The following is a 1,153,433-nucleotide window of genomic DNA, read 5'->3' as shown; positions in this document are numbered from 1 at the left end:
TCAATTTTTTTTTCTGAATGCCATGATTCTTCAACTTAAAAAATGACTAATAATGTCAGGAAAAGATACTGTGGGCCAGATTTTAGTAGCTATGTGCGGGTGTAGATTTGTGCGCGCAACCCGGCGCACACAAATCTGTGCCCGATTTTATAACATGTGCACACAGCCGCGCACATGTTATAAAATCCAGGGTCGGCGCGTGCAAGGAGGTGCACACTTGTGCACCTTGCGCGCACCGAGCCCTAGGGGAGCCCCGATGGCTTTCCCCATTCCCTCCAAGGCCGCTCCTAAATCGGAGCGGCCTCGGAGGGAACTTTCCTTCCGCTCCCCCCACCTTCCCCTTCCTTCCCCTACCTAACCTGCCCCCCAGCCTTACCTAAATCACCTCCCCTACCTTTATTTTATAAGTTGTGCCTGCCTCTGGGCAGGTGTAGATTGCGCGCTCCGGCTAAGTGCCGGCGCGCAGTCCCCCGGCACAGCTGCTGTGCCGGAGGCCTCGGTCCCGCCCCCGCCCTCGGACCGCCCCACCCCGCCCACTCCCAGCCCCTTTTTTCAAGCCCCGGGACATATGCGCATCCCGGGGCTTGCGCGTGTCACCAGGCCTATGCAAAACAGGCTCGGCGCGCGCAGGAGCGGGTTTAAAGGGTTATGTGAGTATATTACACGCATAACCCTTTTAAAATCCGCCCCTGTGTGTGTATTTATTTATTTTATTTAAAAGTATTTATATACCATTTTTCAGAGCAAGGTTTTTTTGTCAAAACGGTTTACAAAGTTAAAAATGAAAAATAAAATTCAAATAAAATAGAATTAAAATTAAATTAAAAAATACAAAAAACTGGTATATACCTAGAAGGTAATGGTATTAACAAAAGTCTAATTAATAATGGAGCCGGGCCGTAGTTCATTTTATAATCATGGGAAGGAAAAGAGTAAGGGGGGAATTTGAAATGAAGAGAGAAATAAAAAATAAGCCTGTGGAAGGGGGGGGGGGGGATGCTAGGCAGTAGAGTGTTGTTGATTAGAGGTGGAGTAATGTTGAATGCTACTTGAAATAGAGTGATGGTTAATGTTAACTTGCTGAGGACGATCTGTAAGAAAGGATGTAAACCAGTTTAAAACTGTGCCTGTAATACCAATAGATTTGAGACCTGAGATGAGTATGTGATGATCTACAGTATCAAAAGCTGCTGAAATATCTAAGAAAATAATAATGTAGTCAGTGTAAGAATCAAAAGCGCAGAATAGTAGAGATGTGTATCGTGTGATCGATCGTCTTAACGATCGATTTCGGCTGGGGGGGGAGGGAATCGAATCGTCACGGTTTTGTTTTTGTAAATATCGTGTAAATCGTAAATCGGGGAGGGCGGGAAAACCGGCACACTAAAACATCCCTAAAACCCACCCCGACCCTTTAAAATAAATCCCCCACCCTCCTGAACTCCCCTCAAATGTCTTAAATTACCTGGGGTCTAGTGGGGGGGTCCCGTTGTGATCTTCCACTCTCGGGCCACGGGTGCGTTGATAGAAATGGCGCCCTCCCCCTTCCCCTTCCCCCGATTTACGATTTTTGACGATAAATCGGGGGAATTTCTATTAAATATCGCTTCTAACGATTTTTGACGATTTAAAATATATCGGACGATATTTTAAATTGTCAAAAAACGATTCACATCCCTACAGAATAGTGTGTCAAAAGAGGCTAAAAGGAGAGTTTCAGTTGAATGACCTTTTCTGAATCCATGTTGATTAATGTGTATATATTTAGATTTAGCTCATGCATTTTCATTGGTATCTCAAGGCGTGTTTTCAGGCACTTTAGGATTTCTCTGTTCTCAGAGGGCTCACAATCCAAGTTTATACCTCAGGTAATGGAGGGTAAAGTGGCCTGCTCAAGGTCACAAGGAACATCAACATGATTTGAACTTTGGCTTCCCTGGTTCTCAGCTGGCTGCTATAATCACTAGGCTACTCCTCCAAAAACTGCCAGGCAGAATTAAGACATTACGGAATACCAAATAAAGCTTAAATCAGAGTGTAATTCATTGGAAATGCTAGGTATCAACGGTCAAGAATCTCACAGGGAACTTTATCAAATGCCTTCTGAAAATGCAAATACACTACATTGACTGGCTCACCATTATACACTTGTTTATTTAAACCTTCAAAGAAATGTAATAGATTAGTAAGGCATGACTTTTCTTTATTATATCCATGCTGGACCTTCTCTATTAAGCCACATTTATCTATATGCCTAGCCATTCTCCTATTTATCCCTGATCCTTCCCCCTTCTCCTCACCTCATCTCTGACCTTCCCCTCTCTCTCTCCCACCCTTTCCTATCCCCAACATCCCTTCTTTTTCCTCCTCTCCTCCATCCTCATGCCAATTGCCTTTCCCCTTTTCTCCCACCCACCCAATAACAACTAAAAAGAAAGAAAATTAATTCACACTCCAAAGGTTAGGAAACAGCTATATTTATAAAGCAAAATTAAATATGCACTGTGAAATGAGAGGTCATAACTATTGCATGCTTGATCATCTCTTCTGGCTATTTCATCAAAGATTGGCAAGATTCTCCCCTTGTGAAGCATGTTGTCTATGATATAGTAAATATTACATTTACAAAGCAGGCAAATATGTCCCCCCCCCCCCCAATAAATCTGTTCAATCTACAAGTTTTTACTATTTTTCTAAACTGGCTGCTTACCCTATGCTGCAGTGCCAAACCGATCGCAGCCTCTCAGGGAAGAATCAGTCTCTGTAAATTAAAGTATAGTTGTATTGGAGAAGGTACAGAGAAGGGCAACCAAAATGATAAAGAGGATGGAACTGCTCCCCTATGAAGAAAGGCTGAAGAGGTTAGGGCTGTTCAGCTTGGAGAAGAGATGGCTGAGGGGGGATATGATAGAGGTCTTTAAAATCATGAGAGGTCTTGAACGAGTAGATGTGAATCGGTTATTTATACTTTCGGATAATAGAAGGACTAGGGGGCATTCCATGAAGTTAGCAAGTAGCACATTTAAGACTAATCAGAGAAAATTCTTTATCACTCAATGCACAATTAAGCTCTGGAATTTGTTGCCAGAGGATGTGGTTAGTGCAGTTAGTGTAGCTGGGTTTAAAAAAGGTTTGGATAAGTTCTTGGAGGAGAAGACCATTAACTGCTATTAAACAAGTTGACTTAGGGAATGGCCTCTGCTATTACTGGCATCAGTAGCATGGGATCTTCTTGGTGATTGGCTACTTGCCAGGTTCTTGGGACCTTGTTTGGCCTCTTTTGGAAACAGGATGCTTGGTCTGATCCAGAATGGCAATTTCTTATGTTCTTAGACCCTTGGAGGAGCGTCTTCAAGGGAAATGAGTTACCCAACTGCCTTCCCCTCAGTGGCAAAAAAGTATTTGTGCTAGGTCCAGGGCAGAGGAAGTAAAATTGCACTTTGAAATCCCTGTGCAGACTTTGCACCTGTTGTAATGCAGATGCAAAGTTCACAGGTACTTCTTTTTTATGTCCCCTCCCCACCTCTGAATCAGCTTGCAAGGGGGTCCGTGAGCTCCCCACAATATATGAAAATTGTCCCTTTAATATATCATCTTGATTTCTCAAAATGTACATCAATAACCGTGGCACATTTGCCTCTAGCTGTTAAATGTACATACTCTGACCTGCAGCCCCTAGAACTCAATAATTACCAAAAAGGTCTGATTTATTAAGCTTTTTCTCCCATTCAGTGTCTATGGGTAAAAAAGCTTAGTAAATTATGCCTCAGCTAGATGACATGGGATGAACACACAATTAGTGTATCACTGCACCGAGAAGAAGGGTTTCCAAAACTAGAAGTGGCGTAGTTGCCATGTTAGACCACCAGAATACACAGAAACCAAGGGAAACCAAAAAGTTGTAGGTGATGCCTTTTTTCTTGGACTAAATTTCTAAATAACTTTCAAAAGCTAGACTTAATGCAGAGCGTGACTTAATGCAGAGCGTGTAGCTATTAGTAAGAAAGCATTAAGTTTTTCTTGGTGTATTACCTGCAATATTTTTTGTTGACCTTTGTTTGTATTTTAAATGTTTTATATTGTGCAAGTTAGTTTTCATTGCAGAAAACAAAAGAAAACTTAGAAATTCATTACATCTTTCTATGAAGACAAAAACAAAACGGGAAGGCATTTCATAAACACAGAGATCTCAAGAGAGAAGCAAAACTCAAGCCCACCATGGGAGCAAGGGGGGGGGGGGGCAGCTAAGAGTCAAATACAGGAAATAAAAAGAAAATAAAGGAGCATATAATATGATGCACCCACAGACAATTATCCTAAACCGTCAAATGCAACCTCTTAACTTATTGCTCCTAAAACCCCTTCACCACTAACAGGTAATTTCCTCTGAAGAGAAATCTTTAGCGTTCAGGACGAGTAGAGAATTAAGCGCTACCCCCATACTTAAGGAAGAAGGCAATGTTGCATGATTCATTGTTTCTTCCCTAGACGTCTTGAGGATCTCTGTCAAATTCGGACTGTAAACTAAAATCAGTGTCTCAAGAGCCCCCCCTTCCACGGGGTCTACCCACCCAATGCACAGACCCAGGGGTATAATGCACTTTATTTCTGCAAAACTAGGAGAAAACACAGATGGAGACGGGAATGGTAGACGCTGACTTTTGGGATAGGGGACAAGGCAGAGCAGGCCTCAGCTTGAACGTCCTGTGGAGGGGGGGGGGGGGGGCAGGGCAGGAGCATGTTTCTTTGCCCCTTACCAGTTGTAAGGGAATGCCTATACTGAGCCGGGCCAGATTCAAAGCAGGCAAACGTATTTCTACAGGGACTCAGAGGAGCCTGTCCCACCTCAAGTCACAAGCTTAACTGCTTTTGCTTACATGTATCTGCAAGAAAATAAGAGATAAACAGTCCTAAGGAATGAGGGAGTAAGAACAGATGTGTCTGAAGCAGGAAAAGGAAGTATTCCATGCCACTTTCTTGGTTGTGGCTTTGAAATGGAGGGGGGGGCCCCCCAATCATCAGACTCAGAGGCTTCACAGAATAATACAAATGCAGCAGACTGTATCATTAGACACAGGAGATTTTAATCCTGAATTTCCAGAATTGACTACTGAGCCACCCTTCTAACAATCATAAGAAAAGTTCTGCACTGCATTATTATTATTATTATTACCATTGCCTTTGCTATATCTCTGTATTGTCTCTGCTGCATTGCTTTCAGAGTGCGAGTGTGGTGTTTTGTCTCTTGGGGTAGCGAATCTCACCAGGAAGGTGCCTAGAAGGTGGGTACTGTTCTTTGTATCTTGCCATACCCACATAGTGAATCCTCTCTCCCAACCCCCACCCTTCTACTAAACCCCAATCTTCCCAGTAGCAGGAGAGAAGTGTTGGGGAAAGAAAAGAGGAAGGTGATGGCTAGGAGGAGGAGGAACTGAAGGCATAGTAAGAGGAGAAAGAAGGGACTAGAGAGAAATGAAAGTAGGAAAAAAGGAGAAGATAGGAAGGATGAGAGGAAACATGGTAAAGTGTAGAGAGAGGGGAAGAGGAGAAGTAACGGTAACAGAATAAGGAGGAAGAAAAAATGAGAAGAAAGACAAAGGGGAAAGAGAGTGTGGAGGGTAGAGAATGAAAGTACAGGGTAATGCAGATGAGAATGAATTTACTCAATCCTACATTTAAGAAGTAATATTTCAAAGCGATAGTAACTCAATAATATACCTGGACTTGACCAACATTACTCAAATAATGATTATATTTATGAAATTGTAACCGAACTTTATTGGCACCTGTTAGAATGTACGATATCCTACATTTACTTACCTTAGTCTATGTGCCTATTTGTAAACCGTTGCGATGGTATATAACTTAGCGACGGTATAGAAAAGTTTTTAAATAAATAAATTTAAATAAAATAAAGTTGATGGAAGGGTAAAGAAAGGAAAAGAGATAGGAAGGCAAGGAAAAGGAAGGGAATAAAAGAGAAGATGCAGAAGTGAAACCCCTTCCCAGGAGGCAGGCTACACCCCGATGGGGCCATAAACTTATTTATTGTCCCTTTGGGGCTGGAACCCTGGCTGGCTGTCTCTGCAGTCTCTTTCCCCAAGGAGTGGATTCTTTTTGCTGGGGGGGGGGGGGAGGGAAGAGTTAACTTTTAGGGCCCTGAGTGCTAAATTAATTTTCCTTCCATTATCCCTGGGAGAGGGGGTATGTATCCTCACTGTGTGCTGTAGGTGTCCAAATAAACACTCTGGAGTCCCTTGCTTAGTGTCCCACACTAAAGTCTTTGCTGTATAAACGCTGGCGATATATGGCCCCACAAACTAATCTTCAGCACCATAGAATTCATTTTGCCTTACAGTCTTTCTTCCCTCTATCTTGTACCAGGGCAGGGAAGCATCCACCCTCCAGGGCATGGAAAAGTGAAGCTCGCAGGTGGGTAGGGCCTCCTTTAGCTGGGCAAAACAAACCCCTTCCAACTCTGGTAAAATGTTGACAATGTTCCTTGTGCAGAGAGTCAATTCTCTCTCTCCCCCAAGGGGCGAAAAACACCATACGCCTGATTCTATTACTCACGGTTAGCAGCTCTTCTAATATTTCTCTGGTTTCTCACTCTTGATGGTTCCCTGATGGAAGAGATCCTCTGAAGCAGGCAGCTCTCCCTGTTCCAAATCCTCCACCTGGATCTCAAAACTTAAGTCCTTTACCCTTCAACAGAATTTAACACCAGATTTCCTCCTTGCAGCGGGTCACCGCTGCCTCCTTCCTGGTTGAGGGCCCAGAAGGGCAGGTCTTCCCTAACCTACACAGCCCCAGAAACTGGGTTCCCCATTCCCTGAGTCTAGGTGGTGCGCAGGGTCTCACAAGGCTGCTTCCGCTGAAAGCCAACCCAGAGGGAAATTCATGACCAGCCAGTGAGTGGACTGGATAAGGAAAAACTCTCCTGACCCTGGTCAATATCCCCGGGCAGGGTTTGCCTGGCTCCTCTGACTGGGCCTGAGAAAATCAACTCAAGAAAACTCCTCTCTGCCTCCTAACTGTGAGCAAACCATAAGGGACAGGCTCCCAACTCTCTGCGGAAGGCTGCTTTAAAAAAACCTCTCAAAGACCCCTAAAAGCAAAGGGCTGAATCTGAATGGTAACCCCCCCCATTCACTAATCTGCATTCTTACTAAGGGTTCACCCCGCCTTAATGGTAACAGAACTGGGTGCCTATTACAGAAGAAGGAAGAGACAAGGAAGGCTTGGATGGTGGGGGAAGAGGAGAATTAGGGGAAGCGATGAGGAAGAGGAGTTCACAGTAGGTGAGGGGATGGAGAGGGAGGAGATGAAGGTGTAGGTCAAAGGTAGGAGAGAAAGCAGGCAGAGGGATAAGAAAAAGATGGGAATGGAAAGAAGCATTACAAGAGGAGTGGAAAGGATGGAAGAGGAAAGGAATGAAATGTTGGGGGGAAGAGTAAAATCATGAAAGGATGGGGAGAAAATATGATGGATAAAGAGGGAAAGAAAGGGTGAAGGGGTAAATGAAGGATGGATAAGGGAGGGTAAAGAAAGGAAAAAGGGAAAGAGCAAGAAGAGGGTTGAAGATGGTAAAGGTGTAAGAATTTGGGTGTTAATGAGAGGTAAGGAAAGTTAGAAATTCCATTTAACTTTGAGTTTAGTTCTGCCCTGCATGTTCACCTTCCTTCTCCTCCTAGTAACTCAATGCCTCAGGTCCTTCACGTACACGCTATCCAGTTCCAGCGGTAGCAGAGATGCTCCTTGTTTGCTGTCCTGCCCTGAAATGCTGCTGCTTCCAGATTCCTCAGCTCTTTATCAGCAGTCATTGTGTCATCATCATGACATCACAGCTGAATGGACAAATCATCTGAGTTTGACAAGGCAGTGGGCGGGGGAGCAAGGAGGATGCATTTTGGTATTCCCAAACCAAGCTACCTGTTATTCTGTAAGCTAATGAGAATTATCTGAAACCAGCCTAAAATATCTGTACTTCTGTGATCTTCTTGCTTTACAAGTTTCTCCCTTTCTTTTTCTGTTGTTTTTAATCTATATATATATATATCACAATATTGGTATCCCCCTGCCAGTGAGTGTTTCTATGGCTCATGTCACAATGCAGTACTGGTGTCATGCATGACAAAATGTAACTTCTATTCAAACACAATACATGCAGGTATCGGTTTGAAAATCGTCTTGTTTTATGCAGATGTAGAAGTAGGAGCTTGTTTTGCAGGGCTGATGCAAGGGTATTAGGCACCCGAGGTGAACCTTCTCCCTTGCGCCCGCCCCTCCCTCCCCCCCCGATCCAAGCCCTGTCTCCAGCCCTTTCACTCAGACAGGCCCCCCTCTCATTCACACATGCATCCTTACACAGGCTCCCTCCCCTCTCTCTCACTAACACCATCTCTCTCTCTCATATACACGCAATTCCTCTCACTCACACAGAGGTGCCACTCGAGGCCCGCCAAGTCTCTGCCACTCACAGCCTGCCGGGTTTAGGAAAATTGAAGAATGAATTTGGGGGGAGGTGATACTGGGGGGAGGGTGGGGTAAGCTAAAGGAGAGTTAGTTTGGGTAGATTTGGGGGATGGTGAGTGTTGGTGTGGTTTGTGGGGAGGGGGGAGAGTAATGGTTGATGGAGCGGGTGGTTTGCTCAGGGGAATTTAATGTAAGAGTTATTTGGTGCTGTGGGAGAATCCATGGGGATCTTGGGTATTTATTTAAACAGATGCTACCTGTATGTATAGAGGAGAAATCTTCAAAAAGCATTTCTGTGGGTAAAACAGTGCTTTATCTGCGGAAATGGCTTGAAATAAAATTGTCGACTCAATACACAGGTAAACTTTCACATGTATGCACATACAGGACATACCCAGACCAAGTCAAGGTGTTCCTGGGGGCGGAGTTAGGAAGGGATTTGGATATTAAAGTATACTTTATAATTTTCAAAAGTATGCATGTAAATTTTCCCCCAAAATTTCCTGAGCACAAATTAGCGGCTCTAATTGTGTGTGGATTATTATGTTGGGCTATTTTTCAAAGTGAATATATATGCATAAGTTCACTTTGAAAACTGATGTAACATATGTGCATATTTGCCAGCTTTCTTATGTGGACTGCTACAAAATGACATCCATGCTCTGGGATTTGTATGGGAAGCCCTAGGAGACAAACTGAAGGAATTCAATATGCTAACCCTAAAAGAGGGGATATGATACAGATATTTAAATACCTGAAAGGTATTAATGCCAAGCTTTTTCAATGGAAAGGAAACTGCAGAACTAGGGGGATCACAATATGAACGTGGTAGATTCAGGAACAATGTCGGGAGGTATTTGTTTCATGGAGAGGGTGGTGGATGCCTGGAATGCCCTCCAGAGGAGGTGGTGATGACAAGGACAGTAGCAGATTTCAAGAAAGAAAAGGACAAACACAGAGGATCCCTGGTGACAAGAGAACGGTAAGGCGGGAACTGCGCAGCCTTCACTGAGTGACGGTTGCAGCCCTGAGCAGTATGGTTGCACTGGGCTAACCGGATGGCATGTGGAAACCCTAAAAGTGGACGCAATGGGACTAGGGGTTGAGTTCCATGTGGGAGTTTAATCTCCTTTGTATAAATGCAGATAAAATCACTGTTGAGCAGACTAGATGGGCTTTTTTGGTCTTTATCTGCATCATTTACTAGGTTACTCTGTTTTGGGTCTCACAAGTTCTGTGAGGTCTTGCACAGTTCACGCTACAAGACTGGAGCTGTACAGAAGAGGAGGCAGATACGTAGGAAGCACTGTTCTCCTGCAGGCTGGGGGGATTGGTGGAGGAAGAACAGATGATTAAAGGGAGATTGAAACTAGAGGGCCGTGCCCCCCAACAATGCTGGAACGGGGGACAAAGAAAGTGAAGGAGGAGGAAAGCGGCTGCATTGGCTGTGAGTCGCAAGCTAGAAAAAGGGGAAGAGAGGAAAAGAGGTGCCTGGAAGCTGCGAAGCCAAAAGAAGCAGTTTATACTAGAGTATACAAGAAGAAGGATCAGGGATGGATTTAAAACTCAGGGTGCCATAGGGAAAGGTTATTAGAGGTGCAAGGAGCTAGGGACCCAGAAATCTCCCCCCCCCCCCAGCCAAAATCCTTTCCTCTCCTGGTATTCCCACCCTCACCTCGGGGTTGCAGTGCTAGTTGCAGAGTGGGGACTGTAAGCCCCTGACAGGCCCTGTGGTGGACACACCACTTGCACAGGTTTGCAGGCTAATGGGGAAGCTGTGAGGAGGAGGGGACTGGACCTGTCCAGCCTGTGGGGGTGCTCAAGCCCCATGCTGAATTTTGTGGGAGTTGCTGCTGCTGTGGCCTCAGTGCCAGGGCGGTGTCAGGTACAGCAGCACTGGTATTCTGGTGCCTGTAAAAATTTGGTGCTGGAAGTGGTTTCCTATGTCTCCTATGTTCTAAAGCAGAACCTGAGAATGACACATTGCCAGAGATTTTGCCACAGTCCCCACCGCTCCAATACTATTTATGTTTTCAGATTGTCGAGCGATAGTTAAAAATACAATCAGATGACTCTCAAAACAAAAACGGTGGCCTGCAACACAGGGGGCATATAGTATTCTGATTTAGAGAAAGAACCTGTTTATTATTTGTGCAAAAGATACCCAACTATAATCAAAAAGGTAAGAAAGAATAACAGTTATAACATAAAATGACAAAACTATGTAAAAAATCAAAACACCTTTTTGTCCTTTTCTAAAATTAAAACATGCAATAAAAGGAATCAAAGACATGCTGCTTTTTCTGCAAACCCATCATGATCTGTCATTGTCTGAAATTTTATGAGTTGTTTTGCATTTTCCTCTCCATCCTCCGGAGAACAATCCTTAGTTTTAGCTTCTTGCTCATTATATTCTTTTTTAAAAACAAACTAAGTATCTTGAGATTAATAAACAGGAAGCAGCTTTTTACCCAGGGAATGCAAGACTACCACAGACGTGTGTGCATGAGAGTTTTAGCAAAGAAATAGATATGAACATTTTCTGTCGTAATATAAATGCCAAAGCAAAAACCAGGGTTTGTAGCAAATGGAAACATGTGAAGCAAAAAAAAACCCCAAAAACCTGTTTCCTTCAGCTAGGAGATCATTATCCCATCATCGCTTTCTATTCCCCGGACATTATTTCATTGCAGCCCGATGCTTAGACAAATAAATGGGAGTACACGCATTCTCAAATAATCTGAAATTCCCTTACTTTGAAAGCCAGCTCTAAGGAATAGTAGCTGCTCTTTGTACTTCTATTTCGAAGCTCCATTCTGACTTAATTAGAAACTAGCATTCAGTCTGCTCAGGAAAAATGCCATTTTCTATACTTCTGCCAACATTCCCAGCTCTGCTCAAGTCATACTTCACCTGAATTTTGACTTGAGCTTTAATGAAGCAGCTGCTTTCTGAATAGCAGCAGCCTGTTTTTCTTAAGCAGCATATGATTAGCTGAGACATTTCATAGAATAGAACAGTAGGCTATACCCAACCATCTAAGTGGTTTTAATTTTTTTTAATCGCTTACCGATTCTTAAAAGGCCGGTGCTTTGCTGAAATAAAACCACGGGATGTTGGGGTAAATCACAGAGAAATATATACAACTTCAATTTAAAATAGGTGCTTTCGTAATCTAACAAGTCAGAAATATAGAAAAGTCTGGTATAAAGTATGAACTCAATACATACATGACGGTGTTAATGCCTGACAGCTGCTGAAACATCTGTAGTCCACAGCCCACAAAAAGAGCTCGGCGGGTGGGAGGATAAGTCAGTATTCTGTAAATCACCGGTCCAGCTGTAATAAAACCACACACAATTACTATTGCTCAGAAACACTTAAACATACTCTGCAATATACTACTTTGTTTTTACAGTTTTGTTCACTGCAGAATTCCTTTTCCGATTTTTAAAAATCGGGCTGCAAAAATTAAAGATTTTTGTTCTTTCGGAACAACTGAAACCTTTTACGCCACTGTGAATGAGCTGTGTTTTCAGTGGAATGGGCTGAACTGACCAATCTTTTCCAGCGAATAAGTGTGAGATGGTCAGCTGCGTACTGCAGGTTTAAAAGTTTGAATCAACGGCATACTGTCCATTACAAATTAATTATAATACCTGTGCTGAGAACTCCAACAATCAGACAGTAAACAAATCGGCCTACAATAGGGAATGCTAAAATAAAAATGCATCATTAGAACCGTTTTTTATCTTTCCAATGGAACCTTTGCTCCCTGGTCACTTAAGGCAGGAAGCACATTCTAAGCAGAGATGGGACCATTTTAAAGTTGAACTTAAAGTACATATAAACCTAATCCTCACTGTACTGTAGTACAATGCAATCGAACTTAAACAAACCCTGTGTAGAAAGATGTTTCCATTGCATTGTTTATTGCTGTAATTATTTCATTAAAATCTCTGCAAATTTCATCCACTTCAGGGCTGTATTGGCTACTGCAGCAAATATGATGCCCATAAGGAACTACTTGCTAGCAATCAGTGTTTCCGGACTCTGCTGCATATGACAATGGTGATAATGACCTGAATTTCAATATCCTGTTCTACATCGTTACCCTGTATGTGTTCTTTTATTTCCGTACTGCAAGCCTTTCATTCTCACATTAATCCAAGTGGGCTGACGGCAGGGACGGTGAGCCTATAACCCAAGTTCTACAAATGCACTTACTCTCAATTCTGACACGTGAGAAGCATAAATCCCTACAGTGATTAGCAATGACCAACCTGGTAATTGTGCCTCTTCAGCTCCAAAAAAAGTTATTTGCATTGATTTACCATGTGACTTACACAAGGCATTGTTTTGTCCAAACCTGACAAAAGTAGTTAAAACTGCACAGGCAGCAAAGATTAAATGCTGAAACTAACTGTGTATTCTAGATATTTTTGGAACAGAGCTAGAACAGCGAAGAGTCACAGCATAAAACCCACGACAAGCATACTCAAATAATCCTACTGAGGTTTGCCACTATTCATTTACATGTATCTAAAAGCTGATAAAGCTTAGCTGTTAATATTTTGGGATAAATCATTTGTCAATAGGACTGCAAAGACTAAATCTGAATACCATAGACTGGGAAAAATTAATCGCAACAAAGTTTATCACTTGTGTGGGACGGAGGGGCTGTTGAAATCCTTTCAAATCCGGATGGGGGAACGATCCACAGCAGGAAAGGTAAATTTGATAAATATAGGTGGTGATGTGGGGTGGGGATTATGAGACCGCTGTGGCCTCTTTGCAGTTTGATGATGGGGTGTGAGAGGAAATCAGGCCACTGTTACAAAACAAAGAGCACAAGCAGTAACAAAATGATTAATAAGTCATGAAGTAACCAATGTACTTGAAAACTAAAATCAGTCATTGGTCTAAAGAAAAACAACGAGCACAACAAATTTCTCTCTTATTTCTAATAAATTCCTCAGGTACAACAGATGTTATTTGTGAAGGACTCTTATTATGGCAATTTTACCATGGGAGTCAAAAGGGGTGAGAAATGCTGTTAAGCATTCCTTCACCCCAGTATATCCAAACTGCAAGTATAGCACAAATATCACCTCTTGGGAAAAGAATTAAAAACAGCAGGACTTTTCAAATTTAGGAGCCTATGAAATGAACTTGATTTTAAAATGGTAAGGTTTTGTTGATCTGAATGAGGCTTACCTAACCGGTGTAACAGCTCTGGCTATCAAAAATAAATCACTCTTTTTAATGAAACCAACTCTTCAGAGTGAACACATGGCTGCTCAGTTAAGAAAGGAAAGCTCAGAGACCCTTCTTATTGCTGTGATATGCTGGACTTCGTTATCAGCAGGCGCTACCGAATCCTCTGCTGTAAGGTAGGGAGCACAGCAAAATAAGGGCTCACTTCACCGTCTCACTGGCAGGAGCACTGCGCACGAGCTGCTGCTGAAGCCTCACTATCTAAAGAAGGTGAAAAATGGTACATTAAAATCTGTCTATTGTATAAGGAAATCCTGCTACACCATCGGAAGGTCTCCAAATGTCTGGAGGAAGAGAATATTGGCTTAAGTTGCTCCCCACATGATCTCATAAATTAAAAAAAAATACATTCCATTGGCTGGAAGAAGGATAAACCCAAGCACTCTGGACTGGTGAAGCAGAAAGACAAGGAAGTGCACATTGAGGTCCTCTTGTGCATGATGAGAATAGCATGCTATGCAGGAAGCTTTATCGTGGATGTTAAAAGGGTCCTTCATGATGTTAGTGGCTCTGTAAGAAAACTACTATAGCCATAGATGCAAATGCAGGGAATACCATATGCAAATAAGCCTTGACTGGGTGCAAGCAAAATGGTGTGCATTCTCTACCACCATCCTATTCTGGAGGCATTCAATAAATAGCTGCTAATTCACACTTACCTAAGACCTGGCATTAACTATTTACCATGTACGGTAAGGCCCCTGAAGTAAATGGGCTGATCAATGGGAGATTTCCTCCATTCCATGGCAAAAATAAACCCCTATCCAGGTCATCCCCCTGCTATGGCAACATAATCCTCTCTCTTCTTCAGTCAGCACCCCACATCCCCCTTTGCAGAGTCATCACTTGCCCCCCCCCCTCCCCCGGGACAGAGGAAATCCTCCCCGAGCCCCCCTGACAACTCTCTGGAACATAAACTTACCCTTATGAAGGGTCCCAGGTGAAGGGCTGGGGGGAAGGCAAAGCCCTCCTATTACAGTGTACTGGTCTAAGTCAAAAGGAACTGCTATGGGTGATTTTTTTTTAAACTTTATTTATTACATTTACAATTACAAAGCTAAACACACTTTGTTATAAAAACATGGCACCATAATAAAAAAACAATCATATTACAAATGAAAAAAAAGAGAAACAATATAAGCAAAACATAATATCATGGTATCCCATTCTTTAGACCACTAACAAAATGAGGGGAAGTAATATTATAGGAGATACAAAAAGGGAATACACTAATAAGATAATTAGACTTAGCATAGTTCTAACCTGACATATTTGAAATGACCCTCTTTAATACTCAACCCTACTAGAAGCAAGAGTTGATGTTATTAATTTCTGAGTAGCCAAAAAGAATCAAAGTTGCACTGGAACAAAAAAAAAAAGTTTTTTGAATACGCAAAAGAAGCCCCCAAGGCACACATCTCTTGATGTAAAGTAAGAAATCCCCTTCTCCTCTCCTGCATAACTTTGGCTACGTCAGGATTAATTCTCATCATTTGACCCATTACAACACTCAAATCCTGCTCAAATAACAAACGAAACCAGGAGAGCAGCCCTCTCACTAACTACAGGGGAAGATTTTTCCAAGAAAGAGATCAAATTCTACAAAATCACTAGAGAATGCACAGATAACTTATTTTGGGCCCTTATATGCCCCCCTACTGGTAAATATATATATATATATATATATATATATATATATATATATACTTTATTAAATAGGGGAACTGCCTCCTTTGGTATATGTAAAACCTCAATCAAATATTTTTTTTAAGAGTCTCATGCAGCAATTCCCCCACTACTTTAGGGAAGTTCAACAGTCATAATAAATGTAAATGTCTTAAGCTATTTTCAAAAAATTCCATCTTCCTAGAAAATACACTTCACTCTTGAATCACTATGGCTTTAACTAATTTGATATCTTTTAACCTCATTCTCTAACTTCTCAATCTTCTGCAAATTTTCTTGCAGTTGTGTTTCATGTCCTTGAGCCAAAGAATCCAATTTACAGTGACCATGTAGCAAGTTAATGCCTTGTTTCCTTTTTCATTATTCTTGTTTTCATGCTCTCTCGACGCCTAAGCTTCCACCCCTATTATTGTGAACTACGGCTATGTATTTTCTTTTCTTGTATATTTTTTTTGTTATTGAGAATGATGTATATTTTCTTGATGTTAGCCTTTGCTATGGCTATGTAATGTAAAATACATAATAAAAATAATAATAATAATAATAATAATAATAATAATAATAATAAAAGATTACAATTTAACAGACAATGTGTTGATCTCATTAATGCACTCACAAAGAGATGTATCTAATTTAGCCTGGACCGCCCAAAGTGGGTCACAGGTTAACTACCGCAGGCTTCGTCGGCATACCAAAGGACTCACCAGAATCAGAGCTCGCCAAAGGCTGAAGGACTCTAACACAGAAGTGACCTGGAGTTTCAGGAATGGGGTCTTCTGTCTCCCTTTCCAACTGCTCAGCTTTCTGGAGACACCGATGAAACACTGATTTGCCCGGGAACCAGCTCATCTGCAGCTCTGCCCAGCGCATTTGCAGGGGTAACCTCATCGGAAAGCTCCTTTCACTTGGGGGCGGTCGAAGGTCAAAGGAACTGAGAGAGGTGATTTCCCCTAGCAAGACCGGCGCTCCTCCACCAGTTTCAGCAATGGGCATATTCACGTTTCGTAATACAGGAGTACGAGTCACAAATGCAGAGATGGGACTGATGGCAAACAGAGGAGGATACAGCTGAAGAAACAAGATAAGAAGCAGCAAACACCAGTATAAACGCCATGGTGACTGCTCACACTGCCATTTTGACTCCTCCCCCACCCCCCAGGTGATATTTTATTGCAGAACAGCACTCTAGCAGGATAACTTTGCCTTCCCTCCAGCCCCTGGAGAACTGGGACCCTCCAAATATGTGAGTTCACTTTCCGGAGGATTACCAGGAAGGCTTGAAGAGGGATCCCTCTGCTGCAGGAGGAGGATGTGAGTGCTTCAGTATGAAGAGGGAGATTGATATTGCCATGTGAGGTGGATGCCTAACGCCGCAGCTTGTTCTTGCCACAAAAAGCAGAAAATCCCCTTTGTTAATTGGTTCATTCATTTCAGGCTGATCAGCATAGGGGATTTTGCGCAGTGGTAGTGTGCATAGTGGTTTCTTTTAGGGGGGATGGTGGTGAGAAACAGTTACCATAAATGCCACTATTGTAGCCTATAGTCAGCCAAGTAATTTTCATAGGCTGGAGGCAGGAACCAGAGTGACTCCAGTCTTTCGTCATGCAACATTCACTTTATTAAACACTTTCAGCATACAATCAATAGAAGACTGCTATCTTCTAGCAACAACACTCACAGTTTTAGTTAGACAGAAACGCATTTAGGAGCTGCCTTCTTTTAGAGACACGAGGCCTCCTCATCCTAGCTGCCTCTTACTCAACCTAGCAGGGTCCCACCCGCAGAGAGAGCTCTTCCTACCCAGTAGGGTCCCATCCACAGAGCTCTTCCTGCCCAGCAGGATCCCACCTACATAGCTCTCTCCCTCTATGGGTTTTAAGCTGGACCAGGCACCTAGCCTGGTCCTGCACAGGTAAAGGAGGGGTAGTAGGGCCACTCATTTGCATATCCTCTCCCCTAAGCTCAAACCCATCAGGGTAAGCATCCATACTCATCCTGGATCCTATCACGGGAAGTGACTCAACTCCCCAATACCCTCCTCCTGGCCTCTTGCTAGCTAGCTTCCAGGTATCAGCTACAGGTCATTCCCCCCCCCCCCCCTCCTTAGGGTTACCTTTAACCAACCTCTGCTTACAACTACACTCAGGATAGCGGCTATAGGGTCATGATCTCCCCCTCTCCTTAGGGTTATCCTTAAGCCATCCAGCTACCCACTGCAATCCTTGCCTGTGTCCACCCATAGTCCTTTGTATGAATCCACCTGGAGTTCTGAGTTCCAATTCTCTTCCATCAGACTCTTGTAACCACTCTTGGGTGCTGCTGTTGTGGTCTCTTCCATTTGTTTCCCAATTTTTCTGTGCAGATTCTGTGCCACCTCCTTCTGACTAAGGCTTTTCAGCACTTGTTTCTCAAGCACTCTTGGTTGGCTGGCCCATTCCTTGGCTCTGCTTTTCTTTCTCTCCTAGAGGTTCTTAGCTTCCAATTCTCTTTCTAAACCTGGAGCTCGTTTCCCAAGGAATCTTGAAACAAAATCTCAGCAGACACGTTATTCTCAAGACTAGCATGCGTTTCCTCCTGCTCTTGTAGTACTCGGGTCATCTGAGAACATTTTCCCATTTCCACTTTCTTTATTGGTACCTCTGCTGCCTTAAGTTTCTCTTTCAGTGTCAGGTTGTCCAATTTCTCTTCAGTACTGGCTTTCTGTAATAGATCAGTATATAATATAAGCCAGTATATAATATAAGCCAGTATATAATATGAGCCAGTATATAATATAAGTTTAATAGATCAAAGTTTAACAGTTTTCCTTCAGCTGCTTTCATCTGAGTTGCAACATGGGCTATTACTCCTGTTTGCTCCTTGTATTTTACTTGCAGTGCCTCTTGTTCCTTTATCTTGGTTTCAGCTTCCTGCAGTCTGCTCAACACATTTTCCATTACTATCAGATGCTGTTCTTCTGCATTTTCCAACTTAGACCTTAAGGCTTCAGAAGCTTTCTCTTTTCCTTCTTTGGTGTCTAAATGCGTACTCTCCAGGGCATCATTCTGATTTATAATAGCAGATCTTTCAGCATCTTGGCTGATTTTTAAACTTTCCATATCATTTTGCTCTTCTAGCTTCAGCTTTGACTTCCAAAGTCATATAACCTCTTTTCCATGCTAACTTGCTGGACATTAACTTTCATTTGATGAGACTCTGTAGTGACTTTTAAACTTTCATGCAGTCTGGTGATCTCATTCTGATGCTCCTGTTCAGTAGAGCAATTTGTTCATGCTCGCAGCTAAGCTCTTTTGTTGCTACCTCTTGTTCTCCCATAGCAATTGATTTTCCTGATACATGAAACTGCAGGTCTTCAACCTTCTTTTTCTCCTCCTCAAGCTCGTTGAGAAGCTCCACCTTTTTCTGGTCAGCAGTTTCCACCATAGATCACAGCTGAATGATCTTTGTTTCCATTTCTATTACATATTCATCATAGCCACCGCAGATCAGTGCCACCTCTTGCTCTATGTCTTTTACACAACTGATAGCTTTAGCAATTTTAGCTTGTTCTAGGTCCCTCTCGGCTAGGAGCTGGTCAATGTGCTGTTGCTTCTCTTTCAGAGCCTGCTGCAACTCTGTGGCACCAGAAACTTTCTTCACTTTCTTCACAGTGTCTTTTAACTCCTCGGCAACGTCTCCATCTGCAGCGCCTCCCTCTGGTCCTTCTGCAGTGGTTGCAGCTGGGCACTCTAGAGCACCTCCCTCTGGGCTCCCTGTAGTGACTTTCTCTGGCCACTTTGCAGTGCCTCTCTCAGGCCTCTCTGCCGCGCTGCCTTCCATAGGCCAATCGGTGCTGCATCCAGCAGGCCATTCTGTACTGCCCCTTCCTGGGCAGTTGTCTCTTCCAGGCCAGATTATGAAGCTCCACCATAAAGATCGCAGATTCAGTCACTGTAGGATCATTCCTCTGGTATTCACCCTGTGCTTGCAGCTCAGGATCTGTTTTGGTTGCAGCCCATTCACTGCTTCCAGCTCTCTTTGAAGCGGAATCCCTTTGAAGGGTGGGTAGAGTTACAATCATATGACTCACTTAGCTGGGTCTGTTTTGGCTTTATCCAGTGACTTTTTAAAGCTCCAGCATGAGCTTCCTGCACACAAGTCACAGTCACTGCAGGTTCAAACCGCTGATGCTCATTCTCTTTTTTAGGACTCAGCTGTGTCTGTCTTTGTAAGTCTGACTTTTTTTCTGTCACCTGTTCCAGTGATGTGTTCACTGGTTTCCCTTCAGGCTTTCTTATCACACCATCCACAGGCTTTTCTCTAGCTCCAACACAATTGCTGATTTTACCTTCCTTCTTTTTTAACACAGTGAGTTGTCCCAACTCACTCTCCACATGGGTCATCTCTGTCAGGATCTTCTGTATTTCATCCAGCAGCTTTAGGCACTTACTTCTCTGCCAGCCCTGGATTTCTGAGAGTGCTTACCTCCAGCTGCAATATTCACAGCTGTAATTAGGATAGAAATGTATTTATGAGCTGCCTTCTCTTAGAGACGCAGGGCCTCCTGATCCTAGCTGGGCTCTGCTTCTTATACCTAGCAGGGTCCCGCCCACAGAGCTCTTCCTGCCCAGCAGAGTCCCGCCCACACAGCTATCTCCTTCTATGGGTTTTAAGGAAGACCAGGCACCTAGCCTGGTCCTGCACAGGTTAAGGAGGGGTAGTAGAAGTCTTCACATGGCCATACAAGCGTGACCAAAATTCAATGTGCAGATGCTAAAACTACCACATCATATTAAGTGTTTTAGCAAGCATGCTATATTTTTTCATAAAGTCATGATAAAAGCTTTTTAGTGTGAGTTTTATTGCACAGGCCCCTTACTGAAGTATGCTGCTAATCGCGGTACTAACAATAAATCTGCCAAGTCATGCAGAGAATTGCAGCATCTTGGGCAAAGAATTGGTGTCCTAACTCCTGAGCCACCATATAGAAACAATGAATTCAGACTTATAGAAATAAAGAAATAAAGAGAACCCAATGCCAGTAGCAGTGACACTGCTTCTGATGGCCCGGATTAGCTCTCAGACTTTGCAAAGGGATTGCTGGAACAGTGAAATTGCTCCCAGCAACTTGAGTACTACTGAGCCACTCTGGAGACCATATACCGTGAACTGTGAAAAAATGACTAATTTATTTAAAGGTCTATCAACCGCAACACTTGGTTTCTGATGCAGATTACTTGAGACTAGACCCAAAGATACCTTAAATTGTTATTGGATTTGTAGGTATTATAATCCCACGCTCAAGGAGAGTTTACACCTTGTCTGAACTGAATATATGTGTTCGGGGAAGGCTTGTATCTTTGTTTTGAATTTCCCATACTTACAAACCATATTCCTGTTATTTGTTGAGTGGCAGTTTAAGTAAAGTAAGCTTGGGCCTGGCAGTTTCCTGCATTGTAGTGAAGCGTTCTAGTAGGTGTACTGGTCCTAGAGAAAACTGAAGTCTTTTATCATTGTGATGCCTCTTTTGAAGGACCAAAAAAACAGGAGTTGACGCATGAGCATACAAGACCCAACAGGCCTCTTCTTCAGGTATCACATCTGTTCCAAATGTGAAACTCTAAAGATAGGATTTATAATAGGGTTTTCACAAAGGCATAAACTGAATTATAAATCAGTCCTAGGAACTGTATTTCATTCTTTCATCTACGGGAAAAATCTGAAAAAAGGTGCCTAATTTCTTAAATCAAATTGTTGTGATCGTTAGTCAATTATCTTGTTATATTATTAAAAGAAAGAAACAGAAAGGAAAAATAATTACAGGATTTTTCAAGTTATTTTTAGGTGTGAAAAGCCAATTTGCTTGCTTCATTTGCTAGTCTTCTGTTAATGTTTTGGCCTACAGTGACATTAAGTATAGGTACATATAGTTAAAAACATTAGGAAATTTAATTTCTGAAATAGATTTGCGATATATGCTTGAGCTGATTTATCAAAGCAAACAATTCTTTTCATGTAAATTATCTTCTCTACATTGCACATAAATAAAAACAGACTCAACAAATTTCATATATCATTAATCTCTATATTAGAAAATAGTATTAACTTCTTATCCACACAGACATTACAAAGGTAAAAGATCCCATAGGTTTTATATTTGAAAACTCTCAGCTTTAACTCTTCAACTCATGTTTTTGCTGAACACCTCAGAATTTCTTGAAACACTCTTTTTAAATGTTATATTTTAATTAAAAGGAATGTTCTTCTGTTAACTACAAGGATTTCCCTTTTCTTCTGTTCTCTTTAAGGTCTTCATCCAACAATACTAACTCTAGCTGCTAGTTCTGTCACCCCGAAAAAAAAAGGAATATAAGCTGTTATCTTCAAGGTCCTATGCCTAAATAGGGAGAACCCAAAGGGAGAGCAACCCAAAAACATGACAGAGTCTGCCAAATTTTTCCTGTCTCCCTTTTCCCACACAAAAGTCAAGTACTAAAGCAATCTACACTACAATAGTAAAATGAATATGGAAACAGATGGTCTTAAAACCAACACCAAAACTGTTTAATGGACAGTATGTAGGTGCCAACATGAGGAGCATAAAGGCCAGTCAGCTTACCTTAGTCAATGCAATGGCTGGAAGAATGGTCTCAGACTCTTTGATGATACTGTATCATCAATCTACGACTATGCCGGTGTGCTCTCTGCAGACACCGAGAAAGCCTGTGATCAGGTTAAGCAGAACTTTCTATATGCTATCCAGATAGCCTTGAGTTTACTGTTTGCATCAGAGTGATCTATCATTCCCCTAGGGCATTAATATGAACGAATGGCATTAATTCTGATGCATTTACACAAAGCAGCCCAATCTCATCCCATCTGTTTGTTTTATCCTGAAACTCTTTGTCCAGATGGTAAGAGATTCCCCAGATATTTCAGGACTTGGACTTGGTTCACCTAAACAAAAATTGGCTTTTATGAACAAGATGCATTTCTGTCTCTTTCTAAGTCTCTGACTTCTATTGCAAACTTGATTAACTTGTGCAAATTTTGGTTTTTTTATCCCAGATATAGGATGAACTATGCTGTATGTTGGTTTTGCCCCTTCGGTTGTCAGAGCATCTTCAGTCAACACAGACTCCAATTCCCCTTCCAAAGAATTCAGGAGGGCTTTACATACCTACAATAGAGATTGTATGGTATATTTCTCCAATTATACACATTTGGTTTTAAGATGTTGCTTGAAGAGATTAAGAGAAATTTGCCAGAATGACATCTCCCAATTTCATGGATTACTGGATTCATTTATTAATCCATTTTTCAACACTTCAAAGCAGATTACATTCAAGTTCTGTGGGTATATCCCTGTCACCAAAGGGCTCATAATCTAAGTTTGAACCTGAGGCAATAGAGGGTAAAGTGGCTTACCCAAGGTCATAAGGAACAGCAGTGGGATTTGAACCCTGGTTTCCCTGGTTCGTCGCCCGCTGCACTAACCACTCGGTTACTCCTCCACTACTTTTTCTTTTCTTCATATGCTATCCTGAGAGATCCATAACACTTTCTTTTTTTTGATTAAGGCCTGGATTCACCATTCTATTGCAGAATGGTGAATCCAGCGAAAACAGGGGGGGGGGGGGGGGGGGGCGGGCCTGCGAAAGCCGGCAGCCTTCGCAGCACCACGGTGTTTTCGCTGCCGGCTTTCGCACCCAATAGCACCCCTAGTCCTGCAGGTTCCTTTTAACTGGAAAAAGTTTGAGTCCTGTGCATTATTAACACCTTTCAATTATTTAAAAGTCTATATCATGCTCCCCCTGTGGCTCCTCTCCTCTAGCATATACATATTTAGATCCTCAAGTCTTCTCATACGTCTTTCAGTGCAGATCCAACACCATTTTGGTTGCCTCTCTTTACATTGCTTCTAAGCTATCTCAATTCTTTCAGAGATATGACTTCCAGAACTGTGTTATCTCCAGGACCATTGGTGCAATATACCCTGTGTCCTAGTCTCCAAAGTGGCATCTCACCAAGGCCCCACCTCAATTATTGGGATCCATGCCTGCCCACAGCATCCTACAAGGCCCACCAGTAAGATGCCTGAGCCAGAGGCACTCTAGCTCACAACTTTGGGCCATCGCCCTAATGGCAGCCCACCATATGCTGACCTGTGATTCCCTCATTTACTTTAGAAGCTCAACTATCCACTTAGACAACAATTAAAGACAATCTCCTCCCTGTGTACCTAGCATTAATCAGATATCCTTTTATTTAACAATTCAATATCTACACTAAAGACAACGGGAAATACCCTAAGATAAGCTATCGCAGAGAGGCAGGATACAAACAGTCAGTAAGTGAGGCAGTGAGACAAAAAGGAGAATTTCAGGCAGTGCTTTCAAAAAGAATGTTACACCTATTTATAGACTGCACCAAAACAAAAAAAGAAAAAACAATATAACACAACAGGCAAATTTATTTTTGTTGAGAGAAATCCAATTTGTATTTTATATTTTTTTGGGGGGGAGGCAAACCAAATTAATAAAAATGGGCCCTAGGGGGATGAAACTGAATACTACTCCTCAAATAGATCTTGCAGAACAAATTGAGCAAATCTGTTCTCATGTCAGGGAGTCCGCACTCAACAACAATATAATATAAAAGTGTGGATTGAACTCTACATTGCAGCCTCACAGATGTAGTTCATGGAGGGCAATATTCTGCAGCCTGTCTCCACAAGTACCACAGTTCTACCTAAAACCATACACACATACAAAGACAGACATAGATACACATACACATAGGCATCTTCCAAGTTCTACCTCCTCTCTTATCCCATAGTTGTAATAAGCAAACTACGCTGGAAGAAATGGAAAAAACCATACTGAAATATAGCATATATTCATGCATGTAATTTAAGAACCCCATCATCCCCTCCTAGAAATCTATGTTGGAAAGCATTCCTGAAGCTATGCCTTTACATGCTGTCACCACTTAATGTCTAAATCAATGTTTTCATAAAAATATTTTCTTTTTTATGTTAGACTTAGGCGTATCTAGAATAGATGGGTTTTTTTCTACTATTTCCTGCTCTGTTTGATCTATTTGGATCATTCTTCATTTTGTAAATCATGCTCAATTTTGGTAGATAATGATGTTGGGAATTTTATTTCTTTGATGTGGCAACTATGCATAAAGTACTGATACTAACATCTGTACTAACAGCAATCTAGAGAAATCTTTAGAATTTTTTAGCTTTATAGACTTTTTCCTCTATATGTAGCTAAAGGCATCTACTTCTAAGACTTAACTATAAAATTAAATTGCTTACTTATAACTGGTGTTCTCTGGGAACTGTAGGACCAGTCATCACTCATTTAATGTCATCAGATGGTGCCAAGCACAGAAGTGCCATAGCTAAGAAGTAAGATTTTTCTCTCTAAGATTTTTCTCTGCTGCACATGCCCAGTGGCTTTCTGAGGTCCTATCAGTCATATGTCAGTTAAGGAAGATGAGAAAAAAATAACTCCAAATGGAAGAAGAAAGGTATATGTGATTGACTTGTCCTGCTGTCCACAGAGAACAACAATTACAGGTAAGCAAATTAATTTTCTCTAAGAGCAAACATTAAAGTCAGTCACATATCTAGATACTCCCAAGCTGCGGGCTGTCCCCTTCAGAGCCTGAATTTGATCCCTTAGACAGCCTACCAGAGAAGTGTTTGCAAGATCAGTTATAACTAGCCCAATATTTCTTAACATTTAAATAGATTTCACAGGACTGCCTAACCAAAGGTATTTTCCCTCCTAGAATCTGCAGTCTAGTGCAGCAATTATCAACTGGTGTGTCGCCAAGCAACAGCAGGTCTACCACGGATCCCGGTGTCCCACTGACCTGCTTGTACTTCCCTCCTCCCTTTTTCCTGCCCCACGGGCCAATGGGAGGCCTCCTCTTTTCTTCCTGCCCCGTGGGCCAATTGGTAGCCACCTCCCTTATTCCTGCCTCCACTGGCCAATGGGAAGCCTCCTCCCTTCTTCCTGCCCCCACAGGCCAATAGGAAGTCTCCTCCCTTCTTCCTGCCCCCGCAGGCCAATGGGAAGCCTCCTCCCTTCTTCCTGCCCCCGCAGGCCAATGGGAAGCCTCCTCCCTTCTTCCTGCCAGTGGGAGTAGGAAGAAAGGAGGAAGCCTCTGATTGGCCGGTGGAGTGGGAAGAAGGGGGCATCCCATAGCCAACAGCAGAAGTAGGAGATGAAGAGGGCATGGCCTGAAGAAGATGGAGAAGTTTCATGGCTGCTGGGGTGCCCAAAAGAGGAGATTGCTGCCGCTAGTAGGGAAAGGGAGTAAATGTGTGGGAGAATGTGAGGAATGTGAGCAAACAGGTTTTCGAAAATGAGCACGAAAGTGAACATGTGAGTGTGTTAAGAGTGAGTGTGCATGAGAGGAGAAAGCTTGTAGGCATACCTCAGAGCCTGTCCCGACTCCAACAAATGAATGAAATCGCAGGGTGACTGTAAATCAAAAGTTCTCAAATATGTGCATAAAGTACTGGCAGCAGCATGGGCCTGGGCCAAAATGAAGCACATCTGGTGATCAGCAATGGGAGAGAGAACAGAGTTAGCCCCTACAGCTGATGGGATTCTTAATTCTCGGGCTGCAGGGACTGGAGGTGGAGGCTACTGCAGCTGCCATTTGTGCTGGGGAGGAGGGGTGGGGGTCATGAGTGAGAGCAAGCCAGAGAGAGAGAGAGATATCATGAGTGTAATTGAGAGCGAGACTGGTCAGGGAGATGATGTGTTTCTGTGAGAGAGCGAGAGAGATAGACTGGTGTGTGTGAGAGAGATAGACTGGTGTGTGTGAGAGAGAGACTGGTCAGAGAGATAACTGGTGTATGAGATACAGAGAATGATGAGGGAGGTGTGTGTGAGAGACAGAGACTGGCTAGGGAGGTGACTGGTGTGTGAGAGAGAGACTGGTCATGGGGTCTAATTGGTGTGTGTGTATGTGAGTGACTGGTTGTGGGCCCTAAGGAAGAGGACAGTGAGGACAGAGCTTCAGCAGCCACCGTTGCTTCTGGTATGTGCTTTTGGCCTGCAAGGGAAATGAGCAAGAATGTTGCTGCAGAGGGTAAGTAAAGGTGCTTTTTAAGTTTAATTTTCTCGATTGACTGCCCATTTTAATTATTGGGTATTATGTGATGTCTGCTGCTTTGAAATATGTTATTGGTATTTGGACAATTTTTAATTTTTTTTTATAAGTTTTTAATTGTTGGATATTATTCTGTTCAGCAGCTGTTTTGTAACATTTTTAGTATAGCTTTACAATTATTTCTGTGTGGGGCTCTATAGCAGCTTGGCTTATTCTGTTTCTCTAATAGGAGGGGAGGTGTTTTAGTGTTTAGGGCCTGGTTTAATATTTGTAGTGTTGCCTTTTCATAGATAGGGTAGTTACTGTTTTGAGTGTGTTCCATAATACAAGTGTAACTTTGTGCGGGTTAGTTTGTGTGCATTATTGCAAATCCTGAGAGTCAGTTAGGTGCTATATTTTTCTTTCCATTTCTCCAGGTTTGCATTGCATGCAGAGTGGCGTTTTTGGGTTTCCATTCCAGTTTCTGTCTCCATATTTATAATTTGTGGTCTTTCTGTACTTGGTGAAGGTTGGTTTTGTGTGTGTGACCGAGGTGAGGTATTTTACTAGCATGTAGGCATTTGTATCATTTATTGTGTTTTCTCAATAGGATATGCATTAGTGGTAAATTACTATCTTTTCATAAAAAGAGCTATTGCATCTGGTAGTAGAGGGAGTTTGTTTTGCTTTTACTGAGATGATACCAGAACCAGAATATCTTTTTTATATAGTGAGTTGAATGGGGAATGCCCTAGTTCTGCTCTGCACCCATTTTGAGGATTGAGGGGATTCTTGTGGCTGCAGAGTGCATGTTTACATTTAGCCCCTTGACAGTCACATGTTCAGTGTGTCACGCATGTGAGACCCATCTGTCAGGTATGTCCCGGCCGAAAAAAGGTTGAGAACCACTGGTCTAGTGTATGTAATTTAGTCTCTACTCACTTTAGTCCTGGGGAAACTCTGCACTACTGTGGAGCGCAGAATTTGCGCAAAATTCACCCCCTGCGCAGAATTGCCATTTTCTGTGCAGAATTGGCAAATAGCAGAGGAGACTCTGGCATGCCGCGAACAGAGCGCACGAAGACGAAGGCCCCGGCACACCATTCATGGAGAAGATGGGAGGCCCCCCGCGTGCCGCGAATGGAGTGTGCTCCGCTTGTGGCGAAGATGAAAGGCCCTGGAGAGAGAGAATGGGTGTGAGAGAGGGGAAGGAAGGGTGAGAGAGAGCAGGAGGATGTGAGAGAGAGCATGGGAGGTAAGAGAGCGGAGGGGGTGGGGGGATGCTTGAGTGTAGGATTCAGAGAGAGGGAGCCTACATGAGGGAAGGGTGTGTGGGGGAGGGTGAGAGAGAGCAGAAGGGTGTGAGAGAGAGCATGGGAGGTAAGGGGGGGATGCTTGAGTGTGGGTTTCAGAGAGAGGGAGCCTATATGAGGGGAGGGGAGGGGGAGAGAGCAGGAGGGTGTGACAGAGCATGGGAGGTAAGAGAGCGGGGGGATGCTTGAGTGTGGGTTTCAGAGAGAGGGAGCCTATATAAGAACATAAGAAAATGCCATACTGGGTCAGACCAAGGGTCCATCAAGCCCAGCATCCTGTTTCCAACAGTGGCCAATCCAGGCCACAAGAACCTGGCAAGTACCCAAAAACTAAGTCTATTCCATGTTAGCATTGCTAATGTCAGTGGCTATTCTCTAAGTGAACTTAATAGCAGGTAATGGACTTCTCCTCCAAGAACTTATCCAATCCTTTTTTAAACACAGCTATACTAACTGCACTGACCACATCCTCTGGTAACAAATTCCAGAGTTTAATTATGCATTGAGTAAAAAAGAACTTTCTCAGATTAGTTTTAAATGTGCCCCATGCTAACTTCATGAAGTGCCCCCTAGTCTTTCTACTATCCGAAAGAGTAAATAACCGATTCACATCTACCCATTCTAGACCTCTCATGATTTTAAACACCTCTATCATATCCCCCCTCAGTCGTCTCTTCTCCAAGCTGAAATGTCCTAACCTCTTTAGTCTTTCCTCGTAGGGAAGTTGTTCCATTCCCCTTATCATTTTGGTAGCCCTTTTCTGTACCTTCTCCATCGCAATTATATCTTTTTTGAGATGTGGCGACCAGAATTGTACACAGTATTCAAGGTGTGGTCTCACCATGGAGTGATACAGAGGCATTATGACATTTTCCGTTTTATTCACCAGATGACCAATTTTGTGTCATCTGCAAATTTGATTATCTCACTCGTCGTATTTCTTTCCAGATCATTTATAAATAGATTGAAAAGTAAGGGTCCCAATACAGATCCCTGAGGAAGTTGACCAATGAAACTGAAATGTCACCCCAAAGCAATACATGAAGTGGGAGGAGAAAATAACAAAATCAATCAGCTCAAAAAAGCAGAAAAGGTGTCTAGGAAGTGCAACAAATCAAGAGAGAAAAACTGGAAAGCTATGACTTCAAATGCTCGCAGTTTGGACAATAAAATCTCAGACCTGCAGGCCCTAATGGTAGAGGCGGGCTTGGACATTGTTGCTGTTATGGAGACATGGTTCATGGATTCTCATGATTGGGATACGCCATACCGGGCTATCACTTGTTAAGGAAGGACAGAGAGGTTCCTCTTAATATGATTTTTAGAACCCAAGATAAATAGATGACACAGGAAGCCCCTGAAGGAGCTGTTCCGAAACATTGCAATGTCGGGTTGATGCCAAATCAAGAGCATATAATACACAGCTGTGTTGCTGTGCTCTATTCCTGGACTTTTAAAAGATAAGTGCAACTCCATTATCCTGTTGCAGTTTATAAGAGGATTACTTTAGGTTGTGAGATATAAGCACAACCTTTTTTATATGTAAAACAAAGAAAACATTTTTTTCACTTCAAAAAATATATACATCAAGGAGAACACAAGTTAGGGTAAACTGACTGATGATTATAACGTCAGTATTTTTGGGAAAAGCGGTGTGCTGCCCTAGTACAAAATGATGGTCATTTTATGCTAGGGTGTTCCTTCAATTTCTTTCAAATTTGCTTATGAGTAAGATCTATATATATTTGTAATTCTCTCCTATCTGAGGCAGTTTGCCTGGTATGCAGTGCTTTGATGTATTCTCTCAAAAGCAAAGCTAGCCGAAATAGATCTTATTAAGGAAATCTTAAATGTCTAATCTCTTCATCTGCTCCCAACCCTCAGGAAAGTCCATACCAGTTTAATATTCAAATGTCAACAACTCAACTAGTTATTAAGAAGATTCTTAAGATGTTCTTTAGAGATTCTGTGCAGCATATTAAATTCATCTTCAAACTCACTGATTAAATAATTTGCATACTGCATTTTAGCTTGCATAGTTTAAAAAGCAAAAATAAAGCTAAGATGTCTGTCCTGCCACTTATTTTAACGTGACCTACAATCAAGAGTTTGCATTCTTTAAACAGCAGAGTTAAAAGGAAATAGAAAAAAGAGAAAAGGCAGTGGGGAATAAGAAATTATATCAAACTCTGGGATCCATTCTCCTTTTTCTGGCCCAAAAGTTTTTCTTAGGCTATTCTGAGCTTCCAGATCAATTCAAATTGGTCTCTGTTGGTATCATAAGCCTTCATTCACAACTGCCAAGCAATTTTCCCTACTTTATGTACGGACCCTGTCAATCCCCTACTAGAGACTATTTAAAGGAATATACCATTGGTGTGGGGAGAGACCTGATATTAACTTTGTGGATTTGCAGCTCCCCCATGTGGAAGCTTGCAATGGAAGTGCCCCTTTCATTCATAAAGCCAGATCACCATTCCGCTTTGAGGATTTCCTTTTGTTTCTTCCAGAGACAGCATGTCTTGGTTGTGCTTGGCCTTTTCTTTTGATTGAATTAAAGCCTCCATGGAAATTTTCTGTTTGGATGGGAGTTTCTTTCTACCATCCCAGTCCACTCTTTAACTTGAAATTATTTATTTCATTTAATATTTTATTTAATATCTTTTAATATACTGATACTCAAGATAAAATATCTTATTGTACCGGTTTACATTAAACATTGGGTAAACAACGATATAGGAGCATAAAAGCATAAAGTTACATGAAACAGGGTGATGAAATCAGAACAACTGTAGAATGGATAACAAGCAGAGTTGAATAGTAACAAGGCGAACGATTTAGTGGGTGAACAGCTAACAAACAAACAAACAAACATTTTTTTAAATCACTTAGTAAGTGGTCAAACAAACAATGGTTTTAAGGGGTAGTGCCGTCTGTGCAGGGCTATGGCTCTAGGGTTGAGGCTAGAGGAAGGGGTAGAAGGGACAAGAGGGGGGAAAGACTAAGGGTGGGAAGTGGGAAATTAATTTATTTAATTAATTCATTCAATGTATTTAATTAATTTATTTAAAATTTAATTTATTTAAGTTTAGCATGCCCAATCACTTGGGACTCAGTTAAGCTAATTTAGTTTGTTCTTCAGTCTAACAGAAGAGGTTCCCTTCATGCAAGAGGAATTTGTGATCATCAAGATTCATGGAGAGGATGTCTTACAACCATCCTGAGAGGAAGAAGGAGAAAGGGGAGAGAGGAGAGGAGATAGACACCATCAATGGGCCATTTACATTACATCTACTGAAGACTGGAGGAGAGGAGCCAAAGAAATCACCCTGTTACTGAAAAAGGAGGGGAGGAGAAGGACTTGTACAATTCAGATATTGTGAGGAGATTAAGAAGTAAGATAAAACTACAATGGAGGGGGTAGGAGATAAATGCCTATTTAATATATAAAATAAATTCCATCTTTGATACCTCGCTTACATTGGGAGGAAAGCGCCCAACTTGCACAGTATCCAATAAGAGGGAAGAAATAATTAACTTAAAAACCTAAATCAATTTGATTTAACAGATGACTTGAGAAAGATTGTAAGAAGTCACAAACTTACTTAAAAAACACTTGTACCATCTTAAAAGTGAAGTAAACAGATCTAAAGATTTTAAAACATCACTTTGCGCCTTATCAGTTAAAAAAGAAATATTGAAAACCATCAAATCTCTCTCATGCATGCTACTGACTTTGATGATCATCTATGCTTTTACCATCAGTGCTGTGTGCAAAAGACCTTACTACGGGAATACCCAATTACAGTGCAAAAGGCCTTGAAAGTAAACTTTCCCCTCATGCAGGAAACCCTAGGAGTACAACACTTGGCATAATATCAGCGTTCAACTAAAATAAAAATTTGAGAAATGACCTCTGAAACTAATATCCGGGTTCAGCCATCACATGGGTTACATTATATCCCCAAAAGCTCTTATTTCAGTCATTGCAGCAAGAGTCTTCGACTTCAGGCCATGCACTAGAGCTCACTCCAAAGTCCTGCAATCATAAGCCTTGAATTTGGCCAGTAGGTGTTGCTGACAGGGACTTCCCCCCTGAGAGGATCTGGGAATACTGCTCCCATAGCATCTCCAGCCTGGGCCAACCCTGGGTGTCCAGGAACTGACCTAAGAATGGAACAAGTTCCTCTGCACAGCACTGCCACTGAGCTGCCAGGATGGCTTCAGTGACCTAGTTTCAACAGGGATTTAGTTAGTGACAAAACTCTTAAAAATAGGGTCATTGAATTTCACTTTGAACATGCCACAGCATTACAGCATTTTAGAAATTTTACAGAAAAAACAAGCCTTTTTTTATGACATTCAAAATGATATCATACTAATATGCAGCTGGAACCACCATCCTAAAGCTATTCAAACAGAGGCAAAAAAAAACCGTGATCAATATTGTCCTCACTGCAAAGCAATGATTTTCAATAATACTATTTTTTAGCGCAGGGCCTGGCAATCCTTGGCATGCATGCCACACGACAGCATATTCTTGTCAACATGCCTATCTTCCTACCTGCAAAACACCAGCTCTGCAAGCGTGTTCAGAATTTGTGGGCAGGCTGTGCTAACCTTGTAATGTGTGAGATCAGCACAGGCAGCCCACAAGTTTTAAAGAGCCGGCAGGAGACATATTGTGTAACTGGGTGGACAGAGGCGGGGCCCAGAGGTAGCAGGATATGGGATTTTTACCTGGGGAAATGGAGGGGTACTTCTCCTTCTTCCCACAACACAAGCATCTCCCAAAGAGATGCTGCATGCTTTTTGGCATGAGGGTAAAAAAAAAAAACACAAGTGTTGAATCAGCAAGCTCAGGTTTACCTTTTGTTCTAAATGGTTTATTTTAAGCAATGAGCAAAAATGGCAAATATTTGTCTTTGGGGAGTGATTTGCAAATTCACTATCTGTCTCAGCAGAGTTATGATATATTGCCAGGCTTGAAACATAATTTATAAAGAACAAAAGAAAATACATTCTTCTATGGAAAACAGTGCCAAAGCAATTCTAGAGCCGGGACATATCAGATGCAATAGTGTTTTTAAAGCTATGCTTTGGTAATTTACAGAATATGTTGAAAAAAATGTTATATTAGAATAATTTTAAATTATGCTTCAAACACAGTCCACTCTGTACACTTTCCCCCATAAATTTCTTTTATGCTTTCTAGCTATTTCATAGTGAATCAAAGAGATGACTGGTTGCAAACAGGAAACATGTTTAAGACCTTCTCTAGCTCACCTCTGCTATTGATCATCACAAGCACACACGTTTGTTTAAAAAAAAAAAAAATTAAACCGTTCCATCCATAGTTCTAAGGCCAGGCATGGGCAACGCCATACCTGGAGTGCCCCAAAAGGTCTGGTTTTCAGGATATCCACAATGAAAATGCAAAAGGTCTGTTTGCATGCACTGCCTCCATTGTAGGCAAGCATATTTCATGTATATTCATTGTGGATGTCCTGAAAACCAGACCTGACTATGGCACTCCAGGACAAGACCTGCCTACACGTATTCTAGGCGGTATACAATTAAAACATATAAATAAACAAAACTGAGTCACTGTAATGAAAAAGCCAGTAAAGAGAAGTATTGCTTTGTCATTCCATGTGGGGAAATTTCTTTCATAAGAAACTTAAGTTAAATTCAAATTCAATTAAATTCAAAAGATCCCAAAACTCCCAACAAGAACATTCATGCTATAATTTATTACTATTAGTCCTTAACAGCAACTTTAAAAAATGCAGAAGAGAACAATGTGGGAAGTAAACTATATCAGCACTACCATATTATAAAAAAAATAATAGACTGCACCATATCAATGGCTTCATGGCTCATTATGGTAGCCTTTAATATCTAAGTTTCAGAGTTTGGATGAAATATTTCTTTTATTCCCTTCTCCTGTTCACAATATTTCATAAGAACATAAGAAATTGCCATGCTGGGTCAGACCAAGGGTCCATCAAGCCCAGCATCCTGTTTCCAACAGAGGCCAAACCAGGCCACAAGAACCTGGCAATTACCCAAACACTAAGAAGATCCCATGCTACTGATGCAATTAATAACAGTGGCTATTCCCTAAGTAAACTTGATTAATAGCTGTTAATGGACTTCTCTTCCAAGAACTTATCCAAACCTTTTTGAACCCAGCTACACTAACTACACTAACCACATCCTCTGGCAACAAATTCCAGAGCTTTATTGTGTGTTGAGTGAAAAAGAATTTTCTCCGATTAGTCTTAAATGTGCTACTTGCTAACTTCATGGAATGCCCTCTAGTCCTTCTATTGTTCGAAAGTATAAATAACCGATTCACATCTACTCTTTCAAGACCTCTCAGGATCTTAAAGACCTCTATCATATCCCCCCTCAGCCATCTCTTCTCCAAGCTGAACAGCCCTAACCTCTTCAGCTTTTCCTCATAGGGGAGCTGTTCCATCCCCATAAACTCCTATCACTATACTCTTACCCAACACACATGGGATTTCTACCCATATAGATTTCTAACACCCTTAATGACAAACTCTGCTAACTGATGCTAACTGAATCACCATTTGAATACCTCACCTCACAATAACTAAAGTGGAAACTGCTGCGCTGCAATACCCTCTCAAACTATCTAGACATCCTCCCTTTATCCTTGCTGTCTTATCTGAAGAAGGGACCTATGTGATCTCCTAGAGCAGTGGTTCTCAACCAGTGTGTCACCAGGCACACACGTGTCATCACACTTTCTGGTTCCCTGCTGGCCCAGCTGCTCCTCCTGCTCCAGCAAAATGGAATTCTTCCTCGCCCGGGCGGAACGCAGCAGGAGAGCTGGAGTCAGTGGCATCAGCATGGCACCGTGGCCCGGAAGTGGAGTGCAGCAGGAAGAAGAGACCCCATTAGGTAAAGTCTCTGCAGAGTCAGCCCGAAAAGCACCAGCGTCAGCCCGGAGCAAAACGAGGATCATCGTCAGCCACCCGCAGCAGATGGGAGTCCTTTCTCGAGGCCGCAAGAGCTGGAAGAAGGAGAGGCTGTTGCTGCCGCTAGTTCAGTGGGGACTGAGTGAGTGAGCAAGTGAGCGAGTGTGTGTGTGTGATTGAGAGGATGTGTGTAATTGTGTGACTGAGAGCCTGATTGTAAGATTGAGAGCATGTGTGTAATTGTATGTCTGAGAGCCTGATTGTATGATTGAGAGCATGTGTGTAATTGTATGACTGAGAGCCTGTTTAAGTGAGCGAGAAAGCATGTGTGTAATTATGTGACTGAGAGCCTATGTGAGAGAGAAAGCATGTGTGTAACTGTGTGACTGAGAGCCTATGTAAGTGAGCGAGAAAGCATGTGTGTAATTATGTGACTGAGAGCCTATGTAAATGAGAGAGAAAGCATGTGTGTAATTGTGTGACTGAGAGCCTGTGTAAGTGAGCGAGAAAGCATGTGTGTAATTGTGTGACTGAGAGCCTGTGTAAGTGAACGAGAAAGCATGTGTGTAATTATGTGACTGAGAGCCTATGTAAATGAGAGAGAAAGCATGTGTGTAATTATGTGACTGAGAGCCTATGTAAATGAGAGAGAAAGCATGTGTGTAATTGTGTGACTAAGAGCCTGTGTAAGTGAGCAAGAAAGCATGTGTGTAATTGTGTGATTGAGAGCCTATGTACCGGTAAGAGAGAGAGTGCTTGTGTGTGACTGAGAGAAAGGAGAAATTTGCAAACACCACCCTCCCCCTTCCTAATTCATAACAATCTCAAGGCACCTGGAAATCAACGTTTTCAAGTATGGAGAACAGAGCATTTTTTAATCCTTATTATTTTTAATTATTGGGTCTTTGTATCTGCTGTTTTGAAATATTTTATTGGTGTCAAGAAATTTTTATATGAGTTTTTAATTATTGGATATTCCATTCATCAGCTGTTTTTAAATAATCTATTGTTTTTATTAGTATGGTTTTACTGCTATTGATTTAATATTCTTGATTTATTTCACGAGGACTAGTGAGTTCTCTTTTTCCTTTGTTGCACTGCAGAGACTCTGGCTTGTTGCGGTTTCCAGTTCAGTTTCTGACTGCATGTTTCTATGTATGCTTTATGATCTCTTTATTCTTTGTTAGGTGAGGGTCTGCACATGTGATTGAGATGAGGTATTCTGCAGTTTCTAGGTAGAGCTCTATAGCAGCCTGGCTTGTGCCATTTTCCTAATAGTAGTATTGGAGTTTTAAGGCCTGGTGTAATATTTTCAGTGTTGCCTTTTCTTAGGTAAGATGGTTAATGTTTGAGTGCTGGAAGTTGGTGCTGTTCTGGTATGGGAGGTTTACTATTTATATAATTTATTTTAGAGAGAGTACTCTTATTTTTCCCTTGTGTCACATGAGTAATACAAGGCCTTTTTTTTAATTTCTGCTGTAGATTGTAATGAGCAGTGTGTCACACTTGTGAGAACCATCTGTCAGGTGTGTCCCAACTGAAAAAAGGTTGAGAATCACTGTCCTAGAGAGCTCAGGTAATGTACATCTTTGGAAAGTATTATGTCGGCCCAATAAAATACATCACAAATATTGCAAAGATTCTATTACTTGGAAATGACAACAATCTAGTATACAAATAAGGAACCCATAATTACAGTAAAAGTCCCATTATCTAGCACTTAACCAGCAGGAACGTTTAAGGAACCGACATTTAACAGCACACCTTTTTTCTTTTTTTTTACTGCTGCCAAGAAGGTTTAATGAGAATGCTAATCTACATCAGGGAACACTGTAGTTTCTCTCTGCTCTGTCCACTCCTGCATCAACCCCTTCCCTGCAAGGGACAGGAAGGGAGCTAAAATGACTGGAGGAAAGGGGTTGGATTATCTGCTCCATCATCCCCCTTCCTCTCCTGTTCCTTGCACATTGCTGCCAGGAGCAGGAAGCAGGGGGCTCTCAGATAATGCATGCCAGATAAAAGGGGGTTTTGCTGAATAACCTTAGTAAATGTTTTACTATGTTCAGCCCCACAAAAAAGTGGATATAAATAATGTCACACACAGTGAAGAGCAAAATTAAAGTAGTACGAGACACAGCTGCAGATGAACAAAGTCTTTCTAAAAGCACAATGCTAAATAAAGTCACATGGGATATAATCCGTGAAGTCTTCTTTATTCATCCAATATTGTTCATTTAATAAAACTCATTGTATCCAAACAGAATTGATAGAATTATGTGCCTCCCAACATGGTGTGCTTTCCAGGTAGGCTTCATTGAGAGGGATAATTCTATCAGTCCGCAGAGATATTGCTGAAAAGAGCTTTAACAAATTTATCTGGTCATTCATCAAAATGCAAACTGGCTAAAAGACAGGAAACAGAGAGTAGGATTAAATGGGCAATTTTCTCAATGGAAGGGAGTGGACAGTGGAGTGCCTCAGGGATCTGTATTGGGACCCTTACTTTTCAATATATTTATAAATGATCTGGAAAGAAATACGACGAGTGAGATAATCAAATTTGCAGATGACACAAAATTGTTCAGAGTAGTTAAATCACAAGCAGATTGTGATAAATTGCAGGAAGACCTTGTGAGACTGGAAAATTGGGCATCCAAATGGCAGATGAAATTTAATGTGGATAAGTGCAAGGTGATGCATATAGGGAAAAATAACCCATGCTATAATTACACAATGTTGGGTTCCATATTAGGTGCTACAACCCAAGAAAGAGATCTAGGTGTCATAGCGGATAACACATTGAAATCATCAGTACAGTGTGCTGCGACAGTCAAAAAAGCAAACAGAATGTTGGGAATTATTAGAAAGGGAATGATGAATAAAACGGAAAATGTCATAATGCCTCTGTATCGCTCCATGGTGAGACCGCACCTTGAATACTGTGTACAATTCTGGTCGCCGCATCTCAAAAAAGATATAATTGCGATGGAGAAGGTACAGAGAAGGGCTACCAAAATGATAAGGGGAATGGAACAACTCCCCTATGAGGAAAGACTAAAGAGGTTAGGACTTTTCAGCTTGGAGAAGAGACGGCTGAGGGGGGATATGATAGAGGTGTTTAAAATCATGAGAGGTCTAGAACGGGTAGATGTGAATCGGTTATTTACTCTTTCGGATAGTAGAAAGACTAGGGGGCACTCCATGAAGTTAGCATGGGGCACATTTAAAACTAATCAGAGAAAGTTCTTTTTTACTCAATGCACAGTTAAACTCTGGAATTTGTTGCCAGAAGATGTGGTTAGTGTAGTTAGTATAGCTGTGTTTAAAAAAGGATTGGATAAGTTCTTGGAGGAGAAGTCCATTACCTGCTATTAAGTTCACTTAGGGGCGGATTTTCAGAGCCCTGCTCGCGTAAATCCGCCCAAAACCGGGCGGATTTACGCGAGCAGGGCCCTGCGCGCCGGGAAGCCTATTTTACATAGGCCTCCCGGCGCGCGCAGAGCCCCGGGACTCGCATAAGTCCCGGGGTTCTCGGAGGGGGGCGTGTCGGGGGGCGGGCCCGGTCGTCGCGGCGTTTCGGGGGCGATTCGGCAGCGTTTTGGGGGCAGGTACGGGGGCGTGGCTACGGCCCGGGGGCGTGGCCGCGCCCTCCGTACCCGCCCCCAGGTCGCGGCCCGGCACGCAGGAGGCCCGCTGGCGCGCGGGGATTTACGCCTCCCGGAGGGAGGCGTAAATCCCCCGACAAAGGTAAGGGGGGGGGGGGGGTTTAGACAGGGCCGGGCGGGTGGGTTAGGTAGGGGAAGGGAGGGGAAGGTGAGGGGAGGGCAAAGGAAAGTTCCCTCCGAGGCCGCTCCGATTTCGGAGCGGCCTTGGAGGGAACGGGGTAGGCTGCGCGGCTCGGCGCGCGCCGGCTATACAAAATTCATAGCCTTGCGCGCGCCGATCCAGGATTTTAGTGGATACGCGCGGCTCCGCGCGTATCTACTAAAATCCAGCGTACTTTTGTTTGCGCCTGGAGCGCAAACAAAAGTAGGCTATTCGCGCGCCTTTTAAAATCCGCCCCTTAGAGAATAGCCACTGCCATTAGCAATGCTAACATGGAATAGACTTAGCTTTTGGGTACTTGCCAGGTTCTTATGGCCTGGATTGGCCACTGTTAGAAACAGGATGCTGGGCTTGATGGACCCTTGGTCTGACCCAGTATGGCATTTTCTTATGTTCTTATGTTCTTATTAGGACTCTTTGGAGAGCCAGCAGTCGCTGTACCTCCACGGCAGGATCACAACCTGAAACTCTCAGGGCTACAGATTCAAATATCATTAACCCTGACAAGAAAGCATTGTATTTCCTGCAGAAGTCCCTTTGAGAATTATCCTTGTAGTACTCTACCAAAAAGCCTAAAGCATGCACAGAGTATCAATTCTTTGAAAGGTCCCTAAAAGAAAGTGCTGTTTAACAAGATAGTTGTTCCCTCCCCTCCTCACTCCCTTACATATATCCAGAGTTGCACTGCTAGTTAATTGGAGCTCATTTCCTTGCAAAAAAATCCATGTAGCATTTTCACAGAGATACTGGGCCACAGATAGATAATTTAGTGCCCCATATAGACACAATAGGAAATAACCCCTCCTTCACCAAGTGGCAGGCAAGAACAGTTCTGCCATCACTTACCATCTCTGACAGCTCATTCTATGCCTCTCTAAGAGGCACCTTGGGCCATCACACTATCTGCACCTCCTAGCTATGGCCTTCTGAATATCTCATCAGTATCTGCTCAAAACTGAACTGGTCTGTACCTGCCACTGAGCTCCCCCAACATGGCCAAATCTTTGATGGACAGATTGCACATAGCACTATGCACTATATACTGTCCTCGCCACATGTGCACACTGTTGACAAACATGCAATATTTATAGGGGATGCATTATGGAGTGGACCCTTGGACCGAGACAAGGTTGACGCTACCTGCAGCGGAACCTCCTGTAGGTCCTCGTCGTCGGCAAGCGGAACTGGTCAGTGCAGGGACCCAACAGGACCTTTACCACTACCAGCCCTCATTCCCTGCAGGTTGAGCCCTTGGGTGCCGGGGCTGGCTGGACTTAGGCGGAGGTCTCCAAAGAAGAGGAATCCCAGGACGAGAGGCAAGAGACAAGTCAGGCAGTCCGCGGTCTGGGCAGGCTGCGATCCAGGTGAGTTCAGGCAACGTTTCAGAGGTCAGGGCAGGCGGCATTCAAGCAACGTCCAAGCGGCATTCCAAAGGTCAGGGCAGGTGGCAGACAAGCGGAATCCAGAGAACAAATCAGGGATCAAAACCAGAAGACAATTCGAGGATGTGAAGACAGGTACTCAGGGTCAGGAGAACATACCAAGGGTCAGAAACCAGAAGACAGTCCAGGGGAAGCGGAGGCAGGAACATGGCGGTAACACAGGGTCAGGAACACAGCAACCAGCAGCTCCAATGGAGTACAACCTGTTGATGAGGCGTCTGGTGGATGCAGAGCCTGAGGTTAAATAGGGCAGATGTCATCAAAACAGGCCGTGGGAATTTTCCTGCTGCTGGCCCTTTAAGGGGAGAAGAGCGGCGCACGCGCATGCGCCTAGGAACTCAGCTGGAGGCTGCCGCGGTGAGTACGTCCCTGTCACGGTACTCTGGGAGGAACAGAGGAGCCGGCACTGCCCACAAGTGGCTGGGAATATTGGCCAGGATTCCCCGCCACAACGAGGGAGCCTATGGACGTCCCGGGGGCATTGGTGAGCAGGACTGGCTGTCGCTTAGTGCAGCCGGCCTGCAGAACAGGATGGATGTATTTTATTTTCAATGATGTATCTGTTATTGTATTATTTCTCCTGCAAACATCTTTGTTAAAGAAAGACGTATTACGTTACATTTCTATAATCAGTTACTGTATACCAGACGACAATTTATTTTACATCTGTTTCCAAGAGGGATGTGCAGGCCCAAACATTTTGTTTCAGGTTTGGGTTTTTGGAAGATTTTAACTTTTATCATCTCTGTGTTTAATGTTTAATTATTTTTGGTATGTTTACCGAAACAAAACATTAAAACCTTCCAAAAAAACTAAATTAAAAACATTGATAAGGATCCTCGCCAGCCTGCAGCCTAACCCTCAATCTGCAAAGGTGGCCAAGAAAGAAAATAGAATGCTAGGGATTATTAGGAAAGGAATGGAGAATAAAACAGAGAATATCATAATGCCTCTCTATTGTTCCATGTTGCGACCTCACCTTGAGTATTGTGTGCAATTCTTGTCACCATATAGCGAGAAACATATAGCAGAATTAGAAAAGATACAGAGAAGGGCAACCAAAATGATAAAGGGGATGCCCTATGAGGAAAGGCTAAAGAGGTTAGGACTCTTCAGCTTGGAGAAGAGACAGATGAAGGGAGACATGACAGAGGTCTATAAAATAATGAGTGGATTGGAACAGGTAAACGTGAATTGATTGTTTACCCTTTCAAAATGTACAAAGACAAGGGGTCATGTAATGAAGTTACTGGGTGATACATTTAAGACAAATAGGAGAAAATACTTTTTTACTCAACACGTAACTAAACTCTGGAATTCGTTGATGGAGGAAGCTGTTAGTGTAGCTGGATTTAAAAAAGGTCTGGACAAGTTCATTATTTTGGAGAAATTAGGGAAATCTACTGCTTGACCCTGGGATAAGCAGCATGGAATCTATTGAATTTAGGAGTCCTGCCAGGTGCTTGTGACCTGGATTGGCCACTGTTGGACACAGGATGCTGGGCCTGAGGGATCTTTGGTTTGGCCCAGTATGGCATGTTCTTATGTGCCAGTATGGCCGCATGAAGACTTTACAGATGTGGGGCAGGAGACAAGCAGGCATCCCCTCCTGCCCCATTTGCTTTGCAACTGACCCCACAAGAGGAGTAAATGGGGGCCAGAGTACCTCTCATCTCTGATATCATTTTGGGGAGAGAGGAATGAGGGATCAGAGGAGGCTCCGAAGGAGGATGCGGTCCAGGTCCGAGGGTAGGCAACAAGACCACGAGACAGGCTGCGGTTAGGCTGTCAGCCTGAGGAGCACGGAAGTTTTTTGTTCTTTTATTTTCAAAACAAAATGAAGAAAACTAACAAAATTTTTGTTGGTTTTCTTTCATTCCATTTTGAAAAGAAACAAAATTGTTTCAAACAAATGCACATAAGAAAATTATTCTTTACCTGTTAATTTTCGTTCCTGTAGTACCATGGATCAGTCCAGACGGTGGGTTATGTCCCCCGTCCAGCAGATGGAGTCAGAACAAAACTCGAGGGGAGGCACTATATAAGCCCCTTCCTTTGCCTCACTCCTCAGTAAACTAGACTAGCAAAGCCAATAATAGAGGAGACAGAGGGATCAAGCAACGAAAAGCCCAACAACGGCAAAAGATGAAATATTGATTGAAAACAGTCCTAACATTACCCCAAGAGGAACTTGCCAACAGAACCGTAAAACAAACAAACCCTGGAGCCCCAGGGCACAGAGAGGTAAAGTCACAGAAAAGAAACCTCCGAGCGGAGGCTAATCCCAAGTAACAACCCCCAAGAGCAGGGAGGGCATCTGGACTCATCCATGGTACTACAGGAACGAAAATTAACAGGTAAGGAATAATTTTCTTTTCCCCTGTACGTACCAGGATCAGTCCAGACGGTGGGATGTACCAAAGCTTCCCTACTATGGGTGGGCCGCTGACAGCCCCGCTCGGAGTACGCTGTCCCCGAAGGAACCAAACACTGGCGCCCGTACATCCAGACGATAGTGACGCGCAAAGGTATGGAGTGACATCCACGTGGCCGCCCTGCAGATCTCCTGAGACGACACCGCAGAACTTTCCGCCCAGGAAGTCGCTTGAGACCGAAGGGAATGAGCTCGCACAGACAGCGGTGGCTGCTTCCCGGCACCGAGATACACAGCTGCAATTGCTCCCTTCAGCCAATGGGCAATGGTCGTTTTGGAGGCCACACAACCCTTCCTAGGACCCGACCAGAGGACGAACAGATGATCCGAGAGGCGAAAATCATTGGTGACCGACAGATATTGTAGCAAACATCTTTTGACATCAAGCTTGCGAAGTTCTCTAGGGTCCGACGGAGAAAAGGAAGGTAATTCGACAGACTGGTTGAGGTGAAATGCCGAGACTACCTTAGTCAGGAACGATGGAACCGTGTGCAAGGAAACACCTTCCTCTGTAAATCGGAGATATGGCTCCCGACAGGACAAAGCCTGAAGCTCAGAGACGCGACGCGCCGAGCTGATCGCCACCAGGAAGACTGTCTTGAGGGTGAGATCCTTGATGGTGGCCGACCTAAGAGGCTCGAAAGGCGGCCCGCCAAGAACACAGAGTACCAAGTTAAGATTCCAAGACGGGCAAGGTGGTTTCAATGGCGGCTTCAGGTGTTTAGCACCCTGTAGGAAACGTACAATATCTGGATGCGACGACAGTCTCGAGTCCTGTCCATTGTGCAGAAAAGCACCCAACGCCGTTACTTGAACCCTTAGGGAATTGTAGGCTAGCCCCAAATCCAGACCGGACTGCAGGAACGAGAGGACCTGTGCCACCGAGGCGTGGACTGGAAGAATAGAACGTGCCTGGCACCATACCTGGAACACCTTCCAGACCTGCACGTAAGTGACAGAGGTGGATGTCTTGCGGGCCCGCAGAAGGGTAGAGATCACCCCCTCCGGGTATCCACGGCACCTCAACATGCGCCTCTCAAAAGCCAAGCCGCAAGACAGAAGCGATCTGCCCCTTCGAAAAATATAGGTCCTTGACGGAGGAGTCGGGAGAGATGATTGAGCCATAGGGGTCCCTCCACCGCCAGGTGCAGGAGATCCGCGAACCAGGGCCGACGGGGCCATTCCGGCGCCACTAGAATGACCAGACCCTGATGGCTTTCTATGCACCGGAGTATCTTCCCCACCAGGGGCCACGGAGGAAAGGCATACAGAAGGATCCTCCGGGGCCACGGTAGCACCAGAGCATCGACTCCTTCCGCCCCACGCTCTCTCCTTCGGCTGAAGAATCGGGGAGCCTTTGCGTTTTCGGCCATGGCCATGAGGTCTATGTGGGGAGACCCCCACCGGCTGACGATTAGACTCATCGCTTCCTCCGAGAGCTCCCACTCTCCGGGATCTATGTGTTGTCTGCTTAGAAAATCCGCCTGCACATTGTCCACGCCCGCAATGTGGGAAGCTGCCAGACGGCTCAAGTGGAGCTCCGCCCACTTCATCAGCTTGTCCACTTCCAACGAAACGTGCCGACTCTTCGTGCCCCCCTGACGATTGATGTAGGCTACCGTGGTCGCATTGTCTGAGAGGACTCTGACCGCCCGGTGGCGGACCAAGGAAGGAACCCCTGCAATGCTAGGCTCACCGCTCTTGTTTCCAGTCGGTTGATGGGCCACCGTGCCTGAGCCGCCATCCAACGGCCCTGGATGGAACTCGACCTGCAGACCGCTCCCCAGCCGGCCAAACTGGCATCCATGGTGACTACCACCCAGTCCGGAACTTCCAGAGAGACCCCCCCGTGCCAAGTGGTGAGGGACCAGCCACCAACGGAGACTGAGTCTTGCAGCTGTCGGGATTGGTAGAACCACCTGAAATTCCCGCGACACCGGCTTCCAACGGGATAGTAATGCCCACTGGACGGGACGCAGATGTGCAAATGCCCACGGAACCAGGTCTATGGTGGACGCCATTGTTCCCAGAATCCGTAGATAGTCCCATGCTGTGGGCGCCGGAAGTGTCAGGAAACCCAGTATCTGCTCACGCAGCGCACGTGCCCGGTCCGAACTGAGAAACACTTTTCCCACCCTGGTGTCGAAGTGGGCTCCCAGAAAAGTCAATGACTGAGATGGGGTGAGGCTGCTCTTGGCAAAATTGATGATCCAGCCCAGGGACCGAAGCAATCGTACCACCCTGTCGACCGCTTGGACCCCCCTCAGTTCGAGACTTCGCCCGGATGAGCCAGTCGTCCAGGTACGGGTGCACCAGAATGCCTTCCCGCCGTACTGCTGCCGCCACCATGACCATAACCTTCGTGAAGACCCATGGTGCTGTTGCCAAGCCGAACGAAAGTGCCCGAAATTGAAAGTGCTGTCCCAGGATCTTGAAATGAAAATAGCGGTGGTGTGCCTGGTGGATCGGGATATGCAGGTACGCCTCCGTGAGATCCAGGGATGCGAGGAATTCCCCTGGATGAACCGCTGCCAGCACCGAACGCAGGGTTTCCATACGAAAGCGTGAGACCCTGAGGGACCGGTTGACCGTCTTGAGGTCCAGGATGGGTCGAAAAGTGCCTTCCTTCTTGGGCACCACAAAATAGATGGAATAATGTCCCCGACCCAATTTGGAGGCAGATACCGGGACAATCGCCCCCAGGGAGAGTAGACGGTCGAGAGTTTGCTGGACTGCCAAACGCTTGAGCGGGGAGCCGCATGGGGAGAAGAGAAATCTGTCCCTGGGCGGGCGGACAAAATCCAAGGCGAGCCATGTCTTAGGATATCCAGGACCCACTGATTCGATGTGATGCGGGCCCATTCCCCGTAGAAGAGGGCAATGAGACCCCCTACCCTGGGAATCGGATCGTGGGTCGGCCTGGCAACATTGAGGTGATTTCATGGAAGTAAGCTGGCCCTGTCCGCCCTTTCCAGGTTTGCGGCCTCGAAAGGACCAGTTCCAGGTCAGCATGCGAGAAGGTGAAGTCCTGGACTGCTGATGCTGGTGCTGCTGCTGCCGCGGAGGGCAGTACCGGCGCTGACTGCGGGAGTGGTACCTGGTGGAACCGAAGGATCTAGACGCGCGCGGCCTGTCCTCCAGGAGCTTGTATACTGCATTCTCGTTGAGGGACTTGATGATCTGGTCCAGATCCTCCCCGAAGAGGAACTTGCCTTTAAAGGGCAGCGACCCCAGTCGTGTTTTGGATGAGGCATCCGCCGACCAATTACGTAGCCACAGTAGCCGACGAGCCGAGACTGCTGCTACCATCGATCGGGCCTGGACCCGAAGGAAGTCATACAGGGCGTCCGCCCCATAGGCTATCACGGCCTCCAACTGATCCGCCTGCTGGGCCTCTGCTGCTGGTAGGGCCTAGGAAGTGAGCAACTGTTGTACCCACCGCAGTCCCGCTCTTTGGGCTAGAGAAGTACAAATGGCCGCCCGAAGTCCTAGCGCCGAAACCTCGAAAATTCTCTTGAGATAAACCTCCAACTTCCTGTCCTGAAGGTCCTTCAGCGCTGTGCCACCCGTGACCGGAATGGTAGTACTCTTTGTGATGGCCGATATGGTGGAATCCACTGCCAGGACCCTGAGGAGCTCCAGGAAGTCCTCCGGTAGGGGATAAAGCTTGTCCATCGCCCTACTAACCTTGAGGGAGGCCTCCGGTGAATCCCATTCCCTGGAAATTAGCTGTAAAAAGGTGGAATGAGTTGGAAATGCCTTCGACAATGGTTGGAGACCCACCAGCAGGGGATCCCCCTTCCTCCCCTAAGAAGTGGCCACCACCGGTTCCGGGGGGGCATCAATTTCCATTTCCTGAAGAATGTGGGGAATGAGATCATCCAGCTCCTCATACTGAAAATTTCTGAGGACCCTCGGGTCGTCCCCCTCCACCTGGGACACTAAGGCGGGGTCATCCCCCGTATCCGGGAGCGGGTCCCCCTCCGGGGGGGTGTTGGGTCCACAAGCTGGCGCCGGCGGGACCCGGCTCTCCTCCAGGTGGCAGAGCCCTGCCCTGAGGGGAGGGCCCCTCCAGGGGGGGTGCCAAACGCGCCAGTTTAAGAGAAGGAAAACCCCCAGAAGGCTCCGTGGGCTGGGACCTGCACTGCAAGAATGCCTGATGCACGAGTACCACAAATTAGGGGAAAACGCCAGCGAACCTGAAGGAGGGTAATCCGGAACCTCCCCCTCCCGATCGCCAGGCTCCGGTCCGGACAATGCCGCTGAAACGGAAGGTAGCACCGGCATTTGGCCTTCCGCGACCTCCTCCCCTGCGTCTGAGTCCGAAAACAAAATGGCCGCTGTTCCCGCGCTCAGCGGGAACGGGGCCTGTCTTTTTCTAAACGCGCGGTCCTCAGAGCGAGGACCCGCAGCTTCGTCCCCCTGCTGGGAGCTGCCTTCTCCATTGGGGAGGCAGCTCTCGCAGAGCCCCTCCCGCGAGAACCGACCTCCTTGCCTGCTGCAAGAAGATCACTCCGACGAGCGCGGTCGGCGAAGGAGGACTGCAAAACCGGCGAGAGGCGCACTGTGACGCTCCGAAGGCACACAGACCAACCCCTCCCACCGACTCAAGGAGGTCGCCGAGGAATGGGACCTCCCGGCGACCTGCGGTCCCGGGAGAAGTAGGCGTCGGAGACCGCGGGTTGGCAGCGGCTGAACGCCGAAGAGGGGGAGGAGGGGGAGAGACTAGCACCACTAGCGTGCACCCCGGATCCGGCCCCAACCGCAGAGAAAAAACGACGGTAAGGCTGGGAAAGAAAAATCCCACATAAAAATACCCCAACACTCCCCCCAAACAGAAAGTGGCGGGGGGGGGGGGGGCGGGGTGAGGGAGTACAGACCTGACAGCAAGCCCTTCACTCTCTCTAAGGCTGAAGCCTGCTTAGTCCCCCAAATTCTTTTTTTTTTTTTTTTTTACTTGATCCCTCTATAAGAAACCAAAAGAGACAGAAAACTAGAAACCTAAGTTCCTGTCCTGGGGACTGCACAGTCCCCTGTTCACATCTGCTGGAGTCAGAAGAATACTGAGGAGTGAGGCAAGGGAAGGGGGCTTATATAGTGCCTCTCCTCGAGTTTTGTTCTGACTCCATCTGCTGGACGGGGGACATAACCCACCGTCTGGACTGATCCAGGTACGTACAGGGGAACCCTAGTTTCTACATATTCAATGAAAATATGCCATCAGCTATAGAATAGTTTTTTTCTTTGTGGGGAATGAGATTCAAAGATGCATTTTCATCATTATTTACAAGAGAATCTTATAAGTATATAAATGTAATGTAATATAAATATATATAGAGAAACAGAATATAATGTTTTATCTTTTAATTGCTAAGTTCATGACTATCCAAAAGTCAATAACATTTCAGCTATGGCCTACTGCCCAATAAACAAATGAACAGCTGTGAATCCAAACAAGCAGCGTAAGATAAACTGTTCTGCTATCCATCTGTAAGTTGCTCTTTTCAGAAGTTAATCAGATTGCTGGAAAAATAGAACATCAAACTTAAGACTAGTTAAAAAAAAAATAAAGACAAACATTTTAGGTTTATTTTGAAAGATTTTACATAGAGCCCAAGAAATTAAAAATGAATGTGTTATGATACAAAAATGAAGGATTAATGTAAGCAGAACTATTTTTATAGTGATACATTTCTATCAGTAAGCTTCTGAGGTCTTTCCTAGAACTTCAATAAATTCAGTAACCCCCAAGAATTGCACCCATGAGACCCAAAGTTTATTTTACTGTCTGTAAAGCATTATGTAATTATTAGATAATTTGATTACTGAAGCTTGAGCTACATTATCTGGCTGTTTTCTAATACAATGTACAGCAGGGATCCTTAACGCTAGGTCTCAAGATGTAGAATCAGGTCTGCTTTCAGGATATCCAAGATGAATATTCATAAAACAGAAGCATATTTGGTTTTCAAAGATTTGTTTCTGGACCTTGAGGCGTGGAGTCCTCTTGTTCTCAAGCAGACTCAATGAATGAGCGCTTTCAAGAAGCCTTACCTCACATGGATGGTATTACATGGCTACCAGACCTTAGTAATTCAAGGTCTGAGCACTGCCTGAAGTTCACTCCTCACATTGCATTGCATGCATAAAGTACTGCAAGGCAGATTTTCAAAACAAAAGGAAGTCTCTGTATAAGACTAGCACTCACAAGGAGTGCCTTCTGCTGCTAAATTTTACCAAGCCAAAATGTTAATGGACTCCCTTCAACAACACCAGTGTAGCTCAAGATAAATAGCTTATATTTATATAGCTGGCAAAGCTAATGAACAGGGATGACAACCACGATTCTTGCTCGCATCGTTGTACAATTATCATCATGCAATAGCAGAATAGTGGCATGCACCAATTAGAATGGCACAGTTTGAATATGAAATAAGGATCCTTGGTATAAAAGTAAAATATATTAGTCCAAACAACCTACAAGTTTTAATAGGAAACCTGGCCATGCCAATTGTCTTGTTGTCAAAAATCAGCACATAATGACAGCATTACTGGTGCCTTAAAAGCTAGAAAATGTACTTTTATCCGCATCGCTTCTTTTCAGAAATATTTATAATGAAATGAGAGATTAGCAAAAGTGACAATCACTAACTTCCTTGCAAAAAACAGCATTCACTATCTTTTTTCACTAAAACAATATTTATTTCTTCAGGCAGCATTTGTATACCATACCCAGTCATTTAAATGTTAGCAACTGTACTTGACTAACTCCCCGATTTCAGCTGTATTACAGGAATCCTGGTCAGACAGTCCTGTTCTCCACAATAGCAGGTGCTTTAATTCACTGGCTTAATAAAGTAAGCCAAATCTCATGCAAAACGAGATAAATAGCGCAGCCTTAATCTGAAGGTGCATGATAAAAAAAAAAAAAGAGAGCAAATCAACCCACACGGCATTCTGCGGTGACTTTCTCTGCAGGAAGCCACCAGGAATCTGGCCTCAAATGCTGCAGAGCAAGTTATTGTGTCCATCACTCTCCTTCCTAATGATCTGGAAACAAATCATAGTCAAGAACAGGAAGCTGGTCCAGAAACACATGCCAGTTTTGTGCTCTGAGATCTCCCCTTTGACTGTTCTTATAGCTAAGAGATGGTTTAATACCATGCAAATATTCACTGGACTATGTCAAAGCCCAAGTCTGTATTTTCAGAACATAAAAGATTTTACAATATAGAAAATGTTGAAAATGGCAAACCAATTGACTTGTCTGGTCTTTACTGCAACTTGCAAAGTTTAAGGATAGCAGCTGTATTTGTATCCTTGACCTTGCAGGAAGGGAGGGGGGAGGGAAGAGAGCAGGGGCATCATTTTGGTGCATGTAGTTTTGCCAAGAGAATGTACACGCATACTTTTTAAAATCAAAGTATGCACCAAAGTCCCAACCCTGCACAGACTGCACCCTCAGGAATGCCTTCCCCCTATGTGCATCTAACTTCTGTCCTGTTTGACCAATGTAGAATCCTGTGAAGAAAGCCCTGAAGATAAAGGCAAGAGTAAGCCTACACAGAAACAGAAAGCTGGTTACGCATCACAAAGCAGCACAAGGCAACACCTTTCTTGGGATCGGACCACTGTATCAGTGATTTTAGGGTCAAGATAATAAAAGAACATGAGAGATTTTAAGTTAAAACTGGTCAAATACTTCAATACTAACATTTAAAGGATTAACAAGAGATTTGGGGTTCTTCAACTCATGAGCAGTCATAATTTTATGTCTCAGTTTATTATCCTGCTAACATATCGATACCATCCCCCCCCGTTCCCTTCCCATTCACACCAGCACCCATGCAATCAATGATTCACTTGTATGCTCAAGTAATTTCATCATTTTTTCTGATCGGTTCATTTTGTTTTGACCCGAGGAAGGAAGTGTTAGCCCTTGAAAATCAGTCAAGAAGGTATCGCTTTATATAGGTTTTTTTCCTTAGCCACGCATATTTGATGGAATATAATATGTTTGATATGGTCGCAAATGAGGGTTCAGGATGTCAACAGTCCACTGGAGTGCCAGTTTTCAACAGGTGTGTCCTGAGGCTCCAGCAGAAGGCTGCTCTCTCTCATCAGTCCAGGTGGGAGTTAGCTGACCTCTTTTAGATCAGGCTGTTCCTCCATTCGCCCAGATCGGAACGAGACCTCACCAACTCCTGCACTTCTGCTCTCTTCACTCTGTGGCGCCCGGAAATGAAAAGAAAAACAGCAGGAGCACAAGGAAAAGAGGTCCATGCTCTACACACACAGATTCGCTACTGACTTCCGCTGCCGCTGCCACCACCTCCTCATCCCCTGCTGGACTGGACTGGAGTCTTTTCTGCTGGCTGGGAGTTAAGAGGGGGGAAAGGTGGGTGCTGCTAGACACGGAAAGGTGGGGGAGAAAGAGGATCAGACTTTTGTGGGGTGGAAGGAAAGAAACGGGGTGTGGGTTCTGCTAGGCAGAAGGAAGAGGTGGGGGAAAGAGAGAGGGTGTAAGTGCTTTTAGGAGAGGGGTGTGGGAGCTGCTAGACAAGGAGAGGGTGCTAGTAGGCATAGAGGCATGGGGAGGGGGGGTCAGGAGTCTGCTAGGCAGGAAAGGGTGGGAGAAAGGAGATCAGGGATGCTGGGCAGGGAGAAGTCGAGGAGAGAGGGTAGGTGGGGGTTGCTGAGCAGGAAGGGGCAGGTAGGATCTAGTAGGAGAGAAAGGGAGCCCAGGGAAGAGGATTTGGGTCGGGGGGGGGGGTGTGTCAGGAATGTGGGTCAGGATTGCGAGTGTGAGAGGATGTTTTAAAGGGAATAACTGGGGGAAGTGAGGGATGATGGAATAGGAAGGAGGAGTGATGAGGTGCAACAGCCATAATGTGTCAGTTTGGGGAATGTGCTGTTCTTCTATCTTTGAACTTAGCTTAGTGTAGAAGGAAATGTATTTCTGTTTCTGGGTTTCCAGAATAGGATATACATTGATGGTGTATAGCTGCCTTTTCATTGGTAGGGCTATTGCTGTTTGAATCCTCGTAGTACTGCCATGATATGGCAGTTTTGCTACCAAAGTTCCCACTAAGGCAGGGGTCGGGAACCCATGGCTCGCGAGCCAGATATGGCTCTTTTGAGGGCTGCATCTGGCTCGCAGACAAGTGTCGCCATACTTCGCGGTTCCCCGCTGACCCAGCTGCTCCCCGGTCCTCCGCCGCCCGGGCTTAAAATGCTGTCAGCCCGGGCGGAACGCGGCAGGACAGCTGGAGTCAGCGGCACCGGCGTGCTCTCTTCTCCTTCCCCCCCCCCCCCCCCGCGGCCCGGAAGGGGAAGTGGAGAGCATCGGGTGCCTGCGCGGGAAGAAGAGACCACACTAGCGTGGTCTCTTCTTCCGCGCAGGCACCCGATGCTCACCACTTCCTCTTCCGGGCCGCGGGGGGGGGGGGGGAAGGAGAAGAGAGCACGCCGACTGGAGTCATCCGGGTGCCTGCGCGGGAGTCATCGGGTGTCAGCCGGGTGCCAGCGCTGGAGTCATCGCGCAGGCACCCGATGCTCTTCCACTTCCTCTTCCGGGCCGCGGGAAGAAGAGAGCACGCCGGTGCTCTCTTCTTCCCGCGGCCCGGAAGAGGAAGTGGAGAGCATCGGGTGCCTGCGCGGGCAGAAGACTGCAGCGCGGCTCGGAGGGGAAAATGAAAATCTTCAACCGCGGCCGAGGGGACTCCGCCTTCGCCTCCGCGAGGGCTGAAAATGAAGGAGGTTAGCGTTGGGAGGTGGCTGCTGCTGCCGCGAGTTCCCGGGGGGGGGGGGGAGAGTGAATGAGCGAGCAAGCATGTGTGTTTGAGATCCTGTGTGTGTGAGTGAGAGATTGCATGTATGTGAATGATTGATTGAGAGCCTGTATATGTGAAAGAGAGTATGTCTGTGATTGAGATCCTGCCTGTGAGAGAGAGAGCATGAATGTAAGTTTACCATTGGGAACCTGTATGTGTAAGTTTGTAATTGAAAACCTGTTTGTTTGAAAGAGTATGTGTGTATGATTGAGATCCTTTGTGTGTGAGAGAGATCATGTGTATGTATGATTAAGAGCCTGTGTGTATAAGTAAGAGAGAGATCATGTGTGTCTGTGTCTGATTGACAGCTGGTTAGGTGATGGAGCATGTGAGTATGTGATTGAGAGCCTGTGTTTAAATGAGAGAGAGAGACCATGTGTGTCTGTGTGTGATTGAGAGCTGATTTAGGTGAGGGAGCATGTGAGTATGTGATTGAGAGCCTGTGTGTAAATGAGAGAAAGAGAGGACATGTTTGTAAGCATGTGAATGAGAGTCTGTGTGTGAGAGAAAAAGACAGCATGTATTTATGTGATTGAAAGCCTGTGTGTGTGTAAGCGTGAAAAGATAGACAGCATGTGTGTAAATGTGTAATTAAGAGCCTATATAAGTGAGAGAGAAAAAACATTTGTATATGTGAGTGACTGAGAGCATGTGTGTATAGGTGTGTCATTGAGAGCCAGTGTGAGAGAGAGCGCTGGTATGTGACTGAGAGAGGAGAAAGTTCCAAGCAAACCACCCCACCTCCTGCTAATTCAGAACAATCTCAGGACACCTGGATATCAAACGTTCCCAGGTATGCAGAGCAAAAAAAATTTTGTATCCTTATTATTTTTCATTACTTTATTATTTTTCATTACTGGATCTTTGTGTCTGCTATTTTGAAATATTTTGTTGGTATCTGGAAATGTTTTATATGAGTTTTTAATTATTGGATATTCCACTCATCAGCTGTTTCGAAATATGTTCTTTTTGTTAGTACAGTTTTACTGCTGATGATTTTATATTTCTTGATTTGTTTTATAAGGATGTGTGATGTTTCTTTTTTCCTTTGTTACACTGCATACAGAGACTCTGGCTTGTTGCAGTTTCCAATTCAGTTTTTGTCTGCATGCTTCTTGTTATGCGTTTTGGTCTCTTTATTCTATGTTAGGTGAGGGACAGCACGTGATTCAGGTGAGGTTTTCTGCTGGCGTGTAGTTTCTGTGTAGGACTCTATAGCAGCCTGACTTGGTCCGTTTTCCTAATAGGAGATGTATTGGTGTCTTAAGGCCTGGTGTAATATTTTCAGAGACTTATTGTACTTTAAAAGTGTGATCTTACATAAAATGCACACATTTACTTGTATTTAGTTTTAAACATATTGTATGGCTCTCATGGAATTACATTTTAAAATATGTGGCGTTTATGGCTCTCTCAGCCAAAAAGGTTCCTGACCCCTGCACTAAGGATTGGGTTGCTGTGAGCAAAAATGTTTGGTTTCATTACCCTGTGAGCACTACTTTCTTTAATGCAAAAAGCCTATCAATTTTATGCTCACAGCAATACAGTCCTTAGAAGGAACACTGGTAGCAGCATGCACACAAACTTTCTCATATATACACACCCACAATTTTTTTTTATACAGCTTTTTTATACCGTTATACAGAAAGCAAGTTTCTATCTCCACGGTGTGCATGTTAATAATATAAATAAACATAAAATACTATTTGGCATAAAAATTACATAAACCATCCAATAAAAATAAAATAACTCTAAAAGATATCTAAATGCATTACTTAAAAGAAACAGTAAAAAATAAAACTTATATGACTCTCGACTTGTATCTTAGGAATCCACCCTGTACACTTGTTGAAAACACCGTGGGGTAGATTTTCAAAAAATGTGCGTTTGCGTACTTTTGTTGGCGCACCAGTTGCAAACTGGTGCGCCAAAAAAAATCCAGGATCGGCGCGCGCAAGGCTGCCGATTTTGGGCAGCCGGCGCACGCCGAGCCGCGCAGCCTGCCTCCGTTCCCTCCAAGGCCGCTCCGAAATCGGAGTGGCCTCGGAGGGAACTCGCTTTCGCCCTCCCCTCACCTTCCCCTCCCTTCCTCTATCTAACCCACACCCCCGGCCCCTATCTAAACCCCCCCCTACTTTTGTCTGGGGATTTACGCCTCCCGGAGGGAGACGTAAATCCCCACACGCCAGTGGGCCGCTAGCGCGCCGAGACGCAACCCGGGGGCGGTTCCGGAGGGCGCGGCCACGCCCCCGGACCGCCCCGGCCGAAACCACGCCCCCCGGGCCCGCCCCCAAAACGCCGCATCCCGCCCCCAAAACGCCGCGTCGATCGGCCCAGCCCCCGACAGCCCCCAACACGCCCCCCGGGGCTCTGCACGCGCCAGCAGGCCTATGGAAAATAGGCACGCCGGCGCACAAGGCCCTGCTCGCGTAAATCCGGGCGGATTTACGCGAGCAGGGCTTTTAAAATCCGCCCCCATGTTTTTAACTCTTTTTAAAATTTACTCAGATTGGGTTGCAGTCGCAGATTTTGTGGTAAACTGTTCCAGAGTTTTGATCCTGCGATCGAAATGGCACGGTCTCTCACCTCACTTAGGCGGGCGGATTTAACACACTTGCATATTCACTTTCATACTCTCACATATACTTTCTCATTATTACAAACACACATACATACCCACTCATTCCTTTCATTCACTCCCCAGACTCTCACACACATGCACACTCACTCAATTCTCCTCTCTTCTACACACACACACACACATCTCAACAACTGCAAACCCTTCACTGCCAAACACTGAGAAGTAACACAAACCCCTGCAAAAAAAAAAGACACCTAGAACCTTGCTATACCATATCAATACTATCTCAGGACTCAAACAGCAGCAGCTTTATCTATAACACAGCAACAATGCAAATATTATACCATGTCCTAGAACACTAATACCCCACATACTGGGATTAACAGAACAAACCAGATTGCTACAAAACCCTACAGAAAAACTACATGCCAGCAGAAATACTGCATCTCAGTTACACCTGCAGAACACAGACAGATCCTTATCTAATACAGAATAAGGAACTACAAATTAGAAACAAAAGCATGCAGACAAAAATAAAATGAAAAGCCCAAGAAACCAGACTCTGAATAGTGGAATATTGAAGAAAGAACAGAATACAAATATGTGATGCACATTTGCAAAGATAACATATGCCAATCACTAAAAATTCAAAATATATATTTTTTTTTACCTGTGTGTCTGATCTTATTTTTCTAATCAGTTGATCCCAGGCTTTTTTTTTTCTGTGTTCCCTTTCTTGGTCTTTTCCCAATTACTTTTATAGGGCCTCTTTTCCTTTTCTGTTTCTTATCTCCACCTATTTTCTTCTCTTCCTCCCTCAAACACACACTCAGGCTCTCATTCTCACATGCTGTCACACACATACATAGGCTCTTCCTCTCACATGCGCTCTCACACAAACACACATATTGTCTCTCACAAACGTACCAGCTCTTAGTTTCACATACTGTCTCACAAACGTACCAGCTCTTACTTTCACATACTGTCTCTCTCATACACACACACACACAAACACACAAGCTCTCACTCTCATATACACAGGCTCTCAACTCACTCTCACACACTCTCTCTCTCTCTTTCTACAGGGCCTCAGCCTCCCTTTCTCCTTTAGGCCTCCTCTTCTTCGGATGTCATGAGATGGGATCCACACGGCCCAGCCACAGACACTGCTCCTTTTCTGCACGTGGGCCGACTCTCCTCCTTCTTCCTTGCCCATGTGACTCCAGCAACTTTTTTCTTCTGGGGCTGCGCAGACAGGAAGCAGGAGAAGTACCCAGATTTTTGGGTCCTCTTCTTTTATGGCCCAGCTGGTCTCCTCCTCACTTCAGGTTGTGTGGTGGGATGGACTTCACTACAGCCCCGCCAGTCTTCCTGCATTGGGGGGGGGGGGGTAATAAAAGCTGTGTGCGGCTGCTTAGAGGGAACAGTATTTCCTACACATGTGCCAAGTGGGTTGGTTTTTTTTTTCAGATTTTACAATACACCTAGCAGTAGAGGGAGTTTTGTATTGCCATTACTGAGATGCCACCAGAATAAGAATAGCATTTTTTGTATGGTGAGTTGTACAGGGAAATACAGTTCTGCTCTGCACCCATTATTGGGGGGTTGAGGGTTCCTGTGGATGCAGAGTATATGTTTACATTTAGCCCTGTGATGGTCATGTGTTCAGTGCGCCACACATGTGAGCATCAGCTCTCAGGTGTGTCCTGATAGAAAAAAAGGTTGAGAACCACTGCAATAGAGACAGATTCTGTTTAAGCAGGAAACCAAGAAGCAAGAGGTAAACTGCTGGGCCAAGAAAATACATTTAACACATTGTAATACCGCATTGGACCTTTAATGTAACACCTTCCCTATTCAGAAGGGTTTTGACATTTCCAAGAACTAAGTTTCTGTTAATACCAATCTACTCACTACTTGACATCTGCAGGTCGACACACTGTTCGTTTCTACTCTGTGATCCCTCTCCTTCCTCCCTTAGCCTTGCTGTCACATCTGAAGAGACCTTATGTTGTCTCAAAAGCTCACGCACATCAGCTTCTTTGGATAATTTCCTTTATAACTGACTAATGAAAAGTACCTCGCCTACAGTTTATCCAGGATCAATACTTTGCACTGCAGACTTAAGAATAAAAGGCTTATACCGTTCATTTACCTTTTCAAATGGTTTAGTACTATTGGGTTACGTTGGGAGATTTTTTTTCTGGCTTGCAGATTATGGCGGGTACGGGCACTCAGGCTGGCTCGTGCTCCATTTGTCTTTCTCAGACGGTGCCCGCTAGCTTACATTTTTACAATGACTACAGATTTCAGCTCATGCAGACTTTCTTTATACCTTCTGGTTGAGCAGTATGGGAAATGGACAGAGCTCTCACCAATTCATGTATAGTGCAGAATCAAGATGCATTTTTAAATCTGATTCCTTGAGGGATCATCCTTGTCAAGCTCTGCACAAACAGCTATCTCTGCTCAGGGTGCCAATTAGTAAATCGTGAGACCAGGGGGCAAAAAATGGACTGACAAGTTATTTAGATGCTTGACAATGACTATAAAACAATATAGCACTTTTTAGACTGAATGACAGTTTAAAAACAGCCCTGCAGTGCATAACAGCAGATTTTATTATGTTTTTTAAATAAGTCTATGATTTAAAAATCAGCACTGCATATCTTGAATGGTTATATTTCTCTCTCTTTCCCATGTGTATCTTTGCTAGTTGCTAGGCTACACTATAGAAAGGGGATTCTGTTTTCAGGTTTGGACAAGGCTGAGCTCAACAGCTATCTGAACAGTGATGTACTTTTCAAGGCAAGCTCATTTTTTTAAAAAAACTACTCTGTGTAGGAAAGAAAAAAACTTTTTTTTTTTTTAAATATCATTTAAGTCTCTCAATATAGGTCTAGCAATGGAAAGCAAACTTTCTGATCACTGGGATGCCTTCGTAAATATTTTGTACTTGGACACGGTAAAATGACTGATTTCGGATAAACAGAACATACTTTAGTAGAAAATCCAAAGCAACACACATAGAAGAATCAAGACTCTTCTAATTCACAGTGCCACAAAATACTAACGAGATACACTTTGTCGAAGGTAAATTTGTACATTAGGAAGAAGTGAAAACCAGCAGACCCACTGAAAAAGTCGGTGTTCAGACTCATAGGAGATACTTGGTAAACAACAGATAGCCAATTTACAAAGGAAAATATATGCATGCCTGTTGGGTAATACATGCAGAAAAGGCAGAAGCTCAGATAATTGACGCAACTGCTTCTGATTTTTAAATCTGTGCTAATTAAACTATTCTATGGCATTCCAACCTGTAATTGTCTCTCCTGGCCATCACCAGTGCCACAATTAATAGTGCCACCGTTACTGAGTCACTAAGAAGGGGGATCATTTTATAACTGCCCCCTGCACTGGGGTGCACACTGCGGGTACTTTTTATGATACCTTTGTATACCGCCCTCCTTTTTTTTTTTACTCACAGGCTTTAAGCTTATTTTCAAAGTGAAAGCACACAAGTATTCACAGACCTTCATTTTGAAAGTTATCCCAGAAAAACGACTCGCACATGTTTACACCTGTCAATTTGCGCGGATAGGGTATGGGGGTTTGTTTGTTTTTTTTTAAAGAGAAAAATTACACACCTACTTTTAAAAATTCAAAAGTATACCTGCATGAGTGTAAACCTTCCAAGTGTCTGCACCCTACTTCAGATAAAAGCACCTGCATAGAGACCCTTTGCAAGTACCTTAACGGGTAGATAGAGCGGGCAATTTTCTCAAACCCCATTTAAATGGATACAGCTCTGTTTTACCCCCTACCTCCCCAGCCCAGGAAGCTGCTTTCAAAACTACCCCCCCTGGGTAATTTGTTTCCATCTCGTACCTTATTACAAGATGGAAACAAAACAACTTAGGAGTTTTATTAACATAAATTAAGCTCTTTCTAGAAAATCGCAGGAAGGGTCATTTCCAGTAGCCCATGCAAGGCTGAAGTCTGTGAGTGCAAAGAAGTTAGCCTGAAATTTCCCGGCAGACTTCTGCGCCAAAGTCCATGTTCATGTTTTACGGGTCTTGCCGGTGGGCATAGACGGAACGTATTGTGTGAGCATTTTACACGCCTGTGTGTGAAAATCACAAGCAGGAACGTAAATGGTTTCCCCGCGCTCCCTCCCCCAGAATGCCTCTTACTAGTGCGAGGGAAAAGAACGTGCAAAATTGTATTGGGAGTACTTTTCCCTGGGTTATCCTCCCCCCGCTTAAATCCTTTTTAAAATTCCCCCCCCCGGAAAGGGGACTTTATTTATGGTATTTTGAAAGAATCAAGCGGGTGGTACACATCAAGTAAAAAATGTTAGAATTTTAGTCAGCTGAAACAAATAGTATGTTCAGGACCAGAGAGTTCCTTCTATGAAGAACAAAGACTGCACAAGAAATGCAAAATAGTTTGCAGACTTGAAACAAGAATTCTCAATAACCTTAAAGCTGGAGGATGGCATTTTTCAAAGGCTACAAGAGCTATTTAAAGCTCTTCCCCATTCTACTACCCCTTCAGGTGAATACAATAATGTTTTTAATTATTCAGAAATTGTTATTAAAACAAGTTAGGAAAGTGATGCTGTATGCATAACACAAATGAGATTCATTTTGAACTAGGAATGCAAAATATTAAGCGTGTAAATGATAAATAGGCTTATTGTTTAGTCATTAAAATGTTTCATATTTGTGGGCACAAGCTCAGATGGATAGAGGCTGACTTCTGATTCCCCTGAGGCATCCCCACGTTGGGGCAGGCTGGGTCATTATTGACCATCTCGGGGAGTACGTGAGCTCATTGGGGGGGGGGGGAAGGGTGAGGAGCGCATGGACACATCAGGGGAAGGCTCTTTGCAGCTGCAGGCTGTGTTGATCCTTTAAATTTCAGAAGTTTAAATAGTTAACTTTTTAAACAATATTTACATCCTTGTTTTGGATCCCCTCTCCTCTCCTCCCCTCCACCCTGTCCATCATGGACCTCACATCTCTCTGGAAGTGCAGGGTGGGTGCTGGACCCAGTTCTGGCACTAATGGCAGGAGCAGAGAGCGAGCATGGGGACTGAGCAGATGCATGCTCACAGTGGACTTCCACGTAAGAGGCAATACCTCTGAGCGCACGGCGGCTCACCCCCTGCTCATTCTCTGCTGCAGCCGCCTCTAGCAGGCTCAGCCTCCAGACCTCCCTATGCATGCAAAGAGAAGAGGTCTACAGGGCAGGGTAGGAGTGAGGGAGGGAAGAGGCAAGGTCTATGGTAAGGGGCCCAGTGTAGGAGACAAGGTGGCTATTCTGATGCCGATACAACTCAAATATACTTGCCCTGCTCCCAGGCTGCCTAGAGCAGCCAAGGTACATCTTCTCCAGCTCATCATCGCAGTGTTTCTCCCCATACATGCATATGGATAGACAGACAGATGGAGAGATAGGGTGATGGCAATAGGTGTGTTTGCAAAATGGAACATTCCTAAAAGGGCAGCACCTCGTTGCCGAGAGGGATGTGTAGCTCCTTGAGGTGATAGAACATTGTGGAAAGTGAACTACACATTGCATGGAGTTACTCACTGAAAAGCCACCATCAGAATTTAAACAAAGGCACTATGAAAGGAAATAGAAAGTAAGCCAAAACAAAGATAAGGTCTGAGAGTGGCAATAAAATCTTTAAAATGTTATGCTGTGGAGCTCATTTTCTCCAGTGTTCCGCTTATGATGAACATTACTATTCTTTACTCCTACAGAAATCAAAATCAAAGATTCATGTCAAGTGAAAAAGAAAACATTTAGATGATCTTAGTGATAGAGGCCAATTTCAAGGCCACAAAGATTTTGGATTGGTTTTTTCTTGTTGAGAAAACACGACAATATCCTTAGCAGTATAATAAATTCAAGCTCAAGCCCTTTTGTTAAAAAAATTCCACAAATCAGGTGACAAGCCACTGCTTCCTAACCCTTAAATATCTGCACACTATAATGAAGCCCCCGCTTATTCTTTCCTGGGTTACGCACCACAATAATGTGTTGAATTTTTCTTTCTACACATACACAGGGTGGGGTCCTTATATTGTTGTTTTAAATCAATGAAATTAAATTCTTGAATTCAGTTAGCAATTGTACAGCTCATCTAGAGAAAGCGTATATGCATATCCTTTGATCTTTCGACTATGCAAGCGTGCTGTTACTGAAGATCCAGACTAAATGCTGATAAATCATTTGACATTGTACTTATGAAGCTGATCATCATGAGGTAGCATCTCGACTATTTTGAAGCTGCAGCAGAGATAGGTATAGCAAAGAATGATGATCTTCAGTGTATCTATGTCGCTAGAGATGCAATTCCTTTTGATGTGCGCCTTTGGACAGACGTTACAGTCTGAGAGCCTGTTACACCTCATCACTGTGAAAACTGGGCCCTGCTCAGAACCAGTTTACAGTATGAGCTAAAAATGAACCTTTAAGGAAGCTGGTAGGTGACAGCTAAAAGCACCAAAGGGCCTTCTCACCCATCTCCCAGCTTATTATGTCAGATTCCTCCTTCCTCCAGTGCAGTCCCAGCAGCATCAGGGGGGCCATGAGAAAGATGCAGTGTGCATTGCTGGAAGCCAGCAACCGCCAGGAATGCGACTAGACCAGCACCCACCAGGCCTCACAAAGTTTTCAGCTGCTGCGCAACACCTCTCTTAAAAATCTATTTTTAATGAATATTAAGTTTTATTGTTGGACTGCACTTGGGCTGCAGAGCAGTAACTCAAAAGGCTATCAAACCATGATATCTGTCAAAAGGCGTACATTACCATGAAGTGGCTCCATAAAGTGAGAGAACATAACCTGCCCGAGTACTCGAGAACCAGTAAATAACAGGTTAATCCTGCAAACTCTCAGACAGCAGTGCTCATTAACTATATAAGTCTGATGGATGCATTTGACAGCACACATGGGAAATTCCTGTGGAAGATAAATACGGTGCATGAAATTCCACAGAAAATCATCTCCAACGGCAAGACTATTTCCCATGATTTCGGGATTCAAAGCAAAGTATTGACAAAGGTACAAAAGAAGCAAACCAATCTGTAGGGTAGCTATTACACAAGGTTGTCGGTCTTCTGTACTGTTTGGTCTCTATTCTCCTCTTCCTCTTCCCAACAACTGTTTAAAATTTCATAGCAAATAGCTTCACTCTATATGCATGATTCAAAGCTCTAGCACGATACCACTGTGCAGCCTCAAAACAACTTAACCCCATTTTTGGGTGGTTGAGGGGAGATTGTGTATCTAAAGTCAGCAGGCAAAAATTGGATCTTTTCATTGACATATTGCTAAACATTTCTACATAAGAAATTTTTTAGATTAAAAAATAACTGAGGAGAGCTGAAAAAAATACGTATCAGCTTTTATTATTCTAAAAAGGTCAGTTTGACTGATGATCTCCTTATAGATTGGACCTCTGTGCTGAACAAACTCTACCTTACCAGATTAGTTAATTGGCCTTTTTCCTTATAAGCCGGGATCACATGCTATCTCTAATGGTCTGAACTGGGCCATGCTTTCAGTACAGCTCCCAAACTGAGGCATCCCAACATGGGGATGCCTCAGTTTGGGAAGAGGAGAAAAGAGAGTGGTAAATCAAAAGATCAAGAAACATAGCTTACAACAGTAGCTAAGGTCCATAAATCCATGTAGCCTACCCAATTTTTACCCTGTTGGAATGTCAGAAACCTCACTTTATGGCTTTCCCTTCACTTCTTTACAACTAGGGATCCTTTGTGCTTATTTCCTGCTTTCTTGAATGTATTTTATCATGCATCTTCACGGAGTGTACAGTTTGAACTGGCATGTTACAGGCTAATGCCTTCAAATAACTAATCTAATCCACCTATCACCATGTTCGATTCATAAAAATTATTTTCTTCTAGTGCATTATAAAAGAGTTTTGAGTTTGGATTCTGTTTGGTATCTTGGTTGCAGTTTATAAGCATGCATCAACATATAGCACTGTACATATATGCATCAACATAAAAAAACATATTATATAAAAACATTTCAGTTCTATGGACTGTAGTACAACTGGTTGAAAATAGCTTGACAGAGGCAAGAGTCAACATATAACATTCACTTTATGCCCTCAATTTACCAATTATAACATTGGCTGGCAACAATAGCTCTAAAAAGAGGCCACCCCCGCGAACTGCCACACGTATCTTCGGGCCAAGCCACCGCCATCGGCCCCCCGACACCACCAAGGATCCCCCCTTTGCAGCCGCACAGGCCAGATGCTACGACCTCTAAAAATGATGGGGCCACTCCAGACTGCAGTTGAAATTCCAGTACCAGAATTCTAATTTGCAATATTTCTTCCCTGACTGAAAGAATAAAAATCCCAAGAGAAAGATTTAAAAAGTGCGCAACTATCGAATTTTTTTTTTAAGTTTATTACAATAAAGAGGACCTGTAATCACTTGGCACAGATGACAGATTTTAGAAAAAGCACTGATTTTTAAAAATAGGTCTTCCATTCTTTCTATTTAATGTGGCATTGCAAAAGTGAAAACTTTTATTTATTTTTTAGTGCTACTGCAGGCGTGATATTTTTGTATCGACTTCACTGTAGTCCCATAGATGAAGTTCAATTCCTGAAGAGAGTCAGCATCCCATTTCCAACTGTTGTAAGTAATACTGGAATGAGTTGTAAATGCTATTGTAAAACCACCACTTTCTATTGCAAGACTTTAAAATACCTGAAAGGTATTAACGATGCACAATAATCAAACCTTTTCCAATGGAAAGGAAGCTGTAGACTAGGGGTCATGATATGAAAATTCAATGGGAATGTCTTAGGACCAATGTCAGGAAATATTTCTTCATGGAAAGGGTGGTGGATATTTGGAATGCTCTCCCGGAAAAGTGTTGAAGACAAGAACAGCATTGGAATTCAAAAGAGCACGGGATATACACTACAAATCCCTACAGGCTAGAAATGAAAAAACGGGGTAACCTATATTAACTTCAGGTGTAGCATTTCTGCATGTGGGTAACTTCATGGAGCAACAGTTTCTATCCTGAGCATGCGAGGCAGACTGGATGCAACTATTTTAGTCTTTCATTTACTATGTTATCATATATGTTAATTACCAGATTCATTTATAGTAGCATTTTAACCAAACTTTACATGGCAACCTCACTCATCCCTTACATTTCTGAGGAAAAATAGCAAGTCATTTTTGCCTGCACAATTTTTTCTTTCCAGATGTTGGAGGAAACCGAATTCTTGGGCAAAACAGTAAAGTTACTTCAAAACCCTGCAAGCAAACTGATTTGAGGCTATTTGTGCTTTTGTTTTTGCCTGAAACAAAAGATGTCAGAATTGGCAAACCAAAAACAAAAAGCACAGAGCACATGGAAGGTCAATACAAAGATGGCATGGATCTGTGTCTGGACATGCAAGTGTGAGAATGCCCAAAGATATTAAAAGAGTTGGATAGTCAGCTTGGTCAGAGGAGCTGAGGTAATTAATTAAGAAATACATACAGCAAATTTGGAATAATTCAAAGTTATACCCAAAAAGAATAAGCATTCAAAATTTATGGCATTAAATGCAAATGTCCACAATAAGATTTTCAGCTCCAATGAGAGGTTCTAATAACATGAAAATCTTTTAGACTTCAGAGTGCTCTGTCAATATCAAACTTAACATGGAAGATCTGAGATGACCACACAGTAGCTGCTCACCACTGCTGTCACTTCTGCTGATTACCTTTATTTTAGTTTTTCTTTTTTTTCCCTGATCTTCGCATGGCATGCAAAAGGAAGATGAAAGCACAGGTTTGTCCTCCTGGACACTTGCTGGTGGTAACATCAGGTCTGATCAATGCCTTCCTATATACAGCAGTACAGATGCAGATATCTATCCCTAGGCCTCCATGGCTGTGCACCAAGAGGGCAGGACTGCTCGGAAAGCCTGGCCAGTGGTTTATAGTTTCTGGGGCTACATCTCTCCCCTACAACCAGCACTGAATGGCATGACCGTTTTAAATAATGGTTGATGAGGTTGGCCCGGGGAGGTCATGTGGAGCAAAGCAGGACCAATGGCTGCCCAGTGCTTTCAGGAGACCAACAAGCTGCTGGGGTTCAAGACCTGGGGCTTGGCCTTGGAGCTGAAGCACAGAACATTAAAGAGAGCTGGATCTAAGGGGAGTTTGAATACTATATTCCCTTCCAGACAGGTTTCAAACCTCCTTTCCCTTTGTTGGTGAAGGTTTTGAGCCAGATAAGCCATCAGTAGTTAATCTGGATGATTTGTGAAAAGCTCTATCTAATTTAGAGAAGCTGTTCCCTTGTCAGATTTCTCAGCTGGAAGGTCAGCTATAAGATTTTAAGGTCAAGGGAGGTGAAACAGATCTTTAAAAAAATGAGATCTGAATTGACAATGTTGAATTATACTTTAAAGAAGATGGACGGTTTTGGAAGTGCTATTATGAAGGACAATGTTCTACAGAGGAAATTGGGGAAGCTGGAAAATTTGGTTCTGACACAGACTCAGATTTATTAATTTTCCAAAAGTGACTTCCTTGTCTGTAATGTTGATCTTTCATCATTATATGAACGAGTGGTTGTCAGTTCCTCAGAATCTCTTCCACATATTTATATGATTTATTATCTTCCTCCATATCGGAAGGGTGATCCTGCAGTTGAGGAATCTAGTTCACCTGGACTCCCCTCAGACAGCTTAAAGATAGTAAATTTTGCTCTGGAGTCAAATATGGAGTTGTTTAAACTTTTTTTTAAGGCATAGAGATGTTCTGCTTTATAATTGTAAAAGCAGGGTTTTCCTGATATATCTAGAGAGATTCAGGAAAGATGACAGGCTTTTTTGCTACATAGACCTAAAGTGTTGCAAATTAGTGCTTCATTTTATTTGCAACATTTGTGTCAATGTCTCAATTAGCAAGGTGTGAGATTTATTTATGAACCCTCTTACCTCTCCATGTTTCTGTGTGATCAAATACCAGCTATTAGCCCCAAGGATCCTTGATAATGCAATGCTTTTGTAATTTTGTCTGCATCTTGTTATGCCTGTGAAATTTTCCCCTCATTGATATTTTCCTTTCTTTCTCTTCAGGATATGGTAGATTGGATCCTCTCCTGTTTTTATGGACTGAAGTCAGTAACCCAATAATTGTATTATATTGGATGATCTCTTTTTCTTGTGTCTTTGCCTTGTTTAATTGTAAGTAATGATTTTTTTTCCCTAATCAAGATACAGTTACAAAAAACCAATCTGAAACAATAAAAATTTTAAAAACCTAACTATGAATTATCCCTATGCTTGGGGTGGGGAGTTCCACATGAGAAATATTTACTAATATGATTTATCTTTAGCTTCAAAGCCTGAGTGAGGGATAAGGCTGGGTCCCAGTCACCCCAGTACCACAATTCTGTGCCCTTCCCAAACAAACTCTCACTTATGGCACCACAGACCAGATAAAATCATCGCACCAGAATAGAACAGTAATGAACCCTTTTACTAGTACTGTGCAAGTAGATGGTAAATCCAACCAGAACATTAAACAGGAGAAGTACAGAAGTTCAGTATAATATAAATTTCCAGTTTTCTTATTTTAAACCAAGCAATGAAAAAATAATACCGAGTATGGCCTGTTAGCCAGGGCAACCAACATACTCATAAGGATAGTAAAACAAAATAAGGAATACTAATAGAGAAAGGTTGGAGGCGGGGGCAGTGAAGTACACAGCTTTAAAAAACTGTCTTTACCCTGTGTGCACAAAAAAGAGGGAAGGGAACAGATCCACCCCAATGTCATCAGTTTGTAAAGGGCGCACCCTGTCCCAAACACAAAATTGTGTGGGGAAAAAAATGAAGCAGTCCCTCTTGATGGGGGAGCTGGCTAGATGACAACCCAAATAGATGAGCACTTCAGTGTGTGAAAGGGTTTCTCTCTCTCCTGGGGAACTTCCAAAGGGAGAGAGAGAGAACCTCTCGGGAGGGCCCCACAGTGTGCAACTATTTATATCTCTATAGGAGGGCCATCTAATAGGTCGAGGTGAGGTGGTGGTTTAGCATTTAGGGGCCAGTTTCGCAAGTACAGTGAGACAGACAAACAGCACAGTACACCTCGGTGAAGATTTGACGTCATTTGGAGAGAGGAAAGTCTCACAAAGATGAAATCTTGTACTATGTTATCTCACCCTAGCTTGAATTTCCTCTCTCCAAATGACGTCAAATCTTCATCGAGGTGCTGTTCGTACGTCTCACTGTACATGAGAAACTGACCCCTAAACCCCCACTTCACCTCGACCTAGTAGATGGCCCTCCTATAGAGATATAAATACTTCACTATTATGGGGGCCTTGTAGATAGTCTCTGTGTCTTTCTCTTTCTCTATATCCGCAAGATGTGAAAAAACAAAAAAACAGGGATTATCGCAGAGCACGCTAAGTTTACTGCACCACGCGATACTACCAATGCAAAGCGGTAACTTACCCCATGGTGCAGTAATTCTAAAATTTCCCTAAACATGCCCCTTTTTCTTAATGTGAATGTTATCAATGCATTATTAACGCATTTTGATGAATCTAGGGGCAAGTCTCTTAGGAGAGTAATCCAGCCATGTGCTCCTGGGCCTGGTTATCTCTGGAAAGGGAGTCTCTCAGTCTCAGCTCTTGGGTCCTCTGTCCCTTGTTGGGATTTTATACGTAGCTCAGCTATGAAGCAAGAACAGCTGTCTGTCTATCTCTATTTCCTCAGAGCACAGACTTCTGTCTCTTCCTCTTCAGAAGAAGAACTGATTGCAGGGCTACCAGATGCACTCCTCTCTTCCTGGCTCCAAATCCTGGCCAACCCTACCCCTCACACACAGACAGAGCCAACCAAATATCGCCTTTTCTACTTTTAATGGTCTCCCAGCATTCCTTTGGCTTCCTGCTCTGCTGGCTATGTAGTGTTGTTCTCTGGGCAAGCAAAACAGTACAGTCCTTTTCCCCAACTTTTTAACTCTGTGAGTACTGGATGTTCGTTCTTGCAAAACATTTGTCATTCACAGGAGTGTTGCGGTGTTGGCCGCGAGCACCGCGGCCAGGCCCTTACCTCCGGGCTCCCGGACCTGCTCCTGCTTCCAGAGGCCTGGTTTGCGGCCTGTTTGGCGGCGTCCCCGTAGGGGCTGCACCGCTGCTAGGTCTCCCTTGGATGCCCAGCTCCACTTGGGCGCTTTTCTAGGCCATTTCCCGCCATTGGTGACTCCGCCCAACTCCTGATGTCAGACGCCGCGGCCTTGATAAGCCGGCCGTGGCCATCCAGTCTTTGCCTTGCAACAGGTTAGCCTCCCGGTTCCTGTTGCGCTGTGCCCCGGAGCAACTTGCTTTGCTTCGTCGCTCCGTTCCTGCTACAGTACCTGCTTGGTTCCTGCTGCCTTGCTACAGTACCTGCTTGGTTCCTGCCTACCTGCTACAGTACCTGCCTGGTTCCAGCCTGCCTGCTACAGTACCTGCTTGGCTCCTGCCTGCCTGCTACAGTACCTGCTTAGTTCCTGCCTGGTTCCAGTACCCGAATCCTGCTACAGTTCCTGCCTGGTTCCAGTACCCGAGTCTTGCTACAGTTCCTGCCTGGTTCCAGAACCCGAGCCCAGTTACAGTATTGCTACTGTCCTAGTCTGGTTCCAGTTACCTGTCCTGATCCACAACCCACCTAAGTCCCAGCGGCCGGGCCCCTACGGGCGGGGAGCTTCGGCTTCCAAGGGTGAAGCCACCTAAGTCCCAGCGGTTGGGCTCCTATGGGCTTCTCCTGGGGGAGTACCAGCTTCTAGGGTGAAGAGCATCTACATCCTGCCTGAACATCTGCCTCCCGGCCTGCTATTCATTAGAGACATTGACCACCTTTCCCAGTCTCCAGCAGGTCGGCCCAAGGGTCCACTAAACAGAGACTCCCATAACAAAGAGAGCACACAGGGGTTTTGACATATTTTTATATTCCTTCACCTTGGCTGTGGTGGCTTGCAGTCTCTGCAGAGTTCAAAACCCCATTTAGACAGGTCCAAAACACATCACTCAGACCCAGACGCAGCTCGGTCTATATTGTAAGGCTTCAACACATGATAAACTCATGGGAACAGGAACTTGGTAGCTTGTCACACTAACATAATATTAACAGCGGCTTGCCCAGATTTTGCTGCAATTTTTAATTTTATTTCTGATTAAATCTTGTTATTGAGATTAACAACACATACATCGTTTTCACTATCTGCAAAACTCTGTAGACTATTGAAGGACCAATACCAAGCAAATACTGAGGCCAATGTATTAACCTTCGAGAAGAGTGCATAGAAATGAGTTGATACTATGCAGATTTTCCTCCTGATACTGGTTCATTTAAATATAATCCAAATAGCTTCACAGGAATTTTTTTGTGAAAAAGTTATGTTAATTTATATTTCTAGACTGCCTCCCTTGTACCAAAACGCAACCCAAAGCTGTTTAAAAAGAAAAAAAAATAGTACAATTTATATATTTAATTTATTTAAAAGCATTTAAACTCTCTTCCTGATCCAAGAATGGTCACTCAAGACGATGTACAAATAAAATCTCAGCACCAACAACACAATAAACAATAGACATACAAAAATGATAATACATATATTCTCCTGCCATCATGTATATTAGAAATACCACCTCTTCATATATCGGACAACAGCAGAAATAACCAGGTTTTCACTTTTTTCTGAAATATCAGGTAGCTGGACACCAATCTGATATCCAGAGGAGGTTTATTCCAAAGCACTGATGCTGCAACTAAAAACATCCTAGCCCTAAATCTAGATCTTCTGACAGCCTTACAAGTAGAGACAGAGAGCAACTTACCCTGACCAGAACATAACACCCTGGTAGGTACATACCGAGATGTTTGATCCTTCAATAATGAGGGACCAATTCTATGCAATAATTTGAAAGTCTAAATCAAGATTTTAAAATATATTCTATAGCCTACTGGCAACCGATATAAATGATGCAGCAATGGGGAAGATGGGGGTTCCCCTTCTATGCTCCCAAATCAACCATGCAACTAAATTCTATACTACCTGGAGCCTTTGCAGCTGCCTCTGTGCAAGACCAATTAGAAGGCCATTGCAATAATCCAGGTGTGATATCTCCAGATTTTACACTACCAGGAGACACAAATAGCAAATCAGATACAGTTTATAATAGGACTATATGGGAAATCTGCAATAGTACATCATTAATTTAATTCAGAAGTGGCCAACTCCAGTTCTCAAGAATCGCAAATAGGCCCAGCCCCCAGGATATTCACCATAAACATGCATGAGATATATTTGCATACAGTGGAGGCAATGCATGCAAATCTATCTTATGCTTATTTACTATGGATATCCCCTGAAAACCAGGCGTTGCTAAAATAGTACATCAAAAATACATCAATATATCAGACTAGAAACAACTTAAACCAAACCTCCTTTCACAAGGGAGGCAAAGCCAAACGCGAACTAACAAAATATCCATTTAATATTAGAATAGCCCACTTAACACCTCTAAAAATGATAGCCTCCAGTACCCCAGTTGCATCCATGAACACTGTTGATTCTTCTATTCAACTCTGCCTGGAAAAGTGCTGATGAAAATGCCAGAAGTCAACATTAAAGACTCTGGATTGGATCTTTGAAAATACCAGAAGTCAACATTTAAGACTCTGGACTGGACCTTTGTCTGAGAGGCAGAGCGTAGATGTGGTTGCTTTGTACATTGTGGAACCATCTGCCCCTCCTTTCTCTCAGAGCCATGCAAAGTGGTGTGTTGATACTTCAGCATCTCTGCTTGATGTCGATTCTCTCTGGTTTCATACTCGAGTACTTAAAGCCCTGTTCTTAGCTCAAGTGAGGAAAATGAGATTTCTTTTGACATCTGCACTGAGGGTGTTTTTGCCAGGGCTTGGTCACCAGCAATCGGTGTGGCGCCATGGACTTCATGTTGAGCATTTGACGCCAGTGTGAACTTATGGATTTCATCGTAAAAACAACTACATCTGAGAGTTTTGTGGAAAATCACTGTTGCCTGATTTTCCACATATACATTTGCTATGGGAAAATCATTCATTTACATGATTCTTCAGCTCATCAATGATTTTACCGAATTTTTGCAAATGGCTTCGCAAACACAGAATTACATGCTGAAAAATGGAAAATCATGTGCACTGAAATTTGTAAATATGATCACACTTGCTATTTCCGATTCTCTCATGTGGAATTACATTTGCAAAACTGTTCACAGGTTAGCAGGTCAACATAGAAGAAAAAATCCAGAACATACATATGAAAACAGCAACCAGTAACCAAAATGTTCAACTAACTTTGGCTGACAAGAATTCTAAGTTCAAAAGTTTAAAAAAAAAAAGCCTAACCTTTTGGGCCTGATTTTCAAAAGCATTTACGCGTGTAGAATGCAGTTTTATGGATGTAAATTGGCTTTTTGAAAATTTCCCCAGGAGTACTGCCATAAAAGAACATAGAGAAGTAATTTCATGAGTATTTTATGCATACTTAAAAGATGTGTTCTGCTGGGTAGACTTGGGGCGAGGAAACCTTTTATGCACCTACTTCCAAAAATTGTATACTTGAACACATTTACACCTGCTCCCAATTAGGCTCAAATGTGTGCATATCTGCCTTGCAGGTTTCCATGTACTCCTGATAATACAGCCCACTTTAAAAATTCGGGATCATGTCTGCATGTACTTTCTATGCTCTGACTTTAGGCCGACTCAGACTGTTATAAAATTATTCTCAGGGACAGTAACTTTAAAACAGGCAAGAGAGCTCCCATATACACGTGTATACGAGCTCACAGCCAGATGCGCTGCAATTTTAAATCCTGTGCGTAGATACACGCACATATTATAAAATAGGCCGGGTGCATGTATGTGTGCGTCCTATTTTAAGTGTGCACACACACACACAGCATTGTAATGGCTTTGAGACGGGCAAGTGAGGGAATTTTATAACATGCACATCCAGGACATGACCAGTTTCACCAGTTTTCCACCGGTTTGCCCAGTCTACAGCTAGGTCCTCAAGACCTCCCCCAGATTCTTTGGCCTACACACCCCTCTAATATGTGGGCCTACAGACCCCTCTAATATGTGGCTAGAAATCGTTTTATTCTGACTTATGCCTCAGCTATAGCAAAAGTAAAGTTGTGCTGAAATGACCTGGATGCATGCCCATGTGCGTAGCTACCTATACGCGTATCTCTTTGCCCCGCCCTCATTCCATCCTTTTTATGCCCTGATGGGAGATATTTGTGCGCATAGAGATGAGCTTCGTTTTTCTGGGTCGGGTTTTTCGGCAAAAACGAAGCTGGAAACCGAACCCGAAAAAACAAATAAAATAAAAAAATCAGAATTGGAAAAAAAACCACACCAACCCTTCAAATTTACTGTATTACAACCCACCCCCCTCCCCCACCATCCAGATCCCTTCCCAAGACTTACTAAAAGCCCTGGTGGTCCAGCGGGGGTCCTGGAGCGATCTCCTGCACTCAGGCCGTCGGCTGCCAGTATTCAAAATGGCGCTGATAGCCTTTGCCCTTACTATGTCACAGGGGTTACCGGTGCCATTGGTCGGCCCCTGTCACATGACATTGTAAGGGCAAAGGACCATCGACGCCATTTTGATTCATAGCAGGCCCAACAGCCCGACGGCCCGGAGGGAGAGATCGCTTGCGGGACCCCGCTGGACCACCAGGGCTTTTAGTAAGTCTTGGGGAGGGATCGGGATGGTGGGGGGTTTGTAATACAGTAAATTTGAAGGGTTGGGGTGTTTTTGTTTTTTTTTAAATAAATGTGCACCTCCCCCCGCACTAACCCGAAAAACAAATTGTTCCCGAAGTTAGGGGAAAATCCGTTTCATGGTTCACGTCCCCCGAACCACATTTATCACGTCCCCCGAACCATTCGTTTATCATGAATTAGGCAATTTCGTTGAAATTGCCTAATTCATGATAAACGAATGCACATCTCTAGCGCATATGTGGCCGGACTATAAAATTAGGTGGCCACAAATAAATGATACATACGCATCCATCTCCCAGTTTTGGTGAGCATATTGCTTTGAAAAGTCACTTTTAAATGCTTCAGAGAACTGCTTCAGGAAGAAGTCCCCTGTCCATGAGCTATACTCGAATGCTATATTCTCTGTTCTGCCTTTTTGCATCTTGCCTGGTCCCCTTAAAAGCTGGAGGAACAGATAAGCTCTGTGGGTGGGCCTAGAGGGGATCAGGCAGGAGAGGAGAGGGCAGCTCCTGAAATATTTTTGTCCTGACAGGAGAAGGCAGCTTCTGACACATCTCTCTCTTGAAGGTAAATGCTGAATGTGAATGTTGCTGAAGATAAGCCGTTTACGTTGTAAAAAGGACCAGAGTCCAGAATGTCTTTGTCCTCTGGGAAGTTATAGATTGCTTGTATCATCCCACACCTGCAAAAAGGATTAGCTCCATTTTACTCTGTGCTGCTATAAAAATTCTGTGGTGTAAAAGAGCTATAGTGAGAACTCTGCAAAGTACCATGCAATATAAAGTGCTCGTGTCTGTACTTCTTTTGCATTAAAACTTGGTTGTCACACTCTCAAACAATCCACAAGCTTTCTTAGATCACTCATTTTCTTTCCATTTCACGCAAGGCATCCATCCTGTTGTAGGTCTTCGTCTACATTTTCTCTCCTCTGCAATACCAGTCTTAGGACTGATCCCTGAGGCAATTCACTGGAGTGAACTTTATCACCTTCTGCTGCCTATTACTCACTTAATTTCAAAACCGGTTTACCACCTTAGTACCCATCCCTAGTCTACTTACCTAATTGAGGCCAATATTCAATTGGACTTTTAGTGGCCTACTTATTCAGCTAAAATTAGCCAGATAACTTCAATGTGATAAACATCCCAATGAATGTACTACAAATATCTGGCTAAATGTAGCCTATCTTAAAAGCCTAACTGGCTATATTTGAATATAGACGGGTAGGTTTTTAAAATATCCAGCCTTGTGTAGCCGGATAATGTGCTATTTAACCGGATATCTTCCATTATGGCTAGAGGCAGCACTGGAAGAATCGGGATTAAGGAAATGGGTCCCTTACACCTGGCAGGGAGTTTCAGGTCTTGGGAGGAGGAATGAGGAGGGTCGGGTGGGATGTGGTGGTTCTGGATGTCAGCCCTGATGGTGGCAGGGGAGGGAAGGGGGGGGAGAGCATATTCTTCGTTACAAACATTGGGGTATGGGGAATGGGGAGGAAGCTCAGTTCTGCAAAAACCCTCTAAGTTTACAACACATTTTAGAAACACAGCCGACATGGCCAAGCTTGACGTTTTCAGGGGAGAGGAAGGAGATCGGGCCACTGGTCCTTTCATATCTTTGAGGGGTTTTTTTGACAGCACTACTTAGTCTTTTAAAGATATCCAGTTAAGTAGCACGTTATCCGGCCAAACATACCTGATATTGAGCTAGGTTAGCCAGATATCTCAGCCCTTCCCTGGAACACCCCTGAAAGCCTCTTTTTTATCCAGTTAAATGATGGCCGGATAAGTAGATATCCGGCTATAATTTAGCTCGATAAGTGGCTGAATATTCCACGTCTGCCATTTAGATGGATAACTTTTGTGTTATCCTTCTAAATGGCTTTTGAATATGGACCTAGTTAAGTCTTATATGTAAAATAGTGACAAGGCCTTACTAAAATGCAATTGCACTATATTCAGTGCTCTCCCCCCTTAATCTACTAACCTCATCACCTAGTCAAAGAAACTGATCAGATTTAGTAAAATCAAGTGTAGTACTTATTTATTTATTTAACACTTTTCTATACCGACCTTATTGGTTAAAAGACCATATCAGATCGGTTTACATCGAATTGGGGGACTGAACCAAAGACAATAGTTTAAACAGGAAAAACAAAGTTACATTCAACAGGGATAGTAAACTTGGAGGCATAGACTGCTGGAAGAAAAAAAAAAGGCCTAGGAACGCAGTAAACAAATATAAACGATTGGTGAGTCAGGGGAGGATCTTATTGGAAACTTCAAGGAGGTACGGAGATCCATAGAACCTCGGCTAATGTGTATCAGGGGGATCTGAGAAGGCTTGGCGGAAGAGCCAGGTCTTAAGTTTTTTTCTGAATGTTGAGAGGCAGGGTTCCATTCTGAGGTCGGAAGGGATATTGTTCCAGATAGCTGGGCCTGCTGTCGAAAATGAACGATCTTTGGTCGAGGTGAGGCGGGTTGCTTTTGTGGGAGGGGCCTATAGAGTTCCTTTATATGCTTCTCTAGTCAGTCTGTTGGAGATATGAAGGTTGAGAGGGAATACCAGGTCCAGATGTAGGTGATTGTAGATAGATTTGTGAATTAGAGTGAGTGATTTGTGAAGGATTTGATAGTACACTGGGAGCCAGTGTAAGTTACGGAGGATAGGTGATATGTGTTCTCCACGGTTGGTGTTGGTCAGGATTCTTGCCGCGGCGTTCTGTATCATCTGTAGAGATTTGGTGGTAGAGCTGGGGAGACCCAGGAGGAGAGCGCTGCAGTAGTCTATTTTGGCGAATAGCAAGGCTTGCAGAACTGTCCTGAAGTCGTGGAAAAAAAGTAGAGGTTTGAGTCTTTTTAGAACCTGAAGTCTATAGAAACAATCTTTGGTTGTGGTGTTGATCATTTTCTTTAAGTTTAGGCGATTGTCGAGTAGAAACCCAAGATCTTTAACATGGGTATGTGTGAGCTGGATGTTGAGGTTGGTCTGTGGTAGTGGGTTGTCTTGGTTAGGGGAGATGAGGAGAAGTTCTGTCTTTGATGCGTTAAGAACCAGATTAATACTGTTGAGGAGGTTGGTAATCGATTTTAGGCAGTTGTTCCAATGCTTGAGTGATTTTGCGATGGATTCAGTTATCGGAATAAGAATCTGCACATCATATGCATAAAGGTAATGTGTTAGGTTAAGGTCTGTTAGAAGCTGGCAGAGGGGGAGGAGGTAAATGTTGAAGAGGGTGGGTGATAAAGAGGATCCTTGAGGTACACCAAGTGAGGATAATGTCGAGGGTGATTCTTTGTTATTAATTTTAACTTTGAAGCTTCTATTGCTGAGGAAAGACGTGAACCAACTGAGGGCTGATCCGGATATACCTATGTCTGCTAGTCGATTCAGGAGGATGGAGTGGTTGACGGTATCGAATGCCGTCAAAATGTCTAGGAGTACTAGAAGAAAGGAATGGCCCTTGTCTAGTCCCATGATGATATGGTCTGTCAATGAAATGAGAAGCGTTTCTGTACTACGGGATTTACGGAATCCGTATTGGGATGGATAAAGGATATTATGTTCTTCAAGATATTCAGACAACTGAGTATTAACCAATTTCTCTGTTAATTTGGCTAAGAAAGGGAGGTTCGAGATGGGGCGAAAGTTAGCCAGATCTTTGGGGTCTAAGTTGTGCTTCTTGAGGAGGGGTTTGAGAGAAGCGGTTTTTAAGCTGTCTGGGTACCTCCCTTGGAATAAAGAGCAGTTTATGATGTTAGCTAGATGTCCCGAGATCCTGTTAGGGATCAGTAGTAGCAGTTTGGATGGAATGCTGTCAGCTGGATGGCTAGATGGTTTCTGTCTCTTGAGGAGGGATTCGATCTCACCGGGGGAGGTTAGCTCGAAGTTGTTGAGCTTGGATCCTGTGTAGGAGCGAGAGTTGGTGAATGTAGTGTAGGGAGTAGCATTGGTGGGTAGGAGTGCAAGAGTATTCGTAATCTTCTGCTGAAAGAATGATGCCAGCGCGTTGGCCTTAGATTGTGCCTGTTCGTCGGGAATCGTCGGTGGGGATGGCTTAGTGATTTGTGACACATATGAGAAAAGCGCTTTGGCATCATATTGGTGATCATGGATTTTGTTGGCATAATATTCTTTTTTTGATTTAAGGATTGCTGTCCTGTAGTGATGTACTTCTATAAATTTCCCTATCATTCGCGTAAGGCTAACTGGCATGATGATGTCACATGCTAGTGTTACACTTTAAGGTCATGATGCTGAGATGGGGGTGGGTGGAAGGAAGGAAATGCAGAAAACTGGGTTTAATTGTTTGCTAAACACATTGCATCCTTTTGGAGGTGTGAATCATTACCAGAACCTGGCTGTTTTGCAGACTGCCTAGATGTTTAATCAAGGAGTTTTTAGTCAACCAGAAGAACTGCATTTCCCCAATTGGCAATTGCCAAGAAACCAAATAAAACTCTTTTCTCTTGATTTATATGGGCTTTTAGAATCTCTACAGTACTGAATAAAAATAATTGAATAGGCAGAGCTCTTTCAACTGATGCAACAAGGAACATGACAGACATGACCTTATTATTACACATCCACTATTTTAATCATTTCTGAATCTTGCTGTGAGATTAGTCACTATTTTCTTATAGAAAAATACAGTACATATTTGCCAGGTTAATGCAAACTATTTATAGGACTATGATGGAATTAAATTTTCAATTTCATAAATGGAAAGGCACTGTAAGCAAACATGTTTTGCCTCACAGATGGCTTATTTGTATGCTATTTCTTTCCATCTCATTTGCATCGCTTCACATCCTCTTTAGAAAGGTAATGATCAAAATAGTTGTGTGCCACGTTTACGTGAGATTTCTTAATAAAGGGAAAAATCCCCACAATGGCAAACAATGATCTGGCTAGCTATTATTTACTTGTTTCTCACCCATGACATATTTTAAAATTGTTTGCTCCACAAAATAGTTAAAGGAGAACTGCCTCCTACTTGAGCCGCAATCAACAGCATTGTAGAAGGTAATTGCAATGTAACTACGCAATCAAACTAAAAACCTTTTCTGTTTCTTAAGCCTGTGTTATGCTTTATCACTGCTGATAGGGAGAAAGCCATTTTGTTGAGTAGTGATGAGTCATTGTTAATGACGCATTATGTCTCACGGAAGTATGACCTACTGAAATTGCAACTGCAACATTTTGGTTACTTTCAAACATTACACATACTTGAAGCACATTTACAGTTGAAGAATGAAAAGTACAGTCATGCTGCTACAATACACTTGCACAGAAATGGCACACTTGTCATCACTGACATCACTAACATGCATCAGAATACTGGTTTCTTCTATTTGATGGATCACAGTTGTATGAAAAAGCTTGAAATAGGAAAACAATTGTAATTTGATTGCAGGTTTTTTGTTTGTTGTTTTTTTTTGCTACCAAGTTGATTTCTAATTTCTTTAAGATGCTTCCTTGAACTTCCAGTGAGTTCCTGAAAGTAATCATGCTCAGTACAGTGTCACAGATTGCTTCTCATAGATTGGCATCAATTTGACTGGAGCACTGTTTGTAATATCATTTATTATAGGGACCTTCGTTTTCAGGTTTTATTTTTTTTTCCTGGGAATTTATCAGTGTTTATTGAAAGAAAGAACAGACATGGAAAAAAAATCCAGTGGGAAAAAAAAAAGACATTTCTTTCCAGTGATTTTCCCCAATTTTTGTTAATTATAAAAAAACACTGATAAATCCCTGAGAAAAATAAAATAAAAACAGAAAATGAAGGTTCCTACATTTACCGTATACTAATCACATGAACCCTCCCCCCCCTCCCAAGAGTCTGAGGTTTGAGTGAGCTACAAGAGAGAAAAGAACAGAACAATGCAACTGTAACCTGAGCCACAAGCTCAGGAAACTGAAAAGGTTGCCAGACATCCTGCTCTGAGGATACTTAACTGACCATTGAATGGATTAGTCAGTCATTCAGGTAGGGGATTTGCATGTCACAGTCCCCTGGACTTCTGGGTAATTTTGTAGGAAAACTATCACTAGCAAAATATCCAGAGGATTTAAACTTCTAAATTACAAAACTATGACTGGGGAAGGGATTTGTGAGAGAAATGTGCTGGAAGGCAGTACTGGGAGGCAGACAGATTTTCACCCCGACTAGCAGGGGTATTCAGACAGATTGGGTATGAAGTTCCCAAACATGTTAAAAAAAAAAAAAATGCAGAACAGAAAACTGTATACATGGTTTTCTCTTTCTGATTCTGCCTAGTTCTCAGTCCTTTTGTCTGAGAGATGACTAGAGTCAAACAATAGGTAAAGTTGAACAAGCCTAGAGAATGATTACTGTTGCTGTACTGTTAACATTATATAACTAGACTAAGTTACGGCTTGCAGAAGAGATGGATGAGGGGGGATATGATAGAGGTCTTGAATGAGTCATGTAAGATTTATCAGAGAAAGTTCTTTTTCACTCAATGCACAATAAAGCTCTGGAATTTGTCACCAGAGGATGTGGTTAGTGCTGGGTTCAAAAAAGGTTTGGAGAAGTTCTCTGTTGGAAACAGGATGCTTGGCTTGATAGACCCTTGGTCTGACACAGCATGGCAATTTCTTATGTTCTTAGTCATGTTGCTAAGGCAGTAGTTATCAATTAGTTTTCCTGCTACTGCTAGATATCCTGTTAGGAGTTGTCCTCACCCAAAAATATTTGATGTTCTTGCTATCTCGCTGAAATGTATTGAGTCTGCAAGCCCAGGAATGCCCCAAACTATTCTTGGCACCTGGTGGCCTCTACCTTGGCAAGATGTTACGACTATACAAGCATATACATGATTATGTACATCCGCTAATAGGATGTCCAGCAGTACACTTCTATACTTGTGGTCAGCAGTATTGGTCTACACAACTATATACATTTCCACAAAGTAGCTTCTAATATTTGGCAATTTAAGGTTGGTCCCCACACAGCATACCACCCTATAGAATAGAGGGGATCTCATGGGTTTCCACTTACTCAAGCGTTATCCTCCCTTTGTCCCCAATCTCACCCAGGGCTTCTTTTGCTGTCTCTCAGGACTGCCACTGGGGGTGTCTCCTTTGCTGAAGAGAGACTAGACTGCTTGATAGCTGGCTGTAGCTATTCCCTGCCAGGAAAGTTTTTCCCCCAGCTTGGTAGGCTCATGGCTATCTTACATTTAATATGTTTACCCCCTTTATAATCAGAGATCTTAGCTCCTTTTAAAGTCACGGCCAATCACATGCTGTTACCCAGACTAGCTTATACTTTATCTATTGCATAACCCTGCATAAATCATCACTCTGTTCAAATAACAGAGGGCTAGCTGGGAACTTCATACCCAATGTGTCTGAATACCCCTGCTAGTCGGGGTGGAAATCTGTCTGCCTCCCAGTACTGCCTTCCAGCACATTTCTCTCACAAATCCCTTCCCCAGTCTAAGTTCTGTAATTTAGAAGTTTAAATCCTCTGAATTTTGTTAGTGATATTTCCTACAAAATTACCCAGAAGGCCAGGGAACTGTGACATGCAAATCCCCTCCCTGACTAATCCATTCAATGGACAGTTAAGTATCCTCACAGCAGGATGTCTGGCAACCTTTTCAATCTCCAGAGTTTAAGGCTCAGGTTACAGTTGCATTGTTCTGTAAACCTGTCTTTTGTGTGTGTGTATGGGGGGTCATACATATTTCTAGATGCACAGAATTCATGCTTTCATAACAGTCATCCAAGTATAAAAGCAACCTCTGCACAGATATAGCCAGAAAACTTGTTGCTTCTTCAAATAATAATGGGACCTTCTCAGATTATTTTTTCTTTATGCTAAATATTCTGAGGCAAAGCTGGGCCTCATGGCCCAAGAATGTTGCTTTTGGGAGACTCTGGTTTAAATGAATTGGGCACCATGCAGCACCACCCCTTACTGGTCTGTGCTTCTCAAGCAAAAGGATTCTCAGCACAAGGGCTGGGTTGGATAGTCCTGGGAATAAAAACGGTGAAAATCTTCTGAATAGCTGTGAAGAAAGACTCATGGTGCTTTAACCCAGTTAGGATAGACTCCAATTGAGCATTTATTTATTTATTTATTTAAAGGCTTTTATATACCGGAGTTCATGCACTTGTGCATACCACTTCGGTTTACACAGAACAAGGAACAGAAAATTACATCAAACAGATTGAACAATTAAACAAATATACAATTACATCCAACAATTGGGTATAAATAACATGGCTAACTTAGTAGGAACTTAGAGTTTGAGGTAAAGGAGAGAAATGGTACCAAGTGGTAACAGAACAATGTTAATGGCTAAATAATAAATATAAATAGTAAATACAAATTCTTATAATAAATACAGGTGTTTACAGATTACAGTCTTCATGAAAAGTTTACGTCTACAGAATAGGGTTAAGTAAATAAGAACTGGCGGTTATTTCTATAGGAGTGAAGACTTCAAAAACTGAGGTTACATCTGGATTAAGAGGTATTGGTGTAGCATGCTCAAATATTTAATGATTTGGAATTGTGAGACCAAGGATAAAATTAGGAGTTGTTTGATATGATTATAAAAGCGAGAATGATTCAAGTTCTGGGATGTGGTTCTGAGCTAGACCTTTAAGTGTAGGCTTTTGTAAAGAGCCAGGTCTTGAGTTTCTTTTTGAATGTTCGAGTACACGTTTCGAGGCGAATGTCCGTGGGGAGGGCATTCCAATGAAGGGGGCTGGCAGTCGAGAATGCACGTTTCTTGAGTGAGGACTTGGCTGAAGGTACGTGTAAGGTGCCTAAGTATCTGTTTCTGATTGGTCTTGAAGACTCGTGTAGGCGAAGTGGAAGGCTTAGATCTAGCGACGTTTGTGAATGGATGTTCTTGTGTGTTATAGTTAGCACTTTGAAAATGATTCTGGATCTGATGGGGAGCCAGTGTAAGTGTTTTAGTATGGGTGTTATGTGTTCACTTCTGCTGGTGTTAGTAAGAATCCTTGCGGCGGAGTTCTGCAACATTTGTAGAGGTTTTGTGGTTATGGTTGGAAGGTCTATAAGCAGAGAGTTGCAGTAATCGATCTTGGAAAATAGTATTGTTTGGAGGACTGTTCTGAAGTCCTGAAAATGCAGGAGAGGTTTCAGCTTTTTCAGAATATGTAGTTTATAATAGCATTCTTTCGTTGTGTTCTTGACAAATTCTTTGAGGTTCAGCCTTTTGTCTAAGGTGACCCCCAGGTCTCTTACTTGAGTGGAATTGATCATTGGTGATGAGGTTAGGTTGTTGGTAGGCTGAAGGTTCTCATCTGGAGTGATAAGCAAAAGTTCTGTTTTTGACGTATTAAGTACTAGGTTAAGGCTAGATAGGAGTGAGTTTATGGACTGTAGACAATTGTTCCAGAAGTTGATGGTGCTGGAGATGGAGTCAGTGATTGGCAGCAGAATCTGAACATCGTCTGCGTATATGAAGTGTGTGACCTTAAGACTTGAGAGTAGATGACATAGGGGGAGAAGATAGATGTTAAAGAGGGTGGGGGAGAGAGAGGATCCTTGGGGAACTCCGAAAGAGGATTTGACTTCTAAGAGAACAAATTATTGAACAAAAGCATGAAGTCCAATGAGACAAGAAGAACCTACCAGGGCAAAAAATGTAAAAAATATTCAGGGGAAGGGACAATGATCCCAAAGTTTAAACAAATAAGTACAGCAAAAAAAAAAAAAAAAAGCATATTTCACCTTTGCTTTATCAGAGGGCCACCTAAAATGGTCAATCACCACTTCTAGAGCCCTGTGCCTCCCACATATTTACTCCAGCTCAGAGCAGAATTAACATTTTAGTATTTCCTTTTTGTCAAACAACTTCCATTATCTACTATGGGAATTTGTTACAATTATTTTCTTTTCCCCAGTGGAAAAATCATGGGAGCCAGGCCATGAAACCTTCTTTCACTTTACTTTGTCTTACTGTATTTCCATGGAACATGAAAAAAAAAAGATATCGGGTCAGAGACTGAGCAAGGTCCTGTGTGTCAGGAACCTTTTTCAATGTTTTGAAAGACACAGTACCCCCCTTTCACAGCAGCATGGATCCTCCACGTTGGGCTGGAAGCACCAGATGGAAGAAGGGGGCGATCCGGGGAAAGCAGCATGACGACAATGAGGAGCAGGGCGCTCCTCATTGTCGTCATGCTGCTTTCTCGGTCAACAAAATGTAGCAGATATTTCAGCTATTTCAATTAAGCATAACAGATATCTTCACTGTTGATTTTTCACAATCACCAGCACCCATTTACAAACAAAGAAAAGGAATGTGGTTTGCACTTTCCTTTCCCATTTGGGCTAGCTAAGATCCATACGCACTTGAGCTACACCTCAGTGGTACCAGCAGTACATCTGTCTTCTTTTTTAGAAAACATTGCAGGAAATGCTAAAGCCTTCCATAGCAGAATATTTCACCTAAGGACAGGTGCACAGGAGCTGACAGAGTGCCTGAGTAGATTCAGGATGATCAGAGCCCTTATCGCCCAGTTTTGTGATAAACTGCATGGCCATCTGGACTCCCATGTGTGTTATATCCCACACATGAGATAACATGGGAGTCCAGATCACATGTGGAAGAAAAAGACAATTAGCAGTCAGTCAGTCCTCCGTCTCCTGCTGTGTTCCTTTCTGGAGATTACACTTGCCTTACCTGCTGGACTACATCTACTATCCCTATACCGAGCAGGAAAGAAGACAGATGCAAAGGAGTTTCTACAATATACCTCTTTTCTCTGACGTGATAGGTGCTACCAATTGCACTCACATGGGTTTTGTTCTTCCATGAAGCCAAAGCATTAGCAGTGTGAACATCAAAGTGTGCTGCATATTAAGGTCCTCACAAGGAGTGCTGAAGCCCTCTAAGAGACCTCCAACTGAGTAATGCAAGGCAAAGCACTTTACAATTTATTATACCAAGTTTATGGAACATGCAGTTGCTGGAAGCTTGACTGACTGATTTCAAAAGTCAACAAAAACTCAGCTCTTCCAAACAGCCTTTAACTGATAAATGGGATGCTGTAGTTGAGCTTGTGGTCACTGAGAGATGTGTGGCAACCCCTTGGAACCTCCACTAGATGGCCCTAACCTAAGACATGGGGTTAGGAGAGGAGCACAGCGTTTCTGGAGTGGTGAGCTCCTGTCTGCACAGAGGCAGGAAGAGTGAGAGACCAGCGCAGCATTTTCAGTTACAATTCTGAGGTGAAGCATGGATTTTTCTTTGCTCCCCTATCCTTGATGAGCTTAAGCCTCACAACCTAGCATCTCCAGGGTTAGGAAAGAGGGGCTAGAGAGGCTGCCTCAGAGTTTTGCAGTTTCTTGAGGATTTTTGGATTTTAATTTCTGGTATTTTTCCCTGCTCCTGTTTTTTCAGAAAGAAAAGGATTAAAGGAGATCCCACTGTGGATGGTCAGTGGTGTTTCTATTTAGAGCGGCCAGGCATTGTTTGTGCTGATTTTTGTCTCCAGGAGGAAGTTTGTAGCCACCCTTCCTGCCCAAGATAGGGGGAAGAAAGAAGAAGTTATTTTTCCCTGCTACCTGAACCTTTCATTCTTAAGGATCTCTCTGCTCACCATCTAAAGAGGAGAACTGTTCATCAGGAGACCCTCCACTGGAGTCTCTGCCCCAGGACAAGAGGAGCACAAGTTGGGAGAATCTGAAATACATCTGGACCTCAGGTACTGTTTCACCTAGGAGACTCTTAGCCTACCTGGGGATATTTGCCTGAAGTGAGACCAACTCAGGATCCCAATATCAAGGAACAAATTCACAGATGGAGAGACAGCTTAAAAATAGCTTTGGCACATGGATGTGTGGGGAGATATCTCATATTTTAACTCTGAAAGCACCAAATATGAATCATAATAGCCAAAGAAACATGAAATCAAATACTGACTGGCCCCAAAAGACACTGTCTCGGTGGAAAAAGAAGAAACCTTGCTCGGATGAGAACTTTACACTGAAGGATACGTTATCTAAATCTGCCTGTTTGTAAGTCTCTGTGAAAATAAAAAAGCAGACAGAGAGACAATAAAGCAGCTAAGCCCCTAAGCAGGAATCATGGATCGGCCAACAGAGTCCAGAGGTCAGAAAGACCCTCACCCTTGGAAGAGGGGGGGGGGGGCAGCCTGAGACAGAGAAAAATACTCTGACATAACAGCTTGGCATACAGACATGGCAGTTCTCCCCACGAAGAAATGGGGAGGGGGGAAAGACTTGCAATGCATAAGAACATACCATGCTGGGTCAGACCAAAGGGTCTGTCAAGCCCAGCATCCTGTTTCCAACAGAGGCCAAACCAGGCCACAAGAACCTGGCAATTACCCAAACACTAAGAAGATCCCATGCTACTGATGCCAGTAATAACAGAGGCCATTCCCTAAGTCAATTTGATTAATAGCAGTTAATGGACTTCTCCTCCAAGAATTTATCCAAACCTTTTTTAAACCCAGCTACACTAACTACACTAACCACATCCTCTGGCAACAAATTCCAGAGCTTTATTGTGCGTTGAGTGAAAAAGAATTTTCTCCGATTAGACTTAAATGTGCTACTTGCTAACATCATGGAATGCCCCCTAGTCCTTCTATTATCCAAAAGAGTAAATAACCGATTCACATCTACCTGTTCTAGACCTCTCATAATTTTAAACACCTCTATCATATCCCACCTCAGCCTTTTCTTCTCCATGCTGAAAAGTCCTAACCTCTTTAGTCTTTCCTCTAGGAGAGCTGTCCCATCCTCTTTACCATTTTGGTCACCCTTCTCTGTACCTTATCCAGTGCAACTATATCTTTTTTGAGATGCGGTGACCCCTCCACTCACCACTTGATTATGCATGAGCTTATGCAAATTTATCAGCTGCAAAGTATAAGATGAAGAGCAAATTAAGGAGAAAGGAGGAAGGACCCCCTGAAGGACAGGGGAAGCAAAAACCTAAGAGCGATCCCTGAGACCCTGCAGGAAAGAAGAGAACCTGAGGCAAAGCATCACTGAAAGCGAAAGGGGGGCCAGAAGCAGACCAGCACTCTCAAGTGTGGCCAAGAGACTGGAAAGAGGAGATGCCTGTTCAGGTTTGGGAAGTGAGACAGAGTCTGAGACAGTGAGGGGTGAGAGCAGCCCAGATAGCCCGGCAAGTACCAGAGCCAGAAGCAAGTCTCCTTCTAGGACTGCCTGCCTGCTCTGCCAGTACCAAGCCCAGAGCTGAGTCTCCTCGCTTGCCCACATTCTCCAGCTCTCCAACCAGCACATGCTTCGGAGATGAACAGAGGGATATTGCCTGAAGTTTGGTCCAGGGTTAGGTAAATAGGCCATAAGTACTAATATAATAATCAGGCTAAGGTTTATGGCATGTGTGTAACCACCCATGGTACAGAACTTAGTTTAGGGAAAACTGGTGCTTAGTGGCCAGGATGTTAGAGACAGGAATTATTGTTATTTTCTAAATGCTATATCCTGCCAAATCTAATAAATCTATTTCTGAGGCGAACACATTGTCATTTACCTGAGCTTAGGATTGTGAAATAAGGTGGGAGGACAACTGAAAGTGTCCTGTACCCCTAAACTTGCTTACAGTCGCAACCAAAATCCATGTGGATTTTGCCAGTTAATTATTTGATTTATATTTCACCTTACATTTGTATTGAGCATATGTATGGTTAGTTAATGTAACTTTCCAGAAACCGTCATTTTGATAGCCAAAATACATGTAACTAAAATAAATTTTAGTCAGCAGCAAGTTACAATCTCTTGCTGGTGAAAATATCAGTTATAATGCCTATTTGTTAAAGCAAAGCTCCCTGCATAAGAACATGTGCTTGAGATCCTGGAAAAAATAACTCAGCTGGATAAGTGCTGGAACTAACGACTGCTTGAGTTGTGCTAGAGATATCGTCAAAGCCCCTAGCATTTCACAGGGTGCCACTTTCTTTCTGTGCTTGCAGGCAAGACGGCTACCCCTTACTGGTCTGGCTGCTAGCTCCGTTCGTATATCACTCCCCCTCTGTCACAGACTATTAGTATAAACATGGCCATCATGCAACCATAAAACATCAGTTTCGCATGCTGGACCACACTGGAGGTTTCCTACTCCTTACTCCAATCAAAGTCAGCAAACAGTTTATTGTGTGCTGCATATTGCATAATGAGGACCCAGTTGTGTTTTTTCTTGTGTAGGCAGAAGAGGGGAACAATGATGAGAATAAAAGGAAGCTTAGGATGGGGAAGGATTCTGATCCCAAAGTGGGATTCTAGACAGCTCACATAAAGGTGAATTTTCAGAGTTGAACATGTAAAAATCAGCACATGCGTGTATATTTTATTTTATAAACCACAACATACATGAGTAAGTAAGGGTATGCAAGTAAATCTGCATGTCTAAAAAAAAAAAAAAAAGAGGCAGGCCAGGGTCTATCCAGAGCAGGACCAACGTTTCTGCAAATAAGTTGCTATTTTATAAACAATTTACTCATGTAAATTTGGCAGCTTTCTCGCACCTGCTCTTTAACTGATCATAAACATCTTAAAAGTGAAATACTGACTAGATGGGAAATGGGAGGAGGGAATTCAGGCAGAAGAGCCAGGAGGGTCTCGATGACCTGCAGATGGACTGGGCAAACTGGTAAACTAATTGGTTAAGCTGGTAATCTCTTTGCTGCATGCATGTTAGAAAATCTCCCAACTTGCACGCGTAAAAGTTTACTTATGGGGGGGGGGGGTGTAATTGCGTGTAAATTCCGCAGGTTAAATTTCCACACATATATTTTTAAAGTTAGACGCAACAATATACAAGTACAGCAGTTGCGCACTACTTATCCAGAAAAATTCTGATTCATCCAGCTAAATCTTGAAAGTGGCACTTATCTGGCCATCGGTTCAGTGTGCTGCGGCAGTCAAAAAAGCAAACAGAATGTTGGGAATTATTAGAAAGGGAATGGTGAATAAAACGGAAAATGTTATAATGCCTCTGTATCGCTCCATGGTGAGACCGCACCTTGAATACTGTGTACAATTCTGGTCGCCGCATCTCAAAAAAGATATAATTGTGATGGAGAAGGTACAGAGAAGGGCTACCAAAATGAGAAGGGGAATGGAACAGTTCCCCTATGAGGAAAGACTAAAGAGGTTAGGACTTTTCAGCTTGGAGAAGAGACGGCTGAGGGGGGATATGATAGAGGTGTTTAAAATCATGATAGGTCTAGAACGGGTAGATGTGAATTGGTTATTTACTCTTTCGGATAGTAGAAAGACTAGGGGGCACTCCATGAAGTTAGCATGGGGCACATTTAAAACTAATCGGAGAAAGTTCTTTTTTACTCAACACACAATTAAACTCTGGAATTTGTTGCCAGAGGATGTGGTTAGTGCAGTTAGTATAACTGTGTTTAAAAAAGGATTGGCTAAGTTCTTGGAGGAGAAGTCCATTACCTGCTATTAAGTTCACTTAGGGGCGGATTTTAAAAGGCGCGCGAATAGCCTACTTTTGTTTGCGCTCCAGGCGCAAACAAAAGTACGCTGGATTTTAGTAGATACGCGCGGAGCCGCGCGTATCTGCTAAAATCCTGGATCGGCGCGCGCAAGGCTATCAATTACGTATAGCCGGCCCGCGCCGAGCCGCGCAGCCTACCCCCGTTCCCTCCAAGGCCGCTCCGAAATCGGAGCGGCCTCGGAGGGAACTTTCCTTTGCCCTCCCCTCACCTTCCCCTCCCTTCCCCTACCTAACCCACCCGCCCGGCCCTGTCTAAACCCCCCCCTTACCTTTGTCGGGGGATTTACGCCTCCCGGAGGGAGGCGTAAATCCCCGCGCGCCAGCGGGCCTCCTGCGCGCCGGGCCGCGACCTGGGGGCGGGTACGGAGGGCGCGGCCACGCCCCCGGACCGCCCCGGGCCATAGCCACGCCCCCGTACCCGCCCCCAAAACGCTGCCGACACGCCCCCGAAACGCCGCGACGACCGGGCCCGCCCCCCTCGGAGAACCCCGGGAATTACGCGAGTCCCGGGGCTCTGCGCGCGCCGGGAGGCCTATGTAAAATAGGCTTCCCGGCGCGCAGGGCCCTGCTCGCGTAAATCCGCCCGGTTTTGGGCGGATTTACACGAGCAGGGCTCTGAAAATCCACCCCTTAGAGAATAGCAATGGTAACATGGAATAGACTTAGTTTTTGGGTACTTGCCAGGTTCTTATGGCCTGGATTGGCCACTGTTGGAAACAGGATGCTGGGCTTGATGGACCCTTGGTCTGACCCAGTATGGCATTTTCTTATGTTCTTATGTTCTTGCTAAGCAGCAGCAAAGTTGCTAATGATCCAGACAAGACTTAAAATGCTGTTTATTCGGCTAAGTATACAAAGCGCTACTCATCTGGCATCTGACTTATCTGGAAAAGTGGCACTACTTAGCCGGATAAACTGGAATTTTATCCAGATAAGTGCAATATTTGTGCATTATTTTTACTTACGTGCCTGTTGCATATATGCATATTTTATAACCTGTGAATATCACATACACACAGGTTATAAATACAAGAGTAGATTTTTGCACGTCCATTTACATGCATATATGGGTGTGCACACGCATGTTTCAAAGTTATCCTCCCAGTATACCATTAATTTACTTAAGGGCTATCTGGTAGGTGGAAAGGTGTGTGGTGTGTAAGTGGTGCAAATATATAAGCAGATGAGGATACTAGATATTGAGAGAATCTCTTTGTAGTCTAAATTAATAGAACTGTCTTTTTCGCTTTTATAGTTGCTGTTCTGTTAGAGGTGCCCCATGTCATGGCAAGTATTGGCAAACAGGGCATCTTTTTAGACTGCCCCTAAATCTCCAATGCTGCCTGTGACCTGTTTTAATCTTATGTGGGTTGGAAGGTCATTTTAGTATTGGGAAGAGCCTGGCTTCATTTGGAATTAGCAAAAGGTGTGTCTTTATCATCTGAGGAGTAAGTAGTCCTCCTTTATGTACAGAAGAATTTAGAGTCTAGATATGTAAAAGTTTTGTTATTTTTTAGTTGAATACATGCTTAGAATTCAGGATCAGAGTTTATCATGTCTTCAACCCTGCTAAGTATTTGGAAGGGTTTTATGGACACTAGCAAGACATTTTCTAAAAATGTCTTGCTGCTATTTCTATCCCACTTCTACCCTGCAAAGCCAAGCCAAATAAGTGAGAAGTTATTCAAATGAGGTGGTATGGCAACTGAAGTTTGGGTAAGCATTTTTTGTTTATTCAGTGCTTTTTTCCTAGCAAAAAGGGTGCCCGTAGTCAGATACGGGGTTGTCTTTAGTGGGGGAGGAGAACTGGGACATCCGCTCAGTGTTGCACAACCCCGTGATAGCCCCCGCCTCCTGCTGACTGCAGGGATCAGTAATGCATTTTCGCTCCCACCTTCCCATCATCCCTCCTGCCGGCAGACGGCATAAGACAGCAGCACTGGTGCCGTCTTTTGCACCATCATGGCAGGAGACAAGCACCGGTTGGGGGTGGAGGGGGTTGAGAAATACAGAGGCGCACCACTGGTGTTATTCTCTTTTCTTCTCCTCTCCCTCCCCTACTGGTGCTTTTCTCAGATTTTGTTTCAGAAAACTTAATCATGACAAAATTTGAATATGTGTTGCCAAAGTAATAAATAAAGTGGTGAAAAGGAGGGGAAAAAAAGAAAAGAATAAATAATAGTGTTAATAAACATGATTAAAATTAAAATGGTTATAGTCTGGACCAGTGGTTCTCAACCTTTTTTTGGCCGGGACACACCTGACAGATGGTTCTCACATGCGTGACACACTGAACATGTGACCATCACAGGGCTAAATGTAAACATGCACTCTGCATCCACAGGAATCCCCTCAACCCCCAGCCATGAGTGCAGAGCAGATCTAGGGCATTACCCTGTACAACTCGCCATACAAAAAAGATATTCTGGTTCTGAAGACATCTCAGTAAAAGCAAAACAAACTCCCTTTACTACCAGACAAAATAGCCTTCCTTATTAAAAGACAGTAATTTATCACTAATGCATATCCTATTGAGAAAACACAACAAATAAGATTGATACAAATGCCTACAAGCTAGTAAAATACCTCACCTCGGTCACACACCCAGAACTGACCTTCACCAAATACAGAAAAACCACAAATTATAAATATGGAGACAGAAACTGGAATGGAAAACCAAAAAAGCCACTCTGCATGCAGTACGAACCTGGAGAAATGGAAAGAGAAATATAGCACCTAACAGACTCAGGATTTGCAATAATGCACACAAACTAACCCGCACAAAGTTACACCTATATTATGGAACACACTCAAACAGTAACAAACCTATCTTAGAAATACAACAATTAAACCAGGCTCTAAACACTAAGGGATACATTTTAAAAAACAGCACGCGCGCAAACCTTTGCTCGCGCAACCGGCACAAACAAAAGTACGCCGGATTTTAAAAGATAAGGGACGGATTTTAAGAGCCCTGCTCGCAGACCCCGGGACTCGCGTAAGTCCCGGGGTTCTCCGAGGGGGGCGTGTCGGGGGCGTGTCGGGGGGGCGGGCCCAGTCGTCGCGGCGTTTAGGGGGCATGTCGGCAGCGTTTTGGGGGCAGGTCCGGGGGCGTGGTTACGGCCCGGGGCGGTCCGGGGGCGTGGCCACGCCCTCCGTACCCGCCCCCAGGTCGCGTCCCGGCGCGCTAGCAGCCCGCTGGCGCGCGGGGATTTACGCCTCCCAGAGGGAGGCGTAAATCCCCCGACAAAGGTAAGGATGGGTTTAGACAGGGCCGGGCGGGGTGGGTTAGGTAGGGTAAGGGAGGGGAAGGTGAGGGGAGGGCAAAAGAAAGTTCCCTCCGAGGCCGCTCCGATTTCGGAGCGGCCTCGGAGGGAGGCATATCTACTAAAATCCAGTGTACTTTTGCTTGCGCCTGATGCGCCAGCAAAAGTAGGCCAAATCGCGTGGTTTGAAAATCTACCCCTAAGTGCGTAGCTGGGCATATCTTTTAAAATCTGGGGTCGGCGCGCGCAAGGCTGCGCAAAATCAGCAGCCTATGCGCCGAGCCACGCAGCCTGCCTCCGTTCCCTCTGAGGCCGCTCCGAAATTGCTCGGAGCGGCCTCGGAGGAAACGTTTTTTGTGTCCCCCCCCCCACCTTTCCCTCCCTTCCCCTATCTAACCCACCCCCCCGGCCCTACCTAAATCCCCCCCCCCCACCTTGTTCAATGTAGTTACGCGCACCGGCTGGCCAGGCCCCGACACAGGCCGCTGTGTCAGGGCACTCGGCCACACCCCCGGGCACGCCCCCAGACACGCCCCCCCGGACCGCCCATTTTAGCAAGCCCTGGGACTTACATGCATCCCGGGGCTTTACGTGCACAGGGCTTTTAAAATCTACCACTAATACATTTCCTATTGGGAAACAGAATAAGCCAAGCTGCTATACAGCCCCACACAGAAATAATTGTAAAGCTATCCTAAAAATGTTACAAAACAGCTGCTGAACAGAATAACATCCAACAATTAAAAACTCATAAAAATTATTAAAACATGTTCAAATATCAATAAAATATTTCAAAACAGCAGACATCACATAATACCCAATAATTAAAATGGCAGTCAATCAAGAAAAATAAACTTAAAAGCCACCTTTACTTACCTTCTCCAGCAACTCTCCTACTCCTTTCCCTTCCAGGCCAATAGCACTCACCAGAAGTAGCAAGGGCTGCTGAAGCTCTGTCCTCACAGTCCTCTTCCTTAGCGCCCACAACCAGTCACTCACACACACACACACCAATTAGACCCCACGACCAGTCTCGGTCTCTCTCTCACACCAGTCATCTTCCTGACCCGTCTCTCTCTCTCACATACACACACTAATCATCTTCCTGACCAGTCTCTCTCTCAATCACACTCATGGTCTCTTATATACAAGATCTCAATCACACACAAATGCTCTCGCACCCATTCACACCAGCTCTTACCCAGGCACCGATTCACACCCACAAGCACTCACTCAGGCTTCCATTCACACCTACACACACAAGCTCTCACCCAAGAACCCATTCACACCCAGCTCTCACTCAGGCTTCCATTCACACCCACACACACAAGCTCTCACCCAAGAACCCATTCACACCCACAGACACAAGCTCTCACCCAGGCATCCATTCACACCCGTAAACACAAGCTCTCACCCAGGTACCCATTCACATCCACACACACAAGCTCTCACCCATGTATCCATTCACACCCACAGACACAAGCTCTCACTCAGGCATCCATTCACACCCACAGACACAAGCTCTCACTTAGGCATTCATTCACACACAGACACACAAGCTCTCACCCAGGCACCCATTCACACACAGACACACAAACTCTCACCTAGGCACCCATTCACACACAGACACACAAGCTCTCACCCAGGCACTCATGCACACCCACACATCCAAGCTCTCACCCAGGCACTCATTCACACCCACACCCACACACACAAGCTCTCACCAAAACTTTCTTATTCCTTCACTGCAGGGATGGGCTCCAGTTCCACCGCGGCTTTACTCCGGCAGGCCTTCTTTTTTTGCCGGGCGGGGCATGGGTGGGGTGTGGGAGGGGCGGGGTCAGAGGCTCTAGACACAGTGGCTATTTGCTGCTGTGTCGGGGATCACATGTTGGCAGTCGGCCGGCACGCGCAACTTTCTTCAGCCCCAGGGCTGAGGTAAGTTTTGGAATAAAAGAAAAAAAATGAAAAAGGTAGGGGAGTAAGGAACGGGGGAAGGCAGCATAGCTCGGTGCGGGCAAGGTGCACAACTGTGCACCCCCATGCACGCGCCGACCCCGATTTTATAACATGCATGCGCCTTTTAAAATCTACCTCTAAAAATATAAAAACACAAACAAAATTCAGACAAAAAGCACTAATAAAACAGCGATTCCTAAACTGTTCCTGTGATCCCACAGATAGATGGGTTTTCAGGATATCCATAAAGAATATGCAAGGACACATTTTACATAAACTGAGTCTCCAATGTGTGCAAATATAACTCATGCACATTCTTTGTGGAAATACTTAAAACATGACTGACTGAGGGATTAAAAGGACAGGTTTATCAAGACTATTGATGTGATTTGTTGACCATGCTCTGTGAGCTTCCTCTGGTCAATTCCAGATGTTACAACATAACAAACAAAGAGCCACACTGCGATCCTGTATATGATAAAGCCAAACAATAACAAAAAGTATCGTCCAATATAAGTCCAAACAATGCTCTTCACCAACTGAAGTATATTACTGTATGTATCGGAACCGCATCAGCAAGCCTGACGACGTGCTTAGTGAAACTCTAAGCCATCCGGTCTTTTCTATCATTTGTTAAAGGAACACCAACCAGTGCTTGAAAATGAGTAATTATTTGTCTATGCCTATCAAGATAATTTTTCTTTACAGTTCCATTATGATAAATAACTCCAAGTATTGACTCGACAGCGGCCGTGTTTCGCAACTCCAGTGTTGCTTCATCAGGAGTCAATGTCAAATCAAAAATTCTATAGAAAAGAGAAAGGCATGTCAAACTCTGTAGAACTCAAAATGAATGTAAAAGGTACTTAGCTGAGTTGGTGTAGCAACCTTTTCTAAAGGGACGCCGAGTCTCCACCACTTCTCCAAAAATGCCGGGCTAGAGACCACATCAAACTAGTATCGTAAGTTAAATAGCCCGCTCTTTTGGTGACGTGGTGACGTCATGATACGTATCAAATCTCCTTGGTTACCAGACGCTCAAAAACGCTGTCAAAAAAATGATGATCAAGGGACTTCACGTCCCTTGATATGTCACATGTATCAAATCTCCTTGGTTACCAGACGCTAAAAACGCCGTCAGAATTGATCAAGGGATTTCACAGAAACACATTAAGTTCAAGTGTAGTATTAAGACCAGCTGGATGAACTGTGTCTAAAGAATGGATCCATCGCTGCTCAACTTTCAGTAATAAACTATTGAAATCACCTCCTCGCCAGGAGGGAAACAACTGTTCCAGGACACAAGCTGATGCAGTTCTGATATATACAGTAATATACTTCAGTTGGTGAAGAGCATTGTTTGGACTTATATTGGACGATACCTTTTGCTATTGTTTTGGCAATTCCAGATGTTGCCATCATCAAAGCAACTTTGCAGGATGCAAAAATAATCATGAGGCTTATGCATATTTAATAAGGTTGCTTTTTATATATCGGAACTAGGTCGTCTCCAACTGTCTCATTTTGGGGTAGATTTTCAAATAGCGCAAATTGGCCTACTTTTGCTGGCGCATCAGGCGCAAGCAAAAGTAAGCTGGATTTTAGTAGATACGCGCGGAGCCGCGCGTATCTGCTAAAAACCTGGATCGGCGCGCGCAAGGCTATTGATTTTGTATAGCCGGCACGCGCCGAGCCAGGCAGCCTACCCCCGTTCCCTCCGAGGCCGCTCCGAAATCGGAGCGGCCTCGGAGGGAACTTCCTTTTGCCCTCCCCTCACCTTCCCCTCCCTTCCCCTACTAACCCACCCACCCGGCCCTGTCTAAGCCCCCCCCTTACCTTTGTTGGGGGATTTACGCCTCCTGGAGGGAGGCGTAAATCCCCGCGTGCCAGCGGGCCTCTTGCGCGCCGGGACGCGACTTGGGGGCGGGTACGGAGGGCGCGGCCACGCCCCCGGACCGCCCTGGGCCGTAGCACGCCCCCGTACCCGCCCCCAAAACGCTGCGGACATGCCCCGAAAACGCCGCTGCGCTCGGTCCCGCCCCCGACACGCCCCCCTCCGAAAACCCCGGGACTTACGCGAGTCCCGGGTCTCTGCGCCCGCCAGTAGGCCTATGTAAAATAGGCTCACCGGCGCGCAGGGCCCTGCTCGCCTAAATCCGCCCGGATTTGGGCGGATTTAGGCGAGCAGGGCTCTGAAAATCCGCCCCTATATGCTCATCAACAGCCTATTTTTTTACTATTCGGGTGGCAAATGATAGACTTTTCCAAGACAGGATAGCAAACTTTTAGCAGAGTTAGAAATTCTAGACATAACTTATAACACTCACCAAATAGTACTTATTATGATATAATGTTACAGTATTTTTGATGGCACCTGTGTAAGAGTTAGAATTCCAGACACATTATGCAACATAGTTTTTGTGCCTTATTGTGAACCGTTGTGATGGCACCCGCTTAACGACGGTATAGAAAAGATTTTAAATAAATAAAATAAATAAAATTTAAAATATTCACGTAACCCTCTCAAATGGCTATTCTCCATGGCCTCCTTTCCAGCTTCAAACTGAGTCAATTGATAGCTTTGTTGTTACTAAGTACTTACACATGGTAAAGAGACCACAACTGTGGTAACACTTTCATAAGTTTACTTAGCAAACCACAAATTGATATCTTTCACTGTGGCATGTATATATCTTCATATTTTACCGAATAGTTGGCAGTTTGCCTAGAAATCCAAAATGTACCTACAAGGATCTATAACCCTCATTTTTGATTCAGTAACATGACTGACATATTTAAATATGATCCTTTCAATTGGATGGTACCAAACTGTATGCAATAAAGTTCATTTATAATTTGATATATGGGTTTTAGATTTGTATTATTTCTTTTTTCAGTTTTGGGTACAATTATTTTTTTCTTCATTTATTTAGTTCTATTTTCTGCTTTATCAATTTAACCTAAAGTGGTTTATATCATAAGAAATTAAATGACTGTCAAGCTCAGTGACATAGTGAATGCCAGTGGAAAAGAAATCTCACATCTATCTGTCATATAAGCTTCACTGCCTTTACTGTTCTAGCTATGGCCATCTTATTTCCTTATCCTTATGTATCTACCCGCACCCCACTCTTCCCCCACAACACACACCCATTGTATTAAGGGTATCTCCCAGCTGTCAGTTATACAAGCTTGGCTGACTCTACGACAAAATGCCTTCCTTTTAATTGTGGAAGAGTTACCAAGACAGCCTTCAGGTCTTTCTAGGAAACTTGTCACCTTCCTCAAATTACATATATAAGAATGGTATCAAAAACCTTGTGGCTGTTTCATAGTAACATAGTAATGACAGCAGAAAAAGACCAAATGGTCCATCCAGTCTGCCCAGCAAGCTTCTCATAGTAGTAAGTGCTGATGCATGCAGGTTACCTCCAAGCCTTATGTTAAGGGTAGTAATATTAAAAATCAAAACCAAGCAACTATCAAACCCTAACAAAATTACTGCTAGCAACATTTTTATAGAGTGAGCAGCCTTCCTGAGAAATCATACAATGCTGCTGCTTGAACATGCTTTGCTTTTGGACTTGGCCGCAGAAGCAGGCCTGCACTTTTTCCATAATGTCTGCGTTATCAGTACCCTAAACCACAAAAGTCAGGGTGCAGCACTGGTTGTCTATCTGAATCCAATTCCCTTTTTCTCCCCATCCACCACCTCCCCACCGTTAAAGCGGAGAGTAATGCTGCAGTTGCATCAAAATTATGTATGCTGATTGGTTAAGGGTAGTAATCCCCATGCCTTCTATTAGAAGTAGCACTGCTGCTCCATGCGGGCTACCTCCATGCACTATTTTCTTAATTTCCAACTCTAGCATTTAGAGATCTACAGTATTTATCCAATGCCTTTTTAAATGCATTTACTGCTTTGTCTTCAGGACATAAGAACATAAGAACTTGCCATGCTGAGTCAGACCAAGGGTCCATCAAGCCCAGCATCGTGTTTCCAACAGAGGCCAAACCAGGCCACAAGAACCTGGCAATTACCCAAACACTAAGAAGATCCCATGCTACTGATGCGATTAATAGCAGTGGCTATTCCCTAAGTAAAATTGATTAATAGCCATTAATGGACTTCTCCTACAAGAACTTATCCAAACCTTTTTTGAACCCAGCTACACTAACTGCACTAACCACATCCTCTGGCAACAAATTCCAGAGCTTTATTGTGCGTTGAGTGAAAAAGAAGTTTCTCCGATTAGTTTTAAATGTGCTACTTGCTAACTTCATGGAATACCCCCTAGTCCTTCTATTATTTGTAAATGTAAATAACCGAGTCACATCTATTCGTTCAAGATCTCTCATGATCTTAAAGACCTCTATCATATCCCCCCTTAGCCTTCTCTTCTCCAAGCTGAACAGCCCTAACCTCTTCAGCCTTTCTTCATAGGGGTGCTGTTCCATCCCGGAAGGGCATGCCAGGCATACACCACTCTCTCCTTGAAGAAATAGTTCCTGATGTTGGTTCTAAGTCATCCCCCATGAAGTTTCATATCATGAACTCTAGTTCTATTGTTTGCTTTCCTTTTGAAAAGATTTGAGGAGCATGCATCATTAAAACCATTCAGGTATCTGAAGGTCTGTATCATATCTCCCCTGCACCTCCTTACAGGGCGCATACATTCAAATCCTTCAGCCTCTCCTCATAAGTCTTCCGGTACAGACCATATACCATTTCGGTCGCCCTCCTCTGGACTGCCTCTATCCTGCCTCTATCCTTTTTCAGATATGGACTCCAGAACTAAACACAGTACTCCAGGTGAAGCCTCACCAAGGACCTGTACAAGGGCATTATCACCTCTATTTTCTTACTGGTTATTCATCTCTCTATGCAGCCCAGCATTCTTCTGGCTTTAGCTAACGCCTTGTCATATTGCTTCGCCACCTTCAGATCAACAGACTATCACCACAAGGACCCTCTCCCAGTCTGTGCACCATCATATACATCTCTTTTGGATTACCGCACCCCAGATACATAACTCTGCACATCTTGGCACTGAATCCCTGAATTCCAGCTGCCATTTCTTCGACCACTCTTCAAGATTTCTTAAATCACTTTTCATTATATCTACTCCTTCAGGTACGTCCACTCTGTTGCAGATCTTAGTATCATCCACAAATAGACAAATTTTACCTTCTATCCCTTCCGCAATGTCACTCAAAACAATATTGAACAGAACGTGTCCCAACACTGAACCCTGTGGCACTCCAGTTAACACTGTTCTCTCTTCAGAATATGTTCCATTTACCACTACATACTGTCTCCTATCAGTCATCCAGTTTCTAGTCCACTCTACCACCTTGGTGATGAGTCCCAAGCTTCTCATTTTATTCACAAGCCTCCTATGCGGGACCGTATCAATAGCTTTGTTGAAATTCAAGTAAATCACATCTAGCAATCTTCCTTGATCCAAATTTCTAGTCACCCAATCAAAAAAATCAATCAGATTTGTCTGCTAAGACCTTCCCCTAGTGAATCCATGCTGCTTTGGGTCCAGCAACCCACTGGGTTATAGATAGCTCACAATTCTTTCCTTCAGCAGCATATCCATTAATTTTCTAACCACCGAGGGGAGGCTAACTGGCCTGTAGTTTGTTAGCTGTCCTTCTCTCCTCTTTTTTGGGAATTTCATGCAACTCTGCTCTTGTTCTATACATGTTGACCTTGTTCTTGTTCTATTTTTGGCCCTTTCCTGTTCCACCCAGATCCCCCCCCCCCCCCCCCCATGTGCTCCTATCACTGCCCTTTGCATCTTTCCCAAGCTTGCTTAAGTTCTGTCACAGGTCTTGTTACTATCTCTGCTGATCATTTATTCCATTTACCATCCTCTCAGTAAAGCAGCATTTTCTCATTCCAACTTCAACATGACTCTTTGTCCTGAAATTTCATTTTTTATAGAACATGCCTTCTTATACTTTAGTGAAGCTTGCTAAATATTTTAATATTTCTATCATATGTCTCTTTTCCGTTCTGTCTCCCAATAGGTACATTTCAAGTCCCTCAAGCCCCAAATCATTTTGGTAGCCTCTCTCTGAACTGCTTCCATCTTGTTAATGAATTTATGCAGATATAGCCTCAAGAAATGAATACAGTACTGAGGGGAAGGAGTGTCTTAGTAATGACCTGTTCAAGGGTAATATGGCCTTTTTCCTGTTGGTGATCTTTCTTCTTATACACCTAAGAATGCTATAGAGCTTCTTAACGCTTTATTACTAGCGTAACAACTTCAGGTTATCCAAAATGATTAAACGGTGATAGCGGTGGTGCGCCCTGTGAATCGGGATATGCAGGTAAGCTTCCGTTATATCCAAGGATGCGAGGAATTCCCCTGGGTGGACCGCCGCCAGCACTGAGTGTAGAGTTTCCATGCGGACACGTGGGACCCGGAGGTACTGGTTGACAGTCTTGAGGTCCAGGATGGGCCGAAAATTGCCCTCTTTCTTGGGCACCACAAAATAAATGGAATAATGACCCCAACCCAGTTCGGCAGCAGATACTGGGGTAATTGCCCCCAAAGAGAGAAGACGGTCGAGAGTTTGCCGGACTGCTTGTCTCTTGAGAAAAGAGCCGCAGGGGGAGAAAAGAAACCTGTCTCTGGGCGGGCGGACAAAATCCAAGGCGTAGCCGTGTCTTAAGATATCCAGGTCCCACTGATCCGACGTGATTCGGGCCCATTCCCCGTAGAAGCGGGCAATGCGACCCCCCAGTCTGGGAATCGGATCACAGGTCAGCCTGGCATCATTGGGGTTTTGAGGAAGAACTCTGGGGCTGTCCTCCCTTGCCGGGCCTGCGGCCCCGAAAGGACCAGTTCCAGGTCTGCGAACGAAAAGGAGAAGTCCGAGACTGTTGATGCTACTGTTGCTGCTGTCTGGGAGGACGGTATCGTCGTTGAGTACGGGAGCGATACCTGGTGGAGCTGAAGGACCTAGATGTCCGCGGCCTGTCCTCCGGAAGCTTGTAAATCGCATTCTCGTTGAGGGACTTGATGATCTGGTCCAAGTCCTCTCCAAAGAGAAACTTACCTTTAAAAGGAAGCAAGCCTAAGCGTGTTTTGGAAGATGCATCCGCTGACCAGTTGAGCAACCACAGAAGTCGACGGTCCGAGACCGCAGCGACCATCGATCGGGCCTGGACCCGAAGGTCATAGAAGGCATCTGCTCCATAGGCAAGCACGGATTCTAAACGATCCGCCTGCTGAGCTTCAGCATTCGGAAGAACCTGGGAGGTGAGCAATTGTTGAACCCATCGGAGTCCCGCTCTTTGTGCAAGAGAACTGCAGATGGTCGCTCGGAGGCCCAATGCTGAAACCTCAAAGATTCTTTTGAGATAAACCTCCAACTTCATGTCCTGGAGATCCTTGAGCGCTGTACCGCCCGTGACTGGGATGGTAGTGCTCTTAGTTACGGCCGAAACTGCAGAATCCACAGCAGGAACTTTGAGGAGCTCCAAAAAATCTTCTGGCAGAGGATAAAGTTTGTTCATTGCTCTACTGACCTTGAGAGAGGCCTCCGGTGAATCCCATTCTCTAGAGATCTGTTGCAAAAAGGAGGGATGAGTTGGAAACGCCTTCGACAGAGGACGAAGGCCTGCCAGCAAAGGGTCCCCCTTTCTGCCCTGACAAGAGGCTGCTACCGGTTCTGGGGGAGCATCAATATCCATTTCCTGGAGAATATGAGGAATTAGATCATCCAGCTCATCATACTGAAACATTCGTAGGACCCTTGGGTCATCCCCTTCCACCTGAGAAGTGAACGTGGGGTCATCCTCTGCATCCGGGAGCGGGTCCCCTGTCGGGGGGTTGCTGGGGTCACCCACTGGGGCATGCGGGACCCGGGAGGGTCCTGGGTCTCCTGCGTGAGGTAATGCCCTATCCTGGGAAGAAGACCCCTCCAGGGATGATCCCAGACGTGCCCATTTGGGAGGAGGGAGTCCCCCAGGAGTCTCCAAGGGCTGAGACTTGCACTGTAAGAAAGCCCGGTGCATAAGAAGCACAAACTCGGGCGAAAACTCCAGAGGTCCCTGAGGAAAACTATCCCGGTGCTACCCTCCACGACCACCAGGTTCCGGGCCAGGGAGTGGCGCAGAGCCAGAGGGCAACACCAGAGTCGGGCCTTCAGTATCTTCCTCCCCTTCCGAAAACAAAATGGCCGCCGTTCCTGCGCCCAGAAGGAACGGGGCTTGCCGCTTTCGAGACGCGCGGTCCTCACAGCGAGAACCCGCGGACTCGTCCTCCTGTCCTTCGGTGACTTCACCCTCAAAAATGCAGGAGTCACAGAGGCCCTCCCGTGAGAGCCGACCAGCCTGCCTGCCATAGGCAGAAAACTCAGAGGAGCATGGCATGGTCTGTTCGGCTTTTTTTTTTTTTTTGAAAGGACTGACAGGAAAAAGAGCGCGTGATTCACACTGCAGAAACGCCGCGGGCACACAGACCACCCCTCCCCCACCGACCCAGAGAGAGCGCCGAAGGACTAAACCTCCCGGCGTCCGACGGTCCCGGGAGAAGGATTCGCGAACTGTGGGTCAGTAGCGGCTGAAACTAATTTAAAATAACGGGGGAGGGAGGGGGAGTGACTAGCACCACTAGTATGCACCCCGGGTCCGGCCCGAATATAGAGAGTACAACGAGAAAGCCTGGGGAAAAAAAATTCTTTTTTTTTTTTTTTTTTAACACAAGAAAATTCCCCAACACTCCCCCAATACCCAAAGAAGGGTGCCCTGAAAAAACGGAGGTGGCTGAGGAGGAGGAGGGAAAATGAAAGAAACAAGGTACAGACCTGGCAGCAAGCACCTCACGACCAAAAAGGCAGAAACCTGCTGAGTCTCCTCAGAAAACTAAATTGTTTCAAAATTATACCTTTTACTTATTTACTTGATCCCTTTATGAGAAAAAAGCAAAAGAAAACAGAAAACTAGAAAACCTAATCTCCTGCACTGGGGACCGCAGAGTCCCCTGCTCACATCTGCTGAAGTCAGAAGAATACTGAAGATTGAGAAAAGGGAAGGGGCTTATATAGTGCCCCCTCTCGAGTTTTTATTCTGACTCCATCTGCTGGACGGGGAACATAACCCACCGTCTGGACTGATCCTGGTACGTACAGGGAACTTAAGGTTACGATAAAATGCTCTCAGCATGCAACAGCTAAAGGGCCTTAAATATGCTGTATTCAAAATGAGCCAAAAGTACCCTATGTGTTTACAGTAATCTACCCATAACCTAAATGCTGTCGGTGGGCAGGGTTTCTTGAATCACAAATAGAAGTACAAGTACAGATCACCATAGGGAAAGCAATAAACTGAAAAATAAAATCCCCAACATGAATTTGGAATGTCATATTCATTGATAATTTCTGTAGTGCCTACTGTCCCTGTCATCAGCCCATCATGTAAACACCACTTTTTTCTATTTTGATGCATAATTGTTCATGGTGATGGTAACATACAAGGCTACTTCAAAAGCCAGGATGATGGATAAATCTCACCCTTCAATATGGGTTCATGTTCAGGGACAATTAGTCCAATGTTCTTCCTCCTTCCTCCCCCCCCCCACTTCTCTCCCCAATTTATCTATTTCATTGTCAGCACACTACATATTTGCTGACCAATCGAAAGTCAATTTATATTGGGTTGCCAGTCATGAATGACCAAACAATTACAAAAATAAAAAAGTAGAATATAACATAGTAATCTTTCTACCTTACAAATTAAAGGTATTTCTATTGCAGCTGAAATTAGTATCAAACTATATTTCAACAGCAAATGTAACACTATGTATTTCCTAAATGAACTCACCTCCTAAAAATGTGTTCGATAAACTATCTTATTTTTATTTGTATTGACAATCAATTTTAATAAAATATATTGGAGAAAGAGGTAAGTTTCATATTACTGGTGCATGCCTCCACGGCCTTGCGCCCTTCTCGTAGTATAATCATTAACTTGCCTCCTTCCTCCTTTTGTAAATTTTTATGTGTTTTATAAATAATTTTGATATAATATTTATGTCAAAAAGATTTTTTTAAATCAAACAAGATTTTTAAATTAATTATAATCTCCACTTTGCATAATCGGGATAAAGCAACTTATATTTTTCTTCTATTGCTTTCAATATCTTATCAACTTTCATTGAATGACTGAAATTCACGTATCCCTTATGCTCATAGACAATTAAATTTCAATCTCCTTTCAATTTATACGCCATCTATCTTAAATATCCCTACAAGGGTTTTGTGAACGCCGAGTTCCTGTATATTAAACTACCACTATCCAAATGGAACTGTTAGAGACTTATCTCCCGACACAGCTGCGTTTCGGTTTTTCTTCCTCAGGGGAGAATGTCCATTCCTGTTATCCTTAGTTTATAGTTGATCCAAAGTTCATGGCGTTTTTTCAGGCTATCCGTTCTCTCTCTCCGGCTTACGAGCTCCGAGTGGCGGCGTTGTTCTGAGCGCTTTCTTTTTGCTTTAAAAGCTAGTCAGCAGATCACTACTCAAGTTGATAAGATATTGAAAGCAATAGAAGAAAAATATAAGTTGCTTTATCCCGATTATGCAAAGTGGAGATTATAATTAATTTAAAAATCTTGTTTGATTTAAAAAAATCTTTTTGACATAAATATTATATCAAAATTATTTATAAAACACATAAAAATTTACAAAAGGAGGAAGGAGGCAAGTTAATGATTATACTACGAGAAGGGCGCAAGGCCGTGGAGGCATGCACCAGTAATATGAAACTTACCTCTTTCTCCAATATATTTTATTAAAATTGATTGTCAATACAAATAAAAATAAGATAGTTTATCGAACACATTTTTAGGAGGTGAGAGCACAGAATTTTGGGAGTACATTTATTTGGATTTCTCATCACAAGCGGAGAGAGATACTGATTTTCCTAAATGAACAGCATGCTGGAGTGGGTAATATATTTTAGATAGATATCTATATATACATATATAGATATATGTATATATATACATACATACATATGTATATGCATATACATACACAAATTGTCAGGAAACCAAAACAGGTGAACACCACGGTGGTATCGGGATAAAGAACAAGTTTTGAGAGACTGTGATAAGCGAGGACCCTTTATTTTCACATTATGAGACCGTCATTTCAAGAGATTTTCCCTGCAATTAGACTTTTGGCACTGCTTGATCCACTTGGATTTTTGAGATAAGTACATTTTTATTGGTTTTGATCTGTAATACACTTATGGGTAGATTTTATAAATCTACGCGCGCGTGAACAAAAGTACACCGGATTTTATAAGATACGTGCGTAGCCACGTGTATCTTGTAAAATCCGGGGTCGGCGCGCACAAGGGGGTACACATTTGTGCAACTTGCGCGCGCCAAGCCCTGCACGCGCTGCCCGTTCCCTCCGAGGCCGCTCCGAAATCGGAGCGGCCTCGGAGGGAACTTTCCTTCTACCCCCCCCCCCCCCCGGCCCTATCTAAACCTTCCCCCTACCTTTGTTGTTAAAGTTACGCCTGCCAGAGGCAGGCATAACTCTGCGCACACCAGCGGGCTGCTGGCGCGCCATCAGCCGACCTGGGGGCTGGTTCGGAGGCCCCGACCACGCCCCCGGGCCGGCACCACGCCCCCGCCACCAGTGGCGTAGCCAGAATTGATTTTTTGGGTGGGCACAAGGTTAACATAGGTGGGCACAAGGCATGCAGGTCTACTAGTTGTTTTCTTACTGATAAATAATGCCATATACTGCACCCTAGAATGGCTTTCTAAGTAGTTTGCAACAGCCATTATGTGTCATGTATGAAACTTTAAAATAATTTACTTCAATTATTTCAAGTATAGAAAACAATCAAATCCAATCATATAATAAAACAAGAATTAAAGTATTCTTTCATGAACCATCTTTGCAGAAACCCAGAAATCTTCATAAATACAATAAAATATAATTAATCATCAACAGACTGGACTACTACTACAGAGAAACTATATGCTAGAAATACTCATTTCTGTCACAAACAGGCAAAACTGAGACCGACCCTTACCTAATATAGAAATTAGAGACTATAAATTAGAAACAGAAACATGTAGATAAAGCCAAAATAGAAAGCCTGAGAAACTAAAATGTCTGAACAGTGGAATACTTAAGAAAGAGCAAAATACAAAAATATAAGAATGCACATTCCCAAAGATGACATATTTAAATTGCTAACATCTCTCTCTCTCTCTCTCTCTCTATATATAGATATATATTTTACCTTTGTTGTCTGATCTTTGTATTTTTCTAATCAGTTGGTCCTGGTCTCTCTTTCCCATTTTTTCCCTTGTCGCTCATTTCCTAATTCCTCTTCAGTGTCTTTTCTACTACTGTCTTCTTCCCTTCCACACACACACACACACACACACACACACACACACACACGCTTTCTCTCACAGACTCCCTCACACACTCAAGCTCTCACTCTCATATGCTCTCCCCCCCCCCCCCAGCTCACATTCTCTGCAGACACACATACAAGCTCTCACTTTCTCACCCCTCCCCAGGCTTATATTCTTATGCACACACAGACGCACATCCAGGCACCCATTCTCATCCACACACACAAACCCATTCTCCCATTCTCACCCACACATACACACATTTAAGGTCCCATTCTCACCCACACATACACACTTTCAAGCACCCATTCTTACCCACATATTCAAGCTTCCATTCTCACCCACACACACAAACCCAGGCTCCCATTCTCACCCATATATATACACATTCAAGCTTCCATCCTCACCCACATATTCAAGCTTCCATTCTCACCCACACACACAAACCCAGGCTCCCATTCTCACCCATATATACACACATTCAAGCTTCCATCCTCACCCATATATACACACATTCAAGCTTCCAACCTCACCCACATATTCAAGCTTCCAACCTCATCCACATATTCAAGCTTCCATTATCACCCACACACATTCAAGACTCCATTCTCACTCCCATACACACCCAGGGTCCGATTTTCACCCACACACACACAAGGCTCCCATTCTCATCCTCACATACACATTCAAGCCTGTGCACAGTTTCCGCTTCCTCCCCCCAGCGCAGGAAGATCAGCTGGCCTCTCCTGCTGCCACTGGCCTCCTGCTATCTTCGGGCCGTATGGCCGACCGATCTTCTTGTTAGGGGGGGGGAGGAGAGCGGAAGCACCGCGCACAGTTTCCGCTTCCTCCCCCCAGAGCAGGAAGATCAGCTGCCTCTCCTGCTGCCACTGGCCTCCTGCTATCTTCGAGCCATACGGCCGACCGATCTTCCTGCTGGGGGGGGGGGGGAGCGGAAGCTGTGCGCGGCGCTTCCGCTCTTCTTCCCCCCCCCCCCAACAGGAAGATCGGTCGGCTGTACGCAGGAGGCCAGTGGCAGCAGGAGAGGCCAGCTGATCTTCCTGCTCTGGGGGGAGGAAGCGGAAACTGTGCGCGGTGCTTCCGCTCTCCTCCCCCCCCCCCAAACAGGAAGATCGGTCGGCCATACGGCCCGAAGATAGCAGGAGAGGCCAGCTGATCTTCCTGCTTTGGGGGGAGGAAGTGGAAGCTGTGCACTGCGCTTCCGCTCCCCCCCTCCCCCCGCAAACAGGAAGATCGGTCGGCCATACGGCCCGAAGATAGCAGGAGAGGCCAGCTGATCTTCCTGCTTTGGGGGGAGGAAGTGGAAGCTGTGCACTGCGCTTCCGCTCCCCCCTCCCCCCGCAAACAGGAAGATCGGTCGGCCATATGGTTGTAGGACCGCTTCCCCACGTGTGCCGTGATGGCGCGCCAGGCATGGGTTCTCCTCTTCACTGTCGCGGGGATGGGATCCCGCGACAGCCTTGCAGTTCTGGTGTCAGTTGGGTGGGCCTGGGTCTAAATTGGGTGGGCAACTGCCCACCCAGGCCCACCCGTGGCTACGCCACTGCCCGCCACACCCCAAAATTTGTGCCGCCCACTCAACACGCCCCCTTGTGAAGCCCCAGGACTTACGCACGTCCCAGGGCTTGCGCGCGCCGCCGAGCCTATGCAAAATAGGCTAGGTGCGCAGGGGGGGTTTTAAAAGGGTTACGCGCGTACCTTATGGGGGCGCGTACCTTATGGGGTAGATTTTAAAAGCCCTGCACGCGTAAATCCTGCCGGATTTACGCACACAGGGCACTCACGCGCCGGCGTGCCTATTTTGCATAGGCCGCCGGCACGCGCAAAGCCCCGGGACGCGCGTAAGTGCTGGGGCTTCGTAAAAGGAGTGGGAGGGGGCGTGTCCGGGGGCAGGTCAGGGGGCGGTATGGGGCGGGTCTGGGGGGGGGGCAGTCCCGAGTCCCCTGGCACTGCGGCCTGTTCCAGGTGATGCCGAGGCGGCGCGCGCAAGTTACGCCTGCTTCAAGCAGGCGTAACTTGCACAACAAAGGTAGGGGGGGGATTTAGGTAGGGCTGGGGAGTGGGTTAGATAGGGCAAGGGAGGGGAAGGTGGGGGGACGCGGAGGGAATGGAGGCAGGCTGCGCGGCTCGGCGCGCGCAGGCTGCCGATTTTGCGCAGCCTTGCATGCGCCGACCCCGGATTTTATAAGATACGCACGGCTGCGCGTGTACTTATTTAAGATTTACCTCTATGCGCGTAAACCTTTTAAAATCCGGCCCTTAAAATTCAAAAAATGTGATATGATTAGAGAACAATGATTATATTTCAGCTGAAAGACCAATGATAATACATCACCTGAAAGACTGTTGAGCTGTACCGTTCAGCTATATAATGGAGTCTATATGTACAAATGTTGATTATGTTCGGATATAGGGATATTTGGTTTTTGCATCTGACAATATGGACTCTGTCCTTGAAAGCTCATGTCTCAATAAATTGGTTAGTCTACAAGATGCCACACACCTTGTGTCATCTTTGTTTTTTGTGTTTTATTCATAGATACATATGCATGCATACATAAGAACATAAGAACATAAGAAAATGCCATACTGGGTCAGACCAAGGGTCCATCAAGCCCAGCATCCTGTTTCCAACAGTGGCCAATCCAGGCCATAAGAACCTGGCAAGCACCCAAAAACTAAGTCTATTCCATGTAACCATTGCTAATGGCAGTGGCTATTCTCTAAGTGAACTTAATAGCAGGTAATGGACTTCTCCTCCAAGAACTTATCCAATCCTTTTTTAAACACAGCTATACTAACTGCACGAACCACATTCTCTGGCAACAAATTCCAGAGTTTAATTGTGCGTTGAGTAAAAAAGAACTTTCTCCGATTAGTTTTAAATGTGCCCCATGCTAACTTCATGGAGTGTCCCCTAGTCTTTCTACTATCCGAAAGAGTAAATAACCGATTCACATCTACCCGTTCTAGACCTCTCATGATTTTAAACATCTCTATCATATCCCCCCTCAGTCGTCTCTTCTCCAAGCTGAAAAGTCCTAACCTCTTTAGTCTTTCCTCATAGGGGAGTTGTTCCATTCCCCTTATCATTTTGGTAGCCCTTCTCTGTACCTTCTCCATCGCAATTATATCTTTTTTGAGATGTGGCGACCAGAATTGTACACAGTATTCAAGGTGCGGTCTCACCATGGAGCGATACAGAGGCATTATGACATTTTCTGTTTTATTCATCATTCCTTTTCTAATAATTCCCAACATTCTGTTTGCTTTTTTGACTGCCGCAGCACACTGAACCGACGATTTCAATGTGTTATCCACTATGACACCTAGATCTCTTTCTTGGGTTGTAGCACCTAATATGGAACCCAACATCGTGTAATTATAGCATGGGTTATTTTTCCCTATATGCATCACCTTGCACTTATCCACATTAAATTTCATCTGCCATTTGGATGCCCAATTTTCCAGTCTCACAAGGTCTTCCTGCAATTTATCACAATCTGCTTGTGATTTAACTACTCTGAACAATTTTGTGTCATCTGCAAATTTGATTATCTCACTCGTCGTATTTCTTTCCAGATCATTTATAAATATATTGAAAAGTAAGGGTCCCAATACAGATCCCTGAGGTACTCCACTGTCCACTCCCTTCCACTGAGAAAATTGCCCATTTAATCCTACTCTCTGTTTCCTGTCTTTTAGCCAGTTTGCAATCCACGAAAGGACATCGCCACCTATCCCATGACTTTTTACTTTTCCTAGAAGCCTCTCATGAGGAACTTTGTCAAACGCCTTCTGAAAATCCAAGTATACTATATCTACCGGTTCACCTTTATCCACATGTTTATTAACTCCTTCAAAAAAGTGAAGCAGATTTGTGAGGCAAGACTTGCCCTGGGTAAAGCCATGCTGACTTTGTTCCATTAAACCATGTCTTTCTATATGTTCTGTGATTTTGATGTTTAGAACACTTTCCACTATTTTTCCTGGCACTGAAGTCAGGCTAACCGGTCTATAGTTTCCCGGATCGCCCCTGGAGCCCTTTTTAAATATTGGGGTTACATTTGCTATCCTCCAGTCTTCAGGTACAATGGATGATTTTAATGATAAGTTACAAATTTTTACTAATAGGTCTGAAATTTCATTTTTTAGTTCCTTCAGAACTCTGGGGTGTATACCATCCGGTCCAGGTGATTTACTACTCTTCAGTTTGTCAATCAGGCCTACCACATCTTCTAGGTTCACCGTGATTTGATTCAGTCCATCTGAATCATTACCCATGAAAACCTTCTCCATTACGGGTACCTCCCCAACATCCTCTTCAGTAAACACCGAAGCAAAGAAATCATTTAATCTTTCCGCGATGGCCTTATCTTCTCTAAGTGCCCCTTTAACCCCTCGATCATCTAACGGTCCAACTGACTCCCTCACAGGCTTTCTGCTTCGGATATATTTTAAAAAGTTTTTACTGTGAGTTTTTGCCTCTACAGCCAACTTCTTTTCAATTTCTCTCTTAGCCTGTCTTATCAATGTCTTACATTTAACTTGCCAATGTTTATGCTTTACCCTATTTTCTTCTGTTGGATCCTTCTTCCAATTTTTGAATGAAGATCTTTTGGCTAAAATAGCTTCTTTCACCTCCCCTTTTAACCATGCCGGTAATCGTTTTGCCTTCTTTCCACCTTTCTTAATGTGTGGAATACATCTGGACTGTGCTTCTAGAATGGTATTTTTTAACAATGACCACGCCTCTTGGACATTTTTTACTTTTGTAGCTGCTCCTTTCAGTTTTTTTCTAACAATTTTTCTCATTTTATCAAAGTTTCCCTTTTGAAAGTTTAGCACGAGAGCCTTGGATTTGCACACTGTTCCTTTTCCAGTCATTACATCAAATTTGATCATATTATGATCACTATTGCCAAGCGGCCCCACCACCGTTACCTCTCTCACCAAGTCCTGTGCTCCACTGAGAATTAGATCAAAAATTGCTCCCTCTCTAGTCGGTTCCTGAACCAATTGCTCCATAAAGCTATCATTTATTCCATCCAGGAACGTTATCTCTCTAGCGTGACCCGATGATACATTTACCCAGTCTATATTGGGGTAATTGAAGTCTCCCATTATTACTGCACTACCAATTTGGTTAGCTTCCCTAATTTCTCTTAGCATTTCACTGTCCATCTCACCATCTTGACCAGGTAGATGGTAGTATACCCCTATCACTGTAGTCTTCCCTGATACACAATTGATTTCTACCCATAAAGATTCAATTTTGTATTTAGTCTCATGCAGGATGTTTATCCTGTTGGACTCTATGCCATCCCGGACATAAAGCGCCACACCTCCTCCCGACTGCTCCTCTCTGTCATTGCGATATAATTTGTACCCCGGTATAGCACTGTCCCATTTGTTATCCTCTTTCCACCATGTCTCTGAGATGCCAATTAAGTCTATGTCATCATTTACTGCTATACATTCTAATTCTCCCATCTTACTTCTTAGATTTCTGGCATCAGCATACAAACATTTCAAAGTTTGTTTTTTGTTTGTATTTTTATTCTGCTTTTTAATTGATAGGGATAAGTTAGAATTTTTTAGCTCAGGTGAGTTTTTAGTTACAGGCACTTGGACTACTTTTCTAATTATTGGAACCTCACTGTCGGGATGCCCTAATTCTAATGCATCATTAGTATCCTTTAAAGATACATCTCTCCGAACCATGCGCTGCTGAGCGACTGTCGGCTTTCCCCTTTGTTCTAGTTTAAAAGCTGCTCTATCTCCTTTTTAAAGGTTAGCGCCAGCAGTCTGGTTCCACCCTGGTTAAGGTGGAGCCCATCCCTTCGGAAGAGACTCCCCCTTCCCCAAAAGGTTCCCCAGTTCCTAACAAAACTGAATCCCTCTTCCTTGCACCATCGTCTCATCCACGCATTGAGACTCCGGAGCTCTGCCTGCCTCTGGTGACCTGCGCGTGGAACAGGGAGCATTTCAGAGAATGCTACCCTGGAGGTTCTGGATTTAATCTTTCTACCTAAGAGCCTAAATTTGGCTTCCAGAACCTCCCTCCCACATTTTCCTATGTCGTTGGTGCCCACGTGTACCACGACAGCCGGCTCCTCCCCAGCACTGTCTAAAATCCTATCTAGGTGACGCGTGAGGTCCGCCACCTTCGCACCAGGTAGGCATGTTACCAGGCGATCCTCACGCCCACCTGCCACCCAGCTATCTACATTCCTACATATACCATATATAATCTGCATGTGGATATTCTCTCACAATGTGATCCATTTAGGATCAACTTTAATGCAAGGAATGCAGTCTGACATTTTATGATTCATTCATTATGTCCACTGGGATGCTAAATACATCACAGTAACCTGTGACCTGGGCTAACTTATCAGAATACTAAAATCCTTCCTGGAGAACAAAATGCTAGCGATAGTCCTGTCAAGAGAGAAGCTAAGAATGTGACAAATTACAAAGTGTTATTAAACTTCAAGTATGTTCAACACATTTAAGCATTCTTATCCATTCATATAGTATGTATGAAAATATAGATAAAAACACTAAAGCACTAATCATAAAAAGGCTGAGGGCATGATTCAAAATTCCATTTCAGCAAGGAGTAGTAATTGAATCTATTGCAATTTACAATGTAACATTTTTTAATGATTTACAAACAGATAAAGACAAGGAAAAAATAAGAAAACTCACAAAAATAAAAATCACACAGAACACTTCAACAGAACAGAGAAGCCCTAGCTTCCTCTAGAGAAGCAATGCCTAAAGATTGCCTTAGGCCAGAAAGTAACAGCCATTGACAAAACTGTGCCTGCCTAAAGGCAGCAAAGCACACTGCTCAACCAACAAAACACCCCCAGCTGTATTAAAAAAAAATACATTAATTCTCAACTTACTCCTTCATGTAAGCTGTATACATAGTAAGCACTTTACTATCTTGCTATACCGTTCAAGAAAACATACACTCTTATTCTTTCTAGATATTTTCTAAAATATTGAATTCTTGACACTGAAGGACGATATTCAGTTTGGGCATCATTCAATAGATTTAACGATGGGTCTAATGAAGGAGAATTTAATTGCTAATGGGAAACCCATGTTTTCACTTCTCTTTGTATTTTTCTAATGCTATACTCAGACTGACTATAACGCTATGTATCACTAAAAGAATTGGGTAAAACAAGCTTTATCTAAAACTGTGATCAAAAGCTCTGCCTCTCATCTAGGTAATGCACCCACAGGAGAGGTGCATTTTTCACTAGATCCCACACAGTTATTTCAGGGATTTTATTAAATTTACTCTAATTTATGGAATCCATATTATCATCAGGATCAATGATTGTATTCCAGTACAAACATGGGCAGAGGCCAAAACATTTGTTTAAGTTTGTTTGTTCATTTCATAGGTTACAGTCATTCATTTGATTCATTTCAATTGAAAAAAAAATTAATTCATTTTCCATTATAGTCAACAAGGGAAGCAGTGCAACCTATTTTAGGCTCCCAAATTGGAGATTTTCCAAACATTTCTAATGAAACTGGTGGGTAGACATCATTGGAAGGGTGAAGGCAAGCCAACATTTCAAGACAATGTCAATGTGGCACTAAAAATGGCATGAAGAGCCCAAGGAGCCACAGTGGAGCAAAATGGTATCAGCAGTGGCAAGAATTCTCCAAGGCACTCTCAGAAAATCAAAGCAGCAGGAAGTGACCAGAACAATCCAAGGCTCCAAAATTGGAGTAAAGATCCTCAACAACAGGGTTCAAGGCTGAACAAGAGGGGCAAAACAGGACCAAGTGCAGCATGAAGAGAACAAAACACTATGAAGGGGAAACAAATCACCAAAAGAGGCAGGAAAACACCCAAAGCAGTGAAAGAATATCAAAGCAATTGAAAGAGTGGCATGGAGATGCCAAAGAATCATGAGAGATGCAAAGCGGCTACCCAGAGTGGCAAGAACACCCCAAGGCTTCAAATGAGGGACAATGGAAACCAACCAAATTGGTACAAAGCCCTAGGCAAGGAGAAGCCAAAGGAAATCCATGGAGGAGGCCTGTTGTTTCCATATGGCATTATAAGTTAAAGGAGATGGCTGTTCAGACTTGCGGTTGGTCTTCCCCTTCCCTGTGTATAATCTGATTCTCATATAGTAACATAGTAATGATGGCCGAAAAGGACCAAATGGTCCATCCAGTCTGCTTCTTAAGGTAGTAATGGCCACCTTGTAGGCAACTCTCATGTTTCTCTTGCCAATCCATGCAGTTATCCTCAAACCTTTTGATAACACACAAAAATTTCTTCTAGCAACATTTTTTAGTGAGTGATGAGATTTCTTGAAAATTCAGACAGTGCTACTTGGTGTGCTTTGCTTATGGACTTGGCCATGGAAGCAGTCTTGTGCTTTTTCCTTCTGTCTGTGAATCAGTACTCCAGACCGTAGAAGTCAGGGCCCTCTTGGTTGTTGTCTGAATCCAAATCCCCTTTTCTCCCATGCCATCAAAGCGGGGAGCAATGTTGCAATTGCATTAAAAGCATCAAGGCTTATTGGTTAAGGGTAGTAATCTCCATGCCTTCTGTAAAGGGTAGTAACCGCCGCACCAGCAAGTTACCCCATACATGCTTTCTTAATTTCCTTTAGGGCTTGGCTGCAGAAGCAGTTCTATGCTTTTTCCTTTATGTCTTCATATCAGTACCCCAGACCATAGAAGAAGGTGCCCTTGGTTGTTGTTTCAATCTAATTCCTATTTCCTCCCCTGCCATCTGAGAAGAGAGCAATGTTGCAGTTTAATTAAATGTGAATGTATTCCCAAAATCCCTTACTCTCATCTACAGAAAAAGTTCTGAATGAACTATCCTATTTTTATTTTCAATCAATTTTAAAAAATTATATTGAAGAAAGAGGTAAGTTTCATATTACTGGTGCATGCCTCCACGGCCTTGCGCCCTTCTTGTAGTATAATCATTAACTTGCCTCCTTCCTCCTTTTGTCCTTTTTATTTATTTTATAAATGATTTTAATGTGATATCTATATCAAAAATTTTTTTTAAAAAAACAATTATAATCCCCACTTTGCATAGACAAGATAATACAACTTGTATTTTTCTTTCAATATCGTTTTAACTTTCATTGAATAGCTAAATTCTTTTATCCCTATGCTCATGGAAGGTTATATTTCAATCTCCATTTTGTTTATACGCCATCAATTTTAAATATCCCCGAAGGGGTTTAGTGAACGCCAAGTTCTTATATGTTCTTATATGTTAGACGTCTAACATATAAGAACTTGGCGTTCACTAAACCCCTTCGGGGATATTTAAAATTGATGGCGTATAAACAAAATGGAGATTGAAATATAACCTTCCATGAGCATAGGGATAAAAGAATTTAGCTATTCAATGAAAGTTAAAACGATATTGAAAGAAAAATACAAGTTGTATTATCTTGTCTATGCAAAGTGGGGATTATAATTGTTTTTTTAAAAAAAATTTTTGATATAGATATCACATTAAAATCATTTATAAAATAAATAAAAAGGACAAAAGGAGGAAGGAGGCAAGTTAATGATTATACTACAAGAAGGGCGCAAGGCCGTGGAGGCATGCACCAGTAATATGAAACTTACCTCTTTCTTCAATATAATTTTTTAAAATTGATTGAAAATAAAAATAGGATAGTTCATTCAGAACTTTTTCTGTAGATGAGAGTAAGGGATTTTGGGAATACATTCACATTTGGATTTCTCATCACAAGCGGAGAGGGATATAGATTAGCAGTTTAATTAAAAGCATCAAGGCTTATTTGTCAAGGGTAGTAATCTCCATACATTCTGCTAAGGGTAGTAACTGCCATGCCAGCAAGCTATTCTCCTGCACGCATTTCTTCATTTCCATCCTTTAGCTTTTAGAGATCCATAGTGTTTATCCCATGCCCTTTTGAAATCTTGACTGTTTTTGTCTCCTTCGAAAGGGTATTCCAGGCATTCTCTAAGAAGAAATATTTCCTAATGTTGGTTCTGAGTTGTCCCCCCAGGAGTTTCATTTTGAGAACCCTAGATCTATTGTTTTCTTTCCAAAGGAAAAGGTTCGAAGTTCGTACAATATTAAACCTTTTTAGGTATCTGAAGGTCTGCATCATATCTCTCCTGCACCTCGTCTCTTCCAGGGTATACATATTCAGATCCTTCAGCCTCTCCTCGTAAGTCTTCCACCATTTTGGTCGCTCTTCTCTGGACAGTCTACATCCTGAATATATCCTTTATGAGATACAGGCTCTAGAACTGAACACAATACTCCAGGTAAGGCCTCATCAAGGACCTGTACAAGGGCATTATCACCTCCTTTATCTTACTGGTTATTCATCTTTCTCTATACAACCCAGCATTCTTCTTCTTTAGTAATCACATTGTCAAATTGCTTCGCCATCTTCAGATCACAAGACACTATTACCCCAAGATCCCTCTCTTGGTGCGTGAACATCAGTCTTTCATCCCCCATCACATACAGCTCTTTTGGATTACTGCATCCCAGATGCATGACTCTACACTTCTTGGCATTGAATACCAGCTGCCAAATCTTTGACCACTCTTCAAGCTTTCCTAAATCCCTTTTTATTCTCTTAACTCCTTCAGGCATGTCCACTCTGTTGCAGATCTTAGTATCCACAAATAGACAAATTTTACCTTCTATCCCTTCTGCAATGTCGCTCACAAAGACATTTAATAGAACCTGTCCCAAAACCAATCCCTGTGGCACTCCACTTAACATGGTTCTATTTTCAGAGTAGGTTCCATTTACCATTACATGCTGTCTCCTATCAGTCAATCAGTTTGTAATCCATGCCACTACTTTGGCACTCTCTCCCAAGCTTCTCATTTTATTCACAAGCCTCTTATATGGTTCCATATCAAAAGCTTTGCTGAAATCCAAACAAATTACATTGAATGCTCTTCCTCGATCCAATTTTCTAGTCACCCAATCAAAAAAATCAATCAGATTTGTCTCACAGGACCTTCCCCTGGTGAATCCATGCTGCCTCAGTTCCAGAAATTCATTAGATTGTAGATAGCTCACTATCCTTACCTTCAGCAGAGTCTCCATTAATTTTACCACCACAGAACTGAGGATAATCAGCCTGTAGTTTCCAGCCTCCTCTTGTTAAGCGGAACCACTGCTCTTTCTCCAATCCCATAGCACCACTCCCATTTCCAGGGATCTATTGAACACGTTCTTCATTGGACCCACCAGCACATCTCTGAGCTCCCTCAGTATCCTGGGATGTATCTCAATCAGCCTTGTCCACTTTGTCTGCCTAGATCTTCCCATACATTCTCTTCTGTACACAGAGTTTTGTCTATCCCATACCCATCTATGGGTCAACCAGCAATGGTCCTTCTCCAGGGCTTTTTTAGGGAACATCTAACTGAACTATTATTTTAATATTTATATTTCTTCGTCTCTATCCACACATTGCTCCTTGTCACCTTTCAATTTCACTGTACCACTTCTGGCCTCCCTTCTTTCTCTGATATATCTGAAAAATGTTTTGCCATCTTGCTTTACCTCTTTGGAAATCTTTTCTTCTGCTTGACCTTTTCCTTTCCTTATTTCTTTCTTTGTCTCCCTGTGTTCTCTTTTTTGGGATCCTTTATACTTCTAGAATGCTATTCTTTTTGCCTTTATATTTTCAACCAACTCCTTAAGAACCAAATCAGTTTCTTTTTGCTCTTACTCTTGTTTACTTTTCTAACATATAGATTTGTTGCCATTGTAATAACTCTTTTAAATTTGGCCCACTGTTGTTCCACCTCACCCATTTTCTCCCAGTCTTCCAGTTTTTCCTCCACATTTGTCCCCATTTTGACAAAGTCCATATTTATGAAATTCAAAACTCGGGTTTTGTGTGACTTCTCCATGTTCTATTTGCGATATTGAACCATACCATCTATTATTGATCACTGGTGCTCAGGTGAGCCCCTACCTGAACATTACAGACATTACCATTAATGAGCACAAGATCAAGTATCACACCCTCACTTATGGGTTCCATTATCGTTTGTTTGAGCAGAGTCCCTTGAAGGGCATCCCCTATCTCTCTACTTCTTGTAGATTCTGCAGAAGAGTTACTCCAAGTAAAATCTTCAATGAGCAACACTTCTCCCTTCTTTCTCACCTTTTGGATGTCTTCGATGAATTCTCTGCCTAGTTTTTCTGTTTGAATTGATGACTTCTAGATCACACTAGTAAAACTGGAAGCACCATCTTCTCTTTTTAGGATGGTCCAAAATGCTTCTTTTCAACCCCATGTTCCTTGCAATTCAATTGTTTGGATATTGTTTTTGACATACAGATCTACTCCTCCCCCTTTTCTGTCCCTTCTGTCCATACATAATAAGTTATAGCCCGGGGTGGCCCTATCCCAATCACGAGAATCATTGAACCATGTCTCCGTAACAGCAACAATATCCAAGTCTGCCTCCACCATTAGAGTCTGCAGATCTGGCATTTTGTTATCCAGACTACAAGCATTTGTAATCATAACTTTCTAGCTGCTCTTCCTAGTCACCTTTCCTGCTTTTTGGAACTGACTGATTTTGTTAGTTATTTTCTCTTCTCTCTTCCTGTTTTGCTTGGAGGTGACATGCCAAATTCACTGGCCACCACCTGCCACCCCGTTCCCTAGTTTAAATGCCTGATAGCAGAGTTGCTTACCTGTAACAGGTGTTCTCACAGGACAGCAGGATGTTAGTCCTCACATAGGGGTGACATCATCAGGATGGAGCCCAATCACGGAACACTTTTGTCAAAGTTTCTAGAACTTTAACCGGCACCTACTGGGCATGCCCAGCATAGCACCAACCCTACATCCAGCAGGGGTCCCCCTTCAGTCTTGTAATATAGCAAAAGTATGTGCGAAAAAATGAAATAAGAAAACATAAACAAACTCAACTTTGCGTGGTGGCAGGCGGGTTTCATGAGGACTAACATCCTGCTGTCCTGTGAGAACACCTGTTACAGGTAAGCAACTCTGCTTTCTCACAGGACAAGCAGGATGGTAGTCCTCACATATGGGTGAGTACCGAGCTGAGGATGCCCGAGCGAAGCACCAAATGCACCCAAAGACGTGCAACAGGCACAACAACAGGGGTGGAATTTGGCTATGAGGGCATCCTAAACCTAACGGGTTGGTGGAAGGATGTTGGTAAGTCAAACTGAAAATAAGTTGGTAGAACAGACTGCCCGAAGATGGAATCTTGTCTGCCAGCCTTATCTAAGAAATAATGGGCTGCGAATGTATGGAGAGAACTCCAGGTAGCAGCCTTACAAATATCAGCAAGCGGCACTGAACGGAGGTGCACTACTGAATTCGCCATGGCCCTGACCGAGTGTGCTTTTACACAGTTGTAGCGGAATGCCTGCTTGCTGGTAGCAAAAAGAAATGCATTCCGCCAGCCAGGAGGAGAGGGTCTGCTTACCCACAGGATTTCCCAATTTGATGGTATCAAAAGAAACAAACAATTGAGTGGATTTCCTGTGGGCGGACGTGCAGTCCAGATAGAAAGCTAGAGCTCGTCTGCAGTCCAGGGAATGCAGAGCCTGTTCTCCTGGGTTGGAATGGGGCCTGGGAAAAAAGGTAGGTAGGATAATAGATTGGTTAATATGAAATTCCGACACTACCTTCGGCAAAAATTTAGGGTGAGTGTGGAGCACTACCCTGTCATGCATAATTTTAGTGTAAAGCGGGTAGGTAACTAATGCCTGTAATTCACTAACTCTGCGAGCGGACGTGATCGCAAGAAGAAAAACTACCTTCCAGGTGAGATAGCGGAGATCACAGGAGTGGAGAGGCTCAAACGGAGGTTTCATGAACGGCCCAAAACCACATTAATATCCCAAGCAGGGGCAGGAAGGCGCAGTGGAGGTTTTAAATGGAGCAAGCCTCTCATGAAACATGATACTAAGGGTTGTGTTGAAATGGAGACATCTCCTATACCCTTATGGTTTGCAGACACTGCACTAACATGCACTCTGATAGAGGAAGTTTTTAGGCCTAACTCTGACAGATGCCAGAGATAGTCTAGGAACCTTGCAGTGGAACAGGTGAAGGGGTCTATGAACATGGAAGTGCACCAGACCATAAACATCTTCCATTTAGAGTGATAAGACCTTCCCGTTGAAGGCTTTCATGAAGCCACCAGGACTCGGGATACAGACTCGGAAAGGTTAAGAGAACATAAGAACATAAGAAAATGCCATACTGGGTCAGACCAAGGGTCCATCAAGCCCAGCATCCTGTTTCCAACAGTGGCCAATCCAGGCCATAAGAACCTGGCAAGTACCCAAAAACTAAGTCTATTCCATGTAACCATTGCTAATGGCAGTGGCTATTCTCTAAGTGAACTTAATAGCAGGTAATGGACGTCTCCTCCAAGAACTCATCCAATCCTTTTTTAAACACAGCTATACTAACTGCACTAACCACATCCTCTGGCAGCAAATTCCAGAGTTTAATTGTGCGTTGAGTAAAAAAGAACTTTCTCCGATTAGTTTTAAATGTGTCCCATGCTAACTTCATGGAGTGCCCCCTAGTCTTTCTACTATCCGAAAGAGTAAATAACCGATTCACATCTACCCGTTCTAGACCTCTCATGATTTTAAACACCTCTATCATTGGAGGTTGGAGTATTAATCTTTCAACATCCAGGCCGTCAGAGACAGAGCCTGGAGGTTGGGGTGGAACAGGTACCCGTCATTCTGAGTTATCAGAAGGGGATCCTTCCCCAGGGGAATGTGCCGGCGTATTGATAGGTCCTGGAGGATTGGAAACCACACCTGGCGTGGCCAGTGGGGAGCTATCAGAATCATTAAGCCCTTGTCCTGCTGTAGCTTCGCGAGAGTCTTTGAAATGAGAGGAAGTGGAAGGTACGCATAAAGGAGACCGCTGGCCCATGAGAGGGCAAAGGCATCTCTTGGTTGCGAGTGGTGACTGCGAAAGAGAGAGCAGAAGTTGTCTACTTTGTGGTTGTGGACTGACGTAAAGAGGTCTATGTGAGGCTAGCCCCAATGCTGGAATATCGAGTCCGCTACCGTGGGGTTGAGAGACCACTCTAGTAGATGGAAAGTGCAACTCAGCTTGTCTGCCAAGAGATTGTCCACTCCCGGCAAGTAGGTTGCTCTGAGGCACATCGAGCGGGAAAGGGCCCATGCTCATTTCTGTGCAGCTTCCTGACACAGGAGGTAGGAGTCCGTTCCCCCTTGTTTGTTGATGTACCACATTGCAACCTGATTGTCGGTTTGAAACAGGATAGCTTTGTTTGATAGGCAGTCCTGAAAGGCTTTGAGGGCATATCTGATCACCCGTAGCTCCAGTAAATTTATCTGGTATCTGGCTTCCTTTGGAGACCAGATTCCCTGAGTCTGCAGGTCGTGTACCTGTGCACCCCACCCTAGGTTGGATGTGTCTGTTGTTAAGACAATTTGAGGTTCTGGAGTCTGAAATGGAAGGCCTTGAATGAGATTGGAGTGGTGCATCCACTAAGCTAGAGACAGATGGAGCTGTTTGGTAACCTGGACAATGCTGGACATTGGCTGACAAGCTTGAATCCACTGGGATTTTAGGGTCCACTGCATGATCCTCATAGCAAGGCGAGCCATTGGAGTGACATGCACCAAGGATGGCATGTGACCCAGCAGTATGAGGAAATGATGAGCAGTTGAAGATGCTCGAGATTGCATGTGATGCGTCAGAGAGGCTATGGTGAAAGCGCGATCCTGGGGGAGGAAGGCTTTCGCCTGTAGTGTGTTTAGGTCGGCCCCTATAAGGGAAAGGGTTTGGGATGGAACTATCTTGGATTTGGGATAGTTGATTAGAAACCCTAAGGAGATCAGGGTATGGATAGTGTGGATAGGGAGGCTAATGCATACTGCTGAGTCGGAGACCTTATCAACCAATCGTTGAGATAAGGGTAGACATGCACTCCCTGATTCCTGAGAAAGGCTGCGACCACCACCAGACACTTGGTGAATACTCGTCGAGCGGACGCTAAGCTGAATGGTAGTACACGGTACTGGAAGTGATGAGGAACGACCAGGAATTGCAGGAATTTGCGATGAGAAGGAGTTATGGAAATGTGTGTGTAAGCGTCTTGGAGATCTAGAAAGCATAGCCAATCTCCTATTTGAAGAAGAGGAAGAAGCGAGCCCAAGGTTACCATTTTGAATTTTTCTTTCTGCAAAAATTTGTTTAGGGCACGAAGGTCCAGTATCGGACATATGCCACCTGACTTTTTTGGTATCAGAAAATACTGGGAGTAGAACCCTTGCCCCTGTTGGGAGAGGGGCACTGGTTCTATTGCTTGGATTTTAAGGAGGATTGAGACCTCCTGTTCGAGCAAGAGAGAGTCTTTGGACGTCCCGCATGTCAGCCGAGGTGGGGAGTCTGGTGGAACAGTCAGGAAATTTAGGTGGTAATCCTGAGTGACTACCGCCAGCACCCACTGGTCTGTGGTGACTGTATGCCAAATGTTGTTGAAGTGGCAGAGCCGACCGCCAACCGGTATGGATGGAAGAGGAATTTGGCTTACATTCTCTAGGAAGGAGTCAAAACCCTGATGCTGGCCCAGGCTGAGAGGCTGGCTGAGACTTTTGAGACCGAGACTGTCTGGGCTGTCCCTTTTGGTAAGGTCTGGAAGGACGCCCTCTAGAAGCTGGAGGATAGCATTTTCTTGGCTTGCAGGCCAGCCATTGAGAGTCACGCCCAAAAGTTCTCTTTGGGGCAGATGGAAACTCAGACGGCACACCAGAAAGCTGGCGTAGCGTTTCATGATGGTCCTTCAGCTGCGGTTAATCCCGAAGGACCAGGCCTTCGGGATTAATGGAGGCACTGACGGCATCAATGGAGGCACCGAAGGAACCGGTGACATCGATGGATGAGTCGGTGGTAAGATCCCAGACGGTGGAATGGGTATCGGTGTTTCCTCTTTATCCGATGATAATGGAATCGGAGTAGAAGGTACTGGATCCACCGATGCTCTCGGTTCCAGCGGTGGAAGGGCACCGATCAACGCATCCAGTCTACCCAGTAGAGGTGCAAGCGCTACGGGAATCGGATCGGTGACCAGCTCGGGAACTTGCACCGGCGTCGATGGAGGTTGGAAACCCTGAAGTGCTTTTCCAATGGCCTCTTGGATCATCTGATCCTATTCCTCGTGGAGACCTGGGGCGAGTAACCCCAGCTCCGGAGTAGGAGGCAGCACTGGCATAGCCGGAGGGTCCACCGGTGAAGGTGGAATTGCGGATCCCTGCATCACTGAAGGTGGGGAACGCCTCGGTGACCCAGTCACAGAAAAGGATGGGGCGATTTCTGGACGGGGCTTCTTTGTCGGTGGCTCTGTCGACGTCGAAGACAAGGGCTTGCCTGCATCGGCGGACTAAGCCTTATGATGACGGTGTCAACGTTTTTCATGATGATCTCCTCAGTCCTTTTCTTGAGGAGGCAAGGAGGTGATCGACACCCTTGGAATTGTCGATGCTGGTCGGGCAGCAGTGGTATCCCGGTGCTGACAAGAAGTCGATGGAACTGGCTCAGACGAGGTCGAAGCTATCGATGGAGCCAGGGTTTTTGACTGCCTTTCGACCGCGGAGTATAAGAACATAATTGCCATACTGGGTCAGACCATGGGTCCATCAAGCCCAGCATCCTGTTTCCAACAGTGGCCAATCCAGGCCATAAGAACCTGGCAAGTATCCAAAAACTAAGTCTATTCCATGTTACCGTTGCTAGTAATAGCAGTGGCTATTTTCTAAGTCAACTTAATTAATAGCAGGCAATGGACCTCTCCTCCAAGAACTTATCCAATCCTTTTTTAAACACAGCTATACTAACTGCACTAACCACATCCTCTGGCAACAAATTCCAGAGTTTAATTGTGCGTTGAGTAAAAAAGAACTTTCTCCGATTAGTTTTAAATGTGCCACATGCTAACTTCATGGAGTGCCCCCTAGTCTTTCTATTATCCGAAAGAGTAAATAACCAATTCACATCTACCTGTTCTAGTCCTCTCATGATTTTAAACACCTCTATCATATCCCCCCTCAGCCGTCTCTTCTCCAAGCTGAAAAGTCCTAACCTCTTTAGTCTTTCCTCATAGGGGAGCTGTTCCATTCCCCTTATCATTTTGGTAGCCCTTCTCTGTACCTTCTCCATCGTAATTATATCTTTTTTGAGAATTGTACACAGTATTCAAGGTGCGGTCTCACCAAGGAGCGATACAGAGGCATTATGACATTTTCCGTTTTATTCACCATTCCCTTTCTAATAATTCCCAACATTCTGTTTGCTTTTTTGACTGCAGCAGCACACTGAACCGATGATTTCAATGTGTTATCCACTATGATGCCTAGATCTCTTTCTTGGGTTATAGCACCTAATATGGAACCTAACATTGTGTAACTATAGCATGGGTTATTTTTCCCTATATGCATCATCTTGCACTTATCCACATTAAATTTCATCTGCCATTTTGATGCCCAATTTTCCAGTCTCACAAGGTCTTCCTGCAATTTATCACAATCTGCTTGTGATTTAACTACTCTGAACAATTTTGTATCATCTGCAAATTTGATTATCTCACTCGTCATATTTCTTTCCAGATCATTTTTAAATATATTGAAAAGTAAGAGTCCCAATACAGATCCCTGAGGCGCTCCACTGCCCACTCCCTTCCACTGAGAAAATTGTCCATTTAATCCTACTCTCTGTTTCCTGTCTTTTAGCCAGTTTGCAATCCAGGAAAGGACATCACCACCTATCCCATGACTTTTTACTTTTCCTAGAAGCCTCTCATGAGGAACTTTGTCAAACGCCTTCTGAAAATCCAAGTATACTACATCTACCGGTTCACCTTTATCCACATGTTTATTAACTCCTTCAAAAACGTGAAGCAGATTTGTGAGGCAAGACTTGCCTTGGGTAAAGCCATGCTGACTTTGTTCCATTAAACCATGTCTTTCTATATGTTCTGTGATTTTGATGTTTAGAACACTTTCCACTATTTTTCCTGGCACTGAAGGCAGGCTAACCGGTCTGTAGTTTCCCAGATCGCCCCTGGAGCCCTTTTTAAATATTGGGGTTACATTAGCTATCCTCCAGTCTTCAGGTACAATGGATGATTTTAATGATAGGTTACATATTTTTACTAATAGGTCTGAAATTTCATTTTTTAGTTCCTTCAGAACTCTGGGGTGTATACCATCCGGTCCAGGTGATTTACTACTCTTCAGTTTGTCAATCAGGTCTACCATATCTTCTAGGTTCACCGTGATTTGATTCAGTCCCTCTGAATCATTACCCAGGAAAACCTTCTCCAGTACGGGTACCTCCCCAACATCCTGTTCAGTAAACACCGAAGCAAAGAAATAATTTAATCTTTCCGTGATGGCCTTATCTTCTCTAAGTGCCTCTTTAACCCCTCGATCATCTAACGGTCCAACTGACTCCCTCACAGGCTTTCTGCTTCGGATATATTTTAAAAAAGTTTTTACTGTGAGTTTTTGCCTCTACGGCCAACTTCTTTTCAAATTCTCTCTTAGCCTGTCTTATCAGTGTCTTACATTTAACTTGCCAACGTTTATGCATTATCCTATTTTCTTCTGTTGGATCCTTCTTCCAATTTTTGAATGAAGATCTTTTGGCTAAAATAGCTTCTTTCACCTCCCCTTTTAACCATGCTGGTAATCGTTTTGCCTTCTTTCCACCTTTCTTAATGTGTGGAATACATCTGGACTGTGCTTCTAGAATGATATTTTTTAACAATGACCACGCCTCTTGTACATTTTTTTACTTTTGTAGCTGCTCCTTTCAGTTTTTTTCTAACAATTTTTCTCATTTTACTCACTGCTATTACTAGTACTGTTTGTACTTCTCACAAGGTGGGTTGACTCTTCAACAAATCCTCTGCCTTTGCCATTCCCTACTCTGCCCTTTCCCTACTCTGCCCTTTTGATATCACATCAGAATTCACAGTACAACTCTAGTACTGAATGAGTGTGTCCGTTCAGGGTGGGGAATAACCTGCCTACTAAATATAGTCCTGGATGGCACGTTGTAATTTGGGACTAGCAGATGCAGTAGATGCTTTAAACCCAGATTCTCCACATCTATCTATATATATTTATTTTACAGTATATATATATATATATATATATACATGCACAAACACAGGGGTCGATTTTCAAAGCAGTGCACGGCCATCCATGTGCGCGTGGTTCCCAGCGCGCGAACCTGAATGCGCCATTTTATAACATTCACGCACTGGCTCATGCATGTTATAAAATCCAATGGCTGCACACATATGTGCACCGGATTTTAAAATCCGTGCACCGGGGGGGGGGGGGGGGAATTTTCGCTAAATATGCGCAGTGATGCAATCTGGCCTCCCTCAGTTCCCTACCCCCCTACCTAACCTTCCTCCCTCTTTCCCTTTCTTCCCAGCCCCCTAAACCTAAGCTAACTATTGCCAATTTTTTTATTTTACTACTTACTGCTCCTCTGGTGCACAAGTAGTTTCCGCGCGCTGGCAGCCAGCTGACACGCTTCCCCAGGACAGCAACAAATGGCCTCCGTCCCGTTTTTCCCCTCCCTGCCCCCAGACCACGCCCCCGTCCTGCCTCTTTTTCAGCACCCTACACTTCTGCACATAACGAGGGTTACACAAGTGGCCATGCCCTTCTGAAAATGTACGCGGCACATGCAAGACCTGGCGAAGTGTGTAACCTTAGGGCCAAATTTTCAAAGGGTGACGCGTGCCAGGCTTATTTTAAAAAGGCCCGGCGACACGCGTAAAGGCCCGGGATGCATGTAAGTCCCGAGGCTTTACTAAAGGGGTGGTCCGGGGGCGGGGCAGGGTCAGAGGCCTTCAACAGAGCAGCCATTGCCGCTGTGTCAGAGGATTGTGTACCAGAGGGCTGCCGGCAGGCGCAAAAGGTAGGATAAACATTTTGGGGGGGGGGGGTTAGATTAGGGCTGGGGGGGGAAAGTTCAGGGGAAGGGGTGGGAAGATTATGTTAGGGGGACGGGAAGGTCCCTTCCAGGCCGCTCTGATTTTGGAGCGGCCTGGGAGGGAACAGAGGAAGGTAGCGCAGCTCGGCGTGCACAAGGTACACAATTGTGCACCCCCTTGCACGCACTGTCCCCTGATATTATAACATGTGCGCGCCTGCACGTGCATGTTATAAAATCCTGTGTCCATGTGTGCACACTGGGTAGCACGTGCACATGGACGCGCACGCTCAAGCTTTAAAAATCTACCCTTAGTTATTTACATGCATGGCCATTTGAAAATTTGCTTGAATGTGTATATGTGCACTGCTAATTGACTCCTGCACACAAAAAAACTTAGAAAGAAAACTAAGAAGGCTGGCAAGATGCTTCTCTTCACTTCAGCATGTCTGCAGGTAAACAAAAATCAGTCTTCATTAGCACTGGCACTGCTTCAGTCTCCACTGCACTCCAACTAACCAGTGAACACAGAAAGCAATTCTATTGCCTCTCTCTTTCTCTCACAGTGAGACCACAGACTCCAGAATACATCAGAAAATGACCTTTGCCAATGCCTTCTTTTTAAAAGCTTTTTTTCTACTCTAAGAGCTTCTGAATGCACAACTTGTCTCTGCAAAATGTAAGAAAGCAAATAAACTTTCTGAACATGCCAGACCTTTCCGTGAGAAGACCTCAGCAGCACTTGACTGAGATGGCAGCTATAGGCTATTTAAAAAAAATCATTCACTGTGATTTGTCCTCAATCCAGTCTTCTTGCCAACTTGTCAGTCTTCAGCTTCCAAGATGCTGCTATGTCTCACAGGCAAAAGCTGGTTGTTAAAGTTACCAATTAGTCCCTGCCTGAACCCACTGTTTGCTCAGTTCAGCTATAGATTTAAAATGGAAACATGCAAATGAGATGAATATATTCATTTAAATTTGTGGGCAGCCTCCATTCATTTTGGGGATCCACAAATGAAATATAAATGAACTCATTTGTTGCATTTTACCTATTCATTTCAAACAAATGCAAATCCCTAATCCAGTACACACTGCTCACTACAGATAAAGGGAAGTTAGGATTTATGAAGGTGACCTGCAGTCACAATCATTTTTTTAAATCTATAGTTATTACACTACATTCTACTGAGCCAATAAATGACCCTGGAAATGCATATGTCTTCTATTAAAATAGTACATAGCATTAATAAACAAATCAAATAAAATGTAATCACACATTATGTATATTTGTATTTCTTTTTCCTCAATTATTTCTCTGCTGTTGAATGTATTTTGCTTTGGTTGGTGGATGAACTAGTTGTGCTGCTTTGCTGAGTCTTATTTGAGCGAAGTGTAAATTTGCTTTATCTAAGCCAGGTAAAGCACAAAATAAATCTAGAAAAACTAATCTAAAATTAAATCTATAAATACAGATAAAACATAATTCTTTAGTAGAATGATAAAAATTAATTATATAGCAGAATGATGAATCTAGGGATAAACAGATATAAAATTAAGGCTATTGTTTCTATTTAATGGTACTATTATAAAGAATTATGTTTTATCTGTATTTATAGATTTAATTTTAGATTAGTTTTTCTAGATTTATTTTGTGCCTTACCTGGCTTAAATAAAGCAAATTTGCATTTAGCTCAAATAAGACTCAGCAAAGCAGCACAACTAGTTCATCCACCAACCATCAGTATTGTTCATTCGCAAGTATTATACCTGTGGGTATCTCAGGGACATACATTTTCCAACACATGGACAAATTCTTATTGGTGGTAAGAGCTAATAGCCACTAGCTTCTGCAATATAAAAGACCAGATCTGATACCATTTTATTTTAGTTTGACAATTGCTAGGTGCAAGAAGCTACAAAATGTACTAGGAGCAATATAATGAAGGCTGGAGCCTTGAGAAAGGAAGTAACTGTCCCTACAAGTGACTTTTTTTTTTTAACCTACAGCTTCTTATAACTAGAAAAGCCAGTAATTAAAAGTGACATTTTTTACCAAATGTTTCAAATAAATGCCGCTATGAAAGCTTTAGTGAGTCAGTACCCTAGAGGTAACCTGTCAATAACAGTTTTCCATGGACCAATGTGAAATCAGATGACAAATATTATACCAAAGCCTTCACTGCAGATGACTGATTTGCTTGCTTAAATGTCACTGAAAAGTGACAGTTATGTGAATGTTTTTTTTTTAATTGTCACCCATCATCCACTTTATAGATGCTTCCCCACTCCGCACATATACACACACACACACACACACACACACACACATACTCTTGTATGCTAATGTAGTACTGGTGCATTATAGAAGCCTCTTACCGCTTTTAAATTCTGTTACATTATAAATATTTTTATTTTATTTTACTTTATTTATATTCTGCCTTTTTTGTGACTGGCCAGCCACTTCAAAGTGGATTACAATCAGGCACTGTAGATATGATGTACAAGCATTGATAATTAGGAAGGAGACAATATATAACATCTTTGCTCCCATTCCCATTTGTTTTTTTTTTACTGTCCCCATATTGAAAGTAATGCATAATGGGCCGGATTTTCAAAGGGTTATTTTCAAAAGGCCCGGCGACGCGCATAAAGCCCCGGGTCGTGTCGCCGGGCCTTTTGAAAATAACCCTTTGAAAGCGGCCATTTGTCGCTGTGCTTGAGATCGCGCGCTGGCAGTTGAAATAGAAGCAAAAAAAAAGAAAAAGGTAGGGGGGAAAGGGCGGAGGAGGGAAGGGAAGATAGGGTTGGGGGGAAGGGAGTGGGGGAAGGCAGCGTGGCTCGGCGCACACAAGGTGCACAACTGTGCACCCCCTTGTGCGCGCGGACCCCCAATTTTATAGTATTTTATAGTATTGTTCATGTCCCTGAGATACGACAGATAAAATTCTCCCTGCCACGGACATTTGAAAGGCAATTTTCGAATGCCACTTACCTGGACGAAAGGGCTTTTTCGAAAATTGCCCACCTTCACTGCGGTACAAGTACTCACATTTTAAAAACTGTGTAGGCAGATACAAAGTTCGTGGGAACTTTAGCCTGCAGATTTATTTTTTTTTATCAGTACTCAAATGGAAGGTACACATACACCTTCCCTTTTAAGGAAAAAGTAGCCACAGAGATTGCACCTGCTTTTTCTGTGGACTGCTTTTCAGCCAAAACTGCATGTTGTTGCCTCCTTCAGCCCAAGGACAACCCCTGGGAACAACTCCATGAAAATATAGGTAAAAGTATTTGCCTTGTGAAACAATGCCTGTGCTTTTAACTGCATGCACAGGGTTGGCAACTTTAAAAAAAAAAAAACAAAACCCTTGTATCCAGGTAAACATTCATTTAGCTTCTGAAAACTGTCCTCTTAATGCCCCTGCTCTCACATTTTTTTGAAGGCAGAAATTCACAATACTAAAGAAAATAACATTGGGATAAAACAGAGAATGCTTTATCTGGCCACTAGATATTTTTGGTACAAATGCAAGATGACGCATGCACCCAAAGAATCTTCTAGCAGCAGTTTTGCAAAGGACAAACTAAAGTGTCCTATTGGTGTTGCTGGAGGGATAATCTGTACTGATTTCATTGGGCAGTTGTAAATGTAAAGCCCCAGTGTTCAGAGGTCTCTGAGGCTGTAGAAGAGCCCTGCTGTCTAAGAGATGCTATCCTCTCCTACTGAGGATTCATCTTCTCAGGGCTAGATGTCCAGAAGGGGAGCTATAGGACTGCTGTTATTATTGGGGATTCACTCATTAGAAACATGATGTGACCTCATTCGCTAAGCCACGTTAGGACATTTATCGCACCAAAAAATGCAGTTTTTTTAGAATGGTAAATGGCCCAACACAGGGATAACACGAGATATTTGAAATATCTTGCATGAGAGTAGATTTTTCCTTTTGTATAGTTTTTTATTTTTAAATTGCACAAACTCTCCTGGATTTTCTGTTTTGTTTCTACTGTCAATATGTTTTCTTGACATACTGTTTTAAAACATTTAATAAATAAATGCTGTTTAAAAAGGATGACTATGATAAAATTAGGGAACTAGTTAGAAGAAAAATAAAAGGAGTAGTTAAAAGGGTTAAAACTCTGCATGGAGCACAGGGACTGTTTAAAAGTGCTTGGAACCAAAGATAAAATGCATTCCAAGCATTTAGAAAAGGTCAAAAGAAGAACAAGCTTTTATCGCAATGGCTAAATGGAACTGTGAAAGATGCTATTAAAGCCAAAAAGGCATCTTTTTAAAAAATGGAAAGAAGGATTTAATGAGGAAGATATGAAGGGACATAAGCACTGGCAAGTTATGTGTAAAACACTGACAGAACAAGCCCAGACAGAATTTGAGGAGAGACTCACCGAGCAGGCAAAAAACTAATAAACACTTTTTCAAGCACATTAAAAACAGGATACCTACGAGGGAATCAGTTTGGGCTATTAGATGACTAGGCAGTAAGAGAAGTACTTAGGGAGGATAAGGCCATAGCATAATGTAAATTAATTATTTGCTTCGAACTTTACTATGGAGGACGTTGAGGGCCATACGCACACTGGAACCATTCTTAGTAGGCGATGATTCAGAGGTACTGAAACAAATCAAAGTGAACATTAAAGAGGTGTTAGAGTAAATTTAAATATTTTTATTCCATTTCCTAAAGTCAAATGATCCAATCAGAGCAGATTATAACAAATCAAAATTTATATCAATATATTGACAAACTGATACATTGACAAACTATATATTAACAAATCACTGGGACTTGATGGTATTTACCCCAGGGTTCTAAAGGAATGTAATATAAAATTGCAGACTAGCTACTGGAAATCTGTACCACATCACTCCAAATTGCCTCTGTATCAGAGAAATGGAAGGTAGCAAATTTAGGGCCTCATTTTCCAATATCACAGTGGTAATGCATGAGGGGGTGTGTCCTATGCAAATAAGGCATTTTTCATGCAGTGGGGAAACATTGCCACATGCGATGTTTTTGCCATTCCATGATATTCCCAGAGAGAGAGAGAGACTGGCCATAATAGCATGTCCCATGCATAGGTATTTGTATCCCTATGATAGGCCCACCTAGTAACTCGAGGTGGGGATTAGGTAATGCATGAGGGGGTGTGTCCTATGCAAATAAGGCATTTTTCATGCAGTGGGGAAACATTGCCACATGCGATGTTTTTGCCATTCCATGATATTCCGAGAGAGAGAGAGAGAGAGAGAGAGAGAGAGAGAGAGAGAGAGAGAGAGAGAGAGAGAGAGAGAGAGAGAGAGAGAGAGAGAGAGAGAGAGAGAGAGAGAGAGAGACTGGCCATAATAGCATGTCCCATGCATAGGTATTTGTATCCCTATGATAGGCCCACCTAGTAACTCGAGGTGGGGATTAGGTAAGAGTGTAGGGGGTTAGGGGCCGCTTTCACATTGTACATGAGACGTACGAACAGAACAGTGGTCTCTTGTGAGGATTGGCTGGCCTTCGGAGTGAGGAAACTCACTCCAAGATGAGATTTGGGCAAGGGTCTCTCAACCTAGCTTGATGTTACCCAGGTAGAGAGTCCGGATTTTATAAGATACGTGCGTATCTTATAAAATCCAGCGTACTTTTTTAAAATGCACTCATAATTGTAGAACTAGAAAAGGAACAGAGAAGGCCAGCAAAAATAATAAAAGAGACGGAATGGCTACCTTATGAAGAAGGGCTAACCGTTAGGGCCCTTTAGTTTGGAGAAGGGGGGATATGATAGAAATATGTTAAATAAATTTTAAAAACCTCCATCTCACCTTCCGGTCACCAAGATTGATCTAGATAGTGAATGACATTTATAAAATGAAATGCTATACCATTAAAATTAGAAATAAAACATAAACCTGAGTCACAAAAGAAAAACCCACCACCATATATCCATCACTGAGTATACTTCACCAATTATCCCAAAATAGTCATCAGTTTTCTGAAAACAGCCAGGGCTTTAATTTTTTTTTCTATAGGCATTCAGACAGATTTCCTACTGTAGACCTATCAAGTAGCTTGTTCCACATATAGGGGCGGATTTTAAGAGCCCTGCTCGCGTAAATCCACCCGGATTTATGCGAGCAGGGCCTTGCACACCGGCGCGCCTATTTTCCATAGGCCTGCCGGCGCGCGCAGAGCCCCAGGACTCGCGTAAGTCCCGGGGTTTTTCGAGGGGGCGTGTCGGGGGCGTGTCAGTGGCGGGGGCCGATCGGCGTGGCGTTTTGGGGGCGGGACACGGCGTTTCAGGGGCGGGCCCGGGGGGCATGGTTTCGGCCCGGGGCGGTCCGGGGGCGTGGCCGCGCCCTCCGGAACCGCTCCCCAGGTCGCGTCTCGGCGCCCTAGCGGCCCGCTGATGCACAGGGATTTACTTCTCCCTCCGGGAGGCGTAAATCCCCCGACAAAGGTAGGGGGGGTTTAGATAGGGCAGGGGGGGTGGGTTAGATAGAGGAAGGGAGGGGAAGGTGAGGGGAGGGCGAAAGCGAGTTCCCTCCGAGGCCGCTCCGATTTCCGATTTCGGAGCGGCCTTGGAGGGAACGGAGGCAGGCTGCGCGGCTCGGCGCGCGCCAGCTGCACAAAATCGGCAGCCTTGCGCGCGCCCTCCGGAACCGCCCCCAGGTCGCGTCTCGGCGCGCTAGCGGCCCGCTGACGCGCGGGGATTTACTTCTCCCTCCGGGAGGCGTAAATCCCCCGACAAAGGTAGGGGGGGGGTTTAGATAGGGCAGGGGGGGTGGGTTAGATAGAGGAAGGGAGGGGAAGGGGAGGGGAGGGCGAAAGCGAGTTCCCTCCGAGGCTGCTCCGATTTCCGATTTCGGAGCGGCCTTTGGAGGGAACGGAGGCAGGCTGCGCGGCTCGGCGCGCGCCAGCTGCACAAAATCGGCAGCCTTGCGCGCGCCGATCCTGGAATTTAGCAGATACGCGCGGCTACGCCTCCGCTCGCACTGTTTTATAAAATCTACCCCTATACAATTAAGCTGAAGAATTTGTTGCCAAAGGATGTGGCTAAGGCACATGACAGAGCTGAGTTCTTGGGGAAAAAAAAAAAGTCCATAAATGATTATTAGCCAGGTAGACTTAAGGAAAGCCACTGCTTATCCCTAGGTAGTAAGCAATAAGAAATGGAGCTACTATTTTGGATATGTCAGGTTCTTCCTAGAGATTCAGACTGGCCATTGTCAGAGGCAGGATGCTGGGCTCAATGGACCCTTGGTCTGACCCAGCATGGCAGTAGTTATATTTTTAAGGTGACCACCTTATAAAAAGGAGAAGGGAAGGGGGGTTACCTGAAATGGCAAAGTGTGAAAAACCTTCTGTTTTGTAACCTGGGATCCGATACTAGTATGATGAGGGTTAATTATGAGAGCTCTGGATCTGCACAAGAGAGAAAGCATGCTGAAACAAGACCATGAAAATGAAACACTTTATTCTCTTGGCAGATCAAGTTTATATCTACCGAAAGCAAAGAATCGAGATTTGAATATATTAGCTCTAAGGGTAAAGATTAACATAAGTTATGTGCAAAATCTGTACAAAGACCATATTGTATTATATCAGTAAGACTCACCAGATAAAACTCAAATTTATTTCTGCAGTGCATACAGATAGCACTTGCAAAAATCGTGCAGGTGCCCTCAAAGGAGTCTTGTGTTCTGCACCTCAGAAAAGGTGCTGCACGTGCACATTTCCTAGCTTACTGTACTAAACTATTTTTGTACACCAACATGCAATGCTGATGCATACAGTGAAGTGCTAAGTATTTTTGTGGACTGCACACAGACTACCAGAGAAATGCTATCGTCTAGTGACCCACTAGTCTTACATAGCTGGTTGTAAAAAAATCGATGCTTAAAATAGACCATGCAGGCACTTGTGAAGAACTCAGAAACTAAGCCCTGTATAGATGTTTTTCTCTGGGACGAGAAGAGTTAGAAATCAAACCAGTAAACTCAATATTCCCTTAAAAAGGAATCAAATTGCCTCATACCTAGTGATATTTGTTTGACTTTGTTCTGGCTTTATACAAATGAGGTAAATCGTTGAAAACATTTTGTTCCTTTTGGGTTTGGGAACTAGGATCTGTCAGGATTACCTGCAGTTCACAAAGGAAGTGAAAGCCTGGCTTTTTAAAATGGCTTTTATTTAATGCCTTTGTTCTTTAATATTGACTCAGTTATATTATGCTTGTTTTACGCTTGTTGTTCCTTGCTCAGGGATTTTGAGCAAGTTATAAATGGAAACAGAAATTTAATGGCACAGTTACCTTTTTCTCAGACTCTGAGCATGCTTTTTCAAATGCAAGAAGTACACAAACACATTTTAAGAGAACTGTAAGGTCAGGTGGGTCTCGTACCTGCCTGGCCACGGTAATATGGTGCCAGGCTCCTCCCTGGCATGCCAGGGGTTAAGAGTTGGAGGGGGGCGTTGCTGCAGCAGCCTGTATCCGGCTCGTGCTGCAAGATAAGGCAGGGGAGGGGGAGTTGGAGGTTTATTTTCAAACCTCTTGTTTCTGGTGATCCCATTGGTTCCCCTTCAGCTGGGGCAGCTGGGAAGGGGAGGAGTTGTGGGAGGGTCCCAGGGTCTGGGAGGCATTCGCTGGTTACCTGCTGTGGCGTCTGATCGCTGATACCCGCCCGCCTGTCCCTACAAAATTTGGTTGTTGTTACTGTTCGGGGGTTTGGTGTTGTCGCAGCTGGGGGTGGGGGTGGGTAGCCCGAGCCGATTGGGGGTTATGCAGTGGTTTAAAGTGTCTGACTTGACAGGTGTCAGGTCAGTGGTTACGAACTGAACAACTGGGTGCACTTGTTGATGGTACGACTCCCTGCTTGGGCGGTGGCGGGGGTCGAAGGGGTCGGCCCCTTGCTTGGCGGTGGCAGGAGTCGTAGGGGGAGTGTACATGATGTAACTGCATACAGGCTGGGATAGCCTCAGATTGCCCGTCTTGCTGGCTCGTGGCGGATGGGCGGGGAGGGGAGGGGTAATTGGTTGTTGCGGTGAACTGGCTTGGGCACCGGGATGTTGTTAATAAAAGCTGCGGCCTGTTGATCCCAATCTGTGTTAAGTGTATTTATTGGTTGTAAAGGGACGGGCATGGGCAGAAGCGTCAGTCCTGGCTACACATATTACTTGTATGAGCTCATCATGAATTACGGCAGGTCAACTTAATATAATGCTAAATGTGATGAGGGAGATGTTTCACAAATAAATGCAGATATTTTAGCTCTATATTCTTGTTTTCAATAGTGGCAAGCAATATCATATGGTATCAGCTGCAACCCTGAGAGTCTGAAAGATGCTGTCAGATTCACTATATCTTTTCATCACGCTACACAAAAAAAGAATTTCACACTTTAAAAGTTAGGGGTACATGCTGGAAGTCAATTTAATTTATAATAACCCAAGTAGCCACAAGGTTTGCAGCATGCTGATTTATCCTGACATCTTTAGAATAGCACCATAGTTGTTATAGTCATTTTACCGCAAGGCAATATCAGCAACTAACTATCGAAAGTGACCGCGCCTCTTTGGTGTGAAAGCATCTTTATGCACTTCCTGCTACTCAGTCTACATAGTTGAGACGCCTTTCGTAGCTCAGTGGCACTGCTGCACATGGCCAAGTGGAAGGTCCCTAGTTTGATCCCTGAATCAAGTTTCCATGACTCGGGTAGGCTGGGAATTGGGGGAGGGGGGAGATGCAGAGGCAGCATTCAGAGCCCCTGGGGTGGGGGGAGACTCATCATCACCCAATAGCTGGACATATGGCCCATGATTACTGGATTTCAGAAGAAGCCCTGATGCATGGTCCCTGGCTGAGGACATAGCTATGACAAAATATGTACATGGGGATGGGGTGGCTGAAAAGATATAAAATAGGGGGAAAATCCCCAGATAGTTACAAATTACGGCTCCTGGCCTGAGCATATCTGTGATGTTGAACCCATGGTGCTGTGGCGTAGTTGACACAGCCTCGAGGTGAACCTATGAGGCCTACGCTGACAGCAAGTGAATGCACCCTGAAGCGGAACAGACTAGAGCTTAACCTATCACAGTCGCCTCCACCACAGGTTGAGCCTTTGGATACTGGTGGCTGGCAGAGCTTAAGTGGGTCCTTAGGGTGATGGAGAGCAAACAAGAGTCCAAGGGCATCCTGGGGTCAGGACAGGCAGCTAACTGGAGATAACAGGAGAAGGTCAGGAGTCAAGGCGGGCAACAAGCAAGGGTAATCAGATAAAACGCAAGAGTCAGGTCCAGGTGGCAGACAAACGTGGTGAAATCCAAGAATAAGGTCAGCACCAAGAGAACAGGCCAAGGAAGGACAAGAACCAACCAAGAAAGCGTGGACAAGACTAGCAAGATAAGGCTGGATGACACAGGCTGGAGATGACAAGGTTGCATGAGGCAGGCTATGCCTGCTATGCCTTATAGCTAGACGAGCAATCACAGGAATGCAAGAGCAACATGTTGTGCACAAAGCAGGAGACCCATTGCTAAGGCAGCATTAGGCAGTTTGGACTGCGCTTAAGTAGCAAGGGCCTGCTGATGTCATCACTAGGTACTGTGGGGCTTTTCCCACCACTGGCCCTTTAAGTCCAGAAGGATGGCGCACGCACGTGCCTATGGAGACCCCAGGGAGAAGCAGAATGATGGTGGCGTGCAGACGGCGTCAGAGCTGCATCAGAGGCTGGAGCCCACTAGATCATGGTGATGTTCCTGCCGCATCGGGAGGGTGCAGAAAGTGCTGGGGTGAGTCGGAGAGAGTAGCTGGTAGTGGGCCTATCCTGCGGTCAGCCAAACATAACAATATTTAGAGCTTGCTCTCTCTAAACCAAACAAGATGTAAGGATAGCAAAGCATTAAGGATTTTCTTCTGTATGTGACAGAACTGAGACACGCAGACACTGCAGAAAGAATGCCTAGATTATAAAACATAACCTTGGCACTTCTGCAAGACTGTCTACCTTCAGCCTTGCTTGAAACAAAGAGCTTGGACACTGACTGGAGGACTCTTATCTTTTTTGAGACCATGCAGTTCTCTATGCAAAAATGAACTTGTAAAAAGTGTGCAAATCCAATCAAGAGCTGAACTTGGCCTTAAATCATTGGCATTGACTATGCATGTTATTATTATTTTTATTTAAAATATTTATTTTGCGCCTATGATAACTATGTCATGCTAGGGAATTACAACTTAAATATTAAATTAAAACAAACAAACATAACACTTTAAAATGAAATAAAACTGCACATTTCAGAAAATAATAAATAATGATTTCTATGTTTAAAACTGACTGGGAAATGCTTCACAAAATAGAATGCTTTTTATCTTCTTCCTAAATGCTTTAAAATCTTGTGATTGCCTAACATATTTAGGGCCTTGAAATTTATTTCACAGGGCTTGTGGTGCTGACTCTGAAACACTTTGGTAGCCTTTCTCTGGACTGCCTCTACTCTGTATCCATTTGGAGATATGAGATAAGAGTTCCAGAACTAGACATAATACGTCTGATGAGGTCTCATCTGGCCTTAGGTTACTAAATTTTTCATCTGTTTGAACCAGCATATCATTCAATAAGTTAGTTCGGACAGATATGTCATTTCACCCTCTATCTTCTGCACAAAGAGTGACTTATAACCAACCATGCAATTTAGTTTTGGTATTTTTCATAAATTGTACCTAGCTTTTATTAGCAAGGGCAATGATATCATCAACAGTGAGGTCAATAATGAGTGGTGCACACAGTAGAAAATTAGCCAAGATATTTAATGGGAAACCTAACTTGCTAAATCCCACTAAATATACAGTACCCAGTTAAAGTTGGTCAGGTAACTTTAGACCTGCCCTCTAAGATGACCAGACTCACCTGACTAAATTTATTATTTATTTATTTTTAGATTTTTATATACCGGTGTTCCTGTATTAAAATACAGATCACATCGGTTTACATTGAAACATAAAAATTATGCCAAGAGGTGGTACATATAACAAGGTTATAGAACTTGGAAAACATGGAAAACAGGTTCGAAAAATAACATTGAGAAAATTGTATAGTCTCTTTGAGAAACCAAATCATAAAATAAGGCGTAATTGTCTAAGATAAATGTGATCTGCAGAAGGGATTGCGATGGTGAGAAAATCTTGATAGCTGGAGGTAAAAAATAATCAAAGTTCTGGAAAAGCTTGGCTAAAGAGCCAGGTTTTAATTTTCTTTTTGAAGGAAGCGAAGCAGATCTCAAGGCGGATGTCTGGCGGGAGCATGTTCCATTGGACGGGTCCTGCTAAAGAGATGGTACGTTTCTGATGTAAGGATATTGTTGAAGGAACATAGAGTGTGCCTTTATAAGCTCCTCTGATAGGTCTAGATGAAGAGTGAAAACGAAGTTGGGTACTTAAGTGGAGTGGGGATATGTTGTAAATAGATTTATGAATTGCTGTGTATACTTTATAGAGAATCCTTTGCTTAATAGGCAGCCAGTGGAGGAGTTTTAGTATGGGGGTTATATGGTCTCTTTTATTTGTATTGGTAAGGATTCTAGCTGCAGAGTTTTGAATCATCTGGAGGGGTTTGATGGATGAGGTAGGGAGACCAAAAAGGAGCGAGTTGCAATAATCGATTTTTGTTAGAATAATGGCTTGTAGAACCATCCGAAAATCATTGAAGTGGAGAAGTGGTTTCAATTTTCTCAGGACAAGAAGTTTATAGAAGCAGTCTTTAGTGGTGGTGCTTATAAATTTTTTGAAGTTAAGCTGATTATCTATCATGACGCCTAGATCACGTACATATGGTGAGTGATTAATTATAGGAGTGGTAGAAATGAGTGGGACAGCTGGGTATATTAGATTGTTATTAACGTCATGATTGATAATTAAGATCTCGGTTTTGTTGTTGTTGAGAATAAGGCTGAGACTGGATAGAAGATGATTGATTAGTTGCAAGCAATTATTCCAGTGAATCAAGGTTTTGTGTAGGGATTCTGAGATTGGGATGAGTATTTGGATGTCATCCGCGTAAATGTAGTGTGTTAGGTTTAGATTATTAAGAAGACGACAGAGAGGGAGAAGGTAAATGTTGAAAAGGGTTGGAGAGAGGGAGGAACCTTGAGGGACTCCTTGATTTGCTGGGACCGGGTGTGATTCTTTGTTGTTTATCTTTACCTTGAATTGTCTATTAACCAGGAAGGACTTGAACCAGCTGAGTACTGTTCCCTTAATGCCTATGTCTATCAGACCTTGTAATAAAGATGAATGGTTGACAGTGTCAAAAGCCGCAGAGAGATCTAAAAGAATAAGGAGGTGAGGTTGTTTTTTATCCATATTAGTTAGAATATTGTCGGTGAGAGAGATAAGTAGGGATTCAGTGCTTAACGATTTACGAAAACCGTACTGGGAAGGTGCAAGAATGTAGTTTTCTTCCAGGTACTCTGATAGTTGTCTATTGACTATCTTTTCCATAATTTTGGCGATCATTGGCAAATTGGCTATTGGGCGGAAGTTAGCTGGATCTGTGGCCGGAAGATTTGGTTTTTTAAGAAGAGGTTTAAGAATTGCTAGTTTAAGTTGGTCAGGAACTAGACCTTGGGAAAGAGAGCAATTAATGATATCGGCAATTGGCTTTGAAATGGTATTCCTTATAGCAATGAGGAGGTTGTTTGGAATTGTGTCTAAGGGATGAGAGGATGGTTTCATTTTCTTGAGAATATTTTCGATCTCAAGAGCTGATGTGGATTCAAAAGTTTCTAGAGTCGTATTTAGTTTTGGTGGAGTATTAGGTGGAGATGGAGAAGAACTAGATGAAGAGAAAGAAACAGTCAATTTATCAATTTTTTCCTTGAAGTATTCAGCTAGTTCGGAGGCTTTGTTGAGAGCTTGATCATCTGGGATGGTAGGAGGGGTTGGTTTAGTGAGGGCAGAAACGTAGGAGAAGAGTGCTTTCGAATCAAAGATGAAATGATGTATTTTTTTAGAGAAAAAGTCTCTCTTAGTTTTAAGAATGTTGATCCTGTAGGCATTGAGAGTGGTTTTGTATACAGCTAATGTTGTGGGGGATGGGTTTTTTCTCCATGTGTGTTCTTTATTTCTTAGTTTTTGTTTAAGCAGCTTCAATTCAGTGGTGAACCAGGGTTTTCTGTTGTCAGGCGAAGGTTGTACTACTTTGGTGATTGAAGGACAGGTTAGATCTGCAATTTTATTGGTGATGTTGCACCATGAAGATATGGCTGTAGAAGCGTTGGAGAGATCAAGTTGAGATAATTCATTAGAGAGATGGTTGCTAAGAAGGTCTGTGGAACAGGGTTTCCTAAATTGGATAGTGGTTTTTGGGAATGAAGTGGGAAGATGTCCTGAGAGCTTGAGTGTCGTGTTGATAATTTGATGGTCCGTCCAAGGGACAGGAGAACAAGAGGGTGAATCAGGGGGCAAGATACACTGATTAATGAAAATAAGGTCCAACGTGTGGCCTGCTTTATGGGTTGGGCTTTTTATTATTTGTGTGAAACCCATATAGCTGAGTGATGAAAGTAGGGTAAAACAGTTTGCTGTTTGTGGTGAAGCATCGACATGTATGTTGAAATCTCCCAATAAAATGGCAGGTTTATCTGGGTTGAAATATTTGGCGGTAAGTTCAATGACCGGAGAGGGGTCAGAGTCTATAGTTCCAGGAGGAGCGTAGATTAGGCCAATTTGTAGATGCTCGGATTTAAAAACTGCAAACTCTATGTTCGATGTGATGTTTGAATATTGTAAAGTGAAACCTAGCTCTTTCTTGGATGCTAGGAACAGACCTCCTCCCTTTCTTTTGAGTCTAGGGATGGAGAAAAAATTGTAAAGTTGAGTAGGTAGTTGGTTTAAAAGAGCTATATCTGTGGGTTTAAGCCATGTTTCTGTGATTGCACAGATATCTGGGTTTACTTCTGTAAGGTAATCATTTAAGATGTGAGTTTTTTTCGAAAGCGATTGTGCATTGAAAAGTGTTAGGGATAGAAGAGAAAGGCCCAGGAATTGAGTGATAGGTGAAATCATAATTGGAATTAGCCTTTGTTGACGGTTGTAATGTTGTGGTAGAGGTTTAGTTTGATGATTGCGTTGTTTCCTGATGATAGGAATGGAGTATGAACCATGGCAAAAATGGTGATGTAAGGGGATTGGGAAACCAGTTAGCATGTTGGTTGTTGATGTTGACTCAGCTGTCTTGACTCTTGTTGCCTATGTAAACCTAAAGTTTTGAGGGTGAAACGCTCAGATCTTTACAAGATATGAAAGGAGAATGACGTGGCCAATGAAGCAGGTTCTGTTCTCAGGGGCTGCACAAAGGGTGGTCCGAGTGATGGATGCTGGAGGTTGAGGTTGAGAGAGGACCGAGTGAAGTAAGCTGGAGTTTGAGTGTAGTCCGAATGATGGATGGTAGAGATTGAGTGCGGTTCGAGTGAAGGAAGCTGGAGGTTGAGTGTAGTCCGAGTGATGGATGATAGAGATAGAGTGTAGTCCGAGTGAAGAAGCTGGAGGTTGAGTGCGGTCCGAATGATGGATGATAGAGATTGAGTGCGGTTCGAGTGAAGAAGCTGGAGGTTGAGTGTAGTCCGAGTGAAGAAGCTGGAGGTTGAGTGTAGTCCGAGTGATGGATGATAGAGATAGAGTGTAGTCCGAGTGAAGAAGCTGGAGGTTGAGTGTAGTCCTATTGATGGATGCTGGAGGTTTGTTTGTTTATGGGTATCTGAAAGAGGAATGTGACGCAGAGAGGGTCCCTGGTCAAAAGGAGGGCGGGTGCATTTGCTTTGTAGTCGAGAGATTAGCAGCCGAAGGAGGGGATGGCTGAGGTTGAAGTCAGGAGATGAATATCCTTCTTACTTTTACCTTTTTTTTTTTTTTTTTTCTATTATCTACTTCTTCTTGAGACTCAGAGGCTGCACGAAGGGGCGCACAAAGGGGCAAGCCCCTTTGGCGCGCTCCTTCGGCGCGCGACGCTGGCGCGCGGCGCCTGCAGGTCTTAAAATTTAAACCTCCCTCTCCGCTGCTAATTGGATGTCCCCTGGGTGGTGGGCGGGTCCCAGAGCCGCGAGGGTGGGCGGCGCGGCTGGCTGGAGGCGAGATCGGTGTCTGGGCTCGCCGGGGGAAGGAGAGACAAGGAGGCCTTACCCCGACGGGTCTGGGCGCCGATCGCGCAGGCCTTCACTCCCTCGGAGCACAGCAGCAACGGTGGCGATAGTGTCAGCGGAGGTCCGGGACAGTCTGAAGCGGCGCCTGCAGGTCTTAAAATTTAAACCTCCCTCTCCGCTGCTAATTGGATGTCCCCTGGGTGGTGGGCGGGTCCCAGAGCCGCGAGGGTGGGCGGCGCGGCTGGCTGGAGGCGAGATCGGTGTCTGGGCTCGCCGGGGGAAGGAGAGACAAGGAGGCCTTACCCCGACGGGTCTGGGCGCCGATCGCGCAGGCCTTCACTCCCTCGGAGCACAGCAGCAACGGTGGCGATAGTGTCAGCGGAGGTCCGGGACAGTCTGAAGCGGCGCCTGCAGGTCTTAAAATTTAAACCTCCCTCTCCGCTGCTAATTGGATGTCCCCTGGGTGGTGGGCGGGTCCCAGAGCCGCGAGGGTGGGCGGCGCGGCTGGCTGGAGGCGAGATCGGTGTCTGGGCTCGCCGGGGGAAGGAGAGACAAGGAGGCCTTACCCCGACGGGTCTGGGCGCCGATCGCGCAGGCCTTCACTCCCTCGGAGCACAGCAGCAACGGTGGCGATAGTGTCAGCGGAGGTCCGGGACAGTCTGAAGCGGCGCCTGCAGGTCTTAAAATTTAAACCTCCCTCTCCGCTGCTAATTGGATGTCCCCTGGGTGGTGGGCGGGTCCCAGAGCCGCGAGGGTGGGCGGCGCGGCTGGCTGGAGGCGAGATCGGTGTCTGGGCTCGCCGGGGGAAGGAGAGACAAGGAGGCCTTACCCCGACGGGTCTGGGCGCCGATCGCGCAGGCCTTCACTCCCTCGGAGCACAGCAGCAACGGTGGCGATAGTGTCAGCGGAGGTCCGGGACAGTCTGAAGCGGCGCCTGCAGGTCTTAAAATTTAAACCTCCCTCTCCGCTGCTAATTGGATGTCCCCTGGGTGGTGGGCGGGTCCCAGAGCCGCGAGGGTGGGCGGCGCGGCTGGCTGGAGGCGAGATCGGTGTCTGGGCTCGCCGGGGGAAGGAGAGACAAGGAGGCCTTACCCCGACGGGTCTGGGCGCCGATCGCGCAGGCCTTCACTCCCTCGGAGCACAGCAGCAACGGTGGCGATAGTGTCAGCGGAGGTCCGGGACAGTCTGAAGCGGCGCCTGCAGGTCTTAAAATTTAAACCTCCCTCTCCGCTGCTAATTGGATGTCCCCTGGGTGGTGGGCGGGTCCCAGAGCCGCGAGGGTGGGCGGCGCGGCTGGCTGGAGGCGAGATCGGTGTCTGGGCTCGCCGGGGGAAGGAGAGACAAGGAGGCCTTACCCCGATGGGTCTGGGCGCCGATCGCGCAGGCCTTCACTCCCTCGGAGCACAGCAGCAACGGTGGCGAATTTAGCCAGGTAGTGCTGAATATTACCACTATCCAGCTAAATTTAAGTACTGCCCCTTGAGCTACTCAACACTACCTTTTTTGATTTTGATTTTAGCCGGGTAATGACCACTATCAATTTTATTTACCCAGCTAAAACCTACCTGTTCAACAGGGCAGGAAATTTAAAACTTAGAGTTTGTCCAGCTAAGTCCCAAACTTAGCTGGGCAAACCCCCTTGAATATTGACCTCACTGTGTCCATCAGCATGAGTTAAGCCAAATGCCTCAAAATTCTGGTACTTATTTCAAAGAGCTTAAAATCTACGTCACCTTATGTAAGATCTGAACCATGAGCTGAGAACAGGCCCTTCCTGGTCTTTTGGGTAAGATTGAGAACCAACACAATATGAGGGGTGAGGGGATGGTTAATGCCCTGCCCACTTGACCCCATTGGGTACAGAAAACCCTCTGGATCCTGGCCAAATCAGGATTTAACCTTCCATAAAAAACTTTGCTCATTACCAATTAAAATAGATTAAAATAAGGTAAAGTAATAAAGCTCAGGTCTATTCACTTATAAAAGTAAGTAACAAAAGAAGCCAAGGAACTACCGCCAAAACAAATGACAATATCTTGGGACCATCATCAATGAGCCTGTCTGCAACCCTGCCTGATCTTTAGTGTTCGAAGAAATACCACCACTACCACTACCTCTGTCGATACCATCACCAGAGGCCCAATTGACCGCCCAGGATCTACATCGGCTCTGGGACCTCACACAGCAATTACTGCTTAAGACAGCACAAAGAGTCAAAATATTCTGATGCCCATTGCCGAGTAAGCCCTCAGTTCGAACCAGGCAACAAGGTTTGGCTCAGCACCAGGTATATCCGCCTCAAACTCCCCTCAGCGCACTTCGCACCGCGGTACATCGGGCCCTTCCCACTGCTCCACTGCCTGGGCCCAGTCACTTACAAGCTCCGCTTACCACCCTCGCTAAGGATCCATAACTCCTTCCATGTTTCCTTGCTGAAACCTCTGATACTGTCTTGGCCTTCAAGGAAACCACCAGAGCCACAGTCACTCTCATCGGAGGCGGATGTTACATATCAAGTACACGGCATTTTGGACGTGTGGAACTGTGGACAAAGATGGGAGTATTTCCTTGCCTGGGAAGGCTTCGGTTCAGAGGAAAATATTTGGGAGCCAGCTTCCAACATTTTAAACAAGAACCTCATTGCGCAGTTCCATGCCACCCATCCTCAAAAGCCCAAACCCCCTGGGCGGGGACCTAGAAGGGGGGTACTGTTATACCCACTGGCCGCCGCAACCTGTGGCCGGCACAACTCACCCCGTGCCTCACTTTGTTCCTTGTTCCTGGTACTCTCGCAGCCGCAGCCAGCCGCGACCGCCACGCCCTGATGCAGCTCTGGGGCTCCACATGGCGGCCAGGACGCTGCCAACCGGCACTCCGACTCGGGCCTGCCCTAGGCACACGCACTCACTGCCAGCCCTCCTTTTAAATGGCCAACGGCGGGAACCTCAGGGCCATCCCCAGTTGATGACATCAGACCCCCTCTCTCCCCCACTAGCTGACTTGGCAATGAGTTTCCTGGTTCCTGCTTCGATGGTTCTGCCTTAGCGTTCCTGACCTGCTGCTCCTGTTCTTCGGATTCCTGCTTCTGCGCTCTTACTCCGCGGGATCCTGCTTCAGCGCTCCTGCTCTATGGGGCCTGCCTCAGCGCTTCTACATCACGGGATCCTGCTATTGCACTCCTGCCCCACGGGACCTACCTCAGCGCTCCTACTCTATGGGACCCTACTACTGTGCGCCTTGCTCCACGGGACCTGCCTCAGCGCTTCTACATCACGAGATCCTGCTGCTGTGCTCCCGCTCCACAGAGCCTGCCTCAGCGCTTCTACTCCGCTAGATCCTGCTCCACCGCGCCTGCCTCAGGGCTCTTACTCCTCGGGTTCTTGTCCCAGTGCTCCCGCTCCATGGAGCCTGCCTCAGCGCTCCTACTCTACGGGATCCTGCTACCGCACTCCTGCTCCACGGTGACTACTTCACTCTCTCCTCGAAGGCACCCCGACCTCGGACAGGACTTGACCCTCACTTCTTGCCGCCTGCCCTTGACCTTGGACCGGACCTAACCTCCCTGATTCTCCCTGCCTTCATCCAGCCGTCTCTCCGGGACCTGCCACACAGAGGCCCACCTAAGACCAGCCGGCCCTGGTACCCAAGGGCTCAACCTGCGGGGAATGTGGGCAGGTACTGGCGAAGTTCCTGTTGGCCTCTGCTTCCCAGTCGGCCTCACCTCCTGATGGTGGGACCTGCGGGGCTCAATCCCTGCAGGTAGCGCTAACCCCACCTCGGGCCAAGAGTCCACAATTCCTAACAGTAGTACAACAGCTTCAAGTTACCTGCATGATGGGACTATCGTCTTGAATGTTGGTATATAAAAAAACTTAAATAAATAAATAAATAAATAAATAAGAAGGCTGGAGTAACCTACATGGAGGGATCAGGGTTAAATATGGAAGGGACCTGGTTGTTGGATTAAATATTTGTCATGTAAGAATAAAAGTTGAATATAGAAGTTTTTATATGGCTTACCAGTAGAGGTAGTAGAAGACAGCACTTTTAGCAGTTTTGAGCATGTTTGGGCCAGATATGGAGGAAAGAAGTGGGGAAAAGGCTGAAAGATCAGGTTATAAAAAATTAAGGGGGGATGGAATCAGTGTTAAAATGAATATGGGGATTTATATTTATTTATTCAAAATGGAAGAATCTCAATTAGGCAGACTAGATGGGCCTATTTGGTCTTTATCTGTTTTAGCCTGACCAAGGATAGAGGGCAAATTCCCTTAAGTTTAGTTAGGGCTCAAAGAGTTAGATTTTTCTTTGCAGTAAGTATTTTTGTGTTTGAAGTCTGAATCTCAATAAACTCTTACAAATCTCATATAAAGAAATGTAAGTTAAAGAGATGGTCCCCGAACAGAATGATGATGTTTTAGAGTTTTAAGTATGATATTGTGGATTTTATTGTATTTTACACTGTTATATTTTTGATGGTTTTATTTTATTGTACACTGTTCTGATCAGTCTGGTGCAGGGTAATGGTATATAAAAGTATAAAATAAATAAATAACAGAAGCATTGTCTATGAGGCTGAGGAAAAAGAGCAAAAAGCTATACTGTGCATAGAAGGCAAATGTTTCTTTTACTAACTGTATAGTGAAAAACATTATTTATACAGTTATTTAAACATTCATAGATAATTTAATCTTTGAATCTCATTGAATTTTCTTGAAATATTATTATTGTTTTAGTAGTGGAATTGTTCAACACATTTGTCAAGTGCTGTGTAGTACCATGGGAAAGGTCCCCAGTTTGGGTATTCTACTCTCTGTTTTGGCCAGGGCTGGGGATGCCTTGCCGGTAGCTTTCACAACCCCTGTGGGAGGGAGTCATGATCATTGCTTAAGCATGACTGACACCTAGTGGCCAAATTCAGGATATGCAATTGCAGAATTCCAGAAAGAGTTGCAATGACTGATTTAAAAGTAAGTTGGCAATGGATATAAAATAGGGGAAACAAATCCCTGGGTATTATGATAAAGATTCATGGAGGCAGATCCCAGTCCTGATTCCAACTGAGATGGAAGTGCAAAATGAAGCAGGAGGAAACTATTGGGTCAAAAAAAGCTCCAGCCATTTTTTAAATGCAAATCCCCAATTGGCATGCCAATGGGGTAATTTTCAAAAGGATTTACACGCTTAAAACGGTATTTTACATTTGCAACTGCACTTTGTGTGTGTAAATGGGCTTTTGAAAATTGCTAGAATAGAATGTTACATTTACACGCGCAATTAACGCCTTTGTTTTCCTTGTTTAAAGGTCAAAACATGGATAGATGTTGCACTGTGGATATGTTGCAAAATTCTGTACATTTTGCTGGAAACATCTATACTTTGGGCTACTGCAGAAAATTGTAGTAATGTAGTGAAATTGACCACTATCAATTTCACTACATTAGCAGTACCCTACAGGTTTATTTTAAAAGACTCTTGCTTTTATCTATTGCATCGAAAAATAAAGCAGATAGCAGGCCAGGTGGTGATATATAGCATTTTTTATTCTATTTTTTTTTTTTGTGCAATTTTACAATGTGGTTTATGTTCTATGGTCACTGGTTGATTACTGGAAATCCCAGAGAGGTTGTATGTATTTATAGGAAGCAAAGGTTTATATGTTACTGCCATAGTCGCAACATCTATTCCACCCTCCCCACCCCCCAGTCCTTATTGCAAGTCAGTAAGAAGGTATGCAACACAATTCACAGACACATAGGAATCTGTCAGGAGCTGCAACGTCAATCCTTCTGCTATAGCCCTTGGAACTGGACTGAGACCAAGTAAGCATTTGATAACATCTGAGGTTAATAGGAAATCGGAATTTAGTGAGTGTAATGCAATTCACATATAATGTTATTCATGCCACAGATGATTACCCAGAATGAGAATCTGGATTCAAAATGATCTCGGGCATTTATAATTGCACTTGATATCATACTTCAGGAAACTTTTTAACTGTGTGTGACAGGCAGCGTAATATTATTGCTCATTTCCTATCATGCATCATGAAAGAATTTTGTTTGCTATGCTTCTTCAGATAAATGACTCATCTGGGCAAATAACCCTACAATAGAAAATGATGACGAAAAGGTACTTTATTAGCAGTATAAGCAGAGAGGTCAGCATGGATTCCTTATTACTCTGGATCTGAGAAACTCCCCAGCTGAACCAAGTTAAGGATATTACTAAATCACAGCATACAAAAATACATGGTTAACATTATCTATGTTCAGGGATTTTTGTATTTAAACAGCATTTACTGAAATTAATTTTATTTATTTATTTTATTTTATTTAGCATTTGTTTATAATTAAACTAGTCTTTTAAACCTGGTCACTAGAGGTCACTTGCACAATGACCAACTTCCTCCTCCCTCCTTCCCTCCCTTTCCTTCTCCACCAATGTGATCACTGCCTCCCCAACCAATCTGGGGACCTCAGCCACAAATCAAACCCAGTTTCCCTTTGCCTATTGGCCACTGAACCAACAGGCAAGCCCATGCTTTCTTTAACTGATTTTTAATTAATTATATTTGGAGAAAAAAACTCCATACAAGTTCAGTACATGTACACAAGTTTATTAGTAACAGGTCAGCGTGTATAGATAAATGTCATTACTTTTAGATTATTCAGAATCAGAGCTCATACTCAATGTTATGGTTTTGAGGTGTTTGAGTGGATTCTTGGGTACTGTGGGGGATGACCATGCCCAGTCCTTCAAAGAAGAGGGTCCTCAGTCATTTAGGGTCCCAATGTAATTCTGACGCCAGTGTCTTGAATTCTATGGCAAAGTCTGATAAAGGTTTATTACCTTGCTTCAGGTGAACCAACGAAGATCCTGCAGTCGTGTGCCGGACAGGGTCTTCGAAAACTGATCTGAACAGTTCAAGGAACCCGGCAAGATCATGTAGGATAGGGTCATTGCGCTCCCACAGCGAAGAGGCCCAAGCCAACGCTCTTCCGTCCAAATAAGACAAGATGTAAGTGGTCTTGGCATAAGCTGTAGGAAAATGATTAGGTTGCAGGGAAAAGTGCATGCAACATTGGTTGATAAATCCTCTACATTTCCAAACTTCCCCTGAGAAGCGTGATGGTGCAGATAGAGGTACAATTGTCTTGACCATCACTTCTGGCGGTGTAATTTCTTTACCTGTGGTGGTTGGTGAATTCATCTGTGCGTGCAGCTGGTTAAATGCAGCAGTTAAGTTCTCCAGCGCGTTCTGCTTTTCGGAGATTCGCTGGGCCAGGCCTGGAATGGCCTGCAATGCGGTGAGCTGAGCCAAATCCATGGAGTTAGCAATCTGTTATGTTTTGAGGTGTTTGAATGGATTCTTGGGTACTGTGGGGGATGACCAAGCCCACGGGGAGGAGCCCCATGGGGAGCCACAGTACTGGGCTAGACTCAAGACGCACAAACACAGAGTTTTGTCTTTTATTGTACAGCTGATGTATACCCCCAGAGGTGGCAGTAGTGAGGTGATCCAGAGATAGCAGTCCAGGAATCCTCGGCAGAGGGGACCTGTCTCACCGAGATGGTATAGGGAGATCCAGGAGTAGGTTCCCAGCACGGCAGAGCTGTAGATGAGACAGACTGAGAAATAGATTACTCACTAGATGGTAGCTGTAAGGTTGACGATTCCACCAGGCAGAAGTAGATGGTTACCGAGGCAGGGAGAGCAGGCCCTCGAGGAGCGAGTACCTGATCCCAGTAAGGCACCTGAAAGAAAGCAAAGGGCCCCCGAGGAGCGGGAACCCAGAGAATACCCTGAAGGGCAGAGAGAGCTTCCAGCGGCAGCACGGAAGCGGCAGAGTAGCTTAGACCAGACAAGTCCAATCCTTGCTAACTCACAGGTCAATACAGTAAACTGCGGCCGCGGTTACCCTGCTCCTAACCCGCTTTCTACTCACTTTTCAGCCACGTTAGTCCAACCCACGATACACTATCCCCTTTAACCCATTCTTACCGCCTCTTTAAATCACCGGGTAACCCCTTCCACCCGCGGCATGTATATTAGATGTAAACGATCAAATTAGCTATTCCCTCCCATACAGTAACGCACGCCCCGACTATCGCTTTTTTAACCTGCCGTTTTGCCGCGTGTTTAACCTGCTAACTTACCGCCTACCCTTACCCCTGCGTTAGAGGCAGGGGTAAGGGTAGGTGGCAAACTTTTCCCCAGCCCCCGCTCACCTGCCCTGGCCGCGTCCATGGGTGCTGGTCTCCGGGGCAGCCCCAGTCCTCTCCCCTCCTCCCAAAACAACGAAAGTGGAAAAAAGCGAAAAAGCGAAAAAAAAAAAAAATCGAAAAAGCGATAAAAAAAAAAGTAGCAACGAAGTGGGTCTGCTGGGATATTTACCCCTAAATACCGGAGTTTGCCCGGGTTCCAATGAAACGAAAAATCATCCCGCCATCCATCTGACAAATTCGAGGGATATGTGAGAACTGTGGACTTAGACTCATTTAACTTCAGTCCAGAAAATACTCCAAAAGACCATATCAAAGGCATTAGGGCTGACATGGATGCCCGTGGATCCGTGACAAACATTAATAAGTCATCAGCAAAAGCCACTCCTTTAAATATTCTTGAGCCAAAATGGACTCCTCGAATTGCCCGGCACTGATGGATTGCTAACAGAAGTGATTCCAATTGTAGGATAAATAACAATGGTGACAGGGGACACCCTTGTCGGGTTCCACGAGTCACGTCAAAAGGTTCAGACCTCGCTCCATTTAGCAATATTACGGCCTGAGGGTCTGTGTATAACAAACGCACTGCCTGAAAAAAGAAACCCGAGAAGCCCATCTGTTCCATAACAGTAAAAAGATACCGCCACTCCACCCTGTCAAAGGCCTTTTCCGAGTCAAAACTTATGACTGAATAAGGCATGTCCATTTGACGAAATATCGTCATGGCCATCAACACCCTCCGAATATTGGCTAAAGCATAACGTTTCCGCACAAACCCTACTTGGTGGTCCCCAACCAGTGTTGGTATAATTGGGGCTAAACGATCAGCAAGTATTTTAGCCAATAATTTGTGGTCCAAATTTAAAAGGGATATCGGGCGGTAAGACTCTGGCATCAGATGGTCTTTGCCTGTCTTAGGTATGAGTGTTATCAAGGCCAGATTCTCATGAGGTGGAAAGGAACCCAAAGTTATCAACTCGGAGAACCCCGCTGCCAAGGAACTCGATATGAGATCTCCCAGTAATTTAAAGAATTCCGCCGTGTACCCATCAGGCCCTGACGCTTTAAAGTTGCGCATCTGTTGTATTGCCAAACGCACTTCCTGAGCTGTTATAGGCTGATTAAGCATCTCTTGTTGGAGTACAGATAAACGGGGCAGGGGCAACTTGGAACAAAACCGCTCACTGTCCTCCTCAGTTCCAGCACTAGAGGTGTACAAAGTAGAATAGAAGGAGCGAAATCGCTGAAGGATAGATTTGGTATCTCGGACTACTTCTGTGGGTGAGATCCGCAGCGCAGGGACATATCGACTAGGACGAGTCGACCTGATTAAGTTGGCCATCATCCATCCCGTCTTATCGCTATGCTGATATAATTGAAACTGATAATATATGTAGCTCTTTTTTGCTCGCTGGTGTAAAAGAGAATTAAGCGCCATCTGGAGCGAGCGGTATTCTAACCCAGCCTCCTTGCTCTCGGTTGAAGCCAGTAACCCTCGCGCTTTACGCAACTGTTTATTTACTGTCAGAATCTGTCTATCTAAGGCCTTACGACGATGCGTTACATAGGATATAATATCCCCCCGAAGGGTCGTTTTTGCGGCATACCAGAATAGGGAGGGCTGGGCAGAGTGAGCCTGATTAAACGATGCATACTCCGTCCACTTAAGTCCTCAAATATTCCCGAAAATGTTCATCATGTGCTAAGAAGTATGGGTAACGCCAGATTGGAGGCAGTGATTGTTTGTCCAACAGCTGGAGGTCTATCCAAACTGGAGCGTGATCTGAAATAACTATATTTTCTATACCCGCATCCTGTACACTCGAAAACGCGTGGGCGCTTACCAAAAAATAGTCAAGTCTCGAAAAAGATGCATGTGCTCTCGCTATATGGGTAAAGTCCCGATCATTGGGGTGCAAAACCCGCCACGCGTCCAGCAAGTGTAACTCATTCTCCAAAAATTGAGGGCCTTTCCCCATGTTCCTCTCCCGTCTACGCGACGCCGAAGCATCCATTTCCATATCGCGAATGGTATTGAAATCTCCCCCCAAAACCAAAATGTTATTGAGATATGGAAGTAAGTGAGTGTACACTCCCTTGTAGAAGTTGGAATCATATATATTAGGCGCATAGACATTGCAAAATACGACAATCTGACTATATAGTTCAGTGACCAAAATTATGTATCTGCCGTGCGGATCTGCTATCTCCCTGGTAATTTTTATAGGAAGATTTTTATGTATTAGGATTGCCACTCCAGCAGACTTCGTGGAGGCAGCAGCACCTCTCACTTCCCCCACCCAGTCGCGGCGTAGTTTCGCGTGCTCGGAGGGAGAGAGATGTGTCTCTTGCAAATAAGCTACTAGTGTCGATTTCTTTTTTAACAATGAGAGTATTTTAGTACGTTTGACGGGTGAATGTATCCCACACACATTCCATGATACAAATCTGGTTGGTCTACTCAGATAGGAGCCATATTGTATTTTGCGTACAGAAAGAGTAATCATTTCCGAGAGAGAGCCCTCCCAGCTGAGACTCCCTCCCTGCTCCCTCCCCTGGTTAGGGTCCACAGTCTGGAAACTGCAATATTCCATAAACATGCCTTGTATCTTGTAAAGGAAAAAATTCCCTTCTATCCCCCCTCCCCCCTTTGCAGCCCACTTTCCTTTTTCCCCCCCTTGTCCCCTAGTCCAGCCTTCCCTTGTACCTTCCCTCCCCTCCCCCTCCCCCAAAACAACCTGTTTAATTCCCCTTAACATGAATAATTTTCCACTTCTCATGGTGTCCCCGAAGGGCTGAGAGCACCCAATCAGATGTGTTCCTGACACCACCCCTTATCCCACCTCTGCTCAAATGTAGATGGACATATCCCCCCTTAATAAATCCTTCATACCCCGAAACAGTATTTATAACATATCCCATACAGAGAAGCCTCCCCCTCTGCTGCGCCACTCCCCTCCCCCTCCCAGCGAGTATAATAGCGACTAAGCTTTATAGTAAAAAAAACCTGACAAGATATAGTATCGATACTAACACACCAAAAATCATTAACAGAGATAACACGTTGTAATCAGGAGCAGTCCATTAGAATAGTCCAGTTAAACCGACCCCACTGCCACAGAATTGAGCGATCCCCGAGGCAATATTCCAAGGTCTCTGCGTCGCCACAAATTCCATCTCCGTGAGTGGGGCCTCCCATTGGTAGAATAACTAAGCTCCATCCAGAAACCGGGCAACGGAGGGTAGGTCGAATAAAAAAAAAACTTATCAATAAAAAAAACAATGAAGTTGCGACTAGCAAACGCAATTGCTGCTATTAATAGTTCCAGTCTCTTGAACGGATGGTTAGTGTTCCCTTTCCCCTCCACATGTTCCTTCTCCTAAGAGGTAATTGCTGCAAAAAATATGGTGGCCGTCCTCCTTCCCCTAAGTAACCAGGGCGTCGACAAATTCCTTGGCCTTCACTGCCGAATCAAAAGTATGTACCTGATCTGCCTGCCAGATCCGCAGGCGCGCGGGAAACATCAGGGAAAATTGAATATTTCGATTATGCAGTGTCGTGCAAATTACTGCGAAACTTCGCCTGGTCTCAGACACTGCCAATGAAAAGTCCTGAAAGATCCGGATGCGATTAGACTGATATTCCAGATCCGGCTTCGACCGGGAGGCGTGCCAAATTTCAGCTTTATGGGCGAAGTTGTGTATTTTTGCAATCACCAAATGCGGCCTTCCTGTAGGCGAGTTTTGGGCCCCCAGCCAGTGGGCTCGCTCCACCACCAATTTGCCCTGGAGCTGCAGTAAGTGAACGGCTGCGGGGAGCCAATCTTCCAGTATCGCGCGCAGCGAGTGTTCCTCAATCTGCTCTGGGAAACCCAAGAATCTAAGGTTGTCCCGTCTGGCCCGATTTTCCAGTTCATCCACTTTGTTTTGCAGGGTTTGCAAAGTTTTATCTTGCACGGCCATTTTATTCTGGGCCTCCCGCGCTGCGTCTTCCATATCAGAGATCCTGGCTTCGGCCAGTTCTAACCGGGAGTGCAACGCGGCGATCATGTCTCTGACCTCCCCTAACTGGACCGTTAATAAAGTCCATTTTTCGTCTAAGGCCTCCTTAATAGATTCTTTAATATCAGCCAACGTGAGTGGCCTATTGAGGGAGGGAGACTCACCCTCTGATATTTCCGCCATCTTAGCTTCCATGCCCCGCTGTTTTTCTTTCTCCTTTCTGTTGGATTTAGTGGTCATCGAAGGTATTATTATGCCCCGGGTACGAGTTGCAGACATATATCTCCTTCGCTAGACTCAGCTGATCCAATTTCTTTGGTTTTATTTTGGGTGGATTGAACGCGATGAGCGAGGTGGCTCAGGAGCTAGGAAGAGACACGTCTTCCCCGCTACCACATCACGTGACTCTCCTTGTAACGGCTCTTTAGCTATAACATGTCTAGCAATGTTCTATCACAGAGCAAAGAAGTTATAAATTCTTTAACTTGGACATTACTTTTGTCAGGGATGTCCCCTTGAAACACATGGCACTACATTGAATCCCTTGTTGGGGCCAAACATTTGGAAAAGAAATGTTTATATTTTTTATTCTTTTTTCATTTTCGTTTTCTTGTGTATGCACTCTCATCAAAAAGAGGTTTGATTACTTGTAATACTACTTTTGTTAATTGACTAGAATCTTATGATGACCTTATATTATTGGTACATTTATTTATTTATTTATTTATTTATTTAATAGCTTTTTAATATACCGACGTTCGTAGGACACATCACGCCGGTTTACAATTAACTCAGTGAAGGAGGAAATTACAATGAACAGGGAGTAGGGGTCGGGAGCAGACGAGAAGGGGAAAGGGCTCGGGAGAGAAAGAAGAGAAGAGGGAGAAAAAGGGCAGAAAGAACGAGAAGGTGTGAAACAAAAAACCATAACCGCAGAAGGAACTTATTTACAACGTTTCATTAAATTACATCAGCTTAGGGGGATAGTTAGGAAGATAAGGCTCCAAGTTCTATAGCATGTATAGCATGATTATAAATCATGTATAGCATGATTATAAATCATGCTATACATATATGGTTATGCACCATTCTGTTTTCCATTAAAAGGTACTGTTACTATATAGCAGGTCACCTTAGAAAATATTATAATTAATGCAATGCAATGTAATTTACATAGGAGTGTTTCATTTAGTTAAGCGATATGGCTTGTCACTTCCCTAGTGAGAATGGGGTCTACATTAGAGATGTTTTACTTACTGCTGTATTTATGTAATGTTTTATTTAATGATTTTTATTATAAAAACTGCTGTGGGTCTACTTTTGGGGGAAAAAGGCAGCATACATGGATGAAATAGAAAATAATTTAGTGTTCAGTAATGAAGGATATGAGCTGTTTAGCACATAGATATACTATTTCTTTATGGCTTAATCCCATAAAAGTGTGGACATAAAATCCTCATAAAATCTCAGTTTAAAAATTAACTCTCATATTTTCTTCAGTAAACAGACAGTCTAGTTGGAAAATAAATTTAATTAAAAAAAATATGTACTCCTTTGTGTCAAAGAAACATTAGATAACAGGATCAGTGCAAAGGTAATAGGCACCCTAGATAAACTGTACAGCCTGGGGTGCCCCCTCCCCCACACATAATAAAAATAATCATGCATATATAACAAAAGATTTTACATAAAAAAGAACATTCAAAGTACAGCATTTTGAGGTAAAAATATTACTTACAAAATGTAAGTTATATTTACATGCACTGCTGAGATGCCAACCAGAAATCCCTCCAAAAGAAATTGGAGCCCTTATGGTATTAGGCCTATTGTAATGCATATTGGGTGTGGGCTTGGCCTTTAGAGAGCCATAAGTAAACAATTACAATACTGTAAACCTCCCATACTAAAACATCAATAAGTGCTAACACTCAAAGGGGCGGATTTTAAGAGCCCTGCTTGCGTAAATCCGCCCGGATTTACGCGAGCAGGTCCCTGCGCGCCGGTGCGCCTATTTTACATAGGCCTACCGGCGCGCGCAGAGCCCCGGGACTCGCGTAAGTCCCGGGGTTCTCCGAGGGGGGCGTGTCGGGGGCGGTCCCGGTCATCGCGGCATTTTCGGGGCGTGTCGGCAGCGTTTTGGGGGCGGATACGGGGGCGTGGCTACGGCCCGGGGCGGTCCAGGGGCGTGGCCGCGCCCTCCGTACCCGCCCCCAGGTCGCGGCCCGGCGCGCAAGAGGCCCGCTGGCGCGCGGGGATTTACGCCTCCCTCTGGGAGGCGTAAATCCCCCGACAAAGGTAAGGTGGGGGCTTAGACAGGGCCGGGTGGGTGGGTTAGGTAGGGGAAGGGAGGGGAAGGTGAGGGGAGGGCAAAAGGAAGTTCCCTCCGAGGCCGCTCCGATTTTGGAGCGGCCTCGGAGGGAACGGGGGTAGGCTGCGCGGCTTGGCGCGCGCCGGCTATACAAAATCGATAGCCTTGCGCACGCCGATCCAGGTTTTTAGCAGATACGCGCGGCTCCGCGCGTATCTACTAAAATCCAGCGTACTTTTGTTTGCGCCTGGAGCGCAAACAAAAGTAGGCCTATTCGCGGAGTATAAAAATCCGCCCCACAGTGTAATGACCCCCTAACTATAAAAAGGTAACACTGTAAATATTATACCGGCCTTATAATATCAATACACCTATTTAGAAAACAGAACAAGCTAGGCTACTGTAGATCACTACACAGAATCTACATGCTAGCAGAATCCCTCACCTCAGTCACATGTGCAGAATACAAACAGTCCATCACCAAGTAAAAAATAAAGAGACCATAAAATATAACTAGAAACATGCAGACAAAAACTTTACTGGAAACTGCCACAAGCCAGATGATGGAAAAGCATAAAACCTCAAATAAAATCAAGAAATATAAAACATAAATAATAGTAAAACCACACAAATGAAATAAATATTTCAAAATAACTGACAAATAGAACATCCAATAATTAAAGCCTTATATACAAATTTTCCAAGCATTAATAAAATATTTCATAAAGACAGACACATCAAATAACACAAATAATTAAAACTATTAAAGATTTTTAAAAATTCCCTGCTCTTTATACCTGGGCACTTTTGATTTCCAGTTGCCCTAAGATTGTCCTAGATTAGCGAGGAGGGGGAGCTGTTGCACACAAACTCATCCTCTTTCTTGCTTATTCACACCTAATCACACTTGTTTAATTACACACACACAAACCTCTCTCAATCACTCACTTTTTTCCCCTCTGGAGGCAAAAGTGTGAGCAGCAGCCTATTTCTGCAGCCCCTGGTTGGGACTTTTCCTTTCTTTGGCCCAGTGGCCCCCACTGTTCCAGCTTGTTACAGTTCCCAACACAGGGCCCATGGCTTCAGCTTACCTTTGCTCCCAACATTGCAGGGGCCCCCGTGGCTCCAGTGCTTTTGTTCCCTGTGTAGCATTGGCTCTGGAGCTCCAGTCTGCTTTTGCTCCCCGCAGCCATGTGGCCCCCACTGATCCAGCTCCTGATGGCGGCATATCCTCTTTCCCACTTGGGCGGGCCCATGTGACACCACTTCCTCTTCTGAGCTCAGAGAGGTGGGAAGGAGGAGATGCAATTGCTGCACTGCTCCCAGAACAGAGGTGCCCTTAGATGGTTGCACAGTACTTTTATCAACCCTATTGGGTAAGAATTACCAAGCATGTTTCCCATTTCTAAACATAAAATGGAAGAACTACTTCGTTATGCCTGATCTTTTCTTTATGCCGATCCTACACTAATTTTTTTTTTTTAATGTATTAGTTTAACTTGAAAATTAGTGCCATGCTATTTTTGCTTGGAAGAGGGGAAGGAAAGTTTCAGGGGGTTATGAATCTTCATGTATAACCAACATGCCAGTAACACACTTAACTTTGTGTAATTCTTTTTATACTGGTAAAGTTATATACATACATTAAGCTACATAAAAGCCCAATATTCAACATCATTCATGTGGGTAACATATTTGAAAATTGTGTTTTCTGTATGCCTACATGAATGTGTGAAACTCTGAAAATGTATCCCATACAGTTCATCCTTCTTCAGCAATAGGGATGTGCAGAGAGAAAATAATTATTTCAGGTCCTTAATAGATTTCGCAGGCACCTCTATTTGTTTCATTAGTTTCAACCCCCCCCCCCCCCCAAATATTATTCATTGATTCGTTTGTTTTTGCGTTATAGTGAAGTTAATGAAGGAAGGTCCCATTGATTTCACCTCAAAAGAAAAATGGGACAGGACCCAGGCCTAAGCCAGGATATGACATCGGGGCCCGGTCAATTCCCAGTTGCCAAGCACTGGGGTTAGGCTTGATGCCAGGGCCCAGACTGAGTCTGGTCTCGGTCACTGAGGCCTATGTCCAGCTTATACACTGGGGCCCAGCAGAAACTGGGTCCTGACAATGGGTCCTGGTCGCTGAGGCCCAGACCTAGGCCATAGGCCTAAGCCCTGGCCAATACCAAAGACTGGCTGAGGCCAGGGCCCAGTCAAGGAGGCCTAGGCGTAGGCATAGGCCTATACCCAAGGCTGTGTTCCAATTATTAAGGCCCAAGGCCTAGGACCAAATCCAATGGTTGGGGCCTACATGAGGCTAGGTCTCATTGCTGAGAGTACGGCCTAGGTCCTGGCCTGATGCTGCAGTCAGGACCTATCACTGGGATCTGAGCATAGGCCTTCCGTGGCATCTTAATCAGGCAACAAACAATTATATCTTCCAGCTGGAGGATGCGCCACAGCATTTCTGCATCGCCTTTTTCAAGATTGGACAGCGCCATTTTGATGTACAGCCATTGTTGGATCTAGGCATTGGGCCTAGGTCTGGGCCTCAGAAACCGGAACCCAGCCTCAGGCCAGGCCCTAATTTTGGGCACTGGAGACTAGGGACCGGCCTTGGGTTTTAGTTTATGCCTCAGCGACTGGGACCCGGACTCAGACCAAGCCCCAAAGTTAAGCCTCGATAATGGGACCTTGCCTCAACCAGACTCGGAGACTGGACCTGGACTTGGGTCAAGCCCCAGGACAGGACTAGGCTGAGGTCTAATCCCGCAGGAGCTCTATTTTTTTGACTCCTGCACAAATATGAAAATACCCATAAATTTTCAGATATTTTCATCTGAGGCAAATCTTCCATTTATACCATTTGTACAAATCAAAAATATCTCATTTGTTTCATTTTTGTCAATTGTTCAAAATGAATGAACATTCCTATGTAGCAATTTCTATTTATCAGAGAATGTAATCTAGAGCATTGTTTCTCAACCACCGGTCTGAGGCAGTATTTTATCAAATTCTGTGGAGTAATGGTGAGATTTCATACTCTTGAAAATGCAGCATAAAGATGGTTTATGGAGTGTGATACAGAGTGACCAACATAGAAATCCAGCAAATTATATATATATATAAGCAATAAATAGCATTATTTGCATGTGCAAATGGCTGGTATGTCAGGAATTTTCTAGCTTGAGAATAAGCAAAACCACTTTGGTATACAACACAGTAATGGTAACATTTTTCATGATTTCCCTAGAGGAAAACAGCACAGAAAACTAGTAAAAACTAGTGATGGAGCAGTCTCAGATGGAATCACATTAGAGGAAAACTGCTTTTTATTCATAGCTTATCTCTTTACTAAAAAGGGCCTGTCTGCCTTTTTTTTATAATGAATTAGTACTTTTAAAATGTTCTGGATTGATAACATTAGAAACTGAAGACCTCATTTATCCATATTGCAGGTACAGGATGGACTGTAGCAGTCCAAGCTTTCCCAGTTGTGTCTTAACCCTGTTCTAGATGGACCATCCATACAGCAAGAGTTTAATCCATTTGTAATGCTCATTCTCTGCTTGGCATCTTTGCTGTGATTGTCAGAAGGTGCTAATTAGTGGTAACTGTGATAGTTGAAGTAAGATGAACACCTATGCACTGGAAACTGAAAGGAGTTCATAAACATTTCACATAGGCCAAGGATGGCTTTTAGATAATGACTCGATACCTGAATCAGTTTTCAACTGGTGGTCCTAGAAGCAAGAGAACAAATAACTATTTGCCAATGCACTGAGAGGCTGATTTTCAAATGATTAACCTGGCTAAAATCAGGTTTTAGCTGGGTAAATTGCTATGTTTGAAAATCAGACCCCTCTGACTGACACCTATAGTTCGCACAGCCCCACATGCATTTTGCAACCCCTGCTTTGTGCACCACTGATCTAATTCTCTGACATCCTGAGAGGCATTTTAATACATATTATCAAACTCTAAATCTAGAGTGTCAAACTTGTGGCTCAGGAACTCTAGATGTGGTTCTTTCATGTGGTTTTTCACGGATTTCGCAAACACCGTAGCACAGTGACACTACTGACTACCCTCACAGACCATCTCCTGAAAGGCCTAGACAAGGGACATTCCTACATACTGGCCATGCTTGACATTTCCTCAGCCTTTGACACCGTTAGCCATAACCTGCTAATCAAACGGCTATCTGAAATAGGCATCTCTGGAATCCCATTGCTATGGTTTAAATCATTCCTAAGCAACAGGAATTATAAAGTCAAAATAGGCACCAACGAATCCAAGGCAGTTAACATAACTTGAGGTGTACCTCAAGGTTCCTCCCTCTCCTCTACCCTCTTCAACATTTACTTACTGCCCCTATGCCGCCTCCTTTCAGAGCTCTCTCTTCCATATTTCATATACACTGATGATGTGCAAATAATTATCCCCATCAAAGATTCTATACATAATGCCCTCGAGGCGTGGAATTCTGCCCTGTCGGCCATCAACAACCTCCTTACCAAGCTCCATCTTGCCCTCAACACGAACAAGACGGAACTTATGATCATTACCCCCCAACACAACTCTTATCACCACTCCCACCAACACTCGCCTGCCCACACTCAATTTCTCCCCTCACTTACGTAATCTAGGCGTCACCCTGGATACCCATCTCAACTTGAAAAAAATTCATCAATTCCACTTTAAAAGACTGTTATTTCAAGTTGAACACTCTAAAAAAGTTCAAACCCCTACTGCACACCAACGATTTCTGCTCTGTTCTTCAATCAATCATCCTTTCCAAAATTGATTACTCCAACAGCATCCTCCTGGGCCTCCCCAAAAACATTCTTGCCCCCTACAAATGCTCCAGAATGCTGCGGCACGCATCCTGACAGGTACACGGAAAAAAGAGCATATCACCCCCATCCTCAAACAACTGCACTGGCTCCCGATTTCCGCCAGAATTAAATACAAGACCCTCTCCCTCATTCACAAAGCGCTTCACAAACCCAATATGCTTTGGTTTAATGACTCACTCCTATTCCGCCCCAACAACAGACCCACTAGATTGCAATACTTAGCAACACTTCAAATTCAATCACCCAAACTCACCCACCTTATGACAACTAAAGAACGCTCCATATCTATAGCGGGACCCACCTTATGGAATACCATGCCACCTGATTTACGACAAGAAGCATGCCCCAAAAAGTTCAAACAAAGACTCAAAACATGGCTGTTCATACAAGCCTACAGAAACAACACGTAAACCTCCCGTCCCCGGGCACCTTCTTAAGTCGACTCTCCCTGCTATTGTTTAATTTCCGACCTTTGTGAGCTCCCTACGGGCTCGTGCGCAATTGTTTCTCCCTCTTATTATTAACTTTTGACTTATTTTCACGATTTTCTCTCTCACTCCTAACCCCCCCTCAACCTCCCTTAATTCACTTTCCTGTAAATATCTTGTAAATGCTCTCCTGTAAATATCCTGTAATCACCCCTCTGCCCCGTAAACAGTGATTCTCTTTAACTTCCCTCAGCCCCTTCTATCTATCATCACAATTCTCCTTAATTCCCTCCACCCCAGTTACAGGTCGATACTGTAACGTGCGGTTGAAGATTTCCCATCTATAACGTGCTGGGAGCGCACAATTCGGACTCGTAAGGCGATCCAGCGATACAGTCTCCAGTTTCACGCGTCCTTAGCGCTTCTTAAAACAGACGCATAACCCTTTCCGCACGCAGCATGTATATGATATGTAAATGAACGAATTAGCTGTATAATGAAGGAATTAGCTATTCCCCTCCGATACTGTAACGCGCGCCCCGACTATCGCTGCCATTTTGCCCCGCGTTTAACCTGCTAACTTACCGCCTACCCCTACCCCTGCATTAGAGGCAGGGGTAAGGGTAGGCGGCAAGCTTTCCCCCAGCCCCCTCTCACCTACCCTGGCCGCGTCCATGGATGCTGGCCTCCGGGGCAGCCCCAGTCCTCCCCTCTCCTCCCGAAGAAAAAAAAAAGCGAAAAAAAAAAGTTGCGAGAGAGAGAGAGAGGGGAGAGGACGGCAATCCTACGCTCGGCGACTTACTTTTGCAGCCCCCCTCCTCCGGACATCGTGGCTTCCCCCATGCCAGTTCCCCCTCCCCTCCTCCCGAAGCAGGGCGCGAAAAGCAGCCTTGCTCCGGGAGGAGGGAAGAAGGGACTGGCAGTGTAAAGCGGCGAAGCGACTTACTTTTTGCAGCCCCTTCCGGACATCGGACGACCTCTCCTGCCTCCAGCTGCTCGCGAAGATGGACGCCTGCACGGCCGCTGAAGACGTGACGTCACGATGTTTGGCGTCAGGCATGTGACGTCACGTCTTCAGCGGCCGTGCAGGCCTCCATCTTCGCGAGCAGCTGGAGGCAGGAGAGGTCGTCCGATGTCCGGAAGGTGCTGCAAAAAGTAAGTCGCTTCGCCGCTTTACACTGCCAGTCCCTTCTTCCCTCCTCCCGGAGCAAGGCTGCTTTTCGCGCCCTGCTTCGGGAGGAGGGAAGAAGGGACTGGCAGTGTAAAGCGACTCACCTTTTGCAGCACCTTCCAGACATCGGACGACCTCTCCTGCTGCTCGCGAAGATGGACTCCTGCATGGCCGCTGAAGATGTGACGTTACATGCCGTGACGCCAAACGTCGTGACGTCACGTCTTCAGCGGCCATGCAGGCGTCCATCTTCGCGAGCAGCTGGAGGCAGGAGGTCGTCCGATGTCCGGAGGGGGCTGCAAAAGTAAGTCGCTTCGCGCTTTTCGTGCTCTGCTTCGGGAGGAGGGGAAGGGGAACTGGCACGGGGGAAGCCACGATGTCCGGAGGGGGGCTGCAAAAGTAAGTCGCCGAGCGTAGGATTGCCGTCCTCTCCCCCCTCTCTCTCGCATCTTTTTTTTTCACTTTTTTTTTGCTTCGTGAGGAGGGGAGAAGGGACGGCAATCCCGACTTCCTGGTATCTGTCATTTCAAATGACATTTGAAATGACAGATACCAGCGTGGCCGTGAAGCGTTAGGCCCGAGCACCCAGGTTACTGTATAGGCGCTCTATACAGTAAAATGGGTTGCGCGGGCCTAACGCTTCCCTAACACTTCACAGACGCGGCATGCATTTGCATGCAATTAGAAGAGAGTATCGAGCGGTAGATGAAGAGAACTGTGCGTGCGGGGAACGAGGGTGCGCCAGGCACTGCCGCACTCTTTTTACCGCGGCCTTAGAGTATCGACCTGACTATTAGTAATTTGTAACTCCTTTATGCAACAATAATGTTCTTTGTCCTTATGCAACTTTTAATGATCCCTGTATTTGCTATGTTTTCCCTTAGCCCATATTAACTATTCTTGTTTTAATTGTTTAATACTGTTTTTAAAACCATTCTTTGTAAAGCTATGTTAGCTGCATTACCAGTTCTGTGGAAACCGATGTGATGTTCCGAACGAATGTCAGTATATAAAAAATGTTAAATAAATAAAATAAAATAAATAAAATGCAGCTCTTCCCCTCCTGTCCCCATGACACCTGGACAGCACTGCAGAAGACAGGAGGGGAGGGGAGGCAGCAAGGAAAACAGCAATAGTAGAACAGAGAAAGGCCTGTTAACTCCCTGTTCCAACCTCCATCCTGTCCACACTCCACTCTACCTCCTGCTTGGAGCTAGAGCAGCTGAATGCTTGGAAGCGGTAAGGCGAGGTGAATATCATCTCCTCTCCAACTCCCTGAAGTCGGCAATGGCAACTGGGATGTCTGGCACCTTATTCCTCCCCAAGATCTATGCTGTCATTTGTTCTGCAGCAGATGCGAGGGAACCAGCACTAGGGTGGGGGAATACAGGCAGTGGAAGAGGGCTGGCATAGAGGGTTGCATGAGAGCCAAGAAAGAGTGGGGATTATGTGTGAAATAATGTGGGTGGAGTGGAGGGGCAGAAGAAAGGTACAAGAAAGGCAGAGGCGGTGAAGAGAGGTAAGAGAGTGAGATGTAGGGTGGGGCAGAGGTGGTGATGACAGTGTGTATGAATGAAAATCAGAGGAGGTGAAGTGTGTGTGTCTGCGTGTGCGGGAAGGATCAGGGACAGAGTACCAAAGATGGTATAGGGGGTGCAGGGAAGAGAAGTGAATGGGAGTCAAAGATATGATGGAGGTAAAGGAGTGAGAGAGCCAGAAATTGTGATTGGAAGGGGGGAAGGCTTTGAGAGAGATGTGATTGGGGGGGAGTGTGGCAATGTGAGAACCAGAAGGTGTATTAGAGAAAGTACTGGAGAAGAGGAAAAGAGAAAGGTATTGGGGTCAGGGAGAGGAGAGGCTAGAGGTATTGATGCTGGACAGAGGATAGGGGAGGAGAATGTGTAACAGAGAGAGAGGGAGCGTGACTTGTGGGGGTGGTAGAAGATTGAGAGAACAGTGGGAAAGTTGAAAAGGATGGAGATAGAGAGGAAGGATTGAGAAACACTGGTTGAGACAGGCTGAGGAAAGTGAGAAAGACTAGTGGTGACTGGGTGGGGGCAAGGTGGAAGACAGACTGGTGGGCATAGAAAGACTCATGTGAGAATTGAGAGAGACAGGTGGAAACAAGCTTAGGAGAATAAGAGAGATTGCTGGGAGGATGGAGAGGCTAAGTGGGAACAAGAAAGGGGGACAAAGAGTAGGAGGGTACAGGATGGGAAGATTGAGAGAGACCGCTCATAAGACTGAGAGAGACTGGTGGGGATAGAGTCGGCGTAATGACTGAGATACTGATGGAGATGAGGGGTAAGAGGATCCTAGCTGGGACAATCTTACCACCACCTCTGCTCCTCAAGCAGTCTTTCTTTTCCCCCACCCGCTCCCGGCTCTTCAAAATACGAATCTCTTTGGTATTGTGCATCTCTAATTTCTTGGTTCTCGGTGCATATAAGGTTGGCCGCCCCTGCTCAAAATGCAGACACACAAGAAATATTATTTCTTGATTTAATATTCAGCTTTAATTACACTGTTTGCACATCCTGTTGTTGTGGCACTAAAGTTCCTTAGGAAGTTTACAGCAGAATTCTGCTTTATTTTGGACTTTCAGAAGTACACAGTATATATTTCCTTTAGACAGGAGGAAGTTCAGTTCTGCTTGTACCTACAATTTATAGACACTGGAAAGTTGGTAAAATGATACAACAGGAGGAGCAGTAATTATTTTTCTTAACCTTGTTAAGGAGTCAAAAGATATTTGAGCAGCTCCTCCAAAACCACTTTTATAAAATACTGCCAGCTGTTAAAACATATAAAGATCAATGAGATTTTTCTTTTCAGTTCTGATTTTGTTCTACAACCAAGCAGGAAGTGGTGGGATGGTGGTGGGAGTTAGGTGAAATGTATTGCTTCTTAACTTTATAATCAAATATTAACACCTTGGTCTTGTTCCTAAGTCTTCTCTTTTTTGTTTTCCATATTGTATTTCTCAGGTGTTTACATTTTGGGAGAAACAAAAAAAGGTGTGTCATTTTATGAACATTATTTTAAATGATAAAAACAGACTGAATATAGCAAAAGTAACTCATGAATTATAATACACAAGGCTTTTAAAGTTTCCAGATTGCTTGGCTGAGACTCTAAAAAAAAAAAAAAAACTTTGCAGAGAAAAGATCTCAAAGTAAAACCCTGGTATTTTGTTCCCCGGAACTGGATTAAAGGCATAAAACAGTTCTGATTAAAAATAATAACAACAACAACAACTTAAGTCAAAGGATGGACGGCAGCACCAGTACCTAAATTACTTAATAAAATTTCCCGGGGTATAAAAACTAAGCAGCAGTATTAATTTTACAAAACTACTAAACCGAGCACTAGCCTTTAAAGAAATGTAGAAAGAAAAATATGAGCGAGAGGAAAGACTTGTTTGGGGAGATTCTTTTGGTTTGCTTTAATCAGCGCATCACAGGGACATTTTGAAATCCCCAGCGAGGGAGTGAAGCAGTAAAGGTGAGTAAAACAGGGAATCAGGATCAGCAGCTCAGCAAGCACAGCAGCTCCTTGCCTCCAACTGCAGAGTTCACTTACTTGGAGCCAGAGATTTATACAAATCTATATCCTGTGAATCCGGTTTGGAAGGGTGCCCAGATTGGGTTCCACTTTCCTGGGTCATGAGACCGCCTTCCTTTACCTTTACACTGTTTGGGCTAGATTTTAAAAGCCCTGTGCGCGTAAATCCTACCAGATTTACATGCGCAGGGCACTCATGCACGGCATGCCTATTTTGCATAGGCCGCCGGCGCGCGCAAAGCCCCGGGACGTGCGTAAGTCCCAGGGCTTCGTAAAAGGGGCAGGAGGGGGCGTGTCCGCGGGTCAATGGGCGGTCCGGGGTGGGTCTGGGGGCGTGACGACAGTTCGGGGGTGGACCGGGAGGGCGGTCCTGAGTCCCCTGGCACTGCGGCCTGTGCCAGGGGATGCCGGGGGGGGGGGATTTAGGTAGGGCTGGGGGGTGGGGTAGATAGGGGAAGGAAGGGGAAGGTGGGGGGACGCGGAAGGAAAGTTCCCTCCGAGGCTGCTTCGATTTTGGAGTGGCCTTGGAGGGAACGGAGGCAGGCTGCGCAGCTCGGCGTGCGCAGGCTGCCGATTTTGCGCAGCCTTGCTACGCGTGTATCTTATAAAATCCGGCGAACAAAATTACGCCCGTGCGTACTTATTTAAGATCTACCTCTTTGTGTGCAAAGTACTTTGTGCAAAACGAGCTTCAGAAAGGTTTTATGCAAATGCTGCTGTTATTGCAAATAAGGTTGTATTAGCACAGCTATGTTACAAGATCCAAAAAAAGGGTGAATTGCTATCTAGGTGGGGTTTGCCGTACTTTATGCCACATGCAGAGACGCATTCCATTCTGGAAACAGAATCCATCAAATTCTCACTATGGTCGCTGTTAATGCAATATGATAAGCAATGTTTACAAGTGTATTAATAAAAAGAGGCTAAATTTGGTGATTCATGATTTTTTTTTTTGGTTCCAAGCAATATTGCTCTTTCAACAAATGGTACATCAGACGAGCTTACCTACTCCAATTTCTTTCTCCTCTTCTTCAATGCTGTTTTTAATACTGTCATACTCTTCGTCGATGATTTGGTTACCCCGAATCTGAGAGAGGACTCTCCTTGCTTTCTGAGTCTGGCCTTTCTGAATAAGCCAACGGGGACTTTCTGGCAGAAACAGGAAACCAAAGAACTGGACAACAGCTGGAATTGCTGAAAGGCCCAACATGTACCTACAAACAATTGAAACACATTTCAGACTCAAGAGCAAGGGACGTGCAAACAGCACCATGCCAATGTTATCCTACCACTAAACTTTTATCAGCACAATGGCATACCCTAGTTAGCATCCTGAGATAAGGCCACATATAGGGGTAGATTTTAAAAGGAGCGCGTGCGGCATACATGTGCGCGCGCTACCCGGTGTGCACACATGTACACCTGATTTTATAACTTGCATGCGCAAGTTATAAAATCAGGGGTCGGCACCCGCAAGGGGGGTGCACAATTGTGCACCTTGCGCATGACGAGCCGCACTGCCTTCTCCCGTTCCCTTCCCCCCAGCCTGACCTTCCCACCCCTTCCCCTAATGTTTCCCCCCCAGCCCTATTCTAACCCCCCCAAATTATCTTACCTTTTGCGCCTGCCTCTGGGCAGGCACAAGTTGCACGTGCCAGCAGCCTGCCGGCATGCGATCCTTCAACACAGCAGCAATGGCCGCTGTGTTGGAGGCCTCTGACCCCACCACGCCCCCACCCCACCCCGGACCACCCCTTTAGTAAAGCCCCGGGACTTACACGTGTCCCGGGGCTTTATCTGCGTCGCCGGGCCTTTTTAAAATAGGCCCGGCACGCATAGGGCTTTTAAAATCCGGCCCAGTATGACTAGTTCCCAGAATGCCCAAAGGCAGACATGCATACCCTAGAAGAGAGAAAGTACAGAAGGAATATAATAGAGGCAATGAATGGTACAAATAATATACAACAGACAAGCTTTTTTTTTTTTTTTAGTCGTATGAAAATTCCAGAAGGGGGGGGTCACAATATGAGACTGAAGGAGGTAGTCTCAGGAGTAGTATAAATAAAAATTAGATCCGAGGGTTTCAGTAGCCAGAAATATATGTTAATAAACAAAATTGCAAGTCACCTTCTGAGTAAAGTGCCTTAACAGTGAGTACAAATGTAAACTGGAAAACGCAGCTTTTCTGGCCTCATCCCACAGTCGCAGAAAGAGAGAATAAAAGACGGCTGAGACAAACTGCAAGACCCATCTGCTGTGACCATGTCCCCTTCCAATGTGGTCTCCAGCACTGCCTTTGCTCTACAGATATCAGAGGAAGCCCTGTGGCTTATGTCCCTGCTTGCTTGGATTCTAATCCTGTTTGTGTGCATCCATTGCCTTCACTGGGAAGATGTTCCATATATCTGCTACCCTTTCTGTGAATAAATATTTGCTTATAAACTAATAAAATTGCCATCCAACCCCAGCCCATCCATAAAAAAGTGATTAAAGAGTACCAATATGCATTCAGCAAATAAAAAAACAGAACACAGTTACATTTGATGAAGCATACAAGTGAAACTCCCCAGTGCTGTACAATGAAGCAATGTTCTTGTGGCAGGTACCTCTTATTTTTATAGGAGAGTTAACTCTTGCAAGTTTGGACTGACAACAACTTGTACAACACGGGTGTCTCCTGTAAGATTATCTCAATTTCTAAATGTTTTATACTGATGGGTCTGAAAGCCAATAAAGTATAATGCCATTAAGAATTTGCTCCATTATGATGGTTCAGCTTTAAACCCTTAACAACCTACATAGTAGATACTGTTTGGAAAAGAAAAAGCCTCGATACTATTTTACAACCTAAAACCAAAAAGGTTTTGAAATTGACCAAAAGTCAATTACTAATATGGAACCTTAGAGTAATTTTATAACTCTCTGCAAAGCAGTAAAGTTGTCTTTACTGTACACCCAGATTTCACAGAGGATTTTCAAAGCAAAAATATGCGCAGAAGTTCACTTTGAAAATTCACCAGTTAAGTGGCCAGGCACACGCAGAGATTTGCTTGTACAATGTTATACCACCTCTTCAGAGGTAATGCATACAGGTACACATACATACAGGGGCAAATTTTATAAAACTACGCGTGCGCGTACTTTTGTTCGTGCACCAGGCGCAAACAAAAGTACACCGGATTTCAATAGATACACGTGTATCTGTTAAAATCCGGGGTCGGCACGCACAAGGCTGCCCAAAATCGGCAGCCTGCGCAATCCGAGCCGCGAAGCCTGCCTCCGTTCCCTCCGAGGCCGCTCAGAGATCGGAGCGGCCTCGGAGGGAAAACACATGTTGCTTACCTGATGTAACAGGTGTTCTCACAGGACAGCAGGATGTTAGTCCTCACAAATGGGTGACATCGAGGATGGAGCCCAACCACGGAAAACTTCTGTCAAAGTTTCAGGAACTTTGACTGGCCCCTACTGGGCATGCCCAGCACGGCACTAACCCTGCAGCCAGCAGGGGTCTCCCTTCAGTCTTGTTTTCAAAGCTACAGGCAGTGCCGAAAAATAAAATAAACGAACCCAACACCGTGGGGTGGCGGGCGGGTTTCGTGAGGACTAACATCCTGCTGTCCTGTGAGAACACCTGTTACATCAGGTAAGCAACATTTGCTTTCTCACAGGACAAGCAGGATGGTTGTCCTCACAAATGGGTGAGTACCGAGCTGAGGATGTCCTGACTTGCACCAAATGTACCCAACGGCGTGCAACAGGCACAACAACTGGGGTGGAATTTGGTAAAGGGCATCCGCACCCTACCGGGAGGTGGAAGGGTGTTGGTACATCAAGTTGGAAAAAGGTTACGCAAGACAGATTGGCCGAAGATGGAATCTTGTCTTCCAGCTTTATCCAAACAATAATGGGCTGCAAAGGTATGGAGGGAACTCCAGGTTGCAACTTTGCAGATGTCAGGAAGCGGCACCGATCGAAGGTGTGCTACTGAAGTCACCATGGCCCTCACAGAGTGTGCTTTGACACAGTCTTGGAAAGGAATGCCAGCTTGCTGATAGCAAAAAGAAATGCAGTCCGCCAACCAGGAGGAGAGAGCCTGCTTATCCACAGGTTGTCCTAACTTGTTAGGATGGAAAGAGATGAATAATTGGGTGCTCTTTCTGTGAGAAACTGTACGGTCTAGATAAAAAGCTAGAGCTCGTTTACAGTCTAGGGTATGCAGAGTCTGTTCCCCGGAGTTGGAGTGGGGCCTGGGAAAGAAGATAGGTAGTATGATGGATTGATTAATGTGAAACTCCGAAACTACCTCAGGTAAAAATTTAGGGTGAGTGCGGAGTACCGCCCGGTCCTGCAGGAGTTTAGTGTAAGGCGGATAGGTAACTAGGGCCTGTAATTCACTAACCCTGCGAGCTGAAGTGATAGCCAAAAGGAATAACACTTTCCATGTGAGATATTTTAGGTCACAGGAGTGCAGAGGTTCGAAAGGTGGTTTCATAAGGCGACCAAGAACCAGATTAAGGTCCCAAGATGGGGCCAGAGGATGTAAAGGTGGCTTCAAATGGAGCAAGCCTTTAAGAAAGCGTGTTACTAGGGGTTGTACTGAGATAGGGACACCCCCGACACCTTTATGGAAGGCGGCTACCGCACTGACATGCATTCTAATGGAAGAGGTCTTTAGACCTGATTCTGATAGATGCCATAAATAGTCCAAGAATTTAGAGATTGGACAGGAAAGGGGATCAAGGGACTGAGAAGTGCACCAAGATGTGTACCTTTTCCATTTATATGAGTAAGACTTTCTTGTGGAAGGCTTTCGTGAAGCTATCAGGACACGAGAAACTGAATCTGAAAGGTTGAATGGCTGAAGGACTAACCTTTCAACATCCATGCCGTCAGGGACAAGGCTTGGAGGTTGGGATGGAGGAGGCATCCGTCGTTTTGAGTGAGCAGATGCGGGTCCTGTCCCAGAGGAATGTGGCTGCGGATGGAGAGATCCTGGAGAATTGGAAACCACACTTGGCGTGGCCAGTGTGGTGCTATCAGGATCATAGTTCCCCTGTCCTGACGCAGCTTCACGAGAGTCTTCGACAGAAGAGGAAGTGGAGGGAATGCATAAAGCAGACCGGTTGTCCACTTGAGGGAGAATGTATCCCTCGGCCGAGAGTGCTGGCTCCGAATGAGAGAGCAGTAATTGTCCACTTTGTGGTTCTGAGGGGACGCAAAGAGGTCTATGTGGGGATGACCCCATTTGTGAAACAGAGAGGTCGCTACCGAGGGGTCGAGTGACCACTCGTGTGGTTGGAAGACACGGCTTAGCTGGTCTGCCAATACATTGTCTACTCCCGGCAGGTAGGTGGCCCTGAGGTACATGTAGTGGGAGAGGGCTTCCGCCCAAATCTGCGCAGCTTCCTGACACAGAAGGAAGGAGCCTGTGCCTCCCTGCTTGTTTATGTACCACATGGCCACCTGGTTGTCTGTTTGAATTAAGATTGCGTGGTTTGATAGGCAATCTTGAAAGGTCCTGAGAGCATAGCGGATTGGTCGCAGCTCCAGGAAATTTATCTGGTGTTTGGCTTTCTCTAGTGACCAATATCCTTGAGTTTGTAGATTGTGTAAATGGACTCCCCACCCAATGTTGGAAGCGTCGGTGGTGAAGATTACCTGGGGATCTCGTGGAAGAAAAGACAATCCCTGTAGGAGGTTGAATTGATTTGTCCACCAGGCAAGAGACAGACGGAGTGAGTCGGTGATTGCAACAATGGAGAACAGAGGCTGAAGAGCTTGAGTCCATTGTAGTCTTAGAGTCCATTGTGTGACTCTTATGGCCAGACGGGCCATGGGAGTTACTTGAACTGAGGAGGCCATGTGTCCAAGAAGAATGAGGAGTTGGCGAGCTGTGGCTGTTTGTTGAGACTGCAGCTGGCGAGCTAGGGACACCAGGGTTTTGGCCCGTTGATGAGGGAGGAAGGCTTTTCTTTGTAAGGTGTCCAAGTCTGCCCCAATGAAGGATAAGGTCTGAGATGGGACTAAGTAGGATTTCTCGTAATTGACAAGAAACCCTAGAGAAAGCAAGGTTTGAATTGTTAGGGTCAGGGAGGACCGAGCCATTTGCTGGGTTGGGGCCCTGATTAACCAATCGTCCAGGTAGGGGTAGACGTGGACACCTTCCTTCCTGAGGAACGCTGCCACCACCACAAGGCATTTGGTAAAGACTCGTGGTGCGGATGCCAGGCCGAAAGGTAGTACTCGGTATTGGTAGTGGTTTCAGCCTACTAGGAAACGCAGGTATTTGCGATGAGATTGTGTGATCGCAATGTGGGTATATGCGTCTTTCAGGTCTAGAGAGCATAGCCAATCCCCTCTTTGCAGCAGAGGGAGCAGCAAGCCCAGGGTTACCATCTTGAATTTCTCCTTGTAAAGGTATTTGTTGAGAGCCCGTAGGTCTAGGATTGGGCGAAGTCCCCCTGACTTTTTTGGGATCAGGAAGTACCTGGAGTAGAACCCTAGTCCTTGTTGTAAGGGAGGAACGGGTTCTATAGCGTTTGATTGTAGGAGAAGAGAAACTTCCTGCTCTAAAAGAGCAGAGTGATCGGTAAGTCTCCACGCCTGTAGGGGTGGGGAGTCGGATGGTAGGGTTAGGAAGTTGAAGTGGTAACCCTGTGCAATGATTGCTATCACCCATTGATCTGTGGTGATTTGATGCCACCTTTCTTGAAAGTGGCACAGCCTTCCCCCTACTGGTATAGCTGGAAGAGGGGTTTGGCAACTGCTCTCTAAGTGGAAGTCAAAAACCCGCCGCAGGACCAGGTGGTGGAACTGCTGCAGGCTTTTGTTTACGAGTCTGGCGAGGCTGAGTCTTATGGTAAGACCGTGCAGGCCTAGGCTTGGTTGATGGGGGATAATACTTTCGTGGCCGAAAGAAAGACTTCTTGGAGTCCTTCCTAAACGGCTGTTTAGAAGGCAAGTCAGGAGGAATGGATGAGAGCTGTTTAAGTGTCTCATGATGATCCTTTAATTCAGCAACAATTTGCTGAATTTGCTCACCAAACAAATTATCCCCTAGGCAGGGTAAATCGGAGAGCCTGTCCTGAACTTCTGGACGAAGGTCAGATGATTTAAGCCAAGCCCAACGTCTGGCAGAGATGGCCGTGGCAGAAATTCTAGTGGAAGCATCAAAGATGTCATAAGCTGTTCTTACTTCATGCTTCCCAGCTTCAAATCCTTTATTTAGTAGGGATTGGAGTTGTGGCTGGAATTGTTCAGGCAAGGCATCTGAGTATTCCTGCATCTGTTTCAGGATGACCCTATTATATTGAGTCATATAGAGCTGATAAGAAGCTATTCTGGAAATCAGCATAGCTCCTTGATATACCTTCCTACCTATACTATCTAGGAATTTGTTTTCCTTAGGAGGAGGTATGGAAGAGTGTGGCTTTAGTCGTTTAGCTTTCTTTTGAGCTGATTCTACGACTACAGAATGATGGTCTAATTGAGGTTTTTGAAAACCAGGTGCTGATTGTACAAGATATGTAGAGTCAGCTTTTTTGTTGACCGGGGAAACAGACCCAGAAGATTCCCAATTCTTTTTAAGAAGGTCTAGAAAAACCTGATGAATGGGAATAGAAGTGATGACTTTAGGGGCATCCAGGAATTGGAGCAATTCCATCATCTGGTGCCTGTCATCTTGTTCAGATTGAAGTTGGAAGGGGACCAACTCTGACATTTCCTTCACAAAATTTATGAAAGAGAGGTCCTCAGGGGGAGAACGCTTTTTGCTCTCCGCAGGAGAGGGTGGTGAAGGTAAATCATCGGTGTCAGTAGAGGTATCATCACCCCAAGTGTCATACGGATCTGGATGATGACCTGCAGGACCTCGAGGGGGCTGAATACCTGAAGGCCCCGGTTGAGGCTCCGAAAAAACGGGTGGAATCACCGGGGGCATCGAGAAAATCCTCGATGGAATCGGTGCCGATATCGGTGCCGGTGTGGGCATCGAGGGAACCGGTGTCGGTCTTGATGGAATCGGTGTCGGCATCGGAAACTTCAGTGGAGCAGAGGTGCGTATCGCCCCCGAAGAAGAAATCGGTGGCGAGGGATGACCTGGCATCGATGGAACAATTCCTGAAGGGGGAATTCGATACGGTGTTTCTCCACCTGATGAGAAACCTGTCGGCGACAGCGGTCTTGCCGGTGTCAGCGGCACAGGTATCGCCGGTGGAAGGGCTGTCATGAGCGCTTCCATCCGGTTTAGCAGCGGTGCCAGAGCAGCTGCAATCGGCTCGGTGACCGGTTCCACTCTCGGTGCTGGTGTCGGTGCCGGAGGAGTCTGGAACCGTAGCATCGCCTTGTCGATGGCCTAGTTCTGCCCGGAGACCAGGGGTAACGAGACCCGGCTCGACGGGAGAGGGAGGCTGAGGCTGAGCCGGAGGGACCACCGTCACCGGTGGAGTCGCGGCTCCCAAATCCCGAGGTGGTGAGGGTTGCCTCGGTGTCTGCGAAACAGGAGTGGACGGTGCCACTTCTGATCGAGACTTTTTAGGCGGAGGCTCAGTCGGTACGGAGGTTGATTCCTCGACAGGCCGAGACTTATGACGTCGATGGCGATGTTTCTCTTTCCGATCCCCTCGATCATCAGGGGAAGGAACAGGAGTCGGTGGCCGTGAAGTCATCGATGGCGGACGGTCACCGAAGGGCTGTCGATGATGATGAGACCTCGACGGTGCCGGTTCCGATGACGTCGATGCAATCGATGGCGTTGGGGTACGAGCTTGAAAGAGAAGCCCCATCTTCTCCATTCTGGCTTTGCGACCTTTTGGTGTCATTAAGGCACATTTGGTGCAAGTCAGAACATCATGCTCACTCCCTAAACAGAGAACACAGACTCTATGAGGGTCTGTGATTGACATAGTTCGGGTACAGTCCAAACACCGACGAAACCCCGACGCCATGGCGCTAGGCCAAAAATTTAGCCGCGGGACTGTCGACTGCCAACGGGCCTCAAGGGCCAAACTCGACGGTAGTCGACCAGACGACGGCAAAAAACTTACCGAAGTTCCGCGTACCGAAAAATTTATCGAGGGAGACCCCTGAGGGGCAAATCTTTCTTCAAAATAAAGAATTCTAATTCCTGTCAGGAACGTGGTTAAGAGCTCTTCTACCGCGTGGCTACTGCTGCGCGGAAAAAAGAAGACTGAAGGGAGACCCCTGCTGGCTGCAGGGTTAGTGCCGTGCTGGGCATGCCCAGTAGGGGCCAGTCAAAAGTTCCTGAAACTTTGACAGAAGTTTTCCGTGGTTGGGCTCCATCCTCGATGTCACCCATTTGTGAGGACAACCATCCTGCTTGTCCTGTGAGAACTTTCCTTCCACCCCCCCCACCCCCCCGCACCTTCCCCTCCCTTCCCCTACCCAACTCACCCCCCCTACCTTTGTTGCACAAGTTACGCCTGCCCAAGGCAGGCGTAACTTGCGCGCGCTGGGCCGGCCACCGGCGCGCCATGGTCCGGTCCAGGGGCTGGTCCGGAGGCCGCGGCCACGCCCCCGGAATGCCCCCGATGAGACGCCGGCCATGACACACCCCTGACACGCCCCCCCAGGAAAGCCCCGGGACTTGCGCGCAGGGGGGGTTTGGGGTAGATTTTCGGGGGTTATGCGTGTAACCCTTTGAAAATCTACCCCACAGTTTTTTTCAAAACAAATCGTATGCCTGTAAGTGCCGACTCTGTCCCACTGGTTTGCCCCTGCTCTGTTCACGGAAAAGTGCATGCAAAACAATGTTAACCCACTAACAAAGCCCTAGCCAAATCTGCAACATCCATTTTTATGCACGTAAATGGCACTGAAATTTACCCCCATAATTCTAGAAAATGTAAATCTTAGTATACACATTGGGCCAGATTTTAAAAGCCCTGCACGCGTAAATCCAGCTGGATTTACGCACGCAGGGGGGTTACGCGCGCCGAGCCTATTTTGCATAGGCCTGGCAATGCGCACAAGCCCCAGGACACGCGTATGTCCAGGGGCTTGAAAAAAGGGGCGGGGCAGTCTGGGGTGGGGCAGGGGCGTGGTCAGGGGCCTCCATAGAGTTTCTAGGGTGGGGGATTGTGCGCCGGCACTTGGCCGGCACGCTCAACCTTTGACAAAGGTGAGGGGGGGTTTAGGTAGCACTTGGGGCGGAAGGAAAGTTCCCTCCAAGGCTGCTCCGATTTCGGAGCGGCCTCAGAGGGAATGGGGAAAACCATCGGGGCTCCCCTAGGGCTCGGTGCGCACAAGGTACACAAGTGTGCACCCCCTTGCGCACGCTGACCCCGGATTTTATAACATGCACGCGGCTGCACACGCATGTTATAAAATCAGGCGTAGATTTGTGCGCGCCGGGTTGCGTGCACAAATTTATGCCCACGTGTAACTCTTAAAATCCGGCCCATTCTTTTTACCTTTATGGAAATTGTATATGTAGAGTACGTGCACTTAACTGTAGATGAAACGTCCCTAAATGTTTTTTGGTTTTTGTTTTTTTTAAGCGATGGCAGTTCTAAACATCTGACCATCCTAGCTTAAACCTGGTTGCTACAGCAAACCACAGCAGCTCAATTGACTTTAACTGAAGTCATAATGGGTTGCAACAGAAAATTGCTGGCAAAAAAAACACTTGATACCAAAAACTGCCAGATGCTTAGAGTACCTGGCATTGCACTAAATTACATTTCAAATTTTAAAGGCATTAACAATTATACTGCGTTATACAAGTGGGTGTTATTTAACAGGACTATCTTGCAACTGGTAAACCTTAAGAAAGTAGAACTTGATAAATGTGAATGTTTCTCCAGAGTGAAAAATAAACCTCTATATAGGATTTATGGACTCATTACTATTAGAAGCAGCTCCTACGTAGACTGACAATGCATTATCACAGAATGAGTGGGCACCAAGAGCTCAGTTTTCCATTTAGCAGGATAAGATAACTGAACAGACAGGCTATTTGTTAGGAAATTTGAAAAATATACTAGAATTGCATTTATCAAATGCGGAATGAGATAGAGAAATATTTTTTTTAAAAGGAGCTTCAAATAGACAAATAGATGAAAAGCAGGATCCATTTTTCTATTTTTTTGCAAACAGAGACATACTGCAAATAACTGCAGTGCACCCATAAGCACCTGTCATCACCTGCTCCCCTCCCAGCGACCCCCATCCCTCAAGTCAGAAAACGAGTCTTGAATACAAGTAAAATACCAGAGGCTTATTTATAAAACAACAAAACCCTTTGCACCTGCGCCAAGCATCTATCAAGGTTGTCAGCTAGGCAGTCAGCCTCCCAGGTCTGAGGTTGGTTCCCCTATAATTACTCGGCTGCACACAACTTGCACCTCATAAGCTTCCCAAGGCATCCCTGATGCAGCGCCACCTTGACCACAAATGCAACCCAATGCATCGACCCTTAAAGGACAGGGGCTGAGACACATCCTGCCCCCTCCCCCCGGTACAGCAAATCTAGATCTCTGTTGCTTGATTTGGGTATTTTGAGACTTAACCCCAGCACCCCCTACAACATTAAGCTGTGGCCTTGTCCAGTGGAAACTGCTAACAAGTTACTAAAGACATCCTATCTGATGCCTTGCAAGTGCATACTATCCTGCAAGTAAAGATCTTCAGAAGTAAAATGGATGAGGTCAGGATTTGAACCCATATGTGCAGGGCACAGTGGACTTGCATTCCATGGCCTTATCTACTTGATTTGTCTTGCTCAATATCAGAATGTTTGTTATGGATTTTTAAAAATGTTTTACATGTTAGAGATTATCTGAGAAACAGGGCCCCCTAAGGCCTCCCCTCCAATGATGGGACCCTCTGTACCATCATCTTCATCAGAGCTACAGAGCTAGAATGTTTACATCAGCTCTTATCAATACAGGCAATTCAGGTCAATAGGGTATCGTTTAAAAATTGGAAAGTAGGAACCAAGATGGCGGCGAGAGCGGACGTTCAGTAAAACGCTCCTTGTAACCTGTTTCCTCTGAAAAGATGCCTGCAAAAAGAAAAGGCAAAATGCGGGTATTTCCTACCGTCCCGCTGCAGCCTGATCCTCAGAAGCGAATTACTGAATACACTGCCGCTTTGATGGCGAAAACGGGGAACGGAGTCCCCGCTGCGGTTGCCGAGGAGGGAGCCTCAGCGCTGCCTGGGGAGGTCAGCTTGAGTCCCCTGGATTACCGACCCCCACCGGCGCCTGGGCAGCAGGCAATTCCCCAACAACAGGCGCCTAGTGATGACATCACTCCCTCATCGGGGGGAGGACGCCGAGAGGGAGTTGAGACGCCGACCCCGAGGTTCTCCTCGAGTTTGCTGGGAACAGCAACACAACTGGGCCAAGAAGACCGGGAGACATTGGTTTCTCCAATTTACCCATGCGAGGAGGCAAGGAGGTTGTCGGAGATTTCTACCGGAGGGACTTCCATACAGCCGAGGGAACAGGGAAGGGGTGAGTTGATTATCCCTCCCAAGCCACCCACGGTTACAATGGATATATTGTGGGAATTAATGGCTGGTATTGGACATTTTGTTAAAGAAGCAGATGCGAGATATAGGAAAATGGATCATGATATGCAAAACCTGAAGTCTGAAATGGAGGATCAAACAAGAAATAATGGAAATAGGATGAAAGTTTTAGAAGAAAAAATCTTACAAGTTCAAATGGTGGATGTTAAAATGATAAAAGATCTAGCATATCATTCTAAGAGGTTGGAAGCACTGGAAAATTATAACAGACACCTGAACTTAAGATTCTTGAACTTCCCTTCTGCTTTGGGAGAAGAGGTTCAAAGTACTCTGAAAAGATATTTCCTAGAAATATTGAAAATTCAAGAATCTAAGCTGCCTATTATAAACAAGGCCTATTTTCTTACTAAAATTGAAAGGAAAAATGAGGGAGATCAACTGGATATTTTTGCAAATGTAACTGAATATATTGAAAGTTCTGCTTTAGAGATATTAGGCAGAGGTACATTACTTGTATCGTTTGTCATAGAAAAAGATGTTAGCAATGTCATGAAAGCATACTTTCAAAATTCATCTGAAATGTTTTTTGGCCAATTGGTCAAGATTTTTCTTGATTTTGCTAGACCCACCCAGCTAAGGCGACAGGAATTTCTAAAATTGAGATCTCAGGTTGTGGCCTTAGGCTACACTTTTTTACTTAGATATCCTTGTAGATGTCTAATTAAGGGTAAGGGAGAAAGTTTTGCATTTACGGTTATAGAACAATTGAAATCTTTTCTGAATGTAAGGTCAGTGGCCATAACCCCACAATAAATGTTGGTAATCGACAGTTAAGAGGTAACCATCAATCGTTAAGCCAGTTACTTTTTAAAAAATGTTTTTTCTTCTTTAAATCTCCCCTGTGATTTAACAGGTTCCATTTCTCAATGTTTCTTAAGAGAATATGTAATTTCCTTGCTTAAATGTATTTTTGGTGTTATCTTTTTATTTGGTATGCATTTCTCATATTTTTTTTGTCCTGGGAGTATAATTATGTATACTTTTTGAAAATTATAATAAAGTGCAAATTAAAAAAAAAATTGGAAAGCAGAGTCTAATGAGGAAAATAGGCAACATTATAAGTACTGGCAAGTTAGATATAAAATAGTAATAAAACAAGGCAAAACAGAATTTGAGAACAAGCTTGCTAGAGAGGCAAAAAACCAATAAAAACTATTGTATGTGTATCTGAAACAAAAAGCCTGTGAGAGAGCCAGTTAGGTCACTAGAAGACCAATGGGCAAAAGGGGTACTCAGGGAAGACAGGGAAATAGCAGAAAAACTAAATAAATACTTGCCTCAGTCTTTTCTGAGGAGGAGGATGGGGACATACACACACCAAAAATATTATTTGATGGTGATGAGTCTGAGCATCTAAAGCAAATTTCTGTCATAATGAAAGAGAAAAGATCAAACTGACAAATGAAAGAGTAACAAATCACCAGGACTGGATGGCATTCACCCTAAATGAAACTGCAAACTTGCTAGTAGAAATCTGTTACCTATCATTTAAAACAGCCACAGGTCTTATAGACTAAAGCGTGGCCAATGTAACACCAATTTCTAAAAAAGGGTTCCACTGTGATCCGGAAACTATAGACAGGTGAGCCTGATGGTGATGGGCAAAATGCTAGAAGGTATTTTTAAAAACAAAATTACTGGCCACCTGTTTATTTTAAATAATTTATATTCCACCAATCTTTACATCAGTTGTCATCAGTGGATTACAGCAATAAAACATAAAACATATAATAGTATGGACAAACAAAAATATCATAAAATCACATTTCAATAATCACCAATAAGACATAATAAATAAATAAATAATCCTAAGATTATTGTCATACCTGGAAAGGCAAACAAAACTCGCAACCTAGCAGCATATTATCAATTTACAATTCAAACCATTAGAAAAGCTTGTAAATGGTACTGGGTTTGATATTCAAAGAGCATTCAGCGCTATTTAGCCAGATAAGTGGGACTTATGCAGCTAAGTAGCGACTGCAAAATATGTGCCCATGTTCAGTTCTCTCGCACCCTGCGATACTACTATGCAAAGTGCTATGTTACTGCGTGGTGTGGTAATTCTAAAAATTACCCTAAACATTCCCCTTTCTCTTACTGCGGGCATTATGCATGCGATATTATAGCATTTTGATGAATCTAGGGATAAGTTACTTAACTGGGCAGTTTTAAATACTGCCCCAAAGTGTCTTCAACTTTTTCCTGAAGGATAAGTAGCTTTCAGCTAATTGTATTTCTATAGGCACAGGGGTAGATTTTAAAAATTTGCGCGATTGCGTACTTTTGTTCGCGCACCAGGTGCGAACAAAAGTACGCTGGATTTTATAAGATACGTGCGTAGCCGCGCGTATCTTATAAAATCCAGGGTCAGCGCGCGCAAGGGGGTGCACATTTGTGCAACCTGCGTGCGCCGAGCCCAACGCGCACTGCCTGTTCCCTCCAAGGCCGCTCCCCTTCAGGAAAAAGTGCGTTGGGAGAGCGGGCGCTCACCTCGGAGTGCTGGCTCTCCCGCGCATTTTACTGAATCAGCCCGTTTATTGGGCCAAAGTTAGGGTTGTTAGGTAGTTGGGTTGGCTCTTTAGTGCCTGTTAAACATGGGACTTTAGTGGGTCAAATTTATTGGCTGCTAGATTTACCATTGCTACCTTTTGGAAAACCTGTCCAACTACTGATCACTGGTGCATTCAATTGCGTGATATTGCTAATACTGAAAAATTACGATTTGCTCTAAAAACTGCCCGTGGGAAATATGAGCAAATATGGGGTCTATACTTAGAATATTATTATCTATAAACATCTTGATTTGTGAGTCTGTTCTCATATCCTTTTTACTGTAATACTTTTATGTATAATCAGTGCTTTGTTATTCTGTACACTGGAAAAACTTGTTAAATAAAGAGTTTAAAAAAATAAAAAAAAAAATAAGATAAGAAAGTAGGACTAAATGGTCAGTTTTCCAAATGGAGAACGGTCAATAGCAGAGTGCCCCATGGATTTGAACTAGGGTGGGTGCTGTTTAACATTCATAAATGATCTGAAAAAAGGAATGAGTAAGGATCAAATTGGCAGATGACACTAAACTTTTCAAAGTTGTTAAAAAAGAAAGATCTTGCAAGACTAAGAGACTGGCATCTGAATGGCTAAATAAATTTACAGTGGAAATTACAAAAGTGATGCACATAAGAAAAATAATGTTACAGAAGTGAGCCCAAAGACTGTGGCATGGTTGACACTGCCTACCAGTTGAAGCTATAGGGTCCACACCGACAGCAGATGGACGCACTCTGGGACTAGGCAGCCTTCACCTATACCAGCCCCTTCCCTTGCAGGCTGAGCCCTTGTGTTCTGGGGCCGGAAATGTTTAGATGAGGGTCCCTTATGAGTGGATAGGCGAAGTTAGGAAGCAGGCCAGAGGTCTGGGCAGGCAGCAGTAAGGCAGTGACGGTATCCAGACAGAGATCGGGGCCAGAGGAGTTGTATCTAGGCCGAGGTTGAGACGAGCGGAGGGCAGGCAAAGTCCAAGTAATGGTCAGGGCACCAAAAATCTGTCCATGGAAAGGCAAGGTGGGACAAGGCAGGAGCAAGGCAAGCAACATGCACTGCAGAGCAGAAGGACATGTTGCTGAGGCGCCAGCTGGGAGCGCAGCAGGGAGCGTCTAGGCCACTCTTCCCATCGCTGGGTCCTTCCTAGTACAGTCAGTGGCATGTGCACGTGCCTAGGAGACAGCAGGAAGGAGGTGCTTGTGTTGGCAGGAAAGACGGTGATGTTGGGCCATGACCTCTGCACCTTGGGATGAGTGCAGTTGGTTGCAGGACCGTCCTGCAGCCGGCAAACATTACTTAATCCCAACTACAGATACATAACGCTGGGTTTCATATTAGGAGTCACTATCCAGGAAAATAGACTTTGGCGTTCTTGTGGACAATATATTGAAATCCTCAACTCAGTGTATGGCAACAGTCAAAAAAGCAAAGAGAATGTTAGGAATGATCCAAAAAAAAATGGAGAATATAATATTGTCTCTAGTGTGCAGATCTGGTCAACCCATCTCAAAAAATGACAGAGTGGAACTAGAAAAGGTACAGAGAAGGGCAACAAAAATGATAAAGGCAGGCAGAACAGTTCCCCAGTGATGAGCGGCTACACAGATTAGGGCTTGTCAGCTTGGAAAAGAGATGGCTGAGAAGGGACATGATAGCAGTTTACAAAATCATGAGTGAGGTAGAATGGGTAAAGAGAGGCCAGTTATCTACCCTTTCAAATACTACTACTAAATCAAAGGGGACACTCCAAGAAACTAACCACCAGCATATTTTCTTGCACTTCCACGATTCCAGGATTATACATTGCAAGAGACAAGATATAGGTCCTTTTCCATTGCTGGTCCTGTACCTTATGAACTGCATGAAGAAAGCGATTACTTACAGTTTAGGAATTACTGGATTGCTATCATACTCATTTAAAGGTGATTTTTTAAAATGTTACGCTTAGCTTAAATGCACTTATATATTATTTTATAAACCTCGAACATACATGAGTAAATAAGGGTTTGCAAGTAAATCTATGCATATAAAAAAGGGACAGGGCCAACATTTCTGCATGTAAGTTGCTATTTTATAAAAGACTTAGGGGTAGATTTTAAAAACTTGTTCTCATGGCCGACACGTGATTTTATAACATGCGCGCACTGGTGCGTGCATGTTATAAAATCGGGGGTCGGCGCGCGGAAGGGGGTGCACATTTGTGCAATCTGTGTGCGCCGACACCCGCGGCCTTCCGCACTTCCCTCCCAATCCGCTCCAATTTAGTAGCGGCCGGGAGGGAACTTCCCTACCCCCTATATTAACCTTCCTACCCCTTCCCCTAACCTTCCCACCCCCTAGCCCTATCCTACCTTTTGCGCCTGCTTTGAGTAGGCGCAAGTTGCATGCGCCAGCACCCTGCCAGCATGCGATCCCCTGGCACAGTGGCAAATAGTCGCTGTGCCGGGCGCCTCTAGTCCCACTCCTGGACCGCCCCTTTCAGCAACCCGGGACTTACACGTGTCCTTTGAAAATTGGCTCGGCGCACGTAGGTGTTTTAAAATCCGGCCCTTACAGTGCAGATTTGGGAACTTACTTGCGTATATTTACACCTGCTCATTATGGGGCGGATTTTAAAAGCCCTGCTCGCGTAAATCCGCCCGGATTTACGCAAGCAGGGCCTTGCGCGCCGGCAGGCCTATTTTCCATAGGCCTGCCGGCGCGCGCAGAGCCCCGGGACTCGCGTAAGTCCCGGGGTTTTTTGTCGGGGGCGTGTCGGGGGCGGGGCCGATCGACGTGGCGTTTTGGGGCGGGACGTGGCGTTTCGGGGGCGGGCCCGGGGGCGTGGTTTCGGCCCGGGGCGGTCCGGGGGCGTGGCCGCGTCCTCCAGAACCGCCCCCGGGTCGCGTCTCGGCGCGCCAGCACCCGGCTGGCGCGTGTGGATTTACTTCTCACTCCGGGAGGCGTAAATCCGTGGACAAAGGTGGGGGGAGGTTTGGATAGGGCCGGGGGGGTGGGTTAGGTAGAGGAAAGGAGGGGAAGGTGAGGGGAGGGCAAAAGAGAGTTCCCTCCGAGGCCGCTCCGATTTCGGAGCGGCCTCGGAGGGAACGGAGGCAGGCTGCGCGGCTTGGCGCGCGCCGGCTGCCCAAAATCGGCAGCCTTGCGCGCGCCGATCCTGGATTTTAGAAGATACGCGTGGCTACGCGCATATCTACTAAAATCCAGCGTACTTTTGTTTGCGACAGGTGCACCAACAAAAGTACGCGAACGCGCATTTTTTAAAAATCTACCCCTATCTGTGCTTGATATTAAATGTTTTTTACTGTGAAGTACTGGCTAAGTGGGAGGTCTAGTGAACAGGAGGGAGTTCGGGCTGAAGAATCAGGAAGGTCTTGATGGTCTGAAGGACAGGGCAAACTGGTGGACTAATTGGTAAAACTGGCAATTTCAATCACGCACATATGTTAGAAAATTTGCAGACTTACACATAGAGAGCCACTCACCCAGATAAGCGCTACTTAAATTTCACATATACAATCTCCACATGTATATTTTTAAAATATAAAGTAAAGAACATGCATACTGCAGTTCAATGCCACTTAAGTTGCTTTGCTACCACTTAGCTGGATAAGTCTTAAAAAGCGCTACTTATCTGACTATCTTACTTAGCTGGATAGAAAGAGCTTTTATACTTACCAAGCTATCTTACTTAGCCGGATAAGTAGTGATTTTTAAGACTTAGCTAACTTGAATACCTATTCCCGCATATTTTTTAAGTATGAGCAAATGTAGGGAAGAGCTGCACATATTTTAAAATCCACGCATAAATGATACACACGGGTTATAAAATAACGAAGTAGATCTGTGCATGACCATGTACACATGTAAATGGGTATGCGCACAGTTCTTTTAAAGTTATACACCCTCTGTTTTTAAAATTGTATTCTTATATATTTAATTGTAATTTTTTATTATGCTTGATTTGCTTAATTAGGTATGATTATTGCTATTTGCATTGTACAATGATATTGGAAATTGTGAAATATAAGAACAAATAAATAAATACAATTAAAAACAAATTATAGAAAGTACTTTTTCACTCAACACACAATCAAGCTGTGGAATCTGTTGTTCAAGATTTGGTCAAGCATAGCAGGGTTTCAAAGAGATTTGGACCACCTCTTGGAGTCCTTACAACATTATTTGCCAGGTAGGCTAGGAAAATAGATTGTTGTGGAGCACTAGGAGAGTGGTCCCACTGTCAGAAAATATTTTAATATTTTGTGCTTTATTGATAATTACTTATATTTAGTGAAGTCAGTAATCAATTAGCCATAAAGAGACATGTTAGCATTAATACCCATAAGCCTTTACTTTTAAAAGCCATGGCTTTAGTCAAAGGCCTGTGCTGGAAAAAACTCCAGCAAACAGCCCCCTCTCCTCTACCCCCCTTTCAGACCTTGAAAAGAAGTTGTTTTCAACTTCTTGCTTATCTCTAAGCAAGAAAGAAGTCTGCATTTTATGGCCTTGGGCATCATTAAACATGTGGTCACTCAGGCGTGAATCCTAGGACCGAGGGGAGTGCTTGGTCTCTTCTCTCTGAAGTAGAAGGAAGAAAGTATTGATAAATTAAAGACCGGAAAATGGGCAAAGCTTTAAACAGGGTAAGAATAACTCCTAATTTTTAATAATGTGATATTGATAAAAATTGCTTGAACCTCATTCAAGGTTTTAGAACTGAAGTTCTTCAAAGGCTAAAAAGATAGATGTATTGACAGAAAAGATACAGTTACTCTGGATCAAAGAATTCAAAGAGCTTTTAGGGTATAAATACTTGAAGCAGTCAGAAGGAAAGGAGAGTGCTACTTTGATTTTCTTTGCACGTGATTATAGAGAGACCACAGCGGGCTGCTTCAGATATTTGGTAAATATATAATCATTTATTCAAGTATATGAGAACCTTTAAATTGCTATTGTTTCTAGATTGGCAGATGTATTAGAAATGCATTGATTAATTAAGCAAAAGATGACATTGATTGACATTTATCTGATTTTAATAATCTCGGTTACTTTATTAATGTTTATCACATTGATTGTAGGATATACTCTGGTAAAGTTAAGATTTGAACATAAAAGTGTTTCTTAGTCATTTAGAGATTTTTATTCATACCTTTCTTTATCTGAAATAAAGAAAATATTTTTTACTACAAACTGACTGGTTTATTTTAAATGCATGCTGTGCTGCATGAATTATTGGTGAATAAAGTTCTGTGGTAGATATGAACACACACCTCTGAAAAAAACTTTTTGTCTCTAGGCAGAAAGGGTAAGGAAGAGAATGGAAGTGAGGGGTTTTCATTCAAGCAGGATTCCCTGGTAATGGTTTTAAATTCTGCTAGTGGTAGAAACCTCAATACTTCCATTCAAACATCTTTACACCACTTCCCAGGAGATGTGTGTCCTTGGGCCACGGCTCGACCCCAGCGGAACTCTGAGGAGGTGCCGCGGTAGGCGTGGCATGCCCGAGCATGGACTGGACAGGAACAAAGCTGGAGTGATGACTGGGAAGACAGACCCTCCTCCGGACCTGCACGCTTCGTAAGACCAACAACGCAATGTTGGTCTTATGAACAGTCCTCCGACCATTCCAAGCCCTTTCGGACCTGCCGCAGGGTACGGCAAGAAGCGGCAGGCCGGATGGAGGCCAGGGCAGCGAAGACTGGAACATTGAGATACTGACGAGACTTCAGGAACGACGTAGACTCAGGCACAGACGTGGACTGAACGAGGTACTAGATGCACAGACTTGGACTCAGGAACGAGGTGCTGGATGCACAGACGTGGACTCGGGTATTCGGACAAAGGAAAATTAGTTCTTACCTGTTAATTTTCGTTCCTGTAGTACCACGGATCAGTCCAGACAGTGGGTTGAGCCTCCTTTCCAGCAGGTGGAGACAGACTAAAACTTGAAGGATGCCCTATATCAGGACAGAGCCTATCCTCTAACGCTTCAGTATAACGTTTGTCAAAGCAGAAAAACAACAAACCCAAGAATAAGGTCAAGCAAGTAACCATCAAGCTCAAAGGAGCAACTATAGAATAATGTATAAACATGGTATACCTATACGCTCTTGCATAAACTTGGTATAAGAAAATGACCAAGGCTTCTGGTGTAAATGCTCAGTAATCTTGCACAAAGTGAAATATAAAAATCTGCGAACCTGCAAGAAAACAAGCTTCGAGAGGACAGAAAGACAGACAGGGAAGGGCGTCTGGACTGATCCATGGTACTACAGGAACGAAAATTAACAGGTAAGAACTAATTTTCCTTTCCTGTACATACCCGGATCAGTCCAGACAGTGGGATGTACCAAAGCTTCCCTAAACTAGGTGGGACCGAGACAGTCCCGCTCAAAGCACTTGCCGCCCAAAAGAACCAAAAACCGGAGCGTGCACATCCAGACGGTAGTGCCGAGCAAAAGTATGCAGAGACGTCCAAGTGGCAGCCCTGCAAATCTCCTGGTGGGAGACAGATTGACTCTCCGCCCACGAAGTAGCCTGAGAACGTAGAGAATGGGCCTTCAGACCCTCAGGAAGCGGACGACCTTGACAAAGATACGCCGAAGAAATGGCTTCTTTTAACCACCGCGCAATCGTGGTCTTAGAAGCCTGTTTACCCGGTTGGGACCACTCCAAAGGACGAAGAGATGGTCCGACACGCGAAAGTCATTGGTAACCTGGAGATAGCGAAGCAAGACTCGTTTGACATCTAGCCGACGAAGGTCGCCACAAGCCATACCCGCAATCTCCTCCGGAGAAAACGCGGGTAGTTCTACCGACTGGTTGACATGGAAGGCGGAGACAACCTTAGGCAAGAAAGAAGGGACCGTCTTGAGAGAGACCCCGGAATCAGAAAAACGCAAGAAGGGCTCCCGACAGCACAGCGCCTGGAGCTTGGAAATCCGGCGAGCGGAAGAGATAGAGACCAGAAAGACAGTTTTGAGTGTTAGATCCTTGAGTGTAGCATGGCGAAGAGGCTCAAAAGGAGCCGCACAGAGATCACGAAGGACTAAGTTGAGACTCCACGATGGACACGTGGCACGAGAGGGGGGGCAAAGGTGTCTAACACCCCTCAGGAAACAAATCACGTCCGGGTGAGCTGCTAAGGAATGACCGTCCACCCGACCCAGGAGTGAGCTGAGCGCAGAGACTTGAACGCGTAGAGAACTAAAGGAGAGGCCCTTAGAGAGACCCTTCTGAAGAAAGGAAAGAACCAGAGGGATCGAGGCGGAGCGCGCCGGAACACCCGACTCCGCACACACAGACTCAAAAACTTTCCAGATGCGCACATAGGCCAGAGAAGTCGACTGCTTTCGGGCTCGCAGCAGGGTGGAGATGTCCTCCTCCTTATAACCCTTACGCCTCAGACGACGCCGTTCAAAAGCCAGGCCGCTAGACAGAAGTGATCGACCTGGTCGAAAAATACAGGCCCCTGCCGGAGGAGACGAGGAAGATGACCGAGGCGCAGGGGCCAGTCCACCGCTAGATTGATGAGATCCGCGAACCACAGTCTTCGCAGCCACTCGGGAGCGACGAGAATCACTGGACCCCGGTGGAGTTCGATTCTCCTGAGAACTTTCCCCACCAGGGGCCACGGGGGGAACACGTACAGAAGGACGTCCGCTGGCCAAGGCAGAGCCAGAGCATCCACGCCCTCTGAGCCGTGCTCCCTCCAGTGGCTGAAGAACCGACTGGCCTTGGCATTGCGCAGAGTCGCCATGAGGTCAAGGTGAGGTGGACCCCACCTGTCCACTATCAGAGCCATGGCCGCGTCCGAGAGCTCCCACTCTCCTGGATCAAGCGACTGACGGTTGAGGAAGTCAGCTTGAACATTTTCCTTGCCCGCGATGTGGGAGGCCGCAAGGCACTGTAGGTGTCGCTCCACCCAAGAGAGGAGACGGCTGGCTTCTAAGGCTACCATGGGACTGCGAGTGCCCCCTTGGCGATTGATGTAGGCAACTGTGGTGGAGTTGTAGGACAGGACTCTTACCGCCTTGCCGCGGATCAGGGGAAGGAACTCCTGAAGAGCCAGGCGTACAGTCAAGGTTTCCAGTCGATTGATGTGCCAGCGAGACTGAGTCGGCGACCAGGTTCCCTGGGTGGATTGAGAGAGGCAGACCGCACCCCAGCCCAACAGGCTGGCATCCGTGGTCACTATCATCAACTGTGGACCTTGAAGAGGCATCCCTTGCAGAAGATGAGGAAGAGACAGCCACCACTGTAAGTCATAGACAGAGTCCAAGAACGGAAGTACTATGTGAAACTGTTCTGACACTGGATGCCAATGGGATAGCAAAGCTTTCTGCAACTGATGCATATGAGCAAAGGCCCAGGGAACGAGGTCGATGGTGGAAGCCATGGATCCCAGAACTTGCAGATAATCCCAGGCTGTCGGGGAAGGTAGCGCAATCAGATTCCGGACCTGATCGATCAGCTTGAGGGCGCGCGCCCGTGGTAAGAAGACCTTGCCTACTCGGGTGTCGAAGTGGGCTCCCAGGAATTCCAACTCCTGGGAGGGCTGAAGCTTGCTTTTGGAAAAGTTCACTATCCACCCGAGGGAAGCAAGGAGATCCAGTACGTGATCCACCGCCTGTTGGCAGGAAACTGCCGACTTGGCCCTGATGAGCCAATCGTCCAGATGGGGGTGGACAAGAATCCCCTCCCGGCGCAGAGCCGCCGCTACTACTACCATGACCTTCGTGAAAGTGCGGGGCGCGGTCGCAAGGCCGAAGGGAAGCGCCCGAAACTGGAAGTCCCTGATTGAGGATGTGAAAGCACAGATATTTCTGGTAGCTGCGGTGAATGGGAATATGGAAGTACGCTTCTGTGAGATCAAGGGAAGCGAGGAACTCTCCGGGACGGACCGCCACAATGACCGCACGCAGGGTTTCCATGCGGAAGTGAGGGATCTTGAGGGCCCGATTGACCCTCTTGAGGTCCAGGATTGGGCGGAAGGACCCGTCCTTTTTGGGCACGGTGAAGTATATAGAATACTGGCCGGCGCCAATCTCCCTCTCTGGAACTGGAACCACTGCACCCAGATCCAGAAGTTTGGAGAGAGTCTGCACCACCGCGTCCCTTTTGGCCCGTCCGCAAGGCGAGAAAAGAAAGAGATCCGGCAGGTCCCTGACAATCTCGAAAGCGGACCCGTCTTTGATAATGTCGAGGACCCACTGATCCGATGTGATTTTGACCCATTCCTCGAAGAACAAGGAGAGGCGTCTGCCGAGGTAAGGAACCGAGGAATGAGTCAGCTGAACTTCATTGCGTGGCAGGTTTAGGGGTGGCATGAGCGGGCTGGCCCTCACGAAAGGGCCGCCTCCCACGAAAGGACTGTGACCAGGACTGAGCACAAGAAGAACCCCTCGAGGAACCGCCCCCGTGGAGCGAAACGACGCTGACCTCTGAAACGAGAACAGGAGGGCGCGCAAGACCAGGCAGGTTTAGGACGGTCCTCTGGAAGCTTATGGACCTTGTTGTCAGCCAAAGAATCCATAAGCTTCTCGAGATCCTCTCCAAAAAGCATCTTACCTTTGAAGGGCAGCGTGCCCAGCCGAGTCTTTGATGACTGATCAGCCGACCAATGGCGTTGCCAAAGGAGCCTCCGGGCAGCCACCGCCGAAACCATCGCCTTCGCCTGCACATGGACCAGATCGTAGAGGGCGTCCGATACGTAGGCGATTACGGCCTCCAGACGTTCAGCCTGCTCTGCCTCTGCCGGCGGAAGCTCCCGGGCGCAGAGTAACTGTTGGACCCACTGAAGGCCTTCCCGAATCATGAGGCTGCTACAGCAAGACGCCTGGACCCCGAGGGCCAAGATATCGAAGATGCACTTCAAGGGAGCCTCTAATTTACGATCCTGTCCATCCTTCAGAGCCGTGGAACCCTCCACCGGAATCGTATTGTGTTTGGCCACCGCAGAGACATAAGAATCCACAGAGGGATATTTCAGCAGCTCCAAACCTTCCTCCGGGAGGGGATAGAGCTTATCCATCGCACGCCCCACCCGGAGCGCACCCTCAGGGGCCTCCCATTCCCGCAGGATTAGGAGCTTGAGCATGGGGTGGAAGGGAAAGGCCAAGGCCGGAGCCCGGAGCCCCCCCAGGACCGGATTCATATCCTTGGGCAGCGAGGCCATGAGATCATCCACAGAAGGACTCTCCAGACCCAGCTCCTGCAGGACAAAGGGAATGAGGGGCTCCAATTCCTCCTTACAGAATAAGCGGAGGGCTCTGGGTCATCCCCCTCTAAGGGGGGGGAATCCGCCGAATCCGGGGAAACGGTGGGGTCTGAGGGCCCGGGAGACACCGGGGAAGAGGAAGGGGGGCACCCCCGGGACCACCCGCACCCGAACTGGCCCCTGGGGCTCCGCAGCCGGTCCAGGGGTCAACAGCGCGGAGTAAGGGATTTTTGGCGGGGGGGGTTAAGGGGGGGCTTTTGTCCTGCTCATGCAAGCTAGCTAAATAAGATTTATGCATGAGGAGGACAAAATCCGCAGAAAAAGGGACCCTGGATTTGATGGGGGGGGGGGGCGAGGAGGGGTCAGGACCCCCCTCCTGGGGACCCGTGGGGTTCAAATCGGGGGTTAAATCAAAAAAATCTGGCCCCCCAGCCCCAGGGAGCTCCGAAATCGGCCCCAATGAAATATCCAACATGGCCGCCGTTCCCGGGCTCTGCCAACCCGGGAAAGGCCTGGCCATGCCGGGAGAAGAGGAGCCCCGGGCTAAATTTGCTTGTCCTGCCGAGGAGGGACCTTCCCCACCCGGCAGGCAAGCAGAACAAAGACCCTGCCACGAAAAACACGAGGAGGGCAGCCCACAAGAAAGGCAGGCTGCCTGCCGGGACATAGCCGAGCCACGGCTGAAGAAAAAAAAGTAGAAAAAAAGCTTTGATTGACAGCCTGCAGGGCCGGAGAGAGCAGGAGGGAAACCTGCTGCCTCCTGCCTGTCTGGCTGCCGGTTCAAGGCCTGCTATGACCAGAAAAATTAAAAAATGCTGGTCAACTGCTGCAAATAAGTTAGAGGTAGGTGAGTACCTGCAACTTATTTAAAGTTTGAAACTTTTGTTATTTTTTTTTTTTTTGTACTGAGCGCAGCAGCGGGTTCAAAAAACCCTCTCGGCAGCCAGATGAGGGGGAGACGAGACCCCGAGAGACTCGGTCCCCACACCTGGAAGCGTCCACGGACTCAGGCTATGCAGCGCAAAAGGGGCAAAGCTCCCCTGAGCCGGGCAAGAGCTGGGAGACGGAGCAGTCTCCCACACAGAAAAAAAAAAATCACTAAAAAAGCAAAACGTCTTTTTTTTTTTTTAACAAGCGAGAAGCACAAGAAATACTTGCTTGAGCCTACAAGAAGACAGAAGAAAAGGCTGACTAGCCTACAGCAGAGAACCGAAGGGGAGATGCTACACCTGCTGGAGACAAACGAATACAGAAGGGTTAGAGGATAGGCTCTGTCCTGATATAGGGCATCCTTCAAGTTTTAGTCTGTCTCCACCTGCTGGAAAGGAGACTCAACCCACTGTCTGGACTGATCCGGGTACGTACAGGAAAGACGCGATCCCTCAGGGCGCCCTACTCAGCCCACCGACACGGGCGGACCCCATGGGCTGGTCGCGGACCACCCTGTCCTACATCCGCGGGAACGGGACCAGTGCAGGAAGGAAATATGAGGCGACAAAGTAGTTCAGGGAAATGTACTGCACTCCTGGCAGTCGAAGCAAGTTGCTGCACTCCTGGCAGCCGAAGGCAAGTTGCTGCACACCGGCAGCCGAAAGCTGGGGCTGCACTCCTGGCAGCCGAAAGCAGGTTAAAGCATCAGGGTCAGGAACAAACACTACAGATACTGGAACAAGAGACAGACCTCAGGGCTGGAACATGGACATCTGGAACAGCAGGTAACATCAGGACTGGAACACGGATACCGGATCAGGAGACAGACCTTGGGACTGGAACAGCAGGCGGACATCAGGACTGGAACAGAAGGCAGACATCTGGACAAGACGAGGAGCTCCAACGAAGAACAAGAAACACAGGAGCTTGCAGAAGTGCTGGAACACGGACGACTCCTGGAGCGAAGGATAGCAGGATCCCAGGAATGACCAACTCCTTGCAAAGGCAAAGCTGGAATGGACGCTGAGCCCTTTTGTAGGACTGAAGAGGACAATGCCCAGGGAGGGGTCAGCAGGGGGCCACAGCTGGCTGGCCCTTGAAGAGGAGGAGAGAGGCGCGCGCCCGTGCCCTAGGAAGCTGGAGAGAAGAGAGCTGGAAGCTGGTGGCGTCCTCCGTCACGTGGAAGGCCCAAGGAGGCAGCGGAGCAGCCCTGGACTGAAGGTGGGTGAGGGCAGGTCGCTTAAGCGGCTCCCAGCCACGAAGATGAAATCAGGAAGGTTGCAGGCAGAGCAGAGAGCTGCAGGCACCGGCAGGGAAGGCCTCCCTGCCAGGCGAGGACCCGGACTGCAGCACGGGCACCGGCAGGGATGCCCTCCCTGCCGGCTGAGGACCCCGGGAAGGCAGAGACGCGTCAGGGAGATCCAGAAGCGACAGCGGGGGTCCCGACCGCGAGGGAGAGCTCGCGGCAGGTCGGCCCCGCTGCAAGGAGCAAGGGGCAGCTGGGGAAGAGCCCGGAGTCCGCGGCAGGACTACCACAGCGGCAGTGGCCCGGCTGGCCGCGAAGGTAAGGAGCCTGCCCGTGAGGAGCGCAGGCAGGACCGCAACAGAGATTGCTATCCCTGTGAGTGAGTAGCAAGAAATAGACCTACTTTTTGGGATCTGTTGGGTACTTGTGACCCAAACTGGCCACTGTTGGAGACAGGATGATGGGACTGATGGACTTTGCATACCTTATGCTCTTATGTTTATATTGTACTGTTACTTTTTCCCTTCCTTTTTGTACTATTACTCTTATTCTAACGGGTCCTCTTCTTTCTTTCTGTGAACTAACCTGACAGTGTAGCCTATGGTTTTCTCTGCTTCCTAACCTCAAAATGTATTTCCGCTCCCTCTGTGGAAAAAGAGCAGAGAGTGTTGTGACTTGCTGGCTTGTCCAGAAACTTCTATGAGCACCTATGGAAAACCATATAGATTATAATGGCAGAAATTAAGATATCTGGCTGTTTGTCAATTAAGGAGTAATATAGATTGGGGCAGAAAATACTTGTCAAATAGTAAAAAAAAAAAACAAAAAAACCCCACCTTTTCCTCAGAATCTTTCAACTTTGACTATACAACATTTTTTTCCCACAAGTCAGCTTCCGTAACACTCTGGCCCACTTTAATGCCAGAGATCGAAATGCTGCTGTTCTTGAAATGAGCTGTGTCTAGGTCAGCCCCCATAGCTGAGCCCATGATGCTGCATACTATGATATAGAAGACTTGAATTGTAGACAGCATCATCTGGAATAGGGGCAGAGGAATCTCACCAAGCATGCTGATACTTTGATGTCAGCAGAGAGCAAAGGCAAGAAAACAAGAAAAATTGTACCCACACATTAAAAATTAAGCATCCTTTTGTACAAATATTTAACCATTTTTCTACCTCTTAACTCACTAGGTATCAATAAGACATACAAGATGAAAGGGAAAAATTGAAATCTATTTTTCTTATCATGCATGATAAAATTTGGACAGTTACATTACAGAGTAAGGTCTCTGTGATTTTTGGTTCAGTCAAGATAAGAAATAAGAAAAGATCTCAAAAGCATCCAAACTGCAATGTGCTAACATTACAGTTTGAAAAGTCAGCTGTCTGAATCACACATGGAGGTAGTAATAAATTAGTCTGAGCTCACCAGATGTTCACCAGTAAAAACACCGTGAGTTCTTTATATCTCTTGATAGCAGTCATGATGGTCTTTTGTTACAAAGTCCAGATTAATGTTGTTATCCATCTTCATCAAGGCCAAAGCTGCTGGAATGTCAGACTTAATTACATTCATTCCTTGTTTTTTCAAGCATCACACAGAAAACAGATGTTTCTACTAATTGTTTCTTCCACTAAATGTTTACACCGTTCTTGGTGAGTCAAACACATTGTTCTATCCAAGAAGCTATTGCACGTTAAAGGTTCATCTTTATCTTGCTACATTCTCATTGTTCATTTCTGCAGAGATATTTATAGTGGCAGGGCGAAAGTCTGAACCCATGAAAAAGCCTTTTACAGTTTCCTGCTGCTTTTCAAAAGACCTAACTACTTAGTGCTTGTTGTTAATAAATGTCTGATGACACAAACAGGTGCAGTGAACACAGCAGTGGCATGCAAATCATCCTCCACATAAAGCAGTGTAGCCAGGCACACTCCCAGAAAACTGATGAGAACCTACGGCAGTATTACTCATGGTGGCAATAAGACCATCCTATTGGCACTTAAGAGGCACAACTCCCCAAGGTCCCCCAAAAAAACCTACTGTTGTTAGTATCCATTAGCAGCCAGGTACTTTCCACCATTGCTTTCCCTAAGACTCAACTACAAAGCTGAAAATACTCAATGTATTGAGCCAAGGAGAAAGAACATGTGTGCTTACTTCCATTATGAATGCCCTTCCTATCTTGTGTCTCATGATGATCATTTAGTTAATATTTTCCATCAATTCAAAAGACTTGAAACAGAAAAAGAACCTAGATTCCTTACTGTGAGCCACTCTTAATTTGGATTTGGCCTTTTAGTTCAATATCTGCTTCTGACCCTCTCGGATCTGTAGTAGAGCTTTAAACCGTAGAGAATGACATGTAAGTGCATTAACTAATGCATTCTTCACAAAGCAATCTAGCTAATTTTTTCCCCTTTTAACATACCTTGGATTTAAATAGAGCACGAGGGTAAGGTACACGTGTACAAAGGAAGTAATAGTAAAAAAACAAATTGGAATGCATTGAAGAAATTTTAGAAACAAATCCATATGTGAAGGAGTCGATGTTCCATTCAAAGTAATCCAAGAGGAGAAAAGGAAACTAAAATCCCAGGGAAGAATCAGAGAGAGAAGAAAAGTGCAGAATCACTAAGCTGCATCCTTTAGTTACCCAGAAAAAAGGGCAACTGCTCATGAAAGATGCGGACAAGGAAGAAAGAATATTACTCCCAAGAAGATGTTCAACTGAATCCAGGGAACACAGGTAAATCCAGCCAGACTGTGAACTGTGTGAGCATTCTGGATTAAACTGTGTGTCTCAAACTGGCGCTGGGATTTTGTTCTTGTGACCTTTCATCTGACAATGATCCATGGCCGTTTGTTTCTGTTAGACTTTTCCCTGTGGTAGGAACAAGAACCATTTTATCTTTAAGCCCTTGTGGCCAGGGCTGTGTATCTTCTGAAAAGGCAGCTCTGTGATCAGCAATTGAATAGATACATGAAAGAGGGTGACTGGGATCTGGGGAAAACAGAGACTTTACTGAGTTACCAAATCCCATCTGAGCAGTGGCCTTCACCATTCTTTAAGCAGGGGGTCACTCTGAATCCAAGGGGGCTTGAGCAGAGAAGGGTTGGGGAGGGCAGTCCCCTTCAATGTTGTGGCTGACCAAGGGGGTTCCCCTCACAACCTCCCACTGGCCATTGCCACCTCCTCAGTCCCTCCCTCCCTGCTGCTCTTAAATCAGCATGGGTGCGTATATTTATATATATATTACTGTGTGTGTGTGTGTGTGTGTGTGTGTAGCTTCCAATGCTACTGCTCTGCTTTCCCTGTTCCATTACCCCCGCCTCCAGCCCTTCTTCCTTAGTTTCTACCCTCTTTCCCTTGCTCCCTCTTAAATCACACTGGTCCTTCCCTTGCCAATAGTGAAAATGCGTATTTATAGTTTGCAGCTCTGTGTACTCTGTCCACTTCCCCCCCCCCCGCTGCACTCTTCCTGCTGCTGGCTCTGCTGGGTTCCCTGCGCCGCTGGCATCAGAAGGAAGGGACCTTCCAATTACAGTGGCTGCTCCTGCTTCTCTGGCTCTTGGTGCACTGTGGGGTCAGGGCAAGGCTCAGGCTTCGCAGCATAGCAATCTGCTTCTCCTGCTCCCTGTGGAACCAGGCTAAGCCAGGGGTGCTGCTCTACGGTCTGCCTCTCCTCCACTACAGCTAAGTGCTGGTAGAAGCTGGAACTGAAGCAGGAGTAGAGTCCTTCTTGCTATCATAGTCCCCTGCCTTCTTCTGCTCCTCCAGCTGTGCAGGGTACGGAGAGGCCTTCAATCATGGACGAAGTATACGCAGTGGCAGTGGACCAAAACTGGTCCACCTTAGAGGCCCACGGGAGCAACCATTGGTTCCCGACCTTGCCTTGAAGAATACTGCACTTCAGTATACAAGCATGGAAACTTCACACTATAATGCTATCAACCAGTAACTACTGTGCATCTCACTTGTATAATTAACATCTCCTTCCCCCTTTTTATTGTTTTTCTCCTCCTTTTTTTAAATTCCTATATCTTTGATACCTCCTCCCCAGGAATCTCTGAAAAGTGTACCAAGTGCTGTCTTCCCTCCCTTCCTTAGCCTGAGTGCACCTCCAAAAACAATACACCCAAGCCCAAATAGCCCCAATAAACAAAGGATCTGAATCTGAATCCCCCACATCCCAGAGCACAGTGCTGCAGCCCGAGCCACAGGGACAACTCCACAATTTCTTTATTGCCAAGTGTTTTATCACCCTTATAGCTAAAGAATTTTTAATTTTTTTGTAATGCCATAACATCCTTCATCTTCCTTTATTAATACTTAGGCAACTTATGTTCCCACCATAATAAAAATTTTCATTTCAAGACCAAGAGGGGATATGATAGAGGTTTACAAAATCATAAGTGGGATGGAATAGGTAAATAGGAACAGTACCCTTTCAATAGTAATAAGAAGTGGGGCCCAACTTGAATTACACTGTAGATATGCACAATACTGCGTCGTTAATGATGGAACTGCAACCTGCTCCGATCAGGTACATGAACTGTGTGAGCCTTCACACTTCTGAATTGTATAACAATATGCCTGCAGCAGTTCTAGTGAAACTGAACTTTGATGTGAAAAATGTCATCAAATACCTGTAAAAACAGCTGAAAAATGTGAAAGAAAGATATTTTAATTTGTATTGTAAGTATTCTTTTAATTATAGAGCCTAAAAATTAGTTGCATATTTTCATGCACGTGATGGTTCTAGATGTTTGCCATCCTCAGCGGTCTGAAGTACATTTTTAGATTTTACTGTATATGCACAAAATAGTGTTTTGAATTTTGTTTTTAATGATTTTGTTGGTTATTGCATCTAGGTTTATGTTCACTTGAAAAACATTTACTATCAGTAAAACAAAACCCTACAATGATTTTTTATTGAAATTAAATGATATTAACAATAAAGAAACCACTGTTGTCACAGACTGTACAGTCAAAACTTTGAAATAATTAATTCTTCTCTGTATCACCTATAAAGCACCAATTTTTACATAAATATTTGTTTTTCTTTCAATTATAGAGCCTAAACCATAGGTGCACGAAAACGTGCGAACAGTGGTTCTAGGGTGTTGCCATGCCCAGTACATTTTTAGATTTTATTGTGCATGTAGTCAAAATTTTGAGTTCTGTTTTTAAGGATTGTGTTGGTTTCTGCATCTAGTTTTATGTTTTATGTTCAATTTATTTTTATATTAACTATCAACAAGCCAAAATACTAGAAAATGTTTTTATTATTGAAAATTGTATAATACTAACAATAATGAGACCACTGTTGTCACAGACTGTATCATCAAAACTTAGAAATAATTTAACAAAATGGTTTTAATTTTGTACTTATTACAGAGCATCACATTTTTCACAAATATTATGGTTTTTCTTTCAATTATAGAGCCTAAACATAGGTGCACGAAAACATGCGTGCTGGTTATTCTAGGGTACAGACAATTTCAGTAGGTCTAATGTTTAAGATCCCCTGTATTTATCACATGTTTTTTTGAATTTTGATACCATTTTTGTCTCCACCACCTCCACTGGGAGGCTGTTCCATGCATCCAGTACCTTCTCCGTAAAGAAATATTTTCTATGATTATTCCTAAATTTACCTCCTTTCACCCTCATCTTATGTCCCCTCTTTCTAGAGCCTCTTTTCCATTGAAAAAGGCTCACCTCCTCTGCATGGAAAACTTTGAGGTATTTAAATGTTTCAATATCTCCAGTATCTCACCTTTCCTCTAGGGTGACATGTTTAGATCTTTAAGTCTATCCCCATATGCTTTAGAATGAAGACCACTGATCATTTCAGTAGCCACTCTCTTGACCGACTCCAACTGGTTTCTTTTTTCACCACATTTTTCTGTGCTTCTTAGGCGGGTTGCTGCAGCATTAACTTTTGAAATTATTCTTCCCACAGTGCTTTTAGGCTGGGCATTTCACCTCTTTCTATTTGTGCAACTTCTCACAATTCCTGCACTAAATTGTATTGACTGCATTGTTGATGGCATCCCCTCCTGTGTTCCAGCTTCCTGGAGACTAGCATGGTAATTGTGGAGCTGTTCTGCACCCACATCTGCAGAGAGATTTTTGATCTGCCATTTAGACAGTTCTGCTCATGTAATTTGGTGGCAATTATCTAGGGTAAGATCTACTTCTCTCAGTAGTTGCACAAGCAAGGTAGAGTCCAATGTGCCACGTATAATCCTATCCTGAATTAGGAAGTCTTTTAGATTTCCAAAATTATATATGGAAGCCAGAGATTTTAGCGCCAAAATATAGGCATCCATGCCTTCTCCCTCCTCTTGATTACGAGTAGAAAAACTGATTTCTATCTACTGTCTCATTTTCTGTGGATCACAATAGTTATCAAATACTTCCAGAAGCAGCTTTAGTGCTCCTGGGTCCCCTGTCAGCAGGGAAGAACTGATTTCCCTGTCTCTGTTGCCCACAAATCACAAAACAGCTTTACCTTCAGGTTCTCTTCTGCCACTGTATAGAGGATAAATTCCTGTTTCCGTTAATGCCAAGTCTGTGCCAGGCTCCTCGCAAGTTTAGGTCCTCCATGTTACACCTATTGTGCAGAAATACAGATTGTGTTCCAGGCGCTTTTCCTGTCTCCTTTAGGATTCCTCACATTATCATGTTTCAAATAATGCTGTTTAGGAATCTACAGAGTCAGTGTGGTATTGAAAATGTTATTTCATTTAAAACTTGTAAACAGTTTTGGTATAGGACTACTGATCTCTCTCTCTGCCACTATGACTGCCTTCTCACTTTTTCTTTTTATAACCCTGCCTCTTTATAACTGACATACACTGTTAAAACTATAACTTTATAGTTTTACTTTAGAAGGCTTTTTTCTCAGTTCAGATAAAACTGCATGAAGATGTCCATTTCCATAATCTTGCTGGTTTCAAAGAAACAAGGGACTAATATAGCAAGGACACAGACCATTTTCAACAAGGTGCTATTCTTCCAAGATATACGGATGCTAAAAATGCACCCATTTTTCCTTAAAAATAATCAAATGATGGCATAGATACAGCCTCTATAAAGTTTCTATGACCCTGTGAGTATAACAAAATTAAAATTTCCATTTTTGACATTTCTGATTTCACTTTCTTGACTTTTACATTTTATCCAAGGTGGATCTTAACTCCTCTGCCTGTTTACTTTTCATATACTTGAAAAATAATATTCATTCTTCTGAGTACCAGAACAAATGTGTTGTATACTACAGGGGTGCTCAAATTGACACCCCCCCCCCCCACCTCAGCCAGTTGAGTTTTCAGGATATCTCTACTAAATATGCATGAGATTTATCTGTGTGCACTATCTTCTTTGTATGCAAATATTTCTCATGCAAATTCATTAGGGACATCCTGAAAACCTGAATGGCTTGGAGGAGGGGGCCCAAGGATCGGTTTGAGCAACCCTGGACTAAAGTCTACAGAGCCTTACCATGAGTCTCTCAGTCAACACACTTTCAGTAGAAGTAGTAATTTCCTCATCCATTGTACCTTCACAAAGCACTTGTAATCATTTCTGTATTATTCTATACTTCAATGGCGCGGTTATTAAAACTGGAAGAGATGTATTCAGCTGTTACATATTCAGAATTTCTTTTGTTTTGAGCTATTTACAGTTTGCGCAAAGAAAGCAAATAGATCATCATATTTTAGAAATTATTTCTATAAATTAAAATCTAGAACTTAAATTATGTATTTCTTAAAATAATAAATGTTAAAAATAAATAAAAATAATTAAAATATGTATACCATTAATAAGGTATTCCTAATCAAGAAAAGCACTGCACTCACAAACCCTGCTGGGTTTAGGCCTTTGTCCTCCCTGTCTTCCACCTCCCCCTTCCTAGGAAGGTCGTATGAGAGGCAGTAGAAGGTCTAAGGCAGGGATGACCAAACTTTTCAAGACGTGGCTATCCCCACCCCACCACCACCTTTCATACATGCATTTGGTTGGGGCCCTCCCTAGTTGAGCTGCATCATTATATATTTCCACTCGATATTCTGCCTTTTCCTACATATATGAAGGGTATCCTGGATTCCTGCCCTGGTGTCATATCTTGTCAACCAATTAATTCTTGAACCAGTTGCCAAGTCACCAGGGAGCCATACCATCAACCTGTGCCTCAAAGCTTCTGTTTTGTTTTTCTTCAAGTTGCTGAAAGGAGCAACCACTCACACACACACATGCACACAGAGAGGCGAACATCCCAGGCCCAGAGACAGATGGAATCATACCTCATAGCCAGACAGACGCAGATACACAGACACGCCATACTCAGACAAACACAGCCAGACCCAGACAGAGAGACCATACCACACACACACAGACAACAGCACAGCAGACAGACTCTTGAGCCGAAACACACACACACATTCCATACCCAGACTGACATACACCATACGCAGACACAGAACACACACCACAGACAGATGGTAAGGGGTGGGGGATTTTTCAAAAAAAAACTTAGGTGCCAGCCATAATTTTTAGGAGCTAGGTAAAACTATCTCACCCTGCCCAACATATTTTATTTTGGGGTTTTTTTTGCTGTTTTCACTAATTGCTCCTATTTTTCTTTTTGCATTTTTCTTAGTTTGCGCATCTTTATTTTGTCATGTTTTGTTTTACTCATTTAACTTTTTTTTTTACTTTTTGCTTTTATTCTCCTTAACTCCCCTCCCCTACCTCATCCTTCTTTTCCCTCCACCCTCCTTCCTCTTTGCCCAATCCTCTTCGCTACCTCAGCACTTCTTTTCACTACGGCAGACAGCAGCTGTGCTCTCTCTCTCTCTCTCTCTAGGGTAGACCTCCATTGGCAACAGGAACTCCTCCTGGGATGGGGCCTAAAAGTGGCAGTTCTTCCTGGTTGGAGAATACCACAGCAGCTCCTACCATTCCTGGGTCCGCCACAGTGGAAATTACTACTTTCCCAAGGCTGCTGAAGTGGAAGCGACTCCTTTCCTGGGTCTGCCACGATGGAAATAACACTTCCTGGACCTGCTGAAAGAGACATATGACTAAGCCGTGGCATGCTTACAACAACATCATGACACTCCTCTTCTCCTGAGCTTGCAGCGCCTTTGGGGCACTAAGATGGGACAACACAACCAGTTTTTTTCCTTCCTCATTCAGCCAGCTGACATGCCCCCCTTCAGGATGGTTCATGCCCCCCCGTTTCTACACCCATGGTCTATGGCAGAACCCCCAGTTTCCTTCAGAAGCTCAGGATTAGATCCTGTGGCAATGCCTGCGAGACTCTGTGGCAATTCTGCAGCAAACAGTCTAACTTCAGTTAGTCAGCCAGAGTGACTCACTGCTCTCTTGATTAACAAATGTTGGTCCCTATTCAAACCCAATCACACTACCTCAACACCTTTCCAAGGTGAGTAACTGAGCTGAACTATTCAACTTTTTTACTTAGGTATACACTGCTTCTAGCTTATTTCTAGCTTCTGGCTACTTTTTGGGTTTTTGGTTTTTTTTTTTGTGGTTTTTGTGGGGGGTTTTTTCAATACAAACACTCGGTTTGTATTAAATACAAACACTCAGTTCTTTAAAAGTCTGCAGAAGACTCAGTTCTGCAGACTTTTAAAAAAAAAACACACTACCTACTGCTTACTAGCTACTTTATTGACTAGCTGCCTTATTGCCTGACTATTTAAAAATACAAACAGTCTAACTTGTTTATTTACTGCTTTCTGACTATTAAAGGCACAAACACACAAATACACTAAATAATATTCCCAAATAGTTAACTTTGCCCCAATACTTTTAAAAAAAGACAATGTCCCAAGCAAAAACTTACTGATTCCTTTCAGCCACCAGCAAGGTGATCCTCTCCTCTCAGTGTTCCCACTGGTGCAAAGAGCTCCTAGCCCCCAGAGATTGAGTTCCATCTCTGGAAGCGCTAAGGGAGACAAGAGAAGTATACAGAGGAAACCTTCAGGGACATAGTAGAGCAGTCCCACCTCCAATCTGGGAGCCCCTGTGCTACCTTAGAAAGAAAGGTCGGAGACTTCCGGCGATGACGTCAGCTGGGTGGCAGCGCCAAGCTTGAGCTCCGCAGCCCTCCCCCCCTAACGCGGCCAAAAATGTAAAAAAAAGCGGCAAAACTTCACCCCACCTCGATCGGAGGGATCCTAAGAACAAGGGGCAGCAGGGGGACCAACCCACCTCAGGGTAAACTCGCCGGCGGGACCGCGCTGGAGCAGAGGAAGAACGGGGCCTGAGCGGCGCTCTGCCACGAGGTCTCCTGTGGCTGCAGCCCTTGCAAGCGGGCCACGTGGGTGGCAGCTACGGTGGCGATTTTGTACATAAAGTGACCCTCTCTGCTTGCCAGGACTGGGGCAACCGGGAAAACGTATTCTCCCAAGCGGGGAATGCGACAGTGTAGCCACAGGACCGCGGTTGCTCTGCGCCCCCATACTTCCAAGATGGCCGCCGCTGCGGAGAGCCCCAAAGTGCAGGCCACCATCTCAGAGGACGTTATCAGACAAATTACAGGCAGTGTGACAGCGGCGCTGGAGGTGAGCCTTTTAAAAATTCAAACCTCTATGGATGGTATTCGCGAAACTTTGGAGGGGCAGACTAGACGACTGGAGGGCGCTGAGCAAGCCCTTTCGGATCAGGGAGATTGGTTGGCAGAGGCGGAGCAGTGGGTGGCAGAGCTGCAGGCTCACCAGGCTACACTGATGGCTAAACTAGAAGATCAAGAGGACAGGAGCCGCAGAAACAATATTAAGATCATCGGTTTGCCCGAATCACTTAAGGAGGAAGAGTTGATCAAATTCGTGGAGACCTGGCTCCCGGACCACCTGGGATTAGAGATAGCAGGGGATCAGCTCCGCTGTGAACGCATACACCGTATAGGTCCGCCTAGGGCGCCCCAGGAGAGGTCTAGACCAGTGATGGCTCGAATTCTTAATTGGGCACACAAGGTGCTGCTGCTGCGGGCCTTTCGTAAGGCAACCTCTGTGGAATACCAGGGGCAGCGTGTGCTGCTTTTCAACAATTTCTCAGCAGCCACCATAGCTCTTCGGAAAGAGATGACTCCATCCTGTACAGCATGACAACAAGGTGCTTTTCCTTCACACCAAGGCGGAGGCGATGCCGTTTCTAGCCACGTTGCAGCGGGAGAATGCGGCCTGAGGATGCTTTCCTGGTTCCTGGTGTCTTTACAGCAGAATTTTCTTCCCCTCTGGAGCTGACACTGTTCACCGAGCCCACGGTTGGGTGGGTTCACGGAGCATGAGGCTATCCCCTCATCGGGGGTGTTTGGATTTTCTAGGGTACTGATGCGTATGCAGTCTACCACCACACTTAAGGTGTCATGGTTGCGTATAGCCCCAGTTGGGCGATGGTGGTACCAAAAGATGGGTGACAATGTTATTGTTCTTATGTTTACAATGTGTTGGTGATCACAGTTTGGTTGGTGGTCGGGGTGCGGGGGGGGGCTGGAGAGAAGGGGGCCCTGGTACGCCTAGGCAGTGGAAAGGGATAGGCGGGGGGCCCCGTGCTTCTTGGGGCATGGCGGGATGTATGTGGTTGTGTGGATGTTGATATGGATGTGGGGGGGGGGGGTAGGGGTTGGGGGGTTGGTGGAAGAGGCATGGGTAGGGGGGGTAGGAGACAGCTTGGGGGCTTTCGGGTAGGAACCAAGGATACGACCGCTTGTTTTCATGTAAATGGGGTTCTGGGGCTTTGGCTGGGAGGCTCTGGAACCAAGAGAGGTACAGAAATTGGGGCCCCGGGAGGGGCTTCGATACTTCTTCCCTATAATGACAGACATGGAGAGGGTTAAAATTACCTCCCTAAATGTAGACGGGATTCATTCGCCTATCAAGAGAAAAAAATTGCTAACTATGTTTCAGAGGGCTAAGTCACAGGTGGTATTCCTACAGGAAACGCACCTCAATGATGTGGAACATGGCAAGTTGAAACGGGGGTGGGTAGGACACTGTTGGTTCTCCTCCTATACTTCGCGTAAAAGAGGCGTAGCTATCCTAATGCACAAGCAGCTTGCCTTTCAGCCAACTCGTTCTTACCATGATCCGGAAGGGAGGTATGTGGTAGTAACTGGTACCCTTAACCAACAGCGGATGGCGTTTTGCAACATTTACGCACCAAATACTTACTCTCATGCTTTTTTCACTCAGCTCGTGAAGATGCTGAGCGCACTGTCCGGGTACACTCTAATAGTGGGCGGAGACTTCAACGTAGTTGCGGATAAGCAGTTGGACTGTAGCCCTGCTAAAAGGGTTACTGCGCTGGATGGGACCCAGGGGGTTTCCTTTTTGAGCCAGGAGCTACAGTTGCTCGATGTCTGGAGGATCCTGCATCCCACGGAGAGAGATTACACATTTTTCTCTAACCCCCATCAATCGTACTCTCGGTTAGACTACCTGCTAGTAACTGACACACTGTTCCCAGCAGTGGAGGAGGCAACCATAGGGACCATCGATGTGTCTGATCATGCGCCAATTCATGTGCAATTGGTTATTGGTGGGAGACAGCGAGGGATATTTTCCTGGCGCATGTGGCCAGATTTGTATTTAGATGCAGCTTTTCATACACACCTTTAGGCTTCCTGGAAAGAATATGTGGAATTTAATGATGTAAATGATATATCCCCTGCGACGCTTTGGGAAGCGGGGAAGGCGGTCATGAGGGGGCACATTATTGCCTACACGGCCCGGGTGAACCGACAACGAAACGCTGAAATTTTACACCTTACGGTGGAGCTGAAGACTGCCCAAAGGAGGCACATGCGTGATTTGTCCCCAGACAGCAAAGACCAGGTTGAAAAACTGAGGGAGGCACTTAATAACTGCCTCTACCAGCGGGCCTCTAAATCTATGCGCTATTATAAGTACCAGCTATATAAGCAGGGTAATTGGCCCAGTAAAATGATGGCACATTTGATTCGGCCTAGGAATCAGAAGACAATTATTGTGGGGCTTAAGGATCGTAGGGGACACTATGTGTCCGCGCAGGCCGAGATTGAACGCAGATTTCTGGAGTACTATACGGAATTATACAGGCAGAAGGGACAGAATTTAGACATTACTACTCAATTTTTTCAGAAGTTACAATGGCCTCGACTGTCTGAGCAGCAGCTGTCTTTAAACCGGCCTATTACTGACCAGGAGGTGTACTCAAGTGATCCAAGACCTGAAACAGGGGAAAGCTGCGGGACCTGACGGGCTTGGGGCAGAGTACTATAAGATTCTCAAGTTCCACCTCCTGACCCCGATGGCTAAATTTTATAACGACCTGGTTGAAACTATGGCTTTGCCCCATGGGACAAATCACTCGGTTATTGTGGTTCTGCCCAAAAAGGGTAAGGACCCAGCGGAGGTGGGTTCGTATCGACCCATCTCCCTGCTCAATGTAGATCTAAAAATTTTAGCTGCGGTGTTAGCGGCCCGGCTAAATTGCATCTTACCCACGATAATTGGCGGGGACCAAACTGGTTTCGTTCGGGGGCGCCAGGGGGTACGTAATATATGGCGCCTTATAGCAGCCCTGAGCTACCACTCGCTAGAGGAAGCTATGATTTTGAGCTTAGATGCTGAAAAGGCGTTTGACTCAGTGTCCTGGGAGTATATGTTCTGGATGCTGGGCCAATACGGCTTCAGCGGGGCGTTTATGGTGTGGCTCCTGGCTTTGTATAATTCGTCTTCTACTAAATGGGGCTGTTACAGAGCCCTTTACGCTTCACTGCGGGGTGCGGCAGGGGTGCCCCTTGTCGCCGCTCCTCTTTGTGTTGGCAGTCGAACCCCTGGCCATCCGGCTGCGGGGGGAGAAGGGTTTTTCGGGGCTTAGCCTGAGTGGACACCCAGCTAAGGTAGTGCTTTTTGTGGATGATATTTTATTGTTCGTCGGGCACCCACGCCACAGCATGCCTGTGATCATTCAAATTTTTGATCAATTTAGGGAAATCGCGGGGCTCAAAATCAATTACTCCAAATCTGAAGCGTTAGCACTCTCACCGGGGCTCCAGTGTAGTTGGCAGACCTCCTTCCCTTTTACATGGGCGCCCGGGAAGCTTCGGTATTTGGGGATTTGGGTCCCCAGGGACCTGCGGCTCATGTATGGCCTTAACATCACAGACAAAATTGATGCTATTTTATTGCAATTGACGGCCTGGAATCTCCTTCCGTTAAGTTTTTTTGGGAGATGTGCGCTGCTCAAAATGATCCTCCTTCCTAAGCTCCTATACCTGTTGCACATGATACCCTGTTGGTTAACAGTTAGGGACGTGCAGCGGCTCCGAGGGGGGCTGTCTCGCTTTTTATCGAGGGGGAAACCGCAAAAGAGACAAACAATATGAGGCTTGTTGGCAAGCCTACTTTCACGGACTCCCTGGAGGGGCGCAAGCAAACTTGCTCATCGCAGGATATTCTAATGACTGGAATTAGGTTCATTCCTTGGTTTTGGGATGGGGGAATGGAGGGAGGGGGGAGAGAGTGTGGATGTGTGTGAGAGTGTGTGTGCGGGGCGATGGGAGGGGGTCCTGGGGGGGGCCATCGAGGGTGAAGTAACACACCCTGGGCGGAGGTAGCTGGCAGGGAAGGGATGGGGGGCAAGGTTTCGGGTTGGGGTCTGTAGACGTGGAAAATGAAAATGTGAGTCAGGGGTTTGAGTGCCAAAGTGGGACTACATGGTTCAGAGATTAGAAAGTGTGGATTTTGCAATGTTACCACCTTTGGGTTTTTTTACTCTGTGTAAATGCTGATATGTGGTTGAACGATGTCTGTTTGTTCGAGTGCCTATTACCCTTGACTCAATAAAAATTATTCTGCTAAAAAAAAAGAAAGAAAGGTCAACTGAAAGGAGAGCATCACTGTTCTAACCCAATTAGTAGTGGACCCTTGGTCCGGAGGGTACTCACCGAGGAGTAGTCCTGATGAATTCCTTTCCGGAAGGTGGAGCAGTAACTCAATTCAGTGAATACAAGGCAGGCGGCAGATACCAAGTATAACACCAGGCAGGGTCAAGGCAGGCGGCAGACAAGGCTGAGTCAATTCCAGGCAGGGTCTAGGCAGGCGGCAGGCAAAGCAAAGTCCAGTTCCAGGCAAGGTCAAGGCAGGCAGCAGGCAAAGCAAAGTCCAATTCCAGGCAGGGTCAAGGCAGGCGGCAGGCAAAGCAAAGTCCAGTTCCAGGCAAGGTCAAGGCAGGCAGCAGGCAAGGCAAAGTCCAATTCCAAGCAGGGTAAAGGCAGACGAAGACAAGGCAGAACTCCAGCAGAAACCAGCAAGAACCTTGTTGCAAAGGCATTTGAGCCTTCCCGGGGAGAGGTTTAAATCTCCCCGGGCATCTGACGTCATCATCCAGGGCCGACCCGACTTTCCCGCCTCAGCCCCTTTAAGGGGGCAGGTCCTGCCACGCTCTCCCCGAAGCTGCTCTGGAGATGCAGGGAGAGACGCGCTGCGGCCCGTGTGATCTGTGGCTGCCGTCGAGGGATCTGCTTGGCCCGGTAGGAGGTCCCGGTCGGGAATCCCCTCGGCCCGGGATCGCAACAGTACCCCCCCTCTTACCGGGGTGTGAAAGATGAAAGTGATGGAGTAAGGTCTTATCCAAGATGTTTACGGATGGTTCCCACGAGTTCTCCTCCGGACCAAAGCCTTCCCATGCAATCAGATATTCCCATCGTCTGTGGTTACAACGGACGTCAAGAACCTCCCGTAACTGATAAATCGGATCGTCCTCAGATGTAACCATTGGTGGTCGAGAGGGAGCAGCATGGAACAGAGAGCAGATCACAGGTTTGAGCAAGGAGACGTGGAAGGAATTATGAATATGGAGACTGGTCGGGAGCCGCAAGCGATAGGTGACTGGACCCAAGCGTTTGCTGACAAAGAAAGGTCCAATATACTTAGGAGCCAGTCTCATAGATGGAACCCGGAGATGTATGTGACGGGTACTCAGCCAAACACGGTCTCCCGTATTAAACAGTGGAGAAGGGCGACGATGCTTGTCCGTCATCCGCTTGGAGGTAGCAGCCGCATGTAACAGCTTGGCATTGGAACCTTCCAGAGTTCATGAAGTTGTAATGCAGAAAGGTGGGCCACCGGAAAGGCAACCAAAACCGGCAAAGGAAGAAGAGGTCGGGGCTGCTTTCTGTAAACAATCTGGAAGGGAGAATTCCCAGTGGCCGAGTGCGTGTGTGAATTATGTGAAAATTCGGCCCAGGGTAACAGCGAGGATCAATCATCCTGGCGATCATTCACAAACAGGCGGAGGAACGTCTTCAATCCACGGTTGATGCGTTCAGCCTGTCCATTCCCTTGTGGGTGAAAAGCGGTGGTAAAGTCCAACTGTACACCATGGGGCAGATTTTAAGAGCCCTGCTCGCCTAAATCCGCCCAAATCCGGGCGGATTTAGGCGAGCAGGGCCCTGCGCGCCGGTGAGCCTATTTTACATAGGCCTACCGGCGCGCGCAGAGCCCCGGGACTCGCGTAAGTCCCGGGGTTTTCTGAGGGGGGCGTGTCGGGGGCGTGTCGGGGGCGGGCCCGAACCGCGCTGCGTTTTCGGGGCGTATCGGGAGCGTTCCGGGGGCGGGCCCGGGGGCGTGGCTACGGCCTGGGGTGGTCCGGGGGCATGGCCGCGCCCTCCAGACCCGCCCCCAGGTCACGTCCCGGCGCGCTAGCGGCCCGCTGGCGCGCGGGGATTTACGTCTCCCTCTGGGAGGCGTAAATCCCCCGACAAAGGTAAGGGGGGGGTTTAGACAGGGCCGGGCGGGTGGGTTAGGTAGGGGAAGGGAGGGGAAGGTGAGGGGAGGGCAAAAGAAAGTTCCCTCCGAGGCCGCTCCGATTTCGGAGCACCCTCGGAGGGAACAGGGGTAGGCTGCACGGCTCGGCGCACGCTGGCTATACGGAATTGATAGCCTTGCGCGCGCCGATCCAGGATTTTAGCGGCTACGCGCGTATCTACTAAAATCCCACGTACTTTTGCTTGCGCCTGATGCGCCAGCAAAAGTACGCCAAATCGCGCGGTTTGAAAATCTACCCCCAAATTTTTTACACAACGCTCCCCAATATTTGGCGGTAAATTGTGGATCTCTGTCTGATGTAATGTGGAGTGGAAGACCATGAAGGCGGAACACATGAAGAGCAAACAGTTCTGCTAGCTCAAGGGCGGATGGTAGCTTGGGCAGTGGAACAAAGTGCGCCATTTTGGAAAATCGGTCGACCACCACCCAAATAACCTGATTGCCGGAAGAAGGAAGGTCCACAATAAAGTCCGTGGAGATATGAGTCCAAGGTTCTGAGGGGGCGGTAGGGGTTGGAGGAGGCCCCATGGTCGACCAGGTAATGGTTTCTGTTGGGCACACTTTGGACAGGAATCGACGTAGGCCCGCACATCCTTATGACAATTGGGCCACCAATAGTAGCGGGATAGTATTCCCAAGGTACCTGCTCTCCCGGGATGGCCCGCTGTAAGAGAATCATGCGCCCAAGAGAGTACCTTGGGACGAAGGTGAAGAGGGACCACTACCTTCCCTGGTGGCGCAGTCCTAGTGGTGGCCAGGACCACCCTGGCCGGCTCAATAATATAGCTGGGGGAGTGGTGTGTCATCGGTCTCATGCAGCCGGGACAAGGGCATCAGCACGAATGTTTTTTGTTGCAGGTCGGTAGCATAATACAAAATCAAAACGACTGAAGAACAGCGACCACCGAGGCTGGCGTGGGTTCAATCGTTGTGCTTTACTAAGGTACTCCAAATTCTTGTGATCTGTATAGACTGTAATCGTATGTTGCGCTCCCTCCAGCCATTGCCTCCATTCCTCGAAGGCCATTTTAATGGCCAGCAATTCCTTGTCTCCAATCCCATAGTTCCTTTCTGCCTGGGAAAATTGCAAGAAAAGTAGGAACAGGGGAGTAATTTCCCTTGGTTGGCGTGTTGGCAAAGTATTGCTCCTACCGCCACATCAGAAGCATCCACTTCCACAATAAATGGTCACGTGGGATCTGGATGATGGAGACAGGGTTCTTGTAGAAATGCAATTTTTAGATCCTCAAAAGGCCGTACTGCCTCGTCAGGCCAATTCCTGGGATCTGCTCCCTTTTTAGTCAGAGCCGTGAGAGGTGCCACAATGTGAGAAATTCGAGGAATAAACGTCCTGTAGAAATTAGCAAACCCTAGAAAACGTTGTAGGACCCGGAGTCCCACTGGTTGTGGCCATTCTCGGATGCTAGCCAATTTATCAGGGTCCATCTGAAAACCAGTGATGGAAATGATATAGCCCAGAAAAGGTAATGATTGTCTTTCAAATAGACATTTCTCCAGTTTTACAAATAACCGGTTTTCTCGTAGTCGTTGAAGAACTTTTCGGACCTTTATGCGATGGGCGGCCAGACTTTTAGAGTAGATTAATATATCATCCAGATAGATGATTACTCCTTGATTCAACATGTCTCGTAATATTTCATTCATTAAATTTTGAAATACCACCGGCGCATTACAAAGACCAAATGGCATCACCAGATATTCGTAATGTTCATCTCGCGTATTAAACGCGGTCTTCCATTCGTCTCCAGGCCTAATCCGCACCAGGTTGTACGCCCTCCGCAAGTCCAGCTTAGTAAATATACTAGCTCCATGAAGGCGATCTAGTAATTCCGAAATCAGCGGGAGAGGATATCGGTCCTTGCGAGTTATCGCATTAAGTCCATGGTAGTCAATACATGGTCTTAATGACCCATCTTTCTTGGTAACAAAGAAGAACCCTGCTCCTGCCGGAGATGATGAGGGTCGAATAAATCCTCGTTCTAGATTTTCTTTAATGTACTGGGACATAGCTAAAGATTCGGGCCCAGATAATGGATACACCCGGCCTCTAGGTGGACAAGTATTAGAAAGCAGATTTATGGCACAGTCAAAAGTGCGATGTGCTGGGAGTATCTCTGCCTCTTTTTTGGAAAATACATCCTAAAGATCTGCATATTGTGAAGGTGGTAGCAGTTTTGAGGTGGCTAGTTGGATTCTGGGCTGAGGTCTTTGCTTTAAACAGGTAGTGAAACATCCTGGTCCCCAAGCTGTAATCTGAAGAGTCCTCCAGTCAATGATGGGTGCATGTTTTTGTAGCCAGGGGAAGCCCAAAACCACCGGATGGACCGCCTTTTCCAAAATGAAGAAGGATATCTCCTCCTTATGGAGGGACCCCGTCTGGAGAGTTATCGGGGCGGTGCAGGTGGTGACTTGACCCGGAAGATTCTCCCCCTGGATTGAGGAGATGTATAAGGGGGACTCACGATGAAGTACTGGTAATTGTAGCTGGTGAACTAGCTCTGCCAGAATAAAGTTTCCTCCTGAGCCTGAATCGATTAGGGCCAGCATAGTGAGAGATCCTTGAAGATAATGTATCGTGACCGGAACGGTACAGTGAGGGGCGAGACTGCTCCCTAGGGTCAACCCCTCCAAGACACCTAGGTCCGGTAGTTTCCCGGACAATTGGGGCACTGAGCCAAAAGATGCCCCTTATTACCGCAGTGAAGGCAAAGTCGCATTCTCCTTCGGCATTGTTTTTCCTCTGTGGTCTGGTGGCTCCTACCCAACTGCATGGGCTCCTCCTTGCCCTCAGTGGATACTTCAGGAGGGTTAGAAGGAATCATAGGATGGGAGAAGGTAGGGGCCAAGGGAACTGTGTGACGGTAGGCTCTCACTTCCTTGGCTCGTTGCTGTAGGTGACGATCAATACGACCCGTGAGGTCGATCACCGCCTCTAGATCATCTGGAATCTCTTGCGCCGCCAACTCATCTTTGATGCGAGGGGTAAGTCCTTCCAGAAAAATTCCCCTTAGACAATCATTCTGCCAACCCAACTCGGACGCCAAGGTGCGGAATTCCACCGCGAACTCTGCCAACGTACGAGTGCCTTGACGTAGGTTGAGGAGTTCCGAGGAGGCAGTAGACTGACGTCCTGGTTCGTCGAATATTTGGCGGAAGGTCCGAACAAATCATGGCAAGTCGCCCAAAATGGAGTCTCCTCGTTCCCAGATCAGGGATGCCCAGGCTAGGGCCTTCCCATCTAATAAGGAGATGATGAAGGACGTCTTGATTCGATCTGAGAAAAACTGCTGTTCCTGTAAGGAAAATCGAATGAAGCATTGATTCAAAAATCCACGACATTGCTTGGCATCTCCAGCATAGTGAGGTGAAGCAGGCAGATGGGTTACCGTACTCATAAGGCTCAAAGTTGCAGGCGTTGGGACGGCAGCCTCTGCTCCTCGGACTGAGTCAAGCCGGTTTGCAAAGCGTTCTACCGTGGCGGTCAGAGCCTCACGGCATTGTTGTCGTTGTTGTTGTGGTTGTTGCCTCTGCTGCATGAGTTGTTGAGCCAGGCCAGGGATAGCCTGGAGACCTTGCAAGTCCACCGGGGCCATGGCCTTTGCGATCTGTTCTAACCCAATCAGTAGTGGACCCTTGGTCCAGAGGGTACTCACTGAGGAGTAGTCCTGATGAATTCCTTTCCAGAAGGTGGAGCGGTAACTCAATCCAGCGAATACAAGGCAGGCGGCAGATACCAAGTATAACACCAGGCAGGGTCAAGGCAGGCGGCAGACAAGGCAATTCCAGGCAGGGTCAAGGCAGGCGGCAGGCAAAGCAAAGTCCAGTTCCAGGCAAGGTCAAGGCAGGCAGCAGGCAGGGCAAAGTCCAATTCCTGGCAGGGTCTAGGCAGGCAGCAGACAAGGCAAAGTCCAATTCCAGGCAGGGTCTAGGCAGGCGGCAGGCAAAGCAAAGTCCAATTCCAGGCAGGGTCAAGGCAGGCAGCAGGCAAAGCAAAGTCCAATTCCAGGCAGGGTCAAGGCAGACGAAGACAAGGCAGAACTCCAGCAGAAACCAGCAAGAACCTTGTTGCAAAGGCATTTGAGCCTTCCCGGGGAGAGGTTTAAATCTCCCCGGGTGTCTGACGTCATCATCCGGGGCCGACCCGACTTTCTCGCCTCGGCCCCTTTAAGGGGGCGGGTCCTGCCGCGCTCTCCCCGATGCTGCTCTGGAGATGCAGGGAGAGACGCGCTGCGGCCCGTGCGATCTGTGGCCACCGTCGAGGGATCTGCTTGGCCCAGTAGGAGGTCCCGGTCAGGAACCCCCTCGGCCCGGGATCGCAACAATCACCCTTGGTGAGGCAAGAATCAATCCTGTAGCTAGGACCTGCCCTCAAGGTGATGTAGTATCCTTTCGCCCTGAGCATATATCTTCAGAGGAACATGCCCAGGAGGGAAGGGTTAGGACAGCCATTGTAGATGGTGATTCAGTTATTTGGAAGGTTGATAGCTGGATGGCTGTTGGACGTGAGGATTGCTTGACAAAGGTGGTGGACCTCATCCGTCACATACATAGGGTTTTAAGTTAGTGCTGGGGAGAAGCCAGATGTCTTGGTACATATGGGTACCATACCAATGACATAGAAAAGTGCAGGAAGGAGGTTCTGGAAGCCAATTTTAAGTAGAAAGTTGAAATCCAGAACCTCCAGGGAAACATTCTCAGAAATGCTCCCTGTTCCAGGACTCCAGAGGCAGGCAGAGCTCCAAAGTCTCAATGTGTGGATGAGTCGATGGTGCTTTAGGTTTGTTAGGAACTGGGCATCATTTTGGGGAAGGGAAGCCCTTTTACGAAAGGATGGGCTCCACCTTAATCAGAGTGGAAACAGGCTGCTGGCACTAACCTTTAAAAAGGAGATTAGTGCAGTCGCTCAGAAGTGCATGGTTCGGAATAAAGAATCTTTGAAGGATACAGGGCATCCCAGTAGAGTGGTTGCAATAAATGCTAAAGTGGACAAGTGCATTTAACTAAAGAGCAGACAGAGCAGAAACATTCCAAATTACCCCTGTCACATAATAAGCAGTTTGTTAATACAAACAAAAAACATACTTTGAAATGTTTGTATACAAATGCTAGAAGTCTAAGAAATAAGATGGGCGAGTCAGAATGCATAGCACTGACTGAAGAGGTAGATATAATTGGCATCTCAGAGACCTGGTGGAAAGAGGATAACCAATGGGACACTGTGATACCAGGGTACAAATTATATCGAAACAACAGGATGGATCAAATTGGTGGAGGAGTAGCACTATATATTAAAGAGGGCATTGAGTCAGTGAAAGTTCTGCAGGAACAAAATGCAATGTTGAATCTTTATGGCTAAAAATTCTAGGTGGTAAGGGAAATAAATGTTATGAATTGCCCTGCCCGCGGGTCCCCCCGCGAGCAGGCACGGACTCACCACGCTGATCTTCAGCCGATGCGGCAGGACGCCGCCGTCGGCCCTCCCACGCGGCTGGAGCCGCGCTCTGCCTTCTTCCCACGCGGCCTGGAGGCCGCCCTGGACTTCCTTCCTCCTCCGCGGGCGGAGCTGTGGCTTCTCTCGGGGCCTGGGACCACCCCCGCCGACTTCCGGATCTTCGCGGCGTTTAGGCCGCAGCCCCGGGCTCGATTAGCGGCAGGAGCCGCCCCCGGGGCCTCCAGCAGCGGCTGGAGCCGCTGCCGAAGTTGGAGCCTGCGTTCCAGGCTCTCTCCTGCCTTCTCTGCGTCACTGCGTGCAGACGCTGTGCAGGCCGCTGTCCAGGGTCCTGCACAGCCCTGCTCTGCCTGCCTAGGCGCGCGGCCGTGTCTCTTCACATTATTTAAAGGGCCAGACACAGGAAGTGTCTGGGCCCCACCTAATGACTGTTTCCTGGTTCCAGCCCTATAAGGGGGCTACTCCGTCAGTTCTTCGTGGCCTTGCATCGTGGTCAGTCTTCGCTCAGGAGGCTCCCGCCTGCCAGAGCTCGTTGTAAGGTCTTCTCCTTGGAGCTCCTCACCTTGATGTCTCGTTCCATGTTCCATGTTGTGCCTGAGGTCCATGTCCAGGAGTCTTCGTCTTCGTCCTGGTGTTCCCGCCTTCCTGATGTTTTTGCCTTCACTCCGCCTCGTCCTCGCTCTGGAGCTTTCTGGTACCAGTAGGCTGGGGGTTCCCCAGATGTAGTTCCTGGGTGGACTAGGCTACCGGTGGACGGTTGTCCTGTGCTCCTGAGCCGTGAAGCCTGATGTGTCTTCCTGCGCTGTCCCGCTCCCGTCGTGGTCCGCGACCAGCCTTGGGGCTGTGTAGGGCGCGTAACGGACAGGGTGGTCCGCGACTCAGTCCCGCGGGTGGCCTGAGTAGGGCGCCCTGAGAGACAGTGCCAATGTCCATGCCTTGTGTTTTGCCTTGATGCCAAGTGTCTTCGTCTGCCTTATCCAGCCATGTGTCTTGCCTCGGATGCCGTCTGCATCATCCCAGCCATGAATCCTCGTCTTGGATGCCGTCTGCATCATCCTTGTCAAGTGTCTCGTCTGCGATGCTGTCCGCATCGATCCTGGTGTCTTGTATCCACAGCCCTGGTGTCACGTCTTCTGCCAAGTGTCTTCGTGCCATGTGATGCCGTTGCATCAACTCCAGTGTTTCCATGCCAAGGCCCGTCTGCCCTCAACCTCAGGCCAGGCCTGCTGCTCCATGCTGCTCGCAGCAGGTCCGAAAGGGCCCGGAATGGTCGGAGGACCATTCACCTTCCAACATCCACGGATGTTTGGCCATGGGAGCTTGCCGGCCTGGCAGAGGGTAGAGTGTTCAGCCATGCAGAGCCACTGTCAACCCTTGGTTCGGCCCTGGATGGCCGGGGTCGGGCTGAGGCCCATGGGCACACTAAACCACCCGATACATAACAATAAAACAGCAGTGAGGGTGTTTTACCGTCTATCTGGCCACAATGAACAGACAGACAAAGAAATGCTAAAAGAAATTAGGTAGGCTAACAAAATCAGCAGTACAGTAATCATAAGTGATTTCAATTATCCCAGTATTCACTGAGTGAATATAGAAAAGGGCAGTGATTATCCCCTTGTACAGGTCCTTGGTGAGGCCTCACCTGGAATACTGTGTTCAGTTCTGGAGACTGTATCTCCAAAGAGACAGAGACAAGATGGAAGCAGTCCAGAGAAGGGCAACCAGAAAGGTGGAGGGTCTTCATCGAATGACTTATGAGGAGAGACTGAATATGTACACCTTGGAAGAAAGGAGGAGCAGGGGTGATATGATTCAAACTTTCAGATACTTGAAAGGTTTTAACGATCGAAAGACAACGACAAACCTTTTCCGTTGGAAAAAAATCAGCAGAACTAGGGGTCACGAGTTGAAGCTCCAAGGAGGAAGACTCAGAACCAATGTCAGGAAGTATTTCTTCACGGAGAGGGTGGTGGATGCCTGGAATGCCCTTCCGGAGGAAGTGGTGAAGACCAGAACTGTGAAGGATTTCAAAGGGGCGTGGGATAAACACTGTGGATCCATCAAGTCTAGAGGACGTGAATGATGAGTGGGTGGCTCACGGGAATGACGGCTACTGCCTGGAGATTATACCCTTATTCAATAAACATACACATGGTTAATGCGACTCCAACATTGCTCTAAGCTTCAACAGCAAGAGGAAGTGTGGAAAAAAAGGATTTGCATTCACAAAAAGCGGGGAGTAGCTTGCTTGTTACAGCGGTTACTACCCCAAACTAAATAAGCCAGATACTTTACTTTCAATGCATATCCAGCATAGCTCTCTGCTTCAACGACAGGAGAGAAAGTCTGATACTTCACTTTCAACACATATCCAACATAGCTCTCTGCTTCTACGGCAGGGGAGAAAGTCTGATACTTCACTTTCAACACACATCCAGCATAGCTCTCTGCTTCAAGGCAGGGGGAACGTAGAAAGGTGGATCTATATACAGACAATAACCAACAAGGACTGAGTTACATAGTCTGGGTAAACAAAGGCATGGGTGAAGCTTGCTTATTGCGGCGGTAACTACCCCTAACTATGGTAGATATTCACTTGGATGCAGTTCCAAAACTGCTCTCTACATTAATGGTGCGGGTGGAAGGGAAATAGAACCAAAAGGTTACTAAGAGCCAAGAGTAACAGAAGTATGAGAGAAATTAAAAAAAAAAAAGTGCATAGCTTGCTGGGCAGACTGGATGGGCCGTTTGGTCTTCTTCTGCCGTCATTTCTATGTTTCTATGTTTCTATATCAGGACATGCTAGAGAGGTAAAGTTATTGGATGAAATACTTGACTGCTTCATGGAGCAGCTGGTATAAGAACCAACTATTGTAGATCTAGTCCTTAATGGAATACAGGATTTGGTGTGAGAGGTTAACAGTGATTGAGCCAATTGGCAATAGTGATCACAGCATGATCAAATTTGATTTAATAACTGAAGGATGACACTAAAGAAATCTACTGCAACAGCATTTAACTTTCAAATGCTTTTTTAAAAAAAGGTGGCTATGATAAAATGCTAAAATGAGGAAAATGTTTAGGTAAAAAACCAAAAGGGCAACTGCAAAGGTTAAGAGTTTAGCTCAGGCATGGACGTTGTTAAAAAATACCATCTTGGAAGCCCAGCCAAGGGAAATCTTGCCTCACCAATCTGATACATTTTTTTCAGGGTGAAACTAAACATGTGGATAAAGGTGAGCCAGTTGATATAGTCTATCTGGATTTCCAGAAAGCATATGACAAAGTCCCTCATGAGAGACTTCTTAGGAAGTTAAAAAGTCATGGGTTAGGGGGCAGTGTCCTATTGTGTATTGCCAACTGATTAAAAGATAGGAAACAGAGAGGAGTGCTAAATGGTAAATTTTCCCAATGAAGAAAGGTAAATAGTGGAGTGCCCCAGGGATCTGTTTTGGAACTACTGCTTTATAATATTTTTATAAATGACCTGGAAATTGGAACAATGAGTGAACTGATCAAATTTGCCAATGACACAAAATTATTCAAAGTTGTTAAATCAAAAGAGGATTGTGAGAAACTGCAAGAAGATCCTGCAAAACTGGAAGACTGGGCATGCAAATAGCAAATGAAATTTAATGTGGACAAGTGATGCACATAAGGAAGAGTAACCCAAATTATAGCTACACAATGTAAGGTTACACATTAGGTGTTAAAATTCAGGAAAAGGATCTAGGCATCATTGTTGAAAATATGTTGAAATCTTCTGCTCAGGGCCGGATTTTAAAAGCCCTTAGAATGTAAATCCAGAGGATTTACGGGTGCCAGGCCTATTTTATAAAGGCCCAGGGATGTGCGTAAAGCCCCGGGACGCGTTTTAAGTCTCAGGGGCTTTATGCACTAAAATGGGCGGGGTCAGATGCTCCCGGCACAGCGGCCATTTGCCGCTATACCAGGAGATCGCGTGCCAGCAGGCAGACGCAGAAGGTAAAACAAAAGTCGGGGGGGGGGGGGGTTTTGGTTAGGGGAAGGGGTGGGAAGGTTAGATTAGGGGGAAGGGAACTTGTGAAGGCTGCAGGCGTCGGCGCATGCAGGGTGCACAACTGTGCACCCCCTTGCGTGCACCAACCCCGATTTTATAGCATGCGCACACCTGCGCACATGTTATAAAGTTGGGCGTCCATGTGTGCGTGCTGGGTAGCGCGCGCACATGTTCGCCCGCCTTCTTCTTTTAAAATCTACCCCTCAGTATCAGTAGCAAATAGAATGCTAGGAATGAATAGGAAAGGAATGGAGAATAAAACAGAAAATATCATATTGTTTCTGTATCATTCTATTGTGTGACCAGTTCTTGAGTATTGTGTGGAGTTGTGGTGACCACAACTCGAAAAAGATATAGCACAATTAGAAAAGGTACAGAGAAAGGCGACCAAAATGATTAAGGGGATACAATGATTCACCTATGAGAAAAGACTCTTCAGCTTGGAGAAAAGACAGCTGAGGGGAGATATGATACAGATTTATAAAATAACGAGTAGAATGCAACGAGTTATAAGTTAATTGGTTATTTACTCTTTCAAAAAGTATGAAGTCTAGGGGACACAAAATGAAATTACTGATACATTTAAAACTAATAAAAGAAAATATTTTTTTATTCAATTCATAATTAAACTCTGAAATTCGTTGCCAGACGATGTTGTACAAACTGGTAGTGTAGCTGCATTTAAAAAAGGTTTTGGACAAGTTTCTAGAAGAAAATTCCATAAACCATTAATATGGAGTTGCAGAAATCCATTCCTTATCCCTGGGATAAGCAGCTTGGAATCTATCTACCTCCTGGGTCCCTGCCAGGTACTTTCGATCTTTATTGGCCACTATTGGAAACAGGATATCGGGCATGATGGCCTCTTGGTCTGACCCAGTATGGCAAGTCTCAAGTTCTTATCATAGAAATGAAAAAACAAACAATACAAAAGGATAAAATCAAAAGTCCTATATAGAAATCTATAAGTTAAAACAAATAAAACAAAAATCCTTTTAACAAATATAGAGATCAAAAATCATATACATAACATATCCTAAGCAAGGAGTAATAGGTGTCGAGGACCAAATTTCAAATTAAAAATCACAAGAGGACAAATTCTATACAAATTGCTAAACACATAGGGCCGGATTTTAAGATTTACGCGCGCAACCTGGCGCGCACAAATCTATGTCCGATTTTATAACATGCGCACGCAGCTGAGCGCATGTTATAAAATCTGGGGTCAGCGCGCTCAAGGGGGTGCACACTTGTGCACACCGAGCCGCGCAGCCTTCCTCCGTTCCCTCCGAGGCCGCTCTGAAATCAGAGTGACCTTGGAAGGAACTTTCCTTCCGCCGCCCCCCCCCCACCTTCCCCTCCCTTCCCCTACCTAACCCGCCCCCCAGCCCTACCTAAACTCCCCTTACCTTTAACTTAGAAGTTGCGCCTGCTTCCAGGCAGACGTAGGTTGCGCATGCTGGCCGATGGCCGGCCTGCGATCCTGGGCACAGCGGCAAATGGCCTCTGTGCCTGAAGGCTCCGCCCCCGCCCCGAACCGCCCCCTTTTTCAAGCCCCGGGACATACTCACGTCCTGGGGCTTGCGCACGTCACCGGGCCTATGCAAAATAGGCTTGGCGTACGCAGGAGTGGGTTTAGAAGGGTTACGTGTGTATATTACACGCGAAACCCTTTTAAAATCCGCCCCATAATGTGTCCCATGGGCCAATTTTCAAATAATTCTGGATCCCAATAAAAAAATGTTCAAAATAAAAGCTTTCCCAATAATTGGTATAGATCACTAAAAATGAGAAAGATAACAGAAAACATTCCTGCCAGCTCAATTTACAGAAATAAGCCAGACCTGATTATAGGGATTGCCTAGCAAGTTAAACTGATGGTGCAAGAACTCACAACCTTCAGAATAGCTCAGAAGGTCACAACTGAACAAAAAATATAGAAAGCTTTGCATGGCTGAGTTCCAAAGACTTGGCTATAGAACCAGGTTCTCATTAACCTGAGGAGTGGAAGACATTCCATTAATCATATTTCCTTTGAATGGCCCGCTCCAGGAGATGGGTGCATAACATGAGAGAATTTCTCTAAGTTTTTAATATACGGAAATAATAAAGTGAATATTTTTGAAAACACAGAGTAAGAGGCTCCTTTTTGGTTTTGTTTACACATTGTGGCTGAGTGGTTTGCTGTAGCAGCTTTCTCCTGTGCATGCTTTTCTCTTACAGTAACAAGCTCTAAGATTGCCTATCGACACAGGCCTCTCTAGGTCAAGCATACATCAAAGACTTTCCTTTTTCTGTTATGCATAATCAAACTCCTTACCTACTAGCTATTTACTTCCTCTATGCTTCTGAAAGATTCAAGCTACCACTCAATTAACCACTCAAGTGTTTTTCCTTAGTACATCCTGTGATTATGGTACTTATTGTACCTGCCTCTATAATTAATGGATATTGCTTAAAGAACTAATGTATTAAGACTATCCATTCATTTTTTTCCCAAATTTCCATTATCTGACTTCTCTAATAAGAAGGCAGCTTTTGTATATGTCTGGTTTGATTGCCTAAGGGAAGCTGGAAACATCAATGATTGAATTCAGGAAACGAATGCATGAACCATAACAATCCTGGAGCACCTTATAATTGTGTAGATTGCAGGTTAATTGGCAAGATCAGTTTTACTATTTTATGAGACGTTGCACAATATACCTTATAATATTACAGTCCATACTTCATGCTGTTTTTCTTGCCAAGTTCAGTCTGCTCTCCACTTCTGAGGGAAGCAGCTATACCCCACTGGTCAGATGCCCAGCTATCCCAGCCAACTGAGGCTCTGTGGCATCATTCCATTTAGGCAGGATTCTGACTTAAAGGCGTTCACTTATAATCCTACAGATGGAAGCTTCACCCCATTGGTTCTTCAATCGAGCACATACACCAAATATCTGAATCTGTGAGCCTTCTCATACTGAGAGGTTTGCCATTGCAACAAAACATCAACAGTAGGGTAAAATTAACCTGTCTCACTTGCTGTTTTCTCTGGAGGAACAGTTTCCTTCTAGATCAGTCTTACCTTTTTGGTTTTTGTTTATCCTTTTTTTTTTATTTTGTGATGGTTAAGAGGAAGAGTAAAATTAGGTCTTGCCCTATCTCCAGGGTAGACAACTCTGGTCCTGGAGTGCCACAAACCAGGCTGGTTTTCCGGACATCCACAATGAATATGCCTGAAAGGCAGTGCATGCAGATAAACCGCAGTGCATGCAGATAAACCGCATCCATATTCTTTGTGGATGTCCTGAAACTAGATCTGTTTGTGGCCCTCAAGGACTGGAAGTGCCTGCCTCAAACCTACCAAATCTTGATTATCCACCTGGGGGTTTGACTAGCAATCCTGTTTTTAGTCAGTGGAATCTCAGGACCACTGGTGCAGCCGAGGAAGGAGCCTCTCCCTGAACTGGAAACAATGCTGAGCTCCTGCAGTAGGACCCCTCCACCTCAGGCTGCATCAGTTCCTGAAAATGTGGCAACTTGAAGGGACGGGAAGCTACCAGTTGTGATACCGGCAGTTGCAGTGGCGGGATCACAGGTGAGGGATGAAGCAGCCCATAGTGAGTCTGCGACGACTGGTACTGAAGCGGTCTCCATGCAGGGGAATCTACTTAACAGTTCTCTAGCTCAAGTCAGTAAGATCTCTGGGGGTTCCATTGCCAATAGCTCTTTCTCCCTTCCTTTTCTCTTCATTGGGGATGAGTGGAGTGGTAGACAAGTTGGGACTCCTGTAGCTACAAGATACATTTTGATCTATTTTGTTTGTGTGTCTTAATATTATTTTTTATGGAATGTTTGTGTGTTTTATCTTTTGTACTACTTATGAATATGTTGGGTGTTACTCATGGGTTAAAAGTTTTTAAAATGACTCCCAAGAATTCTGACAGAATCAGATAGGAAAAGAAAAACAAGAAGTTCCACAAAGAATTAAAGGAGACTACTTTTCAGGACACATATGCATGGATCAGGACAGAGTCCTCATGATCCCCCTGTCATGTCCTAAAAATTTGATGCTGTCAGGACTCCAAACAAAAACCTTATTGCCACAGATACATGGACATAGTGCTCTTTTACTTTTTCCCCCATCAGAAAGTAGGCTAACAAAAAAAGTCAGAAAGTCAAAAAAAAAAAAAAAATCAGAAACTAAAACAGTTTCTCCTCTTCAGCATTAAAAGTATGAGCACATCTAGGAAAAAACTGCAGCAAGACACAGCATGACAGCTGATCAGACCCAGTGGGAGATGGATGAGAAAAGGAAAGAAAGATCTTAACAAGGAAATGATAAGAATGCCCAAATGAGAAGATAAGAGCATCCAAAAAGAGTAAGTATAAACTGAACAAAAGCAGTGGCCCAGGGACCAAACTCTTAAGGAGCACCTACACAAAGAGAATTGAGTAGAAAAAGAATTATCGACCACTACTTTAAAAGATGACAAGAAAGCCGACAGATGCAGAAAAAATACAAAACATAAAACAGCAAGAAGAAGAATTTGATCCTCAGTGCCAAAGAGTTTAACAAATTCAAATAGTACAATTATGAGAAATACAAAATCTATCATGCCATTCAATACATGAAGAACAGATTCTGTACAATGTAATGGCCTAAAATAAGATTTATTTTTTTTTTTTTTAAATCAGTGACTATAATGGCAATATGAAAATTCTGAAGTTTGGCATTTACATACAGAAACATATATATCAAGTATACTTTTAAACTTGTATTAACACTGAAATTGACATTTTTGGGCCATTAGTGGCTCAGTGGCAGTGCTATGCACTCTGATGCAAAGGGCCCTGGGTTTGATTTCTAATTCAAGTTTTCCATTCCCTCGGTCAGCCAGAGCTGGAGATGCTGTGAAAGTGGGGGAGGGGGAAGAAGATCATAGTCTTTGTGCAATATCAACACCTTGTGGCCAGATTTGGGGCCCATGATTGCAGGATTCCAGAAGGAGACCTGATGATTGGCCACTGGTCAAAGTTTGTCACTGCATTTGCTGGGCTAGGTGGGAGGAGCTTTAAAATGGGAAATAGCCAAGGTAGTTGTAAATTGAAGGCTCATGGTGCCACTACTGCCCACTCCATAAAGTAGGAAGTCACCAGAGAAACCCTGAAAAGTAGTTAGATGTCATGTTTCAAGCATTTATAAACCACCAAAAATGACACTAAACAAAGTTTCCATAGAATTCAATAGAGAATTTTATTTTGATGCTATTGGAGTATTATCAGCCCCCTCTCCTCCATTATGACTATGCCCCACCATACACACTCACACAAATGCCTATATCTTCATTGTGTCCACATTCCACTCCCATTCCCCTTCTTTGGACATAGATGGCTTTTGATTTCTGGAAAAAGGCTCATGTTACTGACTGCCACTAGGTGACTTTCTAGTCCACTAAATCCCATTAAAAGGAGCATGGTTATAGCAGAACAATAATTGAGCATCTACAGAGAAGTGAAAGTCCAGACACAGGTTATGTGTTATATAATTTTTAATTAACTATCCTAACAACCATCATAGCTGCATCACTTCTGCCTAGCAACTGAGAACCTGACCTGAGGCCCCTTCATATCCAGGTAACTTATAAACCTTCCCTTAGCAGAGGACTCTGGGGAGAAAGTCTGCCAGCTTAGAATGTTCCATTCTATCTCTAGGATATGAGGGAGGAGCTTGGGCTGCATAAGACTTGAGGGGATGTATGCTGAAGCATGAATGGCGAATATGTGCAGCACCACCCTCAGGAGAGGAGGAGAATTATAGCTGAAAAATCTTGCTGGCAGTGTTTCAAATTAATTCTCTCTCTCTAAATAGTATAGTGAATGAAAGTGACTAAATTTGTCACTGGTCATATTCATGTTTATTTTATTGCTAGGGAAACAAAAAAGTACTTAAAATAGTGACATAATTGCTAAGTTGGCACACAGCATGGCATCACAGTCCAAAAGAGGCCGTTTCCAATTGAGTTGGAACCATCCCCTGCCGAAAAAAAAGGAGCAGGAGGAAACTGCTGAGCCAAAAAAGGCTATTTTTAAAAGGTATTCGTTTTAATAGACAAATATATGATACTTGAATTTCAATTACATCAATGAAGCCTGGAGCAAAGTGACTGCCCTAAAATGTGAGCACATCAGTGAGATAAGGGTAGATTGTGAACTTGTCTTTTCAATTCAGCCTCCAGAAGCTGTGTTCTTCAAACTTAACACATTCACTTAAAAATAAAAAACAAACACATGCCACCAATTGAAAATGCCAAAATGAATGAACAGCTCAGCTACTAAAAAAGAGAGGGCAAATTGAAAGATCAGGGGGAAAGATATTTTGGAATATACAACATTCTATATCTGAAAATCAAACGAAAGTGAAAAATGTCTCTAAGCAACAGGAAACAGATGTCACATGAATGAGAGCACAATACAGAAAGAGGTAAAGTCTACCTTCTGACATCCACGTTACAGACTGCATGCAAGTCAGATGTTCTATCACCTTGATAGACTCTACCATCGTCTAAACAAAGTGCGAAAAATCCCAGGTCTCAAATCAGGCTATTTCAATTTGATATTGATCAAGTAATATTGGTTAAACCTTGCCCACTGGCACAGTACGAGAAGCCACATTTTGAAATCACTGCCGAATGCCAGGACATTATATGGAGTGAGATCAAGCACTGCAGAATGTGGGCAGACCCGGTGGCTCAGGGGCATATGAAATAGGGGAGAAATCCCCCGGGTAGCTGTAAAAGCAGGCTCATGGCACTAGATCTCAGACTTTGTTCCAACTGCAAATACAAAAGAACAAAAGGAAAATGCCGGGTCAAAAAGAGAAAGAGAGCAGAATGCTAGAGACATGACATTTAGCTATGCTGCTTACAGGTGCCAAATCAATGCAAACTTTTTAACACTGATCTAAGGATAGACATTGGGCATAATGGGGGTAATTTAGAAAAGGATTCACACAAATAAATAGCATTTGGAAAATTGCTTGAGGATGGTTATGAGAATAAAGTTAGACTCAAAGGCTATTTTATTGTTGTAAACTTTTTCTTTAACAAGCGAAACATATAATGATACCAACAAATCATATATAACATGGAGTTCCCAAGTAACAGCGCGAGCAAGAAATATTTTTTAAAAAATTCACATTCCAAAGAATATGCAAATAATTACACCAATAATAGTTACCACAACTTAGGTTCTAAAGCAGCGGTTCTCAACCAGTGTGTCATGACACACCTGTGTGTATCCAAGCATATGCAGGTGTGTCACAGCACTCTTCCCGGTCTCCTGATAGCTCAGCTGCTCATTTCTTCCTCTCTTCCGCTCCAGCGAGAGACACTCTTCCTCCGCTGATAGCCCAGATGTAAAGCAGCAAAACTGCTGATAAAAACACTTTGGGACAACGGCACTAGCAGCAATGGTCTCTCCCTCTTCCTATCCCCCGTGGCCCAGAAGAGGAACTGCTATGCAATGATCCCATGGATGCGTGGAAAAAGAAGAAACCATGCCGTCAACAAAAGTAGAAGCAGCACTGGGTTGAGCAGGGGGAAGAGCAGCGTGCCCTGGAGCAAGAAGAGGAACAGCGTCAGCTCCCATGGCCGACGGGACTCTTCTTATCTTCAGGCTGTGCGGGCTGGAGGAGAAGGAGGAGGTTGCTTCTGCCAACACTTGTTCTTTGGTGGAGATGTGGTGGGGGAGTGAGTGAGAGATTGCGAGGGAGCATGTGTGTATGTGTGTGTGTGACTGAGATCCTGTGTGTGTAAGAGAGAAAGCATGTGTTTGACTGAGAGCCTGTATATATAAGTGAGAGAGAGAGAGAGCATGTGTGTAAGTGTGTGATTGAAAGCCTGCATGTGTGAGACAGAAAGCAAATGTTGCTTACCTGATGTAACAGGTGTTCTCACAGGACAGCAGGATGTTAGTCCTCACAAATGGGTGACATCGAGGATGGAGCCCACCACGGAAAACTTCTGTCAAAGTTTAAACAGAACTTTGACTGGCCCCTACTGGGCATGCCCAGCAAGGCACTGACCCTGCAGCCAGCAGGGGTCTCCCTTCAGTCTGATTTTCAAAGCTACAGGCAGTGCCTAGAAAGTAAAAATAAAACGAACCCAACACCGCGGGGAGGCGGGCGGGTTTCGTGAGGACTAACATCCTGCTGTCCTGTGAGAACACCTGTTACATCAGGTAAGCAACATTTGCTTTCTCACAGGACAAGCAGGATGGTTGTCCTCACAATGGGTGAGTACCCGAGCTGAGGATGTCCCGACTTGCACCAAATGTACCCAACGGTGTGCAGCAGGCACAACAACTGAGGAGAAATTTGGGAAAGGGCATCCGCACCCTACCGGGTAGGTGGAAGGGTGTTGGTACATCAGGTTGGAAAAAGGTTACGCAAGACAGACTGGCCGAAGATGGAGTCCTGTCTTCCAGTCTTGTCCAAACAATAATGGGCTGCAAAAGTATGGAGAGAACTCCAGGTTGCAGCTTTGCAGATGTCAGGAAGCGGCACCGATCGAAGGTGTGCCACTGACGTCGCCATGGCCCTCACAGAGTGTGCTTTAACACGGTCTTGAAAAGGAATGCCAGCTTGCTCATAGCAAAAAGAAATGCAGTCCGCCAACCAGGAAGAAAGAGCCTGCTTACCCACAGGTTGTCCCAATTTATTAGGATGGAAAGAGACGAATAATTGAGTGCTCTTCCTGTGAAAAACTTACGGTCCAGGTAAAAAGCTAGAGCCCATTTACAGTCTAGGGTATGCAGAGTCTGTTCTCCAGAGTTGGAGTGGGGCCTGGGAAAAAAGATAGGTAGTACGATAGATTGATTGATATGAAACTCCGAAACTACCTTAGGTAAAAATTTAGGGTGAGTGCGGAGTACCGCCCGGTCCTGCAGGAGCTTAGTGTAAGGCGGATAGGTAACTAGGGCCTGTAATTCACTAACCCTGCGAGCTGAAGTAACAGCCAAAAGGAATAACACTTTCCAAGTGAGATATTTCAAGTCACAGGAGTGCAGAGGTTCGAAAGGAGGTTTCATTAGACGACCAAGAACCAGGTTAAGGTCCCAGGATGGGGCCGGAGGACGCAAGGGTTGCTTTAGATGGAGTAAGCCCTTAAGAAAGCGTGTTACTAGGGGTTGTACTGAAATAGGATTACCCCCAATACCCTTATGGAAGGCGGCTACCGCACTGACATGCATTCTGATAGAAGAGGTTTTAAGACCTGATTCAGAGAGATGCCATAAATAGTCCAAGAATTTGGAGATTGGACAGGAAAGGGGATCAAGGGACTGAGAAGTGCACCATGATGTGTACCTTTTTCCATTTGTATGAGTAAGACTTTCTTGTGGAAGGCTTTCGTGAAGCTATCAGGACCCGAGAAACGGAATCGGAAAGGTTAAATGGTTGAAGGACTAACCTTTCAACATCCATGCCGTCAGGGACAAGGCTAGGAGGTTGGGATGGAGGAGGCATCCGTCGTTTTGAGTGAGCAGATGCGGGTCCTTTCCCAGAGGAATGTGCCTGCGGATGGAGAGATCCTGGAGTATTGGAAACCATACTTGGGCGTGGCCAGTAAGGTGCTATCAGGATCATGGTTCCTCCGTCCTGGCGTAGCTTCACGAGAGTCTTTGACACAAGAGGGAGTGGAGGGAATGCATAGAGCAGACCTGTTGTCCACTTGAGGGAGAATGCATCTCTCGGCCGAGAGTGCTGGCTCCGAATGAGAGAGCAGTAATCGTCCACTTTGTGGTTCTGAGGGGACGCAAAGAGGTCTATGCGGGGAGAACCCCACTTGTGAAACAGAGAGGTCGCTACCAGAGGATCTTGGAAGACACGGCTCAGCTGGTCTGCCAATACATTGTCTACTCCCGGCAGGTAAATGGCCCTGAGGTACATGGAGTGGGAGAGGGCTTCCGCCCAGATCTGCGCAGCTTCCTGACACAGAAGGAAGGAGCCTGTGCCTCCCTGCTTGTTTATGTACCACATGGCCACTTGGTTGTCCGTCTGGATTAAGATTATCTGATGAAATAGATGATCTTTGAAAGTTCGGAGCGCATAGCGGATTGCTCGAAGTTCCAGGAAATTGATCTGGTGTTCGGCTTCCTGTTTGGACCATAACCCTTGGGTTTGAAAGTCGTCCACATGGGCTCCCCAACCGATGTGAGAAGCGTCGGTGGTTAGGATTACTTGCGGATCCGGTGGAAGAAAAGGTAAGCCCTGAAGGAGGTTGACCTGAGTCGTCCACCAGGTTAAGGATAGGCGCAGCGCTTGTGTGACTGTGACTATGGAGGACAGAGGCTGAAAAGCTTGAATCCATTGGTGTCGCAGAGTCCATTGTGTTACTCTCATGGCTAGACGGGTCATGGGAGTGACTTGAACCGAGGATGCCATGTGTCCCAGGAGAATGAGGAACTGGCGAGCCGTGGCAGTGTTCTGAGACTGGAGCTGGCGAGCCAGGGATATTAGGGTGTGGACCCTCTGAAGAGGAAGGTAAGCCTTTGCCTGTAAGGTGTCCAAGTCTGCCCCAATGAAGGATAAGGTTTGAGATGGGACTAAGCAAGATTTCTCGTAATTGACAAGAAACCCTAAGGAAAGGAGTGTTTGAATTGTCAATTTTAGGGAGGATTGAGCTATCTGTTGGGTGGAAGCCCTGATAAGCCAATCGTCCAGGTAGGGGTAGACGTGGACACCTTTCTTCCTTAGGAATGCTGCTACCACTACGAGACATTTGGTAAAGACTCATGGGGCAGAAGCCAGACCGAAAGGTAGGACACGGTATTGATAATGGTCGTGGCCTACTAGAAACCGCAGATATTTGCGATGGGAATGTGTGATCGCAATGTGGGTATAAGCGTCCTTGAGGTCGAGAGAGCACAGCCAATCCCCTCTTTGTAGCAGAGGGAGCAGCGCGCCTAGGGTTACCATTTTGAACTTCTCTTTTTGAAGGTATTTGTTGAGGGCTCGAAGGTCCAAAATGGGACGTAGTCCCCCTGATTTCTTTGGTATTAGGAAGTATCTGGAATAGAATCCCTTGCCTCGTTGAGAGGGAGGAACGGGTTCTATAGCATTTGATTGCAGAAGAAGAGATACTTCCTGTTGTAATTGAGCCAAATGGGTGGATAGACTCCACGCTTGAAGAGGCGGGGAGTCTGCCGGAAGAGTTATGAAGTTGAGGTGGTAACCCTGTGCGATAATTGTTAGCACCCACTGATCTGAGGTGATCTGCAACCAAGGTTGTAGAAAATGGTACAGTCGACCTCCTACAGGAATGTCTGGAAGAGGGGTTTGGCATGTGTTCCCTACAAGGGAGTCAAAGGCCAGCCGCAGGCCCAGGAGGAGGGGCTACAGTAGGCCTTTGTTTCCTAGGCTGACGCGGCTGAGGCCTAATAGAGGATCGAGCTGGACGAGGCCTGGCCGATGGAGGGTAGTAACGGCGTGGCCGAAAGAACGACTTCTTAGAGTCCTTCTTAAGTGGTTGTTTGGAGGAAACCTCAGACGGAACAGAAGAAAGTTGTTTCAACGTCTCGTGGTGATCTTTTAATTCAGCTACAATTTGCTGAATTTGTTCTCCAAACAAATTGTCCCCTAAGCAGGGTAAATCCGCTAAACGATCCTGGACTTCTGGGCGAAGGTTGGATGATTTTAACCAAGCCCAACGTCTGGCCGAAATGGCAGTAGCTGAAACCTTTGTGGAGGCATCAAAGATGTCATAAGCCGTTCTGATCTCGTGCTTCCCTGCTTCAAACCCTTTGTTAAGAAGGGCCTGAAGCTGTGGCTGGTATTGGTCAGGTAATGTGTCAGCAAAATCTTGCATCTGTTTAAGGATGGCTCTGTTATATTGCGTCATGTAGAGTTGATATGAGGCTATGCGAGAAATCAGCATAGCACCATGGTACACTTTCCGTCCCACACTGTCCAGGAATTTATTGACCTTGACCGGCGGAGTGGAGGAGTGTGGCTTTAGACGCTTGGCCTTTCTTTGTGCGGACTCAACCACAACAGAGCGATGATCCAGTTGAGGCTTTTGAAAGCCTGGTGCTGACTGGACGAGGTATGTGGAGTCAGCCTTCTTGTTAACTGGTGACACAGATGAAGGAGATTCCCAGTTTTTCTTTAAGAGATCGAGAAACACCTGGTGAATGGGGATGGAAGCAATGATTTTTGGAGCATCCAAAAATTGAAGCAGTTCCATCATCTGGTGTCTGTCATCTCAGATTGCAGCTGAAAAGGTACAATTTCGGACATCTCCTTTACAAAATTAATAAAGGAGAGATCCTCTGGAGGAGATCTTTTTCTACTCTCTGTAGGAGAAGGCGGTGATGGTAAATCTGTGTCAGAAGATGTATCATCACCCCAGGTATCATAGGGATCACTTGGGGGTTGAAGCCCCGATGGACCAGGTTGAGGATCCAAAGGCATCGAAGGAAACCTTGGAGGAACCGGTGGTACAATCGGTACTGGGAACGGCATCGAGGGTTTCGGTGCTGCCGATGGAGTCGGTGCCGGTCTTGGAACCGATGGAGCCAAAGGATAAATCGGTGGAGATATTCGAGAAGGCACCGATGGGACCACCCCAGAAGGGGGAATCAGGAACGGTGTTTCTCCCGCCGATGAAAATCCAGTCGGAGACGATGGCGCTGTCGGTGCTACTGGAATCATCGATGGAAGGGCATGTACAAGTGCCTCCATACATTGTAGTAGCGGTGCCAGCGCTTCCACCAAAGGTTCGGTGGTCGGTTCCTTCCTCGGTGGCGGAGTCGGTGCCGGGGTCGATGCCGGTGGCGGTGCCGGAATCGGTGCCGGAGACGGTGCCAATGGAGGTTGGAATTTTTGCATCGCTTTCTCGATGGCCTCCTGGACCAGCCGGTCCAGTTCTGCCTGGAGACCAGGGGTAACAATACCCGGCTCGACGGGAGAGGGAGGCTGAGGCAGAGCCGGAGGGACCACCGTAACCGGTGGGATCACGGCTCCCACACCCCGAGAGGGTGAGGGTTTCCTCGATGCCTGCGAACGAGACGTGGACGGTGCCAAGTCTGATCGAGGCCTCTTAGTCGGTGGCTCGGCTTGTTCAGAGGGTCGATGACTGTGGATCCTCGACAGGCCGAGACTTGTGCCGTCGATGGCGATGCTTGTCCTTCCGGTCTCCTCGCCCATCCGGGGAGGGGACAGGAGTCGACGGCCGAGAAGTCATCGATGGTGGACGGTCACCGGAGGGTTGACGATGGTGGTGCAACTTCGACGGTGCCGGTTCCGATGACGTCGATGCTATCGATGGCGTTGGGGTGGGTGCATGGAAGAGGAGCCCCATCTTCTCCATCCTGGCTTTGCGACCCTTAGGTGTCATTAGGGCACATTTGGTGCAAGTCAGGACATCATGCTCACTCCCCAAACACAAAACACAAACCCTATGGGTCAGTGATTGACATAGTCCGGGTACAATCCGGGCATCGACGGAACCCCGTCGCCATGGCTTAAGGCCAAATTTAGTCGCGGGCTCGGTAATTGCCAACAGGCCTCAAGGGCCAAATTCGACGGTAGTCGAAGAAAAAAGGCAAAAAACTTACCGGTTTCCACGGAGGTGACAAAAATTTGTCGAAGGGAGACCCCTGAGGGGCAAATTTTCTTTGGAAAGAAAAATACCGAATTCCTGTCAGGAACGTGGTAAGAGAGCTCCTTTCACCGCGTGGCAACTGCTGCGCGGAAAAAAGAAGACTGAAGGGAGACCCCTGCTGGCTGCAGGGTCAGTGCCTTGCTGGGCATGCCCAGTAGGGGCCAGTCAAAGTTCTGTTTAAACTTTGACAGAAGTTTTCCGTGGTGGGCTCCATCCTCGATGTCACCCATTTGTGAGGACAACCATCCTGCTTGTCCTGTGAGAAAGAGCATATCTGTGAGATCCTGTGTATGTGAGAGAGCATGTGTGTAACTGAGCGCCTGTAAGTATAAGTGAGAAAGAGCGTGTGCATGAGTATGATTGAGCACATATATGTATGAGAAAGAGAGGTAAAGAACATGTGTTTAAGTGTGTGCGAGACAGGTAAAAAGCCTATGTGTGAGAGAAACAACATATGTGTATGTGTGTATGACTCAACGTCTTTGTAAGTGAAAGAGACAGCATGTGTGTGTGTGATTGACAGCCTCTGTGTGTGACAGCATGTGTGTGATTGAGACTGTGTGTATGAGAGAGAGCATGTGAATAAGTGTGTGACTGAGAGCCTGTGTAAGTGAGTGAGATGGAGAGACAGAGAAAGAGAGAGAGAGAGAGCGCTTGTATGTTGATGTAAATCTGCTGTCTGGTGGGAGGAGCAAGCAGATAGGAGTTAGCAATCTGTTGTGAATCTGCTAGGGGGTTAGCAATCTGTTAGGGTTCTCCGTGAGCAGTTAGAAAAATGTTATATCTGTTAAGAAAGCTGGGCGTTAGATGGGAGGAGCAATCTGAATGAATGGCTCCTAAGAAGGAGGAGTCAGCTATCTTGTAGTGTCTCAGATTCTGTTATATTCCGCTATGCTGGAAATTAGCAATTTGTTATGAATCTGAGATAGTAGTGGTGAATCCCTGGGCCGGTGGCAGATGACTATGCCCCCGGGAGGACATCCCGAGAGGGACCACTGGCTAGGCTTGAGTATGGAGACAGACACACATTAGTTCTTTTATTAAACAGGATTTAGAAACCACTAGAGGTGGCAGTAGTGAGCTGATATGCCCAGCAGGGCTGTAGTCCCTCAGGCACTGGAACCGAGGTCCAGGATGGTTGAGCTGTTGAGAAACTGTAGAAAGTGAGTAGGTAGAGTAGACAAGGTTCATAAACAGAACTAGATGACAAAACTCACATAAGGTCTCAAGGAAGCTCAGGAGCTGGAAAGGTTTAGGCCCTCAAGAAGCGAGTACCTGGTTCCAGGGAAAGTGATATAGAAGCTTACAGTGGATAGAGTGTCAGACCAAGAGGAGTTATATGGAACGAAGAATTGGATATCGTCTGCGTAAATTTTAAATTGTATACCAAGACCGGTGAGAAGATGGCAAAGAGGTAGTAGGTATATATTAGGTAAAATAGCAGAAAGAGAAAAGCCTTGAGGAACACCAGAAGGAAGGGAGTACCAGTCAGAAAAATGGGAGCCCTTGTTGATTCATTGAGGGTGGTTGAATAGCTGAGAGTCCAATGGATTGCAACCCAGAAAGAATTTGGTGATCTAGAGTGTAAAAAGCAGCAGAAATATCTAGTAGTACCAAGCATAGTCGATATTTGTGTCGAAACCACGGAGTAGGGTGTCGAAAGGGGATAGCAAGGGAGTTTCTATACTGTGACCCCCTTTGAAATCCATGTTGGTTAGAATGGGAAATTGCATTATCTGATAAGAAGTCAGTGAGTTGATGTAAAGCAACAGATTTGATTGTTTTTGCTAGTGAAGTGAGGGAAGCAATGGGATGTAGATTGAGGTGAAATGAGTCTAATTATTTTTTCTTTTGAATGGGAAGGATTGAGGTTTGTTTGAGAATGTCTGGAAAGATACCAGACTCTAAAGACTGGTTCACTATTTGGCAGAGGAAAGGGCTAGCTTAATCACTTAGAGCTTTTAAGAAATGGCCTGGGCATGGATTTAACGAAGAGGAAGAGATTTTCATTTTTTGAAGAATGCAGGTTATTGTGGAAGGATCAATTGATGTAAAGGAGGACCAGATACGGTTTATCAGAGGGGGGCACGCTTTGGGTTTGAGGGAGATGGGAAAACTCTTGCGAGATTTTGGAAATTTTATTCTTGAAATGATTAGCAATTTTGTTACACAAACAGTTATCGACTGATGAAACGTTTTGGTTTGATGAACTTAAAGATTTGATAATACTGAATAAAGTGGATGGATTTCCATTTGCAGCAGAGATTTTATTTATTTATTACAGCTAAGCCCACGCCAGTTGAAAAACCAGCTACCAGACCAAGGTACTCATCTGAGAGACCACAGAAATCACCTCAGGAATTCTCAACTAAGAAACTGAGAGAAGGACCATAAGGTATCACCACAGAAGAGAAGGTTGAATTAAAATTTCTTCTTTTCTCCTTCTAAAACTTAAAGCAATCCCCAGTAGGGAGATGCACATCCATCATCTGCTGGAGATGGAGAATACTAGCAGGCTGATGTCACTGCAAGGGTATATATACTGTGATTTCAGCTTTACTCTGTCTCCATCTGCTGGTAGAGGTGCATAACCCACTGGTTTTGGATTCACCTGTCTGTACACTAAGAAATAGTGTCATTTAAAATCTGAAATGAAAGTATATAAATTATATATTATCCACTTTTTCCAGGGAATTCAAAGGTGGTTTTGCAGGAAAAAGCCAAATCCTCATACCACAGCACTGATTAAACATGTAACTGCTACGTCATTAATTATGAAATGCTCCACTGACATTCCTTTAGTTCTCTCCAAGCAGCTCTGGTTTGAACAATGTCAGAAATTACCTCACGCATCATGAAGTGTGTGCACGTGATGGCCAAAGCCACTACAAACCAATTGGATTCTGTGAGTGCGAGATAATTTCAAAATCTTCCTTCATACATAATTGTTGCAAATGATGAAGAAGAATTACAGGGAAACTATTAAAACTCACCAGCATAGTTCCGTCTAAGCTGAGCGCGTGTGCTTCAGAGTGTCGCTCACAGGTTTTACATGGTCACTCACATGTTTATTTTCTTAGTGCTATATACAGAAATGCAGTGCTAATACTAGCACTCAAAAATTGTTGGCTTAAAAAAATTGTTACCTACATGAAAAAAAATGTGCACACATCTAGTCATGCCTTGACGGGAACACTGCTTGCCAGTAAATATTTTTAATAAAATCAGGGTAAGTATTACTAATAATCAGACACACTTTTGAAATAGTGCACATAACACCACAAGGTACAGCTTTCTTTTAAGTGCTCTACATAGGAAATCCGTCCACCCCCACCCATAAAGACAAACATTCAAAAGTTCATCCGAGCAACTTTTGGAGTTACCCCAACAAACCACAACTTTTAAATTTCCTGCTGCACTGCCTGGCAAAATGTTGCTGGTTAAAGAGAAGGCAAGCTGGGGGAGGGGGTGCGTTCTGGGGATGTAGTTAACTAGAGCCAGCTATAATTGATAGGGAGCGCCAGATATATTCAGCAGCAGAATTACCCAGGTAAGTCCTGATAAATATCCCAGCTAAAGCTACCTGCTTCCGCACCACTCAGCATGAATCTCAGTTAATATTCATGCCCAGATACAAAAATCTGATTAACTAGTTCAAGTCAGAAAAATACTGTGCAAAGCTAATGATATTCTGGTATTTATAAAGTACAAGTCATGTCACTTTTTTGCTCCATGATTGAATACATCATTTACTTTTAAATCTACAATTTATCCATCAGTGTTTTCTTGAAGGTACTGTAAGAAGAAGTAGGTGCTTGAATTCATTGCCATTCATTTAAATGGGAAACGAGAATTTATGCAAATTCGTTCGCTCATTTAAAAGGATTTTGTGAAGGCCTTCAAAGTGACCAAAATGTCACTTGATGGCTAAAACTCCTACATATATTCCTTCAGCTGGGTATACTACTCTGCTTCTGTTACAGCTAGCCAATTATTAGCGCAACTACAGGAAATGGATATAATTCCAGTTGTTTCATGTGGTTTTACTGTCTAGGAGCTTTACCTTCTAAATTTGACAGACTGAATACACACACACACACACATATACATTGTAGGGTAGATTTTAAAAGAAGCGCACATGCTTCCCAGCGCGCATGCACGGACACACTGATTTTATAATGTGCACGTCGGCATGCACATGTTGTAAAACCCGGGGGCCATGCGCACATTCGCGCTGGATTTTATAATCTGCATGCGCATAAAACAGCAGCAAGGCTTCATAGATAAACAACAAACAGAAATGTTGCAAAACAGGGGTTTTATGTGCATTGTGATTTCAATTTTTTACCTTAGGCCTTGTGTTTTTACCCCAAGACAGCACATTTATGTACTTTGAGCTAGCCAGCAGATGATGTTTGACCTTTACATTGTAGTTCAAACTGAGGCTGGGATGCTGATTTGACTCAGAATGAGGTTTGGATAACATACCTATCTCAGTATCCTTGAGGAAGCTGTAAGACTAACATCCTGCAGGGCCCAAAAAACAACAAGGTAGGCGATCTAAAAAAGCCGTGAGCAAATGTAAGAAGGTAGATGCCAAGAGGTGTCTTTTTCAAAATCTTTAATGGCTAGAGACATATCAAAAGAGTAAAACCGCCCGACTCAAGCCAAGTTTCGCCACTTCCCAGTGGCTGCCTCAGGGGCTTATGGAAGAATAATCAAGATTCAAATGAATTTAACAATTATTCTTGTATAATTTGAGTAATCACATGCGATCCGCGGCACGAACATATCTTAAAATGAAAACAGTGGCTTATAAATGCTTGATGGCTCCATACGCTTAATGGTGCCTTATACGTGTGTGCTGCAGATCGGCATGAACCGTCTCCACTCGTAATGATAAGCGTATGGAGCCATCAAGCATTTATGAGCCACTGTTTTCATTATAAGATATGTTTGTGCCACGGATCGCATGTGATTACTCAAATTATACAAGAATAATTATTAAATTCATTTGAATCTTGATTATTCTTCCATAAGCCCCTGAGGCAGCCACTGGGAAGTGGCGAAACTCGGCTTGAGTCGGGCAGTTTTACTCTTTTGATATATCTCCAGCCATTAAAGATTTTGAAAAAGACACCTCTTGGCATCTAACATCCTGCAGGGCCATTGGCCAGAAAGCTAATATTGGTCAAAAAGCCATTGGTCAGAGAGCTATTGTTAGTACTTTGTACCCCAATTGGCCCTTCAGATAGAGCACTAGACCTATGTCACAGTTTTGCTGCCGTTCAGCCTCACCATGCTCTGTTCCAGTCTTCTGTGACACCTCCCCACCAGCAGAGGTCTCCAGTGAGCTCTGTCCCCAGCTAACCAAGCTGTCTCCTCACTGGCTACTTGATGCTGCCTGTGGTACAGTCTTCTCTCCACCAAGGGGCCTTAGCCAACTTCATCTCTAGCCTTTCCAAAGCCCCTCCTCACTGCTCGCACCACATCCAAGCTCCAGACCCATTTAACCCAGCCTTGTCAGAATTATCTTGCCGTTTCATAGTCACTCTTGGCTCCTTGACCTGGCCTCTGTCTCTCATTCTAAGCCTTGTGGCCCCAGACCTCCTGTTTCCTTGTTTCTAGCTCTCTGGCATACTCAGACTTTCCTCGCCTTGTGGCCTCCAGGTCTTCTGTCCTTCTGTTCCTTGCTCTGTGGCCTATCAGGCCTTACCGTGCCTTAGTGGCTATCGGGTCTTACGCTTAGCAGCCTTCAGGCCTACTCAAAGGCCTCCGTGTTCTTTGTTCAGTGTTGTCTTGTCCAGCCCTTGTCCAATCCTGTCTATCTTGCCTAGTTCTGTCCTTGTCTGGTCTTATTTTGTCCTGTCCCAGTCCCTGTCTTGCAATTGTCTTGTCTGGACCCAGTCTCTGTCTGTACCTTATCTTTGTCCTGAGAGTGCTCCAAGAACAAGACTTGCTCCACTCCAGCTCTGCTTTGTTCCAGGCCTAGCCCAGCCTTGCTCCAGCCTTGTTCAGTTCAGCCCTGCCTGTTCCAATCTTCCAGCCTTGTACTAATCTAGTCCAACCTGCTTCAGGTTCCAGTATGCACAGTCACCAAAACCAAGTCCTGCCAGGGGAGGGCTGGCTAAGCAGAAGATAATCCAAGCTCCAATCATGCAGTCCTGTACTACTCCTGAAAGGGTAGTTCCTGTTCCCAGCACAGTTCTCCTTGACATCCTGAAAATGCTAGAATTCTTTAGTCTTGGCTGGGAGCACAGATAGATCACTTCTGTGCAGAGACCCTGATAAGTACAGTAAAAATTTATTTAGCTAACTTTTGTTATTTAATCCTCATTTTAATTGTGACTACTTGCAAATTAATTTTTTTTTCTGTTCACTGTTCATTAATAAACTCAATAGTTTGCTAGCGCTGTCTGTCCTGAAGCAGATTCATGATCCCAGTATTTTTTTTCTATAATTGGTTTGTGGGTTTGTTTCTAGGAGCTAAATAATCTTTAGGTTGTGTGAGGTCTCAGTGTCCCTAGAAACCACCAGGGAACACAAAGGAATAGCTTGCAGGAAGGGTACTTAACTAGAGGCAAGCAGGAACCCAGCTGGTGGGTGGGAAGCTGGGAGTGCAGAAGCACTTGCACAGGTGCGGGAAGACCTAAGCAGTGCAGTGTAGGACCCTCTGAGCGGCTACAGATTTAACTCTGAGTGGGTGTTAGAGATCAGCGCTGAGGTGCTACGTGACAACAACAAAATATGCATACAAAATACATAAACACCCCTAATCATCGACAGAACTCTAACCCAATCTCTTATATAATTAACCATACCTCAACAGAAATCTGGTCTACAAAACAGAAGCAACCAACTAATCATCGCCAAAGAGAACAAACATACTTTGATCTTTTTTCCAGAAGGTCAGGTAAATAGTTTCCTGACTCACATCTAAAGGAGTACGGAAGCTGCTACTGACAACCTGTGAGGCCCTGTTCAGCATTTCTTGCCTCCCACCAACAGAGGACCTTGGTGGGCCTCTTGGACACTCTGGTTAGACCTCCCAGATCTGTAGCCCACTCTTCCATCTTGTTCTTGTTTGGACACAGTTATGTTCCAGGCTCACCTTCTGCATTTTGCCAGAGTTTGGTCCTTATGGTCCTTAGACTGGGTCCAACTTTTTATGTTCCTGTTTGGTCCTAGTTTACTTCGTGTATTCTGTCTTCCTGCATTAGTCCTACACTGCTTCTGCGGGTGTCCTCATGTCTCCAGGTTTTTCATCAGTGGTCCTGGCCCTGCTTCTCTGGGCAGTTTTATGTCTCCAGGTTTAGGTTCTACATTGTTTAGTATACGTGCCTTGATTTTCCTGTTGTTCCTCTACTAGTCCTGCCAGCTCCAGAAGGTTCGACCCGAGAGGAAACGTGGCCATCGCAAGAAGATACCCTACTCTTGCTCCAGTTAGAACCCACCAGTCTCATCCTGTCTGAGCACCGCCTGCTCTTGGCTCTGGGGATCACACTTCTGGCTGATTATGCATTCACATAATCTAAAACAGATCAGCTACATTCCCATGCTGCAGGAACTCTTACTAGATAACCCTTGACAAGAGCGTAACTCCCTATCCAGGATGTGCCACTTCAGTCAAGCCATCAGATGAAGGGTGCCTTTATCCCTCAATACCTGAAAGTCGAGGGCTCCCCTCATCTGATTAGCAATTATAAACACAGCAATGAGTGACTGGTTGGGAGAGATCACATGAGTGTACAGGAAGAGATTCTCAACCAGCAGTCATCTAGAGCTCTATTTAGATAATCCTCCTGAACATGAAAGACAAGTGATTCCTGGGATAGTGAGAGGTATTTAGCTTTCACACACACTGTGCCTGAAACACACTTAAAATATGTTGTAAAATACCTTACTATATAACTCTGTGCACTCATAATATGAGACTACAAACAAGAATATATAGTGCAAGTTGCCATGTAGGAGATCTGGGTTCATATTAGATTACCCATGTATGTACAGTAATTCCCTTTGTTTTATTTTTTATCCCTCTTTGTGAAGCACAGAACTTCTCTATTATTGTGTCTTTCTTGTCTCAGGTTGTTTTTTAAAAGTGTAAGACACCATATATATAAATTATAAATAAAATAAGAATACATGTGAAGCTATATATATTACCTCCAGCCATCTTTGGCAAGATAACTAAAAGCTCCATCTATAACCGCAGCAAAAAACTGTCCTCCGGTGATGAAGAGTGTGTTAATAGTAACCAAACGGCCTCGTAAATGCGATGGAGCAGCTTCTGCAATGTACACTGGGATTGTCATGGAAGCAATGCCTACAAAAGAACACAGAAAGTAGGTATGAAAAACATATATGTCTTACAACATTTAGAAAAAAGCAAAAGACAAAGCTATATATTGTAATTAAGAGAATTTTTAGGGACTGGCCCTGTGGCCAATGTTCCCTGTAAGATGCACAGGGGACCACCAACACTTTACTCTCCTCCAGGCGCTTTCCAGTCATTTCAGTGCTTGCACTGCATGGGCCCTGTAATCTACAGGAGCTACCAGCCCCATGCAGTTCGAACGGCAAAACAGCCAGAGCCTAACGAGGAGAAAGGTACTGGCAAGTGCCCGCCACAAGGGAAAATCACCTGCAGCTCAGGCCATAGCACTATACACTGCAGAACAGCAGACTCGTGTTCAGGTCTGTTGTCTGGTGAGGCTTGGGCATGCTGCAGAGGTGATGTGCTCAAGCCTTTGTGGGGTGGGGAGAGCAGAGGCGGAAGGGAATAGAAAAGCTGGAATTCCTGTGATGGCACGTGCCAACCAGAGAACAGTGAAAAGGGACAGTCTTAGAAAAAAACTCCCTGCCAGTTAATGATGCTAACGAGGATACTTGCACAACCCAAGGCATTGCCCTCTGAGATGGGAAGTTTAAATAATGGGGGGAAATAAGCTGGAAAATTGCACACTGGGAGTGCGAAACAAAGGCATGTTTCCCTTTCCTCTAATCTCGCCCCTCCTGCCCCCATCTCCTAAACTCCTCTCTTTCATTTGATCTCTAATCCTTTTCCCTCCCCTCATCCTGTCCCTCTTCTCCACCTCCAATCCCTTCCCTTCCTCCCTTCCTCCCTTCCTCCCTAACCCCAGTCTTCCTACTTGCCCCAATCCCTAGTTCCCTTCTTTCTTTTTTTTCAATTTAAGATTTTTATTAGAAACGTCATGAACAATAAAATGTAACATTATTGGATATAAACATATAAAAATACAATAAACATTGAACAAAAATGAGTTTCTATGGTGTTATTATGTATATTATACCCCTTCCCCCTCCCCCCCATCTTGCAGAATCCATTTGGGCACAACATCCAGTACAATATGTACACACAACGTGATTAAGAGATAACGGTATCTACCATAGTCTGGGCACAAAAGGAGAGCGCTCAACATTATTCATTCTGTAATTAGAGACACTCGCCATAATTGGTAAGGCTGCCAGACCTTCTGGAAGGAGGGCAATCTATGTTGTTTGTGAGCTGTTATCTTACACAGATGATAGACCTTATCCACCCTCGCTTTAATAGCTGCTAGAGGAGGTGTCACTGGACCCTTCCAGTGGCGCGCTATTTCACACCTAGTTGCTGAAACTACAAACTTAACAAACCGAGAATGATGTATATCCCCTGACGTAAGGTCCCCATTGAGAAGGGCCTGCTGCGGTGTGAGAGAGACAGTCTCCCCTATAATACCCGAAATCCAATCTGAGACAGCATCCCAGATCCGAGAAATCGTTTTGCACTCCCACCATAGATGAAAAAAAGTACCCGTTGCCCCACATCCTTTCCAACATTTGTCCGCCACCTGGGGATAGAGACGGTGAAGCCTCTCTGGGGTGTAGTGCCACCTGTAAAGCAGTTTAAATTCGTTTTCAATAAGAGTGGCCGAGATTATACCCTTCCCCATCTTAGAATAGATAGTATCCCAAGCCTCTTCATCGAGAGTTACCCCTAAGTTGCTCTCCCACGCAGCTACATAAGCCGGAGGGGTACGCAAATCTTGATTAAGCAATTTGTACACTTTTGATAATAAACTGGGGATCTTATCTACCGCCCTGCAGTAAGATTCGAATAGAGATACCAGAGACTGAAGATCGCTCCTTAAGCCAGAATGTGTGCTATAGGTTTGCAGTTGGAGATATCGATAACGATCCCAAGGGTCCAACCCATATTTATTCTGGATAGTCTCAAAGGGCAACCACCCAGTTTTGTCCCAGAGATGACCACAGGTGGTAATCCCCTTGTCCAGCCATCCTTTAAACTCCTTATACGCCTTCCCATTAAGGAAATCCCCGTGGTAAAAGGGGGACGAGTTGATGGACCCAATACATTTACCCATAAGAACCTTCCACCAAGTGTACCATATTTGAACAGTATGCTGCATGGGCAGGGACATCTCTTGCATTTTCGGCCATTCAGAGCGTGGTCTCCACACCAGGGAGGATAACGGGCGAACCCCCACAATCTCTTGTTCTAAAGCTATCCAAGGCTTCCCCCTCCCCGTCCTGTGCCACTCTGCCACCACTTGTAAGTGCGCTGCAGCTTGGTACCACACCAGATTGGGTACCGCTAGACCCCCGTAAAGTTTAGGGCGGAAAAGCACCTTACGGGCCACCCGAGGGTGTTTACCCTGCCAGATATATTTCATAAAACGTCTCTACCATTTCACCAAAAGCACCTCTGGTACTTTAACAGGTAACGTCTGGAATAGGTAACAGATCCTGGGTAAAATGTTCATTTTGAAGGCTGCTATACGCCCTAGCCACGATATATGGTATCGGCTCCATTCTTCCATTTCCTTGTATATTTTGGCCAGTAATGGAGGGTAGTTGAGATTAAAAATATCCCCTTTGTTTCCAATATAAACCCCAAGATATTTTAGTTTATCTTTGGCCCGACGGAAAGGGAAAGCTGCCTAAAGCCCAGAAACCTGAGCACTTGATAGGGAAATGTTAAGAATCTCAGTTTTATCCCAATTTATGGAATAACCAGACACCTTACTAAAAGATTTAATGAGATCTACCACCACTGGAAGAGATCGCAGAGGATTAGTGAGTGTTAAAATCACATCATCAGCAAACATAGCCAGTTTTGATGAGAAGGCCCCCACTTCAATGCCAGTTATGGCCGCTGTCTCCCTGATTTTCTGTGCTAGTGGTTCTATAAAGATGGCAAATAATAAAGGGGACAGCGGGCACCCTTGCCTCGTTCCCCTTTCCACTGGGAAATATGTGGAGTATCCGCCATTCACTTTGATACATGCTTTAGGCCCCTCGTACAATCTTTTTATCCACTGAATGAAAAAATGACCAAATCCCATAGAAGCTAGGGTCTGAAAAAGAAACGGCCAATGTACCAAATCAAAGGCTTTTTCAGCGTCCATTGCCATTAATAAAAATGGAAGCTTACTGTGTTTAGTCCACCATAGAGAATCTATGACTTTTCTAACGTTATCAGAGGCCATACGCCCCGGGATAAAACCCGCTTGATCGGGGTGAATCAGGTGCGCAATATGATGGTTGAGCCGATTGGCCAATATCTTAGCCAATAACTTAAGATCGATGTTTAACAGAGAAATGGGCCTATAGGAGCCACACTGTGTGGCATCTCTGCCTGGCTTCGCTAATATGGTTATCCCCGCTACATTGGAGTTAGAAGCTAAGTGACCCTCTTCCCTTAAGGCATTAAACATCCGTGCCAGGGGACCTGAAAGCTCATCTGTAAAACATTGATAGAACCTGGCTGTAAAGCCATCCAATCCAGGGGATTTGTTCACCTTCAGCTGTTTAATGGTGAGAGAAACTTCCAAGGGAGTTATAACAGCATCCAATGCCGCACTCTGACTCTCCATTAAGCGGGGAAGCGATACACCACGTAAAAAAGTCTCGATGTCCCCATTATCAATATTGGGATTTCTTTGGTATAAAGTAGCATAGAATCTTAGGAAACGGGACCGAATATCCTCATTAGAAGTAAGAGGGACGCCCTTTTCATCCTTAATTTTAGTGATAAAGTTCTGCATACCTTTCACTTTTAACTTATTGGCCAGAATCTTACCCGCCTTGTTACCCCCTTCAAAATATGTTTGCTCCACCCGCTCCATATCAAACACTATCTGGGCGGCATCCAAGGCTGCAATTTGTGAGCGGCAGCTATCAATCTGTTCCCTCACATTCTCAGATGGCCTTTGTTTATGTTGTTGCTCAAGGGTCACTAACTTACTCATAAGTGCCGCTCGTTCCTGACTCTCAGCTTTTTTAACAAATGAAGCTCGGGCAATAAGCTCTCCCCGCACCACCGCCTTCAGACAATCCCATAATGTTATAGGAGAGATATCTGGTGACTCATTAAATTGTAAATATTCCTTGATATGTTGTTTACACTTGGACACAAACAAATTATCCTCCAGAAGGCCATCATTTAACTTCCAGAACCTCTGACCCCTGTCATATAAGGGAAACGCTAAATCCACCCACAAAGGAGCATGATCAGACCACGTAATTGCATCTACTGTGGCTTTGACCACACGATGGATAAATCCCCTATCCACAAAAATGTAATCAATCCTCGTATACAGATTATGGGGATTGGAATAAAATGTATATTCCCTCCTTTGAGGGTATAAAAAACGCCACGTGCCCTCTAATTTGAAATGGTGGAGGAGCTTGATTAGGCTGCCCCTGTCTTTCTTAGGGATAGAACCCCTACCTACTGATGAATCAATTTTGGGGTTAAGCAGAATATTACAATCCCCAGCCATAATAAGATGGCCCTCGAGTTGGTTCTGTACAGTGTGAAGCAGTTTAGCAAAGAAGGCTGCCTGACCTGTGTTAGGGGCATACACATTTACCAGCGTATATTTTTCCCCCGCAACCTGAATAATAAGCAGGAGGAACCGACCCTCAGGATCAGATACACACTTAATGAATTCGAAAGCAAAATCCTTCTGGAACATAATTCCCACCCCAGCATATCGTGCAGACTGGGTACTCGCCACCCAGTACTGTTGTGGGTAATGTGGCGAGCGCATCAGGTGCTCATATCGTCGTTTCAGGTGAGTCTCTTGTACCATGGCTACAGCCACATTGCCCCTTTGTAGTTCTTTAAATAAAAGTTTACGTTTGCGTGGTGAATTTAATCCTTTCACATTTAAGGATAATAGTTGGAAAGTCGTCATGGCAATAAATCAAAATGAAAACACATGCAATCCTGCCCAACTCTGGTCTGTCTCTTATCCCCAGTCCACAAAGAAATAGCCAGACCCATGCAAGAACGTGAAACCCCAACCCCCCCCTCCCCCTTCCCCACAAAGCGACCGCAGTCGTCGGGCACAAGGCCCAAAAATAAGAGGCATGGCGCAGCAGTACATCCGCTGCCCCTCCCGGTGAGAATCGCATGATGCAAACAAACAACTTTCTACAATGCAGCCATCCAGAGGTTGCTGTAATCAAGTATTAAGGAAACAGCTGGATCCTTCGACGATCCAATCAGGTAGCGTCTGCTGCAGGTGGGTCCAGCTGAAATGTGGCTGTGCAAATGGCACCATGAGAACTTGCGGGTCAGCTGGCTGTGCATAAAGGTCAGCACAGTCGGAAAGTGCCAGCCCCCAAAACCTGAAAAAGTTCACGGTGCCAGCTGCACAACCATGCTTCAGCCACCAGCAGCTCCACTTCTCCAGCAGAATGGGCTCTGCCAGCTTCTCCACTCCCCTCCACTTTGGCGGATGGCAGGATGGGTGCTGCTGGCCACCCCCCATCACAGCCTCCTACCCACCCTAGCTGACATGATGTCAATTCGCCAATAGGCAGGTATAGCAAATGTTGCTTACCTGATGTAACAGGTGTTCTCACAGGACAGCAGGATGTTAGTCCTCACAAATGGGTGACATCGAGGATGGAGCCCACCACGGAAAACTTCTGTCAAAGTTTAAACAGAACTTTGACTGGCCCCTACTGGGCATGCCCAGCAAGGCACTGACCTTGCAGCCAGCAGGGGTCTCCCTCCAGTCTGATTTTCAAAGCTACAGGCAGTGCCTAAAAAGTAAAAACAAAACGAACCCAACACCGCGGGGTGGCGGGCGGGTTTCGTGAGGACTAACATCCTGCTGTCCTGTGAGAACACCTGTTACATCAGGTAAGCAACATTTGCTTTCTCACAGGACAAGCAGGATGGTTGTCCTCACAAATGGGTGAGTACCGAGCTGAGGATGTCCTGACTTGCACCAAATGCACCCAACGACGTGCAAGAGGCACAACAACTGGGGTGGAATTTGGTAAGGGCATCCGCACCCTACCGGGAAGGTGGAAGGGTGTTGGTACATCATGTTGGAAAAAGGTTACGCAAGACAGATTGGCCGAAGATGGAGTCCTGTCTTCCAGCTTTGTCCAAACAATAGTGGGCTGCAAAAGTATGGAGAGAACTCCAGGTTGCAGCTTTACAGATGTCAGGAAGCGGCACCGATCGAAGGTGTGCCACCGAAGTCGCCATGGCCCTCACAGAGTGTGCTTTTACACGGTCTTGAAAAGGAATGCCTGCTTGCTGATAGCAAAAAGAAATGCAGTCCGCCAACCAGGAGGAAAGAGCCTGCTTACCCACAGGTTGTCCTAACTTGTTAGGATGGAAAGAGACAAACAATTGAGTGCTCTTCCTGTAATTAACGGTACGGTCTAGATAAAAAGCTAGAGCTCGTTTGCAGTCTAGGGTATGCAGAGTCTGTTCCCCGGAGTTGGAGTGGGGCCTGGGAAAAAAGATAGGTAGTATGATGGATTGATTAATATGAAACTCAGAAACTACCTTAGGTAAAAATTTAGGGTGAGTGCGGAGTACCGCCCGGTCCTGCAGGAGTTTAGTGTAAGGCGGATAGGTGACTAAGGCCTGTAACTCACTAACCCTGCGAGCTGAAGTGATAGCCAAAAGGAATAATACCTTCCATGTGAGATACTTTAATTCACAGGAGTGTTGAGGTTCGAAAGGTGGTTTCATTAGACGACCAAGAACCAGATTAAGGTCCCAAGATGGGGCCGGAGGACGTAAGGGTGGCTTCAGATGGAGCAAGCCTTTAAGAAAGCGTGTTACCAGGGGTTGTACTGAAATAGGGACACCCTCTATGCCTTTATGGAAAGCGGCTACTGCACTGACATGCATCCTAATGGAAGAGGTTTTAAGACCCGATTCCGATAGATGCCATAAATAGTCCAAGAACTTAGAGATTGGACAGGAAAGGGGATCAAGGGACTGGGAAGTGCACCAAGATGTGTACCTTTTCCATTTATACGAATAGGATCTTCTGGTGGAGGGCTTTCGTGAAGCTATCAGGACACGAGAAACCGAATCCAAAAGGTTAAAAGGCTGAAGGACTAACCTTTCAACATCCATGCCGTCAGGGACAAGGCTTGGAGGTTGGGATGGAGGAGGCATCCGTCGTTCTGAGTGAGCAGATGCGGATCCGTTCCCAGAGGGATGTGCCTGCGGATGGAGAGATCCTGAAGAATGGGAAACCACACCTGGCGTGGCCAGTGGGGTGCTATCAGGATCATGGTTCCTCCGTCCTGGCGAAGCTTCACGAGAGTCCTTGACAGAAGAGGAAGTGGAGGGAATGCATAGAGCAGACCTGATGTCCACTTGAGGGAGAAGGCATCCCTCGGCCGAGAGTGCTGGCTCCGAATGAGAGAGCAGTAATTGTCTACTTTGTGGTTCTGAGGGGACGCAAAGAGATCTATGTGGGGAGAACCCCACTTGTGAAACAGAGAGGTCGCTACCAGAGGATCGAGTGACCACTCGTGTGGTTGGAAGACCCGGCTCAGCTGATCTGCCAATACATTGTCTACTCCCGGCAGGTAAGTGGCCCTGAGGTACATGGAGTGGGAGAGGGCTTCTGCCCAAATCTGCGCAGCTTCCTGACACAGAAGGAAAGAGCCTGTGCCTCCCTGCTTGTTTATGTACCACATGGCCACTTGGTTGTCTGTCTGGATTAAGATTATCTGATTCGAAAGACGATCTTTGAACATTCTGAGCGCGTAACGGATTGCTCGAAGTTCCAAAAAATTTATCTGGTGTTCGGCTTCCTCTGGTGACCATAACCCTTGGGTTTGGAAATCGTCCACATGAGCCCCCCAACCGATGTGGGAAGCGTCGGTGGTCAGGATTACTTGTGGATCTGGTAGGAGAAAAGGTAAGCCCTGAAGGAGATTGATTTGAGTCGTCCACCAGGTTAAAGACAGGCGAAGCGCTTGTGTAACTGCGACTATGGAGGACAGGCGCTGAGAAGCTTGAATCCATTGGTGTCGCAGAGTCCATTGTGTTACTCTCATGGCTAGTCGGGTCATGGGAGTGACTTGAACTGAGGATGCCATGTGTCCTAGGAGAATGAGGAATTGGCGAGCCGTGGCCGTGTCTTGAGACTGGAGCTGGCGAGCTAGGGACATGAGAGTTTGGACCCGTTGCAGCGGAAGGTAGGCCTTTGCCTGTAAGGTGTCCAAGTCTGTCCCAATGAAAGATAAGGTTTGAGATGGGACTAAGCAAGATTTCTCGTAATTGACAAGAAACCCTAAGGAAAGGAGTGTGTTGATTGTCAATTTTAGGGAGGAGTGGGCAATCTGAGGGGTGGAGGCCCTGATTAGCCAATCGTCCAGATAGGGGTAGACGTGGACACCTTCCTTCCTGAGGAATGCTGCTACCACTACGAGGCATTTGGTGAAGACTCGTGGAGCAGATGCCAGACCGAAAGGTAGTACTCGGTATTGATAATGGTCGCGGCCTACCAGAAACCGCAGATACTTGCGATGGGATTGTGTTATCGCAATGTGGGTATAAGCATCCTTTAGGTCGAGGGAGCACAGCCAATCCCCCCTTTGCAGCAGAGGGAGTAGCGCGCCCAGGGTTACCATCTTGAACTTTTCTTTTTGAAGGTACTTGTTGAGGGCTCGAAGGTCCAAAATGGGACGTAGCCCCCCTGACTTCTTTGGAATTAGGAAGTACCTGGAGTAGAATCCCTTGCCTCGTTGAGAGGGAAGGACGGGTTCTATAGCATTTGATTGCAAAAGAAGGGATACTTCCTGTTGTAATTGAGTCAAGTGGCTGGATAGACTCCATGCTTGAAGAGGCGGGGAGTCTGTCGGAAGAGTTATGAAGTTGGGGTGGTAACCCTGTGTGATAATTGCCAGCACCCACTGATCTGAGGTAATCTGTATCCAATGCTGTAAAAAGTGGCACAGACGACCCCCCACAGGGATGTCGGGAAGTGGGATGTGGCATGTGCTCCGTACCGGGAAGTCAAAGGCCTGCCGCAGGCCCAGGAGGTGGGGCCACAGCAGGTCTTTGTTTTCGAGGTTGGCATGGCTGAGGTCTAGTGGAGGATCGAGCCGGACAAGGCCTAGCCGACGGAGGATAATAACGACGTGGCCGAAAGAAAGACTTTTTAGAGTCCTTCTTAGGTGGTGGTTTGGAGTATACCTCAGATGGAACAGACGAAAGTTGCTTCAACGTCTCGTGGTGATCCTTCAATTCTGCCACAATTTGTTGAATCTGTTCTCCAAACAGATTGTCCCCTAAGCAGGGTAAATCGGCTAGACCAGGGGTCGGGAACCCATGGCTCGCGAGCCAGATATGGCTCTTTTGAGGGCTGCATCTGGCTCGCAGACAAGTGTCGCTATACTTCGCGGTTCCCCGCTGACCCAGCTGCTCCCCGGTCCTCCGCCGCCCGGGCTTAAAATGCTGTCAGCCCGGGCGGAACGCGGCAGGACAGCTGGAGTCAGCGGCACCGGCGTGCTCTCTTCTCCCCCCCCCGCGGCCCGGAAGAGGAAGTGGAGAGCATCGGGTGCCTGCGCGGGAAGAAGAGACCACACTAGCGTGGTCTCTTCTTCCGCGCAGGCACCCGATGCTCACCACTTCCTCTTCCGGGCCGCGGGGGGGAGGAGAAGAGAGCACGCCGACTGGAGTCATCCGGGTGCCTGCGCGGGAGTCATCGGTGTCAGCCGGGTGCCAGTGCTGGAGTCATCGGGTGCCTGCGCGGGACCCGCGCAGGCACGCTAGTGTCCGACGGGAAGAAGACTGCAGCGCGGCTCGGAGGAAAATGAAAATCTTCAACCGCGGCCGATGGGACTCCGCCTTCGCCTCCGCGAGGGCTGAAAATGAAGGAGGTTAGCGTTGGGAGGTGGCTGCTGCTGCCGCGAGTTCCCGGGGGGGGGGGGGAGAGAGAGAGTGAATGAATGAGCGAGCAAGCATGTGTGTTTGAGATCCTGTGTGTGTGAGTGAGAGATTGCATGTATGTGAATGATTGAGAGCCTGTATATGTGAAAGAGAGTATGTCTGTGATTGAGATCCTGCCTGTGAGAGAGAGAGCATGAATGTAAGTTTACCATTGGGAACCTGTATGTGTAAGTTTGTAATTGAAAACCTGTTTGTTTGAAAGAGTATGTGTGTATGATTGAGATCCTTTGTGTGTGAGAGAGATCATGTGTATGTATGATTAAGAGCCTGTGTGTATAAGTAAGAGAGAGATCATGTGTGTCTGTGTCTGATTGACAGCTGGTTTAGGTGATGGAGCATGTGAGTATGTGATTGAGAGCCTGTGTTTAAATGAGAGAGAGAGACCATGTGTGTCTGTGTGATTGAGAGCTGATTTAGGTGAGGGAGCATGTGAGTATGTGATTGAGAGCCTGTGTTTAAATGAGAGAGAGAGACCATGTCTGTATGTGTGTGATTGAGAGCTGATTTAGGTGAGGGAGCATGTGAGTATGTGATTGAGAGCCTGTGTGTAAATGAGAGAAAGAGAGGACATGTTTGTAAGCATGTGAATGAGAGTCTGTGTGTGAGAGAAAAAGACAGCATGTATTTATGTGATTGAAAGCCTGTGTGTGTGTAAGCGTGAAAAGATAGACAGCATGTGTGTAAATGTGTAATTAAGAGCCTATATAAGTGAGAGAGAAAAAACATTTGTATATGTGAGTGACTGAGAGCATGTGTGTATAGGTGTGTCATTGAGAGCCAGTGTGAGAGAGAGCGCTGGTATGTGACTGAGAGAGGAGAAAGTTCCAAGCAAACCACCCCACCTCCTGCTAATTCAGAACAATCTCAGGACACCTGGATATCAAACGTTCCCAGGTATGCAGAGCAAAAAAATTTTTGTATCCTTATTATTTTTCATTACTGGATCTTTGTGTCTGCTATTTTGAAATATTTTGTTGGTATCTGGAAATGTTTTATATGAGTTTTTAATTATTGGATATTCCACTCATCAGCTGTTTCGAAATATGTTCTTTTTGTTAGTACAGTTACTGCTGATGATTTTATATTTCTTGATTTGTTTTATAAGGATGTGTGATGTTTCTTTTTTCCTTTGTTACACTGCATACAGAGACTCTGGCTTGTTGCAGTTTCCAATTCAGTTTTTGTCTGCATGCTTCTTGTTATGCGTTTTGGTCTCTTTATTCTATGTTAGGTGAGGGACAGCACGTGATTCAGGTGAGGTTTTCTGCTGGCGTGTAGTTTCTGTGTAGGACTCTATAGCAGCCTGACTTGGTCCGTTTTCCTAATAGGAGATGTATTGGTGTCTTAAGGCCTGGTGTAATATTTTCAGAGACTTATTGTACTTTAAAAGTGTGATCTTACATAAAATGCACACATTTACTTGTATTTAGTTTTAAACATATTGTATGGCTCTCATGGAATTACATTTTAAAATATGTGGCGTTTATGGCTCTCTCAGCCAAAAAGGTTCCTGACCCCTGGGCTAGACGATCCTGGACCTCTGGGCGAAGGTTAGATGACTTTAACCAAGCCCAACGTCTGGCTGAGATGGCAGTAGCTGAGACTTTTGTGGAAGCATCGAAGATATCGTAGGCCGTTCTGATCTCGTGCTTCCCAGCCTCAAATCCTTTGTGAAGAAGGGCTTGAAGCTGTGGCTGGTATTGGTCCGGTAACGTGTCAGCGTAGTCCTGCATCTGTTTAAGGATGGCTCTGTTGTATTGAGTCATGTAAAGTTGGTATGAAGCTATGCGAGATATCAACATGGCCCCATGATACACTTTCCGTCCCACACTATCTAGGAATTTGTTGTCCTTGATAGGGGGAGTGGAAGAGTGTGGTTTTAGGCGCTTGGCCTTCTTTTGTGCAGACTCAACTACAACAGAGCGATGATCCAGTTGAGGCTTCTGAAATCCTGGTGCTGACTGAACGAGGTATGTGGAGTCAGCTTTCTTATTAACTGGTGACACAGATGAAGGAGATTCCCAGTTTTTCTTTAAAAGATCCAGAAATACCTGGTGAATGGGGATGGAAGCGATGATTTTTGGGGCATCCAGAAATTGGAGCAGTTCCATCATTTGGTGCCTGTCATCGGTCTCAGATTGCAGCTGAAAAGGTACAATTTCTGACATCTCCTTTACAAAATTAATAAAGGAGAGATCTTCAGGAGGAGATCGTTTTCTACTCTCTGTAGGAGATGGTGGAGATGGCAAATCTGTATCAGAAGATGTATCATCACCCCAGGTATCATAAGGATCATGTGGGGCTTGCAGTCCTGAAGGACCTGGTTGAGGAACCAAAGGCATCGATGGAAATCTGGATGGAATCGGTGCTGCAAGCGGAACTGTGAACGGCATCGAGGGCTTCGGGGCTGCCAATGGAATCGGTGCCGGTCTTGGAATCGATGGAGCCGAGGGATAAATCGGTGGAGAGGTATGCGAAGGCACCGATGGGACTACTCCGGACGGGGGAATCCGAAACGGTGTTTCTCCTGCCGATGAGAGTCCTGCCGGAGACGATGGTGTAGTCGGTGCTACTGGAATCACCGATGGAAGGGCCCGCATGAGTGCCTCCATACGATTCAGTAGCGGTGCCAGCGCTTCCACTAGAGGCTCGGTGGTCGGTTCCCTCCTCGGTGGCGGAGTCGGTGCCGAGGTCGGTGCCTGAGGCGGTGCCGGAATCTGTGCCGGAGACGGTGCCGGTGGAGGCTGGAACCTTTGCATCGCTTTCTCGATGGCCTCCTGGACCAGCCGGTCCAGTTCTGCCCGGAGACCAGGGGTAACGATACCCGGCTCGACGGGAGAGGGAGGCTGAGGCAGAGCCGGAGGGACCACCGTAACCGGTGGGATCACGGCTCCCACACCCCGAGAGGGTGAGGGTTTCCTCGATGCCTGCGAACGAGACGTGGACGGTGCCAGGTCTGACCGAGGCTTTTTTGTCGGTGGCTCGGCCTGTTCAGAGGTCGATGGCTGTGGATGCTCGACGGGCCGAGACTTGTGCCGCCGATGGCGATGCTTGTCCTTCCGATCTCCTCGCCCATCCGGGGAGGGGACAGGAGTCGACGGCCGAGAAGTCATCGGTGGTGGACGGTCACCGGAGGGTTGACGGTGGTGGTGCAACTTCGACGGTGCCGGTTCCGATGACGTCGATGCTATCGATGGTGTTGGGGTGGGTGCATGGAAGAGGAGCCCCATCTTCTCCATCCTGGCTTTACGACCCTTAGGTGTCATTAGGGCACATTTAGTGCAAGTCAGGACATCATGCTCACTTCCCAAACACAGAACACAGACCCTATGGGGGTCTGTGATGGACATAGTCCGGGTGCAATCCGGACAACGACGGAACCCCGTCGCCATGGCCTAGGGCCAAATTTAGCCGCGGGATCGGTAAGTGCCAACAGGCCTCGAGGGCCAAAATCGACGGCAGTCGATGAAAATCGGCAAAAAACTTACCGGATTCCGCGAAGGTGACAAAAATTTGTCGAAGGGAGACCCCTGAGGGGCAAATTTTCTTCGGAAAGAAAAAACCGAATTCCTGTCAGGAACGTGGTAAGAGAGCTCCTTTCACCGCGTGGCAGCTGCTGCGCGGAAAAAAGAAGACTGGAGGGAGACCCCTGCTGGCTGCAGGGTCAGTGCCTTGCTGGGCATGCCCAGTAGGGGCCAGTCAAAGTTCTGTTTAAACTTTGACAGAAGTTTTCCGTGGTGGGCTCCATCCTCGATGTCACCCATTTGTGAGGACAACCATCCTGCTTGTCCTGTGAGAACAGGGCTGCTCTGCTTAGATAAACTTTTATTAAAAATTGGGCAGGTGGGTAGGGTGGGAGGGGATATTGCAGATAAGAGAGTTGTTGCACATTGCTTTGTTATTGGAACGATGTATATTGTTCGGGTACATTGACTTTATTGTTCATGGCTGTTTTCGTTCATGCTATATATGTGTATATTTTGCACGCTTTCAATAAAAAACTTTAATTACAAAAAAAAAAAAAAAAATTGGGCAGGTGAGCAATCTCACCAATATCCATCCACAGAGAGTGACCCCGATACCTATGCATGGACAGACAAGGTGATACCAATAAATACTTGAAGAAAGTGTGCTTGAAACTAAAAAGAAAAAAAAAATAAAGACGGAGAGAGCAGTTTACCCGGTTAAAAACTGACCTTCTATCTGGCTAGAAGTACAGGCAGGGTGGGGTGGGGGTCCTGGGACGTTTAGATTGGGAGGAGTAAGCAAAAGGCAAACATTCTGTTTTTAAGTGGACGCATCTCTAGTCAGCCACTCCCACAAACAGCAGGCGCTGAGTACCCGCTGCCCTTTGTACACAAATGCACTTTGCCCTAATTTAAAAAAAAGAAAAAAGTAGAAGAGCAGTTTGTCTTTGAAGATTAGTCACAAAGTGCACCTGCCCCCAGCCTCTTCAGATTGCTCCGGAACCTTTTCTGCCCTCGTCATTTTCTTTAAAAGCAAATGCCTGCTGAAGGGCATAGACGCTGAACCTTCTTACAAAAGAGTTTCAGAAGTTCACCTGTTTCCCTTTCGGTACTTCTGCCACCACAAAAGCTGCCCATCAATGTACAGCAGGGATTATCTGCTGATATGCTAATGAAAAGCAAATTTCAATTAAAGGTTACATTAATTAATGCCAACATCAACTTCAAAGCCGCACTGCAAGAGGATTGACTGAAAAGCGAGCTAAGCTGACAGTGCTTGACATACCCCAGAAGAACTCTTGATCCCATCCCGAGCACTTCACTACCTCCTAAGCCCCATCCGGTAGACACATGCTCCTACTGCCTCTGATAGGATCAACGAAGCATTAGAGGCCATGAAACTGGAAGAGTGTCACAGAACAAATATTGTAAATTTAAACATTTTCTCCTCTTGGGAAGATATACTGACACTGTTTTAAAAGGAACATTTCAACAGACAGCTTTTGACTAGATCGGGTAGAAATGTAGAGATTACTTACCTGATAATCTCCTTTTCCTTAGTGTATGCAGATGGACTCAAAACAAGTGGGTATAGTGTGCTCGTGCTAGCAGTTGGAGACGGATCTGACGTCAGCACGGGTACATATACCCCCACAGGAAGTGTAGCAATTCAGTAATCTTCCTTGCAAAAGCTGTAGCTGACCGATCGTTTAAATGAACAGGATTACCCTGACCAATTGATGGTAGCTGGAGACCTGCCGGAAGGCGTCTACACCCGGCAGGGTGGAAGCCCTATATAAGCAAAAACATGGCTTACCGTGAGTCGGCGAATCCCCCTGTATACCGCCCCCTGTATGTCGGGCGGGATGCTGAGTCCATCTGCATACACTAAGGAAAAGGAGATTATCAGGTAAGTAATCTCTACATTTCCTAGCGTGTAGCAGATGGACTCAAAACAAGTGGGATGTACAAAAGCTACTCCCGAACTGGGCGGGAGGCTGCCCGAGGACCGTGTAGGATTGCCCTCGCAAATGCTGTGTCCTCCCTGGCCTGGACGTCCAGACGGTAGAATCTGGAGAAGGTATGGAGGGAGGACCACATTGCCGCTTTACATATCTCTGCAGGCGACAGCATCCTAGTTTCTGCCCAAGAGGCCGCTTGCGCTCTGGTAGAGTGAGCCTTGACCTGTAGAGGCGGTGGTTTTCCCGCTTCAACGTATGCTGCCTTGATAACTTCTTTGATCCAGCGGGCGATGGTTGGCCGTGAGGCCGCTTCTCCTTGCTTCTCCCCGCTATGAAGAACAAACAGATGGTCCGTCTTTCGTACTGCTTCTGACGTTTCCAAGTATCTGGCCAGTATTCTGCCGATTTCGAGATGACGCAGTATTCGACCTTCTTCTGACTTCTTCAAACCTGCCGTAGATGGCAAGGATATGGTTTGGTTGAGGTGAAAGTGTGAGACCACTTTGGGTAAGAAGGAAGGAACCATGCGAAGATGGATAGCTTCTGGAGTGATTCTGAGAAACGGATCACGGCAGGACAGTGCTTGCAGCTCTGAGATGCAGCGTGCTGAACACACAGCCAGCAAGAACACCATCTTCAGGGTTAACAAACGGAGAGACAGGCCTCAAAGGGGCCTGAAGGCGGATCCCGCTAGAAATTCCAACACTAGGTTGAGGTTCCACAAGGGCACTGGCCACTTCAGTGGCGGGTGAATGTGTTTGACTCCATTCAGGAAACGTGAGACGTCTGGGTGTTTGGCAATGGTGTTGCCATCACTCCTGGGACCGTAGCAAGACAGCGCTGCTACCTGAACCTTGATGGAGCTGAGGGACAGACCCTTCTGAAGTCCATCTTGTAGGAAGTCCAAAATGATAGGAATCTTAGCGGCATGTGAATTGGTGCTGTGAGAGTCGCACCAGTCTTCAAAAACTCTCCAGATCCTGATATATGTCAGTGATGTGGAGAACTGGCTCGGAGGAGTGTATCTATTACCGGCTCCGAGTATCCTCTTTTCTTCAATCTAGCCCTCTCAATGGCCAGACCGTAAGAGAGAATTGAGCTGGATCCTCGTGGAGGATGGGACCTTGCCGCAGCAGGTCCCTGTGTGGAGACAGGCGAAGAGGACTCCCTGCCAGTAGTCTTCTCATGTCTGCGTACCAGGGTCTTCTTGGCCTCTGTGTCACTGAATCTTGTGTATAATGGCGCCCAGCAAGGGCCATGGAGGAAAGGCATATAGCAGGATTCCCTGGCTGTACCAGGGCATCGATCCCCTGGGATAGCGGATCCCGCCTGCGGCTGAAATATCTGGTTACTTGAGCGTTGGACCTGTCTGCTAATAGGTCCATGCCCGGCGTCCCCCACTGATCCACAATCATCTGGAAAGCTGTGGGCGACAGCTGCCATTCCCCTGGATTTAGGCTTTCTCTGCTGAGGAAGTCTGCCGTGGTATTGTCCTTCCCGGCGATGTGAACGGCGGAGATGTCCTGGAGATTCGCTTCCGCCCAAGTCATCAGAGGGGCTATTTCTAGAGATACCTGTTGGCTTCTGGTTCCGCCCTGTTGGTTGATGTATGCCACCGTGGTGGCGTTGTCTGACATCACTCTGACCGCTCTGTTGCGAAGTCTGTGGGCAAATCGCAGGCACGCTAGCCTGACTGCCCGTGCCTCTAGTCGGTTGATGTTCCACCTTGACTTTTCTCTGTTCCACCGCCCTTGGGCGGTGAGTTCTTCGCAGTGTGCTCCCCATCCGTTCAGGCTGGCATCTGTAGTGAGCAGGGTCCAGGTTGGGGAGGACATTCGTAACCCCCGGCTCATGTGGCCGGGCTGCAACCACCACCGTAGCTGATTCCGCACTCTGGCTGGTAGAGGTAGGTGTACGGTGTAGTTCTGTGATCGTGGGCTCCACCGAGGTAGGAGGGCGCGTTGCAATGGTCTCATATGCGCCCGTGCCCATGGTATCACCTCCAGAGTGGATGCCATGAGGCCGAGGACCTGTAGGTAATCCCGGGCTGTGGGCCGGCTGGTGCTCAGCAGGGCCTGCAGATGAGTCCGGAGTTTCGACTTCCTTTTGGAGGTCAGGCGGACCTTGTCTTCCTGGGTGTCGAATTGAACCCCTAGGTATTCCAGCGACTGGGACGGCTGTAGGGAACTCTTGTTTATGTTGACTACCCATCCCAGGCTTTCCAGAAGAGCTATAACTCTGTTGGTTGCCCGGTGGCTCTCCTCCAGTGACTTTGCCCTGATCAGCCAATCGTCCAGGTAGGGATGGACGAGAATTCCGTCCTTCCTGAGTGCTACCGCTACTACCACTATGACCTTGGTAAAGATCCGCGGCGCGGTGGCTAACCCGAAGGGTAAGGCTCGGAACTGGAAGTGCTGATTCAGGACTTTGAAGCATAAATAGCGCTGGTGATCCCGATAGATTGGAATATGCAAATAGGCTTCTGACAGGTCTAGGGAGGTGAGAAACTCCCCTGGCTGTACTGCATTCTTGACAGACCGTAGAGTTTCCATGCGAAAGCTGGGGACCCGTAGGTATCGGTTGACTGACTTGAGGTCCAGAATGGGCCTGAAAGTGCCCTCCTTCTTGGGTACTATGAAATAAATGGAATAATGCCCAGAATTTATCTCCTCTGCAGGCACTGGGATTATGGCTTTTAGTGCCAGGAGCCTCTGTAAGGTCACTTCTAGTGCCGCCTTCTTGAGAGGTGAACAAGGAGATTCCACAAACTTGTCCGGCGGGAGAAAGTCCAGGAAATAACCTTCTCAGATGATGGCGAGGACCCACTGGTCCAAAGTAATCTCGACCCACCTGCGGTAGAAGAGGGTTAGCCTGCCCCCTATGGCTGCTACCCCCGGATGGGTCGGCTGATTGTCATTGTGGGTTGCGGCCGGGACCAGAACCTGAGTCGGTTCTCCTCTTCTTGTGCTTAGCCCGAAAGGGCTGGTTCCTGGCCTGAGAATGAGCTGCTTGATAGCGAGCCCTGTAAGGGTTGAAGCGCTGAGAGTTTCTACCTCTGGATGGTCTAGAAAACAAACGCTGGCTCCTCCTCGGTCTGTCTTCTGGTAGACGGGGTAATGGAGAGGCACCCCATTTATTAGCCCATTTCTCGAGATCACTGCCGAACAGTAGGGATCCCTTAAAGGGCATTCTTGTGAGGCGCATCTTGGAGGAAGAGTCGGCAGCCCAATTGTGTAGCCAGAGCTGTCTCCTGGCTGCCACTGAGGATGACACTCCCTTGGCTGCCGTACGGACGAGGTCAGAGGATGCATCAGTGAGAAATGCGAGAGCTGATTCCATGTCTTCTCCCGGGGTGTTGTTTCTCGCTTGTGATAAACAGGAACGCGTCACCACGGTGCAGCAGGTCGCGATTCTTAGGGACTTGGCTGCTACCTCGAAAGCTTGTTTCAGAATAGTGTCCATGCGCCGGTCATGTGCATCCTTGAGGGCCGCTCCCCCCTCCACCGGAATTGTGGTACGCTTCACAATTGCGTTAACTATGGCGTCTACCTTAGGGCACGCCAGCAGCTCCTTGGATGCCGGGTCCAGAGGGTACATGCCTGACAAGGCCCGACCCCCTTTGAATGCGGCCTCCAGCGCAGTCCATTCCAGGTCTATTAGCTGCTGTGCTGCTTGTAGGAGGGGAAAATGGTGAGCCGTTTGGAGCAGGCCCTCTAACACAGGGTTCATGTGAGGGTTCCCTGGGGTGACCCGGCCCGGAATGGCCAGTTCTGATAGGCATTGGGAGACCAGGCCTGGAAGATCCTCTTTCCGAAAGAAGCGTCTCTTGGTTCGATATGGTTCTATCTCCGAGGGAAGTTCTCCCTCCTCGGGGGGCTCCTCATCTTCCTCAGAGCAATCCGAATCCCCATATGGGGCTTCTGGGTGGCGAGTGGCCGCGCCTAGGTCTCTAGGGTCCAGGGGCTGGATCATCCGGAACTGAAAAGCCCATTCGAGGAGCAGACTGCATCTGGACAAAGGCGTGGATTCCCTTGAATAATTCCACCCAGGAGAGTGAAGCCGGATCTGGCCTTAGGGGCGCCAGGTCTCTCGGGTTCCCTGGCTGCTCACCGCGGCCTGCTAGGTCCGGAGTGTTCCCTGAGGAACCGCTGGGCTGGGACCGGTCCTGTCCTGAGACTCCCATGGCCTCCTCACATTGGGCACATAGTGAGTCTGCTTCCTCGCTCTGTGTGGCTCTGAGGTTGCATGCTGAGCAGAGGCTTAGAGCTCTTATGCCTGATTCTGGAGGTGCCGGCTCTGCGGGCGTATGGGCTCTCTGATGCTCCATATGCTTTGCAATATGTATCGCCTACTAATATGCGCTTATGAGCGTGCGCTTATCAACCTGCGCTTAGCTGCGTGCGCCTATGAACGGGCGTCTCAGGAACGTGCGCCTATCAACGGCGTCTTATGATCGTGCGCTTATAATGTGCGCCTATCAACGGCGTCTTAGGAGCGTGCACCTAGAACGTGCACCTATCAACGGCGTCCTATGAATATGCGCCTATCAACGGCATCTTAGGAACGTGCGCCTATAACGTGCGCCTATCAACGGCGCCTTAGAAGCGTGCGCCTATGAATGTGCGCCTAGCAACGGCGTCTTATGAATATGCACCTATGAATGTGCGCCTATGAACGTGCACCTATGCTATCGGCATGCACCTAGCCCGCTTGCACCTATCCGCGTGTGCTTAGCGACGTGCGCCTATCTCAGCCTGTGCACAGCAACGTGCGGTTAGGTAGCGAAGGCGAGTAGGCAGATAAAATGGCGACCTCCTCAGCGGGCTGCCCCTGAGGCAGGCCCTGCGAATCCTCACTTCCTCGGAGACCACAGTAAAGATGTACGCCTTACCTTGTCTTCGGCGCTTCCCGGCTGCGACCCGGGCGGTCTCCGGCTGCGGGGGGAGAGGGTGAGTACCTTCACCGCCACGCTCGAGGAAGTGCACCCGCTGCCTCTAGGCCGCTCCCGAACTCGTCTCGCTCGGGGGCCAAGTCCTCGCCGGGACCGAGGCTGCCTCTACGCCGCGCCCGAGCCCTTCTCACTCGGGGGCTAGGTCCCTGCCGTGGATCGGCCACCGGACCGAGGCTCCTACCCCCGAGGGACCACAGAAGTCAGCTCGGGAAACTCAACTGGGTGAGTGACCGACTGGTATCACCACAGGAGTGCGGGGCTCGTCTCAGTAGGTTTTCTTCTAGGAATTTAGTCGTTAGAATTTGGAAACACGCTCAGCGAGCGTGAGGTAGCTCCAAACTGATTTGGAGACGGAAATTATTGAATTGCTACACTTCCTGTGGGGGTATATGTACCCATGCTGACGTCAGATCCGTCTCCAACTGCTAGCACGGGCACACTATACCCACTTGTTTTGAGTCCATCTGCTACACGCTAGGAAACGACTCTTTAAAACACTGTAGCACTAATCCAAGCTTATTTAAAATTGGCTTCTTCTTTACAAGTCTGTATTAGGGATAGTCAACACCTGACAAAATGTTTCACTGAACACATTCCATCCAGCATAACATCTCGCCAGTCTGCACCATGCCAGCACTTTCAAAAGTCGCAGGCCAGGTCTGATGATCTCCTGATGGCCTATACCCTCCCACCCTCAGAAGTATTAGGATTTTTGTTGGGTTCTCCCCACACACACACACATCCCCATCACACAAATGTCACATAAAGGAGATATTGCCTACTTTTACCAGTTGACCAAAATAAACTTGCCAAGTCCTAGTCTACACAATCAAAGAATTAAAAAAAAAATATGAGCCGCAATGTATATTGTACTCACAAGATGAAAACCATTTGAAGGTACTGTCTTTAAGAAATTATAGATTACAATCCACTAGGGGGTTGGAACTGCTCCCCTATGAGGAAAGGCTGAAGAGGTTAGGACTGTTCAGCGTGGAGAAGAGATGGCTGAGAGGGGGATATAATAGAGGTCTTTAAAATCATGAGAGGTCTTGAACCAAGTAGATGTGAATCGGTGATTTACACTTTCGGATAATAGAAGGACTAGGGGGCATTCCATGAAGTTAGCAAGTAGCACATTTAAGACTAATCAGAGAAAATTCTTTTTCACTCAATGCACACTTAAGCTCTGGAATTTGTTGCCAGATGATGTGGTTAGTGCAGTTAGTCTAGCTGGGTTCAAAAAAGAATTGGATCATTTCTTGGAGGAGAAGTCCATTAACTGCTATTAATCAAGTTTACTTAGGGAATAGCCACTGCTATTAATTGCATCAGTAGCATGGGATCTTCTTGGTGTTTGGGTATTTGCCAGGTTCTTGTGGCCTGGTTTGACCTCTGTTAGAAACAGGATGCTGGGCTTGATGGACCTTTGGTCTGACCCAGCATGGCAATTTCTTATGTTCTTATGTTCTAGGGCAAGCGCCTTTTCATATGCTGTTCCTCTGTAATGAAACACATTGCCCAGAGACCTTCGTTTTATTCAAGATATTAAAATATTTCAAAAGCATTTTACTTTAATAATGCTTTTCATTGTTGGAATCTAACATTTACTGTAATTGATGTTTTTGTACCATTCTTGTTATTCATGTATGCTTCTTTGTACACCACATCAATCACAAGATGGAGATAGCGGATTATAAGAATAGTTAAATAAATAAATAGTGAGGTATCCTGGTGTCACTAATATCAAATTAGAGAGTAAAAGCACAATGTAAATAAATAAATAAATAAATGTGACAAGGACAATGAACTCTAAATCCCTAAATTGCATTAAATAAAAGAAATTAAACAAATTTAGATGCACGAATTAGCAGTTTCTTATAAAACATGGTAATGACATGGAGTATGAGACCTTTGGCTGTGGCGTGATGGGTGCAGTCCAGCAAACAAACCAGCTAGGTTGCCACCAACAGCAGACAGACACACTCAAGCTGGGACTAGAACTGGGCTTCACCTTTACCAGCCTCTTCCGCTGCAGGTTGAGCCCTTGGTTTCGGAGGGCAACAAGTCTTAGGTGAGGAACCAGCATACGGACACAGCTAAGGTCAGAGCAGCCAGCGAACAAAAGAGTCCGTATCCAAGCAGGGATCAAGGCAGGAGGCAATCAGATGACATCAGAATCCAGGCAAGGGTCAGGTAACCAGCAGACAGTCCGAGAAGCAAGGGCAGAGAGGACGGAGCCAAGAATTGGGACTAGGTAAGGCAAGGGCTGGAACAGGCAAGACAAGGAGTGAAGCAGGCACGACAAGGAGTGAAACAGGCAATACAAAAGCCGGACACAAAGCAACCAGCACTGCAGGCAGAAAGCACGGCAGGAAACCTGTTGCTGAGGCACTGGGTGGAGGAACCGAGCTTCCTTATATACTATAGCTGGGATGACATCAGTCAGTGTCGACAGGAAAAGCTGACTGTATGGTCTATAAAAGGGCTACAGGACATGCAGGTTGTTTCAACCAGGCCCTAGGATGCAACATGCTGCAGGAAGCTACACCAGGATTGTCTGGCGGTAAGGGGCATTAACAGGTAACAAATGTTTGAATGCATAAATGATACTATTAAAAAAAATTGTTCAGAACAATTTTATATTGAAAATAAACATCTGATTATTGAGTCTGGTCATTTTTATGTTAGTTTATTAAATTTGTTTTCAGATAATTGTAGAAAAGGAAGCTGGACAGAAATGGTTGTCAAAGGTATATTTTTTTAAATTTCTATTTCTATATACCAAGATCTAACAGAATCAAGCATAATTTAAAGACTTCTTAAAATAATACCATGCACACATTTTAATAAGTACAAATAATTTTAGGATTATATTTGGTGCTGACACTTTCCTTCTGCTCATTTTGGCTTGCAGGTCAATTTGAACCATGCTTTGTTGGGGTAAAGGCACCATGAACCTTCATTCCCAGATGTCAGATTAATTTTACCATTGTCAACCCAATATTGTCTAGCTCAGCTATTACAGCAAATAGTTTCAGCCAAGTGCCAGAGACCAGCAACCATGTTCCCCCTTTGGAACTCAGTATGCATGCATCCTAAACATGACCATTAGGTGATACCATTGTGCAATGACAGGACTCCCCAGCTCTAAGGAGCTGTGAATACCACCCTCACATTCAAAAACTGAAAAGAAATTTAGAAAGAAAAGATGATAAATAGCAATTGGCCAGCTTGCAAAGTTAGCCAGATAAACTTATTCAGCTAACTTTGGCGGGATATTCAGTGACAGACACACCATTGAATATATCTGACTTTCTTAAAGTAGCTGGTAACTTTATCTGACTACCTTTAGGACTCCTCTATGACATGACATGAGTTGGCTGATTAGTTATCTGGATAATTTATCCAGCTAACTTAACTCTGTCCCAGAACACCCTTACATCATCCGGCAAAATATTTTAGCCGGATAAGTGGTTCTGCTGAATATGGACTCCATACAAGAACATTTTCATATATTTATGTAGGCAACATGCATCTTACCCATATTAACTGGCTGTCTGAAAAAATGGCCACTAGGAACATGGGTAAAAGTTTGTATTCTGTTCTACAATGTGCATACTCTTAGCTGCACTGAGAGGAGGCATTTAGGTCGGGGAGGGAGGAAAAGGTCACACAAAGACGACATTTTCAAAACTATGCGCATCCTTTCCTTGCAAAACTCTACCTTCACCAAAAAGCAGGTGCAAGTGTCTGCACATATCTTGCACCTGGAGCAATTTTCAAAGAGAAAGCTCTCACACACTTTACCTTTGAAGACTGATGCAAGGACTGTGAATTAAAAAGTATCAGCAGACTTTACACTGATGCAGGCAGTTTGAAAAAAATAAATGCTCCCAGACAGGCCAGGATTTAGGCATAGCTAACTTAGGAAACTTTTAGAGTGCCAAATTTTGAAGGCACTAAATACACAGACCAAAGAGGAGTCTGACTTTGATTGCTTTAGGACCATGTGCCGGCATAGCTTCAAAAGAAGGCACCTTGACTATGGGTGGCAAAACCTCAAATCCGGCCTGGCCCCCACACTGGATTTAGAAGCTGACAATGGAAGAACAGATTCTTATTTCTGTGATGATCTGCAGAATGTCGACACACGAAGACAGGCACAAAAATACCCAAGAGAATCCAATAATTTGATCTGTTCAGAAACAAACCTCAAACACAGATATGCAAATGATCTATATAAAATCATTTGGATTTATGCTGTACCTTTCATCCAAGCAGCATGCCAGTGTAGGTTACAATTCCATATTCCAGAAACATGCTGCATTTGCAACCATCTCTGAGAAGACCCAGAATGGCCCGGCAGCACGTCTGGCATTCTAAATACAGGAAAATCTTCCAGCCCTAATTATATTGGGCACTACTGGCTTGATTAAAAAGAATGTCCAAGAGCACCTTGAGACGTTGCCTCTATATATTACAAGCTATTAGCTCCAGAAGGTAGCTCTCTCTTTTGGTACAATATAAGTATTAAGAACACCACTAGCAGTACATTTCAGAGGCTGAGATCATGACCAACATGCCCCGTCTTACTAGTGAGATGTCTTCCTGTTACGGTATGCATTTGGAGATATTAAGCTCCCCCCTCCACCACCCCCAAGAGAACAAAGGAAAAATGTGGGTATTGTTCCTTGACTTTGGCACACCAGGAATTCATCTGACAGCTCAATGCTCCAACTTCTGCATGTCCTCTTACACGGCAGTCCTGCTGGTCCGCTAATCTGCTCTATTCCCAGCAAAGCACATTTCGTAGAAGGTTAACACTGCAAAACATTTCAAGAGACTGTCTGAATCTTCATTCAAGCATAAATAATGCAGCAACAGAAAACACCTCTTCCTTTGTAGCCATGAATATTAAGTAGATCATCCTTGGAGACTCTCATTTGTCTTCCTTTCACGACACCTTGAATCAATGAAAAGCTGGGCAATCAACTGAACACCGTGAATAACTAAACCTGGATAGTTTGGTGCTACCCTTCTGAAGTTCAATCAGATTCCTCTAAGACTAAGACATTTCAGAAAATTACTTTTCCCTATAAATATCATTTGGAAGCAGCCAGACTTTGGTGCCCAACAGACTGATAAGAAAATCAGCGTGTTCAATGTGGAGATGCTGAAAGTATAGACTTCAGATGATTTAATCTTTTGTCATTAGATCTGTATGGTTACCCATCACAGAGAAATCAAGTGCTGCTTGATGAATGACATAATGTCAGGAAAGGGATGGCTTGCAGGCACACCCAGATCAATTACTGACCACTGGGATTCTTCAGACAGTGGTGACAAAACAGGCTACAGGTCAGTGGCAAATCAAGGTCTCACAAACAAGGACACGAGCGAGTGAGTGGCGGGAGCGAAGGGACTGGGCTGATTTAATATATAACATATATTTTTTAAGGAAAGATATATCAGCACAGAAACATTGCTGGTTAAGGTTGGCTTCTGTGACAAGTAATAAAATATAGTGCACTGAGGTAGTTTTGTTACTGTAACTGTAAATCATTTCTTCCTAGCTCAAAAACTTCTGATAAAGCATACATTTATAATTTTATATATACACACACATGTGTATGGATTAAATGTGTTGTGTACAGTTTCCATCTCAATTCATACTGCAGGGAACTATCAGTCTCCCCTCTCCCAACAGTTTCCTGTCCTGCTTTTAACTTTCTCAGGTCCTTTCCCCTAAGGGGCACCAGGAATGGGATGTATGTCCCATTACAGACCTCTCCCCTTTTTTTTGGCTCTTTAACAGGAATAGCCTCTCGAGACAGAAAATCAGCATTCTTATGTTTCACTGCTGGCCCGATGCTGAACTTCATATCAAAATGGCTCTAAGGCTAGATACCTCCTAGCAAGATGGGCATTGATATTTCGCATCTGGTCGAGCCATTTCAAGGGGGCATGATCTGTCACCAGTGTGAATGGCCTTCCCAGCAAATAAGCATCCATGTTCCAAAAGAATGGGATTCTATCGGGGCTTGGATCTTTTTGTTTTTAAGTAATTTTTACGTTCCAAAACGCATATGCATAGTGGTCTCATTGTTTGTTCAATGTATTGTAGACCGCATAGACATTATAACAAGTACAGTACAAAACTTATCCTGCAATTTGGAATATGAACACTTATTTGAGAACATTAAATGGTCTGTGTTGGAAATAATAGAGTGAATGGGGGGGGAGGGGGGGAAATCGGGCAAAATCTTTATTACAACTTGAGCAACAATAGGCTTTTCAAATGGATTCACTTATACCAAAAGGACTGAATGTTGACGTTGAATGGAATCACTGTTTCTAAAGGGGGATTCTGTTACTAGCTTAATTGAATGTTACTCATGTGATTATGCTAGCGTACTATATTTAGTATTTTTAAAACACTCCAATGCCATGGTGAGGTGCAGCATTCTAATTTATTGCCATGTGCGCAACAAAGGAAGATTCTGATGCCAGTAAGCTTATTAACAACGGTACAGTATGAGGCTGTTCATTTGTTCCCAATATTTGTGTGTTCAATCTTAATCTCTCTGATTTCTTTCTTATTCAGCTAAATGTGTGACATCTCTGCAGTGTCTACCCCTGATGCAGAGTCTTCAAAACATAGTGTTATGTCGGGTTGCCTCCCGAAGTCTCTGTGACTCAACTACTACTGCTGCGGCTGGATGATCAAAAATAAAGGAGATTCAAGGAAAGTAATTTGGTTTAGTTGCAGAAGGAATTAAAAAGAAATAAGTAATTAGGGACCGATGATTATACATGACCCGGTGCATGTGTGAAAGCAAGTAATCAGCTCTACACTGAAGGGTGATATGATGGTTCACAACACTGCGCCTATGATGTCTGATTAACAAGCAATAGTAACTGTGCCACGAATGCCAAGAACTTTGTATTGGATACTGTGTGCATTCAGCCAATCGACTTATTTTTAGTAAGCTGCTTGTTTGACCAATACTTATTGTCACACATTTTTCTACTTTGTTTCTGGACAGGTCAAGCCCTGTGTGTTGTGAGTTTCGATACCTGACTGTTGTGTTGGCCTTAATCTTTTTTTGTTTGAACAGACTTTGCATTGTTTATGAGTTATTATAAAAAGAAAAATTACAGACTTTTTTTATATCATGATGAACCTTTGGTTTTTTTTTATTTTCTTCTGATAATTGTGTGGTGGGCACAGGGTCTAAGTATTGTCATGTTTTTGCTCATGGGACCAGATGGTCAACGTAGTTTTATGCAGGGCCTTTGTGAGTTCTCTTGTTAAAATAAATCTTGCTGAATGTGAAAGAGATATAGGCTCCCTAACTACATGCAAAAGAATTTTGCAGTTTTCAAAGAAACATAATACTCACATTATTTCACCTCCCTTAATGCCAGAAGAATGGGATCTTATACATTAGTTCATACCCTTAACTGTAAACAGTTACTTCTGTGATCTTGAGGGGCAGTTGTATTATTAGAGGTGTCATTATCACTGTTAAGTGTATTTTACTTAATATTTATGGACCCAGTTCTGGTCAGAATTCTTTCTATAATGCTTTATCAGATCACGTAGCTGAATTTGATGTCTTTCCTCATTCTCGGAGGATGGGGGTGAGGGAACAAACAACTGCATCTCACCCTTGTTCTGCATAATTTACATGCTCAATCAATGCAGCTCCAATAAGAAGTCTGATGCTCCTCCTTTGCGGTCCCTTATGGTCAGCATGTTTAAGGTCAAGAAAGAATATGACCAGGCACTGCACAACACAAGAATTTCACTATTTCCCATAGTATAGGATGAACACGATGTTAGGTTCCATATTAGGAGCTACCACCCAGGAAAAAGATCTAGGCATCATAGTGGATAATACTTTAAAATCGTCGGCTCAGTGTGCTGCAGTAGTCAAAAAAGCAAATAGAATGTTAGGAATTATTAGGAAGGGAATGGTTAATAGAATGGAAAATGTCATAATGCCTCTATATCGCTCCATGGTGAGACCACACCTTGAATACTGTGTACAATTCTGGTCGCCGCATCTCAAAAAAGATATAATTGCAATGGAGAAGATACAGAGAAGGGCAACCAAAATGATAAAGGGGATGGAACAGCTTCCTTATGAGGAGAAGCTGAAGAGGTTAGGGCTGTTCAGCTTGGAGAAGAGACGGCTGAGGGGGGATATGATAGAGGTCTTTAAGATCATGAGAGGTCTTGAACGAGTAGATGTGACTCGGTTTTTTTCACTTTCGAATAATAGAAGGACTAGGGGGCATTCCATGAAGTTAGCAAGTAGCACATTTAAGACTAATCGGAGAAAATTCTTTTTCACTCAACGCACAATAAAGCTCTGGAATTTGTTGCCAGGAGATGTGGTTAGTGCAGTTAGTGTAGCTGGGTTCAAAAAAGGTTTGGATAAGTTCTTGGAGGAGAAGTCCATTAATGGCTATTAATCAATTTTACTTAGGGAATAGCCACTGCTATTAATTGCATCAGTAGCATGGGATCTTCTTAGTGTTTGGGTAATTGCCAGGTTCTTGTGGCCTGGTTTTGGCCTCTATTGGAAACAGGATGCTGGGCTTGATGGACCCTTAGTCTGACCCAGCATGGCAATTTCTTGTGTTCTTATGTACAGTTGCAATCATTTTTTTTCATGAACCACCATAATTCCTCGTAGGTATAGTCCTGCTTTGAGGTAGGAAACGATAGTGACAGAATTCTCTCATATACCAGTTTACTTTATAAATCTAGAACTGCTAAACAAAAAGTTCCAACAGACAGAATTCAGAAGCTTGAACCGTAACATAATCTACACTCAGAAAAACTCTCAAAGCCCTAAATTTAGCTGAAAGCATAGCAAATGACACACATTGAGCAATCCTTTAAATTTACTAGAAAATTTAGTGAGCTTGATAAATCAAGCCTTTGTTGGCAGAAATGATCAAAAAGGAGATTAAAGTATATGACCATTCCTTGAGTTAAGGATCAGTCTACTAAGATGACTCATACTATTGCTGAGATCAATCCAGTATTCTGGTCCTTCTGCTCTTATATTCATAACATTCAATCTGTTATATATCACTAAGTACCCAAGGTGAGATACAAGAAGTAATAAAAATAATAAGAATACATTAAAAATAATAAACAATTACAATATATTACTCCATAACAGATAAATCACATATAATAAAAATGAAACAGACTTACAAGCAAACACTAAATAACAGAATCCAGCAATCAAGTAAAACACATAAAATTCAATTACTAAAAGCTTTACAAAAAAAAAAATACAAGTTTTCACCAATTGATGAAATGACAAACATTTATCAAGCAAGCTTCCCTGAGGAAGGAGTTCCACAATGATGTAACAGAGCAGGTAAAAGCCCAGTTTAACATGCAAGAGTTTTACATCTCATCAGGAGAGCTGACAAAGACCTCCTTAGAAGATCTTAATGAACCAAAGTATACATAAGCAATTAGGTGGCCAAGACCACCTACAACTTTAAAAGGCACAGCAGGGAAAAGGAAGTTAATGAAGTTTTTTCTTTATCTTGATCCTGTGCAATTGATGTACATGTAGCAGTTGAAAAAAAGCAATCCTAGCAACCTTAGAAATAGGTTCCTCTGTGCTTAATTTAGAAAGTCTACAAGGCATATGCAGAAGCAAATTCAATTCTTCATTGCACAGGTCACAGATATTTGTTTGGTTTGTTACATACAAAAAATGTTTTTGTTTCATTTATTCTTTCATTTCCCAATATTGTCAATGGGGAAAGCAATGCAGGCTATTTGGGGTCACAAATTCAGGTTTTCTAATCATTTCTAATGAAATTGGTGGGTAGACATCATCAAAAGGGTGAAAGTATGCCAACGCATCAAGACTATGTCAATGTGGCACCAAAAATGGCATGAAGAGCTCAAGGACCTACAATGTGGCAAAATGCTACCAGCAATGACAGGAGTTCTCCATGGCACCATCAAGAAAGCAAAGCAGCAGCAAGAGTGACCAGAACACGCTAAGGCTCCAAAAAAGGGGCAAAGGGCATCAACAGTGGCATGAACCCCCCAAGGCTGTATGAGAAGGGAAAAGTGGCAGCACATGTGGCATGAAGAACTCAAGGCACTATGAAGGGGGAGCAATGCACTAAAATCCCAGAGGCAGTGATAAGAGAGTCAAAGCAACTGAAAGAGTGGCATAAAGATTACAAACCTTCAAAAGAGGTACAAAAAAGTCAATCGGAGTGGTAAGAACATCCAAGACTCCAAATAAGGGGCAAAAGGCACCAACCAAATTGATACAAAAACTTAGGCAGAGAGAAGCCAGAGAAAATTCCTAGATGAGGCCTGAAGTCATCATCAGGTGAAAGAGCTAGCTGTCCAGGCTTTGGGTTTGTCTTCCCCTTTCCTATGTATAATCTGATTCTCAGCCTTGTCAGTATCATCTGCCTCCTCCACCTTCTCAATGGAGGCTAAAAGGCTATTCATTAAAGACACTAAATGTTCCTCAGCCATTAGCTGTTTAATATCCTGTGATTAAAGAATCCAAGACACTATTCTTCTAAATCAGTTTTTGTAAATACCGCCTCCATTGCCTGAGAGCCAGTAATAATGGAAGTGCACAGTCCTGATTTTGGGTGCTGCACTTCTACTCCCTCTGCCTTTTGCTGTGGTATAATCCGAAGGTTAAATAGCAGTTGAAGCCAATAGTCTTAAGAACCAGAAAGAAATGGAGTCTGAATACAAGCCTAAAATGGCAAGAAAAAATTAAACATAACTAAGTAAAGCCTGTGTAAAGCACCAGATTGCCAGGGCAAAACCAAAAGTCAGCAAGTACTGTAGAGGAAGGAGATTTGGAAAGAACTCAAAGACAACCATAGCAGAGAACGAAGCACCCCAAGTTACCAGAGTAGGTTGTAGCAGCAGCAGCATGCTGACAATTAAAATCAGAAATGGTAGGACAGGTACAATCTATGTTTTCATATTGAGGCTTTCACTTTGCACCCTTCTCTTGCATAAAATTGGACAACAGATTTGGTAACTCCCAGAACAGAAAAAAACATGGTTGATTATTTTGACCTAGTGTATAAAACAACTATAGATACAAGATTTCAAGAAATGCAATTTATGTAAAATATATAATTTCTTTACCGGGATTCTATGAGCTTCCTTCCGAGAAACGCAATTATATTACTACACAGAATATATAAAGATATGGTTAAAATGCATACAATGAAAATCATTGAGTCGGAAATTTGTATTAAATGTCATACAGAAAGAGGTGCATTTATACATAATTTTGTTCTATGTTTGGCATTATTTCTTTTTTGGGATACAGTGTTAAAATTGATTAAACAAGTTATTTACTAAAAAAAATACTTTTGCAGAGAATTTCTACTGCTAGGTTCTGTGCAATGGGTTCTAAATGTCTCCAAGAATCAAGCAAAGTATATTCATATACTGGTATTATTAGTCAAGGGTTGTATTCTTTACTATTGGATTAAACCTGCGCAACCTGCATCAAAGATGTGCTATCAGAAATTAGCCAATTGGATGCAAATTGAGAGATTAGATGTCATTTTCACTCATTGGAAAGTACCTAAGGAATATATTAAACTATGGGTAGATATGTATGATTTGTTCCCTGCTCTAATTCAACAAGCTTTTCCAGAGAGTGGTTATTCTTCAATCTCAGGAATACCTGCTTTGGTAATGTTTCTCTTTCTCCTGGGCAATCAATGGGGAATAGCTATACAGCTGTGATATATATGAGAGTGTGTTGTCTTTATGGATTTTCAACTATAAAAACTATATATAGGTGTTTTTGAACAATGGAATTTTCTGATGACTTACAGAAACTTCTAATATATATATTTCTTTTCGTTTTGGATATTGTATTACTATAATATATTGTGTTTTTGCCCTGTGTTTTTCCTGTTTTCTTTTTGTTCTTTGTTCAAATCCTATATGACTAAATAAAGATTAAAATAAAGAAATGGTATGACACAGCGACACAGCAAGAAGCATGGCATTAAAGCCCCAAGATGTACTGCAATGGCTGAGACAGGAGGAAGAATGGATCAAACCCCCAAGGCGTAGAGTGTGGAGAATCACTAACAGCACAAATTCATCACATCCTCCAAGGAAACATGAGGGGGAAAAAGGGAGCCAACAATAATTGTATAAATTGTATAAATAGGCTAAGGCAGTTGGAAACAGGATGCTGGGCTTGATGGACCCTTGGTCTGACCCAGCATGGCAATTTCTTATGTTCTTATAACAATGGCATGACTAGCCCCAAAGGAACCACAAATTGGCAAAATTGTACCTAATGTAGCAGATCTTTGTCAGGGTCCGCACTGCTCTTAAGGCCTGGATAGTTTAGATGATGTTCACCTTATGACAGCCACTATTCCCCATGGGTTGAGCCTGTGAGTTCAGGTGGCAAAGACTACCACCAGTATTTACCTGGTGGGAGCAGGAACAGGCAAGTAGTTGAAGACTAAACCTGGCTAAGCAGGATCCAGAGCCAAACAGGAACTGAGGCACAGACTTGCCAAGGGAACATGATGTCCAGAGATTAACAGCGAGACCAATAGCACTTCCGCGGGGTGGATACCAGCTGAGCCATTGGACCAGCAAGGGTTTGGGAGACAGGATTTCATTATATAGGGCCACACCTACTGCTGGTCTAGTAGGGGATCAGTATATTTCCTTCTCCTGAACTTTACTAGGAGGTCTTTGTATTTCAGAATCTGTGTGGCTCTGTTATCAAATCGTCTGGCTCTAAACGCCTGAGACCTCAGGTTTGAATCCTAATAGGGGAGCTGATCCATCCCCTTTATCATTTTGGTTGCCCTTCTCTGTACCTTCTCCATTGCAACTATATCTTTTTTGAGATGTGGCGACCAGAACTGTACACGGTATTCAAGGTACGGTCTCACCATGGAGCAATACAGAGGCATTATGACATTTTCTGTTTTATTAACCATTCCCTTCCTAATAATTCCTAATATTTCCTAACATTCTGTTTGCTTTTTTGACTGCTGCAGCACACTGAGCTGACGATTTCAAGGTATTATCCACTATGATGCCTAGATCTTTTTCCTGGGTGGTGGCTCCTAATATGGAACCTAACATCATGTAACTACAGCAAGGTTTATTTTTCTCTATATGCAACACCTTGCACTTGTCCACATTAAATTTCATCTGCCATTTGGATGCCCAATCATCCAGTCTTGCAGGGTCCTCCTGTAATGTATCACAATCTGCTTGTGATTTAACTACTCTGAATAATTTTGTTTCCAAGCAGAAAACACTGAGGCATCAAAACCCCTAAGATGCTACATTTGGGGCATAGGAGCTAGGCAGAGTGGCAGCAAGATCTGAAAGGGGCTTTCAGTCATCTTGCCACTCACATGGAAATTCTGGAAAGCCCAGCAAAGAGATTTATTTTCAAAAAGACCAGTTTTTCCATCAACTTTGGTACCACTTGAACATTTGGAACTTACAATGTCCCCTGCTACTAAGAAGACACACATGAACTGGACATACTGGTTGGTGGGCAGGAAAGAATGCTGAGCTGTGGACATGTGTGCCAAATATACCAGCACATCTATATCCATGTCCTCAATAGGCTTTGTTGGATAGCGTGCCACAGAAATCTCTCTTGGTGTCTCCTTTCCTGGGGTGGGGCAAGGGTCTCTCTTGCCAGCTGCTTTAGCTATGGCCTGTGTCAGGGGGGACAACATGGCTTTGGCATATTGAGATGGCCACTCCCCACTATGCCTCTGCCTCTGGAGCTATTGTTCACGCATCCTAACTACCAGTATTTCCTCCATGTAACTGAGATGATGGAACTGGAGGATGAGACTCCCTTACGCTCATGGATCACAAAATGTGAGAAGCATGTAAGTATTATTTTCTGTCAGAGATTTCAGAATTCTTCCTGCTTCTCACAGAGAAGCTGCCCACTCTTCACACTTCTGTGAAAATTCCTCACTATTCCCCTGCACTTCTTTATCAGGTCCTTCAGGCCCTGCCGTAGGGCACTGCATCATAGAAATTGATCCCCTGAAAACCCCCATCTTCCATTGCCCTGATCATATTTGCATCATTCTCTGTCACAAAAAAACCTATGTAGAGACCCTTTAGGTCTCCACCAGTTGGCTCTTGTGTAATCCAGGGGTTAGAGAGCTTAGGAGATGGGCGTATTCCCCTAAGGTTGCTGGAGTGGTGAACTCATGTGTGAATAAGGGAGAGGAGGTAGTAGTGTGGCAGTCTTGAGTTGTAGTTGAGAGAGTCAATAGTGGTTTTTGGGTTCTCCATTTTTGGGGCCCCAAAAACCTCGGCATGACACTGTCCTTGCCAGCTTCTTCACAGGTCTGGAAGGGAGTGTGGGAAATGGAGATTTTGTGAGCTTTTTATTTTAGGGTTTTGTTTTTTTTTTAGACCTGCAGACTTTTAGACCTGCAGACTTTTTTTGCCCAGACTTCTTTTGCCCAGATCAAGGAGGCTACAATGACCTAAAGGTGCAGAGAGAGACAATGAGTATTTTTCCCAAATTTTATTTTTTCTACCTTGATTTAGGGAAGGAAATTTTAAGTCACCCTTTCTTACTCTACAGCTGGAAGATTTAAGAACCGTCTTTCCAAAGGAGGCCTTTCCTTCAGGGACATCTACTACTAAAGCAGTTTTGGATAGGAGAGATGAAGAAAGACGTAATATCTGAAGACCCCCCCAAAGGAGTCTTCACCCTGGGGACACAGGACACAGACAGGTTTTGAAGATCTGGAGTACACTTGGAGCTCAGGTATTGTGGGAAAGGGAATTCCCACACACCTAGGATTCCCCCATCCCATCTTTCACTCCCTGGAGAATAAGCCATTCTCAGGACCCAGCAATGAGGGACACTTCCATGAGAGAGAGATAGAGAAACATCAAATCTGTACTCTACTTCCCTCTATCTTAGCCAGTTGCACCTACATGTGACTACAGCTCTGGTTGTACAGGGTGGGGGATAACCTACCTACTCAATGTATTCCTGGATGACACTTTGTAATTGAGGACTAACAGGTGCAGCAGACACTTAAAGCCCAGGTTCTCCACTATCTACAGGGACTGGTCAACCAGGGCAATCATTTCCCCAGTGTACCTTGGTACTACTTTTGATGCTGCCTGCAGCCTGTACCAAGACAGTGATACAGACCACCACCCCATTTTCTCTATGGTGGGTTATCACTGTGGATGTGTGGCAGGGAGCCCCTTGCACCTGACTGGTAGAAGGGGTTATAGGATCAACTTGGGGAAATGTCTTCCCCTTTTCAACTCCTTTCCTATGCTCTAACAACAGCCTCTGATGGCTCACCATCATTTTACCCCTGCTTCAAAACAAGAGGGAGAGCAACAGGTGGCGCTGACACATTCTCTCCCAATTTCAATTTTTTCTGGCTTGAGTTGGCTTCCACTCCTGCCTTTCTGCAGCTACAAAATGTCTTACGTTTAGGGACAGGACTGCTTATTTTTTCACTGTTTGTACTTCCCACAGTCTGGGCTGGCTCTGCAGTAACACATAATCCTCTCCCCTGCCCTCCTGTGCCTTTTCTCACAGTGGCAAGATGAGATCTGAAGTGCTTACTGGAGGTTTTGATATCACAATAGAATCTGATACTATATCACCACTCACAGTACCATTCTAGTACTGAATGAGTTTGACTATCACACACACTCAATCTAGTTCACAGACTGAGTTCACATCTGTGTTTAGGAAGCACTGCCAACTTGCTAGAGTTAGCAGCTTGCTAATGCACAAACTTAGTTGCTTTCTCAGGCTACCAGTCACAATGAGTGCAAAAATGTTTGTCACACACAGAGACACATATACATTGTATGTGTGTGCACTGCTGACGTCTTTTGCACATACACACACACACAAAAAAAAAAGATGGTTAGTAAGAGAACCAATAAGGCTGGCAAGGCTGTGCTTCTCTTCACTTCAGTCCATCTGCAGATAAACCAAATGTGCTGTATCAGACACAAAAATCAGTCTTCACTGGCACTGCTTCAATCTCCACTCCACTCCACTCCTATCTTGCTCCCAGTGAACACAGAAAGCAGTGCCACTGCCTCTGTCTTTCTGCCATAGTGAGTGAGAGAACACCAACTACAGCAGAGAAGATCAGAAAAAGCCCTTTGCAAAAGCCAATGCCTATTTTCTTTTCATCTCTGAAAACTTATGAGAAGAGCTCCTTCTATGCAAAATCTAACAGAGCAAATAGACGGGCCGATACAGTAAGGAGCAGTAGGAAGAGCTGCATTAGTGCCGGGCACACCCGCGATTGCCGCACGCACAGTCCTGCTCACCTACCGCTCGATACTGTGTTTAAATAGCTTGCAAATGCAAGCCGCGTCCAAGAAGCGTCTGTGAAGCGTTAGGCCCGCGCAACCCATTTTACTGTATAGGCGCTTAATACAGCGCCTATACAGTATCCTGGGTGCGCTGGTACCTGTCATTTCAAATGACATTTGAAATGACAGGCACCAGGAAGTGGATCCCAACTTTAACCCATTAAAACCTAAAATCCCCTCCTCCCGAAGCGGCTCGACATGTACCAACTTACCTTTTGTTGTTTTTCAGCCCTTTCAGCCTTCTCTGCCGTCCTCCGGAGGGGGCAGCCGGCGGCGAAAGCGGTCCCCTCCGCGCAGGTCCCAGTTCTCCAAAGAGGCTTGCAGCGCCCCCCCCCCCCCGGCAAGACCCGGTTCTCCTGGGAGCCAGCTCGACTTATGGCTGATAGCTAATCCCCCCCCCTCCCCCAAAAGACTGCTGAGTTACGGCCTTGGAAGCGAAGCGAAGCGTACTTTCATGGGCTTGAGCGCCCAAATTGACGGGCGTCACGGCGTGCGTCACGCCCGCCCGTCCCTGTGCTTTCATTGCCTTGAGCGCCCATCAATTTGGGCGCTCAAGCCCATGAAAGTACGCTTCGCTTCGCTTCCAAGGCCGTAACTCAGCAGTCTTTTGGGGGAGGGGGGGTTAGCTATCAGCCAGAAGTCGAGCTGGCTCCCAGGAGAACCGGGACTTGCGCGGGGGGGGGGGGGGGGACCGCTGCACGCCACAAGCCGCTTTCGAGCTGGCTCCCAGGAGAACCGAGACCTTCGCGGGGGGGACCGCTGCAAGTCGCTTTCGCTGCCGGCTGCCCACTCCAGAGGACGGCAGAGAAGGTTGAAGGGGCTGAAAGCAACAAAACGTAAGTTGATAACATGTTGAGCAGCTTCGGGAGGAGGGGATTTTAGGTTTTTAGGTTTCCTTTTGGGGGAAAGTTTGCCGTCTACCCTTACCCCTGCCTCTAATGCAGGGGTAGGGGTAGGCGGTAAATGAGCAGGTTAAACGCGCGACTAAACTCCAGGTTAAAAAAGCGATAGTCGGGGCGCGCGTTACTGAATGGGGGGGAATAGCTAATCTGATCGTTTACATCTAATATACATGCCGCGGGCGGAAGGGGTTATGCGTTGATTTAAAGAGGCGGTAAGAATGGGTTAAAGGGGATCGTAAATCGTGGGTTGGGCTAACGCGGCCAAATTGTGAGTAAAAGGCGGGTTAGAAACAGGGTAACTGCGGCCACACTTTACTGTATTGACCTGAGAGTTACTTTGCACTTGCTCAGACCTTTCAGTGGGAAGATGTCAGCATCACGTGATCCAGATGGCAGGTTATAGGCTACTTAAAAAGATGCTTCACCTTCATTTCTCCTCCATCCACTCAACTTGTCCCACCCTCAGCTCTGATGAGGCTGCTGTGTCACACAAGCAAAAGTTGGTTCTATAGTTAACAATTAGTCCCTGCCTGTACCTATATGCTCAATACATCCAAACACCTGAATGGTAAACAAGCGAATGAGATGAAAATTTTCATTTAAATTCATGGGCATCCTCTATTTGTTTCAGGAGTCCATGAATGAAACAAAAATTGATTTTTGTTGTATTTTATCCATTTGTTTCAAACAAATGCACACACATACAGTCTACTATTATTCCAAAACTACAAACCTGTTCTTTGACAGAGAGAGCAACAGCATCTAGTATAAATAGGAGATCTATATGATGCAAGTTTAAAAGACTTATTAGAATAACTAAGAAATTTAATAAATATTCACAAAGCATTTCTGTCTTAGATGGATTTAATAGCAATTTATTAATAGTCAAACTTCCTGATCTCCTCAAGGCCATTATTCAGTAGGTTTACCACTCCAGCTGGGATATATATCTGCACATCATTTGCATACAGATGAAAATGTAGACCCAGGTTTCTGATCAGATCTGCAAGCAGTTTTATGTAGATGGTAAATAGTAATAAGAATAAAATTGACCCTATAGGCATCTCAAAATTCAAGGACCTCGGGAAGAATGAAATTTACCCAGAACCCCCTGTAGTTGCCCTGTAGGAATCTCTTCTTCAAAAACAACTTGCGTTATGATAATATATTATCTCATAATCCCAATTCCATAAGCACACTGATAAAATATTATGATCTTCGTTATCAACTGCAACAGACAAATCTTACAATAGGTTATCCATAACAGTCTCAGTGCTAGGGCTAACCCTGAACACTGACTGCTGCTTATTTGAGAACAATCTGAAAATTTTGATTTGTATGGCTACCATTTGTTCAATTAACTTTGGTAAACATGGAACGTTTGAGACCTGTGCAAGTAGATTGCTGCAGTTTCTTCCTTCAAGGCCCATGTGGTCAAATTCTATGCAATTGTGCAGAATTCCTCCAGGAGTTTAGACCTCTACTGTCACATGAGTGTATTTTACGTTTCATCTGATGAAATAAGTCAGAAAACAAAGGTGCAAATCTCTGAACTTTGAGAAGGTAGGCTCTTAAGGGAGCTAAGTGATCACTAATCCTAGTTAATTCTGTATGCCTCTTCTTATAGTCCTTTCCATTCCAAGGGTTGAATATTAAGGCCTTCAAAACCTGGCTAGGATCAACTTTATTAAACGTGTATGCTTAAATTAACACCTTTATTATCACACACACTAATCCCCTCCTTCCAACTAAAGTTTATCAAATATGTCCAAAAAGAGAGGAAAGCCTTATTTTTCCTAATCAAGCATCCTGAATCCTCCCAGAGGAGAAAATAAAGCCAAGGGTATGACCAGCAGTGTGTGCTGCTTCATTAACAAACAAACACCAAAATGCCATTTTAAAAAAATCTAAGGATAATCCTGAATATGGATCCTCCTTATGAATATTAAAATCTTCTAAGACTAATAGTTTGTCAACCTCAAGGGCTAACTCTACAAAGACTCCCAGCAGCCTAGATAAGGACGTGGCTAAATCTCTGAGCACTCGAGAAACTAAGAGGAAAAAAAAAAACCAAGTCCTCTTTTTTTTCCTGCTCATTCATAGGCTGTTCAACTCGGGATTTCATCAAGGTTAATGTATTCTGGTGGACAACTGCCACATCCCTACCCCTACGTCCCCCGCTCTCTAGGACTTTTGTTCAAACATGGCTCGGAAGCATTTAAAGTGTTATGCTCTCCCATTCAGGTTTCAGTAAGGCAGAGAGATGATCTGCTTGTTCCTCCAATATTAAGTCATTGATGGGTGGTTTCTCCCATTTATGGATCTGGCATTTAGTAATACTACATTCCCCTGTGTGTGTACACCAAGGAGAGAATACCCCTAAAAGAACAAATGACATTATACAGATATACAAGGCTAAAAAATTATTTTCATTAGGCAAGCTAGATTTGCATTAATATGCAAAATAATGCAAATGTATGAAGATATGCTACCAAATTGTCACATATTTTTGAAAAACAACATGTTGAATTTTCTGTTTACCACAGAATTTATCTTCAAGCTGCTGCAGAATACTAGGGGCTATGCTTATAAATATAACAGTATTAGAAAAGAATGCATTGGATAAGTTCAATTCTAAAAGGCCTGAATTTTAACATACTTAAGCCTGATTCATTAAGCATTTTCCCTCAAACACAGAATAAGAAAAAAACCGTACTAAATGAGGACCCTATTTTTAATCACATGAAATTTATTTATACATAAAGATTAATAAAATGTATTACTTGAACTTTTAAGAAATAAATGTATTGTTCTTTAAAAATTGATGTTTTCAGAGACAGTTTGAGGCTAGATGTGTTTATGATCAAAACAGGCATTTCCTTCTGCCATTCAGTTTGTAACAGAGGACTACAAATAAAATGCACATTGGCTATCCCCACTAACAACTCCAAATTAAAATGGCCAGCAGTATTTTTCTAGCTGTGTTGAAAATGAGTTTGCAGATGCTTAAAGCAGGACTCGACAAACCCCAGGTGCTATGTTGCCAAGGTAACTAGAAATTTAATCAAGGTGCCTAAAGCCTGGGCAAGCCAATGGGAGAAATTGATGTCAGCAGCTTCAGCGTATTAAAGGGGAGCGGTTAGTGTCAGCTGCCTCAGCATTTCAAAGAGGTGCAAGCAGTATCAGAGGACTGGGCAGACCAACTGGAGAAAGCAGAGTTGCTTACCTGTAACAGGTGTTCTCCAAGGACAGTCCTCACGAAACCTGCCCGCCACCCTGCAGAGTTGGATTTCTCCTATTTTTTATTTTATTGTAATTCTATGTGATGAGACAGAAGAGGGACTCCATGTGGATGCATGGTATAAGTATAAGGCATGCTGGGTATGTTCAGTGTGCCTAGTCAAAGTTTCTAGAAATTTACCACAGAATTTATCTTCAAGAAACTTTGACATAAGTTTTCCGTATCGAGCTCCATCCTGATGATGTCACCCATGTGTGAGGACTACCATCCTGCTGTCCTCTGAGAACACCTGTTACAGGTAAGCAACTCTGCTTTCTCCAAAGACATGCAGGATGGTAGTCCTCACACATGGGTGAATCCCTAGCTACAGGCTGCTCCCCAACACAAAAGGGGACCAACAGATACCTAACCAGGTGCCAGCAGGCACATCATCATTGGTGCTGTTGGTAACAGAGGAGGAGACAGCCTAAACCCAAACACAGGCCCTAGGTTGGGAAAGTTAGTTATTCATAAGTGAGCAAACATTCTATATCATTAAATACTTATGACCAATTTTGTACCTTTGAATACAGCAGCTGACAAGGAATAGCTAAGGTGATGAAATGAAAAGCTTTGTGCAGTGAGACATAGTGAGCTAGACATGGTACCCCAGGAGCATCTTCTCACAGAAGCCAAAACAGACGAGTCAACAGGTGATGCCTCAACTGCCTGTGCATCCAAGCTGGCAGATCAAAGACTAACGATCAAATGGGGCTGCTCCAATAACATATATAAAGTACAGACCAAGAAGCATCTATTTATTTGAGGACTCTTTGGGGAGTAATTTATGAAGGGCACTGCTGAAACACTAATCCACTGTAACTAACCCCTGTGATATAATCCAGCTACCACACCCACTCCCCCTCCAAGTAGAAGACAAAATTTGATCGAATAGGAAGGAACTGGGCATACTCCTGCAGGGAATGCAAGACAGCATGGAAAGGAAGCTCTAGCTGACAGTGTTTGTGAAATGACAGCTGTTTTCACCAACCCCAGCTATCTGGTAGAGCTTCCAACTGCTCCTAGAAGGGATCATGCATAGGCTTATGGGAACTTACAAGTGGAGTGTTATGAATCGGCTTTTGAGGAAGGGAGGAGTTCGCAATCTGTTATGCTTTGGCTCCTGTGGAGGAAGGAGTTAGCAAACTGTTATGATCTACTCCTCAAGAAGGGAGGAGTTAGCGATCTGTAAGGAATCTGCAACTCTGGAAGGAGGAGTTAGCAATCTGATATGCTCAGCTCCTGTAGAGGGAGTAGTAAACAATCTGTTAGGGTTTAGACTGCGGAGTAGCAATCTGTTATGAATCTGTTGCTGAAGACTCCTGAAGGAGAAAGGGTAGCAATCTGTTACCAGCGGAGTGCTTGGAGAGGGCAATCAGCTGTAGAGGAATGTAGATAGGTGGATCCTTGGGCCAATGGTAGATGACTGCGCCCCCAGGAGGATATCCTGAGAGGGACCAGACACAGATAATTCTTTTATTAGACAGGTTAGTAGAACCACCAGAGGTGGCAATAGTGAGCTGATATGCCCGGCAGGGCTGAAGTCTCTCAGGTACTGGAACAGCGATCCCAGGATTGCTGAGCTGTAGAGAAACTAAAGATAGTGAGTAGACAGGGTATGCTGTGTTCATAACCAGAACTGGATGACAAAACTCACATAAGGTCTTTAGGAAGTTCAGTAGCTGGAAGGGTTAGGCCCTCGAGGAGCAAGTACCTGGTTCCAGGGAAAGCTCAGAGAGTGATGGTAGCTCACAAATGTCTGTATCTGCGATAGCTTCCAGGCAGTGGAGAATCTTCAGAGTGTTCAGGAACATGGGCCCTCGAGGAGCGAGTACCAATTCCTATCTGCAATCTGAAATAAAGAAAAGAGAGCAAGGCCCCCGAGGAGCGGGTACCCCTGGTAAGTCCGAGGAGGCAGAGTAGCTTGGGAGTAAAGCTGAAGCAATCCCCCTTGCTAACTCGATTCGTTAGCAAATACTGAGACCTTTTATATTGGAAGCAGATGACGTCATCTCAGGGGGACGCCCCCGAGGTTCGCACCCTTGCTGGTACATCAATCGGAGCGCGCGCCCTACGTCATCAGAAACATGGCGGATCCACAGCTTCGTGCCGGTCCGGGGACGCCGGAGGGAGACGGAAAGAAGACACCGCGGCAGCTAACCGTCCATCAGATCCGGAGGGAGTCGCCACAGAGGTAAAGAGGGCAGAGTGAGGGCGTCAAGCAGCGACGGACACAACATGGAGGAATTGCTGTTAAAGAGTACATCTATGTGAGTACAGAGAAAGAAAGAGCAAGAGTAGATCCTATGAGTAGACTCTTGGACATTTAGATACAAGTTATCTGGAATACTATGCAAATTAATTATGAAAAGGTTATAACAACTGTTATGGGAAAATCTTTTATCATCTTGGCCAAACAGCAAATTAAAATACCAATGATGCAATATTGCCAAATAAATTCAGCAGGTCAGAAACAATTTAACTGGTATGGATATTGGCTTTATTAAGAACTGTACCAACACACCAACTGTACCAACACACCAACTGTACCAACATACCACTCCTCAGGATCCCTTAGAAAATCTTGCAACGTCTTAACAACTCTAGTTTCAGCTACACCTAATGCTAACATTGTTGTGCCAATATTAGATGTGGTACACAAGAATGGAAAAGGCCATCACTTATGCATGGTTCTGGAAAAACCTCTAGTTTATGACAAGGACACAGAGAGAGGATGACAACTCTTGCAGGACCGGTGCTTTTCAATATATTTATAAATGATCTGGAAAAGAATACGACGAGCGAAGTTATCAAATTTGTGGATGATACAAAATTATTCAGAGTAGTTAAATCACAAGCAGATTGTGATGCATTACAGGAGGACCTTGTAAGACTGGAAGATTTGGCATCCAAATGGCAGATGAAATTTAATGTGGACAAGTGCAAGGTGTTGCATATAGGGAAAAATAACCCTTGCTGTAGTTACACGATGTTAGGTTCCAAATTAGGAGCTACAACCCAGGAAAAAGATCTAGGCATCATAGTGAATAATACTTTGAAATCGTCTGCTCAGTGTGCTGCAGCAGTCAAAAAAGCAAACTGAATGTTAGGAATTATTAGGAAGGAAATGGTTAAAAAAACGGAAAATGTCATAATGCCTCTATATCGCTCCATGGTGAGACCGCACCTTGAATACTGTGTACAATTCTGGTCGCCGCATCTCAAAAAAGATATAGTTGCAATGAAGAAGGTACAGAGAAGGTTGACCAAAATGATAAAGGGAATGAAACAGCTCCGCTATGAGGAAAGGCTGAAGAGGTTAGGACTGTTCAACTTGGAGAAGTGAAAGCTGAGGGGGGATATGATAGAGGTCTTTAAGATCATGAAATATCTTGAATGAGTAGATGTGAATTGGTTATTTAGACTTTTGGTTAATAGAAGGACCAGGGGGCATTCCATGAAGTTAGCAAGTAGCACATTTAAGACTAATTGGAGAAAATTCTTTTTCATTCAACGCACAGTTAAGCTCTGGAATTTGTTGCTAGAGGATGTGGTTAGTGCAGTTAGTATAGCTGGGTTCAAAAAAGGTTTGGAAAAGTTCTTGGAGGAAAAGTCCATTAACTGCTATTAATCAAGTTTACTTAGGTAATAGCCACTGCTATTAATTGCATCAGTAGCATGGGATCTTCTTGGTGTTTAAGTACTTGCCAGGTTCTTGTGGCATGGTTTGGCCTCTATTGGAAACAGGATGCTGGGCTTGATGAACCTTTGGTCTGACCCAGCATGGAAAAAAAAAAAAGGTATCCCTGCAAAAGCCATCTGTGGTTTCACCAATCATTTAATTTTAAAAAATGAACTTTAATGGATATACCGGTATTGTGTCCCATGTGCTTACTGGCATAATAAAAATCCTTACAACACTTCCGCTTTGAATGTGTCATAACATATTACCCAGCTTAACTGCTATCCAAGGCTAAGAGATCTAATTCAATGATACTATGTCCTCTGGCCAGTCCAAGGAGCCCAAGTCTGCATTTAAACAGAAGTCAGCTGCTTAGAAATTGAAATCTCTAACCATTCTGCTACCAGGTTGTTAAATAACTTTTTAAATAATCACGTAAACAATTTTAAGATACTTTTTAATAGATTAAAACACAAATTCATTAATATAAAAAATGCAATGGCTTGTTCATTTATTAAAATTGTGCTCAGATGAAGGAATATTCTGATGTAAATTATTTCCTATATTTATTCTGTATTCTAGACATCAGTACATTCTTACTGACATTCTGAATGTCTGCTCTACATTATAATTAGGCAGCACATTTAACATGCCAGTAAAAATTCTAAAATGAAATAATTAATCCACAGGCGCTTAAATACAGTGACTACATTTATTATAAATACAGTGACAGAGCAAATTAATTCTATGATGAAAACATACATTAAAGGGAACGCAAGGCTTAGCTCTTGGATATTTCCACCTTCAAAGTCACTAATAGCAAAGGCAAGAAACATTTTCACAAACTATAACCACCCAGTACAGGCAGACCCTGTGTTGGGAGGGTTCAACTGAAATCTGACATTACTGTAATGCCAACACCACACTAACTAATTTGAATACCATTACAGATATTTCATTCTGCATGTCAGAAGGGTGTGCTTGGTTCTTACTACGGCAGTGGTTCTCAACCGTGTCCTGGGGACCTCCCCAGCCAGTTGGGTTTTAAGGATATCCACAATGAATATGCATGAGAGAAAATTTGCATACACTGCCTCCATAACATGCAAATTTTCTCTCATGCATATTCATTGTGGATATCCTGAAAACCCGACTGGCTGGGGGGGTCCCCAGGACAGGGTTGAGAACCACTGTACTACGGGGTTGTTCTGCAAGTACGTAGATTATAATGTTTAGTAGCATTTAGATGATGCATTTTGAAAGCAAACAGAATGCTAGGAATTATGAGGAAAAGAATAGAAAATAAAACAGATAGCATAAAGACCCTATACAACACACCTTTAGTATCATGTGCAATTCTGTCATCACAACTCAAAAAAGATATAGAAGAGAAGAGCAACCTAAATGATATAGGAGATGGAATGATTCCCGTGAGGAAAGGCTAAACAGGTTAGGGTTCTTCAGCTTCAAGAAAAGATGGCTGAGGGGAGATATGATAGAGGTCTATAAAATAATGAGTGGAATGGAACCGGTAAACATGAATTGGTTATTTACGCTTTCAAAAAGTAAAAAGACTCGGGGACATGCAACGAAGTTACTAGGTAATGCAGTTAAGACAAACAAGAAAAAATATTTTTTTATTTAACACAATTAAATTCTGTAATTTGCTACCACAGAATGTGGTGAAAGCAAATTCCAGAATTTAATTGTAGCTGGGTTTAAAAATGGTTTGGACATTTCCTGGAAGAAAAGTCTATAAATCATTAAGATGGCCTTGGAGAAATCCACTGCTTACCTTGGGATAAGCAGCATGGAATCTATCGACCTTTTGAGATCCTGGATGGGCCACTGTTAGAAACAGAATATTGGGCTTGATGGACCCTCAATCTGACACAGTATGGCAAATCTTATGTACTTATGTTTTTGTACTTCTTTTCTTTTTTTTTTTTGTTTTAGTCTAATTTTTCCTGCTTTTATCCATGAGTTTAATAATTTTAGTTTTATTTGTTATGTTTTATATGTTTCTGTATATTTTAAGTATTATGAATGTAACATTATTACTTGCTTAGTGCTGTAGACAGGCAGGCTACAAATTTATAAATAAATAAGTCTACTAACAGCTGAATCTGAAGCATTCTGTAGAATCTTTGTATGAGCTTTGGGTTTGCAGGGTTCTTGTCTTCTTTACATTCCCCAAACTAGGATCTTGAACCAGAAAACCATTTAAAACAAAGGCAAGTATTGCACTATGCACATGCTTGATACTTCAAACAGTGTTTAACAACAGATAGTATCCTATGTTCCAATTCCTTATTTTCTCTGGTCCAATAAACTGGAGGCTGTAGGCATCTTCTCCAAAACCAAGTCTCTGCAAGATGCATTTTCATATCAGGATTCGAAAAATTAAATACTGAAACCAATACTCTGCCAAGCATCTAGACAAAGCTAAAAGCAAAAAATACATGTTTTTTCACAAACAGTACAGTAAGAAAATCAGTAAAACCATGAACATTGCAGGGTATTAGAACTGGAAAATAAAACATCTTGAGTTTTCAGGATTCAGGTGGCTCAAATTGTTTTTGGCCTCTGGAAAGTAAATGGTGGGAAATACTTAAGATTTTGCTGCACGGCAACTATCATTAAAGAAGAAATTCACAAGACATTTGATGAAAAAAAAAAAATTTGCCAGAGCCTGACAAAAAGATAGTCAAAGCATGCAGGAAAAGGAGCCGCCTCAGATGTTCTCTTATTGCCCTCCGCTCTTCCCACAGGTATGTTCAGAAAGACTTAAAAAAAAAACCCCACATAAACATGCCTTTTATTTGCCTTGAGCAGTCCTCAGACCTAACTACCTGTATTCCTGCATAGTGCTGGCATAAGTCCGGGCCAGAGCACTGCTGCAGCAGCACAAATCCCATGGGAGCAATTTTGCCACTTGTAAATACTTTTAAGCTAGCAGAAAAATAAAAACTGGCTGTAACAAATCCTCCTGTTTTACTGTATCAGGTAATTCCACCAACATAATTTTAAGTCTCTTCCCATATTTTAAAACAAAGGCTACATTTTTTTTACATGAAAAAAGCAGCTTTTAAAGGAACAGTGCTGTTTTTTTTCTGCCACATATTCACATTGTCAATATTTTCAACACACTTTGTCCTGCTTTAACACATTCAATATCCTACCTACACTCACAGCGCCTCTTAGAATAGAATAAGTCTTTTCCCCCCCTTTCATTCATAATTTTACACCCTCTTTTTCATTCACACGCATTGTACTAACTCACACCTGAATACCACATATTTGTACGTTCATAAAAACACTTTACTCCTTACACACCTCGACTCTTATGTAACAGTTCATATCCATGGCATCCTAGATGCCCAAAACATTTGGGAAATCAAACACAGACAATGTTGAAATACAGCAATGCTTAATTAGCAAGCATGATTTATTCATTATTTAGAGCACTTCTTAAACTCCTTCGGTCTTAAGAGACCTAAGAGATGTCCTCTTAATGCTCTTCTCAGTCTTTAGGTAGGCAACGACTTCCGTGGCTACAAAGACCAGCATGTGAACAGTCTCTGTTGCAATGACTGCAGCAGAAAACAAGCACAGCTATGTTCACGTTTTGTTTCGTTTTGCATGTTCTCATCTTCCTATATCCATGTCAGCCTTTCCTCATATTTTTGAAGGCCTTTGTGAAGTTCATATTTCCAGTGACTTTGATCTTGAGCAGATGTCAAGAGTCAATGTTAAAGTCTATGGCTATAAGGTCTTGCTTGCACACACCCTTGAACTGCATGAGTGGACAACTGATGGGCCTTTTACCTGAGGTTAGTTTCCCATATAGGATGCCTTTGGGCACACCTTAAAGCTTCATGTACCTAGTGAAGCAGGTGGACCATGGTGGGACAGCAACTTATTGGCTAGAGGCTGCCCATCTTGAGGCAGGCAGTAGCTATCCAATGTGATCTAAGAATTGCTCCCAACATCAGAAGCAATCCCTGGTGCCCATTCTCTACTTCAGCTGAGTGAGGGCTTATTTAAAAAATGCTGTCTTCCATATTGTGTCAACACTGGAGTATCTTCTCTATGGTGCAGGCCTAGGCAGAACGAGATTGGAAGCACTATGTTGCCCAATTGACAAGGCCCCCCTTCTTGGTGTCAAGGGAATGCTTCAAAGGAGAGGCAATAGCCCATACAATTTGGTGCTAGTACCTTTGCAGGAGTTACTGGAACAAGGTCAAGATAGACAATGAATTACCTTCAAAGTCTCCACACCGGATTTTCTGTTGGGATTTACTCCCTTAGCTTTCTCCCTCTCTTGAGATTACCCACAAGACAGTGGGCATTTAAGATCAGAGTTTCAGTTCTCCTAGAAGAGCTACCATCCAGGACTGATAAGCCGCATTTGCCCAAAGCTACTTATTTTAAGGGTGTCTGGAATCTGCCTTTTTATTTATTTATTTTATTTAGGTTTTTTATATACTGGCATTCATGATACAATCACATCATGCTGGTTTACATCTGAACAGGGGTGCACAATAACTTCAAACTTTAACTTAAGTGCAGAGAAAAATAGTTACAAATAATACGGCATATTGAACTGGGCAAAGAGAGAAATGAAAGGAAAGAATAACGTCAGTAGGGATGATTAAAACATTCCTGGAGCTAGGATGGCTGAGCTAGATAAGAAGAAATGAAGAGAGATTAAGTAGGGTCCGGGAATGCTTGCTTAAAGAGGCAGGTCTTAAGTCTTTTCCTGAAGGTTCGAAGGCAGGGCTCCTGTCTCAGATCTGGGGGGATGGAGTTCCATAAGTGGGGACTGGCTGTTGAGAGGGCTCGATCCCTTGAAGTGATGTGTTTGGTGGTTTTGCTGGATGGGACCTGGAGTGATCCTTTGTATGCGTCTCTTGTCGGTCTTGAGGAGTTATGTAATCGGAGCGGGATTTGTAGGTCAATTGGAGCATGTTGGTGGATGATTTTGTAAATGATGGAAATGGACTTGTAGATGATTCTGAAATGTATTGGCAGCCAATGGAGGTTTTTTAGGATTGGAGTGATGTGGTCTCTCCTCCTGGTGTTTGTTAGAATTCGTGCTGCCACATTTTGTACCATCTGAAGCGGTTTGGTGTAAGAGGAAGGGAGACCTAGAAAGATTGAATTACAATAATCTAACTTTGAGAAGATAATTGCTTGAAGAATTGTTCTGAAATCTTGAGCGTGGAAGAGGGGTCTTATCCTTTTCAGCACTTGGAGTTTGTGGAAACAGTCTTTGATAGTTCTGTTGATGGTAGCTTTCAAATTCATGCGATTGTCAATAATCACTCCTAAGTCTCTCACTTGTGTGGTAGGTGGAATGGTAAGATGAGTAGAGGTGGTACAGCTATTCTCAGGAGATATGAGTAGGAGTTCAGTCTTGGAGGAGTTTAAAACTAGGTTAAGACTGGAGAGGAGGTGTTTGATTTCTTGTAAGCAGATTTCCCAGTGATCCAGTGCTTTCGAATAGGTATCTTTAATGGGGATCAATATCTGAATATCATCTGCGTAGAGGAAATGTTTTAGATTAAGGTTGGTGAGAAGCTGGCAAAGCGGCAGAAGGTATATGTTGAAGAGTGTCGGGGACAAGGAGGAACCTTGAGGGACTCCTACTGGTGAGTCATAGCGTGATGATTCTTTGTTCTGGACCTTAACCTTGTAGCCTCTATTGCTGAGAAAAGTTTTAAACCAGGTGAGTGCGGTGCCCATAATGCCAATGGAAGCCAGCATGTTTAGAAGGATGGAATGGTTGACCGTATCGAAAGCAGCCGAGAGATCCAAAAGGATCAATAAGAAGGATTGACCTTTGTCGAGGCCCATGATGAGGTAGTCAGTTAGAGAGATGAGTAGGGATTCCGAGCTCAATGCTTTGCAGAACCCATATTGAGAGGGGAATAGGAAATTGTTGTCTTCAATGTTATCTGAGATTTGAGTATTCACTAATTTCTCCATTATCTTGGCTATGAAGGGAAGATTAGCGATCAGGCGGAAGTTGTTGGGGTCTTTAGGGTCCAAATTAGGTTTCTTGAGGAGAGGTTTGAGGGAGGCCAATTTGAGTTCATCTGGGTAGGATCCTTGGGAAAGAGAGCAGTTTATGATGGCCGCCAGTGATTTGGAAATGGAGTCAGGAATTGTTAAGAGATGTTTAGAGGGAATATGATCCGCAGGATGAGAGGAAGGTTTCATTTCCTTAGAACGACTTGTATCTCCGAGGTGGAAATGGGTTCGAATGCTATAAAGCAAATATTTTTGGAGGGGGGATGATGTGGAGTCGAGGTGGAAGAAGTGCTGGAGGGCAGCTGATTCAGAAGGTTGAGGATTTTGGTTTGGAAATGGTGAGTGAGTTCATCTGCTTTGGATTGTGCCAAGTTACAGGGAATCTCCGAGGGGTTGATTTGTGTGAGATTCGATACATAAGCAAATAGGGCTTTAGCTTCAAAGACCAGGTCATGGATCTTGGACGCGTAGAAGTCCCTTTTGGTTCTTGTAGTTGAGGTCTTGTATTGATGTAGGGTGGATTTGTAGGAGGCCAAATTGCTGGCACACGGGGCTTTACGCCATTTGCTCTCTGTCTTAAATTTTGTTTAAGTTTCTTTAGTTCTTTGGTGAACCATGGTTGTCTTTTGGATGGGTTAGAGTGTGATTTCTTTGTTACTAATGGACATAGTTTGTTGGCGATGGATTCAGTGATGTTGTTCCAGGAGCGGAGAGCTGTGTTCGGATCGGTGAGGTCTATGAGATGAAGCTGAGATGCCAAATGAGAACTAAGGTCTTCAGAGGAATATGATCTTCTGAATGGAAAGGAGGGGGAAGGTGCGAGTGGGGTGATGGTTTCTTTCAGTGAGAATGAGGTTGAAATAAATGTGTGGTCGGACCATGGGACCTTTTTACATCTAAGATGCGAAGCTGGCTTGATACCAGGATTGACGAAGATAAGATCCAGCGTGTGACCGGCTCTGTGCGAGGGTTTGTTAACTATCTGGTTGAAACCCAAGGCTGAGAGGGCAGTGAGAAAGGCTTCACAGCTGGGAAAAAGTGTGGGGTTGTCCACGTGCAGGTTGAAATCACCTAAAATTATTGCTGGGGTGTCCAAATTGATGAGAGTTGTGGTTATTTCAACAAGAGGGGAGGCGTCAGTTTCCAGGATGCCCGGAGGGGCGTAGACAAGAAGGATTTGAAGTTGAGTGGAGGTGAAGAAGCCGATTTCAAGTTTGGAATCTGATTTGAATGGGTGTAGAGAGAGTCTGAGGTCTTTTTTGGCTGCTAGTAGGATTCCTCCTCCCTTTTTTTTATTATGTCGGGGTATGGAGAAGATGTCATAGATATGCGTTGGTAATTGATTTATTATTGCTGTATCTGAAGGCTTAAGCCATGTTTCTGTGACTGCGCATATATCAGGCTTAGCATCACTGAGATAATCGCTGAATATTAGAGATTTCTTGGATAGAGATTGCGCGTTGAATAGTGATAAAGAGAATAGGGTGAGGCCTAGGAGTTGGGTGATTGGTGCGATCATGATTGGTGTGAGTGATTTTAAATTGCGGTGTTGAGCTTGCCTGGTTGACTTTTCTTTGGTGGATAGACAGTGCTGAAGGATCGGGATTGAGAAAACTGGGTGCATTCTGGAGTGTAGAGCTGGTGAAAGTGGTGGTAGTCAGAAGGAAGGTGTAGAGTGTGGGATGGTAGAGGTTTCGAGGCAAAGAAGGAGGAGCTGATGTGAAGTTTAATTGAAGGCGGGTCAGCACTACGGTGTGGCTGTAGGGGTTGTTGGAGTGAGAGACAGGTGATGACGTCTGGGATGGCTTCGGTTGAGTCCTGGGCGAAGAGAGAGCTTTGTAGGAGGTAGGATGATGAGGAGAAGCGATTGCGAGGGGTCTGCAGTAGTGAACAGTCGCCTAGTCCTCGGGGCTGCACGAAGGGGCGCACAAAGGGCAGGCCCCTTTGTCGCGCACCTTCGGCGCGCGACGCCAGGAGGGCGGTAGGGTATTTAAAAACCCCTGAGGTCGCCGCCTTCTGACATCACCAGGAGCGCCTAGCTTCGGGTTGGATGCTGAGCTGGGGGAGGAGGCAGCGTGGTCGGCAAAGGAGGGTGTTGGGAGGCAAGGAAGGGAGTTGCCTCGCGGTCGGCGAGGAGCCCGTTTGGTGGTAAGTGGACTTTTTAATCGGCCTTACCCCGACGGGCTTCAGCGCCGACTGCGCAGGCCAGGCCCCGCCTCGATCCGGTTCCCGGTCCATTCGCCCGAGGGTCCATCCGTCCGTCTGTCCCCGTCCATCTGTCCGAGGGTCTGGTCCTTGCGAGAAAGGGCGCCGGGAGGGCGGTAGGGTATTTAAAAAACCCTGAGGTCGCCGCCTTCTGAAGTCACCGGGAGTGCCTAGCTTCGGGATGGATGCTGAGCTGGGGGAGGAGGCGGTGTGGTCGGCGAAGGAGGGCATCGGGAGGCAAGGAAGGGAGTTGCCTCGCGGTCGGCGGGGAGCCCATTTGGTGGTAAGTGGACTTTTTAATCGGCCTTTTTAATCGACTTTTGATCGACTTTTTAATCGACTTTTGTCCCTTATATCTGTCAGTGATGGCAACCCTGACATGTGAAGGTCACAGAGAGATGCTTGCCACTAGAGAATTTTATAGCTAGTAAAAGCTTACCCTTTCTACCACCCCAGCACCTTCCCATTTCATTGTTTAGTCAATGAAACTTTGGAAAGCTGGGTTGCTCGTCAAAATATCTTTTTAAAAATCATATCTGTCTTCATTTACCTGAGCCAGAAAGTTAAAATAGTGCTTGCTTTGTTTTATAAACTGGAGATAATAATAATCAAAATAAACACCTTCACTAAAACATATTTAATTTCTAAGAATGGGATTATGAAAAGAAAATGTCACTTGTGATTTATTTGCTTTATCTTCTTGAAATTTCCAATTAATTGTCAACATTTTTTCATAGTTACAAAACTTCAGTTGTTCACAGGAAAAATGTCTAGAATGGAAAATGTGGCAGGTGGGTTGGAAGATTTATTTTATTTACAAAAAACTGAATACATACCTATTTCGTAAGATTCTACACGGGTTACAAAACAAAAAAAATACATAGAAGCAAAAATTAAACATAAATACAGATATATTGTAGCATTATTGTCACTCAGTTGGGAAAAATAAAAAACTACAGAGAAAAAGCCATTTGTAAACAATTTCACACTTCCAGGATCTCACTTTTAGCCCTAAAATTGTGCAATGAACCAAGGTTAGAAAGTGATTCTAAGCTCATTCTATTTGGAAGCAGGTCCTAGAGAAAGATGCACTTTGAATGGAAAATCCTGAGGATCTTTGACAGGGCTTCTCAAACTTTTAGCCAACATGACCCCATGTTAGCACTTAAAACTTCACATGACTCCAGGAGATGACCATAATAAATTAGTGGGAGAAGGGGGAGTGAGGGACAGTCCACCTCCAACAATCCAGTGGTGTGGCGAGGGTCTCCAGTGCAAGGTGCCAATCAGGGCCGGTGCAAGGGTATTAGGCGCCCTAGGCGAAACGTCAGCTATGCCGCCCCCCCCCTCCCCCCCCGCCTCCACACACAATTAACTTACATTGTGCATTAATGAAAATAACGAAGTCTGTATTTATAACAGAACACTTATTTGACATTTTTATGCCATGTAAACCATTGAGATGATTTGTCTTATCGACGGTATAGAAACTTTTATAAATAAATAAATAAAATAAACATAAACCAAAGCTATACTTGTTGCTCAAACAAAAAAAGCAGACACATCACATAATATTAAATAATTAAAATGGCAGTCAATCAAGAAAAATAAACTTAAAAAGCCATCTTTACTTACCCCCTCCAGCAGCTCTCTTACTCCTCTTCCATGCAGGCTGTAGTACACACCAGAAGCAGCAGTAGTGGCTAAGCTCTATACTCATGGTCCTCTTCCTTAAGGCCCATGTCTCTCACACACACACCATATCAGTCATGCCCCCATGACCAGTTTCTGTCTCTCACACACCAATCATCTCCCAAACAGTCTTTGACAAACACACCAGTCACCTTCCTGAACAGTTTCTCTCATGCCATACACACACAGGCTTCCCACTCCCGTGTTCCACTTACATATATGGGCTTCTCACTCTCATAATCACTTTCTCTTTCTCACACACACACTCACCAGTCTCTCACTCTCATGCTTGTTCTCTCCACATGCACAGGCTTCTCATTCCCATAATCACTTTCTTTCTCTCACACACATACACAAACACACACAACCAGTCACCTGATCTCTCTCATGCATACACACACACAGGCTTCCCACTCCCATATTCTCTTTCAGATATACAGGCTTCTCACTCCCATGCTGTATCTCACACACTCCCAGCTTTCTCACTCCCATGCTCACTCTTCACATGCACAGGCTTCTCATTCCCATAATCACTTTCTTTCTCTCTCTCACATACACACAAACACACACCAGTCACCTGTTCTGTCTTACATATACAGGCTTCTCCCTCCCATGCTGTGTCTCACACACACCCAGGTTCTCACTCCCATGCTCACTCTCTTCACATGCACAGACTTCTCATTCCCATAATCACTTTCTCTCTGTTACACACACACACACACACACACACACACACACCAGTCTCTCTCTCATTTCCATGCTCACTCTCCAGGTGCACAGGCTTCTCATTCCCTGAATCACATTCTCTCTCTCTCACATTCACATACACACCAGTCACACCGTCACCTTACCAACCAGTCTCTCTCTCATACATGCACACACACACAGGCTTCCCACTCCCATGCTCTCTCTCACATAATCAGGCTTCTCACTCCAATGCTTTCTTTCACATACACCCCCACAACACCAGGCTTCTTACTCCCATGCTTTCTCACATACCCAGAGTTCTCACTTCCATGCTTTTTCTCTCTTTCACACACACACACACACACACACCAGTCACATCCCTGACTGTCTCACACTCTCACACATCAGTCATCTCCTTGAGCAGTCACTTTCATTGTCTCTCACATATACACATACATCAGCTCTCTGACCAGTTTCTCTCAATCACACACAGGCAGGCTGCTGCTTCTCTCTCTTTCTCTCACTCACTTCCTCCCCCCCCCCCCCCCCTGAGCAGAAACGGTAGCTGCTCCTCCTCCTCCTCCAGCCCCCGCAGGCCAAAAAGGAAGAATCCCATCGGCCGCGGGAGGCTCATGCTGCTGACTCCTTTCCCGATTACCGGCTGCTTCAATTGCTCGGGGGCCGATGCTGCTGTCGCCGCTATTTTTTTCACGCGGCACGGCTCTTTCTCCTTCCCGCGCATCACTTCCTGTTCCGGGTCAGGGGGGGGGCGGGAGGAAGAAAAGGGCAGCCGCGGATGCCACAGCTTTTTTTTTTTTTGCACCGCTGCCGTTCCCGCTGGGCTTGAACGTGCTGATAGCCCGGCGGCAATGGCAGCAGGGAAGGGAGAGACCGGGAGCACGCGAACCGCTGGGGGAGGTCAGATGGGTCTTTTGGGGCGGGCTGCCAGCAGCGGCTCTTTTATTTTTATCGGGGAGGTGGCGGCTTAATGCAGCTCTTTTATTTTACCGGGGCAGCGGCTGAGCACGGCTCTCTTAATTTTACCGGGGCAGTGCCGCCCCCGGGAAGCTGGCGCCCTAGGCGACCGCCTAGTTCGCCTAGTGCTTCCGCCGGCCCTGGTGCCAATGCATTTGTGCCCCTCCCCCACATATGCCTCCCAACCAATTGCATGAATAGAAGGGGGCCACAGCTCAAAATGTTTAGTCACCTCTACTCTAGTTCATTCACAGATACTGTTAGACTCCTGCCAATTTCTTAAACCTGTAAAATTAGTCATGCTTTCTTACATACGATTTTGTATAAATCATAGAATATAATTTTTCATTCCCAAACCAACTAATAAAATGTTTGATGCTAGAAAAACAAATGCAATGGTAAAGTAAAAAATTACTAATAGAAGTGTAAGTACTAAATGACTAATTCCCCATACAAATCACTATACAAAAAAATAATTCAAATTCTATTGTCATCTCAGTAACAGCAACACAGACTCTCTTCACCACCAAGCATGTTGTAGAATACAAAATTCTGCCAATAAAAAGAAAAAAATCTCAGCACATATGAGGCAAATTTGTTATATCATAGCAGCACTAAGTCCCCCCCAGGACTCAAACAGTAACAAACCTACCCAGGAAAGAGCAGCATTGAAAATATTACAACAGGCCTTAGAAGACCAATACAACTCTACTGAAAACAGAACTACAGAGCCCTGCACAGAAACCATACACTAAAGAATTCCTGGTCTTCGTCACACATACAGAACATAGAAAGACCAACAAGAAAATCAAGAAAAATAAAACATCAATCATAGTAAAACCATACTAATAAAAAAATAAATATTTCAAAACAGCTAATGAATGGAACAATAATTAAAATCTCGTGAAAATGTTTATAAATTTCAAAACTGGAGACACATCAAACAACATTCAATAATGAAACTAAGCATTAAAAAAAATCTCCTGCTCTCCATATCTGTGACTTTTATTTTTTTTTTATTTCCAGTCACCCTGAGATTGTCATGGACTGGGAGAAGGGTGCCACACAAACTATATCCCCTCTCTCTCACTCACATGCTCTCATACCCTCTCTCTCTCACATACACACACACTACCTTTTCTTTATTCTCAAACACATTCTCACACACAGATGCTCATACATACCCCTCTCTCTCTCAAACATACACAAACTCTTTGGCTCTCAGTAACCCATCCCAAGCAGTCTTGCTTCTCAGCCCCCCAGAAGTCTCGGTACCCAGCCCCCTCTCCCCTGTCAGCAGAGCCATAACCAGGCAATTTATCACCTATGTCCAAGTGAAAAACTGCACCCTCACCCATTACATAACACATGACACCACAAGTTGGGAGACTGATAAATGTTTGTATAGCAATGCTCAAAGCTGGTGCAAGGATATTAGGTACCCTAGGCAAACCTTTGACCCTTTCACCCTCCATCTCCATCACCCCCTCCTCACACAATTAAAAGTGATGCATTTATAACCGATTTTACATGAAAAAGGATATACAAAGTACAGTCTTCTGAGGTAAAAATAACACAATATGTATATTATATTTATATTATATTGTATACTGGCTCCCGACCTCAATCTTTATGACCCAAACAAACCTTAGTAAACACTTGAGGTAACCTGCAAACTAGCAGAATATAAACTAACTTTTACATTTCCCAACAAATCAATTGTAAAGAAAACAACCAACAGAGAGTGGTATCAGAATCTTGTGTGGTATTTCCAGTCTCATGGGCTCTTGCCCTGTACAGGGCTACAACCCCTCTCTTGGTTTCAACACCATTTGTAATCACCTCATTTACCAACTCTCTGAAGGTTAATCTTTAATTTTATTGTTATTTTTCAGTGCAAGAATGCCTCCCTAAAATTACCCGTGCTATTTTATTAAAAAATCATACACCTTATCTTACCCTTTAAACCATTAAAACATGATGTATTGCTTCAATTATACTTGGCTCTTTGAGCTATATTATCTTTATACTACTTTACCCAGATGAATCGCCCAACATTGACAATGTTTCGGCGCGCTCCTCGCGCCTGCTTCAGGGGCTATCGTTCATTCTCAACCATTTCTAGAAAAAGAACATAAATATAATGATCTCTTTATTTTAATAAATTCTTTTCACGACTCGTGTAATGGAACTTACAATTCAGCGTATCCAAGTTCTTTCCAGACGACGGCATCTAGGCGCCATTTTTGAACAAAGGAGAATGTGGAAAGAACTTGGATACGCTGAATTGTAAGTTCCATTACACGAGTCGTGAAAAGAATTTATTAAAATAAAGAGATCATTATATTTATGTTCTTTTTCTAGAAATGGTTGAGAATGAACGATAGCCCCTGAAGCAGGCGCGAGGAGCGCGCCGAAACATTGTCAATGTTGGGCGATTCATCTGGGTAAAGTAGTATAAAGATAATATAGCTCAAAGAGCCAAGTATAATTGAAGCAATACATCATGTTTAATGGTTTAAAGGGTAAGATAAGGTGTATGATTTTTTAATAAAATAGCATGGGTAATTTTAGGGAGGCATTTTTGCACTGAAAAATAACAATAAAATTAAAGATTAACCTTCAGAGAGTTGGTAAATGAGGTGATTACAAATGGTGTTGAAACCAAGAGAGGGGTTGTAGCCCTGTACAGGGCAAGAGCCCATGAGACTGGAAATACCACACAAGATTCTGATACCACTCTCTGTTGGTTGTTTTCTTTACAATTGATTTGTTGGGAATTGTAAAAGTTAGTTTATATTCTGCTAGTTTGCAGGTTACCTCAAGTGTTTACTAAGGTTTGTTTGTATTATATTTATATGCAATGTTGCGGTACCAGCCAAATAACCCTGCAAAAAAGCAAGGGTCACTTAGAACCCATATGGTATTAAGCCTACTGTAACGTGTCTTGGGCATGAGCTTAGCCCTCAGAAAGCCACGAGACAACAAAATTACAATGCAATAAACTTTCTATATCAAAACAGCACTAACTGCCAGCACTCAAACAGCAACAACCCTACCTATGAAAAGGTAATACTGCAAATATTACACCATGCCTAAAACATCAAAACACCTCCTATTAGAAAAACAGGACAAGCTAAGCTGCTATTGATCCCTACACAGAAACTACACACTAGTGGAATACCTCACCTCAGTTACACATGCAAAACAGATAGACCCTCAAATACAGAATAAAGAGACCATGAAGTATAAATAGAAACCGCAAAAAGTGAAATTCTGAATTCCTGCAATAATGAAAAATAGAAACATTACCATTCCTCATAAAACAAAATTATTACAATCATACCAATAAAAAGAATAATTCAAAACAACAAATAAAATAACATCCAATAATTAAAAACTCGTTGAAAAATGTTCTTTAAAAAGCCCCGATTATCCATACTTAGGAACTTTTGATTTCCAGATGCCCTGAAATTGTTATGGATTAGCAGGCAAAGAAAAAAAGAGGGTTATTGTGTTTAGACATGCACTTTCTCTTACACAAACATGCTTTCTCATTCCACACACAAATATACACACATGCCCTCTCTCAAACACACATATAGACACATGCTCTCTGTCATTCACACACACATATACTCACACATGCACTCTCATTCTCACACACACACACATACTCACACATGCACTCTCATTCTCACACACACACACATACTCATTCTCACACATACATATACACACATGCACTCATTCTCACACACACATACACTCTCTCATTCTTACACACACATACATACAAACATGCACTCTCTCATTCTTACACACACATACATACAAACATGCACTCTCATTTTCACACACACACAAACATGCACTCTCTCATTCTCATATACACACATGCACTCTCATTTTCACACACACATATGCTCTCTCTAACTCCCCCCTCCCCCCTTGAAGCAGAAGCAGTGGTAGACTCTTTCTTCAGCCCCCACAGCAAAGAGAATGACTTTAAGCCACGGGGACCAACCCAGTACCGGCCTTGGGCTCCCGCTGGCAGGGCAGGGTGTGTTGTTCCTCCTTTTAAGGTCACACAAGCCATGCTACTGATTCCAACGAGGCTGCATCGGCTCAACTATCAATTCAGATGGGCCATGGATATGCTGCTCCTTTTCTTTCTAGGTCCCCACCAGCCATACTTTCTCTTCTGGCAGGGTTGCACTGTTCCTTATCTTGCTAAGACCCCACCCACCACAGTGTCTATTCCAGCAGGACCCTGCAATTCTTGATGGCTCTGGCGGCGCCTATGGCACTCTTAGGAAGTGGCAATTATGGCCATGGTCACATTAATCATAGGCACACTCTGGCTGTCTCTCAGCCCTTCAACTCCCCAGCAGTTCTGCTCCCCTCTCCCCTCCCAGCCCCCCACTCATCTTGCTTCCAAGTCCCCTCTCTGACCCCCAACTCCCCAGCAGTCTTGCTCTCCAACCCCCTTCCCCATCCTCATCCCCCACTCCCCAGCACTCTTGCTGCCAAGCCCCCTCTCTCAGATCCTACACTCCCCAGTAGTCTTGCTCCCCTTCCTGCTCCCCTCTCCCTTCCAGATCCCCACTCCTCAGCAGTCTTGCTCCCCTTTCCCCAGCCTCCTCTGTCGTCCCAGACACTCTATTCCCAAGCAATCTTGCTCCCCAGCCCCCTCTCCCCTCCCACATCCCCACTCCCTAACAGTCTTGCTCTCCAGACCCCTCTCTCACCCCAGACCCCCCACCTCCAGCAGTCTTGCTCTCCAGCTTCCTTTTCCCTCTCAACTTCCCTGACATCTTGTTCCCCAGTCCCTTCTCCCCTCCCAGTCCCCAGCAGTCTTGTTCCTCCTCCCATATCTCCTAAGTCATGCTCTCCCAGAATCCCCTCACTCACTATAGGTGGCCATCGCATCCCGGTGCTTGCACGACTCTCTCTCACTCACCCTCCATGTTTCACTCATCCCCATGGCACTGATACAATCCCCTCACTCACAACTCCCTGCTCCTAAGAATAGAAGAACTGCAGCCTTGCAGCACAGGCTACTTCCTCCTTCATGACTGCATACGCCTGAATGATATCATCAGGTGCCGACTGTTGCGGTTCTGGCCGCGAGCACCGCGGCCAGGCCCTTACCTCCGCGCTCCCGGACCTGCTCCCACTTCCAGAGGCCTGGTTTGCGGCCTGTTTGGCGGCGTCCCCACTGGGGCTGTGCCACTGCGAAGTATCCCAGGGATGCCCTGCTTCTAGGCGCGCGTGTGCGCGCGCCACTTGGGCACTTTTCTAAGCCGTTTCCCGCCAGTGATGACTCCGCCCAATTCCTGATGCCAGACGCCGCAGCCTTGATAAGCCGGCCGCGGCCATCCAGTCTTTGCCTTGCAACGGGTTTGCCTCCCGGTTCCCTGTTGTGCTGTGCCCCAGAGTGACCTGTCTTGCTTCGTCGCTCCGTTCCTGCTACAGTACCTGCTTGGTTCCTGCCTGCCTGCTACAGTTCCTGCCTGGTTCCAGTACCCGAATCTTGCTACAGTTCCTGCCTGGTTCCAGTACCCGAGTCTTGCTACAGTTCCTGCCTGGTTCCAGAACCCGAGCCCAGTTACAGTATTGCTACTGTCCTAGTCTGGTACCAGTTACCTGTCCTGATCCACAACCCGCCTAAGTCCCAGCGGCCGGGCCCCTACGGGTTCCTCCCGGGGGGGCTTCGGCTTCCAAGGTTGAAGCCACCTAAGTCCCAGCTGTTGGGCTCCTACGGGCTCCTCTTGGGGGAGTACCAGCTTCCAGGGTGAAGAGCATCCACGTCCTGCCTGAACATCTGCCTCCCGGCCTGCTATTCATTAGAGACATTGACCATCTTTCCCAGTCTCCAGCAGGTCGGCCCAAGGGTCCACTAAACCGAGACTCCCACAACACCGACAGCCAAGGAAGCAGCTGTGGGAATGAGTGAAGCATGGAAGCTGAATGAGAGAGGGGGTTACAGCAGCCCTTACCCTGCCTCATGCAGAGCTTCCCAATATCACAGAAACTCGTGTGAAGGTGGGGTTTGCTGCAGGGCCTCTGAGTGCGTTCTGGCTTACACGGCTCCAAGCTGGTGCCCAAAGAGCACTGCAATTTGAGGCACTTCTGAGCCCAGCTGAAGATTTTGTGATCCCATTTGGGATCCTGACCCCCAGTTTGGGCAGCCCTGATCTTTGGACTTCCAAGTCTTTAAACTACACTGTACTTGGGTTAGAACAGGACAAACATCAAGCTCCAATAATGATAAAGCATTTTACAAATTTAGGGGGAAAAAGATTCTATATCAGACAATTTTCATCCCGAAATATATTTTCCATAACAGTTATAAAACCTGAGCATTAGCATTCGGAGACAGGTTCAACTAATGCATGTTATAAAAGAGAATATTTCTATCAACCAATCAGCAGTCAGAAGTCTCCTGAATCTTCACTGATGCAGCAGTTTTAAAAAAAAAAGTTAATTATCATTCAAAGTATGTTTTAAATATAGTTTTCTAACAATTTTTCTCAACATTTCACTTGGCAGTGGTCATTATCATATGATTGCCCATGCTATTTCAATAGATACTCTCACCTTCCACTCAGCAAATCTATCTCTGGACACTTGCAATTATCTGACAATAATGCCCACTTTGGTCTCCATGGAAATGAGCTTCAGACTACTGCAAAATTAACTCTCTTTAATTATGTTGGAACAGGTATGAAACCAACTTTGCAGGCATGCCCGAGAAAGTGGAATGAAGACTGCACTGCTGATGCAAAGGCACTGGTTCATAGACAAATAGATTACACTAATGGGATTTAAAGCTCCACGCTTTTATTCATTCAAAGGTGCTGTTATTGTTAAGCTCTGCATTATCCTTCACCATCAGTGCACTCAAGTCATTTTAACACAGGAGAAGAACATAAGTGCCAAGCCAGGACAGACTAAAGGTCCATCGAGCCTAGCAGTGGCCAATCTGGGTCATTAGGAAACATTCAGTAGATTCCAAAGAGTAGATCCAACAACAATTGGTGCACAAGGCATTTCCATCAGGTACAAGAAAGGAATCCAAGAGATCTGAAAGTGACAAGTTTGGAGACTATATATCAAGGTAAAGGAAACAATTTTTTTTTCTACACAGGGCCACATAGTTGTGACTAACCTGCATCAGATTCCAAGAAAAGGGAAAGGGGGGTGGATTTCCCACTCAGAGACCCATTCAAGTAGCAGAGTGTGGGATGGGGGAGGAGGATCCCCTCAGAGCTCTGGCTGGGGAGCAGAGAGTTGGCAGGTGAGGGGAGGGAGGGGAGAGATCTGCCCACCAGGTCCACCTGCCAGCATCTGTTGCATTTCAGAGATCAGCTGATGAGTTTCTCTCTTTCCTTCCTCCAGATACTCAGCACAACTGAGAAGGAAGTTAGCAGATCTACATCTTCACAAGGAGCCGCTCAGAGAGAAAACTGAACAGCTGATCGGAGCGAACGGAGGCAACCGAGGGATGGGCGGAGGCTTATAGAACATGGAATTGCTGCAGGACAGATGGAGTCACAGAGTCACAAAAAAGGTGCCCACAGGCCATACAGGGCTGGTGCAAAGATATTAGGTACTCACGCTCTTCTTCTTATACAGCTGCCTATCGACAGCAGCTCTGGCACAGCATCCCCTTCTCTCACCCTCTGTCAAGTCCTGCATCCCTTTCTCCAATGGCCACCATGCCCAGCATCTCTCTGTCCAACATCTCTCCTCTCCTTCTCCTCCCTAGCATTTCCGTTTTGCAAAAGGGGGAAAACAGACTGGGCTGATTCTGCCATGCTGAGCAGGGAGTGAAGGAGTGCTGAGAGTGCCCAGCATCCTCTCTCTCCCACTCCATCCTCTCCTGCCTGGCACCCTCTGTTCACAATTCCTCACGCACACACAGACACAAACACACACACATCCTACTCTGTATCCATTGCCTTCTCTTAGTCCACCCTCCTGTATATCCCACCTGAAGAAGAGAGGCTAGAGACAACAACCTTTTTAAAGGTGCTTCTCAAATGAAGTCAATTCAAAGAGTGGGCTCTTGAAATGGTCTCTTTAGATAAATAATGCTAAAATATAAAGTGCTATACATATTCTTAAAAGGGGGGGGAAAAAACCAATAAAAAATCCTCTTGATAAACTCAGCCTCTTTCTCTGTCCTTCTGCCAGCCTCCCACCCAATGCCGAATCTATGAAGAACCCGCTGTTAAGATAGCCTGGCAAGGGAGTGAGAAAAGTACCAGAACAGAACAGACCTACTAGCATTTGCCATTCCCCAAATAGACTAAAAAGAAAAGAAAAAAAAAAAGAGAAAAACTGGATGATCCCCATAAAAAGTTCTCTCTTATTCTGTGTCTTCAGCAAAACTGTTGAAAATAGAACCATGCATGTGCCACATCCAGTTCTGTTTATTGTCAGCTGCATCTAAAACTGCAAAAATAAATCCAGTCTCTCTTATGAAGCGCTAATAACCAAGGGCAATCTTAATACTCCCTACGGTGCTTGCAAAGGCCTGCAAATCTATTTTCAAGAGGAAACTCCCAGCAGAGTTCCCCCTTGAAAATCCCCCAGGGGGTCAGTGCCAAGGAGATTCTTTACCCCACATACTTTGCACGCTCAAAATATACACAGGGTAAAAGATGTGCAAAGGTTTCAAATGATATCCTGGAAAGCTTTGCAGCGGAAACCAGAAACACTTCCCCTCAAGCACTGCTATCACATCTCCCTCCCCAATTTTTTTTTTTATTTTGTGCCATCTCTCCCTTATTTTCTCCTTATATTTTCCAGTCTCTCTTTTCTGGGCTCTCTCTTCTCCCCAAGCCCACCTGTCTCTCCCCTCTGGATTCTCTTTCTGATGCTAGTCCCCCAGTCTCTTTGCCTTCACTCTGAGTTTAACCCCTCTGTCTTTAATTAAATTGTTCTTCAGGGTTTTTCCAAACCTGTCGTTCTCACTCTAGGCTAGTCTGCCTCTCTCTCCCCAGAGACCCTGCAGATTTAACAGTCTATAAAATTAAAAGTCACCAAATGGAGTCCGTAGGAAAAAGAAGGATAGTTAGATTTCAGTTTATAGATGCAAAATTAGTAATACTAATGAAGTTTATACCTAATAATTAATCCTAACCTTTCCACTGGTACATGCTGTTGCTTCAAAGCAATACAATAGAAGGCGGCTAAAATAGTATTTTAGGCTATGCCTTCATATTTCTATTTTTTTCAATTTAATCTTTATTGAATTTTTATTTCATGACAAAAACACTGTCATTATTACATTACGGATGTCTACATTATATTCCTAATCTGCAACCAAATATTTAACGAAGAAAAAACAATTTATAGATAAAAGTAAAATATAATTAATTCAAACATATCTTGTTTTATTAGGCATCCTATTACTATGAAATGGCAGGGATCAAGAAATTAAGTTGAGCAAATATCAAAGCAATAATAGCTAAATATAAACTTGAATATTTACCCCAATTACTTATTACAATGCGAATAACCTTATTCAGAGACCATTTCCCGGATCAAATTCTTAGCCTCCAAAAACTTTTTTTAAATCAGCAGGTTCAAAATAGATGTAATTTATATTATTTAGTTTTAACATACGTTTACTGGGATATCGAATTGTCATTTGAGCTCCCACTTTGTCTACCAATTGCCTCAAGGCTAAAAACTCCTTCTTCTCTGAGTGATTTTAGTTACATCTGGAAAAATCCAGATTTGTTGATTGTAATATTTGACAGTCCGGTTCCTCAAATATAATTTGAGCATCATATTCCTATCAGAGGGAAATATGAATTTTACCAAAGCTGTTCCTCTCTTTTGAACTGTCTCCTCATTTGATGATTCAAGCAGTTCAGTAACATTTAGTGGCTCTTGTTTTTCTTCTTGTTCTTTCACTCTTCTTTCAGAAAGAAAATATATTTTTGCCAGTGGCGGTGTAGATTCTTTAGGTATCTTCAATACCATGTTCATGTATTGTTTAAATTGTTCTTGAATTGAAATGCCTTCAATTTGGGGAAAATTAATCACCCTCAAATTTAAGTATCTTAATTCATTTTCAATTCTCTCCATCTTTTTCTGCTGTGCTGTTTCCCCTTGTATTAGTCCAGACGGTATTTTCTCTAATAGTAGCACCTTCTGATCTAAATTCTGCATTTGTGTCTTTTGTGCTACATTCTGTTGTTCGACATTCAACATTCTTTTACTCACATCTGCCACTACATTTGTCAAAGTGGTTATAGATTTTTCTAATGTCATTATTGCAGTCCAGACATTATCAAGCGTTATTTTCAATGGCTTTTCAAATTTTTGGGGGGTAATGGTGTCTAAATCTGTGGCTCTGGCACCATTCACAGTTTGGTGTGTGCCAGAGCTTTCTCCTTCACCCTGCAAGGTTCTACTCCTCCTCCTTCTTGTAGAGCCTTTTCCCCTGATGTTAAAAGGTTTAATTCAAATATCTTAGATGTAGGTGTTCTTTCACCAAGAGGGGGTGAGGGAGTATTCGGCGCTCCCGGACTCAACGATATAACCGAGGCAGGTGATACCACTTTAGGCTCAATTGTGGATATCACAGCGCCTCCTTCAACGGGAGAGGCTTCTGGGGCAAAGTTGAAGAAACTTTCAAATTTAAGCTGGTGGGGGTTCACTGGGGAGGATATAATTGCTACCTCCCTTAGTTTCCCCTTCCTTTTTGTATGTGGCATCTCTCAATACCAAGGAAATAAACAAGAAGAAATGTGAAAGTATCCAGCTCTTTCCAGTGCTAGTTAACTTGAGTCCTGCGAGTGAAGGCTTCGGAGAAATCATTTAATAAAGGAAGAAAATCGATTACTTACTATATGGTGGAAGAGATCTGGTTAATTAACCAAACTGCAAGACTCTCGGGCAAAGCCGTGTGCCCCTTAGACGCGCGCGGCTTGGGCGGTGCGCGGGTGTCGACTGCGTGCCGCAGGGGGGTCTGGTTTTAAAGACTTCTCACCGACTCCTCCCCAATGACATCAGACCCCGGAAGTCCTCAGCAGCTCTGTCGGGGCAAGGTAATTCTTTACCCCGAGTATCAGCTGGGAAAGTCAATAGCAGGCAATTCTCACACTCCTCCACCTACCTCTCAGTTTGGGCCACAGGGGGGTCTGGTTTTAAAGACCTCTCACCGACTCCTCCCCGATGACATCAGACCCATGCCTTCATATTTCTAGTCTTACAATCAACTGTGCTTGACTTATATAGTCTTTCAGATATATACAACTCAGAGAAACGGGCAACTCAACCACCTTAAAATGCCAGAAACTGACATTTTACAGCAGCCAAGATAACACGACTAGCAACCTAACTGTGAATACATTTGGTTATTGGCAAGATGATGTATCTAAAAACCTGTTAACCTTTTCCTGTAGTTACACCCAAACTTGGTTATGAATAAAATTACATGTGTGAGGGTGATTCAATGGCACAGCAGCAGCACATCCAGGAGAAGAGGGAGAATTTGATTTCTGGACCCAGGTCCTGCTCTTTGACTCAATGTGGGCCTGGACACTGCGGAGGTGGTGCTCACAGGCCCTGGGGAGGGAAGAAGCTTAAGTCATCATTAAAGACCAATACACTTAGACTGATTCAAGAGCGCTCCTCCACTGAGTACCAATGGGAACCACAATCTGTGACTCTCAGCCACAGGGCTGTCTCTGCGAAGGGGAAGAGGGACTTAAAAAATACCTGCTAATGAAAGCTTAGTCCCACTTGAGGAAGGTTTCAAATGAACTGGAAGCCCACAGGAGCAGGGAGAAGCTGCAGTGAAAATAATGTACGTATGTATGTTTACTTGCTATGCATCAGGGACTGGTGTGCCTATAACCTGAAGAATGGGTCTTAATTCCAAACGTCAGCATAACAAAAAGGTATAATTTGCATTTAAACATTTTGCTGGAGGGGGGGGGTTGCATATTTTATTTTTGGTAGTCTAATGTAGCACTCATCCTCTAGAGTCTAGAAGTGGATAAGGAGTCTTACAATCAGTTCAATTTTATATTTTTATGACAGTCCTGGAAAAAATATAAAATAGAAGACTCACTGGCAGACAGGCATTGGTTGTTACCCTTTTACACTAGAAAAGTTCTGTGGAAATTGAGTAAAAACTTAAGAAAATGAATGGTTCTGAAAACTTCTAAGCTTTTAAATCAAAAAGAAGCTCCAACCTACATCTGCTGGGAACCAAGAACTGATGCTGCTACCAGAATAAATCTTGACCTCAAAACAAAATGGTAGCAATAAATGCTCAAAGTTTTTCGGGGGGGGGGGGGGGGGTTGCACTACTGTTGTGCACATAAAACTTTGCAAATGTGCAAGGGGAAAGTCTCCCACCATGTGCTGTTTCTACACCCTGTGCTCCCTTTACCTTGCATCAGGTGCACAGGGTCATTGGTATACCGGCACCACTAATGTTAACTTGTCAGGTTCTGACGACCACACAAAGTCAAAGAGCCACCAACACTTCAAAACTGCTTTATATCTACTTGTGTGAACAACTTCACTAGGTACTGCTTTCCATCGGGGTTTTGTTTATTTTTGTGTTTGGGACTGTGAAGGAGTGTATAGGAAATTCTCAGTCTACCTTAAAAGAACTGAGCACAGCTACTCGCCCAATCCTCCTTATGGTGAAACCTGCAGGGAATCCTGGGTGAAGGGAGGAGCCCTTCATCAGAGCATAAAACCTCAGGGCCTAGAAGGCTTAGTGTGGCCATGGGGAGCATGGAGAGAGTTCCCATATGCTAAGACTTGCTATGTCTGAAGACTGTTCCCTGAAGCTAAGGGGAACTGTACTACTGTTTTGAGACCACAGTTAAACTGGACTGCTGCTTGTTGCTGCTATTATAAAAGCCTGTGTATTGCCTGCACTCGCCTGCCTGAGATTAAGGTGAACAGTTGCACTGTTGCTTTTGTTTGCATTTCTTGTCCTGAAGTATCTGAAATGAAGGCCAGTGGCCACTTTGGTTGTTTAAATTCACTCTAAATAAAGAGTACTGAAGATTAGCCAGAGTCTACTGGTGGTTTCCTCTGGCTGTACCCAAGCCACTGATCGCTGGAGCTACCACAGGGGCTTTAATTTGGGGAGGGAGGCGGGTGAGTAAACTGTTTGACTGTGTGTCTACACTTCTAACAGGACCAATCTCTGCTAAATTTCCTCAGATGCTTTGCATTGTTCCAGCTTTTCAGAGATTAGGAAATAAAGCTAAATTAACCCCTAGAAAGAGAGAAAGTAGAAAAGTTACAGCTACTAATTCAAAGATTTCTCTCTGTAAATTACAGTTGCTGGACTGGAAAGTAGATTATCTAACAACCTGTAGCTCTTCTCCTTTTGAGTTCCTCCTTTCTGTTTTAACACCTTTGTGTAAGGGACCCCCTAGGTCCCTATACCATCTTTTTCCTTGGTTAGTGTCAGTATAAAAAGGGAAGGAGGAGTCCAAGCTGTTTCCAGCTCCTCTTTCCAGGCTGCAGGGATTGGCTACCCAGTCCATATAAATGCAGGCAGAGAAATGAGTAGGGTGTGGCTATTTTGAGTTGAGTCTGGAGGAGAAGGAGAGTTTTGGCGTTTGATCCTGTAATAACTTTGGGCTTCATAGCCTGAAACAGGCACCCCGTGATCCGGAAGGGCTTTGTCTCTAGGGAGAGAAGAGAGGAAGATTTTGTGTGGAGTTTTTCTTTCATGGAGAGACTGTGTGCCCAGCTTCCAGGAAGATTTTTGCCCCTGCCTGGACCTGCCAACCATTCAAGGGAGACTGCAGAGGCTTAGCTCTCGGAAGTATTTTTAAGGTTGAAGAAGTTTTGTTCCTAATTTTGGTTGGAAGGAATTTTTGTGTCCACCATCCCTGCTCAAAGGAGGCATAAAAGGATTGTGTGCGTGGGACTCTCTATCAGAGAAACCTGCGAAATCAGAGAAGAGCAAGGAGAACCCAGTTTCCAGCTTAGAGTCTCATCTTCCATCTCTTGGAAGACAGGGATACCCAGGTGCCTGCCATATAAAAAGGACACTAGTGCAGAGGAGCAAGCCTACGATAGAGAAACGTTTTGACTTTGCTTTGAGAAGATCAATTGGAAGCTGACTGGTGATAGTTTTCTATTTTTCAGACTTGGTTACAGTAAAGATTTGAGCTGGAACACCCCAACGATGAGTCCTCTTTGTGTCTGGGTTCTGGAAGGGCAATCTCCTAGCACAACAATTGGGTACCACAGAGAGAGAGAGAGAGAGAAAGTTAGAGAGAATGAGCTACATCCGGCGACTTGGGCCCCAGTGGTTGAATCCTTCTCCCAGCCAGAAAGATCTCAGTCCCTGGAGCTGTTAAGGACTATAAGAGTGGCCCTCAGGACTCAGTGTAACCCTGTATTCTGGGTGATTCCTGAAGAGGAAGTTACACCAGTCTCCATTTCTTTATTGACAGTGCCTAACTGCATCAAGAATTCCTGCCTCTCACAGAGGTAGAACTGGTTTAGAGAGACCGTGTTTCTTTTCATTTCTTCTGCTGGACCTTGGGAAGAGGAAGCCTGAGGGACAGAGACTGTTGCAAAGAGGGAAGAGGCTGCTACATATTGGGCCAGATTTTAAAACCCCCCTGCGCGCGCCGAGCCTATTTTGCATAGGCTCGGTGGTGCGCGCAAGCCCCGGAACGCGCATAAGTCTCGGGGCTTGCCTGGGGGGGCGCGTGTCGGGGGGCGAGTCTGGAGAGATGCGGCGTTTTCAGGGCATGTCCGGGGGCATGTTTCCGGCTCGGGGGCTTTTCAGGGGCATGGCCGAGTGTGCCGACACAGCGGCCTGTGTTGGGGCCTGCCGCGCCGGCGTGCATAAGTTACTACTGCCCGGAGGCAGTAGTAACTTTTAAGATAAAGGTAGGGAGGGGGTTTAGATAGGGCCGGGGGTTGTGGGTTAGGTAGGGGAAGGGAGGGGAAGGTGCGGGGGGGTGAATGGGCAGCGGACCCCGGATTTTATAAGATACGCATGTATCTTATAAAATCCCGCGTACTTTTGTAAAATCTACCCCAGCGTGTCTGAGGGATGGTAAGAGAGACAGGCAGATGATAGACAAATGTGACTATTATAGTTATACTGGGCTAGGAGAGTTACTGGAGAGGGTAAGTAAAGGTGGCGTTTTAAGTTTATCTTTCTTGATTGACTTCCATTTAATTATTAGGTATTATGTGATGTGTCTACTGTTAGAAATATTTTATTGGTGTTTGGAGAATTTTTAATAATTTTGAAATTTTTTAATGACTGGATGTTATTCCATTTATCAGTTGTTTTGAAACATTTATTATATTCTAGAATTTCCCTAGAGGAAAGCAAGACAGGAGAGATATGATAGAAACATCTCAAAGGCTTTTATGCAAAGAAGGCGAGACTCTTTTCAAGTAAAAGCTGGTGTGAGAATAACAGGTCATGAGATGAGGGTGAAAGTGGGTAGACTCAGGAGTTATCTTAGGAAATATTTTTTTTACAGAGAGGGTAGTGAATGCATAGAACAGCCTTCCAGTGGAGGTGATGGAGATAAAAATGGTATCTGAACTCAAGTATGGGATAAACACAGGAAATCGCTGAGGGAGTGATGGGAATTGTAAAGCTAAATTAGGTGGGTGGATGGGCCAACTAGTTAGGCCATATGGTCTATTTCTGCCATCATGTTTCTATTTTTTTGTTCAGCTACTTGCTGTACTAGGCAGATTACAATTTATCATAAGCAAAAATCAGAACATTTAAATAACAAAACATACAAGACATAATAAAATTAGGACAAATCAAGTCCAAAATCTCCCCTTTCTTAGTTATAGATGTCAAGAAATTATCCTCCATAGGAGAAGGTATAGCACTGTAAAGTTTCATGGATCCAATTTTAAAGGATTCAATAAATCAATTTTAAAGGATTCAATAAATCAAGTTTGATTTATTGAATCCTTTAAAATTGGATCCATGAAACTTTACAGCGCTAACTGTATACCGCTCATCTCCTCCACTCTTTATTAGCTCAAGAAATTATCCTCAACATCTCATGTATATAACCTTACATCAGCATTTCCCAAGCACTTGCCGAAGCTGCAGCTCTGGTGTGCCGTGACAGTCTTAAGTTTCTCTTTCCCCAATAGCTGGCCTGAAAGATATCCTACCGCCTGCAGGGGGAGTCAGAGAGCAGCATCTAACTGCTGCTGCTTCTGTTTTCCCCTTTGCTGGCTCTCCTCAAAATTAAAATGGCATAGGGAACCCTGTAGTCTCACAAGTCCTGCTAGCCCCATGCAGTTTTGATTTCAGAGGGAAACGGGCATAGAAGAAAGAAGCTGCACCGGTAAATGCTGCTGGAAGAAGCAGTTAAATTTTCTGGGAAGCTGGGGGTGTTGGGAGAGAGAAAAGGGAAGGCACGGCAAGGAAAGAGTACTGATGCCAAGAATAGAAGAAGGTAGGAAAGGGAAAGTGATTAGTAAGGGGGAGAGGTGGAGTGGATCGAGAAGACAGGAAATGGAAGGTGATGGTAATGGTGATGTTAGGAGGGTGGAGGGAGATAGCACGGAAGGGAAGTTGATGGTGATTCCAGTGTGGTGGAGGGAGAGAAAATGAAAGATACGATAATACCAAGGGGTGAGGGGAGAGAAAAGGAAAAAGAGTGAGGATGCAGGGGTAGAAGGGAGAAAAAAAAAGGAAAGAATGTAGTATGGAGCTGGGAGACAGAGGGAGAGGGACAAGAGGAGAAGGTGATGATACCAGAGGTGGTAGTGGGGGAGAGCGAAGGGAAGAGAAGGTGATGTTGCCAAGGGTGGTAGAGAGAAGATGAGGACTGCAGTGGAGTGAAGGGAAAGGGAAGAAAGAGTGAAAAGATGGTGATGATGTGAGGGGGGCGGAAAATGTGTAGGATATCTTCCTACTCCCACTGGCAGGTAGAAGGGAGGAGGCTTCTGATTGGCCTATGCGGGGACAGGCAGAATGAAGGAGGCTTCCCATTGGGCAGTGGGGGTAGGAAGAAAGGAGGCTTTCAATTGGCCCACGGGGGCTGGAAAAAGGGAGAAGGAAAGTACAATGGGGCAGTGGGACACTGGGAGACGCAACACACCTGCCGGTGTTTGGCGACATACTGCTGTGTCACGACACACCAGTTGAGAAGCGCTGATCTAGACATTGCCGAGCTATATTTGAATGGTCATGGCTGAGTAAAACAAAAATGCCTCTAGAGGGAGAAGCTGAATACCAAGCAAAAATGAAAATGTTTCATTCTCTCTGCTGTCTGAGGAACAAAATTAAGTTTTAGTTAGAACTGGATTGTAAATGCTATTTATATTCCTTTAAGTAATAAGCAATAAAATAGGTAGCTTGCCTGAGTCTGCAGCTTCCGTGGATAATGTGGGGCCAAGCCCAGCCTCTGCTGCTACCTTTCTCTGGTAATCATGCTGAGTTGAGGAGAGGGGGGTTGAGGAGCCTAATGGATGCCACGCAGAACTTTGTCCCAGCACAGTTCATATATGGTTAGAAGGGAACTACATAGAGATTCAGGGATGGGAGTAACTCACCATGGGGGAATAAAAGGGGTGATTACACCTGCTGGGAGCCCCAGCTAGGATGTGAAAGGGACTTGGATTTTGTGACAACACTCCTCCAGGTGATGGCTGACAGTGGCACGCTTGCTGGGATGTGGCACATGGATCACCCAGACATCAGTGGAGGGAGGATAGTGGGGATTGTTTCTATGGTGCATTTGATTCAAGCTTTTATCAATTGTAATATTAATAAAGTTGTGGCCCATGTTTTCCAAATTTGAATTGGTCATTCTTCCATCTGTTACCCACCACTGGTTATGTAAAAGAGGACGCGTGCACGAGCAGCACTAGATAATCCCAGCTGCCCATGTCATGCATTTATTGAGGTACTTTACACCATATTCACAGTTCACCATATTCACAGTACACAATCTAATTTTGTTAAGCAGGCCTCTTAACAAAATACACAATACCTCGATTCATGTATTCCACCTCCTAGTAAACAACAATCTTTGGCTCAAACATGCATTAACAACCACTGTGTTAAATTAATATCCAAATAATTTGAACTCATAAAAAGTGTTTAAAGGAAAAGTACCAGAAATCACATAACATATAAACACAGCTCTCACCCCTTCTTAGGTTTGTTATAATTATGAGTAATTTCTTCTTACATTGTTTGTCATGTCAGTGTCATCAGGTAAAGAAGCTCTTTCTTGTTACCAATAACTTCAGACAAGCAGGATGAAGTGAAGGTGATAACACCACAAAGCTAAGAGCCTGAGAAGAGATATCTGCATATAAAGATGACATGGATACTCATTGTTTTGTGACAATAATGAACATGAAAAAAGCTGAAATGTTGGCAATGAATGAGTGCATCTACTTGCTGATATTAATATGCTATAACCTTTCAGTGGCATTTCAAACTGGCCAACAGTTAAAACCAGCTGGGCTAAAATACCTCTTTAATAGTCAAAAAGTTATTACTACAGACAAATGCAAATCCTACAGCTCTATAGAAGCTCATAAGCCAAAAATGTCTCTGCTATAGGAGTATGTCAGGAATCTCTTCCCCTTCCTCCATTCCCTACAGTTATAAATTCCATTTAATTACAAAACGCTATTCTTTGGCTGGACAGCTTCCTATCAAATATTGATTAAAATCAAGCCCTCTGTCTAGCTCATCTTAAATCACAGTGAAGCAAGCTTAATGACCACCAGTTATTTACTAATTCGATGCAAGGAAGTCCAGCTGCTGCTCCTTAGTCTCTGAAACAGAAAATCTTTGGAGGGGATACCAGTCCACTTACTATTGCCAAGCAAGCACTATATCATATGAATGATGAGTTACCATGCGAATACTCCACAGAGAGTTCTTATACTGGAGGCAGTACATGCAAATCTCTCTCACGCATATTTATTGTAGATATCCTGAAAACCTGGCCTGCTTTGGCACTCGAGTACTGGAGTTCGCCATTCCTAGCATAGACATTGGGGCTGATTTAAATTCCTACGCGTGCGGGGTACATTTGTGCACGCTACCCAACACGCACAAATGTACACCTGATTTTATAACATGCGCGCGCTGCCGCGCGCATGTTATAAAATCCAGGGTCGGCGCGCGCAAGGGAGTGCACACATGTGCACCTTCTGCGCACCGAGCCCAAGGGGAGCCCCAATGGCTTTCCCCGTTCCCTCCAAGGCCGCTCCGAAATCGGAGCGGCCTCGGAGGGAACCTTTTTTTGGATCCCCCCCACCTTTACCCACCTTTCCCTCCCTTCCCCTATCTAACCCACCTCCCCAGCCCTACCTAAATCCCCCCCCCCCCACCTTGTTCGATGGAGTTACGCCTGCCTCTCGCAGGCGTAACTTGCGTGTGCCGGCTGGCCAGGTCCCGACATAGGCCGCTGTGTCGGGGCACTCGGCCACGCCCCCAGACCGCTCCGGAACGCAGACATGCCCCAGACACGCCCAGGACCGCCCATTTTAGCAAGCCCGGGGCATACGCCCCGGGCTTGCTAAAATGTTTTGTTCACTGTACACCCCTGTTATATGTAAACCGGCATGATGTGTTTGCAACATGAATGCCGGTATATAAAAATTTTAAATAAATAAAATAAATAAATAAATACGCGCGTCCCGGGACTTGAGCGCGCCGCCGAGCCTATGCAAAATAGGCTCGGCGCGCGCAGGGGCAGATTTCCTCAGGTTACGCGCGTATGTTACGCACGTAGCCTTTGAAAATCTGCCCCATCAGTGCACTTAATATGTCTGCATCAGGGGGGCAATTGCAGCTTTGCTGCTCTCGATGCTCCTGCATCATCGATACATCTGCATTATTGCTAACATTTGTATGCTTTATGCAGCTGCAACATTTGTGCATTTGCATCATTACGACACTCAATGCCCCTGCTTCATCAATGATTTTGAAGCTCTCTGCAGTGATGGCTCCCAATTTTGAGAGTGTCTCTCTGTATCAAAGAATGCTAAAGCTCATCTCCTAACACAAATAGTTCATATGGATTCTCCTCTAGAGAACCCACTTTAAGTGACCCAAGAGGGTCCCCCAAAACATTTGAAGAAAAGTTTTATTTTTTTGCTGCAGTAAACGACTGTAGCAACAAGGCCACTACCATTTTAAAAAAAATCTCCTCCGAACGCTATCTTCATCTAGAATTTTGGCAAGAGAGGTCTACTGGCAAGGATGAGAACTCCTCTCCAGGAAAGAAATGGGTGTCCTTAGAAGTTAAGATTAGGGGGCCTTGGCTCCCCAAAAAAGACAGCAAATAAGAGGAACCTTGCTGATGTCAGAGGAAAAAAAAAAGGGGACTCCCCTGGAAATAACTTTTCATCTTGTAGTGCCTCTGGACTTTCGCATGAGTGTGCCTCAATCGTAGAGTGTCAGGCAGATACATATGGACATACAGGGTTTTGTCAGTATAAGATTTCCACCATCACCCCCACCACCCCAAACACACACCAGGGTAGGGCTCCCTTCTATTGGGCCAGCCCTGCACATGTCTTGCCTAAGATCCTCTTGGGTCACTTATAGTGGGTTCTATAGAGAAGAACCCGTACCGACTATTTGTGTTAGGAGATGAGTTCCACTATTCTTTGATGCAGAGAGACACTCTGAAATTGGGAGTCATCACTGCAGAGAGCTTCAAAAGCATTGATGAAGCAGATAACTTAGTTTTCAGCTCACTCCTGAGGTTAAACTGTAGTAAGCCTTATCCCTTTAGGTTACGTTTATTTAGATTTATATTCTGCTTTTTGCACTTTTTCTTTCAGTGCTTCAAAGCAGGTACTTACAATCTAAGTTTGTACCTGAGGCAATGGAGGGTAAAGTGACTTGCCAAGGTCACAAGGAGCAACAGTGGGACTTGAACCCTGGTCTCCTCCACTCATGGAATTGCTCTCCTCAAAGTTTACATTGGATCCATGCGCCTCCAAACCAATTTTTAAAGGGAAACTCCTTGGCTGGAGAGGAAAGATAGAGTTGCCAACTACTTCTTAATTTTCAGGACAGGCTGATCCAGTCCTGATTTTGCCCCTCTGCCTGCATGGGCATGTAGTCTTACTTTACATAAGGAAACCAATAGGGCCAACAGAGCCATAAGTCCATGCCATGTAGTAAAACCAGGACTGGATCAAACTGTCCTGAAAATCTGGAGTCAACTGGTTGTTGGTGTCATTTTTTGTTACTTTTTGCTGAGGATGTATACAGAGGATAGGCCGTATGGATTCAGAGTTTTCACCCAGACACAGACTAGTTTGAAGGCCACAGGCCAACCTCTGAGTGAACTCCTGTTTACTGCCTTGCACTGATAAATGTGTACGAACAGTCAAGAGTTTTTATTTAGTTATTCCACTAAGTCTATGATGAGAAAACTAGCAATTAACTTATACTAAAGCTTGAGAGAGAGAATGAAGGCCACACAGCTGTTTCTGAAAACTAATAAGTACTCAGAGGGAGGGTACGCTGTTGCTTTCACAAGCATTTGTAGTGTATAAGGAGAGACAGCGAGAAGAGGGGGAGAGCCCTAGACATGATGGTACTGCTGATACTTTGGAAATGTAAGCTTTTTATTTCTATGTAGCAATTGTTATTATCTACCATTACTTCTTCTATATGATCTGCTTTTATTTGTTGTATCCTCCAATCGCTCAAATAAACTTATTTTCTTACCTGGAACCATGATTTAATGAATCCAAGTTTGAGTGTGGCTCTCTGCATAGGGGATAAGCTCCTGGGTTCAAGCCCCCATGTATAATCCCAGTAATTGTGTGTGGCCATTTGTGTAGGGGATAAGCCCCTGGGTTCAAGCCCACAGGTATAATCTGAGTAACTGTCTGTGTTTACTTGAGATTAGCCCCCCAGGTCAGAGCCCCAGGTCAGGATACCAGTGTGCACGGTCTGAACCGGTATCACTGGTAAACCAAGGAAAGTGGGAACCTTGTACTTACATATTTCATGCCTATCTGGCAACAGGTGCCAAGTGCTCACATGAAAGTACCTTTGGGGATTTCAAAATGAAATCCCTGCATATACTTTCCCTACCACATCTAATCTTCTCTGAAGGTATGGGAGACGATTTTGAAACAATCTTTTTATAATTAGTTATTTAAAATTATTGTTAACCTGCTCCTTCCGAAGTTCAAAACAGGGGGAAAAAACCCTCAATTATTACCAAATACAAACCTCCATATAAAACAAGACAAATGCATTCCCTGAACCACCCAAGCACATTCCCTATTCCAAATCTCTCTCCAGTATAGTACAATTACAGTTTCTGACCAGACTCTTGCCTATCACATTGCCACCAGATCTCGTTGTGCTTCAAAAGCTTGTCCAAAAAAGAAACTTTTTAATCCTTTCTCAATTCATCCGGCAGTGATACACCCATTTTTACCCATGGTAAAACATTTTCAAAATCACCCTTTCATTGCATACTAAAGACAAAAATAAGGATCAGAAGTACGCACAGAACACTGACATGGGCCACACAGATAGGGCTGATGAGTAAAGATGGCGCCGGCCATCCAGTGCTCCTACCATGTGACAGGGGCCGGCCAATGGCAAGGATACCCTGTCACATGGTAAGGGCAAAGGGGCATCAACGCCATTTTATTTTAGCGCAGCTGATGCCTGGGAACGTGAAATCGCTCCCCGAGGCCCCCCTGGACCACCAGGTAATTTTAAAAGGTTTTGGGGGGGTCAGGAGGGTGGGGGAGGCTAAGGGGGTCAATTTAAAGGGTCGGGTGGGGTTTTTTTTTAGCGGCGCGGGCCTCCCTAAAAAAAAAAATTAGCGATGTGAATTGGAATCGGAAACGATTCCAATTCACATATCTTAACGATCAGATTTCCCCCCCCCCCCCCAGCCGAACCTGATCGTTAAGACGATCTGGCACACGATTCACATCTCTACACACAGAACAGCCTGGACATTCAGGATAACGTTACACGTGGCAAATCAAGCTTACAGTTACTTATTCAGTTACCCAGAAAACTGTGTTCTAAAGTTAGTTATATACACAGCTCTGCCTTTTTGTGAAGGATGAGCCCTAAAGAACCCCGCCTTCAATAAAGTTTCTCTTTTTCTTTGCTTACAGGAAAACATTTTTAAATTGCGGAACACATGCAGGGAAAGTAACAGTGCATGGAACATTTACATATATTTTTGGAGCTCTCTCTTTGCTGGAGTATGGTGTTCTGCTCTAGAGTGTGTGTGTGGCTATTCGGCATCAAGCCAAGACAACAGGATATGCCACAGGAATTTGTTTTATACCAGTTCAGACTCAAACTCCTTCCCTGAGAGCAAAAAAAAAAAAAAAGGTGCCACGAGATCATATTGCAAAATGTTTCCAGTCACGGAGCCTGTGTGGCGCATACATGAATTGATCCTGGAAAATTACAGGTGCGATTACAGGGTGCGATTTGGGAGACCTGCAAAATAAGAACTTCAGGTTCAGGAAACAGACAGCCAGGCATACCAGCCGGTCTTACTCAAAAACTTGTCAAATCTCTACATGTTTTATGTAAAGGCAATGGATCACCATTCCAGGAGAAGAGTAGATGAGAGGGGCACCTCTGCTAGTAAACTAGTTAGTGGGGTCCAAACATAGAGGCAAATTTTAAAAGCCACACGCAGGTGCACACTGTGCGCGTTTGCTGGTGCGCACCAATGGACACGACCATTTTATAACATACGAGCATATATGCGTGCATGTTATAAAATAGCCTGGCATGCATAATGTGTGCCCAAGTTTATATAGATGCGTACATTGCACGCAAATGCCGCCTGGTCTGCACAAGTGGGGAGGGGGGGCGATTTCAGTAGATACGCGTGCCAACGCTGGAGCCCAATTTTCCCAATTCGTTCTCAGTTCGTCCAATTAACCAAAGGGCCTTCCTAAGAGCCCCCCCCCGCTACTTTGCCTGCCTTTGACCCTATTAGCCCAGACCCCCTAAATCTCGCTAACCAGCCTCTTTTTTTTTTTAATTTTATTACTTACACGCCATCCATAGCAAAAGCAAAGTTAGGCAGTAGGGGACCCAAGTGCGCGCTTGTGGGCGTAAATACTCAGGTGCTGGATTCGTGCTGCAGACCTGGCCCAGACCATACCCACCATCCTCCCCTTTCTGGCAAAAATATTTCTGTGCGTGTAACGGGAGATACGAGCAATGTCGTGGGCCTTTTAAAATCCTCAAACGCGCGTATTTCCCAGTTTTGGGGCGAGCAAGGCTTTTAAAATCGACCAGATATTGTTTCAGTTACTATAATATAAATAAGCAAAGGCAATTGCTATTCTGCACACTTTAATGCATAGAGTCAATAATAATAATATAAAGTTATCGTGTTGCGCAACGCCAGCACTGCCAATAACCTAAACAAATCCTGTTTTTGTTTGTTTTTTTAATTATTTTTCCTAGACAGCATCTTACGAACCTGTGTAATAGCTTCTGCCAGTTACAGGGTTGTTAAAACATCTCGGAATCAATGGAGGTCATCAGTCAAATAAAAATAAACTGGCTCAAGCTTTCCCATGATCGCAGCCATTCACTTCCCATGTTGCACTACACTGTGGTTTACAGAGTAATGAGGAGGCCATGTTTGGCCTCTAAATGTCACAGAAATCTTCTGCAACAAGTCAAAATGAATAAGCAGCATAAGTCGCTGGTTCTGGCTCTGTGCCCTCTCCTTGATCTTGCAAGGCAAAAAGCACGGCTATTCAGTGATACTGCTGTGCCACTGGAACCTGATAGAGAGGTGCAGGAAAATAGCAGGGCATTGCCTTAGTGCTTGACCAAAAGCAAAGTCCATTTGCCTTGAGCTACAAGGAGTCCAGATGTTTCACATTTTCAAGTAATAGCTTTGCACAGAGTACTCCTGGGGGAATTCTGCACAAAAAAAAAAGTAAATTTCTGTACATAAAAACTTAAAATTCTGCAAAATTCTGCATGCTTTCTATTGGTCAAAATAGCACGATATACATGACAGTTTTTAAGTAATTAATTTAAAATGTAATACAGAAAAAAGATATTACTTAAAGATTTTATTTAGATTTATATTCCACTTTTTTCAGTGCTTCAAAGTGGATTACATTCAGGTACTATAGGTATTTTCCTATTCCCAGAGAGCTTACAATCTAAGGGGCGGATTTTAAATGCCCTGCGCGCGTAAATCCAGCCGGATTTACGCGCACAGGGCCCTCCCGCGCCGCCGCGCCTATTTTGCATAGGCTGCCGGCGCGCACAGAGCCCCGGGACGCGCGTAAGTCCTGGGGCTTTCTAAAAGGGGCGTGTCGGGGGCACACCTAAAATGTCGCGGCGTTTCGGGGGCGTGATGCGGCGTTGCGGGGGCGGGCCCGGGGGCGTGGCGCCTGCCCCTGGGTCGGGTAATGGCGAGCCAGCAGCCCGCTGGCGCGCACAGATTTACATCTGCTTTTAGCAAGCGTAAATCGTGGAACAAAGGTAAGGGGGGGGGTTTAGATAGGGCCGGGGGGGGTGGGTTAGGTAGGGGAAGGAAGGGGAAGGTGGGGGGAGGGCGAAGGAAAGTTCCCTCCGAGGCCGCTCCGAAATCGGAGCGGCCTCGGAGGGAACAGGCAACGAGCGCTGGGCTTGGCGCGCGCAGGTTGCACAAATGTGCACCCCCTTGTGCGCGCCGACCCCGGATTTTATAAGATACGCGCGTATCTTATAAAATCCAGCGTACTTTTGTTTGCGCCTGGTGCGCGAACAAAAGTACGCGATCGCGCAATTTTTTAAAATCTACCCTTCAGTCTGTACCTGAGGCAATAGAGGGTAAAGTGACTTGCCCAAGGTCACAAGGAGCAACAGCAGGACTCAAACCCTGGTCTCCTGGTTTGTAGCCCACTGCTCTAACCACTAGGTTACTCTTCCACCTCCACGTTAAATATTTTGAGCAGAATTTCCCTAGAAGTTCACTGTAAGAGTGTCCCTTCCACTCACTCTCCCTACTCCCCTGGCCACTATGCCCTCTCAGGCCCCAACTCTTCCACCTGCCAGTATCTCTCCCCTCCTCCTCTATGCTCAACTCCTTCCACTCTATCTTCACTCCCAGAGTTTGACCCCTCTCTCAGTACTGCCCCTCACACAGGCTCCCTCTCTCTAGTGCACATACACACCCCTTCATACAGGCTCCCTCACTTTCTCTCATGCACACACCTTCATACAGGTTCCCTCTCTCTCTTGCACATGCACATCCCCTCATATAGGGTCCCTTTCTCTAGTGCACAAACACATCCCCTTATACAGGGTTCCTCTCTCTGTTGCATACACACCCACACAGATTCCCTTTCTCTCTCACGCATACACCCTCACACAGGCTATCTGTCTCTCTCTCTCTCACACACCCCTTCACACAAGCCCTCTGTCACACATACACAATCTCTTCACACAGGCTCCCTCTCTCACAAACAAGCATACACACAATCCCTTTTTCATAAACACCAGCTCCCAATCTCTCACACTCCTTCATAATCTCCTCACATAGGCTCCCTCTCTCTGGTACCCACACTCATGTACCCTCACACATGCTCTTTCTGACCACCCAGGCTCGCTGTCTTACACACAACACATACACACACACCTCTACACACATTCACTGGAGCCTGCTCCATCTTTGCCAGGGCCTTCATCTTCACAAGTGGAACGAGCTCCGCTCTCGGAACACCGGGGCCTTCATCTTTGCTATGAGCAGGACTAGCTCCACTCGTGGCATGCTGGGGCCTGCTCCATCTTCGCCAAGTTCTGTGCAGAAAATAGCAATTCTGCACAGGGGGGGTGGAGATTCTGCACAAATTCCGCTCTCCGCAGTAGCGCAGAATTCCCCCAAGACTAATAGAGAGACAGCTGCAGTGGAGAGATAAAGATATCTAGGCAGATCTGTTTTTATATTTACTTTCAGCTCTAGCAAGGTGGTAGTGCATGTTAAGCTCATTAGTTTTATAGTATTTACACCATAAAACTAGGGTGCTCTGTATACTCATCTGGGCAAGCATACATGAACAAAGACCTTAACGCCTGACAGTGAGCATATAAGAGGTAAAAAGATTCAGGTCTTCAGTGGTCTGGCTATTGATGACCTTTACTTTTAAGCACAAAGAAGGCTCATTTGTTTTTGTATGCAGAGAAGTGGCTGAACAGGCAGAGGAAGAACTGCTGGTGTGCTCTTGCCACAAACTGTCCCACATATGTAACCATCTGTAGTGGATGTAGGAGGATGAAGTAATTCAGTCCATGCTGGGTCAAACTAGAAATTAATGTTGAAGACACATATTCAAAACCTCTTTACTCTTGTAAACAGATATTTATCCAAACAAATCGGCCGCCTCAAGTTCGCTAAAAGTAAGGGTGGGCTTCCTTAGCATGCATACTTTTAGCTGGCATTCCTAAGAGTGTTTAGTAGAGAGGAAATCATCATGTGTGTGTTCAATTTTCAAACACACGCACACTCTTCAGCTCAATCGGTCAGCCGCCCACTCAAACAAGAGTTGCATAGTATGCATGCATACTCTGTCTTAGCTCATTTTCAAAAGGGGGCCTCTCCAGGTGGTTTCCCTGTGGAAATTGACTGCAAAGTGCATGCACACTTGCCTTGCAACTAGGCAGGCTACTCAAAATTACCCTGAGCATTACAGGTAGCGTACGATTTCAGAAGCATAGCAACAATCAGAATGCAGATCACTGTTCAGTCAGGTACACCCCCAACATATTTTAGGAAGGATGAAACTATAGCACCTGATTAAACTGAATACAGATTCTCCACACCCACGCTGTACAATATGTGACACTTACTACATGGATTCAGTTACACAAATTGTAACTGAGCATATCCTGTACGAATCCACAGTACAGAATTAAACCAAGGCACGGGAATAGATCACAACCCATTATGAGGCATGTTAAGCACTTATTAGAGAAGTAATTTCTTAGATTCTTACTGTAAATTTATCAGCAGATCCTCTCTCCCCCTACCACCTTACATCAAATTCTTCCACATTCTACTAAGCTTCTCTCCTGCTTTCTATTCTAGGTCCCGAGACTTGTCCCCAGGTGATTTTATTTCCTCCGCAAGCACCTCATCCATGCAAACACAGAACCTTAGCATCGCACGTGCCTACAGTGCCTCACTGTCACCTACCAATGCTTCAGTCTGAAACAGCACTGAGGAAAAGTGTGCAATTTCTCCTTTCTCTGGCTATTATAGACTAAATAAAGGCAATTTTGTTCCTTAACCAGCTTCTTGGATTACTAACTTTTGACAGCTTTTTCTGCTCTGTTTACAGTCACCACCACCAGTTTATCTTATCTGTCTCCTGCTGCAGATATTTGGTTTATATGGTACACAGAGTCACCTGACATAGCCTCTCCTTAACAGATTGCAGGGTAACTTTCCCTGCACCTTTAGTCTCACACAGAAAAAGTTACTAGGTCCCCTCTATACCTCCTCTTCTTTCCAGATATGGGGAAGGCTGGGCAGTCATTCAACCCTGACCAACAGGATGTTCACTCAAACCTACCCAATTTTTCATCAGGGCTCCTCTTTCCTCTCTAGCACTCAGCAATCCTAAACTCACTAATTCACTTATTTAATCAGGTGACCTCAAACTTACCAGCAAGATTCATATATTACAGCAGTCAGAGACTATCATCATTTACTATTTTGAAGTACAGGGTTTACTTCTGGGCAACAATCCTCAAAAGGATATCCTAATATTACAAAGGAATGGCCACTAAATTAATACAAGGGTTTAGGTATGCTAAAAGAAATATCCAAACTGGGATTTCCATTAGGGGGGGAAAACACATTTAAGAGAAGATCTAAGTACACAAATATATTTAAAAAAAACAAAAAAAACATCAGAGGCATCTTGCAAGTGATCTTTTCACCAAAGCAGCAGTGAACAAAACAAAAAGGGCATTAGAGGGAAGTAAATTTCACCATCTTGAAAGAAAAGGATTTTTTTTCCTTCTTTAACTCATACTGGAAAAACTCTCAAATAGTTTGCAGGATGTATTTTTGGAACTGTTAATGTTGCATGCTTGGGAAAATTGCTAAGTCAGCAATCCACGTATTAACATGGCGGCCCCACCGTGCGAAGATGGACTTTTGTAAGCACCGTGAAGGCACGTGTTCTGCCGTCATTTTAAAGATGAGACAATCAGGGGCATGGCAGAGCTGTGAGTGCTCACGATTTAAGATCCTTCAGAAGACCAGTAAAATCACAGAATTGATTTTCATTTTATTAACATGAGTTCTACACTGTGAAACCACTGTCTCTTCACCTCCCCACTCCAAACCTCTGCTCCAGCATCAGTGCAGCACATTGTTCTTTTCTTTTAAATCTCGGAGCATTCACCTATAAAAAGAACTTTACAAATGCTTTTTTCTGCCGAAGCAGGTGGATGAAGTGGAAATGATACTCTTGGTGCAGACTCATATTCTTCAGGGGAACCGATCTTTCCACGTCTCTTCGCAGCTAGCCTTATATCCGTAAACAAAAAACCCTGCATAAATCTTTTCGGCATATCTAAACACCTGAGGCCCATTACATGACGTCGATATTGTGCTATGCCAGGGCTTCCATTCATTATGTAACAGCAGCGGTGTGCATTGCCCTGGAGGCTCCCCACCTGATGGAGCTCACTTCACTATGTTGGTCATTTTCTAACTAAGGGGGGTCATTTTCTAAGCGGATCGCAGGCGATAAGGGACGTTTCGCATGCGAAACGTCCCTTATCGCGCACGATACCAAGATCGGGGCGGCATCAGCCCCAGAAGAAGAGAAGTCGGGGCGGCACCGGGGCAGACGCCGCGCAAACTTCACTGACAGCGAAAGTACGCTTCGTTTTCGCTACCAGTTTCGCGCCGAATAACTACACCTTTTATGGTGTAGTTATTTGGCGTGATGCCGGCAGCGATGGCACCGCGGAGGTGCCATCGCTGCCGGCTATCTCAGGACCGACCCTCGTTTCGCCCCCCTCCCCCCCCGTTAGCGCACGATTCAGGGAGCCCTGCGACGTTGGTAAATCTAGGCCTAAGTTCCCCACATTGATGCAAAGTCCTCGGGGATTTTTTTTACCCGTAGATTTTGACCCTGTTTTCAAAGTGAAAGCCTGCACGTACTTTCACTTTGAAAGTTTGCCCTAGCAAAACTACCCGATCCCATTTACACTGGCTAATCTGTGCAAGTGGTTTTTCTGAGAAAAATACATGCACGATTTTGAAAATTCAAAAAAGTGAGCACAGAAAGTGTAAGCCCCTCCTCGTCCCCGCCAACGGAAACACCTTTTCTCACCACGCACACAAGCTTCCCCAGATGCCGAGGCCATTTCCATGGGTAAAGCTTTGAAAATTGCCCACTTGGGGGTTATAGTAACCTATTTAAAAAGTGTGCAGCACTTGAAGATGCAAAGAATTAAGGGCAAACAGGCTAAGAAATTCAAAGTAATTCCACCGTATTAAAAGGGAATGGTGGTAAAAGCTAGCAATATATGCATTCTGAAATGGATTTGTAACCGTCTCTTTTTAGTCAGTAAGGAGGTCCAGACAACTGATCCGTAAAGATAGACTTTTATTGCCAGCAAGATGCAGCTAAGACAAAGGCTCAGTACAACTGCATGCCACGCCCCCTTCGGAGCAAACTTTTATGCACTTTACAACTCTTATCTTTCACACATGCGTCCTGGTTTTGCTGAACAAACATTTCACAAATTGCTGAACAAGCATTAGCTAGCGTGGTCCTCTAGTAGGTGTAGCTTAAGATCAGACTATTGTTTCGTCATTTAATTGACGTGTTAGACATTTTACATCGGCATTCGTATTAATACAATACAAAGTATTATTCCAAAATGGAGTTACGTTACGTTACGCTAAAAGTTAGTGCGCCACTGCGTCACTACGCATTACGTATCATTTGCGTTGCAAATATTAGTATGTTCAAGATGGCTGTGCGTTTCACTGCTGGCATGATTAGTCGGAGGATGTTCAGTTGCTCGTTCGTACTTCAGGGGGGGTCATGAAATTGAACCCCTTCATTCCCCCCTTTGATACTTCAACTTTGAAGAGAAGGCAGAAGTATCACCTTATATCTGAAGAGTAACTGAAATGACAAATAAGAATTAATACCGGTAACATTGAATGTGAGCCCTAATATGTTGTTAGGTCGTTGGTTGCTTCACGGGTTTGAGACGGGTGAACCCTATTGGTGTCACCCCCCTTTGTAGCCCGACTTACCCCAACAACACGGTGGCTCCATTATGGTAATGCTTAGAGGTTAGTAGTTAGGTACTCTTTATCAGAATCAGTATCCGAATCATTGTTAGTGTCGTAGTCGGAAGAATCAGATGAAGGGAATGTGGAGACAGACACATACTTATTAATCATCATGACGTGAGCAGCTGCTCGCCGATCAGCAATATGTTCAATCATGGATCGAAGATGTCTAAAAATAAGAGGGAGACAAATAGGAAATAGAATGCAGGTCAGAACAAGAAGTATCAGAGGAAAGAGGAGTTCTTTAAGGCCTGGAATGGAAGTGAGCCAGTTGGGTAAGGAACCTGTCCAGTCAAGGATTCCAGTCCACGTCTGCACTGGTACATGTGCCAGGCGTATCATTCGATCAGTAATCTCCTCAATGACTTTACTCTTGTCATCTACCTGTAAACAACAGTTAGAAAGATTAAATTTGCCACATACACCACCTTCCTGGGCTAGGAGGTAGTCCAAAGCCAATCGATTTTGGTAGACAGCTGTTAAAATTTTAGTGTTTTGCCTGGCTAAGATGTTGAGAGCCAAGGCAGAATCATTTGTCAGGAGTTCCAGTACTGCTTGGAGTCTTATAATTCGATTGAGCATATAGATAGGTGTTCTATATCCATAAGAACCATCCTCAGCCCAGGTGGCCGGACCATAGTATTGTACAATTCGTTCAGGAGGCCACTCTTGATCTTTCCAATCTCCTATGGATACTTTAGGAGTGCTTCGACGTTTGTTAGGTCTCATGGGACTGTATACTGGAACTCCTAAGGTTTCCCCAGCAGTGATGGGAAGTAGGAAGAAACTTGGCCGAATTGTAGCCAAGAAGCAAGTTCCATACCAGCTTGTTGGTAATTGTTCATAGGCTCTTCGTCCACATACATAATAATAACCATCTGGAGCATTGAAAACGGTAGTAGCAACGCCTGCAGCTGTCCATGTCTTGTTCAAAGTCGAGTCAGTCCAGATGGGAGTTGGCATGGTAGAATTTTCAGTCTGCCACCATGTCTGGGTGGTAAGGTTGGCAGTAAGAACTCCTGTGCATGGAGAATTTCCAACAGGCACGGTATAGATGCGTGAATGTTGTCGAGAGATACATAGTCTGCCAATAACATCAGTCTGTAGTGCCCACTCATATGGATGAGATTTACGGTTGTAGGTTACAGTAGTATTCAAGGTGTTAAGATCAGATTGGAATGTTTCCTTGGCTTCCCATGGCCATTGCTCTCCTGTATCTGTTCCTCCACATACAAAACAGTTCTTGACTTCGAGAGAGAGAGCTATGTTTTCTGCCAAATTGACAAACAGGTTTTTTACTTGTTGAGAAATTGTATGTTTCTTTAATTCCTCAGAGGCATGAGATATTTCATCGAAGAAGGATTGATAACCCACCACAGTAGTCTGGTGAATAATTGGACGAGGTTTGTCTTTCCGCTGAGTGATGGTAATGTAGGTCATAGGGTCTTTTCCAGTTCCGTCGATACCAAATCCCCAAGTATCTTGCCAAGGGATTCCTTCACTTCTTAGAGGCCACTGTATAGATACTGTATTACCATTTACTGCAGTTAACCGTCCTATACCGTGGCAGCCATGGTAACCTCCACCGGTGTAATCACAAACTAGAGCCCATCCTGACAGTGTCAGGTCCCCTCCGCATGGTAGCCAACTGGATGGATTAGCTGCACGGTTGTATGGGCAGAGGTATTTGTGATTGTAGACATAGGAATTTCTCCAGGCTTGAGACCCACAGTGGAGTGCATTTGGGTGTTTATCAATGGCTTCACAGGCATCGAACGTTATTGTGACAATCGTTTCACTTCCCATAAGAACCTTAGTGGAGTTGATGTAGTACAAGATGCCCTTTCCTTCTGGGACAATACTTGATGTGTAGCTCTTTGGTAGACCTGCAGTGAGGGTGATGTTGTAGTACTTAGGAGTGGTTGGGGTATGACAGATGACTTTGCCAGTTTCTAAACATCGATGGAAGGATTGATAGCCTTGAGTAGTATTCAAGGCGCAAGCAGGTAGTGTGGCACAGGAAGTTGGTGGCTGAGATTGGTGGATGATTGTTGAGACAACTTGAAATCCAGTTTGAGTGGTAGTACGAATTAGCTTGATACATTCGGTGCAATTCTTGCTCAAGGACAGGAAAACAGAGGTAGTCGGTGTACAGAAGAGTAGTAAGTGAATGTAGAAGATGGATGCAACGTAGATCTTGGAAGTCGGAATCTGTGACATTGCTTTATGACGTAGATGGTTGCATTCATAAGTAATGGATTCTGAAAGGAAGGAGAGAAATGGACACATTAATATTCAGTTGCAGTTACTGATATCTTTTTACTCAGGACTAGCATTGGGCCTGCCTTGGGTGAATCTTAATTTGTGGTCTCCAATCCTGGAGACCTGCCAGTTGGCTGAAGCTGGTTTGAGACGTGTCCAATGAATCCATGAAGGACATCCAAAAACTTTGACAGCTGTCGGAGTAGTTAGCAATACAGTGTACGGCCCTTTCCATCGGGGCTGGAGGGAATCAGACTCATCCCAGTCTTTTATCCACACCGAATTCCCGATCTGGTATGGATGAATCGGGTTTAGCAGGACTAATGGTTCAGTGTCGCAGGTGTAATTTTGAATCGCAATAACTGTGTTATATAGTCCTTTGAGTTGGTTACTGAGAGACATTTCCCCTTGTATTTGCAGCGATTCAGGAAAAGATGGAAGAGGTGGAGGCCTTGCGTACATCATTTCATAAGGTGTTAAACCCGACTTCCGGGGGGGTGCATCGGACATGTAGTAGAGCTAATGGCAGGATGTCTGGCCATTTAGTCTTTGTTTCCTGACACAATTTAGCGAGCTGATTTTTTAGTGTCCTGTTAGCTCGTTCAAACTGCTCCGCTACTTTGAGGTCTCCAGGCGCAGTGCAGGTGCCATCGGATGCCCAGAATTTGACTCAGACGTCGCGTGACTTCACTGGTGAAAGCTGGTCCATTATCTGAATTTATCTGCCGTGGTAATCCGTATCGTGGTAAAATTTTATGGAGAAGCAATGTTACTACTTCCTTGGCAGTCTCAGTTCGCGTGGGTATGGCTTCGATCCATCCGGTATAAGTACAGACAGCTACCAGCATTGCTTTGTATCTTTTTGAAGCAGTCATGTGGGTGAAGTCAATTTGACAAACTTGAAACGGAGTTGTTCCTCGCAGTATATGTCCAGGGGCTGGACCAGGTCCATTTCTGGGATTGTTCCTTGCACAGGTAACACATTGATTAACAGCATATTTAGTTAGCTGAAAGAGTCTATTAATGTAGTAAGTTTTTGCCAACAGTGTTGCTAATGCATCTCGACCGAGATGGGTTTTATTATGGGCTTCTCTGACAACAGTCCATGCCAGGGCGTCGGGTATCCATACCCTATCTTCTTGTACAATCCACCACCCATCCTGCTGATGAAATTGTTCAGTTTGTGCCCAATCATTTTCTTCCGCTGAATAAATGGGGGTTTCATTCGTGAACTGTAGAAGTGGGCAAGTGGGAGTTGAAGTATGTGGTGATTGCACACGTGCTGCTTCTTTCGCAGTCTTATCTGCCCATTGGTTTCCTTTGGCGATGGGATCAGTTCTCCCTGTATGGGCTTTACAATGCATGACAGCTACCTTCTTTGGTGCCCATACAGAGTCTAGCAATTGATGTATCTCCGATGCATTAGCTATTTGTTTCCCTTCTGCAGTTAGGAATCCTCATTCCTTGTATAAAGCTCCATGCACTTGGATCGTAAGGAAAGCGTACTTTGAATCAGTATAAATATTTACAGTTTTTCCTTCTGCCAACTGCAGAGCCCTTGTGAGCGCAATTAGTTCAGCTTTTTGCGCTGATGTCCCTGGGGGTAGGGGTTCGGCTTCAACAATGTCGTCTTCGGAGACTACAGCATACCCAGCGACCCTGATTCCATTTATAACCTGGCTGCTTCCATCAGTGAATAAAGTCCATGCTCCTTGCCAGGGTTGGTCGCGTAAGTCGGGTCGGCTGGAATGTACTGTTGCCATAATTTCCCCACATTTATGAGAAACTGAAGTGGGGGTTGGGAGTAAAGTTGCAGGATTCAGATTTTACTGTCCTGTATTTGAATTTCTGGAGTTTCACATAATAACGCTTGGTACTTTACAAGACGTGAATTTGTCATCCATTTTGGTCCATGGGTCTCTAGCAGTCCTTGGATAGTATGAGGCGTTGTTACTTGTAAAATCTGTCCAAATGTTAGCTTAACAGCTTCGGGTATCAGTAGACATGCAGCAGCAATGCTTCGGAGGCATCCCGGCCATCCTTTTGACACATTGTCCATTCCTTTTGACAGATATGCAACAGGTCGTTCCCATGAGCCTAAGGTTTGAGTCAATACCCCTATGGCCATGCCTTTTTTCTCGTCGACGAATAGATGGAATGGTTTCATCACATCTGGCAATCCTAAGGCAGGTGGTTCAATTAAGGCTTCTTTTAGTTGACGTAAGCTTGCCAGTTCGTTTCCTTCCCATTGGAAGGGTTGAGATTCTGCCTCTTTACCCCGCAGCTTGTCATACAGGGGTTGGGCAATAACTGCATAGTTAGCAATCCACAGCCTACAGTATCCTGCAGCTCCAAGGAACGCCCGGAGCTCTTTCTTGCAAGTGGGTACAGGTTGATCTCTTATAGAACTGGTGCGAGAAATCCCCAGACATCGGGTTCCTCCACGTATTTGGAAGCCTAAATACTCTACTTCCAATTCACAGATTTGCGCTTTCTTTTTACTTGCACGATACCCTTTTGAGTACAACGTCTTTAGCAGCTGAAGAGTGGATACCGCACATTCGAGGTACGTCTCTCGAAACAACAGAAGGTCATCCACGTATTGTATGACTGGCCCATACTTTACTTGATACATCTTTAAATCTTTTGCCAGTTGCTCACCGAACAGCGTAGGTGAGTGCCTAAACCCTTGAGGCAACCGAGTCCATGTGTACTGCTGCTTTACTCCAGTATCTGCATCTTCCCATGTGAAAGCAAAAATCTTTTGACATTCCTCCGCCACCGGGACGGAGAAGAAGGCATCTTTGAGATCAATGACACTGTACCACTTTGATGCAGGAGAGACTTGAGCCAGGATTGAGTACGGATTTGGGACGAGGGCTACTAGATCTGCTACTTGACTATTCACTTTTCTTAAGTCTTGTACTGGTCGATAGTCATTTGATCCAGGCTTCTTTACTGGCAACAAAGGGGTGTTCCAAGCAGATCGGATTCGCCGGAGAATGCCCAAATCATACAATCTTTGCAGGTGTATCTGAATTCCTTGTCTGGCCATATACGGAATGGGGTATTGAGATTGATTTATCACCTGTGCATTCTGTTTCATTTCGATCCAAATAGGGGTAGCGTTGATGGCTATTCCTCCTGGGTTTTGTTCAGCCCATACTTTAGGTATACTGTCCATTAGCTGTCTGCGCTTTTCGTTGAGGACGGTGTTTTCTCCATATCGGTGCGTAGTAGTATGTTCGACTATGGGGAGATGTAATCTCCATTCTTCTTGGAGTGGACAGATGAGAGAGACTGGGTTATCAGCGAAGGATGCTCTTATTTCTCCTGTCGATTCGAATTGTAAGTTGGCTCTTAACTTACAAAGAAGGTCTCTCCCTATGAGGGGAACTGGGCATCCCGGGACGTAGAGAAACTGATGAGATACTAATTGTCCTCCCACTCGAACCTGTCGTTTCTGAAGAAAGGGAGCGATAAGTGGCTTTCCAGAGGCCCCTACAATAGAAATGTTTTTTATTTATTTTATTTATTTATTTAAATGCTTTTAAAATATACCGACATTCATAGGACATATCATGCCGGTTCACAATCAACATTGTAAAGGAGGAAAAGGAAATTACAAATAACAGGGAGGGGGGAGGTGGAGCAGTGAAGGAAAAATGAGAGGATGGGGGTCAGGTGATAGTAAGCGCAGAAGTTGCGGGAAGGAGAAAGGTAGTGAAGTGCTAGGGGAGAGAGAAATTGATAGGAACTGTGTTAAAAAAACTGAGAATAAAAAATTAACAAATTTACAAAATCAGCAATTTTGAAGTGGGCGTGGTAATAGCGGTAGTCATGACTGATCTTTGTGCCCCGGTATCTAACAATCCCTTAAATGTCTCAGTCCCTACTTTGATTTCTACTAAGGGATCGAATGGAAGAATTCCCTTCTCTAGTCATGCTTCACTACTGTCTTCGCCAGAGGTTTCTCCTACAGTCATCTGCCATTCAGCTTCCTTTGGTTTGGACGGAGTATATCCTTCCTGCTTCATTTGCAGGGACTCTGGGCACTCAGACTTCCAGTGTCCTTCTTGTCTACAAAATGCACATTGATTGGCTCCCAACGGCATCCTTCCACCCCTAAACGATCCTCCTCTAATTGCTCGTCCTCTGGGCGGTCCCCTCGAGGGTGACCTGCCCCTTCCTCTCGGCCCAGGATATCCCTGATAGTGCCTGGCCGAGTTTCCGAAATTCGTTTCTTCCAGCGCTGCGGCTAACAGACTAACACTTTCTCTTAATTTTCTACTTTCTTTCTTTTCTTTCTTGTCTCCGTCCGGCTCTCGGTTTACATAAACTCTGTCAGCCATGGCTTTTAACTGGCTAATAGTCATTCCCTCAAATCCTTCTGATTTCTGTAACTTCCGGTGGATATCGGGACAGGATTGTCCGACAAAGCTCATCACTATGACGGACTGACTCTTGGGGTCCTCTGGGTCGAATGGACTGTATTGCGGGTATGCATCCATCAATCTCTCCAAAAAGATTCCAGGAGTCTCGTCTTTTCCTTGCACCACGTCGTGGATCTTTCCCATATTCATGACTTTCTGCTTTCCTTTCTTTAAAGCTCTGAGAAAGGCGACTTGGTATGCAGCAATGCGGGCTCGCCCTGCAGCCGTCTGGAAATCCCAGTTGGGATCGGCGACAGGGGCATGCTCTCTCACTACTTCATCTGGATTACCGTCTGACCCGGCTCCCAGCCGGGCTGCTTCTTCCATGTTTAGTTGTATTTGTCGGCGTTCTTCGGTGGTAAAAAGGATGGAGGCGAGATGCCGAATGTCAGCCCAGTTAGGGTTATGGGCTGCAAAAATTCCTCGTAAAAAATCTAGCATCTGATCTGGATTATCAGCGTAAGAGGGGCCAAGCTGTTTCCAGTTAAAAAGATCGCTGGAAGTGAAAGGTATGTAAGTAAACAACTTTATAGTTTGCGTAGTATTATACTCGTTTTCTTCAGTAGGGACCACGGGAACTACGGTGGTTGTTTCTCTAATTGGTAGTTGCAAACTTGCGGCTTGGGTTTTACTGCGAGTGCCGCCTGACACGGACGACTCGCCGCCGTCTTCAACTTTTGCCGCCGCCGCTTCCGCTTCAAGCCGTACTTCGGGAACCGGCATTATTTCATGATCAACTTGGGTATCGGCGGAAGCTGGGGGATCTGGTGGCGCATTATACGATTGAGGGCAGCTAGGGGCATAGGGTGGCGGCAGAAGATCTTCTGCGTCAGGCAGTACTGCAGGCGGCAGGGGTTTAATTTTTTTTTCTTGAGTCCGTGAATTCCCTTGCACTACAAACATGGCCGCCGCAGATGACGCATGGTCCTTTATTCCTAAGATGGCCGCCCTTCCCTTTCTTTTCCGGTTTGAGGACTTCCGGTCTCCCATTTTGTTTACTTGCACCACCATTACGAGGGCGGCTCCCTCCACTAACTTCTTTGCCCACTTCGGAGGATTCTCGATAACTGCAATCCAAGCAGTTATGTATGGCTTATCCTCAGGGCAACCCGGATTCTCTTCTTTCTCAACTATTTTCAGGACCCTTGTGGCCGTTTGGAAATTGAAAGTTCCTTCCGGAGGCCAATTTACACACAAACCGGGCCACTTATGGGTGCATCGCTGAATCATTCCGGGCTTCGTACATTTACGTTTATCGAACACTTCACTATAGTGTTCCGTCATAACTTTTAGTGGAGTTGAATAGCCCCCTCCCATTAGGATAGAATTCACAGACAAAGGAGGGAAGGGAAGACGGATAGGTAAGGGGTCCGTATCCGTCAGACACAAAAGGGTCACAATCACCCCGACTAGGACGCGGTCAGCCCGGCCTAGAACTGCGAGGCCATTCACTCTCTTTCACACAACAAGAAACCTATTCCCACTATCGTACGCGTTACTTCTTTTTCCTCTTTTTATGCGCGTGGCTTTCGGAATGCAATTCCTACCAAACCACCGCTTGGGGTGTGATCAAAGCCCCCTCGGTCCCCTCACGGATGGACCGGTTATTTGCTACTCTTTTAGCTATTCTTCACTTTTCCCATCATTCCCATAATACTCGCCTGCAGGGTTCTTCCGATCGTCACGAAAGCCTTCTTCCCAGATCACCAGCCAAGAGGTCTCAGAAGAATTTCTGTGGAACGGTCCCCTCAGAAACCTGATCGCTGAACTCAGCGGTGGCCACTCACCAGGTGCGTCTGGGGGATCGCTCCGCCACCAAACTACCGGACCCACTGGGGGGCTAAAATAGCGTCCCCGGTACCTCCTGGCTGGCTCGCCAAATGTAACCGCCTCTTTTTAGTCAGTAAGGAGGTCCAGACAACTGATCCGTAAAGATAGACTTTTATTGCCAGCAAGATGCAGCTAAGACAAAGGCTCAGTACAACTGCATGCCACGCCCCCTTCGGAGCAAACTTTTATGCACTTTACAACTCTTATCTTTCACACATGCGTCCTGGTTTTTGCTGAACAAACATTTCACAAATTGCTGAACAAGCATTAGCTAGCGTGGTCCTCTAGTAGGTGTAGCTTAAGATCAGACTATTGTTTCGTCATTTAATTGACGTGTTAGACATTTTACATCGGCATTCGTATTAATACAATACAAAGTATTATTCCAAAATGGAGTTACGTTACGTTACGCTAAAAGTTAGTGCGCCACTGCGTCACTACGCATTACGTATCATTTGCGTTGCAAATATTAGTATGTTCAAGATGGCTGTGCGTTTCACTGCTGGCATGATTAGTCGGAGGATGTTCAGTTGCTCGTTCGTACTTCAGGGGGGGGTCACGAAATTGAACCCCTTCAGATTTACTACGTTTCAAATTAAATTAATTGTGGCTGAAAACTCATTATTTCATAAAACTAATATACAATGACTTATTTAAAAAACTAAGGTACCAGTTCAAATTTTTATGAGCCGCGGACAAACTGTTTTCCTTGTTACTTTTTTTTTTGCTAATATTTTGGTTTTCTTAAGTTTTTAGTTTTTCCTTTTAAATAGTCTTATGTCTATTTTTGGACTTTCCTGGTTTGCTTGTTTTTATTTGGCATATTTTTATGATTTTGTTTTTCATTTTTGCCTCTGATCTGGCAATCTCCTCTTGTTCCTTTGGGCTTCCAGCTGAACTGGAACCAAGAATGGATTCCGAGACTTCATTTCCAACTTCCTGGGGATTTCCCCCCAATTTTGGTACACGCCCCTCTCCTCCCCACAACAGAGCTAGCCTGATCGCTGCAGTGGCGGTTCTTGGCCGGTGGCCACCAGTGCTAATTCTGGAGCCCTGCAATGACCACTAGACCCCCACAGCTGGAGGCTGGGAGTGCATCCAAGCAGCATCCCAGCACTAACTGAGCTGTGGGGCAGAAGACCCGACTCAGGGATCAAACTAGGGATCTTCCATATGGACGTCCACTGGTACGGAGCCACCAAACCAGCCCAGTTTTTTAGCCTTTATTTTGCTTTCTTGCTTTTGACATTTTGAGAGTTAGCTTTTAATGACAGTTACTGCCTGGAGATAATACCCTTATTCAATAAACATACACACGGTTAATGCGACTCCAACATTGCTCTAAGCTACAACGGCAAGAGGAAATGTGGAAAAAAGGATTTGCATTGCCAAAAAAGCGGAGAGTAGCTTGCTTGTTACGGCAGTTACTACCCCAAACCAAATAAGCCTGATACTTCACTTTCAACAGCATAGCTCTCTGCTTCAACAGCAGGGGAGAAAGACTGATACTTCACTATCAATGCATATCCAGCATAACTCTCTGCTTCAACGGCAGGGGAGAAAGTCTGATACTTCACTATCAATGCATATCCAGCATAACTCTCTGCTTCAACGGCAAGGGGAATGAAGAAAAGTGGATCTATATACAGACAACAACCAACAAGGACTGAATTGGGTAAACAAATAAGCATGGGTGTAGCTTGCTTATTGCGGCGGTTACTACCCCTAACTAATTAAGCTAGATATTTCACTTAGATGCAGTTCCAACACTGCTGTCTACATTAATGGTGGGGGTGGAAGGGAAATAAAATCAAAATGTTACTAAGAGCCAAGAGTAACAGATAAGTATGAGAAAAAAAAAGTGTGAAGCTTGCTGGGCAGACTGGATGGGCCATTTGGTCTTCTTCTGCCATCATTTCTATGTTTCTATGTATTCTAATATTTTTTCTTTTGTCTCCCCCCCCCCCCCCCCCCCCCCCTCTATGCAGCCTCTCTTCTATTCGCACAGAGAGCAGACCCGGGCCAAAGAGGCAATGGCTCCTCCCAGGCCCGCTGCAGAGGCTGCTTCCGTTGGATTTGGGCTCGCCATGAAGGTGGCTCCCATCAAGTCCAGGCCCGTCATAGTGCCAGCAGCTCTCCCTAAACCTGGACCAGCACCAAATGCAAATTGTTAGGCACTGAGGTAAGAGGAAGTTTTCTACTCTAGTATGAGAAAAGTTAGGTAGGATAAACTTCTAAGTTTAAGGATCAAATATAATGAAGAAAGTACAATTAGTTTATGAAAAGGGGAAGATGAATCTTTTAAGCCAGGGATGCTCAGAACTGTGCATATAATACAAGATTCACAAATTTTGAAAGGAATTAAAAAGATATTGGTATTTCCTCCTTATTTAGGGCCCGTCATCGGGAAACATGCCCCACTTACCCTCCGCCCCCCCCCCAGCTAGCTGAACAGTTCCCATGGCCACCCCCTACTTTGGGGCAGGCTGGGCTGTTATTGGCCAGCTCGAAGAACACGCACCCATGTCCGGGGGTGGAAAGGAGTCAAGAGAAGGGGTTGAGGCAGTGTGTGGCTCGCCTCTGTCTTCCCGCGTTTCTCCCTTTCTCCCCCAGACAGGTTTCTACAAATTATAATTCGGCTTTCTTTTTTCATACTGAATTTCACTCTAATTCTTCGTCACTCAATAAGTAGAATTTGGTTTGTTCCCACAGAATTTGAGACTGGCCTGGGCTTCCACCCTCCCCAATACAAAGCGGTCCAACTGCAGACCCCAGCATAATCCCCATTCCTCGTTTCCTACCTTACATGAGCATGGGTGGAGACGCTGAATGGCACTTCATATTTTTGCCCACCAAAATAAAGCCTGATGTTTACCCAGAAAAGTAATGGGTTGTTTTTTGCATACATTTTCTCCCTTTTTTTGTTCCTGTTGTTGCAAAGAATAGTAATACACTTTTGAGGGAAAAAAAAAGTATGGAAAATTAAAAGGTTACCTTAGATCTTCCAAATAATCCCATATGAAGTGCTTCCTCTTATGTACTTTTAAACTAAACTATAATTAGGGTTTAGGTGTTTATAAATTGTAAATTCAGTTGTTTATTTTCCAGCTAATTTTGGGTTATTTGACAGAATAATTTCAGTATTACTGCTGGGTACCTTTTTCCAGTTGAATTAACTATTTACCTGTATGCAGATGAGGAATTATCAGCAAAGGAAAGGCACAAAAACAGAGTAAAGGACCACAGCAGGCAAGGAGAGGGTGAAAGCACTAAGGTCCTAAGAACCATTTCTCCATTAAGCATGTTGAGGTACTAAGTTAAAGGTCAAGTAACAAAATCACCTGAGAAATATAGAAAACAAACCTCACATTTTTTTATATTTTTGAAATAGGGATAATGTCTATTTATAAAAAGCAGTTCAGGGTCAAGACAACTAAAGTAGTTCCATCAGCCAGCCAGGCTGTGGCTCAAATCCACCAGCTCTTAAGAACATATTATAAGTAGGGTGTTAACCAATTAAACACCGATACAACCATCCCTGTTACAAAAAAAAAGTGTTTATTAGATAAACATCAGGAAAAAAAACCACTTTTTTAAATATCTGAAGGCTTATAAAATATATCATTCACAGGGTTAGGGTAAAACACAGTTCTCAACATTAAAATAAAGACATCTTTACCTCTCATTCACAATTATTCTGAAATTATCTCACAGCTCCATAGCAGTGCTTTCCCCAGACTATTACCCCAGGCCTTAAAGATGTACCATCTGAAGGACCCAAGCTGATCTATGATTAACAGATCATTGCTTTGTTTCACATTATTCCATCTACCTTGGAAAACAAATTCAATGGAATGAACAGCATCCACACCTCTAACAACTAAAACTGGTGCTGACCCATTACTTGCAATGATGTTTATTATAAAATGGAGAACGGCAGCACGTTTTCACTGGTCTCTCCTGTTAAATTACCTCCAATACTAATATAGTATACATTATATATGTTTATATCATTTATTTATTTATTTATTTAAAGTCTCTTCTATACCGATAACCGTTCGCACATCGCATCGGTTTACATCAAACAATTCACTTTTGGGCGTGGCCCTTACAAGTAACAGTCGATATCATCTCATTAAATATCATCTCATTAAATCAAAAGAAATCTGTCAAGTAGATTACTAAATTACTGGTCAAGCTCAAGGATTAACAAAAATTTCATCCATTGAAAAAGCAGTACCTTCAAATTTAAGCAAAATGTGAATAATTACCAGTCAAAAGATAATAGAGCCCTCATGAAAGTACCAAAAACATTTTATTCCCAATTGGCTAGATCACTAGCTCTTTGCTGCAAGACTAGTTTTTATCCAAGAAAAAATAATATTTACTTGTTTAACACTCAATTCCATTTTCTTTTCTGCTTTAGAAATAAATAACAAAGCTTTAAAAAATCTATCCACACACACACATTAGCTCGAACAAAATAATTGCTAGCTATCCACTGCATCTGCAAGCAACATTCATTTTACCTATAAATCGCAAAATGCACATCAACAAAAAGGTCTCACTATGCTTTTACATTAAAGCTCTTAAAATGAGCACCTAGGAGTCTGCAGTTGCACAGCTGGTTGCATCAGAACCTATGAATGTAATATCTGGACACAGACTGCCTATAAAGATTTACAAAATTGCTATAACATCCAAAATCAGATTCAAAAATACCATTTTCAATGTCTCATTTATATGTAGTTCGCTCATTACATGGATATTTATACAGTCACATTTCTTTTGGCAACACAATGGTCACCTGTGAACAAGGCACAACAGTATCTGCTTTCACACCCACTAACAGGTCGATACTGTAAGACCGCGGGAGAGCGGACGAACGCCCGCTCTCCCGGCGCGCGCACCGGCCCCTCGCCGGTGCGGGCGATTCTGTATTTAAATGAGGCGACGCGGGAAAAACAGGGAAAAGGAGGCGCTAGGGACACTAGCGCGTCCCTAGCGCCTCCTTTTTGTCAGGAGCGGCGGCTGTCAGCGGGTTTGACAGCCGACGCTCAATTTTGCCGGCGTCGGTTCTCGAGCCCGCTGACAGCCACGGGCTCGGAAACTGGACGCCGGCAAAATTGAGCGTCCGGTTTTCGGCCTGACAGTCACGAGCCGAATTCAAATTTTATTTTTTTTTTTTTTTTTTACTTTTTTTTACTTTTGGGGACCTCCGACTTAATATCGCTATGATATTAAGTCGGAGGGTGCACAGAAAAGCAGTTTTTACTGCTTTTCTGTGCACTTTCCTGGCGCCGGAAGAAATTAGCGTCGACCTTTGGGTCGGCGCTAATTTCTTAGAGTAAAATGTGCGGCTTGGCTGCACATTTTACTTACTGGATCGCTCGGGCATACCTAATAGGGCCATCAACATGCATTTGCATGTTGAGGGCGCTATTAGGTGCCGCGGGTGGGCCGCGTGTTTTCCTCCCCTTACTGAATAAGGGGTAAGGGAAAACACGCGTCCAGAGCAGGCTGACAGTGCGCTCCGACGGAGCACACTTTACTGTATCGACCTGTAAGTAAGAGCTCACAAAAAAAAAAAAAAGATGTAACCTCTGAGCTAGTGTCCCATCACAGGACCCCAAAGATCACACCTCAGTTATGGGCTTAAGTTGTTTAATTGTCCTCTCCTGATGTTAAGCCCCTCTGAAATCCAAGAATCCCTGTCGGAAAGGGGTGGGGAGAGAAGATTATTTCCTGGGCACGGAGTGCAATTGTATAGTTAAGTCAACATTACAAACTCACTGGAAACGAATATGGTTTCCAGAGCAATTTTTATTGGGCAAAGACAGAAAAGTTGATGAAAATATTCAATTTACAAATTCTTGGGCTTTACACGCTTTTGCACTTTGGATCTTCAATAAATCTGTGACCTCAGTCTTCCAATTAATTTATTCTGTTAATTCCAATTAATTCTTTTATTCCTAATCCTTTCCAGTCACTGGGGTGGTATTTTAAGCTTTCTCCCAATTGAAAGTGAATAGGATGATAACCCAATTTAGATATGCTAATGCAAAGGCTCATACCTTCTGTCTAGTTGTCACAGACTTTACTCCTTCTCCTCGTTATTCCCCTGGTTGATACCTCCTTACTCCTTCCTTCAACATCCTGATGATGTAGATGTTTACAGCAGAAAAGTGCAACAGTTGTTCTCCCCAGGAATGAATGCAGGTTCATTCCCTCACAGGACTAACAGCAGTCCACAGGTTCCCTCTTAATGAGGCACCCATCCTCTAATATGGCATACGTTGAGCCCCTGCGCCCTAGAGTACTCAGGCCTGTAGTAAAACTAAAAACTTTAAAAGGAGAAACTAAAACTAGAGAGAGGAAAAGAGGAAAAATGTCTTCTCTAAAACCAAAAGCGTTCCAACAAGGCATCTTAAAAGGTAGGCAAAGGCACCCTATCTCCTTTTTCCATACCCATAAAAACATAACATAAGACTTGCCATACTGGATCAGCCCAAAAGTCCATCAAGCCCATTCAGTGGCCAATCCAGGTCACAAGTACCTGGCAGGTTCCCAAGGGTTAGAGAGTTATCATACTGCTTATTCCAAGGATAAGAAGTGGATTTCTGCATCTCCACCTTAATGGTTTATAGATTTTATCTCCAGGAACTTGTCCAATCTTTTTTTTAAACACAGCTACACCAACATCTTTCACCACATCCTCTGGCAATTAATTCCAGAGCTTAATTATGCATTGAGTACATAAGCAGCAGAAAGGGAGGGGCTACAGGGACCAAGGATCCCCCCAAAATTAGGACCACCATCAGCAATGACTTCTCCCTTCTCCTAACGTTCTATTTGGCTTCCTACTTACCAAGCATATCTGAAAGCTGAAAAGTTACAGAGTGAGACCTTGAAGAGAGTGCAAGGAGTGAAACCTGTTCTGGCTAGAGTGCTGAACGAGACTGCAAGAGAGATCTCTGGCTTGAGTGCCATAGTTGCTTGTCCTGCCCCATCCTTCCTCAGAACAGGCTCTGCTGGATAAACCTCTCCCCTCTCCAACCCCCACCCTGGATAATCTGATGACATCACAGAGGAGCTCTCTCTGCTGGAAGGAGAATAAATCACAGCCAACAAAAAAAAAAAAAGCAGGAGCTGCAACTTTATTATCCACTTATGCAGCAGCAGAAGAACTGAATACAAGGCAAGGGCTATGTTTTATCAGTAATCTTTTTTTTTTTGGGCTGCTCGGAGTCAGAGAAAGTTCTGATCCAGGCTGGTAAGACCTCTGTATGAGCTGGCTGGGATGTTCTCAGAGTAGGGCAATGCAGAGAGCAAATACAGGCATTGAATGCCTGAAAAGGGAGGAGGAATTGTAAAGGTGGCAGCTGCAGGCTGGGTAAGAGCTGGAAAGAAGGACAGGAACTTTATATGATGATGCTGTAGTGCCCATAGTTAGCCAGACCAGAGGAAGGGATACTGGTTAAGTGAGCACATGAGCAGCAGTAGAAACACTGTGTGTGTGTGTGTGTGTGTGTGTGTGTATGTATGTATGTATGTCAGAGTGTCTGAGAAAGTGTGCGTGTCAGAGAGAGCAAGAATGTCTCAGTTTCTCAGCGTCTCTCAGAAAGTATGTGTGACAGAGAATGTGACTATGCGTGTGTCAGTTTCTGAGAGTGTATGAGTGTGAGCTACTCCTCTTTCCCCACCAATTTTTAGGCTCACCTATGCAGTTTTTGCTACTTTTTACCCAATCTGGAGACTTTCACCATGGATCTATTGACTTGTCTTCAAGTAGGAGTTGGCATCTCTGCATAGGCATCAGAACGGGGTGGGCCACCAGGCCCTTAGCCGTCCAAGTTTATCTCAGGGGCAGGCCATCCTTGCCCAGGATTTTATTGGTAGGTCTGGGAATGAATAATTCTAATCTATGATTTATACAAAGAATGTACATAACAAAGAATAACATTAACTGTAAACGTAAAGTAAGAAATTGGCAGTGGAGGAGGAGTTGGGGTGGGGCTAAGGGTGAAACTTGGTTGCCCCCGCCCCAACTAAAAAGACATTCTGCTGCCCCTGGATGAGTAAAAAAAAAAAATTATCATATTAGTTTTAAATGTACAATTTAACTTCATTGTGTCCCGTAGTCTTTGAACTTTTTGAAAGAGTAAAACAACAAACTTTTACAGGTTCCACTTCATTCATTACTTTATAGACCTCTATCATATTTCCCCTCAGCCATTTCTTCTCCAAGCTGATATTGGAGTCATTTTTTGTTACTTTTGCTGAGGATGTATATAGAGGTTAGGCTGTATGGGGCAGATTTTAAGAGCCCTGCTCGCCGAAATCCGCCTAAATCTGGGCGGATTTAGGCGAGCAGGGCCCTGCGCGCCGGTGCGCCTATTTTACATAGGCCTACCGGCGCGCGCAGAGCCCCGGGACTCGCGTAAGTCCCGGGGTTTTCTGAGGGGGGCGTGTCGGGGGCGGGCCCGGTCGGCGCGGCGTTTTGGGGGCGTGTCGGCAGCATTTTGGGGGCGGGCCCGGGGGGCGTGGTTACGGTCCGGGGGCGTGGCCGCGCCCTCCGTACCCGACCCCAGGTCGCGTCCCGGCCCGCTGGCGCGCGGGGATTTACGTCTCCCTCCGGGAGGCGTAAATCCCCCGACAAAGGTAAGGGGGGGGTTTAGACAGGGCCGGGCGGGGGGGTTAGGTAGGGGAAGGGAGGGGAAGGTGAGGGGAGGGCAAAAGAAAGTTCCCTCCGAGGCCGCTCCGATTTCGGAGCGGCCTCGGAGGGAATGGGGGTAGGCTGCGCGGCTCGGCACGCGCCAGCTATACGGAATCGATAGCCTTGCGCGCGCCGATCCAGGATTTTAGCGGATACGCGCGTATCTACTAAAATCCCGCGTACTTTTGCTTGCGCCTGATGCGCCAGCAAAAGTACGCCAAATCGCGCAGTTTGAAAATCTACCCCTATGGATTCAGATTTTCACCCAGCCACAGACTAGTTTGAAGGCCACAGGCCATCCTCTGAGTGAACTCCTGTTTATTGTTTTGAACTGTGAAATTAACAGGTAAGTAATTTCTCCATTTCCTAGCATGTAGCCAGATGGACTCAGGACCAAAGGGATGTACAAAAGCTACCCCCGATTGGGGCAGGAGGCTGCCTGTGGTCCAGTTAAAACCAATCGTGAAAAGGCTGCATCCTTCCGGGCCTGTACGTCCAGGTGGTAAAATCTGGAAAAGATGTGCAAGGAGGACCACGTCACCGCTCAGCAGATATCAATGGAGACAATAGTGTATCCTCCATCCAATTCACTGCCTGAGCCCTAGTGGAATGAGCTCTAATCTGGGAAGGCAATGGCTTTTCAGCATCCACATAGGCTCCCGTGACCACCTCCTTAAACCAGCGAGCTATGGTAGCCTGCGAAACTGGTTTGCCATGCTTCCTTCCCCCATGAAGGACAAAATAGGCAGTCCGTTCTTTGGACCCATTCTGGAACTTCCAGATACCACACTAGAAGTCTCTTGACATCTAAGTGACACAGGAGACAATATTCCTCCACATCCTTGAGTTTATCTAGGGATGGTAAGCAATGAACTGATTCAAATGAAACTCCGAGGCCACCTTAGGCAAGAAGGATGGAACAGTACATAGCTGTAAGGCCCCTGGAGTCATTCGCAGGAATGGTTCCTGGCACGACAATGCTTGCAGTTCGGAGATGCAATGCAGCGGTCAAAAGGTAGGACCCGCCAAAAACTCCAGCACCAAATTAAGATTCCACAAGGGAATCAGCAACCGCAGGGGAGGCCGCATTCACCTCACCCCTGGAACAGGAGAGAGCTGCTAGCTGAACCTTCAAGGGGTTAAGGGTCAAACTTTTATTCAACCCATCCTGCAAAAATTCCAGAATAAATGAGATTTTGACCATACGAGGGGAAACCGCAGTCCTCATACCAGACCTCAAATACTCTCCAAACCCACACATAGGCTACAGATGTGGAGAACTTCCGAGTGCTAAGCAAGGTGACAATTACCATCAAAGAACATCCATGCTTCATTGGGCAAGCCCTCTCAAAGGCCAGAACATAAGACAGAATCGAGTCAGGTCCTTTTGAAGAACCAGCCCCTGCTTGCAACAGGTCCCTGTGTGGTGGGAGGTGCAGGGAATTCTTCATCAGAAGTTTCCGTAAGTCTGCATACCACAGACATCTGAGCCAATCTGGAGCTATCAGGAGGATTAACCCTCTGTGGTGTTTGATTCTGAGGATGATCCTGCCCAGCAGGGGCCACAGAGGGAAGGAATATAGGAACTTGTCTTCCAGCCAGATCTGAACAAGAGTGTCAATTCCCAGGGACCATAGATCTCTTCTGCGACTGAAGAATAAGAGTGATCCTTATTCCGAATAAGAGTGATCCTTTAAAGGGCACAGTGAGAGGTGGCCAGCAGATTGAGTGAGGGGAGGCTCCAGCGATCCACTATCAGTTGAAACACTTTGGCCAACAACACCCAATCTCCTGGATCCAGACTGTTACGGCTGGGCTCCGGTCAGGAGTCGTGAACACCACCCAGAAGGGTGGCTCCAGGTTGAGAGAGACAAGAATGGCTAGTACAGGGTCTGGGTCCAGGCTGGGTCAGGGCAGGCGGCAGATAGCAGTGTCTGGGTCCAGGCTGGGTCAGGGCAGGCGGCAGATAGCAGTGTCTAGGTTCAGGCTGGGTCAGGGCAGGCGGCAGATAGCAGTGTCTAGGTTCAGGCTGGGTCAGGGCAGGCGGCAGGAAGCAGTGTCTAGGTTCAGGCTGGGTCAGGGCACAGTAAGCAGGGCAGGCAGGTCAGAAGGCCCGTAGGCCACACACACACACACACACACAGAAGGCCCGTAGGCCACACACCGTAGTCGGGGCAAGGCAGGTCAGAAGGCCCGTAGGCCACACACACACAGAAGGCCCGTAGGCCACACACCGTAAGCAGAGCAAGGCATGTCAGAAGGCCCGTAGGCCACACATACACAGAAGGCCCGTAGGCCACACACCGTAAGCAGAGCAGGCAGGTCAGAAGGCCCGTAGGCCACACATACACAGAAGGCCCGTAGGCCACACACCGTAAGCAGAGCAAGGCAGGTCAGAAGGCCCGTAGGCCAGGTAAGAACAGCGAGGAAGAAGGCCCGAAGGCCGCGCAAGGCAAGGCAAGGAAAGGCCCGAAGGCCGCGCAGGGCAAGGCAAGGAAAGGCCCGAAGGCCGCGCAAGGCTAGAGCAGGGAGCCCAGGTGAGCTCGATGCCGAAGCACCGAGGCAACTGTCAGGCAGGGTTATAAGGGCACACCCAGAACATAGAGTGGACAGGGGAGATGGCCTGGGCCTGTCAGGAGAGCCAGCACTAGAGGGACCCCTGGTGGTGAGGCGGTTGCACTGCAGCCAAAACTGTAACACAGACTCTTCCTGCTTAGGAAGTCTGCTTTGATTTTGTCTTTTCCTGCGATGTGGAAAGCAGAGATCATCTGTACATAAGAACATAACCATACTGGGTCAGACCAAGGGTCCATCAAGACCAGCATCTTGTTTCCAACAGTGGCCAATCCAGGCCATAAGAACCTGGCAAGTACCCAAAAACTAAGTCTATTCCATGTTACCATTGCCAATGGCAGTGGCTATTCTCTAAGTAAACTTAATAGCAGGTAATGGACTTCTCCTCCAAGAACTCATCCAATCCTTTTTTAAATACAGCTATACCAACTGCACTGACCACATCCTCTGGCAGCAAATTCCAGAGTTTAATTGTGCGTTGAGTAAAAAAGAACTTTCTCCGATTAGTTTTAAATGTGCCCCATGCTAACTTCATGGAGTGCCCCCTAGTCTTTCTAGTATCCGAAAGAGTAAATAACCGATTCACATCTACCCGTTCTAGACCTCTCATGATTTTAAACACCTCTATCATATCCCCCCCTCAGTCATCTCTTCTCCAAGCTGAAAAGTCCTAACCTCTTTAGTCTTTCCTCATAGGGGAGTTGTTCCATTCCCCTTATCATTTTGGTAGCCCTTCTCTGTACCTTCTCCATCGCAATTATATCTTTTTTGAGATGCGGCAACCAGAATTGTACACAGTATTCAAGGTGCGGTCTCACCATGGAGCGATACAGAGGCATTATGACATTTTCCGTTTTATTCACCATTCCCTTTCTAATAATTCCCAACATTCTGTTTGCTTTTTTGACTGCCGCAGCACACTGTACCGACGATTTCAATGTGTTATCCACTATGACACCTAGATCTCTTTCTTGGGTTGTAGCACCTAATATGGAACCCAACATTGTGTAATTATAGCATGGGTTATTTTTCCCTATATGCATCACCTTGCACTTATCCACATTAAATTTCATCTGCCATTTGGATGCCCAATTTTCTAGTCTCACAAGGTCTTCCTGCAATTTATCACAATCTGCTTGTGATTTAACTACTCTGAACAATTTTGTGTCATCTGCAAATTTGACTATCTCACTCATCTTATTTCTTTCCAGATCATTTATAAATATATTGAAAAGTAAGGGTCCCAATACAGATCCCTGAGGCACTCCACTGTCCACTCCCTTCCACTGAGAAAATTGCCCATTTAATCCTACTCTCTGTTTCCTGTCTTTTAGCCAGTTTGCAATCCACGAAAGGACATCGCCACCTATCCCATGATTTTTTACTTTTCCTAGAAGCCTCTCATGAGGAACTTTGTCAAACGCCTTCTGAAAATCCAAGTATACTATATCTACCGGTTCACCTTTATCCACATGTTTATTAACTCCTTCAAAAAAGTGAAGCAGATTTGTGAGGCAAGACTTGCCCTGGGTAAAGCCATGCTGACTTTGTTCCATTAAACCATGTCTTTCTATATGTTCTGTGATTTTGATGTTTAGAACACTTTCCACTATTTTTCCTGGCACTGAAGTCAGGCTGACCGGTCTGTAGTTTCCCGGATGTAGATGTTCTTCCACCCATTCCATAAATAGATCAATCTCCTGCGATACTTGCTGGCTCTTGGTTCCTCCCTGGAGATTGATGTAGGCTATCATCGTCACGTTGGCCAACATCATACAGACCTGGAGTCTGTGGATGAACTGTAAGCACGCCAACCTGACCGTCCAGGCTTCCAGGCGATTGATGTTCCAGAGGGCCTCTTTGGCCATCCAACACCCCTGGACCACAGTACCTGACAGTGAGCTCCCCAAACCTGGAGACTCATATTCGTCTTGAGAACCAACCAGTTCGAGGAGGACAAGGACACACCCCTGCTCAGATGAGCCTCTTGCAACCACCACTGGAGGCAAGAACAGATTTCCATCGGCAAGTGGAGGTGAACCGAATAGTTTTGAGACTGCGGGTTCCAATGTGACATCAGTGAGTGCTGAAGCACACTCATATGCACCATTGCCCACGGCATCACTTCCAGGGTTGCCACTATCAAACTGAGAACTTAAAGATAGCACCACACAATCTGGGGTATCATGTTCATCAACTGATGCACCTAGGACATCAACTTCTGGATCCATGCGGTCGGCAAAAAGACCTTGTCCTGCCTTGTGTCGAACCAGACTTCCAAATACTCCAAGGGCTGGGAAGATTTGAGATTGCTCTTGGCCAGGTTTACTATCCAACCAAGTTCCTGCAGCAAGAAGATCTCCTTGTTGGTCTCTAGGATGCTCTCTTCTAAGGACATGGCCCAGCTCAGCCAATTGTCCAAGTATGAGGGCACCAAGATCCCATCTTTTCTCAATGCCGCTGCCATGACCACCATAATCTTGGAAAATGTTCTGGGGGAGGTGGGTAGGCCAAAAAGGCAGCACCGAAACTGAAAATGGTGACCCAGTACCGCAAAGCATAGAAAATGTTGATGTTCTCGTCGGAATGGAATATGTAGGTAGGCCTCAGATAGATCCAGGGAGGTAAGAAACTCTCCTGATTGTACGGCCATCATCACGGATTGTAAGGTCTCCATGCGAAAATGAGTCACCCACAGGTGACGGTTAACACTCTTGAGGTCCAGGATGGGGCAAAAGGAACCTTCCTTCTTGGGTACAACGAAAGTAATGGAATAACATCTTGTATTTTCCTGGGGCATAGGTTCAGGGATCACAGCTCTCATCCGGAGAAGCCTTAGAAGCGTAGACTTCACTGCCTGCTTCTTGTGCTGGGAGTGGCAAGGGGACATCATGAACACATCTCGAGGACAGCTGCGAAATTCCAGCACATTTCCTTCCCGTTCAATTTCCAGGACCATTTGTCCGTTGTGATTTCAATCCACCGCTGGTAAAAGAGAGATAGGCGCCCCCTATCTCTTCTTCCTGAAGGTGGGTTGGTAAAACTTCATTGTGAAGTTCGGGACAAGCTCGGACCCGAACCTGTCCCTCTCTTGGGCTGTCAGGGACGAAAAGGCTGAGGCCTTCCAAAAGGCCGAGACCTCTGAAATGTCAAATTTCTATAGGGGCAAAAATGATGGGAACCCCTGGAATGACCCCTCATAGATGAAGGGCACTGTAACTGCTTCCTCTTATCCTCCAGTAGCTGGGGAACTGGAGACTCGCCCCATTTACTGGCCAACTTTTCCAACTCGTTTCCGAATAAGAGTGATCCTTTAAAGGGCATTTTTATAAGATTAGTTTTGGAAGCTGTGTCAGCTGACCAATTCTGCAAACATAGCTGTCGTCTGACCGCCACCACCAAGACCACTCCTCTGGCTGAAATACGGACCAAATCACAGCCCACATCTGCTAAAAAGGTGGCAGCAGGTTCCATAACCATTCTGGAATTCACTCCAGAGTCATCTACCTCTTGAGAAAGAAGCAGACCAGAACAAGCCACCAGAGAACAACAAGAAGCAATCTGTAAGGTCCTTGCTACTGCGTCAAAAACTTGCGTAAGAATAGACTCAATCCATCTATCATGTGCATCCCTTAAGGCCGCTCCCCCCTCCACAGGAATAGTCGTTCCCACTTTAGGGATACGCAAACACTCTCTCACCGCTGGATCTAGAGGGTATAGACACTCCATTGCTCGGCCCCCTTTAAAACTTGCCTCTGGTGCATCCCATTCCAAGGTCAATCAGCTCCCAAATGGCATCCATCAATGGAAAGAAGCAAGAGGCTTTCCACAGGGAAATCAGAATGGGATTCTTCTTTGGTTTCATCATAGAATCCACCCCAGGAACCCCCAGCATCCTCAAGGTCTGGGAAAGCAGGGCTGGCAATTCATCTCTATGAAAAAAACATAACATGGTCTGATATGGTTCCAACCCAGATGGGATTTCCCCATTATTACAAGTTCAAACCGTGCACATTGGTATTTTGCCCAGGGGCTCTGACCTGGGGGGGGGGGGAGGCTAATCTCACTGAGTCTATACTGGGGCTACCTGAGGGGCTTATCCCATATAAACCCACACAATTACTGGGATTATACCTGGGGGCTTGAACCCAGGAGCTTATCACATACACAAAGAGGCACACACAAACTTTGATTCAGTATATCACGGTTCCAGGTAGGAACGTAAATTTATTTGAGCAATAGGAGGATAGAACACATAAAATCAGATCGTACAGAAGAAGTAATGGTAGATAATAACAATTGCTATATATCTATATATAAAGGCTTACATGTTTCAAAAGGATCCGCCTGTGCCATCACATCCAGAGCTCTCTCTCCCCCTCGCTATCTCTTCTTATACACTAAAAAAACACTTGTGAAAGCAATGATGTTCCCTCTCTCTAATTTCTTATCAAATCTCAGGCACAGCTGTATGCCCTTCACTTTCTCTCTCAGGCTTTAGTTGCTTGCTTTCTCATCACAGACCTAGTGGAATAACTAAACAGACTCTTGCCTGTTCAAAAACATTTCACAGTGAAGACAGTAAATAGGAGTTCACTCAAAGGTTGGCCTATGGCCTTCAAACTAGTCTTTGTCTGGGTGAAAATTCTGAATGCATACAGCCTATCCTCTATATATATATATCCTCAGCAAAAGTAACAAAAAATGACTCTAACACCTATCTTCCAAGGAGTCCGGATCCGCCTCTTCATCGGTGCCTTTTGGGTCTCTGCCAGAAATACCAGTGGCAAAGCAAGACATGGTTTGATGTCTGCCAGAAGGGGTGAGAGAGGGAGGGATCGCCGGTTGAGCATCTGTCCAGTCAGGGGCAGGTAAGGCTGGGCCTGCATGAAGGTTTGTAAACCTTGGAAAAATTCCACCCAAGAAAAGGCAGCTGGATCCATGCCTAGGCCAGGGGGCATTGGATTGGGCCCAACTGAATTACCATCTCCCATGGAAGAGCCAGTCAAGGGAGTACTCAGATCTGGGGTACTTAAAGTTAAAGTTGTGACCAGCACATCATCCGAATGGGAGGAGCAAGGCTTATCAAAATCCAACGAGGTCAAATCTCCTTAAGCATCCTAGCAGAGCTGACACATATTGGAATCCAGGTCAGGCTGTGAAGCCCTAATATGACAGGCAGCGCAAAGAGAAAGACGCTTAGGCTTCTTGGCTACCGGCGCCATTTGTGGTAGTAGGTGTGCGTTCAATCGGCTTGAGCTTAGAATTTATGCACCCAAATTTCAAGCACAAAGGTAAAAGGAGCAAAGAGGTGCATGCACAGCCTGTGCACCTTGCCGGAGCATATCCCATGCTTTTTTTTTTTAAAGTTGTGCATGTAGGGACGCACCTGACGTTGCGCACACAGCGAGTGCGCAGAGCCAACGCACTGTGCACACCAACTTCCTATAGAGGGTAATACGGCACACACACAAATGCTCTAAAAATGGCGCCACCGCAGCCTACCATGCAGTGTGCCAACAAAGCCTAAAGCAGGGCCTAGCCCACCAGGGACCACTCAACTCACTCGGATACCTAATTCCCCATACTCCAATGGAAGTGGGAACAACGTTGGTACGATGCGCCAAGTTCGGAGACCAGAGGAAGTCCTACAGAAATCCCCTCTAATTGTCTCTGAATCGGACGGTAAAGTCTTCTTCCATTTTTTTTAAACTTATCTAGGCTAAGCACTTACCAGCTGAGTACAGAGATAGTCTCCGGTTGCGGGGGGACAGGGCTTTGGCCATCACCACCACATTCGGCTTCCTGCATCTGCTGCCTTTCAACTGCATAAGCAGTAAAGCCCATGCTGGGAACCAGCTACCAGGCCAAGGAACACCTCTGAGGGATAATGGAAATCGCCTCAGGAATTCTCAACAGGGGAAGGGAACTTTAGGTATCACCACAGGAGAGCAGAGCTCAATTTTCTTCAATTTAGAATGTAGAATTTCTCCTTCCAAAAAAGTACAGCAATCCACAAAGGGAGAGGTAGGTCCACCATCTGCTGGAGCGGAGAATACTGGAGAGCTGAAGTCACTGCAGGGACATATGTACTGTTATGTCAGCTTTGCTCTGTCTCCATCTGCTGGCAGGGGAGCATAACCCATTGGTCCTGAGTCCATCTGGCAACAAGCCTGGAAAATATTTGTGTATTTTTCCTTCCCTTTCCTGTAAACTTCCATCCATTCATTTACTCCCATTCCCTCATTACCTAAGAACATCTATTGGGGAAAGCGCATTTGTCTGTTTCTCTGTCTGTCCACATAAGTTGTTTGTGAGATGTTCATGCACCTTTATGCAAGCGGCCACACACTCTATAGGTCCCAGGAAGCCACTGAAGAGTAGCAGAGTTTCATGCTACCAGACAGGGAGGATAGTTGGGAGAAGCAGAAGTGGGAGACCATTCTTCCGCTGGAGACCGGATGAGTTAGGGAGGCAGTAAGTGGGAAGCCATTGCCGCTGGTTCTTCCAATGCTTGCTGATGCCGCTGAACTTCTCAAGGGGGCCCGAGAGGTGCAGAAGGGGAAATGCACCTCTATACAATGCAGTAACTTTGTTTTAACCCATTTCCCATACCCACATCTCTAAATCAATTCTACAGCCTTCTTCAGAACATATAAACAAGGCCGGATTAAGTTGATGTGTACTTGTGGGGTGAGATGGAGTTTTTCTCCCCCTCCTCCCTGTGGGGTATGATCCCTCCTCCCCCGTTCCCCCACACCCTGGCAGTCACGGCACTGGTTCCGATGGCAGCAGGAACAAGACATGAGAAACAGACAGTGCGGGGCCTTCCTCAGCCCTTTCGTGCTGACAGGACCCTTTGGCTCACCGCTCCTTCCTCCCGGATGGGCTTCCTGTTACTCATATTTTGTTAGTGCTGCCATTAGAGTCGGCGCTGAAAGAGAAGCGCAGCAGCAGAGTTCAATTTAGGCTTAGGCAGTAGTGGTAATGCTTCGGCGCCTATAAAGATTTGGTGCCAGAGGCCCATGCCCAAATCCAGACCTGCATATAAGCAACTATTGAAATCTGTATAATGTCATAATGCCTCTGTATCGCTCCATGGTGAGACCGCACCTTGAATACTGTGGACAATTCTGGTCGCCGCATCTCAAAAAAGATATAGTTGCGATGGAGAAGGTACAGAGAAGGGCAACCAAAATGATAAAGAGGATGGAACAGCTCCCCTATGAGGAAAGGCTGAAGAGGTTAGGGCTGTTCAGCTTGGAGAAGAGACGGCTGAGGGGGGATATGATAGAGGTCTTTAAGATCATGAGAGGTCTTGAACGAGTAGATGTGACTCGGTTATTTACACTTTCGAATAATAGAAGAACTAGGGGGCATTCCATGAAGTTAGCAAGTAACACATTTAAGACTAATCGGAGAAAATTCTTTTTCACTCAACGCACAATAAAGCTCTGGAATTTGTTGCCAGAGAAGGTAGTTAGTGCAGTTAGTGTAGCTGGGTTCAAAAAAGGTTTGGATAAGTTCTTGGAGGAGAAGTCCATTAATGGCTATTAATCAATTATACTTAGGGAATAGCCACTGCTATTAATTGCATCAGTACACCAACTTAAACATACAAGGGAATGCTTGCTTGGTGGTAATCTTGTACGGAGGTTATTAAATGAGGGTAACCGATTTGCAGTTATCCTCTCCTTATCCTCCGTCTATTATTCTTTTATTAAATTGAACAATGTCTCTCACGATCCTCTTTTTTAATTTTTCAATTTTTCTAAAAATCCAACATGCAGCTCCGTACCCATGAGACATTACAGAGGCGACGACCCTGATAAGTATGAAATAAGATAATAGTGGGACGGAAAAGCAGCAGGGGAGAAGGGATTTTTAGAAAAATTGAAAAATTAAAAAAGAGAATCGTGAGAGACATTGTTCAATTTAATAAAAGAATAATAGACGGAGGTTAAGGAGAGGATAACTGCAAATCGGTTACCCTCATTTAATAACCACCGTACAAGATTACCACCAAGCAAGCATTCCCTTGTATGTTTAAGTTGGTGTATTTTTGAAAAGGGAAAGAGGTTGGTTAGTGATTAATTGCATCAGTAGCATGGGTTCTTCTTAGTGTTTGGGTAATTGCCAGGTTCTTGTGGCCTGGTTTTTGGCCTCTGTTGGAAACAGGATGCTGGGCTTGATGGACCCTTGGTCTGTCCCAGCATGGCAATTTCTTATGTTCTTATATTCTTCATACCACCCTTCTCATATCTTAGCATTCAGCAATTCCCTGTATCTAACTTATCACATTCAATTTACGCTTACTAACATTAAGGGTATTTTATTTTGTACCTCCAAGAAGCGTTTTTTCCATTTATTAACTGCTTTTAAAGATTACAAAAATTTTTGGTGGATATTCAGGGGAGGGGGGGGCACTGAAAATCTTATACTCGCTGTAATACTATTATTTTAATCTGTGTTTACGGGGTATGTAAGGAACCAACATGCTCCGTTTCATGATATGTTTGTCAGTTAAACTGTTATAATACAAAAACAGATTGTCCATAAAGATTGCAAAATCTTTACAGAGAAGGTAGTACATGCATGGAACAGCTTTCCCATGGAGGTGGTGGAGACTAGGATAATATTCACAATAAAGAAAACATGTGATAAGCTGAAGGAATCTCAAAGGGTGGGGATGGGCAGTTTAGATGGAAAAAGACCATATGGCCTATCATTATGTTTCTGTATAAAGCTGTAAACAAAATTAATAAACAAGTCATCAGGACATAAGATATGCCATGCTGGGTCAGATCAAGGATCCATCAAGCCCAGTATCCTGTCTCCATCAGCAGCCAATCCAATTCACATGTACCTGGAAAGTACCCAAACATTAAAGAGATCCCAAGCTACTAATACTGGCAACAAACAGTGGCTATTCCCTAGCAGTTAATGGATTTATCCTGCAGAAACTATAGCTACACTAACTGATTTAACCACATCCTCTAGCAATGAATTCCAGAGTTTAATTGTGTTTTGACTGAAAAATAATTTTCTCATTTTAAATGTGCTACTTGTAACTTAATGTATGGCCTCCTAGTCCTTGTATTATATAAAAGAGAAAATAATCAAGTCACATTTACCCATTCAAGTCCTCAAGATTTTGTAAACCTCCTTCATATCCCCCTCCGCCATCTCTTCTCCAAGCTGAACAGCCTAAACTCTTTAGCCTGTCCTTATAGGGGAACCATTCCATGCCCTTTATAATTTTGGTCACCCTTCTCTGTACTTTCTCCAATACAACTATATCTTTTTTGAGATGTGGTGAGTAGAACTGCATACAGTATTCAAGATGTGGTCTCACCATGAAGCGATATAGAGACATTATGATAGCCACCAATCTGTTATTATTAGAGAGCCCTCTCTAGATGTCTCTGGGAACTATAGCTATTTTTACTGAAGGCTATGCATATGCTTATACTCAAGAAATGCTTATGCGCTGTCCCATGAGAACTGTTAGTCAAGGTCATATAAGAAATTGGGAGTTGCAGGGCCCTGGGAGACAAACATCAAATAGCACCAAGCAGATTTGCCGAATTATAATAAAAACATTGAAAAGGAGGGACGACTCACTCTCGCTCCAAGTCAATTTAGAAAAACTTCTATAAAGAAAAGCAGAGCTATAAGAATCTCAGCATCATTGTTGCTTATCAGACTTCCAGAGCTGAGAGTGCAGACTGAATTGCTGGGCCCATTTCAATTGTCATTAGGAAAGTAAGATTTGCTATCTTTGCATGTATCTTTTAATAATTTTCTAGTAGTTATTATTTGTCTGCAATCAACTCTCTAGTGCTTGCTGTTATTTATCTTTTGTGTTATCCTTTTGCTTAGCAAGTACAAAAACTTTCATCCATTACCTGGATCCTGGATGTATACAAGTTTGCTTGTGTATCGGAGAAACCCTGAGGTACAGAATCCCCTCGGTATCTCCCTCTTTCCTGAGAATTAGCCCCGAGGTAAGCCTATGGGAATACAGGCAAGCCCTTCGGTATATTTTCTGTGTATGCGTGTGTGTGTGGAGAACAACTACCTTATAAAAGTATCCAATAACTCCTAAATCACCTTGCCGTTTGTTTATAACATTTATCTATTTTGTATACTACATTTAAATTGTATATTGTTTAACCATTTTCTATCCTCTTTTCTATTTTTCCTACTCCAAGTTTGGCCACCTTGTTAAATGTAACTGTACCTTCTGTCACCACAGTTCTAGTTCTTTGTTCTTAAGTTCTATGTATTTTATTGCACCCCCATTCTATGTAAACCAGCAAGATATGTTTTCATGATTGCCGGTATATAAAAACTCTAAATAATAAAATAAAAGTGTCTGTATCTACTCCCTAATGCTAAAGAATTTGTATTATAAAGTTATCAGATTAAATTCTGTTAATCATATGTAAGATATCCACCAGATACTCCTACAGTATGTAATATTTACATCTTAAATTTACAGGTAAAAAAGAGGGAAGATGTTATGGTTAATTTATACTGTATGAATAAATATATCGATATTATCTCATTGTTTGGATGTATTGATTCATCTAAAATATATGCAGAAGTATCCAGGATGTATAGCTAGGTATCTCTCTCTTTTTTGGTGTATCTAATATAGCAGGTTTTGAGAGATTCAAGTTTTCCCTTCTATTGTACAAAGCCACATATACCGTCCACGCAAGACTTTTGCTAGGGGGCACTTGCCAGTACTGAGTACTGGCACCTTTTGAACTCCATGTCCTTCGAAAAAAAAAATTGTATCCATACGTGAATATCGGCACCTTTTTTTTCCATATAAATACCATTAAGATATGCTGAGACCCCAAGCTATGTCAAGTTGAAGAGGCCCCATAACATTACCAAAAAAAAAATGTTTAAACTTGAAATTTAGTATTTTTTATGTTCTTAGGGACCCCTCAATCCAAGGACCTAAAGTATAGCTTAGGTAGATTGTGCCTATATCTGGCACCGAAACCATCCCACAGAGAGCCAAATCCTAGGTATTAACTGGAAGCCAGCGTTAACATTAAGTCAACAGACATGTTGACAGATTGCCGCACAAATCGTTGCTACGCCACGTGCTCAATGCAATTCCCATGAAATCTCTGGAAATATTTGTTTTGCAAGTAAACCAACTGTGTTCATCTTGCTTTTACAGTTCAATATGCATACAATTTGCCTCCCTCACTCTCTGGCATACAAAATTCCAGAGTTACAGTGAATCTGACTGCATCCTTTTACTGTATGTGTAAAACACAATCAGGCCAATGCAATAATTGAGCGCCCGCTCTCTTAACACATGCCGATCCACCTCTACCAGGCACCCAATTTATTGTTTAAATCGGCTACCGTGGTAAAAAGGTGGTGCTAGGGAAAGTTTTACGTCCCTAGCGCCTCCTTGGCATCGGGCAACCAGGAGAGGTGGCTGTCAGTGGGTCAGGAAGATGGACGCTCAATTTTACGAGCCTCCAGTCTCCTAATCTGTGCACAGCCACAGGTTTGGAAAATGGATGCTCGTTAATTGAGCATCCCCTTTCCTAACCTGACTGCTGACACACTTTTTTTTTTTTTTTTTAAGAGTTCTTCTTTTTCGATTCCTCCAACATAATATTGCCACAATATTAAGTCAAAGGAACTACAGAAAAGCAGTATTTTCTGCTTTTCTGTAAACTTTTTGGGCTCTTCAAGTATTAACGCCTGCTCCAGGATAGGCGTTAATTTTTGAGGGTAAAAATGTGCACATCGGGCACACTTTTTTTTTTTTGCACGAGGGGGGGAGAAATAGATAATAGCCTCATCAACATGAATTTGCATGTGACCAGCGCTATTAGCTACACACTCTTTTCGATGCGCATTTTGGACACACTAACCCCCATTTTGCATTGGGGATTATAGACACACGTCCAGTCATGTGTTGAGCTGTACTCTGCGGCCAGCGCATGGTATTGCATCGGTCTAAATGTCTGGGACTATTGACGCCCATTAAGTTTATCACTTTTAAGTTGGTGCATGTTCTCACACTCTTTATAATGCAAAAATATATTCCTATAGACCATTTCCATTATTTACATGCCTTCTCATATCTTCATCTCTAGATTTTCTCTGAAAAGCTGTTAAGTTGGTGGCAAAACTCATTGGCTCACACGTCAAGTTACATCATTTATCAATAAATCTGCAAGATTTCCACACATCTAGATTACTATACTGTATTCTCCACATACTTGTTATGGGAGTCTCAGTTTAGTGGACCCTTGGGCCTACCTGCAGGAGACTGGGAAAGATGGTCAATGTCTCTAGTATGTGGCAGGCCGGTAGGCAGATGTTCAGGCTGGACGTAGAGGTGCTCTTCACCCTGGAAGCTGGTACTCCCCCGGGAGGAGCCCGAAGGAGCCCAACCGCTGGGACTTAGGTGACTTCACCCTTGGAAGCCGAAGCCCCCCCGGGAGGAGCCCGTAGGGGCCCGGCCACTGTGACTTAAGCGGTAGTGGATCAGGACTGGGAACTGGAACCAGACTAGGACAGTAGGTCAGTACTGTAACAGGGCTCGGGTTCTGGAACCAGGCAGGAACTGTAGCAGGTAAACAGGAACCAGGCAGGTACTGTAGCAGGCAAGTAGGAACCAAGCAGGTACTGTAGCAGGCAAGCAGGAACGGAGCGAATAGCAAGGCAGGTCGCTCTGGGGCACAGCACAACAGGGATCCGGTAGGTAAGCCCGTTGCAAGACAAAGACTGAGTGGCCACGGCCGGCTTATCAAGGCCGCGACGTCTGACATCAGGAATTGGGCGGAGTCACCACTGGCGGGAAATGGCCTAGAAAAGCGCCCAAGTGGCGCGCGCGTGCCTAGAGACAGGGCGTCCATGGAAGGCTTCCCGGCGGCGCTGCCCTCGCAGGGACGCCGCCGAACAGGCCAGGAACTAGGCCAATGAAAACGGGAACGGGTCCAGGAACACGGAGGTAAGGGTCTGGTCGCGGCGCTCGCGGCCAGAACCGAAACAGTACCTCCCCTCTTAGCCGGTCTGGGTTTACTCGGGTGGTCCAGATGGAACTGCCGTAATAAGTCCTTGTCAAGGATGTTACGGGCCGGTTCCCAAGAATTATCCTCGGGTCCACAACCCTCCCAGGCAAGCAGGTACTCCCATCGGCGTTGGTGAAACTGGACATCCAAGACCTCACGTACTTGATACGTAACCTAGTCCGGTACTGAAGGGTCTGAAGGTTCAGGAGCCCAGGAGTGGTATCTGGATAAAACAAGAGGCTTCAGCAATGACACATGGAACACGTCATGTATGCACATGGAGGAGGGTAGGCGTAGTCGGTACGAGACTGCTCCCACTCGTTCGGCGACTCGGAAAGGCCCACAGAATCTTGGAGCTAGTCTTCGAGACGGAATATGTAGCTGTAGATTTTTGGTACTAAGCCGGACACGGTCTCCTGGGAGGAAGATAGGTGCTGGCTGATGATGCCTATCCGTCCATTTCTTGGCGGACTGGGCGGCTTTACGGATCTTTCCCTGGATAGACGTCCACAAGGAAAGAAGCTGGCGGGCTGAAAGTTGCACTGCCGGGAGTGCACTAGGTTCAGGTGAAGGCAAGGGCGGTCGAAGTTGCTTCCCAAAGACGACCAGGAAAGGCGAACTTCCAGTAGCAGCATGCGTGTGATTGTTAAACGAGAACTCCGCCCATGGGAGTAGCTTGGCCCAATTATCTTGGCGTTCGTTCACGAACGAACGGAGAAAAGTCTTCAAGGTTCGGTTAGTTCATTCCGTTTGCCCATTACTTTGAGGATGGAACGCAGATGAAAGACTAAGTTGCACACTGAAGCGTTTGCATAGTGCCTTCCAATAATAAGCAGTAAACTGTGGTCCTCGATCGGAGACTATATCCTGCGGGAGACCATGAAGTCTAAAGATATGCTGAGCGAAAAGGATAGCTAGGTCAGGTGCAGAAGGCAACTTTGGCAGGGGGACAAAGTGCGCCATCTTGGAGAATCAGTCTACAGTCACCCAAATGACCAAATTACCTCCTGAGATGGGAAGGTCCACTACGAAGTCGGTGGAGATGTGTGTCCAAGGCTCCACCGGGATGGGCAATGGTTGCAACAGGCCCCTGGGCCTCCCGATGAGCAGCTTCTGAACGGCGCAGGTAGGGCACGAACCCACAAAAGCTTGGACGTCCTGTCTCACCGTCGGCCACCAGTAGAATCTGTTCAACAAGTCTAAGGTCCCTTTACAGCCAGCATTGCCCCCAATGAGGGAGTCATGGGCCCAAGTGAGGACTGCTCTCCGGGAGCAATATGGAACAACGGTCTTCCCTTGGGAAGACACCAAGGTTGTTGCTAGACTGACTTTCACAGGATCCAAAATAAACTGATGCATCTCAGGGGTCTCTTTGACCTCAGAAGAGCGTGAGAGCGCGTCGGCTCAAACATTCTTAGAGCCGGGTCGATAGTGTAAGGTAAAGTCGAACCGATCAAAAAACAGCAACCACCGGGTTGGGTTCAGGCGTTGGGCTTGCTTAAAAAATGCTAAGTTTTTGTGATCGGTGTAAATCGTAACCGGATGGTTGGCTCCTTCCAACCACTGTCTCCATTCCTCCAGGGCAAGTTTCACGGCTAGCAACTCTTTATCACCAACACAGTAGTTGCTCTCTGCCGGAGAGAATTTCTTCGAGAAATATGAACAGGGTAGCAATTGTCCAGAATCAGAGTACTGGCTCAGCACGGCCCCCATGGCCACATTGGAGGCATCAACTTCCACCACAAAGAGCCGGCTGGAATCCGGATGACGAAGGCAGGTGTCTAACAAGAAGGCTTCCTTAAGGGCCTCAAAAGCTTGGCAGGCGGGATCAGGCCAATCCAGCATGTTGGCCCCCTTTCGGGTGAGGGCAGTCAACGGGGCCACAATACGGGAGTAGTTAGGAATAAAGTCACGGTAGAAATTGGAAAAGCCGAGGAAGCGTTGCAATGCTTTAAGGCCCTTAGGCCGGGGCCAATTCTTAATTGCCGCCACTTTCTCAGGATCCGTTTGAAAGCCTGTTGCAGAGACTATGTAGCCCAGGAACAGCAGGGACGTCTTCTCAAAGCTGCATTTTTCCAGTTTTGCGTACAGACCATGCTCCCTAAGTATTTGGAGCACTTGACGGACATGCTGACGGTGTGAAGGCAGATCCTGGGAGTAGATTAACACATCGTCGAGGTAAACGATTACGCAAGTGTTCAGAAGGTCCCGCAACACCTCATTCATAAGGTGCTGGAACACCGCTGGGGCATTACATAAGCCAAAAGGCATCACCAGATACTCGTAATGCCCATCTCTGGTATTAAACGCAGTTTTCCACTCATCTCCGGGATGGATTCTGACTAAGTTGTACGCTCCTCGTAAGTCCAACTTTGTGAAAATCTTCGCTCCCTGGAGCCGATCGAGGAGCTCCAGGATTAACGGGAGCGGGTAACGGTCTCGCTTAGTAATGGAATTTAGGCCTCGATAGTCTATGCACGGTCTCAGCGAGCCGTCCTTCTTGCTGACAAAAAAGAAACCTGCCCCTGCAGGCGACTTGGACGGGCGAATGAACCCCTTGGCCAAATTCTCTGAAATGTACTCGAACATGGCCCGGATCTCAGGTAATGATAAGGGATACACCCTTCCTCGGGGAGGCATAGTACCAGGTAACAAGTCTATAGCGCAGTCATACGAATGATGCTACAGAAGGATTTCTGCCTTGGTCTTGGAAAATACGTCTGTAAAGTCCTCATAAGGTGCAGGAGGACCTAAGGCAGAGTGCATCAACGGAAGTGCGGGAATCTTAGGCACTTTCATACAATTAGCTAAGCAGAAAGGACTCCACTTGACAATCTGTAACATATCCCACTGAATCGTGGGTGAGTGCTTCTGTAACCACGGCAACCCTAGCACCACAGGGTGGACAGCCTTATCCAACACTAGGAAGGTTATCTCCTCCGAATGGATCGCCCCGGTGCGGACAGTAATCTGTGCCATGGACATCAGGACAGGTCCTGGAAGGAGCGTCCCCTGGATAGAGGTAATTCGTATCAATGGCCATGAGTTAATTCTTGGGATAAGTATTTGGAAGAGAAAATATTTTCCTTGCAGAGTTTGCTGACTTTTGGTTTGTTCCTCAAAGGGCAGATCTCTCATCCAGCCATCTGGCAGCAAGCTCTCTAATGCATGCTCCCTCAGGTGACTCAATTTTAATGTGTTTTTTTGGACAAGCTTTGGATTTAAAGCATTTAATAAAAGTTACTAAAACTTATGTATGCAGTACTATTAGACATAAGCAGCACTGTACAGGTAAATATATACAAGCCCCTGCTCCATGAAGCTAGAATGAGTGCTAATTCAGTGTCATATAATCTAAGCATAAGTATAATTGTTGGACTTTCAGTCAATACAATATTTATTCTTTAAAATGTGTTCAGCTAGCAGGATGCTACATTCTGTCAAGATCTCTTTGAGAGACAGACTTAGTCCTCTCGATAGGATTATCGTTTCTTTTGACTAAATTCAGGGACGGAAACTTTCAAACCAGCGGGTGTGTGCACATTTGCGCGTGTACTTCAGCCCGCACCCAGGGACACGGCCATTTTATAACATGCCTGTACATGCACGCATGTTATAAAATAGTTTGGCTACACGCACATGTGTGCCAAATAAGTGGGCGCGTGTATGCGCGTTCAAATCCTGCTTCTATCACATTAATTAGGGGATTTTAAAAGGGGCGAGCCCCGACACCATTCCCAGTTTTACCTGTGTGCCCCCAGTTCACCAAATAAAGAGATAGCTCCTCCAAAGCTCCTTAATTTAATAGCCTTCACTCCCCCCAGTTGGCCCTGACCCTTAAAACCCCGCAGATCTGTCTAGTTTTCTTTAATTTTTAACTTACACATCATCCAATACAGAAGTAAAGTTACATGGCAGGGGACCTCAGTGCGTGCAAGTATTCACGCACACATCTCAGGTTCACGCCCCAAAATGCCCATGCGCCATCCAGACCACACCACGTCACTTTTTGAAAACTTTTGAGATATGAACTCTGCTGGAGATACGCACATATCTTGGTGGCTTTTAAAAATCCACTTGGCTCACACAAGCCTGACTTTATTCGTGCATCTCCTAATTAATGCATGCGATGGGCTTTTACAATTCATCTCTTAGAATGCATAGTATTACGCCAATAACTGATTTTGTAGACCAACACTCCATTTTAGATTCACACCAATTTGCCTTCAGGAAATCTCGTTAATAGATACCTTTAAAATAGGACTTGACAGTCGGACTACCTACATCCTTTTAATACTTCATATTTCATCAGCATTTGATTCAGTAGACCACAACATCCTCTTGTTTCGTCTAAGACTGCAGTGTTTTTAAAGTTGTCTATTCCTGGTTTCAGTTTTTTCCCTAATGGAGGTACTTGGCATTATTCCTTGTACACTTGTTTAATGGGCACTCTGACATGTTTATCTATATATATAGTTTAAAAACAAAAAAATGTTGAGTTAAAAATATATGGGGCATCAAAAATAAATATAAAATTTTAAATATTTTAAGGGAAAGGTTTCATTTGAAGAGGAAAAAAATTACAAAAAGGAGTTAAATGTTTGCACAAAAATGGGACAGATGTGACATCTCAACATGAGTAACTGGAACGTATATTTGCCTCCCCACCCTTTACAGTCTATATTTAGTGAAGCTACATGGTAATTTTCTGGACTCAAGCCATAAAGTACAATTAAACTGGGGAACACCATCAGCACACACCTTCAGGAAGTAGGATAGCAACTGTCAGGTGCTATTGTGTGAGCGAGAAAGAAATAATGAAATTCAACTCGAAGCCATTGGACCCCCTAAGATTGCTTTACACAACTAAGCACTTTTTGTTGAGTGGGAGGGGGAAAGAGGTTGTGAGGTGAACACAATTAGAAGACTCAAACGGAGGAAGGGATGGCACACTCCAAGCAAGTGCGCAAGATCCCGCCCCGCCACAAAAGCACCAGAAGTAAATCTGAGAGACTGACAGGCCAACCTGACCTGGCTTACCACGGAGATTTATCCCTGTCACGGTATGCGCAAAGCTAACACCTGCGCGCCTCACAGCTGCCGCGAGCCTTTCAGGGAACCCGCTGCACGCGGGCCGGAATGACAACCTCACACTGGGCACGGACTGGCAAATCGGGGCCCTGCCCCCCCCTCCGGGCCTTTTCCCTTGAAGGCGCGTCCCTCGGCACACGGCTTCGTTACTCCATGTTATCATGAATAAGCGCTGCTCTGCTCGCCTCCCGGGAGTGGGAGGCAAAGAACTTGGCGGCGCCAACGGTACCCAAGCAAGAACAGAGAAAAGTTTGTAGTGCCCGCTGCCCCTCCCCCCCCAGGAAAAACCATTCATTCAGCATCTGGCGGCCAACCCTCCACTCACTTTCCGCATGTAGCCCAAACCAATGGCACTGCCGAGAGGGGAAGGGGCTTCCTGCATGATGGATCTGGCAGCCCAAGAACGCCAGCATGTCCCATTTGTGCTTCATGCTCGAACAAAAACAAAAAAAAAAATCTTGGTGTTTGAGTGACTAAAGCCAGACAAAAACGCAGGGAAACCAGGAGATGCTATGCATTACTTAATAACTTACCGATCCCGAGTCCGACCACAATGCGTCCCGCCAGCAGGGTCTCCTTGCTGCCGGCCGCCGCCAGCACTGCAGCCCCGGCCGTGAAGAGGGAGCTGGCCAGCAGGATGGAGGGTCTGCGCCCGCACGTGCCGTTCAGCACCCCGCCCAGGAGGGCCGCCACCGCCGCCGCCCCCACCGTGCTGGACACGAGCAGCTCCTGCCAGAGCGCCGTCAGGTTCAGCTGCTTCTTCAGTAACAGCATGGCCCCGGACACCACCCCCGTATCGTAGCCGAAGAGGAAGCCCCCCAGCGCCGAGAACACTGACAGCACGTAGACAAAAGTCGGGGTGACATCGCGCTGGAACTGGCGCCGGGCGGCGCGCTCCAGGTCCCCGCCGCCGGCAGTGCCACTGCCACCACCACCAGCAGCACCGGCCGAGGAAGCGACCCCACTGCCGCCCGCCTCCGCTGGATGCCCCCTGGCCGCTGTTTGATGCTGGTGCAGGAATCGGCCGCCACCAGGCTCCGCTCGCCGGCGCTCTCATCCCGCTTGCGCCGCTTCTCCCTCATCAGGTGCTCAGGCTCCGCAGGGTGTACTCCACATTCTCGCTCGCCTTGCGGGACATAGGGAGACTGGGCGCCCGTGCCCTGTCCGGCGCGGGGAGAAGCCGGGATGTATCTTAAGGGCTGGTGCCGCTTCGTCGGCAGAGACCGCGGCGCTTCACTCTTTTCCTTCGCCGCCCCCGCCCGCCTTCAGGGGGTCTGGCATTGCCTGGCCGGGGGGGGTGGGGGGTCGAGGGGGTGAGTTCGTGCAGATAGGACAGGAGCGGAACAACCAGCCTGGCAGCACTTCCCCGCGCTCAGTGGACAGAGAAGTGGAGCCGGGCGCCGGAGGGGAGGGGGCAAGGGCGGGGCAAAGTGCGCCTTCGTCACCCGTTCGCACCCCACCACACACACACACACATACAAATACATACATACATACATACGCGTGCTCGCGGCGGCCGTCCTTCCTCAGAGGACTGAGTCACGTGGAGCCGCCCGCTCCCTGGAGAGAGGGAGGAAGGGTTCTTTTCGCTTTCGTTCTGCCGGCCTGCTGTCACGTTCCCTGAGCTCGGCTGCCTCTCCCCGTGGAAGAGGGTTTCGCACGCTGATCGCGCATTCCCTGCATTCGTTTGTAAACCACACCCTCTGTTTACTGGTTGTAAAGAGTTTGGAATGAATTTTTTTGCCTGCCGGGCTTTGCCTTCTTCTGTTTCCGGAAGAAGGAATGTAGCCACCGGGGGCAGAGGTGAGGGGAGGACGAGTAAGACGTGGCAGTATGTTTTTGACACCTTCACTGCATGTGTCTAAAGAAGAGAGCTGTCAGGAACCGTGCTAACTAGAAATGACTAACTTTCAAGCGCATCAAGGGTAGTATGAGGTGGAGAAAGGTCAGATAGCTGGGGGAATTCTGTGCAAAACAAATTAAAATTATGCATACTTTATATTGGTCAAAATAACACTATATACATGAGTCTTAATAATTAATTAACATGTAATGCACAAAAAAGTTATTACTGAAAGATGCTGAGTTTTAAATATTTTGAGCAGAATTTTTCTAGAAGTTCACTATAAGAGTGTCTGTTACACCCTTGCTCCCTACTCCCCTGGCCAGCCTCCTTTCACTTTGACCTTTTAGGCCCCAACTCTTCCACTTGCCACTCAATCCCTTCCACTCTATCTCAACTCCCAGAGTTTGACTCCTCTCTCAGTACTGCTCCTCACACAGGCCTCCTCTGTCCCTTTCTAGCTCACACACACCACACAAGTTCCCTCTCTCTCGTGCACATACATACCCTCATACAGGCTCCTTCTCTCTCTTGCACACATATCCACACAGGCTCCCTTTCTTTCTCACACAGGCTACCTATATCTCTCTCGCACACACCCCTGCATACTGGCTCCCTCTCTCGCTCACCCCCCCCCCCCTAGACATAGACTCCCTCTAACACACACCGACATCCCTTCACACAGGCTCTCTTTCTTACACATACACACACCCTCACACAGGCTCCCTCTCACAAACAAACAAGCACCCTCACATAGACACAATCCCTTTTTCACACACACCAGCTCCCAATCTCTCACACATATACACACTCCTTCACAATCTCCTCACGTAGGCGCCCTCTGTCTGGCACCCACGCACTCTCACACATGCTCTCTCTCTCACCACCCAGGCTCGTAGTCTTACACACACACAGACTCACTCTTACCGGAGCAGGCTCTGGCGTGTTGCGAGCGGAGGCCATCCCACTTGTGGTATGTCGAGGCCTGCTTCATCTTCGCCGCGAGCAGGACAGGCTCCGCTCGCAGCATACTGGGGCCTGCTCCATCTTTGCCGAGAATGGGACAGTCTCTGCTTGTGGCACGCCAGGACCTGCCAAATTCTGCGCAGCTGCGCAGGAGGGGAATTCTACGAAAATTCTGTTCTCCGCAGTAGGGCAGAATTCCCCTAGGAGTAAACTACAGAAATGTATATCGGGACTGCATTTAGTGAACCTGATTAAGATGTGTGTAGCTGAGTGTGTCTGGATGAAAAATATACCAGGATGAATTTGAGCTGGGTATATGTACTTGGTTGAAATTGGTGCCTGGGCAAATACTAAGGTGAGTGATGTGCTTATACCATGGGTAGTCCATGATATCTTGCTGTCATCTCTTCTGTCATCATAAATAAAACCTCACGCATTCTTTGGAATAAAACAGGCAGCAGCCTTTATTTGAATAAACACAGTAATTATTATTAAAAGTTTGGGTTCCTGCCCCTGAAGCCATGGATTCGGTGGCAGCATATATTTTGTAACGCACAAACCTGTAAACAGCAGTGATCTGCTTACTCATGATTTTAGGTCTTGGTGTTTAAGTTCTTCTATGCTGGACTGCTGCAGTCTTAGGATGTTGGCTTGGCCCATGAGTGTTTGGGCGCCCCGTCCGCGCTCGGCCCACACACGGACCTGCTCACCTTCCCAGCTCCTCTGCAGGTCCCAGGTTGGCCTCCCCGCAGCATCTGCAAGCTCCTCGAGGCCTCGGCGTCACCGCGGCGGTGGTCACCAGGCCTTCCTCAGCGCACAAGGCCTCACGACGGGGCTCGGCGTCCTACATGGCATCTGCCCTGCCCCTAGGCCGTGCGCGCAGCGGACTGCCCGATCCCTTAAAGGGCCAGGGGAGGGTCCAGCTCCGCAGCGCACCCTGAATTGATTACAATATTAAAGTAAGTCCTGCCTGCATTTCCTTGCCTTGGCAATCGGGTCGATGCCGTGGGGGTTTACTACTTTGGCCTCAGTGTCTCAATCGCTTGTGCCAGTGTTGTGCCAGTGTTTGTTCCACAGCGTCCTTCTGTTCTAGCATCCTTCTGTTCCAGCGTCCTTCTGTTCCAGTGTCTGTCTTCCTGCGTTCCCCCAGGTAGTACCTCTTGGGTCTGACTCTCTGGTACTGACCTCTGCCTGCTCTTAACTACGTTGATCGCTGCCTGGATTCTGACCTTTGCCTGCCTCCTTGACCACATCTGATCTCTGGAACCTGACCCCTGCTTTGGCTGACTACTCTCGGTCTGACCTTTGGAACTTGACCCCTGCTTTGGCTGACTACTCTCGGACTGACCTTTGGAACTTGACCCCTGCTATTACTGACCACCGCCTCCTTGAGCCTAGCCCTGCTCCTAGCCTTGTCATCCGCAGACACTTGTTCTTGCCTTCTTTGATTCCCCAGGCTTCCAGTCTTGACATCGACCACGCACCTTTGATCTTGGTGGGCACACCTTTATACTTCCTCTCCGAGACCCTGCGAGGCCCACCTAAGTCCAAGCGGCCTGGGTCCACAAGGGCTCCACCTGGGGGGACCGCGGGCTTCCAGTGGTGAAGCTCCAGCTAGCCTCTGTCTCCTCCTGTGCGCCGCCTTCTGATGGCAGGTGCTTCCTGGGGCTGACCAGGGAGCCACCCCACGCTGCTCCAGGCCAAGGGTCCGCCTCCAGGCGCAACAGGTTTGCCAAGGCCATGGACTTGGTGGAGTCCCCTGCCTCCCGGGCCCTACCATGGTTTGGCCGCAACTGTCCAAGAACATCGACGAGCCTTGGAATCATTGGCCTCTTGGGGCAAAGAGCTTCGTTCCCAGCTGCGAGATACAGCTCTGGCCAACCCACGTGGGCCTGTCGGCTTCTCTGCTACCCCAGAGCATCACATTGGCTCTCCCAGCACCTCCTCGGTTTAAACGGAGATCCACGCCTCTGTTGAGGCTTCCTGAATCATGCTTCATGCAATTTGCACTGCAACCCCCCCTTGTTCCTGAAGGAAACCACGAAAGTAACCTTCATTCTTTCCCCGCTTGGAGGGAAAAGCTCTATCATGGGCTTCTCCATTGTGGGAACGCTCCGATCCCATGCTCTCCCAACTATCAGAGTTCGTCACTGTCTTCAAGCAGACCTTCGGAGACCTGGGTCGGCAAACAGTAGCCAGCCATAACCTCCTCCACCTCCGTCAAGGGTCAAAAACCATCTCCGAGTACACGGTGGAATTCAGGACCCTGCTCGGGTGGCAAGAGGATTGTCTGCAAGCCATCTTCCTAGATAGTCTCTCCAGTGCTCTCAAAGATGAAAACTCGCCGTCCATGAGACTCCCACATCTCTAGAGGACCTGATCTCCCTCACCGGGAGAACCGACCATCGATTCCGGCAAAGCGCCTAGAATTGAAGGCCTCTCGATCATCCTACCCCAGCCCAACACGTGCCGAAAGCCCTCCCTCTAAGGTTTCATTGGTACCACCACCTCCTGCTGAGGAACCTATGCAGGTTAACCGTGGGCGACTGTCTCTGACCGAGCATCTTCCTCGGAGGAAGGAGGGTCTCTGCCTTTACTGTGGTGCTTCTGGACATCTTCGGCAGTCTTGCCCGGTGCGACTGGGAACTGCAACGCCTGAGCCTGGCAGGGGTCCCAAGCTTGGGGCACTACTGTCACTGGCCTCCAACTTCTACTTCCAGTCTACATTAGCATCTGGTCTCGCTCCTTCCCACCACTGGCCTTTGTCGATATAGGGGCAAGTGGCAGCTTCATTATGGTCGACATTGTCAAGATTCCTGGACATTCCTCTACAAAACCCTTAGAGGTAGCCCTTCGCATTGTGGTCCATCCAAGGGGAACACATTCCTAGACTCATCACCCTTGAACAGTGGCCATCCGCCTCACCATGGGCACTCTCCACGAGGAAGAGATGTCCTTCTATGTACTGAAGCGTTCGACACATCCAGTCGTCCTGGCTACCCTGGCTCCAGATCCACTGGCCTCAATTCGATTGGGATTCCTTGCAGTTGGTGCAGTGGGGTCCCAAATGCCAGAAGACCTGTCTACGACAGTATCTCCAGTGGTAACCGTCCTAAAGTCCACCACCCTTACTGGGCTACCAGCCGCAGTACATCGAGTTCGAGGACGTCTTCTCGAAGCAAAAGGCTAACACGTTACCTCCACTTCGCAAGCTGAATTGCCCTATTGAGCTTCTGCTGGGCACAACGCCTCCCAAGGGCAGAACATACCCATTGTCTCGTCCAGAAACCCTAGCCATGTCCGAGTATATTAAAGAAAACCTAGAAAAAGGGTTCATTAGACCCTCGACTCTCCCGCTGGGAGCGGGATTTTTCTTCATCAAGAAAAAGGACGGAGGGTTATGCCCTTCTATTGACTATAGAGGGGCTTAACCGCCATAACCCGCAAAGACCAGTACCCATTACCACCCTCATCAGCGAGCTGTTTGACCACCTCCAAGGGGCTCGGATCTTTATCAAGTTGGATCTGAGGGTGCGTACAATCTTGTACGTATCCAACTGGAAGATTTTTGGAAGACCGCATTCAACACTAAGGGATGGGACTATGAGTACAATCGTAATGCCCTTCGGTTTATTGTAACGCCCCCTGCTGTCTTTCAACATCTCATGAACTAAATTCTCCGAGATCTCCTATATTCCTCCGTGGTCGTATACCTGGATGACATTCTAATTTTCTCTAAAGATCTGGAATCACATCATGATCACGTCAGAGGCCCATACTTCAATCGCCTGAGAGAGAACCATCTCTATACCAAATTGGAGAAATGCATCTTCGAGCAGAACCGCCTACCCTTCCTAGGGTGTATCATCTCCGATCGAGGATTTTCTATGGATCCAGAGAAACTTCAAGGCATTCGAGACTGGCCTCAGCCAGTTGGCCTCTGAGCATTGCAACGCTTCTTGGTTTCAACGAGCTATTATAGAAGCTTTATTGCAAAATTACTCTACCCTGGCCGCTCCGCTCACCGCCATGACAAAGAAAGGGGCTAACACTCATGTTTGGACTCCCAAAGCACAAGCTGCCTTCCAAACACTAAAAGAAGCCTTCTGTTCCGGCCTGTGCCTGCAACACCCAGACCCAAGAAGCCCATTCGTCGTAGAAGTCGACGCATCCGCTATTGGAGCTGGAGCGGTCTTAAGCCAATTTTCTCCCAAGGGTACATTGGTACCATGTTCATTCTATTCGCACAAGTTCTTATCTACTGAACAGAACTGTACAGTCGAGACCGGGAACTCTTAGCGGTCAAGTTGGCCCTCCAAGAGTGGCGCCCCTGGTTGGAGCAACACAAATTTACCATCTTCATCGACCACAAAAACCTCGAGCACCTAAAAGAGGCTCAACTCCTGAACCCGAGGCAAACCCAATGGGTGCTGTTCTTCGAGAGGTTCAATTTCGAACTGCGCTACCGTCCGGCCTCGAAGAACCTCCGTGCAGATGCGCACTCCAGATCCTTCGAACCAGAAGACATTCCCGATGTCCCTAGACATATCATTGACCCTGCCTGTGTAGCTCTCGCAGTGACCACTACGTCATTCCATGGAGGTTACGTGAGTGGGTTCTTAAGTGGGCCCACGATTCTAAGTTGGCAGGTCATCCGGGCCGCACAAGAACCCTCAAGATGTTGCAGAAAACATTAATTGGTGGCCCAATATGGTGCAAGACTCCTGCAACTATATTGACTCATGCCCCACTGTGCCCAAACAAACCCCCAACAGGGCGATCATGGGGTCTTCTCCAAACGCTTCCAGCTCCCACTGAATCTTGGTCAAGCATATCGACGGATTTCATCACAGATCTGCCATCGTCACAGAATAATACACTGATCTGGGTCATCATTGACCGTTTTTTCCAAAATGGGTCACTTCATTCTCCTTCATGGCCTTCCCTTAGCTCCAGAGTTGGCCAAATTGTTCCTCAAGCATGTCTTTCGTCTCCATGGCCTTTCCAAGAGATCATATCGGACTGAGGACCACAATTCACTGCAAGGTACTACGGGCGCTCCTTGTGTAAAAAGTTCAACATAACTTTGAATTTCACGTCGGCCTATCACCCTCAATGCCAACGGCCAAGCAGAAAGAACCAATCAGACCTGAAGACTTTCCTTCACCTCGTATGTGAACGATCAGCAGGACAACTGGTCCGACCTACTGCCTTGGGCGGAACTGTCACATAATACCATGTTGCCTCTGCCACCGATGTATCACCATTTTCTGTGGTGTTTGGTCGACAACCACGTTTACCATTATCAGTACCCTCTCTCCATCCCATCGCCAGCCGCTCAGTTTATGGCTCACATCATTCGCCAGGTGTGGAACCAAGTCAAAGAATGCCTCAACTAGGCCGCCAAACGTTCCAAGCGTACCTCCGATGCCCACAGACATCCTACTCCATTCTTTTCGTCCTGGCCAGAAGGTGTGGTTAAGCACCCGACACAACAGGTTGCAACTCCCTCCCTCACATCACCTGGCACCAAAATATATTGGTCCATTCCGGTCCTCCGAAGAGTGGGAGCTGTTTCGTACCAGCTACAATTACCTTGTGCTATGGGTATCCATAATACTTTTCACGTCTCCTTGTTAAAGCCTCTCGTACTCTCCTGGCCGTCCCGCAGAGATCCTCTACCTCCACAAATCTCCACAGAACCTGACAACACCCTCCAGGTAAAGAGAGATCTTCGACGTCCGTCGGCGCCAAGGCCACTGGGAATATCTTCTTGCCTGGGAAGGATATGGGGCCGAAGAAGACTCCTGGGAACCCTCACACAACATCCTAGACAATGAGCTCCTCAGGGCCTTCCATAAGGCTCACCCTGAGAAACATCGCCTGCATAGAGTGAGGTCTAGAGGGGGGGGGGGGTACTGTGTGCGCCCCATCCATGCTTGGGCCGCGCACGGGCCTGCTTCACCTTCCCAACTCCTCTGCAGGTCCCGATCGGCCTCCCCCGCAGCAGCTGCAAGCTCCTCGAGGCCTCGGCATCCCGCAGCAGTGGTTGCCAGGCCTTCCTCAGCGCACCAGGCCTCACGACGGGACTCAGCGTCCTCCATGGCATTGGCCCCGCCCCTAGGCACGCGCGTGCGTACCGCCCAATCCCTTAAAGGGCCAGGGGCAGGTCCAAGCTCCGCAGCGCGCCCTGATTGATCACGATATTAAAGGAAGTCCCTGCCTGCACTTCCTTGCCTTGCAAATCGGGTTGACACCGTGTGTGTTCTAGTTTGCCTCAGTGTCTCATCGCTTGTTCCAGCGTCTTCCTGTTCCAGTGTCCTTCCTGTTTCAGCATCTTCCTGTTCCAGCGTCCTTCTGTTCCCGTGTCTGTCTGTTCCTCTGCGTTCCCCCAGATAGTACCATCTTGGACTGACTCTCTGTGCTGACCTCTGCCTGCTCTTGACAACGTTCACTTAGCGTGCTTTTATCCTCCTTGATTTGCATCCTATTAGCTTACTGCATCCTGCTGGATTGTGTTTTTACCGTGCACATTAAGTGAAATAAATAAATAAAACAAGCCAATGCAAAAATGTAATTGCTGCCCGGATTCTGACCTTTGCCTGCCTCATTGACCACGTCTGATCTCTGGAACCTGACCCCTGCTTTGGCTGACTACTCTCGGACTGACCTTTGGAACTTGACCCCTGCTATTACTGACCATGCTTCCTTGAGCCTAGCCTGCTCCTAGCCTTGTCATCACAGACACTGTTCTGGCCTTTCTTGATTCCCCAGGCTTCCAGTCTTGACATCGACTGCGCACCCTTGATCTTGGTAGGCAAGATCTCCGGGAGACCCTATGAGGCCAACCTAAGTCCAAGTGGCCAAGGTCCCCAAGGGCTCCACCCGAGGAGACCGCGGGCTTCTTGTGGTGAAGCTCCAGTTAGCCTCTGTCTCCTCCTGTGCCCTGCCTCCTGGTGGCAGGTGCTTCCTGGGTCCGATCAGGGAGCCGCTCCATGCTGCTCCAGGACAAGGGTCCACCTCTAGGCGCAACAATGAGTGCCCCATGTTGTTCCTGCACCAGGATACCATCCCCCACCCCCACCAGCACGGGTTTGCCTGCTAAGTGCAGAGAACCCTACTAGAGCAGGGGTCCCCAAACTATATTGTGTGGGTCACACCCAGCCAGTGCTTGTATACACTCAGAAGCAAGGAGCTATAGGCAAACTATAGGAGCCAGCAGCCTTGCCTCCTACACCATTAGCAGCAGTGGAGAGAGGGGGCTGAAGGGTGGCTACCTTCTTTCTGTTTAGCTGAGTCCTTTCAGCTCATTGCATTTCTCCCAACCTAGGGCCAATGTAATAAAACCCTTGCTAAAACAAGAGTTACATTTTAGCAGTGGCTTGTTTCATTTATTTATTTCACTTAATGTGCATGGTAAAACCACAGTCCAGCAGGATGCAGTAAGCTAATAGGATGCAAATCAAGCAGGAGTGAAAAACCAGCAAGATGCAGTAAGCTAATAGAATGCAAATCGAGCAGGATAAAAAGCATGCTCAGTGAAAAAAATGGTAAAATGTGAAGTTATTTCTGAAAATCCGCATTAATGCAGAAAAAGTACTTTAAAACAGGAATAAGGAGGAGCGTGACCAAAAGGGGCTGTGCATCTGCCTTGTCATTTTGGGATAGGCATGTCTAATTAAATCAAAGAAGAAGCTCCCTAGGGGTGGGCACCTACAGCTGGAGAGTACATGCTTTGGTGCTGGGCATCCTGACTTGGGCTGAGGCTCTTAGGTACATTTGCCCACCTGTCTCCCATCCTGCCCATGATGGTTCCAAGTGCAGGCCAATGTGGCAGGCAAATTTTCCATCCCAGGGAGAAATGCAGGGAGGGGTGAGCAGGAGATTGCACAGACACCATGTCATGGATGCCTTTCCTTGTATGGGACCTCAGAGTATTTTATTGTCTTACAAACCAATTGTCATTAGAGATCCCGGAACAGGAAGCATTCTGTACTGGCAGGCAAAGTAAACAAATGACTTTTATTGGCAGGAATTAACTGAACTACAGGCTGAACTTGTGGCATCGTCACTAGCAGATCCCTTCAGAAACCCAGCAGAGACAGAAAGCAACCTCTGCAGTGTGCTTCTTAGAATGCAGTAACATTCATCACACCCGCTTTTTCAGCATTATGCTCCATTAGGACATTTAAGTTTGGTGGGATAAGATGTTCCTCTCAGAACAGGTCCAGAGGTCATTAGCATTGAACCTTGGTGGATCTTAGCCCTTACTGCTGGCTCATGTAATAGGAAAAGTAAAAAAGGTCATGGGATAGGTGGTGATGTCCTTTCGTGGATTGCAAACTGGCTAAAAGACAGGAAACAGAGAGTAGGATTAAATGGACAATTTTCTCAGTGGAAGGGAGTGGGCAGTGGAGTGCCTCAGGGATCTGTATTGGGACCCTTACTTTTCAATATATTTATAAATGATCTGGAAAGAAATACGACAAGTGAGATTATCAAATTTGCAAATGATACAAAATTGTTCAGAGTAGTTAAATCGCAAGCAGATTGTGATAAATTGCAGGAAGACCTTGTAAGACTGGAAAATTGGGCATCGAAATGGCAGATGAAATTTAATGTGGATAAGTGCAAGGTGATGCATATAGGGAAAAATAACCCATGATATAGTTACACAATGTTAGGTTCCATATTAGGTGCTACAACCCAAGAAAGAGATCTAGGCGTCATAGTGGATAACACATTGAAATCATCAGTTCAGTGTGCTGCGGCAGTCAAAAAGCAAACAGAATGTTGGGTAATTATTAGAAAAGGAATGGTGAATAAAACGGAAAATGTCATAATACCTCTGTATCGCTCCATGGTGAGACCGCCCTTGAATACTGTGTACAATTCTGGTCGCCGCATCTCAAAAAAGATATAATTGCGATGGAGAAGGTACAGAGAAGGGCTACCAAAAATGATTTATTTATTTTATTGGATTTATTTAAATCTTTCTATACCGTCGTTAAGCGGGTGCCATCACAACGGTTCAACAATAAGGCACAAAAACTGTGTTGCATAAAGTGTCTGGAATTCTAACTCTTATACAGGTGCCATCAAAAATACTGTAACAATATATCATAATAAGTACTATTTGGTGAGTGTTATAAGTTATGTCTAGATTTTCTAACTCTGCTAAAAGTTTGGTGTTACTTAACTTTAGTTCTTTGAAGTTTAAGATAGAGGTGGAGATTAGAATATAGGAGAGGAGACACACTTTAAGAAGAAGGAGTGTGTTTGTGTGGGTGTTTGCTTGACCGCAACTAACAGTTCCCTAGGTTCTACTCTTGATCTCTTTGTGGTATGCTTGCTTAAAATAGCCTGTTTTTAAATTTTTTCTGAATGTTTTGATGTCTCTTTCCAATCTGATTTCTACCCCGGGCCATGTGTTCCATATTATCGGTCCGGCTATTGATAGGGCCCTGTCCCTTACTTGTGTTAATCTGGCTGTTTTGACTGATGGTATAGTTAGCAGTGCTTTGTTTGCTGACCTTAGGTTTTTCTGTGTGGGTATGTAAGCGGAGGGCTGTGTTCAGCCACTCTGCTTTGTTCGTCGTGTATCAGTTTATGAATGGTGCATAAAGTTTTGTATTGTATTCTTTGTTCAATGGGTAACCAGTGTAATTCTATTAAGGTTTCAGTGATATGTTCTCTTTTACTTTCCCAGTTAGAAATTCTAGCCGCTGAGTTTTGTAAAATCTGTAATGGTCCTTATTGTGGTATATGGTAGTCCAGTAGGAGGGATTGCAATAGTCGGTACTGGAAAAATAGGTAGGGCTTGTAAGACTGATAGGAAGTTTGGTGGGCGTTAATAGTGGTTTTAATCTGAGTGTCATAAGTTTGGTGTATCCTTCTTTTACTTTTTGAGATATATGTTGTTTCATACTTAGTTCTGGGTCAATTATCACTCCCTATGAGGAAAGACTAAGAGGTTAGGATTTTCAGCTTGGAGAAGAGACGGCTGAGGGGGGATATGATAGAGGTGTTTTAAAATCATGAAAGGTCTAGAACGGGTAGATGTGAATAGGTTATTACTCTTTCGGATAATAGAAAGACTAGGGGGCACTCCGTGAAGTTAGAATGTGGCACATTTAAAACTAATCGGAGAAAGTTCTTTTTTACTCAACGCACAATTAAACTCTGGAATTTGTTGCCAGAGGATGTGGTTAATGCAGTTAGTATAGCTGTGTTTAAAAAAGGATTGGATAAGTTCTTGGAGGAGAAGTCCATTACCTGCTATTAATTAAGTTTACTTAGAAAATAGCCACTGCTATTACTAGCAAGGGTAACATGGTATAGACTTAGTTTTTGGGTACTTGCCAGGTTCTTAGGGCCTGGATTGGCCACTGATGGAAACAGAATGCTGGCCTTGATGGACCCTTGGTCTGACCCAGTAAGGCATGTTTTTATGTTCTTATGTTCTTATTTTACAGTTCTCAGGTGGCTTAATTGCACATCCTCATTTGGTACATCACTCAGCGCCTGTCCACTGAGAGTACACTAGGATCCTCCTAGTACTCAGGTAAGGAATGTGTCCAACACTTTTTGTGGATTTTGAGAGTCATGGATGCTCTCAGGTGTACTCTTGACACTAGTCCGGTCTCAGATGTCTTCTGTTCCTTTTACATCGTGTTCCTCTTGAGGTTGACACCTCTTATGACCATGGTCATCTTCCCGACCGCTAAGATTAGCACAAAGAGGAACTCTACATGCACCTCCCATGAAAACATCTTTAAGTAAAAGAGCTCTATCCACAGCAGGCCCCAAACAGTGGAATCTGCTTCCTCCGGAGCTAAGGCTGATACATTGCCCCAACACGTTCAAAAAAAGACTCAAGACATGGCTATTCAGTCAAGCATTCCCTTAACTTACTTAGTCTTCCACAGCTCCCATAGACTGTTTTCATACTGTTGACGTCCAGAACCTATGCTCATGTTTTTACTCATCAATAAGAAATTTCTCCCTCCCTCCCCATGCGCTAGTTTCGCTCTAATAGTGCATAGTGCTACTGTTCCTAGTTATGTTATGTTATATTATCCAAGTTGTTCACTCCCTTGTTCATTGTAAGACATATGTTGTCAATGTTTTCTACTTGTTATAATGTAAACCGGAGTGATAAGTAATTCTGTTACCTGAACTTCGGTATAAAAAAAAAAGTTATAAATAAATAAATAAATGGTTCTCCACAACTGCAGGTTTCCATCACTGGGTTGTTTCAGTGAACACTCGCTCACCATCCTTGAAATGGTGACAGCAAGCACTAAATGTTTTGTTGTTATGGTGTCTTGTAGGCCCTGCAGTTACTGCAATAGCTTTTGTGCTCCCTCAGGATAGTTTGGCTTAAGAGACTAGCAGGTGGTGCATTGCTCAGGAGTGATGGGTGGTGTGGAATGTGAGGCTTTGTTGCTATGCTGTAGTTGACACAAACCTACGAGGCCTATACTGACAGCTGCGAACACGCCCTAAAGCAGGACAGGCTGGAGCTTCACCTATACCAGCCGTCTCCTCCGCAGATTGAGCCTTGGGTTCTGGTGGCTGGCAGGACTTAGGTGGGTCCCCTAGGTGGTCAGGTAAGCAAGAAACTGAGGGCACACCAGGGTCAGCACAAGCACCTGACTTGAGGAGTCAAAGGCAGGCCAAGGTCGGGGCAGGTTGTAGACAAATGTGGTCAGGTGCAAGCAAGAGGTGAGGTCCAGGCGGCAGGCAATTGTGGTCAAGTCCAGGCAAGAGAACAGGTTCAGGTGGCAGGCAAATTTCCAGTGCACGGCTGGGCCTTACATACCCAGCCGCATGATATCAGCTGGTGCCGGCAGCTTGGGTTCCCACCACGGGTTCTTTAAATGGTGGCGTGCACACATGTCTAAGAGAACCTGCAGAGCTGGAGGACTGGCAGTGTTCTGCCATGAAGAGAGCACAGTGGGCCTCCAGGCCATGCCAGAAGCTTGGGGTATCACAGCAGGGAGTAATGCCAATTGCGGGCAGGCCCCATGACAAGCAAATGTAACATCAGAATCTTGCCCACATGCAACTGGGAGGTAGTACATTTTCAGGAATTTGAAGAACTTCTTTCAAATAGGTGGTAAACAAATCGGCAGGTGTCATCATATGAATCTGAGGAAAATTGAGATTCCCTGTACGTACCCGGATCAGTCCAGACTCCTGGGTTTTGCCTCCCCTCCAGCAGATGAAGACAGAGAAGTTTTAACGGACTCCATCCTATACCCCTGAGGTGCCACCTAGAATCTGTCAGTATTTTTCTGTCTCCAGCAGATGGTGGAGGTGCAAAACTTTTAGTCTGGGTTTAGTGTTAGGTTTTTAGTTTTGCTGATATTCATTCCTTAGGGCAGAGCTTTCCAAAGTGTGTGTCGCGACACTTTACTGTGTCGCCTGAGGTGTGCCGGTGTGTCGCGCAAGCCCGGTGCACGTGACACACCGGCAAGTGGGAACCAATGCAGCCGCCGGTGGACCTCATCCCACTGGCGGTCGAGCAGTGAAGTTTTCGCTGGGCTGTGTGCCGGAGACACACAGCATGAAGATCAGTGAGCCGTGGTGGAACTTACCGTATTTTTCGCTCCATAAGACGCACTTTTTCCCCCAAAAGTGGGGGGAAAATGTATGTGCGTCTTATGGAGCGATATAAAAAAAAACAAACAAAAATCTAACCCCCCCCCCCCCTCCTGCTGACTCCCCCCAGACCTGCAGACTTAATTTACTGCAACCCCCCACCCTCCTGACCTGCCGACTTAATTTACTGCAAACCCCCCCACCCTCCTGACTCCCCAAGACCTGCCAAACGTCCCTGGTGGTCCAGCGGGGGTCCGGGAACGATCTCCCTGGGCTTCGGCCATCGGCTGCCAGTAAACAAAATGGCTCCGACAGCCCTTTGCCCTCACTATGTCACTGAGACCGACCAATAGCAGCGGTCGGTCCCAGTGACATAGTGAGGGCAAAGGGCCGTCGGCGCCATTTTGATTACTGGCAGCCGACGGCCCACGCCCAGGAGATCGTTCCCGGACCCCCGCTGGACCACCAGGGATGTTTGGCAGGTCTTGGGGGTCAGGAGGGTGGGGGGGTTGCAGTAAATTAAGTCGGCAGATCTTGGGGGAGTCAGGAGGGTGGGGGGTTGTAGTAAATTAAGTCGGCAGGTCTTGGGGGGTCAGGAGGGTGGGGGGTTGCAGTAAAGTAAGTCGGCAGGTCTTGGGGGGGCCAGGAGGGTAGGGGGTTGCAGTAAATTAAGTCGGCAGGTCTTGGGGGGGTCAGGAGGGTGGGGGGTTGCAGTAAATTAAGTTGGCAGGTCTTGGGGGGGGTCAGGAGGGTGGGGGGTTGTTAATTTAAAGGGTTGGGATGGGGGGGGGGGGTTTGGGGGGGGTTCCCAGAGAAAGAAAAGTTTTCTGATCTGGGGAGTGGACCGAAATGGCCCTCCCCAGACCCGAAAACAAAATGGGGAGAAAAAAAAAAAAGCTATACACTCCCCTAATTTGCTCCATAAGACGCCCAGACGCAGAGCCGGTTTAGCACAATTTTTTTTAAATTTTATTTTCCCCCTCTGAATCCTAGGTGCGTCTTATGGTCAGGTGCGTCTTATGTTTGGGGGAATTTCAGTGGATGCACAGAGTTACAGAACTGGAGGTGCAGGATTTATATTGACATTCTGTCCCTTCCTATAAATTCCAGTCTTGAAACTGGCCAGCTTTTTAAAATTACGCAGAAGACCCTTTGGACTTTCTTATTAACACCAAATATTCAAAATCTGTGTTCATCCCATCAAGCTCATATATCTCATTAAAGAGGTAAATTGAATAACACAATAACTTTGTTTTATTATTGTTATTCATAAATTAGAACAATAACATTAAGCTTGGAATATTATATATTTTTAATATAATTGAGAGGTTTTCACAAGATAGGTTGTGTCGTGAAACATTTTATTATGTATATATTTAAGGAAACATACATAAATTGTCGAAATACATTTAGTTCGTTTAACCTTTAACCTCTGGTTTGCTAGTAAACTGAATTACTGTGTCCTGAAATTATGTTTGTCCAAAAAGTGTTTCACCAACATGAAAAGTTTGGAAAGCTCTGCCTTAGGGAATCTTAAACAAAAAAATAAAAAAAGCACAATGATTTAGTAAAAAAAAAAAAAAGAGAGAAGATATCTCTTTATGCCTCCCAGGGGGTTGTTAGGCAGTGGTGGGACCATCCCCCCTGGTAACAGAGGCTCTGGAGCAGAGGGTTGGGAGCCCTGTAACTGCCTGCGGCTGAGGGTGATACCAGGGAGCCCGGTTCACTCACCCTCTGAAGATCTGCACACAGGACAAAACACCGCTGAGGTGATTTATTTAATTTCTGAACCGGCTTAGCGGTCTCTTTCGGCCCTCCTTCCTTCCGAAGCTGTTTTCGCTGTCCTTTTCAGTTCCTACGAGCTCCCTGGGTTTTGTCTTGGTTGCGCTGGTTCTTTTTTTCGGGCCCCGATCCTAATTTAGCTCGGGGATCATGCCGCATGGTGTGGCCTGCGGGCCGGAGTTTGTATCAGGTGCTTGTCGGGAGGGGAAGGCTCTTCGGGTAAGCCGATTCCAGCGAAATCGCATCGCAGCAGCTCTAGAGCACGCAGGGACCCTGGGAGGGCAGAATTGCTGCGGCAGCCTCAGGACCCTTTTCTTCTCAGCGCAGGTACTGAAGCCTTACTGCGAACGTTCAGGGAGCAGGAGAAGACTGCCCTGGGGGAGGGGAGCTCTCCGCCACCTCTTTCGCTGCGTCCTGCTGCCCCTGGGGGGGGGGGGGGGGTGACTTGCAGGCAGCGCAGATCTCTTCCTCAGAGGAGGAACGGGGGAAGGACTTGGATGAGTCTTCTTCCTTGTTCTCCGATTTTGTTTTGTTGCTGCAATAAGCCTTCAAAGCACGAAAAGCAGCAAAGAGCCAGGGTACTAAGGTACCCCATGAGGTCCCGCCATCTCTGGGGGCTGGGACAGGAGCTTCATCACTCCACAAGCATACCAAGTCATACAGTGGCATAGAAGCCCCCGAGGCCAAACGCCCTCTCCGGTCCTTTTCCTGTCAGGTGGACAGTTCAGATACGGAAGGGGTGTATGAAGGCGAGTCTCCTCCGCAAGCCCCTGGTGAGGGACCGGATGCGGATCAGGAACACCAGCTCAAGCCAGTAGATGTGCCTTAGAAGGTTTCTGGCGCTTTAAAAAAAAAAAATTACTCGAGATTGTGAAAACAGCAGCAGAAGGCGCAGCAAGTTCCTTTGAGCCTCCTAGGGGGTTGGCAGGTCCTGGTGGGACCATCCCCCCTGGTATCAGAGGCAAAAGAGCAGGGGGTTGAAGACTCGGGGACTACTACAGCCAGCGGGTGATACCAGGGAGCCCGGCTCACTCACCCACGGCAGGCAGCTCAACACAGCCTTCGGAGCACTGTGGAAAGAAAAAAAAGGTAAAAGTGATTTTTTTTCTGGTCGGCCAGTCCAGCATTCTCTCCAGCTCCTCTCTGCCTACCTTTCCGCCGCATTTTGGCTCGCGCAAAGGCCCCTGCTGCCTGGTCTATTTTTGGCGCGCTTACCTCAGCTGATCGGAGCTAAATTTAGCCTGAGGCTTTGCCTCGTGGTGTGGCAGCGCGCGCACACACCTCTCTAGAGCTGGCATCTGTGCAGATTGTATCTTGGGAGGTGAAGGGACCTTGGGGAGGTCCGCTGAGGGGAATCCGCATGGCAGCAGCAGTTCTTCACGGCACCCAGAGCCTGGGAGGCTTACAGCTCAGCCGCAGCCGCCTGATCCGTTCCTGCTTAGTGCAGGGACAGAGGCCATTTTGAAAATGTTCAGGGATGCAGAGAGAGCCACGATGGAGGCACGGAGTTCCCCGCCACCTCTCTCTCCATGACCGGGGCCCTCCGGGGGGGAGGAGGGGCGGGGGCGGCAGGTCACAGGAGGATCGGGCTGATACTTCAGATAGTGATCCTGAGGGGGGGGGGGTGTCTCAGATGGGTCTTCTTCGTCATTCTCCTCGGACTTGGTGAAGTTTTTTTCACAAAATGTTCAAGGCATGGAGAGCGTCCAAACGCAAGAGGGGCAAGGTCTCTGAGGTTCCCTCCTCCCATAAGCATCCCAGGTCCCCGCCGGTGGGGAGGGGGCATACTAAGTCTAAGCGCCCTCACCGATCCATGGCAGATCCGGATGATTCGTCTTCGTCGGATCTATCTGATGGAGGAGACCGTTTCCCGCAAGACCTTCAGGGGGTAGACACAGGCCAGGAAGGTCAGCCCTTGGTGCCCAAGCAGGGAGGCACTTCTGCAGTGAATGTTGATGATCCCAAGGTGGTATGCTTGTTCCAAATATTCTGGAAGGGCTAGGAGTTGAAGTCCCGCAGGAGGATTTGCGTATGGGATGTTAGGTCTAAGAGGTCCGGCTTGCTCTTTTCCCTTTCATATGTCGGTCACTGACCTCTTGTTCCGGGAGTGGGACACTCCGGATCTAGGTTTGAAAGTCAGCCGCGCTATTGATAAGTTGTACCTGCTACCAGAGGATGCGCTGGAGCTGCTCAGGGTACCCAAAGTGGATGCGGCAGTCTCTGCAGTCACTACAAAGACCACCATCCCAGTCACGGGAGCGACGGCCCTAAAAGATTTGCAGGACCGAAAGTTGGAGGTACAGCTTAAAAAGATATTTGAGACCTCCACCCTGGGAGTGCAGGCGGCCATGTGCAGCAGTTTTGCTCTGTGTGCGAGCCTGCATTGGGTGCAGCACTTCAATCTGTGGCATCCCTTTCGGAAGCGGACGCGGCTCAGGCTGGTTGTTTGGAGGCGGCGGTGGCTTACAGTGCAAATGCACTGTATGTTCTCCTGCGCATGTCAGGAAGAACAATAGTCTCCACCGTTTTGGCCCGCAGGCTCCTTTGGCTCAGAAATTGGTTGGCGGATGTCTCCTCAAAAGCTCAGCTGAGTTCCTTGCCTTTCAAGGGAAACCTGCTCTTCGGCCAACAGTTGGTGGACATGATTAAGTCTCTGGGAGAGAATAAGGTCCACAAGCTGCCAGAGGACAGGCCCAGGAGCAGAGATTCTTTTCCTCAGAGGTCCAGATTCCGGGGGAATCGTCGTTTTCAGGCTTCACGGTCTTCTGGATCCTCCTCTCGTCAGGCTCCCAGCTGTGACGGATTCGGCACGGTCCAGTCTTCTTTGGTGGCTATGTCCAGACAATTTACGACGGGGTGTGGATTTGGAAATTCCCTCCTGGATAGTGGTAACCACCGATGCCAGCCTCTCCGGGTGGGGAGCGGTTTGTCGAGGAACAGCAGTGCAAGGTCAGTGGATGAGTTCGGAGTCTTCTTGGTCGATCAATCAGTTGGAGACCAGAGCAGTTCAGTTGGCGCTACAGGCCCTCCTTCCCTTAGTAGAGGGGAGATCATTGTGGATTCTCTCCGACAATGCGACAACAGTGGCTTACATCAATCATCAGGGCGGAACTCGGAGTTGTCCGGTGGCGACAGAGGCTCAACTTTTAATCAGCTGGGCGAAACAGCACCTGTACAGGCTAGCAGCCTCTCATATTGCCGGAGTGGACAATGTGCAAGCCGATTTTCTCAGCCGCCACCAGTTGGATCCAGGAGAGTGAGAACTCTCCGACGAGGCTTTCAGTCTCCTATGCAACCGATGGTCCAGGCCCGCGATGGACCTGTTGGTGACGCATCGCAATGCCAAAGCTCCTCAATTTTTCAGTCGTCGAAGAGAGCCAGGAGCGGAAGGTGTAGACGCTTTGGTGCTTCCCTGGCCAAAGGATATTCTGTTGTATGTCTTTCTGCCGTGGTTGTTGGTCGGCAAGATTATACGCCGCATCAAGGCTCATTCGGGCAAGGTGATACTTGTTGCACCAAAGTGGCTGAGGCGCCCGTGGTTTGCGGACCTTCCTAATCTGGTGGTAGACAGCCCGCTGAGATTTCATCCATCCCTGAGTCTGCTGTGACAAGGTCCCATTTATTTCACAGAGGTAGATCGCTTTTGTCTAGCAGCATGGCCTTTGAAAGGCGGAGATTGAGAAATAAGGGTTACTCGGAGGAGGTGATTACTATGCTTTTGCATTCCCATAAAACTTCTACCTCCATAGCCTACATCAGAGTTTGGGGTATTTCCGAGGACTGGTGCCTGAACCATGCAGTGGAGCCGTCCAGGGCTACTATTCCAGATGTTCTGGCCTTTCTGCAGGCAGTTCTAGTAAAAAGGTCTAGCCTTCAATTCCCTAAAAGTTCAGGTGTCAGCCTTTGGTAGTTTTCAGGGAAAGGTACATGGCCTCGCTCTAGCGTCTCATCCGGATGTGGTTCGTCTTCTGCATGGTGTTAAACATCTTCGTCCTCCGATTCGGAACCCCTGTCCTTCGTGGAAGCTCAACCTGGTTCTCCATGCCCTTTTGTAATGTGCCTTTCGAGCCGCTGATGTGGGCGACCATGAAAGATCTGATATTGAAGGTCATTTTCCTCGTGGCTATCGTATCAGCGTGGCATGTTTCGGAGCTAGAGGCCTTATCTTGTCAGGAGCCCTTCTTAAGGATTTCTAACAAAGCAGTTTCTTTACGAACGGTTCCCTCCTTTCTTCTGAAAGTAGTGTCCTCTTTTCATTTGAATCAGACGGTGGTGCTCCCATCCTTGGCGGGCCTAGGTCTTTCTTCTTCCAAGTTTAGGGAGTTAAGACAGTTGGACATCAGACGCGTGCAGATACGTTATTTGGAGGTCACGAACGGTTTCCGTCTTTCGGACCATCTGTTTGTCCTATGGAGTGGTCCGAGAAGGGCGACCAGAAAGGTGGAGGATCTTCATTGGATGACGTACGAGGAGAGATTGAAGAATCTAAATATGTACACCTTGGAGGAAAGGAGGAGCAGGGGTGATATGATTCAGACTTTCAGATACTTGAAAAACTTTAATGATCCAAAGACAACGACAAACCTTTTCCGTAGGAAAAAAATCAGCAGAACCAGAGGTCACGAGCTGAGGCTCCAGGGAGGAAGACTAAGAACCAATGTCAGGAAGTATTTCTTCACGGAAAGGGTGGTGGATGCCTGGAATGCCGTTCCGGAGGAAGTGGTGAAGTCTAAAACTGTGAAGGACTTCAAAGGGGCGTGGGATAAACACTGTGGATCCATCAAGTCTAGTGGGCATAAATAGAGAGGAGGCAGCAAACACTGCACGGAGCGGCAGTAGCCACTGAGGCATTCACGGAGCGGGATGCCAGTGGCCAGTAGTTGGTGTTCCACCTTCAGGCAGCAAAACACTGCACGGAGCGGCAGTAGCCACTGAGGCATTCACGGAGCGGGATGCCAGTGGCCAGTAGTTGGTGTTCCACTTTCATGCAACAAAACACTGCACGGAGCGGCAGCAGCCACAGAGGCATTCACGGAGCGGGATGCCAGTGGCCAGTGGTTGGTGTTCCACCTTCACAGAGCGGAAGGATGGAGGGATGCCATCTCAAAAAATAAAAAAAAAAAACAAACAAGCAAACAAAACAGGGGTGGGTAAGGGGCAGGGGTGTGGCCTGCTGGTTGCAGCGGTTGCTACCCCTGATTGAGCTGGATGTTCACTAGGATGGCGCTGCTCTCTGCATTGGTGGAGGGGTGGAAGGGAATTGGGGCCAGAGGGTGCTGGAAGCCAATAGAGACGGGTGGGAGGGAGAAAAAAGGGGGAAAAAAAATGGATAAACTGCGTAGCTTGCTGGGCAGACTGGATGGGCCGTTGGTCTTCTTCTGCCGTCACTTCTATGTTTCTATGTAAGGGTTAGAAAGCTTCAAGGACCACCATTGCATGCTGGCTGAAAGAAGCTAGTGCTTCGGCTTATCTAGTTCAGGGCCGTCCGATTCCGGTCGGTCTCCGGGCTCATTCTACTCGATCGCATGTGACTTCGTGGACGGAATGTCAGCAGGTGTCGCCGCAGGAGATTTGTCGAGCAGCTACGTAGAGATCTCCACACACGTTTGCTAGGCATTACCGTCTAGATGTCCGGGCCCCAGAGCCTGGTTCCTTCGGGGCCAGTGTTCTCCGAGCGGGACTCTCTCAGTCCCACCCTGGTTAGGGAAGCTTTGGTACATCCCAGGAGTCTGGACTGATCCGGGTACGTACAGGGAAAGGAAAATTGGTCCTTACCTGCTAATTTTCGTTCCTGTAGTACCACAGATCAGTCTAGAGTCCCACCCATGGGGAAGTGGAGAGTCCGCTCGGCCGGTTGATGTTCATATTCTACAGATTTATTCAATGCATTTTGATATTGTGCGCCCACCTTCAAAGGGTAGGAGAATGGGCATGTTTTTGTTCATGTTACCAGTTTTTCATTCCCTTTGCTCTATGAGGGGGGGACATTTTGGTTGTACTAGTTTACTTTTCTCTGCTTGTAATACTGACAGACTCTAGGTGGCACCTCAGGGGAATAGGATGGAGTCCGTTAAAACTTTGCTGTCTCCATCTGCTGGAGGGGAGGCAAAACTCAGGAGTCTGAACTGATCCATAGTACTACAGGAACGAAAATTAGCAGGTAAGGACCAATTTTCCTATCCACAAATTTAAGGACCTTAAGGAATTTTCAATATATTCAATTCTACGCAAAATAGAAGAAAGGTCTTTAATAATATTAGCCTGAACTTCTTGAACTTTCTCCAAAGAAGCTTTACCTTCAGGCACTCTTTTTTTTCCAAAGAAGTTAAACGAAGCTCTTGAGAGTGAAATTGACTATGTAAGTCAGTAGTCATAGATACCAAAGATGTAACCGATTTATTGACTGAGACCATTACTGTCCATAAACTCTCCAGTGTTATTACAGGAGGATTCAGAGCAAGAGCAGAATTGTCCAAACCCTAAAGGGGATCAAATGAAGAAAACAGTGGGAACTTTGGAACTTACTTCTGAAATTCTTCCAGCCATGTCCTCTGCATGCAGCAGCACTTCCCGAGACTCCTGCATTATTCCGCCCAAGCCCCGCAGCCAAACCTGCTCTGGGCAGGTGGAAAGAGTTGGTCCTGACAGCAGGACTGCAAAGCGATTCTGCTCCTTCCGAAAAAGAATCCAGGAGATTGATGGCACCATTGGGGAGACGCGGAGTGGAACAGTGGTCAGGGCTGCGTCCGACAGGCTGGCATCTTCAACACCAGCCAAGCCAGTTACTGCTGCCGCCTGTGAGGTAAATGCCAGCTCAAGACTGGTGGTCTGACGGAGGGGAGCTGAGTGTTCTTCAGGCTTACCCTTCCTATTACCTCCTTTGCATTTGCCATTGAAAGAAATAAATTATCAGGAAAAAATCCAAACAGGGTAAAACACTATCAGGCTGATACAGTACAGTGCGCACTTTTAGCCCATGTTTGGATGAGCGTTTTCAACGCACTAGCTTTACCCCTTATTCAGTAAGGGGTAATAGCGCGTCGAAAACGCGCATCCAACCCCCCCGAAACTAATAGCGCCCGCAACATGCAGATGCATGTTGATGGCCCTATTAGTCATTCTCGCGCAATTCAGTAAGTAAAATGTGCAGCCAAGCCACACATTTTACTTTCAGAAATTAGCGCCTACCCAAAGGCAGGCTTTTTTTTTTTAATTCTTTATTTATGAATTTTTAGTTATAATACAACTACATTCATATCTGTATTTCAATTTTTACATTGAAATTTTACAGGTTCAGGAATGTTTATAAATCACGTCATCCAACAATGATATATATCAAAAAACTATTATTCCTTCTCTTCCTAATTCCATAATACTAAACAGTAAGGGAGCCTTTGAACAATTCCAATTAATAAACAAAACAATTCTATATATATAAACAGAAATATACAGATTATTCAATTATTGCATTACCAACTGAGCTATTTTCTGGAGTCCCCTCTCCCCTACTCTGGTTCCTATGTTGCTCTAGAAATTTCTCGAGATCATCTGGATCATAATAAATGTATTTCTGATCATTTACATACATTATGCATTTGCTGGGAAACCTAATATATATCCGAATACCAAATGTTCTAGCGCTGTTAGCTAGAGTTATAAACTTTTTTCTTCTAACCTGTGTTTCTTTTGCCACATCTGGGAACACCCAAATCTTCTGACCCAGATAAGAAGCGGTTCTATTTTGCATAAACATTTTTAGAATTTTTTCCTTATCCGAAGACTGGGAAAATTTAACCATTAGTGTTCCCCTTCTTTCAATCTGGGCAGAACTTGAGGTTTCCAGCAGTTCTGTGACATTCAGAGTATCATCTTGTTGAGGCAAATCTACATTTAAACCTTGATTTCTCTCATTTAAAAAATATAAATTTGAAATTAAAGGGAAACTTTCAGGTGTTAATGCTAATATTTCTCTAAAATAATTCTTAAGTTGCTCCCTCGGGGAGATCAATCTACACTTAGGAAAGTTCACAAACCTTAAGTTATTATATCGGGCTATATTTTCCAAATTCTCTACTTTCCTTAATAGGGTATTTTCTCCTTTTATAATCGATACTTGTGCTTCTTTAACTAAATTTAATTCTTCCTTAACCTTTACAAGAGACACCTCATTACTTGTTACCAAAGGGTTAATACTTAACAAGGTGGTCTGCATATCTTTTATATTAGTATTTAAGGACACTATATTTTTCTGTAATAGCAGTATAGCTGACCATAGCATTTCCATTGATACATTTTTTGGATTTCCAGCATTTGCATTAAACATAGCAAAACCCTCCAATTGACCAAGAGAATCCTGTCCTGCAACATGTCCAGGTGAAGGGGTCGGGGTATTCCCTCCAGTTTCCTTCCGTTGACCCTCAGGATTATCTCTTTTCTGCTCCACCAATTGGAACGGGAAGAAAACCTTTCCCGTCTCCTTTGGCCTCACAACCCTATCTTCTGCTTCCTCGAACGGATTCAACCCACTTAACGACATCCGTTTTATGGGTGAATCTAGTCCACTGATAGTTGCAAGGCCCATTGGTGGTGCTGGTGTTGTTGGCTCCCCAGGACTTAAGCTGACTTCTCCCGACAGTGGAGACATATGCTCAATATCTTCCACTGTAATGGGAAACTCTGGGGGCTTTTTTTCTGTATGTGAGTATATATCCGTTATTGTTGTTTGGACTAGGCTCGGTTTGGCTGGGGTCGAGGCATCCTGCCTCACTTTGCCTTTTCTTTTAGTATGCGGCATCGTCTAAGCTGAAAATGTTATTACAAGCAAACTGATATGTACTCACTTTCTGTCGCTCCAAACAATTATGGCTTCGGAGTAGAGGGGACTTCCCGGGTCTGCGGCGAAGAGTCCTAGGCAGCCTCCCAGCCTTCGCCGGCCTAAGCCGGACCAAGCCGCGCGCCCCTTACGGAGCGCGCGGCTTAGGCAGCGCGCCGACGGCAGCTACGCGCCGTCTGCTGCTGTCTTTATAGCAGCAGGCGCCCTGTGCTGACGTCACTTCCTGGCCTCGTAGTCAGTCGCGTTTGGCCGCCTCCCTCCGTCACCAGGTCGGCCAGCTGTTCCGGGACCTCGGTTGTTCCAGGCAACAGAAGCGGCAACAGGTATGGGGTCTCCTCGCTCCTCAACCTCCGGCTCCCAGATATTTCTCCGTCTGCTGCTGTCTTTATAGCAGCAGGCGCCCTGTGCTGACGTCACTTCCTGGCCTCGTAGTCAGTCGCGTTTGGCCGCCTCCCTCCGTCACCAGGTCGGCCAGCTGTTCCGGGACCTCGGTTGTTCCAGGCAACAGAAGCGGCAACAGGTATGGGGTCTCCTCGCTCCTCAACCTCCGGCTCCCAGATATTTCTCCGTCTGCTGCTGTCTTTATAGCAGCAGGCGCCCTGTGCTGACGTCACTTCCTGGCCTCGTAGTCAGTCGCGTTTGGCCGCCTCCCTCCGTCACCAGGTCGGCCAGCTGTTCCGGGACCTCGGTTGTTCCAGGCAACAGAAGCGGCAACAGGTATGGGGTCTCCTCGCTCCTCAACCTCCGGCTCCCAGCCCAAAGGCAGGCTTTAATTTCTACCGACGCCGGGGAAGTGCACAGAAATGCAGTAAAAACTGCTTTTCTGTGCACCCTCTGACTTAATATTTTATTTATTTATTTATTTAGGGATTTTTATATACCGCAGTACGTAAAAAGATACATCACCGCGGTTTACAATTAACAATAATTAGCAACAAGCTTTACAGATAACAGGTTTGAAAGATAACAGGCAGTACAGACAGTAAACCATAAATTAATATAATGTTTTACATACAAGAATGATTTCGGATGTAACCAAAAATCATTTACGAACCAACACAAAAACCTTAGAGCATAAAAGTCAATAATAGTGCTGATAGTAATCACAGGAACTAAATTGAACAAAGGAATATTCTATTATTTAAAACTAATTGAAAGATCATAATCAGGGATAGTGCGGGAGAACAGGGAGAGGATTAAATTTGGGGGAAAAATATATGGTCGTAGGGACAAGGAGCAGGGAGTTAAAGGGGGTAGAATATTAAATGGCATTTCAGTTTAATCGGAAATCATAGTGTGAAGGCTTGTTCAAACAACCACGTTTTGAGTCCTTGCTTGAATTTTTTATGGCAGTGTTCCAGACGCAGGTCAGCGGGCATCTTGTTCCATAAGTTAATTCCAGCTATGGAGAAAGCGCGGTCTCTTGTGGTAACGTGTTTGATATGTTTCATTGGCGCAGATGCAAGTTTAGCTTGATGGATATTTCTTATTGGTCTCTTAGAGGTACGAAAAACGAAATGCTCCGAGAACCATTGCATCTCCTGGTTATGGACCGACTTATGAATAAGGGAGAGTACTTTAAAGATAATCCTAGATGCTACAGGAAGCCAATGCAGGAACATGAGAGCAGGTGTAATGTGATCATGGTGGCGGGTATTAGTGATTAAACGTGCTGCAGCGTTCTGTAGCATCTGTAATGGTTGAATAGAGTTTTTAGGGAGACCTAAAAGTAACGCGTTACAATAGTCAAGTTTCGGCAGTATGGTAGCTTGCAACACAGTCCGGAAGTCTTGTGGATGGAGGAGAGGTTCAATTCTTTTTAGAGTGTGAAGTTTGAAAAAAACATTTTTGATAGTGGCCGAGATGAATTTCTTTAAGGAAAAATGGTTGTCAATTATGACGCCAAGACTGCGGACATGCTGTAGTTGGGGAAGGACTGAAGTTGTAAGATGGGAGGAGTTAGAGGAGATGTTATTGTGTGGCGTGATGACAATGAGTTCAGTTTTGGACGTGTTTATTGATAGGAAGTTTTCTGTGAGAAGCTTTTTTATTTCAGCCAGGGCTGATTCCCAAGTTTTCAGTGCATTAGAGAGGGAATCGTTGATAGGAATGAGAATCTGAACGTCATCAGCATATATTTATTTATTTATTTATTTTATTTATTTATTGTTTTTGTTATACCGAGTTTCATGACAGGCATCACATCAACCCGGTTTACAATTAACAAAGTGTGAAAGGCATAACGTAGCGTAATAACAATATTCTCAATATATGAAATGACGGAGATTCAGTTTTGCTAGGAGTCGACAGAGCGGTGATAGGTAAATGTTGAACAGAGTTGATGAAAGCGAAGAACCTTGTGGTACACCATGTAGAAGATTTCTGGGTTTAGATATTTGGGATCCTAACTTTACACTGTATGTCCTGTCTTTCAGGAAAGATTGGATCCAGTATAACGCAGTGCCAGTGATGCCGATTTGAGAGAGGAGGGTCAGGAGGATTATTATGATTGACCGTGTCAAATGCCGAGGAAATATCAAGTAGGGCAAGAATGTATGAATGACCAGAATCTAGTGTTTGTAGAATAGAGTCTGAAAGGGATACTAGAAGCGTTTCAGTGCTATGGTTCTTACGGAAACCATATTGTGACAGGAAGAGTATTCGGTTATCGTCTAGATAGTCAGTGAGTTGTTTGTTGATTACTTTCTCTATGATTTTTGACAAGAATGGGAGGTTCGAGACTGGACGAAAATTGGCGGGTTCAGATGGATCCAGGTCTGGTTTTTTGAGAGTAGGCTTTATTATTGCATGCTTGAGTTGTGTAGGAAAAACACCAGTCGATATAGATTTGTTGATGATGTTGGAAATGGGAGGAGCGATCCTTGTAGGGATGGAAAGGAGTGTTTTTGTAGGCATGATATCAATGGGGTGCAATGCAGGTTTTATCTTTTTTAGAATTGCTTCAATTTCTGAAGCAGTCGTGTTTTCAAAATTAGCGAGCGATGGTGAGGTGATCATGGTGCTTGTGGGTAGAAGGGATGCCTGAGGAGAATGTGTAGTAAAGCACGCCATGATATTAGAAACCTTGTCATAGAAGTATGTAGCTAGTTTCTCACATTTATTTTTATCGTCATTTTCTGGTTTGCGATCATGGCGATATTAAGTCGGAGGTCCCAAAAGTTAAAAAAAATTTTTAAATCGGCCCGCAACTTGCGGATTGAAAACCGGACACTCAATTTTGCCAGCGTCCGGTTTCCGAACCCGTGGCCGTCAGCAGGTTTGAAAACCGACGCCAGCAAAATTGAGTTCGGCTGTCAAACTTCTGACAGCTGCCGCTCCTGTCCAAAAAGAGGAGCTAGGGACGCACTAGTGTCTCTAGCGCCTCTTTTTACCACGGGCCCTAATTTTTCTGAGTCACGTGCATAGGAGAGTGGCCTGTGTGCGCACCGGGAGAGCACCTGCTCTCCCGCGATTTTTAATATATCGGCCTATATGGTAGCAACTCTGGTGAGCTACAGCTTGAGAATGGCCATCTTGGTTCCCTATTCCTCTACAGCATGCTTCTTAAAGGTGCAGTAGCATATATCCCTCTGTGTGTGTGTAGGTATACACAATATGTCTGGATGAGTTAGGAGTGTGTATGTATATAGTGTTGTGCCTGAGACTTTGTATAGTGGGTATGTTTTATCATGTGCATTTTTGTGTAACCAGTGCTCATAGTCATAATATACTTGTAATCTATCACATTCTGTGAGCTGTGGTCATTATAATGCAGTTTTCTTTCTTAATAACACAGTAGACAATAGCAGAGAAAAAGACAACTGATCTATTCATTCTCCCCAGTTATTCCTGTCTACACTGCCAATGATATATTCCAGCTGCTAGCCAGGAAGCATGATTGTCTGTAAGATAACAAAAACTGTTTTACACAGGAAGTGATATCTTCCTCCACTGAATGCCTCCCTCTCAGGGAGCAGAGCGTGCAAGATCCCCTATTTTAGTTTACATCCAACTGTTGCGACCCCGGGCCGCCCCCGGGATCGCCACCCACCCAGACGTGGTCCCTTACCTGCCCCGACCCGGATTCGGGCTTCCTCGAGCCGCGTTCGGGCTGTGCAGGCCCCGAGAACGGCGTCCCCACGCCGAGCTAGCAGCCGGCGTCCTCCCGCGGCTGGCCCCACCCCCTAGCCGCCCGCGCGGCAGGGCTCTGCTCTTAAAGGGGCCAGCGCGGGAGATTGCAGCACTGCCCTCGGATGACGTCAGACGCCTCAGGGTATTTAAACCCTGCAACTAGAGCGTCTCTTTGCCTTGCAACGAGGTTCCCGGGTTCTTCCTGCTTCCAGTTGCTGAGTTCCTGCTTTGTCTCTTCTTCCTCTGGTTCCTGACTCGGTTTGGCTTTCGACGATCCTCTGGTTCCTGACTCGGTTTTGGCTTTCGACGATCCTCTGGTTCCTGACTCGGTTTGGCTTTCGACGATCCTCTGGTTCCTGTCCCGGTCCGGCTAGCGGTGATTCTCGGGTATCGACTTGGCCTGGTGAGCGACGTTCCTCTGACTCTCAACCTTGGACTTCTTCAGGACTCCATCTCCAAGGTATCGCCTAAGTCCCAGCGGCCGGGTTCCTACGGGCTCCTCCTGGGGGGACGCCGGCTTCCAGGGTGAATCTCCTAAGTCCCAGCGGCCGGACTCTTACGAGCTCCTCTCGGGGGAGTCCCGGCTTCCAGGGCGAAGATCTCCTACCACCAGGCCAGTCGCACTCTCTCTTCAACGCCTTGACAGGCCCTTGGTCGCATAGGGCCTTCCGTGGTTTCTCCGCCAGCCATCCTCGAGCCCGCCTCAGCCGCCTTCCGATCGGCACCAGTGCTGAGAACCCTCTCAGCCTCCATCCATTCATCGGTTCCGATCGGTCCAAGGGTCCACGAGTTAACAGATTGCAAGGCCATGGACCCGGCGGATCTTGCCGGCCTGAAGGCTATTCTGGGCATCGCCCAGAAGCTACAACAGCAACAGATCTGCCTCGACACCCTGATGTCCACAGTGCAACGGCTAGCGGACCGCGTGGAGGAGGCCTCGGCTGCCAGCGCTGCGGCATCCACTTCCCAGGCTAGTACCGGACCCTCTGCTCCCGTACAGATGCCGGCTCCCTCCCGGTATTCGGGGAATCCGAAGGCGTGCCGCGGCTTCCTTAATCAGTGCTACATCCGCTTCGACTTGCTGCCAGCACAGTTTCCGTCTGATCGGGTCAAGACGACGTATATAATCTCCCTCCTGGATGGGAGGCCGTTGTCTTGGGCGTCGGCCCTCTGGGAACGTCAGGATTCCCGATTAAACAATTTGGTACAGTTCGTCCAATCCTTTCGCCGAGTATTCGATGAACCCTCTTGGTCCGCCACGGCCGCCTCAGAACTGCTTCAGCTACGGCAAGGAAACCGGCCACTGGAGGAGTATGCCATGGAGTTCCAGACGCTGGCCTCTGAATTGGCGTGGGGAACGGACAGCTTGCACGGCATCCTTCTGGAGGGTCTTTCCCCATGTCTCCAGGACGAACTCGCGGGTCGGGACCTCCCTGATGACCTTCAAGACCTCATCGAGCTGGCCGGCCGGGTAGACCGACGAATTCAACGTCGTTTCCGGGAGCGTAGGTCCACTCAGGGGCAAACCACCCGCAGGGCCACTCCGCCCCGTATCCGGTCCTCTCCACCCGCGTCCACGCCCGCTTCAGCAGAAGAACCCATGCAATTGGGCCGGGGTCCCCTGTCTTCCGAGGAGCGGAGGCGCCGCCGTTCCCAGGGACTGTGTCTCTACTGCGGGGGCAAGGGGCACTTCTTGGCCCGCTGTACCGAGCGTCCGGGAAACGCCCGAACCTAGAGTCCAATGGGGAGTTGATTCTAGGCAGTACGTCACCCCACTCCCCATGTACCGTACTGGTAAGGCTGTGTCTCCCGGAGGGAGGATTTGACGCCTTAGCCCTGCTTGACTCTGGGTCCGGGGGGAATTTCATCCTTCGGGACTTGGTGCAGCAACTTCAGCTTGAGGTCCAGCCTCAAGTACCGCCTGTGCGAGTCTCTTCCATCCATGGGACTCCGCTTCCGGGGACTATCTCTACGCGCACCTGTCCTCTGAAGCTTCAGGTCGGCGTCCTGCATACAGAGGAGATTTCGTTCCTGATCCTGGAGAGGTCTATCCATCCAGTCGTCCTGGGTCTACCCTGGCTCCGGGAACACTCGCCAGTGATAGATTGGAGTACGCTTCAGATCACGTCCTGAGGGCCCGCATGTGTCCAACATTGTCTTCCCGCTCGTCCTCTGCAAACGCTTCCCCTCCTCGCAACTCCGTTGACGGTACCACCGCAGTACCACGCCTTCCAGGACGTCTTCTCTAAAGAAAAAGCAGAACTACTCCCGGAGCACCGACCCTTCGATTGCACAATCAACCTGCTGCCAGGAACCACACTGCCCCGTGGGAGGGTCTACCCTTTATCGCTGCCTGAGACCCAGGCTATGTCCGCGTACATCAAGGAAAACCTGGACCGAGGGTTCATTAGACCCTCGAAGTCCCCGGCCGGGGCCGGATTCTTCTTCGTGGGGAAGAAGGACGGGTCTCTTCGGCCCTGTATCGACTACCGGGGCTTGAACCGCATTACCAGGCGTGATCACTACCCGTTGCCCCTGATTCCCAAACTCCTGGATCGCCTGCAAGGGGCCAAAGTATTCACCAAGCTGGACCTCCGGGGGGCCTATAACCTTGTGAGAATCCGTCCGGGGGACGAGTGGAAGACCGCCTTTAACACCAGAGATGGCCATTACGAGTACCTCGTCATGCCGTTCGGCCTCTGCAATGCCCCTGCTGTGTTCCAGAATCTGATGAATGAGGTTCTTCATGACATGCTTCATACCTGCGTGATAGTGTACCTCGACGACGTATTAATATATTCCCAGGACCTGAAGGTTCATCGTCAACATGTCTGCTAAGTACTCCAGAGACTCAGGGAGAATCAGCTGTACGCCAAATTGGAGAAATGCCAATTCGAGCAAGAGTCCCTGCCCTTTTTAGGGTACATCGTATCGTCCACAGGCTTCCATATGGATCCCGACAAGGTTGCCGCTATTAAGAACTGGCCGCAGCCACTTGGAGTGAAGGTGCTACAGCGTTTCTTGGGCTTCGGCAACTTCTATCGTCAATTTTATTTTATTTATTTATTTATTTATTTAAAACATTTTATATACCGATTTTCACGGAGAGTATCCGACCAAAACGGTTCACAACTTCAAATTATAAAGATAAAAATAATAATACTAAAGAAAAATAGAAACAAAATAAATAAATAGAAAATAGTAAAGATTGAAAATAAATACTACTCCAGCCTGGTAGCCCCTTTGACAGCCCTTACTCGGAAAGGTGCTGACGCCAGGAACTGGCCTCCCGCAGCCGTACAAGCCTTCCAGCGTCTCAAGGAGGCCTTCCTGCAAGATACCTGTCTCCGCCATCCCAACCCGCAGGAACAATTCATCGTGCAGGTTGATGCTTCCGATGTGGCCGTAGGGGCTGTGCTAGCCCAAATTTCTAAGACAGGTCAGTCCCGGCCCTGCTCATATTTTTCCCGGAAATTCACGCCCGCCGAAAGGAATTATGGTATTGGGGACAAAGAGTTGCTCGCCATCAAACTAGCTTTCGAAGAATGGCGCCAATGGCTGGAGGGAGCCCTGCATCCTATAATAGTCTACACGGATCACAAGAATCTGGAGTACCTGTGCCGTGCCCAACGTCTCAATCCCCGGCAGGCACGCTGGTCCCTATTCTTTAGTCGCTTTAATTTCACGCTTCACTACAGACCAGCAGCTAAGAACATTAGGGCAGATGCCCTTTCCCGGAACTCCGAGACGGACGACACCGTTGAAACACCTCGGTATATCCTAGATCCAGCCAAGGTTCTCGTGGCCGCATCCGAAGTGGCACCAGCTGGGAAGACGGTGGTTCCACTCCGTTCAAGGAAAAAGGTACTTGCTTGGGCCCATGACTCACTAACCGCCGGACATCCAGGAGTGGCTCGGACTTTTGAGCTCCTAACCGAATTCTACTGGTGGCCACGGGTCAAGGAGGATGTCCGACTCTACGTCCAGTCCTGCGCTACTTGCGCTCAACAAAAACCCCTGCCAGGCCGCCCCTGGGGGTTACTCCAACCACTCCCTATTCCCGAGGAACCTTGGACCCACATATCCACGGATTTTGTAGTGGAATTGCCTCCGTCGGAGGGGAAGACCGTAGTCTGGGTCACCGTCGACCGCTTCTCGAAGATGGCCCACTTCGTGCCCCTTGCGAAACTTCCCACAGCTCCCGAGCTGGCAGAATTGTTTACCCGACATATATTTCGACTCCATGGTCTGCCTCTACACATTACATCGGACAGGGGTCCTCAATTTACGGCAAAATACTGGAGGGCTCTCTGCAGGAAATTCGGGGTCCAATTGAACCTGACCACTGCCTTTCATCCCCAGAGTAATGGCCAAGTTGAACGCACCAACCGGACTCTAAAGATCTTCCTTAGGTCCTTCGTCGGTGAGCTACAGGATGATTGGGCCGCCCTCTTACCCTGGGCTGAATTCTCATACAACCGCCACAAACACTCTGCTACCCTACAGTCTCCGTTCCAGATGGTGTATGGAAGGACCCCCAAGCCTCCTTTACCACTGCCTCTGTCGGTCTCCTCCCCGGCAGCGCAACTGACCGCTGATCAGCTACATCACCTCTGGCACTCCACCCAGGAGAAGCTTCAGCAGACGGCCGCACGATCCAAGAAGTATGCAGATAAGGCCCGGCAACCTGCTCCAGTGTTCCTCCCTGGGACCAAGGTATGATTAAGCACACGAAATATCCGATTGCGCGTCCCCTCCATGAGACTTGCACCCCGCTATATTGGCCCCTTCCTCGTGGCTGAACGTATTGGAGCAGTGGCCTACAGATTACGGTTGCCCTCCACGTTGAAGATACATGACGTTTTTCATGTCTCATTACTCAAACCGGTGGTCCTTTCCCGGTTCCAGCCTCGGCCTCCGGAACCCAACGCGTCCGCTGTTGATCCAGAAGACACGTATACAGTGAAAGAAGTCCTGGACGTTCGGGTTCACCGCCGGCGCTGGGAGTATTTGCTCTCCTGGGAGGGGTACGGGCCCGAGGAGAACTCCTGGGAACCTGCCTCTCATATCTTGGATAAGGACCTTCTCCGCCAGTTCCATCTGGACCACCCGGCCAAGCCACGACCCCCGGGGAGGGGGCGCAGGGGAGGGGGTACTGTTGCGACCCCGGGCCGCCCCCGGGATCGCCACCCACCCGGACGTGGTCCCTTACCTGCCTCGACCCGGATTCGGGCTTCCTCGAGCCGCGTTCGGGCCGTGCAGGCCCCGAGAACGGCGTCCCCACGCCGAGCTAGCAGCCGGCGTCCTCCCGCGGCTGGCCCCGCCCCCTAGCCGCCCGCGCGGCAGGGCTCTGCTCTTAAAGGGGCCAGCGCGGGAGATTGCAGCACTGCCCTCGGATGACGTCAGACGCCTCAGGGTATTTAAACCCTGCAACTAGAGCGTCTCTTTGCCTTGCAACGAGGTTCCCGGGTTCTTCCTGCTTCCAGTTGCTGAGTTCCTGCTTTGTCTCTTCTTCCTCTGGTTCCTGACTCGGTTTGGCTTTCGACGATCCTCTGGTTCCTGACTCGGTTTTGGCTTTCGACGATCCTCTGGTTCCTGACTCGGTTTGGCTTTCGACGATCCTCTGGTTCCTGACCCGGTCCAGCTAGCGGTGATTCTCGGGTATCGACTTGGCCTGGTGAGCGACGTTCCTCTGACTCTCAACCTTGGACTTCTTCAGGACTCCATCTCCGAGGTATCGCCTAAGTCCCAGCGGCCGGGTTCCTACGGGCTCCTCCTGGGGGGACGCCGGCTTCCAGGGTGAATCTCCTAAGTCCCAGCGGCCGGACTCTTACGAGCTCCTCTCGGGGGAGTCCCGGCTTCCAGGGCGAAGATCTCCTACCACCAGGCCAGTCGCACTCTCTCTTCAACGCCTTGATAGGCCCTTGGTCGCATAGGGCCTTCCGTGGTTTCTCCGCCAGCCATCCTCGAGCTCGCCTCAGCCGCCTTCCGATCGGCACCAGTGCTGAGAACCCTCTCAGCCTCCATCCATTCATCGGTTCCGATCGGTCCAAGGGTCCACGAGTTAACACCAGCACCCTTCCCCTCCCATATAGCCTAAACAGCTTCCAACATGAGTGTAGCTGTTGATCCCATGACTTTTTCCCGATGGCACTCTGCCCTTCCGGAGGAGGTGGTGAAGACAAAACAGTGAAGGAATTCAAAGGGGCATGGGATAAACACTGTGATTCCTTAAAGGCTCGAACAGCGATTCTCAACCGGTGTGTCGCCAAGCAGCGACAGGTGTATGGTGTGCTACCAGTCTCCCGCTGTTCTTCCCTCCTCTTCCTTCACCGAGCAATAGAAGGACAATCTTCCACTGCTGCCGTTGCCACCCGAGCTATCAGCATGGTCAAGCCCGGATGGGAATGGCAGCAGTGTCATTGGAAGCTGGCAACTGCAGCTGGGCCTTTTCTTCTTCCCGCACCTGCCCCCCTGGCACGGAACAGGAAGTGATGTGCAGTGGGGTGCACAGGAAGAAGAAAGAGCCATGCGGCCCCGAGCAAAATCAGAAGCAGCCAGAAATCGGCACAAGAGACAGCAGAATTAGCCTCCCATGGCCGATGGGATTCTTCTTTCTTGGCCTGTGGGGGCTAGAGGAGGAGGCTGCTGCAGCTACCATTTGTGCTTGCGGGGGGGGGGGGGGGGGGGAGGCAGAAAGTGAGAGAGAGAGAGCCAGCCAGCCTGTCTGTGAGAGAAGTATGTGTAACTGTGATTGAGAGCCTGTGTGTAAGTGAGAGGATTTGATTGAGATCATCTATGTAAATGTGTGTGATTGAGAGAAACTGGTCAGATAGGTGACGTGTGTATATAGGAGAGACAATGGAAGTGACAGGTCAGGGAGATGACTGGAGTATGTGTGTGTGTGTGTGTAAGAGTGTTTGTGAGAGAAAGTGATTATGGGAATGAGAAGTCTGTGCATGTGGAGATAGCTAGCATAGGAGTGAGAAACCTGGGTGAGTGTGAGTCACAGCATGGGAGTGAGAAACCTGTATATGTAAGATAGATCATGGCAGTGGGAAGCCTGTGTGTGTGTGTGTGTGTGTGTGTGTGTGCATGAGAGAGAGAGACTGTTCGGGAAGGTGACTGGTGTGTGTGTAAGAGAATGACTGGTCAGGAGATGCTTGGTGTGTGAAAGACAGAAACTGGTCATAGGGGTGTGACTGATATGTGTGTGTGTGTGAGAGACAGAGAGACTGGTCACGGGCCCCAAAGAAGAGGACCATGAGTACAGAGCTTCAGCCACTACTGCTTCTGGCGTGTGCTACTGGCCTGCATGAAAGAGGAGTAGGAGAGCTGTGGGAGGGGGTTAGTAAAGGTGGCTTTTTAAGTTTATTTTTATTGATTGCCATTTGAATTACCACATATTATGTGATATGTCTGCTGTTTTGAAATATTTTATTGGTGTTTGGAGAATTTTAAATAATTTTTATGAGTTTTTAATTGTTGGATATTATTCTGTTCATAGTTGTTGTTGTGAATCATTTATTCTGCTTATTAGTATAGTTATACAATTATTTCTGTGTGGGGATCTATAGCTGCTTGGCTAGTTCTGTTTTCCTAATAGGAGGTGTATTGGTGTTTAGGGCCTGATTTAATATTTCCTTTTCATAGGTAGGGTTGTTACTGTTTGAGTGCATTCCATAATACAGGTGTAACTGTTTGCGGATTAGTTTATGTGCATTACTGCAGATCCTGGGAGTATGTTAGGTCGGTTCTGTGTATGTGACCAAGGTGAGGTATTTTACTAGCATGTAAGTATTTGTATCAGTCTTATTTGTTGTATTTTCTCAAGAGGACATGCATTGGTGATAAACTGCTGTCTTTTCATAAGTAGGACTATTGAACCTGGTAGTAGGAGTTTGTCTTGCTGTTACTGAGATGACACTAGAACCAGAATATCTTTTTTTGTACGGTGAGTTGTACAGGGAATGTCATGATTTTGCTTTACATCCATAATTATGAGTCAGGAGGGTTCCTGTGGATGCAAACTGTACTTTTACATTTAGCCCTATGGTGGTCATGTGTTCAGTGTTGCGATCCCGGTCACGGGTCTCGCGACCGGGCTCTTACCTCCTCGGGTCTGCCCCGACAAAAAGCTGCTAACCCCGACGCTCTTCGGGCCTTCCCAGGCCTTTCTGCGCGGCAGTGTCTCCACGAGGGAGACGCCGCCAAGCTCTGTGCCATGGCCCCACCCCTTAGGCATGCGCACGCGCAAGGAGACTGAATTTAAAGGGACAGTGGCGGGAAACCTCGGCCGGCCCCCAGAGTGACGTCAGATGCCGGCAGGGTATTTAAACCCAATCCCTGCTTCAGAACTTTGTCTTGCAATGAGGTTCACTCCTTGAGAGTTTCTAGTTGCAGTTCCAAGCCTCCTCTCCTGATCCAGCCTCCGCTCCTGATCCAGCTTCCGCTCCTGATCCAGCCTTTGTTCCTGATCCAGCCTTGGTTCCTGATACTTCAGCCTGTCTTCCTGGTTCCTGATTCGGTACGTCATCTGGATACTCCTGTCTGCCTCCAGCCCTGACTTTTGGACCGTCCCTCCGTCCTGCTCTTGACCACCACTGTGACATCTGGATTTCATCCTGGACTTTCATCTCCAGGAGGCTGCGCCTAAGTCCAAGCGGCTCCTCCCGGGGGGATCTCGGGCTTCCAGTGGTGAAGCTCCTGATTGGTCTCCTGGCTCCTTTCCACCTCCTAGCCACTACATCCTATGTGGAAATCTTCTATCCGTCCTTTCTTGATCCGCAGGCCGGCCCAAGGGTCCACAACCCATAACATTCAGTGTGTCACGCATGTGAGAACCATCTGTCAGGTGTGTCCCGACAGAAAAAAGGTTGAGAACCACTGGGCTAGAGGATAGAAATAAATTAAAGAGTGCATGGGGGTAACTGGGGGTAACTTGGCTGGCGTGGCAAGCCTTGATACTGTTAATGTAACTCCATCATTGCTCTCTGCTTCAACGGCAGTGGGAAAAGGAGAATTGGATTCAGATAGCAACCAATGAGGTCCCTGACTGTTACGATTTGGGGAACAAATAAACATGGGGGTAACTTGCTGATACAGCTTTTACTATCCTTAATCACTAAGCCTGATACTTTTGATGCAGTTCCAACATTGCTCTCTGCTTCCATGGCATGGGTTAAGGGAAACTGAATTCAAACAGCATCCAAGGGACCTGACTTTAACAGACAGAGAAACTGATAAGCATGAGAGTATCCTGCACAGTGCAGCAGATACTGACATAAGCTTGCTGGGCAGACTGGGTGGATTATTTAGTCCTTTTCTGCCTTCGTTTCTGTTTCTATATTTCTCTGCCCCGCCAATCCAGTCAACATGAGGAGCACATAGCTTGCCTCCGTGTTTCTGCTAGGATATCTGGTTATTACTGTACTAGCAGCCTGCTAGATAAACTCAGCTGCTAATTTATTCTTCCATCATCTCTCTGCTTTCTTACAACTGTGGATGCTCTGTGCTTATCCATTGCCGTCTGTGTGCTATTACATCTATGTTCTTGATGCCTTGATCTGACAATCACAACATTTCCCTTTTTAAAATACACACCCTCCTTCTATTAGCAATAGTCTCAGTGGACCTCATCACTATCATTAGTATATTGGAAATATTCCATAATCCTGAATTTTACATGTCTGAAATTATCTCGATTAGTTCACCAACTGTATACAAATGAGAGAGATTAAAAATGCAATGCATCGTATAATCAAAAAAAGATTTACATGCCAACAGTTGTCAAGAATCTAGAATAACGCGGCATACAAATGTTTGAAATATTAAATAAGAACAAAGATTCTCTACATTATTCAGCAGCGGAATTTTACATATAGCACACTTAATAATTGGCCATAGAATAAAAGGTTTTATCTACACTAAAAACAAGGGGATATATTCGGTACCAGTGTAAGGATGTCCAGCCGCCCTAGGCAGTGATCTCTCTCTCTCTCTGATCCCCCAAATTGCACTATCAATGATCTCATCGACCTCCATGTCACTCCGCACGACTTCTTCCCTTTTAAAACACGGAACCCTCTCATTGACTTATGATGTCCTACCTGGTTCCGGCACCCTAGGCAGCCACCTAGTCTGCCTAATTTGCCCTATGGCCCTGGATATATTTATTCTATAACTCATGGAAACCCCTGTTTTCACGAGTGCAGGGTAAAATCTCTCTTATGGGTAGCCATATTATATTTTGCTCATACTATACATGGATGTTGAAAAGGTTGCTAATTTATTTTTATTTAACTACAACTGTCTTTGTGATATCAACAACTACTATGTCAGCTGCATCTGATTGATTACTGACAGTCTGCATCACTGTATTGTAATAACAAAGAATTTGTTTTTATAACTCTTTATAACTTTACAATGTAAATAAGAAGACTACACAACTACCCAAGGCACAAGTCATAGAGTTAACAGTATGATAAGAACATAAATTAATATTACTGAGAAGAGAAACCTCTTTCCAAAATGTAAGAGCACATAAGCCAAGAAAGCAAGAAATAGGACCAGGTTATAAGGTAAATTGCATATATTGAAACAAAAACGTAACGAGTAGTCAAGTATTCCTTGTAGGGGCCCCAAATAGACAGATACGTGGCATGTTCATTCTTTAAATCATAGCGCAGTTGTTCAATATCAGCTATATCTTGGACCTGCTTACTCCAGTAGGCTATCGTAGGGCATGTCTTCTAAAATGCGACAATGGTAAACTGTGCTGCAAGAAGTAGCTGACCCACCAGTGCCCTATGCCTGACTGGGATGAGAGACCTGTTCCAACGGCCCAAGAGACCTAACTCGGGAGTCAAATGCACGGAGATGCCCAGGACATCTGCGATCTCCTGGGTAACTTGTGCCCAAAATTGGCCAACAATAGGACAAAATCACCACATATGTATATAGGAGCCAGGTTAACCACACCCATGCCAACAGAGTACTCCGGCCAGTGGGAAACACCAAGAATAAAAAAGGGGAGTGCGGTATGTTCTATTCAATAGTTTAAGCATGAGCATCTTACACCGAGCGCAGACAGAAACATGGTGAGCCACACTCCAAATGCGTTTCCAGGCCTTATGGTCTAGTGACGGTCTAGGTCTGCATTGCACGCATCAGTTCTAGATTGTGGCATGTAAAAACCATATTTACTGCACTGAATACCTGCATTTATAAGAGATATATGCTTCACATATACATTAGGGTCACTCAAAAAGGACTCCGGATTGCCCAGTAGGCGCAGACGGAACAGGTCAAATTTCTTCCACAGAATCTCTCTTAGCTGAAAGAAATTTTATATAATGCTTCCTGGATATTTGTTTAATGGTTGTTTAACAAAAGTCTTAATATGGCGTTTACTTGGTCCCACATATCTAATGTTAATATGGATAGCTCTAATCTCTCTGGAAATTTATAATGAATTTATTATAGATCAGTACTGGTGTTACAGTGGGTTGTGATATATGTACAGAACTGTAGTTGATCTAATGATCTTTTAATTGCTCACTAGAGTTCAAAGGTTATCATGATGTCTAGGGTAGCCAGCAGAGTCTATCCCACCGGTTGAAGTGAGGATTCCCAAGGAAGGGGAGAACTAGAGAAACTTGAGGATAGACACAAAGTTGTAAGATAGCGGAAAGAAGGTGTTACATTTAAAATCCAGATAGTTTTTAGAAAAGGCCTTTTTTTTGGAATTAATCTTTTTTGGACACTCTATGGCCTTCATAAAGGGGTCCGTTACAGGCACAGATGTTGGATTTAGGGGTGCTCGAAGCATCCTTTGATGCTCTAGGTGTCCATTAAAACATGGGTCAAAAATAGTTTTCTGAACCCTTTCTGTACAGAGTGGGGCAATTCCCCTGATTATAGGAAAGGAACATTTTGAAAATGAGTATTAAACAATCATTTGTACATTTCTGTCCAAATTGTACTGGTGCCTATCTGCTTTTTGACTCCTGGATTAGCTGCCCCATCAGGAAACTCTTCTCCTCTCAATGTTAAATATTCATATTTGTAGTTAATCCCCCAGCTAACCCAAGGATTTACTTGGAGTAAACTCAGTCCATGCCACCATGAAAATCGTAACTAAATATGAAAATAATGTGGATTTGATGTGCTAAAACCCTTCAAAACAGCAGAAAATATGATAAAATACATCAAACCCCTCAGTGGTTTTCTGTGTTCCACGGTGAAGGCACTAGGTTTTAATATAAATAAAGGCTTTATTATAGATATTATCCACAAATCAACTTGACAATAAATGAGCTGAGCAAGGAACAAGTAAAATAAAAGAGGTTTGTTTAAATGCCTGCTGTTGGCTTATAATTATCAGTAGGCTCTTTAGCTCGGGACTGAACACACTACTCACTGTGTCCAGTAGTTTACCATTCAGGTCCTTGGGTCAGAGAAGCAGCTTCAAATATACAGAGGCTCCCAGGTGAGACTCTAGTCCATTTTATTCTTGGCCACCCAGCTCCCAACTGACTACTCTTGAAGCTTCTCCGTACTCATGAGGATGCTATGATCTTAAGAATACTTGTCTGGAGCTATTGTGACTTGGTTGCCCTTGGCAACCACAGAACCTCATTATTAGTCACCCAGAACCTCTCATTTGGTAAATTGATGGGCTGCTGGTCAAGAGAGTAACTGCCTTAAAAGGAAAGGAACTGCTTCCCTGGTATGAGGTACTTAGCTGAGCACCCTCCCCAAGAACTGGGGCATCCTGTCACCCACATTATTTGGCACACAATGTCCTGGGCACCTTGACCAATGCCTATATTACAAAGATGATGTTAAAAGCCGTGCCAAAGTCAGTCTGAAAAACAAAAGCAAGGAAAAGCATGTCAGTCGACAAATAGTGATTAAAAAAACAAATCACAAACACTAAAGGCCAAACACCACAACAAGTCCATGTAGTGTAAATACACATTATCAAAATTGCATCCCCTAAAAATGTACAGTGAATGGGGCAATCATAAATAAGGAAGTGTCAGAAAAAGCAACACGTCCGCACCAATTTAGCTTAATCATAGTTCCCCAATTACAAAGGCTTTTAAACATTTTTTTATAACAAATAATCCTTTTGCATGTCAGTGAAGTGCTTCCTTACTCTTTTTGTGAATCATATTTGGAGGGACATGTTGATATTGGTATGCAAAAAGTATTATACTTTTTTTTTTAAGACTTTGTAATGGGGAACCATAATTAAACTAAATTATTGTGAACATATTGCTTTGCAAACTGACTCTTCCTTGTTTATGTGTTCCCTTTTCACAAAACTATTTTTGGTGATGTAGTTTTGTTAATGTATCTTTACACCACTATTTGGACTTGTTTAGTCAACAAATAAATTATATCACAAACTTAAATATGTTATTCAAATGTAACCTCTAATCATAGAGTAGGAATATAAACATAAACAAAAAAGTCAACATACATGAACTGCCCTCTATTCATTATATCAAATAAAAAACGACAAATACAAGTACTAATGGGAATGGGCAAAAGGACTGCAGTGGTCCCATGGCACATATTTTCCACTTCTTCTGCCCTGAAATTCTTGATTTCAGAGGTGTATTATTTTTGGCGACGTGCATGGTCTTCCTTGATGAACAGTTCAGCTGATAGGAATGTGACATCAAATCAAAGTGTACAATGTGCATGAGACCATTTTGTTTTCCTTTTTGGATTTAAGATTTAATATCAAGAAGGCTGCTAGGTGAAATTTTGGTTATGGCTTTGACAGCTGTTTGGTTTCAATTGTTAATATTACTACCCTTAACATGAGGCTTGGGAGGTTACCCTTGAGAGAAACATGGGGTAACCTGCACGGAATGGCAGTTACTACCATAAGAAACTCACTGGGAAGACTGATTGGAGCATTTGATCTTTTTCTGCCATCTTTACTATGTTACTATATTTGCCTTTCCAAGGTGAGTTAAAAAACCAGGTAAGTTCCTGCCCCAAGGGCTTACAATCTAAGAGGCCTACATAGTAAAGCTTTTCTCCCATTTTGCAGATATGGGCAAAATGCTTAGTAAATAGGGCTCTAAGTATGTACCTGAGGCAATGGAGGATGAAGTTACTTGCCCAAGATCATAAGGAGCAAAAGTGTGAGGAAAAGTGGGGTTCAACCCCTGGTTTCCCTGGCTCTCAGCCCCACAGTTCTAACCACTCTCCTCCTCCACCTTTTTGACCTGTACACAAATGTGAGCATTTCCTAATTCCTATACAGCACTCTCCTTGACTTCCTTATACTTAAAACAGTGTTTTCCCACAAAAAGTAATACATTTCTATTTGGATTCTTAAATTTTCCCGTTGACTCCTATGCTTTTGATTATTTTTAAATGAGTTAATGTGGTAACTGAAATATGGGCAAGCTTTTTAAAATCCTTGCCCTTCCTTTGCGCTGACATCATGGCTGGAGCATGCTGAGAGCATCAAAATAGGAATAATGAGGTGTTAACGCATTTTGTAATGAGGTTAGTGTATTCCGCTATTATGGAGAGGTATGGTCTAAACTCTTTTTAAAGGTTGCTGACACGACCTTTCTGAATATTTATCAACGTCACCAAATAACTTCTGATCCCAAATTTAAGTGAATCAAAGCCAGATATGATACTATTAAGATCCCCAGGTTATAAAATCTACTGCCTGATAGAACTGTGTATGCCTGTCAACAAGAAAAGCTCGCACGTGATAATGGATTACAGTGACTCACCATGTTTGTTCTGTCAAGATTATGCATGCTATATCATCTGCCATTTTTAAGAGAAGCCTTCTGTGGCTCATAGGGCAGATCCAAATCGTCTCATTAAATCCCCATGTTCTTCCTGTTTGCCCTCCTGCAAAGCCTCTGCTGCAGTAGGTATAGGGGTAGATTTTCAAAGGGTTACGCGTGTAAGATACGCGCATAACCCCCAAAACCTACCCCTGCCTCCCCCTGCACACGCCGAGTCTATTTTGCATAGGCTCGGTGGTGCACGCAAGCCCCGGGACGCGCGTAAGTCCCAGGGCTTGAAAAAAATGGGTGTTCCGGGGGCGGGGCTGTGGGCGCCAGCCCGGGGGCGGGACCGAGGCCTCCGGAACAGCCACTGGGCCGGGGGATGGAGAGCTCTCCATGGATGGAGAGCAGGTGTAGATTTGTTCGCGCCGGGTTGCGCGAACAAATCTACACCTGCGCCCATGTTATAAAATCTGGCCCATAGTCTAGCAAATATTTTTATTGGCCTATCTGAACTGCTATTCTCCTTTTCTTCTTTTCTGGCCCCTAATGAATTTGTGTGATGGGTTAATTTTTGTAGCCCTTATTTTTTTTTCCTGCCTGGTGGTTTCTCTTGCACCTTTCGACTTTCAGCTCAGTCAGAAGAGAAGCTAGAATCTGGCGCCATAAACCTTCATTCACAACTACCTGCAACAGCTGTCACCCAGGGACTATGCACCAAGGCTCCTTTTGGAACCCTGCAATCACAGACCCTAAATTGGGCCATCAGATGTCACCACTGTGCGATGATCATAATGCCTTCCCCCCTTTTCCCTCCCCCCCAGCCACTGTGAGCACTGCCTCTGTGGCATTACCAACTCCAACCGGTCCAGGAAGAAGAATCTTGTCCCTGGAATAAAACCCAGGTCTTCCACACAGCAGTGCCCAGACGTTTTCCTGTCTTGTGTTAGTGATAAATACAAGGTCATTACATTTCACTTGGAGTATACCACATCATTACACCATTTTAGAGATTTTATAGGAACAAACATGCAGTTTGTTTTGTGAAACTTAGCAGCAGAGCCACTGAGCCACTGCGCTAGCCCTCTAGCCCTTATTTTAAGTGTAAAGTTGTTTCTCGATGCAGGTTATGCAACTATAATACTGCATTGTTGATGATGGTATGCAGGGTATGTTGTCATTTTTCTGCATTTTAGGCTGTCTCCAAATATATTTCTTGAAGGATCTGGTTTCGGATGCTCCCTGATAAAACCATGAATTTTTGACTACAGTATATCAAGTGCTTTTGCTATGTAAATTACCTGTATTACATTTTGTCACTATAAATAAACCTAATGGCACTTGTAATTAGGAGAGGCTTTGTCTCGAATAAACAGCAAAGCAACATAATGAGGTAGATAATAGTTATTAAGGATATCTAGTTGTTTTTGTAAATTGTAATCACTGGGTAAACTTTGGATATTGAAACTAAACAGATTGCTATTGTATTGACTGATGCATTGTTACGGGTTCAGACTGTGCACACTGATATTCTGCCCAGGGGCTCTGACCTAGGAGGGCTAATCTCACTGAGGTCTACACTGGAGCTACCTGAGGGTCTTATCCCATATAAACACACACAGTTACTGGGATTATACCTGGGGGCTTGAACCCAGGAGCTAATTCCCAAGGCAAAGACACACACACACACTTTGATTCAGTACATCATGGTTCCAGGTATTTAGGAAAGTGAGTTTATTTGAGCAATAGGAGGAAAGAACAAATAAAATCAGATTACAATGAAGAAATAATGGTAGATGATAACAATTGCTACATAGATATACAAAGCTTACATGTTTCCAAAGGATCAGCCTGTACTATCACATCCAACGCACTTTCCCCACACTCTCTCTCTGCTATTTCTCCTCATACGCTAAAAATGTTTGTGAAAGCAGTGATGTTCCCACCCTCTGATTTCTTATCAGATTTCAGATACACCTGTGTGGCCTTCATTCTCTCTCTTAGGCTTTAGTATAAGTTAATTGCTAGTTTTCTCATCATAGACTTAGTGGAATAACTAAATAAACAGACTCTTGCCTGTTCATAAACATTTCATAGTGCAAGACAGTAAATAGGAGTTAACTCAGAAGTTGGCCTACTGGCCTCAGGACGACTCCTCTCCACTCCTCCGCTGCTTCTGGCCCTCCGACTGCGGCGCGGGCAAGCCCCTGGCAGAGCCGATGCTCTCTCAGTGCGCCAGGGCCTCTCCATTCCTGCTGCAGGAAGGGACACTGCCAACGTCAGTCCTGCCCCCTAGGTGCGCGCGCACGGCCCATGAGGATTTAAAGGGCCCGCTGCTGGGAGACGCCGCCAACTCCTCTAGTTCAAGTCAGGATCTGCCCCTATTTATTCCAAAAAGGTGAAGAAAACAAAAGCTAGACCGATGCCTTGGAAAGAATTTGTTATGCTCAGGTTTGTGGACCCTTGGGCCGACGAGGGGATGTTACACTTTGTGGAGGATCCGTAGGTTCTCTTGTCGGGTGGCGAGGCAGGACAGAGGAGGAGAGCAGCTGACCCTTGGCACTGAAGACAGAAGCTACTGTGGAGACGGACAAGGAGATGAGCAAATGAGCAGTCTTCACCACTGGTGGTCTGCAGGGCAGTCGGCCCCGACGCTGCCCTGGTCGTCGGAGGAGGTAGGGGGCCGCGCCCGCGGACAGCCACAGAATTTTAATAGACAATATTGAAAGTGCACAACTCTGGCCAAGGTTTCGCTCTATGGCTGCATCAGGGGCTCTACAATAAAATATAGTAAATTAAAATTAATAATAAAACAACCCAATATTTTTAATAGCAAACAAATTTTGATAAAATAAAATGGACAGGTTCATATAGATAGCAAAAGAGGTGGAGGAGAACAAATAAGATGTAGAACAGGGAAGAATTATTCAACATTACCTTTCATATTATCAACATATAGAGACAAGTCTCGATGAATTGCTCAGCTAGTGTTTACTAAAATAAAGATAAAAATTCTAAAGATTAGTGGAAACTAATAAAAAAATTAAAATAAAAAATATAAAAAGCTAAGAAATAAAAAATAATAAAAATTTACCTGGTATTGTATATCAAAAAGGATTTCCAACATCCTGTAAAATTGATAAAAATTGTATAGTAAAATTATTAAAAACAAAAAGATAAAAAAAAAATTTTTTAAATTAGTTTAAAAGGTTTAGGTAAAAATGCTGTATGGATTACTCAGACCTATGCTGGAAAACAGTTATTTTACCTTGAGAATGGGTGTTTGAAAGAATGTATGTGGGTGGTTGTGTCTGAGAGACTATGTATGTATCTGACACTTGGTGGCAGTGTGGTTACTTGGCAACTAGTTCAAGAGATGATTGGTTGGCAAGAGACTTTAATATCAGACCATGAATCCAATATATATATACTAGCCGTTAAGCCCGTAACAACGGGCTACATTTAAAAAAATTTTTTTGGTCCATTTCCTTCCCCCTCATTCTCCCTCCCACCTCCCACCTCCCCCCTCATTCTCATTCTTCCTCCCCCACCTCTCCCTTCCACCTCCCCCTTCCCCTCATTCTCCCTTCCACCTTCCCCTCCCTCTCATTCTCCCTTCCCCTCCTTCCCCCTTCCACCTCCCCCTCATTCTCCCTTCCACCTCCCCCTCCCCCTCATTCTCCCTTCCACCTCCCCCTCCCCCCCTCCCCTCCTTCCACCTTCCCCTCCCCCTTATTCTCCCTTTCCCCTCCCCCTCCCCCTTATTCTCCCTTTCCCCTCCCCCCTCATTCTCCCTTCCACCTTCCCCTCCTTCCATCTTCCCCTCATTCTCCCTTCGATCTTCCCCTCCCTCTCATGCTCCCTTTCCCCTCCCCCTCCCCCTCCCCCTCATTCTCCCTTCCACCTTCCCCTCCTTCCATCTTCCCCTCATTCTCCCTTCGACCTTCCCCTCCCTCTCATTCTCCCTTTCCCTTTCCCCTCCCCCTCCCCCTCATTCTCCCTTCCACCTTCCCCTCATTCTCCCTTTGACCTTCCCCTCCCTCTCATTCTCCCTTTCCCCTCCCCCTTCCTCCTCCCACCTCTATTCTCCCTCCCACTCCTCACCTCACTCTCTCCTCCCTCCCCCTCAGTCACTCCCCTCCTCATTCACAACCCCTTCGGATGGCGCGCGCACGCCGCCGCTGCCGTTACGGTTCCTCGCCGCTGCTGCTACGGGTCCTGGTCCTCCCCGCCGCTGCCGCTAAGGGTCCTGGTCCTCGCCGCCGCCCTTCGCCGCTACGGGTCCTGGTCTTCGCCGCCGCCACTACGGGTCCTGGTCCTTGCCGCTGCTACAGGTCCTCGCCGCCGCCGCTACGGGTCCTCCCAGCACCATTTTTGTAAATAGGCAAACCTGGCCGACGTGCTCGCCCGCGCATGCGCCGTAGAGCTGCTCTCTACGGCGCATTTGCGGCACGTCGGTCAGGGCTCCCTTATCTAGTAGATATGAGAGATGTAACTAGACTTGGGGACAGATGGCAATCGATTGCATGGATCGAAGAGGGCCTGAAGTTCTGTTTGCTCACCCCTGGTCTAGGGTGTGTTCTACTACGCAGCTATTTAGTTAAAATGTGAAATCTGTGTTAAAGATTTTTTTTGGGTCAATTCTGCCAGGCTCCAGGTCACATGATATATCTCTGAAGGGTGAGTTTGGTGTGCTTTTGGGAGCTGTTAAAACACATCCTGCAGGGAAAGTGCACAAGGGAGTCAGACAGATACCACACAGGTCGGTTTTGGAAAAAATCCCCCGGGCTGATATTTTCCTGCAATCCGCCCCTGTTCTGGTTCCTGTTCTTAAGCAATCAAAATCACGTAGTTAAAAAGAGTATGTTTTCTTTTTTTTTATTGTGTAAGTTAATCAAAATAGTGGTTTTCTACTTTAATTATGGAGCTCAGTTGCTTATAGCTATTCATACCTTGTGATGTGATTTAAAAGATTAAATTAACCTCTTTTCGTATGTGAGATTTTTTTTTTACAGATTGACAAGAATGAATATTGCTCTGCTGGATAAAGTGAAAAGCCAGAGAGTTTATTTTGTCTTTCTCTTCCAGATTTTTTTTTTTTAATAGATCTGTTTTAAAAATTCAATTTTTTTTTTGTATAATTTTGGATCCAAATAATTTTTTTTTTTGCTTTTAAAAGGCCTACTTTTAGATCTCTAATATTTGATAATTGTTTACTGTTTGTGGTTCTCTGTCATTATGTGTTCTGTTTGTGTGTCATTATATGTTGTACATGTTACATTGTGTACAGATGAAGACAGAGTTTACTGAGTATATAAAAGTGCAATAGCTTCTGACCTCATTTAAGTGAAACAGACACTGTGCTGAAGTTTTATGAGCAAAACATTTTAAACAAAGTGTTTTAGAGTATAATATGCTAAGAGTTGATAATTGATTTATTTTTTCTTTTTCCCTGTTAACTTTTGTTTAAATTCAGTCACAATCCATGAACTTTCAGGCAAGGAGGTACTGTGGGGTTGGGGGGTTTTTTGTGGTGGTTGTTTTTTTTTTTTTTTTTTTGCAAATGGGGATTTTTTTATTTTTTTTTTACAAGTAGTTGTGATTTTTTTTCCCCATCCCCTTTTCCATCTTCCAATTTTGAGGGTTTACATATGTGTCATTATCTTATATGTAAAATTTGAATGGATGTTTGAGCATCTAGGTTGCTTTTGTCTGAATATTATGTGTTATCTCAGTGGTTCTCAACCTTTTTTTGGCCGGGACACACCTGACAGATGGTTCTCACATGCGTGACACACTGAGCATGTGACCGTCACGGGGCTAAATGTAAACATGCACTCTGCATCCACAGGACTCCCCTCAACCCCCCACAATGAGTGCAGAGCAGATCTAGGGCATTACAACTCACCATACAAAAAAGATATTCTGGTTCTGATGACATCTCAGTAAAAGCAAAACAAACTCCCTTTACTACCAGGCACAATAGCCCTTCTTATGAAAAGACAGTAATTTACCACTAATGCATGTCCTATTGAGAAAACACAACAAATAAGATTGATACAAAAGCCTACATGCTAGTAAAATATCTCACCTCTGTCACACACCCAGAACTGACCTTCACCAAGTACAGAAAGACCACACATTATAAATATGGAGACAGAAACTGGAATGGAAAACCAAAAAAGCCACTCTGCATGCAGTGCAAACCTAGAGAAATGGAAGAGAAATATAGCACCTAACAGTCCCAGGATCTGCAATAATGCACACAAACTAACCCGCACAAAGATACACCTGTATTATGGAACACACTCAACCAGTAACAACCCTATCTAAGAAATACAACTATTAAAACCAGGCCCTAAACACTAATACATTTCTTATTGGGAAAACAGAATAAGCCAAACTGCTATAGAGCCCCACACAGAAATAATTGTAAAGCTATACTAAAAATGTTACAAAACAGCTGCTGAACAGAATAATATCCAACAATTAAAAACTCATAAAAATTATTAACACACGTCCAAATATCAATAAAATATTTCAAAACAGCAGACATCGCATAATACCCAATAATTAAAATGGCAATCAAGAAAAATAAATTTAAAAAGCCACCTTTTCTTACCCTCTCCAGCAACTCTCCTACTCCTTTCCCTTCCAGGCCAATAGCACTCACAGGAAGCAGCAAGGGCTGCTGAAGCTCTGTCCTCACAGTCCTCTTCCTTAGCGCCCACAACCAGTCACTCACACACATAACTCCAATTAGACCCCACGAACAGTCTCGGTCTCTCTCACCTCCCTGACCAGTCTCTCTCTCAATCACACTCATGGTCTCTTATATACAAGCTCTCAATCACACACAAATGCTCTCACACCCACACCAGCTCTCACCCAGGCTTCCATTCACACCCACACACACCAGCTCTCACCTAAGCACCCATTCACACCCACACACACCAGCTCTCACCCAAGCACCCATTCACACCCACACACACCAGCTCTCACCCAAGCACCCATTCACACCCACACACACCAGCTCTCACCCAAGCACCCATTCACACCCACACAAACCACCTCTCACCCAGGCTTCCATTCACACACAGACACCCCAGCTCTCACCCAGGCACTCATTCACACACAGACACACCAGCTCTCACCCAGGCACCCATTCACACCAGTTCTCACCCAGGCTTCCGTTCACACCAGTTCTCAACCAGGCTTCCGTTCACACCAGCTCTCACCCAGGCACCCATTCACACCAGCTCTCACCCAGGCACCCATTCACACCAGCTCTCAACCAGGCTCCCATTCACACCAGCTCTCAACCAGGCACCCATTCACACCAGCTCTCAACCAGGCTCCCATTCACACCAGCTCTCAACCAGGCACCCATTCACACACAGACACACCACCTCTCACCCAGGCACCCATTCACACACAGACACACCACCTCTCACCCAGGCACCCATTCACACACAGACACACCAGCTCTCACCCAGGCACCCATTCACACCCACACACACCACCTCTCACCCAGGCACCCATTCACACCAGCTTTCAGCCAGGCACTCATCCACGCACACAGACGCACCCGCTCTCACCCAGGCACTCATTCACGCACACAGACGCACCCGCTCTCACCCAGGCACTCATCCACGCACACAGACGCACCCGCTCTCACCCAGGCACTCATCCACGCACACAGACGCACCCGCTCTCACCCAGGCACTCATCCACGCACACAGACGCGCCCGCTCTCACCCAGGCACTCATTCACGCACACAGACGCGCCCGCTCTCACCCAGGCACTCATCCACGCACACAGACGCGCCCGCTCTCACCCAGGCACTCATCCACGCACACAGGCGCGCCCGCTCTCACCCAGGCACTCATTCACGCACACAGGCGCGCCCGCTCTCACCCAGGCACTCATCCACGCACACAGACGCGCCCGCTCTCACCCAGGCACTCATCCACGCACACAGACGCGCCCGCTCTCACCCAGGCACTCATCCACGCACACAGACGCGCCCGCTCTCACCCAGGCACTCATTCACGCACACAGACGCGCCCGCTCTCACCCAGGCACTCATCCACGCGCACAGACGCGCCCGCTCTCACCCAGGCACTCATTCACGCGCACAGGCGCGCCCGCTCTCACCCAGGCACACATCCACGCGCACAGACGCGCCCGCTCTCACCCAGGCACTCATCCACGCGCACAGGCGCGCCCGCTCTCACCCAGGCACTCATCCACGCGCACAGACGCGCCCGCTCTCACCCAGGCACTCATCCACGCGCACAGACGCACCCGCTCTCACCAAAAACTTCTTCTTCCTTCGCTGCAGGGATGGGCTCCAGTTCCGCCGCGGCTTTACTCCGGCGGGCCTTCTTTTTTCGCCACCGCCGGAATGGGCTCCCGTGGTGGCCTCGGTCGGGTTTCCTCTTCGCCGCCACAGGCTGTGGCGGCCTTGCTTTGTCGGGGTCAGGTCTCCTCTTCGCCGCCATGGGAACGGGCTCCCATGGCGGCTTTGCTTCGTCGGGGGTCGGGTTTCCTCTTCATTGCGCGATCTTGCTTCGTCAGAGTTCAAAATTCCTCCCTGCCTGCCTCACCGGCCAATCAAAGGCTTCCTCCCTTCTTCCTACGCCCACTGGTAGGGAGGAGGCTTCCGATTGGCCTGCGCGGGGGCAGGCAGAATGAAGGAGGCTTCCCATTGTGTAATGGGGATAGGAAGAACGAAGGCTTCCAATTGGCCCGCGTGAGCTGGAAAAAGGCAAAAGGAAAGTAGAACGGGGTAGTGGGACACCGGGAGACGCGACACACCTGGCGGTGTTTGGCGACACACTAGTGTGTCGCGACACACCGGTTGAGAAGCGCTGTGTTATCTTATAGAGAAGTGGGAAACAAAGAAGGGATTGGACATTATGTAGGTGCTTCTTTGAGCTATGACAAAACAATATTGGATATCCATATGAATAGTGTATATAGGGATTTTTAAATACAAGATATTGATGTTTATTCTAGAATTTCTTATTTACTTAATTTCAGTTTTTATTCATCTCATATCAGGTAGTATTCAAACATCTGAATAAGTGATGAGAGTGCAGAGACTGTACTTTGAGGACAGCTTCCAGAGTGCTGTGCTGCGAGACTTGTACACATCATTTATCATTGACTTCATAACTTGAAATCATCCCACCTGTTGTCACAGAAGACATCTTGAATCCTTCATTCTATGGACTGAAGTGATCAGAATTTCTGTCTTCATGGGTTTGTTTTTTTTAATTTCATGTGGGTGGGCTTACTTAGACACTGTTTTTAAGCAATATGTATATCTTTATCTGATTATCATGATGAAATATTTTTATGATACACTTAGCTAATACCTAGTCCCATTGTTACTTGCAGATGCTACTATTTTGATTCTCATATTACTAATACAGTCTGAACTGATACACTTTTATTGCTCCATAGTTACTATTGTCTGTTTAATGGTTCACATCAATCTCTCACCCAGATAGTAATTTTCTTTTTTTTAGAAAAAAACTAGAATAGATGTTTGAAACAGGGATTGGGGGGGGGGGGGGCTCACCACCGGTGAGTGGGGGGAGTATGTGCTACGCCTAAGTTTAACTGTTCTAGATACCTAAAAGATAAGGATTAGCAGGCTGTATTCTGCTAATGGGAGAGGCCATTGAGCAAGGACCTGAGACAATACTTCATCTCAGAGTTAAGAGAGACCCAAATAACTGCACATGTGGACACAGGCTATGCTGAGCACAGAAGCCTGATAATGAATAATCAGTGAAAAGTGGCCTATATATCCTGATGAACTGGGTGTCCACCAGACGTCAGAGAGGTCAACCACACACAACAACCAGGATGGAGATCGCAACGGATGACAGAAGGTACTGAGACCAATCACGGTGGACATTCCTGGTAGGCCAGAGGCAAGCCTTGTTAAGGTTTTAAAATGGCCATATCTCTGGGTCAATTAAACTCCAGGTGCCATGAAGCTTAGATGAGGCTTAGATATTCTTGAGAAGGCTGTTCTAACCAATTGCACAGAGGGAGCAAATGAGTTAATGGATTTAGCTTTTCTTGCAAATATGGAAGTTGCCCTGGTCTTTCATATTTTGTTACTCCTAAGGGGACCAGTGTTTAATGCATGTATATATCCAACAAGTAAAACACATTCTTCTGATTCATGCTGACACCAATATAACTATAGGTTGGGAAACTTTTCATCCAGCAGGTGTCAGTGTGAATCCTCTGAATCCAGGGGTGCAATATGTTGGAGTAAGTTTTTGCTATTTTGGCTGAGAATGTGTGTCGAGATAGGGCTGTGTGCATTCAGATTTCTCACACATACACAGATGAGTTTGAAGGCTACAGGCCAACCTCTGAGTGAACACATATTTACTGTTTTGCACTGTGAAATGCTTACGAACAGGCAAGAGTCTGTTTATTTTAGTTATTCCAGTAGGTCTATGATAAAAAAAAGCAAGTAATTAACTTAAACTAAAGCCTGAGAGATTGAAAGCCACACAGTTGTGCCTGAAATAGAGGGAGGGAACATCGCTGCTTTTCCTAAGCATTTAAGGGTAGATTTTAAAAGGGCCGTGCGTGCACTCATAAAAGTACGTATCTTGCTGCTCACAAAAATACGCACTATTTTATAACCTTTGCACATATACTTTGCCCCTTTTCTGCCTACTTTTTCCAGGTGCCTGTGCTTCAACGTACGCGTGCCCTTCCCGGCTATTTCAAATTTGCATAGGTACTGCGCGGCCCACGTATGCACGTATGTGGCTGGTTTTGCGCGTGCAAGTCTTTTAAAATCTACCTTTTAGTGTATAAGGAGAAATAATAGCTAGAGAGAGAGGGAGAGTGTGCTTCCGGACGTGATAGCACAGGCTGATCCTTTGGAAACGTAAGCTTTTTATATATATGTAGCAATTGTTATTATCTACCATTACATCTTCTGTATGCAGGCCCAGCGCCACCGGGTGTGCAAACCATGCAATTGCACAGGGTGGCACATCCGGTGGGGTGGTGTCTGGAGCAGGGAGAGGCCCGTGTTGCTGCCAGTAGACTCGATCCCAATGGCAGCGGAAGAAGTGGAGGCCCGTGTTGCCACCATTGGGATCGGGTACACTGGTGACAGAAAAAGCAGAAGTTTCGTACCGAGGGGGGGGGGGCAGGTGGGGTGCTTATGGCCAACAGGGAGGCCCATGCAGCCACCGTTGGACCTTATCCCACCGGCAGCTGAACAGGGAAGCATGTTAATTTTATGCTGTGTGCTGGCTATGCACAGCAGGAAGATCGGCAGGGCTGTGGTGGAGCTCATCCCATCATGGTGCAAAGAAAATGTTACATCTAGGTGCTGCTCCTCCTTCCTGCCTGCGCAGCCCCAGAAGAAAAATGGCCCATGCAGAAGAAGAGCAGTGTCTGTGGCAGGGCCGCCCCGGATCCCTCCTCGCAACATCCTGAGAAGAGAAGGCCCGGTAGCAGGGCCGCCGCAGATCTCACCTCGCGATGACCCATGAAGAGGAAGCCCAGAGGTGAGAGAGAGACTGAGGCCCTGTAGAATGTGTGTGTGTGTTTGTATAAGAGTGAGTTGGGTATGAGAGAGTGAGTTGAGAGACTGTGTGTGGGAGTGAGAACCTATATGATCGGAGAGACAGCATGTGAGAGCCTGTGTGTGTGTGAGAGTGAGACAACATGTGAAAGAGAGCCTGTCTATGTAGGAGAGAGAGCCTTTGAGAGTGAGAACTATGTGTGTGACAGCATGTAAGTGTGAAAGCCTGTGCCTGTGTATGTGACAGAGAGAGAGAGACAGTGTGTGAGAATGAGAGCCTGAGTGTGTGTGTGTGTGAGAGAGAGAGACAGCATGTGAGAATGAGAGCCTGAGTGTGTGTGTGTGTGAGGGAAGACAGGTAGATAGAGAAGATACAGAAAAAAAAGTTACCCTGTAAAAGGAATTGGCAAAAGACCAACAGGCCGTTACAGTACAGTGCACTCCGACGGTAAGGGGCGGAAAACGCGCGTCCAACCCACAGCACCTAATAGCGCCCTCAACAGGCATACCTAATATTGCCATCAACATGCATTTGCATGTTGAGGGCGCTATTAGGTATGCCCCCACGATACAGAAAGTAAAATGTGCAGCCAAGCCGCACATTTTACTTTAAGAAATTAGCGCCTACCCAAAGGTAGGCGCTAGTTTCTGCCGGCACTGCTTTTCTGTGCACCCTCCGACTTAATATCATGGCGATATTAAGTCGGAGGTCCCGAAGGGTAAAAAAAGTAAAGAAAAAAAATAAAAAAAATATTTAAAATGGGCCAGCGGCTGTCGGGCCGAAAACTGGACGCTCAATTTTGCCGGCATCCGGTTTCCGAGACTGTGGCTGTCAGCGGGCTCGAGAACTGACGCTGGCAAAATTGAGCATTGGCTGTCAAACCCGCTGACAGCCGCCGACCCTTTTGCCCGTTTCTACCGCACCACCTAATTTAAATACAGAATCGCGAGTGGCCTGTGCGCGCGCCGGGAGAGCGGGCGTTCGTCCGCTCTCCCGCGGACTTTAGTGAATCGGCCCGAAAGAAAGGGAAGGTGGAAAAAAAAGCCTGTGACCAACTGATAAAAAATCTAAGATCAGACAACAAAGGTAAAAAAAAAAAAATCATTTTTGAATTTTTAGAGAATGGCACAGGTTATCTTTGGGAATGTGCAAAAATAGCACTTTCTCTATGCCAATCTCATGATGTACAAGATCAGCATGGAGGAACTGGAAGCCCCGCAAATTTTTAATACCATGGGGCCTGCAGAGAGGAGGCAGCAGAACAGGCTTCAATACCAGTAGCAGTGATTGGTGCCTCCCCAATAGCCATGTGGCAATAGTGACAGTGGCAGCAGAGGAACAAGAGAGGCTCCGAGGTTGCTGGCAAAAGAGAGGGAGGCTCTACCTTCAGTGTGTGCATGTGTATGAATGGAAATCTGCCTGGGGGAGTGTTTGTGAATGAATGGCTGCCTGCCTGAGGGTGTGACTGTGTACGAGAATGAATGGGTGCCTTTCTGGGGTCTGTCTGTGTGAGAAATGGTGCCTGCCTGGGTCTGTGTGTGTCTGTGTGTCTGTATGAGAATGAATTGGTGCCTGCTTGGGGGTCTGTCTATGTGAGAAATGGTGCCTGCCTGGGGGTGTGTGTGTGTGTGAGAGAATGAATTGGTGCCTGCTTGGGGGTCTGTCTATGTGAGAAATGGTGCCTGCCTGGGTGTGTGTGTGTGTGTGTGAGAGAGAGAGAGAGAATGAATTGGTGCCTGCCTGGGGGGGTCTGTGTGTGTGTGTGTGTGTGTGAGAATGAATTGGTGCCTGCTTGGGGGTCTGTCTATGTGAGAAATGGTGCCTGCCTGGGTCTGTGTGTGTGAGAATGAATTGGTGCCTGCCTGGGGAGTCTGTGTGTGTGTGAGAATGAATGTGTGCATGCCTGGGGGCTGGGGGGAGCGGTGTAAGAATAAATGGGAGCCTGCTTGGGATCTGTGTGTGTGAGAGAATGACTGGGAGCTTACCTGGGGGGGGGGGGGGTTGTGAGGGAGCTAGTAAGAGTGAGAGCGTGTGTGTGTGTATGAGAGAATCTGGGGGAGTAACAGCTTGTGTGGGGGGAGGGGGGAGGGACAGAGATGGTCTCAGAGCCTGAGAGTGTATCAATGTCTGTGAGAGAGGTTGTAGAGGTGTGTATAAGAACATGTATGTATATGTGTGTATGTGACAATGTATGTGTGAGAGAGAATGGACATGCGAGTAGGTGTGAGAGAGAGAGGATAAAGTTTGTGTGTCCCCCTAAACCTCTAATCCTCGACAATCAAGATTTCCCAGGTTTGGACAGCAGGGGCTTTTTTTTTTTTACCCTTATTACTTTTAATTATTGGGTGTTATTTTTTATATATGCTATTTTGAAATATTTATTGATGCTGGGGAAATTTTAAAAAATGTATATGATTTTAATTAATAGAAGTTATTCTATTTGTCAGTAGTTGTAAAATATTATTTTATTAGTATGGTTTTACTATTATAATTGTTGCTTTTTTTCTTGATTTTGTTTTATGAGGAATGGTGGTTCTGTTTTTCCATTGTTACACAAAGAGTCTAGCTTTTTGGGGTTTCCATTTCAATTTTTGTTTAATTTGCAGGGGTTTTTAAGTTCACAATGTGTTTGGCAGTGGAAGATGTTTGTGCTGCTTTTACTGTGAGATGACATCAGAATTTGAAAATATTTTTTTGGTATGATGAGCTGAAAGGGAAACATCCAAGCCCCATTGCTGGGGAAATTTCTGTGGATGCACAGAGTTACAGAACTGGAGGTGCAGGATTTATATTGACATTCTTTCCCTTCCTATATACATTTCAGACTTCATTCTCATAGCCATATAGAATTAGTTGAATGAGGCTATCAAATAATTTTAATAGTAGTTTTACTAGAAGTGTGAAACTAGCCAGCTTTTTAAAATTACACAAAAGATCCTTTGGACTTTCTTATTAAGACTATTTTATAGCCAATTTTATAGCAGAAGGCCAGGCTATGGAGGTGCGTGCGATATGAGGAAATGTCATTTGGGCTCCCACCCCACCCCTCCAAATTCTTGTCTAGAGATGCCACTGATTTTCTGTGACCTTAAGTATTAGTACAAGAAGGATGGGGGGTGTGCTGGAGAGGCACACAAATGCATTGGCCCCGGGCGCCGAAGACCCTCGCTACAGCACTGGTAAGAGGCCCGTGGTGCCACCGATGGGCCTGATCACATAGGCGGCAGAAGAAGTGGAGGCCCGTGGTGCCGCTGGTGGGACCAGGTCCACCGGTGGCAGAAAAAGCAGGAGGCCACAGCAAAGAGGTAGCCCATCCAGCAACTCCTCCTCATGGGCTGGCCCTGCGGTATTCAACACTCATGGTGCTAGCACTTCTTGTATTCTCATATTGCGATGAAGGAAGTGCTAGCACCGTGAGTGTTGAAATATCTTGGGGCCAGCACATGAAGAGGAGCTACAGAACGTCTGTTCTCCATGAAGAAGGAACAGGCTGACAGCAGCAGCAGTGGAGGAGGAATGACCCATAGACCCTGACTGCCTGGTCTGCATGTGTGTGTATGTGAATGGGAGCCTGCCTGGATGGGTGGATATATGAATGGGAGCCTGCCTGGGATGGGTGGATGAATGAAAGCCTACCTGGGTTGCATATGTGTATGGGTGTGTGTGAATGGAAGGCTGCCTGGGATGTGTGGGTGTAAATGGGAGCTTGTCTGGGGGGGAGGGGCAGGCGGGGGGGGGTGAGCGAGAGACAATGGGAGCCTGCCTCAGTTGTGTGTGTGTGTGAGAGAGAAAGAGAATGGGAGCTGCCTGGGTTGTGAGTATATATGAGAGAGAGGGAGAATGGGTGCTGCAGGTAGATTCCAACCTGCCAGCAGCTGAAATGAACATGAGGGCCTGACGTTGCTGGCAGATCCCAACCAAAGAAGATCTGAGATGCCTGGGGGTTTGTCTGAGAGGGAGTGTATGTGTGTATAAGCTTGTGTGTGTGTATATATAAGAAAGAGAGGAGAAAGTTTGTGCATCCCTCTCCCACTAATCCATGACAAGTATGGAGAGTGTGAATTTTTAAAATCCTTTTTAGTTTTATTTTTCAGGTGTTATTTGATGTGTCTGCTGTTTTGAAATATTTTGAGACATTTAAAAAACTTGTATATGAATTTTTAATTATTTAATCTTTTATTCATCAGCTTTTTTAAAATATTAATAGTATGTTTTTAGTATTATGATTATGTATTTATTTTATTTCTTGATTTTATTGTTTGATGTTTGAGGAATGGTGATGGTTCTGTTTGTTCATTGTTGCACTGCATGGAGTGCCTGGCTTCTTGCGGTTTCCAGTTCAGTTTTTGTCTGCGCATTTGTATTTCTACTTTGTGGTTGCTCTATTCTGTATTTGGTGAGGGTCTGTTTATGTTCTGCATGTGTGACTGAGGTGAAACATTCTCCTAATGGGAAGTGTTTTAGGGTTTTCAGAGGGTCAAGCCCACACCCAATACACATCACAATAGGCCTAATACCATATGGGTTCCAAATGTCTTTATAGCAGGGATTTCTGGTTGCCAGCACAGCAATGCATGTAAATATAAGTGATAGTTTTACCTCAGAATACTGTATTTTGATATTTTTCATGTAAAATATAAATGCATAACTCTTAACTGTGTTTGTGGAATGGGGCAGGGGGCATTGTGCAAGGCTATAAGATTCACTTAGGGCACCTAATACCCTTGCACCAGCCATGGGTTTGGGGGTGGGGGGATGGTGTCAATTTTTAAAGTTTGAACTACTGAAGGGAGCTGGGCATTTTATTTGGTTGGCTCGGGATAGAGAATGAATGAACAGCTGGGGGGGGGGGAGAGGGGGAAGCACAGTAATTGTTCGCACAGAGCAGCAAAAAAGCTATCACCGACCCTGTCTGTATGATCTGATTTTATTTGTTCTATCCTCCTATTGCTCAAATAAACTTAGTTTCCTAAGTACCTGGAACCGTGATGTACTGAATCAAAGTTTGTGTAGAAGAATAAGCTCCTGGATTCAAGCCCCCAGATATCCCAATAATTATGTGTGTCCATTGGGGAAGCCCCCAATCCTGTGTGCACGAAGGCGATAAGCCCCTCAGGTAGCCCCCAGTGTAGACCTCAGTGAGATTAGCCCCCCTGGGCAGAATGCCAGTGTGCATGGTCTGAACCCAAAACACCCCTCTCTTCCTCCACCCACTGCTAGCAGCATCCCTCTCTCCCCCACCCAACAGGATCCCCCACACGCTCTCCCTCTCGATCCCTTACTCAGCAACATCCCCTTCTCTCTCTCTCTCCATCCCCTGCCCAAAATCCCTCCTTTTTCTCTTCCTTCACAATCCTGCACAGCACCTTCTAACTCTTTCCCATTCCCCCTGCACAGAAGCAACCTTCTCTCTCTGTCCTCTCCTGGTAGTGTCTCTATATCTCTTTTTCCTCTCCATCTTTCCCACAACTCACCTGATTCATCAAGGTCTTCAGGCCACAATAGAAATGGCATCAACAGGAAACAATATTGGCATGGGGCCCGTGACCTAGTGCACACTCATAGGCCCTACAGTGCCCTGCCCCTCCTATCACATTGATTTTACATAATTAAGGAAAATGTATGCGGACAACGTACAATTTTTGTGCCTGGTGTGATTCCTGGCAAAATTCTTTTGGATCAGTTTCAATTTTTCTTTAAGCAAATTCAAAGTTCATTACCTGAAAATGGGTTATTTTTGAATTGTGGGAAGATATCTGTCCTCTGGATTGGGAGAATGACCTTGAGGCCATTGATTCATATCAGCATTGAAAATCATGTTATAAAGATACAAGAGGAAGATCGAAACTTGGGAGTGATTGTTGACTCCAAACTATCATTAAAAGCTCTGATTTGTAGAGTAACAAGAACAGTGTTTTATAAGCTGAAGAATGTTAGGCATTTTAAAAGTTTACTGTCAGTTAATGATTTGAAAGTTGCTGTACAAGTTGTAGTTCTTAGTCATTTAGTCTACTGTAATGCTGTCTCTCTGGAGTTACCTATTTGCTTGCTAAAGGTGCTACAGTTTGTGCAAAATGCTGCAGTAAGAATCATTTCTGGCTTGTGATGAAGAGTGTGATGCCATTTATGAAAGAGAGACATTGCCTCTATCCCAGAGGACCCACTTTAAGGTATTCACTCTGATGCATAAAGCTATTAAGTGGAGTCTCATTCTTTAGCAGGGAACTTTGAGTGGAATGTGCCAGTCCGTTTCCTGCAATCTTCCTCTCAAATGCTTTGCTTATTCCTTCTTTGCATTGTTATCGCCTTCAAATTATCAGATATAGAGCATTTTCAACTGCCACTCCAGTACTACAGAATATGTTGCCTTATGAGTTGTGACAGGAACAGGACTACCTGACATTTCGTAAGCATGTGAAGGCTGTTTAATTTAAACAGGTGCTTGATGCTTTAATTTTGTCTTAAGGATGCGATGGACTGTGCTATGGATGTTTTCTATGCTCTTATTTACTGTAGATTTTATTTTACCTTATTGTTTTGAGTTTAATGTTTTATGTGTTAAATTATGTATATCCAGTTGTGATCCACACAGAACAAACTGGATTCGCAGAATATACAATGTATGAATAAGAAAATAAATGTTCGGCCACTGCAGGGCCTGTGAGAGGATGACAGCTCACAGACCCTGTGCTGAGTTTGTGTCATGCTGCTACCGTTAGCGCAGTGACCACACGGAGATGGATTATGCCCTCTTCAGCATGAAATCCAATGCATGCGCCCCAATCCTCCTGCCTGCACACACACACACGTACACATGTCCCAGCACTGCATTAAAGATCCCATACACAAGAGTAGGGTATGACTAAATTGTATTTATTTATTTATTTTTAAGGATTTATTGAGCATGCCCTCCAAAGTTCGGGGTGGTTTACAAATATACAAGCATAATGAGTAAAATATATAAAAATAAATTAAAACCAAATGTCTAAAATAAAAATGACAGAAATAAAACAATTAAAATAAATGACAAATTATTGGTTATATAAAATCTTTAAACTCCTCTTTAAATAGATGATTCTTTAAGGCTTTCTTAAATTCTTTTGTATTACATAGCGCTCTCAGAGAAGATGGTATAGAATTCCAAATGATGGGTCCAGAGATGGAAAAGGTTCAGTCTCAAGTTGCTGCAAGTCTAATAGCTTTAGGGGAGGGGATTTGTAGGAGAAATTGGGTTTTAGACCTGAGGTTACGTGAGGGGATGTAGAAATGTAAAATAGTGGTGATCCAAGGACTGTTGTTATTATGAACGAGATTATGGGGAGTAGATAACATTTTGTATTTGATTCTCCATTGATTGGGCAACCAGTTCAATTTGAACAAAACTGGAAAAATGTGCTCTTGTAATCTGCTGTTAGTTAGAAAGCGAGCTGCAGTGTTTTGAACTAACTGGAGGGGCCTGATTGAAGATAGAGTTAAACCATGATAAAGAGAGTTACAGTAGTCAAGACTGGTAAGTATTAGAGATTGTAAGATAGTTCTAAAGGCTATTGGGTCAAATAAAGGTTTAATATGTCTGAGTAGATGCAATTTATAAAAGGAGCTTTTTATTGTACTTAGTGTATGACTGAATTCCAACAAATATTGTATGTAGATAAGTTTCTGGAAGAAAAGTCCATAAACCATTACTAAGGTGAAGTTGCAGAAATCCACTTTGTATCCCTTGGATAAGCAGCATGGAATCTATCAACCTTTTGGGCACTTATGACTTGGATTTGCTACTGTTGGAAACAGGATACTGGGCTTGCTGGACCTTTGATCTGACACACAGTATGGCAAATCTAATGTTCTTATGTACAGTCCAGCCACATGGCTCTGAAGCCTGTCCTCAGGGGGCTCCAGTCAGTCTGGTTTTCAGGATATTCATAATGATATATGCATATATGCATGACATAAATTTGTATACAATGGAAGCAGTGGATATGGATATATCTCATGCATATTCATTGTAAATGTCCTGAAAACCTGACTGGCTGGGGGTTCCTGAGGACATGTTTGCGAACCATTGGTTCACCTGCCAAAATTCCACTTAGACAAAAGCTTGTTAAAAAAAAAGAGGAGGAGTACCTAAACGGCTCTGTCCTTTAGATTGGATTAAAGGGTAATAGAAAGCTATCAGATTTCTTCATATCTTTATACTTCACAGCACCTCACCCCCCTCTGCTATTGTAATCTCAGGTCATTAGAGTTAAAGATAGTCTCATTAAAAAGAAAAACTCAGAACAGAAAGTTTGGTTGTTACCATCATGAAGTAAACCTTTCTATTTGGGTTGAGTCTTCTTCTTTTTTTTAATTTGGTTGTTTTGCTTTCTTGATTTATTCACATTATTCCGTTATCTGGTAGTACATGTGGATCATCATTAGGTGTCACCTATCTCCTTCTTGGTGTGCTGCCTCCCCCAGGATCTAGAAACAGAGGGGAGCTCAGCTTAGCTTTGTTGTCCTACAGTTCCAGAACCCTTAAATGGCACTGGTTTTGACAAGAAGAGATGCCACCTCCTCATCAAATGACTATCCCTATTAAATCCTATTTATAGGGGGCGCTCTTGCGACGTAGACCAAGATGGCTGCCTAACTGAAGAGCTCCTCTCCCCTGCTATATATATATCCTTCATTTATTACTGCTTTTTACGATATTTTTGGACATCTCATACACTACTACATCTGTTACTCCTCCCTAATGGCAGCTAAGAGAAAAACGCCTCCAAAATTCTTGGGGAGGACGGCGAGCTGCTGGTGCTGGCCGTGGATGATGCTCGTGGGAAAGATTCTGAAGATCTTTCGATCAGCCCCCCAACTAGCTCCAGCCCTATTGACTTACCCTCTTGACATGAATTGTGGGGTTGGTTCCTTGAGCTTAGGGTGGACATGAGCAGCACAAATCCGAGCTACTTGCCTCAATATCGGAGGTACTGAGGATCTAACCGGACTTGGGGCCCGAGTAGATAAACTTGATATCAGAGTGGAGAGCCACAGAAAAGCAATCAAGGCCTTAAAGACACAACAAAACAATTTACAGGCTGATTATTCTCTTCTAGCTGATAAACTAGAGGACTTAGAGAATCACTCAAAGTGTTGCAATCTAAGGATTCGATGTGTTCCAGATACTGCCGAATATGTGGAGCTGGAGCGGTTGCACAGAAAATTTGTACCTACATTCTTCATGCTAGTGTGGATGGTGAAGCTGAATGGAACTTTGTATTGTCGCCTATTAAAATCGAATGGGCTCACAGGGCCTTGGGCCCTCATCCGAATAAATGCCCCAGGGACATCATTTTCTGCCTGCATAGTTTTGTGCAAAAATCTCTTATCTTTGGGGCAGCAAGAAAGTAGAATGAGTGGTGATGGGAAGGGCATTCTATCACCATTTTTAATGATCTGGCTCCGTCAAAATTGCGCAAAAGGTATGAAGCGAGAGAAGTGACAACAGCTTTGTTGCCCAAGGGCTCGCGCTATAGATGGACTTTCCCTTTTGGGATGAAGTTTTCTCTTAAAGGCATTACTTACCAGATTAAAACACTGGCTGTAGCCGTGGAGGCGTTTCAAAAAGCGAACGTGTCTGTCAATTTTGCATGCCCCAAAATTGCACCCACTGCGCTGAAGTCTGACCTGCTTCCTCGATGGCATTGCGCAGGGAAGGGCGACAAGAGGCTGCGTCAACACTCCAAAGATTTCCATTCATCCCTATCTGTTCAAGGCTGATGGACTATTCATTTTTTCTGTGCTTTAACTTGTTTGTGCAGTGACTTTATGTGGTCCGTTTCCATTTTTGTTGTCAATTTTTGATGGATGGTGTTTATTGCTCTCATTTTTTCTTGAGAGTCCAATTTTCATTTTTTACGAAGGACGTTTTCTGTTTTCTTTTACTTTACAGTGAGGGGAGGGTGGTTGGGAGGTTATCATGGTTCAATGACACAGCCCTCTGCGAGTAGAGGGATTCACTGATTGCGTAGGGTGAATCATGTTGTGGGTTTTGGGATTTGTAAGGTGAAATGTCATATGTCTTTTTCTAATCACAAGTGTACTTTGCAGACTTGGGTTGGTATTCTTTTTATTACATGCTCTATGCGCAAACTCACAGCTTTGATGTATTTGATTTTGTATCTCTCTCAATGGCGGCCAGGATAATATCTTTGAACATTAAGGGTCTTAACAGTTATTATATCAAGAGTTATACTATCAGAAGACCTCCATAGTACTGCTTCAGGAAACACACCTTTGGAAAAGGCCTCTGAAGCATTTCTGAGCTGGGAAGCTGGATTTGGGGGACCATCTGAGTAATGAAGAGTGGGAACTAGTCTTTCTCAATGCTAGAAAATGCACTATTTCTGCTTCTTTTCAGAGAACTGTTATAAACTTTTATTTCACTCCTGACAAGCTACATCGCATGTACACTACTTTGACGGATACTTGCTGGAGAAATTGTGGCCATACTGGCACTTTTTTTTCACATGTGGTGGCAATGTGGGATGGTCGCATCCTTCTGAGCTCAATTTATAGATTGGGTACTTTGGTCCTTGGGAGTGGCTATTATTAGTGATCCTTGTTCTGCTTTACTTAACATTCCAATACCAGAGTTAGATAAAAATTCTCAACACCTATGTCAACAAATGTTTATAGCAGATAGGTGTGAATTAGCTAAACACTGGAAACAAGGAGGTGTACCCTCAGTTCAGATGGTAATCTATTGCCTACATACTTATTATCGCCTGGCACATCCCACTGCTATTCGCCATAATTGCTTGTCCTCTTTTAAAGCAATATGGGATTCTTTTATTTTATGGCTTCAGACTCAAGACTTAAATGTTTCCTGAGGTAGCTTGCCCAACATTTGGCTACCTATTTTTTGTTTTCTATATTGTGGTAATGTATTGTGGTAATTGTGGAGGTGTTACCCTTCTGTAAAAGTTTTGCTTTTCTTTTTCTTTTTTTATCTTCTTTTTTCCTGGTGCTTCGTTTGCCTGCTTTTACTTACCTTGGAGTGCTATGGGCATTGATGTCTGTATTTTAGGTTCTATTAGTATCTTTCCTTTGTCTTCGGGTACATGTTGCATTGTGGATATATGACAATGGGGTGGATTGGGAAGTTTAGATGTTTGAAAATTGATGTTTGTTTGCATCCACTGTTATTGTAAATGTTATTTCTGTTACATTTAATAAAAACTGTCAATTACAAAAAAAAAATCCTATTTATAGGGGAAGAAGAACACAATCTGTTGCTCTAAGCCAGTGCTCTATTCAGGAACACTTAGAACATTTTATTAATAATTAAACTGGGACTCAACCTTCTATGGGTTATACAATTCTTTAAAACTTTCCTTTTATTGAAAAGATTGATTGACGAATGTCAAAATATAGACAAAGCAAAGACAGTCTAGAGAAAGGACTAACAAAATGATGTCAAGTTTGTGCCAAAAACCCTATGAAACAAAAGATTAGAATCTAAATATACATACAACAGGGGAGAGATGAAAGAGATATTCAAATACCTCAAAGGCATAAACAATGCACAAGGGGGCAAACATTTTTCAGTGAAAAGAAAGTTCTAGAACAAGAGGCCATGATATGAGTTTCCAAGGAGTTAGACTCAGGAGTAACACTGGAAAATATTTTGTCACAGAAAGGGTGGCGGCTGCATGGAACAGACTCCCATTGGAGTTGATTGGAAGCAGAAGAGTAACAGAATTCAAGAAAGCAAGGGAACATGTGAAGAAATGAAGGGAAAGCAAGAGATTAACTGGAGTCTATGACAGTGTACCAGAAGTAAACTTAGCAGACCAGACAGGCCTTAATGTCCTTGTCCGCTGTCATGTTCTATGTCTTTTCTAAATTGAGGGATGCTGTAGATGTGCTGGATAGAATCAGAAAAGCAGTGCAGCAGCTCCCATGGTGCACTTTAGCAAGACCAACTGAGAAATGGAAATATTTCTAACTTACATCAAAACTTCAGAGTAAAGAATGGCAGAAAACATCTTCTAGATATGAGGAAAGGTATTTTAGCACCTTTATTGAGGGATGTGTTTGTAGAAGTGCTACTCTACTGCTGTTGCCGCTGCCTTAAAAGTAACGTTTTAGCAGCAGCACTGGGAAATGCTGACAGTTTTCAGCAAGACTTGCTTTTCTGGAGGATTTCCGCAGCAAATATCCAAATGTTAGATAACGGCTCTCCTGTGGAATTATTTCTGTTGGAAAAAATGCTCAGCAGCACAGTGTGGCGAGGGAATATGCCTGCAGTCGTGGTCACAGGATAAATCTATTTCTGAAATTCTACAGGTGGGCAGTGGCCCACGTTAAACTATATTTGGCCAAGAACTTTGTGTTATTTTCTTTTTTTTGTGTTGCATTCATCTGGATTCCATTAAGACAGCTCTTGACACTCTTGAGTTTTCTTTCCTAAATCCTCTCTTTTTTATGATAAAGTGCACTTGTGTTGTCTTTACTTGACTTCTTCTCATCACTTAAGTGATACTTGTGGTTAGTGATTGCAGCTGCTTGAGTTTGTGGCTGATTCTGTACAATCTCTGATAACGCCAAGCAGCTTTGCCTCTCTCTATTTTTGGCCTGATCAGTGTCCTCCTGATCTTTTGAGCTTCCAGCTCAATCAGAACTGGTCTCCTATAGCAGGGGTTCTCAATCCAGTCCTTGGGACACACCTAGCCAGTCAGGTTTTCTGGATATCTACAATGAATATGCATGAGGTAGATTTGCATGAACTGCTTCTGTTGCATGCAAATCTATCTCATGCATATTCATTGTGGATATCTTGAAAACCTGATGTCTAGGTGTGTCCGAGGACTGGATTGAGAACCCCTGCCCTACAGGGCAACGGCACCAGGAGATTTTCCAAAATGTTTAACCTCCCCCTCCTTTTTTTTTCTAGCCCAGTCATCACAGTGATTGTACTTAATCAGGGGCCACAGTCTGCAGTTTCTTCTGTAACCTAGTGCAATGGTAGTAAACCCAGTCCTTGGGCCACACCCAGCCAATCAGAACCTCAGGATATCCGCAATGAACATACATGAGATAGATTGGCATGCATTGGCTCCATTATGTGCAGATCTATCTCATGCATTTTCATGGTGAATATCCTGAAAACCTGACAGGCTGGGTGTGCCCCGAGAATAGGGTTGAGAACCTCTGACTTACTCTGTGTGCCACCTTAGTTTGTCCATACCACTTCTCAACAGACAAATGCTTGGGGGTCACCATGGGATGGCCCTTTAAAGGTGGCTGCAACAGCTCCAACCAGCACTTTTTTTTCCCATAACTGTTCCTGAGATTACTTTTTCCCATTCCTTTAATGGAATTAGAATAAAAGGAAATAGGAAAAGAACATGTTTTAAAAATGCATTTTTTTTTCTCTTCCATAGGAACTTTGGAAAGGGGAAGGCAGCTGGGCTGCACAAATGGCTATGGGCCAGTGGAGGTTTAAATATGTTGCCGAACAGAAGTGGAAAGAAACCTGCTAATAGAAAATATTTATTTATTTATTTTTAACTTTTATATACCGACATTCCTGTATAGAATACAAATCACACTGGTTTACATGAAACATAACATCTCATGTGAGCGTTACATGGAACAAAGAGAGAGGCAAAAAGTAACTGGTATAAGGGGGCTTCAAACTTGCCCGTTGAGAAACAAAACATTATTCAATAAATAGTTAATAAATATTTAATCGGAACTTGATAAATACTTAATAAACACAAATTAATAACTTTCTGGACCAGAAATAAATGTCAATTCCGATGGAAAAATGGTGTAGGCGAACATTCCAAGTTAACAAAGGAGACGGGATCCACCTCTTGCTTGCTTAACAACTTGGTTCAGGCCCTTGCAAATACATTTTTGAGAGTTTGAAAACACACTGAATAAACAATGGCCAGATGTCCTCTTTTATGATAGTAGATATTCAGGGAAAACCAGATATTTGATTCCTAATTGCTTCTGGCAGGCCAAAACTGCCAGAGGTGAATCAAGTAATGAATGCAGCGGTATAGTTATGGCTTTCTTTGGTTTGTATTAACACATCTATGAAGCATTTTACGTGAGTACTTTCCCCTGTGTTAATAGATAAATGATGTATTTTTGCATCATATGCATCTTTTGAACTCATGAAAACTATCACAAGCCAGTTTGCATGCATTAACAGTGATGCTAACACACTCAAACAAGCTCACTTACCGTAAGAGAGCTGTCAATGTGCAGTAACTGCTTGTGCTAGCATTTAATGTGCACTCATGCTCTTTAAAGCACCTTAGGACGTTGGTCTCACTGTTTGCAGAATGCACTTACTAGGGGTTGCAAGGGGGCATAAAAATGTGGAACCTGCACATTCCCTCATTCATTGTCTTTTACTGCACATAGCACACTCCTTTTGGTTATAATTAATCGATGTTGGTTTTCCTACATAGAGATAGAACATATGTGAGAATGTTCCTGTGTTTGTACCTATATAAGGACATTTTTAACAAGGGAATAGGGAAGGATTAAGGATACATTGAACATTTAATGTGAACTTTTATTTCAAATTCTTATTTGGAAATAAACTGCAATTATGGAAAATATTTTCTAATCCCTATCCTTAAAAACGTATCCATGGCAGGAAGGGTCGTTTCTTTCTAGAGATAATGAAAGGTAGCTGTTTTAAACCGGCGCGCAGGCATCCATGTGCAGGCGGTTCCCGGAGCACACACATGGACGTGCTAGTTTTACAACATGGGTGCGTCGGCGCACGCATGTTATAAAATCCACTACCACGCGCACGCCCGATTTTATATTGGCGCATGCATGTGCACGTGGGTGCCGACTCGCACGCACAAGGGGGGGGAATTTTCTAAGAATGCACAGTGACACAATAGGGCCTTTCCTCCTTCCTACCCCACCTCCCTTTTCCCCTCTCCACCCTGACTTTGTTCTTTGTCTCCAAACGTATCTGCTCTCCTGAGCAGTAATAAGTTGCACGGGCGCTGTCCTGCCCCATGCCCTGCCTGACCCTGTCCTTTTACCTTTGCCGGCACTCCCAGTATTAGCATGCGCTGGCTTTTTAAAATATTGCCAATATTGTATGGAAAAAAGTATGTTTGACATCAAATGTGAAAGCTGCAGCAGAAAAATATAATATGCATGGAAAGTTTCAGTAAACCTGTAGATCATTATATTCACAGGTGCTGTAATTGCAACCCTTATTTTTTGTTGTATCTTAAATTATTGCACAATATGATAGTAACAGTGTCCCAGATGAGTTATGTTGACTAAATAGAAATTGCATTAAATAATTCTTGTGAAATCAATAAAAATGGATGAACACAGAAAAGTATAAACAATTACTACTGACATGTCCTGTATCAGTTACAATTTTACAGCAGTCACTTTTAGAGTATGATCTGATTGGTTCATATAGTGAGTCATGTCATTTGTGACATCATAGCTTATAGTTTGCAAATAGGGTGCATGAGTCTGAAATAATTTGTGACTCACTCACAGGACTGGTCCTAGCAGTTCAGTGAAATTGGCAGAGAACATTTAAAATAATAAAACAAAACAAAACACTGAACAGTAAAATTGTTAATTTCTACATTGTATTGTCTATGAGCATGTGGACCTTTGAAATATGACACAATACAAAAAAATTGTGTAGTTTTCTTTCACAAAAATAATCTCAATCAAAAGTACTCTATATTTTGAACAACTGCCGTATTAAAGAGTGAAGACCTCATATGACAAGTACAGGGACTGGACAAATTGGTCTCATGACTTATGTCCTATCATAGGTGCTTAGGTAGTTATAATCTTTGGTCTTTGATGGAGTCTGGCTCACACTTAGCTCCTGCATATAATATATATTGTTTTAAGAATTTTGTTATGCAATTTTAAATTAAATCTTAGAACAAGAACCGGTAATTACCTCTGGTCCCAGAAGTAAACTGACACCAAGGTGCTCAACCTCTAATGATAATGTTCATTGGGGATGTCCCACTCTTTGTGTTCCTGCCAAATAAGGAATTGATTTTTTTGTAGCTTCAAACCCGACACTGAAGAAGACTGAACCTTTTGAAATGCTGCAGTGTCGGGTTTGATACTTATTCCTGGGAGAATTCAGTTACCCCTGAAGAAGACTGAACTTTTTGAAACCTGCAATGTCGGGTTTGATACTCCTGGGAGAATTCTGTGCAAAAAACTTGAAAATTCTGCACACAAAATTTTAAATTTTGCAAAATTCTGCATACTGTATATTGGGCAAAATAACACAAGATACATGAGAATCTTTAAGCGGTACATATTCAGCCGATAAGTGGCTAGTTAAGTTAGCCGGATATCCATATCTGATTAACTGGGATATTCAGCAGTGTTGCCACACCACGGAATATACCCAGATAAGTTATCCGTCTAACTTTAGATCTGCTCTATGGCACGTCTAGAGTTAACGGTTAAGTTAACCGGCTAACTCAGCTCTTTCCCGGAAAGCCTATCTCCTGCCCCAGGAATGCCTCTGACGTACCCGGATAACAAATTATCCGGCTAGAATTTAGCTGTGTAAGCATTTTAAAAATGCGGTTAAGCTTTTTAGATGGATAACATTCCCGTTATCCGTCTAAGTGGCTTTTCAATATGTACCCCTAAGTAATTAATTTAAAATATAATACAGAAAAATATTACTTAAAGATGCAGAGTTTTAAGTATTTTGAGCAGAATTTCCCTAGAAGTACATTGTAAAAATATCCCTTCCACCCTCTCTCCCTGCTCCCCTGGCCAGTCTCATTTCATTTTGCCTTCTCAGGACCCTCCAACTCCTCCATCCCCCACTATATCTTCCCTCCCCCGCTAGGCTGTAACGCTCTCCTCCTCCAGGGGGCAGGAGTTAGCAATCTGTAACGCTTTCCTCCTCCAGAGGGGAGGAGTTAGCAATCTGTTGTCACTCACTCCACCGGGGGGGGGGGGGGGGGGGCGGAGTTAGCAATCTGTTCTGCTTGACTCTTGAAAGGAGGAGGAGTAAGCAATCTGTCATGATCTGCTCCTCCAGAAAGGAGGAGTTAGCTATCTGTAATGCGTACTCCATCAGGAGGACAGAGTTAGTAATCTGTAGCGAACTACTGTAGATGCTCCTGTAAAGAAAGTAGTTAACAATCTGATATGGTTCTTGCTAGGGAGTAGTACTCTGTATGGATCAACCTCCCAGAGAAAAGGAGCTGACAATCTGTATGATGATACTCTTCGCTACTGAGATAGCAAGCTATCATGCATCTGCTATGGAGACAATCTGTTATATATATATATATATATATATATATATATATTTACATTGTATATATACTTCCATGAGCGGTGTTAGTGGTCTGTAGTGGTTGGTTCCCACAGAGTGATAGTAGTGTAAGGAATGACCACTTGGAGGAAATGGTGAATCCCTGGGCCGATGGCAGATACAGCGCCCCCAAGAGGAGATCCTGAGAGGAACCACCGGCTAGGCTAGAATAAGAGATAACACAATAGCTCTTTATTAGACTGGAAGCTGGACCACCGAAGGTGGCAGTAGTGAGTCGAGGTGTTCGGCAAGGCTGAAGTCCTTCTGATACCAGTATATAATCTCTGGGTCGCTGAGTTGTAGAGAGAGACTAGAAGTAGTGAGTAGACAGGGTATACTGGATACAAGATGGTACACTCACAATAGCAGATGTCTGCAATGGTCTCTATGCCACAGAGAGTCTTCAGTATATTTAGGAACAGGAGCCGTAGGCGAGCACTGGTTCCCACACACAGTCTGTAATAAGAACTCACAATAGGTGTATATGAAATGGATTCTAGAGTAGAAGAGAGTCTGTAAAGGATTCTAGGAACATGGGCCCTCGTGGAGCGAGTACCGATTCCTATCTGCACTCTTGCCAATGTAACTCTCGGTCTCCGTATCTGCGATAACGTCTTGGATGGAATGGAGTCTTCAGAGCTATAGGAATGTAGGCCCTCGTGGAGCAAGTACCGATTCCTATGTACAATAGAACTCACTGTGTTCACGTCTGCGATCATTTCCAGGCAATGAGGAGTCTGAGTATTCTGGCAATCTGAAATCAAGAAGAGAGAGCGGAGCCCCCGTGGAGCGGGTAATCCTGGTAAGTTTGAAAAGGCTGAGCAGTGGGGAAAGCTTTCCCTCACTAACTCGGATAGTTGTTTCATAGTTTGCAAGTACCGTGGACTGCCAAAGCAAGTCCCGTTGGAGTTCCTTGCTAACTCATTAGAGGTTAGCAAACAAAGACCTTTTAAAGTGGAATTGGATGCTGTCACTACGGGGGGACGCCTCCAAGGTTCACGACCTTGCTGGTACAAAGTCTGGAGCGCGAGCGCGCCCTTACGTCATCAGGAACATGGCGGATCCGCAGTGTCAAGCCAGCCCGGGGACACCGGGACCAAGAAGCAGAAAGAAGCCACGACTGCAGCTGTCCATCAGAGCCGAAGGGAGTCGCTTCTAAGGTAGTGGAGTGAGGGGCGAGAAGAGGCACGAATGCAACAGTACCCCCCTTCAAAGGGCGATCTCCTCTTCGGGTACCAAATAAAGTACCAGAGATGCGCAAGGTGGAATTGATGAGCATCTCTTATCCAATAGGTCTAAGGATCCCAAATATGGTCTTGGGGTCGAAACCTATTCAGGCCAACAAAGTTCAGTCTCTGTTCAAACTTCCAAAGTCTCAAAGTCTTGAATTAAGTTTGAATAACATGATGACAGGTAGATTTATCTATTTATTTATTTATTTAACACATTTATATACCATTTTACCAATCAAAGATTGAACAAAGCGGTTTACAGCCATAAAAATAAAAATCAAAATAATAATAAATTCAAATAAACTAAAATATAAAAGATAGAATAAAAAATAAAATAATATCTTGATCAATAAAATTAAAATCTCTAAAAGGAATAAAACTAACTATTACATTATAAAAAAACACAGAGAGAAAACTTAAAGAATTAACGTAAGAAGCCTAAAATAGATAAAGACTACAAATGGCTAAATTCCCTGAGTTAATCCACTATTGTGCCTGTTCTGAACTCCCAAAAGCTTCCTTGAACAAATAGGTTTATAAAGCTCTTTTAAACTCCTTTCTATTATAAATTTGTCTCAAGTCATCTGGTAGAGTATTCCACATGATGGGGCCGGCCACTGAAAAAGCTTGTTGTCTAGTTACATTAAGGGCTGCCGTTTTTACTGTGGGAACTTCTAATAAATTTTTTCCTGCTGATCTAAGGTCTCTTGAGGGTTTGTAAACTCGTAATGTAGAACAGAGCCAGATGGAATCAATATTATTTAACAGAGAATGAATGACCATAAGAAATTTATACCTTATTCTAAATTTAACTGGTAGCCAATGTAATTTCTGCAAAATTGGAGTAATATGCTGTTTGATGGGTGTTGCAGTAAGAAGCCTGGCTGCTGAATTTGGGATTAGCTACAAAGGTCTGCTGGTCGAGTCTGGTAAACCCCAATACAATCCGTTACAATAATCAATTCCTGAGAAAATTAGTGCTTGCAAAACTGATCTATAGTCATGTGAAAATAATAAAGGCCGTAATCGTTTTAACACATGAAGTTTGAAAAAAGAATTTTTTACTACTTTGGCTATATGTTGCGTCAAAGATAAGTTGGAGTCGATCCAAATCCCTAAGTTCCATGCTACTTTAGAGATTTGAATAACATCATTTCCCAGCAAAATATTAGTTGGAGGAGCATTACTAGAGTTTGATATGAAACTAAGGTATAAAATCTCTGGGTTTTTTTTGTTAAGTTTTAATCTATTATGGGCCATCCATTGTTCTATAGTACTGATGTATAATTGAATCAGGCAAAGCAAAGTCCGGTTCCAGGCAAAGGTCAGGGCAGGCGGCAGGCAAAGCAAAGTCCAGTTCCAGGCAAAGGTCAGGGCAGGCGGCAGGCAAAGCAAAGTCCTGTTCCAGGCAAAGGTCAGGGCAGGCGGCAGGCAAAGCAAAGTCCGGTTCCAGGCAAAGGTCAGGGCAGGCAGCAGGCAAAGCAGAGTCCAGTCCAGGCAGGTCAAAGTAGGCAAAGTCAAAGCTAAACACCAACAGCACCAGGGAAACCTTGTTGCAAAGGCAGAGAGCTTTCCCCGGGTGTCTGACGTCACCTCCGGGGCCGACCCGACTTTCCCGCCTCTGCCCCTTTAAGGGGGCGGGCCCTGCCACGCTCTCCCCGACGCTGCTTCCTGGATGTGAGGAGAGACGCGCTGCGGCTCGCGCGATCCGCAGCCACCGTCGAGGGACCAGTCTGGTTAGGTAGGAGATCCCGGCCGGGAACCCCTCGGCCCGGGATCGCAACAGTACCCCCCCTCTTACGCCCTCTTCTAGAAGGACCAGGCTTACCGGGGTGTGAAAAATGGAAATTCTGGAGAAAGGTCTTATCCAGGATGTTTACGGATGGTTCCCATGAGTTCTCCTCCGGACCAAAGCCCTCCCAAGCAATCAAATATTCCCATTGCCTGTGGTTACGACAGACATCAAGAACTTCCCGTACTTGATAAATTGGATCATCCTCAGATGCAATTGTGGGTGGTTGCGAGGGGGCAGCATGGAACGAAGAATGGATCACAGGTTTAAGCAAGGAGACGTGGAATGAATTATGAATACGGAGACTGGTTGGAAGCCGCAAACGATAAGTGACTGGACCCAAGCGTTTGCTGACCAAGAAAGGTCCAATAAACTTAGGAGCCAGTCTCATAGATGGGACCCGAAGACGTATGTGACGGGTACTCAGCCAAACACGTTCTCCCGTGTTAAATACTGGAGCAGGACAATGATGCTTATCTGACATCCTCTTGGAGGCGGCCGCCGCACGGGACAGCTGAGCATTAGTAGACTTCCAAAGTTCATGAAGTTGTGATGCGGAAAGGTGGGCCGCCGGAGAGGCAATCGAAACTGGAAAAGGAAGAGGAGGTCGGGGCTGCTTCCCGTAAACGATCTGGAAGGGAGAATTCCCAGTGGCCGAGTGCTTGTGTGAATTGTGTGAAAATTCGGCCCAGGGCAATAGTGAGGACCAATCATCCTGACGATCATTCACAAACAGGCGGATGAATGTCTTCAATCCACGATTGATGCATTCCGCCTGTCCATTCCCTTGTGGGTGAAAAGCAGTGGTGAAGTCCAACTGTATCCCAAATGTTTTACACAACGCACCCCAGTATTTGGCCGTAAACTGTGGACTTCTGTCTGATGTAATGTGGAGTGGTAGACCATGAAGACGGAACACATGAAGAGCAAACAGTTTTGCTAACTCAAGAGCGGATGGTAGCTTGGGCAGAGGAATAAAATGCGCCATCTTTGAAAATCGGTCGACCACCACCCAAATAATCTGATTGCCGGAAGAAGCAGGGAGGTCCACCACAAAGTCCGTGGAGATATGGGTCCAAGGATCCTGAGGGGGTGGTAGGGGTTGGAGGAGGCCCCAAGGTCGACCAGGTACTGGTTTCTGTTGGGCACATTTTGGATAGGAGTCCACATAAGCCTGTACATCCTTGTTACAATCGGGCCACCAATAGTAGCGGGATAGTATGTCCAAGGTACCAGCTCTTCTGGGATGGCCCGCCGTGAGGGAATCATGCGCCCAAGAGAGTACCTTGGGACGACGGCAAAGAGGGACCACTACCTTTCCTGGTGGCACGTCCTAGTAACGGCCAGGACCACTCTGGCCGGGTCAGTAATATAGCTGGGGGAGTCAGGAGTGTCATCGGTCTCATGCAGTCGGGACAGGGCGTCAGCACGGACGTTCTTTGTTGCAGGTCGGTACCTTAATACAAAATCAAAACGACTAAAGAACAGTGACCACCGAGCCTGGCGTGAGTTCAATCGCTGTGCCTTACTAAGGTATTCCAAATTCTTGTGATCTGTATAAACTGTAATCGTGTGTTGCACTCCCTTCAGCCATTGCCGCCATTCTTCGAAGGCCATCTTAATGGCCAGCAATTCCTTGTCTCCAATCCCGCAGTTCTTTTCTGCCTGGGAAAATTTGCGGGAAAAGTAGGAACAGGGGAGTAGTTTCCCTTGATTAGTGTTGGCAGAGTACCGCTCCAACCGCTACGTCAGAGGCATCCACTTCCACAATAAACGGTCGCATGGGATCAGGATGGTGGAGACAGGGTTTTTGTAAAAATGCAGTTTTTAAATCCTCAAAAGCCCTTACTGCCTCATCAGGCCAATGTCTGGGGTCTGCTCTCTTTTTCGTCAGGGCCGTGAGAGGTGCCACCAGGTGAGAAAATCGAGGAATGAATGTCCTGTAGAAATTAGCGAACCCTAAAAAACGTTGTAGGGCCCGGAGTCCTACTGGTTGTGGCCATTCTCGGATGCTAGCCAATTTATCAGTGTCCATTTGAAAACCAGAGGTGGAAATAATGTAGCCCCAAAATGGTAATGATTGTCTTTCAAATAGACATTTCTCCAGTTTTACAAATAACCGGTTTTCTCGTAGTTGAAGAACTTCTCGAACCTTTGTGCGATGGGCGGCCAGAGTCTTAGAGTAGACTAATATATCATCTAGATAGATAATTACTCCTTGGTACAACATATCTCGAAATATTTCATTCATTAAATTTTGAAAAACCGCTGGCCGAATTGCATCACCAGATATTCATAATGTCCGTCTCGCGTATTAAACGCTGACTTCCATTCGTCTCCAGGTTTAATCCGCACCAGATTGTATGCCCCCCGTAAGTCCAGCTTGGTGAATATTCTAGCTCCATGAAGGCGATATAGTAATTCCGAAATCAGTGGGAGGGGATATCGGTCCTTGCGAGTTATCGCATTAAGTCCGCAGTAGTCGATACATGGTCTTAATGACCCGTCTTTTTTGGGAACAAAGAAGAACCCTGCTCCTGCCGGAGATGACGAAGGTCGAATAAATCCTCATTCCAGATTTTCTTTAATGTACTGGGACATAGCTAAAGATTCAGGCCCAGATAATGGATACTCCCGGCCCCTAGGTGGACAAGAATTCGGAAGCAGGTTAATGGCACAGTCAAAGGTGCGATGAGCTGGGAGTATCTCTGCCTCTTTCTTGGAAAATACATCTTAGAAGTGGCTAGTAGAATTCTGGGCTGAGGTCTCTGCTTTAAACAGGTAGTAAAACATCCTGATCCCCAAGTGGTAATTTGAAGAGTTTTTCCAATCAATAATGGGTGTGTGCTTTTGTAGCCAGGGAAGGCCCAACACTACCGGATGGACTGCCTTTTCCAAAATGAAGAAGGATATCTCCTCCTGATGGAGGACTCCCGTCTGGAGAGTTATTGGTGCGGTGCAGGTGGTGACTTGCCCTGGAAGATTCTCCCTCTGAATCGAGGAGATGTATAATGGAGACTCATGATGAAGTGTCAGTAGTTGTAGCTGGTGGACCAGCTCAGCCAGAATAAAGTCTCCTCCAGAGCCTGAGTCGATTAGGGCCAGTGTGGTGAGTGATCCTTGAGTATAATAGATAGTAACCGGAACAGTACATTGAGGGGTGAGACTGCTCCCTAGGGTCAACCCCTCCAAGACGCCTAGGTTCTGTAGTTTCCTGGACGATCAGGGCACTGAGCTAGAAGATGCCCCTTATTACCACAGTATAGGCACAGTCCCATTCTCCTTCAGCGTTGTTTTTCCTCTGTGGTCAGATGGCTCCTACCCAACTGCACGGGCTCCTCCTTGCCTTCAGTGGAGACCTCCGGAGGGTTAGAGGAAATCATTGGACGGGAGAAGGTGGGAGCCAAGGGAACTGTGCGACGGTAGGCTCTCACTTCCTTGGCTCGTTGCTGTAGGCGACAATCAATACGACCAGTGAGGTCAATCACCGCTTCAAAATCCTCTGGAATCTCTCGTGCCGCCAACTCATCCTTGATACGAGGGGAGAGTCCTTCCAGGAAAATTCCTCATAGACAATCGTTCTGCCAACCCAACTCAGAGGCCAAGATGCGGAATTCCATTGCGAACTCTGCCAATGTCCGGGTGCCTTGGCGTAGATTGAGGAGCTCCGAAGAAGCAGTAGATTGACGTCCTGGTTCGTCGAAAACTTGACGGAAGGTCCGAACAAATCATGGTAAATCATTCAAAATAGAGTCTCCTCGTTCCCAGATCGGGGATGCCCAGGCTAAGGCCTTTCCATCAAGCAAGGAGATGACGAATGTCGTTTTGGTTCGATCCGAGGAAAACTGTTGTTCTTGTAAGGAAAATCGAATGAAGCACTGATTTAGAAAACCACGACATTGCTTGGCATCTCCAGCGTAGCGGGGCGGAGCAGGCAGGTAGGTTACCATGCTTGTAGGGTGCACAGCCGCAGGTGTTGGAGCCGCCGCTTCTGCACCACGGACTGAGTCGAGCCGGTTTGCTAAGCGTTCTACCGTGGCGGTCAGGGCCTCAAGGCATTGTTGTTGTTGTTGCTGTCTCTGTTGCATGAGCTGTTGAGCCAGGCCAGGAATAGCCTGAAGACCTTGCAAGTCCACTGGGTCCATGGCCTTTGCAATCTGTTCCAAACTCAATCAGTTGTGGACCCTTGGTCTGGAGGGTACTCACCGGGGAGATGTCCAGATGAATTCCCTCCCAGAAGGTGGAGCTGTAACTCAATACAGGCGCCAGGCAAGACGAAGTCCAGTTCCAGGCAAGGGTCAGGGCAGGCGGCAGGCAAAGCAAAGTCCAGTTCCAGGCAAAGGTCAGGGCAGGCGGCAGGCAAAGCAAAGTCCGGTTCCGGGCAAAGGTCAGGGCAGGCGGCAGGCAAAGCAAAGTCCGGTTCCAGGCAAAGGTCAGGGCAGGCGGCAGGCAAAGCAAAGTCCAGTTCTAGGCAAAGGTCAGGGCAGGCGGCAGGCAAAGCAAAGTCCAGTTCCAGGCAAAGGTCAGGGCAGGCGGCAGGCAAAGCAGAGTCCAGTCCAGGCAGGTCAAAGTAGGCGAAGTCAAAGCTAAACACCAACAGCACCAGGGAAACCTTGTTGCAAAGGCAGAGAGCTTTTCCCGGGGAGAGGTTTAAATCTCCCTGGGCGTCTGACGTCACCTCCGGGGCCGACCCGACTTTCCCGCCTCTGCCCCTTTAAGGGGGCGGACCCTGCCGCGCTCTCCCCGACGCTGCTTCCTGGATGTGAGGAGAGACGCGCCGCGGCCCGCGCAATCCGCGGCCGCCGTCAAGGGACCAGTCTGGTTAGGTAGGAGATCCCGGCCCGGGATCGCAACACCATTCATCCACCGATTTGTCTACATTCTCTGCGATCTTACTAGGTATATTTAAAGCAAATTTATCTAGAAATGTTTCAATCGGTATAGACTTCCTTTTTTTGATTGTTTTCTCAGAATTTGCTTGACCTTTTATCTCTAAAGGCAAGACTGAAAAAAATAACAGATGATGATCTGACTATGGGACAGCTTGATTTTTGAAACCAGCTGTATAGATATTGAAATAAGAAGGGTTGTAAAACACTAAGTCTAAGATACCTCCTTTACTATTCGTGGGATCTGAAATAAACTGATTCCAACCTAACCCTGACATGGTGCTTAAAAAAGATGTAACTGACATAGATGGAGAACAACTATTTATTTGCAAGTTGAAATCGCCTAATAGGATTGTTTCTTTTAAATTCAAGGACAAGGAGGAAATGATTTCTAAAAATTTGGATAAATGTTGGAGTAAGGTTTTTGGCGGACAATAGGTTAGGACCAAATTAAAGTAATTTGTGGATATAATTAAAAATTCAAAGGGGTCTGTGTTTGATATCAACTTCCTCACCGGATTGAGAGACGAGTTGATAATTGCCAATACCCCTCCTCCTCTATGACCAATTCTAGGTATCGAAAACGCATTATAATTGTTCAGACATAAGCTGTTAACTACAAAAGAGTCAGATTCAGTTAACCAAGACTCTGTAATTAATAAACAATCTGGCTTTTTTTCATTTAGCAGATCTGTAAAAATGGGAGCCTTTTGTCTAATAGACTGTGCATTGCAATAGAAGACTGATAAAATCGGCAGTATAACTGAAGATAACGTCATAACAGTGTTAATAATTTTTAACGAAGATCTGCATATCTTTGCTCGTATATAATGGCGTTTCGTAAAAGCATTTGGCATTTTACCATATCTGCCGTTACCAATTACTGTTGGAATCTCCATGATGGAATATATCCAAAACCAATACAAGGAGTTTTTAATGCTTGGTCCACTCAGGTACTAATGAAGGGGCTAACAAAGGGGCGTGCCCCTTTGTCACGCTCCGGCGTCGCCGAGCTCTTTAAATCCAGGCACACCTTGATGATATCAAAGCAGGGAGCAGGGCCAGTAGCCGGCACAAAGTAGCACGAGAGATTCAAAAGTCCAACAAAATGGTGTTAGCTCTTGAGATGTCAGTGGCTGTATCTGCTCCCACGGAGCTAGGAAGATCCCAGGTAGCAATTAGTCTCTCTGGCGTCACCGAGCTCTTTAAATCAAGGCACCCCTTGATGATGTCAAAGCAGGAGGTGGGGCCAGCAGCCGGCACAAAGTAGCACAGGAGATTCAAAAGTCCAGCAAAATGGTGTTAGCTCTTGAGATGTCAGTGGCTGTATCTGCTCCCACAGAGCTAGGAAGATCCCAGGTAGCAATTAGTCTCTCCAGCGTCGCCGAGCTATTTAAATCCAAGTACCCCTTGATGATGTCAAAGCAGGGGGCGGGGCCAGCAGCAGGCACAAAGTAGCACAGGAGATTGAAAATTCCTGCAAAATGGTGTTAGCTCTTGAGATGTCAGTGGCTGTATCTGCTCCCATGGAGCTAGGAAGGTCCCAGGTAGCAATTAGTCTCTCTGGCGTCGCCGTGCTCTTTAAATCCAGGCACACCTTGATGATGTCAAAGCAGGGGGCGGGGCCAGCAGCCGGCACAAAGTAGCACGGGAGATTCCAAAGTCCAGCAAAATGGTGTTAGCTCTTGAGATGTCAGTGGCTGTATCTGCTCCCACGGAGCTAGGAAGATCCCAGGTAGATAGTGATAATGAGATTTGAGGAATCTCGCAAAATGAATAATGACATCAGCAGCAATGAGATGGGCTGCCGTGGACATCACTGAGGTTTCAGTGGAAGTGGTGATGTAGAATTTGGTCCAATGTCCACTTCTGATATATAGTACCAGCAAAAACGACCAGGCTGATGGATGGATACATCTTCATCCTCGGAATCAAACAGTGCTGTAACCCTCCAGCATGACTTCCAAATGATCCAACGAAGTTGATGAGTAGAGATATCTTTCTTCTTTTCCTCGGAATCAAACAGTGCCATAGGTTATGGGCACAACTTCCGAGTAATCCTTAAGTAAATTTGATGAATAGAGATATCTACTTCTTCGGAATCAAACAGTGCTGTTACCTTAGCACGACTTCCGAGTAGGCCAATCGCAATACTGGTAGCTAGGGATGTCTTCTTACTTCAGAATCAGCAGTGCTGTAAATCTCCAGCACGGCCTCCGAATGGACCAACACAAAATTGAGAGGTAGAGATGACTTCTACTTTGGAATCAAACAGTGCTGTAGTCCTTCAGCACAACTTCCAAGAAGATAGAATGTAGACATTTTCTCAGTTTGTAATCCAAGAAGATATAGTAGATGAAGAGCGTCACCTAGCTATGGCGTGCATAGCAACCGCTATGACTACCAGCAGGAATTAGAAAAACTGCTGGTGATGTTGATAAGATCCTCATAGAAGTGATGATGAAAAGAATCGTCCAAGGCCCACTTCATAGTGTGATACAAAATTGGATCTTCAAATTTACCACATGGACTCCTCAGGTATTCTACAAAACATCTAAGATGGTAGTCGTCTCTTGCCCCTGAGTCCTTCAGGGCAGAGGTTGGAACCATCACTGGTTCAGGGTTCATCAAGACTAGACGAGAGAGTGGAGGAGATATTGCTGTATAGCCCAAGAACAGCCCTCCCGCGGGACTCAGGCTTGTCCGTTTTCCGGACGACTAGGGCAAACAGAAAAATCATGGCCTGGCTGACCACAGTACATGCACAGGCCGTTCTTCCTTCTATATCTTCTCTCTTTAGACGTCAAGTGACCATGGCCAGATTCCTTCGGTTCCTTCTTCTCCACAGCAGGAGGTGCTGTTCCCCTTGTTAGTGCAGGAGCACTGGTTAGTTTTAACCCAGGTAACACCTTAGGCCAGAGTTCCTTCACCTTGTCTCAGAGCTGCCAGTCTATCCGAGTGGCTAAGGATATCAATTCTTCCAGCGAGTCAGGTGTCTGAAGAGCAGCCAGCTCATCCTTTAGGCGTGTGTCCAGGCCTCTGCAAAAGAGTGTCTTTAGACATCTGGGATCCCAGCGCAGCTCTGCTGCTAGAGTTTTGAATTCAATGGCAAATTCCGCCAGGAATCTGTTACCTTGCTTTAAGTCCACCAAAGCAAATCCAGCAGCAGACATAGGAGCAGGGTCATCAAAAACGGATTTAAACAAGTCCATAACTCCTTCTATGTCCTGCAAGATAGGGTCCTTGCGTACCCACAAGGTAGAAGCCCACGACAAGGCTCTCCCATCCAGATAAGACAGAATGTAGCTGGTCTTGGAGAGACTTGTGGGAAACAATGAAGATTGTAGAGTGAAGTGTAAGCTGCACTGGTTCAGGAAGCCTTGAGTCTTTGGGAGTTCTCCGGAGAATTGAACAGGCGCCGTCAGTGGAACAGCTGATTTTAAAGTTATCTCTGATAACTGGTTTTCTTGTATAGAAGCTGTGCTTTGTGCCTTTTGTGTATGAAGCTGGTGAAAAGCTGCAGTAAGTTTCTCCAGAGTTTCTTGCTGTTCTGAAAGGCGTTGAGCCAGGCCCAGTATAGCCTGCAAGGCAGGAAGATGAGCCGGTTCCATGGGCTACAAACATCCAATACCTTGAGCTGAATCCCCAGGAGTACTGCTTCTCCAATTCTTTCTTGAAAGCTGGCTTCAGTTTTAGGCTTCTCCAATTCTTTTCTTGAAGGTAGAATGCACCGGAGTTAAAGGTAACAAATTAAGCCAGATTTATTGGAGTTAAATGTGTTCCATATTTTCAGCGGGATTCACTGGAGTTATGTTTTCATATTATCAGCCGGATTCACTGGAGTTAAATGTGTTCATATTATCAGCCGGATTCACTGGAGTTAGCAATCTGTAACGCTCTCCTCCTCCAGGGGACAGGAGTTAGCAATCTGTAACGCTTTCCTCCTCCAGAGGGGAGGCGTTAGCAATCTGTTGTCACTCACTCCGCCAGGAGGGCGGAGTTAGCAATCTGTCAAGATCTGCTCCTCCAGAGGGGAGGAGTTAGCTATCTGTAATGCGTACTCCGTCAGGAGAACAGAGTTAGTAATCTGTAGCGAACTGCTGTAGATGCTTCTGTAAAGAAAGTACTTAACAATCTGATATGATTCTTGCTAGGAAGGAGTACTCTGTATGGATCAACCTCCCAGAGAAAAGGAGCTGACAATCTGTATGATGATACTCTTTGCTACTGAGATAGCAATCTATTATGCAACCGCTATGGAGACAATCTATTTTATATATATATATATATATATATATATATATATATATATATATACTTCCGTGAGCGGTGTTAGTGGTCTGTAGTGGTTGGCTCCCACAGAATGATAGTAGTGTAAGGAAAGACCACTTGGAGGAAATGGTGAATCCCTGGGCTGATGGCAGATGACAGCGCCCCCAAGAGGAGATCCTGAGAGGAATCACCGGCTAGGCTACAATATGAAATAACACAATAGTTCTTTATTAGACTGGAAGCTGGACCACCGAAGGTGGCAGTAGTGAGTCGAGGTGTTCGGCAAGGCTGAAGTCCTTCTGATACTGGTATATAATCTCAGGGTCACTGAGCTGTAGAGAGAGACTAAAAGTAGTGAGAAGACAGGGTATACTCACAATAGTAGATGTCTGCAATGGTACACTCACAATAGTAGTGTACCAGGGTACACTACTATTGTGAGTGTACCCTGGAACATTACTCTACTAGTAGAGTATACAGGGTATACTCACAATAGTAGATGTCTGCAATGGTCTATATGCCACAGAGAGTCTTCAGTATATTTAGGAACAGGAGCCGTAGGCGAGCACTGGTTCCCACACACAGTCTGTAATAAGAACTCACAATAGGTGTATATGAAATGGATTCTAGAGTAGAAGAGAGTCTGTAAAGGATTCTAGGAACATGGGCCCTCGTGGAGCGAGTACCGGTTCCTATCTGCACTCTTGCCAATGTAACTCTCCATCTCCGTACCTGCGATAATGTCTTGGACGGAAGGGAGTCTTCAGAGCTATAGGAATGTAGGCCCTCGTGGAGCGAGTACCGATTCCTATGTACAATAGAACTCACTGTGTTCATGTCTGCGATCACTTCCAGGCAATGAGGAGTCTTCTGAGTATTCCGGCAATTCGAAATCAAGAAGAGAGAGCGGAGCCCCCATGGAGCGGGTACTCCTGGTAACATGTCGCTTCTAAGGTAAAGAGCGTGGAGCGAGGGGCGAGAAGAGGCACGAACTCAACATAGGCTCAACCCCTTTCATTCTATCTCTACTCCCATAGTTTGACCCTCTCTCAGTACTGCCCCTCACATAGGCTCCGTCTCTCTCACACACACACACACCCTCACACAGGCTACCTTTCTCTCTCATTCAAACACCCTCACACAGGCTACCTATCTCTCACACACCCCTGCACATTGGCTCCTTCTCTCTTACACTCACACACACCACTACACACAGGCTCCGCCTCTCTCTCTCTCATACACATACACCTACACACACACACATCCCTTCACACAGGCTCCTTCTCTCACAAACAAGCACCCCATTCCCTCACATACGCACACCAGCTCCCAATCTCTCACACACACATACACATTCTTTCACAACCTTCTTACAAAGACTCCCTCTCTCTGGCATACCCACATATACAACCCTACACACAGGCTCACAGTCTTATACACACACACCTCTAAACACAGCATTGCAGTCTGTCACACAAACAACTTCTACACACAGACTCACTCACCGGGACCTGCTCCGCTTGCGGCATGTCGGGACTTGCACCTCCATCTTCACCGGGACACAGTACACCGGGGCCTTCATCCACTTTACTGCGACGCAGCATGCTGGGGCCATCTTCTTCTTCACTGAGGTCGCCTTATTCTTCACTGTGAGCAGAATTTCTGCGCAGAAAATGGAAATTCTGCACGGGGGGAATTCTATGCAAATTCTGCGCTCTGCAGTAGTGCAGAATTCCCCCAGGAGTAAATGCTACAAAACTCCATTCCTTATTCAGCGGGAACACAAAGCATGGGACATCCCCAATGAACATTATCATTAAAGGTTGAGCACCTTGAAGTCAGTTTACTCCAGGAGACCAGAGGTAAGTTCTTGTTCTAAGACTTATTTTAAAATTGCATAACAACATTTAAAAAGTATATATATATTATATGCAGGAGCTAAGTGTGAGACAGACTCCATCAAAGACCAGTTATTATAAGTACCTAAGCACCTACAATAGGACGTAAGTCATGAGACCATTGTGCTCATTGTAGGAGGTCTTCTCTGTTTAATATGGCAATTGTTCAAAATATAGAGTGCTTTTGAGTGCGATTATTTTTGTGATTACTTGGCTTTTCCTCACTCAGTGAGTTTATTGTACATAGTAGTTTTCTTTCAGACACGTGTGTGTAAAAAAGAAGTGGTTGGTATCTTTCAAAGATCCTTCTGCATGACTATTGTGAAAATTTTAGACCTTTGTAAGCTGGAGGTGTGTTTACGCTCTGATACCTCTGATGTATAAACATAATACAAAGCACTAAAGCAGTGACCTCGGAGAAAATTTGTTGAAAAACAAAGCAGTGGCCATGACCATAATTACAGGTACACACCTTTCATCCAGATAACATAAAAATATATTAATCAGATATTTGTAGGGCTGGCAGGGTGGCTCAGTGCAGTACTGCGCTCTGCCATACAGCGGATCAGGGTTCAATTACCAGGTTGACTAGTGCCAGGGATGCTCACAGCTACCGGGGGGGGGGGGGAGGAAGGAGTCCTGCATAGTGGTGACACCTAGTGGCCAGATTTAAAATCTCTATTTGCAAGACTCTGGAAGGAGCTCTGGTGCATGCCCCCCCCCCCCCCCCCAGCTGAGGACTGTCCCTGCAATGATTGGACTAAGGGCCTCATTTTTGCAAATTTTGTATTCAGGGGGCAGAGTTAATGTAAAGTAGGGAGGATTTATCGTGTGCCACGAAACAGCAGCAGTGTTAGCGCGGCTCCTAACGCGGCCAATAACTACACATGATGTTTCTGGACAGGCCTGTTTCAATATGCTGCAGGGGGAGAGAGAGAGAGAGCACGAGAGCGAGAGATTCCTCCGCCCTAGACAGGTATTTGTATCCCTATGGGAGGCCCACCTAGTAACTCGAGGTGAGGGTTAAGTATTAGTGTAGGGGGTTAGTGGCCACTTTCACATTCAACCTGAGACGTACGAACAGAACAGTGGTCTCTTGTGAAGATTTGCTGGCCTTCGGAGTGAGGAAACTCACTCCAAGATGAGATTTGTGCAATTTCTCTCCACCTAGCTTGATGGACTCTCTACCTGGGTAACAACAAGCTAGGTGGAGAGAACATTGCACAAATCTCATCTTGGAGTGAGTTTCCTCACTCCGAAGGCCAGCAAATCTTCACAAGAGACCACTGTTCTGTTCGTACGTCTCACGTTGAATGTCAAAGTGGCCCCTACCCCCCTACACTAATACTTAACCCTCACCTCGAGTTACTAGGTGGACCTCCCATAGGGATACAAATACCTGTCTAGGGCTGAAGAACTATAGCAAGGTGCTCTCTCCCCCCCCCTGCTGAAACAGGCCTGTCTGGAAACATTGTGAACTGCAATGTAGCCCAAATTGGGCTAATAGTGCAATAACAGCCTTTTGCATAGCTGATATTGCAATTTGCAATACACATGCTTATTAGCATAAGGTACACCCCTTTTTGGTATCACATGCGATACCAATGCGATATTGGAAAATGAGGCCCTAAGTGAATCAGAAAGGGATATAAAACAAGGGAAAATTCCCTGGAGAGTTGTAAACGAAGGCTCGTGGCAACAGAGCCCAGCCCTAGTTCTTCATGTGCTGAGAGCCCCAAACAAATATATATAGAGAGAGATTTGCAAGAAGCAAAGACTTTAGGAGTTATTTTTTTCATCTAAATTTGTCATTACAGGCAGTGGTTAAATCTGACATTAAAAATGCTTTTTAAAAAAAAATTGCAGATATTGCAAAAACAAACATTTTTTTCTGTTTGGTAATGATTGTCCAAACTATCTTGCAGGCACTGGACATCTCGGGCCTTCCATTACATTAATGCAGTTTATTGATCTACCTCATCAACAAGGAAAGCTCTGGCAAATGGTGCAGATTCAGTGGCAAAGAGTATTGACAGAGTGAGAGTAGATTTCTCCAGTATTGTAGGCCTCTCTACTGACTGCCTATTCAGTGGTGAATTTACAATCCTAGGTCTTCGTCATAGGGCCAAGAGTACTATCTAGTTTCAGCTCAGTTTTTAAAGATTTATAAACCCCCCTGGAAGCACTCTCAGGTTACAGGGCCAACATTTGCTAGATGTACACCAGGTCAGGCTGGTTGAAAACACTTGAAAGGATTTTTTCTGTGGTTGGGACATTTGAAAAGAATTTAAAAACTTGGCCATTCAAACAGACAATCATTTGGTGCTGATATGGAGTAATGGTTGTTTAGTTTTCATAATGATATCTTGCAGTTTGTATTGTATAAGAAGGCTTATATTGTTTTAACTGATAAATGTACCACGCCTAGAACAATGGATAGAGCAGGTTAGAAAATGTTTAAAATAAAAAAGTAGAATAAAGGACCAAGTCCAGCACCGGAATAAATAAATAGTAGTAATTGCATTTAGAGGACTACACTATAGGTATGGATTTGTGAAAATTACACTTCTTCCTATTTTTGTTTTGCAAATAAATTCATGAGAATTAACTTTTGTCAGCAATCGGTGACAATTTTTCACAGAGAAAATGCTAAAGTTTTTCAAATAGGCACAAAGTAGTAACATCTCGTAAAACTGATAACATATTCTAGCAGAGAATATTGCAAGTTACCATACTTTTTGCATGGACTGGCACAAGAACGATTGAAAGAGGATATACCTGGACTCTGAGAAGGGACCTCTGTAGGCTCAATAGCTCACATACATCTTTGGATAATCTTTCTGTTGGCTGAAAATAACGGTGTCATAGAATTTAGTATGTGCCAGAATTAGTGTAGATACTAGAATTCCACATTCAAAATGAAAAAGCCAAATTGTTGTGTAACCGGTGATCAAGGTGAAAGTCCTGCATGGTCTTAGTGCCCTTCAATCTTTGGTTAAACAGTTGGTGGAGTGGACCTCAGGTGAAAAGCACTCAAAGTGAAGGATGAGTACTCCATTTTGGGCAGCACAATTTATTCTAAGAACCTGAAATAATGGCAAACAATGTTGCAGTCATGAACCCTTAGACCGAGGTGGAGTTTGCTCAACCTGCCGGGTAGAGCCCTGCAAGTCCCTACCGTCGGCTGGTGGAAATGGATGAGGCAGAGGCCCAACTGGAGCTTCACCTATATCAACCCTCGTTCCCTTTAGCTTGAGCCCTTGGGTACCAGGGCTGGCAGGTTTTAAGCGGGGGCTTCTGCTGATGAACTGGAGATCAGTAGAGATGATCAGTTTACAGGTCAAGGACCGGGGCAGGCTGAATTTAGACATAGTCAGAGAGCAGGCAGTGGTCAAAGGCAACACAATGCAATTGATGCCAGGAAATGTCCGTTTAGATTCTTTATTATGGAGACTCGTTCAACCGATAAAAAGCCTGACTCAGGCTGAGTTTCACCCACACAATGGGGCTGCCTCAGGGGCTACAATACATAAATAACAAATGTGACTTGACAATATAGGACATACATAAATCAAATATAAAAATTATAAGTACATTAAATGGTGACATATAGAGTAAAACGATTAAATGGAACATGTAAATTGAAACATATATAATTTTATGCTCAGGCTTATGAACCCTTGGACCGACAGGAGGATGGTATACCTGAGGAGGTGGATCCGTAGGTTCACCCGTCGGGTGGCGAGGCAGAGCAGAAGATGCGACCAGCTGACCCTCAGCACTGGAGACTGAGGCGACTGTGGGGGCAGACGAAGAGTCGTGACTTCGAGGAGAGGAACTGTGTCTTCGCCACTGGAAGTCCGCGGTCCCCCCAGGAGTAGCTTGTAGGGACCCGGACCGCTGGGACTTAGGTGGACCTTTGAGAGGTCAAGAAGTCGAGAGTTCGGTGCAAGGGCTAACTGAAGCTTCACCCCTGGAAGCCTGCGGTCCCCCCGGGAGGAGCCCGTAGGGACCCGGGCCGCTGGGACTTAGGTGGGCCCTTGGAGACGATGGTCCAGAAGAAGTCAGAGGTCAAGTGCCAGAGGGTCGTCGCTTACCAGTCCGGGGTCACACGCCAAGGGATCGCCGCTTGCCAGTCCGAAGTCACACATCAGGAATCAGTAAGACAAGACAGGCACCAAGGAGCAAGGGTCCGAAGCACAAGAACTCAACGAAGCAAGCAGACCTGACCAACGGGGGATGTTGCCAAGTCAAGGAATGAGCAGAGGAAGCTTCCTTTTATACTTCCTTTGCTCCGGCTCATTGGAGTCAGCTGAAGCTAGTTAAAGGGATCAGGTCCCTTTAAATCTGATGAGGAGGCGCGGCCTCGTGCCTAAGATGGCGGCGGCCATCTTGGATTCCGGCCGCGGGGGAGAAGCTGCCTGATGCCGTGCGGGAGGAGCAAGAATGGCTCCCAGCCCGGCAGTCACCCCAGGAGCCCGCGCCGACGCGCGGGAACAACAGTACCAGACCAAGGCTCTACTCCCGATGCTGCCACGGCAGGTTGCCGTCGCGGTAGGGTAGGAGGGCGCGCCCGCGGTCACCTGCGGTCGCGGAACACAACATATAATGTGTAATGTAAAAACTTAGCCAGACAGTCAGAATAATTAGAATGATTTTACCTGTATTCAATGTTACTTGTATGTGTATGATAGTTATGTTATACAATCAAGTTTGTCAGAGAGTCTGTGGAATATGCAAAAAATATGTAATTGTTATTAAAAATAAATTAAATATCAAAATTGGAAAAAGTCTTAAAAAACAACAAAATGACAGGCACAAAATATTTCATCAATGTAAAGATAAAAAATAAAAAATAAAAATTAAGAAATAAAAATGAAAAATGAAAATTGCAGTGTACAACTAACGTGAGGTACATTAGTATGAAATAGAGACAAAATATAAAGAATTAAGGGCTAATGAAGTGAGATAAGTGTAATAAAGTATCTTGTAAGAAATACTCAATATAAAAAGAGGAAACTAAAAACATAGCCACACAGAGCCACCTAAAATATATCCGCAAATGCAAGTGTATAATGATTAAGGAACTGGCACAACTACACTTACTTAAAAAACATCCATCCAGTGTGTGAGTCTTATCATAAGCAAATATGTGGATGACTTAGTACCGCTACAAATAGCGTCAAGAATCCTGTAATTCAAGATTGTAGGTACAGGGTACTTATATCGGATATAGATAAAATATTCCTGTAAGACCAATTAAAAGAAGGTTGGAAACTTGTAGTATAAAACCAGGCTTGTGTAGAATTGAATTGAAAGGTAATTAGACACAGTCGAACAGCTATATTTTAAAAAAAGGAAAACAAAGGAGCATACCAGAAAGTTAATGTATATCGCGTCAAAAATGTGTGGACCACAAGAGCAATGAAACACTATACAATACATGATCGATCGGTCATAAACTAATTAAAAATATACAGAAACCATGCACGAACCGCATCGGAAGTATACGGCAGTCAAATTTGCCTATAGTGTGGAATCGCGGCTATTCACCAAGGACAAGGAACTCGCTGACGGATCAGTTATTTAAAAAACAAACAACAACAACACGAACTAAAACTAATTAAAAAATTGTACAAATCGCATCGAAAATGTGTAGCATTCAAAATTGCCCATAGTTTAAAAACACGGCTGTTTGCCAAAAAACAGTGATTGACCTGAGGAAATAAACTTACTGATGGTGCATTCAGACAGCATACTGGTCTCCTTCTAAATGCGAACAAAAATGTACTGAAAAGAAGTTGACTTTAAACACTCTCAATCGCGCCAAAAAGACCGTCACTATAAGTGGTGGGCGGGGTCAAAAAATACCCATATGTGACAGCGAGTTGTTTCTACGGCTAAAGGAGTAAAGTGAAACTAGATGACTAACAAACCTTGCATCAGGGTATAGGCTGTATGTCTTGCAAGAAATAGAATCAGCTACGAGTCTATATCTAGGACATTGAAACTTACTTAAAATCAACATGAATGTTTTGTAAGAAATAAAAACAGCTATGGGTCTATACCTAAGGCATTACAACATACTTAAAGTCAACATGAGTAAAAAAGACCAAAAGTGAAACACAATGAATTAAAGTTGCTTGGGCTCCATAGACTTGATTTGATATTTAATCTAAAAAATCACTGCGGTATGTATGTGATCCATTGACCATAAAAGTGATAGAAATTCTGTATTGAGAAGTTGGAATGATGACTCCATAGACTTGGATAGGGGTAGTACATGTAATCAATTCATAAAAATGTATAAAAATGTCAAAAAATATCAGAAAATTAAACTAGAAATCATAAAACCTAAAAGTATGTCTTGGAATAAAAACATTAAATTATGCTGTACTGTGATCGCTCAACTGTGAAGATAAAAATATAGACTAAAAACCTTGAATAATGTGTTGGATTGAAAAAAATAGGAGTTAAAAATACTGTGCCACGTGTGGATAGTGTGATAAAAATAATACATCTTGAAAGAGGATGTGACAAATTAAAATGTACCTCAAAAATGATGAAAAATTAGAAAAAATAAGAAATAAATAACACACAGACAAAAAATGATGGTAAAATCATACATGTAAACCAATTAAATATATAAATATATATATATTGTGTGGGCGAAACACAGCCTGAGTCGGGCTTTTTATCGGTTGAACGAGTCTCCATAATAAAGAATCTAAACAGACGTTTCCTGGCATCTATTGCATTGTGTTGCCCCCATGGCTTTTTTAGATCGCCTGCCCTCCTGTTTTATCAACCCCAGTGGTCAAAGCAGGCAGAGTTCAGGCGTATTCAAGAATCAAATAGTGGTCAGTAGCAGGTGGAGTTCAGGCAAAGTCCAAGGCAGGCTGAAGACAGAACTTAAGATCCATCCAAGGAAACGTGGGACAGATAGGCAGGCAGGGAGGTGAGGAACAGCACAGGTGGGCAGGTGAGGAGATAGAAGACACTGAAGAACTGAAGACTGGACCACAGAATGAAAACCGCACAAAGAACTGAAGACTTACTACAAATGGAGACGAAGATCACTGGAACAAGGAACAAAGTAGACCAGGAACTGAGGAGACAAGGACCAGGAACTGAAGAGATGAAGATCAGGAACACAGGCAGGGACGCTGAGGCAACTTGCTCTACTTGACAGTAGTGGACCTATTACCGAGGCAGGACTGGTAAGGGCCTTTTATAGGCCAGCACATAATCCAGGAGCACCGTGGGGCTTTTCCCATCGCAGACCCTTTAAGTTACGCTTTGTCATGTGCACACGTGCCTAAGAAGCACAGGGAAGGGTAGGAGCGGTGGTGTCTGCTGTGAGAAGGCGCAGCGACTCCTTGCCGCACTTGAGGTCGGCATCCAGACAGTGGGACATCACAGTTTCGGTGGTCGGGCCAAGGCTGGATTTAAGAGCTCAGAGACTGCCAATTGTAACAGACAATTCCTAATCTGTTGTTTCAAACTAGCCCTACTTTTATTAATAGGAAATAAAAGTTGTTACACACTGCTCCAGGGGTATATTTGAAGGTACATAGGGGCAGATTTTAAAAGCCCTACACGCGCCGAGCCTATTTTGCATAGGCCCGGCGATGCGCACAAGCCCCGGGATGCATGTATGTCCCGGGGCTTGAAAAATGGGGCAGGGGGGGTCCGGGGCAGGGGCAGGGGCATGGTCAGAGGCCTCCGTAAGGCCTCTAGGCCGGGGGATCGCGCGACAGCACTCAGAGGCAGGCGGAACTTGCAAAACAAAGGTTATAAAATTGGGCGTAGATTTGTGTGCGCCGGGTTGCGCACACAAATCTACACCCGCGCGTAGGTATTAAAATCTGCCCCATAGATCTCACTTATCTGCTGAGCAATAGGTCTGAAGTTTTTTCTTTCTTCAGTTTACACTGAGAGAACACCAAAATTACTGAAAATTGCCAAACTTCTTCTCTTAGGAAGGGCACAAGGATGCTAAAGGCACTCTGCTTATTTCTGTCCTTTGAAATTTTCTGAATCAGTCTCCTCTATTTAGACCATGGCATTCTTTTATCTCACAGAAGATGCTACAATAGGAGTCAAATTTCCTTAATGCGTGAGTTGCGGGGATCCCCTTTTATTCACTAGTCCATGATGCTCACTGTGACTGGGAGACTCACAGGTTGGGCTGTATATTCCTTTCAGGAGTGCATGGCCTCACCAGGAGCCAGACCTTGCTTCTTTTGTCATGCTTCTGGAAGTTTCTCTAGTGGTTAGAGCATCAGGCTGAGAACCAGTGTTCAAATCCCACTGAGGGTCCTTGTGATCTTAGATAAGATAAGGTACTTCACCCTCCATTGCCTCAGGTACAAATTTAGTGGCATATTTACTACAAATTATCTCCTTTTGAATATCTATGGGAAAAAATGCTTAGTAAGTAGGGTTCTCACATTGTAGCCCTCTGGGGACAGGGAAGTACTCTTACCTACAATACATGAATGTAATTCTCCTTGAGCTACCCAATGATAAAGAATGAGCTAAATCCCAATAAAAAATTTCAGTTCCTATTTGTGCAGCAACTGCAGTACTGAAACTCAATGTATTTTCAGGCTGAATGTATTTACATTTGATTATCCATCTTTCATCATGGAGAACTGCAAACATAATAAATTAAGAGCATAGCAATGTATAACACAAGACTAATAAACGAAATCATAAAAAATTGTAAAATACTTATAAAGCAAATCTTTTGGCTGTTTTCTAGTTTCCCTCTTTAACACAGATGGAGTTAATCTCCAGAGAATTGGCTCAAAACAACTAGAGGCTGTGTGCCAGGTAACAAGACAGTTTGAACTTAATCTGAAACACACCGGGGTCCCCAAACTTTGCATGACAAAAGTCACATAGAACACTGGAAATGGTAAAAGATCAGGCCTGGATTTATCAATAGGCACACTCAGGGTCAGTGCTAGCTTTTTTGCTGCCCTGTGTGGAAAAAGTAGTGTTCTGCCACCCACACACAGATTCATTCAGTGCCTGTCCCAAGCCCATCAAATAAAGCCCAGCTCCGTCCTGCAATGACATGCCCTAGGTACCCTAGGCAAAGCTTACAGCCTTGCACACACGCCACTCAACCTCCCCCCTCCCTTTACAGACACACACAATTAAATTATGCATTTATAACAAATTTTACATGAAAAAGAAGATTCAAAAGTACAGTCTTCTGAGGCAAAATATCACTTACAACATGCAAATTATATTTACACGCACTCCTGTGGTGCCAACCAGAAAATCCTGCAAAAGAGGCACTTGGAATTCCTATGGAATTAGACTTTTTATAATGCGTGCTGGGTGTGGGCTTGGCCCTCAGAAAGCCATGAATAAACAGAATTACCATTACAATATAGTAAACCTCCCATACCAAAACAACCCTACCAAACGTATCTATAAAAAAGCAACACTGCACTTATTAAACCAGGCCCTAGAACACCAATAAAAGCTCTTATTAGGAAACCAGGCTGCTATAGATCCCTACACAGGAATTACATGCTGGCAAAATACCTCACCTAGGTCACATATGCAGAACACAGAGAGACCCTGACCAAATACAGAATAAAGAGATCAGAAAGTATCAACAGTAATGTGCTGAGAAGAACTGAACTGGAACCCACAACACGCCAGTCTCTGTATGCAGAGCAAAAATGGAAAAACAGAGACAGTACCATTCTTTATAAAACATTACATAATAAAATTAAAAAATATAAAACATTAATCATAACAGTTAAATCATATTCATAAAATGAATATTTCAAACCAGTTAATGAATAGAATATCGAAAATTTCCCAAACACCAATAAAATATTTCAAAACTTCTGATGAATAAAAAATCTAATAATTAAAAAATGTTCTAGTCCCCCACCCCAAAAAAATTAAATATTTCAAAAGAGCAGGATCATCAAATTATACCCAATAATTAATTAAAACTAATAAGGATTAAAAAAATCTCCTGCTGTCCATACCTGGGATCTTCTGATTTCCAGTCACCCTGAAATAGTCATGGATTGGGGGAGGTAGGGCCACACAAATTTTATCTTCTTTCTCACACACATACACAATAACACATTCATTCTCTCACACACTCCTTCTCTCTAACATACACAGACTCCCTCTCCCTCACAGATACATTGTGTGTGTGTGTGTGTGTGTGTGTGTGTGTGTGTGTATGTGACACATAGGCTCTCACAGGCAAACAAACATACAAGCTCTCATACAGACACATTCACAGGCACACAGACACACAGACACAAAAATACACATAGGCCCTCACACAGTCTCACACACACACACACACACACACAGGCTCTCACTCACTCACACACACATACAAGCTCACACACATACACACATGCTGCCAAGGGGCACCAAAACCCTAAATCCGTCGCTGCAGCAGATGGTAGGGATGAGGAGAGGCTGGGGGCAAGGTTCCCAGGGTGGTGGTGTATAACTGAAACTATTTCTGAGAAGCTGGTCACCCTGCCCCGACCTTTCTCACATGTCCCCTTCTATTCCCTGCTCCCCCCTCTCACTATATTCCGTTATTCCCCTCTCCGCCAGATCTCCCCTTTTTTCTTCCCTTATCTCCAAGGGCTTAAAATATAAGCGTTTGTCGTTTCTGGAATCTCCCGTATGACCCAGGACCTACAACTGAGTTGATGCTGGTGTGGAAACGTATAAAGTAAAATTTCACTTCACAAAGATATTACCGAGTGCGGACAAGGTTTTTTGCTGTTGGTGTGAAAGTTTTCATACTTCTGTTAGCAGTATTATTGCTTTAGTAAAAATGTAAGAGCAAAACAAGATCATGTGATACCAATTTCTTATCAAGGAGTTCTCAATACTTCTTCGCTTGGAGAGCCACTCCTAATCATAAACAGGCCGGTGCAATATTGGTGCATTACTTAGCGCTCGCTCTCCCAATGCGCGCTGATCGGCCTCTCGGGGCGCCCGATTTAATATTTGAATGGGCTGCTGCGGTAAAAAGGAGGCGCTAGAGGAAATTATACGCCCCTAGCGCCTCGTTGGTAGCAGGTGCCTAGGAGAGGTGGCTGTGAGCAGGTTAGGAAAACAGACGCTTAATCTTACGAGCATCCGTTTTCCCAATCTGTGAGCGTCTCTTCTGCTAACCTGACCGCCTGCACTTTAAAAAAAAAATTTTTTTTTAAAGGTTGTCCTTTTTTGTTCCTCTGACTTAATATTACCATGATATTGAATCAGAGGAAGTACAAAAAAAAAAGCTGTATTTTCTGCTTTTCTGTACACTTTTTGGGCTGCTCAAAAATTAACGCCTGCACCAGGCAGGCGTTAATTTCTGAGGGTAAAAATGTATGTATCGGGCACACATTTGTTTTTTGAATTGAGGGAGAACAGCTAATAGCATCATCAACATGAATTTACATGTGATATTAGCTACGCAGGGGGGTTGGACGCGTTTTGGATGTGCTAATCCCCTTATAGCATAAGGGGTTGTGGACGGGCGTCCAAAACGCACATCCAACCCATGGGTTAACCAGTGCAGTGCGTTCAGCTGAGCACGCTGTATTACATTGGCCTGAAAATAATTTAACAAGAAGGAATACCAAAGCCAAGCAAATTACTGAATGTTTCTCTTTCCTGCTGTAGCCACTAGATGTCTCTGTTAATCAGCAAGTGGATTTCATGAAGTCTCTGGTTTAGCTGCAAAACCAGAGAAAACACATTTCCCCCTCCTCCCCCTCTTCTGACCGACATGCCTGTCTCTCACACCTCACCCCTGAATCCTCCCCCCAGCTCAGCATCCTTGAACCTCCACACACCCACCCTTTGCTCAGCATCCCCAATATCCTTTCCCCAGCATTCCCTATCTCAACATCCCCTCACACTTGCTTTTACCCACCTTTCTCCAGCACACCCTCCCTCTGTACCCCTCCCTCCCCCTGCCCTGCAGTAGCAGGGGTGGTTCTATAATGAGGCAGGGTGAGGCAGCCGCTTCAGGTAGCAGAATTTTGAGGCAGCAAAAAAATACCTCTCTCAGAACGCTGCTGTGGCGTCCGCCTCACACTGCCTGCCCCTACAGCGGCCGCCGAAGAGAGGAGGGATAGCTGCTGCGGACCGCTGCCGGAGGCCAGGCTGGCTGAAGAGAGAGGGTTGCTGCTGTGGGCCGCTACTGAAGGCCAGGGGGAGGGCTGGGTGAGAGGGGGGCAGGGGGTGGGGCAGGGGGTGTGTGGGGGGGGCAGGGGCAAGGCAAGGGGGTTGCCATCTCATCCCTCACCTCAGGCAGCAGATTGCCTTTTGCTGCCCCTGCACAGAAGCCCCCTATTTCTCTCTCTGCCCTTGGTCATCTCTTCTCTTCTCGGCAGCAGGATCCCCCTCCAAGTCAAATACAAACGCCTGCCTCCTCCTTACAGGTGGCAGTGTTTCTTACTCTCCTTCAGGCTGACCTGCAGATGCATCACAATGGCAGCAGGCTAAAAGTCAGAATTCTCCTCTTCCACTCTTCTGACTGGTCTAGGGGCCATGATCATACTTGGTAAGTCTTCGGATTTGGCCAATACCGGAAATCTCCAGGTGCTGCAGCAAAACCAATCTGCTTGGACCCAGAAAGAAGAAAGGAAAGTCATTGGTCTTGAGCAGCTGAAAAAGGAGGAACTCGACAGTATTTCTACCATCTCCGGACCTTTTTAACTCTTAACTTCTCTTCCTCGTGACACCACCTGCTCCTGCACAGCCTGTTTCCTGTATCCAGCCACTTGCCCACCCCATCCTGTTTGCCTTGGCCAATCGACATTGCGGTTTCCTGCCCGTGCATCAAACGAGGAGTAAGAAACAGGCAGCGTCCACTTCCGTAGCACAGGAGGAGAAGGAAGAGGCTGCTGCTGCTCCAGGAGCCCAAGTTAGAGTCTGCTGTTGCTAGTGTAAAGGAATATACAGTGTTAAATAAATAAATAAAATAAAATAATAGAAGACTTACCTGTCCTGTAGTTCCACAAGTGGAGTCCAGAAGGTTCAGATTTTTTGGTGGCCAGAGTTGTGCCAGAGGCAGTGACAGTAGCAGAACAGAGACTGAAGACAGCACCCAGTCTTGCTATGAGGGACTGCCAGAGGCAAAGGCCATGCGGAATGGAAGAAAGAAAAAGAATCATGAAGTGGAGTTGGCTTGTCTAACTCCACGCTGGTAACGGAAGTAAAGTGAGCGGCAGGGGTTAAAAGAGGAGATGGAAAGGTCAAAGAAGGGATAAGAGGGGGAAGGGTGAAGGTAGCCTATAGAAGCAGAGTATTTTGAATTGGGAAGACAGTGATTGGTGGAAAGGGGAAGATATAAAAGGATAACGGTTGCCCGCCTCAGTCTGAGACGAACGGCTGAGGCAGCGGGCAGAGGCTTTTCCTGGGTAGGGAGCAGCATTAAGGAAATTAAGTAGGTACTTTTCATATAACATTAATATAATAATATTGGAGTTATAGAGAGCGGTTCTCAAGTTTTAGGTTCGGGCCATAGCAGTAGGGTTCTGCTTCAGACGGTGTTATAAAATATATAAAAAATAATAATAAAGAATTAACCGAAATTCATACTAGCTATCTATTACCGGAGGCCTAATTTGTTCATTCACAGCTCCGGACCCCCCCCCCCCCTTACACCCGCGGCGATTATGCCCAAGAAAGCCCCAGCCCGTGGCCGGCTCCCCCCCCTGGCTCCCTGGTGCTCACTCACACGCCGTCGTGCCTGCCGCCTCAGCCTCGTTCCCTCGGCCTGCGCGTGCTCCTCGCCCCCCCCCCCCCTCCTTCCCGGCGCGTGTCCCATACCTCCCTTGTTCCTCCTGATTTTGTTTCCTCCGGGCTCGCCCCTCATCCTGAAGGCCTTCTGCGGGTTGCGGCGGTCGACTCCGGCGAGAGCGGCCCCGAGCCCGATGATGTCAGTGCTGACGTGCCGGAGGCTGCCCCGCCTCCGGAGGCGGGTGCAAGTGAGGACATAGCAGAGGTGTCCTTGAACGCCTCCGCTTTGTCCTTTAGTTTTCTGGATCAGCCTGTGTCTCCCCCACCTCGCGTAATGCAACCCGCAGCGGACGCTGCAGCTCCGGTGACATCTCCAGTGCGAGTGCCTCCCGCGCGCGACGGGGGGGCGGGGCTAACGCCGGTTCGAGCTGGGACGGAGATGCCGGGTGCGGTTGGTAGCAGATCAGCGTGCAGGAGTAGGGGGAGGGCACGGGGCAGTGTGGGAGGATGGCGTGGCAGCAGCGCTGGATGAGTTATGGATCCCCCCCGCAGGGCGTTGGGAATTAAGCAGAGAGGTATAAAGGGGTCAGCCAGCAGACCAAGGTGGGACAGGAAGGAGGAAGGGGCGTATCCCTCAAGCTTTGTATCGGGAGAAGGAGGCAGGGGAGCAGCGCCGGGGTTGGACTGAGGCAAAAGGCAGGTAGGGAAATTAGGAGTGGCATGGGAGGGTGTTCGGAGGATAATAAGGGAAGGGAGGTTCTATATGGGAGGCATGTAATGGGGATTCAGAGAGACATAAATAGCGATGACAGACAGGATTTCAGGGGGTGGATGGCATGGGAACAGGATAGCTTGGGGAGTAGGGTACAGGTTCCCAGCAGCGGCCCGATGAGTTTAGCGGCAAGGGGAGGCTTGGAGGGCCCGTCGTTCAAGGTCAATATTAATAAAGGGGGAAATAGGGAGGTGCAGGGCTGGTGTGGGTCAAGGTATAGTACAGAGGGAGGAAGGGAGGTATTTTGTCTTTCAGAGACGGAGGACGATGCAAGGCCGGGGACATCGCGGCAAGAAGCATGGAGGGACAGGGACTTCGTGGATGAAGGAAGGGGATGAGGTTCAGGATCGGAGAAGGGAAGTCGGGGAAATATTGCTAAGCGAGTGTGTGAGACAGCACAAGCTTCAGGTGAGGCATTAAAAAGGAAAAAGTCTAACAAGGGGAAGGCAAAGAAGAAAAAGGTGAAGGTTTCGAGTAGTTCGTCGGATAGCAATGCTGACTCGTCTGAGGAGTCTTCAGATGTAGGTCCAAGGTATCCTGCGGTGTTGGCAGAGGGGCCGTTGCATGGGGCAGGGCAGTCGGCCTGTGCTACATTAGCTGAGCTGTGGGTGGGTGTTCCTAGGAAAATGCGGAGACGGATTCGTAAGAGAAGGTATGTTAATATCTTTCGGTTATTGGAAGGGAGGAGAGGTGTGAAGAAGAGTAAGAAGAAGGATAAAAAGAAGCAAACTAAGTTGGGGGGGGGTTAAAGTGGCGAAGAATATAGTCAATTGGGTGAGGGTATTTTTGAGGCTAGCGAGTGTAGTGGGACATTACGACTCGTCACAGTATGGGGCTTTATTAGCATATGCTGATAGTATATTAGGGGCGTTCCGGGATTACGAAGGTTGGGCGTGGCTCAACTATGATGAGAAATTTCGGGACAAGATGGCGGGGACTAAAGCCATGTCTTGGGGATCGCAAGATATCAATTTGTGGTTAACACAAATGACATATAAAGGAGTGAGGGGGCAGAAGTCAGTTAGCGTAGGGAATAGTGGGGTCAGTGAAGTTAAAGGGTTTCGAGGCAGTAGCGAGGCAGGGCAGTCCTTTCGGATGGGGGGATTGGCTGGGAAGGGATTGCAGGGAGTTAGGCCGAAGGCGGGAGGGAATGACGTGTGCTGGAGATTTAATAGGGCAGCCTGCTTATTTCAGGATTGCAAATTCAGACACGTGTGTGCTACCTGCGGAAGAGCTCATTCTGCACTCAAATGCGGACAGGGTAGTGGGCTGTCAGGAAAAGGTGGAAAAGTTTGAAGGTTTGGATAATTTGGCGGTTTCGCCGGTATCGTTGAATGCCATGAGTCCCTGGTTGGTCAAGTATCCTAAAAGGGAAGTAGGGCAATTTTTATGGGAGGGGTTTAAGGAAGGTTTCGTGATCCCATTTGTGGGTTCACAGCGTGGGGGGAGGGGTAGGAACTCGAGATCAGCTAAAACATACGCGAAGATAGTTCGGGATAAAATAGGGACGGAACTTAGGTTAGGGAGGGTAGCGGAGCCGTTCGTGTCGTGGCCATACGAGGATATGTACTTATCCCCGGTAGCGGTTATTCCGAAGAAGGAGGAGGGTAAGTTTCGGTTTATATTAAATTTGTCTCATCCTAGAGGCTCCTCGGTGAATGATCTAATACCTCGGGAATTTTGTTCGGTGCGATATGCTTCGTTTGATGATGCAGTGGGCTTGGTCCAGTCGGCAGGAAGAGGTGCGCTATTAGCGAAAGCGGATATAGAATTGGCGTTTCGCTTGCTTCCCATTCATCCGAGCTGCTTTCCTTTGTTGGGTTTTCAATTTGAGGGCAAATATTATGTAGATAAATGTTTGCCGATGGGATGTGCTGTGTCTTGCGCTTTTTTCGAAGCGTTCAGCACATTCTTGCATTGGGTGGTCGAGCAAAGTACCGGGTTGGGCAGGATAGTACATTATTTAGATGATTTTTTATTTGTTGGCCCTGCTAAGTCGGACATTTGTTGGAGACAGTTAAGGGGATTTTTGCAGGTAGCTAAGGAGTTTGGGGTACCGGTTGCAGAGCAGAAGACAGAAGGGCCTGTATCGAGTTTAGTATTTTTAGGAATTGAGCTTGATTCCGTGACAATGGAAGCTCGCTTACCGGAGGAAAAGGTGCGGAGATTACATAGTTTAGTTACGAGGGTAGCCGGGGCAAACAAGGTTACGCTTCGTGAAATGCAGTCGCTGATAGGGGCGTTGAACTTTGCTTGTAGGGTGATCCCAATGGGTAGAGCATTTATTCGGCGGTTATCGGGTACTACAGCGGGGATACGTGTCAGTCATCATTTCATCAGGGTGACACGGAGGGTAAAAGAGGAATTGAAGGTTTGGGAGGACTTTCTTCAGACATTCAACGGTGTATGCATTATGCAAAGTAGTGAGGTAACCAACAGGGAGTTGGCGTTATTTACTGATGCAGCGGGAGGAGTGGGCTTTGGTGCATATTTTCAAGGAAGTTGGTGCACGGCGCAATGGCCGGAGGAGTGGCGGGCGGACGGGTTACTTGAGAGCATAAATTTTCTGGAGCTCTTCCCCATTGTAGTGGCGCTTTGTATCTGGGGCAAATGGTTGGCTAATAAGAAAGTTTTGTTCTGGTGCGATAACTTGGGAGTGGTTCAAGTTATTAACCGATTGCCTGCAAAATGTCCCAGAGTATCGGAATTATTGCGGGAATTAGTTTTCCAATGTTTGATTTTAAATGTCACTATTAGAGCGAGGTATGTGCCAGGGGAGCAGAATGTAATTGCAGATGCACTCTCTTATTTTAAGTGGCAGGAATTCAGAGCGCTGGCGCCGGGAGCACAATCCGAAGGAGAGCAGTTCCCAGAGCACCTGTGGAGACTGGGAAGGTTTCCGCGTGGACGTTGATTGAGAAGTCGTTGGCGCCTGCTACTTGGAAAATGTATCAGAGAGGATGTGGAGTGATAAGTCGGTAGTTGGAAGGGAGGGGATGGAAGGGAGGTCCGGTACATGATAGGGTGATGGTTGAATTTGTCTTATGGGCAAAGGCTGGGGGACATTCATTGGCAGTAGTGTGTTCATATTTGGCGGGTTTTTCATTTTTTCAGAAATTGAAGGGATGGGGGAATCCCGGAGGGAGTTTTCTCTTGCAACGGGTGTTAAGAGGGTGGAACAGGGAAAAAGGTAGGGCGCCGGATAGGAGACTGCCTATTCGTTATGAAGATTTGGTAGTGTTGGTCGGTAGTTTGCCGGCGGTTTGTGTATCCAGTTATGAAGCGCTTTTATTCCAGACCGCATTTGTGTTAGCATTTTTTGGAGCCATGCGGGTGACTGAGTTGGTTGCTACATCTAAAAGGAGTACTTCTGGAACAGGATTGTTAGCGGAGAATGTGTGGATGTGTCACAAGTCTGTGACTCTTTGCATTCATCGTTCTAAGGTAGACCAGTTAGGAAAAGGTCAAGTGGTAAGTTTAGTTCCAGCGGCTGACGTATTGGTGTGCCCGGTAAGGAGTCTGCAGCGTTTTGTGGCTGTAAGGCCTAGGAGGGGCGGTTTATTGTTGTTACACCAGGATGGTTCGTCGGTTACGGTTTACCAGTTTTTTACAAGTTCTGAAAAAAGTATTGCGGTGCATGGGATGGGACGAACAGAGGTATACTTCACATTCGTTCAGGATTGGGGCAGCGACATCGGCAGCAGAAAGGGGTCTCACAAGCAGCGCCATCCAATCCATAGGGCGATGAAAGTCCAATGCATTTTTGACATATGTCCGGTATGATCAATATGGGGGGGTATGTCGCATAAAAAAAAACCAAAACATCAAGTGCTGGGGACTGGTATTAATATTGATGTGTTTATTGCAGAGAGGAGACAGCGATCGGGGGAGCAGGAATGAGTCTGGGTAGTGGGCCATTCCTTTATTCATTGGGCACAGCATAGAGCTGAACAGCGACCTTATGGAACACATTTGGAATTGGAACAACGGCATTGGAATGTCAGATGGCTCAGTTGTCGAGGAATGAGATGGGATGGACTGTTACCTTTCTTACAAACCTGTGTTTTGGAGATGCAGACGCCGAAATTGTTGTTAATACATTTGGGGGGTAATGATCTTGGACAGGGGGCATGCAAGGACTTGATTGCGAAAATCAAGAAGGACTTCAGTACATTGTTCAATGCGATGCCTGATACGAAATTGGGGTGGTCAGACATAATTGTGAGGATAAAATTTCTGGGAATACCGTTATGGTGCAAGAGTGTGAAGAAGATGAACAAACAAATTGGAAAATGGGTGGTACAGCAAGGGGGGTTTTGGGTTAGACATGAATGGGCATGGGAAGTGATTCCGGGTTTCTTCCGGACAGATGGTGTGCATTTATCTGATATAGGCATTGATCTGTTTAATAATGATATACAAGAGGGTTTGGAACAAATGATAATTAAATTGGAGGCCACAGTGGGGGGGGGGGGGAACAATGACAATGGAATCATCATTGTTCCTGTGGCGGTAAACCCGAGCCCATAAGGTTTTGAAGTTATGTAATGGTTAAAAGTTGGAAGAAAAGGGGGAATCTCGTGTAGTGCGGGGGGGCTGCTACACGAGATTGATGATGAGCAGGAGGGGGGCCGATGCTCAGAGGATTGTATCAATTAAGCTCTACCACTGGAAGAGGTGGGGGGCAGGATTGAAATATGTAAAGGGATTATGTATTGTATGAATTGGTTGAGGGCTCGGGTAAGGTTAATAAACTGTGGCCTTTATTGTTCCAAACAAAAGATTCCTGTCATTTGTAAGGGGAAACAAGGAAAAGGGTGAAAGGGTGTGGGGAGAAGGACATGAAGCGAATCTGATATCTTCCAGTTACATGAGAGAAGATGAGGACTGCAGCTACCCAGAAGCAGCGTTGTGTTGCCGGTGATCAGCCTCTGATGAGTGCTTGTGGCAATGAGTAGGAAGTGCACTCAGAATGCAAAGGCCTCCAGACCAAGGTGGGTCACAGCTAATGATGAAAAACATTTTAGGAAGTGACAACAAGCACTGGAGAGAACAAGGCAGAAGAGGAATAAACAGATGAAGAGATAAACCATGAGGATTGAGCTACTATCATTAGTCAGCTTAAATAATTTAAAAAAACAGAAAGACTGACATTGCTAACAGAGATCTCCTCCTGAAAGAAAGACTGATACTGAAGGGGTCTGAACGCTTCAACCTGACAAAGGACTTCATGTACCAGAATTCCCTGCTTCATGACGGGTTTACTTACAGTCTGCAATACAGCTGTAATTAGGACATTGAGAAACTCTCTGTCAGCACATTGCACATTTTCATTTTTTTTGGCTTCGCTGTTCTTATTCTCTGATAAGCTTTCACTGCTGTAACCTAGATTAGAACAATGGATGTATTATGTGATGGGCTGTATTACTGCAGACTCGCGAATTCCTTTCCAGAACTGCAAGTCCCAGCAGCCTCTCCTGCAGAACATGGGAGAAGTTTCACGAAAGTTCCAGGGTGTCTAGGGAGGGGGTCAGTAGCCCCTTCAGCCGGAATATGCTTGCTCAGCAATGCTTAGAACGCATGTGTAAAAGATAAGAACTGTAAAGTGCATAAGAGTCTGCTCCTGGAGGGGAGGGGCATGCAGTTGTACTGAGCCTTTGTCTTAGCTGCATCTTGCTGGCAATAAAAGTCTATCTTTACGGATCAGTTGTCTGGACCTCCTTACTGACTAAAAAGAGACGGTTACATTTGGCGAGCCTCAGCCAGGAGGTACCGGGGACGCTATTTTAGCCCCCCAGTTGGTCCAGGGGATTTTGTGGCGGAGTGATCCCCCAGACTTGCCTGGTGAGTGGCCACCGCTGAGTTCAGTGATCAGGTATCTGAGGGGGTCATTCCACGGAGATCCTCTGAGACCTTTGGGCTGGTGATCCGGGAAGAAGGCTTTCATGACGTTCGGAAGAACCCTGCAGGCGAGTATTATGGGAATGATGGGAAAAGTGAAGAATAGCTAAAAGAGTAGCAAATAACTGGTCCATCCGTGAGGGGACCGAGGGGGCTTTGATCACACCCCAAGCGGTGGTTTGGTAGGAATTGCATTCCGAAAGCCACGCGCATAAAAAGAGGAAAAAGAAGTAACGCGTACGATAGTGGGAATAGGTTTCTTGTTGTGTGAAAGAGAGTGAATGGCCTCGCAGTTCTAGGCCGGGCTGACCGCGTCCTAGTCGGGGCGATTGTGACCCTTTTGTGTCTGACGGATACGGACCCCTTACCTATCCGTCTTCCCTTCCCTCCTCTGTCTGTGAATTCTATCCTAATGGGAGGGGGCGGTTCGACTCCATTAAAAGCCATGACGGAACACTATAGGGAAGTGTTCGATAGACATAAATGTACTAAACCCGGAATGATTCAACGATGCACCCATAGGTGGCCCAGTTTGTGTGTAAATTGGCCTCCGGTAGGAACTTTCGATTTCCAAACGGCCACGAGGGTCCAGAAAATAGTTAGTGAAGAAGGGAATCCGGGTTGCCCTGAGGATATACCGTACATAACTGCTTGGATTGCAGTCATTGAGAATCCTCCGTCGTGGGCAAAGAAGTTAGTGGAGGGAGCCGCCCTCGTAATGGTGGCTCAGGCGCACAAAATGGGGAACTGGAAGTCCCCATTATTAATTAAGGATTGTAATGTATGTAACTGCTATCTGTGAATTGCAAGCACATGTACCAGGGATTTTTTTTAATTGTTTTAATTGTTTTAAACCCTAATAAGAAGAGATTTTGGTTTACAGATGCTGCACAAGACTACTATACAACAAATTAATTTACAGTGTTAAGTTAAAATACTGATTTGATTGCTGGAGAATGCATTTACTGGTGTTGAAGTTTAGAACTTGATGGCAGTTAAGGGTTAACGGCAGAGATAATTACAGGAGAGAGGAGGGAATCGAGCCAGAGAAAAAAAAAAAAAAAAAAAGACGTTGAGCCAGTGCGTAGTGCATTCAATATGGCTGTGCGTTTCAATGCTGACGTTATTAATCAGAAGCTTTCAGTTTTCTCATATCTTCTATTCCAGTGTCCTCCCTATGCTTATCTTTCTATTCTCTAATACCATGTTAATTATTGTTCTTACTTGTCTCCTATATATTATCTGTTATTTAAAAGTTACATTGGAACGCATGATAAAGTATGAACTCCCTTTTGCTGACGCAGTTTATTTTGAAGCTGTCTCTGGGAAATTTAGAGAAATGATTAAGAATGGGTTCTTTGTTAAAGTTTTTCTTGTTGCTTCTTTGGCTAGCAGTAGTTAAATATGCAGAGCTACTCCCTGTTTTAAGGAACTGGCAAGATAAGACAGCCAAGCATGTGCAGCGCTGACTGTGGGAATTACAGGATGCCGTTTGTAAAAAAAAAAAAAAAAAAAAACGGAGAAAACAAAGACTTAATATTAAAAATTTTGATTCAGTGGCAGGCGCAAGATAAGGATTATTGGAAGTTGTGGGCAAGAGAAAGGGCCACTATGCAAGATTAGGAACAAGAGCAAATATGAGTTGGCCCAAATGATAAAGTAGTGGCCCCCACACACATATATATATATATTGCAATTATGTTCTTTTACCACTGGTGGGGGCTGGGCTCTGGCTATTACCATATGTTCTTAGTGTTTGCAATGTAATTGATACAAGGCTTCCAAGGGTTTGATCATCACTCCTGCCACACCTAAAGCGCCCCCCCTTGGATCCTTGCCTGCAGATCCAGGTTTACTTTATTGAATTAACCCAATGCCAAACTTACAAGTATGAAGGAAGCAATGTTTTGCAGCTTCTCAGCCTCGTCAGAACTGATTTGCCTCCAGGCGCAGGTCACCTATTCAATTTCCAGATGGACTGTGATCTTTTCATCATATTTTGAGGTGTATTGGAACAGGGATCAGGAAGAGAAGAAAAGGGCCCGTCCCTGCAACCAGGAACTTAATAATAGAGACCCGACATCCGAAAGAAGCTGCAGAAGGCCGAAGGCTTTGAGGGCATGAGCCTCAGCCAGTTAAAAGCTATAGCAGACCAAGTATGTGGAAATAGAGAAGTGGAAGAGAAAAGAGAGAAGCAAGTAGAGACATGAAGGAGAAAGTGACTGTTAGCCGCCGCTCTCGAGGACACGTGGACGGGAAGGAGCCAAGACAATGGCAGACCGCAAAGAGGAGGGGGAACAAGACCCCCCCTTTGGGAAAGAATCAGTGTGCGTACTGCAAAAATGAAGGCCATTGGAAGAGAGACTGTGAAGAATGGCAAAAGAAATACGGGAGCCCTGCAGTGAATACTAACGACAAAAATGGACCTGCACCGACACAAAGGGGCCGAGGAGGAAGGAGATCGGACAACCCCCACTGGCAGATGGCGGGGGAGGCGACAAGGAGCATACAGCCTGAAGAGACCGGGAGGGAAGAATCCCCACTGACCCTCTGGTGGAGATCCACGAGGTAACACAACAAAAATCAGGGGCCTGTTGGACTCAGAGGCCAACGATCTGTCATGACTGCACCAATCGGCCCCCCCGACAAAAGAGACTGTTTCTATAGTGGGTGCCTCAGGTCAGGTACTCACTGCCCCTCTGCAGAAAGAATGAACTATACAAGTAGGCGGGACCATGGTATCCCTTATCGGATGGAACCTGCTGTGTAAGCCTCAGACCACATTGAGATTTCAACCAACAGGGGAAGTTAAAGCCTCCTTCGGGGACCATCCAGTGATACTCATCTGTCCCCTCCAAGAAGAATGGAGACTACATCTTCCCATAGTCGAACGAACCATCGAACATCGATATGAAAACAACACCCCCCTCAACAAAAACGAAGACAACTGATGGATAGTGTACCCCAAGTATGGTTCGAACAGAACCCGGGAGGAATAGCTATCGACGCTACCCCCATATGGATAGAGATGAAACAGAATGCACAGGTGATTAATCAACCTCAATACCCCATTCCATATATGGCCAGACAAGGAATCCAGATACACCTGCAAAGACTGTATGATTTGGGCATTCTTCGGCGAATCCGATCTGCTTGGAACACCCCTTTGTTGCCAGTAAAGAAGCCTGGATCTAATGACTATCGACCAGTACAAGACTTAAGAAAAGTGAATAGTCAAGTAGCAGATCTAGTAGCCCTCGTCCCAAATCCGTATTCAATCTTGGCTCAAGTCTCTCCTGCATCAAAGTGGTACAGTGTCATTGATCTCAAAGATGCCTTCTTCTCCGTCCCGGTGGCGGAGGAATGTCAAAAGATTTTTGCTTTCACATGGGAAGATGCAGATACTGGAGTAAAGCAGCAGTACACATGGACACGGTTGCCTCAAGGGTTTAGGCACTCACCTACGCTGTTCGGTGAGCAACTGGCAAAAGATTTAAAGATGTATCAAGTAAAGTATGGGCCAGTCATACAATACGTGGATGACCTTCTGTTGTTTCGAGAGACGTACCTCGAATGTGCGGTATCCACTCTTCAGCTGCTAAAGACGTTGTACTCAAAAGGGTATCGTGCAAGTAAAAAGAAAGCGCAAATCTGTGAATTGGAAGTAGAGTATTTAGGCTTCCAAATACGTGGAGGAACCCGATGTCTGGGGATTTCTCGCACCAGTTCTATAAGAGATCAACCTGTACCCACTTGCAAGAAAGAGCTCCGGGCGTTCCTTGGAGCTGCAGGATACTGTAGGCTGTGGATTGCTAACTATGCTGTTATGGCCCAACCCCTGTACGACAAGTTGCGGGGTAAAGAGGCAGAATCTCAACCCTTCCAATGGGAAGGAAACGAACTGGCAAGCTTACGTCAACTAAAAGAAGCCTTAATTGAACCACCTGCTTTAGGATTGCCAGATGTAATGAAACCATTCCATCTATTCGTCGATGAAAAGAAAGGAATGGCCATTGGGGTATTGACTCAAACTCTAGAATCATAGGAACGACCTGTTGCATATCTGTCAAAAGGAATGGACAATGTTGCAAAAGGATGGCCAGGTTGTCTTCAAAGCATTGCGGCTGCATGCTTACTAATTCCAGAAGCAGTCAAATTAACTTTTGGACAAACCTTGAACGTAACAACTCCTCATACTATCCAAGGACTACTAGAAACTCATGGGCCAAAATGGATGACTAATTCACGTCTTGTAAAGTATCAAGCTCTGTTATGTGAAACTCCTGAAATTCAAATACAAGACAGCAAAAACTTGAACCCGGCCACTCTTATGCCGGCACCTGAACCAGTTGCCCATGACTGTGAAGAAGTCATGACAATACATTCCAGTAGACCAGACCTGAGGGATCAACCCTGGCAAGGAGCTTGGACTTTATTCACTGATGGGAGCAGCCAAATCATTCATGAGATACGTTCTGCTGGATATGCTGTTGTATCCGAAGATGAAATCATTGAGGCTCAACCTCTTCCCCCAGGAACGTCTGCACAAAAAGCTGAACTAATTGCCCTTACTCGAGCTCTGCAGTTGGCAGAAGGACAAACTGTAAATATCTATACAGACTCTAAATATGCCTTCCTTACAATTCAAGTGCATGGAGCATTATAGAGGGAAAACAATTGAACAATGCATCAGAAGTACGTGAATTACTAGACGCAGTTTGGCTTCCTCGCAAGGTGGCTGTAATGCATTGCAAAGCACACACCAGGAAATCAAACCCTATTGTCAAGGAAATCAGAGAGCAGATGAAGCAGCAAAAAGGGGCAACTCGGGAACCCTTCCAAGCAGTATTAATTGCATCGAATCATCAGGCTTCAGGCAGTCCTGGAGCTCATCACCAACGACTGCTTTCGCTCTTAAACTCTGGGCAAAACAAAATACCAAAATTATGACTGCAGTGTACCAGAATAGATTGGTTTTAGATTACCCTCTGGCCCAGGAAGGAGGGTTTGTGGAACATTTAACCTCTCCAATTGTTGTTTACAGGTAGATGACCAAAACAAGGTTATCCAAGACATCACTGATCGCATGGTCAAGATGGCACACGTCCCTGTCCAGCAATGGAATAGTGCTTGGGACTGGACCAATGGATTCCGTGGTTGGTTTTCCATGATCGATGGATTTAAGAGCTTGTTTGTTATCCCAGCCAGTTTAATTCTGTTTTGTTTTTTAGGACCCTGAATTATTCCTTTCTTGCTCAAACCGCCTTCGTCGGGTGATGAAGGACATTGCTGAACGCAAAACAGCCACGCAGCTTCTGTCACTGTACATGTATTCCTCTGAGCCTATAGAACCTGTTTAACCATCCTCATGTTTTATCCTGGGCCATCTTCCCATACATGACAAGTTCGGGCTACAAAGGGGGGTGGAGCCATTAGGGCCCATCCGTCTCAAACCCGTGAAGAAACCATCGGACTGTTTGGGAAATTAGGGCCCCCTGAGAACTCAAATTGCTAATTTTCCTTGTTTCTGTTTCTTTCAGCTCCACAGTTGCGTTGTGATGGTGTGATACTTTTCATAAAGAATGATAAGTATCAAAGGGGGGAATGAAGGGGTCTGAACGCTTCAACCTGACAAAGGACTTCATGTACCAGAATTCCCTGCTTCATGACGGGTTTACTTACAGTCTGCAATACAGCTGTAATTAGGACATTGAGAAACTCTCTGTCAGCACATTGCACATTTTCATTTTTTTTGGCTTCGCTGTTCTTATTCTCTGATAAGCTTTCACTGCTGTAACCTAGATTAGAACAATGGATGTATTATGTGATGGGCTGTATTACTGCAGACTCGCGAATTCCTTTCCAGAACTGCAAGTCCCAGCAGCCTCTCCTGCAGAACATGGGAGAAGTTTCACGAAAGTTCCAGGGTGTCTAGGGAGGGGGTCAGTAGCCCCTTCAGCCGGAATATGCTTGCTCAGCAATGCTTAGAACGCATGTGTAAAAGATAAGAACTGTAAAGTGCATAAGAGTCTGCTCCTGGAGGGGAGGGGCATGCAGTTGTACTGAGCCTTTGTCTTAGCTGCATCTTGCTGGCAATAAAAGTCTATCTTTACGGATCAGTTGTCTGGACCTCCTTACTGACTAAAAAGAGACGGTTACAGAGTGTGAAGAAGATGAACAAACAAATTGGAAAATGGGTGGTACAGCAAGGGGGGTTTTGGGTTAGACATGAATGGGCATGGGAAGTGATTCCGGGTTTCTTCCGGACAGATGGTGTGCATTTATCTGATATAGGCATTGATCTGTTTAATAATGATATACAAGAGGGTTTGGAACAAATGATAATTAAATTGGAGGCCACGGTGGGGGGGGGGGGGGGGGAACAATGACAATGGAATCATCATTGTTCCTGTGGCGGTAAACCCGAGCCCATAAGGTTTTGAAGTTATGTAATGGTTAAAAGTTGGAAGAAAAGGGGGGAATCTCGTGTAGTGCGGGGGGGCTGCTACACGAGATTGATGATGAGCAGGAGGGGGGCCGATGCTCAGAGGATTGTATCAATTAAGCTCTACCACTGGAAGAGGTGGGGGGCAGGATTGAAATATGTAAAGGGATTATGTATTGTATGAATTGGTTGAGGGCTCGGGTAAGGTTAATAAACTGTGGCCTTTATTGTTCCAAACAAAAGATTCCTGTCATTTGTAAGGGGAAACAAGGAAAAGGGTGAAAGGGTGTGGGGAGAAGGACATGAAGCGAATCTGATATCTTCCAGTTACATGAGAGAAGATGAGGACTGCAGCTACCCAGAAGCAGCGTTGTGTTGCCGGTGATCAGCCTCTGATGAGTGCTTGTGGCAATGAGTAGGAAGTGCACTCAGAATGCAAAGGCCTCCGGACCAAGGTGGGTCACAGCTAATGATGAAAAACATTTTAGGAAGTGACAACAAGCACTGGAGAGAACAAGGCAGAAGAGGAATAAACAGATGAAGAGATAAACCATGAGGATTGAGCTACTATCATTAGTCAGCTTAAATAATTTAAAAAAACAGAAAGACTGACATTGCTAACAGAGATCTCCTCCTGAAAGAAAGACTGATACTGCTGACAGATCTCTTGAGATGAGAGCTGCATATAAAAGAAAGGAGAAGAGAAGAAGCTGCTGACCTTCTGCTGCTGTCACTGCTGAGGGTGTCTTAAGGCTGATTTTGGTATTTTTATATCTTAGTTTGGTCTGGAAACTGATGTGGAGCTGCTGGATAGGGGAAAGCATAGTGCAGGAACTTCAGTGACATCATCACTGAAACAAGTATTGCAAGTACTGTGAGGGGGGGAAGGTTAGCAAGTTTAAGTAAAAGTGAGGAAAATAGAAGCTAATAATCACAAACAGGAAATAATATTCAGGATAAAAAAAGAAGGATACCTATATAATTAAATACAATGAAACTTATCAGGAAGGAATTTTAGGTTCCTCAAACTACACTATTTTAAAACATAAGAAAGTTGATTGGAATCACTCACCGCATCATCAACAAGGTTGCATGCGCACTGGATAATCAGGTTAGACAGAGATAGCGTATCCTAGGAGACGCATCACTGGCTTCCCTAGTTACCAGTGAGTAGGCTGGCAAAAGTGTACAGAAGTTAAACAAAGCACAGTGTAGGAATTTAAATTTCACAGAGATTTAAAAGACATTCAGATTACACAAAAATCAACTGAAGTCAGATACTGCAGGGAAAAATAAAAAGAGAAAGAATAAGCATAGGATAAAGACAAAAATAATCAGCACTGAGGACTATTTGGCGCTATGATGTCATCAAGTATTGAGACCAAGCAGACAGAAAGGAAAAGACAGTTACAGAATCAGAGCAGTTGGTACCTGATCATTGATGGAGAAGGACCTGTTAAGCCAGTCCTCTCAAATCAAGGCCTAACTAATACAGATAAATGTAGTTACAGTGCAGTTATAGTGAATGTATGATTGATAGTAAGTGTAAAGGTGTGTATGATATATATTGTCTGTTCTGAAACAGTAGTGCTAGGATTATGAATTATATATTTTTTTTATTATTAGTTAGAATATAAAGTTGAAATAAAATAACAAGTGACACACTTGTTGTAGTATGCGGAAGATCCTGAAGCAGTGAAGGGAGTTAGTTTTGCTTCCTTTTAAGTTGTTTAAGATTAAGTTTAGGAGGAAGATTTCAAGATAAAAGAAAAGAAAGAAGAACTGGCCAGCAACGAAAAAGCAGCTATAAAGATAAAAGAAGGAAGAAAGACAGATAAGTGACTGTTGCACTGATGAACTCTCAAATTTAAGAGTAATTTAATACTTGAGTTAAAGAACTATATAAGTAAAGTGATAAATATATATAGAGAGAGTAATAATAAAACAATTCTTATTTGTGATCATATTTTAATAGTTTGTTTTTACTTGAAATTATTTAATGGAATATTAATGTTATAAGGAAATAATATATATTAATTGTTTATGAAGCTAATAATTTTTTTTTTAAATGGGAATATAAATAAAATTGAGAGTTTGAATTGATTTGAATGGTTATTCCAATGATTTTTAAGCGGTAAATAGTATTCTGTATTTAACATCTGACTACCTTGCTGCCACACGATTACACTACTTGGCCACCGGAGTCTTCTTGTTATGCTCAGGCTTGTGAACCCTTGGCTGACGGGAGGATGGTATACCTTTCGGAGGATCTGTAGGTTCTCTCGTTGGGTGCGAGGCAGAGCAGAAGATGGGACCAGCTGACTCTTGGCACTGGGGACTGAGACGACTGTGGAGGTGGATGAAGAGATGAGAAGAGGAGCTGTGTCTTCACCCCTGGAAGTCTGTAGTCCCCCCAGGAGGAGTCCGTAGGGACCCAGACCGCTGGGACTTAGGTGGACCTTTGAGAGGTCAGGTGTCGGAGCAATGGCTGACTGGAGCTTCGCCCTGGAAGCCTGCGGTCCCCCCAGGAGGAGCCCGTAGGGACCCGGGCCGCTGGGACTTAGGCTGGCCCTTGGAGACGGTAGTCTTGAAGGAGTCCTAGGTCGAGTACCAGAGGGTCGTCACTCACCAGTCCGAAGTCACACACCAGAGAATCACCGCTTGCCAATCCAAAGTCGCATGCCAGAGAATCACTGTAAGCCAATCCGAAGTCAGGAACCGGGAACACCAAGACGAAGAGGAACAGCAATCCAAGCTCAAGGAACTCACCGAAGCAAGCAGACTAGACAGCGCTGGAGGACGTTGCCAAGTCACTGGATGAGCAGAGGAAGTCTCCCTTTATACTTCCCCCTGCTTAGGCTGCTGAGGAAACAGGTGAAGCTTGTTAAAGGGATCAGGTCCCTTTAAATCAGTGGAGGAGGCGCGGCCTCGCGCCTAAGGATGGTGGCAGCCATCTTGGATTTTCCCCCGCAGAGGAGAGACGTCGCTGGACGCCGCGAGGGGGGAGCAGGACGGCTCCCCCTGCAGCGAGTAGCACCTGAGGCCGCACGGGAGCGACGGCCCGGATCGGAGCCCTCCCCCGGGGCTCCCGCGGCAAAGGAACGCCGCGGACAAGGTAGGGGGCCGCGGTAGTGGTGTGCCACGGCCGCGGAACACAACACTTCTAACAGAAGTACATTCGCCCAGCTTACACTAGTGTGTTTTGAAACCGGGGGAGAGAGAATGAATGAGCATGTCTGTGAGAGTGAGTGAGTGAGTGTGTATTTGTGTAGGAAGAAGAGATCTGATAGTGTATGTAGATGAGTAGGAGAGAGCTGAGTGCAAGCGAGCATGGGTGTGAAAGTGAGTGGGCATGTGTGTATGGAAGAGGGAGAGACGTGAGTGAGTGTGTATGTGTGTTGGTGGGAGAATGGCAGAAGTAAAGGTGTAAATGGACATGTGAGAGAATGAGCAGTGAAAGTAAGTGTGAACATGTAAGAATGTTTATGAGAGCAAATTTGTGAGCATCCGGTCCCACTGTGCAGTTGCCCTCCCTCCGTTTCCCCCCCCACCCCCCCGCTAATCTATGATAATCTCAGGATGACTGGAAGTCAAAAGTTCCCAGGTATGACCATGATGGTAGTGGGAGGTGGCAGCAGCAGCCATGGGTCTTCGCTTCAGGCCAGCAGCTATGGAAGGAGGGGGTGGCTGGGGCAACTGCCTGCTGGAACAGCTGTAGCACACACCTCTCACCTCTCCCACCTTCTCCTCCTGTGGCTGCACTGGCCGAGCAATCAAAGAGTTGCAACTGCCATTTCCAACTGACATTCAGCATAGTTTCTCAGCTGATAGTACAAATACCCCCAGGGGTACTTATATCCTGGGTAAGAAACTATGGATTATAAGACACAATACAGCTCTTCTATACATGGTGTTTGTCTAAGTGCCTTTGGGTGGGGGGGAAATAACTGCTTCTTCCAGTGGCGTGCAACCCAGTTTTAAAATTTACAGCTGTGGATTATTATAGAGACCAATAGTCCAGGACCTGTTTTTGTATTTTTGTTGAAGTTCTGTGAATGATAAAAATTATCTGATGGATTCCCAAGACATGGCCTAGGACAGTGATGGTGAACTCCAGTTCTCGCGTGCCACAAACGGGTCAGGTTTTCAGGATATCCACAATGAATATGCATGAGATATATTTGCATATAATGGAGGCAGTGCATGCAAATCTGTCTTCTGCATATTCATTGTAGAAATCCTGAAAATCTAGCCTGTTTGTGGCACTCGAGGATTGGAGTTCACCATCACTGGCCTAGGAGAAGACACCTGCAGTTTTCTGATTTTTACAGATTTTGTTTGTCACTCTTTTGCAATGCATATCTGCCAATTGATGAATACAAGTTTCTTTATTGTATTGTAGCATTCAGTTGTGCATCAATTTTAATTTATTGAAACTTGTATATTATGTTTTTCCATCTTGTCAATTCACTTTCCAATTGTATTCAAAAACTGGATCTGCTTGCTTTTCCATAACATGATGTAACCCAGTTAATTAAAAGCAGTGTACTTCAAATTGGTGAAAATATGTTCTCTGCTAGCTATAAATAGGAGCCTATAACTTTAAGGCCATAGTTACAAGTTTCTTGTCGGAGATCTGTACGCTCTTAAAGGGAAAGGCCTCATTGTTACCAGACTGCTGCCTGAAAATTTACAATTAAGACACCTTCGAGGGACTGAAAAAGCAGCAGGCTGTGAAACAAGTACACACAGGAAAAGAAGCAGCATGGTGTTCTAAGAACACTGCATACAAATTTGTGTACAATGCTGCAGATGAGATTGCTTTTTGTGCATACAGCCCACAAAAAAAATTAGAGGGACTATTGGTTTTTGCGATTTTGCTTTTTTATATTCTGTATTGAGTTCTGAGACTGTCTGAGGGTAAATATTCTAAAATCTCAATGTATGTATGATAAACTGTTCAAATGTCCAGCTGACCAGTGGTGGCATCTTCGTTTTTGACTGATACGATTTACTTTCTTATGTTAAAAGAATCTCACAGGTCACATAACTATTGCTATAATACAAATATTTGCCATGGCAGTAGGTAAACACATTGGATAAACAAAATGATCACCTCCTTTATCTTGCCAGAAAGATATTCAAAGTAGATAACACACAAACACACTGAGGATTTACAGAAAGAGTGTGTGAGACTGGAACAGCACATAAGCAGGCTGATGCCATAAGACGTGCATTAAAACGGGTGCTCGTATTGAGCACCCGTTTTCCTAACGCACTCACAGCCATGTCTCCTGGGTGCCCACTGTAATATTTAAGTGAGCTGCTGGTTGAAAAGGACACGCTAGGAAAGAATTGTATATCCCTAACACTCCAAATGCATCAGTGCCCAGGAGACGTGGCTGTATGTGCACAATTGCAACAGGCGCTCAGTACGAGCATCTGTTTCATCCTGCTTCAGGTTGATTTTGCCCAATATATACGCACAATAGACACATACAATAGCAAGGGGTGAAATCAACCTGGAGCATGTCTATTGTGCGTCCAAATTTGTTTTTGTTCATCAGGCCATTACATTATTTTGTTATTCTTAAAGACAGCAAGCAATACTATTAGGAGGAACCACAGAGGACAGTATTTTTAAAATTTCTCCTGAGCCCTCAACTAGTGGATGTTGTGGAAACGCGGGTAGCGTTTCCATCTCTGGTGTTTTCGTGTGCCCTGGGCCCCGATACAGCCGCAGAGGAGTTCCGGCAAGCACCAAGGCAGGTGAGAGGTGCCCCAGCATGGGCTGAAGATGGAGACCGATGACCTGAACCACAGCCACACCTGTACGCAGCAGAAAGAGACCCAAACAACACAATGTTGGTCTCCTGAGTGGTCCTCCGACTACTCCAAGCCCTTTTGGACCTGCCGCACGGAGCAGCAACTGCGACAGGGTGGACAGTGGTCAGAGGATAAGGACATCAAAGATGAAGACTTGAAGTGAGTCAAGACCCAGAATACGTGAAGTGGAACATCACTCTGGATACGAAGTAAGACGAGACTTCGACACATGAAGAATGCAATCTGGATACGTGGAGTAAAAAGGAACTCTGGTCATGTATATGAAGAAACTCTGGAAGGCCATGAGATGCTTGAAGAAGACTTGGTCGGTACTGGATGTCACGCGCCCTACACAACCTAGCCGGACTGGTCTCGGACCACGCAGGTAGCACGCCCTACACAGCCGGGGTAGGCTGGTTGCGGACCACGCTAGTGGTTCCCCACACAAGTTGGCAGAGCTGAGTCGGTACTGCACATCACGCGCCCATACACTCAGCCAATGAAGACAGGTCATGGACCACGCTGGTGGTTCCCCACACAGAGAAGATAGGAGATGAAGTGAAGACTCCGACAAAGCCTGCTCCAAATGTACTCTGCATAGATGATAAAGGCCAGGCAGGGCCACGCCGGAATGGATCGGATAAATAGAGTTCATTCGTGAAATGGAGGCAGGGTGCAGACTCCGAGGATCCAGGCAAGGTTTAGGGTTCGAGGGGATGCCTCTACGATGAAGGTTAAAATAAGAAGCTGGAACCTCTTGGAGACTTGCGCTGCCAGGACAAAGATGTACCGGATAAAGAAGACATCAAGACGAGACATCTGGAGACCTTGAGACGATGAAGACGAAGACGTAGCATGAGGACATCACGAAGACACAGGATCCTACAAAGTGCCTTGAGAAGCAGATGACAAGACGTCCTAAGGAGGACTGGGCTCCTTGCGAAGGCAAGGAAAGAATGAAGACTGAAGCTTTTTATCCTGAAGAAGAGGCGACTCCTTGATGACATCAGAAGTCGACCTCCTCCCTTGCTGTCCCTTTAAGAAGGGAGAAGAGGCGCAGCTTCGCCCCTTAGGAGAAGGGGCAGGACACAGACACCTTGCTACGCTGAGGAGGAGAAGCAGGGCCCGGCCCTGAGACTAGGCCTCAGAGCAGGCCTCGAGATGATAGGCGGTTTCCCTGCCGCTGAAGATGGATCACTGGCGGCTCCAATTGTCAGGAGAGGCCGGGGCTGCGGCCCTCTCCCCTCGGAGGATCCGCAGGTAAGGCTAGTGACTTCCGGGCCGCATAGGCATGTTGTAGGCAGCCTCCTGCCACATAAAGGTGCACCCGGACGGCATCCTGGCACCAGGGAGGGCAGCAGCGATGTCGGCGGCCAGTGGGCCATAGGACATGATGATGCACGGCTCCTGCCACATAGGAAGGACATCAGCAGGCTCTGGGCTGCTAGAGAGGCAGTAACAGCGCGGCTCCAGCAGCAACAAAAGAGTAGCATGGCTCCGAGCCGTGGGATGAGAAGAGAGAGAAAAAAAAAAAGGTGAAGAACCTGCAGGAAAGGCAGGTTCGTAACAGCAGATTGACTTAACACCAGCTCTGGGGCTGGAGTTAAATTTGCAGTATTAAAAAGTGTATCGGGTGGGGGGGGGGGGGGTAATAGCTAATAACCTCATCTACATGGAATTTATATATGATGAATGTTATTGGCTACGCGTTTGTTTGGGTGTGAGTTTTGAACGCACTAATCTCCTTATTGCATCAGGTGTTAGTTTGGGGCATCCAAAATGTGAGACCAACTGTGTGAAAACCTGTGCTCTAGGCTGGTTGCACTTTATGGCATCGGCCCCTTAAAAGGCAGATGAAGAGGCGAGCATAAACTGAAGCAGAGAGGAAGAAAGAAAATCTTAACCTTAGGGTATGTTTACTAAAGTGTGTTAGGAGCCAATTTGAACACAGGCAGTAAGGGGGAGGGCTTATGCTCTGAACCTTTCTCCAAAGTCACGCATGAGAGTTTCTATGTGCCCCAATTCTCCCCCACAGTGTGAACATCAAGGCCTCTGTAGCCTGAAGCCACTCCCCTGAGCACCCCCTACCCCCACACGGTGAGGGTAGGGGGGTGCTCAGGGGAGTGGCTTCAGGAAGGTGACCTACCCCCACACGGTGACCTACCCCCACACGGTGGGGGTAGGTCACCTTCCTTGCAAATTCAAATACCTAACCCCCAACCACCACTACTTCTCTTCAGAGACTACCTACGACTGCTGGAGGCGCCAGCCATCTGGAACCCACGACCTGCAGGAGGCGCCTGCATCCAGACCATCCTCGGTCTTCCAGGAGTCTCCTAAGTCCCAGCGGCCGGGTTCCTACGGGCTCCTCCTGGGGGGACTCCGGCTTCCAGGGTGAATCTCCAAAAGTCCCAGCGGCTGGACTCCTAAGGGCTCCTCCCGGGGGAGTGCTGGTCTCCAGGGTGAAGACTCTTCAATCACCAGGGTTCAACGTCGTCTGTCCTCCCTGTGGGTACCGAGTCCTTGGTCGCATAGGACTCCACCGTAGTCCAGTATCACTGCCTGCTCCGAGTTCCTGAACCGCCTCCCGGTTGGGACACCTGCTGTGGACTTCTACAGCACTCCATCCTTTGTTCCAACCGGTCCAAGGATCCACGAACACAACAGTTTGCAAGGCCATGGACCCGGCGGACCTGGCAGGCTTGAAGGCCATCCCCGGTATAGCCCAGGGGCTACAACAACAGCAAGCATGCCTCGATACCTTGACGGCAACGGTTCAAGCCTTAGCCGACCACGTCGGTGGAGCCACTGCTGCCAGTTCCACGCCGTCCGGAGCGGGGCCCTCCGCTGCAGCTACTGTCCCTGTCCAGATGCCGGCACCTTCACGGTTCTCAGGAGACGCAGGGCGCTGCCGAGGATTCCTGCACCAGTGCTACATACGGTTCGACCTTCTCCCGCTTCAGTTTCCTACTGAGAGAGTCAAGACCAGCTACATTATTTCTCTACTGGATGGGAAACCTTTGGTCTGGGCCTCCAATCTCCTGGAACGCCAGGATTCCCGTCTGAACAATCTGGTCCACTTTGTTTCTGCTTTTAGGCAAGTCTTTGATGAGGCCACGCGTAAACCCATGGCGGCCTCCGAGTTGCTCCAGCTGCGACAGGGCAATCGCCCCCTAGCGGAACATGCCATGGAGTTTCAGACTCTCGCTGCAGAGTTAAATTGGGGAAGCGACAGCTTACATGGTATTTTCTTGGAGAGTCTCTCCCCGAGATTACAAGATGAACTGGCAGTCCGCGATCTTCCTGATGACTTGAATGAACTTATTGACTTGGCTGGCAGGGTGGACCACCGCATTCAGCGGCGCTTCCGAGAGAGGAGGGCGGTTCATAGACCTGCCGCTTCTGGACCTGCTCCGTAGGGATGTGAATCGTTTTTTGACGATTTAAAATATCGTCCGATATATTTTAAATAGTCAAAAATCGTTAAAGGCGATATATAATAGGAATTCCCCTGATTTATCGTCAAAAATCGTAAATCGGGGGAAGGGGGAGGGGAAGGGGGAGGGGGGAAAACCGGCACACTAAAACAACCCTAAAATCCACCCCGACCCTTTAAAATAAATCCCCCACCCTCCCGAACCCCCCCCAAAATGTCTTAAATTACCTGGGGTCCAGTGGGGGGGGGGTCCCGGTGTGATGTTCCACTCTCGGGCCACGGGTGCGTTCATAGAAATGGCGCCGGCGCTACCTTTGCCCTGTCATATGACAGGGCAAAGGTAGCGCCGGCGCCATTTTGGTTCCTGTCCCCCGACGTCACGAGCGTAGGAGATCGCTCCCGGACCCCCGCTGGACCCCCCAGGGACTTTTGGCCAGCTTGGGGGGCCTCCTGACCCCCACAAGACTTGCCAAAAGTCCAGCGGGGGTCCGGGAATGACCTCCTGCACTCGAATCGTGTTGCCGTAATGCAAAATGGCCATACGCCCTCCCCCGATTTACGATTTACATGATATTTAAAAAAAACAAAACTGCGACGATCCGATTCCCTCCCCCCCCCCCAGCCGAAATCGATCATTAAGACGATCGATCACACGATTCACATCTCTACCGTCCCCCCAGGGAAGTTCCCAGCCAGCCTCCTCTGGAACCCAAGACGTTGAACCCATGCAGGTGGGTCGAGGACCTCTCTCCCAACAAGAAAGAAGGAGATGTCGCTCACTAAGCCTTTGCCTATACTGTGGGGGAAGAGGTCACTTCCTTGCCCAGTGTAGCGAGCGCCCGGGAAACGCTCGGACCTAGGAATTAGTGGGGAGCTTCCCCTAGGTCATACCACTACTGACTCCCCGTGCTTCATCCCGGTGACCTTGCTTCTCCCAGGGGGAGAGTTTGAGACTCAGGCCTTAATTGACTCTGGCGCAGGAGAGAACTTCATCCTTCAGGAGTTAGCTCGGCAACTCCAGATTGGGGTACGACCCCAAACTCCTCCGCTTCGCATTTCCTCCATCCAGGGAGGACTCCTTCCAGGAACCATTTCCACGCACACCCAACCGCTCACCTTCCGTACTGGCGTGCTGCACCAGGAAGAAATCTCCTTCCTTATTTTGGAGAAATCTATGCATCCAATCATTCTAGGAATACCCTGGCTTCGGAAACACTCACCTGTCATTGATTGGGACTCCCTCCAGGTGACTTCCTGGGGGCCGACCTGCTTTCGCTCCTGCCTGACTAAGGTGCTTCGAGCTCAGGTGCCGCTTCTGACGACTCCCTTGGCGCTGCCTCCACACTATCAGGAGTTCCATGATGTCTTCTCCAAGGAGAAAGCTGAGATTCTCCCCGAACATCGCCCATTCGATTGTGCGATAAACCTCTTGCCCGGTACTACACCCCCACGAGGTCGGGTGTATCCCTTGTCTCTTCCTGAGACTCAAGCTATGTCTGCATACATTCAGGAGAACTTGGAACGAGGGTTCATTCGGCCATCTAAGTCCCCGGCAGGAGCCGGCTTTTTCTTCGTGGCCAAGAAAGATGGGTCACTCCGCCCCTGCATAGACTACCGTGGTTTAAACAGCATTACCCGCCATGATCGGTACCCTCTGCCTCTGATACCGGAGCTCCTGGACAGGCTACAAGGGGCCAAGGTATTTACTAAGCTGGATCTCAGAGGGGCTTACAACCTGGTACGGATCTGTCCTGGAGACGAATGGAAGACCGCATTCAACACAAGGGACGGTCATTATGAATACTTGGTCATGCCCTTTGGCCTCTGCAATGCCCCGGCGGTTTTTCAAAACCTCATGAATGAGGTTCTCAGAGACATGCTTCACTCTTCGGTCATAGTCTACTTAGACGATGTCCTTATCTACTCCAGGGATCTGGAGACGCACCGCCAGGAGGTCCGACTAGTACTACAGAAGCTGCAAGAGAATCAATTATTCGCCAAGTTGGAGAAGTGTATTTTTGAGCAGGATTCCTTGCCCTTCCTAGGGTATATCGTATCCTACACTGGGTTTCTTATGGACCCTGAGAAGGTTTCAGCGATCAATGACTGGCCACAACCTCTGGGGGTGAAGGCGCTCCAACGCTTCTTAGGTTTTGCCAACTTCTACCGGCAGTTCATTCCCCACTTTTCCCAAAGGGTGGCTCCGCTAACGGCTCTTACCAAGAAGGGCGCCGACGCTAAACATTGGCCGCAGACGGCTATACAAGCCTTCCAGGACCTGAAAGAAGCCTTCCTCCAGGACACCTGCCTCTGCCATCCAGATCCTCAAAGGCCATTCATCGTGGTGGTCGATGCCTCCGACGTAGCGGTTGGGGCCGTCTTGTGTCAATTATCCGAGAAAGGAAGACTTTTGCCGTGCTCCTATTTTTCCCGCAAGTTCTCCCCCGCTGAAAAGAACTATGGCATAGGCGACAAGGAGTTACTAGCCATTAAGCTCGCCTTTGAGGAATGGCGTCAAAGGCTGGAGGGAGCCCAACACCCGATAACCGTCTATACCAATCACAAGAACCTGGAATATTTGTGTCATGCCCAGCGCCTTAACCCACGGCAGGCACGCTGGTCCCTCTTTTTCAGCCGGTTCAATTTCACCCTACGTTACCGACCAGCATCTAAGAACATCCGCGCGGACGCCCTCTCGCGTACCTCTGAGACTGAAGAAGACTCTTCGCCGCCGCAGTACATCCTGGATCCAGCTAAGGTCCTCTTAGCGGCCGCTGAGGTGGCTCCCGCGGGGAAGACTGTAGTTCCTGTCTGTTCTCGTAGGAGAGTATTAGCCTGGGCCCACGATTCCCTGACTGCCGGACACCCGGGAATAGCCAGGACCCTGAATCTCCTATCGGAATTCTACTGGTGGCCGCAACTGAAGAGGGACGTTCGTCTCTACGTCCAGTCCTGTCCCGTCTGTGCACGGCAAAAACCCCTGCATGGACGCCCCTGGGGTCTTCTTCAGCCATTACCAGTCCCTACCGAGCCTTGGACTCACCTGTCCACCGATTTTATCGTCGATTTACCAGCCTCTGACGGGAAAACCGTGATCTGGGTCACAGTCTACCGTTTTTCTAAAATGGCCCACTTCGTGCCTCTCGCTAAACTGCCATCGGCACCGGAACTGGCCACCCTCTTTACTCAACATGTTTTCCGCCTCCATGGTCTTCCATCACATATAACCTCTGACCGCGGCCCGCAATTTACTGCAAAGTATTGGAAGGCTCTCTGCAGGAAGTTTGGCATGCAGCTTCACCTGACCACGGCCTTCCATCCCCAAGCCAACTTAAGGAACTCAATCTGTAATTCTGGAACAGAGTAGACAGGATGGGGGGGGAGGGGGGGTGTCAGCCATTTAAGTATCGAAAAAGTTATTAATGAACAAGAAGCAAACCTTTCAACAGAAACGTTGAAAACTAGAGCTCATAAAAATCTCCAAGAAGTTAGGTTATGGAGAACAATGCCAGAACAGTTTCACGGGAAGAGTGGTGGGTGCCTGAAATGTCTTCTTGGAAGAAGGTGTAGAGACTACACCTGCTGGGCAGACTGGATGGGTCTTTTTGGTCTTTATCTGCCATCATTTATTATGCTTAACTTCTGTCAACTTATTTCTACATGTAAGAGTGGACTAATGTCATAGCTCCTCTGATCGGGGTACACCATTTCAGGAACGGTGCAGGACTGCAAGGTAGGGCAAGATCCAATCTTCCACCTAACCAGCCCCCTCCCTGCAGGTTGAGCCCTTGGGTTCTGGGGCCAATAGATCTCTACGGTGGCACTACATCATGGTTACACTGGAATAAGGTAAGGCTTTGTACAGGCTGGATGAGGCAAAGCTGGATCCGGATTGGACTGAAGCGTGATATGGAACAAGGACAGAGACAAGGCAAGGTAATGAACACAGACAGGGAGAGATACAAGCAAGGCAGTATACTGGGCAGGACACTAAGCAGGAACTGCGACAGAGAAGGAGCTATGGACAGGATACTGGAACAGACAGGATTGGGCAGGGAACTACAAGATTAGACAAGGGCAGGAGTGAAGAAGGATAAGGCAAGACAACACAGAACAAGGAACATAGAAGCCCGAAAGCAACAAGGCTGGAAGCCCATAGGCCCCTAGGTATAGAGAGAGGACTGGATAGGCCACAAGGCATGGTATAAGTATAGAGCAGGCCCAGAAGCCACAAGCAAGGTAAGGTCTAAATAGGCCACAAGGCAAGAAGCAAGAAGGACTGGAGGCAAAAAGGCAAGGTAAAGCCTAGGGTAGACCACAGAGCAAGGCACAAGGGGCAAGAGGGCCTGGAGGCCACAAGGCAAGGCTAGGCTTGAGTAGGCCACAGAGCAAAAAGCAGGATGCAAGAAGGCCTGGAGGCCACAAGGTATAAAACAAGGAAACAGCAGACAGGACAAAGAGGCAAGAGTGATTCCATAAAGAGGCAAAGGTGAATGGGCAAGGTTGGGTTATATTGGGCTGAAGCTTGGGTGTGATGCAAGCACTAGGAGGAGCGTGGCAAGCTGGAAGTTAAGCTCACTGAGGTCCCCTTGTGAAAAGGAGGCTGCACCGCAGGCTGAGTCATAAGCCAGTGAGGAGATGGTTTGGATAGCTCTGAATGGAGCTCACTGGAGGCCTCTGCTGGTGAGGAGATGTCATAGCCGGCAGATTCAAGGCACAGTGAAGCTGTGAAACAAGTGAAAGTATGACAACAAATATAACAAGCACATTATCTTCCTCAAAACAAGAATTCAATTAAACCACTAAAAACCTCAGAATGTCTCAGTAAATGCATTCTTTACAGGCAGAAGACACCCACTAACCACCATATTACAGCACTCCTTCTACAGGGAAGGAAGACACCCTAGAAAGAAACAATGGTGAAATAGTTCTAATTTATGCTGTGTGCAAGACCTCTTACAGTTTAGTTAACTTGGGACCAGAGAGTTTGAATACTAACAGTTCCTTTCACACACCTACTGCCTTTACAGTAAGACTTGTAGAGTACTCTACTGCACGCAATGGAGACATTAGGTTTCATGCCCATTAGAAATAGAATTAAACTGAAGGTTTTATTCCATTTTGACAATTTGTTTTCATCACGTCTCAACTATATTGGAAAAATGCCATATAAAGTTGTTTACTAAAGCATTCACCCAGTAACTAGAACAAGCCAAACCAATATGCTGTAGGTCTTACTATTGCATATCTACCCCAAGTAATAAAAGATCTTCCCCTCCTGTAAGCTGTAATTAACTTGACAAATTGTCAAGGCTGGTTAAAGGTATTCCTCCAGCAGGAGCAGTACAGGAATCAAGGGTAGAGCAGATCAGGTTGGGTTGAGCCTGCAGATTCTGGTGGCTGGCAGGGCACTTGGAGCAGGGGTTCAGGCAGGAAAAGGCAGGCTAAGGTCTGAGCAGGAAGGAAACAGGGTAGACAAGGATACAGGAAAAGGGGAGCTAAATAGCACAAAGCAGGAAAAAGGTGCAATACAAGGGAAAGGACCCCCAAACAAGAAAAGGTAACTGGAAGGCCTAACCAGAGCAAGGAATAAAAGGCTAGGACACAGAAAAGAAAGGCCACCAAGGAAGGAGGGAGGGCCTACATAAAGTCAAGGAACCAGGTTGAAACACAGGCAGGAACAAGGCAAAACAAGGGCAGGACATGTTACGAGCGCGCGCGGTCGTCTCGAGCTGGTGGTGAGCCCTTGGGCCACGGCGAAAGCTAGGGAGGAGCCCCAGCCACACTGTGGGAGGTGAGCTGGGCAGGCATGGTGAGCCAGGCGGGTACAGAAGCAGGGAGTCCGACCCTCAGCCGGACCTGCACGCCCATGGTAGCCAACACGGGGAAGTTGACTGATGAACGGTCCTCCGACTGTTCCCGGCCCTTTCGGACCTGCCGCAGGGAACGGCAATGGGCAGCAGGCCAGACAGAGGCGAGGGCAGACAGAGTCCTCTACACTGAAGACGTCAGACGGGGCTAAAGCAGACATCCAAAACAGGCTGAAGCAAGACGTTGAAGACATCAGGACGAGGGCAAAGGCTGAAGCAGACATCGTAGACAGGCTGAAGCAGACATCGTAGAAGAGGGCAGGAAGGAAGACATGGGCACTGTCCATTAGGGCGCCCTACTCAGCCAGCACAGCTGGACTGGTCACGGACCACCCTGTCCCATACGCGCCCTACACAGCCCAGGAAGGCTGGTCGCGGACCACGCTGGGAACAGGAGAGTGCTGGGAAGATCCAGGCGAAGAGGAACTCCGATGCTGGGATACTGACATCCGAAGCCCCTTCGGCTGGCAGGAACAGAAGCTCAAGAGCCCGGGGGACGAATCCCTCCTGTTGGCCACTCCAGGGCCCAACAGGACAGAAGGCTCAGGAACCAGACGAAGACACAGGGCAGAACAACCGGAACTGGAACAGGAACGGAATCAGGCAGCTTCAGGAACAGACATCAAGCAAGGTCAGGAACAGACATCAAGGCAGAGACACTGGACAGGGATCCATCAAAGCAAATGTGATCACGGAAGACCTGGATCAGCAAGGTTACAGACGACTGTAGGACCTGATCCGGAGGCCCGGTGCAAGTGGCAAGAAAGTCCTTATATATTGGAGGTAGAAGGCAACTCCCTGGGAGGAGCTTGCCAGGACCGCCCACCGCTGGCCCTATAAATAAGGAGGAGAGCTGCGGGCCGGCCCCTAGGGAAGGGCGTCGCCAAACAGGAAGTCCAAACGCTGGCATGCAAGCCACAGGAACAGCTAGGCCCCTCAGGCCCTGGAGCAAGTCCCGGATGGAACACAGGCGAGGCCCTGGCTTCAGAGCGGCCTCTGGAGGAAGGTAAGATACCTCCTGTAGCGCAGCAACAGGGGGGATCGCAACAGGACAAACCAGATACCATCCGCCTGTACACATAAACTTGTAGGTATGTATTTTACCCTCTATCTCATTATCATCAGCCTTTAATATAGGTACATTGGCCCCTAAATTAGGAATTTCAATTTCTGCATCAAAACGTTTGCACATATTTTATTAGCAATACATTTTTTACATTTTATTTTTACAGACTAATTATTCAAATACAATGAAATGAATAAAACCAGGAAAAATATTATTACTTTGTGCAAAAAAAGTACACAGAGACAAAATGAAATAATATACAGAAAATTCAGAAAAAGAAGGAGATCCAGAGGAAATAAAGGATAAGTAATAATAATATTAATAAAAAGAACAAAGGAAAAAGTACAACACGATCAATATTTAAGTACTTCATACTCAAAGCTGTTAGCTACATGCGTCTAAATCAAGGCTACCAGACAAGTAGGTCAATGCAATATCAGCATGCATTAAACGAGCCCTTATGATTGTTAACCCACGCCAATCCACCTCTCCCGGGAGCCCTATTTAATATTTAAATGGGCTGCCATGGTAGAAAGAAGGAGTTAGGGAAAATTTTGCGTCCCTAGCGCCTCCTCAGCATTGGGCGCCTAGGAGAGGTGGCTGTCATAGGATAACGGATACTCGATTAACAAGCGTCCATTTTCCTAACCCGTGGCTGTGCCTGTTAATTGAGCATCCGTTTTCCTAACCTGACTGCCGGCGACAGTTTTTTATTTATTTATTTATTTTTTCCTGTTCTCCTATTTTAGGTTCCTCCGACTTCATATCGCCACAATATAAAGTCGGAGGAACTACAAAAAAGCAGTATTTTCTGCTTTTCTGTAAACTTTTGGGGCTTCTCAATAATTAACGCCTACTCCGGAGCAGGCGTTAATTTCTGAGAGTAAAAATGTGTGCGTTCGGGTGCACTGTTTTTTTTTTTTGCATCAGGGTAATAGCTAATAGCGTCATTAACATGAATTTGCATGTGATGAGCACTAATCCCCTTATTGCATGAGGGCTTTGGATGCGCATCCAAAACATGCATCCAAGCGCTGATAAAATCGTGCACTCAGCCGAGCGCATTGTATTGCATCATTCTGAGAGAATTGTTCCCCCTAAGAGACAGGAGAGGCATTAGATATCTTATTACTAAGGAAAGTTGCCAACCACTCTGTTTAAAAAAAAAAAAAAAAAGAGAAAACTATTGCCTTGGTATTTCCCAATCACTTACAAGAAAATATAAAAAAACACAACCCGACCAATTGAAATCACCAGCTGGCAGAACTCTGAGGATATTTTCCTGCTGGTCTGAGTAACAGTAGAAATTTATTTTATTTTATTTATTTATTTAAACAAATGTATATACCGTTTTCCAGTAAAATTTACCGATCAAAGCGGTTTACAGTAATACAAACCTTAAATTATTAAAGGTTAAAAATAATTTGTACTAAATAAAACTTAAAATAACTAAGTATGAATAAAAATACATCATGGTTACATTATCAATAAAAATAAAAATGATTAAGAGAGAGAGTGGCCAATTTTCATTAAAAAATTAAAAGCAGGAAAAGTAAAGTAAGCTATGTAAACACACGTGATTTGTCTTATACTTTCTATTACGGAACTTCTACATCTTTGAACGCTTCCTGAAAAAGATAGGTTTTTAACGCCTTCTTAAAATCCTTACGATTATTTATCAACCTAAGTGGGTCTGGCAGTGAGTTCCACATTATGGGGCCAGCAACCGAGAACGCTCTATTCCTAGTCATGCTTAATGCCGCGTTTTTCACTGAGGGAATTTCTAGCAGATTCTTCCCCGTAGATCTCAGTTCTCGTTGAGGTCTGTAAAAATGTAACGTGAAACACATCCAAGTAGATTCAATGTTATTCAAGAGAGAGTGAATTAACATAATGATTTTATATTGAATCCTGTATTTAACTGGAAGCCAATGTAATTTGTACAGAATTGGTGAGATATGTTGCTTTAGTGGGGTACCGGTGAGGAGTCTAGCTGCTGAATTCAATATCAATTGTAACGGTCTAATGGAGGAATCTGGCAATCCCAAGTATAGGCCGTTACAATAGTCTAGACCAGATAAAATTAATGCTTGAAGCACAGAACGATAATCATGAGGAAATAAAAGGGGGCGTAATCGTTTGAGAACATGTAGTTTAAAAGATGAGGTTTTCACCACTTTTGAGATGTGTTGTTTTAAGGATAGATTAGTGTCTACCCTCACACCGAGATTACGTGCAAGTTTGGTAACTTGAATGGTTTCTTTGCCAACTACTAAACTAGTAGGCGGTGCGTTAGAGGGGTTGGTTATAAAACTCAAACATAATATTTCTGTTTTCTTTTTATTGAGTTTTAGACGATTGTGTGCCATCCATTGTTCAATTGTGTTAATATAGACTTGGATCAGGGAAAAGGTGTCTGCCCAGGAAGACTTGTAAGGGACGAATAACTGAATATCATCAGCATACAGTTTGAATTGTACATTTAATGCTGACAGAATTTGACACAAAGGCAAAAGATAAATATTAAACAATATTGGGGACAACGAGGAGCCCTGAGGGACACCAGTTGTCTGGGCATATTTTTGGGAAGAAAAAGTACCCATAGTAATTTGACAAGTACGATTAGAAAGGAAGCTACTGAACCAACTCATGACTGTTGATTTAATTCCTATAAGTTGTAGAGCGGACAAGAGTAATTTATGATCTAACGTGTCAAACGCTGCTGATATATCCAATAGAACAACTACATAATCTGTATACGAGTCAAAGCCTCTCAGGAAGGTGTCAAAGGAGGATAGTAGTAAAGTCTCAGTGGAATGTCCCTTCCTAAAGCCATGCTGGTTTGGATGGAGTATATCATGCTCCGATAAATACTCTTTAAGCTGATATAAAATCACCGATTCCAAGATTTTAGCTATTGAGCATAATGAGGCAATAGGTCTCAAGTTAGAAAAGTCCATAAAGGGAAGTTTCTTATTCTTTTGAATGGGTAGTATTGAAGTTTGTTTTAGTAGGTCAGGGAACTTTCCAGTATCCAAAGATTGATTGATAAGGGAACATACGTAGTCAGGATACTTTCCTACTATACTTTTTAATAAGGTGCCTGAGCAAGGGTTTAACGGAGAGTTCGAAATTTTTTGTTTACCAATAATGTTTTGTATGGATTTCGGGGTGGTAGAGTAAAACTCTGTCCACTCAGAAATTACTATCTGTTGTTTGTAGCTGGGATATGGTAACATAGCAAATTCCTTGGATATGGAATCTGTTTTATTTTGAAAAAATGTTGATATTTGATCACATGTTTTATTTGTAATTTCTGGAAGTTCATTAGCCTGATCAGCTGTTAAGGATTGAACTATACTAAACAGTATAGTTGGATTGTTATTTGCAACAGCAATTTTTTCCGCATAGTATCTTTTCCTAGCTAAATTCACTTCTTTTTTATAACATTTTAAAGCGCAGTGAAAAGCTCGGAGCATATCAGGATTATTTTGTTTTAACCAAAGACGCTCTTTTTTTCTCAGGGCCGTTTTCAAAGTCCTTAGGACATTATTGTACCAAGGGAAATGTGTTTTGTTATGAGATTTTTTTTTAAAAAGAGTAGTTCTAAAAGGGGCCACTATATCTAAGACGTTTAAAATAGCAGAGTTCCACATTTCAAGGGATGTATCCACGTTATCAGCAAGGTCGCAAGGTAGATTCTCAGAAAAAGTTTCTAAAAAGGATTCAGTTATTATAGGTTTCCTTTTTATAAGCTGATTGACTGCGTCGTTCAAAGGTTTCTTTTGCAGGATCGTAGACGTGAGAGGAGATAATGATCTGACCAAGGAACTGGCTGAATAGTTAAATCTGTCAATGGTATGTTCAAAGAAGAAGGATTATAAAATATTAAATCCAATGTATTACCTTTTTTTATGGGTAGGCTCAGTAATAAGTTGTGTCCAACCTAGACCATTCATGGCATCTAAGAAGGTTGTAGTTATGAAAGTAAAAGAAGCTGGATCATTATTTATCTGTAAATTGAAGTCACCTATCAGAATAGTTTCTGTTAGGTTTAAAGACCAGGCTGAGATTAATTCTAAAAATTTTGATAATTGTGTATGTAAAGTTTTAGGAGGACAGTAGACTAAGATCACATTTAAATGATTTGTAGATATTATCAAAAGTTCAAAGGGATCACAATCAGATAAAAATTTCCTGATCGGTTTATGGGAGGTTTTTATAAAGGCTAATACCCCCCCACCTCTGCGCTTAGTACGCACATTTGAAAAGGCAGTATAATTAACCGGACAAATACTGTTTACTATAATTGAATCTGATTCGGTAAGCCAAGATTCCGTTATAAGTAAGCAGTCTGGATTTTTTTCGTTCAAAAGGTCCATGAAGATAGGAGTTTTTTGCTTAATGGATTGAGCATTGCAGTACAGAAAGGTTAACATAGGCAATATTACGGTGGGCAATATTGTATTAAGAGAGATATGAATTAAGGATGATGGTCCATGATTTTGTACTTGCCTCCTATAACGTTTGTTATGCAGAGGAGCATATCTGCCATATCCTATAACTGTTGATATCTCCATTCTCCTTATGTCGATCACCTACAGACGATAGGACAGCGTGACAGGGCTAATTCAGGGGCTAACGAAGGGGCTAACAAAGGGGCGAGCCCCTTTGTCTCGCTCCTTCGGCGTGCGACGCCTCTGGCGTCGCCGCGCGTTTAAGCAGCACCGATGTCCCCAAGAGATGACGTAGAGGGTGGGCGGAGCCAATGGGGCTGACGGCTGTGCAGCACGGGATCTCTCTTCGCTCTCACTTCGGCTTCTCTCGCCTTCAATGGAGTTTTCAGCTCGCAGGTATCCTCACAGGTAATCTCAGTTCACAGTAGCACAGAGGTCCTGGTGTAAACTTGCTCCTCTCTGGCGTCGCCGCGCGTTTAAGCAGCACCGATGTCCCCAAGAGATGACGTAGAGGGTGGGCGGAGCCAATGGGGCTGACGGCTGTGCAGCACGGGATCTCTCTTCGCTCTCACTTCGGCTTCTCTCGCCTTCAATGGAGTTTTCAGCTCGCAGGTATCCTCACAGGTAATCTCAGTTCACAGTAGCACAGAGGTCCTGGTGTAAACTTGCTCCTCTCCGGCGTCGCCGCGCGTTTAAGCAGCACCGATGTCCCCAAGAGATGACGTAGAGGGTGGGCTTTACCTGAGGATGTATGTAGAGGGTAGGCTGTATGGATTCAGAGTTCTCACACAGACACAGCCTAGTTTGAGTGAACTCATATTTACTGTTTTGCATTGTGAAATGCTTATGAACAGGCCAAGAGTCTGTTTATTTTAGTTATTCCAGTAGGTCTATGATGAGAAAGGAAGAAATTAACTTATACTAAAGCCTGAGAGAGAGTGAAGGCCACACAGCTGCGCCTGAAATTGATAAGAATTTAGAGGGAGGGAACATCTCTGTTTTTCCTAACCCCAAAAACCCGCTTCTGCGCTCGCCGAGCCTATTTTGCATAGGCTCGGCGATGCGCGCAAGCCCCGGGATGTGCGTATGTCCCGGGCCTTGAAAAGGGGGGCGGGGCAGGAGCCGGAGCCTCCAGGCACAGCGGCCATTTGTCACTGTGCCCGGGATTGTCACCGGCGCGCGCAACCTACGCCTGCCCAGAGGCAGGTGCAACTTAAAAGTTAAAGGTAAGGGGGAGGTTTAGGTAGGGCTGGGGGGCGGGTTAGGTAGGGAAAGGGAGGGCAAGGTGGTGGGGGCGGAAGGAAAGTTCCCTTCGAGGCCGCTCCGATTTCGAAGCGGCCTCGGAGGGAACGGAGGAAGGCTGTGCAGCTCGGCGCTCATAAGTTGCACAATTGTGCACTCCCTTGCGCGTGACGACCCTGGATTTTATAACATGCGTGTGGCTGCGCGCGCATGTTATAAAATCGGGCGTAGATTTGTGCGCGCCGGGTTACACGCACAAATCTACGCCCGCGCGTAGTTTTTAAAATCTGGCCCTTAGTGTATAAGGAGCAATAACAGCTAGGGAAAGAGGGAGTGCATGCTTCCGGACATGATAGCATAGGCTGATCCTTTGGAAACATGTAAACTTTCTATATATATATGTAGCAATTGTTATTACTTCTTTATGATCTGACTTTATTTGTAATATCCTCCTATTGCTCAAATAAACTTACTTTCCTAAGTACCTGGAACTGTGATGTACTGAATCAAAGTGTGTGTGTGGCTATTTGGGTAGGGAATATGCTCCTGGGTTCAGGCTCCCAGGTATAATCTCAGTAATTGTGTGTGTTTGTATTGGGTAAGCCCCCAAGGTAGTCCTGTCTGCACGCAGGCGATAAACCCCTCAGGGTAGCCCCCAGTGTAGACCTCAGTGAGATTAGGCCCCCAGGTCAGAGCCCCTGGGCAGAATGCCAGTGTGCATGGTCTGAACTCGGAACATCAGCAGAGCTGAAAGGCAGCAAATCTTCAGCCAGCTTGCTGCTCTCCTGATTTCTGATGCTCTAGGCACAGGCCTAGTGTCCCTATTGACAAATCCAGGCCTGTTTGGCCAGAGGACACAAATTACAGCTTTCTCTAGTCTAGAACAGCAGCTCTCAACTGGTGTGTCGCCAAGCACACGCAGGTGTGTTGCCACACTTCCCGGTCTCCCGCTGGCCCAGCCACTCCTCCTGCTCCAGCGAAATGATACTCTTCGAATGTGGCAGAAGAGCTGGAATCTGTGGCACTCGCAGCCCGGTCTCATCTTCCTGTCCCTGTGGCTGGAAGAGGAAGTGCAGTGCAGTGGCCGCACGCGCAGGAAGAAGAGACCCTTTTAGGTTAAGTGTCTGCAAAATTAGCCCGAAGAAGATCAGCAGCGCTGGCCTGAAGAAGAGCAGCAGCTCCGGCCTGAAGAAAATCAGCAGCGCCAGCCTGAAAAGCAGTGTTGGCCTGGAGCAAAACAAGGAGCAACGTCAGCTCCCGCAGTTGATGGGACTCCTTTCTCGAGGCTATTGCTACCGCTATTTCGGTGGGGAGAGAGTGAGTGAGTGAGCGAGCATATGTGTATGTGTGTGTTTGTGACAGCACGTGTACAAGTGTGTGATTAAGAATCTCTTTGTGTGATTAAGAGTATGTATGTAAGTGTGATTGAGAACCTGTTTGTGTAAGTGAGAGCATGTGTATTAGAGATGTGAATCGTGTGATCGATCGTCTTAACGATCGATTTCGGCTGGGAGCGGGAGGGAATCGGATCGTCGCCGTTTGGGTTTTTAAAATAATGTGAAAATCGTGAAAATCGTGAAAATCGAAAACCGGAACACTAAAACATCCCTAAAACCCACCCCGACCCTTTAAAATAAATCCCCCACCCTCCCGAACCCCCCCAAAATGCCTTAAATTACCTGGGGTCCAGTGGGGGGGAGGGCAGGAAAACCGGCACACTAAAAAAACCCTAAAACCCACCCCGACCCTTTAAAATAAATCCCCTACCCTCCTGAACCCCCCCAAAATGCCTTAAATTACCTGGGGTCCAGAGGAAGGGTCCCGCTGTGATCTTCCACTCTCGGACCTCCGGTGCTTGTAGAAATGGCGCCGGCGCTACCTTTGGTTTTTCCGTATGGAAAAACGATTCACGGCAGGAGATCGCTCCCGGACCCCCGCTGGACCCCCAGGGACTTTTGGCCAGCTTGGGGGGGCCTCCTGACCCCTACAAGACTTGCCAAAAGTCCAGCGGGGGTCCGGAACGACCTCCTGCAGTCGAATCGTGTTGTCTACGGCCGGCGCCATTTTGCGCAAAATGGCGGCGCAAAATGGCGCCGGCCGTAGACAACACGATTCGACTGCAGGAGGTTGTTCCGGACCCCCGCTGGACTTTTGGCAAGTCTTGTGGGGGTCAGGAGGCCCCCCCCAAGCTGGCCAAAAGTCCCTGGGGGTCCAGCGGGGGTCCGGGAACGACTTCCTGCATGCGAATCGTTTTTCCGTACGGAAAAACGATTCGCGGCAGGAGATCGCTCCCGGACGGACGCTCCCGTACGCTCCCGGACGGACACTCCCGGACGGAAAAACGATTCGCATGCAGGAAGTCGTTCCCGGACCCCCGCTGGACCCCCAGGGACTTTTGGCCAGCTTGGGGGGGCCTCCTGACCCCCACAAGACTTGCCAAAAGTCCAGCGGGGGTCCGGAACGACCTCCTGCAGTCGAATCGTGTTGTCTACGGCCGGCGCCATTTTGCGCGCCATTTGCGCAAAATGGCGCCGGCCGTAGACAACACGATTCGACTGCAGGAGGTCATTCCGGACCCCCGCTGGACTTTTGGCAAGTCTTGTAGGGGTCAGGAGGCCCCCCCAAGCTGGCCAAAAGTCCCTGGGGGTCCAGCGGGGGTCCGGGAGCGATCTCCTGCCGTGAATCGTTTTTCCATACGGAAAAACCAAAGGTAGCGCCAGCGCCATTTCTATAAGCACCGGAGGTCCGAGAGTGGAAGATCACAGCGGGACCCTTCCTCTGGACCCCAGGTAATTTAAGGCATTTTGGGGGGGTTCGGGAGGGTGGGGGATTTATTTTAAAGGGTCGGGGTGGGTTTTAGGGTTTTTTTAGTGTGCCGGTTTTTTCGCCCTCCCCCTTCCCCTGATTTACGATTTTTTGACGATAAATCGGGGGAATTGTTATTGTATCGCGGCTCTAACGATTTTTGACGATTTAAAATATATCGGACGATATTTTAAATCGTCAAAAAACGATTCACATCCCTAATGTGTATGTATATTTAAGAACCTGTGTGCATAAGAGAGCATATGTGTAATTGTGTGATTGAGAGCCTATGTAAGTGAGAGAGAGACTGAGAGAAAGGAGACATTTGCAAACAACACCCCCCCCCCCCCCCCCCCCTCCTATTTCACAGCAATCTCAGGGCACCTGGAAATCGAATGTTTCCAGGTATGGAGAACAGAACATTTTTTAATCTTTATTATTTTTAATTATTGTGTCTTTGTGTCTGCTGTTTTGAAATATTTTATTGGTGTCTAGAAATGTTTTATATGAGTTTTTAGTTATTGGATATTATACTCATCAGCTGTTTTGAAATCTGTTCTTTTTATTAGTATGGTTTTACTGCTATTGATTTAATATTTCTTGATTTATTTTATGAGGACTGGTGAGTTCTCTTTTTCCTTTGTTGCACTACATACAGAGACTCTGGCTTGTTGCGGTTTCCAGTTGAATTTCTGACTGCATGTTTCTATGTATGCTTTATGGTCTTTGTTAGGTGAGGGTCTGTACATGTGATTGAGATGAGGTATTCTGTAGTTTCTAGGTAGAGCTCTATAGCAGCATGGCTTGTTCCATTTTCCTAATAGAAGTATTGGAGTTTTAAGGCCTGGTGTAATATTTTCAGTGTTGCCTTTTCTTAGGTAAGATGGTTACTGTTTAAGTGCTGGAAGTTGGTGCTGTTCTGGTGTGGGAGGTTTACTATTTATATAATTTATGTTCAGAGAGAGTACTCATTTTTTTCTTGTGTCATTCTTAACAATAAAAGTAATACAGGGCCTTATTTTTATTTCCACCGTAGATTGTATTAAGCAGTGTGTCACGCATGTGAGAACCATCTGTTGGATGTTTCCCTACTGAAAAAAGGTTGAGAACCACTAATCTAGAACCTGGCTGTCGTGAATTATAAGCCTAGCCACTGGGTGTCACCACTGAGTAATCGCAGAGGCTCCTGTTCCACAGGAACTAAAGTGAGCTTTGGACCTTGGAAAAGGATCTCTGAGAATACTTTCTTGTTTTCAGCAACTTGAAAATTGTTAACACTACTGAACCTATCCAGAGTCTAAAGGACTGTCTAGCCCTGTGCTACATCCCTACCAAGACTACTTAAGTTCTTGAAAGCTACATAGCCCCATGCTCTTGTACCACAAAGATTACCCAGTATCTACAGGATTGCCTAGTCCCAAGCTACTGCACTTCAAAGGTTACTTGGCACCTGAAGGGCTACCTAGACTCTTGCTCTGGGACCTGAAGTTTACCTTAGGGTCCTGTAAAGGAGAGTTTGAACTGAATTGGTCTTGTCAATTGTTTTAATCCTACTGTTAAGACCAGCACTGGAGCTAACTCTGAAATACAGAGACTGAGAATTGATGGGGGCTTTTATGTTTTAAATTCTTGTGGTAAAAAAAAACGTTATGCTTGTTATCTGTTAATTCAGTGTAGCATCTGCTAATTTAAACTGCTCTATTTTCTAACATCTTAGGGGCTTTTTGTTGCGTTCGTGCCTATTCTCACCCTCGCTCCACCTCTCTACATTTTGGCGACTCCCTTTGGGTCTGACGGACAGATACGGCCGTGGCTTCTCTTCGCCATTTTCTTCTTGGAATCCCCGGGCTGGCATGACGCTATGGATCCGCCATGTTTCTGATGACGTAAGGGCGCGCGCACTCCAGACTTTGTACCCTCAAGAGCACGAACCTCAGGGGCGTCCCCTCGTAGTGACATCATCCTCTTTCAACATAAAAGGTCTATGATTGCTAATTCAATTCGAGTTAGCAAGGACAAGGGTAGGAACCCCTTCCTCGCAATTCTCGGGGAATCCTTTCTCCGCTGCTCTGCCTCTACAGACTCACCTAGGGGTACCTGCTTCTCTTCTTGATTTCAGATTGTTGGACAGGATCCGGTACTCGCTCCTCGAGGGCCTACGTTCCTGAGTACTCAGAAGACTCCTATTGCCTGGAGGCGATCGCAGACATGAACACAGTGAGTCCTATTACAGACAGGAACCGGTTCTCGCTCCACGAGGGCCCATGTTCCTAATCTCTAAAACTCCCTTCAGTCTAAGACGTTATCGCAGGTACGGAGATCATGAGTTACTATTGCAGATTGCAGATAGGAACCGGTACTCGCTCCACGAGGGCCTAAGTTCCTAAAACTCTCCTAGCCTCTCTTCTAGTCCAGAAGCCATCCCATACACAGTTATTGTGAGTTCTATTTCAGACTGCCTATAGGAACCAGTACTCGCCTGCGGCTCCTGTTCCTGAATACTGAAGACTCTTTGTTGCATAAGAAGACATTACAGATATCTACAAGTGTGAGTGTATCATCTACCACTGCTTACATGTCCAGCATACCCTGTCTACTCACTACCTATAGTCTCTCCTTACAGCTCAGCAACTCAGAGATCGTAATTCCAGTATCTGAAGGACTTCAGCCCTGCCGGGCACATCAGCTCATACTGCCACCTCTGGCGGTTCTACTTCCAGTCTAATAAAGAACTATCTGTGTTTGTCTCAATACTCCAGCCTAGCTGGTGGTCCCTCTCAGGATCTCCACTTGAGGGCGCTGTCATCTGCCATCGGCCCAGGGATTCACTATTTCTACTAAGTGTTACTCCTTACACTAATAGAATGGTATCATCATCTGCCACTCTGTGGGAGCCAACCCACATCGGACCATATCAGATAGCCTACTTCCCGTGAGGATCATACAGGTTGCTGGCTCCTCTTTCTACAGGAACAAATACTTTGCCAACTTTCTACAGGAACAAATACTTTGCCAACTCCTCCCTTCTGGGGGAGAAGAGCACTAACAGATTGCTACCTCTCCTTCTACAGGAGCCAAGCCTATCAGATTGCCAATTCCTCCCATCGGGAGGATCTGATCGCTCACTCCGCCCTCCTGGCAGGGTGAGCGCTAACACTTTTTCATTTATGGGGGTCTCCCCTACTATATCCCCACCTTTTTGTGGGCTGTGGCACAGAGATATAAAATCTCCCGCCACCCGCTCCCGAGCAGTGACTTGTGTCACTGCCTCTCCTTAAGAGAATTGATCCAGAGGCTTCCCTGGTAGAGTGTGCCCAAGGAGAATGGAGTTTTGGAGATTGTTGAATTTTTGGACATTTTGGATCAGTTTCTGAGAGAAGGGCAAACCCCAGTATCTTGAAGGTCTCAGCCCTAGAAGTTTCCTGCCTTTGAGCCCAGATAACATCACAGGAGAAGACCTGGGGATTTATTGCTATTTTGAAGAAACAATTGGTGAGAGACTTCTGGAGTTACCTGTTTTGAAGAGTTTGGGCATCTCAGCTCCTGTCTTAGGCTGGTGTCTACAGAGGATGACTCTTTCCTTCAGGGGGGAGGCATTTTTGAATTGGACACCGGTTCAGTTTACAAACTATTTGGGATTTACCATGAATAAAGAGAGACTAGCTATCTTGATTATGATTTTCCTGATACTTCTTAAGTAAATTTTCATTTGACCGCCATTCTCTGATTCCTTGGTTTATTGCAATCTGCATCCTAAGTGGAAGACCCTTCCGAATGTGAGTCCCATTTGCCAGGGACATGGAAGAGTGAGGTGAGCGTTAATTTTGCTGACCTCTATCCAAGACTGTACTGGGGGCCCAGGAGGTAGAACCTCACCCCCCAACGGATGAACTCCAGTGTCCACAGGGGCTCTTGTGAGGTGTGTGAAAGAGAAGGAAAAGCTCCGGGGTGCAGGAGAGTTGCCTGGGGAGAGTTATGATCCCCTAAATTCAGTGCACCCCTAGAAGGGAGGGATTACATCAGTGTCTTGAAATAAATTCTGTTTTGAGCCCCAAAGAAATTATTGAAAAGATCAAAACCTGAATAACTTGTAACCATAAGAAAATTAATTACTAGGGATGTGCATTTGTTTCATTTGTTTCCAAGTTATGTGCGTAACTTGTGCACTTTATAGGACACATAAGAAATTGCCATGCTGGGTCAGACCAAGGGACTATCAAGCCCAGCATCCTGTTTCCAACAGAGGCCAAACCAGGCCACAAGAACCTGGCAATTACCCAAACACTAAGAAGATCCCATGCTACTGATGCAATTAATAGCGGTGGCTATTCCCTAAGTAAACTTGATTAATAGCCGTTAATGGACTTCTCCTCCAAGAACTTATCCAAACCTTTTTTGAACCCAACTACATTAACTGCACTAACCACATCCTCTGGCAAAAGTACACATACTATGCAATATGCATGTACCATAAAGTCCATGATTTATGCACATAAATAAGGAAACAAATAAAACAAACGCACATGCCTATTAATTACAAAGAGGTTTCTCATCTTAATGGAATTTTCCATGTTCACAAGTTTTCTGTTGCGCTTGGAGGTGGACCCTTGTCCTGGAGCCATGGAGAACGTCTCTCTGGTAGGGACCAGGGAGCACCTGCCCCCAGGGGGCGGAGCACAAGAGGAGACAGAGGCTTGGATGAGCTTCACCACTGGAAGCCCGAGGTCCCCCCGGGTGGAGCCCGTAGGGACCTGGGCCACTTGGACTTAGGTGGGCCTCACAGGGTCTCCCAGAGAGGTAATAGAGAGGTGTGCCCATGATCAGCAAGGGAGCGCGGTCGGACTTCACGCTGTTGGCCCAGAGAGGCAAGGAAGGCCCAAACAGCCTAGGCGACGACAAGGCAAGGGACAGAGTCAGAATCAGGAGACATAGTCAATGGTAGCCGAGGTCAGAATCCGAGGATCAATCCAAGGAGTAGTCAACAAGGCAGAGGTCAGGTTCCGGAGGTCAGACTAGGTCACAAGGCCAGCTGAGGTCAGGATGCAGGCAGCAGACAGGAAGGTCAAGAAACAGGCCGATGTCAGTACCAGAGAGACAGTCTGAGGGTACTACCTGGGAAGACGAACAGACAGATGCAGGAACAGGAGGACGCTGGAACAGTAGGACACTGGAACAGTAGGATCCTGAAACAAGGCTGGAACAAGACTGGAACAAGACTGTGAAAGCAGAGGCAACCTAGCACACAATACAATGCCGACCCAATTGCCAAGGCAAGGAAGTCCAGGCAGGGACTTCCTAATATTGTTCCATCAATCAGGGCGCTCCGCGGGGCTAGGACCCGCCCCTGGCCTTACAAGAGGCCGGGCGGTCCGCGCGCATAGAGGCGTGGCCTATGCCACTGGAGACGCCATGCTCCAATGTGAGACCTGGTGTGCAGTGGATTGCCCGGCGACCGCTGCCGCGAGATGCCGAGGCCTAGCAGAGCTCGCAGCTGCCGCTGAGGAGGCCAACCCGGGACATGCAGAGGAGTTAGCGAGGTGAGCAGGCCTGTGCGCGGGTGGGGCACGCAACATTTTCTGTGCAAAGCCACAATACCCTTAACCAGGAAACTCACTGAAACTTGTTTGTGTAACATCAACATTTCAAAAGAAGTAATCCTAGCAAATAACTCTTTAATCTCTACTGGATTTAGTTGTGCCTGGATTTCAATTTCTACTGTCATTGCGCCTGCTGTGAATCTATCTGTGCTAGCACTACTTTTTCAAGATGAATAATGGCTGTCCACAAGATTCCCAGAGTTATTTTCTTCTTTGACTCCCCTGACAGGAGATTTATTTATTTAAAACATTTATAGATCGTGGTGCACAAAAAGAAGAGTCATAAAACTTTTAAAGCATACCAAAACAATACAATGTCCTTCAGCTGACTCAAAATAATATTTAAATCGAGAGGACAAATTAAAATCCAGATTTTATAGAGCACAAAAATCTCTAATCTTCACAACAGACTCATAAGTAATATTCCATCTCTTACGTTAACCAGCTGCTACTCAAAAGCTTACAGAGCAGGAGTGTCTTAAGATGTTTTTTTAAAAGTTGACAGACATGCTTCAGCTCTTAATTAATGTGGAACCAGCTGCATAGAGAGAGGAAAATCTGCTAAGAAAAGGGAAGTAATAATCCCCTTGCACAGGTCCTTGGAAAGGCCTCACCTGGAGTACTGTGTTCAGTTCTGGATACCGTATCTCAAAAAGGACAGAGACAGGATGGAGGCAGTCCAGAGAAGGGCGACCAAAATGGTGGGTGGTTTCCATCAAATGACTTATGAGGAGAGACTGAAGAACCTGAATATGTATACCCTGGAGGAGCAGAGGAGCAGGGGTAATATGATACAGACCTTCAGATACTTGAAAGGTTTTAATGATCCATGGTTAACAACAAACCTTTTTCATTGGAAAGAAATCAGTAGAACTAGGTGTCACAATTTGAAACTCCAGGGAGGAAGACTTAGACCCAATGTCAGGAAATATTTCTTCACTGAGAGGGTGGTGGATGCCTGGAATGCCCTTGCAGAGGAAGTGATGAAGACTAAAACTGTGAAGGATTTCAAAGGGCATGGGATAAACACTGTGGATCCCTATAAGGCTAGAGGATAGGAATAAATAAAAAAGCTTAACTGTCACGGAGCAGCAGTTATTACCCTTAAGAGAAACATGGGGGTAACCTGCATGGAGCGGCAGTTAATACCCTTAAGAGAAACATGGAGGTAACCTGCATGGAGCGGCAGTTACTACCCTTAAGAGAAACATGGGGGTAGGGGTACCCTGCACGGAGCAGCAGTTACTACCCTTAAGAGAAACATGGGGGTACACTGAACGGAGCGGCAGTTACTACCTTGGGAAGCTTGCTGGGCAGACTAGATGGACCATTTTGGTCTTTTTCTGCCATCATTACTATATTACTATGTTACAAAAGAGGGGCTGCAATAGAAAAGGTCCTTTTTCCTGGACTCATCCAAATGTGTTAAAGGAAGGCACATCCAAAAGATTCTGCCCTCATGACTGCAGTAAATGAGATGGTTTTTATATTTTCTTTTTTTTTTTTTTTTTTTTTTTTTTATTAACTTATTATAATTCGTTACAGAAGATAAAACACAGATAAATCTCCAGACAATTAAACAATACATATATTCCACTTTACAGAAAACATCTTTCCATCTCATCTGTGTTAATAATCTAAGACTGGTACTGAAAGTAATAACGAAACCTGTCTAATATGCAGAAAAAAAAGAGCAGTATTTCATAAGCAATTACCAACAATTAACTGTGTCTGAACTATATATCCTTTAATTGCTCCTTCCTTATTACTAAGGTATTTTATGATGGAATCAGGCATCTAGGTATTCTCGCAGCTGATCTGGGTAATTAAATACGTATCTTGAATTCTGATATGTTAGAATACATTTGCAGGGAAAACGCAGTACATATTTTGCACCTTTTTGGATAACTCTTTCTCTCATAGACAAAAATTCTTTTCTCCTCAATTGGGTAGTTAATGAAACATCTGGAAAAATTCTAATTGGGGCTCCATGAAACGAAGAATTTTGGTTTCTAAAGTAGGTTTTTATATTTTCAACAAAGAGTTAAAGATTTCAGGGGCCTCAGCACTCATTGCCTTATCTATAGTACCAACATTTTAAAGCCCATTCTGAAATGAATAGGAAGCCAATGAAGGGAGGTCAAAATTGGTGTAATAGGTCCCCAACAAAATTCTAGCGACTGTGTTCTTTACTATCTGCAGGGTTCTGATGGTACAAAAAGGCAGCCCCGAGTATAAGGAATTGGACTAATCCAAATAGCAGAGATCTGCGGAATCCTGGATTCTTTCTCCATAACAAAGGCAGAAGAGATGGTATGCCCCATGCTCAGAGTGTCAACAACAGAATTCCCCAGTGCTGCCTGCACCTGACGCCACAGCAATTCCCAACTCTATCTCCAGCTAGTTGGCTCATCAAGTTCCTTCCACGCATCTCTCTACTAGCAGCACTGAAGGACTGCCCACAAGGCTTTGGAACGATGAGTCCACTCCTACTGACCAGAAAAAGGAGAGGGCAGTATTGCAGTAAGCTGCCCATGACAACTCATCCCTGTGGCAAACAGAGATTCTGGAGCCATCCTGGCAGCAGGTAGCATTTGTCTGCCTCTTAATAGCTTAGTAGAATGAATATTGTCAGGGCATAGGCTGTGATCTCCCTCTTATAGCATAACAATCTATTTATATTCTTTTTTTTGGCATTTCAAAGCATATTATATTCAGATACTGTAGATGTTTCCTTATCCCTAGAGGACTTGCAATCTACAGTTTTGTACCTGAAGCAATGGAGGTTAAATTGACTTGTCCAAAGTCATAGAAGCAGAACCCTGGTTTCACTGGTTTGTTGCCCGCTGCTCTAACCACTAGGCTAGTCCTCCACTCCTCATGATATTTTCTGAGATGCTACTGTTGCAGGAGTAGACCCCTGAACCAAGGCGAAGTTGATGCCACCTTTAGGAGGCAGCCCCCTATAGGTACTCGTGTTGAGAGGCAGATGCAGGCAAAGTGGAGACCCAACTGGACCTTCACTTATACCAACCCTCGTTCCCCACAGGTTGATCCCTTGGGTACCGGGGCTGGCAGGACTTAGGTGCGGGTCTCCAGAAGAAGGTAATCCCTTGAAGGTGGAAGGCGGAAGCATAGTCAGACGTACCAGAGGTCAGGGCTGGCAGCAGGTAATGGAATCCAGGAACAGGCCAGAGGTCAGGGCAGACAGCTAAGATGAAGAGACGGTGAGCAGGCAGGAGGTCAGAACAGGTGGCAGATGAAGCAGAATCCAGGGATGAACCGAATCAGAAACCAGAAAGCAAGCCAATGGGACAAGGAGCTGGAATGGGAGCAGGAGTGGGAACAGGATCACGGAACTGGAACTGGAGCAGGAATGCGAGACCAAGAGCAGGAACGGAGAACCAGGAGAAGGAATGGAAAACACTGAGCAACTTTCTCTGAAGGCTGAGCAGGACCTGTTGCTGAAGCGAAGAGGGAGCAGCACAGCTGGGCTTAAATAGGCCCCAGCCCAAGGTCAGCAGGCAGGGATGCCGGGAGCATTTACCCGCCGTTGGCCCTTTAAATTGGGGTGGAGCACGCGCGCGTGTGCATGCCCAGGAGAACTAGCGGGAGTGATGGTGTTGGCGGTGTTGGGAGGAGTGGTGGCGGCTCCCTGTCATGCGATCGAGGACCAGAGTTGTCGGCGAGCAGGAGACAGCATGGGGTGAGTCCCGTGGTGGGCGTGGAGGAGGCCAACCGTGGAGGTTTGCGGCCGGCCACAGTAACAGCTAGTGGGTTCATAAGATATTTAAAAATAGCCTGATCTTGGGGATCATTTTCAGTAGGAAAAAACCTCATTTCTCTACATCATAGTGAAAAAGTTCAAATGAACACACAAACTTCATGCACCTGGCAGCCATCTTGGTCTCTTCACTTTATAGTTTTATAAATATTGGTTTTATGTTGCTTTACTCGTAAATGTGCTATTACTTAATAATGAATGTGTTGGATCAGTAGCAATGCCTGTCATCAAGAAAGTGTTACTAGCGAATTCTGGTTCACTGAATGGCTCAGCTTTTCTTGGATTTGAAGACTGGCAGATAGATAGCGCTGTTACAATGGCATTTCAAATGATGCCCTAAGTACTTTTAAGGTCCATTTTAAAAAGCTGCTTATGATTTAGTGATGTGAGAGGAATATGCAGACCAGTAAATGAGGTTAATTTTAGAGTTGACAGTTTGCTCCCTCCCTTCTTCTTCTCCCCAGTCAGGGTGGTTCAGTCCTTCTTTTACCCCATTGCATGCATGGAGATGTATTCTTGCTTTTCTTAGGGAAATCAGAACAAATTCTCTCCATTGGGCAATGGTCTAAAAACAGATCAAGCCATCAGGGAGAGGGGAGGGAGGAATTGGATGCAGTCAGGAATGCTAGATTAAATACAGCAACAAGGAGGCCTAGTAGAGGGTGGAGGGGAGATTTGGGAGAAGGTAAGGACAGACGAGTACTGCCAGAGGAACTTGGGAGGGTGTCACAAGTGACAGGCAGGCAGTAGAAAGTCTCAGGAAACCAAAAGTAAAAGCAGTTTGCATTATGACTTTTGTCAGACAGGCTCAGCACCTGATTCCTGATCATAAGACATCTGGTGCATCAGGACCATTACAGGTTTTTCCACTCTTCCTGCAAAGCATTTTGGAACTGTTTCAACTGCTAAACTCTGAAACAGGAGTTTAAACACAAGCATGGCTACCCTGTTCCTTATGACCTACTGGCACCTTATCTCTTTATGAATCATTAAACAGGAAGGCGAGCCTGAAGCAATACAAGCTCCCATATCAGCTTTTCCTTTTGAACAGTAAACAAATGTTCCTAACATTGGAGGTAACATTTACCAACTAGCAGTTACGTCATCATTTTGCTTAAGCATTATCTTTAGTAAGAGTGTAACACCCCCTTAACCGCTTACCTCACAGGGCATCCCTGGATCCCAGAACCGACCTGGCGGGAGCCCCCCTAGGGCAGACTCCGTCGGTCCTCACATTCTTGGTGCCTAGTGCCTCTACCTGGGGAAGAAGGTGTTAGTGGGTGGGGTTTCCCCCCCCCCCTTCACCCCAGGAAACAAATGGGAATGTAAACAAGGCTGGCAGTATGTACAAATATATACAGGTTTATTAGACTATACCAGCATATACATTTCTACAGGATTATGTACATGGCTAATAGGATGTCAAACAGCGCACTTATCTGCTCATGGTTAATAGTCTCAGTCTACACAACTATATACATTTCAACAAGGTTGCAAGAACATTTAGTATTTGGCAATTTCGGGTTGTTGGTCCCCACAGTATACCACCAAATAGAATAGAAGAAACCTCTTGCATTCCCGCTTACTGAAGTATTATTATTATCCTCCCCCCTTTATCACAAGTCTCATCTTTGTGAAAAGATGCAACTGGGTTGGCAGTGTTGGCCTGGGTGGGGGTCCGCTATATCTAAATGTCTCCTTCCGCTCCACTGAAAGGTCCATGCCAATGCTGGGCTCCACACCCTCCTGGGGGACCCAACTCCACCTCCCGGTCTGCAGTTGGGGTCCATGGCTTCCGGGGGGACCAGACTCTGCCTCCCAATCTGCTGTTCGGGTTCACGCCCTCCTGGGAGACCCGACTCTGTCTCTCAGTCTGCTCCTGGGGTTCACGCCCTCCTAGGGGACCACTCCACCTCCGGAACTGCCACTGGGGTCCATGTCCTCCTGAAGGACCCGACTCTGCCTCCTGGACTTCCGCTGCTGCTCTCCTTCAGTTCTCCTCCCTCGGTAGAAAGGTTTTCTCTGGCTTGGGTTTACAGCTCCACTAGGCTCATGGTTGTTTTAGCGTTCAGTGGTTCTGGCCCTCCACAGTCTCAGCTTTTAGTGATTTTAGCTCTGATTTTAGCCAGTCATGTGCTGTTACCTAGCCTGGATAAGTCACCTTCTCTCAGTTTGGCTTTTGCTTTATCTGTTGTCTGATCCTGTATGTTTCACCTCTCAGCCAAAAGGCCAAGACCCAGGCAGGAGCAAAGAGAGAGACCATGTGTAGACCCCTGGTCATTCTTCTGTTATCTGGGAACTCGGCACCTAAGTGCCTGAATACCCTTTAGAAGTCAGGGTGAGAATCTGTTTGCTTCCTAGGGATGTTCTCCAGTACATTGCTCTCATAAATCCCTTTCCCAGTACGTACCAGGATCAGTCCAGACAGCTGGGTTATGCCTCCCCTCCAGCAGATGGAGTCAGAGAGAAAACTGAAAGCACCCCCTAGATATACTGGTGTGCCTCCTGCGGTCCTTCAGTATATTCTCTGACTCCAGCAGATTGAGAGGCATAACCTGCGGTTCTGGTCTGGTCAGTTTCTTGGTACTGGGAAATAGAAAAAAAAAAAAAAAAAAAAGAAGAAAATTGGGGAGACAAGGGACAAGATCAATTGGTTCGTCTTTTCTGTCCTCTGTCTGCCCGTTTGTCTTTGTGTGTTTGTCTGGCGCTGCGAAGTTGTAGTTCAGCGTGGGGCAGGCTCGGAGGGTAATACCCTCCTCTTATTCCCGGGATTGAGTGTCCGTGTGGCTGGGGGAGAGCTTACCGGTGGGCCGGTCACCCTCCCCCCCCAATACCAGGGATTTGACCCTGAAGGGGGTTTAAAAAAAAAAAAAAAAAAAAAGTTACAGCGAAGAGTCATTTAAGACCTGTTGGGGACAGGCAGTGATCTCCCCTGCTTAACCCCGCGTACAAAGCCTGCCCGTGCCTTTCGGACCCCGGAGGGGGTGGCTAGTTCACCCGGCGCGCGCTCGCGTTCCGAATTTCTTCTCACCAGATTTTTGGCGCCTTTTTTCGCTGACAGCACAGCGCTCCATCTTCGGATGCCGCGATCCTCGGCTTGCCGGACATGTGGGGAGGCGGGGGCGCGACTCTCCCGCGAGGGTCTCTGCCCCCGATGTATTCCCGGGGGTGAGGGACCCTCGGGGGGGCCGAGCGCTGCCCGCAGCCGCTCTCCTCGTCCCTCTGCGTCGCGGCACAGCAGCGCCTCAGGCAGCCGGTCTTCGGCCCCTCCTCCCTCGGGGAGGAGTGCGGCGGCCATCTTGGCCACGAGGCAGGATGATTTTTCAGCTTCGGAGGAGGAGGACTCCCCTCCTCCCTCGCCTGACGCGCGCAGCCCGCGCTCCCAGCCCGATGTGGGGTCTCCTCGAGGCCCTCCCTCATCGGATGCCACGAGGAAAGGTTTAAAAAGGTCGGTGCCGTTTTCATCGGATTTTGTGCTTTTAATGCACAAGGCGTTTTTTACAGGCAGAATCCGGCTGGGAGCCGGAGGTGCCCCCTCCCCCGAAGGTGCCCAAAACGACTTCCTTGCCCCGGGGGAGTCCTCCGGGGGGGGGGGGGGTCTGCCGGGGCTACGGCTCCTCGCCCGCGGGGGGGAGGAGCTGCGGACCTGAGCGATACAGGGGCCGCTCCAGAGTCCCCGGGGGCTCCGGATTTGCTGACGACGGACGAGCAGGGGTCCGTAGAGGGGGATGACCCTCAGGTGCTCCGTTTGTTTGCTAAGGAGGAGTTAAGTGCCCTTATTCTCCACGTGCTGCAGGAGCTGGAATTAGTGACGCCGCCTCATGAGGCGGATTCGTCTACGGGGGATATCGCGATGGCGGGGCTTCGGGCCCCCCCTCAGACTTTTCCTTTCCATCACAAGGTCTTGCAGATTGTCTCAAAGGAATGGGAACTGCCGGAGGCTTCCCTGCGTGTGAACCGAGCCATGGAAAAGTTATATCCCTTACCTAAGGATTCATTGGAACTGTTGAAGACACCCGCGGTAGATTCGGCTGTCACGGCTGTGGTCAAGCATACGACTATCCCCGTGACGGGGGGTATAGCATTGAAGGACCTCCAAGACCGCAAGCTTGAGGTTTTATTAAAGCGTATTTTTGATGTGGCGGCACTGGGGGTCCGAGCGGCGGCTTGCAGCAGCCTGGTGCAGAGGGCCAACCTCCGCTGGGTTCAGCAGCTCCTGACCATGCAGGAGCTCCCTCCGGGCGAGGCTGAGCAGGCAAATTGTGTTGAGGCAGCGGTTTCTTATACAGCGGATGCCTTGTATGACTTGTTGCGCACATCGGCTCGCATCATGTCCTCGGCGGTCTCAGCCAGGAGGTTGCTGTGGCTCCGTCGTTGGTCGGCGGATGCCACCTCCAAGGCGAGGTTAGGTTCCTTCCCCTTTAAGGGCAAGTTGCTATTTGGCGAGGAGCTGGATCAGCTCATCAAGGATCTGGGTGACAACAAAGTTTACAAGCTGCCGGAGGATAAGCCTCGGCAACCTCGGTCCTTTGGTAACGCCAGGACTCGCTTTCGGGGGCAAAGGCGTTTCCGTGGGGGAAGAGGGAGTTCCTTTTCCCAGCGGCAGCAGGCGACAAGATCCCAGGCCTGGTCTTCTTCTTCCTTTCGTGGCAGGAGGCCTCTACGGGGAGGCTCCTCCCAAGGTTTTGCTGCCATCAAGCCCGCACAATGAAGGTGCGCGGGCCCACTCCTCCATTCCCGTTATCGGAGGCCGGCTGTCCCGGTTCTGGGAGGAGTGGGTCAAAATTACTTCGGATCAATGGGTCCTCGATGTGGTTCGGTACGGCTACGAGTTGGATTTTGTACGTCCCCTCCGGGACCTTTTTATGGTATCGCCGTGCGGCCCGGAAGAAAAACAAGTAGCTATAGCCCAAACGGTCGCTCATCTACAGGCTCTGGGGGCGGTGGTTCCAGTTCCGCGGGACCAGCTTCGGACGGGTCGGTATTCCATATACTTCCTGGTTCCCAAGAAGGAGGGCACCTTCCGACCCATTCTGGATCTCAAAGGAGTAAACAAGGCGTTGCGGGTGCCTCGCTTCCGAATGGAGACCCTCCGGTCTGTTATTGCGGCCGTCCACAAGGGAGAATTTTTGGCTTCTTTGGACCTGACAGAGGCCTATCTACACATCGGAATAAGAGAACGGCATCAAAGGTACTTGAGGTTCATGGTGATGGGGGACCACTACCAGTTCTGCGCCCTCCCATTCGGGTTGGCCACCGCGCCGAGGGTGTTCACCAAAGTTCTCGTGGTGGTAGCGGCTTCCCTCCGCCGCCAAGGCGTCCTTGTGCATCCTTATCTCGACGATTGGCTCATCCGAGCGAAGTCGCATGCGGCTTGCACCCGAGCGGTCTCCTTAGTGGTTCACCAGCTGCAGGAGTTGGGTTGGGTAGTCAACTTTGCGAAGAGCAGACTCGAGCCGACCCAACGCCTGGAGTTCCTGGGAGCTCGGTTCGACACCTTGGTGGGCAAGGTTTTTCTTCTGCAGCAACGCATGCTCAATCTCATGACTCAGGTACGGCGCCTGTTGGAGCTCGAGATCCCCACGGTCTGGGATTATTTACAAGTCATTGGTCATATGGTGTCTACTATGGAGATGGTACAATGGGCTTTTGCGCATATGCGTCCGTTACAAAGAGCGCTTCTGTCTCGGTGGGATCCCCGCTCGGAGGAGTACGGGATCGAATTGCCATTGCTGGAGCCGGCTCGCTCCAGTCTCTCTTGGTGGTTGACTCCAGACAATCTATTGCAGGGGGTGGACCTCGAACCCCCGTCCTGGTTGGTGGTGACAACGGATGCCAGCCTGTCGGGCTGGGGAGCGGTCTGCCAGTCCCGTGCAGTCCAGGGCACCTGGTCAGCACTCCAAGCAACTTGGTCCATCAACCGATTGGAGACCAGAGCGGTCCGCCTGGCCTTGCGTTGCCTCCTACCACTGGTACGCGGACGAGCAGTCCGAGTTCTGTCGGACAATGCGACCACGGTGGCGTACATAAATCGACAAGGCGGCACGAAAAGCCAAGCAGTAGCGACGGAGGCGGCGCTGTTGATGTCCTGGGCGGAACGGCACATAGAGCGTCTCGCGGCCACCCACATTGCCGGCGTGGACAACGTTCAGGCGGATTACCTCAGCCGGCAGCACCTAGATCCAGGAGAATGGGAGCTCTCGTCGGAGGCGATGGCTCTCATCACACGGCGTTGGGGGACCCCGCGCTTGGACCTCATGGCGACCCGTCTAAATGCAAAGGCGGTGCGCTTCTTCAGCCGGAGGAGAGAGCACATGTCAGAAGGGGTGGACGCACTGGTCCTTCCGTGGCCACGTCACATTCTTCTTTATGTGTTCCCTCCGTGGCCCCTGGTAGGGAAAGTGTTAAGGCGCATAGAGTCACATCACGGTCCGGTGATTCTCGTGGCTCCGGAATGGCCGCGGCGTCCGTGGTTCGCGGATCTGGTCAACTTGGCGGTCGACGGCCCACTGCGTCTCGGGCATCTTCCCAATCTTCTTCGCCAGGGTCCAGTATTTTTCGATCTGGCGGATCATTTTTGTCTGGCGGCTTGGCTTATGAAAGGAAGCGGTTGAAGAAGAGAGGTTATTCGGATGCGGTGGTGTCTACTCTCCTTCGGGCGCGTCGGTCTTCCACTACACTCGCTTACGCGAGGGTTTGGAAGGTCTTCCATGATTGGTGTGACACGGCGGGTATCTCGACCAGACGTTCGTCCGTGGCGGATATCCTTATGTTTTTACAGGATGGCCTGAAGAAGGGCTTAGCGTATAATTCGCTGCGAGTTCAGGTGGCGGCTCTGGGCTGCTTGAGGGGTAAGGTCGAAGGCTCTTCCCTTGCGAGTCATCCAGATGTGGCACGGTTTCTGCGAGGGGTTAGAAACTTGCGTCCTCCCGTCAGGCTTCCCTGTCCGTCTTGGAACTTGAACTTGGTACTCCGTGGTTTGTGTGCGGCGCCGTTTGAACCTATCAAGGCGGCTTCCTTAAAGGATCTGACTCTCAAGACGATTTTTCTTGTGGCCATTTCTTCGGCTCGCCGGGTTTCGGAGCTTCAGGCTCTCTCTTGTAGGGAACCTTTTTTGCGCATCTCGGCGTCGGGAGTTTCTCTACGGACTGTCCCTTCCTTCTTGCCGAAGGTGGTCTCCACGTTTCATGTCAACCAGACGGTGGAATTGCCTTCCTTTTCGGACGAGGACCTCCAGTCTTCTCAAGGTAGGGATTTGAGACGTCTCGATGTTCGACGGATTCTTTTGTGCTATTTGGAAGTTACCAACGAGTTTCGAAAGTCGGATCACCTTTTCGTGTTGTGGAACGGTCCCAGGAAGGGGCTCCCAGCTTCCAAGGCTACCATTGCACGCTGGTTAAAGGAGGCTATTGCGTCTACGTATGTTGCCTGTGGTAAGCCGGTTCCCACTGGGCTCAAGGCTCATTCTCTGCGTTCTCAGGCTACTTCGTGGGCGGAGAATCACTTGGTCTCTTGTCAAGAGATTTGCAGGGCGGCCACGTGGAAATCCTGGCATACTTTTTCCAGGCATTATCGACTTGATGTCCGTGGCCCTCTTACAGAGTCCTTTGGGAGCAGTGTGATTCGAGCGGGACTCTCAGGGTCCCACCCCAGTTAAGGCGGCTCGGGTACATCCCAGCTGTCTGGACTGATCCTGGTACGTACTGGGAAAGGAAAATTAGGTTCTTACCTTTGCTAATTTTCGTTCCAGTAGTACCATGGATCAGTCCAGACACCCGCCCTTGGTGCTTCTGGGAGTCCGCTCGTATTCTGTTGTTTTACAGTGCAGTTTTTTGTCTTGTGTCGGTCGCCACAGTGTCATGTGGCCGGTTGCCATTTTGTGGTGTTCTTGTTGTACATTTGTGGTGTCCTGTTTGTTGTTCTGGTTTTTACCTGTTTTCAAGGATGTGGCTACTTGATCTAGTCACTGGTTAAAAAAAAAAAAAAAAAAAAGTTTTTGTGGGGGGACTTGGTATGTAGTGCTTAAGTCATTCCTTCTGCTTTGATATCACATATACTGAAGGACCGCAGGAGGCACACCAGTATATCTAGGGGGTGCTTTCAGTTTTCTCTCTGACTCCATCTGCTGGAGGGGAGGCATAACCCAGCTGTCTGGACTGATCCATGATACTACTGGAACGAAAATTAGCAAAGGTAAGAACCTAATTTTCCTTTCCAAGTCATAGTTCTGTAATTTAGGAGTTTGAATCTTTTGATATTTAGTGATATTTCCTGCAAATTTACCAGCAGAAGTCCAGGAGGCTGTGACATGAAAATCCCCTACCTGAATCTCTGCCTCACTTATTCAATGGTCATTTAAGTGCCTTCACTGTAAGGGGTCTGACGATCTTTTCAATTTTATTCTGAGTTTCCTGGGCTGGCAGCTCATGTTACACAGCAGTATTGTTCTTTTTTTTCTCTTCTGCAGTGCAATATACAACATCATTGCTAAGGGTTTGACTACACATTTGAGATTATCTGAGCTGTGATCAAATGGGGAATTTTTTGAGAATAATAGCATAAACATTCAATTACAGCTTGCTTCTGTGATTAATATATCTAAGGATTTGTCTCAAGTGGAACTAGTAGGGGATAAATGGTCTACATTTAGGCAGGCTACTTTTAGAGAAATTAAATCAGTGATAGGGAAATTGAAATCCACTTTTTCTAAGTTGGATCTGTAAGGAAGGTGGACCCTTGAGCTGAGACGAGGTTGTTGCTACCACCAAGGGGAGGTCCCTAGCGGTCCTTGTTATCAGGAAGCGGTTCAGAGAGAGAAGATCCAACAGGACCTTCACCTATACCAGCCCACGTTCCCCGCAGGTTGAGTCCTTGGGTGCCGGGGCTGGCAGGACTTAGGCGCGGGCCTCTCTAGGTAACGAACCAGGCGACAGCAGGCAGAAAACATGTTGGACGTACCAAGGGTCGAGGCAGGCAGCAGGCTAGGAGGAGCGGAGGTCAGGGCAGGCAGCGGACAAGCAGAATCCAGAAGACAAGCAAGGTTTTAGCCAGAAGATCGATCAAAGGAAGCGGGTAGTGAGGAAGAGACTGGAGGAGGAATCAGGCGGACGTGAGCAGGAACAGGACCTGGGATTGGAGCTGGAGCAGGAGCAAAATCCAGAGCAGGAAGCAGGAGAACAGCAGGCGAAGTCGGGATCAAGATGACGACAACAGCACTCACAAGGAGCTGGACCTGTTGCCGAGGAGATGAGGAGGCGACAAAGCAGGGTATTTATACCTGCCTTGCCTGACATCGTCATCCCGGGCCGTGGGGAACTTTCCCGCCACTGGCCCTTTAAATCTGGCCAAGGTGCGTGCGCGCCTAGGGAGTCCAAGGATCGCTCTGGCATCAGTGTTTCAAAGCACTTTTGTCTATTTCAAGCAGCTTCACCACTTAGCTTTCTAAAACTATCAACCTATTCCTTGACTGTATTGTTTGTCTTTTAGTTATATTCATAGGTCTCTCTTAGTTTTCAATATATGTTTTCTTATGTTGTGAATCTTTGAAATCAAAGGTGTGCCCCTCTCATCATAGTCATGAAACCAGCGTTTAAAAATCCCCTTTCATGAGATTGCTTGTGATGTGTTAGTGCTTGGGACTGGATTTAAGATTATGGGGCTGGTTTTGCCTTTGAAGCTGTGCTGCCACATGGCACTGTAGAAAGCAGAAGCTGGCTTCTGTTTGGCCTGGATATTTGGTGCCTTCAAAAGCTGGTGCCTTAAGCAACTGCCTACATTGCTTATGCTTAAATCTGGGCCTGCTCCTGCTTGGCATCTATTCAGGCCAGTGCTGGATTTACTTCTTAGGTGCTCCTAGGCACAAAAAAGCAGGAGAGGGAGGACTTTTACTTTGATGTGGATTTTTACTTTGTGTCTGGATGGCCCTTAACATTCAACCTACATGGCAGTGTCCACTCGTATCCATCTCCTTAAAGGCATATGGGCGGCCTGGCAGCAGGCTGGTACTTCCATTAGGCAAACTATGCAGTCACCTAAAGCACCAAACCTTTTGGGGGTGGGAAAATCCCATTAGCGCAAGGCCCAGAGGGAGAGAGCCAATGTAGTGGGGAATATAACAATAAAAGAAGTCACTTCTAACTTTGTATATAGAAATTTAGATTTATTCTGATTATGAAAATTTAGAACAATTATCTTGGACATCAGGTAATGTATTGTTAAACAAATATGATAATGGATGACAAGAAGTAATCAGGCCTTATCTTATTATTAATTAGTTTACATAATGTATACTGTATAATTAGTTTCTCTCATAATATTGTCTAGGGATCTTGAAGGGTAAAATAGAGGTAATGTGGCGCAATGCTAAATTCCTGTCTTTCATCTCTGCATTGTAACTTACTCTGAATCATTCTGATGGGCCAAATTAGGAGCTTCAGGAATGTAAGAGGAGAGACAGACTGAATATGTAGTCTTTGATCTTCTCTTTGTCTCTAAATGCTACAAGTTCAACAGTGCTTTTTTTAATAACTTTTCAATGCCTCGAGAATACAGTGGAGAACGCGTCTGTTTCTGATTGGATGTCTATTCAAATTCTTTCTCATGAAAGGACTTCATATACAACATCTTATATGAATCGCTAGGCTATGTGATGCTGGCCATATACAGGCATGGCTATTTTGTAGTCAGGGGCGGTGAAGTTTGTGTGTATGTCTGTGTGTGCCAGCATGCGTGTGAGGGAAGAGAAAATGTGTGCGCTCCCACACCAGAACAATCCAGAACAATCTCAGGGTGACTGGAAAGTATAGAAAGTGGGAGATTTTTTTAATTCTTACTGGTTTTAATTATTGGGTATTATCCCAGGACAAGCAGGATGCTAGTCCTCACATATGGGTGACATCAGTAATGGAGCCCTATGTACGGAAAACTTCTGTAAAAGTTTCTATGAAACTTTTGACTGGCACCAGAGTGCCTACTGAGCATGCCCAGCATGCCATGATATTCCCTGCCACAGGGGTCTCCCTTTAGTCTTCTTTTTTCCGCGAAGCAGTTAGCCTCGCGGTTATCAGGAGTCCTGTGGGATTCTCCACATATTTTTCCTTACGGAAAGCTTCAAAAACTTCAACCGCAAAGGGTCTCCCTTAGTTTAGTCATCGCGGTGAGTTTTTACCGTTCTCGCGGTTCCGTTCCGTTTTTTGATTAAAAACAATTTTACCTGAGTCCTAGGCCGTCGACGGCTGTCCGGCCACAAAATGGCTACAGGTTTTAAAAAATGTCCGAAATGCGCGAGAAATATGTCTATCACAGACCCTCACCAAGACTGTGTACTTTGCCTTGGTGAAGGTCATGATGTAAAAAATTGTCCCTTATGCGCTACGATGACCTCAAAAGGTCGACGTCTACGGATGGACAAAATGGAGCAACTATTCAAGATACAGCTGATTACTGCTCCGTCTACTTCCACACAATCGTCTCCGGCTGGGTCGATTAGGAAAGTAGTATTGAAGAAACGTCACTCAGGTGAGTCGGGAGACGCTCCCTTTTCCTCCCCCTCTCCATCGTCCAGAGCGTCCACATCGAGCAGCGAAAAAGGGCGCGAAAAAGATAAACATCGCCATCGGCATCGCAGGCCGCACACAGCAACCACCGTTTCGATACCCGGCGAGCCATCAGCGGAGGACGGGACACCGATTAAGAAAGCCCGGCTCCAAAGTAAGGCTTCTGAGCCACCAGCAGGCCAACCCTCGCTGATTCCGGCGGAAGGAATCGTACCTCCTCAGGGCTCTGAGGTTGTACTGCTATCGCCGCCACTGCCTCCCCCCATGGGTGCTCTGTTCACATCATCCATGCGGGCGGAACTTGACAGTTACATACGTCAAGCGGTTAAGGATGCCTTTATCGAGGCGATGCCACGGCCTGCCACTCCGGTTCTGCCATCGACACCGGTCATAGGAGGATCTCCGGTCCCATCACCGATTCCTTCACGACCGATGCCAAGGAAATCACCGCTCTCCTCGATGGCGCCGATTCCATCACCGGTTCTACCTAGGCCGCAATCACCGGTTCCAGCACTGCCGATTCCCCGGTTACCATCGATTCCACCACGGCCATCGACCCCGATGGCACCGTCGATGCCTTCTCAAGAATCCATTTTTCAACCATTAATGGACAAGCTGGACTCACTGATCCATTGCTTCTCATCTTTACCACAACCTATAGATGTAGATGAGAATCAAGAGCCATTACCAGGTCCCTCGGGTGTCACGCCACCCCTTAGACCTCTGACTCCACTATCCGAAATGCCAGCTAAGCCTACTAGGCCGTTGGAGCACCCTCTGGATGATAGTGACCAAGAATTCTCCTCGGATGAAGACCTCCTTTCTGAGCCTTCTCCGCCAGAAGATAGAAGAAAGTCACCACCGGAGGATCTGTCTTTCTCCAACTTTATTAAAGAAATGTCTCAAACAATTCCTTTCTCTCTCATTTCTGAAGTAGACAGCAGGCAAAAAACCTTGGAGGTGCTTCAATTCGTGGATCCTCCCAAGGAAATTCTTGCTATTCCTGTTCATGAAGTATTACAAGAACTTATGTACAGGATATGGGAACACCCTGGGTCGGTGGCAGCTGTTAATAAGCGGGCGGATGCCACTTATCTAGTACAACCCATCCCAGGGTTCCAAAAAACTCAACTACCACACCAATCAGTGGTGGTTGAGTCGGCTCAAAAGAAAGCCAAAAGATTAAAGCAACACGCCTCCATACCTCCTGGAAAGGATAATAGGTTCTTGGACAATCTTGGCCGGAAGATCTTCCAAGCTGCTATGCTGGTATCTAGGATAAATTCATACCAGCTTTTCATGAATCAATACCAGCGTGACCTATGGAAACAAGTTGAATCCCTGTCTCATCAGTTACCTGACCATCTTCAGGAAGGATTTCAAAACCTCGTACATAAAGGCCTAGAGGCAGGAAAACACGAGGTTCGAGCCACGTATGATTCATTTGAAACAGCATCCAGATTGTCTGCATCCGGAATAACAGCTAGAAGATGGGCCTGGCTCAAATCTTCAGAGCTGAGACCAGAGGTACAGGAGCGCTTGGCGGACCTGCCTTGCTTAGGGGAGAACCTCTTTGGCGATAAGGTCAAGGAGGCGGTGGCCACCATCAAAGACCACACAGAAACCCTCAAACAGCTTTCTCAGCTGCCACAAGAGGTACATCAACCTTCAAGGAGGCCTCCAAGAAGGGAACAAAGAAAGCCATATTACCGCCCTAGGCGGTATTATCCACCAGTAGCCAGGCCCAGACAACAAAGACCTGCTCAACGGTCTCAGCCTCGCCAAAGACCTGCTAGGCCTCAACAACCTCCGCCTGCGGCGTCCACTTCCGGATTTTGAAGTACAACCAGAGGGCATGAGTCATTCCCAAAATCCTTATCCACAAGTACCGGTTGGAGGCCGAGTTGCTCACCATCTTCAAACTTGGACCTCCATCACTACAGACCAATGGGTACTCTCAATCATATTTCAAGGGTACCACTTGGACTTCCTCACTGTACCAAGAGACAATCCCCCTATTCCGTCTTGGACAGTGTCTCATCATTACACAATCCTGCAAGCAGAATTATCTACCCTCCTGACTGCCAGGGCCATCGAAAGAGTTCCCAGGCCTCAGTGGGGCACAGGATTCTACTCCCGATATTTCCTCATTCCAAAGAAAACCGGGGGTCTACGTCCTATCCTGGACCTCAGAAATCTCAACAAATTTTTAAAGAAGGAAAAATTCAGGATGGTGTCCTTAGGCACCATGCTACCTCTTCTTCAAAAAGGAGATTGGCTCTGCTCTCTGGATCTTCAAGACGCTTACGCTCACATTCCCATTTTTCCACCTCATCGACAGTACCTGCGATTTCTGGTACAAGGTCAACACTTCCAATACAGGGTGCTACCATTCGGCCTTGCATCAGCACCTCGAGTATTCACAAAATGTCTAGCAGTAGCAGTGGCACATCTTCACAAGCAACAAGTGCATGTGTTCCCCTACTTGGACGATTGGCTCATCAAAAGTCATACACAGAGCGGAGCTGTCACTTCTCTCCATCTCACAATAAGATTGCTTCACTCCTTGGGATTTCTCATCAATTACGACAAATCCCATCTCACACCATCTCACCAGTTGCAGTTCATAGGTGCAGATCTCAACACCATCACAGCAAAGGCCTTTCTTCCGAAAGACCGGGCTCAATCGCTCGTTCTCCTAGTACATTCTATTTGCAATCAACATACAGTCACAGCTCATCAGTGCCTCATCCTACTCGGACACATGGCCTCAACAGTTCACGTCACTCCCATGGCCAGACTGACCATGCGACTAATGCAATGGACACTGAAATCTCAATGGATTCAAGCCATTCAGCCACTGTCCACTCACATCCAGATAACACCAGAGCTGAAGTCTTCCCTTCTCTGGTGGACATCACCAATCACCTTGCTCAAAGGCCTACCTTTCCAGCAACCAGTTCCACAAGTGACTTTAACTACAGATGCGTCCACCTTGGGATGGGGAGCGCACATTGCTCATCTCAAAACACAGGGCAAGTGGACAAAGCAAGAAGCCTCCTTTCAGATAAATTTCCTGGAGCTTCGAGCTATACGCTATGCTCTATATGCATTCAAGGACTGCCTTTCACACAAGACTGTTCTGATCCAAACGGACAACACAGTAGCCATGTGGTACATCAACAAGCAGGGTGGTACGGGCTCGTACCTCCTTTGTCAGGAAGCAGCTCAAATATGGGACTGGGCCCTAGCACACTCAATTCTACTACGGGCCACCTACCTAGCAGGCATCCACAACACAGTAGCGGATCGCCTCAGCCGTCACTTCCAACCACACGAGTGGTCCCTCGATCCAGCGATAACAACCAAGATATTTCAACGCTGGGGTCAACCAACAATAGATCTCTTTGCGTCACATCTGAACTACAAAGTGAACAATTACTGCTCTCTCCTCTTCCAGCAGAACAGCTTACCAAAGGACGCGTTTGCCCGCCATTGGAACTCAGGCCTGTTATACGCGTATCCACCAATACCGCTCATAACCAAAACACTAGTGAAGCTACAACAGGACAAGGGGTCCATGATACTCATAGCCCCATATTGGCCTCGACAAGTATGGTTCCCCACACTGCTAGATCTCTCAGTCAGGGATCCAATTCGCCTGGGAGTAGCTCCCACTCTCATAACTCAGGAACAGGGACAGTTGCGCCATCCCAACCTCCAATCCCTGTCCCTGACAGCATGGATGTTGAAAGCTTGATCTTGCAACCATTCAACCAATATATCTCAGGTACTAATAGCTGCATGTAAACCTTCCACTAGAAAGAATTATTCCTACAAATGGAAAAGGTTTACTTTATGGTGCACTCAGAAAGATTTAGATCCTTTCACTTGCCCCACTACCTCGCTACTAGATTACCTTTACCATCTCTCAGACTCTGGTCTTAAGACGTCATCTGTAAGGGTACACTTAAGTGCAATCTCAGCTTATCATAACAAGCTAGGAGATGCGCCTCTCTCCACACAGCCTCTCGTCAGTAAATTCATGAGAGGCCTAACTCACATTAAACCTCCAGTTCATTCCCCAAGCATTCAATGGGACCTGAACGTAGTTTTAACCAAGCTTATGCGTTCTCCATTTGAACCCATAAATACCTGTGACCTTAAATTCCTTACTTGGAAAACGGTATTTCTCATAGCCATTACATCAGCTAGAAGGGTCAGTGAACTACAAGCACTAGTAACTTACGAACCCTTCACGAAGTTCCTTCATGACAGAGTAGTCCTCCGTACACATCCAAAATTCCTTCCTAAGGTTGTCACGGAATTTCATTTGAACCAAACCATAGTTTTACCTACTTTCTTTCCTAGGCCTCACTCTCACCAGGGAGAGAGAGCCTTACACACTTTGGACTGTAAACGTGCGTTATCTTTCTATTTAAACCTCACTGCAGCCCAAAGAAAATCAAATCAACTGTTTGTGTCCTATGATCCAAACAAACCAGGTAAAGCAGTGGGTAAGCATACTCTGTCAAACTGGCTAGCAGATTGCATACAATTTTGTTATGAAAAAGCAGGCCTTACTCTCCAAGGGCGAGTAAAAGCACATTCAGTCAGAGCAATGTCAACCTCAGTAGCACACCTTCGCTCTGTACCTATTCTGGACATTTGTAAAGCAGCAACATGGAGTTCTCTTCACACCTTTGCAGCTCACTACTGTCTAGACAAAGAGGGAAGACAAGATTCAGCATATGGACAATCCGTCTTAAAGAACTTGTTTCCAGTTTAATCCCAACTCCTTCTACATCCAACCTGCTGTGATTTCGACTGATTCATTTCAATAACAATACCTTACGGTCATTTCAGCACAAAATGAATCAGCCTCTAGCTTGCTAATCACCCATATGTGAGGACTAGCATCCTGCTTGTCCTGGGATAAAGCAAAATTGCTTACCTTGTAATAGGTGTTATCCCAGGATAGCAGGATGTAGTCCTCACGAAACCCACCCGCCACCCCGCGGAGTTGGGTCCGATACGTTTTATTATTTTATTTTTCGCTAACGCTATTTGCTACAAACAAAGACTAAAGGGAGACCCCTGTGGCAGGGAATATCATGGCATGCTGGGCATGCTCAGTAGGCACTCTGGTGCCAGTCAAAAGTTTCATAGAAACTTTTACAGAAGTTTTCCGTACATAGGGCTCCATTACTGATGTCACCCATATGTGAGGACTACATCCTGCTGTCCTGGGATAACACCTATTACAAGGTAAGCAATTTTGCTTTATCTGATGTTTGCTGTTTTAAAATATTTTATTGGTTTTTGGAAAATTTTTATATGAGTTTAATTAGTGGATGTTCAGTTGTTTTGTAATATTTATCCTTTTTATTTGTATGGCTTTACTATTGCTGACATATTTCTTGATTTAATTGTTTTGATATTTTATAAGGAATGGTAATCCAGGAATCCAAGATATAATTATGAGAGATGTAACCAGACTTGGGGGCAGATGGCAACCGATTGCATGGTTGGAAGCAGTCCCACAGTTCTAGGGTGTGTTTTACTATTTAGGTATTTAGGAAAAAATTTGAAATTTACATGGCAGATTTTTTTGGCTCTATTCTGCCAGGCTCCAGGTCACATGATGTCAAATGACATCTGAAGGGTCATTTTGGTGTGCTTTTAGGAACTGTTGAAACACATTCTGCAGGGAAAGCGCACAAGGGACTCAGACAGATACTATGTGGGCCAGATTTGATAAAAATTCCCTGGGCTGATATTTTCTTGCAATCCGCCCTGGGAACAGGTGTACGAGCATGTGTATGTGAGAGAGAAGGATCTTGTGAAGAGAGAGAAGAGATGGCTGAGGGGGGATATGATAGAGATGTTTAAAATCATGAGAGGTCTAGAACGGGTAGATTTGAATCGGTTATTTACTCTTTTGGATAGTAGAAAGACTAGGGGGCACTCCATGAAGTTAGCATGGGGCACATTTAAAACTAATCGGAGAAAGTTCTTTTTTACTCAACGCACAATTAAATTCTGGAATTTGTTGCCAGAGGATGTGGTTAGTGCAGTTAGTATAGCTGTGTTTAAAAAAGGATTGGATAAGTTCTTGGAGGAGAAGTCCATTACCTGCTATTAAGTTCACTTAGGGCCAGATTTTCAAAAGCATTTACTCGAGCAAAACTGGTTTTTGCTCGAGTAAATACACTTTACTCAAGTAAGTGGGCTTTTCAAAATTGCTACAATATATGCCATTGAATTGTCCATAGGATTTACTCAAGTAAGTGCACTTTACTCGAGTAAATAGCTTTTGAAAATTGCTACGATAGTATGTCACATTTACATGCATAACTCCTTTGAAAATTACCCCCTTAGAGAATAGCCACTGCCATTAGCAATGGTAACATGGAATAGACTTAGTTTTTGGGTACTTGCCAGGTTCTTATGGCCTGGATTGGCCACTGTTGGAAACAGGATGCTGGGCTTGATGGACCCTTGGTCTGACCCAGTATGGCATGTTCTTATGTGCATGTAAGAGGGAGCATATGTGTGTGTGTGTGTACGTGTGTGTGTGAGCAAGTTTGTGAGAGAGGGTGAGTGTGTGTTTGAGCATGTATATGTAAGAAGGAGCATGTGCGTGTGAAAATGAGTAAGCGGGAGCATATGTGTGTATGAGAGAGCATATATATATATATATATATATGTGTGTGGGAGAAGAAGTGTTATGAGCACGTCCTCCGTCGGCCATCACGCTCCGAGGCACGGAGGCGCGGTTGTCTCTAACAGGGTTGTGAGCCCTTGGGCCACGGCATGACCCAGGGAGGGGCCACGGCATGACCCAGGGAGGAGCCCCAAGCCAAACCATGGGAGGTGAGCTGGTGCGAGCATGAGTACATGGTAAGACATGGCAGACGCAAGAACTCATGTACAAGAGCTGACCCTCAACAGGACCTGCACACCCCGGACAACCAACAACGCAATGTTGATTGATGAATAGTCCTCCGACCGTTCCAAGCCCTTTCGGACCTGCCGCTGTATACAGCAATGGGTGGCATGCCGGAACGAGGACGAGGGCAGACAGAGTCCTTGGAACACAGAAGACTTGGGACTATGACTGATGAGAAGACATCACAGATGAGGGACTGATGCTAAGACATCACAGACAAGGGACTGAAATGAAGACATCACAGACGAGGGCTGATGCGACAGCATCACAGACGAAGACATCACAGGCGAGGGCTTGATGCAACGGCATCCCAAACAAGATGAGAAGCTGGGAAGGTAGACATTGGCACTGTCTCTCAGGGCACCCTAAACAACCCACCTTCATGAGCGGACCCAATGGGCTGGTCGTGGACCACCCTATCCTACTGCGCACCCTACACAGCCCGAGGAGGCTGGTCACGGACCACGCTGGGAGCGGAACAAGCGCAGGAAGGAATCCAACCGAGGCGGAACTTCAATGACAGAGCCGATGTCATCCGAAGAACCAAAAAGGCTGGCAGGTCAGGGAGCTCCGGTGCGCAGGACAAAAGTCCACTGCCGGCATCTCCACAGACAGAGACATGTCACCTGGAGATCCACGGCCGGCAGACCAGAAGGCTCAAGAGCACAGCAGCAAAACATCAGGAAAGGCTGGACCATCAGGTAGGCTGAGACATGAAGAAACCTGGATGAGGGACCTCTGGAACATGGAGGCATGAAACACAGGAAGCATGGAGACAACAGAAGAGCAGAACATCAGGCACTGGGAACTTGAAGACATCTGAAGACAGGAACAAAGGACGTCAGGAACCTGAAGACGCTGAAGACCAGGACGACGAACATCTGGAACATGGAGACAGCTGAAGACACGGACATCTGGATTCGGCCAACACCAGGGCTGGAAACAAGGAACAAGAAGACACTGAACATGAAGCCATCAAAGCAGAGGAAGACCATGGAGGACCTGGACCAGTCAGAAGACACAGACAACTGTGGAACCCGATCTGAAGGCGACAAGAGACTGACGACGAATCCCTTTTATAGGGCTGAAGCAGGAAGTCATCATGGGAAGGAGCCAGCAACACTTCCTGTAGCTAGCCCTTTAAATACTGTGAAGAGGCGCTTGCCGGTGCCTAAGGGAAAGCTGAAGCAAGAAGCAGGACCACGGTCAGCGGCATCCGGCCGCACAGAAGCAGGGAGGAGCTGGCTGGCTGCAGGCACCGGCAGGGACAGCTTCCCTGCTGGTTGAGGACCCCGGCAGCGGTAAGGACGGCTCCCTGCCATCTGAGAACCCCCGGAGGAGCATTGGGGAGCTGGAGCGGTATCGGCCGCAAGGGGAGGCTCCCGGGTGTTCAGCCCTGCCGTGCAGGGCCGAAGATGGATGCAGACCACGCGGCCTCTCCTAGGCTGAGCGTGGGAGGTGTTGGCGTCAGCGTCTGCTCGGTGGGGCTGGCCCTGCAGAGCAGAGCAGGAGCTGCTGCGACCTCCGGGCCATAGGAGATGGCGTCGGCGGCGTCCTGCCGCGGAGATGAAGACAACCACGGCCTCCGGGCCATGGCAAACAGAATCGGTGGCGTCCTGCCGCATCAAGGGAGCCAGAAGGTAGGGAATCTGTCCGCGGAAGTGGGCAGATTCACAACAGTACCCCCTCCTTAAAGACCCCCTCCTCAAGCCTCGTGTCAACAGCTGGAGGAGACAAGGTATCAGTCCAACTGACAGGGGGTAAGCTAGGGTCCAAGAACAGACATTGGAAGATTCTTGGCAAGGCACTGTAACGCTGGCAATACTGTAGCTGAAGACATGAAGGATATTCAGGATCCAAGCATGGCGTAGACAAGACATTGAAGACATAAACGAACGAGGCACGAGATTGCAGGATAGCAGGCTTACATCTCATGTTCTGGTGACTAAGAGGCAAAATTCAAGGCAAGGCATCCAAAATAAACAGAAGGTATAGCAGAGTATTAACTTGTACTGAGGATTAGTTTTTGGTTCACAGCGGTAACAGAAAGCAAGGTTCAAACTGGATTCTAATGCTGACCTTCAGAATAGCCGTGGTGTCAAGAGGACTCAAATGGAAGTTCGGTACATAGAGTTCAGAAGCTGGAGAGCCATTCTAGAGGCAACTTGCCTAAAGAAGATGGTGAATTCAATACTGAAGGAAGACTGTCAGCGAAGGTTGTAACCAGGATACCACAGGATCTTTACCATTGGAAGCTCGAGATCCCCCCGGGAGGAGCCCTTGAGGAACCGAGCCGCTTGGGCTTAGGAGTAGACATCCGGGAACTCGTGCGCGATGAGAGTTGCAGAAAACATGAGTCGAGCAGGAAGTCGGAACTGGAGAAATCGATGTAATCTTCACCATTGGAGACCCGAGATCCCCCCGGGAGGAGCCCTTGAGGATCCGAGCCGCTTGGGCTTAGGAGAATTCTACAGAAGGTGGAAGTCTGAAGCTAAATAAGTAGCGGAGACTAAGAAGCTCAGGGTGATGATCAGTAGGTGCCACCAAAGTACTTGAACAGGGACTGTTTACTCATGATAATTGCTCCGATGACGTGATGATGTAGTCCCTTTAAGCTGGAACAAGGAGCATGCCAGACGATGGATATTGCTGTGACCCTATGCAAGGAACTGTTAGTCAAAGGAAAACACTCCTTAGACGGAGTCAAGAAGCCACTTTGAGATGGAAGGAGCTTCATGAGACTAGACTTGAAGATGGTAATGGATTCCGATGAGTGCGAGGAATCCCCATAGGCAGATGGTCAAAGGTAGGCACGGGCAAGCAAACGTGCAGAAGTGAGTCACTAGTGACAGAACAGATGACAAGAACTCAGGAGTTCTGATCCTGATTGAAGGTTTGAGATGCTGCGTACTTGAAGAACTCATGGTGGCGAACTCATAGGTACAGATAGCTCGCGATGGTGATCCTGAGTCGAATCCATCTGCATGAAATGGAAGCTGGATCAAACTATGGATTCAAAGAGGTTCGCAGGACGGTGGCTCCTATGGCAAGCACTAGGACAATGCAAGCAGGAGCGGAGTCGGGAGTGAAGTCCAAAGCGAAGAGACAAAGAAGCATCTAGGGTGCAGGCACCTCCTGCTGGTCGTAAACCCTAGGCATGGGCTATAGAGAAGCATCAGGCTGCAGAGACTCCAGAGCCAGCACTAAGCTAGTACAGGCAAGGGCTGGATAAACTTCAAAGATGTAACAACAGGTCATGGGTGCAGGCGCGTCCCGACCTTCATAGTAGATTACCATATCGGATCGGTTTACAGTTTAACAGAGGGAAAAAACTAGAGTAACAAATTCACGTAAACGAAAGATAACCAAAGCAGGAATAAGTCAAAGTTACAATCAACAGGGGGCGGGAACTTGGAAGCTTGCAACAAGCTGGAAAGAAGAAAAGGCCAGTAAAGTAATTTTACCGTAGAGTACAAGTTACAAACTTAAGAACGGTGCTTTAATCTGAAGTCTAAGAGTCCATTTATTTTTTTTCTTTGAGAAACGGAGTGACAGGCTGGGTAAGAAAGAAGGCCAGCTAGTGATTGTCTGGTGGTTCAGGGAAGGCTTGGAGAAAGAGCCAGGTTTTAAGTCTTTTCCTGAAAGTTAATAGGCATGGCTCCAGTCTGATGTTTGATGGGATACTGTTCCAGATGGAAGGGCCTGCTGTTGAAAAGGCTCTGTCTTTGGTCGTAGCGAGGCGTGTAGCTTTAGTGGGTGGAACATTAAGAGTGCCTTTGTAAATGTCTCTAGTTGGTCTGTTAGAGGAGTAAAGTTTGAAAGGTATTTCTAGGTCAAGTTGAAGTTGATGATGGATGGTTTTATGGATTAAGGTGATTGAATAGCACTGCCATTAGCAATAGGTAACATGGAATAGACTTAGTTTTTGGGTATTCTATCAATCAATAGGTGATTGATAGAATAGCCACTGCCATTAGCAATGGTAACATGGAATAGACTTAGTTTTTGGGTACTTGCCAGGTTCTTATGGCCTGGATTGGCCACTGTTGGAAACAGGATGCTGGGCTTGATGGACCCTTGGTCTGACCCAGTATGGCATTTTCTTATGTTCTTATGTTCTTATGAGGGCTGTTGTGACAGCATCACAGACGAGGGTCGATGCGACGGCATCACAGACGAAGACATCACAGATGAGGGCTTGATGCAACGGCATCCCAAACAAGATGAGATGCTGAGAAGGTAGACATTGGCACTGTCTCTCAGGGCGCCCTACACAACCCACCTTCACGGGCGGACCCAATGGGCTGGTCGCGGACCACCCTGTCCCACTGCGCGCCCTACACAGCCCAAGGAGGCTGGTCACGGACCAAGATGGGAGCGGAACAAGCGCAGGAAGGAATCCAGCCGAGGCGGAACTTCAATGACGGAGCTGATGTCATCCGGAGAACCAAAAAGGCTGGCAGGTCAGGAAGCTCAGGAGCACAGGACAAAAGTCCACTGCCAGCATCTCCACAGACAGAGACATGTCACCCGGAGATCCATTGCCGGCAGACCAGAAGGCTCAAGAGCACAGGAGCAAAACTTCAGGAAAGGCTGGAACATCAGGTAGGCTGAGACATGAAGAAACCTGGAGGAGGGACCTCTGGAACACGGAGACATGGAACACAGGAAGCATGGAGACAATAGAAGAGCAGAACATCAGGCACCGGGAACTTGAAGACATCTGAAGACAGGAACAAAGGACGTCAGGAACCTGAAGACGCTGAAGACCAGGACGACGAACATTTGGAACATGGAGACAGCTAAAGTCACGGACATCCGGATTCGGCCGACACCAGGACAGGAAACAAGGAACATGAAGACACTGAACATGAAGCCATCAAAGCAGAGGATGACCACGGAGGATCTGGACCGGTCAGAAGACACAGACAACTGTGGAACCCGATCCGAAGGCGACGAGAGACTGACGACGGATCCCTTTTATAGGGCTGAAGGAGGAATTCATCATGGGAAGGAGCCAGCAACACTTCCTGTAGCTGGCCCTTTAAATACTGTGAAGAGGTGCGCGCTGGCGCCTAAGGGAAAGCTGAAGCAAGAAGCAGGACTACGGTCAGTGACATCCGGCCGCACAGAAGCAGGGAGGAGCTGGCTGGCTGCAGGCACCGGCAGATACAGCTTCCCTGCCGGTCGAGGACCCCGGCAGCGGTGAGGACGGCTCCCTGCCCTCTGAGAACCCCTGGAGGAGCATCGAGGACCCGGAGCGGTATCGGCTGCAAGAGGAGGCTCCCGGGTGTTCAGCTTTGCCGCGCAGGGCCGAAGATGGATGCAGACCACATGGCCTCTCCTAGGCTGCGCATGGGAGGTGTCGGCGTCAGAGGCTGCTCGGCGGGGCTGGCTCTGCCGAGCCGAGCAGGAGCTGCTGCGGCCTCCGGGCCATAGGAGATGGTGTCGGCGGCCTCCTGCCACAGAGATGAAGACAACCATGGCCTCCAGGCCGTGGCAAACGGAATTGGCGGCATCCTGCCGCATCAAGGGAGCCAGAAGGTAGGGAATCTGACCGCGGAAGCGGGCAGATTCACAACAAGAAGCATATATGTATGTATAGATATATATCTATATCTATGAGAGAGGGAAGATAAAGTTTGTGTATTCCTCTCTTACTTATCAACAATAATCTCAGAGTGGCTAGAAATCAAAAGTTCCCAGGTATGGAGAGCATGAATTATTATATCTTTATTAGTTTTAATTTTTGGGTGTTATTTGCTGTTTTGAAATATTTTATTGATGTTTGGGAAATTTAAAACAAATTGTATATGAGTTTCTAATTATTGGATCTTTCATTCATCAGCTGTTTTGAAATATTATTTTTATTAATATGTTTATGCTATTATGCTTAATATACTTATTATATTTCATGATTTTATTGTTTAATGGCTGACGATTGATGATGGTTCTGTTTTTCCATTGTTGTACTACATACAGGGGCAGATTTTCAAAGGGGTACACGCGTAAGATACGCGCGTACCCCCCGAAAATCTGCCCCAAGTTCCCCCTGCGCGCGCCGAGCCTATGTTGAATAGGCTCGGCGGCGTGCGCAAGGCCCGGGATGTGCGTAAATCCCCGGGCTTTTCTGGTGGAGCGTGTTGGGGGCATGTCAGGGGGTGTGTTGGGCGGCGTGTCATCCAGGGGCGGGGCTGTGGGTGTAGTTCAGGCCGGGGGGGGTTTCGGTGGGGGGGTTTAGATAGGGCTGGGGCACGCACAGGCTGCCAATTTTGCGCGCGTCGACCCCGGATTTTAAAAGATACGCGCGGCTAAGCGCTTATCTATTAAAATCCGGCGTACTCTTGTTTGCGCCGGTCACGCGAACAAAAGCACGCGCGGGCGTACTTTTTTAAAATCTGCCCCACAGAGTCTGATGTAGCAGTTTCCAGTTCAGTTTTTGCCTGCATGTTTCTATTATACTTTATGGTTTCTATTTTTATGTATATAGTGATGGTCTTTATGTTTTCTGCATCTGTGACCGAGGGGAGGTCTTCTGCTAGCGAGTAGGAACCTATAGCAGCTTGGTTTCTTCTGTTTTCCTAATAGAAGGTGGATTGGTGTTTTAGGGCCTGGTGCAGTATTTGCAGTGTTGCCTTTTCAAGGGTAAACTTGTTACTTTTTAAGTGCTGGAAGTTAGTGCTGTTTTGGTGTGGTAGGTTTGATAATTTTTAATTGTAATTTACTCATGGCTTTCTGAGGGTGCCCACACCTATCATGCATTACAATAACCCTAAAGCCATTACGGTTCCAAGTGACTTTTTTGCAGGCTTTTCTTGTTGGCACCATAGTAGTACATGCAAATGTAATATATATGTTGTGTTTTTTTTGTCTCAGAAGACTGTACTTTGAATATTCTTTTTATTGTAAAATCTGTTATTATAAATGCATAATTCTTAACTGTGTGCATGGAAGGGTGGGGCAGTGCCAAGGATATAAGATTTACCCAGGGAACCTAATACTCTTGCACTGGCCATGGATTCCAGGGGAGGGGGTAAAGACCTGGAGAGTTGTGGGTGACAGTTTTTACAGTTTAGGTCACAGGAAGGAGCTTTTTTTGGGAGCCCAAGACAGAGACAAAATAAAAACGGGGGGTGGGGGGGCGGGGCAGCACAGTAATTGTTCGCACAGGGCAGCAAAAATGCTAGCACCAGCCCTGAGGATGCATGACCAAAGGTTCGCCTAGGGCACCAAATACTCTGCCACTGGCCCTGGCTGGCAGCAATTCCATTTTACAGTGCTCTGAATGCCTCCAGCCTGCAAACCCTCCTGTGCCTTTAAGGGGGCAGCTTTGACAGGTTGCGGCTGCCTAGGCTGGGAGAAAGTGCCACCGGAATGGAGGAGGAGGCGCCTCTTTCAATGTGGTGCCCCCCCCCCCCCCCCCAGACAGCTGTCACCTCTGCTTAGTGGGAAATCGGGTCCTGATTTGGGCGATGCCTGCACAAGTTTATGATAGAAACTTCCATAGCAGTATTCTGATTTACATGTATTAATTAATAATGCTCAGTCACTAAACAGGAGAAGCTTTCAAAAATATCACAGCACAAATTGTATAAGCAGCAGCCCATTCACCTCTGACATCAAGGGACTGATTTTGAGAACAGCTCTGAATAGTGTCTTAAACTGGTTGTAGCATAATTTTGCTTTTTTTAAGCCAGCTATTCTTGCACACAGTCTTGCTTGGCTGGTTAGCGCTCCAAATTAGTGCCAGCTGCAGGGCCAGGCTTATGATTTTGCCGCCCCTAGGTGGAGTGCCAGGGTGGCACTCTTTTGAAGCTGTGCTGACTCATGGCCCAAACGTAAACAGAGGAAGGCTCTTCTTTGGCCTGAGCGAGAGAGGCAAACTGCAAGCTTGGGGGAAGGCAGAAGAGAACTTGGGGTCTTGCTAAAGAGGGGTCGGCAAACAGAGAGAGAGCTAGAGGGTCTTGCTAAAGTGGGAGATGGGCAGGCAGAGAAAACGTTAAGGGATCTTGCTGGGATGAGGGGAGAGAAGTGCGGGAGCTTTGTCTGCTCCCCATCTCGGAGTCCTGCCTGGGAGGGCAGATAGAGAGAATGTTGAGGGTCTGACTAGCTAGTGAGGCGGGGTGGGCAGACAGAAAGAAAGCTAGGGGGTCTTGCCGGGATGAGGAGAGGAGGGGGACAGATAGAGCTAGGGAGGAGGATGGGATTTCAAGTCTGGGGATTTTGCTGAGGAGTGGGGAGAGAGTGAACTGAGGGTCTTCCTGGGATGAGGAGAGAAGAGGGACAGAGCTAGGGAGGGATGGGATTTCAAGTCTGGGGATTTTGCTGAGGAGTGGGGAGAGAGTGAACTGAGGGTCTTCCTGGGATGAGGAGAGAAGGGGGATAGAGCTAGGGAGGAGGATGGGATTTCAAGTCTGGGGATTTTGCTGAGGAGGGCTCAACCACAACTCGAACAAGAGATCTCCAACTTATGCAAGGAGAAGGCCATCACACTCCTATCCCGGAATCATCGCAACAAGGGATTTTATTCCCCTTATTTCTTGATTCCCAAAAGGTCGGGGGGCCTACGACCCATCTTAGATCTTTGGGAACTCAACAAATTCCTGGTCAAGGAAAAGTTCAAGATGGTATCCCTGAAGTCGATTCGACCACTACTGCAACCCAACGACTGGATGTGTTCAATCGACCTGAAGGATGCGTATACTTACATTCCAATCCACCCCTCCTCGTGGCGGTACCTATGTTTTCGCTACAAACACAAGCATTACCAGTACAGGGTACTCCCCTTTGGGTTATCAGCTGCACCCAGAGTATTCACCAAGTGCATGGTAGTGGTGGTGGCTCATCTCAGACAACAAGGGATGACAATCTTCCCTTACCTAGACGATTGGCTAGTAGTGGCTCCATCTCAGGAACTGCTCCTAAGTCAGCTCCACCAGATCCTTCAATGCTTACAGCAATTGGGGTTAGTAGTCAACTTCCAAAAATCTCACCTGCAACCGACACAACAGCTGCAATTCATAGGCGCTTATCTGAACACCAGACAATCCAGAGCATATCTGCCACTGGACAGACAAATACAGTTGAGACAACTCTTGCAGAGCTTGCAGACAAAACAGTTAACCTCGGCACGACAAGTGCTAGTCGTTCTAGGACACATGGCAGCGGCCAATTTCCTGGTTCCAAATACCAAGTTACACATGAGAGGCCTGCAGTGGGGACTGAAACGGCAATGGAAGCAACACACTCAACCTCTCACACAACCAATTGTCCTTATGACAGAAATGAGAAGGGACATCTCTTGGTGGCTCCTTCCGTCCACACTAGCGAAGGGAGCATTGTTCCGGCCGCCCACACACAATTCAGTCCTAACTACAGACGCTTCATGGAAAGGTTGGGGAGCGCATCTAGAGGTGCACGAGACACAAGGCCTATGGACCTTAGCGGAACAGAAGCTACAAATCAACTTGCTAGAACTCCGAGCAATTCGCAACGCTCTACAGGCATTTCAGGAATTTCTGCAGGGCCGCAGGGTCATGGTGTACACGGACAATCAAGTAGCGATGTTCTACATCAACAAACAGGGGGGATCGGGTTCCTGGATCCTGTGCAAGGAAACACTATTCATCTTCCAATTTGCACACCAACATTGCATACACCTACAAGCCACTTACCTACCAGGCATCGCAAACACGAGAGCGAACAGGTTAAGTCGCATCTTCCATCCCCACGAGTGGTCCCTCAATTCGGAAGTGGCACTCCGTATATTCAACAGATGGGGGACACCATCAATCGATCTCTTTGCGATGGAACGCAACACACAACTTCCGAGTTTCTGTTCCATACGACCCAGCAAACTCCGAATAGCTCAAGATGCGTTCCTCATTCCGTGGTCGACAGGGCTACTATATGCATTTCCTCCCATACCCCTGATCACCAGGACAATTCAGAAATGCATAGCGGACAGAGCTCAAATGATTCTTATCGCCCCTGCCTGGCCTCGACAGCCATGGTACAGTTACCTCCTTCACTTATCCAGCGACACGCCAATCCGTCTTCCAAATCGACCGGATCTTCTGCTTCAGGAACAGGGAACTCTTCTACTTCCGCTGCATTCCTCCCTCCACTTAACAGCGTGGAGACTGACAGGCTGCTACTGACGGAACAAAACGTAACCCACAGCGCCCAACTTATACTTCTGGAGTCGAGGAAACCCTCCACTAGGCAGAATTACAATTACAAGTGGAAACGGTATACTATGTGGTGTACGTCCAATCACATATCACCTATGGATTGCACGCCGGAGCAATTATTAGACTATCTACATACTCTATATGAGAAGGGCTTAGCCACGGCTTCTATTCGCTTTCACCTAAGTGCTATTGCGGCCTACCACAGACCGTATAATAATGTCACAATATCAGCTCATCCTCTCTTCGCCCGGTTCCTCAAAGGACTATTGCACCTTAGACCTCCAACCACGAAACCAGCAGTTCCGTGGAATATCAACACAGTCTTAGAACAACTGATGCTTCCTCCCTTTGAACCGATGGAGTCAGCACACATAAAATACCTGACATGGAAGGTGGTATTCCTAGTTGCAGTCACCTCGGCAAGACGAGTCAGTGAACTGCAAGCGCTGGTACATTATGAACCGTACTTACAATTTTTTCATCAAAAGGTAGTGCTTAGAACGCATCCATCGTTTTTACCAAAAGTTATTTCTCACTTTCACCTTAACCAAAACATCGAACTGCCGACTTTTTTTCCAAAACCCCATGCCAATGAACGGGAAAACTACTCCACACCCTGGACTGTAAAAGGGCGCTAGCGTACTACAGGAATAGAACGACCTCCCCATCACGTCCGTCTCAACTATTTCTTTCCTTTGACCCTAAAGCACCGGGTCTACCGATCACGAAACGTACCATATCAAGCTGGATAGTCCACTGCATCCAATTCTGCTATAACAAACAAAACATGCTTCTTTTGCAGAAACCCAGAGTGCACCAGGTTCGTGCCCTAACAACGTCGTGGGCACACCTCAAGAATATCCAGCCTATAGACATCTGTAAGGCGGCTACATGGACTTTCTTACACACCTTCACAGCGCATTACTGCCTAGATCAACAAGCTTCGTCGGATACAAAGTTAGGATAAACAATCCTACAATCCGCAGCATCTCATTCCAAGTGATTGCCACAATCTCTGTTATCACGTTCCAAGAGCGGAACAAGTCAGAACGTGATTGGGAGCTTGCGACTCCCAGGACAGCATGGCTAATTCAGCCTGCTATCAACGGGAAAAAACAAGTTTGCTTACTGTAAACGTTGTTTCCGTAGATAGCAGGATGAATTAGCCATGCTGACCCACCCTCCTCCCTGGCAATCACCATGCCTACTCGAACCATCACTGCTTAATCACAGACTGAGGAGAATCTGTGCTTCCTGCGCGGGAACCCTCGCGCAGCCGCAGAGGGAACAAAAAACTAACCTCTGCCTCCTGGACTTGATTGACAGATTCCAGGACAGCCTGGCTAATTCATCTTGCTATCTACGGAAACAACATTTACGGTAAGCAAACTTGTTTTTACATTCAGGTACTGTAGGTATTTCTCTATCCCCAGAGGGCTTACAATCTAAGTTTTTGTACCTGAGGCAATGGAGGGTAAAGTGACTTGCCCAAGGTCACAAGGAGTGATAGCAGGACTCAAACCCTAGTCTCCTGGTTCATAGCCCACTGCTCTAACCACTAGGCTATTCCTGGGCTGTGTGGACTCTGAGTTTTCACCCAGATACTGTCTAGTTTGAAGGCCACAGGCCAATTTCTGAGTGAACTCATATTTGCTGTTTTGTACTGTGAAATGTTTACAAATAGGCAAGAGCCTGTTTATTTTAGTTATTCCACTAGGTCTATGATGAGAAAGCAAACAATTAACTTACACTAAAGCCTGAGAGAAAGTGAAGGCACCACAGCTGCGCCTGAAATTGATAAGAACTCAGAGCGAGGGAACATCTCTGCTTTCCCAAGCATTTAGTGTATAAGGAGAAATAACAGCTGGGGGGAGAGGGAAAGCGTGCTTCCGGACGTGATAGCATGGGTTGATCCTTTGGAAACATGAAAGCTTTTTATATATATATAGCAATTGTTATCTACCATTTCTTCTGTATGATCTTATTTATTTATTTATTTGTTTTTCTATACCGATGTTCATCGGACATATCACACCGGTTTACAGTGCAACAGAGGAGTCTATTAGCGAAGACTTCTTGTTTTACATTGGAACGTTTTGACATTTAAGATTGGACTTATTCACATTTTACATTGAACTTTGTAACATTCTGCATTGAACTTTATAACATATTGCATTGAACTTTATAGCGTTTTGTATTGCGACTTTATGACATTGAGGATTGAAACTTTATAGCATGTGTAACAGTTGGTCAGTGGGGAGTTATTATGGATAATATTAGAGGTATAGAAGATCGTTTATGAATTTGCATCAAGTTTGGTAAAAAAGCTTGTTTTTTTGGGGGTTGATCATAATATGTGATTATGCGGATCTGATGTGGATGTAGAGGGGGGGAAGTGGGAGGGAGCTAGTGTTCATTTGTTGGGTGGTAGGGTATGCTTTTTTGAAGAGCCATGTTTTGAGGTTTTTTTTTTAATGATTTGATTTTATTTGTTCTATCCTCCTATTGCTCAAATAAACTTGCTTTCCTAAGTAACTGGAACCGTGATGTACTGAATCAAAGCTTTGAATGGCTATTTGTGTAGGGAATAAGCTCCTGGGTTCAAGCACTCAGGTATAATCCCAGTAATTGTGTGATCAAATTTTCAGATGTCACAAAATTATTCAGAGTAGTTAAATCACAAGCGGATTGTGATAAATTGCAGGAGGACCTTGTGAGACTGGAAGATTGGGCGTCCAAATAGCAGATGAAATTTAATGTGGACAAGTGCAAGGTGATATGTATAGGGAAAAATAACCCATGCTGTAGTTAAGACGATGTTCGGTTCCATATTAAGAGTTACCGTCTAGGAAAAAGAGCTAGGCATCATAGTGGATAATACATTGAAATTGTCAGTCCAGTGTGGTGTGGTAATCAAAAAAGCAAATAGAATGTTAGGAATTGTTAGGAAGGGAATGGTGAATAAAATGGAGAATAATCCCTCTGTATCGCTCCATGGTGAAACTACACCTTGAATACCATGTGCAATTCTGGTTGCTGCATCTCAAAAAAGATATAGTTGCACTGGAAAAGGTACAGAGAAGGTCATGAAATGGCTTCCCTATGAAGAAAGACTAAAGAGGTTGGGGCTGTTCAACTTGGAGGCCAGATGGCTGAGGGGGGATATGATAGAGGTCTAAAAAATCATGAAAAGACTTTAACAGGTAAATGTGAATCGGTTATTTACACTTTCGGATAATACAAGGATTAGTGGGAACTCCATGAAGTTAACAAGTAGCACATTTAAAACAAGTAGGAGAAAATTCTTTTTCACTCAACGCATATGCTCAAGGTGAGTAGCGGCAGCCGGTGGTAGTATGTGATAGTGAGGTAATTTGAGTCCCTGATGCAGGCATTCACATGCCAAAACATGGGCCCATGTTGGTTGGGCATTTTGTTGTGAACACAGCTTTAGTTTTGGTCATATGGTGGATCGTTTAGAAGCTAAGTATTTTTGGGGGGGATTTTGAGAGTTTACATATATTGCTGATTGCCAAAGAATGTGATTGCTTTGAACCAGCAGATGAATGTGAGCTTTGGGTCTCTATGTCCTGACACCGTTTGCAGCCTATTGTGAGGCAAGAGATGGTAGATTGTACTTTTGCACCTGTATTAAATCTGATGCTATGTTCATTTAGAAACTTGATTTTGTATGAGAGAGTAATTGAATGATACCTCTTTGTGGAAACTGTGTTTCTATGTGATTTTTACATTTGGGGTTCCTGCTCTTTTTCTGTGTGGGTATATATCACTAATGGTCTGTCAGGAATGTCTCTTCTCCCCCCCCCCCCCCCTCATGTTAAAATGTGCATTGGACCTGTGCCAAATGCACATTTTACTCTTAAAAACGCTTTTTTATAACTCCCAATGCATTTGCATGTCATTTGTTTACTGCATCGGGAGTTAAAAAAAATTAATCTGTGCGTTAAAAATGTGTGCTACAAACTAGCGCTGAGTTCCTTAAAACCCGGATTACTGCATCGGCAAGTTAGGGAGAGAAGAGGCAGCATAGGAGGGAAAAAAGCAGGGCCCATTAAGATATGCTATGGCCCTATGCTAGGGTCAGCAATTCCAGGTCTACCTCTGCCCTAAGCTATGTCAAGTTGGAGAAGCCTATAGCTTTACCAAAAAAGTAAAACTTCAAATGTAGTAACTTTTCTTTCTTTAGAAGTCCAAAGTTGTAGTTAGGAGCGCTTGTGCTTACATTCGAAGTACACCAAACCACAGAGCCAATATCAATAAACCCCTCCGCCTGCATGAGGTTTCACTTTTTCATTCATATTTTCCTAATAAATACACGAGAACCTGCTTTCTTTTGCCTTGGTGTTTGTTGTGCCTTTTTTATTTTTAGAATGATTAGTCAGTATTTTTCTGCATTAAAAAAGTAGCAGAACCTTTTTCTTCTGATCTGCAGCATTTAGCTAGTAGAGGACTTGCTGGGAATGTGCTGTAGTGCTACTGTGCACAAAACCCCCATCTGCCCTCAGACTCCTAACGACAAGTAACTGCAGCAGAAGCCGACAACTGTCCATAATCTTAATTCTCTTTTTCAGCCCCAGACGTTACCACAGTTTCACTGTCGTTCTTCATGCATAGCAAAGACGTATCGGGCTATTCTCGTCCCCTCCCATTCGTGCACCACATTTCTAGGGTGCTTTCCCGACCTCCTACGCTTACGTCTTATTTCCTGCCGCACCAAGAAACAGGAGAGGGGGCCACTCGCAGGGCTTTCACCCAGCTCTCTACCAATCAACAACCGGTTACCGACGCTGTCAATGTTCTGCTCTGCAGCCAATCAGAGGACGACTTCGACAACCAATCAGGAACGGCCTCTCAAGAAAGCTGTTCTACCCGACCTAACAGGGAAACTTTTGGTGCAGCTTCTTTACCGTCAGACCGCCGGTGTTTAGCAAGAGAGAAAAAAAGAGAAGCTTTATCTGATCTTCTGTGGTACCCAAGCCGCATCCGGGTGAACTCATGCAGCTTCTGGTAGGGAAGAGGGTCCAAACGCTGCCTTTCCTGCAGCCAATGGCAACGAGTTTGGGAAAAGCGACAGCAGAATTGTAACTTAAAGCTTTGTAAAGAAAAAAAAATTATATCCAACTAAGCAGTCATGGCCAGCATCGAAGAACTGGAAGAGAGCCTGAAGAAGCTGATTGTAAGGCTTAAACATTTCCAAGAAGGCAAGCCAAAGGACACGCTGATCCAGATTATCGAGGATCTGCTTGCGCTCACTTTTGCTGATTGCGGTAGGTGCATTTCTTTTACGGTTTCGTCTTGAATAGATTATTCGTGTATTTCATGCTCAGAATGCAGGTTTTATTTGATGCCCGTGTTTCTTGTTTCGCCCCAGCACCCGCGATGTTTGAGGGTAAGGATGTCCACCTGCCGCTTTTGTTAGCTTTGGACTTGTACCTCCGAGATGCAGGCGTGCAGCAGGTAAGGGTGCGTGACGGCAGGCAACAGAGGGTGAATGGAAAGGAAGCAATGGGAAGAAAATAGTGCAGAGGGCAACCAGTAGAAAGTGCAGCATTTTAGATTAACCCTGACCGCCCGCCCCCATGTAATTTCGATGGGAAAAGTACCTACGTTGACTACCCCCACCCCCACCCGGTCACTGCCCACCCCCTAAATCACTTACTAACTTTGAAAAATAGAAAAGTCTTGTGCACCTAGATCTTGCTGTTCAAAAGTTTATAAGCTAAAGACACTTATACACACACACACTAACATTCTCTCTCTCTTGCTCGCTCTCCTAAGCCTCTCTGATTTTCTGTTGAAGGGAGGCTAAAAAAAACCAAACTTAACAAGAAAATTTACTGAAGCCTGTGCATCAGCCACACAAAACTGTTAAAGGAACCCAAGAAAACAGTCACTGGCCAGTCCCAAAATAGGAAGAGGTCAGTATTCAAACGCTACTAGCAATTGCCTCTTATCCAAATAAGTTACATAAATTACATAAATTATCCTAAATTAGTTACTCTTATTTAATCAATTGTTTTGCATCTCACCACTCTACCTGATAAGATTCTTCCCTTCAGTTCCAACTTTACCCAAGTAAGAGAAATTTAAACTCTCCCAGTGATTGATGAAGTTCACAAGTTTTTATACCACATGTTAATCACTACCTGATTGTCCACTGTAATACCTTGATCAGTTCTAATATGTTACATGGTTCTACTGTTATTAAATGTAATAAGTTGTTATACTGTAAACCATATATAAAAGCTATTAAATAAATAAATAAACATATCCAGCTAAGTAGTTACTTGGGCAGTGGGTGTAACTGGGCAGTGCTACTTATTGGGCTAACTTACCGTAGGATTTATCATTCCGCTATAAATTTAGCGGAATGATGAGCCTTAGCTAGAAAAGGGGCCGGGCAGGCCATAGTATGCACCTGGCTGTATTGCAGCGGTGCGCCGCACGCTATCGCCTCCATAGCACCACCTGTAAAAGGTGTAGTTATTTCTGGCGCTACTGCTGGTGATAATGTGTTAAACATTATCGCCCACAGCGGTATTGGAAAAAATTTTTTTCTTAACCCTGCCCAAAACCTCCCCTTTCCCTCATTTTAATGTTATCGTCGTGATGCAACGCGGTAAGGCCCTAATGCACGTGATAACTGCCCATTCATTTTGAAAAATGACCCTGTTAGCTAGATAAGTAGCGATTATTCAGATTTATCCACTTAAGTTAACCAGGTAAGTTAGACTTGCTCCATAGCAGGTCTAAATTTAGTGGGATATGACTTATCTGGTTAAGTAGTACCAAATACGAGGTTATTCAGCAGCTTAGCCGTGCTGCTGAATATCCCATGGAAGTTTACCGGCTAAGTCTTATCTGGCTGACTTACTTAGCCGGCTGTGTCTGAATACTGACCTCCTAATGTGTAGTAGTAGGAAACAAAACTGTTAAAGAATGGTTTGTTCAAACAGCATCTTCTCTGAATCAGTGTCTTATAACCACAGAATTGAGTTTAACAGCTCTCCCATGGTGGCGTTCATGATATGAGGGGGGAGTTTTCCGCACTTAATCAGTATTTGCATGTGAATTTGAACATCCGTCTTCTCCTTAAACCCACTTCCCCTTTTCTCTTACACTGCAGGTAATATTTTATATGAGGGTGGGTTTTTTTGTGTGTAACACTCATTGCTACAGAAGAAGAATTTTGCATATTAGTGAGTCAAAATGGTGCAGCAGTATGTGCAGTAAAGATGATTGCATGCATAACTTTTCTAACCTTTCCATATTAGTCCCTTTTTATGCTCAGTTTTGTCTGTCAGTTTGGTTGGGTATTCAATATTGATTCCTTTTTCTCCTGAAACTCCTTTTGCCATTTTGCTGTGTACAGTCATCTCTCCCTCCTTTTAGTGCTTCTCTCTCTCATTTCTTCATTCCCAGCCCTTCCCCATTTTCTCTTCCTCTGCGTCTTTCTTTCCATGTTCCGTCTTTTTGCTCCTGCCACGGCCATCTTTTTCTCTCTTCGCTCTGCTGACTGCTTTCTTATCTCATTCTTCCTCCCTTGCTCCACCACATTTCCTCTAAGACTTTTCTCCCCCCTCTCACTCTTCATTCCATTAGTAGGGATGGGGCTAGAGGCTGAAGTAGGAATAGTCCCCATCCTTTCTAATCCTCCAGTTCCTCTCATTTCTCTTTATCACAGCTTCAGTCCCCTATAAAGGAGGCTTTTTTTTCTTTGTAATTTGTGTTTGTTTATTGATCTATTTATTTATTTAATTGGTTTTTTATACCGGTATTCGTGGGTACATCATATCGGTTCACAGCGTATATAACGAGATACAATAGAATAATTCGGTTCAAAACGAAATACAATAGAACAGTTTGGAGGAACGGGGTAGAAACGGGGAAGGAGGGGGAACAGGGTAAGGGTAAAACACTGAGTACAAAAGAGGAAGGGAGGGTAGCTGGGAAGCAGAGGGGTAACTTATGTATAGGAAATGAGGTGCGAGATTAATACAGAGGATAACTAATATATACAAAAATGAATAATTATATGTGGGGGGGGGAGGAAGCTGGAAAGGGAGGGGGTAACTTGTATATGCGAAGTAAAGTACAAGATTAACGTAGTAAGTAACTTTTATATATACAAAGAGTAATGTACATGATTAATACAATGAAGGGAACTTTTTATGACCAGAGGGTGAGAAAATGTAAGGAGGGGCTGGGGTGGGGGGTAGAGCAAAGTAGTGGGAAGAATTGGGAGAAAATATATGGAAGGGGGAGGGGGTGTGGCATAGTAAAGGGTGGGGGGGGTATTGAACTGCAAGGAGTGAGGGGAATAGGGAGATGGGGAGGGGAGGAGGGGAGGAGCTCAATTCTGGGAAGGCCTGTTTAAACAGCCATGTCTTAAGTTTTTCTTGAATTTATGAGAGCATGACTCTAGGCGGAGGTCAGGGGGCAAAGTATTCCAGAGGGTGAGCCCTGCGCAAGATAGCGCACAATGTTTCGTCGAGATGAGGCGTGTAGTCTTGGGGGAGGGTGTGTATAGGAGACCTTTGTAGGTGTATCTGGTAGGATGGTTGGATGCAAGGAAGCAGAGAGGGTTTCCAAGCCAGTGGGTTTTGTCGGCGTGTAGGGTTTTGTGGATGATAGTGAGGGTTTTGTAGCTTATGCGGGAGGAGATTGGGAGCCAATGGAGATCCTTGAGGACAGGGGTAATGTGTTCTGATTTCCTGGTATTGGTGAGGATTCTCGCTGCTGCATTTTGTAGCATCTGGAGGAGTTTGTTGGTGGTGAATGGGAGGGCAAGTAGTAGGGAGTTACAGTAGTCCAGTTTGGAGAAGATGGTTGCTTGGAGGACCGTACGGAAGTCGTGGAAGTAAAGGAGGGGTTTAAGTTTTTTTGAGGATTTGTAGCTTAAAGAATCCATCTTTTATGATTGCATTGATGTGTTGGTCGATGGTGACACCGAGATCATGTTCGCTGTTAGGGAGGGATATGGCAGTCGGGGGAGAGGAATTATGTTGTGTTGTGGTGATATGATTAGAAGTTCCGTTTTGGATGTATTTATTTATTTATTTTATTTAATTTATTTAAAACTTTTCTATACCGTCGTATAGTAGAGCACCATCACAACAGTTTACAGTTAGGCACAAATATGTGGTTTCTAATTTATCCAAAGGGTGCCATTATTATACGGTTACATAGTTCGATAATATACTCTAAATGGGAAAGGGTGTGATTACCATTTACTATTAACTGTCTTAAATTGTGAGAAAATAACAAAAGTAAGCAATACTGCTTTTTCTTGGTGAATTCCTGCTTTGTGTATGTGTTATTCCGTTACCTCACTGTGAAATGCTTTTTTGAAGAGCCATGTTTTTAAGCCTTTTTTGAAGAGTTTTATTTCTTTCATTAGTCTTAATTCTAGTGGTAATGTGTTCCATAATAATGGTCCTGCCAAAGATAGTGCTCTCTCTCTAACTTGGGTCAACTTTGCTGTTTTGACTGAGGGTATGGTTAGTAGAGCTTTATTGGCTGATCTGAGATTTCTTTGGGGGACATGTAGTCGTAATGCGGTGTTTAGCCAGTCCGAGTTTTCGTCGTTTATTAGCTTATGAACTGTGCATAGTGCTTTAAATTGAATTCTCTGTTCTATTGGGAGCCAGTGTAAATCTGCAAGTGTTTGGGTGATATGATCTCTTCTGCCTTTACCAGTAAGTATTCTGGCAGCCGTGTTCTGTAGTATTTGCAGTGGCCTGATAGTGGTGTATGGTAAGCCTAGGAAAAATGTGTTGCAGTAGTCCATGCTGGCAAATATTAAAGCTTGTAGTACTGTACGAAAGTGTTCCTGATTTAATAAGGGTTTTAGTCTTCTAAGGATCATTAGTTTGGCGTAGCCTTCTCTTGTTTTTATTGATATGTGTTGCTTAAGGCTCAGTTCCGTGTCTATGATTACTCCTAGGTTTCTAGCTTTATCAGTTAAGTCTACTGATTTGTCATTTTTAAGTCGAATGGGATTTTGAATTCTTTTGATGATTTTTCATTCAAGATGTATAAATTCTGTTTTTTCAATGTTGATTACTAGTTCCATTTGGTTTAATAGTTGTTTAATTATGTCTAGGTATAGCATTGCAAAGTTTAGAGTTTTTTCAATTGATTCTTCAATTGGTAGAATTAATTGAATGTCGTCAGCATAAATGTAGTGTATGACACCTAGACCAGCCAGTAGGTGGCAGAGGGGGAGCATGTAAATGTTAAATAGAGTTGCTGAAAGTGCTGAGCCCTGGGGGACTCCTGTCTTTAGTGTGATTTTGTCTGATATTGAGTTTTTTATCTGTACCTGATAGGATCTATTGTTAAGGTAGGAAATGAACCATTTAATTGTTTTGTTTTGTAATCCAATTTCTTCCAGGCCAGGTGGAGGTTAGTGAGGAGTGTATTTATGGATGAGAGGCAGTTTTCCCAAATCTTGAGGGTTATGGTTAAGGATTCTTGTATGGGGATCAAGATTTGGACATCATCTGCATAAATATGTTTGAGGCCGAGGTCAGAGAGGAGTTGATCAGAGGGGCAGAAGGTAAATATTGAAGAGGGTGGAGGAGAGGGATGATCCCTGGGGGATGCCTTGGGTTAATTGGATGGGTGTGGATTCGGTGTTTCCAATTTTGAGTCTGTAGCACCTCTTGTCAAGATAAGATTTAAACCAGAGATGGGCTGAGCCAGTAATGTATGGCTGCTAAAGCTCTTCCCTTCCAAAAAAAAAAAAGAACACATACACACACATTCTCTCTCTCTTCATATTTATTGCTGTGAGCTAGTAAATCAATTTCATTTGTGCTATTCCCCTATCCGTAATGCTTCTTTTACTAAAGAAAATCTTTAGGCTCTTAGCATATTATTTTAGGACAATTTACTATCTCTTTGCTCGTTAACAGATATTTAACAATCTTTGTTTTGCAGATGGGATGGTCCCTGCTCTGTAGATTAATAGAAGTTTGTCCAGGCACCTTGCATGAACTAGCTGCTCCCCAGGACCTTGGAAAGGACTGGGATATGCTTGGGGCTCACCAGTAAGTTGATACGTTCTGACTGTTACAGTGCACCAAGGCAGATCATGCAAACAGTTGACATGCAGGGGCATAGTAAAGGTGCTTTGGGCCCTGGGCTTGGGCTCCCTTTACTGCCATTACCATTAGTGTTTGGGGCCCCACTGTAGGCTTGGTCGCTGGGCGACTGCTCCATTCCCCTTCCCTCCCCCTCCCTCCCCTCTCCCAACACCTTGAGCCATTAGTGCTGGTGTGATCCTTTGCCGGCCTTCAGTCACCAGTGGTGATGCATATGAATATGAAATTCTTAAATATGTTATTACTGGTTAATATAGCTTGCAGCGGTACTGCTCGGGGTAAGAATGTTTGGTCAGAGTGGTTTAGTTATGTCTTTTATCCCAGGACAAGCAGGATGCTAGTCCTCACATATGGGTGACATCAGTAATGGAGCCCTATGCACGGAAAACTTCTGTAAAAGTTTCTATGAAACTTTTGACTGGCACCAGAGTGCCTACTGAGCATGCCCAGCATGCCATGACATTCCCTGCCACAGGGGTCTCCCTTTAGTCTTCTTTTTTCCGCGAAGCAGTTAGCCTCGCGGTTATTAGGAGTCCTGTGGGATTCTCCACAACTTTTCCTCACGGAAAACTTTAAAAAACTTCAAACCGCAAAGGGTCTCCCTTAGTATATCCATCGCGGTAAGTTTTTACCATTTTCGCGGTTCCGTTCCGCCTGTATTTTTTCCAAAAATTTTTGTCCTGAGTCATAAAGCCGTCGACGGCTGTCCAGCTCCAAAATGACTACAGGCTTCAAAAAATGCCCAAAATGCACAAGGAACATGTCTATCACAGACCCTCACCAGGACTGTGTCCTCTGCCTTGGTGAAGGGCATGATGTTAAGACTTGTCCCTTATGTGCTACGATGACCTCGAAGGGCCGACGTCTGCGACTGGACAAAATGGAGCAGTTGTTCAAAATACAACTGGTTTCTGCTCCATCCACTTCAACTCAATCGTCTCCGGCTGGGTCGATTAGGAAAGTCGTCTTGAAAAAATGACAATCAGGTGAGTCGGGAGACGCTCCATTTTCCTCCCCCTCGCCATCATCCAGGGCGTCAACATCGGGCAGTGAGAAAGCCCGCGAAAAAGACAAGCATCGGCATCGTAGGCCGCATACGGCATCCGCTACACTGATACCCGGCGAGCCATCGACGGAAGACGGCACACCGGTTAAGAAACCCCGGCCCCAGAGTAAGGCTTCCGAGCCATCGACAAGGCGATCCTCGCCGATTCCGGCGGAAGGAACCGTGCCTCCTCAGGGCTCTGAGGACGTACTGATGTCGCCACCACCGCCTCCCCCCATGGGTGCTCTGTTTACATCATCCATGCGGGCGGAACTTGACGTTTACATACGCCAAGCGGTCAGGGATGCCTTCGTCGAAGCGATGCCACGACCTTCTACACCGGTTCTGCCATCGACACCGGTCATGAGAATATCGCCGATTCCATCACCAGTACCCTCGATGCCGATGCCAGGGAAATCGCCGCAATTATCGATGACGTCGGTTCCAACACCAGTGCCGTCCATGCCGCAACCAGCGATGATGCCACAGATTCCATCGGTTCCAATGTGGCTACTGACCCCAATGGCACCTTCGGTGCCAATTCAAGATTCGTCCATATTTCAACCTTTGATGGACAAATTGGATTCCCTTATCCAAGTCTTCTCCTCTTCACCACAAGATCTCGGTTCTGATCAACATCAGGAACCATTACCAGGTCCGTCAGGTGTCATACCACCCATCAGACCACACACACCAGTCTCTGAGATCCCATTTAAGCCTCCTAGGCCAACAGGGCATCCTCTGGACACCGCTAGTGACTCAGAATTTTCATCTGAAGAGGATATCCTCTCTGAGCCCTCACCACCAGAGGACAGGAGAAAATCACCACCGGAGGATCTTTCATTTTCTAATTTTATAAAGGAAATGTCTGAAACAATTCCTTTCTCCCTCCTTTCAGAGATAGACAGCAGACAAAAGACCTTGGAGGTACTTCAATTCGTAGACCCTCCTAAGGAAATACTTGCCATTCCAGTTCATGAGGTCTTACAGGAATTAATGTACAGGATGTGGGAGCACCCTGGTTCTGTGGCGGCAGTCAATAAACGTGCTGATGCCACTTATCTGGTTCAGCCCATCCCAGGGTTTCAAAAAACTCAATTACCACATCAATCAGTAGTGGTCGAGTCGGCCCAGAAGAAGGCCAAGAGGTTAAAACAACATGCCTCCACACCTCCTGGGAAAGATAGCCGGTTCCTGGACAATCTAGGAAGAAAAATCTTCCAAGCTGCGATGCTGGTATCCAGAATAAATTCTTACCAGCTATTTATGAATCAGTACCAGCGAGACCTGTGGAAACAGGTTGAAACACTGTCACACCAATTACCTGACCAACTTCAGGACGGGTTCCTAAGACTCGTGCACAAAGGCCTAGAAGCGGGCAAACACGAGGTAAGGGCCACATATGATTCCTTTGAGACAGCCTCCCGGTTATCAGCGTCAGGAATCACAGCTAGGAGATGGGCCTGGTTAAAATCATTGGAACTGAGACCAGAGGTACAAGAACGCTTGGCAGACCTGCCTTGCCTAGGGGAAAACCTCTTTGGTGATAAAGTCAAAGAGGCGGTGGCAACCATCAAGGACCACACTGAAACCCTTAAACAGCTATCTCAGCTGCCGCAAGAGTTACACCAAACTTTTAGGAGGCCTCCAAGAAGGGAACCAAGGAAACCCTATTATCGCCCTAGGCGATATTATCCTCCGGCAACCAGGCCCAGACAACAACGGCCTACTCAACGGTCACAACCTTGCCAGAGACCTGCTAGGCCTCAGCAGCCTCCGCCTTCGGCGTCCACTTCTGGATTTTGAAGTCCAGCCAGAGAGCAGGAGCCATTCCCAAAATCCTTATCCACAATTACCTGTGGGAGGCCGAATATCTCATTACCATCAAACTTGGACCTCCATCACGACAGACCAATGGGTACTCTCAATTACAACTCAAGGGTACCGCTTGGATTTCCTCACTGTACCAAATGAAAATCCTCCTATTCCATCTTGGACAGTGTCTCATCACTCCCACAATTCTACAAGCAGTATTATCCACCCTTCTGACTGCCAGGGCCATAGAAAGAGTTCCCAGGCCTCAGTGGGGCAGAGGATTCTACTCCCGATATTTCCTCATTCCAAAGAAAACCGGGGGCCTACGTCCTATCCTGGATCTCAGAAATCTCAACAAATTTCTAAAGAAAGAAAAATTCAGGATGGTATCCTTAGGCACCATGCTACCTCTTCTTCAAAAAGGAGATTGGCTCTGCTCTCTGGATCTTCAAGACGCTTACGCTCACATTCCCATCTTTCCTCCTCATCGACAGTACCTGCGATTTCTGGTGGAAGGTCAACACTTCCAATACAGAGTACTACCATTCGGCCTAGCCTCAGCACCTCGAGTATTCACAAAGTGTCTTGCAGTAGCGGTGGCACATCTTCACAAACAAAGAGTGCATGTGTTTCCTTACTTGGACGACTGGCTCATCAGGAGTCAAACACAAAGCGGAGTTCTCACTTCTCTCCAGCTCACAATAAAGTTGCTTCACTCCTTGGGGTTTCTCATCAACTACGGGAAATCCCATCTCATACCATCTCACCAGTTGCAGTTCATAGGTGCAGATCTCAACACCATCACAGCGAAAGCTTTTCTTCCAAAAGACCGTGCTCAAGCGCTCGTTGTCCTAGCGCGCTCTGTTCGCAATCAGTCTCGAGTTACAGCTCATCAGTGCCTCACCCTGCTCGGACACATGGCCTCAACGGTTCATGTCACTCCCATGGCCAGGCTCACCATGCGACTAACGCAATGGACACTCAAATCTCAATGGATTCAAGCCATTCAACCATTGTCCACTCCCATTCATATAACACAAGATCTAAGATCTTCTCTTCTCTGGTGGACATCCACAATCAACTTGCTAAAAGGCCTACCTTTCCAGCAACCAGTTCCACAAGTGACTTTAACTACAGATGCGTCCACCTTAGGGTGGGGAGCGCACATTGCTCACCTAAAGACACAAGGCACATGGACAAAGCAAGAAGCCTCCTTTTCAAATAAACTTTCTGGAACTTCGAGCTATACGCTATGCTCTACATGCGTTCAAGGACTGCCTTTCACACAAGACTGTTCTGATCCAAACGGACAACTCAGTAGCCATGTGGTACATCAACAAGCAGGGAGGCACAGGGTCGTACCTCCTTTGTCAGGAAGCAGCTCAAATTTGGGACTGGGCCCTAGCACACTCAATTCTGCTACGGGCCACCTACCTAGCAGGCATCCACAACACAGTAGCGGATCGCCTCAGCCGTCACGTCCAACCACACGAGTGGTCTCTAGACCCAACGATAGCAACCAAGATATTTCAACGCTGGGGTCAACCAACAATAGATCTCTTTGCATCCCACCTGAACTACAAAGTGAACAATTACTGCTCTCTCCTCTGGCAGTCCAACAGCCTACCAAGGGACGTCTTTGCTCGCCATTGGAATTCAGACCTGTTATACGCGTATCCTCCGATACCACTCGTAACCAAAACACTAGTGAAGTTACAACAGGACAAGGGGACAATGATACTCATAGCCCCATATTGGCCTCGACAAGTATGGTTCCCCACAATGCTAGATCTCTCAGTCAGGGATCCAATTCGCCTGGGAGTAGCTCCCAATCTGATAACTCAGGAACAGGGCCAGTTGCGCCATCCCAACCTTCAATCCCTGTCCCTGACAGCATGGATGTTGAAAGCTTGATCTTACAGCCTCTCAACCTTCCAACCACTATATCTCAAGTACTTATAGCTTCACGTAAACCTTCCACTAGAAAGAATTATTCCTACAAATGGAAACGGTTTACTCTGTGGTGCACTAACAAAGATTTAGATCCTTTCACTTGCCCCACTACTTCACTACTGGATTACCTTTACCATCTCTCAGACTCTGGTCTTAAGACGTCATCTGTAAGGGTACACTTAAGTGCAATCTCAGCTTACCATAATAAACTGGGAGATACACCCATTTCTACACAGCCTCTCGTGAGTAGATTCATGAGAGGCCTAACTCACATTAAACCTCCAGTTCATTCCCCAAGCATACAATGGGACCTGAACGTAGTATTAACTAGGCTTATGCGTTCTCCATATGAACCCATAAATACCTGTGACCTTAAATACCTTACTTGGAAAACAGTATTTCTCATAGCCATTACATCAGCTAGAAGGGTCAGTGAATTGCAAGCACTAGTCACATACGAACCTTTTACAAAGTTCCTACATGACAGGGTAGTCCTCCGTACACATCCAAAATTCCTTCCTAAGGTTGTCACGGAATTTCACTTGAACCAATCAATAGTTTTACCAACATTCTTTCCTAGGCCTCATTCTCATCAGGGTGAAAGAGCCTTACACACTTTGGACTGTAAACGTGCGTTATCCTTCTGTTTAAACCGCACAACAGCCCAAAGGAAATCCAGTCAACTGTTTGTATCCTATGACCCAAACAAACCAGGTAAAGCAGTGGGTAAGCATACTCTGTCAAACTGGCTAGCAGATTGCATACAATTTTGTTATGAAAAAGCAGGCCTTACTCTTCAAGGGCGAGTAAAGGCACACTCAGTCAGAGCAATGTCAACCTCAGTAGCACATCTTCGCTCTGTACCTATTCTGGACATTTGTAAAGCAGCAACATGGAGTTCTCTTCACACCTTTACAGCACACTACTGTTTAGACAAGGAAGGAAGACAAGATTCAGCATATGGACAATCCGTCTTAAAGAACTTGTTTCCAGTATAATCCCAACTCCTTCTACATCCAACCTGTGGTGATCTTCGGCTGATTCATTTCATCAACTATACTTCACTGTTGCTTCTCCACAAAATGACTCAGCCTCTAGCTTGCTAATCACCCATATGTGAGGACTAGCATCCTGCTTGTCCTGGGATAAAGCAAAATTGCTTACCTTGTAATAGGTGTTATCCCAGGACAGCAGGATGTAGTCCTCACGAAACCCACCCGCCACCCCGCGGAGTTGGGTCCGATACGTTTTATTATTTTATTTTTGGCTAACGCTATTGCTACAAACCAAGACTAAAGGGAGACCCCTGTGGCAGGGAATATCATGGCATGCTGGGCATGCTCAGTAGGCACTCTGGTGCCAGTCAAAAGTTTCATAGAAACTTTTACAGAAGTTTTCCGTACATAGGGCTCCATTACTGATGTCACCCATATGTGAGGACTACATCCTGCTGTCCTGGGATAACACCTATTACAAGGTAAGCAATTTTGCTTTCTGTTTCTTCTGCTTGCAGGCAACAAACTTTGTTCTCATACCTTCCAAACTAAACATTTGCTTTCTACGACTGTTGTTCTTACGCAAAGAAACACAGTTACCTTATATTTCCTTGCATCTGTGTTTCTTTTAACAGTAGAGTGTTGAACTTTTTGACAACATTTGGATATAGTATCTGGTTTTATGTTGTTTCTCTTCTTATTTTACCGTAGGCTGATTCTTAAAATGCTGTCCAGCCATGGCACAAATGTAAACTTAATGGTGATTGGACTGAAGGCCTTGGGTCTCCTCCTTACATCTGGTACATTGTAACTTGTGTGTTTCTTTTCTCTGTTTGTAGGGCTATCTTTTTTTTTTTTTTTAATGCATGTTGATTTGTTAATAGATAAAGAACCGTTTCATTGAAGGTTAAGTTTTACCTACGCAGAGGCACACCTAAGAAATTTTAGACACATTCTTTCTGTTTGTATCCCCACTGCATACTGAATGCTGCTGGAAAGTATCCTGGGGTGATCATGACAATTTTCACTATAAAAAAAAAATAAATGCTGGGTTCTGTGTGGATTTTGGGTTTCATCTATAAATCTTTTTCCCCTCCCTTCATCTGACTTCTCGTTAAATTCGGAGACGATATTTGTCAGAACAGATGAACAACTAAGAGGGCGATGATGAAATTCTGTCTGCGGGCAAATTTTAGTGTTTTGCCTGTGAAAATCGGGGCTTTGGGGACTGCCCGAGGTGCCCGCGGCTATAAGTATACAAGGCGCTCAATCATGCGCTTCCTTTTACCCGCAGGCGGTCCCAGGTGGGGCGGAGAGAGGTTAAGAGATGAGAACAATTTGTGTGCTTCTAATTATTCAAAACTATATGTGTTGTTTCCGATGGGAAAATTATCCCCAGAGAAAGCAGATGCAAATTTCTGCAGGTAATTTATTCCTTGAGGTAGTTTTGCTTTTGTTAGAGCAAACCCCATGCATTAACATTTCCTGCGCAGTTTTCCAAATGGCACACAGACTGATTCTGAATATTGACCCTAAGAGGTCAATATTCCGTAAGCTAGCGAGCAGGCAAGTTATCTTTAGCTGGATAACTTGGACTAGATTTTCAGCATGATAAACATCCCGCTGAATATCCGCGAATAAAGAGATCCAGCTGCCTTTAGCCAGATGACGTTAAACCTACCCAGCCATCATTTGAATACCGCCTGTTAGGTTTAAAGATATCCAGCTGCATTCAGCCAGATAACTGAAGACTTAACTGGCTAGATTCAAAAGAAAATGGTCATTTAATCGGCATGGTTTGGGCTAAAAAAAAAGTGAAGTGCAGGCTTAAAGCCCAATTCTCGCATCCTTACCCCAATATTTAACAAATGGCCCTGCTTGGCTGAGCATTTCCAACCTCCCAACCCTTTCGAAAGGACATAAAACAATATGGTGTGGCCCACAGGTCGATTTCCACACCGTGCCCCTCCCCTGCCTCCCACTCATCTGGTGCCTTGAGAAATCCAGCCTTTCTGCTAGATTTGCATTGCTGTAGTGAGAACCTGGCTGCTTTCAGCGTTTGAAATATTGATGGAAACCCACCACCCTTTTATGCAATAAATGAATACATTAAAACAGTAGAATAATCTATTAAAACCTGACATGACCATGTTTCAAGCAAGATTGCCCGCATCGAGGGTTAAAACTCAATAATACGTAACATTCAGAAAAGAAAATCTGCAAAACCAGAAGAAAAAAACAGCCACTAGGGCATCTAAATAAAGTGGCTTGTGGATATCTGTGAATATTATATGGCAATAAATGCACATATATATAAACTTCCAAAAGAAGCCATTGGCTCCAGAAAAGTTGTGGCAGCTTACGTATGCAAGAAAGAAATTCCCGATCTTGCTTCCATCGACTGTACAATGGCACGATATTGACATTCTCAGTTCAAGTTTGTTGTTTGTGTCAACAAAAGACAATTTATCACTCCAGCTAACCAGCAGCTGTTTAAAAAAAAAAAAAAGAACAAAAAACAAATGCACTATTTGGTTTTCAATGCATATACTTGGCAAAACGGCTCACACTAAAAACCCTGCCCTTTGTGGCAGCCACTGAAATTCTGTTGAAATTCCGCCAGCAGACGCTGCCAGTAGTTATCTATCTATAGGTACTTCTATCTATAGACAGATCTGTATATATCTATATCTGTAGATATAGATGTATATAGTATAAATCACTGTTTGAATGAAGCAGTCATGATATTAATTTACAATAAATAAAAACAATTTTATTTGAATACATGGTACAGCAATCTTAAATTGATATAATATAAAAAGAGCTCTTTTTCGATTGTTAATGCTTTTCGTAATTATGTTTCAGTTGTGCATTTTATGCATATACTGATTTATGATAGATTGTAGTTTCTTGTATATGTTTTTCATTTGTTTTGTAGATGCACATTTTACTGGCTCTCTTTTGAGCTGTGCAGCTTTTTTTCTCCTGAGGAAGCCATTTTTGACAGTATGTGTTGGCGGAGAGAAAAAACTGTTTTATCGATTTGGAAAAGGAAGCACTCTTAACTTTACTCTGTATAATTGTATATGCTGTGGAAGTTCTTAATGATCATGCCTTTAGATCAGCTTCAGGAGCTCTAAGAGAAATTATTTATTGAAGGATTCTTGATTAGCTTTTTGCACAGTTCATTTTTGGTGATCATCTATTTTTGCTGTCGAATCGTGTTTTAATAGTACTTTTTGTATTATGTCAATTGAAGATTGCTGTACCATAATTTCAAATAAAATTGTCTTTATTTATTGTAAATTAATTTGAGTGCTTTATCCACACATTGATTTGTACTATTTATATCTTCAGAAGCACTTAATTTATTAGTATTTACTGTCTACTATTGTATTTTCCATATATATAAAATATCTGAAAAGAAAATGTAGCTGATAACTGCTTTATTCAAGTAATACTTTTTTTTTTTATAATAATATATCTGATCTTAAAACAAAAAGAAATCTGGAAAAAGAAATCTTTAAGGATGTTGAGTGAGCTGCAGATTGAGCATTTAAGTTTTAACTATATCTAAAATAATTTTATTGCTTGCTGTGTGCTTATCTGAAATACTGCATGGTACACAGAAGACACAGTGATTTTTTTTTAATGTTCTGATCCTACAGGTATTTGTTTTTCATAAGAAGCAATATCTAGAAACATGACAGCAAAAGACCATATATAAGCCTATTTAATCTTTATCCCAGGACAAGCAGGATGCTAGTCCTCACATATGGGTGACATCGGTAATGGAGCCCTATCATGGAAAACTTTCTGTCAAAGTTTCTAAAAAGCTTTGACTGACACTGGCACACTGAGTGCACTCAGCATGCTATGATCCATGCGTCCACAGGGGTCCCCAGTCTTCTTTTTTCCGCTCTGCTGTAAGCATAGCGGTTAGGAGCTCTGTGAGAAATTTTAACACTTTTTTTCCTCATGAAAAGATTTACATTTTTACTTCACAAACTCCTTTCCCTGCACGGGTCTCCCTTCGCGTTGGTTTAATTCGACGTTCGGTGAGTACTATGCCATATTTTTTCGGTTGGTTCCTGTCACCTTTCTGGCTGCCAACTGACTGCGGCCTTCCCTCTCCCTAATTTTCAGTTAGTCACACATAGCCTGCAAGTGTCCCTCTGTGACAGTCTGCTTGGCAATTAGCACTAGTGGGACAGGGACTTCCACGATTTCCGGTGCCGCCACTGCCCCGGTAGATTCAGGTCCTTTATTTTCCTCGGTACCTTCGCGCAGTAGATACCCCATCGCTACCGTCGGTACCCCCTTCAGGCCACCCTGCGTTTTTAGATGCCACAGGTACCCCTCCCCCTGCGGTACCCTGATGGCATCCTCCCTACATAGTTTCTATCAGTGCCATCTATGTTTTATCCATGGCACTGATTTATTTCCTTTAATCGGTGCTGTCGTTGCCCGGATGGATACCATCGGCGGACACCTTGTCTCGTTGCTGGCATCCATAATCGGGTCGATGCCACTGCTACCCGGGGCATTTCCATCGATGCCATCCTTCTATTATGGATGCCATCGATGCCAGGCTGTTTTCCATCAATGGGCATCAATGCCATTTCCATGCATGGGCATCGATGCCAATTCCATTGATGAAATCCATGTCAACATTGATTCCATCGGTGCCCATGTCTGTGGCATAAATGCCATGGACGTCATTGTTGCCCGAGTCGATCCAATCGATACCGTCGATGCCCGTGGCCATACCGCAGATATTGTCGGCGCCCGCCTCTACACATCGATGATCTCGACACCCACGTCGTTCCCATCGGCATCTTCTACGTTTTTATTGATGCGGTCATTGACTCCGTCAATGCCGGTATCATTTCTTACGAAACCAGCGATGTTTTTCGATTACCGTCAATGCCGACATAACACCGCCACATAATGCCCTCGCCTGAACACAGTGCTCCATGCTTTGGGTCCTTATTAAAGTCCCGTATCAGGAGCAGAGCAGGCATGCTGACAGCCATCATCGATCGCCATCCAGGACAGCGAGGGCTTCCATCTCGGCGCTGGGGAATGACCAGGTCGAGCACCGTGGCATTCATCGTCACCGACACGATGACCATCCGCCACCGACGCCATCCAACACATTGCTGCTATTCTTCTCGATGCTGGACAATGCTCGGGCCGAGCAACATCACCACTGCCATCGGCACTGTTCTGCACAGTTTTGGCAGTCCTTCCTGCTCCAGAAACACCGGATCGAGGTCCGCAGAATTCTGCACTGGCGTCAAGAGACATCGAGCCGCCGCGACAATGGTTGGGTTCATGAGTTCATTAATCGGCTCCCCTGTTCCCAGGCGTACCCCACCGACATCGGTGTGGGATTCTGGCCCTCCGCTTATTACGGTCTAAGCGCCAGCCACGCCCAGCCTTGTCTCCTCTATACCTGCGCCACCATACCAGGTATTAGAGTTGAGATGGACGTTGACGTCCACAGGCTACCCCTAGAGGACTCCGGAAATCCACGGAGCCAGCAATCTTCACCTGCTCATCCTTCGGCGGTTCACGTTGGATGGTAAGTACCCGCTTCTGCGGCATTCCCATTGAGATGTGTTCTCTAATTCTGGCCACGTGGTTAGAAAAGTTCTAGGTCATGTACTTTCCAAGAACTGTATTAGTGTCACATATCGCTATGCCAGCTATGTCAGCCACAATACCAGGAGAACCTCTCTTTCTTTTTTTAGGGTTTGCATCAGGGCTTCCTCCCTTTTTCAGCAACATGGCTCTGTACTGATTAATGCTCTAGCTTTTGATTCCTGTTTCAGTACCAAAGTTCCAAATGCATTTACTGTTCTGCTAAACACGACATCCAGCACATGCTGCCTCAACTACAAGTCCACCTCGAAGCCTGATATGGGTCTCGATGTCTCCTTGTACAGCACTCAGAAATGCGGGTAAGACTTTACCGCTCTCACTCCCGTGGGAGGTTACCTGATATCCACATTACATTAACCCCTCCAGTTGGACACCTCCCGGTTTTCCAACTGGCCGGATATCAGAGCAGCCACCCCCACCTTGTACCAAGGTTCCCGGTACACTCCCCTACATGCTTCAAAGTGCAGAGGGGGGTTGGGGAGTTTTAATTACATTATTCTTTCTTTCAACAGTAAGTAGTTACTCTCCGCCCATCCTGGACCTCAGAAATACCAACTTTCTTCAGAAGGCACAGGTAAAATGGTATCTCTCGTTACCATGTTTCCAAAATGCAGTAAGTACATTACCTCTATTCTTTCTATGTGCCTCATGGTGAGTCAACAATATTACAATTCCAAGCTCTGCTGGTGGCACCAGCTGCGACAACTGGTGTATTTCATTGAATCAATATCAGTGACTGCTGTTTCTCTATGGAGTCCAACATCATTCACACTTTCCTTGCATGGACAGCTGCATAACCACAGGCAGTCCACTATCTGGGATTACTGTCACTGCTATAATTCCCTTATACACTTCTGGACACCATAGTCACAATGACCTTCCTGTCCATCATCCGCGCAGACATTTTAATACATTCCTACATTTCCCTGCGCGCATATTCCATAACCTTCACTATGCACTTTCCTCATAGACCAAAACTGCTATGAGTTAGATTCAGTGACATTCCTTACGGTGCACAGATTCTAGTACCTACACATGTTTCCAATGCATTCCCATAGATGCCTTTCTTCCATCAAGGGCCTCCTAAATGTGTATCTTCCGCTACCTCTCATAGCCAGCATTCTTATAATGCTGAACTGGGATGGAGATCACTGTTCCTCAGGCCCACGTCCTGCCCGAGACCAGTATGCTTCCCATACTTCATACCCAAAACTCTCGTGAACCTACAACGGGACAGAGGAACAATAGTCCTCTTAGCCCTATACTGGCCTCAACAAGTATGGTTTCCCATATTCTTCGACCTCTAGATCACAGACCAATTCGCCTGGGCACAGCACCCACTCTCGTAACTCGGAATCAGGACAAGTTGCGTCATCCCAACCTAACAACTCTTGCCCTGACAGCTTGAATGTTGCAATTCTACAACCACTTAATCTTTCAACACAAGTCTCTAAAGTTCTCGTAGCTTCATGAAAGCCTTCCGCACGTAAAGCTTACTACTTTTTAGTGGTCTAGATTTACCAAGTGGTGCACACAAACAGGTTTTCACCTTTTTGCTTGCCCCACTCCTCCTGTACTAGATTACCTATATCACCTTTCGGATTCTGGTCTCCAGTCATCCTCTGTAAGGGTACACCTAAATGCCATAGCGGCATACCACAAGGAAAAAGGGTATACGCCAATAACAGCGTAACCCCTAGTAGGTGGGGTTATGAGAGGCTTACTTCACCTTAAGCCTCCCATTCAACCACTGGTCATTAAATGGGACCTAAGTGTAATACATTCCTGCGACAAGAAATTTCTTACATAAAAAGTCTTTTTCCTAGTAGCCATTACATCGACTAGGAGGGTCACTGAGTTGCAACCTCTCGTCACATACTCATCCTACATAAGGTTCCTGCATGACAGAGTAGTCCTTTGCACTCACCCCAAATTCCTACCAAAAGTAGTCACAGATTTTCACTTAATCAGTCAATACTCTTGCCTACTTTCTTTTCAAGACCTCTCTCCAGCCAAGGAGAGAGTCTTATACACCTTAGACTGAGAGCATGCACTAGCTTTTTACCTGAACTGCACGGCGGTCCATAGAACATCCAACCAACTCTTTGTTTCTTTTCACAAAAAAAACCAAAAACCCAAGAGTCGCGGTAGTAAAACGGACTCTCTCCTACTGACTAACAGACTGTATCTAAATCTGTTATGAAAAAGCAAAGTTCCTCTCCAAGGGCAAGTAAAAGCACACATAGTAACGGCTATGTCTACATCAGTAGTACACTATAGTTCAGTGCCCATTATTACCATATGTAAAGCTGCAACATGGAGTTCCCTTCACACCTTTGCAGCTCATTATTGCTTGGGTAAAGAAGAACGACAAGATTCGGCCTTTAGACAATCTGTCTTATAGAACTTGTTTCCAATATATTCCCAACTCCTTCTACATCCAATCTGCTGTGATTTTGGCTTCCTCGTTTTTCCCAACAATACTGCAATGTTGATTCACTACAAAATGATTCAGCCTCTAGCTTGCTAATCACCCATATGTGAGGACTAGCATCCTGCTTGTCCTGGGATAAAGCAAAATTGCTTACCTTGTAATAGGTGTTATCCCAGGACAGCAGGATGTAGTCCTCACAGAACCCACCCGCCACCCCGTGGAGTTGGGTCCAATACATTTTATTATTTTCTTTTATATTTTCGCTTACGCATAATGCTACAAACGAGACTGAAGGGAGACCCCTGTGGATGCACGGATCATAGCATGCTGAGCATGCTCAGTGCACTCAGTGTGCCAGTGTCAGTCAAAGCTTTTTAGAAACTTTGACAGAAAGTTTTCCGTGATAGGGCTCCATTACCGATGTCACCCATAAGTGAGGACTACATCCTGCTGTCCTGGGATAACACCTATTACAAGGTAAGCAATTTTGCTATCCATCTACACCAATTGTTGAGCTCTACAATCCCTACCACTTCCTCAGAGATTCCCTGTGTTTTTCCCATGCATTTTTTAATTCAGACACTGTCCTTGTTTCCACATCTATACTAGTACTTGTAGCCTGGATTGGCCACTGTTGGAAACAGGATGCTGGGCTTGATGGACCCTTGGTCTGACCCAGCATGGCAATTTTTCATGTTCTTATGTTCTAATTCATCCATCGCCTTCTCCTTAAAAATATCTTTCCTTAGTTACTCCTGAGTATGCTTCCTTTCACCCTCATCTCATGAGTCCTTGTTCCAGAGCCTCCTTTCCTTTCCTGTTCATTGATACCTTGGAGGTATTTAAATATCTCTGTCATATCTTCCATATCCTGCCTTTCTTGTAGTGTGTACGTGTTTAGTTCTTTAAGGTTGTCCTCATATGCTTTATAAGGAAGACCACTGACCACTCTGAACTGACTCCATCCTATTTATATCCTTTTGAAGGCGCATTCTCCAGAATTGTACACAGTATTCCAGATGAGGTCTCATCAGGGGCTTTTACAGAGGAAATATTATCATTGATAAATGCAATGAAATACTACATTTTTTTTTTCTGCCAAGCATCTTTCTGGCTTTTGTCGTCACCTTATCCACCTGTTGGACTATCTTAAGATCATCAGATACGATCACCCTCCCCAGATCCCGCTTTTATTTCATACACAGAAGAATTTCACCCCCTGCGTTGTACTGCCTCTTTGGGTTATTGCAAACTCCAGCTAAATGCATGACTCGGTATTTTTTTTTAGTATTATATCTTAGCTGCTAGACTCTAGACCACTCCTCAAGCTTCACTAGATCCCTTCACACCTTCCTGGATATCTACCCTGTTGTGGACTTTGGCATCCTCTGCTGAAAAACATCTCTTTCCTAATAATCCTTCCGCAGTATCTCCTATGAAAACTGCTCTGTTGTAGTTTATAAATTCTAATCTTTTTTTCCGTACCTTTTCAGCCACTTCTTTAGAAAGCCATAGCATCCTCTTTTTTTTCTTTGTGTCTTTATTTACTTTCCTTAGAAAAAGGGTAATGGTCCTTCAGATATCTGCTTTTAATTTTGCCTACTTCATCTAGATTTTCTAATCTAGCTCCCCCCCCCCCCCATTTTAACAAAATTCATTTTCCTGAAGTTTAGGATCCTCGTCTTTGAACGATCCATCACTGCCATACTGAACCATACCAGTCGAAACTGGATCCTAGAGGATCATTCACTATGACATCAGAAACCCTGTCCCCCATAGGGAAGCATCAGGTCTGGTTTCACCCCTTCCCAGGTGGGCTCTGCCTGCAGAAAATCCAGGATCTCTGTTGCTAGAAGACCCCCGCAGCCAGGATGACCCAGTCAGCTTCCAGCAGATTGAAATTACCTAGCAATAGCAACTCCCCTTACATAACAGTTTTTGTGATCGTCCCCCATTACATCTGTAAAAATACTTTTAGACAGAGTTTGGATATTGGAGGAGACATTTTCTTCCACGGAGCTCATGTTTCTGCTGCTGATATATCTGCATGGAGCCAATTTCTTAAGATGAATATTTAAGGCTGAGATACAGTACCTAAGAGTTCATGATGTCTGCTGGTGATAAGTGTGGTTCCTGCTCAGAATAACTCTGTTCACAGATATTTTATTTATTTAGGCATTTTATATACTGTTGTTCCAAAAGAAGATCACAACAATTTACAAAATCAGCATTCACATTTTAGGTCAACACAACATCAAAACATGTTAGCTAGATTATTAAAACAGTCACTGAGTTGTCTTAGTACTCTTTACATCTCTTAATAATCGTCGCTCTTTCATCAGACAATATCCATGTAGTTTTCTGCCAGTTGTTGTTTTACGTTAGATCGTAGACATTTTTGAAAAGCCATTTATTCATTAAATGCATGCTGAGCTTCATGGAGGACAGCAATCTGCCATGTGAAGTCATGCGGTAATATTTATATTCCCTTTAGATGTAATGATATTCCTGCTTTTGGATGAAGACGCGGATATTTTTTTCTTAATTTTTGTTGCCTTGGATGCTTTCTTGGGAAATGAAGACATTCAGAAATACGGATGCCAGGCTTTGCAGCTGCTGTTTGAGAAAGGTACAAGTTCCAGATGTTATGAAGTCGTAACTGATGGCAGATACCAGGTGGCCATGCAGCTGTCCTGTGTTACAAGAGGCACTCTGAATTTTGTGAAGGAAAGTAGAGATGAGCGTTAACCCTCCCCCCCCCCTCTGAAATGAACCTTCTCAACGCTCGCCCCCCACCCCTGACCTGAAACAAGTAACTAAAGTTTTCCCCTTGCACACCCCTAAAATAAAGTAGAGCAGGGAGTGGGGAAATGTTACTCTATAGGTCTAATCGGGCAAAATGGGCTTCCTGCCCCCTGGGAGAGGAAGGTCTAAAGAATCAGATTAGAACATTAAGAGCCGGATGTGGGGGAAAGTGCTTAGCACAAAGGCTTCTAGATGTGAAGTGCTAGGACATATAGAGTTGCTGCCATAGGTGCTGAACTCAAAACAAGTTACGGTGCCCCCAGCAAAAAAAGAAAAAAACAGAACACAGCGGGTTATGAATACGATTGACTAGCCTATATTTAAATGTACAGAGAGTTCATGGGAAAGACTCCTGTAGTCAAAACAAAAGCCAGGGAAGTACTCACTCAAAGTCCCACAATTCATTTTTCTCCCCAATCCCAACTCTTGCTCATTAGTCTCCTCCCTCCTGCTCCATCCCCCCAACGACAACCCATGCACATCAGTTTCTTCCCTCTCCTGCCACCACCACACTATCTCAACCTTCCTTTTCTCTCTCATTCTACGAGTCTACCATCCCTAACCCTTCCTTACTTCGCTAATCTCTTAATTCTCCTCCTCCTGCATGGGAATACTTTGAATTGTACATTTGGGGAGGGGGTTAATTCTCCTTTTTTAGCTCTGCTCCCCATTTCCCACGGACCTGGCCTCTGTTTCCCTCCCAGTTCCTCTTCCCATCCCTGCACTCCCCAGCAGCTGCCCCTCCTCTGCAGGCTTGTTTCACCCACCCCTTCACTGATTCCCACCCCTCATCAGCATGTTAGGCTTCCCTTCCTGGGCAGGCTCCTCTTACCTTTCACTTTGTGACTCCCCTCCTCTACAAGCTTGGGTCACTTCTCTGCTGTGCACTCCCTGAGCCCAGGCACTATTTTTTTCTGGAACTATCCCTGCCTCCTCCCAGCACTCACAGATTCCAAATCAGAGCTAGTCCCATGTCTGCAGAGTCCACATAAGGCAATCTACTACTTGCATGTCCTGAGATTTAGCACCTCAGCAATTAATATCTCCTCCAAATCCAGGGCCACAACTATGTGTTCCCTGTACGTACCAGGATCAGTCCAGACAGTGGGTTTTGTCCCCTATCCAGCAGGTGGAGACAGACCAGAATTGTGAGGATGTTCCTTTAAGGGGAGAACCTGTACACTAACCCCTTCAGTATTCGTCTGTCTCCAGCAGGTGCAGCAGCTCCCCTTCGGCTCTCTGTCTCTGGCTTGTCAGCCTTTTCTATTCCTTCTTAGATTCAAGCAAGTACTTCAGAAAAGTTATATTTCTGGGTTTTTTTGATCCCTAGTGTCTTTTTTTTCTTTTTTCTTAGGAGACGACTTCGTCTCCTTGCTCTTGCCGGACTCACGGGGCTATTTGCCCCTTTTGCGCTGCATAGTCTGAGTCCGGGTTACCTTCCAGATGTGGGACCATCTCCCTCTGGGACTCGCTCCCCTTTTCTGGTTGCCGAGAGGGTTTTAGACCCGCTGCTGCGCTCAGTCACTACTGATTTAAAAAAATCAGTTTAAAAGGTACCAAAGTTCCGAAGTCGCAGGTATTCAAATACCTCTGACTTCTGCAGCAGTTGACCAGAATTTTTCTTACTTTTTTTTTCCTTTTTTGGCCCTTTTCTGGTCCTCAGGCTTTAATCCGGCAGTCAGATAGGCAGGAGTCAGCAGGGTCTCCCTTCTTTCTCCTTGGTGCTGAGGCTGTCACTTTAAGAGTTTTTACTATTTTTTTCAACTTTTTTTTTTTTCTCAGCACACCTTGGGCAATGCCTCAGGAGGCAGTTTGCCTTGCCTGTGGGCTTTTTTACTCCCGTTTTTTGCTGCAGGGTCTTTGCCCTGCTTGCCTGCTGGGTGGGGAAGGTCCCTCCTCGGCTGAGAGGACGAATTTAGCCCGGGGATCGACTCCCCCAGGCTTGGCCAGGCCGTTTATGAGCCAGCAGAGCTTTTCAGCGGCGGCCTTTTTGGATTTTTCAATGGCTCCAATTTCGGAGCTGCCTGGGGCTGGGGGGCCAGATTTTTTTATTTACCCCCCGATTTGAGCCCTGTGGACCTCCAGGAGGTGTGAGTACTGACCACCCCTCAACCCCCCCCCCCCCCCCACGTCCCGTTTTCTCAGGGTCCCTTTTTTCAGCTGAATTTGTTCTCCTCATGCATAAATCTTTTTTAGCTAGCTTGCATGAGGAGCAGGAACCCCCCTTCCCCACCCCACCTCCTTCAAAAATGCCCCGTTCCTCGCCGTTTACTAATAGCCCGGCTGCGGAAACCCAGGGGCCGGTTAGGGTGCGGGTGGTCCCCGGGGTGGCTCCTCTCCCTCATCCTCCGACAGCTCCGGGTACTCCGGACCCTGATACCTCCCCAGACGCTATGGATACCTCTCCGCTGGAGGGAGATGACCCCAGAGCCCTACGCTTGTTCCGTAGGGAGGAGCTGGGGTCCCTTATCCTCTTCGTCCTACAGGAATTAGGTCTGGAGGGTCCCTCGGTAGATTACCTGATGGACTCCCTGCCCAAGATTATGGATCCGGTCCTAGGGGGACTTAGCGCCACGGCGTTTCCCTTTCACCCTATGCTGAAGCTTTTGATTTTACGGGAGTGGGAGGCTCCTGAGGGGGCTCTCCGAGTGGGGCACGCCATGGAGATGCTGTATCCCCTTCCTGAGGAAGGCTTGGATCTGTTAAGGTACCCCGTGGTTGATTCTTATGTCTCCGCGTTCACTAAGCACACCACGATCCCTCAAGGATCCGCAGGACTGTAAGTTGGAGTCTCATCTTAAGCGGATCCATGAAATTTTAGCCTTGGGGGTTCGGGCTACTTGCTGCAGTAGTCTCATGCTGTGTGCAGGCTTCCGGTGGGTTCAACAGCTCCTTGGTGCACAGCCTCTTCCGTCTGCGGAGGCGGAACAGGCGGAGCGCTTGGAGGCTGTCATAGCGTATGCGGCTGTCGCATTTTACGACCTGGTCCGGGTTCTTTCCAAGGTGATGGCCTCGGCAGTATCGGCCCGGAGGCTCCTCTGGCTTCGCAACTGGTCGGCTGATCAGACTTCTAAAGCTCGACTGGCTACACTTCCCTTTAAAGGTAAGATGTTGTTTGGGGAGGATCTTGAGAAACGTATGGACTCCCTAGGGAAAGACAAGGTCCATAAGCTCCCGGAGGATCGCCCCAAGCCCTCGCGCCCCTCCACGCCCATGCGTTCTCGCTTTCGGGGCTAACGGCATTTTACTTCTTGTGGGCAGGGTGGTTCTTCATGAGGCTCCTCCCGGGTTCAGTCCTGGTCGCAGTCCTTTTTTGGGCGCCGGCCCTTTCAGGAGGGCCAGCCTGCGCGTACCGCTCCCAAATCCTCCGCCCAATGAAGGTCATTTGACTCATTCCTCGGTTCAGGGCCTCGGCGATCGCCTGTCTTTGTTTTCTCGAGGAATGGGTCAAAATAACGTCGGACCAGTGGGTCCTCGACATTATCAGGGACGGATACGCCCCCAAGATTGTCTGCACCCTTCCAGATCTGTTCCTTTTCTCGCCGTGCGGACAGTCCAAGAGGGCCGCGTTAGAACAGACGCTGGCCAAGCTCCTGTATTTGGGGGGCGGTAGTCTCGGTCCCGGAGAGGGAGCTTGGCGCCGGCCAGTATTCTATTTACTTCATCGTTCCCAAAAAAGACGGGTCCTTCCGCCCGATTCTGGACCTCAAGCGGGTCAATCGCGCCCTGAAGGTTCCCCACTTCCGTATGGAAACAAAAGGAAGGAGTCATAGCGGCGGTATGGAAACAAAAGGGAGCAGTCATAGCGGCGGTTCCTTCAGGAGAGTTCCTCGCTTCACATCCCCATTCACCGCGACTACCAGAGGTATCTCCGTTTTCACATCCTCAATTGCGATTTCCAGTTTCGGGCACTTCCTTTCGGTGCCTTGCATTTTCAGAAAGTCATGGTGGTAGTCGCAGGGAATCCTGGTCCATCCTTATTTGGATGATTGGCTCATCAGAGCCAAGTCGGCAGCTTCCTGGCGACAGGCGGTGGATCGAGTGTTAGCTCTTCTCTCCTCCCTCGGGTGGATAGTAAACTTCGCCAAGAGCAATCTTTAGCCCTCCCAGGACTTAGAGTTCTTGGGGGACCTTGTCTTGGAGCAGATCCAGATGGTCCTTCCACTCTCCGCCTCTACAGTCGACAATTTGCAGTGGTGGCTTTACCTACCGCATCTCCTTCGGGGGATGCCTCCCGAAGCTCCGCAGTGGACGATAGTCACCACGGATTCCAGCCTTTCGGGTTGGGGCGCGGTTTGCCTCTCCCAGTCCATTCAAGGCGTCTGGAATCCGGCTCAATCTCGCTGGCACATCAATCGTCTGGAGACCTTGGCGGTGCGCCTGGCTCTTCAGGAGTTCCTTCCTCTCCTCCGCGGCAAGGCGGTGAGGGTACTCTCCGACAACTCCACCACGGTGTCTTACATCAACCGCCAGGGGGGTACTCGAAGCCCCCTGGTAGCTCTGGAAGCGAGTCTTCTCCTCTCCTGGGCGGAACTTCATCTGCAATGCCTGACGGCCTCCCACATTGCGGGCAAGGAGAACATTCAAGCGGATTTCCTCAGCCGGCAAGTCCTCGATCCGGGAGAATGGGAACTTTCGGAGGCGGCCATGGCTTTGATAGTGACCAGGTGGGGTCCCCCTCACCTCGATCTCATGGCGACTCTACGCAATGCCAAGGCCAATCGGTTCTTCAGCCGCTGGAGGGCGCACGGATCGGAGGGTGTGGACGCGCTAGCTCTGTCCTGGCCATCGGGCGTACTCCTGTACGTGTTCCCTCCGTGGCCCCTGGTGGGGAAAGTTCTCAGAAGAATCGAGCTCCACCGGGGTCCGGTCATTCTCGTAGCTCCCGAGTGGCCGTGAAACCGTGGTTCGCGGATCTCGTCAATCTGGCGTTGGACGGGCCCCTGCATCTCGGTCATCTACCTCGTCTTCTCCGGCAGGGACCTGTATTTTTCGACCAGGCCGATCACTTTTGTCTAGCGGCCTGGCTTTGAACGGCGACGCCTGAGGCGCAAGGGTTATAGTGAAGAGGTTATCTCCACCCTCCGAGCGTGGAAGCAATCTACTTCCCTGGTCTACATACGGGTCTGGAAGGTTTTTGAGTCTGTTTGTGCGGAATCAGGCTCCTCTGTCCGCTCTGCTTCGGTCCCAACGATTCTTTCTTTCCTCCCGAAGGGTCTTTCTAAGGGCTTCTCGTTCAGCTCGCTCCGCGTTCAGGTCTCGGCGCTTGGCTCTCTCCTAGGGCCCGTGGACGGTCACCCTCTTGCGAGTCATCCCAACGTGGTTCGGTTTCTCCGGGGTGTTCGACATCTTCGTCCTCCCTCTCGAGCCACTTGTCCGTCGTGGAGTCTCAATCTGATCCTTCGGGCACTCTGTGAGGCTCCCTTTGAACCTCTACGCCACGCTACGCTCAAGGATCTTACGCTTAAGACAGTCTTCTTGGTCTCTATCTCCTCTGAGCGGCGAATTTCTGAGATCCAGGTGTTGTCTTGCCGGGAGATTCTCCGATTCTGGGGTCTCTCTCAAGACAGTGCCCTCCTTTTTGCCCAAGGTGGTTACCTCTTTCCATGTCAATCAGTCGGTAGAGCTCCCAGCATTTTCTGAGGTGGAACTTGCGGGCCCCACTGGTGGGGATCTCCGTCGGTTGGATGTTAAAACGGGTCCTGCTTTGCTATCTTCAGGTTACTAATGACTTCCATCTTTCGGACCATCTCTTCGTCCTCTGGAGTGGTCCTAACCGTGGTAAGCAAGCTTCTAAGACCACTATTGCCCGGTGGTTGAAGGAGACGATCTCTTCGGCCTATCTCTGTCAAGGTCACCCCTTTCCTGAGGGTCTGAAAGCTCATTCTCTTCGCTCTCAGGCTACTTCTTGGGCGGAGAGTCAAGTTGTCTCTCCGCAGGAAATTTGCAGGGCCGCCACTTGGACGTCCTTGCATACCTTTGCTCGACACTACCGTCTGGATGTTCACGCTCCGGTGTTCGGTTCCTTCGGGCGGCAAGTGCTTCGAGCAGGACTGTCTCGGTCCCACCCGGTTTAGGGAAGCTTTGGTACATCCCACTGTGTGGACTGATCCTGGTACGTACAGGGAAAGGAAAATTAGTTCTTACCTGATAATTTTCGTTCCTGTAGTACCAAGGATAAGTCCAGACTCCCTTCCCTGTTTGTCATTTTGTCTGTCCTCTCGAAGCTTTTCTTGCAGGTTCTCAGTTTTTCAAATGGGCATGGAGTAAGATTACTGAGTAATTACACCTGAAGTCTTGGTCATCTGCCCATACCAAGTATATTCAAGAGCATGTAGGTTCCATGGGATCTATTGTTGCTCCATTGAGCTTTACTGTTACTTGCTTGACCCTAGTTTGGGTTCTTTGTTTTTTATGCTTTGACAGTCGTTATACTGAAGGGGGTTAGTGTACAGGTTCTCCCCTTAAAGGGACATCCTTACAAGTTTGGTCTGTCTCCACCTGCTGGACAGGGGACATAACCCACTGTCTGGACTGATCCTTGTTACTACAGGAACGAAAATTATCAGGTAAGAACTAATTTTCCTTTATTTACCATGTTGACTGCAAATACAATTTGCCTCCCCACCTTTGACACTGCCCACTTAGCACAGAAATCTTCTCAGATCTTCAGTTTTCCAACTTTTGTGTTTGTAGTCTGAAGCTATTCTCTATCTCTGCTGGCTCTTGGCTTTTCCTCTCTGCCTTAGACCTTCCTTTTTCTTTTAAATCTTATTTTCTAGTCTTCCTGTTATTCCTTTTCATTTTTATTTTCCTCCATTAGATAACTCTTTCCGTCCACCACCTGTCTTTCCACAGGTCATTACCTTGCTTCACCTCATCCTGGTCTCACCCCCCCCCCCCCCCCCTTGCCACTTCCATCTCCTTACTCATCTCTTCTTGGCTCTTCCTTCTATGCTGATCCCGTCTCTTCTTACAATCCTAGACATCTCCCATTAGCTTCTGCATGAAGAAGAGTGTCAATTATCCTCTTTTCCTCCAGTGGAAAATCATGAGAGTAGAGCCATTTTCTTATTTTTATTCTTTCGTGTCCTGTTTGCATGGATTATGAAAGAAATGTTAGGCTTGATATATTGCAAGGTCCAATTGTATAGCTCTTTCTGTGTGTAAAAGAGACGGTATTGTTTCTTCACTGAAGATCATGGAACACATCTTTATAAAAACAGCCTGGCAGTCTTTACCAATTACGCATGCATGCCACACACTCACTAGCCACACCCTCCCAGCAGCTTTCATATCATGCCCACATGTTCTCTCACACGCACCTACACTGTACACATGCACCCAGACTCCTGCACTCATACACATCAATCATGCTCACACACTGCTGAACCTAAACACAAGAGATATAGGACACAAAATCTATCCACAATCAGCAAAAATATTCATGTTTTTTTTTTTTTAATGAAAAAAATTCTTGTTTCTATTATTTCTCCTCGTGGAAGTGGTGGTTGGTGGGGGTAAAGGGCTTCCTTTCATTATTGCACCCCCCAAATGTTATGTAAGGCAGGGCTTTTGTTTGCTGAATTATTCAAAACTAGTGTACTGAAAATGTTTTCACAAGATGGGCAAATAGAAGGAAAGTGTTTTCTCTAACTACATTTTTGCTTCCCAATTTAGTTCCAGATGAGCAGTTGACTGAGTTTGTTGACAGCAAAGATCATATGCTTATACTAAATGTGTTGAAACGATTTGAAGAAAGAGAAGATGTGATTCTTCCAGCTCTTTATGCTCTACTTCCATTAGCTGGTCCGTGTAAGTGTTCTTTTAGAGTGCAATTACTGCAATTGAAACTGTGAGGGAATTGTTTGAGAATTGAAGGAGATTTACTTTATTTTTCCAGCTATGGATATGTCCAAATGAAAAACAAAAACTGTTTTCTGTGTCTAGGGAAGGAAAGAAGGTGAGAAGGGAGTATGGTATGGTTTAGTGCCCATAATGCATAAGCTGCAGGTCAAGTAACCTAGAAGCTATGGCCAGGTAGCCATTACTGACCTTGGATGAACTAGTCTATCACCTTTTGCTTCAGTTAATAGGTTCCTTCTCCCCTTTTTCCTTTGGAAACCGTTGTGAAGTCTATAGCCAAGCCAACTGTACCTGGGGCAGCTTCAAGAATAATACTGTGCAAAGTTAAAGATTGTAAATACATGTGGTTGTTACTTTTTAGAGAAGAAAGGGACAGGGTAAAACCTGAACTGATGGAGAGAGAAGCATAACTTTGTGAACGCTGTCCATCTGATTATTTCACCTTACACCACTTAATAACTTAGACAACCCTGTCCACCTGTTTTTTGCTACCCCTCTCTCTATGTGCTTCTCCAGAGTCCATAATCCGTCAGATTTTGAAAGTTAAAGACCTCAGCTTTATTGTCAGCATACATTCACACCTTGGCTACCTGAGCCATAAGTCTGTCTCTAATGTCCGACTGCTCGCTGTGTTAGCTAGGCAGGCTAAGCATTATTCCCACTGTTCCTGCTATATTGGTAGCTAGGCCAGCTCCAGTGTTCCTCTCTCCAGCCCCAAACTTCCACTGTTTTTTTCCAAACTGGGATGTCCCCTACCGGCAAGATTGCACACAATGGAAGGACTTCTAGGTCCTGCAGAGATCCAAGCCGGGATGCAGTCTAATGATCATAGCTGCCTTGAACTAGGATACCCACTGTGCAACCACCCGTGATTGCACTCAATGCATACCCCTCTGGATCTTGACGTGGATATGCCCTTAAATGGTCCAAGTTGCATCCATCGTGCACCCATCAGGCTGCCATCAAGCATCAAGGCTAGGATTCCCTGCTGTGAACATGGCTGCACCCAATGCACATCTCCTGGGCTCATGACATTTTTCCAAGTTAGGATTCCCTCTATCAGTGTGGCTGCACCCATCACACACCACATCACACACCCCAGAACTTCCCACCTGCCATTTGCCCTAGGATCACTTCTTACATTTTACATTGCCTTCAAGACTGCTTATTGGGAGAGGGTATTTTCTCACAGGACAAGCAGGATGGTTGTCCTCACAAATGGGTGACATCGAGGATGGAGCCCACCACGGAAAACTTCTGTCAAAGTTTAAACAGAACTTTGACTGGCCCCTACTGGGCATGCCCAGCAAGGCACTGACCCTGCAGCCAGCAGGGGTCTCCCTCCAGTCTTCTTTTTTCCGCGCAGCAGCTGCCACGCGGTGAAAGGAGCTCTTACCACGTTCCTGACAGGAATTCGGTTTTTTCTTTCCGAAGAAAATTTGCCCCTCAGGGGTCTCCCTTCGACAAATTTTTGTCACCTTCGCGGAATCCGGTAAGTTTTTTGCCGATTTTCATCGACTGCCGTCGATTTTGGCCCTTGAGGCCTGTTGGCACTTACCGATCCCGCGGCTAAATTTGGCCCTAGGCCATGGCGACGGGGTTCCGTCGTTGTCCGGATTGCACCCGGACTATGTCCATCACAGACCCCCATAGGGTCTGTGTTCTGTGTTTGGGAAGTGAGCATGATGTCCTGACTTGCACTAAATGTGCCCTAATGACACCTAAGGGTCATAAAGCCAGGATGGAGAAGATGGGGCTCCTCTTCCATGCACCCACCCCAACACCATCGATAGCATCGACGTCATCGGAACCGGCACCGTCGAAGTTGCACCACCACCGTCAACCCTCTGGTGACCGTCCATCACCGATGACTTCTCGGCCGTCGACTCCTGTCCCCTCCCCGGATGGGCGAGGAGATCGGAAGGACAAGCATCGCCATCGGCGGCACAAGTCTCGGCCCGTCGAGGATCCACAGCCATCGACCTCTGAACAGGCCGAGCCACCGACAAAAAAGCCTCGGTCAGACCTGGCACCGTCCACGTCTCGTTCGCAGGCACCGAGGAAACCCTCACCCTCTCGGGGTGTGGGAGCCGTGATCCCACCGGTTACGGTGGTCCCTCCGGCTCTGCCTCAGCCTCCCTCTCCCGTCGAGCCGGGTATCGTTACCCCTGGTCTCCGGGCAGAACTGGACCGGCTGGTCCAGGAGGCCATCGAGAAAGCGATGCAAAGGTTCCAGCCTCCACCGGCACCGTCTCCGGCACCGACTCTGGCGCCACCTTAGGCACCGACCTCGGCACCGACTCTGCCACCGAGGAGAGAACCGACCACCGAGCCTCTAGTGGAAGCGCTGGCACTGCTACTGAATCGTATGGAGGCACTCATGCGGGCCCTTCCATCGGTGATTCCAGTAGCACCGACTACACCATCGTCTCCGGCAGGATTCTCATCGACAGGAGAAACACCGTTTCGGATTCCCCCGTCCGGAGTAGTCCCATCGGTGCCTTCGCATACCTCTCCACCGATTTATCCCTCGGCTCCATCGATTCCAAGACCGGCACCGATTCCATCGGCAGCCCCGAAGCCCTCGATGCCGTTTACGGTTCCGCTTGCAGCACCGATTCCATCCAGATTTCCATCGATGCCTTTGGATCCTCAACCAGGTCCTTCAGGTCTGCAAGCCCCACATGATCCTTATGATACCTGGGGTGATGATACATCTTCTGATACAGATTTGCCATCCCCACCATCTCCTACAGAGAGTAGAAAACGATCTCCTCCTGAAGATCTCTCCTTTATTAATTTTGTAAAGGAGATGTCAGAAATTGTACCTTTTCAGTTGCAATCTGAGACCGATGACAGGCACCAAATGATGGAACTGCTCCAATTTCTGGATGCCCCAAAAATCATCGCTTCCATCCCCATTCACCAGGTATTTCTGGATCTTTTAAAGAAAAACTGGGAATCTCCTTCATCTGTGTCACCAGTTAATAAGAAAGCTGACTCCACATACCTCGTTCAGTCAGCACCAGGATTTCAGAAGCCTCAACTGGATCATCGCTCTGTTGTAGTTGAGTCTGCACAAAAGAAGGCCAAGCGCCTAAAACCACACTCTTCCACTCCCCCTATCAAGGACAACAAATTCCTAGATAGTGTGGGACGGAAAGTGTATCATGGGGCCATGTTGATATCTCGCATAGCTTCATACCAACTTTACATGACTCAATACAACAGAGCTATCCTTAAACAGATGCAGGACTACGCTGACACGTTACCGGACCAATACCAACCACAGCTTCAAGCCCTTCTTCACAAAGGATTTGAAGCTGGGAAACACGAGATCAGAACGGCTTACGATATCTTCGATGCTTCCACAAAAGTCTCAGCTACTGCCATCTCAGCCAGACGTTGGGCTTGGTTAAAGTCATCTAACCTTCGCCCAGAGGTCCAGGATCGTCTAGCCGATTTACCCTGCTTAGGGGACAATCTGTTTGGAGAACAGATTCAACAAATTGTGGCAGAATTGAAGGATCACCACGAGACGTTGAAGCAACTTTCGTTTGTTCCATCTGAGGTATCCTCCAAACCACCACCTAAGAAAGACTCTAAAAAGTCTTTCTTTCGGCCACGTCGTTATTATCCTCCGTCGGCTAGGCCTCGTCCGGCTCGATCCTCCACTAGACCTCAGCCACGCCAACCTCGAAAACAAAGACCTGCTGTGGCCCCACCTCCTGGGCCTGCGGCAGGCCTTTGACTTCCCGGTACGGAGCACATGCCACATCCCACTTCCCGACATCCCTGTGGGGGGTCGTCTGTGCCACTTTTTACAGCATTGGATACAGATTACCTCAGATCAGTGGGTGCTGGCAATTATCACACAGGGTTACCACCTCAACTTCATAACTCTTCCGGCAGACTCCCTGCCTCTTCAAGCATGGAGTCTATCCAGCCACTTGACTCAATTACAACAGGAAGTATCCCTTCTTTTGCAATCAAATGCTATAGAACCCGTCCCTCCCTCTCAATGAGGCAAGGGATTCTACTCCAGGTACTTCCTAATTCCAAAGAAGTCAGGGGGGCTACGTCCCATTTTGGACCTTCGGGCCCTCAACAAGTACCTTCAAAAAGAAAAGTTCAAGATGGTAACCCTGGGTGCGCTACTCCCTCTGCTGCAAAGGGGGGATTGGCTGTGCTCCCTCGACCTAAAGGATGCTTATACCCACATTGCGATAACACAATCCCATTGCAAGTATCTGCGGTTTCTGGTAGGCCGCGACCATTATCAATACCGAGTACTACCTTTCGGTCTGGCATCTGCTCCACGAGTCTTCACCAAATGCCTCGTAGTGGTAGCAGCATTCCTCAGGAAGGAAGGTGTCCATGTCTACCCCTATCTGGACGATTGGCTAATCAGGGCCTCCACCCCTCAGATTGCCCACTCCTCCCTAAAATTGACAATCAACACACTCCTTTCCTTAGGGTTTCTTGTCAATTACGAGAAATCTTGCTTAGTCCCATCTCAAACCTTATCTTTCATTGGGGCAGACTTGGACACCTTACAGGCAAAGGCCTACCTTCCGCTGCAACGGGTCCAAACTCTCATGTCCCTAGCTCGCCAGCTCCAGTCTCAAGACACGGCCACGGCTCGCCAATTCCTCATTCTCCTAGGACACATGGCATCCTCAGTTCAAGTCACTCCCATGACCCGACTAGCCATGAGAGTGACACAATGGACTCTGCGACACCAATGGATTCAAGCTTCTCAGCGCCTGTCCTCCATAGTCGCAGTTACACAAACGCTTCGCCTGTCTTTAACCTGGTGGACGACTCAAATCAATCTCCTTCAGGGCTTACCTTTTCTCCTACCAGATCCACAAGTAATCCTGACCACCGACGCTTCCCACATCGGTTGGGGGGCTCATGTGGACGATTTCCAAACCCAAGGGTTATGGTCACCAGAGGAAGCCGAACACCAGATAAATTTTTTGGAACTTCGAGCAATCCGTTACGCGCTCAGAACATTCAAAGATCGTCTTTCGAATCAGATAATCTTAATCCAGACAGACAACCAAGTGGCCATGTGGTACATAAACAAGCAGGGAGGCACAGGCTCTTTCCTTCTGTGTCAGGAAGCTGCGCAGATTTGGGCAGAAGCCCTCTCCCACTCCATGTACCTCAGGGCCACTTACCTGCCGGGAGTAGACAATGTATTGGCAGATCAGCTGAGCCGGGTCTTCCAACCACACGAGTGGTCACTCGATCCTCTGGTAGCGACCTCTCTATTTCACAAGTGGGGTTCTCCCCACATAGATCTCTTTGCGTCCCCTCAGAACCACAAAGTAGACGATTACTGCTCTCTCATTCGGAGCCACCACTCTCGGCCGAGGGATGCCTTCTCCCTCAAGTGGACATCAGGTCTGCTCTATGCATTCCCTCCACTTCCTCTTCTGTCGAGGACTCTCGTGAAGCTTCGCCAGGACGGAGGAACCATGATCCTGATAGCACCCCACTGGCCACGCCAGATGTGGTTTCCCATTCTTCAGGATCTCTCCATCCGCAGGCACATCCCTCTGGGAACGGATCCGCATCTGCTCACTCAGAACGACGGATGCCTCCTCCATCCCAACCTCCACGCCTTGTCCCTGACGGCATGGATGTTGAAAGGTTAGTCCTTCAGCCTTTTAACCTTTCGGATTCGGTTTCTCGTGTCCTGATAGCTTCACGAAAGCCCTCCACCAGAAGATCCTATTCGTATAAATGGAAAAGGTACACATCTTGGTGCACTTCCCAGTCCCTTGATCCCCTTTCCTGTCCAATCTCTAAGTTCTTGGACTATTTATGGCATCTATCGGAATCGGGTCTTAAAACCTCTTCCATTAGGATGCATGTCAGTGCAGTAGCCGCTTTCCATAAAGGCATACAGGGTGTCCCTATTTCAGTACAACCCCTGGTAACACGCTTTCTTAAAGGCTTGCTCCATCTGAAGCCACCCTTACGTCCTCCGGCCCCATCTTGGGACCTTAATCTGGTTCTTGGTCGGCTAATGAAACCACCTTTCGAACCTCTACACTCCTGTGAATTAAAGTATCTCACATGGAAGGTATTATTCCTTTTAGCTGTCACTTCAGCTCGCAGGGTTAGTGAGTTACAGGCCTTAGTTACCTATCTGCCTTACACTAAACTCCTGCAGGACCGGGCAGTACTCCGCACTCACCCTAAATTTTTACCTAAGGTAGTTTCTGAGTTTCATATTAATCAATCCATCATACTACCTATCTTTTTTCCCAGGCCCCACTCCAACTTCGGGGAACAGACCCTGCATACCCTAGACTGTAAACGGGCTCTAGCTTTTTATCTAGACCGTACAGTTTCTCACAGGAAGAGCACTCAATTATTCGTCTCTTTCCATCCTAACAAGTTAGGACAACCTGTGGGTAAGCAGGCTCTTTCCTCCTGGTTGGCGGACTGCATTTCTTTTTGCTATCAGCAAGCTGGCATTCCTTTTGAAGACCGTGTAAAAGCACACTCTGTGAGGGCCATGGCGACTTCGGTGGCACACCTTCGATCGGTGCCGCTTCCTGACATCTGCAAAGCTGCAACCTGGAGTTCTCTCCATACATTTGCAGCCCACTATTGTTTGGACAAAGCTGGAAGACAGGATGCCATCTTCGGCCAATCTGTCTTGCGTAACCTTTTTTCAACATGATGTACCAACACCCTTCCACCTTCCCGGTAGGGTGCGGATGCCCTTACCAAATTCCACTCCAGTTGTTGTGCCTCTTGCACGTCGTTGGGTGCATTTGGTGCAAGTCGGGACATCCTCAGCTCGGTACTCACCCATTTGTGAGGACAACCATCCTGCTTGTCCTGTGAGAAAGCAAATGTTGCTTACCTGATGTAACAGGTGTTCTCACAGGACAGCAGGATGTTAGTCCTCACGAAACCCGCCCGCCACCCCGCGGTGTTGGGTTCGTTTTGTTTTTACTTTTTAGGCACTGCCTGTAGCTTTGAAAATCAGACTGGAGGGAGACCCCTGCTGGCTGCAGGGTCAGTGCCTTGCTGGGCATGCCCAGTAGGGGCCAGTCAAAGTTCTGTTTAAACTTTGACAGAAGTTTTCCGTGGTGGGCTCCATCCTCGATGTTACCCATTTGTGAGGACTAACATCCTGCTGTCCTGTGAGAACACCTGTTACATCAGGTAAGCAACATTTGCTTTCCCATTCCATTGGGCTAGGGAGTACACCCTCCATGATAAGGCACAAAGTCTCACTATGCTTATTCCATCTCTTCAGTTTGGTATGGGTAGTGTGCCTTCCTTGGTTATGATAAATACAATGTGTGATAATAGAAGACTAAACAGAACATGGAGCAATTTTGAAAGCTGCCTGCATTTATGAAAAGTCTATGGTGATGCTTTTGGCTCCCTTGCAGTGGGGCATCTCAATAATGTCACATTAGAGGGTGTAAGTTTGCATGAGCTGACTTAGTCACAGGGTAATTGGTTGAGAGAGGCTGTCTCCCAAAAATCATTGGTGAGGCTACATAAGGAATATAAATAAATAATCCTCCAGGTATATGAGTTTAAACAAGGTTTATTTCCAAACAAGGGCCTGGGCCACCAGGCTTTCGAATAAGGAGACAACAAACAGAGACAATGACAAAGAAGCCAGTGGCACCTTGTAGACCAATCAGTTTATCTAGGCATGAGCTCTTTGAGGACATGAGTCCATTCTGGAAGAAGCCAGAAACTGGCTTTCACTGAGCATGTTTGGCTCCTGGTCACTCTGCCTTGAGGCTTAGCCCTGGCACAGATCCTTAATCCCTTATACTACTTGTATCTCCCTGGAGCAGTTTAGGGAGGTTTGTGTCATACTCTCCTTCTCTGGATTTGTACTAGGTTCTGAGCCTGGGATGCACCTTCTAGATTTTTCCTCAGGTCTCCTATGCTTTTTCTGTCTGCTTGACAGCCCTCAGTTCTGACTCCAGCTTGTCCCCTGCCTGGTGCTTCCTAGGCTTTTTTTTAAATCCTCTGAGAGACCCTTCGGAGTCAGCAACTTCCTTGCTTGAGGCTTAAGATGACTTTGGGTTTTACTAGTGTCTCTCTCGCTCTCTGCAGATAGGCTGGCTTCTCGAACTGAATGCTTCCTTACAGAGGGTAAAGGGAGGGTGCTCCTGTATTCTCCTCGTAAATAAACCAGTTCCCTGTACGTACCCGGATCAGTCCAGACACCTGGGTTGTGACTCCGCACCAGCAGATGGAGACAGAGCAAAACTCGACGGGCTCCCTACATATAGTAAGGTGCCACCCACAGCCCCTCAGTCTTACTCTGTCTCCAGCAGATGGGGCAGGTCCACCCACAGTCTCTGTAATCTGCGGGTTTTTAGTTAGGTTTAAAAAAAAAAAAAAAAAGTAGTAATAGTAGTGGAACATTGGGTAATCCTTTGCCAATTAAAAAAAAAAAAAAAAAAAAAGGAAGAACAGGTTTTTTATTTTTCACAGGAGAAGCTCCCGTCTGAGTTATCTCCCAGGGGGGTTGGGAAGGTCCTGAGGGGACCATCCCCCCCCTGGTTGAGCCCGCTGCTGTGGGTCGAGGACCCAGCTGTGCCAGGCAGCAGTGTCGGGGGTGACACCGGGGAGCCCGGTTCACTCACCCCGGTGGAGCGGGAGCATCAGCACCTGGACAGCGGCTAAGTAGAAAGAAAAAAAAAAACAGTTTTACTTGTTTTGATTCGCGCCGGCTCTCCCTTTCTTCGGCAGCTCGTTCGGGAGGGGGGACCCGGGCTTCTTCTGTCCTTCTGCGCGGCGAATTTTATTTTCTTTGAGGGCCCGCGATGCCGGTCGGCTCGGCCTGCCGCGCGACGACGTTTGTTCCGGGTGTCTTGCCGGGGGCGAGGGACCGTCGGGGGGAGGTCGGGGCGGCCGTTCCCGCTCGTCCCGTTCGTCCCGTTCGCCACTGCGCGCCGGGGGTGCTGCTGCTGCTGGCCCTGATCCGTTCCCGCTCAGCGCGGGAACGGCGGCCATTTTGGACACTGTTTGCGCGGCCACGAGGAGGGCTTTGGATAATGGCGGCCAGCCACCTCCGCTCTCCTCAGCCGCGGGCCGCAGGGGGGGAACCCCGGGAGGCCCTGCAAGCTGGACAGCTATCCTCGGGGGAGGGACCCTCTGATTCGGAGGATTCCTTCTCCGACGATTTTGCTCTGTTAAAAAAAATTAGCAAAGTATAAGAAGTCGCGGCGCAACTCCGGGGGAACCTCGGGTGGCGGAGAGGGATGCCCGCACTCCAAGAGAAGGGCAGGCCGGCCCAGGGGCTCGCCGGGTCCACCCCAGGGGAAGAGACCGGCACAGGGCGTCCCTCAGAAGTCTGACACAGAGTCTAATTCCTCAGAGGAGGAACATTCGGCCTCGGGGCCGCGGGAGGGCCTGAGGGGCCCGATTACCCGAGTCCTGCACTGCCAGGCGCAGGAAAAGGTACGCTGGCGGGGGATGGGGATGACCCCAAGGTCGTGCGCCTTTTTAAGAGGGAGGAGCTCTCTCCGCTTATCCCAGCGATCCTGGAGGAGCTTGGCGTGGAGGCTCCACCGGTCGAGGTCCGTCAGACCGCAAATATGGATCCGGTCCTCCTCGGTCTCGCCGGACCTGCGGTGGCATTCCCGTTTCATTTCTCGGCCTCTGACATACTGTTCCGAGAGTGGGATACCCCGGAATTGGGCCTTAAAGTGACCAAGGCCATGGACAAGTTGTATCCTCTGCCGGAGCACGTTCTCGAATTGCTGCGCCTCCCTCGCGTGGACGCGGCAGTGTCGGCAGTCACCAAGAGATCTACCATCCCTGTCACAGGCGCCACGGCGCTTCGAGACATCCAGGATCGGAAGTTGGAGGTTCAACTTAAAAAGGTTTTCGAGGTGTCCGCTCTGGGAGTCCGAGCGGCTATCTGCAGTAATTTTGCGTTACGAGCGGGCCTTCGGTGGGCCCAGAACTTACAAGCGAATGCTGGTCTTTCCGAGGGGGAAGCCTCGCAGGCGGATCACTTGGAGGCGGTGATAGCCTACAGTGCAGATGCCATGCACGATTTGCTGAGAACTTCGGCTAGGGCTATGGTGTCAGCGGTCTCAGCTCGCCGCCTCCTCTGGCTTCGTAACTGGTCTGCGGATGGTACGTCGAAGGCGCATCTGGGATCTCTGCCCTTTAAGGGGAAGTTGCTGTTTGGCAAACAACTGGATGATCTCATGCAGTTCTTCAGCGAGAATAAGGCTTTCAAACTGCCTGAAGACAGGCCACGGTCACGGTCTAACTTCTCGGCCAGGAACAGGTTTCGGTCTAACCGATGTCAGAGGCCGCAGCGATCGGGGACGGGCCCGGCCAGATCCTCCTGGTCTCAGTCCTTTCGAGGGAAGAAGTTCAACCGGTCTGGAGGACCCTCGGCTGGATCTGGGTCCAAGTCGACACAATGAAACGAGACTGGTTCATTCCCCGCGTCGGCCTCCGGACACCGTCCCAAACGTGGGGGCGAGGCTGGTGCAGTTTTACGGGGAATGGACCAAGATAACCTCAGACCAGAGGGTCCTCGGAGTCATAAAGCACGGTTACGCGTTAGATTTTGCACGCCTGCCGTGGGACAAGTTTCTCGTCTCTCCCTGCAAAGCGGTCTCCAAGCGCGCAGCTGTACGAGTGACCCTTCAGCGCCTGGAAGATCTGGGCGCCATTGTTCCCGTGCCATCGAGTCAAAGAGGCGTAGGAAGGTACTCCATTTACTTCGTGGTTCCCAAGAAGGACGGCGCTTTCCGGCCCATCCTCGACCTGAAAGGGGTCAACAAGTGCCTTCGTGTTCCCAGTTTCAAGATGGAGACGATCCGCTCAGTGGTGGCTGCGGTTCGTCCCGGCGAATTTCTTGCGTCCCTGGATCTCACAGAGGCGTACTTACACATCGGAATTCAGCCGGCCTATCACAGGTACCTGCGGTTCTGCATCCTCGGCAGGCATTACCAGTTCAGGGCCCTTCCTTTCGGCCTAGCCACGGCTCTACGCACTTTCACCAAAGTGATGGTGGTGGTGGCGGCCCAGCTCCGGAGGGAGGGGCTCCTGGTTCACCCATACTTGGACGATTGGCTCATCCGGGCCAAATCCGAAGCGGAGTGCCGAGCGGCGATTACCAGGGTCCTGCAGCTCTTGCGGTCGCTGGGCTGGGTAGTCAACCTGGCCAAAAGTCATCTGGAGCCTACCCAGAGGTTAGAATATCTGGGGGCCTTATTCGACACGGGGAGTGCTCGGGTGTTGCTGACTCAGGAGAGAGTGGTAAAGCTCCAGGGACAGGTGAAACGCCTTCTGTCCCTGCGGTGCCCGCTAGTACGCGATTACCTGATGGTGTTGGGTTCCATGGCGTCCACGCTAGCTTTGGTTCCCTGGGCGTTTGCTCATCTGCGACCGTTACAATCAGCCTTACTTTCCCGCTGGAAGCCGGCATCAGAGGAATTCCTTCGGCCCCTGCCCCTCACAGATCGCGCCAGGGCCAGCCTGCAGTGGTGGCTCTGTCCAAGGCACCTGACGTGCGGTGTCTCTCTTCTCATGCCCACTTGGTCGGTGGTCACGACGGACGCCAGCCTCTCTGGTTGGGGTACGGTCTGTGGGGGGCACTCGGTGCAAGGCCTGTGGTCCAGTCAGCAGTCCCGGTGGTCCATCAACCGGTTGGAAACCCGGGCGGTGGCCTTGGCTTTGCAGGCCTTCCTCCCATTGCTTCGGGGTCGGGCAGTCCGGGTCTTGTCGGACAATGCGACCACGGTGGCCTATATCAATCGCCAGGGAGGAACGAGGAGCCAGCAAGTGGCGGTGGAGGCGAGTCAGCTGATGGACTGGGCGGAGCGCCATCTCAGCGGTCTAGCAGCGTCTCACATCGCCGGCGTGGACAACATACAGGCGGACTTCCTCAGCAGGCATCGCCTGGATCCAGGGGAATGGGAGCTACCGGATGTAGCGTTTCGTCTCCTCTGTGCCAGGTGGGGCCAGCCCCGCCTGGACTTGATGGCCACCATGCAGAACGCAAAGGCTCCGCGGTTCTTCAGCCGACGGAGAGAGCGGGGCGCCGAGGGTGTCGATGCGCTAGTCCTTCCTTGGCCCGTGGACGTACTGCTCTATGTCTTCCCGCCGTGGCCCCTGATCGGAAGGGTGCTACGGCGAATAGAGTTGCATCCGGGGCCGGTGATCTTGGTGGCGCCGGAGTGGCCCAGACGTCCGTGGTTCGCAGATCTCATCCAGCTCGCGGCGGAGCCACCCCTTCGGTTTCACGGGGCCGCCGGCATTCTTCGTCAGGGACCCGTCTGTTTGGAGGATGCGGCTCACTTTTGTCTCGCGGCTTGGCTTTTGAGAGGGCACACTTGAGGACTAAGGGGTACTCCGAGGCAGTGATCGCTACGTTGTTGAGAGCTAGAAAACAGTCTACCTCCTTAACCTACATGCGGGTCTGGACGGTTTTTGAGGACTGGTGTGGTTCTCACGAGGTTAACCCCATTCGACCTGCTGTGCTTGAGGTTCTAGCTTTTCTTCAAGAGGGCCTCTCGAAGGGGCTGTCATGGAGTACTCTAAAGGTTCAGATTGCGGCCCTTGGTTGCCTTCGGGGTAAGGTCCAAGGGGTGTCCCTGGCTTGCCACCCAGATGTGACGCGTTTTCTTCGGGGGGCTAAACATTTACGTCCGCCGGTGCGAAATCCGTGTCCATCTTGGAATTTGAATTATGTGCTTTCAGCTCTTTGTGGAGCACCGTTCGAGCCGATCAAGCGGGCGACGCTGAAAGATCTGACTTTGAAGGCGGTGTTTCTGGTCACCATTACGTCCGCTCGTCGCGTCTCGGAGCTACAGGCCCTGTCTTGTCGGGAACCGTTTTTGCGGTTTACGGAGGCGGGGGTGTCTCTGCGGACTGTTCCGTCCTTTTTGCCCAAAGTGGTGTCCTCGTTCCACTTGAATCAGTCTGTGGATCTCCCGGGGTTTTCAACTGTGGAGCCAACAGAAAAGGGGTCGAAGGACTTATGAAAACTTGATGTGCGTAGGATTCTACTTCGGTATCTGGAGGTTACGAATCCTTTCCGGGTTTCTGACCACCTGTTTTTTCTCTGCTCTGGGGCTCGCAGGGGGTCTGCTGCGTCGCGGGCCACCATTGCGCGTTGGCTCAAAGAGGCGATTGGCTCGGCGTATCTGCTGCAAGGCAAGTTGGCACCTCAGGGGCTTCGCGCTCACTCGACTCGGGCGCAAGCCACGTCTTGGGCGGAGGTCTCTCAGGTGTCCACGCAGGAAATCTGTAGGGCAGCGACCTGGAAGTCGTTGCATACTTTTACCAGACATTATAGACTGGATGTGCAGGCAGCTGAATCTCGGGGTTTTGGAGCGAGTGTTCTCCGAGCGGGACTCTCTGCTTCCCACCCTTGAGGTTTGGCTCTGGTACATCCCAGGTGTCTGGACTGATCCGGGTACGTACAGGGAAATGAAAATTAGTTCTTACCTGATAATTTTCGTTCCTGTAGTACCACGGATCAGTCCAGGCTCCCACCCGTCTGTGTTTTCTTGTTGCTGATGAATAGAGGGAGAGTCCGCTCGTTTCACTTGAGTATTCTTGGCTCCTTTTTTGGAGTTCTATTGTCACTGTTTACTTTTCGGAACTGGCTGTTGTGTTTTGTTGCTGGTTCTGATGTTTTTCGATTCCAGCCGGGGTGCTGTGTTGAATCAGTTTACATTATGTTTTTCATAGTTAGTTAGTCGGACATTTTTGATCTTGCTTTGACAGTACGTTCGACTGAGGGGCTGTGGGTGGCACCTTACTATATGTAGGGAGCCCGTCGAGTTTTGCTCTGTCTCCATCTGCTGGTGCGGAGTCACAACCCAGGTGTCTGGACTGATCCGTGGTACTACAGGAACGAAAATTATCAGGTAAGAACTAATTTTCATTTATCTGCATTGAAACGGGCCATGCCTTCACTGGTAATTTTTGTCCTGAAAAGAATGTTTAGATCCTTACGCAAAACACCCAGGAGAGGTATTTGGCCATAGAATTCCTTTTCCTTCCTGCAGTCCATCCTGCATTAACCTAAATCCGCCCAGAAAGCTGCTTGGTTTGAAACCCGACCCTGTCTCTCTTACCACATGAAAGAGCTGGGGAAATATGCACCAAGAGGAGGGGTTTGAAAGGAAAGCAAAGTAATAGTGAGGGCGAGCAGGTTCATTTAAATAACGTTTCCTGCTTCCTTCGTGAAATCCCCGCGAATCTTCCTTAAAGGCGGAGAGAAGCGGCGGCGCTTTGCGGCTGGACTTTGGACCTTGTGGCTGGGTCTGCCTCCAACCCTGCCAGTATCGTTTTTGCGGGTTTTATTTGTGGTGGGGGGAGGGCACGGAAGAAGGTGCTGGTGAATGAGCTGAGGCACAAGTATTGAATAAAAGCGTTGTAACTTTCAAAGTGTTTGTTTTTATTTTTTTTTATTTTAAGAAGCCGATTGTGCTTGCTTTGCGGAATCCAGTTTTAGTTTCGTGCAGACATCGCTGACGCTTTGCTGCAGAACACATCCCTTTCCTGGTTGGGTTTCTTTTCTACTTTTCTTTTGCAGTGCTCTGCATTTAAACAAACAAACAAACAGAAAATGTCTTCGTACTTCAAAAGATTCAAAGCACGCGTTTTATGTTTTATGCGTACCGAAAACGTCTCCTAGAGACACATCTCACTATTCATTCCTCAGGATCTTCATATAAAAAAATCTACATAAAGTGTGCTTCAGAGCGCAATTTTTAATAGGAGCTTGGAGAGCAGAAGTTCTTTTACTGCTTGAGAGTTGAGAAATCCAAACATTAAACCCTCGATGAGCACTATTGATAAATTGGCTTTGAGAATAGTAATCTTCCATGGGAATGTGACCATGTAAGAAGCCAACATAGATTTTAGCAACTCTTAGGGGAGACAAATTCAGGCAAGGCAATAAGGAAGTATGTGTTAAGATCAAATTCAAATGGAACTACCCCTGGTGCTAGGCAGAAATCCAGTAGAACAAGAATGTTTCCTGCTGTATTTTTAAGAAGTGTTATTTTAAATCTGTTGCAAATACTTTGGGCAATCCTTCTAGATTGAAAAGGTGGGGTATAAGCATAATAGACAATAACTACATCACCTGTCTATGACTAGTAAACAGCTCCCCAAGAGGTAGCCATAGTGACTGGAGGCAGTGACATATGCAGAATTACCTAATATGTCATTTGATGGATTCTCAGTTGTGTTCAACGTTTGTGCTTAGTACTCTGCATTTCCTACCCTGAATATGATGTACTCCACTGATCTAGTAGTAGCCAGAAGCCTTCCTGACTGGAGCAGTCTTTACCTATGAGTTAAAAAGGGCTAGAAAGGGTATGGGGAGTGGACAAGTATATTATATTAAAAAAACAAAACTAAACGTGCTTACCTGAAACTGGGGTCAGTGTGGCACCAGTGGAAATATGCTTTATGAGGACAATTTGTGAAAGCCTTGCAGATTCTCTTTCATGGTTTTATATGGTTACAGCATTGACATTTGTCACTAGGCAAGTCTGTGGGCTGAGAGCAATCATCTGGTAATCAGCTTTATTCTAACATTTGCTGACAGGTCCAGTGCTGGAGGAAATATTGAGCTGCTTGAAGTCTTAAATATGCCTGAGGCAAGCCTGCATAGACTAAGCTCGCTGTCTAGAACAAGCTCTGAGATTTTAAGAACCTCTGCCTTAAGATGCAATAATAATAATTTTAAAAAAAGTATAACGTTTTGATTTGTGTTTCAGCCAGCAATGCTGAAGTACTCATGTCTGGAAACGTAAGATGCTACAATCTTATAATGAAATCAATGAAATCCTTTCCAGACAACGAGAAGATTCAAGAAGTGGGTTGCTTGTTATTCCAGAAACTGACATTAGGTGAGCTTACTAATTCACATTTTCCTAGCGTGTAGACAGATGGACTCAGGGCCAGTGGTTTTATGTTTCCTTGCCAGCAGATGGAGATGGAACAAGCTGACTGTCACAGTATACATAACCCTGCAGTGACCCCAGCCTGCCAGTATTCACCGTCTCTAGCAGATGGTGGGCGTGCATCTCCCTATGGGGATTGTTTTGAGCTTTCTGAAAGGAGAAATGTGAAATTCTAAATTCAGGCAAAGAAAGCCCCGCCCGCCTGTGGTGATACCTAAAAGGTCCCTCCCCCAGTTGAGAATTCTTGAGGCGATTTTCCATGGTCCCTCAGAGGTGTGCCTTGGTCCCGTAGCTGAGTTTCCCGGTGTGGACTTAGCTGCTAGTTCAGCATGGCAGTGACAGCAGATGCCCTCTTCCCTGCAGCCGGAGACAGTCTCTGTACTCAGCCAGTTAGCGCTGAACTAAGGTAAGGTTTAAAAAAAATAAAATAAAAAAAGGAGAAAGTTGTACCTGAATCAGAGACAGAGGGGTTTCAGGACTTCCTCTGTCTCTGTGCTTGGTGCGCCGTGCTGACGGTTCCTGCTCCTATTGGGGTTGGGGAACTGGGCAGCCTGGCAGGTTGAGTGGCCCCCAGTGGGTTAGGCCCCACACTTAGGCTTTTTTTCTTGCACGTCACATGGTAGGCCACAGTGGCTGTTTTTGCACGCTCTTGTGTGTGTTCTGCCCTCTACAGGCCATCAGTGTGCGCAGTGTGTTGGCTCTGTGCATGTGTTGTGCACTCAGTTTTTGGGCGCAGTTTTTACGTGCACAAACCTTTTTACTTGGCACACAAGTTGTGCGTGCGCCTTGCTGCGTTTTCTTCTAGGTGCTAATTTTTTGGGCGCATTTCATTTTTGAGTGTGAGCCGTTCCAACGCACATTTACTGCAGTGATGGTGCCGGTAAGCAAGAAGCCTAAGTGTCTTCTTATTTGTGTTTCCTGACATATTAGGGCTTCTCAGCCTGACCTGACTTCTAACTGTCAGTGCTGCGCTGCTCAGACGCTCAGGGAGAGTTATCTTCCTCGGATTTTGCTAAGCCTGGCTCTTCCCATTCTGATGATGGGTTGGTCACTGCCTTGACTAGGGGGGACGCCAGATCTTGGTTCTTCCTTGACTTGCTTCTCTGCTGGTAAGGGCAGTTCTCTGGGACCTGCTCCAGTTCCTTCTGGGCTTGGTCTGGACCCGGCTGCTTTTTCTTGGGTGGAATTTTTTCAAGGCTTACAAGCCTTTCTTCAGGCGCAGTTCTCCACTTTCCTCTTTTCTGTCTGCAGACTTTCAGCTGGTGGCTCCTCCCTCTTCCAGTCCTATGCTTAACAACTGGGGCTTGCCCTGGCTCCCTGTGGGTGTTTCCGACAGGAATCCAGATAGCATTGATGAGGAGCTTGATCCTGATTCCCTGGAAGATGGGGAAATTCCTCCAGGGCTGGAACCATGTCAAACCATGTTGCAGTTTTTTCATAGATTTCCCAGTCCTTGAAACAGCTGGGTATTCCTGGTTCAGATGCTATGGCAGGGCCGAGGAAGAATCCCATTTTGGTTTCCTTATGTTAAGCCTCTTGTTTTTTTCCTCATGATGGATGCCTTCCAGGAATTAATTGATCTGGAATGGGATGCCCTAGAAGCAAATTTTAAAGGGGGTCGGACATTGGAAGGCCTGTACTCCCTGGATCTGGCTATGAGAGAGCGTTTACATTTTCCCAAAGTGGATGCTGTAGTAGATGCCATGTCTAAGTGAACAACTATCTCCGTAGAGGGAAGAGTGGCCTTGAAGGATGTATATGATAGAAGGATTGAGGCAATTTTTAAGGAAGACTTTGAGGCAGTGGCGATGAATTTACAGATTGCGCCCTATTGGTGAGATCTTGTCTGCTTCTCTTTTAGGAGGTTGATGAGTCTAGAGGGAATTCCAGAGCAGTAGTTTGAGCAATAAAATCCCAGATCTGCAAGCCCTAATGATAGAGGCAGACTTAGACATTGTTGCTGTCATGGAGACATGGTTCACGGAATCTCACGATTGGGACACGGCAATACCAGGCTATAACTTGTTAAGGAAGGACAGAGAGGATAAGAAAGGGGGAGGAGTGGCTCTTTATATCAGAAACAATATCCAAGCAACTGAGCTGCAAGGAAGATGGGGCAATGAAGAAGCACTATGGGCTGACCTAAAAAAAGATGGGACATCCATTTTTATCGGAGTGGTTTACAGGCCTCCAAACCAAAAGGAAGAGCTGGACAGAGATCTGGTTGAAGACTTTAATATGCCAGATGTAGACTGGAGAATCCCATCTGCAGAATCTAATAATAGTAGAGAAATAGTGGATGCCCTGCAAGTAGCTTTGTTCAAACAAATGGTAATGGAACCCACGAGAGAAGGAGCTATACTCGACTTAGTGCTCACTAATGGAGATAATGTCTCTGATGTCCAGGTGGGCGCCCACCTCAGCACCAGTGATCATCAAATGGTATGGTTTAATATCACAAAAAGGATACGGAAAAGAAGCACAAAGACCCAAGTTTTGCAGTTCAAAAACATGGACTTTGATGAAATGGGGAAGTACCTGGAGGAAGAATTAAAAGGCTGGGAGAACGAGAGAGATGTGGATCAACAATGGACCAATCTAAAAGGAGCAATTACCAAGGCAACTAATCTATATGTTAGAAAAGTAAAGAAAAGCAAAAGAAAAATGAAACCTATCTGGTTCTCAAAGGAGGTGGCTGACAAAATAAAGGCTAAAAGAACAGCGTTCAAGAAATATAAAAGATCCCAAAGGGAGGAGCACAAAGAATATCTGGTAGAACTGAGGGAGACGAAGACATTAATCAAGATGGCAAAAAGTCAAGCGGAAGAGAGGATTGCCAAGGAGGTAAAGAGAGGTGACAAAACATTTTTCAGATACATCAATGAAAAGAGAAAAGTTCAATGTGGTATAGCGAAATTGAAAGATGGAAAAGATCAATGTGTGGAGAGAGACGAAGAAATGGCAGAAATATTAAATGAATACTTCAGTTCTGTGTTCACTAAAGAGGACCCTGGAGAAAGACCGTCGCTAGTTAACAAACTGGAGGGGAGTGGAATAGATGTAACTCCATTTACAGTAGAAAATGTATGGGAAGAGCTGGAGAAACTGAAAGTGGACAAAGCCATGGGGCCTGATGAACTTCATCCCAGGATACTGAGGGAGCTCAGAGATGTGCTGGCGGGTCCGCTGTGTAACCTGTTCAATAGATCCCTAGAAATGGGAGTGGTGCCGAGTGATTGGAGAAGAGTGTTCGTGGTCCCGTTTCACAAGAGTGGGAACAGAGAAGAGGCTGGTAACTACAGACCAGTTAGCCTCACTTCAGTGGTGGGAAAAGTAATGGAGTCAATGTTGAAAGAGAGAATAGTGAACTATCTACAGTCGGGAGAACTGATGGACCAGAGGCAGCATGGATTCACCAGGGGAAGATCCTGTCAGACAAATCTGATTGACTTTTTTGACTGGGTAACCAAGGAATTGGATCAAGGAAGAGCGCTTGATGTCATCTTCTTGGATTTCAGCAAAGCTTTTGATACGGTCCCGCACAGGAGACTGGTGAATAAAATGAGAAGCTTAGGAATGAGTGCCAAGGTGGTGGCCTGGATTGCAAACTGGTTGACGGACAGAAGACAATGTGTGATGGTAAATGGAACTCTCTCTGAAGAGAGAGCAGTTTTAAGCGGTGTACTGCAAGGATCTGTGTTGGGACCGGTCCTGTTCAATATCTTTGTGACCGACATTACGGACGGGATAGAAGGTAAGGTTTGTCTTTTTGCGGATGACACTAAGATCCGCAACAGAGTGGACACGCCGGAAAGAGTGGAGAGAATGAGACGGGATTTAAGGAAGCTGGAAGAGTGGTCGAAGATATGGCAGCTGAGATTCAATGCCAAGAAGTGCAGAGTCATGCATATGGGGAGTGGAAATCCGAATGAACTGTATTCGATGGGGGGAGAAAGGCTGATATGCACGGAGCAGGAGAGAGACCTTGGGGTGATGGTGTCTAATGATCTGAAGTCGGCGAAACAATGTGACAAGGCGATAGCTAAAGCCAGAAGAATGCTGGGCTGCATAGAGAGAGGGATATCGAGTAAGAAAAGGGAAGTGATTATCCCCTTGTACAGGTCCTTGGTGAGGCCTCACCTGGAGTACTGTGTTCAGTTCTGGAGACCGTATCTCCGAAGAGACAGAGACAAGATGGAGGCGGTCCAGAGAAGGGCGACCAAAAGGGTGAATGGTCTTCATCGAATGACTTATGAGGAGAGATTGAAGAATCTAAATATGTACACCCTGGAGGAAAGGAGGAGCAGAGGTGACATGATACAGACTTTCAGATACTTGAAAGGTTTTAATGATACAAAGACAACGACAAACCTTTTCCGTCGGGAAAAAAATCAGCAGAACCAGGGGTCACGATTTGAAGCTCCAGGGAGGAAGACTCAGAACCAATGTCAGGAAGTATTTCTTCATGGAGAGGGTGGTGGATGCCTGGAATGCCCTTCCGGAAGAAGTGGTGAAGACCAGTTCTGTGAAGGACTTCAAAGGGGCGTGGGATAAACACTGTGGCTCCATAAAGTCTAGAGGATGGGAATGAAGAGTGGGTGGCTCACGGGAATGACGGCTACTGCCTGGAGATAATACCCTTAATTCAATAAACATACACACGGTTAACGCGACTCCAACATTGCTCTAAGCTTCAACGGCAAGAGGAAACGTGGAAAAAGATTTGCATTCACAAAAAAAGCGGGGAGTAGCTTGCTTGTTACGGCGGTTACTACCCCAAACCAAATAAGCCTGGTACTTCACTTTCAATGCATATCCAGCATAACTCTCTGCTTCAACGGCAGGGGGAATGAAGAAAAGTAGATCTATATACAGACAACCAGCAAGGTCTGAATTATTTAGTCTGGGTAAACAAATAAGCATGGGTATAGCTTGCTTATTACGGCGGTTACTACCCCTAACTAATTAAGCTAGATATTTCACTTAGAGGCACTTCCAACACTGCTCTCTACATTAATGGTGGGGGTGGAAGGGAAATAGAATCAAAAGGTTACTAAGAGCCAAGAGTAACAGATAAGTATGAGGGAAAAAAAAAGTGCAAAACTTGCTGGGCAGACTGGATGGGCCATTTGGTCGTCTTCTGCCGTCTTCTGCCGTCTTCTGCCGTCATTTCTAAGTGTGTATCCCTCTCATTCTGGATTTTTTGCAGGACGGATTGAATAAAGGCTTGCCCTTAATTCCTTGAACGTGCAGGTTGCGGCTGTTGTCTGTTTCAGAGGTCTGGTGAATGTTATTTCCTTCTCGTCTCATCCTGACGTGGCCCATCTTTTGAAGGGAGTGAAGCACCTTAGGCCTTCCTTAGGTTAGCGCTTCTGTTGTAGAGTCTTAACTTAGGGCCCGCTAAAATGTCCAGCATCAAATTTTGACAACTGTGTAGCCTTTTCTTATGGTTGTTGACTTTGAAGACTTTGTTCCTGGTGGCTATATGTTCTGTGCATTGGATTTCTGAGCTGCAGGCCTTATCTTGCCAGGAGCCGTTCCTTCGGGTGACTCCGGGGGCGTTACAGCTGCATACTGTTCAATCCTTCTTGCCCAAGGTAGTCTTGGACTTTCATTTGAATCAGTCCATCTCCTTGCCATCCTTGGATAAGGTCAGGGATGTGGAGGAGTTTTTTCTTTTGTGCTCCTTGGATGTTAAGTGTCTTGTTGTGCGGTGTCTGGAGGTCTCTGAGTCTTTTTGAAAGATGGATTGCCTGTTTGTTCTCTATGGCAGACGTAAGCAGGGCACTTTGGCTTCGTGGGCTACTATAGCTCATTGGATTAAGGAGGTGATCATGGCCGCATATGTGGATGCTAGAAATCCATTACCTACTCAGGTTAGGGCTTATTCTACTAGAGCTCAGGCAGTGTCATGGGTGGAGGTTAGTCTGTTGCCTCCTGTTGATAACTGCCGAGCTGCGATGTGGTTCTCCTTACTCACTTTTTCCAGGTTTATCATCTGGATGTGCAGGCCCGGGAGAATGCAGCCTTTGCACGTGTGGTGTTGACTGGAGTGCAGGCAGCCTCCCCCTTGTTGGGGAGTAGCTTTGGTACATCCCACTGGTCCTGAGTCCATCAGTCTACATGCTAGGAAATGGAGAAATTACTTACCTGATAATTTCGTTTTCCTTAGTATAGACAGATGGACTCAGTTTCCCTCAGCTCCTGCATGAGTGTGTCAATAGTAGTCCTGTGGGGCTCTGGCTCCCAAGGGATTACTGATAAGTGTTCATCCAGTCCCTAGCTTGGGGTACCTAGAATCTTATGTGAGTCCAGTGTTTATGGTTGGTTGAGTACAATTCTGGGTATCTGTTTTTAATAAAGTTTTTTGCTAGTCTGTCCACAGTTGCTTTTGAAGAGAATACTTGCAGGCTGGGGTCACTGCAGGGTTATATATACTGTGATGTCAGCTTGCTCTGTCTCCATCTGCTGGCAGGGGAGCATAAACCCACTGGTCCTGAGTCCATCTGTCTATACTAAGGAAAACAAAATTATCAGGCAAGTAATTTCTCCATTAATATGAGATGATGCTCTGGGTTCATACCATGCACAGTGGAATTTTGCACAGATGCTCTGACCTGGGGGGCTAATATCACTGAGGTCTACACTGGGGGCTACCTGAGGGCCTTATTGCCTGCATGCACACAGGACTATCTTGGGAGCTTACCCAATATAAAAATAAACAATTACGGGGGGGCGGAGCAAGATGGCCGCTACACATTAGGTCGGTGAGGAACGCCGAGGAAAGGCTGGTTGCTTATTGCCACAGCGGCATTCAAACACTGCACGGAGCGGCAGTAGCCACAGAGGCATTCACGGAGCGGGATGCCAGTGGCCAGTAGTTGGTGTTCCACCTTCACGGAGCGGAAGGATGGAGGGCTGCTATTTCCAAAAAAAAAATAAAATAAAACAAAACAAAAAAATAAAAACAGGGGTGGGTAAGAGTATGGGGCAAGGGGGTGGCCTGCTTGTTGCAGCGGTTGCTACCCCTAATTGAGCTGGATGTCACTTGGATGCAGATACAGAGCTGCTCTCTAAATTGGGTGGAGGGGAATTAGGGCTGGAGGGTACTGGAAGCCAATAGTAACAGGTGGGAGAGAGAAAAAGGGAAAAAAAAATGGATAAAGTGCGTAGCTTGCTGGGCAGACTTGATGGGCCGTTTGGTCTTCTTCTGCCGTCATTTCTATATGTATGTTTCTATGTTTCAAATTTCCTAAAAACTATGCCGCACACAAAGAGAAAGGGGAGACTGAGGGGGGTAGACGACAGCTTACCCCCTCCGGAGCCCTCCCAGCCCCGAATTGACGGATTCTTTGCTGGAGCTATAGCCTCCACGCCGGTGAGAGTGGTCGCTGGGACAGAGACGCTGGAGCGAGCGATCTCACCCTTGACCCCTGACATCTCTCTGAGTCCCGGAGAGCTGAAGCGGCTTGCACCCTCAAGTGACAATGGCACGGCACCAAGCAGCCCGGTCGCAATGGAGGCTCCCCAGGCGGTGAACCTGGGTGGAGCGAATATGGTGACATGAGTAGGTGAGAGCATCGGAGCGAGAGAGGAGATAGCCTACTCGGGAAGATCAGCAGTTTATCCCAGGACAAGCAGGATGCTAGTCCTCACATATGGGTGACATCAGTAATGGAGCCCTATGTACGGAAAACTTCTGTAAAAGTTTCTATGAAACTTTTGACTGGCACCAGTGTGCCTACTGAGCATGCCCAGCATGCTATGATATTCCCTGCCACAGGGGTCTCCCTTTAGTCTTCTTTTTTCCGCGAAGCAGTTAGCCTCGCGGTTATTGGGAGTCCTGTGGGATTCTCCACAATTTTCCTCACGGAAAACTTTCAAAAAAAAAAAAAAAAAAAAACTTCAACCGCAAAGGGTCTCCCTTAGTTTAGTCATCGCGGTGAGTTTTTACCGTTCTCGCGGTTCCGTTCCGTTTTTTGGTTAAAAACATTTTTACCTGAGTCTTAGGCCGTCGACGGCTGTCCGGCCACAAAATGGCTACAGGTTTTAAAAAATGCCCAAAATGCGCGAGAAATATGTCTATCACAGACCCACACCAGGACTGTGTACTTTGCCTTGGTGAGGGTCATGAGGTGAAAAATTGTCCCTTATGCGCTACGATGACCTCGAAAGGTCGACGTCTACGGCTGGACAAAATGGAGCAGCTATTCAAGATTCAACTAGTTACTGCTCCATCTACTTCCAAACAATCGTCTCCGGCTGGATCGATTAGAAAAGTAGTATTGAAAAAACGTCACTCAGGTGAGTCGGGAGACGCTCCATTTTCCTCCCCCTCACCATCGTCCAAGGCCTCAACATCGGGCAGTGAGAAAGCCCGCGAAAAAGACAAACATCACCATCGGCATCGTAGGCCGCATACGGCATCACCTACCCCGATAGCCGGTGAGCCATCGACAGATGACGGGGGCACCGTCCAAGAAACCCCGGCTCAAAGGTAAGGCTTCCGAGCCATCGACAAGGCGATCCTCGCCGATTCCGGCGGAAGGAACCGTACCTCCTCAGGGCTCTGAGGTTGTACTGATGTCGCCACCACCGCCTCCCCCCATGGGTGCTCTGTTCACACCATCCATGCGGGCGGAACTTGACGTTTATATACGCCAAGCGGTTCAGGATGCCTTTGTGGAAGCGATGCCACGACCGACTACTCCTCTCCTGCCATCGACACCGGCCTTCATACCATCGCCGATTCCATCGCCAGTACACGCGATGCCGATGCCGAGGAAATCACCATCAACGATGCCGTCGGTTCCAGGACTGGTACCATCCAGGGCGCAACCAGCGGTGCCTTTGATGTCGATGCCCCAGATTCCATCGATGCCAATGCGGCCATCGACCTCGATGGCACAGCCGGTACCATCTCATGATACGTCCATTTTTCAACCTCTGATGGAAAAATTGGACTCACTTATATACGCTCTTTCCTCTGCACCTCAACATCCAGGTTCTGATCTCCATCAGGAACCGTTACCAGGCCCCTCAGGTGTCATACCACCCATCAGGCCACAAACACCACTCTCTGACACTCCTTTTAAGCCTTCTAGGCCTATAGAACATCCTCTGGACTCTAGTGACTCAGAATATTCATCAGGGGAAGATATCCTCTCTGAGCCCTCACCACCAGAGGATAGAAGAAAATCACCACCGGAGGATCTTTCCTTCTCGAATTTTATAAAGGAAATGTCTGAAACAATTCCCTTCTCCCTCCTTTCAGAGATAGACAGCAGACAAAAAACTTTGGAAGTTCTCCAATTCGTAGATCCTCCTAAGGAAATTCTTCAAATTCCAGTCCATGAGGTCCTACAAGAATTGATGTACAGAATGTGGGAGCACCCTGGGTCTGTGGCAGCGGTCAATAAGCGTGCTGATGCCACTTATCTGGTACAGCCCATCCCAGGGTTTCAAAAAACACAATTACCGCATCAGTCAGTGGTGGTCGAGTCGGCCCAAAAGAAGGCCAAGAGGTTAAAACAGCATGCCTCTACACCTCCTGGTAAGGATAACCGGTTCCTGGACAATCTAGGAAGAAAAATATTCCAAGCTGCCATGCTGGTATCTAGAATAAATTCTTACCAGCTCTTTATGAATCAGTACCAGCGAGACCTGTGGAAACAGGTAGAAACACTGTCACACCAGTTACCTGACCAGTTTCAGGACGGATTACTAAAACTCGTGCACAAAGGCCTGGAGGCGGGTAAACACGAGGTTCGAGCAACATATGATTCCTTTGAAACAGCCTCCCGACTGTCAGCGTCAGGAATCACAGCCAGAAGATGGGCCTGGTTGAAATCATCGGAGCTGAGACCAGAGGTACAAGAGCGCTTGGCAGACTTGCCTTGCCTTGGAGAAAACCTCTTTGGGGATAAAGTTAAAGAGGCGGTGGCGACAATTAAGGATCACACTGAGACCCTTAAACAACTATCTCAGCTGCCGCAAGAAGTACACCAACCTTCTAGGAGGCTTCCAAGAAGAGAACCAAGGAAACCATATTACCGCCCTCGGCGGTATTATCCCCCAGCAGCCAGACCCAGACAGCAAAGGCCTACTCAAAGGTCACAACCTCGCCAGAGACCTGCCAGACCTCAACAGCCTCCACCTGCAGCGTCCACGTCTGGATTTTGAAATCCAACCAGAGAGCATGAGTCATTCCAAAAATCCTTGCCCACAATTACCTGTCGGAGGCCGAATTTCTCATTTCCATCAAAATTGGAACTCCATCACGACAGATCAATGGGTACTCTCAATTGTATCTCAAGGGTACCACTTGGATTTCCTCACTGTACCAAACGACAATCCTCCTATCCCATCTTGGACAGTGTCTTATCATTACACAATTCTACAAGTAGAATTATCCACCCTACTGACTGCCAAGGCCATAGAAAAAGTTCCCAGGCCTCAGTGGGGCAGAGGATTCTACTCCCGATATTTCCTCATTCCAAAGAAAACCGGGGGCCTACGCCCAATCCTAGATCTCAGAAATCTCAACAAATTTCTAAAGAAAGAAAAATTCAGGATGGTGTCATTAGGCACCATGCTACCTCTTCTTCAAAAAGGAGATTGGCTCTGCTCTCTGGATCTTCAAGACGCTTATGCTCACATTCCCATTTTTCCTCCTCATCGACAGTACCTGCGATTTCTGGTGGAAGGTCAGCACTTCCAATATCGAGTACTGCCTTTCGGCCTAGCCTCAGCACCTCGAGTGTTCACAAAGTGTCTTGCAGTAGCGGTGGCACATCTTCACAAGCAAAGAGTACATGTGTTTCCCTACTTGGACGATTGGCTAATCAGAAGTCAAACACAAAACGGTGCTCTCACTTCTCTCCATCTCACAATGCAGTTACTTCACTCCTTGGGGTTTCTCATCAACTACGAGAAATCCCATCTCACACCATCTCACCAGTTACAGTTCATAGGTGCAGATCTCAATACTATCACAGCAAAAGCTTTTCTTCCAAGAGACCGTGCTCAGGCACTCGTCCTCTTAGCACAATCAGTTCGCAATCAATCTCGAGTTACAGCTCATCAGTGCCTCACCCTACTCGGACACATGGCCTCAACAGTTCATGTAACTCCCATGGCCAGACTGACCATGCGCCTACCGCAATGGACACTCAAATCTCAATGGATTCAAGCCATTCAACCATTGTCCACTCCCATTCGTATCACACCAGATCTAAGATCATCTCTTCTCTGGTGGACATCCGTAATCAACTTGCTCAAAGGCCTGCCTTTTCAGCAACCAGTTCCACAAGTGACTTTAACAACAGATGCATCCACCTTGGGGTGGGGTGCGCACATTGCTCACTTAAAGACGCAAGGCACGTGGACAAAACAAGAAGCCTCTTTTCAAATAAACTTCCTGGAGCTTCGAGCTATACGCTATGCTCTACATGCATTCAAGGACTGCCTTTCACACAAGACTGTTCTGATCCAAACGGACAACACAGTAGCCATGTGGTACATCAACAAGCAGGGTGGTACGGGCTCGTACCTCCTTTGCCAGGAAGCAGCTCAAATATGGGACTGGGCCCTAGCACACTCAATTCTACTACGGGCCACCTACCTAGCAGGCATCCACAACACAGTAGCGGATCGCCTCAGCCGCCACTTTCAACCACACGAGTGGTCCCTCGACCCAGCGATAGCAACCAAGATATTTCAACGCTGGGGTCAACCAACAATAGATCTCTTTGCGTCACCTCTGAACTACAAAGTGAACAATTACTGCTCTTTCCTCTTCCGGCAGAACAACTTACCAAAGGACGCGTTTGCTCGCCATTGGAACTCAGGCCTGTTATACGCGTATCCACCAATACCGCTCATAACCAAAACATTAGTAAAGCTACAACAGGACAAGGGGTCCATGATACTCATAGCCCCATATTGGCCTCGACAAGTATGGTTCCCCACACTGCTAGATCTCTCAGTCAGGGATCCCATTCGCCTGGGAGTAGCTCCCAATCTCATAACTCAGGAACAGGGTCAGTTGCGCCATCCCAACCTTCAATCCCTGTCCCTGACAGCATGGATGTTGAAAGCTTGATCTTGCAACCATTCAACCTTTCAACTAATATATCTCAGGTACTAATAGCTGCACGTAAACCTTCCACTAGAAAGAATTATTCCTACAAACGGAAAAGGTTTACTTTATGGTGCACTCAGAAAGATTTAGATCCTTTCACTTGCCCCACTACCACGCTACTAGATTACCTTTACCATCTCTCAGACTCTGGTCTTAAGACGTCATCTGTAAGGGTACACTTAAGTGCAATCTCAGCTTATCATAACAAGCTAGGTGATGCGCCTCTCTCCACACAGCCTCTCGTCAGTAAATTCATGAGAGGCCTAACTCACATTAAACCTCCAATTCATTCCCCAAGCATTCAATGGGACCTAAACGTAGTATTAACTAGGCTCATGCGTTCCCCATTTGAGCCCATAAATACCTGTGACCTTAAGTACCTAACTTGGAAAACGGTCTTTCTTATAGCCATTACATCAGCTAGAAGGGTCAGTGAATTACAAGCACTAGTCACATACGAACCTTTTACAAAGTTCCTACATGACAGGGTAGTCCTCCGGACACATCCAAAGTTCCTTCCTAAAGTTGTCACGGAATTTCATTTGAACCAATCCATAGTTTTACCAACATTCTTTCCTAGGCCTCATTCCCATCAAGGTGAACGAGCCTTACACACTTTGGACTGTAAGCGTGCGTTATCCTTCTATTTAAACCGCACTACAGCCCAAAGAAAATCCAGTCAGCTGTTTGTATCCTATGATCCAAACAAACCAGGTAAAGCAGTGGGTAAGCATACTCTGTCAAACTGGCTTGCAGATTGCATTCAATTTTGTTATGGAAAAGCAGGCCTTACTCTTCAAGAGCGAGTAAAAGCACATTCAGTCAGAGCAATGTCAACCTCAGTAGCACACCTTCGCTCTGTACCTATTCTGGACATTTGTAAAGCAGCAACCTGGAGTTCTCTTCACACTTTTGCAGCTCACTACTGTCTAGACAAAGAAGGAAGACAAGATTCAGCCTATGGACAATCTGTCTTAAAGAACTTGTTTCCAGTATAATCCCAACTCCTTCTACGTCCAACCTGCTGTGATCTTCGGCTGATTCATTCCATCAACAATACTTCACTGTTGCTACATGACAAATTGACTCAGCCTCTAGCTTGCTAATCACCCATATGTGAGGACTAGCATCCTGCTTGTCCTGGGATAAAGCAAAATTGCTTACCTTGTAATAGGTGTTATCCCAGGACAGCAGGATGTAGTCCTCACGAAACCCACCCGCCACCCCGCGGAGTTGGGTCCGATACGTTTTATTATTTTATTTTTGGCTAACGCTATTGCTACAAACCAAGACTAAAGGGAGACCCCTGTGGCAGGGAATATCATAGCATGCTGGGCATGCTCAGTAGGCACACTGGTGCCAGTCAAAAGTTTCATAGAAACTTTTACAGAAGTTTTCCGTACATAGGGCTCCATTACTGATGTCACCCATATGTGAGGACTACATCCTGCTGTCCTGGGATAACACCTATTACAAGGTAAGCAATTTTGCTAGAGGCTATTCCTCGTCCGATGGAAGGTCAACATCAGGGAGAGCAAATCTCCATACTGCAAAGATCAGTGCGGTGTGAGCAAGGTAATATGGAGGAGGGAGAAAACCGTTTAAGGGCTATGTCTGCTGGGATTGGGATCTTCACACCAACTACTAATACATTAGAAGGGATTTGGGCTGCACTGAAATCTATAGAACATTCTATTAAATCCCTTTCTCAAATAACTCTGGATACAAGAGAGCAAACAATAACTAATAATAAACTAATAAGGACATTTAATGAAAAAATGGATGGTATGGAAAAAAGAGTGGATTCTATAGAGAAGATTCAACAGAAGTTAATAATCTCTGAAAAAATAACTAACAAAAGACTAGAGGGAATAGAGAATTAATTGAGAGCTCACAATTTGAGAGTCCTCAACTTTCCGGTTCAGCATTTAACATCTCCCCTGGATATGTTTAAGATCTATATGAATCGCATACTAAAGATTCCAGAAGCAGCATCACCCGTTATTGTTAAGGCCTATTACTTACAGCAAAGAGATGCAACTACAGAGCAAGCTATAGCTGGGCCTCAAGTGGAGAATCTGGACTTAACTAATTTTTTGGAAACCTCACTGGACTCAGAGATCAAATTAAGGAAGCCTTTGCTTATTTCATTTGCTTTTCTTTCTGAAAGAAATTATATATTAAAATTATTCTTAAGAAATAGGCAGGTATCTTTTTTTGGTCATCCTATTAGGATTTACCCGGACGTCATAAAAGTAACCCAGATGAGACGTAAGGAATTCTTATCAATGAGATCCGAGGTTACCCAGCTAGGTGCAAGCTTTGTATTAAAATATCCGGCAAAATGTTGTATAAGGTACAGGAATGTACAATATGTATACTTAGAACCAGACCAGCTCAGAGCTTTTTTACGGTCGTCCTCCCAGGAAACCCCTACTACTGCTTCAGCCATGTAGAAATATTGGCTTAGCACTAGTGTGTAGCGACCTGGATATGTAATACAGAAATTTGCCTATATGTAATGCTCCTTTATTTCCTCCCCCCCCCCCCCCCCCCCACCTCCCGATTTCTTATAATTTTGTTGTTGGACATTTTGAAGCTAATTGCGACTGTTACTTTCTTGTATTATTTTTATTTTAAATGACAACAGCTTATTTTCTGTACAAGTTTGATATCTTGGGTATATTTTCAAAAATTTGAAAATAAAGAATTATAAAAAAAAAAATAAACAATTACAGGGATTATACCTGGGGGCTTGAACCCAGGAGCTTATTCCCTACACAAATAGCCACATACAAAGTTTGATTCATTATATCAAGGTTCCAGGTACTTAGGAAAGTAAGTTTATTTGAGCAGTAGGAGGATAGAACAAATAAAATCAGATCATAAAGAAGAAGTGTAATGGTAGATAATAACAATTGTCACATTATATATAAAAAGCTTACATGTTTCCAAAGAATAAGCCTGTGCTATGACGTCCAGAAGCGCACTCTTTCTTCCTCGCTAGCTATTGTTTATCCTTGTACACTAAATACTTGGGAAAAGAAGTGATGTTCCCTCCCTCTGGGTTCTTATCAGTTTCAGGCACAGCTGTGTGGCCTTCAGTTTCTCAGGCTTTAGTTTAACTTAATTGCTTGATTTGTCCTCATAGACCTACTGGTATAACTAAAATAAACAGACTCTTGCCTGTTGGTAAGCATTTCACAGTGCAAAACAGTAAATATGAGTTCCCTGTATATACCCGGATCAGTCCAGACTGCTGGGTTATGCCTCCCTTCCAGCAGATGGAGTCAGAGAAAACAGATGACTAAAACTGTACATTTTGCTATAGCCGTGTTTTATTTAGAATCTTCTTGAGATCCATATTCGGGCATTCTGCGGCTCGGCTAGTTAGCTGGATAAATTTTATCCAGCTAACAGCATATATATTCAGTGGCATGACTTTATCAATGAATATAGCCAATGAATATAATTTTATCCGGCTAACTTTAGGACAGGTCTACGGCGTGAGCAGAGTTATCTGGATGAGTTTTCCAGCTAACTAAACTCCTTCCAGTTGCGCTCCACAACGCCCCTAACTTATACAAATACATTTTAGCCAGCTAACTTTTATTATCCAGCTAGAATTTATCTGGATAAGTGCCGAAATCTTCATTTAGCCAGATAACTTCTGAATTATCTGAGTAAAAAAAATGCTTTTGAATATAGACTTCCTCTATGTCTAAAAAGCATGTAGTGAAACTCTGTGGTTGTATTGAGCCTCAGTCAGTGTCCTGTGGTGTTTTCTACAAGGCCAGAAAGTGGGTAAGTTATCTGGATATTCAGTGGAATTTACCCTAGTACATTTTCTGCTGAATTATCTGGGTGAAGTTACTGGGTAACTTTAGGCCTGCTGCTTGTACACATCCTCTTGTCTGCACTCAGTATGGCACAATCCAGCTAAATCTGACAGCCTGTCCCTTGCTATGTCTTTGGCCCCACCCTTTTGTGTCCAGTTAACTTTGTCCATATAGAATTATCCAGCCAAAGGGGGGAGGGACTATTTTTAAAGAGCCAGATTTAGGTAGCTAAAAGCCAATTATACCCTCACATTTATTTGAATATGGACCTTTATATTGATTTGCAATAAAAGATAATCTGACTTCCATTTTTTGTTTTATGGTTCAGTTAGTTTTTCTTAATTTATATGTTTTCAGCTAACTGGATTCTTTATTAATTGTAATGTTTTTGTAATTGGACGAATATGAGAATAATTTGAAAACGTTGTACAGCATGAGTTTTTGAGACAACATAGGTTTCTCTTTCAGCTAATCTGGAAATAATCCTTAACAGGTGATTAGCAGTGCGGTTCACTTCATGTTAGCTTTAATAAGTTTATTCTTTACTTTTGCCTGCCTGGGCCGGCTCAGTGGATGTGCTGTGCATAGCCAGGCGAAAGGTCCCTCGGGTCAGTCACTGAGGAGAGTCTTCTACTCTCCAGGTCAGCCAGGGCTCGGAAGAGGAGGCTGCACAGGCCACGCTGACAGCCTCCTGGGAGGAATGTCTTTTGCTTAAGGGCGGCACCTGGCAGTCAGATTCAGGGCCTCCTGATTGCAAGGTTCTCTGGTCATTTCAATGACTGGAGTTGATGTGTTGGGGGAGGGGGAGAGGTTGGATACAAAATAGGAGAAACATCCCTGAATGGTTGTGAAAGAAGGCTAGTGGGGTCAGATCCCAGTCCTGTTCCCTGAGTTGGAAGTAGAAGCAGGAAAACACTGCTGGATCAAAAAAGAAAACAAAAAAACCTTTGTTCCTGGAGCTGGCCTCAGATCGGGCCTGGATGCGCCATGGAGGTGGTGCTGTCTGGTAAGGAGAATAAAGGAAAACAACTTCCATGCATGTGGCACCCCCTGCCTGCCAACAAGCAGTGCTGAGGGTGTGCCATAGAAGCAGATTTTGCATAAACGGATGCCTATGAGAAACACTGGATGTCAGAGAGAAGCACGTGTCGCTCAGAATTTGTAAGCTTTTTAATTTAGGAAATGTTCTTATGACAGGCAATGCATGCTCTCAACTGAACAGTAACTATAGATGTTCCTACACAGATGTACCTGTTTTTCTCCTCTCCAGTGCGCGCACACAAACTCCTGCATTCTCTGTTTAAAGTTGATATATTGTACAAGCTATTAACATTGTTATTGCTTTTACAGAAAACTTTTTCAATATCCTAGTACTGAATGACGTGCATAAAGTTATCCTGACCGCTGTGGGCCAGTACCCTGCAAATGCCAAGCTGCAGGCAGCGGGCCTGAGCTGCTTAGCTCTTCTCAGTAAGTACTGCAGAAATAAAACAAGACCTGTAATAGCTTAGTAAATGCAGGGGGTAGGTGAGAAAAGAAGAGCAGGAAGTTAAACCCATCTGCTGCCGATACGGTTCCCCTTTTGGGACACTCAGCCTAAACTTCGGGTTTATTTATGACTGTCCAGGAATACCTGCATGGGCAGCTTAGTCACAAACAGCCCTATACAGTAAAGCGCGGCTGCGGTTACCCTGCTTCTAACCTGCTTTCTACTCACAATTTGGCCGCGTTAGTCCAACCCGCGATTCACTATCCCTTTTAACCCATCCTTACCGCTTCTTTAAATCAACAGGTAACCCTTTCTGCCCGCGGCATGTAAATGGTATGTAAACGATCAGATTAGCTATTCCCTCCCATACAGTAATGTGTGCCCCGATTATCGCCTTTTTAACCTGCAGTTTTGCCGCGTGTTTAACCTGCTAATTTACCGCCTACCCTTACCCCTGCGTTAGTGTGGAGCGTCAGGTCAGAGAGACAAAATTTCACGGGCAAACGACACCCTCACCCCCCGGGACAAGACCTTTAGAGGAGCCAGGATCGGGCAAACTTTCCCCCAGCCCCCGCTCACCTGCCCTGGTCACGTCCATGGGTGCCGATCTCCCGTGCGGGCGCGCTGACAGCTCCGGAGCAGGAAGGAAGGAAGGACCTGTTGTTTCCAAGCATAACCTCTAAACCTCCATAACTAAACTCTTGCCTGCCCAACCTAAAATCCAACGCACCGGGAAAGCCACGCTTCAGGATCGGGCAAACTTTCCCCCAGCCCCCGCTCACCTGCCCTGGCCGCGTCCATGGGTGCTGGTCTCCGGAGCAGCCCCAGTCCTCTCTCGCCTCCTCCCGGGGGCAGCCGGCGGCGAGAGCGAGAGTAGCTTCAGCAGCCCGGGGCGGATCGGGCGCTCCCCATGCGAGGCGCGGCTTCCAGCAGCCCTTGCCGGCGATAGTGAATAGGTGCATGAACGCACGCCGTGACCTGAACGCCCGGCTGGACATCCGAGGTCACTGCGTGCACTCATGTGCTCATTCACCATCGCCAGCGAGGGCTGCTGGAAGCCGTGCCTCGCATGGGGAGCACTCGATCCGCCCCGGGCTGCTGAAGCCGCTCTCGCTCTCGCCGCCGGCTGCCCCCGGGAGGAGGGGAGAGAGGACTGGGGCTGCTCCGGAGACCGGCACCCATGGACGCGTCCAGGGCAGGTGAGCAGGGGCTGGGGGAAAGTTTGCCCGATCTTGAAGCGTGGCTTTCCTGGTGCGTTGGATTTTAGGTTGGCCAGGCAAGAGTTTAGGCTGGCTGATACTTCTCTGATCCTTTTCTTTTGCTTTAAGTTGGGATCCACTTCCTGGTACCTGTCATTTGAAATGTCATTTGAAATGACAGGTACCAGCGCACCCAGGATACTGTATAGGCGCTGTATAGCGCTCTATACAGTAAAATGGATTGCGCTTCATGGACGCTTCTTGGACGCGCTTTGGACGCGGCTTGCATTTGCATGCCATTTAAATACTGTATCGAGCGGTATGTGATCCGAACTGTGCGCGCGGCAAACGAGCAAGCTGCCGGCACTGCCGCACTTTTTCTACCACGTCCTTACTGTATTGGCCTGAAAGGGAGTTAAAATAGTGGGAACCTGTTTCAGTGTGAGTCTGGCCTTACTGGCGAGCCCCGGAAGGGGATGCACCTGCTTTTTATGCTGATGCTTAGGATCCTAATCTTGAACCACTGGGAAGCCTTGGGCACTTGAGCAACTAAACCCGTGGTTGCTGCACTGAAACCAGCTTACTCTGTGCCTTGCCTGAAGAATGTTCCTCTATGATGAAAATGCACTGCACCTAAACTTGTTGGGTTTTTTTGGTTTTTTTTTTGCAACAAAGTAAAATTTATTGATGATGAAAATATATACATTTTACAATAGGGATCATTAACACAGTATTGGATATTTTGCAGTTAAAAATGAGATCAATTATATAATTGGCAGATTAGATAAAGCATTTCCATACTGAAATAGTCAAACTACCAGGTTAAGCAACTGCTAGCATTCACAGCATAGAAGTTGGTGGCATCAAATAGACTATTAGATTTATTGAGGCATAAGCTTTTTGAGGATACGAGTCTGCTTTGTCAGATGGACTCTTGTCCTCAAAAGCTCATGCCTCATTCCCTGTACATACCTGGATCGGTCCAGACCATGGGTTGAGCCTCCTTTCCAGGAGGTGGAGACAGGCAAAAACTGAAAGGATGCCCTATATCAGGACAGAGCCTATCCTCTAACCCTTCAGTATTTGTCTGTCTCCAGCAGGTGTTAGCAGCTCACCCTTCGTTCTCTGCTTTTGGCTAGTCAGCTTCTCTTTCTTCTTTCCTTCCGGATCAAGCAAGTACTTCTTCTTTTTCTTTAAGTATTAAAGGAACTTTTCTTGTGATTTTTTTTTTCTTTCTCCTGTGGGAGACTGTTCTGTCTCCCAGCTCTTGCCGGTCTCAGGGGGGCTTTGCCCCTTGTGCCCTGCATAGCCTGATTCCGTGTCCGCTTCCAGGTGTGGGGACCGAGTCTCTCGGGGTCTCGTCTCCCCCCCTCTGGCTGCCGAGAGGGTTTAGAAACCCGACTGCTGCGCTCAGTATAAAAAAAAAAAAATCAGCTGAATAAATGGAAGAAAAAATTTCAGCTTCTTTTCTAAGTTGCAGGTATTCCCCTACCTCCAACTTAATTGCAGCAGTAGACCCATATTTTTTTCTATTTCTTTTTTTCTTCTTTGGGTCTCAGGAGGCATTGAACCGGCAGCCAGACAGGCAGGAGTCAGCAGGTTTCCCCCCTGCTTCACTCCTGGGCTCCAAGCTGCCAATCAAATTTTTTCTCTGCAGCCTTTTTCTCTTCAGAGCGGCTCTCTCTTTGCCGCGGCAGGCAGCCTGCCTCTTTTCTGCAGCCCCCCTTCGAGTTTTTGGCGAAGGGGCTTCTATGCCTCCCTGCCGGGTGGGGAAGGCCCCTCCTCGGCAGGGAAGGCTAATTTAGCACGGGGATCGAGTCCCCAGAGCTTGGCTAGGCCGTTCCCAGGTCGGGAAGCCCGGGAACTGTGGCCATTTTGAATTTTTTATCGGCTCCGTTTTCGGAGCTCCCTGGGGCTGGGGGGCTGATTTTTTGGCTGCTACCCCCCCGAATTGAGCCCCGCAGCCCCCCAGGAAGGGTTTTTTGGCACCCTCCCCCTCCCCCACCCAGGATTTTTTGGGCTCGTTTTTCATTTGCTGCTCCCTCCCCCTGCGTAAATCCTTTAGCGTGCAGGCGGGAGGAGGTGGAAGGTCCCCCCCGCCCCCCCCCCCCCCCGGGGACAAAATAGTATTTAAAAAAAAAAAAATTTTTCCCTGTGTAACAATAATAAGATTCAATTCCCCGCTCCATGCCGTTGATAGTTCGGCCGGCTACGGAGCCCCCGGGGTCCCCTGGGGTGTGGGTGGCCGCAGGTGCTCCCGGAGGTGCCCTCTCCCTGACTTCACGGCGGATCCGGTATTACCGGGTCCTACCACCAATCCGGTTGCGTCGGCTACCCTTCCACCCCTGGTACCGCCTTGTTGCCCACGGATTTGGCCCCAGTCCTGGTGGGACTCAGGGATTCGGCAAGCGCCTTCCCCTCCTCCCATGCCCACACATTTGCCCCTGCGGTAATAGCAGGCTCCCCGGATGAGCCGTGCCTTGGCCAAGTTTCCTCTCCCGGTGGTATGGTTCGTTTAAAAAAAAAAAAAAAAAAAAAATCCCTGAACCGATAATTCCTCCATGGACTATTTAGGCGGTCACGTGTCAGCAGGTTTTTTCCTGGCTTTCAAGCGGCCCCGGTACGCCTGCTCGAGGCTCATGTGAAGCGTACTTTGATGTGCTAGCGCTGGGGGTGTGTACCAATATTTGCAGCAGTCTTCTGCTGCGGGCAGGTCTCAGGTGGAGTCCACGTTAACTTTGCCCTGCGCCGGGACCCCCCGTGGCCAGAGGCTACGCATACAACCCTTCTCCGCCCCCAGGCAAAGGCAATAGCCTCGATGATGTCCGTTCCTCGGCACCTCTAGCTGCGCCACTGGTCGGCCGATCTGCCCTCCACAGCCCGATGGGGTATGTTGCAGCCCGAAGGTAAGCTGTTCCTTGTCAAGGACCTTGCGCAGCTAGTGATTCCTTAGGGGAAAGTACAGTCCATCAGCTTCCGGAGGACCATCCGAACATCCCGGTCCTTTATACCCTTTCGTCCACGTTTTAGGGGCCAGCGATGGTATACCCCACGTGGGCACAGTGACTTCTCAGGGGGTTTGGTCCCTTCTTGATCGCAGTTTTTGTCGCAGCCTTCTCGTGGGCGCCATTCCTTCGCAAGGATGGCCCACGCGCTCAATCCTCACGCCTGCACACACACTGGAGTTTTCCATGCCTTATTCCTCAGCCTCCTTCCTAGGCGATAGCTTTCCCTGTTCTTCCGTGCACTGGGGCCAGATCCTACCGGACCTGTGGGTCCCCGACTTCCTCACAGATGGGTACATCCTCGCTTTGCTTGAGATTGTCAGGATCTTTCTGTGTTCCCCAGGCGGTTGGTTCCTGCGGCGCTTGGTGGAGCAAACCCCGCCCAGCTCTTCTGTCTGGGCGCAGAAGCCCCGGTTCCAGACGGTGTATTTGCCATGGGCCAGTATCCTATTTTTCTTCTTTGGATCTTAGCCTCTCCAGAATCATCCGGGCTCTTCCGATCCCGCTTCTCCACATGGACACCCGGTGAGCGGTCCTCGTCCCGTTTTTCCCCAGACCTTTCCTCGTCTCACTTGTTTTTGACGGTGGCATGTTCCATTTTTTCGATTCATTGTGGTTACCATAGTCTCTTCGTGTTCTCGTCCTCTGCCGAGATGTCTAGGTCTGGGCGCTTCCCTTTGCTCTCGCGACAGCACCTTGCACCTTCCCCAATGCCTGGGTGTTGCTGGCGGCAGTTCTCCGCTGGGAAGGACTCCTTGTCTATTCAGATCTAGACGTCTGACGCGTCAGGGCCATGGTGGCAGTTACACCGCCCGCCGGCAAAGGTCGCGTGCTAGCTCTCCTTGCGTCTCTCGGGTGGATACTGATTTTCCTCAGTCTTTAGCCTTTCCAGGACTTAGAGTATCTGGGAACCCTCTTTGTCACCCGGGTGGGCAAGGTCTTCTTGCCTCGCGCGGGGGCCCTCACGTTGTTCGACCAGTTTCAGAGTCTGTTCTTGCTGCCTTCTTCGACGGCTTGTGACTGCTTGCAGTTTTTGGGCTCTTTGGCTCCTACCATTGACCTAGTCCCTTGAGCTCTTGCGCATAGACGTCCGTTCCAGACAACTTGTTGTCCCGTTCGCTGGCACTGGCGGCACGGTTTCATACAGTTCTTCCGTTTTTGGGCTCGGCCATCGCCGACTTCCAAGGGTGGCTTCCCCTCCCTCATTTGCTACCGGGAATGCCTCCCAGTCCCTCAGTGGACAATTATAACCACGGACGCCAGTCCCTCGGGCTGGGGTGTGGCCTGCCTCTCCCAGCATGCCCAGGGGGATCTGGCCAGTGGCTCTGTCTCGCTGTCATATCAAGCGGTTGGAGGCTCGGACGTGTTCCTAGACCTTCTGGAGTTTCTTTCCCTTCTCCGCGGCAAGGTGCTATGGGCCTTGCCCGGCAACTCCATCTTCGTGGCTTGCATCACTCGCGGACTGCGAGCGCCCAGGTGGCGCTCGCAGTCCGCAGGTGGCCCTGGACATCAGCCTTCCCTTCGCCCGGGCAGAGTGACATCTACAGTGCCCGGCATCCTCCCGCTCCGCGGGCTAGGGGAATGTTCACGCTGAATTTTCAGTCGTCAGTCGCTCGATCCCGGGGAGTGTGAACTCGCTGACACAACCATGGCTCTCTCTCATAGACAGGTGGTCTCCTCCCACCTGGGCTTTATGGCGACTATTCGCAATACCATGGCCTATTGGTCCTTCCGCTGGCGGCTCCACGGCTCGGCGGGTATAGATGCTCCTGGCTTTCCCCTGGCCGGCGGGCATTCTTTTCTACCCCCTCCCCCATGGTCTCTGGTTGGGAAAGCCTCAGAACTATAGAATTCCACCGGGGTCCCGTGGTTCTGGTAGCACCCGAGTGGTCACGCCGTCCCATGGTTCTGCTAGCACTCAAGTGGCCGCGCAGGCGCTGGTTCGCGGTTCTCTTAACTTAGCGACGACCTGACCTCTGTGGCTCAGGTACCGGTAATCTTCGACCAGGCCGATCGCGCTTGTCTAGCACCCTGATTTTGGATGCGGCAACTCTCCGGCACGAGGGTTATTAGGAGTAGGTCTTCTCCGCCTTCCTGCGGGCCCGGTATGGACGACTTCCCTGGCGTACGTGCGTATCTGACTGTTTGAGTCTGTTTGTGCGGCGTTGTTTGTCTCAGCGTCCTCCGCTCCGATTTTGTTGGTCTTTTCTTCCCCAAGTCAGTCTTTCCTAGGGTTCTTCCCTTTTGGGTCCAGCGCATACAGGTCTACCCTCTCAGCTCTCTCCTGGGTCGGTTGGACGGTCATCTCTGAGCAGTCACCCATCTGCGATTTGGTGTTTCAGGGGCGTCAGGCATCTACGTCCACCTTCTCGCCCACTTGCCCGTCATAGAGTTTTAATCTGGTTTTTCGGGCCCTCTATGCGGCTCTGCGAGACCCCCTCCATCGCGTTCCCTTGCAGGCTCTTACGCTGCAGACTGTCTTACTGGTGTCTAGCTTCTAGGCTCGTCGGAGTTCGGAGATCTAAGCACTGTCCTGTCAGGATCCATTCTGCGTCCTCCCGACTCCGGGGTATCCCTCGTACGGGCTTTTCCTTCTTGGTGACGGTTCTTCTAACTTCCCTGTCCACCAGTCGGCTGAACTCCCCACATTCCCCTGCGACTGGTGGCGGTCTCCGTTACCTTGAGGCCATACGTGCTCCACTTCGTTCCTCCTGGTTACCAATGGCCTTCGTGTATCAGTCCATCCTTTGTCCCCTTGAGTGGGTCCACTTGGATTATGCCGGCTTCGGTATCCACTTTAGCACGCTGGTTGACGGAAGCATTCTCCTCGGTTTATCTTTGTTATGGTCAGGCGGTTCCCGAGGGTCTGACAGCTCATTCACTGCGTTCTTGAGCTACTTCCTGGGCGAACAGTCACAGGATCTGTCCGTGGGGGATTTGCAGCGCCGACGCTTGGACGTCCTTATTTTTGATCGACGCTATCGCCAGGATGTTCAAGCTCCACTTTGGTTCTTTTGGGCTACAATTGCTTCAAGCGAGACTGTCTTGGTCCCACCCGGTTTAGGGAAGCTTTGGTGCATCTCATGGTCTGGACTGATCCAGGTACGTACAGAGAAAGGAAAATTAGTTCTTACCGGTTAATTTTCATTCCTGTAGTACCACGGATCAGTCCAGACGCCCTTCCCTGTATGTTGTCTTTTTTTGTCCTCTTGAAGCTTGTTTCTCTTACAGATTCCTCTATTTCCACGTCTCTTTTTTGGGCATAAATACTGAGCAAATACACCGGAAGCCTTGGTTGCACATGCGCCAAGTATATGCAAGAGCGGTTAGTCATACCATATACCTTACATTGTTCTACTTCTGCTCCTTGGAGCTTTCTGGTTACTTGCTTGATCCTATTCTGGTTTTTGTTATTTTCTGCTTTGACAATGGTTATACTGAAGGGTTAGAGGATAGGCTCTGTCCTGATATAGGGCATCCTTTCAGTTTTTGTCTGTCTCCACCTGCTGGAAAGGAGGCTCAACCCATGGTCTGGACTGATCCGTGGTATTACAGGAACGAAAATTAACAGGTAAGAACTAATTTTCCTATAAATGCCGCCAGCCTTCGTGTTGTTTTTGCTATTATAGACTTAACATGGCTACCCCTCTGAATCTGTTAGCATTCAGTATCACAGAACATAAGAACATAATAAATTGCCATGCTGGGTCAGACCAAGGGTCCATCAAGCCCAGCATCCTGTTTCCAACAGAAGCCAAACCAGGCCACAAGAACCTGGCAAGTACCCAAACACTAAGAAGATCCTATGCTACTGATGCAATTAATAGCAGTGGCTATTCCCTAAGTAAACTTGATTAATAGCCGCTAATGGACTTCTCCTCCAAGAACTTATCCAAACCTTTTTTTGAACCCAGCCACACAAATGGCACTAACCACATCCTCTGGCAACAAATTCCAGAGCTTAACTGTACATTGAGTGAAAGAATTTTCTCCGATTAGTCTTAAGTGTGCTACTTGCTAACTTCATGGAGTGCTCCCCTAGTCCTTCTATTATCCGAAAGTGTAAATAACCGATTCACATCTACTCGTTCAAGACCTCTCATGATCTTAAAGACCTCTATCATATCCCCCCTAAGCCGTCTCTTCTCCAAGCTGAACATCCCTAACCTCTTCAGTCTTTCCTCATATGGGAGCTGTTCCATCCCTTTTATCATTTTGGTTGCCCTTCTCTGTACCTTCTCCATCGCAACTATATCTTTCTTGAGATGCGGTGATCAGAATTGTACACGGTATTCCAGGTGCGGTCTCACCATGGAGCGATACAGAGGCATTATATTTTCTATTTTATTAACCATTCCCTTCCTAATAATTCCTAACATTCTGTTGGTTTTGCTACTACAGACTTAACATGGCTACCCCTCTGAACCTGATAGCATTCAGTATCACAGTATCAGAAACTGCATGAAATTGAATATCCCATTTGGCTTCTGGGGGTTTGTAGCCTGTTGGAACCAGCTCAGCTACTCCATGTCCTGGAGTCACTGGACTAAAACTCTTAGGTCCTGATTCATTAAGCTTTTTCCTATACACACAGAATGGGAGAGGAGTCTTGGTCAATCAGGCCCTTGTTAGCTTTATTCTTTATCTTCTTTACATGGGTAATAAACTCTGGCTGTGTTTAGAACCTGTTCCTATAAGCCAAATCTAAATTACTTTGGAAAGGACTTACCCTGGTTTACTTTTGGTCATTTGATTGATTTGCAGTGACTTTTCCTGAACTAGTTTTCTCCTCTGCCTCTGCCTCAGTTTCTGTCTTTGTGTTGACATCATTTATACCCTGCCAGCCTCCTGCTAAAGCAAGAACCTCCCTGAGGGCCCTTAATCAACAATATAAGCATTATATAAAAACCTTTAAATGAAATAAAAATAATCACAGTAATTTAAGACATTCCTTATTAAGTTTATTGGTAAATTATTTTTGTCAGTTCCTAGGAAAAGCTTCTTGTGATATGCAGTAGGTGCAGAATGCATGTGCTTGAATTTGGGAGGCAGTAGTATATCCAGTCTGACACTGCAGGCATTGGTCTTTATGCCCCTTTCCTGTTGGGTTAAAATCTATTACATAAGCCACGTACTGTATTCTGTATTTTTTCCTTAATTTAAGCGTGAAACCAGGAACTGTAGCAGTCTCTAATAGAGTAACTTTAGAACCAAGCTTCTTGTCTAATGATGCATAACAGATCAATAGCTGTCTGTGACCAAAGATGTTATCTACAGCCGTGGGGTCAGATCTGTGTATTTTTCAGCGAAAATCAATGAAGTGACAACAGCCTTCAGATAAGGTTAGGTTATGGATGGCCAAATTATTTTCACTTGTCACAGTTGAATTGTAGCTTTGGCATTAGAGCTGTTCTGATGTGGAGGATAATAGTACAACCCTTGGGGGACAGATAACATAGGAAAACCTGACCTGTGCGTTGCTTGAGTTTATCCTGAATATCATTGGACTTGTATCTTGAGCCAGCCTGGTGGCAGTTCTGTGTGGTTCCATGCAGGGGACTTGGGTTCCATTCCTGCGTCACATCTTACATTTCACGGGCAGGCTGGGGATGCTGCGGCAGCAGCCTTCATAACCTTTGATGAGAGAGGAGGAAAGGGGAGAGGGAGTTCCCAGTCATGTTACAGTGACACCTACTGGCTGGACTCGGGGTGCACCTGAGCAAAATTCCAGAGGGAGCCGTGGTTTGTGGCCCTTGACCAAAGCTTGTTATTGCAATGGCAGAGTTACACTGGAATGGCAGACTGGAGGACCTTGAATAATTTAAATAGAAAGTCACGGTGCTGTAGCCAGTAGAGTCTAGAACTAGAAGCCCAACGGAACAGTAGGAAATTATGGGCCCAGAAAAATTCCTATTACCTGTAGTACTGCCATATGAATTTTTTTCCTGAATAGCAGTTACTGGCTACCTGGGTACCGATTAAATGTAAAATTCCCAGATTTTGGATGTGAACTGCTGTAAAGCTGCAGGCACCAGTTAGCATCCTGCTCCTGCTGTCAGAGGCTATAAATCCTGAGGTCAGACGGAAGGGTGCAGAGAGAGAGACAGAAGAGGAGAGAGATTTGGGTTGAGGGGAGAGAGGGCGAGGAACAAAGGAGAAATAAGAGGAGAAGGAAGACATGGCAGAGTGAAGAAGGGAGGTGGGATTGGATGGAGAAGAGAGAAATAGAAGGTAAAGGAATAGAGAGGCAGGTGAAGGGACAGAAAAAAAAGAAGGTAGAGAGAGAAAAGGGGTGAGAGAAGGGCAGAGGAGAGATGGTGAGAGAAGCAATAAAAAGAATAGGAAAGATGAATAGTGGTGAAAGAAGGGGGAGGACAGGAGATGAGGGTTGGGATTAGAAAGGAATGGACAAAGGCTTAGAGCCACAAGACTAAGAAAATCTGAATCATTCTATTGCTGCTTCATCTTTTAATTCCCATTTAATGCCCTACTTTTCTTTTCAAGCTGAAACAATATTTTTAAACAAAGACTTGGAGGAAACGGAAGAAGAAGAGGGTGGAAATGAACAAATGTTTTGGCTGGAGGCTTGTTATGAAGCATTAAAACAGCACAGAAACAACACTGATGTCCAGGTAAGTAAGAATTCCAAAGTAATTTAGGTGAATTACAGGACTGTAGATAGTGTGCTTGTGCCGCATACAGATCCTCAGGTTATTGCACAGAATGAGTGTAAATGACTCCATCAACCAGCAGGCATAAATTAGCCATAATGCACTGCTGATTCATTCTACGGCACCGAAATGGACCCAGAGCTCAGTAAAGACTTTACTTAGCATCTCGGGAGTTCCCTCCCGTACACGCTGCCTCACGAGCCATTCAGCCTTTCTTCTTCCTCACTACCGCACAGACGTGTGTCACACACACTCAGTAAAATGTTTTGTGGGTTTTAGTCATAGGGCTCGTACTCCCTCCTTGCTGCTTCTGGTTTTCATTCGCTGCCTCTGCAACCCCTCGAACAGAACTTTTTAAGTTCTAAAAAAAATAAATAATGAGAATAGAAAATCCCAAGGCCAAGAAGCACAGCAATCATCGACTTCAACACTTGTGCTATGAACACTAGATGTCCATTGAAGGTTTGTACTACATCTGCTATCGCTGCCTGGGCCGGACCATGACACCTTACAACCATAGTCAGATGTTCCCTAGGGTGCAGCAGCTTTGCGCCTGGAAGATGAAGATTCTTAAGAAGGTTCCAGCAGGTAAGATAAGACTAGAATATACCAGACAGGCTCATTTACGGCTCGATACAGTAAGGCTGCGGTAGAAACAGTGCGGCAGTGTCAGGCGCACCCTTCCTCCCCGCACGCACAGTTCTCCTGACCTAGCGCCTGATACTCTCTTCTAATTGCATGCAAATGCATGCCTCGGCTGTAAAGCGTTAGGGAAGGGTTATGCCCGCGCAACCCATTTTACTGTATAGGCGCTTAATACAGTGCCTATACAGTAACCTGGGTGCGCTGGTACCTGTCATTTCAAATGTCATTTCAAATGACATTTGAAATGACAGGCACCAGGAAGTGTAAAAAACAAAATTTTTAAATGCCTGTCGGAGGGCCGCGTGGGTCCAGGCGGCCGGCGGGATCTGGGGGGCCGGTGGTCGCGTGTTAAATCTAGGCCGCGGGCGGGTGGGCGCCTGTTCCAGGCGGCTGCGGCGGGTGGACGCGCGTTAGTTTCAGACAACCGGCGGCGGGAGCCGGGGGGCGGGTGGTCGCGTGTTAAATCTAGGCCGGGTCGCACAGACGCGCATTCCTCCGCCTGGATGAATGCGCGCCTGTGCGACCCCTGCGATTCGGTGCTCAAGGCAGTCACATGCCGTGACGTCACTCCTTGAGCGCCGAATCGCAGGGGTCGCACAGGCGCGCATTCATCCAGGCGGAGGAGCCGGCTGCTTTCGCCACCTGGATGAATGAATGCGCGCCTGTGCGACCCCCTGCGATTCGGCGTGACGTCACGGCATGTGACTGCCTTGAGCACCGAATCGCAGGGGTCGCACAGGCACGCATTCATTCACTGCCGGTTGGGGCTCCTCCGCCTGGATGAATGCGCGTCTTTGCGACCCGGCCTAGATTTAACACGCGACCACCCGCCCCCCCGGCTCCCGCCGCCGGTCGTCTGAAACTAACGCGCGTCCACTCGCCCCCCCCCCCCCCCCCCCCCGCCGCCTGGACCCACGCGGCCCTCCGACAGGTATTTAAAAATTTTTATTTTTTTTTCTGACAGGTTTTATGTGTCCCACAGCATTACATTTTCTCGATCATCTCTGTATCGCTTTTTTTTTTATTGTGTTTTATTGTTTTTGAGTATCTTAAGCGGTGTCGATGGATTTGTTACTAGACTCACAGTCCTAACACCTACTAGGGGGAGGCGGTAAACTAACACGTTAAGGCCGCGGCAAAACAGCGGGTTACTAAGGAGATAATCTGAGCGCGCGTTACGGTATCGGAGGGGAATAGCTAATTCCTTCATTATACAGCATTATACAGCTAATTCGTTCATTTACATGCCGCATGCGGAAAGGGTTATGCGTCTGTTTTAAGAAGCGCTAAGGACGCGTGAAACTGGAGACTGTATCACTGAATCGCCTTACGCGCCCGAATTGTGCGCTCCGAGCACGTTACAGACGGGCAATCTTCGACCGAACGATACTGTATTGACCCGTTAGTTATTAGGGCCTTCTGCTGTAGAATTTTTTTGCTATTTGAATTATGGAGGGAAGCACATTTTAGAAAGGGCATTAAGACCTGGTTATATCAACAGGCTTTCTGTTTAGGATAAGGGCTGTTATTTAAGGCAGACGGACTGATTTTTATGTTTTATCTCAGTGTTTATATTTTGTTAGTGTATGTTGTGTTTCACTATTTGTGTTTTTGTTTTTATATGTGTGTTTGTATATATTTTAATTGTTTAAATTGTTTTTATTAATGATTTTAAACCTGCTTTATTTTGTTTGTAAACTGCTTTGATTTTACCAGAGAAATTTGGTATATTAAATACAATAAACTAAATTAAACTAAGAGCCTGAAGCCTCAATACAAGGCCGAGCAGTAGAGCTGTTCCTTGTTCAGGAGTGAGATGTTGTACACTTGGCTCAAGAAATTGAGAGGGAAATCCTTTTCCTTCTCATTCCTTCAAGCATAGGAAAGCTTCTCCACTGTGGCCCGTGGTGCCAGTTCCTAGATCTGTCACAATTCATGGGTTGAGCGTGGTGTGAAAGCCTGTGGTGCCAGGTGAGGCACCGAGAAGAGCTTCTAAAAAAAACTCAAGGGACCCTCTTTGGAGCCATCCTGCTAGAAGCCAAATAAAAGATTAGTGCTTTTGGCACAGGGTTCTGCTGCAATGAACCTCTCTTGATACCAAGGTGGGAGATAGCTTTATTGGTACATATGCTATTGCTCTTCATCGTGCGGAATATCCTCATGGCAGTGATTCATTTATTCTACTCAGACCTGGGGCTGAACAGGATGCCATGTGTATCATTGGCATGGAGCTTGCATTCTAGAGTGCAATCAACACACTTGGCACAGCATACTAAGACACTGTTATTGTGTCGGAGTAGAGTACATTGGTGCATAAGACCAAGAGTCCCACTGCTGGCACTATGTTGTCGAAGGATGACCTGCCTGTGCCATCTATGGACCAATGCACTATTCGATGGGAGGAGTAGACATAACTAGTAGGTAGCAGCTCAGAGCCAACTGCTGCCATGGTGCTGAATTCTTCCTCTGCTTGGCAGGTAGGTTTTAGTGAGGAGGAACTAATCCTGGATTTCTGATGATGATGATGTCTGTCCTTTGACTCTGGCACAGCCTGTGAGAACCCAGCTAGCAGAGCTAGTGAAGAATTTCTTTGCTTCCTTAAGCTCTGAAAACCAGATGGGAGAAATTAGAACCTCTCCATCTAAGATGGAAGACATTTTCAAACATAGTGGTGCCATTCAAAGTCCCACTCCTCTCTTCAAGATCTTCCAAAATTGGGAGGTGTTGGATTCTTCTCTTCCAGGAGAGACCCTTCATGAATCAGAAGGGGAAGAAGTGGGAAGGAGATACAGCAGCTTTTAAATTAGAACAAGGGGGAATGCAGGCAGTCGCTCAGCAGGGCATTATTTGGAGGGAGATTTTGTCAAAGGATACTAATGAAATAGAGTTAGAGCATTCCAGTGGAGAGGTTCCATGTGCCGATTAAGTAAAGAATCATCTGAGCTAAAGGATTTCAAATTATCCCTGACAACTGAAAAGCAAGTTGTTAATTCTAACAAAAAACACACTTTGAAATGTCTGTGTGCCAATACCAAACGTCTAAGAAGTAAGAAGGGAGAGTTAGAGTGTATAGCAATGAATGATGAGATAGACATAATTGACCTGGTGAAGGAAGATAACCAATGGGACAGTACTATACCAGGTTATAAATTATATCGCAATGATAGGGAGGATCAACTTGGTGGGGGTGTGGCGTTTTATGTCCAGGAGACCCAGAGTCCAACAGGATAAAGATCATACAAGAGACTAAATGCCCTGTAGAATCTTTATGGGTAGAAATCCCATGTGTGTTGCGTAAGAGCATTGCGATAGGAGTATACTACCGTTCACCTGGCCAAAATGATGAGATGGATGATGAAATGCTAAGAGAAATCAGGGAAGCTAACCAATTTGGCAGTGCAGTAATACTGAGAGATTTCAGTTATCTTCTAGCATGCCCTGTAACATCAGGGCATGCTATAGATGAAAGTTCCTGATGGAATAAATAACTGCTTCATGGAACCGAGCAGACTCTATGACAAGACCCTGAGTGCAGACAGAGGCAGGGCTAAATAGGCAGGGATTTGCTGAGTCATGAGGTCACGAGACTAAAGCTGAGAAGAGGATAGAAGCAGCTCCTGGAGGACCTTTGGTGGTTGGGAGTCTGCATGACAAGCAGAATCACAACAGTTGGCTGTAGAGGCAAAAACTCATAATAAAAACTTTTAAAATATTTCTGAAGCAGGAAATCTGTGAGGGAGTTGGTGGACTGTTAGATGATCATTGTTTGAATCTTTTCAGATTCAATTCTGATTAATAAGTCTGTTAACTTGTTTTTGAAAAAATTTGCAAGATCAGAACATTTTAATTCAGAAGGAGAACAATTAACCTCATTCAGATCTTTTATAAGTTTCTGTACTGAAGAAAAAATTCTGGATTTTCCTAGTGAAGAAATCTTTTTTTTTTTAGCATTGTTAATGAGTTTTTTTGTATTGAGCCAATAGACTTCTATAGGATGTTAAATTGTGTATTATGGAATTTTTCCTCCATTACTTTTCCTTTTTTCTTAAGCGTTTTTTGGTATCTCTAATTACATTGGTGTACCAAGGTTTATGATTTTTATTAGTAATATTAATTGTAATTGTTTTCTGAGGCGTTAATTTATCTGCTCTATTGTTGGCAAACTGTAACCAGGAGCTGGTGGCATTCTTGCTGTCAAGAAGTTGGAGATTAGTTATATTTTGTCTATTTCAAGTTCATTAATCGTGATTGGAGGCTGTAGTGTAGAGGACTCGGGAAGGTCAGATTTTGTTACTGAATCCTTTTTTAGTGCCAGGTTAGCTTGGATTAAGAAGGGATCTGACCATGGCACTTCAGTATATTCTACTGTGGGATTGGAATCTAGCTTGAAATTAATAAACATTAAATCAAGAGTATGCCCTGCTTTATGGGTAGGACCAGTTATGATCAGTTCGAATCCTAAGGCGGATAATGAGTCAAATCATAGGTAAGCAACCTTGCTATCCACACGAGGAATGCTAACACCCATTTCACAAGCTGTACTCCTGGAAAGATATCAGGGAGCATGCTAACAGCAAATATCTTTGGTGTTAGCATTACAAGATTCTGTATTTCATCTACTCTGCTGCCACCATGCAGTTTTTGTCTGCTTCTGACACTCTGCTACTGTTACGTTTAGGGCAGTGGTCTGGCGTTGTGAACACCACCTTCAGGAATGACTCCAGGTGGAGAGAGACAAAGACAGCTGGAAGGTCTGTGAAGAATGGCTGGGAAGGAATGAGATGCAGGCAGGAGTGAATGGAGCTGGGCGATGGCTGAGATATGGATCAGAGTACTGGCTGGGAACAAAGTCAATGTCCAGGCAGGGTCACAAGAACCTTATAGCAAGACAGAGAGCCCGACGGCCACACACACACGGCAAGGCAGAAGGCCCGAAGGCCACACACGGCAAGGCAAGGCAAGGCAGAAGGCCCGAAGGCCACACACGGCAAGGCAAGGCAAGGCAGAAGACCTGAAGGCCACACACACACGGCAAGGCAAGGCAGAAGACCCGAAGGCCACACACACACAGCAAGGCAAGGCAAGGCAGAAGACCCGAAGGCCACACACACACGGCAAGGCAAGGCAAGGCAGAAGACCCGAAGGCCACACACACACGGCAAGGCAAGGCAGAAGACCCGAAGGCCACACACACACGGCAAGGCAAGGCAAGGCAGAAGACCCGAAGGCCACACACACACGGCAAGGCAAGGCAAGGCAGAAGACCCGAAGGCCACACACACGCAAGGCAAGGCAGAAGGCCCGAAGGCCACACACACACGGCAAGGCAGAAGGCCCGAAGGCCACACACAGCAAGGCATGGAAGGCTAGAGCAGGGAGCCCAAACGAGCTCAATGCTGAAGCACTGGAGTCTAGGGTAGGCAGGGCTATAAAGGAACATCCCGGACATAGAGCAGATGGATTGGGCCAGCCAGGAGAGCCTGCACTTGAGGGACCCCTGGTGGTGAGGCGGTTGCACAGCAGCCATAGTCGTAACAGCTACTCCTAATCGTACTACCATTTGCGTCCCCAGCCAAAAACAGTGACTGTAGATTGCAGATCTGTGGGAGAGCAGCACTGTGTGCAGGGAATTCTGTTCTTTGTAACTGGGTAGGACAGTTAACCTCAACCTGCAATATATCTGTATGAGTGTGTAATTATATAACAGTACCTAAACTCTCTGCTATATCATCATGTTTACATAGGTTTAATGATAACCTGGAAGTAATGTTTACAGTTGAAGTTATAGTAAACTTCTTAAGACTTATTTAGGTCACATGTTATCATCTAATAATTTTAGCCAGTTAAAATCAAGGCATCAGTAAAAATAAGATACTATCGGGCCGATACAGTAAACCACGCGGGACAGCGCCCGCTCTCCTGTGCGCGCGATTCAGTAACTTAATTTATTTAAATTAGGGCCCACGGTAAAAAGAGGCGCTAGGGACACTAGCGCGTCCCTAGCGTCTCTTTTTTGACGGAAGCGGCGGCTTTCAGCGAGTTTGACAGACGACGCTCAATTTTGCCAGCGTCGGTTCTCAAACCCGCTGACAACCACGGGTTCGCAACCGGACGCCGGCAACATTGAGTGTCCGGATTTTGAGCCGCGGGCCCATTTTACTTTTTTTTTTTTTTTTAACTTTTACATAAGAACATAAGAAATTGCCATGCTGGGTCAGACCAAGGGTCCATCAAGCCCAGTATCCTGTTTTCAACAGAGGCCAAAACCAGGCCACAAGAACCTGGCAATTACCCAAACACTAAGAAGAACCCATGCTACTGATGCAATTAATAGCAGGCGCTATTCCCTAAAGTAAACTTGATTAATAGCCATTAATGGATTTTTCCTCCAAGAACTTATCCAAACCTTTTTTGAACCCAGCTACACTAACTGCACTAACCACATCCTCTGGCAACAAATTCCAGAGCTTTATTGTGCGTTGAGTGAAAAAGAACTTTCTCCGATTAGTCTTAAATGTGCTACTTGCGAACTTCATGGAATGCCCCCTAGTCCTTCTATTATTCAAAAGTGTAAATAACCGAGTCTGAAGCAGGGGCCTCCGACTTAATATCGCCATGATATTAAGTTGGAGGGTGCACAGAAAAGCAGATTTTACTGCTACCTTTGGATAGGCACTAATTTCTTAAAGTAAAATGTGTGGCTTGGCTGCACATTTTACTTACTGTATCGCGCGGGAATGACTAATAGGGCCATCAACACATTAGTCTCGGGGGGGGGGGGGTTGGACGCGCGTTTTCAATGCGTTATTACCCCTTACTGAATAAGGGGTAAAGCTAGCGCGTCGAAAACCGGACGCTCAATTTTGCCGGCGTCCTGTTTCCGAACCCGTGGTTGTCAGCGTGTTTGAGAACCGACGCCGGCAAAATTGAGCGTCGTCTGTCAAACTCGCTGACAGCCACCACTTCCGCTTACTGAATTAGGGGTAAAGCTAGCGCGTCGCAAACGCGCGTCCAAATGGCAGTTAACAGTGCGCTCCAGTGGAGCGCACTGTAGTGTTATCAGCCTGTATATTAGCCTTATTTGACAAAACTGTTAAAGGAACCCAAGAAAACAGTCACTGGCCAGTCCCAAAATAGGAAGAGGTCAGTATTCAAACGCTACTAGCAATTGCCTCTTATCCAAATAAGTTACATAAATTACATAAATTATCCTAAATTAGTTACTCTTATTTAATCAATTGTTTTGCATCTCACCACTCTACCTGATAAGATTCTTCCCTTCAGTTCCAACTTTACCCAAGTAAGAGAAATTTAAACTCTCCCAGCGATTGATGAAATTCCCAAGTTTTTATACGACATATTAATCACTACCTGATTGTCCACTGTAATACCTTGCTCAGTACTATTGTTTAACAAACTGTTTTAAGGTGATCAGTTCCAATATGTTACATGGTTCTACTGTTATTAAATGTAATAAGTTGTTATACTGTAAACCAGAGTGAAGGCAGCGTGCTATACTTCGGTATATAAAAGCTATTAAATAAATAAATAAACAGATAGTCCACTGCTACTTAGCCAGATAAGTAGAACTTATCTGGCTAAGTGGCAGCTGCTGAACAACCATTTTAATTTATCCAGATAATTAATATCCCGATAAGTTAGATAACAGTATTTCTTTGAATATTGGGCCCCTTGTATTTAGTTTAAAGCTACAGTTCCTTCTTGCATTTGAATAAGATATTTTCTGCCCCATAACTCTGTAATCCAATTTATTTTTTTCACGCATGTTTCTCAGAATTAGTAGAAAAATGTTTAAGAATAATTTTTGAAGATCCAGTTTAAATATGACTGCTGGTGCATGTCTCAGATATTTTTTTTCCTTTAGTCATCTTTCTTTCTGTATTTGTTATGTGATTTCCCAGTGCTACGCTTCTTACAGCTAAGCTATGAGGCTGTAAGAAGAGAAGCCTAGCAATACTGCCTATGAACCAGTCTGACTTCAGCAATTCTTATTAGTAAAAAAAAGAAAAATTCCCAAAATAAAAACTTGAGGAAGAGCTACAGAATTCTTGTATTAAAATATGTGCATAACTATGAATATATTTATTTATTTATTTAAGACTTTTTATATACCGTCTTTAGCAAATAAATTTGAACAAAAACGGTTTACAGCATTGAGCATATAAATAATAATTCCCTGTACGTACCAGGATCAGTCCAGACTGTAGGGTTATGTCTCCCTTCCAGCAGGTGGAGTCAAAGAGAAAAGTTCTAAGACCCTCCCATATCCCAGGGTGCCTCCTGCGATCCTCCAGTATTTCTCTGACTCCAGCAGGTGAAGGAAGACATCCCCTGAGGTTCTGATCCTTTTGTCAGCTGAGTGAATTTACTTTTATTTCCAGTCAAGGGATTTTTTGTTCCTGGCTGATCTCTGACTAGATCTACTTTTGTGTTTAAAAAAAAAAAAAAAAAAGTGAAATTGGTGCTGTGTCTGTAAGCCTTGTCACCCGGAGGACCCCTATCATTCCCGGGTAGGGGGGATTTACCGGTGGGCCGGTCCCTCCCCCCTTCAATTCCAGAGAAGTTTAATTCCTCTGAAGGGAGCTTAGTTATTTATTATATTCCAGGGAGGTTGTTATTCCCCTGAAGAGAAAGCTCCATTAACTGTGTACAAAAAAAAAATTAATAATAAATGAAGGACTACAAGTATTCAAGGCAAAATTAAGTTTTATTGAGACACAAGCAAGTATTTAATTACAATTTTGTAATTTTCAGAGTTTTTTTTCTTCAGTCCTTGTAGTTTTTTCTTCTTGTTTCTGTAATGCCGCGGGGCTCCCGATGTTCTGCCTGTGGAGAGCAGGCAGTGTGGCTCTCCAGAGACAGCTTCTTTTTTTGCTGTCTTCCCGGCGGTGAAGGGCCGTCAAATCTGCCTCTTGCAGGCAGAAAACGGCCATTGCCGCGTGCACGCAGTTCAAATACTTCTCTGCCAGTTCCCCTGCCTCGGCCGGCCCCGTTCCCGAATCACACGGGAACGGTGGCCATTTTGGATTTCCCCGATGATCGCGGTGGCCCGCAGTTGGGGGGAGGGGAACTACCTCCGGTGTTGTCACCTCCTGCCTTAAGCCCAGAACAATCAATTTTCCAGGAACATGAGCCTCTTCAGTCTCCTTTACCCCCGGGGGGGGGGGGGGGGGGGGGGCGGTTTTCAAGACATCCATTTTCCTCTCAATTTATTTTAATGCACAAGGCATATTTGGAGACTACAGCAGATGTTGAGGGTAATCAGCCACCACCCGCTAAGGTGCCCAAACATACAAAGGGACCTATTCCACATCTGCAGTCTGTGAATCAGGACGCTGATTTACAAGACCCTCTCCTGGGAGCCTCGGGTGATACGGTGGATGAGGGGGGTTATGGAATCAGCTCTGGTGGAAGGGGATGATCCTCAAGTATTGCGATTGTTTCGCAAAGAGGAGTTAGATCCTCTTATTCCTTTTGTTTTAGAGGAGCTTGCAATTCCAGTGCCACAGCCAGTGGCGGACTCTACTCCCGGAGATCCTGTTCTTGCAGGACTTAGAGCCCCACCTAGAGCTTTCCTTTTTCATCCTAAACTTCATCAATTGCTTACTCGAGAATGGGATGTTCCGGAGGCTAGTCTTAAGGTTACTAGGGCAATGGATAAACTCTATCCACTCCCACAAGAATCTCTGGACTTGCTGAAGGTCCCTCAGGTGGATTCTGCAGTTTCTGCCATCGCCAAGCACACCACTATTCCAGTCACGGGAGGCACGGCTCTCAAAGATCTTCAGGATAGGAAACTTGAAGTTCTTCTTAAACGTATTTTTGAGGTTTCCGCTCTAGGTGTACGGGCAGCGGTGTGCAGTAGCCTAATGCAGAGGGCTACCCTTCGGTGGGTTCAACAGTTACTTACTTCACAGGTCTTACCCTCGGCAGAACTTGAGCAAGCCAATCGTTTGGAATCAGCGGTAGCATATACGGCTGACGAGTTATATGACCTCTTAATTACTTCTTCTAGCACAATGGCTTCTGCAGTTTCAGCTAGAAGACTTCTTTGGCTCCGCCACTGGGCGGCTGATGCAACTTCCAAATCTCGCCTGGGTTCTTTTCCGTTTAAAGGAACCTTGCTTTTCAGAGAGGAGTTGGAATAGCTCATTAAGGACTTGGGAGATAATAAAGTTTATAAATTACTAGAGGACAAACCTCATTCCTCTTGTTCTTTTGGTACCTTCAGGGGCCGTTTTCGGGGCCAAAGACTGTTCCGAACTGGTAGAATTCCATCCTTTTCTCCACGACAACAGCCTTCCAGGGCCCAGGTTTGGGCCCATTCCTTTCGTGGGAGACGGCCTCTCCGTACTAACAGCTCCCAAACCTTTGCATCCTCCAAATCTATGCAATGAAGGTGCGCCGACCCATTCCTTGGTGCCAGAGATAGGAGGACATCTCTCTCGTTTTTACAAGGAATGGGTCAAAATCACCTCAGACCAAAGGGTTCTCAATATTGTAAAACAAGGCTAAGCTTTGGATTTTGCACACCCGTTACAGGATTTTTTTTCTAGTATCCCCGTGCGGTTCTCTCCTAAAACAGCAACTAGTACGGCAGACTTTACATCGCTTGCAGGATCTAGGAGCAATTGTTCCGGTCCCTCTGTCCCAATATCGGACCGGCTGTTACTCTATTTACTTCATCGTTCCCAAAAAGGAAGAGTCCTTTCGTCCAATCCTAGACTTGAAGGCAGTCAACAAGGCGCTTCGGGTGCCTCTGTTTCGCATGGAGACCTTGAGATCCGTCATTGTGGCCGTCCACAAGGACAAATTTTTGGCCTCTTTAGACCTGGCCGAAGCTTATCTTCATATCCCGATTCAGGAAGCCCACCAGAGATATCTCAGTTTCATGGTGTTGGGCGAGCACTACCAGTTTCGAGCCCTCCCTTTCGGTCTAGCAACTGCGCCTCTGGTATTTACCAAGGTGATGGTGGTAGTTGCAGCGGCCCTCAGATGAGAAGGGATTTTAGTTCATCCCTATCTCGACGATTGGCTCATCCGAGCGAAGTCACAGACCCTTTGCCGACTAGCAATACAGAAGGTTCTGCATCGTCTTCATGTCCTTGGTTGGGTAGTCAACTTCAACAAGAGTCACCTAATTCCGACACAGGTCTTGCAGTTTCTGGGGGCATGATTCGATACGGCTGTGGGAAAGGTTTTTCTCTCGCAGGACAGGATGCTCAAACTGATGTCGCAAGTTCGTCGCCTTTTGGATCTACCTTTACCCACGGTATGGGATTATTTACAGGTTCTTGGTTCTATGGCATCTACTCTGGATATGGTCCCCTGGGCTTTTGTGCATCTAAGACCTTTGCAAAGGGCGTTTCTTTCCAGATGGGATCCCAAGTCAGAGGAGTTTCATCTACCTCTATCCCTTCTGGAGCCGGCTCGGTCCAGTCTGAATTGGTGGTTGATACCACGTCACTTGCAAGAGGGGATGGACCTGGAGAGTCCACAGTGGATAGTAGTGACAATGGACGCCAGCCTTTTCGGTTGGGGAGCTGTCTGCCAGTCGCAATCGACACAAGGTCAGTGGACAGCTTCACAGGCCAAATGGTCCATCAATCATTTGGAAACGAGAGCGGTACGACTGGCGCTCCGCAGATTTTTGCCACTGATTCAGCATCAGTCGGTGAGAGTTCTCTCCAACAATGCCACGACGGTAGCGTACATCTACAGGTAAGGCGGCACGAGAAGTCGTTCCATCGCCATAGAAGCAGACATGCTGATGACCTGGGCAGAATCTCATCTACGCCGCCTAGTGGCATCTCACATAGCCGGCGTGGTCAATTTTCAGGCGGACTTTCTCAGTCGTCAGTCCTAGATCCCGGAGAGTGGGAATTTTCCGAGGAGGCAATTAGCATACTCACCCAAAGGTGGGGGACACCCAGACTAGACCTGATGGCTACACGCGTCAACGCGAAAGCAGCTCGGTTCTACAGTCGAAGGAGGGAACATGGAGCGGAAGGGGTGGATACACTAGTTCTCCCATGGCCCAAGGACATCCTTCTCTATGTGTTTCCACCATGGCCGCTAGTAGGAAAAGTCGTGAGGCGATTAGAATCTCACGAAGGTTCAGTGATTCTCGTCGCTCCGGAATGGCCTCGCAGACCGTGGTATGTGGATCTCATCAACCTAGCGGTTGACGGTCCCGTCCGCCTAGGTCACCGCCACAATCTCCTTCGGCAGGGTCCGGTATATTTAGACCAGGCGGTTCACCTTTGTCTAGCGGCCTGGCTTATGAAAGGCGACAATTAAAAAAGAGGCTACCTGGACGCAGTTATCACGACCCTGCTCATTTCGAGAAAACCTTCTACTTCTCTCACCTATGTTAGAGTTTGGAAGGTATTTGATACTTGGTGTAGCGTGTCCGGCATGTCTCCTCGTAAGCCACGATCGTGGACATTTTGGCGTTCCTACAAGACGGTTTAAATAAAGGTCTGGCTTATAATTCGCTCTGCGTACAAGTTGCGGCGCTAGGCTGTTTGCAAGGTAAGACGGATGGTGTGTCTATCGCTACGCATCCAGATGTTGTGCATTTTTTGAAAGGGGCCAAACATTTGAAACCACCAATCCGGGCTCTCTGTCCATCGTGGAATCTGAATCTGGTTCTTCGTGGTCTTTGTACCCCTCCTTTTGAACCCCTTAAACGAATAACTTTGAAGAACCTAACGCTCAAGGCGGTATTTCTCATATCGATTTGTTCTGCTAGACGCATTTCAGAGATTCAGGCATTGTCCTTCCGTGAACCTTTCCTGCGAATATCAGATTCGGGTATATCATTGCGCACGGTGCCGTCCTTTTTACCCAAAGTGATTTCCGTGTTTCATCTCAATCAGTCTGTTGAGTTGCCAGCCTTTCCAGATTTAGATAAATCTTCTCCTCAATCACGTGACTTGAGGAGACTTGATGTCCGCCGTGTACTCTTATGTTACTTAGAGATCACTAATGTTTTTCGTCTTTTGGACCACCTTTTTGTCCTATGGATCGGTCCTAGGAAGGGCTATCAGGCTTCTAAAGCTACCATTGCACGTTGGCTGAAGGAAGCCATTGCTTCGACATACATTGGTAGCGGTCGCCCGGTTCCTGATGGTTTGAAGGCGCATTCGTTGCGCTCTCAGGCAGCGTCTTGGGCCGAGAGTCACTGTGTTTCACCTCAGGAAATTTGTAGAGCGGCGACTTGAAAATCTTTGCACACTTTTGCCAAGCATTATCGTTTGAATGTTCACGCTCCAGACGTCGATTCTTTCGGCAGTAGTGTGCTGAGGGCGGGACTCTCCGGATCCCACCCCATTTAGGGCAGCTTTGGTACATCCCTACTGTCTGGACTGATCCTGGTATGATTAGCTGCATAGCAGAGACTGCGGTTTACACACAAATCTGTGTTTGGACCCATCGTTGTGAAGTTGTTTTATCATCGTTGGCACATTATCTGATTTGAGTGGATCAAACATTATTAATGATTTGAATTTTGGAGCCCCTGAGGCAGCGGCTAGAAGGCCGCGAAACTCGGCCAGAGTCGGGCAATTTATCTGGAACGTCTCTACATCAATAAAGTATTTGGAAAAGATAACGGCATCTATTCCTTTTGTGTTCACCTGACGGTATCATAGATCGCCTACCTCTTTGTTTTCTTGGACCATCCCTGATCCTGGTATGTACAGGGAAAGGAAAATGAGTTCTTACCTGATAATTTTCGTTCCTGTAGTACCAAGGATCAGTCCAGACACCCGCCCAGTTTTTTTCCGGAGAGTCTGCTGCTACTACTACTGTTTTTTTTTTCTTAGTTTGCATTCTTTTTAATCCTTTTTCCTATACAAGGTTTAGGAAACTCAGAAGATTGTTACGTATCTGTTCTTGTTATGTAACTAATCTGTTCATATATATAGTTGATCTAGTCATTGATTATCCTTTTTTCATAAGTCTCTGCTTTGTTATTCAAAATACTGGAGGATCGCAGGAGGCACCCTGGGATATGGGAAGTTCTTAGAACTTTTCTCTCTGACTCCGCCTGCTGGAAGGGAGACATAACCCTACAGTCTGGACTGATCCTTGGTACTACAGGAACGAAAATTATCAGGTAAGAACTAATTTTCCTATACTAAACTTTCATAAAGTGAAAGTAAAAAATAAAATAATAAAAGTATGAATAAAATTACATAGTAACATATCAATATATTAAATAAACTTAAGTTAACTTTACATTTAACAAACATAAAAGATAGAAAAAATATAGCTTTCAAATGTTCACTCTCAACTGAAAACTTTCTTTTATAAATCTAGGAGGCGGCATGTTGGGCTTTGAACAATTTGTTCATGTATCAAAGGGACCTTCATGCAAGGATTGGAGATGGCAACAAACAGTCAGTATTGTTGGTAACCTTATATTGAACTGTGAATTTATTTGCTATTCTTTTACAGACATGCGACATACCTATGAGAGGTCTTAGTGTTAGCATTTGAATCACATTCTTCCAAAATGTAATGTGTCCGAACTGAGTCCTATCCATGCTGCTTTCATATTGGGCAGTAGGTTCACATACTTTAGAACTGGGATATGTAGGCTCTGCAGCATATTGGGTTTTCATCTTTGGCAGCTTGCATAACTATATAGCTCAACATAGGCATGCAATTTAGTACACTTTACACTAAAAAGGAACCTGTCCTGTTTGTGTGCATGCTTGCTTTGGTCACTTCCTGTTACCTTACACACATGGGTGATTGTGCCTTTGGAAAAAGGAGAAGATGTAGTTTTGTTGACAAATAGTGTCCTAGCATTGAGGTACCATTTGATGCTCTTTTCTTATCTTCTGCCTGTTCATTCCGTTTCCCCTTTCTCATCCACACATAAGGCTAGTGTAAGTTGTTGCATTGTTGTGTCATCCTTTTACATCCTTCTAAGAGGTTTTTTTTTAAATTTTCCCTTACATGTCCTTCCTCATTCTAACCACTTCTGTACTTTATTAATATCAAAGGACTTTCATTTATTCTTCATCTTGCTGGTTTATTCTCTTTTGTTGTACTGTGGGCCAGATTCACTAAGGCTTTTTTTCCCCATTCTGTCTCTGTGAAAAAAAGCTTACTGAATCAGACCCTATGTCACTTTTGCTTGACATACTCATAAATCAAAGAAGAGTAAGTTGAATGATTTTCTTTAAATGTTATTTATTTTGTAGCTGTAGCTGCATATCTGTATTATATATATATATATATATTTATTTTGATGAGAGAGATTCCCATAAACGTCTGTAGATTTATTGCCCTCTCATGCTATTGATCTTTTAATAACACTTTCTATACCAGTGGTTACAAATTATTTTTTATTTCAGTTTGTTTACATGTCATAACTCATACACAAACAGAAGCTGCTAAGGAGGTCAGTAGGAAAAGTATCGACTCCGAAAGAGTACTAATGACCAACAGAGAATTAGATTTTCTGAAGACCAAGGTTGATCCTGGGTTCACAGTTCCCTCCCAAGAGACTTATTTTTCTATTATTGATTAATGGAAAGCCAGTAGTTGCTCAGAAGGGTCTGGTGTGGAGGGAAGTTTCTTCCATATTGCAAAAGAGAAGCTGTGATAAAGGTTGAAGGAGCCCAGGTGAATTTAAGTAAAGAGCACACAGATATGACTGACCCCATACTGCCCATGTCATCTGCTAATAAGCAAGTTGTGAAAACAAATAAAATTAGAAATACAAATGAAAAATATATTTTAAAATGTCTTTATGCAACTGTTAGAAATATGAAAAATAAAATATTGGAAAGTTAGAATGCATAGCATTATTTGAGTCTATAGGCACAATGAGGTCGATATTCAAAAGCTCCTTAGCTGGATAAGGTAGGACTTATCTGGCTAGGTAGCGGCTGCTGAATATTTGACTGTTCAGCGGCTGCTGCTTAGATGGATACGTTGCTTATTCATTCTACTGAAAACAAATATGGCCAAGTAACAAGGCTTTCACTCTTTCTAAAGGGCAAGTAGTTCATTTAATTTCTGATCTCCATGGAAACATAGCAAATAACTAAATACCCAGAGTCTCCATCCAGGAAAAGGATATGTACAATGCATTGAACTTCTCAGTTCATTGTGTGGCAGTGGTAAAAAAAAATCAAATAGAATGTTTGGAATGACCCAAAAAGAATTCAGAATAAACCAGAGAATATCATATTGCATTTATATTGATCCATAGTGTGATTGCACCTTTGAGTATTGTGTGCAGTTCTGATCGTTCCATCTTAAAAATGATATAACTGAACTAGTGGAAGTGCAGAAGAGGGCAACAAAAATGATAAAGGGGATGGAATGGCTCTCCAATGATGAGAGGATATGCAGACTACGGCTCTTTGGCTTGGAAAAGAGATGGCGGAAAAGGGACATGATAGAAGTTTCTAAAATCATGAGTGGAGTCGGATGGGTAAATGAGGGATGGTTATTTATCCTTTCAAATAATACTAAAATAAGGGGACATTATCAACCCGCATGTTTAAAACAAATTTTAGAAAGTACTTTTTCAATCAACACTCAATTAAGTTGTGGAATCTTTTGACAGAAGACATGGTCAAGGCAGCTAGCATAGGAGAGTTTTTAAAAGAAGTTTAAACAAGTTCCTTGCAGGACAGTCCATAAAATATTAGCCAGGTAGGCTAAAATAAAAACAATGTACCTTTTACCCACATTATTTTCTTTAGGTGTTTTTTTATTGACTTTTTTTTTTGGGATACTTTTTTTGCAGGTTTAATACATCTTGAGGGCTTGTTGCAAGCTTCTGGTTCATTTGAGATTAAAATTTCTGTTCATGTTCATACCCCAGGTCTGTCCAGACAAGTGGGTTTTGCACCCCTACCAGATGATGCAGGAAGAGAATAAAACCTTTTCAGGCTTAATCGAGAATACCACCTCTGTATTTCTCTGTCTCCAGCAGATGGTAGAGGTGCAAACATGCGGTCTGAATTTAGTTAAAAAAAATAATAAAAAATAGTAAAGTTAGGAGAGAGGTGTTAGTTTTCTTTGTGGGCCATCCTGCTGGTTGAGCAGGGCAAGCAGAGGGTTTGAAATCTGTCTGGATCAACCCTTGATTTTCAGGAGGAGGGAAAGCCAGGAGTGCTGGTTCCCTCGCTTCCCCTGAAGCCTTCTTACCTAGTCCGGTTGTCTGCAGCAGCCAGGAGTACCCAAAAGCAGGAAAGTATAACTTCCCTTTGTTTCTCTGGGTTGCTTGGGGGCTGTTTCTTTAAGTAAAGGAAAAAAAAGTGTCGGGTAGGCTTTTTTCTCGGCAGCGGTGGTCGAGGTAAGGAGGAAGGTGTGCACGGCTCATGTGATTTCAGCATCTGGGGCCAGACAGTGTCGGCAGTGGCGTCTGAGCTGCTTTTCTGCTGCTCAGAGTTATTTTTGACCATGTCTCTTTTCATGCCGCCTCTCGTGGAGTGTAGGAAAATCTATCGGGCCTGCAGGGGGAGGCGAAAGTGCTTTAATGCAGCCCTAGCTGTACCTCTGGAGGCGAAGGGGCCTCAGCAGAGAGTTCATTAAGTGGATGCTGCACCCATTCTGCAGGTCCTGCCCAGGAGGGCCTAGGGGAGTTGAAAGAGACTGTGGCCATTTTGTCTCCACATGGCAGGAGGCCTGCCATGGATAGGGAGTGCAGGGACTCCTCTCCCCCACTTTCTCAGTACAGCAGGCGTCTGGAGAAGGTAGCGAGGTGGCAGTGGAATCAGGGGAGGGCCTGGCAGATGTAGAAGACAGGGACCGTGATGGATTTTCCGCTGATTTTGTATTGTTGCTTCATGAAGCCTACTTCGCCAAGAAGGAAGTGGCGGGTAAGTGGTCAGCCACCCAGAAGTCTCATATTATGGCTAAGAAGCCTCAAGCTTAGACGCCTTCCAGGTCAGGGGAGCATTCTTCACCTGCTGGGCCTGGGACGATTGGGAGTAGGTAAAGGAGTACTGTTTTGAAGAATCTGATGGAGACAATCCTCAGGAGGATCCGCGTGTTGACCAGGGTGCTGATTAGGGTGTGGATCCTGCGACTGGCCTGGTGGGTAGTGATCTGAATGCTGAGGACTTTCCTCTCATGGACTTTCCTTTCCTGTTGCAGCAAAAGGGAGAAGCAGCAGCCCTTGAAGCCCAAATTATAGGACTTGGGGGGGGGGGGGGGGGGGGGTAGTTGTCACAGCCACGAAAAGTAGCGGACACAGAGTCCTCACCGGTGCATAAGGAGATTTGTCGCTGCATAGGAGGGAAGTTTTGGTGTCAGGGGAAGGGGAGGAGAGGAGCACCAAGGACTTTGCATAGGGGGAAAGCATGGGGATGGATATATGCTAAGCATGGGGGGTGGCCCAATGAAGGCCTGGCATAAGCAATAACCTGGCCCACAAGGCCAGGGGTGGGAGGAGGCGGCAGAACACTGCACGGAGCGGCAGTAGCCACAGAGGCATTCACGGAGCGGGATGCCAGTGGTCGGTGTGCCACCTTCACGGAGCGGAAGGCTGGAGTGGCATTCACGGAGCGGGATGCTAATGGTATACCACCTTCACGGAGCGGAAGGATGGAGGGCTGCCGTCTCCAAAAAAAACAAAACAAAACAGAGGGGTGGGTAAGAGTATGTAAATTTACCGGTTAGGACATAGGCTATAGGTATTACCAATTATTAGGCTTGTTCAATATTTGTTGATTGTTAATGTGGCTCGCAAGAATGAGGGCTACTACCTGGAGATAATGCCCTTGTTCAATGTACATGCACACGGTTGGTGAGACTCCAGCATTGCTCTGGGCTTCAACAGCAAGAGGAAATGTGGAAGAAAAAAAAGAAAAAAAGGTTTTGCATTCACAAAAAAGCGAGATGTAGCTTGCTTGTTACGGCAGTTACTTCCCCAAAACCAAATAAGCCGATACTTGGATTTCAATACATATCTAGCATAGCACTCTGCTTCAACGGCAAGGGGAATGTAGAAAAGAGGATCTGTATATGGACAACAACCAACAAGGTCCGAATTGCATAGTCTGGGTGGACAGAGGCATGGGTGTAGCTTGCTTATTGCGGCGGTTACTACCCCTAATTAAGCTAGATATTCACTTGGATGCAGTTCCAACAATGCTCTCTGCATTAATGGTGGGGTGGAAGGGAAATAGAACTAAAAGGTACTAAAAGCCAAGAGTAACAAGTATGTGAAAAAAAAAAAGTACATAGCTTGCTGGGCAGACTGGCTGGGCCGTTTGGTCTTCTTCTGCCATCATTTCTATGTTTCTGTGGAAGGGGATGATCCTAGGGTAGTGAGATTGTTCTGTAAGGAGAAGTTGCAACCTCTCATCACCCATGTTCTGGAAGACTGGGGATCAAGGTTGCGCAGGAGAATTTGGACAACGAGGGTTAAACCCAATGTTTGATGTTATGATTTTGAATGTGAATCCACAGTAGACCGTGGTCTTACCTTCTGAGGATGATAGACCCCGGTAGTGCTGCTAGCGAGCGGCATCTCTCTGGACAGTCGAGACTAAACAGCAACAAACAAGTCCAGATCTGGTCTGGTATCAGGGCAGGCAGTAAACAGAGAAGTCCAGGTCCGGTCCAGTGTCAAGGCAGGCAGCAAGCAGGGAAGTCCAGGTCCGGTCCGGTGTCAAGGCAGGCAGCAAGCAGGGAAGTCCAGATCCGGTCCGGTATCAGGGCAGGCAGCAAACGGAGAAGTCCAGGTCCGGTCCGGTATCAAGGCAGGCAGCAAACAGAGAAGTCCAGGTCCGGTCCGGTATCAAGGCAGGCAGCAAACAGAGAAGTCCAGGGAACAGTCCAAGTCAGAGCACAAGCAATAGCAGAAACCCACAGGAGCACCAGCACAAGCAAGCCTGTAGCCGAGGCGAGATTGTGCTGGGCTCAAGTCTTTAAATAGTTGAAGTTCCCGCGCAAACGTGGGAACTTCCGGTTTGACGTCCGACGCGCCATGGTGGGTGGAGCTTGCTTTGGTTCGCGTTGCTGCCAGAGGACGCCGGCCAGGAGGCATGGATGCCGGGACCGCTGCGTGCCGCGAGGTAACAGTACCTCCCCCGCAAAGGCCCTCTCTTTTGTTCCGAGGGCGAGGTTTCCAAGGAAAACGTTTATGAAACTCCTGGATTAGGCGAGGAGCCTGTATGTTATGGACCGGTTCCCATGAATTCTCCTCCAGGCCATAATTCTTCCAGGAGATTAAATATTGTAAAGTACCCCTTGATCGTCGAACGTCCAGGATTTCCTTAACCTCATATTGGGAATTATCCGGTAAGACAGATGGGATTGTCCGCTTAAGCCTTCTAGAGGGCCAAGATAGGATCGCTGGTTTCAATAATGAGATGTGAAATACATCATGAATGTGCAAGGTTTGGGGTAACTGAAGTTTAAATGACACCCTAGTTATTTGTTTTTCAATCGGAAAGGGTCCAATAAATTGAGGTGCAAATTTTAGGGAAGGAGTGCGTAACTTGATGTTTCGTGTGCTAAGCCACACCAAATTTCCAGGTTTAAGTGGTGGTTCCCTTCTTTTTCTCTTATCAGCTTGCTCCTTCATCTTACTGGTCGCTTGTTGTAATGGGGATTGAGCCACCAGGTCTACTGCCGGACAGGCGGAAGAGGTAGGAAAGGGAAGCGGAATCCGTGGCTGTCTCCCAAAAACCAGGAAGAAGGGTGAGGACCCAGAGGCCTAATGAACATGATTATTATGACATATTTCTGCCCATGGCAATAAAGACGCCCAATCGTCCTGGCGTTGGTTGACATAACTTCGTAAAAAAGTCTTAAGTGTTTGATTGGTCCGTTCTGTTAACCCATTGGATTGAGGGTGATAGGCGGAGGAAAAGTTTAGATCTATCTTAAACTTCTTGCAGAGCTCTTTCCAATATCGTGCCGTAAACTGTATCCCCCTATCCGACACAATACTAGAGGGCAGGCCATGGATTCGAAAGATGTGTTGAAGAAACAATCGGCCCAATTCAGGTGCAGACGGCAAGGCAGGTAAAGGAGTGAAATGTGCCATACGAGAAAAGCGATCAATGACGACCCAAATAACGGAATTGCCCTCAGAGGGGGGAAGATCCATAATAAAATCTGTTGCGATGTGTGTCCATGGTTGGTCTGGAATTGGAAGAGGCTGTAACAGTCCACTGGGTCGTTGTCTAGGAGTCTTTTGGGCAGCACAGATGGGACATGATTCAACATATCGTCGGACGTCACTTGCCCACCGTGGCCACCAATAATGACGAGACAGAAGCTTCATAGTTCCAAGTCTGCCAGGATGTCTGGAAAAGAGTGAGTCATGGGCCCAACGTAAAACCGTAACCTGGAACGTTTGGGTACTACTGTTTTGCCCACAGGAACAGGGAAGGTGGCTGCTAGTATTATTTGAGCAGGGTCAATACTATGTCGGGGCAATTCAGGAGTGTCCTCAGGAAGAAAACTCCTAGATAAAGCATCAGCACGTATGTTCTTCTCAGACGGCCAAAAATGTAGCTTGAAGTCGAATCTACTAAAAAATAGCGCCCAGCGGGCTTGGCGTGGATTGAGACGCTGGGCCTGAGATAAATAAGCCAGATTCTTGTGATCCGTATAAATGGTAATAGGAAATTTAGCCCCTTCCAAAAGATGCCGCCATTCCTCGAGTGCCTTCTTGATGGCCAACAACTCTCGATCCCCGATAGTATAGTTCTTTTCTGCAGGGGAGAATTTCTTAGAAAAATATGCACAAGTGTACAACCCTCTGGAGTCACAAGGTTGTAAAAGAACAGCCCCAACACCTAAGGTGGACGCATCAACCTCCAGAATAAATGGTTTCTCTGGATCAGGACGTTGTAAACATGGGTCTTTAACAAATTCTTTTTTCAGGGATTGAAAGGCTTGGATAGCCTCAGGAGGCCAAACCCGATTCAGAGCTCCCCGCTTGGTTAAGGCAGTTAAAGGTGCTACTAAGGTAGAATAGCCAGAAATAAATTGATGATAATAATTGGAAAATCCTAAAAATCGTTGCAAAGCCTTGAGCCCTACCGGTTGAGGCCAGTCCAGAATTGCTTTAAGTTTTTCAGGATCCATACGGAGGCCTGTCCGAGATACAATATATTCCAAAAAGGGTAACTGTTGCTGATGAAAGAGACATTTTTCCAATTTGGATATAACCTGTTCTCTCGGAGACTCTGGAGGACTTGTTTGACGTGAGTTTTGTGTTGCACTTCATTTTTGGAAAAAATTAGTATGTCGTCAAGATATACGATGACATGGGAGTAAAGAAGGTCCCTGAAAATGTCATTTATCGTATTTTGAAAATTTGCTGGGGCATTACATAGTCCGAATGGCATAACCAAATATTCATAATGACCGTCTCGCGTATTAAACGCGGTCTTCCATTCGTCTCCTTTCCGTATCCTAATTAAATTGTATGCTCCCCGTAGATCGAGCTTGGTAAATATCTGTGCTCCTTCTGGACGGTCAAAGAGTTCTGAGATAAGTGGAATAGGGTATCGATTTTTCTTGGTGATACTATTGAGTCCTCTGTAATCAATACACGGTCGTAAGGATCCATCCTTCTTTTTCACAAAAAAACAAAATCCGGCACCAGCCGGGGAGCAGGAGTGTCTGATGAAGCCCCTGTCCAGGTTCTCCTGAATGTACAGCTTCATAGCTTCAGATTCGGGTTCTGATAGGGCATAGACCCTGCCCCTGGGGGGTTCTTTATCTGGTAATAAATCTATCCCACAGTCATAAGTGCGATGAGGGGGTAGAACTTCTGCCTGTTTTTTGCTGAAAACATCCATAAATTCCGCGTATACTTGAGGTAATGCGGATGGTGTGGTTACTTGACAAGAGACAGTGTGCATAACAGGACGAATCTGTTTCAGACAATTTTGATGGCAATGCCTGCTCCATTTGGTCAGTTGTAAGGTACCCCAATCAATTTGAGGTTGGTGGAGTCTTAGCCATGGTAACCCAAGGATCACTTGATTTACTGAGGAAGGAAGAACATATAGTTGAATAGTCTCTTGATGTAGGATGCCGGTATTGAAAATAATTGGTTTGGTGATTTGAGAAATCCTCTTAGTCAGCGGTTGCCCCGAGACGGAGGACACCATGAGCGGAACCGATAATGGTTCAGTGGGAATTTGATATTGGCAGACTATTCTTTCTTCAATGAAGTTACCGGCTGCTCCTGAGTCCAGGAAGGCTTGTAGATGAAATGTGTCACCATGGAGATCTATAGAGACCGGCATCAGTATTTGTGGAGAGGTAATCGCATGACCCAGGGAGGCCTCTCCTACCAGTCCTAGGTCCTGGAGTTTCCCGACCTGTTAGGGCATTTGTTGATAAAGTGTCCAGCGCCGGCACAATATAGGCAAAGATTATTCATTCTTCTTTGTTGACGTTCTTCAGAAGTTAAATGACAGTGATCGATCTGCATGGGCTCTTTACTGTGGTTCTGGAGTTTTAGGAGGCATGAAAGGTCTCTGAAAGGAGGGGGCCAGTCGAATGGGTCACCTGGCACTAGCCCGTTCCCGAGATCTCTCTTGAAAACGGAGATCAAGTCGAATAGACAGACGGATTAAGTCCTCTAAGGATTCTGGGATTTCTCGGCCCGCAAGTTCGTCCTTAATAGCTTCAGAAAGACCTTGTCAGAAGATGGCGGTAAGGCTGTCATTGCCCCAGCGTAATTCGGCTGCCAAGGTTCGGAACTGCACGGCATATTCTCCTACTGAACGAGACCCTTGCCTGATTTGTAGTAGATCAGACGCTGCTGAAGTTGTGCGACCCGGCTCATCGAATATCAGACGGAAATCCTTCAGGAATAACTCTAGATTGTCCATTAACGGATCCTCTCTTTCCCAAAATGGAGAAGCCCACGCTAATGCTGGTCCTTCCAACAGGGACAGAATAAACGTGACCTTAGTTCTATCTGTCGGAAATGATGCTGCTTGGAGAGAGAAGTGCATCCGGCATTGATTTAAGAAGCCACGACATTGCTGAGAGTCTCCATTAAAACGTGGTGGAGGTTGAAATCGTATCAGAGGAGTGGGCACTGAGGGAACTGGGTTTGCAGCAGCAGCCACCGAGAGAGCATCCATTCGAGCCATCAATCTTTCCAATACCCCTGTAACTTGATCCAAGGCTCCTTGCTGTTGCTGAATACGCGTCGCTAAGCCAGGAATGGCTTGTAGGGCTGAAAGGTCTACAGGATCCATGGCCTCGGCTATTTGTTATGATTTTGAATGTGAATCCACAGTAGACTGTGGTCTTACCTTCTGAGGATGATAGACCCCAGTAGTGTTGCTAGCGAGCGGCGTCTCTCTGGACAATCGAGACTAGACAGCAACAAACAAGTCCAGATCCGGTCCGGTATAAGGGCAGGCAGCAAGCAGGGAAGTCCAGATTTGGTCCAGTATCAGGGCAGGCAGCAAACAGAGAAGTCCAGGTCCAGTCCGGTATCAAGGCAGGCAGCAAATAGAGAAGTCCAGGGAACAGTCCAAGTCAGAGCACAAGCAATAGCAGAAACCCACAGGAGCACCAGCACAAGCAAGCCTGTAGCCGAGGCGAGATTGTGCTGGGCTCAAGTCTTTAAATAGTTGAAGTTCCCGCGCAAACGCGGGAACTTCCAGTTTGACGTCCGACGCGCCGTGGTGGGCGGAGCTTGCTGTGGTTCGCGTTGATTTGCGTTGCTGCCAGAGGACGTCGGCCGGGAGGCATGGACGCCGGGACCGCCGCGCGTTAACATTTGACGGACTGCGTGGACTACCGAAGGCTTTTCCATTGCCGAAGAAGGTGAAGAAGCTGATTGACCGGGAATGGGATTTCCCGGAGGCAGGATTAAAAGTAGCCAAGACTATGGCCAGATTGTATCCCTTGCTGGAGGACACTTTAGAGCTTTGGAAGCTTACAAAGGTGGATGTGGCAGTGTCGGCGGTGATGAAGAAGACGACCATCCCAGTGGCAGGGTCTGCGGCAGTTGAAAGATGTCCAGGACCGGAAGCTAGAGATATTGTTAAAGAGGCTGTTTGAGGTCTTGGCTCTGAGCCTTAGAGCTGCGGACTTTGCTAGCCTAATGCAGTGAGCTTGTTTGTGCTGGGTGCAGAAGGCGCAGCAGAAGACATTGGGGACCTCTGCTGATTCTGGCTGGGATACTCAGTTGGAGGCGAAGGTAGCCTATGTTGTGGATGACCTTCATGATATGGTTCGGATATGGGCTAGGAATATGGTGTCCATGATAGCCCCTTGAAGACTCTTGTGGTTGCATAATTGGTTGGTGGATGTGTGGTCAAAAGCGCAGCTTTGTAATCTCCCCGTCAAAGGAATGTTTTTATTTGGGGAGAATCTGGAGAAGGTGATGAAGCATTTGGCGGATTCTAAAGGGAATAGATTGCCCGAAGATAAGAGAGGGAGTAAGAAGACCTTCCCCTTGCATGTTTGTTTTCATGAGATAGATTTCGCTCCAATAGAAGTTCTTCTGGATCCACACAGAAGCAGGGTTCAGGAAGGCAGCAGTCCTTTCGGGGGACACGTAGGCCGGCTACAGATAGTTCTGGTTAGGGTTCCAGAGGTGCAAAATCCATCCAATGAAGGTGGCCTGGTTCATTCCTCCCTGGAAGCTGTTGAAGGAAGGTTGTCCTCTTTTTTACAAAGAGTGGACCAGAGTCACTGATGACCAGTGGGTTCTGGAAATAATAAGGGACAGCTGTGCCTTAGAATTTTCTCACCCCCTCAAAGAGGCCTTTATGATCTGTTGTGATTTGCCCTGCAAGTGGGCAGTGATGCTGGACACTCTTCTATGGCTGCAGTGATTGGAAGCCATCATCCCAGTGCCGCAGGAGAAGAAGGGTCGAGGAAGGTATTCTGTGTACTTCGTGGTCCCCAAGAAAGAAAGCTCTTTTCGGCCCTTTTTAGATCTGCAAAAGGTCAATGCAGCCTTGTGAGTGCTGCGTTTTTTTGGATGGAGACGTTTGGACGATGATTGCAGTGGTGCCCAAGAAGGAGTTTCTTGCCTCTTTGGATCTAATGGAAGTATATCTTCATATACCCATCCGAGCAGACCATCAAAAGTTTCTGTGCTTCATGGTGCTAGGAGAGCATTTTCAGTTTCGAGCTGGTTACTACGCGAAGAACATTCACGAAGGTGATGGTGTGGTAGCGGCAGCCCTTAGAAGGGAAGAGATATTAGTACATTCATACCTGGACGATTGGCTCATTCAAGCAAAGTCAGAGTTGGAGTGTCACTGTTCTATTCGACGGGTGACGGAGTGACTAAGGTCCCTGGACTGGGTGATAAACCTGGGGAAGAGCCATTTGGAGCCTTCTCAGTCATTGGATTATCTGGGAGCACGATTTGGCACCCAGTTAGGCAGGGTGTTTCTTACCCCAGAAAGGGTGATCAAGTTGCAGTTGGTTTGTCTGCGAGATCTGGTGGACCCCAAAGTCTGTGATTATTTCCAAGTGCTATGTTCCATGGCCTCGACACTAGATTTGGTGCCATGGGCCTTTGCTCACTTGCGACCTCTTCAGAAGGTGCTTCTGTCCTGCTGGAATGCATTGCGGGAGGAGTTTCAGCTACCATTACTGCTCCAGGAAGAATCCAGTTCCAGTCTCTCGTGGTGGCTGTCGAATCCCAATTTGGAGAAAGGCGTGGATCTGGAAGTTCCGGACTGGGTGGTGATGACCACAGATGCCAGCATCAGCAGTTTGAGAGCGGTATGTCAGGGATCTACAATCCAAGGGCAGTGATCGCTGGTGGAGGCATCTTGATCAATCAACCGTCTGAAAATAAAAGCAGTCCATAGGGCATTGCTTTTCTTTCTTCCTTGGATTCAGGGATGTACAGTGCATGTGTTCTCAGACAATGCAATGTCTGTGGCCTATTTTAATCAACAAGGCGGAACAAAGAGTCATTTTGTGGCTCAGGAGGTTCAGGAACTCTTTGCCTGGGCAGAACTTCATCTAGCAGCACTAGCAGCTTTGCACGTGGCAGGTGTGGACAATGCACAGATGGACTATATCGCAGACAACAGCTGGACCTGAGGGAATAGAAGCTGTTGGTGGAGGCCTTTGCCCTCATTCGGCACAGGTGAGGTGAGTCCCAGTTCGATCTCATGGCAACGTGGAAGAATACCAAGGTGAGCAGGTTTTTCAGCTGCCAGTGGGAGTTTGGCTCCACAGGGATCGAAGCTCTGGTTCAGCTGTGGCCAGTGAGACTTATTTATTTATTTAACAGCTTTTCTATACCGACATTAAAGTACACATCATATCGGTTCACATAATAACAAAAAGGTGGAAAGTACAATTAACAGGGGATGGGGGGAGGACAACTGATAGAGGTCCGAACAGCGGAACCTGAACAAACTAAATGAGAGGAGAGAAGGGGATAGAGGTAACAAGATTAACAAATTATAATTAAATTTACAAGGGGCTGAAAGAGATTACGTGGTCCACAGGGTGGTTTATACTGCATTACAGAGGGTTGAGCAGGGTTGCAAAATTATTGATTTATGTGGGCTAGAGGAGGGCAGGAAGGAAAGGAAGTGACAAAAGTGTTAATCCGGAAAAGCTTGGTGGAAAAGCCAGGTTTTTATCAGTTTGCGGAATTTAAACGGGCATTGCTCCTGACGGAGGTCGGGAGGAAGAGAATTCCAAAGAGTGGGGCCCGTAATGGTATTGGGCATGGGTCCTTGTTGCTGAGAGACCGGCTTTCTTAAGTGTGGGGACTTGTAGGGTGCATTTGAGGTGCGTTCTAGTGGGGCGGGCAGATTGAGCTGGTAGAAGTGATTCATTGAGCCATAGGGAGTTATGAGTGTAGATAGCTTTATGTATGATGATGAGGATCTTGAACATGATACGGGAGGGGATGGGGAGCCAGTGTAGGTCTCTGAGGATGGGGGTTATATGGTCTGATTTGCATGCATTACTGATTATCCTTGCTGTCGCATTTTGAAGTATCTGGAGAGGTCTGATGGTGGAGAAGGGGAGGCCAAGGTACAGTGAATTGCAGTAATCTAACTTAGATATAAGGGTGGCTTGGATAACAGTTTTGAGATCATGAGTGTGAAGTAGGGGCTTGAGCTTTTTTTATGACCATGAGCTTGTAAAAACCTCCTTTTATGTGGCTCTTGAGGTTCAGATGAGGGTCAATGAGGACGCTTAGGTTTCGTACAAGGGGTTGAGGACTGGGGGTGGGTGGGCGGGGAGTCTTTGAGGGAGGTGAGCGTAAGGGTCTGTTGGTTATGGATGAGGAGGAACTCAGTTTTGGTAGAATTAAGGGTGAGTTGGAGGGAGGTGAGCAGAGTGTTAATAGAGGCAAGGCATTTCTCCCAGAAGGAAAGGGTGGCAGATAGAGATTCACGGATGGGGATGATGATTTGGACATCATCTGCATAGATGTAGAATCTAAGTCTGAGATCAGATAGGTGGTGACAGAGGGGGAGGAGGTATATGTTAAAGAGGGTGGAGGAGAGAGAGGAGCCTTGGGGTACTCCTTGCGATAGGGTAAAGAGGGAGGATTCAGAGGGGCCGAGTTTTAAGGAGAAGCGTCTGTTAGTGAGGTAGGATCTGAACCACAGGAGGGCAATACCAGAGACACCGATGTCGATAAGGCGGGAGATGAGGATATCATGGCTTATCGTATCGAAGGCTGCTGAAATGTCAAGGAAAGCAATGAGAAAGTTTTGACCTTGGTCAAGGCCAGTGAGGAGGAAATCTGTGAGGGATAGGAGGAGGGTCTCAGTGCTCAGATTTTTGCGAAAGCCAAACTGAGAGGGGTGGAGTATGTTATTGTTGTCGAGGTACTCCATGAGCTGGGTGTTTACTACCTTCTCCATGATTTTTGCTATAAGGGGGAGATTGGAGATGGGACGATAGTTGGCAGGGTCTTTGGGGTCAAGAGAGGGGTTTGACTACAGTGTGTTTGAGGAGATCCGGGATTGTGCCAGTGGATAGTGAGCAATTAATAATATCTGCCAAGGGTTGAGCAATCGTAGTAGGAATAGAGAGAAGTGTTTTTGTGGGTAGAGTGTCAGATGAGTGGGAAGAAAGCTTGGATTTTTTGAGAATTGCCTCAATTTCCTTGGATGAGGTAAGGTCAATGATGTCAAGAGAGTTTTTCATAGAGGGGGGTTGTGGTTGTGCTTGGGAGAGAAGGACGTGTGGGTAGCAGCAAGGGGAAACCTGAGGAATATATTAGCTATTTTGTTGTGAAAGAAAGAGGTGAGTTCTTCGCATTTCGAGCTGGTTTCTTCCTCAGCAATGATGGGAGTGGAGGGATTGGTGAGGGCTGCGACATAGGTCATTCAAGTCAAACCATATTCAAATTCTTCTAACTTACGCTCCGCCAGGATTACTAGACTCTGATGCCTCCCCCCTCATAGAAGCTATTGCCAAACACATCAACACAGACTCGCTAGCTTTGAAGTCACTAGGGGACTTCAATCTACACGTGGATGCCTCACCACTCACCCCCAATTGTGAAGCCTTCCTCACCACACTCCGGGCGATGGGCTTTGAACAAATCATCAATAAACCCACTCATAAAGCAGGACACACGCTCGACCTCATCTTCATAAATTCCAGCCTATCATATAATAACATTCCAGACTGTATTCCTGTCCCCTGGTCTGACCATTCTCTGATTTCAGCTACCCTCACGATTCAAGGAAACCCTATTCTCCCTCAACCGCACTCCACCATCCACTTCAGGAAACCATGTGCCTCCAACACTCTCAGTGAATATCTAATCAAAGAAATCCCTAACCTGGATACCACTAACCCTAACTCAGCCATGCTATCCTGGCGCAACATCACGGCGTCTATAGCTAATAAACTATGCCCCAAAGCGATGAGAATAATCAACTCGACACAAAAAAGAAAACAACCCTGGTTCTCACCAGAACTCAAGCGGATGAAGCAAGACCTCAGACACAAAGAAGGCATATGGTGTAAGGCCCCCAATGCCTCAACACTATCAGATTATAAATGCACCCTCCATCTCTACAAGAACTCCTTATTACAGACAAAAAGAGACTTTTATGCTAGCAGAATTCACGATATACAATATGATGCCAGGGCCCTATTCTCCTATGTATACCAACTCACAAAACCCTCTCCCCCTACCATCCCAGACGACCAGGCTCAATCCAAAGCAAATGAGCTAGCACTCTTCTTTCAGGATAAAATTGCAAACACACTAGCACTTCTCCCCACCAACTCAATCCCTCCTGCCTCTAACTCCAACACCACTTTTCACCCTAGAGCCACCCTCGACTCCTTCGAGCCTACAACCCCTCTGGAGATTGAGTCCACACTCAAGAAGATGAAACCTTCCAACCATCCGGCAGACCACATCCCAACCAAACTCCTGCTCCTCATCCCGGGCACTATCTCTAGATCACTGGCTAACATCATAAACTGCTCCCTAGCCCAAGGAATCTACCCTGAAGAGCTAAAAACGGCGTCCCTCAAACCCCTTTTGAAGAAACCCAACCTGGACATCAAAGAACTCTCCAATTTCCGACCCATCTCCAACCTCCCTTTCCTCGCCAAACTCACAGAGGAAGTGGTCAACACACAACTCTCAGAATACCTGGAGGAACACAAAATCCTTTACCCGTACCAATAGGCTTCTGTAAGTCATCCAGCACAGAAACTCTCCTCATCTCCCTATCAGACCACATTCTCATGGGCCTAGACAAAGGGCTCTCTTTTCTTTTAGTCCTCCTAGACATCTCTGCTGCGTTCAACACCATGAACCACGCCATCCTTCTAAATCGCCTCTCAGACATCGGATTAACAGGATACGCCCTCATATGATTCAACTCCTTCCTCAGCAACAGAAGCTTCAAAGTCAGGATCAATAACAAAGAATCCCCAAACTTCAAATCAACTCTAAGCATACCCCAAGGCTCCTCCCTATCACCTACCCTCTTCAATATTTACCTACTACCCCTCTGTCAGTTGCTCACAAACCTAAACTTAATACACTATCTTTATGCAGATGATGTACAGATCTTGCTCCCCATAACAGAATCCCTTCCAAAAACACTTACCCACTGGAAAAACTGCCTCAACTCCATTAACTGCCTCCTCACCAGCCTGAATCTGGTTCTCATTGCAGCCAAGACAGAAATCCTTCTAATCTCCTCTGACCACTCTGGCCTTACCGATCAGATTTCCCTCAACTCCCAGATTACACAAGTAAGAGACCTAGGAATAATCCTTGATAATCACCTGAATCTAAAGAAATCTATCAACAACACCACTAAGGACTGTTTCTATAAGCTCCAAGTTCTGAAATGGACTATTGCAACGCCCTCCTCTTGGGGCTCCCCATCTCCACCACCAAACCACTACAGATGCTCCAGAACGCAGTGGCGAGAATCTTAACCAACACTAATCGAGGAGCCCACATCATTCCCATTCTCCGAAACTTGCACTGGCTGCCAATAAAATACAGAATCCTGCACAAGGCACTCACGATAATCCACAAAACTATCTACAATCAGCTACCACTAGACCTTCAGATCCCTCTCAAACTTTACTCATCCTCAAGACCTATCAGAGAAGCATATAAAGGTACCCTTCAAGTCCCACCAACTAAAGCCACACATATCTATCATCCACCAAAGAATGTGCATTCTCCACAGCGGGCCCTATCATTTGGAACAACTTGCTGACAGACCTAAAATTGGAACCCTGCCTTCTGACGTTTCGAAAAAAACTTAAGACTTGACTTTTTCTCCAAGCCTTCCCCTAACGTCAACATGCCTCTCAACTAGGCTTCGCCCAACTGACTAGACGCCCTGCCTAGTCTCATTGCACATATATTTATCCTCTAGTTTTGCTATCCTACTACTTCCCGGCTACTCTAGCCTCCAAGTTCGTTTTCCCTGTTATATGTAACTTTGCCTTTTGCCGTCTTGTTAATGGTTATTTAGTTATCCCCAAAGTTCCTTGTAAACTGATTTGATGTGAATCTTTTTCATGAAGGTCGGTATAGAAAAATGTTAAATAAAATAAATAAATAGGAGAAAAGGGCTTTAGGGTTGAAGGTGTACTGATGGATTTTTTGAGGCATAGTAGTCTCATTTGGCATTCTGAATGGCAAGACGGTAGGTGTGTAGATAGGATTTGTAGGAAGAGGAGTGCTGTGGGGTAGGGTCTTTACGCCAAGCTCTTTCTTTGGATCTGAGTTTGTGCTTCATCTGGTGAAGTTCCGTTGTGTACCATGGTTTGTTGTTGGTAGGGGAGGTGCGTAGCTTATGGGTGATAATGGGGCATATTTTATCGGCTAGGTCTTGAGTGATGCTGACCCAGGAGCTGAGTGCAGTGTCAGGGGAGGAGCAGTCAGGTTTGTTCATGGATTCAGTGAGAGCAGAGGTGAGCTCCTCAGTGTTGCAGGCTTTGCGGTAGGAGAAGGAGGAGTTATTTTGTGGGTGGGTGCAGGAGTTATTGGCACGAAGGGTAATACGGGTCTCAATAAGTGCGTGGTCAGACCATGGTACAGGAGTGCAGGTGGGGGGAGATGGGAACTGGATACCGGAGTTGGTGAATATGAGGTCCAGTGTATGCCCCCGCTTTGTGTGTGGGGGCTGCTATATGTATTCTTCCCCCCCCCCCCCGTGGGGGCTGCTATATGTATTTTTTTCCCCCCGTGGCCGCTCGTAGGTCGAGTGTTACAGCACATCGAGCAACATCTGGGAAGAGTGATCCTGGTAGTGCTGGGGTGGCTGCTCCGTCCGTTGTTTGCGGCTCTAGTTCAGCTAGCGTTGGACAAACCCATCTGGTTAAGCCACCTGAGGGGACTGCTGCATCAGGGACCCATCTTTTCGAACAGGCATCTTGCTTCTATCTAATGGCCTGGCTTTTGAGAGGTGACATTTCTGCTTGAAGGAGTATTCAGATCTGATGATTACTACTCTTCTTCATGCTAGAAGATCCTCTACTTCTTTGGTGTATATCCGAGTTTGGAGAGTGTTTGAGACCTGGTGTAGCATTCATGATGCAGATCCTTTGCAGGTGAATGTTGACCAGGTCTTGGCTTTTTTGCAAGATGGCTTGTCAAAAGGTGTAGCCTATAATTCTCTCTGAGTCCAGGTAGCAGCCCCAATATTTAAAAAGGGCTCCAGGGGCGATCCGGGAAACTACAGACCGGTTAGCCTGACTTCAGTACCAGGAAAAATAGTGGAAAGTGTTCTAAACATCAAAATCACAGAACATATAGAAAGACATGGTTTAATGGAACAAAGTCAGCATGGCTTTACCCAGGGCAAGTCTTGCCTCACAAATCTGCTTCACTTTTTTGAAGGAGTTACTGAACATGTGGATAAAGATGAACCGGTAGATATAGTATACTTGGATTTTCAGAAGGCGTTTGACAAAGTTCCTCATGAGAGGCTTCTAGGAAAAGTAAAAAGCCATGGGATAAGTGGCGATGTCCTTTCGTGGATTGCAAACTGGCTAAAAGACAGGAAACAGAGAGTAGGATTAAATGGGCAATTTTCTCAGTGGAAGGGAGTGGACAGTGGAGTGCCTCAGGGATCTGTATTGGGACCCTTATCAATATATTTATAAATGATCTGGAAAGAAATACGACGAGTGAGATAATCAAATTTGCAGATGACACAAAATTGTTCAGAGTAGTTAAATCACAAGCAGATTTTTTATTTATTTTATTTATTTATAATTTTTATATACAGACATTCTTACATTAAAATGCAAATCATACCGGTTTACATAAAACAGAAAAAGCAGGAAAAAATATTTCCATAGTCAAATACAGAGAACATTTATAATAAAATTGTTAACAAAGGTATAAGGTAGGAACTTGAAAAAAGGTTACTTATCAGAAAACGTAAAAGAAAAAATAGTAAATGAAGCACAAAGAGTTGACGTCGGGGGAGGAGCATGGTCACACAGCGCAGTCACCCATTTCCCCTCACCTCCTGATGATAGTTCGTTTCTTTTTTATTATTTAAGATGGTGTTCACTTCTTGCGGGGGCCCAGGATGGAGGGTGGCCTCCCCGCTCGCTGGCGCCTGATGGTGAGGCGCTTTTCAACTGCCGCCGGAGCTCACAGTGACGTCGGGGGAGGGGCATGGTCACATAGCGCAGTCACCCATTTCCCCTCACCTCCTGATGATAGTTCTGTTTCTTTTTTATTATTTAAGATGGTGTTCACTTCTTGCGGGGGCCCAGGATGGAGGGTGGCCTCCCCGCTCGCTTGTGATTGTGATAAATTGCAGGAAGACCTTGTGAGACTGGAAAATTGGGCATCCAAATGGCAGATGAAATTTAATGTGGATAAGTGCAAGGTGATGCATATAGGGAAAAATAACCCATGCTATAATTACACAATGTTGGGTTCCATATTAGGTGCTACAACCCAAGAAAGAGATCTAGGTGTCATAGTGGATAACACATTGAAATCGTCGGTACAGTGTGCTGCGGCAGTCAAAAAAGCAAACAGAATGTTGGGAATTATTAGAAAAGGAATGGTGAATAAAACGGAAAATGTCATAATGCCTCTGTATCGCTCCATGGTGAGACCGCACCTTGAATACTGTGTACAATTCTGGTTGCTGCATCTCAAAAAAGATATAATTGCGATGGAGAAGGTACAGAGAAGGGCTACCAAAATGATAAGGGGAATGGAACAACTCCCCTGTGAGGAAAGACTAAAGAGGTTTGGACTTTTCAGCTTGGAGAAGAGACGACTGAGGGGGGATATGATAGAGGTGTTTAAAATCATGAGAGGTCTAGAACGGGTAGATGTGAATCGGTTATTTACACTTTCGGATAGTAGAAAGACTTGGGGGGGGCACTCCATGAAGTTAGCATGGGGCACATTTAAAACTAATCGGAGAAAGTTCTTTTTTACTCAACGCACAATTAAACTCTGGAATTTGTTGCCAGAGAATGTGGTTAGTGCAGTTAGTATAGCTGTGTTTAAAAAAGGATTGGATAAGTTCTTGGAGGAGAAGTCCATTACCTGCTATTAAGTTCACTTAGAGAATAGCCACTGCCATTAGCAATGGTTACATGGAATAGACTTAGTTTTTGGGTACTTGCCAGGTTCTTATGGCCTGGATTGGCCACTGTTGGAAACAGGATGCTGGACTTGATGGACCCTTGGTCTGACCCAGTATGGCATTTTCTTATGTTCTTATGTTGTTTCAGAGGGAGGTTGCAAGGACTGCTGCTAGAATCTCATCTGGACATAGTACGTTTTCTTCAAGGAGCAAAGTATTTGCGTCTTCTGGTTCGTAGACTTTGTCCATCTTGGAATCTTAATTTGGTTCTTAGAGTATTGTGTGGACATCCTTTCAAACCTTTGAGAAGGGCTTCTTTGAAGGACCTTACTTTGAAGATGATGATCCTGGTGGAGATTTGTTCGGCAGGACGAATTTTGGAGCTTCAAGCCTTATCGTGCAGAGAACCTTTTTTGTGGATTTTTGATGATGGAGTTTTTTGCGTGCCGTGCCTTCCTTTTTGCCCAAGGTCGTGTGAGCATTTCATCTTTGCCAGATGGTGGAATTTCTGGGCTTCCTGCACCTGATGTCTGATTCTCACAGGACAAGCAGGATGGTAGTCCTCACATATGGGTGACATCATTAGGATGGAGCCCAATCACGGAAAACTTCTATCAAAGTTTCCAGAACTTTGACTGGCCCCTACTGGGCATGCCCAGCATGGCACCAACCCTGCAGCCAGCAGGGGTCCCCCCCTTCAGTCTTCTTTTTTCCGCACAGCAGTAGCCTCGCGGTTTAGGAACTCTGAAGAGATTCCTGACAGGAATTTTCCTCACGGAATTATCTACACTTTAATTGCCCCACAGGGGTCCCTCCTCTAACTTTTCTCTAGCCGCGGTACTCCGGTAAGTTTTTTGACCGTTTTCTGTCGATTACCGTTGAGTTTGGCCCTTGCGGCCTACTGGCCGTCGACCATACCGCGGCTCGATTTTTTCCATGGCGTCGGGGTTCCGTCGGTGCCTGGACTGTACTCGCACTATGTCTATCACAGACCCCCACGGAGTCTGTGTAATGTGTTTAGGCCGTGAGCATGATGTCCTGACTTGTACCAAATGTGCCCTCATGACACCTAAAGGTCACAAAGCCAGAATGGAGAAGATGGAACTCCTCTTCCGTGCTCAGACCCCCGAAGCCGTCCATCGCATCGACGTCATCGGAACCGGCACCATTGACTTCACGCCAGCATCGACCACCGTCCGGTGACAGTCTGCCATCGATGTCTTCACAGTCATCAACACCCGCTACTCCCCCTCAGGATCGAAGGGATCGCAGGGAAAAACATCGCCATCGACATCGTAAGACTCGGGCCGTCGAGGGAGCGAAACCATGGACCGAGCCACTGTCCGAGCCACCATCGAAGAAGCCCCGTCCAGGAAAGGCACCGACCATTCCTGCGACCGAGTCATCGAGACCACCCTCACCTGATCGGAGTTTGGGAGTCGCGATTCCGCCTGTAAAGGTGGTCCCTCTGACTGTGCCTCTGCCTCCCTCTTCTATTCCGGAGCCGGGGCTGCTTGCTCCAGGTCTCCAAGAATAACTGGCCAGCTGGTTCAGGAGGCCATCGACAAGGCGATGCAACATCTCCAGGTTCCTCCGACACCGGCACCGATTGTAGAACCAGTCATTGACCCGATTCCGGCAGCGCTGGCACCGTTGCTATCCCGGATGGAGGCGCTGATTACCACCCTTCCACCGATGGATCCCGGGTCTCCGATGGCTCCGATGCCCTCCCCGTTGACAGCTTCTTTGGGAGGAGAAACACCGTTCCGCATTCCTCCATTGGGAGTTGTGCCTCAGCCATCGGTGCCGATACGTCCATCGGAGCCATCGATGCCTTCGATGCCGGCACCGATGCCTTCCATGCCATCATCGGTGCCCCCGGTGATTCCTTCAATTTTCTCGGAGCCTCACCCGGGGCCTTCAGGTATCCAACCCCCTTCTCGTCCTACAGTCTGCTGATCCTTATGACACTTGGGGTGATGATACTTCAACAGACACCGATGACTTGCCTTCACCACCTTCTCCCACTGAAAGTAGGAAGCGTTCTCCTCCAGAGGACCTCTCTTTCATAAATTTTGTGAAGGAAATGTCAGAGTTGGTTCCCTTTCAACTTCAGACTGAACAGGATGACAGGTACCAGATGATGGAGTTACTCCAATTCCTGGATGCCCCCAAAGTGATCACCTCTATTCCCATTCATCAAGTTCTTCTGGATGTTAACAAAAAGAACTGGGAAAACCCTGGATCAATTGCTCCAGTACACAGAAAGGCTGACACTACATACTTAGTGCAATCAGTCCCAGGTTTTCAAAAATCCCAGCTCGACCACCACTCAGTTGTGGTAGAGTCGGCTCAAAAGAGGGCAAAAAGGTCAAAACCTCACTCATCTACCCCATTTGCTAAGGAACAAAAGTTCCTAGACAACATTGGTCGACGAGTGTTTCAAGGGGCCATGCTCATCTCCCGAATTGCTGCTTACCAGCTTTATATGACCCAATATAATAGGGTCATCTTCAAACAGATACAGGACTTTTCTGAGTCCCTGCCTGAACAATTCCAAGACAAGCTACAAACCCTTGTCAACAAAGGATTTGAGGTGGGAAAACATGAGATTCGAACATCTTATGATATATTCAACACCTCTACCAGAGTGTCTGCAGCTGCTATTTCGGCAAGACGTTGGGCCTGGCTCAAATCCTCTGACCTTCGCCCAGAAGTACAAGACCGGCTGTCTAACCTACCTTGTGTAGGAGATAATCTGTTTGGTGAACAGATCCAACGAATGGTGGCTGAATTAAAAGACCATCATTGAGACCCTTAAACAGCTCTCTTCGATGCCTTCCGACTTTTCCTCAAGACAGCCCTTCAGGAAGGACACTAAGAAGTCGTTCTACCGCCCAAGGAAGGCCTATCCACCACCAGCAAGGTCCCATATTACAAGACCTTATCAAAAGTCTTAGCCTCGCCAAGCCCGAAAGCAGAAACCACAAGCAGTTCCCCAGCCAGGGCCTGCGTCAGGTTTTTGACTTCCGCTTGGAGAGCAGCAGCCAGATTCCTCTACCAAGCATACCAGTGGGAGGTCGATTATGCCACTTTCACAGCATGTGGCAGTCAATCACAACCGACCAATGGGTACTGGCAATCATTGCTCAGGGTTACCATCTAAACTTTCTCGCCCTGCCACCGGACTCCCCACCTCTGCCGACGTGGGGAATGTCCGACCACGCCATTCTTCTGGATCAGGAGATATCTCTACTTCTCCAGCTCAGAGCAGTAGAACCCGTCCCGCTGTCGCAGCAAGGCCTAGGGTTCTATTCCCGGTACTTTCTGCTCCCCCAAAAATCGGGGGGTGTTCGTCCAATTCTGGACCTACGTGCTCTGAACAAGTACCTCCAGCGGGAAAAGTTCAAGATGGTAACCTTGGGATCGCTTCTACCTCTTCTACAAAGAGGAGACTGGCTATGCTCTCTGGACCTCCAGGATGCATAGACACACATTGTGATAACTCCAACTCATCGCAAGTACCTCAGGTTTTTAGTAGGCCCAAAGCACTATCAATATCGAGTGCTTCCGTTCGGACTATAGAAACATAGAAATGACGGCAGAAGAAGACCAAACGGCCCATCCAGTCTGCCCAGCAAGCTTCACACTTCTTTTTTCTCATACTTATCTGTTTCTCTTAGCTCTTAGTAACCTTTGGTTCTATTTCCCTTTCACCTCCACCATTAAATGTAGAGAGCAGTGATGGAGCTGCATCCAAGTGAAATATCAAGCTTGATTAGTTAGGGGTAGTAACCGCTGCAATAAGCAAGTTACACCCATGCTTATTTGTTTACCCAGACTATGTTATTCAGCCCTTATTGGTTGTTTTTCTTCTCCCCTGCCGTTGAAGCAGAGAGCTATGCTGGATATGCATTGAAAGTGAAGTATCAGGCTTATTTGGTTTGGGGTAGTAACCGCCGTAACAAGCCAGCTATTCCCTGCTTTGTGAGTGCAAATCCTTTTTTCCACATTTCCTCTTGCCGTTGAAGCTTAGAGCGATATTGGAGTCGCAGTAACCGTGTGTATGTTTATTGAATAAGGGTATTATCTCCAGGCAGTAGCCGTCATTCTGGCAAACCACCCACTCTTCATTAACATCCTCTTGACTTTATGGATCCACAGTATTTATCCCACGCCCCTTTGAAGTCCTTCACAGTTCTGGTCTTCACCACTTCCTCCGGAAGGGCATTCCAGGCATCCACCACCCTCTCCATGAAGAAATACTTCCTGACATTGGTTCTGAGTCTTCCTCCCTGGAGCTTCAAATCGTGACCCCTGGTTCTGCTGATTATTTTCCTACGGAAAAGGTTTGTCGTTGTCTTTGGATCATTAAAACCTTTCAAGTATCTGAAAGTCTGTATCATATCACCTCTGCTCCTCCTTTCCTCCAGGGTGTACATATTTAGATTCTTCAATCTCTCCTCATAAGTCATTCGATGAAGACCTTCCACCTTTTCTGGTCGCCCTTCTCTGGACCGCCTCCATCTTGTCTCTGTCTCTTTGGAGATACGGTCTCCAGAACGGAACACAGTACTCCAGGTGAGGCCTCACCAAGGACCTGTACAAGGGGATAATTACTTCCCTTTTCTTACTTGATATTCCTCTCTCTATGTAGCCCAGCATTCTTCTGGCTTTAGCTATCACCTTGTCACATTGTTTCGCCGACTTCAGATCATTAGACCCCATCACCCCAAGGTGTCTCTCCTGCTCCATGCATATCAGCCTTTCTCCCCCCATCGAATACAGTTCATTCGGATTTCCACTCCCCATATGCATGACACTGCACTTCTTGGCATTGAATCTCAGCTGTCATATCTTCGACCACTCTTCCAGCTTCCTTAAATCCCGTCTCATTCTCTCCACTCCTTCCGGTGTGTCCACTCTGTTGCATATCTTAGTGTCATCCGCAAAAAGACAAACCTTACCTTCTATCCCTTCCGCTATGTCGCTCACAAAGATATTGAAAAGGACCGGTCCCAACACAGATCCTTGTGGTACACCGCTTAAAACCGCTCTCTCTTCAGAGAGAGTTCCATTTACCATCACACATTGTCTTCTGTCCGTCAACCAGTTTGCAATCCAGGCCACCACCTCGGCACTCACTCCTAAGCTTCTCATTTTATTCACCAGTCTCCTGTGCGGGACCGTGTCAAAAGCTTTGCTGAAATCCAAGTAGATGACATAGAGTGCTCTTCCTTGATCCAATTCCTTGGTTACCCAGTCAAAAAAGTCAATCAGATTTGTCTGACAGGATCTTCCATTGGTGTAGATAGTTCACTATTCTCTCTTTCAACAGTGACTCCATTACTTTTCCCACCACCGAAGTGAGGCTAACCGGTCTGTAGTTACCAGCCTCTTCTCTGTTCCCACTCTTGTGAAGGGGACCACCACAGCTCTCCTCCAATCACTCGGCACCACTCCTGTTTCTAGGGATCTATTGAACAGGTCACATAGTGGACCTGCCAGCACATCTCTGAGCTCCCTCAGTATTCTGGGATGAACTAGCATCGGCACCACGAGTCTTTACCAAATGTCTCGTAGTTGTTGCAGCTTTCCTCAGGAAAGAAGGTATTCACGTCTACCCCTATCTGCAGAACTGGCTAATCAGGGCTCCAACCCAGCAAGCCGCTCGGTCGTCCCTCGATTTGACCCTACACACTCTAATTTCTCTAGGATTTCTCGTCAATTATGAAAAATCCTATTTAGTCCCATCTCAAACCTTGTCGTTCATTGGGGCAGACTTGGACACCTTGCAGGCAAAAGCCTTTCTACCTCATCAACGAGCACTAACCCTCGTGTCTCTCGCTCACCAGTTGCAGTCTCAGCATACGGCAACAGCTCGCCAATTCCCCGTCCTTCTAGGACACATGGTGTCCTCAGTCCATGTTACACCAATGGCCTGCCTGATCATGAGACTCATGCATTGGACTCTGAGGTCACAATGGGTTCAAGCTATTCAGCCACTGTCGACCATTGTCCACATCACCAACTCCCTCCTCCTGTCCCTTGCCTGGTGGAAAGATCAGAACAATCTGCTCCAGGGACTGCCCTTTTAAGTACCAGATCCTCAACTCATTCTCACCATCGACGCCTCCAACCTGGGTGGGGAGCCCATGTGGACAATCTACAGACACAAGGGTCTTGGTCTCCAGAGGAAGCCAAACATCAGATAAATTTCCTGGAACTTCGAGCAATCCGATATGCTCTCGGGGCTTTTCAGGATTATCTATCAAACCAAGTTATCCTAATTCAGACGGACAACCAGGTGGCCATGTGGTACATCAACAAGCAGGGAGGCACAAGCTTCTTCCTTCTGTGTCAGGAAGCTGCGCAGATTTGGGCGGAAGCTCTCTTCCACTTGATGTACTTCAAGGCCACCTACTTGCCGGGAATGGATAATGTCTTGGCAGACAATCTGAGTCGTGTCTTCCACCCGCACGAGTGATCTCTCAATCCCTCGGTAGCGACCTCAATCTTCCGACAGTGGGGATACCCCCAGACAGACCTCTTTGTGTCCCCTCAGAACCACAAAGTGGACAACTACTGCTCTCTCATTCGGAGCGAGCACTCTCAGCCCAGAGATGCATTCTCCCTCTCGTGGGCAACCGGTCTGCTCTATATATTCCCTCCACTTCATCTTCTCTCGAAGACTCTCATGAAGCTACGTCAGGACAAGGGAACCATGATCCTGATAGCACCTTACTGGCCACGCCAAGTGTGGTTTCCCATACTTCAGGATCTTTCTATCCGCAGGCACATTCCCTTGGGAATGGACTCGCATCTAATCACTCAAAACGACGGATGCCTACGCCATCCCAATCTACAGGCCTTGTCTCTGACGGCATGGATGTTGAAAGGTTAATCCTTCAACCACTTAACCTTTCAGATTCGGTTTCTCGTGTCCTGATTGCTTCACGGAAGCCTTCCACGAGAAAATCTTATTCCTATAAATGGAAAAGGTACACATCATGGTGCACTTCTCAGTCCCTTGATCCCTTTTCCTGCTCAGTTCCAAGGTTTTTGGACTACCTCTGGCATTTGTCAGAGTCAGGTCTTAAGACATCTTCCATCAGAATGCATGTCAGTGCGGTAGCCGCCTTCCATAAAGGTGTCGGGGATGTCCCTATCTCGGTACAACCCCTCTTCACACGCTTTTTGAAGGGCTTGCTCCATATCAAGCCACCTTTCAGTCCTCTGGCCCCTTCTTGGGACCTTAATCTGGTTCTCGGTCGGCTCATGAAACCACCATTTGAACCTCTTCATTCCTGTGATCTAAAATATCTCACATGGAAAGTGATTTTCTTTTTGGCTATCACTTCAGCTCGCAGGGTTAGTGAGTTACAGGCCCTAGTTACCTATCCGCCTTACACTAAACTCCTGCAGGACCGAGTGGTAGTCCGCAGTCACCCTAAGTTTTTACCTAAGGTAGTTTCGGAGTTTCACATTAATCAGTCCATCATACTACCTACCTTTTTTCCCAGGCCCCATTCCAATCCAGGAGAGCAGGCACTGCATACCCTTGACTGCAAACGGGCTCTAGCTTTCTATCTCGACTGTACAGTTGCCTACAGGAAGAGCACTCAGTTATTCGTCTCTTTTCATCCCAACAAATTAGGGCAACCTGTGGGTAAGCAGACTCTCTCCTCCTGGTTGGCGGACTGCATATCTTTTTTGCTATCAGCAAGCAGGCATTCCTTTTCAAGACCATGTTAAAGCACACTCTGTGAGGGCCATGGCGACTTCAGTAGCACACCTATGATCGGTGCTGCTTCCTGACATTTGCAGGGCTGCCACCTGGAGTTCTTTCCATACTTTCACAGCGCTCTATTGCTTGGACAAAGCCGGAAGACAAGATTCCATCTTCGGCCAATCTGTCCTGCGTAACCTATTTCTAACGTGACGTACCTACACCCTTCCACCTGCCCGGTGGGATTCAGGATGCCCTCGACCAAATTCCACCCCAGTTTTGTTGTGCCTGTTGCGTGCCGTTGGGTACATTTGGTGCATGTTCGGACATCCTCAGCTCGGTACTCACCCATATGTGAGGACTACCATCCTGCTTGTCCTGTGAGAAAGCAAATGTTGCTTACCTGTAACAGGTGTTCTCACAGGACAGCAGGATGTTAGTCCTCATGAAACCCGCCCGCCGCCCCGCAGTGTTGGGTTCGTAACGTTTTGTTGTTTTAATTTTTTCGGCACTGCCTGTAGCTATCAAATAAGACTGAAGGGGGACACCTGCTGGCTGCAGGGTTAGTGCCATGCTGGGCATGCCCAGTAGAGGCCAGTCAAAGTTCTGGAAACTTTGATAGAAGTTTTCCGTGATTGGGCTCCATCCTAATGATGTCACCCATATGTGAGGATTAACATCCTGCTGTCCTGTGAGAACACCTGTTACAGGTAAGCAACATTTGCTTTCTCCCCATGTAAGGGAGCTTCACCTTTTGGATGTGCATTGGGTTCTCTTGCAATATCTCAAGGTAAGAAATGGATTTCAGAGGTCGGACCATCTCTGTGTTATTCAGTGGAACAAAGAAGGGCTGCAAAGCGGCTAAGAGCACGATTACAAGGTGGTTAAAGGAGGCAATTGTTTCAGCCTATAATTGTAAAGATCGGTCAATCCTTGAGGGATTATAAGTTTTATTTATTTATTTATTTATTTATATTTTTATATTTATATATATATATAGTTCATTTTTATATATATATATTTATATATAAGTTCATTCTACTAGGGCGCAGGCAGCCTTCTGTGCAGAGTGTTATTTGGTTTCTCCGCAGGAGATTTGTTGAGCAGTAATTTGGTCCTCTTGCACACTTTTACTAAACATTACTATTTGGATGTCAGGGCCCTGGAAGAGGCCTCGTCTGGTGAAAGTGTACTGCATGCAGGACTTTTGGGATCCCACCCAGTGTAGAGGGGCTTGAGTACATCCCACTTCTCTGGAATGATCTGGGGTTTGAACAGGAAAGGAAAATTGGTTCTTTCCTTCTAATTTTCATTCCTGGAATACCCCAGATCAGTCCAGACTTCCGTCCCCTTATTATTATTAGGATTATTTTGAAAGACCTTTCCTGCTTCTGGACGCTGCAAATGATGCAGAATTTAAATGAATGCTGCAGAATTTGGAATGAGATTATTCATAGTTCTCAGTGATTTTGAGTTTGGAAGTTTTTTCATTATTCTTAAGTTGAAGGTTCAGTTTTGTTGGGAGTTCCAACTTATTCCTCAGCTTGTTCTAGAGGGAGAAATCCTTGGAGTTTGGGAATTCGTCATTGTGGCTTGGGCACAGGCCAATATAGAGAGACTGCAGGTGGCACACTCTCTGTTAAGCAGCAGTGCCTGAAAAGTTTTTATTCTTTGCCTCCATCTGCTGGTAGGGATGCAAAACCCACTTGTCTGGACTGATCTGTGGTATTCCAGGAATGAAAATTAGCAGGAAAGAACAAATTTTCCTATTTGAAGTTTTCACCCAACATAAATTAATTAATGACCAGTCAATAGTATCAGATAAGCCAGTTTTACTTAGCAGGCAATAGATAATGTGATGAGAGCTTCAAACTTCCTACGCCTTCTTCTTTTTTTTTTTTTTCTTTTTTTTTTAAGAACCGCTTCAGATACCAAATACAGACTGTTAGATTTACATAAGAACATCAGAAATTCCATGCTAGGTCAAACCAAGATCCGTTGAGCCCAGCATCCTATCCCTGACGGCAGCCAGACCAGGTCACAACTACCTGGCAAATCCCAAAAAAGTAGATCTATTTCTTGTTAATTACTCCTGGGGTAGGGGTGCTTTCTCTACTTTTCTTTTGGAATTGCTAGAAATTCGAATGTATTCATATAGGGAAATATGAACCAGTTAAGTATGGAATTGCATGAAACATCAACAAAATATGTAGATAAAGTCATAAAGTTGATTTTGAGTTTAGTTTAGGTGTGATGAACAAAGCACTCTTTGCAGAAGTTGTATAGTTGGCCACATTGATGCAAATTCTGTGGAGATCTTTTACCCACAGATTATGCCCTAGTTTTCAAAGGCAAAGTACGAATATACTTTGCCTTTGAAAATTTCCCCAGGGGAAAATGTATTCACAGATAGTTTGCATCTGGTCTCTTTTTTTTTTTTTTTTTCTTTCACCTTGAGATGAACACACTTAGCTTTGAAAATTTTAGCTGTGTGTGTCTGTTTTTTCTTCCACTGATCTAAACAGGCCCTATGGAACGCCTGCTTCTTACCTGGCTGAAAGCAGGTGTGTTGTTAATCCCTGCAGTTAAGGAGTGGGGCATTTTCAGACAGCTAATAGGTATTTAGTTCTGAAAATTGCCCCTCCCATACATAGGAGCAGATTTATCAGAGGTATTTTCTATAGGCACAATGTAGAAGAAATGCTGTGATAAATCAGGCCTGTAGTATTTAAACTGGATGACTAATGTAATTTTAAGGCACGGATGTAATTTAATTTGAAAATGAGATACTTGTATATATCTGTATAAGGTTCCCAATACATAGAGAAGTGATGCTGGCAATGTTGAATCATTCTGACTCTAAAGAAGTGTTTCACGCAGCTGCTAATACACTGGCCACGTTGTCTGAGCAAGACGGTAAGTCCTGTTTCGTGGACAAAGTATTTCATATTTTCCTATCTAATCTCATAATCAGGGTTGCTACTGTTTCATATTTCATTTTTGAGGAGTCACAGTATTGATATCACCCTAAAATTTTTAAAACCAAATATGTATCTATCTATCTATATAAAATACATTATCCCAGGACAAGCAGGATGCTAGTCCTCACATAAAGGTGATGTCACCGAACGGAGCCCAGGCGGGAAAACTTTCTGTCAAAGTTTCTAGAAACTTTTGACTGGCCCATTGAGGCCACTGAGCATGCCCAGCATGCTATGATATTCTCTGCCACAGGTGTCTCTCTTCAGTCTTCGTTTTTCCGCGCTGCTGTTAGCATCGCGGTTCCGGAGCCGTTGAGAGTTTCTCAACCTTCAATTCGACTTAAAAGTCATAGTTTTGATATTCTCTCTCACAGAAAATCTTTCGGGGTCTTTTTCTTACCGGCCGGTAAGTAACCCAGTCTCAAATTTTCTGTTCCGAAAAGTAAAATTTTCTCCTCAGTCGAATCGACGGCCGTCGATCGTTAAAATATAAAAATGTCAACAGGATTTAAGAAATGCCCTCGTTGTAGCAGGAAAATGTCACTTACAGACCCACATACCGAATGTGTATTATGTCTGGGTGACAAACATGATGTATACATAACTGTCCACAATGCGCGGAGATGACGCCGAAAACCCGGAAAACCAGGCTTGAAAAAATGGAGCATTTATTCAGCCTGCAACTCATACCTTCCCCATTGCAGTCATCGAAGTCGCCTCCGGCTGGAGCGACTAAGCGTATAATTCTTAAAAAACCTCACCCGGGACCGTCGGGGGATCACTCATCCCCTTCATCATCCTCGACGTCGACAAAATCAACAGAAAAATCGAAGTCAAAACATTGGCACCGGCATCGAAGCCCTTCGTTGTCAGACTCAGCTTCCCAGGAAGCTACGACAGCAAAGCGGGCAAAACATCAGGAGACGTCGGAGTTGTCAACGCCTCGGCCTACCTCGACTCCACTGCCGGCACCAGATCCAACACAAGATATTTCACAGGAACTTGTACCTCAGCCTACGCCACCGCCCTCAACCGCTCTGCTTCCAACGGTTGTGTGGCCGGAATTGTCCGATTTAATCCGACAAGCGGTTTCACAAGCTTTGAAGGATCAGCTTTCAGGACCGACTTCTCTGTCGATGCCGATGCTTACTGCGTCGATGCCGGCAAATTTGCTGATGCCGGTGGTAACACCGATGCCGGGGTCATTCTTGACTCTGACACAACGAGAATCGACGTCGACACCAAAAATAATTACGGCATCGACATCGATATATGCTCAAATCCCATCTCTTCCATCGATACCAATGACATCGATGATACCGCCGTCGACAGTATTGACACCGAGAAGACCAGTTTCTGGAACTCCATTGATGCCACCTATCATTTCATCGACACCACCAGTAGCAGAAGATTCTGACCCTCAGGAGTTAGTACTCCTTCAACGTCTTCTGAAAAAATATCGCAATGTCATCGATACAGTTCCAAGGAAACCCACGGATAACATCCCTCCAATGATTTCCATCGATGAACCATTACCTGGACCATCAGGTATTTCTACTAATGTAAGGAAGTCCCCAAGAACTCCCTATCAAGACCCAGAAGAAGATGATTCTTGGGATGATCAAAGGTCAAACACCTCTTCTGAGGGATTCATGTCCGAACCCTCACCTCCTGAATCACGGAAAAGATCCCCACCAGAGGACTTATCCTTTTCCAGTTTTGTACAAACATGGCAGACACAATCCCTTTTAAACTTTGCTCAGAACACATACTCTAGAGGTCCTCCAGTTCGTGGACCCACCAAAACAGGTTCTAGCAATCCCTATCCATGAGGTGCTTTTAGACCTACAGCACCGGGTGTGGGAGCACCCATGCACGGTTCCAGCAGTCAACAAACGTGTGGACACTACCTACCTAGTGCAACAGGCACCAGGCTTCCAAAAGACACAGTTACCACATCAGTCTGTGGTAGTAGAATCTGCCCAGAAAAAATCCAAAAGGGTACGTCCACACTCCTCAGCTCCTCCAGGGAAGGATCATCGCTTTCTAGACTCCCTTGGCAGAAAGGTTTATCAAGGTGCACTTCTATCTTCCAGAATCTCTGCTTATCAACTGTACATGACGCAGTATCAAAGGGATCTCTGGAAGCAAATGGAGGAATTTACAAATTCTCTCCCAGAGCAATTTCAAGAATCTGCACAGGCCATCATTACCAAGGGCCTAGAAGCCGGGAAGCATGAGGTAAGGGCTGCTTATGACAATTTTGACACTGCCTCAAGAACAGCAGCAGCTGGCATTACAGTGTATATAGATAGACAGCATATTGTATTTCCTGACTTTATTGGCAACCTATTTCACCACCATGTGCTTTGACAAGTCCAGCATCGGAAGAAGCCAACACCCCAGAGACAGTACCTGATTGGACTAAAAGCAACGATCCCCATTGGTTACCGGAAGTAGAAAACACACCCAGGATGCGCGTCAAGGCATTTCTATTGGACATTGCAAAAAGTTTAAAAGTTTCGGACACAGAGCTCCGTGCTGAGAAGCAGCGCAGAATACCAAGTTGTAGCAGACCTGTTTCTCCAGGGAACAACTATTTCCTCTTTTCTTGTTCCGCTTTTCCTTTGTCTCTGTCTTTTATCAAATAAACTTGCTTTATAGATTGAAAAGCTGTCTGAAGTTGCCTTCCTGAATCCCGCTATAAACAACAGCACGAAGATGGGCCTGGTTGAAAGCATCAGATCTCAGGCCTGAAGTACAGGAGAAGCTTGTGGATCTGCCATGTCTTGGGGATAATTTGTTTGGGGAAAAAGTACAGGACGCTGTCCAACAACTTAAGGATCACACAGAGACCTTAAGACAACTGTCCCAAATACCACAAGAACCAACAACTCAGGCCCCTAGACGTCTTCCTCGACGAGACCCTAGGCGACCATACTACAGACCAAGAAGGTACTACAATCAGCCGGTAAGGGCTAGGCCTTCTAGGCCTACTCAGCGCTCTCAATCCAGGCAACCCAGAACAGCCAGTACTCAACCTCCTCCACAGACTGGTCCGGCGACTGATTTTTTAACAACATTCCAGAGAACAGGCCCTCCCTACTAAACCCCAAACAACACATACCAGTGGGAGGAAGAATTTCATATTTCCATTCAAATTGGGAAAAGATAACAACAGACTAATGGGTACTTTCCATTGTAGCTCACGGTTACAAACTAAATTTTCTTTCAATTCCTCCAGAATTTCCACCAACTTCCTGCCCACAACAGAATTCTCAGATAATTTAATTACAAATAGAATTATCTGCCCTTCTGAAAGCCAAGGCCATTCAACCAGTGCCCAACTCACAAAAGGGCAGAGGATTCTACTCCAGATATTTCCTCATTCCAAAGAAAACAGGAGGCCTCCATCCCATCCTCAACCTCAGAAATCTCAACAAATTTCTAAAGAAAGAAAAATTCAGGATGGTTTCCCTAGGTATAATGCTTCCACTTCTTCAAACAGGAGATTGGCTCTGTTCTCTGGATCTTCAAGATGCTTACGCCCATATACCAATATTCCCTCCTCATCGCAAATATCTGCGCTTCATGGTGGGCCTTCAACATTTCCAATACAGAGTACTGCCATTCGGTCTAGCATCTGCTCCCAGAGTATTCACAAAATGCTTGGCAGTAATAACAGCACATTTACACAAGGAAGGTGTATGTGTTCCCATACCTGGAGAATTGGCTCATCAGAAGCCAACCTCAACAAGGAGCAATACAGTCTCTCAACCAAACAATTGCTCTACTACACTCCATGGGATTTCTCATCAATTATCCAAAATCACATCTAATTCCAACCCATCTGCTTCAATTCATAGGAGCAGATTTGAACACCAACCTCTCGAAAGCTTTTCTACCAGAAAATCGAGCAGGCACACTTTCTCTACTGGCAAACTCGATTTGTTCCAGGAAACAAGCGACAGCTCATCAGTTCCTGACCTTACTAGGCCACATGGCGTCCACAGTTCATGTAACTCCTATGGCACGGTTAGCCATGAGATTCACCCAATGGACTTTAAAATCACAATGGATACAAGCCATTCAACCACTACACTCTCCAATTCAAGTAACCCACCAACTACGCTCTTCCCTACTATGGTGGGTGAACAAGGACAATTTGTGCAAGGGCCTACCCTTTCAACAACCAGTTCCACAGATAACTTTAACTACAGATGCATCCACCTTGGGTTGGGGAGCTCATATAGGGAATCTCCAAACACAAGGAACTTGGACAAAGCTAGAAGCAACATTTCAGATCAATTTCTTGGAGCTTCGAGCTATACGATATGCTCTGCATGCTTTCAAGGACTGCCTTACAAACAAAACTGTTCTGATTCAAACGGATAACACAGTAGCCATGTGGTACATCAACAAGCAAGGAGGGACAGGCTCGTACCTCCTTTGTCAGGAGGCAGCTCAGATTTGGGATTGGGCCCTGAACAACTCCATGTTTCTCAAGGCAACTTATCTGGCAGGCATTCACAATGTGGTGGCGGACAGACTCAGTCGTCAATTCCAACCACACGAATGGTCCCTGGATCCTACAGTAGTGACCAGAATATTTCAACGTTGGGGACAACCAACAGTAGACCTCTTTGCATCACATCTGAACCACAAAGTGGACAACTACTGTTTTCTGTACAACCTGAACAACAGGCCAACCAAGGACGCTTTTGCTCACCCTTGGAACTCAGGCCTACTCTACGCGTATCCTCCAATACCGCTCATAACCAAAACTCTAGTGAAGCTACAACAGGACAAGGGAACCATGATACTCATAGCCCCATATTGGCCTCGACAAGTATGGTTTCCCACACTTCTAGACCTCTCAGTCAGAGATCCCATTCGCCTAGGAGTAGCTCCCACTCTCATAACTCAGGATCAAGGTCGGTTGCGCCATCCCAACCTCCAATCCCTATCACTGACAGCTTGGATGTTGAAAGCTTAATCTTACAACCACTCAATCTTTCATCTGCTATTTCCCAAGTGCTTATAGCTTCACGTAAACCTTCCACACGGAAAAACTATGCTTTCAAATGGAAGAGATTCACTTCGTGGTGCAAGCAAAACAACATCAATCCTTTCACTTGCCCTACAACGTCTTTACTAGATTATTTGTACCATCTTTCAGAATCTGGTCTACAGACTTCATCTGTAAGAGTACACTTAAGTGCAATTTCAGCTTACCATAATCAGGTAACAGATGCACCTATCTCTACACAACCTCTTCTCAGCAGATTTATGAGAGGTTTAACTCACCTCAAACCACCAATTAGACACCCAGTCACGCAATGGGATCTAAATTTGGTTTTATCTAGACTCATGCGTTCTCCTTTTGAACCCATAGATTCCAGTGATTAAAAATTCCTTACATGGAAGACCATCTTCCTCATAGCCATTACATCAGCTAGAATAGTTAGTGAGTTACAAGCACTTGTCACATATGAACCCTACACTAAGTTCTTACATGACAGAATGGTCCTCCGTACACATCCAAAATTCCTCCCTAAGATAGTCACGGAATTCCACTTAAACCAATCTATTGTGTTACCCACATTCTTTCCAAGGCCTCACTCTCACAAAGGAGAGAGGGCCTTGCACACCTTGGATTGCAAGCGTACTTTGTCTTTCTACTTAAACCGCACTGCAGTACACAGGAAATCCAATCAACTCTTTGTTTCCTATGACCCAAACAAACCAGGGAAAGCAGTGGGTAAACATACTCTATCCAATTGGCTAGCAGATTGCATACAATTTTGTTATGAACAAGCAGGCCTTCCTCTCCAAGGGCGAGTAAAAGCACACTCAGTAAGGGCAATGTCAACTTCAATAGCACATTATCGTTCAGTGCCAATACTTGACATATGTAAAGCAGCAACATGCAGTTCTCTTCACACTTTTGCAGCTCATTACTGCTTGGACAAGCAAGGAAGACAAGATTCAGCTTACGGACAATCTGTCTTAAAGAACTTGTTTCCAGCTTAAACCCAACTCCTTCTACATCCAGTATTCTATAATCTTCGGCTGACTCATTTCAACAACAATATTTCACTATCAAATGACTCAGCCTCTAGCTTGCTAATCACCCATATGTGAGGACTAGCATCCTGCTTGTCCTAGGATAAAGCAAAATTGCTTACCTTGTAATAGGTGTTATCCCAGGACAGCAGGATGTAGTCCTCACAGAACCCACCCGCCACCCCGCGGAGTTGGGCCTTCTACCTTTATTATTCTATTTTGCTAAAGTTTTTGCTACATACGAGACTGAAGAGAGACACCTGTGGCAGAGAATATCATAGCATGCTGGGCATGCTCAGTGGCCTCACTGGGCCAGTCAAATGTTTCTAGAAACTTTGACAGAAAGTTTTCCCGCCTGGGCTCCGTTCGGTGACCTCACCCTTATGTGAGGACTACATCCTGCTGTCCTGGGATAACACCTATTACAAGGTAAGCAATTTTGCTTTATCCCAGGACAAGCAGGATGCTAGTCCTCACATATGGGTGACATCGGTAATGGAGCCCTATATGGAAAAACTTCTGTCAAAGTTTCATAAACTTTTGACTGGCACCCAGAGTGCCTACTGAGCATGCCCAGCATGCCATGATATTCTCTGCCACAGGGGTCTCCCTTCAGTCTTCTTTTATCCGCGGAGCTGTTAGCCTCGCGGTTAATCTGGAGTCCTGTGGTGATTTTCACCATATTCCAAAACTTATCACAATTTTCGGGAAAACTTCCTTCCGCAGTGGTCTCCCACAGGTTTAACATCGCGGTAAGTTTTTTCAATTTTTCCGTCTGTTCCGTGCCGTTTTTTCTTAAGCCAGAGTCGTCGACGGCTGTCCGACTAAAAATGGCTTCGGGCTTCAAGAAATGCCCAAATTGTTGCAGAACAATGTCTATTACAGACCCACATTTAGAATGTGTGCTCTGTCTTGGAGTAGACCATGACGTTCGGACCTGCCCAAGATGTGCCGAAATGACATCGAAGGGACGTCGGCTTCGAATGGAAAAGATGGAGCAACTTTTTCAAATTCAGTTGCTACCTTCGGCATCGACGTCGGCGCAATCGTCTCCGGCTGGAGCGATTCGCAAAGTCGTCCTAAAGAAACGATTCCCAGGAGAAGCGGGAGATTCAACTTTAACTTCTCCCTCACCTTCTTCAAAGGCATCGACATCTGGCATCGAATCGGTACCCGCTACTCCTTCGAAGGAATCTGCTTCTCCATCCAAGAAACGTCGGCTGGACGTGGTTTCTCCGAGGCCTTCGACTTCCCGGCAATCCCCACCGATGTCGGTGCCGGGAACCGTACCTCCCCAGGGCTCTGCGGAGGTACTGCAATCGCCATCGCCGCCTCCCCCCATAGCTGCTCTGGTTTCACCAGCTATGCGGGCGGAACTGGACGGGTACATCCGCCAGGCAGTCAGGAATGCGCTCATCGATACCATGCCGATACCAGTACAGCCTCTGGGGCAGGTGCCATCGACACCAGCCCCCCAATCGATGCCGATTCCGTTGGATACTCCATCCATGCCATTACCGGCGCCATCGTCAGTTCCTTCACCAATCCCGAGGACAACATCGATTCCATCAGAGATTTCATCGATGCCGGTTCCGGATTTGTCCATTTTTGCTCCCATCTTAGCAAAATTAGACACTCTCATCGATTCTCTGCCCAAAAAGCCTCAGCAGATCGATGAAACTCCGATTCCAGAACCCATACCAGGTCCTTCAGGGATTTCCAAACCAATTCCTTCACAGTCTCCATTATTTTCATCGATGCCTAAAACTTTTCCATTGATGCCTTCCCTGCCCAAACCTACGGTTCCTACCCCAGACACCTGGACAGGTACAGATACAGATGTCTCCACCGATGAAGAAATCCTTTCGGAACCTTCTCCACCAGAAGGCCGCAGAAAATCCCCTTCAGAGGATTTATCATTCTCCAACTTTGTAAAAGAAATGGCGGAGACCATCCCATTTCAGCTACAGTCAGAAGTGGATACCAGACAAAAAACACTGGAAGTGTTACAGTTCGTCGATCCACCAAAGGAAATGTTAGCTATACCAGTCCATGAGGTACTTCAGGAACTGATGTATAGGCTATGGGAACATCCTGGCTCCATTCCGCCTCTTAATAAAAGATCTGATGCCACATACCTGGTTCAACAAATCCCAGGTTTCCAGAAGGCTCAACTACCTCACCAATCAGTGGTAGTTGAGTCTGCACAAAAGAAGGCAAAAAGAATAAAGACACACTCTTCAACTCCACCAGGCAAGGATAGCAGATTCCTTGATAATCTTGGGAGAAAGATATTTCAAGGATCAATGCTGGTGTCCAGGATAGCGGCCTATCATCTATTCATGACACAATACCAGCGCAATCTCTGGAAACAAGTACAAGAGATTGCTCAGACACTCCCTGATCAATTCCAGGAACCTCTCTCTAATGTCATTCATAAAGGCCTAGAAGCTGGTAAGCACGAGGTCTGTGCGGCATACGATAGTTTCGAAACAGCAGCTCGACTATCAGCCACAGGAATCTCCGCCAGACATTGGGCATGGCTTAAGGGCCTCCGATTTAAGACCTGAGGTGCAGGAGAAATTAGCCGTTCTCCCTTGTCTCGGCGACAATCTTTTTGGAGACAAAGTTAAGGACGCAGTTGCCGTGTTAAAAGAACACACAGAAACCTTAAAACAGCTCTCTCTTATACCTCAGGAATCCCAGCCTTCCTCAAGAAGGATGCCAAGGAAGGATACAAGACGCCCATATTACTGTCAGAGGCGTTACTATCCACCTCCAACTCGTGCGCGTACATCTCGACCAGCTCAACGTACTCAATCTAGGCAACAAAGAACATCCAGGCCTCAACCCCCTCCGCAGACTGGATCCACTTCAGGGTTTTGAAATAGTACCAGGGAACAGCAGCCTCTCCTCCAATCCAAACCCCACCTTACCGGTAGGAGGTCGCATTGCCTTCTTTCACCAACACTGGACTTCCATTACCACAGACCAATGGGTACTCTCCATCACATCTCAAGGGTACCGATTGGATTTCCTCACTGTACCAAACGACACTCCATCCGCATCGTCTTGGACAGTAAACAACCAGTCCACACTATTGCAAACAGAATTATCCACCCTTCTGAGAGCCAGGGCCGTGGAACCAGTTCCCCGGCCTCAGCAGGGCAGAGGATTCTACTCCCATTATTTCCTCATTCCAAAGAAAACAGGAGGCCTACGACCCATCCTCGACCTCAGAAATCTCAACAAATTTCTGAAAAAAGAAAAATTCTGGATGGTATCATTGGGCACCATGTTATCTCTACTTCAAAAAGGAGATTGGCTCTGTTCTCTGGATCTTCACGACGCCTATGCTCACATTCCCATCTTCCTTCCTCATTGCAAGTATTTACGATTCCTAGTAGGAGCTCGCCACTTTCAAAACAGGGTGCTTCCATTCGGCCTTGCCTCAGCAGCCCGAGCATTCACAAAGTGTCTAGCAGTGGCAGTTGCCCACCTACACAGACAGGGAGTGCACCTGTTTCCTTATCTCGACGATTGGCTCATCAAAAGCCAATCGAAACAGGGAGTTCTCAACTCTCTCAAGCTCACAATCAAGTTACTCCATTCCTTGGGATTCCTTATCAATTACGAGAAATCCCACGTCACACCATCTCTCCTCTTACAGTTCATCAGAGCAGAATTAAATACCATAACAGCAAAAGCTTTTCTGCCTGGAGACCAAGCACAAACACTTGTTTCCCTAGCAAACTCCCTACGTGCTCAGTCACACGTGACAGCTCACCAGTGCCTCATACTGCTGGGCCACATGGCCTCTACGGTTCACGTCACTCCTATGGCTCAATTAGCCATAAGACTTCTGCAATGGTCTCTCAAAACACAATGGGTACAAGCCATTCAGCCACTGTCTTCCCCAATTCAAGTAACTTATGAGCTACGTTCTTCACTCCTATGGTGAACAACCATGACCAACTTGCTCAAAGGACTACCTTTCCAGCAACCGATTATGCAAATAACTTTAACTACACATGCATCCACCTTAGGTTGGGGAGCACACATTGGCCATCTGCAGACTCAAGGTACATGGACAAAGCTCGAAGCAACTTTTCAGATAAACTTCCTAGAGCTTCGAGCTATACGTTATGCGCTGCATGCATTCAAGGACTGCCTTTCACACAAGACTGTTTTGATCCAGACGGACAACACAGTTGCCATGTGGTACATCAACAAGCAGGGAGGTACGGGCTCGTATCTCCTCTGTCAAGAAGCTGCACAGATTTGGGACTGGGCCCTAGCACACTCAATGCTCTTACAGGCCACTTACCTAGCAGGAATTCACAACGTATTAGCCGATCGCCTCAGTCGTCAGTTCCAACCACATGAGTGGTCGCTAAATGCTTGCTGAAATAAAAATCCTTGCTAAATCCTTGCTGAAATAAAAAACCTACTCACAGAAAACTGTCTGGCAATAAACACTACCAAGATAGAACTCCTCATCATCACTCCACACAAGAACATTGCCGCTAACACCACACCTATCTCAACATCAGACCATCCCCATTTGCAGCAAGTCCGCAGCCTTGGCGTTATGATTGATAATCATTTTTCCTTAAAGAATTTCATCTCGACCACAATCAAAAATGGCTTCTTCAAACTACATACGCTAAAAAGAATTAAACCTCTCATACACCCACAAGACTTCTGGACTGTGTTACAAGCCACAATACTGCTGAAAATAGACTACTGTAATGCCTTACTACTAGGTCTCCCGAAAAACACAATTCAACCATTGCAGATGCTACAAAACTCTGCTGCTCGCTTACTCACCAATACTCGCCGACACGAACACATCACTCCAGCTCTCATGTTCCTGCACTGGCTTCCTGTAGCTTACAGGATTACATTTAAAGTACTCTCCCTCATTCATAAATCATTACATAACCAAGAGATGCAATGGTTCTCCGATCAGTTTATATTCTGTACATCTAATAGACCAATAAGAAATATCCACCAAGCTAAACTTGCCTCTATGCCTCTTAAACACATCAAACACATGACCACAAGAGACCGTACTTTCTCCATAGCTGGTATCAACATCTGGAACAAAATGCCCATGGACTTGCGTCTCGAATCCTGCCATAAAACTTTCAAACAAAACCTGGTTGTTCGAACAAGCTTTCACGCAATGATCATCGATTAATCTGAAATACCGTTTTCCTGTTTTGCTTCTCACTAGCTACCTGTTCCGGTTCTCTCCCCTATGTTTATTTCATTCTGCTAATCTCACTGTTCTCCCTTCACGCCTGCTATCACTATTTGAAATATTTGTGACTTGACTTTAAATAATAGAATAGACCTGTAGCAAGTTAATTGCTTTTTATCTCTCCAGCGTTGTTCTTGAATTAGAATTTGCATTTGTTCATTTTAGATAAAGGAGTTATATTAGGCACTCCGGAGTTCTGTTAATTATGTTAAGACTGTTATTTTCATCTGTTTACATCATGTAAAGCCTGTTGTATGTAAAGCCTGTTGCTAATTTATTGTTTACTGTAAACCGAGGTGATGTATATTTTTACGAGCCGCGGTATATAAGAATCACTAAATTAATAAATAAATAAATCCAGAAGTGGCGACCAGCATATTCCAACGTTGGGGCCAACCGACAGTAGGCCTCTTTGCATCACAACTGAATTACAAAGTGGACAATTACTGCTCCCTCTTCAAGCAGACAAACCGCTTACCCAGGGACGCCTTTGCTCGCCACTGTAACTCAGGCCTTCTATACGCATATCCCCCGATACTGCTCATAACCAAGACTCTAGTGAAGCTACAGCAGGACAAGGGGTCCATGATACTCATAGCCCCATATTGGCCTCGACAAGTATGGTTCCCCACACTTCTAGACCTCTCAGTCAGGGATCCAAATCGCCTAGGAGTAGCTCCCACTCTCATAACTCAGGATTAGGGTCGGTTGTGCTATCCCAGCCTTCAATCCCTATCCCTGACAGCATGGATGTTGAAAGCTTGATTTTACAACCACTCAATCTTTCATTCAATGTATCTCAAGTGCTTGTGGCTTCACGTAAACCCTCCACCCGGACAAATTATTCTTCCAAATGGAAAAGATTCACCTTGTGGTGCAAGCAAAACACTATTGATCCTTTCACTTGCCCCACTACTTCTCTTTTAGACTACTTATACCACCTTTCAGAATCTGGCCTCCAGACTTCTTCTGTAAGAGTACACTTAAGTGCAATCTCGGCTTACCACAACAAAATGGGAGATGCACCAATATCCACACAACCTCTTGTCAGCAGGTTTATGAGAGGCTTAATTCACCTCAAACCACCAATTTGGCCTCCAGTCACATGATGGGACCTGAATTTGGTCTTAACAAGACTTATGCGTTCTCCGTTCGAACCCATAGATACCTGTGATCTTAAATTTCTCACATGGAAGACTATCTTCCTCATAGCCATTACATCAGCTAGAAGGGTTAGTGAGTTACAAGCCCTTGTCACGTACTCACCCTACACAAAAGTCCTACATGACAGAGCAGTTCTCCGTACACATCCAAAATTCCTTCCCAAGGTAGTCACGGAATTCCACTTAAACCAATCCATAGTTTTACCCACATTCTTTCCAAGGCCTCATTCTCACCAAGGGAAAAGGGCATTAAACACCTTGGACTGTAAGCGTGCGTTATCCTTTTATTTATACCGCACTGCAGTTCTTAGAAAATCCAATCAGCTTTTTGTTTCTTATGATCCAAACAAACCTGGTAAACCAGTGGGTAAACAAACTCTATCCAATTGGCTAGCAGATTGCATACAGTTTTGCTATGAAAAAGCAGGCCTTCCTCTCCAAGGGCGAGTAAAGGCACATTCAGTAAGAGCAATGTCAACATCAGTAGCACACTATCGTTCAGTGCCAATCCTTGACATCTGTAAAGCAGCAACATGGAGTTCGCTTCACACTTTGCAGCTCATTACTGTTTGGACAAAGAAGGACGACAAGATTCAGCCTATGGATAATCTGTCTTAAAGAACTTGTTTCCAGTTTAATCCCAACTCCTTCTACATCCAACCTGCTGTGATCTTCGGCTGCCTCATTTTCACCAACAATACTTCAGTGTTGCTTCACTACAAAATGACTCAGCCTCTAGCTTGCTATTCACCCATATGTGAGGACTAGCATCCTGCTTGTTCTGGGATAAAGCAAAATTGCTTATCTTGTAATAGGTGTTATCCCAGGACAGCAGGATGTAGTCCTCACGAAACCCACCCGCCACTCTGTGGATTTGGGTCCGATACGTTTTATTATTTTATTTTTGGCTAACGCTAATTGCTACCAAAGAGACTGAAGGGAGACCCCTGTGGCAGAGAATATCATGGCATGCTGGGCATGCTTGGTAGGCACTCTGGGTGCCAGTCAAACGTTTATGAAACTTTGACAGAAGTTTTTCCGTATAGGGCTCCATTACCGATGTCACCCATATGTGAGGACTACATCCTGCTGTCCTGGGATAACACCTATTACAAGGTAAGCAATTTTGCTTTTCCCTATTTATCTGGGCCACTGGTGTGCGGATGTTCTCCGACATGACTCTGGTGGGTATGCATGCTGGCCAGAGGCCTGTCGTAATGGAAATATAATGAGCCAAATGGGCTTGGAGAAGACAGTCCCATGGGCTGGCAGGAGGCCTTGCATGGCTGGGGACACTGGAGAAAGTTTCGCTAAGTGGCAGCCAGTATTTTATATTTTGCTACAGGATATTTAGATGTTTGCAAGAATATTTAGGTTTAAAATTTTGACTTTGCATATTCCCATTAATTTATTATTTCCTAGCGTGTAGATAGATGGACTCAGGATCGGTGGGTTATGCTTCCCTGCCAGCTGATGGAGAACAGAGCAAGCTGACGTGTCAGTATATATACTCCTGCAGTGACCCCAGCTTGCCAGTATTCTCCGTCTCCAGCAGATGGTGAACATGCATCTCCCTATGGGGATTGCTTCAGATTTTGGAAGGAGAATTTTAAATTGAATAAAGGAAAGCTCCATTCTCTGTGGTGTTACCAAGTGGTTCCTCCCCCAGTTGAGAATTCCTGAAGTGATTTCCGTGATCCCTCAGATGTGTTCCTTGGTCTGGTAGCTGGGTTTCCTGGCATGGACGTAGCTGATTGTACAACTTAAAGGCAGTGGGTGCAGAAGGCCCAGCGTGGTGGTGACTGCAGATGCCCTCTCTCCCCCACCCCCTCCCCCCACAGCCCTGTTTCTGTACTCAACTGGTAAGCGCTGAGCTCAGGTAAGTTTGGGTTTTTTTTAAAGGAAGAAGTTTTTACTTTCCGAAACAAAGGCAGTTAGAGGGGTTTTAGGACTTCCTCTGTTCTCTGTGCTTTGGTGTGCTGTTCCGATGTTTGTTCCTGCTCCCATTGGGGTTAGAGGAACTGGGCAGCTGGCAGGTTAAGCAGCCCTTTGGGCTAGGCCCTGCAGTTAGGCTTTTTGCCTTTGTGTCACATAGTAGGCCGCGGGAGCGTTTTTTCGCTCGCTTCTGTGCATGCTTTATTGCCTTATACAGTAAGTCAGTATGCTCGGTGTTTCTGCTCTGGACACGCATGTCGCAATGTGAAAGTTCCTCAATTCTTCAATCACAAGAGAGATCCGTAGTCCCTGGGCATAGATGCTCTGGAAGACAGACTGCTTTATGCCTTCTCTCCGTAGCCTTTGCTAGGCAGGAGAATTTGCAAAATCGAAGGCCACAGGGGGCTATTACTCCTGGTGATGCTGGACTGGCTCAGGCATCCATGATATGCAGATCTGAGAAGACTCCTGGTAGAGAATCCCCTTCGTCTTCCACTTCTCATGGATCTGTTGCAGCAGGGGCGGTTCTGCATGAGGATCTGACTTGGTTCTGTCTTATGGTTTGGCCCTTGAGAGGGCTTGCCTGTTGAAGTGTGGATATTTCTCTGCGGTGATTGCCACCATACTCCATGCTCAAAAATTCTCCACTTCCTTAGCTTATGTGCAAGTTTGGAGAGTATTTGAGGTCTGGTGTGAGGAGTGTGGTGTTCTTTGTCATTCAGTTACAATCCCATTCATTTTGGACTTTTTGCAGGATAGGTTGAATAAAGGATTGGCCCTTAATTCCTTGAAGGTGCAGATTGTGGCTCTTGCCTGTTTCAGAGGCAAGAATGGTGATTCCTTGTTGTCTCATTATAATGTCTGTTTTTTGAAGGGAGTGACGCATCTTAGGCCTCCCTTGAGTTATCGGTTCCTTTGTGGAGTCTTAACTTGGTGCTGGATTTCTTGGCGGACTGTACGTTCTGACTGCTGTGTAGCTTTTCCTTGCGGTTATTGTCCTTAAAGATAGTGTTACTGGTGGCTATATGTTCTGCATGTCAAATTTCTGAGCTGCAGGCCTTATGTTGCCGGGAGCTTTTCCTTCAGGTGAAGCCAAGGGCATTACAGTTGCATACTGTTCCATCCTTCTTGCCCAAAGTGGATTCGGAATTTCATTTGAATCAGTCCATTTCCTTGCCGTTCCTGGATAAGGTCGGGGATGCGGAGGATTATTGCCTCCTGTGCTCTTTGGATGTCAAGGGATTTGTCATGCGGTATCTGGAGGTTTCTGAACCTTTCCGAAAGACAGATCGCCTGTTTGTACTACATGGCAAAAGTAAGCAGGGTGCTCCAGCTTTGCGGGCTACAATGGCTCGCTGGATTAAGGAGGTGGTCACAGTCGTGAACGTGGATGCTGGAAAGCATTGCCTACTCAGTTTGGGCTCATTCCACTAGGGCTCAGGCAGTGTCTTGGGCGGAGGTTAGATTGTCTCACGTCAATATCTGCCGAGCCACGACGTGGTCCTCCTTACATACTTTTTTCAGGCTTTATCATCTGGATATGCAGGCCTGGTAGGATGCAGCCTTTGCATGTGCGATGTTGACTGGACCGCAGGCAGCCTCTCACCCTGTTTGGGAGTAGCTTTGGTACATCCCACTGGTCCTGAGTCCATCTGTCTACACGTTAGTAAATGGAGAAATTACTTACCTGATAATTTCGTTTTCCTTAGTGTAGACAGATGAACTCAGCTTCCTGCTCTCGGCTGCCGAATGAGCATGTCAATAGTCCTCCTGTGGGGCTCTGTATTCCAAGGGATTACTGATAAGTGTTCACCCAGTTCCTAGCTCAGGGTACCTAGGTTCCTATGTGAGTTCATTGTTTATTGTTGGTTGAGTACAGTTCTGGTTATCTGTTTTTAATCAAGTTTTTTGCTAGTCTGTCCACAGTTGCTTTTGAAGAGAATACTGACAGGCTGATGTCACTGCAGGAGTATATATACTGTGATGTCCGCTTGCTCTGTCTCCATCTGCTGGCAGGGGTGCATAACCCATTGGTCCTGAGTCCATCTGTCTACACTGAGGAAAACAAAATTAACAGGTAAGTAATTTCTCCAATTCACTATTGGTATATATGCACTTACAAAACTTTGTCATTAGTTAGTACATTATGAGGAAGCAATAATCGAAATGTTCTGAGGGTAAACACAGTTTGATTATTGCATCCTCCTTTACCAATATACAGGTCAAGGTAAGCACATTGTTTGGCAGTTTCAGTCCGACAAAAAATGGGCGGAGTTAGGTCAAGGGAGTGAAAATATGTAAGATTTGCACCGTTTAGGAGCAAATTATGTGGGTACAAATGTATCTGCGTTTGTGCTGGCCGCATTTGAAAGCAAAACCCCGCATGATTTCCAAATTTACCCTCTCTGCATGTTCAAAATAATCAGTGCCTGGTAATATGATACTATGCAACTAGTTATATTTGAATTTTCTCAAGTGTTTTAGAAATTATGTAGCAAATGCTTATTTACTGAAATAGATGTTTATTTTATTTTATAGTAAACATTAGGAGGATTTTATTGGAAAAGGGAATATATATGAATGTCTTGGAAATAATGCTGAGTCATCCAAGTTCACCAGAGGTTGCTGAAAGTACCTGCAAGATACTTAATCAACTATTTAAGGAAAGGTAATTCTTAAGCAGTACATTTATTATGTCCACAACTGTCATTCTATAGTAAGGTCACCTGAGTGTATTGGAATGGGGATTTTAGTTGTATTTGGTTTAGGTTAAGGCTTTCTGCTTTAGAAACAGAAAAATCAGTGCATTTACCAAATTGGAAGCAAACTAAGGATATGCCAATGAAAAAACATAGGGGTATATTTATCAAACTGTGAAGCATGTTAATACACTGCCTTAGTTAATAAGTCTAATTGTAAATGGTGGCAAATCTACTCCTTGATTTGTAGTTTTAAATCCAATGGGTCAGGTTTACCACTGTCCCAACAATCAGAATCAGGCTGAGTTTCATGTTTTCTGAAGGAACATAAAATAAAATAAAAAAAGGATCTGTAATGCACACCCTCCCACCTCAGAGATAATAGAGAGGATCATTTTCAAAAGCATTTCCATAGGTAAAACAGTCACTTTGGAAATAACACATATCCCTGCAAGAAACACATTCCAAACCTATTTAGCAAACTTGCCAAAACAGCATCAACTCTCAGGATTCAAACAGCAAATATTTCACTGGACCCTGGAACACCAATATACTTCCTACCGGAAAAAACAGAATAAGTCAGACTGCTACAGATCCCTAAACAGAAAATTAACACTAGTAAAATACTTCACCTCTGTCACACATGCAGAACACAGACAGACCCTTACCTAATAAACAGGCCGATACAGTACAGTGCGCTCCAACGGAGCGCACTGTTAACCTGCCCTTGGATGTGCGTTTTCTCTTACCCCTTATTCAGTAAGGGGAGGAAAATGCGCGTCCAACCCGCGGCACCTAATAGCGCCCTCAACATGCAAATGCATGTTGGTGGCCCTATTAGATATGGCCCTATTAGATATGCCCGCGCGATACAGTAAGTAGAATGTGCAGCCAAGCCGCACATTTTACATTAAGAAATTAGCGCCTACCCAAAGGTAGGTGCTAGTTTCTGCTGGCACTGGGAAAGTGCACAGAAAAGCAGTAAAAACTGCTTTTCTGTCCACCCTCCGATTTAATATCATGGCGATATTAAGTCAGAGGTCCCGAAGAGTAAAAAAAAAGTTAAAAAAAAAAGTAAAATGCCTTTTTCGGCCTGACAGCCGGTGACTGTCAGGCCGAAAACCGGACGCTCAATTTTGCCAGCGTCTGGTTTCCGAGCCCGTGGCTGTCAGCGGGCTCGAGAACCGACGCCGGCAAAATTGAGCGTTGGCTGTCAAACCCGCTGACAGCTGCCGCTCCGGGTCAAAAGGAGGTGCTGGGGACGCACTAGTGTCCCTAGCGCCTCCTTTTGCCTGTTTCTACCACACCACCTAATTTAAATACTGTATCGCGCGCACAGGCAAAATGGCCTGTGCGCGCGCTGGGAGAGCAGGCGTTCGTCCGCTCTCCTGTGGACTTTACTGAATCGGCCCGAAAGAATGAGGGACCACAAATTAGAAATAGATATATGTAGATACAAATTTAATTAGAATACTCTAGAAGCCAGATTTTGCAGGCAGTGCAATGCTTAAAAAAAGAGAGATAGAAATTAATTTTCTCCTGTACTGTACAAATTTCAAAGACATCAGAGATGCACATTTCCCAAAGCTGACATATTCCAGTCAGTAAATGTAAAATAAATTGCTTTTTACCTTTGTAATCTGGTCATGTTATTGTTTCTAATCAGGTTGGTCCTGGTCTTCTTTTTTTTTTCCTGCTTTTAGTGCCGCCTTCCTCTCCATTTTCCTTTTCTAGGGTGTCTTTTCCAATTTCCGTTTCTTCTCGCTCTCCTTTCATCTCATTTCTCATTTCTCTGCCTATCTGTTCACTCTTCTCTAGAGTTCACCTTTTTTTGCTGCCCTGGCTTTTCACCTCCTTAATGCTCCCGAACATTGCCTCCTTTCAACCCTCATCTCCACTTACTGATCTGAAGGTAATTGGCTCCATTGTCATCACTCCCCAGTTGCTGACTCATTTCTGATTCTCTCACCCCAAACTGACTGGCTCTCTTTCACCAGCCATGCCCTTCAAACTTTCCTATACCCGTGTCTTTACTTACCTCTCCTTGCTATTTCTCTACATCAGAGCTTTCCAAACTTTTCATGTTGGTGACACACTTTTTAGACAAACATAATTTCACGACACGGTAATTCAGTCTACTAGTAAACCAGAGGTTAAAGGTTAAACGAACGAAACATATTTCGACAATTTATGTATGTTTCCTTAAATATGTACATAAATAAAATGTTTCACGACACAACCTATCTCATGAAAACCTTAAATTTATATTAAAAATATATATTCCAAGATTCATGTTATTGTTATAATTTATGAGAAACAATAATAAAACAAATTGTCTGTCCCCCACACACTCATCTCTCTCCTCCCCCCAGCACATGGCTGGCCCCCACACACTCATATCTCTCCCCCTCAAGCACATGTCTGTCCCCCCAGCACGTTTGCCCCCTACTCACTCATCTCTCTCCCCCCAGCACATGTCTGGCCCCCACACTCATGTACCTCGTCTTTTTGATTGTTGCCAGTTAAGTGCTTCACTCCCTTCCATGATCACCAGACACTGCTGCTTGCAGTCAGCACTCCTCATGGCCAGGCCTCATCGGCAGCAGCAGCCAATGCAAGGATGGCTGGGCTCGTTCCACCCACCAAGCCCCCCAAAAAAACGCGATTGACAGCAAAAATCACCCAATAATAAGCAACCCATAAACCGAAAAAAAAAGTGAATCTCTAGAAAAAAAAAAGCCCAAACTCGCATCAGAGTTGACCGCGACACACCTGCACACTGCAGGCGACACACTAACGTGTCCCGACACACAGTTTGGAAAGCTCTGCTCTACATCTTTTATTATTTTGTATCCTTCCTCTCCCTTCTTGGTCCTCACAGTCTCCCTATTTTCATCTCTCACCTACCTACCAGCTTTCCATTTTCCAAGCTTCCTTACTTCCAAGCCCTTCTTCCTCCTTTCTCTTACCTCTTACTTCTTCCCCATTCTCCCATATCCTTACTCTTTTTTCCCAGTCTCCTATTTCCCCCTCTGTCTTTCACCTACTCCTTAGTCTCCCATTTCCACCCTCTAGACTCCCCCCATCCCCAGACCTCATCTATTTTCTCAGGCCTCTCATCTCTTTCACCACCTCAAACTCCTTCCTTGTCACTCACCCTCTCCTCTGGCTCCAGCCCCTTTCTTCTGCCATCTTATTTATTTATTTATATTTATTTAATATCTTTTATATACCGACGAACGTTGGGAACATCTCATCGGTTTACAGAGAACAGAACTTAGCAACAGGCTTTACATTTGTCACATGATTTATAATAGGAATAGTACATTTATTTATAATCATTATATATGATTATAAATAAATTATATATGATTATAATATGATTATAATAGGAATATATAATTATATATAAATATAAATATATAATTATATATGATTATAATAGGAATAGTACATTTATTTATAATCATGTGACAAATAGTACATTTGTCACATGATTATAATAGGAATAGTAGAAATAACAATAATAACAAAAACAATAACATACGAGTAATATGGAAGTTATACAAGTAATAATTAACTAAGTGGGATACATGATAGTGGTTAGTCAGAAGGGGGGCAGGGAGATTCTGCTAGATATGATTGATATCAACATTTGTAGGAGGTATAAATTTGTATATACAATGGGTTCCTCTTCATTCTCTGATCCCTAATTCCCTCTGTCCCCTTGTTTTTTTTCTCTCTCTCTGTCCCTTCCTCCTTAAATTCGGTCTTCCCCCACACCCAATCCCCTATACACTTCAAGTCTCCTGCCCTGTGCCCCTGATTCCTAGTATTTTTTTATCTCCCCCCCACCCCATGGCTGTATCCTAAGCTCTTCTTTAGGCCCCCTTGCAGCTGGCAAAAGTGGCACTTAATAGCACATTAGCTTCTTCTTTTGCATGGGACCAGTCTTGTGGTTTGAGCCATGAGATCTCATAATCTTGCACTTTATATCACGAGACTGGTTCATTGTGGCAGAGAAAGATGACATAGTATTAAGCACTACTCTTGCCAGCTGTGGGCAGCTTAGCGGTGTCGGCAGGAGGGTGATCATTCTGTTGGTGGGGAGCAGAGGGAGATAAAAAGTAGAAGTGTAGATTTGCACCATTTCAAGGTGGTGCAAATCCATGCAGGTAACTGTCATACATTATGAAAATCAAATTTAGGTAAGGAGGAGAAAACTGCAAATTATCTCATGCATATTCATTGTGAATTTCCTGAAAGCCAGACCTGTTTGCTTGCCTATCCCTGCCTTCCCCCATTTCTGGAAATGTTCATATTTTGAGCAGAATTCTGCAGGGAACAATTTTCAGCCTTGTTGGATCTAGTCAGATCCAACAGATCCTGCTAAATGCCTTTGAAAATTGTCCTTTTCCTAGGTTTAGAAAAGTTTGGTGTAAACTTACAAGATTTGTTTGTTGAAAATTTCCCCAAAATATCTATTAAATTCCCAGTGGTTTGTTACCATAATACTAAACTGATAATTTCATATTTTCAGTACACTTTATCTACATGTATTGGCTGAAGTTTTACCTGGTGTTCTAAATTGTATGAAGAGACATGAAAATTTGTATTTTGTACAGTTGGAGGCACTGCGAGTCATTTTACGTTTTGTAGTTCCTGGTGAGTATTGTAATGCAAGTACTGGGATCTGTGTTCAGTTTGTTTCCTAATAAATGTAGGATGAATAATATAGGTTTTTGTTTTACTTTACAAATATGTGTATTGTACAGAAATATTAGAGAAAATTGTAGCAGGAAGAAGAATCTCTAGTGATTAGAAGTGTGCACGCAGAAAGATATCTACAAAGTGTACATTCTAAGGTTGATATTTAAAGACTTAGTTAACTGTATGCTGTGTAGTATTTGAGTCCTGAATGTTATCTTTGTTAATATTGTTTGTTTTAAACTATATACTGTTTTGAGAACGATTGGAAAAAATGGTTATAAATTCAAATAAGGCAAAATGTCCATTGTGATTGCCTGAGAAGGAATACATTCGTCTTGCCATCTGTTGGCAGGTGCCCTTGTGCCATGTGTGAATAATGTTGGTAAAGACAGTATGCATAACTAAGCCAAATACCCAGTAATGTAAACATAACCAAAGCCCCCGTTTCCTGCTGCAGCTCAGGGGTAGATTCTGCAACAGAAATTCAGAGGCAAATCTATGGCACATATGCATAAACTTCATATTGAATAATGTAATTTCTTAATCACTTTTTGAGCATGCAAATTTTATATTACTATGTAAAAATAATTGTTTTCTGACTTTGTGTGTATTTTATTTTGTTCTTTGTTTAGTTTATTTGGGTGGAGGGGAAAGAGATCTTAATGATTGGTATAAGGAAGGGGGATCAGCATAGGGATGGGATTTCCGAGATGAGAGAGGAGAGCATTGGAGATTTGGGGAAGAGAGGATCAGAGATGAAAATAGGATTGATTTGGAGATAGGGAGAGGGAGAGAGGATTGGAAATGGGAGGAGATGAGGGGAAGAGGGATCTGGGAAGGGAAAGGAGGACCATGGATGGGGGAAGGGGGATCTAGTTCATACCCCCTTCCCACTTGGTTCTGATTGCCACACCCACAAAAATTCATATCCTAGTGCTGATTCCTTCTCTCTCTCACACACACACAGAGTCACGTGGTGCTAATCCCCTACCCCACGCTGTCTTTTTCACATGCTTGCTCCCCATCTATCCTCTGTCCTTTCCCCTACCATGCTGTTTTTCCCTCTTTCTATGCTGGTAGGCCAGCAGTAAGAGGAAATTAGCGGTGGTGCAGGCAGCATCCACCTTCTCTGCCTCCAGGAACTCCTACCTTGGGTTCAATACGTACAGGATACTATAGTGCCAAACAGTTTCCTAACTTCCAGACAGATGGATTCAGGACCAGCAAATGGAGGAGGAGCAAAGCTGACGTCACAGTATATATACTCCTGCAGTGACATCAGCCTGTCAGTATTCTCTGTCTCCAGCAGATAGTGGACGTGCATCTCCCTACTTGGGATTGTTTCAGATTTTAGAAGGAGAAATAAAAAAAAAATTAATCTCTCTGCTCTCCTGCGGTGATACCAAATGGTTTCCTGTATGTTCCCAGATCAGTCCAGACACTTGGGTTTTGCCTCCCTGCCAGCAGATGGATACAGAGAAAGTTTCACTGACACTGTACATAACCCAGTGTGCCACCCGCAGTCCCTCAGTATTTCTCTGTCTTCCAGCAGATGGTAGATGGTGCAAAACCTGTAGTTCTGCAGTCAGCCTTCCTCCCAGGGGGGCTTTGGGTACTAGTGGGTCCTTCCTTGTCTGGTCGAGGTGGACGAGCTGGGGGTTGGTGACCCTTTTGTACTCTCGCTTCTTTCTTCCATGAGGTGTAAATCTGGTGGTCTAGATCCCTCCCCTTCACGAGGCTGCTGAGGCAGCTACAGGCTCAGGGTGGATGTTTTCTTTTAATCGCCACATTTTTTAATTTGGCTGATTTTCTTTCTGCTAGAAGCTCTGTATTCCATTCTAGGGAGTAGATATTGTAAGTCGGGTAAGGTTTTGAAGAAAAAGAAGAAGGTCTGGCTTTTTTTCTGATCTAACCTCAAAGGCAAAAAAGCAATTGGAATTCAAGGAATTAACCACAACAAATTGCATGATCAATTCAAATTAATGTGAGTGATAACTTTTAAAATATGGAGGAAAAGACATCAGAATCCACACACGTAGTTCAAACTGAACCTAACACCGTGTGAATGGGTATTTTAATTATCAGTCTAAAAAACCTCCAACCAACCTTCTACTTTTATTTTGCAAAATATGCAATATAACTTCCCACTCTTTGAACCACGGCCCTGAAGCAGCCATTGGGTGAAACGCTGACAGCGTCGGCTATTTGGTTCTTTAACTTGACAGTGAAGGGGCACACAATTTTGAGATAAGTTCCCCATTTTTACCGTACAGAAAAAAAATTATAAAAACTGTGTTTAAGGATTTTTGCAGGTAGGCTTTACTTAGCCGTGTGGTAGGCCACTGCAGCTGTTATTATCCCAGGACAAGCAGGATGCTAGTCCTCACATATGGGTGACGTCACTGACTGAGCCCTATTGCGGGAAAACTTTCAAAGTTTCTAGAAACTTTTGACCGGCACTGTGAGGCCACTGAGTATGCCCAGCATGCCATGATATTCTCTGCCACAGGGGTCTCACTCTAGTCTTTGTTTTTCCGTGCTGCTGTTAGCATTGCGGAGATAGGAGCCCTGTGAGTTTTACTCACCCTCTTGACTAAAAAAGTCATTATTTTCAAAAAATTACTCCCATAAGGGATCTCACTTATCACTTTTTTCACCGGCCGGTGATACTTCGATCGTTTTTACAGTAAGTAAAAACAAAATTTTCCTCTCAGGAAAATTTCCCCGTTTTTTCATCGACAGCCGTCGATAGAAACATGGCTTCGGAGTTTAAAAAATGTCCGATTTGCAACTGGACCATGTCTATCACAGACCCACATCTTGAATGTGTGGTCTGTTTAGGAGAAAAACATGAAATTTCTTCCTGCCAACAGTGTGGGGAGATGACTCCTAAAGGAAGGAAGCTTCGGCAAGAAAAAATGGAGCACCTTTTTCACCTCCAACTACTTCCTTCCCCTTCGACGTTGACAAAATCATCCCCAGCAGGAGTTACCAAAAATGTCCTGTGAAGAAACGTCGCCCAGAGGGATCGGGTGATAGGACATCGCCAACACCATCGACGGCGTTGACTAGGTCGGTAACCAAATCACGGCCTAAACATAAGCATCGACACCGACATGCCCCGGCGTCACCGTTAACTCTCTCCCAGAGAGAACCGATCGCGAAGTGACAAAAACAAAAGAAAACACCGCCACCGCCAGGGCCTACATCGGAGCCTATATAACCTTTGCAAGAGGTATCGGCTACTCCTCCATCGGCGCCGACCATTCCAACGGTGTCACAGGACTTGTCTCTGCTAATCAAACAAGCGGTAATACAAGCCCTAAAGGAACAGATTCCGGTGACCATGCCGATGCCGGCGATACCGCTGATGCTAGTAACATTACCAATGACGATGGCATTATTGATACCGGTGACATCACCGATGCCGGGACCAATCTCAATGCCGGGGGCAACCCTGATGCCAGTGCAAACTTTGATTCCACTGATGACTTCGATGCCAATATCGATACAAACGTCTGTACCTTCAGTCTTACCAGACGCCATGCCAATGACTCTATCGATCCTGGCACCGATGCCAATCTTCACAACGGCACCAATGCACGGCAAACAAGACAACGACGTTGACATCAAAGGGTTCATCGAAGACTTTATTCACATCTTCGATGACAAAGCCTTCACCAACGGTGCCACTCCTTCCTGGGGCTCCAGGACACTCAGAGTCAGCACTGCATCAAATAATCATGATAAGGTATCAAGATTTACTGGATTCTCTTCCCTCTAATCCAAGGGAAGACAACCCTGAGGACCCATCCCCTGAAGATCCATTACCAGGACCTTCTGGCATTCCTCCTCCACCTAGGACTTCAGCACCTTCACAGCAAATCCAAGAATATGACACTTGGAGTGACACTAACTCAGAAACCTCATCTGAGGATTTTATGTCTGAGCCATCACCACCAGATCCCTGAAAGAAATCTCTACCAGAAGATTTTACTTTCACTACCTTTGTCCAAGAAATGGCGGACTCCATTCCTTTCAACCTGGTATCAGAACAGGACACCAGACAGCAAACCTTGGAGGTACTTCAGTTTGTAGATCCTCCAAAACAGGTTGTAGCCATTCCAATGCATGATGTTCTCTTAGAATTACAACATCGACTCTGGGAACAACCCTGCTCTGTTCCAGCAGTAAACAAAAGAATGGAGAGTACATATCTTGTTCAATCTACTCCTGGATATCAAAAGTCTCAGCTTCCCCACCACTCAGTGGTGGTGGAATCAGCACAAAAACGATCAAAAAGAATAACACATTCATTGAATCCTCCAGGTAAAGACCACCATTTTTTGGATTGCCTGGGTCGTAAGGTGTGTCAAGGGGCCATGTTGAACTCTAGAATTTCTTCCTATCAGCTCTACATGACAAATACCAGAGAAATTTGTGGAAACAAATCAAAGAATTTATCCCATCTCTCCCAACTCAATATCAGTAAGCAGCCCAGGCCATCATCCACAAGGGCCTGGAGGCCAGAAAACATGAAGTTCGTGCGGCCTATGATGGATTCGAAACAGCTTCAAGGGTAGCTGCATCAGGAATCAGCACCAGGAGATGGGCATGGCTAAAGGCCTCAGACCTTAGGCCAGAGATTCAGGAGAAACTGGTGGATCTCCCTTGCCTGGGAAACAACCTTTTCGGATCCAAGGTCCAAGATGAGCTAAAAGAGCACACGAAGACACTGAGGCAGCTTTCTTCCCTCTAACAAGATTCCCCTACGCACACTGGGCGTAGGCCTCAACGGAGAGACACTAGAAGACCTTTTTACTGACAGCAGAGGTATTACCCTCCTGCATCTCGACCCAGGCCTTCTAGAACTCAACAAAGGCCGCAACCAAGACAGCAGAGGGCAGTGAGGCCTCAACCTGCCCCACAGACAGGACCTGTTGCTGGTTTTTGAAACCACCTCCAGAGCACTCAGTCTTTTCTCCAATCCTGAGCCAGAACTTCCAGTGGGAGGCCGGATATCCAAGTTTTACAAAAATTGGATACCAAGCACATCAGACCAATGGGTTCTGTCAATCATATCTCGAGGATACCAACTCAATTTCCTCTCAATTCCCACAGATTTTCCTCCTTGTCATTTTCATTTCAACGAAAATCACATGCTTAAATTATAAGTAGAATTATCCACCCTTCTGAAAGCCAGGGCTGTAGAGCCAGTGCCCCGGTCTCAGAAGGGCAGAGGATTCTATTCCTGTTATTTCCTCATTCCAAAGAAAACCGGAGGCCTTTGTCCCATCCTAGACCTCAGAAATCTCAACAAATTTCTGAAGAAAGAAAGGTTCAGGATGGTTTCTCTAGGCACCATGGTTCCACTTCTTCAAACAGGAGATTGGCTGTGTTCTCTGGATCTTCAAGACGCTTACGCTCACATTCCAATATTCCCTCCTCATTGCAAGTACCTGCGCTTCGTGGTGGGTCAGCAGCATTTCCAATACAGAGTTCTGCCATTCGGACTTGCCTCTGCTCCCAGAGTATTCACAAAATGTCTGGCAGTAATAGCAGCACACTTGCACAAACAAAGTGTCCATGTGTTTCCATATCTAGACGACTGGCTCATCAGAAGTCCATCTCTACAAGGAGCTCTAACTTCTCTCAATCAAACAATTACTGTTCTCCATTCGATTGGATTTCTCATCAACTACCAAAAATCCCATCTTACTCCATTTCATCTCCTTCAATTCATAGGAGCAGAATTGAACACCATCCTTTCAAGATCTTTTCTACCCGAGGATCGGGCAGAAACACTTACCCTTACCCTTCTGGCAAACTCGATTTATTCAAAGAAACGAGCAACAGCTCATTAGTTTCTAACCTTACTAGGCCACATGGCCTCCACAGTTCACGTCACTCCTATGTCAAGGTTAGCCATGAGAGTAACCCAATGGACTTTAAGATCACAATGGATCCAAGCCATTCAACCACTACATTCTCCAATTCAAATAACCCACCAGCTCCGTTCTTCTCTACTTTGGTGGATGAACAAGGACAACTTGCGCAAGGGCCTACCCTTCCAACAACCAGTCCCACAGATAACGTTAACTACAGATACATCCACCTTGGGATGGGGAGCACACATAAACACTCTCCAAACCCAAGGTACTTGGACAAAGCTCGAAGCAATGTTTCAAATCAATTTCCTAGAGCTATGAGCTATACGTTATGCGCTGCATGCGTTCAAGGACTGCCTCTGGATGAGAACAGTCTTGTGTTAAACGGACAACACAGTAGCCATGTGGTACATCAAAAAACAGGGAGGTACGGGCTTGTATCTCCTTTGTCAAGAAGCTGCACAGATTTGGGGCTGGGCCCTAACACAATGTTTCTCCGGGCCACTTATCTGGCAGGCATTCACAATGTACTAGCAGATAGACTCAGTCGCCAGTTCCAACCACACAAATGGTCCCTGGATCCTGCAATAGTGACCAGGATATTTCAGTGTTGGGGACAACCAAAAATAGACCTCTTTGCATCACATCTGAATCACAAAGTGGACAAATTCTGTTCTCTACACAAACAGAAGAACCAGCCAACCAAAGACCCCTTTGCTCGCCCTTGGAACTCAGGCCTACTATACGCGTATCCTCCAATACCGCTCATAACCAAAACTCTGGTGAAGCTACAACAAGACAGGGGATCCATGATACTCATTGCCCCATATTGGCCTTGACAAGTATGGTTCCTCACACTACTCGACCTGTCAGTCAGGGATCCAATTCGCCTGGGAATGGCTCCCACTCTCATAACTCAGGATCAGGGTCGGCTGCGACATCCCAACCTTCAGTCCCTATCCCTGACGGCATGGATGTTGAAAGCTTGATTTTACAACCACTCAATCTTTCAAGCAATGTATCTCAAGTGCTGATAGTTTCACGTAAACCTTCCACATGAAAGAATTATTCTTCCAAATGGAAGAGATTTACTTTGTGGTGCAGGCAAAATAGTATTAATCCTTTCACTTGCCCCACTACTTCTCTTCTAGACTACTTATACCATCTTTCAGAATCTGGACTTCAGACTTCATCGGTAAGAGTACACTTAAGTGCAATCTCCGCTTACAATAACAAGATGGGAGATGCACCAATATCCATACAACCTCTTGTCAGCAGATTTATGAGAGGTTTAACTCAACTTAAACCACCAATTCGGCCGCCAGTCACAGAATGGGACCTGAATTGGTTTTAACAAGACTCATGCGTTCTCCTTTTGAACCCATAGATTCCTGTGATTTTAAGTTTCTCACATGGAAGACTATCTTCCTCATAGCCATTACATCAGCTAGAAGGGTTAGTGAGTTACAAGCACTTGTCACGTACTCACCCTACACAAAGTTCTTACATGACACACATCCAAAATTCCTCCCCAAGGTAGTTACGGAATTCCACTAGAACCAATCCATAGTTTTACCCACATTCTTTCCAAGGCCTCATTCTCACGAAGGGGAACGGGCTTTACACAACTTGGACTGTAAGCGTGCGCTAGCTTTTTACTTAAACCGCACTGCTGTCCACAGGAAATCCAATCAACTTATTGTATCTTATGATCCAAACAAACCAGGTAAAGCAGTGGGTAAACATACTCTATCTCACTGGTTAGCAGATTGCATACAGTTTTGCTATGAAAAATCAGGCCATCCTCTCCAAGGACGAGTAAAGGCACATTCAGTAAGAACAATGTCAACCTCAGTAGCACACTGTCGTTCAGTGCCAATCCTTGACATATGTAAAGCAGCAACATGGAGTTCTCTTCACACCTTTGCAGTTCATTACTGTTTGGACAAAGAAGGACGACAAGATTTAGCCTACGGACAGTCTGTCTTAAAGAACTTGTTTCCAGTTTAACCCCAACTCCTTCTACATCCATCCTGCTGTCATCTTCGGCTGACTCATTTTCAACAACAATACTTCAGTGTTGCTTCACTATGAAATAACTCAGCCTCTATCTTGCTAATCACCCATATGTGAAGACTAGCAGCCTGCTTGTCCTGGGATAAAGCAAAATTGCTTACTTGTAATAGGTGTTATCCCAGGACAGCAGGATGTAGTCCTTACGAAACCCACCCGCCACCCTGCGGAGTTGGGTCCGATACGTTTTCTTATTTTATTTTTTGTTAAAGCTTATTGCTACATACGAGACTAGAGTGAGACCCCTGTGGCAGAGAATATCATGGCATGCTGGGCATGCTCAGTGGCCTCACAGTGCCAGTCAAAAGTTTCTAGAAACTTTGACAGAAAGTTTTCCCGCAATAGGGCTCCGTCAGTGACGTCACCCATATGTGAGGACTACATTCTGCTGTCCTGGGATAACACCTATTACAAGGTAAGCAATTTTGCTTTTTCTCGCATGTGTAGGCGTGTGCTCGCATTCTCATCACATGGCGGTTAAATGTGCTGGGACCTGTGTGCATAAGGCCATGGCCTAGATTTGAGCGTGTACATCTGTGACCTAGACTAGAATGCATATTTGCGCAGGTACTTGTGTGCATAAGTCTGTGAGCTAGACTGGAGCTCGTAATTACGCGTGTGCATACTTGTGTGCATACGACTGCGACCTAGTCTTGAATGCTTATTTGCATGCGTCTTGGAGGGGTATGTGTGTATGTCCAGGTGGCATTGGTGTGCGCACAGGAGGCCGCCTAGAGACGAGGTTCAGGAGATCTAGGTGTCAGGGATGAACAGTTCCAAGCGCCTTGCTATCTGTAAGGCTTGCCGTCTGATAGCAATTCAGTCCTCAATTTCCGTTTGTGTCAGTGCTATTTAGATGCTCAAATCAATTTGACTACTACAGCTTTTGCCCATGTTGGGTCATCCCCTCATCCCCTTGGCATATGGTATCTCTGGAGGGGGAGTGGAGTGGGAGGCAAGGCAATGGTCAGTTCTCCTCCCTTGTTCCTGAGGGCAGAAGCTTCCCTAAGAGAGGTTGGAGAGAGCAAGGTTGGGCCTATGGACTCTGGTATAGCTCCATTCTCCTCCTCCTGGGTGAAATGTTTCCAGGGCCTGCAGACCTTTCTGCAGGGGGTGCCCAGTGAAGGCAAAGCAATCTACTATGTAGGGCTCACGCGCTTGGGCCTCCCATTTGTCAGTCACTGCGAGCAAATGCCGCAGGGAGGCTGTTCCTGGTAATGTTCAAGAGGGAGTGGATCATGAGACATAGGAGGATTTCGATGGGAATTTGGCTTTCTCCCTTCTAAAAGAGGGAAAAATTGCATTCCCTGTACGTACCAGGATCAGTCCAGACACCTGGGTTGTGACTCCGCACCAGCAGGTGGAGACAGAGTAAAACTTGTCGGGCTTCCCTACATATAGTAAGGTGCCACCCACAGCCTCTCAGTCTTTCTCTGTCTCCAGCAGCTGGGGCAGGGTCACTCACAGCCTCTGGATCCCTGGGTGAAGTTAGCTAGTCAGGGATTTTTGGATTTGGTTGGATTTGGTTGGATTTGTTTTGGATTTTATTGGAAAAGTTTAAAAAAAAAAAAAAAAAAAAGAAAGGAAAAAGCAGAAGGTAAACAAGAGAAGAAGAAGATTCAGAAGACTCCCTCGTCATGGACGCCTCCCAGGGGGGTTGTAAGGTCCTGAGGGGACCATCCTCCCCTGGTCGAGGCCGCTGCTGAGGGTCGAGGGCCCGGCCTTTTGCAGGCAGCAGCGTCGGGGGTGACACCGGGGAGCCCGGTTCACTCACCCCTGCGGGAGCAGGACATCAGGACCGGGGACAGCGCAGTTGCAGCGCAAGTACAAAAAAAAAAAAATGTTCGTTTTTAATTTTTAACCTCTCCGGCTCTCTGTTCCTTCCGTCCGCGCCGCGGTTCGCAAGTTTTGTTTTTAATTAAAGTAGATTTAGTTGACTTTGACGTTTCTTCGTTTTGGCGCGTTAGAGGGATACCTCGGGGCTCTTCTTGTCGCGTGTGCGGTTAGGCGCGCGCGCGGCTGTCTCGCGACGGGGTTTGCTTTTTCGGCGTTTCGGGCGGCGAGGGGCCATCCGGGGTCGGTCGGAGGGGGGCCGATCTCGGAGGGCGCGATCGCCGCCGCGGCGGAGCCCGCGTGAGGAAGGCAGTGCCGTCCCGTTCCCGCTTAGCGCGGGAATGGCGGCCATTTTAGGAGCAGTGCAGGAGGCCACGAGGAGAGCTGCAGGGAATGGCGGCCTACCTCCTACACTTTCCCCGCTGCAGCGACCACCCGGGGGCGGCTCACCGGAAGGGGCTGCGTCGCCGGGGGAGGGCAGTGCGGATGAAGAGTCCTCTGGGGCGCAGGCGTTTGTCTCAGAAGGTTTTTGCGCTTCTCCTGGGCAAGGTTTTTAAAATGTAACCGTTCCAGAAGGATGGAGTCGAGGGGTCCGAGGACCGTCCAGGGCCCCGGCAGAGGACGGCCAGAGAGCGGACCAGAGGAACCTTGGCTCACCTAAGGGGAAGCGCCCGGTTGGCTTAGAGTCTGTTGGCTTAGTGTGGCCGAAGGTCAATTTTAAGTTAAGCATCCTGTTTCTTTCCCCCCCCCCCCCTAATCCACTTCAGGATATATTGTATTTAAAGAAGGTAAATGCAGCTCTCAAGGTTCCCCGTTTCCACATGGAAACTCTGAAGTCCGACATAGCGGCAGTACACAAGGGAGAGTTTGTGGCATCTCTTTGCTTGATAGAGGCATATCTGCACATAGCCATCAGGCTGGAGCACCAGAGATTCCTGAGGTTCATGGTCCTAAGGGAACATTTTTGTTTTTGAGCCCTTCCCTTCGGCTGGCGACGGCTCTACGTACCTTCACCATGGTGATGGTGGTGGGCCCAGTCGCATGGCAAAAGGAGGGTGTGTTGGTGTATCCGTATCTGGATGACTGGCTTATTTGTGCGAAATCAAATGACCTCTGACGATCAGTACAAAAGGTACCGATGCGCTTGAAGTCTCTAAGACAGGTGATGAAGCTAGCAACGAGCCATTTAGTCCTCTTACAAACTCTGGAGTATCTGGGAACTCAATTCAACACACTAGTGGAGAGAGTGTTTCTCACGGAGAGAGATTGCTGAAATTGCAGAGTCAGATTAGGCTTCTGCTAAAGCTTTCGGTGCCCAGGATTTGGGACTGTTTACAGGTCTGGTTTCTATAGCATTGACATTGGAATTAATGCATTGGGCATTCGCACATATGCGGCCTCTGCAGGGGGCTCTTCTCCCACTGGAATCCGTTATTTTTAAGAGTTTCTTCTTCCCCGTCCGTTAGAGGGGGAAGCCAGGGACAGTCTTTTGTGGTGCTTACTTGCACAAATCTTGAGCGTGGTGTGGAATTGGAGATTCTGAATTGGATAATAGTCACCACTGATGCAAGCCTCTCTGGATGGAAGGTGATGTGGCAAGATCAGTTGGCGCAGGGCCAGTGGTCGAAACAGGAGGCCTTATGGCCTATTAATTGGTTAGAGATGAGAGCAGTGCATTTCGCTTTGCTTGCCTGTTTGCCAAGTTTACACGGCCTTCCAGTACGGATCCTATCAGACAATGCAACGATGGTGGATTACATCAAAGGTCAAGGCAGAACCAAGAATCAGGCAGCTGCTCAAGAGGCCTGGGAGTTGATTCTTTGGGTAGAACAGCACTTGGTGCGGCTGGCAGAGTCTCATATCACCGGAGTGAACTACGTTCTGGTAGATTTTATCAGTCAGAGAAAGTTAGCCCCCGGGGAATGAGAGCTTTTGGAGGCAGCGATGTATCTCATTCATGGAAGATGGGGATATCCTGACCAAAGAGAACACCAAGGCGTCGCAGTTTTACAGCCGCTGAACAGAACACGGTACAAAGGAATCTGAGCTCTGGTGCTGCCGTGGACTTGAGGGATTCTTCTTTGTCTTCCCTCTCGTGGCTTCTAGTGGACAAGAGATTATGGCAGATAGAGAAATATCCAGGCAATGTGATCTTGGTAGCTCCAAAGTGGCCACATCGACCATACTTCCCAGGTCTGACCAACATGGCCATAGATGGGCCCCTGAGGTTGGACATCGGCCAATTGTTTTCCACCAGGGCCCAATATTTTGGGGTCAGGCTGCTCACTTCTGTCTCGCGGCTTCGCTTCTGAGAGGAGACAACTGAGATGGAGGGAGAATACCAAAGTGGTTTTTCCACCTTCTACATCCTTGACGTAAGTGTGAATTTGAACGATTGGCTGATTCGTGCTAAATCTCTGGAAGAGAGCCCTCTGCAGGCCCGGTGCAACCGGGTGTGCATACCATGCATTTGCACGGGGTGGCATATGCAGGGGAGGTGGTAAGCTGGTGGCAGCAGGTGAAGCTGTGGGGCCGCCAACAGCTGAAGAAGGTTCCTCGATTCTTCAGTCACAGGAGAGATCTGAAGTCATTGGGCATTGATGCTCTCATTCAAGCATAGTATAAGACAAGTTGATGTATGTCTTTTCTCCGTGGCCCATGCTGGGCATGATTCGGAAGGTCGAGTGTCAAAGGGGGATGGTACTTCTGGTGGCACCAGATTGGCTCAAAAGACCAAGGTATGTGGATCTGCGGCATCTCCTGGTGGACTTCCTCCTCTGACTCCCGGCGCACAGGAATCTGTTGTGTCAGGGTCCTGTTCTTCACAAAGATCTGATTCGGTTTTGTCTTTCAGTATGGCCCTTGAGAGGGCTCGCTTGCTGAAGTGTGGATACTCTTCTGCTATGATTTCCACTTTACTATGAGCTAGAAAGTTCTCCACTTCCTTGGCCTATGTGCCGGTTTGGCGAGTGTTTGAGTCTTGGTGTGAAGATCGAGGAGTGCTTTCTCATTTAGTTAAGATCCTGCTCATTTTGGAATTTTTGCAGGATGGACTGAATAAAGGGTTGGCCCTTATTTCCTTGAAGGTACAGGTAGTGGCTCTTGCCCGTTTCAGGGGTCAGATGAATGGTGAATCTTTATTGGCTTATCCAGATGTAGCCCATTGCTTGAGAGGAGTGAAACATCTTCATCCTCCCTTGTGGTTACCAGTACCTTTGTGGAGTCTTAATCTGGTTCTGGATTTCTTGGTGGGCTCTTCATTTCATACGATGACTAACCTTTCCTTGCAGTTACTGATCTTGAAAATAGTGTTTCTGGTGGCGATATGTTCTGCGCATCAAATTTCTGAGCTGCAGGCATAGTCTTGCCAGGAGCCGTTCCTTCAGGTGACTCAGTGATGATAAAGCTGGGTACTGTTCCTTCTTTTTGCCTAAAGTGGTCTCAGATTTTCACTTGAATTCAGTCCATTTCCCTGATGTTTCTTGTTAGGGAAAGAGAGGTGGAGGAATATCGCCTGTTACGGCCCTTGGATGTCAAGAGACATGTCATGAGGTGTCTGGAGGTTTCAAAACCTTTCCAAAACGGGGATCAGCTGTATGTTCTGCATGGTGGAAGTAAACAGGGCGAGCTGGCTTTGCGGGCTACAATAGCTTGCTGGATTAAGGAAGAGATCATGGCTGCTGAAAAGCTGTTGCCTACTCAAGTTAGGGCTCATTCCACTAGGGCTCAGGCATTGTCATGGGCAGAGGTTAGATTGTTGACACCCATCTACTTTTGCTGAGCTGCGACGTGGTCCTCCATACCCACCTTTTCCAGGTATTATTGTCTGGATGTGCAGGCCTGGGAGGATGCAGCCTTTGCACGTGCAGTTTTGACTGGACCGCGGGCAGCCGCCCACCCTATTCGGGAGTAGCTTGGGTACATCCCATTGGTCCTGAATCCATCTGTCTGGGTGCTAGGAAATGAGAAACTACTACTTACCTGATAATTTTCTTTTCCTTAATCTAGACAGATGTATTTAGCTTCCTACCCTTGACGGCCAAATGATTGTGTTATAGTCCTCCTGAGTGGCTACATGTTCCAGGGGTTACTGGTAAGTGTTAATCCAGTCCCTAGACTAGTATTAATACATTCTTTGCCTCAGTTCAGTGTGTATTGTATTGAAATGGTTGTCAGTTTTTAATCAAGTTTTTGCTAATCTTTCCACAGCTGCTTTTGAAGAGAATACTGGCAGGCTGATATCACTGCAGGAGTATATAATACTGTGACGTCCGCTTTGCTCTGTCTCCATCTACTGGTAGAGGTGCATAACCCACTGGTCCTGAATCCATCTTTCTGGATTAAGGAAAAGTAAGTAGTAGTTTCTCATTCAAACCCCAAATTGGGTCTTGGATGGGCAAGAAGGATGTGGTTCTTGGCACATCTGCTCTCCTCCTTGCAGTGCTAGCTGAGCAGCATTGGCAGGAGAGAACTGTAAAATACAAACCCACACACATTCCCATGCCCAGCCAGCTGCTACTACCTGGACTCGCTCCTAGGTGCTCGCAATGCCACAGGAGACTGTGCAGTTCTGCAGCAAAGACATTCCAACCACATAAACTCTAGGGTCTCATTTTGCACTACAGTTTTTATCACTGGGGAAAATAATTTGGAGCTGCCTGCTGTGCTTCTATGAATATGTTGTCAAGAATCTTTTCAAAGAATTCCTGATATTAATTTCAAAAACCCAAAATGTTTTACTTTGTAATACACTTCCATTCATCCAAAGTTTCTCTGTGGCTATCCAACCTGCCCTGTGTTTGGCGAACAGTGGCGGAACTTAAGGACCATCATGAGACCCTAAGACAGCTCTCTCTGATGCCTTCTGACTATTCTTCTAAACAGCCCTTCAGAAAGGACTCTAAAAAGTCATTCTTCTGCCCGAAGAAGTCCTACCCGCCACCAACCAGATCCCGTGCCATGAGACCTTTTCAAAAAGCACAGTCTCGTCAAACACGTAAACAAAAGCCACAAGCAGCTCCTCAACTGGTCCTGCTTCAGGTTTTTGACTTCTACCTAGAGAGCAGCAGCCAGATTCCACTGCCTCACATACCAGTGAGAGGTCGATTGTGCCACTTCCACAACATATGGCACTCAATCACCTCAGACCAATGGGTAGTGGCGATAATTGCTCAGGGTTACCATCTGAACTTTTTCTCCGTGCCACCGGACTCCCCACCTCTACCGATGTGGAGAACATCCGGTCACTCCATCCTTCTAGATCAAGAGGTCTCCCTCCTTCTCCAGTCCAAGGCAATAGAACCCGTACCCTACTCTCAGCATGGCCTAGGGTTCTATTCCCGGTACTTCCTAATCCCCCAAAAATCGGGTGGCGTTCGTCCTATCCTGGACCTGTGGGCCCTCAACAAGTACCTCCAGCAAGAGACGTTCAAGATGGTAACCTTAGGCTCGCTTCTTCCTCTTTTACAAAGAGGAAACTGGCTCTGCTCTCTGGACCTCCAGGACGCATGCACTCATATTGCGATAACTCCATCTCATCACAAATACCTGAGGTTTCTAGTAGGCCCCAAGCACTATCAATACAGAGTGCTTCCACTCGGCCTAGCATCTGCGCCACGAGTCTTCACATAATGCCTCGTAGTAGTTGCAGCCTTCCTCAGGACCCAAGGGGTTTACGTCTAACCCTATCTAGATGACTGGTTAATCAGGGCTCCCACTCAGCACGCTGCTCTGTCGTCCCTCAATCTAACCTTACATGCTCTAATTTCATTCGGATTTCTCGTCAACTACGACAAATCCTACTTAGTCCCATCTCAAACCTTGTTGTTCATTGGGGCAGACTTGGACACCTTGCAGGCAAAGGCTTTTCTGCCTCGACAGCGAGCGCTCACTCTCGTGTCTCTTGCACACCAGCTGCAGTCTCAGCAGTCCATGACTGCTCGTCACTTTCTCATCCTTCTGGGACACATGGCGTGTTCAGTGCAAGTCACACCAATGGCACGATTGGCCATGAGTCATGCAGTGCACTCTACAGTCGCAATGGATTCAAAGCGTTCAGCCCCTGTCGACCATGGTCCACGTAACTGTCTCACTCCGTCAGTCTCTTGCCTAGTGGAGGCATCAGACCAATCTCCTCCAAGGCTTGCTCTTTCAGGCTCCAGACCCTCAAAAAACTCTCACCACCGATGCTTCCAACCTTGGCTGGGGAGCCCATGTGGCCAATCTGCAGACACAAGGCTCTTGGTCTCCAGAGGAAGCCAAACACCAAATACATTTCCTGGAGCTTCGAGCAATAAGATATGCTCTCAGGGCATTTCAGGATCGCCTCTCAAATCAAATTATCCTGATTCAGATGGACAACCAGGTGGCCATGTGGTGCATCAACAAACAGGGAGGCACAGGCTCCTTCCTTCTGTGTCAGGAAGCTGCACAGATATGGGCGGAAGCTCTCTCCCATTCAATGTACCTCAGGGCCACCTGGTTGCCGGGAGTGGACAATGTGTTGGCAGACAAGCTGAGTCGCATCTTTCAACTGCACGAGTGGTCTCTCAACCCCTCGGTGGTGAACTCCATCTTCCAACAATGGGGATACCCTCAGATGGACCTCTTTGCGTCTCCTCAAAACCGCAAAGTAGAGAACTTCTGCTCTCTTATTCGCAGCAAACACTCTCAGCCCAGAGACGCATTCTCCCTCTCATGGGCAACCGGTCTGCTCTATGCATTCCCTCCACTTCCTCTTCTCTCGAAGACTCTCATGAAGTTATATCATGAAGTTATATATAACCGATATGATATGATATTTTTTCATGAATGTCTGTATATAAAAATGTTAAATAAATAAATAAATATCAGGACAAGGGAACCATGATCCTCATAGCACCTCACTGGCTACGCCAAGTGTGGTTTCCAATACTGCAGGATCTCTCCATTCGCAGGCTGATTCCCTTAGGGATGGACCCACTTCTGATCACTCAAAACGACTGGTGCCTCCGCCATCCCAATCTTCACGCCTTGTCCCTGATGGCATGGATGTTGAAAGGTTAATCCTTCAGTCACTTAACCTTTCTGAACCAGTTTCCTATGTGTTGATTGCTTCACGGAAGCCTTCCACGAGAAAAGCTTACTCTTACAAATGGAAAAGGTTTACGTCATGGTGCTCTTCTCAGTCCCTTGACCCCTTTTCCTGTCCAATCACGACGTTTTTGGACTATCTCTGGCATTTATCAGAATCAGGTCTAAAGACTTCTTCCATCAGAATGCATGTCAGTGCGGTAACCATCTTCCATAAAGGTTTTGGGGATGTTCCTATATCAGTTCAACCCCTTGTAACACGTTTTTTGAAGGGCTTGCTTCACCTCAAGCCTCCACTGCGTCCTCCGGCCCCTTCTTGGGACCTTAATCTGGTTTTGGGTCGGCTCATGAAACCACCATTCGAGCCTCTTCACTCTTGTGAACTTAGTTATCTCACATGGAAAGTGATTTTCCTTTTGGCAATCACTTCAGCTCGCACAGTTAGTGAATTGCAGGCCCTAGTTACCTATCCGCCTTACACTAAACTTCTGCAGGACCGGGCAATACTCCGCACTCACCCTAAATTCTTACCTAAGGTAGTTTCGGATTTTCACCTCAATCAATCCATCATACTACCTACCTTTTTTCCCAGGCCCCATTCCAATCCAGGAGAGCAGGCTCTGCATACCCTTGACTGTAAACGGGCTCTAGCATTTTATCTAGTCCGTACAGTTGCCCACAGGAAGAGCACTCAATTGTTTGTCTCTTTCCAGCCTAACAAATTAGGGCAACCTGTGGGTAAGCAGACTCTCTCCTCCTGGTTGGCGGACTGCATATCCTTTTGCTATCAGCAAGCGGGCATTCCATTTCAAGACCGTGTTAAAGCACACTCTTTAAGGGCCATGGCGACTTCAGTAGCACACCTGCGATGGGTGCCGCTTCCTGACATTTGCAGGGCTGCCACCTGGAGTTCTCTCCATACCTTTGCAGCCCACTATTGCTTGGACAAAGCCAGAAGACAAGATTCCATCTTTGGCCAGTCTGTCCTTTGTAACCTGTTTACAACCTGATGTACCAACACCCTTCCGCCTGCCCGGTAGGGTTCAGGATGCCCTCTACCAAATTCCACCGCAGTTGTGCCTGTTGCACCCCTTTGGGTACATTTGGTGCATATTCAGACATCCTCAGCTCGGTACTCACCCATATGTGAGGACTACCATCCTGCTTGTCCTGTGAGAAAGCAAATGTTGCTTACCTGTAACAGGTGTTGTCACAGGACAGCAGGATGTTAGTCCTCACAAAACCCGCCCGCCGCCCCACGGTGTTGGGTTCGTATCATTTTTCTTATTTTATTTTTCGGCACTGCCTGTAGCTTTTAAACCAGACTGAAGGGGGACCCCTGCTGGCTGCAGGGTTAGTGCCATGCTGGACATGCCCAGTAGGGGCCAGTCAAAGTTCTGGAAACTTTGACAAAAGTGTTCCGTGATTGGGCTCCATCCTGTGATGTCACCCATATGTGAGGACTGCTGTCCTGCTGTCCTGTGAGAACACCTGTTACAGGTAAGCAACATTTGCTTTGTTTGGCCTCACAAGATTAGCAGACCTCTCAAGCATGGGGAGAGAAAGCCAGACCTTGGCGCAATGGTGTGAAAACCTAACTATATAAGCCTCTTGTCATGTCAGTGATGTCATAAAAGCCTCTCTTCAATTCCATTAAGTGCTGCCTGTCCCCAGGAAATGCTATGTAGGGATTTATTCAGTCAGATACAGTTGTTATGACCTGGTCCAGACAGAGGGAAAAAGTGGTTTCCAGCATTCCCTCCACAACCCCTACTGTTGTTTGGAAGGAGCTGTTTGCCATGACATGCAGGGTGGCTAATAGTTTGGTGAGGCCCAGCACAGCATGGGACCTTTCCGTGACCGGATCCAGATCCCCTCGGATTTCTTCATATAATTGCAGGATAGCCTGGAATGCCCAGTAATGAGGCACAAGGGAGCACATCTTTCCTCCATGAATCTCCTCTGCCTGCATGCCAAGCGCTACGTGGGCCCTGACCCTGCAGGGTGTACATAATTTTGTGTACACAGGGACAGGGCAAATCAGAACACTTCGATTCAGAAAAAGATTTTAAAATATAATTTATTCAGCTGTTTATAAGAAATTCCAAGACAAGTGTTCTGGGAGATACAATATAACTGCCCTCTATCTGTAATACCTTGCATCTCCTCCAACACAGGAAGAGAGCCTTCTTTTATAATTAAAACATACAGTATTGCCGAAACTTCCAGAAAGGTGTAACCGCCCACAAGCACATGATACTGTTGTCATGACAATCTATCCTGTATAGGAAATGCTTGTGAGGACCTCCCTCAACTAAGAATTCTTCTAACCCTGTTCCTCCTCCCATGATAAAAGTTCCTGTATCACTTTGACTTTGATGCACTGTATTCTTCTTTTCTTCTTTTGTTCTTCTTTGTTTGTGTAAACAAATCGCAGTCTGGGTCTTGAATAAGAGCTAGGCTTGGATTCCATTTCTTGGCACCAGGGTTTAATTAAAAACTGTCACCTCACAGGATCTCCTTTTCAAATTGGTTTCTGTTCATTGAAACCATGCATCTGCAAGACAAAAGCTTGCATTCGGACCCAGTTTCTGTATTGTGAAGTAAATGGTGCCATTAAATAGGCCTTTGTTCCTGTTGTTGCCAGCAAATCTGTCTCAGAGATTTTCTGCAAGTCATGCTCAGAAAAGCACTCAAAGTTCATTCACCTCTTGACAAGCCAAAGTACAGCAGAGGCCTCTGGGTATTCTTGGTTATCTGCTCAGCCTATTCTTCAAGGGCCAGTGGCTTGGCCTCCGGTGCAGGGACTTCTCTAGGAGGAGTTGGAACTTCCGCTGCCTGTTCTTCTGGTGGTGGTTGTTCTTGTCTGCAGCGAGCCTCCTGAAGCATCCCTTAATCCCCTAAACTTGCCACCAACATTATGGGTTTAGGAAGACAGTTCAGGTAAGAACAGGTTTTTTATTGGCCATGGAGGGTGTGGTCGGTGTGTCTGATAGAAGACCTCATTTTATCGCGTGTGATAATAGCCGTGATCTGCAATAATGGCTGCAAGTGCACAATAACATTTTTTTCCCTTCTACCGTAAAAAAAAAAAAAAAAAGTAGCTATTTCTGACGTTAAATCCCATATTAGTGTGCGTTAATCTGTCGCACAATGTGGTAGAATTTCTTAATTTGCTTTAGTTCTTCCCACTTGCATATTAAAAATTGCGTGCTAGCTTGCGTTGTGTTATTTATCACACTCGCAACAATCATTAGGCTCCATTTATTAATGCATGTTTGGGCCCTAACAGAATTTGATGAATGACCCTATTAGATAGCAATTCTTTTTTAGACCATTTTAGTGCAAAACTGCTAAAATCTCTGTTTCCTTCTCATCATCTGGTTCTTGGGCTACTACCTTGTTGAAGGATATTCCTGTTAAATGGTCTTGTTTTGATCTTGTAGCCATCACCGAGGTTTCTAAGGTAATTTATTCTCTGAATCCTTCATTTTGCAGTCTCAGTATCTGTAGTTCACATTTACTACAATCTTCCAGAGGTACTATTGCACCTTCCCTAAAGCAGGCTTCAGTCTATCCTCTGCTTAAAAAATATGGATTGGACCCTTTAGAGGTCATGAATTATAGACCTATTTTCTCTCTCCCTTTTGTGGTAAAAATCGTAAAAGCATTGGCACTAATGCAGCTCAATGACTTCATTGAAGAACACCATGTGTTAGATCATTTTCAGTTTGATTTATGGAAATCCCTGAGTACTGAGCTTCTTTTGCTCTCTACTTTAGATTCTATTAGACGAGATCTGGATTGTGTACATGAATATCTTTTGGTTCTACTAGATATTAGTGCAGCTTTTAATATTATCGATTATCAAGTCCTTTTATTTCGACTTAGGGAAGCAGGGATTTCTGGGTCTGTACTCAAAAGGTTTATATCTTACCTTTCTGAAAGATCTCAACAAGTCCACTTACAGACTCAGTGTTCACGTTGGCATGATACCACTTCAGGAGTGTCTCAAGGATCTGCCCTGTCAGCTCTTTTATTCAGTATTAATTTAGCACCCATTTGTAAATTATTATCTGGTATCTGTGGTGGGTACAGATTGTATGCTGATGACGTCCAGTTTTTCATTAAAATGTCATTGCCTTGGGCTGAATCTTGTGAATCGGTGTCAGTTTGCATCAATGCTATCAAAGCATGGATGTCACATTATAAGTTGTTGCTCAATGTGTCTAAAACCGAATTGATTGTGCTAACCAGGAAATCAACAGTTTCTTATCCTCTGTCAATCTCTGTTGCTGGCACTACGTTTCCTGTAACCCAGTGTGTGAAAAGTCTGGGAGTCTTTATTGATTCAGAATTATCTTTTCAACCACAAATTAGGGCTGTTGTGTGCAGTGGGTTTTTTTAATTGAGTACTACAGAGCCTCAAGCCTCTTTTAGAACTATTGTACTTTCGCACAGTGGTTCAGGCTTTTATTTTACCTTTGTTGGTTTATTGTAATTCTTTATTTATTGGCCTGCCTGATTGTGTGTTAAAATATTTAAAAATCCTACAGAATGCTGCTAATATCTGAGAATAACATTCAGGAACACATTTCTCTAGTGTTTGCAGACCTTCATTGGCTGCCTTTTGTATATCGTGTAAAATATAAGACCTCTATACTAGTTCACAAATTGATATCACTCGATTCTTTTCCCTGGGCTAATGCCATGCTTCACTTGTACAACCTGCTCAACAGTCATATCAGAGGGGGTTATTGGATGTTCATCCATATGTGCTGCACGTCTGGTAGAGACACGAGAGAGAGCATTCTTCATAGCCTCTCCAATTTTTTGGAACACATTACCTGTTGATTTGCGCTTGACAATCTGCACTAAACATTTAAGTTCATGCTAAAAACATTTGTTTTGTTTAGCTTTTGCTTGAAACATAGACTCTGCATCATTTCATTTTATTTTATTTTTTATTGTTGTCTGAATTGTATCTGTTTTTATTATTTGCTTTTATCATATGCTGTTTCATGGTTTATGTAATTTGTGATGTCCTATATGATTGATTTATCTATTTTATGTTTGAGAATTATGTATGTAATTCTGTGTCACCTAGAGTTTGTCACCATGTGACAAATACAAATAGTAATAAATATATATCACATACAAATAATACAAATTAATAAATTAGAATATTAAATACATAAAAAATACATACAAAATTCATAATAAAATATAAAAAAAAACAATATTAAGACAAGCCCTAGTCCAGCAGCAAGGTTCCAAACCATTCCCACTGGGGAAGCCTGCTACTTTACTTACAATCTAAAATAATAACATACACTTCCTCTCAATACAAACTCCCATGCAAAAAAACCCACTATTCTAGTTATCATGCCCCGAACAACAATTTTTGGCCACCTCCGCATAAGAGTAATAGAAGACTAGGTCTGTCAGTCTGTCCAGGGACAGAAGATGACGTGGGCCAAAGCTGTAGTTGCTGCTGTCTTCTGGCCCTGCACAGGCTGAAGCTGCAGTCATTACTCTGTTTCCATAGGACTCTGCTACTTCTGTTCTCTCACCTGCCAAACTTCTATAGTGAGGCTGCTCCGATTTGGCAAGCAGCCCAAATTCTGTGCAAACATTTAGAATTTTGCAGGTGATTGGCGTTGAGATTTAGCTTCCGGTTGTGATTTGGTGCCAAGAATATGTAATGGCGAGAAGAGTAAAACATATAGAATATCATATCAAATGAAGAAATCAGAATGATGTCCCCCTGATGCAGATATCCAAAATATGGTCGGGGAGTGGTTTCTTCTAAATGGCAATAGATATGTCTTTTTTTATTTGTTAAAGAAAATGTTTTTAAAAATTGGACACTGGCCTGTGATTAATTGTAAGGCAATGCAGGTGATGTTATACCAGGAGTGCCTAGTATGAGGCCACACTAGATGGTCATGTTTAATGTCAGAAGGAATTACGGGTGTTGATGAATTGAATATCCCTTCAGTTGCACTAATCATTTTAGCACTTGAAATACATTGCTGACACCTTCATGGTTTGGTAGGGTTCAGAAATTCAGTTCTATATGTTTCTAGCCTGGTTGAACTCACAAAACCTTCACCTTTGGTTTTTGGTGACCATTCTCCCAATCTGAAGTTCATTTTTTGGACATTAGAGTATGGACGGCTGACATCCAGTTTTTCATTTTGATCTATAAAAAGTCTACTGACAAAAACATGCTTTTGTCTTACAGCAGCTGTCACCCATGTCACTTGCAGGACAACATCTCAGTTGGCCATTTTTTTCGCCTGCACCACTTGTGCACTACCTGCGGAGAGTTTATTAAACAAGCACGGGTTATGTTCTTTAATGTTTAAAATTGTTATCCAATTAATAGGGTCATATATCAAAATGCTATAAGGTGTTTTCGCATGCGTTAAGGGCTTATCGCATGCGTTAAGGGCTTATCGCATGCGAAAAGTGCTGTTAACGCATGCGATAAGCCCTTAACGCATGCTATAGCACCATAACGTATGGTGCGATGTAAATTTGAAAAAGAGGAGGAGTTAGGGGCGGGAGTGGGCCGGGTTTACCTTTTTGCTAAGCCCTATTGCATGGCTTTAACGCTGATTTTAGCTACACTTTTTCAGTAGCGTTAAGCTGTGTGATAGCTTGCGTTAAGGCTTTATCGCATTTAGCGATGTGTTCTTGTAGTTTGAGGCTCCTGGAGCACCAGCTGAGAGAGAGAGAGAGAAACTTACTCTAGCCATAATGCCCCAACACTAGATAGGTATTTATATCTCTATGGGAGGCCCACCTAGTAACTCAAGGTGAAGTTTAGGGGTTAGGGGTTTAGGGGTTAACGCTCCATGGTTAGGGGTTAGAGATTTAGGGGTTATCGCTCCATGGTGAGACAACACCTTGAATACTGTGTACAATTCTGGTCACCGCATCTCAAAAAAGATATAGTTGCGATGGAGAAGGTACAGAGGAGGGCAACCAAAATGATAAGGGGAATGGAACAACTCTCCTATGAGGAAAGATTAAAGAGGTTAGGACTTTTCAGCTTGGAGAAGAGATGACTGAGGGGGGATATGATAGAGGTGTTTAAAATCATGAGAGGTCTAGAACGGGTAGATGTGAATCGGTTATTTACTCTTTCGGATAGTAGAAAGACTAGGGGGCACTCCATGAAGTTAGCATGGGGCACATTTAAAACTAATCGGAGAAAGTTCTTTTTTACTCAACGCACAATTAAACTCTGGAATTTGTTGCCGGAGGATGTGGTTAGTGCAGTTAATATAGCTGTGTTTAAAAAAGGATTGGATAAGTTCTTGGAAGAGAAGTCCATTACCTGCTATTAAGTTCACTTAGAGAATAGCCACTGCCATTAGCAATGGTTACATGGAATAGACTTAGTTTTTGGGTACTTGCCAGGTTCTTATTGCCTGGATTGGCCACTGTTGGAAACAGGATGCTGGGCTTGATGGACCCTTGGTCTGACCCAGTATGGCATTTTCTTATGTTCTTATGTTCTTAAATTAGAGGACTTTCTCTCCTTTGACTTAAAGCCCATTCTACCTTTGTGATTTAGCAGGTTGCCATTTGCTTCTCCCATCTATACATAGTCAAAGCAAAAACACTCCATGACGGAATCTACTCCCCAAAATCACATTTGCAAATGACAAAAAAATCCACTTATACATTTTCCATTCCTGCCTTATGCAATTTGGAAATTACCTCTGCTTTCTTTTCCACCTAAGTCATCAGAAGATCTGCTTATTCCTCCATCTGTGAACTTCATCCCCCCACCCTCCCCCACCCTCCTCCTGCCCTACTGCCAGTAGCTTATATATATCGTGAGCAAATTCAAACTGTTTTGGACCCAAACCATCAATGTATATCCAATAACCAAAAAACAGGGATGGTCAAACAGTTCAGAATATCCACAAATCTTTTAATAAGTACCAATATGAATATTCAACACATCATTGAAGATTTAATAAACAGCAGCACATTTTCAATACAGGTCAATGGTCCTCTGACATGGACCGTATTTGATGATAACTACGTCAGGAGGGACCTTCAGTCTGTCTTACAAGAAACAAAATATTGGACTTTCACATCATACAGGCATCCAAAACAGAATTAACATATCACATCATAGTTAAAGAATAACTATAATGCATCATCTTTCCAGTACTCTGGAGTTTTACAGAAACAAGACTGAATGGCACATCAAATACAGGAGCTTCCAGTATGAACACTTAAATAGTACATTCAAAGACAGTAAATGGCGCCAAACTGGGAATAGGAAAATTAGTTCTTACATGTTAATTTTCGTTCCTGTAGTACCGCGGATCAGTCCAGACCATGGGTTGAGCCTCCTGTCCAGCAGATGGAGACAGACCAAAACTGAATAGGGTATCCTACATCAGGACAGAGCCTACCCTGCAGCCCTTCAGTGTAACTATTGTCAAAGCAGGAAAGGTATAAGATCAAGCAAGTAACAGCTTAACTATTAACGTTGTGAAAGCAATTAAACAATAGAGACAATTGAATGAACTGTGTGACTAAGCGCTCTTGCATGACTACCCTAGATCATCGTGAAAAATGCTTCCGGTGCCTGTGATGAGAATCCAAGAGAGCCATGCAGAGACACAAAAATATTCCTATAAGAAGGAAAAGAACAGTAAATAGTTCTAGCGGACCGAATGCGGGAGGGCATCTAGACTGATCCGTGGGACTACAGGAATGAAAATTAACAGGTAAGAACTAATTTTCCTTTCCCTGTACGTACCCGGATCAGTCCAGACCATGGGATGTACCAAAGCTTCTCTACAAAGGGTGGGACTGAGATAGTCCCGCTCGATGTACCTGCCAACCGAAGGAACCAAACACTGGCGCCTGAACGTCAAGGCGGTATTGACGAGCAAAGGTATGCATGGATTTCCATGTAGCCGCCCTGCAGATTTCCTGAGGAGAGACTGCTTGACTCTCCGCCCAAGAAGTAGCCTGAGAACGCAAGGAATGAGCTTTCAAGCCCTCTGGGACCTCCTGGCCTTTACAGATATACGCTGAAGAAATCGCCTCTTTCAACCACCGAGCAATCATAGTCTTAGAGCTCAGTCGCCCCTCTTTGGGCTGCTCCACAGAACAAAGAGATGATTGGAAATCCGAAAGTCATTGGTAACCTGGAGGTAACGTAGCAAGATGCGTTTAACATCCAAACGATGAAGATCAGAACCTCCGGGTCCCGCTATATCCACCGAAGAAAACGCGGGAAGTTCCACCGACTGATTGAGATGGAAGGGGGAAATAACTTTTGGCAAAAAAGAAGGCACGGTTCTGAGAGAGACTCCCAAGTCCGAAAAACACAGGAAGGGCTCTCTGCAAGACAGAGTTTGAAGCTCTGATACCCTCCTGGCGGAGCAAATGGCCACCAAAAACACAGTCAAGAGTCAAGCCTTGAGAGTAGCCCAATGGAGAGGTTCGAAAGGAGCCACGCAGAGCACCCGAAGGACCAGATTTAGATTCCACAAGGGACAAATAACCCGAACGGGCAGCTTTAAGTGTTTAGTGCCCCTAAGAAATCGAACAACATCCGGGTGACAGGCCACCGCATGGCCTTCAGTGGTGCCCAGGAGGGAACCGAGAGCAGAAACCTGAACGCATAAGGATGCAACGGAAAGGCCCTTGGAGACTCCCCGTTGAAGAAAGATGAGAACCATAGAGACCGAAGGCGAACGCGCCGAGACTCCCGCTTCTGCGCAGACATTCTCAAAAATTTTCCAAACACGAACATAAGCCAGGGACGTAGACTGCTTATGAGCTTGGAGTAGAATGGAGATAACCTCTTTATATCCCTTGCGTCTCAAACGGCGCCGTTCAAATGCCATGCCGCTAGACAGAAGTGATCTTCTTGGTCGAAAAATATGGGACCCTGCCGAAGAAGACGAGGAAGGTGGCCGAGACGAAGGGGACCGTCTGTCGCTAGATTCACCAGATCCACAAACCACGGCCTGCGAGGCCACTCGGGGGCCACAAGATCGACTGGTCCCCGGTGAAGCTCTGTTCTCCTGAGAATTTTTCCCACGAGAAGCCAAGGTGGAAACACGTAAAGAAGAATGTCGGACGGCCAAGGAAAGGCCAGGTTATCGACGCCCTCCGTGCAATGTTCTCTCCAGCGGCTGAAGAACCTGGGAGCCTTGGCGTTGATGAAGGTTGCCATCAAATCCAGGTGAGGGAGACCCCACCGGCGAACAATCAACCCCATTGCCTCCTCTGACAACTCCCACTCTCCAGGATCGAGACGTTGTCGGCTGAGGAAGTCGGCTTGCACATTCTCCTTGCCTGCTATGTGAGAGGCCGCTAGGCGATCCAAGTGCCTCTCCGCCTAGGTGAAAAGCTTGCTAGCTTCCAGCGCTACCAGGTGACTTCGGGTACCCCCCTGACGATTGATGTAGGCCACCGTGGTGGAGTTGTCCGAGAGAACACGGACAGCTTTGCGGCGGATTAGGGGGAGACAAACCTTCAGGGCCAAGCGTACCGCCCGGACTTCCAGGCGATTGATATGCCAGCGGGACTGTTCTGGGGACCAGTGACCTTGAGTTGTTTGAGATTGACAGACCGCCCCCCACCCGGAGAGGCTGGCGTCCATCGTGACTATGACCCACTCGGGAGTCAGAAGAGGCATCCCCTTCAGGAGATGTGCCAGCGACAGCCACCACTGAATGTTGGAAATGGTAGAGTCGGAGAGAGGGAGGATCTCCTGGAACTGTTCGGACACTGGGTGCCAGCAGGATAATAACGCTTTCTGTAAAAGACGCATATGCGCAAAAGCCCAGGGGACAAGGTCGATAGTGGAGGCCATGGTCCCCAGTACCTGCAGGTAATCCCATGCCGTGGGGAGCGGCAGAGAGATAAAGCTGTGTACTTGATCGGTAAGTTTGAGTGCCCGAGCATCCGGGAGGAACACTTTTTCTACCTGTGTGTCGAAGCGGGCTCCCAGGAATTCCAGAACCTGGGAGGGTTGGAGATTGCTCTTGGTGAAGTTGACAAGCCAGCCGAGGGAAGTGAGAAGAGCAAGAACGCGGTCGACGGCTCGTACACAAAGAGTGGACGACTTGGCCCGCACGAGCCAGTCGTCCAGGTAAGGGTGGACCAGGATTCCTTCTCGGCAGAGAGCCACCGCCACTACCACCATAATTTTGGTAAAGTGCTGGGGGGGGGGGGGGGGGTGGTGGTAAGGCCAAAAGGAAGGGCCCTGAACTGGAAGTATTGATCCAGGATGTGGAACCGAAGGTACTTCTGATGGTCTAGCCGAATCTGAATGTGCAGGTAAGCCTCCGTTAAATCGAGGGAGGCAAGGAACTCTCCCGGACGGACCGCTGCTATCACCGCCCTCAGAGTCTCCATTCAAAAATGGGGTACCCGGAGGGCATGGTTGACCTGCTTGAGGTCCAGGATAGGACAGAAGGCATTGTCCTTCTTGGGCACGATGAAGTAAATGGAATACTGGCCAGCACCTTGTTCCTGCAACTGTATCGGGATGATCGCCCCCAGATCCTGGAGCCTGGTCAAGGTTTGGCACACCGCGGACCTCTTGAGTGGACCACAAGGGGAGACGAGATGAAAATCCGGTAAGTCCCGGGCCAATTCTAATGCGTAGCCTTTTTCTATCACCTCGAGGACCCATTGGTCAGTAGTGATTTTGGCTCATTCCTCGTAAAACAGAGAAAGACGCCCACCTAAGTTTCGTGCGGAGGAATGGACTGGCTGTATCTCATTGTGCAGCAGTCTTGGTGGCTAGGTGATGCTGACTCCCATCTCAGAAGGCATAGCGGCCACGAAAGGAATGAGACCAAGACTGGGACCTGGAAGTACCACCCCGTGGGAAGGAACCGCGGCCACGGGTGTTGTACCGATGCTGTCCGCGGAAGCGGGTACGCGTGGGGAAGAAAGACTTAGGCTGCTTAGGGTGGTCCTCCAGCAGCTTATGGACTTTATTTTTGCCCAAAGACTTAATGAGCTGTTCCAGGTCCTCTTCGAAAAGCAACTTGCCCTTAAAGGGGAGTGTGCCCAGCTGTGCCTTAGACGAGTCTGCGGACCAGTTGCGCAGCCAGAGGAGGTGTCTGGCTGAAACTGCGGAAACCATTGCCTTGGCCTGAACGCAAAGCAAGTCATACAGGGCATCTGCGCCATATGCAATGGTGCCCTCTAAGCATTCCGCCTGCTCTGCCTCTGCAGACGGGAGGTCCTGGGTGCTGAGTATTTATTGCATCCACCTAAAGCTTGCCCGCTGCATGAGATTGCTGCAGATTGTCACCCGTACCCCGAGAGCTAAGACCTCGAAGATCTGTTTCAGATAAAACTCGAGCTTGCGGTCTTGGACACCCCGGGACCAACCGCACCCGAACAGGGCCTTGCGGCTCCAGAACCGCGGAGGGGAGCGGCGCGGGCATCCGAGGGAGTTTTGGAGGGGGGGAATTTGGGGGGGGGGGGTCCTCCTCCTCCTCCTCCTCCTCCTCCTGAAGGCTAGCCAAATATGATTTGTGCAAAAGGAGCACAAAATCCAAAGAAAATTGGGCCCGAAACGATTTTCCCGCGGGGGGAGGGGGAGTGAGGGAGTTGAGGGGGGGTCCGGGCATCCCCCCCTGAGAGCGCACTGGGCTCAAATCGGGGGGTAAAAATCGGCAAATCCAGTTCCTCTGCCCCCTGTGAGGCAGAATCCGCATCGAGAGAAAAACCCAAAATGGCCGCCGTTCCCGCTGTTTGCCGGGTCGGGAACAGCCTGGCCATGCGTCGTGGATCCCGGCCCTGGGCTTGAGCTTTTGGCGCCTCCGCGGAGGAGCCATCCCCACCTGGGAGGCATCTGGAGCACACCCCATCTCTGGAGAGCCGGGAGGCCAGCTCTGCACAAGCTAAACACAAATGTGAACGCGGCATGAAGAAATCAGCACAGCTGCGATAGAAATCAAAAAACAGCTGAGTGGGGAGTCCCAGAGGAGAGGAGCAGGAGATTGAACCCCGCTCCCTCTCCAAGAATTAAAACCTTTCTGCCACTGAGTTTTACACTGAAATAACAGTATTAAATTGCTAACTTTTTTCACTCTTTTTTTTTTCTTTTAAAATTGTAGAGATTTGCAGGGGAATGCGCTTCCCTGAATATGCACCCAAGGTATGAACGACCTGGGGCAAGGCAGAAGGCTGAGGGGGGTGACTGGCACCACCAGTATCGCCCCAGGTAAGGAGGTCACTGGGAAGGGAACCTAGGCTGAGCAAGTCAAGGGGCAAAGCCCACCTAGGAACCCCAAGAGCGAGGGAGACGGGGCTGTCTCCCTGACACAGTCAGATACAATTTTCAATCAAGACCTCTTCTTCTTCTTTTTTTTTTTTTAATCAAAAAAGAGAACAGGTAATACTTGCTTGAGCCTTGCCCCTTAAGTAGAAGAAGAAAACCCCGTAAGGGAAGGGCAAGCTAATAGGGAACCGCAGGGTGAGCTGCCTGGCATCTGCTGGAGACAGACAAATACAGAAGGGCTGCAGGGTAGGCTCTGTCCTGATATAGGATACCCTTTTCAGTTTTGGTCTGTCTCCATCTGCTGGACAGGAGGCTCAACCCATGGTCTGGACTGATTCAGGTACGTACAGGGAACATGTGATTTAAACTATCACATCAAGTCAGGAATGTCTAGTCATATGACCTCCCAGGCTTTGACGTTTAATCAAAGGAATTTTGTCATATGATCAAGGCTGTCAAACAGGTTTGTAAAAAAGCATAAAAGACCGTCAAAAGAAAATGGACCAATCGATATTTAGATTGAGACCGTGAGGAAAAACCGTGTTTAAAAATGAATCAATCTTTATTCATGTTATATCAGGAGGCAAAAAAAGTCACCTCCATGAGGGTAGGGGGAGGGATAACATTTCAATAATGAAAAACTGCAAATCGCCAGTAGTCTATTGGTGTATTCTCTCTTATAAAGACAGGCAGGAGCAATGTTCATAAATCCGCATGCAGATACAATGAGAAGTTTTCCCCATGTAAAGCAAGCAACAGGGACATTGGATAATGTAGACAAACCCTTTTGTAGAGCAATCTGATGAAAAGTTCAACCAAAACAGTTTTCCAGATATAGGGTGTGTAAAACTGGAGGAGGTCAAGGAAAATAGACAAGCCTTACAATCGCCACATGGTGCATGGCCATGATGGGGGGTAACTTGAGCTGGTTCCACACAAAACTCAGAAGAAATTAAAAAATCGTGTAGATTTTGACCACATTTGAATACAAAACAGAGATTGTTTCTGAAAAATTGAATGAGGATGTAATCAAATCCAATGTTGATTAAATAAAGAACATATATACTGGCTAGCTGGAGAATATGGAAGTACACAGGTCACAACATTGCAGTCAACCAAAGAAAATTTAGTGAAAAGTAAATTGCAATTCATTTAAAGTGTGTTTAAAGGCACGTCTGACAAGCTTAGGCCTGGATTTATCAAAATGCACTAAATATTGCCTGCGATAGAAAAAGGGGCATGTTTTATGGTAATAGGCAGTTTATTGCAATTTGCACTAATACCTATGCGAAGAGCTAAGTTACTGCAAATTGCGATAACTTTTTCACACTTTGAGATAAGTGCCAGAATATGGTATTGCCTACATACAACCACTGGACCATGTTTACTGAGAGAAAGAGACTAGCCATAATGCCCCAACACTAGATGGGTATTTATATCTCTATGGGAAGCCCATCTAGTCACTCGAGGTAAGGTTTAGGTATTAGTGTAGGGGTAAGGGGCCACTTTGATATTCAAAGTGAGATGTACGAACAAAATAGTGCGCTCTTGTGAAGATTTGATGACCCTCGGAGTGAGGAAACTCACTCAAAGATGAGATTTGTGCAGTGTTCTCTCAACCTAGCATGATGTTACCCAGGGAGAGAGTCCATCAAGCTAGGTTGAGAGAACATTGCACAAATCTCATCTTTGAGTGAGTTTCCTCACTCCGAGGGTCATTAAATCTTCAGAAGAGAGCACTATTCTGTTCGTACGTCTCACTTTGAATGTCAAAGTAAGAAAATAAGAAATTGCCATGCTGGGTCAGACTAAGGGTCCATCAAGCCCAGCATCCTGTTTCCAACAGCGGCAAAAACCAGGCCACAAGAACCTGGCAATTACCCAAACACTAAGAAGATCCCATGCTACTGATGCAATCAATAGCAGTGGCTATTCCCTAAGTAAAATTGATTAATAGCCATTAATGGACTTCTCCAAGAACTTATCCAAACCTTTTTTGAACCCAGCTACACTAACTGCACTAACCACATCCTCTGGCAACAAATTCCAGAGCTTTATTGTGCGTTGAGTGAAAAAGAATTTTCTCCGATTAGTCTTAAATGTGCTACTTGCTAACTTCATGGAATGCCCCCTAGTCCTTCTATTATTCGAAAGTGAAAATAACCGAGTCACATCTACTCGTTCAAGACCTCTCATGATCTTAAAGATCTCTTTAGACCACTACTGAGGGACCTGCATCCTTCTAGGTATTGAATTCTGTGTTCCTTTGGTGAATGCTTTTGGGTCATTGTAAGTGGTATCCATTGCACTTCTTACTCTTAAGATGTACTTAGATGGAGTGAATTCTACAATTCCTTCCTTCTGAAGTTCTATCTAATTTTTTTTCCTCTATCATGTACTATGTCTTCCCTCCTTTGTAGGGAATTTTTTTTATACGGAAATCTTCTCAGTTTGTTGTAATATAAGGATAATTTTTCTTATTTAAGGTGACAAAGGAGTTCAGGAGGTAAGAACATTGTGTATCCTGGTCGGTGGTCTAAGGAATGGTGAAGCAGCTTCTAAGGCATTGATGGCTTGCTGGATTAAGGAAGTGGTTGGAGTGGCCTAAGTTGATAAGCTTTTATTCTTATTTAAGAGTGCAAAAGTGAATCCTTCAAGACTGCAAGCAACTTCTTGGGCAGAGCTTTGTTGGATTTTCATCGGATCTTCCTTAATTTCCTTAAAGCATTTTAGATTGGACCTTTAGGCCAGGAAGGCAGCTTTCTTTTGACTCAGAGTTTTCAGAGTGGTTTTGGCAGTTTTCTACCCATTTTGGAGGTAGCTTGAGAACATCCAATGCATCTGTACAGATTAAGCTGGATGAAGAAGAAGGAAAAATTTAGTCTTACCTGATAATTTCCTGATAGTCTTTCCTGATAATTTCCTTTCCTTGAGTCCAACCAGACTAATGCAGAACCATCCTTATTCTGCTAAACAGATTTTCATATTTTAGGATGAGATTTTCATATAAGTTATTACTATGTAAAGCGTGATAAGTTCTTTACCTGCATGTTTCTCATTCCCACATGTAAATGGTATTCTGTTTTTTCTACTCTGCGAAGCTCCCTGGTTGGGGAGGGGAGTATTTGATAAATTGTTTTTTAAAGTTGTTACAGGGGATATTGGCAGGCTGAGATCAGCACAGGGATCTATAAGGGGGTGAAGTCAGCAAATCTGTTAGTCTCTGTCTCCATCTGCTGGTTGATGGGCATAACTCTTGCATCTGGACTGGTCTGGATGGACTCAAGGACAGTAAATTATCAGGTAAGACTAAATTTCTCCATTCAGATTATCATAAGAAGACTTATACTATTTTAGTTTAACTTCATTTTGTACAAGATGATTTTGTAGCTGGCACATTGCTGCAAATGTCTCTGGTGCCCCTAAGTGCAAACCCTTCCCCAATCCTGCCACTGGGAGCACTTCCCCCTACTATAGATAATGTTGCTATGCATGTGTTTTATCCACATACAGGGATGGCAATTTTCTAAAAGCTAATTTCTGCAGGCAAAACATTTACTTGCAGAAATGACTTTCAAAATTACCCTTCTTGAGAAAGTGGGAACACATCATGTTGTTTGCATGTGTGTTAATCTTTTGACATTCCTTTTTTATTTTTAATGAGAAGTTTAATTCTTATTTAGATAAAATGGCTGGGAATCTTCCTTCCGCCCCCCAAGTTTGTGCCATCCATATTAGATAGGATCTCATTCTTGCCTAAAAAGAGATGATCCTTAATCCCAGGGCAGAGAAGAAACACATGTACATGTCTATCTCTATTCTGCAATCTATTTTTTCTATCTCAAGTTTTCAATTTCCTGCTGGGATTGAGAGATGGCTGACTTTATGTTAATATAAATTGTTTACATCTTTTCTTTTTACTGTCCCTGATGAAGGTCTGTTGCCTGGACTGAAAAGATGGAATTGGTATGGAATAAATTGTGTTCATTATGATATGTGGATTGCTTGGTATTTTGGATTTTCTTGCAATCTGTAGAAACTATTTTGGAAGCTAGGCATAGTTTTTGACTGACTGAACCCTTTCTTCCTTGATCAGCTGCTAGTGACTCGGATACTGTTCTTTTTTCTTAAGGCTCATGTACTAACCATTTTTCCCATAGCACAAAATGTATCAATTTCATGAAGTTTTTTAGGTTATTTAAAATATTTTCTTAAAATGTATGAATTTTTCTGTGTATTTTAGATACATATGTCCAACAACAAACTGGTTCATTGAAGTTTCCAGAAGATGCTGTCTCACCCCTTGATTTGACACTTATCAAGAACCAGTGTTTACTAGAAGGGACGCATATCTTAGTTTTAAATGCATTGAACAAGGTTAGTAAAAAAGCCTCTTGGCCAAGTATCTTGTTTCCCTGGAGAAAAGAATTTCAGAAGTATGTATTTGTTTGCTAACAGAATTCAGACTAACACTCATGAAGCCACGTGGCTTAGGTTTTCTGATGTTAACAACGGATTGTAGCTAAGTCTACTTAAAGGACTCACAAGGGTTGAGGGAATCTAGCTGTTAGATCTGTTGCTGCTGTGAATTCTTTGTTAGCCTGTTCTAAGCTTTCTCCAACTTTGCAGAAGAGAGTACTTATTCCTCCAATTGAGGATCACGGCCCTTTTGGTAAGGTGGCTGGCTTAGAATTCCATTCTCTGAAGAGTCCTGGAGATATGCAACTGTCCTAGACTTTTCCTGGTTTTTGTATTAACGCCAGACCCAGATCATAAGTTACTGACAGAGCCACTGGGTGCTCCGCATTATTGGGATTATAGAGGATAGAAGTGTAGAAATCATGGATGTAATAGAAATAGTTAAAGCAATCTGTTCTCATGATATGACAATGCTATTTTGATTGTAAGCCCCCTCAAAAATCAAAAGAAATATACTAATCAGAATACTAAGTTCCATTTCAGATGATATAATCATTCATATATACATATATTCACATTTTAGTTGCTTCTCTATTTTATTTATTTAACAGCTTTTCTATACCGACATTAAAGTACACATCATATTGGTTTACATTTCAACTAGAAAGGTGGAAAGTTACAATGAACAGGGAGGGGGAATTGGACAACTGGCAGAAAAGAAAGTTTGAGGCTCTAAAAGCAGAGAGTTTCGCACAAAACTGCAACTAAAAAGGCGAGAAGGATAGTGATAACAGAGCTAACTTTACGAGAGTACAAAATTTACCTTATTTACAGATTACATGACAAAAATTTACAGTATTTACAGATTACAAGATTTCAAGAGGTCGGGGTTGGTCATCGAGATTAATGCGGAAAGGACGTCGCGATTAATCCGGGAAAGCCTGGTGAAAGAGCCAAGTTTTTAGCATTCTTCTGAATTTACGAGGGCAAGGCTCGAGGCAGATATCGGGAGGTAGGGTATTCCATTGCTTGGGACCAGCAGTAGAGAAGGCACGATTCCTTGTGGCTGTGAGGCGGGCTTTCTTGAGTGAGGGGACCTGAAGGGTGCAATTACGGTTCATTCTGGTGGGGCGGGAGGATTTTGCGATTTGTAGGGGTTCAGTGAGCCATGAGGAGTTATGTTGGTGGATGGCTTTGCGAATAATGGTTAGGGTTTTAAACAGGATGCGGAAGGAGATGGGGAGCCAGTGTAGGTCTTTGAGTATGGGGGTTATGTGGTCTGATTTACGGGTGTTACTGATAATCCTTGCTGTGGCATTTTGTAGTATCTGCAGGGGTTTGATGGTGGAAAGAGGGAGGCCAAGGTAGAGGGAATTGCAGTAGTCAATTTTAGATGACAAGGTAGCTTGTATGACAGTTTTGAGATCGTGTGTATGGAGTAGGGGCTTGAGCTTTTTTATAATCATGAGCTTGTAGAAACCTCCTCTAATAACGGAGGAGATGTGGTTTTTTAGGCTCAATTGTGGGTCTACTAGGACTCCTAGTAGACCCACAATTCTCTAGTAAGCTTTAGCAATTTCCGAAATATATCTCTGCTCCCAACCTAAAATAAACCCATCGATTTAATCAATTTTTATACAGTATGTATTAACAGTAACATTGTTACACCATTATTAAAAACCCAATCCTAACAACCTCCTCCCCCTCATGGACACCCATATACCTTCTTCCCTTCCCCAACCCATATCCCATGACAGTATTAATTGCGACGAGGATCTAAACATAACATTCATAAAATGTGTTTCTATGCCATGAAAACCAACAGCATATCCAAACATTCTCAGTTACAACCTATTAATGTCAAAGACATCATCATTCTATAAATCATACAAAAACTCCGCCACCCAAAAACACACCCAACTTACTTTGCAGATGCTTAAAGAAATAGCCAAGATTTTACTTACTTACGGAAACATAAATATAACTTGTTTCCTTATTTCAGCCAGTAAACTGTTTCATAATAAGGTGCAAGCAACAAATATATTTTACACTTTACAGGTTGTAGCCAAACCTTCTTAGGAGAGGGAATGCACAAAAGGTCCTCCTTTGTACAAAATCGTTTTACTGCTAGATAAAGAGGGCTTAACTCTTTTTTTTTTTTTTGCCTTAAAGGCCAGCATTAAGATGTTAAACTTACTGCACTGTTCCATTGGCATCCAATGCAGCTGCTCCATATGTATATGTATATGCCTTTTTCCGCACCATTGTTTTAGTTTTGTTTACGATGCACACTTGTTTTAATGTGAACCAGCATGATGGGACTGCGTTCTCGAATGCCGGTATATAAAAACCCTAAATAAATAAATAAAATATTGTCTCTAAAAGTAAGGCCTCTTATGATCCTAGCTGCAGTATACTTGAAAAGTTGCAGCCTCCTGAGCATTATTTGAGTCTGCATAGACTGAATTACAATAGTTTAATCTCAGATTTATCAAAGCTTGAACAACACTCCTTGAATTTTGCATAGACAAATAGGTGCCTCTTCCTGACTAATTTTGAGATTTGATCATGACATGGTAACTTGGAATGGTCATTCATAGTTACAGAACTTTTTAAAAATGTAAGAAAGATGAGGTATGCTTCAAGATGAGCCCTTCTTCCTGCTCTAAAGTTGTGTCTTCCTTTCTTTTTACCTTAGAGAATAGTAATTATTATACCGATATTCAAAAATGTTGAGCACCTACATTTAAGAACCCAATAGGGTCATTTATCAGCTCTGGAATTTGTTGCCAGAGGATGTCGTTAGTGCAGTTAGTGTAGCTGAGTTAACTTAAGAAGTCCATTAATGGCTATTAATCAAGTTTACTTAGGGAATAGCCACTGCTATTAATTGCATCAGTAGCATGGGATCTTCTTAGTGTTTGGATAATTGCCAGGTTCTTGTGGCCTGGTTTGGCCTCTGTTGGAAACAGGATGCTGGGCTTGATGAACCCTTGGTCTGACCCAGCATGGCAATTTCTTATGTTCTTATGAGTTATGTTCTTAACGCGTGCGATAATGGCCTAACGCACGCAATAAATAACGCAATGCAAATGTGTATGCAAATTCAACATTAAGTATTCCATTGGGAGGAGTTTGGACGGAGTTAATAGAAATGAGGGTCGTTAGCATCCAATGCAATACAGCAATGCAGGCTTTAGAGCTGGAACTAACTACACCTATTTTTTGGTGCGTTGTGCTTGTGATATGGGGAAAGAATTTTTAATGCAGCGCAACTGAGGGAGAGAAAAAGAGAGAGGATAAGCATGACACTCTATATATGTACCACTGTAAGAGGGGCACTTTTTCATTAGTGAAATATTTAGCTTCCTTTAAATTATATTTCTTAGCCATGGTGCATTTCTTGCATAGTGATGGGTACAGGTTTCTTGGGCAGATAATCAGCAGAACAATTTTCAAATCATCTTGCACCATTTCCAGGAAGTATTATAAGAAGTAGCTAACTGTTCTAGCACCATGGACAATTTTAGCTCTTTTTTGATTATTTGATTGCTCTTTTTCTTCTTATTTGAATTTTTCTTTGCTGCTCTGGTTTTTAAGAAATGTTGGTCATATCACAAGTTAGTGTTGTCATGACTGAGGCTCATTCATGAGAGACTGAGGCCATTCTGCTGACTTGTTGATGTGGTTTATTTAGAAGCATGGATAATGCTGAAAGATAATGGCCCATCCAGTCTGCTCATTTTCCTAGGTACTGCAGATCCTCTCTGATTTCTGTTCGTTCACTTTCCTAGTAATCATTTGAGCTGAGCCTGTGCTTTCTTGAATTCTGATACCATGTATGCCTCGATCACCTCCCCTGGGAGACTGTTCCACATATGTCCCACCCTTTCTGCAAAAACTTGTTTTCTTATGTGACTCCTGCGTCTACCCCCTTTCATCCCCTCTTCCACTTAACAATGTTCAACTCTCTGAAGTATTGGAATATTTCTCTTTTTCTTCATCTTCTCTTAAATCTCTCTGTGGTAGTGGCTTGGGAACAGCCAGAGGGAAAAAGGAGGCAGACTCTGGCTGTTCCTTTAGTGCAGTTTATTTACAGTGAAACAGAGGGAAGAGAACAGCTAAACAAACAAAACAGGCAGCTCGCCTTGAAGTTCAGTTCTCTCACAAATATTAAAAGGACAGTACAAGCAAACAACCAGTGTAGGCAGTACACCTTGACTTCAGGCAAGTTCCAATCTAAACAAAACAGGTCTTAAGTTAACGTCATTCTCAAACCTTAAACATAGCAGGTCTTCTCACACAGTGTATCTCTGTTTGTTCCCTGGGTCTGCCTAACCCTTCTAGGCCCTGAGGTCTTATATTCTGGTGAAGGGCTCCTTCCTTTACACAGGATTCCATGTGGGTCTGAACTTTAAGGAGAACTGGGCGAAACAGCTGTGTCCGGACCTTTAAGGTAGTCTGAGGGAGTTTGCTATACACACCCTCACAGTCTCCTCGTGGGATTTTTTTTTGTGCAAGCTTGCCACTGGTTTGTAACCATTTTACTCACTGTCTCTGCTCTGTCTATAACCTTTTGGAGATTTGACATTCATAATTGGGCACAAAACACAAGAAGATGTTAAGAGGGGGGCTTCCCAGTCTTTTGCATCGAGTGTCACATGTATGATTTTTTACCCGCTGGTGAGAAGTTGTACATGTGCATGCGATGCAAAGAGCTCCTGGCTCTCAGAAAACGAGTCCTATCTCTGGAGGCTAGAGTGGCAGACCTGGAGGAGCTGAGGCAGACAGAGAGGTATATAGATGAGACCTTTAGTAGCCAAGTCAACTTCAGACTGGCAGCCCTGGTGCTGCCTTGGAGGAAGCAGGTCTCATGATTGGAGAGCATCAACCTGGTGCAGCAGGAAAGGATCCTGTAGCAAGGACCTGCTCTCCAGGTGATGCATTGTCCTTTCGCACCGAGGATATCTCCAAAAGGCCTTCAGCCTAGGAGGGAAGGGTTAGGTCGGCCGTCATAGTTGGTGATTCGAATATTAGGAATGTAGACAGCTGGGTGGCTGGTGGGCATGAGGATCATCTGGTAACATGCCTACCTAGTGTGAAAGTGGCGGACCTCACGCGTCACCTAGATAGGATTTTAGACAGTGCTGGGGAGGAGTCGGCTGTCGTGGTACATAATTGTGATGAAGAAGGTACAGAGAAGGGCTACCAAAATGATAAGGGGAATGGAACAGCTCCCCTATGAGGAAAGATTAAAGAGGTTAGGACTTTTCAGCTTGGAGAAGAGACGGCTGAGGGGGGCTTTTTGGGTACTTGCCAGGTTCTTGTGGCCTGGATTGGCCACTGTTGGAAACAGGATGCTGGACTTGATGGACCCTTGGTCTGACCCAGTATGGCATGTTCTTATGTCTTATCATTGAATTGTACAGAAGCACAAACACCTCTCTTTATGCTGATTATACCTTTCTCTAGATCTCTAGCATTCTCTTAGCTCTCGCCATAAAGTTGTCTCACTGTTTAGCAATTTTGAGCTCATCAGATATCACAGTCTAAGTTCTTTGGATGTTTTCCAGATGCAGCAGACAAACATGCATTTGTAATCTTACTGTGTCACTGTGAAAGCACTTACCCCTACATATTTATGGAATGCAAAGAGAATTTTTTTTTTAATAGCTGTATAATATTTACTATGCATTAGAGCATGATGTCAAGGACTTTTACATCCAGCCTTCTGGCTGGGAAAAAAAGCATGCTATTCACTGGAAAATGGCATTTGTATGTTTCCTTTGACTGTTGATGAACAGCATGTCTTACTCATTTCTTTTTTTAGTTTCTTGGAAACCCTGCTATTCAGGAATGTGGATTAAAGATACTTTGCTCTATGGCTGAGGGCTTCTGTGGCCTAGAATTGATATCTGAACAAGGTGGCACAGATACTGTACTTCATACACTGCAGATGTATCCAGATAATCAAGGTACCCAGAAATAAGTTTTTTTTTTACTGTTTGAATGGAAATATTACATTTGAAATGATAATCCGACAGCTGTTCCACTCTAAGAGCTGAGACAGTCAAAAAAATGTTGACATCCATTTTTCTGATTTTCAACATTTTGTGTTCCTGAGTTTGCTTGTGTTTGTCACAATATAAAGTCAGTTTGTATCTGCAGGATACGTCTCCTTTACACGTACAGTATACCTTCTGCTGAATGATCAGGGCTTCTGGGTTTTGGTTTAAACAGGAAAATCCCAATAACCAGGCTCCTACCCACTGAGAAATTTGGTAAGATTGGATTAAAGTGAAAATTGCCACCATGTTTCTCACTGTGACTGCCTCTGCTCCTGCAGCTGAGGGAGGTTGGGCTTTGTGCATGAGAATTGACGAAGGACATAAAGGGAACTCAGAGTAACGGAGCATCGGGGGCCCGCTGGCCATCTGATGCTGGTTCCAAGAAAACGGATGAAAAGGGACTGGAGGGAAGTGGGTTTTGGAGGATCGGCAGTCTGGGAGGGAGGAAATGAAGGAGGTCAGGACTGCGGTGACCTGAGAGGCAGGAAGCAAGAGGTGCAGTGGCTCAGGAGAGGGTGGACAGGAGGAGATTACTGAGCAGAGCAATATGAAGATAAGAGCCAAGAAATACAGAACATTTGGCAGCAGTAGGATCCTTTGTTTGGTTTTTTGGGTTTTTGTTTTGCAATTCTATGGCAAGTGGAAGATTGTGTATAAGTTGCAGCAGGTGTAGAATTGTGGGAAAAAAAGGGGCATTGTCTATTGCACAGCTATATGGGGACTATACATATTATATTGAACATTTTTTCCATGGACCCAAAATAAGAGAAAACCTTCAGTACATGGGCCCCATAGACATAGTAGGTTTACAGTGCAAGGAAAGGTAATTCTCAGCGGAGGAAATTTCTTCAAACACAAGTAGCAATGCTCTTCTACAGTAAAGAATTTCCATATATTTTATTATACATGCAGTGTCCTATTGAAGAAAACATTGAGGTCATTGTGCTAAAGTTCATTTACTTCAGCCTTTAGCACATGTTAGCAGCCATGTTAATGACAAGCAGATGAATTTTGCATTAATTAACTAGTATTAAAAGTTGGCACATTAATGCAGACATTTCTGCAAAAACTTAATTACACCTTGAGGTGTATTTAGGTTTATTGGTTAATGGATCTGTATTCATTTTTGTGCATTTTAACATATTGTTTTTCTATGCATTAATAGGTAATAAATAATTTTGCATAGTTTTTAATTCAATACTTCAGCATGTTTGTTTATTATGCATTTCTTGAGACGCCTATACTGAAGCCCTAGGTGATGTACAAAATAGAAACAGTCATAATTTTAAAATAATCATAACAAGAAATACGGATAAAACAAAATAAAACAATTATCAAGAACATTTAAGTTCACTAACATGAGCCATATCTTAAATCTCTCTTTGTTCAGAACTTATTAATAGTGAATAAATTAATAGGTAGGCTAGGCCAGCAGTAGCTGTAGAAATATTGCCCTGAAGCTGAAAAGTTGGAGGGATGGGGGTATATTTATATGGATAGGAGGGTGGCAGAAAGACTGATTTTCTTAACTTCCATTTACTTCCCCTTTAAAGTGAATTGAAGTTAAAACTTTACTTCAACCACTGAGCTAAAGTAAAGTTTCAGTACCAAAAAGGAAGTAAAAGTGTGCTAATTTTTACTTTGCCGCATTAGAAGTAATTTCATATGCAGCTCATTAACAAGCAAAATGTGCTAAAATTAGCTCGCTTTTTACTTCCTGCTTAGTATGCATATTTGTGTACTCCAACCCTTTCTTGCATAAGAAGTAATTTTAGCGCACGTAAAATATATGCTAACACTGTGCTAAGCCTACCTGTCAGGATAGGGCACACAGACACACACACACACACACACACACACAGTTCTCCTCAGTAAATGAAGCCAGGATTTTTATTTATAGCAATATACATAGTACAGGTTCCTTTCACCTTCAACTTAAATGTAGCACTAGACCCATTTCTGTGTTTTAGTTCAGGTCCCATCATATTGGGATGCTCTACTGATATTCCAGTCCAAATCCAGAGCACAACCCGAGGTGCAGACTCTTCGCTTCTTGGCCTCTACAGTACAGCTCTCAACCATCAAGTTGCAGACTTGTAGAGCTTACCCAGCAACCCCTTCATGAACTCCTGAGGACAAAGTTAGCTCCTCATGGGCAGGGCCATGTCCCAGACTAGCAGTGGTTTGAGGCTACCTAGGTTTAAGCCAATCTGTGGCTTTATGTGTAGGACACGTGTTTCCCACCGGGCAGACCCCCAATTTGAAGCAGAGCAACATTCTTTTTCTTTTTCTCCTGACACTACTGCGGTTTAGTACATCGGTCACTTACTATATTTGCCTCATAGAGAGTAATTTTGCAAACCATTTCTATGGGGAAAGCAGTGTTTTTACCTGTAGAAATGGGGTTTTTGAAATTTGCTCTCCCTGTGCGCAAGTAAACTTATGCACATACTGCTATCACATGCTTACCTTTACCTGTAGGGAGCAGAGGTATTCCTAGGGCCCAGGTTGGGGGAGGGTTTTTGCATTTTGCCCATACTTTTGGATTTTCAAAAGTAGGCATGTATTATTTCTTAGGGAAAACAAACCGTACACAATAGCAGGGTGTAAATGTGTGCGAGTAATCTTCCAGAGAGTAATCTCCCTATCCTCTACCCTCTTTAACATATACATGCTTCCCCTTACCACGCTCCTCACTAACCTTCACATCAAGCATTTCATTTATGCTGATGATGTGCAACTCATTTTCCCTTTCTCGGACTCTCTCCAAACTGCTCTTCTAAACTGGGAATCCTGCCTTTCCTCCATCAACCAACTCCTTAATGACATGCACTTGGCTCTAAATCCCAACAAGACTGAACTTTTAATCATATCTAATAGGCAACCACTCCCAGACATTCCTCCTGCATACTCTTCCACCTCATTCCCATCGCACATTCGCAACTTAGGTGTCCTTATTGATAATCATCTTACCTTCAAACCCTTCATTAAATCCATCATAAAGGATTGCTATTTTAAGCTCCAAACTATAAAAAAACTCAGACCACTGCTACACTTCTCTGACTTCCGTACTGTACTCCAGTCTATCATTTTGTCTAAAATTGACTACTGTAACGCACTCTTTCTTGGCATCCCCGCAACACACACCAAGCCGTTACAGCTACTACAAAATGCCGCCGCTAGGATACTATCAAATTCCAAAAAAAGAGACCACATCACACCCACTCTTATCGAACTTCATTGGCTCCCAATACACTCTCGAATTCTTTATAAAGCTCTCTCTATCATCCACAAAAGTCTGTTAAATTCCAATCTAAATTGGATCAACCCCCCTCTACTCCCCCGTACCTCAAATAGACCCACCCGCAAAGCCCTCCAAGGAACCCTACGTGCCCAATCCATCAAACCTTTCAAACTCTCCTCCACTATAAACAGAGCTTTCTCTCTCGCCGGCCCCTCCATATGGAACTCCCTGCCTCATGATATACGCCTGGAGACATACACACCCACTTTCAAAAAAAAACTGAAAACCTGGCTCTTCCTGCAAGCCTACCCCATGTCACCCCCCATTACATAATTACTCCCATGCTTTTACCCTCGATCTATTACTTAGAATGGCCTTTATGACTAAGTATCTATGATTAAGAATTGCCTTTATGCCCGCTGATTTTGTAATTTGTACATTGCTATTTATGTCGATAGTTATGTTTATGTTTATAGTTGTCGGTTAAATCTATTTTTTGATTATTGACTCTGCGCTGCCATGTCAGTATTATCCCCTCTCCCGGTTTTAGCCATTGTTTTTCGGTTACATGTAAGGGCTCCGCCCAAAAGTTAATTTGTATTCTTCGGTTATATGTAAGGGCACTGCCCAACAGTTCCTGTTTTTTGTAAACCGATGCGATGTGCGAACGGACATCGGTATAGAAGAGACCTTAAATAAATAATAAATAAAAATAAATATTACATTTGAAACTAAGCAGGTGCATTAATTGTGAAAACTGGGGCAAAGTCCATGGGTAAAACTTACCTACAGATTTTGCACTGATGTGGGCAGTTAGAAAATTACCCCCATAGTGCGGAATTTTCCAGATCCCCTTTCAATACCACCTGCAGGTTAAGAACATAAAATACTATACTGGGTCAGATCGAGGGTCCATCAAGCGCATCCTGTTTCCAACAATGGCCAATTCAGGTTGCAAGTACCTAGCAAGTACCCAAATATTGCTACTAAAGCTGGTAATAAGCAGTGGCTATTCCCTAAGGGGCGGATTTTAAGAGCCCTGCTCGCCCAAATCCGGGCGGATTTAGGCGAGCAGGGCCCTGCGCGCCGGTGAGCCTATTTTACATAGGCTCACCGGCGCGCGCAGACCCCGGGACTCGCGTAAGTCCCGGGGTTCTCCGAGGGGGGCGTGTCGGGGGGTGGGCCCGGTCATCGCGGCGTTTAGGGGGGGTGCCGGGAGCGTTTCGGGGGCGGGCCCGGGGGCGTGGTTACGGCCCGGGGCGGCCCGGGGGCATGGTTACGGCCTGGGTCGGCCCGGGGGCGTGGCCGCGCCCTCCGGACCCACCCCCAGGTCGCGTCCCGGCGCTAGCGGCCCGCTGGCGCGCGGGGATTTACGCCTCCCTCTGGGAGGCGTAAATCCCCCGACAAAGGTAAGGGGGGGGCTTAGACAGGGCCGGGTAGGTGGGTTAGGTAGGGGAAGGGAGGGGAAGGTGAGGGGAGGGCAAAAGGAAGTTCCCTCCGAGGCTGCTCCGATTTCGAAGCGGCCTCGGAGGGAACGGGGGTAGGCTGCGCGGCTCGGCGCGCACCGGCTATACAGAATTCATAGCCTTGCGCGCGCCGATCCAGGATTTTAGCGGATACGCGCGGCTCCGCGCGTATCTACTAAAATCCAGCGTACTTTTGCTTGCGCCTGATGCGCCAGCAAAAGTACGCCTATTCGCGTTTTTTGAAAATCTACCCCTAAGTCAACATAATTAATAGCAGTTTATTGACTTCTCCTCCAGGAACTTATCCAAACCTTTTTTAAACCCAGCTTCACTAACTGGAAAAGTCCACCGGTCGTCGAGAACACAATCTTCTCTTTCACCGAGGATGTAAGAGGCACCTGCCAATACCCTTTGGTAAGAATGAGGGTAGAGATGAACTGGGCCGATCCCAGATGCTCAGTTCATCCCCTTGTAGCATCAGATAGGCGATGAGTTTTGAGACCTTATTGACCTTTTTAAAGTCGATACAGAACCTTATGCTCCCATGTGACTTCAGCACCGCTATTATGGTGAGGACCGATCACTGTTAGACTCCTCTATTACTCCAAGCTGGAGCATCTTTCAGTTTGGTTTCGATGATGCTGCGCCAGTCCTTGGGAATCTGAAAGGTTCATTGCTGTACCACAACAACGATGTCATGTTGTACCAGGTGGGTACGACCGGGCAGGATCAAGAAGATCTCTTTGTTTTTCTCTACCAGCTGTTTTAAATCTGCTCTGTGTAATGGGCAGCTGTTCTCCAAAAGGAACATGAGCTCGGTCCACTTCGGGTTCAACCTATAGGCCAAACTCTCCTTCCTGTACAGTGCTGCACTCCTGTGCCATCTGCTTCTTCAAGAGGTTTGCATGGTAGATTTGAGGGGTTTTTTTTTTTTCATTTATTTGGCTGAGCTATTTTGTAATCCATGGGCCCTGTTTTCTCCAAAACTTCCTAGGGTCCTTGCCAATGGGCTAACAGCTTGCTTGCTTTCTGAAGATGGAAGGTGAGCAAGGATGCTGTTTGCTGCTGGAATACTCGTTGGACCATGGGCTATTGGAAACATGGGCTTGGGAAGACTGAACCTTTTCCCAAACACCACAGGCAGGCTCCCTTCCTAGCCTTTTTTTAGGAGATTCTGCACTCGGAGCTTGTAGACAACTAGGTTCTGCCTGGGGTTCGTTTCATCTTCGCAGGTCTCATGAACTATGTCCAAGATTCCTTTTGGTCTCCTTCCATATAGTAACTGAAATGGGGAAAACCCCATCGAGCTCTATGGTATTTTGTGGATTGTGAGCAGCAAATAGGGTAGCAATGTTTCCCAGTGCTTGCAATCTTCATCCACAAATTTCCTCAACATTTGTTTGAGCATCTGATTGAAGCGCTTGACCAGGCCATCGGTCTGCAGGTGAAACACTGAGGTCTGCAGAGTTTTTACCTTGAGCAAGGTGCAGAGTTGTTTCATGACCTTGGAGACGAAAGGGGTATCCTGATCCATCAGGATCTCCTTGCACAGCCCAAGTCATGAAAAAACCTAAATTAGAGTGGTTACCACCATCGGGGTCTTCATATTCCATTGTGGCACTGCTTCCGGATATCTGGTGGCATAGTCTAGAATGACGAGAATGTATTTATTTCCTCGAGTTGATCACTCTAGTGTCCCTACAAGATTATAGGCATTGGTATGAGAAATGCCACCTGTTCGCTGGCAGGCTTTGTGAACTGGCAGGTAGGGCAGGACCAGCAGTACAACAGGACCTCTTTATGTAGGTATGGCCAATAGAATTGTGCCAGTATCTTTTCCAGGGTCTTTCCTCCCCCAGGTGACCCCCTAGAAGGTAACTGTGCACTAACTGCATGACCTTTTGACAGTAGGATTTGGGAACTAGGAGTTGTTCTATCATGTCCCCTTCCACACTTCCTTTGTGACTCTATAAAGTAAATCCCTTTTCATCGCAAAATAGGGAGGAACAGGGTCTGTAAGCTGTGTGCTCCAAGGATTACTTTTCCGTCTATCCTTTGTATATGCTCCTGGGTCCACTTAAAGGATTCATCCTCCCTCTGAGTCTGCCTAAAGTTGCACAGGTCACCCATATTTTCCATACCATAGGGCCTGGTAAGACATTCTGGGTGGGTGGTTGTTCTCCCTCCAACTCTGAACCCTCCTCCACAGCTGTTTGTAAATTAGCAGCATAGGTGTATTTGTCCTGTCGGTGGTGCCTCCGGAACTTAGGAATCTTATAGTCTTTGAAAAAGATCAGGGTCATCCAATGGAAAAAGTTCTGGAAACTCCAACTCTTTATGCTTGAGGCTTGATGAACCTGTTGTAAGCTGGTTCCAGAGACACTTGACGTTTGGACAGTCCCATCCAGTGATCACAGGATAGGGTGGCTGGGGTCTTCAGTCATAATTAGCTTGTTGGATATTGTCAATGGTCTCCGTGAATTCATGTCAGGGTCTCTACCTTACCTTAGTCAATTTGGACTCACTTCACCAAGTCTTTCTGAATGAGCATTTTCACACTCCCGGAGTCCACCAAGGCTTGTGTGGGAATGCCATCTAAATTCACTGAGATCATGAAAATAGAAACTCCCTGACTGGAGACATCCATGAAGTTAGAAAAGTGTGGGGTCACACTTTTGTAACTTCATGAATGTGCATCGGTTCCTCTCCCCTGCATGGACAGTCCATCGGTTCCTCTCCCCTGCATGGACAGTCTTGGGCAAAATGGCCCCTTTCTCCACAGATGAAACATGGTGGCCCAGCTGAGGTTTTTACTTGAGGTGTAATGTCCAATTAGGTGTGCACTACTGGTTGTCGGTGCCTCTGGTTCTTAGACTTCTGTCGTTCTCTTCCTGGATTGGATGGCTTTTCCGGGAACAGTGGTGCCTCAGGCATGGGCTGGGCTCAGTAATAGGCCTCTACCACTTCCAGGGCTTTTTCTAGCATAAGGTTCAGGTGTTGCAGGCCCACTATTGCATCGGCCATTACAGGCTGTCCTGGAATTATTCTGTTAGAACCATTTTGGCTACCTCCACCCCCGTCTTCCCTTCCAGGCACAGCCACTTCCAAGCGATGTTTGTGGAAGAGGTTCCCAGGGGTTTTCACCAGCCTGAAGAACTGCCCACTGGAATCGCTGTTAGTAGGCTTCTGGGGTGAGTCCCACTCGCGTGAGAATGGCTGGTAAAAATCAGTGGATATTCTCGAAGTCAACTTGATTAATAGAAATGTATGGACTTCTCCTCCAGGAACTTATCAAAACCTTTTTAGACCCTGTTACACTAGCTGGCTTAATCACATTCTCTGGCAATGAATTCCAGAGCTTAATTGTATGTTTAGTGAAAAATAATTTTTTTGATTTGTTTTAAAATGTGAATCGGAACTGGAATCTGTTCGGATTCCGATTCCGATTCACATGTGGGGTTTTTTCCATCGGGCCCGATCGTGTTTTGTTTATCGGCTGCGCCCCAGCCGATAAACAAAAAACCCACCCCGACCCTTTAAAAGTAACACCCTCCCGACCCCCCCAAAAACGTTTTACAGGTACCTGGTGGTCCAGTGGGGGTCCCGGGAGCGATCTCCCGCTCTGGGCCGTCCTCCTGCTCCCGGGCCATCGGCTGCCACTAATCAAAATGGCGCCGATGGCCCTTTGCCCTTACCATGTGACAGGGTATCCGTGCTATTGGCCGGATCCTGTCACATGGTAGGAGCACTGGATGGCCGGTGCCATCTTGTGCTCCTACCATGTGACAGGGGCTGACCAATGGCACCGGTAGCCCCTGTGACATAGTAAGGGCAAAGGCTATCGGCGCCATTTTGAATACTGGCAGCCGACGGTCCGAGTGCAGGAGGTCGCTCCCGGACCCCCGCTGGACTTTTGGCAAGTCTTGTGGGGGTCAGGAGGGTCCCCCAAGACTTGCCAAAAGCCCCTGGTGGTCCAGCTGGGGTCCGGGAGCAATCACCTGCACTCGGGCCATCGGCTGCCAGTAACCAAAATGGCGCCGATAGCCTTTGCCCTTACTATGTCACAGGGGCTACCGGTGCCATTGGTCAGCCCCTGTCACATGGTAGTTAGCTGATTTATGCTCTTCAACAAAATATTTGTAACTTAACAGTTTGTACTCTTGAGGCTTCTTTCTCCCTCCTTGGCCTCACTCATCCCTCTGGCTCAGGTCTCTTATCCCTGCTTGCAATGATCCACTCTATCCCAGAATCACTTGTTAGGTTGGGACTTAAGGAAGACTGGGACAGCTGTTCTGATGGAGTTCCTTACATCCTCTCTCACAATAACAAAGAACAAACCTGCTCACAGTTAATAGGGGCAGAACACAATCTTCCAGACCCACAATGTCCTCCTGCAATTTGTTACATCTCCTTGTGATTTAACTACAATGAATACTTTTGTGTTATTTGCATATTTGATCACCTCACTAGTCGAACCTCTTTCAAGATTATTTATAAATATGTTAAAAAGCGCTGGTCCAAGTACAGATCCCTGAGCACTCCACTGTTTACCTTTTTTCCACTGAGAAAAAGGATCCTGTTGTGTTTGGCTGTAGCATTTCGGTGTAGACTTATTGATGAATGGTGGTGTAGTATGTAAGATTGAAGGAAATGATCTCTGAGGTCGATAAGGGGAAATAAAAAAAAAAAAAGAAAATAAGGGGGGTGTAATTTTCAAAAGGATTAGGGGTGTAAAATAACTTTTAGAAAGTTATCTCGGGGATTGTGCATGTAAAAATATGCATGGAAGCAATTCTGCGCTTACTTTTACTTGTACATGAAAGAGATATTCCCAGGAGATGGGGAAGCAAGTGTATAAGTGCGTGCCTATGCCGCTCTAAGGCACGTGCGGGGCCTGCTAATTTGCAAAGTGGAGTTATGCTCATAAATCCACTTCAGACCTATGTGGGCGCTTCTAAAATTACTCTCTAAAAGCCCAGATTACCGACAGAAATGCTTTTCTGTTTAAACTTAAACAGAGAACATTTCTGCCAGCAGGGGTTTGTTATTGTAACAGGAAAACCACATTTAGTTGGTTTGCAGCTTGGTGATTTGTGGTAAGATGCGATACACTGAGATGTGGTTCTCACAATGAGTCATCCATGGTGGAAATCAGTCATTCTGAAGATCAGATCAACATACTGCATAAATATGTTGTCTTGAGAATTTAGAATTTTGCTCAGAGTTTGGGCTAATTTTAAAAGTCAGCAAACTAATCATGAGAGGTCTAGAACGGGTAGATGTGAATCGGTTATTTATGGGTAGATGTGAATCGGTTATTTACGGGTAGATGTGAATCGGTTATTTACTCTTTCGGATAGTAGAAAGACTAGGGGACACTCCATGAAGTTAGCATGGGGCACATTTAAAACTAATCGGAGAAAGTTCTTTTTTACTCAACGCACAATTAAACTCTGGAATTTGTTGCCAGAGAATGTGGTTCGTGCAGTTAGTATAGCTGTGTTTAAAAAAGGATTGGATAAGTTCTTGGAGGAGAAGTCCATTACCTGCTATTAAGTTCACTTAGAGAATAGCCACTGCCATTAGCAATGGTTACATGGAATAGACTTAGTTTTTGGGTACTTGCCAGGTTCTTATTGCCTGGATTGGCCACTGTTGGAAACAGGATGCTGGGCTTGATGGACCCTTGGTCTGACCCAGTATGGCATTTTCTTATGTTCTTATGTAATTTAGTTAAACAAAATGAATTTCTGTTCTTTCTCCATTTAAAATAATGGCAACAGTTGGTAGAAAATTTACTCCGAAGGTTCGATGTGTTTAGTGTTTTGTCCTGTGAGATATCTGCCAGTTTTAATGCCAGCGTTATATCAGACTTTAATGCCTGATGTACGAAGTAATGATATGCAGAATGCGTTAGCACAGTCATGTTAAAGATGGCGCGGCCATGGTAATGCTGTCACACTCTGCTTATTGGGTTTCCCTGCGCTAACCGACCCAAAGTGAAAAGGGCTAGTTAGTAGCTCAGGGACACATCCCAGCCTTCCCCTTCCCCTCCCTTCCAAAATTGATTGGGCCTTCAAGCTCCCTCGTCAAAACCAATATGGGTCTTTGGACCAACTCCCTCTCTCCCCACTGGAACCAACACAGCCCTTTGTGTTCTCAACCCCCCTCAGATCTAAGAAGGACATTTTGGACGTGATATGGGATAATAAACAGGGTCTTTGGAAGGCCTGGAGGTTTTCAGAACTATCCCAGGTATGATTTTAGGCCCTTGTATAGTTCTTTGGGTATCCTAAATTGTCATTCAGCCTCAGAGACAATGGATGCATTGAAAGAGAATGGTAGCAAAAGTAAATAAGAAATAGAATTTCAGAAGCAAATGCCAGGATGTGCAGTTTCGTTGTACCCTCTGTTTGCCTCTGACACTTCTTTCCTCTGTGGTTGATTTTATCAGATGGCTGGTTTAAGGCACATTCATGCACTTTGAATTAGACTTTCTCCTTTTCTGTGGTGATGGCAAAAACATTACAGGGCAGATTTTTAAAGGCTACGTGCGTAACTCGAGAAAATCTTCTCCTGTGCGCGCCAAGCCTATTTTGCATTGGCTCAGTGGCGCATGCAAACCCTGGGACGCGCATATGTCCCAGGGCTTCGAAAAAGGGGCATTCCGGGGGCAGGGCCGTGGGTGGGGTGCTGGCCCGGGGCGTTCCGGGGGCAGGACCGAGGCTTCAGGAGCAGCTGCCGAGCCGGTGGATGGTGCGCCGGCAGCTGGCCGGCACGCACAAGTTAGCAGGCATAACTTCAACGATAATGGTAGGGGTTTTTTTTAGATAGGGCTGGGGGGTGGGGTAGATAGGGGAATGGAGGGGAAGGTGGGGGGGGGGGCGGGAGGGAACGGAGGAAGCCTGTGCGGCTCGGCGCCCGCAAGTCGCACAATTGGGCACCCCTTGCGTGTGCCAAACCTGGATTTTATAACATGCGCGCAGCAGCGTGCACATGTTATAAAATCGGGAGTAGATTTGTTCGTGCCGGGTTGCGCGAACAAATCTACGCCTGCGCGCAGGTTTGAAGATCTGCCCCTATTTGTGCTCAGTCTGTAATCCAGTATTAATCATTTATATACAAAGTGTACACAGCACTGTACGGACAGTCCCTGCTCCATGAAGCTTACAATCTAGTCAAGACACGCTGACGAGACAAATAGGTTTTGGGTTGCCTTCAACTGGTTAACATCAAAAGTCCAATCAACATCAAAAAGTCCAATCAATTTTAAAAAGAGACTAAAAACTTGGCTATTTGAGCAAGCGTTTCAATTATGCTAATGACATACCTTTGGCTTCACCATACTAGCCAACAGGCTAAATTTCAGACTATCCATTCATACTGACCCTTATAATTTAGCAACCCATCTCTACAGCTGATCACTCCAAAGTTTACTCAGAGTACCCGTTCATTAAATAAATCCAGTATGTACCTAGTTCTTCAGCCAGACTAAACCTGGCTCATAAACATGTCTTCTTTCATGTCTTTAATACCATTTATGCATTTTCCCCATTTATTCAGATCCAAGTTATAGGCCCTATTCAATGTAATCACATTCTTACATGCTTGTTTTCAGTTACAATGTAAACCGAGATGATATGTAATGTTTTACATGAATCCCGGTATATAAAAATGTTAAATAAATAAAAGGCCATGAGCAGAAAGAATTAATGTTCACACTTTGAAAGTGGCCTTGCAGAGGTGAGTCGTTGGGATGGACTTGAACTTGGTAAGAGAGGAAGCATGATCCACCCATTCAGGAAGGCTGTGCTAGGCATTTAATGCAGCAAGGCAGGAAACATGGAGTCGAGATCTGGCGATGGGAGGAGAAAGACACAGATAAGAGCAGTCCTTGTCAGGATTCTGGAACGCTTTGAACTTTAGTCTAGTTAACGATTTCTTTTGTAACCTTATTTTACACAACATATTAGAAGACATATCAGAAGTATCCCATATCGGATATGACTAACTGTTGACAGAACAGTGTCACTGGAGTTTGAAAATGCTGGACTGTACTATGAATGTAGGACAATTCTTATCCTAGATAAAATTCTTTCAGGAGTTCAGTGCCTTGGTTTGAGCTTGCTGGGATCTCTGGTGACGAGGAAGACCTTGTGTAAAGAAATCAAGCTGCTCCTGTCATCATTCCTGGTTTCCACTTTACAGCGCTTTAAAGAGGTCATTGAAGTACAGAAGCATGTATGTGATTTATTTCTATATATATCTGAACGTTAACACAGTCCTGCAAAGTCTGATTTATATGCTGTGGGTCAGCTTTACCTTTTTAGCATAAGCGGGACAAAAAGCCCACAGGTCCATTTGCTTGAAGAATCTAGAAATCGCCCGACTTGCTCCCAAGGATTTAATTTCTTGCAGTTTCAGAAAAGGCAAAAATTCCACAGGAGAAACAATGCAAGGAAACATTTAGCAAAAAGCATTGCGGGAGTTCACTGAAAGACTTAAAGGAATAGGTGGAAACCCCTTGGTTTCTTTTTTTTTTTTTTTTTTTTTTTTCACAAGATTGTACTTGTATGATTTTTGTTCTGTGGAATTTTTCATTTTCAGCAGTTGCAAAAACTAAATCTTTGGTTAAAAGATGTGCTATTTTAAATCTTGGCAAGCAAATGGACTTGCAGTAGCTTTGTAGTATTTTTTTTCTTTCCCCTATAGTTTTAACCGGAATCTAAATCTTACTATGCATTTAATGTGTACGATGTGTTCAGATGCACATGCATATTCCTATATACTAACTGCATATTGGATCCCAAGTCTGTTTTATATGTTAAATATAATATATATATATATATTTTCCCGTCGATAGCAGGGCTGAATTAGCCATGCTGTCATGGGATATGTCAATCAGACCCGGGAGGCGGAGTTGTCAAAGCAGAGAACAGAGCTTTGCTCTCTGCGGCTGCGCGTGTGTTCCCGCGCAGGAGCGTAACGGAATCTCCTCAGTCTGTTTTTTCCGCGAGCGGGATCGCACGCGGAGCTGATCTCTCCTCAGTTTTAAAAACAGATTTAAAATGTCAAAACCGGGGTTTAAACCCTGCCGTTGTGGTAAAATAATGTTGGTCACGGACGGACACGACCGATGTTACAAATGTCTTGGGCCACATCACAATCGAGAGGATTGTGAGTTTTGCTCTAGGATGTCACCTAGAGCATTAAAACAAAGGGCTTATAGGCTTCAGGAACTCTTTGCCTCACGAGAGCTGTCGGAGGCTCACTCATCGCCTGGCCCGTTAACTTCATTGGCTCCTTCAAAAAAGAAAACTTTCTCGTCGGATCCTAAATCCTCCACTCTAGGAGGTAAGGGAAAACCAAAAAGACGAAGGCCAATGGATTCTCAGAAATCCTCAGTGCCTAGAGAGCCGCAACATACCTCATTGGAGAAGGACACCTCGGCGCCGACGACTTCTGCGCCTACAGCGCCGTCTGCGCATGATATATCGGCGCCGAAGACGGAGTCTGCGCACAACCTAGCGCTTCCAGCCCGCATGGCGCAGAAGAAACCACCGCGCCGAACACATATGTGCACGGCGCTGGAGAAACTTACGCGTACGGCGCCGACGGCAGAAAAACTTATGCGCACGGCGCTGAACACATCGGCGCCGATAACCCCTGTGCGCGCGGGATCAAGAAACTACAACCGCGCACAAATCTACTTCCGCGCACAGATCTACAAGCTCGCATAAGTCTATAACTGCGCATACGCGCATACCTGCGCATAACTCTATATCCGTGCATAAATTTAAATCAGCGCATAGATCAAAATCTGCGCGTATAAACCACAATTATTCACCTCAACAATTAAGGACAGAGTTGAAACGAAAATGATACTCTTCACACAGCCCTTGTTCGGAGGCTGAAACCACAGATACTGATTCATTATCTGATGACTATCATAAATACTCAGGTCACTCCCATTTTAAAAAATTAAAAAAGAGGAGTGCTACATGGGAGATAAGTCCTTCGACTTCTAAATCATCTCATAAAGTGCCATCTACTACCTACTCAAAAAGAGCAGTGGTACAAATTTCTTCCTCTAACACTTCTTCAGATTCGGAAGATTTAGGAAATACTTCAGTCAATAAAATACAAAAGGATGGGGAAGTTCCAGCTTCACCGCAAGCAGCTATCCCACTACAACAAGACAATCGTATGGCAATGCCCTCTCATACAAGAGAAGCATTTTTTCAATTGTCTCAATCGTTAGCAGGATTTTACGAAACGCTGCAATCATCATTCAAAATGACTAATATTGATGATGACAATGCTACAAAACATAAAGCACAGTCTCATGAAGAGCAGTCGGCAGAACCACCGACATCTCCCATGTTAAACCAACCAGCCTCGCCAAATCGGGTACATGACACATCTTTTGATTCTCCTTCAATACAAACATCCCCATCATCATCAGTGGGATGTCTGTCAGATCCGCAGGACCAACTACAGGAGCCGTATTCCCCTCCTGAAGACCTTATATACCCAAAATTCCTAGAAAAAATGGGTACCATTCTACATCTAGAGGTCCAAAAAGAAACAGACCCTAGAGCAGAAACCCTTGGTCTGCTAAAGATTTTTGATACTCAAGTGGAACCAACATCTCTTCCACCACAAGACATCCTGCATTCAGTCTTACAAAAATCCTGGGAAGCGCCTTATACAATTGCAGCCGTTTCCAGGAAAACAGACATAAAATTTTGTATGAAGAAAGCATCACTATACACTCTACCACAATTACCTCACGCATCAATTGTAGTAGAGTCGGCGATGCAAAGGTTCAAGAAAACAAAGCTGCATTCCACTTTCCCACCGGGAAAAGACAACAAATATTTAGATGAGTTTGGCAGGAAAATATTCCATAACTCGATGTTAACTGCACGAATTATGCAACATCAGTTCTACATGGTACAATATCTATATGAATGCATGCAAGCTATGAAAGGTATACATTCCTCGGTGGCTGAACAGATACCTCAGCCTCTTCATGATATGGAAGAGTGTTCTCGACACCTCTTGAGGTCAATCTACGAAGCACATGAAACATCATCCAGGGCATCTGCAACAGCCATTGCAGCCCGAAGACTAGCATGGTTACGTTCAAGTTCGATACGTGACGACTTGCACGAGAAACTAACAAACCTCCGATGTACAGGAGATAACCTGTTCGGAGAAAGATTTCAGGACGCAGTAAGTAAATTAAAAGAAGAAGCTCTAGCAGTACAATCTCTTAACATCGAATCCTATTTACTCGACTACACGTCGTTATATGGGATCCACTCGTAGGCAACCATATGCCAGAAGACCCTATAGATCTTATCAAGCTTTTCGTACCCAGCCATACCCTTCCTACCAGCGTCCTGCTCCACAAAACAATACATCAAATCAACGAAGGGGTAAACCACGTAACCAGAGACAGCAGGCACAACAGCCAGCTACTGCAGCAAAAGCGACTTCGTCTTTTTAGTTATTCAGCCGCCACCACAACATCAAGCTCCTCCAGGCAGAATTCGTGCTTGCCTGGAAGCCTGGGAAAGAATAACATCAGATCAATGGGTTTTGGAGATAGTACGTCAAGGTTACCAACTCCAATTTGTCACAAAACCCATCTTGCCTCATCTTTCCACACTCAAGACTCACAATTCCCATCCACAACTGAGGGAGGAAATTGCTTTACTTCGCAAACAACAAGCAATTCGACAAATCCACCCATACCCCAAATTAGCAGCATTTTATTCCCCGTACTTCCTTATACCCAAGAAGTCGGGGGGACTTCGCCCCATACTAGACCTAAGGGAACTGAACAAATTTCTCATCAAGGAGAAATTCAAAATGGTGTCATTGAAGTCATTTCTTCCTCTCATTCAGACCAACGATTGAATGTGCTCCATTGATCTGAAGGATGCTTACACGCACATTCCAATCCATCCATCCTCGTGGCGTTACCTATGCTTTCGCTACAGGCATCAACACTACCAGTACAAAGTTCTTCCCTTTGGCCTTTCGCTGCACCCAGAGTATTCACCAAATGCATGATAGTGGTGGTGGCTCATCTCAGGAAACAAGGTATAACCATCTTTCCATATCTGGACGATTGGCTCATAATAGCCTCAACTCCAAACATCTTACTGGATCACCTCCATCGGGTGATACACTGTTTGCAAGAACTAGGGTTGGTGATCAATTTTCAGAAATCACACCTACAACCAACACAACAGTTGCAGTTCATAAGCGCATGCCTGGATACTACGTGCAACAGAGCATACCTCCCAGTCGACAGAATATCACATTTCTGTCAACTTCTACACACCTTGAAACATACTCAGATGCCGTCAGCAAGACAAGTCTTGGTAATTCTGGGCCACATGGCAGCGGCGAACTTCACGGTTCCCAACACCAGGTTACACATGAGACGCCTACAATGGGGTCTAAAGCGCCAATGGAAACAGCATTCACAACCATTGATGCAGAGGGTATCGCTGACCACAGAAATGAAAAAAGATATAGCATGGTGGCTCCTAGATTCCACCCTGTCCAAAGAAGCATTGTTCAGCCCCCCTCCTCACAATGCAGTCCTAACCACAGATGCGTCTCGCAAGGGATGGGGTGCACACCTCGAGATTTACGAAACTCAAGGGTTATGGACGATCTCAGAACAGAATCTACAAATAAATCTACTGGAACTCAGAGCGATTCGCAATGCATTGCGAGTCTTCCAAGACCACCTGAAAGGGCGCAGGGTCATGATCTACCCAGACAACCAAGTAGCGATGTTTTACATCAACAAACAAGGCGGGTCCGGTTCATGGTCCCTCTGCAAGGAGACTCTGACAATCTTCGAACACGCTCACAAGAATTGCATACATCTCCAAGCAACTTACCTTCCTGGAATTGCAAACACAAGAGCGGACAGACTAAGCCGCATCTTTCATCCTCACGAATGGACATTCAATACAGAACTAGTCCAGGACATATTTCTACAGTGGGGAACACCTTCGATAGTTCTCTTTGCAACAGAGACCAATGCACAGGTTCCCAACTTCTGCTCCATACGACCAAGCCAATTCAGGATCGCCCAAGATGCCTTCCTCATTCCGTGGACGACAGGCCTTCTCTATGCCTTTCCTCCCATACCTCTCATAACAAGAACAATTCAGACGTGTATAGCGGACAAAGCTCAACTGATACTCATAGCCCCGGCCTGGCCGAGGCAGCCATGGTACAGTTTCCTGCTTCGACTATCCATCAAGGATCCAATTCTATTACTGAATCGTCAAGATCTTCTCAGCCAAGATCAAGGAATACTCCTACACCCGCTACACTCATCTCTACAATTGACAGCTTGGAGATTGAAAGGCTCCTTCTGACAGAACAAGGAGTTTCCACTTCAGCACAATTCATTTTGTTACAATCAAGGAAACTCTCAACCAGAAAAATTATAACTATAAATGGAAACGCTACTCTGCCTGGTGCACTTCCAAAGGTGTACCACCATTGGACTGTTCCCCGAAATTGCTCATTGATTATCTTCATACACTATATGTAGCTGGTCTAGCAACATCATCCATCAGAGTTCACCTCAGCGCCATAGGCGCCTATCATAGACCAATCAATGACATTCCTATATCCAATCACCCATTACTGACTCGTTTCATGAAGGGTTTAACACACATTCGTCCTCCGATATCCAAACCTCCAGTTCCATGGAAGCTCAACATAGTTCTGGAACAGCTCATGCTTTATCCCTTTGAACCCATGGACTCGGCACACATTAAATACCTCACCTGGAAGGTGGTATTCCTGGTTGCAGTAACATCAGCATGAAGAGTTAGCGAGTTACAAGCTTTGGTCCATTATCCTCCATACTTGCAATTTCATCACCAGAAGGTAGTTCTACGGACTCACCCGTCCTTCCTACCCAAAGTAGTTACCCCATTCCATCTCAATCAGACAATGGAATTACCAACTTTTTTCCCTAAACTGCATGCAAACGATAAGGAAAAGCTACTGCACACACTGGATTGTAAGAGAGCTTTAACACACTACAAAGACAGAACGAACTCGGACTCCCGTGTTTCTCAACTCTTTGTCTCCTTTGACCCAAAGGCACCTGGACTACCAGTGGCTAAACGCACCATCTCCAGTTGGATAGCGCAGTGCATCAAATTCTGCTACGACAAACAGAATTTACATTTACAGTCTACTCCTAAAGCTCACCAAGTTAGAGCAGTAGCAACCTCCTTAGCACACCTGAAGAATGTGCAACCCATAGACATTTGCAAGGCAGCTACATGGTCATCACTGCATACCTTCACATCTCATTACTGCCTTGACCAGCAAAAACAGCCACTGATGCGAAGATAGGGCAAGCAATACTGCAATCTCTATCTTCCTGTCCACGGTGACTGCCACACTGTCAAAGATCACGTCCAAACACATATATCATAAATGACGTGGTCGGGAGCTTGGGACTCCCATGACAGCATGGCTAATTCAGTCCTGCTATCGACGGGAAAAAGCAAGTTTGCTTACCGTAAACGATGTTTCCGTAGATAGCAGGATGAATTAGCCATGCTGACCCACCCTCCTCCCTGACAGTCACTAAGTCTTCGACTACACTACACAGACTGAGGAGATTCCGTTACTTTCCTGCGCAGGAACACACGCGCAGCCGCAGAGAGCAAAGCTCTGTTCTCTGCTTTGACAAGCTCCGCCTCCCGGGCCTGATTGACAGATCCCATGACAGCATGGCTAATTCATCCTGCTATCTACGGAAACATTGTTTACGGTAAGCAAACTTGCTTATATAGACTCACAGATAGATAAAGCTGTAGAGAAAATAGTATACATGTATAAAGCGATAAAGGTAGATCCTAAGTGGGCCAGTGAACAGGAAGGTTACAGGGTACCTTTACCCGGATTTTCAGCAGCGCTAATCCAGTTAAATCTGCCTACGTAGCTTTGAACTGGTATTTTTCCATCCAGACTTAGCTGGTTAGCTTTCACCAGATAGCGCTCAGTATCAGCGCTCACTGGCCAAAATGTAACCATGCCCTTGTAACTCCTCCATCAGCTCTAGTTTTGTCTGGGTAACTCTGAAGTTACTTGGACAGTTCAATGCTTTTTTTTTTAAGTTAATGTATTTAATGTATACTAAGGAAATTGTTTCTAAAACTTTGAAAAGGAAGTATTGTCTAAAGTCTGCTTACAGCAGCTGAACAAGACTTTCAAGATAGACTTGTGAGAAAAAAAACCAAGTTAAATTCAATGAAGGTTGTTTCTCTGCACTCTTAATCTGATTAAAAGCTTTGAGAATCCACCAGTTGTGTGAGTCACAAAATAGCTTACAAGCTCCAGCGATGCTTCTGGAGTAGAATTTTACTTTCCATCACAGTAAACATCAGAGTCCACAAGGTCTAAACTGGGTAACATCCATGGGTGGAAAAAAGTTTTTACTTGACTGATCGGAGTGGCTATGACCAAGAGCAGTGATTCTCAAGCTGGTCCTGGAGTTACCTCCAGGCCACTCTGGTTTTCAGGATATCTGCAATGAATATGGATGAGAGAGATTTTCATGCAATGGAAGGCAGTACATGCAGCTCTATCTCATCCATATTCATTGCGGATATCCTGACAACCAGGCTGGCTAGGGAGCGAGTACTCCAGGTCCGGCTTGAGAAACACTGACCTAAAGGTTCTATGTGGTGACCTGGTCCAAGTCCCACCACTGGCTGGTGTTGTGTGTCAGAAAACTGAAATCAAAATGAAAAAGGCTTATTTTTGTGTGAATTCGTTTTTCCTTTTGCATTTGCATGTGTTATGTCTCATGTTGTTTCCCTCCCTGTTGCACCTTTAGGGATTTCACACTATCCTGGCACTCCTTGGGCTGTCGTGTAGCTTTGCCAAGCTGCTAGAACGCGAGTCATTTGATGCTGTTCTCTTCTATCAGATATCCATGTGTTTTAACGAAAAAAGGGATCAACAGGTAATTTTCCTTATTGATTTCAGTAGCTGAATGGTTCCAGGCATTTTTTTTTTCATGACCTCACTTTTCACTGCCTTTGTTGGCTTTAGTTTCAGGTTCTGTGTTGTCGGTGTTTTGCTGAAATGACCCGTGATGAGGATTTAAAGAACAAATTGCTGGAGAAAGCTTGCATACAGAGCAATAGCACAGTGGCTGAATGTTTGCTTTTGTTGAAAGCTGATGTCAGTAAGAGAACAAAGAAAAACTCTTTAATATATCAGGTAAACTGATATTAACATTGTGAAGGGTAATTTTGTCACATTCGAAATTTGCGAAGGCCATTTCCTTTCTTTCTCAACTTTTGATATTTTATCTTCGGCTTGTTTGTCTCTGTACAAAGAGAGGATTGTGTCGTCTTCCACAGTCAGCAGGGTTTGATGTTCGGTTCTTCATTATCACACCGTCATTTTTTAAAACCATTTCCCTGTACGTACCAGGATCAGTCCAGACAGTGGGTTATGTCCCCTATCCAGCAGGTGGAGACAGACCAGAATTGTGAGGATGTCCCTTTAAGGGGAGAACCTGTACACTAACCCCTTCAGTATTCGTCTGTCTCCAGCAGGTGCAGCAGCTCCCCTTCGGCTCTCTGTCTCTGGCTTGTCAGCCTTTTCTATTACTTCTTAGATTCAAGCAAGTACTTCAGAAAAGTTATATTTCTGGGGTTTTTTGATCCCTAGTGTCTTTTTCTTTTTTCCTAGGAGACGACTTCGTCTCCTCGCTCTTGCCGGACTCACGGGGCTATTTGCCCCTTTTGCGCTGCATAGTCTGAGTCCGGGTTACCTTCCAGGTGTGGGACCGTCTCCCTCTGGGACTCGCTCCCCTTTTCTGGCTGCCGAGAGGGTTTTAGACCCGCTGCTGCGCTCAGTCACTACTGATTTAAAAAAATCAGTTTAAGTTCCGAAGTCGCAGGTATTCAAATATCTCTGACTTCTGCAGCAGTTGACCAGAATTTTTCTTACTTTTTTTTACCTTTTTTGGCCCTTTTCTGGTCCTCAGGCTTTAATCCGGCAGTCAGACAGGCAGGAGTCAGCAGGGTCTCCCTTCTCTCTCCTTGGTGCTGAGGCTGTCACTTTAAGAGTTTTTACTATTTTTTTCAACTTTTTTTTTTTTTCTCAGCACAGCTTGGGCCATGCCTTAAGGCAGGTAGTTTGCCTTGCCTGTGGGCTTTTTTACTCCCGTTCTTTGCTGCAGGGTATTTGCCCTGCTTGCCTGCCGGGTGGGGAAGGTCCCTCCTCGGCTGAGAGGACGAATTTAGCCCGGGGATCGACTCCCCCAGGCTTGGCCAGGCCGTTTTTGAGCAGGCAGAGCTTTTCAGCGGTGGCCATTTTGGATTTTTCAACGGCTCCGATTTCGGAGCTGCCTGGGGCTGGGGGGCCAGATTTTTTTGATTTACCCCCCAATTTGAGCCCTGTGGACCCCCAGGAGGTGAGTACTGACCCCCCCTCGACCCCCCCCCCGTCCCGTTTTTTCAGGGTCCCTTTTTTCAGCTGAATTTGTTCTCATGCATAAATCTTATTTAGCTAGCTTGCATGAGGAGCAGGAACCCCCCCCCTCCCCACCTCCTTCAAAAATGCCCTGTTCCTCGCCATTTACTAATAGCCCGGCTGCGGAAACCCAGGGGCCGGTTAGGGTGCAGGTGGTCCCCGGGGTGGCTCCTCTCCCTCATCCTCCAACGGCTCTGGGTTCTCCGGACCCTGATACCTTTCCAGATGCTATGGATACCTCTCCGCTGGAGGGAGATGACCCCAGAGCCCTTCACTTGTTCCGTAGGGAGGAGCTGGGGTCCCTTATCCTCTTCGTCCTACAGGAATTAGGTCTGGAGGGTCCCTCGGTAGATTACCTGATGGACTCCCTGCACAAGATTATGGATCCGGTCCTAGGGGGACTTAGGGCTTCGGCGTTTCCCTTTCACCCTATGCTGAAGCTTTTGATTTTATGGGAGTGGGAGGCTCCTGAGGGGGCTCTCCGAGTGGGCCGCGCCATGGAGATGCTGTATCCCCTTCCTGAGGAAGGCTTGGATCTGTTAAGGTACCCCGCGGTTGATTCTTATGTCTCCGCGTTCACTAAGCACCCCACGATACCTCAAGGATCCGCAGGACCGTAAGTTGGAGTCGCATCTTAAGCGCATCCATGACATTTTAGCCTTGGGGGTTCGGGCTACTTGCTGCAGTAGTCTCATGCTGTGTGCGGGTCTCCGGTGGGTTCAACAGCTCCTTGGTGCACAGCCTCTTCCGTCTGCGGAGGCGGAACAGGCGGAGCGCTTGGAGGCTGTCATAGCGTATGCGGCTGACGCATTTTATGACCTGATCCGGGTTCTTTCCAAGGTGATGGCCTCGGTAGTATCGGCCCGGAGGCTCCTCTGTCTTTTCAACTGGTCGGCTGATCAGTCTTCTAAAGCTCGACTGGCTACACTTCCCTTTAAAGGTAAGATGTTGTTTGGGGAGGATCTTGAGAAGCTTATGGACTCCCTAGGGAAAGACAAGGTCCATAAGCTCCCGGAGGATCGCCCCAAGCCCTCGCGCCCCTCCACGCCCATGCGTTGTCGCTTTCGGGGCTAACGGCGTTTTACTTCTCGTGGGCAGGGTGGTTCTTCACGAGGCTCCTCCCGGGTTCAGTCCTGGTCGCAGTCCTTTTTTGGGCGCCGGCCCTTTCAGGAGGGCCAGCCTGCGCGTACCGCTCCCAAATCCTCTGCCCAATGAAGGTCATTTGACTCATTTCTTGGTTCAGGGCCTCGGCGATCGCCTGTCTTTGTTTTCTCGAGGAATGGGTCAAAATAACGTCGGATCAGTGGGTCCTCGACATTATCAGGGACGGATACGTCCCCAAGATCGTCCGCACCCTTTCAGATCTGTTCCTTTTCTCGCCGTGCGGACATTCCAAGAGGGCCGCGGTAGAACAGACGCTGGCCAGGCTCCTGTATTTGGGGGCGGTGGTCCCGGTCCCGGAGAGGGAGCTTGGTGCCGGCCAGTATTCTATTTACTTCGTTTCCAAAAAAAAAAAAAAAGACGGGTCCTTCTGCCCGATTCTGGACCTTAAGCGGGTCAATCGCACCCTGAAGGTTCCCCGCTTCCGTATGGAAACCCTTCGAGCAGTCATAGCGGCGGTTCTTTCAGGAGAGTTCCTCGTTTCATATCCCCATTCACCGCGACTACCAGAGGTATCTCCGTTTTCACATCCTTAATCGCGATTTCCAGTTTCGGGCACTTCCTTTCGGTTTTGCAACGGCACCTTGCATTTTCAGAAACGTCATGGTGGTGGTCGCAGGGAACCTGGTCCATCCTTATTTGGACGATTGGCTCATCAGAGCCAAGTCAGCGGCTTCCTGTCGACAGGCGATGGATCGAGTGTTAGCTCTTCTCTCCTCCCTCGGGTGGATAGTAAACTTCACCAAGAGCAATCTTTAGCCCTCCCAGGACTTAGAGTTCTTGGGGGCCCACTTCGACACCTGGTGGCTCTGCCTTCGCCCACGGCCTGGGACTACCTGTAGGTCCTAGGGTCTATGGCCTCCGCCATAGATCTTGTCCCTTGGGCTTTCGCTCATATGCGACCGTTGCAGAAAGCTTTGCTGTCACGCTGGAAGCCTGTATCGGAGCAGTTCCAGATGGTCCTTCCACTCTCCGCTTCTACAGTTGACGATTTGCAGTGGTGGCTCTATCTGCCGCATCTCCTTCGGGGAATGCCTCTTGAAGCCTCGCAGTGGACAATGGTTACCACGGATCCCAGCCTATCAGGTTAGGGCGCGGTCTGCCTCTCCCAGTCCATCCAGGGCGTCTGGACTCCGGGTCAATCTCACTGGCACATCAATCGTCTGGAGACCTTGGCTGTGCGCCTGGCTCTTCGGGAGTTCCTTCCTCTCCTCCGCGACAAGGCGGTGAGGGTACTCTCCGACAACTCCACCGCGGTGTCTCACATCAACCGCCAGGAGGGTACTTGAAGCCCCCTGGTATCTCTGGAAGCGAGTCTTCTCCTCTCCTGGGCGGATCTTCATCTGCAATGCCTGGCGGTCTCCTACATTGTGGGCAAGCAGAACATTCAAGCGGATTTCCTTAGCCGGCAAGTCCTCGATCCGGGAGAGTGAGAACTCTCGGAGGCGGCCATGGCTTTGATAGTGACCAGGTGGGGTCCCCCTCACCTCGATATCATGGCGACTCTACGCAATGCCAAGGTCAATCGGTTCTTCAGCCGCTGGAGGGAGCACGGATCGGAGGGTGTCAACGCGCTAGCTCTGTCCTGGCCGTCGGGCATACTCCTGTACGTGTTCCCTCCAAGGCCCCTGGTGGGGAAAGTTCTCAGAAGATTCGAGCTCCACCGGGGTTCGGTCATTCTCGTAGCTCCCGAGTGGCCGCGAAGACCGTGGTTCGTGGATCTCGTCAATCTGACTTCGGACGGGCCCCTGCGTCTCGGTCACCTACCTCGTCTTCTTCGGTAGAGACCTTTATTTTTCGACCAGGCCAATCGCTTTTGTCTAGCGGTCTGGCTTTTGAAAGGCGATGCCTGAGGCTCAAGGGTTATAGTGAAGAGGTTATCTCCACCCTTCTTCGAGCGCGGAAACAGTCTACTTCCCTGGCCTACATATGGGTCTGGAAGGTCTTTGAGTCTGTTTGTGCTGAATCAGGCTCCTCTGTCTGCTCTGCTTCGGTCCCAACGATTCTTTCCTTCTAAGAGCTTCACTTTCAGCTGGCTCTGCGTTCAGGTCTCGGCGCTTGGTTCTCTTCTAGGGCCCGTGGACGGTCACCCTCTTGCGAGTCATCCCGACGTGATTCGGTTTCTCCGGGGTGTTCGACATTTTTGTCCTCCCTCTTGAGCCACTTGTCCGTCGTGGAGTCTCAGTCTGCTCCTTCGGGCGCTCTGTGTGGCTCCCTTCGAACCTCTATGCCACGCTATGCTCAAGGATCTTACGCTTAAGACCATCTTCTTGATCTCTATCTCCTCTGCGCGGCGAATTTCTGAGATCCAGGCATTGTCTTGACGGGAGCCCTTCCTGCGATTCTCCGATTCTGGGGTCTCTCTCAAGACGGTGCTCTCCTTTTTGCCCAAGGTGGTTACCTCCTTCTACGTCAATCAGTCGGTAGAGCTCCCAGCATCTTTTGAGGTGGAACTTGCGGGCCCCACTGGCAGGGATCTCTGTCGGTTGGATGTTAAACAGCTCCTGCTTCGCTGTCTTCAGGTTACTAATGACTTCCCTCTTTCGGACCATCTCTTCGTCCTCTGGAGTGATCCTAACCGTGATAAGCAAGCTTCTAAGACCACTATTGCCCGGTGTTTGAAGGAGGCGATCTCTTCGGTCTATCTCTGTCAAGGTCGCCCCATTCCTGAGGGTCTGAAAGTTCATTCTCTTCGCTCTCAGGCTACTTCTTGAGTGGAGAGTCAAGCTGTCTCTCCGCAGGAAATTTGCAGGGCCGCCACTTGGACGTCCTTGCATACCTTTGCTCGACACTACCGTCTGGATGTTCACGCTCCGGTGTTCGGTTCCTTCGGGCGGCAAGTGCTTCGAGCGGGACTGTCTCGGTCCCACCCGGTTTAGGGAAGCTTTGGTACATCCCACTGTCTGGACTGATCCTGGTACGTACAGGGAAAGGAAAATTAGTTCTTACCTGATAATTTTCGTTCCTGTAGTACCAAGGATCAGTCCAGACTCCCTTCCCTGTTTGTCATTTTGTCTGTCCTCTCAAAGCTTTTCTTGCAGGTTCACAGTTTCTCAAATGGGCATGGAGTAAGATTACTGAGCAATTACACCGGAAGTCTTGGTCATCTGCCCATACCAAGTATATTCAAGAGCGTATAGGTTCCATGGGTTCTATTGATGCTCCGTTGAGCTTTACTGTTACTTGCTTGACCCTAGTTTGGGTTCTTTGTTTTTATGCTTTGACAGTCGTTATACTGAAGGGGCTAGTGTACAGGTTCTCCCCTTAAAGGGACATCCTCACAATTCTGGTCTGTCTCCACCTGCTGGATAGGGGACATAACCCACTGTCTGGACTGATCCTTGGTACTACAGGAACGAAAATTATCAGGTAAGAACTAATTTTCCTTTAAGGCCCGAGATAGTAGGGGCTCTATTTACTGAAATATGTTAGGGTGTTGTTGCATGTGAACCCCTAAGGGTTTCCTCCCAACCCGAATTCTATCTCTGTGGGAATATAGCTTATTAAATCAGGCCCTCGGTCATAAGAATGAAAAGAAGTCCTTATGATGCCTCTTATTAATATAGGCCTTAAGTGCATAGTTGAGATTCTGAAAATGACATCATTAAATGTTTAAAAATGTACAAAGTTGTCCCAGGATCATAGAGGGTGTAGAAGAAAAGACAGAGGGCACAGTGTAGACTTCTGCACTATGTCTCCAGCGATGCCCTTTCAAGGCGGCTTGGAAGGGGGAGGGAAGTTGCATGAATTTGTGCTGTTAGACGTAGGGTTATTAGGATTATATTTAAGAAAGTGTTTTATAAATAAAGCAATGTGTATGATGGAATAGTATATAGGAGATTGATTGTGTTTTGATTGTATTTTTGTATTTGATATATTGATTGTATTTTGATACGATGTTGTAAGCCACTCTGGGGCCTTTTTTGGAGAAGGGCAGGATACAAAAGTGGAATATAATATAAAACATGAAGACTTGAATTAGCTATGCCTCCTTTTCTGTTAGTCCAGTTTGCTCCCTTTCTCTTGTCTTAGCCATGATTTCTCTTGCCGTTTCTTTTTCCTCTGCTTGGTCTGCTTCCTGCCTGCTGGCCTCACCTTTCTATGGTCCTTGCATAGATTATTTCATTCTTGATGCTCGGCCTCTTTTTCTCCCTTCCTAAATGAGCATGCACTTTCTTTGCTAGTTTTTCTTTCCTGGCTATTGTCCACAGTGTTTTGGTCCAACTTGTTCCATCTCAGCATTGTTTCCCTCTGTCTCTTCCAACTAGGGTGTTCCAAAGTTAGTCTGTTCATCTAACTCAGTTAAAATGCATTAGCTGATTTCTTTCTTTTTTTTAATCAAATTGAGGGACTGTTCCATCAAATGTAGAGCAATTGGTTACTAAATTTTGCATGGCTCCCTTCCATGCTGTATGCAGGCAGCACAACTTGAACCTTTCCTTTGCGGTCTCTTTGCTGCTTCTGGTGCATTGTGGATTTCAGAAGTCAGCCTATAGCACAGCTTCTTGTAGCAATATAGATTCAGTATTTTGGCTATAGCAGCAATATGGATGCAGAAAGCAGATCCCTTTTGGAAAGGAGACAGCTGAATCATGACAGAGGAGATACACAGCAAGCAATTTTCCAGAGGAACAGAAATTCAAGGCTAAGTAGGGTTCACTGAGGAAAAAATGATTATTGGTGTTGGGCTAGGACTCGATGAGAAGCCTCTTCAGAGATAGAAAATGTTAATGTCTGTGTTTGTAAACATTGAACTTCTACAAGATTGTCCCTTGTTCTCCTGAACTAGAGTATAGTCACCATATTGGAGAGGAGTCCTGAATGTAGGTCTCCTGCACTGCAGCACTAGGAGTGAATTTTCAAAGGAGTTACATGCGTAAAAGTAGCATATATCATAGCAATTTCTTAGCGTTTAGACAGGTGGAACGAGAAGAAGTGGGTTATGCACCTCTAGCAGCAGATGGAGACGGAGTAAAGCTGATGTCACAGTATATATACCCCTGCAGTGACATCAGCCTGCCTGTATTCTCCGTCTCTGGCAGATGGTAGATGTGCATAACCCTACTGGGGATTGCTTACATTTTTCAGGAGAAAAGAGGAAAGAAAATTAATTCGTCCCATTCTCCTGTGGTGATACCATATGGTTCCTCCCTCAGTTGAGAATTCCTGGATTTTCCCTGAGATGAGTGCCTTGGTCTGGTAGCTGGTTTTCAGTTGGTGTGGCCATAACTGAAAAAGACAACTGAAAGGCAAGAGGGTACAGAAGACGAGCGTGGCGGTGATGGTATATGCCCTCTCCCCCCTACAGCTAGAGACTGATTCTGTACTCAGCCAGGACGGGCTGAGCTCAGGTAAAGCGAAAAAAAAAAAAAAAAGAGAACAGAGAAGGAGGTTTTTTTTGTAGGGATTCCTCCTTTCTCCGGTCTCTGCACCAATCTGACATTCGTTCCTGCCTCCCAGGGAGTTTGGGGGATGTGGGAAGCCTGGCGAGTTGAACCTGCGTATTTTTTGGACTAGGCCCCTTTCTTAGGCTTATCACTGTGTGATGCATGATAGGGCTGCAGTGGTGATTTTGCGCATTTTTCTGTGCATTAGGCTGCCCTCTTCAGAACTGTTGGTTTATGCAAGTGCATTCAGCTGTGCGTCCAGTTGTGTGCCCAGTTTTTGGACACTTAGTTGGGCGCCTACTTGGGTGTCCAGTTGATAGCAACGTCTATTTGAGGCGCATGCTTACCTATACACACAATCTGAGCAGCATTGAAGGCGCTCAGTTTTTTGGGCACTCATTGAGGCACAGGGTTGTGGCTTAAATTTTGGACATCTAAATTTTGGACACCTGTTTTTTACAGAGCGAATACAGCTGGATGCACACCTTTCAGTTGCTTGTTAAAACGTACTGATAGACTGATGGTGCCTATGGCTAAGAAACCTAAGCGCCTTATCCTCAGTGCTGCTTGTCATATTTGGGCATCTCAGCCTGGAGTTCCCTCTAACTTGTGCCAGTGCTGCTTGGAGGCTCAGGGAGAATTACCTTAGTCTGATTTTACTAAGTCCAGTTTTTCCCAGTCTGATGTTTGTGTGGGTAAAGACGTGTCAGAAGGGGTGCCTGATTTTGGAACTTCCCTAACTGGTTCGTCAGTGGGGGAAGGTAGTTCAGTGGGCACAGGACAGGAGCCTCCTGGTTTTGGCATGGATCCTTCTGCCTTTTCTTGGGTGGAATTCTTTGAAGGATTGGAGTCCTTTCTTCAGGCGCAGACCTCGGCCCCGACCAATCTTGCCAGGTCAGAGTCGCAGGTAGTGACCTCCTGCATGCATGGTGCTGTGGTTAAGCGTCGAAGTACACCTAGATCGGCGGCTGGTCTTCCCCATAGGGACCTGGATGGCATGGATGATGAAGCCAGTCTTTACTTCCTGGAGGATGGGGAAATTCCTCTGGGCCTGGAACTGTAAAGGTCTATGTTGCGGTTATTTCATAGAGATAAGTTACTTGCTCTGATTTTTCAGACATTAAAGATGCTGGGAGTGCTGGGTGCTGACTCCATGTCTGAGCCAAAGAAAAATCCTATTTTGATTTCTTTGCCTAAAGCCTCTTGTTTATTCCCTATTATGGAGGCCATTCAAGCATTGATTGATCTTGAGTGGGGCAACCCGGAAGTTAATTTCAAAGGGAGATGATTCTTAGAAGGACTGTATCCCCTGGATCCAGCTGCAAGAGAGCAATTACAATTTCTGAAAATGGATGCACTTGTGTGTACTGTCACCAAGCAGATGACTATCCCCATAGGGGGAGGAGTGGCCTTGAAGAATGTGCCCCATAGGAGGATTGAGGCCATCCTTAAGCAAGCATTTGAAGCTTTGGAAGTGACTTTGTAGATAGCCTCTTGCTGTTCTCTGGTGGCTCCCCCCTGTTTACTTCTCTCTCAGGAGGTTGATGAATCCAGTGTGAATTCCAGGGCAGTGATGGAGCCATCAGGAGATAGGGGATCCCCTCTTGCTCTTTTATCAGAGGTGGGTCGAAATCATGTGAGACCAGTAAGTCCTGAAGGTGATTCGAGATGGATATGCGCTGCAGTTTTGCAGTGCTCCTTGGGACAAGTTCATGGTGTCTCCCTGCCACTCCCTGCAGAAGAGGCAGGCAGTGGAGTGTACATTGTCAAGGCTCCTCAGTCTGAAGTCTGTGGTTCCAGAGCTCACGTCTCAAGAAAACACAGGCTGATATTCCATTCATTTCATTGTGCCCAGGAAGGAGGGCTCTTTTTGTCCCGTCCTGGATCTCAAAGGGGTCAACCATCATTTGTGGATGACTCATTTTTGCATGGAAACTTTGTGCTCAGTGGTAATGGCCATGCAGTAGGGGGAGTTTCTGACGTCCTTGGATCTGTCCAAGGTGAACCTGCGTATTTTCATCCAGCTACAGCATCATCGTTTCTGTGATTCACAGTTTTGGGACGTCAGTATTAGTTTCGAGCGCTGCCTTTTGGTATGGCCACCATGCCCAGAACTGTTTCCAAGGTTATGGTGGTGGTGGCAGCAGAGTTGAGAAAGGATAGGATTTTGGAACACCCATACTTGGACCACTGGCTGATTCAGGCCAAGAATCTGGAATTCAGAGAGCTTCCTGGTGTTGCACAAGGTGATCTCCTTGTTTCAGGAGTTCAGTTGGGTGGTGATCCTGGCCAAGTGCAGTCTTCAGCCATCTCAGTTGCTAGTGTATCTCGGTGTTTGCTTCGACACGAAGCAGGGCAGGGTCTTCCTGCTAGAGGGCTGTATTCAGAAGTTGATGGAGCAGGTGTGTCTATTGATGAAAACAATACGCCTGACAGTGTGGTCCTATCTACAGGTGCTCGGATTGTTGGCAGCAACCCTGGAAGTTAGGACTATTCTATTCTATTTCATCTGCCAATGGAAGTCTGCACTTGCCTGCAGTGGTGGTTAAAAGCAGATCATCTGAGAAAGGGGGTTTACCTAAGCTCAGTGGACTGATTAATACAACAAATGTGAACCTCCAGGGTTGGGGGGCTCACTGTCAGGAGCTGTCAGTGCAAGAGCACTGGAGTCCAGTTAAGTCTCTCTGGAGAATTAATCAGGTGGAAGCCCATGTGATCCAATTGGCATGCTTGCAGTTTGGTGACCGATTGCAGGGTCAAGCGGTTCGAATAATGTTGGACAATGCAATGACAGTGGCTTACATCAAACGGCAGGGAGGAACCAAGAGCCAGCAAGTATTGCAGGAAATAGCCCAGCTTATAGAATGGATGGAAGTGCATCTTCAGGAGATCTTAGCCTTGCACATTGCAGGAAAATACAATGTAAGAGCAGACTTTCTCAGCAGGCAGAATTTAGATCCAGGAGAATGAGAATTATTAAATAAGGCATTTCAGTTGATAGTGGATTGCTGAGGCTGTCTGTTTCTGGACTTGATATCGTCTTTTCACACTTTGTTTGTTTGTTTGTTTATTTATTTATTTATTTATTTGCTTATTTAAATTCTTTTCTATACCGTCGTTAAGCTAGAAGCTGTCACAACAGTTAACAATAAGGCACTTAAAATAATGTTGTTTAACTGTTATTTTAACATCTAGACAGCTGCCTGTAAGATAAGGTACAGAGTTTCATAATAGCTATAAGATGCTAGGTGAGGTTCTGTGTTTAGGTTTATCAGGTCGCTCAAAATTGTTAATAATTTACATGTTATCTGTTACTGCTTAAAAGTAAAAACACTCATTATGAGTAGGGGTATTGTGTCAAAGCACAAACTAATCGCTTTCTACAATTCTTTGGATTCTATTCACCATTCTCTTTGTGGTATGCTTGTTTAAATAGCCATGTTTTTAGGCTCTTTGAATAGTTTGATGTCTTTTTGCAGTCTGATTTCTGATGGCATGGTGTTCTATAATGTAGGCACTGATAGGGCTCTATCCCTTACTTGAGTTAGTCTTGCAGTTTTAACGGAGGGAATAGTTAGTAATGCCTTGTTTGTGGTTCTCAGGTTCCTTTTGGGGACGTGTACTTTCAGTGCAGTGTTTAGCCATTCTGTTTTTTTCGATATGGATTAATTTGTGTATGGTACATAGTGATTTGTATTGTATTCTCTGTTCAATGGGTAGCCAGTGTAGTTCAATTAGGGTGTCAGTGATATGGTCCCTTCTACTTTTTCCAGTCAGAATTCTCGCCGCTGTGTTGTGCAGTATGGTAAACCCAGGAGTAGGGCATTACAATAATCAGTGCTTGCAAAGATTAATGCTTGTAGCACCGATCGGAAGTTGTTTCTTGTTAGCATGGGTTTTAATCTCCTAAGAGTCATAAGTTTGTTGTAACCTTCTCTTATTTTGAAAAATATATGTTGTTTCATATTCAGTTCAGTGTCAATTCTCACTTAGGTTGCGTGATTTTCAGCTAGTTCAGTCTTTTGGTTGTTTTTGAGTGAGTTAGGATTTTGGATGGTTTATAGATTTTTTCTTTCTAGATGTAGGAATTCTGTTTTCTCTATGTTAATAACTAACTCCATTTGGTTGAGAAGCTGTTTGATAATATCTAGATACATATTGGCTAGGTCCAGAGTTTTTTCGATTGTATTGTCAATGGGAAGAATTAATTGAATATCATCAGCGTATATATAGTGTGTTATGCCCAGTCCAGCTAATAGGTGGCATAGTGGCAGCCTATATATGTTAAATAGTGTGGCGGATAGGGCCGACCCTTGTGGGACTCCTGTTTGAAGTTCTATTTTATTTGACACTAGCTGTACCTGGCCACACGTTGCTGTGGCAGAGCCTGGTTAAGTGGAAAAGAAAGAAAAGAGAAAGTGCATGGCTGTAATATGTTTAATTTCGCAATGCTTGTGGGTATACAATATTTTTAGTTGTTCCATTGTTTGTGCAGCTATAGAGATTGTCAGGTTTGCCGACTCTTGAACACGCAATATATAATTGTCCATGTGAGAAGCAATCGGTTTCTAGATCTAAACCGCAGAGTTGTAAAGATTGTCCTTGAGCTTTGTTGATGGTTATTGCAAACGCCAATCGAATTGGGAATTGCAATCTCTTAAATTGAAATGGCAGATCTGTTGGAATGATAGGGATGCGAGGAATGAGGACATCTTCACCTTTGAAAGGTCCTGTCAAGATTGTTGCTTCTATGACGTTGCTCATCAAATATTTGACAGCAAGTCGTGTGCCATTGCAAAGCATTGGCTGGTTGATATTTCGTAACATGATAATTGGTATGCTGATTTTCAATTGTAGTATGTGAGGTGGCATGCCTGGAAGGTCGAGTAAATTAAAAAATTCTGTGGGATAATTAACTGCTTCATAAAGTTTGATCTTCGGGGAGGCATTATTTGGCTTAACTAAAGCAGATGGCTGAACGGTCTGTTAAATGACCGAGGTGAATGGGACCGCAGTGTCCCAAGAAAGAGTGAAATGCAAATGAAAGTAATGTATTTTTTCCTAGCTAAGACGCCCCAGACCTTAAGACGCACCTAGGTTGCAGAGTGTGAAAAGAAAAAAAATGAAAATAGTTGGTGCTAAAATGTGGTCTGACTCTTGGGCGTCTTTGCTTGTTATGTAGGAAAAATAGTGGAGTGGCTAACCAATTTTTTACTCCCCATTTTGTTTTGCGGTCTGGGCAGGGCTATTTTGGAGCCTTCCCCAGATCGTGCAACTTTTGTCTTTCTGTTTGTGTGTGAACCCGCCTCCCCAAACACCCCCCCCATCACAACCGTTCTCTGTAAATAACCACCCCACACCCTCCTGCCCCCCCCCAGCCCAGCGAAATAAAGTTACCCACCCTCCTGCCATCCCCAACAGTTGCCGAATGAATGAAACACCCCCCCTATCGTGACCCCTCCCCAAGATGTTTGCAATTAAATCAGTACAACCCCCCACCCTCCAGACCCCCCGAGACCTGATACAAATCTCTGTCGGTGGAGCGGGCGTTCAGGAGCGGTCCAGGAGCAATGTATTGGCGTTGTGCCGTCGGCTGCCAGCAATGAAAATGGCTCCGACGGCCCTTTGCCCTTACTATGTCACTGGGGTCCAGCAATGGCAACGGTAGGTCCTGTGACATAGTAAGGGCAAAGGGCTGCCGGCTGCCAGTCCTGAAAATGGCGCCAATGGGCCTTCGCCCTTACTATGTCACATGGACTACCGCTGCCATTGGTGTCCCCGAGTGGCATAGTAAGGGAAAGGGCCGTCGGCGCCATTTTGATTGCTGGCAGCCGACAGCCGTAGTCCAGGCGATGTGTCCCGGACCGCTTCTGGCCCCCCGCTGGAGCAGCCAGGACTTTTGTCAGGTTTTGTGTGTTCGGAGGGTGTAGGAAGTAAAAGAATTTGGCATGTGTGTGAGTGGTGTGAGGAGGGTGGTGGGTGTTTCTCACAGGACAAGCAGGATGGTAGTCCTCACAAATGGGTGACATCGAGGATGGAGCCCTGTACGGAAAACTTTTCTGTCAAAGTTTCAACAAGCTTTGACTGACACTGGCACACTGGGTGCACTGAGCATGCCCAGCCTGCAATTATCCCTGAGAGCCACAGGTGTCTCCCTCAGTCTTCTTTTTTCCGCTCTGCAGTCAGCATAGCGGTTGGAGCTCTGTGAGGATTTTTTAACTAATTACCTCATGGAAACACTTAACTTTTCACTTCAAAAAACACTTTTCCCTGCACAGGTCTCCCTCCGCGTACGTTTTTACGACGCTCGGTGAGTACTAATTCTTATTTTTCGGTCGGTTTCTGTCACTATCTTAAGGCTGTTAACTGACTGAAGCCTTCCCTTCCCCCCATTTTTCAGTTAGCTTTAAACAGCTTGCGAGTATCTCTGTGACACTCTGCTTGCTTATGCTAGTGGGGTAGGGATTTTTTCCTTAACTTAGGACCTCTGTAGCTTCAAGTCCTTCGTTCCCTGGTACCCTCACGCAGTCGATACCCTATCGCTACACCGGGACCCGCCTAAACCGCCCTGGGCTTTTATATGTCATCAGCGCCCCTCCCCCCACGGTGCCCTGATGCCTTTATCCATGTTTTTTGCTTTTCAGTGCTACCAGGCTTTTTCCTCCTACGCACTGTTTTTTTCCTTGGGCTTCCTCGGTGCCGTCCCTACCCGGATGCATGCCATTGACGCACACGCTGTTAGTCACTGCCATGCATACTCGGGTCGCCGCCACCGCTGCCCGAGACACTTTTTAACGATCCCAGGGTCACTTCATCGATGCCACCCCCCCCCTTTTGGGGATGCCATCGATGCCCCATCCTCCCCACCGATGTCCAGCCCTTTCCATCGGGGGGCATCGGTGCCACATCGATTCGTCGGTGGGCATCGATGCCGGATGGTCCCCATCGGTGGACATCGGTGCCGGATGGTCCCCATCGATGGACATCGGTGCCGGATGGCTTGTCCGTCGATGGCATTGGTGCCGGATGGCCGTCCGTCGATGGCATCGGTGCCGGGTCCTTTTGCATCGATGGACACCGATGCCCAGGTGTTTCATCCATGGGCATCTATGTTAGAATGCATCCATCGAGGGCAGTCGATGCCAGGCTGCTCCCATCGGTGAAATTCGATGCCCAGGTGGGTCCCATCAGTGGATATCCATGCCGGCTCGATTCCGTGGATGGGCGTTGATGCCAATGCCAGCCTTATGGCTGGCATCGATGCCCATGCCGATTCCAGGACTGGCGTTGATGCCGGGATGGAATTCATCGACTGGGAGATCCATGCCATCGATTCCATACGTGTCCATATCGATGCCACCGACACACGTGTCTGGGGCACCGATGCCATGTACACTTGGAAATCTGAGTCTGTCCAAATCGATACCGTCAACGTCTGTGGCCCTATAGTTGATGCCCGTGGCCATGCCACAAACGGCATAAATGCCCGCCTCCATGCATCGATGCCCTCGACACCTCCGTTTTCCTTCGGTGTCCTTGACGCCCTATTGATTCGACTTCGACTCAGTCGATGCCGGTATCTTTTTCAATAACGGCAATGTTTTTCGATTATTCGATTCCACATCGTTTCAAAGATACCTATGCCACTGCTGTCAGTGCCCGTCACTGTCATCATTCTCCTGGCCAGTCATCGACGATTTTTCATACCCATTTTGATGATATCCTCGAAGCCCCTTAGGTTGCCTTCAATATCGTCAATACCGACATAGCACCGCCACATAATACCCTCGCCTCCTCACATTGCTCCACGCTTTGGGTTCTTTTTTAAGCCCCGTATTAGCTTAAGACACTCCATTGTGTCAGGAGCAGAGCAGGCGTGCTGACAGTTCGTCATCGATCGCCTTCCAGGACGACGAGGGCTTCCATCTCGGCGCTGGTGAAAGACCGGGCCGAGCACCGTGGCACCCATCATCGCCGACATCGTGATCGTCCGCCGCTGACGCCATCCAGCACATCGGTGCCATCCTTCTCCAGGCTGGACAACGCTCGGGCAGAGCGACATCACCACTGCCATCAGCACTGTTCCTACAGTTTTGGCAGTCCTTGGTGATCCAGAACTTCCGGATCCAGGTCCGACAGCTTCTGCATTGGCGTCACGACACATCGAGCCGCTGTGACGAGGGAGGGAACATGAGTTCCGTTAGGGCTCCTCTGTTCCTGGCGTGCCCCACCGTCAAGTGGTGTGGGACTATGGCCATCTGTTACACTTAGCAGTCTAAACGCCACTCACGCCTGGCCTGTCTCCTCTGTACCTGTGCCACCATACCGGGTTTCAGAGCGAGATGGACGTTTACGTCCCCGGCCTTACCCTCGAGGACTCCGGAGACCGTCGGGGTCAACAATCTTCACCGGCTTGTCTTGCGGCGATCCACGTCGGATGGTAAGTACCCGCTTCGGCGGCATTCCCATAGAGTTGTGTTCTCCCATTCGGACCGTGGTTCGAAAAGTTCTGGGTCATGTGCCTTTTAGAACTGTATTAGTGTCACATATCACTATGTTAGCTATGTTAGCCACAATATCAGGAGAACCCCTCTATCTTCTTGGGATTGCAGCAGGGCTTCTTCTCTTGTCAGTAACAAGTCCCTGTGCCGACCAATGCTCTGACTCTTGGTTCCCTCCCAACCAAGGTCCAGCTGCATTGGCTGATCTGCTAAACATGAGATTCAGCAACCATTGCCCCATGTACAAGTCCACCTTGAGGCCTGGCCACAGGTCTCAGTGTCTCCTTGTACAGCATACAGAAATGCGGGTACCACTTACCGCTCACACACCTGCAGGAGCCTACATGATATCCTCCATTGGGACACCTCTTGGTCTCCCATCTGGTCAGATATCAGAGCGGCCACCCCACCTTGTACCAAAGTCCCGGTACACTCCCCCAGGCGCTACGAAGTGCAGAGGGGAGAAGGGAGGGGGGTTGGGGAGTTTTAATTGCACTATTCTTTCTTTTAACAGAAAATAGTTACTCTCCGCACATCCTGGACCTAAGAAAATCCAACTTTCTTTAGACGTCACAGGTACAATGGTATCTTTGGTTACCATCACTCCATACTGCAGTAAGTACATTATTTTAATGTTTCTATGTGCTTTATGGTGAGTCAACATTACAACCCCAAGCTCTGCCGCCGGCACCAGCTTCGGTAAGTGAACTGTCTCTTGCATCACTGTTGGTGAATGCTGTTTTCTCTGCGGAGTGTAACATCATTCACTTTCCTTTCAGTACATGCAAAGAGCTCTCACTTTTTTCAGGACTCACTATACATTTACTAACTGGGATTACTGTCACTGCCATAAATCCCTTCTGTAACACTTCTGGACACCACAGTCTTAAGACCCTCTTGTCCAGCATGCGCACAGACATTCTGATACATTGTTATATGTCCCTGCGCATATTTTCCATAACCTCAACCTTTCAACTTTTCATGGTTGGGCTATGGGGTTTCTTCCCACTATGCATTTTTTCTCATAATTCAAAACTGCTATGGGTTATATTCAGTGACATTCTATACTCAATGGACCTAAGTGGTTTCATTGCTTTCGTCCCTGATTCTTATCCCAGTTCGAACTAGGACCTAGTCTCCTTCGACTCATACTCGCAATTCCTTAGGGTTATAAAGTTTCTCCTGAAAGCTTTCAACCCATTATGCATCTATTGCACTCCAGCATAGTTTCTCATAAACTTCCTGGACGTTGCACCCATGAGTTATGCCCTTATGCCTTCCAATACTGCTTTTGCAACAATTCTTTGTGCATACAGACAGACAGCATAGGGACAATGTGCTTTCCAACTCATAAGCACGCACAACCTCTTAGCTGCTCTGCTAGACAGCTGCGCAGCTCTACCCTTGGCCCTTGTTCACTTCATGCGTCTTTGGGCCACATATCTAAGAGATTTAATGAACGCTCTATCTGACCTTCTCCACGTAGGTTCTATCCTCTCGAATGGTCTCAATTACATGTGTACAGGGCAAATCTTTTAACGCTGAGTTTAACTAAACTTTCCTCTGCGTCTGCATCATTCCATACGATGCACAGGTTCTGCTCCCTACACATGTTTCCTATGCGTTCCCTTAGATGCCTTTTCTTCCATCAAAGGCCTCTTCAATATATCTCTTCTGCTGCCTCTCGTAGCCAGCATTCTTCTAATGTTGAACTGGGATGGGGTTCAGTATTCTTTTCCCCACTCCCTGACTGAGATCAGTATGCTTCCCATACTTCTCAATCCATCATATCAGTAACCTTTTATTCCCTCACCAGTCAGTCCCAAATCATAGACTTACTGATGTTCTTAGGTTCTGGTAGCGTCACAAAACCTTCTAAACATAAATCTTGCCGTTTAATATGGCAGGCTTTACCTCCTGACGCTAAAAAAAAAAAAAAAAAAAAGAGGTATTACCCCTTTTACTTTTCCACCATTTTTTCTTACTCCCTCGGATTCTGTTCTCCAGACATCCTCCACATAGATACACCTTTCTCTTAGGAGGTGTATCGTTTTGGGAGTTGGGTTCCCGTTTTCGGTAATCCTCTCTGAGTCGGCTTACCATGGATTATCCACTGATCAAGCCGCCTCTATTTCTCTAATCACGGAATGAACATATATATTCTCCTTATAAGTCTCATACATTCTACGTTTGAGCCTTTCCATTCCTCTCTTCCACAGTTTGGCAAGGGAACTTCTTTCCCTCTTAATGTCATTCCTGCCAGCAGGGTCCGTGAGTTATGCACTCTTTCCATACTCACCTGACTCCGTTCCTCTGCCACTGAGTAGTTCTACGCATTCAACTTTCTATCCTTTTCAGGTAGATGTTGTATCTCCTTTCCTCAGGAAATACTCTATTAATTTTTCCTAACCTCTCTCTCTCGCCCTAGGGAGAGACTGGGTTTTCCACATTCCTGGACAGTAATGCTGCGCTTACATTCTATCTACATTGCACTGCATTCCATGTGAATTCCACTTGACTCTTTCCTTCATGCAAGGGTCAAGCTGCTACTTCCAGTGGCCACACAGACCTAATCCTTCTGATTAAGTGGTCTATATTTCCTTTCCTACCAACAAGCAGACATTTCACTACAACACTGTGGGTATCCACATACTGTTGTGTCCGTCTTAGCCTTAACAGCTTCCCTTTGGTTACTGCTGCTTGTACTTTTTTATCAGGTTGCAGCCTGGAGTCCTCTCCATACCTTCGCAGCCTATTATTGCTTACATTTGACTAGCCGGCATGCTCCATGTTTGGCCAGTCCGCCTACTCTTACTTTTTTCAATTCACTACCCAACATCCTTCCACGAACCCATTATGGTGTTGCGGATGCCCTCCGTTCCCATTTCCACCTCAGTTGTTACGCCTTTGCGCATCTGCGGTGTATCTGGTGCATTCCCGGGCATCCTCAGCTCGGTACTCACCCATTTGTGAGGACTACCATCCTGCTTGTCCTGTGAGAAAGCAAATGTTGCTTACCTGATGTAACAGGTGTTCTCACAGGACAGCAGGATGTTAGTCCTCACGAAACCCGCCCGCCACCCCGCGGAGTTGGGTCTGTATACTTTTATTTTAGTTTCGCTTGCGCTTTTTAGCTATAAGACGAGACTGAGGGAGACACCTGTGGCTCTCAGGGATAATTGCAGGCTGGGCATGCTCAGTGCACCCAGTGTGCCAGTGTCAGTCAAAGCTTGTTGAAACTTTGACAGAAAAGTTTTCCGTACAGGGCTCCATCCTCGATGTCACCCATTTGTGAGGACTAACATCCTGCTGTCCTGTGAGAACACCTGTTACATCAGGTAAGCAACATTTGCTTTCTTAGCAGTAAAGGAAATTGTTATCTTCTCTGTATAAGACGGCCATACATTTTCCGCCCACTGTTATGGTGAAAAAAGTGGGCGAATGTGTGAAAAAGGAAGGGAAATGTGGACCTGAAATGGCGAAAGGATTAGTGTAGCGTGTGTTTGTGTAAGGTGTACCAGGTGGCGCTTACGTCCAGCAGATGTCGCTGTTTTCAGGAAAAAATGTTTGAACCTTTTTTACCTGTCACAGGTGTGACATATCTGTAATGTAAGTACAGAAGAACCTTCCCGTATGCGAAAGGAAGGTTGTGTCCAAATTTGAAAGCAATCGGTGCAGTGGTTTCTGAGATTAGCAATTTTGTACAAACTATTTAACATTTTTATTTATATACGGCTCGATCCAGTAAGGCCGCGGTAAAAACAGTGAGGTAGTGTCAGGTGCACCCTTCCTCCCCGCACGCACAGTTCTCTTCACTAACTCCCCGATACTCTCCTCTAATCGCATGCAAATGCATGCCGCGGCTGTGAAGCGTTAGGGAAGGGTTATGCCCGCGCAACCCATTTTACTGTATAGGCGCTGTAACAGCGCCTATACAGTAACCTGGGTGCGCTGGTACCTGTCATTTCAAATGACATTTGAAATGACAGGCACCAGGAAGTGTAAAAAAGTTTAAAAAGTGTAAAAAACAAAAATACCTGTGTGTTATATAAAAAAATAAAACAATTTTAAATACCTGTCGGAGGGCCGTGGGTCCAGGCGGCCGGTGGGCGGCGGGCAGCCATCAGCGGCATCCGGTAGTCCCTTCTCCCTTCCTCCCTCCCTCCCCTGCCTGGATGAGCGCCAAAATCGCACGGGCGGGTCGGCAGCGGGGGGGCGGCAGCAGGATCCGGGAGCGGCGGGTAGGCAGCAGCGGGGTCCGGGGGGGCAGGGGCAGCGGCAGCGGGGGGGGGGCAGCAGCGGGGGGGGGGGGCGGCAGCAGGATCCGGGAGCGGCGGGTAGGCAGCAGCGGGGTCCGGGGGTGGCAGCGAGATCCGGGGAGCCAGCAGCGGCAGCATGTTCGATCGCGCAGGCAGGTAGGTGGCAAAGTAAAGATGGCCGCCTGCACGGGAAAATCGTGCAATTGGCCGCTGAAGACGTGACGTCACACCCCGTGACGCCAAACGTCGTGATGTCACGTCTTCAGCGGCCAATTGCACGATTTTCCCGTGCAGGCGGCCATCTTTACTTTGCCACCTACCTGCCTGCGCGATCGAACATGCTGCCGCTGCTGGCTCCCCGGATCTCGCTGCCACCCCCGGACCCCGCTGCTGCCTACCCGCCGCTCCCAGATCCTGCTGCCGCCCCCCCGCTGCCGCCCCCCCCCCCCCCCCCCCCCGCTGCCGCTGCCCCCCCGGACCCCGCTGCTGCCTACCCGCCGCTCCCGGATCCTGCTGCCGCCCCCCCGCTGCCGACCCGCCCGTGCGATTTTGGCGCTCATCCAGGCAGGGGAGGGAGGGAGGAAGGGAGAAGGGACTACCGGATGCCGCTGATGGCTGCCCGCCGCCCACCGGCCGCCTGGACCCACGGCCCTCCGACAGGTATTTAAAATTGTTTTATTTTTTTATATAACACACAGGTTTTTTGTTTTTTACACTTTTTACACTTACCATAGCAGGCCCGAGCCTTGCTACTTTTTCGTTTGTTTTTTTTTGCCCTGGTCCCGTCCGGTCTCCTGCAGCCCCGTCCGGTCCGGACGGGGCTGCAGGAGACCGGACGGGACCAGGGCGGGTAAGCAATGTTTTTACCCTACACTACACTACACTAACTCCTACTAGGGGGAGGCGGTAAACTAGCAGGTTAAGGCCGCGGCAGAACAGCGGGTTAGGGAGGAGATAATATCAGCGCCCGTTACAGTATCGCAGGGGAATAGATAATTCCTTCATTATACAGCTTTTTCGTTCATTTACATGCCGGGTGCGGAAAGGGTTATGCGTCTGTTTTCAGAAGCGATACGGACGCGTGAAACTGGAGACTGTATCGCCGAACTGCCTTGCGCGCCCGAATTGTGCGCTACGAGCACGTTACAGACGGGCAATCCTCGAGCGGACGATACTGGATCGAGCTGATAGATTGTATCTTTGATCTGTACTTGGAAGTATCTGTTATTTAGGTATGATTTGAACCATTTAATTCTATTATTGCTTAGTCCTATTTCTTCTAGTCTATTTAGCAGTAGAAGAAAGGTTCCTTGCTTCTTCAGTCACAGGAGAGAAAATATGGCCTTGGGAATCAATGTCCTTATGCAGGAGTGGCTGGAGGGCAAGCTGCTGTATGCCTTCCCCCCCCCAGGACTCAAGTCGGGCAGAGTGAATCGAAAGATTGAGGGTCACCAGATTTGCCTAGACCATGGTATGCAGATCTGCGAAAGCTCCTGATAGACTCTCCCTTCCAACACACAGGGATCTGCTGCAGCAGGGGCCTGTTCTTCACGTGGATCCCACTCGATTTTGTCTTACTGTATGGTCCTTGAGAGGGCTCACTTGCTGAAGTATGGATATTCTACAGCGATGATTGCCACATTGCAACTTGCAGCAATGCGAAGGAACTAAAAAATGAAATTTCAGACCTATTAGTAAAAATGTGTAACTTATCATTAAAATCATCCATTGTACCTGAAGACTGGAGGATAGCAAATGTAACCCCAATATTTAAAAAGGGCTCCAGGGGCGATCCGGGAAACTACAGACCAGTTAGCCTGACTTCAGTGCCAGGAAAAATAGTGGAAAGTGTTCTAAACATCAAAATCACAGAACATATAGAAAGACATGGTTTAATGGAACAAAGTCAGCATGGCTTTACCCAGGGCAAGTCTTGCCTCACAAATCTGCTTCACTTTTTTGAAGGAGTTAATAAACATGTGGATAAAGGTGAACCGGTAGATATAGTATACTTGGATTTTCAGAAGGCGTTTGACAAAGTTCCTCATGAGAGGCTTCTAGGAAAAGTAAAAAGTCATGGGATAGGTGGCAATGTCCTTTCGTGGATTGCAAACTGGCTAAAAGACAGGAAACAGAGAGTAGGATTAAATGGACAATTTTCTCAGTGGAAGGGAGTGGACAGTGGAGTGCCTCAGGGATCTGTATTGGGACCCTTACTTTTCAATATATTTATAAATGATCTGGAAAGAAATACGACGAGTGAGATAATCAAATTTGCAGATGACACAAAATTGTTCAGAGTAGCTAAATCACAAGCAGATTGTGATAAATTGCAGGAAGACCTTGTGAGACTGGAAAATTGGGCATCCAAATGGCAGATGAAATTTAATGTGGATAAGTGCAAGGTGATGCATATAGGGAAAAATAACCCATGCTATAATTACACAATGTTGGGTTCCATATTAGGTGCTACAACCCAAGAAAGAGATCTAGGTGTCATAGTGGATAACACATTGAAATCGTCGGTTCAATGTGCTGCGGCAGTCAAAAAAGCAAACAGAATGTTGGGAATTATTAGAAAGGGAATGGTGAATAAAACGGAAACTGTCATAATGCCTCTGTATCGCTCCATGGTGAGACCGCACCTTGAATACTGTGTACAATTCTGGTCGCCGCATCTCAAAAAAGATATAATTGCGATGGAGAAGGTACAGAGAAGGGCTACCAAAATGATAAGGGGAATGGAACAGCTCCCCTATGAGGAAAGACTAAAGAAGTTAGGACTTTTCAGCTTGGAGAAGAGACGACTGAGGGGGGATATGATAGAGGTGTTTAAAATCATGAGAGGTCTAGAACGGGTAGATGTGAATTGGTTATTTACTCTTTCTGATAGTAGAAAGACTAGGGGGCACTCCATGAAGTTAGCATGGGGCACATTTAAAACTAATCGGAGAAAGTTCTTTTTCACTCAACGCACAATTAAACTCTGGAATTTGTTGCCAGAGGATGTGGTTAGTGCAGTTAGTATAGCTGTGTTTAAAAAAGGATTGGATAAATTCTTGGAGGAGAAGTCCATTATCCCAGGACAAGCAGGATGCTAGTCCTCGCATATGGGTGACATCTGTAATGGAGCCCTATGTACGGAAAAACTTCTTTAAAAGTTTCCATGAAACTTTTGAATGGCACCGGAGTGCCTACTGAGCATGCCCAGCATGCTATGATATTCCCTGCCACAGGGGTCTCCCTTCAGTCTTCTTTTTTCCGCGAAGCCGTTAGCATCGCGGGATAATTGGAGTCCTGAGGTGAATTTCACCTATCGCAAAAAACTCATAATTTCGGAAAAAATTTACTCCATCCGCAGGGGTTTCCCTTAGTATAACTTTTTCCGTTTTCGATTCCCGGCCGGGAACGATATTTTTCGGGTTATCGCCGTCGACGGCTGTCCGGCGCCATGGCCTCAGGCTTCAAAAAATGCCCAAATTGTGTGAGGACAATGTCGATAACCGACCCTCACTTCGAATGTGTTCTTTGCCTAGGCAAAGACCACAATATCCAAACATGTAAATCATGTGCGGAAATGACAGCTAAAGGTCGTCGTCTTCGGGCCGAAAAAATGGAGCAGTTATTTAATATCCAGTTGCTTCCAAGGCCTTCGACCTCAGCGCAATCTTCTCCATCCACTTCAGTCCGGCAACTGATACTGAAGCAGAAATGTCCAGAGGCGGGAGATGCCTCAACACCATCCCCTTCAATTTCCTCAAAAGCATCGACCTCAGGGAGCGATAAGCAAAAAGAAAAACACCGCCACCGGCATCGGAGACGACAGGTAACGATGACCGAGAATCCATCGGAGGGCACGGCCTCGCCAGCAAAGAAACCCCGGACGGGGACTGAGGCTCCGAGGCCTAGTGAAGGGCGATCCTCACCGATATCGGTGACGGGCTCCATACCTCCTCAGGGCTCTGAGGAGGTTTTGGCATCGCCAACACCGCCTCCCTCCACAGCTGCTCTGTTATCACCAGCTGTGAGAGTGGAACTTGACTCCTTTATTCGTCAAGCGGTGCAACAGGCTCTGTGCGATGCGATTCCGCCTCAGCCATCGACAACTCCACCGATGCCCATTCCATCACCGAGAGAGCCAGCACCATCGATGCCGCAGACACCGACGAGGGCACGGGAACCGGTACCGATGCCTACTCTGGTACCTTCACCGGTGCCACAGGTACCTCCACCGATACCTCCACCGGTACCACCGACACCTACACCGGTGCCCACAGCGATATCTCCGATGCCAGCACCGGTGCCCGAGGAGGATGTATCTGGATTACATCCAGTTTTCACCAAACTGGACACACTCCTGGACATCCTCACTAAGAAAATACCAGTGGAACCGATTCCAGGCCCATCTGGAGTGCCAAGACCCTCAAGGCCTCGTTCTCCGGTCTTACCAACTTGACCTATGCAGCCAATCCCTCATCAGACACATGAGATACCTGTGGACACCAGCTCTGATTTTTCTTCCGATGAGGAAATATTTTCAGAGCCTTCTCCACCGGATGACCACAGGAAATCGCCTCCTGAGGACCTCTCCTTCACCAATTTTGTTAAAGAGATGGCTGACACCATTCCCTTTCCCATTCAAACGGAGGTGGATGCACGTCAAAAGACCTTGGAAGTCCTCCAGTTTGTGGACCCTCCCAAGGAAATGCTGGCAGTCCCTGTCCATGAGGTGTTCCAGGAACTGCAATATAGGATTTGGGAGCATCCAGTTTTGGTGTCAGCAGTAAATAAGAGAGCAGAGTCAACCTACCTAGTGCAACCTATTCCAGGGTTCCAGAAAATACAGTTGCCTCACCAGTCAGTGGTCGTTGAATCTGCTCAGAAGAAGGCGAAGCGGCAAAAATCCCACTCCTCTGTACCACCTGGAAAAGAGACTAGGCTTCTGGATAACCTGGGAAGGAAAATCTTACAAGGTTCAATGCTGGTTTCAAAATTTTCATCCTATCAATTATATATGAACCAGTACCAAAGAAACCTTTGGAAACAGGTTCAGGAACTCTCTCTCTCTCTTCCTGAGCAATATCAGGAATCCTTACAAGACATAGTTCATAAAGGCCTCGACTCTGGTAAACATGAGGTTCGAGCAACCTATGATTGTTTCGAGACTGCTGCACGGCTATCAGCATCAGGTATTGCGGCAAGAAGATGGGCATGGCTCAAAGCCTCTGATCTGCGCCCAGAGGTTCAAGAACATTTGGCAGATCTGCCTTGCTTGGGGGACAATCTCTTTGGTGAGAAAATAAAAGAAGCTGTGGCAACCCTGAAGGACCACACTGAAACATAAATCTAAAAATAAATAAATAAATAAATATACTAAAGAAAAGGAAATTATCAAGTAAGTAGTAATTTGTCATTTTCAAAAGCCCATTTATGCACGTAAAACCTTTTTGAAAATTACCTGCTTAGCTGCAGAGTGCTGAGTCTCAACACAGATCATGGATCCAGCTAAGTGTAATTTTTTTATTGTGCAACTAAAAATAAAAAATATTACAAATGGACATTATGGACCTACGATCACAATGTGGTGATGAGGTCCTGAAGTAGTGCTTTGGTCTTGTATATGATGGTCCTCATTTATATTGTAGCATCCCATGATTTGTGTAAATGTACATAAAAGAATTTGGGTTGAAATTTACTTTGTGGAGTTTTTCAAATACTTTTCCCCTGTTTTTTTAATTTGGTTTGTTAAGAAGATCTATCAATGTCATGAAGACTATTTCAGTACTGTGTTGAGCTGAAAAGCCCAGCTGGAATGTATCTAACCCCTTCCCATTGGTTACGCATGTATGTATTGTTTAGTGGTCAATATTGTGTTACAGTGCTTAGGACTTTTAGCCAAATCCACCACTGTTCATCAGGTGGAAGTGTCAGTTTGGTCCATGTGATTCATCAGCATATTATTATTTACTTCCACAGGTGTGCGAGAAAGGAAAAGACCCAAAATTGGTAGAACTGTTACTGAATCACGGAGCACGTGAACAGGACATTCGCAAGGCTTTAGCTATTAGTATAAAGAAAGGTGAAAAACAGATCATCAGTTTGCTCTTAAAGAAGCTGAGCCTGGATGGATCAAATCACAGTATTTGCCTTGGAGGTTTTCGCATGGGCAGAGTTGAACCTTCCTGGCTTGCACCTTTGTTTCCAGATAAAGCGCCTGCTGTAAGAAGAAAAGCAAGTATGTTTATACAGGAAAGCTGGTACAACAGGGACATGAGTTAGTTAAAAAAAAAAAAAAAAAGTGTACACTAGAGCATATTTACTTTCTAGTGCTTCGGTTTCACATGCTGCTCAGAAATGTATCTTCTTCATTTTTAGATTATAAAGTATTAGTTATGCAAGCAAGCTGTAGAAAAGAGAAATGCCGAAAAGCGGAATATAAATCAAATAAATACATTTAATTAATTAAATTTCAATCATATTGGTGCTCATTGGGTTAGGAGCAGCATAATCCAACCATGTGACAATTTCTAGTAGCACAAAGCAGACACATCCGAATTGTAGTATTTCCTGAACATGGGTTTATTTGCCGTTTCCTCCTGCTCATCTGTGAATGTTAGATCAATGGATAATGAGGCATAAAAACATTTAGAGATCAATAAATCAGAACCAGGTCTGGGATCTGGCAGCAGGAGCCTTCATTTGCAACGACTCCTGAAAGTGTTTCCCTGTTTTATAGTTCTTCCCCTCTCCCCCTGCCCCGACACACCTTGTTTTATTCCAGTCATTAACATAGCAAGCGGCCTTCGGCTAAGGGCCATGCATTGGCACTCTTCCCAGAGCTCTGCACTCATGGGCACTGAAGCCGGCAGCCAGGGGTTGCCATTGGACAATGTCTTCAACTCCCTCCCAGGCGCATTCCAACACTGCCTCTGCAACATCCCACAGCCCTGGATTTCTCAATAGGTTACTGTGCCTAGGGGCAGCAGGATGGCAAAGATTTGCTGCCTTCCAGCTCTGCTGAATCTCATTCAGCAGAGAACAGCCCTCTGCTATCCTGTAACAGCCCCTTACAGGAGGTGGGGTTTTGGGGGTGAGAGCACCAAAAGTGCCTAGCGGGCGTCAAAGTCCTAAACCTGTCCCTGGCATCCCAGGCAGTGAAAGACCTGCGGCAGCAGTCCAACCCAGGCCCCTCCTCATCACAGGGCGCAGAGCCATTGCTGGGCCATGTACTTGCATTTTATTGCCAAGCATCTGTTTTTCTTCATGCTTCAAATAGTAAGACCCCTGTTCTGTAAAATTCCTGGGATGTGTAAGTAGGCAAACATGTAGAGAAATTCAGCCCATATATTCTTGTTGTAGTGCAAAAAAGATGTATTGCCTGGCTCGAGGGATATTCAGCTGCTTGGCTGGTAACTGGGTGAGGAAAAAATTACTGATATTTTGCACACCTCTGGTTTTCATAGGTTAGAGGCCTACTTGTATATATGGTATAGTTAAGGACCTTCATTTTCAGGATTCATTGTATTTTTCCTAGGAATTTCAATGTTATAACAAAAAAGATCAGTGGAAAAATGACTTTGTTAAAAGAAACGAGAAAAATCAGTGGAAAAATCATTTTTCCTCTGAATTTTTTTTTTTTTTATTCTAACATAGAGATTCCTGGGAAAAATAACATAAAATCTGAAAATGAATGATCCTAGATAATTAGTTCATGGTGCAGGGATGTCACCTGCAGAATTTAGGGCACTGAATTTTGAACCTTAGGTTCTTATTGGCAGCTGAGCTGATGCAGAGGGATTGGCTCTTTGGGGTTTCAGTGCTTTCAAGGAGGAAAAACTCAGCAAAGTTGTTAAGCGAAGGCACACTTGGCTGAAATCTTCCACGCAGCAAATGCAAGAAGCTGAGCAAACAATATAACGAAATCAAATATAACCTGGGCATCTGACACCCTGGGAAATGGATTTTCCTTAAATCAGACTTGCAGCTGGATTAGGTAATATGGAATTAAAAGGACATTCTGACTAGAAGGCTAGCATCTCTGCTTTTGAACTGTCCATGTAAACCGCTTTCACTTGTATACTCTCTCTTTAAAATTATATTCATACATGTTCATTTAATCTCCACAATTACTAGGCACTGGCACTACATTGGCAAGAGTGGTGCTAAGATATCAAATGAAAAATGCTTTCCTGGATGGAAGGAGATCTGGCAATGATGTGAACGATGCAGATGCTGTGATGCAAAAGACTGAAGACTGCATCTTGATGCCAGAAAATGCTTTACTTCTGTGCGATGACTTAGAAAGTGAAGGTAAAAACAGAGAACTGCACCAGTGACACAGTAAGATGGAAATCTGTAGGTTTTTTTTTAAACTTTAACTTTTAACTAGTGCCATAGGAGGACAAATATGATTTTTAATCTATTAGTAAGGCAAGTAAATTCCAGTCCACGTTAGATTACAATTTCAATTCCTTGCTGTGTGTTTTCCTTATCTTAATCTCTCTGTTCATGTTCTCACAGTGGTGAAGCCTTTAGGAGAAAGTTCTTTTTCACTCAATTCACAATTAAACTCTGGAATTTGTTGCCAGGGGATGTGGTTAGTGCAGTTAGTGTAGCTGGGTTTAAAAAAGGTTTGGATAAGTTCTTGGAGGAGAAGTCCATTAACTTCTATTAATCAAGTTGACTTAGAAAATAGCCACTGCTATTACTAGCATCAGTAGCATGGGATAGACGTAGTTTTTGGGTACTTGCCAGGTTCTTATGGCCTGGATTGGCCACTGTTGGAAACAGGATGCTGGGCTTGATGGGCCCTTGGTCTGACCCAGTAGGGCATGTTCTTATGTTCTTAAACTGTCCTGCACTGTGTCTATAGTTTCTTCTGCCTACATATTTCTATTCCTACAAATTCTAGTGAAGTATTTTTACATTCCAAAGGCTGGGGGCTTCACTGATGGAGGCCAGGGACAGGTTTTATTCAACATGAGCTCAATTTTCAGAAATCTCTCCAAGGCACCAAGTGTACGCATATGTGGGTCCACACAGATTTAGGCTAGCATTTTATAAACTGTATGTTAGGAATTACGCAGTTTATAAAATAGCATGTAATTCTGTCTTGAACATATGTGCGTAAGTTTTAGTATATGCGTCTATTTGTAATGCAGGAGAATACACACTGCATCTACCCATTTTATAAAACGTGCATATATTTTACACCTAATAATTATATGTACGGAATAACCCTGAATTATAGGCGGAGGCATGTATTTTATGAAGAATGTGTGTACTCTGCTTCTGAAAATGCTTGCATGCATACTTGGAATCTCCAGTTTGCTGATACCTTTATCAGTTCACCTAGACCCACTAGGACTTCACCCTGACTCCTCCACCACTTAACCAAATCACTTTTATGACTTAATTAGCAGGTATAAGAACTTTTTAATGTAATAAATGTATGTGCATATACCGCTTACAAAATAGCAAATTGTGCATGTACTTCAGTACTCTGTCCCTGAAGGCCCCTAAACCATCACTTTTCCTCCTTGTTAACATTTATATGTGACACCATAAGTACATGTGTACTCACAATGTTTCCAAAATAGCGTGCACATGTGTGCACGCTACTTACACGCATATAGGCCGATTTTACAGGTGTGACCAACACATAACTCCAAAATATTTGTGATTGAGGGGAGTAAATGGCAGTGGGACATTGACTTACTTGGAGGTTGATGTACTGAACGGAGATATTTTTCCATAGCAAAATTTTTTTTTCTACCCATTTCATTTGCCTACATAGAAAAATAATGAATGAAACTTGCAATCTGGGTACAAAATGGCACTTCTTGGAATGCTGATACAATTGGCCCAAATAGGTTTATTTTTGCAAAATATCTGATTTATAGGCAGCAGCAGAGACCAGACAGTGTGTAGAACAAGATGCATAAACACAGTTTTAGCAAAGATTTTCATTTTATTGATAGATATATATATATATATATATATTTTTTTTTTTTTTTTTTTTAAAGGAAGTGATTGTTCATTTTCCATGAAAAGAAAATCCAACTCCCTTGCTAATGTTGACTTGCATAGAAACACTCCAAAGATAGAGAATACTGCCCTGTGGTGCAAACCTTCCAAATCTGTGGTAAGTCATTTTATTCAAGTAGTAATATCAATTATAGGTATGGGATGAAGGGGAGCTAAAAGCACCTCTTGACCCTGGCTGTCAGCTAATTTGCTTTCCTGATGCCTTATATGTCTTTAAATGCACAGTTTGGATCTAGTTTTGCTTCATTATAGTTCTTTATGGAGGTCATTTTTGCAGGCCTGTAGGTGCTTTATACTGAATTGTAACTGTTGACTTTTATTAACTTAGCTACTTTGAGTAGTATTGTTTCATACTAGAAATCACAATTTTATCTGCAGAGAATGCCTTTTGAAAATTGCCTTCTATATCCAGAAACTGGAAAACTCAGACATCAATCAAAATGACCATAATTCTATCCTAAAAATTGTAAATGGTCCCTTGGCGGTCCATATAGAGTAAGCTGGGTAAACTTAACTGGATAACTTTTGGACAACATCTTCTGTAGCTGGACTTACTTAGATAACCTTAGCTGGCTAATGTGGAATATTGGCACTAGCTGGATACTGTGTATCTAATAGAATATTCCAGACATATCTGGACAGCTTGAACCTTGGACAGTTTTAGCCACTCCCCTTATAACACCCTCTACTCTGCCCCTTTTACCTGGCTAAGTTTTAACTGGGTAATAACTTAGCAGGTTAAAGTTTATACATTCGGCAGGGTGGGAAATTTAAAACTCGAACTTCTGAACATCGACCTCTTGGTAGCTATCTTGGAAAGCAAGTGGCTAGAAAAGAAAAGAAAATGTTTTTTCCCCTTTTCAGTTTTGCCTGTTTTCATTATTTTTCAACTTCTGCCATTTTAAAACAAACAGTCAAAACACATACCTAGTGAGCTGAGATGCTTTACTCTCCAGTGTGCAGTAAATGAGCCTGCAGAAATCATCACATAGAAGGTGACTGTTTCACAAACGAGGATTACTAAAACAAATGGCACGGCCTGCTTGTTCCATTTCCCTAAATCATCAAGACTACTTTTTCTTTTCTAAATTATCAAGAAGATGTGCTTGGTATATTTAAGGATAAGTAGAATATCACAAATAACCATAAGAAGAGTATCACACATTCCCTGTATGAAACACATCAGTCCAGACTCCTGGGTTTTGCCTCCCTTCTGGCAGATGGAGACAGAGAAAGTTTCACTGACACTGCCTTATAACCTAAGGTGCCACCTGCAGTTCCTCAGTATTTCTCTGTCTCCAGCAGATGGTGAAGGTGCAAAACATGCAGTCTGAGGCTACTTAAAAAAAATAAAAATAAAAAAATAAAAAGTTTGGTATTATTGGAGATTGCATCCCAGGGGGTTGCTAGGTCCTGGTGGGGCCATCCTCCCTGGTCTTTGAGGCAGACGAGCAGGGAGTTGGGGACCCTTTATTGCTTGGTCCTTCATCGTCCATTGGGGCAGAAAGCTGATGGTCCCAGTTCCCTTGCCCTCCGGAGGATGGACAAAGCCTGCGGACAGTCTTATGTTTTTGCTTAACCTTGCTTAAGTTTTCAGCCTGATTAAAGTTTAAAAAAAAAAAAAGTAAAAAAAATGGGAAGCAGCTAAATTGAATCGCTGTCGGCTGAAAGCGTTTCCATGCTTCTCTTTAGAGTGGTGCAGGCAGCTTTTCTATTTTTTTCTTCCATTCCCCCGGCGGCTGTTGTTAGTCGCGGTGAGGCATCCCGGTGCAATGCTGCGTGGGCTGAGCTGTGAGATATGTGGGGACGCATGTGCATGTCTCTCCCGCGAGGGCAGATACTCCCAGTGCCTTTCCGGTGGAAAGAGTACCTAGTTAGCGGTCACAATGACATTGGGCAGGCGATGTGAGCCTGGAAAGCTCTCACTGGCATTGCAGACTATGGATGATGCCTTCCTGGCAAGCGCGGGAACGGTGGCCATTTTGTCCACATTTGCGGCTGTTTCCTGGGCCATGGAGGGGGAGGGGGATTTCCCTCCTCCTCTATCCCCAGCGGTTAGGACCTTCAGGGGAGGTCAGGAAGCTAAGGGGGGATCAGTCAGGAGGTGAGAAGGACCTCCTACAGGAGTCTGATGTCTTTTAAATTTTCTTCTGATTTTGTCCGGTAGTTACAGAGAGCTTATATGGCCAGGAAAGCTGCGAGGTGGCGTAAGGCTGAGCAGGGGGTGTTGGTGCATCTGCGGCCGGTGAAGAAGGCTAGATCTTCTCGTGCTGTGGGAAATATGAGGGTTCAGAGAGTCCCAGGGGTGCCTGCACCAACAAACACCGCAGATACCTCTTCTGAGGGTTCAGAAGGTGAGGATCCGCAGGCACAGGACCCGCAAGAGGCGGATCCGGCTATGATAGATCAGGATCCAGAAGAAATGCGGGGGAAGGCCCCGGCCATAGAAGGGGATGATCCAGAGGTGGTGCGGCTGTTCCTCAAGAGGAGCTGAGTCGCCTGATACTCTGTTCTGGAGGAATTGGGTATAAAGTTCCTGTGAGAGAAATCGGATCAGGAAGAGGTGGGCATTTTTGTGAACGTCATTTTAGGAGCTAATTATTTTTAATTCTTTTCATATAGGACACAAAATTAAAAATGGTGTTTTGGTATATTAAGTTGATACAATAAAAAATTTTTGATAATAAGTTGTAAAACATTGAAGGGACAACGATAAATGATTACAACTAGTGCCATGACGACTGATACTGTTTGGGGCCCATTGCGGACGAGAGACAATGGATTAAAATAATAAGGCGTTATCCTATGATATTGTTGTTCTCTGTTAATAGAATTTGATGAGTTTCTTGGAGGGATAGTGATTGTTTTCCTCTCTTTTTTTTTTTGTACTTGATTGTTCATGAGAAAAGTCTTTTCTTTTCCATAATTCAGTCAAAAAGTTGGTGTTTAGGAAGTGGGATATTCCTGAGACGGGCTTGAAAGTTAGCAGAGCGATGGACAAGTTAGATCCTTTACTGGAGGATATGCTTGAGCTCCTGAAAGTCCTGAAGGTGGATGCCTCTGTTTCAGCCATCACTAAGAAAATGACCATTCCGGTGGTCGGTTTTACAGCGCTAAAAGACCTTCAAGATAGGATGCTGGAAGTTCACCTCAAGAAGGTGTTTGAGGTATCTGCTATTGGCATACGAACGGCAGTGTGCAGTAGTTTTATGCTGAGAGGGGACCTGCGTTGGGTGCAACAGTTGCAGGCGGACAAATCCATGTCTGTCTCTGAGGCAGAGCAGCTGGAAGCTGTTGTGGCCTATGGAGCTGATGCATTATATGACCTCATTAGGACTTCTTCCAGGACTATGGTGTGCAGCGGTGCATAAGGAGGGGTTCCTGGTGTCTCTGGATTTGACTGAAGAGAACTTGTACATAGGAATCTGTCCCGATCATCAAAGTTTCATGATATTGGGAGAGCATTTTCAGTTTTGTGCCCTGCCCTTCAGTCTGGCGACGGCGCCCCTGATTTTCAACAAGGTGATGGTCGTGGTGCCAATGGCTCTCCGGAGGGATGGTGTTTTGGTTCACCCATTTCTGGGGCACTGGCTGATTTGGGAGAAGTCAGAGGGCCTTTGCCAGCAGGCAGTGGACTAGTCCTCCAGCACCTGAGGTTGTTGGGGTGGATAGTCAATCTGTACAAGAGTCATTTTTCCTCTTCTCAGGTCTTAGAATTTCTGGGGGCGCGTTTCAATACCAAGGTGGGGAAGTTTTTTCTCACCGAGGAGCAAATTTCCAAATTGCAGGCTCAAGTCCGCAGATTGTTGGAGAAGCAGGTGCCCAAGATCTAGGATTACCTGCAGGTTCTCGGTTCTTTGGCTTCCACCTTGGAGTTGGTTCTGTGGGCATTTGCTCATATGTCGCCTCTACAGTAGGCATTATTATCCAGCTGGGACCTGTTTTTAGAGCAGTTTCAACTGCCGCTTCTCCTTACTGAATTTGCCAGGTCCAGACTCTCATGGTAGCTTGATCCGGACAAGTTGAGACAAGGCATGGACTTGGAAGTCCTGGTCTGGATGATCGTTACCTCCGATGCCAGTCTCTCCGGGAGGGGAGTGGTGTGTCAGAACCAGTCCGACCAGGGGCAGTCGTCGGTGGAGGAAGCATTGTGGTCCATCAGTCGCTTAGAGACGAGGGCAGTGTGGTTGGCCCTTTATGCGTTTCTGCACCTATTGAGGGGGAAGCCAGTGAGAATCTTGTCAAATAATATGATGACGGTGGCTTTCATCAACCAACAGGATGGCACCAAGAGTCGGGAGATGGCTCAGGAAGCCCAGGAATTAATCAGCTGAGCAGAGCAACATCTGGCGCTTTTAGCGGCCTCTCACATAGCTGGCATGGACAATGTACAAGTGGATTTTCTCAGCTGTCAACAGCTGGATCCCGGAGAGTGGGAGCTGTCAGAGAAAGCAACGTGCCTCATCAGTCGCAGATGGGGCAGGCCGCACATGGATCTAATGATGACTTACCGAAATGCCAAGGTACCGTGATTCTTCAGTCGAAGAAGGGAATAAGGCGCAGAAGGAATCAATGCTTTAGTTCTGCCTTAACCGAGGGACATTCTTCTGTATGTGTTCCCTCCATGGCTGCTGGTGGGCAAAGTCTTGCAGCATATAGAGATTCATCTGGGCGACATGATTCTAGTAGGGCGCCGGAGTGGCCGAGGCAACCTTGGTTTGCAGACTTGATCAACCTAGTGGAGGACAGTCCATTGAGGCTCGTTCATCTGCCAAAGCTTCTGCATCAAGGTCCCATATTTTCAGATCAGGCGGCTCTTTTTTGTCTAGCGGCTTGGCTTTTGAGAGGGAGCGATTAAGGAATAAGGGCTATTCTAAAGAGGTTATTGCTACTGTTTTACAGGCTAGAAATACTTCCATCTCCTTGGCGTATGTGAGAGTATGGAGAGTTTTTGAGGCTTGGTGTATGGAGCAAGGGGTGGACCCTATGCAGGCCTCCGTGGCACATATTCTAATTTTTCTGCAAAGAGAATTGGTAAAAGATTTCTCCTTTAACTCCCTCAGAGTTCAGGTGGCAGCTTTGGACTGCCTTCGAGGTAAGTTACGGGGAGCGACTGTAGCTGCATATCCAGATGTGGTGCGTTTTCTCCAGGGGGGGGGGGGGGGGGGGTGAAACATTTGTGTCTTCTGGTTCAGAAGTTATGTCCTTCCTGGAACCTTAACGTAGTCCTTAAGAGCTTATGTGCGGCGCCATTCGAACTCTGAAAAGAGTTACTGTGAAAGATTTCACGTTGGAGGTGGTTTTCTTGGTGGCCCATTTGTTTGGCTCAGCGGATCTCGGAACTTCAGGCCTTGTCATGTAGAGAGACTTTTTTGTGAATTTCAGATTTGGGGGTCGTCTTAAGGATGGTTTCTTCCTTTCTGTTGAAGGTGGTATCTTCATTCCACTTAAATCAGTGGAGCTCCCATCCTTCCCAAGTTTGGATTTTACGGCACCTTATGTGAAGGAGTTGTGACATTTGGGGTGAAGAGAGCATTGTTGCAATAACTTAAGATCACAGCTTCTGATTGTCATATCATCTTTTTGTGCTATGGAGTGGTGCAAAAAAGGGTCATAAGGCGTCAAAAGCCACAATTACGTGGTGGTTGAAAGAAACCATTGGCTCTGTGAACATCTGTCAAGGTCGCCCTGTTACGGAGGGGTTAAGAGTTCATTCTATCCGTTCTCAGGTGGCCTCTTGGGCCAAATGTCAGTAAGTTTCACCGCAAGAGATTTCCAGGAGTATGGAAATGCTTTCAGCCTTCAGCGATTCAATTTAGCTGCTTCCCTTTTCTTTTTCTTTTTTTTTTTAAATTTAATCAGGCTGAAAACTCAAACAAGGTTAAGTAAAATCAGAAGACTGGCTGCAGGCTCTGTCCATCTTCCGGAGGGCGAGGGAACTGGGACCACCAGCTTTCTGCCCCTATCGGCGATGAAGGACCAAGCAGTAAAGGGTCCCCAATCCCCGGCTCATCCGCCTCAAAGACCAGGAGAGATGGCCCCACTAGGACCTAGCAACCCCCTGGGAGGCAATCTCCAATAATACCCAACTTTGTATTTATTTAATTTTTTAAGTAGCCTCGGCCTGCACCTCCACCATCTGCTGGAGACCGAGAAATACTGAGGAACTGCAGGTGGCAGCTAGGGTTATGTGGTAGTGTCAGTGAAACATTCTCTGTCTCCAACTGCTAGAAGGGAATCAAAACCCAGGAATCTGGACTGATCTGAGGTACTACAGGAATGAAAATTAACAGGTAAGAACCAATTTTCCTTACCTGAGCCGGTATAGTCATACATTTGTATTTTGTTTTTCTCAGGCAGTTTTCGCTGCATATTTCACTTGTGCTTTTAAAGGATGTTTATGTGTACTACTGTGCACCCTACGGTGTATTATTCCCTGCTAAAGAGCCTACCTTGATTACTCTGTCAAAGTGTCTGTAGGACACAATTCCACCCTGCAGTGCATGCTTGGTGCCACCAGGGCACTTAGCAGATGCATTCTGGTCATTTGATCAGGTACAACTCTTTCACAGGTAGTGATTGGTTGTTATCTGAAGAGCTGACACTTCATTGCTGTGATTGGATATTAGTTTACAACAATGTTGAAGAATTGCATTGCCTGGCAGGGCCACTTCAGTAACAACTTTTATAGAACAGATGCATTTTTGCCATTCCCTCTAGAAAGTTAATAACAAACTGGTACAGTCTGGTGATATTTGCTTTTGAAATGGCATTTAAAAAGAATTGTTGAAATATGAGTTTCTGTTGTCTTTGAGCAAACTCTTGAGCTCCATAAAGGTTCTGTGTTGTTAAATTTTCCGTATGTTGCATATTCTGCAGTTCAAGTAGCTTCACTTTTTATTTATTTATTTGCATTTTAAAAGGCTCTCTTTATTTTTCTCTTCTGTATAAAAGCTGCTCTGGTTGTTGAAATTTTACAGCACACAAATGCTCGTCTTGTCCAAACTGGAGAGGGTTCAAGGTTTTTTAAAGTAAAGCTGCCCCTTGAAACAAATCCAATGCTGAAAGCACTGGAGATATGGGGGAGCTACTTATGTGAGGGCACTGTTCGATAAGCAGTTTAGAGCGCAAGTCGTTCTCTTGGTCCCGGTGAAAAAGTGGAATCTTGGCAGGTTGTAATATGCATGAGATAGCTTTGCAGACAGTGGAGACAGTGCATACAAATCCATCTCATGCATATTCATTGTGGATATCTTGAAAACCAGATTGGCTGGGTATGATCTGTGGACTGGGCTGAGAACCACTGCCCTAGAGGACAACAATAGCTACCCTTGAAACAGAGCCAAACATGATTTAATCCAAAATTAGAGATGTGTTTTCTATGCTACCCAAGCTATGCAAAGTTAGTCGCATAAGTTAACCGGATATTGGAGTTAGCCTTTGAACTTATGCAGCTAACTCTGCTCTTCCCCAAAATGCCTCCTACCTGCCCCTGAAATGGAATTTAACCGGTTAAGCCTCTAAATATGCCAGTTATCCATCTAAATGGCTTTTGAATATCATCCTTGTTATGTCCTTCAAGGTTCTTGTTATCTGCAGTTCTTTTTAATTTGTTTTTGGTGCTGATTAGACGTCTGATAAAATCATTGAGCGTGGCATATTATATATATGCTGATGATTTACAGATCTTTATGCCAAGTGGAAAGATGGGAAGATATTAGAAGTTAGAATACAAGAATGTGCAGTAGTTAAACCAGTTCTTACAAAATAAAATTTAGACCCCAACAATTTTAATAATTACAGACCAGCCTCCAATTTATCATTTATTTCAAAGTTACTTGAAAAAGTCATATAGATTCAATTGACTGAACATATAGAAAACAATAACATTCTCTATCTGTCACAATTTGGTTTTAGAAAACATTATAGTACAGAATCCCTATTACTGGCATTTTCTGACACCATTCTTAGAGGCTTTGACAATGGCCAATTGTACTTATTGGTTCTTCTTGATTTATCTGCGGCTTTTGATAGTGAATCATAACATTTTACTTGACAGACGTAATGAAATTGGCTTATCTGGCATCACATACAATGGTTCACATCCTATTTAAAAAAAAACAACGCTTTTTTCAGTCATTATCAAAGCTATAATTATCAGTAAAAAAAAAAAAGTTTAGATTCAGGAGTTCCACAAGGCTCTTTCTTATCTGCCACATTATTTAACATGTATATGCTTCCCCTTTGTCATCTTTTAGCAGGTTTGGGTATCACACATTACATCCCTATCGAGAATTAAATTGAAGATACACTAAAAACAGTCGCCATGTATATTTCCGTTATTAAACAGCTTTTAACACATATGAAACTGGTTTTTAATGTTGGAAAAACAGAAATTATTCTACTAAATAGAAAACTAATAGGCAATGACTTTCCCATTTTAAAAACTAATGACCCAGAAATAAATATTAAATTGACTGCCTATGCATGAGACCTAGGTATACTTATCAATAGCAAGCTGAATATGAAAAAACATATCAACACAAAATTGAGGGATGGATACAACAAACTACTAACACTCAGACAGTTGAAACTTCTCTTAACCCAAGATGACTTTTGTATGATGCTTCAACTTTTAATATTATCAAACATTGATTATTTAACTCTCTAGTGCTTGGACTTCCCAATAATATGCCATGACCTTTACAAATACTTCAGATTGCGGCTGCTTGAATATTATCAGGAGCAAAAACGTTCGACCACATAACTCCTATACTAATATTGCATTGGCTACCTGTTAAATATCATATTGAGTACAAAGTATTTTGTCTCTTACACAAAACAATATGGGCCAGATATTCATACCAATGCGTGGGCGAAGATTTTATAACATGTGCGTGCAGCCGCGCGCATGTTATAAAATCCAGGGTCGGCACGCACAAGGGGGTGCACAATTGTGCAACTTGTATGTGCCGAGCCGCACAGCCTTCCTCCGTTCCCTCCGAGGCCGCTCTGAAATCAGAGCGCCTCGGAGGGAACTTTCCTTCCGCCCCAGCCCTACCTAAAACCCTCCCCTTACCTTTCTCCTATAAGTTGTGCCTGCCTCCGGGCAGGTGTAGATTGCGTGCGCCGGCCCGGATGAGTCATCAGCTTTGAATTCATAAGAGTCGCTTATATTGAATATTTATAAATATCATATGTGTCATTTGAAGGGAAATATAAACAAGATTTTTTTATAACACTGGATAGTGGACTTTGCAAAACAATTTGTTCACGGGCCGCAAATGATCGAGAAGACCAGACGGCTTGGTTGTGGTACTGAGCACGTCGTCTAAGGCTTGCTGATGGGATCCCGCTCCTCATAAAAAATTTTTACAGTGGATGTGAAGAGCTTTCTTTGGAGATTTTTTTGGCGATACCTTTTGTTGTGAGTGATTCCTTTGAGCTTACAGGTTTGCAGTACTGCTCTTTGTGGTTTGTTTACTGAGAAATTTCTAACAACTTCGGGAAGCAAGCTCAGTGTTGAAACTCCAACATTGATATTGAGGCACTTTATCTTTTTTACTCTTTTACTTTTATTTTTATTCTTTTTAAGTCTCACTTTAATTATTTTATTTTATCATTTTGTCTTAGTCATCTCAATATTGTACTTAAACTCTGTTTTATTTGAAATGTATTATATGGTTTTATTATTATGATATTTATAATTTTATTTTATCTTTTGTTTGTATTTTACTATTAACGTTTTATGCTTTGTGAATCGTTGTGATAGAACACTGAATGACAGTATATAAAAATGATAGATAAATAAATAAATATATTGAATGCAATTTGGGGTTGGCTTTTATATAATGGTCTATTTTTAAATGTTGAAAAAACCAAAATTTTGAGGGAAGATAAACAATTACCTTCAAATAACATTTTAAGTGATTGTATAATGGTGAGGTATTACCAATACAATTTCAGGTTAGAGTCTTGGGGATTTATATAGATTTGCAATTAATGTTTAGAGTGCAAGTAGAGCAAGTGGTAAAGGTTGCATTTTTTAAGTTAAGGATGCTAAAACCTTTGGGGTAGATTTTCATACATACGTGCGGGCGTACATGTGCGCGCGCTACCCGGCACGCACACATGTACGCCCGATTTTATAACATGCGCGTGCATGTTATATATTGAGGGTCGGTGCACACAAGGGGGTGTATACTAGTGCACCTTGTGTGCGCGCCGATGCCTGCGGCCTTTCCCCCCCTAGTCCTACTGTAACGCCCCCCCCAAATTGTTCTACCTTTTGCACCTGCCTGGAGGCAGGCACAGGTTGTGCGCACCAGCAGCCTGCCGGCACACCATCCTCCAACACAGCGGCAAATGGCTGCTGTGCCGGAGGCCTCTGGCCTTCGCCCCCGGACTGCCCCTTTTGTAAAGCCCCGGGATTTAGATGCATCTCAGGGCTTTACGTGCTTCGCCGGGCCTTTATAAAATAGGCCCAGCATGCGTAGGGCTTTTAAAATCAGCCCCTTTACGTTTTATGTTAAAAGCAGATTTATTTAGAACTGTGGCTCAAGCCTTGGTATTAAGCCATTTAGACTATTATAGTACATTACTGATCGGCTTATCGGGTACTTTATTATGGGCCTTACAGTTGATACAGCATGTAACAGCAAGATTGATTATGGGAATGAAATATGGTGAGCATATTTCTCTGATTATGAAATCTCTACATTGGCTTCCAGTTAAATGGAGATCTCAATATAGAATATTAGTAGTGATTCATAAATTTATACTCAAATAATCATTGTGTGGTGGCCAGGACTTTTGTTTGGTATACTCCATCACGTATGTTATGATCCTCAGGAGCAAAGTTGTTGGCTCTACCTGTCTCGGAGACTTTTAGGTGGCAGAAAACACAGGAGAGGACTTGTCTTATATAGGGCCTAAATTATGGAATACACTTCCACTGAGACTTAGAGAAAAGAGAGGGATACTAAACTGTTTAGGAAAGGTTTAAAGGCCTGGTTGTCAGGAAAGCATATTTGTGATTTTAAAATGCTGATGATTCTTTGTTTTTAATGTTCGTGTATAATGTTATTTTATGATTTATGAATGTTTGCTTATTGTGATCCGTGCTGAACTCTTGTTGTGGAAGTAGGGGGATATACGTTTATGCAAATACATAAATAAAATATGTTCAGTATATCTATTTATATATCTGTCTCTGTATATATTTATATTGCATATATGCACACATGTACGCTCAATATATGTATGTATGACAATTTCATTATTATCAATGATAATAAACAGGGGACAAGTGGAGATTGTGGTCCATCAGTGCAACAAGAAAGAAAAGCCTTTTCCTCTGGTGAGTCACACAACAAAATCTGAATAATTCTGTTGAATTATAATTTTAGATTACAATATGTTTTCATATGAACAGATGGTATGTGTAAATAAACTCTGGTACTCCTGACTTTTTAAATATTTTTTATTTAACTTGGCAGATAACAGAAAATAACCACCTCATACAAATAGGTTAGGCATAGCATACAAAGACAGGAATTTCAAGAATGCTTTGGTTATATAAATTTTGATCAGTACATCTAAGTAAGGTTGAAATCATGCTGCTTAGTCTCAAGCTACAGTGGGTTTTCAAACTAGGAGGTCACGACACATTATCGGGTCACGACACACCAGTGATTGGGTCTCCGTTCCTGATGCTCCTGCTCCATGTAGCTCATTCGTTTTGAGCCATGCTGGCACCTGTATTCTTGGTCAAGTCAACCCTCATCACAAGCACAGCACTGAGAGTATGGTTGTACTGCACGGCTCCCAGGATGTTTGAGAACATGGTTTTCACGATGAGGGCTGAGCACTATGCAGCTCAAAAAATGACTGAGCCATGTGGAGAGGAAGCATCTAAGACAGTGAGTCATGGGGTTACAGGGAGGGAGGTAGAAGAGTGAGCAATAGGGTCTGGGGGGTAAGTGAGTCCTGAGAAGGAAATATTTTCTTCCACTGAGTCCCATGGAAAAAGGTTTGAAAGCCACTGCCTTAATTCACCATCACATTGAGCAAGGAGACAATTTTCAAGGCATTATAAAATAGAAGGGCTTTAACGACCAAGATATTGAGCAAATAAAGAATCCTGGCTTATTATCAAGTTATGTGACAAAGCTTCCTCCAGCTGAATAGTAGTTTTTAGTCTCAAACAGACTGTAAGCTACCTTAGCTTGGAAAGAGTTCTCTACCTCTGCAAACAACATCTGTTTTGTGCAGAGCGGTTGGCGATTTCATAAAGCAACCCAATTTCTTCCAAAGGAGAAGACTTCCTAACACATCGCTTCTTTGTTGGTGTTAGCACAAAATAGATATTTCAAGCACCAATAGTGAGCCTTCTCAATGGCAAAGTAACTCACAGTCCACTTGTGTTTAAAATATTCTTCTCCAGGAGGGATATGTTCACCTGCCTAAATAATCCATCACCTCAAAATTCGAACATGGAGTATTCTTTGAGGCACAGTAGGATATAGTTAACTGCTTTATGAAACAATTATATCACTCTAACATACAAAGTAAATGATAACAGATAAGGACACAGAGAGGGTGGTGGATGCATGCAATGCCCTCCTGGAAGAGGTAATGAAGATGAGTGATGGAATTCAAAAGGGCTTGGGATAAATACTGCAGACCCCTACAGTCTAGAGCAGGGGTCGGGAACCCATGGCTCGTGAGCCAGATATGGCTCTTTTGATGGCTGCATCTGGCTTGCAGACAAGTGTCGCCACACTTTCCCGCTGACGCAGCTGCTCCCCGGTCCTCCTCCGCCCGGGCTTAAAGTGCTGTCAGCCCGGGCGGAACGCGGCAGGACAGCTGGAGTCAGCGGCACTGGCGTGCTCTCTTCTTCCTGCCCCCCTGCGGCCCAGAAGAGGAAGTGGAGAGTATCGGGTGTGTGCGCGGCAAGAAGAGGCCACGCTAGTGCGCTCGGCATCGGCCCGAAGAAAAGAAGACTGCAGCGCGGCTCGGAGGAAAATGAAGAGCTTCAACCGCGGCCGATGGGACTCCGCCTCCGCGAGGGCTGAAAATGAAGAGGTTAGCGTTGGGAGGAGGCTGCTGCTGCTGCTGCGAGTTCCCGGGGTGGGGGTGGGGGAGAGAGAGAGTGAATGAGCGAGCAAGCATGTGTTTGCTCGCTCATTTGTGTCTGCTATTTTTAAATATTTTGTTGGTATCTGGAAATGTTTTATATGCGTTTTTAATTATTGGATATTCCACTCATCAGCTGTTTCAAAATATGTTCTTTTTGTTAGTACAGTTCTACTGCTGATGATTTTATATTTCTTGATATGTTTTATAAGGATGGGTGGTTTCTTTTTTCCTTTGTTACACTGCATACAGAGACTCTGGCTTGTTGCAGTTTCCAATTCAGTTTTTTCTGCATGCTTCTTGTTATGCGTTTTGGTCTCTTTATTCTATGTTAGGTGAGGGACAGCACGTGATTCAGGTGAGGTTTTCTGCTGGTGTGTAGTTTCTGTGTAGGACTCTATAGCAGCCTGACTTGGTCCGTTTTCCTAATAGGAGATGTATTGGTGTCTTAAGGCCTGGTGTAATATTTTCAGAGACTTATTGTACTTTAAAAGTGTGATCTTACATAAAATGCACACATTTACTTGTATTTAGTTTTAAACATATTGTATGGCTCTCAAGGAATTACATTTTAAAATATGTGGCGTTTATGGCTCTCTCAGCCAAAAAGGTTCCTGACCCCTGGGCTAGAGGATGGAAATGAAAAAATAGGGTAACCTATGTTACCTTTATGTGTAATACTTCTGCATGAGTGTAGCCTGCACGGAGCGGCAGTCACTACTACATTTAACAGACGGCATGGGGGGTAACCTGCACAGAGCTGCAGTCATTAGGCAGCTCTGTGCATGGAGCGGCAGTTACTACCAAAAGCAAATTTCTGGGCAGACTAGAGAGACCTTTTGTCTTTATCTGCTGTCATTTATTATGCTATAATGTAACCAGTTGGCCTGTCGTCATCCTCTGTCACTTTGGGTAGATGGACATAACAGCTTCCAAGTAGAAAACACTCACATACTTCAGCCCAAACTTTCAAAGCAGACTTGCGCGTGTAAGTCTGCCTTGAAAATTAGTGGGTGTTCACAGAACCCAGCATGGCTTCCGTGCACACATTTATGCATGCTTGGGAGTAGGTATAAATATGTACACCTAATAGAGATGTGCATTTGTTTTAAAACGAATGGTAATCTGAACTGAAAAAGGCCAGTTGCATTAAATCTGAACTAAATCAAACATGGCCTCGGAAATTCCCCAAATAGTAATTTTTATTTGTTTTGGAAAATAGTGCACACTATTTGCAAATAGCATACACTTATTCCCCCCCCCCCCCAAAACAAAATTTGTCCCAAAAATGGCTTGAAAACAAAAGAAAGGAACTGTAATGAACATTCTAGCTGAGTGCATTCTAACAGATATATTTACTTGCATAATTTTGAAAATCAAAAGTGTACACATAAGTGGGTTTCCCCATCCCATCTCCACCCTCGTGAATGCCTCTTTCTAGTACATGTAAAAGTACATGCAAAATTCATTCTTTATGTACTTACATACAGTATGTGCACATTCCCTGGGGCACTTTTATGTGTATACAACTGTGTTTTATGTGTATAAATGCAAATTCCCATCCTTAAGCCAACACCTGCTCCCCCCATATCTTTACCTGAGCTCTCAGCCCTCTGCTTTAATTCTGTGCTGGTGCTAGCCTCCACCTCCATCTCTGGTAGTCTTTTATAGACTTTGATGCTTACAAGTCCCAGTCTTAATCCAGCACTCAAGCTCCTCCTCCCTTGAAATACCACCACACTCTGCCAAAATCAGTGAGGGGGCTGTTCAGAACCTATGGCTACCCTGGGCTTGTAAATGTTAGGGCTGTTATCATGGCCATCCCTTGCAGGTTACCCAACTGCCTTAGAATACTGCAACCAAATTTACGATGGTAGAGTTATAACCAGGATTGCTCTGTACAGTGAAGCCCAGTGCAGCTGTACCACCATTGTGCCCATTTGCTTGCATTCTTCTCTCTTTGGCCCTCTTAAGTTCCATTTGAGTGAGCAAACACAGAAGCCACCCCCTTCATTTCTTCCAGCTGTAACCCACCACTGCACTCCACATCTGTCCCTATAATGTTTAAATTATGTTTTGGTTGTGCCAAACAGCTGTAGGCTCTTCTAGATATCTACCACCCTCCCATTAAAGAGATATTTTTTCATGTTTCCTCTGACCTTTCTGTCTGTAACTTTATATCATGATCTCATCTATGAATTTCCTTTTCTGTGGAAAACTACGGACATATAAATTATTGATGCAGTGCCTAACAGTATTGTTTTTCCTAAATAGATTTTTTTGTAAATAAGCAATTAAAAAGTAAGCCATGCTATTGAATAGATGCACATATGTATTTTTGTTTTGTTTAATAGAGATGTCTCCAAAATGTCAGTCGGTATTGAGGAGATCTGATAGTAGTTCTTCCTTGGCCACAGAAAAAGAGTATGTTAAATCACTCGATCTTTCAGCAAATGAGCTGGAGAATGTAGACTCAATAAGTCAGAAATGTTGCTTGACTCTTCACTTGGAACGTCTTGAGAAACTGGAGCTTCACCAAAACACACTCGCAAACTTTCCAAAACAACTGTGTGAGGTAATGAATTTTGTGACATGGAAGCTCGAGGTTCATTCCAACCATGCATTTCTTGTCCTTTGATTCTGTTAGAGAGAGGGAAGTTCCACAAAGATGACCTGCTAAGCTTGAAAGGACAGGTATAAGTTGTCAATGTCTAGAGAGCCCAGGTGGCCACTCACTGAGAATGGAACAGTGGGAAGGAGCTTTAGGTGCCATCTCCACCCCCAGCAGTTCAGGTTATGAAGGAGAAATGCATTAAGTACTTTTCCCATGGTTACAGAATGGGAACAACCCTGTAATACTCCTGGCACCATGACGGGCAGCTAGGGTATGGAAGGGATTAAGGTCACAAGCTGTGGGTAAAGGCCCGAGGAACCTCTCATAATGTCCAAAGGTTATTCCAAAATGTCCTTCATATCTATTAAGAGGAATTTAACTATGTTACTAAATCGTTAGTGTTAAGGTGACCAACATACATGCATAATTTTCTAGCCAAGACTTTGTTGTTCACACTATCAAAAAAACAAAAATGGTTGATTTCTAATTTTCAAAACTTTTTTTTTTCAGACTTTAAAATGCTTGACTTACTTGGATTTGCACAGTAACAAACTGCCAGCTTTTCCTTCCTATATATTGGACATGCAGTGTATCACCTACCTTGATGTTTCCCGAAATGATATTGGCCCTTCTTTAGACTTGAATCAAAAGACAAGATGCCCAGCATTAAAACTGTTGAATCTGTCGTACAATCAGCTGACCGCTATTCCTGAATTTCTTGGAGATGTTGTAGAAAAGTTAGAAGAGCTGTTGCTGGAAGGGTGAGATTTCTAACTCATGCCTTAATACTCCATATCTCTCTTTCCATATTTCCTTTTTTTGAAAGCACAGTACTAATAGTTTGCAAACTGCATTTCTGTTTACTTCACGTTTATAGTACTGCTTGTGCTACTGTCCTTATGTTGTTTATTTTCAGACTTATAGCCCGCATCACCCGCAAAAAATAAAAGTGGGTTCCCTGTACGTACCCGGATCAGTCCAGACTGTGGGTTGAGCCTCCTTTCCAGCAGGTGGAGGCAGATTAAAACTGAAAGGATATCCTATATGAGGACAGAGCCTATCCTGTAACCCTTCAGTATTCGTCTGTCTCCAGCAGGTGTAGCAGCTCACCCTTCGGTTTCCTGCTCTAGACTAGTCAGCCTTTCTTTTCTTCCTTTCTTCGTGGATCAAGCAAGTACTTATTCCTTAGGGATCTAGTGTGATCTTCTTCCTGTAAAATAAATAAGGGAGTTTTAGTTTGGTTTTGTGCGGAAGACGATTCCGTCTCCTGGCTCTTGCCGAACTCAGGGGGGCTTTGCCCCTTGTGCAGAGTATAGCCTGAGTCCGTAGCCGCTTCCAGGTGTGGGGACCGAGTCTGGTGGTCCAGTTCCCGTCTCCCCCTCCTCTGGCTGCCGAGGGGGCTTTGTAGCCCACTGCTGTGCTCAGTCTGTAAAAAAAAAAAAAAAAAAAAAAAAAAAAATTCAAAGATGCAGTTTAAAGTTAAAAGTATTCAAAGTGCTTTTTAAACTTACCTTACAGCAGTAGACCCATTTTTCTCATTTTGGTCTTCGGAGGGCTTGAACCGGCAGCCAGAAAGGCAGGAGTCAGCAGGTTTCCCCCCTGCTTCACTCCGGGCCTGCAGGCTGCCAATCAAAACTTTTTTTCTGCAGTTCTTTTCTTCAGTGCGGCTTTCCCTATGCCACGACAGGCAGCCTGCCTCTCTTGTAGTTAGCCCTTGTCGCGATTTTCGCGAGAGGGCCTCTGTTCTCACAGGACAAGCAGGATGGTAGTCCTCACAAATGGGTGACATCGAGGATGGAGCCCTGTACGGAAAACTTTTCTGTCAAAGTTTCAACAAGCTTTGACTGACACTGGCACACTGGGTGCACTGAGCATGCCCAGCCTGCAATTATCCCTGTGAGCCACAGGTGTCTCCCTCAGTCTTCTTTTTTCCGCTCTGCAGTCAGCATAGCGGTTGGAGCTCTGTGAGGATTTTTTAACTAATTACCTCATGGAAACACTTAACTTTTCACTTCAAAAAACACTTTTCCCTGCACAGGTCTCCCTCCGCGTACGTTTTTACGACGCTCGGTGAGTACTAATTCTTATTTTTCGGTCAGTTCCTGTCACTATCTTAAGGCTGTTAACTGACTGAAGCCTTCCCTTCCCCCATTTTTCAGTTAGCTTTAAACAGCTTGCGAGTATCTCTGTGACACTCTGCTTGCTTATGCTAGTGGGGTAGGGATTTTTTCCTTAACTTTAGGACTTCTGTAGCTTCAAGTCCTTCGTTCCCTGGTACCCTCACGCAGTCGATACCCTATCGCTACACCGGGACCCTCCTAAACCGCCCTGGGCTTTTATATGTCATCAGCGCCCCTCCCCCCACGGTGCCCTGATGCCTTTATCCATGTTTTTTGCTTTTCAGTGCTACCAGGCTTTTTCCTCCTACGCACTGTTTTTTTCCTTGGGCTTCCTCGGTGCCGTCCCTACCCGGATGCATGCCATTGACGCACACGCTGTTAGTCACTGCCATGCATACTCGGGTCGCCGCCACCGCTGCCCGAGACACTTTTTAACGATCCCAGGGTCACTTCATCGATGCCACCCCCCCTTTTGGGGATGCCATCGATGCCCCATCCTCCCCACCGGTGTCCAGCCCTTTTCCATCGGTGGGCATCGGTGCCACATCGATTCGTCGGTGGGCATCGATGCCGGATGGTCCCCATCGGTGGACATCGGTGCCGGATGGTCCCCATCGATGGACATCAGTGCCGGATGGCTTGTCCGTCGATGGCATTGGTGCCGGATGGCCGTCCGTCGATGGCATCGGTGCCGGGTCCTTTTGCATCGATGGACACCGATGCCCAGGTGTTTCATCCATGGGCATCTATGTTAGAATGCATCCATCGAGGGCAGTCGATGCCAGGCTGCTCCCATCGGTGAAATTCGATGCCCAGGTGGGTCCCATCGGTGGGTATCCATGCCGGCTCGATTCCGTGGATGGGCGTTGATGCCAATGCCAGCCTTATGGCTGGCATCGATGCCCATGCCGATTCCAGGACTGGCGTTGATGCCGGGATGGAATTCATCGACTGGGAGATCCATGCCATCGATTCCATACGTGTCCATATCGATGCCACCGACACACGTGTCTGGGGCACCGATGCCATGTACACTTGGAAATCTGAGTCTGTCCAAATCGATACCGTCAACGTCTGTGGCCCTATAGTTGATGCCCGTGGCCATGCCACAAACGGCATAAATGCCCGCCTCCATGCATCGATGCCCTCGACACCTCCGTTTTCCTTCGGTGTCCTTGACGCCCTATTGATTCGACTTCGACTCAGTCGATGCCGGTATCTTTTTCAATAACGGCAATGTTTTTCGATTATTCGATTCCACATCGTTTCAAAGATACCTATGCCACTGCTGTCAGTGCCCGTCACTGTCATCATTCTCCTGGCCAGTCATCGACGATTTTTCATACCCATTTTGATGATATCCTCGAAGCCCCTTAGGTTGCCTTCAATATCGTCAATACCGACATAGCACCGCCACATAATACCCTCGCCTCCTCACATTGCTCCACGCTTTGGGTTCTTTTTTAAGCCCCGTATTAGCTTAAGACACTCCATTGTGTCAGGAGCAGAGCAGGCGTGCTGACAGTTCGTCATCGATCGCCTTCCAGGACGACGAGGGCTTCCATCTCGGCGCTGGTGAAAGACCGGGCCGAGCACCGTGGCACCCATCATCGCCGACATCGTGATCGTCCGCCGCTGACGCCATCCAGCACATCGGTGCCATCCTTCTCCAGGCTGGACAACGCTCGGGCAGAGCGACATCACCACTGCCATCAGCACTGTTCCTACAGTTTTGGCAGTCCTTGGTGATCCAGAACTTCCGGATCCAGGTCCGACAGCTTCTGCATTGGCGTCACGACACATCGAGCTGCTGTGACGAGGGAAGGGAACATGAGTTCCGTTAGGGCTCCTCTGTTCCTGGCGTGCCCCACCGTCAAGTGGTGTGGGACTATGGCCATCTGTTACACTTAGCAGTCTAAACGCCACTCACGCCTGGCCTGTCTCCTCTGTACCTGTGCCACCATACCGGGTTTCAGAGCGAGATGGACGTTTACGTCCCCGGCCTTACCCTCGAGGACTCCGGAGACCGTCGGGGTCAACAATCTTCACCGGCTCGTCTTGCGGCGATCCACGTCGGATGGTAAGTACCCGCTTCGGCGGCATTCCCATAGAGTTGTGTTCTCCCATTCGGACCGTGGTTCGAAAAGTTCTGGGTCATGTGCCTTTTAGAACTGTATTAGTGTCACATATCACTATGTTAGCTATGTTAGCCACAATATCAGGAGAACCCCTCTATCTTCTTGGGATTGCAGCAGGGCTTCTTCTCTTGTCAGTAACAAGTCCCTGTGCCGACCAATGCTCTGACTCTTGGTTCCCTCCCAACCAAGGTCCAGCTGCATTGGCTGATCTGCTAAACATGAGATTCAGCAACCATTGCCCCATGTACAAGTCCACCTTGAGGCCTGGCCACAGGTCTCAGTGTCTCCTTGTACAGCATACAGAAATGCGGGTACCACTTACCGCTCACACACCTGCAGGAGCCTACATGATATCCTCCATTGGGGCACCTCCTGGTCTCCCATCTGGTCAGATATCAGAGCGGCCACCCCACCTTGTACCAAAGTCCCGGTACACTCCCCCAGGCGCTACGAAGTGCAGAGGGGAGAAGGGAGGGGGGTTGGGGAGTTTTAATTGCACTATTCTTTCTTTTAACAGAAAATAGTTACTCTCCGCACATCCTGGACCTAAGAAAATCCAACTTTCTTTAGACGTCACAGGTACAATGGTATCTTTGGTTACCATCACTCCATACTGCAGTAAGTACATTATTTTAATGTTTCTATGTGCTTTATGGTGAGTCAACATTACAACCCCAAGCTCTGCCGCCGGCACCAGCTTCGGTAAGTGAACTGTCTCTTGCATCACTGTTGGTGAATGCTGTTTTCTCTGCGGAGTGTAACATCATTCACTTTCCTTGCATAGACTACTACTAACCACTTTCAGTACATGCAAGGAGCTCTCACTTTTTTCAGGACTCACTATACATTTACTAACTGGGATTACTGTCACTGCCATAAATCCCTTCTGTAACACTTCTGGACACCACAGTCTTAAGACCCTCTTGTCCAGCATGCGCACAGACATTCTGATACATTGTTATATGTCCCTGCACATATTTTCCATAACCTCAACCTTTCAACTTTTCATGGTTGGGCTATGGGGTTTCTTCCCACTATGCATTTTTCTCATAATTCAAAACTGCTATGGGTTATATTCAGTGACATTCTATACTCAATGGACCTAAGTGGTTTCATTGCTTTCGTCCCTGATTCTTATCCCAGTTCGAACTAGGACCTAGTCTCCTTCGACTCATGCTCGCAATTCCTTAGGGTTATAAAGTTTCTCCTGAAAGCTGTCAACCCATTATGCATCTATTGCACTCCAGCATAGTTTCTCATAAACTTCCTGGACGTTGCACCCATGAGTTATGCCCTTATGCCTTCCAATACTGCTTTTGCAACAATTCTTTGTGCATTCAGACAGACAGCATAGGGACAATGTGCTTTCCAACTCATAAGCACGCACAACCTCTTAGCTGCTCTGCTAGACAGCTGCGCAGCTCTACCCTTGGCCCTTGTTCACTTCATGCGTCCTTGGGCCACATATCTAAGAGATTTAATGAACGCTCTATCTGACCTTCTCCACGTAGGTTCTATCCTCTCGAATGGTCTCAATTACATGTGTACAGGGCAAATCTTTTAACGCTGAGTTTAACTAAACTTTCCTCGGCGTCTGCATCATTCCATACGATGCACAGGTTCTGCTCCCTGCACATGTTTCCTATGCGTTCCCTTAGATGCCTTTTCTTCCATCAAAGGCCTCTTCAATATATCTCTTCTGCTGCCTCTCGTAGCCAGCATTCTTCTAATGTTGAACTGGGATGGGGTTCAGTATTCTTTTCCCCACTCCCTGACTGAGATCAGTATGCTTTCCCATACTTCTCAATCCATCATATCAGTAACCTTTTATTCCCTCACCAGTCAGTCCCAAATCATAGACTTACTGATGTTCTTAGGTTCTGGTAGCGTCACAAAACCTTCTAAACATAAATCTTGCCGTTTAATAGGGCAGGCTTTACCTCCTGACGCTAAAAAAAAAAAAAAAAAAAAGAGGTATTACCCCTTTTACTTTTCCACCATTTTTTCTTACTCCCTCGGATTCTGTTCTCCAGACATCCTCCACATAGATACACCTTTCTCTTAGGAGGTGTATCGTTTTGGGAGTTGGGTTCCCGTTTTCGGTAATCCTCTCTGAGTCGGCTTACCATGGATTATCCACTGATCAAGCCGCCTCTATTTCTCTAATCACGGAATGAACATATATATTCTCCTTATAAGTCTCATACATTCTACGTTTGAGCCTTTCCATTCCTCTCTTCCACAGTTTGGCAAGGGAACTTCTTTCCCTCTTAATGTCATTCCTGCCAGCAGGGTCCGTGAGTTATGCACTCTTTCCATACTCACCTGACTCCGTTCCTCTGCCACTGAGTAGTTCTACGCATTCAACTTTCTATCCTTTTCAGGTAGATGTTGTATCTCCTTTCCTCAGGAAATACTCTATTAATTTTTCCTAACCTCTCTCTCTCGCCCTAGGGAGAGACTGGGTTTTCCACATTCCTGGACAGTAATGCTGCGCTTACATTCTATCTACATTGCACTGCATTCCATGTGAATTCCACTTGACTCTTTCCTTCATGCAAGGGTCAAGCTGCTACTTCCAGTGGCCACACAGACCTAATCCTTCTGATTAAGTGGTCTATATTTCCTTTCCTACCAACAAGCAGACATTTCACTACAACACTGTGGGTATCCACATACTGTTGTGTCCGTCTTAGCCTTAACAGCTTCCCTTTGGTTACTGCTGCTTGTACTTTTTTATCAGGTTGCAGCCTGGAGTCCTCTCCATACCTTCGCAGCCTATTATTGCTTACATTTGACTAGCCGGCATGCTCCATGTTTGGCCAGTCCGCCTACTCTTACTTTTTTCAATTCACTAGCCAACATCCTTCCACGAACCCATTATGGTGTTGCGGATGCCCTCCGTTCCCATTTCCACCTCAGTCGTTACGCCTTTGCGCATCTGCGGTGTATCTGGTGCATTCCCGGGCATCCTCAGCTCGGTACTCACCCATTTGTGAGGACTACCATCCTGCTTGTCCTGTGAGAAAGCAAATGTTGCTTACCTGATGTAACAGGTGTTCTCACAGGACAGCAGGATGTTAGTCCTCACGAAACCCGCCCGCCACCCCGCGGAGTTGGGTCTGTATACTTTTATTTTAGTTTCGCTTGCGCTTTTTAGCTATAAGACGAGACTGAGGGAGACACCTGTGGCTCACAGGGATAATTGCAGGCTGGGCATGCTCAGTGCACCCAGTGTGCCAGTGTCAGTCAAAGCTTGTTGAAACTTTGACAGAAAAGTTTTCCGTACAGGGCTCCATCCTCGATGTCACCCATTTGTGAGGACTAACATCCTGCTGTCCTGTGAGAACACCTGTTACATCAGGTAAGCAACATTTGCTTTCTGCTTGCCTGCCGGGTGGGGAAGGTCCTTCCTCGGCAGGGCAGGCAAATTTAGTCCGGGGATTGAGTCCCCACAGCAGGGCCAGGCCATTCCCGGCTTGGCAAAGCCCGGGAATGGCGGCCATTTTGGATTTTTCAGTGGCTCTGTTTTTGGAGCTGCCTGGGGCTGGGTGGCTGATTTTTTCAGATTCTCCCCCCGATTTGAGCCCCGCGGACCCCCAGGAGGGGGATCCCTGACCTCCCCTCCCCTTCCCCTCCTCCCCCCCCCCCGAGAATTCTAGGACCCGTTTTTCCACAGAATTTGTCCTCCTCCTGCATAAGTCCTATTTAGCTAGCCTGCAGGAGGAGGAGGAAGGTTCCCACCCAGGACCCCCCCCCCCCTGGGAAAAAAAAATGTCCCCGCTCCGCTGACTATTGGCCCGGTTGCGGAGCCCCCGGGGTCGATTCGCATGCGGGTGGTCCCGGGAGGGCCCCCCCTCTCCCTGATCCTGACACCATCCCTGATGGTGGAGGGTACCCTGCCTCCCCTGGAGGAGTACGATCCCAGAGACCTACGGATGTTCCGCGGGGAGTAGCTGGAGCCCCTCATCCCCTTTGTCCTCCAGGAATTGGGGTTGGAGGGGCTCCCCGTGGACACCCTTACGGCTCAAGGATATGGACCCGGTCCTGGCGGGAATCAGGGCTCCGACAAGCGCCTTCCCTTTTCACCCCATGCACAAGCTGTTGCTCTTGCGGGAATGGGAGGCTCCTGAGGCGGGACTCCGGGTGGGGCGGCCTATGATGAGCTTTACCCCCTCCTGGAGGAATGTTTGGAAATTTTGAAAAGTCCCTCCTTGGACTCCTCTGTCTCTGTGGTCACAAAACATACCACCATCCTGGTGGAGGGTTCCACGGCTCTGAAGGACGCCCAGGACCGCAAGCTCGAGGCACTTATGAAGCGTATTTTTGATGCCCTGGCGCTGGGGGTTCGTGCGACTATCTGCAGCAGTCTTATGCTACGGGCAGGCCTCAGGTGGGTTTAACAGTTACTCTGCACCCAAGACCTCCCGTCAGCAGAGGCGGAGCAGGCTGAGTGTCTCGAGGCCGTTGTCGCTTATGGGGCTGATGCGCTTTACGACCTCCTCCGCGTCCAAGCAAAGGCGATGGCCTCGGCGTGTCTGCCAGACGACTCCTCTAGCTGCGCAATTGGTCGGCTGATCTGCCCTCCAAAGCCCGGCTGGGCACGTTGCCTTTCAAAGGTAAGTTGCTTTTTGATGAGGACCTTGAGAAGCTTATGGATTTCTTGGCGGAAACTGTCCCGTTCCTTTAAACCCTCTCGTCCTCTCTTTTGGGGCCAGAGACGGTATACCCCGCGTGGACGGGGTGGTTCCTCGAGGGGTTATTCTTCTCGGTTTCAGTCTTGGTCGCAGCCATTTCGTGGGCGTCGGCCCTTTCGCGAGGGCCAGCCCGCGCGCTCCGCCCCTAAGCCTGCCACGCAACGAAGTTCAGTTGACTCATTCCTCGGTCCCCTCCCTAGGCGGCCGCCTTTCCCTGTTTTTCGAGAATGGGTCAAAATCACGTCGGACCAGTGGATCCTCGACATTATTAGGGACAGGTACGCCTTCGAGATTGTTCGTGACCTACCAGATCTTTTTCTCTTTTCCCCATGCGGGCGGTCCAAGAGGGACGCAGTGGAACAAACCCTCGCCAGACTCCTGAAGCTGGGCGCAGTGGTCCCGGTCCCCGGAGAGGGAGCTTGGCGCCAGCCAGTATTCTATTTACTTCGTTGTTCCCAAGAAGGACGGGTCTTTTCCCCCGATCTTCGACCTCGAGGGTCAACCGGGCCCTCAAGATTCCACATTTCTGCATGGAAACCCTGCGAGCGGTCATCGCAGCGGTTCGCCCCGGAGAGTTCCTCACTTTACTCGCTCTTGCAGGGGCGTACTTCCATATTCCGATTCACCGTGACTACCAGAAGTATCTTCGTTTCCACATCCTCAACCAGGACTTCCAGTTTCGGGCGCTTCCCTTCGGCCTCGCGACTGCGCCTCGCATCTTCACCAAGGTCATGGTGGTGGTTGCGGCGGCTCTTCGCCGGGAGGGAATCTTTGTTCCCCCCTACCTGGACGACTGGCTCGTCAGGGTCAAGTCGGCGTCTCTTTGCCAACAGGCGGTGGATCGTGTGTTAGTTCTCCTCGTGTCTCTTGGGTGGATAGTGTATTTCTCCAAGAGCAACCTTCAGCCCTTCCAGGAGTTCGAGTTCCTGGGAGCCCACTTCGACGCCCGAGTGGGCAAGGTCTTCTTACCTCGTGCGCGAGCTTTCTAGCTGATCGGGCAGATTCAGAATCTGATTTCATTACCTTCCCCAACGGCCTGGGACTAACTGCAGGTCTTGGGATCCATGGCTTCCACCATCGACCTAGTCCCCTGGGCTTTTGTTCATATGCGAACATTATAGAAAGCTTTGCTATCCCTTTGGCAGCCGGTGTCGGAACAGTTTCACATAGTCCTTCTGTTCTTGGACTCTACAGTCGCCAACTTGCAGTGGTGGCTGTCACTCCCTTGTCTCCTTCAGGGAATGCCTCTCCAAGCTCCACAGTGGATGATGGTAACCATGGACGCCAGTCTGTCAGGCTGGGTGCGGTCTGTCTCTCCCAGTCCACTCAGGGGACCTGGTCACCAACTCAGTCTCGCTGGCACACTCATGGGCGGAATGGCATCTGCAGTGCCTGGCGGTCTCCCACATCGCAGGCAAGGAGAATGTTCAGGTCGATTTCCTCAGTCGTCAATCACTAGATCCGGGGGAGTGGGAGCTCTCGGATGCGGCCATGGCTCTGATAGTTGTATAGGTGGAGTCCCCCCCACCTGGACCTATGGCGACCTTGCGCAACACCAGGGCTGGAGGGAGCACGGCTCGGAGGGCATGGATGCTTTGGCTCTCCCTTGGCCGGCGGATGTTCTTCTGTACGTGTTCTCCCGTGGCCCCTGGTGGGACAAGTTCTCAGAAGAATAGAGCTCCACCAGGGACCCGTGGTTCTGGTAGCACCCGAGTGGCCACGATGTCTGTGGTTCGCAGATCTCATCAACCTGGCAACAGACGGACCCCTACGGCTCAGTCATCTCCCTCGTCTACTTTGGCAGGGGCCTGTATTTTCCGACCAGGCCGATCGCTTCTGTCTAGCGGCCTGGCTTTTGAACGGTGACGCCTGAGGCGTAAGGGCTATAAGGAGGAGGTCATCTCCACCTTACTGCGGGCCCAAAAACATTCGACTTCTTTGGCTTACATGCGTATCTGGAAGGACTTTGAATCTGTTTGTGCGGCATCGGGTGTCTCAGCGCGCTCCGCCTCGGTCTCGTTGGCCCTTTCTTTCCTTCACAAGGGTCTTTCCAAGGACCTTTTCTTCAGTTCTCTGTGCGTGCAAGACTCCGCTCTCTGCTCCCTCCTCGGTCGGGTACAAGGTCATCCCTTAGCGGGCCACCCAGACGTTATCCGGTTCTTGAAGGGCGTCAAACACCTACGTCTGCCTTCTCATACCATTTGCCCGTCGAGGAGTCTTAACCTGGTCCTTCGGGCCCTCTATGCTACTCCGTTCGAACCTCTCCGTTGTGCTACGTTAAATGATCTTACACTCAAGACTGTTTTCCTGGTTTCTAGCTCCTCCAATCGACGGATCTCTGAGATTCAAGCGTTGTCCTGTCGGGAACCTTTCTTGCACTTTTCCGATTCAGGGGTATCCCTCAAGACAGTCCCTTCCTTCTTTCCAAAGGTTGTTTCCAACTTCCATGTCAACCAGTCGGTAGAACTCCCTGCGTTTTCCCCAGAGGAGATTGCGGGTACGACTGGGGGCGATCTTCGTAAGCTGGATGCCAAATGGGTTCTACTTCGCTATCTCCAGGTTACCAATGACTTTCGGGTCTCGGACCATCTTTTTGTCCTCTGGAGTGGTCCCAATTGGGGTAAGCCGGCGTCTAAGACCACTATTGCGCGGTGGTTGAAAGAAGCGATCTCCTCGGCCTATCTTTGCCAAGGTTGGGCGGTTCCCGAGAGCCTAAAGGCTCATTCTCTACATTCCCAAGCTACTTCCTGAGCGGAGAGCCAATCAGTCTCCCTGCAGGAGATTTGTAGAGCTGCCATATGGACGTCTTTGTATACTTTTGCTCGGTACTATCGTCTGGATGTGCAAGCTCTGGTCTTTGGTTCCTTTGGGCGGCAAGTGCTTCGAGCGGGACTGTCTCGATCCCACCCGGTTTAGGAAAGCTTTGGTACATCCCACAGTCTGGACTGATTCGGGTACGTACAGGGAAAGGAAAATTAGTTCTTATCTGTTAATTTTCGTTCCTGTACTACCACGGATCAGTCCAGATGCCCCTTCCCTGTCTGTCTTTCTTTCTATCCTCTCGAAGCTTGTTTCTTGCAGATTCGCAGATTCAATACGTCATTTTTGTGCAAGAATACTGAGCAATTACGCCGGAAGCCTTGGTTGTTCAAGTACCAAGTATATACAAGAGCGTATAGTCATACCATGTTTTTTACATTTATTTATTTATTTATTTATTTATTTATTTATTGGTTTTTATATACCGCCGCTCATCAAAGATATCACGTCGGTGTACATAGAACAAAAATACGCAGTTGCGTGTACATATAACAGTATAATAATAGCTGAATTCCACTATACATTAAAACAGTAAAATACGGTATCAAGAACAACTTATTTAGCTAATAATAGATAATAAAATAGAGTAAAAATAACTGTGATAGCACAACTTGATCTAGTATCAAGGCAAAGACTGGAGGAAAGAGTGGGGTGGGGAGCAAAATGGAACGGGAAGGAAAGAGAAAGGGTCAGGAAGGAATGGTTTATATACATATATACAGAGGGCGAGATCAATGGTTATAAGAAGGTAACAAAAGTACTAGGAGTGAACAGAAGAGGGCATAGATAAACTAAAGTTGAGAGTAATAGTTTAGGGAAAAGATGGAAAAGGTTGACAGACTAAGAAAGGGAGTAATAAGAGTTAAGAAAGATCATGTGTTCTACAGTTGCTCAATTGAGCTTTATGGTTACTTGCTTGATTCTATTCTGGTTTTTGTTATTTTCTGCTTTGACAATGGTTATACTGAAGGGGTTACAGGATAGGCTCTGTCCTCATATAGGATATCCTTTCGGTTTTAGTCTGTTTCCACCTGCTGGAAAGGAGGCTCAACCCACAGTCTGGACTGATCCGTGATACTACAGGAACGAAAATTAACAGGTAAGAACTAATTTTCCTTTACACAATAAATCTGTGGTCTGAGTTGTAAATCTTTTTCCAAAGGATAAAAGGATAAGTGAAGTTTATCACTATAAAATTACAGTTAGGTGAAATAAGTTGTAGGGAGATAATGTGACTTTAAGCAACTATGGGGCTGATATAATAAAACCCGAGGCAAAACAGGCTCTAGTTATGAGCGCGGGTTTTGATCACCACACGTGGCTGAAGATGCTGCTTCCATGGGATGTAAAAAAATAAATTATGCAAATGATTTGCATGCAGAAATCCACATACATATGGAGAAATGTGCATACCTAAGTATGGTAAGGGTACTTAGCCAAGCAAGAGTTTAGTAATCCATGCATAAGCGAGCGCGCAAACAGGTCTACCTATTAAGTGAAAGTATGACCCTGGAAAGTATTTTTAATATTTCAAATAACTGTGCTGCAGAAAACATGGCAAATATTTGCATGGATGCTAATTCACACTGGCATAGCAGCGAGATAGGTGCTCAGTTGGGCACCAATTTGGATGCTCGGTTGCCGACATAGGCACTCAGCCGGGAGCAAATATGGATGCTCTGGCATCCAGAAAGGCGCCTAGCAAATATTGCTGCTCAGGTGCTGAGGTAGGCGCACTTCTGGCCGTGTATTTTGCCACTCGGGCGCTGAGCTAGGTGCTCAGCAGGTCGCAAATCTGGCCGCTTGGACGTTGAGAAAAGCGTCTAGGGAAGCACCTATGTAAACTGGCCGTTCCAACGGCCAGAAAAGTGCCTAGCTAAGCTGGCCACTTGGATGCCAGGATAAGCGCTCAGCTAGGTGGTTTTCAGGATGCTCGGATGCCGACAAAGGCCCTCTGAGTCAGTGCTGACACTTAACTCATGCCCTGACCGTGACGGTAAAAACCCGCATTAAAAAACCTGCACTAGCATTAGCGCAGCTCCCTTCATTGCGTATGATTAGCTAATCGCCTCCTTTGCATGCCACTAGCATGCATTCGTGCAGGAAAATCTGCGGGTCTGTAAGTGCGTTCGTACGCACTTTTTTCTCATACACAAAACCCTTATTATATCCCCGTATAGGGCTTTGCATGGGAAAACGTGCGTCCAAACCCGCGGCAACTTCAGCGCACCTTATTACATCGGCCCCTATGAGTGAACAAACAGGATTTCAAATCACAATTCTTAGGAGCTCCTCTGGTTTGTATTTTAATCACTCACTAGACCACATTCTTAGCACTGTTTTAGTAGGAATAATGTATCATTTATCCAGTTAGTAACTCAAAGATCCTAATTTTAAAACAAAGGCATATGCAATTGTACATGTGTGTATTGGCACGCGAGTGAAGATATGCTGGAGTTTTAAATCGTGCGCGCATCTGCATGCTTATGTTTTAAAATACACCAACCACGAGCAAGTATGCTCCTTATTCTAAGAAGATACTTGAGCACCACTAGCGTGCGTGTCTTTCATAGGATTTTGCCGGCTTTTGCATGCATGTGTAAGCGGATTTTAAAACCTGCTTGCACGAGGCACATTCCCAGTTTTCCAATTAGGCCACCAGTTTGTCCAGATAATATTGAGATCTCTCAGCCCCTCTGGTTCTTCATCCTGCACTCCCCCCCAGTTGACCTGGACCACTCACCCTGTCCTATAAGCCCTAAAATTCAAAATCTACAAACTTGCTCTTCATCAGGAGCAGTAGTAAAGCAGCGTGAATATCTGGCCTATGCACACTGTGGTTTTCGGTTTTAAAATATGGAGCTAGGCACATGGCCCTGCCCCAGCATGCTCATGCTCCGACCCTTTTCTGCTCTTTTATTTCTCACGCGTGCACGGATACATATATGTGTAATTTGCGGCTTTTAAAAATCTGCGTTGCTTGCGGGTGGCCCATATCCGTATGTGGGCACTATTGTGCGAGTCACCGCTTTTAAAATGAACCTCAAAGTGTATAAAAGGCATCATCCTACCGTCCGACAGCTGTGAAGTGAATGTCATGTCAGCAGACTCTTAGGCAGTGGCCTCTGAAGCGACATGCAGGTGGAGAAGAGAATAATATTACAGTACCCAGCAGGAGAGTCAAGGCATAAGGAATTAAAGCAACTCACAGAGTCAGCTGGAGTCAGAGGTTCTTGGTGCCTCGTTCTTTGCTCTCTCCCCTAGATTGGTTGCACCTTCTCATTCAACTACAGCATCGTGTTAAGGGGAAAATTGCAAAGGGATTCTTTGTGGGTACATGGGTAGAGACAGCCCCCTGGAAAATTGCCCCTCCCCTCCATTGTTCACGGACACCAAGGTATGCTGACACAGACCTGCAGATAGTGGGGATCTATAGCATTCAGGGGGAGTGGTAAGGAAGGCTTGTACTTCAAATCAATTTTCTGTCTGCCTGCAAATTACAGTAAGTGGCTTATTGCGAATCAACTCCCAGCCAGAAGGACTTTTCCATTTCTAATACCCTAAGTTCGGGCTCTGCTCTTGCTGAGTCTCCCAGTGACTCTCAGACTATGCTAAAGGACCAGTGCCCCCAGCTGGAATCACATCTAGTTCATTGTTTGTTTATTTTCCACCCAGATTACTTCACCCTCTCTGAGGGTCCCCAGTGAAGCCGCCTTCTTTAAATTCTCCTTTAAATATAAGATTATATTTCACATGAAAAAACTTAGACCAACTAACGTGAAGTTTAATCAAAATGAATTAAAGACGCTGAAAATTGTTGTTAAATGACCGTCATACTAGGTTTCATCGGGAGTGAATAACCTCTTTATAGCTCAGCCTTATAAATAATCATCGGTCATTATGAAATATTCACATAGTCTGTTGAAGTGAAAACATTTTTTTTTTAACATTTTTTTTATGCAAATAAAATCGGCAGTAAATCCGCAATCTTCTTTATGAAGGAATCTCCACAATCTTACCTATGTAGTTGAAATAGATGATACCTATCTTCTAATGATGAAGAAGCCTGATTGATGTTGAACAATTGAATGGTGCAGCTAATATCACATACATATATTTTTTGCCCCTGCAAAGACTGTTCTCACAGGACAAGCAGGATGGTTGTCCTCACAAATGGGTGACATCGAGGATGGAGCCCAACCACGGAAAACTTCTGTCAAAGTTTCAGGAACTTTGACTGGCCCCTACTGGGCATGCGCAGCACAGCACTAACCCTGCAGCCAGCAGGGGTCTCCCTTCAGTCTTCTTTTTTCCGCGCAGCAGTAGCCACGCGGTAGAAGAGCTCTTAACCACGTTCCTGACAGGAATTAGAATTCTTTATTTTGAAGAAAAATTTGCCCCTCAGGGGTCTCCCTCGATAAATTTTTCAGTCCGCGGAACTTCGGTAAGTTTTTGCCATCGTCTGGTCGACTACCGTCGAGTTTGGCCCTTGAGGCCCGTTGGCAGTCGACAGTCCCACGGCTAAATTTTTTGGCCTAGCGCCATGGCGTCGGGGTTTCGTCTGTATCCGGACTGTACCCGAACTATGTCAATCACAGACCCTCATAGAGTCTGTGTTTTGTGTTTAGGGAGTGAGCATGATGTTCTGACTTGCACCAAATGTGCCTTAATGACACCAAAGGGTCGCAAAGCCAGAATGGAGAAGATGGGGCTTCTCTTTCAAGCTCGTACCCCAACGCCATCGATTGCATCGACGTTATCGGAACCGGCACCGTCGAGGTCTCATCATCATCGACAGCCCTTCGGTGACCGTCCGCCATCGATGACTTCACGGCCACCGACTCCTGTTCCTTCCCCTGATGATCGAGGGGATCGGAAAGAGAAACATCGCCATCGACGTCATAAGTCTCGGCCTGTCGCGGAATCGACCTCCGTACCGACTGAGCCTCCGCCTAAAAAGTCTCGATCAGAAGTGGCACCATCCAGTCCTGTTTCGCAGGCACCGAGACAACCCTCACCCCCTCGGGGTTTGGGAGCCGCGACTCCACCGGTGACGGTGGTCCCTCCGGCTCAGCCTCAGCCTCCCTCTCCCGTCGAGCCGGGTCTCGTTACCCCTGGTCTCCGGGCAGAACTGGACCGGCTGGTCCAGGAGGCCATCGACAAGGCGATGCTACGGTTCCAGTCTCCTCCGGCACCGACTCCAGCACCGAGAGTGGAACCGGTCACCGAGCCGATTGCAGCTGCACTGGCACCGCTGCTAAACCGGATGGAAGCGCTCATGACAGCCCTTCCACCGGCGATACCTGTGCCACCGACACCGGCAAGACCGCTGTCACCGACACGTTTCTCATCAGGTGGAGAAACACCGTATCGAATTCCCCCTTCGGGAATTGTTCCATCGATGCCAGGTCGTCCCTCGCCACCGATTTCTTCTTCGGGGGCGATACGCACCTCTGCTCCACCGAAGTTTCCGATGCCGACACCGATTCCATCAAGATCGACACCGGTTCCCTCGATGCCCATATCGGCACCGATTCCATCGAGGATTTTCTCGATGTCCCCGGTGATTCCACCCGTTTTTTCGGAGCCTCAACCGGGGTCTTCAGGTATTCAGCCCCCTCGAGGTCCTGCGGGTCATCATCCAGATCTGTATGACACTTGGGGTGATGATACCTCTACTGACACCGATGATTTACCTTCACCACCCTCTCCTGCGGAAAGTAGAAAGCGTTCTCCCCCTGAGGACCTCTCTTTCATAAATTTTGTGAAGGAAATGTCAGAGTTGGTCCCCTTCCAACTTCAATCTGAACAAGATGACAGGCACCAGATGATGGAATTGCTCCAATTTCTGGATGACCCTAAAGTCATCACTTCTATTCCCATTCATCAGGTTTTTCTAGACCTTCTTAAAAAGAATTGGGAATCTCCTGGGTCTGTTTCCCCGGTCAACAAAAAAGCTGATTCTACATATCTTGTACAATCAGCACCTGGTTTTCAAAAACCTCAATTAGACCATCATTCTGTAGTCGTAGAATCAGCTCAAAAGAAAGCTAAACGACTAAAGCCACACTCTTCCATACCTCCTACTAAGGAAAACAAATTCCTAGATAGTATAGGTAGGAAGGTATATCAAGGAGCTATGCTGATTTCCAGAATAGCTTCTTATCAGCTCTATATGACTCAATATAATAGGGTCATCCTGAAACAGATGCAGGAATACTCAGATGCCTTGCCTGAACAATTCCAGCCACAACTCCAATCCCTCCTAAATAAAGGATTTGAAGCTGGGAAGCATGAAGTAAGAACAGCTTATGACATCTTTGATGCTTCCACTAGAATTTCTGCCACGGCCATCTCCGCCGGACGTTGGGCTTGGCTTAAATCATCTGACCTTCGTCCAGAAGTTCAGGACAGGCTCTCTGATTTACCCTGCCTAGGGGATAATTTGTTTGGTGAGCAAATTCAGCAAATTGTTGCTGAATTAAAGGATCATCATGAGACACTTAAACAGCTCTCATCCATTCCTCCTGATTTGCCTTCTAAACAGCCGTTTAGGAAGGACTCCAAAAAGTCTTTCTTTCGGCCACGAAAGTATTATCCCCCATCAACCAAGCCTAGGCCTGCACGGTCTTACCATAAGACTCAGCCTCGCCAGACTCGTAAACAAAAGCCTGCAGCAGCTCCACCACCTGGCCCTGCGGCGGGTTTTTGACTTTCACTTAGAGAGCAGTTGCCAAACCCCTCTTCCAGCTATACCAGTAGGGGGATGGCTGTGCCACTTTCTAGAAAGGTGGCATCAAATCACCACAGATCAATGGGTGATAGCAATCATTGCACAGGCTTACCACCTCAACTTCCTAACCCTACCATCCGACTCCCCACCCCTACAGGTGTGGAGACTCACCGATCACTCTGCTCTTTTAGAGCAGGAAGTTTCTCTTCTCCTACAATCAAACACTATAGAACCCGTTCCTCCCTTACAACAAGGACTAGGGTTCTACTCCAGGTACTTCCTGATCCCAAAAAAGTCAGGGGGACTTCGTCCAATCCTAGACCTACGGGCTCTCAACAAGTACCTTTACAAGGAGAAATTCAAGATGGTAACCCTGGGCTCGCTGCTCCCTCTGCTGCAAAGAGGGGATTGGCTATGCTCTCTAGACCTGAAAGACGCATATACCCACATTGCGATTACACAATCTCATCGCAAATACCTGCGTTTCCTAGTAGGCCGAAACCACTACCAATACAGAGTACTACCTTTCGGCCTGGCATCCGCACCACGAGTCTTTACCAAATGCCTCGTGGTGGTGGCTGCATTCCTCAGGAAGGAAGGTGTCCACGTCTACCCCTACCTGGACGATTGGTTAATCAGGGCCCCAACCCAGCAAATTGCTCGGTCCTCCCTGACCCTAACAATTCAAACCTTGCTTTCTCTAGGGTTTCTTGTCAATTACGAGAAATCCTACTTAGTCCCATCTCAGACCTTATCCTTCATTGGGGCAGACTTGGACACCTTACAAACAAAAGCCTTCCTCCCTCATCAACGGGCCAAAACCCTGGTGTCCCTTGCTCGCCAGCTGCAGTCTCAACAAACAGCCACAGCTCGCCAACTCCTCATTCTTCTTGGACACATGGTCTCCTCAGTTCAAGTAACTCCCATGGCCGTCTGGCCATGAGAGTCACACAATGGACTCTAAGACTACAATGGACTCAAGCTCTTCAGCCTCTGTCCTCCATTGTTGCAATCACCGACTCACTCCGTCTGTCTCTTGCCTGGTGGACAAATCAATTCAACCTCCTACAGGGATTGTCCTTTCTTCCACCAGATCCCCAGGTACTCCTCACCACCGATGCTTCCAACATCGGGTGGGGAGCCCATTTACACAATCTACAAACTCAAGGATACTGGTCACTAGAGGAAGCCAAACACCAGATAAATTTCCTGGAGCTGCGAGCAATCCGCTATGCTCTCAGGACTTTTCAAGATTGCCTATCAAACCACACAATCTTAATTCAAACAGACAACCAGGTGGCCATGTGGTACATAAACAAGCAGGGAGGCACAGGCTCCTTCCTGCTGTGTCAGGAAGCTGCGCAGATTTGGGCGGAAGCCCTCTCCCGATCCATGTACCTCAGGGCCACCTACCTCCCGGGAGTAGACAATGTATTGGCAGATCAGCTGAGCCGTGTCTTCCAACCACACGAGTGGTCACTCAATCCTTTGGTAGCGACCTCTCTATTTCACAAGTGGGGTTATCCCCACATAGACCTCTTTGCGTCCCCTCAGAACCACAAAGTGGACAATTACTGCTCTCTCATTCGGAGCCAGCACTCTCGGCCGAGGGATGCATTCTCCCTCAAGTGGACAACCGGTCTGCTTTATGCATTCCCTCCACTTCCTCTTCTGTCGAAGACTCTCGTGAAGCTACGTCAGGACAGGGGAACTATGATCCTGATAGCACCGCACTGGCCACGCCAAGTGTGGTTTCCAATTCTCCAGGATCTCTCCATCCCCAGCCACATTCCTCTGGGACAGGATCCGCATCTGCTCACTCAAAACGACGGATGCCTCCTCCATCCCAACCTCCAAGCCTTGTCCCTGACGGCATGGATGTTGAAAGGTTAGTCCTTCAGCCATTCAACCTTTCAGATTCAGTTTCTCGTGTCCTGATAGCTTCACGAAAGCCTTCCACAAGAAAATCTTACTCATATAAATGGAAAAGGTACACATCATGGTGCACTTCTCAGTCCCTTGATCCCCTTTCCTGTCCAATCTCTAAATTCTTGGACTATTTATGGCATCTATCAGAATCAGGTCTAAAGACCTCTTCCATTAGAATGCATGTCAGTGCGGTAGCCGCCTTCCATAAAGGTGTCGGGGGTGTCCCTATCTCAGTACAACCCCTAGTAACACGCTTTCTTAAAGGCTTGCTCCATTTGAAGCCACCTTTACGTCCTCCGGCCCCATCTTGGGACCTTAATCTGGTTCTTGGTCGCCTTATGAAACCACCTTTCGAACCTCTGCACTCCTGTGACCTAAAATATCTCACATGGAAAGTGTTATTCCTTTTGGCTATCACTTCAGCTCGCAGGGTTAGTGAGTTACAGGCCCTAGTTACCTATCCGCCTTACACTAAACTCCTGCAGGACCGGGTGGTACTCCGCACTCACCCTAAATTCTTACCTAAGGTAGTTTCGGAGTTTCATATCAATCAATCCATTATACTACCTATCTTCTTTCCCAGGCCCCACTCCAACTCCGGGGAACAGACTCTGCATACCCTAGACTGTAAACGAGCTCTAGCTTTTTATCTAGACCGTACAGTTTCTCACAGGAAGAGCACTCAATTATTCGTCTCTTTCCATCCTAACAAGTTAGGACAACCTGTGGGTAAGCAGGCTCTCTCCTCCTGGTTGGCGGACTGCATTTCTTTTTGCTATCAGCAAGCTGGCATTCCTTTCCAAGACCGTGTCAAAGCCGTCTTGACCTGACACGGTCTTGGAAAGGCATTCCTTTCCTGACACGGTCTTGGAAAGGCATTCCTTTCCAAGACCGTGTCAGGGGAGAAGAAAAACTGATACTTCACGCATATCCAGCATAGCTCTCTGCTTCAACGGCAGGGGAGAAGAAAAAAGGATTCGCACTCACAAAGCGGGGAGTAGCTGGCTTGATACGGCGGTTACTACCCCAAACCAAATAAGCCTGATACTTCACTTTCAATGCATATCCAGCATAGCTCTCTGCTTCAACGGCAGGGGAGAAGAAAAACTGATACTTCACGCATATCCAGCATAGCTCTCTGCTTCAACGGCAGGGGAGAAGAAAAAAGGATTCGCACTCACAAAGCGGGGAGTAGCTGGCTTGTTACGGCGGTTACTACCCCAAACCAAAAAACGGTTACTACCCCAAACCAAATAAGCCTGATACTTCACTTTCAATGCATATCCTGCTTCAACGGCAGGGGAGAAGAAAAACTGATACTTCACGCATATCCAGCATAGCTCTCTGCTTCAACGGCAGGGGAGAAGAAAAACTGTTACTACACGCATATCCAGCATAGCTCCCTGCTTCAACAGCAGGGGAGAAGAAAAACAACCAATAAGGGCTGAATAACACAGTCTGGGTAAAACAAATAAGCATGGGTGTAGCTTGCTTATTGCGGCGGTTACTTCCCCTACTACCCGTAACTAATCAAGCTTGATATTTCACTTGGTTGCAGCTCCATCACTGCTCTCTACAGTAATGGTGGGGGTGGAAGGGAAATAGAACCAAAGAGCTAAGAGAAACAGATAAGTATGAGAAAAAAAATGTGAAGCTTGCTGGGCAGACTGGATGGGCCGTTTGGTCTTCTTCTGCCGTCATTTCTATGTTTCTATGTTTCTATGGAAAGCACACTCTGTGAGGGCCATGGCGACTTCAGTAGCACACCTTCGATCGGTGCCGCTTCCTGACATCTGCAAAGCTGCAACCTGGAGTTCCCTCCATACCTTTGCAGCCCATTATTGTTTGGATAAAGCTGGAAGACAAGATTCCATCTTCGGCCAATCTGTCTTGCGTAATCTTTTTCCAACTTGATGTAGCAACACCCTTCCACCTCCTGGTAGGGTGTGGATGCCCTTTACCAAATTCCACCCCAGTTGTTGTGCCTGTTGCACGCCGTTGGGTACATTTGGTGCAAGTCAGGACATCCTCAGCTCGGTACTCACCCATTTGTGAGGACAACCATCCTGCTTGTCCTGTGAGAAAGCAAATGTTGCTTACCTGATGTAACAGGTGTTCTCACAGGACAGCAGGATGTTAGTCCTCACGAAACCCGCCCGCCACCCCGCGGTGTTGGGTTCGTTTATTTTATTTTTCGGCACTGCCTGTAGCTTTGAAACAAGACTGAAGGGAGACCCCTGCTGGCTGCAGGGTTGGTGCTGTGCTGGGCATGCCCAGTAGGGGCCAGTCAAAGTTCCTGAAACTTTGACAGAAGTTTTCCGTGGTTGGGCTGCATCCTCGATGTCACCCATTTGTGAGGACTAACATCCTGCTGTCCTGTGAGAACACCTGTTACATCAGGTAAGCAACATTTGCTATATGCGCGTAGCCCCGCGTATCTTATAAAACCCGGGGTCGACGCACACAAGGCCGCGCAAAATCGGCAGCCTGCGCGCGCCGAGCCGCGCAGCCTGCCTCCGTTCCCTCCGAGGCTGCTCCGAAATCGGAACAGCCTTGGAGGGAACTTTCCTTCCGCGTTCCCCCACCTTCCCCTCCCTTCCCCTATCTACCCCACCCCCCAGTCCTACCTAAATTCCCCCCTACCTTTTGTTGTGCAAGTTACGCCTGCTTGAAGCAGTTGTAACTTGCCCGCGCCGCCTCGGCATCCCTTGGCACAGGCTGCAGTGCCTGGGCACTCGGGACCGCCCCCGGACCGCCCCCTGACACACCCCCGGACTGCCGACATGCCCCCCCAGACACGCCCCCTCCTGCCCCTTTTACGAAGCCCTGGGACTTACACGCGTCCCGGGGCTTTGCGCGCGCCGGCGGCCTATGCACAATAGGCGCGCCAGGACCCTGCGTGTGTAAATCCGGCAGGATTTACGCGCGCAGGGCTTTTAAAATCTAGCCCTTAGTGCGTCACTTTGGCAGATTATAAAATAGCAACTTATTCACATAAATGTTGGCCCCTACCTGGAATGCCTCTGGCCCGCCACTTTTAACATGCGCAGATTTACTCATGAGCCCAGATTTATGCATGTATGTTGTGGTTTTTAAAATAACATTTTCCTAGCGTGTAGCAGATGGACTCATTACAAATGGGTATAGTGTGCTCGTGCTAGCAGTTGGAGACGGATCTGACGTCAGCACGTGGTACATATACCCCTGCAGGAAGTGCAGACGCTCAGTAATTTCTGTCTCCAAAGCAGTTCGGAGCTACCTAACGCTCGCTGAGCGTTCTTCCAAACACTAACGACTAAATTCTTAGAAGAATCCTACTTGAAGACAAGCCCCGCACTCCTGCGGTGATACCCTTGGGTCCCTCCCCCAGTTGAGTTTCCCGAGGTGATTTCCGTGGTCCCTCGGAGGTGAGAGCCTCGGTCCGGTGGCCGAATCGCGGCAGGGACCTAGCCCCCGAGTGAGAAGGGCTCGGGTGCAGCGTAGAGGCAGCCTTGGTCCCGATCCATTCGCGGTGAGGACTTGGCCCCCGAGCGAGACTAGTTCGGGCGCGGCTTAGAGGCAGCGGGTGCACTTCCTCGAGCGCAGCGGTGACGGTAATCACCCTCTCCCCCCGCAGCCGGAGACCGCCCGGGTCGCAGCTGGGAAGCGCTGAAGATCAGGTAAGGCGTACATCTTTACTTTGGTCTCCGGAGAGCAAGGATTAGCGGGGTCTGCCTACGTGGCAGCCTGCTATTTTGCCTGCTTGCTCGCCGTCGCCCTCTGCCCTGTTAGGGCACACATTCAATTGATAGGCGCCCGTTAAGCTGCACATTGTTAGGCGCACGTTTATAGGCGCCCATTGATAGCATTAGGCGCACGTTGTTAGGCGCACGTTGATAGCGTTGCTAGGCGCACGCTGATAAGCGCACATTTATAGGCGCTCAGTCATAGGTGCACATTCATAGGCGTACGCTGATGGGCGCTCATTCATAGGCGCACGCTGATAGGCGCATATTGATAGGCGCACATTGATAGGAGCACAGCTTTCGCGCATTTTACAAGGCGCATACTTCGGCTGGGAGCGCACCGGCGCATAGAGGTAATACACGCAATGGAGCGTCTGAGAGCCCAGGCGTCCACGGAGCTGGCACCTCCAGAATCGGGCATAAGAGCTCTAGGCCTCTGCTCAGCATGCCACCTCAGAGCCACACAAAGCGAGGAAACAGATTCCCTATGTGCCCCATGTGAGGAGGCCCTGGGAGTTCCAGGTCAGGGCCGATCCCAGCCCATATTAAGTGCCAGTTCCTCAGGGAACACCCCGGAACTAGCAGGCCGAGGTGAGCAGCCGGGGAACCCTAGAGACTTGGTGCCCCTGAGGCTAGACTCTGCTTCACTCTCCTGGGTGGAATTATTCAAGGGGATTCATGCCTTTGTCCAAATGCAGTCTGCTCCCCGAATGGACCCATACGTACCGGATGACCCTGCCCCTGGACCCTCTAGGCCTAGGCACGGCCACTCGCCACCCGGAAGCCCCACTTATAGGGATTCAGATTGCTCTGAGGAAGAAGGTGAGCTTCCCGAGCAGGGTGAACCTCCCTCGGGGGTAGAGCCGTATCGAATCATGAGACGCTTCTTCCTTAAGGAGGATCTCCCAGACCTGGTCTCTCAATGCCTGTCGGAGTTGGCTATCCCGGGCCAAGGCACCCCAGGGGAGCCTAGAATGAACCCCCTGCTAGAGGGCCTTTGTCAAACGGCTCACCATTTTCCCCTCCTCCAAGCAGCACAGCAGTTAATCGATCTGGAGTGGAATGCGCCGGAGGCCTCATTCAAAGGGGGTCGGGCCCTGTCCAGCATGTACCCCCTGGACCCGGCAACCAAGGAGCTGCTGGCATGCCCCAAGGTAGACGCCATAGTCTGCGCAATTGTGAAGCGCACCACCATTCCAGTGGAGGGAGGGGCGGCCCTCAAGGATGCACATGACCGGCGCCTGGACGCCATCCTGAGACAAGCCTTTGAGGTGGCATCCATGTCCCTATGAATCGCGGCCTGCTGCAGCGTGGTGGCGCGTTCCTGTTTGTCACAAGCCAGGAACAACACCCCGGGAGAAGAAATGGAATCAGCTCTCTCGTTCCGTACTGACGCTGCCTCTGATTTAGTTCGTACGGCAGCCAAGGGAGTGTCGTCCTCAGTGGCAGCCAGGAGACAGCTCTGGCTACGAAATTGGTCGGCCGACTCCTCCTCCAAGGCACGACTTACAAGAATGCCCTTTAAGGGATCCCTCCTGTTCGGCAGCGACCTCGAGAACCTGGCTAACAAGTGGGGCACTTCTCCATTACCCCGTCTACCAGAAGACAGGTCAAGGAGGAACCAGCGCCCTCTTCCTAGGCCATCCAGAGGTAGAGGCTCTCAGCGCTTCAACCCCTACAGGACTCGCTACCAAGCACCTCATTCTCAGACCAGGAACCAGTCCTTTCGGACCAGGCACAACAAGAGGGGAGCCGGCTCGGGCTCGGGTCCCGGCCGCACCCCACAATGAGAATCAGCCGACCCATCTGGGGGACGAAGCCATAGGGGGCAGACTAATCCTATTCTACCGCAGGTGGGTCGAGATTACTTCAGACCAGTTGGTCCTCGCCATCATCCGAGAGGGGTATTACTTCCTTCATCCCCCTCCGGACAAGTTTGTGGAATCTCCTTGTCCACCCCTCAAGATGGCGGCACTGGAAGCTACCTTGCGGTGCCTGCATGGGAGATAAATTCTGGGCATTATTCCATTTATTTCATCGTACCCAAAAAGGGGGGCACTTTCAGACCTGTCCTGGACCTCAAGTCAGTCAACCGGCACTTAAGGGTCCCAAGATTTCGCATGGAAACTCTGCGGTCAGTCCGAAGCGCAGTACAGCCAGGGGAGTATCTCACATCCCTGGATCTGTCAGATCCCAATCCATTGGGATCACCAGCGCTACTTACGCTTCAAAGTCCTGAAACAACACTTTCAGTTCCGGGCGTTACCCTTCGGGTTAGCCACCGCACCGCGAACCTTTACCAAGGTGATAGTAGTGGTGGCGGCGTCCCTCAGGAAGGAAGGAATTCTCGTCCATCCCTACCTAGACGATTGGCTGATCAGGGCAAAGTCACCGGAGGAGAGCCACCGGGCAACCAACAGAGTTATATCTCTTCTGGAAAGCCTAGGATGGGTAATCAACATGAACAAGAGTTCCCTACAGCCTTCGCAGTCGCTGGAATACCTAGGAGTCCGATTCGACACCCAGGGAGACAAAGTCAGCCTGACCTCCAAGAGGAGATCAAAACTCCGGAATCGTTTGCAGGCCCTGCTGAGCACCTCCCGGCCCACAGCTTGGGATTATCTACAGGTCCTTGGCCTAATGGCGTCCACTCTGGAAGTAGTACCATGGGCACAGGCTCATATGAGGCCGTTACAATGCGCCCTCCTATCTCGGTGGAGCCCATGATTACAGAACTACACTGTGCGTCTCCCTCTACCGGCCAGAGTACGGAATCAGTTACGGTGGTGGATGCAGCCCGGCCACACGAGCCGAGGGTCAAAAATATCCTCCCCAACCTGGACCCTACTCACTACAGATGCCAGCCTGAGCGGCTGGGGAGCACACTGCGAAGAGCTAACCGCCCAAGGGCGGTAGAGCAAAGAAGAGTCGGGGTGGAACCTCAACCGACTAGAAGCACGGGCAGTCAGGTTAGCCTGCCTGAGATTTGCGCACAGACTTCGAAACAAAGCAGTCAGAGTGATGTCGGACAATGCCACCACGGTGGCATACATCAACTGACAGGGCGGAACCAGAAGCCGACAGGTATCCTTAGAAATAGCCCTCCTGATGGTTTGGGCGGAAGCAAATCTCCAGGACATCTCCGCTGTCCACATCGCCGGGAAGGACAACACCACGGCAGACTTCATAAGAACATAAGAACATAAGAAATTGCCATGCTGGGACAGACCAAGGGTCCATCAAGCCCAGCATCCTGTTTCCAACAGAGGCCAGAAAACCAGGCCACAAGAACCTGGCAATTACCCAAACACTAAGAAGAACCCATGCTACTGATGCAATTTATAGCAGTGGCTATTCCCTAAGTATAATTGATTAATAGCCATTAATGGACTTCTCCTCCAAGAACTTATCCAAACCTTTTTTGAACCCAGCTACACTAACTGCACTAACTACCTTCTCTGGCAACAAATTCCAGAGCTTTATTGTGCGTTGAGTGAAAAAGAATTTTCTCCGATTAGTCTTAAATGTGTTACTTGCTAACTTCATGGAATGCCCCCTAGTCCTTCTATTATTCGAAAGTTTAAATAACCGAGTCACATCTACTCGTTCAAGACCTCTCATAATCTTAAAGACCTCTATCATATCCCCTCTCAGCCGTCTCTTCTCCAGGCTGAACAGCCCTAACCTCTTCAGCCTTTCCTCATAGGGGAGCTGTTCCATCCCCTTTATCATTTTGGTTGCCCTTCTCTGTACCTTCTCCATCGCAACTATATCTTTTTTGAGATGCGACGACCAGAATTGTACACAGTATTCAAGGTGTGGTCTCACCATGGAGCGATACAGAGGCATTATGACATTTTCCGTTCTATTAACCATTCCCTTCTTAATAATTCCTAACATTCTATTTGCTTTTTTGACTGCTGCAGCACACTGAGCCGACGATTTTAAAGTATTATCCACTATGATGCCTAGATCTTTTTCCTGGGTGGTAGCTCCTAATATGGAACCTAACATCGTGTAACTACAGCAAGGGTTATTCTTCCTCAGCAGAGAAAGCCTAAACCCGGGGGAATGGCAACTATCACCCACGGCCTTCCAGATGATTGTGGATCAGTGGGGGACTCCGGGCATGGACCTACTAGCGGACAGATCCAACGCTCAAGTACCCAGATACTTCAGTCGCAGACGAGATTCTCTTTCCCACGGGATCGACGCCCTGGTGCAACCATGGCCTCGGGATCCTGCTATATGCCTTCCCCCCATGGCCCCTGCTGGGCGCCATTATACACAAGATTCAGCGACACAAGAGGCCTAGTTCTTCTGGTGGCCCCAGACTGGCCAAGAAGACCCTGGTACGCAGACATGAAAAGACTACTGGTAGGGGATCCCCTACCCCTGCCCCCTCACAGGGACCTGCTGAGACAAGGTCCCATCCTCCACGAGAATCCAGCTCCATTCTCTCTTACAGTCTGGCCATTGAGAGGGCTCGACTGAGGAAAAGGGGATACTCGGGGGTGATGTGGAGCACGCAAGTTCTCCACATCATTAACTTACATACGGATCTGGAGAGTATTTGAAGCCTGGTGCGAAACTCGCAGCACCAACCCACATGCCGCTAAAATCCCCGTCATTTTGGATTTCCTGCAAGATGGGCTTCAGAAGGGTCTGTCCCTCAATTCCATCAAGGTTCAGGTGGCAGCACTATCCTGCTACGGCCCCAGGTGTGATGGCAACAGCATTGTCACACACCCAGACGTTTCACGTTTCCTGAAAGGAGTCAAACACATTCGCCCGCCACTGAAATGGCCAGTGCCCCTGTGGAACCTCAACCTAGTTTTGGACTTCCTAGCGGGACCCACCTTCAGACCCCTCCGAGGACTGTCCCTCCGGTTATTAACCTTGAAGATGGTGTTCTTGCTGGCCGTATGCTCAGCACACCGCATCTCAGAGCTACAAGTGCTGTCCTGCCGCGATCCGTTTCTCAGGATCACCCCAGGGGCTATCCATCTTCGCACGGTTCCTTCCTTCTTACCCAAAGTAGTCTCACACTTCCACCTCAACCAAACCATATCCTTGCCAACCATGGAAGGGTTGAAGAAATCGGAAGCAGGTCGAATACTGCGTCATCTTGACATCGGCAGGCTGCTGTCCAGATACCTGGAGATGTCGGAAACAGTACGAAAGACAGACCACCTGTTCGTCCTTCACTGTGGGAAGCGGCAAGGAGAAGCAGCCTCACGAGCGACTATTGCTCGCTGGATCAAAGAAGTTATCAAAGCGGCCTACGTAGAAGCGGGAAAACCACCACCTCTACAAGTCAAGGCTCACTCTACCAGAGCACAAGCGGCCTCCTGGGCAGAAACTAGGATGCTGTCGCCTGCAGAGATACGTGGTCCTCCATCCATACCTTCTCCAGATTCTATCGTCTGGACGTCCAGGCCAGAGAGGACTCAGCATTTGCAAGGGCAATTCTAAACATACCTCGGACAGCCTCCCACTCAGTCCGGGAGTAGCTTTTGTACATCCCATTTGTAATGAGTCCATCTGCTACATGCTAGGAAATGGTGAGATTACTTACCTGATAATCTCGTTTTCCTTAGTGTAGGCAGATGGACTCAGCATCCTGCCCGGCTGACGATATATATGGGGATTCACGGTTTCGAGGTAAGCCATGTTTCCTTACATAGGGCATCCACCCTGCCGGGTGTCGACGCCTTCCGGTTGAGAACACTGGCGGTCTCCAGCTACTATCAATCGGTCAGGTTAATCATGTTCAGTTAATCAATCGGTCAGTCACACATATATCCATACAGCTTTTGCAAGGAAGATTACTGAGCGTCTGCACTTCCTGCAGGGGTATATGTACCACGTGCTGACGTCAGATCCGTCTCCAACTGCTAGCACGAGCATACTATACCCATTTGTAATGAGTCCATCTGTCTTCACTAAGGAAAATGAGATTATCAGGTAAGTAATCTCACCAATACTCGCGTATATGGTATTATATGCATGCATGTGCTAATTTTTTGCATGTGCAACTTTTTGGAAAGTCACCTTTTTGTTTGTGGATGCAGTAAATAAATACCTCACTGATTCCTAACTCTAGCAGAGAGTCAGACAGAATGGGGAGGGGTTAAAAAATGAGTCCATGAATAAGAGGAAAAATACAGGATTGAGACAGACTAGCACAGTGTGGAGGTAGCTTGCACTAATGGTCTGTGCTCCACCTGCTCTGTGGATAAATGGAAGCCTTTGGTATCCAATGCTGTCAATCCAGTAGGAAAAGAGCATTACTATTTATTTTTAAAAAAGATAGATTGTAGGTCTTGATTTGAAATCTCCATTGGAAAAAGGTGGTCAAAAATGAAATAGAAATAATACTATATGTTCACAGTATCCAATGAGCTGACCAAAAATGTGTTTTAACTTCCACATGAAACCTTTTTAACATTCTCCCCGCTTTTCTTTTCCCTATCTCTCTCAAGTCCTGTAAGTGGTCTTCACTTTGGCCATGCAGTGTTTTCTTGTGTCCACCATGATCGCCAAGTGAACGCCATTTTTCATCCTCAATACTGTCTGGAATTGCTGAGCAAGCCTTTGGTAAAGTCTGGAAATCGACTGGGAAGAAATGTTCTAATGATGTTTTTCTCCCTTTCACTTAGGAATAAAATTTCAGAAATACGTTCACCCTTGCATCTGACAGAACTAAGAATCTTAAACATTAGTAAAAACAGCACTGTTTCGCTTGCTCAGGATTTTCTGACTCCGTGCACAAAGCTTGAGGTATTCAGTGCAGCAATGAATTTGCTTGGTAAGTGTTCTTCTGCTTCACTTTTTTGAAGGAGTTAATAAACATGTGGAAAAAGGTGAACCGGTAGATGTAGTATATTTGGATTTTCAGAAGACGTTTGACAAAGTCCCTCATGAGAGGCTTCTAAGAAAACTAAAAAGTAATGGGATAGGAGGCGATGTCCTTTCGTGGATTACAAACTGGTTAAAAGACAGGAAACAGAGAGTAGGATTCAATGGACAATTTTCTCAGTGGAAGGAAGTGGGCAGTGGAGTGCCTCAGGGATCTGTATTGGGACCCATACTTTTCAATATATTTATAAATGATCTGGAAAGAAATATGACGAGTGAGGTAATCAAATTTGCAGATGATACAAAATTGTTCAGAGTAGTTAAATCACAAGCAGATTGTGATAAATTGCAGGAAGACCCTGTGAGATTGGAAAATTGGGCCTCCAAATGGCAGATGAAATTTAATGTGGATAAGTGCAAGGTGATGCATATAGGGAAAAATAACCCATGCTATAGTTACACAATGTTGAGTTCCATATTAGGAGCTACCACCCAAGAAAGAGATTTAGGCATCATAGTGGATAATATATTGAAATCATCGGTTCAGTGTGCTGAGCAGTCAAGAAAGCAAACAGAATGTTGGGAATTATTAGAAAGGGAATGGTGAATAAAATGGAAAATGTCATAATGCTTCTGTATTGCTCCATGGTGAGACTGCACCTTGAATACTGTGTACAGTTCTGGTCACCGCATCTCAAAAAAGATATAGTTGTGATGGAGAAGGTGCAGAGAAGGGCGACCAAAATGATAAAGGGAATGGAACAGCTCCCCTATGAGGAAAGATTAAAGAGGTTAGGACTTTTCAGGTTGGAGAAGAGACGACTGAGGGGGGATATGATAGAGGTGTTTAAAATCATGAGAGGTCTAGAATGGGTTAATGTGAAACAGTTATTTAGTCTTTCGGATAATAGAAAGACTAGGGGGCACTCCATGAAGTTAGCATGTGGCACATTTAAAACTAATTGGAGAAAGTTCTTTTTCACTCAACGCACAATTAAACTCTGGAATTTGTTGCCAGAGGATGTGGTTAGTGCAGTTAGTGAGCTGGGTTTAAAAAAGGATTGGATAAGTTCTTGGAGGAGAAGTCATTACCTGCTATTAATTAAGTTGACTTAGAAAATAGCCACTGCTATTGCTAGCAACAGTACCATGGAATAGACTTAGTTTTTGGGAACTTGCCAGGTTCTTATGGCCTGGATTGGCCACTGTTGGAAACAGGATGCTGGGCTTGATGGACCCTTGGTCTGACCCAGTATGGCATGTTCTTATATTCTTATGTTCTTAGATATTCATGGAGGAGGTCTAGGGCCACCGCTCTCAATTCTGTTGTGCAGCACTTTGGAATAAGTTCACATGAGTCCCCTGCCCCTCCACTCCCTAAAAACTGATTAGGTATCACTGAAAGCATTCGCAGAATTTTAGTTTTTCCTGTAGCATAGAGATGGGCATCTGACAGAAAACTGTTTTTGCTTTTATGAGAGATGCTGCTGGAAAAGAATTCATGTCATGGTAACATAGTTTTTTCAGTTTTAGGCAAACTTCGAAGCTTTGTCCTTTCCTACCTCATCACATATTTTTATTGAATTTTCCAGCAGACTACATCTTTTGCCTGTCCCTCTCCCCTTGTGGCGCCACAGCCTGTAATCTTTATCCCTGTGACAAGAGTCAACCTTCAGATGCCTTTCTCTGCAGGCAGAATCATTTTTTGCAGATCATTTCTTATGGTGGAAATGAATTGGAGCCTGTTGAGTGCCTTCCCTTTTGCTCCCTTTAAAAGAGGCTGAATTCTGCAAGAGTTACCCTATATGACTTTGAGCTGGCAAGGAGGGGCAGTGCCATTGGGCATTTCTGCCCTCTGACACTGGGAATAGTGTCCTGGACTTGGGGATAGGGAGTTGGGAGTCAAGATCCAGAATCTGACTTGGGTTCGGCTAGGCAGCATAGTCTTCTTTTTCATATATCACTATGCACTTACCCTGTGGACAATGAAAACTTTGCCCCCACTACAAGCCTGATGGAGGGAACATTTGTGTATTTTAATCAAGCTGTGAGTGTATGGGTCTTTGAAGGTGGCTTTTAAACTCTAGTAGTGCTGCATATGCAAGGGAGCCTGTAGCAGTTTGGTAAACCATGTAAAACCAGACAGTGTTAATAGTGAAGAACTAAAGCAGGAAATATTAGTACTGGTGAAATGCCGAGGCCATGGTTGAGACAAAATGAAGTGTTGTCTTGAAATAAGTAAAAACTCACTTAATGTTGTGAGTGAACTGTTTAGTGGACCCTTGGGCCGACCTGTGAGAGACTGGGGAGAGGTGTACTATAGTCTCTGGTGAGTGACAGGTCGGGAGGCGGATACCAGGCAGGAGCTGGACGTGAGCTTCACCCTGGAAGCTGGTACTCCCCCGGGAGGAGCCCGTAGGAGCCCTGCCGCTGGGACTTAGGAGATCACGGAAGCTGGAGCTGGAGCAGGCAGGCAGGGATCAGGAGTCAGGCAGGAACTGAAGCAGGCTAGGACTGGAGCAAGCAGGAACTGATGCAGAATTGGCTACTGGAACCAGACAAGAGCTGAAGCAGGACTGGCTACTAGAACCAGATAGGAGCTAAAGCAGGACTGGCTACTGGAACCAGACAGGAGCTGAAGCAGGACTGGCTACTGGAACCAGACAGGAGCTGAAGCAGGACTGGCTACTGGAACCAGACAGGAGCTGAAGCAGGACTGGCTACTGGAACCAAGCTGAAACTGAAGCAGAACAGGTTACTGCAAGCAAGCCAGACAGAAGCAAGACTTGGGCACGGAGTGAAATAAGTCTCAGGCAGGAACGGAGTTGCTAACGCAATAGCACACTCCAGGGCAACCCCGTTACAAGGCAAAGTCCTGGGCTCCACGGCAGCCTTACATAGGCTGCGGCATCTGACGTCATGGATAGGGCGGAGCTTCCAGTGGCGGGAAACGGCCTTCATAAGCATGGATTGCGCACGCGCGCGCCTAGGGAGAAGGCTTCCAGGCAGGGCTTCTCGGTGACGTCCCCCCCGCGGGGATGCCGCGAAACAGGCCGCAGACCCTCGGAGACGGGCCAGGACCAAGGAGGTAAGGGCCTAGTGGCGGCTGCCGCGACTGGGACTGCAACACTTTAAAACAAAAATTAAAAAAAAAAGAAAAAAAAAGGTTGGAGAAAAACTGTCTATAAAACTTCTAAAAGATAGAAGTATTGATTTGGAAAGGTGAGAAATTTAAATCCAAATCCAAAGATTTAAACAGAACCATAAAGCAAAACGGAAAAGATTTATATGAAGGGTACAAATCTGCAGCAAAATGCACTGGCTTCTCAACTATGAAACAGAAAACCGTAAGCAGAGGACCTGAATAGCTTTATTGCAGCATAAGAAAAGTTTTTGCTGGCCATGGTCCTTCATATATTTGGTCATTCCCTGTACGTACCCAGAGCAATTCAGACTCCTGGGTTTTGCCTCCCTTCCAGCAGATGGAGACAGAGAAAGTTTTACTGACGTACATAACCCAGTGTGCCACCTGCAGACGCATAGTATTTCTCTGTCTCCAGCAGATGGAAGGTGGTGCAGAACCTGCAGTCTGAAAGGAGTAAAATAAAAAAACAAACAACAAAAAGAGGAAGATAATTAAAAAAGTCTAGGTTTAGCGTTAGTTCTTCCTTATCCCTCCCTGAAGGTTGGTAGGTCCTGGTGGGCCATCCTTTCAGGTGAAGGAGCTGCCATGCGGGGGTGGGGGGTTGGAAACTACCCCTGTATCTGATCGAATCCTTCACCCATGGAGGGGGAAGATAACTGGTGGGGCCAGTTCCCTCTCCTCCCTCCCACAGGAGCACAGCCAGAGCCTGTAGCCGCAAGTATATAGTGTTAGATTAAAGTTTAAAAAAAAAAAAGAGAGAGAAGCCTCGCTATTTATTTTTGGCCTTTGCCGCTTGTGTCGTTCGGGTGCTTTTCTTTCGGTGCAGCATTTCAAGTGTCTCTGGTGCCCGGAAGGTAGGCAGTTAGCGGCGAGTTGGCTCCGGGGTTAGTTTAAAAAACCAAAAGGCTCCCGATATTGTTTCTGCCGCCATGCCTCATGGCAGTCAATGTGCGGCATGTGAAGACACACATGCGCGCCTCTCTTCGCCAGCACTTGCTCCCGCTGCGCCTCTGGAGGGGAAGGCAGCTCGGGGAGCACATGGGCGACCTCAGAGAGGCAGCAGTCCTCCACAGTTAGTGCAGGGGTAGCTGAGCAGCCCGATAATGCTTTCCTGATTTCGGCGGGAACAGCCGCCATCTTGAATAGTTTTGCTGCCAAGTCTGACGGCTTGCAAGGATGCTATCCTGCCCCCTCTGCTATCACCGGCTGATAGAAGGTCTACAGAGCCCCGGGGGTCCTGGGATCCTCTGTTGGGGAGGAGGAGGAGGAGGACCTCCTGGAGTTGGATCCAGAGGAGTCAGGGAATTTTTCCCCAGATTTCGATTTGTTAATACATAAAGCTTTCTTGGCCAAAAGGGCGGCTGCACATCGCCATTCCAAGCCATTGGACCTGCCAGAGTGTGCTGTGGCCAAGAGGCCATGCTCGTCTTGATCTGTGGGGCAACCAGAATGGAGAGAGCTGGTTCGTCAGTTGCTCCAGGGGAAGACTGATTTTAGCTCATAGAGCTCGGAGGCTGAAGATTCCCGGTAGCGGATCTATCTGGGGTGGATCCTCTTTTGGACAGCACGGACCTGGAGGAGGCATGGGATCAAGCACCCTCAGTGGAGGGGGATGATCCGAAGGTGGTTCACCTTTTTCACTGGGAGGAGCTGTGGCCCTTTGAAACCATATGTTCTTAGTGAGCTAGGTTTCAGGGAGCCCAAAGTGGAGTTGGACCATGAAGGTGTGGATCTAGTCATGCAGGGCCTGAGGGGGCCGACAAAGACTTTTCCTTTCCACAAGTCAGTGAAGGAGTTGGTGTTTTAAGAATGGGAAACTCCAGATATAGGCTTGAAGGTTGGCAGAGCCATGGAGAAATTGTATCCCTTGATGGAAGACATGTTGCATTTCTTGCGGCTATCAAAGGTGGATGCTTCGGTCTCTGCCTTGACAAAGAAGACAACTATCCTGGTAGCCGGTTCGACTGCACTTAAGGATATGCAGGATAGGAAGTTAGAAGTGCATCTCATGAGGATCTTTGAGGTGTCAGCCTTGGGTATTCACGCGGCAGTGTGTAGCAGTGTTATGCTCCAGGCCTGGCTTTGCTGGGTTCAGCAATTGCAGTCCGATAAGTCTTTATCTCCGGAGGACGCGCAGCAGGCCGAGAGGCTAGAGGCCATGGTGGCTGATGGGCCGGATGCCTTGTATGATCTTATCCGCACTTTGTCTCGTTCGGTGATGTCTGCGGTTTCTGCTAGAAAGCTATTATGGTTAAGGAACTGGTCAGCAGATGTTTAGTCTAAGTCTCAGCTGGGATCACTCCCGTTCAAGGGAAAGCTGCTGTTTGGTGAACACTTAGAGCAGTTGGTGAAGCTTTTGGGAGAGACAAAAGGGCACAAGCTGCCAGAGGACAAACTGAAGCTCAATAGAGGTTTCTTTTCGACATGGACTCGATTCTGGTCAAGACATTGCTCCCGTCAGTCTTGCCGTTTGGGAGGAGGTCAGAGACAGGAGGCCGGAAGGCAGCAGTCATGGAATCAAATTGTCCCAGCACAAACACCAATCCAGACTCAATCTGGGGCATTCCATAAGAGGCAGAAGTAGATGAAATTGTTCCAAGACTGGATTCTACCTGGAGAGCAAGGCCGATTGATTTGCAGGACGGCTACTTGGAAATCATTGCACATTTTCTCCAGGCATTATTGTTTGGACGTTCAGGCTCCAGATGCCATGGGCTTTGGGGAAAGTGTCCTTTGAGCGGGTCTCTTGCAGTCCCACCCGGTTTAGGGAAGCTTTGGTACATCCCAGGAGTCTGGACTGATCTGGGTACATACAGGGAAAGGAAAATTGGTTCTTACCTGCTAATTTTCATTCCTGTAGTACCACAGATCAGTCAAGAGTCCCGCCCGGGTTTGGAGAGTCTGCTTGAGCTGTGGTTTTTGTATATAATCTGAAGTATTTTCCATTGTATTTTCTGGCTCAAGTGATGGTTGTATATGCTGTTTTATTTGGTTGTAATGCTCATTCAGATTTAGTGTTTTCCCTTACTCCTGCTCATTTGGCAGGGGATGTTTGATAGGTTACATTAAGTTTTTGGGATATTTTCCATCTTGGCTTGGGTACAGATCAATATTGATGGACAGCAGGTGGCAAACTAGGTTAAGTGACAATGTCAGTAAAACTTTCTCTGTCTTCATCTGCTGGAAGGGAGGCAAAACCCAGCAGTCTGAACTGATCTGAGGTACTATAGGAATGAAAATTAGCAGGTAAGAACCAATTTTTTATTGATGTGGTTCAAGAATTTTCAAAATTGAGACCCGAGTGTATGACATTGCTTCAGCCCTCAAGTCATACAGCTCAGGCATTTGCTGTCCCTGACAATATGAATTACATGTGAATTGTTCAGGGTCTTTGCAACCATGATTACTGAGTAGACAATAACAGTTAAAGGACCATTGGGCCCATTCAGTGTTCCCAGTTTCTCCTGCCAAAGAACATAGCGAAACCTTGTTGCAGTTTGATGTTGGTTTTAATTTATTGAGAGGTATAAAACTACCTTTCCTGTTCATACCCAGATCAGTCCAGACAATTTGCATCCCTAACAGCAGATGGAGGCAGAGAACAAAAACTCTGAGACACTGCTACATAACTGAGAGTGCCACCTGCAGTCCCTCAGTATTTTTCTGTCTCCAGCAGATCGTAGAGGTGCAAACCTGCAGTTCTGACTGGGAGTTTGGAGATAGTGAAGAGAAGATGTAGCTCCCCAAGGTGCTAGGTTCCTTTGAGGGCTATCCCTTGGTTGAGCCGGGTGTCCGGGGGTTGAAAATCCTGTCTGTGTAGCCCATTGCTCCCGGAGGTTCTGATAGCCAGGGGACTGGCTCCTTCTTGCCTCTGATGACCCCTCCTAGCTGCTGCTCAGGGAAGTACTCTTTTTATTTGTTTTTGATTAAGTTTAAAAAAAAAATTAGGAAGAAGAAGCTTGAGCAGGCTGGTGTGTTTGCCTGTGCGGTTGGGAGATTCAGTCTGAGGACGATCTCTGGAGTGTTTGGGCTGGTGCTGAGGGCGACCCAGGGATCTGAGGATTCCGATGATATGCAGGGGGATCCTACTTCTCTGCAGGGAGTGGACCCAGACTAGGATGAAGGTCAGAGTCCCGATCTGGACACGAGCAAGGATGATCCATATCCAGACGAGGGTCCCATGGCAGAAGGAGATGACCCAAGGGTGATCTGTCTCTGTAAAAGGGAGGAAATCCATCCCCTCAGCCCTCAGGTGTTAGAGGAATTGGGGATTAAGCTGTCTCAGGAGGAGTCCGACAGAGAGGGAGTGAATCCGGTTCTTGATGGGTTGTGTGGTCCTCCCAGTGCCTTCCTGGTGCCTAAGAAGATTCAGAAGCTGATAAGCCAGGAGTGGGATTTCTCGGAGGCAGGATTGAAGGTCAGGAGAGCTATGGAGAAATTCTTCCCTTTGATGGAAGAAAGCCTGTTTTGCCTAAAGATTCCTAAGGTGGATGTGGTGCTCTCAGCAGTGACTAAGAAGAACATGATCCCGGTGGCGGGTTTGGCCATTCTGAAGGATGTTCAGGACCGCAAGCTGGAGATTCAACTGAAGTTCTTGTCTGAGGTATCTGCCTTGAGCCTAGGGCCGCTGTGTGTGGCAGCGTGATGCAGCTTGCCTGTTTGTGCTGGGTTCAGAAAGCACAAGGGCAGGTTTCTGCTGGGGCGCTCAGTCCTGGCCATTCCGCATGCTTGGAGGCGGGAGTGGCCTATGGGGCAGATGCTCGATAGGATTTGGTGCATATGTCCACCAGGAGCACCAGGTGGTGGCACGCAGGCTTTTATGGTTGCGCAGTTGGTCGGCGGACCAGTGGGCCAAGTCACAGCAATGTAATCTGCCCTTTAAAGGAGGGTTTCTGTTTGGCGAGGACCTGGATCAGCTGATGAAGTCTTTGGGGGAATCCAAAGACAATGTTTACCGAAGGATAAGAGGAGCAATAAGAAGGCCTTTACATCCAGGTCCCATTTTCGGGATTCGCATGTTGCAACCGTTGCGGCCAGACAGTTTCACTCCACCTACCTTTCCTTTTCTGCAATTCCTCCTGCTCTTCATGGATGCCTGGCTGCCGTGGCGTCTGTCTGCCGTCCTCTCCGGCGTCCCTGGACCGGCTTGTGTGCTGCCTCCCACCATGCTTTCCAAGTACCTTGGGGCGCGCGCCGCGCGGCCCTCATTCTTAGTTCCTCATTGGCGCGTTCCTTAGGGGCGTCCCCCTGTGATGACATCACGCTGCCCGGATATTTAAGCCTACTGTTTATTGCTAGCCGATGAGTTAGAAAGGGTAATCTTTCGGATGGGTTTCGCTCTCCGAACCCAACTTCCATTGGACTCTTTCTGCTAACGGGGTACCCGCTCCTCGGGGGCCTCTTTGCTTCTTTCAGGTAACCGGTACTCGCTCCTCGAGGGCCCATGTTCCCTGACCCGCTGCCTGCATCTATCTTCTCTTCTACTTGGAAGAATTTGCTACAGAAACCATCAGTGAGTGCTACTATCATCTACTCCTCAGAGCTGTCTCCCTAGAACCAGTTACTTGCTCCTCGAGGGCCTGTCTCCGTTCCAGCGCCAGTGCCATCTCTTACGTGGAACCGCTGTGTGAGTACTTTACCAACAAGTCTCTCTACCTTCAGGTATCTGGTACTCGCTCCTCGAGGGCCAGCTCTCTCTGTCTCGGGGCTTCTCCATATTTGGAACTCTGTGAATGTTCTATTGTATTCACTTTCTCAGTTCTCTCCACTACACTGCTACCGGAAAAAACGCTGTTCCAGCACCCTGGGGAATACTAGCCCAGCCGGGCTACATCATCTACTCACTACTGCCACCTCTGGTGGCTTCTCAAACTGTCTAAATAAAGAACTATCTGTGTTTGTGTGTCCAGAGCTGAACCTGACCTGTGGCTCCTCACGGGACTTCCCCCCGTGGGCATGGTCAAGCTGCCACAGTGTCCAAAGGTCCACCCAAACCTCACTAACTATAACATTGCAGAGATTTTGTTCTGGCAAGGGGCCTCTGGTGCGAGGCCAAAACAGGTGTTGGGGTGCCAGCAGTCCTTTCGGGATTCCCGCAGGTCCTCCAGAGACGGAGCTGGTCAGGGGACCAGAGCAGGAAAGTCTTTCCAATGAAGCCAGGCTCGCCCACTCCTCGGTAGAAGCAGTAGGGGGCAGGTTGTTTCACTTTTACGGGGAGTGAGCCAAGATCACCTCAGACCAGGCGGTCCTGGACGTGGTAAGAGATGGTTATGCATAGAATTTTCATGCCTGATCAGGGAGGCCTTTCTGAAGTCCCTCTGCTTGTTGCAAACCAAACGAGTAGCAGTGGAAGGGACCCTGCAGAGGTTGCTAAAATTGGATGCAATAGTCCCTGTTCCTCCGGACGAGCGAGGTCGGGGGAGGTATTCAATTTATTTCATGGTTCCCAAGAAAGAGGGCATTTTCCAATCCATTCTGGACTTGTAAAGGGTCAATATAGCCGTGCGGGTCCCACGTTCGCATGGAGACTTTGCATATGGTTATAGCAGCGATCCGCAGAGGAGAGTTCCTGGTGTCCTTGGACCTGACTGAGGCATATCTGCATGTTCTCATTCGAAAGGCTTATCAGATGTTTCTGCGGTTTATGGTGCTGGGGCAACACTTCCTGGTCCATCCATACCTGGACAATTGCCTTATTCAGGCAAAGAAAGAAGAAGAGTGCACTCTGTCCGTACAAAGAGTGATGGCTATCCTGAGGGCTCTGGGTTGGGTAATCAATAGCAAAGAGTCACCTGGTTCTGTTTCAGTTGTTGGAGTATCTAGGAAGCCTTTTCGATACCCAGAAGGGTAGAGTGTTTCTGACAGTGGACAGGTTGTTGAAGTTGCAGGCCCAGGAGACTCGTCTGAGCCTGTTGGTGCCAAAGGTCTGGGATTACTTGCAAGTACTGGACTCCATGGCCTCGACCTTGGTTCCGTGGGCCTTTGCTCATATGTGTCTATTGCAAAGGGCACTTTTGTTCAGGTGGAATCTGTTGTCAGAGGAGTATCATCTGCCATTACCTCTCCTATGAGAATCCAAGTCCAGTCTTTCATGGGTGGCTGTCGAGGGCCAACCTGGAAAGAGTAGTGGACTTGGAGGTCCCGGACTAGGTGGTGGTGACCACAGGGCTGGAGAGCGGTGTGCCTGGGATGGTCAGCCCAGGGTCTTTGGTCAGTGCCAGAGGCGTCTTGGTTGATCAATCGTCTAGTGACACGAGCAATGCGCAGAGCCCTGGAAATGTTCTTGTCATTGATCCAGGAACGCATGGTCTGTTGTATGTGTTTCCTCTGTGACCTCTCATCGGTCGAGTTCTGTGACGCCTAGAGTTACATCCAGGGATGGTGGTGCTGGTGGCACCGGAATGGCTGTGACGCCCATGGTTCACAGATCTGGTGTATCTGGCTGTCTACTGGCCTCTTTGGTTTGCTCATTTACCAGGATTACTGTGACAAGGTCCCATATTTTTTGATCTGGAGGAATGCTTTTGTCTTGCGGCTTGGCTTTTGAATGGGATTTTCGGATCCAGTAATTTCCACTATGCTTCAGGCTAGAAGGCCCTCTTCGTCCATGGCGTATGTCAGGGTATGGAAGGTGTTTGAGTCTTGGTGTCTTCAACAGAGTTTGGACCCTTTGTCATTGGGAGCTGCTCACATTTTGTCCTTTCTACAACATGGCTTGTCCTAAGGCCTATCTTATGGTTCGTTTTGCGTGCAAGTTTCAGCCTTGGGCTGTCTGTGAGGCAAATGGCAGGGAAGGTCCTTGGCCTCTCATCCTGATGTAGTTAGTTTCCTGAAGGGGGTTAAGCATTTGCGACCCCCAGTTCGAAAAGTGTGTCAATTTTGGAATCTCAGCTTGGTGTTGCGGGTTCTTTGTGGTCCGCCTTTTGAGCCTTTAAATCGAGCTTCCTTGAAGGACTTAATGTTGAAGGCAGTGTTTCTGGTGGCCATATGTTCAGCCAGGTGGATTTCAGAGCTCCAGGTGCTGCAAGAATTTCAGAGCTCCAGGTGCTGCAGGAACCTTGCCCAAAAAAATTTAAGCAGAATCTAAAAACCTGCCTATTTAGACAAGCATTCTCATAACAGCTTTCCCTCCCCCACTAGTCCTCTTATCCTCTTTCACAATCTGCCTGTATTTTATTATTTAATAAGCTTTGTAATTAGACAGCCTACATGTAAATAGTTATTTCTGTGAGTACATGTACTTATCCTCTTACCTGGTCTGCCTGTATTTATCTATTTAATTAGCTATGTAATCAGACATCCCACCTATAAATAGTTATTCTTGCGAATACATTTACCTGTAAATTGCTTTTACTCCTTTACGCCTTAGTTGGTTCCCCCTTGAATATTATGTTTCATTACTCGTTATTTATCAATTGCTATGTGCATTATTCCTTGTTCTCTGTAAAGCTCGGTTAGCTAATGTTTTGTTTTATGTGAACCAATGAGATGTTCCCAACGTTCATCGGTACATAAAAGCTTCTAAATAAATAAATAAATAAATAAATAAAAATGAATAAATGTTATTGGGATCCCATTTTGCATATTGTGCATAACAGGGTGACATTGTGTACAGTACCCTCATTTTTGCTGAAAGTGGTATCTGCTTTTCATGTGAATCAGACAGTTGAGCTTCTGGCCTTTCCAGAGTGGTCAAGAGAGTCTCCGCAGGATAGAGATCGTCATCTCCTGGATGTGCATCATATTCTGTTGCGTTATTTAAAAGCCTCCAATATTTTTTGCCGTACAGATCATCTCTTTATATTGTTTGGGGGAACAAAGAAAGGCGAGAGAGCCTCTATGGCTACCATTTTGAGATGGCTCAAGGAGGCCATCTGCTTGGCCTATATTTGTAAGAGTTGTGAGATTCCGACGGGCCTCAAGGCGCATTCGACTAGAGCGCAAGTGGCGTCTTGGGCAGAATGTCAGCTGGTGTCTCCCCAGGAAATTTGTAGAGCCGTAGTGTGGTCCTCACTTCATACTTTCACCAAGCATTACAGATTGGATGTGTGGGCACAGGAAGAGGCGTCCTGTGGTAAAAATGTCCTAAAAGTGGGTCTTTGGGTTCCTGCCCGGTGTAGGGGTGGTTTGGTACATCCCACTGATCTGGGTATGAACAGGAAAGGAAAATTGGTTCTTACCTGTTATTTTTCATTCTTGTAATACCACAGATCAGTCCAGAGACCCACCCCATTTGCTTCCGAAAGACTGTATTTCCTGGTTATAGCATACACCCTGTATCAGAAGTGCTACAACCTGTTTAAGAGTTGGTAGTTTTTAGATGCAGCATATTTCTTTTTGTGTTAAGAAGCAGTGTGTTGTTCAGGGGTTTCCAACCCTGTGTTTTTTCACTTCCCCCTAGAAAGGGGTAGGCTATCTCCATTTTGACTTGGGTACAGGTCAATACTGAGGGACTACAGGTAGCACTCTTGGTTATGTAGCAGTGCCTCATAGTTTTGTTCTCTGCCTCCATCTGCTGGTAGGGATGCAAAACCCACTTGTCTGGACTAATCTGTGGTATTACAGGAATGAAAATTAGCAGGTAAGAACCAATTTTCCTTCCCATAAATTCATACCCAAGGTGAGTTAGCAATACAGAAAACAAAAGAAAACAAAAACAAAAAAAAATACAAATTGCAGCAGCACCAAAATATAAAAAAGACAAAATTAAACAAACATAAGAACAGTCATCACATCTTACAAATGGGAAGCATTTATAAGATTGTCTTTGCTAAAGCTATATAAAAATTCAAAATAAATCTAAAAGATAAACCCAGAAGATAAAATGAAAGAAGCCAATCAAAAAGCAAATGTCAGGTTCTTCTTCTTGGAGCTTGATGCGGCCATATCACTGCTCTGTGTACGGTTAGCACACGATGTTAACTGGAGCTGTTTTGAGAGCATTGAGTCATGCTTTCATAGATTTTTGACACCCTTGGTACACCCGTTATCGCTGGCTTGTGCAATAACAGAATATTTTGCTTACTTTGGAATAATTCATGCAGCCATCTCATTGTGTACAGCAGTGGTTCTCAACCTTTTTTCTGTCGGGACACACCTGACAGATGGTTCTCACATGCATGACACACTGACCCATGATCGTCACGGGGCTAGATGTAAAAGTACAGTTTGCATCCACGGGAACCCCCCTGACCCACAATAATGGATGTAAAGCAGAATTGTGACATTCCCCATGCAACTCACCCTACAAAAAAGATATTCTGGTTCTGGTGTCATCTCAGTAACAGCAACTCAAACTCCTTCTACTTCCAGGCTCAATAGCCCTACTTATGAAAAGACAGCAGTTTACCACCAATGCATGTCCTCTTGAGAAAACACAACAAATAAGACTGATACAAACACTTACATGCTAGTAAAATATCTCATCTCAGTAACAGACACAGAACCGACCCAACATTACTCCCAGGATCCGTAGTAATGCACATAAACTAATCCGCACATAGTTACACTTGTATTATGGAATACACTCAAACAGGAGCAACCCTATCTATGAAAAGGCAACACTACAAATATTAAATCAGGCCCTAAAAACCAATACACCTCTTATTAGGAAAACAGAACTAGCAAGCACCTATAGATCCCCACACAGAAATAATTGTAAAACTATACTAATAAGCAGAATAAATGTTTCAAAACAGCTATGAACAGAATAACATCCAACAATTAAAAACTCATAAAAACTATTAAACATTCTCCAAACACCAATAAAATATTTCAAAAAAGCAGACATCACATAATATTAAATAATTAAAATGGCAGTCAATCAAGAAAAATAAATGTAAGCCACCTTTACTTACCCCCTCCAGCAGCTCTCCTATTCCCCTTCCATGCAGGCCGTGGCACACACCAGAAGCAGCAGTAGAAGCTAAGCTCTATACTCATGGTCCTCTTCCTTAGTGCCCATGTCTCTCACACACACACCATACCAGTCATGCCCCCATGACCAGTTTCTGTCTCTCACACACCAATCATCTCCCAGTCTTTGACATACACACACACACACACACACACACACCTTCCTGAACAGTTTCTCTCATGCCATACACACACACAGGCTTCCCACTCCCGTGTTCTACTTACATATACGGGCTTCTCACTCTCACAATCACTTTCTCTGTCTCACACACACTCACCAGTCTCTCACTCCCATGCTTGTTCTCTCCACATGCACAGGCTTCTCATTCCCATAATCACTTTCTTTCTCACACACACACACACACACCAGTCACCTGACCTCTCTCATGCATACACACACACACAGGCTTCCCACTCCCATGTTCTCTTTCAGATATACAGACTTCTCTTTCCCATGCTGTGTCTCACGCACACCCAGGTTTCTCACTCCCATGCTCACTCTCCACATGCACAGGCTGCTCATTCCCATAATCACTTTCTCTCTGTTACACATACACCAGTCTCTCTCTCATTTCCATGCTCGCTCTCCACATGCACAGGCTTCTCATTCCCTGAATCACATTCTTTCTCTCACTTTCACACACACCAGTCTCTTTCTCTCACACACACAGTCACCTTACCAACCAGTCTCTCTCTCTCATGCATGCACATACACACAGGCTTCCCACTCCCATGCTCTCTCTCACATAATCATGCTTCTCACTCCCATGCTTTCTTTCACACACACAACCCCACAACACTAGGCTTCTTAGCCCATGCTTTCTCACATACCCAGATTTCTCACTTCCATGCTTTTTCTCTCGCTCTCTCACACACACACACACACATCAGTCACCTCCCTGACTAATATCTCACACTCTCACATACACATCAGTCATCTCCCTGAGCGGTCACTTTCATTGTCTCTCACATATGCACACACATCAGCTCTCTGACCAGTTTCTCTCAATCACACATATGCTCTCAATCACACACAGGCTGGCTGGCTGGCTGCTTCTCTTTCTTTCTCTCACTCACTTCCTCTCCCCCCCCCCCCCCCCGCACAAATGGTAGCTGCAGCAGCCTCCTCCTCCAGCCCCCGCAGACCAAGAAAGAAGAATCCTATTGGCCGCGAGAGGCTTATGCTGCTATCTCCTTTCCCGATTACCGGCAGCTTCGATTGCTCGGGGGCCGATGCTGCTGACGCCGTTGCTATTTTTCCACGTGGCATGGCCTTTCTCCTTCCCGCGCACCGCGTATCACTTCCTGTTCCGGGTCACCCGGGGGGGGGGGGGGGTGTGTACGGGAAGAAGAAAAGGCCAGCCGCAGGTTCTTCTACCACTGCTGCCGTTCCCACTGGGCTTGAACGTATTGATAGCCCGGTGGCAATGGCAGCAGGGAAGGAAGAGCAGCGGGAGAGACCGGGAGCACACGACACACCTGCCGGTGCTTGGCGACACACTAGTTGAGAAGCGCTGGTGTACAGGAAGGGCGTAGAATGTAAATCTCTTGACAATGGACGCATTCAGCCAAACAGCACAGAGGTCTGCATTCAAAAGATTTGTCTTTGAAAGCTACCTGGACACATCTTTGGTTTTAAAATTCCCCTCGGCACCTCCACTCTCTGTTTAAATTTTGTGTGGATATATTTCCCCGCACAAAATTTAGCCAGATAAAATAGAGGAGCGGTGATGAGGCGTTCTGAGGTGAGGCTTGACTTGAGCCAGATAGCCCTGATATTCAGCCCTCTCCATATAAAATTATCTTAGTAAGTCTGGTCATGTGGAAGGATAACATTTACTTTATCTGGGTATATTCCATGTAAATGCCTAGCCAGGTATGTTTCAGTGAATAGCGGAGTAAAGGTATCCGGGTAAGTTTACCTGGATAAGTTTCCTGCTCTCCGGTTTATGCAATATGGACTTCACAGTATCTAATAAAGTCATTTTTAACAGTGCTGTTATGAATTGCTATGAATGATTTGTTTACATTCTATTTTCTCATGGAATCTGTAGGGGTTAAAACGAAACTGAAGAGAATTTTGAGGAACCGTGTTACATGAAAGCTTCATAATATGCTTTCTTCTTTTTTTTTTTTTCTCGTAGATGCATTGCCCAGGTTTCCGTCTAAAATAACAACTTTAAAACTATTGCAGAACAAATTCACTGTTGTCCCAGAAGAAATTCTCCATCTTCCACAGTAAGCCTGTTATTTCACTATTGCATGTGAAAGAAGCATCGTGGGGGCTATGGCTATGAGGAGGGCCGGATTTCAGGTTATGGCGGCCAGAGGCAGAGAATCAGGGATGCGGGGGTTTGGCCCCTGGAGATCAGAGAGTAGCACAGGAAGTTCTAATTTTTGGATACCTTTGGAATTTGCCAGCCTAGGCCCTTGCCTATGTTGCCGATGCCTAAATCCAGTCCTGGCTATAAGGAAGACAGAGAGAGGCCAGTTTTCACATGGTTTAGGTGTTTAACTGTGGGAGAGAGGCAACAAGCTCAGCCCCTTTGGGAAACGACTAGAGCTGAGTACCTAAGAAGTGAGAGGCGATAGGGGCAGAGTTAGGGTGGGAGAAAAAGTTAGGAGCTTAACACTAATTTTCAGCCCTAGGCACCTAACCAAGGTACCTAAATATAGGCAAATGAATTGCAGGTCTGCGTTTAAGGCTGTTAAGTTTTTGGATCCTAAATTTAGGTGGCTTTTATCCAAAACTTTCAGCCTCTAAGTTTGAATGGTAGTCTATATAAAATTTAGGAACCTAATTTAGGGACTGAACATATTTTTGAAGAGTGACCCAATGGCAATTTAGTGATCATTAATGCAAGATTTTGATGGATCTCAAAGGCTTGTGCTGAAGAGGACAGTGCTTTTGGTTTGGGGGTTTTTTCCATTAGTTTTTGATTGTCACAGATGATATTGCTACTGTTTTCTCTTTTCTATCGATAAAAAGAGTTGAAAGCAAGGTTGCTGTATCGAGCGCATTGTAGCTTAGAGAAGTGTTTGAGGCTTAGCTTTCTTTGGAGGATAGTGATCTGGTTTTATGCTGTTGGTGCTTGTTGGGGAAACATTTTCCCAGGTAGAATAGCCTGGCTAAAAATTGCTTCCCCCCCTCCCCCCAGATGTGGCTAAAAGTACGCCCGGGTTCCACAGAGTGTGGACTTGCAGCCACATTAAAAGGAGGGGGTCCCTAAGTGTGTGTTCAGTTTGGGGAGAGAAAAAAAGCGCATATGCATGGGATTTCCAAAAATATGCCTGCTCTTTGGCCCCTGTTAGGCTGCCTACACAAGGAGCAGGTTGAAAGTACGCAGCGGCCTTTAACGCACGTCGCTCCCTAACGTGTGCAGACTACAATAGCACACATCCAATGCATATAACCTGGGCAGTTTGTGAAAGAGTGTTACAAAGTCTTGTGATTTTGAAACTTTCTTTAATCTCACAAACCAACCTGGCTCCAAAAGCAGTTCTAGGTCTCAGATTTACATTTGAAAGGTACTGGGAGGCTGGTAGGGAGACTCCAAAGGGGATAAATTTGGATACGCTTTTGCAGGACTGGGGAGGTGAGAGGGCAGTGCCCTTTAAACTTAGCATTTTAAAGATGACTTTGAGGGTTTTGGGGGGTGCTTTTTTTTATTCCATTGAGGGGGTGTAGGAATAGGGCCCTCGGACCTCCTCTATGTTTTTGTTTTTTTACAGCTGCTTTCTACTTAACCGGCTATATTGTTTGAATAAAGTTATCCAGCCACGCAAGGCCAGATAACTTTAGACATGATCTCTGCCATGTCTGGAGACAGCCGATAACTTATTTGGCTTAACTTGCCCTCGCCCCGCAACGCAACCCAACATGCTCCTTACTTATTTGGATAAATCTTAGCCAGATCAACAACTTGTCCAGCTAACTTTTATCCATGTAAGTACAGGGAATGTTCAAAACTCATTCTTTATCAAGATTAACTTAGGAGTTATCCCATCACACAATCCTTCTAATACATTCAGCAGAAGCAGGGTATCTGTGGCACCGTCGACGAGTGGCTTACATGTTACCACCTGGATAGCATGCTTGACAGGCGGAATCTGAGACTAACGACTGATAAAAAAAAATTTAAGGTTGATTTAAAAACCTGGCTTTTTAAATGCGCATATTTTGAAAATGATCAGACTCCACATGGCTAGTTACAGGTATTAAAACAAATGCACCAAAACTTCAATTTTAAAGGCAGAGCTAATTTTTATGTTTTATGAGTGTGATATTTTATGTATGTTGATTGTATTATTTTGTTTTAATTTGTTTTAACTTTACCCTTGAATACCACACTGAGGAATAGCAAACTATAACTTTAGCTCTACTTGTACAGCTAAAAATATTTACGTGCTTTTAATTAATTTTAGCTGTCATCTTTTATTGAACTGATTTATTGTATTATTTCTAATATGTACATTGTAAACCGCTGTGAAGGCTAACGCCAATACGGCAGTATAAAAAACCTTATAAACTATATAACATTTTAATAAAAATTAATAAATGAAAAAATCTAGCAAACAGGCTGCAACAGGTAAAAAATAACCAACTCAGTATCATCTTGGCTCCCAATGACCACTGAGGTGTACCTCAATGATTATCACTCTCATCGGCTGTTTGTAACATCTGTTGAACTTGTCTGCCATCTCTTTTCCACACTAGGTTTGATTTATAAGTTATATGTAGATGGCATATGTTTTTTTTCTTTCCCCTCAAATTAACATGGTCTACAACACTGGATTTTGTTATTCTGTCTTTCAAGCATTATAACCTAGCTTTCACATAACAAACTCGCACGCAACTTAAAAAATGCTGAGATTATCATCCTAGGATGTTCAGTAAGATATATATGTCAGACAATTTTGTTTTGAATAATTACACAATTCAAATATCTCAACAAGTCCATAACTTGGGGATAATTCTCGATCCCCAGCTTTCTATGAAACCACACATTTCCTCTATCACTCAAACTACTTTCACCATGTTAAAACTATAAAGACATTTCCCTGTACATACCCGAATCAGTCCAGACTGCTGGGTTTTGCCCCCCTCTAGCAGATAGAGACAGAGATGTTTTAAAAACAAAGCTCCGCCTATATAGGAGAGTGCCACCTACAGTCCGCCAGTATTTCTCTGTCTCTAGCAGATGGTGGAGGTGCAAAACCTACAGTCTGGTCAGAGTCTTCATTTTGGTTTGGTTAAATTTTAGTTTAGTTAGAGTTTTCTATGTACTTTTTGTTTGTTAGTGCCTGTTACTTTAAATTTCTTTAAAAAAAAAAAAAGGATTTGTTTTCTTGGTCCGCCTCCCAGAGGGTTGGTTGTTAGGCTCTGAGAGGGCGGTCCCCTGCTGGTCTGAGGCAGCTGCCGACGGGGGTTGAGGACCCTAACTTTAAATTCAGGCAGCAGGGGTGCGATACTGGGGAGCCCGGCTCACTCCACCCCAAGGATCAGCACCGTGGACCACGGTAGGCTGTCTTTATTTAAAAAAAAAAAAAAAAAGTTTTGAGGTAATTTTTTTTTTCTTGCTCTCATTTTCATCGGGCAGGCTCTCCCTTCCTTCCTCTCATCCCGGGGGGGGGGGGGGGGGGGGATTTTTGCCGTGTTTTTGGTGTTGGGGGGGGGCTCGTTTTCAATTTTTTTTTCAGCGTTTTTTCACTTTTTCGGTCTTCCCTGTTGCCGCGGTCGGCCGCGTGTCGTGCTTGCGGCTCGGCTCGTGTGCCAAAATTTGTGTTCTCAGTGTTTACCGGGGGGAGAGGGTTCCTCAGGTGCAGGAACAACTAAAAATACTGCCAGAAGCAGGCCCCCGCGGGTTCCTTCACCTGCAGTAGGGGAGTCTGTTACCTCAGGATCCTTTCCCTTTGAGTGCTGGCACAGAAGCCATTTTACAGTCGTTCCTTGCTGCTGCTTCTGTGTCTGCTATGGGGGAGGGGTCTTTTCCTCCTCAATTGTCTCCTCAGCCGTGGCCCCCAGAAAATAGGGATTTGCAGCAGCCTGCTTCCCCAGCTCCGGAGGACAGTCCTGAGGGGATTTCGGATACCTCCTCAGAGTCTTCTTTTATTGTGTTTTTACATAAAGCCTTCAAGGCTAGGAAGGCATACAAGTTTATGGTGGGGGGAAACTCAGATTCCCATAAGTGGCAAAACGCACCACAGTAAATAAGGGGATAGAGCATATTCAGCCTAAGTGTCCTCTCCGCACTGGGGCTCCGCAGGGAAATACAGACTCCTCGGATCTGGATTCAGATCCTGAGGATCCGAATTGTCAACCCCAGATCCCGCAGGGTGCAGATGACCCGGAGCCGGATCCTCCACTGGCAGACAGGGGCTCTCAGGCGGCTGAAGGCGATGATCCTAAGGTAGTTCGCCTTTTTCGTAGAGACGAGTTGGCACCTCTTATTCCTGCTATCCTCTCTGAGCTAGGCATTAACAGCCCTCCTGAGGAATCCAAGCTCGGGATTCCTGTCTTGTTGTGCCTGAGAGGTCCTGCTACTGGCTTTCCCTTTCATTTTTCAGCGTCGGACTTGTTGTTTAGGGAATGGGATACCCCAGAGCTCGGTTTAAAGGTTAATAAAGCCATGGATAAGCTCTATCCTCTGCCAGAGGATGCCTTGGAGTTACTGCGAGTGCCAAAAGTGGACTCTGCAGTGTCAGCTGTCACTAAGAAAACCACGATTCCTGTTACAGGAACAACGGCGCTCAAGGATCTGCAGGATAGGAAGTTAGAGGTGCAGCTCTAACGGATTTTCGAGGTCTCAGCCATGGGAGTCTGTGCGGCTATTTGTAGTAATTTTGCTATGTGAGCCGGGCTTCACTGGGTGCAGCAGTTACAAGCCAATGTAGATTTCTCGGCCGAGGAAGCGGCTCAGGCAAACTGTTTGGAATCCTCGGTGGCTTATTGTGCCGATGCCTTTCATGACCTCCTCAGGACGTCTTCCAGGTCCATGGTGTCTGCGGTCGTGGCTCGTCGGCTTTTGTGGTTGTGCAACTGGTCGGCGGATGTGTCTTCTAAGGCCCAACTGTGGTCCTTGCCGTTTAAGGGTAAGTTACTTTTTGGTAAAATCTTGGATGACTTGATTCAGTCGCTGGGAGAGAATAAGGTGCATCGCCTGCCAGGAGACAGACCTCGCTCACGTGGTTCCTTCTCTTCCCGTGCCAGATTTAGAGGTAATCGGAGGTATCGCCCTTCTAAACCGCCTGCTTCGTCTTTTTGTTCGGCTCCGGCGAAGCAACAGTCCTATACCCAGTCCTTTCGGGGCCGAAGATTGGCAGACCTGGGGCGGCTCTCCCTTCCTCAGGAGCAAAAACTTCCCAATGAAAGTCTGCTGGTCCACTCCTCATCTCCGGTAGTAGGGGGCAGACTGACCCTATTCTTCGAGGAGTGGACCAAGATAACCACGGATCAGGGGTCCTGTCTGTGATAAAACAAGACTACACCTTAGATTTGCACAACGGCCCTGAGATCAATTCCTCATCTCTCCCTGCGGGTATGCCGCCAAAAGAGCGGCAGTTCGGGACACATTGCAGCAGCTACTGTAGTTAAGGGCCATAGTTCCCGTTCCCTCCAGAAGAGCAAGGAACAGGTCGGTACTCAATATACTTCGTAGTACCAAAGAAGGAAGGATCTTTCCGTCCCATCCTAGATCTCAAGGAGGTCAACAAGTGTCTAAGGATTCCCCGCTTCCGCATGGAAACTCTCAGGTCAGTCATTACCTCGGTAAGGCAGGGAGAGTTCCTAGCTTCACTAGATCTCACGGAGGCTTACTTCCACATAGGGATTTGTCAAGATCACCAGAGGTTTCTGAGGTTCTGCATCCTGGGACAGCATTTTCAGTTTCGAGCTCTTCCCTTCGGCCTGGCGACTGCGCCACAGACTTTCACCAAAGTATTGGTGGTGGTAGCAGCTCACCTCCGGAGGAAAGGTCTCCTAGTGCATCCCTACTTGGACGACTGGCTGATTCGTGCAAAGTCAGAAGCTTTAGCCACGAATGCCATTCACAGAGTTCTGCAGTTTCTTCGATCACTGGGCTGGGTGATCAATCTATCCAAGAGCAAATTCGTCCCATCCCAGTCCTTGGAGTATTTGGGAGCTCTCTTTGATACCCAGAGGGGTTGAGTGTTTCTCACCATGGATCGCATCCTCAAATTACAAGCACAAGTGCGGAGTCTGCTACTCCAGCCTTCTCCCAGGGTTCGAGAATATCTGCAGGTTCTTGGGTCCTTGGCATCGACCTTAGAGCTGGTGCCATGGGCTTTTGCTCATATGAGGCCCTTGCAGTATGTGTTACTGTCCCGTTGGAACCCAGTATCCGAACAGTTTTTTCTTCCATTGCCGCTTACACCAGTGGCGAGACACAGCCAAGCATGGTGGCTAGAGACGGACAATCTTTCCAGGAGAGTTCCCCTGGAGATTCCTGAATGGACAGTGGTCACCACGGATGCCAGTCTCTCTGGCTGGGGAACAGTGTGCCAAAGGAAGTCTGTACAGGGCCTCTGGTCCCCCGAGGAGTCACTATGGTCGTTCAATCGGTTGGAGACCCGGGCTGTTCGGTTAGCGTTACAAGCCTTTGCCCCTCTCCTTCAGGGGAGAGCAGTGCGGGTGTTATCGGACAATGGGACCACGGTGGCGTACATCAACCGGCAAGGGGGAACTCGGAGTCATCCTGTAGCAGAGGAAGCGGCTCAGTTGTTCAGCTGGGCAGAACATCACCTGCTCTGCATCGCAGCCTCTCATATTGCTGGAGTGGACAACATACAAGCGGATTTCCTCAGTCAACACCACCTCGATCCCGGAATTGTCAGAGGACGCTTTTCATCGCATATGCCTTGTGTGGGGAACGCCCAGCATGGATCTCATGGCAACGTTTCGGAATGCCAAAGCTCCACGGTTCTTCTCACGCCGTCAAGAGCCGGGAGCGGAAGGGGTGGATGCTCTGGCTCTACCCTGGCCCATGGACGTTCTTCTGTACGTGTTTCCACCATGGCCATTAATCGGCAGAGTGCTCCGTCGGATAGAGCAGCACGTAGCGCCGGTGATTTTGGTGGTACCGGAATGGCTGAGACGTCCTTGGTTTTCAGACCTCCTCAACCTCGCGTCGGTGGGTCCCATTCGGTTCCCAGGAGTTCCGGATTTGCTTCACCAAGGACCCGTCTGTTTGGAAGAAGCCGATCGCTTCTGTCTTGCGGCATGGTTTTTGAGCGACGCCGCTTAAGTGACAAGGGTTATACTCCTGCGGTAGTGGCTACTCTTCTCCATTCACGCAAAACTTCTACTAATCTAGCTTATGTTCGGGTTTGGAAGGTTTTTGAAGCATGGTGTCTCGATCATGACGTTTCACCAGTCCGGGCTTCTGTTTCCGATATTTTGTCTTTCCTGCAAAAAGGGCTGTCCATGGGGTTATCATGTAGCTCCTTAAGGGTTCAGGTAGCAGCCCTTGGTTGTTTGCGCGGCAAGGTACAGGGTGGAGCCTTGGCGGCCCATCCTGACGTGGTGCGATTTCTTGGAGCAGCTAAACATTTACGTCCGCCGCTTCGACAGCCTTGTCTGTCTTGGAGTCTGAATTTGGTACTTACGGCTCTGTGTGAGGCGCCTTTTGAGCCTCTATGGAGGGCAACTCTGAAGGTGATTTTTCTAGTTGCTATCACTTCAGCTCGTCGGGTGTCAGAGCTCCAAGCTCTTTCTTACAGGGAACCTTTTTTGCTGTTCTCTGACTCTGGTGTTTCCATCCGCACGGTTCCTTCCTTTCTGCCGAAGGTGGTATCTTCCTTTCATGTCATTCAGTCAGTGGAGCTTCCAGCCTTTGGGGATTTGGACCATTCGGACCCTCTGTCCCATGAATTGAGGAAGCTGGATGTTCGGAGAGCTCTTCTACGCTACTTGGAAGTCACCAATGATTTTCGCATGTGGGACTATCTTTGTCCTCTGGAATGGTCCCCGGCAGGGTCTCATGGCTTCAAAAACTACTATTGCTTGGTGGACGAAAGAAGCTAAAAGCTCCGCTTACTTGCTAAAGGGCCGAGTTCTTCCAATAGGCCTCCGGGCTCTTTCTACTCGGTCGCAAGCAGCATCTTGGGAAGAGTCTCACTTTGTGTCTCCACAGGAGATCTGTAGGGCGGCAACGTGGAAATCACTGCATACTTTCACGCGACATTATTTATTTTATTTATTTAACCTTTTTGTATACCGAACTTTCGTAAATTACATCAAGCCGGTTTACATACTTCTTATAGACCAAAAATAATACAAACTTTAAATCTTTCCCATGGATAAAATTGATGCCATAATTGACACCTTCTATACAATTGCTCAACTATACTTTGTCAATAAACAATGTAACACATTATAAAATACAAGTTATAGGTAAATAAAATAACACATTATAAAATACCTGTTGCAATAAAATTCATATCCATAAAATTATGTATCCATTTCAAATTTCATAATTAATAAACATTTTCCTAGTGAAAAAAAAAGATAATCTAATATCTAAAGCTAAAATAGATTCAGTAGTGGGAAAGAAGGCAGATAAAATTGTGAGTTTAACCTGCTTGTGTATAAGCCTGTTCAAACAACCAGGTCTTCAGAGCTTTTTTTTAAAAGTGCCAACATTTGTTTCCTGCCTTATATCTAGTGGGAGGGCGTCCAATGGACTGGTTCCGCCAGAGAAAGGGCTCTTTCTCTGACTGAATTAAGATGTGCTAATTTAGGTGATGGGATTGTTAGTAAGGCCTTTCCTGACGACCTTAAATTTCTTTATGGAGTATGTATATGCAACGATGCATTAAGCCATTCATAATTATTGCCATATATAGATTTTTGAATTAATGTCAGGCTTTTATATAAGATGCGAGATTGGACAGGTAACCAATGTAGTTCCATCAGTACTGGTGTGATAGTCGTACTTTCTTTTGTTGGTAAGTAACCGTGCTGCTGCGTTCTGTAACAACTGTAAAGGCCGAATCGTTACTGCTGGAAGACCCAACAACATAGCGTTACAGTAATCCAATTTAGACAGTAAAAGTGCCTGTAGCACCGTGCGAAAATCATTAGCATGTAAATATGGCTTTCGTTTTTTCAAAATTTGTAATTTGTAAAAGCCATCCTTTACGGTGGTCTTAATAAAGGATCTCATATTTAATTCAGTATCTAAGATACATCCCAGGTCTCTAACCTCTTGTTTTATATTAAAACTTGGGTGAGAATTAATGTCATTAAGAACTTTTTCTGTCTTTTTATTATTTATGTACAAAATTTCTGTTTTCGAATTGTTTAGTGAGAGGGACATATGTGTAAACAGCTGTTTTATAGTTGATAAGTATATTTCCCAAAGATTCAGGGTTGATTGTAATGAATCCTTTATAGGCAACAAGATTTGTATGTCGTCGGCGTACAAAAAATATACTAAGCCTAACCCAGATAGAAGTTTGCAAAGAGGAGCCATATAAATATTGAACAACGTTGGTGATAAGGAAGAGCCCTGAGGGATCCCCGAAGATAAATTAACTGATTCTGATTCTGTCAGACCCCATTTTACTTGAAATGATCTATTACTAAGATATGATTTGAACCACGATAAAGTTGACTCTATAAGTCCAATTTCCTGTAGTCTTGTAAGTAGCGTTTCATGATTGACAGTATCAAAGGCTGCCAATATATCCAACAGAATTAATAAATATGAATTACTATGATCCAATCCTCTTAGGATTGTATCTGAAAATGATAGCAGTAATGTTTCTGTGCTATGTAATTACCGGTTGGATGTGCAGGCTACTAATTCGGACGGATTTGGGGAAGGTGTGCTTCGAGCAGGCCTCTCCAGATCCCACCCCGGATAGGTATAGCTCTGGTACATCCCAGCAGTCTGGACTGATCCGGGTACGTACAGGGAAAGGAAAATTAGTTTCTTACCTGATAATTTTCGTTCCTGTAGTACCACGGATCAGTCCAGAGACCCGCCCTGTCAGAGTGGTTCAAATGGGGGGAGAGTCCGCTCGCTTTCCCATTCTTTTTCTGCAGATTTTTGAATTTTTTGACCTGCGTGGTTCTATAGGTTTCCGATCATATTGGGGTTAAGTGACTCAGTGGTCACGTTTTTTCCTTTTCTTGTTCAGGTGTTCGTGTATATAGTTATGGTGTCTTATGGGAGCCATCTTGCTTTGTCATTACGAAATACTGGCGGACTGTCAGTGGCACTCTCCTATATAGGCGGAGTTTTGTTTTTAAAACATCTCTGTCTCTATCTGCTAGAGGGGGGGGCAAAGCCCAGCAGTCTGGACTGATCCGTGGTACTACAGGAACGAAAATTATCAGGTAAGAAACTAATTTTCCTATCAAACCTTTTATTAATATCTCTGACTTCAGAGAACAGTATTGCAGGCCTTCATTTTCCTATCCATAGACTATTTAACTTTTTATTTACCAGCCTCCCTCAAAATACTGAATGATCATTACAAATTATTCAAAATTTACCAGCTAGAATGCTCGCTGGCACAAGCATCAGAGATCACATATCACCAGTTCTGCTAGCTCTACATTGGCTACCTGTACATTCACACAGTCAATGCAAACTTGCCCTAATGATTTAAAATTTACTTCACCTTTGGAACAGAATACTACCGCAGCTATGAAGCATAACTGATCCAAAGAATATAAGAAGTCTCTGAAGGACCCACCTTTTTAAAATTGCTTTTAAAGATCTTTTACAACCTTAGTTAAGTCTTATGGTGTGGCATATTAATATAATAGTAGCCCAGAACTCTGCCCACAACACCTTACATAAGGGTAGTTCTATGTTTTGTTTTTTTTTTGCAGTGTTTTGTTATATTCATTGTGGGCCTGATTTTAAAAAGCATTTACTCGAGCAAAACTGGTTTTTGCTCGAGTAAATACACTTTACTCAAGTAAGTGGGCTTTTCAAAATTGCTACAATATATGCCATTGAATTGTCCATAGGATTTACTCAAGTAAGTGCACTTTACTCGAGTAAATAGCTTTTGAAAATTGCTACGATAGTATGTCACATTTACATGCATAACTCCTTTGAAAATGACCCCCTATGTGTTTTTATGTAACCCGCCTTGAACTTTGAAGGGCACGGACTAGAAATAATTTTTAAATAAAATAAACATATGGTTTTGAATATTGGCCTCTGTGAACTTTCTGAGGTTGAGAAACATACTGGGGATTACAAGATGCAGCTGGGAGTTACGGATTCTGTTGCGGTCCCGGGCCGTGCCCCGGTCCCTCCACTTACCTCGGGGGCGGCCCGGGCCGTTTCGGTGCTTCCTCGGGCCTGCAGGCCCTCCAGTGCGTCTCTCCCTCCTCGGGAGAGATGTCGACGGCTAGGTGCGGCTGGCCCCGCCCCCTGACGTGCGTGCGGGGAGGAGCCTCCCTTAAAGGGGCCAGCACGGGAAAATCAGCTGAACAGCTGGGGATGACGTCAGACGCCTTCAGGTACAAGTATCTTGCATCTAGGATCCTCCAGCGCCTTGCAACAAGGTTTCTGGAGTTGGTGTGTTCTTGCTGCGGTCTTGGTTGCCTTCGTCCTGCTTTTGCCTTCCCTTCGCTGTTGATTCTTCTGGACTTGACCCGTGGACTGGCTTTTGGATCTCTCTCTGGCTCTGACCCCTGGATTGGCTTTGGATCGCTCTCTGGCTTCGATCCTGGACTGGCTGCGGACCATCCTTGGACTCCGACTCCTGGATCGACTTCTGAATTTCCTACGACCTGCTGGAGGCGCCAGCCGTCTGGAACCATGATCTGCAGGAGGCGCCTGCATCCGGACCACCCTAAAGTCCCAGCGGCTGGACTCCTTAAGGGCTCCTCCCGGGGGAGTGCCGGTCTCCAGGGCGAAGAGTCTTCTACCTCTCCGGTCCAACACCGTCCATTCGTCCAGTGAGGATCTAGTCCTTGGTCGCAAAGGACTTCTCCATAGACCAGCGGGTCAGCCAGCACCGAGCTTCTGAACCGCCTCCTGGTTGGGACATTCGCTGTGGACCTCTACAGCACTCCATCTTCTGTTCCAACCAGTCCAAGGGTTCACGAACATAACAGTTTGCAAGGCCATGGACCCGGCGGACCTTGCGGGCCTGAAAGCCATTCCTGGCATAGCCCAGAGGCTGCAACAACAGCAAGCATATGCTTGGACACTCTGACAGCCACAGTATAAGCCTTAGCCGACCGCGTGAGTGGAACCTTGGCTGCTAATTCCAATGCACCCACAGCTGGGGCTTCTGCTGCTGCTTCTGCCCCTATCCAGATGCCAGTACCGTCACGATTCTCTGGAGATATGAAGCTTTGCCGAGGTTTCTTGAACCAGTGCTATATCCGGTTCGATCTTCTCCCGCTTCAGTTCCCAACTGACCGAATCAAGACCAGCTTTATTATTTCCCTTCTGGATGGGAAACCTTTGGCTTGGGTGTCCAACCTTCTGGAACGCCAAGATCCTCGTTTGAACAATCTGGTGCACTTCATTTCAGCATTTAGGCAGGTCTTTGATGAGGCCGCCCGTAAACCCACCGCTGCTTCTGAGCTGCTACAACTACGGCAGGGCAACCGGCCCTTAGCTGACCATGCTATGGACTTCCAAACCCTGGCTGCCGAATTAAATTGGGGAAGTGACAGCTTGCATAGTATTTTCCTGGAAAGCCTTTCTTCGAGATTACAAGATGAATTGGCAGGCCGAGATCTTCCCGACGATCTGGAGGGACTGATAGAATTAGCAGGTCGAGTGGACCGCCACTTACAGCGTCGTTTTCGGGAGAGGAGAACACCCCATAGAGCCGACACCTCTGGAACCATGTCCGTACACCGAGGGAATTCTCCCCCACCTTCCTCAAGGCCCCAAGGTGTCGAACCCATGTAAGTGGGTCGAGGTCCTCTCTCCCAGCAGGAAAGAAGAAGACGGCGGTCACTAGGTCTCTGCCTGTACTGTGGTGGGAAGGGTCACTTCCTTGCCCATTGCAGCGAGCGTCCGGGAAACGCTCTGACCTAGGGACAATGGGGGAGCTAACCCTAGGTCATGCCGCCGCCGACTCCCCATGCTTTGTTCCAGTAACTCTGTTACTCCTGGATGGAGAGTTCGAGACTCAAGCCTTAATTGACTCTGGGGCCGGGGAGAGTTTCATCCTCCAAAAGCTGGTGCAGCAACTCCAGATTGGGCTACAACCCCAAGAACCTCCACTCCGGATATCCTCTATTCAGGGGAGAATTCTTCCAGGTACCATTGCCACACGTACCTCACCCCTTGTCTTACGTACAGGCGCCCTGCACCAGGAAGAGATCTCCTTCCTCATCTTAGAGAAATCTATGCATCCTATTATCTTGGGGTTATCCTGGCTCCGGAAGCATTCTCCAGTCATTGCTTGGGATTCGCTACAGTTGGCATCCTGGGGTCATGCCTGCTTCAGTACCTGTTTGACGGATTTACCCCGTGCTCCGCTGGCTCTAATGACTACCCCTCTGGTGTTACCGCTTCAGTACGGGAGTTCCATGATGTGTTTTCCAAGAAGAAAGCTGAAATTCTTCCAGAGCATCGTCCTTTCGACTGCGCAATCAACCTCTTGCCTGGTGCCACTCCGCCGAGAGGCCGGGTTTATTCATTATCCCTTCCAGAGACTCAAGCCATGTCTACTTACATCCAGGATAACCTGGAGCGAGGATTCATTCGGCCATCTAAATCTCCGGCAGGGGCCGGTTTCTTCTTCGTAGCCAAGAAAGATGGGTCACTCCGCCCCTGCATCGACTACCGCGGCCTAAACAGCATCACTCGGCGAGATCGTTACCCTCTGCCTCTGATTCCGGAGCTCCTGGACAGGCTACAAGGGGCCAAGTTTTTTACTAAATTGGACCTACGGGGAACCTATAATCTGGTAAAGATTCGTCCCGGCGATGAATGGAAGACCGCCTTCAATACGAGGGATGGCCATTATGAATACCTGGTTATGCCTTTTGGACTGTGTAATGCCCCCCGGCGGTCTTCCAAAACCTTATGAATGAGGTTCTTCGAGACATGTTACACTCTTCAGTCATTGTCTATCTTGATGACGTCCTTATTTACTCCAAAGACCTAGAAATGCACCGCCAACATGTCCGACAGGTACTGCTTAAGCTTCAAGAGGGCAAACTTTACGCTAAGTTAGAGAAATGAATGTTTGAGCAAGAATCATTACCCTTTTTAGGGTATATTGTGTCTTCCACCGGTTTTCTAATGGACCCCAAGAAGTTTGCCGCAATCAAGAACTGGCCACAACCCCAGGGGGTGAAAGCCCTCCAACGATTCCTGGGGTTTGCCAACTTTTACCGGCAATTCATTCCGCACTACTCTCAGAAGGTGGCTTCTCTAACTGCGCTCACCAAGAAGGGGGTCGATGCCAAGAATTGGCCGACTACGGCCATACAGGCCTTTCATGACTTAAAAGAAGCGTTCCTCCAGGACACCTGTCTTCATCATCCTGACCCCCCAGCGTCAGTTCATTGTTGAGGTGGATGCTTCGGATACTGCTGTGGGGGCAGTTCTAAGCCAGCTGTCGTAAATTTTCCTCAGCTGAGAGGAACTATGGCATTGGAGACAAAGAGCTACTGGCAATTAAGCTGGCTTTCGAGGAGTGGCGTCAGTGGCTGGAGGGAGCGCAGCATTCGGTTATCGTTTACACCGATCACAAAAATCTCGAGTACTTGTTTCGTGCTCAACGCCTCAATCCGCGGCAGGCAAGATGGGCCCTCTTTTTCAGTCACTTCAATTTCTCCTTTCGATACCGACCAGCAGCAAAGAACTTATGAGCGGACGCGCTCTCTCGGACATCCGAACCCGAGGATGCACCCAACCCGCCTCAATACATCCTGTATCCCGCCAGGGTCTTGATAGCAGCTGCTGAAATGGCTCCAGCGGTCTCGAAGGAAGGTCTTAGCCTGGGCCCACGATTCTCTGACCGCCGGACATCCAGGGATCACCCGGACTCTGGAACTCCTGACCGAATTTTACTGGTGGCCTCGGGTGAAGGAGGACGTACGACAGTATGTCCAGTCTTGTCCCAACTGTGCTCAACACAAGCCGTTCCATGGACGCCCTTGGGGACTTTTGCAACCGCTGCCCACTCCTACGGAACCGTGGACTCACCTCTCCACCGACTTCATTGTGGATTTGCCTGTTTCTGATGGAAAGACTGTGATCTGGGTTACGGTCGACCGTTTTTCTAAGATGGCTCACTTTGTGCCTTTCACCAAGCTACCCTCGGCGCTGGAACTGGCCAACCTCTTTACACAGCATGTATTTCGTTTACATGGTCTACCATTGCATATTTCCTCCGACCGTGGGCCGCAGTTTACAGCTAAGTACTGGAGATCCTTGTGCAGGAAATTTGGGGTACGCTTGGACCTTACTACAGCCTTCCACCCACAGGCCAATGGCCAGGTCGAGCGGACCAACCGGACATTGAAGGCCTTTCTTCAAGCTTTTGTTGGGGACTTGCAAGATGATTGGGTCACCCTCCTACCTTGGGCCGAATTCTCCTATAATTGTCATAAGCATTCAGCCACCGGCCAGTCTCCGTTTCAGCTTGTTTATGGAAAAACCCGTAGGCCTCCTCTACCGTTGCCTCTATCAGATAGCTCTCCGGCAGCCCAGCTCACCGCCCAGCAGCTACACTCCTTGTGGACTTCCACTCAAGAGAAACTCCAACTTGCCTCGGCTAAAGCAAAAATGTTTGCCGACCGCCGAAGACGGCCAGCTCCGGTCTTCCTCCCAGGCAGTAAAGTTTGGTTAAGTACCAAGAATCTTCATCTACGACTCCCGTCCATGCGCTTAGCTGCCAAGTTTGTGGGCCCATTCACGGTCTTGGAACGGGTAGGGGCAGTATCCTACCGCCTACATTTACCTTCCATGCTGCGGATACATAATGTATTTCACGTATCCTTGCTTAAACCGTTGGTACTTTCCTCCTTCCATGATAAAAACCCCAGTACCTACTACCACCGAAGCTGAAGCAGATAGCATTTATACTGTAAAGGAGGTTTTGGACGTTCGGTTTCATCGCCACCAGTGGGAGTACCTACTCTCATGGGAAGGGTATGGTCCTGAGGAGAATTCTTGGGAGCCATCTTCCAATATTCTGGACAAGAATCTCCTCCACCAGTTCCATCTCGACCACCCAAGTAAACCCCGGCCTCCAGGGAGGGGGCGTAGGAGGGGGGGTACTGTTGCGGTCCCGGGCCGTGCCCCGGTCGCTCCACCTACCTCGGGGGCGGCCCGGGCCGTTTTGGTGCTTCCTCGGGCCTGCAGGCCCTCCAGCGCATCTCTCCCTCCTCGGGAGAGATGTCGACGGCTCGGTGCGGCTGGCCCCGCCCCCTGACGCGCGCGCGAGGAGGAGCCTCCCTTAAAGGGGCCAGCGCAGGAAAATCAGCTGAACAGCTGGGGATGACGTCAGACGCCTTCAGGTACAAGTATCTTGCATCTAGGATCCTCCAGCGCCTTGCAACAAGGTTCCTGGAGTTGGTGTGTTCTTGCTGTGGTCTTGGTTGCCTTCGTCCTGCTTTTGCCTTCCCTTCGCTGTTGATTCTTCCGGACTTGACCCATGGACTGGCTTTTGGATCTCTCTCTGGCTTTGACCCCTGGATTGGTTTTGGATCGCTCTCTGGCTCCGACCCTGGACTGGCTTTGGACCGCTCTCCGGATACCGACCCCTGGACTGGCTGCGGACCATCCTTGGACTCCGACTCCTGGACCGACTTCTGGATTTCCTACGACCTGCTGGAGGTGCCAGCCATCCGGACCCACGACCTGCAGGAGGTGCCTGCATCCGGACCACCCGCATCGTCAGGAAGTCGCCTAAGTCCCAGCGGCCGTGTCCCTACGGGCTCCTCCTGGGGGGACTTCGGCTTCCAGGGTGAATCTCCTAAAGTCCCAGCGGCTAGACTCCTAAGGGCTCCTCCCGGGGGAGTGCCAGTCTCCAGGGCGAAGAGTCTTCTACCTCTCCGGTCCAACACCGTCCATCCGTCCAGTGAGGATTTAGTCCTTGGTCGCAAAGGACTTCTCCATAGACCAGCGGGTCAGCCAGCACCGAGTTTCTGAACCGCCTCCTGGTTGGGAGATTCGCTGTGGACCTCTACAGCACTCCATCTTCTGTTCCAACCAGTCCAAGGGTCCACGAACAAAACAGATTCTATCTTCTAGTCCTGGGTCTTCACTGACTCACTAGGAGGCCAATGCAAAAAAACTGAATTGTTAATTTTTTGGAAACTCCCAATGCATTAAGCTAATGTTATGCTAATGCATCAGGTGTTAAAAAAATGCACACAGAGCAGAAAATGTGTGCACAGAAAAAGCTTAACACACAGAAAAGCAAGTTTAGGTGCACAAAACATGGCTTATGTGCACACGTCATGTTTTCCACAAATCAGATTTATGTGCACAAAAGTGCTTTCTGTGTAGATAGTTTTTTTTTTTTTTTTGGTGCAAAAATCATATTTTATTTAATTAATTTTATTTAAAAGGTCTTATTATCTGCACACATCACAAACGTGGAAAACTGCACATATAAAATAGGATTTGTGCGCATAAAAAAATGTTCTTGGTGCAGAAAGTATTTTTTGTGTGCATAAATCATATTTTAATCATGGGAAACGTTCTTTATGTGCACAGAGCAGGTTCTCTATGCATAAAATCCCAGCTGCAGTTTCCGGTGCCAGAACTCTAGCTTCTGCCTGTAACTTAACATCAGCTCCAGAAACTTTACTTTCCAGTGCTGAGAAAACAGGAGGTTAGCCAGCACAGCACATCTTTCTGCATTGTGGAGTAATACATTATGCCCTCATTAGCATGGCAGAATGTTGTAAACCTCTTTTTTTGTGAACAAAACTCCTGCACTGACAGAGTTTGTGTATAAAAAATGTGCGCACAACTGAAAGTTAAAACCGCGCGCTATGCTGAGCACACTTTTTTGAACTGGCCTCACGGCAAGTCACAGGGGCTGCTTAGATGCAAAGGGCCCATTGCCTCTAACACCAGCATTGGCACTTGTTACCATGATTTTAACATGCATTATAATTTTTGATAATGCTAAAAAAAAATTTGACAGTGGATAAAATTAATGAGCTGTGTTGCATGCAAAGCAGGTCATTTTTTTGTAACCCCCTGCCCCCACTTCTCCTGGCATGCAGGGGCTAACAGGGGAGGTTATAGGCCAGCATTGGACCCATGCTGCTGGGTTCTTCCCCCCCCCCCCACAGGGGTAGAGTCAGTCTTTTAGGTCCATTAAGAACTTCTCTTATCTGGAACACCTCTGTAGCTGATCCAGTAGGAGCAAAAACATACTCCACATGTAGTTCTTGTTAAAAAAAAAAAAATCCTTCAGTGGTCACTGAATGCACAAAAACAAAATCCCCAGAGAGGACACCAGTGCTTAGTGCACTGTCAATACAGATTAGCACACACAACTCAATCTCAACAATTTTGAACATATGGGCAGGCAGACTTCCTGAGTCAGGTACACTGTCTTTCTGGACACACCTTGGTAGCTGTTCTCTGGATGCAGCTGTCCTTCTGTTTCTCTTTAAGTCTTTCTCTTCCAGAATTCAAAACTTTTGGCCAATTCCTTTTTTGAGTCAGCAACTCTTAGGACCTTCCCTGATTAGGCAGCTTTCTCTCTGATCTCCCACAAAGGCCAATCCTCTTTTTATAACCTTTGAAGCAATCCTTCTGACATGGAACTTCAGGAAACTTAGAAACCCTCAGGAAGCTACTTGGGACCCCAAGACATGACCTCCCTAATTCTGAAGGCCTGTGAACCCACACCTTGGGGTCTTGCCACCTTTTCAGGACAGGAGGCAGGACTGGTAGTTTCCCTCTTCCTTTGGAAAGACCCTCCCTCCACCAGCACCTCTCTCTTGGGGGAGTGTTGTGAAGAACCCTGACCACAGGGGTACAGGAGTTCATTAAACTCTTGACACCTCCCGCCAGGGAGTGTCAAATCTCTTGTAAACACTTCTAGTCCCACTCTAATATCATTTACTACGTGCAGGGTAAGTTGATACAGCTGATGCACTGTAATAAGGGGCAGTTTTGGGGGCCCCCTTATATGTTAAAGAGGCTTAATATGGATTGCAGTAAGCATTGGATAGTTAATTGTATCCCAAGAGGTGTAGTTTGCGTCCCACTCCCATGAGAGCATCAATAAGGTAATGTGCTTACTGATGCTCTTGGCATTGTGCACCAGGATCCCTAAAGTGCAGTTAGCTGGATCTCCTTGCACTCACATTGTCTCCCTCCCAGGCACATCATCCCCTTCTCCTGGAAGTAGCCCTGCCTTTGTTTCCAAACCCTATCTCCCTTACAGTAATCTTCAAATGCCTCCTTTCTCCAGTGCTGGCCTCCACTCTCCCTGCCTGGGAGCCTCCTTTTATGTGCTGGAGCTCCTGGTCTCAAATCAGACAGGAGTGATCGGGGACTTAAGAGATCCAGCAGATAAGGCTCTTCTTTGCTCCTCAAGTATGGGGCAAAGGGAAATTTGGATCAATTGTACCATTCTAGATTAAATTTAATTTGTGATTAATCTCTCTTTCCAAGGTTAATAATCCAATCAGCATGCAGTACCTAATAGAAAAAAAGCAAATAGAAATTCACAACATAGTATTGCATATAATAATCCTGAAGCTGTCAGGCAACAAATAAAAACCTATTCAAAATACATAAAAAATGCAAAATACAATAGTACATATTTATTTATTTATTTCAAGTTTGTATATACCGGTATTCATTTTCACATCATATCGGTTTACACGGAACGGTTTAACAAAAAGAAGAGGTACATAGAACCAGAATAGTTGACATAAAGGCAGGAAGATTAAGATAGGTAACAGCATTAAATATAATTCGAACAGGGTAATAATATTTACAATTTTTGCAGGAAGCAGTAATTATTTACACATTCAAGGGGCAGGTAGCAGACAGGAGAGGCAGGCAAAACAAAAAAATAATAATGTTCAGTATTAAAAATAACATGATACAGTTATTTTCTATCACATTAAAATATCCAAGCCACTGGCAGGGCAGGAAGTACTGAGGATTACATCTGTCTGATTTGGGACCTGGTGGGGCTCCAGTGGGAAAAAGGTGAAGGAGGCAGTGTGTGTGGGGGTAAGTTTTTATAGGGAGGATTTGTGCTGGAGGAGTAGGAGGGGAGAGTTACTTCAGGGGGGTAAGAGGGTGACATTTTGTGCCAAAGGGAGAGAAGAAAATTGTCTGATCCCTATGCGTGTGAAAAATTATACACATACGCCCTGTACATTTACATGCAACATTGAGAGGTGTTTTGGGATGGAATCTGGGTGGGATTGGAATTTATGTGCATACTTTTAGATTTTAAAAACTAATGCCTAAATTCTCAACAACACGACGTGTATCAAATGTGTGGGCATAGTTTTTCTGGGGTAATTTTCAAAGCGAGCATACATGCTTACGTTTGCTCTGAAAATGGCATAACAGCCTACAGATTTATGCAGCCTTTTATAAAATTCCTCCCCTAGCCATCCAGATCCTGAAAAGCACATTTTCTGTGAATGTTACCCCAGCTCACATCTGGTCATGTTTAGCCTCATTACAGTCCACCTGTAGATAAAACTGCACAATGAGGGTGTTATCCAAAGCCATTTACAGAGGGCAAAACAGTGTTTTGGCCACGTGCATGGGCTTGTTGAATACTGCCCGCCCTGTATGCATGTAAGTTTACCTGCAGTAAGGGGAGGCCTTCCTGGGGGCCTAATGTGGAAGTTACATGCAGGTGTTTGCGATTTCAAACACAGGCGCCTCATTTTAGCTACATAAACAGCAGGGGAAGATTTGGCAGGCTACTTTTTCCTCATGTTCTTTTCAAAGGGACATTTTGCCCCTTGAATATCAGTGCAAGGTCCGCAGGTGAAATATATTTGGATAGCTATGTGCACAATATGACTTATCCTTGGTGTGTCCGCTTCGCTGTATTTTCGCCTGTCTGCACGTGTCCTAGTGGTTGCTGAAATGGTTGTTTTTGTTGTTTTGTTTTCTTAAGTTTGCGATCAGTGGATTTAAGCAGCAATGGAATTTGGGACCTCCCTGGGCCCGAATGCTGGGAGTCGTTAAACCTACGGGAGCTGCTGTTGAGCTACAATCAGATCAGCACCTTGAACCTCCGCAAGAATCCTCAGCGGTGGGCGCGACTCGAGAAGCTGCTTCTGTCTCACAATGCGTTAAAGGAGGTAAAGCGGGTGCTCTGGGGCAAACTCGGAGCCCCCTTCCAGATGTTGAAAGCGGCTCTGGCCTTTCCCGGGGACCTCCCGATGGGTAGGTTTTGTGCACGCCAGGATGGGAATGAAACCTCTCTGGTAAACCAAGGTGCGTTGGGTGCGATCTCAGTCGGCATTTCTGCATTTTGGTGCTGATGTTCTCAGAGACCGGGAGAGAGGGTGCATTTGGTGCTGGCCGGGAAGGTGCAATAGCACCACTGCGTGTGATTATCGCTAGCGGAAATAACATTGCGGGGAAGCTTGCACGTGCAGGGTCACTAGGATAATTAGCATCTGATTGCTTTTCTGTGCAGCACCGACAGCAGGGGAGGACTTGTTTGAGCAGTGGTCAGACTGAGGAAAAGAAGTCGGCGGTCCCAAAACATTCCTCTTTTTGGCGTAATAGTTAAAAGATTGCCTCTTAATTACTGCATTGGTTTTCTTTGAGTGTATCTGAAAAAGGGATTGGAATAATTTTTAGAGGTTCCCATAATAAATTCAAGTGTGGTTACTTTATATGTTCTGACAATTAGCTTTTGAACTCATCATCTGCCCCATTGTTCAGCAGACAGTGTAAACTCAGTAAGCCTGACTCCCTAAAAGGGGTTTTCCCTCTATGCCTTTGTCAGATTTTTTGCTTGTTTGTTTTTAATCAAAAACAGTTATTTTTGAAGGCAGATCATAGTCTTTCTCCAAGTAAGTCACCAAATTTCTTCCGAAAGAACAAACATCAAACAAACCAAGGGGCCAATTTATAATTTTGCACGCGCTACCCGGCGTGCACAAATGTACACCCAATTTTATAACATGTGCGTGTTGCCGCGCGCATGTTATAAAATCCGGGGTCAGTGCGCGCAAGGGGGTGCACATTTGTGCACCTTGCGCGCGCCGAGTCCTAGGGGAGGCCCGATGGCTTTCCCCGTTCCCTCCAACGCTGCTCCGAAATCGGAGGGAACTTTTTTTTGGTCCCCTCCCCCCCCCACCTTTACCCACCCCCCAGCCCTACCTAAATCCCCACCTTGTTTCGTATAGTTACGCTTGCCAGAGGTAGGCATAACTTGCGTGCCGACTCACTGCCGGTGCGCCAGGCCCCGACACAGGCTGCTGTGTCGGGGCACTCGGCAACGCCCCTGGATAGCCCCCGGACTGCCGCCACGTCCCCCGGACCTGCCCCCGGACCGCGGTCCCACTCCCGGGTCGCCCATTTTTCGAAGCCCCGGGACATACGTGCGTCCTGGGGCTTGTGCGCGCCACCGAGCCTATTCAAAATAGACTCGGCGCACGCAGGGGTAGGTTTTAGGGGGTTATGCGTGTAACCCTTTGAAAATCTACCCCCAAATCTTCTGTTGTGTCAGATTTTTTTTTTTAAATTTATTTTATTAACTGAAAAGGAAGCAAGAAGTTTAATTCATAGACATGTTTAAGTACCTGTGACTTTTTTTTTTTTTAATTTGTACCTCATAAGATTAATTACTGGACCTGCAGTGCATGCCTAATATATATCCATCCAATGGGTATAATAGACCACATTCAGAAGCTATGAATTAAATCCTGTACTTTAATGGTTTGTTAAAATAAATGCTTCCTTTTAGATGGTACTACTCTGGCTAATTTCTTTCCAGAATGTAATCCTTCGTCGATTAGTTTAGTTCCCAAAATGTTCATTCTTCATTTGGTAGGCAGGCTGGATGGTTATAAATCCTTTTCCCTCCAGGTCACTCTTACAGGTTCAGGTCAGTGGTACCCAATAGTTCTTAGTATTGAGAGCCATTTAGTGGGATATGTGACATGAGAAACCAAAGATTGCACTGCTATGGAGAATGAATTACCCTTTCACTCTGGTAATATAGTAATGACGGCAGAAAAAGACCAAAATGGCCCTTCCAATCTGCCCAGCAAGCTTCCCAAGGTAGTAACCTCCGAGCCGTGTCGGTTACCCCCAAGCTATTTTATTTATTCCCATCCTCTAGCCCATCCACAGTGTTTATCCCATGCCCTGATGTCCCTTTATATCAGGGATGAGTAAAATTGGTTTCACAATACCTACAGTACCTGAATGTAATCCTCTTTGAATTGTCATGAAAGATATTGATATAAATAAAAAATGATTATGAAGATTAATAGTGTGGGACAGTGTGGACTGTCACTGCCTCAGATGTCCCTGCTCTGTAGATAAATGGGAAGAATTCAGTTCTTGTTCATACCCCAGATCAGACAGTTCAGACAAGTGAATTTTGCATCTCTACTAGCAGATGGAGACAGAGAATAAAAACTTTTCAGGCACTGCTACTTAACCAAGAGTACCACCTGCAGTCCCTCAGTATCTCTCTGTCTCCAGCAGATGGTAGAGGTGCAAACCTGCAGTCTGATAGTAGTTTAAAAAAAAAAAAGTAACATTTAGGCTAGTGTTAGAGAAAAGACAGAAGAACTGAAGATGGAGCTCCTAAAGGTGTTAGGTTCCTTTGTGGGCCATCCCTCTGGTTGAGCAGGGCGAGCGGGGGGTTGGAAATCCCTGGCCAGGCTCGACCCTTGATTCCGGGGGAGGGAAAGCCAGGGGTCCTGGTTCCCTCGCTCCCCTGAGGCCCTCTCACCCAGTCCAGCTGTCTGCAGCATCCTGGAGCACCCAGAAACAGGAAAGCATAACTTTTGGTTTTTCTGGGTTGCTCGGGAGGCTGTCTCTTTAAGAGATGAAGTTAAAAAGAAAAATTAAAAAATTAGAGAGAGGCCTGTTTCTTTGTCGGCTCGGTGTTGGGGTCAACGGGGAACCACTTGGCTTGTGCTGTTTTTCAGCACCTGGAGCCGGGACAATGGCGGCTTTCTTTTCTCCTGCTCGGGGTTATTTTTAGCCACGGGTGCATCACTCACTATGTCATCTCCTGCTGAGCACGGGAAAACCTCTCGGACCTGCGAGGGGAGGCTATCCTACTTCACAGCAGCCCTAGCTATGCCTCTGGAGGCGAGGGAGCCTCGACACAGGGATCAGGGAGCAGGCGCTGCACTCTTGCTGCAGGCCCTGTACAGGAGGCCCCGAGGGGGTAATGAAAGAGAAGAGAACCATCTTAGCTCCATTGGCAGGAGTCCTGCCATGGATGGGGAATGCAGGGGCTCCCCTACCCCACTTTTTCCAGTTCACCAGGAATCTGGAGAAGACTTGTCAGCAAACCCAGGGGAGGGCCTGGCAGCTGCAGAGCAGAGAGACCATGGCAGGCTTTCCATGGATTTTGTTTTATTGCAGCATGAGGCCTATCTCACTAAGAAGGAGCTGGTGGGAGGGAAAGCGGCCAGCCATACCGAGGTCCCGAGGCAAGGCTAAGAAGTCTTGGGCTGAGGCGCCTCCGAAATCGGGGGGGGGGGGGGCATTTTATGTTTGGGCCTGGATCAATCGCGAGGGGAGGATTCCTTGGAGGATTCTGATGGTGATGATCACAAGTGGACCGGGGTGCTGGTAAGGGCGCAGATTCTGCGACTGCTCCAATGGGTGGTGACCCGGATGCAGATGATGGCCCTCTGGCAGAAGGGGATGACCTGAGGGGCAGGTTATGCCATAAGGAGGAGTTGCGTCCTCTCATCCCTCAGGTTCTGGAGCAGCTTGGGATTAAGGTTGTGCATGAGGATTCCGACAACGAGGGGGTAAACCTGGTGTTGGAAGGGCTGCATAGACCGCCAAAGGCATTCCCTTTGCCAAAGAAGGTGAAGAAGCTGATCGACCAGGAGTGAGATTTTCCAGAAGCAGGATTGAAAGTGGCCAGGGCTATGGCTAGGTTGTATCCCCTGCCGGAGGACATCTTACAGCTGTGGAAGCTTCCAAACATGGGTGCGGCAGTGACAGAGAAAATGACCATTCCTGTGGCAGGGTCACCGGCCTTGAAGGATGTCCAAGACCAAAAGCTGGAGATCCTGTTAAAGAAGTTGTTTGTGGTCTCAGCTCTGAGCTTTAGAGCTGCGATCTGCGCAAGTCTATTGCAGAGAGCTTGTTTGTGCTGGGTGCAGTAGGCACAGGAGAAGACCACTGGGACATCTGCTGATTCTAGTCAGGATGCTCGGTTGAAAGCGGGGGTGGCCTATGTGGCGGATGCCCTGTATGATATGCTTCACGCTTTGGCTAGGGATATGATGTCTGCAGTGTTGCGCAGGAGGTGGACCCTTGGGCCAAGGTGGGGTTGATGCTACCCACAGGGCAAGCCCTATGGGTCCCCACCATCGGCAGGCAGAGCTTGGCTGACTGATGGAGGCCGGCTGGAGCTTCGCCAATACAGCCGTCGTTCCCCACAGGTTGAGCCCTTGGATACCAGGGCTGGCTGGACTTAGGTGGGCCTCTGACCGAGGGCTTCTCTGGGACGATGAGGAGGTCAACTAGGGGCCAGCAGCAGTAGCAGGAATAGGTAGTCCGATCTGGATGAGGCGGAGACCCGGGTGCCAAAGGGTACAGGAGGAAGGCAGAGGGTGCCCGAGTAAGAACATGCTGAAGCCTGAAAGGCCAAGTCCAGAAAGAAGACGAGAGGAGCGTCGTGGAGCAGGCTGAAGTCAAGGCAGGCGGCAGGCAAGGGGAGTAGAAAGGCAAGCGTGGGTCAATACCAGAAGTCAGCTGAATAGTCAGGCAAGGCAAATGTCAGACCAGGAGACGGGCAGTAGCATAGTCAGATGAAGCAGTGGTCAATCCCAGGAGACTAGCAGTAGCGGGGTCAGGCGAAGCAGTGGTCGATTCCAGAGGACAAAAAGTAGTGGGGTCAGGCGAAGCAGTAGTCGCTTCCAGAGGACAAAAAGTAGCGTAGTCAGGTGAAGCAGAGGTCAAAGCTGGGAGGTCAGTCAATGGAACAAGCAAGGTAGACACAAACACAGGAGTAGGAAAGGGTATCCGAATCAGGAACAGAGACGAAACAGGAACCAAGAACATAGAGGAGACACAGGAACAAGCAACTGAGGACACGACCAGCGTGGAGATTTGTTGCCAAGGCAAGGAAGCAGTGGCTTGGCCCGGCCTTATATACCGGGACCCAGTGACGTCATCCGAGGCCGCGGGTGAGGTTCCCACCGCTGCCCCTTTAAAAGTACAGCTGATGTGCATGCGTGCGCCTAGGGAGGAGCATGGTGCGAGACGGCGGTGTCTCCCCGTGGACCGAGCAGGGACATCCTCAGAGGAGCTGGGAGCACGAGGAGTGGCCCAGGGTTGGAGGCGGCGGCCACCGGCCACGAGAGCAGCAGAACCAGGTGCTGGAGCAGGCAAATGTGGATAAGAGGGCCTGGCCGCAGGGTAAGAGGTCCTGACCGCGGGTCTGCTGTGGCCGGCACACGCAACAGTACCCTCCCCTTACACCCATCTCTTGGAGGTCTGGGTTTGCTCGGATGGGCACGATGAAACTGCAGAAGGAGGCTTTTATCCAAGATGTTGTGTTCTGGCTCCCAAGAGTTTTCTTCTGGGCCGTAACGCTCCCATGAAAGGAGGTACTCCCACCAATGGCCCCCTACTCCTGTGGTTACGTATTTGGTCAGTGGATGTTTTGGTCAAAAGCGCAGCTTTGTAATCTCCCCTTCAAAGGAAAGTTGTTGTTTGGGGAGGACCTGGAGAAGCTGATGAAGCATTTGGCAGATTCTAAGGGGAATAGCTTGCTCAAAGATAATAAGGGAAATATGAAGACCTTCCTGTCTCGCGCTCGTTTCCATGAGATGAGGAGATTTCAATCCAGTAGAGGTTCTTCTGGATCCACACACAAGCAGGTTTCAGGAAGACAGCAGTGCTTTTGAGGAACCCATAGGTCAACCAGAAATAGTGCAGGACAGAGTTCTGGAGGTACGAATTTAGTCCAATGAAGGCGGACTGGTCCACTCCTACCTGGTGGCTGTCGGAGGAAAATTATACCGATTTTTTTACGAGGTGTGGACCAGAATCACTTCCGACCAGTGGTTCTCAAAAGTAATAAGGGACGGCTGTGTCTTAGAATTTTCCCGACTACCTCCCCCCCTCAAAGAGGCCTTTGTGGTATCCTGTTGCGCTTCGCCTTTGAAGCGGGCAGTAGTGTGGGACACTCTTCTGCAGCTGCAGTGATTGGAAGCCATCTTCCTGGTACCACAGGAGAAGCAGGGCTGAGGAAGGTATTCCGTGTACTTCATGATCACCAAGAAGGAGGGCTTGTTTCGGCCCATTCTAGATCTGCAAAGAGTCAATGCGGTCTTGTGTGTGCCACACTTTCAGGTGGAAATGTTGCGGATGGCGATTGCAGCGGTGTGCAAGGGGGAGTTTCTGGCCTCCTTGGATCTAATGGAGGCATAGCTCCACATTACCATCAGAAAAAAACCATCAGAAGTTTCTTCACTTCATTGTGTTAGGAGAGGATTTTCAGTTTCGAGCTCTTCCCTTTGGGCTAACTACTGCACCAAGAACGTTCATGAAGATGATGGTGGCCCTCAGAAGAAAAGGGATATTGGTGCATCTGTACCTGGATGATTGGCTTATTCGGGCTAAGTCAGAGGTAGAGTGTTGCTGTTCCGTTCGGTGGGTGATGGAGCGCCTGTGGTCCCTGGGCTAGGTGACAAACCTGGCGAAGAGCCATGTGGAACCGTTCCAGTCCTTGGATTATCTGGGAGCATGATTCAACACCTGATTAGGCAGGGTGTTTCTTACTCCAGAAAGAGTGATCAAATACAGTTGCAAGTGGTTCATCTGCAGGGCCTGATGGTCCCCAAGGTCTGGGATTATCTTCAGGTGCTATGGGCTTTTGCTCACATGCGTCTGCTTCAGCAGGCACTCCTGTCCCGTTGGAATCCATTGTCTGAGGAATTTCAGCTGCCATTGCTGCTCCAGGAGGAATCCAGGTCCAGTCACTCGTGGTGGCTGTTGCTGCCCAATTTGGAGAAGGGAATGGATCTGGAAGTTCCGGACTGGGTGGAAGTGACCACGGATGCCAGTCTTAGCAGTTGGGGAGCAATATGTGAAGGATCTGCAGCTAAAGGGCAGTGGTCTCCGATGAAAGCATCCTGTTCAATCAATCATCTGGAAACAAGGGTGGTCTGGAGGGCGCTGCTGTTTTTTCTTTCTCAGATTCAGGGACGGGCAGTATGTGTGTTCTCGGACAAATCAACGACTGTGGCCTATATCAATCAGCAGGACGGAATGAAGAGTCACCTGGTGGCTCAGGAGGTTCACAAACTCTTTGCCTGGGCAGAACTTCATCTAGCAGCTCCTGCAGCCTCTCATGTAGCAAGTGTGGACCATGTCAGGCGGATTATCTCAGCAGACAAAAGCTGAACCTGAGAGAATGGGAGCTGTCAGTGGAGGCCTTTGCGTTCATTCAGTGCAGGTGGGGAAAATCTCAGTTCGATCTCATGGCAATAAGAAAGAATGCCAAGTTGGCCAAGGATTTTAGCTGCTGGAGGGAGTTTGGGGAGTGTGGGGATCGACGCCCTAGTTCAGCCATGGCCAGGGAGGCTTCTGCTATATGTCTTCCCCCCTTGGCCGCTCATAGGTGGATGTTGCGTCACATTGAGCAGCATCAGGGAAGAATGATCCTGGTAACCCCGGTGTGGCTGTACCGGCAGTGGTTTGCGGATCTAGTTCAGCTAGTGGCAGATGGGCCGTCTGGTTAAGTGGGGAGGGGAGTGATTCATCAATGACCCATCTTTTCGGAATAGGCAGTTCGCTTTTGTCTAGCGGCCTGTCTTTTGAGAGGCGGCATTTCCACTTAAATGGATATTCAGAGCCGGTGATTACTACTCTTCTTCAGCCTAGATGATCCTCTACGTCTTTGGTGTATATCAAAGTTTGGAGAGTGTTTGAGTTCTGGTGTGTGGTCTATGGCGCTGATCCTTTGCAGGCGAATGTTGTCTAAGTCTTGGGTTTTTTTTACAAGAGGGCTTGTTCAAAGAGTTTAGCTTATAATTCTTTGAGTCCATGTGGCAGCCTTGAGTTGTTTCAGAAGAAAGTTGCAAGGACTACCCTTCACTTCTCATCCGGACGTGTTACATTTCCTTAAGGGAGCGAAACATTTCCGGCCTCCAGTCCATAGGATTTGTCTGTCCTGGAATCTTAATCTGGTTCTTCGGGTGTTGTGTGGATCTCCCTTTGACCCTTTGAGAAGGGATTCTTTGAAGGACTTTACCTTGAAGATGGTGTTCCTGGTGGCGATTTGTTTGGTGAAACGAATTTCAGAGCTTCAGGCCATATCGTGCAGGGAGCCCTTTTTTGCGAATTTCCGATGTTGGTGTTTCGTTGTGTTCTATTATCTCCTTTTTGCCCAAGGTCATGTCGGTGTTTCAACTTAGCTAGATGGTGGATTTGCTGGGGGTTTCACACTTGGTATCTCACTCTCCCCTGCAAGGGAACTTCACCTTTTGGATGGATGTTTGGTTCTCCTAAGATATCTGAAGGTGACTAATTGGTTTCAGAGGTCAGACTATCTCTTTGTGTTATTCAGTGGACCAAGTGACTAAGAGTACGATTGCTTGTTGGTTAAAGGAGGCGATAGTTTCACCCTATATTTGTAAAGTCAGTCGATCCCTGAGGGATTGTGGGTGCATTCCATTAGGGCACAGGCAGCCTGCTGGGCGGAGTGTCAGTTGGTGTTTCCACAAGAGATTTGTCGAGCAGCAACATGGTCCTCTTTGAACACTTTTACTAGACATTTCCGTTTGGATGTCAGGGCCCCAGAGGAGGACTCCTTGGGTGAAAGTATGCTACATGCAGGTCTTTCGGTATCCCACCCAGTGTAGAGGGACTTGGTACATCCCACTTGTCTGGACTGATCTGGGGTATGAACAGGAAAGGAAAATCTGTTCTTACCTGATAATCTTTGTTCCTGGAATACCCCAGATCAGTCCAGACTCCCATCCCATTATGATAATATTTTCAAAAGACTTCTCCTGATTCTGGATGCTGCTTGTGATGTAGAATTTAAGTTTTGTGCTGCATGAATAAAATTGTATATAGTTCTCAGTTTTTTGAGATTTGAAATTCCTTTTCTTGGTCCTAGTTCAGGGGTCAGTTTGGTTAGGTGTTCAAACTTGTTCCACAGCTTGCCTTAGAGGGAGAGATCCTTGGAGTTTAGGGTTAGACATCTTGATTTGAGTATAGGTCAGTACTGAGGGACTGCAGGTGGCACTCTCGGTTAAGTATCAGTGCCTGAAAGGTTTTTATTCTCTGCCTCCATCTGCTGGTAGGGATGGGAAACCCACTTGTCTGGACTGATCTGTGGTATTCCAGGAATGAAAATTAGCAGATAAGCAATTTTTCTTTTACAATGCTGTCAATTTGGCATTTTGTTTATGAACAGTACATTTGTTAAAATTAACGAGAGAGAAATCTGAATGCGATGTAAGCAGAAATGAGTTACAGTAAGCCCAGTGTGTTCTCTTGTGCCACTGGACCTAGTTTTCAGTTTTACATCCGTGTAAGTAGAGAAATTTGTTATTTCTTTACGCTTGTATGTTGTAGTTCCGTGGCCGGTGTATCCAAATGTCTGGATAGATGCAACATCTCACTGGAAACCAATCTATAAGAATCAGTGTATGTCATGTTTATACATCCCTAGAGCTGAAGGCCATATGGGTCTTATAGATTACACATACACAGTTACTATCATAGGCTTCCAAGCATATTTGACGTCATTGACTGACTCAAAGGTCCAAAGACTGCTGAAGCTTGAAAGTGAACTGCTCTATTGGTCTCCATTCTTAAATTTGGACAAGCTTTCCAACAAATGGAAGGAATCAGTGAATCCACCTGCACATCAGGGAAAAGAAACAGAATTTGCGAAACAAGAGAAGAAATGCTTTAAAGACTTTTAGACCAGCAAACAAGGAAAAACAATAGGGAAAAGCATTGATACAGTGGGAAAGGCAAAAGTTTATTTCAGAAATCCCATGTAGATCAAAATTTGACACAGGAATAGCTGAGGAGAGGTAATATTGAACCTAAAGTTCAGAGCGTGATAATTGCAGTACAGGACGGTAGACTATGGACAAAGTAGTTCAAAGCCAGCTTAGATAAAAATGGCAAAACAAACTCTATAGGGATTTCCGCACAGTACTCCAAGCCATCATTCTCCCTAAACTAGATTACTGCAATTCACTTCTGCAGGGCCTTCCCGCATACACCACCAAACCACTCCAGATGGTACTGAATGCCACTGCAAGGATACTTACAAACGCCAAAAAAAGGGACCATATCACCCCGATCCTCCAGCATCTCCATTGGCTGCCCATCAAATACAGGATTCAGTTCAAAACCTGCATGATGATTCATAAGGCCCTACATAACATCTCTCCACTCAACTTAACCTTCCAGCTTCAACTACACTCCTCTAAAAAACCAACCAGAAGGGCATACCAGAACAGAATGATCACCCAACCTGCAAAATCTACCCTGAGGAAACGTGCTCTATCTACAGCGGGCCCGTCTCTCTGGAACTCCCTACCACCGGACCTCCGCCTTGAGCCGTGCCATACTACTTTTAAAGTGAAACTCAAGACTTGGCTCTTCCGTCAAGCTTTCCCAGAGAGCTAAAAGCAAGAAGAACAACAACAACCATCCTTGCCTTACAGCAATAATCTAATGTTTATATTACTTCAGTTATATGTTTCCAAGTTGTGTTCTAAGTTGATCTTAGTTGTTTTTCCCAATAGATTGTACTTTATTATATATTATCCGTTCATTATTTCGATATGTTCCATGTAAACCGCCTCCCCGGCGATAGTTATCTCTGTTAAATGTGAACCGGAGTGATATGTATTGTATACAGGAACTTCCGGTATATAAAAACAAAAAATAAATAAATAAATAAATGCATATTCTATAATACAGAACTGGAAATGGTTACAAATCTTGCTTTGGGTGTGATGTGCGGACGTCAAAAGGCCTGCACCAGAAAGGCATGGCAAGGTAGCATAGCTCATCCCCTGGGAAACTGTGTAAACACTGTAACATTGCCATTCCAGAAAAACACTGGGACCACAACCCTAGCAGAACTATAGAGAACGAAGATCTCTATAGTTCTGATAAAAAGCTTGATGCTAGAAAACCAGATGTTGTAAAGAATGGTACAGCTGACAGAAGTGTCAGTGCCCAACGACTATTCTGTGGATTGTATGGAGAGAAAGCAAATCCTTAAGTGCAAGAAATGCAAGAAAATGTGGCAGAAAGATACAGAAATAGGCCCAGTTTGTATTGGATGCCATGGGCCTGATTAAGAAGCACTTCCAAGCACTCGATATATTGCGTGTATATATATTACATCCTATGAACTCTAGAAGGTGCTCTCTTTGGCACATTGCAAATATTAAGAAGAGCATTTATATTTGAGAGACTGAGATCTATCCCATCATACCATGGGTTATGAATGAGGTTCATTTCTATCAAGGTGTGTTCAAAACAAACACATTTGGAAATTCTACCCACGAGAGGCAGTGGCCTTTTATGTACTGTATGCACCATGGATATATAGGTATACCTTACGGACATAGCAATACCACAGACCAGTGGTTCTCAAGCCAGTCCTCAGGACACACCCACTCAGTCTGGTTTTCGGGATATGCACAATGAATATACATGAGATAGATTTGCATGTATTGCCTCTACTGTATGGAAATCTAACTCCTGAAAACCAGACTGGCTGGATGCATCCCAAGGACTAGGTTGAGAACTACTGCCATAGACATATAAGAGTCAGCCTTCAAAGGGTTTGGATGCCTAAATTTGGGAGTTAGATACCTAAATTGGTACCTTTGAAAATTAACTAAGACCCCAAGTATCCACATTTAGCTGCCCCTAAATTTAGGTCCTTTGCAAATGGGTGGGGTCAGGTGGAGCAAGTCAGGAGCTTAGCATCGATGTTCAGGAGCCTAAAGTTAACAAATTTTCAGTCCAAAATTTAGGACCCTAATTTTGGCTGAAAGTTAAGCGCTCAGATGAATATTAACCTTGTAGTGATTTACCAGTCCTTTTGTCTCTGTGTTGATTTTTTTTTTTTTTTTTATTATTTTAGATTCCTCCTGAGATTGGTTTCCTTGAAAACATGACATCCTTTGATGTAAGCTGTAATCCTGACTTGAGATCTTTCCCAGATGAAATGGGGAAGCTCTCCAAAGTTTGGGACCTTCCTTTGAATGGGCTGCACCTTGATTTGGATTTAAAACATGTAGGCTGCAAAGCCAGAGACATAATCAGGTGACCTGGATCTTTTTTTTCTATTAAGCGCCAGTTTTGTGGAAATAGTTTGGCATACGATTAATCAGCTCTCTATTCTTTTGGCCAGATAGTTTGAATTCTTATTGTTTCCTATATTCTGCTGGTTTTTGGCAGATTTCTTCAGCAGCGTTTAAAGAAGGCCGTGCCATATAACCGAATGAAGCTCATGATTGTGGGTAACACTGGGAGCGGTAAAACCGTCCTGCTACGACAGCTCATGAAGAGCAGATCTGAGCCGGGGCAGGAAAAGAGCACCATGGGGATAGATGTGAAGGACTGGCTGATTCAGCCGAAAGGCAAAGTGAAGCGAGAACTGCTGCTGAATGTTTGGGATTTTGCAGGTATCCTTAGAGTACCATTGATAACAGTTTGGAATTTGACATTGTTCAGTATGGGTTTTATATTCACAATATGTTACAGCTTTGGTTTAATAAACATATTTGGCATCATCCCTCCCCTCTCCCCCCTCAGCGATATAAGCAGGTGCCCCTCCGACCCTGATCCTAGAGTACCAAGACCAACTGTGCATGGGTTGGCTGATACATGGACTAAAATCTAACCTCCCCCCTCCCAGTTATTTCTCCCCTCCCGCCAGCCTTCCAAGCTCTTATCTAAACGCTTAGTTAAAATGCAGCACATGGACTGAAATGTGAATGTAGCTGGAAATGAAATTCAGGAAGAGAGAAGTCCATTAAAAAAAATTGATATTTCAAGCAGTGGCAGCGTTCTGTTATTGGACAGTGAAAGTTTGCCACCTGCTGGAGATGTGCTGAAACTGCAGGAGAGATCCTGATCAGAAGCTTTCTGCTCTTTGCTGTCTCCACATGCAAGCTGTGCAAGTAGAGGGTGTGAGCTTATTTGTATCTATAAAAATAAAATGCTTAACCTTACTTAGGACAAGAAGAGTTCTACAGCTCACATCCCCACTTCATGACACAGCGAGCTTTGTACCTGGTGGTGTTTAATCTCAGCAAAGGAGCTACAGAGGTCGATGCTATTAAGCCATGGCTGTTTAATATAAAGGTAATGGGCATTTTTTAAATTTAATTTCACATCCACATAGACTTGAAAATGTAGCACTGTTTTAATATCATAATACTGTGACGTGATCTTTAAGATATTTTCGTCCAAACTTGACAGTTATTTTAAAGCATCCTTTTCATTGCCCGGGGCCTCCCGTTATTTTTAAGGCAAAGAGGGTTATTCGCCAACATTCCCTGCATGTGGGGAGTACAAGGCAGGGATGCCCCCAACTGCTCTTATTCGCATTGGATTTGGAACCTTTAGCAGAGCTGATTAGACGGTTACCGGGGATTCAGGGTATCCGAGTAGGGGAGGGGGAATACAAATTATCATCATTTGCGGACAGCGTTTTGTTCACAATAGCTCTTCCAGAGACTTCACTAAATCTCTTGCTACTGGAAATAGAGAAATTTGGCAAGGTATCAGTGTATGAAATTAAATGAGGAGAAGTCGGAAATATTAAACATTTCAGTTCAGGAACAGCACATGGCGGAGATCATATGCAGGCTCCCATTTAAGGCAGTAAAGGAGGGGGTGAAATACCTTGGGGTACGAATTGCAGCGCAGTTGGATCCACTATTCCAGCTGAGTTATGTGGGTTTGTTGAAGAGAAATGAGCAAGACTTACATCGCTGGGAGAGTCGCGTCTTCAAATGATTTGACAGAATAGCGATTATAAAAATGAATATTCTGCCGAGATTTGATTGTTACTTTCAAATGCTCCCCATAAGTATTCCAGAAGAATCCCATAAACCAAGGGAGAAAAAATGTGTTCAGATTTATTTGGAAAAGAAAGCCACCAAGAGTGGCAGGGAGAGTGATGCACCAAATGAGGAGTGGGGGGGGACTGAGCGTACCATGCCTCCAATGGTATTATGTACGAGCGATTGTTGACGGACCTAAGAGAAACGAGATTAAAAGGTGGGTTCAGCTGGAAAAAGGCGTGATGGGAGGAGCAATACTTGAGAGACTACCCTATATCTCAACAAAATCTAGATATCTACCAGCAGCGATGCCATCCACTTCTGGTCTGATATTGGAGATATGGCATAAATGGAAAACCATAATAGTAGGAGACAAGAAATATTTTCTCCAAATTCTTTCCATTTCAATAGGGAATTTGAACTGGGGACCACCAAGGCTACTTTTGCTAGATGGAAGGAGAGGAGATGTACCAGACCAGATCAGATGTGGGAGGGTAAAGAGATGAAACCGTTAGATTCAGTCCAAAGCACTTTTTTTTTTGCCAAGTGTGGATAAGTATTATTATTTGCAGGTGCAACATTATATGAAACTAATGGATACAATTTTTGAAGGGTTTTGTAACCATGTCAGATGAATGAAAAGGATAATAATAATAAAGATCTATACCATCCTCAATGCTGAATTTAAAGAAAAACCTGGATATATGATAGCATGGGAGCGTGACTTGGGACAGATACTGGATGATAAGATTTGGAAATGCTGCTTCCAGTACACTGGGAAGTGCTCTATTTCGTCTCTCTTAATGGAGAGCAATTACAAAGTACTATATCATTGGTATCTGACCCCAGAGTGCATGCACAAGCTAAATCCAGACACGGAGAATACTGTTCGAGGCAACGTGGTGTAAAGGGTTCATAAGAACATAAGATATGCCATATTGGGTTAGACAAAGGGTCCATCAAACCCAGTATCCTCTTTCCAACAGTAGCCAGTCCAAGTCACAAGTACCTGGCAAGTACCCAGACATTAAATAGATCCCTTGCTACTAATGCTAGCAATATGCAGTGGCTATTCCCTATTGATTAATAGCATTCTCATAGGACAAGCAGGATAGTAGTCCTCACACGTGGGTGACATTATCAGATGGAGCCCAGCACGGAAAACTTCTGTCAAAGTTTCTAGAGGCTTAGCATGCTCTAATCCATGTGTACACGTGCGGCCCCCTCTTCAGTCTCTTTTTTTTCCGCAGAGCTGTCATCTCACGGTCTTGGAGATCATGCTCTTTTATTATTTTTTTTTTTTAAACTAATCCAGTTTTCGGCTACTTTTTGTCATGATCCTGCACTGGGTCCTTCTCAGTCTTGCGGCGCAGTAAGTCTCATTCACGATTGGTTCCCCATAGCGGAGTGCTTTGGGGCCCGCAGGCCATTCTCCATTTGTTGGCTCTGCTTTTTGTCATGCCGTCATCGGGTTTTCGTCTGTGCCTCCAGTGCCCCTGGACTATGCCGATTACAGATCACGAGGTGTGCATCCTCTGCCCGGGGCCATCCCATGACTTTCAGAGGTGCTGCATCTTGTTACCAGATGACCTTCGAGGGCCAGCGAGCCTTCCTCGACAAGATGGAGAAGCTGTTCACCCCTAAGAGATCCAAGCCTTTGGCATTGGTATCCTCAGCACCGAAGGATTGGCGGGGGGGGGGGGGGAACTGATGGGTGCCGATCCTCACCCTCCTCCGGTGACGCTGGAGGAGCGGGGGCTTGGGAATCGAGCCTCTTCAGTCTCTTCTAGATCAGACATTGGGATTTTCACCTTCCACCTCTGCACTGGGGAAAGACTGGGCTGAGCATCGTGGGAAATCAAGAAAGCATCGATATCAGTTGCTGTTGGCACATGGAGCAGGGCTCGGGATGGAACCGGCTCTTGCCGTGATGCCTCCAAAGCATCCCCGAGGTGAGGAGGTTACGTCCTCCATTGATGCCGGGGCTATGGGGGCAGTCCCAACTGAGTCGGGTGCTGGGTACCTATCTCCTTTGAAACTCCAAGGAGGATCATGCCACCCCTCTTTCAGCACAGCCGGTTCTAACGTTTCGACCTTCAAGGAGGGGCTGGAGTGGGGGCATGGACTGAGCTTTGCAGAGCATCGAGCCCATGCCGCCGGTGGCCGCGGCCTCCCTGCTGGAGCCATTGTTGGAGCGCCTCAGTGTTCTTCTCGGCATCCTCCCTACTCAGCTTCTCTGGTGCCATGGGGGCCATTGATGCCCTGTGGGCCACCATTGCTCCCTCAGCCTGATGCCGTCCTCATTCATGGCTCCTCGGATGAGGAAGGCCCTTCGATGCCAGTGGCACCACCACACCTTCCCACTCCTTGGCCCTACCAGGTTTGCCTGCGGGTCCATCGATGCCTGCGATGCCTTGATCTGGAGTATGCCCAGGCCTGTGTCCCCGATTCAGTTTAGTGAGGACGATGGCCCTTAATGACTCCTGGGATGATGACACCTCTGATACTTCCTTGGAGGATTCTGAGGGCCTTCCCTCAGACTCGTCTGCCCCAGAGGAATGGCGGAAGTCCCTGTCTGAGGACTTAACCTTTGCAGGTTTTGTGCAGGCCATGGCCGAAGCCATTCCATTCCAACTGATGACTGAGGAGGACGCTAGGCACAAGATGTAGGAGGTCCTCCAGTTTGTGGATGCCTCGAAGGAGATTGTGGCTCTTCCAATCCATGACATCTTCAAGGAGCTGCTCCTCAGGATCCGGGAACACCCCCTCACGGTTCTGCCTGTGAATAGGAAGGCGGATGGGGTGTACCTGGTCCAGCATGTCACTGGTTTCGAAAAGCATCATCTCCCTCTGCAATCGGTGGTGGTTGAGTCTGCGATAAAAAAGGCAAGCACTCCCGGACCCATGCCTCGGTTCCCCCGGGGAAGGAACACAGGGTGCTGGATGCCCAAAAAGCATCCTATCAGCTATATATGACCCAGTACGCCTGTATCCTCTGGAAACAGGTTCAGGAGTTAGCCGACCGTCTTCCCCAACAGCATCAAGACACTGTATTGGTGGTCAGGCATCAGGGCCTTGAAATACGGGAAGCATGAAGTACCCTGCACATTCAATATCTTTGGGATGGCGGCTGCCAGGATTGGTGCCCGCAAGATGGCTTGGCTCTGGGCCTCGGACCTCTGGCTGAAGGTGCAAGAGAGGCTCGCTGACTTGCTATGTACTGGCGCAAATCTTTTTGGCGATAAGGTGAGAGATGCAGTGGCTCAGTTCCGAGACCACTATAAGACCCTCCAGTATCTTTCTGCCAGTACTTCTGACTCGCCATCCTCAGCCAGGAGATCAAAGTGACAAGGACCACAATGATCATCAGCAGAAGTATTACCCACCTGCATCTCGCTCCCACTCACAGAGAGTGAGCTTTTGGGGCCGTTGAAGGCAGCAGTAAGCTCCCAAACCAAACCAGCTCCCCAGCTCAGCCCCGCTACGTGTTTTTCACTGGTGAGGAGAGAGCAGGAGCCAGCCACCGGTTCCCATGCTGTGGGACCCTCTGGTTGGATTCTTTGTGGATTGATGGCCAGGAATCACCTTGGACAGGTGGGGTTTGTCCATAGTGCGGCAAAGATACTGGCAAATTCTGCTGGATGTCCTACCAGATTCTCCGCTGAGCCTCTTGCAGGAGCTCTCCACCTTAGTAACAGTCAGGGCAGTTGAGCTTGTCCCCACAGGACAGTTGGGACAGGGTTTCTACTCCTAGTATTTTCTGATTCAAAAGAAAGCTGAGGGCCTTCATCCCATCCAGGATCTGTGGGCCTTGAACAGGTTTCTAAAAAGAGAAAGGTTCAAGATGGTATCTCTAGGCACTTTGATTCCCCTCTTGCAAAAAGGGGACTAGCTATGCTCCCTTGACTTAAGATGCCTATAACCACATCGAGATCTTCTGAGGTCATAGGAAGTATCTCCAGTTTATGGTGGGCGAACACCATTTTCAGTACTGGATGTTACTGTTCGGCCTGGCCTCCGCACCACGGGTCTTTACCAAGTGCGCAGGCTGGGAGTGCAGGCTTTCCCCTACCTGGACAATTGGCTAGTCAAAAGCACTACTCAGGTGGGGGCGATTGTGTTTCCTGTGTTTAACCCTTTGGGTGCTGGAGTCTTTGGGGTTCATTATCAACTATCTGAAGTCTCACCTGAGCCCATCAATGTGACTGACTTTATCGGAGCCCTACTTGACACGACACAGGCAAAGGCCTTTCTACCCTACAGCAGGGTGCTGTCTCTAGCATCTTTGGCGGGAGAGGTACAGCAGAGCCAGTGAGTTTCCGCCAGGCAGATGTCGAGGCTGCTTGGGCACATGGCCACTACTGTCCATGTTACTCCTCTTGCCCGCTTGCATATGCGCAGAGCCCAGTGGACTCTGAGGTCTCAGTGGTGTCAGGCCATTTAAAACTTCAGGGTCCGCATTCAGGATACACAGTCTCTCCAAACTCGCTATCCTGGTGGGGGACTCTCTCCGACCTGGAGCGCAGGGTGCCATTTCAGTCTCTCCCTGTCCAGGCTGTGCTAACCACAGATGCCTTGTTTCTGTGGTGGAGAGCCCTTGTGGAGGGGCTCCGCACTCAAGGCCTGTGGTTCACCCAGGAAGCACAATGCCAAATTAACTTCCTGGAGCTCCAAGCGATCAGGTACGCCCTCTGGGATTGGTTGGCCGGCAGGATGGTCCTAATCTAGATTGACAACCAGGTTGCTATGTGGTAGATTATAAGAAGGGAGGTACGAGATTGTTCCTTCTGTGCCAGGAAGTGGTCCAGATTTGGTCCTGGACCTTGTCCCAAGGAATAGTGCTCCGAGCCATGTACTTGGCAGGAACGGACAATATGATAGCGGACCGGCTCAGTCATGTCTTCCAGCCCTTCGAGTGGTCCCTGAACCAGTCAGTGGCGAACCGGATCTTCCATCTCTGGGGCACTCTGGACATGGATCTGTTTGCATCACCCTGCATCAGCAGGGTGGCTCAGTTCTGCTTTCTGTATCGAGCGGACAGTGTCTCAACCTCGGATGCCTTTGCCCGCAGCTGGGGCCAGGGCCTTTTGTATGTGTACCCTTTGATCCCGCAAGTGATGAAGACTCTCTTGAAACTTCACCAGGACCGGGGGACCATGATCCTGGTGGCCCCACATTGGCCAAAGCAGGACTGGCTCCCGATTCTACAGGATCTCTCCCTTCGAGAAATGATCAGCCTAGAGACTTGCCTGGATCTCATCACTCAGAATCAGAGCAGGTTGTGGCATCCCAACTTCTGGGCCTTGTCTCTCATGGCCTGGATGTTGGGATGATTCTGCGACCCCCTTGACTTTTCGGATGATGTTTCTCGGGTCCTGGTAGCTTCCAGAAAACCTTCCACTCAGAAGTCTTATGGGCTGAAGTGGAAGAGGTTTTCAGTGTGGTGTGGGCAACGTGGCCTAGACCCTTTTTTTTGTTTCATTCACAAGCTGCTTGATTACCTCTTCTACCTCTCAGAAGCTGGTTTAAAAACGAACTCCGTTAGGGTGCACTTGAGCATAAGAACATGCCATACTGGGTCAGACCAAGGGTCCATCAAGCCCAGCATCCTGTTTCCAACAGTGGCCAATCCAGGCCATAAGAACCTGGCAAGTACCCAAAAACTAAGTCTATTCCATGTTACCGTTGCTAGCAATAGCAGTGGCTATTTTCTAAGTCAACTTAATAGCAGGTAATGGACTTCTCCTCCAAGAACTTATCCAATCCTTTTTTAAACACAGCTATACTAACTGCACTAACCACATCCTCTGGCAACAAATTCCAGGGTTTAATGGTGCGTTGAGTGAAGAAGAACTTTCTCCGATTAGTTTTAAATATGCCACATGCTAACTTCATGGAGTGCCCCCTAGTCTTTCTATTATCTGAAAGACTAAATAACCGATTCACATCTACCCGTTCTAGACCTCTCATGATTTTAAACACCTCTATCATATTCCCCCTCAGCCGTCTCTTCTCCAAGCTGAAAAGTCCTAACCTCTTTAGTCTTTCCTCATAGGGGAGCTGTTCCATTCCCCTTATCATTTTGGTAACCCTTCTCTGTACCTTCTCCATCGCAATTATATTTTTTTTGAGATGCGGTGACCAGAATTGTACACAGTATTCAAGGTGCGGTCTCACCATGGAGCGATACAGAGGCATTATGACATTTTCTGTTTTATTCACCATTCCCTTCCTAATTCCCAACATTCTGTTTTTTTTTTTGACTGCCGCAGCACACTGAACCGACGATTTCAATGTGTTATCCACTATGATGCCTAGATCTCTTTCTTGGGTGGTAGCACCTAATATGGAACCTAACATTGTGTAACTATAGCATGGGTTATTTTTCCCTATATGCATCACCTTGCACTTATCCACATTCAATTTCATCTGCCATTTAGATGCCCAATTTTCCAGTCTCACAAGGTCTTCCTGCAATTTATCACAATCTGCTTGTGGTTTAACTACTTTGAACAATTTTGTATCATCTGCAAATTTGATTATCTCACGCGTTGTATTTCTTTCCAGATCATTTATAAAAATATTGAAAAGTAAGGGTCCCAATATAGATCCCTGAGGCACTCCACTACCCACTCCCTTCCACTGAGAAAATTGTCCATTTAATCCTACTCTCTGTTTCCTGTCTTTTAGCCAGTTTGTAATCCACGAAAGGACATCGCCACCTATACCATGACTTTTTACTTTTCCTAGAAGCCTCTCATGAGGAACCAACAGGGTGTGGATGGCTCGCTCATCTCCGTACAACCTTTGGTGTGGGTTGTTTCATGCGAGGTCGGCTTCAGTTGAAACCTCCCCTGAAGCTTTCCACTGTGTTTTGGGACTTCAGTGTGGTGTTGGCTCAGCTAATGAAGGCTCCTTTTGAGCCGCTTAGCTCCTATGACCTGAAACTTCTGACCTGGAAGGTCATCATTTTGGGGCACCTCAGATGCTCTTTTTATTAGGGGGACGAGCCTAGTAGCGCTTTACCCCCTGGATCTGGAAAAGGGGTACAACGAGTGAGGTGATCAAATTTGTGGATGACGTAAAATTATGCAGAGTAGTTAAATATCAAGTGGATTGTGATGAATTGCAGGAGGATCTTGCGAGGCTGGAAGATTGGGCTTCCAAATGGCAGATGAAATTTAATGTGGACAAGTGCAAAGTGATGCATATAGGGAAAAATAACCCTTGCTGTAGTTACACAGTGTTAGGTTCTATTTTAGGAGTTACCACCCAGGAAAGAGATTTAGGCATCATAGTGGATAATGCACTGAAATCGTCTGCCCAGTGTGCTGTGGCGATCAAAAAAGCAAACAGAATGTTTGGAATTATTAAGAAGGAATGGAAAATAAAACAGAGGATGTCATAATGCCTCTGGATCGCTTCATGGTGAAGAGGATAAATATATTAAAAAGCACCGGTCCAATATAGATCCCTGAGGCACTCCATTGTTTACCTTTTTCCATTGTGAAAACTGACCATTTAATCCTACTCTCTGTTTCCTGTCTTTTAACAAACTTGCATTCCCTGTACGTACCTGGATCAGTACAGACAGTGGGTTGAGCCTTCTGTCCAGCAGATGGAGAAGAGAAAAACTGAAAGGGTATCCTATATCAGGACAGAGCCAACCATGCATCCCTTCATTATTTCTCCGTCTCCAGCAGATGTAGGCAGCTGAACCTGCGGTTCCCTTCCTTTCTCAAATTGTTTCTCCCTGTGAGATTTTTTCTTCTTCTTGTCTTTGCAGGATCAAGCAAGTATTACTTATAATTCTATAATTTAAAAAAAAAAAAATTACACAAAGCCTCTCTTTGTCAGAATTCAAGACTTCTGCTTTAAGGGAGACAGCTCTGTCTCCCCGCTCTTATGGGATCCTAGGGGGACTTGCCCCTTGTTTATTCAGCCTAAGAACCTCTTCCCAATGACCTGCTTGTCTTGGGGTGATACTGGTGGTCCAGTCACTGCCCCTCTTTGCCTGCGCTGCCCTCGAGATGTTCTGTACCTTGAGTAATTAGCAGGGAAGCCCAATTCCTCTGCAATCGCTAAAGTAAAAAAAACAAAACCTGGCGTGTAGCCAAATGGACTCAGAATGAATGGGTATAGTATCCTCGTGCTAGCAGTTGGAGACGGATCTGACGTCAGCACGGGGTATATATACCCCCACAGGAAGCGTAACAACTTAGTAATTTCCGTCTCCAAAGCAGTTTGGAGAGCCTGCACGCTCGCTGAGCGTGTTTTCCAAATCTACTTTCTATTTTCTACTTTCTTCTTTCCTATTTGGCAGCGACCTTGATAAACTGGCCAGTACATGGGGTGCCTCTCCAGTGCCTAGACTGCCGGAAGATCGGTTCAGAAGGGGTCAGCGCGCCTTTCCAAGACCCTCCAGGGGCAGGAGTTCACAGCGCTTTGTTCCTTACAGGAGTTGCTACCAGGCCACGTCCTCAGGCCAGGAATCAGTCCTTTCGGACCAAGCAGCGCAAGAGGGGAGCAGGCCCGGGCTCAGGTCCCGGCCACGCCTCCCAATGAGAATCCGCAGATTCATCTGGGGGACGGAGCCATAGGGGGGCAGGTTAACCCTCTACTACCCCAGATGGGTCAAGATTACGTCGGATCAGTGGGTCCTCGCCATTATCCAGGAGGGATATTATCTGGACTTTCATCATCTCCCTCCGGACAAGTTTGTGGAATCTTCATGTCCCATACACAAGAAGGCAGCATTGGAAGCTACCCTGGCGAGGCTCCTGTCCTTGAAAGCCATCATCCCAGTACCTGCCTGGGAAGTGAATTCTGGACACTATTCCATTTATTTCATGGTACCCAAGAAAGGGGGCACCTTTCGGCCTGTGCTGGACCTCAAGTTAGTCAATCGATACTTACGGGTCCCGAGGTTTCGCATGGAGACTCTGTGCTCCGTCAAGACCGCAGTACAGCCAGGAGAATTCCTCACGGCATTAGACCTGTCAGAGGCATACCTGCATATCCCGATCCATCCGGATCATCAGCGCTACCTACGCTTCAAGGTTCTGGGTCGCCACTTCCAATTCCGGGCTCTGCCCTTCGGATTGGCCACGTCACCACGGACCTTCACCAAGGTGGTTGTCGTGGTAGCAGCGGCCCTCAGGCGGGAAGGAATTCTGGTCCATCCCTACCTAGACGATTGGCTGATCAAGGCGAAATCACGAGAGGAGAGCCATCGGACAACCGACAGGGTGATCGCCCTTCTGGAAAGCTTGGGCTGGGTAATCAACCTTAGCAAGAGTTGCCTGCAGCCTTCCCAGTCACTGGAATACCTGGGAGTACAGTTTGACACGCAGGCAGACAGTCAGTCTCACTACCAAGAGAAGGTTGAAACTTCAGACGCATATCCAGTACTTGATGGGAGCCAGTCGGCCCATAGCTTGGGATTATCTGCAGGTTCTTGGTCTCATGGCATCCACCCTGGAAGTGGTACCTTGGGCAAGGGCCCATATGAGACCTCTACAACACTCCCTGCTCTCTCGCTGGAGCCCTCGTCTACGGAACTATTCCACGCACCTACCTCTGCCTGCCAGAGTCCGGACACAGTTACGGTGGTGGCTGCAGCCCAACCACATGAGCAAGGGGTCGAGGATGTCCTCCCCCATGTGGACTCTGCTCACCATAGATGCCAGCCTGAGCGGCTGGGGAGCACACTGCGAAGGACTCACCGCACAAGGGCGGTGGCGCGGAGAAGAGTCAGCGTGGAACATCAACCGTCTAGAGGTTCGGGCAGTCCGATTGGCATGCCTTAGATTTGCTCACAATCTGAAGAACAGAGCAGTCAGAGTGATGTCAGACAACGCCACCACGGTGGCATACATCAACAGTCAGGGCGGAACCAGAAGCTGACAAGTATCTCTGGAGATCGCCCCACTGATTGCTTGGGCAGAGGCGAATCTTCAGGACATCTCCGCCGTCCACATTGCCGGGAAGGACAACACCACGGCAGACTTCCTCAGCAGAGAAAGTCTAAATCCGGGAGAGTGGCAGCTGTCACCCACAGCCTTCCAGATGATTGTGGATCACTGGGGGATTCTGGACATGGATTTACTGGCGGACAAGTCCAATGCTCAAGTACCCAGATACTTCAGCCGCAAGCACGACCCGTTCTCCCACGGAATCGATGCCCTGGTTCAGCTGTGGCCTCCAGGGACTCTGCTATACGCCTTTCCTCCGTGGCCTCTGCTGGGCGCCATCATCCACAAGATTCAGAAACACCGGGGCCTAGTTCTTCTGTGGCACCAGACTGGCCAAGAAGATCCTGGTACGCGGACATGAGAAGACTACTGGCAGGGGAGCCCCTTCCCCTGCCTCCTCTCCGGGACCTTCTACGTCAAGGTCCCATACTCCACGAGGATCCAGCTCAATTCTCTCTTAAGGTCTGGCCATTGAGAGGGCTAGACTGAAGAAAAGAGGTTACTCGGAGCCCGTGATAGATACACTCCTCCGAGCTCGCAAGCTTTCCACATCCCTCACCTACGTAAGAATCTGGAGAGTATTTGAAGCATGGTGCGACACTCATGGCACCAATCCACATGCGACCACAATCCCTATTGTGTTGGATTTCCTGCAAGATGGACTTCAGAAGGGTCTCTCCCTCAGCTCCATCAAGGTTCAGGTGGCTGCGCTGTCTTGTTATGGCCCCAGGAGGGATGGCAAGACTATCGCCAAGCACCCAGATGTTTCTCGCTTCCTGCAAGGAGTCAAGCGTATTCGTCCGCCACTGAAGTGGCCTGTGCCCTTATGGAACCTCAACCTTGTTTTGGATTTCCTCGCGGGATCCACCTTCAGGCCCCTTAGGGGCCTATCTCTCCGTTCTCTAACCTTGAAGATGGTGTTCTTGCTGGCTGTATGTTCAGCATGCCGCATATCAGGGCTACAAGCACTGTCCTGCTGGGATCCATTTCTCAGAATCACTCCTGAGGCTATCCATCTTCGCACGGTTCCCTCCTTTCTACCGAAAGTGGTTTCTCAGTTTCATCTTAACCAAACCATATCCTTGCCTACCACGGCGGGTTTGAAGAAATCTGAAGAAGGGCGTTTATTGCGCCATCTCGACATTGGCAGATTACTGCCCAGATATCTGGAAGTGACACAAGAACTACGAAAGACGGACCATCTGTTCGTCCTGCACAACGGGAAGAAGCAAGGTGAAGCGGCCTCGCGGCTCACCATCGCCCGTTGGATTAAAGAAGTTATCAGAGCAGCTTATGTGGAGGCTGGGAAGTCTCCGCCTCTACAAGTCAAGGCTCATTCTACCAGAGCACAAGCGGCATCATGGGCGGAATCCAGGATGCTGTCGCCTGCAGAAATCTGTAAAGCGGCGACATGGTCCTCCCTCTATACCTTCTCCAGATTCAACCATCTGGATGTCCAGGCCAGGGAGGCTCAGCATTTGCGAGGGCGGTATTACATGGTCCTCAGGCAGCCTCCCGCCCAGGCTGGGAGTAAAGCTTTTGTAGATCCCATTTGTTCTGAGTCCATCTGGCTACACGCCAGGAAATGTTGAGATTACTTACCTGATAATCTCCTTTTCCTTAGTGTAGACAGATGGACTCAGCATCCCGCCCAGCTGCCTGTGTACATGGGTTTCACCGATTCAAGGTAAGCCATGTCATCTGTTTCCATAAGAGCGTACACTCTACCAGGTGTCAACTCCTTCTGGCTGGGAATGCTGGCGGTCTCCAGCTACTATCAATCGGTCAGGGGAATCCTGTTTCACTTTTCACTGAGCGTCAGTACACACATCCATAACAGCTTTTGCAAGGAAGATTACTAAGTTGCTACGCTTCCTGTGGGGGTATATTATACCCCGTGCTGACGTCAGATCCGTCTCCAACTGCTAGCACGCGGATACTATACCCATTCGTTCTGAGTCCATCTGTCTACACTAAAGAAAAGGAGATTATCAGGTAAGTAATCTCAACATTAAATAAATATATCGGAAGGCAAAGACTAGCTAAATTTAGCCCTGCTCTGAGGACAGGGAAAGCAGCGCAGCAGGGTTCGTTCGCCTGCTTCCGCTTGCTCGGGCAGCCCAGCTCAGCTGATTCCCTCTCCGTGGCGATTCCTGCCTTTCACTATGCCGTGGTCTAATTGCTGCCTAGCCTGCGGGAAGCCTGCGATTCGACTCTCCCGAGATTGGCTCTGTTCTGATTGTTTGTCCGATGGGGAGGATCCCTCCACAGTGGAAGCGAAGTCGATAGCCTGTGGTTGACCTCCTAAATGTGTGGCTAGGCAGTCCCCCTCATAAACAATGTGGGAACGGCAGCCATTTTGGGGGCAGGTTTTTCATCAGACTCCGGGCTGCAGGGCTTAGCATAGCCTGATTTCACCATTTCCCCGCCAGATTTAAGCTCAGTCAGAGCCCCGGAGTGGGTTTTTGACCCTACTCCCTCACCCTTTCCTCCCTCTTTACCCGGGAAATCCAGGCCTCGTTTTTCTACTGAATTTGTGCTTTGAATGCAAAAATCATATCTGGCTAGCCTGCAGGAAGAGGATGACCCTTCCCCAGGTCCCCCCCCCCCCCCCAGCTAAAATCCCTTGGGTGCCTGCTCCACAGCTGCCTCCTGTTCCAGAGGGACAGGGCTCCGTCAGGGTGGTGCCGGGAGCCCAGCCCTCCCAGACCCCCCCCCCCAAATCGGAAGTGGTCCCTGATCCTGATCTGGACTCTGACTTGCTGCTTCCAGGTCCTCCGCTTGAGGGTGACGATCTACGTGTTCTCCATTTGTTCCAAAGGGAAAAGCTAGATCCACTCATTCCCTTTATTTTGGATGAGCTGGGAATTGAAGTGCCACCCGAGGATACCACTACGGCCTCTATACCAGCTAATGTGGACCTGGTCCTGGCGGGACTTAGGTCTCCTCCACTTACATTCCCGTTCCATTCTATGCCCAGGCAGCTGCTCCTCCAGGAATGGGAGTCTCTCGAGGCGAGGCTCCGCGTGGGTAGGGCGATGGACATGTTCTATCCCCTCCCTGATCAATGCCTAGAGATGCTTCAAGTTCCCAAGGTGGACACTTCCGTCTCTACTGTCACCAAACATACCACCATCCCGGTGGTGGGAGCCACGGCCCTGAAAGATATTCAAGACCGCAAACTCGAGCTTTATCTCAAGCGTATCTTTGAAGTCTTGGCGACAATCTGCAGCAGTCTCATGCAGCGGGCAAGCCTCAGGTGGGTTCAACAATTGTTCACCCAGGATCTCCCGTCTGCAGAGGTGTCTTGGCGTATGGGGCTGATGCCCTATACAATTTGCTCAGAGTGGAAGCCAGGGCTATGGTATCAGCGGTGTCGGCCAGGTGCCACCTCTGGTTGCGCAATTGGTCTGCGGATTCCTCCTCCAGGGCGCAGTTAGGTACTCTTCCCTTCAAGGATAAGTTGCTTTTTGGTGAGGACCGTGAACAGCTTATTAAATCCCTAGGAGAGAACAAGGTTCATAAGCTGCCGGAGGACCCACCCCGAAACAGACTAAGTCCTTCTTTCCTTTATGCTCTTGCTTTCGAGGTCAGCGTCGGTATAATAGCAGAGCACGGGGATCCTTCCCAAGAGGTACCTCCTCCAGATTCCAGTCCTGGTCTCATTCCTTTTGTGGCAGTCGTCCCTCCTGGGATGGTAACCCACAACTCTCGACCACAAAGTCTTCTCTCCAATGAAATACGGCCGGCCCATTCCTCCGTTCCAAACTTAGGTGGATGTCTGACGCGGTTTTTTGAGGAATGGGTCAATATTACAACGGATCAGTAGGTCCTAGAGGTGATAGAGAAAGGTTATGCATTAGAATTTGCTCGGGACCTGCCGGATCTTTACATAATCTTTCCCTGCGGAAGCGGCCAGCGGTCTGCCAGACTCTTGGCAGGCTCCAAGAGCTCGGCGCCATAGTCCCAGTCCTGGTGTAGGAACAAGAGTCCGGCCAGTATTCCATCTACTTCGTCATTCCCAAAAAGGACTGTTCCTTCCATCCAATCTTGGATCTCAAGAGAGTCAACTGGACCCTCAAGATTCCCCATTTTTGAATGGAGACCCTGAGGGCGGTGATAGCGGTGGTTCGCTTAGGCGAATATCTGGCCTCGCTCGACTTAATGTAGGCTTACCTGCACATCCCGATATGCCACAACCATCAGAAGTATCTCAGGTTCAATATTCTGGGACAACATTTCCAGTTCCGGGCGCTCCTGTTCGGCCTCGCCACCGTGCCCTGCAATTTTACCAAGGTCATGGTGGTGGTGGCGGCCGCTCATCCTTACCTGCATGATTGGCTCATTCAAGCCAAGTTGGAGACTCTCTGCAAGTCAGTGGTTGACAGGGTCTTGGCTTTCCTAACCTCCCTCGGGTGGATAGTCAACTTTTCCAAGAGCAATCTCCAGCCCTCCCAGGTCCTGCAATTCCTGGGAGCACGCTTCGACACCCGGATCAGCAAGGTGTTCCTGCCAGATGCTCGGGTGCTCAAACTTATGGATCAAGTGCGCAATTTTCTCTCGCTCTTGCTACCCATGGCCTGGGATTACCTTCAGGTCCTGGGGTCCATGGCTTCTACTATCGATCTGTTCCTTGGGCTTTTGCGTATATGCGTCCATTACAGAAAGCTTTGCTGTACCGCTGGAAGCCGGTGTCGGAAAAGTTTCGGATGCTCCTCCCGCTCTCCGACTCTACCATCGCTGACATGCCAATGGTGGCTCTTGCTTGCTCACCTCCTGAAGGGGATGCCTCTACTGCAGGGGTGGGCAAGTCCGGTCCTCGAGGGCTGCAAACCAGTCGGGTTTTCCGGATACCCCTAATGAATATGCATGAAATAGATTTGCATACAACTGAGGTAGTGTTTATGCAGGTCTCTCTCATGCATATTCATTAAGGATATCCTGAAAACCCGACTGGTTTGCAGCCCTCGAGGACCGGAATTGCCCACCCCTTCTCTACAGACTCCTCATTGGATCATTGTTACGACAGATGCCAGCCTCTCAGGCTGGGGAGCAGTGTGTCAAACTCAGTCTACTCAGGGATACTGGTCCCCAGTTCAATCCCGCTGGCACATCAGTCGCCTGGAGGCCTGAGCGGTCCATCTGGCACTCAAGGTCTTTCTTCCTCTGATGTGTCGCAAGGCGGTGCGGGTGCTCTCGGACAATGCCACCTCGGTAGTCTATATCAATCAATAGGGGGGCATCAGAAGTCGCCTTGTGGCTCTGGAAGTCAGCAAATTGTTCGCCTGGGCGGAGCATCACCTGGATCGCTTGACAGCTTCCCACATTGAGGGGAAGGAAAATGTTCAAGCTGATTTCCTCAGTCGTTGGCGTCTAGACCCCGGAGAGTGGGAGTTGTCCGGAGCGATGGATCTGATTGTCCGCAGATGGAGACCCCCCCCACTTAGACCTGATGGCCACTCTGAACAATGCAAAAGCTCCCAGATTCTTCAGCCCCAGAAGGGAGCACTGCTCGGAAGGAGTGGATGCCTTGGTTCTTCCCTGGCCTCACAACATTCCCCTGTATGTGTTTCCCCCTTGGCCCCTGGTGGGAAAAGTACCCAGAAGAATAGAACTTCATCGGGGACCCGTCATTCTCGTGGCACTCGAGTGGCCCCACAGACCGTGGTACGCGGATCTAGTGAACCTCATGACAGATGGTCCTCTTCGCCTCAGCCATCTTCCACAGGGTCCTCTTCGCCTCAACCATCTTCCACAGGGTCCGGTATTTTTCGATCAGGCGGATCGCTTTTGTCTAGTGGCCTGGCTTTTGAATGGCGGCGACTAAGAAAGAAGGGATATAAAGAAGAAGTTATATCCACTCTGTTGCGGGCCCGTAAGCCTCTCTCGCTTACGTCCAGGTTTGGAGAGTCTTTGAGACTGTGTGCGCTGAGTCCAGAGTGCTGGCACGCAAGGCTCCGGTATCCCAGGTCCTCTCATTTCTCCAGATTGGTCTTTCCAAGGGTTTGTCTTTCAACTCCTTACGGGTACAGGTTTCTGCTCTTGGGTCCCTCTTAGGCAGTATCGACGGTTACGCAGTGGCGGCTCATCCGGATGTCGTTCGATTCCTCAAGTGGGCCAAACATTTAAATCCACCTGTCCCGGCTACTTGCCCCTCGTGGAGCCTTAACTTGGTACTTCAAGTTCTTTGTGAGGCACCCTTTGAACCCTTCCAGCGGGCCACACTTAAGGATCTCACTCTTAAGACAGTTTTTGCTTGTTTCTGTTTGCTCCAGCAGGATGGTGTCAGAGCTCCAAGCGTTGTCTTGTAGGGAGCCTTTTCTCCGTTTTTCTGAGTCAGGGGTCTCCCTTAAGATGGTACCATCATTCTTGCCGAAGATTGTGTCTTCTTTTCACGTCAGTCAGTCGGTGGAGCTCCCTGCTTTTTCTCCTGAGGACATTTCGAACACGCCTGGTGGTGACCTGCGGTGCCTTGATGTAAAAAGAGTACTACTGCGCTATTTATAGGTTACAAACCAGTTTCGAGTCTCTGATCATCTCTTTGTCTTATGGAGTGGTCCAAATAGGGGAAACAAGGCTTCTAAGACTGCGATTGCTCGCTGGCTAAAGGAGACGATTGCGTCGGCGTATATCTGTCGGGGCTGGGCGATTCCGGAGGGCTTAAAGGCCCAATCTTTGTGTTCACAGGCTACTTCTTGGGTGGAGAGTCAGTCGGTCTCTCCACAGGAAACTTGCAGAGCAGCTACTTGGAAGTCTCTGCATACTTTTGCTCGTCATTATCGCCTCGATGTGCAGGCGCCAGTTTTTGGCTCCTTCGGAAGGCAGATGCTTCGAGCGGGACTGTCTCAGTCCCACCCTGTTTAGGGAAGCTTTGGTACATCCCACTGTCTGGACTGATCCGGGTACGTTCAGGGAAAGGAAAATTGGTTCTTACCTGCTAATTTTTGTTCCGGTAGTACCACGGATCAGTCCAGACTCCCTCCCGTGCACTGACTGCTTCGTCCGCTCGAAGCTCTTTTCCTATTGTTTCTGTACAGTTTCTTGGATCTCTTTGCTTCCGCTCAGAACTTTAAGGCACTGGAAGCATCTACTAGATGGATATAGCAAATTTATTTATTTATTTATTTATTTATTTAGGGCTTTTTTATACCGACACTCATGATACCAATCATATCATATCGGTTTACAATAAACAGTGGTGCAATAACATTAACAACAACGTGAACAATAGGCTAGGAGAGAAAAAGAGAGTGAAAGTTACAATAAACAGGGGCACGAACTGGGAGGAGGAAAAGCCAGAGTAATGGCTAACATAGAAATAGGTAATATTTAGTCTCAGAAATAAATAATATAAAGATATATACATAAGGCTATAATAGACACTTGTACTCAGGACTGAATATAATCAACTATACATGGTATCCTATACCTAGTTGTAGCAGTAGGGTATGTCAGAGATCGGGGAAGGCTTGTAGAAATAGCCACGTCTTGAGTTTCTTTCTGAATGTCTGCGTGCAAGGTTCTTGTCTAAGGTCTGGTGGCATGTTGTTCCAGATGGTTGGTGCTGCTGCTGAGAAGGCTCGATCTTTAGTGGATGAGAGGTGTGTGAATTTGGCTGGGGGGGGTGTAGTGTACCTTTGTATGCTTCTCTGATGGGTCTGGTAGAGAAGTGTAGCGTGAGAGGGTTGTGTAAGTCAATGGGTGTACTGTTGTAGATAGCTTTATGGATGATGGTGAGACACTTGTGTAGAATTCTGAAGTTTACTGGGAGCCAATGTAGGTTTTTCAGGATAGGTGTGATGTGGTCTCTTCTATTCGAGTTTGTTAAAATTCTGGCAGCCGAGTTTTGTAGCATCTGCAGTGGTTTGGTGGAAGAAGCGGGGAGGCCTAGCAGAATGGAATTGCAGTAATCTAATTTGGAGAATATAATGGCCTGGAGTACCGATCTGAAGTCTTGAAAATACAGTAGCGGTTTGAGTCTTTTTAATACCTGCAGCTTGAAGAAGCAGTCTTTGGTTGTGTTGGTGATGAACCTTTTTAGATTTAGTTGGTTATCAAGTATAACTCCGAGGTCTCTTGCTTGGTTGACCATGGTGTTGTTGTGACTTGTGTATAGGCTATCTTTGTGGTTGAGAGATATAAGGAGCATTTCTGTCTTGGACGTGTTGAGCACAAGGTTTAAGGTAGTAAGGAGGTCGTTGATTACTTTGAGGCAGTTGTTCCAGAATTTCAGTGTTTTTGTAAGGGATTCGGTTATAGGGATCAGGATTTGGACATCGTCGGCGTAGAGATAGTGTTTGAGTTTAAGATTCGTAAGCAGCTGGCAAAGGGGGAGAAGGTATAGGTTGAATAGTGTAGGAGACAGAGAAGAGCCCTGTGGAACACCTCTTGTAGTGTTGATGAGCGGAGATTCCTTGTTGTTGATCTTTACTTTGTAACCTCTGTTCGTAAGAAAAGAGTCGAACCATTTGAAAGCTGAACCTGTTATCCCGATGTCCGAAAGTCGTTTCGTCCAAATGTCGTCCAAATGTTGCTTATCTGATGTAACAGGTGTTCTCACAGGACAGCAGGATGTTAGTCCTCACAAATGGGTGACATTGAGGATGGAGCCCAACCACGGAAAACTTCTGTCAAAGTTTCTAGAACTTTGACTGGCCCCTACTGGGCATGCCCAGCATGGCACCAACCCTGCAGCCAGCAGGGGTCCCCCTTCAGTCTTGTTTGAAAGCTACAGGCAGTGCCTAAACACGAAATGAGAAACGAACCGAACACCGCGGGGCAGCGGGCGGGTTTCGTGAGGACTAACATCCTGCTGTCCTGTGAGAACACCTGTTACATCAGGTAAGCAACATTTGCTTTCTCACAGGACAAGCAGGATGGTTGTCCTCACAAATGGGTGAGTACCGAGCTGAGGATGTCCGAACAAGCACCAAATGTACCCAACGGCGTGCAACAGGCACAACAACTGGGGTGGAATTTGGTAAAGGGCATCCGCACCCCACCGGGTAGGCAGAAGGGTGTTGGTACGTCATGTTGGAAAAAGGTTACGCAAGACAGATTGGCCGAAGATGGAATCCTGTCTTCCGGCTTTGTCCAAGCAGTAGTGGGCTGCAAATGTATGGAGAGAACTCCAGGTAGCAGCCCTGCAGATGTCAGGAAGCGGCACCGATCGAAGGTGTGCTACTGAAGTCGCCATGGCCCTCACAGAATGTGCTTTAACACGGTCTTGAAAGGGAATGCCAGCTTGCTGATAGCAAAATGCGATGCAGTCCGCCAACCAGGAGGAAAGAGCCTGCTTACCCACAGGTTGCCCTAACTTGTTGGGATGGAAAGAGACGAATAACTGAGTGCTCTTCCTGTGGGCAACTGTACGGTCTAGATAGAATGCTAGAGCACGTTTACAGTCGAGGGTGTGCAGAGTCTGTTCCCCGGTGTTGGAGTGGGGCCTGGGAAAGAAAATAGGTAGTATGATGGATTGATTAATATGAAACTCCGAAACTACCTTAGGTAAGAATTTTGGGTGAGTGCGGAGTACCGCCCGGTCCTGCAGGAGTTTAGTGTAAGGTGGATAGGTAACTAGGGCCTGTAACTCACTAACCCTGCGAGCTGAAGTGATAGCCAAAAGGAAAATCACTTTCCATGTGAGATATTTAAGGTCACAGGAGTGAAGAGGTTTGAAAGGTGGTTTCATAAGGCGACCAAGAACCAGATTAAGGTCCCAAGATGGGGCCGGAGGACGTAAAGGTGGCTTCAAATGGAGCAAGCCTTTAAGAAAGCGTGTTACAAGGGGTTGTACTGAAATAGGGACACCCCCAATACCTTTATGGAAGGCGGCTACCGCACTGACATGCATTCTAATGGAAGAGGTCTTTAGACCTGATTCTGATAAATGCCAAAGATAGTCCAAAAATTTAGAAATTGGACAGGAAAGGGGATCAAGGGACTGAGAAGGGCACCATGATGTATACCTTTTCCATTTATAAGAATAAGATTTTCTTGTGGAAGGCTTTCGCGAAGCGATCAGGACACGAGAAACTGAATCCAAAAGGTTAAGAGGTTGAAGGACTAACCTTTCAACATCCATGCCGTCAGAGACAAGGCTTGGAGGTTGGGATGGAGGAGGCATCCGTCGTTCTGAGTGATCAGATGCGGGTCCTTTCCCAGGGGAATGTGTCTGCGGATGGAGAGATCCTGGAGTATAGGAAACCACACTTGGCGTGGCCAGTGCGGTGCTATCAGGATTATGGTTCCCTTGTCCTGACGTAGCTTCACGAGAGTCTTCGACAGAAGAGGAAGTGGAGGGAATGCATAAAGCAGACCGGTTGTCCACGTGAGGGAGAATGCATCCCTGGGCCGAGAGTGCTGACTCCGAATGAGAGAGCAGTAATTGTCCACTTTGTGGTTCTGAGGGGACGCAAAGAGGTCTATGTGGGGATAACCCCATTTCTGGAAAAGAGAGATCGCTACCAAGGGATTGAGTGACCACTCGTGTAGTTGGAAGACACGGCTCAGCCGGTCTGCTAAGACATTGTCTATCCCCGGCAAGTAGGTGGCCCTGAGGTACATCGAACGGGAGAGGGCCTCTGCCCAAATCTGCGCAGTTTCCTGACAGAGAAGGAAGGAGCCTGTGCCTCCCTGCTTGTTGATGTACCACATGGCCACCTGGTTGTCCGTCTAAATCAAGATTATATGATTTGATAGGCAATCTTGAAAAGCCCTGAGAGCGTATCGGATTGCTCGAAGCTCCAGGAAATTTATCTGGTGTTTGGCTTCCCCTAGAGACCAGAATGCTTGGGTTTGTAAACTGTTTACATGGGCTCCCCAGCCGACGTTGGAAGCGTCGGTGGTGAGAATTATTTGAGGATCTGGTGGATGAAAAGGCAAGCCTTGTAGGAGGTTTGATTGATTTTTCCACCAGGCAAGAGACAGACGGAGTGCATCGGTGATGCGAACAATGGTCGACAGAGGCTGTATGGCTTGGATCCATTGTGATTTCAGAGTCCATTGCATGACTCTCATGGCCAGCCGGGCCATTGGAGTCACATAAACTGAGGAGGCCATGTGTCCCAGCAGAATGAGGAATTGGTGAGCTGTTGCTGTGCGTTGAGACTGCAACTGGCAAGCTAGGGACACAAGGGTTTGGACACGATGAGGAAGGAAGGCCTTTTCCTGTAAGGTGTCCAAGTCTGCTCCAATGAAGGATAAGGTTTGAGATGGGACTAAGTAGGATTTCTCGTTGTTGACAAGAAACCCTAGAGAAATTAGAGTTTGAATTGTCAGGGTCAGGGAAGACCGAGCGATTTGCTGGGTTGGGACCCTGATTAACCAATCGTCCAAGTAGGGGTAGAGATGGGCACTTTCCTTCCTGAGGAACGCTGCAACCACTACGAGACATTTGGTGAAAACTCATGGTGCGGATGCTAGGCCAAATGGGAGCACTCGGTATTGATAGTGGTTTTGGCCTACTAGAAATCGGAGGTATTTGCGGTGAGCTTGAGCTATAGCAATGTGGGTATAAGCGTCTTTCAGGTCTAGAGAGCAGAGCCAGTCTCCTCTTTGCAGTAGAGGGAGAAGTGAGCCCAGGGTTACCATCTTGAACTTCTCTCTCTGAAGGTACTTGTTGAGGGCCCGTAGGTCTAGGATTGGGCGAAGTCCTCCTGACTTTTTTGGGATCAGAAAGTACCTGGAATAGAACCCTAGCCCTTGTTGTAAGAGGAACGGGTTCTATAGCGTTTGACTGGAGGAGAAGGGAAACTTCCTGCTCTAGAAGAACAGAGTGGTCGGTAAGTCTCCACGCTTGCAGAGGTGGAGAGTCCGAAGGAAGAGTTAGGAAGTTTAGATGGTAACCCTGTTCAATTATCGCTAGCACCCATTGATCTGTGGTGATGTGATGCCATTTTTCTGTAAAATGGGTTAATCGACCTCCTACTGGTATGTTTGGTAGAGGGATTAGGCATCTGCTCTCTAAGTGAAAGTCAAAACCCCGACGCAGGTCCTGGTTGCGGAGCTGCTGAGGGCTTTTGCTTTCGAGGTTGGCGAGGCTGAGGTTTTTGATACGGCCTCGTTGATCTAGACTTGGTTTGTGAGGGATAGTACTTCCGTGGACGGAAGAATGACTTTTTAGGTTCCTTCTTAAATGGTTGGTTAGAAGGGAAGTCAGAAGGAATCGATGAGAGCTGTTTTAGGGTCTCATGATGATCCTTTAATTCAGCAACGATTTGTTGAATTTGCTCACCGAACAAATTATCCCCTAAGCAGGGCAGGTCAGAGAGCCTGTCCTGAACCTCTGGGCGAAGGTCAGAGGACTTAAGCCAAGCCCAGTGTCTTGCTGAGATGGCCGTAGCAGACAGTCTAGTGGAAGCATCGAAGATGTCATAAGATGTTCTTATCTCATGCTTCCCAGCTTCAAATCCCTTAGTTACGAGGGTTTGAAGGTGTTGTTGGAATTGTTCTGGTAAGGTATCTGAAAATTCTTGTATCTGCTTGAAAATGACCCTGTTGTATTGGGTCATGTACAGCTGATAAGAAGCTATCCTGGAAATGAGCATGGCCCCTTGATATACTCTTCTGCCTATACTGTCTAGGAACTTGTTTTCCTTAGTAGGAGGTATGGATGAGTATGGCTTCATTCTCTTAGCTTTCTTTTGAGCTGACTCTACCACAACAGAATGGTGGTCTAGCTGAGGTTTTTGAAAGCCAGGTGCTGACTGTACCAGGAAAGTAGAGTCAGCTTTTTTGTTTACTGGAGCAACAGATCCAGGAGTTTCCCAATTCTTTTTAAGAAGGTCCAGAAAAACCTGATGAATTGGAATGGAAGTGATGACTTTTGGGGCATCCAGAAATTGGAGTAATTCCATCATTTGGTGCCTGTCATCTTGTTCCGATTGAAGCTGAAAAGGGACCACTTCTGACATTTCCTTCACAAAATTGATGAAAGAGAGGTCCTCAGGGGGAGAACGCTTTCTGCTTTCAGCAGGAGAGGGTGGTGAAGGTAAATCATCGGTGTCTGTGGAAGTATCCATCACCCCAGGTGTCATAAGGATCAGGTTGCTGACCTGTATGACCACGAGGGGGTTGGATACCCGAAGGTCCTGGTTGAGGCTCCGAGAAACCGGAAGGAATCACCGGGGGCATCGAAAATAACTTCGGAAGCATCGGTGCCGGCATCGAAGGCATCGGTGGAGCCGATGTGCGTATCGCCCCGGAGGAATGAATCGGTGGCGAGGGACGACACGGCATCGATGGAACCACTCCCGAAGGAGGAATTCGGTACGGTGTTTCTCCACCAGATGAAATTGCCATCAGGGAGCGCACCGGTGCTGTCGGTGACCCAGGAATCACCAGTGGAAGGGCGGTCATGAGCGCTTCCATCCGGGCGAGCAGCAGTGCCAGCGCTGCTGGAATCGGGTCGGTGACCGGTTCTACTCTCGGTGCTGGAGTCAGTACCGAAGGAATCTGGAACCGTTGCATCGCCTTGTCGATGGCCTCCTGGACCAGCCGGTCCAGTTCTTCCTGGAGACCTGGGGTAACAAGACCCGACTCCACAGAAGAGGGAGGCTGAGGCTGAGCCGGAGGGACCATCGTCACCGGTGGAATCGCGGCTCCCAAACCCCGATGGGGTGAGGGTTGCCTCGGTGTCTCAGAAACCGAAGTGGACGGTGCCGCTTCTGATCGAGACTTCTTTGGTGGAGGCTCGGACGGTACCGAGGTCGATGACTTCGATTCCTCGACGGTCCGAGACTTGCGATGTCGATGGCGATGCTTCTCCCTCCGATCCCCTCGATCCTCGGGGGAAGGGATGGGAGTCGATGGCCGTGGAGACGTCAATGGCAGGCAGTCACCGGGAGGTTGTCGACGATGGTGTGACTTCGGTGCCGGTTCCGAGGACGTCGATGTGATGGACGGCGTCGGAGTGTGAGCATGGAAAAGGAGTCCCATCTTCTCCATCCTGGCTTTGCGACCTTTTGGTGTCATAAGGGCACATTTGGTGCAAGTCAGGACATCATGCTCACTCCCTAAGCATAATGCACAGACTCTGTGAGGGTCTGTGATAGACATGGTGAGCGTACAGTCTGGGCACCGACGGAACCCCGACGCCATGGCCACTGACCAAAAATTTAGCCGCGGGACGGTCGACGGCCAGCAGGCCGCAAGGGCCAAAGTCGACAGTAATTGACAGAAAAAATGGCAAAAACTTACCGGGCACCGCAGGCTAAATTTAGATAGAGGAGGGATCCCTGTGGGGCGAATTTTATTTCAAAGAAGTCCGTGAAGAAATTCCTGTCAGGAATGTGGTAAGAGCTCCTTCACCGCGTGGCTACTGCTGCGCGGAAAAAAGAAGACTGAAGGGGGACCCCTGCTGGCTGCAGGGTTGGTGCCATGCTGGGCATGCCCAGTAGGGGCCAGTCAAAGTTCTAGAAACTTTGACAGAAATTTCCGTGGTTGGGCTCCATCCTCGATGTCACCCATTTGTGAGGACAACCATCCTGTTTGTCCTGTGAGAAGTATATATATGTAAGAGTGGTTATTTACAGAGTTTTGAATTGTTCAAATTATCAGTTATTTGTTGCTTGCTTGATCTTATGCTGGTTATCTTTCTATTTATCTGCTTTGATAATGTTTATACTGAAGGGATGCAGGGTAGGCTGTGTCCTGATACAGGATACCCTTTCAGTTTTTCTCTGTCTCCATCTGCTGGACAAGAGGCTCAACCCACAGTCTGGACTGATCCATGGTACTACAGGACGAAAATTAGCAGGTAAGAACCAATTTTCCTATCCACCATAGGACATCACCTCCTATCCCATGACTTTTTAGTTTTCTTAGAAGCCTGTCATGCAGGACTTTGTCAAACGCCTTCTGACAATCCAATTACACCACATCTACCGGTTCACCTTTGGACACATGTTTATTCACCCCTTCAAAAGAATGTGTGGCAGTTCTGGTCACCACATCTCAAAAAGGATATAGCTGCACTGAAGAAAGTGCAGAGAAGGTTGACCAAAATGATAAGGGGCATGGAATGGCTGCCCTATGAGGAAAGGCTACAGAAGTTAGGGCTGTTCAGTTTGGAGAAGAGATGACTGAGGAAGGATATGATAGAAGTCTACAAAATCATGAAAGGGCTTGAACAAGTTAATGTAAATCGGTTCCCTAAACGAAGAAAATTCTTTTTCACTCTGTGCATAGCTAAGCTCTAGAATTCATTGCCAGAGGTTGTGGTTATAGCCGTTAGTGTAACTGGGTTCAAAAAAGGTTTGGATAAGTTCCTAGAGGATAAATCCATAAACTGCTATTAAGGTAATTAATAAGCAATAGTAGCATGTGATTTATGTAATGTTTGGGTACATGCCAGGTACTTGTGACTTGGATTGGCCACTGTTGGAAACAGGATACTGGGCTTGATGGACCCTTGTCCTTACCCATATGGCATTTCTTATGTTCTTATGTACCTTCCCGCTCTTTGCTATTGTACTCCTGAGTGTCTGTGTTTCCGGGGGTTACTGGTAAATGTCATATCCAGTCCCTAGATTAGTAATATTATACTCCTTGTCTGACCTCAATGTTTTTTTTTTTCTGTTAACTGATTGTTTGAATGGTTGTCTTAATGGTTATGATAATATATTCTTTAGTTGTCCACAGTTGGTTTTTTCAGAGAATACTGGTGGGCTGATGACTGTGCAGGGGTATATATACCATGACATCAGCTTTGCTCTGTCTCTATCTTCTGGTAGAGGTGCAAAGCCCAGTGGTGTGTTTTAAGCTATACTCATTAAAGAAAATTAGCAGGTAAGTAGTAATTTCTCCATATTTGTCTTAAAATGTCCTCACTGCTCAGCAGCCCTGAGACAGCACTTTTCAGTGCTACCCTTTTTAAAAATTCTTTCATTTTTCTTTCTGGCCTTCAGGCTTGTATTCAAATATATTCTTTCTCAACTTTCTCGGCGGCCTCTCTGCAGAACTTAATGCTGCAAAATAAAAAAGAAATGAATTAATGGAAGAAAAGAAGATGAAGACAAGAAAGAATGAAGACTTATCTCTAGAGAACTGCTCTCTGTAGCTTCTAAGATTTGTCATCTGGGAGCATCATCTTCTCCCCATGCCACTGGATTCTGAATCTGTCATGGCCTTTGGGTTGAGCGGGCTGTGGGAGCACACCGCACCATCCGGTGCAATCAATGCTTAAGAACATAAGAAAATGCCATACTGGGTCAGACCAAGGGTCCATCAAGCCCAGCATCCTGTTTCCAACAGTGGCCAATCCAGGCCATAAGAACCTGGCAAGTACCCAAAAACTAAGTCTATTCCATGTTACCATTGCTAATGGCAGTGGCTATTCTCTAAGTGAACTTAATAGCAGGTAATGGACTTCTCCTCCAAGAACTTATCCAATCCTTTTTTAAACACAGCTATACTAACTGCACTAACCACATTCTCTGGCAACAAATTCCAGAGTTTAATTGTGTGCTGAGTGAAGAAGAACTTTCTCCGATTAGTTTTAAATGTGCCCCATGCTAACTTCATGGAGTGCCCCCTAGTCTTTCTACTATCCGAAAGAGTAAATAACCGATTCACATCTACCCGTTCTAGACCTCTCATGATTTTAAACACCTCTATCATATCCCCCCTCAGCTGTCTCTTCTCCAAGCTGAAAAGTCCTAACCTCTTTAGTCTTTCCTCATAGGGGAGCTGTTCCAGTCCCCTTATCATTTTGGTCGCTCTTTTCTGTACCTTCTCCATCGCAATTATATCTTTTTTGAGATGCGGCGACCAGAATTGTACACAGTATTCAAGGTGCGGTCTCACCATGGAGCGATACAGAGGCATTATGACATTTTCCGTTTTATTCACCATTCCCTTTCTAATAATTCCCAACATTCTGTTTGCTTTTTTGACTGCCGCAGCACACTGTACCGACGATTTCAATGTGTTATCCACTGTGACACCTAGATCTCTTTCTTGGGTTGTAGCACCTAATATGGAACCCAACATTGTGTAATTAGAGCATGGGTTATGTTTCCCTATATGCATCACCTTGCACTTATCCACATTAAATTTAATCTGCCATTTGGATGCCCAATTTTCCAGTCTCACAAGGTCTTCCTGCAATTTATCACAATCTGCTTGTGATTTAACTACTCTGAACAATTTTGAGTCATCTGCAAATTTGATTATCTCACTCGTCGTATTTCTTTCCAGATTATTTATAAATATATTGAAAAGTAAGGGTCCCAATACAGATCCCTGAGGCACTCCACTGTCCACTCCCTTCCACTGAGAAAATTGCCCATTTAATCCTACTCTCTGTTTCCTGTCTTTTAGCCAGTTTGCAATCCACGAAAGGACATCGCCACCTATCCCATGACTTTTTACTTTTCCTAGAAGCCTCTCATGAGGAACTTTGTCAAACGCCTTCTGAAAATCCAAGAATACTATATCTACCGGTTCACCTTTATCCACATGTTTATTAACTCCTTCAAAAAAGTGAAGCAGATTTGTGAGGCAAGACTTGCCTTGGGTAAAGCCATGCTGACTTTGTTCCATTAAACCATGTCTTTCTATATGTTCTGTGATTTTGATGTTTAGAACACTTTCCACTATTTTTCCTGGCACTGAGGTCAGGCTAACCGGTCTGGAGTTTCCCGGATCGCCCCTGGAGCCCTTTTTAAATATTGGGGTTACATTTGCTATCCTCCAGTCTTCAGGTACAATGGATGATTTTAATGATAAGTTACAAATTTTTACTAATAGGTCTGAAATTTTATTTTTTAGTTCCTTCAGAACTCTGGGGTGTATACCATCCGGTCCAGGTGATTTACTACTCTTCAGTTTGTCAATCATGCCTAGCACATCTGCTAGGTTCACCGTGATTTGATTCAGTCCATCTGAATCATTGCCCATGAAAACCTTCTCCATTACGGGTACCTCCCCAACATCCTCTTCAGTAAACACTGAAGCAAAGAAATCATTTAATCTTTCCGCGATGGCCTTATCTTCTCTAAGTGCCCCTTTAACCTCTCGATCATCTAACGGTCCAACTGACTCCCTCACAGGCTTTCTGCTTCGGATATATTTAAAAACGTTTTTACTGTGAGTTTTTGCCTCTACAGCCAACTTCTTTTCAAATTCTCTCTTAGCCTGTCTTTATCAATGTCTTACATTTAACTTGCCAATGTTTATGCTTTATCCTATTTTCTTCGGTTGGATCCTTCTTCCAATTTTTGAATGAAGATCTTTTGGCTAAAATAGCTTCTTTCACCTCCCCTTTTAACCATGCCGGTAATCGTTTTGCCTTCTTTCCACCTTTCTTAATGTGTGGAATACATCTGGACTGTGCTTCTAGAATGGTATTTTTTAACAATGACCACGCCTCTTGGACATTTTTTACTTTTGTAGCTGCTCCTTTCAGTTTTTTTCTAACAATTTTTCTCATTTTATCAAAGTTTCCCTTTTGAAAGTTTAGCACGAGAGCCTTGGATTTGCACACTGTTCCTTTTCCAGTCATTAAATCAAATTTGATCATATTATGATCACTATTGCCAAGCGGCCCCACCACCGTTACCTCTCTCACCAAGTCTTGTGCTCCACTGAGAATTAGATCTAAAAAGGCTCCCTCTCTCTTCGGTTCCTGAACCAATTGCTCCTCTCTCGTTGGTTCCCGAACCAATTGCTCCATAAAGGCAGCAGTCCAGCAGCAAGAGGGGGGCTTCCCAGTCTTTTGCAACGAGTGTCACATGTATGATTTTTTACCCACCGATGAGAAGTTGTACATGTGCATGCAATGCAAAGAGCTCCTGACTCTCAGAGAATGAGTCCGATCTCTGGAGGCTAGAGTGGCAGACCTGGAGGAGCTGAGGCAGACAGAGAGGTATATAGATGAGACCTTCAGGGACATAGTAGTCAAGTCCCAACTTCAGACTGGCAGCCCTGGTGCTGCCTTGGAGGAAGAAGGTCTCATGATGGGAGAGCACCAACCAGGTGTAGCAGGAAAGGATCCTGTAGCAAGGACCTGCTCTCCAGGTGATGCATTATCCTTTCGCACTGAGGATATCTCCCCAAGGCCTACTGCCCAGGAGGGAAGGGTTAGGTCGGCCGTTATAGTTGGTGATTCGATTATTAGGAATGTAGATAGCTGGGTGGCTGGTGGGCGTGAGGATCGCCTGGTAACGTGCCTACCTGGTGCGAAGGTGTCGGACCTCACGCATCACCTAGATAGGATTTTAGACAGTGCTGGGGAGGAGCCGGCTGTCGTGGTACATGTGGGCACCAACGACATAGGAAAATGTGGGAGGGAGGTTCTGGAAGCCAAATTTAGGCTCTTAGGTAGAAAGCTTAAATCCAGAACCTCCAGGGTAGATTCTCTGAAATGCTCCCTGTTCCACGCGCAGGTCACCAGAGGCAGGCAGAGCTCCAGAGTCTCAATGCGTGGTTGAGACGATGGTGCAAGGAAGAGGGATTCAGTTTTGTTAGGAACTGGGAAACTTTTTGGGGAAGGGGGAGTCTCTTCCGAAGGGATGGGCTGCACCTTAACCAGGGTGGAACCAGACTGCTGGCGCTAACCTTTAAAAAGGAGATAGAGCAGCTTTTAAACTAGAACAAAGGGGAAAGCCGACAGTTGCTCAGCAGCGCATGGTTCGGAGAGAGGTATCTCTAAAGGATACTGATGATGCATTAGAATTAGGGCATCCCCACAGTGAGGTTCCAATAATTGGAAAAGTAGTCCAAGTGCCTGTAACTAAAAACTCACCTGAGCTAAAAAATCTAACTTATCTCTATCAATTAAAAAGCAGAATGAAAATACAAACAAAAAACAAACTTTGAAATGTTTGTATGCTAATGCCAGAAGTTTAAGAAGTAAGATGGGAGAATTAGAATGTATAGCAGTAAATGATGACATAGACTTAATTGGCATCTCAGAGACATGGTGGAAAGAGGATAACCAATGGGACAGTGCTATACCAGGGTACAAATTATATCGCAATGACAGAGAGGAGCACTCGGGAGGAGGTGTGGCACTTTATGTCCGGGATGGCATAGAGTCCAACAGGATAAACATCCTGCATGAGACTAAATACAAAATTGAATCTTTATGGGTAGAAATCCCTTGTGTGTTGGGGAAGACTATATTGATAGGGGTATACTACCGTCCACCTGGTCAAGATGGTGAGACGGACAGTGAAATACTAAGAGAAATTAGGGAAGCTAACCAAATTGGTAGTGCAGTAATAATGGGAGACTTCAATTACCCCAATATAGACTGGGTAAATGTATCATCGGGTTACGCTAGAGAGATAACGTTCCTGGATGGAATAAATGATAGCTTTATGGAACAATTGGTTCAGGAACCGACGAGAGAGGGAGCATTTTTAGATCTAATTCTCAGTGGAGCACAGGACTTGGTGAGAGAGGTAACTGTGGTGGGGCCGCTTGGCCCCACCACTGCTTGGCCGCTTGGCCTGTTGCTCAGCCCTGTTACTCAGCCAATCTTCATCTGCTTTTTTCCTTAAGGCGCCATTGGCTCACAGTGTTCAGAGACATGACACTTTCAAACCATGTGCTATTAGGGCCTCATCAAGGGCATGCCATTTACTGTGCTGTTGGAACCTAGAACATGTGTATTCTCTGCAGCTTCGCCTTTGATCCACCTTTGATGCAAGTGCCATTTACGGTTCAGCCAGTGTAAGTATCTTTCTCTGTGCTGATGATACATGCCAATGCAAGCAGCTCTTTGCTCCTCTGGAACCTAGAAAATGTGCATTCTCAAAATTTTTTATGCAACTTCAATACAAGCCCTATTTGTGATGCCACCAATATAAGGTTATTCCCTGCGCCAATATGATGCGTTTGGCATTCTTGATGCATATGACTTCAAGGTGCGCTCAACACAAAAGTCCCAAAGGGCCATCAATACATAAGTCCCCATGGTTCTTTGACAGGGTTAGTATGAAAGAAAAATTTTCCCTCCCCCTTTTGTCATTCCAGTCACAGCACTCTAAAGAATGTGGACCTGGATATTAGAAGTGTATCAGAGATGGAGGACTCTTAATGCCCTCTATGAGCACTTTAAGAAACCCTAATCTGAGTAGTAGAAAAATTACTTCTTTATAGTCATTCTCCTGAAAGATGCTTATTACCTCCCACAAGGGGAAGTTCCACCCTCTCCATGGCTCCGACTGTGAAAGTCAGCTCATACCATTTCGGGAGAATCATCTTCATTATAAAAAGCGGAGCATGATTGACCTTGTTTTTTTCTTCCTCTAAATCTTTCCCTCTAGAAGGGACCAAAGTCTCTATCCTGATCTCCATGTGCCTCACCCGCAAGAGGGAAATGAGCTCAGAAATCCCTGGGGTTTAGAATAGTAACATTACCCCTTACTTCAATTGTAGTACATTTCTGACCTTTTCAGTAAAATGGTATATAAAGCTCACAGTAACAGAAACCTTTTCTTCATGACAGGTGATAGCAGGATCACATGACTTTACCCATTCTTAGATGCTAAAAGGTGTTTATGCATTTTTATTCCTTTCCTCTATAAGGTGTTCCATACCATCATAAAATGGCCTGCTTTTGAGAGCCAGCAGCCCAGGTAAGGATGTCCATGAAAACCTGGCAGATGTACCTGTTGCGAGGACCCTTGGCTCGAGGTGGGGTTGACGCTACCCGCAGGGCAAGCCCTACGGGTCCCTACCGTCGGGTGGTGGAGCACGGCTGGACTTAGGCCAGCCTCTATGTGACGACTCCCAGTTGATGGAGACAAGGGTACGCCAGGAATCAGCAGAGGTATTGGAGGGCCAAGGACGGTCCGGATGAGGCAGGGTTCCAAAGACCCAGACGCCAACAGGAACAGAGGAGTGCAGGGGGCGACCAGGTAAAGATAGGCCGAAGCCTGAGAGACCAGGTCCATTGGAAAACAAAGAGAGTCCAAGGCAGGCGGCAAGAAGGCACAGTACTGGAAGTAGAGCTGAGGTCAAGAGTCAGGTGTTATGGTTTTGAGGTGTTGTAGTGGATTCTTGGGTTCTGCGGTGATGGCCACTCCCACGGGGAGGAGCCTCGTGAGGAACCGCAGTACTAGGCTAGACTCGAGAATTGCAAACACAGAAGATTTGTCTTTATTATACAGCTGAATGATACCACCAGAGGTGGCAGTAGTGAGGTGATCCAGTAGTAGTAGTCCAGGGACCCTCGGCAGAGGAGACCCGCCCCACAAAGGTAGATGTTAGCAGCACACGGTAGTATAGGGAGTTCCAGATGCAGGTTCCCAGTGCTGAGCTGTAGATGAGACAGACTGACAAAGGTTAGATTACTCACTAAGTTGGTAGCTGTATTGATGGAGATCAGACAGGCAGAAGTAGTTGGACTGCAGGCAGAGAGAGCAGGCCCTCGAGGAGTGAGTACCTGGTTTCCCAGATAGGCACCTGAAAGAAAGCAAAGGGCCCCCGAGGAGCGGGTACCCATGTTAGATGAATATCCCCGAAGGGCAGAGAGAGCTTCCAGTGTGCCTCACGGAAGCGGCAGAGTAACTTAGACCGGAGGCATTCCAATCCTTGCTAACTCGAGTTGTTAGCAAATGAAGGGCAAGCTAAATACCCAGATGGCGTGACTTCATTCAAGGGGGACGCCCCCGAGGTTCCCGCCATGATGTGGATAAAGATGTGGGTGGCGTGCCCGCGCGCACCCTAGGAGGCCCTCAGGAAAAATATGCCGGATAGCCTTGCCATTGCTGTTCCGGGGACGCTGGAGAGAGCGGCATGAAGATGCGGTGGCAGCCATCTTCCCAAGGCTAGGGGAGAGAACAGGAAGAAAGGTGAAGCACAGAGGTCGAAGCCATCTGAGACCGGATGCAACATCAGGAGATCAGATCAAGCATAGTCCAAATGAAGCAGGGCTCAATACCAGAGAATCAGTCCAAGTGTAGTCCAGACGAAACAGGGGTCAATACCAAAGAATCAGTCCAAGGGAATAAGGATCAGGCGAAGGAACAAACAAGAACCAGCAACGAGCACACGAGGAATCATGGAGACCTGTTGCCAAGGCAGGGAACAAGTGGCTGGGCCCTTATACAGAGGCCCAATGATGTCATCAATGGGGGCTGCCCCTTTAAAAATGAGTGAGTCGCGCGCATGTGTGCCTAAGCCAGGGCCCAGAGGAAGCGAGGCGGCAGTGTCACTCCGTGGCCCGCGCAGGGAAACCTGCTGGGTGCAAGGAGGAACAACGCATGAGTCAGGAACAGCAGAGGTGGCTGCAGGCGCTCAGGATCGGAGGCGGTTGCCCACTGCCATGAGCGAAGGTGAACCGGAGCCGGCAGCTAGATACCTGGGGTGAGTAGGCCTGAGCCTGGGCCTAGCACGGCTGGGACGCGTAACACTACCCCCCCCCCCCCCCTTATGCCTCCCTCTTGGAGGTCTGGGCTTGCCCGGATGGGCACAGTGGAACTGGAGGAGGAGTCCTTTGTCCAGGATGTTACTGGCCGGTTCCCAGGAGTTTTCCTCAGGTCCGTAGCCTTCCCACGAGAGAAGGTACTCCCAATGGCGACCTCTTCTCCAGTCATCAAGTACCTCATTAACCCAGTAGGTAGTATCAGTCTCAGTGGAAACTGGAGATGGCACAGGAGTTCTTCGAGATGGCCAAGAGAGTATCACTGGCTTGAGCAGAGACATATGGGAGGAATTGTGAATACCCAAAGTGGGTGGTAACCGAAGTTGGTAGGTGACTGGTCCAATACGCCGGGCCACAGGGAAAGGACCAATATACCTAAGAGCAAACCTTTGAGAAGGTAATTTCAGCCAGATATAACGAGTACTCAACCAGACCTTTTGGCCTGGCTGGAATTCTGGGGCTGGACGGCGATGTGAGTTGGCGGCTTTCTTGGCTTGAGTAGCTACTTGACGAAGACATTGATTTGTTTGATTCCAGAGGGCTTGCAAGGAGGAACCACGCAGGAATCAGGAACGGCGGAGGTGGGTGCAGGTGCTTGGGGACGGAGGTGGCTGCCCACTGCCGCGAGCGAAGGTGAACCAGAGTTGGCAGCTAGATACCTGGGGTGAGTGGGCCCGGGCATGGGCCTAGCACGGCCGGGACGCGTAACAGTACCCTACCTGAATGGTAATCTTATTCGGGAATAAACTCAAAGAAACTAGCTCAAATTAAAGAAGAGCACATGGTGGTATAGTCCCTATATATAGCATCGTAGGAACAATCTGCAAAGCAGTCCTTGCTTTTAAAAAAAACATTTTTCAAAAGATACCCCTTTGGGTAATTCCAGCGATACTGGATGCTGACTACTTCTGCGACTCCAATAACTTCAGCCTCGTCACAGATAACTTGAGCCATAAACCACACAACAAGTCCAGCCCAAACCTGGACAAGGATTTTAACCACTTTCCAAATGCAACAACCAACCACTCTTGTAGGAAGGAATATCCAGCATTATCTGGAGGAGTGGTGCAAAATCATGAAAGACCACTAGGTTCTCAAAATCATGAAGTCTGGATACCACTTGCATTTTTCCCAGGTTTTCACACTCCCTCATTGTTTAGCCTTTAATCTGGATACTCCTGCTATTTCATCCTCTCTAAGAAATCTGGGAAACTGAAACCCATTCTGAATTTAAGAAGTTTGAACAAGCACATACTCTCGGAGAAATTCAGAATGAATTCCCTCCACATGATCCTCACCTTCATTCAGAAAAAAAAAGTGGATGTGCTCTCTATAATTAAGGTGTGCATATGCTCATATTTCTATTTATCCATCACTCTGGAATTACCGGTGTTTTATAGTGGATTCCTCTCATTATCAGCAACAAGGGTCTTCACAAAGTGCCTAGCTGTAGTAGCAGCACATGTGCGACAACTGGACATTCATATCTTAACTTACTTGGACAACTGGCTGGTGACATCAAATTCTTAGGAAGCTATACTAACCTAGTTCATGTCTGTTAACAACTAGTAATTTTATTTGGCTATTTTTGACGGCCCCGACTCACGTTAAAAAGCTAAATACAGCAGGAGGGATGGTGGTCCACAACATTCTACTAAGATAAGTACAGTGATTGTTATAAATTTGTATACCAGGAAGTCGGGTTGATCGACAAGGAGAGCAAAAGTTGGCAAGTATTACACAAGTCAAAGACTAAGGACTATAATTAAATCAAAACATTTTTTTTTAAAAAAGGGGTTTTTGAGAGAAATATTTTGCGTTTTGAAATTAAAAAACGGTACACACTATTACAATTGTTATAACCACAATATGGTTATCACACTCATGAATGCTACCCAACACCAGAACACATTACACTAATTTAATTCCCCTTTCAGTTGTTTTGTTTATTTTTTTATTTCAGGCAGCATTGACTTGTCTAAGTAAGGAGGGAGGAGACAGGAATTTGATTGAGCTTCATTTACTTGTTTATATGTTTGTGTTTTCTTTTGAGGGGTTTTTTGGGGGGAAATTTACTCTTTATTTATTATAAATTTAGACATTTATTAAAATATTTAAAAATAATACAATTTAGAAATTTGGCAAGGTTTCAAGAATATTTGGAATACAGTTTAGAAATTTCACAGAAAAAAAAATTTTGAGTTTTAATGGCTATTATTTTATGATGTTGTTTTTGTAATTTTATTTTTATTTTTTGTACAATGCTTTGGGCGATAATTTTTATCTGTAAAGCGATTAATAAATGTCAAATCTCATTGCAAACAGCCATACAACTTCTATAGTCCATGGGATTCCTAATCAGTTTTGAGAAATAAATTCAAATTCCCACTCAGAGAATCAAAATCATTAGAGCATAGATAGATTTCCTTCAGAACAGAGCGTTCCTTCCCTTAGATGAAGTGATTACTCTCAAATCACTAGTACACAGGCTGCTGTACACACATCAGTGGACAGCCAGAGACCTGGTGGTTGTTTTGGGCCACATGGCAGCAGTGATCCATGTAAGTCCTCTATTCTGCCTTCATATATAAGATTTACAGTGGAGGGATTCATTCACTATGGGACCAGCTGACAGCTTTGACTACAAAAGTACAGATTTCAAAAGAAACAAAACAGCATCTATGCTGGTGGTAGACTCTCTCACCATTCAAGAGGGGGCACCATTATGGTTCCTTCCTCACCAAATTATGTTGGTGATTGATGCTTCCTCAAGAGGTTGAAGAGCCAATACAAACCATTTTCAGACTCAAGAGACTTGGTCATTTTCAAGAAAAACCATTTCAAATTAATCTCCTGGAATTAAGGGCGATCAGATATGCTCTAACATATGTCCAAATTCATGAAACGTTTAGTTTGCTATAAACTTTTTGTGAATTTGGACACTTAACAGATGAGTGGAAATAGGTTTACTCTCGATCTGAGTATGGTAATAGGCTATAGCACTGAGATGTACACCTGTTCCATGGTTTCTAAACATGGCCCCAGTGCAACTCATGAAGTTGTTTGAACCACTGAAGTGATTCCTAATATAGGAAGTTTTATTCCTGATAGCAGTAACATCAGCTAGAAAGTCGGTGAACTTCAAGCTCGAATTTGTTACTTGCTCTATATGCAGTTCTTCCACAATAAGGTAGTGTTCTGACCAACCCAAAATTCCTATCAAAAGTAGCATTAGCTTTTCATATTAATCAAGCCATCATACTCCTATGTTTTTCAGGACACCACATACATGAAGGTGATAAGGCCTTCACATCATAGACTGTAAGAAGGCCTTGGCTTATTACAAAAGAAGAACTTAACCACATCATCCAATTTCGCACTTCTTTATCTCTTATGATCCTAACTGACTAGGCATAGCAGTCATCAAACTCTTAACAGACATTCAGATTACGGACTCAATCAAAGGTTATCAAGTCAGAACTATGGCTGCATCAGTGGCTCATCTATGACCTGTACCTATCAGACAGCTGCAAAGATGTCCAATTACTGTCTAGACAATTTATCAAAGAATGTCAGTAAATTTGGACATAGTATTAAAGAAAAAAGTCACATATATGTCTCGGTTCATCGGTTTACCCTCAGAGATGGGCTGAAGTTCACTTGACGCTTCTGTGGCGTTTATAACTTTAAGCCGGAGATTATCTGGCTGCCCACTTAAAAACTAATCACAGGGTAACCTTTTTTGTGAACCGTGACTTAACACTGCCGCTTGTCTACTGCTCTTGAATCTGAGCAAAAATTTCCACATAACACTATATTCAAAGACATCTTTTGTCAAAAATCTCTGTTTCAATTTTTTAACATCCAAATGAATGGTTGTACTTATCTTGTTAATATAGCCATTGAGCTGCAATTTTTAAACGCATGCTGAACTTGCTTTGCTGATTCGCCCGCTAGAGGAGCGTACTAAGCTCGCTCTACTGGTTCGCCCGACACCGCTGGTGTTTCGAAGTTCTTAAAAAAAAAACTACTTCTTCAGGGGCTAAGGAACTGAAAAAATCAAAAGAAACATCTTGGTAAATTTGGACAAGCAGTTTTTGTGTAGCTTGTTCACCCAGTAGTCCACTATCCATGGTGGGATCTGGGTTGCTTTTTCAGTAAACGCTCTGCTAAAACCTTCAGCTTGGGACTCCCCACATGACATGGCTAATTCAGCCCTGCATATTGATGGAAAAAGTAAGTTTGCTTATCATAAATGGTATTTTCTGTAGACAGAATTAGCCATGCTAAATATCAGCCTGCCTCCCTGGAGAGTCGATTAGCTAGATTTAGCTCGACTGAGGGGGCTCACGAAGCAATGCCTGAGTGGGAATTTCCACACACACTCAGTAGAGCAAAACCTCTATTAGCTTAGAGAGAGGGGTCTATTTGATGCCGACAGATGTCATTCACATGTCTTCGCTAATTCATCCTGCTATGTGTGGAGAACACTGTTTATGATAAATAAACTTGTGTTCTGGCAAGCTCAAATAATATTGAAATCCATGCAGTTTGAGTTGGATCTAGAATTTTCTGCATCCCTCTACTTAACTGCCTCAGAAGCCTAGGCTCAGGTTAGCCTTTGTGCCTTGTCCTGTAATACTTAAAAGAAACATTGGTGATGTGATAAAGGAGTCAAAGCCTTAAATCCCCATACAGAGTAACACGCTTGCAGTAAGAACCTGCTTGATATTTACTTTTCAATTATGTACCTACTATGTTAACCTTCTTTAACTCCTCTTTTCCTGGTCAATCATATTTTTAGCAGGAATCCTGTCAGTTACAAGTAAGAGAAAGTCTGTCTGTTTCACAAATATTAATTGATTTTCTTAAATTACAGCAATGGTTCTCAACCTGGTCCCCGAGTCCACCCAGCCAGTCTGGTTTTCAGGATATCCATAATGGTTGTATGTGAAATACATTTACATGCAGAGCCTCCACTGTATGCAAATATATCTGGTGTGGATATCCTGAAAACCTGACTGGCTTGATGGGCCTGGAGTACTGGGTTGAGAACCACTGCATTTTAGAGAATGATCTGTTGTGTACTGGTACCTGAAAAGATAAGATATTTTGTGGGCCGGGAAGACTTTTATTGGAAAGCGCAAGGCAGCTATGTTGGTAAATAATCTAAAACTGTGTTACTACTTAACTGGCCCCTGAGGCAGACAATTTTGTGTCTGGCTTTCCAACCCCCATGATTACATGGCAGTGAGACCAGCACTTAGTAAATAAAAAGGGCTTTTCAGATCTTCAGAAGTTAAGTTTTACTTTTATTCATTATAAGTTCACAAGTTTTTGAATGATGCAAATGTCTTTTATTAGACTAAGCAAAAAAAAAAAGTGATGCACAGGTGGTGGTGTCCATGAGCTTCTGGGGCCTGTCAGGCTGTTTCATCAGAGCAAGGGCATGATTAAATCAGCCTGTAATACTATGTAGGATTTAGGGAGAATAGCTGTACACCATATAAACTGTGGCAGTGTGACTTGTTTTCAGTCTTCCCTCCCAATGTATGTGACTGGAGAGGACATGAATATTTTACTTGAAGGCAGATTGCAAATTTATCTGGCAAATGAGTGGAAGGTAAATAGTAGAAGTTTCTAGCATGCCTCAGTGACTCCTTTTCAGTGACGAGAAAACAGACTGCTTTCACCACTACATCCTGCTTGGTGTTCTATGACGTTAATTACTAATTACATGTTCCCACAGAGACACATTTCATGTTTGTATTGCATTCATGTAGCTACTTTAGAGGGATCATGACAGACTGAGTATTCTACAATGCAGTATTTGCAATTTCTTTTGATCATTTATCTCCTAAGACTTTTACAGATGGAGGCATGGTATATTGTAGGGTTGATTGTATTTCAGAGGGTAACTTTTTATGGGTAAAACTGTTTTTTATGTGCAGAAATGGCTTTTCACAAAATTGCCTACCCGATATGTGGGTAAACTCAGTTTACCTGGACTGAGTGGAGGGGTTCTCTTGGGGGGGGGGGGGGGGGGGGGGGGGGGAAGTTGGGAAGGGTTTGCAGTTAAGCACATACTTATGGATTTTTTTTCACAGAAACTTTATTAGGACATTTTAGCTAGTGTAATATTCTTAGTGGCACATCAGCCATAGAATTTCCAACTTCCTTTACTTTTCAGAATTGTAAGTAAAATATTGCCATAGTCAGTCCAAAACCTAGAAGTACAACTCAAATCCAATCTATCGCTAAAATAACAAATAAAAAGCATAGCAACAAGCACATTCTACAGATTAGATTCTTGCATCCTCTAAAACCGTTTTTGACCAAGAGCGAACTTAGGGCCATGTTTCAGTCCCTGGTTCTATCAAAACTTGATATTTGCAACTCCCTTTTTCTAGGGCTTCCAACATACATGTTCAAGAGTCTACAGGTGGCTCAAAATGCAGCAGCAAGACTCACTACAGGCACACGGCTATCTTATTACATGCCAGTTTTACCTACTCTACACTGGCTCTTCATAAAATGGAGAGTCCAGCTTAAGATTGCAACTCTAGTGCATTGAGCATTTAGCGATGAGACCCCCCTTTGTATGTCATTTCAGTGTTCAAGATATATAAACCTCAATTAGCGGGCCGTACTCTGTTAGACATTCCATCAGAATGCCAAATTCGTTTAGATAAAACCAGGGAGAGAATATTCTATGTAGCGGGACCAACTATATGGAACTGCCTACCCAATGAAATTATTTCATGTTAATGCACTTCTAGGAAACAACTGAAAGCATTTTATTTCTCACAAGCATTTGCCTCTTTGACAGCTTGATTACTTTATCATGCTGTTATACAATGTGAGAAACTGTTAATCTGTTTTATGATGTTTTACTGTATTTATTTTGATTTTATTATGTATATTATATATGTTAAATATATAACCTTGCATCATGCAGGATATAAATCGACTAAATAAATGTGCAGGTAAATGTGTCCGCTTTGAAAAATAGTGAACCTGAGTGCATTTTGTGCTGACTTTCTTATGCATGCTGTTTGGATCCCATGGGGGTTGTCATTTTCAATTATTTTGAGGGGCAATGATTTGTCAGTTTGGGCAAGGCTTTAATTTCTTGCAGGAGGAGTAGGGTGGTGGTTAGAGCAACAGCCTGAGAACCGGGGAGGCCGGGTTTCCAATTCCGCATTTACCCACCAACACTTCTTTTCATCTTTGGCAAGTAAATTTATCTCCCATTGTCTTAGGTACCCACTTAGCTTGTAAGCCCTCTAGGGAAGGGACTTAACCGCATCTGAACATTTATGACCACTGTACAGTACTGCATACGACCAGAGGTGCTATAAAACAAACAAAAAAAACCCCGTATTATTGTGAGATACAAGAAGTCAATCAGCGATTGGAGACCTCTCGGGTACTCGTGACCCGGACTGGCCACTGTTTGAGACAGAGTCCTGGGTTTGATGGGTCATAGTCTGTCCCAGCATGGCACTTCTTATGTTCCTATTTCTGCTTTTCCCTGACAGGCTCGAGCCCCATCTTCTCCTGTAATCCTTGTGGGAACTCATGTAGATGGCTCTGACGAGAAACGTCGCAAGGCCTGTCTGGCTAAAATTCAGAGCGAGCTGTTCAATCAGCGAGGCTTTCCTGCAATCCAGGGCTTCCATTTTGTGAATGCAACGGAGGAATCGGAGTCCCTGTCAAAACTTCGGAAAACCATCATCAAGGAGAGCTTGAATTTCAAGGTAAACTGTCTCAGTTTGCTTGGCCATTGTTAGTGTTAGGTTCAATGTGTTTTGCTTTCCGGAAGTTATTTTAAACATTGCAGGTAATGGGAGATATTTCAGCTATTGTATTCAACCACAGTAATTGTATGTTAATATTTTAATGTGATCAGGAAAGAAACAAGAGGGCATGCAACCCTGAGTCAGCCCCACAGAAAGCAGACCTGCCAATAAAGTGGAAGGGAAGCCATTAGGGATCAAACTGAAGGAACATCTAAAATTAGCAGGTGCAATTGGTGATATAGAGTAGGCAAATTTATATTTTTTGTAGGGGGGAACCAGAGAGTTATGTCTTCCCTGCAGCTCTCTAGTCTCCAGCATGGATCCTCATTCTTAACCAAACCTCAGGTTATGCAGGAAAATACAGCTGATCCCTCCCCTCCCCTCACAGGTCTCCCGCTACTGCTGTAGTATTCCCCCTAGTAGAGATGCAGCAGAGATGCAGGATACTTGTGTATTTGTGTGGCTTTGAGGCAGGTGCCAGAGCCTATGCTGGGGCTGTTTAAACAGCTGACTGGCTACAGCATAACTCCCTGGCTGGAAGCTCAAGCATCAGGGAGATGGTGAGCACGTAAATAAAAAAAATACTTAACCCCTTCAGACATCCAGGAAGTAGAATTGTCAATGTATGAGACTTTTATTGATTTATAGGAAAGTTGCATGACAGAAGAAGTTAAGGCTTGGGATCAGAGTGGTGAGTGCTGTCTATGTCCTTCATCAGCTGCCACTGAAAATAAAGGTAGAAAAAATGTGTGAAAACTCTGCAAGTCAGTTTGGGCAAAGTTTTTATCTGTTTATTTATTTATTTATTTATTTATTTATTTATTTGTTTGTTTGCAATTTCTTGGTAAAAAGTTTATTAGCCAGAAAGCATAAATTTATTGATCAGCCCAACTGAAGTCCTGCCTACATGCATTTTTCTGTGGAATTGTTTTTCCTTCTATTATCCCAGGACAAGCAGGATGCTAGTCCTCACATATGGGTGACATCGGTAATGGAGCCCTATGTACAGAAAAACTTCTTTAAAAGTTTCCATGAAACTTTGGACTGGCACCAGAGTGCCTACTGAGCATGCCCAGCATGCCATGATATTCCCTGCCACAGGGGTCTCCCTTCAGTCTTCTTTTTTCCGCGAAGCACTTAGCATCGCGGTATAATTGGAGTCCTGAGGTGAATTCACCACCTTAAAAAAGTTTAACTTTTTCGGAAAAAAATTAATCCCACCGCAAGGGTTTCCCTTCAATAACACCGCGGTAACCTTTTTTCCTTTCGGTTTCCGGCCGGTACCGATATTTTTTGGTCATCGCCGTCGACGGCTGTCCGGCAAAATGGCCTCTGGTTTCAAAAAATGCCCGAACTGTGCGCGGAATATGTCTATAACAGACCCGCACTTGGAATGTGTTCTTTGCCTAGGCAAAGATCACAATGTAAAATCGTGTACATTATGTGCGGAGATGACCTCAAAAGGCCGTCGTCTCCGCGTTGAAAAAATGGAGCAATTGTTTAACATACAATTGCTCCCGAAGGCATCGACTTCGGTTCAGTCATCGCCATCGGGATCCGTCCGGCAGGTACTTCTGAAGAAACGTCGTCCGGAAGCGGGAGACGCTTCTACGCCATCACCGTCAGTATCGTCGAAGGCGTCTACTTCTGGAAGTGAGAAACAGAAGGAAAAACATCGTCACCGGCATCAACGATGCCTAACACCGATGACCGAAGATCCATCGACAGGTACGGCCTCACCAGCAAAGATACCTCAGACGAGTGCGGAGGCTTCGAGGCCTACTGATCCAGGGCGATCCCCACCGATATTGGTGCCGGGCTCCATACCTCCTCAGGGCTCTGAGGAGGTATCGGCATTGCCAACACCGCCTCCCCCCATAGCTGCTCTGGTATCACCAGCTATGAGAGCGGAACTTGACACATATATACATCAAGCGGTGCACCAGGCTCTGTACGATGCGATTCCGCCTCAGCCATCGACACCTCCATCGATGCCGATTCCGATGCCGCCGGCACCGATGATGCCACGGGAACCGCTTCCGATGCCTACCCCGGTACCCTCACTGATGCCACCAAGGACTATACCGGTGCCAACAGAGGATGTCTCAATGCTACATCCATTCATGACAAAATTAGACTCTCTCCTGGATATTTTATCCAACAAAACACCAGAAGAACCTATTCCAGGGCCCTCTGTTATACCAAAACCTCCAAGGCCTCATTCTCCTCTTCTACCGTCAAGGCCTAGGGAGCCTTTACTGGTGCCAGTCACTCACCACACTCCAAGGGATATGGCTACTGACACAAGTTCAGAATATTCTTCAGATGAGGATATTTTTTCTGAACCCTCTCCACCTGACGACCACAGGAAATCACCTCCTGAGGACCTTTCCTTTACAAATTTTGTAAAGGATATGGCTGATACCATCCCCTTTCAACTACAAACGGAGGTGGATGCAAGGCAGAAAACACTGGAGGTTCTGCAATTTGTGGATCCTCCTAAAGAAATGCTAGCAGTACCCGTCCATGACGTTTTTCAAGACCTTCAATACAGGATATGGGAACACCCAGGATCAGTCTCAGCAGTCAATAAAAGATCAGAGGCAACTTATTTGGTACAACCTATACCAGGTTTTCAAAAATCACAGTTGCCTCACCAGTCAGTCGTGGTAGAGTCCGCCCAGAAGAAGGCGAAACGACTGAAATCTCATTCTTCTACACCGCCTGGAAAGGAGAGTAGATTTCTGGATAATTTAGGCCGCAAGGTTTTTCAGGGTTCCATGCTGGTATCCAAGATAACATCATACCAGCTATATATGAACCAATATCAAAGGAACCTTTGGAAGCAGGTTCAAGACCTAGCCCTGTCTCTCCCTGAGCAGTATCAAGAACCATTTCAGAATATCGTCCATAAGGGCCTCGAATCAGGGAAACACGAGGTCAGAGCTACTTATGACTGCTTCGAGACTGCAGCATGACTTTCTGCTTCAGGCATAGCTGCACGCAGATGGGCATGGATAAAAGCCTCTGATCTCCGTCCAGAGGTCCAAGAGCGTTTAGCTGATCTTCCTTGCTTGGGGGACAACCTTTTTGGAGAAAAGGTCAAAGAAGCTGTGGCGACTATAAAAGACCACACAGAAACACTGAAGCAGTTATCCTTAATACCTTAGGATACTCAACCTTCTACAAGGAGAATTCCAAAGCGTGATACCAGACGTCCATACTACCGTCCACGCAGGTATTATCCCCCAGCAAATAGACCCAGAACAGCCCGCCCACCTCAACGCCAACAGCCTAGGCAGAGACCTGCAAGGGCACAACCACCACCACAAACTGCCACTATGTCTGGTTTTTGAAACAACTCAGAGAGCAGCAGCCTCATCAACCCATTTCCAAACATACCAGTAGGGGGTCGTATAACATACTTCCAAAGCATTTGGGCCTCCATAACCACCGACCAGTGGGTGTTATCGATCACAACTCACGGTTACAGACTAGATTTTCTTACTGTTCCAAAAGAAAACCCACCACTTCCATCTTGGACAGTAAATCAACATTCCATAATTCTTCAAACAGAATTATCCACCCTTCTGAGAGCCAGGGCCATAGAACCAGTTCCTGGTCCTCAAAAGGGCAGAGGATTCTACTCCCGCTATTTCCTAATTCCAAAGAAAACAGGAGGCCTTCGACCCATTCTAGACCTCAGAAATCTCAACAAATTTCTCAAAAAAGAAAAATTCAGGATGGTGTCCTTAGGCACCATTCTACCTCTTCTTCAAAGGGGAGATTGGCTCTGCTCTCTGGATCTTCAAGATGCTTACGCTCACATTCCCATCTTTCCTCCTCCTCGCCAGTACCTGCGATTTCTGGTAAAGGATCAACACTTTCAATACAGAGTGCTGCCATTTGCCCTTGCATCAGCCCCACGAGTATTCACAAAGTGCATGGCTGTAGCAGTGGCGCACCTCCACAAACAGTGCACGTGTTCCCTTATCTGGACGATTGGCTCATCAAGAGTCAAACAAAAGAAGGAGCTCTCACTTCTCTCAAGCTTGCTATCCATGTGCTTCACTCCTTGGGATTTCTCATCAACTACCAGAAATCCCATCTGTCACCAGCTCATCTTATACAGTTCATAGGTGCAGAGCTAAATACTGCAATAGCAAAAGCTTTTCTTCCAAGAGACCGTGCTCAAACACTTGTCCTCTTGACTCACACTCTTCGAAACCAATTCCAGGTAACAGCTCACCAGTGCCTCATTCTTCTAGGGCATATGGCTTCCACAGTTCATGTAACTCCCATGGCCAGATTGACCATGCGACTACTGCAATGGACACTCAAAGCACAGTGGATACAAGCCACTCAACCAATGTCCACTCCCATTCATATCACACCAGAGCTCAGATCTGCACTCATCTGGTGGACATCAGTGAACAACCTGCTCAAAGGCCTACCTTTCCAGCAACCAGTTCCACAAGTAACTTTGACTACAGATGCATCCACCTTAGGGTGGGGAGCACACATTGGTCATCTAAAGACACAGGGCAAGTGGACAAAACTCGAAGCCTCCTTTCAAATAAACTTCCTGGAGCTTCGAGCTATACGCTATGCGCTACATGCGTTCAAGGACTGCCTTTCACACAAGACTGTTCTGATCCAAACGGACAACACAGTAGCCATGTGGTACATCAACAAGCAAGGGGGGACAGCTTCTTACCTCCTTTGTCAAGAAGCAGCACAAATTTGGGACTGGGCCCTGACACACTCAATTCTTCTACGGGCCACTTACCTAGCAGGCATCCACAACATAGTAGCCGATCGCCTCAGTCGTCAGTTCCAACCGCACGAATGGTCCTTGGATCCAGCGATAGCATCCAAGATCTTCCAACGCTGGGGTCAACCGACGATAGATCTCTTTGCATCCCATCTCAACTACAAAGTGAACAATTACTGCTCTCTACTCCAACAGCAGAACAGCCTACCAAAGGACGCATTTGCTCGCCATTGGAATTCAGGCCTATTATACGCGTATCCACCGATACCACTCATAACCAAAGCACTAGTGAAGCTACAACAGGACAAGGGGACTATGATACTCATAGCCCCATATTGGCCTCGACAAGTATGGTTCCCCACACTGCTAGATCTCTCAGTCAGGGATCCAATTCACCTGGGAGTAGCTCCCACTCTCATAACTCAGGAACAGGGTCAGTTGCGCCATCCCAACCTTCAATCCCTGTCCCTGACAGCATGGATGTTGAAAGCTTGATCTTACAACCTCTCAACCTTCCATCCTCTATATCTCAAGTACTTATAGCTGCACGTAAACCTTCCACTAGAAAGAATTATTCCTACAAATGGAAACTGTTTACCTTGTGGTGCTCTCAGAAAGCTTTAGATCCTTTCACTTGCCCCACTACCTCGCTACTAGATTACCTTTACCATCTCTCAGACTTTGGTCTTAAGACGTCATCTGTAAGGGTACACTTAAGTGCAATCTCAGCTTACCATAACAAACTGGGAGACGCACCTATCTCCACACAGCCTCTCGTCAGTAAATTCATGAGAGGCCTAACTCACATTAAACCTCCAGTTCATTCCCCAAGCATACAATGGGACCTTAATGTAGTATTAACCAGGCTTATGCGTTCTCCATTTGAACCCATAAATACCTGTGACCTTAAATACCTTACTTGGAAAACGGTATTTCTCATAGCCATTACGTCAGCTAGAAGGGTCAGCGAACTACAAGCGCTAGTCACATATGAACCTTTTACAAAGTTCCTACATGACAGAGTAGTCCTCCGTACACATCCAAAATTCCTTCCTAAGGTTGTTACGGAATTTCACTTGAACCAATCAATAGTTTTACCAACATTCTTTCCTAGGCCTCATTCCCATCAGGGTGAAAGAGCCTTACACACTTTGGACTGTAAGCGTGCGTTATCCTTCTATTTAAACCGCACAACAGCCCAAAGGAAATCCAATCAGCTGTTTGTATCCTATGATCCAAACAAACCAGGTAAAGCAGTGGGTAAACATACTCTGTCAAACTGGCTAGCAGATTGCATACAATTTTGTTATGAAAAAGCAGGCCTTACTCTTCAAGGGCGAGTAAAAGCACACTCAGTAAGAGCGATGTCAACCTCAGTAGCACACCTTCGCTCTGTGCCTATTCTGGACATTTGTAAAGCAGCAACATGGAGTTCTCTTCACACTTTTACAGCTCACTACTGTTTAGACAAAGAAGGAAGACAAGATTCGGCCTATGGACAATCCGTCTTAAAGAACTTGTTTCCAGTATAATCCCAACTCCTTCTACATCCGACCTGCTGTAATCTTCGGCTGATTCATTTCATCAACAATACTTCACTGTTGCTTCACTACAAAATGACTCAGCCTCTAGCTTGCTAATCACCCATATGTGAGGACTAGCATCCTGCTTGTCCTGGGATAAAGCAAAATTGCTTACCTTGTAATAGGTGTTATCCCAGGACAGCAGGATGTAGTCCTCACGAAACCCACCCGCCACCCCGTGGAGTTGGGTCCGATACGTTTTATTATTTTATTTTTGGCTAACGCTAATTGCTACAAAACAAGACTGAAGGGAGACCCTTGTGGCAGGGAATATCATGGCATGCTGGGCATGCTCAGTAGGCACTCTGGTGCCAGTCAAAGGTTTCATGGAAACTTTTAAAGAAGTTTTTCCGTACATAGGGCTCCATTACCGATGTCACCCATATGTGAGGACTACATCCTGCTGTCCTGGGATAACACCTATTACAAGGTAAGCAATTTTGCTAAAGTTTCAGTAAATTATAGCCTGGGGTAAGAGTATGCAGACAGTGATGTTTTGTTTTTTTTTTGGGTCCTGCTTTTGGCGAAAACTTAAATTTGGCACCGAGCCTCTATTGATTCCTCTTTGAAGGTGAACAAGAGGTGATGCCAGAAGAGAACACATCCATAAAACCATTTCCTGTCAGCAAATGTAATAATTAAAGTGAATTTGACTAATGGTAGAACCTAGTGCCAGCCGAGGAACTTATTTATTTGTATTCAATTCGCCACCTTTCGATGAAGCAGCAAAGTGAAGTGCAGTCAAAGAACCAGTAAAAAAAAATACAACTTACAAAATACCACATGACGGTAATAAGATAGGCAGCATTAATGACAAGTGATCTCACTTTTGTAATCTAAATATCTTTCACTATTCTCTGTGAGGTCGATTTTAAAACGAGCGCACGTGCGTCCAACCAGGTGCATATTGGCACGCGAGAAAAGGTATGCTGGGATTCGTAATTGTGAGTGCACTTGCGCGTGTATGTTTTAAAATGCACCAACTGTGAGTAAGTATGCTCCTAATTTTAAGAGGTTACGTGAGGTACAGCTAGTGCGCGTGTGTCTTCCATAGGACTTTTGCGGCTTTTTAAAATCTGCATTGTTTGCGCGCAGCCAACGTATGAGGGTCTGTGGGCATTTTTGCGCAAGCAGCGCTTTTAAAATTGACCTATATGTTTTAAGATAATATTCTTGTTGTGAAAATAAGAATACGGTTGTGTCCTCAAACTCTTAATTTGCCCCCCATAGAACAAACTCTTGTGTAGATGTTGGCATTCTAAAGTCTTGAGCCTGACTTGGTTTTTATCAGCTGAAAAGCCGAGTTATTCCATGGCTCCAGGAATTGGAACAGGGTTACCAAGCCTTTAATCTCTAGGTCGTTGGTTTCAAGCTGATTCAGGTTAGTAATGGCCAAAGGCCATTAGCACCTGGAAGCCATTTGATGGCCTGTTTAGAGTCAGTTGCTGACGTTGGTTCATTTCCCTGTGGACAAGTGTCCACATCGCTCTTCCTCATAGAGTCCGACATACCTTACCTCCTTACAGATCAGGGTTGAGATACAATGGCCAGGGCGGGTGGGGGAGAGCTCGTGTGGAAACTGGCCCTGTCGCCGCCAGTGCTGCACCTGCTTCGTGGATAAACAAGAACCGGGGAGTGGTTCTCTGTGCTTGTCGATCTGCCACCTTCCACAGGCACCAATCACGCTTGGAAACAGCATCAAATGTACAACTGCACAGCAACTCAAAAAAAGTGTGCGCTCCCTGTACGTACCAGGATCAGTCCAGACTGCTGGGTTATGCCTCCCCTCCAGCAGATGACGTCAGAGAGAAAAACTGAAAGGCACCCCCTAGATATACCGGTGTGCCACCTGCGATCCCTCAGTATTTTCTCTGACTCCAGCAGATTGAGAGGCATAACCTGCGGTCCTGGTCTTTTCTGCATTTCTTCTGGGATTTCCAGGTTTCTTTCGGTTAAAGTTTCACTGACTAGATCAACTAATTTGTTTCTTTTCCTTTTCTATTTAAAAAAAAAAAAAAAAAAGTGGAATAGTGAGTTCTGTTATGTTCCCCGCGCAGCATGAAGGCAAGGTTACAGGCAGGCCTTGTAGGGCTATGCCCTCAGACCATTTTTCCTGGATCTAAGCTGTCCCAGTAGGGCCAGGGGGAGAAATTACCGGTGGGCCGGTCACCCTCCCCCCACAGTAGTCTTATTCCAGAGGCTTGCCTCTGAAGGGGGCTTAGCAGTCGCAGTTACATTTTTTGTCAAAAAAAAAAAAGTTAATAAAGAGCATAGATTCGGGAGCCACTTAAGACCTGTTGGGGACAGGCAGTGAGTTTGTTCTTACAGCCCCGGCCTGCCGCACTTCAGCCCTGGGACTCCGGAGGGGGTGGCTGGTTCACCCGGCGTGTCCTTTCTAGCTTGTGGCAGTTGGCTTACCTTTGGCGCGCTTTTCTGCAGCTTCTCTCCCTGCTCCTTCCTGCCAAGGTTTATGGCTTGCGGGAGGGCGGGGGCGCGACTCTCCCGAGAGGGTCTCTGCTCCTGATGTCTTCCTGGGGGCGAGGGACCCTCTCGGGGGCCGAGCGCTGCCCGCAGCGTTTCTTCTTTCCCCTCTTTGGCACGGCGACGGAGAGTGCTTGGTTCCCGGTTATCTGCCCCGCCTCCCACAGAAGGGAAGCCGGCGGCCATTTTGAGCACGCGGCAGGCAAAGGAAACAGATTCGGAGGAGGAAGACTCCCCTCTTGCTTCGCCGCCGGCCCTAAGCCCGCAGAGCCCGCCCGATTCGGAAGACCCTCGGCCCCCCCCGACCCGCGGAGGAAGCATTTAAAGGGCCAGTTCCTTTCTTCCTCAAGAGGAAAAAAAAAATGTTGTGCTATTAATACACAAAGCGTTTTTGGAGGCTGAGGCAGGTTCGGAGGTGGATGGTTCTTACCCCCTAAGAGCCCTAGGGCAGCACCGGATCGGGGGACAGCGGGGGCTCGTTGCACTCGTCTGCAGGGGGAGCAGGAGGTCTGGTGGACCCGGATCCCGCTTCGGACATTTCAAAGGTGCCAGGTGCGGGCGATGTAGACGGTCAGGGGTCTGTTGAAGGGGATGACCCTCAAGTCCTTCATTTGTTTGGTAAGGACGAGCTAAGCTATTTAAGCTCTCATGTTGTGAAGGAGTTGGAAATCTCGGCCCCACACCAGGAAGCGGACGCTTCCACGGGGGATGTGCCTCTGGCGGGGCTGCGGACCTCCCCCTCGCAAACCTATCCCTTCCATCCCAAAGTGTTCCAGATGGTGTCTAAGGAATGGGATGTTCCAGAAGCTTGTTTGCGGATTAGCCGAGCTATGGACAAATTGTATCCCCTGCCGTCTGAGTCTTTGGAGCTTCTCAAGTCTCCCTCTGTGGATTCAGCGATCGCGGCCGTGGTCAAGCATACTAGCATTGAAAGATCTCTAGGACCGGAAGTTGGAGGTCGTATTGAAGCGCATCTTCGAGGTTGTGGCTTTAGGTGTCCGAGCGGCGGCTTGTAGCAGACTTGTGCAGAGGGCCACTCTTCGCTGGATTCAACAACTGCTTACAGCACAGGTTCTTCCGCCGGACGAAGCGGAGCAGGCCAACTGTGGAGGCTGCGGTCACCTACGCAGCGGATGCCTTACATGATTTGCTGCGGACTTCGGCTCGCATTATGTCTTCTGTGGTAGCAGCCAGGAGGCTGTTTTGGCTCCGTCAATGGGCGGCGGCTGCCTCTTCTAAGTCATGTTTAGGTGCTTTTCCCTTCAAGAGAAAGTTGACAACAAGATTTATAAGTTGCCTGAGGATAAGCCCCGGCAGTTTCGATCCTTCGGGAATCCCAGGGGTCGGCTGTGGGGTCAGCGCCGTTTCTGTATGGGGAGGGCTGGCTCCTTCCCCCGGAGGCAGCAGGTGTCGGGGCCTCAATCTTGGGCTCCTTCCTTTCGGGGACAGTGGCCTCAGATGTCGGGATCCTCACAGGGTTTTACCCCCAGCAAGACTACTCAATGAAAGTGCGCAGACCCATTCCTCCGTTCCGCGGGTTTTGGGAGGAATGGGTCAAGATAGCCTCGGACCAGTGGGTCCTTGACGTGGTGCGTCACGGTTCCGAGTTGGATTTTGCTCATCCGCTCCGGGATCTTTTTATGGCATCACCATGCGGTCCTCCGGCAAAACAGCTGGTTATCGCCCAAACCTTGGACCGGATGCGGATGCTGTGGGCGGTAACTCCAGTCCCACTGGCCGAGGTGGGACGGGCCGGTATTCCATATACTTCATGGTTCCAAAGAAGGAAGGCACGTTCAGACCGCTCTTGGATTTGAAGCGGGTAAACAAGGCTTTGCAAGTTCCTCATTTTTGCATGGAGACGCTGCGGTCTGGTATTGCGGCCGTCCACAAGGGAGAATTTTTGGCTTCTTTGGATCTTACAGAGGCGTATCTCCATATCGGGATCCTGGGGCATCATCAGAGATACCTGCGGTTCATGGTGTTAGGGAACCTTTTTCAATTTTGTGCCCTCCCATTCGGGTTAGCAACTGCCCCCAGGGTGTACACCAAGGTTCTGGTGGTCGTCGCAGCTTATCTACGCCTTTGGGGAATACTGGTCCATCCCTATCTTGACGATTAGCTCATCTGGGCAAGGTTGGAAGCATTGTGCAAGCGGGCAGTTCGGTTGGTGGTGGAACGACTTCAGACGCTAGGTTGGGTAGTCAACGTCGCGAAGAGCCAGCTGCAACCGACCCAACAATTGGAGTTCTTGGGAGCCCGATTCGATACTTTGCTAGGCAAGGTGTTCCTGCCACATCAGCGAATGATCAACCTGATGGCACAGGTACAGAACCTGTTGGATCTCCCATTACCTACGGCCTGGGATTAGTTACAGGTCATTGGACATATGGTTTCTACTCTGGAGATGGTGCTGTGGGCTTTTGCGCATAGGCTTTGCCTTAATCATAATAATTAATATCCCTACCTCATAAGGGCAATTCTTCAACGCTATAAGCACATTGACTGACATATATGTTATATATATTTAAACCCCTGCTTCTTTTCTCTGATCCAAGTTATATTACTCCCTTGTTTTATTGTAACTGCATTCCTTAGCCTTCCCTTGTTTAACGTTTTTTACTACTATTACTATTATTTTATTATTATTATTACTTAGATCAATGTTATTTATTGCCTCTTGTTCCCTATCTACTTGTTAATTGTAAACCGACATGATGCGATTTTTATCGCGAATGCCGGTATAGAAAAACTTAAATAAATAAAAAAAAAAATAAATACAAAGAGCATTACGACATGGTGCTACCATTACTGGAACCAGCCAGGTCCAGCCTCGATTGGGGGCTGACCCCGGTCCATCTTCTGCAAGGGATAGGCTAAGAACAGATGCCAGTCTATGCGGCTGGGGGGGCTGTGTGTCAGTCCCGAGCGGTGCAGGGGACACGGTCTCCTCGCCAGGCCACGTGGTCCATCAATCGTCTGGAGACCAGGGCAGTCTGTCTGGCCTTGCGTCAGCTCCTCCCGATGGTGCGCGGTTGGGCGGTGCGAGTTCTTTCGGACAACGTGGCCACGGTGGCATATATAGGTTGGCAAGGGGGCACAAGGAGTAGTCCGGTCACGGCCGAAGCGTCATTGTTGATGGCCTGGGTGGAGCATCATTTAACCCGCATCGTGGCCACCCATATTGCAGGAGTGGTCAACGTTAAGGCGGATTATCTCAGTCGGCAACACTTGGACCCAGGAGAGTGAGAGCTGTTGGCCGAGGCGATGTGTCTCATAACCCAACGTTGGGGGTTACCGCACCTGGACTTGATGGCGACGCGGCTAAATGCAAAGGCGGCACGTTTCTTCAGCCGAAGGCGGGAGCACGCATCGGAAGGGGTAGATGCGCTAGGGCTTTCGTGGCCTATTCACGTTCTCCTTGACGTGTTTACTCCGTGGCCCCTAGTGGGAAAGGTGTTAAGGCATATAGGATCCCATCGGGGTCTGGTGATTCTCGTCGCTCCGGAGTGGCCAAGGCGCCTGCGGTTCGCGGATCTCGTCAATTTGGCGGTGGACGGGTCATTGCGTCTCGGTCATCTTCCGCACCTCCTTCGCCAGGGTCAGGCATTTTTTCGACCGGGCGGATCGTTTTTGTCTGGCGGCTTGGCTTATGAGCGGAGGCAGTTGAGGAGGAAAGGTTATTCAGAAGCAGTTATTTCTACCCTCCTTCGGGCGTGTGGATCCTCAACTACTCTTACTTATGCTAGAGTATGGAAGATCTTTGACGCATGGTGCTGTGACTTAAAGATTTCACCACAATAGACTTCAGTGGGCCCCATCCTTCCATTTTTTGCAGGCTGGTTTGAAGAAAGGTTTGGCCTACAGTTCTCTTAGGGTTCAAGTGGCGGCTCTGGGTTGCTTGAGGGATAAGATTGAAGGTTGATCTCTTGCATGTCACCCAGAGGTTGCGCGTTTTTTTGCGAGGAGTTAGGATCTTGCGTCCTCCTATGGGGGTTTCCTGTCCTTCCTGGAGCTTGACCTTGGTTCTCCGTGGTCTCTGTATGATCCCTTTTGAGCCTTTTTTAAGAGGGTCTCCAGGAAGGATTTACCTCTCAAGACAGTATTCCTAGTGGCCATTTGATCCACGCATCGTGTTTTGGAGCTCTAAGCTCTTTCGTGCAGGGAGCCGTTCTTGCGTATTTCTTGCGTATTTCTGAGTCGGGAGTGTCTTTGCGCACCGTACCTTCCTTCTTGCCAAAGGTGGTATCGGCCTTTCATGTTACTCAGACTGTGGAATTACCTTCTTTTCAGAGGAGGAACTCCAGTCTTCTCAAGGCCGGGACTTGAGGCATTTTGATATCCGTCGGGTACTCCTACGGTATTTGGAGGTTACTAATGTCTTTCAGAGGTCGGATCACCTGTTGTGCTGTGGCAGGGGCCCAAGGAGGGCCTTCAGGCATTCAAAGCAACTGTCGCCCGATGGTTGAAGAGCGCAATCGCGTCCACATACATTGGTTGCGGTAAGTCTGTCCCCAATGGGCTTAAGGCTCATTCCCTGCGTTTTCAGGCGACTTCGTGGGCTGAAAGCCAGTTTGTTTTTTAGCCAGGAGATTGGCAGGGCGGCCACTTGGAAATCCTTGTGTACTTTTGCTAGACATTATTGATTGGATGGGCGTGGTCCGTCGGATGGGTCCTTTGCGAGCAGCGTGATTCGAGCGGGACTCTCAGGGTCCCACCTCATTTAAGGTGGCTCGGGTACATCCCAGCAGTCTGGACTGATCCTGGTATGTACAGGGAAAGGAAAATTAGTTTCTTACCTGATAATTTTCGTTCCTGTAGTATCAAGGATGAGTCCAGACGCCCGCCCAAGTCGTTTTTCAGGAGAGTCCGCTCATGCTTCTATCGGTTCATTCTTTTGCAGTGATCTACACCTACAGGTAAGTTGTTCTACATTTGTTTCTAATTTAATAGAAATTGGCTTGTTTAAAGCTCCTTCTTTACAAATCTGCCTCATTTACGCTCCCCCTGGAGCTCTTAACAATAACCCTTCCTCCCTGATAGAATACATAGCAAAACATATCTCCATCAACTCCCCAGCTATTATCCTAGGTGACTTTAATCTCCACGTTGATATAATGCCTCTTACTCCTAGCTGCTCCTCTTTCTTGGAAGCTATGAAATCCCTAGGATTCAATCAAATCATAAACATGCCTACACATAAAGCTGGTCACTCACTCGACCTCATATTTATCAACCAACACATTGCAACTGATTCCCTATCATGCACACCCATCCCCTGGTCTGACCACTATATCATAAGAACATCCAACACTCTACAAAGACCCCCTCCTGCCCCAATCAGCTCCACCACTATACAATACCGAAAAACTTGCAATAGAGATGAACTTACTACTGCTCTTTCCAACACCCATAATAGCCTCGACTTATCGAACGCCGACACTGCCTTAACATCATGGAATGAATACACCCTATCAATTGCTGACAATATATGCCCTCTCATTACAAAACAACTCTCTTCCCAAAAAAATACAAAAAATACCTTGGTACACACCTACACTAAAAGAATTAAAACAAGCCCTTAGAAAAGCTGAAAAAAACTGGCGTAAAGAGCCCACACCTACCCTACTTGCTCGTTACAAATCCTCTCTGCAAAGCTATATTGATAAGATAAACAATGCCAAAAAGAACTACTATGCTGGTAAGCTCCACCAGTTTCAGTTCAATCTGAGAGTTCTATTTGAATATGTCACTTCACTTACCAACCTCACTCCAAATCTTATCCCAGAAGAAGAAGCCAAAATTAAATGCGAACAACTGGCCGCCTTCTTTCATGACAAAATTATTAAAATTATGACACGTTTTCCCTGCAGCCCTCACTCGCCTCAAATCAATGACCTTTGTCACACAATAAGCTCTACCCCTAATCTCACAGTGTTTGAACACACCACAACAACTGAAATTGAGTCACTACTCAAAAAAGCTGGACCCTCCTCCCACCCCTCTGATACTATCCCCACAAAACTCTTCCTCACGGTCCCTGATCTAATAGCAAGTCCTATCTCTAATATTATCAATGCATCCATTGATTCTGGACATGTGCCCAACTCTCTAAAACATGCCATCCTTAAACCCACTCTAAAGAAACCCAAACTTGACCCATCAGACCTTGCCAATTACCGCCCAATCTCTAATCTTCTATTTATTGCGAAAATCCTGGAAAAAACCATTAACCGCCAACTTAGTGACTATTTGGATGAACACCAGATCCTCTCTCCTTCACAATATGGATTTCGCAAATTACATAGCACTGAAACCCTTCTCCTATCACTGTCTGATTACCTTATCAAAAGTCTAGATAAAGGTCAACCGCAACTTCTAGTGATTTTGGATATCTCTGCGGCTTTTGATACCGTTAGCCACCAAATTCTCCTCCAACGCCTCCACGAGATCGGAATAACTGGTACTGCCCATAATTGGTTTAAATCCTACCTGTCCAACCGAAACTATAAAGTCAAAATTGGCAACCACCTATCTAAGGAAATCCCTCTGATGCAGGGAGTCCCACAAGGCTCCTCACTTTCATCTACTCTTTTTAACATTTATCTCTTACCACTCTGCCATCTACTTGCCAACCTTAAGCTTCCACACTTTTTGTATGCTGATGATGTACAAATCATCATTCCGATATCTGAATCAGTACCTAAAGCCCTTGAAATTTGGGATACCACCCTCGCTTCAATCAACAACCTCTTAACATCCTTACAACTTGCCCTTAACTCTACAAAAACGGAACTTATGATTATATCTGCTCCTACACCCCTACATACCTCCCCTATAACACCCATATCAGCTCCTCACATACAATTCTCCTACCAAGTCCGAGACCTAGGAGTCATTCTTGACGACTAAATGACCCTCAATAAATTTATTAATGCAATTCTTAAAGAGTGTTTTTTCAAAATACATACACTCAAAAAATTGAAACCCGTGCTTCACTTCTCTGACTTCCGTACAGTTCTACAAGCTATGATATTTTCCAAAACTGACTATTGTAATTCACTTCTCTTAGGCTTACCCAAAAATGCCATCCGCCCCTTACAAATACTGCAAAATACTGCAGCCCGTATCCTTACTAACACAAACTCAAAGGAACACATTTCCCCAGTTTTAAAAGGGCTACACTGGCTCCCTATTCAATCTCGCATACAATACAAAACACTATCACTCATCCATAAAGCCCTCTACAATCCTGAATTGAAATGGTTTAACAACTCACTACAATTTCAAACATCTAATAAACCCACCTGAAATCCATACCTCGCCACTCTACAGACCCCCTCGCCCAAATTATATAACCATGCTTCCACCAAAGCACGAGTCCTGTCTTTTTCTGGCCCCTTCTTATGGAACACTTTGCCCACGGAACTACGCCTTGAGCTGTCTCCCAAGATTTTCAAGCAAAAACTCAAGACATGGTTATTCACACATGCTTATACATGAAACATATATGTGTACCTACTCCCTATATATGCCTTTCCTCTATCCACCCTATACCTCTCCGTTATGCACCAATTCTGTTTTGCTCCTTATAACTATTTATTACTTTCTATACCCACTATTTAACCGCTACTACTCCCCCTAGTTGCCATCTCTAACTTATATTTCTATTCCTTCACTTATCCATCCCGTACTATTTTCCTTCTGCTCTTAGGCTCCCTATATTATTTATTAAGCTATGTTTAGCTCAGCACAGTTATAAGTTACGTTTTAATTGATATTTTATGCTATAATTATGTTTTCCTTGTTTTACTTGTTTCATGTTTAAGAATTCATATATTAACCTGATGTTATATGTATAACGCTTTGGCGTATGTTCCTGTTCGCTGTACACAGACGTGATATCTCTGATGAGTGGTGGTATATAAAAAACTTTAAATAAATAAATAAATAATATATAGGGTGACAGGTTTGTTTCTCTCTTTACCCTATGTTACTACTTGATCTAGTCAGTGGTTGCGCTAACATGGTTGATTCTCGGCGGAAGTGATTATTTGGTTCCTTCTGCTTTGATATTGAATATACTGAGGGATCGCAGGTGGCACACCGGTATATCTAGGGGGTGCCTTTCAGTTTTTCTCTCTGACTCCATCTGCTGGAGGGGAGGCATAACCCAGCAGTCTGGACTGATCCTTGGTACTACAGGAACGAAAATTATCAGGTAAGAAACTAATTTTCCTTTTTATGTCTGTGTGACCTTTGTCAAGGCTTGTTGCTGAGATTGCCGGGCAGGGCAGGCGCAAAGCCAAATCATCAGCTGTGCATGGACGCTCATGGCAGCATTACTTCAGCACAAAGTGTTCCTGATTGAGCTAATTCCTCCTTACACCAAAGACTGAAACTGGAAGGCCAAAACAAAATACAAGATGAGAAAAATCTGTGCAGATTATTATATTTCTTTTACTATAAATTACAGTCATGTTTTCGTATTTTCTTATTGCTGTACAGCTCTGCCACAGCAGCTTCATACCGCTAAAGGTTTCTTGACTAAGCTGAACCATCTTGTCCTAAAGCCCTTGCGAATGATCAAGTACCGCTTGTGTTGGTTGCCAGTGAATGGCTCACTTATTTATACATCTCCATTTCCTTTTGTTATAATTTTGCGGAAGGCCTCAGTTGTGAGAATTTCAGAAGTTTGCCTAAAATTATGCATAACATCCCTGAGCCAGCCTGAATGCCTCTTGCAGAATGACAAAGCATGGTGTGGATTGAGTATTTTTAGATATTTGTCTATTTATGTGGCTCAGGAATTTAGCAAAAAGTATTTTTTTGTTACAAATTGCTATGCAACATGTTTTATAATGGTAAGCTTTTAGTTTTGGGGATTTTGGTTTTTAAGGTTTTAAAGCACTAGCTTGTCTTTTATTTTTTATTTTGCGTTCTGGTTGCACAGATCAGAGACCAGCCGGTGGTGGGACAGCTGATCCCGGACAGCTATCTGGAGCTGGAGAAGAGAATTTTACAGGAACGGAAGAACGTGTTGGCTGAATTTCCCGTGATTGACCAGAAAAGATTGTTGGAGCTGGTGCAAGAAAGCCAGTTACAGCTGGATGAAAACGAGCTTTCTCACGCTGTTCGTTTTCTCAATGAATCGGGTAAATATTTCAGTTTATAGGTAGTACCGTTTACATTAGGGAACCTGTATTCTTAGTTTTTCCAGGTTATGTGTTCTTTAGGAGGAAGTTGTGGAGCCAAAAAAAAAAATTCTATGCTGTACTTGCTAGACTGAAATGGCGGCTTGATCTAAAGTGAAAAATTTGCCACTACTAAGATCCAGAAAGGAATTTACCTGGGGTTCCTCGCTTTCTTTGTCTAGAAACCACGGATAAAAACACATTTACGTGATAGCAGAGGCTGAGCTGGTCTCTGCTTTCGACGCGTATCCAAGCCTTCTGCTTGGTAGAACGGCCAAAAGACAGGTCAGGCTGGGCCTACCCAAAGCCCCCCCCCCAAAAAAAAACCATGCGAGCATTAAACTGCAGATGATGCTTTTATCTCCCTTCCCTGCTTCTTTTTGTCTAGGCGTGCTGCTGCACTTTGAAGACCCGGCGCTGCAGCTCGGAGATCTGTACTTTGTGGATCCTCAGTGGCTGTGCAATATCATGGCGCAGGTTCGTGATGCGTTTTTTTTTTTTGTTTGTTTTTCCATGAAGGGGAGAGAAAGGGAAAGCAGCAGACCATGAGCAGGACTTTGCTCGTTGAACACTGAGAACAGAAATAGAGCAATGCTTCCTTGACCCTGTGAGCTGCTGGCTTTCCAGAGGCAGCAGTGCTGTCTGTCAGTGCGCTGCAGTTTATCTGTGAATTGTGGCGTATGCATATCACAAGAGAGTCCACTGTCTTCCGGAAGAACCAGTGAGAGACCGTGATAAAACAGCTAGTGACAAAGGTCTGCAGAAGGAGGAACCTCATATTTTATTCTTTGTTTGTAACAGAATCAGTAGTAAGTAATGAAAAAAAATTCACATCCAATATATATCATTGATGACACTGAAAAGCACTAGGTTTCTTGAAAGTTTAGTATTTAAAGCCCTCTCCCCAGCGTTATTTTAAAATGTGTGTTTGTGTGCACATGCTATTGCATTGAGGGCGAACATTACTGAGCACGTGGAGCATGATTAAGGTGAGCAAGATGGCTCTAGGCCACAAGGGACTGGGCCCTGCTTTTATTCCCACGGCATCTAGGAACGCGCGAGTCCCTAGCTGCAGTGGGGAGAGTACAGATCCTTTTATGAAAGGGGACTGTCTGGCTTCTGCAGAGTAGGACTTCTCAAACCAGCCCTGGTGATCCCCGCCCTTTCCTTCCCACAGCCGTTAGGTCATCAGGATATCCGCCTATGATTATGCAGAAAATAAATTTGCAAAGGTTGGAAACCCAGCCTTGTACAAATATCTTATGCATATTCGTAATGGATAAAACCCGACTGGCTGTGGGAGTCATCAGGACAGGTTTGGGAAGCCCTGCCTTGAGTGTAGTGGTAAATCTTGTTAGAAAGTCATAATGTCCATGAGCACTGTAATTGACTTTACTGAGAAATCATCAGTAAACTTGGAAGTTTACCTCATCGCTTGATGCAGGGCTTTCCAAACCTGTTCTGGTTTTCAGGATATCCATAAGGAATATGCATGAGATTCATCTACAGGTATGCGGGTCTCCAGTGCTTTCAAATTTATCTTGTGTATATTTCTTGTGGACGTGCCGAATACCCTACTGGCTGTAGGAGGGGCTCCTGCGATTGTGTGTCCAAGGTAAGGGCCACAAAATGTGGCCCTTCCAGTAGAATTGGCCAGTCCTGGATTGGTGACAGTAGATGGCATGTTTTCCTCCTCCTTCCTGCTCGCTCTCCATGGATGGCGTAATCTACCCTTCCCCCGTCTCACCCGTATCCCTTCACTCACCGGCTCCTATTATTTTCAAACAGGAATAGGAGGAGACCCTTGCACCTCCTCCCTCCTTCCCTTCTGGGGCCTGAATGCTGTGCTGTGAACCACATGGATCAAAGCCTGATGCTCGAATCCCAGCAGGGGAAGATGGAGGAGGTGCAAGGCTGTCCTCCTCCTGTTTGAAAATAATAGGAGATAATAGGAGTCGGTGAGAGAGGGGGTACAGAGGAAGTGAACTGGGAGTGAAGGAAAAGAACAGGGATGGCTGAGTAGTGAATGGACTGGGGAAAGTGAGAGGTTCTTGAGGTGGGGAGGGAGTGAACAAGAGTGAGGGGTTTGTGGAGGGCAACCCAGGGTAAGTGAGGGGTTTTAGAGAGGAGTAAATTGGAGTAAGTGAAGGGTTTGTGGGGGGGGGGGGGGCAATGAACCAGGTGAGTGAGGAGTTTGTGTGGAGGGAAGGAGTGAAGCAAGGTTAAGGGAGTGGATTGTGGGATGGGAGTGAACCAGGGTGAGTGGGGTGAAATGAAAGAGGGAAAGTTAGGGGTTCAAAGCTGCTTTGGAAGGGGGGTTAAAGGAAAGAGGGGAGGGGGATAGGGTGTGATGGGAGGTCTGTTGCTTGCTTCCTTACCCCCATCCCTGTTCTTCCCTCTTCTTCATCCTAGTCTTCCCTCCTCTCCCACTCCAAACTCTATATTCCCTCGCTTTTCACCTCCTCATCCCTGATCCTCCTTCCTTCTGTCCTCTCCTCCTATTCCTTATCCTCTCCTCCCTCCCTGCCTCTCTGTCCTCCTCTATCCCTTACCGCTCTACCCCTCCCAAGATTCTTTCTTCATTTCCCTCCTCTTCCCGGTCTTTCCATTCTCAGACCCCATTCCCCTTCCTTCCTTCCTTCCCCTCCTTCCTCCCCAGCCCCAATCACTGAGATCCCTTTTCCTCTAATAAAGAAACCAATAAATTAACCGGACACAGAAATATCAGAATAGGACTTTATTTGTGTAAAGTCAAAACAATTGCATTATTTAAATTGCAAATAGATGCAGAATTAGAATTGTCCGCAGAAACTTTGAAAAAAAATGCGCTGCAGGAAACTGGGAACTCTGGCTGTAGGGTCTGCCCCGTCCGAATGCCCCCTGCTTCTCTTCTCTTTATTTAGATTTTGACAGTGAACGTGGCGGGCTTTCCCAGGCGTCCTAAGGGCATCATCCAGCGTTCGGACGTGGAGAAGTTTCTTTCCCAGAAAAGCAGATTCCCGAAGAACTACATGTCCCAGTATTTCAAGCTGCTGGAAAAGTTCCAGATTGCTCTGCCCTCCGAGAAGGACAATCTCCTCATCCCAAGCAGGTACCGTAAGGCAGGCACAGATGTTCCGAGCACGTATTCAGCTCCAGTGGACCTAGGGCTGCACGGGGCCAGAAACAGTAGCAAAGCTTGCTGTCCGTAAAGAAGCTCTGGGGTTGTTTTGTATGTTTTCAGATGTTAGTAGGGTGCCTTGAAAAACAGAGCATTTCTTAAGAATATGCTTTTTTTTCAGGAGAATTATTTCTGCACCGCTTACACTGGAGGTGGAATAAAATCTAGAACAGGGCTTCCCAAACCTGCCCTAATGATCCCCACAGCCACTAGGATATCCACAAAGAAATTCATACATTAGAGACCCCACATATGCAGATTTATCTCATGTGAATTCGTGATGGGTGTCAATAGGGCAGGTTTGGGATGCCCTGATTTAGAATGTGATACAGGTCTGAATTTTATTTCCTTATCATTTATGAATAGCTCGGCTGCTTCAGAGGAACACTTTGTCTCAGGTACAGCATTCGTAAATCTAACAAAGCATTTATAATCGCAACATACCAGTGTAGGCAGGGTGCGACCACAGTTAGGGTCACAAAATCTGGCCCTTGTAGCAGAATTGGCCAATCCTGGCCAAATTGCTGTGGGAGACTGGGAACCCTTTCAAAAGCATTGGTGGCAGTGGATGGCACTTTTTCTTTCTCCTTCCTGCCCGCCCTCCCTGGAAGAAAAACCTTGGTGGCAGTGGATGGCGTAACCTACCCTCCCCCGTCCCATCCGTATTCCCTCACTCACAGACTCCTATTATCTCCTATTATTTTTAAACAGGAGGAGGAAGACAGCCTTGTATCTCCATCCTCCTTCCCTTCTGGGGTCTGAATGCCCCAGCAGGGAAGAGACAATAATAGATTGTTTTTGGTTTTTAACATTTTATTGAGTTTTTTAAAATTATTTATTATTATATAAAAAAACAACCCATAACCATCACAGAAATAATACACAAATACATAGTTAATACCCTGTAAAGCAGTGATTCTCAACCTTTTTCCCATCATGACACACCTGACGGACAACGCTCACACAGTGCTCCTTATAATCCACGGCAGAACTTAAAAAAATTGCCCAGTATTACTTTTATTGTTAAGAAAAAGCACTCTTACTGAACAGAAATTATATAAATGGTAAATCTCCCATACCAGAAAAGCACCAACTTCATAAGAACATAAGAAAATGCCATACTGGGTCAGACCAAGGGTCCATCAAGCCCAGCATCCTGTTTCCAACAGTGGCCAATCCAGGCCATAAGAACCTGGCAAGTACCCAAAAACTAAGTCTATTCCATGTTCCCATTGCTATTCCATGTTCCCATTGCTAATGGCAGTGGCTATTCCTTATCCTCTCCTCCCTCCCTGCCTCTCTGTCCTCCTCTATCCCTTACCGCTCTACCCCTCCCAAGATTCTTTCTTCATTTCCCTCCTCTTCCCGGTCTTTCCATTCTCAGACCCCATTCCCCTTCCTTCCTTCCTTCCCCTCCTTCCTCCCCAGCCCCAATCACTGATAGCAGGTAATGGACTTCTCCTCCAAGAACTTATCCAATCCTTTTTTAAACACAGCTATACTAACTGCACTAACCACATCCTCTGGCAACAAATTCCAGAGTTTAATTGTGCGTTGAGTAAAAAAGAACTTTCTCCGATTAGTTTTAAATGTGCCCCATGCTAACTTCATGGAGTGCCCCCTAATCTTTCTACTATCCGAAAGAGTAAATAACCGATTCACATCTACCCATTCTAGACCTCTCATGATTTTAAACACCTCTATCACCTTCCAGCACTAAACAGTAACCACCTTACCTAAGAAAAAACAATACTGAAAATATTACACCAGGCCTTAAAACCCCATTCCCTGTACGTACCCGGATCAGTCCGGATTCCTGGGTTTATTCATCCCTTCCAGCAGATGGAGACAGAGAGAGCTTCACTGACACTGCTTGAATAAGCCCTGTTGCCACCTGCAGTACCTCTGTATTTCTCTGTCTCCAGCAGATGGTGCAAAAACCTGCAGTCTTCGGTTACTTTTCGTTGTTCTTTTTTGGGTGAGCCTTCCTCCCAGGGGTTTGGTTCCCGAGGGGACCCTTTCCCTGTTTGGTTGAGGTAGACGAGCTGGAGGTTGGTGACCTTTTTGTATGCTCAATCCTGGTTACCAATATTCCTCCTATTAGGAAAATGGAACAAGCCAGGCTGCTATAGAGCCCTGTACAGAAACTACACGCCAGCAGAATACCTCACCTCAGCCACATGTGCAGACCCTCACCTAACAAAGAATAAAGAGACCATAAACCATAACTAGAAGCATGCAGACAAAAACTGAACTGGAAACCGCAACAAGCTAGAGTCTGTATGCAGTGCAACAAAGAAAAAAGAGAAACATCACCCATCCTTATAAAACAAATCAAGAAATATAAAATCAATAGCAGTAAAACCATACTAATAAAAAGAACAGATTATTTCAAAACAGCTGATGAATAGAATATCCAATAATTAAAAATTCATATCAAGAATTTCCAGACACCAATAAAATATTTCAAAACAGCAGACACAAAGACCAAATAATTAAAAATAATAAGAATAAAAAAATGCTCTGTTCTCCATACCTGGAAACATTCGATTTTCAGGTGCTCTGAGATTGTTGTGAATTAGGAGGAGGGGAGGGTTGCTTGCAACTTTCTCCTCTCTCTGTCACACACAAGCACGCTCTCTCACACACACATGCTCTCAAACACACAATTTCACAAATGCTTTTTTTCTCTTTTTTTTTTTTTATACACGCAGGCTCTCAATCAGACATACACATGCTCTCTCTCACTTACACATACAGGTTCTCAATCACACTTACAGGCTGTCAAGCACTCACATACATGCTGTCTCACACACATACATGGTCTCAAACACATATGCTCACTCACGCACTCTCTCGCCCCCCCCTCCCCCTCCCACCAAAGGACAACTAGTGGTAGCCTCAGCCTCCTCCTTTTCCAGCCCTCGTGACCTTGAGAAAGGAGTCCCATCGGCCGCAGGGGTTAACATTGCTTTTCTTTTTGCTCTGGGCCGTGCTGCTCTTCTCCTTCGGGTTGATGCTGCACGTGCTTGTACCTAGCATGGTCTCTTTTTCTCGTGCGCATGCGGCCACTGCACACCATGTCCTCTTCCGGGCAGCGGGGGAAGCGGGGTGGGAGACGGGACGGGAAGAAGAGACCATGCTGCTAGTACCGCTGAGTGCTTCTTCCAGCTCTCCTGCTGTGTTCCACTCGGGCTATCAGCATTTTAAGCCCAGGTAGAGGAAATGTTCACATCTCGCTGGGGCAGGGGGCATCAGCTGGGCCAGAGGGGGACCGGGAAGTGTGGCGACACACCTGTTTGTGCTTTGTGACCGGTTGAGAACCACTGCTATAAAGAGCAGCAACCTTACGTTTGTTAATAAATCAACTTCATAATGGTTTCACGTAAGTTTTACAGTCCCCATCGAAGACTTCTGCATAATGCCTGCTACCTCGCACATTTAGGCTTTCCTTTATTTTACCAGAAAAATTAGAATCATCTACCTTATAAATGGGCCATGACCGGCCCTCAAATGCGCAGTAGAGCACAGCTCTACTGCGCATGTGCGGGCAAGGACGTCGGTCTTAACCAGCGTCAAAAAAAAACAACATGGCGGTGGCGGTGTCGGGTGGCCGCGGCGGTGTCGGCGTCCGGTGGCAGCGGTGGTGTCGGGCGGCGGCGGCGTCCGGTGGCAGCAGTGGCGGCGGTGTCGGGTGGCCGCTGCAGCGGCGGCGGCGGCGTCCGGTGGCAGCGGCGGCAGCGAATGACGAGGAGCAGCGGCGGCCAGTAGCGAGGGAGGGAGAGAGAGGGAGGGAGGGAGGGACTGATTGAGGGGGAGGGACTGAGTGGGAGGGAGGGACTGAGTGGGAGGGGGAGGGACTGAGGGAGAGGGAGGGATTGAGTGAGGGGGAGGGAGGGACTGAGGGAGGGAGGGACTGAGTGAGAGGGAGGGAGGGAGGTAGGGGGAGGGACTGAGAGGGAGGGAGGTAGGGGTTGGGGAAGAGTGAGAATGAGGGAGAGGTGAGAGACAGGGATGTGAGTAAGTGGAAGGGTAAGAAGTTGTGGAGCAGAGAAAAAGGGAGTGGAGGAGGGCTGAGGGAGATGGGATTGAGACAGGGTGGGGAGTGACTGAGGGAAGGGGAGAGAGGTGGGAGTGACTGAGGGAAGGGGAGGGAGGTGAGAGTGAGGGGAAGGAGGCAGTGGGAGACAGAGAGTGAGTAAGACTGAGGGGTGGGAAGGGGGTGAGTGACTGAGGGGGAAGGGGGAATGAGGGAGAAAAAGTGTAGGAGGGTGCTGTTTTCGAAAATGGACCGAAAACAAAAATGTAATGTAGCCCGTTGTGACGGGCTTAACGGCTTGTATAATATAAAACATTACAGCAAAGCTTAGTGATACCCCTTTAGGGCCGATTTGGGAATTCAGGATTCTAAGTAATAGCTCACTTCCAAAGGATATTCTATCCAAAGGATATTCCATGTCCTTACTCAGCAAAATAAAAAAAGGGAGATCTATTAATTTATTTTATTTAAAAAATGTATAAGCCGCACTCCTACAAATGTATTCGAGTTGACTCACAGTAAAACATACAGAAATCCAAAAATAACAAAATTATTACAATAGTAAAATTAAGACCAGCATTATTCCAATAAAAATAAAGTCCTGCACTTCATTTGGAGTTACTGGACAGTCACTCGAAACAGTTTACCTAAAGGCTTGAGTAATGAGAGAATTCTTTAGAGCCTTTTTAAAGGTTTTTATACATGGCAACTTTTGCAATTGCTTGGTCAAAGTGTTACGATATTCGGGCCAGCTACTGGCTCTCTAATTGCCCAAGGATGCATGAACCTTTTAGATGGAACATCTAGAAGATCCCAACTCTGCTCTAGTGGCTCCCTCAAATCCCATGTTAGCCTTTCCCTCTCCACCAGTGATTTAACTTGTGGCAAATGTAAGAGTTTCCCTGACTCCCCACCCCTGCCAGCCCCCTCCTAAATGGCCCTGGCTGCTGGGGCTGCCTTACAAGTATACTACTGTAGGCAGCGCCATGCGTTACTACTGGTGTTGCTGTCAAGTCAACGCATGATGTCGCCAAGAGCGGTACGCTTGTACTATGGCGCCAGCAGTCGTGGCCACTTAGGGCGTGATGAGGGAAGCAGGAGGGGGAATGCTCACATTTGCCACACATTGAATCGCCAGGTGGTTGCTGGCCCACTATGTTTTTAAAAACTTTCCTTAAGGGGAGGGGAGAGGGAGGGCTGACCCCAGCTTGTACCGGCAGTATTTAGAAGTCACTATTTACCTGGATAATTCCAAGGTTATCCGGATAAATGCCTTTGAACATTGACCTCCTGTTTCCACACTGCTGACCAAGAGGACCTTTGTCAGAGGATTTTATGCTGGTAAACACACTTGTATCTGCATAAAACTGGCCTTTGAAAATTGTCCCCCTCGTTGTGGGTAAACGTGCATGCTGTTTCGTAAAGCGCTTACTTTTGTCCACAGAGAAAGTAGACGAGGTCCGGTTGGGGTGATGGACAGCAGACACCGTGATTTCATTTTTAAATTGCTGCATGTGCTTTATCCCTTCTGCAAAGCTAAGTCTGGCAACTTTAGTGCGTGTGTCAGCAGATTTTCACCAAGAAATTACCAGGGGGGCGTTTCCCTTACAAAATGAGTAATTGTGACCCTTGCAGTCAGCCCAAGGAGTGTAAACATCACTTCCCTCAATCAAGGTCTGTAAATCCTTTATCCCAGGACAAGCAGGATGCTAGTCCTCACATATGGGTGACGTCAGCAACGGAGCCCTAGGCGGGAAAGTTTACTGTCAAAGTTTCTAGAAACTTTTGACTGGCACTGTGGTGCCCACTGAGCATGCCCAGCATGCTGTGATATTCTCTGCCACAGGTGTCACTCTTCAGTCTTCGTCTTTCCGTGCTGCTGTCCGCACCGCGGGATAAGGAGCCGTTGAGATTCCTCTCAAAACTGCAAAAACTTGACTGAAAAAGTCGATTAAAAGATATTCTCTGTCACAGATTCAAAAAGGGGTAATTTTTTCTCCACCAGCTGGTGAGTACCTCTGTCTCATTGTCCCTTTCTTTCGAAGGTTTTTCCTTCTCACGAAATCCCTTTCTTTCGACGGCTGTCGATTAGAAATATGGCTACAGGTTTTAAAAAATGTCCTGTATGCGCTCGAAAAATGTCGATCACCGACCCGCACCTCGAATGCGTGCTATGCCTCGGAGAGAAACATGAGGTAAATAATTGCCCTCAATGTGCCGAGATGACTCCGAAAAGTAGAAAGACCTGGCTTGAAAAAATGGAGCATCTTTTCCAGCTCCAACTTATTCCATCTCCGTCGGTGTCATCGAAGTCGTCCCCGACCGGAACATCTGAGCGCTTATTACTCAAAAAACCTCGACCGGGGCCATCGGGGGATCCTTCGTCACCGTCATCATCGACGAAATCCATCGACCCTCAGAAGTTAAAACATAAGCATCGACATCAACGACCATCGATGCCCGAAACGGAACCCTCAATGGCAAAGCGGCCACGGACCGAAGAAACACCGGCGCCTGGGCCTACTCCTCCATCTCCGGTTCCTGATCCTCTGCAGGGCTCTGCACCGGATCCTACACCTCAGCCTCCACCACCGCTTACAACTGCTCTGGTACCATCAGTTGTAACTCCGGAATTGTCTGAGATTATCAGACAAGCGGTATCCAAAGCCTTCTTAGAGCAACATCTAATTCCGACGGGCTCGTCGATGCCGATGCTCCCTGCATCGATGCCGGCAAATTTGCCGATGCCGGTGTCGACCTTCACACCAAGAACTACAGGAGACTCGATGTCGACCCCCAAAATAATAATGACGTCCACATCCATATACACACAGCTGCCATCGACGTCTTCGACGTCGATACCGATGACTCCACCAACGTCAGGTCTGACATCGAGACGACCACTTTCGACGTTGACGTCGATTCCAATAACTGTTCCGTCGATCCAACCACCACAGGAAGAACCAGAGATTCAAGATCTAGCTTTCTTCCAGCATCTGATACAAAGGTATCAAGATGTCATCGACACTTTACCTAAACAACCTGACAAACAAACACTTCCAATACCTCTCATCGATGACCCATTACCAGGTCCATCAGGATTACATTTACCATCCAAACCCATCACTAGACCTCCTCACAGGGATGATGATGAGGACTCCTGGGATAGCCAAGACACAAATACATCTTCTGAGGACTTTGTCAGAACCCTCTCCACCAGAACCCAGAAAAAAGTCCCCACCTGAAGACTTATCATTCTCCAGTTTTATACAAGACATGGCAGATACCATACCCTTCAAATTGGCTACTGAACAAGACACTAGACAACATACTCTAGAGGTCTTACAATTTGTAGATCCTCCTAAACAAGTTTTGGCTATCCCAATTCATGAAGTGCTATTAGATTTACAACATAGAATCTGGGAGCACCCTTCCACAGTTCCAGCAGTAAACAAAAGAGTGGATTGTACCTATTTGGTACAGACAGCACCTGGCTTCCAAAAGGCACAATTACCACACAATTCAGTGGTAGTTCAATCTACCCAGAAAAAGTCAAGATGTGTCCGTCCTCACTCTTCAACTCCCCCAGGCAAAGACCACCGCTTCCTGGATACATTAGGGAAAAAGGTGTATCAGGCAGCAATCCTGAATTCAAGAATCTCTGCATACCAGTTGTATATGACACAGTATCAGAGAGACTTATGGAAGCAGATGGAGCAATTCGTGAATTCACTACCTGCACAGTGTCAAGAATCAGCACAGGCCATAGTGAACAAGGGCCTAGAAGCAGGGAAGCACGAGGTCAGAGCAGCTTACAATAGCTTTGACACTGCCTCCAGGACTGCAGCTACTGGGATTACTGCTCGAAGGTATGCATGGCTCAAGGCCTCGGATCTCAGGCCTGAGGTCCAGGAAAAACTAGTGGATCTGCCATGTTTGGGAGACAATTTATTTGGTGATAAGATCCAGGAAGCAGTCCAGCAACTAAAGGACCACACTGAGACATTACGTCAGCTTTCACAAATGCCTCAGGATCCTTCAACACAATCACAAAGACGCTTGCCCCGCAGGGAACAAAAGCGTTCTTACTACAGGCCACGTAGATACTACTCACAAACAACTAGGAGCTACAGGCCACGTAGATACTACTCACAAACAACTAGGAGCAGATCTACTAGGCCTCAACAACAACATTCTCAAGCACGACAGCCTAGGCCTCCTCGCACGCAGCCTCCACCTCAAACAGGTCCAGCGGCAGGATTTTGAGAGTCAGACCAGAGAACAAAGCCATACTTTTAAATCCTCAAACACATCTGCCAGTAGAAGGAAGAGTATCACATTTCTACACACACTGGCAGACAATATCAACAGACCAATAGGTACTCTTTATCATAGCCCATGGTTACAAACTAAATTTCCTCTCAATTCCTCCAGAATTTCCACCAACTGCCTGTCCAAAACAAAATTCTCAACTAAATCAATTACACATAGAATTAGCCACCCTTCTGAGAGCCAGGGCCATTCAACCAGTGCCCCGGACACAGCAGGGCAGAGGATTCTACTCCAGATATTTCCTCATTCCAAAGAAAACTGGAGGCCTACGTCCCATCCTAGACCTCAGAAATCTCAACAAATTTCTAAAGAAAGAAAAGTTCAGGATGGTTTCTCTAGGCACCATACTTCCATTTCTTCAAAAAGGAGATTGGCTTTGTTCTCTGGATCTGCAAGATGCTTACACTCACATACCAATATTCCCTCCTCATCGAAAATATCTGTGCTTCGTAGTGGGTCATCAGCATTTCCAATACAGAGTACTGCCTTTTGGACTGGTATCTGCTCCCAGAGTCTTCACCAAATGCCTGGCAGTAATAGCAGCACACTTACGCAAAGAAAGTGTTCATGTTTTCCCATATCTAGACGACTGGCTCATCAGAAGTCAATCTCACCAGGGAGCTCTAAGTTCTCTCAACCGAACTATTGCTCTACTTCACTCTATGGGTTTTCTAATCAATTATCAAAAATCCCATCTCATACCCTCTCAGCTACTCCACTTCATAGGAGCAGAACTAAACACAGGCCTTGCAAAGGCCTTTCTACCGGTGGATCGAGCAGAAACATTATCCCTGTTGGCAAACTCGATTCACTCAACAAATCAAGCAACAGCTCATCAGTTTCTAACGTTACTAGGCCACATGGCTCTACAGTACAGGTTACACCTCTAGCAAGGCTTGCCATGAGAGTAACTCAATGGACTCTGAAATCACAATGGATCCAAGCCATTCAACCACTACATTCTTCAATTCAAGTAAACCACCAACTACGTTCCTCACTTCGTTGGTGGATAAACAAGAAAAATTTGTGCAAAGGCCTACCTTTTCAACAACCAGTTCCACAGATAACATTAACTACAGATGCATCCACCTTGGGTTGGGGAGCTCATATAAACAATCTCCAAACTCAAGGAACATGGACAAAACTCGAAGCAACATATCAGATCAATTTCTTGGAGCTTCGAGCTATACGCTATGCTCTGCATGCATTCAAGGACTGCCTTTCACACAAGACTGTTCTCATCCAAACAGACAACACAGTAGCCATGTGGTACATCAACAAACAGGGAGGTACGGGCTCGTATCTCCTTTGTCAAGAAGCTGCACAAATCTGGGACTGGGCCCTGAACCACTCCATCCTCCTTCGGGCCACTTACCTAGCAGGCATTCAAAATGTAGTGGTGGATCGACTCAGTCGTCAATTCCAACCACACGAATGGTCACTAAATCCTTCAGTAGCGACCAAGATATTTCAAACATGGGGTCAACCAACAGTAGACCTCTTTGCATCACATCTGAATTACAAAGTGAACAAGTTCTGTTCTCTGCACAAACAGAACAACCAGACAACCAAGGATGCCTTTGCTCGCCCTTGGAACTCAGGCCTGTTATATGCATATCCTCCAATACCGCTCATAACCAAAACTCTAGCGAAGCTACAACAGGACAAGGGGTCCATGATACTCATAGCCCCTTATTGGCCTCGACAAGTATGGTTCCCCACACTGCTAGACCTCTCAGTCAGGGATCCAATTCGCCTGGGAGTAGATCCCAATCTCATAACTCAGAATCAGGGTCAGTTGCGTCATCCCAACCTTCAATCCCTATCTCTAACAGCATGGATGTTGAAAGCTTGATTTTACAACCACTCAATCTTTCAGCAAATATATCTCAAGTACTTATAGCTTCACGTAAACCTTCCACAAGAAAGAACTATTCTTCAAAATGGAAAAGATTTACTTTGTGGTGCACGAAAAAGAACATTGTCCCTTTCTCCTGCCCCACAAATACTCTACTAGACTATTTATATCATCTTTCAAACTCTGGCCTCCAGACTTCATCAGTAAGGATACATCTCAGTGCAATCTCAGCTTACCATAACAGGGTAAAAGATGCACCAATCTCCACTCAACCTCTTATAAGTAGGTTTATGAGGGGCTTAACTCACCTTAAACCACCAATTCGGCCACCAGTCACAGAATGGGACCTGAATCTGGTTTTAACAAGACTCATGCGTTCTCCTTTCGAACCCATAGACTCCTGTGACCTGAAATTTCTCACATGGAAGACTATCTTCCTCATAGCCATTACATCAGCTAGAAGGGTTAGTGAGTTACAAGCACTCCTAACATACCCACCCTACACAAAATTCTTAAATGATAGGGTGGTTCTCCGTACACATCCAAAATTCCTTCCCAAAGTGGTTACGGAATTTCACTTGAATTAATCTATAGTTTTACCCACATTTTTCCCAAGGCCTCATTCTCACCAAGGACAAACAGCCTTACATACTTTGGACTGTAAGCGTGCATTATCTTTCTATCTAAACCGCACTGCAGTCCACAGAAAATCCAATCAACTTTTTGTCTCCTATGATCCAAACAAACCAGGTAAGGCAGTGGGTAAACATACTCTATCCAACTGGCTAGCAGATTGCATACAATTTTGAGATGAAAAAGCAGGCCTTCCTCTCCAAGGGCGAGTAAAGGCACATTCAATAAGAGCAATGTCAACCACAGTAGCACACTATCGTTCAGTGCCAATCCTTGACATTTGTAAAGCTGCAACATGGAGTTCTCTTCACAACATTGCAGCTCATTACTGCTTGGATAAAGAAGGACGACAAGATTCAGCCTATGGACAATCTGTCTTAAAGAACTTGTTTCCAGTTTAAACCCAACTCCTTCTACAACCAACCTGCTGTGATCTTCGGCTGAGTCATTTCATCAACAATACTTCACTGTTGCCTCAATCCAAAATTACTCAGCCTCTAGCTTGCTACTCACCCATATGTGAGGACTAGCATCCTGCTTGTCCTGGGATAAAGCAAAATTGCTTACCTTGTAATAGGTGTTATCCCAGGACAGCAGGATGTAGTCCTCACAGAACCCACCCGCCACCCCGCAGAGTTGGGCCTCATAATTTATAATTTTATTTTTGCTAAAGCTTATTGCTACATACGAGACTGAAGAGTGACACCTGTGGCAGAGAATATCATAGCATGCTGGGCATGCTCAGTGGGCACCACAGTGCCAGTCAAAAGTTTCTAGAAACTTTGACAGTAAGCTTTCCTGCCTAGGGCTCCGTTGCTGACGTCACCCATCTGTGAGGACTACATCCTGCTGTCCTGGGATAACACCTATTACAAGGTAAGCAATTTTGCTTTGCCTCCAAACCCTTCAAATACTTGAAGCAAAACCAACACTGGCTCAGCTAAGGCCTTGAGGGGATAATGTTCAGACTGTCTGCGCCGGGGCAAGATCCGTGGAATTTGCATCAACTTTCAAAGCAAAAGTGTGTACATGCTCTCGCGTCGAAGCTTGCTGCAGTTGTAAAGGATCCATGGACATCTATCCCTGTGTTTTTTGCATTATTATCCTTCCCCCCCCCAACCTAAACGCTCCTCCCCTCCTCCCCTCCCCCTTGAACCCCATCTCTCAGTATGGCTAAATGAACACACAGTGTAGAGCTATATCCATGCTTTTATATGCATTTTAAGTAAATGCATGCATATAAATGCATGCATTTACTTTAAAAATGGTCTTCCTCACAGTCTAGAGATCAGACCTTTTTAATTTAATAATATACTTTTTTAAAATCACGTTCACAAAGTAGGACAATAAAAGATCATCATTTGAGGTAAACTGTACTTGAATGTTTCTTTTTTAACGGCTTTGACCAAATAGTGAAAGAAGAGAGTGAGGCGAGGACCTGCGGGGATGGTACAGGCGGTGTAAATGCTGCAGATTATGGACGGCAGTCTGCCATAGGCACCCCCTTCTCTCTGGCAGGCACTGCTTACATATTGTCAGCAAATTCATGCAGAAATGTTCAGGTTATTAGTGATTTGCACGACAGGCTACATTTTCAATAGATGCCTAACTGCCAAAGTACATGCATGACTTTCACCTGCACAAACTCGTCTGATCGTAAACACTGTGCACCTGGATACATTGAGGTCCATATTCCGGCTAACTTTGGAGATATTTATTTATTTAAATACTTTTGATATACCGATACTCAAGACTAGTGTCTTATCGTACCGGTTTACATTGAAACAAGGGGTAACCGATTAACTAGGAAGATAAAGTTACAATGAACAGGGGATTTACAGGGTGGGAGAGTAGAGAGCAAAGGCATACGATTAACATAATAAATTGTAACATAGTTAAGTGTAACATAACACAGTTTAACATAGGAACGAATGTAGCAAGCTTAGATCATAGCTTAATCTTTAGGACTATAAAATTGCAGGTATGAAAGAAGGAGGAGGAAGGGGCGGAAGCTTGGACAATAGTTTAATCTTTAGGTCTGTAAAATTGCAGGTACGAAAGAAGGAGGATGAAGGGGCGGATCTGTGAAAAAGGAGTGCATAGATGTGCTGTTTGTAGGGTGTCCATTAAGAGAAGGCTTGTGTGAACAGCCATGTTTTAAGTTTCTTTTTGAATGAAATTGGGCATTGTTCTTGTCGAAGTTCCGGGGGAAGAAGATTCCAATGATACGGACCGGCAGTGGACAATGTTTGTTTCTGTATGGAAGTGTGACTAGTGGATTTGTTAGGGGGGGCTTGGAGCGTTCCTATGTAAGCAGATCTGATCGGTCTGAGAGGTATTTTGAGTTGTAGAGTAGATCGGTGATATATGTTTTTGTGGATGATGGATAAGGTCTTGAACATTATTCTGTGGGTGATGGGTAGCCAATGTAGGTTTTTTAGGATTGGTGTGATTTGGTCCTTGCACCGAGAGTTAGTAAGGATCCTTGCTGCGGCAAGGATATATTCATTGGTGAAACCCACACTATTAAGTATAACTTTAGGTCAGCTCTTTGGCCTGACCAAACTTCACCGGCTAAGTCATCTGGCTACCTCAGAAGATTGGAGTTAACTGGTTAATTTAGCCGGCTAACCCAACTCCTCCCAGTTATGCCCTCGGAATGCCCCTAACTTGGCCGGCTAAATTCTCGCCACCTAACTTACTAGGTGGCTAGAATTTAGCTGCTTATTTGCCCAAATATTCAATTAACTGGCTAACTTCTGAGTTAGCCGGCTAAATGCTTTTGAATATGGACTTCATTGCTTGAATATTGTCTTATGTGGATGAAAGTACACATAAGCGATGTAGAACAAATGGACTAACGTACATAGATTTGTAGCATGGCCAGTGTGCTGCAAGAGAAGATGGCGTTACCGATTTGAATGTCTGTGAAATTTTGCTGAGCGTGACACCTGTGTGACAGGGAGCCCATGAAAAGGATCTCTGGAATAAGGTTGGCTCAGTCTCTTTGGCTAGTGACAAAGTCTGGAACTACTCTGAATGAAGAGCCAACATCTTACCCTCTCCAGCAAGAATGACTACAGTAAGGGGACTGGGAGGTGAAAATAGAACTGAAGGGTAATGGGGTGAACTCCCATAACGCAGCAGACAGGAAGAAGAAGCAAAAAAATACAGAATCAAAATGTTAGCTGGGAAGTCTGTGTTGCAATATGGAAAAAATGCCTTTGTGCTCATGTAGAGAGCCGCCTGCAAGGCGCCATTTCCTCCTTATAAGATTATGGCTGTGAGACACATCAGTTGGTATTATGTAAGTGATTTCTGTAGACCTGGCCTGATTTCCAACAAGCAGCAGGATGTGTCACGCTTATATCATTCAAGGTACTTTGCCAATATTATCTTAATAGAGAGCGTCTTCATGGCCAAAGTTTTGCTGAAGGATATCCTGAATGTGCAATTTGAAAATGATTCTCATCATGCTGTATAGGGGCTCTTCCTAGGCCTCACTTCGGTATGGGGTGCAGGTCTGGACCACAGAAGGATGGCTTCAGGAAGGATATTGAAGAACTAGAAAAGGGCAACAAAATATATCAAAAGGTTACCATCGCATTTACAAATACATGGGGAGGGTAATTATCAAAGAAAGGAAAATCTGTTGAGTATTTTTTACCTGCAGACTTTCCACTAATCTTTGAAAACAACAGTACATGTATTCTTTGGTTTTAAAAATGAGCCATGACAATGCGCACCAGCTTGCTGGCACAGAGTTGCACCTGCTATTAGGCAAGGCATAACTTGTCCGAATTAATTTAAACACATGCTTTTGAAAATCAAAAGTGCATATGTAAACACAAACTCTCCCCCCACCCAAACGCCTCTTTTTTGTGCACATAAAAGTATGTGCAAACTTGAATTCCATGCATACATTTTTGTGTGAAAAGACTGGCAAATTTTCTAATGAGCTGTCGACATGCACAAAACAGAGTTTATATGCGCATAGAGGGTGTCAAAAATCAGGCCCTTAGCGGATCATTTTGTAACATTGCGCACAAGTTAATCTGAAAATATGTGCATAGTGACATCAATTTTCATAGCTTCTGTGCACAAGTCCGCTTTGGAAATTAGCCAGGCATAACTGTATGCCTGCAATTTATACCAGCTGTTTTGCTAGTTTTGCCAAGAGAATTTACATCCCTACATTTTCAAATAAAGAATGATGTGCAAGTCCCAACCCTGCCCACATTCCACCTCTGAACACCTCTCACTTCTGTGCTTAAACAACCCAACTTTCAAAACTGTCCACTGTACACACGTTTTATAAACTGTGTGGCAAGAACGGCACTGTTGATAAAAATATTGGGGTAGATTTTCAAAGGGTTCGGCGCGTAAGATACGCACGCAACCCTCGAAAACCTACCCCTGCCTCCCCCTGTGCGCGCCGAGCCTATCTTGCATAGATTCAGCGGCATGCGCAAGCCCCGAGACGCGCGCAAGCCCCGGGGCTTCGAATAAGCGGCTGGGCGGGAGCGTGTCCGGGGGCGTGGCAGCAGACCATGGGTGTGTCCGGGGGTGGCGCATCGGCCCGTGGGCGGGGCCAGAGGCGTGACGGCGGTCCGGGGGCGGGGCCGAGGGCTCCAGCACAATGGCCTGTGCCGGGGCAGGGAGCCAGTGGTGTGTGCAAGTGGCAGGCGTAACTCCATGAAATAAGGTAGAGGGGGATTTAGTTAGGGCTGGGGGGTGGGTTAGATAGGGGAAGGGAGGGAAAGGTGGGGGGTACAAAAAAAAAAAGTTACCTCCAAGGCGTGCACCGACCCCGGATTTTATAACTGAGGCAGGCTGCTCAGCTCGGCATGTGCAGGTTGCATAATTGTGCACCCCCTGCGTACACCGACCCCGGATTTTATAACATGCGTGCCGGGTTGCGCGAATAAATCTGCGCCCTTGCATAAGTTTAAAGATTTGCCCCATTATGTATTTTTGCCCCGAACATATGCCAGTATGTTTGTAATTCGGGAACATCCAAACTTTCTCTAGCCATTTTTAAAAAAATGATGTGCCTATATTTTATATGCGTAATAATTCTAACAATTTGAAAAGGCTCAAACCCCTCCTCCACTTCCAGGATTTCAGGACTGTGCTCCAAACCACGCTCTTCTCCAAAACAGATTACTGCAACTCTCTCCTTCTCGGGCTCCCCATCTCATTTATCAAACCATTACAGATGCTTCAAAACACTGCGGCTAGAATCCTGACCAATACCAACAGAGGAGCACACATCACTCCCATACTACGGAACCTTCACTGGCTGCCAATAAAATACAGAATATTACACAAGGCCCTCACCATAATTTACAAAACCATTCATAATCAGCAACAACTAGACCTCCAGATTCCTCTCAAATTATACTCATCTGCTAGACCTATCTGAGAAGCATATAAAGGCATCCTGCAAACCCCCCCAATGAAATCCACTCGCCTATCATCCACCAAAGAACGAGCTTTTTCTACAGCCGGCCCAGCCATCTGGAACAAGATGCCCACAGACCTCAGACTAGAACCATGCCCTCTAACCTTCCGAAAAAAATTCAAGACATGGCTCGTCCTCCAAGCCTTCCCCTAACTTGCATATCCAGCAATTTCTTCACCAGACCGGACACTGATTCCTAACTAAACGCCCCTCCAAGTTTAGGCATTATATTTATGCCTCTCTTCTTTATATTATTGCATTATCTAATTTATTCAGTTATGCTTCCTATATCTCCGGCTAACCTAGCCCTCCAAGTTAAAACCTCCTTGTTATATGTAACTTTCGCCTCTTGTTAAATGGTTGATTATGTTATACCCCTTGTTACATGTAAACCAATCTGATATGAATTTTTTTCATGAAGGTCGGTATATAAAAATGTTAAATAAAATAAATAAATAATAACCCAGAATTAAACACAGAAGTAGATATTTTATAAAGCGTGCTCTTCTGAAAATACCTGCTTGCATACCAGGAATTGTCAGTTTGCCAATACCTCAACCAGTTCTTCCAGTCCAGTTCACCTAGATCCTCCAGCACTTCATCCTGAACTCCCACCGGTTCACCCAGACCTCCCATCCAAAGACTGCTGACAAAAGAGAACTCCGATTTCAATTGCACAAGTCGATTAGCAGGCATAAATGCATTTGGATGAGTTCGGTACCGTATGTGCACGTATATCGCTTACAAAATAGCAACTTGTGCACGTATTTCTGAACCCCGCCCTGGAACGCCTTTAAGCCGCACCTTTTTTAACCCTGTTAAGGAAGATACTGCAAGTACAGGCGTCCTCTCGAGGTTTATAAAATAGCCTAAATGTGCGCACATGCTACTTACACATGTATGTGGTATTTTTACCCGTGCAACCCAACATAATTCTTTGAAAATTACATCCAGAAGTCTGCACATATAGTGCTCATACACGTAATTTTATGAGCGTAATGGTGGTCCAGTTTTCTAAAGGACCTTTTCTGTGGTTAAATCACTACTTTACCCGCAGAAGTCCCTTTGAAGATTTATCCTCTCTAAGGATGATTTTCTTTTCCCAGTGGAAATGGGCTTTTTTAAAAAAAATTTTTTTAAATTGCCCTGCATGCAGATGGATACGCACATGGGAGATAAATGGACTTTGGAAAATTGCTGGTTTTACATGCATAACTCCTTTGAAAATTCACATCATGGGGCTTGAATTGTCAAGAGGTTTGTAAATGAGCTTTTGAAAATTGCTACCATATATGCTGCTCTTGCCCGTGTAACTCCTTTGAAAAATGCCTCCAGTGTTCCACTACATGCGGAACTTGACCCGCAGTCGGGGGAGGCATTCCTGGGGGGGGGGGGGGGTTGTACTTTGGTGCACAACCTTTTAAAAATTCAAAAAGTGCATGTATAATCTTTCTTGAGAAAACTACCAGCTTAAATTAGCAGGCGTAAATACGTCTGTCTGCTTTCCCTTTGACAATGCATGTAAAAAAGTACCTGCAGACTTTGCACCACTGCGGGCAGTTATAAAATTATCCCCTAAAAGTTTACAGGAAAGATTTCGCAGGGGAACCTTTCCCCTCCTTGTCAACCAACAGTAAAGGAGTAACCCTCTGTGTTTCATTATCTGTTAAGCATCTGCTGGGTGAGTTTTTTGGATCAGTGGATCTGAGACTTTTGCTTCAGAACTGAATCAGGAAGATGTCCGTGTGTGTCCATGGAGTCATTCTTCCTCTGGGTGACTAATCGTCTGTGACAGGGTTTCGTTATGCCTTGACTTGGACTGCAGCTAACAAGCTGTCAAGAGGAGCAGCTTAATCCTGTAGGTTAATATCAAAAATTGTAGTGAGGTGCCACTGTTTGTAATGTCTTCTGTTCGTTTAACACAAGTCTTTGCCTTAACTCTTGTTTAAAAAATTAAAATCCACACCGACATGTATAGATTGCGTGATCTGCAAAAGGTGTGCAGACATGCAGTAATTCATTCTCGTTTGGTGCCTTTTTTAGCTGTGTGGAGTTCTGCACCCAGATGGTACGGGCGAGGGGGCGGTTAGACATTTTGAGACCTTTACTGGCTAAACTTTTTAAAATATTCCTGTTGCTTGATCTAAAACTGTCTGAGCTGCCATGTGATGCCTGGCAATTATGAATTGCTTGCTTTAATTGTTTTCATTTCTTGCAGCTTATCTGACCATAGACCTGTGATAGAGCTCCCCCACTGTGAAAATTCAGAAGTTATCGTTCGGTTGTATGAGATGCCATATTTTCCAATGGGATTCTGGTCTCGTCTGATCAACAGATTGCTTGAAATATCTTCTTATATGCTTTCTGGGAGAGGTACTGACTTTTTCTAAATGTCAAAGCAAAGCATCACATTGAAAGTTTGGAGCATTTCCTTTTTAATTTTGTAGAACAGAATTAATTGTGATGTTAGTTGACTTTGGCACTTCTTTTGCTTTTCCCAGAAAAAGCTCTGTACCCTAGTAGGATGTATTGGAGGCAGGGTATCTATCTGAACTGGTCTCCTGAAGCTTACTGTTTGGTGGAGTCTACAGTCCTTGATAACAATTCAGACAGCTTTGTGAAAATTACAGTTCCTTCCTGCAGAAAAGGTAAATAAATGACACTCTTAAAGGTTTATCATACCCATATTAATTTGTAGACTGGTTTAACTCTGTTCATGAATATCCAACAGATTTATTGACATTCATTTTTGACATTCTGGTCCTCATCATCTTGTGCCCTGTCCCTTAATCTTTGAGACCAATATTCAGGAAAACTGATGATGGATAACTTATCCCATTAAAGTTATCGGGGATATCCAGCAGGATAAACGTAGCTGTATAACTTTGAAACCTAACCAGCTGTGTTTAAATATCACCAGATGGCTTTCAAAGTTATCCGGGAACATGTTCCCGGATAACTTTACCTTATCCAGGTATATTCATAACGTATAGTCAGTTAACTGGCAACAAGGAAATTAAAAAAAAAAAAGTGTTGACCTTTAGCTTGATTCTTCAGCTCCACACCTCACAAAAGATTTTAAATAAGTGCAGACTAGTGGCTGATGCCCTTCCTACCCCCCTCAACTTGCCAAATTTAAAAAATAAAGAAGCAGCTGTGGTGCCCCAAGGCCTGCTCCCCCGTTACAGGATATTATTGACAAGTCCCCAAGATCCCTGCTGACTCCACCCACCTCCAACCCTCTTCCTCTCTGTAGACTCCCTGAAACCCCAGCTGGGAGCACCATAGTGTCTTACCTGCTCCCAGCCACTTCCAGCATGGACCTGACAGCAACACTGGAAGTGTGTGTTAAGAACGTTGCCAACAGAGAGAGACTGGAAGAGGCCAAGATATTACTGTGCTCCCTACAGGGTTTCAGGCACTGTGGTGGGAGGGAGGCTCTGGGGAGGGTAGAGAAGAGAGGTTGTGGGTCAGGAGGGTCTTGGGGACTTTGTCGGTAATGTCATGGAAGGAAGTAGGGAGGTCAGCCTTGGGGCACCTTGGCTGCTTATTTTTTAAATTTGGTAGGTTGGGTGGGTAATGGGAGGCATCGGGTGCTAGCTATCACTTATTTCAAATGTTTTTTGTGGGGTGGAAGCTGCAAGATTGGGCCTGAAAGCCCACAAACTTTGAAAAAAAATGTCCTTGTCACCATTTAATCAGCTATATCATTTGAATATAGCCAGTTATGGTATAGTTATTTGGGAACACATCTAGACACATCTAAGACATGTCTAGACTTAGCCAAATAACTTATTTGGCCAGCTGTGCTGGTTAGGTTATTTGGCTAAGTCCGCTCCACCCCAGAACACCTCCAAGTTATTAGGATACATTTTATCTACATAAGTGGTCAAACATCAGCAGTTATCCAGATAAATCCCTTTGAATGTCATCTTCCTTGTGTTTCTCACAGGACAAGCAGGATGGTAGTCCTCACAAATGGGTGACATCGAGGATGGAGCCCACCACGGAAAACTTCTGTCAAAGTTTAAACAGAACTTTGACTGGCCCCTACTGGGCATGCCCAGCAAGGCACTGACCCTGCAGCCAGCAGGGGTCTCCCTTCAGTCTTCTTTTTTCCGCGCAGCAGTTGCCACGCGGTGAAAGGAGCTCTCTAACCACGTTCCTGACAGGAATTTGGAAATTAATTTCCTAAGAAAATTTGCCCCTCAGGGGTCTCCCTTCGACAAATTTTTAGTCATCTTACGGAACCCGGTAAGTTTTTTTGCCTTTTCCATCGACTACCGTCGATTTTGGCCCTCGAGGCCTGTTGGCACTTACCGATCCCCAGCCTAAATTTTGGCTTCCAGCCATGGCAACGGGGTTCCGTCGTTGTCCGGATTGTACCCGGACTATGTCCATCACAGACCCCCACAGGGTTTGTGTAATGTGTTTGGGTAGTGAGCATGATGTCCTGACTTGCACCAAATGTGCCTTAATGACACCCAAAGGTCGCAAAGCCAGGATGGAGAAGATGGGGCTCCTCTTCCATGCACCCACCCCAACGCCATCGATAGCATCGACGTCCTCGGAACCGGCACCGTCGAAGTTGTACCACCACCGTCAACCCTCTGGTGACCGTCCGCCATCGATCGCTTCTCGGCCGTCGACTCCTGTCCCTTCCCCGGATGGGCGAGGGGATCGGAAAGAAAAGCATCGCCATCAACGGCACAAGTCTCGGCCTGTCGAGGATCCACAGCCATCGACCTCCGCTCAAGCCGAACCACCGACAAAGAAGCCGCGAACAGACCGGACACCCTCCACGTCTCGTTCGCCGGCATCGAGGAAACCCTCACCCTCTCGGGGTGTGGGGGCCGTGATCCCACCGGTTACGGTGGTCCCTCCGGCCCTGCCTCAGCCTCCCTCTCCCGTCGAGCCGGGTATGGTTACCCCTGGTCTCCGGGCAGAACTGGACCGGCTGGTCCAGGAGGCCATCGAGAAAGCGATGAAGAAATTACAACCTCCATCGGCACCGTCTCCGGCACCGGTTCCAGTGCCGCCCCCGGCACCGATGCCGGCACCGGCTTCGCCACCGAGGAGGGAACCGTCCACCGAGCCGTTGGTGCAAGCGCTAGCACCGCTACTGAGCCGCATGGAGGCACTCATGACGGCCCTTCCATCGGTGATTCCAGTGCCATCGACAACACCACCGTCTCCGACTGGTTTCTCATCAGCAGGAGAAACACCGTTTCGACTTCCCCCTTTCGGGGTAGTTCCATCGGTACCTTCTGGTATTTCTCCACCGATTTATCCTTCGGCTCCATCGATTCCACGCCAGGCACCGATTCCATCGGCAGCACCGAAGCCATCGATGCCATTTCTGGTTCCACCTACCGCACCGATTCCACCTCGGTTTCCATCGATGCCTTCAGAGCCTCAGCCAGGTCCATCAGGGCTACAAGCCCCACATGATCCCTACGATACCTGGGGTGATGATGATGATACCTCTTCTGACACAGATTTGCCTTCGCCACCTTCTCCTACAGAGAGTAGAAAAAGATCTCCTCCTGAGGATCTATCTTTCATTAATTTTGTGAAAGAGATGTCAGAAGTTGTACCTTTTCAACTACAATCTGAAGCTGATGACAGACACCAGATGATGGAACTGCTTCAATTTCTGGATGCTCCAAAAATCATCGCTTCTATTCCTATTCACCAGGTGTTTTTGGATCTGCTCAAGAAAAACTGGGAATCTCCTTCCTCTGTTTCCCCAGTCAACAAGAAGGCTGACTCCACATACCTTGTCCAGTCAGCACCAGGTTTTCAAAAGCCTCAACTGGATCATCGCTCTGTTGTGGTTGAGTCCGCACAAAAGAAGGCCAAGCGTCTGAAACCACATTCTTCTACTCCACCTACCAAGGACAATAAATTCCTGGATAGTGTGGGACGAAAGGTATATCATGGAGCTATGTTGATTTCACGCATAGCTGCATATCAACTTTACATTACTCAGTACAACAGAGCCATCCTTAAGCAGATGCAAGACTATGCTGACACATTACCAGACCAATACCAGCCGCAGCTTCAAGCCCTTCTTCACAAAGGATTTGAGGCAGGGAAGCATGACATCAGAACTGCCTATGACATATTCGATGCTTCCACGAAGGTTTCAGCCACAGCCATCTCAGCCAGACGTTGGGCTTGGTTAAAGTCCTCCAACCTTCGTCCAGAGGTCCAAGATCGTCTTGCTGATTTACCCTGCTTAGGCGACAATTTGTTTGGAGAGCAAATTCAACAGATTGTGGCGGAGTTAAAAGACCACCATGAGACGTTGAAACAACTCTCATCTGTCCCGCCTGAGGTGTCCTCCAAGCAACCACCAAAGAAGGACTCTAAGAAGTCGTTCTTTCGACCACGTCGCTACTTTCCTCCATCAGCTAGGGCTCGTCCTGCACGGTCCTCCAGCAGACCTCAGCCTCGTCAGCCGAGAAAGCAAAGACCTACTGTAGCCCCACCTCCTGGGCCTACGGCGGGCCTTTGACTTCCCTGTACTGAGCACATGCCAAATCCCTCTTCCACACATCCCTGTGGGAGGTCGTCTGTACCACTTTTTACACCGTTGGAAACAGCTCACCTCAGATCAGTGGGTGCTAGCAATTATCGCACAGGGTTACCACCTCAACTTCATAACTCTTCCGCCAGACTCCCCGCCCCTTCAGGCATGGAGTCTAACCAGCCATTTGACTCAATTACAACAAGAAGTATCCCTTCTTCTACAATCAAATGCTATAGAACCCGTCCCTCCTTGTCAACAAGGGAAAGGATTCTATTCCAGATACTTCCTCATACCAAAGAAATCAGGGGGACTACGTCCAATTCTGGACCTTCGAGCCCTCAACAAGTATCTGCAAAAAGAAAAGTTCAAGATGGTAACCCTGGGCGCCTTGCTCCCTCTCTTACGAAAGGGGGATTGGCTGTGCTCTCTCGACCTCAAGGACGCTTATACCCACATTGCGATAACACAATCTCATCGCAAGTATCTGCGTTTTCTGATAGGCCACGACCATTATCAATACCGGGTACTACCTTTCGGGCTGGCATCTGCTCCACGGGTCTTTACCAAATGTCTCGTAGTGGTAGCAGCATTCCTCAGGAAGGAAGGTGTCCACGTCTACCCCTATCTGGACGATTGGCTAATCAGGGCCTCCACCCCTCAACTTGCTCAATCCTCCCTGAAGTTGACAATTCACACACTCCTTTCCTTGGGGTTTCTTGTCAATTACGAGAAATCTTGCTTAGTCCCATCTCAAACCTTATCCTTCATTGGAGCAGACTTGGACACCTTACAGGCAAAAGCCTACCTTCCACTTCAACGAGTTCAAACGCTCATGTCCCTAGCTCGCCAGCTCCAGTCTCAACACACTGCCACAGCTCGCCAATTCCTCATCCTCCTAGGACACATGGCATCTTCGGTTCAAGTCACTCCCTTGACCCGACTAGCCATGAGAGTAACACAATGGACTCTACGACACCAATGGATTCAGGCTTATCAGCCTCTGTCCTCCATTGTCACAGTTACACAAGCGCTACGCCTGTCTTTAACCTGGTGGACAACTCAAGTCAACCTCCTTCAAGGCTTACCCTTTCTCCTACCAGATCCACAGGTAATCCTAACCACCGATGCTTCCCACATCGGTTGGGGGGCCCATGTGGACGAATTGCAAACCCAAGGGTTATGGTCACCAGAGGAAGCCGAACACCAGATAAATTTCTTGGAACTTCGAGCAATCCGCTACGCGCTCAGAACTTTCAAAGATCATCTATCAAATCAGATGATCTTAATCCAGACAGACAACCAAGTGGCCATGTGGTACATAAACAAGCAGGGAGGCACAGGCTCCTTCTTTCTGTGTCAGGAAGCTGCGCAGATTTGGGCAGAAGCCCTCTCCCATTCCATGTACCTCAAGGCCACTTACTTGCCGGGAGTAGACAATGTATTGGCAGACCAGCTGAGCTGTGTCTTCAAGCCACACGAGTGGTCACTCGATCCTCTGGTAGTGACCTCTCTGTTTCACAAGTGGGGTTTTCCCCGCATAGACCTCTTTGCGTCCCCTCAGAACCACAAAGTGGACGATTACTGCTCTCTCATTCGGAGCAAACACTCTCAGCCGAGGGATGCCTTCTCCCTCAAGTGGACGACAGGTCTGCTTTATGCATTCCCTCCACTTCCTCTTCTGTCAAGGACTCTCGTGAAGCTACGCCAGGACAGGGGAACCATGATCCTGATAGCACCCCACTGGCCACGCCAAGTGTGGTTTCCCATACTCCAGGATCTCTCCATCCGCAGGCACATCCCTCTGGGAACGGATCCGCATCTGCTCACTCAAAACGACGGATGCCTCCTCCATCCCAACCTCCAAGCCTTGTCCCTGACGGCATGGATGTTGAAAGGTTAGTCCTTCAGCCTTTTAACCTTTCGGATTCGGTTTCTCGTGTCCTGATAGCTTCACGAAAGCCCTCCACCAGAAGATCCTATTCATATAAATGGAAAAGGTACACATCATGGTGCACTTCTCAGTCCCTTGATCCCCTTTCCTGTCCAATCTCTAAGTTCTTGGACTATTTATGGCACCTATCAGAATCCGGTCTAAAGACCTCTTCCATTAGGATGCATGTCAGTGCGGTAGCCGCCTTCCATAAAGGTATAGAGGGTGTCCCTATTTCAGTACAACCCCTGGTGACACGCTTCCTTAAAGGCTTGCTCCATCTGAAACCACCCTTACGTCCTCCGGCCCCATCTTGGGACCTTAATCTGGTTCTTGGTCGTCTAATGAAACCACCTTTCGAACCTCTGCACTCCTGTGAATTGAAGTATCTCACATGGAAAGTATTATTCCTGTTGGCCATTACTTCAGCTCGCAGGGTTAGTGAGTTACAGGCCTTAGTCACCTATCCGCCTTACACTAAACTCCTGCAAGACAGGGCGGTACTCCGCACTCACCCTAAATTTTTACCTAAGGTAGTTTCTGAATTTCATATCAATCAATCCATCATACTACCTATCTTTTTTCCCAGGCCCCATTCCAACTCTGGGGAACAGACTCTGCATACCCTAGACTGTAAACGGGCTCTAGCTTTTTACCTAGACCGTACAGTTGCTCACAGGAAGAGCACTCAACTGTTTGTCTCCTTCCATCCTAACAAGTTAGGACAACCTGTGGGTAAGCAGGCTCTTTCCTCCTGGTTGGCGGACTGCATTTCTTTTTGCTATCAGCAAGCTGGCATTCCTTTTCAAGACCGTGTAAAAGCACACTCTGTGAGGGCCATGGCGACTTCGGTAGCACACCTTCGATCGGTGCCGCTTCCTGACATCTGTAAAGCTGCAACCTGGAGTTCCCTCCATACCTTTGCAGCCCACTATTGTTTGGACAAAGCGGGAAGACAAGACTCCATCTTCGGCCAATCTGTCTTGCGTAACCTTTTTCCAACATGATGTACCAACACCCTTCCACCTTCCCGGTAGGGTGCGGATGCCCTTTCCCAAATTCCACCCCAGTTGTTGTGCCTGTTGCACGCCGTTGGGTGCATTTGGTGCCAGTCAGGACATCCTCAGCTCGGTACTCACCCATTTGTGAGGACTACCATCCTGCTTGTCCTGTGAGAAAGCAAATGTTGCTTACCTGATGTAACAGGTGTTCTCACAGGACAGCAGGATGTTAGTCCTCACGAAACCCGCCCGCCACCCCGCGGTGTTGGGTTCGTTTTATTTTTACTTTTTAGGCACTGCCTGTAGCTTTGAAATCAGACTGAAGGGAGACCCCTGCTGGCTGCAGGGTCAGTGCCTTGCTGGGCATGCCCAGTAGGAGCCAGTCAAAGTTCTGTTTAAACTTTGACAGAAGTTTTCCGTGGTGGGCTCCATCCTCGATGTCACCCATTTGTGAGGACTAACATCCTGCTGTCCTGTGAGAACACCTGTTACATCAGGTAAGCAACATTTGCTTTTCCATTACTGGGCAGATGATAGGACCTGGTTTGTAGCCCTAGTGAGGTTTTCCACCAGTAAAGAAAAAAGATTTTGATAATACAGCTTGAAAGTGAGGACTCTTCCACACTTGCTTTGTGGATTAGCAAGGATTAGATGAAGAGAACTGTTGAATACACAGTCTGCCTCTTTTGTGGGACCAGAATTATTCAAACATAATCATTGTGACTAATCTTCACCTCTTAAAGAACCCCTGATTGTACAGAAGAGCCTGTACTATCTGTCTGTTACTAAGAGGTCTAATTTTTGCTAATTTGGAGATACAGTACTGAAAAACTGTCAGTCTTATATTTCATCAGAATTATAATGAAGCAGATTGGATGATTTGGGGAATTGCCTTTTACAGTTTAAGATTTTTCTCTGCAGCAGGCCCAGTTGCATTAATTGTTAGGAGGATGAAAAATGAAACACTGGGAGGGCAACTTCCAAAAGCTGAACATTGCCCACCCTCACGGCGAGGAAAAGTCGGGACTCATTAGGAGGAGGTGTTCTCGGAGGCGAGGTTAGGTCAAGGGAGGAAAGTAAGTGCATAGATGGGATTTTCAGATCTGTGCATTTACTTTGACGTGCAAACTTCATCTGCACAGGTTTGCGGTACTTTGTACCTGTGGCAGTCTTCAAAAGGAAAGTAAGCGCATTATTGGCCCTTTTAACAAATCCCTGCAGTCTCTGCATCGATGCGAGCAGTTTAAAAACTACCCCCTTGTGGAGGGGTTAATTTTCAAAAGGATTTATGTGCCTAAACCTCGGTTTGTGAAGGTAAATCGACTTTTATGAAAATTAAGCAAATATCTCGATTAGGTGCATATTTTGCCCTGCACTGGCATTAGGTGATTTGGGGGGTGGTAAGGGTGGGGTTGGGACATGGCAAATATTTACGTGCATACTTTTGATGTTTGAAAGGATGCCCATAAATATATAAGCAGAAAGTACACCTGCCCAGGAGGGGAAACCCACAAATTTTCAAAGCGGGCTTGGGCCATATTCAGGCTGCTGAAAGTTAACGTCCGGGTGTTCTTTTTTTTTTAATTAACCACGTTAACTGGAGCCTGCACTCTGTATTACGTTTACAGAAGTCTGAAGCTGGCTTGGATTCAGACACGTCTGCATAGCATCTCTGATCCAGATACTGCTCTTTTGAAAATTTGATCCCTCTAAAGACATAGAAGAGCTTTCACAAACAGATAATGCAGTGTTTTTTAGATATCAAGAGTGTCCAGTGTCAAGTCTTCAATAACTTCTATTTAGGAACGTAATTGCAGGCAGACAAAAGTCCATTTTATTATTCCACGTTTATTGTTTGCAGTCTCAGCCCTGGGAGGACTTTTAAAATGTTATGCAGTTCATGTTTTCTTCTCATTTTTTGTTAGCTTGATGGATTTCTTGTGCTACTTGAGCTTGATGATGAACGGAGCTCTACCAGCTCTCTGGGCAGAAGGTGGTTGCGTAACTCTCTGCTTTGGCTCTTGCAGGCTGCATTCTCCTGGGGCAGGTTGTGGATCACATCGATTCAGTCATGGAGGAGTGGTTTCCAGGCTTGCTTGAAATGGATGTGTGCGGAGAGGGCGAAACTCTGCTGAAGAAGTGGGCTCTCTACAGCTTTGAGGATGGTCAAGAGCACCAAAAAATATTACTTGATGATTTACTTAGAAAAGCTGACGAAGGTATATGGTTTTTCTTTTTTTTTTAATTGCTTGCTCTCATCAGTATTCAAATTTGGGGACAAGGAATTTTGCGTATAGAGGATAAGACAAACATTTTAATGCAGCCAATGTAGTGGATGGCTTCATGCACCAGGCCAGCAGCACTTTTAACAGGTACACAAACACCAGGCCAGTCTTTAGTAATACCAAACACAAACACAACCGCTGTTTCCTTCCACTGTCAACATCAACATTCAGCCATCAAGGAAACTCCCCGATTCGTGGTAATGTGCGGTTGCTATCTATGAGGAAACCACTCTGTGATCCCCTCTTTTAATAGCTACCGGCTTTATTCTTCAAACTCTTATTTTTATTTTATTTTCCTCATTTTTTATTATTTTTTATATTTTCATCCTTGTACTTTTTGTAGATAGCAACCGCTCATTACCAGTCTTCAGTAATAGCAAGATTTTATTAGCTGGTTCTCCGGTCAGAAGGAACTTCTTAATAATTGACATCAACTGTGTTTTACAGAAAAACACAGCAAGTAATCGTATAGTGGATTTAAAAAAAACAAAAAACATTTAAAGTAAAGCACACAAATCGGAAATGAAGTGCATTATATTTCCCCAGGTAATCAAGCCACAGAAATGCAGCCATGCAACCTTCTAAAATCCAGCTGCATCCTGAGCTTCCCTGAGTTACCTCCCCATCCAGTCAGAATTAAATGCAAGCAGACTTTTGGAGATTGCACTTAGGGAAACTGAGAAATTAATTGGCACATTTTAGCTGCTCAAAAGTCAGAAGAAACTTAATGACCTCTGACCCAGGCAGCTTGAGGAGGGGAGAGAGAGAGAGAGGAGGGAAGGATATCCCCCCAACAAATTACTTGTGCTCAAAATTGATTTAAATCATCAAAGTTACATGATGCTTTCAGTATTATAACTTCCATATTATCAAGCAGACCTTGTACAAAAGGAGTAAGGCCATTCCCTAAGTCAACTTGATTAATAGCAGTTAATGGACTTTTCCTTCAAGAACTTATACAAACCTTTTTAAACCCAGCTTTCCCTGTATGTACCAGGATCAGTCCAGTCAGTGGGTTAAGTCCCTTATCCAGCAGGTGGAGACAGACCAGAATTGTGAGGATGTCCCTTTAAGGGGAGAGCCTGTACACTAACCCCTTCAGTATTTGTCTGTCTCCCAGCAGGTGCAACAGCTCCCCTTCGGCTGTCTCTGGCTTGTCAGCCTTTTCTATTCCATCTTAGATTCAAGCAAGTACTTCAGAAAAGTTATATTTCCAGGGTTTTTTGATCCTTAGTGTCTTTCTCTTTTTTCTTGGGAGACGATTTCGTCTCCTCGCTCTTGCCAGACTCACGGGGCTATTTGCCCCTTTTGCGCTGCATAGTCTGAGTCCGAGTTACCTTCCAGGTGTGGGACCGTCTCCCTCTGGGACTCCCTCCCCTTTTCTGGCTGCCGAGAGGGTTTTAGACCCGCTGCTGCGCTCAGTCACTACTGATTTAAAAAAATCAGTTTAAAAGGTACCAAAGTTCCGAAGTCGCAGGTATTCAAATACCTCTGACTTCTGCAGCAGTTGATCAGAATTTTTCTTACTTTTTTTTACCTTTTTTGGCCCTTTTCTGGTCCTCAGGCTTTAATCCGGCAGTCAGACAGGCAGGAGTCAGCAGGGTCTCCCTGCTCTCTCCTTGGTGCTGAGGCTGTCACTTTAAGAGTTTTTACTTTTTTTTTTTCTGAGCACAGCTTGGGCTATGCCCAGACAAGCAGTTTGTCTTGCATGTGGGCTTTTTTACTCCCGTTAGTCGAGGCAGGGTCTTTGCCCTGCTTGCCTGCCAGGTGAGGAAGGTCCCTCCTCGGCTGAGAGGACAAATTTAGCCCGGGGATCGACTCCCCCAGGCTTGGCCAGGCCGTTTTTAAGCCGGCAGAATTCTTCAGCGGCGGCTATTTTGGATTTTTCAACAGCTCCGATTTCGGAGCTTCCTGGGGCTGGGGGGCCAGATTTTTGTGATTTACCCCCCCCCCCCCGATTTGAGCCCTGTGGACCCCCAGGAGGTGAGTACTGACCCCCCCTCGACCCCCCCCCCGTCCCGTTTTTCCAGGGTCCCGTTTTCAGCTGAATTTGTTCTCCTCATGTATAAATCTTATTTAGCTAGCTAGCATGAGGAGCAGGAACCCACCCTCCCCCTGCAAAAATGCCCCGTTCCTCGCCGTTGACTACTAGCCTGGCTGCGGAACACCAGGGGCCGGTTAGGGTCCGGGTGGTCCCCGGGGTGGCTCCTCTACCAAATCCTCTTACGGTTCCGGTCTCTCCGGACCCAGATTACTCCCCAGATCCTATGGATACCTCCCCGCTGGAGGGAGATGTCTCCAGATTTCTTTGTTTGTTCCGCAGGGAGGAGCTGGGGCCTCTTATCCCCTTCGTCCTACAGGAATTAGGTCTGGAGGTCCCTTGGTAGATAATCTACTGGACTTCCTGCCCAAGAATATGGATCCGTTCCTAGGGGGGCTTAGTGCCCCAGCCACGGCGTTTCCCTTTCACCCTATGCTAAAGCTTTTAATTTTACGGGAGTGGGAGGCTCTTGAGGGGGCTCTCGGGGTGGGACGCGCCATGGATAAACTGTATCCCCTTCCTGAGGAAGGCTTGGATCTGTTACGGTACCCCGCGGTTGATTCTTATGTCTCCGCGGTCACTAAACACACTACGATCCCGGTTGAAGGGTCTACGGCCCTCAAGGATCCGCAGGACCGTAAGTTGGAGTCACATCTTAAGCGCATCCATGAATCCTTAGCTTTAGGGGTCCGGGCTACTTGCTGCAGTAGTCTCATGCTGCGTGCGGGCCTCCGGTGGGTTCAACAGCTCCTTGGTGCACAGGCTCTTCCGTCGGCAGAGGCGGAACAGGTGGAGCGTTTGGAGGCTGTCATAGCGTACGCGGCTGACGCATTTTATGACCTGGTCCGGGTTCAATCCAAGGCGATGGCTTTGGCGGTATCGGCCCGGAGACTCCTCTAGCTTCGCAACTGGTCGGCTGATCAGTCTTCTAAAGCTCGACTGGGTACCCTGCCTTTTAAAGGTAAAATGTTGTTTGGGGAGGATCTTGAGAAGCTTATGGAATCCTTAGGGAAAGATAAGGTCCATAGGCTCCCAGAGGACCGCCCCAAGCCTTCACACCCCTCCGCGCCAATGCGTTCTCGCTTCCGGGGCCAACGTCGTTTTACTTCTCGGGGGCGGGGTGGTTCTTCACGAGGCTCCTCCGTGCTCAGTTCTGGTTGCAGTCCTTTCGCGGGCGCCGACCTTTTCGGGAGGGACCGCCTGCGCGAACCGCTCCCAAATCCTCCGCCCAATGAAGGTCAGTTGACTCATTCCTCGGTTCCTTACCTCGGCGGCCGCCTGTCCTTATTTCTCGAGGAATGGGTCAAAATCACTTCGGACCAGTGGGTCCTCAACATTATCAGGGACGACTATGCCCCCGAGATCGTCCGCACCCTTCCGGATCTGTTCCTCTTCTCGCCATGCGGGCAGTCCAAGAGGGCCACGGTAGAACAGACGCTGGCCAGGCTCCTGGATCTGGGGGCGGTGGTCCCGGTTCCGGAGAGGGAGCTTGGCGCCGGCCAGTATTCTATTTACTTCATCGTTCCCAAAAAGGACGGGTCCTTCCACCCGATTCTGGATCTCAAGCGGGTCAATCGCGCCCTGAAGGTTCCCAACTTCCGTATGGAAACCCTTCGTACAGTTATAGCGGCGGTCCGTCCAGGAGAGTTTCTCGCCTCTCTCGATCTCAAGGAGGCATATTTTCACATCCCCATCCATCGCGACTACGAGAGGTATCTCCGGTTCCACATTCTCAATCGCGACTTCCAGTTTCGGGCACTTCCCTTTGGTCTTGCAACGGCGCCTCATACTTTCACGAAGGTCATGGTGGTGGTCGCGGCGGCGTTGCGCCGGGAAGGGATCCTTGTCCATCCTTATCTAGACGATTGGCTCATCAGAGCCAAGTCGGCGGCTTCCTGTCGACAGGCAGTGGATCGAGTGTTAACTCTTCTCTCCTCCCTCGGGTGGATAGTAAACGTCGCCAAAAGCAACCTTCAGCCTTCCCAGAAGTTAGAGTTCTTGGGGGCCCACTTCGACACCCGTGCAGGCAAGGTATCTCCGCCCAAGAAGTAGCCTGAGAGCGAAGAGAATTAACTTTCAGACCCTCAGGAATGGGGCAACCTTGACAGAGATAGACCGAAGAGATCGCCTCCTTCAAACACCGGGCAATAGTGGTCGTAGAAGCTTGCTTACCACGGTTAGGATCACTCCAGAGGACGAAGAGATGGTCCGAAAGAGGGAAGTCATTAGTAACCTGAAGATAGCGAAGCAGGAGCCGTTTAACATCCAACCGACGGAGAACCCCGCCAGTGGGGCCCGCAAGTTCCACCTCAAAAGATGCTGGGAGCTCTACCGACTGATTGACGTGGAAGGAGGTAACCACCTTGGGCAAAAAGGAAGTTGATCGAGCAGATCCGAAACCTGGTGGCTCTGCCTTCTCCCACGGCCTGAGACTACCTGCAGGTCCTGGGTTCCATGGCCTCCACCATAGATCTTGTCCCTTGGGCTTTTGCTCATATGCGACCGTTGCAGAAAGCTTTGCTGTCACGCTGGAAGCCGGTGTCGGAGCAGTTCCAGATAGGTCTTCCACTCTCCGCCTCTACAGTCGACAATTTGAAGTGGTGGCTCTACCTACCGCATCTCCTTCGAGGGATGCCTCTCGAAGCTCCGCAGTGGACAATAGTCACCACGGATGCCAGCCTTTCGGGTTGGGGTGCGGTTTGTCTCTCCCAGTCCATTCAAGGCGTCTGGAATCCAGCTCAATCTCGCTGGCACATCAATCATTTGGAGACCTTGGCGGTGCGCCTGGCTCTTCAGGAGTTCCTTCCTCTCCTTCGCGGCAAGGCAGTGAGGGTACTCTCCGACAACTCCACCGCGGTGTCTTACATCAACCGCCAGGGGGGTACTCGAAGCCCCCTGGTAGCTCTGGAAGCGAGTCTTCTCTCGGTTCTTCAGCCGCTGGAGGGAGCACGGATCGGAGGGCGTGGACTCGCTGTCTCTGTCCTGGCCGTCGGGCGTACTCCTGTACGTGTTCCTTCCGTGGCCTCTGGTGGGGAAAGTTCTCAGAAGAATCGAGCTCCACCGGGGTCCGGTCATTCTCGTAGCTCCCGAGTGGCCGCGAAGACCATGGTTCGCGGATCTTGTCAATCTGGCATCGGACGGGCCCTTGCGTCTCGGTCACCTACCTCGTCTTCTCTGGCAGGGACTTGTATTTTTCGACCAGGCCGATCGCTTTTGTCTAGCGGCCTGGCTTTTGAACGGCGACACCTGAGGCGCAAGGGTTATAGAGAAGAGGTTATCTCCACCCTCCTTCGAGCGCGGAAGCAATCTACTTCCCTGGCCTACATACGGGTCTGGAAGGTTTTTGAGTCTGTTTGTGCAGAATCAGGCTCCTCTATCCGCTCTGCTTCGGTCCCAATGATTCTTTCTTTCCTGCAGAAGGGTCTTTCTAAGGGCCTCTTGTTCAGCTCGCTCCGCATTCAGGTCTCTGTGCTTGGCTCTCTCCTAGTTCCCGTGGACGGTCACCCTCTTGCGAGTCATCCCGACGTGGTTCGGTTTCTCAGGGGTGTTCGACATCTTCGTCCTCCCTCTCGAGCCACTTATCCATCGTGGAGTCTTAATCTGGTCCTTCGGGCGCTCTGTGTGGCTCCCTTCGAACCTCTACGCCACGCTACGCTCAAGGATCTTACGCTTAAGACCGTCTTCTTGGTCTCTATCTCCTCTGCGCGGCGAATTTCTGAGATCCAGGCGTTGTCTTGCCGGGAGCCCTTCCTGCGATTCTCTGATTCTGGGGTATCTCTCAAGACTGTGCCCTCCTTTTTGCCCAAGGTGGTTACCTCCTTCCACGTCAATCAGTCGGTAGAGCTCCCAGCATTTTCTGAGGTGGAACTTGCGGGCCCCACTGGCGGGGATCTCCGTCGGTTGGATGTTAAACAGCTCCTGCTTCGCTATCTTCAGGTTACTAATGACTTCCGTCTCTCGGACCATCTCTTTGTTCTCTGGAGTGGTCCCAACCGTGGTAAGCAAGCTTCTAAAACCACTATTGCCCGGTGGTTGAAGGAGGTGATCTCTTCGGCCTATCTCTGTCAAGGTCGTCCCATTCCTGAGGGTCTGAAAGCTCATTCTCTTCGCTCTCATGCTACTTCTTGGGCGGAGAGTCAAGCTGTTTCTCCGCAGGAAATTTGCAGGGCCGCCACTTGGACATCCTTGCATACTTTTGCTCGACACTACCGTCTGGATGTTCACGCTCCGGTGTTCGGTTCCTTTGGGCGGCAAGTGCTTCGAGTGGGACTGTCTCGGTCCCACCCGGTTTAGGGAAGCTTTGGTACATCCCACTGTCTGGACTGATCCTGGTACGTACAGGGAAAGGAAAATTAGTTCTTACCTGATAATTTTCGTTCCTGTAGTACCAAGGATCAGTCCAGACTCCCTTCCCTGTTTGTTATTATGTCTGTCCTCTCGAAGCTTTTATTGTAGGTTCACAGTTTCTCAAATGGGCATGGAGCAAGATTACTGAGCAATTACACCAGAAGTCTTGGTCTTCTGCCCATACCAAGTATATTCAAGAGTGTATAGGTTCCATGGGTTCTATTGTTGCTCCGTTGAGCTTTACTGTTACTTGCTTGACCCTAGTTTGGGTTCTTTGTTTTTATGCTTTGACAGTCGTTTTCTGAAGGGGTTGGTGTACAGGTTCTCCCCTTAAGGGGACATCCTCACAATTCTGGTCTGTCTCCACCTGCTGGATAAGGGACATAACCCACTGTCTGGACTGATCCTTGGTACTACAGGAACGAAAAATATCAGGTAAGAACTAATTTTCCTATATCAGACCAAGGTCCCTTGCCTGTTTGGTCACATCAGCTCTTCACCATCCACTATATACCGTTCCCATTATTTCTACACTCCAAGTGCACGACTCTGCATTTTTTGGCATTGAGTCTTAACTTGCAACTATTAGACCACTCCTTATATCAGAGCTTTCCAAAGTGTGTGTCGCCTGAGGTGTGCCGGTGTGTCACGCAAGCCCGGTGCACGTGACACACCGGCAAGTGGGAGCCAGTGTGGCCGCCGAGGGACCTCATCCCACTGGCGGCTGAGCAGTGAAGTTTCGCTGGGCTGGGCTGTGTGCCGGAGACACACAGCAGGGAGATCATTGGGCCGTGGTAGAGCTTATGTCACCACGGCCCGAAGAAAAAGGTCACGCAGGTGCTCCTCCTCCTTCCTGCCCACGTGGCCCCGGAAGAAAAATGTTGCCGGAACCGCACGGGCAGGAAGGAGGAGGAGCATCAGCCACGTGCAGAAGATGAGCAGCGGGCTGAGAAGAGGAGGAGGCCCTGTAGCAGGGTCCCCACCGGGGATCGGCCAGCGAAGAACAAGGATGTCGCTGCCGCGGATTGGCCAGTGAAGATCAGGGACGCCGCTGCCGCGGATCGGCCCGCAAAGAACAGGGCCGCTGCAGAGCCCATCCTGCAGTGACCCGTGAAGAGGAGCCCAGAGGTAAGAGAGAGGCTGAGGGCCCGTAGAGTGCGTGTGTGAGATGAGTTGAGAGATTGTGTGCGTGTATGAGATGAGTTGAGAGATTGTGTGTGGGAGTGAGGACCTGAATGTTTGCAGAGCCAGCATGTGAGAGCCTATTTGTGTGTGTGAGAGAGACAGCATGTGCCAGTGAGAGCCTGTGTGTATGAATGATTGTATGAGAGAGAGCATGTGACAGTGAGAGCCTGTGCTTGAGCAAGACAGCATGTGGGAGTGGAAGAGAGCTTGGGTGTGTGAGAGTCAGACTGCATGTACAAGAGAGAGACTGTATGAATGATTGTATGAGAGAGAGCATGTGACAGTGAGAGTCTGTACTTGAGCAAGACAGCATGTGGGAGTGAGAGCCTGTGTGTGTGAGAGAGAGAAAGCATGTGAGAATGAGAACCTGACTGTATATTTGAGGGAAGGTGATAGATGGAGAGAAAAGAAATAGAAAAAAAAGACAATATGAAAGGAATTGGCAAAAAAAATAAGAAAGGGGAGGTGGAACAAAAAAGCCTGCGACCAACTGATTAGAAAACTAAGATCAGACAGCAAAGGTAAAAAAAAAAAAAAAGTATTACTTTTTACTGATTGGCACATGTAATCTTTCGTAATGTGCAAGAGTAACACTTTCTCTATGCGGATCTCACAATGTACGAGATCAACATGGAGGAAGTGGAAACCCACGGGGCCGGCACAGAGGAGGCAGCAGAATGGGCTTCAGTGCCAATAGCAGCAATCAGCGCCTCCCAAATAGCCATGCGGCATCAGTGACAGTGGCAGTAGAGGAATGAGAGAGGCTCCGAGGTTGCTGGCAAAAGAAAGAGAGGGGGTCTGCCTTTAGTGTGCATGTGTATGAATAGGAGTCTGCCTGGGGTTTGTATGTGTGAGAATGGTGCATGCCTGTGTGTGGTGTATGTGTGTGTGTGTGAGAATGAATTGGTGCCTGCATGGGGGTCTGTGTGTGTGAGAATGAATGTGTGCATGCCTGAGGATGGCGAGGGAGTGGTGTGAAAAGGAATGGGAGCCTGTCTGGGGGTCAGTTTCAGTGTGTGAGAATGACTGGGAGCTTGCCTGGGTGTGTGTGTTTGTGTGTATGTGAGGGAGTCAGAGAGAGTGAGAGCATGAGTGTGTATGAGAAAATCCAGGGGAGTAAGAGTTTGTGTGTGGGGGGGGGGGGGGGGGGGGGGGGGGGATGTGTGGAGGGGGAGAGAGTGTCTTAGAGCCTGAGAGTGTGTCAGTGTCTGTGAGAGCGAGAAGTTATGGTGGGTATAAGAGCATGAATATGTATGTATGTGACAGTGTATGTGTGAGAGAGAATGGACATGTGAGTATGTGTGAGAGAGAGAGGATAACCTCCTAATCCTTGACAATATCTGGGTGACTGGAAATCAAGAGCTCCCACATATGGACAGTAGGGGCTTTTTAAAATCCTTATTAGTTTTAATTATTGGGTGTTATTTGATATGTGTGCTGTTTTTAAATATTTTATTGGTATTTGGGAAATTGTAAAAAATGTATATGATTTTAATTAATAGAAATTCTATTTATCAGTAGTTTTAAAATATTCTTTTATTAGTATGGTTTTACTATTATAACTGATGCTTTATGTTTCTTGATTTTATTTGTTTTATGAGGAATGGTGGTTCTGTTTTTCCATTGTTAATACACAGAGTCTGGCTTCTTGGGGTTTCCATTTCAGTTTTTGTCTAATTTGTGCTCCTTTATTTTGTACTCTGTATTTGGTGAGGGTCTATCTCTGCTCTGTGTGTGTGACTGTGATGAGAGATTCTGCTAGCATAGGTATCTATAGCAATCTGGTTTGTTTTGTTTCCTCAGTATTTACCCTTGCTTTTTCAAAGGTAGGGTTATTGTTTGAGTCGTTGGTGTTATTGCTGTTGTGTTACAATGGGATTGCAGTATAGATTTTGAGTGTCTTTTTTGCGAGGTTTTGTGTTAGTTCACAATGTGCCTGGCAGTGGAAGGTGTTTGTGCTGCTGTTACTGTGAGGTGACACCAGAATTTGAAAATATCTTTTAGTATGATGAACTGTAAGGGAAACATCCAAGCTCCATTGTTTGGGGGAATTTCAGTGGATGCACAGAGTTACAGAACTGGAGGTGCAGGAATTATATTGACATTCTGTCCCTTCCTATAAATTCCAGACTTCACTCTCATAGCCATATAGAATTAGTTGAATGAGTCTATCAAATAATTTTATAGTGTGAAACTGGCCAGCTTTTTAAAATTACGCAGAAGACCCTTTGGACTTTCTTATTAACACCAAATATTCAAAAGCTGTGTTCATCCCATCAAGCTCATATATCTCATTAAAGAGGTAAATTGAATAACACAATAACTTTGTTTTATTATTGTTATTCATAAATTAGAACAATAACATTAATCTTGGAATATTATATATTTTTAGTATGAATGAAAGTTTTTCACAAGATAGGTTTTGTCGTGAAACATTTTATTATGTATATATTTAAGGAAACATAATAAATTGTCAAAATACATTTCGTTTGTTTAACCTTTAACCTCTGGTTTGCTAGTAGACTGAATTACTGCGTCCCGAAATTATGTTTGTCTAAAAAGTGTGTCACCAACATGAAAAGTTTGGAAAGCTCTGCCTTATACTTTTAGTTCACTTTTCATTTTGTCCACATTGTGGATCTTAGTGTCATCTGTAAAAAGGCAGACCTTTCCTTTTAACATATCTGTGATATCATTGACAAAGATATTGAACAGAACAGACCCTAGGACCGATTCCTGAGGCACTCCACTTTTCACCTCTCTCTCCTGAGAGTAAATTCTGTTTACCATTACTCTCTTGGCCATCATGCAACCAGTTTCTAATCCAGGCTACTTCCTTGCCATCCAACCCCAGGCTGCTCAGTTTATCTATGAGCCTTCTATGCGGTACAGTATCATACGTTTTGCTGAAATCTAAGTAAATCATATTCAGTTCATGTCCTTGATCTAATTCTCTTGTCAACAAATCAAAGAAATCATTGAGATTCATTTGACATGATCTGCTAGGATAAAACCATGCTGTTTCAGATCCTGCAATTCACTGGAGTGTAGATAGTCCACTATTAGTCTCCATCAAATTTTCTGCTAAAAGCTAACAGGCCTGCAGCTTCCAACTTCCTCTCTGTTAACCCCTTTTATGAAGTGGGACCTCATTCATCTGTGGGACCATGCTCATCTCCAAAGATCTATTGAAGGAGGTCCTTCAGTGTCTAGGACGTCTCTGAACTTCCTTAGTATCCTTGGGTGCATCCTATTCAACTCCCACGGCTTTGTCTACTTTCAGTTTTGCTACTTGCACACAGGCACGTTCTTCCATAAATAGTGTCGTTATCTGCTCTGCTCTCGTATGCATCCTTAACACCTATCAATGGTCCTTCTCCAACCAATTCTTTAGTGAAAATTGAACAAAAGTATTTATTTAGCATTTCTGTTTTCTTTTCCTCTCCTCTCTCCTCACATTGCAGCTCATCTCCCCTCACTCTTACAGCACCACCTCTGGCCTTCCTTCTTTAACTGCCATTCCTGAAGGAAGTTTTGTTGCCTTGCGATACTCTTGCTGGTTTTTTTTTTCTTACATTTGTGCTTTGGCCATTCTGACTTCTTTTCGTACTTCTTGCAGCTTAACTAGATTTTCTTTCCTGTGTTCTTTTTCTGATCCTTTGTACTTTTTCAGTGCCAGGCTTTTGGACCTTATGTTTTCAGCCATCTCTTCAGAAAACCATACCAGTTTTCTTTTCTGACTTCTAACTTTCCCGACATACAGATATCTCGCCCTTCCTCGAGCTCCTTTTTAGTTTAGCCCACTGTTCTTCCACTTCCCTCGCTTCCTCCCACCTCCCATGTTCTTTAGTGTCTTAATATCTTCTCTTTCCTTTTGAAAATTTTGCTTCTGCAAGGTCTGCCAGTACCTAGGCTCCGGTGGGCTTTTTGGTTGCGTTAATTGCAGGCAGGATCTGTGAGGGAAAGTATGCACGTATGTACTGTAGCTGCCCTGAACTCTTCCCCCCCCCCCCCCCACCCTCTGCAATTGTCCCTTTTTCCTGTGGCTACACCTGGGTCATCCTGGGAAACTGGGCAGCTTGATTTAGCACTTTTCAGCCCCTAGTGATTTACCCAGCTGGCTCCCTTTCAAAATTGTCCTTGAGATACTCTTTTTCAGTGGACTTCTGGTATTTCTCATCGTGTGTTCCTTCGTGCCTCAGGCTTCCCATCGAGGGGCCCTTTCTGAGCTCATTCCTAGCAGTTTTTTTTGTTTTAATTTTTTGTATTCTGTTTTTTGATTGTCTCTGGATATTTGTCTTTTTTTGTTATATATTGTGGATTATGCAATGTTGTGCTTTTTTCTTGTACACCGCCCTGATCTCACTAGAAGGGTGATATAAATCATGAGAGGTACATAAGTGAATGCATAGTTTTCCTTCACATGCCCTGCTGGTCAATGTTCCCCAAGTTAGCACCATCTTTCTCCAAGTCATCCAAGAACTTCATAACCTTATCCAGGCTTGAAAAAGCAGGCCAAATGCCCTTAACCTGTACTTTAAGTTTTGCAGGGTAAGTTACCTGCAATAATCTTTTTCAAACAGCAGGAAAAGCAGACTTCTTTCTATTTCCTTGTCTCGCAGCTATAATCTGTGTATGTAAACATTTGCTGCCCTTGATATAACATAGCTCGCCCCAGTTCTCTCTTTCTTCGTAGTGTCCACTCCTTTCGCTGGAACCTATGAAACCTGAGCAAAAGAGCTGGCAGCTGCTGCTCACCACCCCCCTCCCCCCAGGCTTCTGTGCACTCTGCCCAGACTCAAATTTGGAGAACTTTTGCCTGCTTGAAAGATCTCTGTACACAAATCTATATCAAGATCAGATCTCTCTGACCCCATTAAATCCACTTTATCTGAAAGTGAGGCCACTCCTTTTATAGAGCTCAGGTACAGTATTTGCCATATCAGTCTCCCAGTCCTTCAGATCGCTAGCTGTCTACTTCACTTTTGTTATCCACAAATCCATTTGATTGAGCTTCTCATTTAGGCTCCCTGTGGAGTCTTTAACAGCACGGAGATCCTTGGAAAACTGAAAATGGATGGCTTTCTTTTCATTCTATCTTTCATTCTTTATTTTCTTCCTATCAGTCTCCATAGCAGATGGCCCAGGGATTGGAGAAACAGTGACCAGAGCCTCAGTCTCTACTACATCTCCTGATTCTATAATAATGATTTTCCCCATCCATTCTGAGAGATTCTGAGGCCTTCATATGGTCATGGTCTTCAAGGATATTGTCAACCATGAAATTAAAGCTTTGTGCTGGTTATTGGAGCATTCGAAGGAGGAAAAAGATGATTAATTGAGCTTCTGGTCGGAACTTCATTAATGTACTTCTGACTCAAGCACAAGAGTTTGCATGATTTTTTTTTCTAACAAGTTATTTAAAAATGAAATCCTTGGGCAAAAGCTGCTGTATTTCAAAACTGTACAACCAAGTTGACTTGTAGGGCTTATTTTTGTACAATTTTTTGTTTTTAGTCTTTGGCCTTTAGTCTTTGTCTCTATCACCTTCCAGAACTTAGAAATGTATGCTATAGGAACATATACTTGGTCTGTTAAAGTGCATGTAGGGTTCATTAGGATACATATCAAGTAATACTGCTGAGGAATGTACTTGTTCTCTATCCTCATAGGAGACCTCTTGGTGAATCCTGATCAACCAAAATTAACAATTCCAATATCTCAGATTGCGCCTGATCTAGTATTGGCTGATTTGCCTAGAAATATTATGCTAAATAGCGACGCATTAGAATTTGATGACTCGCCTGAATTTCTGTTGGGTAAGAATATTTTTTCTCGATTGATGTGGTTTCCAAACTGTAAGTGGTGGTGAGCTCACTGGCAATGTAAAAGACTTATGTTTTTTTTATACAATATTGTTTGTACTTTGAGTTTCCATAGGGCAGTTCATCACTTTGTTTTATATTAAAGAGATGTAATTTGAAAAAGAACACTTTTCCAATAGTGCATATGAGAATTATACTAATTCTTTTGGTATGGTATTAAGATGCATTAAAGGAAATTACTCAGGGTGTCATGATGATGTTGTCACTTTTTTGTGGGATATCAGACTAAGCAATTTCAAATATTCACCTCAATTTAGTAAAAAGTAAATAAATAAAAAATGATCATGCATATGTAGCTGTTTAGATTGAAAGAAAGCCAGAGGGCCGTTGAATATCCCACTTTGTAATTGATTAATAAGGATCTCGTTATTAGTAACGTGGAGAAAAGTGAACAATAACTCGACTCTGCAGCAGCAAAAATAAATTCCTTTCCAATCCCAAATCGGCTTAAGTCCCTGAATCGCTTCTAAAACAGGGATGAGTCATTCTGGTTCTCAAGGGCCACCAACCAGTTAGGTCTTCAGTATATCCCTATGGAATACGCATGACAGAAAGATTTGCATGCCTCCATTCCCTCAATTACATGCAAGTCTCTCTTGCATACTTATTAGGGATAGCCTGAAAATCCAACTGATTGGCTGTCTATTCCTGGTTTAATGACGCTGTTGGACTCACCCAGCCCTTTGTCCTTCAGAAACATGTCCAATTTTCTTTGTAGCCTGTTGACCACTCTGAGGTCAATATTCAAAACTCATTGGTGGTATTTAGCTGTATAAGTATAGCTTGTGTGGTTAAGTAGCAGCCACTGAATATGCGTCTACATTCAACAGCCACAGCATAAGTTGTGCGGCTAAGTTAGAACTGCTGTTTGAATTTCTACCCCTCTGAGTTCTTAGGGAAATCCATTTCCACTTGGCCTTAACGGAATTTCATGCCTCATGGGGCTTTTTATTATTGACTTCAGTATTCATTTAAATATCTGCCGTAGTCCTCCACTAAGCTAATGCTGTAAGCAAAATCTGCTGCTGTGCTGATCCTCATACAAACTCATTCATGCAATCTGCTTTACATAGAGAGGGTAATTTTCAAAGGGACCTCTCTGGGTTAAAGAGTGTTTTTATGCAGAATTGGCATTTTACAAAATTGCCTGCCTGATAAGCAAGTAAACTTAGGCATATACCCAGACTCCGTAGCTTTGATATAAATAGCTGTAAATAGAAGCAGGAAAGGAGACCTTGTTTACATGGGACATGGCCATAATAAGCGAGTCATCCCTTTGATTAGAAAAATATAAAAAATTTAAATAAGTTGGGACAAAAAAGAAAGGAGACCCTGGAATAAGACCACGAATAGAAGCATTCTTGACAAGATGGGAGGCAGCTGATATTTTGTAGGCTGTAACTGTAATAGTGGTTTTACAGGATTTAGTTTCATATCTCAATAGGTGATGGAGGATTTGGGTCGGTGTATCGGGCATCTTATCAAGGATATGACGTGGCTGTTAAGATTTTTAACAGACACACTTCTCCCAGGCTTTTGAGACAGGTAAGACATTTTCTTTAATGGGTTTCAGGTCATGTTGCCACCTGGTCAACTGTGGGCTGATCCAGTTTCTGGTTTTTGGCCCGTCACACGCATGGGTTTTGTAGTTCTGATCTATCCATCGGATATTCCCTCAGAACATCACAAGCCAAGATCTGCAACAGTGCAAAACCAGGACTGGATCAAGCTGTTGAGTTAACCCAAGAATCTAAATAAATAAAATGATGTGGCAACCCCAGTATGATGTTTTGCAACTTAATGTTTTTTTGCAAGTTGGTAATGCTGGTAACTTCATTGCCATGGTCACTCAGTACAGCAAAGAAGAAACAGCTTTTATTCTATGGAATAACAACTACAGCCACATCAGGTGCTGTTAGCTGAGTAGACCCTGAGGCCCAGTTCAAGCCCTAAGAGCTGTTGCTTATTTCTCACACCAAAGATTGGATTTTCCTTCACTACTTTCTCTTTTTCTACCACCAGAGTTTGAATCGGGCCATGTGTGACTAAGAAATATTAGAAAGTTTAGAATGGCTGGGGTCCCTTCACCTATAAGCTCTAGTGGATAGCAGCTTTCAGTAAAGTCTAAGGCTATTTTTAAATGATGTAAACAGCAACAACTGGGGGTCAGCTGTGACCCATCCAGGCTCGTCCCTTCCTCCCTGCCCACATCAATCCCACACGTGACTTGATCCACAGTCAATACACAGACAGGGCTTGATCAAGTGGAAAATATATGGATGCAGTTTAATTAATGATGTGACCCCAGCCTAGATCCCCCATACTTTTAGATGAAATCCTTAGTGTCCAGAGGAGCCTAGCGTGCCCTCTGGGATCCGGGCTGGTCGACGCCATTTGGGACTCTGGGCCTCACTAGATACTAGGGAGTTCATGTAAAGGTATGAGGGTGACTCCGGGGGGACGGGCTGCTAGGCACCAGGGACTTGTGATAAAGTATGAGGGAGGGTCTGCAGGGATCCTGGGGGGAGAGGGGGCTGGGAAGCCCTTGGAGGGGTGAGCCTAGAACTGGGGAAGGGGAGATAGTTTTCAAAAGGAGAAGGGTTTGGGGGGAAAGGGCGGGGCATTACTGTCAGCCTTGTGTTTTTGTTTGTTTTGCTGGAGGGCTTCCTTGAAAAGTGATGGGGATGGGAGGTTTTGCAGGGGTCTGCACAGAAACCCCGGGGGGGTGGATTTTGGCACTTTAGGGAGTAGGTTAGGGCCGATACTGGCCTGTATAGAAGATGGCAGCCCCCATTGCCATCACACGTTATTGCCGTTTCACAGTAATATTTTTCTCGTAGAATTTTTCCACGAGAAAAAATGTTGCAGACAACCCGCTGTGATCTTTTCTCATGAGAGTGGCAAAACAAGGGATCTGTCTCCCCCATGCAATATTTTGCACCTCCAGTGATAAAATTCCAAGGCATCGTGAATTAGGCCCTTGGTCACAGGTGGAGTTAAATTCCTGCAGCCAAGTGTTAGTTTGTGGGGCTGAATCTTGAAGTCATGGTGCAGGGTTCCTGTTCTCCGGATTTATGTTCAGAAAACCTGATTTGTGCATAAATCCTGCTTTCTGCACACAAAATCTGTTTTATACACACAAAACTCGATCTGTGTGCAGCAAATATGCTCTGTTCACAAATCCTTTTTTCTGCCCATAAATCATGTTTTATGCGCAGAAAAGAGTTTTGTGTGCAGAGGTCGTTTTATGGCCAGAAAACCTGGTTTATGAGCATAAATATTTTTGTGTGTGGTAACCTTTTGTGTGCACATTTTTATGTGAACATTAGCCAATTAGTGCACTTTTTCTAAATTCCTGATGCATTAGCATACCATTAGCTTACTGCATCAGGACTTGCTATTTTTTTTTTAACTCATGTCTTATTTAATTGGCCCAATAGTTTTTGTTTTGTTTTGTTTTTTAATAATGGCGAGGCCACTATCTATCTTTAAACCTGTAGGAGGGAAGGAAATTGTTCCATTATGTTTAGATGTTCCACACACCCATGCGAAGGCTCACAAATTAAAATGCAAGAGAAGCTCTGAGCATGGTGCTCTGTCAGAGCTGAAAGCAGTGGTGAGACCGCAGTAAAAGGGTCTCAGGAATTTGATTGTCTTTCATAATAGATAGAGAAGGAGGTTTAAAATGCTAATCGTAACTGCTAAAGACTGTCCAGATTGCTAATTTCTGCATAATTTACCATGAAATGGAAAGCCTTGCCAGAGTGTTCCATTAATACTGCACCTTATTCAGCTAATACCTTGAAATTCACAGGAACTTACAGTGCTCAGTCACCTTCACCACCCAAGCTTGGTGTCTTTGTTGGCTGCTGGTGTTCGTCCAAGGATGTTAGTAATGGAACTTGCCCCCAAAGGGTCTTTGGACAGCATGCTTCAACAAGAGAGTACCAGCTTAACTAGAACTCTTCAACATCGGATAGCTCTGCATGTTGCAGATGGCTTGAGGTAACTGGCTTTTGTGAACAGGGCCATTGAATCTTACCCATGATCTGTGTGGACAATTTCCAAAGGCATCTAGTCCACTAAAAAAAAAAAAGAAAAAACTGTTTATCCCAGGACAAGCAGGATGCTAGTCCTCACATATGGGTCACGTCACTGAACGGAGCCCAGTGCGGGAAACCTTTTTGTCAAAGTTTCTAGAAACTTTTTGACTGGCCCTGAGAGGCCACTGAGCATGCCATGATATTCTCTGCCACAGGTGTCTCTCTTCAGTCTTCGCTTTTCCGCGCTGCCGTTCGCATCGCGGGACTACAGCCCTCGCATTTCGCAATTCTTGTGACTGAAAAAGTCAATAGTTTTCTTGATATTCTCTCTCATAGGAGCTCTCAAGCTCGCCGGCTGGTGAGTAATATTTTCATTCTCATATTCTTCGGAATTTTTTTCCCTCACACTCGCATCCATCGACGGCCGTCGGTTCCAAAATGGCAACGGGATTCAAAAAGTGCCCCGTTTGCAATAGAAACATGTCGATAACTGATCCGCATTTGGAGCGTGTACTTTGCCTCGTAGAAAAACACGATGTCAGTACATGCCCCAAATGTGCAGAAATGACAGTAAAAGGACGGAAAGCCAGACAAGAGAAGATGGAGCATCTGTTTTCTCTTCAGCTAATCCCTTCTCCCTCAAAATCATCGAGGTCGTCTCCGGCTGGAGCAACCAAAAGGGTTTTGCTTAAAAAACCGTGTCCGGATGGCTCCAGTGATCGCCCGTCCTCTCCATCCTCTGTACTATCGACAAAATCGGCAGAACACCAGAAATCCAAACATCGCCATCGATGTCCCAGGATGAATCGATGCCAAAGCGGCCCAGACAGCAGGAAACACCGGCTCCTTCTATGCCTGGGCCTTCGCCGTCACCGATTCCAACCACTTCGTCGATGGACACCTCAGTACCGCCACCGCGTACACCATCGGTGATTTCACCAATTGTACAGCCTGAATTGTCTACATTAATAAGACAAGCGGTTCTACAAGCTCTAAAAGAGCAAAATATTCCGACGATTCTGTCGATGCCGACACTGTCCGTGTCGATGCCTCCAGCATCGATGCAGATAACTTTCACATCGGTTCCGATGCCCCCAAGATCGATGCCAGTAATAATACCGATGCCGGTGGTAGCACCGATGACGGCATCCTTCTTGCCGCCCAGGATTTCGACTGGTTTCATAACCACTACACCGAGGCTCGGGACACCATCCACATCACTCTTTGCACATATTCCACCATCGGTACCATATCCACCGACGACGACATCGACAGCATCCCCGCTACCATCGGGCCAACCTGCACTGGAACCTCCAGAAGTTCAAGATGAGGCCTTTTATCGACGCCTTTTACAAAGGTACCAAAATGTGATTGATAATTTACCACCTGTTAGGCCACATACTACGTCTGCAGATGTTTTCATCGATGACCCACAGCCTTGTCCTTCAGGACTCCAGCTCCCACCTAAACCAATGCCAAAATCACCTTACAGAGAAGATTCAGAAGACTCCTGGGATGATGAACCCTCTCAATTTTCTTCAGAGGAGTTCATGTCTAACCCTTCTTCTCCTGATCGAAGAAAGAAGTCACCCCCAGAAGATCTTTCCTTCTCCTCATTCATACAAAGCATGTCTGACTCAATCCCATTTAAACTTACAGCAGAGGAAGACACAAGAGCACAAACCCTTGAGGTGCTACAGTTTGTGGATCCACCCAAACAAGTACTGGCGGTACCAGTACATGAGGTTTTACTAGATCTCCAAAAACGAATCTGGGAACACCCAGCTTCTACCCCTGCAGTGAATAAACGTGTGGAGACTACTTACATAGTCCAACCAGCTCCAGGCTACCACAAACAGCAATTACCACACCAGTCTGTAGTGGTGGAATCAGCACAGAAAAAATCTAAACGTGTGCGCCCACACTCATCCATCCCACCAGGCAGGGAGCACAGATTCCTGGATACACTAGGTAAAAACGTCTACCAGAGTTCCATGTTGAGCACCAAAATCATGCCTTAACTCATATAGAAACGAAATCAACAAAACCAAGAAAGAATTCTTCTCCAAAAAGATACACCACTTCTCATTTGATTCAAGAGCCCTCTTCTCTTATGTTTCAGCCCTCACCAAACCTCCCGGACCTAGCATACCAGATGACCAAGCTCTTAAAAAAGCCAATGAACTAGCCGACTTCTTTGACAACAAAATCACCACACTCGTAGCCCCTCTCAAAGGGCCATCTCCGCACACAAGCTATGCAAGCAGCCACAGCCCTCAATCATCAATAGCACCCATTCTACAACCTAACACATACACAGCAGCGCTCGAAACTCTTGAACCCACGTCCACCTTAGAAATAGTAAACATCCTTAAGAAGATAAAACCGTCCTCTCACCCTCTAGATCATATTCCCTCAAACCTGCTGAGTTCAATCCCTGACATCATTGCCAAACCAGTTGCAGATATCATCAACCGCTCTCTCGCCCAAGGCCAAGTTCCCAACCAACTGAAGTTGGCAATGCTCAAACCTCTCCTCAAAAAACCCAACCTTCCCACCACAGATCCTGCTAACTACAGACCTATAGCAAACCTTCCTGTGTTAGCTAAAATTATGGAGAAAGTTGTTAACAGACAACTCTCAGAATTCCTTGACGACAACAATATCCTCACCACTAACCAATTTGGATTCCGGAAGACAAAGAACACCGAATCGCTATTAGCCACACTATCGGACAGCATTATCTTCAATCTGGAAAAAGGCCAACCTTGCCTCCTCGCACTTCTGGATCTCTCCTCTGCGTTCGACACCGTGAACCACTCTAGCCTCCTACAACGGCTAACAGACATCGGCATTACAGGAGCAGCTTTCAACTGGTTTAAATCCTTCCTGGAGAACAGAACATACAAAGTCAAGATAAACAACAAGGAGTCTCACCCCATTCAATCCAAAATGGGGGTACCACAAGGATCCTCACTCTCCCCCACCCTTTTCAACATATATCTTCTCCCACTCTGTCACCTACTTACTAACCTCAATCTAATCCACTTCCTATACGTGGATGACATACAAATTCTCATCCCTATAACGGATACTATTCACAAAACCATGTCTTATTGGAATAAATGCCTCTCAACCATCAACAATCTACTCGCCAGCCTCAACCTAGTTTTAAACACTAACAAAACCGAAATCCTTATAATAGCACCTGAACAATCTGCCCCGCCCACCTCCAGCAATTCTCCAGACACCTCTGGATACACCACCTCACCTCAAGTCAGAGATCTGGGTGTACTCCTAGATAACAGACTCAGCCTCAACAAATTCATAAATAACACTACAAAAGAATGCTTCTTTAAATTACAAGTTTTAAAGAAACTAAAGCCACTTCTACTCTACAGAGATTTCCGCACAGTACTCCAAGCCATCATTCTCCCGAAATTGGACTATTGTAATTAACTCCTTCCGGGCCTTCCCGCCTGTACCACCAAACCCCTCCAGATGGTCTTGAATGCCATAGCAAGAATTCTCACCAATGCCAAAAAAAAGGACCACATCATCCCGATCCTCCAGCATCTCCATTGGCTTCCCATTAAATACAAGATACAGTTCAAAACCAACATGATGATTCATAAGGCCCTACATAGCATCTCTCCACTCAACTTAACCTTCCAGCTCCAGCTACACACTTCCAAAAAGCCGACTAGAAGGGCATACCAGAACAGAATGATCACACAACCTGCAAAATCCTCCCTGAGGAAACGCGCACTATCCACAGCAGGCCCGTCTCTCTGGAACTCGCTACCACCAGACCTTCGCCTTGAGCCGTGCCATACTACTTTTAAAGTGAAACTCAAGACTTGGCTCTTCCTACAAGCTTTCCCAGAGAGCAAAGAGCAGGAAGAATGACAACCCTCCTGTCTCACAGCAATAATGTAATGTAATATTTATTTGCTTTATTGATGTGTTCTAAGTTGATCTTTTTTTGTAATCTGCTAAGTTGATCTTATTTTGTAATCTGCTTTATAATAGTTTACTTGTTCGATATGTTCCATGTACACCGCCATCCAGGCGATAGTTATCTATGTTACCTGTGAACCGGAGTGATATGTATATTATACAGGAACTTCCGGTATATAAAAACCAAAAATAAATAAATAAATAAATAAAAATTTCTGCGTATCAACTCTACATCACTCAATACCAGAGGAACCTCTGGAAGCAGATGGAAGAGTTCATAACCTCTTTACCCACCCAGTTCCAAGAGCCTGCACAAGCTGTAATAACAAAGGGACTGGAAGCAGGCAAACATGAGGTAAGAGCAGTCTATGATAATTTTGAGACTGCTTCCGGAACAGCAGCAGCTGGAATCACTGCTCGCAGATGGGCCTGGCTCAAAGCATCTGACCTCAAAATTGAGGTACAAGACAAACTTGTGGACCTGCCCTGTCTTGGTGACAATCTGTTTGGGGACAAAATACAAGAAGCTGTACAACAGCTTAAGGACCACACTAAGACTCTATGTCAGCTGTCTCAAACCCCTCAAGAGCCTACTAATCAGTCTTCTTGTCGTCTTCCACGAAGAGATAGATGTTCCTATTACAGGCCACGCAGATACTACCCACACACTTCTAGGGGTAGATCCAGTAGACCTACACAACGCTCTCAAACCAGACAATCCAGGCCTGCTCATCCACAACCTCCTGCACAAATAGGCCCTGCAACAGGCTTTTGAAACAAAGACCAGAGAACAGACCCAACCTTGCAATCCCAAGCCAAATCTACCAGTGGGAGGAAGAATATCTCATTTTCACACAAATTGGCAAAACATAACATCAGATCAATGGGTACTTTCCATAGTCTCTCGAGGATACAAACTAAATTTCACCTCAATTCCTCCAGAATTTCCACCAAAATCCTGCCCACAACAAAATTCTCAACTCCAACAATTACAAGCAGAATTATCCACCCTTCTGAGATCCAGGGCCATACAACCAGTGCCCCATACACAGCAGGGCAGAGGATTCTACTCCCGATAATTCCTCATTCCAAAGAAAACCGGAGGCCTAAGTCCCATCCTAGACCTCAGAAATCTCAACAAATTTCTAAAGAAAGAAAAGTTCAGGATGGTTTCTCTAGGCACCATGCTTCCACTTCTTCAAGCAGGAGATTGGCTTTGTTCTCTGGATCTTCAAGATGCTTACGCTCATATTGCAATATACCCTCCTCATCGCAAGTACCTGCGCTTCACGGTACACCATCAACATTACCAATACAGAGTTCTACCATTTTGACTGGCGTCTGCTCCCAGAGTCTTCACCAAATGTCTAGCGGTCATAGTAGGACACTTGCACAAAGAAGGTGTCCATGTTTTCCCATATCTAGACGACTGGCTCATAAAGAGTCCATCTCAACAAGGAGCAATAACTTCTCTCACTCGAACAGTTGCTCTACTTCACTCCATGGAGTTTCTCATCAATTATCAAAAATCCCATCTCACTCCAACTCATTAGCTTCACTTCATAGGAGCAGAGATGAACACAGATCTAGCAAAGGCTATTCTACCTATAGAACGTGCAGATGCCCTAAGTCTACTAGCAAACTCCATTTCCTTATGGACACAAACCACAGCCCATCAGTTTCTGATACTGCTAGGTCACATGGCCTCCACAGTTCATGTTACACCAATGGCAAGACTTGCCATGCGAGTTGCCCAATGGACTTTAAGATCACAATGGATTGAAGCCATTCAACCACTTCATTATCCAATTCAAGTGACCCACCAACTAAGATCATCTCTACCTTGGTGGACCAACAAAGACAACCTGTGCAAAGGCCTACCTTTCCAACAACCAGTCCCAGAGATTACTTTAACTACAGGTGCATCCACCTTGGGATGGGGAGCTCATGTAGACAATCTCCACACTCAAGGGACTTGGACAAAACTCGAAGCAACATATCAAATCAATTTTCTGGAACTTCAAGCTATACGTTATGCACTGCATGCGTTCAAGGACTGCCTTTCACACAAGACTGTTCTAATCCAAACAGACAACACAGTAGCCATGTGGTACATCAACAAACAGGGAGGCACAGGCTCATACCTCCTTTGCCAAGAAGCTGCACAGATTTGGGGCTGGTCCCTGAATCTCTCAATGTTTCTACGAGCCACTTATCTGGCAGGCATTCACAATGTAGTAGCGGTTTGATTCAGTCGTCAATTCCAACCACACGAATGGCCCCTGGATCCTGCAGTAGCGACCAGGATATTTCAACGTTGGGGTCAACCAACAATAGACCTCTTTGCGTCACATCTGAATCACAAAGTGGACAAATTCTGTTCTCTACACAAACAGAAAAATCAGCCAGCCAAGGACACCTTTGCTCGCCCTTGGAACTCAGGCCTATTATATGCGTATTCTCCAATACCGCTCATAACCAAAACTCTAGTGAAACTACAACAGGACAAAGGGTCCATGATACTCATAGCCCCATATTGGCCTCGACAAGTATGGTTCCCCACGCTGCTAGACCTCTCAGTCAGGGATCCAATTCGTCTGGGAGTAGCTCCCACTGTCATAACTCAGGAACAGGTTTGGTTGCAACATCCCAACCTTCAATCCCTATCCCTGACAGCATGGATGTTGAAAGTTTGATATTACAACCATTCAATCTTTCATCTCATATATCTCAAGTGCTTATAGCTTCATGTAAACCTTCCACACGAAAGAACTATTCTTCTAAATGGAAGAGGTTCACTTTGTGGTGCTCCGAAAAGAACATAAATCCTTTCACTTGCCCCACCACTTTTCTACTAGAATACTTATACCACCTTTCGGAATCTGGTCTCCAGACTTCATCTATAAGAGTACACTTAAATGCAATCTCTGCTTACCATAACAAGATGGGAGATGCACCTATTTCCACACAACCTCTCGTAAGCAGATTTATGAGAGGTTTAACTCACCTTAAACCACCAATTCGACCACCTGTCCCAAAGTGGGATCTGAATGTGGTATTAACAAGACTCATGCGCCCCCCTTTCGAACCCATAGATTCTTGTGATCTTAAATTTCTCACTTGGAAAACTATCTTCCTCACAGCCATTACCTCAGCTAGAAGGGTTAGTGAGTTACAAGCACTTGTAACATATCCACCCTATACTAAGTTCCTACATGACAAAGTGGTTCTACGTACACATCTAAAATTCCTTCCTAAAGTAGTTACGGAATTCCACTTGAATCAATCCATAAATTTACCCATATTCTTTCCAAGGCCTCATTCCCATCCAGGAGAAACAGCCTTGCACACCTTGGACTGCAAGCGTACACTTGCTTTTTATATAGACTGTACTGCAGTCCACAGAAAATCCACTCAACTTTTTGTATCTTATGATCCAAACAAACCGGGTAAAGCAGTGGGTAAACATACTCTCCAACTGGTTAGCAGATTGCATATAGTTTTGCTATGAAAAAGCAGGCCTCCCTCTCCAAGGGCGAGTAAAGGCACACTCAGTAAGAGCAATGGCAACTTCAGTAGCACACTATCATTCAGTGCCAATCCTTGACATATGTAAAGCCGCAACATGGAGTTCTCTTCACACTTTTGCAGCTCATTACTGTTTGGACAAAGAAGGAAGACAAGATTCAGCCTATGGACAATCTGTCTTAAAGAACTTGTTTCCAGTTTAATCCCAACTCCAACTTACTATGATCTTCGGCTAACTCAATCCCAACAATACTTACTGTTATTTCACCACGAATGACTCAGCCTCTAGCTTGCTATTCACCCATATGTGAGGACTAGCATCCTGCTTGTCCTGGGATAAAGCAAAATTGCTTACCTTGTAATAGGTGTCCTCCCAGGACAGCAGGATGTATTCCTCACAGAACCCACCCGCCACCCCGCGGAGTTGGGCCTCATACCTTTATTACTTTATTTTTGCTAACGCTTTTGCTACATACCAGACTGAAGAGAGACACCTGTGGCAGAGAATATCATGGCATGCTGGGCATGCTCAGTGGCCTTTCAGGGCCGGTCAAAAAGTTTCTAGAAACTTTGACAAAAAGGTTTCCTGCGCTGGGCTCCATTCAGTGACGTCACCCATATGTGAGGACTACATCCTGCTGTCCTGGGATAACACCTATTACAAGGTAAGCAATTTTGCTTTACCTGCTGAAAGCGTGCATAGACGTTTTGCATACAGTTAGCCAGAGGTGCAAGAAGGTGCTTCCTGGGGCATGTGTACCTCAGGGGAGGAAAACAACCTGCATAGGTCTCATTTTTCAGCTAGGTGCATTATTTTACACCTGTTTTGAAACCCACAGAAAGAACAGATGTAACATCTGCAGGTATAGACCTTTTAAGCAGAAATTATCCTGTCTACTCAAAATTTCCCCCATAATGTATACTGCTTTTCCACAATTCTTGTTCTCATTTTGTAGCAGGGTGACCTGACATGAATATGGAGGGTTTGAGGGATACAGAAAATTCAGGGTCAGAATTCAGTCTTTAATATCCCCATTTTCTGTGAGACAGCGAGGTCCATGTTCAGTTGGCTAGCAAAGTTAGCCACATAAACTTATCTGGCTAGCTTAGCTGGGATATTCAGCAGCATGCTTATACCACCAGCTAACTTTAAGACTATACTTTGGAAGGCCTAAAGTTAGCCAGGTAATGCCGAAAATTGGCCGGATAGTGCATTCCACTCTGGAATGTTCCATCCTACCCCTGAGTTAGCTGGATAACTTTTAGCTAGATAAACAGTTATATGAGTATCTTGGGGCCAGACAGCACAGCAAGATTTTCAAATCCAACCATACAGCTAAGCCTGAACTTCGCCAGACAAATAGCACTAAATATGGATCTCAGTAGTTATAAAACCTAGTGCTAGAGCAGGAGTCAGCGGCATGTTCAGGGTCTGTCTGGCATTAAAAACTGACATGTAAAGAGAGAGAAATTTACACCATTGTGCACAAATAAAGGATAGCTTCACCTGGATTTAAATATGTAAGTTGCCGTGATACATATAATAAATCTGGTAGTGCACTGTGATCTGCTTCTTGAAGTCCTCTATAGTCATGGCAGTAAAGCTATTATTGAGGCAAGGAATTTATTTTCTGTTGCAGAAACATCATGTGGTGCTTTTTTATTTTATAGCCTTTTTTCAGGTTCAGGTCTATAGAATAGTTGTGCTTTCTAAAAGTTCCCCCCCCCCCCCCCCCCCACACACACACACACAAAATCACAGTTTGTGTAAAATGTGGAATATTTTGTGATGCTTTCCCAGGTTGAGTGTCCTTTTACTGTAATGAGCATGGATTTTCTCTCCAGGTATCTCCACTCGGCCATGATCATTTACCGAGACTTAAAGCCTCATAATGTCCTGCTCTTCACCCTCTATCCCAATGCAGCAGTCATTGCCAAGATTGCAGACTATGGGATTGCTCAGTATTGTTGTAGGATGGGGATTAAAACTTCCGAAGGCACACCAGGTAGGAATGCAGAAGAACGCTCTGAAAGAAAAAAAAAGTTCCTGAAGTATCTTGATTGCAGGCTTGCAGATGGTTGCCGTAAAATGCTTTGCCTCAGCAACTATGTCTGACTAACCACAACATTTTGAGCCAGAGTTTGCATGGCCCAAATCTTTGTATCTTTGGGTGTATTATTTGTGATGCAAGTTGCTAATATTTTCCTTGATACATTTTGCCACTATGCAAGGCCCTTGCTAGGCTACGTGTGAGAGAATGGTTTATTATTTTTGGGTTCACCATTAAACAATTAATTACTAGAGATGAGCTTTGTATTTTTGTACCGTGTCGTTTTTTGAATTGGACGCTTTGGGGTAAAGTTCATTTTTCCTCGGTTAGTTTTCTGGAAAAACGAACAAAAAACTAAGCGGGGAAAAATGAAACGGGCCCAAAAAACGACACGGGAAAACGAAGCTCAAAAACACCCTCCCCAAGCATTAAAATTTACTATAATACATTAAATATAATCTTCCCCCACCATCCCGATCCCTCCCCAAGACCTACTAACGTCCCTGGTGGTTCAGCGGGGTCCAGTGAGCGATTTCTCCCTCCGTGCCGTCGGGCTGTCGGGCCTGCCTCGCATCAAAATGGCACCGATAGCCTTTGACCTACTATGTCACAGGGGCTACCGGTGCCATTAGTCAGCCCCTGTCACATGGTAGGAGCAATGGATGGCCGGCAGGAGGGTCCCCCAAGACTTGCCAAAAGTCCCTGGTGGTCCAGCGGGGGTCCGGAAGCGATCTCCTGCACTCGGGCCGTCGGCTGCCAGTAATCAAATTGGCACCGATAACCTTTGCCCTCACTATGTCACAGGGGCTACTGGTGCCATTGGTCAGCCCCTGTCACATGGTAGGAGCACAAGATGGCGCTGGCCATCCGTTGCTCCTACCATGTCACAGGGGCTGACCAATGGCACCGGTAGCCCCTGTGACATAGTAGGTCAAAGGCTATCTGCGCCATTTTGATGCGAGGTAGACCCGACGGCACTTGGGGAGGGATCGGGATGGTGGAGGGGGGGGGGGTTGTATTATAGTAAATTTTGATGCTTGGGATGGTTTTTTATTAAAAAAAAAAAAAATGTGCCCCTCCCCCCGTACAAACCCGAAAAACAAATTTTCACTGAAGTTCAGGGAAAATCCATTTCAGGGTTCGGGGCCTCCGACCCATGACGAATTAGGCAATTTCATAGAAATTGCCATGCTGGGTCAGACCAAGGGTCCATCAAGCCCAGCATCCTGTTTCCAACAGAGGCCAATTGCCTAATTCGTGATAACCGAATGCACATCTCTATTAATTACTCAGCCATGAATGGTAAGAAAGGATTAAACTGTTTGCGGTAAACTCTTCTTTTACCCAATGAAAAAGCTCACTACATGTTACTGCACTCAACTCTCTTTAAATACTCAGGATCTCGTGCTTTGCCATGAATTTCCATAAGCACGTAGGATAAGCTGATAGACTTGTGAAACCAGATCTGAGCAATCTTTTGGTCTTTTCCCATAGATATAGAATGGGAGAAAAAGCTTTAGTGACTCAAGCCCTTTGTTATTTGCAGTAGATTCTCCACACACTACAATCGTAGCACAGACAGTGCTCTTCTATCATCCGTGATGCATGTCTATCCCGTCTGGGCATAACAGGCTGAGCTGGATTTGTTTGTTATTGCTTCATATTACTTGATGGTATATCTTTTTATTTCTTTTCCCCTATTTTATATTTCCCAGTAGACTTCTGTCCACTGTCTGTCATTTTACAGATTCCCCCCCCCCCCCCCCCCCCCATTTTCTGCTATATTACCTCTTTTAATAAGTCAAGTACTCTAAATAACCTCATAGAAGTCCATATTCAGACACAGTCCAGATAGCAAAGTTACCCCTAGATTCATCAAAATGCTATAATATCACATGCATAACACCCAGGGTGTATTTAGGGTAATTTTTAGAATTATAGCGCTTTGCATAGTGTGAGAGGGAGAGAGACTGAGACTATGTATAAGGCCCTCATAGTAGTCAATTATTTATATCTCTTTCTCTGTACGTACGAGGATCAGTCCAGACAGTGGGTTATGTCCCCCTTCCAGCAGATGGAGTCAGAGAAAACTTTGAAGGGTGCTTCCTTATAAGGCAGTGCACCCTCTGTTAATCCTCAGTATTATCCCAGGACAAGCAGGATGCTAGTCCTCACATATGGGTGACGTCATTGACGGAGCCCTATCGCGGGAAAAACTTCTGTCAAAGTTTCTAGAAACTTTTGACTGGCAGCCTGAGGCTACTGAGCATGCCCAGCATGCCATAATATTCTCTGCCACAGGGGTCTCACTCCAGTTTCGTTTTTTCCGCGCTGCTATCAGCATCACGGTAACCGGAGCCCTCTGAGTTTCCACTCAGTATTTTGACTAAAAAAGTCATATTTTCTTCAAATCTCCCTCACGGGTCTCACTTCATTTGACACTTCATCGGCTGGTGAAGTAAATTTCTTTTTAAAATTTTTCAAATTCGTGCTTGAATTTTCTTCAGTCATTGACGGCCGTCGATGACATTATGGCGTCTGGGTTCAAAAAATGCCCGACCTGTAATCGCACAATGTCGATTACTGACCCGCACTTGGAATGTGTACGCTGCTTGGGTGAACAACATGATATCTCCTCTTGTGAAAAATGTCAGGAGATGACACCCAAAGGCAGAAAACTGCGTCAAGAAAAAATTCAACAACTTTTCAGTCTGCAGTTCCCTGTACGTACCAGGATCAGTCCAGACTCCTGGGTTTTGCCCCCCCTCTAGCAGATGGAGACAGAAGTTTATAAACAAAAAACTCCGCCTACATATAGGCTGGTGCCACCTACAGTCTGGCAGTATTCTTCTGTCTCCTAGCAGGTGGAGAGGGTGCAAAATCCTACAGTCTGTTGAGGGCCTAGTTTATTAGGTGGTGTTAAAAAAAAAAAAAAAAGAATAGGACTTTTGTGGTAGGACGGTAGGTGTTTTTCTTTGTTTGTGCTCTGGGAAGGGACCGCAGAGGCTTGCCTGCTGGTCCCAATCCCCGCCTCCCAGGGGAAGGTAGGGTCCTGAGGGGACCGTTCCTCCTGGTAGAGGCCGCCGAGGAGTGGGGGAGCCCCACGTACCGGCTTGACAGGGCTGGGGGTGATACCGGGGGTCCCGGCTCACTCCCCCCAGCCGGATCCGGATCCGAGGTAAGCAGCATATAAAAAAAAAAAAAACAAAAAAAACAAAAACTTTTGTTGGATTTTGTTTGGCTGTGTGTGTGGTGTGCTTGTACCTCGCGGCTGGGGGCTCGGCGATCCGGGGAGGAAATTTTGTCTTTCTTGCTTCTTTTCTCCGATCTCCGCGGCGTTTTTGCACATGCCTCGGCAGGCTTCGTGTCGGGCCTGCGGGTCCGCGGCAGGGCGGCTGTCGTGCGACAGTCTTTGTTCCGCGTGCGTGGGCGGCGGAGAAGGAGGGTCGGCGGTGCCTTCGGCGTCTCGGCGGGGTAGGCACGACTGCGAGGTAGCAGCGTTCCCGGAGCGGACGGCTGCGAGTTCGTCAGGGACGGCGGCCATTTTGCCAGCATTTTCGGCGGGAACGGCGGCCATTTTCTCAGCACGGGCAGCACAAGTTAGCGCGGGCCGGCAGACCAGCGCACAGGTGCGGGACCCGCCGCGTTTGTCCCCCCAGAGGGTGTCTGGAAGCGAAGAAGGGCCTTTAGGGTCCAGGTCTCCTGGGGATGATTCCCCCGAGGATGGGGAAGAGGAGGAGGGGTCATCGGACTCCTCATTTAACTCGCGGTTCGTGTTACTTATGCATAAGGCGTTTAAAGCACGCCGCCTGGCTCGGAAGAGAGGTCTGGGGGTCCCCGCTTCTGAGAGCGGAGCGCCAGCGGTCAAGGCCCCAAAATCCAGCACGGGGGGAGGGGGGCTGTCTAGGCCCCGGCCCAGGCCAAGGCCTCTTCGTTCCAGGGGGGCGGAGGGGCCTTCGCTCTCCTCGTCGGAGTCGGAGGCGCTGGCGGATCCGGAGGAGGATCTGGACTGTCCATCCCAGCCCCCGAGGGGGGTTGAGGGGGATGAAGAGCCGGAGCCTAAGGATGCAGGGACACTGCACGCTACGGATGGGGACGATCCGAAGGTAGTTCGGTTGTTCCATAGGGATGAGCTAGGGCCCCTCATCCCGGAAATCCTGGGGGAACTGGGAATCCCACTTCCCCAGGTAGAATCTCGTCTGGGTCAGACGGATCCGGTTGTCTTGGGCCTCAGGGGTCCCTCGTCGGCTTTTCCACTACATTTCTCGGCATCGGATTTGATGTTAAAGGAGTGGGATACTCCGGATTTAGGACTCAAGGTAGCTAAGGCTATGGATAAGTTATATCCACTGCCGGAGGACGTGTTGGAACTTTTGCGCCTGCCAAAACTTGATTCGGCGGTGGCGGCGGTTACCAAAAAGACCACCATCCCAGTAACGGGAGGTACGGCTCTCAAAGATATACAGGATAGGAAGTTAGAGGTTCAACTGAAGCGTATTTTTGAGGTCTCGGCGTTGGGAATCCGGGCCGCGGTTTGTAGTAATTTTTCGTTGCGAGCCGGTTTACGCTGGGCACAGCAGCTGTTGGCGAATGAGTCTCTATCGACGGATGAGGCGAGACAGGCGAGTCGATTGGAGGCGGTCATCGTGTATAGTGCGGACGCCTTTTATGATCTCCTGCGCACTTCGGCACGGACCATGGTCTCGGCGGTAGCGGCGCGGCGACTGTTGTGGCTTCGCCATTGGGCGGCGGATGGTACCTCCAAGGCTAGGTTAGGCTCCCTTCCCTTTAAGGGGAAGTTGCTCTTTGGTAAGGAGTTGGAGGATATCCTGGAATCCTTGGGGGAGAATAAAGCGCACCGTTTACCGGAGGATAGATACCGTTTCCGGGGTGCTCCAGCCGCTCGGCCGCGGTTTCGTGGGGGCCGTAGAACTCGTGCAGCGCGAGGATCGAACTCTTCGTTCCGTCACGGTGCGGCCCGCCAACAATCGTACTCGCAGTCCTTTCGTGGGCGTCGATTCGGCCGTCCGGGGGCCAGTCCGGCTGTGCAGGGCAGTAAGCCAGCACAATGAAGTGAGGCCGGTCCGTTCCTCGGTTCCCCCGGTTGGAGGCAGGTTAAGCCGGTTTTACGAGGAATGGACCAAGATTACGTCGGATCAGTGGGTCCTAGAGGTGATAAAACACGGCTACGCGTTAGATTTTTCGCGCCGTCCGGCTCCAAGTTTTCTGGTGTCCCCTTGCGGGTTTTCAGAAAAGCGCCGGGCGGTGCGGGAGACTCTGGCGCGCTTGCGCGACCTCGGGGCCGTCGTTCCGGTGCCGACCGGCGAACTCCGACAGGGCCGGTATTCCATTTATTTCGTGGTACCCAAGAAGGAGGGGACGTTTCGTCCCATTCTCGACTTGAAGAGTGTCAACAAGTGCCTAAGGGTTCCGCGTTTTCGAATGGAAACTTTGCGGTCCGTGATCGCGTCGGTCAGAAAAGGAGAGTTTATGGCCTCTCTGGACCTCACAGAGGCGTACCTGCACATTGGGATTCGACGGGAGCACCAACGGTTTCTCCGTTTTGCAGTACTGGGGCAACATTACCAGTTTCAAGCGTTGCCATTTGGCCTCGCAACTGCCCCGCGCACGTTCACCAAGATTATGGTGGTGGTGGCGGCGAGACTCCGCCAGGAGGGGCTGTTGGTGCATCCATACTTGGACGATTGGCTGATTCGGGCCAAGTCAAGGACTCTTTGTCAGCTGGCGATTCAGCGGGTGCTTCACCTGTTACGCTCCCTGGGCTGGGTGGTCAACCTGGCCAAGAGTCATCTGGTGCCGTCGCAATCCCTGGAGTATTTGGGGGCGGTGTTCAACACGTGTCAAGGCACGGTGGCCCTAACGCAAGAGCGTATCCTCAAACTACAGGGGCAAATTCGCAGGTTGTTGCGCAAACCGGTCCCAGTGGTCTGGGACTATCTGCAGGTCTTGGGCTCTATGAATTCCACGCTAGAGTTAGTTCCATGGGCGTTTGCGCATATGCGTCCCTTGCAGTCCGCGTTGCTCTCCCGCTGGAGCCCGGTCTCGGAGGAATTTTTCCTCAGCCTGCCATTGACCCAGGACGCCAGAGACAGCTTGCCGTGGTGGCTCTGCCAGGAAAACTTGAGTCGCGGGGTTTCGTTGGAAACTCCGTCGTGGACGGTGGTTACCACGGATGCCAGTCTGCTCGGTTGGGGAGCAGTCTGTCTCGGTCAAGCGGTTCAGGGAACATGGTCGGCTCGGGAGGCGTCGTGGTCCATCAATCGGTTGGAAACTCGAGCGGTGCGATTAGCTCTGGTGAGGTTCCTCCCGCTTCTCCGCGGGCGTTCGGTCAGGATTCTGTCGGACAATGCCACCACGGTGGCTTATATCAATCGGCAGGGGGGAACCCGGAGTCAGCCGGTAGCGGCAGAAGCTCGGTCGTTGATGATATGGGCGGAGGCCCATTTGAGCAGTATCGCGGCTTCCCACATAGCCGGGGTGGAAAACGTCCAGGCGGATTTTCTCAGTCGGCATTGGTTAGATCCCGGGGAATGGGAGCTCGCGGAGGACGCCTTCAGGCTCATTTGCGATCGGTGGGGCACACCGGCGGTAGACCTGATGGCCACGTTCCGCAATGCAAAGGCTCCTCGATTCTTCTCTCGTCGACGGGAGACGTTGGCGGAAGGAGTGGATGCACTGGTAGTTCAGTGGCCGAGGGATGTGTTGCTCTACGTGTTTCCTCCGTGGCCGCTCATCGGACGGGTGCTGCGTCGCATAGAGCAGCACCCGGCGGAGGTGATCGTGGTAGCTCCAGAATGGCCAAGGAGGCCCTGGTTCGCGGATCTGGTGAATCTGGCGGTCGAGGGGCCACTTCGGTTTCCGTTTCTGCCGGATCTCCTACATCAGGGGCCCGTTTGTTTCGACCTGGTGCATCGCTTTTGTCTAGCGGCATGGCTTTTGAGAGGCAGCGGTTGAGCTCTAAAGGGTACGCGGCTTCCGTGGTATCCACGCTGTTGCAGTCCCGAAAGAAATCTACGTCTCTGGCGTACGTGCGCGTGTGGCGACAGTTTGAGACTTGGTGTGTGCATCGCGGCACAGCACCTACCCGGGCGACTATCCCAGATATTCTGCTGTTTCTCCAGGATGGGTTGGCTAAGGGCCTGTCCTGTAGTTCTTTGCGGGTGCAAGTGGCAGCGCAAGGATCTTTGCGGGGGCGGGTGCACGGAGTTTCGGTAGCGCAGCATCCGGATGTGGTGCGTTTCCTTCGGGGGGCAAAACAGTTACGCCCTCCGTTTCGTCCTCCGTGTCCGTCTTGGAATTTGAATGTGGTTCTTAAGGCGCTGTGTAAGGCACCGTTTGAGCCTCTGCGGCACGTCACTCTTAAGGACTTGACGCTCAAGGTAGTATTTTTGGTGGCCATGGCATCGGCGAGGCGGATTTCTGAGCTGCAGGCTCTGTCTTGTCGGGAACCTTTTCTGAGGATTTCGGATTCAGGAGTCTCCTTGCGTACTGTGCCGTCTTTTTTACCAAAGGTGGTCTCGTCCTTTCACGTCAATCAGACGGTGGAGTTGCCATCGTTTGGTCAGGTGCAGTCTTCGGATCCCTTGGCTAGGGACCTGCGGAAGCTGGATGTTCGGCGCGCCTTGTTGCACTATTTGGAGATCACTAATGTGTTCAGAGTCTCCGATCATCTGTTCGTCCTCTATGGTGGTCCCAGGCGAGGTAAAGCGGCCTCCAAGACTACAATTGCTCGTTGGTTGAAGGAAACCATTCGCTCCGCATATTTGTTGGCGGGGAGACCATTACCGGTGGGGCTGAAAGCCCACTCTACTCGCGCCCAGGCTGCATCCTGGGCGGAATGCCAACATATCCCTACAGAGGAAATCTGTAGGGCGGCCACTTGGAAGTCAGTCCATACTTTTGCCCGGCACTATCGTTTGGATGTGAAGGCGCCAGAGTCGTCGGGGTTTGGAGAAGGGGTGCTTAGAGCAGGCCTCTCCGGCTCCCACCCTCAGTAAGGTAAGCTCTGGTACATCCCAGGAGTCTGGACTGATCCTGGTACGTACAGGGAAAAGAAAATTAGGTTCTTACCTTTTGCTAATTTTCGTTCCTGTAGTACCGAGGATCAGTCCAGAGTCCCGCCCAGTATTGCGGTTGCGGTTGTCTGCCGGAAGAGGATGTGTGGTCTGTGTGCTGTTTCTGGAATATGTTTTTTTGTTTGTTGGTTGCCTCGAGTTCGGTACCCAGTTGGGTGGAGTTAAGCTTCAGTTTGGCTTAGTTTGGAGGTAATCTTCAGTGTTCTTTGGGTTATTTGTTGCGGGTTATCCTGCTACTTTGACATTCAGTAATACTGCCAGACTGTAGGTGGCACCAGCCTATATGTAGGCGGAGTTTTTTGTTTATAAACTTCTGTCTCCATCTGCTAGAGGGGGGGCAAAACCCAGGAGTCTGGACTGATCCTCGGTACTACAGGAACGAAAATTAGCAAAAGGTAAGAACCTAATTTTCTTTTAATTCCTACACCTTCCACTTCATCGCAGTCATCACCGGTGGGAGCCCCTAAAAAGGTTTTGCTTAAAAAACGCCGACCGGACGGATCGGGCGACAGACCTTCACCTACACCATCAACGGCATCGATTCGATCAGTTATCGAGGTAAGACCTAAACACAAACACCGCCATCGACATGCCTCGGCCTCGCCGTCCCTATCTGCCCGCGGGGAACCGACTGAAAAACGGGCCAAACATGAAGACACCCTGATGCCCACAAGGCCCATCGCGGTAGACACACTCACACCGCAACCTGTCTTGTCCCCGCATCCACCGAAGCCGATTCCTTCCCCGATTCCACAGGACATCGCATTGCTTATCCGAGAAACCGTTTTGCAAGCTGTGAAAGATCACCTTCCAGTGCTTCCACCGATGCCAGAGACATCGCCGATGCCGGTGACGTCTTCTTCGTCCACGACATCACCGATGCAACCAGTACAGACGGTGACAACAATACCGGGAACTCTCCCGATGCCGGGCACCGTCCCCATGCCAGGAACTCTCCCGATGCCAGGCACCGTCCCCATGCCGGGAACTCTCCCGATGCCGGGCACCGTCCCCATGCCGGGAACTCTCCCGATACCGAGCACCGTCCCGTTGCCGGACACTGTCTCGATGCCTGGAACTACTCCGAGACCGGACACCGTCCCGATGCTGGGTTTTGCCTCGATGACGGAAATTGGTCCGATGACATCAGCATTCCTAAAACCAGGAACTTTCACCATGACATCGGAAATAACAACTATTCCTCCGATGCCAACATCGATGTTTTCCTCTGCCTCACAGACATCATCGATGCTAACTGCTCCATCATCTCAAAAACCATCGATGCCAGTCCTGAAATCCTCGATGCCATCGACGTCACACACAATGGCAACGATGCCACTTCCTTCTGGACAACATCTATCATCAGAAGCTGCATTATATACAGCCATTCAAAAAAGATATCAGGATTTGATAGATTCCTTACCTTCCAATCCACAGCAAGAGGAATCTCAACCTGAAGAACCAATACCAGGACCATCTAGATTGCCTCCTCCATTACCAACAGGGAAAACAGTATTAGACACTCCAGATTATGACACCTGGAGTGATTCTCAGTCAGTCACTTCAGAAACATTCATGTCTGATCCTTCCCCACTACACCCTAGGAAGCGATCTCCACCAGAGGATCTTTCTTTCTCTTCTTTTATTCAAGACATGGCTGACTCCATACCTTTCAAGCTAGAGTCAGAACAAGACATCCGTCACCAAACGCTAGAGGTTCTACAATTTCTCAACCCACCTAAACAAATTATGGCAATTCCCATACATGAGGTATTGCTCCAACTTCAACAACGAATGTGGGAACATCCATGTTCGGTTCCCCCAATCAATAGAAGGATGGACTCCACATACTTAGTACAAGCGGCACCTGGTTTTCAAAGGTCACAACTTTCTCATAATTCAGTGGTGGTAGAATCTGGCCAGAAGAAGGCGAAAAGGACAAGAATTCACTCGTCCAACCACCCAGGAAAGGACAACAGGTTTCTTGACTCACTAGGCCGCAAAGTATTTCAGGGTGCAATGTTAGCTTCAAGGATAGCTTCTTATCAACTATATTTTACACAATACCAGCGAAACCTCTGGAAGCAGATGGAGGATTTCATCCCATCTCTACCACAAGAACTTAGAGAACCTGCCCAAAGCCTCATTAATAAAGCTTTTGAAGCTGGAAAACATGAGGTAAGAGCTGCGTATGAGTCATTTGAAACATCCTCAAGAGTGGCAGCTGCAGGTATTAGTGCCAGAAGGTGGGCCTGGCTTAAAGCCTCAGACCTACGAACGGAAGTCCAGGAAAAATTGGTGGACCTCCCTTGCACAGGAGAAAATTTATTTGGTGCAAAAGTTCAAGAGGCAGTGTCTCAATTAAAAGAATACAATGAGACATTGAGACAGCTATCCTCTCTTCCTCAGGATTCTGCTGTCCATACTACCCGGCGAACTCAAAGGAGAGACATCAGGAGACCTTATTATCATCAGAAACGATTTTATCCTCCTTCAAGTAGACCTAGACAATCCAGGCCTCAGCACAGAGCACAAACTCGCCAGCAGAGAGCACTAGACCTCAGCCCACTACACAACCCAGTCCTGCGGCGGGCTTTTGAGAAGATACCCAGAGAGCTAAGCCTTTCCATGAATCCTCGACCAGAACTCCCAGTAGGAGGCAGATTGTCACAATTTCTCAACAATTGGATAACAGTAACCACAGACCAATGGGTTATATCCATAATATCTCGAGGATACCAACTCAATTTCCTCTCCATTCCTACAGAGTTTCCACCATCTCAGATTCATCTCAACTCACAACACATGCCTCAACTACAAATGGAATTATCCACCCTTCTGAAATCCAGGGCTGTAGAACCGGTGCCCCGGACTAGGCAGGGCAGAGGATTCTATTCCCATTATTTCCTCATTCCAAAGAAAACCGGAGGCTACGTCCCATCCAAGACCTCAGAAATCTCAAGAAATTTCTAAAAAAAGAAAAGTTCAGGATGGTTTCTCTAGGCACCATGCTTCCACTTCTTAAAAAAGAAGATTGGCTTTGCTCTCTGGATCTTCAGGATGCGTATGCTCACATTCCAATATTCCCTCCACATCGCAAGTACCTACGCTTCATGGTAGGCCACCGGCACTTTCAATACAGAGTTCTGCCATTCGGTCTCGCCTCTGCTCCCAGAGTATTCACCAAATGTCTGGCAGTAGTAGCAGCACACTTGCACAAACAAAGGTGTCCATGTTTTCCCATACCTCGACGACTGGCTCATCAGAAGTCAGTCTCATCAAGGAGCAATAACTTCTCTCAACCAAACGATTGCTCTACTTCACTCCATGGGTTTTCTCATCAATTATCAAAAATCCCATCTTACACCATCGCACATGCTCCAATTTATAGGAGCAGAACTAAACACAGTTTTTGCAAAGGCCTTTTTACCCGAGGATCGAGCAGACACGCTTTCCCTATTGGCAAACTCGATCCACCTCAAGACACAAGCAACAGCTCATCGATTTCTAACCTTACTCGGCCAAATGGCCTCTACAGTTCATGTCACTCCTATGGCAAGACTTGCCATGAGGGTCACTCAATGGACTCTAAGATCACAATGGATCCAATCCATTCAACCATTATATTCTCCAATTCAAGTAACCCACCAGCTGCGCTCGTCTCTTCTTTGGTGGGTAAACAAGGACAATTTGTGCAAGGGTCTACCCTTTCAACAACCAGTCCCACAGATAACGTTAACTACAGATGCATCCACCTTGGGTTGGGGAGCTCATGTAGACAATCTCCACACTCAAGGGACTTGGACAAAACTCGAAGCAACATATTTATTTATTTATTTATTTAAATGCTTTTAAAATATACCGACATTCATAGGACACATCATGCCGGTTCACAATCAACATTGCAAAGGGGGAACTTCAAGCTATACGTTGTGCGCTGCATGCGTTCAAGGACTGCCTTTCACACAAGACTGTTCTCATCCAAACAGACAACACAGTGGCCATGTGGTACATCAACAAAAAGGAGGCACGGGTTCCTATCTCCTTTGTCAAGAAGCTGCGCAGATTTGGGACTGGGCCCTGAATCACTCAATTCTTCTCAAGGCCACTTATCTGCCAGGCATTCACAACGTACTGGCGGATCGACTCAGTCATCAATTCCAACCACACGAATGGTCCCTGGTTCCCTCAGTAGCAACCAGGATTTTTCAACGTTGGGGACAGCCAACAATAGACCTCTTTGCGTCACATCTGAATCGCAAAGTGGACAAATTCTGTTCTCTGCACAAACACAAGAACCAGCCAGCCAAGGACGCCTTTGCTCGCCCTTGGAACTCAGGCCTACTATACGCTTATCCTCCGATGCTGCTCATAACCAAAACTCTAGTGAAGCTACAACAGGGACAAGAGGACCATGATTCTCATAGCCCCGTATTGGCCTCGACAAGTATGGTTTCCCACACTTCTAGACCTCTCGACCAAGGATCCGATTCGTCTGGGGGTAGCTCCCACTCTCATAACTCAGGATCAGGGTCAGTTGCACCATCCCAACCTTCAATCCCTATCCCTGACAGCATGGATGTTGAAAGCTTGATTTTACAACCACTCAATCTTTCATCCAATGTCTCTCAAGTAATTATAGCTTCACGAAAGCCTTCCACAAGAAAAAACTACTCTTCAAAATGGAAGAGATTTACTATCTGGTGCAAACAAAACAATATAGATCCATTTACTTGCCCCATCACTTCCCTACTAGACTACTTGTACCATCTCTCAGACTCTGGCCTTCAGACTTCATCAGTAAGAGTACATTTAAGTGCAATCTCAGCTTACCATAACAAAATAGGAGATGCACCAATCGCCAATCAACCTCTTATCAGTAGGTTTATGAGAGAGGTTGACTCAACTTAAGCCACCAATTCGGCCACCAGTCACAGAATGGGACCTGAATCTGGTATTAGCAAGACTTATGCATTCTCCTTTCGAACCCATAGATTCCTGTGATCTAAAATTTCTCACATGGAAGACTATCTTCCTCATAGCTATTACCTCAGCTAGAAGAGTCAGTGAGTTACAAGCACTTGTAACCTATGGCCCCCTACACAAAAGTTTTCAATGATAGGGTGGTTCTCCGTACACATCCGAAATTCCTTCCCAAAGTAGTTACGGAATTCCACTTGAACCAATCCATAGTTTTGCCCACATTCTTCCCAAGGCCCCATTCTCACCAAGGAGAACAGGCTTTACATACTTTGGACTGTAAACGTGCTCTCTCCTATTTAACCCGCTCGGCAGTCCACAGAAAGTCAAATCAACTTTTTGTCTCTTATGATCCAAACAAACCAGGGAAAGCAGTGGGTAAACATACTCTCTCCAATTGGCTAACAGATTGCATACAGTTTTGTTATGAAAAAGCAGGCCTTCCTCTCCAAGGACAAGTAAAGGCACATTCAGTAAGAGCAATGTCAACCTCAGTTGCACACTACCGTTCAGTGCCAATCCTTGATATATGCAAAGCAGCAACATGGAGTTCTCTTTACACCTTTGCAGCTCATTACTGTTTGGACAAACAAGGATGACAAGATTCAGCCTTTGGGCAATCTGTCTTAAAGAACTTGTTTCCAGTTTAAAACCAACTCCTTCTACAACCAACCTGCTATGATCTTCGGCTGACTGATTTCAACAACAATACTTCAATGTGGCCTCAATACAAAATGACTCAGCCTCTAGCTCGCTAATCACCCAAAAAAAAAAAAAAATAGTCCAACATCAGATCCTCGATCAGCCATACTCCCCTCCAGATCTAACCACGTCAGATCTGAACAACACACCTGTTTTAAGACTCCTTCTCAGATTATCAGTCTCCTTTTACTCATGCACTACTCGGACTGCACAGCAACAAGGTCTATGTACCCACATATCACTATTTAGACTACCCCTCTAATTATTCAAGATATATACTCAGGCCTTAAACATCCTTTGTATTTATCCACGTCCTGTTGACGAGTTATTAGTATTATTATAGTCTATGTTATATTTAAAATTTGTATTATTTATTTATATTTTATATGATATGTTATATGTTATATGTTACTCATATGTCAAGAAACGCTGTTTAATGTAACGCCTTTATTGCGACAGTTTTGTTCTATGTAAACCGACCTGATTCGATACTTGTATTGAGAATGCCGGTATATAAAAATCCGAAATAAATAAATAAATAATATGTGAGGACTAGCATCCTGCTTGTCCTGGGATAAAGCAAAATTGCTTACCTTGTAATAGGTGTTATCCCAGGACAGCAGGATGTAGTCCTCACGAAACCCACCCGCTACCCCGCGGAGTTGGGTCTCATAATTTTTATTATTTATTTTTGCCAAAGCTTATTGCTACACATGAAACTGGAGTGAGACCCCTGTGGCAGAGAATATTATGGCATGCTGGGCATGCTCAGTAGCCTCAGGCTGCCAGTCAAAAGTTTCTAGAAACTTTGACAGAAGTTTTTCCTGCGATAGGGCTCCGTCAATGATGTCACCCATATGTGAGGACTACATCCTGCTGTCCTGGGATAACACCTATTACAAGGTAAGCAATTTTGCTTTCTCCTGACTCCAGCAGATGACAGTGGCTGAACTTTGTTCCCCATTCAGATTTCTGGAAAGCTAATTTAGGGATCTTTCTCTATTTTTCTTTGGCTTTCTTCTGTTTGGATGGATCAAGTTTGATTATTTACAAAAAAAAAAAAGGGACTTGCATTTCATTGTTTGTAGAGAGCTATACTGTAGCATCAGCTTCTGGTTTAGTGGGAGCATTCTATAGCTTGCAAGCAGAACTATTTGCAGCTCTCCCCTTTCCCTGACTGTTTGCGGGGGTAAGTTATATTTATTTCCTTCTTTACAGGCTATTTCCTCTCTCCCTCTCTCGGGGGTGCAAGTTGGTGGTCCAACCTTTCCCCCTTTAGCTGCTATTCGATCTGCTGCCCTGAGATGCCGTTTTCCTCGGGGCAACCTGCACAGAGAGGCATTATTCCTCTGTGCCTTTGCATCAACAGGTCGCTGAGAGTTAGAGAGTGCAGGACTGAAGCGGAGGCTCTTCCCACTTCTCGCAGCCACGAGCCTGGTGAGAGTGAGGGAGAGCAGGCCTGAAGCGGAGGCTCTTCCCGCTTCTCGCAGCCATAAGCCCTGCCTGTTTCTCGTGTGGAAAAATCAGCTGATTCCCTCGTGGCTCCTTCAGGGATTCCCATGCCGTGATCTTCCAGGTGCTGTGCATGCGGGGAGCCCGGTTTGCGGCTATCCCGAGAGGGGATTTGCACAGGTTGCCCCCCTGGTGGGGAGGGTCCATCGCAGCAGACGAGACGCTCTGGTTCCCGTTTTCAGGCGCGCCTCGAGGAACAGGGGGCCAGCCCCGATCCCGCTGAGCGTGGGAACGGCGGCTATTTTGAGTTCAGGCTCTGCTGCCCCCGCGCTGCCTGGAGAGAATCAGGATGCGATTTTTTTTTTTCATTTCTGACGCCGATTCTGACGCCCGTTCATCCTCTTGAACCTTTTCCTCCGACAGGGGATTCCCTCATGTTGCCTCCCTCGGGGCCACCTCCATTTTCCACAGACTTTGTTCTCCTGCTTCGCAACGCTTACCTGGCCAGGATGGGTCAGCACCAGGATTTACTGGCAGGGCCTCCCCCTCCCAAACTACCTAGGATGGCCGAACCTCCAGGTGCCCTGGGGAGTGCCCAAGGGTCAGGGGCCCCGGGAACAGGGTCCCACTGGCCACCCCAGGTTCTTCTATGGTCCAATTGGTGCACCCTTCTACAGGGGGGGGTCAGATCCTCCTCAGGACCCAGACTCGGATGAGTCCTCGTCTATGGCTCAAATGGAAGGGGACGATCCTAGAGTTCTGCGGATCTTCCAGAGGGATGAGTTGGACTCCGTCATCCCACATATACTGCAGGAATTGGACATTGAGGTCCCACAGGATCCTCCTGAGCCTACTCCACTGGTGAAGAAAGGGGACCCTCTCCTGGCTGGTCAATGTCCTTCGTGTAGGTCTTTTCCTTCCCATCCTACTTTCCCCCAACTGTTATCCAGGGAATGGGATTCCCCGGAGGCCTCCCTCAAGGTTGGCAGAGCTATGAAAAAGCTATACCCTTTCCCAGATGACTTTCTGGAGCTTCTTAAGGTTCCTAAAGCAGACTCGGCGGTCTCTGCGGTGACGAAGAGAACTACCATTCCAGTGATGGGAGGCACAGCCCTGCGAGACCTTCAGGATAGAAAGCTGGAAGTGTATCTCAAGAGTATCTTTGAGGTGTCCGCTCTGGGGGTCAGGGCGGCCATTTGTAGCTCCCTTGCTCAGCGGGCAGGCCTCCGCTGGGTCCAACAGCTGCTCAGCTCCCAAGAGCCGCCTCATGAGGAAGCACGACAGGCAGACCACCTGGAGGCCATCATAGCATATGGAGCAGATGCTCTGTATGACCTTCTCCGAGTCTTGGCCAGATATATGGTGTCTGCAGTCTCGGCTAGACGCCTCCTCTGGCTCTGCAATTGGTCGGCGGATTCTTCTTCCAAGGCGCAGTTGGGATCCCTACCCTTCAAGGGGAAGCTACTCTTCGTGGAAAACCTGGATTAGATTATCAAGTACCTCGGAGAGAATAAGGTACATAAACTGCCAGAGGATTGTCCTAGATCGTCTGGGTTGTTCAGTTCCACCAGAAGCCGATTCAGGAGCCAATGACGTTTCCGCCAAGGCTTGCAGCCGATCGTCAGCCATCTTCACGGTCCCAATCCTGGGCTCATTCCTTTCAAGGCCGAAGACAGACCCGGAATGGGGCCCAAGGGGCACCTTCCAAGTCTTCACAATGAAGCTATGCCGGCTCACTCCCTGATTCCTAGGATAGAGGGACGTCTCTCTCTCTCTTCTATGAGGAGTGGGTCAACATTACGTCAGATCAGTGGGTCCTGGATATTCTAAAGCATGGCTATGCATTAGAATTTGCTCAACCTCTAAGAGACAAGTTCCTCTTCTCCCCATGTGGTCCGGTACAGAAGCAACTCATAGTATGGCAGACACTTGACAGGCTTCTGGCTCTCAGAGCAATTCGTCCGGTTCCTCCAATGGAAGTAGGAAGGGGCCATTATTTGGTCTACTTCATAATCCCCAAGAAGGAAGATTCCTTCTGCCCGATCTTGGACCTCAAGATGGTCAACAGGGCCCTCAAGGTTCCCCACTTCTGGATGGAAACCTTGCACTCAGTGATAGCGGTGGTGCACACTGGAGAATTTTTGGCCTCCTTGGATCTGACAGAGGCTTATCTGCACATTCCCATCCTCCAGGTGCATCAGCGTTTTCTTTGGTTCAAGATCCTGGGACAGCATTTCCAATTCCAGGCCCTGCCCTTTGGACTAGTGACCGCCCCCCGGACCTTCACGAAAGTGATGGTCATGGTAGCCACAGCGGGAGGGAATCTTGGTCCACCCATACCTGGATGACTGGCTCATTCGAGCAAAGTCCTCGGCCCAGTGCCAGCAGGCGATCGACAGGGTGTTGAATCTCCCTCGGTTGGGTGGTCAACTTCACCAAGAGCAGCCTTTCTCCATCTCAGTCTCTGGATTCCCTGGGAGCGCGCTTCGACACAGCGCTGAGCAAGGTGTCCCTGCTCCCGGACAGGGCTCAGGTGCTCATAGCTCAGGTACGATGATTCACTTGTCTTTCTCTACCCATGGCTTGGGATTACCTCCAGGTCCTAGAATCCATGGCGTTTGCGCACATGCGCCCCTTACAAAGAGCATTACTCTCCCGCTGGAAGCCGGTGTATCGGGACTTCCAGGTCATCCTCCCGCTCCCACAGGGGGCCAAGGACAGTCTCTCGTGGTGGCTCAACCTACATCATCTCCTGCAGGGTGTGCCCTTGGAAATCCCAGAGTGGGTGATTGTCACGACGGATGCCAGTCTCTCCGGCTGCGGAGCAGTGTGTCAGATGAGATCTGCGCAGGGGAAGTGGATGCCGTTTCAAGCAACCTGCCCAATCAATCGCTTGGAGACCACAGTGGTACGTCTGGCATTGAAATGTTTCTTGTCTCTCATCCGTCGTCAAGCAGTCCGGATACTGTCAGACAACGCAACTACTGTAGCATACGTCAATCGCCAAGGGGGCACGAGGAGCTGGCATGTCTCTCGGGAGGGGGCACGAGGAGCCGGCATGTCTCTCAGGAGATGGACAAGTTGATGGCATGGGCAGAGGTTCACCTTTCCTGCCTAGCGGCTTCCCACATCACAGGAGTAGACAACGTTCAAGCCGACTTCCTGAGTCATCAACATATAGGCGATGGACTCGGGAGTTTCCTTGCATACAGTGCCTTTGTTCCTGCCCAAGGTGGTCTCGGCGTTCCACATGAATCAGATGGTAGAGCTTCTGTTCTTCTAAGCTGACGATTCAGGAGATCTCCACAAACTTGATGTCAAGCAGATCTTCCTTCGATATCTGGAGGTCACTAATGAATTTCGCTTGTCCGACCATCTTTTCATTCTCTGAAGTGGTCCAAAGAAGGGGTCCAAGGCCACGAAAACCACAATTGCTCGCTGGCTCAAAGAAGCTATCTCAGCGGCGTACATTGGGGTGGGACGGCAGCCTCCGGGTGTCAAGGCCCATTCTCTTCGAGCTCAAGCAGCTTCATGGGCGGAGCGACAATCGGTCTTATCCCAGGAGATGTCGAGTAGTGACCTGGAAATCGTTACATACCTTTGCTCGGCACTGTCGTTTGAACATACCGTCGTCTTCTTTTGGTTCCTTTGGCACTTGGGTCATTTGAGCAGGGCTATCTGGGGCCCACCCTACGTAGGGAAGCTTTGGTACATTCCACTGTCTGGACTGATCCTGGTACATACAGGGAAAAGAAAATTATTCCTTACCTGCTAATTTTTGTTCCTGTAGTACCACGGATCAGTCCAGACACCCTCCCTGGGAGTTTTCTGGGGTTGGGATTGTCTCTCTGCTCAAATTGTTCTATATTCAGCACCATTCTCTTGGCTGGTTAATGGTTCATTTTGCAAGTTTGTGGTTTGGCACAGTTTTTGCCCAGTACACGCTGTTCTAAGTTACAGTGTTCTATGTTGCTTGATCCATCCTGGTTTCCTCTTTGCTTTGATATTCTACATACTGAGGATTAACAAAGGGTGCACTGCCTTATAAGGAAGCACCCTTCGAAGTTTTCTCTGACTCCATCTGCTGGAAGGGGGACATAACCCACTGTCTGGACTGATCCGTGGTACTACAGGAACGAAAATTAGCAGGTAAAGAATAATTTTCTTATAGGAGGGCCAGCTAAAAGCTCAAGGTGAGGTGTTGGTGGTGATTTAGGGTTTAGGGGCCAGTTTTACATGCAGAATGAGATGTACAACAGCACAGTACACCTCGGTGAAGATTTGAAGTCATTTGGAGTGAGGAAAGTCTCACAAAGATGAGATTTCTATTATGTTATCTCAGCCTAGCTTGATGGTACTCTGGCCCCAAACCCTAAACCACCACCAACACCTCACCTTGAGCTATTAGCTGGCCCTCCTATAGTCATATAAATAGTTGAATACTGTGAAGGCCTCCCCAGAGGCGCTCTCTCTCTCTCTACACTCCTCTCCCCTCTCCCTCCCAAACCCAGAAATGGCCAAAATGCAATTTGCAAATTGCATTATGGCCGTTTTGAGCATATCACACAGCTTAACGTCCGGAAAAAAGGTGTAGTTATTATCCCAGGACAAGCAGGATGCTAGTCCTCACATATGGGTGACATCAGTAATGGAGCCCTATGTACGGAAAACTTCTTTAAAAGTTTCTATGAAACTTTTGACTGGCACCAGAGTGCCTACTGAGCATGCCCAGCATGCCATGATATTCCCTGCCACAGGGGTCTCCCTTCAGTCTTCTTTTTTCCGCGAAGCAGTTAGCCTCGCGGTCTCTAGGAGTCCTGTGGAAAATCTCCACAACTTAAACTTTAACAAAAAGTTAGAAATCTTCAGCCGCAAAGGGTCTCCCCTTAGTACACCGTCGCGGTAAGTTTTTTGATTTTTCTCGCGGTTCCGTTCCGTTTTGACAACTTTGTTGTCCCTGGTCATTGGTCGTCGACGGCTGTCCGGCCCAAAATGGCTTCAGGTTTCAAAAAGTGCCCCAAGTGCACCAGGAACATGTCCATTACGGACCCTCACCAGGATTGTGTCCTCTGTCTTGGTGAATCCCATGATGTTAGGGCTTGTCCCTTATGTGCAACCATGACATCGAAGGGCCGTCGTCTCCGACTGGAGAAAATGGAGCAATTGTTTAAAATACAACTTTTGTCAGCACCATCTACTTCAACACAATCGTCTCCGGCTGGGTCGATTCGAAAAGTCGTGTTGAAAAAGCGTCTACCAGGTGAGTTGGGAGATGCTCCCTTTTCCTCCCCCTCTCCATCGTCCAGGGCATCGACATCGGGCAGTGAAAAAGCCCGCGAAAAGGAGAAGCATCGCCATCGTAGGCCGCATGCGGCATCTACTGTCTCGATTCCCGGCGAACCATCGACGGAAAGCGGTGTAACAGCTAAGAAACCTCGGCTTCAGGATCAGGCTCCGGAGCCGTCGACAGGGCGATCCCCACCAATTCCGGCGCAGGGAACCGTGCCTCCTCAGGGCCCTGAGGAGGTACCGGCATCGCCATTACCGCCTCCCCCCATGGGTGCTCTGTTTTCACCATCCATGCGGGCGGAACTTGATGTATATATACGTCAAGCGGTCAGAGACGCATTCATCGAGGCGATGCCGCGACCTCAGCCTTCTACGCCAGCGATGCCATCGACACCGATTCCGATGACATCGCCCGTTCCAGCACCGGTACCCTCTATGCCGATTCCGTCCGTACCATCACCACAACCATCGATGCCGCCGGTTCCTGCGCATGAACCGCCGATGCCGTCGATACCCATCCGGCTACCGACACCGATAAAACCATCGATGCCAGGTCAAGAATCCTCCATTTTTCAACCATTAATGGATAAATTAGACACCTTAATCCAGGTTTTCTCTACTTCACCTCATGGTTTGGATCCAGATACAATTCCAGAACCGGTACCTGGTCCATCTGGTGTTATCCCACCTATGAGACCACATACACCACAATCTGAGGTTCCTTTCAAACCTCTTAGACCATCAGGTCACCCGGTGGATACTGGTACTGACTCGGACGATATCTCATCTGGGGAAGATATTTTATCTCAACCTTCACCACCAGAAGACAGAAGGAAATCACCCCCGGAAGATCTTTCCTTCTCTAACTTCATTAAAGAGATGTCAGACACTATTCCATTCTCACTTCTTTCTGAACTAGACACTAGGCAGAAGACCTTGGAGGTGCTTCAGTTCGTTGATCCTCCTAAAGAGATATTAGCTATTCCAGTACACGAAGTCCTGCAAGAGCTGATGTACCAGATGTGGGAACACCCTGGCTCAGTGGCAGCAGTTAACAAACGAGCAGATGCCACATATCTTGTTCAACCCATACCCGGTTTTCAAAATTCTCAACTGCCACACCAGTCTGTAGTGGTTGAATCAGCCCAGAAAAAAGCTAAGAGACTGAAACAACATGCTTCCACACCTCCAGGAAAAGACAGTCGTTTCCTAGACAGTTTAGGAAGAAAGATTTTTCAAGGAGCAATGCTGGTCTCAAGGATAAACTCCTATCAATTATTCATGAACCAGTATCAGCGTGACCTGTGGAAACAGGTAGAAGGTCTTGCTCAGGAACTTCCAGACCAATTTCAAGAGGGTTTCTTCCGTCTTGTGCATAAGGGCCTAGAAGCAGGCAAGCACGAGGTGAGAGCTACGTATGATATCTTCGAGACAGCCTCCCGTTTATCAGCCTCCAGTATCACGGCTCGGAGATGGGCCTGGTTAAAATCCTCTGAACTAAGGCCAGAAGTGCAAGAAAGGTTGGCAGACCTACCTTGTCTAGGTGAAAACCTTTTTGGAGACACGGTCAAAGAGGCAGTGGCGACCATAAAAGACCACACAGAAACCCTTAAACAATTGTCTCAACTTCCTCAGGAGACGCATCAAACTTCTAGGAGGCCTCCTAGAAGAGAAGTAAGGGAACCTTATTATCGTCCTCGACGTACTACCCTCCTGCTACCTGAGTGAGACAACCACGCCCCACTCAGCGTTCTCAGGTTCGACAGAGGCCTACTAGGCCCCAGCAGCCTGCTCCAACTACATCCACATCAGGCTTTTGAAAACCAGCCAGAGAGCAGAAGCCCTTCTCAAAATCCTCTTCCACACTTACCAGTCGGAGGTCGAATAGCTTATTACCATCACACTTGGACCTCCATCACAACAGACCAATGGGTACTCTCAATTACAGCTCAAGGGTACCGATTGGATTTCCTCACTGTACCAAACGAAAATCCTCTTCTTTCATCTTGGACAGTGAATCATCACTCCACAATCCTGCAAGCAGAATTATCCACCCTTCTGAGAGCCAGGGCCATAGAACCAGTTCCCAGGCCTCAGTGGGGCAGAGGATTCTTCTCCCGATATTTCCTCATTCCAAAGAAAACCGGGGGCCTACGTCCTATCCTGGACCTCAGAAATCTCAACAAATTTCTAAAAAAAGAAAAATTCAGGATGGTATCGTTAGGCACCATGCTACCTCTTCTTCAAAAAGGAGATTGACTCTGCTCTCTGGATCTTCAAGACGCCTATGCTCACATTCCCATCTTTCCCCCTCATCGACAGTACCTGCGATTTCTGGTCAAAGGGCAACACTTTCAATACCGAGTGCTACCATTCGGCCTAGCCTCAGCACCTCGAGTGTTCACAAAGTGTCTTGCAGTAGCGGTGGCACATCTTCACAAACAAAGAGTGCATGTATTTCCTTACTTAGACGACTGGCTCATCAGGAGTCAAACACAAAGCGGAGCTCTCACTTCTCTCCAGCTCACAATAAACTTGCTTCACTCCTTTGGATTTCTCATCAATTACGAGAAATCCCATCTCACACCATCTCACCAGTTGCAGTTCATAGATGCAGATCTCAACACCATCACAGCACAAGCTTTTCTTCCAAGAGACCGTGCTCAAACGCTCGTTCTCCTAGCGCACTCTATTCGCAATCAGTCTCGAGTTACAGCTCATCAGTGCCTCACCCTATTCGGACACATGGCCTCAACAGTTCACGTCACTCCCATGGCAAGAGTGACCATGCGACTAATGCAATGGACACTCAAAAATCAGTGGATTCAAGCCATTCAACCATTGTCCACTCCCATTCAGATAACACAAGATCTGAGTTCTTCCCTTCTCTGGTGGACATCAACAATCAACTTGCTCAAAGGCCTACCTTTCCAGCAACCAGTTCCACAACTGACTTTAACTACAGATGCATCCACCTTAGGTTGGGGAGCACACATTGGTCATCTAAAGACACAAGGCACGTGGACAAAACACGAAGCCTCCTTTCAAATAAACTTCCTGGAGCTTCGAGCTATACGCTATGCACTACATGCGTTCAAGGACTGCCTTTCACACAAGACTGTTCTGATCCAAACGGACAACACAGTAGCCATGTGGTACATCAACAAACAAGGGGGAACAGGTTCCTACCTCCTTTGCCAAGAAGCAGCTCAGATTTGGGACTGGGCCCTAGCACACTCAATTCTTTTACGGGCCACCTACCTAGCGGGCATCCACAACACAGTAGCAGATCGCCTGAGTCGTCAGTTCCAACCACACGAGTGGTCCTTGGATCCAACAATAGCAACCAAGATCTTCCAACGCTGGGGTCAGCCAACACTAGATCTTTTTGCATCCCCTCTGAACTACAAAGTAGACAGTTACTGCTCTCTGCTCCCGCATTGGAGCAGCCTACCGAGGGACGCCTTTGCTCGCCATTGGAATTCAGGCCTGTTATATGCGTATCCACCGATACATCTCATAACCAAAACTCTAGTGAAATTGCAACAGGACAAGGGGGTCCATGATACTCGTAGCCCCATATTGGCCTCGACAAGTATGGTTTCCCACACTTCTAGATCTCTCAGTCAGGGATCCAATTCGCCTGGGAATAGCTCCCAATCTCATAACTCAGGAACAGGGTCAGTTGCGCCATCCCAACCTTCAATCCCTGTCCCTGACAGCATGGATGTTGAAAGCTTGATCTTACAACCACTCAACCTTCCAATCACTATATCTCAAGTGCTGATAGCATCACGTAAACCTTCCACTAGAAAGAATTATTCCTACAAATGGAAACGGTTTACTTTGTGGTGCACTCAGAAAGCACTAGATCCTTTCACTTGCCCCACTAACTCACTACTAGATTACCTATACCATCTCTCAGACTCTGGTCTTAAGACTTCATCTGTAAGAGTACATTTGAGTGCAATCTCAGCTTATCATAACAAGCTGGGAGACGCACCTATCTCTACACAGCCTCTCGTCAGTAAATTCAAGAGAGGTCTAACTCACATTAAACCTCCAGTTCATTCCCCAAGTATACAATGGGACCTGAACGTAGTCTTAACCAGACTTATGCGTTCTCCATTTGAACCCATAGATACCTGTGACCTTAAATATCTTACTTGGAAAACAGTATTCCTCATAGCCATTACATCAGCTAGAAGGGTCAGCGAGCTACAAGCTCTAGTCACATACGAACCTTTTACAAAGTTCCTACATGACAGGGTGGTCCTCCGTACTCATCCTAAATTCCTTCCAAAAGTAGTCACGGAATTCCACCTCAATCAATCTATAGTTTTACCAACATTCTTTCCAAGGCCTCACTCTCACCAGGGAGAAAGAGCCTTACATACCTTGGACTGTAAGCGTGTGCTATCTTTCTACTTAAACCGCACTACAGTCCATAGGAAATCCAGTCAACTATTTGTATTCTATGACCCAAACAAACCAGGAAAACCAGTGGGTAAACATACTTTGTCAAATTGGCTAGCAGATTGCATACAATTTTGTTATGAGAAAGCAGGCCTTACTCTTCAAGGGCGAGTAAAAGCACATTCAGTCAGAGCAATGTCAACCTCAGTAGCACACCTTCGCTCTGTACCTATTCTGGACATTTGTAAAGCAGCAACATGGAGTTCTCTTCACACTTTTGCAGCTCACTACTGTTTAGACAAAGAAGGAAGACAGGATTCAGCCTATGGACAATCTGTCTTAAAGAACTTATTTCCAGTGTAACCCCAACTCCTTCTACATCCAACCTGCTGTGATCTTCAGCTGATTCATTTCAACAACAATACTTCACTGTTGCCTTAATCCCAAATGACTCAGCCTCTAGCTTGCTAATCACCCATATGTGAGGACTAGCATCCTGCTTGTCCTGGGATAAAGCAAAATTGCTTACCTTGTAATAGGTGTTATCCCAGGACAGCAGGATGTAGTCCTCACGAAACCCACCCGCCACCCCGCGGAGTTGGGTCCGATACGTTTTATTATTTTATTTTTGGCTAACGCTACTTGCTACAAAACAAGACTGAAGAGAGACCCCTGTGGCAGGGAATATCATGGCATGCTGGGCATGCTCAGTAGGCACTCTGGTGCCAGTCAAAAGTTTCATAGAAACTTTTAAAGAAGTTTTCCGTACATAGGGCTCCATTACTGATGTCACCCATATGTGAGGACTACATCCTGCTGTCCTGGGATAACACCTATTACAAGGTAAGCAATTTTGCTTTTTCAGCATTAAAACCATGCGATATTGCCCCTCATTTTAATTAATCCCGCCCAAACCCTTCCCTAATACCAACCCCTTCCAGAAATTTGCATTCGCTCAATTATAACCTGCATTATGACATCGCACGCGTTAACGCGTTAACGCGTGCATTAACGCCATAACGCACTTTGATAGGTTTATCCAGCTAATAGGGTCATTTATCTGGCTAACTTTGGAGGTATATTCAATAGTATAACCACAGTATTAAATATAACCAGCTATCTTAAAATTAGGTGGCTTAGTTAAGGATAGCTCTTTGGCCCAACCAGACTTAGCCGTCTAAGTCATTCAACTAACTTTGAATAACTTAGCCAGCTAATTGAATTCCTCCAGATTATGCCCCTGGAATGCCCCTAGCTTATCCGGCTAAATTCTAGTCACTAGCATTAGTTGGCTAGAATTTAGCCAGATATGTGCCCAAATATGAATTTAATCACCTAACTTCTGAGTTAGCCACTAAATGCTTTTGAATATGGGCCTCATAACTCCTTTAGAGCTACTTCTGAACCTGTCATTTTACCAACCACTAGGTGTTGCCATCAGAGGTGTGTATGATCCTTTTGTGAGAGCTCAGCAACTAGGCTGTTTACAGGCCCTGTAAGAATATTTTATCTTCTTTTTCTGACTTGAATCATCTGTTGTATCCTTCCAAGATAACTCGTGGATCCCAGCAGTGCACATTCAGGTCAGCAAAGCCATAAGTGCCAGGATTCCTTCTGCAAGTTGAAATGCTGTCCCTAATTTGGACAGGATGAAAAATCAGTGCTCCTTGAGTCGTTGAAAAAGAAAATAATTTTGTAATATTTATTTGGATTTCAGAGCGCCATTTCATGCTATGCACCGTGAGGGTAATTTTCAAAGGCTTCTCCGCAGTCAGAGCAGGGTTCTGTGCAGGGATACGAGCTCTTTGATTATTGCCTACCCTCTCTGCACTGTGTAAATGTGCATGCATTGTGCCAGCACACGTGTACTTTTGCACACAGCGAGAGGAAAGGTTCCTGAGGTAGGGGGGTCAGAGTGGGGGAGGAGTTAGTTCTTATGTGTATGCACGCACAGTTCCGTACACACAGGTAAGCCTCTAAAAATTGATGTAAAGTCGGCAGGCGATACGCTTTAGTGCACAGTTTGAAAGTGTCCCTCTGTGAGCACAAGGAAATACATGGCATGCATAAATTGGAGGTTTTATATTTGTTCTCTATATGTACCCTAATGGCATTATGGTGGGAAGGTGGCATGACATTGTCCGGTGTCCTCCTCCTGACTCAGCTTGTGGACTTTCAGCATGGGGAGGCACTTAGGTTTTTTGTTTTTTTTAATGGAGGGAGGGTGGATGGCCACCAGACAGGTTTTTTGGGGGTTTTTTTAAATACAGTGTGGATGAGAAGTTCAGAAGGGACAGCTGCTGGACATTTTGTTTTCTTTAATGCAGGAAAAAATGTTGGGGGGATTGTTGACTTCGTGTTGTTTTTTCCTTATGTAACTAAGCACTGATTTTTAATGCTAATCAGCTAAGCTTGCTGAATCTAGCTGGTCAGATATTAACCAACTAGAATTAGCCAAATTTCCAGCAGAAAAACTAGCCGGCTATCTTTGCTGCTCAGCAGCTGTTTGAAAGTGTTATAATGGAAAACTTCCTTTCAGGATTTCGTGCACCGGAGGTTGCCAGAGGGAACGTTATCTACAACCAGCAAGCTGATGTGTATTCGTTCGGGCTGCTTCTATATGACATCTTAACTGCAGGAGCTAGACTTGTAGAAAGCATTAAATTCCCAAACGAATTTGATGAAATGGCTGTTCATAGCAAATTACCTGGTAAGCCATATTTTAGAAGATTTGTGTGACAGGTAGGACAAGCAATATAAAATAATGTCTATCTTGGGTTTTTTTTATTTAGTTTGGAGGAATGCAGTCATAAGAAAGTAGATGCCAGGTCTTTCATGTCTGAGGCCTTCCCCCAAATCTTTTGATAAATCCTTATTCATAATGCAGGATAAGCCCAATAATTCTTCATTTTTCTGAATGCTCTTCCGTATCTTTTCGGATTGCTTGGTAAGTCTTTGGACACAGAGTGATGATTTTCACTCCATGAAAAAATCTAAAATTTCAGGTCAGTTTTGTGGAAATGGCCATCCAGGTGAAATGAGCTGGGTGAGAGGAAAATGATACCTGCAACAAAACTGCTAAGTCTGTGAACTCAGGTTTCCCAGCAATGTGAACTAAGGTTTCCCAGCAATGTATACAGTGTGTGTGTGTGTGTATATATATATATATATATATATATATATATATTTATTTATTTTTTAGAGTTTCGTGCAGATTTCATGCTCGTTAAATTTTCTCTCCTGCAGTTATCTTTGCTTGGCAAGATTATTTGATCAGGTTTCAGGCCTTCTGTCCCTTTGAAGATAACTAGATTTTTGAGGAAATTCAGATGATCAGGAGCTGTGGGCAGGCATGGCAGAACTTAGGAAGGAAGGATTTTGAACATAGTGGGGGAAAAGGTAAAAGAAGTCACGTTTTGAGGACAGAGGGAAGAAAAGAGGATAATATTTGAAAGTTATGAAGCCCTGAGGAGGCAAACTTCAAAAAACCACTGGGCAGATAAGATAATCAGATAATTTTATTTGGTTATCTTTAGCTGGATATTCGGCCAAAACTAGAAGCTCGTTTTTGGGCTGACTATCCAACTAAATTGTCTGGTGCAATTTATGCCTGCCATCTGAGCATCAGGCTTTGATCCACTGGATACCTGTGAAAAGACTAGGAGGCAGTTTTCTTACAAGTCCTTTCACCTTTGAGGCCTTCAGGTTGCAGAAATGCTCATGGGAATGGTGAAGACAGTTTTATTTGTTCTGAACTGTCTAGTGGGAGCCGTAGAATCCTATATGTAGGTGCATAGCAGAGGAATCATTGTAGCAAACTGCAAGCATGAAATCTGATTGAACCTAGAAGCCACTGGAGTGGATTGGTGGACTCAGCCCTGTTCCCAATGAAAATGTTACTTTGTTAACAAAATTAGATTTTTCTAACTATCCAGGCCAAACCAGTCCAGCTGAGTGGGTTATACCCCCTGCCAGCAGATGGAGACCGAGAAAAAAAAATACTTAGAGCTGATTTTACTGACTGGTACTCCCTTTATGGGGTCTGTTGCAGCCTAGAAGATTGAGGTACATTGGAGAAGCAAATAGTGCCTGTACTGTGCCCTGCTGAACTTGTTCTGTGGTTATATGAAGGACCTTGGTTTCCAGAGCCCTCAATCCAGCACGTCTCACAAGTGCTAAACTCACTCGAAAAACGAAAAAGCTGGCATTGTGTCAGCAGTTACACTAATCTGAGTAGTAGCTTCATTGTTTCAAGCCATGGCATAGTGACTTATGAATCTGTTTGATGTTATTGATTCTTTGTTTTCTTTTACTGAACCCGAGTCCCAGAAGAAGTTTCACTACTCAGAGTCAATTTACCTAACTATTTTGTGCATGAAAACCTCAACCCTAATTGTAACAATGTTTTGCAGTAGAAGTCTATACAGTGTTTGTTTGCTATTTCCCTGTACGTACCAGGATCAGTCCAGGACACCTGGGTTGTGACTCCGCACCAGTAGATGGAGACAGACTAAAACTTGTGGGCGGAGCCATATATGCCCCTGTGCCAGTCACAGCCCCTCAGTCTTACTCTGTCTCCAGTAGATGGTGCAGGTCCAGTCACAGCCCTGCCTGACCTGATTTTGGTGGTTAGTCTGTTTTGGTTTTTTGGGGCAAATTTTGTTAGGCCTGATTGTTTTTGCGAGGTATTCGTGGCAAATTGGGTTTTGTTTTTAATTTTAGTCCCGGGTGCCCTGCCTCCCGGGGGGGTTGAGAGGTCCTGAGGGGACTACCCTCCCCCGGTTGAGGCCGCTGCCAGGGTTGAGGACCCGGCTGAGCTAGTGGCAGCGTCAGGGGTGACACCGGGGAGCCCGGTTCACTCACCCCTGCAGGAAAAGGGCTCCAGAACCAAGGACAGCTGCAAGCTTTGTTAAAAAAAAAAAAAAAAAAAAAAAGTTTTTGTTTTCGTTGTGCGGCTCTCCATTTCCTCGCGTCTCCGCTCCGTTTTTAGGGGGGGGGGGCGCCGGTAGCAGGAGGGAGGTCGCCGATTTTGAATTCTTAATTTTAGTTTGCATTTCGCCGCGTTTCCCGCCCGTTTTTTCGTCGCGCTCGCCGGCAGGCCACGAGGGTCGGCCTGCCGGGCCTGCGGCTCGGCTCGCGCACGTTTGCACCCGTGAAGCGCACAACTCTTACGGATCTCTCTTTGACGATGGTATTTTTGGTGACGCTTGCCTCGGCGCGGCGCTTTTCTGAGTTGCAGGCTCTCTCCTGTAGAGTTCCGTTTTGTGTCTTTCTGATTCGGGGGTATTCTTGTGTCCGATCCCTACCTTTCTCCTTCAGGTCGTTTCGTCTTTTCATCGGCATCAGTCAGTGGGGCTGCCTGCTTTGCGGACGGGAGCTCCTCTGATCCTCCAGCGAGGGACTTCAAGGGACTTGTTGTGCGGAGTTCCCTTCCACGCTACCGATGACAGATCTTTTGTTTTCCTTTTCGGGTCCAAAGAAAGGGGCCGCGGCATCCCGCAAGACGATTGTCCATTGGCAAAAAGTAACCATTGGTTCGGCATACCTTGTGCGGGAGGAAAACCTATTCCTGGGGGCCTCAGGGCTCACTCGACACGGTCTCAAGCGGCGTCTTGGGCGGAATTTTCACAGGTGTCGCCTCAAGCGATTTGCAGGGCTGCTACCTGGAAGTCGTTACATACCTTCATTACACATTGCCGATCGGATGTTCGGGCTACTGATTTCGGGGGTTTTGGAGAGAGGGTACTCCGAGCGGGACTCTCTGCTTCCCACCCTCGATAATTTAGCTCTGGTACATCCCAGGTGTCCTGGACTGATCCTGGTACGTACAGGGAAAGGAAAATTAGTTTCTTACCTGATAATTTTCGTTCCTGTAGTACCAAGGATCAGTCCAGGATCCCGCCCGCAGTGCTGCGCTGTTGTAACGGAGAGTCCGCTCATTGTTGTCTTCAGTACACTGACCCCTTGTTCTTCGCTCTCCCGGTTTGGAGAGTCTGGTTCCTGTGGGGTTGTTGGGGTTATTTTCGTTTACCTAACAAGTTTGTGTGGTTAGCTATGTTGTATTATGGATTTTCTACTTTGACATTCGTATGACTGAGGGGCTGTGACTGGCACAGGGGCATATATGGCTCCGCCCACAAGTTTTAGTCTGTCTCCATCTACTGGTGCGGAGTCACAACCCAGGTGTCCTGGACTGATCCTTGGTACTACAGGAACGAAAATTATCAGGTAAGAAACTAATTTTCCTTTCTTGCAGACACCATTTGGACCCGCAAATGTGTTCAACCTTGCAAAATCTGAAAGGATGGTAGTGAGATGTGCAAGGGAATTAGTAATGACCGGGACCCATTTTTAATGTTCATGCTATATCCATAGCCTCAGAAAGAGAGTTGTTAGGCACTCTGGCTCAGATTTATCAGATTTTAACTATTATTTTATGAGCTGTGACCTTGCAACAAGCATCACTAGCTTTGGGTCTGTATTTAAGAAGGAAGCTCTTGGTCACTGTTTCTCCAAGTTAAAACTAAAGCATGTCTGTCCTTGACACGTGATATTATATCTGTTGACAATCTAGAGTGGGTTTCTGAATGTCAACCTCTGAGGTTACTGGCAGCATCCAGGGTCCTTTTCTGTTTGTATTAGCTATTTTCATCTTCATCTACCCATCAGGACAGGATGCTGAGCGCGTGGACAGGATGCTCTTCTGGTGACATAATAGCTAACTGGTATATTGATTTTGTGGGCTGCAGTTTTTGGCCGTCTTTGATCTTGTTTAATGTCATATGGTTATTTCATTAAGAGGTTGGCAGACTTGGCACTGCAGGTTGGGCACCAAACAGTCTTGGTGCCTTGTTGAGAGAGGGCTGTTCACCATTCTATGCCTATGGGAAAAACATTGAATAAGGTTCATCAAACAGTCTCAGTATGAGGAGGAAGGCTGAGGCTGGGCAGTCATGTAAAGGAGAATAACAGGAAGGGAAATGTTTAACCATCTACAGCATTAATCCCTTCTCTGGCAAGCTAAATAGATTTTAGACGCTGTTGAAGAATATGCTTTTTGATAGGTTCTCTGATACATCTGATTACATTTTTTATTTTTTTATTTTTTACCTTATATAACTTTTTCTTCTGTGCGTTAGCCATTGCAGAATGTTCTGTATATATTTTTTCACTTCATTTATCGCCGCAAACTTAAACACTTTAAAGCATCATTAGCTTTCCTTTCATAATGGAATTTGGAAGTATATGCTGACAGTGTGCAGTAATCCAGGTGTACAGAGGGTCTCCCGGAAGTGGCATACAGAAGGGCCTGGTTGATAGGGCTTGGGACGATTGGAGAAGCTGTGCTCTGAGCTCACAGGTGGAAGGGATGAGACTGGCACAGCTTTGTGGCAGCATCCACTGGCCAAGAAGATGCCCTCGAACACCCATTCTCCCAACTTGAGCAGCACTTCTGCTGGAGCTCTAAAAGTAGCAGCAGCTGCCGCTGCATTTGAACAATAGTTTGTTAGAGTCATAGTAAAGATCTTTCTTTGTTCCAGAGGACTGTTCTGAAATGCTAAGTTGTGATAGATAAAGAGGAAAACAGATTATAAAAAGGAGAAAACCCAGAGATGGGGATTGATGACTCTGTGGTGCATAAGAAAATTGGTTCTTACCTGATAATTTTCATTCCTGTAGTACCACGGATCAGTCCAGACCATGGGTTATGCCTTCCTTCCAGCAGATGGAGACAGAGAAAAACTTGAAAGGCATCCATAGTTAAGCTGGTGTACCTCATGCATCCCTTCAGTATATAGAGTATCAAAGCAGAATAAAACTAGCAATGAATCAAGCAAGAACTTTAAGAACATATAAACATGTAACCGTAGCTTTCTTTCTTAGTATCCTACAATAACATAACCTGAATATGCGCACACGGACTTTACAGATTCCCCTGTTACCCACTCCTAATCTTTGGGCGGGCATCTGGACTGATCCGTGGTACTACAGGAACGAAAGTTATCAGGTAAGAACCAATGTTCTTTTCCCTGTACGTACCCGGATCAGTCCAGACCATGGGATGTACCAAAGCTTCCCTAAACCGGGTGGGACCTCGCAAGTCCCGCGCGCAGTACACCACTGCCAAAATCTCCAGGCGCCTGAATATCCAAGCGGTAGTGGCGAGCAAAAGTGTGGAGCGTCTTCCAAGTAGCAGCTCTGCAAATCTCCTGAGGTGATACCAACTGGCATTCGGCCCACGAAGCTGCTTGAGAGCGAATAGAATGGGCCTTCAGTCCCTCAGGAATAGGTCTTCCTTTACAAATGTGTGCAAACAAAATGGCTTCTCTCATCCATCATGCAATTGTCGTCTTAGACGCCTTGTGACCTTTCCTGGGACCGCTCCATAGGACAAACAAATGATCTGAGAGTCTGAAAGAATTTGTGACTTCCAGGTAACGCAACAAGGAACACCAAACATGAAGCCGACGCAGCTCTCGTGTGTGTTGTACATCATTTGACAAATTAGGAAAGGCCGGAAGCTCAACTGACTGGCTTAAATGAAAAGATGAGACCACTGTGGGCAAAAAGGACAGAACCGTTCGAAGAGAAACCCCAAGTCAGAGATCCTCAATAAAGGTTCCCTACAGGAGAGCGCCTGCAACTCAGATCTCCGGCGAGCCGAGCATATAGCCACCAAAAACACAGTTTTCAAGGTGAGATCCTTCAATGTTATCGCTTTAAGCGCTTCAAACAGCAGATTACACAACACTCGAAGAACCAAATTAAGTCTCCATGACGGATATACCGGACGGACAGGGGGCTTCAAATGCCTCACTCCTCTGAGGAAACACACCACATGTGGATGTGACATCACCGAGCTACCAACCAGAGTGCCTAGGGCCACCACCTGTACCCGGAGGGAGTTAAAGGACAAGCCCTTGGCTAATCCATTTTGCAAACAGCTTAACATCTGAGCAATCGTAGAGTGCCTGGGAAGAATCTCTCTCTCACGACACCACGTCTCAAAAACTCTCCATACCCTAATGTATGAGAGGGAAGCAGATGTTTTCCTGGCTTGCAGCAATGTAGTGATGACCTCCTCAGAATAGCCTTTCTTCCTCAATCTCCTCCTTTCAAAGGCCAAGCCACAAGTTAGAAGCAAGCTGCCTTGTTGAAATATATAGGCCCTTGATGGAGAAGTGTGGAAGATACCTGAGTTGTAGCGGGCCATCCACGGTCAGATTGACGAGATCCGCAAACCATGGAAGTCATGGCCACTCGAGAGTCACTAGGATTACCCTCCCTGGGTGGACCTCTATCCTGCGAAGCACCTTGCCCACCAGAGGCCAAGGAGGAAACAGGTACAGGAGAACTGAAGTTGGCCAAGGAAGTACTAGCACATCGACCCCCTACTGTGCCGTGATCCTGTTATGTCTGTCACTGCCTGACATCTCCACTCCGCCCTCCTTACCTCTCTGGCGACTCCTCCTGCGGTTGACGGACGTTTGGCTGCTGCGGCGTCTGCCTGCTGGCGTCCCCAGTCCGCCTTGGGCGCTGCCTCCCACCATGCTGTCCAGTTGTGCTGTCCAGTTGCGTGCCGTGCGGCCCTGCTTCAAGTACCTTCTTTGGCGTGAACCACAGGGACATTCCCCTGTGATGACGTCACACATCCCGGATACAAATAGCCTATGCGATTGCTAGCCGTCGAGTTAGCAAAGGTTTCCTAACGGATGGGATTCGCTCTCTGTACCTAGCTGCTCTGCCTCCACTATTAGACTACTCTATTTGGGGTACCCGCTCCTCGGGGGGCCTCTCTCTCTCTTCTCTTTCAGGTCGCTGTCTGGAACCAGTACTTGATGGAGGCATGCTTGCACATTCCCATTCACGAGGATCATCAGAAGTTACTTCGATTTATGGTCCTGGTAATTCATTCCAATTCTGCACTCTGTTGAAATCCCTGGGATGGGTAGTCAATCATGCCAAAAGCAACCTGGTTCCCTCTCAGACATTGGAATTTCTGGGAGCACACTTCGGTCGGAAAAGTATTTCTTCCAACGGATCGAAGGAACAAGCTGATGGGACAAGTTTGTCGCTTGTTGGTTCTTCCACTGCCCAAGGCCTGGGACTACCTTCATGTTCTCGGTTCTATGGCATCCACACTGGAGGTGGTTCCTTGGGCATTTGCTCATATGAGACCGTAACAACAAGCATTACTTTCCCGGTGGGATCCCAAGTCAGAGAATTTCCAATTCCCTCTGCCACTCACCGAACACGCCAGGTCCAGTCTTGGGTGGTGGCTTTGCCTGCTCAACCTGTCTCAAGGAGTGGATCTGGAAGTCCCGCACTGGACAGTGGTGACCATGGATGCCAGCCTCTCTGGCTGGGGAGCGCTCTGCCAGCATCTTTCAGTACAGGGCAGTTGGTCCCCGGAGGAGTCCGGATGGTCGATCAATCGCCTGGAGACCAGAGCGGTTCACTTGGCGTTGCAGAACACGAACCGGTTCGTGTCCTCTCCAACAACGTCCAACGTCCTGACTTGCACCAAATGTGCCCTTATGACACCAAAAGGTCGCAAAGCCAGAATGGAGAAGATGGGATTCCTTTTCCGTGCTCACAGCCCGACGCCGTCCATCGCATCGACGTCATCGGAACCGGCACCGTCTAAGTCGCATCACCATCAACAACCGTCCGGTGACTGCTCGCCATCGACGTCTTCACGGCCATCGACTCCCATCCCTTCCCCCGAAGATCGAGGGGATCGGAGGGAGAAACATCGGCATCGCAAGTCTCGGACCCTCGAGGAACCGAAGCCATCGACCTCGATACCGTCCGAACCTCCATCGAAGAAGCCCCGTCCAGGAGCGGCACTGTCCACTCCTGCGACCGAGACATCGAGGCAACCCTCACCCGATCGGGGTTTGGGAGTCGCGATTCCGCCTGTAAAGGTGGTCCCTCTGGCTCTGCCTCAGCCTCCCTCTTCAGTTATGGAGCCAGGTCTTGTTACCTCAGGTCTCCGGGAAGAACTGGACCGGCTGGTCCAGGAGGCCATCAACAAGGCAATGCAACGACTCCAGGTCCCTCTGGCACAGACTCCGGCGCCGAGATTGGAACCGGTCACCGAACCGATTGCAGCAGCGCTGGCATCGCTGCTTTCCCGGATGGAAGCGCTCATGACCGCCCTTCCACCAGTAATTCCTGGGTCGCCGACAGCCCCGATGCACTCCCCAATGACAGCTTCATCAGGAGGAGAAACACCGTTCCGCATTCCTCCTTCGGGAGTTGTGCCTCAACCATCGATGCCGTGTCATCCCTCGCCACCGATTCATTCATCGGGGGCGATACACACATCGGAGCCATCGATACCTTCGATGCCGGCACCGATGCCCACCAGGGCATTCTCAGTGCCCCCGGTGATTCCTTTGACTTTCTCAGAGCCTCAGCCGGGACCTTCGGATATCCAACCCCCTCCTGATCCTATAGGTCAGCCCGCTGATCCTTATGACACCTGGGGGGATGATACGTCCACAGACACCGATGATTTACCTTCACCACCCTCTCCTACTGAAAGTAGAAAGTGTTCTCCTCCAGAGGACCTCTCTTTCATCAATTTTGTGAAGGAAATGTCGGAATTGGTCCCTTTTCAGCTTCAGACGGAGCAAGATGACAGGCATCAGATGATGGAGCTTCTCCAATTCCTGGATGCCCCTAAAGTGATCACGTCCATTCCAATTCATTAGGTTTTTCTTGACCTTCTAAAAAAGAATTGGGAGAATCCTGGATCCATTGCTCCAGTACATAAAAAAGCTGACTCTACTTATCTCGTACAGTCAGCACCTGGCTTTCGTCGTATTGTTGGAGAGGACACGAACTGGTTCGTGTTCTGCAACGCCAAGTGAACCGCTCTGGTCTCCAGGCGATTGATCAACCATCTGGACTCCTCCGGGGACCAACTGCCCTGTACTGAAAGATGCTGGCAGAGCGCTCCCCAGCCAGAGAGGCTGGCAACCATGGTCACCACTGTCCAGTGCGGGACTTCCAGATCCACTCCTTGAGACAGGCTGAGCAGGCAAAGCCACCACCCAAGACTGGACCTGGCGTGTTCGGTGAGTGGCAGAGGGAATTGGAAATTCTCTGACTTTGGATCCCACCGGGAAAGTAATGCTTGTTGTTACGGTCTCATATGAGCAAATGCCCAAGGAACCACCTCCAGTGTGGATGCCATAGAACCGAGAACTTGAAGGTAGTCCCAGGCCTTGGGCAGTGGAAGAACCAACAAGCGACAAACTTGTCCCATCAGCTTGTTCCTTTGATCTGTTGGAAGAAATATTTTTCCGACCGAAGTGTGCTCCCAGAAATTCCAATGTCTGAGAGGGAACCAGGTTGCTCTTGGCATGATTGACTACCCATCCCAGGGATTTCAACAGAGTGCAGAATTGGAATGAATTACCAGGACCATAAATCGAAGGAACTTCTGATGATCCCCGTGAATGGGAATGTGCAAGCATGCCTCCATCAAATCCAGAGAAACTAGGAATTCTCCCTTGCATACCGCCGTGATAACTGATCACAGAGACTCCATGCGAAAATGTGGCACCTTGAGAGCCTTGTTTACCTTTTTGAGGTCCAAAATTGGCCGGAAGGACCCTTCTTGCTTTGGAACTACAAAGTAAATGGAGTACCTTCCTGTCCTCTGGTGTTCTGGAGGGACCAGCTTTACCGCTCCCAGAGCCAAAAGACATTCGAAAATCTGATGAACAATCTGCCGTTTGACTTATGGACTGCATGGAGATATTAAGTAAAAGTCTCTGAGAGGCCAAGCAAATCCCAAAGCATAGCCTCTTTCTATTATGCTTAGCACCCACTGATCAGAAGTAATTCTGGCCCATGCCTCATAAAATCGGGACAGGCGACCCCCCCCCCCCCCCTACCTGAGGGATCGAGGGATGGGCCCGCCCCATCTCATTGTGTAGTCTTGGAGGTGAAAGAGGATGAAGAACCACCCTCTCTGGCGTTTGTGTCCCCGAAAGGACGAGGACCAGGTTTGGTTCCTGGCCACCAGTAGGCACTGTGTGGTCGCTTGTTGCCTGTTCTGCCAAAAACTACGCTGTCCCTAAAAAAGAGAGCGGGATGATGGGAACCCTCTGGAGGGTCTTGGTCTGTCCTCTGGTAACTTGTGAACTTTGTTCTCCCCCAGGGACTTTATCAACTGCTCCAAATCCTCTCCGAATAAAAAATCATCTTTAAATGGAATAGCACCAAGCTGAGCCTTAGATGAAACATCCGCTGACCAGTTGCGAAGCCACAAAAGCCGTCTTGCAGACACTGCCGATGACATGGTATGAGAGGAAGTATGGAGCAGGTCATACAGCGCATCCGCCCCATATGCCACCGCAGCTTCCAAATGCTGCGCCTGCTCCAATTCATCCGGAGGAAGATCTTCTCTGGATGTCAGCAATTGCTGTACCCAGCGCAGGCTCGCATGCAGCATATAGCTGCTACACACCGCCGCCCAGATACCCAGGGCCAACATCTCAAAAATGCGTTTTCCTGGCATGTAGCCAGATGGACTCAGAACGAATGGGTATAGTATGCTCGTGCTAGCAGTTGGAGACGGATCTGACGTCAGCACGGGTGTATATATACCCCCACAGGAAGCGTAGCAACTTAGTAATTTCCGTCTCTAAAGCAGTTTGGAGAGCCTGCACGCTCGCGGAGCGTGTTTTCCAAATCTACTTTTCATTTTCTAACAACTTCTACAGCATTGAGCCCCACACTCCTGCGGTGATACCCTAAGGTCCCTCCCCCAGTAGAGTTTCCCGGGGTGATTTCCGTGATCCCCCGGAGGTTTAAGTCCTCAGTCCGGAGGCCGAATCGCGGCAGGGACACAGCCCCCGGGCGAGGTTAGGGTGAGGCTTACGAGGCGCCTCGGTCCCAGCGTGGACGAGGCAGCAGGTGCATATCCTCAAACGCGGCGGTGAAGGTATTTCCCCTCTCCCACCGCAGCCGGAGACCGCCTGGGTTCCAGCCGGGAAGCGCCGAGGATCAGGTAAGGTGTACGGCTTTTACTTCTGGTCTCCGAGGAACAGAGGATCGGCGGCGTGGCACGCCGTGGAGGGCACCATTTTGTGGCCTTGTTCAGGTATTGAGCGCCCGTGATAGATGCAGATCTATGACTAGGCGCATATTCTATTCCTTCTTGTGCGTATATTGCTAACCCTTATTGCTAAGCGCATGTTGAATACCATTAAGCGTGTATTGCTAACCGCTTATTGCTGAGAGCATATTGAATGACATTGAGCGTGTATTGCTAACCGCTTATTGCTGAGAGCATATTGAATGACATTGAGCGTGTATTGCTAACCGCTTATTGCTGAGAGCATATTGAATGACATTGAGCGTGTATTGCTAACCGCTTATTGCTGAGAGCATATTGAATGACATTGAGCGAGTATTGCTAACCGCTTATTGCTGAGAGCATATTGCATACCATTGAGCGCGTATTGCTAACCGCTTATTGCTGAGAGCATATTGAATGACATTGAGCGAGTATTGCTAACCGCTTATTGCTGAGAGCATATTGCATACCATTGAGCGCGTATTGCTAACCGCTTATTGCTGAGAGCATATTGAATACCATTGAGCGTGTATTGCTAACCGCTTATTGCTGAGAGCATATTGAATAACATTGAGCGTATATTGCATATTGCTGCCGCATATTATTATTGTGCGCCTGTTGTATTAAGCGTATATTGCTGCCGCATATTATTAAGCGCCTGTTGTGCTCAGCGCATATTGCTGCCGCATATTATTATTGTGCGCCTGTTGTATTAAGCGTATATTGCTGCCGCATATTATTATTGTTCGCCTGTTGTATTAAGCGCATATTGCTGCCGCATATTATTATTGTGCGCCTGTTGTATTAAGCGCATATTGCTGCCGCATATTAGTATTAAGCGCCTGTTGTGCTAAGCGCATATTGCTGCCGCATATTATTCAATGGAACAGAACGCCTCAGCGTCTTCAGCGGGGGCGCCTCCTGCCTCCGGCATTAAAGCCCTCGGCCTCTGCTCCGCATGCCAGCTTAGAGCCACGCACAGTGAAGAGCCAGACTCCCTATGTGCCCAATGTGAGGAGGCAGTGGGACCCTCGGGCCAGGACCAGTCTCAGCCACGATTTGCTGACAGTTCCCCAGGGGCTACCCCGGATTTAATGGTCAGTCTCGACCAATCGGGAATCCCGGGGGATCTTGTACCCCGGCGATTAGAGGCTGCTTCAATTTCCTGGGTGGATCTCTTTAAGGGGATTCATGTCTTTGTACAGATGCAAACGGCGTCCCGTCCAGGCCCTGCGGTTCCAGTTGTTCCTGTTGTTCCTGCTGTTTCTGCGGTCCCTGTGGTGCCTGCAACTGCGGCGGCCGCTGCGGCTGCCGCTGCGGTGGAGGCTCCAGCGGATCCTGTTCTTGGACCCTCACGCCCTTATCGTGAGCGGGACCTCCCGCCGCTGGACAGTCCAGATCAGTCAGACCAGGAGGTTTCACCGGACGAGTCTGAACTCCCGGACGAGGGGGAACTTCCCCCAGGGATTGAGCCATATAGAACCATGAGGCGGTTCTTCCCTAAGGAGGATCTCTCGGACCTGGTGTCCCAGTGCCTGGCGGAGTTGGATATTACAGGTCCCAGCGCTACGGTGCCCTCTGCGCAGAACCCCCTGTTGGAAGGTCTTCGTCCTACAGCCCGCCATTTTCCATTCTTGCAAGCAGCACAACTACTGATAGATTTAGAATGGGCTGCACTAGCGGCCGCATTCAAAGGGGGTCGGGCCCTGACGGGCATGTACTCACTGGCGCCGGCTATCCAGGAGCTGCTGGCGTGCCCTCAGGTGGATGCCTTGATTAGTGCTGTGGTCAAGCGCACTACCATTCCAGTTGAAGGGGAGGCGGCCCTCAAGGAGCCTCATGACCGGTGACTGGACACCATTCTGAAACAGACTTTTGAGGTGGCAGCTCTATCTTTGCGGATCACAACCTGCTGCACAGTGGTGACGCGTGCCTGTTTGTCACAGGTCAGGAACAACGCTCTAGCAGCAGACAAGGAGTCCGCTCTCTCATTCCTCACGGATGCTGCATCAGACCTAGTCTGAACAACAGCCAAGGGGATCTCATCCTCCGTAGCTGCCAGGAGGCAGCTCTGGATCCGGAAATGGTCAGCCGATGCACCTTCAAAGACATGCCTCTCCAGATTGCCCTTTAAGGGCTCTTTCCTGTTTGGCAGCGACCTTGATAAACTGGCCAGCACATGGGGCGCTTCTCCTGTACTTCGACTGCCGGAAGATCGGTTCAGAAGGAACCAGCGCGCCTTTCTAAGGCCCGCCAGGGGTAGAAGCTCCCAGCGCTTCATTCCCTACAGGAGTCGCTACCAGGCACCTCGTCATCAGGCCAGGAACAAGTCCTTTCGGACCAAGCAGCGCAAGAGGGGAGCAGGCCCGGGCTCCGGTCCCGGCCGCGCCTCACAATGAGAATCCGCCGATCCATAGGGGGCAGGTTAACCCTCTTCTACCCCAGATGGGTCGAGATTACGTCAGACCAGTGGGTCCTCGCCATCATCCGAGAGGGGTATTATCTGGATTTTCATCACCTCCCTCCGGACAAGTTTGTGGAATCTTCCTGTCCCACACACAAGAAGGCAGCATTGGAAGCTACCCTGGCGAGGCTCCTGTCCTTGAAAGCCATCATCCCAGTACCTGCATGGGAAGTGAATTCTGGACAATATTCCATTTATTTCATGGTACCCAAGAAAGGGGGCACTTTTCGGCCCGTACTGGACCTCAAGTCAGTCAATCGCTACTTAAGGGTCCCGAGGTTTCGCATGGAAACTCTGCGCTCCGTCATGACCGTCAAGACGGCATTAGACTTGTCGGAAGCCTCCTTGCATATGCCGATCCATCCGGATCACCAGCGCTACCTACGCTTCAAGGTTCTAGGACGCCACTTCCAATTCCGGGCTCTGCCCTTCGGGTTGGCCACATCACCACGGACCTTCACCAAGGTGGTCGTAGTGGTAGCAGCGGCACTCAGACGGGAAGGAATTCTGGTCCATCCCTACCTAGACGACTGGCTGATCAGGGTGAAATCTCAAGAGGAGAGCCTTCGGATAACCGACAGAGTGATCGCCCTTCTGGAAAGCCTGGGCTGGGTAATCAACCTCAGCAAGAATTGCCTACAGCCTTCCCAGTCACTGGAATACCTGGGGGTACAGTTCGACACCCAGGCAGACACAGTCAGTCTCACTGCCAAGAGAAGGTTGAAACTTCAGACGCGTATCCAGTACTTGATGGGAGCCAGTCGGCCCATAGCTTGGGATTATCTGCAGGTTCTCGGTCTCATGGCATCCACCCTGGAAGTGGTACCTTGGGCGAGGGCCCATATGAGACCTCTACAACACTTCCTACTCTCTCGCTGGAGCCCCCGCTTGCGGAACTATTCCACGCACCTTCCTCTGCCAGCCAGAGTACGGACCCAGTTGCGGTGGTGGTTGCAGTCCAACCACATGAGCAGGGGGTTGAGGATGTCATCACCCACGTGGACTCCGCTCACCACAGATGCCAGCCTGAGCGGCTGGGGAGCACACTGCGAAGAACTCGCCGCACAAGGGCGGTGGAACAGAGAAGAGTCAGCGTGGAACATCAACCGTCTAGAGGCTCGGGCAGTCCGATTGGCATGCCTTCGATTTGCTCACAGACTAAAGAACAGAGCAGTCAGAGTGATGTCCGACAACGCCACCACGGTGGCATACATCAATCGTCAGGGCGGAACCAGAAGCCGACAGGTATCGCTGGAGATTGCCCTACTGATGGCTTGGGCAGAGGCGAATCTTCAGGACATCTCCGCCGTCCACATTGCCGGGAAGGACAACACCACGGCAGACTTCCTCAGCAGAGAAAGCCTAAATCCGGGAGAGTGGCAGTGGTTACCCACAGCCTTCCAGCTGATTGTGGATCATTGGGGGATTCTGGACATGGATTTACTGGCGGACAAGTCCAATGCTCAAGTACCCAGATACTTCAGCCGCAAGCGAGATCCGTTCTCCCACGGAATCGATGCCCTGGTTCAGCCATGGCCTCCAGGGACTCTGCTATACGCCTTTCCTCCGTGGCCTCTGCTGGGCGCCATCATCCACAAGATTCAGAAGCACCGGGGCCTAGTTCTTCTAGTGGCACCAGACTGGCCAAGAAGACCCTGGTACGCGGACATGAGAAGACTTCTGGCAGGGGAGCCTCTTCCCTTGCCTCCTCTCCGGGACCTTCTTCGTCAAGGTCCCATCCTCCACGAGGATCCAGCTCAATTCTCTCTTACGGTCTGGCCATTGAGAGGGCTAGACTGAAGAAAAGAGGTTACTCGGAGCCCATGATAGATACACTCCTCCGAGCTCTCAAGTTTTCCACATCCCTCACCTACGTAAGGATCTGGAGAGTATTTGAAGCATGGTGCGACACTCATGGCACCAATCCACATGCGACCACAATCCCTATTGTGTTGGATTTCCTGCAAGATGGACTTCAGAAGGGTCTCTCCCTCAGCTCCATCAAGGTTCAGGTTGCTGCACTGTCTTGCTATGGTCCCAGGAGGGATGGCAAGACCATTGCCACGCATCCAGATGTATCTCGCTTCCTGAAAGGAGTTAAGCACATTCGTCCGCCACTGAAGTGGCCAGTGCCTTTGTGGAACCTCAACCTGGTTTTGGAATTCCTCGCAGGATCCACCTTCAGACCCCTTCGGGGCCTGTCTCTTCGTTCTCTTACCTTGAAGATGGTATTCCTATTGGCGGCGTGTTCAGCACGCTGCGTCTCAGAGCTACAAGCACTGTCCTGCCGGGATCCCTTTCTGAGAATCACTCCAGAGGCTATCCATCTTCGCACGGTTCCCTCCTTTCTACCTAAAGTGGTCTCACAGTTTCACCTTAACCAAACTATATCCTTGCCTACCACGGCGGGTTTGAAGAAATCTGAAGAAGGGCGTTTGCTACGCCATCTCGACATAGGCAGACTACTGCCCAGATATCTGGAAATGACACAAAAAGTACGAAGGACGGACCATCTGTTCGTCCTGCACCGCGGGAAACGACAAGGGGAAGCGGCCTCTCGGCCCACCATCGCCCGCTGGATTAAAGAAGTTATCAGAGCAGCTTACGTGGAGGCTGGGAAGTCTCCGCCTCTACAAGTCAAGGCTCATTCTACCAGAGCACAAGCGGCATCTTGGGCAGAATCCAGGATGCTGTCGCCTGCAGAAATCTGTAAAGCGGCGACGTGGTCCTCCCTCCATACCTTTTCCATGTTCTACGGTCTGGATGTCCAGGCCAGGGAGGACTCAGCATTTGCTAGGGCAGTACTACTTGGTCCTCAGGCAGCCTCCCGCCCAGGCTGGGATTAAAGCTTTTGTACATCCCATTCGTTCTGAGTCCATCTGGCTACACACCAGGAAATGTTGAGATTACTTACCTGATAATCTCCTTTTCCTTAGTGTAGACAGATGGACTCAGCATCCCGCCCAGCTGCCTGTGTACATGGGTTTCACCGATTCAAGGTAAGCCATGTCATCTGTTTCCATAAGAGCGTACGCTCTACCAGGTGTCAACGCCTTCCGGTTGGGAATGCTGGCGGTCTCCAGCTACTATCAATCGGTAAGGGGAATCCTGTTTCACTTTTCACTGAGCGTCAGTACACACATCCATAACAGTTTTTGCAAGGAAGATTACTAAGTTGCTACGCTTCCTGTGGGGGTATATACACCCGTGCTGACGTCAGATCCGTCTCCAACTGCTAGCACGAGCATACTATACCCATTTGTTCTGAGTCCATCTGTCTACACTAAGGAAAAGGAGATTATCAGGTAAGTAATCTCAACATTAAGCAGTACTTCCAGCTTGCGGTCCTGAAGGTCATTGAGAGCCGCCGAGCCTGCGACTGCAATAGTAGTCCGCTTGACAACAGCTGAAACTGAAGCGTCTACCTTAGGGGGACCGTAGGAGTTCCAGGAATTCATCCACTAGTGGGTAAAGCTTATCCATAGCATGACCAACCCGTAAACCAGCATCCGGAGCATCCCACTCCCTGGTCATCAGCTGCTGAAGCATGTGATGGACGGGAAAAGCCTGGGTCGACATTCGGAATCCTGCCAGGACTGGATCCACAGAGTCCTGCGGCGGAGCATTTGGGGAAAGCTCCACTCCGAGCTCAGAAAGAACTGCTGGAATGAGAGGTTCTAATTCCTATCTCTGGAACAGACGTACCACCTGAGGGTCATCGTCATCCAAGGGGGTCTGTTTCCCTGGCTCATCATCCAAACCCCCCTACGGGGGGAGGGGGGAGGAGAGGCCCCTGCAACTGCAGCCGCACTGCTCGGCTCCACTGGAGCGGCTGAGCCTCCTGAAGCCACAGCGACTTTTAACTTCACGACCCGTAGAGACGGAGGCACATCTGTGCACTTGGCTACCTTGGGGGGCGGTCCCTGCGCAGTCTCACAGGCAAAACACCACCTTGCAGAGACCTGGAAGCCAAAAATGCTTTATGCATAAGGAGGACAAAATCTAAAGGAAAAGAATTAGAATCCACATCCTGTCCCCCTGGGAAAACAGGATCCTCCTGCGAAAAATCCTGGTCCTGATCTAAAATATCATCAGGACTAGCAGGGACCAGAGACAGTGCTGGGGGAAGCTCCCCCTCCCCCATAGTCTTTGCCTGAGCTGCAGAAAATGTGCTTAAGATGGCTGCAGTCCCTGCACTGAAGGATAAAGGATCAGCCTGAAGCTCCCTCAGAGCAGATCGTTTTGAAGCCCCTCGAGGCTTGGTTACTGCTGCAAACCCTGTAAAATAACTGCCTTCCCCTCCAGGGAAGCAGCGGAGCAAACACAACCCCTAGAAAACCGCGCGGCTGGTTCTCCACATGCCACACATACAGATGGCCATGGCATCGGGGGGGGGGAACGGCCTGAAAAATGCAGCGAAGTTCATAAAAAACATGGCAATTCCGATGGGGAGGGGTCCTGGATTGCAGCAGACCAAAAAAGAAAATTTTTCAAAAATTTTGATTTTTTTTTTACACACAATGCTCAGGAATAGCACGAGGTAAGAGAGGGATTGGACCACCAGTAATCTCTTCCCCTACTCCTTACCTGTCTGGAGCCCCGCGGGGCTACCGTCCCCAGCTCCAATAACCTGCCACCAGAGAGGATGACCCCACAGGATCTAACAACCCCCTGGGAGGATAGGGAACTCTGCAGAAGAACTTTTTTCTGTCTTCTTCTTCTTTTTTTTTTTTTTAATGGCTTGATTCACAGCTTATAGCTAGTTCACTCTTAGTTACTTTTAAGGGATAGCCTACACCCCAGAATCAGGGCAAGACTGCAGGGTTTGCACGACCTCCATCTGCTGGAGACAGAGAAATATTGAAGGGATGCAGGATGTACATCAGCTTAACTATGGGTGCCTTTCAAGTTTTTCTCCATCTCCACCTGCTGGAAGGGAGGCATAGCCCATGGTCTGGAATGATCCGGGTATGTACAGGGAATGGGTCTTCTTGTCTTAAAGGAAAATCTAAAGCTAGCACAGTGGTGGAGAGAATTAAAAAAATAAAAAATAAAAATAAATGAAAGTGCAGATCTTTCAGTGGAGCTACCCATAGTCAGGGTAGGCAGAAGTCTCATTGAGCAAAACAAGAAGTAGGGGAGACACATCTCAACTACATGTATGGGGTAAGGAGGGAGATGATAACAGGAAACCAGTTATGAAAAAATGACATTGGTGTTAGGTGCTGTTCTAAGCCGTTCAGTGTCACATCCCAGTTTCAAAAGGAAATTTCTAGCATGATTTTCTCTGAAAGTGTTCAAACAAACAAACAAAACCCCTTAAACATGTGGCTCAAACTGCAGAAGTTATATTGAAGCCTATTATCTGAAGGGGGCTGGCAGGGCTCCGGTGTAGACCCCGGAGCCGACATGCTCAAGTCCAGGGCAGGATGGAAGGTGAATACTGCTACTATTGCTGCCCCTGCCATATATCCTGCTCCATGGACAGCACTAAGGAGCAGGAACATGGAAGGCGGTGACAATGACCGAGGTGGGTACCTGAGTTTCACAGGCATGGTATCTGGAACGGGGCAAAAAAAAAAGTGGATAAAAGAAACATATGTTGCTGAAATATCTCTATCTATATACATATGTGTGCTTGCTCTGTATATGCATTTGCTCTAACATCCATTTTTAAATATTTTAGATCCAGTAAAAGAATACAATTGTGCTCCATGGCCAGAAGTTGAAAATCTAATTAAAAAGTGTCTGAAAGAGAATCCCCAGGAAAGACCAACATCTGCACAGGTATCCTTCTGTTATTTCTATAGTCAGAGCCTCTGATGTCTGCTCCACAAACTGTTCCTATTTATTTATCTATTTATGTATTTGTTTATTTATTTAACTATCTGTCTATTTATTTATCATTGCTTATATTCCGCCAATCCATTAGATTCGTTCAGTGAGGTTTACAAACTGTTACGTACCCAATCATTAACATATAAGAACATAAGAACATAAGAAAATGCCATACTGGGTCAGACCAAGGGTCCATCAAGCCCAGCATCCTGTTTCCAACAGTGGCCAATCCAGGCCATAAGAACCTGGCAAGTACCCAAAAACTAAGTCTATTCCATGTAACCATTGCTAATGGCAGGGGCTATTCTCTAAGTGAACTTAATAGCAGGTAATGGACTTCTCCTCCAAGAACTTATCCTTTTTTAAACACAGCTATACTAACTGCACGAACCACATTCTCTGGCAACAAATTCCAGAGTTTAATTGTGCGTTGAGTAAAAAAGAACTTTCTCCGATTAGTTTTAAATGTGCCCCATGCTAACTTCATGTTATGTTCTTATGTTCTTATGTTCTTATACAATACATATCACATCCCAAAATCAAATAAAACAGTAAAACAATTAAAACATTTACGTGAAGGTCTCTGTAGAAAGACATTCCTTCAATTTCTAAAAACTTTCAGGTCCTTTTCCCGCTCATAAACTATTAGGAAGATTATTCCAAGGGTGGGGGGGCAAGCCAGGAAAAAGCCCGGGCCCCAGTAATTTCTAATGTAAGAGCACGCCCAGCTAGAATATCTAAAGGCTGTTTCTCTTGAGAATGTGTGCTCTTTTTGGATCATAAGTGACCAACTTATTTGCAAGTAGGCAAGGCGCATCTGAGTGTAACAGCTTGTGCGTCTGCACTAGAAGTTTAAACTGCGACTGCAACTTAACTGGCAGCCAGCGAAGGAGGATCAAAACAGAAGATATCTGCTACTGCACGGCACTCCTTATAATCAAACGTGCTGCCGCTGCGGGCTGCTCTTCATTGGATGCCAGCGAAAGCTCAGGCCCTATAGATTAAATGGATTTGTTTATTTGGGGTTTTTTTGTTCTATTTGTTTTAGAATTAAGGGCCCGATTCCTTAAGGTTTTTCTCCCTTTCTGTGTCTGTGAGAAAAAAAAAATCAGGCCTTTAGTGTCGGTTGCAGATAGTAGTAGTGAGGCCAATATTGAAACGCTACTTATCCAGCTGAGTGGTGGCCGCTAATATCCGGCTATGTTCAGCGGCCGTCATCCAGTTAAGTTAAATCTGCTATAGAGCAGGTCACTGTTTGACAGCAGCTCAAGGCGCTGCGGGGCTCTTCAGCTGTAGTCGTGCTATTTAGAATGTTGTTGTAAATGGCTAGACAGGGTTGATCTTCTGTTGTACACCACCCTGGATGACCTTTTGAAGGTTTGATGGGTGGTCCAGAAATTTAAATAAAAACTGGTAGGAAAAGATTTATAAAAAAAAAAAAAAAAAAGAGAACCCTCCACCACCTGTGAAACTTAAAGTAATAAAAAGATTGAAATCACTGAAAAAATGCAAACATAAGACTAGTCTAATGGCTCTGTTGCTGGCTGTCATATGGGGAAATCTGGGTTTGCTTTTTGAGCATGCTCTTGCTTCTTGGCCAGCAGGGTTGGGGATGCTGCAGAGGTGGTGTTCAAAGCCCTCAGAAGAGAGCCCACCTCATGAGTGACACCTACTAGCTGGCTTCAGATGTGCTTTATTCTGGAGGGAGCCGAAGTTCGTGCCTGTTAGTCAGAGAATGATCACCACAAGGACTGGACTAAATGGGAAGAGGGATTAAACATAGTGAAAAATCCTCTGCTAGCAATGATGGAAGGCATATGGCTCCAGTTGGGACAAGTTCTGATTGCCTGGAATCTCATAAGAGTTAGAGGCTGCTGTAAAAAAAAAAATATATATATATATATATATATCTTGCAGATTTTTAGAAATTTAAATATTTTACAAATCCTAGTATAAAGTGCCTATTTAAATAATAGGTGAATTTTCAAAGGAGTTCCATAAATAAATGTAGCAATTTTCAAAATCCATTTATGCACGTAAAGTGCACTTACACGGGTAAATCCTATGGACAATTCAATGACATGTATTGTAGCAATTTTCAAAAGCACACTTAGAAGGGTAAAGTGCATTTACACAGACAAAACCCAATTTTACAAATGTAAATGCTTTTGAAAATCAGTCCCTAAATGTGGACAGCCAAAAGAATCAAAGATTTATATCAGAGAAATATTCTGTATATAGCCCACTGCCCTTAATAAAATGCATTGAATTGAGAAGGCAAGGACATAATGTGCCAAAAGAGTGACCCTCTGGTTCAAGGGTCAGCAATCTATGGCATATGTGCCATCAGTGGCAGTGCAGCACGGCACTGGACAGCTGAGCGGGCAGCGACTACTGCTGCCTCCACTACCGCTTCCCTGCAGCTACTAACACAGAGCCTCACATGCCAGCAGCAGGCATTGCATTCAACTGAACATCATCTCCTGCTGCCATGGAGCCAGTCTCACAGCTCTTATTGTGAAACCAACCCCACGACAGCAGGAGATGATATTTGGTTAAATGCAACTCCTGCTGCCATGCACCCCACAATCTGGCAGGCCACCATGGCGGAAGAGAAAGCGAGGACCCCAGGGGCTGACAGCAGACCTAATCTTGCTGGCAGCTGAAAAGGCCCAACAGGCTGCCACAGATTCCATCCTACAGTGGCCAAAGAGAGAGAGAGAAGGAGAACCCCATCCCACTGGCAGCTGAGGGTGGTGCCAGCCCGAGGGCGTGGCCGAGGCCTCCGAACCAGCCCCCGGACCGGAGAATGGCGCGCAGTCAGCCCGCCGGCGTGCGCAAGTTACGCCTGCCTTGGGCAGGCGTAACTTTCTTAAGAAAGGTGGGGGGGGGGGGATTTAGTTAGGGCTGGGGGTGGGTTAGGTAGGGGAAGGGAGGGGAAGGTGGGGGAAGCCAGAAAAAACGTTCCCTCCGAGGCCGCTCTGATTTCGGAGCAGCCTCGGAGGGAACGGAGACAAGCTGCTGGGCTCGGTGCATGCAGGTTGCACAATTGTGCACCCCCCTGCGTGCGCTGAGCCTGGATTTTATAACATGCGCGCAGTAGCGCGCGCATGTTATAAAATCGGGCGTAGATTTGTTCATGCCGGGTTGCGTGAACAAATCTATGCCCGTGCATAATTTTAAAAATCTACCCCTGTATGTGCAACAGCGTTTCACATAACGAAGACTTTGTCCATTTTCTATATGTAAAATCTGTATCTTCAGAAAACATTCTAGCTGAAAAGAAAAGACAGGCGCTGGCACGTTACCTGTGGCAATGTTTCTAAACTGCATATGCCAGCTTGCGTTTTTCATGTGGCAGAAAATTAGAAATTTACAATCTAATGGCATGATTTTCAAAAGTATCTACACACTTATGCATATGCGCTTTACCGTGTAAGTGGGCTTTTGAAAATACATGCCATTGCTTGCCAATAGATTTTATCTGTAGTAAGTGCATTTAATGCGGGTAGATGGGTTTTGACAATTGCAACAATAATATGTTATGTTTACATGCATAACTCCTTTGAAAATTCACTTGTAAGAGGCTTTTCGGTCTACTCATTTGGATTCACATTGGTAAAATTGGGCTATAGAACAGGGTTGCAGTTAAGCTCTGCAATGCCATAAAAGCCTTAAACTGTGGGAACCTTAGTCCTTCCATCAGCTCCCACACTGTGCTCCTTAGCCCTTGTCAGTCGGAGCCAGAGCAGTTTCATTTTTAAACTTTACCATTTTTTTCTTTTTACTGAATTAAAGAAAGGTCTTGCTTCATTTTCTCCTTAAATTTATTGAGATAATGTTCAAAGCCATTTATGCAGGTAAAAAGCTGCTTATACACATAAGGTGTATGTCTGAAAAATGATCCCCTCAATATGGTGAAAAGAACAGGAGTTGCTTGACCGTGCACATACTTTTAGCTGCGTTTATGGCAGACATTCCCAATGGGGGGGGGGGGGGGGGGAGGGCAGTGTGTTTTGGGCAGGGTAAAAATAATGTACGTGCATAGTATTTGAAAGTCTACGCCTGTTGTTGTCCATAAAAATTCTGGTGGACTTCATCCCAAAGTTGACACTCTGAAATCGGCCCTTAAAAATGTATGTCCGAATGGTAGTTACCCTTATCTGTCATTGCTTCACTCTTGGACTGAGAGTCACGACCTTTGTGAATGCCTCTATTTCACCTCCACGTTGGTGACTGCAGGATGTTTCAGCTAATAGCTGAAAACATTTCTCAATTCCAGTAGCGGCCTTTCCTTTAGCAGTTGCAAAATTGCAAGACGTGTTCATAGCTTGAAAGGAACAAAATATCGTGCTGAAGATCCCTGTCCCTCCTGAGTTTTGATAAATGCAACTAATCCATACTGGATGATGCCTAAAATTAATCTTTGTGCCTTTCGAGGTTGTGAATTCATTGCTAATCAATGTCTCGATCATCCGTGATTACTGTGAAGTACGTTTGCCCATACAGTCACCCTTATAATTCATAGAGTGCCAGATATTAAACTATTAAATTCCTCTAGTTTGTCATCTGCAGATTTTTATATTTCGCTATTGTTGACAGGTGTATGATATTTTGGACTCATCGGAGCTTCTTTGTTTGATGAGGAACATTCTAGTACCCAGTGTTTTCACAGCAGAGTGCCTGGTACCTGTCACGCACACCTCCAGACAACCTGCAGTTTGGGTAGGCAGTGGCTGTACAGACCAAGCAGAGCTGTCATGCTTGAATTTAAATAAAGATGGACATACATGTAAGGTAGGTTTACATGTTGTCAGTACTAAACCATCAGAGCTATTTAATCTAAACCATCCCCAATGGGGGGCCCACTGCATTTGGTATTATGAGATTAGCAGGCCTCTGCAATAACCCTTGCTAAAAAAAAAAAAAAAAAAAAATAGTTTAGCATGAGCTTGCAGAAGAATGTGACTTGCATGTTCTTCATACAATGTTTAAAGAAAACTCTACCTAATTGGGTATGACATTGTTGAAAGGTTTTTCTTTGAGAGAAGTTATGTCAGGGTGGGGGGAGGGAGGGGCAGGCTGGATTGCAGATATAGGGGTTGGGTTGGGATAGTGTTAATTGCTGAGATGGGACGGGAGAGAAAATTGAAAATGTACAACTGTTTGTTTCTTAGGACTTGGTGTGCACTTAAGAAGTGATGTATAAAGATTTAGCACTTGGTGTGCACTTAAGAAGTAATGAAAACAAATTTCCCTGTACGTACCAGGATCAGTCCAGGACACCTGGATTGTGACTCCGCACCAGTAGATGGAGACAGACTAAAACTTGTGGGCGGAGCCATATATGCCCCTGTGCCAGTCACAGCCCCCCAGTCTTACTCTGTCTCCAGTAGATGGTGCAGGTCCAGTCACAGCCCTGCCTGATCTGATTTTGGTGGTTAGTCAGTTTTTGGTTTTTTGGGGCTATTTTGTTAGGCCTGATTGTTTTTGTCGACGGTATTCTTGGCAAATTGGGTTTTATTTTTTAATTTTAGTCCCTGGTGCCCTGCCTCCCCGGGGGGTTGAGAGGTCCTGAGGGTACGACCCTCCCCCGGTTGAGGCCGCTGCCAGGGTTGAGGACCCGGCTGAGCTAGTGGCAGCGTCAGGGGTGACACCGGGGAGCCCGGTTCACTCACCCCTGCAGGAAAAGGGCTTCAGAACCAAGGACAGCTGTAAGCTTTGTTTAAAAAAAAAAAAAAAAAAGGGTTTTTGTTTTCGTTGTGCGGCTCTCCGTTTTCCTCGCGTCTTTGCTCCGTTTTAGGGGGGGGGGGCGCCGGTAGCAGGAGGGAGGTCGCCGATTTTGAATCCTTATTTTAGTTGGCGTTTTCGCCGCGTTTCCCGCCTGTTTTTTCGTCGCGTTCGCCGGCAGCCCACTCGCGGCCTGCCGGGCCTGCGGCTCGGCTCGCGCACGTTTTTCGTGGCAGGGCCGCTGCAGCTACGGTCGCACGGGCAGAGAAGGAGTGTCTGGAGCACCTCGGGGGGCCCAGTCCAGAACCGCGCGATCGCCGCCGCGCGGGGGGGCTAGACTGCTAGGCCCCAAGCTGTTTTTTTCCGGCTCTGTGCGCGCGCGGCGGCCATTTTAATTTTCGGCCGTGAAATCGCTCGGTTCACGCCAGGGGATACAGCCCCGCCCCCCGCGCTTTCCCCGCAGCTGGATCCAGCGGGGGGGGGCCCCCACGGAGGGGCCTCGTTCTCCGTTGGCTCCCGCGGATGGTTCTTCAGATTTTATCTGATTTTGCGCTTCTGGTGCGTGGGGTTTTTCAAATATAAGCGTACTTAGCGCTGCCGGAGGGGCGTCGCGCGCGGGGGGGGGGCCACCCGCAGGTCTGTTCCGAAGGCTAGAAGACTATGGATGTTGCGGGGGGCTCTCGGGAGCCCCGCGGTGGAAGCGTCCGCCACGAGGCGTCCCTCAGGAGTCTGAAACGGATTCTTCATCGGCAGTTGACTCAGAGTCTCCAGAGGAGTCCCTGATGGGGGCCGAGGAGGCGGCTGCGGACGGCCCGCCCAGCCCAGCGCAGTCAAAGGGGCACTAGCCATGGAAGGGGATGGCCCCAGGTGGTACGGCTAGTTCGCAGGGAGGAACTGTGCCCGCTAACTCCAGCAATTCTTCAGGAACTGGCAATGGAGGCTCCGCTGGGGGGGGGGTCCCGTTGAGAGGCAAACATGGATCCGCCAAGAGGCAATCATGGATCCGGTGCTCTTAGGTCTCTCGGGGCCGACTGTAGGCTTTTCTTTTCAATTTTCATCGACAGATTTCTGTTCAGTGCATGGGATACGCCGGACTTGAGATTGAAGGTCAGTAAGGCCATGGATAAGATTTACCCACTCCCGGAGGATGTGCGGGCACTCCTTTGCCTACCGAAGGTGGATTCCGCAGTCTCTGCGGTGACGAAGAGGTCGGCCATTCCGGTTACGGGAGCCACGGCTTTCCGAGATATACAGGATAGGAAGCTGGACGTGTAACTCAAGAAGATTTTGAGGTGTCTGCCCTGGGTGTGCGGGCTACTTTCTGTACCAACTGTACCAACTTCGCTATGTGAGCGAGTCTGCGCTGGGCCCAAATTCTTCAGGCGAACGCAGAAGAGGCATCACAGGCAGATAGGTTGGAGGCAGCGATAGCGTATGGGGCAGATGTTCTCCACGATTTGCTGCGTACGTCCGCTAGGTCCGGGGTGGCGGCTGTTTCGGCGCGTCGCCTGCTGTGGCTGCGCAACCTGGCTGCAGATGGTTCGTTCAAAGCAGCTGCCCGGGGACAGATTCAGGGCGTGCTCCGTCTGTTCGGCCAGATCCCGGTTCCGAGGGCCCAGGAATTCGCGTCATCAAAGGTCTACCGGTCCTTCTTATAGGTTGGCTTCCTCCCATCACCTTCAATGGCGGCAGTCCTTTCGGGGTACACAGGGTGGAGCCCCGTCAGCGAGGGGGCCAGGATACCATCGGACCAGTGGGTCCGCAACGTGATGACGCACGGTTACGCATTAGAGTTTGGTCGTTCCCCAGCACACTGTTCTCGCTGTGCAAGGCTCCCGAAACGAAGGCAGCAGTGCTAATCACCATCCGGCGCATGGAACTTTTGGGGAGCCATTTTTCCCCGTTCCGATCAGTCCGCACGGCGAAGGACGTCACTCTATTTGCTTCATTGTTCCAACGAACGGCGGCACTTCAAGACCACTCCTGGATCTAAAAGGGGTGAACAGATACCTGCGTGTGCCTCACTTCCCAACGGAGACTATTGCGGTCGGTGATCGCCTTGGTGCGTCCAGGTGGGTTCCTGGCCTCACTAGGTTCCACGGAGGCGTACCTTCACATAGGCATTCCACCGTCTCTTCTGCGATGCCTAAGGTTCTGCTTCCTAGGCCGGCATTATCATTTCACGGCTCTCCCGGTTGGGGCTCGCAACGGCGCCTCGTACTTTCACGACTGTGATGGTGGTGGTGGTGCCGCAACTTCGCCGGGAGGGTTTTCTGGTTCATCCTTACCTGGGCGATTGGTTGATTCGGGCGAAGTCCGAGGATCAGTGTCGGCTGTCAGTGGCCAGGGGCCTACAACTCTTGCAGTCTTTCGGCCGGCTAGTCGAGTTCAACAAGAAGTCCATTGGGACCCACACCGGTATCCACACAGACCCTGGAATGCCTTCGAGCCGTTTCGACGAAACGGGCCAGGGTGTTCCTATCGCAGGAATGAAGGTGCTAACTGCTGGCTCACGTGAAGCGCTTGCTGTCGCTCCGGCTACCGCGGTCGGCGATTACTTCATGGGCCTGGGTACTATGGCCTCCACTCTCGTGTTGGTCCACTGGGCGTTTGCTCATCTACGGCCATTGCGGGCGTCCTTACCATCCCGCTGGCAGCCAGTTTCGGAAGCATTCTACCGTCCACTTCCACTCGTAGGCCGGGCGAGATCCGGTCGGTCCTGGTGGCTCTCTTCCAGTCATTTGACCTCTCCAGGGTCTCTCCTAGTGCCCAACCGGACGGTGGTGCCTACGGATGCCAGTCTCTCCAGAGGGGGAGCAGTCTGACTAGGGACGTCGGTTCAAGGCCTACTGTCAGCGTCTCAAGCCCGAGGGGCTACCAAACGACTGAAGACCAGAGCGGTCCGTCTGGCGCTGCAATCGTTCCTACTTCTGCTGAGGGGACGGGCAGTCTGTGTTTTTGTCGGACGACGCAACCGCAGTGGCCTACATCACTCGCCAAGGAGGGACAAGAAGTCCACAGGTGGCAGACAAGGCGCAAATCTTGATGGCTTGGTCGGAGCAAAATCTCGACGCCATTGCAGCTTCTCACGTCCATTGCAGCTTCACATACATTGCAGCCTCTCATATCGTCGGGGTCGACAACGTCCAGGCTGATTTTTCTGCCGTCAGCATGGGAGCTGGCGGTCGAAGTTTTTCGCCTCATTTGCACGACGTGGGGTATTCCCCACATGGTCTGGTGGGCCACTGGCCACGTGGGCTGGTTGGCCACAGGCCACAATACGCAGGCTCCGCGATTCTTCAGTCGGCGTCGAGGAGGAGGAGCAGAAGGAGTCGCCGCCTTGGTGCTTCCCTGGCCGGATGTGGATGTCCGGCTGTACGTCTTTCCTCCATGGCCAATGTTCGGCACGATTATGCGCCACGTAGATTTGCACCCATTCAACGTGTTCAACGTGATCATGGGGGCTCCGGCATGGTCGCGCTGTCCGTGGTTCGCGGACCTTCGGTGGCGGCTCCCATGCGTTCCCTCCGTCTCCAGGGATTCGCGGGGCTCTTCCGTCAGGGCCCCGTCTGTCAGGAGGATGCGGATCCCTTCTGTCTCGCGGCCTGGCGTTTGAGAGGAATCGGCTAAACGGGGAAGGTTACTCTGACGCGCTGTTGGCTATGCTGCTGAGGTTCCAGGAAGCAGTCTCCATCCTTGGCGTACGTACGTCCGGGCCTGGGTGGTCTTTGCAGTAAAGTGCTTGCAGCGAGGTGTGGATTCCACTGCCGCTTCGGTATCTGATGTTCTGGCTTCTCCAGGCTGGTCTGGCCAAAGGATTGGCATGCAGTTCCCGGCGGGTCCGCGCTGGGTGGCTTGCGGGTCTGGATGTTTCCCGTTTTTCTCTGGGGGGGCTAAGCATCTCCGTCCCCCCATTGCGTTTCCCCTGCCCGTCCTGGACCCTTAATTCGGTTCTTTCCACCTGGTGCTCGGCACCGTTTGCACCCTTGAAGCGCACAACTCTTACGGATCTCTCTTTGACGACGGGATTCTTGGTGACGCTTGCCTCGGCGCGGCGCTGTTCTGAGTTGCAGGCTCTCTCCTGTAGAGAATCGTTTTGTGTCTTTCCGATTCGGGGGTATTCTTGCGGCCGATCCCTACCTTTCTCCTTCAGGTCGTTTCCTTTTTCCATCGGAATCCGTCAGTGGGGCTGCTCGCTTTGCGGACGGGAGCTCCTCTGATCCTCCAGCGAGGGACGTCAAGGGACTTATTGTGCGGAGTTCCCTTCTACGCTACCGGGAGGTCACTAATTCCTTTCGGTTAACAGCTCATTTCTTTTCCTTTTCGGGTCCACAGAGTGGGGCCGCGGCATCCCGCATAACGATTGTCCGTTGGCTAAATGGAACCATGGGTTTGGCATACCTCGTACACTGGGAAAAGCGATTCCTGGGGGCCTCAGGGCTCACTCGACACGGTCTCAAGCGGCGTCTTGGGCGGAATTGTCACAGGTGTCGCCTCAAGCGATTTGCAGGGCTGCTACCTGGAAGTCGTTACATACCTTCCTTGCACATTGCCCATTGGATGGTCGAGCTACTGATTTCGGGGGTTTTGTAGAGAAGGTTCTCCGAGCGGGACTCTCTGCTTCCCACCCTCGATAATTTAGCTCTGGTACATCCCAGGTGTCCTGGACTGATCCTGGTACGTACAGGGAAAGGAAAATTAGTTTCTTACCTGATAATTTTCGTTCCTGTAGTACCAAGGATCAGTCCAGGATCCCGCCCGCAGTGCTGCGCTGTTGTAACGGAGAGTCCGCTCATTGTTGTCTTCGGTACGCTGACCCCTTGTTATTCGCTCTCCCGGTTTGGAGAGTCTGGTTCCTGTGGGGGTGTTGGAGTTGGTTTTCGTTTACCTCACAAGTTTGTATGGTTAGCTATGTTGTATTATGGATTTTCTATGTTGTATTATGGATTTTCTACTTTGACATTCGTATGACTGAGGGGCTGTGACTGGCACAGGGGCATATATGGCTCCGCCCACAAGTTTTAGTCTGTCTCCATCTACTGGTGCGGAGTCACAACCCAGGTGTCCTGGACTGATCCTTGGTACTACAGGAACGAAAATTATCAGGTAAGAAACTAATTTTCCTTTAGCATGGACACCATTAAAAAAAAAAAGTCCACAATAGTATGAGCATGTTACTTACAGGGAGGAAATGAAATAGTGTTAGCAGGCTGAGTTCTCGGTTTCTCTTAACTACTCCCCCCCCCTCCCCCGGATTCCAAGCTGAATACCGATAAGCCTAGCACATGGGAGTTACTGGTCAGTGCAGAGGGCAGAAGTACACTCCAGGCGAGGAGGTCAAAGGTGATGGAGAGTTCGGTGAGAGCAGAAAACTGGCATGGGTGCATGTCTTTTGTATTAGCAAGGTTCTTCAAAGATTGGAGTAGGAGGACATGGTTGGGGACAGAAGGAAGCATGCAAGATGGAGACCCAAGGAGGAATGTGGCCACCCTGGCTCAGAAGGGCACTGGCATCTGATCATTCCCTCTTCTCTACCACCCTTAATGCAAGCACCTCCATGGCTGCACCATATAGTCCGCGACTGCCTCAAAATTAACAGACATGAGCCCTGCACTCAAATCAAAACCGGTCAGCTGAACTTTTGACCCCAGCCTCAACCCTAGATTGCTGCAGTTACATTTATGCACATACAGGCTGGGGAGTGAATGTTCAAAGGGGTTTCTCTCATAAAAATTGCATATATGTACGAAAATAGCATGTATACGAGTATATGCTCTTTTATAAACATGCATGTATTTTCGGTTTCGCATGTACATTTTATTTAGGGGAAAAAAGGAGCAGTCTTGAAGCATTCTGAGACAGAGTTCCAAAATATGCGTGGTAGTTGCTAATTTGTGAGAGATATGTGCGTATACAGAACGTACGCTTTCATACCTGCTGATTCATGTGAGTGAAGTTGAACTTGTCTGCAGTTTTGAGGTGGGAGGTGGGGTGAACTGGTGGGGGTACAGGGAGAAGTGCTAGAGGGTCTAGGTGAACTGGAGAAGGACTGGGTGAATTGGAAGAGGTATCTACAAACTGGTGATTCCAAGTACACTCACGGCAGGGGAGAAGAAAAACTGATACTTCACGCATATCCAGCATAGCTCTCTGCTTCAACGGCAGGGGAGAAGAAAAAAGGATTCACACTCACAAAGCGGGGAGTAGCTGGTTTGTTACGGCAGTTACTACCCCAAACCAAATAAGCCTGATACTTCACTTTCAATGCATATCCAGCATAGCGCTCTGCTTCAACGGCAGGGGAGAAGAAAAACTGATACTTCACGCATATCCAGCATAGCTCTCTGCTTCAACGGCAGGGGAGAAGAAAAACTGATACTACACGCATATCCAGCATAGCTCCCTGCTTCAACGGCAGGGGAGAAGAAAAACAACCAATAAGGGCTGAATAACATAGTCTGGGTAAAACAAGCATGGCTGTAGCTTGCTTATTGCGGCGGTTACTTCCCCTACTACCCCTAACTAATCAAGCTTGATATTTCACTTGGATGCAGCTCCATCACTGCTCTCTACATTAATGGTGGGGGTGGAAGGGAAATAGAACCAAAGAGCTAACAGAAACAGATAAGTATGAGAAAAAAATGTGTGAAGCTTGCTGGGCAGACTGGATGGGCCGTTTGGTCTTCTTCTGCCGTCGTTTCTATGTTTCTATGTTTCTATATGTTTCTATGTAAAAGGTTTTTTCAAAATGGCAGATGTGCATACTTTGTAAGATACCTGTCTCCACATTTAATTCTGGCTGTTTATTCACACATTCACAGTAATATTGTGCGTATTTTTGTAAGATTAGAAGAGAAGATAGCCATTTTCTTACATTGGAAACAGTCGCGTGAACTTTTAGAATGGTATTTTATAAGCTCTGCAGCTCCACATGTCAACTTAGGTATGCAAATGCAGTACCGATAGGCTTCCTATGCGCATATGTTTTGCCACATATCAGATGGGCAGTTTCGTAAAAGGCCATTTCTATGGTAAAGTACTGTCTACCCATGTTAATACCTTTGAAAATTTTCTTTCCTAAGTGAAAGTTAGGAACACACCCAGTGGCCATTTTATTATGGAACTGCCTCATATGTCAGGCTGTCCATTTGGAATTAGAGGTATCTGAATGTTTAAATGGTCAAGCAGTTTGAACACTAAGGTTCAAATTCCACTGCCAGTCCTTGGACCTTGGGCAAATCACTTCACTCTCATTGCCTCAGGTCCAAACTTAGGGCCTGATTTACTAAACATTTTTCCCATTGGCACAACATGAGAGGAAACCTTTAGTAGACCAGCCCCTTAAATGGAAAGCTCTCTGGAGATGTGGAAATATTGACAGTACCTGAATGTAATCTTCTTTGAAGTGTCAGAACAGACGAAATATAAATAAAAATAAGTGCATCTTACACATCTTCATCATACAACGAATAAAGCTTGTCTTCCTTTTGCTGATTTTGTTTGTTTGTTTGTTTCCTAGCTTGTTGTAGACAGTAGGATCCTGTGTCTTGCACTTGTGTCGCTTCCGGAAGAAAGGGAAAACTGGGTTTTGGCAGGCACCCAGTCAGGTCTTCTGCTGGCTGTGAATGCCGAAGATATGAAATCTACGCATCATCTTCAGAAGATGTCGGATTCTGTCACCTGTTTGTACTGCGGCTCTCATTCCAGGAAGAGGTTAGAGGGTTGACGGTCTTCTGCATGTGCGATCCTTTGGAGAGCGAAATTCCGAGGTCCATATTCAGTCCCTGTCCGGATAGCAAAGTTAGCTGGATTAGCTAACCCGACTAATTTTGGAGGTATATTCAATAGTGCAGCCATATTATTGAATATAGCTGGCTAACTTTATCTTGCTAACTTTAGGCCAGCTCTTTGGCCCAACCAGACTTAGCCGGAGTTAACCAGATAACTTATCCAGCTACCACCAGTTATGCCCCCAGAACGCCCCTAACTTAATCCAGCTAAATTCTAACTGGCTAACTTATTATCCAGCTAAATGCTTTTGAATATGGACCTCACTGTGTCATTTCTTTTAGCCAGCTGGGGCAATGACTTACTGTTTAAGGGCTTGGCAGTCTTTCCTTGGAGTGCTGTGGACAGAAGGGTGTTTGGAAGAAGTAAAAGATTGAAATAGCAGGATCCATGCACATAGCATTTTGATGCCCCATACAGAGCAGTTTGAGATCCATGGTGTCACAGGGGCCAGGGCTGGTGCTTTCACTAGGCAAACTAGGCGGTCTCCTAGAGTGCCAAATTTTTTGGAATGCAAAATCCCGCCAGTATGAGCCCCAGAGGGGGAAAGCCAATACTGCCAAAAGGAACACTGTGCTGGCACTGTTGTTAATAGGTAAGTTAGGGGTCATGGGTGCTTAACCAAAGTTTTGCCTAGAGTGCCAAATATTCTTGCAGTGGCACTGGTGGTAAAAAAGTTTTACTTTTATAACTTGCTAAAATTTCTATGTGCACATTCCCAGTTAATAAAATGTAATTTATTACCTAAAGAGAATGACATTTGTAGAAATTTTTGTATTTGAAAAGCATGTTCTTTGGTGATATATTTCAGCAAAGAGAAGAATTTTGTTCTGGTGGGGACAGCAGATGGGAATCTAGCTGTTTTTGAAGCTGCATCAGTAAAGGTAAGAAAAGTGTATGGATCCTACAGTCAAGCTGTGTGTTCCCATTTTGTGGTTTTGCAATTTTCTTTTGGTGAGGGACTGGATGACTGAGCAGATAGACAGTTTTTACAGTACCCTTTACTTATTTATTTGTTTATGCATGTTTATATTCCAAAAATAAATCTGTTCCATGGAAATTGCAAGCATAAAATTCCTAAAATCACGTTAATTCAAAATACAACATAAACACTGAAGCATAAGAACATACGAATATGCCATACTGGGTCAGACCAAGGGTCCATCAAGCCCAGCATCCTGTTTCCAACAGTGGCCAATCCAGGCCATAAGAACCTGGCAAGTACCCAAAAACTAAGTCTATTCCATGTTACCGTTGCTAGTAATAGCAGTGGCTGTTTTCTAAGTCAACTTAATAGCAGGTAATGGACTTCTCCTCCAAGAACTTATCCAATCCTTTTTTAAACACAGCTTTATCCCAGGACAAGCAGGATGCTAGTCCTCACATATGGGTGACATCGGTAATGGAGCCCTATGTACGGAAAAACTTCTTTAAAAGTTTCCATGAAACTTTTGACTGGCACCAGAGTGCCTACTGAGCATGCCCAGCATGCCATGATATTCCCTGCCACAGGGGTCTCCCTTCAGTCTTCTTTTTTCCGCGAAGCACTTAGCATCGCGGTCTATTGGAGTCCTGAGGTGATTTCACCTCCTTTAAAAAGTTTATCTTTTCGAGAAAAAAATTATCTCCACCGCAAGGGTTTCCCTTAGTTATCATCGCGGTGACTTTTTTTTCCTTTTCGGTTTCCGGCCGGGACCGACTTTTTTGGGTCATCGCCATCGACGGCTGTCCGGCGACATGGCCTCCGGGTTCAAAAAATGCCCAAACTGTGCGCGGACGATGTCCATAACCGATCCGCACTTTGAATGTGTTCTTTGCCTAGGCAAAGACCACAATATTCAATCCTGTAAATCCTGTGCGGAGATGACCTCGAAAGGCCATCGTCTCCGAGCTGAAAAGATGGAACAATTGTTTAATATACAATTGCTTCCGAGGGCATTGACTTCCGTGCAGTCATCGCCAACAGGATCAGTCCGTCAAGTTTTACTGAAGAAAAGTCGTCCGGAGGCGGGAGATGCTTCCACTCCTTCATCAAAAGCATCGACGTCCAGCAGTGAGAAACAAAAAGAAAAACATCGACACCGGCATCGAAGACGCCAAACACCAATGACCGACGACCCATCGTCAGGTACGGCCTCACCCGCAAAGAAACCCCGGACGGGGGCGGAGGCTTCGAGGCCTAGTGATTCAGGGCGATCCCCACTGATATCGGTGCCGGACTCCGTACCTCCTCAGGGCTCTGAGGAGGTATCGGCATCGCCTCCCTCCATAGCTGCTCTGATATCACCAGCTATGAGAGTGGAACTTGACATGTTTATACGTCAAGCGGTGCAACAGGCTCTGCGAGATGTGATTCCACCTCAGCCATCGACACCTCCATCGATGCTGATTCCAACTCCGAGGGATCCAGCGCCATCGATACCGCCGACACCGACGATGCCACGGGAACCAATCCCGATGCCTACTCCGGTACCCTCACCGGTGCCACCGTTGCCAACTCCGATGCCCAAAGCAGATGTCTCGATGCTAAATCCAGTCATCACAAAATTAGACACGCTCCTGGACATTCTTTCCAGTAAAACACCAGAGGAGCCCATTCCAGGCCCATCTGGAATACCAAGACCTCCAAGGCCTCGTTCTCCTCTGCTGCCATCACGACCTAGTGAACCAGTCACTCACCACACCCCACGTGAGATGCCTGTGGACACCAGTTCTGAATATTCTTCGGATGAAGAGATATTTTCAGAACCTTCTCCACCTGACAACCACAGGAAGTCACCTCCTGAGGACCTGTCCTTTACAAATTTTGTAAAGGATATGGCTGAAACCATCCCCTTTCAATTACAAACAGAGGTGGATGCAAGACAAAAAACATTGGAGGTTCTGCAGTTTGTGGACCCTCCTAAAGAAATGCTAGCAGTCCCTGTCCATGAAGTTTTCCAGGAACTTCAATACAGAATATGGGAGCATCCAGGAACAGTGTCACCGGTAAACAAAAGGTCAGAGGCAACTTACTTAGTGCAACCTATCCCAGGTTTTCAAAAGTCTCAGTTGCCACATCAGTCAGTCGTCGTCGAATCCGCCCAGAAGAAGGCGAAGAGACTGAAATCCCATTCATCTACACCTCCTGGGAAGGAAAGTAGATTTCTAGACAACCTGGGACGCAAGGTTTTTCAGGGTTCCATGCTGGTATAAAAAATAACATCATACCAGCTATATATGAACCAGTATCAAAGGAACCTCTGGAAGCAGGTTCAAGACCTAACCCTGTCTCTTCCTGACCAGTATCAGGATCAACTCCAAAACATTATTCATAAAGGCCTCGAATCAGGGAAGCACGAGGTCAGAGCCACTTACGACTGCTTCGAGACAGCAGCAAGACTCTCTGCTTCAGGCATAGCTGCACGCAGATGGGCATGGCTGAAAGCCTCTGATCTACGTCCAGAGGTGCAAGAACGCTTAGCTGATCTTCCTTGTGTGGGAGATAACCTTTTTGGGGAAAAGGTAAAAGAAGCTGTGGTGACTATGAAGGACCACACTGAGACCCTAAAGCAGTTGTCCTTACTACCACAGGATACTCAGTCTTCCACAAGAAAGATCCCAAGGTGTGATACCAGACATCCTTACTACTGTCCACGCAGGTATTACCCACCGGATAATAGGCCCAGAACAGCCCGCCCACCTCCACGCCAACAGCCTAGGCAGAGGCCTGCAAGGGCTCAACCACCACCACAAACTGCCACTACATCTGGTTTTTGAAAAGCCCCAGAGAGCAGCAGCCATATCAACCCATTCCCAAACATACCAGTGGGGGGTCGAATAAAATACTTTCACAGCATTTGGACCTCCATCACCACCGACCAGTGGGTGTTATCCATCACAGCTCACGGTTACAAACTGGATTTTCTTACTGTTCCGAAAGAAAACCCACCACTTCCATCTTGGACAATAAATCAACATTCCATAATTCTTCAAACAGAATTATCCACCCTTCTGAGAGCCAGGGCCATAGAACCAGTTCCTGGACCTCAAAAGGGCAGAGGATTCTACTCCAGATATTTCCTCATTCCAAAGAAAACAGGAGGCCTTCGTCCCATTCTAGACCTCAGAAATCTCAACAAATTTCTCAAAAAAGAAAAATTCAGGATGGTGTCCTTAGGCACCATTCTACCTCTTCTTCAAAGGGGAGATTGGCTCTGCTCTCTGGATCTTCAAGATGCCTATGCTCACATTCCCATCTTTCCTCCTCATCGCCAATACCTGCGATTTCGGGTAATGGATCAGCACTTTCAATACAAAGTGCTGCCATTCGGCCTTGCATCAGCACCACGAGTATTCACAAAGTGCATGGCTGCAGCAGTGGCACACCTCCACAAACAAAGAGTGCACGTGTTCCCTTACCTGGACGATTGGCTCATCAAGAGTCAATCAAAAGAAGGAGCTCTCACCTCTCTCAAGCTCACTATCCATGTGCTTCACTCCTTGGGATTTCTCATCAACTACCAGAAATCCAATCTGTCACCAAATCATCTTATACAGTTCATAGGTGCAGATCTAAACACTACGATAGCAAAAGCTTTTCTTCCAAGAGATCGGGCTCAAACACTTGTCCTTTTGACTCACAATCTTCGCAACCAATTCCAGGTAACAGCTCACCAGTGCCTAATTCTTCTAGGGCACATGGCTTCCACAGTTCACGTAACTCCCATGGCCAGATTAACCATGCGACTACTGCAATGGACACTCAAAGCACAGTGGATACAAGCCACTCAACCAATGTCCACGCCCATTCATATCACACCAGACCTCAGAGCAGCACTCGTATGGTGGACATCAATGAACAACCTGCTCAAAGGCCTACCTTTCCAGCAACCAGTTCCACAAGTGACTTTAACTACAGATGCATCCACCTTAGGGTGGGGAGCACACATCGATCAACTAAAGACACAGGGCAAGTGGACAAAGCTCGAAGCCTCCTTTCAAATAAACTTCCTGGAGCTTCGAGCTATACGTTATGCGCTATATGCGTTCAAGGACTGCCTTTCATACAAGACTGTTCTGATCCAAACGGACAATACAGTAGCCATGTGGTACATCAACAAACAAGGGGGGACAGGTTCCTACCTCCTTTGTCAAGAAGCAGCACAGATTTGGGACTGGGCCCTGACACACTCAATTCTTCTACGGGCCACTTACCTAGCAGGCATCCACAACATAGTAGCGGATCGCCTAAGTCGTCAGTTCCAACTGCACGAATGGTCCTTGGGTCCAGCAATAGCATCCAAGATCTTCCAACGCTGGGGTCAACCGACGATAGATCTCTTTGCATCCCAGCTCAACTACAAGGTGAACAATTACTGCTCTCTATTCCGACAGCAGAACAGCCTACCAAAGGACGCATTTGCTCGCCATTGGAATTCAGGCCTGTTATACACGTATCCACCGATACCACTCATAACCAAAACACTAGTGAAACTACAACAGGACAAGGGGTCTATGATACTCATAGCCCCATACTGGCCTCGACAGGTATGGTTCCCCACACTGCTACATCTCTCAGTCAGGGATCCAATTCGCCTGGGAGTAGCTCCCAATCTCATAACTCAGGAACAGGGTCAGTTGCGCCATCCCAACCTTCAATCCCTGGCCCTGACAGCATGGATGTTGAAAGCTTGATCTTACAACCACTCAACCTTCCAACCACTATATCTCAAGTGCTGATAGCTGCACGTAAACCTTCCACTAGGAAAAATTATTCCTACAAATGGAAGCGGTTTACTTTGTGGTGCACTCAGAAGGATTTAGATCCTTTCACTTGCTCCACTACCTCGCTACTCGATTACCTTTACCATCTCTCAGACTCTGGTCTTAAGATGTCTTCTATAAGGGTACACTTAAGTGCAATCTCAGCTTGCCATAACAAGCTGGGAGATGCATCTATTTCAACACAACCTCTCGTCAGTAAATTCATGAGAGGCCTAACTCACATTAAACCTCCAGTTCATTCCCCAAGCATACAATGGGACCTGAACGTAGTCTTAACCAGTCTTATGCGTTCTCCATTTGAACCCATAGGTACCTGTGACCTTAAATTTCTCACTTGGAAAACGGTTTTCCTTATAGCCATTACATCAGCTAGAAGGGTCAGTGAACTACAAGCTCTAGTTCCTACATGACAGAGTAGTCCTCCGTACACATCCAAAATTCCTTCCTAAGGTTGTCACGGAATTTCACTTGAACCAATCAATAGTTTTACCAACATTTTTTCCTAGGCCTCATTCCCATCAAGGTGAAAGAGCCTTACATACTTTGGACTGCAAGCGTGCGTTATCCTTTTATTTAAACCGCACAACAGCCCAAAGGAAATCCAGTCAGCTGTTTGTATCCTATGATCCAAACAAATGCAGTATACAAGACAATTTTGGAGAAAACATTTTGCAAATTTTCTAAAGCTGAATAAAAGAATACTTAGCTAAGTGTGCTTCCACAATGTATAAACCAGGTGACCGGGCATATGTAGCCTGTCGGACACATTATGAAATTAGTTTCTGAAGCAATTCAGGGAAATCTTACCAAGACATCTTTGTGCATTGACACAGCATGTAAGCTTGAATGAGCTATAAAACTGATGATGGAACCCTTCCTTAGGGCCTGATGTGGTATTCTGTGTCAATGAGAATCAGGCCTTTCCCTGTATGTACCCGGATCAGTCCAGATCGTGGGTTGAGCCTCCTGTCCAGCAGATGGAGACAGACCAAAACTAAAAGGGTATCCTATATCAGGACAGAGCCAACCCTGCATCCCTTCAGTATTTGTCTGTCTCCAGCAGATGCGACAGCTCGCCCTGCGGTTCCCTTTCCTTCCTTAGCTTGCCCTTGCCCTGCGGGGTCCTTTCTGTCTTTGTGGCAAGCTCAAGCAAGTATTTATTTATTTATTTATTTATTTTATTTAAATTCTTTTAATATTCCGATGCTCAAGACCAGGTCTTATCGTACCGGTTTACAGCAAACTAGGGGGAACCAGTTAACAGAGCAAACAAAACAAAAGTTACATTATAACAGGGAATGTAGAACTCGGCTGTTAGAGAAAAATAAGTTAAACAAATTCTAATAAATTCTAAAAGTTGTTAAACAAATTCTGATGGGAGAGGAGGGCAAAAGGGGGAGAGAGTGCTTACAGGATAAGAATTATGTACAAATTTACCTAGTGTATATGAAATTAATGCAAATTTACAGATTTACATAGTGTATATGAAATTAAGCAAATTATAAGAAAGTGCAATTAGTCGGACAACAGTTCCTTTGAGTTGAGGAAAAGGATGCATCCGTGAGGCAAGAGACTGTGTGGGTGACCCTGAGGCTTTTTTAGGGGTAAGCTTGGGCGAATAGCCAAGTTTTTAATTTTTTTCTGAACGTGATCTGGCAGGAGGGAGTTCCAGTAATGCGGTCCAGCAGTTGATAGTGCCCGTTTTTCAATAGAGTTGTGAAAAATGGATTTTTTTGGGGGTACTTGGAGGGAATCTCTATAAGCAGATCTAGTTTGTCTGACAATATATTAAAAAAAAAAGAACTTTAACAGATTTCTCTGTGCTTAGGGAGACAGCTCTGTCTCCTTCGCTCTTGGGGGGCCTAGAGGGTCTTGCCCCTTGATTTATTTCAGCCTAGGTTCTCTCCCTGGTGACCTATGTAATTTGGGGCAATACTGGTGGTCCAGTCACTCCCCCTGACTAGCTGCCTTGCCCCGGGATGTTTCCATGCCTTGGATGCCCTGACAGGGACATTTCATTCCCCTGCTGAAGAAAAAAAAAAAAAAAAGTAAAGTACAGAGGTTAAAGGCAAGTTCATTCTTGCACTTTATCTGAAGGCAGCAGTGTCCTTACACATTTTTTTCTTTTTTTTTTTTCATTTATAGCTTTTGTTGGCATGTAACAGAAACACATTTTTGCAATATACTAAAGAAAATGCAAGCGAAATGTAACAGATAATGCAAATGTACATTATAACTGGAAGCCATTTTACATATATATGTCCCCTATAAACCCCCCCCCCCCCTCCTTAGAGGTAGCAGCTAACAGATACAAACAGTGATCGTGGTAAGAAATGTAAATGATGACTAATATCAGAGAGACATGCCTAACTGAGATTCCCATGGCAATACAGAACCCTCCAAGATATCTGGATGTTCTGTCTAGACCATTATCCATGATAATATACAGAAATGACTTAGAGCTCCAGGCGCCCAGGCTACAAACCCACCCCCCAGCTAGTCAGAAGAGATTCGCAACCATTGTTCATAACGGCCCCAAACCTTATGAAAGTTGTGGATCGACTTATGACGGAAAGCTGTAACCTTCCCAAGGGTATACATGTTCATGACCGATGCTTGCACAATTGGTAATGTAGGCACGCTTGGATCTTTCCAACTTCTTGCTATGGCACATCTCGTAGCTATTACCACATACTTAATAAAATAATAATGAAATTTTGATCTGTCCTTGAGTTCAGCATTCAGAAGTGCTTGGGATGGAGTAAGTATTATGCTTGTGCCCAAAATCGTAGAGATCCAGGTCGATATAGAGGTCCAAAGGTGTTGTATTTTGGGACACTGCCACCAGAGATGGAAAAAGGTACCTCGCTCCTGGCATAATTTCCAGCATAATCCCTGTGTGCTTGGCGAGAAATGTTGAATGAGACTCGGTGTGATGTACCATCTAAAGTATAATTTATATCCATTTTCAATGTGGAGTGCTGATATTAGACCTTTCCTCAGGAGCTGGAATGTCCGCTGCCAGTCCTCCTTTGTCCAATCACATTGTAAATCCGATTGCCAGGCTTTTATATGAGACGCAGATATATCAAAGTCACCACTTAATAAACCATATAAGTTGGATATATGTTTAACCAGATGTGCATGTCTGCACATACTCTCAAAGGAGGATATACCTTTTACTAAATCAATTTCAATCCGATTGCTAATAAAAAAAATGTCTAACTTGCAAGTATCTAAAGAGGTCAGCGGGCCCCAACTGATATTGGTGACACAGTGTAGGAAATGGGGTCAACCCCCCCGGAGACCAGATATGCGACCATTGTGATACTCCGTTGGCAATCCAACGTTTGAACGCCAACGGACTGCCAGCAGGCCGAAACCCCTTATGATAAAATAGGTGTGTGCTGTGAAAATAACTTTGGGTACCCACAAGTATTATCCTCCATCTCTCCCAGACGGATAGGGTAGTCTGCACTGTCTCAGGTAATTTCTGCATCGGACACCAGGTGTCCCGGGCCTGCCACAACAATGCTGTGATAGGGAGATTTCCCAGCATAGCTTGCTTCAATTGTACCCACGGCTTTCTTTGCTTAGTATTGTGCCATTCTATTGCTGCTTTCAGTTGAGCAGCTCCCAGATAGCGAGTGAGATTAGGCATACCCAGGCCACCTCTGTGTCTGGGCAAGTACAGTGTCGCTTTTGCTATCCTCTGTCTTTTCCCTTTCCATAAATATTTATGTAATCTCTTTTGCCATTTATCCAATAGCTTCACATGTATGGCTATTGGTAAAGTTTGCAGTAGGTATAAGATACGGGGCATAATGTTCATCTTTAGAACTGCTAATCTCCCCAGCCAAGAAATGTGGTACCTGTCCCACTCCTCAAGGTCTTTATATATTTTAACCAGAAGTGTTAAATAATTTAATTGAAATAGGTCGTTCTCCGTGCCTAAATAAACCCCCAAATATTGTATCTTTTGGTTGGCCCATTTAAAGGGAAACTCCTGTTTAAGTTGGGCTATCGAATCAGGTAATAGGTTGACATTCAATAATTCAGATTTTTCCCAGTTAATCGAAAACCCTGAAACACTGCTGAAGGCTGCAATTTCTTCAGAAACTGCCCGTAGCGACTGATGAGGTTCTTACACATTTTTTTCTGTCAGCATCGGGAGCAGGTAGGGTTCGATCACCTGCACTTGCTCCCCGGGGGAAATCAGCTCAGCTGATCGCCGACTCGCGGCGGATCCTTCTTCTTTCTAATGCTGCGTTCTAACCTATGTATAGCCTGCGGAGAGCTGGCCTCCCGACTCTCCCACGATAGTCTGTGTTCTGAATGCCTGCCGGGAGGGGAGGGACCCTCCATGGCAGCGCCTAAGATGGCGACCCGGGGGCGTGTTTACCCGACTTGGCAAACCATGGGAACGGCAGCTATTTTGGGAGTTAACTGTATCTGCCGATTCAGGGCTGCAGGAGGGAGAGGGGTCATTTTTGCCGGTTTTTCCCCCCGATGTAAGTCCTGTGGATCCTCAGGGAGAGGTTCCTGACCCCCCAGTCCCCTCCTCCTCCCCCTCCCCCCACAGGAAGATCCAGGTCTAGTTTTTCATCTGACTTTGTGCTCTTAATGCACAAATCTTATTTGGTCAGCCTGTAGGAGGAGGATGACCCTCCACCAGGTCCCCCTCCTCCTAAAATCCCTCGTATGCCCACCCCGCTGTCTCATGCGGCACTGGATGTGCAAGGCTCCGTTCAGGTGGTCCCGCCCCCCCCCCCCCCCCAGTTCCGCCACAACCTCCCGCGGCTCCAGTTGAGGACCCGGATGTGGATTTGTCTTTCCCAGCCCCCCCTCTTGAGGGGGATGACCCCCGTGTTCTGCGTTTGTTTGAAAGGGAAGAGCTGGAGCCGCTCATTCCCTTTATCCTCCAGGAGCTGGGGATCGATGCCCCCCCCCCCCCCCCAGAGGATACAATGGCAGCCGCAATGCCTTCTAACGCGGACCCGGTCCTGGCGGAGCTCAGGGCACTTCCGCGCATTTTCCCATTCCATCCCATGCACAAACTGCTCCTTTTATGGGAATGGGAAGCTCCCGAGACGGGTCTGAGAGTGGGAAGAGCTATGGATATCCACTTTCTGTGGATTACCTGGAAATGCTAAAGATTCCCAAGGTGGATTCTTCTGTCTCTGTGGTTACCAAGCACACCACGATTTCAGTGGTGGGAGCCACGGCTTTGAAGGATGTCCAGGACCGTAAGCTGGAATTTTATCTCAAGCGGATCTTCGAGGTCTTGGCCCTAGTGGTCCGGGCGACTTCTGCAGCAGACTCATGCAGCGGGCAAGCCTTAGGTAGGTTCAACAATTGCTCAGCATCCAGGACCTCCTGTCTGCAGAGGCAGAGCAGGCTGAGCGTTTAGAGGGCGCTATTGCGTATGGAGCGGATGCCCTCTGGCTTGCTTCGCGTGCAGGCCAAGGCAATGGTTTCAGCAGTGTCAGCCAGACGCCTCCTCTGGATGCGCAATTGGTCAGCAGATTCTTCCTCCAAGGCTCAGTTGGGCACACTTCCTTTCAAGGGTAAGTTGCTCTTTGGCGAGGACCTAGAACAGCTTATTAAATCCTTGGATGAAAACAAAGTTCATAAGCTGTCGAGGACCACCCTAAACAATCTAAGGCGTTTTTTCCAACTCGTACTCTCTTCCGGGGTCAACGCAGGTACAGCAACAGGGCGCAGGGTTCCTTTCCAAGGGGCTCCACCTCCAGGTCTCAGTCCTGGTCTCATTCCTTTCGGGGCCACCGTGCTTTCCGAGATGGTAACCCACAACAACATTCGGCTGCCAAGTCCGCCCCACAATGAGATCCGGCCGGTCCATTCCTCCATACCAAACTTAGGTGGACGTCTCTATCTGTTTCGCGAGGAATGGGCCAAAATCACGTCTGATCAGTGGGTCCTTGAGGTAATAGAGAACAGCTAAGCATTAGAGTTTGCTCGGTACCTACTGGATCTCTACCTAGTTTCTCCCTGCGGATGCAAAAAGCGGCCTGCCATCTGCCAGACCCTCGACAGACTCCAGGAGCTAGGAGTCCTCGACAGACTCCAGGAGCTAGGAGTCCTCCATGGGCACGGCCAGTATTCCATCTACTTCATTGTGCCCAAGAAGGACATTCTTTACAACCAATTCTGGATCTCAAGAGGGTCAACAGAGTCCTCCGGGTAGCCCATTTCTGAATGGAAACCCTGAGGGCGGTGATTGCGACAGTTCACCCAGGCGAGTATCTGGCCTCCCTTGACCTGACAGAGGCTTATCTCCATATACCTATTCGACACAAGCATCAGAAGTATCTCCGCTTCCATATCCTGGGCCAGCACTTCCAGTTCCGTGCTCTGGTCTTTGGTCTCACCACCACTCCCCACACCTTTACCAAGGTCATGGTGGTAGTGGTGTCCACTCTTCGCTTAGAAGGGATCCTAGTCCATCTTTACCTGGACGATTGGCTCGTGCGGGCCAAATCGCTGACTCTCTGCAGGCTAGCGGTCGACCGGGTCCTTGCTCTCCTCACCTCTCTCGGGTGGATAGTTAATTTTCCCAAGAGCAAACTTCAGCCCTCCCATGTCCTGGAATTTCTGGGGGTTCGCTTCGATACCCAAGTCAGTTGAGTGTTTCTCATGAATGCTCAGGTGCTCAAACTCATCGACCAGGTGCACAGCTTCCTTTTGCTCCCATTTCCCATGGCATGGGACTACCTGCAGGTTCTGGAGACCATGGCTTCCACTATCGACCTCATCCCCTGGGCTTTTGTGCATATGCAACCATTACAGAAAGCTTTGCTATCCCGATGGAAGCCAGTGTCCGAGCAGTTTCAGACGATTCTGCCGCTTTCTGGCTCTACCATCGCCGACACACAGTGGTGGCTGACGCCAGCACAACTTTTGAAGGGAATGCCTTTACTGATTCCGAAGTGGATCGTAGTCACGGATGCCAGCCTCTCCGGCTGGGGAGCGGTCTGTCAGTCCCAAGCAATGCAGGGATACTGGTTCCCAGTCCAGTCCTGCTGGCACATCAATCGACTGGAAGCATGTGTGGTGCGCCTGGCTCTCAAGGCTTTTCTTCCTCTGATCCACGCAAGGTGGTACGCGTTCTCTCGGACAATTCCACCATGGTGGCTTATATCAATCGACAGGGAGGCACCCGGAGTCGCCTGGTGGCTCTCGAAGCCTGCAAGCTCTTCACCTGGGCGGAGCGACACCTTGATTGCCTGGCAGCCTCTCACATAGCGGGCAAGGAGAATGTACAAGCCGATTTCCTCAGCCATCAACGTCTCGATCCCAGCAAGTGGGAGTTGTCAGACGGTGCGATGGACCTTATTGTTCGCAGGTGGGGTCCTCCCCACCTGAACCTGAAGGCTACCTTGAACAACGCCAAAGCTCCCAGATTCTTCAGCTGCTGGAGGGAGCACTGCTCGGAAGGAGTGAATGCTCTGGTCCTTCCCTGGCCTCACGGCATTCTCCTGTACGTGTTTCCTCCATGGCTCCTCGTGGGCAAGGTTCTCAGGAGAATAGAACTTCACAGAGGGCTGGTCATTCTTATGGCACCCAAGTGACCCCGCAGACCGTGGTTCGCAGACCTGGTAAACCTGGCGAAGGACGGTCCTCTTCGCCTCTGCCATCTCCCACACCTGCTCTGGCAGGATCCTGTATTTTTCGACCAGGCGGATTGCTTCTGTCTAGCGGCCTGGCTTTTGAATGGCAGAGATTAAGGAAGAAGGGATATAAGGAGGAGGTTATTTCCACTCTGCTATGGGCTCAGAAGCCATCTACCCCTCTCGCTTATGTCCAGGTCTGGAAAGTGTTTGAGAATGTTTGTGCGGAATCAGGTGTTCCGGCTCGTAAAGCCCGGATACCTCAGGTCCTTTCCTTTCTTCAGAAGGGCTTATCTAAAGGTCTGTCTTTCAGCTCCTTGCATGTTCAGGTGTCCGCTCTCGGCTACCTCCTAGGCAGCGTTGATGATATTCCTTGGCGGCTTACCCGGATATCATTCGTTTTATCAAGGGGGCTAAACATTTGAATCCGCCTGTTCGGGTCTCTTGTCCCACATGGAGTCTTAGTGCTTCGGGCTCTTTGTGTGGCACCCTTTGAACCTCTTTGCCAGTCTACTCTTAAGGATTTGACACTCAAGACTGTTCCTGGTTGCCATTTGCTCCACCAGAAGAATGTTGGAGATTCAAGCATTGTCTTGCAGGGAACCTTTTCTTCGTTTCTCGGATTCAGGGGTTTCCCTCAAGAGGGTACCTTCCTTCTTGCCCAAGGTTGTTTTTTCCTTTCATGTCAATCAATTGGTGGAACTCCCGGCTTTTTCCCCTGAGGATATAGCTGGTACGACGGGGGGTGATCTTTGGTGTCTTGATGTAAAGTGGATTTTACTGCATTACCTTCAGGTTACAAATGAGTTCCGAGTCTCGGATCATCTCTTTGTCCTCTGGAATGGTCCAAATAGGGGCAACAAGGCGTCTAAGGCTACCATTGCCCGTTGGTTGACAGAGGCGATTGCGTCGGCCTATATTGGTCAAGGCCGAGCAGTTCCGGATGGCCTTAAGGCTCATTCTTTGCATTCTCAAACTACTTCCTGGGCAGAGAGTCAGTCAGTCTCTCCCCAGGAGATATGCAGGGCAGCTATGTGGAAATCCCTGCATACTTTTGCTCGTCATTACAGTCTGGACGTTCGGGCACCAGTGTTTGGTTCCTTCGAATGACAAGTTCTTCGAGCAGGACTGTCTCGGTCCCACCCTGTTTAGGGAAGCTTTGGAACATCCCACGGTCTGGACTGATCCGGGTACGTACAGGGAAAGGAAAATTAATTCTTACCTGTTAATTTTCGTTCCTGTAGTACCACGGATCAGTCCAGACGCCCTTCCCTGTTTGTCTTGGTCTCTCCACTCGAAGTTTTTTCCTTCTCTTACAGGAGTATCTTTGGATGTTTTTTCTCTTGGATTCTCTTTGAAGGCACCGGAAGCATCTCTCGAGATGATCATGGGTAGTATTCAAGAGCGCTTATTTACAGAGTTCTTTCACTTCTTCGATTGTTAAACCAATTTATTACTTACTTAGTTACTTGCTTGACCTTATGCCTTTTCTGCTTTGACAATGGTTATACTGAAGGGATGCATGGTTGGCTCTGTCCTGATATAGGATACCCTTTCAGTTTTGGTCTGTCTCCATCTGCTGGACAGGAGGCTCAACCCACGGTCTGGACTGATCCGTGGTACTACAGGAACGAAAATTAACAGGTAAGAACTAATTTTCCTTTGGTTCAGTATTCCTCCATCCAGTTTCCCATATTGGCTCCTGACCACTCTATTTTCTTTGGTGGCAATAGGATTGGTAACACGGCCTACGAGAGCATAGGCAGCCTGCGAGATCCTTCTGACAGAAAATGTTTTGTTTTTTTTGTTTCCTTAAGTGTGAAGCTGCCACGCCTCTGAAAGTACTCAGCATAGGAAATGTGAGCACGCCGCTGGTGTGCCTCTGTGAATCCACATATCCATCGGACAAAAATGCAGTCTGGGGAGGCTGCGGGACAAAGATTGTGTCCTTTTCCAGTCAATTTTCTCTGCAAAAATATATCGACACAAAGACCAGTCAACTGTGAGTTGCTCTGTATACAGAGACCGTTCTTTTTGTCAGAGCTACTGACATGGAAATTATTTTGGATTGTGTTTCGATGTGCTCGTTTTTAGGGCAATATTTGAAAACCAGTATTTTGTCATCTATTAGCACAGCCGTGTAATGAAAAAGTTCCTTCTTTAAAGCAACCTATAAGGAAAACTTTTTTTGTATTTTAAAAAATTCCGCTGCACTCGTACATTCAAGGTAGAGTTTTCAAGCCCTTGTCAGCACAAGTGCATGAATGCATACTGCTAATCAAATGGCCACCCAGCCCCTGGTGCCATAATTCGGATTCATGCACAATTCATATGCGGTGCAGGTATGGATTTGCACATACACACTGCACGTGGCTGTCATCCCATGAGGTTAATACAGCCAAGTTAGTATTGCCCTCTGTTCACTTTCAAACCAGATATTATTTCTCACAGCGACAGACACAGAACATGGATTTACAATAGATTTCTTGCTCGGTCTGTGCTTGGCTGAATGTCTTTCTAGGAGTGCGTTTGTAACACAGCCTTGTTTATTCACAGGTTGCCTCAGAAATTGTTCAGTGATGCAAACATTGTTTCCATGGCCGTAGACCAGTACATCTATTTGGCAAAGAAAAACAGCCACTTTGTGGAAGTTTGGGATAAGAAGACGGATAAATGTCGCACGCTTATAGACTGCACCCACTTTCTCAAGTAGGCTTATGCTATAGGCTTCCATTATATTCTATTTAGCAATTTAGAAGCAATGTGAACTTAACATTTAAAAAAAAAATACATAAATTATATATATATATATATATATATATATATATATATATATATATATATATATATATATATATATATATATATATAGTAAAGCAATAAAACTAGCAAACAAAAATCTAATGTGTTCAAAAATTCAAATAGAAGTAAAGAGTATTATTACAGAACACTAATGCAAAAAAAACACATCTTTTATTAGGACATATTTTAGGAATTCAAACTTTATATTTGAATATTAAGCAAATAATGTCATCCACTGTTCCGAAAAGAATATCTGAGACTTCAATACATGACATTCCACATTGCCACACAGAGTTTAAAGAGCCTCATTTGCAGTTCCCACTCTGAGTTGGGTGGTAGGAAGAGAGGGAACACACTGACATAGTTTGGAATGGGCAATTGGAAAATTAAGTTACAGCAGTGATACTTTGTACACATTTTGAGAAAATACTCTGTAGAAGAAATAATAAAAAAGGACTATAATATTCTCACAGGACAAGCAGGATGGTAATCCTCACATATGGGTGACATCATTAGGATGGAGCCCAATCACGGAATACTCGAACAGTGTCCATCACTGACCCGCACGGGGTCTGTGTTATGTGTTTGTGTCCGACCACAGTGTTCTAACTTGCACCAAATGTGCCCAAATGACACCGAAGGGCCGTAAGGCTCAATTAGAGAAAATGGACTTTCTCTTTCAGTTAAAAACCCCGACTCCATCGATAGCTTCGACGTCCGAGCCGGTGCCGTCGACATCTCGCCAGCACCGGGACACCGCTACTCTTCGACCGGCGTCGACGATTACAAAGGTGTCGATTGCCTCCTCAAGAAAAGGACCGAGGAGAACATCGTGAAAAGCGTCGACACCGCCTTCGGAAAGCTCAGTCCGCCGATCCAGGCAAGCCCTCGGCATCAACGTCGACAGAGCCACCGACAAAGAAGCCCCGTCCAGAAAAGGCCCCATCCTCTTCTGTGACCGGGTCACAAAGGCGTTCCCCACTTTCAGTGGTGCCGGGATCCACGATTCCACCTTCACCGGTGGATCCTCCGGCTATGCTAGTGCTGCCTCCTACTCTGGTGCCGGGGTTCCACGCCCCAGGCTTCCGCGAGGAATTGGATCGGATGATCCAAGAGGCCATCGGTAAAGCACTTCAGGGCTTCCAACCTCCATCGACGCTGGTACCAGTCCCCGAGCCGGTCACTGATCCAATTCCCATAGCACTTGCACCGCTACTGGGTAGACTGGATGCATTGATTGGTGCTCTTCAACCGCTGGAACTGAGAGCACCGGTGAGTCTGGTACCATCCACACCGATTCCATTATCATCGGAAGATGAAGAAACACTGTTTCCTGGCGTGTAGCCAAATGGACTCAGAACGAATGGGTATAGTATGCTCGTGCTAGCAGTTGGAGACGGATCTGACGTCAGCACGGGTATATATACCCCCACAGGAAGCGTAGCAACTCAGTAATTTCCGTCTCCAAAGCAGTTTGGAGAGCCTGCACACTCGCTGAGCATGTTTTCCAAATCTACTTTCTATTTTCTACTTTCTACTTTCTTTTCACTAAAACTTCTACAGCATCGAGCCCTGCACTCCTGCGGTGATACCCTAAGGTCCCTCCCCCAGTAGAGTTTCCCGGGGTGATTTCTGTGATCCCCCGGAGGTTAAGTCCTCAGTCCGGTGGCCGAATCACGGCAGGGACGTAGCCCCCGGGCGAGGTTCGTGTGAGGCATACGAGGCGCCTCGGTCCCGGCGTGGACGAGGCAGCGGGTGCATATCCTCAAACGCGGCGGTGAAGGTACTTGCCCTCTCCCCCCGCAGCCGGATACCGCCCGGGTTCCAGCCGGGAATAACACAGAAATCACCCCGGGAAACTCTACTACACCAGATGGGTCGAGATTACGTCGGAACAGTGGGTCCTCGCCATCATCCGAGAGAGGTATTATCTGGACTTTCATCTCCTCCCTCCGGACAAGTTTGTGGAATCTTCCTGTTCCACACACAAGAAGGCAGCATTGGAAGCTACTCTGGCGAGGCTCCTGTCCTTGAAAGCCATCATCCCAGTACCTTCCTGGGAAGTGAATTCTGGACACTATTCCATTTATTTCATGGTACCCAAGAAAGGGGGCACCTTTCGGCTTGTACTGGACCTCAAGTCGGTCAATCGATACTTAAGGGTCCCGAGGTTTCGCATGGAAACTCTGCGCTCCGTCAAGACCACAGTACAGCCAGGATAATTCCTCACGGCACTAGACTTGTCGGAAGCCTACCTGCATATCCCGATCCATCGGGATCATCAGCGCTACCTACGCTTCAAGGTTCTAGGACGCCACTTCCAATTCCGGGCTCTGCCCTTCGGGTTGGCCACGTCACCGTGGACCTTCACCAAGGTGGTCGTAGTGGTAGCAGCGGCACTCAGACGGGAAGGAATTCTGGTCCATCCCTACCTAGACGACTGGCTGATCAGGGCGAAATCTCGAGAGGAGAGCCATCGGACAACCGACAGAGTGATTGCCCTTCTGGAAAGCTTGGGCTGGGTAATCAACATCAGCAAGAGTTGCCTACAGCCTTCCCAGTCCCTGGAATACCTGGGAGTACAGTTCGACACCCAGGCAGACACAGTCATTCTCACTGCCAAGAGAAGGTTGAAACTTCAGACGCGTATCCAGTACTTGATGGGAGCCAGTCGGCCCATAGCTTGGGATTATCTGCAAGTTCTTGGTCTCATGGCATCCACCCTGGAAGTGGTACCTTGGGCAAGGGCCCATATGAGACCTCTACAACACTCCCTGCTCTCTCGCTGGAGCCCCCGTCTACGGAACTATTCCACGCACCTACCTCTGCCGGCCAGAGTACGGACCCAGTTACGGTGGTGGTTGCAGTCCAACCACATGAGCAGGGGGTCGAAGATGTCCTCCCCCACGTGGACTCTGCTCACCACAGATGCCAGCCTGAGCGGCTGGGAAGCACACTGCGAAGGACTCACCGCACAAGGGCGGTGGAACAGAGAAGAGTCCACGTGGAACATCAACCGTCTAGAGGCTTGGGCAGTCCGATTGGCATGTCTTCGATTTGCTCACAGACTGAAGAACAGAGCAGTCAGAGTGATGTCCGACAATGCCACCACGGTGGCATACATCAACCATCAGGGCGGAACCAGAAGCCGACAGGCATCTCTGGAGATCGCCCCACTGATGGCTTGGGCAGAGGCGAATCTTCAGGACATCTCCGCCGTCCACATCGCCAGGAAGGATAACACCACGGCAGACTTCCTCAGCAGAGAAAGCCTAAATCCGGGAGAGTGGCAGCTGTCACCCACAGCCTTCCAGATGATTGTGGATCACTGGGGGATTCCGGACATGGATTTATTGGCGGACAAGTCCAATGCTCAAGTACCCAGATACTTCAGCCGCAAGCGCGACCCGTTCTCACACGGAATCGATGCCCTGGTTCAGACATGGCCTCCAGGGACTCTGCTATATGCCTTTCCTCCATGGCCTCTGCTGGGCGCCATCATCCACAAGATTCAGAACCACCGGGGCCTAGTTCTTCTAGTGGCACCAGACTGGCCAAGGAGACCCTGGTACGCGGACATGAGACGACTACTGGCAGGGGAGCCTCTTCCCCTGCTTCCTCTCCGGGACCTTCTACGTCAAGGTCCCATCCTCCACGAGGATCCGGCTAAATTCTCTCTTACGGTCTGGCCATTGAGAGGGCTAGACTGAAGAAAAGAGGTTACTCGGAGCCCGTGATAGATACACTCCTCTGAGTTCGCAAGTTTTCCACATCCCTCACCTACGTAAGGATCTGGAGAATATTCGAAGCATGGTGCGACACTCATGGCACCAATCCACATGCGACCACAATCCCTATTGTGTTGGATTTCCTGCAAGATGGACTTCAGAAGGGTCTCTCCCTCAGCTCCATCAAGGTTCAGGTGGCTGCGCTGTCTTGCTAAGGCCCCAGGACGGATGGCAAGACCATCGCCAAGCACCCAGATGTTTCTCGCTTCCTGAAAGGAGTCAATCATATCCGTCCGCCACTGCAGTGGCCTGTGTCCTTATGGAACCTCAACCTTGTTTTGGATTTCCTCGCAGGATCCACCTTCAGACCCCTTCTGGGCCTGTCTCTCCGTTCTCTAACCTTGAAGATGGTGTTCTTGCTGGCTGTATGTTCAGCACGACGCATCTCAGAGCTACAAGCACTGTCCTGCCGGGATCCATTTCTCAGGATCACTCCTGAGGCTATCCATCTTCGCACGGTTCCCTCCTTTCTACCGAAAGTGGTTTCACAGTTTCATCTTAACCAAACCATATCCTTGCCTACCACGGCGAGTTTGAAGAAATCTGAAGAAGGGCGTTTATTACGCCATCTCGACATTGGCAGATTGCTGCCCAGATATCTGGAAGTGACACAAGAACTACGAAAGACGGACCATCTGTTCGTCCTGCACAGCGGGAAGAAGCAAGGTGAAGCGGCCTCGCGGCCCACCATCGCCCGCTGGATTAAAGAAGTTATCAGAGCAGCTTACGTGGAGGCTGGGAAGTCTCCGCCTCTACAAGTCAAGGCTCATTCTACCAGAGCACAAGCGGCATCCTGGGCGGAATCCAGGATGCTGTCGCCTGCAGAAATACGTAAAGCAGCGACATGGCCCTCCCTCCATACCTTCTCCAGGTTCTACCGTCTGGATGTCCAGGCCAGGGAGGACTCAGCATTTGCGAGGGCGGTCCTACATGGTCCTCAGGCAGCCTCCCGCCCAGGCTGGGAGTAAAGCTTTTGTACATCCCATTTGTTCTGAGTCCATCTGGCTACACGCCAGGAAATGTTGAGATGACTTACCTGATAATCTCCTTTTCCTTAGTGTAGACAGATGGACTCAGCATCCCGCCCAGCTGCCTGTGTACATGGGTTTCACCGGTTCAAGGTAAGCCATGTCATTTGTTTACATAAGAGCGTACCCTCTACCTGGTGTCAACGCCTTCCGGTTGTGACTGCTGGCAGTCTCCAGCTACTATCAATAGGTCAGGGGAATCCTGTTTCACTATTTCACTGAGCTTCAGTACACACATCCATAACAGCTTTTGCAAGGAAGATTACTGAGTTGCTACGCTTCCTGTGGGGGTATATATACCCGTGCTGACGTCAGATCCGTCTCCAACTGCTAGCACGAGCATACTATACCCATTCGTTCTGAGTCCATCTGTCTACACTAAGGAAAAGGAGATTATCAGGTAAGTAATCTCAACAATATCCATCCCACCGTCTTGTCCATTGATGTCACCCAACCCTTCGGTGCCTCCATCGATGCCGTCGGTTCCTCCATCAATGCCGTCTGTGCCCTTATCGATGCTGTCGGTGCCACCTCTGATGCCACCGATGCCTAGGCCTGGTCCTTCAGGATTGCACCATTTCTCCCCGCTGGAGACCCACTAGGTGCTGGAGATCAGCTCTATAATCCTTGGACCGATGATTTGTCCCAGGATACAGATGATCTACCATCAGAGCCCTCTCCCCCAGATGAAAGACGACGTTCTCCACCAGAAGATCTGTCTTTTATTAATTTCATCAAAGAAATGTCTGAAACCATTCGTTTTCAACTTCAGACGGAAGAGGATTCTAGGCACAAGATGCTGGAATTACTCCAATTTCTAGATGCCCCTAAGGAAATCATGTCTATTCCTATTCATGAAATCCTGCTTGATCTCCTGAAGAGAAACTGGGAACACCCATGTTCGGTCCCACCTGTCAACCGCAAGACAGATGCCACCTATCTGGTGGAGTCAGCTCCGGAGTTCCAAAAGTCACAGTTGGATCATAACTCTGTGGTTGTTGAATCAGCCCAAAAGAAGGCATGACATTCAAAACCTCATTCCTCCATACCTCTAGGGAAGGAACAAAAATCCCTGGATGCCTTTGGCAGGCATGTCTTTCATGGCTCAATGCTCATATCTCGCATTGCCTCTTACCAGTTATACATGACCCAGTATGCAGAGACCATTTTAAGAGGATCCAGGATTTCTCTGATTCTTTACCAGAGCAACTCTAGGCTCAGCTTCATACTCTGGCTCAGAAAGGTCAGGATGCTGGAAAGCACAAAGGTCCGCACTGCATATGATATATTTGACACTGCCTCTAGAGTGTCTGCAGCAGGCATTAGTGCAAGAAAATGGGCCTGGCTCAAATCCTCGGACTTAAGACCAGAAGTCCAAGACAGGTTAGCAGATCTACCCTGTGTGGGCGATAATCTCTTCGGGTAAAAGATCCGAGAGACTGTGGTGCAGTTGAAGGACCACCATGAAACGCTGCACTAGCTTTCTTCTGTGCCGTCTGAGTTCCCTTCCGCCCCTAATAGAACTTTCAGGCATGACTCTAAGCGGCCGGCCTACAAGCCAAGAAAATGTTATCCTCCGGCTTCTAGAGGACGCCCTTCCAGACCTTACCAAAAAGTTCAATCCAGGCAGACTCGGCCTCAGAAGTCTCAGCCAGCTTCTCAGCCTGGACCAGCATCATGGTTTTGACTCCTTCCTAGAGGGTGTAAGCCAACTTCCTCTTCCATCCATACCGGTTGGTGGTTGGCACTGCCATTTCAACAGCGCTTGACATACAGTTACTACAGACCAGTGGGTACTGGCAGTAGTCACTCAGGGTTATCACCTAAATTTCCTGACTGTTCCAGAAGACTCTCCACCTCAGCTGACGTGGGGGACGTCCGACCACTCTTCCTTGCTCGAACAGGAGGTTTTATCCCTCCTCAAATCCCGTGCAATAAAACCAGTGCCCCTCTCCCAGCGGGGGCAGGGGTTTTATTCCCGGTATTTTCTAATACCAAAAAAGTCAGGTGGCAAACACCCGATACTGGACCTCCGCGCCCTAAACACATTTTTGCGGAGAGAAAAATTCAAAATGGTAACCTTGGGCTCTCTACTTCCTCTTCTACAAAGAGGAGATTGGCTATGCTCTCTAGATCTCCAAGACGCTTACACACACATCTCAATTACTCCATCTCATCGCAAATACCTGTGATTCCTGGTCGGCCCTCGTCATATCCAGTACCGTGTACTACCATTCGGCCTAGTATCCGCTCCACAAGTATTCACCAAGTGCCTGGTGGTGGTCGCAGCCTTCCTCAGGAATCAGGGTGTGCATGTCTACCCTTATCTCGATGATTGGTTAATAAGGGCTCCGACTCAGCAGGGTGCACTAACCTCCCTGCGTCTCACTATCAACACCCTGATCTCCTTAGGGTTTCTAATCAACTATCCCAAATCCAAGATTGTTCCATCCCAAACCCTATCCTTTATAGGAGCCGACCTAAACACTATGCAGGCGAAAGCCTTCCTCCCCCAGGATCGTGCTTTCACCATAGCATCTCTGGCGCATCACCTACAGACTTGAGTTTCTTCAACTGCTCGTCACTTCCTCATACTGTTGGGTCACATGGTGTCCTCGGTGCATGTCACTCCAATGGCTCGCCTAGCCATGATAGTGATGCAGTGGACCTTAAAATACCAGTGGGTTCAAGCTTGTCAGCCAATGTCCAGCATTATCCACGTAACCAAACAACTCCGTTTGTCACTAGCCTGTTGGATACACCACTCCAATCTCATTCAAGGTCTTCCATTTCAGGCTCCAGATCCTCAAATTACTCTAACAGATGCATCCAACCTTGGGTGGGGGTGCACATATAGGTGACCTGCAGACTCAGGGAACCTGGTCTCCAGAAGAAGCCAAATATCAGATAAATTTCCTGGAGCTACGGTCGATCAGATATGCCCTCAAGGCCTTTCAGGATTGCCTATCAAACAAAGCCATCCTGATTCAAACCGACAATCAGGTTGCGATGTGGTACATCAACAAACAAGGGGGAACGGGCTACCTCAGGAAGCTGCACAGATATGGGCATGGGCCCTTTCCCGCTCGATGTGCCTCAGAGCAACTTACTTGCCAGGAGTGGACAATGTGTTGGCGGACAAACTGAGTTGCACTTTCCATCCGCACGAATGGTCTCTCAAGCCCACTGTAGCAGACACGATATTCCAATGTTGGGGTTACCTTCTCATAGACCTCTTTGCGTCGGTCCACAACCACAAAGTAGACAACTTCTGCTCTCTCATTCGCAGTCACCACTCGCAACCAAGAGATGCCTTCGCCCTCTCCTGGGCCAGCGGTCTCCTTTATGCGTACCCTTCACTTCCTCTCATTTCAAAGACTCTCATGAAGCTCTGGCAGGACAAAGGATTAATGATCCTGATAGCTCCCTATTGCCATGCCAGGTGTGGTTTCCACTCCTCCAGGAACTATCAGTACGCCAGCACATTCCTCCTTTCTAATCACTCAGAAAGAAGGGTATCTCTGTCTCTGATGGCCTGGATGTTGAAAGGTTAATACTCCAACCTTTTAACCTTTCAGAGTGGGTATCCCGAGTCCTTGTAGCTTCACAAAAACCTTCAATGAGAAGGTCTTTCACTCTAAATGGAAGACGTTTACAGTCTGATGCGCTTCCCTGTCCATAGACCCCTTCACTTGCTCCACTGCGAGATTCTTGGACTATCTTTGGCACCTGTCAGAGTTAGGCCTAAAAGCTTCCTCTATCAGAGTGCATGTTAGTGCAGTGCCTGCGTACCATAAGGGTATAGGAAATGTCTCCATCTCAACGCAACCCTTAGTATCACGTTTCATGAGAGGCTTGCTCCATTTAAAACCTCCACTGCGCCCTCTTGCCCCTGCTTGTGACCTTAATGTGGTTTTGGGACGGCTCATGAAACCTCCGCTTGAGCCTCTCCACTCCTGTGATCTCCGCTATCTCACCTGGAAGGTAATTTTTCTTCTTGCGATCACGTCCGCTCGCAGAGTTAGTGAATTACAGGCATTAGTTACCTACCCGCCTTACACTAAAATTCTGCATGACAGGGTAGTGCTCTGCACGCACCCTAAATTTTTGCCGAAGGTAGTGTCGGAATTTCATATTAAGCAATCTATTATTCTACCTGGTGCCTTTTTTCCCAGGCACCATTCAAACCCAGGAGAACAGGCTCTGCATTCTTTGGACTGCAAACATGCTCTAGCTTTCTATCTGGACCTCACGTCGGCCCACAGGAAATCCACTCAATTGTTTGTTTCTTGCGATACCATCAAAATGGGAAATCCTGTGGGAAAGCAGACCCTCTCCTCCTGGTTGGCGGAATGCCTTTCTTTTTGCTACCAGCAAGCAGGTATTCCGCTACAAGACCGTATAAAAGCACACTCAGTCAGGGCCATGGCGACATCAGTAGCGCACGTCTGTTCGGTGCCACTTGCTGATATTTGCAAGGCTGCTACCTGGAGTTCTCTCCATACCTTCGCAGCCCATTATTGCTTACATAAGGCTGGCAGACAGGATTCCATCTTTGGCCAGTCTATTCTACGCAAACTGTTTTCAGCTTAACTTCCCAACATCCTTACACTGATACGTTCAGGATGCCCTCCTAACCAAATTTCCATCCCCGTTGTTGTGCCTGTTGCACGTCTTTGGGTGCGTTTGGTGCTTTGCTTGGGCATCCTCAGCTCAGTACTCACCCATATGTGAGGACTACCATCCTGCTTGTCCTGTGAGAAAGCAGAGTTGCTTACCTGTAACAGGTGTTCTCACAGGACAGCAGGATGTTAGTCCTCACGAAACCCGCCTGCCACCCCGCGGAGTTGGGTTTGTTTACGTTTTCTTATTTTATTTTTCGCACGTACTTTTTACTATAAGACGAGACTGAAGGGGGGACCCCTGCTGGATGCAGGGTCGGTGTATTTCTGGGCATGTCCAGTAGGTGCCAGTCAAAGTTCTAGAAACTTTGACAAAAGTGTTCCGTGATTGGGCTATAGTCTGATGTCACCCATATGTGAGGACTAACATCCTGCTGTCCTGTGAGAATACCTGTTAAGCAACTCTGCTATCCAAAAAGGACTGTGTGCCCCTTGCTGTGCTCAGGTCACTTAAAGAGCACAGCTAGGATTATATTTTCAGTGACCAGTGCTGCTTGTCCAGAGGGAGTTCCAAAAGTCTCGGGAATAAGTGTACCCCAGATTATTTTTCTTAAGTTTTCTTTTTAAGTTTTTAAAATGTTTTTCCTATAGGAAAAAAAAAACAGTTGGAGCCAGATGTGTTAGCGCTTTCCCTGTTTTCTGTCTGGGGAACTACTCTTGGTAATGTGTGGCCTGTGGTACCTCTTAATATATCCAGGGCACACGTGGAGGTAGGGATTAACCTGACAGGAACATTTTGCATCTAGCCCACCTACCACTTTATATTGCTTTTTCTACATTTGGTATCAACAGAAATCTACCAGCAGATTTTCTGAAGATGCCATGAGCTCAAAAACACCATTTTGAGCTTTGTAGGCCATTTTATTTCATGAATTCCTTGGTTCTAAAAAATGATTTTACGTAGTAAGCAGAGTTAGAGGAAGGTGCAATCAGTGTGGACTTGTTATATAATGACCAACATCAATTAAAGGAAGTACATCATGGTCCTTAATGTACCCATCAATGGGGTTCTAGTGTTATTAGTCTCAAGGTAACTACAATAGGACACCCATCAGTGGGAGTCCCTACAGTAGTACAAAATATGAAGTTATTTAGTACCCATTAGCCAGAGCTTTCGGTTCCAAAATGTCAGACTATAGATTCTAAAGAATTGTATATTTTGTATGTATTACTGAGTGCCTGGTTCTTCAGCCCATCTTAGATTTTTCTGCACCTTCTGAAAGTCTTCATGTCATTTGACCAGCAGCACCCTCCTGTTTTCTTTACAGCTTGTGATATTTGTTTAACAGTGAATGCAACGATCCAATGAATTTTAATAGACCACCTTTCAGAATATCCTTGCCTACCCTTGGTTGGGAGAAAAATCATTTTTGTCCGATCGGTATGAAAATTTAATTAATCTGAAGCTTGATGGAAGATTTTTCTTCTGGTCGAGAAACCCAGTCATTCACCTTTTCTGTCATTCTTCCAAATGCATATTGCATGAGACTGGCAAATCTTAGCACTCGACTGAGTAAATATTTTCTATCCCAGGCCAAGTTAGCAACACCAGTATTTAATATATCTTAATGAATTATCATTGTTATAGCAATCCTGTGCAAGAAAATGTGGGGTTTGTAAAGCAAAATTCAGTTAAACTTGATTGTGGTTCCTTAGTACTGATCTAGGGACTTAAGTTAATTGCCATATTAAGGTTTCAGAAGAACATTTTTTTTCAGAGTGCTATAATGTAGCTTAATATATATATATGTATATGTAGATCAACAAAATATGTTAATAAAGATATTTCTCTCATTTTTAGAGATGAACTTGTGAAATGCAAAAAGGAGCCAACCCATGACGTTGCGCATTTGGGAAGAGTAAAGACCATCCTGTTACAGAAAAATACTGCTTTGTGGATAGGAACCGGAGGAGGACATGTCTTGCTGATTGATCTATCAACACATCATCCCAATCCCATAAAAATAATTTATAAGTTTTGCGATTCTGTTAGAAGCATGTTGGCTACTCAGTTAGGCAAGTTGAAAAGTTTACAGTAAATACTTTTTTTTTAATTCTAGGAATGTGTTGGTCTTTACAAGACAGCACAGAGGAGCAAAGACAATGCACTCCAGTAATTCAATAGTCAATAACCAAGGAGATGCAAGTAGAGTAAATTCAGTCCCAGACTTCAAAGTAATCGTGAAAAGATAATTTTTTATTTTTCATTAAGATGGAAACTCCATTGCTCAAGACAGCATAGTTCTCAAAAGGGTCCCTCGACATGGACCCATGTTTCGCCGATCCCGGCTGTGTCGGAAGGGACAGTAAATTTAAATGTGGAAGTCTTAAACTAAAAAACAAAAGAAATTTTAACAGAAATACATTAGGAGACCGAATAAATATAGATGGCATACCATGAAACATTTAGATACATGAAACATACCTTGAAAATGCTGTTCATTTACACAGTCAAATCGCAAGGAGAGCAGGCAGTAAAAGCAAACCCCAGCGTTTAAAGAGACTGAAGTTTAGACGCCAAAATTATGGCCAATCAGGACATAGCAACACAGAGCAGCATTAGCCAATCAGAATATAAAGGGAGTTATACAGTGAAAAATGCACAACGATGGAAATTCAAAGAAAGAATTACCACTGAATCTCATTGTTTAAACCACGGGGTGATAGACAATTCAATTTAAGGATCCATTTCTGTTCCCTGCGGATCAGAATTTCTGAATCTTTTCACAATTATTTTGAAGTCTGGGACTGAATTTACTCTACTTGCATCTCTTTGGATATTGACTATTGGTCTTTACAAGGACAGTTTTCAAAGCCATTTACCAATGGATATCTGCTGGGTAAATTGGCCTGTCTGAGAACTTCCCTCCCCAGCTCTGGCTTACATGGTGAGAGTACTTTTAGCGGGCTTGAAAGGAGGTGTTCCAGGGACGTGCTTAGACAGGGGAAGAAAATAGCGCACACACTTGGAGGTAGATATTCAGTCACTCTCTAGTTGAGAGAGTTATCCGGATAAATGTATCTAACTTAGTCAGGATATTCACCAGTGCGGCTGCACTGCTTGATATACTCTGCTATCTAAATGATAGCCATATAAGTTTATTTGGCAAACTTTAGACCTGCTAAATAGCACATCTAACTTATTTGACTTAAGTGTGAATATTGCCACTTATCCAGCTAAGTTATCCCACAGCTTAGCCAGCTAACAGCTCGATACTGTAAAGCCGCGGTAGAAACAGTGCGGCAGTGTCAGGCGCACCCTTCCTCCCCGCACGCACAGTTCTCTTCACTTAGCGCCCGATACTCTCTTCTAATTGCATGCAAATGCATGCCGCGGCTGCGAAGCCTTAGGCAAGCGTTAGGACCGCACAGCCCATTTTACTGTATAGAGCGCCTATACAGTATCCTGGGTTTGCGGGCCTAACGCTTCACTGCCGCGCTGGTATCTGTTATTTCAAATGTCATTTCAAATGACATTTGAAATGACAGGTACCAGATGTTCCCCGATGCTCAGCAAACTTTCCCCCAGCCCCCGCTTACCTGCCCTGGCCCCGTCCGGTCTCCGGTCCAGCCCGTCCGGTCTCCTGCAGCCCCGTCCGGTCCCCTCCTCCCGAAGCAAAAAAAAAAACAAAAAACCGAAAAAGTAGCAAGGCTCGGGCTTGCTACGGTAGTCCCTTCTCCCTTCTTCTCTCCGTGCGATTCTCCTCCGTGCGATCCTCCCCTCCCCTCCTCTCTGTGCGATTCTCCTTTCCGTGCGATTCTCCCCTCCGTCCCTTCTCCCCTCTCCGTGCGATTTCAGCGCTCAAGGCAGTCACATGCCGTGACTGCCTTGAGCGCTGAAATTGCACGGCCATTCATCCAGGCAGAGGGAGCCGGCCTGCCTGGATGAATGGCCGTGCGATTTCAGCGCTCAAGGCAGTGAGCGCTGAAATCGCACGGCCATTCATCCAGGCAGAGGGAGCCTCTGCCTGGTTGAATGCACGGCCCCCGCCTGAATGAATGCCCGTGCGATTTCGGTAGTCACGTGACTAGCAAGTCACGTGACTACTGAAATCGCACGGGCATCCATTCCGGCGGGGGCCGTGCATTCAACCAGGCAGAGGCTCCCTCTGCCTGGATGAATGGCCGTGCGATTTCAGCGCTCAAGGCAGTCACGGCATGTGACTGCCTTGAGCGCTGAAATCGCACGGCCATTCTTTCACTGCCGTGCATTCATCCAGGCAGAGGGAGCCAGAGGCCGTTTTCGCCGCTGGCTCCCTCTGCCCAGATCCCGCCGGCCGTCTGAGACTATCGCGCGTCCACCCGCCCCCGCCGCCGCTTGGAACAGGCGCCCACCCGCCCGCGGCCTAGATTTTACACGCGACCACTCGCTCCCCGGCTCCCGCCGCCGCCCGCCTGGACCCACGCGGCCCTCCGACAGGTATTTAAAAATTTTTATTTTTTTTTCTGACAGGTTTTTATGTGTCCCACAGCATTACATTTTCTCGATCATCTCTGTACCGCTTTTTTTTTTATTGTGTTTTATTGTGTTTCAGTATTTTAAGTGGTGTCGATGGGTTTGCTACAAGACTCACAGTCCTAACACCTACTAGGGGGAGGCGGTAAACTAACACGTTAAGGCCGCGGCAAAACAGCGGGTTACTAAGGAGATAATATCAGCGCCCGTTACAGTATCGGAGGGGAATAGCTAATTCCTTCATTATACAGCTAATTCGTTCATTTACACATCATCTACATGCTGCGTGCGGAAAGGGTTATGTGTCTATTTTAGGAAGCGCTAAGGACGCGTGAAACTGGAGACTGTATTGCTGGATGGCCTTACTCGTCTGTATTGTGCGCTCCCAGCACGTTACAGACGGGAAATCTTCAACCGCACGTTACTGTATCGACCTGTAAGTAGTTAGCCATCTAAGTACTGGTTGCTGAGCATGTCCGGATAATCAGCTGCCACTACTTAGCCGGATAAGTCTCAACTTATCCAATTAAGTGGTATGAATATCGGGCCCACTCCAGCTAAGTTAGCCAGATAAGTAGCCACATTCCAGAATGCTCCCTTCTTGCCCCTCTACTTATCCAGATAAGTATTTAGCTGGATAAATAGTTATCTGGGTAAGTGACTGCTGCTGAACAATGGCCACATATTCAGACAGTGCCACTTAGCTGGATAAATTTGAATGTGTCTGGCTGAGAGGTGCAGAATATCACCCCCAATATTTTCAAAAGTTTGTGTTGTTTTCTCCGTCACCCTCACTTGCAGGAGTTGGTTTTAAGTATGCAGGCACTTCAGTGGAAGTACTTGATGTTAGCTGATTTCCAAAGTGAAAGTACATAGAAAGTTTACGTTTGAAGATTAATTAGAAAGCCCGTGTGTACCCAGATGCAACTCTTCAGGGTACACAAGTCACAGACTGAGTTTCCTTGGTAAGTGGAAGCTCCACAGACAGTTTTGGGATGCACTGATGAAATCTGGATGCTGATTGCTTATGTCATATCATTTTTTTTTAGCGTTCTTTTGCATACAGCACAAAGCATGGGGAATAATTTTGATTAGCCTGCGGACTTGCAAATATATGTGCATGCTCTGTAAATACGTACATTAAAGATAATTTTCACTGGAAAACTACACTTGAGTGATTTCCCTTGGAAATTTGCCTACAGTGTACACCTGCTAAAAGCATCTGTGTACATTTGCACCACCTATATGTGTGGGTGGCTGGGCGGGGGGGATGGATCCCAGAAAACAGTATTTGCTCATTTGAAAATCAAATGTACGCAAGCTATTTTCCTCCAGTGATCTGACACCTTTCCCTCCCTCCTCTCCTCTGATCTAAGTCCCTTCCCTCCCCAAAACGCCTCTTTTTACAGCGGCTAGCAGTACGCATGCTGTGAAAACCCGTGCACGTGTTGAGCTGGATTGAGGAGGCCGCCTCTCGGCCTGGCCAGTTTACCTGGCTAAACACTTGTATGCTTGGGCAAATGACTATCAAAATGGTCCTTGATGTGGCTAGTTTGGATTAGCCCTTCAGACTTGCAGTTCCATGTGTACCCTTTGTATGCACGTGTTCTGCAGTTAATTTCCTAAAGCCTGTGCCTGCTAAAAATCCTTGTGTATATTTGCACTTCCTCTTTGTGCAGGTGGTTGACTGGGGCAAAAGAGTACCTATAGTGGGGGACTTCATTGTGACATCGAGAGGGAGCAGGTCAGAGGTCAGGCAGACTTTTTCGTTTTGATCTTGGGAGAGAAGGAGGAAGGATTTGTTCCCCCTCAAGTGAACCTAAATACATGGGAGTTGGGAGAGGCAGGGTAGATCACTGGTTTGAGGTGAGAGGGAGCTTCTTTGTCTCATCAGGAAAATGTTTCAAAGTACCGGTTAGTGGCATATTGTAACCTGCTAATTTATCTTAAGACTACTTTTCAGCCACAGCCCAGCTGGTTAAAAGATACCCAGCTAAACATAACTACTCCATGGCTTTGTAAAGTTTACAGCACAGATAGGCGATATTCCACAAAGGAATATCCACAGAACCGAAGGGTAGTCGGAAATCTCAAGGTCCACAAAATTATTCAAGTTGCAGAAGCACAAATGTATTTATTACTTTGGATGGCAGTGCAAATAAAGTGAAGGATTTTTCCAATATGATATGCACTGCCATCCAAAGTTATAAATAAATTTGTACTTTTGCATCTTGAATGATTTTGTGTACCTTGAGATTTCTGACTACCCTTCAGATCTTTGGATATTCTTTTGTGAAATTTACCCCAGAGTACATTAGCTTGGCATGTTTCATATTTTTCTTCCGTGGGAAAAGTAGTTTTTGAAGTTGTTAAAATTATTGCCCTGCATTCCTGAGAGCAGTCATGATAGCAAAAGCATCACAAATTAACTCACACACCCTATGTGTGTTTGGTCCATATTGGTTACGATGCCACAAATGACATCTCAGCAGCCAGATACCAGCATATACTGTTCGGTAAACATTTCTAGGGTCCCAGAAGACCCTACAAAATAATAGGAAGCTCACAATATTTATTAAAAAAAATTGTGGTGCCAGATAAAATAGCTTGTATTGGTACAGGGTGCAAAGTACTGCTTGCTGCTGGTACTTTAATTTATCATCTAGGCGCTGGTGTATGAAACAGTGACGTTGTTTGCCCAAATGAGCCTGTACCATGAAAAGTTTTTCTTATGATATTGGCTCATTTAAATATTACAGAAATGAGATTTGCAATGAATTGTTTGTGATGAAGTCCATGCAGAATTGCAGACTTGGATCGCAAAAAAGCTAAACTACATCACCTGGAGATGTAGTCAAGTTTCAGAGAACATTGCAGATTTATGAGATTTTCCTCACAAAATCTCACTTTGTGAATGTCGCCCATGGGCTGCATTGCATGATTCTTTAGCGCATTAACGGTTTTGCATCTGCTTTTGCAATTGCGCAATTCTGCGTGGAAGACTGGCAAATAACACACACGAAAATTTGCACACATAGGAGGTAATTGTCAATGGAGTGACGCGTGTAAATGGAGCATACTATTGTAGAAATTTTCAAAAACCCATTTATGCGTGTTAAACCCAGTTTTAAGTGCATAAATCATTTTGAAAATTGGCTCCATTATATTTACGTACGTTTATTGCCTGTGCAAAGTCAAACGTATGTTAGTATATCAGCCTCACGGTCAGATGTTACTCTCACTTATGCTATTGGCTTTTTATATATTGGATAATCTTCCTTTTTTATTTTTTATGTTCCAGTTTTAGTACAGCGTAATACTTGTATTGCCCTTGACTGTTTTTTTTCCAGTAATTTTCCTTTGCTGAGTTGTGAAATATAACTATGGGTACCATTTTTTATGGTTTTTTTTTCTCTTTACATAAAGGGAGCAGCAAAAACGTTGTGCTGATTTTGGGATGCTGCTACGAAACTAGCGGTAAGGATGTCAGACATCGTCAAAGTGATGTTTGGTTGCATGTACTGTAGCTTGTAGTGTGGACAAAAAATGTTTTATCAAAGTGCTCATAAAAACTGGCTTTCAATGTCAAATTCCTCTTGGCACACATATATCCTTGGCAGGTAAAAATACCCCTGGGCAGTGTTGTATGTGGGACGCAGGTTATTCATTTTTAAATATAGACTCTTTAGCTATCTTCCATACTGCTCTGTATGCAGAATGCCAGCAGTACCCTAACAATACCGTCCCCTGGTGCACCCGCACCCCCCCCCCCCCCCAACTCCGCCCAAAAAAGTCAAAGTGACTGGGGCTCGGCCACATTGTAACAGCCTGTGAAGAGTTGCTTGCTACCTCCCTTTTTCACACTCACACTGGCTTTTTTTTTTTTAAATGTACATCATCTCATCACTACCTCTTCTTGCTGTTTCTCCCTTTTCTAAACACTTCCCTGCCTTCTTGATCCTCGCTGTCTCACAGCACCCAAGGAGAGGATTGTGTGAGCTTGCCCTCTCTGAAATGCTTTTAAAGGATGATGGAGATCAGATTGGGAGACTGAAATGCCATCAGAACATTCTTGCCTTGCTATTCCATTATGAAGTAGAAGAGTCCACATCTGTGATTTTTTTTTAATGTATTTTTTAGATATATTTACTTATGTATTTGTTTATTTAAAGACTTTTTTATACCGGTATTCGTTGGTACAGCATATAGGAAAATTAGTTTCTTACCTGATAATTTTTGTTCCTGTAGTACCACGGATCAGTCCAGACACCTGGGTTTTGCCTCCGCACCAGCAGATGGAGACAGAGCAAGACCTGTCAGGCTCCGCCATATATAGTAGGGTACCCCCCCCCCCCACAGCCTCTCAGTCTTACGTAATGTCAAAGCAGAACAGAACTATACCAGACTAGCTAACTATGCTTCATATAGATCGCCTAACTGGAACAGAAGCCCCCAGAACCAAAGGAGCGAACGATAATAACATAACACAGCAATCAAAGAAATCTACGAGTGGACTCTCTGTTACTTTGAACACACAGCAGATACGGGCGGGTCCCTGGACTGATCCATGGTACTACAGGAACGAAAATTATAAGGTAAGAAACTAATTTTCCTTTCCCTGTACGTACCCGGATCAGTCCAGACACCTGGGATGTACCAGAGCCAACTTATTGTGGGTGGGAACCAGAGAGGCCCACTCGGAGCACTCCCTCACCAAAGCCACCCGACGCAGAGGCTTGAACATCCAAACGGTAATGCCGTGCAAAGGTATGCAACGACTTCCAAGTAGCCACCCTACAAATTTCCTGGGGCGACACCTGCAAAGACTCCGCCCAAGAAGCGTCGTGAGACCTTGTAGAGTGGGCCCGGAGCCCCTCGGGAACAGGTTTGCCCCGCAGAACATATGCCGACGCAATGGCTTCCTTGAGCCATCGAGCAATCAAGGCCTTTGACGCCGCACCTCCCCTCTTGCGTCCCGCACAGAGTACAAAGAGATGGTCCGAGACGCGGAAGGGATTCGTAACCTCCAGGTACCGCAATAGAACCCTGCGAACATCCAATTTACTTAAATCTCTTGCCCTAGGATCCTCCCTCTCTACCTCTGGGAACGAGGGAAGCTTGATCGACTGGTTCAAGTGGAAAGCGGACACCACCTTCGGCAAAATGGATGGGACAGTCCTCAGAGACACCCCTGAATCTGAGATCCGTAGAAACGGTTCCCTGCACGACAGAGCCTGCAATTCCGATACTCGCCTGGCCGAAGTGATCGCTACAAGAAACACCACTTTTAGAGTGAGATCTTTCAGCGTCGCCCACTTAAGAGGCTCAAAAGGCGGCGAACATAAGGCCGAAAGCACCCAATTCAGATTCCAGGATGGACAAGGATAGCGCAACGGGGGACGTAAATGCTTAGCCCCGCGTAGAAACTGGGCTACGTCTGGATGCAAAGCCAAAGCCACCCCGTGCACCTTACCTCTGAGACACCCAAGAGCCGCCACCTGAACCTGGAGGGTACTGCAAGAGAGACCTTTAGAGAGACCTGACTGCAGAAAGGCTAAGACATCGGCCACCGAGGCTCCAGTGGGATCCATCCTACGCCCCTTACACCAGTCCTCAAATACCGCCCAGACCCGAACATAGGCCAAGGACATAGACTGCTTCCGAGACCTTAACAGCGTGGCCACCACCTTCTCAGAATACCCTTTCTTCTTCAAACGTTGCCTTTCAAACGCCATGCCGCGAGACAGAAGTGATCCATGTCCTCCAAACAGATGGGGCCCTAACGCAGCAGAGCCGTGGACACCCAAAAACGAAGGGGCGGTTCCACTGTTAAGTGAAGGAGATCCGCGAACCATGGAGGACGAGGCCACTCTGGCGCCACCAGGATCACATCCGTCGGATGCCTTTCTATGCGTCGGAGAACCTTGCCGATCAAGGGCCAAGGAGGGAACACGTATAGTAACACATTTGTGGGCCAGGGGAGCACTAGCGCATCGACCCCTTCGGCTCCTCTCTCTCTTCACCGGCTGTAGAAGCGCGGGGCCTTTGTGTTCCGAAAGGTTGCAATCAGATCCATGTGTGGCATGCCCCACCTTACGCAGATTAGGCAAAACGCTTCCTCCGCTAGCTCCCATTCTCCGGGATCTAGATGATGTCGACTGAGAAAATCTGCCTGAACATTGTCTACCCCGGCGATATGGGACGCTGCAAGGTTGCTGAGATTCCGCTCCGCCCAGCACATCAACTGTCGGGCCTCCGTCGCCACTAGCTGACTCTTTGTCCCGCCCTGGCAATTGATGTATGCCACTGTAGTTGCATTGTCTGACAAGACTCTGACTGCTCTTCCCCGGATCAGTGGAAGGAAGGATTGCAGCGCCAGGAACACCGCCCTGGTTTCCAAGCGATTGATGGACCACTGAGATTGTGCTCTGGACCACTGTCCCTGTACTGAATGACCAAGACAAGACCGCCCCCCAGCCGGACAGACTGGCATCCATGGTGACTACCGTCCAGTCGGGCATTATCAGCGAGATGAGATGATCCGATATCAGCCACCAGTGGAGACTGTCCCGTGCCGAGGCCGTAAGTGGCAGCGGAAGTTGAAACTGTTCGGACGCCGGCTTCCAGCGAGACAGCAATGCTGATTGTAAAGGACGCAGATGAGCGAATGCCCAAGGAACCAAAGCTAGCGTGGACGCCATGGAGCCCAGAACCTTCAGATGGTCCCATACCAGAGGCATCTGTAGGGCCATTAGGTGTCTCACCTGACTCTGCAGCTTGTTCACTCATTCCTTGGTGAGAAACACCTTCCCTTGCTTCATGTCGAACAGCGCTCCTAGAAACTCCAAGGACTGAGAAGGAGTCAACCGACTCTTGGCCAGGTTGACCACCCAGCCGAGAGACCGCAGGAGCTGGAGGACTCTGTTGACCGCCGTCCGACACTGCACCTCGGACTTCACCCGAATCAGCCAATCGTCCAAGTAGGGGTGCACCAGGAAGCCCTCCCTCCGGAGATGCGCCGCCACCACCACCATCACCTTGGTGAACGTGCGAGGAGCGGTAGTGAGGCCGAAAGGAAGAGCTCTGAAATGATAGTGCCTGCCCAAGTTGCAGAACCTGAGGAACCTCTGGTAAAAAGGCTGAATGCCTATATGGAGATATGCCTCCGTGAGATCCAGAGAGGCCAAGAATTCGCCTGGACGAACCGACGCGACAACAGATCGAATCGTCTCCATTTTGAAGCGCGGAATCCGAAGACACCTGTTGACCTTCTTCAAGTCTAGGATTGGCCGGAAAGTCCCCTCCTTTTTGGGAACTATGAAGTAAATGGAGTATTGGCCTTTGCGCTGTTGTTCGGGAGGTATGGGAACTATCGCCCCCAAGTCTTGCAGGCGCTGCAGGGTGCCCTGCACCGCCACTCGCTTTTCCCGATGCTTGCAAGGCGAAACGATGAACTTGTCTGAAGGAGTCCGTACAAAATCTAAAGCGTAACCGTGACTTATCACAGCGAGGACCCACTGATCCGATGTGATCTTGGTCCATTTCTCGACAAATAGAGTCAACCTGGCCCCCACATTTGGCACCGGTGGAGGAACCTGACCCGAGGAATGGACCGCACGAATTTCATTGGGAAGATTTAGTCCCGGCGCCCGATGGAGGGCCACCTTGCTTTCCAAATCGCCTGCCACGAAAGGACTGCGACCATGACGGTTGCCTAGACGAGTTAGAATGGTAAGAAGACCCGGCAGACCTTGCCGGGCGAGACTTCCTGTTACCCCGGTACCGGGACCTGTTGGAAAAGGAGTTCCGAGGCCAAGGCCTGTCCTCAGGAAGCTTGAGCGCCTTGTTCTCACCCAGGGATAGCATCAGATCATCCAACTGTTTACCAAACAATAACTTTCCTTTGAACGAAAGGGAACCAAGATGAGCTTTAGAAGAACCATCCGCCGCCCAATTCCGAAGCCAAAGGAGACGGTGCGCAGAGACCATAGATCTGGCCGACGTACGCAGGAGATCATACAGCGCATCCAAGCTGTAAGCAATCACTGCCTCCAAACATTTCGCCTGAGTGGTTTCCTCTTCTGAGAGATCGGCATTAGACTGTAATTGCTGTGCCCAGCGCAGGCCCGCACGCAAAGCAAAATTACTACAAATCGCTGCACAGACCCCCAACGCAGAGACTTCAAAGACTTTCTTAAGCTGGAGCTCCAATTTCCTGTCCTGAACATCCTTCAGAGCCGTAGCCCTAGTGACTGGAATCGTAAACCTCTTAGTTATGGCCGAGAATGCTGCACCCACTCTAGGGAGGCGAAGAAGCTCCAAGGCATCCTCCGGGAGAGGATACAGTCTATCCATGGCCTTGCTAACCTTCAGCCCCAAATCTGGAGTGTCCCATTCTCGAAACAGGAGATCCGATGCCAAAAAGTGGAAAGGGAAAGCCACTGCTGGTCCTCTGAGGCCCAACAAAACTGGGTCCATTTTGGCCCCCTGCCAGGACTCCGCCGGCGGGGCCTCAACACCGAGCTCCTCCAGAATGGCCGGGATTAGCGGGGCCAACTCATCTTTTTTAAAGAGACTGACCACTCTCGGGTCGTCCCCTTCCACCACTGGGGGGACTTTTCCCGTCCCAGGTAGAGCCAGCTCCTCACCATCCGCGTCCTCGGCCCCCCCCCCCCAGAGGTCTGACGGGCGGATCCACGTCATCTTGAGATGAGGAGTCCGTGTCAGACTCGCGAGAGGTGAACGTAACGGCCGCCTGTCCTTGGGTGGGTCCTCGGCCCTCCGGGGCCTATCCCACTCTCGCCGCTTCCGGGTCTGTGACTGGGACCCCAACGCCCCCGAATTCACCTTTTTCCCCGCTTTCCGCTTAAGTCCTTTATGTTTCAAAACCTTATGGAGAAACAGCACCAAGTCCGAGGAAAAAGAGGACCCCGACGCAGAGGACTCCTCCCCCAGGCTATCCCCTTGTAGAGGAGAGGCAGCCCCCCTCGGGGCGCCCCCCCAGGGCGGCCGCTGCTGAGGAGAAAGCGCGGGAGGCATCGGGGCCTCCCCCACAGCCGACCGCGTGGCCTCCCTAAACGTTTCTAAAATGGCCGCCGTTCCCGCACTGAGCGGGAACGGGTCTGCACTGCCCGCGGCGGCCGACCCAGTATGCTTCGGCGATCGTGGCCTCTGATCCCGGCCCCCCCGACCAGGATCCGACTGCCCCTCGCCGCCCGGCACGCAATCGGAGCATACCCCATCGCGCGACAACCGCGTGCGCGCCGAGCCGCATGAAGATCCCTGGGGCATCTCGCCTGTCGGAACGGCCGCACAAAATAAGCTAACACCCCGACACAAACCGAGAAGACCTGCGACGAAGGAGCGGAGAGTCTGCGCGCAGACAGAATAAAAACAGCAAAACGCTTTTTTTTTTTTTTTACACACTTGCCATCGCTGTCCCTGGTCCTGGACCTCTGCTCCAGTAGGGGTGAGTGAACCGGGCTCCCCGGTGTCAACCCCTTGCTGCTAACCAGAAGATGGCCGGGTCCTCGACCCTTAGCAGCGGCCTCGACCGGGGGGGGTGGTACCCTCAGAACCTTCCACCCCCCTGGGAGACTCCCACGACGAGGGACTGACTTCTTCTAATTTAATCCTCCTCTTTTTTTTTTTTTTTTCCAACACTAAGAACACAAGCCGGATCCTAACTAACACTGACAACAATTTTGGATCCCCGAGGCTGTGGCTTCTGCACCTGCACCATCTGCTGGAGACAGAGTAAGACTGAGAGGCTGTGGGGGGGCACCCTGCTATATATGGCAGAGCCTGACAGGTTCTCCATCTGCTGGTGCGGAGGCAAAACCCAGGTGTCTGGACTGATCTGGGTACGTACAGGGAACGGTTTACATAGAACTTGAACATTGTACAAAGAACAGGGTGTGATAACACTTTACAGAGAACTTGATTTAGGTGATGTACGGGGTAGGAGATATACGTTATTGGGGTATACAGAGGGAAGGCAAGGAAGGTATGAATAAAGTAAATTATTTGGGTGAGCATGTGGGATGGATGAGGGGGGAAAAGCATGGAACATTATAATTGGAAATACACTATTCAAGAAAATGCAGGGGATTATTTGAGCATACACATAACATTATTGGTGCAAGAGGAGTTGGGAACGGGAGAGGGGAGAAGGTGCAGAGGATTATTTGGGCATATACATAACTTTATTGGAGCAAGAGGAGTTGGGAGAGGGAGACGGGAGCATATAAATAACATTGTTGAGCATATACATAACATTATTGGAGCATGAATATAACGTTCTTTGAGCATATATATAACATTATTGGAGGAGGAAGAGTTGGGAGAGGGGGAAAGGAGCATATATAGAGCATTGATTGAACATATAGTTTTGGGGGAGAGGGGGGGCAAATATGATTATGGCGTAAAATGGAAGGAGGTTATTCCAGGAACGCTTGTTTAAAGAGCCATCTCTTTAGCTTTTTTTTTTAATTTTTGGGTGGATGGCTCTAGATCAGTGATGGCTAACCTATGACACGCCGAGCCGTTTTTGCTGACACGCGTAGCGTTTCGGGACTATTGAATTTTTATTTTTTTTTATCGGCTGTGCCGAGCCTTTTTTTTATCGGCTGCACCAACCCTTTAAAATTAGTTTTTTAGTATCCCTCCACCGCCCCCCCCCAATGCCCCCGGGCGCAGGGAGGCGCATGCGGCGCAGCAACAGGCAGATAGGCAGGGCCGTGGTGAGGCTCACGTCACCACAGCCCAAAGAAAAAGATCGTGTTTGAACACGCTGATGCTCCTCCCTCCTGCCTGTGCGGCCCCGGAAGTAAATGTTGCCGGAGCCGCGTGGGCAGGAAGGAGGAGAAGCATCAGTGCGTGCAGAAGAGGAGCATCACTTGCGCTTATGGGCCGCTGCGAATCCCAAGTCGCAGAGGCCCGAGAAGAGGAAGAGGCCCGGTAGCAGGGCCGCTGCAGAGCCCATCCTGTGGCGACCCGCGAAGAGGAGGCCCAGAGGTGAGAGAGAGGCTGAGGGTCTGTAGAGGGTGTGTGTGTGTGCGCGCGTGTATGAGATGAGTTGAGAAATTGTGTGTGAGGACCTGAATGTTTGCAGAGACTGCATGTGCTTGAGCAAGACAGCATGTGGGAGTGAGAGAGAGCCTGTGTGTGTGAGTCAGACAGCATGTGCCAGTGAGAGACTGTGTGTATGAATGATTGTATGAGAGAGAGCATGTGACAGTGAGAGCCTGTGTGTGAGAGAGAGAAATGCATGTGAGAATGAAAACCTGACTGTGTGTTTGAGGGAAGAAGATGGAGAGAAAAGAAACAGAAAAAAAGACAATATAAAAGGAATTGGCAAAAAAAAAATAAGAAAGGGAAGATGGAAAAAAAAAAGCCTGTGACCAACCAATTAGAAAACTAAGATCAGACAGCAAAGGTAAAAAAAAATAAAATTCTTTTTAGTGATTGGCACATGTAATCTTTGGGAATGTGCAAGAATAGCAACATCCCCAATAATCATGTGGCAGCAGTGACAGTGGCAGCAGAGGAATGAGAGAGGTTCCGAGGTTGCTGGCAAAAGAGAGGGGGGGTATGCCTTTAGTGTGTGCATGTGTATGAATGGGACTCTGCCTGGGGGTGGATGTGTGTTAATGCATGGATGCCTGCCTGGGGGTCTGTGTGTGTGAGAATGAATTGGCGCCTGCCTGGAGGATGGAGCGGGAGTGGTGTGAAAATGAATGGGAGCCTGCCTGGGTGTGTGTGTTTGTGTGTATGTGAGGGAGCCAGTGAGTGTGAGAGCATGAGTGTGTATGAGAAAATCCAGGGGAGTAAGAGTTTGTGTGTGTGTGGGGGGGGGGAGGGGGAGAGAGTGTTTTAATTGAAGATTTAGCCGATGAAATTCAGCAACAAAAAAGTCACTAAACAGGTAAGGTAAAGAATTATTTGTTTTTGCTTTATTAATAAATACAGTACATATATTAAAATTATAACTTTTTGTTATTAATTAGAGCTACAAATATCACAATTATGGATTTTTCTAGAAGTGACATACCACCCGAGTTATGCTCGTTTTTTTTAATGAATTTTGACACACTGAGCTCAAAAGGTTGGCCATCACTGCTCTAGATGAAGGTCTGTGGGCATGGTGTTCCAGAGGGTAGGTCCTGCAATCGACAGGGCTTGCTCTTTCATAGAGTTAAGATGGACTGTTTTGGGAGAAGGGAATGTGTAATGTTCTTAGGTATGCAGTTCTGGTTGGGCAAATAGGAGTGGAGAAGCGAATACTATTGTCAAGCCATTGTATGTTACAGGTGTGTAAGGTTTTATGGAGTATGGACAGGATCTTGTAAGAGATACGGAAGGATATTGGGAGCCAGTGGAGTTCCTTGAGGACTGGGGTGATGTGTTCTGATTTTCGGGTGTTAGTATTCTGGCAGTGGCATTTTGGAGCATTTGGAGTGGTTTAAGGGTTGAGGTGAGGAGGCCTAGAAACAGGGAGTTGCAGTAGTCGATTTTTGATAAAATTGTGGCTTGAAGCACTGTGCGGAAGTCGTGAATGTGAAGGAGGGGTTTCAGTTTTTTAAGGACGTGTAGCTTGAAGAAGCAGTCTTTTAAGGTGGAGTTGATACATTTTTTTTAGGTTCATCTGGTTATCGATGGTATTGTGCTTGAAGGGGGTCAAGGGGGGGAGGGGTTGATGACATGTGAGTGTGCTGTGTTATTGTGTGTGGATATGAAGAGGAGCTCAGTTTTTGCTGTGTTAAGGGCAAGGTGTAGGTTGGTGAGAAGGTGGTTTATTTCATTGAGGCAGTTTTCCCAGGTCTTGAGAGACTTGGAGAGGGATTCTTGGATGGGGATAAGGATTTGCACATCGTCGGCATAGATGTAGTTAGGGGGGAGGCCAAGGTCTGATAGGAGTTGGCAGAGTGGTATATGTTGGAGGTATATGTTGAAGAGGGTGGAAGAAAGGGAGGATCCTTGGGGAATGCCTTGGTTAAGTTGGGTGGGTGTGGATTCTGAGTTCCAATCTTCACTGTGTAGTGTCGGTCTTCAAGATAGGACTTGAACCAATGTAGGGCTGTTCCTGAAATGCCGATTTCTGAGAAGCGGTTGATAAGGATGTTGTGGTTAACAGTATCGAAAGCGGAGGAGATGTCAAGTAAGGCAAGGATGTAGGAGTGACCGTGGTCTAGTCCTTTGAGAATGGTGTCTGTGAGGGAGAGTAAGAGGGTTTCTATACTGAAAAACTTATGGAAACCGAATTGTGAGGAGGATAAGATGTTGTGGTTTTCTAAGTGTGCTATGAGTTGGGTGTTAACGATTTTTTCCATGACTTTGGCAATGAAGGGGAGTGGACCCCTTTTTCAATGATACCATAATGTGAGCTACATTCAGGTACAGGAGATATTTCCCTGGTGGCCAGGCCCAGTCTGCTTACAATGTAAGATTGTATCTGAGGCAATGGTGGGGATGATGTCATTTGCCCAGGCTCACAAGTAGTGGCAGCAGGATTTGAACCCTGGCTTCCCTGGTTCCCAGGCCACTTCTATAACCACTAGGCCAGTCCTCCACTCAGATCAATTTGTTCAGATGGTTCTGTAGATCAGAAAGATCTGAATCCTTTTACGGAGAAGGCATTTGGATTTTTCTTTAATTGTGTCCATTTTTAAAAACTGGTATCTCACATTGGTATGCACCCATCCAGAGACAGATAAACATTTTACTTCCTTTTCAGAATGGTGCATGTCTGCTATATTTTTAAAAATTAAAAGAAACCACATTAGTAAGCATGAAATTGTCAAACACTGCTGTTTAAAAAGCCGTTATCAGGTGTAGGGTATCAGTGGTGTTGCCATGAAACACAACCATATCCAATTAGACATATACATGTTAAAAGATGGAAATTAATCGTAATCTGAGTACACAGTTGAGGCTGATATTCAATAGAGATGTGGTTCGTTTCAATGAAATTGCCTAATTCTTTGGGGGCCCCGAACCCCGAAACTGATTTTCCCCAAACTAAGAGGAAAATTAGTTTTTCGGGTTTGTACGTGAGGAGGGTCACATTTTATTTTTTTAAATAAAAAACCACCCCCAGTATTAAAATTCACTGTAATACAACCCCCCCCCCAACCATCCCAATCCCTCCCCAAGATTTACTAACATCCCTGGTGGTCCAGCGGGGTCCCGCGAGGGATTTCTCCCTCCGTGCTGTCGGGCTGTCTGGCCTGCCTCGATCAAAATGGCGCCAATAGCCTTTGACCTACTATGTCACAGGGGCTACCGGCGCTATTGGTCAGCCCCTGTCACATGGCCATCAGTGCCATCTTGTGCTCCTTCCATGTGACAGGGGCTGACCAATGGCAGTGGTAGCCCCTGTGACATAGTATGGGCAAAGACTATCGGCGCCATTTTGATTACTGGCAGCCGACGGTCCGAGTGCAGGAGGTCGCTCCCAGACCGCCGCTGGACTTTTGGCAAGTCTTGTGGGGGTCAGGAGGGTCCCCCAAGACTTGCCAAAAGACCCTGGTGGTCCAGCGGGAGTCCGGGAGCGACCTCCTGCACGCAGACCGTCTGCTGCCAGTAATCAAAATGGCGCCGATAGTCTTTGCCCATACTATGTCACAGGGGCTACCACTGCCATTGGTCAGCCCCTGTCACATGGTAGGAGCATAAGATGGCGCTGATGGCCATGTGACAGAGCTGACCAATGGCGCCGGTAGCCCCTGTGACATAGTAGGTCAAAGGCTATCGGCGCCATTTTGATCGAGGCAGGACAGACAGCCCGACAGCACGGAGGGAGAAATCCCTCGCGGGACCCCGCTGGACCACCAGGGATGTTAGTAAGTCTTGGGGAGGGATCGGGATGGTGGGGGGGGGGGGGGTTGTATTTAATGTATTAAAGTGAATTTTAATGCTTGGGAGTGGGGTTTTTTTGCGTCGTTTTCCCGCATCATTTTTTGGGCCGGTTTCGTTTTTCCCCGTTTAGTTTTTGTTCGTTTTTCAAAAAAACTAACCAAAGAAAAACGAACTTTACCCCAAGCGTCCGACTCAAAAAACGACTCGGTAGAAAAAAACAAAGTTCATCTCTAATATTCAATGCTATTTGACCAGCCAGACAAATGCCGGAATTTGAAAATTCCTGTTTCCTAGTGTGTAGTAGATGGATTCAGGACCGATGGGTATAGTGTGCTCCTGATAGCAGTTGGAGACGGAGTCAGATTTCAATCTGACGTCAGCACCAGAACATATACCCATGCAGGAAGCTCTGCTATTCAGTATTTTCCGTCTCCATAGTAGTTCGGGACTCTATACAAGCTTGCTCAGCGTTAGAGTATTCAAACCAAAGAAGAAAGAAAATTCCAAACAAAGAAGAAATCTTACCTCTCCAGACGAGCCCCGCTCTCCTGCGGTGATACCTAAGGGTCCCTCCCCCAGTTGAGATTTCCTGAGGTGATTTCCGAGATCCCTCAGAGGTAGGCCTTGGTCCGGTAGCTGGTTCCCGGCGAGGACTTAGCCCCCGGCAACGGGAGCAGCTGAGAGGCAATGGGTGCAATACCCAGCGCGGTGTTGAAGGTACTTCTGTCTCCCCCCGCAGCCGGAGACCGCCCGGAACGAAACCTGGAAACGCCGAGACCAGGTAAGGTAGAAAATTTTTTCGAAGTCTCCGGTCTCCAAGACTCGGATAACCGCACAGATCGCCTGCTGGCGTTTGTACCATTGGGTTGATCAGCCCAGGCAGGGCTAGACCCCGATTGGATACAAGGGTCCTCCTACGTGGAGACCCTCTGAGGTGGTCATCTTGCTCGTGTGGTTGCCAACGCCATTTTGCCACTCTGCCTAACTGTGCACAGGGATGAGCCGGGCGCACAAATTACTTGTGCGCACAGCGGCGCGCGCGCATAGGTGCCGTACTCACAGCTACGCGCACAACTGTGCCAGGGGCGTGTGCACATCTGTGCGTGCATCTCAGCGCACATCCTGGACTACACGCACATCTTGGGCACGCCCGGAGCGCATAGCTAAGCCTCCCGGCGTGCACATGAAACCCTGGTCTGTGTGTTTAAACGAACTACGCGAACAAAACCATGGCACCACCGGCCAAGAAAACCAAGGCACAAGCCCTCTGCCCAGCCTGCCACTTAAGAGTGGCACAGCACAAGGAGGCCACAGCTCTGTGTCTACAGTGTGAGGAGGCCCTGGGAGAACCTGGACAAGGCCCTCCCCAGCCAGTACAGGAATCCGGATCCACCGATAGTACCCCGTAACTCTCTATCCCTAGCACGACCCTCCCACAAACGTGGTCCCTGGGGAATGCAGCGACCTTTAATCTAGACCCAGGATCCTTCTCCTGGGTAGAATTCTTTAAGGGTCTACACACTTTTGTCCACATGCAACCGCCACCGAAGGCACAGACACATCCGCCACCACAGGACCCTTGCCTCCCAGGGCTCTCCAGACCTTCCAGTGACGGGCTCCTCCCGGCCAAAAGCCTCTCTATAGGGGACACGGACACCTCGGATGAGGATCAAGACCCCCTGGAGGAAGGGGAAATACCTCCAGGAACGGAACCTTACCGAACCATGAGGCATTTCTTCTTCAAAGACGAGATACCAGATCTCGTGGATCTCAGCTTGAAGGAGCTCACCATTCCAGGCACAAGTGCCACAGAGGAACCAATGACGAACCCTCTCCTAGAAGGGCTCAGTCAGGCCTCCTGCCATTTCTCCTTGCTGCAAGCCCTACAGCAGCTGATCAACTTGGAATGGGATGCCCCGGAGGCCAGTTTTAAAGGGGGGCAGGCCCTGGAAGCCCTATATCCATTGGTACCCTCAGCCGAAGATCTACTAGTGTCCCCAAAGTGGATGCCATGGTCTGCGTGGTCACAAAGCGCACTACCATCCCAGTTGAGGGAGGAGCGGTACTCAAGGATGCCGAGGAGAGACGTCTGGAATCCATCCTTAAACAGACTTTCGACGTATCAGCTATGTCACTACAAATTGCTGCCTGTTGTGCCGTGGTAACATGCGCCTGCTTATCCATGACCAGGAACGCCGCCACGCCTGGTGAAGCACTAGAACCAGCAGTATCCTTCCTCGTGGATGCGACCTCTGATCTGGTACGCACCTCAGCCAGGGGCATCTCATCCGTAGTGGCAGCCAGAAGGCAACTTTGGCTCCGAAGTTGTCAGCTGACGCGACTTCCAAGATGAAACTCATGAGAATGCCCTTTAAAGGAGCCCTCCTGTTCGGAAGCGAACTGGAGAAGTTAGCCATCAAATGGGGCGAATCCCCAGTACCTCGGCTATCAGAGGACAAGAGCAAAAGAAGCCAACGCCCCTCTCCCCGATTACCTAGGGGTAGAGGATCACAGCGCTTCAGACCCTATAAGAGTACATACCAAGCCCCTTGCCCCACAGGCAGGGGCCAGTCCTTTCAGAACAAACACAACAAGAGGGGAGCTGGCTCTGGCACAGGCCCCAGCCGCACCCCACAATGAGAATCAGCCGACCCATCCACAGGAAGAAGCCATAGGGGGCAGGCTTACCCTATTCTACCAAAGATGAGTCGAGATAACAGTGGACAAGTGGGTCCTAACCATCATTCGAGAGGGATACTATCTGGACTTCCACAACATACCTCCGGACAAGTTCGTGAAATCTCCTTGCCATGCACCCTCCAAGAGGACGGCAGTGGAAACCATACTGGCCAAATTGCTCGCCCTAAAGGCCATAACACCGGTGCCCACACAACAACAAAATACTGGGCACTATTCCATCTATTTTATCATCAGTAAGAAAGAGGGACCTCAAGTCTGTCAACCGCTACCTGAGGGTACTACACTTCCGTATGGAAACCCTGCGCTTGCTCATAAGGGCGATACAGCCGGGAGAATTCCTTACATCTCTGGACCTGTCAGAAGCCTACCTGCACATTCCAGTCTATCACGACCATCAGCTATTCCTATGCTTCACGATCCTAGACCACCACTACTAGTTCCGAGCACTACCCTTCGGGCTAGCCACAGCCCCCTGCACGTTCACCAAAATCATGGTGGTAGTGGGCGACACTGAGGAAAGAAGGAATCCTCGTATATCCATAGCTGATCAGGGTAAAATCTCCAGACGAATGTCACCAGGCGACCACCAGAGTCTACTGGAGAGCCTTGGGCGGGTCGTCAACACAAACGAGCTGTTTGCAGCCCTCCCAATCTCTAGAATACCTGGGAGTCTGGTTCAACACCAAACAAGACAAGGTTGTCCTTCCCCCTACAAGGAGAAGAAAACTGATGAACCAATTGCAAAATCTGCTAGGACGTCCCTGCCCCAAAGTATGGGACTACCTCCAAATTTTCGGCTCATGACATCAACCCTGGAAGTGGTCCCGTGGGCAAGAGCCCACATGCGACTGCTACAGCGCTCCCTACTGTCACGATGGAACCCGATGTCCCAGGACTACTCCGTTCGCCTGCAACTCCCGGACGAAGTGCGGAACCAGTTCCAATGATGGCTACAAGAAGACCATCTAAGCAAGGGAGTAAGGCTATCTCCACCAACTTGGGTCTTGCTCACCACGGATGCAAGCCTACAAGGGTGGGGAACCCACTGCCAGGAACTGATGGCCCAGGGGCAATGGAACAAGGAAGAGTCGGGGTGGAACATCAACCGACTGGAAGCCTGGGCGGTCATACTAGCCTGCCTACAGTTCCATCACAGAATCCAGGGCAAATCTGTCAGTCATGTTGGACAACGCCACAACGCCAGGGAGGAACCAGAAGCCATCAGATGTCCCTGGAAATAGATTCCCTAATGGCGTGGGCGGAAGCAAACCTACAAGGGATCTCAGCCGCCCACATCATGGGAAAAGACAACATCATTGCGGACTACCTCAGCAGAGAAAGTCTAGACCCAGGAAAATGGAAGCTGTCGACCACAGCCTTCCAGTTGATAGTAAACCACTGGGGAATGCCAGTCATGGACCTCCTGGCAACCCGGTCCAACGCCCAAGTTCCCAACTTTTTCAGTCGCAGACGAGAATCACAATCCCAAGGGATCGATGCCCTCGTCCAGACCTGGCCACAGGAAGACCTGCTATACACGTTCTCCCCATGGCCACTACTGGGTGGGATCATCCGCAAGATACAGCACCATAGGGGACTAGTATTTCTAGTGGCCCCGGACTGGCCAAGAAGGCCGTGGTTTGCAGACATGCGAAGACTCATGACGGGGAGCCCTCTCCCTCTACCTCCACACAGGGATCTGCTCCAGCAAGGTCCGATCCTCCACGAAGACCCAACTCAATTCTCTCTTATAGTCTGGCCATTGAGAGGACATGCCTGAAGAAGAGAGGATACTCGAGGGCAGTGATTGACACCTTGCTCCGAGCACACAAGTTCTCCATATCACTAACCTACATATGAATATGGAGAATATTCGAAGCCTGGTGTGAAGACCACGACATCTTTCTGCGGACAGCCAAAATTCCCACAATCCTGGAATTCCTGCAGGACGGCTTACAGAAGGGGTTGTCCCTCAACTCCATCAAGGTTCAGGTGGCCGTGTTGGCATGCTTCGGAACCAAAGCGGAAGGCATTAGCCTAACATCTCATCCGGATGTCTCTCACTTCCTGAGAGGGGTCAAGCAGATCCGTCCACCCTTAAAGTGGCCGGTACCCCTATGGAACCTCAATCTAGTACTAGACTTCCTAGCGGGAGCCTCTTTCACACCTATCCGTGGTCTATCTCTATGACTACTAACCTTGAAGACTGCATTTCTAGTGGCAATATGTTCGGCCCGTCGCATCTTTGAACTTCAAGCACTATCCTGTCGGGAACCCTTTCTCAGGTTCACACTGGGATCCATACAGCTACGCACTGTCCCCTCCTTCCTTCCAAAGGTGGTTTCTCACTTCCATCTAAACCAAACCATCTCGCTGCCATCTCCAGACGAGCACAAGGGCTTGGAAGAATCTCGCCGTCTTCGCCTCCTTAACGTCGGCAGACTCCTAGTCCGATACCTGGAAAGGTCGGAATCCGTGCGAAATACGGACCACCTATTCATCCTTCACAGCGGGAAGAAACAAGGGGAAGCGGGCTCGCGAGCAACCATAGCCCGCTGGATCAAAGAAGTAATCAAGGCAGCCTACGTAGAGGCAAGCAAGCCTCCACCGTTACAAGTCAAGGCCCATTCCACTAGAGCCCAGGCAGTGTCCTGGGTGGAAACGAAGATGCTGTCACCCACCGAGATCTGTCGAGCAGCGACATAGTCCTCCATTCACACCTTCGCCAGGTTCTACTGCCTGGATGTTCAAGCTCAGGAGGACACAGTATTCGCAAGGGCAGTACTAAGTGGGCGATGGGCAGCCTCCCACCCGATTAGTGAGTAGCCTTTGTACATCCCATTGGTCCTGAATCCATCTGCTACATGCTAGGACATGGAGAAACTACTTACCTGATAATTTCGTTTTCCTTAGTGTAGATAGATGGATTCAGTATCCCGCCCACGGCTGCCGCTATGCATGAAAACCTCGGGAGTCAATTCCTGAGAGCAAGACAAACACGGGTAAGCCACGCTTCCCTTCAGCTAGGACACCCATAGTTACCGGGTGTCGGGGTTTCTCGGTTGAGGGCACTGGCGGTCTCCAGCTATAGTCCACGTCAGCCAGTTCAAGTTGATTACGTTTCTCAAGTTATTCAAGTTAAAATTAACCAAATGAATCAAATTATCCAGACATACGTATATCCACAATTGCATTGTGAGGAGAATACTGAAGAGCAGAGCTTCCTGCATGGGTATATGTACGGGTGCTGACGTAAGATTGAAATCTGACTCCGTTTCCAACTGCTATCAGGCGCACACTATACCCATTGATCCTGAATCTATCTGTCTTCACTAAGGAAAACAAAATTATCAGCTAAGTAATTTCTCCATTCGCCGACAGCATCCAAGTTATCCGGCTAAGTAGTTAGCTATATTACTTAGAGGCATTCCGAGGAGCATTTTGGAATGGAATTAACTGATTGTTAAAAAATACCATCCTAGAAGCAGAGTCCAGATCTATTCCACCCAATAAAAAAGGTGGAAAGAAGGCAAAATGATTACCAGCATGGTTAAAAGGGGAGGTGAAAGAAGCTATTTTAGCCAAAAGATCTTCATTCAAAAATTGGAAGAAGGATCCAACAGAAGAAAATAGGAAAATGTATAAGCGTTGGCAAGTTAAATGTAAGACATTGATAAGACAGGCTAATAGAGAGAATTTGAAAAGAAGTTGGCCGTAGAGGCAAAAACTCACAGTAAAAACTTTTTAAAATATATCCGAAGCAGAAAGCCTGTGAGGGAGTCAGTTGGGACCGTTAGATGATTGAGGGGTTAAAGGGGCACTTAGAGAAGATAAGGCCATTGTGGAAAGATTAAATTATTTCTTTGCTTCGGTGTTTACTGAAGAGGGTGTTGGGGAGGTACCCGTACTGGAGAAGGTTTTCATAGGCAATGATTCAGGTGGACTGAACCAAATCACGGTGAACCTAGAAGATGTGGTAGACCTGATTGACAAACTGAAGAGTAGTAAATCACCTGGACTGGATGGTATACACCCCAGAGTTCTGAAGGAACTAAAAAATGAAATTTCAGACCTACTAGTAAAAATTTGTAACCTATCATTAAAATCATCCATTGTACCTGAAGACTGGAGGATAGCTAATGTAACCCCAATATTTAAAAAGGGCTCCAGGGGCGATACAGGAAACTACAGACTGGTTAGCCTGACTTCAGTGCCAGGAAAAATAGTGGAAAGTGTTCTAAACATCAAAATCACAGAACATATAGTAAGACATGATTTAATGGAACAAAGTTAGCATGGCTTCACCCAAGGCAAGTCTTGCCTCACAAATCTGCTTCACTTTTTTGAAAGAGTTAATAAACATGTGGATAAAGGTGAACCAGTAGATGTAGTGTACTTGGATTTTCAGAAGGCGTTTGACAAAGTTCCACATGAGAGGCTTCTAGGAAAAGTAAAAAGTCACGGGATAGGTGGTGATGTCCTTTTGTGGATTACAAACTGGCTAAAAGACAGGAAATAGGAAATATTAACTGGACAATTTTCTCAGTGGAAGGGAGTGGGCAGTGGAGTGCCTCAGGGATCTGTATTGGGACCCGTACTTTTCAATATATTTATAAATGATCTTGGAAAAAAATACAAGTGAGGTAATCAAATTTGCAGATGATACAAAATTGTTCAGAGTAGTTAAATCACAAGCAGATTGTGATAAATTGCAGGAAGACCTTGTGAGACTGGAAAATTGGGCATCCAAATGGCAGATGAAATTTAATGTGGATAAGTGCAAGGTGATGCATATAGGGAAAAATAACCCATGCTATAATTACACAATGTTGGGTTCCGTATTAGGTGCTACAACCCAAGAAAGAGATCTAGGTGTTATAGTGGTTAACACATTGAAATCGTCGGTTCAGTGTGCTGCGGGAGTCAAAAAAGCAAACAGAATGTTGGGAATTATTAGGGAATGGTGAATAAAACGAAAAATGTCATAATGCCTCTGTATCGGTCCACGTTGAGACCGCACCTTGAATACTGTGTACGATTCTGGTCGCCGCATCTAATGAATTTCAACATTTTCACTCTATAAGGAGAAATTACTACTTACCTGATAATTTCGTTTTCCTTAGCGTAGACAGATGGACTCAGGATCAGTGGGTTATGTAGCTCTGCCAGCAGATGGAGATGGAGCAAACTGATGTCACAGTATATATACTCCTGCAGTGACATCAGTCTGTCAGTATTTGCTTCAAAAGGAACTGTGGACAAACTAGCAAAAAACTTGATTGACTGACTGTTTTTAATCATTACTGTACACAACCAACAGGAAACACTGAACTCAGACAATGAATGTATGTAACCCAATCTAGGGACTGGATGAACACTTACCAGTAATCCCCTGGAACATGTAGCCCCATAGGAGGATCATTCAGCAGCCAAGGGCAGGAAGCTGAGTCCATCTTTCTACACAAAGGAAAACGAAATTATCAGATAAGTAGTAATTTCTCCTTTCTTAGCATGTATACAGATGGACTCAGGATCAGTGGGATCTACCCAAGCTACTCCTGAATAGAGTGGGAGGCTGCCCCCGGTCCAGTCAACACCGCATGAGCAAAGGCTGCATCCTCCTGGGCCTGCACATCCAGATGATAATACTTGGAAAAAGTGTGTAAGGAGGACCACATCACAGCTCGGCAAATATCGACAGGAGATAGTCTAACCTCTGCCCATGACACTGCCTGAGCCTTAGTGGAATGAGCCATAACCTGAGTAGGCAATGGCTTGCATCCACAAACGCGGCCATGACTACCTCCTTAATCCAGTGAGCTATTGTAGCCCGCAAAGCTGGTTCACCCTGCTTTCTTCCACCATGAAGGACAAACAGATGATCCATCTTTTGGAAGGGTTTAGAAACTTACAGTTCCCTGTACGTACCAGGATCAGTCCAGACAGTGGGTTATGTCCCCTATCCAGCAGGTGGAGACAGACCAGAATTGTGAGGATGTCCCTTTAAGGGGAGAACCTGTACACTAACCCCTTCAGTATTCGTCTGTCTCCAGCAGGTGCAACAGCTCCCCTTCGGCTCTCTGTCTCTGGCTTGTCAGCCTTTTCTATTCCTTCTTAGATTCAAGCAAGTACTTCAGAAAAGTTATATTTCTGGGGTTTTTTGATCCCTAGTGTCTTTTTCTTTTTTCTTAGGAGACGACTTCATCTCCTCGCTCTTGCTGGACTTACAGGGCTATTTGCCCCTTTTGCGCTGCATAGTCTGAGTCCCGGGTTACCTTCCAGGTGTGGGACCGTCTCCCTCTGGGACTCGCTCCCCTTTTCTGGCTGCCGAGAGGGTTTTAGACCCGCTGCTGCGCTCAGTCACTACTGATTTAAAAAAATCAGTTTAAAAGTTACCAAAGTTCCGAAGTCTCAGGTATTCAAATACCTCTGACTTCTGCAGCAGTTGACCAGAATTTTTCTTACTTTTTTACCTTTTTTTGGCCCTTTTCTGGTCCTCAGGCTTTAATCCGGCAGTCAGACAGGCAGGAGTCAGCAGGGTCTCCCTTATCTCTCCTTGGTGCTGAGGCTGTCACTTTAAGAGTTTTTACTATTTTTTTCAACTTTTTTTTTTTTTCTCAACACAGCTTGGGCCATGCCTCAAGGCAGGCAGTTTGCCTTGCCTGTGGGCTTTTTTACTCCTGTTTTTTGCTGCAGGGTCTTTGCCCTGCTTGCCTGCCGGTTGGGGAAGGTCCCTCCTCGGCTGAGAGGACGAATTTAGCCCGGGGATCGTCTCCCCCAGGCTTGGCCAGGCCATTTTTGAGCCGGCAGACTAGGGGGCCAGATTTTTTTGATTTATCCCCCGATTTGAGCCCTGTGGACCCCCAGGAGGTGAGTACTGACCCCCCCTCGACCCCCCCCCCCGTCCCGTTTTTTCAGGGTCCCTTTTTTCAGCTGAATTTGTTCTCCTCATGCATAAATCTTATTTAGCTAGCTTGCATGAGGAGCAGGAACCCCCCCCTCCCCACCCCCCTCCTTCAAAAATGCTCCGTTCCTCGCCGTTTACTAATAGCCTGGCTGCGGAAACCCAGGGGCCGGTTAGGGTGCGGGTGGTCCCCGGGGTGGCTCCTCTCCCTCATCCTCCGACGGCTCCGGGTACTCCGGACCCTGATACCTCCCCAGACGCTATGGATATCTCTCCACTGGAGGGAGATGACCCCAGAGCCCTTCGCTTGTTCCGTAGGGAGGAGCTGGGGTCCCTTATCCTCTTCGTCCTACAGGAATTAGGTCTGGAGGGTCCCTCGGTAGATTACCTGATGGACTCCCTGCCCAAGATTATGGATCTGGTCCTAGGGGGACTTAGGGCCACGGCGTTTCCCTTTCACCCTACGCTGAAGCTTTTGATTTTACGGGAGTGGGAGGCTCCTGAGGGGGCTCTCCGAGTGGGGCACGCCATGGAGATGCTGTATCCCCTTCCTGAGGAAGGCTTGGATCTGTTAAGGTACCCCGCGGTTGATTCTTATGTATCCGCGTTCACTAAGCACACCACGATCCCTCAAGGATCCGCAGGACCGTAAGTTGGAGTCGCATCTTAAGCGCATCCATGAAATTTTAGCCTTGGGGGTTCGGGCTACTTGCTGCAATAGTCTCATGCTGTGTGCGGGCCTCCGGTGGGTTCAACAGCTCCTTGGTGCACAGCCTCTTCCGTCTGCGGAGGCGGAACAGGCAGAGCGCTTGGAGGCTGTCATAGCGTATGCGGCTGTCGCATTTTACGACCTGGTCCGGGTTCTTTCCAAGGTGATGGCCTCGGCAGTATCGGCACGGAGGCTCCTCTGGCTGCGCAACTGGTCGGCTGATCAGTCTTCTAAAGCTCGACTGGCTACACTTCCCTTTAAAGGTAAGATGATGTTTGGGGAGGATCTTGAGAAACTTATGGACTCCCTAGGGAAAGACAAGGTCCATAAGCTGCCGGAGGATCGCCCCAAGCCCTCGAGCCCCTCCACGCCCATGCGTTCTCGCTTTCGGGGCTAACAGCGTTTTACTTCTCGTGGGCAGGGTGGTTCTTCACGAGGCTCCTCCCGGGTTCAGTCCTGGTCGCAGTCCTTTTTTGGGCGCCGGCCCTTTCGGGAGGGCCAGCCTGCGCGTACCGTTCCCAAATCCTCCGCCCAATGAAGGTCATTTGACTCATTCCTCGGTTCAGGGCCTCTGCGATCGCCTGTCTTTGTTTCTCAAGGAATGCGTCAAAATAACGTCGGACCAGCGGATCCTCGACATTATCAGGGACGGATACGCCCCCAAGATCATCCGCACCCTTCCAGATCTGTTCCTTTTCTCGCCGTGCGGACAGTCCAAGAGGGCCGCGTTAGAACAGACGCTGGCCAGGCTCCTGTATTTGGGGGCGGTGGTCCCGGTCCCGGAGAGGGAGCTTGGCGGCTGCCAGTATTCTATTTATTTCATCGTTCCCAAAAAAAGACGGGTCCTTCCGCCTGATTCTAGACCTCAAGCAGGTCAATCGCGCCCTGAAGGTTCCCCACTTCCGTATGGAAACCCTTCGAGCAGTCATAGCGGCAGTTCCTTCAGGAGAGTTCCTCGCTTCACATCCCCATTCACCGCGACTACCAGAGGTATCTCCGTTTTCACATCCTCAATCGCGATTTCCAGTTTCGGGCACTTCCTTTCGGTCTTGCAACGGCGCCTTGCATTTTCAGAAACGTCATGGTGGTGGTCGCAGGGATCCTGGTCCATCCTTATTTGGATGATTGGCTCATCAGAGCCAAGTCGGCGGCTTCTTGTTGACAGGCGGTGGATCGAGTGTTAGCTCTTCTCTCCTCCCTCGGGTGAATAGTAAACTTCGCCAAGAGCAATCTTTAGCCCTCCCAGGACTTAGAGTTCTTGGGGGCCCACTTCGACACCTGGTGGCTCTGCCTTCGCCCACGACCTGGGACTACCTGCAGGTCCTAGGGTCCATGGCCTCCGCCATAGATTTTGTCCCTTGGGCTTTCGCTCATATGCGACCGTTGCAGAAAGCTTTGCTGTCACGCTGGAAGCCTGTATTGGAGCAGTTCCAGATGGTCTTTCCACTCTCTGCTTCTACAGTTGACGATTTGCAGTGGTGGCTCTACCTGCCGCATCTCCTTCGGGGAATGCCTCTTGAAGCCTCGCAGTGGACATTAGTTACCAAGGATCCCAGCCTATCGGGTTAGGGCGCGGTCTGCGTCTCCCAGTCCATCCAGGGCGTCTGGACTCCTGGTCAATCTCACTGGCACATCAGTCGTCTGGAGACCTTGGCGGTGCGCCTGGCTCTTCAGGAGTTCCTTCCTCTCCTCCGCGGCAAGGCGGTGAGGGTACTCTCTGACAACTCCACCGCGGTGTCTTACATCAACCGCCAGGGGGTACTCGAAGCCCCCTGGTAGCTCTGGAAGCGAGTCTTCTCCTCTCCTGGGCGGAACTTCATCTGCAATGCCTGGCGGCCTCCTACATTGCGGGCAAGGAGAACATTCAAGCGGATTTCCTCAGCCGGCAAGTCCTCGATCCGGGAGAGTGAGAACTCTCGGATGCGGCCATGGCTTTGATAGTGACCAGGTGAGGTCCCCCTCACCTCGATATCATGGCGACTCGACGCAATGCCAAGGCCAATCGGTTCTTCAGCCGCTGGAGGGAGCACAGATCGGAGGGCGTGGACGCGTTAGCTCTATCCTGGCCGTCGGGCGTACTCCTGTACGTGTTCCCTCCGAGGCCCCTGGTGGGGAAAGTTCTCAGAAGAATCGAGCTCCACCGGGGTCCGGTCATTCTCGTAGCTCCCGAGTGACCGCGAAGATCGTGGTTCGCGGATCTCGTCAATCTGACGTCGAACGGGCCCCTGCGTCTCGGTCACCTACCTCGTCTTCTTTGGCAGGGACCTTTATTTTTCGACCAGGCCGATCGCTTTTATCTAGCGGCCTGGCTTTTGAAAGGCAACACCTGAGGCGCAAGGGTTATAGTGAAGAGGTTATCTCCACCCTTCTTCGAGCGCGGAAGCAATCTACTTCCCTGGCCTACGTACGGGTCTGGAAGGTTGTTGAGTCTGTGCTGAATCAGGCTCCTCTGTTCGCTCTGCTTCAGTCCCAATGATTCTTTCTTTCCTCCAGAAGGGTCTTTCTAAGGGCTTCTCGTTCAGCTCGCTCCGCGTTCAGTTCTCGGCGCTTGGCTCTCTCCTAGGGCCCGTGGACGGTCACCCTCTTGCGAGTCATCCCGATGTGGTTCGGTTTCTCCGGGGTGTTCGACATCTTTGTCCTCCCTCTCGAGCCACTTGTCCATCGTGGAGTCTCAATCTGGTCCTTCGGGCGCTCTGTGTGACTCCCTTCGAACCTCTACGCCACGATACGCTCAAAGATTTTATGCTTAAGACCGTCTTCTTGATCTCTATCTCCTCTGCGCGGCAAATTTCTGAGATCCAGGCGTTGTCTTGCCGGGAGCCCTTCCTGCGATTCTCCGATTCTGGGGTCTCTCTCAAGACGGTGCTCTCCTTTTTTCCCAAGGTGGTTACCTCCTTCCACGTCAATCAGTCGGTAGAGCTCCCAGCATTTTTTGAGGTGGAACTTGCGGGCCCCACTGGCGGGGATCTCCGTCAGTTGGATGTTAAATGGCTCCTGCTTCGCTATCTTCAGGTTACTAATGACTTCCCTCTTTCGGACCATCTCTTCGTCCTCTGGAGTGATCCTAACCATGGTAAGCAAGCTTCTAAGACCACTATTGCCCAGTGTTTGAAGGAGGCGATCTCTTCGGTCTATCTCTGTCAAGGTCACCCCATTCCTGAGGGTCTGAAAGTTCATTCTCTTCGCTCTCAGGCTACTTCTTGGGTGGAGTGTCAAGCTCTCTCTCCGCAGGAAATTTGCAGGGCCGGCCTTTTGACGTCCTTGCATACCTTTGCTCGACACTACCGTCTGGATGTTCACGCTCCGGTGTTCGGTTCCTTCGGGCGGCAAGTGCTTCAAACGGGACTGTCTCGGTCCCACCCGGTTTAGGGAAGCTTTGGTACATCCCACTGTCTGGACTGATCCTGGTACGTACAGAGAAAGGAAAATTAGTTCTTACCTGATAATTTTCGTTCCTGTAGTACCAAGGATCAGTCCAGACTCCCTTCCCTGTTTGTCATTTTGTCTTTCCTCTCAAAGCTTTTCTTGCAGGTTCACAGTTTCTCAAATGGGCATGGAGTAAGATTACTGAGCAATTACACCGGAAGTCTTGGTCATCTGCCCATACCAAGTATATTCAAGAGCGTATAGGTTCCATGGGTTCTATTGTTGCTCCGTTGAGCTTTACTGTTACTTGCTTGTCCCTAGTTTGGGTTCTTTGTTTTTATGCTTTGACAGTCGTTATACTGAAGGGGTTAGTGTACAGGTTCTCCCCTTAAAGGGACATCCTCACAATTCTGGTCTGTCTCCACCTGCTGGATAGGGGACACAACCCACTGTCTGAACTGATCCTTGGTACTGATGAAACAAGAGGGTAGGTTGTCTAAGAAAGCCGTGTAGGCAACAAGAAAAGGGTTAGACACCAGAAAAAGTCCAAACTGGTTCTTTATTTGAGTGGAGACAAATTGATACAAACGCCCGACTCAGGCCGAGTTTCGCCCGCTTGGGGCTGCCTCAGGGGCTAAAACAACAAATATTGTAACAGTTTGTTATAATGTAAACCGGAGTGAAGGCAACTCTGCTATACCTCGGTATATAAAAAAATGCTAAATAAATAAATAAATAACATATAATTAAACATACATAACAATTAATTAAATTTTGTAAATAATTTAAGAAGTAACCACAGAGGATATTGCAAAATAAGTGACAGTTGAAGCAATATGAATAAAAAATAGATTTGTACCTGTATGCAGATTTTCTCTAAATACAGTCGTATTCTTATAAAACACTTCAAATGTCTTAGAGTCTGTAAATAATGTAATGACATAATTTATGAAGGTACATAAAAAATTTTTTTTGAAAAAATGAAAAAAATAATAATAAAAAAATGGATGAAATAAATAATTGGGCATACATCAAGAAAATTGATTGGATGAAATAAAAAAAAGTGTAATTGGATGAAATGAGCGAAAAAAACTAGCATTACTATGAAAGATGGGCAACATAAATGTATCTAGCAAACATCTAACTAATTAAATATACCTCAAAAAGAATTCATGTAAAATACCTATAAAAAGAGTATCATTAGGAAAGAGAGCATTGGAAATATAAAAACTAAATACATTGGGTAAAACATCAAATATTAGCCTATAGCATATATAATGTTGTTATACATATGACTATGATTAAATACATTCTTACCAGATTGCATACACATAATACAATAAATGAAACATGTTATATTGCAATTAATTAGGGGCACAGCTTAATGAAAGTAATCTTGCGTTTAAAACATATTACAAGAGCACATTTATAAACACAATTACATAACTCATATTAAAATACACCATAAGTGAATTGTTTAAAATACACACCAAAAGAAATTAATTTTATTATATTCAAGATTAATTATGCTAATTTTATGCATTGGTCTGTAGTGATAAAATTAATTTGATTATATGTCACCATATTAGTTATTTGAAACTAAAAAACATCAAATAATAAAATATATTAATAGGGACAAAACTACTCTTTATAGACCAGCTGCTTGAATACAGGTTTAATGCTATTCAATATCCAGAAACGCCGTGCAGGCTATTTAGACTTATACGGAGCTTCATTGTGACGGCTGTATTAAGACTAAAAACTTATATGAAACTAAAAAAACATCAAATAAGATATATTAATAGGGACAAAACTACTCTTTATAAACCAGCTACTTGAATACTGGTTTAATGCGATTCGATATACAGAAACGCCGTGCAGGCTGTTTAAACTTATACGGAGCTTCATTGTGACAGCTGTATTAAGACTAAGAACTTCCAGGATACCTCCTTTTATAACAAATATCTCATTTTTACTGCATTATTATCAAAATTAGTTATGTTTGTTTTGTACACTGGTAGCGATATAAAATAAAAATAAAATGACTTAATTTTGCGATCTAAACTCTAATTTGACAGCTTGCGATTATGTGACGATATATTAGTTATTTAAACTAGACAACATTAAATACATAGTAGACAAACCGCTGCTAACATATCTATTCAAGTAATAAAACATATATATAGGAACAAAACTATATTGACCGGCTATTTGGATACAGATCCAATGCTACTGGATATCCGGAAACGCCGTGCAGGCTATTTAAACATGTACGGAGCATCATTGTGACAAGTATATTGTGACTAAGAGCTTACAGGAAACATTTTTTAAAACTAATGTCTCATTTTAACTACATTATTATCATAGCCCGGTAACCCAAGAGTCAAAAAGCAAAACTATAGCGTGGTGCTGAGATGCCGTTTTTTTTAACTCTTGTAACTGAAGTTCTTCAGTATCGGATCGAATGAAAAGTATTTTGAAAGCATTTACTTACTGGGTTCTCAAACTCGATGTACGCGGTCTCCGCTCAGTGCATAGAAATATCTGAAATCTGCACGGCTGCGGATTGAGTTTAAATAGAATAAAAATAGCGCCAAAAAACATGTCAATCACCTAAGGGGGCGTGTCAAACAAGATACCCGTATGTAAACCTCCAAATCGCGCCAAAAACCATGTCAATCAAGCAGGGGGGCGTATCCCAAAACTACGTATGTGAACCCACCTATGTTATGAGAGTGTTATCTGAACTATATTGTGTAAATAAATAAATACACTTATCATAAAATTAATATGTTGATTTTATAAGCTGGAAGAAAAAACTAATAAGTATAAACCAATGCATAGTATAAACCTTAAAAATCCTAATCTACATAAAATTAATTTGTGCCCATAAATAAATACCTAATTAAAATCGCCCATTAAGAAGTAAATAAAATTACTGTAAAAAATAAATCGATAATAAACCATAAAAAACTATATTAATAAACCTAAAATTAGCATGACACAAATACTGTAAAATGAAAAATAAATATTAATTAAATAGCTGATTATGTAGAACAGTAAAAACAGTAAAAACCTCATAAAAAAGTGAAGAACATCATAAAAAAACTGAATAATCGATATCTAGATTTAATCCATTCAGTTCCATGGTCTTAAAATCAAAAATGTATTTCTGTTCCAATTGTAATAACCTTGTATCTAAATCTCCGCCTCTCCAATTATGAACTAATTGTTGAATAATGCAGAATTTGAAATCGTTAAAACTATGATTCATACGTATTGCGTGTTGCACTAATGGTTTCGATTCTGTTTTCCTCTTAATACTACTCCTATGTTCTATAATGCGCTTGTTAAAAGGTCTAATTGTTTTTCCTATGTAAGCCTTCTTGCAGGTGCAAAGTGCTAAATAAACCACACCTGCTGTCTTGCAATTCGTAAATGTTTTTAGTTTAAATTCTTTACTAGTACCAGGTATTTGTATACTAGTTGTTTTCATGTTTGCAGGACAGACAGAGCAGTTGCCGCATGGGCGATGACCAGGAGGTCTTTTGTCAATAGGTTTTTTCATTGGTAAGGCGGATGGAGAGATAAATTCTTTTATATTTCTTTCTCTTTTATTTGCAATCATGATGTTTTTATCCTTAAAACAGGGTAACAATTGAAGTACCGACCAATGTTTCCTCAAAATTTTAGTAATCTGAAAGGACATATTTGTAAATGTAAGAGGACATACTATTCTATCGTTTGTTTTTTTCTCTTTCTTTTCAAGCAGTGTATCTCTGTTATATGTGGAAGCCTTTATAAAACCTGCCTCTATGAATTTGTGTGGGTACGATTTTTCTAAAAACCTTTTCTTCATTTCTTCTACTGCGAAAAAGGTAAGTTTCTTTGAAGTGTTTTATTGTGGCAACTGGAATAATGAAGTAATTTATTATTCTCTGTTGGTTTACGATATATATCAGTTTCGAAATTACCATTTTTGATGCTAATTAAAATATCTAAAAAGGGAATGTTAAAACAGTTAAAATTCATTGTAAACTTTAAATTAATATCAAGGGTGTTTAGCCATTTATAAAAATCTTGAAGATCGTTTGTTTGTCCTTTCCAAATGATGAATATGTCATCTATATATCGCTTCCATAAAAGTATATTCTCTTTGTACTGATGTTCTTTCAAATGCTGATTTTCAAACTGTTTACAATGAATTTTAACGATAGAATAGTATGTCCTCTTACATTTACAAATATGTCCTTTCAGATTACTAAACTTTTGAGGAAACATTGGTCGGTACTTCAATTGTTACCCTGTTTTAAGGATAAAAACATCATGATTGCAAATAAAAGAGAAAGAAATATAAAAGAATTTATCTCTCCATCCGCCTTACCAATGAAAAAACCTATTGACAAAAGACCACCTGGTCATCGCCCATGCGGCAACTGCTCTGTCTGTCCTGCAAACATGAAAACAACTAGTATACAAATACCTGGTACTAGTAAAGAATTTAAACTAAAAACATTTACGAATTGCAAGACAGCAGGTGTGGTTTATTTAGCACTTTGCACCTGCAAGAAGGCTTACATAGGAAAAACAATTAGACCTTTTAACAAGCGCATTATAGAACATAGGAGTAGTATTAAGAGGAAAATAGAATCGAAACCATTAGTGCAACACGCAATACGTATGAATCATAGTTTTAACGATTTCAAATTCTGCATTATTCAACAATTAGTTCATAATTGGAGAGGCGGAGATTTAGATACAAGGTTATTACAATTGGAACAGAAATACATTTTTTATTTTAAGACCATGGAACTGAATGGATTAAATCTAGATATCGATTATTCAGTTTTTTTATGATGTTCTTCACTTTTTTATGAGGTTTTTACTGTTTTTACTGTTCTACATAATCAGCTATTTAATTAATATTTATTTTTCATTTTACAGTATTTATTGTGTCATGCTAATTTTAGGTTTATTAATATAGTTTTTTATGGTTTATTATCGATTTATTTTTTACAGTAATTTTATTTCCTTCTTAATGGGTGATTTTAATTAGGTATTTATTTATGGGCACAAATTAATTTTATGTAGATTAGGATTTTTAAGGTTTATACTATGCATTGGTTTATATTTATTAGTTTTTTCTTCCAGCTTATAAAATCAACATATTAATTTTATGATAAGTGTATTTATTTATTTATTTATTTACACAATATAGTTCAGATAACACTCTCATAACATAGGTGGGTTCACATACGTAGTTTTGGGATACGCCCCCCTGCTTGATTGACATGGTTTTTGGCGCGATTTGGAGGTTTACATATGGGTATCTTGTTTGACACGCCCCCTTAGGTGATTGACATGTTTTTTGGCGCTATTTTTATTCTATTTAAACTCAATCCGCAGCCGTGCAGATTTCAGATATTTCTATGCACTGAGCGGAGACCGCGTACATCGAGTTTGAGAACCCAGTAAGTAAATGCTTTCAAAATACTTTTCATTCGATCCGATACTGAAGAACTTCAGTTACAAGAGTAAAAAAAAACGGCATCTCAGCACCACGCTATAGTTTTGCTTTTTGACTCTTGGGTTACCGGTCTATGATAATAATTTAGTTAAAATGAGACATTAGTTTTAAAAAATGTTTCCTGTAAGCTCTTAGTCACAATATACTTGTCACAATGATGCTCCGTACATGTTTAAATAGCCTGCACGGCATTTCCGGATATCTAGTAGCATTGGATCTGTATCCAAATAGCCGGTCAATATAGTTTTGTTCCTATATATATGTTTTATTACTTGAATAGATATGTTAGCAGCGGTTTGTCTACTATGTATTTAATGTTGTCTAGTTTAAATAACTAATATATCGTCACATAATCGCAAGCTGTCAAATTAGAGTTTAGATCGCAAAATTAAGTCATTTTATTTTTATTTTATATCGCTACCAGTGTACAAAACAAACATAACTAATTTTGATAATAATGCAGTAAAAATGAGATATTTGTTATAAAAGGAGGTATCCTGGAAGTTCTTAGTCTTAATACAGCTGTCACAATGAAGCTCCGTATAAGTTTAAACAGCCTGCACGGCGTTTCTGTATATCGAATCGCATTAAACCAGTATTCAAGCAGCTGGTCTATAAAGAGTTTTGTCCCTATTAATATATTTTATTATTTGATGTTTTTTAGTTTCAAATAACTAATATGGTGACATATAATCAAATTAATTTTATCACTACAGACCAATGCATAAAATTAGCATAATTAATCTTGAATATAATAAAATTAATTTCTTTTGGTGTGTATTTTAAACAATTCACTTATGGTGTATTTTAATATGAGTTATGTAATTGTGTTTATAAATGTGCTCTTGTAATATGTTTTAAACGCAAGATTACTTTCATTAAGCTGTGCCCCTAATTAATTGCAATATAACATGTTTCATTTATTGTATTATATGTATGCAATCTGGTAAGAATGTATTTAATCATAGTCATATGTATAACAACATTATATATGCTATAGGCTAATATTTGATGTTTTACCCAATGTATTTAGTTTTTATATTTCCAATGCTCTCTTTCCTAATGATACTCTTTTTATAGGTATTTTACATGAATTCTTTTTTAGGTATATTTAATTAGTTAGATGTTTGCTAGATACATTTATGTTGCCCATCTTTCATAGTTATAATGCTAGTTTTTTTCGCTCATTTCATCCAATTACACTTTTTTTCATTTCATCCAATCAATTTTGTTGATGTATGCCCAATTATTTATTTCATCCATTTTTTATTATTTTTTTCATTTTAAAAAAAAATTTTTTTTATGTACATTCATAAATTATGTCATTACATTATTTACAGACTCTAAGACATTTGAAGTGTTTTATAAGAATACGACTGTATTTAGAGAAAATCTGCATACAGGTACAAATCTATTCTTTATTCATATTGCTTCAACTGTCACTTGTTTTGCAATATCCTCTGTGGTTACTTCTTAAATTATTTACAAAATTTAATTAATTGTTATGTATGTTTAATTATATGTTATATTTGTTGTTTTAGCCCCTGAGGCAGCCCCAAGCGGGCGAAACTCGGCCTGAGTCGGGCGTTTGTATCAATTTGTCTCCACTCAAATAAAGAACCAGTTTGGACTTTTTCTGGTGTCTAACCCTGATCTTTGGTACTACAGGAACGAAAATTATCAGGTAAGAACTAATTTTCGTGTTCTGCTTGACAGGTCTCTTGACATCAAAGGGACACAACAAGCGATACGCTTCTGCACCTCTTTCCTTATCCAAGGACGGCAAGGAAATGGACTGATTCAAGTGAAAATCTGAGACTACTTTAGGGAATAAAGAGGGAATGGTATGCAGCTGTATCACACCTGGAGTGACCCGAAGGAACGGCTCCTGGAAAGACAAGGCCTGCAGCTCGGAATCCAACACGCAGAACATATCGCCACCAGAAACACTGTTTTCAAGGTCAATAACTGCAAGGAAAGGCTATGCAGTAGTCGAAATGTAGAGCCCTCCAAGAATCCAACATCAGGTTAAGAGTACACAAGGCAATCGGTAACCGCAAGGGAGGACGAAGATGTTTCACTCCCTTCAAGAAACTGACCACATCAGGAAGAAACAATGAGGTTTCACCATTCACTTGGCCCCTGAAATAGGGAAGAGCTGCAAGCTGTACCATCAAGGAATTAAGGGTAACCCTATATTTAACCCATCCTGCAAAAATTTCAAAATGAGTGGGAACTGAATGAGGAAGAGCGTTCGAGCTCATAGCAAGGAGGTGGCAATCACTACAGAAGAATATCCACACTTCAACAAACAAGCCCTCTCAAGGGCCATACCGTAAGACAAAACCAAGTTGGATCTTCATGAAGGACAGGCCCCTGCTGCAACAGATTTTTGTGCGGCAGAAGATGAAGGTGGGTCTCTACCAGGAGTCTTCACAGATCTGCATACCATGGTCTTCTGGTGCAATTCAGTGCCACCAGGAGCACCGTCCCTCTGTGGCCTTCGATCCTCCGATCTATCCTGCCCAACACAAGTCATGGGGGAAAGACATACAGCAGTTGTCTTCCGGCCAGACCTGCAGGAAAGCATTGATACCCAAGGACCTCAGATCTCTCCTGCAACTGAATAATCAATGAACCTTCACAGTGCGAGAAGTCGCCAGCAGGTCTAGGAACAGAAGGCCCCAGTGATCCACTATCAGCTGAAATACCTTTTCTGACAATATCCATTCTCATGTGTCCAGACTCTCCCTACTGAGAAAATCTGCTCTTATGTTGTCATTTCCTGCAATGCGAGAGGCCAAGATCAACTGGAGATGCCCTTCCACTCATTCCATAATTTGGTCTATTTCCTGCAACACTTGCTGGCTCTTGGTTCCTCCCTTGCTGATTGATGAAAACCACTGTCGTTGCGTTGTCCGACATTACTCGGACCACTTGACCCTGCAGTCTGTTGCTAAACTGCAGGCACGCCAGCCGGATTGCCTGGGCTCCCAGGTGATTGATGTTTTAGAGAGACTCTTCTGTAATACAGCGTCCTTGCGCTATTAGTTCCTGACAGTGAGCTCCTCAATCCTGGAGACAAGAATCTGTCGTATCAACCAGTCTGGCGATGTTAGGGAAAGTCCCTTTCTCAGATGATCCTCCTGCAACCACCACTGGAGGTGAGAGCAGATTTCCAGCAGCAAGTGGAGCCAAATCAAATAGTCCTGAGACTGTGGTTTCCAATGAGACAGCAGGAGTACTGAAGAGGATGCATATGTGCTCTGACCCATGGCACCACTTCCAGGGTTGCCACCATTAAACCGAATACCTGCAGATAGGAGCACACTGTCGGGCATATAGTGTTCACCAAAAGACACACCTGCGACATCAACTTCTGAATCCGAACTTCTGGCAGGAAACCTTTGTCCTGCCTTGTGTCGAACCGAACAACCAGATATTCCAACGACTGAGATGGGTGAAGACTACTCTTGGTTAGATTCACCACGCAACTGAGCTCTTGCAACAAGGGGATCACCAGGCGGCTCTCTTCCAGAGGTCTTGGCTCGAATCAGCCAGTCGTCCAAAAATTGGGTGTACTAGGATTCCATCCTTTCTCAACTCTGCTGCCACCACCACCAAAACCTTGGAAAAAGTTCCGGGAGCAGTGGCTAGACCAAAAGGCAGTGCCCAAAACTGATAATGGTGCCTCCAACACCACGAAATGCAAAAAAAACGTTGGTGTTCCAATCGGATGGGAATATGGAGGTAGGACTCAGACAGATCCAAGGAGGTCAGAAATTCTCCCACATGCACGGGCCTGATCCCTGAGCACAAGATTTCCATGCGAAAATGAGTCATCCACAAATAACTGTTGACTCCTTTGAGATCCAGGATGGGACAAAATGAGCCTTCCTTCTTGGGCACAACAAAAAAATTGAATATCATCCTGTACTTAAGACATAGGCACTGAAACCACAGCCCTCCGACTAAGGAGCCTTAACAGCGGAGATTCCACTGCCTGTTTCTTCTGCAGGGAGTGGCAAGGAGACAACATGAACACTTCCCGAGGAACACTGCAAAACTCCAGCACTTAGCCTTCACATATCATCTCCAGGACATCATTGATCTAACGTGATCTCAACCCATCTCTGATAAAAGAGAGGCATCCCCCTATACCTTGTTCCCAAGGGTAGGTTGGCAAACCTTCATTGTGAGGCTCGGGAGGATCTGCTATCTGAGCCCGCACCTCACTCGAGCTGGCTGGGATGAAAGGACTGAGATCTGCTGAAAGGTCGACCTTCTATAGGGACGAAACCACTTGGAACCCCTGAGATGATCCCTTACACCAAAATGGCACTGTAACTGCTTCTAATCCTCCAGCAAATGAGGAACCAGAGATTCTCTCTGCTTACTAACCAGTGTTCTCCAACTCGCTCCCAAAGAAGAGTAAGCCTTTAAAAGGCAACTTCGTAAGATTAGCTTTGGAAGTTTTGTTGGCTGACCAATTATACAACCACAATTGATGCTTGGCCAGTATTACCGAAGCCACTCCTCTCACAGAGGTACGGACAAAATCGCAGCCCACATCTGCTAAGAAGACAGAGGCGGCAGATTCCATAGCTGCTCTCGAATTCATTCCAGAATCATCAACCTCTTGAGAGAGAAGCAGACAGTGTGAGCCTCCAACAATGTCATTGCCACTGCTTCAAATGCATGCTTAAGATGGCCTCAATCCTCTTATCATGTACATCCTTCAAGTCTGCTCCTCGCTCCACAGGAATAGTCGTCTGCTTAGAGACGGCACAGACAAGCGCATCCACTTTTGGAAAACGAAGGTGCTTTCTCACCACTGGATTCAGGGAGTACAGGCTTTCCAGTGTCTGACCCCCTTCAAAATTTGCCTCCTGAGCATCCTATTCAAGATCAATCAGTTCTTGAATGGCTTCCATAACGGGGGGGGGGGAGGAAAAACAAGAGGTTTTACTCAAGGAAACCAAATGACTCAGATATGGAATCTGACCCAGGCACTCCCAAAATCTTCAAAGTCTGGGAATCAGGACTGGCAGATCATCTCTATGAAAGAACCATAACGTGGTCCTATATGGTTCCAGTCTGGGAGGAATTTCTCATCTTCCAGAGAGTCAGGGTCTGCCTCATCATCAGTGCCAGCCAAATTCCTGTTGGGAATACCCACAGGTAATCAAGGTGTGCTTTGGCGCCTAAACATAGTACCAGAAGAGGGAGGGGCCACCACCTGAGGATCCGACCTGACAGGATTGAGTGGGGCTGAGGACTGCGCCTGAAAGAAGGTTTGGAATCCTTGAAAATGTTCTATCCAAGAAAAGGCAGAAAGATACATGCCAAAACCAGAAAGCACTTGTATGGGGTCCACTGAGCTGCCACCCCCTGCGGAGGAACCAGACAAGGGAATTCTAAGGTCAGGTATTCCTCCAGACAAGTCCTTAACCAGGCCATCATCAAGCTGGGAAGAACCATGCTTAGCAAAATCAGAGGAAGATAATTCTCCCTGAGCCTCTAAGCAGCACTCCAGGCTGAGATGCCTGAATATGATAGGAAACACAGAGAGAAAGGCACTTAGGTTTCATGGTTAATGGTGCCATTAGTTCGTCAGTATGCTTAACAGGTGACTAAAGATGTGCATCCAGCCAATTTGTGCTGAAAAAATGTAAGTACTCAAATTTATGCACAAAAATCAGGTGCCTCGTCTATGCACCTCAAAACTAAGCACACTCACACTGCGCCAAACCTGGGTGCGAACAGATACGTTTCAAAATGTGTGCACAGATAGCGTGCCCAAAAAAAACTGGGCACACAATTTGGATGCACAGCCGGATGCATTGCGCGCACTGACAGTTTTGTAGAGGGCAGCTGAACATGCAGAAATGGACGCGTAAAGGCTGCCATGGCCTACGACGCAACGCACAGCGAAAAACCTAACAGCGGGGCCTAGCCCACCTGGGCTGCTCAACCCGCTAGGTTGCCCAGTTCCCTTAACTTCAACAGGAGTGGAATGAACGTTGGAACAGCACACCGAGCACAGAGACTGGAGGAAGTCCTACACAACCCCTCTACTCTGCATCTAACTTTTTTTTTTTTTTACTTACCTGAGCTCAGCCCTTCCCGGCTGAGTACAGAGACGGTCTCTGGCTGCGGGGGAAGAGGGCAACTGCCGTCACTGCTGTGCTCGGCTTCCTGCACCCTCTGCCTTTAAGCTGTATAATCTGCTAAGTCCACGCTGGCTGAAAAACCAGCTACCAGCCCAAGGCACACATCTGAGGGACCACGGAAATCACCTCAGGAATTCTCAACCGGGGGAGGGATCATTTGTTATCACTGCAGGAGAGCGGGGCTTTTTTCTTTTCTTTATAAAATTCTGCATCATCTGCTGGAGATAGAAAATACTGGCAGGCTGATATCACTGCAGGATTATATATACTGTGAAGTCAGTTTGCTCCGTCTTCATCTGCTGGCAGAGGTGCATCACCCACTGGTCCTGAGTCCATCTGTCTACATGCTAGGAAATAGGGATTTTTCGTTACCTGCAAAATATGTTTTTCCATTCTTACTGTTGAATCAAGCATGATTCCCTGCAATCTTATCTCCCTTTTTGGGATCACTTCAACATCCTTCAGTTTTAAAGGTTTATCAAATTGAGACCTAAGTTTTGGAGGAGTTTAACATCAATTTTCTTGTCTTTAACCACGCCTCAACAAATGTTATACATTGGGCTAGGTTTCTATAACATTTCTCCAGGTCTTTTCCCAATGGAGCAAGTATTTGCAAATCACCTGCATAAATATACAGGGTGAAGCCTGACCCCTGGATGATCACTCCTAATGCAATCATAAAGATGTTAAAAAGAATGGGTGAGAGTGAAGATCCTTGGGGTATGCCATACTTGATATCACGCTGTTCAGATTACTTCCCTTAAAAAGAGACAAAAAACTTTCTAGTCATTTTAAAGCCATTCCCTTCAATCCTAGTCCTTCACATACAGGCCGATACAGTAAAGTTCGCGGGAGAGCGGGCAATTCACTAAAAAAAATAATTCAAATTAGGGCCCGCGGTAAAAAGAGGCGTTTTCAACGCTCTATTACCCCTTACTGAATAAGGGGTAAAGCTAGCGCATTGAAAACACGCGTCCAAACGCGGGTTAACAGTACGCTCCGCCAGAGCGCACTGTACTGTATCGGCCTGATAGTTAGCCGGATAACTTCAAGGCATTCTCTGGGAGGACTTATCGTTGATATTCAGAGGAAGCCAGATTACTTATCCAGCTAATTCTGGTAGTGCCATAGAGCAGTCTTAAAGTTAGCCGGATAACATTGTCCATCTATCTTTAAGGTAGTCTGGTATATGCAAAGCTGGATAAATCTTACCTGGCTAACTTTGCTAACCAAACAGTGGCCGAGTATGGAACCCAGTTAGCTTCATTCCAGATAGAGAATTTGGGAAGGCAGTTCTTTGTTAATGTTATGTAAACCTATTTTCACAGGTTGTTGTTTTTTTTTGTAATTCTCATTTCTGCATCACAGGGGTGCAATCATTTCTGTCTGTCTGGGATGCAAACCTTCCCCATGAGGTGCAGTACTTGAAAACACACATTGAAATGAGAAAGGAGCTGACAGACAAACTGAGAAGCCATTCTTTGGAATGACGGAGCAGCAGTAAGTAGCACAGACGTCATCGTAATTTGCAGTTCTGCTCCGCATTCTGTATATTAAATCTATCTATTTTTTTTTTTTTTATTTTACAGGAAGACTTTTCTGATGGGAAACTCACTTCTACTCCAGAATTATATTATGCAATATGCTGAGGAAACAGGAGGATTTTTTTAAAGAAGTTTGAATATTTTTTTTTACTTCTAAACACTTTGTGGCTGTGTGTTATGCATACAATATATAATGTATTTGCTGTGCCTTATTCATAGTCAGGGAGTTTGCCATGAAGCAGTGAATTCTTTGGGCAAGTTGCACCTTAAAAAAAAAAAAAGTAAAAATCAAGCTATTTCAAATTTAGAGAACTACTGTAGCTTATCTGGTGATGTACAGCAGGGCATTCAAGTGTAACTGTAACTGTTTGACCTGTGGCAAATGTTTTTATTTTAACCAGCCTGGTAAGCAAATGATGTCAACAGCCAACAGCTCATTTGGTTGATTGATGAGACCTTCGGAGGGGGGGTTCCTTGCATCTGTATTCTGCCTTGCTGCATGCTGTAAACATGAGGAAGACAAAAGTAGCAGGCACTGTAGGTTCGGTCATGCTGAAATCAACAGAGTAATCAATTTTTTTATCATATCACTAAGATGCAGCGTGCATTTTTTTGTTCATACAATGTATAGAATAGCATTAATGTTAAAGATAGCTGTCAATTTCTCCAGCAATAATGTAGAAATAGCTATCAAAACAGTTACAGTTCCATGGAGGTCTTCCAGCAACACCCTATCCAACAATTTCTCTTTTATCCCTGGCATCTCATTCTCTCCCTACCCTGCCTTCCCCCTACCAGGGTCTTGTTTGTCCCTGGGATTAGCCACTTTATCTTCCTGCTCAAATAGTTTTTAGGTATAAAAACTTACTTCCTGTATTCAAGTATCAGTTGGCTATCTAAGCAGTTGTCAACTTAACTCCTCAGGAGGACCTTGTGAGAGTGGAAGATTGGGCTTGCAAATGTTTCCCTGTTTAACGTGGACAAGTGCAAAGTGATGCATATAGGGAGAAATAACCCTTGCTGTAGTTACACAGTGTTAGGTTTTATCTTAGGACTTAATATGTAGGAAACAGATCTAGGCTCGGTGTGCTGTGCCAGTCAAAAAAGCAAACAGAATGTTAGGAAGGGAATGGTTAATAAAACGATGGATGCCATAATACCTCTGTATCGCTCCATGGTGAGATCGCACCATGAATACTGTGTACAATTCTGGTCGCGCATCTAAAAAAAGATATAGTTGCACTGGAGAAAGTGCAGAGAAGGGTGACAAATGATAAGGGGCATGCAACAGCTGCCCTATGAGGAAAGGCTAAATAAGTTAGGGCTGTTCAGTTTGGAGAAAAGTCATCTGGGGGGGGTGGGAGATATGTAAGAGGGCTACAAAACCATGAAAGAGCTTGAACAAGTTAATGTAAATCGGTTATTTACTCTTTCAGATAATAGAAGGACTAGGGGATACTCCTTGAAGTTAGCAAGTTGCTCATTTAAAACAAATCAAAGAAAATTCTTTTTCACTTAGCGCATAGTTAAGCTCTGGAATTCATTGCCAAAGGATGTGGTTACAACCGTTAGTGTAGCTGGGTTTTAAAAAGTTTTGGATAAGTTCCTAGAGGAAAAATCATTAAACTGCTATTAATTAATAAGCAATAGTAGCTTGAGAATTATTTACTGATTGGGTACTTGCCAGGTACTGGTGATTTGGATTGGCCACTGTGGGAAACAGGATGCTAGGCTTGATGGACCCTTGGTCTGACCCAGCATGGCGTATCTTATGTTAAGTTCTTATGTGCTTCTTTCTTGTGTCTGTCCTAATGACCAAGCATCAAACTGGATGGAAAAGGGAGTTAGAAAAGAAGCAGACTGCCATATTGTGATGCTGTAGAGTTTGGCTGAGAACACGGAATGTGAGTTATATTCAGATATATCACAACAGGGGTTGCCCTATACAACAGAGAAAAAAACTACAGCTTTCCCATGATCAGCCATTCATTCTCATAGCTGAAGGTGTATTTTTTGGGCTAGTATAAGAAAGAAGCATTTGTAGTTGTAGTATACATTATCCACAGATTGAGCCATATTCATATAGAAGAATACTTTCAAAAAAGAAAATTAGCAATAAATTGTATATCATACAATACTATCTTATACAAAAGAATGAATCACACAAAATATCTTAACATCACATTTGATTCATAAAAAATATCAAATATATCACTAAATGTTGTATCCAACAACCAAAATATCAACAATCTCCACAAATGCACTTTAATCTCATAAAACCACTACACATACACATCCATGGTTTTGTGTATGGATATTCAATATTTTTTACATTTTGTATGAATAAAATTTGGTATACATTATCCAACATTAATTCTAAGGGCATTCCAGATGTAACTTGTTAAATCAGACAATCATTAATCGACTTGCAGTTGGAGTCCCTTAGGCATTTGGCATGCTTACCTGTAACAGCCTGAATTTATGTGTTTGTATTCTACAATGTTTTATATTTGAATTGTATAATGTATTTTCATTATTTAACATGTTTTGAGTACAGTTTGTAAAAAGGTGTGAAATGTCTGACAGGTAACAGAAACAGCTAGCCTACTAAAATAACCAAGGTATAAGCAGACCCCTGGGCATAGTCCCTGGTACTGTGCTTACTGTATTCTAGGCATTGCTGTCCAGAGCTGTATTACCCACATGTACTGTAACACTGTCAGAAGCATTAACGTTAGCAAAGGAAATCTGTACCCACCACACTAGTAATGACACATTTTTAGTTTTGTTCAACCATCTTTGGTTCATAACTGACATGAAATTACCGGAGGATGCCTTGCAGAAGCACTGATGACATATTATAAGACAACATACGATTTTCAATAGTTGCATTTCTTGTTCTGGGCAATTGCTAAGCTTTGTTTTTAAAAATATGGAAAGGATTGAATCTTGTCTGAAGTTCTTGCTAGATTTAATAGGGACCTTATGCTGACACACATTATGTTTTCAGTTTATCAGTGCCTTTTCACCAGCACTAATGAAAATGCAGTTCTCTTTTTGGTGGGCATTTTTTCCATGCAAAGATGTGTTGTACCTTTCTGTAGTAAAGGCCACTTGGACCTTAGCTGACTGGTAAATAAGTGTTCTTTTGAAGGATTACATTAGAGGTATAGTACCCTTCTCCAATCAAATGGTTTCTGTAGTACATGGGTGTGGAGGATTGGGGAGAAGGGGGCTACTGCTCTTGTGAGAGATCCACTTTCAGATGGAAACGCACAGAAGTCCTCAGGTCGAAGCTATCTGAAAGCTTTACCCCTAACAGAAAAGACAACTTGAGGTTAATTTTCAAAGGGTTTAGGCTCCTAACTTTGGGAGTTAGGCACCTAAATTGGCCCTTTGGAAAATTTACAAGGGCTGATTTCCTAGTTTTAGGATCCTAGTTTGACTAGACTTCTAAATTTAGATCCCTAAAACGTGGGTGGCTGCAGGGGCAGAGTTAGGGCAGCGAAAAAAAGCAGGAGCTTAGTTCTGATTTTCAGCACTAAGCACATCACTTAGGATCCTAAATCTAGACAAATGAATAACAGGCCTAAATTTAGAAATGAGGGGTGATTGTTTTCGGCTTAAAAGTTAGACTCCTAACGTAATGCCTAACAGGTGCCTAAATTTAGGAGCTCAGCTTTTTTTGAATCTTGGCCTCCTTGGGCTTTGGTAGGCAAATGAGCTGACGGTGTGAGAGAGTACAGAAGAGCGCATTAGCCAAGTTTGTGCTATGGTTGAATGATAAAACCCTTTGCAGGAGAAAGTTCATTGGTGCAGTAAAAAACACTAAGTAGACTGTTTCACATTTTTAAATAGCTTTCTTTTTTAGAGGGGATAATACAGTTAATAGGATGTTTCTAAACGTTTGAGCTATCTGAATATTCATGCTTTCAAAACAATCATTTCCTGCTATATGTTTATTTATTGCAATACATTGTAGGCATAGTTCACAGAGGGGTAGATTTTATAAATTTACGCGCGCGCGTACTTTTGTTCGTGCACCAAGCGCAAACAAAAGTACACTGGATTTTATAAGATATGCGCATAGCCTATAAAATCCAGGGTCAGCGCGCGCAAGGGGGTGCACATTTGTGCAACCTGCGCGCGCTGAGCCTGGCGTGCGCTCTGCCTGTTCCCTCCGAGGCCGCTCCAAAATTGGAGCGGCCTCGGAGGGAACTTTCCTTCCACCTCCCCTCACCTTCCCCTCCCTTCCCCTACCTAACCGACCCCCCCCCCAGCCCTATCTAAACCCCCTCACCTTTGTTGGCAGATTTACTCCTGTCAGTGGGCTGCTGGCGTGCCATACCCCGACCCGGGGGCTGGTCCGGAGGCCTTGACCATGCCCCCGGGCTGGCGTCACGCCCCTGGCACGCCCCCTTTGCATAGCCCCGGGACTTGCGCGTGTCCCAGAGCTTGCGCGCGCCACCGAGCCTATGCAAAATACACTGAGGGCGAGTGAACCGGGACCCCATATATCACCCCCAGCCACAGGCAGTTTCAGGGTTCTCAACCCTCTGCTCTCAAGCCTCAAGTACCAGGGGGGATGGTCCCACCAGGACCTGCCAACCCCCTGGGAGGCTAAAAACAGCTATTCCTTTTTTTTTTATAAAGGGATCCTGACCTAAAACTCCTTTTCTTTCTTGCCTTGAAATTAACTTATGAACACCAAACCAAACTTCAGAAAAACAGCACTAAACTAACACTGACAACCAGACATTAGGTTTTACACCTCCACCATCTGCAGGAGACAGAGAAATATTGGCAGACTCTAGGTGGCACCTCAGTGGTATAGGACAGAGTCCGCAAAATTTTCTTTGTCTCCATCTGCTGGAGGGGAGGCAAAACCCAGCTGTCCTGAACTGATCCGGGTACGTACAGGGAATGGTCTTTTGAAAATTTCTATAATATACGCTACTTTATCACATGTAACTGTGAGTCAGCCCCTATATCAGGATGTCAGTGCTGAGGTAGTTTTCAGCAAGTTAGCTTTCCATAACAATCACTGTGCATGTTTGGCTTAGATATATCAATAATTTGCTTGTGAATCTGATACTGGGGATTTCAGAGGGGACACATTTGATGAAATTTAGTTATAATATTAATATCTTTATACCTGAGTAATTTTAGAGATTTCATAGATAAATAATTTTAATTTTTAATCTTTTATATATTATTTTAATACAATAAAAAATATATATGTATAAGAGTGTGATGGTAAATGGAACTCTCTCTGAAGAGAGAGTGGTTTTAAGCGGTGTACCGCAGGGATCAGTGTTGGGACCGGTCCTTTTCAATATCTTTGTGAGCGACATTGCGGAAGGGATAGAAGGTAAGGTATGTCTTTTTGCGGATGACACTAAGATCTGCAACAGAGTGGACATGCCGGAAGGAGTGGAGAGAATGAGACGGGATTTAAGGAAGATGGAAGAGTGGTCGAAGATATGGCAGCTGACATTCAATGCCAAGAAGTGCAGAGTCATGCATATGTATTCGATGGGGGGGAGAATGGCTGATGTGCACGGAGCAGGAGAGAGACCTTGGGGTGATGGTGTCTAATGATCTGAAGTCGGCGAAACAATGTGACAAGGCGATAGCTAAAGCCAGAAGAATGCTGGGCTGCATAGACAGAGGAATATCGAGTAAGAAAAGGGAAGTGATTATCCCCTTGTACAGGTCCTTGGTGAGACCTCACCTGGAGTATTGTGTTCAGTTCTGGAGACCGTATCTCCGAAGAGACAGAGACACGATGGAGGTGGTCCAGAGAAGGGCGACCAAAAAGATGGAAGGTCTTCATCAAATGACTTATGAGGAGAGATTGAAGAATCTAAATATGTACCCCCTGGAGGAAAGGAGGAGCAGAGGTGATATGATACAGACTTTCAGATACTTGAAAGGTTTTAATGATCCAAAGACAACGACAAACCTTTTCCGTAGGGAAAAAATCAGCAGAACCAGGGGTCACGATTTGAAGCTCCAGGGAGGAAGATTCAGAACCAATGTCAGGAAGTATTTCTTCACGGAGAGGGTGGTGGATGCCTGGAATGCCCTTCCGAAGGAAGTGGTGAAGACCAGAACTGTGAAGGACTTCAAAGGGGCGTGGGATAAACACTGTGGATCCATAAAATCAAGAGGCCGTCAATAAAGAGTGGGTGGCTCGCCAGAATGACGGCTACTGCCTGGAGATAATACCCTTATTCAATAAACATACACATGGTTACTGTGACTCCAACATCGCTCTAAGCTACAACAGCAAGAGGAAATGTGGAAAAATGGATTCGCACTCACCAAAGCGGGGAGTAGCTGGCTTGTTACGGCGGTTACTACCCCAAACCAAATAAGCCTGATACTTCACTTTCAATGCATATCCAGCATAGCTCTCTGCTTCAACGGCAGGGGAGAAGAAAAACTGATACTTCACGCATATCCAGCATAGCTCTCTGCTTCAACGGCAGGGGAGAAGAAAAACTGATACTTCACGCATATCCAGCATAGCTCTCTGCTTCAACGGCAGGGGAGAAGAAAAACTGATACTTCACGCATATCCAGCATAGCTCTCTGCTTCAACGGCAGGGGAGAAGAAAAACTGATACTTCACGCATATCCAGCATAGCTCTCTGCTTCAATGGCAGGGGAGAAGAAAAACTGATACTTCACGCATATCAAGCACAGCTCTCTGCTTCAACGGCAGGGGAGAAGAAAAACTGATACTTCACGCATATCCAGCATAGCTCCCTGGTTCAACGGCAGGGGAGAAGAAAAACTGATACTTCACGCATATCCAGCATAGCTCTCTGCTTCAACGGCAGGGGAGAAGAAAAACTGATACTTCACGCATATCCAGCATAGCTCCCTGCTTCAACGGCAGGGGAGAAGAAAAACAACCAATAAGGGCTGAATAACATAGTCTGGGTAAAACAAATAAGCATGGGTGTAGCTTGCTTATTGCGGCGGTTACTTCCCCTACTACCCCTAACTAATCAAGCTTGATATTTCACTTGGATGCAGCTCCATCACTGCTCTCTACATTAATGGTGGGGGTGGAAGGGAAATAGAACCAAAGAGCTAAGAGAAACAGATAAGTATGAGAAAAAAATGTGTGAAGCTTGCTTGCTGGGCAGACTGGATGGGCCGTTTGGTCTTCTTCTGCAGTCATTTCTATGTTTCTATGTTTCTATGAGAGTGGGTACGTGATTACAACTAATGGTGCCATAAGAGCTGATACCGTTTGTGGCCCTATGTGGGCGGGAGACGGTGGATTGACATTAGTAGGCACTTTACTTATGGTACCTTTCTCCTTATTTACATATATTGATTACTTGTTTTTAACATATTTGGGAATACAACTTCCCTCTCCATATTATATCATTTATATATTGGGAGAGGAGGTTTGACTTCTGTGTTGTGATTGTTATAATATTAATGCCATTTAGCATGCACCAACAACAGAATTAATCGCATCATTCCAGGTACTGAGCCCTAGACTGTAGGCCCCTTGGGGCAGAGAAATCCCTTTCATTTATTTGACCTGTATGACTCACGGTAGCCATTTATCACACTGTAGACTGACTCAGTAATTGACTTTTAGGTGGGTAGCTGTTCCTTTATCCACATTAGAACAAAGACCACGCATGCTTTCACTTTGAAACTCGCCACATTTACACTGCCTTTTGCGGTGGGTTGATTTTTGCTGGAAAAGTGCACACAAAGATCTGAAAATGCAACCCATGCCTATACTTTTCCTCCTGACTGAAACACTCCCCAGGATTGCCTCCTCTCCGTGTGCATTGAGGGAGGGCAGACTTCAGACAGCCAATTAACGTGGACGAAATGCTTTTTACCTGCCTACTTCACTGTGAAAATTGTCCTGCATGATGATGTTGGTAATAAATTAACAAAATGGCAGGTTATCCATGGCTTTAGCTGTGAAAACATATTAAATGATTATTGTGGAAGTTTGCAGTGTATAGAGAGCATTACCTTGGTGTCCAGAAATGTATGTTACCTTTATAAAGAAAAAATAAACATATTTTTCTAATTTTTTTTAAGAAGGATGCTTGAAAATTATTTCAACATGTCTTATGAAATTATATGAAAGATTTTTTTGAATACTGAGTTTTTTAAAAGAAATATTCATTTTATATAATATTGTATTTAATATGGGGGAATGCCATTAAGACAATATTTACAACCCCTTGGGGGGGGGGGGAGGGGAAGGGAGCTATGATCATCATACAATGGTGACATCCTGCCAAGGACTGCTACTTTCATGTCTGGATTAAAGTAAGCTGGGAGAAGATATAAAATGTAGTGGAGGGAATCCCAGGTAGTTGCAAATGAAGACTGATATCACCAGATCCCAGTCCTGGTTAAAACCAAGCTGGAAGCCCAACATAAAAGGAGGAAAACTGCCAGGTGAAAAATTAACAAAAAGAAAAACAAACCCCAAAATAAAAAGTCAGGGCAGACAGAAGCTGAGAAAATAAATTTCTATCACTGACCTCCTTTGTACCATGGCCTCCTTTGTATTTGCCTATTCCTCAGCTCCTTATGACTGGAAGCAGTAGGAATCTGAATGACTAGTTTATTATTCTGGCTTGCCTTGTTCTTGATCAGATGTAGAATGCATTTGCTGATGTAATAGAGATGGAAGGAACCGAACGGTAGTGTGATTGACCTTGCCCAGTGATCAGAGCAATTCATGAACTGAATGGCACAAACTTATCTGTTGAGTATGTTTCAATCTGCTTATGTTCCCCTGTAGTGAAGAATCCTATTAGTCCTCTTGATCCTGGATAAAACAGAAAAATTTTTTTTCAGAGTAACAGCTGTTATTAGCCCAACAAAAGAATCATCTCAAGGTGTTGAGTGAGAATTAAGGCAAGGATCAGTGCACAATTCTGTTCTCTTGATATACGTACTCGATACTCAGATGAAACGTATCTCGAAAGAGCAGCCATTGGTCATGTTAGTTGCTGACAAAATTGTGCTAAGTTTAGAAGCAGAGAGGAAATGGAGACAAATCTAGAAAGATGGGTACAATATGTGGAAGCAGGTTAGCAGAATGAAGACAGAATATATGGTGGCAAAATTTAGTGAAAAGAGGGAATATGTGAGAACTGAAGAGAAGAAATTGCAGAGAGCTCAGGAATACATATATTTAAGAATAACAATAAATGCAAATGAATGCCTTGAAGGAAATATTGGAGTGAGGGCCATGGTCAGATAGCTAAAGCAGCGAGAGATGATTAGTGTTAACTTTTAATATGGCTTAGTAAACAGGAATGCTGGTCTAGTGAAAAGGATGTACAAGGCAGTAGTAAGACCAGTATTTCCTAGCGTGAAGCAGATGGACTCAAAACAAATGGGTATAGTGTGCTCATGCTAGCAGTTGGAGACGGATCTGACGTCAGGACGGGTACATATACCCCAACAGGAAGTGTAGCAAATCAGTAATTTCCATCTCCAAAGCAGTTTGGAGCTACCTCACGCTCGCTGAGCGTGTTTCCAAATTCTAACGACTAAATTCATAGAAGAAACCTACTGAAGACGAGCCCCACACTCCTGTGGTGATACCAGGCGGTCACTCACCCAGTTGAGTTTCCCGAGCTGACTTCCGTGGTCCCTCGGAGGTAAGAACCTCGGTCTAGTGGCCGGTTCGCGGCAGGGATCCAGCTCCCGAGTGAGAAGGGCTCGGGCGCGGCTTGGCCCCCGAGCGAGACGAGTTCGGGCGCGGCCTAGAGGCAGCGGGTGCACCTCCTCGAGCGTGGCGGTGAAGGTACTCACCCTCTCCCCCCGCAGCCGGAGACCGCCCGGGTCGCAGCCGGGAAGCGCCGAAGACAAGGTAAGGCGTACATCTTTACTTGGTCTCCGAGGAAGTGTGGACTTACTGGGCTTGCCTACGAGGCAGCCCGCCTGGAAGGTTGCCATTTTGCCTGCCTACTCATCTTCGCCAATTAAGCACACGTTGCTAAGCGCGTGCGATAGGCGCACGTTGTAGCACACGTTGTTAGCGCACGGGTTAGGCGCACGTTGTTAGCGCACGCTTGCACACGTGATAGGCGCACGTTGTTCGCACATGCCATAGGAACACGTTGTTCGCGCACGCGATACGCGCATGTTGACTAAGCGCACGCTACTAGGATACGCGCACATTTATAAGACGCCCGTTTATAGGCGCACATTTATAAGACGCCCATTATAGGCGCACATTTATAAGGCGCCCGTTATAGGCGCGCGTTTATAAGACGCCCATTATAGGCGCACATCGTTTGGCGACACCGAATTTCAGGCGAATGGAGCACACTGCGAGGAACTCACCACCCAAGGGCGGTGGACCAGAGAAGAGTCAAGGTGGAACATCAACCGACTAGAGGCACAGGCAGTCAGGCTTGCGTGCCTGCGATTTGCCCACAGACTTCGCAACAGAGCGGTCAGAGTGATGTCAGACAACGCCACCACGGTGGCATACATCAACCGACAGGGCGGAACCAGAAGCCAACAAGTGTCACTAGAAATAACCCCCCTGATGATTTGGGCAGAAGCAAATCTTCAGGACATCTCCGCCGTCCACATCGCCGGGAAGGACAACACTACGGCAGACTTCCTCAGCAGAGAAAGCCTAAACCCCGGAGAGTGGCAGCTGTCACCCACAGCCTTTCAGATAATTGTGGATCACTGGGGGACGCCAGCCATGGACCTATTAGCAGACAGGTCCAACGCTCAAGTTCCCAGATATTTCAGCCGCAGGCGGGATCCTCGAGCTCAGGGGATCGATGCCCTGGTACAGCCGTGGCCTCAGGGGATCCTGCTATACGCATTTCCTCCATGGCCCCTGCTGGGCGCCATTGTACACAGGATTCAGCGACACAGAGGTCTAGTTCTTCTAGTGGCCCTGGACTGGCCAAGAAGACCCTGGTACGCAGACATGAGAAGACTACTGGCAGGGAATCTTCTACCTCTGCCTCCATACAGGGACCTGCTACGGCAAGGCCCCATCCTCCACGAGGATCCAGCTCAATTCTCTCTTACGGTCTGGCCATTGAGAGGGCTAGACTGAAGAAAAGAGGATACTCGGAGCCGGTAATAGATATACTCCTCCGAGCACGCAAGTTCTCCACATCACTAACATATATCAGGATCTGGAGAGTTTTTGAAGCCCGGTGCGACGCTCACAGCACCAATTCACATGCCGCTAAGATTCCTATCATTTTGGACTTCCTACAAGATGGACTTCAGAAGGGTCTGTCCCTCAGCTCCATCAAGGTTCAGGTAGCAGCGCTGTCTTGCTACGGTCCCAGGAGTGACGGCACTACCATTGCCAAACACCCAGACGTTTCACGTTTCCTGAAAGGAGTCAAACACATTCGCCCGCCACTGAAGTGGCCAGTGCCCTTGTGGAACCTCAACCTAGTATTGGAATTTCTAGCGGGATCCGCCTTCAGGCCCCTTCGAGGCCTGTCTCTCCGTTTGTTAACCTTGAAGATGGTGTTCTTGCTGGCCGTATGTTCAGCACGCCGCATCTCAGAGCTACAAGCGCTGTCCTGCCGTGATCCATTTCTCAGAATCACTCCAGAAGCTATCCATCTGCGCACAGTTCCATCCTTTTTACCCAAGGTGGTTTCACACTTTCACCTCAACCAAACCATATCCTTGCCTACCACGGAAGGTTTGAAGAAATCGGAAGAATGTCGAATACTACGTCATCTCGACATCGGCAGACTACTATCCAGATACCTGGAAATGTCTGAAGCAGTACGAAAGACGGACCACCTGTTCGTCTTGCACAGCGGGAAGAAGCAAGGGGAAGCGGCCTCACGGTCGACCATCGCCCGCTGGATTAAAGAAGTTATCAAGGCAGCCTACGTAGAGGCGGGTAAACCACTGCCTCTACAGGTTACGGCTCATTCTACCAGAGCACAATCGGCCTCTTGGGCAGAAGCTAAGCTGCTGTCGCCTGCAGAGATATGTAAAGTGGTCCTCCCTCCATACCTTCTCCAGATTCTACCGTCTGGATGTCCAGGCCCGGGAGGACACAGCATTTGCGAGGGCAATCCTACACGGTCCTCGGGCAGCATCCCGCCCAGTCCGGGAGTAGCTTTTGTACATCCCATTTGTTTTGAGTCCATCTGCTACACGCTAGGAAATGTTGAGATTACTTACCTGATAATCTCCTTTTCCTTAGTGTATGCAGATGGACTCAGCATCCCGCCCGGCTGCCGGTATACATGGGGATTCGCCGTCTCACGGTAAGCCATGTTTGCTTATATAGGGCATCCACCCTGCCGGGTATCGATGCCTTCCAGCTGAGTACACTGGCGGTCTCCAGCTACCATCAATTGGTCAGGGTAATCCTGTTGATTAATCGATCGGTCAGTTACACATATATCCATAAAAGCTTTTGCAAGGAAGATTACTGATTTGCTACACTTCCTGTGGGGGTATATGTACCCGTGCTGACGTCAGATCCGTCTCCAACTGCTAGCACGAGCACACAATACCCATTTGTTTTGTTGTGCATACACTAAGGAAAAGGAGATTATCAGGTAAGTAATCTCAACATTAATTTACCCTGGGGGATATCAATTAAACCTTATTTGTTGACATTACATTGGCTTCCAATAACTTATTGGATTCAGTTTAAGATGTATACTATGACATATAAATCAATTACACAGTAATCATATGGGTTGGCTGGCAAACAATAAATATGAACCTATTCATACATAAAATCATCCTCCCAAGAATTGCTAAGCACACTTTCTGCACAGGATTACTGGCTAGCCAGAACCAGATTGAGGATTTATTCAATTATGGCCCTTATTATGTGCACTAGGTTACTACCATAGCTGCATCAAGAACAGGATTACTTTCGCTTTAGAGGACTGAAGAGGATTGAAATCTGAGGAGAAGCGATGGATTGTGCAAGACATGTTTTTATTGTGTGAATGTTGTAGTTTTATAATTTGGTTTTTAGCTATGTTTGCTGATGTTATGAATGTTATTTTGTAATCTGCGGAGAACAAAATGGATCACGCAGAATAAGATGTAATAAGTAGATGTGGATCCTGATCATTGAGAAAGTTATCTGGCTCCCCTCACCTTTGCTTTTCTACTGAGTGGGCATCACAACTCTCTGGCCCTAATTTTGAACTTGGGATGGATTTTTTTTTCTTTTTTTGTGTTTCGTGTTCAGCCTAGCTGTCCTCTCTGCAAGCCTTTTGCACTTAGATTTGGCAGAATTGAGCCCTTTAAACTTTTCCTTTCCTTGTGCCCATGAGCAAAAGTCCTTTGGTAAACAGGAGGTGGGAGGATTATCCTACACGCTATATAACAAAAAGCTAAAAGCCTCCAAGTATCTTTACCGTGAACTTTTTTTTTTTCCAAGCATCGAAGAATGTGTGGAAACAAAACTGCAAGCAAAACATAGACATTTGTTCCTGAGTCTACCATGTCTGTCTGTATTCAAAAGGTTGGCATTCATTTCTTACCCAAACAGTGTTACATGTGTTTCTCCTACAAAACCCTTACCTCAGCCCAAAAGTTGCAAAATCCTGGGCGGCTGGATTTTTTTCATTTAATAATGGTATGTACCAGAAGCTCTTCAAATAATATTTACTTTCCAGGGTGGAGTGTGGATACTCTGCTCATGGAGGGTTTAATAAACTTTTAATTGCTTGTTTCTTATTAATGCATTTACATCTGGCTCGAGGTCAACTTGCTACTACTTTACTTTTCAATGACTTACTTTTGTTAATTAAATAGTCATACAGAAGACAGGAATAAGTTAAAACATCTCAAGGCAGTAGCAATATTCTAAAAAAAAAAAAAGTACTAAGTTGAGTAGGGTTCAAGGGAAAGATGACGTGGGAGGCGGGGTGATGACTGGGCCATGAGGGAGAAGTGTAGGTGCATTTAATTTCTCTCCACCATCATCCATTTGACTGGTGCGAGACTGACTCAAACCACCCTCCCGACTTGTCTCTCTCTTAGCAAACAGCAGCTCTTCTCCTCCTGCAAGGCCCGGAAGCTGATATCCTCTTTGGCCTACATCATCCACTGCCTCGTCCAAGTCTTCAGCCTGTGCAGGCCTCTGATGCCAATACTTCCTTCTTTGGCCTCTGTGGACCACTGATGCCCCCTCCTTCTCTTCAGCCCTCACAGGCCACCCACGACAGAATGTTCCACATCAGTAACATGGCATGATCCAACTCAAATTCACTACTGTCTCTAGGTTTACTTAAAAATGCAAAAATACTTAACATTCTGGTTATATCAAATCAGGTACAAAAGATACTCCAATTATCTATAAAGCAGGGGCACCATTATATAGTTTTGATATCATTAACTTTTATGGATTAGATTAGTTTAAACGAGCATCCATTGTTCTGAAGAAGATAATCCACTCACTTTCCACCTATAACTGGAATTTCATTTGAGCAGGCTCAATGCAAATCCAGCATAACTCTCTGCTTCAACGGCAGGGGAGGAAGTTTAACACTTCACACATATCCAGCATAGCTCTCTGCTTCAACGGCAGGGGAGGAAGTTTGACACTTCACGCATATCCAGCATAGTCCTCTGCTTCAACGGCAGGGGAGCAAGACTGATACTTCACTTTCAATACATAGCCAGCATGGCTCTCTGCTTCAACGACAGGGGAGAATGAAGAAAGGTTGATCTATATTCAGGCAACAATCAACAAGGACTGAATTACACAGTCTGAATAAACAGATAAGTATGGGTGTAGCTTGCTTATTGCGATGGTTAATACCCCTAACTGAATTAAGCTATTTCACTTAGATGCAGTTCCAACACTGCTCTCTACATTAATGGTGGGGGTGGAAGGGAAATAGAATAAAAAAAGGTTACTAAGAGCCAAGGGAAACAGATAAGTATGTGAGAGAAAAAAAGTGCGAAAGCTTGCTGGGCAGACTGGATGGGCCGTTTGGTCTTCTTCTGCTGTCATTTCTATGTTTCTATGTTTCTAATGTGCTAGATCCTTAGCAATTTGTTTTTCTCTAGGAGAATGTGTTAGCTAAGTATTCTAAAAAAAAAAAAAATCCTATATATATAGTATTTCAAGTCTTTACAAAATAATATTACAGCTTTTCTAGTTCAGACAGCCATCAGAATGGCATAAAAGAGACACCTTTTGTTTTTCTACCTATGACTTAAGAAGTAGGAATGTATTATGTATAGTCTTTGTAGGAAGGCAGCTTGGGACTGCTGTAGGTTTTAGCATACATTAAGAAAAGATAACATGAATGTGATGCATATCTGCTGCCGACAGGGCTGGTGCTTCCATTAGGCAAACTAGGAGTTGCCTAGAATGCTAGAATTTGGGGGGCAGCAAAATCCTATCAGAGTTAGGCCCAGAGGTGTGCTATGCCAGAGCCAATAAAACCGGTACAGGAAGTACTATGTTAGAGCTGCCACCAATAGGTAATTTAGAGGAGGGGTTGCATGATTGAAGATTCGCCTAGGGCACCAAATACTCTTGCACTGGCCCTGGCTGCCAAGTTGATTCAGTTAGGCCCAGGGAAGGAAAACAACTGCTGCTACTGAGGCAACCCCACCAGCCAAAGAATGGCACTGAGGAAGAGTTCCCAAGAGTTGTCTGAGCCTGCCAGTTAGGGGAGAATGGACAGTGAGATAAAAATAAAAAATAAAAGAGCAATGTGTTGAGTTATGAGGGAGAGGTCTAAAATGGATAATTTGCCCACAAGCTATTTTCATCTCTGTGTACCATCCACCTGATGCCTATGTAGTGCTCCTATACAAAGAAAATTCCCTGGCAAGAAAAAGAAATATTTTACACACAGACCAAAACACCGACTCGTCCGAAAAATGGAGGCAGAGGACTACACAACATATGTTTGGAAAAGGTACTTGCAAAGAGAGGTTAAAGGTCAAATGTAAAGATTGGGCAAGAAAAGTGCAAAAGGCATTTAAGTGGGTTTGCTTGCATAAAGGGAAAAATAACCCATGCTATAGTTACACAATGTTGGGTTCCATATTAGGTGCTACAACCCAAGAAAGAGATCTAGGTGTCATAGTGGATAACACATTGAAATCGTCGGTTCAGTGTGCTGCGGCAGTCAAAAAAGCAAACAGAGTGTTGGGAATTATTAGAAAGGGAATGGTGAATAAAACGGAAAATGTCATAATGCCTCTGTATCGCTCCATGGTGAGACCGCACCTTGAATACTGTGTACAATTCTGGTCGCAGCATCTCAAAAAAGATATAATTGCGATGGAGAAGGTACAGAGAAGGGCTATCAAAATGATAAGGGGAATGGAACAACTCCCCTATGAGGAAAGACTAAAGAGGTTAGGACTTTTCAGCTTGGAGAAGAGACGACTGAGGGGGGATATGATAGAGGTGTTTAAAAACATGAGAGGTCTAGAACGGGTAGATGTGAATCGGTTATTTACTCTTTCGGATAGTAGAAAGACTAGGGGGCACTCCATGAAGTTAGCATGGGGCACATTTAAAACTAATCGGAGAAAGTTCTTTTTTACTCAACTCTGGAATTTGTTGCTAGAGGATGTGGTTAGTGCAGTTAGTATAGCTGTATTTAAAAAAGGATTGGATACGTTCTTGGAGGAGAAGTCCATTACCTGCTATTAAGTTCACTTAGGGAATAGCCACTGCCATTAGCAATGGTAACATGGAATAGACTTAGTTTTTGGGTACTTGCCAGGTTCTTTTGGCCTGGATTGGCCACTGTTGGAAACAGGATGCTGGGCTTGATGGACCCTTGGTCTGACCCAGTATGGCATTTTCTTATGTTCTTAACTGTGCATACCTTTTAGTTTCAAGAATTGAGTTCTTGCAACTTCCAGAAGGGGAAGGTTTCCACCCAAAAAAATACTGTCCAAAAAAAAAAATATCCACACAATTAGCACAGGTAGACTTTTCCTTAATTCTTAAATTTAGCCCTTTCAGGCTACCATCATTTTGTGAGCTTCTGGGTAGCCAGCATATTACTGTTACATCTTCATTCACTTATAAAGAGACTGGGAATTTCATTAGAGGGCTATTGCATTAAGAACATAATTTGCCACACTAGATCAACTCAAGAGTCCATCAAGTCCAGTATCCTGTTTCCAACAGTGGCCAAACCAGGTTACTGGTACCTGACTGGATCCCATGCCATGCTGCCTACACCCAGGCATAAGCAGTGGCTGTCCCCAAGTCTACCTGGTTAATAATGGCTTACGGACTTTTCCTCCAGGAATTTGTCTTCATTCTAGCTGAAGATGCGAGGATGCTTAAGGGTGCAGGTGACTTGGCATGGGGAAAACTGATGAAAAGGTTCAGATATAGTGATAAAACTGAAAAGCTCAGATTGAGGCTGTTCATGCCTATGTTTGGTAATTTCTAGAATTTGACAACTTCAGGCTTGTAGGGCTTAAAGGGCTGTCAGACAGGGATCACTGTAACTATGTAAGTTATGGATGTATTTCCATTGTGTTGCTTATTGTACATTCCTACAAAGTCAATCATTTCTCAAAGCACATTCAGTAACGGAGAACTAAAAAATACATCTTCTGAATTTGTTTACTTAAATTATATGTGTTAGTTTCTTAAGTGCCACCTAGACCCTTGAATTCGCGGCATATAGATTCCTAAATAAATGAATGCTATGGCCAACATGCAGATACTGCTTAAAGAAATAAAATACAATGGTTGAATAGCATTTCACTGTTGCAGATTCTCATTCTGACAGAATGCAAGTTAAAGGGGTAAGATGTTAATACTTGACCGAAATTTCAGAATTTAAAATTTAAAATGTTTTGGGTGGTGGGGTCATTTGAGATCTAAAATTTGTTTTCCTTGATGGCCAATTTATTTCAAATGGTTCATTTCATAAGATTCTGTATTGTTTATTCCGTGTGACACCCAATTCCATGGCATGGCCATCAACCTACTGTAG

The 1,153,433-nt window shown here is 46.2% G+C and overlaps 2 protein-coding genes across 3 annotated transcripts in view; one reads left to right on the top strand and one right to left on the bottom strand.

The window, feature by feature from the left end:
- SLC2A13 (solute carrier family 2 member 13) overlaps positions 1-370,323 on the bottom strand; it is a 798,921-nt gene extending 428,598 nt beyond the window's left edge. Inside the window, 6 exon segments of the mRNA XM_029615108.1 lie at positions 11,706-11,814; positions 168,675-168,883; positions 243,349-243,508; positions 369,549-369,990; positions 370,041-370,102; positions 370,105-370,323. Coding sequence (XP_029470968.1) covers positions 11,706-11,814; positions 168,675-168,883; positions 243,349-243,508; positions 369,549-369,990; positions 370,041-370,102; positions 370,105-370,153 — 1,031 coding nt within the window. The 5' untranslated portion in view covers positions 370,154-370,323.
- Positions 370,324-551,414: 181,091 nt separating this feature from the next.
- LRRK2 (leucine rich repeat kinase 2) lies at positions 551,415-1,135,780 on the top strand. 2 transcript variants are annotated; one of them, XM_029617356.1, is made up of 52 exons: positions 551,415-551,913; positions 552,018-552,103; positions 557,591-557,700; positions 564,274-564,362; positions 574,158-574,292; positions 582,149-582,283; positions 598,108-598,239; positions 615,625-615,744; positions 626,472-626,599; positions 641,630-641,709; positions 672,882-672,988; positions 690,022-690,151; positions 694,723-694,847; positions 729,298-729,431; positions 735,304-735,448; positions 748,353-748,492; positions 756,156-756,284; positions 756,374-756,544; positions 783,092-783,350; positions 785,249-785,425; positions 787,141-787,259; positions 798,464-798,521; positions 802,654-802,874; positions 803,424-803,674; positions 833,738-833,886; positions 850,140-850,233; positions 871,087-871,273; positions 883,273-883,454; positions 883,590-883,816; positions 884,371-884,498; positions 926,095-926,313; positions 944,147-944,348; positions 944,776-944,864; positions 947,291-947,478; positions 966,092-966,246; positions 966,375-966,521; positions 975,367-975,558; positions 988,870-989,016; positions 990,527-990,627; positions 992,897-993,087; positions 1,002,459-1,002,619; positions 1,030,139-1,030,309; positions 1,049,848-1,049,948; positions 1,054,602-1,054,796; positions 1,063,249-1,063,442; positions 1,064,329-1,064,401; positions 1,078,732-1,078,916; positions 1,079,471-1,079,623; positions 1,091,016-1,091,230; positions 1,097,097-1,097,147; positions 1,135,277-1,135,408; positions 1,135,498-1,135,780. In XM_029617356.1, the coding sequence occupies exons 1-51, from the start codon at positions 551,778-551,780 to the stop codon at positions 1,135,396-1,135,398; spliced, it is 7,536 nt and encodes a 2,511-aa protein (XP_029473216.1). In that variant the 5' UTR covers positions 551,415-551,777; the 3' UTR covers positions 1,135,399-1,135,408; positions 1,135,498-1,135,780. The 2 variants fall into 2 exon arrangements, with proteins under 2 accessions (XP_029473216.1, XP_029473217.1); XM_029617357.1 differs by lacking the exon at positions 574,158-574,292.
- Positions 1,135,781-1,153,433: the final 17,653 nt, after the last annotated feature.

This window comes from Rhinatrema bivittatum, chromosome 9, assembly GCF_901001135.1.
Source record: "Rhinatrema bivittatum chromosome 9, aRhiBiv1.1, whole genome shotgun sequence".
NCBI classification, from domain to species: domain Eukaryota; kingdom Metazoa; phylum Chordata; class Amphibia; order Gymnophiona; family Rhinatrematidae; genus Rhinatrema; species Rhinatrema bivittatum.
This window is presented reverse-complemented; position numbering and strand designations above follow the sequence as displayed.

Excerpts from the sequence above, each read along its gene's own strand:
- LRRK2 (XM_029617356.1), top strand. The coding sequence starts at position 551,778 with ATGGCCAGCATCGAAGAACTGGAAGAGAGCCTGAAGAAGCTGATTGTA. Across the intron at positions 552,104-557,590 it reads GAGATGCAGGCGTGCAGCAG|ATGGGATGGTCCCTGCTCTG; the intron begins GTAAGGGTGCGT and ends TTTGTTTTGCAG. Across the intron at positions 582,284-598,107 it reads ACTTCCATTAGCTGGTCCGT|CCAGCAATGCTGAAGTACTC; the intron begins GTAAGTGTTCTT and ends TTTGTGTTTCAG.